General features: G+C 41.1%; 38 protein-coding genes and 5 long non-coding RNA genes across 79 annotated transcripts; 22 read left to right on the forward strand and 21 right to left on the reverse strand.

The window, feature by feature from the left end:
• Window positions 1-817: 817 nt before the first annotated feature.
• LOC143422634 (uncharacterized) lies at window positions 818-154,046 on the reverse strand. Its single transcript, XR_013101747.1, has 7 exons — window positions 153,844-154,046; window positions 153,558-153,678; window positions 153,194-153,325; window positions 107,602-107,713; window positions 90,326-90,577; window positions 67,398-67,494; window positions 818-896 (listed from the first exon to the last, which is right to left on the reverse strand). It is a non-coding gene; the product is annotated as an uncharacterized LOC143422634 (long non-coding RNA).
• Window positions 154,047-156,152: 2,106 nt separating this feature from the next.
• LOC143422820 (uncharacterized) lies at window positions 156,153-157,649 on the forward strand. 3 transcript variants are annotated; one of them, XR_013101761.1, is made up of 3 exons: window positions 156,153-156,362; window positions 156,496-157,349; window positions 157,466-157,649. It is a non-coding gene; the product is annotated as an uncharacterized LOC143422820 (long non-coding RNA). The 3 variants fall into 3 exon arrangements; XR_013101762.1 differs by having other exon boundaries at window positions 156,496-157,332; XR_013101763.1 differs by having other exon boundaries at window positions 156,717-157,349.
• Window positions 157,650-164,519: 6,870 nt separating this feature from the next.
• LOC143422828 (bestrophin-4) lies at window positions 164,520-168,669 on the forward strand. Its single transcript, XM_076893763.1, has 10 exons — window positions 164,520-164,593; window positions 164,679-164,962; window positions 165,233-165,367; window positions 165,434-165,600; window positions 165,946-166,103; window positions 166,174-166,404; window positions 166,481-166,561; window positions 166,636-166,787; window positions 167,205-167,336; window positions 167,481-168,669. Exons 2-10 carry the CDS (start codon window positions 164,784-164,786, stop codon window positions 168,292-168,294), a joined length of 2,049 nt encoding a protein of 682 aa, XP_076749878.1. The 5' UTR covers window positions 164,520-164,593; window positions 164,679-164,783; the 3' UTR covers window positions 168,295-168,669.
• Window positions 168,670-168,893: 224 nt separating this feature from the next.
• On the reverse strand, window positions 168,894-183,921 carry LOC143422635 (uncharacterized). The gene is given in 11 exon segments (XM_076893430.1): window positions 168,894-169,754; window positions 169,973-170,506; window positions 170,678-171,556; window positions 171,998-172,194; window positions 178,165-178,534; window positions 179,666-180,014; window positions 180,324-180,576; window positions 181,080-181,289; window positions 181,533-181,620; window positions 181,929-181,982; window positions 183,627-183,921. Coding segments are annotated over 11 exon segments (3,804 nt in total). The 5' UTR covers window positions 183,687-183,921; the 3' UTR covers window positions 168,894-168,944.
• A 2,183-nt stretch (window positions 183,922-186,104) lies between these two features.
• Window positions 186,105-194,911, reverse strand: LOC143422616 (mitogen-activated protein kinase kinase kinase 7). The gene is made up of 10 exons (XM_076893392.1): window positions 194,676-194,911; window positions 193,853-194,078; window positions 193,508-193,625; window positions 193,055-193,384; window positions 190,901-191,013; window positions 190,353-190,645; window positions 190,076-190,148; window positions 186,959-187,212; window positions 186,676-186,800; window positions 186,105-186,550 (listed from the first exon to the last, which is right to left on the reverse strand). Exons 1-10 carry the CDS (start codon window positions 194,751-194,753, stop codon window positions 186,475-186,477), a joined length of 1,686 nt encoding a protein of 561 aa, XP_076749507.1. The 5' UTR covers window positions 194,754-194,911; the 3' UTR covers window positions 186,105-186,474.
• Window positions 194,912-198,646: 3,735 nt separating this feature from the next.
• On the reverse strand, window positions 198,647-206,795 carry LOC143422623 (uncharacterized). 3 transcript variants are annotated; one of them, XR_013101746.1, is made up of 7 exons: window positions 205,899-206,794; window positions 204,569-204,823; window positions 204,286-204,478; window positions 203,834-204,047; window positions 203,622-203,764; window positions 200,853-203,461; window positions 198,647-200,442 (listed from the first exon to the last, which is right to left on the reverse strand). XR_013101746.1 is itself a non-coding variant. In XM_076893408.1 (7 exons), the coding sequence occupies exons 1-7, from the start codon at window positions 206,237-206,239 to the stop codon at window positions 200,408-200,410; spliced, it is 3,657 nt and encodes a 1,218-aa protein (XP_076749523.1). In that variant the 5' UTR covers window positions 206,240-206,795; the 3' UTR covers window positions 198,647-200,407. The 3 variants fall into 3 exon arrangements, 2 of the variants coding, with proteins under 2 accessions (XP_076749523.1, XP_076749522.1); XM_076893408.1 differs by having other exon boundaries at window positions 200,986-203,461; window positions 205,899-206,795; XM_076893407.1 differs by having other exon boundaries at window positions 198,647-203,461.
• A 583-nt stretch (window positions 206,796-207,378) lies between these two features.
• On the forward strand, window positions 207,379-213,082 carry LOC143423243 (methyltransferase-like protein 25B). Of its 2 annotated transcripts, XM_076894423.1 has the most exons (6): window positions 207,379-207,415; window positions 211,251-211,457; window positions 211,558-211,776; window positions 211,889-212,471; window positions 212,548-212,679; window positions 212,823-213,082. In XM_076894423.1, exons 2-6 carry the CDS (start codon window positions 211,251-211,253, stop codon window positions 213,068-213,070), a joined length of 1,389 nt encoding a protein of 462 aa, XP_076750538.1. In that variant the 5' UTR covers window positions 207,379-207,415; the 3' UTR covers window positions 213,071-213,082. The 2 variants fall into 2 exon arrangements, with proteins under 2 accessions (XP_076750538.1, XP_076750540.1); XM_076894425.1 differs by lacking the exons at window positions 207,379-207,415; window positions 212,548-212,679 and having other exon boundaries at window positions 211,156-211,457.
• On the forward strand, window positions 207,734-211,183 carry LOC143423242 (presequence protease, mitochondrial). The gene is made up of 2 exons (XM_076894422.1): window positions 207,734-207,775; window positions 207,885-211,183. The coding sequence occupies exon 2, from the start codon at window positions 207,906-207,908 to the stop codon at window positions 211,014-211,016; it is 3,111 nt and encodes a 1,036-aa protein (XP_076750537.1). The 5' UTR covers window positions 207,734-207,775; window positions 207,885-207,905; the 3' UTR covers window positions 211,017-211,183.
• Window positions 213,083-213,146: 64 nt separating the features above from the next.
• On the reverse strand, window positions 213,147-214,975 carry Med8 (mediator complex subunit 8). Of its 2 annotated transcripts, none has more exons than XM_076894426.1 (5): window positions 214,734-214,975; window positions 214,273-214,534; window positions 213,648-213,811; window positions 213,428-213,545; window positions 213,147-213,354 (listed from the first exon to the last, which is right to left on the reverse strand). In XM_076894426.1, exons 1-5 carry the CDS (start codon window positions 214,896-214,898, stop codon window positions 213,278-213,280), a joined length of 786 nt encoding a protein of 261 aa, XP_076750541.1. In that variant the 5' UTR covers window positions 214,899-214,975; the 3' UTR covers window positions 213,147-213,277. The 2 variants fall into 2 exon arrangements, with proteins under 2 accessions (XP_076750541.1, XP_076750542.1); XM_076894427.1 differs by having other exon boundaries at window positions 213,151-213,354; window positions 213,648-213,818; window positions 214,289-214,534; window positions 214,734-214,972.
• A 117-nt stretch (window positions 214,976-215,092) lies between these two features.
• On the forward strand, window positions 215,093-217,255 carry Tgt (tRNA-guanine transglycosylase). 3 transcript variants are annotated; one of them, XM_076893699.1, is made up of 7 exons: window positions 215,093-215,307; window positions 215,375-215,464; window positions 215,855-216,008; window positions 216,116-216,248; window positions 216,328-216,489; window positions 216,562-216,730; window positions 216,836-217,255. In XM_076893699.1, exons 1-7 carry the CDS (start codon window positions 215,173-215,175, stop codon window positions 217,178-217,180), a joined length of 1,188 nt encoding a protein of 395 aa, XP_076749814.1. In that variant the 5' UTR covers window positions 215,093-215,172; the 3' UTR covers window positions 217,181-217,255. The 3 variants fall into 3 exon arrangements, with proteins under 3 accessions (XP_076749814.1, XP_076749815.1, XP_076749816.1); XM_076893700.1 differs by lacking the exon at window positions 215,093-215,307 and having other exon boundaries at window positions 215,773-216,008; XM_076893701.1 differs by lacking the exon at window positions 215,093-215,307 and having other exon boundaries at window positions 215,391-215,464; window positions 215,839-216,008.
• Window positions 217,256-217,578: 323 nt separating this feature from the next.
• On the reverse strand, window positions 217,579-218,837 carry LOC143422783 (coiled-coil domain-containing protein 25). Its single transcript, XM_076893697.1, has 5 exons — window positions 218,613-218,837; window positions 218,437-218,484; window positions 218,264-218,355; window positions 217,808-218,190; window positions 217,579-217,739 (listed from the first exon to the last, which is right to left on the reverse strand). Exons 1-5 carry the CDS (start codon window positions 218,635-218,637, stop codon window positions 217,658-217,660), a joined length of 630 nt encoding a protein of 209 aa, XP_076749812.1. The 5' UTR covers window positions 218,638-218,837; the 3' UTR covers window positions 217,579-217,657.
• Window positions 218,838-219,222: 385 nt separating this feature from the next.
• Window positions 219,223-228,953, forward strand: Gig (TSC complex subunit tuberin). 4 transcript variants are annotated; one of them, XM_076893377.1, is made up of 29 exons: window positions 219,237-219,673; window positions 219,909-220,049; window positions 220,124-220,317; window positions 220,856-221,059; window positions 221,143-221,317; window positions 221,566-221,766; window positions 221,845-221,986; window positions 222,079-222,227; window positions 222,317-222,489; window positions 222,553-222,721; window positions 222,795-223,016; window positions 223,279-223,540; window positions 223,678-223,796; window positions 223,863-224,027; window positions 224,111-224,276; window positions 224,343-224,539; window positions 224,908-225,024; window positions 225,094-225,275; window positions 225,415-225,628; window positions 225,715-226,143; window positions 226,220-226,391; window positions 226,481-226,679; window positions 226,754-226,937; window positions 227,052-227,234; window positions 227,425-227,603; window positions 227,694-228,042; window positions 228,121-228,261; window positions 228,411-228,581; window positions 228,648-228,953. In XM_076893377.1, exons 2-29 carry the CDS (start codon window positions 219,945-219,947, stop codon window positions 228,855-228,857), a joined length of 5,373 nt encoding a protein of 1,790 aa, XP_076749492.1. In that variant the 5' UTR covers window positions 219,237-219,673; window positions 219,909-219,944; the 3' UTR covers window positions 228,858-228,953. The 4 variants fall into 4 exon arrangements, with proteins under 4 accessions (XP_076749494.1, XP_076749492.1, XP_076749490.1 ...); XM_076893375.1 differs by having other exon boundaries at window positions 219,909-220,045; XM_076893378.1 differs by lacking the exon at window positions 220,124-220,317 and having other exon boundaries at window positions 219,909-220,045.
• Window positions 228,954-229,884: 931 nt separating this feature from the next.
• On the forward strand, window positions 229,885-231,953 carry LOC143423057 (WD repeat-containing protein 13). Of its 3 annotated transcripts, none has more exons than XM_076894115.1 (5): window positions 229,885-230,017; window positions 230,111-230,217; window positions 230,280-230,956; window positions 231,080-231,372; window positions 231,628-231,953. In XM_076894115.1, exons 3-5 carry the CDS (start codon window positions 230,282-230,284, stop codon window positions 231,872-231,874), a joined length of 1,215 nt encoding a protein of 404 aa, XP_076750230.1. In that variant the 5' UTR covers window positions 229,885-230,017; window positions 230,111-230,217; window positions 230,280-230,281; the 3' UTR covers window positions 231,875-231,953. The 3 variants fall into 3 exon arrangements, with proteins under 3 accessions (XP_076750230.1, XP_076750231.1, XP_076750228.1); XM_076894116.1 differs by having other exon boundaries at window positions 230,111-230,213; XM_076894113.1 differs by having other exon boundaries at window positions 230,111-230,209.
• A 117-nt stretch (window positions 231,954-232,070) lies between these two features.
• Window positions 232,071-240,776, reverse strand: LOC143423279 (uncharacterized). Of its 4 annotated transcripts, none has more exons than XM_076894492.1 (9): window positions 240,167-240,776; window positions 239,951-240,093; window positions 239,753-239,776; window positions 235,676-239,268; window positions 235,032-235,574; window positions 234,688-234,790; window positions 234,353-234,479; window positions 234,158-234,229; window positions 232,071-234,076 (listed from the first exon to the last, which is right to left on the reverse strand). In XM_076894492.1, the coding sequence occupies exons 1-9, from the start codon at window positions 240,258-240,260 to the stop codon at window positions 233,547-233,549; spliced, it is 5,229 nt and encodes a 1,742-aa protein (XP_076750607.1). In that variant the 5' UTR covers window positions 240,261-240,776; the 3' UTR covers window positions 232,071-233,546. The 4 variants fall into 4 exon arrangements, with proteins under 4 accessions (XP_076750607.1, XP_076750605.1, XP_076750604.1 ...); XM_076894490.1 differs by having other exon boundaries at window positions 234,356-234,479; window positions 234,688-234,927; window positions 234,986-235,574; window positions 240,167-240,775; XM_076894489.1 differs by having other exon boundaries at window positions 234,688-234,927; window positions 234,986-235,574; window positions 240,167-240,773.
• Window positions 240,777-245,093: 4,317 nt separating this feature from the next.
• On the forward strand, window positions 245,094-252,073 carry LOC143422939 (uncharacterized). Its single transcript, XM_076893921.1, has 12 exons — window positions 245,094-245,217; window positions 245,838-246,150; window positions 248,098-248,265; window positions 248,546-248,656; window positions 249,299-249,441; window positions 249,593-249,775; window positions 249,842-249,964; window positions 250,142-250,310; window positions 250,452-250,720; window positions 250,847-251,011; window positions 251,122-251,404; window positions 251,616-252,073. The coding sequence occupies exons 2-12, from the start codon at window positions 246,129-246,131 to the stop codon at window positions 251,873-251,875; spliced, it is 1,896 nt and encodes a 631-aa protein (XP_076750036.1). The 5' UTR covers window positions 245,094-245,217; window positions 245,838-246,128; the 3' UTR covers window positions 251,876-252,073.
• A 4,829-nt stretch (window positions 252,074-256,902) lies between these two features.
• Fwe (calcium channel flower) lies at window positions 256,903-260,638 on the reverse strand. Of its 2 annotated transcripts, XM_076893927.1 has the most exons (6): window positions 260,524-260,638; window positions 260,315-260,435; window positions 259,724-259,931; window positions 259,489-259,596; window positions 258,645-258,804; window positions 256,903-257,124 (listed from the first exon to the last, which is right to left on the reverse strand). In XM_076893927.1, exons 1-5 carry the CDS (start codon window positions 260,524-260,526, stop codon window positions 258,681-258,683), a joined length of 564 nt encoding a protein of 187 aa, XP_076750042.1. In that variant the 5' UTR covers window positions 260,527-260,638; the 3' UTR covers window positions 256,903-257,124; window positions 258,645-258,680. The 2 variants fall into 2 exon arrangements, with proteins under 2 accessions (XP_076750042.1, XP_076750041.1); XM_076893926.1 differs by lacking the exon at window positions 258,645-258,804.
• Window positions 260,639-262,290: 1,652 nt separating this feature from the next.
• On the reverse strand, window positions 262,291-267,099 carry LOC143423049 (protein phosphatase inhibitor 2). Its single transcript, XM_076894101.1, has 4 exons — window positions 266,764-267,099; window positions 266,187-266,357; window positions 263,055-263,134; window positions 262,291-262,716 (listed from the first exon to the last, which is right to left on the reverse strand). The coding sequence occupies exons 1-4, from the start codon at window positions 266,841-266,843 to the stop codon at window positions 262,478-262,480; spliced, it is 570 nt and encodes a 189-aa protein (XP_076750216.1). The 5' UTR covers window positions 266,844-267,099; the 3' UTR covers window positions 262,291-262,477.
• On the reverse strand, window positions 264,389-265,433 carry LOC143423050 (uncharacterized). Its single transcript, XR_013101785.1, has 3 exons — window positions 265,245-265,433; window positions 265,000-265,170; window positions 264,389-264,533 (listed from the first exon to the last, which is right to left on the reverse strand). It is a non-coding gene; the product is annotated as an uncharacterized LOC143423050 (long non-coding RNA).
• A 1,788-nt stretch (window positions 267,100-268,887) lies between the features above and the next one.
• On the reverse strand, window positions 268,888-273,080 carry Yme1l (ATP-dependent zinc metalloprotease YME1L). Its single transcript, XM_076893930.1, has 12 exons — window positions 272,870-273,080; window positions 272,332-272,457; window positions 271,825-272,259; window positions 271,539-271,761; window positions 271,306-271,397; window positions 270,979-271,222; window positions 270,530-270,662; window positions 270,041-270,278; window positions 269,697-269,939; window positions 269,444-269,590; window positions 269,224-269,376; window positions 268,888-269,140 (listed from the first exon to the last, which is right to left on the reverse strand). The coding sequence occupies exons 1-12, from the start codon at window positions 272,894-272,896 to the stop codon at window positions 268,949-268,951; spliced, it is 2,253 nt and encodes a 750-aa protein (XP_076750045.1). The 5' UTR covers window positions 272,897-273,080; the 3' UTR covers window positions 268,888-268,948.
• Window positions 273,081-273,907: 827 nt separating this feature from the next.
• On the reverse strand, window positions 273,908-275,672 carry LOC143422789 (uncharacterized). 2 transcript variants are annotated; one of them, XM_076893708.1, is made up of 4 exons: window positions 275,493-275,672; window positions 275,186-275,396; window positions 274,394-274,474; window positions 273,908-274,315 (listed from the first exon to the last, which is right to left on the reverse strand). In XM_076893708.1, the coding sequence occupies exons 1-4, from the start codon at window positions 275,646-275,648 to the stop codon at window positions 274,116-274,118; spliced, it is 648 nt and encodes a 215-aa protein (XP_076749823.1). In that variant the 5' UTR covers window positions 275,649-275,672; the 3' UTR covers window positions 273,908-274,115. The 2 variants fall into 2 exon arrangements, with proteins under 2 accessions (XP_076749823.1, XP_076749822.1); XM_076893707.1 differs by having other exon boundaries at window positions 273,916-274,315; window positions 274,394-274,510; window positions 275,493-275,671.
• Window positions 275,673-276,365: 693 nt separating this feature from the next.
• On the reverse strand, window positions 276,366-279,658 carry LOC143422869 (phenoloxidase 1-like). Its single transcript, XM_076893834.1, has 9 exons — window positions 279,421-279,658; window positions 279,079-279,271; window positions 278,611-278,834; window positions 278,324-278,526; window positions 277,842-278,259; window positions 277,621-277,749; window positions 277,190-277,514; window positions 276,802-277,034; window positions 276,366-276,725 (listed from the first exon to the last, which is right to left on the reverse strand). The coding sequence occupies exons 1-9, from the start codon at window positions 279,529-279,531 to the stop codon at window positions 276,480-276,482; spliced, it is 2,082 nt and encodes a 693-aa protein (XP_076749949.1). The 5' UTR covers window positions 279,532-279,658; the 3' UTR covers window positions 276,366-276,479.
• A 5,965-nt stretch (window positions 279,659-285,623) lies between these two features.
• On the reverse strand, window positions 285,624-294,273 carry LOC143422940 (ubiquitin carboxyl-terminal hydrolase 3). Its single transcript, XM_076893922.1, has 6 exons — window positions 293,738-294,273; window positions 289,745-289,892; window positions 288,683-289,472; window positions 287,486-287,728; window positions 287,069-287,262; window positions 285,624-286,985 (listed from the first exon to the last, which is right to left on the reverse strand). The coding sequence occupies exons 1-6, from the start codon at window positions 293,826-293,828 to the stop codon at window positions 286,823-286,825; spliced, it is 1,629 nt and encodes a 542-aa protein (XP_076750037.1). The 5' UTR covers window positions 293,829-294,273; the 3' UTR covers window positions 285,624-286,822.
• A 1,074-nt stretch (window positions 294,274-295,347) lies between these two features.
• Window positions 295,348-299,787, reverse strand: Rps17 (ribosomal protein S17). Of its 2 annotated transcripts, none has more exons than XM_076893929.1 (3): window positions 299,784-299,787; window positions 295,860-296,012; window positions 295,348-295,665 (listed from the first exon to the last, which is right to left on the reverse strand). In XM_076893929.1, coding segments are annotated over exons 1-3 (396 nt in total). In that variant the 5' UTR covers window positions 299,786-299,787; the 3' UTR covers window positions 295,348-295,424. The 2 variants fall into 2 exon arrangements, with proteins under 2 accessions (XP_076750044.1, XP_076750043.1); XM_076893928.1 differs by lacking the exon at window positions 299,784-299,787 and adding an exon at window positions 296,298-296,437 and having other exon boundaries at window positions 295,860-296,011.
• On the forward strand, window positions 296,850-572,844 carry Fur2 (furin-like protease 2). Of its 2 annotated transcripts, XM_076893920.1 has the most exons (17): window positions 296,850-297,687; window positions 304,581-305,056; window positions 553,760-553,864; window positions 558,609-558,812; window positions 562,264-562,558; window positions 564,921-565,093; window positions 565,367-566,032; window positions 566,776-566,992; window positions 567,320-567,399; window positions 567,514-567,785; window positions 569,706-569,893; window positions 570,000-570,248; window positions 570,643-571,111; window positions 571,567-571,766; window positions 571,844-572,125; window positions 572,270-572,487; window positions 572,630-572,844. In XM_076893920.1, the coding sequence occupies exons 2-17, from the start codon at window positions 304,868-304,870 to the stop codon at window positions 572,735-572,737; spliced, it is 3,915 nt and encodes a 1,304-aa protein (XP_076750035.1). In that variant the 5' UTR covers window positions 296,850-297,687; window positions 304,581-304,867; the 3' UTR covers window positions 572,738-572,844. The 2 variants fall into 2 exon arrangements, with proteins under 2 accessions (XP_076750035.1, XP_076750034.1); XM_076893919.1 differs by having other exon boundaries at window positions 567,320-567,785.
• Window positions 572,845-575,528: 2,684 nt separating this feature from the next.
• On the forward strand, window positions 575,529-581,736 carry LOC143422654 (uncharacterized). Its single transcript, XM_076893456.1, has 4 exons — window positions 575,529-575,565; window positions 578,624-578,718; window positions 578,960-579,710; window positions 579,875-581,736. Exons 1-4 carry the CDS (start codon window positions 575,529-575,531, stop codon window positions 581,734-581,736), a joined length of 2,745 nt encoding a protein of 914 aa, XP_076749571.1.
• A 2,399-nt stretch (window positions 581,737-584,135) lies between these two features.
• On the forward strand, window positions 584,136-585,863 carry LOC143422655 (uncharacterized). Its single transcript, XM_076893457.1, has one exon. It carries the CDS (start codon window positions 584,136-584,138, stop codon window positions 585,861-585,863), a length of 1,728 nt encoding a protein of 575 aa, XP_076749572.1.
• A 19,025-nt stretch (window positions 585,864-604,888) lies between these two features.
• Awh (LIM/homeobox protein arrowhead) lies at window positions 604,889-612,087 on the forward strand. 3 transcript variants are annotated; one of them, XM_076893923.1, is made up of 5 exons: window positions 604,889-605,171; window positions 610,450-610,667; window positions 610,860-611,108; window positions 611,429-611,602; window positions 611,900-612,087. In XM_076893923.1, exons 1-5 carry the CDS (start codon window positions 604,903-604,905, stop codon window positions 612,004-612,006), a joined length of 1,017 nt encoding a protein of 338 aa, XP_076750038.1. In that variant the 5' UTR covers window positions 604,889-604,902; the 3' UTR covers window positions 612,007-612,087. The 3 variants fall into 3 exon arrangements, with proteins under 3 accessions (XP_076750038.1, XP_076750040.1, XP_076750039.1); XM_076893925.1 differs by having other exon boundaries at window positions 611,939-612,087; XM_076893924.1 differs by having other exon boundaries at window positions 610,863-611,108.
• Window positions 612,088-614,612: 2,525 nt separating this feature from the next.
• On the reverse strand, window positions 614,613-634,476 carry LOC143422885 (LIM/homeobox protein Awh). Of its 2 annotated transcripts, none has more exons than XM_076893856.1 (4): window positions 634,345-634,476; window positions 620,146-620,459; window positions 615,095-615,549; window positions 614,613-614,898 (listed from the first exon to the last, which is right to left on the reverse strand). In XM_076893856.1, exons 2-4 carry the CDS (start codon window positions 620,322-620,324, stop codon window positions 614,690-614,692), a joined length of 843 nt encoding a protein of 280 aa, XP_076749971.1. In that variant the 5' UTR covers window positions 620,325-620,459; window positions 634,345-634,476; the 3' UTR covers window positions 614,613-614,689. The 2 variants fall into 2 exon arrangements, with proteins under 2 accessions (XP_076749971.1, XP_076749970.1); XM_076893855.1 differs by lacking the exon at window positions 634,345-634,476 and adding an exon at window positions 625,588-625,646.
• An 8,809-nt stretch (window positions 634,477-643,285) lies between these two features.
• Window positions 643,286-647,334, forward strand: LOC143422860 (protein arginine N-methyltransferase 9). 2 transcript variants are annotated; one of them, XM_076893820.1, is made up of 7 exons: window positions 643,286-643,969; window positions 644,052-644,178; window positions 644,303-644,704; window positions 644,849-645,853; window positions 646,343-646,499; window positions 646,586-646,651; window positions 646,744-647,334. In XM_076893820.1, the coding sequence occupies exons 1-7, from the start codon at window positions 643,747-643,749 to the stop codon at window positions 647,083-647,085; spliced, it is 2,322 nt and encodes a 773-aa protein (XP_076749935.1). In that variant the 5' UTR covers window positions 643,286-643,746; the 3' UTR covers window positions 647,086-647,334. The 2 variants fall into 2 exon arrangements, with proteins under 2 accessions (XP_076749935.1, XP_076749936.1); XM_076893821.1 differs by lacking the exon at window positions 643,286-643,969 and having other exon boundaries at window positions 644,248-644,704.
• A 1-nt stretch (window position 647,335) lies between these two features.
• On the reverse strand, window positions 647,336-648,294 carry LOC143422861 (serine hydrolase-like protein). The gene has a single exon (XM_076893822.1). The coding sequence runs from the start codon at window positions 648,285-648,287 to the stop codon at window positions 647,421-647,423; it is 867 nt and encodes a 288-aa protein (XP_076749937.1). The 5' UTR covers window positions 648,288-648,294; the 3' UTR covers window positions 647,336-647,420.
• Window positions 648,295-649,596: 1,302 nt separating this feature from the next.
• On the forward strand, window positions 649,597-656,512 carry LOC143422761 (polycomb protein Sfmbt). Of its 4 annotated transcripts, none has more exons than XM_076893660.1 (10): window positions 649,597-649,732; window positions 650,227-650,495; window positions 650,600-650,834; window positions 650,924-651,123; window positions 651,210-651,404; window positions 651,508-651,772; window positions 651,855-652,591; window positions 652,675-652,930; window positions 653,991-654,340; window positions 654,441-656,512. In XM_076893660.1, exons 1-10 carry the CDS (start codon window positions 649,711-649,713, stop codon window positions 654,768-654,770), a joined length of 2,859 nt encoding a protein of 952 aa, XP_076749775.1. In that variant the 5' UTR covers window positions 649,597-649,710; the 3' UTR covers window positions 654,771-656,512. The 4 variants fall into 4 exon arrangements, with proteins under 4 accessions (XP_076749775.1, XP_076749774.1, XP_076749777.1 ...); XM_076893659.1 differs by having other exon boundaries at window positions 649,698-649,881; window positions 650,203-650,495; XM_076893661.1 differs by having other exon boundaries at window positions 649,699-649,881.
• A 2,411-nt stretch (window positions 656,513-658,923) lies between these two features.
• On the forward strand, window positions 658,924-738,943 carry Crp (transcription factor cropped). 5 transcript variants are annotated; one of them, XM_076894607.1, is made up of 7 exons: window positions 658,927-659,486; window positions 664,659-664,790; window positions 677,931-678,255; window positions 737,171-737,321; window positions 737,420-737,685; window positions 737,773-738,224; window positions 738,352-738,943. In XM_076894607.1, the coding sequence occupies exons 3-7, from the start codon at window positions 678,124-678,126 to the stop codon at window positions 738,674-738,676; spliced, it is 1,326 nt and encodes a 441-aa protein (XP_076750722.1). In that variant the 5' UTR covers window positions 658,927-659,486; window positions 664,659-664,790; window positions 677,931-678,123; the 3' UTR covers window positions 738,677-738,943. The 5 variants fall into 5 exon arrangements, with proteins under 5 accessions (XP_076750721.1, XP_076750720.1, XP_076750722.1 ...); XM_076894609.1 differs by having other exon boundaries at window positions 677,934-678,255; XM_076894608.1 differs by lacking the exon at window positions 658,927-659,486 and adding an exon at window positions 661,631-661,745.
• Window positions 738,944-756,590: 17,647 nt separating this feature from the next.
• Nachralpha6 (nicotinic acetylcholine receptor alpha6) lies at window positions 756,591-937,688 on the forward strand. The gene is made up of 14 exons (XM_076894271.1): window positions 756,591-756,729; window positions 782,106-782,245; window positions 787,234-787,278; window positions 819,278-819,387; window positions 831,645-831,825; window positions 850,290-850,365; window positions 853,769-853,963; window positions 869,972-870,058; window positions 893,329-893,415; window positions 931,745-931,854; window positions 933,150-933,367; window positions 934,385-934,585; window positions 934,974-935,108; window positions 937,600-937,688. Exons 1-13 carry the CDS (start codon window positions 756,591-756,593, stop codon window positions 935,056-935,058), a joined length of 1,674 nt encoding a protein of 557 aa, XP_076750386.1. The 3' UTR covers window positions 935,059-935,108; window positions 937,600-937,688.
• A 26,492-nt stretch (window positions 937,689-964,180) lies between these two features.
• Window positions 964,181-964,693, forward strand: LOC143423104 (uncharacterized). Its single transcript, XR_013101790.1, has 2 exons — window positions 964,181-964,454; window positions 964,612-964,693. It is a non-coding gene; the product is annotated as an uncharacterized LOC143423104 (long non-coding RNA).
• Window positions 964,694-1,008,467: 43,774 nt separating this feature from the next.
• On the reverse strand, window positions 1,008,468-1,014,251 carry Pka-c1 (Protein kinase, cAMP-dependent, catalytic subunit 1). The gene has a single exon (XM_076894285.1). The coding sequence runs from the start codon at window positions 1,013,086-1,013,088 to the stop codon at window positions 1,012,027-1,012,029; it is 1,062 nt and encodes a 353-aa protein (XP_076750400.1). The 5' UTR covers window positions 1,013,089-1,014,251; the 3' UTR covers window positions 1,008,468-1,012,026.
• A 3,632-nt stretch (window positions 1,014,252-1,017,883) lies between these two features.
• On the forward strand, window positions 1,017,884-1,020,299 carry LOC143422797 (uncharacterized). Its single transcript, XM_076893721.1, has 3 exons — window positions 1,017,884-1,018,084; window positions 1,019,507-1,019,697; window positions 1,019,981-1,020,299. Exons 1-3 carry the CDS (start codon window positions 1,018,065-1,018,067, stop codon window positions 1,020,136-1,020,138), a joined length of 369 nt encoding a protein of 122 aa, XP_076749836.1. The 5' UTR covers window positions 1,017,884-1,018,064; the 3' UTR covers window positions 1,020,139-1,020,299.
• Window positions 1,020,300-1,021,876: 1,577 nt separating this feature from the next.
• Window positions 1,021,877-1,031,786, forward strand: LOC143423150 (putative ATP-dependent RNA helicase DHX35). 2 transcript variants are annotated; one of them, XM_076894256.1, is made up of 12 exons: window positions 1,021,877-1,022,352; window positions 1,022,732-1,022,946; window positions 1,028,036-1,028,215; window positions 1,028,636-1,028,776; window positions 1,028,866-1,029,028; window positions 1,029,190-1,029,351; window positions 1,029,468-1,029,614; window positions 1,029,705-1,029,846; window positions 1,029,946-1,030,232; window positions 1,030,340-1,030,645; window positions 1,030,736-1,030,889; window positions 1,031,620-1,031,786. In XM_076894256.1, the coding sequence occupies exons 1-12, from the start codon at window positions 1,022,322-1,022,324 to the stop codon at window positions 1,031,744-1,031,746; spliced, it is 2,055 nt and encodes a 684-aa protein (XP_076750371.1). In that variant the 5' UTR covers window positions 1,021,877-1,022,321; the 3' UTR covers window positions 1,031,747-1,031,786. The 2 variants fall into 2 exon arrangements, with proteins under 2 accessions (XP_076750371.1, XP_076750370.1); XM_076894255.1 differs by lacking the exons at window positions 1,021,877-1,022,352; window positions 1,022,732-1,022,946 and adding an exon at window positions 1,024,504-1,025,280 and having other exon boundaries at window positions 1,031,620-1,031,772.
• Window positions 1,024,261-1,028,170, reverse strand: LOC143423165 (uncharacterized). 2 transcript variants are annotated; one of them, XR_013101795.1, is made up of 3 exons: window positions 1,028,039-1,028,170; window positions 1,024,661-1,025,216; window positions 1,024,261-1,024,597 (listed from the first exon to the last, which is right to left on the reverse strand). It is a non-coding gene; the product is annotated as an uncharacterized LOC143423165 (long non-coding RNA). The 2 variants fall into 2 exon arrangements; XR_013101796.1 differs by having other exon boundaries at window positions 1,028,023-1,028,161.
• A 101-nt stretch (window positions 1,031,787-1,031,887) lies between the features above and the next one.
• On the forward strand, window positions 1,031,888-1,034,243 carry LOC143423161 (WD repeat-containing protein 89). Its single transcript, XM_076894284.1, has 7 exons — window positions 1,031,888-1,032,422; window positions 1,032,685-1,032,911; window positions 1,032,978-1,033,312; window positions 1,033,392-1,033,517; window positions 1,033,590-1,033,684; window positions 1,033,827-1,033,929; window positions 1,034,003-1,034,243. Exons 1-7 carry the CDS (start codon window positions 1,032,259-1,032,261, stop codon window positions 1,034,156-1,034,158), a joined length of 1,206 nt encoding a protein of 401 aa, XP_076750399.1. The 5' UTR covers window positions 1,031,888-1,032,258; the 3' UTR covers window positions 1,034,159-1,034,243.
• Window positions 1,034,244-1,036,266: 2,023 nt separating this feature from the next.
• Cyst (rho guanine nucleotide exchange factor 18 cysts) lies at window positions 1,036,267-1,049,929 on the reverse strand. 4 transcript variants are annotated; one of them, XM_076894240.1, is made up of 19 exons: window positions 1,049,796-1,049,929; window positions 1,049,368-1,049,459; window positions 1,046,981-1,047,319; window positions 1,046,481-1,046,857; window positions 1,046,155-1,046,304; window positions 1,045,881-1,046,074; window positions 1,044,939-1,045,076; window positions 1,044,476-1,044,551; window positions 1,044,256-1,044,385; window positions 1,043,768-1,043,957; window positions 1,042,431-1,042,502; window positions 1,041,146-1,041,199; window positions 1,040,522-1,041,074; window positions 1,040,201-1,040,430; window positions 1,039,575-1,040,119; window positions 1,039,249-1,039,454; window positions 1,038,897-1,039,076; window positions 1,038,135-1,038,838; window positions 1,036,267-1,038,061 (listed from the first exon to the last, which is right to left on the reverse strand). In XM_076894240.1, exons 2-19 carry the CDS (start codon window positions 1,049,405-1,049,407, stop codon window positions 1,037,818-1,037,820), a joined length of 4,422 nt encoding a protein of 1,473 aa, XP_076750355.1. In that variant the 5' UTR covers window positions 1,049,408-1,049,459; window positions 1,049,796-1,049,929; the 3' UTR covers window positions 1,036,267-1,037,817. The 4 variants fall into 4 exon arrangements, with proteins under 4 accessions (XP_076750355.1, XP_076750357.1, XP_076750356.1 ...); XM_076894242.1 differs by lacking the exon at window positions 1,044,939-1,045,076; XM_076894241.1 differs by lacking the exon at window positions 1,042,431-1,042,502.
• A 177-nt stretch (window positions 1,049,930-1,050,106) lies between these two features.
• On the forward strand, window positions 1,050,107-1,050,775 carry LOC143423124 (ubiquinol-cytochrome c reductase complex assembly factor 2-like). The gene is made up of 2 exons (XM_076894219.1): window positions 1,050,107-1,050,224; window positions 1,050,472-1,050,775. Exons 1-2 carry the CDS (start codon window positions 1,050,157-1,050,159, stop codon window positions 1,050,773-1,050,775), a joined length of 372 nt encoding a protein of 123 aa, XP_076750334.1. The 5' UTR covers window positions 1,050,107-1,050,156.
• On the forward strand, window positions 1,050,750-1,052,195 carry LOC143423123 (putative methyltransferase-like protein 15 homolog). The gene has a single exon (XM_076894218.1). The coding sequence runs from the start codon at window positions 1,050,750-1,050,752 to the stop codon at window positions 1,051,914-1,051,916; it is 1,167 nt and encodes a 388-aa protein (XP_076750333.1). The 3' UTR covers window positions 1,051,917-1,052,195.
• On the reverse strand, window positions 1,051,121-1,057,593 carry Pug (pug C-1-tetrahydrofolate synthase, cytoplasmic). The gene is made up of 14 exons (XM_076894217.1): window positions 1,057,568-1,057,593; window positions 1,056,936-1,057,001; window positions 1,055,976-1,056,311; window positions 1,055,614-1,055,706; window positions 1,055,391-1,055,532; window positions 1,055,176-1,055,287; window positions 1,054,455-1,055,020; window positions 1,054,050-1,054,353; window positions 1,053,764-1,053,981; window positions 1,053,513-1,053,684; window positions 1,052,924-1,053,215; window positions 1,052,594-1,052,846; window positions 1,052,333-1,052,518; window positions 1,051,121-1,052,256 (listed from the first exon to the last, which is right to left on the reverse strand). Exons 1-14 carry the CDS (start codon window positions 1,057,591-1,057,593, stop codon window positions 1,052,167-1,052,169), a joined length of 2,856 nt encoding a protein of 951 aa, XP_076750332.1. The 3' UTR covers window positions 1,051,121-1,052,166.
• Between the last annotated feature and the right edge of the window lie 95,840 nt (window positions 1,057,594-1,153,433).

Genomic DNA, 1,153,433 nt, shown 5'->3' on the forward strand with positions numbered 1-1,153,433 from the left:
CTCATACGGGCCTGTCGTGCAAACTGTCATGGCATTCTCATTATAACAAAAGTGAAAAGTTTGTCCGTGCCTAATTATCTATAATCGACAATAGCGATACATTATGTTTTTTTCATATGAAAATACGATTTGAATTGCAGTTTTAATTAAATACAAGTACCAAGGTGACAGTTTCTTTACTGCGTCGATCTTCAAATAGTTCGTAAAACCCAAACGACTCCAGACGACTAGCATCCATCGTAAAATATGTATTAGGGAAAATGAAATACATATTTACTTCCATGAAATTTACACTAACGAGTGTCAATAAAATTTAATCAGTCATATAATACTCATTTAGAAATTCAGCGATGCTAAACCGGCTAAACAATAAATTATTCTGCTCGCAGCATTCGAGCCAGATTAAATAACGGGGAAAATTGTAATAGGGGAGACCATTTGCACCGATGAAGAAGCCCGGTAGAATTTTAAGCTCTGCCACTTTTCTTTTTTTTTTATCTCTAAATAGCCTGCCATGGTTTTTTCCACCCCTAGCGCGATAAACGCCAGAGACATGTAGAGTAAACCGTGGTAAATGCTCATTTGAGATTAGAGGAAATTGTAAATGGACCTACTGCTGTTATCGTAACGAGTCTCAGTTGGACCGCGAGAAATGACTCCAAAGTGAGAACGAGTGAACTTTCTATAGATACGTCACGATCATGATGTTTAAGTGAATATTCTCGTGCATTTTTTCACCAAGATCCATATTGCAAGGATTCATATTTTAATTATAATGCATTCATTGATATCAATTTTTATGATTGAAAATATCCTACCTTGTGTATACTGGACCTAATGAAACTGCAATTCTGGTGGAACGAAGGGGTGGCTGTCCATACGAATGTGACTTCTATCTACAATCACAAATGTATACGTATTATTAATTTTAAAGAATTACCATCTGTTGAATGTTAAATGCTATTTGATATTTATTTAGTATTTCCATATTCTTTTATAAATAATTTTAGCTGGCGTAATTATAATTTACATCAAAAGGTATAAGTACAGCAAGTCTGTAGATCAAAACGGGACGAAAGTCGGGAATAAAATAATTGCGTTTGGGGCCTCGTTCTCACGGAAAACGACTTTAAAACTCCGTTAGGTAGGCACGCGTGCATTAAATGATACACGGCCATTGTTAATGTCACTTGACCACGTGTGGATACCCTCCATACACGCGCAACGAATTTCTAAGGCCATTTTCCTCGAAAACGAAGCCTCTCACGGAATTTTGTTATTCCTGATTTTCGTCTTATTTTAGCTTCCAGATCATCCGTTAATTTCTCTGCTCTCGCTGACAGTTACCTAACACTCTGTACCCAGACGATGTTTCAGGTTTATTATATATACAGACACATTCTATATGGACTATGTAGCTATGTATACATATACGCGATGGCCCCAGGTTTATTGCGACGAGCGTTATCGCGGCCAGACGGAACGAACGTCCCGCAGCAAGTGGGCAGTAACGTTTGACGAGCGGTCTAACCCTTTAATTGAGTGCAGTTTTACGATTTCAGACGTCGTTTCGGACAAAGGAGTCAAGAGTTCTGGAACGTTATGCGGCGCGCCGGAATAATTTCGCCTGGCTACCGGGAATAATTTCAATCCATCCCGGATTCGCCGCGTTTTCGTTCCTCGATCGATCGTAACGAACGGTGTCTTGTTAATTTCGTTCAGCTGCTAATCATACGACCATCAGTCAGGACCTAATTCTGTATATAACAGTTGGTACTTATCTAGAATTATATTAATTTTCATTTTAAGGATCTATGTAACACTTTCTTAATGAAAAGTATCAGTCATCAAAGGACAGTAAAATAAAAAGACGTCGTCTGCGACGCAACCCCTTCAAACACTTCCACTTATGGGTGTCACTGAACAAGACTGTGTTCGAAATTTCCTGAAGGAAGAGGATCGAAAAAGGGAACACAGGAACAACGAAAGGGAAACCCTTCGATTCACAACCACCCCCGTTTCATTTGGCGTTACTTTCTCTCACTCTTCTTACCGTAGTCTGTGCCATCATCCCTCGTAGCTCGTTTCCTATTGGTATCTCACCTCTTTCTTTATTCCTGCGATTCTCTCTTCCTCCCTTCTGAGCGAAGGGTGCTTCGTCACTGTCGACTACGTATCGTGTCTCTCCTTCAAGCACGTACACCTTGTCTTTCTTCGCTAGAATTATCCCTCTACTTCCTCGTGTCTCTCTTCGTCCTATTTTTCGCTAAAATCATCCCTCCTCCTCTTCGACTTTCTCTGCTTTACGCGCCAGCACATTTCTTCCTCTTATTTCTCGCAATAATCTTCTTCTGTTTTCATTTGTTTCTTCTCATTCTTCGTAATAGTCATCCCTCGCTCTTTATCATTTTCTTTAGTTTTATTCCTTCTTCAAATTTTCTCCTAGCCCTTCTCCTTCTCCCTTCTCGTCTCTTTCCCCACATCATTCCCTCCTAAAGCTTCCTCTTCCTTTATTTTCCTTTTTTTTGCCGTCTCTGTCCTCGTTACGGTCTTCCCTTTCACTTTTCGTCTTTCTCTGTTCCGCGCGAAACCTTCAGAAGAGCTCGCGATCGCCGCCCTTGCTCGCAGAACACCCCTTTTTGCCTCTCTCCTCTCTGGCGATTCCTCCTGCACCCTTCACCCTCTCTCGCTCCGCTCTGCCCACGTACGCAGACACAGGACGACGTCCCGTTTTACTTCATTAGGGGATATGAGCTTTTCCACCCTACTCGCGTGGACGCGAGGGCGTCTCCCTCGCACCAACCGAACCCTCGTCACGGTGGGAGTCTCCCAAGATGGGACGCGGGACCACGTTCGTCCTTGTCGCCGAAGGACGCGGCGCTGTTGACAGACACCCTATTCCACCCTTCCTTTTTCCCCCTCTCCCATCTCCCTTTTTTCTCAAACGAATCTTTCTCCGTTCGATCGATGCAATTCGACTTCCGCTTCGATTTTCTACATTTTTCCATTCATAATCTTCGCCTGTTGAAAAGAATCATTTGTAAGGCAGAGAAAGTTATAGAATACGATGGTGCTACATCAAGATTTGGGGAACTACTTGTTTATACCATCGATCTCTTCGTTCTGAATAAAATTTCCGCGAGTAGTCTCGTATTAATGAGAGTCTTGGTAATTTTGTTAGAATTCTACTTCGATACGTGGTTCTTTCGGGAAACGCGAAGATCATCGGCCATATTTCTTCAGAATGCAGGATGCTATAAGTGACGTGCGGTAATTGCTCGAAATGCGCGAGGTAAACAGCGAGGAATAACGCGAAGTGTGCGGTTAAAACGCGCGGCTGGTGAAATATAAGGTTTTTAAATCTTACCATTCGGAATATTTAAACGCGCGATATTTAAAACCGCCGCGGGTCGTGCATCACCGGGATCCTGGAGGATAGGACCGCGCTTAACGCGCCAGGTTGATAATGGTAATCGGTCCTGTACACCCCAAACGGGAACGTTAATGTAAATAAACAACCGGTTCCACCAAACGGAAGCCTGCGATTCATTCGATCCCCAATTTAAGCTACGACAAAAGAATTCAAATTACAAATTGTCCTTCCTTTCGAACACTGACGGTACAAGAAAAATGTACATCAAGATAAAACACTGAAAACCACCCTCTTTAACGTAAAAATACAGGTCGAAGTAAAAATCGTCCGATTTAATGTGACAAGAAAAACAACGAAACAGCAGATTTCGAAAGGTGTTACTGTGAATAAAAGAAGAAAAAAAAGTAGTATGGCGCAACGATCAGTTCTTTGAGGTAGGGCTTCAAGGAGCTCTCCTTGGAATACAGCTGGCTCCTTTAAATGGAGTACATAATGCATTTTTCAGTCTACCTGGTGACAAGGAGAATTCGCTCTCAAGGAGAGTTCAGTGATCCATGGAAGAAGGGTTATTCAAGGTCACCAGGTTGCACGGCACGACGATATTTAATGTACGTACGATGTACCACCGGGTTGATGGGGTGAAGGTTGAAAGTTTGAGCAGCTATTATAAGAAATGATAATAGGAAACGCTCCTTCGAGATGATTATACCACAGGATCTTGCAATCATCCGTAGTCGGGTTCCTGAACTCGTTTCGAAACCGGTTAATACTTCGGTACGTAAAAAGAGAAGTTATATTTTATTGATGAGAATGAGTCTGATTTTTATAATCGATTTCCATGTGTTTTTACGCATTTTTATATTGCCGAGATTGCGCTCGATTAATGTAAAAGCGGACATAATGGGTAATTTTATAATCTCGTTTAATTAAGTCTTAGTAATAAAGAGTTTCATTTAATCTTGTTAATAAAATTGAAGGTATTTTTACGAGTATACGTGCGCGTACATTTAGATTAAAGGGAGGCTCGTTTTTTTTATGTAAAAATACTGAGTTGCAGAAATGGAAGGGATTTTTATCTAAAGAAGCGCGTGTGTAATTAAAAGCTTTCCTTTCTTGCTTTCAGATTTCATAAGTATTACACTTATGAAAACCGCTATTTGTATATTTCTAAATTCAAATTTACTTTCTCCACTTAAGAATCGTTTCTGAAACAATTTGAATCGTATACTCGCGATTCTTTAACACATATTAATAAACAGAAACAGATTGTCTGTATTTACAGTGTACGAACAGCGAAAGTAGAATCGATAGTCAATTAATTGTACTCGAACGATTAATTCTTAAAAACTGGTTATGCGATTGGTGTTGAAAAACGAAATCATTGCAACTGATTGAATTTCAATTGGCCGTCACAAATTCGTGTAAACGAGTTCGTTTGGAAAACGTGAACCAGTATTTACCTTCGAGCTTTGAACGTTCCTTTCGTTTTCATTTCCCACTCTTTTCTTTCCCTCTTTTTTTTTCTCTCGATTCATTAATACATTCCACAGTATTTATGCAGCTAAATTTAAATTTCTTTTTATCACAGGCGAAGTTCAGTTGACAGCACATCGAATGCCCGATTACTTATCGCATAACCAACATAGAACAGAAGACTGGTTAACATTAGTTTCTCGCACTCAAATTACTATTTATTAAATTGAATTCGTATGAAACTTTTCACAGAGAACGCACGCACGTTTATTCTTGTTGCGCGAGAAAGAATGAAACCGTCCCATGAAAGAAAAAAGGGAAACGATTTCCACTGATAAAAATCAACCATTTTCGTAGAGATCGTGCTTTGCAGCCACTATTTCGCGCGTCGAACAATAGCCGACTTGATGTTGATCCGGAAAAATTCGATCGTACGGATTGTTTGCCAATTTCGAGAAATCTTTGACGTTTGAATCGCTGCTGCGTTTACTTTCCCCGTCACGTCGAGAGGGAAAGGGAAAACAGAGACGGCGGTGGTGAACAAGGGTGGAAGAGGGTGGAAAAAAAACACCAGCCGTGCACGGTTGTCCTGAGCTTCCCAGTTCCGCTGCAACCTCGCCTTGGTCAAATATTTTGCAGTTTTTCGACTGCACCCTGTCGTAGGGTGATTTTTTAAAGGGCCATGGTCACCAGGGATGATAGCTCACCATGAAATAGTACGCGAGGTTTCTAGCCTTGCAATTTGAATCGAACAAGATGTCTGCTCGAGAGTACGCTTCCGTTCTACTTTTTATACTTTTATGAAATATTTTCCTCTTGCATTTGTTTGCAGAATATTTCTATCGTTTCCCCCTATCAATACATTCATTAAATATTTTTCATTAGATACAGTGTGTTCACGCGCAAACAAGTCTTCAAATTGCAAATAAATAAAGAGGAAATTAAAAAAAAGAGAAATACCATATAAAACAAACATTTACAGTTTCTAGCGCTGGTGAGATATTAAAAAAAGTTCTAGAATAAAAGTTTACGTGACAATTTCGAGTTTCGACGCGTACGCTGCCGAAAAATGGCCACCGTCTCCTTTCCGGTGCGAGTTAAGCCTGTTTTAGGATAATTCGCAGAGCACGGCCATTATCAACGAGGCTTTCAATGAGCCCGCGCGTGCGTTTCATTGCGGATACACGTATAAAAAGCGAACATTTAGCCGAATAGACGTATTAATAAATTTTAGAGGAAAATGGTCGACCGTTTCGAATGCACAGAGCCTCCACGCGCGGATCTCCGCTGCATGTACACGGTTTTACAGCTAGAATGTATTGCGCGGAATAATTCATTCGCCAATAGCGCTTTCAGAACAGCGGTTTCCCGAGCTTCGTCCATTATACTTTTGTCACTGATTTTTGCCACCGCCCGATGTTCGACGTGAAAAATACTTTTATCATGAGCTCTTCGATCCCCTTTGATGACTTCAAATCGATCGATCGACGTTCGTACATCGCGTTAATCATGAACAACGTTCCTCTTCTAATATAAAATGAAATGAGAAGCTCCAAAGATATTTCAAATGGTAATGGCATTTTAGATGTACAATTGTAGGCAAATCGATGATCACTTGGAATAGATATAGAAGAAGATCTTTTACAATTCCACTGGCTGTTCTTTAACGTCCTTTTCAACATCCCCAATTCCTTTGCTGTCGAACTTTACTGACACCTACCCCTATTTTTCCCCAGAATATTAAATTATAAAACGATGTACGCAACACACCTCGAAACCGAACGCGCGCACACGTTCAGCAGCCGAGCCTGTGTAATCGAATTTACATGCAGCGCACCAAAATGGATCCTCCTGTGCACCAATGCGCTCGCGCGATCCGATGCGCGCGCCCGTAGATGCCCATCCGTAGATTGATAGGCGCGCACATACCCGTGGATACGTACATTCACGTAATCAGATCCACGTACACGCGATTTGGTAAAGCAAACGCGTGTACGCGCACAGCGGGGAGATTAGAGTGGCACACGCGTGTTCCATTACTTTATTGTCAGATCTAATAACGCGAATTCGAACGGTATTTCTTCAATTACCCAGCCACTTCAATTTCGCTCATTATTGCTGCTCGTGCCGTTCACAATTATCACCGTGCGCGATTATATTGCGAGAGATTCCTACGGTGTCAACGTTGCTACGTATAGCTATTGATTTGGATTTTCCTTTTCGTTGCACTTTCGCATTTAACTGACCATTTCTTGTACGTTTACGAAAACGAAGGTTCTGAAGATGAACGAGCGTTCGAATGTGTGCAATTATGAAAGTTTAGTTTTTATTATGTTTAATTAGTTTATAATTATTATCGATACGTGAGAAATTTATTTGGTGGAACGCATTGGGAAACGAAATCTTTGTGGAATATACAATGCGTAAGAAATATATTTTTAACGATAGTATGACTCATAAGTTGAATGGTTTTTTAAAGTTTCTTTCAATATAAATCCGCAGTGTATCGTAATATTTTTATATGATAAATTGCTTATCACTATACTATATCAACGCTTTTGTTACACTCTGCAGTGATGCATGTGAGAAATGCATTTCAAAAATTATTTGAAAGACGATATAAATGTCTTCTCAATTCGAGAGGAAATGTATACTCTTTATATCCGTTCGTCTGCTTTTTATATTTTTAATACCGTATTTTCTTAATAATTATTAGCTGAAATCATATTCTTTTAAGTAGATTAAATAGTTTCATAAATTTAACAAGCCAGTTATCTTTATTAAGAGATTTGAATTTCTCGCAAATCAGTTTGAAGCAAATATTTGTACAAATTAGAATTGCTCTCTCTGCCCCAACTTTCTTGAATAAAACAATCACGAATCGATCTAAATAAAATTATAAACTAGGAAGATGTTCTCCGCATTCCAACATCGATTAAATACATTTTATCCGTGCTTTTGCTCAGTGCAAATGTAATTACCATTTTTGATATCGATCACGTTTATTCAAGAATCGAAATAAATTCGAGTCTACCTACAGTTTCGAAGCTGTTTTTCATTTTGCGTTGTCGAATTATTTTCTATGGCCCTCTAGAGCGAACTGGGTAAAGCGTTAAATGTGGCAACCGAGTAATTACGGTGTTCGACTTTGGCGTCGAACTTTCGAAAGGGTTGAGTAATCTGGTGAACACGGAAAGTGAAAGTAGCTTGAAGGTAAAATTATTCATGATAAACCTTCGGACTTTTGCAACTTTGAACTGTTGCGCGCGTGCACGAGACTGCAAGGGGGGCGACGATTCTGTTGTGAAGGGTAGCAAAATGGATCGTCCGATGGTACTTTCTCTTCTGATTATCGTAAAAAGTTTCCCCCGCGAGAATTCATCGGATCTTCTGTCTTTAGTGGTCACGATAGTTGGTAACTTCGTTTGTTACAACAACGACGTAACCAAAGAAATGATACGCGTTGCGTTATGAAAACGGGATCGCACACTTTTAATTATTGTAACAGATTTAATTATTGCTACCCGGAATTATTCCAAGTTTTATACATATTATACATAGATTTTGCCGCGCGTACTGCGGTTTAGTAAAAGTGATTACGCGATCTGAAAGGTGATGAGTGAAAGTATTTCACTTTACATACCATTTGCTTAGTTCCTACTGGAAATGCTAAATTTTTACGACTGTTTACTTACTTCTATATCAATAGAAAACTAATAATTTTTACCCCAAAGATTAGAAAGAAATTATAGAGATTCAAGAGAGAATTCAAGAGAGCGTCTCAAAAAAGAGGATGCAAGTGTTACATAAAATTAGTGTGAATCTTAAATATAAAGAAGAAAGTGATATGAAAATTAGCGATAATGGCTGAACAAGAGATTCGGAGAGGAAAGTCGAAAAGAGGTGAAAATCTTGGATCTCTTTTCTCGCTTCCTGGGACGTCAGCAGCTCTTTCCATCGCGTATCCGAACGTGTACCAAGGGACTTCTCCGATCAATTGCAATCAATTTGCGAGCGGGTAGAGCGTGTCCCGGGCGAATCACGATTCAACTTTTACGCCGGCTCGAACCGGCCATTTTTTTTTTTTTTTATTTCCGCTTTGTTCCTTTTTTTATTTTCCATTTTTATCTTCATTCGCAGGCCTAGGAACGGGGTGTTTGCTTTCATTTTCATCATATTCCGGCCGGCGCGATGTTTGATAATACTCGATGTTCGTTCGAGAACGCTGCGCTCACTGCGATAAACAATTAAACATCGTGTCACCGGATGATTTCGAAATGTCTGCCCGGAAAAAATGTTTGCCTTCGGGTGGGTTCAACGTGCATTGCTTTCGCGGTATCAATTCTTTTTTTTGCTACTGCAAATAATTAATAAAACACGTTTCGACCGGAAATTACATATAAAAGAGACAGAGACATCCTCGCATCTCTTTCTTCAGTAATCAGAGAGAAATCGTAATAAGTCCTAACCGCGAGAGATCGCTGGAATTATTCGGAATCGAAGCGCGAACAGCCAGCGAGTTTGAGTTGATTTCGCGGATAGAAGGGACCGGATAATAGGGTCGCCGGTGCATGCATCCTGCTGCACTTCCTGGGGCCGACTGGAACCGCGGTGGCACGCGCGTGCGCAAACAAAATTGCAATTTCGAGGGCGCAGCCACTGATTCCATTTTCCGAAGCTGCCAGCATTTTTCACCGTCGCCATTTGCACCCCCTTCGGAACACTTGATAGATGAGAATTATCGTGCGTTTAGTTTGCGCGCCTTCCATTCAGTTCTAAACAACTCTTTCAATTAATTCTCTTGTAATTAGTTGAAATTTGTGCTTCACAGGTGTTAAAAATAATTTTTTCCAGAATCCCTCGAAGCACGAGATTCTTTCGCGGTTGGTTCCGTTCAATGCTGATTGGCGAACAATCGACAGCGATACAGTGCTCGAAACGGAGCAACGGTAGCTGGGAATATCGGAACAGAAGCTGAACCAGTCGGTGTCGTGTTCGAAGCGCAATTAGAATCGCATTACACTTGACCCCGCGAAGCGCTAATAATTGTCGATCCGCCGCTAATAAACGGCTTAGCCAATGAAAGCCCGCTCGAGTCCGGCCAAATATTTCGAGATGCGTGCACGCGAACACGCGACACTTCGCGTTAATTAGCTTTGTCCGCGGAGTTACTTCGGTCCTACGATGATTAATAACGCGTCCTCGACTCGTCGACCGCGTCACGGCTACGACGACGACGACGACGACGACGACGGCGACGAGTGATTCCCGACCTCGATGATCATTAGTCCGTCTCGTTGCGACTCTGCTCCCTCGCGATTTCATGAGCCTCGTTTCGATAGGACAGCTGCTGTCTAAGTGCGTTTACTTTTCTTATTTTCTTTGTCTTCGATTATATAACGAGACTCTGTTATGAAATGGAATGCTTGGGTTTAGGTGATTCACTCTTGTGATTCTAGGCTGCAGGTTGGTTTGGATGGGAGGAATGATTTCTTGAAGGCGAGATAAAGTGAAGATGATGAATGGTAAAATTGCGGTTGAAATTTCGTTCTCGAGATAGACGACTTTCAAAGTTCAAGCTTGCGCACGTGGGGACCAGCATGGCGTTACACTACCTTGCACAGCTGCGCCATTATTGTAAGCGTACGCGTAGAATTGTCAGAGTCCTTTTCCTTGTAAACGAGGACCCGAATGTAATTTTGTCGTTCTCCACTTTTGTTTTATTTTACTCCATACAATCTTTTCGTTTCATCCGTTCATAATCGCGCAGCTATTGATAATGATACGAGCAATAACATCTGGTATAGATTAATTATGCTTTTGAACTATACCTGGCGTCATGAAATTCCTTTGTTGCTGTTGAAACAAATTCTTGGGCCAAAAGCATAGGGGAATGTTACAAACTGTACAGCAGAAATTATGCTTCTCTACCGTGTTCCTCTAATATACAGTCCTAAATCTAATTCAAACTAAACCAGAAACTACTATAAGGAAGGAGCACAGGTGAGATAGTACGTCAAAATGAGATCCTCCGACATCTCCTCTTCCGATTAACTCGATCGTATCGAAACATTCAGCAAGTTTTAATGACACTCGCATAAATGATGCAGCGATGCTTACAATTTTAATGACTCTTTGTAATATCATCCAGCTTTTAGCTTACAGATCCTGAACTTCAATTTTGAAATCAAACGACGTCTTAGTAATTTGTCTCCAAACATTGAAGTCGAACTGTTCGCAGCATGAAAAATTATTGCTGATTTAATACGTTACAGATAAACGTCATGGCATATCAAATGAAGCAGAAAATTGGACAGTCTTATCATCGGCTGTCTGGACAAATTGTTGATCTTCAGACGAGGACGATAAAAAATGAGAGGCCCATAGTACGATCACCTGTAGAATACCTCGAGGACCACGGCAATAAAAATCAATCATCCTACTTTACTTAAACATTCCACACAAGTAACATCTAAACTCCACATTAACAAAGAACCATCATTCATCGCGTCGAACATCCTTCCTACAACTGTAAACGAAAGTATCAATTTCAAAAAGGGAACAAAAAGTAAGTTCACAGAAGATACCATCTAACTTCAGAAGAAAACGAAATTTCGAGTATCAAGAGACATGATTAACGAATCCTGAGTGAAAAAAAATGGGATAAAAGTTACAATAAAATGAAAGAACTTGGTTCGAACAAGGATACAACAAATGTTTCCACAGTTCGATCCACCCCCTCGCCGCGAGCGAGGAAACCGCGCCAAGGTCGCCGCGCAATTTCCTCCTCTTAAAGGTTTCCTTTCATTTTCATCAGCCGCGTCGCTCCTCCGTATCCTCGAGTAAGGATTCGGATTTGGGCTCGCGGCACAGCGTCAGCAGAGCGCCACCGTTGCCCGGATCGATCCCCCTCGAGCGAAAAGGGGGTTGTTGCCGCGACGGAGTCGCCCTCTTCGATGGCAAAGGAACCCCAACGCGTTTTCACCCCCGAATACGACGCCAGGAACCCCTGCGGGCCGTGAGTACGAGCCAGTACCCGAGGGGAATGTACTTTCATTGTGGGACAACCTACCCCCCGGCTGGGTGGTCCCTTTCGTCGCGCGGCTCTCTCGCTCGCTGATAAATCGCGTAAATCAGGATGGGACAAAAAAGTGCCGCGAAACTAGCGAGTTATTGGGTCATCGAGCGACTCGCTCGACGGGGGATGATATTCAAGATCGCGTCTGCGAACGGGCTCGATTTTATCTTGACGAGAGACCTGGCTCAACGGCTGGATTATGGATTACGAAATATGCTTTTTTTTAATTACGAAGATCTCTTATGTTCCTTTTTTCTATCGTGAACATAAATCTTCAATCGTAGCCAAAATTCCTGATGTTACCTTTTAAGAAAGTAAATGCAATACACAGTAAAAGCTGTTACTGTAGGACTGATTGGCAAAAGTACCATTTTCGGTAATATGTGCGAAACTGTTTAGTGAAGTAAAATTAGTGGTGTTCAACTGCTAATTGCAAGTGAATAAGTAAGACTATGGACGAATCTAGACACTCAAAAAATTTAGTATATGTACGATGAATAATGCATGACAAAACTGGTACCCAAGTGAAATTATCGGTACAATACTAGTTGAAGGTTCCAACAACTGGTATGTTCATTAGCACCTTTTAAGAATTACCGATTACCACGTTATGTGGTTTGTGAAATCTGTCGATCTTTGTCTGAGTCTCCTCCAAATGTTAAGAATAATTTCATAAATATTCAAAGTTCGCTTTAAAGTAATCATTTTTAATGCTATTTTGCTGATTTAGAAAAAATAATTGCTAATGTATTGGGTTCGAAGAAAACAAATGATGATAGTAGGAATAATAATGAACTACAAGATTCCTCTTCGACGTTCATGACTCGAAGAGCAAAGTAGACTGGTCTCGATCAACGTGCAGCGATCTCGTTCACCTTCGCAAGTACGTTCCTATACTGGGTGGTCCATGCAATTAGAATAAATCATTCCTCCTTTCAGACCGCAATTAGAAAAAAATAATAGCAGATGAAAATGGATGGATCGAAGATGAGTACAGTTTTTTATTGTAAATGCAATGATACATGTACGCGCACTTTACAGTACCATTATCTTTTCTTTCAGCACGAGGATGATTATAAAGAATCATTCAAAGTAGAGATTGCTTTGATTAATTATGCTACAATCTTAAAGTGTTTAATTCTTCTCGAGTATTTCAGATAAATTTCATCATTTTTTTCTCGAATAAATATATTAAGAAACATGTATACAGGATATTTTAATCTTGCTGCAATTGTAGAAAACATTCTCAAGATTGATTAATCAGGTGCAAAATAAGATGACTGTAACTGAAACTTACATTTCAGATTTCTAATATACAACGACACATTGTGATAAAACTCCTCCGCGACTGTATCCTATGATCTCTCATAATTAATACACGCAAAGAATACCAAAGAATATTCAAGTAGAATTAGTTACTTTCACTTCTCACAGTTCTTCCTTCGTTTCTACAAGCCGACCATTTTAATTTCACCCCATCCACAGACTCGAAAATGCACAATCAACGGTACCAACCGTTCATCTTCCTCTTTCCACAGTTACAGTCGGAGAAAAAGTCGTGCATATCCTGTTGTAGTTCCATGGAGCACCCTGTATCGTCGCTTCCACCAGTCGACAAGAAACACGGGCGATCGCGTTGCTCTTTCACCGGCGAACGGTGCTCGCGATTTCCACTTGTCGTGGATCCACCGCGGCCATGAATGAACCGGCCGCGTCTGGATCGTGAATCAACCCGATCGGAGAACGGAAACTCGGCCGCGACCATCGGCGAGGTGCGCCCGGCTCCGACCGGTGGAACAGGAAATTCGAGCGCGATTATTTGAAAATTCCCTCGACTCGCGAATGGTCCACGCTGGGCCGCGGTATTTACGATATTTGGCGCGTCTCCAACGCGGCTATTTCCGGAAGAACGGTGCCTTAATTCTCCCGGTTAGTCAGCGCGCCCCCATATTTTTAGACGCCTTCCACGCCGTGAATAGACACCGCGACGTCGAATGCATCGTTCAATCTTATCGTACCGATAGTCACCGCGCTGCTACCGTGCGATTTCATAATTCCTGGCCCTCATCCAATCCGCTGTTGCGTCGCGTTATACAATTTCCGTTTCGCACCTACCCCGTTCGCGCCGCCTCTGATCTCATCGACGGCTCGCGAGTCCTCGGTAAGCGTACCCGTGGCGGTCCTACGAGTTTGGCTGGATTTCAGAATTATTTTTGGTGGACGTGGTGATGCAGCGACGGAGGGAAAGTTTGGATCAAAGAGATTTTACTTGCGCGATTCGAGGAAATTATTACTATTAGTTTTTTTTTTCATTGGAATATCGCAAGAAATGTTTGGTTGAGCAGAAAATTAATTTTAGCGAAGGGTACTTAGTTGGTTCAAGTATAAAAGTGATTCATTTTAAATAGCTTTTTTTTATAATTTATGGTAAGTGATCGTTTTATGCTGAGATGAATGGACTACGTTAAAATAATTAATCTTTCTGCCGACTCTTTTCAATGAGATAACAGATACGTTATATACCGCGTGCATGAGTAATGCATAATACGTATGGTAGGTTGTACGCATGAGTCACAACGAGAAAATTTTATTTCTGTCGCACTGATGTAATAGAATCAGAACTTATTTCGGAAATGACTTCAAGGGACATCTATATACGCCAAAAATGCGACAAATAAAATAAAGCTTGCAACATTCTAACCATTTAATCATCAACCCCCTCTTTCAAATACAAAAGAATCAGCAGGGGTGTTTCGACAAATTATTCCTCCAACTTTCCAACGTCTAAATGAACAATTTAAAAATAGTTCAAGCAATCGCGTAGACGTCTAAGGCGATTTTCAAGTACCAGCGAAATTTCGTTCAATCCACACGACGCTCTGTCGCGACAACAAGACGAACAGTGCCGCGATTCTCGTCTTCGATCGGAGGGGACGCACTTTGGCCCGCGGATCAGCCGCACGCGTTAATTGTCCACTCGAACATTTACGGTGGCGTTTCGCGATATTTGGCCCGTCTCCAATACGCGTTTTCCGGAAGAGCAGCGCGGCCGAAAAGTGCCCCGCCGCGTGCGCTTCCCAGCGCTTCGGACCCCTACGCGCGTTGGGGTTAGCCGATGGAAATGCCCTCTTTGTCGAGGGGCGAACTTACGCTGGCAACCCCGATGTTCGAATAGAAAGGACGCGCCACCGCCCTCTCTCCTTCTCGCCCTTCTCTCTGTCTCTCTCCATTTCACCCCTGCCGCAAACCCACCCTCTCCCGAATTACGAGTCGAGTGAAACGAGTGCAACGGGTTCCGTTCGTCCCCCGAAAGGAAAACAGAAACGGAACCGTGCACGGCTAAACGACACGTATGCGTGCACGCGTATTTGATCTCGTATCACGGGACGATAACAGGCATTATTTTTCAGCTGCGTCGTATTTTGGCTCGGTTCGACGATTGAATCGAGCTGAAAGGCTTTAACCGGTGCACCCCATGCTTCGAGGAAAGACGCGACTGCTTTTCTCTTGTCGATTTAATCGTTCCTGAATTACTTTGTAATACGTATTATTTTTTTTAAATGAAAGAAATGTATTTATTTAACTTTACAGATACAAATAATTCTGACATTTAAACCCGATCGAGTATCTCATCAACGATGCCCTAAATGTTACGTGTATCGATAAACGTTTTCATTCAGACTTGCATCAAGAAAAAGCGCGCCAACCGAAATTCACCACTGTTGGGCCACAGTAATCGTTCCGTAACATAAATTTCTGAACCCCGCGTGATTCATCGGTTTATCTGTTTCGCGACGTTGCCCGCGCGTCCCGCTGGAAGCCACCCTTCGCTCGCCCAGGGGTGAGAAGAGCCGACGAAAGAGAGGGAGGACGGAAAGCGGAAACGTTCTGCTGAAAAAGACATCCAGAGCTTCTTCTCATCGACCCCCGTTGTCGAGATCTTCGCTGCGAAAACTACGTCGTGTCTTGTTTCACAGCTGCGTGAACGATGGCTAAGGTTAGATGGGACGCGGATGGACGGAAATGAAACCGCAACGCGTCAACTCGCCTCTCGTTCGCTTGTAATTCGTGATCAACGGGACGATGATATAATAACGCGCTTTGTTTTAAATGGAGTAGATTTAAATAAAATTCAGCCGCGGGTCTGAATGCCGACCGGCAATAATGAGGGAGCGCAAGAGAGAGAGAGAGGGAGTGAGAGACAGGGGTGGAGAACGGGGGAAGAAACTGGAGGAAGTGCAGCTCGGAGTAACGAGGAATACCAGAAGCGTGAATAAATTGTTTTGTACTGTTTTTCACCGCTGCGAATATTTTCTCTCTTTATTTACCGCAATGGAAGATAAGGCGGGAGGTGTATTAAAAATATGCTCGATATTCTAGGAGGTAGAGCGAAAAACGGACCCGCTCAACCCGAGTAAATATATTTTTCTGGTTTCGCGATATTTGCTTGCTTTTAAATGGTTATTCGCTTAGGCCAATTAAATTGGCTTTAAATGAACAAAGTATCGATTCCAGTTTGTTCAATTAAAAGGCAGCTCGTTTTATTTGAAGCGGGAGGGCGCAAGTCGGTTTTCTTAAAAATAATAAATCAGTTATTTGGACGACGAAAAAATAATATTTCATTTGCAGCGGTAATAGCCAATTAAAGCCACGTGATGTTAATGCTTTTGAACGTAAGTAAATATTTATTTCATTCAAGAAAAGCTATTTCACTTAACTGAATGCCTTTTTAGTTGAAAGAATTTTCATGCTTTAATTTAAATATAAAAATTCCTTTCGTAAGTACCGTCAAAATGAATCGTTCATTTTTCTTTAATCGAACAAAATTCTTTTGATAATATTAAATTACTCTATTAGCACATGATAGCCTTACAATGTTAAAATTAATATCTTGATCTTATTGCAGAAAATTAATATTCTCAATCCAAATTATAACTAACCGATGTTAAATATATTATAATAAGAATTTGTCAAATTTTGTCAAATTTCAAATGTCAATAAAAAGTTACATATACTCTGGATTCAATTTGAAAAAATGCCTCATAGTAATTGACAAATTTTGTCAAATTTACAAATCATTATAAAATCGATAAGAACTCTCGCTGCGTTAAAAGTATCGTTCGATTGGCCGAAAGGATTGTCCGATGGAAAATTCAATGGAGTCTGAATAGTTGATGCGTAGTCCTCAGCGAGTAATTTCGTTAAGAGCGAGTTAAAAACGAGCGATTCGAAATGGACGAGCAGTGAATGCAGTAGTCAGGCGGGGGATCCATCGCGAGGAACGGCGCCGCTCGATCCTCCCACGTAATATCTTATTCAAGGATGACAAGATCTGACTTGAAATAAGCTAGCCAAACCTGGAACACCTCTCTAGATTTACTGAGATCCTGTTTCTTCGCGATCAAAGATATTGTTTCATTCTACGCTATCTTTGCGGATTGTTTATTATCCACCCTCTCGGTATACGTAACACGTCTAATGCAACGTTTCGTTTTTTTTCACCCTTGCCTAATTATCAAGAAAAAGGAAGTATCGATTAAATTCCATACTGCTGCTATTCTCGAAATTTATCATGCAGGAAACTTAAATTGTTGCGATAAAAGCTTCTGGAAATTTAGAGTCCCATCTGCTTTAAACGCCAATATTTCATCAGAAACATTCACCTGAATCGAGTTGATTGTACCTGGAAAGATCGCACATTAATCGCCTCTGAAATAAAAAAAGGAAAAGGCCGAATCTTCTCTTGGGTTTTTTCTTGCTAGTACCATCAGACGGTCGTTGAAGCGATTCGCTAAAACAACCACGAAGAACCCCTCTTCGGTTACCCCAAACTTACCCCTTTCAAACGCGATAGCTCCAGCAGAAAGGCAGAAACCAGGCGCGGTAAAATTTCAAACTAAAGAGATGAAAAAAGAATAGAGAAGCGATAGAGGAAAGAAAAAATTGGAATCGAAATCCAATTATCCCGCGATTTAAAGGGGCGAAACTTTCTCATTTTCGAGGGGCGCGATCTCAAGGAAAAGAGAATCGAATGTAAAATAGCAGAATTAGTGTGTAAGAATGTTGAATCAAGAAAGTAAAAAATATTTCGAAGAAAAGAAACGAGAAGGAAACGAAGATGTTCCCTCATTTTCCTTATGCTCTTGTCTCTCTGTACAATATTGTACATCAATGTTAGCAACGAAATTAAGAATAAAATACTAACGTGATCCCATAAGAAAAGCAACTAAATCATCAATAATATCCTCGCATCAAACTAATTTTCCATTCAACCCTACAATCACTATCCAAACCCTCACTTATCACAAACCAGAAATATATCTTCCAACCTTACTCCAAGCAAAAAAACCTGAAAACTGAATCAACTATAACCTCATCAGTACAAATACCAGCAAGCTCAGAAACCCAGTGACTCCAAGTTCCCCAACCCCAAGCTCTCATCCCGGTTCCCAAACGAGATAATCGGGAAAAAGAAGAAGTTGTCTCGAACGCACTAGCCGAAAGTACGAAAAACCAGCAAAAAGTAAGAAAGAAAGGATCAGAATGAGGCCAAGACGAAAGACGAACGAAACGAGAACGTAGGGTATTAGAGGCTGCGTAGGTAGGAAAGGAGAAGGAAGCGAGCTTGGTGATCGATTCACGGATCGACGCGAGGAAAATTCCCAGCGGCGAGGTCTCGCGCCTCGACGGACGGCTCGTTCCTCGTGTTCCTCGTCGGGGTATAGTCGTGATGAACGCGCGTCGGCTGTGCCCACGGACCCGACGCCGCGGACTCCGATGTTCCCTCGCGATCGATACGGCCACCCCAGCGCACCCTCCGCGCCATAGCCGGGCCGATTTTTTTCCGTTCGAGCGGCGGCGCACGCGCGGCACCCAGGACTCCCATTTCTCGCCAGCCGCGTAGAGTCCACGGGGCTAGGAGAGTCCTGCCGCTGCGTCGTCGTTGGAGGGGTGGTTCGCCCTCGCCGTCCTCGCTCTCCGCCGCTCGTTACACACCTATACAGCGGCCCCGGCCCTCGAATAGGAGGCTACGGGGGTCGCCGCCACCAATTTCGAAACGCTCGAACGTTTCGAACGGGGCGAGGTGTCCGCGAACGACGGGCTGATCTCGTTTCTGGCGAGGCGACGCTGGATCGATCTCGAGGAGCCGACCAACACGGGGATCGAGGTACGGTGATACACGCGAAGTCGCGCTGTTTCTTGAAAATCACCCGGTAGAAAAGGGGAAAATAGGGACGAACGATCACGCGAGATGAACTTTTCGTTTTGTTCGATCGCGGCAAGCCTCGTGGAAAAAAGTGTTTCGCGCACCCCCCCCCCCCCCGTGGTTAGTGTGTTCGTATCACGCAGCGTTGTACTCGTTTTCGGTAGCACTTGTACCGTTTATCGGCGACGACTTGGTAAAATGGCCAAATTAGATAAAGTTTATCGAGCGTGCAGTATGCATACCTTTTGTAAGCACAAACTAACGTGTCGGAGAGTAAATGTATACGTGACGAGTGTGCGCTGGGGCGGATGTGTACACCTTTCATGTATATTTAATGGAAGTACGAGGACTTATATGTACGCTTTTTGTATGGTATTCGTATGTATGCAGTCAAGGGGTTGGCACAAAACGTTTCAACGGAATTTCATGAAAGAGATAAATAATCTATTCGCATTGCGTTAAGATCGTTTTAGTCGAGAAGACTTAATAATTGTTTGAGAAACTTTAGAATTGATTTTTCTAGATAATAGAAAATTTTCTTTGAACCAGATACACGCGTATCGATCTAGAGACACTGGAAAGCTGCGGATAATTTTACAGATCTTTAATTGATGCACTAACATTTTTCAATAAATGTCGATAATTAAATCTGTGAAAGTAGAAAAATTGCCAAAACGTAGAAAGAGCTCCTCCAGTACCCGTTCCTCAGACCAACGTAAATGATTTATTTATATTGAAACCTGGCTTTTTAATCTCTTTTCGATGTCCATAAAAATTTGTTAAAAAAGCATTTATATAAAATTCGAATTTTCGCAGCTTTCACCTGACTATTCGCTAGCACATGACGCACCGATTTTTTGTTTCTGACACATTTTATTTTTGATTGATTACTCGGTTTCCGTTGATGGAATAATTAAAAAGTTGAACGGCAGTGTTTCACCGCGTTGAAAAAGGCACCAGGCAACTATTAATTTCTTCGATACAATTTTAGTGGACCGATTTCTGGAGAAGATCGAGCCCTTTTTCTACGAGTTGTCGATTCGCAGCTAATGGCGTGTTAATATAGAGACTATAATAATAATATAATAATTATGAAAAATTTTACCAGGCTTATTATGTCTTAAATAGGGTTTTCAATTTAGGATCGATAAAGCCGTCTTATTTAAGACTCTTCCTAAAGGGGATCGATATTTCATTGCCTTCATAAACGAAGGGCTTCTCTTTGGTGTTCGCAGGATTTTTTCTACTGGTTTCATATATCGTCGATACTAAGGGAAAGATTGATTGCTATTATATTGGTTGATATGCAACAAGGTATCAGCCAGAGGTTCTATATGATGATGGTAATAGAAACAGCGGGGGAGCTCCCTAAGCTCCGGAGCTTTGCTTGGACTAGATTTAATACATGTATCTACGATGAATAGTGTGGGGTACGGAATAACGTTACGTACGTTTCTGTGCTTGAGACCATTCTGTGCCCCATATAGATGTGGAATAATAAAGATATCACTTGATGATCCAAGTTACTTCAGCAGTTACATCGTTACAATGAGAATCGTTTTATAAAGTCACAAATATGGTATATTTTCAGATACGTATATTATTTATTGCTATGTTCTAAGAAATGACACTGCTAATACTTTTTACTGGACGCTAGTGAATGTGCAGAAAAAATCTATACGTCATTGATTATTCTCAGAATGAGTTCGATCATATTCGAACGAGAATACTATCCCCTTTTGTAGGCGCAACTGCCTTAATTAGCGTTTCAATTATCCAAGAAGAATAGTATCGTAGACTAGCGTAGAATTACTTACGAGGCAATTAGGATAAATAAATTAATGTTGTTAAATATTATACATGCAACTCTATTTCAAGCCTTTTTTAAAAAGTATAAAGGTCGATAAACAGGAAGCAGTTGTTTGTCGATGGCACACGTTAAAAAAACGAAGAGTCGAGCATTTCTAAAAATTTCGAGAATGCATCAATCGCAGCAAGTCCAAGTAAAAATCAATTTGGTTAATGGACGGAAATATAACGGTTCTCAAATAACGCGCATTTCCGTCTTTGATCAAGAGCGAACGAGTTTACGGGAGAAAAGGAACCTTTCGTTCCAGGTTATTTTCAGGACGAGACTCGATTTCCTCGCGACGGAGCGGCCGGCTCTTTGATTATTCATCGAGTGGCCGATTTTTTGCCCGCGTATGAATATTCATTGATCTTTATCACGACGATACCTCCAGGCGGCGACGTTCCACGGATAGATGAATGGGACTGGGCTGGTTGCGTAAGGCTTCGCAAGAAGTCGATACACGGGGTTGGTGATTTCAATGTGTAACCGGAAGTAGAACGCGAAGCGATCGTCGCGAGTGGCGGATAGGCTATGGGTTGTTAATCCTGCGTAATTTTCACTTTTTCCCATTTCTAATGGGAATTTCTGGACGCAATTAATAGAACCCAGAACAGAACTACGATCTCTGGGTAGAAAAAGAAGTCAAAAGTGTGCACTGGAGGATGCAGAAAATTGAATTTGTAAATTGACTAAATGAGAAAGTATCACAGTTACGTTTCGAAGTATGAATTTTCTAAACGGGTGAAATCAGTTAACTGTATGTGAAAAAAGTAATTTTCTAAATAGAACTCGTCGACATCCGCAATGGAGGCGTGCAGTTTGGATGTTGGCCAAGTGCACGCGTTCTCGTCACGTTTTCAAACTCGATTTTCTCGAAATCGAGTCCTTCGAAATGGAAAGAAATGGATAATCCACATTTTTCGCTTATCTTCGTGTGGCAAGTGAGCACCTGTCCATCTCATTCGATCGAAAGTTAGCGAGGTGGTGCCTCTGTACTTCGAAAGTGCCCAACTCGATGCTCGCGAAGACGAAACATCGAATTAACAAAATTCTATTCTACAATTTTCATTCGTTTTTGAAACGAATTTCGTGGAAGATTCGCTTTATTTTCAAGGAAACCGTCTTTTCGTTCGTATCGATCGTGACGATTTAATCGAACGAATTAATTTCCACGAAGCGTACGTTAAAATACTGTTTTACAGTATGCAAAATTCATGAAACGGCCACCACGGTGTTAGACAAGGATGTTTGGGGATCGTCGAAGGGCGTACAGCGCTTTAATTGAATCTTGCGATCCCACCGCGCGGTTAGTGCACGCCAGTGTTTAAGATATGGAGCAATTACGTTTTAAACGAGGCTTTGTTGGAGATTATTCTGGATTAGAACACTTTACATGACGTCTGGATTCCGGCCGGGTTAAAGTTTCAATTCTTGCATCGTCTAACTCTTGTTGCGGGAAAATTTGCTTTTTAATTAAACAGATCTCCCCGCTTTAGATCTCGAGGAACAAACTCTAAACAAACGACAAGCATTGCTTCTTTTCTGTCAACGTTCTCTTGATTTTCGACCAAAAAGACACAGTCGAGTTTATGAATAATCGATGCCAAGTCTTGTTTCGTCCGCAGGAAACGGCTTACGCACGTATTAGAATAATGGTTCATTAAGACGTCCTTAATGGATTTGTGCCTCTTGATTTCTAATACCTTCGACGTAAGTAATGGTGGTAGATCGTTAACGTTGATTTTAACAAAAGCAGGCAATTAGGGGAGCGTCTGCGTGTAGTTGCAACTGTATTAATCTTTGGTGAGTGTTCGCTTTTTTGCCAGTCTAATGCATACGGAAGTGACTTGCGTCTCGACAGGCGTTTATCTTCGATTGACGATTGATAAAAAATTTAGTAAGTCGCATAACTTCCTTCTAAGTCTTCGAATATATTATTGGCAATTAATACGACTATTCGATAATAGATAGTAATGAAAAGAATAATCCAAGCACTTAATTTTTGTATTTTTATCAGACAATTTTCGCGTGCGAACCCATTTCCTCAACCTCGCAATATTCGATATTTCCACGATAAAAATTCAAATAACAAAACCTCAAGCCGCGACTTTAAATAAAAAAAATCGATAAACGTCCGGGTTGTAAAACGCAGAAATCGATCAAAGCAATTTTCAATGGGTAAAATCGGGGCCCTTCGAATTAAAACAAAAAAAATCAAGCAAAAAGAAAATAGAAAAAGAAACCGAACAAATATCGCTGCGAACCAGGATCGATTCGCGAGCAATTTAAAAGTTTTGCCAACGAAACGAATAAACAGTTGAAAAAACCAACGGTTACTCCCATTAAAATTTTCACCGCGCGCCCTTATTTCTTTCTTTACAACACACTTGTTACACCCCGTTCTCGCGCGTTTCCGAATCGTACGTCGAAAACGACGAACAAGCGTCGCGAATCCACCAAAGCTATTAACCAGATAATGAAGGCACCGGACAATTCGTGATTGCAGTAATACTAACTGCGTATTCAGTTACGCGTCGTTTAGGCAGCAACCACACAATAATAAACGATCAGCTACAATAGAGGATATTTGGTAATTTTTAGTAGAAAAATTCGAGGGTCGATTCTGCAGACAAAAATAAGATAAAAGTCAAGAATAACAAAATTGCGTTCGAGACACCGTTTCTGATAAGAACGCCACTGAAAAGTGTGGAACGTGCGCGCGTTGATACGATTAAAGTACATATCTTGCTTAAAAGTAACTTTGTTATTCTTAATTTTCGTTTCATTTTTAGATCGTGGAATCACGATCGTCGTTCACAGGTAAGAAATCAGCAAGTAGATATACGTAGATGAACAAGCGATGATCCAGTGTGACCGCTGCCTCACGGCCGCGTGGAACCAGAGATGGAGAGGATAGCTTCTAAAACTATCTGTTCCCCGTTGCTTCGAGCGTGTCCTGTTTCATTGACCTCCAACCCTTGCCAGTCCGTTGCGTGTATAACATGCACGCATACCGATAACGCTATCGGATAACCTGGCTGGACGAATTTCGAAACTGGACGCGCTCGAACATGTGCCGAATCGCTGATGTACTCCCAACACCCCATCGTTCCTATGGATTGCGCCTGCGACGCTTGTTTGGTATCCTTTTCTCTTCCTGTAATCTTGCCTTTAGAAGCGTTCGATCTAGTCAGTTAATAATGATTCGATGTGTTTCTCGGTATCTCTCGAAATTTCAGATTGCTTCTTTTAATTGAGATGTTGTACTCTAGTTAAAATGAGTATTATTATTGATACTCGGTAGTCGTGGTCCGCCATTTTGGTCTCATTTAAATTTACTCTTTTCTTAGATTCTCAGCGATTTTGTCTTTTGAAAAACGAGGTTCCTTATTGTTAGAAACTGCAGGTTCTATTTTGGGACGATTACTACTTCCAAATATAGTGTTTAGACTGATCTGAGCAGTCAGAGACCGAGACGAGAAGCCTCTATTTCCTACTCCATTTAATCCAATCTCGAGTTGATGCACGTCAACTCTTCTTTCTTACTCTAGATATCTCGTTCGCTGTTTAGACCACTAATCTCTAAGAGCGAATGTCAAATACATTTTACTGCCGCGCTATCTCGATGTTACGATCACTTCCTCGTCTCTAATTGCACTAAATCCGTATTGTTGCACCATCACACGACCAGTCGACTCGTAAACATCGTAGCTGTATCTGTCGTCGTTTCCTGGAAAATTATTTGCCCGAAGCGCGCGATATTCGCGCGCGTTGTAAAGCGCTATCGCCCTTAGTTAATCTATTGACAGTCTCTTTTTCGCTTTTATTAAATCTCGTCGAAAATTCAATTAACTCGTCCGTTATATACGTGTATCGTGATCAGCGTTCGTAGGAATTAAAGATTCTGGACTAATTATCGCTATCGTTGCACTCTAATGGCGGTAAAAATCGACAAATAAACGAATTTCACTTTTAAATGTTTCACGTTTGAATCTTACTTTTTGCTATATAAAAGAATAAGACGAGATCGTGGAGCAACGTTGTTTTCCATTCGAAACCCGTGATTCTCGTGGAAATCGAATTCGGAAATTCGCCAAGTGCACTCGACCAGTCAGCAACGGAATATAGCGCCGTCGATACAATCGATAGAATGTTATTCTACATCGAAAAAGAATCGATTAAACAAGCAAATTGAATGTTCAATATCGATTGAGTCGATTAAACGGGATAAATTGAATCTTCGTTATCGATTCGCTGGCAAGTGAAGTCCCGTTCAAAAAAATGTCACTGCACGCACTTTCCCTCTTGTTTAACGCGGGACAACCGTCGGTTTAAACGGATTCAGCAAATTCCTAAATTCGATTTCCCCGGAAACGATCCCCGCAATGGATAGAAAACATTGTTCCAGATTTTGTAGCAGGTGTATCTTCATCTTTATTCGTTTCCAAACGCTAATGCCTCTTCTAAAACCGAAGGTTGACTGCCTTCGAGGACATGGCTAAGGGGAAGTCTCCCTTATTCGCGTATGGGCCGTTTCTCGCGCACACTTGAAGTCTGGTCTGTGTCACCCGCTCGAGAAGAGCAGGTGAAGCCATAAACCAGACCTCGAATGCCTACAGCTCGAACCAGACGGGGACCATTTCGTACGATCGAAATCTTGGAGAACTCCTGGGCCAGGAGTCGCGGCTATTCAGAAACGCGAATGTCCTCCTGTTGCTTCGTAACCTTTGCAAGGATATCGAACACGAGGGAACCTCGAGAGGCGGGAGATACGCGTCGAGTTGCCGGACAATTAAACAAATCCGTGTAGGCGCGGCACGCGAGATGTATCTTTGCTAATTACAGGAGGCGTTGAAAGTTACAGGTTCGTGGTGGCTTGGTAATTGTTGCTAATGAACGACACACGACTGCCGTCGTACGCGTAAATGGCACCCGTGTGTTTCTCCTGTACTTTCTTGTTTGGACAGAATCGGACTTTGTTCGTGTCGTTGCGTACCAATGCCAATACTCTTGTGGATTATTGGCGGACGTAGCGAATTAAATGGTAACTTTTTTTGTACGAAGACTTCTTTTAGGAGACTACAATGAGATAGGTACTATTCTTACTGTTATTAAATTATTTGCAATTGTTTTAGAAGTAAAAGTTGAGTAACAAATTGTTGAAAGTATTTCTTTTGTACAATAAACGCACGATAAATAGCGTTCTTGGAGCGCTTCGCAGATTTTTCTATTCTTTTATGTAATACGTAAACTCATGTATCACGAGAGACCGTCGTCTAGCTTTTGTCTCCTTAGCTCACATAGATGTCCATAGTCAGGAAAGGGAGTTAAGTATAATCTGTTTAAAGAAAGGCTTGTTACGGAAACCTAAAAGTGGATTACCGTTACCCAATTTTTAATTTAAGTCTCGTTCCCTATCTTCAAGTGTTATGCGAATTTATAATTATGAAACGTGCGTTTAAAATGATAGCACGATTTAAAGCGACAGCTGTTTTAAATACACGGTAATTGATTTAATTTCCCACTGATATATCGATGACATGTGTTGGTCACTGTTCATAAAATAGTGTACCCGTTCTTAATCTCGTTCCAATTAATTTATTGGTAAATTTCCGGACTTTTAATTAAATAATCATTAAATAGTATGCTCTCTACATAGAAAGAGCAATTGAATTTTGGTGAATTTTAATTACTTCTAAATTAGTTATTCGGACACATTTTTCGAAATAAAGATCAACCAAAAATGCTTAAAATTTGATCCGTATTTTTCAATTATTAAACTATGTATAGTATCGCATATATTAAACTGTTGAGAAACCACAGTTTGCGATTTGCAAAAAAGTAACAATTTCTAACAAAACCACGTGTGTACGTACGTACGCACAGTATCGAAATACACTCGATATCGTTTTCAGCGAGGAGAAGCGTTCGAACGGCAGTAGAACGCTTCGTTACTTCGATTATCAATCATTATTCCACGCATAGCCAACGCGAGGTTTCCTCAAACAAGGTCTAGTCATGTTCACCGTGTGATTTTCGCGATGATAAAGCAAACGAGGCTTTAACCCGTTAATCCTCTGATTGTGAGCTCCAATTCTCGACATGTAAATCAATCTCTCGCTGTAAAACGAATAAGTGACCACCATCGAACACCTATCGTATTTTCGATACACCCCTGTTGCGTGCCTTGCGTACAAATTTCACGCGGAATTAAAATTTTCAAACGCGAAATGATGAATGAAAAATATTTTTCGAACGGAAGGGAAGGTGTATAGAAAAAAAAACGAGAATCATTGTTTCCACGCGTAAGAGCACGAGGGATGGAAAATGTGAAAAATGTATCGGAGTTCCGTCGTAAAATAGATGTAACGTCTCGTTCCATCGGACGCCTATTTTCAAAAGCGAAGCAGATTTTTTTCCAATCGAAGGCTTCAACTGCAGCAGATATATGCGATGGGTCGGATAGCCGGCCTTTTGTTAGTCATCAGTCACGAAAGTGTTCATCTGATAGCCTCTCTTTGACAGTTGTTTTTCGAAGCATTATTCATCAACGCGCCCACTTTCTATTTCACAGTCGGACGATGCATTCGTTTAAAAAGGTTACGATTATTTTTCCTCCGCCCGGTACTTTTGTGGCGTGAAAAAAATATTACAATAGTAAAATGAAAAGCGACGATATCGAAGATACTTTCACATTCAAAAAGCCTGATGTTTCATCGAGAAGCGTACATTTTCAGAAATTGATTAATTCGTCTCAAAATTCTAGGAACATGCTTCAAAGAAATACGATGTTTCAATTTCTTTAAGGGGGTTGACAGACGACTTCTCGACTCTGAAGATATTACTCCGCGTGGTCAGTCGATGCCTTCAATTCCCGCATTTTTTCAACGACTACCGTGCGTCTATTATTCGCAACATACACATGGCGATACACGCGCATCCAGGAGAAATAGCTTTCCAATTCAACAGATATCGATTCTGAGACCGCAGTGGCTGTGGCTGCCGCAGGAGCAAAGCTGAGAACGCGAAAAGTCACACAAGACGCGGTGATGCAGCCAAAGGGTTGGGGCTCCCGCAAGGAGACACAGAGAATGGCGGAATGGCGACGGACGCGCGTCAGGGTGGCCGCGAGCAAGTGTCCCGTGAGCCTTGAAACCGCCAATCGGGCCGCTTTATCGGCGGTGTTTGCATCGCTTAACGGAAACCAAATCCGGGGTACGGTCCGCGGTCGAGATTTCGGCGACGTAAACCGGCTTCCCTGCTAGCGTATGTATCAAACCACCTGCAAAATAATACATCGCCGCGGTGGTGCCTGCAGCTGCCGCACGCCCTGGAAACTGGCCCCGCTCCTCTTTCCGTTTCACCTAACATCCGCTTCGCCACCCCACCGTGGCACTCGCGACCTCTCCATTTTCCTACCCCGCGTTGTCTTCTTCTTTCTCTGTCCCTCGTCCACTTCTTTCTTTTATCGCAGTTTTATTCCTCCCTTTTCTTCACCTCATTTTTCCGCCCCGCTCTCTTGCTTGCCCACCCCCTATCCAGCCCCGGTTGCTCTCTTTTCGATTTCCCTTCCTCCACCCGCGCGCGCGCCTCACCTTTTTATCCTATTTCTCGTCGTTTCATTTTTTCCTCTCTTTTCCTCTTCGCTCCACGCCCCGTTCCTTTTCGCGTTCTCTCTATCTCCCCTCTTTTTTTTCATCCTTTCGCCTAACCATTATTGTTTCTGCCTTTTTACTCTCTCTCCCGCTGCTCTTCATCTGCTTTCCCCTTTTATTTCTCTTAGATTTCCTCCTCTCTTTTTCAATTACGTTCCACTTTCGCCGCCCCCTTCAGCATTTTCTGTAATCTCTCTCTCCTTTTTGTCTTCTTTGCCAGATTCCCTCGTTTCATTCTCTGTCCTCCTCCTCCTCTCTTCTCGTGCTCGTCTCTTTGATCATTTTTCATTTTCTTTATTGTTCGTTACTTTTTCCGCTGCCTCTCTTGCCCCGGTCTTTTTGCGTCCACATTCGTCGCTTCTCTATTCAGAATTTCCCGCTTTTTAACACCATTTTCACTGTGCCTTTCCTTTTTTGTTACATCATTCTCATCCAGCTTTTCTTCTACTATTTTTATTGGCTTCTCCTATATTTTTTTTTCGTCCACTCGGTCTCTTTGTCTTTCGCTCGTCGTTCCACATTGCTACTATCTTAACCCGATTCTTGTAATTAGCTAATTGAACATTCGAGAACATTTGGAAACAACACATGCGAGAACATTTAATTTCGTTCTTGCTTTAGAAGAGATTAAATAATTTACACAGAGACACGTTTACATTTTCATTACTATTCGTTAACCTTTCGTTAATTTCATTTTGTTTGCATTTCCACTTTTTACTCAAAATTTTCCCCTTTACGTGCACTTTTTCTTGCAAATATAGTTTGTATATCACCTTTTCCTCTACATTATTTCTACATTATTTCCTATGACTTTTATTCCTCGCGTTCTACAATAAATACTCTCTCTTTCTACGCTTACCCTCTACCATTTTCTTGCAGCACTCCATCTTTCTCCGTTTTCCTCCTTCTATCCCCATCTCAACCCCCAGATCATTTCTCGTTTCTCTCATTGATCCTTCTATATTCATTCCCCTTTATCTCACCCTTAACAATTTTAAAATTATCTTCGTCCATTCGAAATTCCCAACCACTCCAATACCATTCAATACACTTCTTATTATTAACCCTCCTCTTTCTTATCGTTCTTCCATATCCACGTACCCTTCTCACATTTATCTCCACTCGTAACGTTGCAATCAATAATTAACATTCACCTCCTTGTCAAATTATCAACTCTATTCATCGCTTCTACATCATTCCCATTAATCCCCATTTGGTATCTCCTATTCTACGTGCCTCGACACCCCCTCGTCTCACACTCGATGCTCCTTTCATCCCCCGATTCCTTTCTCGCTCGCCGTCGTCCGCCCTTCCGTGTCTCCGCGTCGCTCAGATCCAACGGTTATATTTAGATGAACTCTGATATTATCCGTCGAAGTGACGGACGCGGCTGCGGATGGACGTACGAACGGATGTACGGACGGACCAGCCCCACCGACTGGAACCAGAGGGCTTTTACTACCCTGTCCGTTACGTCTGACGGGCCGCGACGCTAGCCTGCGGCTTCGACCTCGATGGATCGATATACGTCCATCCGGTCGCGCGCCAAATTCGCAGAGGGGCCTGCTGGTTCGCCACCCGCGCGCAACGGATCGCCCGGAAAATTTCGAACGCGCTCCCCCCGGTCATCCTCGAAACGCTCGAAAATACGGCCATTTTTACCGTGGCCCCCGGCCACGGGAAACGTCCGTCGCTCCTCGCTTCCGTTTCCCAGCGCGCAGACTGTTACTCCCCGGACAACATCGTCGACAAATTTCGATCTCGTTGAAAAACCAGAGGCGCGAGAGAGAGAGAGAGAGAGCGCGATCCGGGGATGACTGGGGATGGATTTTTCAGCGGGCAACGCTTTCGAGGCGAGACACGGAAGTCCCTGGAACTCGCGTAGATACGCGTTTGAGAAATCGCGCGACTCCACCAACAGTTTCGGGTACGCGCGCCATGATGAAAGTGCTTGGGAGTGGATGGTGCTTGATGGAGGGTGAGAGTCCGTTTCGCGAGTTTAAGGGTGGGTTCACTTGTTTCGGATGAACTCTGCGTGTTCACCAGACACTTTCCCGGTTGTTATTAATTAAAGTCAGTTTGTTAAGGTAATGATAAAAATTGTTCCAATATCGTTTTACTTATCAATAATAGAAATTAGAGAAGGAGATTGAGTAAGAGAAAAGGAGATTGAGGAGGAATCATCGTCGATAAATTTTTGCATAAATTTTCTGTTAACTATAAACAACCCTGTGTTAGATGAATCGAGGGTTGATCTAGCGATTTCTTATTAAAACGATTTCCTCTTTCGTTTAACTCCACGTCTATCAAGGGACAGATTCGTTCGATGATTATTTAGAGGCCAGCGAAACTGACAATTGGTAGTTTCAAACATTACTGTGCTAGTACTCGGGTCATGGCAGCAGCCGTGGACCGTGGATTATTTTGGACGGATCGATGGAAGCGGGACGGTTTTGGTGGCCTCCGGTTCGCGGATTTATTTCGGCTGTGCGATGAATCGCGAGCGGCACCCTCTTTTGCCCCGAACCCGGTAATACTTCGCCATTTTTTCACGCTTGTTTCGCGCAATCCCTGGCCATACGTGACATTATGAATACGTTATTAACTCGACGGTACAACTCTCTCTCTTACCTAATGATAAAATCGACGCGATACTTTTTTCTGTATTTAATCAAAAATATCGACAGTTTATATTAAATGGTAGCTGAATGAAAGTTTCATATATTCAATATTATCATAGCATATCTAATTTGTAAAAAATGTACTCGTGTATCCCCATTTTTATTTATAAATTCATTAAAATGCAAGGAAATATATATTTAAAGGTACGCGCGCATATATTACTGTCACTCTTCAAATGTGTTTAAATTACTGATTCCAGCTGACCCGGTTACTATTAGCTAATTAAATTATTACTTCTTCGAAAACTGTTATTTTTGCACTATCCAAGTCCCAAAGTATGAAACACGCTCTATGTCGAATCGAATTAGAGGACAACTTTCTCGAACGACGAGCAATCCTGCGGATAATTAATCGAGACGAGACAGTTTTGTAAAACCGAAAAACAGAACCACCGCTCTATTTAGCGCGCGGTTTCAGGCGCAAAAAGAGACGCAAGTGTCCCGAGGCGCATCTTGCATTCGACAGTGCAATTCTAGCAGGAAGCATAGACGCGAAGTTCGCGCGCGTTTCGACGAACGCGAATGTATTATTTGTTGTCGGCTGCGTATGATGGTCGGACGAGCGCGGGAGAGCCGATGCCGGACTCTGGTGGCGGGTCCATCTCGATGGATCGATACGTCCATCCGGTCACCGCGGAATCCCACCGAGTTGGAAATTTTCCGTCGCACCGGCGCTATTTCGCGACTTGATTGCTTTGTTATAAATGTATATAACTCCCGTATTACCGTTCCATTCTGCTATGCGACTCATTACTTTGCTATTTGCCGCGGCGACGACCGCACCACCTACTTACTTCCCTTTCTCTCGTCTTCCTTTACCCCCGCCGCGTTTTTTCGCGTTTCATTTCGGCGTTTAATGCGATCCGCAGGGACGAACGAATCGAATTATCTCTGGGACCGTGATGGGAACACGAGGGGGGATGTTTTTCGGGATCAAATATTGGGGATTGGGTAAAGATATTTCCTAAATTGCTATTCCTCGAGGATCTTTGAAAAGTTGAACAGTTAAGAAAGAATCTGTTACGAATTGTTTGGAGTTCTGCTTATGTAAAATAAATCTACCCCCTCGATAGTCTTATTTTGTAAATTTTTGTAATCTCCTGGTTTTTATTACAGAGTTAGCTTCCATTCGTCGAAACATCTGTGAAATGGAAAACTAATACCCCCTAGTATATATATATGAAAGTTTTAAGAATGGAATTCGGTGAAAAATTCCAAAAATTCGTTCTATACCTTTCCTTCCATATCCACAAAGCCACTGATCCTTCACGAAAAAAAGAAAAACTTACATTTGGACAGATATTAATTTTCAGCAAGCACGATCGACTGTTAAATTCTGTCTTTAATTCGCCTATCTAAACACGCGGAGAAAGAAAAAATTCTTGCCTGTACCACCAAAGAGGTTTACGAGAGCACGGATTATTTTGCTCGAACGAGTACTCGCTCTCGCACCAGATACAGCTTCCAATTGATCCATCGATCTACCACCCTTCGACAGACCCCCCCTGGTTAATTTCTGAGCGAGGCGCGCGAAGGATCGATGCAAATCATATCTCTTTTTTTTGCACGCGCAGCATCGAGGGCCAACAGTCGGACGAATTTCTAATCGGCGGCCGATCGATTCCTCCCCAGGCGATTGTCGTTCGCCGCGGATTCATTATTTTCCCCTCGATTTTTCGGGGTTAAAACGGCCGCTGTCTCGCTCACCCTGCCCGCCACCCTCTATCGGCCAAAGGGGAAATATTTCACGGAATTTCTCGTTGCCGGTACATTGTGCGCGCGAGTAACAACGCTTTAAACCCCGACAAGGAGAGTTCTTTGTGCGAGCAGCCCGCGGCGGGCGACCCCCGTGTAAAAAAAATTCATTATTCTTTTTTCCTTTTTTTTCCCCCCTCAACCACCCCTCCGTTTCTTCGCCAGAGACCGATTATCGTTTCCAACGGCGGAGGAAATCGCGGCGTGCGGTCGCGTAAGGCACACGGCCTTGAAGGAAGACTAACCCAATTCGTTCGCCGGGGAAATGGACTTTGTCGGTTTATTCATCCTGCAATTAGTTTACGAGCGGACAGAAGCGAGGAAGATGGTAGTTCAGGTACGCCTAAGGTACCTCTGTTTCTTTCTCGTTCCTCGATTAAGGGGTTAACCGGTTTTCTTCTCTTACCAGGTTCGCCAGAGATTTAGAAAATTGTAAAATCGTCTCGACGAGACGCTGAGAAGTTTACAACCACTTCACGTTTCATGTGAGAATGAATAAATAGAACGAACAAACACTGTGCCTCTCGAAGTGTCTGGACCCACAAACTCGGAAAAACAATCCGCAAAACCGAAAATATGCTCGCCCAACCTTTGTTGGACAATCAGCTACCGCTGAACAACTGCGTTAATTACCAGTAATCGATACTTCGTTAACATACAGTCGAGTGAATTATTGGGTTGGTACATATGAAACATCCGCGGTGAATGGAGGGACGTTTGAATGAAAAACATTTCATTTTTAACTATTCTACTTAATTAGTTACGCTTCCCAACGAACAACCCAACTATTATCTCTGGATGTTTACCTTTGCGTGGATTAGAATTTCGAACACCCGTGTTTCTAATTCCAATTTTTCGATTCCCATTTATTATATCTTCTATGGAAAGGATTTGTTTTTTTCAATGCAACATTCTTGAGAGAATTTTCTATAATTTATAACATAAGCCATATTAACCCTTTTGTTAATTAAACGAATTTTTATTCGATCCTGGAATTATAATAAACATTATTAGACGTAATTGTAACCTGTACAATTATACGTATATGATATTAAAAGATTTGGGGAGGAAACCTGCAAGGGTTTATTACCCTCGTTGGAAGTATTCACTGTTAATTCCTATTTAGTTCTTCCTTTGTAGCGTACTAAAAAGGAAAAAAAAACGAGTGTTTATACAGTAAACCACAAATGACGTTTGCAGCAAGGCACGTCTATTTTAAAGCCCCTCCAACGTGATCCGGGTGCCTGCGCACATTCGGGACCTGAGCGGCCTTGGGTGCAATTACCTTCCGCAGTGTCACCACTTAACGCTTTAATTTACGACCGCTCTATATCGCTTGAATATTGTAACTCATACCAGCTACAATAAATACACACTACCTTAGTCGAAAAAAATAAACAAAACTGAGGTAAATCACGACGAGAGTTGCAGTGGTTCCTCAGAATTATCCAAAATACCTTTATCAAAACCATCGATAAAATTAACCAATCGTGTTATCCATTAAATATCGACAATCACCAGAACCATGTATACACGCATTAAACCCAAATTATGTTACAGAACAGTCATACAAAGAAACGTTCGAACGCACCCCAATTCCTCGACCCTGTCGCACGAATTCCTACTATAATAAAAGCCGATTTTTCCAACAAAATCGTTTAGTACCATTTCAAATTCCCCTCCTTCTCTACGATTAGATCAACTATGATCAAGATGCGATGCAACTCCAAATATACGTGAAAACGCTTCGAACCATTACTACACGTCATCATCCAAACAGAAGCTCGTTTCCAAAAAAAAAAAAAACACTGTCGCGTGCATCTCGCAACTACTACTATAATAAAAGCTGATTTTTCCAACAAAATCGTTTAGTGCTATTTCAAATTCCTCTCCTTCTCTACGATTAGATGAACTGTCATCAAGATGCGATGCTACTCCAAATATACGTGAAAACGCTTCGAACCATTACTACACGTCATCATTCAAAGCGAAGCCCGTTTCCAAAAAAAAAAAACACTGTCGCGTGCGTCTCGCAATTAAATCGCGCGCCTCGTCGTCTGAAGGTCCGTCGGGAAAAAAGCGCGCGCGCAAATATTTTAATCGGCCGTCTCCTGTCCGCCCGTTCTGTTCCACCCCCGTGGGCGTCGCGGTTAAAAAACGGGGATGTCGCGGCGTTTTCAACGGCGCCCGCGCTCGAATTCACGCACCGGTGGGTACTTTCGAAAATGCGTAGCCGCTCAATCAAATCTCGCGGAATTCCTCGGCCGTGCCATAAAGGGATTGCCTCTATTTCGCTTCGCGCTGGTCTGTCTGTGGCAGCCGGGCCGTTCCGCGATCCGCTCGACCGTCCGCCGCTCGCTTTTCGCCGAAGAATCGCGGACGCTTTCTGTCATCGGCCATCGCCGCGTCCAGGCTGGGGACCAGGGGTTGGAAGGGGTAGGGAATGAAAAAAACGAGGAAAAATAGAAAAAAGAGGAAGCGAGAGCGAGCATGGAAAGTGACGCGCGGCTGTCATAGTCATTACGATCGTCACAGACCAATTACACCGCGCGTACGTGCGTCGTCGTTGAACGTATCGGAAGCTATCCTTTCCACCCTCGTTTCGCGTTTTCGTTTCGTACCCTGTTGATTGGTTTTCTTTTTTGGTTCTTCACTTTTTTTCTGCTATTTTTTTTTCGTTTTTGGTTGCTCCACGATGGGGTTTATTTTGGTGGATACTACGAGTGACACATAACTCTTGGGGCGACGTTCTGTACGAAGCGTTGGTTTCGATGGCGGTTTTCAGGGGAGGTTTGTGTGACTCGTAAGCAATTTTTTATTCGGTTGTTTTGTTGAGAAGTTCGTAAATTGTTTAAGTAGTTAAAGGGAATCGTGTTAGAAGGTTTCTTGCAAATTTAAATTTGCTTGAAAAGACCCTGACTATTACTCGTCTCTTGTCTTACTTCGAACCTATGTGTCATCCTTGACCCTGAGATACTCCCTCGAACGTCTGAAACTATCCTTTCTCGAGGTCCTTGCAAATCCTTTAAATACCAGGCGTGAAAAACCAGAATGGAATTCATTACTCTTCGTTAAACTAGAAACCACCTTTTGGAATAAACTAGGAACTACCTTTGGAATAAAATTGCACTTGATTCCTTCGACTCTGTTCAACTCAGAACCCAACGACAGAACGAGCCATAAAAATCTTTCTTATGCATCGAATTTCCCCGATTTCACCCTCGTACATCGCAACCTGTTACATACAAGAATGAAACAGCGATCGAGAAACAATTTCGTATGCAGCTTCAGTAGGAATATGCGGACAATACCCGCGACATTAATCAGACTTATTGTTAATGCGACTGGTCGCCTGAAGCAAACTGAATTAAGCCTGTTTTACACGACGTCCATTTTTATGCAACGCCACGCAGGATTTTGTATGCGACATCGCGTACATCGATGCACACGAGGTATGTGCCATGTTGGTTCTCCAAGGCCAGAGGAAAGGACTCCTACTTTTGCAACGTCTCGTGCATTTTGTCCATGGCTATTAAATTCAGACAATTTTTAATGTTTTGTATGATTCTAGTAAAATTACTGTACATTTAAGTGCAATATTTACGAGATATCAGTAGTTGTATAAAATTGTAAAAAAATATTCTCGTGCCCGATGAGATATTTTTTATATCCATCGAGAATCCACGTATCATGGAGAACGTGTTTTGGTAGTCAGCAAATCCGTCGTTCTGTTAATTAAACGTGGCTGAAAGCTTACAGTTAATTTTACACCGTTCAATTGATCTGGTTAATGAATTTTTACAAAATTCCAATTTGTACTACGAGCTGATTTGGTTAATGAATTTTAACGAAATTCAACGCTATGAACTGATTTGGTTAATCAACTTTGTTGATCATTAATTACGCCCGTTCTGCAAGGCACGCGAAATATATTGAACAAAGAAGGGGAAAACAAAAGAGATTGAATAACGTTCGAGATTTATTTAAATCGGACACGGGATATTGCTGGCTAGATAGCTTTCATTGATATTATATATCGATTTTGGCAATGGTCGACTGAATGGATGTAATTAAATTCAATGTAACGTTGTTCCATTCCCTTTCACAATTTCGTAGGAATCTTGTTAGCCACTGTCCCGGCAAGTAAATAGTTGATTCAAAAAATTACGTCAATTTCTAAAACGGACAAATTGTAAATTATTTCTCATCCAAATAGAAATACCGACTTCATAAATTTTGAAAAATCTACGAAAATTTAATTACGATCAAACTAAATTGATTATTAAATAGTGCTAGTTGTCGTGTCTTCGAATAATTTTCTCGAAAAAACTCCAGCGAAAAATAAAGTACTGCGAAGATTTCATTACGCAAATGGTTACAAAATTGTCGAGCGAAAACGATGTCAATTTAGAATTATCTCGTTGGAACGTTTGAAAACGAACAAATTTCGGAGATTAATGAAAAACCTGAAATTGCAAATTTAAAAAGCTCAGCGCATACCTCCAACGATTTTACTCTGACAGAAAAAATCGTTGCTGAATATCGCGATGTCCACACTTTCAGGTGACCTTGGCATAATTTTTAATCAAGAGAACGAAGCAATAAAATCCCTCGAACTCTACTTGCTCAAAAATTCAGTACATCGCGTACTCGTAAAATCTGTTTGAAGAAAAATATTGTCTAATCGGTAACGTGTTACAAACTTTACAGTGGAAGCTTTCATAGAAGCATTGCGAGATATGTGACAGCATGTAAATGGTATTTGCAATTACAAAGTACGAGCCTTGCACGCGTTCTCTGTTAGTTACTATATGCATTACAGGTATGCAATAAAAGATGTCAAATATTAATAAAAATATGCTCTTTGCACGTGTACAACATCCACGCCTGTCAGCATCCTTATGACAGCACTTGTATAGTAGCAAAATACTTACTCGTAGATATATATTTCATTATTATACTTCTATTTAATAAATCACCACATTACGCAACTCCTTTGTCATTGATAGCAAACAATGTTTTGTAAGTATTTTTCAAATAGAAGAATTTCATTAAATCATATTCGCATCGAGTTTTAATTGATCAAAATTGTGAATTGATAATTTTGTTCAAAATTTGAGATTTTATTCTATCTTCGTGCAATGTAGGTTCGACCAGGATAACTCGATAGAACGTTGCAGGTAGTCTGGCACAAAACAATTGTTGGAGCAATGGATATGTAGGTAGCCTAATCAGGACGAAATTAATATAAGATAGCGTTGCTCAAGCTTTTAATGTACCAGAGAGCGAGCGTGTAAACGAGTCCATTAACAACCATTCTTTTTTCATTTATTTTAATCCTCCACTGTGGAATGTAAATATACGCGTTGATACTCGAAGCTGTCTGGAGACGATGTTGAAAACTTGGTACTCCGAATTGGGTTCACTTCGCGTCACGTCATTTCAACAGAAGATAACCTCGTTTTCATAATCATTTACATGCTTTAGTTCTCTTTGCCGAGTGATTTTTATAGAACGCTGTATAGCGTTGCACAAATTGATCGTATTTTCTCTCGTAAATGGAATATTTAACATTGAAACCAGTGGTCGTTTATCTATTTACATTTATCTTTTAGTCGATGCGTCGACGAACGATTTATTATCCAATGAAATAAATTATTCGAAAGGGAGAGCACGCGTTTGATTCCTTCAAAATTCTAATACAAAGATTTTCTAGATTTTTATTTGCTGCATTCATTTCAAGAACGAGGTAAGTGAACTTTAAATTTGAGGGGTTGAAATAAATCGGTGCATCCATTGGGATTCGACTGATCACGATTCCTGCACGTTTTGTACAGAACTCTGAGAAGCTGTTTCTTAGTTTTACGAAGGTTTAACATTGCAGCAAATGTTAGAAGAAATTCCAGAGAATAGGATTTCCAGGATGGTTTTAGAAGTGAGTAATCGTTTGAAGAAAATGTCAAAGGAGCTATTGTGACTCATTAGTATTAGACCTAGTGTTAACTAGTCCTAACTACTTCCAATTACATTTTTTATACACAACTGCCATAGGCAGTTCCTAATCTGAGGACGAACTAATAAATAATCTCAAGTGCTGGTAATTGAGCGGAATAAAAGACAAAACGAAGAAATGCCAAAAATATAATAAAATTTTATATTATCGAATGTAGAATGTAAAGCAATGAATTGTATCGAAATTATTGACTTTAATGAACCCGGATAACAATCAGAAAAATTGAAGATAATAAATGGAACGATAAATCTTCCTCGCGCATAGATATACCTAATCAAATCTGACAATGAGCGAATTAAACGGCCACTCGTCCATAGAAACTTACGTGTCACCCAGACACGAATGACGTGACACCCAAAGCGTTGACAGTATCACGATACAATACTCGTTTGTCCTCAAGACGTCCGTCAAAGGCTCCTCAAAGAATGAACCATCCCTGCGTCATAATCGCAAAACAATCGATCCTCCTGACCCGTGACGCACCATCGAGAAGGACTTAATTTATGACAGACTAGAGCGCCCATCGTTCTCCGTTCCCGACGACGAATTCCACGCTGGTCAAATCCGAATGACCAGCGTGAACGTTCAAGTTCTCACTTGCTTCTGAATTAAATATCTCCTCCAATGTAATCCTCTGCGCTGACGAACTTGCTCTCGTTATTCCGAAGGTCAACGCAACATTTCTCACTGGTGTAGATTTTTCAAAAGTTTGCCAAAGTCCAATGGTAATTTTTAATAATATTTGAAATTAATTGTGTTCACTTAATTGTCACTTTGTTTAAAAAAATTGCGATTCGTAAGTTTCAAGGAAATATTTGGACAACGACGGGACCAAAATGGATGAAATCGGTGAACAGAGTGCATGGCGTTTTGCAAGGAGGAACCAGTTTAGTTAGAAACAAAACCGAGACAGATAGCTCTGAATGCGAATGGCTCTAATTAATTCCGTGCCATTATCTGTTGCGAACTTCTGTATACTATTGTTTTTACGTACAATCTAGCGTTTTACTGTTTCTTCTGACACAATATTCGTCGACTAGCTCTTTAATGGAGCACGAAGGAGCAGAAATTTCAGATCTGTTCTAACACAGAGAAGAATAAGATCATCTTTTTTATCGATTAATTCTTTCCTTTATTACGTTTCTTTTCTGCAACACGATATCCAGATAAACCTTCCAAAACTTCATATCCTAGCAATTTCGAAGCACAACCTCGATGTCTCTGTATCAAAAAATAACGACGCAGAGCTAGCAGACAAATAATCGCGCTCAGCTCGATGTAAATAAAATGCTTTCAATGGAACTTCTGTGTGCAGACGCGGTTCCTGTTGCTCCAGCCAATCGATCGTCTGTTTATTTCGTTTCAAACAATCCTGAACGTGACCAAAGATCAAAGCCATAACGAATCTATCAAGGCGTTTTCACGTGCGTATCGAGGAATCGAACCCCTTATCCAGCGATTGCATGCAGGATTGGTCATCAGCGAGCGTTTAAACGATAGCTTAAGGAAAACGGCCATTTTGGTGCACCAGGCTGGGCGCCCTCGGATTAACGAACGATCGCGAAAAATCAGATGGCAAATGGGGATCGCATGAGAGGCGAGTATCCGGAAAATTTAGTTTCAACGTAAACACCTTTCACGCAAACATTTCGAGAATTTGTTTTCGATGCAGAAGCGCCCCTCGTTTCCAGGCTGCGTACACACGCGGGGAAATTCATTTAGTGGGATATGGTCATGCGGCACTACCTGTGACAAACTCGGGGAAACGATTTTATTTCGCAGGAGATGGAAATATTAGGTGTTAGATTGAGAAAATTCTTCGACTGTAACGACGTTGGGATGGTCAGGAAGTCGTCTCGTTCCATTTTTCCTTGCGACGTAAAGTATTTTGGTGTTTAGTATAGGAACGTCGTTTGGTAACCTTTGGCGTTAAGGAAAGATTTGGTTGGGACATTAAATAATGAAGGAAATGATCACGATTCTTGAGAACTGGATATTGTCTATGTTAAATTTTCAAAATTGGCAAACAAACAGTCACGAAAGGCAGAATTTTAAAAATCATCTCTAAAAACGAAAGAAGAGATATGCCAGCGTTTGAATTACGATATTGGAGAACACCTTGTACAAGGCGGATCCCTAATTATCGTGTTTAGTTTTACTACCACGCGTTTAGAGCCACGAAAACTTCCTCGTGCCATAAAACGCCTCGTAAGGCATACGAAGTAAGCGAAGCTTGCGAGGTAAATAGCAATCAATATGCACAATCAGCATGAATCTCTGCGTGGAACGGCCAACTTATCATTTACCACTTACAGGAAACTACCAACTATTTTATTGCTGAAACCCCGCGATACCTTCGTAGCGATATTAAATATCTTTCGTGAAAACTAAAGAAGCTGAATAGAAGAACGATTATCAGTTGCATCGTTTATTTATACAAATATGTATCTAATGAATATTAATTTCGTAATTCATAGAGAACAGCTCGTAGCTTGTTGAATCGGATGAAACAAGCCTGAGAATTTTTCTAACCAACGATCACCCGATGTCGAGCAATGTCGGCGGCCATTTTGGTACCAGATCACGATATAACGCCGCGTAACCTATATGATAACCTTTGCTCGCGCGTTCGAGTGATATGTTGCTGGTTTCTCAGTGGTATCGTGATAGCTTTTCCTTGTTAAGTAAGAATCATTACGTGAAACATTTCAAGAGTGAAACAAACTGAGAAAATGGAATCATTGCTGCGTGCCAGCGAGTTGTTACATCAATCGTGACACCATTGGCGCCAGATTTAAACGAGACGCGCTACGGATTGCTCGTAACGTTAAGGTCGTTGGTGAAATTTCTGAAATGTTATTTATTGGTGATACGTTAAATTACGTGGGACAAAAGTTGCAATTGCAATAAATTGCAGCGGATTAATTGCAATAGGATTAATGATTGAGCGATTCGTACACGTAGAAGCGCGCCTGCTTCTAAAATGTTTTATTCTAGTTGCTCTTATCACGAGGGTTCGTGCAATAATGGCTTCTTAAACCGTTCTAATAGCCTCGAGGACACCCCTAACGCCGTGGCTTATTCGAATGTTTAGGCAAGGCCTCAGAAAGGGGCGATGCAGTGAGGAAATGCACCATGCAATCCAATTGCAATCAAATTTTTAAGTAAAGAAAGATGTGAAAAAGAGATAAACTGTTTAAATTATTTTTCTGTAAAAATTATACGCTTATACAAGCTGAAGGGGTTTCGAACAAACTGGAATTAAACGACCAGAAAAGGAGAATCGATTTTGCTACGTTATGAGTGTGCACACACAGTGTACACTATATATTGTATGCGACCATTAGCATTCTAGGATAGTTGTTGCACTGTTCTCTGCGTATAACACGAATTTACGAACGTACTTCTCAAATATATCGTACACGTTAACACCTAAACACTTTTAAACGCATTATAACACGAAACATCGACCGCAAAGACACTAGTGAAAATAGCAAAATTTTCATTATATTAATATAAAACACGGTATTTACAAAATAATAAAAAATAAAGGTACTCCATAACCACTTAGAGAACTAATTCCGCGATAATTATGCAATATCAATGGCGATCAGGCAAATAAATAAGATATCGTTTATCGAATAAGAGATTCGCGTAGGAATATCTGGGAATGCTATCGGGAAGGCACTAAAAATGTTGATACCGCGATCTCGTTACCATTCAGGGCCTTTGAAGCGTGTAAAACGAAGCGGGGAGCAAAATAGAAAAACCGATGAGCTTGTAACTCGAACTAACTATTATTGACTTCGACCATTCGCCGGGGAAACTACTCGAAAACTATCGGTTTTCGTTTCACGAATTCCCACCGTTTCTGGGCAAATATTAAAACGAGCTAAAATCCCGGAAACGTCCGCCTTCGATGGGATCTCGCGGATATAAAATCCTCGATGAGGAAACGGTCGGCAAGATCGATCGTCCCGTGTCCGCGAGCGACTATTCGAAGAATTCTGATTACTCGATCCGCCACTTCCGCTCGGACGTCAAACTTCGATCATAACCGCTGGCCAGCGTTGCTCTCGAGATCGTCGCCGTGACAATTATTCGTAGACACTAAAAAATGCCAACAGCGACACGTTCGACTGATTCGATTTCGTTTTCTATAGTAATGGGGATTCTCAAAATGGTACCTGGAATAATAATTCGCGAAACAAATTCAACTGTAGAACGATGTAAAATTACAATAAATCTATTTCAAATCCTTGGTTACTTAGCAAGCTTTGCTTTTGGAAAAGGAAGTTTATATTTATGTGTACTTAACAATTATTATACTAATTAGTTCTAACATAGTTGATGTGATTGTTAGAGTAACAGAAACAGCTTGAACTAATCAGTTCCATAATGGCGTCGGAAACCCCCCTATCCTCATTCCCCTTCCTCTCTAAAACGCTCTTTAAATGGAAACCCCCTTGACGATCCAACAATCGTGAAGATAAATTCCAACGAAAAACTGAATGAACCTCGCTAAATACCCAGAAACTCAAGTGAACATCGATACCAATTCTAATACCACCTATCAAACAAAGATCGCGAGTGCCAAATGACGTACACTCGATCCCATCTCTACAGACCCCTCCACGACTCAACTTTCGAAATTTATCGATAACATCTATCGCCAGCGAGACGAGCAGCCCGAAAGCTAGCCGCGGAACCCTGAAATCAAAAGATACACCCGTTTCTACCCTCGTCGAACGATAGCACGTTAGCCATGAACGCGCGACGCTCCCGCGCGATCATCCGCGAAGCGTTCCCATCCAAGAGGCCGACGGAGAACCATGAAAATCGATCGGGGACCGTAACTACAAGCGACTATTCGCGGAATCGTCGTCAGCTCGTGGCGAGGAGGAAGGAAGGCGGCTGCAGGGAGCAGCCTGAGAATCGAGACCGCTGCGCAGAAACCGCGGCGGAGGCGGCGGCGGCGGCATCGTCGTGGCCTCATCGACCTAACCTACTTTAGCCGAGGGACGCCTGCACGAGGACGACGGTGGCGCCGTCGCCCGAGGACGTCCGACGGCGACGCCACAAACTACAGCTAACGGCCGTTCTCCAACGTCCTCGTACCCAAGCTCTCCACCCCCCGTTCCTCTGGCTCGCAACGGCTCTCCTCCGGCTGTCCTCCTTTCCTCTACCGCGAGCTCGTGCTCGCCTCTCTCCCTCTCTCTTCTTTTGCTTTTCTTTCCCTCCTCCCCTCGCCCTCTCTCGCTCTTTTCCTCGACGCGTTCCTCCGCGACGCCTCTCTCTACGACGACCCCGTAAACGCGGCTCCGCTTTTTCACCACCCCGATCGCGCCAGCCGGAAGAGGGCACGAGGGCTTTTTCTAACTTCCCACGAGTTCGATGACGATCTCCGAAAGAGCGGGAATGATAAGTTGTACGCGAGTAATGGATCGATCGCGGTGTGTATTCTGTACCGCATACGAGATCGGGGTTCGTCAGGCTGGCTTCGATTGCGGACGTTGACGATAAGGGAAAGCTGGTACCAGATATTAGTGATTGGTTGTGCGAGAAACTGTCCATTCGAGAGAGTGTAGGAATATATCAAATGAAATACTTTATGTACCAATGATCTTTCCTATCGCAAAGTGCATTAATACTTGCTTGTAGAGAACAGCAAAGTACATGGAGATTGTCTGAAAAGTATTCAACTTAGAAGAACTGTGGGTAATATCATTAAAACGCTTCTACTTCCTGAACCAACATGTATAGTATACGATTAGACCCTCTTACAGCTCAGCTCGCGTTACCAAAATCACGTTTTACACACGATCGGCACACGTAATCCTGTAATCTTAACACCTCGCGCCAGAACAAGCGAATAGATAAATCCCCTTCCCTTTTTATCAAGAGTAAAATTGTACTGTTCTAGAATGGCGTCGTTTCAGTCCCCTCGATGGTTCCGCGTTACGTAACGCCGTCGACTGGGCGGAAAATCTTTGCCAAGAACAAAGAAAATTGGCTCGTCGCGGCGCGGGGATGGTATCGAGCTGGACGGCGCTTACAGACGTTTCCAAGACGCCGAAGAGGAGGCACGGAAGTTCGGAGAAGTTTGCGTTCCGGCACGGGGAACGTCGGGACTGATCAACCTGCGCCGCTCGTACATTGTCCCGCATCGTTCCCCGCTTCCAGGACATTAAATACGGCGAAACGAATCGCTGACTCAGAGTGAATCACTGGTCCTGGGCCTGGCGAACGCGAGGGGATGATCCGAGACATTCCACGCGCATCGACGGAATTAGGAGGGCTGATAGACGCGATAAGAAGACGGAACGAACGATCGGTGACGTGAGTTACCGAGTTGTCGACGAGATTTGTCTTCTGCGATTACCACGGATGATACATTGATGGATAATACGAGGATTATGATTGGTTTATGTCTTTATATCTTTATATGGTTGATATGGAACTTTTTACTGGGGCCTTGAAAAACTTCGTATATTATTATTTCGTTTCGAGAGTCTTCGCAGAGTCTTCGCAGTGTCTTTTAAAGAAGATAGTTAGTTCCTTTCGTTCGCTGAACGATACTTGAGAGCACGATGAAATTTTGCAATTTTTATAGGAAATAGAATACCATATATCTTATCCACTTTCCATCCTCAACCCTCTAAAAAAAGACCAGCAAGAACACCATGGTAATAACTAAACGTGTGACCCACGATACCAAAGTACTTGTCCGCGTAAAAATCCGTTCCACGTGACCCCAAAACTCGTCCGAGGGATAAACAGGAATAAACGAAAATTGACAGTAAATAATGGCCACGTAACGTCGTTAACTTTCCCCGAGAAGCAGCGGGAAAAACCGCCTCTAATCGGGCGACTCGCGTTGGAATACTCGAGAACAAGTACCCGAGCAGGTAGCCGCGTCGAGAAATCGAGATTCCGGGATGGCGATCTCGGTCAGCCCTGTCCGATCTTTCCTCCTCGACATTAAACAGTCGCGTAGCGCGCGGCTGGCTGGAGAACGCGCGACCAGGGCACGCCTTCCGCCATGGACAACGCCTGAGTCATACAGTGAATCACGTGCTCCTCGATCACAGCGCGCGAATATTTGCTCGCCTCGTGTGTACACCGGCAACAATTAGTCCTGAGTTAATTTCAGGTGTCGTGGTATCGTTTTATAGGAAGCATTAGCGTGTTCTGTTCTCTTTCGAATTCGTGTCGCGGCTACCAGCGTCGCGTTCACCGTTCGACGTTTCGCGGCTGCGTTACTACCGGTCCCGTTAGCGGCGTCGTTTTTGGTTGGGTCGCGTCTCGAAGTTGAGGAGGAGCGTACGGAAAATTCAGTAGTAATTCTGATATCTTACGACGAGACTGAGAAAAATATGCGTACACTGAAAATGTTCGACTTTCCACGTTGCGATCGACGTTGTTGTTCAGCGTGGTGTCGCTTAATAACGGCCACGCGTGTATTCCGAGACGAAACGCGGACGTGATTTCGTCCAGAATTCGGCGCGTGAAAGCAAGACGGCCTAAATTTAGAAAGTAGCCAGACCAGGCTGCTCTAGCCAGTCCAAGCTAGAGCGACTTTCATCCGCGGGCCCAGCAGCGACGAGGACGTTGCTACCGCGTATTCAAATTCGTCCCGCGCTGCTCGAGCTTCGAGCGTTCTTCGTCGCGATAATTCGTAAAATATTTTTTAATTACTTGGTAATTAACTCCGCAGCGATCTTGTAATCAGCTGATATTTTAGACGACGCGAAGTCGCGTTTTAAACGGGACCTCGCCAACGTCGGACTGAATGAAACTGGTTGGCGTTGATTTATGCTGCTCGCTGATGTGCAGTTCGCGCTGTTAATTAAAGCTACTAATATGATAATTAAAAGACAGAAGGAAAGAGGATAATTTTAATAGCAAAATAACTAAATATGAATATTGATGTTAAGTAATTCTGAAAAGAGTATGATTTCTATTTCGAGGTAACGGCGCTTCGTACGTTAATCCTGGCTTAATTATACAGAAAATATGTAAAAAATACGCGTGCATAGATAATGCAGCGAAGATAGTCTTGATATTTTAATATGTAATCGTGGTCTGATTAAACAAGTTATTCTTAAACTAAATTAATCATTATTAATTATGAACTTGCCTTCAACCGCTCGTAACACGATAACATAACAAATCTTAACATCACTGTTTCTAAGCAGCGATTTGTAACACGCAAATCGTTTTCATTTTTTTTAAGTATTCGAAAAAAAAGGATATTTCGAGGCAGCCAAATAAGTAAAACAGAATTCAAACACGATACCTATGACACGATTGTATTAAAGATGCAACAGAATGAGAGGAATTGACGTCATTTACTCTGTTCGATATACCTCTATTGGACATGTCTTTCTAAAAGATGAGACGAAAAGGTATTGGTTGGACTTCGAAAAAAGGTTGGTCTAAAAAATTCAAGCGACAGAGCTGGATAGTCGAAAGGTCCCGCTCGATGGCGGCAGGGAGTTAACATTAAACCGAACTACGTATTTCCTTCGGCCACGTTCACCTAAACGAAGTAGTAACTCCATCACCTTTTTGAGAACGACGCGGTGTATTTTAAAACAGACATGTAAAGCATTTAAATCGACTCAAATCGTTCTCAATTATAGTCGACAGAGTTGGCTTTCAGCTAACGGAGGTACAATTAAAAAACAGAGTGTCTCACTTGAATAAATCCGCGCGAAGATTACTCGAGTGATTTATTCGTTGTTTGGAAAAAGTATTTAAGTGAAACATATATTCTCTTTTGGGAACGCTGTGATTTATTCTGGCAAGCTATACTAATTCGATGGAGGACTAAACGACCCGCTATTCGATGGTGGACAGATTATAAATTATTAATCACGCAGCGAGGCGAGAGATGCGCGTCGCTTTGTTTCTGACAGCTCCGCGATATTAAAATCCTACTCGAGTGTCTTTTTCATCAAATTAAATTTCCATCAATGCCTCGAAAAGCTGCTCGGGCGACACGCTGATTTATTATGTTCGAGTACAATCCACGGGCTGCGGGGGGGATGGGTTCGTCCTGTTCATTGCGGGAAGAATGGCCAGTCTTTATTGCCTGTTATTATTGGTACTCACGGTTTGCTAGCTATGTCACCGAAATTAGAGGCGAGAAAATAAATCGCGTACACGATGCGATCCAACAAATGTCGGCACAGGACCTAACGATCCTTTTTTTACGTTTCTGCTGGCTATTTCGTTAAAAAATTACAATTAATTACTGTTTTATTTAGAAGAAACAAATATTTATTCGATCGAAACGGGACTAAAATGAAATTTGAATAAATATCACAGCCACCCTCGAGCGCTTAAGAATACGAGGACGCGAGGGATGCGAATAGGCAAAGTACGTAAATGAGTATCTTAGTGCGTAATGCTGTTCTCGTCACGTGAGAAAGCTAAATAGACTATCAGTACGGCTCATCGTTCGCGAATAGAGATGGCACGTGATAACGTTAACCAACAGTGGCACTAACGGTAATGGTAATTTATCGATAACGTTGCCACCCCATTGTTATTCGACGCGTGGCCGCGTGTGTGTGCGTCTGTCCCAACACGGGAAACACGTACGTTGGTTCACACGTGCCAAACATTCACCGATGCACCACGCGGCCGCGACCATCAATATTAATACCGTTTGTTAACGTGTTTTCTATCTTATCAATTAGAGGAGTTAACAGTTTTCATTCCGCGTTTGCTCGTTTCCTGTCTGTCATTACTATCGACGCTTTTCAGTGTCCGAGTGAAACGTAGAGGAAAATATCTGCCAATTTGCAAAAAATAACTCAACGATATTTATCTAATGTATTTTACAAATAATATGATTATAATACGTCATCCCTCTTAACTAAAATGTCTTAACAGCTATCATATTCCCACCTCTTTACATTTTTCCAAACAATTGGTAGCCTCGCATATTTCTCATATTTTAAACAAATTTAAGTTGTACTAACAGTTTAATTTACATACACTAACTGGTCCACACGCAGATAGTTCTACCAGTCTCAATTTCTATCCCTCAAACCCTTCCGGTTCTCCAATTCCTCCCCTCAATGTCTCCTTTCACTTCCGTTGCTAAACAAGCTTCGACCGCTCGACTCGATCGGCTGTTACACGATGTACTAAAAAATTCCAACAAGGATCACCCAAATGTTTCCAGATTGTTCAACGAATAAGGAAGGATCGATCGCAGACGGCGTTGATAAAAAATCTGATCGCGATTAGAGGGTGAACCCGAAGGGAGGGCAGGACACGCGCGGCTCCCCGCGTCTATTCGTTCTCCAGCAGGCGCGTGTAACGACACGGTTACGCTAGCCGCTCGTTTACCAGTAGCGTGCTTTCCACCATCAATCTTGGCCATTTGCGCGCGGATTCAAAGTGGCTACCGCGCGGATCCGGTCGGCCGCCGCCACGGGCGCACCGCGTCCAAAGAAAACCGGCGTACGTAGCCATTTTTTTACAGCAGCCACCGCGCGGCGCGTATCGATTCCGGCCCTCGAGGATCGTTTCTCTCTGTTGGCCGATAGCGGCCCGTAATGACCGTGGCGTGCCAGCCAGAGGACTCCTTGGTGTGGCTCGCAAGGTCCCGACCTTGCACCGCCGGATAAGAGGAGGAGGAAGAAGAAGAAGAAGAAGAAGAAGAAGCAAAAGAAGTAGTAGAAGAAGAAGAAGAGGAGGAGGAGGACAAGCTCGTGGCAGCTCGAGGAGTCGATCGTCCGTGAAAAGGATCCCCTTTCGAGGAGGCGAGTGTACGCACCGGCAAATGAACCGGCACGGTGAGTTTCCCCGTTGCACTCTGTCGAGTGGACGCGAAGATGGCGCAGCTCTTTTATTAAAAATAAATTATCGAGAAGGGGATCGACGGGGTGAGGAGGGAGTTGGGTGGCGGTTAGGGGGGGGGGGGGGGAGAATAGCTGTTGGTTGAACTCGGTGCGTGCAGAGAGAAGATCGAAGACGAAGTGGAAGACGAGAGAAAAAGGAGAACCGCGAGGAAGGGAAGAACAAGATGGCGGACGAAGGAGACGCAGAGGCGAATGAAGGAGAACCAGCGGAGAGAGCGTAGACTGGGCAGAAACGACGTACCGCGGCGGTTCGAAGGACGAAAGGTAAGAGCATCCTTTGGAACCGGTCCTTCCTCGCCGATACTCGTCGTCGTTCCCTGCTGTGGCGCGCAGAGCCGACCAGAACGAGGAACGCCGATTCACGGGACCTCTGCCCACAGGGTCGAGGATTATCGGAAAGTTCGACAGAGAGCGAAGGGGATGCGTGGAAAATTCGATTTTCTGAAACCGCGAGCGTAACTGCGTTTCGAAGCGAATTCGGTAATTAAGTAAGTTCGATCAGCGGACGCTGGGTTTGTTCGGCATTAGAGGCGGCGATTATTCGCTGAAAGGAATCTCGTGAAAATATTTTATACGGGGTACAGTTACGCGTAACTGTAACCACTTCGATGGCGCCGCGAGCTGATCTGGCCGAGCTGAGCTTCAGTCGAGTTTTCAAGAGGTTTTGTGAAATTATTTTCCAAACAGAATTGTAAATAAAATGAAATTGTTGGGAAATTTTGTGTGATCTTTATCTGGCTGGAAATATAGTAGAATAAATCGACGAATAAATCTGCATAATGTTGTAGATCTTTTCACGCGATATTCTTCAGGTTATACACAGTAGATGTTGAAACCTTTAGTCCGTGAGTAGCATGACTCGAAGCGAACTACGTACTTCAGCAGTCGATCTTTGAATTTCTTAGATCGAAGTCAAATTTTGAAAATTTAAGGGTAAATTTAAATGATTCATTTTGTCTGAAAAATATTGTCGATTCGGCAAAAGTTAAAAGCAAAGTAAGTAGCGTGACTTATTCGTAGCATTGTACGAGTCTGCGTTTTTCAGAAAGACTCTTTGAAAAGTCCTCGTACACGCGTGAATCTAAGTAAGAACTCATAAACGTCAAAACAACGCAAATACCCGGCATATTGAATTTCATCGCGCGTCTTACTATCGCCCAGAATTTTCCTATTAATGCAAGGTTTCGTTTCGACTGATTTTGATTTTTAGAGCCATTCCTTAACATTTCTCTCGAATAAATCAAACACCTCGTATCAGCTCTTTGGTGGTCCTACAACATCCACCCAAAATACTTCTCGCTTCACTCTGCCTAACATCCACCCAATATGTAACACCTCTTCCGTTAATTTTTCCAAGAAGAGATCAAGGAGACGACAGAAGAAATGTTGTTTTCTGCTGGAACCATAACGCTCAGTTGCGCTCCCGTGGCGTCGCCAATATTCATAAATCGCGTTTAACTCGTCGAATAAAACCTGCCCCCTCCCCGTTTCCATTCCGTGCACTGATCAAGCTGCGCCTTATTCTGGAATTTAACGAACCCGGCTACGCCCTGCAGTGGCGTTCGAGTAATAACACCTTCCGTCCGCGTGCAACGTGAAATAACAATATATAACGCGCGGCGGAGCGGAGAAGTCGTCGTTTCGAGAAACGGAGACACTATTTCCAGTGCTCATATTCTCGGGGGCTCCGTATCGGCGGAGAATTTCAGAATCTTCCCAGTATGCGGCGTTACGGTCGTCCTTCGCGTGGAGAACGGCGTTGGCGCGCTGCGCCGTCGACTCGCCGCCTCTCGATGGCCTTCTCCTCGTCTTTGTCTCGCGTGTGCTCGAGCCGGGGCGGGCTGGTGGGACCGATAATGCCGCGCGCGAACCGACGCGAACGAGCGAGCAAGATCGCGAGGAGGAGGATGAAACGGCGAGGAGAAACAGCCGTGCCAACCAGCCAGCCAGGCCAACGTCTTTCGTTTCTTCTCTCCTTTTTTTCTTTTTCTTTCTTCTCACCGGTTCAACCAGGGTTAGGCACTATTTGAATAAAATATTTTAATAATGCTTGTTTAAATAATTGTCTTGCCATCTTGATCGGTAGAGGTTGTTCCGATGCAATCGCAGGTTGGCTCGTATCAACGAGGAAATGACGTTGAATTATATCGTTACTCGCGGGACTTGTTCTCCATTTTACTTTGCGTCCGACTGAATGTCTCCTTAAATCATTCCTTGAAAAGTTTAAGACTGTATTACGTTAATTATATCGGAAACACGGATCTTCTCACGGCTCGTGTGGATCGCGCGTGTAGCCTTGTACGTAGGATATTATTCAGAGACCGCATACCGCGTGTGTCTCATCAGTTATTTTATTTGAACCAATTAGGGAAAAGGAGGAACTATTCGAAAATAACTCGTACGTGCCTGTTACGTGCGATACTTTAGCTAGAAAAATAATACAATAATTATACATACACACACACGCGCGCGCGCGCGCGCGATCGCGCTTGTAAAATGATTTATTATTTCAAATCACTATTTCTTATCTTCATTTGAAATCGCATTTGCTCAAGCCTTTCCCGCCTCCCCACCTTGCCGACAACCCTTTTCCTTCCCATCTCCGTTTCGCTCCTCTCTCGTGTAAGCGGGCGCCTCTTTTCGTCCCTAGCGTCCTCGCTCGCAGAGTCACCGGCTCGTAGCCTCTCGCGTGCATTTCTCACGTCTCACTCGCTCCCAGCGAGTGGAACGAAAGGGGTGGCGGCGGAAGGGAGGCGGTTATAGTATGCCTGGGAGCCTTCTTTCTCATGGCCTGATGCCAGTGTCGGTCGTCTCCTTCCCACCAAACAACCGATGACCTCCCAACCTTGTCTCGTTATAGAGTCTCCCGTGTCTCTTCTCTCTCCGTTCGCCGCGGCGGCGGCGGCGACTTTTTCATCCCCCGCGCCACCGCCGCCCCCTTAGCCCAACGACGCTCTCTTCGACGGCGATGATTGCGCGTTTCTCTCCTCTTCGTCGTTTTTTCCCCCTACCTTCGCCTTTCCTTTTCCCGCTGTCCTTCCACCACCACGGATCCCCGGAGATCACGCGTCCCAGCTTTTCTTTCTCTTCCAACCGCGCGCCACGTTCCGGCCGCCCGTCCATGTTCATCGCCGCTCCTTCTCGCACGGCCACGCCGGCCCGTACCGTCTTTTTAATGTGGCTAACTGTAAACTTCGCTCAGTGGCGCGCGTGCACACGCAGCCACTGGCCGAGCATCACGTATACAGCCGCTTAGTTATGCCTTTGCCCCTGACCATTGCACCGGCGACCTTAACGAGTACAAAGTGCGAGAGGGAAGAGAGGAACGTGGCACCGCGGAGGCTATCGCGCGCCGCTGCGATACGCGCTCACGACCGATCGGCCCTCGATCCTCCCAGTAATCCCCGGTTACCTAACGAACCTCGGCTAAATTCGAGTCACACCCGACGACACGATTCGATACTTAAAACTTCTGCGAGTCCGAATGCCTCCTGAATTTTGAGTCCGCCAAGTTTCGATTCGGCGGAGGGCTCTTCGGGGTGTCTCGTCTCCTCTCGCAACACGTCTCTCTGGTCTCTTTGTTCGACGTCTCGTTCATGATCGTCGACGATCGTTCGTCACGTGTACGACCTCGCGTGTGCTCGTCTCGATTCCAACAGCGGAGCTAGATTTTTTCCAGACTCGCTTCGCAAATGATAAGAAGAACGCACGGTTCGTTTCAATTCGTTTCATCGACTTCCGTTTGAAACTCCAACTCGTATTAGCTGTCCGTGGTGTTTGCAGTGTGGCTGCAAATATTATCTTGGCGGTGGATTGATAATAGTTGGCGATGATCTGTGTTACATGGTCGATGTTTGTGGCGTCACTGCAGCGTAGCACAAATACGTAGTGTCACTATCCAATGGGGAGTAGGTTCTATTTATTTTAGTAGTGTGTACCATCGTTCTTTAGTGGACCACGCAATGCATTCAATTGCATCAGTTTGTTCAAACTTGAAATTACGTATCGGTCAACCAGATGATTTTTGAAATAATGCTACCAAAAGCGCTGAGAGATGAGAGTCAAATGGCGCTCGAAGGAGGCGCGAAAGAAACGGCATAGAGCGCACGCGTAATCGCGTGCTTAGCATTCTTTAGCATAGAACACGAATGCATAACTCGCGTTTTAATGCAAACTGAATGTTTCTTATTTTCCAAGTTAAAAATCACGATGCCTCCTGGCAAATATTCTTCATCCTAAAATCATTTCTAGAGATATCCAGACGAAACTAAGGAAAACTATAAAATCCAGTACGCTAATGGGTCACTCGGTCCTTTGCATTCCGGATTATTCTTCAATCCCGTTATCAACAACTCCCTATCATTTAAAATATTTTACTTGAAATTTATTTCAAAGGACAGTTCCTCGACTGCTACTCGCAAACGGTACTCCTCACTAATTACACTAAATGTAGCTCTCAAACTTGGTCACGTTAATATTTATGAAACTTCTGTTTGTCTATCCTTTTTTCTACACCGATGTCGAGAGTTACACTCGACAAAGGAGAGTGCAAAGGGTTAACCGAAAAGCATGCCCCACCTCGTCACCCCCTCAAGGAGACCTTTGCGTTCTCCTCGTCGGTCGCGTGGCTAATGCGGTTATCTCTTTCCGTTGGCCAGCAAATTGGCTTCTGTCTCCTCGAGTCTGTCCTTCGGCATCCTCTCGTCGGTAGAGATCCTCTTCCTTTCTCTTGTAGCCGTCGGCCTACCGGTGCGCACGGCAAACACGCCGGGTTCGCTATTCGCGCGCGTCTCTGCCGTTGCCACGGCGATCTGCTCGACGAGCACACGGCCTCCGGAGTATACACGAGGGCCGTATTTACGCACGCATGCACGCATTCCCGTGGCTACGAGCCATTCGAGCGGGAAAATCATCAAGATTTGAAAACAGCGAGCGACCTCGCGCGTCCGTAGGGACGGCTCGCAGGGACGAAGAGGGCATTGTGGCCGCTCTCGGTCTCGTCGGTTTCTACTCTTCTCGTTCGAGGACTCGCTGCTAACGCGTGTTTACGTTTCACGACGTTTGCGATTAAACGCACGATCCGTGTTCTCTTTTTCCATTCTTTTCTTTCTTTTTTTTCTGTCGTCCCAGAGACTTGGTTCAGCTAATCAGAGAGAGAGAGAGCACCGCAGAGGGAGTTCGCATGAGAAAATTCTGGCGCCAGAGAAATCGCGATGTGGCGAGATGTTCGCGATACAACCGGAAACCGTTTATGTACACCGGTGCCCGCCCATTTGCACTCCTAAATGTAATAACTTAATGCCATTGCATCCTGTTATAATTCACATGGTTAGGTTGCGAGTTATTGCAACGGCGCGGCGGTCACGCCGGAACGTTTCACACGAACGGCAGCTTGGAACGTTCGGGACCAGATTGGACGTAGTAGGTATTTATAGTGATGGGCGAAAGAATATTCGATATTCCTCTGTGGATCTCGATGGAATCGAAAATTCGAGTTTTTGAAGTGCCCAGGATCAGCCCAAAGATTGTATAAAGAATGTCTACATTTATCAGGACAACGATCTAGAATATAAACTGTGGCCTCGTGTTACTGGAATAGCTCCATGTAGTCCAAGTCTGAACTCGTTCAGCATTTTTGAACCTGTAGGCAATGAGCAATTAAAAAATTAGTACAACCAACAGGGACTTTGAAGTTTCAAGAAATTGTACGAGACAAGTAAAAGGAAAATTCTCGAGAAAACGCTATCTGTATTCGTGTACGATTCTTCTGTTTTTCTGTCAGATACCTGGAATTCATTTTGATACTTCGATATTTAAATATGATCTTATCAAATATCAACGAATTATTAGCTTATTAATAAACGAAATTTTTGAAGCTAAAATTGAATTTCCATACGTCACTTTGGACTGAATCTCTGGAATCAAAAACTATAGAATTTGAAGGGTTTCAAATTTAAATGAAATAATCGTGGACGGTATTAATACGTAAATGAAATTAGTTATCTCCTGCTTCATAAAGTATAAAAATGGTGTAATATTTAATCCACTTTTCGGGGCTAGTAACTTGCAAGCTTTTGTTTGAGACATGTATATCATGCAAATTTTCTACGCCGCTTTTCCCAATTTGTTTCAGGGATTATGTACCCTTTTCACTTTAATATATAAAAGCGGTAGAGCGCACAGACGTTGCTTTGTAAAATTTTACATTTTTATTATAGAATTACATATCATGGTACGAAACAACTGACTTTACTAGCTAAAATATTTCTCTTCTTTTGTTACCGAAACATCACGCGAACCACTTTTTATTTATTATCCATTTATACTCGAAGCACACAAAGTGAGTGTTCACCGCGTTACGCGTTTAGAAAAACCTATAAAAATACGTTCCTCTTTGCAGCGTACAGGTTTCTCCTACGCTTCGTTTCTCGTTCTATTCCTGAATTCAGTTTTAATTACAAATAACGCTTAGCAATTGCGGTTTCGAACCTAATTTTTAAGCTCTCGAAACTCCAATCCGAGACTTTAGATCTTGTTTCGTGAATCAAAGCCAACAAGTATGTGCATAAATTGTCGTTATCCACATTTTCTCTGGTTTATTGCGCGCATCAAACGATCCACGTTTGTTTCCTAAATAATGCTCCTTTTCGCGATTTAATAGTTCATAAATCTACATTACGACTTTTGCAAGAACCCCGCTGGGCCGCATTGAAAAGTTTACTCGCGCGGAGAACTTCTTACAGAAATCGGAGTACGAAAGGGGCAATTTTCATACATAAATCAATCGTAATCTTAAGCACTTGAATAGTGCAGCCTACAATACACATATACACACAATCCTCGCGATGGATCGTCCCTATGCAACGCGCCAGCAACCTGTTAAGCTCGCTATCCACTTGTTCCTTTTCCGTATCGTATCATCGTACTGTTACTCAGCGATAGGATACGTTGCAGCAGCAGTGGTTTTTCCGTATCGTCACTGCGTATCCATGTCCACACTGGTTCAACGAAATGCCGCGTCATTCCCTACGTGACAACGCAAAAACCTGGTCATTTTTGCTACACGCAACGTTCCAGCTCGCACGTGGAAATGAAACAACTTGATACGCAGGGAACGACAGGGAACAACACTAGAAAAAAGCTTCTCTAACTTCAAACACCCAATCCCACACTTTCTACCGTATATCCTCTATCATTTTCTGCTGCAATTAGCACACTGCCCCATTCTACCACGTCTCTGAACTACCTGCGTACGTATCCAAAGCTACTCCCACTCATCTCACCCCTTAATCATCCACCCCAATAAAACCATACCTCCCAACGACTACCAACCATCCAAAAGACTACCAAATTGTTTCTAAATTACATATCCTCAAGTATATACTCGTTTACTCCAGCGGAAGTACACGAAACACTGATCCAGAGCGCGGTACGGTGTCATAAATCGCAGAGAGAGGACGTCGCGAGTCAACCAGAAGGGTAGGTGCAAACGCGTTCGCACCCTGCCGTGTGCCCAGAACGTGGCAGGGAAATTGTAACGGGCCGATAGGACTAAAAGTTTCGCTAAAAGTAACGGCGCGGCTGGAAACAGTAAAACCGTGGTCGAGAGTGTGGGTCTCTCCGCTCGGCAGCGCGGCGCCAACAGATAAATTTACCCTTTCTGCTCCCTCGCTCCGGACGCGTACGTGCACACAGATCAACCACCCCGTCTCACCCCTCGGTTCACCCGCTTTTCTAGCCGGTCCACGCTCGTTCCGCTCCCCCTATCGCGGCTCCATCCTCCTCCTCGTCGTTGGAACCGACGTCATCTCCCTCTCGCGCCTGGTCGCGCGACCGCCGCGTCTTTTCTTCGTCCCACCCTCGAACGATCCTCGTCCAGCATTGAACCAAGGAAATATCTCCGTCGACTCTCCTTTCACATACCACCGGCACCAGTCGAAGGCCTCCGCGAGTCTCTGCGCTCTTTGTGGGCCGCGAGGCGGGAAAACAGCAACGCGTCGCTACTTCGAACCTGCCGCGTCGCGACGCGATCGAGCGCCCGCGAAATTTGAATTCGAGCCCTGCTGTTAGCTTGGATGATGGAATGTTACAGGGTTTTGTGGTTTTTTCGAACTCGAGATTGGGTGATCTTGAATGGTTCGTATGTTATGTATGGAGGATTTGGGTTTGTTAAGGAAAGTAGGGGTATTTAAGGGTGCGTTTAGCTGGGGTTAGTTGCACCCCTTGAATACGAGTAGCTTAAAACCGCTTTACTAATAGGACTATTTCGTTGAAATATTCACTGGGCTTTCTCTCGAGTCTATGTCAAGCTTAACCTCTTGTAATCGCGAGTTACACGCGTGTAGGGGTTGTGGTACGTGTAAAGTAAACGTGTATTGTAATAAAGTGGAATTTTAACTTCTACTGTAGCTTCTACTGATAACAAGTAGAATTGTTGAGTGTAGATTATTGGCTTTTTTTCAATCGAGACGTCTTAGAGCGTATGGAACTCCTATCATGATAAAAGGGGTTGTTCGTACAGGATGAAAGGTAGAAAGTTGTGAACAAACAGTTTGGTGACTTGAAGTTATGAGAGAATTATTTAAGGTTTCGTAACGTCGTTGGTGTTTCGATGATCGCACTGTTTAATGTTGGATTTGAAGCTAATGAACACCGGTTAAAGAATGGCTCCGTTCTGTTGTCTAAACGAACGCGTTGACGCGAACAATCTGGACGTTTCAAGTATTCCATTCACGAAACATAATCTTCTACAACGCCGGTAGCACGCGGAAGTGATGGCTTGATGGAACAATAGTTGAGATTACGGTGCTGATTCTAATCACATCCTATTCTAAATTCACTCAACCTTTCAGTAAGAACAGAGATAATGAACGTCAATCAAGCTTCCTAATGAATCTTACTTTACTGATTCGTCATCTCCCTTCGACGATGTTGAATGTCGTATGCTGTAACCATTTTGTTTTCTATTACATATCCCTGCATAAAAGTATTATATACATGTCTACGCACTGTGCGTATTTTTCGATAAAAATGAAGGAACAGTTGAATCGACAAGGAAAAGAAGATAATTTTAATTATAATCAGAAGAAGATACGATGACGACGGGACACATTCATTGAGAGAAAATAAAAGATATGACACGTGCTACCACTAAGTATTGACACACGATGCCTACTGTTAATATTTATCGTGCATTATTTATGTAATCATTATCTACGATTTAGGTATCTTGATCGGTGGATCGCTCAACACGAGGATAGAGAACAAGCAACGAGCAACTTACACACCACTCGAAAGCCAGCTAATTACTACGTGTCGTTCATATAATAAAACACTCGTTTTATTTGATCACGTTGAGGGAACATATCGACGCCGTTCGTACACACGTTTTGTGTAATTAACCGAGAATCAGCTTTTGTAATCGACGATGCTTCGTATAGATTTATTGTATCGTGAACGCGGACAAACAGCTCCCGATAATGTCTACATTCGAGCGTTTTCTTTTTATTATACCGATTGTAACATCTTCGACACAGTTTATTTTCAAGAGAAAACACATAACTTCCAACCAAAATAGAATAGTATCTGTTTATGCAAAACCAACTCCAAAAACTATCTCTCGTTCTTCTCTCCAATCTCTTTATATCTGCAAACACCATGGAAAAGAACTAATCCAACATCTGCGTCGCGCGATAGCGTCGCTTTAATTAATAAAGAAGAAGAAAAATCGTAGAAATCGTCGAAAAAAAAAGTGGCAAAGCGTCTGCGGTGTTTACAATGGCGGGTGCGTGAAACTATGCCAGATGGGGGAAAAGTGAAAAATACCGGCGTGTTTTCACATTCCCACGACGCTGGCTCGGGTGAATCGAAAAGAAATCGAGCAGAACTGGACCGCGGCGGGAGAAGACGATTTTTAATTGCACCGCGGGACAATGTATCGCGCTTCTCGCGATATATCTCGCTGCTCGATATCAGATCAGATGTTCCCATCGCGCATTTAAATAATCACGTTGCGCGGATCACCGTGCACGCCTCTTACGCAATCCACTTGACTTTTCGATCGTTCCTGGCAATTTGTAACAAACGATCCGGCGTTTTGCGGCGGACAATAGAAAAAAAATTGCCTCGCGAAAGTTGCGTCACGGCGTGCGTGGGTTAAATTGAAGGCGCAACGGCTGTAAAAGTCGCGTTTGCAACGGCTACTGAGAGATATCGCCATTGTCTATCAAATTAAAGAAAAAATTAACTGATAGAAAAACGTATCAAGTAGAAGATCGTTTAAGGAGCTCGACGAACAGAAAGTCGACTCGATTTTCCCTACGAATGAAAGCTGAGCGGTGACGGTTTTCAGAGTACTCGCCATCCGCCACGCTCGACCTCAAATGGTACCGATTTTTCAGCGATCGTAAACGATATCAACTTTTCTACGACCGCAAACAGAAGAACCACAACTGGAGCAGTACACGAGTGCTGCTAGTGTGGCACGTCGACGAGAATAATCTAATTATCACTTATCGTTTCACCGTCGAATCGCGAGGAACAATATGGAGGGCGAAAGGACGAAGAATTCGGTTCTTCTTCGATGTAGAATCTTCTAGACGCTGGTAACTCGACGTAGAAATTTTTATTTCGATGTTAATTAGAAGTCGATGACGAATCGTTCATTATTTTCGTAGAACAAGTTGGCTAACAGTGGAGGAACGGGGATTTTTAAAAAAATATGATGCATTCGATACACTTACAGAAGTAAATTACCATTGATCAATTCTTGGCACCGAGAGCGTTCGCCAGCAAGAAGAAAGCAGGAAACCCGCGGAGTTGCCGCTAGCGAGGAGATTTATTGAAAAAGTTTAATGGGTTAATGAAGACTATGCTTCCAGATTAAACTTCTTTATTAAATCTAACGACGCTGGTACGTGAACATAACCCATAAGCGTGCACTTCTCCTCCGTCAGTCTAGAAAGAACGATTTCATTCCGCGGTAACTTCTGTTTAATTATACGAAACGTGTTGTCTGGAAAATTTGTTCGATTCAAATATGGGACGAGACAAACGACGAATAAACTGCTTCGAAAAAGAGTTCGTTAGCCAGAGAATGCCACTGCAAACACGTTCGACGAAACGCGTGTATAAACGATGGGATAACAGTAGACGAATCTCATATTTACAGATCAACGATGCGCGGCTATCTTACAATCAAATTAATTAATTGTGTCGGGACATTAATTGGTGGAACGGCAATTCGCACGCGCCCTACGCGAAACGGAACAAGTCAATGGTAAGCCCTTTCAATTCGGCCATTTATGGTAACCGAGCTAACCATTGATGCGTCGTTAAATTGGACAATGAAGCACGAGCTGGTAAATCTCGCGGTTCATTCAAAAAGTTTGTATTTTCAAAGGTAATAACCGTGCACGTCGATGATGTAAGTGCGTAATAAACAATTATTAAAACCGTGGAAATTCCGCGGATTTTAAAAGCGAAAAATTGTACAGCTCACTCTAATTGGATGGACCAGCTGATCCGATCAAATTGAAAGGCATGTTTTCAAAATTGGATAGTGTAACCTGCGAGATGATTGAAATTTCGTTTGATCTTCTCGAATATCGAAAAGGTTCGCTCGATAAAAAAAAAATGAAGTTCGTAATTGCAACATCTACATTTACGGATAAACTATCTATCGAGTGAAAAAAAGCAATGAAACGACTCATCGCCTGCATTATTCCTCGAAACCAATAACAAACCACGCCTAAGCAAATATCAATACAAATCGAAATCGTAAGGCAAACAACCGAAAGGAATCTTAATTAAAAACTAAAACCAACTCGATTCGAACAAATATACTTCCATATCAAAGAATAGCTTTGACAGGGAACAATTGTTTTTCCAGAGAACAGTCTTCCCAAGCGCGTACTCCGATCCTCCATCATCGATCGCGCCTCCCATCTATCCCTCTCACTCCCTTCCTTCCCGACCACGGTGAAATCAGAATTATTTTTACACCACTTCGGGTACACAGACAGAGAAAGTGAAAGAAGCGAATATCCGTGGCAGGAGGAAAACGGATCCTGTGTGTGCCACGACAAAGGTTATTCAGGAAGGCGTGCAGAGATTTTCTGCCGCGTGGGCGTCGCATCCGCGTCACCGATCTCGAATCGGCGTCCCAACGCTGCCGCTGCGTTGTTAACACCGCGTAGAAACGGATAAACGGGACCGTTATATACGATCGAGATCGTAGCACGTGCGCGCAAAGGGTGACGAAAAAGAAAAGGGAAAACTGGACGATACGGGGGTTGTGCTAGGAAAGTCCGCGATGTTTAACGATCGCGTCGGATTGTGAGAATTCCACGGTCGAAATGAATGAGGTGGAGAAACTAACCTGCATGGGAAATCGATTTCTCTGTTTAATCCGTCCCGACGTTATGCTCGATTCTGGTGATAATTTTTGTTACTCTCGACAGAGAACGCGCGATCAAACGCACCACCGTCGTGGAGATGCGAACATTTTTTTTTTTTTTAAACCGTGGAGGAGACTGTTGTGATTTAATAGACAAATTGTCGCGTTAGATTTCACTTCGACGTTTTAAATGACTGGTGCTCGTTTTTGTAGATACTTATTTACCTGTTCGAGCGAGAATTATAAATTAAAACGGTAGGAATAATTTATGCGGAGCGAGAGTGTATCGCGTGAATAATTGTAAATAACGAAAGTGTTGCGAATTTCATTTGACCTCTCCAAGTCTGGTAGCGCATTTTATCCGGCTCCTACGTATTCCGTAGTATTTCCGTGCACGCGTTTTCATCGGATGATAATGGCGAATAAATCCAGTGTTACTTTTACTTTCTTTCCTCTATATTATACCTTCGCAAAGCAACGTAATATATAAAATAAAAATTTCGTATTCAAGTTACGAATCGTAGAGTCGATTTCATGAAATCAAATTATCTCTAGTGTTCCACGAAAATTTCAGAATGAGAAGAAATAAGTGACGTTCCGTGATGAGAAAAATTTCGAAGACACACAAGAGAAGCAGAGCGAACGATTTGAAAGAGCGATAAAAATTTGACAAAACATTGTCGAAGGTCGTCATCTCTCGTAACGTTCAACAAAACTAGACAAATCTCCAATAATGACGCGCGATAATTGATAGGAACGGTGTCGAGTCGCACTCGGACGGAAAAACCAATACCACGATACGTCCGGGCCATCCTAAACCAAATTGAGTATCGACAAATATTCGACCGTGTCAAATTCCTATCAATTTTTAACGAACCCCTATGAATCTTCTCTGAAGTTCGGTTTTGAAAGCTCGCCGCGTAGAACAAACGGGATCGCGATAGGAAAGAGAACGGAATTATAAAAACTCGCGCGCCGCTGTCGATGTCTCGTTGGTGTTGTTGAAAATCGGCTGGGCAAACGGAAAAAACCGAAGGGGTCGTTAAATTTCTCGGTGTAAACGTTGTCATTTTGTAGGGCGCGCGTTAACGCGTTCCAACTACTTCATCAGCAAAGTGTCGCATTTAATTCTGCCACGGGACTCGTCGCTGTACGCGCGACACACGGACGAGACAATGCGCGCACCCAAGTAATATGTTGAATGTTATTTTTACAATAGTTTACACTCCACGGGATGTTATATTGGGAGTGGAAAAGCTTCGCGATACAATACGACTTTTTGATCATGCTCACTCGACGCGATGTCGATGAATAGGGATGTATCTGGTGGACGTTAAAACAGATAGTGTAGACACGTGGATTGGAGTTCGAAAGGTGCTCCAATGCGAAATAGCTAAATAGAAAATAGAATCGAACAAAGTGAACTAGCCTTTGTTTACGAGAAAGAAATTTATTTTCAAGCAACAGACTGGTGTCTGTACGATAATACGAGTTTGCAATATCAAAATTACTTCTGTGAATTTTGTTCGTATAATCTGAAGGAATATATCTGTTGCGAAACCTGCTTTTTTATCGTTTTAGTTTCATTGCTAAAATAGTGAAATTGTATTCTCTTCTTGTTATGCATAAAACAGTTTTTTGATGAAGTTAATAGGGAGAACGAAATATCCTTTTTTATGAATCACTATTTTTATACCTCGCTGCAAGCACTGAATCCAATCTAATCGGATAATTCTTCTTCGGATTCACTTCTCAAATGGATTTTCAAAATAATGGCAAACGCATATAAACGAATTTTTCCCATGTTTTTGACGAATTTTTTCACCAGAAATTACCTTTTCTTTGATACATTCTAACATATTGGATACACTCGCGTGAAAAAAGGATAAGTAAGAATTTTCATCAATTTTTGCTGGACAACCTTTTGACAATTTATTAAAAAACATTGCGAAAGGTAATTGCAAGTTTTACAAAAATTGATTGCAGTATTTTATTAATTTTCGTCTGTACCTGTTATAAATGTTATTTAATTCTAATAAATAACTCTTTCCAGCAGGAAGATAATTTCGTTGGACCAATTAGAGATAGTTAATTCAGAATAATTGAAGCTAAATTTTAAATAAATATTACTCTTAAAAACAATCGTTGCTTTCAAGAAAGTGACAGTTGGTCCATTTGAATAAATGATTTATTATTCTCGAAAACATCTGATTTCATTTGTAATAATACAAACACGTTTACAGTACAAATATCTGTTCACAATAAACGGATTATTAAAACGTAAATATATGTATATTTCGTTCGCAATTTGAAACAATTTACTTGGATCGTGAAAATAATCATATTTGAAAATTAAATGAATTGATTTAAAAAAAAAAAAACATATATTTGCTTGAATTAAGCAAACGTTTTCAATGCAGCATACTTATTAAAACTGTACGTATATAACATTTATGTTCCTTCAATTTCCTGGCCTTTATTAAAACACTGTACTGTCTCCATATTGTATCGTATAATATCATTTGCCATTTTATTATCACCAAGTAATTTACTTTATTAATATTAATTTATCGCTGCTTATCCTTTTTCCATCACACTATAAGACCTTATTAATAAATATACCTTCACACAATTTTTACTATCAACTATAATAATTAATCAATAAATATTAAATTACAACTAACAAATTATAAGTAATCACATTTATTTCTCTCTAACGACAGATGAAGTTACTCTCTACAGAAATGCATGAAACTCTACGACACCTACACCAAAGAGGAAGTATCGTTTAAGAAAAATTCCCAAAAAATTCACTGCTATCAACGAAACGTTGTTTCATTCGAACAACCCATATTCGAAAGGGGTGAATATTAAATATCAAAATATCATCGTCCACAACATCCTTGCCTAAACCAAAAAATGGAGTCTGATTCAAGAACAATTCAGAATTTAGCGGTACCAACGAAACATTTCATCTGTACAATCTTGTTCGAAGGGGTTAAATATTAGAATCTAAAATATCGTCGTGCACAATGTACCCAGTGGAACGTGTGCTTGCGTCGGTCAACCAGACTTTCCGCGATGCCAGGTGAACGGTGCAACGATCGCCGAGAAAGTAACCGGTGATTCTGGCCCTTGCGTAACGAACCTCGCGGAGTGCAAACGCGAGCCAACCGACGCGAGCTTTTTCAAAAAGCTTGCGTAACGCCATAACCAACGACATTACCCAATCGACCAAGGAAGTCCTTGGTTGCGAACAACCGTGCGACTTGCAATCGGTTTTCTCGGAACCATTTTGTGAACTATCGCTAGCGCACTCGAGCAATTAATAGAAACGGAAGATTATTTTATTCCATGGTAGAACAATCGTTTTAGATTCATTATTTCAAGATGTATCGTAAAATTTTATATTTTCAAAAATTCCGCCCATTGTTCCATCATTTCTTTGATTTTTTGCTAGATTAATCTATTTTATACAAGGCAAAAATTAGGGAGAGCTTCATGTAAGTCGTCGCGATGAATTATTCGCGTGACGAATGATTTAATAATTTGTTATTAGTGACGTGCAAGGATATTTAAAAAATGTTTTTTCATAGACAGAAATAACGTCGGAAATTTGACGCTAAGGATACATAATAAAGGGAATTAAATGAATTTTAAACTGGATGATTTGCGGTTGAAATAGCCTCGAATGAATATCGTACAGTGTTTTATGAAACTCTCGATGTATGCTCATACTTAGAGCTATTTTAATAAAAAGCATTGCGAAATTTATTTGATATTGGATGTAAAACATTTTCAGGGAATACTACGTTATTAAAGAAAAGCTTATGATTATTCATAAAACCTACAATCCATGTCTGTATAGTTATTTATAAAAGGTACCGCGAAATTTATTCTATATTACACGTGAAACACTTTTCAGAGGATTCTACTTTATCGAAGAAACGCTTATGAAACTTCATGAATTTTTTTCATGGAACTGAAGTTAATTTGCATAGAACCAGGTGCAAGTAAATACGAAAAAACGTTAACGCACGTAGGTTCGCCAATATTATTTGCCACCTTTAGCAAAAATGCTTCTAAGTGTGTCCACCATCTTCGATTTCTACTTCACAGCGTGAAAACTGTGTTCCACGTTTTTTTTTTTAAATTTCATTATTAAATTAAGTCAGTCATTTTATACTAAAAACCTGAATCCTAAAATATTTTAAAAGCCAAGCTAAAAAAAGGATATGCACTCTAAGCTTCATTCTCAAGAGAACCGGTTGAAAAAATGGTCGAAGCACGTGTGCGAAAAGGCAAGTGCAACGATACGCGGTGCATTAAAGACAAATGAGCCAAAGTTGCGATAAATTATGGCGGACAAATGAATTAAACGGGATACAGACTCGATGCAATGATCGAGGCAAATGTAAAGCATGGTTCGTTCGATCTGACCAACGAGGCGTACTTATTGTCGTCGCGTTTCGCTTTCTCGCCAGGAATCCGACGATCTTGTCGAGCTGCACGAGTACACGTGTCTTGTGCACCTGTATCTCGTTATGCATCGCGTTTACAGTCCCTCGACTGATTATTTCGCTACCCCCAATACTCAGAATAACGTGATACAGGTTGCAAACATCTTTTGGACGACAGGAAGTCATTATCGAGATGATCATTGCATCCAGAAGCCTCTAACCCTTTCGAGGACCCTGATTCATATTTGTGCGTACATAATTTCTTCTGAAAAGGAACTAATATTGCAACATTGCGTTTATAAATATATATTATGAATATAATCATTGAAACTGAGTGTATTTTACCCAGCTGGTATTCGATTTATCAGATATCGAGGAAGTAGCGTAAAATTTTTTATTCATGCAGAATAAATTTCAGTTTGGAAAAGTCCTTTCTGCGAGTGCAGAAAGAATCGATCTGAAAAATTCGCTTCTCCCAAGTGTTCGTGTTAAAAGAACCATGTTAAACGTAAAAGCATCATGCGCGCTAACAGTAAACTCTCAACTTTCAGTTGAAAATCATCAATTTCCTACCTTTATCTGCGAACTGCGCCCGATGAACTGCGGCCAATGACGTTGAAAATACGTCGTTAAATCACACGGCAGGAGAACGTTTATTCGCCGACTGGACCTGTTCGAACAGAATACACTAGGTTCATAAAACTGTCATTTTTCACATTCACAATGCGATTCCGTGTGTAAAATACGTGTGATATATCGTTCAAGACAACATATTCGCACAGTGGCAATGAAAGCGTCTGGAATTTACCACAAACACTTGTCCCTTCATCGCCAATCATTTTGATATCAAAGAAGAAAATCCTTGCGCGCGTCGCGAAATGATTCTAAACAGTGCGTACAAAACCAGAACAGATAGAAATACCCAAATTATTATTATCTATATTCACGATGCGATGTAACTAGTACACCAAAACATATTTTAAAAATTGTTTAGCGAATGTACGAACAAGGATCACGCGATTACACGAACGGCACCAACGCCGCCCCTTCGTCCTGGATCAAGCTGCGAAACGAGCTACGCGCGTTACGAACCACCCCCGCGGAACGAAGCGCGGGGGTTGCACCAGGGCACATAAATCCCGGCAGACAGCGTAGGAAACAATCGGCGGGTATCGAGCAAACCGCAACGCGCCGGGAGGTGAAAACCCACCGAAATCTGTTCCCAAAAAATGATTGCACCCCTGACCACGGGTAACAACGTGTTCCCCCTAAACGTAACGAACCAGGCCGGTCACGCACGGCCGTTTCATCCTGACCGCGTTATCGCCTGTGGTTACGTTTTCTGATCGTCCTACTCGGTCGAGTCCGATCGAAAAGAAAGGGCACGAAAAACTGGAGACGATTACATCGACGAGTCGAAAGGTTATGATGTTCTAGCGAGAGAGGATCATTCTGATTCGTTTTCTCTGGTACATTGTTCCTCCAACTTTTTAGTTACGAATTTCTTAACGCTCTACAGATTTATTACAGACTCTTGTGTATGTGATATAGATTTTTAACAGCAGTTAATTCGATAATAGATGCTCCTCGCTTTTTCATCGTATAATGTATGAAGTACATGATAAAACCGTTTTTCTGTGGAACAGGAAAGTAACATAAATGAAGTCAGTCTGGTTCTCGAGTAGACATACGAATTGGCTGTTTCTGGAATGATTGATACCAGCGAATACGCAGCGTAGTACTATACATAAATGATACACGGTGTAGAGTAAAACGTCCAAGCTGGTACCAATATTTCTTCATACTTAGGTCGCGAACTCTTCAATCCGGGTGTGCGTAGGGTGAAACGGTCGGATGTAACCCATTGTGCGGACACCTGTGTACCTGTGTGCTGATATTTATGTGGGTGCACACACGGGAACACGTGTCCGCGACGGCGTTGTACATACATAACAATCTGGTAGCACGCGTAGCCGTGCTTTCGAGCCTTTGTACACGGTTTTAACTATACAGCAGGCCGGCAAATACGCGGATAACGTGACCACCGGCGTACGAAGATGATGCAGTTCTCTTTAAAATTCACCGCGCGCCCGATACACGATGCTGTTCATCTATTATTGCTCGTATTTATGCAGCTATGCACGCTACTGCGCCCGCTGCTGCTGCTGGACTCACCTGTTTACCCTGCGCGCGTATGTATCGCGTGTGCACCCTGCGGCACACCGGAATGCATACGCCTGGACGCATGCAAAGAAGGGTGCCGATGATTTTGTCACATTATACAGGATTTTTCTGCTTTTACGTAGAAACGTACACGACCAGCGTTTGCTTCTCGCACAATTTCGACTCGTATTAAAGCTGATTCCTGTCTACCAATGTATATAAATTCGCAATTTTTAATCAAATGCTTCGAGTGGTACAAAGAAAATTATTCGACTCACTTTTCTAAGGTAATTTAAAATATTAGTTATCGTATATTCGCTAGAGCTTTTCTTAGAAAGCCAGCACAATCTTCAAATTAATTTTTCGTGGAATACTACGAAGCAAGGTTGTACGCGTACAAGGCCTTCGCTGGAAACAGATTTTCGTACACAATGCGAGAGCAAAATAAGACGAATCGTGAATCGCGTGTTCGGCTGTTTACACTCAGTCCACCGTCGTACGTGATCGCTCGCAAATGATAGAAATACAAAGATGGACGACGTAATAGCAAGAACCAGCAGCTCTGTAGAAAATACTCGGAAACCAGCTATTCTGTCGTCACAAATTACACGCAGTACGTACAAATAACCATACAGAAAACGTACGTAGAACTGATTTCGAGAAACGTCATCTGACACTATCCTACGCGTTACATCCTCGAAAACGAACGCTGTCGAAATGCAGGCAAGAAGTCATTCCTTAATAATCTAAATACCAGAAACGTCTACTCAACCCTTTCACGACTAGAAAGACTTCCAAAAGTAATGCTAAACCCTCAAACCATTAAACTAATCGCATAAACTAAAGAATAACTTCGCCTGGCTCGATTTACCTGCGCGATCAAAATTTTTACACGACGCTGCGCGTCACGAGATGGTTCACCTGAGGCTGCAAGTCCAGCACAATTCACCTCGACGCTTCGATCCCAAGCTGCGAGGAGGGCCGCTGCTCTTCCGCTCGAAGACACATGGCGTAACGTTCACACCGCACCCCGTGTCGAGCACACGTTTGACCGCGTAACGAGAAGCGTGTCGCGACGCAAAAGTGCGCGTGATGTACGTGGGGCAAGGTCGCCGCGTGGAGTGCACCCAGAAGTGGCGGGACACGTGGTTTATCGTGCACCTTAATCAATGAACACCCGCGCACACGAGCACGTACACACGTAGAGGCACGCGGTACGACGGAGCGCGGTCGAGTGAATGAACCGAATCGTGGTTAAAGTATATGCGCGGTCGTTCGACAATAACGATCGGCTCCGACACGTACGAGGACGAAGGAAGACGAAGGTCGTGCCGCTTTCCCTCGCGCTCTCGTACTACGACGGTCGTTTATCGGAACGAGGAATCCGGACAAACTGAACGAGGGAGGTCGGATAACGCTTGATGACGCTCGAATTGTGAGTTACGACGGCGAAGAAAACCGAGCAGTGTCGAACGCGGGCTCAACGCGACCGGTTTCAAGGGTGAACGCAGACGGCTGTCGACCGTGTTTCCGGTGCCGAATTAAATACGATCAACTCTTCGATTTTTGTGGTATCCATGGAGTTTTGGTAAGAATATCTTTTCAAAATACTCTTCGATATATATACATTCATTGGTTTTTGTATTATGTAACTTGGAACAGAGAAAATAATTGTTATGGAATAAATGCCACTGATCGATGATCGTGTTTCTCAAAGTCGTCTTTTAAAGCGCGAATATGTTCGTAACTCGCATCGACTAACAACTGCCTCGCTCTAAAAGCGTCAAGAACAGCAGGACTTCACTCCACCACTGTATTTCCTGTTAAAACTGTCAATCTTCCTGGCGGAGCGAAAAAAAATTCATTCCACGCTTCTCGCGCCTCTGCAACACTTCATTAACATTTTACGGTTGAAATTTAAAGCGAAACCCGGTTAAACGTTAATTAGAACTCCGTCAGCCCCTGCGACACGTCCGCTACACCCTAATTGCGAAGGAATTTTCAGCGGCGACCGTTCGAGAAGATCGAAATACGAGGATCAAACGTCGCGGTGAAGTCGGATGAACGTATCCTCGCACGTTGGAATAAAACCGTGGGAATAAAAATTGAATCGTATCCGTGGAAACGCCGCGCGGCATCCTACGGCTAGGAGGAATCAATTAAACGAACGCGATCGAACAGTCCCTCTGTCTTTCTCCTCGAAGGGCAGCAGGTAAAAAAGGACCGGTCGCTCCGTCGCGTCTCTATTTGTTTCGCGTTGATTGATCGAGGGATCGACAGCTCGATCCCCGTGCGAGGTCGCCGGGAATCGCGGCACGTGGCGCGTTAAATATGGTAAACGGGCGACGTGACAACCACCGCGGGTTCTGGTTTTCTCCTCTCCTTTTTTATCCACCTCGCGTTCCTCCTTTCTTCCCTTGATACGCCAAGCGACGAAAAAACGGCGCGCGACGCGTGTTCGCCGATGGGATCGCGATTTTATGCGCGCGTCCCTCGCTTCTTCGAGTCCATCGAAGTTCATCGAGTCGGTCCATCGCGCGTGGCTAAAGGGTTGTTCCGGTATCGATACTTTTACTCGTCATTCGCATTGAATAGGAATTAATCATTTTTTTTTTTTTTCTCGTTTTATCACAGTTGGAGGATAATGAAATTATCCTTGCATATTCGATTCATATTTGAGAGCGGATACGCGGGAGCGAATGTGTTTAACGAGCGAATACTTCGAAATGTTGAATCAGTTGCTCGTCGTCCCCTTTTTTCTCTTCCCCTTTCCACCTTCAAATTTTAGTTTAATTAATGTCTCCGATGGAGTAATAATTTTTCTGTTGCGTTAAAATATTTTATTAGTGGAAATTGAAATATTTTATTAATAGCGTTTTAGCTTTCTTCTGTTAACGAGGGACGTTCTAGAATGTAATTAATGGACACGCGGTTCATATTTTACGCATTATGGGAAGTCGTGTTGTTCGCGATTTTTCATTTCCCTTTGGATCACGTTATAGCCGATTTCTCAGCGCCCATAGCGTTTATCAAGAAGCAAAATAGAACGGATTTGTATATCGAGGCGCTGATTTTTTTGATATTATACAATTTCCGTGAATCTATGGCTGAATACCGCAGGGTTCTGCTATTAATACGTCGAACAGCCGGCGACCTAGATCCAACACATTTTTAAATCTTTATCCGCGACGTTGTTCCACGATACCTTCGATTTTGTGGCATTTCAATTTCATTGAGTTTCAAACAAGCGGTTTCAAGCTCGACAAAGCAATATTATTAATCTTACGATACTTAATTATGAATGGTAGACTGCAATTCAATGATGTTTTTAAACATCGAGCTGCATTACTTATTCGAACGGCAGAAAATTCCGAAATCCACCAGAAGAACGTCTGCGAACCTTATCCTCAAGGTTGACGTCTCTGATTGCAAAACTGTTTGAATCATTCTCGAGCTATACTTTTGGTAACGGTTCCATGGCCACGTCGTGGATCCCAATTTTGCAATGCTGGCTCGACTTTGCTACTCCGCGCGTCCAATGCATCTTAGTTACGCTCAATTTGTACACACTTCTCTCTTATTACGTGCTCCCGCCCATACCCACAAGCAGTAAAGACATTATAATAATAAGAGATTTTTTGCGTTCTGGCAAGACGCGAGTCGGGAGCGAGCAGAAGCCTAGACTAATATTTCAAGAGACGTCAGTAATTACAGTGCTCGGGTAAATGAGTTACGAGTCGACGCGCGGCACGGCTAGCACTTGGGCAACAAATAAATTATAGTTAATAACAAGAAGCAATCGGGCTCCACGTGTTAGACTGTCGTATCCGCGGACAAGACTATAAATAAAGCCAGTCGAAGCCACGATATCGCGGTGGTACGACATCCCATTTCCCAATGGAACGATTTGGGTAGCCCGTCGAAAGAGAAAATCGCAAGACAGCACCGTTGTGCAATAATCAAGGACCAAGTCGTTCAAGCACGCGTCGGCCTTAACATTTAATATTTCCGTCGATGTGCTCGCATGGAATATCGCTGGTGAATAGCGAGTAGCGAGGTGTTAAATCGAATGCACGTTTCAGCATACAAATATTCGACTAATTTTTTTACACAGCGTACCTAACTTTTCTTTTCTTACGCAACGAGGACTCTCGACAGTCCTGTACGAACGTTTGTTTCTACATGCTACTAGTCTGAATGGAATAGCGTCAATTAGGATGTAAACAAAAATCTATAAATCATCTTAATCGTACGATACTGTGTTGAACAAATGGAGTGTACTAATATGTTAATTGCTCTTCTTAAGACCAAACTCCGCGCACACATCCTTTTACACGTTCATTCATCGAACATCCTCGATCGTTTTGCCCAGATTTCCATGCATTCCCTTGCTTTCCCAGACACTCAGACTGCGCGTACGCACACGCTCTTCTGTATAAAGTTTGGAATAATATTTGGAATAAATATTGAATATTCGAGAATACTCGGGAAGCCTCTCTCCACGATCACATCTTCACTGTTACAAACGTCCACATCTCATCCAATTCAAACACTCGTTCTTACATTCGAATTCTCATCTTTACTCTTCGAAGACTCTGTATCTGATAGTTCTCCAACGGACAAACATTAGAACGACTTCAATAAAAAAAGAAAAAAATCTGTCGGTATCCTCAAAGGAGTTAATAAAGTAGACGTTCTCCAATGTTCGAATCGGAACTCGACTCGACGTATACAGAAAAGGAGCGTGCAGAAATTGCCGCTCGACGAGCAAACCTGCATAAATAAATATAAATAAATATCGGAGGCACGAGCGGTGCTGCAAATTAACGGGTATCAATTAACGCGCGTGCGTTACACGCTTGTTCTCCGTTTGGTCGAAAAAAGACGGGAGGAGGCGAAAGAAGGGATCACGGTCGGTACGTTCGCGTTGGCCGAGTTATATACGAATCGTTATTCCTTTTAAACCGATGCGGCGGCGGCGGCGGCGGCGGCGCGAACGTCCTTCCGCGTGATTACGGAATCTCACCTGTTGCCTGCTATTACTTCTCTCGCGCGGATTACGTAACAATTATTACGACGATCGATTACCGTTTTATCGGGGTCACGGATGGATACTGGAATCGATATAAACCGTGGAGGCGACCGCGTTACCGCGCGGGGGATAACCGCCCCCGTCTTCCATCGATTATTTTCACGGCCGACGCCGCGTCCAGCGACGCCGGATTACGCAAGTCAGCTGGTAAATTGCAAGGATCCTCGCGCTGATCGAGTCTTTAAACGAGGCGACGAATGAATTCGGCTAATAATTATATTCATCCTATCGTGAATCATAACGCTATTCCAGTCGATTCTTAATTAATCAACGAGAAAATTATCGCCAAGATTAATCACCGTGCACGTTCCGCGCGGCGGGGCGATAAATATGTAACAGTTTCTTTTCGAGAAGCTTACGCGATCGCGTTAATCGATCCACGTGTCGCGAATAATCCAGCCAGGAGCGCATAAATATCGCGTAATATTCGTATCAACGCGAAGTGTTGTCAGGCGTGTCGGTTTACTCAGGAGGAACGAAGGCGCGTCGCGGGACAAACGGTCGTGTAACACGTGAAAACGTCGTTACGTGTGCACGCGGCTGGAGGGAAAGAAATCGAGTGCCGGCGGTAATCCCGTTTAAAGCGGACGCAAACGTGTCGGGCGTATGAATGAACCGACCCGTAAAACTGTTTCGTGCATTACGATTCCACGGCCGCGAGATTTCTCACCGCGATAAACGTAATGGCCGCGATCCGTCATTCAACGAGAGACACGGGTGTATCATCGAGTATTCCGCCGGCGAACGTGTCATTAATCCGATTCCATTGATCGATACGGCGAAGGGGAAGGGAGGAGAACGCGTGCCACGACAAATATGTGGAACGACTCCCGCGGAAGATCGTCCGGTCGCTTTTTCTCGCCTGCGGCCATCGCTGGCTAGCCTCGCTAATTTCGATTCGATCGCGAGCATATTTATTACAGCACGTATATACAATAACGTCTATCTCAATTACGTACACACATGAGTCATTCTTGGACGATAGAACTTAGCTATTTTTTGTCAACTCATTCTTCCAAGTAATTAGAATACTATTCTAGGTCTTAACGAGTTCTTTTCGTAAGCGCAATCTGGTAATAACAGCGCAGGAGATATTGTGACATTTTAACTTAATTTTAATTTGATATGTCTTCCGAAATTCTTATATACGATCGATAATTATTTTTGAAGAGTAGCTACTTGTGAGTATAATTGAATGTTTGAGTCTGAAAAAGAACATCGTTTCCGAGGTGAGGGTGCAAAGTATCGAGAAAACGTGACACCATCCCCGCTTCGCGCTATCTAACGCGACATCGTGTCCAAGGTACGAGGAGACAGCAGTTTTTCCCGTCAACGAACACCATTATTCCAGTACGGGCCGAGAGTACTCGGTCGTCAATTAACGGTCTGGTTCAACCGAGATCAGACTCGCTCAATTGTTTCTCCGTTGCGTTGGTACGCGTGCTATTAATCCGGTTTCAGATTGATCGATCCGGATCGAGATACAGTCGACAGTCGAGTGGCACGTGCCCATGGTAAATATGGTAAATGACTCAATTGGAACCGATGTTTCTCGCGGTTTTTATATTCGCTGGTATTATACGTCGCGAATCCGCACAAGTATTCGTATATAATGCGAATCAGGAGACGAGGAGGGTTCGATCGTTGTTAAAAAAAACATTTATCGATCGATTCCACAAGCTTGTCGTTGGATTTTTATGGCTAACTTACGAAAATAGGGTTGAAAGAGCTTGTTAAATAGATTTCATCTGTATGCCACGTTTGACAACTAGGCGAAGGACGTACGTAAAAAGGAATAACAAATGAAAGAATAAATTTCCCAGATATTTAACAAATTTACGAACAATGGAGTATGTTGAAACGTAAAAATTATGATGCAAATCTAAATAGTGTTCATCCATTTAATATAGTTTCCACGCTTTTAACGTCGAACGCGATAAGAAACCAACCCCCGCGAATTCCTCCCTATTTTTGAAATCGAAAACGATTTTATTGGCGGTTCAAAATGATCCACCCTGTATGAACGACACTTTAAGCGGCGCTCGTTCACATCGCATTCCCGAACTGGACTCGACGCGGATTGTATAAGGTTGCGCCCTTTTTGCGACAATTTGTCGGCCTTGTTGGCACGTGGACACGCATGTCGGCGTCGGCTTAGACCTTGCAGCTAGTACTGCAAGGTGCCGGATTAAACGGCCTGTTCTTTCGAGATGAAGACGTTCCGCTAAGCTCGATCGCCGGACACGACGTCGGAACATGCTCCTCTGCGAACGCTTTCACCGGGAATTTAAAAAACAAGGAGAACGAACGAGAAGCAGACGGTTCTTGCGATCAGTACCTTCTGTCTTGGTACACTGGTGTAATTTGAAATACTCCAAGTGATACTGTGATGCGTATAAATTTTGGAAAATGTATCCCATTCCATTCAGACATAACAGATCAGAGCTAAGTATTAATTGCGAGTAAAATGTACTAATTAAAAAAGTGAAATTGCGTACACGCGCAAACTTGTACATTCTCAAACGACGATTAAAAACTTCACACGTGCGTGGAAGAAACGAGTTCGTCCTCGTAGAGAAAAAAACTGCCCTAAATGGGACACAATTTTCCTTACTGCAGTAATGCACGAAAGAAGAAGAAAAATGTTGCAAAAGGCGCATCATCCACGGACAATAATGATCTACACTGGTCAGGATAAATACGTAAAACAACCGTTCACAATGCTCTCCCTTGAACCGGATGCCGAAGAATGCCACTCGGGGAATGCCTCGCCCAGCAGGAGTAATTACGCGGACACGCACTCGAACCAGCAACATGCGCGTCCACCTTAATAAAATAAAAACTGCCCATTCCAATTGTGCAACACTGCATCACCAGTCTATCATCCTGCGGCACAAGAAACCCGACCATGTAGAGAATAGACTAAAAGTTTTCTTTTACGTCTTACAATCCACTCGAGTGGTGAACGCGTGTAGCAGATGGCAAGAGAACGAGAAGATAGGTTTCTTTTTACTGTCCTCGCTTGAGCAATTCTCACGATCGTTGACAAGTAGTTTACGCTCATTTAACAACATAATCGTTATCTGTTTCAATTTTATACCGTTCAATTAATTATTCCATGCCCGCTTGAAATATACGACTACGAAATGTATTAAAATAATGTGGTTTATACCAACTTTAAACAAAGTTCGACCTTATCTATTAGCTTCAGGAAACAAGAAACGAGTTACGCATAGAAGCATCCCCTATGTCGAGGTCATCAAAACTACCACCCCTGATTAATAATAATTGAACCTCTTTCATATTGCAGCAACGCAACAAGAATGCCGGTGAAAAACGACCATTGGAACCACAATGCGATCCAGAATGAATAAATCAAACAACCACTGACAAACGCTGTTAAGCTCCCTGGAGCCGGACCGGCGAAGAACGGCGCACGGAGAACGCCTGGCAAGGGTAATTACGCGAACACGCACCCCCACCGGCAGCGTAACACGTCCGACGATATATGGGCGTAACGTGAAACTGATACAGCGCGTATTCGTGACAAATTGCTGGTAATTACCGCCGCTTATGTAAACAGACGGTAAATCGGGTGAAATCGCGGCGGGGTTAAGGCGGCCGGAAAGTTCGCCCGGAAACCGCCGTGAAAGGGAAAGAAGGGGTAGAGGAAGGACGGAAGGGAAGGGGACGCTTCTTCCTCTTTAATTGATGCCGGAGGCTGGCAACAGGATTGGCGGTGGCGCGCGGCTACGGAATTGAAACGGCGAACGAGCCGGCTATAATTCACCGCTCGGCTATTATAATGCTTCTGCCCCCCCCCCCCCCCCCCTGTGTACGAGTGCTTCTTCTGTTAACGCGCGCGTTACATCGACCAGACACGTTTACACGTACACGAGGGGTGTCCCGTGACCAAATCGGTACATCTACCAGGTAATCCTGAACGAAAAACGTTCCGCAAACAATGAGACTGCTCGGTTTCGCTGGCTGGTTGCGAAGGGTCGTGAAATGGAGTATTAGGTGCTGGTTTTGTTACACGCCTTGGTAATCGATTTTTACTAACCTTTGACTCATCGATTTTAGGAAGTTGGATCTATCGATTCGTACGCAGTGGCGGATAAAAGAAAATGTTTCAAAAGTACATTTTTTAAATCGTCTTTGAAATATCACCGTTATATATTCACGGAATTGTTTCATAACGGTACGAAAAACAGTCGTAAAAATTCCTGAAACCCGTAATCAGCATCTATACCAACAACCATTTGGGGACATAAAATTTCCTCGCGAAAATAACAGTCCGAACGCATCGATAAATTGCCTCGGTTATTAGCAGGACACCCTGTATGCGTACGAGGCGAAAAACCCGGCCAAGCTTCGTTATCCATTCATAAATCCTATTAAAGCCATCAGAATGGCCTCCGCGTGGCTGACCTTTCTCCCTTCTTGCCGGCTTCGCACCCCCTGGCCTCGGTTCCACACGCCCCCCTGTCGTTCCGACGCGTTTAACACCTCGCGATCCACGACAGGACATAATTAAGTCATTACACGTTCGCTTTACACCGTTACGCCTCATTTTTCTTCAGCGACGCGAACCAAATCGCCGATTTTATTCATGAGATGCTTGTCGCTCTTGCGGGTACTTACTTCCCGCTTGCCCGTTCGTTACCACGGCCATTGGCTTTCATTTCTCTGTTCTCGGATCGAATTAAACGAGACGCGTTTCACGCGATAGGATTTCGTTGCCACGCGATGGATTATATCGTTTTATTCGATGAAACGCGCGGGGAGATTCTTCGCGATTAGCGAGTCGACCACGTGGATGTTAAGCGCGTTTTTCAAAGCAATACTGCTTCAAGTTTTTCGTGCCGTTTGATAACGTTCCGTCAAGATTTTTCTTATTTTCTCTTGGTAAAATGAACGCTCGCAGTTTTTTTCTGTACGTAATAAAGTTAATTTGGACATTCTGTGACATCGAATTGGTAGAATTATATAAATTTAACGCTGGAGGACTGTGATAAGGCAAATAAGAATTAGGAGAAGAAGAGAGGAGGCAGTTACAAATAAAAGACAAATTGCTACCGACAATTTGACTTCAACATTTTTGTTACGTCCCGTACAAATGTTCCGCGAGAACTCTTCATAAACGTAACAGCGTTTCTGGGAGTTTAATAACGCGAAACTGGGGCGGATTTTTGAACTTACAAACTCGACGCTATAAATCATAATGAGAAGTGAATACGAAAGAAATATTCATGAAAGTTGCTAATGAAACTGAAACTGCTACCACGCTTTAATCTTCCATTTATGTTACAAACCGCGAGGCAGAGTGCGATAAAAAAGAAGAAGCCGATCGATCTTTACGGAACAGCTGCCCATGAATCAATTTAAAAGCTGCAAAAAAAGCTCCTATAAAAAGCATATAAAGAATGGACACAGAGAAACCAGCAAAACAACATCGTACGACAAAATCGATTGACACCTGCAAAAACCAAGTGTCTGTGAATTAATTTAAAAATTAGAAAAGTCGCACCATAGAATAAACATCAAAGAAAAAATATAGCATCACTCTGATTAATTAAAACGATACAACTACAAGTCTCTCGCAAAACCTAATATACAACAGTTATGTAATTAAAAAAAATCAATCTCTATAAAACAATAGATAAACGTGTCTATGTAACGAATAAGAAAAAAGTTGTAGAACAACGACAACAGAAAACGACGATCGAATTAAAAGTAAGAAGAGCCGAGAAGAAGCTCGCGAAACGGCGCGACGCGGTTCTCCAAAATGGCTGCGGGGCACGTGTGGCCAGCAGAAGTCACCGTAGCGATGGCGCGAATAATTGCACGTCGTCGTAGTGCTCGTACAAACATAGCACGAGCTCGCTCGGGCGCAATTATGTCATTATCCTCTCTGTCGATGTTTAACCTTCCCGGCTAATCGAATCGATCCGTAATCGAGTCTTTCCTCGCGCGTCCCGTGCCCCGTTCGCGCCGAACATTCCGTCAAACGTCCTCGCGCGCCGTCAATGAATCTCTCGCTCGATTTAAAAGCCGCTATCAACGACGGACGGGAGACGAAAAAAAAAAAATGGCCGGGACGAGGAGAAAGACGAACGCGTGGGAAGGGAAAACGCGGGTGCAAGAGGGGTGGTGGAGAGGGATCGCGCGCGGGACAGGAAGCGGTTTTTGCGCTCGATTACAGAAGCGCCGGTGATTCATCGCGACGAGTCAACAAACGCTGGCGCTTCGTCAAATATTTATGCTGATTGCGTTACGCAACGCAATCCAGCCGCGCGGTTTTCGCGCGATCGAGAAAGAAACGCCGGGGATAATGACCCGTAGGAGAGAAAGAAACGGAGGCCACCGACGGGACGGTTATTAATCACCCGGCCCACCCTCCGCCGGGCAATCGAATGTATGTAAATAGAATCAAACAATGTAATGGCTGTTTCGCTCATGAAATATTTATTACGCGCGACGCGCGTAGCACCTGTGGCGAACGGTGTAATTAAGTTGTCGGCCGTTCACTTCGCGTCCATCGGCCTTTTTCATTTCCGCCGGAGAAACTGGTCGCCGTTTTCTCGGAACGAAAGCAACGTCCCTGTTATTTACGATCGGGTATCGACGCGAGTCGTTCGGGGACGCGGAAGCTCGCGCGATTTTTCGAGCACCTTACAAATTCCACTGCAGATCGTCGAGCGTATTTTAAACAGGCCGATGGTAATCCTCATCTCCCAGATCCGACATTTTCGATTCAAATTTCATTACTTTAATTAAATAGAAATAGATATTCTTAACGTAAACGTTTAAGGGAAGTACAGATTCAACGTTCGCTTGGAAGTACGATGAAAAAAGAGCCGACTGTGCATTGTCCTGCGGCTGGTGCACAGACAGCCTGCACGCACACGAATCCGATTCTCAAGGACGCGGAGATACGAACGTAGGGGTGCATAGAAAGAGAAGGCGAGAGCGTTTACCAGAAAACGGGGTGAACCGTCGAACTGCAGGTGTGTCCTGGCGTTGACGTACTCGCAAAGCTTGTCGGTACACAAATGTCGACCCATTTTCCATCCTTTCCCCCTTCGCGCGCCCCGTCCTCCTTCTCGCGGCTGTCGCACCGTCTCTTTCCCACCCTCTATCCTACCTTTCACCCCCTGGCCCGTCCTCCTCTCGCTCCCTTTTCACTTTTTTTTTTTTCTCTCGTTGGTTCATTCGCCTATCTACCCACCGCTACGAGCCGTCACACTTGTTGCGCGACAGAAAGGGAGAGGAAGGGGTCGAGGGACACGGAGAAAGAGGGAGGAAGCTGTGTAAGGCCGTGTATATATAAACGACGTCCGCGATTGATATCGGATTGACGAGCCACGGCTACGTGCACCGATTGCCGCTGAACTCCATTTGTCCAGGCGCATTCGGATACGAAACTGTGCGGATCGTTCGTGCATCCGGTGAAGATTCACAGGACTCCCTTGTCACGCGTGTACACAGAGGCGATTCGACTTAACGATGAATGGTCTCTCGTTTAAATAATTACAACTTCATTTCGTTACGTGATCTATCGTTTCGAGCACTCAGCACACTCTGACTTATCAAAATTTTCGAAACGTTTACAACTACTCAAACGCTTTGCCACCTCGATCCGATCGCAAACTCCGTTACACCCCCTGTTCTTAAACGAAACCCACTCAGGCGTCTTTAAAACCATTTGAAACTTCTTCAGTTTCCCAAATTTCTCGAGTGTCCAATTAGAAACACGAGGGACGCGCGTCGCATTCAGAGACAGAAACAAGTTGATCGAGGCGAGGCTTCGCGTGGTGAAGATCAGCGTGGCATAAATCAGAGGCCATCCAGGTCGGGCGGAAACCGCGCGGAGGATCCATAAAACGGAACCAGAAGGGTCGAGTTGGAAATAAAAGCGAGAGAAACAAAGCGAGAGGCACGCTCGGTACACGCGAAGGAGGAGGAGGAGGTAGAAGGAGCCCAGTTTGACGGGCAAACCGAGAGCAACAAGAGACGCGGCGGCACGTGCTTCTGCCGCATTACGAGCCGTCCCAGGAATGCGGTCTGCAAATACACAGGTTAAGGGACTCGTGCGAGCCGGCGAGCTCGTAAATCACTCAACGATCGTAATCGCCGGGGTTCCGCGTATAAACCCGCTAAACCATCGCGATGCTTTCGAACGAGCGCGTGTACGTGTCCGTACGAACTGTCTTCGTGCGCTGGTGGAGGAAAAGTCGCTCGAAAACCGTGTACACGCGCGCGCGGAGGAGTTGCGGAAGGTAATGGACTTGGAGCGTCGTCGAGGATCGCGTCGAGGGAACCACGCCGCTCTCTCGATCGTGAAACGGTGGCTGTCGCGTGGATTCTTAGCGGATGAGTCACGATCGCGAGACCGTTTTATTGCCCACGGTTTTATTCGCGAGGCTTTGGTAAATCGTTTTGTGGGAGTTTTAACCTCGCCACTGTGCGAAATAGTACATCGTGTATGTATATACCAGTATTTTATTCATTCGTTTAGAAATAACGAATGTTTTCCATTGTTGCACGCGCGAATCAAATAAACTATCTATAGCGAATAAATATCGATATCGATAGAAAATTCATTTGTACTTAAAACAGTTCCACTAACAGTTAATTTCACCTGAAACATCCCCCTGATTCTACTCACAAAACTGCAATCGACTACCCAACTCCTTAGGAATCGCTTTTCATACCCAAAAGCCATCAAACTATTCGTCCTTGAACCCGACATCCCTCGAACGCGTCCCAATAGAACGAAGCGACGCCAGTATCCGACGATCCACCCCCTCAGCCCTTATTCCTCGCGAATAAACCGTGAGCCAGTCCGTGCGGACGGATTCGTGATGTTTACAAACGCCGGCGAAAAGGATGCGCCAGACGTCCGTGGATGTTGGTTGCGGCCGCATCCGGAGAACGGGGATGAACGAGCGGCGCTAGACAAAGAGGGAGGACGACGAGGGCTTACCCCTGAGCGGGAAATCCGCGACGCGGCGAGCGTACGCCCGGTTTACGTAAGAAGAAGAGGAGGAATCGTCGGAGAGAGGGACGCGAGGGCTCGCAGAGGGCGGAGGGCGTGCAGTTAGACGCGAAACGGAAGTGGAACGGAGCAGAAATGTTATCATAAGCGCGGTGAACTTGACCCACTCGACGGAGTGGGCTCCTGCAGCCAGCCTCGGTACCAGCACCACCGCGCCACGGTGATATGAAGTTACGGGCCGCTCGTGCGAACCCGTAACACGATAACAGCTGTTGCATACCTCTCGATTCGCGGGACAGCAAAAGTTTCGACGATCGCGTGCCTCGCGCGCGTACATACCCCCGGAGCACGTACGCGCGTACTTACACACAGAGAGAGCCCCGACGTTTCCGTTCTCCCTCTCGTCCCGTTTTCCCACCCCCCAACCCCCGCGACCCTGCTTCACAGGTTCCCCGTTTTTTTCCCTGTTCTTTCATCGCCTCTTTCTCTTTCGCCGTCACGCTTTCTCCGGCTTTTTCACCGACACGCTCACCGTGTACGCCGCGCAACACTCGCGCCGCTGGCTGTGGTGTACGTACGATCAGCATCCGGACCAGGTATTCCATCCACGTCGATCACACGAGGAGTCGCACGTGCCGCGAACGACTTCGATCGCGGACAGGGGGAGGGAAAAAACTTGCTCTTTCGAAGAGACCGCCGTGTCCCGGTAAAGGATCTTGAAACGCCTAACCTGGAGACGAGGACGTGCCACCAAGATGGCTCACTTCGACGCTTGTTACCTAACGCGTCGACGTCCAGGTTTCGTCTGTCTTAATTTGTCGCCAGGTGGACGCGTACAAGGGCGGATTTTATTGGAATTTCGTGTCGGTTGAGCGTTTCGCGCTGTTCTCCACTTTACGTGGTTATCGATGATTGATTTTATACTGTCGGTATACGTACAGAATCGGGGTTGCTGTTCATTTGCAATTTTTAGAGTGTTTGGATAAAATGGAACAATATTTGTGCTACTACATTCAATGTCTGCTTGAATATAAATATATGTTCTCTGTAATGTAGAATTAGTTTATAATGAGAGCAGGATGATAAGTCACGCCATAATTTTCCACATACCCCTGATCTTCCCCGATAGTTTCACTTGATACCAAAAACGAAGCGCGAGAGACAAATCTGGGAACTCGAGCTGTAAAGTGCATCAATCTGTTCAGCAGATAAAGTATGCGAGCCAACCTCAGTGACATTACTCATTCGACCAAGAATAAGGTATAGAAAGAAGAAGAAGAAGAAGAAGAAGGAGAGGACAGGAAGATGGAAGACAGATTGAGATCGTGGAACGGATAAAAAAGTAAAAGTAAAACTGGTGGGCCCAAGAGCCTCTGGGGGGTCTGGACAAGACATCGCGACTTCCCCTTTAAAGAGGCGGGGTGGGAAAAAAAGTGGCTGCAGGGGATGAGGCGGATATCTCAATAAGACATCGATCGCTCATTAGTAACACAGGGACGAGTCACGGCGCTCCTTTTGCTTTCTATCTTGTTGCGTAAAGACGCGCAAGAAGTCGGAGGGGGGCCTCTTTATCGCGCGCCACGGTTCTTGGCCCCGTTCAGCCGCGATAAACTTGACCCAGTGAAAAACGGAGCAACCGGATCGCTCCTACGGTTTGCGGTCTTCCAATTCACGTGATCGAGTAAGCGTCACGTGCGTCCTCAGCGAGGAACACGTGCGTTCGTACGCGGTTCCCGTTTCTCGATTCCACGTACGAAAGGAAAAGGAGGCGACGCGCATCTCTTCTACTTAACTAATGATCTACCAACGAGGAACATGGAAAATGATAAATAAAAGGTTTACATATATCTACAACTCCACTCCAAATCCACCCTAACCAGCAGATTCAACCAACGCGTGAAAGAAATCCGGCAGAGATCACGGACGCGATGGTGGACGTTATCAGGGTTAGACACGGAAGGGCAGAGATCCTCGTCGATGTTTACAAGCGGGACAACCGATAAGCGGACCGGATTCCTACGGTGCAGTGGCATCGCGATAAGCCCTTCGCCTCTCTCTCTCTCTCTCTCTCTAGCCATCCCCTGGTTGCTCTTTTTCCCGTTCGCCGGACGTCCTCTCTGTCTGGCCGGCTACGTCCGTGTCCGTGCCGCGAATCTGAAGCACGAGGTATCCGCTAACGAACCGTGGAAACGTGTCGGGCGCGTGCACGTGGCCGACGGTGTCGCGTGCGCGCAGGAAGCGCATATAAAGCGTACACGGACAGAGGGAAATACGTGCGCGCACGTTGGTCCCGGCGGTAGTTTACCTCGAACCGGGCAAGTTCACCTACATTCGCGTGGGGTGCCGGCGCAGAGGGAGAAGATTAAAGAGGGACACTCGGCCGGAGATAGAAAGAGAGGGTTGCGCGGTGGTGAATGAGCGGCCAACGGTGGGAACGGGATCGAGAGATACCAGCCGGGTAGGGGCGGAACGGGGTGCAGGCAGGGGTGAATTTAAACCGGCATTCGAAACTTCGCCAACCCCTTATAGCGACCTCGCCTACCTGTTATCTCGATCGAGCATCGATCGGTGATTACTAACGAAAGAACGACTTTAGCCTCCTCTCTCGCTCCCTCTCTCTGCCTCTATCCCTTTATCTCCATCTTGCTTTGTCGCTGAGGCCTTTCGGCCACTTTCCGTCTTACCACCGGTTTGAACTTGACCCAGTGAGCGGAGGAGAGCCTGGAGGAGAGGACGACTGGAATATTTCAGTTCCAACCGGCGAACCTCGAGTGCCACCGATCCCACCCTTCGTTTACTCTACCCTTCGGCTGCATCTGTGTATTCGAGCGTCGCGTGTGTGTCTGAGTCGCCCGTGGAATCGCTCGATGCGAATCGTTCCACGGACTTCGTTCTGTTCTCTGGCATTCTTCAGAGCTAAGTATCGTAGCCGGCTTGTCGCTGACGTTTACTTTATTGCAGATGTTCGATGGTACAGACTTTAAGTAGAGCGATACCTTCTTTGGACGTATCTTTAAAGGTACAACGAGCAATGTCGCAAACTTTCTTAACGCGATATTACCTCTCCATATTGTACACCAGTGAAACTTCAACTATTCAAAATTAGTCGCACTTCCTTTATCTGCTTATAAAAAAAGGCAAACTTCAAAAAATTCAACTCCAAGCAGAGATACGACACCACATAGCACAGTATACCATAAGAACTTCATTCGTTTTACTAAAAATCCCTCGAACAACAAGTCGCGTAACCACAGCCCAAACTGCGCCAGTCACGAGGAAAGATCCAATTACCAAAGACCGCGTCGCTCATCTCCCGTTTCCCGCCGCGTCTCTCAGAGCCTCCCCAAGGACAACCCTTCGCGGCGCGTAACCCAGAAACGGCGGTACGCCCGTTGCTCGTTTTACGCGTCCGAGGATCTCTTTCCCGGTTACGATCCTCACGCGAGCAAGCGGCATCAACTTCCTGGCGGCGTCTCGGTTCCGCCGGGGCGGGAGAGGGCACGTTCGCCACTCTGGTGCGCGCTCGCATTCTTCGTCGGTTCCCCGGCGTCCTTGTCCCGCGAGCTACCTGGCGGGCCGCGTTGTTTGCGGCGATGAAGAAAGGAAAATAGCGGAGAGGGCGGAGAGAGGTGCGGGCGGGCCAAGAGGGACGAAGAAAAATAGCACGTCGAGCCACGGGGGATGGCACGCGGAGGTCGGCGAACGAGGGCAGCCGGTGCAAGGTAGGAGAGGATGAAAAGGGTATTTGTGTCGGCGGGAGCAGGGGGATGACGCCGGTGTAGCGGCTGGCTCGTGGAGCCTCGTGGATATTCCGTGGCTGTTGGTGGTCGTGATTGCGTTGGTCGTAGTGGCATTACCGCAAGAGGACGTTAACTGAGAAAGATGCCGGGAGGGTGGAGGGATAGAGAGAGGTGTAATCGGCCGGCATAACGGCAACTCGGTGGCTAGAACGAGAGCGGACGAGGAAGAGAGAAAATGGAGGCACGTCAATGGGCGAGCACGGTAGGGCCCGCGTGAATGTGTGAATGAAGAAAGAGAGGCTGGGGGGATCAGGAGGGGATGAATGGGTGCATCTTAGAAGCGACACCAGTCAGCTGATATGCTGCCGTCCCGACGTCTCTTTTTAGGGAGACCCGACCGCGCTGCTGCCGGCTGGATCTTGAATTTCAAATTAGCGGAAACTTACCCTCGTGTTTACCCTACACACGCGCGTGTATCGCATGGTGAATGGAGTCAATGGAGGCCACGTGACCGGAAAGGGAAAGAAGCTGATGCGGCATTCCGATGATCTACATTGATCCACGATCGATAATTTTAACTTCGCCTTCTTTCGTCTTTAACTTCTCAACGTTAGAGGATCGATTTTTACAAATAGAAAAACATTGTCATTCCTTTCTACAAATTGTTCTCCAATTTCATTGACAATGTACACGCAAGTGAATCCTAAGACAATTCTATCCACACCATCAGACAATACGATATGCTTACTCGAAGCTTCCCAATCCCCCAAAACGCGAATGCTCGTCAACCTCGTTCGTGTAAGTCTTGAAGCGACCGTAAAACTTCGCCGCCCATCGAACCGCGCGCACGGAACAGCCGGTAATCGTGGCTCATCCTTCGCAAAACGATCACGCCTGGTGACGTAATAAAACGAGCGTGGTAGCCGGCTTTAAACAAGGCCAACGACCCTTCGCTCGTAGGACTAGCAGCGTGGAAAGGTCGTAGTACCCGGGAAGCGATCCGTTCCATTCACGAACGCCGTAAGAAAGGCATTATCTCCCTACGACCCTGAAATTCCCGATGCCTTCTCTCGCTCCCCGTCCACGCCGTCCCCCGTATCGTACACCGATACGACGCCCGTTGGTAACCCCCTTACGTTCTACCGCTACCACCGATGAGTGGCGGCCGCTTCCACCTTACTTTATTGCCTCTAGGCGCCTGGCGCTTCTTTACGCCGTCGTGCGAAGCGTTAATAGCTGCTGTGAACCTGACCCAGCCGACGAACCAACCGACCAACGTCACCACCACCAACGCGCGTTCCGCAAACCTCTACAGCTATGGTTCTCTACTAACACCAGTCGCTTCATTTACGAATCGAATCTCGAACGATTGACATCAATCTTGGTTGACACGATTTCTTTTTCTGTGAAGCGCAAATTATCAATTGCAACACTGGAGTTGGTCAGACAAGAGATTCGAGATTTTCAACGTCTATGATTTCTAAAAAATGAAATGTTCTAAAACTGTACTTACTACAAGTGCTCGCAACAACTATACACGCGTAATAGAAAAAGAGCGACAAGAATGCGCCAAGTTTCAGACGATCGATCTCACCCTTCGCAAGTGGAATAAGCCTCGCGTCAGACAACCAACGAACACACCGCTAACCCAAAAAAACGACTCTGATCCCGTCCAACTCGAACCAACGCGGCGATCTCCGTGCCCGGAAAAGGATCGCGGAACCCCAAACACGAGCCAGCGAATCCGATCTACGAACGTCTTCCGTCGGACGAGGAAAACGAGCAAGACAACGAACGAACTCCGGCTGCGGTTGAACGACGGCTTTCTCCACGCTCCGGCGCGGGAGTTCACCTAAATCCCTTTCTGAATGCGACGGCAACCCAGTTTATCGGCCGTAGGCGCCAGGCGCTTCTTTGTGTCGGCGTGCGAACCGTGAATGGCTTCCGTGAACCTGAACCCGACCGACAAACCGCCGCCGCCAATGTCAACGGGACAGGCCGCCGTTAACCAATGTCAACACCACGGCACTCCACCTCGACATAGACGGAATCGGCACACGGACGACGCCCAGGGCGACGTCGACGACGTTCCTGGATTTGTTTAGCTTATACGGCGGCGCACCGCTCGCGAGCTCTGTCGCTCCGTGTAATACATACTTATGTACACACGCGACGTGTTCCCCAACAGAGGCGAAAGGCTTCTGTTTAATGCACGAGCGGTTGGGCGCGTGCCAGTTCTTTCTGCGTGTCGATCCGCGGATAGGAAAGAGACAGCAGGGGACAGGTGGATCGCGGGCAGCTCGAGGAGGAAGCCAGACCCGACCAGGAGAACCACGGGGACACGCTAGCTAACGACCAGACCTGTTTTCTTTGACGCGCAATCTGTCACGCTTGATTACGATCGTAAATCCCCTGGTCTCATTACGCGCCCCTCCGTCCCCCCTAGCGGCACCCACGCGAGCGTGGTGCACACCAGGCGTCCGATGCACCCGCGGCACGTAGATGCCGGCTCGAGATTGCGACGGAACACATTCTAGAGGCGGCTCTCCGTTGGGGATGGACGCGTGTACGCGCGAGTCCTGTTGCGCGAGTCCTGCGGCTGTTCCCAGTCGCGTATGTGGATAGTTGAAAGGACGTATGTGATACACTTGGAAGAATTCATCCGTCGCACGAAGCCCAATCTATCCACTTTCTCGCGAAATAGCTACCTACACACTCGCTACCACCCACAACTTCACACGTAACCGTAAAACCAACCCCTAAGCATGGAAACGAGAAACATACCAAAATGGTGATCCATAAATTTCCTGTATCCTGTAACCAACCACTCCCAAACCAGCCAAACGAACTGCGAAAGAACACGTCCACGTAATCTCTAAGAGAATTTCGTCCAGCGACATAACCGAGGCGCGCGTGCCACCGTTCGCCAACCAACGACGGGCGGTCTGGTTTCCGGTGGCGTGACCGGGGGACCGAGATTTCATCCAGGAACAATAGGCACATGACACCTGCCGAGGGCAAGACCACCTAGACCTAGATTACGACAATAATGCCGGTCGAGCGAGCGAGTGGAACGCGAACAAACGGGACGGAGGGAGCACAGCGAAGCAAAGGGGTGTCTGAAGGCGGACGAGGAGGCGACGGACCGGAGGAACGGAAAGAGACGGAACCGCCTGGCACGAGTCTGACACTGGGGCAATGTCACACCTAAGCTATTATTCTCATTCACCGCGGCCAGACTTACGGCAGACTAATAACCTGTCACCAACTGCAGCCACGCTCGCGACCAGCCTCTTTCCGTTCTCCATCTCCGTCCACCTGCTCGGCCCGCCCTTCCCACGCTCCCTCGGTTCATTATTCCTTCTTGCTCTAATGGAACCCGCGTCGGTGGTCCACGCACACAGACACATACAGGCACAGGAAACCCCGACACGGACGAGCCTCTTTCTCTTTTACAAACGGCACGAGACTCGGTTCCGGAGTATTTATGTAAACGTCAACTAACCTGAGGCAACCCCGAAGCTGGAACGGGCTATTAACTCGGCCGCGTGCCGCCGTCGACACGTGGTCCCGCTGTTGATGAGGTGGTCGAGCCCGGTTTACCCCGGAAAAATGGGACTCTGCTGGGTTTCAACCTCCCACGAGCCATCGTGCACGATTCTTTCTTCGAATGGCTTTGAAATCTGCACCAGGAATGTTTGGCTCGTTTGCTACCCTTCGGCTGTGGAGCTTTCATTGGAGTTTGGGGTGAGAATATCTGGAAAATTTGGAACATGGTTAGACCATGTTGATGATTTCGCAAATTCGAAGAGTTGGATGTTGAAATTAAATTTTTTTCTGTTTGACAATCTTATTTTCAATTACTTTTACGCTCTACAGAAAAGTACCAAGAATACCCTTGAATCAATCTAACTCATCTACGATTACATTAACGCTCCTCGACTAATCAAGCGGATACGATCTATACAGTGTGCTAAAAAAATCAACCTCGAATCCTCCCTCACAGGTGAACGCGCGAAACGAACGCGGCGGATACAAAAAGGTTCTCCGACGCTTAGGACAAAGCCGTGCCAAAACGGCACGCCGGTAGATCGGGCGTAATCTTTGCCGGTCCCATTCACCCGGCAATTCAGTCATCAATTTGGCCTGGCAAGTTGAACGCGTTCGCGCTCGAAATCCCTCTAACGTATTAGCCCGGCCAAAAAGAAGACAGGTGACGGTCGCGCGAGTTATAACGGGGCGTCGAGCCGGTTAAAAGCGAACTGACCTCGCGCAACCCTGAAGAGAGAACAAGCTATTAACGCGGCGTATGCCATTCATCCTTGCCCGGGTCCCTCCGCCGTCCGTCTCTGTCGTCCCGTTTACACGCTCTCTTTTCCACCCTTGCCCTGTTACGCTCGCGTACAAACACACGGAAAACTAGCCGCACCGCGGCTGATGGCCTAATAGCACATAGTTCGAATCCATTCATAAACCGGCGAACGGGAACGACTGCCAAAGAGGGATGCCGGCCTTTTGTGGAGCTGCTTTTCTACGCGTGATACCATCGTCACGATGGAATAATGTACTGATGCGGTACGCTCTGGGGTGGGTCGAGTAAAGAGGCATTCGCGGGGTTGCAAACTGTATGGAAGATCGAGTGGCAAAGTGGTAATCGTTATTTTTAAATGCCAAACGATTGACACTCTGGCGCTGACATTTCTCTAAAATTACCTATCTATGAATAATATACAGTAATGTATGAATTAATCGCTTGAGACTCGCTATCAAGTGACTCAACACTTGCAGTTACGTCTTTCAGATATAATACCGTATTATCTTGTTGTAAACAGATGTTTCTCAGGGCTGACCCATCCGTTCCAAGCGACAAAAGATTACGCAACGTATCTCGAAGGCGTGCACCAGTAACCATAATGAATCCCTTATCTCCTCGAGATAAAATATAAAATGTAAGAATATAAAATGGCCGTTCGTTGTACGAATAAGCGAGTCGATTGAGCAATAAAACGAGGACAGAGAGGGGGTTGAAAAGGGAATGGGAGCGAAGGGCGAGCATCAACATCGCGTGGGAGAATCGACGTAATTCGCCACGTGGCCGACCGTACTGGGTCGAACCGATGTTACAATTGCTCGATCGTCTATAATACCAGCGTAATCACTTCGCGCGTACCCTGGTCGATATTTTTGCCAGCAGCGCAGTGGCTGATTTATAGTGGCCGCGGTATCTCGCGAGAGTTTCGACCGTGAAAAGATTACAACGATCTGTTCGCCGTGAACTCGAAACGTTTTCTAATTAACGCGTTGGCAGTGTTTTTAGTATAAAAATTGTACATAATTGGAAAGGCTGTGCCTTCTGTTAAAAATTCTGGTGCGATAAATCGAACTTTCCCAATTTCCTTCATCGCGAAACATGGCTAGTGTTAAATGAAAATGAAATCGAATACGACCTAATAATGTTGCATCGAAAGGAGATAAAACTCCTAACTTCTTCAAGCGTGTACAAAAAACAGAGACACCACGTTACACGTTCGACGAAGAAACACCGCGAGCGCAGCGTCCGCCCTGAAAACTCGAGTTACCACCGCCCACCTTTAATCAAGCAGCCTCGTAACTCAGAACGAAGCCCTCCAGACAAAAAGACGACCCCGTTCGGGTGGCACGAGTGCCCCCGTGCCCCGATTCGAGCGTGCCCCGCGTCGTTCATCTTGGATAAAATAGAAGAGAAAGGGTGAAACAGGTGGCACGTGGCTCCGGTGGACCTTCAGAGATCAATCTTCGGATTAGCCTCTGGAAGGAAGGGAAGCGGAAGGTCGAACGCGGAGAGTCCGGCGAGCAAACGAGGACGAGGAACCCGGGAACAAAGAAAGAAGCGCGGCCAGCAGCGAGGGAAGAGTGGAAGACGAGGGAGGATGAAAGGGGAGGAAGGGTCGGATGGTGCACGAGTGGACGTGCCGCGCGTCTCCGGCGTACGGTTCCTCCTTTCTTCTCTCTGTTCTTTGGACGTGATATAAAACCGACGAACAGAGACAGACAGACGGAGAAAGATAGCGAGAAGAGTGGAAGAGAGAGAGAGAGAGAGAGGAAACGTCGCGGCGCCAGAGGCAGCCGGCGACTAAAGGGAAACGAGCGGGATGGGGTGGCCAGGTGGTCCGTGAAGGGTTGGGGCAAGGGGATGGAAAGGGAGGGATCGGGAAACTATTGACCACGTTGGGAAGCCGTTTAACCCCCCCGCGAGAGGACGCGCGCACACACTCGCACAGGGGGATGCACGTACACGCGATGCTCGAACGCACACGCAACGAAGCCTCGTGTACACGTGTGCAACGAGCGACGGGTGGCAGGCAGGAAGGGAAAGCATAAACGGTTCCACACAAGGAAGTTCATTCATGGGTACGGAACTTTGGTAGGTGTTGAGGCCTGCACGGACACGACCCCGCGCCCAGTCATATCGTATTCGAGAGTACGCCCGTAGTACGCGTCTGCAGCCCTCCGCCTGCTCGCGTCTCGCGCACCCACCGTCGGTGTAAGTAGCGACCAGGATAAAGAAGAACCGTAGTGTCAGGGTGCGAGGGATGATCGTGACGAATCGAGGGAGGAACAGCCGTGAGCAGGGCGATGGTCTTCTGAATTGATAAGATACAGTGGATCGCTTTGATCGTCGTCCTCGATCGAAAGTGAAACCTCGAGCAATCACGATGGATCGCACGCGACTTGGTGAGAGGCAAGGAGGCAACTATATACGCTGATCAACTTTCTGTTACACGTGCATATTTGGTGATTCGTAATTGGGTGTGGTGGTTTCTGCGTTGGTTTTCTACTGGTGGTTCCACCGTCTCTGATTATAGTGGTAAGTGTAAATCTATGGATTGGAGCTATAGCAGAATGTTTAAGGGATGATTCTGGAAGCTGTAACTGGACGAAAACGTATTCACTCTCAACCTAAAACTGCGATTTTATTGTAATCAGCGGTTACTTAAGGTAAATGGAATCTAACGAAATGTTTCAGCCGGATTCTCGCCTTACATTTCAGTACACAATTGCTAATTAGCTATCAACATAAATTAGTGTTACAAACGAAGAGATTGAAATCAGCAGTGATTTGTAAACACGCAGCGTAAATTGAAACCGAACCTATCGCTAAATACTGCGCGAAATAACCGAATAAACTGGAATACAGAGGCAGAGTATCGGTCCCGTTTCTGGCTGAAACTTCTAAGCTTAACGTTCGAAAATGGTTTCCATACATTAGAATAAATAACCGCGGCACAATAGAAATTATAATTGCCGGTGAATCGTCGGGCTCTGTTGGATTCCACGATAATGTAATTTACATGATATCGCAGTTAGTTGAGGTAAACCATCGGGCGGATATGAATTAATCGATTCGTTTTAATTTACGTGGCGCGTTCATTGAAATGGAAACGCGTCGCCACGGAAAATACTCGCCGCGAGTACACTTCCTGCCCTAATACTGAATGAACACCGCGGAACCTTGAAAACTCGCGGAACTTTGACGGAACGGCGAACGTATTACGAAGGCGAAGGGTTGACGAACGCATAGTTGGAAAGTTCGCATAAACGGCTACGTCCCCTTATAGATTATCCGATGCTCCCTACTCTTCTAAAGTATAAAACTGTGTCGCGATAAGTTGCACTCTTCTTAACCTAGTTCGCCGCGAACAGCTTGCGTTGGCTGTGTCGACTGATGGATCCACGCTGGCAATCATAAGAAAGCGTTTCTTAACATAGTTCGTCGACGTGAATGCTATAGCGAGTACGACACTGTGTTTATCAATAAAAAAAGAAAAAATGAGTCGTCCATCAATTATCGACTGAAATGAAAGACGACAATGAATTACAACACCCTTCTCCACAACCGCAACGTAAACTGTGGTTACGTAAGGTTGAACCAATCTATCCACGCACAGACCACCCTACAAAAGCCATTAAACCTTGTGGTGGCGCGGAAATGATGTCAAGGGCAGCACCCTTTTATGATCGCAATAAAGCTACTCCAAGCGTCTCTGCTCCAGTTGCGATCCTGCCACAGTCACTCACCTAACAAAAGTTTGTTGCGACACGTCGATCAGCTGTATTATACCACTAGCCCAAATTTAACACCCTATCAAAGTACGTATGGGATCATCACACAGCCGCGTATCAGAATGACACGCAACGATGGTACGATACGAAGACACGCGACAAATGAATACGCGACAATGAATCACAATTGCATTGCTTAAGCAAAAATGCAATCAATTTTCGATTAATTTAAATTACAATTAGCTAGTCGACAGTGAGAGACGTTTCACCAGCCCCTCTCTATTATATTTCCACTTTTCAGCTCTAGCTCCCCCTCATAAGCATCGCGTTTACTCAAGTAATACAATTACCGTCTTTAACTAGCACAAAGCATGCACGTGTATCCGATTTCCCTCGTAATTTCTCACGAAATGCACCCGACGAGTCATCCTCCATCGCCGCGACTCGAGAGCCACCCCAAATTATCACCGTTATGCAACATTTACTAATAAACGGATTCAAGATTATATCAGTTTAGTATGATAACGCGTAACAACTGATTCAAACTTAACGTTCTGTTACGACTCGTCGATTAACGATAATTGTACCGTTACACTGTTTCAATGGCTCAAAGCGTGTACACGCGTTCCGCCTCCCTACGCTCGCGTCCCTCTCCGTTTCACTCTTGCTCTATCGTTCACCAGCAGCGCGAACGGGCCCGGGCGTTGATTACTGGGCGGCACAGCGACGTCGGCTAATAGCCCCACTAACTACCCGGAGCCCTGATTGTTAGGTTACGATCACGGTCTTTGAAACTCGCCCCACGCATAATAACTACCGACTAGCGACGGGGATGAACCGCGGCTGTTGCCCTTCATTTCGAGCCAGTCGACGAAACTGTCCGCGCCAAAGGTGAAAATCCAAGAAATCAAGTATATCTATATACAATATTTGGTTAATAAAAAAAATTGAGCTATATCGATGGGAGTGAAAGACAAACTGTAAATGCTACAGAATCGATATTTTCTTCTAACCATTTTTCTCGATACGCAAGCGTGAAGTTAACTTTTACTTGTCACAGTAAGCACGTTCAAGAGGCAACCAAAAGCAAATTCTGAACCGAAAGATAATTTGACAAATTTACCAAATGCGTCAAGGCAAATCCCATAAGGAACCAAGGTTAGAAACAAGAACATCATCGAATAAAACTACCCCGCCGAACATCGTCGAGACTCCAGCACGAATACCACGGAAACGCAAGAATCAATCGCGTTATTAGATCTGGAAACGGAAAACACGGTGAAACAAGGAACGCAACCGGCGTGGTTTGTTTTGTTCGAGCGTGCTTACAAGCGGCTCGAGAGCCCTCGCTGGCCATTCGAGAGTTTGTAGCCAAGCGAACAACCGTTTAAACCCCCGCTTGGATATCACTGACCTACCCCCATATCGCGGCAACGTCACCTCGGCAAACTGTTGGCCCACATGTACGTACACCGGTTACGAGGCTCGTTCTCGCCCTTTCATCTCCGCGGGTTATCGACGTTTTACGCTGGCGTATCCTCCGTTTATTTCGCACCCTCGCAGCCACTCCCGGAGTGGCGCGCGCGGTACGCGCTAGTTTCGCAGCCGAACGGTTCGCTATTCTTTGCGTTCGAACGGCTCTGTCGCTTGTCTTTTATCGCTGGGAAACGCGAAACCGTTTCTGTTTTTTTTCTTTTTTGTTTCTCTCCACCCACGCACACCAGAGCGACCAGATACCTTCGTTCGAACGAGAGATTTCAAACGAATCGCCACCCTCCGCTCGGTATTTCATTTGCTGTTCTTTTATTTTAGGAGAGATACCGAGAATTGGAGGATGAAATTTTAATATCAGAATCTGCGAGGACAGAAGGTATTGTTTTTCGGTCGACGATGTACACGTGGTGCTCGCGATGCTTACGCGTGGGTGCTGGTACAGGGGTGGGTAAGAGCGCGGGGAAATAATTATGAGTACAGGAATATTGAAATGTTTGCAAGGATTGTACGGGTGATCGTTTCTCGTTTACTGGTCGTCTCAGGGAACGACTGAAATTTCACTGCTCTTTCCTTCGTGTATCAATAAAACGTTCGAAATAATTAATGCAGTTAGTTCATGATTTTCTGATCTTCTAGAGTAATCAATTATATACGCTGTTAAGATTGCATCAAGTGTAAAAATATAATAATTCTATTACGAATAACCATTTAATAGAACTCTATGCGACGAGAAACAGTAAGCAGACAGAAAGTGATCGGTGAACAGGCGAAAAATGTAAAGATCAACATCGTCAACTTTGCAGAAGTTCGAAAAACGAGTTCAATCAGCGAACTACAATGGCAGAGAATCGAGAGAGCGGGCTGAGCAAGGGGTAAATGCCCCGGAAGCTCGTACGTCCCAGAATCCGACGGCAGTTTCCGCGGATCCTTTATTTCTCGGAAGTTTATGATTCAAGTTACGACGATCCGACGGGGGAAGAAGAATGACTGGCGAAGTTATACGGCGGTCGAAACCACGCCGCCCCGGAAAGGGGACAAGTTCAAGTGGCAAGGTCAACTTCCTCACCACCCACGAGGAGATTTATAGTTTCCATGCGGCGGTCGCACAATGACCCAGTTTCGAAAAAAAAAATATATATATATCAACCCGCGACTGTGTCGCACTGCGATCCGACGATTTATTTCCGGTCCCGTGCGTCCCAACAGGACGGATTGCCTTCAGGATTCCGTAACGAGTTCGACGAGTAATTCTTGTTTGTCTGCGAGCGTGCAAACCCGTGAATAATGGAAAATCGAATGTGTCACGGTGACGCATTGCCCTGTGAATTCTATTTTTAACCATTTGTTTTTGCAATATTCGTATTCCGTTGCACGCGTGGCTTTGTACGAGAGGGAGCATTGAGTTAACATTATAATTATCGAATAAGATTTTCAGATATTTTGAATGAAAATGCTTGTTAATGAGGAAGTGCTGACGAATGTTAGTTTAGATGAAAACACTGAAATCATTATTATTTTTGTTCTTTGTAGGGAAAAAGAAGAGAGATCGTTGAAATGTCGAATGGTCCCGTGCAATATGAATGAGGGGCGATGATTCCCGAGAAATGGTTTCAAGTTATAAATATTTATTATTCCCATTCATGGATCGAGGGACGTTTTTACAAATACATTTCAACCACCTGTTAATCGAGGACACAGATGAATGGATCGCGATTCATTTTCGAATGATAATTTTTTAATGTTTGCAGCCGTGTATATATTTCGAGTAAATATTGAAGGTTTGTGAACTGGTTGAGAATAATATTTCCGTCGAAATATTATTAAATTCCAATTAAAAATTAAATACGCGACCATATAATATCCGTATATCTTAAAACAAAAATAATTAATATCAACAAACTGTTAAAACACCTAATCCTATAAATACAACTAACCCACACGGTCCCCAAACGGATCATCCAAATTTATACACGAAACCACCCCTGTTTTTATCGCACAGAAACGCGCAGTCCACCAAAGTTACACAACAAATCTACGCTACAAGCCACGAAGGACAAGCATCGAGCTAAAACCAACGCGAAGCAGAATCGAGCCTGGCAATCGCGATGGTCGCCATACGAAACCAAAGCACCTCGACCACCCGCTACCACCCTTTCTTCGCCAAACAGCCCTTCGACGAACAATCGACACACGCGACCTCCCACGGTCTTAGAACTCTGGTGTACACAACCCCAACTGCTCGAGGCCGGAAGCCTCACCCAAGGGACACTTCATATCCCTTTACCGTGGCATGGAAAGTGGCCGGAAGTGGCGCGCGGGCCAACGTGTGATTGCATCCTCGAGGACCTGTTGCGTCGACCGGTTGGTCGCCTTGTGTTCCCGTAGCAGTTAGAAACAAATGGCCCGGTACACAGGGACGGAGACGAAGCGTCGTGAACCTGTTCGTAGACGAAGGGGTGTAGGTGAAACAGTAACGAAGAGAGAGAGAGAGAGAGAAAGAGAAGGAAGGAGAAGATCGGGAAGGTCGAAGGGAGGGAAAATGGCGGGGGTGGTTTACGGGTCAGGGGTCGTGGCCGCGAGTATATCTACCCTTTGTTAATTCGGGCTTAATGCGGACCGGAAGGGAGCTCGGGGGTGGGACAGAGCGCGTCGGCGGCGTAGGAAGTCAGACAATGGGGTCACTGGGATGTTTCGTGCCAAGTTTTCATCGCTGGACAAGTTTAGACCACCGCTGTGCCTGCGGACCAGGCCGTGCTCGCGTCTGTGTGCGCCTTATTCGACTGGACGTGGCACGCTGTTACGTACGGTGAAAAGAGGGACGGGGCGATTGCTCGAGCGAGATCGGACCGATAGGATTGTACCGGCCCGGACACACGCCGCGTTGTATCCGCGAGGAGAGCCCAGGCCTGGCGTGTTCCAGCGAACCCGCTCGTACATTATGGATGCGGCAGCGAGCGTGTTTTACGTAATCGGCGCGTGCCACCTGTGCACGGTAACCCTGCCATAGAATGCGGACGTAATCGCGGCTCAGCGTGGATAAAGAAACGCCAGCAACGGGAAGGTCGTTGTCGTTCGACTCCTTCGAGCTGTTTCCAACCCCTTGCGCGACCACCCTGCGACTGTCGCGGACTTAAATGAACGTTGACGCGCGCGATGGCGAATGTTATTTAAATCGCTTTTCTATTTTATTTAACGACAGATTCCTGGTTTTATACATTGCGCCGTTAGATCGATATATTGGTAGAAAGGGAAGATAGTTACGCGTGTAGTGATTTATCGAACGATTTGTTTGAACTTTTATTGACCATGCGAGTGGTCAAACGGCTCGGTCGACCGATAAACTCCGATCAAAGCGACAGCCCATTATGACTACATGTAATCGTGCGTTCTTGACCTACGACCATGTCCATTAAATTCCTTTCGAACTCCTAACTGCCGGTTAACCGCATTCGTTCCACCATGCGACCCATCACGGAGGACTGAACGGTGAAACGATTGCTCTCCATGAATGGTGGCAGATATTTCGGCCATTCGGAGCTAGTCAACTATAAATCGCGTTAGAATGGATTTATACTTTTGTACTTATATCGGTGGAGTTTCTATTGATGGGTATCCGAGCTATCTGTATTTCTTTTGCCGTTTTGCTAGCATACTCGAATACTTTATGGTGTCCCTTTAGAAATTGCACTAGTTTCAACCCCCTCGCGACGAGTTTAAATTCGGAAATCACTAATTTTTATGAACTGGCGTTGATAGCATGACACGAAACGAATGGGACCAACCTCCAGTGTCTCTTACCCTAAAAGACACAAATTTTGAAAAATAAAGACGTAAGCCAAGCGATAACCCGTTTACACTCGAACGAATTCCCAAAATCCTGGAAGCTCGTCACAATCCATCGAGGCGATCCGCGAAATCTGCGGTGGGAAATCCTATGTTCGTTCGAGAGCATCGCAGAGCTGTCGAAACTCTCGTCACGAACGAGTCGCTCGTACGTATCGACTAGGAAATCCGGCGTGGCGCGAGGCGGCGGAGTCAGAGGCGAGGGATGAAAGGGTGAGCCAGTAAACCGGGACTCGACCTCGCTCCGTATCTATCCCGCATACATCGAACCGAATGGTGCATGGCTGTGCATAACGGGTGCAATACATCGAGCTGGAGAACGCGCGCACACGCACACGGGCAAACATAGAGGAGCGCGACAGAGGAAGAGAGAAGAACGATGACGGAGGAGCAGCAGCAGCAGCAGCAGCAGCAGGAGGATGAGGAAGAGGAGGCCCTCCAACCCCGTTTTCACTTTCGTTCGTACGCTCGCTCGCTCACGTGGCACATATTCACATATTCATCCCCTACACCCCTGGCTTTATCCCCTTTGGCTGGCACACACGGGAACGTGCACGGCACGCGTCCTCGCATGTGTGGGTGCTCGCGAACGCACACCGCCGGGCAACGTGACAGTGTTTCACGTGGATGCAAGAGGGGCTCAGCTGTGCCGTGACGTATGATCGCCGACGTAGCCCTAGCGAAACTTATTCGGCCACGTGCATTTCGAAACTTCGCGCTCCGTACGCGTGCACGCGCGGACGACCGTTTGCCCCGGGTTCCTACACGCGAACTGCTGCTCGCGGAATTCGCGCGTCGTTTCGAACTTCCGTCGCCGCGCGTTTCCGCGCGATACTGTTGTTTGGCGTTTACGAAACTTCTGCTGGAGCTGGGATTAATTTCGAATAGCTACGATCTTTCTGGCTATTCGCGCGCCATTATCGTGCTTGGATGTTAACGATGAAAGGTGCACAGTCATCTTCGATTTATTTAAACCATGGATGTACGCCATCTGATATAATTGACAAATATCGCGGTAGATATGTTCATCTATTATCTAACGGAATAGAATTTTGTAAAATCTGCTGGGGAATAACTGTATTTTAACGAAGATCGTGTAATTTGCATTGTATAGCTAATCTCTGTAGGAATAATGGTATGGGAACTTGTGTAATAATTATATTAACTATTATATTATTTCAATATCGTTGCAGCATAGTACTATGCGTAATTAGATATCATGGACTCTTATTAAGCTTCGTTAAGTCTTCGTTAAAATTCAGAGTAATATAATTAAAATATTTTCTTATAGATGTGAACATTATGCAAAGGTCATAAAAAACAGACTCGTGACTCTGACTTAATCAGCGCCTCAAAATCTAACGCGCAACATCTATCTCTGAAATTTATTTAGACGACTCGATTAAAGAGCAGAATCTTTTGACTTCGCCAGTAAAAAGTAGCTACTTTTAACGTCAATGATCCAAGACAGCATCACGCTCACGAAACAGACGTTCAACTACCAAAGTTCCTCCGCTTCGCTTCAGAACGAATCTTCCCGGACCGCAAAGAAAGTCCAACAACCCCTTGTTCGTGGCACACACGCATACGCTAACAGTCAGCGTCATTGAGCGATCATACGGGACGCGAAACAGTCGTTTCGCGAAAATCCCCGAAGCGTGTCATTCGAGCTTTAGGGAACCTGTTGCTCGGCTCTCTGTGCATCCACTCTCACCTACCACCCTACTTTCCTTTTGCGCCACCCACCCCTGTCTTCGGTTCTGTACACCGGCGGCCGCGTCTACGTGTGTGTATACGCGGCGGCAGCCACTTTCGGAATACTCGATTCGACCTGAAGAGAACGAGAGAGAAAGAGAGGGGTAAAGAGAGAGAGAGGAGTAGAGAGAGAGAGAGAGAGAGAGGAAGGAAAGATGGAATGCACGCTGCCTTATGCTAAACTTTGCGGGTTGCACCGAGGGACGAGAAGGGATTAAGCGGCGTGGCGCCACTTGTCAGACTAGCCATTCTTCCGCCTATTCCTTCCATCTATGAAATCAACCCTGTTGCCTCGATGCTTCTACTTTCATTTCTTGTTACGAAATTCTTACTTTATTTTTGTTTCTATTTATTAGGTAGTTATACTTTTTACAGCCACGGTATAGAGCTAAGTTATTTAATAATTCCTTATGCAAACGTCTTAGTATTGATACACATTCAGATCTAAGGAGTATAATCGTATTCTGTATCCCATTGTTCCAACTCCATACATACTTTACTTAATTATATTTTTCAGTTCAATCTATCTTTGATATCAGATTCGTCTTTAATACCAATACGCCGCGTTTCGTGCGCGTACATATGTATATCGGTCGGTATACGTGCAAATCATTTGCAAACAAATAATAACATATACGACACGTGTCGTATAATGTGCGTCTAACGATGATGTGTGGAAAAAACAATAGCTAAATGAGGCGTATAAAATCGAGAACAATTGTGAGTCAGAAAAATGTACGTCTCTTTAAAACAGTCCAAAGTGAAATATCTGAAGGAGCACTCTTGCTGCAGAAAAAAGGACAACGGATGAAACGGATAACTCAGAGCGTAAGTAGCAAAATGTTAACCGGGCCAAAGCACGAATGGCGCTCTTCCCGATGGTACCTATTCCCTTTCAGACGCAAATACCGAGCACCATGTAAGCATTGACAATAGCAACCGTCGCACAAAGACCACCGTTCAATCAGAAAACTTATTTCGCCCTCCTCGAACGCAGCTAACCGTTCAAACGCAAATCGCCCCATTAAATACGAGCCGTTTTTTTCGTACGAACTCTTGCGTCGTGACACGAGACTCAACCACGGTCAAGGTTAACACCCAATCTTCTTCGAACCGATCTTTCTCTTTCGACGCTTGTAGCTTCGAGCCAGAGTACGCTGGTCGCTTTCAAAGAAGGAATACAAAAGAATATCAGTGGAGGTAACGCGTTCGTTTTTTCCCTCGAAACCGATCGTCTGTACGATCGGCTCTAAATTACGAGAGAATGTCAAAACAAACGAGAAACGAAGCGGAGAACTCGGAACTAGGTCGAACGATTGCAGGACAGTAAATCGAAGCAGAGCGATCTGATGGATAGTCGATGACCTTTCCCTCGAAAATCTGAGCTCTGATCGTAGATGAAGAGCAATGTGTAGCGATGGGTTAAAGTACGTCACAAGTATATAAACTCCGATATCGATTAACTTAAAAAATAGAATGCCTGTCCACTTTCGGATAAACTCAAATCTAAGCCAGACATGCTCGAACTGTTCACCAGAGATTCAGAAAATCAGGCTTCACAACAACACTCACGCGTACGTTAAATTAGATTTACGATTCCAGAATCCTAAAAAAGTGAAACTGGGCCATCACGTTGGATCGAGTATCTAAGATCGCTAATCGAAAACACGAGAAACCGAAACCGAAGCCTGGCAAGTGAACGCGTACGGGGTTGGGTCGCGTCAGGCTGCACCCGTTGCAATTGGAAAACGCCGGAAAGCGAGACAGGCCCATTGGGATCGACGTATATCGGGGTTGATCCCATTGCTAATGACAAGCCAGCACGGATACCAGCGACCTTGGGAGCCTTCCCACGGACACGGATAACCCACACGGCGAACGACGCGGGCGTAACGAACGCAAACAACGAAGCGACACGGCACAGCAGCCAGGAACAGAGTCGTCACCGGCGGTAACCTACATTTACCATGAGAAGAGAGGTACGTCTACACGTATACGTGCAACAGAGCCCGAAGGCGGTCGAGAGACCATTGCTCCGGCATCCACTTCCACGGTTATGAATGGAGAAACTTCTGCTCCCGTGGTCTCGCGTAAACGTTAACACGCGGACCGCGCACACAAGGGTCGGCCCGGGAACGAAGAAAGGTATTCGGTGTGCCCTCGCTCTCGCTCGCCCTCGTGTCCCCGTCCCTCTTCCACTTCGACGTTTACCGGGCAAAGGAGCAAGCGGAGGCAAAAGGAAGACAGAACGGAAGCATGAATGCGAACGGCTTAGCCCGCAAGATCTGTGGCCATCGGCGTGTATACACGTACCGTTGGTGTACGCGAGCCACCTCCGTCTCTTTTCCTCCCTCAACCCCATTCCGCGGCCCGTTTATCCGAGGCATACATAAATATCCGGGCCGTAGCGCGCATCCTGGCCGTCCTCCTCGTCGCGGGCCCCCGTCTACGTGCATAAGTATGCGCTCGAAGGAGGAGGCGCGCGCGTCCCTCGACAAATCGTGTATACATATACACACAGTTCCCCCCCCTCGAGGATGTGTGTGTTCGCGCGTGGATCAGAGGCGAGCCGCGTTTGTGAGAGTGGCCAGTAGCCTTAAGTACATATGTACCGTAACCGGCTAGGGTTGAGAGAAAAGTGAAGGGCGCGGGGAAGATGAGGAAGGCGAGGAAGGTATGCACGTATATAGACGCGGTAAACGGCACGACCAACACGGAGAACAATGGAATAAGCAACAGGTACGTATACGTACACGCGCTCCTATGTACGTAGCCACGCACCTGTGCGTTCGTGTCTGTGGTACATACATATACATAGACTCGTATATAGGCTAGGTTCACCCTACACGCTAGGTATCAAAGCCGCGATGCGCCTTCTCTTTTCACCACCTTCCTGCGGCTCCTCGATCCGCCCTCCGCCGCCCTTCGTCCTCCGTCTTTTTCACTCGCGGCACAATCGTTCGCCCCCTTTTATCGCGCAACCCTTTCTCCCCATCCAAGCGGGTACACGCGCGTCTTTCCCTGCCCTCCGGCAACCGGCCGCGACTGGACGGCTGTTAAATCGCGCGGAAGAAGCGAGCCCACTGCCAAGGTTCTTCCGCGTTTCTACGGTTCGCGGGGAGGGTTCCTGTGTGCGAAGTGGAACGGAGACGCGGGATTACGCGCGCGAGCGCGAAGAGGACGCGACCGGTGAATATGGAAGCGGAGAGTAAAGGTCTATTTACACGTGTCCGTCCGTCCGATTTCTGTTAAGTCATGATTGTGTCAGCGTTGCTCGCCTCGCGTTTAAAATGCGACCGTTCACGCTGACACGGAACCGACGCTCAACTGACACGCACTCGTTATTGATACGTGTTACCAGAAAATAGGGAAGAATGGAAATTGTACAAGTTCTGAATGCACTGGATGTAATGTGTAAGATTGTTGGAAATTGATGACGAACGGTTACTTTGCAATGAAAAGAAAAAAAGAAACGATAGCTCGTTTACCTGGTCTGTATACCTACGCGAATACTTGCGACCTTAAAAAGTGAACCTATCAACCTAACCAAATAATTCCTTGCAAAAACAATAGACAAAGGGCAACAGGACGAAAACAACAACGAAAGGTTCGCGAACAATGTCCCGTGCAACAATCAGCCGCGAGATCGATTCTTCCGAAGCACAAAACCGGTTCGACGGACTTTCGGTCACTAATTATGCAAGCACCCATTCAGCAAAGCAACGCGAAGGGTGGGAGGAGAAAAAAGAAGTTGTTACGCCGCGTTATATCCGCTAAACGCTAGGAAACGTGACATAACCCGTTCGTTCGTATCGAAAGCATTACGCGTGTGTACAGCCGGCGCGATATCATTGTTTATGGATTGGCCGCATTTTACCATTCGGGTAATTAATTCCATTAACTTGCGGCGAGGTGAAATAAAAGCCTGTATCGGGGCGACCGTCCTCCTCCCCTCCGTCGCCGCGGCGGTAACAGAATTGTAACGCGGCCGCGTGCGACTACTATCCTGTATGTATCGAATTAATGAAGTTGGTAACCAACGTTGCCAGATTCTGACTTTCGTTCCGTTGCCCCCCGACCGACAAAAGTTAATTACCGCGGCCAGATACATGGGCGTGGGCGTGATTAATTATCGCGGCGGAGCGACGAACTGGCACCTTTAACGGCATATGCAGAAATTTATGGAACGGGTACTTTGTGCTGTTTGGGAAATAATACGTGTTTTAATTACGGGCGGGGGGGTGGGCTGGGCGGGTGGGTGGATGGTCGGCGCGGGCCCGGCTGCGAACGCCCGCGTCTGCAATTATGAGGAAATAAAATGACGATAACGAACGGGGAGTGCGTTACAATAGACACTATCGATACTGCGACTCCGCTTCGAATATGTATTCCTTCTCGCCTCGTTACACTTTTACCACCCCCGCGCGCGCAACAGATTCGTCGATTCCAATATGCACCGCGCGAACCAGGATACGTGCGCGTACCTTGTCGTCCATGCTTCTCCAAACGAATTTCAAATAGCGGAGGAAATATCGTATGAGATCGATGAAAATTTAATCTTTTAGTTTCTAGGATTAAACAAAGTGCGCCGCACTCTCATGGCTTTCCCTTCGAGCCTTCAATTGTAAACTTCTGTTCGTAGAAGTATCTAGTTTCCATTTCTATTATTCTTCTAATGCTCGCAACTCTCTCTGGCGCACAAAACCGAGGAACTCCGGTGGATAGCGATCCCCTCAATACAATAAACGAACAAGCTGCTAATTACGAAATATGAATCACAATCGTCGTTACGCGTCCTAAAGTAAATCGTCTGCCGATAGAAAGAGACTTTCCACTGGCGTTTGAACAAAGGGACGTTGCGTCACGGAGTTAGCAACGATGAATCGAGCGATCCTGGCTGGTCTTCATCCCCATCCGTTCTCCGATCGACGCGTCGAACGCGATCCGCGTGGGTGGATCGGCGACAAGATGGCCACGCGTTTACGTACGTACCCGTACGTTGTACTGTTATGCGTTGGCATGCGTGACGCGACAGGAAAGCGCAACGCGGGGCTGAACTTCCCGCGTTCGAATTATTTCGAACACACCGTATCGGTCGTGTAGATCGTCAGCGGGGATAGGCAAATGCATTTTAAAAGACATTTTCGCGTTTCCTACGCCCGTTACGCAGGTGGCATCCGTTCTGGGAATGAACCGCGAAGAATGCGCTACACCGGGGTCAAACGACGCGTAAACCGTGCGTGATGAACGCCGTGTTGGTGGAGTACACCGTGGAAAGCTTGTGCTTGCATTAATTAGTTTCGAAGATCGGGGACAACGATGGTAACTGTAGACGTTAACAGCGTGAAAGTGTAAGTGACCCTTTGATACGTATTGTTATCATTTTTACCCTCTGAATTGAAGTCGATCGTTATTGTGAAAATGGCACGATTTTCGTTTTTAAGAGAAGAAATTCTATCTGGTTAATTAGAGGTAAGACTTAGTGAATTTGGAAACGGTTGCGATCAACTGAAAGTAATTGAAACAGCTGAAATATTCTGCGCGAGCAAGCACTTTGTACCAAGTTTAAATACCCTCTGTTTCTTCCTGACTGTTTAGTTTTAAAATAGTGGATTTTAATAAGAATTGGTTTTATATTTCACTTACTTTAATTTCCCCCAATTTTTCCTCGTTCTCCCTCATTTACTCTCGCACCACCTCACAGACCGTTCTTTTCCTCAATCGTGGCGTTCATTTTTCCTGATTCGCTCATATTCCCCTGAAATAGATAAAAGTTTCTTCAATTCACGGACGAAATTATTTTTATAAATTGATACTGCGCGGAATAACTACGCGAGACGTATTTATCTCGGTTACTATAGTCACGAGGGAATATTTTATTTAAAATATCTCACGTCGCCTAGTGAAATAGAAATATTTGTTTACTAAGTCTATTTCAAACAGCTGCTTCCCCAGCTCTGTTTCTATGTATAAATAAGTTACATGATCGCGGTACTATAATATAATAATAGGTTACAGTAGCACGCAGTGACAACCAGCCAACTAGAACATTTTAAATCAGCGGATATAACAAGGTGAAATAAAAATTGTTTTCGCGTACACTTTTGTTTGTAAACAGTTCATGTTTTAAAGAAACACAAGGAGCCTAGAAATGGAAATTAAACTGTTCGACTGTCTGAGCATTAACGAGTGTATCTTTAAGCGATCTTTCAAATAAGAGAATAAATTGTAAGTTGAATTATCTAATGCGAAACACACCTCCCATAACTCTCTGCGCGTAAGTATTTATTAACCATGGTATTATCACTATGGTCACGCTTTTAACCCTGTCACGGTGTTCAACTCTGCTTTGCGTGCGAAACCGATTCGCGTGCATTCAAATGTTATCTTTGGATGGTTTAATACAGCGAATAAACCAGGCTACAGCAGTGAGAGTAGATTTTTAAGCAAAAAGGATATGATACTCGCAAACAAACAAAAAATGAAATCAATTAACGCTACTTTGCATATACGCTCAATAACCAAAACGAAACGAATTTAATTGCTCGCAGAAAATATCATACACAGCAAGGTTTTCAGCAAACCTTGAAACTGTTATTACTAAAAAGAATAACGTACGAACTTCTTAAACTTCAATTGAAATATTCACGTTTATCGGTTTTCAATATTTTCGAAATCCCCTAGATGTCTACAGAGACGCGAGCGAAGGTTTCGAATAAAAATCTATCAACGCACAATCGCGGACTGAATCGCGAGCCAATAAAGCTTATTCATCGCCTTTAATTAGCCGCGGAAGTATTTTACTCAATTAATTATCCCGTAATTAATGTTAGAAAAAGATGATATCTCCTCTATCCGCGGCGATCTGATTTTAAAATCCAAACCACCCATTGATTCGAACGTTCGTGTATATAATATAAGAAATCTGTTACCGATCTCCGCGAGCACTCATTAAAACAAATACCTGATATAGAATTACGATAATAGCATAATAGACTTTTTTTTTCTCCAGCTTCAACCAATAACTCCGCGTCGCGTCCATTTAAATACAACGGACTCGTGAAACGAACGGAAGTTACGTCGTGTTTCACCATGGCGAAACATCCAACCGCGTGGAATTTCTTGGAAAATACGAACTTCGCCACTTTAACGCGTAACACGGTGAACGGTTTTTTCCTGTTAGTTTTTGACATCGTACACACCTGTGACGAACGCGTAACGAGCTCGCGCAGGTTCCGAGTAATCAACTATCAATTACTCGTGAATATTTTACGTTCGACGCGGACAGGGTGCCCGTAGCTGTTAAGAACGATGGTTAACGCATCGCTAATAAATTGAATAACAAACAACCATAAATCCGCGCAGGTAAGTACCGTCTAACTGTTTGACTAAATTTATTTCCATCCAGGTATGTTGTTCGACTCCTTACGCGCACGAGTTATGAAAGCGTTCGAACGTTATGGTGGTTCGTTATTCATCGCACAAAAGCTGCTGCGATGCATTGCTGGTTTATTGAAACAAATTACGCGGCTGCTATGGCGCACATGCGTTCGTCGAGCGTGTGTAAATTTGATGAAAATTGAATTCGACCTAAGCCGCGCAAGTGGCGGGATACTTTCGTTCGTCGATTTGTTCGCGGCGTTAAAAAATTGAACGAATTCGGGCGATTTCGTGACGGTGTTCTCTATGGATTTGGCTTAGATAACATCTTCCAGAGTGTTCGCCAGGAATCCAGAACGAGTACTGTTTTCTCACAATTATTTCGCGTAATTAAAAATCCTAATCACCAATTAGAAGCTGTGTAACAATAACGCGGATCGATAATTCTACTCTCGCGTTTCTCCTCGAATGACTCCCTCCTTTAAATCTATCAAGAATTCGGTACAAGTACTATATTTGTCTAATTTCAAATACCGCGATGTGTAGCTTTTTCATTTGTATTTAGAACACCATCGAAACGTATAATTCTGTTACAGTAAGAAACTCCAAATATCAATTTAAGAACATTAGGAGATTTGCTCGATTGCAATGAATTCTTAGAAAAATTGTATCAGTATTTTGTTGTTCTGTACCCTGTTCTATACATTCAGACTACACGTATAATGTTGTAAATAATTCGTATTATCTCGTCATACTAAGTGTTTGAACGAGCTCACAGAGAAACGAAGATCACGCTAAACCGATATACAATCAGGGCGAGTTGGGGCAAAAAAAAAAAAGACACGAGATGCAAATGCTGCGTTTAATCGCCCGTAAAGCACTGGAATAACTGTATCGTATAATCTAAAATGCCAGAGTGTACTAAATATACACCGAATGAATCAATAAAAACTGCTATCTAAAATAACTTGGCTATTATTGACTTTATCAATAAATGCTCCGAACTAAATATACATGCCGCGTTCGAGGGGATTTATCGGTTGCGTGCGTTTTTGCTTTTCATTTTTTTTTCAGATAACAGGATGACCCTGAACTTCTTTAAAAGGCCGTCGCATAATTTCATTACCGCTGGATTCCAGCCGATAAAAACACGAATTCGATGACCTATCAGGGCCGCTTGGATAAGATAACGTTGACCCCAACTCAAAATCTCAAAATTAGGGTACCTCTCGATAACGTAACACGCCGTCGTAAAACGAATTTTGACTTGCCCCAAATTTCCCCATCGAACCAGCCCGCGTTTTTCCTCCGCGTGTTCGCCGGGGGAACACCTCCTTAATGAGAGGACGCAATTACCTCGGAAAATAATCCTTAATTAAAGTAAAGCATCGAACAATAATATTAATCGTTACGTTATCTGTTGGCGAGCGTGCATAATTATATTAACGCAATTAATGAGCCCCTCGCGTTCCTCGAGCGAGACCGTGCTCTTATGCGTGCTCGAGGGAGCGTCGGGACGCGTTTCGTGCGGGCAGCTAGCCGGCAGCGTCGAGCAGCTGCGCGAAACACCCGGCTGCACGACCCCAGTATATACGTGCATACGTATTTCCACGTACAGATCGGGTATTAAACGCATCAACGTTCTCTGCAGGACCTCATTTTTCTGCTCGCGTTTGTATCGCCATCCGTCGACCTCGTGGACGAATCGAAAATTGATCGGGGCTGACGATAAGAATATGCAATTTCGCCGTGGCAAGAAAGGGACTTGTTGCGGAGACGATCGAAGGCTGATCGAGCGAGGCGATGCGGAATGGAATGCTCGGTTGTTGTAACGTGTGAACACCCAGATGATACAATAACGATAAGTGTGACAATCCTAGAGAATCCAGCCACTGCGTTTCTTAACGTTCAATGAAATCGATTAAGCTTCCTCTACTTTAATTCGCTACATAATCACGAAGGGCTAGAAGAGATAAGTAAAAAGGAAAGTATCGAAAGAAAATCGCTAAGCAAGAACAAGATCGAATTCCCATATAACACTTCCCCTCAACTACTTCTCCGAGATTAACGCACATTCTGCAAACATAGAAACCCTCGTATCGCCTAATTAACATCCAACATTAACGCGTTCCCCTCATTTAAAAAGAAAACCTCTCGGTCAGTGAATATCACGCTGGAGCCCGCCAATTCAAACACGATATAATTACTCTTTTATCAGATTTCCGTACCCCTTTCTGGTTCCCTGCGCAAACCTTCGAGTGCTGCGGACAGCGACGAACGAGAGCACGCGCAGACCGTGGACGAACGCAACAGCCTCGACGTTCCTGTAATAATTCCCAAATTTTCGGCCACGAAGAGCAGTGGTTCGAGTCGTTCAGTCCGGTGGCTCCCGTTCGGGGCAGCCGCTCGAAAGCGTACGAAGGACGAGCGTACCGGAAACAGCTAGAGTGTCGGTGCCATCCGCGCTGCACAGCGGCGGCACCGAGCCGAGGAACGGAGTGGGGCCTGATGTTCCGTGAGGCCCACATGTGCGCGGCACAGCTGTCCCTTCGTTGCGGACTCGTATCCAGCCTACTGCTCGCCGCCACAACCTAAGCTTCTCTTTTTCTCCCCCCTCTCTCTCTCTCTCTTTCTCTCTCTGTCTCCCTCTTTTTCCCTCTTTCCTGTCCTTCTTTTTTTTTCGCCCATCAAACCCAGCGTTCGAAAAAAAAAAGACGCACGCGGTAGGAAGAAGTATTGGGTCATCGCGTGAGCAATGCGAGTATTTTTAAAACTCGGCCGTGAGGCGGAAAAAAGTTTTTCAACCGGGGATAGGGAAGGAAAAATTGAATAAGGAACGATGAACCGCGTTCGCTTCCTCGATTAGAGGAAGACTACCCGGTTCCGCTGTTCGTGAAAGGTGACGCTGATGAATTAATAAACAGGTTAGGATTAAATAAATTAAGGTTGCCCGTGGGGGTCTACAAAGCATACGGGTATCCTAACTGTGTTCGGAGATGTACGGGGCACGCGCAGTCGCGAAAGTTTTTACATATTCCTGTGTAATTAATAATTGTCAGCTCGTTTCTACCGAGGAGTGTAACGAATTGTTGCGAGTCAAGTCTTTTCACGACGTATTAGGAATTTTGATCCGTGAGAAAAATAGACTGCATTGCGAAGAATAGGATAATTCGAGAACGAAACATAGAGTAGCTATATCGCAAATGTGTAAATACGGTAAAACGTAGGAAGTGGTAGACACTGCTTTCTCTGGCAAGTTAAGATAGGAGTCGATGAATATCGTTACTTGTTATCATTACATTCGTGGAATATGTGATAGCAGGTGTGGCTTTATGACCCATTAGCTTTATTGATTTTCCCATTAAAAGATTGCGATACGCATTCCATACGAATGAGTATTTTTTAGCGTTACTTAACTCATTATACGTCTACAGAATAGAATTATACTGTTTCTACAAAAGCAACTCGGAATCAACAACTTCTGAATAGAATCGTTCACCAATCACCAAGTCAATATCATAAAAGCCTCCCTAAAGTTGAAACCGCACTTCTAAATGAATAATGCAAACCTAAAATTAATTCAGCGAAATGCTTCAAACAGCATGTTTAAAAAAGGGCACGATTTGGCGACCAAACCAAAGAGGATTCACCGTACGTAAGTAAGCGTATGAATGAAAACGTATGCATAATTCGTGCTGGTATGGTAATGTCGGTAATGAGTTAATGAAAGTTCAGAAAAGAGGAAAAACGGACGGGTTCGCGGGCGTCTAGCTCGGTTAGAGATCAAGGCGAAGTGAAAGAGACAACGTGCTCCGGCGACTCGCGTATGTGGAGCACAGTCGAACCGCGGACGAGTAAAAAGAGCCAACTAAAAAGGAGCTGCGTATGTATTAAATCCCGTCGAGTTTCCACGTGTCGCGGTGGCTAAAAGATATCCACGTCACTTTCTTCCCCCTCGTACTTTCACCCTGCAAAATTCAACTGAAATGCATCCCACTTCCCGCGAACGGTATGCGCGCGTTTACCGGGTACGGTTGTTGCCGGAGAACAGTCTCGCGACGTTCACGAAGCGTATTCCGCGCTTCGATCGGCGCGTGTTCGTCTCGCTATAAATAACGAGGCAAAAAGCGCAAAGCTGAAACGAGATCAGTGGAACATGGGCGAGGGATAAGCCGTGAAAAGTACCAGATGAAGACCTAGAGAAAGGATCGGGGCAACAAATCGCTGTGGCTGGACGCAAAAACCTATCGGTCGAGCGAGTTCATAACGAAACGCGCCTTTTTTGCTACTTCGACGATGACGCTGAACGCGTCCGTGACGGTGTTCCGTCATCGCCTATTTTTAAAATCTTCCCACCGATTAGATACGGTTTATTGTTGGCCAGCCGATGAATATTGCACCGTGATGTCAAATGAAATTGATAAGGATGGAATAGAAGTCTCGTTGGTTGCGGGAATAAAAAAGAGAAAGGCGTTGGAGAAAGTTTAAGGGACGATCGACCGTGGCGTCAAGCGGTTTCCGCTATGATCGAAATCGGAAATGGTATACCAGACGCGTCTCGAAAGTGTTTCGTTTAGTTTTGCATGCTCAAAGATTGTTCTCGATATCGCGACTGACAAGAATAACGAGAATTTCCGAGTCGATTCGGAAATGTTTTCCCTATGTCGGGAGCATAATTAACGTATCAATAATGAACGGCGCGCCGTGTTCCAGGCGGCACACTATTCTCATATTTTCATATGCGTCGAACCCAGGCGCCTTACGACGGTCCTCTTTGGGGAACTTTTCGCGTTCACCGAATCGCGGTCGGTAACTAGTTCTCTTCTCGGATGCATATGCGCGTACTATGAGCCCAATTCCGCCAGAAACGATTGGTTCCCTTTTCGACACTCTGACGTATCGCCGATATTGTAGCTACCTTCTATTCCCGGCTTTTCTTGCGGTCCCACGATTGTGTACCGCAATATAGATCGCCTGTGCACGAGCGGGACAGAACGCACGGATTCACACGAGAATCACCTCTCTTGCTCTTTCCCTTTCCCGTGGCAGCGCCTCCCTCTACAAATCTACGTCTGTCCTGCTTCGTCGTTACCCCATGCGCGCTTCTTCTATTTCTCTAGATCCTATTTTCACCGCTGCTTTATTTCTCTTTGCGTTTTATCGCGTACACCACAGCTTGTGGGGTAATAGAATTTTATTCGCTCGTCGCGAGTCGAAAAATATTAACCGATGAACATAAACACCTGTTCAATCGTTGGCGCTTACGTGCTACCCTGCGGAATGCCCTTAGCGATGGTGAAGGCATCGGGTATTCTTAAATTCTTAATTACTTAAAAGATACGGGAGAACCAGGAACATTTCGAGCGATGCGTTCCCTTTAAAATTTCGTGATCTTCGAAAGGATACATTTTCGACCGGTTAGATTTCGTGGCACCAGAAATAGTAGAGCTGAACCGTAGCCTGCTATTTGAAAGCAGCCGCTAGAAGCACGGGGCTGCTTAAAAATTTAATGCACGCACTGTAATTATATTTAGCGTCAGTTTACATCGATTTTTACGGGACGGGGAGAATAGAAATCACCGCTTGGAATTAATGGAACATTATATTTTTTCGATGAATTCCATTTAAGGAGAGAACCATTCATTTAAAGGGATTTAATTAAACGTGTAATCCTAATTCAATGTATTAAAATCGAAACTATTCGAAAGGAAAATTCCTACGCTGCCGAGGCAGAGAAAAGTCTCGGATCTACTCCGCCATGTTCCTCATAACCTAAAGTGTATGATTATGGATATTACTGCGATCTTAGTACAAAGATTAAAGACTGCAACACCGGAGTCTAGTTTACGAATACGTTCCCATGAGAGCTCGATGGTTGCGTATAAAGATTACGAAAAAACGTTGAAATTACAAGAACAAGCAGAAGAAATATCGTAAATATAAAAGGAAAGGTTGCTTAATCGAACCGTGAGCAGCGCCGAAATTTCGTCGTAGGCGTTCTGGAGCCCGGTATGCTCCTCGTTACAAAACGGCGGCCTCCGCCGCTCCCACCAAGTCAGACTTCAGTCTAGAGTTCTCTCCTCGTGTGCCTCTCGGTTTCGTCATCGATGCAGTAAACGAGCTCCGGGGGCTCACTTCGCGCGCATACAAAACTCTAAACACCAGCGCGATATAACAAAACCACCGACCACGAGAACGTCTTCGCGTAACACTATCTCTCGAGTCTCTGCTTTATCGGCCGTCGATACCACGCCGCTGTATTTTGGCACTTAAGCACCTATTCCCGTGGTGTTATTTCCATGTACTAAAAATAGGAACCATATTGCAATTTTTCGTTTGAATTTTCAAACCACCAGTCCGGAGAACGGTATTCTCATTCGAGATACTCGAGCAGTGATAAAGCTGGAGATAGTTAAAAATACATTAGACCATCGAACAGAGGATATATTTAGATATTACAAGTCGTTCGCGGCTCGTTACCAAATAGAAGTTCTTGTAAATTCCCTAAGAAGAAGAACGTTCGAGGCGGCGATACGCATCGCTGTCGCGATTAACTCGGTGGCTATTATTGTCCCCTAGCTAGACGTGAATTATTAACGGTGAATCGATCCGTAATTCGAATTGATGTCGTAGAATTTCGATGCTCGCTGGTTTCGGCGCGTGTTCGAGGAAAGTGGACTCGGTTGGCAAACACGTCGCTCGTCAGCATATCTGCGACGTCGCGGCGCTGCACCGCGGGCAAACGACGTCTGGCCGGCGTATTCATACAGAATCGTGTTACAAAACCGAGTTGTAAAAGGTCTACATTGACGTTGTCTTATATCACGTAGCCGACGCAGAGCGCGGCACGCCGGTACCATCAGCAGCAACAGCGCTTGCTGAGTCACTGCTGCGTTGCCGATACACACATCCACGGTATTGCTGGGTGGCACGGTCCTGTAGCGTTGCCACGTCTCCCGTGGTTCTCTCCCTTCACACCACGCCCCTACGACCGGCAGGATAGGCGTCTATCCCCACTATCCCGGCTCGAACGAGAAAGAGGAAAACAGGAATGAAACAAAGATGGGGAGACCGGTGACGACGGAACCACTGCAGGAAAGAGAGAGGGGAAGAGCTGGCGTTGCGCGAACGGGAACGAGACGGATCCAGAACGGGAAAAAGAACCGGGATAGAGAAGGACGGGAGAGGCGTCGTCGCACCGCGCGTTCAAATTTCATTGCGTCAAGCTCGAGGTGCTCTCGCGTCTGCTTAGCGCGGAATTCAGAGAAGACGTCGGTAATGGAGTTTCGTGAGATAAACGGCAGCAGCGACGCCAGTGCGGCACGATGTTGGCCCTGGTACCGGATAAGGTTACCAACGGGGCAACCAAAACATTTTCGAACAATGAAACGCGCCCCACCCTGGGGTTACCTCTTTAAATGTATATTCGTTGCAACGTTACATAACGTCGTTATACAGACAGACAGTTACACTGCACGTCTACGGGGGCTGTTTTTCCATCGGGTACTAGCCGAGGTGGCGAGTCAACAATTCTCGATTCTCCAAAGGCGCGAAAACAATCCATCCATCAGAGGTGTTTACAGCACCACGTTGCGCACTCCTTCGGTCGGAGGTTGGCTGGCAAGCGCGGCTAGACCCCAAGTTGCAAGTCCGTTTCGCGCTCTGATTGCTAACCCCGCGGTTCTTAAATCACCGGTGATCCCGATTTAAGCTCCGACCGGCTGAATTATTTTTCGCGTACCAGGGAGAAACGGGCCAGCTCTCTGTACATCACCGTGCGCGGTATCGTGGCTCGTATATAACACCACTAAATTACACGCCTTCTTTCCCTTTGTTGCTTCGTATTATTTACGTAACTGTAAAAGTAATGATCTTTCCCATTACGTCCACCGGAAGCCATAAACCGTCTCGTGGTAGCTCGCGGTGGTACAAGTCTTTCCGAGCATTTGATCGCGTCCATCGGGCGACCGTCGATTGTTAATTGACGGGGTTTTAATTCGGCGAACCACGAGAATGTCAGCGACGAACAAAAACCATTGTACGGTAATAATTACCGTCCGTACTTAGCGTATTCCATCTCGCTCGATCCCCAATAATTATGTACTTCTGTGTTAACTAGTCGGGATTACAGAAACGAAGGTGCACAATAAAGGATCCAATATCGTTCGGAAAGATCGATCGAATGCTACTGCCGCGGAGAATGGAAAAATAATAACATCGCCGGTACGCAAGCGGCACGCAATATTTCTTCGAATTAAAAACGAATATCGAGCGATTTTCCGGGCAAACGGTCCATCGGACCACGGCGGCGGGTGCACAGCCGCGGACGAGGATGGAAAACCGGGAACTGACGTTGAAATAAAAAGGACGACCAAACGAAAAGGGGGATAGCGTGCGAGCAGGCGAGGACGACGCGGCGGCTGGTCGGAGGAGGACGGAAAATACGTGAGAGAGTTGTGAAACGGGAACGCCGTGCGCATCGCAATGCAAATGCAACTGACCCGATAAAGCTGCATTGGGTCATAGAAAGGGAAAATACAACCTACAAACGTAGAGGGTTCCCGCCAAAATACGATTTTTATAGCCTCTCAGCGCCACGCTGCTCGCTCCTGCTGTCTCTCGCAGCGACGTTCGCCAACAACGGACGCTCCCCTTAGCCATCCCTCGGGCGCGCACCCCCGCCGTTTATGTTCGCCACCTACGTTCGTCTTCGTTCCCTCGGCTTCCTTGCTCTCGAGCTCTCGTCCTCCGACGAGGATGGAAACTAAAACCCTCGAAGCTCTTCCCAACCCTCTGCCCAATTCTCGTTCACGCTGTACCTACTACCGCGCAGAATTTATTGCGGAGTTAAAAAAAAACATGGCTCATCGTCGAGATTCATCGCGTCGAATGACTCGACCGCGAATCCTCCGCCGTACGCTTCTCAGCCGGTTTTGCTAATTGCATTGTTCTTTGCCCGCGAGAAGAGCACTTCGGACGCGTATCACCCGCCTTTGATGTTGCCCAGGAATTCTTAAATGTTCGCGGAAAACCTAACTGTTGCGCGTTTCCCTTTTTCCATGCTGAAAAACTCCGTCTTTCTTAGCGATTTCGTTGACACACGAGTATCACTCGTTGAAAGCGTTTGTAATTTCTAGAGCAAAGCGTCTTGTCCTCTGGAGCTAATTTTCAGACCGTGTAATTACTTATAAAACTTTTAATACCGTCTGCAGCAATATCGCTATCTTGCAAACTAACAAGTAAACGCATATACGTATAAGTACAGGATTAAATCTTGTCCATTGCAAGTGGTACACCACGCTTCATTAGAAACTAACAAGTTGCACGAATCATGAACATCACGGTGAACGTTGATGACTCGAAATTTCTCCACCCAAATGGAACCAACTGAACGATGTTCAGACTTTCCACCATCGATGGAACCGCAAGAGAGTGACAAGAAATATTTCCTAGCTAGAAACGTATTTGAATGAACGACCTGGAAGTAAAACTTCACGGGAAGCCAAAACGTTTCGTTAGGTTGAAATTTTGAATGGCGCAAAGTCGAAACAAGTAACGGCGGCAACACGCCGCGGTACCACGGCGGCAAGTGGGGCATAATAAATTTAGGTATCGATCGAGCGGGAAGAGCGCGCGATCTCTCGACCGGCGCACCACCGACCGGGCATATCGTTCCACGTGGAAATAACAAGACCGCATTTTCAAATTATGGACAATCTGATGGAATTCAGTTTTACGAGTTAGACGTGATCGATAGTTACACGGGTGCCGAGGGGGACGGGGAATCCTACGGCGGAACATTACGGCTGATTGTATCTACAGTGCCCATACATAAACCTAATTAAATTCGAAACAAACTTCGCCTAGAGTGCCGGTATTAGCTCTCAGTGCATTTTAATTAAACGCGTTCCTGCCAGTGCGGATGGCCGGCAAAAATTCGAAAATACAGCCGAGCCGGTCATTCTTCGTTCGAATTTCAGAACACCAGAAAGACGGATCGCGGAACAATTTGTTCGTCCGCAGCGAAAACGAGCAAACTATTTGGTTCTGCAATTTCTTTCAATTAATAATATTTTGTGAAATGTTGAAGCGATCTCGACAAAACTTTGAATTCACGTATCGATAAAATAAAAGATCGTTGAGCACAATTTTTAGCGTAGAAAGAGTCATCAAAGTTATAATTAATGAGAGAAATAAATGACAAATACGTAGTGAGCTGGTGTAACCAGAAAATCGTACACTTGATTTGTTAAAGGGAACAGAAACAGTTTCCAAGCGATAAAAATTAATTTAGGTAATAGGAACGGCCAGACCATGGGACCGAAACGTGCAAATAAACTGAGAGAGCACCGCTTGTTATACCGTAACATTAAACTCTGCATTGCAAAAATAATAACTGCTCGAAAATTACAACAATTCGCATATCACGTTTCGCTTATTCCGCTTATTCATGAAACCGTGCAAGAGGTATGCTAGATACTTTTTAACGAACAACGATTCACAAACGAACAACGCATTCGAAGCTTCATCGTAAAAGCTCGTAACCGGCTTTGATAATAGCTGAAAAAGTGATTATAATTCAAACAGAGGATAACAGTTTGCGGTGTACACGTTGTTAAGTATGCAAACAAACATGTAGAATAAAAGAGGAGAACACCGATCTCCCGTGTGCGAGCCCAGTATTTTCCAAAAAGCGAATAAATTTGTACCACTTAAACCGCGCGTCCAGCGTGTAGTTCGATTGTAAATTGTAAGCAGAACGGGAACACGTAGATCTGGTCCTTTTTTTCTTTTTTTCACGCTACGTGGCATGACGAAAATGGAGAAGCTGAATTACCCTCGCTGTGTCCCAGAGAAATCAGTGTATGGACACGTGGTTTACTCAGCCGAGCTAGAAAGTGCTTACGGGGGTAGAGTGTGCAGCGCGAGCAGAGAATGGTGGATGAGGGTGCATGGACATTGACCGGACATCGGAATGGGAAACGGGTTAGCCGAATGACCGCCGGTCAGAATTATGGGGGTGGTGAATTGCGAACGCGCCCGTCTCTCTACGCCAAAAACAATGCAGCCAGTAAAACGGTAAATGGTGGAGACGACCTTATAAATGTCTCTGCCGATTACACACCGATCGTGCCGACTTTATGAGCGAGGCTCCCGTTTGTTGGTGCTTCGGCAAAACGAAAGAAAACCACGAGTCTCTGAATGCCAGGATTAAACCCGGGTACCGTCGAAATGGAGAACTGAACTTTGAATAAAGCTAGACTCTAAGCAACGTAAATTCCACAAATGTTCCCATAAACCTCATAGAGCTTCAGAATCGTTCACTTATGAAAGATGTTACGTCGCGTTACTTTTTCACTCTTGATGATTTAACAAGGAATTTTATAAATTGTCTCGCACGCTTCACTTCTGCCACCGGGTGTCTTCATCGTTATTTTATATACGTTAAATAGCTACATTTCATTTTGAAAATACGGCAATAATAGCGAAAGGAACGCATCTTGTTGGCGCGCTTGCTCGAATCGCGCATTTCGGTAATCGATATATACGAAACGTGCGCGCGGGCAGCCGAATCGCTTTTAGACTCATTTAAAATGCATCGGAGTTACCACCCCTGCTCGTCCCTTCCTGTTCGTGCATGTACACTAGCACAGTTTTCCTTACGGCAGCGCGAGTATTTAAAACACCGCCGCTGACGCGTTCGAAAATATTTAAATCGGTTTCGAAAATCGTGAGAGCACTGAAACAGCGGAAGAGACTTTAACGTCTGACGAGAAGAAACATTTTTCTATTCGCGACAATATTTAAAATGGAGGACCTACTCGATATGCCAACGGATGAAAGGGGATGAAAAGTGTTGTAGATTTTAGAACTGCTGTCACTGACATTTAATCAAGGAACAGAACTAGACTGATGAGGTTTAAGCGATGTTCATCGTTGATCGGAACGAGAACAAGACGGAACGACGTTGATTTCTTCTGTCAACATCGTTGAAAATTATTTCAACAGCAAATTCACCTCAAACGCCCGCTCCCACAGTTCTCAGTCAAAAGGTTGAAAGATCAATAGACGCAAAGATACTATGCCTGATTAATTTATATAACATCACTCGGGAAGCTTCGTTTCCTGTCTGATCAATGGAACCCGGATGTTCATGCAAATTCGTACGTTTCAAACGAAAACTGAACAGTCGCTTTTACGTTTCATATTTCTCGCGTTCTGTTCATCTCCGTGCATTTACGTTACCCCGTGAGCGCATTAGAGATCCGCAGTTTCTAATGATCGATAGCCACTTAATGAATGCATATCTTATCACAGCCTGGCACTCGACGAACACATCATAAACGTCCAATCTTAGCCACGATAACGTATTAATAGCGTCAGCCCGGCAGGCAAGCAGACAGGCAGGCAGGCAGGCATTCGCGAAACTGCAATGTCGGATTACGTAAGACGAGAAGAATACAGGTAACAAAGGGTCAAAGGGCTAATAATACATAGAATTAATTTTAACCTCCTACGGGTAGAGATACGAGTCGCATTGTTAATTTCCAACGGGAGCCTGGCTGGTTTCCATTAATCAGTGCTCCATTGAAGGCATAACCAATGGGGTATCGACGCGACCACCATAAATCGTTAACATCCAGGACGTAGCCGAGGACGGAGGCGGCGATCGAGCGGCCGCGGGTACCCGCGCGAGGTAAATCGCCGGCTCGAAAATACGGGAAAGTCGAAATAGTAGCGGCGCGTATCGATCGACGGTGCCTCCGACGAATCTACGAAATGTCGAAGGTCGCAGCTGACTCGGCTGCGACGATCACGACCCGTGTGCATTACCCGGCGGGCGAACGCCTCGCGAAACCGTTGGATCGTTTCGATCCACGCCGACTTACACCGGCGTATTCCACGGCTACACGGCCAACAATGTTTACGGTTTCCACGTGGCGCCACGCCCCAACCCCCGCGCGACTTCGCAAAGTCCGCGGAGTCCCGGCAAAGTTTCCTAATCGTAGGCCGGGGAATCCCCCGCGCCCAACCCCTGCCGACGACTTCGCGACTGCACGCCCCTGTCCTTGCGGATCAACCCTGGACGCCGACGAGAACAACGGTTGACCAAATTCTCGCCCCAGAAACCGGACCCTCCCCTTTAAGAGCCCCTGCTTTCAGACCGATCCATCCTTCCGGGGGTGGAACGGGCTTTTCGAGAGCTGTTTCTGATCACGTACCACGTGGAATTCGTATCGCCGTTTCCGGGCTAATTGGAAGAATCTCAAAACTACCCCCCTGTGCAAGTGTTCAAGTCGAAGCTGGAAGAGAACGATCGAATGTACGGTGTTCTTCCCTTTGACGCATTGCTGTGCGCAGATCAGTGATGATCGTTGGTCGACATTGATTTTTGAAGGTTCTCGAGGGGGTGATTTAATTCAAGGCAGGATCATTTTGTAACGATGTGAAAGAAAGTGCTGAGGATGTTCTTCATTGGGCCTATAATTAGAAACTTGTTACCTAATAAAATACGCAGGGATGCATTTAAATAAATGTTGAAACTTGAACGAGTAAAGATAAAGAAAGTTCACGTGTCAAATAAAACAGATTTATGGATACCCTGTTATTAATCCTGAAAGATATGTAGGTGTCTGTTAGCAGTCTGTAACAATTGCACAGAGTTCAAGGGTAGATTTTATTACAGGTCAGTGGTTAATCGTTACGTCACGAGTGGACGATTATTTTGCATCAGAAATTCAAGAGAAAAATAAGGACAACTACTATTTTATTAGCGTAGGCTTGCGAGAATTATTTAATTGAAAATAAACACTAAAGTTCAAAACTACGTTCGCTGCTATTCCTATGGTTAATCAACGTATACGCGCGTCGTCCCTCCATCGATTTCATCGCAAAATCATTCGCTTGGACAAAATAGAACATGTCAAAAACAGCATCCATCTCTCGTAACCGCGATTGTATTGAATCGCTCTTGCGTTCAATGGAACTACGACAAAATAAAAAAAAAAGAACCGAAAAATGGGATCAAGTTCAATATGTACTCTCGGATCTGAGTCAACTCCGATGCAAAAGTTTCGCTTCATGGAATATTGCTCGTAAGGGATGATATTTAATTTACATATTTGCTAAGTGCTCGTATTATGCAAGCTTGTTTCGAATCTCATAAAAGGAATACTCGAACGTTGAAACATACCACTGGTATCATAATAACGCTTTATTTTATGGGGGAAAAAAAGTCGATTGATATAAAGCGAGTGGAAGAAACACGAACGAGCATTGTAATAAATTATCATATGAAGGAGGAATTGTGTAAGGTGGCTATAATAGCTATTTTGAAAGTAAAAAGAGCAACCCGCGAAAAGGTCAATATTTTCGCTACTTACGGTTACCCGCAGTCGAAGGTAATATATTTCCACAGACACGTTGACCTAAGGTAGTACGATACTGTACAATGAAGAACAGATTGTTATGTCTGAGAGACTTACTCGCAATATTGAATTTAACCCTTTCACTAAACCAAGTGGGGCCTGAATAAACGATCAAATGCGTTACCGGAAGTCTGATACCTTAAATTATACTATTCCATGACATCGTTTAAGAAAACTGATTAATCACCATCGATCGAAATTAATATTCTCCGCGTCTAACGTCGGAAATGTAACAAATTCTCTCTTTAAACTCCGCGCGATTTTATTGCACGGTAAATGGCTGAAAACGTTCTAAACAGAAATACGTAAACCGCGATTTCGCTTGCGTTCAATACCGGGAACAGAGAACGTATGCTGCGGGAGCAAATAAAATCTGTTTAAAGTACTCGTAAAAGATTCGATTATACCGGAAACTACCGCTTCCATTCGTCAAAGTGCTTGTAAAGAATTCGAGCCTGCTTTGTCTAGGTTTCAGGGTGCATAAAAGCATTGGTTCTCCTTCCGGAAGTGCTCGCGAGCTCCGTTCGAAACTATCCAATCGGACACGACCCTGCTGGCAATATACGATCGAACCAATCGCCAAAAGAGACCCGCGCGCGCTGAACGCGACGGGTAACCGCGCGAGATCATCCCCCTTTCTTACGGCCGTCCGTCATGCGACGGCGGAAAACGCACCCTTCGGCTTGCCGCTAATCTCACGGGCGACGCGATCGTGGACGGGCGCGTACCTCCGAGAAAAAATGGACGGAAAAAAAGGCACGAGTTGAAGCGGTGGGCGCTGGGTGCACCAGAGAACGTATTCGGACGCGGTGGAGGGGGCGGAAAAAGGACAGGGAATGGAAACGGTAACTCCGTGTACATTCGGCGAGACAAACTTGATCAATGGCCCCGGACGAGCACAGTCGCAAGGAGGGATACGTGTACGGGAAAGCAGCACGGCACACAGAAGCGTCGCGCATTGTACCGAGAAGCGAGCGTGGTATTAATAACAATTCTCACATCTGGCCGAACAAACGTGCACACATACACGAGGGAAAGGGTTGATCGGGTGTACGTGCGTATAAAATATACATAGAATTTCGTCTGTAAACGTATATATACATATATATATATATATATATACGTAGGGACAGGGCGATACGGGCGGGAAAAAAAGGGTAGAAAAGAGGGTGGAAAAGAGGAAGGTAGGAAGGTAGAAAGGAAAGGAAAAAAACGCAGCGAAGCGCGTGATCGTCGGAGTTTTCTCCTGGTGGTCCCCTTCGCGGGGACGCGGGTGGGTGACACCCGAAAGGGGGGTACGGGGTGAGGAAAAAACGAGGGAGGATACGGGAGCGCCACCGCCGCTCGACCATACCCCTATCTTTCTCCGTCGCGTTCGTGCGCCGAGAGGCAACGGTGGCAGCAGCGCGTACGTACATTTATTCGAAAGTTCACAAACACGCGGCCAACTTGCACTCTGCTAATAAGTCATCGGTGTTCGTTCGTTCGTTCGTCGTCAACCACCCACCCGGTAGCGCGCCGCAACCCCCACTACGGGGTGCCTCACGTTGCCACGAGCCAACCTATTCCGCCCCCATCGGTTCTACTTCCCCTCGTTCCTCTTCCACCACCTCGTGGTTCCCCTCGTTCCACTACGGTTTAGTTCTACTCTCTTCCCTCCCCTGTTTCCCCCGGACCATCCCTCTATATACGTAGAACCTTCCATCGCGAGCGCGCGTATGTAGGTGTGCTCGCGTTTTACGTGAGTTCCACCCCCACCTTCTGACGAATTCAAACTGACTCACACGCATACACACACGCACACGTACAGCGAGATTCTCGAGTGTACACTCCGAAACTAAGTCTTGGCACGTTCGTGTGCACCGGCGTCGGTATACGTACGAAACGGTTCGCGTGCGCGCAGCTTCGCTCGGAAATCCCAACCCGACTGTACGTATCGTACGCCTTCGTACAGGTTTACACGTGTACGTGTACGTACGTGTAAAGAGAAGTTTTTGTTGGGCACACTTAAACGAGAAAGCTGCACCAATACGTAGCCGGTAGGGTGGAGAACGCGTACATGGGCGTCCTCGCGAGCACGATAAAGCTTCACGGGAGCGTATATGGTGGCGCAGTGAAGTTTCACGAATACCAGTACAACGGTACAGCAAAACATGTACAGACGGAGAGATACAGTGGTGGTACCGTGGGGGTTGTTCGTCCTCCTTCAGGCAACGACCGGTGGCTCTCGCTCGCTCTGACCGGGTTACGCTTGCAAGCACCGCTATCCCCTTCTCCCTCGACCCTTCGATTCCTCTCTGTCCTTCCGCCTCAATTTCTACCCACCCCCTCGTCTACCTCGGGTTCTCCACCGTTTTTGTCCGTCTCTGTCACGAGAACTACTACCTCGCCAAAAACTGGAAAACCGTAGGTGTAGGATACCGTGCTGGGTGAGGAGATCCACCTTTGGTGCCGCGTGGCTGCCACGAGGACCCGGCGCACGTCGCCGCGTACTTAAATTACATGATTAAAGGTGCTTGAATTAGTTGTAGCTGAGGGGACCGAAATTTATTGAGAGCGTGACGTCGGTTTGACGCGTATCATTCAACCGCGTGTACGTTTTCGGACGAGCACGAAAGATTGCATCCGTCGAGACAGGACGAGGCAAGACCCGACGTAACGAGAAACTTCGAGTCGAAGTTTCGAACGTGGGAAATCGATTTATCAGGGCCGATCCAGAGAGTAACTGCTCGCTGCAGCAGGGACTGGCACACGTGGGGAATTACACGGGATACGAATGTCCGAATTGATGATCGAGTCAAGTACCGTAGGGTGCAAAGGGAAAAAAGAAGTAGAAATTCTGAGACTTGATCAGACGCGAGATGCGCGATACGAACGGAACAGCCTTTTGCAAGTATGTACACACGGAAGCGGGTAAAAGAAAGAGAGTGGGTCTTTTCCATATCGTGTATATGGCCGCGTATTAAAGCGGCAAGAAACGCCTCGTTCTCCCACGCGAAGCAAAAGATCGAACGGACGGAGGGTGCACAGAGCAGGCAGGGGGAGAACAGTACAGGGGGAAAAAAGATGATCACGTTCGTTTCTCGCGGTCTGCACGCGCGGTGCCTTTCGCGGAGCGACTTTCGAAGCTACTCGTCGGTTGCATACACACGTAACAACTACCAGGCGTATCCTTCTCTCGTTTTTTCTCCACTCTCGGTCGCGCTCTTTCCTCCTCAGCTCTGCCACGGTGAAAGCAGTCACGGTGAAAGGTGATTGTAGCACATCCCGCGTGTCGTCACGGCGCGTGTCTTTCCCCGTGCTCATTTTAATACCAGAATAGATTCGAACGCCTTTTTCTATCTCTCTCTCCTTCTATCTCTCTCCCTCTCGCTCTTCATTACTTGTTACGTGACTGCATTTTGCTCGACGGTTCGACGAGCCGGCTCCTCGAGCGCATACGATCGATCGAGGATCTATTTCTCCCCGTGTCTGCGTGCATTCTACGCCAGAAGGAGAACAACACTCGTAATTCCGTTCTAGCAAACAAAATAACGCGAAGTTAAGTCTTGTACGCTGTCGTAGTCGTTGGCGTCATCGTCATCGTCGTCGTCCTAGTCGTCGTCGTCGTCGTCGTCGTCGTCGTCGTCGAGGGGTTGCTCGTTGTCCAGAGTCCGGGGTAGCGTAATCCGGCCTGCATCAGTCTCTCCCCTTACCCCTTTACCCAGCAGAGTCCAACCGTTCTCGTCTGCGTCACACCCGACTACTCTCCTACTCTGTCTCGCTCCATAATTCAGTCCGCGCCACGATTGGTCGACGTCGGTCGCTGACGTCACATGGAAACCAGGAGGATAACAACGAACGAGGGGGGACCAGGCGGGAGCCACTGGAGAAGACACGAAAGGGATGCGAAAAGAGACGGTAAGAGAGGGCGAGCGAGCAGGAACGATAGATGGAAACGGGACGAGAGGGTTGAGAAACGGGGGTAGTCAAGCTCCCACAAAAATACCCTGTCAGATAGAAACTGGAGCCCAAGCCTGGTGGACGCTACCCAGCGCCGTTGCTACCGACGCCGCTTGCACGGTACCACCACGCTGAATATACCACCTTCGTCTCTTCACCCTCCGCTACCGCGACCCAGCCGTCACGTCCGCCCCCGTATCTCTCCTCTCGGACGATACCCCGCGCTTCCTATATTTCCTATATCTCACCGGTGTTCTTGCGACACTTATCCGTGACCAACGTCTCAGCCTTCGTTCGCGCGTTCCTACTTCCTCGTTCTCCACGGTCACCCACTATCCGCGGAGGGCCTCGTCGAGACGGCTGCCGTTAAACCGGAAGAATCGACCGTTTCCTTCCTCGTAGCATCTGTGTTATTCGTTTATGAAATTTAAATGAAAGAGGACTCGAGACGGAGGGGGTCGAAAGCAGGTCGCCGGGAATTGGCGGGCAAGGAGGTCGCAAAATGAAAACGTGGATATATACGGAAACGCCGCGAAGGAGCCAGCGTCAGGTCGAAGGATCGATTTTCAAGGAAGATGGCGTCCTGCGGTCCCCTCCACCCTGGCTACCCTCACTCTCCGACTCTACCACCCATCCACCCGTACACGTGAAAGAGAGACCCGTACAGAGAGAGGAAGAGAGAGAGGGAGACACTCGTGCAACCCCTGCTCTTCGCCACTACCCCTCTTGAAACTCACGGTCGATGAAGTGGAGTTCTCCCTCCTCGTGCACTGCACACCCTCGATTTCTCTCTCTCGTTCGTTCACCCTGTCTCTCTTCCTCGTACCTACACGCTTTCCGTTACTGTATCTCCTTACTCTCTGACTCTGTGCTTTCGAAAAATAAAGGGAGAGACGAGAAATAGATAAAGAGAGAGGGAGAGAGAGGAAGATAAGGAAACGTACGGTTGTTAAAGAAGCCCCAAGATGGGCGATGGAATACAGCGGGGGTTCATTATGCTCCTTGAATCGTAAACAAACAAACAAACCACGAGCGGCAGGATTCTCTGGTTGCGCGCCTAAGGTGAATCGCTGGGAACGATCATGAAAACCGCAATCAGTCGCGATTTTACAATGGGGGGGGACTAAGAAGACACGCGCCCGAAATTATACGCGGCTGAAATATTCACAGCGATGGAAAACAATCCGAGATGAAGTTGGCCCGGAAATTTACTCAAATAGCAACTCGGTATCTTTAGTTTGAACAGCGCTCGGCTCCCCTGCCTATATATATACATATAACCGGGCAGAGAGTCTTCTTGGTGAAGGTTTCCAAAGATGTACCGGGCAATCGGTGCCCTGCGCTCGTGAATTCGTGCGCAGTAACGGGGTTCGCGGGCTCAGAAACTGGAAAGACGATAATACGCGATATCCACGGGAGTACAGTCTCAGCCTTCGAGCAACACGAGGAGCTAGCCGACTCGATCGATCGTCCCGCGTTTGTTTATTAACTCGCCGGCCATCCGATTGAATTATTAGAGCTCGCGGGAAAGCGTGCCCCGCGCAGCGAAGGCGTTACACCGAGATAAATTCGTAGGTTAAGGGTCACGCCGGGGAATACAAGTTTTTCGTAATGAAAGCCGGGTGGTGCACGCGACGCGAAATGCGGTACGTACAGAGGGCAAAACCAAAAGTAGTTCCGCGGCAGCGTTGATCAGCCATGGGACAGGGTGGATGATTAGAGCGGACGATAGGGGTTGCGCGCAAGCGTGAACACCCGATCGCGCAGGAAGGACGCTGCTACCAGCCGCCGTTCGAAACTTCAAACGTCCCACGTCGACGCCGAAATTGGAGCATTATTACGAAGTTGAATTCGACCGCAGGAATAATTACGCGCGACCGCCGCCGCACAGATTAATATTTCCATTCGATTTAGAGGCGATTCGCGATATATTTCAATCCACGATTAATGACTTTCGCTGTCCCCCCCCCCCCTCCCCATCCGCTCGTGGGTGATTACGAGTAATCATTCTGTACGCGAGCGTATCTACGGTTCGTTAGCGGTCAGAGGATTCTTTCGGACAATAACTTCGATGACCGCTGCGCGAGCTGGTCGCGAATGGCCAAGACTAATGACGAAGTAACAGCGGCGGTTGGGAATTTACAAAGGCGCCACTGGTTTCCATCCAACGATTTTGTGAACCGCAATTGAAGCCGAGGAGTCGCGGCGGATCTTCCGTTTGTGGAAAAACGCGACTCGTCTTTGAAAGTGTTATCTTTGATTAAATGTGCCGCGGGTACTCTGCTTAATTACAGGTCGACACCAAAGCAACGTTACGGAATTAATTTTAATTAAGTGCCGCGGTAAATAACTCGCCAATTTGTAAATTTAGGGTCCACGATCACACGCGAATCCGTGGACCGTCCAATTTAACGTTTATACGCGTGACAGTTTAACAGGAAGATCGAGGAACGGTGGTTGGAAATCGATGTAATTAAATCATGGATGAGAAAAATGAGACAGAGGGATGGGGGTGAAGAGAAAGGGTAGAGAATGCAGGTCGAAATATTGGACGGAACATAGCGCAGCAAAATTCTGGCCGCAGCTAGGCAACCATTTTCATCGATCGCAACCGGGTGAGGGGGGTTCGAAAAAGGGGTCGGCCATTTTGTTTATCCTACGCTAATGTTGAATGACTACCAAAATGACAGCTACTCTTCCTATATTTCTATAGCATTAATCATCAATTCGATTATTTCGCTTGTAAACACGAACGTGTATAAATGCGGCACGGAAGAAATAAATGACCACAAACAAATATCTATCTTAGAACTATTATATATTCCACAGAAATATTTTTTTTTGTATGGTAAACAGCTAATCAGAAATCTTTTATCTGGGTCAGGGAAATGTAAATCAAATAATACTGCAAAGACGATCGATAAAGGGGCAGTTGGTGGCCCATAATTACGATCTTCCGTGAACAAGTCACAATTATCACGTTATCGTAGTTTTCGATAACTAGTAACCATCTGATTACGCATGATTGGTAATTATCAACTATCCGAGCGATCTCGAAGCACGTACACCCAATAACGGGGCGAAGTCGAACGTCGACAGCGGCTGCAGAAAGCGGGCCTTCGTTCGAGGCGTTCGTTATGCCACAGACCAGCACCTAATTAACGTCAGTGGCGTGCATTTCGCTACGATGCGTCGTGTGCACAGAAGTAAGGCTTACGAGAAAGTGAAAAAGGAAAAACGGCTTCGTTACCGCGTCACGCAGGGAATTACAGAAAAACGAGGGGAAGGAATTACTTTTACCAATCGGCGCAATCGACGCAAACGAGGAAGCGAGGAAGCGGATTTATCGAAAGCAAGTGACAAGTGTTACGGGAAGCTAACGCGTCGATGATCAATGCAAAGTTCGTTGGTGGCCATCCAAAAGCGGCGGTAGCCCATTAATCACTGATTAAAGTTAACGAGGTGTGCTTCGCGCTGTGGACACAGGAAGATTTGACGAATTATGAAGATCAATATGCAACCTCCCTGGTCAATTATCAGTCAGCTCTCCGATACACCAGTTGAACAGTCGCTGAACCTGACGTCGCTAATTACCAATTATATTATAAAACTTCCATCTCGGTTCGATGGGACGATAAAACCGCCGTTTAAAATACGTCCGATAGGAACGGTGGCAGCGCGGTGGGAATGGGCACGCATAATCGGTCGGTCAAAATCAAACGTTCCCAAAATCCAGGAAGAGGAAATCGTGGCGTCAGCCAGCTCGAAAAGTAGCGTCGACGCTCCTCCTAATTAATGTTAATGCCGTGCATTTCGCCGCGATGCGTCGTCCAGGAAAACAAGCCGGCGAGCGACCAACCAAACGGCTGGGAACCGAGCAAAAGTACCGTTCGGATTGTTACATCGTAGTTTCGAGCGCGCCGGGGACGCGATTGGTCGGGTTTTTGCGCGGGAATCGATCCCACGTTTTCGGGGAATGCCCCGCCTGTGTGGCAACGGATGGGAACGGCGAACTTCCGGCGCATACCCGCTGCCATTGGACGGCGCCAAGTGGTCCGCGCGTCCCATTGGCCGTTCCCCGGAACAGCGCCAGTTCGAATGCGACCGTCGAGGACGAGCCTTTTCCGTGACGCACCCCGTGTTCGCTTCCAATGCGGCGAAAACAGATCCGCCGAGTGCGACGGACAGCGAGATTTCAGGCTGAAATCATTCAGCTATTCGTAGAACCATCCCTGTTCTCGATAATTTACAATTATCGTTGATCGTGTAGGGTTTCGAAAATCTGCGAGGGTGCGTTGAAATGTTTATGGCGCAGGAAGTTTCGTTATTGCATGATGCAGGCGTAAAGGGATCAAGTTGTGCAAAAAAGGATCGTGGTCAGACCAGCTAGGGAATTGCTTTCTTAGACGTGACGCTGAAGAGGAGGGAAGTTGCTATAATTTCCCATAATTAATTGTTGATTTAATTCTTAGGGTTTATTCGCAGTAATGGCATTGAGATAAGTTTTGTTCTTACAATTTATGATTTTCACGATTCTCTTTGAAAATCAGTCCAATATGCAATTGATTCTATATACAATACAAGTTTCAGTTAAGATATCGCTCGAAGTATTATGTTATAGAAATGACGTTCTATAAAGATTAGATTATGCATTATGTACTGTTTACAACACATTCTGCCATTGTATCTCTTCAAGCACTGCGAATAATCTTTTTTTTATAGACGATTCAAGGCTTGTGATATTCTCAGCATACAGAAGCACTCACAATAGTGGTCTGTAGTGAAAGGCATTACATTCTACCATTTTACCCTTTTTCCCCCTTTTTTGAACCATAGAACCTCCTCCGACCACATTTGCACGAAGATTTACAGCCCATGATGTATATGCAGTAGAACCTCCACTATCCAAACACCCGTTATACCAACGTTCTACTTTACGGATCCTTTCTTATATAACATATTATTCTGCAGTATATTGCCCACTAGACTACTCTATATAAATATACAGAGTTTATATCACTGTAATATTCTTAATTTCATCTAAAATATGAGACGACGAGTAATCAGGACGGATTTCATATTTTCGTATCCCTCGACTTCGCGAACATCGCGTGGATTTAAAACTAGAGGAACGATCCACCCATTAACGTCGCACACGTCAATGAATGGGAAAGGAAGAAAAGGAACGCGGAGGACCGGAAAAGAAATTCCCTCTTTCCGAACCGGGGCCAATCGTTCCGTTTACTAACGTCACAGACAGAAATGACCCCACTCGCCACTTTAAATACCTGACGCCTCCTCAGGAATCACCTGTTGACTGCACTTCCTGCCGCAAGGAAATTACAGACACAACGATCGCGCGGGGCACCGAAACTCGGTAGAACTTTTTCAACGATCGTCGATCCGTTTACCTAACCGCGGTTACACAAGCCACTTCTTACCTACTCTATTCCGTTTCCGTCCCCCTTTTCCCAGCTCGATCTTCACCGTTTCGTGTGCCACCCCATCTTACCCCATCCACCGCATTCACCCTTTCTCACCTCCTCCATCTGTCTCGCTCTCTATCGTCTAGTCTCCCTTCGCGACGCCATCCACCTATCCCTCGGTGGTCCCTTTTATCCGCGGTTCAGCCAAGAAAACTTCCGTGCTCCGCGCAGACCGGCATAATTAACTTCGCGTTGCGATTTCTTAATTGCGGTGGAAAAGTTCAAGGACCGCCGCGCGCGCGCGTGTATTTCGCGGCGGATCGCGCGAAAATTCGCGACAACACGGACGCGGAGACGGTGGCGGGAAAGTGGAAGTGCTCCTCGAGAAGGCTGGTCAGTGGAAATCGCGTCAACAACGATAATTAATGCGATAAAGGGATGTTTACCGTGGTGCGCGAACTTCTTTACCACTTTTTTAACGAACGTTAAGCGTAATTACGCGAATTACTTTAACCCGAGGAGTCGTGGCCCTTCCTGCTCGCCTTCGACGGCGAGGTATCCCGTTGGAAACGTGAAAAATTTCGCAGACTTTTGTTAAAACAAAAGAAATATAGTTGAAGCTGTAAATTACGTTTCACTTTGCAGCTACCCTGACGGGATAGGGATACTAAGTTGGTAGCGATATGTTCTCAAATAAAACTTGTGGTACCATATCGTTTCCTTGTTTGAGACACACTTACAATTAGTCTAAACGATTTAAATCAACCACGTGACACTAACTCAGGCTCTGTCTGGCAGTCGTCCAATAGAAAGTGGCTTTATCTAGGTGGTATCGCTTCTCATTGGTCGGTTGCGTTCGTATTACTGCCACGTGAGGCGCCAGAAACCAACAGACCGTTCGTACACTCTCTGTTATCGCTATTCTCACGATAGAGCATCGATAAATCAGACCAAATGGTGGATAAGTTAATCGAATAAATCGGTAAAACCGTGTACTCGTTGACAAAATTAAAATTGAGTTTCTGAATAACACAATACGTCGTTCTTCAGCATTCTGCATTTCAACTTAGAAGTCATCTTCGGTTAGGACCCTCAGTTTTATTTTCTTCTATTCGTTTAATTAATTGTAACTATTCTTGACTAGTTTTTCAATCCCAAGAAATTTTCAACCCCCACGTTTACGTTCCCTTCTTCACTTTCAGAAAGAATGGAACGCGGTACCGATGTTGGGTTCTCTCTATTTCACTATCATCCTGTATCGTCCACGGATGTTATATCACGAATTATTGACTTCGCTAGCAGACACTGCATCTTGCGCTTCCATTTCAGAGGAGAAGAACAGATTGTCTGCGAATAGTCTGCAGAACTCCGCAGACTGTCTGCGGGCAATCCTCGGATGTCCACGCTTCTTGTATGCAAACGTATGCTCTTATTGCGATGAGATAACAGCTCATCAGTTACACCAAGACAAAGCTTTTTAATAGGAACAACACTATAAATAAAGAGAACTGTACGAAATATCCGATGAAATTGGACATTTAATCGAATTTTGCAGCACTTGAATACGTGACAGACGACTGGACTCTTCGATCCTGGCGTAACAATTATTTCTTCTGGACATAAGCAAGAATCATGACTTAAATCATGGTAAATTGAAGCGAAATGAAAATATTAACGGAACAACGGAAACCTATCAACCAAACATTTGTTACCTATTGTTACACACTATCCGTGCTAATAAGTGCATTTAGTCCACTTTCAACTTAACTATCAATTTATTACTCAAGCCACCAGTTTGTGCTCTCTCATTGCAACGACGATCGCCACGAAATTCCAGAAGGTGTAGTTAAAACTCGAAAAAATTCCACCTTCCTCGGTTTGAACGCCGAGCGTAACACTGTGCGTCACGTGCATAATGGGCGGCGCGATGTGAATTACGAGCATCCTTCAGCTTATGTTCGTTCCGTTACGCGGAACAGTTACATCATAGGCTACGTAGAATGAAGATGGAAGAGGAAGGAAAGAAACCGAGGAACAACGAAAACAACCAACGAAAGGGATGAAGAACAGACGCGGAGGAAGGCGAGAGGGGACTACAAGAGTATAGGGGATGAAACATGGCGGACCATCCGGGAACGTTAATTCGTTTGTCCCGAAACGCACGGAGTTAGCAATCGGCGCCGAATTAAATTCTCTGTTCCTGGATAATACGACAGCGCGACCGTATAAATTCCCCCCTCGTCTCGAAGGAGTCAGCGTAACCATTCGATTGCCTCGGCCGGATAAAGAACCGGCGATTAGGAGTCGCGGGATCCGGGGTTTCGCGTTGTTTCGTAATCGAACTCCTCGACGATGCTGATCGAATTCCCGATTTTTCGAACCTAATCCTTCCGCAGGAAATGGGACGTGGCTGACGATCGGGGTTCGAACGGGATCGCGGGGACACTTAATCCTCTTGCGCGGAGTATAAAACGATACGAGCGTATCGTCTGCGAGCGGGACCGTCGATCGTTGTGTACAAATTTGTACGTAGAGATACGAAAGTATATTTGATGGTAGAAATGTATGCAAGGTTGGATTAAAATAGGGGTTATATAATATTAAAATCATATTTTGTCTTCTAGAATCAACCCTTTAAAGGGTTGATCGAATATCCTGTAGATTTATTAGAATCTGTATTTTGAAAAAATAATTTTGATCTATTAATTTATATTATTCTTTTCTCGATCGGATAAAAGAAGTCGTAACTATTGGTGGTGGCTACTGATTTGTCAGTGATTTACAGATTTTAATAGCATATCGTACGCATGTACCGTCATTACGAATCGATCAAACTGTTGAGATACTTATAAGTAATTGTATACGTTTCGAAAGCGGACTGTATCATTTTTGTATTGATGATATACATCGTCATAATTTTGCCGATTTAACGCAGTAATTACTACGTTTCTACGTTCCCTTTGAACTCGACTTAATTTCTGTTGCAGGGGGATTACGCGGAAGCCATTAACTTGTTTCATGTAACAAAAATATTAACTTCCCGTGGATCTGAATGTTAAAGGCATTTATAATAATTCCTCTGTGAAAAAATAAAGTAACCGGGTAATGAATCGATGTTTGCGTTAACTACGTGAAGGGTGGGCGGGGTGAATAAACTTGGTTTCCACTTTAAATTACTGCGGGAAGAAGCTTATATAATAATGAAAATAATATACGCCGTGAAAAGTAAATTCTAGCAAAATTCTTTAAATTGCCTAACGTTCTACCAAAGAACCGACAAAATAATGTTCGGATAAAGTGATATTATTTCTCTTTTCTTATTAACAAGAAAAGTGTTGAACACGCGACACTTTTCTCTATTGCAAGAATAATTATACTACTAAAGAATAACGAGTTCATTAGAATTTCAAAGTTCATTATGTTAAGATACCGCTATAAAGTTCTGTCCGCCAGTAAACACTAGACAAGTACTCTTCTTTTAAAAACTTCAACTCATGGTTAAATATTGCTGAAAATAATTGCGGGACCAGTTATTCAAATGAGAGGAGCAATATTTTAGAAACTGTTCGTATCAGGTAGATAACGTGTTTAACTTAATTGCTGAAAAAGAACTCGTATGATACAAGATACGCAGACTTTCAAAAATTGATCATAGATTAACCGTTTCCAATTTGAAACGAATAATTACTGGAGAAATCAAATTTATAGTCACAACTTCTAGTACCATTGAATAACAATATCGTCCCCTTGCAAAAAGTAGGAAAAATAATTAAATTGAATGGAAGTGCGAAACGGAACGCTTGTTCAGAGTTAAGGCTAGACCACGAGGTCTTCGTCGACGCGTTGCGTCTAAAAATGAACCAGCTCGTCCTGTGGCGTTCTGAAATAGGCCGATTCAGAGAGCGCCAGCGAGAGGACCGTCGGAACAAGAGAGAAAGAGAATAATAGAACGAAAAAGGAAGAGAAACGGAGAAATAGTTGGCGGGAAGAAGACGAGGGGGGCTGGAGAACGAAAGAGGAAGAGGAGAGGATGCACCGTTAGCTCGAAACGATGCTCGATCACGGGTGGTCCAAAGACGTAGAGACCTGACCACGTTTCGCGCCATTTACAAACAGCTCCCGCGAGATTTTCACGCGTAAACGCGTCTGTTGTGCAAGCACCTCACCACGTTTCGATGGACGCGGATGAGAGGCAACTTTTCGTTGCCCTTCGTAAGAGGAGCCATTAGAGGCGACCGGTTTGTTCGATGCAATTTAAGAAATAAAAGTTCACGAGGGACAACCGGCTGTCTAACGATATAACGGAGAAGAGTAACGTTGCAATGATATTGCTTGTTTGTTTCAACGCGTAAATATGATTTCAATTGCATATTTTGTAGTTTGAAGTTAGAATTTCAAAGTTCAAATGGGATCTCTGTATATCTCACTTACTAACCCATAAACATATCACATACCAAAAATGCTCAAAGAAATTAGCTCAAAAAAAAACATGTAAATTCCAGAAAATGATAGTTACTCGAATTAACGATAAAAAAATAGAGAGAAACGCGAAGGAGCAACGCGCGAGGATGCTTAGCAGCGGAAGCCACGAGGACGAGGCTGACCTCTGCGTTCAGGCTGCGTCATCCTCGACCGGCACTTTTCTACTTCCACGGCGACGAGATGCACGCGCAGACAGCGCGTTCCTGGTTCACGGTCAAGTCGCAAAGTGGTCGGTTTAACTTTTAAATCGAGTCCAAGCCGTGGTAGCCGAGCACGAGGAAGGGGTAGAGGCAGAGTGAAGCCACGGCGGAGGGAAAACTGTGGAACTCGAACTCGGTGCAAGTAGGCATGGCTTCCTGTTGGGAGGTGATGCGTGACGCCCACACTAGCTCCAAGCTTCTTGCCATCGCGAAACCACCGGTCCCTCGGTTTCTCCGGGATCATTCGCGCACTGTCACGTCATAAAATCGTTTCGAACAGAAGGAATACAACCCATACTTCATCCTTCCTCTTACTTAAACTCTTTCAGAGTAATGAAACGATGAGAAATGCAGGGAACAAAATTTGTAAGATATTTCTTTACTTGAATATAAATTATACTGGAAGTTCATGCAATGTAATTAATGTAAATTATACTGTAGTTTTTGGTTCGATGCAAACATGCTGAAGGTGAAAGTTACTTGAAGCCAGATTTATATCGCTTCCTGCTGTCATTTTTACAAAATTTCAGACCATGCGGTACGTCTTATATTGAATTATGAATGCAGTTTGTGAATATTTTTTATACACAGCTATCCTGAAATTTCAAAAATCTGATCTGCCCTATCAGCACGTTGAAATCTGTTTTGGCGCAGCTCTCATCGTAACGTCGTTCCGCCGAGGCGTGGTATATCCGTTGATCATACATTCTTCCGTCTTGAATTACTTTTTTTTTAAATCGTTATCCAGAGGTAACGGTGCAACATTTCCGTATGTACACCAAAGCCAGTCAGCAGCCGCGACACGGAACTGTTTCAGTGTCAGAGGAGGCCACGGTGTAATTATTAATCGCTCGCATTTGTTTTTCATGGGCGTAGCTGAAACCGTTTCCTTGATACGCGTCCGACTAACGCGTCATAGTGGGATTATTTCAAACGCGGGCTGCCAGTCGGATAATGTTTAATTTTTATTTTACATTGTACAGGAACCAGCGACGCCGCGCGTCAATGAAGTGAAACGTACGCAGGAGCTGACCACCGACGGGGGAAAATTGAAAACGCGTACTTTTTCCTTTTTTACAGAAGAATTATTTAAAAACGATATTTAACGCGAGATTTATCTATAGAAATAGTTGGAAAATGAATTGCATTCCTCCATCAAATGTATACACAGATATATACCTATGTACGCGGATTACTCTTCCCACATACGGTTCTTTTTTTTTTACGCAATTGAAAATCGTGTGAATAGAGTCTGCCAATATGAGAGAAGTATGAAAGGGAAGATCGGTATATATCGCAAAATTTTTAGCTCTATATAGTCGAGCAAAAACAGTAGCAGTTCCCAAAAAATATAATTTTCCGTGTAAACGGAGACAGCTTAGAACTGTGACCGCGTATAAAAATTGTAGCAGGTGAGGTACCAAAGTTTTGTAAGAAAAAAATTGTTCTTTCGTTGCTTGTCTCTCGAGGACATTCGAATTTGTTCCAAGTCTGAGTATAGTATAGAATAGTATTTCGAAATTGGCCGGAAGTCGCGGCGCCTGGCCGCCACCTTCGAACGTACCGCTCGAAGGAGTGTACGCGAGGGGAGAGACCGTGAGAAAAGGCAGAATGAAAACGCAAGAGGCCGACCTTGAATTCTATCGTACCGAGTTTCATGTAAATCCACGTTCCACCCTGGCCCGAGCCAAATGAGCGGTTTCGATGTATCGATTTTAATTTAATATTAACGAGCTCGTTAATTAAACTTTTGATAATGCATTGCTTCATAAATTTCGCCGGCTAAACTCGGCCCGCGTAACGAACACACGGGTCACTTTAATGCGCGCAAATTATAATTATAAATACTTCCCGAAATGTTTCGGCTGTAACTTTTCTGCGTTAACCGTCGAACAACAGAACGAAATTCTTGCTAACCTAATTGCCGCGGCCAGATTAATTAACTTTGATAGAAGAAAAAATAAATTGAATTGAATTCGTTGAACACCGTTAACGGAAACGATCTACGCGTACATCCAAATAAAAAGAAAGGCAGAGAAACGAAATTTCGCATTATTCCGATTACAAAGTCAATCCCTGTTAATTGCGTTAAACGAGGATCAATTCTTGCGTGATCAGTAGAAATTAGAAAATATTAAATGTTGAGAGAAAGGATTCGAAGAATGATTAAAATAAAGAAACATCCCACATCGAAATTAGACTTGAATGACTAACGATAAAATCCGTGCACCGTTTTGCATCCTGTACTTGCACGTAATGGTCCATTCGTAGGACTGACGACACCGGAAGTCATCGAGCATTCCTGGCGCAAGATGGAGATTCGCAGAAAGCTAACAAACGCTTGGCTAAATCGTTCAATCTCGCGTTTGCAAACTCATCGTATTCGAATTTCCAACGCGATTCGTATTGGCACGCGTCATAATAATCAACATCACCGTTTTACAAGTAGAAATAACAATCGTAGCGGATAACACACCAGCAATTTCCACCAAATTTCATTATTACAATTTTCAGATAAACTCGGCGGTATTTGAGAATGATTTCACTCGCATTTAATAGAAATACTACGGGCAGGATATAATTACGAAGGTAATTTAATCGCAATAAATTTATCAGCGTGAAAATACTTTAAAACAGGAATGCCGCAAGCACAAACTCACGAAAGTAGCAAATGGAACGATGTTCCATTTTATTCACCAAGGAGATAAATTAAACATGAATGATAATAAATTCGACTCATTATTTGCATCTTCTTCAACATCGATCTTGATCAAAGTTTCATAACAGATTAATCTTTACCCACCGGTTAATCTATCCCGCTAAGCAGCTTAAAGTTTCATAACAAGTTGATCTAAGATTAAATGTAACATTGGATACAATAACAGATTCATTCAAATGAACCGTTCGCACCGCCTACAATTTTTGCACTCTGATTAATGGAATTTCACGACGTTGCACAAAAGTTAAAAGTGAACGAAACTCGTGAAACGCAATGGCGCATTCAAGTATCCAATAAATGGCGCGTGAATCGTAACATTCAGCCAGGCACGTTACTTTTCCTAATAATTAAAAGCATATTTACAGGTAGGCAGGCAATGTTACGAGCACTTATTCGCGAAGCAAAGAGAACGTGGTCGCGCGGTTTCGAGCGAGGGAGCGCGAGGAAAAGCCACGCTTAACAATCGCTTCAGAGGGGAAACCTTGAAACGCGATTCAAGGAAACCACTGTTTTCAAAGGTCACAAAAGAGAAAGAAAGAGAGAGAAAGAGGGAGGAAGTAACACCGGATTACTCGAACGGAAATAAATTACAAAGATGCAGAAACAATTATTCCTAATGGATAAACCTCTGATTATAAGGAAACGGGACGTCCAGCGGGATCTTTGGCGGCTGTAACTTTGTCAAACGGAAAGAACTGCGGTCCAAAGAGAGTTCGAGTGCCTTCGTTGTTGTAAAACAAAGCACTCCCGCGACAAAGGCCATTTTATTCGTCGCTGGAGAAATGTCGAACGCGTCAGCTGACGACTAAGTCCGAGGAGTGCTCTGCTTCGGTCGAAACGGGAGCGTGGAATAGGAAAAAAATCGTGTCTATCGCGCGGCTTCGTGTGCTCGTGTATATATGCACGTAAACGCGGTTTAAAAGAGAAAGTAGGAAAGAAAAAACGGGGTAGAAACGGGGATGGAATTGTCGTTCATCGTGGCGTGGGACATCAAAGCGAGAGAAAAGGGAAAGCCGAGGGAAATGAAATAATCTTGCGGCACAAAGGGGACAAGAAGAATCACTTGAGCTGACTTGACTCTCTCTCTCTCTCTCTCTCCCTCTCTCTCTAAGTTTGAACTTCGGGGAAATCCTTTAACCAAGTTAAAATGACAGTGTAAAAAGGAAAAATCTGAATTTCCACTCTCGTCGTAACGGAATTTTCCCGTCGAGCGTTATCGGGGCGAAAGTACCACGAGCATTCCTACGAACACACGGAGGAACGAACGGGATATCGCGTTCCACGGAAAACAAACGGAACAAGAAAAAGGAAAAAAGGTGCGCGAGGCGGTTTCTCCGCAGCCTTTCTCCGCTAATTACGAAATTAAAGGACCGAAGGGATCGCGTGAATGAAACCCCTAATTTACCCGGGAACGCTCTCACATCAAGGTCACAAATGCTCGGAACAGAAACGTTTGAAACACGCGCGTCGATGCCGGTGAGAGAAAAAAAACGGCAAAAAGCACGGCGACACAGCCGTTGTTGTCTGTTGTGCGTAAGAAGAGGGTAGCCGGGGGTGCAGGGAATTAAAATAGTGGTGCTGTACGCACCATCAAAGAACAAGATACAAAAACCACGGGGATGAAGAGGGTGAGAGGGGCGTTGAGAGGGACGGGGGTGAAAACGGTACGACGCGAGACAGAGAGTAGGAACGAGCGCGATACACGGGGGTGGCGAAAGGGGTGACGAGAACGGAAGAGCAGAAGCCAGAACAACAAGCATGGAATGGATAAAGAGGAACGAAGAGACAGGGATAGCGACGAGAGGAAGAGGGGTTGAAACGATGTAAAGTGAAAAATAAAAGTGTTCTTTGGCCGCTTAATTATCTTAATTTGCATCGGATAATGAACGCTGCAATTAAAAATAATAAAACGAGAGAAAACGAAAAAATCCGTGCCTCTCGACCCGCGTTCCATGCTTCGCATTGTGCAAAGAGATTGTAGACACGAATGAACGAAAGCTGGCGCGTGTCGACCAGGTAAAGAGAAAGAGAGAGGGAAAAAAAGAACCAGGAGAGAAAAAGGACGAACGAAACGAGGCGAAAATCGGGGTGACGCCGAGTCTGCACGGGTCCTGCGTGATAGGGTTAATGAGTCAGCAGGTCAATTACACGACGTCGGTTAAAGTGTGCACGAAATGAAAGACGTTGCACATGGTCAAAGTGGTCGCGTGTTCAGGATTCTCTTTTTCGATATGGAACACTTCAGGACCTAATCGAACGGAGAGGGGGAATACCTTTTCTTAATTTCAATACGAACTTTCCCCGCGAGATAGGGACGATAATGGCGAAACGAAAGAAACGTTAATTCCATTGCCCTAATCCAATGTTATCGATGGAAATAAAGAGCTCCTCCGAGTGATTTTCACAGTAAAGGTTCCCGCGGTGAATCGTCGCCTTTACGTGGCCACCTATCCAGACATTATCACCGCCCAACGAACAGGCCCTCGAATAATTGTAATTCTAAAGTATAGCCAGCCTTTCCGCGAGTATCTTCAGGAAAATGCACGCTCTCTCATATTCTATTAAGAATATTATTCCCTTCCGTAGAATCGTTCTCCTGCAGTGCCCGAGGACGCGAAAGACTAGAGAGGAAGAAGCATCCCCCAATTCAACTTCTATCTACCTCCCCGTCTCTGTTCCTCCGTGAAGCTACCCCTTCGGCCTGTCTCGCTCTTCTTTCTGTCTCTCCCGCTCTCGTTCTGGCTCTTCCACCCGTTTGCTGTTTTTCCTCGTCTTAACCTGGTCTCTCTTGCACACGGGACCGGTAAAGCCAGCTCGATCTTTTCCTTTTCTGCCTCTGTCTCGTTTCTTGCCACCCCGGTCGGTTTCACCCTCTTTCTCCTTCTCTCTGTCTCTCTTTCTCTTGATTTTTCTCCTCGCGTCGTTCTCTTTGGCTCACCCTAGCCCCTCACCTCTACCTAGCGCTTTCACGAAGGGGCAGGGGAAGTTTTCTCTCCTCGAGTTTTCTCCTCTCCTCGCTAAGCTTCGCTGATATTACCTGGGGAGGAAATTTCGCGATATTCCACGGCGAGAGATTTATAGAAAAATTAATTATGCAACTTCGAATCCTCTCTTCTCCGTTCCGACGCAATGGTCGCGATGGAAGAACCGAAAGCGGACGGCACGAGGAATCCTCGAGAATCGATCTACGACCGGTGTCGCGCGTATATATTACGTAGCTCGAGCCACTCGATCGTATTTGTATCGATTTTTCGTATGCGTTTAAGTCGTTGACCGGCTCATACGGAGCAACGACAAAACACTTCCGTGTCACGAAATTCTGCTTTGCTTTTTTTTTCTTCTTCGTAGGCACGTCGAGCGCCATATCGATTTCTTGGAAAAATAAAAAGGGTGCTGCGCAGTCTGATGCTTAGTCTTACGTGTATTAACCCCTTGATGATGGATGGTTTCGTTAAAAAGAACAAACGAAGGTAATGCAAATGGTGATGCAAAAACGGTGCATTTTTTTTCTACTCGTGATAAATGGTAGAATAATTGTATATTCGTGTACCTCTCTCTCTATATAATTGTGCACTGTTACATTACAAATAATAAGATTTATAAAGCAATGCTTAACTCGAAAAGTTTCAACATGTAATTAATGAACATCGTATTGTTATGCTGGATATATAAAAAAGTTTTGTTAAACGTTTCCACAGTAGATACTTCGCGCTCAGTTTTCAGACATATATTAACTAAACTGCAATATAACGTCAGCTTTATACAGTTAATAGTGTACCTTCGTACTCAACTTTTCCAATAAAATTTTAATTTTAATGATAAATTTTCTTGCTTGACTTGCTTAACTGGCTTAATGATAAATTAGCTTCCGAAGCAGCTGAAGTATTATGTATTCGCAAGATATGGAAGTCTACCCAAATATTTTACAACCGATTAACACAATTCATACACAACTTTCATTCGTGCAAACTTTTCATACCTCAAAAAGCATTCAAGACAAAAAACCTGAACTGCTCTCTCTGGACTTAGTCTTTCTCAGGGTTCTCTAAAACGAACATGTAACTTAGAAACCTTCACCCTAATACTGCTAATTGAACAAATCTACTTCGATTCACAGAAACGTACAAATTAGACATCTTAAGAGTCTGCTCTAAAGGGCGCATACAAGTCGGAAGACTAGAATCTTCCTTCTAACTTCTAATAAAATACCACGGATACGAAAATCCGTAATTAATGATCTCCAAAAAATCGAACTCCCTCCCAGAAAATTCTGCGAACCAAACACTGAAACATCTCCTCTAAACACGACTAACAGGCTAGAGAACTGAAACTACTCTCAACGCGACTAATCGAATAAGCTAGATCGTAGAAAAAGCTGCAACAGATAATCCACGAAAGAGTCGGTCCCTTCCTCGGAGACCAGGAAGCTAGACGTATTAACAGTTTCCTGCAAAGGGATCGCCGGTGTGTGGATCAGACGCGGAAACGGCAGACTGTCGAGTGTGGGCGAGCACTCCCACTCGCACCGAGATGAACAAGCACGGCGGATGCATTTCGAAGAAAGACGCAGGGACAAACCTGAACAATACCGGAAATTACAAGGAGCCGTTTCGCGCGGATAACAACCCCGTCGTTGCGACCCTAAATGCAGGCCCTTCGGTTGACGAGGTTACCTAGTTATTGCCGCGGAGAAGATGCGCCGATGCATAGATTACAGCCGGCATGCGACGCCGCTCGTACGTGGGGGTTGCGCAATTTCGGTTAAACGGGTTTATTCTAATACGGCGTCGTTCCGCCACACCAGACAAAATTAGTCCGGCGTTCGTAAACGCCGGCCCCAGAGAATTTCCAAGAGTTACAAGGTTCGCCCTCATTCCGGGTAATAAGGAACTCCATCCTGCCGACTTCGCGCGTCCCGCACGCTCCTCCGTTATAACGTGCGTACGTATCCTTGCGTTCGAGCGTCGAGGATGCCTCGTTGAATCAATGTTTAAGGGTTGAAAGTCGCTCGCGAAGGATGCCTCGTTCTGGACTCGACAATTTCTTTGTCTGCTGTAGAATTTATAATCGTTGGAAAACTGTCAGTCGAGTCGGTTCAACGTCAGACAGAAACGTGGGAATTGTAGTTGAGATGCGGTAGGGTGATTCCCCGGGAGAGATGGACCAGCAGGAGAGACAGGCCAGATAAGTAATTTTCAAATTATAGCTTGGGAACGGAGTAAGTTCGTGCTGTTTTATTGTGATATTAATTATATAGGTAGCACTGGATAAAAATCGTCTGCGCGTGAACAAGTTCAAGGGCGACATTCCTCGAGCTATCGATAAAACTGTTTCGTAGCTGTGCAAAAGTGTAATTAAAAATTTCACTGAAATGGTTCGACATCTACTGTTTGATGGAATCAATAAACTTGGTCGAAAAATAAATCGGGCAAAATATGTATAGAAAAGTAATGGGAAATCTTGGTCTAACTGTAAATGCACAGAGCGATACAATTAGAGGCGAGTGGACGAGGAATCGTAGAGAACTCCGTAAATTCGTAGAAGAGAAAAATTAGTAACACAGATTAAAAGCGGAGGCCTGGCTCTCGTTGTCGTCCCACCACGTCGGACGTGCTTAAAAAGCGCCCCCTCGGCGCCGCGCAAGAACACAGACGCGACAAAAAACTCCCCTTCGAGAAGCACCACGGGATACCCAACAGCCGCCCTAAAACGGACCTCCCTAAAAGGGGAGCCCCTCCGCTCTTATAACTTCCTGCATGCGCGCCACCGCTGCTTTACCGACGTAGGGGACGCGATCGAGAAAACTTTACGCAGAACCGGCTACCCGTGACGTCACCCTCCTCGAGGGTTGCGCAGAGTTTACTTAAAATGAAACGATAATTATAGGCTTTCATATTTTCTTCGATTACGATGTACGTATGCGAGCTTTTTCTTTCGACTGACCACAAAATATAAATTGCATTTTATAGAGCATTACTCTGTTGTGGCTATGATTCGATGATTGTGTCGATATTATTAATTCAATTGTAATTTAAAGTAGCTCTATCTGCTGAAATTAAATTCGACGGAGAAATATCGTTATCTTTTGGTATCCCGATGAGAAAACTTTGCGGGATGAATGTCGCAAGAGAAAGGGGTGAACGATATTATTGGCAGGAAATTGAGGAGTTAAAGTAGCTTCTAAGAAAATTTAAAGGTTTCTTTTTTTTAACGATCCCGCCGCCTTGTCGCCTTACATCAACTGCTCGTTGTTCCTTAATTAAATTGACTTTTTGACTGCAACGCAATTACCGCGTCTCGCGAATAAGCCCGGAAAGAAAATTCTCTGACCCAGAAAGTGCTCCTGAAAAATTTCCGCGGTTAAGCATGACGAAGAACGGCGATTCTTTCATTCCTGCATTCATTTTTTCCCCTCTTCTTAATCTTGGTCTTTGCAAATTACAAGTACATTTCGGATTTACGTCCTCACCCTCAGTCAGACGTTCGACTCGAATATTGCTGACAGATTAAGAAGAATTTCTAACAAATCCAATGATAAGTGTCACTAAATACAAATATAAAAATGTTTCACCCTCACACTGAACAATTTAATAAATATATAGGAGGAAGAAAAGAGAATTTCCATAATTGCATATCTACACTTTCATTAATAATTCGTGGCAAATTAGAAACATTTACCTTTTAATGGAATACAATGACCATTGAATTTTTTTCAATCAGAAACATCCCATACGACACTTGATAAATTATTTCCACATTGACGTGTATATTTTCTTCTTATTTTTCCAACTGTACCAAACGCATTTCGTATGCATTGCGTGGAATGCCGAAACGAGCCCCCCAATTATGGGAAAAAATGTAATAATTCATCAGAGGTGTGGACAGGTTTCCGTGTTAACGACCTCCAGTCACGAATCGGGCATTCCTGCGTAATGAATCAAGATGGTGACACAGAAAATGGTGCACCCTACTGACCCTAATGCGTGCGATCGCGTAAAAATGAACGATTCACGAAAAAGCAGGGGTACGCAACTATGTGCCATCTAATATGAGATTAAATATTTATCCGTTATATTCTATTGTAATTTTTCAAGAGGAATGCCAGCATAAAATCGAATTCAGTTGAACGTGTTCCGAAATAAATAAGAAATTTGGAACGGAACCTGCTTGGGAGCTGATAAAACAAAATCGTGGCTTGTTAATTCTCGCGCGCGTTATTCCTACCGCTTATTGTGGAGAGGCCCGTTCAATATCTATTTTAGATTCCTAGGACACAACTACGGCGACGCGTTACATAAGAAACAGGTAGTCGCTACGTAATACTCACTAAGGCGTAGCAAGTACAGTCAGTACAGTGATACGCGTGACTTTTTTTTTCTCCACGTTCCGCGTCCTAGATTCTCGGTTCGCGCGCAAACGTTTGCACAGTGATAAGCGAGCGCGTCTTTTGCATCAACGCTAAGCACTCTAAGTTTTCGACGATGGGATGGGTTGATAAAGCGTCGTTTAACGCCTATGTAAATCTGCCAGTCGTAGCCGCAAATGATCCTTAGCTGTTGATTGCTGTGGCGGATAGAATAATTGCGTAGCAGCTCGCGTTATTTTTCCATATTATTCAGATTGTGCGCACTGAAGGTAAATAAGTGGCGTTCAAGCTACGTTTTTCTTTAAATAGCTGAATTATTTTTAACTCAACGTAAGAATATTTTATGTATATTCGGAATAATATAACTTTTTATATTTTGATATCACTGAAGTACACCATACTTGTTATACGTATTAATAGGTGTATGTAATTCAAAAATTTTGGCAGAAATTTTACGAGATGACTTTAGAAACTAGCGTGAGATGAAAATGAAGAATAATAAAACTACAATTGAGGCTTCGTTTTTTTACAATAACGACATTGAAAATTCAAGCGAGCGTGCAATTCACAGTGGTAGATATTTGTAAGACAATGCAAGATGTGATGCAATTCTCTATGGTTGCCAGTACCCGTTGCACTGGCTTATGTGCTCTTATCATAAAGATATACGTAAAGAGTATCTTAAGTTCTTCTCAAATACGAAGCATGAAATGTGAATTCTTCATCTCTGTCTTACAATAAATTTACTTTGCACCTTAGAATTATTTCTTAAAATTTCTCGCGAAACTGGACAAACACCCTGTACTGTTCTTATTCAGAATCCAAAAAAGACAAAGTCCACGTAATTTCTCCAAAGCTACTCAACGACTCAGAAAGCGTTTCAACCCATTCTACCCTTTCACTCAAGGATCAACGATCACTTGTACCTCTCAATACAAATGTCTAAATACACACGCAGGTTATTAATGTAGAATTTAAAAGGAAGCTAAATTTAAATTACACCAACTGCACCGCTGTGTTCTTCGATTGACCAAGGGCGATGCGTTCTTTTCGGGATAAAAAAGGCGAGGCCAAGAAGAAGGCTTACGCATACTCCCCAACATAGATACACGTGAAGCGTCTTTTGAGTCGAAGCTTAGAGCCGACCAGAACCGTACCGGATACGGGGACAGAAAGTTTCGTCTCCACCAATTCCACAGGCTAAAGGAATTTCCAAGGCCCTTGCCGGATAATGGGCCATGGGGCCGAGGGTTCAGACCTGTTTGAACTCGGCTCTGAACTTGGGCTACTACTGCCAGTGGGCGGCCATACTTCGGAGTAAAGTGCGACCCCTGCACTTCAGGTAGGTCGAGCTTAGGCCCGTCTGAGCACGAAATCGTTGCTTTCCAACAGAAAAATTCAATAGAGAACTACGCGTTTTCCGTTCGAGAGAAAAATGCGTCTAATGGTTGGTTAATTTATTTCAAACCAATAAATATTCGTCCCCTTTCGGGAAGAATAACTTCGAATTCAACAAGTAGTTTTCGACTGATCGTTTCGCAAAGTTTCAATGCTGAAGTAATAAATAATGAGATCATTTGCTTAAATGGAAGTCGTTGTTTGTCATAATTTAAATGCTAATATATTTTACCAACACGTGAAGCACAAAAACGGCAATGAAGTTGGGAAATTCCATGTGTATTCCACATTCTTACAAGTTGTTGCATTGTTGAATGCTTAACTTTCGTTTGGAGAAAATTCACAAATGTAAATTCTACCCCTTTTCACGAATCTCACTTTCTGCTAACAAAAATAAAAACCTATGGAGTGAAAGTTCGCTCCGTTCAAAGATCCATGCCCACCCTATGCTAATCTCAGCAAAATAATAATCCTAGAAATCTATGAACATCTCGCGTCGACAACTAAAAATCATCCCCTTCAAACCCATCACTTCTGTCGAACAAGAGATCAAAATTCTAGTTCAGAGGAGAGGTTGTCTCCTTTCAAGGGGTCATGAGGTCACATTAAAGTCGAGCTTGTGCTACGCAGACCCTTCTCGTCCTGTCTACGCAGGTATACCTTGAAAAAACAGAGGAGTTGGGGGTAAGGTCGACTTCTGCAAATAAGCGCAACCCCCCGCGACAATAGAATCCTTTAAAACCGCGGTTAAGCCACCTTGTACCTACAAAACGCCCAACAAAGGTTTCCGTAACTAGCTAAAAAAGCTGCCTCCTTTTTCTTTCAAGCACAATGCGCTTTGCTCCCGCGCGATTCTCTGTTCTCCGATAGAGTACTCGATTCAGGAGTTTAATCATCGCGAGTATCTCGAGTGTATTAGTGTTGTGTTCGATAACAGGATAGGCTATCGTGGTGTATATTGGCGAGCGTCTGTCACGATTATTTCAATCAAGTACTCGCTCGATCCGTTGTACCGTGATATATATTGTATCGATATTGTTCATGTAAAAATTGCCCTAATTAAATAGTTGGTCCATTGTGTTATGATCATTGTCATCGGATATTGGATAATCTAGACTCCAAATTGTAATGTTTGTTAAGATTTCTTCCTTTAACTCAATTGTAGACCATTCATATGTTATTAATTTGTAAATGTGAATAATAACAATGTGATATCGATTTCTTTGTCTACGTATCGTCTATTATATTTCCGCTATTGTTGTCGATATTGTCTATGTATAAATATTTGATACAAATTTCCGAGTCAACCATATATTATTTCCTCTTATTTGTGTAGAGCAAGAGAAGATATACATATTGCATAAGTTTTATTTATTATACTATGTTATGAAATGAAAAGATACGAGTTGTTTGTCTCTTTAAATTTTAGGTTCTTTCAGACAGTTTTGAAATTCATTATGTTGCAATCTATGAAGTATTCCTTGGAACGTGACTCACGAGTCATATTTATGGTCAAAGTTCCTGCAATGTTCCTCTCTTTTAAATAAGGATCGAAGTACGCTATGCTTTTGTCGAGGTAGAAAACAACTAACATTAACAATAGAAAGTTTTACCTTCCCTCGTAATAATATTCATACGCATACAACATGGAAAAGCTAAATGAAATTTCATTACACGATATTCTGCGAATCTTAAAAAATGAACGCAATTCTTCCCGTTACTTAAACAATTTGATTAATCATTTGTTCAAAAGACGAGCGTGTTTTCCTCAAAAAACGACCTGTAGGGAATACCTTTTTTAAAATTTATCAAATCCAAGGATTTCTATATATTCTACGGGGACGAAGCTCAAAGCTTAACGATTTTTCTGTGACGAGGAGATATAATTATTTGAATTATAAAAATCGTGAAAGCTCTAGTTAATTAAATTGCCTTTGAAGAGAACGAAATATCTTAATTGGAAATATGAACATTTTGTATGTTGTAAATTGATATTCTTAAAATACGAAGAGATACGAAATATAATATAAATTATTACAAGTTAACTTTTATACAAGTTACTGATGAGACATTCGATTCGCTTATTACACTAACATAATATTGATCTATTTTATTATAATTAAACAATCATCCTAATACTTCTCAGCGAGAGTGCACAGCGAACTTTATAAAATATTCATAAAACTTGTTTAAATTAAGTGTCGCGTCTGAGATTTTCCAATAAATGACGGGGACTGATTGCACGCATTAACAATTAACGTTGCAACACAGTGCTCGCGCGAGCTGTGAGCTTTTGGGCTAATTAAGTCAGTATCGAATCGAGCTACGCGTCTGTCAAAATCTCTCTTACGTAAACACATATTACACATACGACGGAACAGGAATTCCGTCACGGAATCCTCCACAAATTGAATAAAGTACTCCCTCGCGCGAACACTAGGGTATAGATTTAATTCGCACAATAAAGACCGGAATCGTCACCGCGATCGTAAAATCGACCACGGATTCGACTACGTCTCTCCAGCTGTAAAATCCCTCGCGTTCCTCGTCATCGATGTAACGTTGCGAGACGAGCATCAAAGAGACATCATCCTCCTGACAACGTCCTCCTGAACCGTGTAATAACTCGATGCGTTCCGTCCGGGGCGACGTACACGGAAACTCGATGCGTTCGCCATGCGAACGCAAAAATAGAACGCGCCGCGGTCTTGATTCAATTTCAGGAGCCCGAATTACGTCTACCCCGGGATAAATTTGCGGTCGATCCGTTCTCGAAATCAATTAATAACGATCCCACCGAGTCATCCCTCGAAATACATTAGCGTAAAATCGTGATTAGTTTTGGTGAATAATCCGGGCATTAATCTTGCTACTCGAGACAGTTTAAAGAATTATTAACGCACCCGTGTTTATTACTTGATAAAAATGTCACAACCAACATTTTCAGCTTTTTTTTAACATAAATAAATCGTACACATCTCCTCAAATATAAAGCTTCGAAATAGAAGTTACACTGGGTGTGTTTGAACATTAATCTGAATTACTATATAGAAACTGTGATACTCCTGCTCAAGCGACATAAAGTTTGTGTCAAATTGATTAAATATCATAACGACCAACGATTTTCGTCAACAAAATTATTTCTGTTCCACAGGCTGGTTCCCTCTGAAAATCTTGTTCACCGGTATTTATACGGCGACCCGGGTTTACCAGGCGTCGTGCAACACCTCAGACGAACGAGGAGGAGAAATGCGCACGGCTGCAGTGAAAAACACTGCAAGGACGCACGCCGGATGCTCATCCGTACATACTGGCCGACATTCAACAAGTGACTGACACTGATATCGCGCGAACGACATCCTACATCCTCTACCCTATGAACCGACCCGGGTAGGACCGAGAGAGGAACGCAGTAAAGGGAGGAGAGGGACGATCGTTTCGTTGAAAGGTCAAGATCGCGTAAAAAAAAAAGGTTCCGACGCTCGCTATTTCTATGCGCGTTCACCAGACAAACAAAATAACAAGCGCACTAAAATGCTGGTAATAGCCAGCGTTGAACTGCGCACCACGTAACCTCAATATCGGCAATAGTAAAACAACTTTAGACGTTGCTCGTAAAATGTAATAGGACGCTTTAGAAATCTTTTAATGCTTCACTTCCAATTGTAGTCAATTAAAACACGATTTTCCGATGTTTGTACGGAAGTCAGAAAAAAGCTGTCAAATGAAGAAAACGTAAAAAGTTCAAACATTCTTGGGAAAATGAATGTTCAACGTTTGAATTTTGAAGCGAAATAAAATTCGTGGTGGATTTCAATAACGGAGTAAAAATGCGAACGTAACAAACGAGATGCGACGGGTTTAATAAGTTACCAATTGAAAGTGCAATTACTCACCGTATTCGCCGATAATTTCAAGTGACTGAAGGACCCACGAGACATACGGAGAGTATCTGAAGGGTTAATTCTGCTCGATATCGTTATGGAGGTTTCCAGCCGATCGATCATTGGTTACGCCAATGCAGTTACCTGTAAAAGTACCAAAAATTAACGTACCTATTGCTTGAAATCCATACGAGCAGTCCGTCTGTACTAAGAGCAACCGTGCGCACATATATACATATAAACATGTGCGCGATGAAATTGCGTCATTATTTTCCGATTACAATTAAAATTAACAAAACTAACTTTCCATTCTATCTAATTAAGTGGAAATTTCATCATGCTACAGGTTTCGTATAGAAAGGATAAATGCGCTTACGTTTTACTAGCATTTGGACGTAATATCAATCTATGCATGTATGTTGAATTCCACGCTTCCTGTTAATGCTTCGTGCGTAACTGGTATTTTTACTCGCATACATGTCAAGATAATGGACAAACTGTAAATCAAACGTATTTGTAATATAGTAAAAGAAAAAGAAAAAAACAGTGCAAGTTAAATAGGTTCAAGCAAGGTAGCGGTAAATTTGATTAGACAAGAACTTTTATAAAGCAATAATAATATTGAACATAAAGCATTTATAATTAATAATTGAACGACATACTCGCTATTAAACGTTTCTTGTGTTCCTTAATGTTCGTTGATTTCAAACATAGTTTCTTTGAATAACCTCTAATTCGGTTGGCTGCCATTCATTACTATCTGGAAATGTTACGTAACCAAATTGATTAATGAATAAAGCCAGTGCCCGTAAATCGTACGTGCAAACTCTTCTCGAATTGTTCAATCGAAAATATCGACTCGAGTAACGAGAATGTTTTGCAACGGTTTAACCTCGAAACGCATCCGACTATTCGCGCGCGCCATCGTCGAATGATGGCGCTGTTTTCGTAATTTCCGACGAGTACCTCTTCCGGATCACCACAACGTCAAAATTGTACGTTTCCTTTGTCACGCCTCGCGTATTACTCGTTCTACAAATTGAAGATGTTCGAAGGTAATTTAAAAATGTTTGTTCATAATCATATCTCGGAGACAGTCTTCGGTGTAGAAGTTGCTTTGTATATCGAACAACATCATTGCTAGAGGCCCTCGTAATGGCGTCGCGCGCTGCGCGGGACCCACAGGCGTGTAAATATCAGCACGAATGAGCTCGAACGAGCAAAGGACAAGACCGGCTACGCTCTCTGTTCGCCTCCAAGTCAAAAAGAAGGAGAGATAAAGAAGAAAACTAGTGACAAAGAACGAGAAAGAGGGGCTAGCAAATGGAAAAAGAGAAAATCAAGGGGCCGTCATAATTCCTTGAATTGAACGGCGGGTTATTCTCCACCAAGGTTACCGACGTAGAGGATGAACGAAGCAGGCAGGCCAAGCAAGCAGGCTAGCAACCTAGCAGGCAGACTAGCATGCAAGCAAGTAAGTAAACGAGCAAGGCAGGCAGGCAGTCAGGTAGGCCAGGCAAGCAGACAGGCAAGTTGACTGCCAGTGGGACGCGGAGAGAGAGAGAGAGAGAGAGAGATAGAACAGCAAAAGAGGGGGTACATGACGAGTAGGATGAGAAGAGGTTCGGTGAGAGCGGAAGGACGGAGGGAATCGATAGAACGACAAGGACGGTACGCGCGAGTATATACCGCAGCACGGCAGCATCAGGCGTCGTCGCCGGTACATGGACTTGGATCAGACGGGTGAAGAGGGGAAGGTTGGAAACGTTTCGAGGCGTCCCTGTCTGGCGGCGCCACCATTGCGTCGCTGTAGAAACGTGGTACCAATGCTGACGATGTGTGCGTGTGTGTATGCGCGTGAGTTAGCGGTAACGATGTAGAATAAGGGAACGTTGGTAGTGGTGTAGGAATATGGTGGGAGAAACGTCAGGCTGGCAGGCTCGTGGGAGAGAGAAGTGAACGGCGGACAACGAGAGCTCACGAGGCGACAAGGAAGGGGATTGGTCGAAGCGTCAGTACGACTGGGGGGAGGAAGGAGGGCAACACGATCAGGTCGGCAAGCTGGTGAGAGAGGGAAGCATGGAAAGAGAGAAAGGGAGAGAGAAAGAGAGGGAGAGAGAAAGAGAGAGAGAGAGAGGAAGAGGCGTAGATGTTGAACAGCGAGGTGAGCGAAACAGAACGAGGAGGGGAGTGGACGGGCGGTCGGTCGTCGGTATGGGTGAGGGTCAGAGGGGTAAGGGGAGGTAGAGCCGACTTTATGCAGCTGCGGGACGATAACAACGATGGGCTACAGGACCGCCGCTATAGCTGGGGAAATGCCAAATGGGCTACAGGACTGTCCCGGCCTAGCTGTACGTTCGCTCGCTCGTAGTGGCATGGCGGACGGGCGGTAGAGAGAAGCAGGCAGGAAAGGCGGGAAGGAGAAAGGGATTTCAAGCGGTCGTCTCTTCTCGTCTGCCTCTGCGCTCTACCTACCTATGTATACCTACCTACCCGTCCCGGGTGCTCTCTCCGGGTACTCTTCTCTCCACTGCCTGGAACGCACCGTCCTGGCCGTACCGTACCTAACCTCTACTGTTTTCTGTGGCTAGCGCCCTTGCTGATGTTCCTCGGCATCGGAGCACGTAGCCGCTTACGCAGACTTCGATGTCATTCATCTTGAGCGAGGTCGATTATTGTTCTCTTTCGGGAACCTTATGTCTTAACCGATGTAACATCGTGTAGCGGTTAAAAAGAAACAACGTGCAATTAAATAATTTAACATCGAGGGAAAGTATGAAGAAGACTTGCCTTGGAAATGATTCAGCTATGTTCAAAATTTAACAGGAAACTTGGGGAATAACGACGTGCCGCTTCTTGAGATGAGATATTTCAGCTAACGTTCAAAGTGTTTTTATTACTTCAGGAAGTCAATGCTTCTTCGTCTTTTTACTCAAGAGACGTGATCTTCATTGCCTGAAACATAATTTTTTTAGTTGCATGATCGAAAGGTAAGAGGGTGAGACCTACATAATAAATCATGTCAAACAGTTATATGAATAAACAGTAAGAGTAATTGAATTAACATTTTATAAAGCATATTATGACCTCTGTGTAGCACGAAGAATACAGGCAATAAGGTAGATGGTACGTGAGAAACGAGGGGATACGTACACACAAGAAAACCGAGATGAATACATATGTATATATGTATATACATATATAAAGAATATACGACCCGTAAAAATCCATATTTAAAACACCAGGACTTCGCCTTCATGAACGAAATTAATAATTCTTTCATTTTTTTTCTTTGCATCCCACTTTCATACCAGCCTGTGTGCTCTTCGTAGTTCTTCTGCCTGAGAAATTTAGATTTTATGGAAGTTTAAAAAATTTTGTGGATCGACCGCTCTGCTGGAATCAAGAAATGAATCTTTCAATCGATAGTAAATGTATGGTTGTGCCAAGCACGAGAAAAAGTACCGTTCTATTAGTGCCGTACAAGAGAAATCAAACTTTATCATGTGTTTGAATTTGCCGCTGATTGCTGTAGGTGGATATGCTATAGAGGCGCGAGAACAGCATGCTTTCGACAATCGTCGACGAGATACGTCGGTCCACGCAATGACGTCAGAGGCTGGTCCAATCCTGTCGGATACGTCCGTGGCTCGATCTCACCCTATTGAAGAAGGGTGACAGAGAGGTGTGATGTATATATACATGACGTAAGCTAGACAAAGACAGAACAACACGTATGTATATAGATATCGACAGAGAGGAAAGCGACAGAAAAAGAGAGTCGTAGAGGGACGCAAGAGCCAGCAAATGAGAGCACAGTCTGACAAATAGAAGGAGAAGACAGTTCGAGTTCCGCTCTCCTGCTCTTACGAGACGTCGTGCACGTCGATTCGAGCCTTGCAATATTGTTGCCAGAACTGTTACCTACAATGTTCAGAATTTTCTTCATGGTCCAACCATTGTGATAAATGTTGATTTCATATCATGGTTAAGGCACGTATACGTCTAAATATTCCTTTTATTTAAAAAAATTATTTTCTGAACATCAAATGAAAGAGTTTATGTCGGTATTTGAAAATGAAAAGGTCGAAGTATTTGCTATTATATTTAAATGCCTGAATTCAGTATTGGAGTATCGACACGATCGATAGGTTGAACCAATTTAAATGTAATTTTAATAGTGCCTTGTATTTTGATGCTTAAGCTTCGATGTTTTATATATATATAACTCATATGCACATTTTTAAATTTTATAAATTACGAAATAACTTCAATGCTTTCTAGACCGCAGAATTAAAAATTTCAAGTAAAAATCCCGCCTTTCGAACTTCATTGCATATTTATCGACTGGAGACAGTAATAAATGGTCTTACAAATTGGTTCTCCGTGTGAGATTGTTCATTGCCACTGTAAACTGAAGCGGCCAATCATTGAAAGTAGAAAATATGCATCCTCCTGAAAAGAGTAAGAGAAAGCATATTATTTAAAAATTATGACATATAAAATTATTATTAAGTGTCTAAGATTCCAAGACTTACGAAAATTGACTGCTATAATACATTTAATACATACCATTAAAAATTTAGAACCTATCGATTGTTAATTAAAGAATTGTAACATTTAATTGTACAAATCTATTATTTAAAATATCTTATGCTATTCCATGATACAATTTTTAAACAAAATGCTACGATACAATTAGATATTTAGACGAGATTCATATAATGTGATTATCATTACCATAAAAAACTTAAATTTAATGGGGAGAGATTCGTAACATCATAAAAGATGTTGAACAACTCAAAACGAACAAGATTTAGTAATTTATATATTACTATATATATTAAATATATTTACTGCTCTTATTTCACTATTAACATTATGTTTATTCGTTTGTATACATAACGAAAAAGTAGGTTTCGAATAGCTATAAATAGAGTAGTTCCTCCTCTTAAAAAGAAATTTATCTAGATAAACACTAAGCTTTAAAAGATTTTTGTTACTATTTCATAGCAAAAACTCTACATTTTATACTATAGCGAAAATGTACTGTTAAGTACAACTATGAAATAAAATATTATTTTACATGAAAGTTTAAATTCCAGATATGAGCTTAGTTTGAATTACAGTCGCTAGGCAGCGCATGCGCGCACAACTATGTCTTTCGCTCTGAAATTCTTGATATGATGAGAGATGAATAAGTATAAGCTTTCATATGCAAATAAAAAAAAATGTTCTACCTTGAGATAATAATAAATGTTAATACGCACACACGCGTACATACACATGCTATTATTATAGTGTTGTTTTTATTAGAATTTTACAAACTTAAAAATCATACAGTGAGCATGTATATGGTATTGATTGATACATTAAAAGTAAAATTTCGTAACAGAAATGTAGTTAAATTATATTGCAATTAATTAAAAATGTATAATTATATATGCAATCATAGTAAGTAAATACTTTCATTTTACCTTATTACAATAATGTTCAAATATTTCCTAACATTCATATTTGTAATAGATCGTATATTAGCTTAGCCAATGACACTGATAACGCACAGCTAATTTGAATCATACAAAATAAAAAAGTAGCGCGTATTAATCTTATTCACGCTAAATACAAATGTAAACGCACACAAAATTTATTTTATACAAATACTAAAACAATGATAGCAGAGCCACCTAATGACGCTATGAAGAAATTTAACATTCCAAAACTCGGACGATAATGTGGATACCTTCTATAGTCATACTATTTTTTACTTATTTTATAAATCATTTTATTTTAGATTCGAAAATGTTTCCCACGGAGTATAAAGACACTAAGAACATTTTTTCTTCTTTATTTTTTTCATGTTTGGCATAAGCTAATAAAAAGAACAAAGCGCAACGGCATTAACTAACTCTATGCTTTCCATTAACGAAACATGTATAAAAATGTTTGCATTGGTTAAAATCGCATTAAAATCTACTTTGATTCGCGCGTAAACGTTCCAGTTTTGCGAAACTTCTCAACATTTGAAATTAAACGTCAGTATGTCTGGTGCAACTAGAACATATGGAGAAGAAAGGATACTGAAACACTGGAGTGAAAAGTGTAAACTATTATGTATATATTAAAACCTGTTTAATGCTAAGTCCGTAATTAGGCTTTAGGGATTAAATTACACGTTCCCGATATCTACAACGCACAGTAGACATGAAAATATAAATAAATCAACATAAAAGGGCGCACCTTATCGCAAAAAGATATATAGCATAAAGGGGGCGTAATTAGGCACGATATTCGCTGAAGAAAACCATTAAATATTCGCCAGTGCCAAGATATAATTTAGCAAAACGTAACGTTCGAAAGAAAGCTCTTACAGTACTATACCAGTATAAAAAAAAAGGGTTGTAAAACGAACACATAGGTGAGGCTAGGTCCGCATGAACCTTTTCCTACCGGTGAAAGACCTTACACTTACTTCACGTACAGTAAAGGCTTTCAAACCGAAGCAACTATGAAACAACATTTTTTTATTCTCCTCATACAGCCTCTCCATTCTGTAGGAGAAAGTTTAAACGCTTATATACAGCCACTAATTGTATTTATAATAGGCGAGTCTCTACTGGAGAACGTTTCGACTCGCCTACTACTTTGTAAACGTGAATAAGTTTGAAACGTTGATTCGTGCTGGAAAAAGATCGCACAAAACTATAATTGGTAAAGAAAGTAATTAAATTTATATTAGGGGAAAAGATTCGACGTGTGTACATTTGAAGAAATTTGTTAACGTGTGCATATATGTGCAGAGCGATTCACTGCACAAATTTTTACAGCTGATACTACATATCAAAAGAAATAAAAAAGTTCATATAAACCTAAATGCGATTTGCAAAAATTGCAGAGAAAATTGGGATTTTTGTTTTTTTTCATCCAAACAGCAGTTTTACTCATATTATTGATTGCAGCTTACAAACCGTAAGTCCTACAAGAAATTGACAAACAATATTGATGCAAAGATAAATTTGCTCTTATAATAGTCCTCATTTTACCCTGAAACTCGAAGACAGGTGAAGTAATATATATAATTACTAATTAAATTAATTAAATGGAAATAGAGGATGCTGCAACTCCGCAGTGTCCGTATGTGAACCATTTCTGTCAGTCAAGACCTAAGCCAGAGATTTCCTCAGCCCTGTAAGGCTCTCTTCAGTGACAGGTATGGTTTCTTAAGTCTAATATTTGTGGCCATGGCAATTCCCCCCACTTGCCAAAACCGGTGGAAAAATCATCTTTTTTTTGTCGAATTATGGACTTCCCAGTTCCAGCTTCGTCCTGTTCCGCTCCAATATGCATCCCTAAAAGAAGCTACACCAAAGACTCCATTCCTCACACTTGTACGGCTGCAAGAAAAATTTTCTGCCATTTTTGTAAATCGGATTTAGGTTTATGTGAACTTTTTGTTGCTTTTCAGATGTAATATAAACTGCAAAAATTCTTCACACGAGTAGTAAATCACCCCGTGTATTACACATCTATTGCCTTCCTGGCTTCGTTTCCGCTTTTCTTTCTTTCTCTTTGCTGCTTTCTCTCATTTTAAGTACAGAATTTGAGAGCACTGTTAATTAAATAAAGAAGTTCCTTAATTTTCATCGAATGAAAAGAGTCAGATGAATTATTAGAGGTTTAGAGGTAAGAGCTTTAGAGGTAAGAGCGAGAGGGATATATAAGAAACCTATAGGAAAGAGTGAGACAGATGTTGCCGACCCTTCTCTCGAACTCCTGGCGCCATCTCTGTGAAAAGTGCTCAAACTGGTCGCACAGCGTTATCGACAGTGAAGTAAACTACTCAAGAACTACTAGCGCCATCTCTGCGGAGGGTAGTGAAACTAATTACCGGCCTAGTTTCAGCACCCCTCCAAGAGATGGCGCTCATAGCTTTCAGTAGTTTACTTCGCTGTCGATAACGCTGTGCGACCAGTTTGAGCGCATTTCACAGAGATAGCGCCAAGGGTTCTAAAGCAGGGTTGACAACATCTGTCTCACTCTTTCCTGTAGCTTTCTTGTATATCTTTCTCTCTCTTACCTCTCAAATGGAAGATATAATTCATCTGACTCTACTCAATAAAAATTAAGGAATTTCTTTATTTAATCAGCAATACTCTAAAATTGAAATGAAATTGAAATATAAAATACAATAAAACTAATGAAATATACAAAAAATTACAATAAAACTTAAGTTTTATATAATACGAATGGTTATAGTATAGTATTTCTTCTATTTATCGATGCAACTAAATAGTCCGAGGTATATTTATATAAAAAATGTGAGTGACAAGAATGGTTCACATGCGGACACTGCGAAGTTACAGCATCCTTTATTTCTACTTGTGCAATGTATACTTAAGTGTAATATCTTAATAGTAGTTATGGCCATTCTCCCATTTGTCAAAACAGATAAAGAAACCATCTTTTTCTGTGGAATTACAGACTTCCCAATTGCAATTTCGTGCTGTTTCCAGAGATTCCGTGAGACCCACCCTAACCGCGTCCCATCCAACCTTCTTCTCTACTAGATATTATTAAATACAACCTCCTTTCAATGTACATTTGCAACAAGTTCGATGTTTGATCTCTATGCAAACGCACAATGGAAGAAGTTTCATAAAAAAATTTATGTACTAAATATATGTGTACTATCCATGTACAATTGCATAAAGAAAATGAGAATCTTATCTTGTTTTCTTATTTTATACGATTTACAGGAATATATCGAAAGTTAATTAATTTGGAGTGAAATAATGTCTTATAAAAATAAAATCTATATATCTGTACATCTATATATCTATATATTTTGTTATAATATAATTTAGAAAATTAGATTTTCTTAAAAGTGATGGAGCAGGTGATTGAATGGCCATAAACCTATGAAAAACAGGTGCGAACTTGCGACACCTAACACGAGCTTGACATTCGACCCCTTTTAGATTTGGGCATCTGCCATCGGATCAGAATTGACCAGCTTCAATGTTAACATTCACAATGACGATGCGGGTTTTCTTAGCGAAGCAGTTTAGCGCTAACTAGCTTCGAGTGCATACCTGAGCTTACCACCAATCAAATGTTCATGTTAGGGGTGTCACTCTAATGGAAAGAAATTTTATTAAAACTACGATATGATATTTAATCATATTGTACAATGTATTCACAAAATGATACATTGATATATCTGTTTGTGAAATAATATTAAAAATTCTTTGTGGGTGAGATCAATAATTAAACACCTGAAGTGTTTTTATAAAAGTTACATGTGGTTAGCGAATCGGTGAAACATATGTGGGAGAACAAGAAGTGCACTTATTCTCCAGTAAATGGCATAATATTCAAAATTAATCGTGAAAAAATGTAGACAGTCAAGGAACGAATGTTTGAAATTTTTACGTACTTTTCACAAGTGTGCTGGTTTAAAACACTTCTTTTTTATACGGAATATGAGAAATTTAAATCCATAAAGAGATTACTTTCAAATAACATATTCTATTTTAACTATGAACCAAATAAGCTGGAATTATATTTTTATATGTTCGAGGAACTGATTATTTTTGGTGCCAATAAAGTGGATTGAGATTTTAGTGGTAATCGTCACGATCGAAGTGAACAATCTGTTTCTTTTAATGAATCTAAAAACCATTTGGAACACAACGCGTGACAGATTTCGATTTGTTGATTAATAAAACGTATGGATTACGTGAATTGAAATGGAGCCCAGCAAGGTGAGATTAATCTATATTAATAAAACGAATAAATAACAATATATCAACTTCGATAAAATTAGATCGATATAAAACTACTTTACTACTAATTTATTTTTGTTCAATTCTTTCGCTGCTGCTATTCGAAATCTGTTACTAAAAAGCCTTAAAGTAATTTCTAACGTAAACAGTCGTAGTATTTATTATTATATTAGTTATTTTATCGATAACTACTTATAAAAATTTACACAGAATATACCGTAACAAAATCATGCATTTCCATAACAAATCATGCTGTTTTCTCCACTCGATTCATTCGTTTCTTTTTAACTTTTGTTGGTGCACTCTGGTTCGACGTGTTTTATTAATTACATGTACCATCACAATCTTATACTATCCACGTGAATAGATGATTAGCAAAGAGTAAACCGCTTCGAGTTAGTTTCAACTGACTCGAATGGTCTATATCATTATATTAAATTTCGAACGGAAGCGTTTCGTATATAGTTCGGCCAATGTCGCGTACCTTTTTCCAACGCACATATTTTTAGATCGCTCCCTCGAGGAGCACCGAGCGGCCGTCAGACGATCTGTTAGACACAATGATGATGCTTCTCACACGTGTCATTAAATATAGTGTAAATCTTGCAGACAGAACGACACTTCGATTACGGCATAGATGACTCACGATTGAAATAACCCAGTTAAAAAAAAAAAAAAAGAAGTACTATTATAAGGGTCACATAGGGAGTTGTAATATAATAATGTACATGCAGTGTTTATGCGCGAGCACAACTTTAATGGTAGATTCAAGACGTAAAAATGATTAAACCAACTGAGGATATATTATAAACTTTTGGAAAATTTTTAATGGAGGAAAAAGTGTTTTTAAGCAGACCGTGTAAGGATTAAGAAATTTATTGGAATATAGTTAATAATAGAATTCTATAGAATAGTGAATACCTCGGTGACTTTAATGCTGAATGTAGCAACTAGACTTCTCGAAGTATAATGTCCTCGATTCTGTCGTTTAAATTTAAAACAATGCGATTAAAACTTGATTCAAGAACAACTTCCGTGAACCAATGAATTTGTCAGTTGTATGTACTTTAGTCTGGATCGCAATTGTGGTGGTACTATGAGACCTCGCATAAATCGTACGTTTACTCAGGCGACAGTTATTCCGATGTTCAAAGTTATATTTAACGGCGTCGCTGCATATTGGCGTGATTCCCGAAATTACTCGGCATTATTTACGGTGCATGGACCAAAAAATCGTACGGACGCTTCCCGTGGATGATTAACAGTGACGTACTGTTTACAGTGTAATAACTGATCCACTTTCTTGTACTAACACCTTCATGACGAATGTCGAGTTCGCTTCTTGAAAATCATCTGATTCGCGCGACTAAAAATCGAGGTAGCTTAGAAATGTTTAGTCAATTTCGAATCTGTATATCTTCGTTCGATCTTAAGGCTCGAAAATATTATCAAACTTGCAACGTAAAACGGAATCCATTCAACATTTGCATCTGTTTTTAGAGGTCCACGATGGACGTCAAGTCCGGTAATTCTTCCGTCGACAAAAAGTGAACGGATCATCGATTGAAATTCTTGCATCAAATCAAGATGCTTTATTCCATCGCACATTCATTCCGCCACACCTGAGGTATTGTATTTTGTTTTTACTGTACGCCTGGTGATACGAAAATCGTGCAAGTTCTCGAATAATTTTGATCGACGTCTAATTCTAGATACAAAAAGGTGAAGCTTACGGTAACGATGAAAAGGAAGAAATTGTTATTGTTACGGCAAAGTTACTTTCGTTACGAAACTAACAAGTACTTAACGAAGAAAAAATGACGGTCACGTATCAATACCAAGTCGCGAACTCTACCAGAGGTGGATTCACCAGACTTCTTTTTATGTGGAGGGGTTCCCTTTACAAACTCATCTATAGAGAATTACTTTTATTCTTAATTCTCTTCGCTGTGCTCTCCACCATTTACCGCCACCTGCTTACTTCCGCGCAGAAAAGGTCCGCATAACAATTCTTGTTAATCCATTCGCATCATTCGAAAAAGTGGGAAATTGGCCCGTATTGCAAAAATTTAATACCGTAATAACACGTCTATGATATTGTAGGCCCTAATTACTTCCTAGCTACTATTAGAATTGTAACCCTCCGTTTTTATTAAAACTTTTTACCTTTACAAGATGTACCTAATCTTTGGAAAAATGTATGGACGATTCCATTGAGACGAATCATACCTTTAAATACGTTCATATGTGTATATTCTACTTTCAGAGATTTCGAACAGATCGTTATTTACTGCGATAATTTCATTAATTTAATTCCATTAAGTTTCGTTCTTGGATTTTACGTATCTTATGTCGCTCAAAGATGGTGGCAACAATACCAAGCGATACCCTGGCCTGATAAGTAAGTATCGAGAATAACTATTTGATAGAGCAGTAAAATATATTTGTTAATAACCATAATTAATAGGGTGATGCATTTAATTGCGTTATATGTTACCGGAAACGACGAATACGCCCGTATGCTTCGAAGAGGACTGATGCGCTATTTGAATCTTTCGTTGATACTTGTTCTACGTTCGATCAGTTCAGCGGTGAAAAAAAGGTTCCCGACACTCGACCACGTTGTCGATTCTGGTAAAATTACACTTTAACACGAGTATACTAATTACAACCCATAGCATATGCTTCTACGAAAGTTTGCACACACTTACATAAAAAAAAGACTAACAAGGCAAGGTTCACGATGAAATGATGGAATCGAACAGAATAATCCTTAGCAAACAGAATTAGTAACAGAATATCCTTAGCAAAATTAAAAATCTTATTCCGACAGAATGGAATCTCCATTTCTATTCGATAACATTGTCCCATTTTATTCTTGCGGTAATTTTAAATCTAAAGGACATCATATAACATCTGTAGGTTCCATCTGTAGTGTTAGATATACCATACTGACTCTACATATGTATGATCTTACAGGTTTCATGACAGAACTAGAATTGGATTTGTTTTTGGCAGTACCTAGTATTGAATTCAACACTTATTGGATCCCTTGCACGTGGTTTATCAATCTTCTGAAGGAAGCACGGCAAAATCACAGGATTCCCGATCCACAGGGATTAAAATTAATTATGGAGGTTCATTATTTTAATTGTTTACTTTGTTCTCTTGAAACAGATTACGGTACTGAATTTATAATTATTACAGGAATTTAGTGAATTTCGTACAAAATGTGGCCTCTTATGGAGTTATGATTGGATATCGATTCCGTTGGTCTACACACAAGTGGTGACACTTGCAACGTACAGTTTCTTTGCTGTAGCTTTAATAGCTCGTCAATACATCGATGGTAAAGAAAAGCAATTCCAGCTACAGATCGATGTCTACATACCTATTTTTACGATCTTGCAATTCTTCTTTTTTATGGGTCTATTGAAGGTATCTACAATTTTGGCAGTATTCGAAAGGTAAGAGAAATAAGTTAATTTTTAGAATAATAGTTATACGTTAATAGGTAGCAGAACAATTAATTAATCCCTTCGGTGACGACGACGAAGATTTTGAATTAAATTGGATAATCGATCGCCATACAAAGGTACTTAAAGTTTATTATTAAAAAATTATCGTGTATGTGTGCATTTTCGTTCGTCATATATACGTATATTATAGGTTTCATATCTTGGAGTTGACACTCTCATGAGTCGATGCCCACCATTGGTCAAAGACATTTACTTTGATGCTGAAAATCTAATTCTCCCGTACACAGAAGCAGCAGCCGCTTATAAAAAGAAAACGTATCGTGGTAGCGTGGCGAATATGACGTTAGTATTCTTATAAAACTGCTTTAAGTAACATTGCCTTCCAGTGACTCTTTTCCATATTTTTTCTTTCCTCTCTCACTAAAGTTTGTTATTCTTTTCTACATCTTCATTAATCTTTTCCTCCCCCTATTAATTGCCTCTTACAACAAGCAGGGGATACTGTGGATGTATTCTGATTCCCACCGCACAGGGATTACCTTGTTCCACATAATTATCCGTGCTTAAAATTATTAAACTATAACAACTTAAATACAACTTAAATTATTACAACAAAGTAGAGTGTAAAAAGAACGGTAGCCGTATACTAAAAATTGAAAAAAAATCGCTAAAATTTGTTTTACCAAACAGTTATAAATTAAATATATATTATAAAAGAAAGTAATTTTGGAAGAGATATTCATACATCAATATTTACAGCGTTCCTGAAGAAAAACAAACGATGTTTCTACCAGATGTTATAGAAGAAGAAGAAGAGGACGTGAGACCATCACATCACTCATCCATGATAAGCATACGTACTCATAACGAGAGTCCATCGTGCGAAAGGCGGTAAGATTATTATACTCAATAAACAAATAAAGGCTAATATTTTGTTAAAATTATTACTCGTAATAGCGAAAGCTTAGAAAGCTTAAAAAAGGTAGAGATAACTCACAAAATGAAGTTTTATTAAGTTAGACTCGTTTGTTTCAGCCAGATCAGCCCGCGCCCTGAAACACCTACGGCGACTGATGCAACTTCTTCTGAAACGATTCTTCAGTTCGATATTCAAGAACCGCGTCAAACCGACCAAACAGAGCAACGACCAAAAATTGTAGTAGAAACTATGAGGAAACTTTCATCCTTCGGGAAGCATCCGATGTCACGAATCGATTCAACTCGAAGGCCATTTTTCACGTTAACGAAAAGCCCTAAGATGATCACACAATTTCACTCAAGTACATCCACTCTATCAGAACCTATGAAGCAGATTATCGATACGCCTACAGTGTACATTAGTAATGTAAATCCGTGGAAAGACTATAATTCAAAGCTTATACAATTACCTTCATTCGAAAGGCTTGACTTAGAACATTCTCCAGAGACAGAGAAACAATACAACTTAGAAAACGTATATCCAGCCGAAGATTTAATCGTGAATCCTAACGACAGTCCTCATTTGGATACACGACAATCACAATTCCATGACATAAACGTACATCATTTAACACTGCCTGAAACAACGTTGTCAATTCCGTTAAAATCGGAGCTGCAAAGTACGAAAAGCAGGAGCCCAAAATTGGTGGTAAGAAGGCATAGATCGATGCTAACGGGAAAAAAGAAAGGCATTCAATGGAAGCACTTCGTGAGGAGCGTTAAAAAAAGAACGACACCTGATGTACCAGCGGTGAAGGCACAATTGTTTTATACGAGAAGTTCACCAAATCTGAAATTAGAAGAAAGTTCACAAGAATTAAGAAAAGATACGTCGGATGATGATATAAATTCCTTGCGCAAAGAAGAATAAGTCTTAAAATCACAATTCTGCATATGTGATAATTAAATTACGGATATTTAGAGAAAAATTCATACTTTTATAAACATAACTAAACAAATGGAACCTAACTATAAACTTATTTTACTCGTTAAATGTTATAAGTAGAATTTCTTTTTTAATTTGGACATTTTTGTACATTTAAATTTACTACATAAATGTATAAATACCTGTAGCCTTAGTAGTAACTGTTATAGAACACTGATGATGTCTATGTAGCATGAAACTGCTTATCACTATAAAACAATGGTACTTAATTATCGTACATTTCATAAAAATTTAATTAATTTACATAAATGTATGTTGCGATATTATTGTATTATATACAATTATATTTGGAGAAAATGAATTGTAAACTCGATATAAATTTAACTATTTTCATACAATACACGTTATTCCAATTTTATCCTAAAACTTAAATCAACCTATACAAGATATAATTAAAAATATCTATATGTATATGTATATTAATTTTTTATTCATTTACTTACCTGTTATTCAGTCACTTACCTTACTATTATGCTTACGTAAGTAATTACTAAGTTAAAGAGAACCCACAAAAAAGGCACAAGTAGCTCTAAAAAAAGACATTCTTTAATCAATCTTCCGCACTCGTTATTATTTTACATATTTGGATAAATCGTGTAATAGGGATTCTTAAATTGCTTCGAATTTATCGTATAAACGTTTGGATCCTCCACCGTAAATGGTTGAATGATATTTGATCCCAGATTTTTCTGATTGTGTACGTTCGCGATCATGTATTGCGGCGTGGGCGTGACTTGCCCAACGGTTGCATCTTCCATTAATTTTCTCTGAGAATAAATCAACACTTGGGGAACATTTAAATCTTGTTGCGGTACAGAGTTCTCCACGGAAACAGCGAATCCAGTATTGGATAACTGTTGCGCCTTACACTTTTTTCTGTGCGCGTAAAGCGACCCGGCATTATTATATCTCTTTGTACATATTTTACATGCGTACGGTCTCTGTCCTGTGTGCGTGTAAGTGTGCTCATTTAACGAGGTCAGTCTTCTGAATGATTTTGTACAAATCTGACAATGATATTTTGCCTCTCCCGTGTGCATCGTTATGTGTCGTGCCAATGTATTTGCACGCGCAAAAGCTCTGCTACAATACTGACAAATATAAGGCTTTTCTCCGCTATGAGTGCGCAAATGCAGCTGCAGATAAGTGCTTTTCGTGAAAGCTCTACTGCACACATTGCAAACGTACGGTTTAACTCCCGTATGTGTACGCATATGCGCGACCAAGGAGCCACTTTGTGCGAAACACTTACTGCAAACCTCGCAAAGAAACCTTTTCTGCGTTTCTTTGACCCTATTGTGGCGTTTTATGTGATTCGCCAGAGACTGACTCTGTGCGAACGACTTGGGGCAAATTGCACATTTGTGTGGTCTATTGTGACGGTCCTAAAATAATATTTGATCCTCATAAAAATTTTTAAAGGTAGAGATTTTTTAAATTTAAAGTTTAGCAAAATTATAGACATTTAAGTATTGAAAAATATAATTGCTTCGGAACAATAATGGTACAAATTCAAAAAGTAAGTTTCCCTTTGCAATTAGTATAATTTGAATCACTGTTCTTCCGAAACTGCGAAATATTTATTAAATCTCATGTAACTTACTTTCTTTCTTCCTTCTAAACAATCTCCCTTATTTATATTATCTACATCTTCTTTATCATCAAAATCTGAGTTCTCAAACATTTCAGTCTTATGTTTTGATTGTTCGTGATCTTTTAATTTGTCTACCCGTGAAAATCCTTTACCACATGTCTCGCATGTGTACTTCAATCCACTATGCGTCGAAACGTGCCTTTTTAAATTTCTCTTCGTTGCAAACAACTTCCCGCATTGCGTGCACTGTAAACTTTCAGCCGGAAGATTTTCGTCTTCCTCGTCCTCTTCCTCCTCTTCTTCTTCTTCATTTTCATCATCTTCTTCAACAGTCTCTGCAGTTCTCTCTTTCGTTGAACACTGAGAAGAATCATCCAAATGTCCCGATTCTTTATATTCTGGATGATTTTTGTGATACAATACATGTGTAATAAAAGATTTCTGATAAGTAAATTGTTTTGAGCAAACTTTACATGTCAGTTTTAGGCCCTTTCGTTGTTCTTTAAGAAGGTCATCATTTTTGGGGGTTTTTATTCTTTTGTCCTGAAGCATAACAATACAACTAATACTACAGTAAATAACACAATACTTGTGATAGTCTATAAAAATGTAACAAAGGATATTTCTTCCTGTTATAATTTGAAAATTTCAATATTAGTAAAATTCTAGTTTAATAATAACAAAATTTGTTTAAAACTAAATTTAAATACTTACTTGTACATTATTAACCCTTTTATCATGTACATTGGAAATTCCTTTGCGTTGTTCATAATTAATCCTCTTATCCTGAATGTTTTCCTTTCTATCATGAGCTTCGTGACAAAGTTCAATATGCTTTTTCACTTTTGCATGAGTTGAATACTGTTTGTCACACACGTAACAAACGTAACGTAACTTAGTTTTACGTTTATGAACAATAGAGTGTCTCTGCAAGGCCACTTTTGTACGAAAGGATTTAACACATTGTGCACAGCGTAATCTAGTTGTGCGTGAAATTAACGGTTTCTCTTCATCATCTTGAATACTATCTGTTTTCAATGTATCATCTAACATTTCGTGATTTCCCGATAATTCATTACTTACATCTTCTTTTAATAAATCGTCTTTATTTTGTACCATATGATCATCCAATGAAGATAAATTTTCTTTCATTGAATTTATTTGTCTCATAGGATCATCATCTAACAAACTTTTGTAGACATTTACATTTTCTAGGCTTTTTTTTTGTTCTATGTTATTTAATTGACTCTGGGTTTCTTTTTCGTAACAAAACAAATTTTTCTCTGGACTAAGACAGAACGAGCTATCGTCTTTACCAAAACAAAAATTGTCTGAATAGAAATTTGTGGAACAAACATCTGGCTTTTCCGTACTCTCTTTCTCAGAAGATATTACGCTAGATATCATATCAGCAATTATTGCTGTAACTATACTAGCGCTGGTAATGGAATCGTTGGTAGAAGATTTTAACTTTAAAATTTGACGAAGTTTCTCATCGGAATTCTGTATTTGACATTTGAAGTCGTAGGATGCATCCAAACGTTGGTTACAAGTCAAACAGATCACCGAGGGTAAACCATCTCCTTCTTCAACCTAAAAAAATATCAACTTATTATTTTAATATCAATACTTAACATTTGTTGAAGTATATTTTACATGTCTTTTTATTTCTTAATCATAGAATAATGGCGTTAAATAAGTAAATATATTTCACAAAATGATAAACAATCACAACATATTAATTATATATGTATATAACAATGTTGTTAAAGCTATTGTATGTGTGTATTAAAATTTATAATAATAATAAACAAAAACAAACAATGTTGTAACTACAATAGTGAGCTTCTTTATTTATAATATTTTGATAAGACAATTGTAGAGCATAGCAATCTCAAAGAGTTCCTTGAAGGGCATAAAGGATATGCATACGATATCATTGTTAAAACACATAGGAAAAAGGAATAAAGTTGAAAGGAATAATTTTTGAACGTGTGCATGTTACTATATCCCAATAAAAAGTTACAAACTAACCTGTACGGAAGCAACGGCCATAAGTTTATGAGATATAGAATCCCCATTTCTAAACAATTCACAAATTTCGGTAGCTCTTTTTAAACAAATACGACATTCGTCTCCATAAATCTTCTCATATCTATCGATAAACTGTTCGCTTTTCGAAACATCCATTTTAATGTATTTAGAAATCAAGCTACGACTCGAACTCCCCTCTTCGGAAACCGAGGATGTTTTTGACGTTTTGTTGCTCGATATGTTTGTAATTAAAAGTTGTTCTCTTAACGCAACTTAATAATAAATAATGTAACGAATTTTAATAATTGATTCGTGATTGACATTTCTGAACAAACGCTATAAAATCAATTATGCTTGCGCAAAAAGTATGACATGATATTATATGTATCATAAAAACAATTTTAGAGTAACCTATAATTAATATTCCGAGTAGTTCGTGATTTAGCACTTTAAATCTTTTAAAGTTTGTGAAACCAATTTTTAATATCAAACATTATTTAGTATAAAGCTTTACTATACGCATTCTACATTAAATTGATTTGGATAATATACTTGTATATATTTTAAGAAACAAACGAGAACGTTATAAATTGGGGATGATTTATTGAAACGATTTTATTACCATTTATTACATTTTTAATTTCTACTATATTTTACGCGTTATTCATTCTGTTTTTATTCTTATTCTTATATAACCTCTAATTTGTATTCAGTGATTAAATTTTTCTCTCCATTTAAGAAGTAAAATCACAGGTCTACCTCGTATTAATTCTGTAGCGAAGGATTATATTCGTTTTTGTACATTGTAACGGCAGGAACACATTATTTAATATTGTTCGTTCATTACATCCATTAAAAAGATTAGGAAAGATGTACATACTGGTTATACACTTTTAACCACTAATTTAGATGTTGCGATTATGCGCACATGCGTGAACTTTTATAAATGTACGCGCCAGATAAATACCAAAGGTGTATACGTGTCTACCTTTACGTTAAAATGACATTTTTTAACAATTCGGTAGGAAAAAGTGGTCAGTTACCTCAAAAGAGAAATGGTTGAAAAATATTTTACTGTAATTTCAAATGCTTTACATATTATAATTTTATTATTCGAATTTATTTTCCAAATCCGATCAACGTTACAATAGATCATTTTAAGTATAGACGTGTTTCAAAGAAACAAGTACACTGTCTGTATGCATATCACAGAGTAAATACAGTTGCATTTATTTGAAAATCTTTCACAAAAACGAAGCTTAAATTAGAAGTCTGATCATATTCATTTCTTTTAAACATGCCAACATCATGCTTTCTCTTATTACTGAAAATAGAAAAACTAACATACATATACTTGCACTAAACAGAAATTATTAATTATTCTAATACTATTGTTAAACATATTTTACAATGTATGACGATGGAGTCATGTTGGAAAAATAAATATATTTCCAAGTTAAGTCTACTTAACTGTGTATGCGTCTAATTTTAATATCGTATGCGCATATGTACGTGCTTCGTTTAAATTTAATTCCGGCACTGACGTTGTTAATTAAAATACATTACCTTCGTTCATAAGATACATAAAAAAAAGTGACGACGAAAAATTAATCTTCTATATTACAATAGTGTTAATAGTAAAATTATATACGTGTAATTTTCATTTACTTGTACACTACCATTTCTTTCCATTTCTATTGATCACTTGTGAAAACAAAATATGTCATCTGATTTCCTACAGTTTCATAGAACATTACGTATATTTTTAATTTTAATTGCATATAAATACGTTTTCATTTCAAAGCGGATAATGTTTGAAAATGTTGAACTATTAACTATTGTTCGTTAAATTTTTTCAGCATCGCGTACTACCGCTGATTATTCCTTCCCTAGAATCGACGGAAGTCTCCACTTGCTCTACGATAAACAATTCACAACAAATAATAGAACAATCTTATAGGTTCATTTAAGCTTAAAAAATATGTTATCAAACATCGTTCATGACCCGTTAGATCGCAATATACGTATTTATATTATATTGCTGTTTGAATAATAATAAATCTCTGTGTTCACAGTTTTAAAAAATAAATCACTCCAAGGAAAAATATAGATTCCAAGAAATATTCTGTATCTAACGGGTTAGATCACAATCGATTTATTGCATCCTTATATAAGAAGAAAGAATCTCGGCTATATACAATTTATTCGGTGAAATTTACTTTGTGCATCCCTTACGTGGTTAAAAAATAGTCGGACGTTGGGAAAGTGAATTTCTTGGAAGAAATAGTTACATAGTTTTACAAAAAGAATATGCGCAAATTTTTGTTTTAATTAAGTAACTTCAATCGCTAGAGTCAGATTTACTTTTATAATTGTAGAAACAAGTGATTGGAAAATATAGACAGAGTGCAGGTGAGAATTTATTTTCAATGGTTTTTCAAGCAGAAATAGAACGATTAATAGAAAAATATTATCACAATGTAAGAGAAAAACTGCGATTATTAAGAGAATTAGGAACCTGTTCTGTTTTCTCAAATATGTTCATTTACTACGGAACTCGTCTCTTTATTATTTCTTTCGTGACATTTGTCTCTTATAGTTGGTCTGCAATACGCGATTGTCAATAATGACTACTTCGTTTTACCGTTTTATAACGTTGCACATATTCTTCGTTATTTCTAATCTTATACGGTTCTGATTACATAACAAAATATCGAGTGCCCGTAGGATATAATTTAATTTCTTGTGCCTTGATGAACGCATTATTTATAATTACAATGCATTCACTTTGTAATATTCTATTTTGCCAAGAAACTCGATAAACTCTTTTTACTTTTCTATTACATTGAGTACTATATATACGTAACATTAGAAAAATTTAATTTTTAAAAAGTGTAAATGAAAGCTAATAAAAATGCTAAAAGTTTACATAAGTATTTTAATTTCTGTTTCGTCACAGCTGGAATGCGTCGTAGAATTTTTGTTAGCAAAAGAATTAATTATTAAACTCAAACAATATTTTAACAGTTTAATCAAAATATACTCTTATTTTACAAATTTTGGCAAATATTTTATGTAGCAACTATAAATTTTGGCAAGATTTACATTTTACGAGACTTTTCAGAAATCTGTTAAGCTTACAAAATTTTTTAATTAATTGTATGTGTATACGTCCTTGAATATCGGAAAGCCTAGTTCCTTAAGATGTTAATCCGATTCTAAAATTTTATATATTCTCTTTGACACACACAGACACGCACACACGCATATATATATATATATATATATATATATATATATATATATATATATATATATATATGCATATATGTGTTAGATGTTAATAAAAATTAGAGACCTTATTTTACAATTCTATTCATCAGAATAATGTAAAAAAAAGTTCCTATAGAGTTGCGATCGTAAAAATCGACTTTAGTATTATATAAGTTGTTTCCAAAACATGTGGTCTAGTACTCTAGCATAAATGAAAGTATTACATCCCTTAGAAATTTTCTATCGTAGGATGAAAGAAAAGTAAACTGATTTATCGTGCACGACATATTCTACAAAAATAGTAATACTTCATTTCTTTCACAATTTAAAAATATATATCGTAAGTAACATTACTTTAGTAAAACGTAGCATTATTGTAAAATATAATACTTTCGTTTACACCATAAAATAGTTCGTTTTACGTATAGTCTATACACGTAGATAGACAGAAAGTTAAATACACATAGATATACACATATACATGTTATGTACAAATACGGACACCCGGTATATTTTGCGCGCATTTTTTTATAATATCGCAAAGACTTCCAACGTTGGAGAGTAATTTAAATAATTTTCTTATATCAATTTTCATTAAATACTTTCGTTATCGTGGTCTCTGATTGTTTCATATCCCTTTCTACGAGTTATCTTTCGTTTATATTTAGTTAATACTTATTAGGCCTAATACATTGCACTTCTTAGGACTTAATGCAACTGTAAAGTAAAATATATTTTTTAACTACAAACAAATAATTTTTATAAGTTACCGCGAATAAAATTAGTTACTTTTCTTGAAGTTAACATTTGTTCGATAACTTTTTGATAAAAATAACACATTTTGGTTGTGTACAATTTGATCGATATATGTATAGAGAAGAACAAGGGGAAGAAAATAAATTCGTTTCATTAAAAAATTATTTTATATGTTAGATGTTTAAATATATATCTTTTTCATTGCATTAATCCTACATAATATCCTGTATATGTATTCTGTTACACCTAAACGTTTTCAGAAAGTAAATAGTTTGATTTCATATGAAAAAAAAGAAAACATATCCTTAAATAAATTTCTAAACTTTCGGCTATTAATGGTGCGATGTTTAACTTATATAATAACTGTCTAATTAATTAATAAAAAAATACTCTTAACAAAATATTGAATGAAAAACCCTTGTATCATATATTATTTCTTTTTCTTTCCTTTAATACAAAATCTTTGTATACTACTCTTTGTTTCATAATATGCCCCTGTAATAAAGATTCGAAAAATAGTTTCGTAACAGCTTAATATTATTCATTATTTAATTATAATGAGTATTGTTCCTACCGACAACACAATATTTTTGGTTATATTAAGTTCATATCTAATGGAAAAAATGTTCTTCCGCAACATCAAATTATTATTAAGAACGAATAATATAATTTCCATTCCTTATTCAACACTTTTCCCCTTGCTATATCCATCGTACAAATAAATTTCTCTATCTTTCTCTTTAACCTTTTCTAATTTCCATCTGATCAAAATACATAGGTTCCACCAACTTTCGTCATAATAAAGAAATAAATTAATCGAAAATAATTTAGTAACTCTATGAATAGTAATCCATTGGCAGCTATATTTGTCAGTAAACACTATAGATGCGTTTTTAAATTTAAGTAGAAAATCTATTGTGTCGAAACACTTTAAACTGCCATCACTAAATAGCACGTTTCATTGTGAGTAATTAAATATAACGTTTGTAATTAATTCGCCAACAACCTCTTTGGTTTCGATACATTTATCTTGCCTGTTTAAAACTAAACGATTATAGCTCAAGTAAATGATTTGTTATCGTTCAATTATTGATTGCAAGTTTCGCGTTGGTAATTATATGGTTGCTCGTGCCTAAGATCAGTTGTACATATTTTATAGTAACTTTCTCTCCAGGTACTCATATATTTCGATCAACAGGACGTGAACAGTTCTTCGAACATTTTGTATACGACCAATTAGACAATAGTAGATAAAACATTATTATCGTTAAAAAAAATTCCGAAAAAAATGACCTTCTGATTATATGTCATTCAAGTTATAATAATAGAAATAAAATACTAATAATAATTATTAAAATAGTAATAAAATAATACAATTTTGTAATTAAATTTTTTAATAATTATTATTTAAAACCGTCACTATGCTTCAGTATATTGAATGCAATATAGGAAAATGAATAACAACAGTCCCTATCCATCTCTTCGGATCATATCTACATCGCGAATCTTGCAGCATCGAAAGTAATTTACATAAAGCAAGTAGTAAGTAAGTATATTATAATATTGTCTATAGTCTCTGGTTTAAAAAATACTCGATTTCACGCGTTCAACAAGTTAAAATGCTGATAAATTCAACAGATGCTTCTTAAATCTCCAAGGTACATTGTATATTGTAAACATATTTCAACCCTCACGTCAACGTGTCCTCGCTCGTCTAACATAGTTTATTTTGCAGAAAACCCCCCGCCCCCCCCCCCCCAATTTCACCTTTAATATCTACAACGTACATAGTTATCAGAAGTGGAAGAGTAAGTTTTTGATTTTCGTTTTTTCATTTAACTAAATTCTATCGTAACCTCTTTATTTCAATAATAACCAAAATACTACTACCAATGATCTATAATTTAAATTGGTCTATATATACATTGCAACCATAAAGGAGACAAGAAACAAGAGAAACACAATCTCTTCTACCATATTCTAAAGAGGAATTTCTGGCATACAAAAGTACCTGTCCTAATAGAAAATAAACCTCCAAATCACCAAATCGATACAATATTTATGAAATTACATCGGAATGAATTTAGGAATTTACATCGGAATCAAATCTAAATTCGTGCTGTTTGAGTTTTCCATACAATACGGCATTACCTTCCCGTGCACGCAAGAGCCAGCTGTATCGCTGTTGAGGATCAGCAACAGCAAGCCAGAAACCGCAGCGAACACGCCGGCTGACATCAAACCAAGCGCCGGTAGTTTCTTAGACGAGAGAATTGGTCCGTCTTCAAGTTTGAGGTAGCACAGGCCAGGAAGAACGTAGGCTAACGGTACAGCGGCGAGGATACCGTTCAATTCGAGAACGACCCCCAAACAGTCCGTGGACATTGAGATCAGGTAAGCGACCGATACTATCGACAGAGTGATTATCAAATACTTGCGGTCGGAGTTGGGAACGTAAGCTGTATGGTCTTCGAGTTCATCGGTTCCTTTGATCGCTGTCAGGATTACCTGTACACGCAGATTTTTCGTACCAATTAAGACGGTTCCTTGCGTATATTTCTTTATTTGTTATTAACGCATTGATGTCGAATACGAATTAACAGTCGCGGTGGTGATTATAAAAAGAAAATTTATTCGTAACACACGGGGAGCAGGAACAAAAACTACCTCCCACTAGCACGCTAGGATCGACACTGCGGGAGCGGCAGTGCTCTCTCTTTGACTCGCAGCGGCACGCGCAGCTTTCTATGTGCGCATGCGCACATAGTCAAGCACTATGTCACTAAACTATGAAGTGCACAATTCCACGCAAAGATTTTTCCCTCTTTTTCATAAACTGGGGCTGATGGTTACTGACATTGAGCTTGAAGATTATATATTGTACAAGTATAAAGGCGAAGTTACAGAAAAAAGGACTCATTATTTTGATTGTTAATTTTAGGGATTAAGTTTTTTAATAAATGGAATTGCAAACATTCATTAACGTTCTGCAGTGAAGAGATATTAGTTTATCATCATAATTCGTTCACATTTCTTATTACAGTTGTGATGAAAAAGATTGTGCACTTTAAAGCGCTTGTAAAAGAAACGCTAAGATATTAAACTCGATTAAGTGCCTTTCTCCTTACGACGAACGCTCTTGGAAAAGGGTCACCATCGATTCTTTTTTATTTTTGCAAAAAATCAATAATGGATAAATGAACAATCATTTAATTGCGTGGTCTAATGCACACCTATATGCACACCATGTTATTCTTAGAACAGCTTAACAACTTAAAGATTCAAATTTTGACATTTTCAAATTTAAATTGAAAGGAACTACAATTCACTTCATCCATTACAGGTGATGTATACTTCAATTTATGCAATCCCTTTATTTATCTTTTCCTATTCACCCTTTATTATTTACGACATTGTGGTATTACTGTCATACCTTTATTTTTTGGATTGATAATAATTTTTACGTCCACCATATACTTCTATTATTATGTAAACGAATAAAATTTAATTTTTTTAAATCTCAGAAAAATTTAAATGAATAATCTTAAACCAATTTTGGTGTAAAAAAAAGAGTAAAGAATACAATATCAATTTTATTATAAAATTAAATAGAGTTTAGTAGGAAATAAAAATACTCACCTCCCTTGTGACGAAGCATTCGATGGGAAATGTCAGGAGAATAGTTCCACTGAACATGACTCTTGCAAAGTTCATCAGATCATCATCCCAACAGTAATTCTCCATAAGATCACCCTGTACATATGCCGTAAAGGTGGCATATCCAATGATTCCAAAGGCTGCAGCGATCAGAAAAGAGGTGAAAAGCGACCAATGGGTGACGACGTCCCATTTTTGTTGAGTAGCTCTCTCTATAGATTCGTAGATGAGGAATGTATTATGGTGGCACATAAAGGCGAACGCCATAATTCCAACAGATGGAATTATGCCAGGGAAATTTGCGAATCGCCAACTATCTTCTTGGCTCGGCCTGAAAATTACACCAATACCACATTTCATCGTTTCCACAGCTGTTTATACTCGGTCCACACTACTGTTCACAAACTAACATGCAAACAGTTCGTGAATTATGTTTACCGACAATGTGGACACTTGCAAACAGCAAGCGGTTGGTTCAGGAAGCAGCGCATCAAAGAATTTACTCGCGAACTTAAAGCTTATAATTGTTTGCAATTCGCGCTTCGATAGGTTCAGAGTGACCACACTATTGTTTCTTTATCTTTTATATAAAAGAATCATTTACAAAAGGATCTAGAGTTTAAAAAACTGAATTACTCACACAATTGCGGACATCGTGCCCAACCGGATTAAGATTGCCAAAAGTATGAAACCGACGCAGACCAACGACAAAAAAGAGATCTTCGCCAGACGAGCCACGTTTCTATAAAGACACAGTGGTATAGTGATGCAAACCGTCGCGAAGAAGACGACCACTTGACGATGAGCGAAAATGCTAGTCTCACTAATTCCTGTTACCCTTATTAGCACCTTCGTCACAGTGTCGCCAACGACAACGTTATAAGAGACCATTGCTGGAAAAGAAATGTTAAATTATAAAAAAGTGGCACTTGTAAGCGGGAGCTGCTACGCTTCAAATTCTTTAAATAAGTTTCAACGGAACGTGAAAACGTGTATTCCTCAAAATATTGACTCAATTCTTATTTTCAAGTTAAGTTACATTATAAAAAGATTAAGTAAAGATAAATTATGTTTGTGAGACAAAGTGGTAGTACTACTCATAAATAATATTTCTTAATGAGAAAGAAATTGTTGAAAGTAGTTTTAGTCTTAACATAAAGCTATAAGAGATTAACTGCTTGTACTGAAAATTGATTCACTGATGCGCATAATCAAATCGATCACAATAATTCGAGCCGATCCATAAACGACATCAGTAAACGTGCCACGCACACTTGTATTACTTCATTTCTAGACAAATACTTATCAATCTGTACAGCACGTCACTTAAACGCAAATGATTAATTGTAATTTGTCGCTGCAATAATTACGCTCAAGTTAAGAAAGATGTATTTACCTATAAACGGATAGATAAATTGCAAAGTCGTGAGAATGTAAAATCCAGTACGACCAAAACTGGCTCTCATTAAACCCTGATAGCTCATTTCACCGCATATATTACCACTTCTGACCATTAATATTAAGGAGTAATCAGTAAGTCCTGCCACCAGGATTAGTAATACTATTCCAAGGCCGAATCCAGCCTGATGAAGAGCATAGGGTATACCTGAAAAATAATAATTAGTGTTCCTTCGTTCCTCTCAACATCTCAAATCATCTGTTAATCCTTACAAGCACCGAAGTAATTCTCTTGATTTTGTTTCAAAAATATGCGTCGTTTAACATGAATAAATACCACGTTATTTCTGTAAAGGAAATATTTGCACATTTAAAAGATGAAACGTACAATTTATTGTGAATTCATTCGGTGTTTAAGGATTATTTTTTATCAATCACATATTTGAATTACCAATGACACCACTGCCGATAATGGAATTGATGAAATTAAAACTGGCCAGAGGTAGACTATTGAATTTTCCAGATTCTTCTTCCTTGTCCTATAAAATTATATTTTATTCATCTACATTATATATTCGTCTATATTAAAACGAATTAAAAAGAGAAAGAAATACAAAAATGAAAATATTAATAAATTACTTTCAATCATATTTTTAAAATTTTTCGATTATCCCTTTAAACTTACGTTATCTTGTAATAATAATAATAATAATAATAATAACAATAATAACTTTTGAATATAAAAAAAACAAATTAATTCATGTTAAATCCATGCAGTAGTTTATTTGGCTTTGAAAGACACTAAAACTAAGTAGACGCGAATAGTTATTGACCAACTATTTCTTACCCCTACAAGTTGCCTCATATCATCATAAGATTCCTCTGAGCCAAGACTGCCACCCTGTTTAAAGCCAAAATTGATGATAAAATCTTTGGCTTTGGAATATTAATCTTGATGATATGAAAGTGTTCATTTATAAGTATAATTTCCTCGTATGCTTTGTACAACTACTTGCTGCAATTACACTGAACAAACCGTTTAAAAGAAATTTACAAACTAAGTAATAAGCACAGTTCGATAATGCATATTATATAATGTACTTATTACAAAGTCAGTGTAAGAATTAATAATAAAATCAATACGAAGTTTGTAATTCATTATTTAACACGACCATAATTAATACCATTACTATCTATTAATTTAGAAATTCGTGACGATTTAATCAGATTATAAAATATATAAGCTATTTTAGATATGTAAGATATTTCTAATAACATGCTATAAATTATGTTATAGCATATTTATTGTTTGATATAACAATGGTTTTTAAGCACTATTGTGTACACATTTGACAAGTCATAGAAACATTTAAATTGCTTCGTGTATATATGCCCCACCCTTTGAACTTATAACATTTGTACAGTTGACTTCTGATACGATTGAATGTAACAAGATATGGATACGAATATCATTTCAACTATTAGTTCATAAACCTTTAATAGCATAAATAGTAACATGATTATGAATGTTAACTATAATTATATAGATTATACAAAAGTAAAAATCTTAATCTCACTATTTCTTTCAAACCAGACAGATTTTGTAAAAGTACACAGATAAATATGAATGGTAGAAATTAATTTTTACGCTTTCGTTTAGTGACAATTTTACATCTATCTTATCCTTTACACATTTTTCCCTGCAAAATGTACAATTGCTCATAACCGATGAAAAATACAACCATAGAACAATGAAAAGTAAATTGTCTCGCGATAAATGAATCGACGATAGAAGTACGTACAAAAAGAATGCATATGTGAAAACATAGCTGATATCTTATATATTTTTCACGTTTGTTACAGCAAGACTTATCTTCCCTTTGAATTAATCAGAAAATCTGTAAAAACAGATTCGCTAAAACTTGAACGTACAAAGTCATCATGTTCCTTTTTACATTACACATAAAACATTTAAAAAATTGATCTCACTTTTAAGTTCAACTTGATTTTATCAATCGTTAATATATATTGCTTTAAACAAAATTGCAAAAAAATTACAAAACTTCGTTTAATATTTAGTTAAGAATCCGACTTTTGACACGCATAGAAATAGATTCGGCGAATACTATGGTTAGCGAGGCAAACATCAATTTCCGCCTTTCAATCTATTTCCGCGAACCCGCGTCGTCGTTCACACGTCCATCATGATCGCTTTGTAATCGGTTCTACTATCTAATCAATCTCTGGTGCTATAAAGACCATTCGTTCCGATCGCGCCGAATCGACAAAGCCAAATCTAAAGTAGTAACCCGAAATTCATCGAGTGCGATTCGCTGAGGACAAACCTGATTGCATAAAAGCCTATGTTTCTCGTAATTGAATTAGCTCACTGTCTTTCCCACATCGTCATCCGAGGCCACGCAATACCAGTTCCTCCGCGGAAAACAACGTTCGTCGTATACTGGTAATATGCCACCCACCACATTCCGAGAAGGATCAAAGGATAACAGTGACTCGTAGCGAAAATAATGGTCATTCTACTTACATCCTCGTAGTTGTTCCTCGCGTCCAGGATGTAACTTTTCTCGTTCGCGTCCAGGGCCATCGCGGGTGGTCGTCAAAAAGGGCAGGAATCGAAGATGGAAACCAGAACGAAACGGAAAGCTTGAAGGGAAGTAAGTCCGACGCGAGAATAGGATCGAGCAGACGTCTGAGGCGACTGCACCCTTCCTATCTAACCGTAGCTTCCGTTTTTCACCCGCCTACAACCCCTCCAGTGGCGTGCACGTATGGTGGTTGCGATGGATGCGTGCGCATCGTACGCGTCCCTTTTTTCTGCGTTACCGAGGACTCTCGTTATCTTCCTGATCGTCTCTGCTCTCCTTCCGCCTTTTCTCGAAGTACCAGTTATTCTTGATGCAACCACATTCGACCTATACACTTTTTCCGGGCGAATTTTAACGGTCGAACGAGGTGAAGCGCAGTTAAACGGAACGAGAGAATTTCGCAAAAGTCACGTTGGAATGTAACCTCGTTACGTGTCGGTATATACCTATATATATATGAATCATTATTAATATATATACGTTAGTTATTTCACTGGATTAAAGGTCGTTGACTAGAATGCGGTGATATATTTCAGAAGCGATGCTAAACGGATGTTTATTAATTGTATTGTTTTTATTACTTACGACGCGCGTTGACTTTACGTTCGATAAGAAACAAAGATGATTCATATAATTGTGATATATACAATTTATATTTCCACTCGGAAATGTACTTGGCGATTATTTAATCGCCAAGTATATTTCCGAGTGCAAATACGTATATAGACGCTATTTAAATTTCAGACGCTTAAAAAAAATTAATATTTTTCATATTTTACAAGTGTCTTTACAACGAAGAATATAAATAAGGAGTATCTGTGAAATGTTTTTTTTTATAAAGAGGACATCGTTCAATAAATGCATAAAATTATCGTTACGGGTGTAACGATTTTATTTTATTTACATCAAGTAAATGATAAAACGCTACAAATATCTCTCAAAAGTCTGACAAAGTTTTAATATCGTTACAACGAATTATATAGAGTTCAATATATACTCGTGGTAACTTCGCGTAGATTTTTGTAAAGTGATCTTTTTTTATTTACTTGTTTTCTTGCAAACAATATTTATAAAAGATCATGACTTTTTCAGATCTTTTTATTTTCTGCCGACTTCGGTTTTTCCCAAATACTTTTAAACCTTTATGGATGCTTGTAAACTTTTGTGACTGTATTTGAATGAATTCCTGTGTTTAAAAGGATTTGTAAAGTGGAACAAATTACTTTGAAATTTATTAAAATCAATAATTATGATTCGTAATTTTATATTCATTTAAAAAAATTTAAAAATCTTTCGCAAGAAAGTATTCACAGGAATGAAATTGTTAAACGTAGCACATATTAATGAAATTATTAATAATTTATATACCATGAAACGGAGTCTATGTGTAGAATAGTCACGCTTCGAAGTAGAAAGTGATGTTTATAGTCAGACTCGCGTGGAAGAAACATTGTACAAAACAAGTACCTACTTTAAATAGCACAAAACTATTATTGACAAAAATTGCAATTCTTTGACTAATAAAAGTAAGTAATTAAATGTTTTCTATTTTCAAAAAACAGTCATAACTATTTGAAGAAGAGTTTTAGTACAATTTCCAATAGTCGGCTATTGTTATTAATTATTTTACAATACATTTTTAAAAACTATTTTTCTATAATTTGTGTGCAATATGTATACACATATATGTATGATGTTATACATGTATTAAAATGATAGAAATATTCGTAACAAACAAATATCTAACACTCTTATGCAGCACACATAATTAGTCACGCAAAAACAACAAATATCGTTGCAAGGTATTAATTTTATATAATTGTTTCACTTACTATTTTACAAAAAAGAAGAAGGAAAATGTCATTTATCTCTTAAAAACGGGAGGTAAAAGGGTAAAATAGTAAAATACAAAAATAGTATTTAAAACAATTATTGTGAAGGAAACGAATCTTTAATGAAAAAAATCTACTTTTAATTACGATTCTGTTTAGAAAAACAATTTACAACAAGATTATCGCGTGAAATGAACATTTTGGTACGAATAAATATCAAAGATTATGCTAAAATTACGCATAATTATGTTGAGGTACCAATGTATAGTTAAATACAATAAGCAATGCTTTATGACTAAGCCAGTTATAAAATACTGAACTGACTGTACAAATTATATATTTTGGCAAATTAAATAATAAAGTAACAACACGATATATCCTTAAGTGTTAATGCTTACATCGTGACAAGTACTAATTCGCTAAATCGCAGGCAGTTCACTACTCATTTATTATCGATGGATAATCACTAATTTTATTAATTTTGTAAGTGCATATATATATAAAGTAAGGTAAGGCTCAAAGTAACTTTTGATACGCTTTATTACATCTCTGTAAAATCAGACTTAAAAATTCTAAACGTATTTAATCATAATTTAAATAATTTGTTTACAATTTAAACGACGATTAAAGCTATCCAATGCGTCGTAAATAAATGTTTCTTCTTGAAATGGGCATTCTATATTTCAAAACAAGGTAAAAGCGAAAAGTATATTTAAAATTACTTTAACAGATTCTTTGTAACGCTTATTCCAATACATCCATAAATATGCAAAAATGTAATTTACCAGAGTTATTGCCTGAATTTTTATACAATTTAGTCTATCAAGAAGAAACCTCTACAGATTTCTATGAAAGCACGTCTTTAAAATCAAATGCGTTAATAAAAGATGGTAGTTTTGCGTTTAATTGTGTTCTACATACGGTATCATTTAATTAACTTGTTAGACTTCGTGTACTATAAACTACTCTCTTCTTTACAATGATTTCCCATCGTGTTCATGAGAAAATTGATATCATTCGTATTTCGTTCGCTGCGAAAAAAGCACAGGAAGAATTTATATAAAGTGTACTATAGAAACTTTCTTTTTAACGTTCACATTCGAGTAATTTAGATATTCAGGAGTGCCTCGAAGGATTTTGACAAGGTACTACGAACCATCCGTTGTTTCCGGAAACCGTTGGGCCCACTTGAGCAATGCTCAAATGGGCATTGTTTGTTCTCCCGGTCTTCATAAATTCTAACTGACATTTTAAATTTCGATACAGTTTTATTAGAGACTCCTGAAATGCAAAACGAAACTCAAATATAATTTATTGCTTTCCTTTTGTTTGCGATAGATAAAAAAATGCAAGTTCTACAAAATACTCGTAATGTAATGTTAAAATGTTATTTTCTTTCTTCCGTAGAACCTTTCCTCATCGATGAAAGACTAACTCACCTTCTCATCTTCAAGTTTTCTAAGTTCCTCTTGCTGTCTCAAACTGTCCGGAGTCAAATTTTTAAGCATTTCATTTTTATGTTGACCCAACAACGCTATCTCTGTTTGAACCTTTAAATACTCTTGCGCAAGTTGTTTATGCTCCTCGAATATTTCTTTCGATCTTTCGCAAGTTTGATCGGGCGTCAACGGCCTCAAATCTGCATCCAACAGGCGATAAACATTGTCTAAATCTTTGTCGGTTGTACTGTTACCTGTTAACCGATAATTATAAGTAGACATTAATCTATAAATAATTACAGACAAAATTATTTCCCTTTTAACCAATTTAAAAATACTTTTAGTGTAACGCTAATGCAAAATAAATTCATTATTTTACAACACACTGAATAAATCGATTAAACAGAATAGATACGTAGAGTAGATCCATTAAAAAGAATTTTTAAATAATTTAAGACTTCTCTAAGATATCATGCTATATTTAAATAATTTTGCTAAATTATCAGAAAAATAGGAAATTTCGGTCTAATTTTAATTTTTAAATTGTCACAGGATAAAACGTAGCCCAAGAAAGAAACAGATCGTAAACTTTGCTGCTGTTCTCTCTGTAAACACTAAATTGTTTTAACTAAAATTTTAGTTGAACCCAATTTAAATTGAGAATCTAATTCAAAAAGATGAGCATTGTTCTCAGGTTGACTCATTCTTTAAAGTAGCAAAGCTGTTGTTACACATATTTGCATTAAATCCACACACATTTCGAATTTAAATTAATTTTACAACTTCTATATTTACTCTGAGGACAACAATACTATATAAATAGCAGAAAACAAATGTCTCGTTTTAATTGAACATTATATCGAAACTGAGTTTTCGCAATGCAATTCTTCGGAATTCATTTCGTCTATCAAAAGAAATGTTAATTAAAACATACATATTCACTTTGACCATAAATTCGATAATACACGAAAGTGGACGTTACGCGTATTAAATCCGCATGTTACTTCGTCCAATTGATCTGAAATTTAATTCATGCTTTCGACTCCAACTTTTGTCACATGCAAGAACTCCCAACACGAAATTACTTCTATGCACGCGATTAAAAAGTAGTCAAGCTGTATCTTAACTTGGAGTATCGGTTTTGGACATCAAATCGAACGACGAGAATCAGAATCCTATCTCGAAGCTCCTCTAATTTCAAGCACCCCCTTCTCTTGATGGTGAGAAAGGGAGGTAAAACAAATGGGAAGTACTAACGTAGCAAAACCCAGCAACGCTTTAGGGTGTCCGTGGCGACGATGTTTGGGTATTCCTCGCACATTTCCAAATATTGGAGCCTGTCGAGGCTTCGTTCATAATAAAATCAAATATCGTTCACATGAAAGATGTCACTTTCCAATTGAAAGTTACCACGTTATCACTCGCTTGTTCTGAAGGACGCCGATCGTTCGAAATCGTTAGTGAGATAAAAGGAAGGGAATAAATACAAGGGGAATCGAAGGTAACGAAATTCAATGGAACGAAATTTCTTTTCGATAACGAAAATAAGAGGAAAAGAAGAAAGAAGACAGAAAACCGTCGTTCTTAGTGGTGTGTCGAGAGAGCACTAAACAAACGCGCGTCTATATTGGGCCTGGTGAGTCAGCCACACCTGCTTCGAGGTATCCCCCACCAGACAGGATGTGTAAGCATAAGCCAAGAAAATACGGTTCTTCGCCTCTTAATTCATCTTCAGGGCTGAATTAAGTCGAAGCAATGATTTCCATGTTGATGTCACGCAGCAAACAATCAAGGGACATTCATTTGAAAGGAGAGTGATAACTACTCTGAATCGCTCTCATTTGAAAAGCATATGCTCGGACTTTCGAAACTGTACTAGGAAAAATATAACATAATTCTATGTAGAAAAAGAAAAGAATATTAGTTGTTAAATATTATGAAAAATTTATAATTAAGTTTAAGCGAAACACTGAAATGAAACATGCAACATGTTTCATAATTAATCCTCCGCATCATTGCTTAGACGATTCAGATTTTGTAGATGTTCGAAAAGTTGATTGATATCCTTTTTCCTGTAAGTCTACAAATCGTAGCTAATCATAGATGATCTAGAAAGAGAACGATCTGTTTTTATTCACTTGAAGCACTTTTAGGATACAACTCTTATTAGTGACGATAGGTGTCAATCAAAAAACAGATTTCTCCGATTAGTCGTCCGTTAAATTTAGTATACCCGCACAATGTGACTGTTTTCGCGGGCCCTTTGCCAGGGTAGATTTCGCCGATCGACGAACTCCTAAGGAATTTGTCCCGGTGAAATCACAACGTGCCAAGGTGCAACATTTTAATTTCTTTCCACAATTTTCGCTTGCTACATTCTTAAATGATTCCCCGTTTGAAACGAAACGACAATAGCATTTGCGATATATGCACAAATTGAACATAACAAAAATATACGTAAAATCACATAAATAACTATGAATAACAAAATACAAATCATTTTTAATTTTTTAGCTATTGCTACTGTAATAGCTATTGCTAATACTGCGTAAGTAGAATTTTTTGTTTTTTGTTTTATGACTGATTACTTTTGAATGAAATTTTATATTAAATAAAAAATGTTAAATATAATGGAAAATAGACTTCATTCGAAAAGATAAAGAAATCAATGGGAATATACACGTAAATGTTAATTATTCAAAAAGTCTAATTAAGTAGCGACAATGGGTATGTGCAAATCACATTCCGCGCTAAAAGGAAGGTTTTGTGGAACATACGGAGAACGTTATTTTGGGATTAGAGTACTATCGTGCTGAGTCACAAATACGAAGCTCTCGTCCCAAAGTGACTTCCCCTTCCTCTGCAGTTATAGAACAACGACGAGGTCATCAACAAATAGTAATTTAATCATTTTGTTGCATGCATGTAAGTAGAATAAAAATTATGCACCCCACTGAATAAAATTAATGTTATAAAAGAAATATATGAAGCATTTGATACATTGTATAATATATAGATAATTATGAACAATTTGTTATCGTTTGAATAAAAATATTGTAAACCTGCGATTTATACTATAATTCACTTGAAATATTTTATAAAAAATTAGAAACTTACTTTGAGCAGTATTCTGTATCTTTAAAATAGGAGATTCCAATGGTGGATCAGAACTTTGCAATTCCCAAGCGTTCTAGAATTATAAACATAAAACTATGTTCATATAATGAAGAAACGTGATAAAAATCTTAAAAATATTTTGATTATTTTTGGACATATATAAAACACGGAAACCCCGGTTTTAATATTAAAAGGAATAAAATATTTAACTTATATTTTAGATAAAAATTAATAACATACATAAGAAACAATTATATTTAAATTAAACAATACTAACTGGATCACATTTGACAAAAAGCTGTGAAAAATCTTTGATCTGGACTTTTTTATTGGTTGCACTGTTTGTTGAAATATTACTTTTGGGAGGTGGATCCCTGAAATCGCAGAAGGGATTCGATGAACTGTTTTTTTCATTTAGTATTTCCGATTTTTCTTTGCAACCGGACGCATTAGCTTTTATAGTACCGTTGATAGCATATCCGTTTATTTCAGAATCCATAGTATCAGTCACATCCAAAGTATCTTTAGCAATATGGTTCTTATTGTTGTTAGCTTCCTCTGATTCAGTGCCTGTGAAATAATAAAAATCCATTATTTATGTTGATCTGTAGACATCTTATATAAGAAACAAGACTATCTAAAAATCATTCGTATGTAGACTTCAAATACTTTAACCAAAACAGACCATTTCCACATTCTCATACTATAAAAATATATATTTTTAAATATTTATTTTTTTTAATTTTTAAATAAAATCATATATGTAAAAATTACAGCAGGAAACAAAACAAGTTATAAATGTATTTTAATAAATAATATACATACTTTGAGAATATTCAACAGGTTGTAAATGTCCACTAAAAAATCCTAATAAAGTTGTCATTAATTTTACAATTTCATCCATGGATGGTCTCTCTTTAGGAGACTTGTGCCAACATCTGAAACAATAACCCGTTTCTTTTTTCATTAAATAGAAATGATATGTGAACTTTTTGTTTAAAACTAACTAAATTTGTTGGCCAAAATCATGTATACTAAATAACTAATCAGACTAATAATAATATAAATACAAACTTAAAGGAATAGATCTTTTTTAAAATATTTGCTACATTTACTCCTTCTCCTATTTAATATACTTTCAGCATTAAAAAATTTCACAATTATTAATGGTAATTTCATTGAAGTCTAGTTTTAATAAAAAAATTTTTTCAAAACTCATAGGATTACCTTTCTATGGAGGTGTATCAAAAGAAGAATTTATACCAAAAATACTATATAAATGTTATTCATTATTTTTCGATTTCCCTAAAAGTTAAAATGTAATTTTACCCTCTTTTCCTTAATTAAACACTTTCTCATCTGCAATTAACTGTCAGAAAAGTTTATGATGACAATGACTATAGTCTAATCTCTCTAAGAGAATATTCCAAAATTTTTGACAATAAAATCCTCTAACACTACCATAGACACACAGAGTAATATAGAAGACAAATCATTCCTTCTAACATTGAACCATCAAGAGAAAGGAAAAGCAAAGAAACCATCTTGGTACAACTAAATCCTTTATGGGCAAACATCATTGAAGACAATGTCACTTACCACTAAGATTTGCTCCTAGTGCCTAAACACCAAAGGGGATGAAATAGCAGATTGTTGTCCCAAATGAGAATCCAGAGTTGCTAAAAGACCTTAATTTCTTTAGGAAAAATTTTATGATGAACTATGTGCCCAAATCTTCACCCTCACCTAGGACAAAACCTAAAATTCATAAGAAGAAGTTTAGAAAAGCCCTACTTTGAAGGACAGAAACAATCTCAGAATGAAGAATTATATGAGATTGTTAAAATTACCCTAGCACCAAAACGATTGACCACCATATTTGACATTCCTCCGCTACTCTAAAGTACCAGCATTGGAAACAATCAAACCAATACTTATATTCTCCAACAATTCAGCATTCTCTCTTTATACCTTATTTAACTTCCAACTATACACAAGTAGCCTATAATTTTGTATCCCCTATCTAGCTTAATCTTAAATGTAATAAATCACATGTGTTAAACTTATTGATCTATTGAAAAACAATTGAAGTTGTAATAAATAGAAAATGTATTGAACTGATCTACTTTAACTGTGAGAGTGTTCCTTGGGACTTTAACGTAGCGCGATTGCAGAAGTCCAATAGTAGTTTACTATACATCCACGTCCTAAGATCGCTAAGGTGTAAGAACGCTCGACAAAAATTCAAGCTGACTTCGAGTAGAGTGATAACTTATTGACATACTAATTCTGACTGATCCCTAAAGCTTCAAAATGTGACTCTTTTTACAATTGAAAAATCCCTTAATTTTCATAATGGAGGCATGAGAAAGTTCGTTAACGAGTGGTGGAATACACTTGCATCTGGTATTAGTCCTATCTAGGAGATGCTTGATTTCAAACATTCTGTATCTTTTATAGAAATGAAAACACATTTGGTGAGGATCTACCTTATCAAAGAGGATAGTATCTGAGACTAAACACTGTATGTTTCAGGGAAACGGAAATGCGTATGTAACACCTTAAAATGAACGTGTTAGCCAATAATATATCTTACCAATAACATTAAAATAATTATGCACTTGTTCTGCAACTAAAACATTGGTTTGAACAAAATGACAGAACAGTCATTCTCATTGTTAGCTCTTTTGTATTGCATTGTAATTATAAATAAGTCGAAAGGCAAAAAAAATCGCGCTAAAGTAATACAATTTTAAATACTAATAGAATGCACTACATGTACGTGCATACCAGAATTCGGCATGAAATTTTTTTTAATGGTTATACGGAAACAATGTATGAGACCTTTCATAAAGGAATCATTCTTTACATCTATGCACAGTCTATTGATGGAGATTTTTGAAAATTATTTAGAATAATTGAAAATATGCTTTACTCGTATAAAAAATGCTCATAAATGTTATCAATATCGATAGATACCTGATCATGAGATCTTCAATTGGCTTTGGACAGCCTTCGATCAAAGATGGCCTCTGACCAACATGTACTGCCCACATTATTCTATAAGCTGAACCACCAATTTCATCAAAAGGTTTCTTCCTTGACAAAATTTCCCACAAAATAACACCCCAACTAAACACATCGCACTTTTCCGTATATTTAAAACCCTCAAATACTTCTGGAGCCATCCAAGCAGCAGAACCTTTGTTGTTGGTCATATAGGTGTTCAAATCACAAGCTGTACCAAAATCGCAAATCTTAAGAGTTTGTCCACCCATTAGCAACAATAAATTTGGTGGTTTTAAGTCTCTGTAAACATTAATGAAATTTATTTATTACCACAAACATGAAATATAAAAATATGTAGTATATAACTTTGTTACAAAATTTATAGTAAATTAAAATATATCTAGTAAAATTCAATTATCTTGCCTGTGAATTAGAGGTTTTGGTTTCATGTTGTGAAGATATGCAACACCACGTGCACATTGCAAAGCCCAACTCATTGCATGGCCTGCAGTATATTGTAATTGAGAATTGCAGTGCAAAACTGTAACATGTAAATAGAATATACAATTTGTATAATAATATCACAATTTGTTATTATAGTATTGTTTTAATTTAATTTCATCTCCATATGATTATATTAACACTACAAATATACAATTTTACTCTTTGTTTCCAAAATAAGTTAAATATCCCATTTTTGTATCTAATATTATAATATAAAAATAAGAAATATAATACGCTTTATTATTAGAAAAGAAATGTAAATACCATTATATAAAGAACCACCTTCCGCGTACTCCATAACCAGACAAACTGGATTTTTAGTACAGGCACCATAAAGTTTCACAATATTAGGATGTGCAATTCTAGACAATTGTCTAACTTCTACAGTGAATGCTTTTTTTTCGCCTTCTGAATTTATGTATTTTATAGCAACATATTGCCCCCTCCATTTTCCTTTCCATACTACACCAAAGGATCCTTTTCCCACTACCTATACGAAACAAAAATAGTTAGGAATTATTTAAAATATTGAATAACCAATAAAAAATATTAAATTAGAAAAGCTAAATTAACATAAATATTGTGCATGACTTCAATAAGATGAAAAATATACTAAATTCAAAGAATTTAATCTTTTTACATACTACTAATAATTTGATTATTATTCCACTAAATTGATTTTACATAATTTATGTGAACTCCAAAAAAGCAATAACATATATTTACAAATCATCTGGACAGAATATTTTGATTTTCTATTTAATTTAAAGCTTTTTTAAATGAAAATCATAACATACACATATATATATATATATATACGTACACATATATTCAAGTCCAAAATTTTAACATAAAAGTAAAAAATAATAAAATGAAGTGCGTCAACATATTGACTGCTTGCTTGAAGAATATTCGAAAATTGTTGTTTAGGTTATATTTTAAAAATGTCCAGGTGATCAGGATATATTATAAAAATTAACAACAGTTAAATGTAAACATTTTTAATAAATACTTTATTGAACAATAAGCAAAAATAAAAATTATCCTCTTTAGCACAATTAAAAGTATTATTATATTATTATAATACCTGCTCGGTTTCAATTTCATCGTAGTTAATTTCTTCGACAAACTGCTGCTGATGGCTTATTAACTCTTTACCCGCCATCACACACAGTCGACATTACATTAGTTTCAGAACACATTTAACTACCGAGTGTATTTATCACGAACAATATTTATTTGATCTTCCAACTCAAGTTTCTTTAATATTTTCCATTTTATTAACCTTCGGAAGAGAGAGGCATGTTTATATATGTGTAGGTATACGTATATATATATATATATATATATATATACACATATATACACATATATATATGCATCGGTATGCATATATAGATATGTATGGAGAATATTGTATCGATAGATATTCATGATTCGATACATCGATTTGCTGAAATACGATCCACGTTAAATGTCGAAGATGTGTATTAAATTTGTAGGTGGAAATTATGTATCTGTACATATTTCATTTAAATTAATTAGTACTATTAGAAATATAGAAGGAAAACGTAAAGGTAAATATGGATATTTAACAAAAACAGTCTTTGCGATCATTAATTTTCTGTACGAATAAAATATATTATCCAATCACAAGCTACTTTTTCATTATGCGTACCCTAAGTATACATTTGTATACCTATGTAAAATTTTAGTTCATCAATTTATTGGTATTAAATTACAAAATAAAATGTAAAGTTTTGCAATTATGGTTTAAATTTCTTTTTCTTTTTAATAATTAACATATAGTTGTTTTCATCGTACAGTGTGAAACGTGCAACCAGAGAAATGACGCCATCGGATTGCTACTTTAGTGTCGGTACTTGAACCGATACGCGAACGCGTCGGCGTCATGATTGTTATAACACGCATGCAGTTACTGTGCCAATGACATATTGATATGGAAACAAGAGGTGACATTATGTTGCTACGATGCTCTATTCATGTTTGCGATATGCTATGCTGCATGAGTACATTACCAATCCTTCATAAAAATTTATTTATATAATTTTTGTATATAACTTCTCCGAATATTTAAAAGATGTTTAAATTTACTTAACGCGATGAGAATAAATTTATACCGAACTCTTTATTGTTATCGTTTGTCATCGTATTCTTTCTCATCTGAGAAAGTGTATTTATCTGTCTTCAACACTTTTAATAACATTCAGCAAAAAGTACACTTTTAATTTTTAATGTGTGACAATCAAATATTCGCTATTACATATAGTTCCAAACTATAAGTTGAAAAAAGAAGGAGGAGAAAACTATACGTGAAAAAATAGTAGTAGGAATTTATTATTACCTTAAAAGGAATAAAGAGGGAACTAACATTTGTTATGCTCCATTGTAATGATTTTGTTGCACTTTGTATTTTACTAAAAAAGAATTTTTATTTACAAAGCAAAATAAATTGCCAGTAACACTAGTACACGCAATGGGAATACCGCTTTCCTATTGCTTGATTTAGTCTGCCTGACATTAGACCATACAAAATGGGTAGAGAAATTTTTGTTTTCTTTCATCAAGGAAGCAAAAGGATCTTGAAGAATCAAAAAAACGATCCTTCGAAGATCAATAAGCCTCTGAGACGGCGTTATAGCTGTGTAACATCGCCAGGTGCACATTTCTTCTCCAGTGTTGAAAGTAACACAAAATCTTTCACAAGAAATAAAACGCAGATCGTTTAACTGTGGCAAGATTACGTACATTATAAATATATTTGACGGAAAATAAGCAAGGCGAGTTTTTTCTTCCCTTTTTAATAATTACCAATAAAATTAAATGATTTCACGCATTTCGCTCATATTTTCTTTTTCTTTTGTGAACATGCCTGTGCATTTTTCATTATTTGGTTCTGCAGGATAATATTATTAATTCATGGCGGCATCGTAGAACAAGTAATTGAAATCCAATTAAATAAACGATACCAAATGATACTATCTTTTCCAAGAAAGATCGTTGTGATAACTTATGATCGATAAATCTTGTTTCATGAAAATTATGTCATTCTACGTATTCCTAATCGTGACGATGGATAAATTATTGCATTCTACAATTACGACATATAATATTTTACTGATCTATGAAATTGTTCTACCCCATGCAATATTATTAATATCGAAGTAATCATCCATTTGTACTCCATTTTTTCTCCTTCGAAATTTACACTTTAACTGAAGAAAAAAAAATTGATTCTTAAGTAACTTAAAACACATTTACCCAAACTTTTGCTGTAGAACGGTTTATATTATTATTATACCACGGAATTACACATCAATATATGCGAGAATAGATAAATAAAGAAGAAATACCAATGAAAAACCAAATAACCCACAAGGAGATAATCTTTCGATGGAGGGAAAAAATACAGTGCAAAGTTAGATTGTATGGTAATTTTTTAGTTATACCATGCCTATTTAAACAATCTTGTCCTATCGGCGTATTTTCATTTCTATTGTAGTTACATTGTATTCAAAATGATGTTCCTCTTTTTTATACGCGGACAAGATTATTTTTGTGTTTAAATCGATCTATATCTATTGACTGTTTGTGTGAATATGATCGTGTGTGTGTGTGTGTGTGTTTTAGCGCGCGCGCGCGCGCAAATGTGTTCTGCTTTTTCCGTTTTAATTGTCTTTAATAAGTCGGTGCTGTTACATTACAAATATCTAGATATCAGAATCAATTTTGAGGACTCACGTTTTAACCTTGCGTTGTTAATTCCTATTGGAACGAACTCCAATAATTTTGTAGCATTAGCATTCTCTTTTTTGGCAAACAATAGATAGTGGGATTATTGAACACAACGGCCTTTTTTAGGGTCCACTGATATCCGTATCTAGATTAGCTTAAATTGTAAATTAAACAGCATAGAACAAACCCTGATTTCACGATAATATCGAATAATTCCTACCTAAAATCTTTGTGCGTACAACAACAAGTAATATCGAAGTACATATTCTTTTTCACTTATAAGTTATAAATAGTAGTACTATCATAGAAATTTCCAAGATCTTCGATCATTTGGCCAAGTTAATGAAAGTTATTTATTTGCGCCTAACAACTTCCTACACTTGTTTCACTTATATTATTCGTTAAATTTCCATTCTTTTCATTTTACAACCCAGCGAAGGTTGACAAATCCTCTTTTTTTTCTTTCACCCATTTAATTAACCACTAGTCTCAAATTATTACTTGGTTCATCAGATGTTTTGTTTTTACGTTTGTACAATTCATAACTCGCCTTACAATAAGATTACCGTCTTATTAGTTGTTTCAACAGTTTAGAATATTTGAAACTACGTTGTAACACATTTTATAGAGAGAATGTATTACTCATTGTATTTTACGTTGCGTGGGAAACTAACACTTTCTTCTTTCTTACAAACGTGTGATGCAATATATTACCAGAAATATTTATCAACCTTTTGAAGTATTGCTAATTTTCATTTCCTTTCTTTTAGTATATTTTTTTCCATTTTAATAATTTTGATTTCAGATATAAAAATACACTTAATCGGCATTATCATATGAAGTATGTTTAATATATCTTTCGAAAAACCTTTTTATTACTAATTCGTCTTAAAAAATTTGTGATATGCCGAGAAACTACTTTCGCCAAAAGGTTGTTTCCTTAAAAATTGTAAAAGTTTCTTTTCGTACGCTTCGATCGTTGTATTGGTTTTTACGCATGCTTCAAAAGGTCAATATGAATGTGCAAGTTTACAAATTGAAAATCTTGATTATATGCGTAACATTATCTGGTTTCACGGAATTCGAAATTATTCGGATTCCCACACACGGTTATTCAGTTACGATACGTGAAGTGGCTCTTAAAAACCGGTATTATCAATGTAGTATATTATATGGCAATAGCATAAACCAAAAAACGTATTCGAAATATGTCTGCTCGACTACAACGTTGCCAAAAATTAATTCTAATATAAACGTGAGTAGAACGCAATCACGTCAGTACAAAATTGAGAACATTAAATGAATTATCTTTTATTCTTATTGTCACAATAATTGCATTCTCGATTATTAACAAGTTAATTGATATTAACGAGAACACGAGATTTGGTTCATGCTATTTATACATCCATATTATCTTTCAAGGAACAAGATTTCACAAAAATCATATTATATAATATGTTACATGGTGTTAAATTTCATAACGCCATATAATCTGTTACAGAATAATATAGAATTCTTGCAAATATCATGTATTTATGATCATTTGCCAGGTAAATGATATTTACCCCATATTTTTATAAAAATCTAATACTTTACGTTGTGACGCGCATTATTTAAGATTTTCACGTGAAAAATAATTTTAAGCGATGGAATTCATTCAACCGCGACCAATGTATAACCCGTTTTTGCATGGATTCCTATGAAAGATCTAACTGTTTCTGCTTTGAAAGCTAAGTAACCACGATGCGTTAGGAATAAAAATCGATTGAACAACTATCCAATTCATAAAATTCTCGATTGAGAGCGCCATAGAAAAATATAAATTGGCGGTGTATTTATGGTAATTCGGATTTCATTTACGAACAAAACGACATACCAGGAAGACCCGCCACAGCAATAATTATTTAGCACTACTATCGGTGCAGAATCCAGTATGCTAATGAACATACAGTTTTACGTCCGTTGAAATACAACTTTTTATACTTCATTCTTTATTTAAAACGAAAGTGTTCAAACTTCAATTATTCAAATTATACAGATATGGCTAAATCCCTGAACTTTTTAATCTTCGTTTATTCGCAATTCCCCAATTATCCGCACAATTCTATGCACCGAACTGTTCGGGTAAACAAAGTTCTACCGTACTTAAAAACCAAATTTAAATTAACACCTTGCATAAAATGAATTTATAATTATCACAAGTTGGAAAGGTGTATTACTGATAAAACGGTAAGTATAGAAAAATGATATGTATGGAAGTTAAGAAATAATATGAATGTTAAAAATATCTCTAAGAAGTTTGAATACTTTTGTTCGAAACTGTGATGTTTTGTCAATCAAACACAAATTTAACAAATGTATACAAATGTTAATAGACAAAATTCAAAAGACATTCACAAATTTACAAACTCTCTCATCGGTTATTTTTCTACTTGAACATACTGGATTCAGTACCGATCGTTATGTAAAAAGAAGTTCACCAATGTCCAGCAGGTGATCGTAAATATTTCTTAGAAACGCTTGCATATAACAAAGTCGCAATAATGCGTTCTCAAATGACTTAGAAACAAACGTTTCGAAACGATGAATATAAAGTATTTATATAAAATCAACTTCCACTTATTCGAATCTCAAATACCTCACAGTGACGATCGCTCCGCTCGAGCAATTTCTTCGTCGTATTTTTCACACTTGTAAACTCAATGTTCCACCAAAAACACCTAAGACTCCTTTAAAGATTACATTTACACTTTTTTAGTTTCACTAGTGGCAAATTCGAGAAATATACAATGCTCAGAGATTTATACTTGCATCACAGTGGTTTCTTTTTCATTTTACTTACTTTAAAAAATAAGCAATACAAGTCTAAAAAGAATATGATTGGCAGTTACTCACTCTGATCTTTATGCACTGAGTCGAACTGTACGTACACTTATATATATATATATATATATATTTACTTATATATATAATTGTTTGGAAATTACTTTTAATTCAATTGTCAATTTGTTTGTTTGTTTTTTTTTCAAAGTATCTCCTCTCTTTGTATTCAAATTCAATCCATCACGAGTGGCTCTCACTATTATGTTCGTATGGTACTGCAATTAAGAAGATAGATTGAGAACATTAATTTTAGTAATATTTTTTCTATTGTATATTATGTAGGCAGTAAACATTTAAATGTTCCAACAAACGGTCAAAAATTACAAATTCATATAAACTATAATCATAAATCTAAAATAAGAGAAAAAATTCCTGTGCTATAAATCTATTAGGTATGAATAAGATATTTGTTATGAAAAAAGCTCAAACTGTTGCAACCTTATTTAATTCACTGTGACATCAATTAATTATCCGATATTAGCATAAGGAACTAGGATTTGTTCGTCAATCCTTTTATACTGCCACTATAATGCTTTGCATATTGAAGTGGAATATTTATGCAAAGTATCATTATTATATAATGAAGGACATGCGAACATACAGTTTTAAGAATTATCTTTCCAACCTTTGGTAGATTACTATGCAAAATCACAAGAAATCGATGAATTATTTCTGTGTATGCTTTCAACGATTAGGCTCTGTCACTTCATTAAACAAAGGTGTTAATGAGTCAACATCCTGCAATCCATCGAAATTACCAAGTGGATCCAAATCATTTGTTTCCGTGTCGGTTTCGCCAAGGAAATTTGCTTCAAGCAAGTCCACAACATTTCTACACAAACTGCTAGAAGTAGATTCGTTCGCGGTTTCATTGTGCAAGTGTAAAGAGTTCAAAGTAGGACTCGAAAGCATTGGTTCGTTAGTCTCCTGATAAGTATCTTGCGATTGAACCGTATGTAACGGTGTTGAAGGATACGATCTCGATCCATTACTATCTTCCGTATAAGATGCTGTATACGTGGATACTGGCACAGGTAGCGGTGTATTAGGATACGAGCGTGACTGTATTATTTTCTGCAAGGCTCCGTCTACTGGAATATCAAGTACATTCGATGGATCTAACATGTCCTCTTCTGACAAGTTCAAATTCGAATTAGGTAGGGCATCCAGTACTATTGAATTGTTTTCTATTAAACCCTCCTCTGTGGGTTGCTCTGGTAGAATTTGTAGACTCTGAGTTCCATCTTCGTCTAAAATATTTAATATATTCGTTATATTTTCAGGGGTAATCTCTTTGTCACCCATTAAGAAATTTTGGTCATCTGATATAAAATTTGGATCAACGTCATCGAGTAGATATGTCGAAGTCCCTTCCGGCTGACCTATTGATCCAAAATCATTGAACTCGCTAGGTACTGGTGTAGGCGCGATGGAACTATTTGTAGATGGATTAAAACTCTGGCTTTGAAAGGATGATAAGCAATGCTGTGCCGAAATAGGTGACATTAATGCAGGATTGACCATTCTATGCAATGGAACCGATTGCGACCTGTAAAGTTCGTTGGTAAATTGTTTATTATTATGAAACAATTCGCTAATTTCTTGATCAGGCTGACTTTTTTGATAAACATTTTTAATTTCTTGCAAATTTTCTTCTCTTGGATAATTAATGAGTAATTGATTTTGTGGTGCTAAATCAGAAGATACAAATGCTGCACACTGTGGTCCTTGTCCTTCTCTTTTTGGTGTAACGGTTATTTGCGTTGCGCTACTATCTACTTGCACTTCCGATGATTTAGTAGAAATCAGCGGTAACTGTGGCGTAGAAGATGCTTGCCTGATTAATTCTGGACCACTTGTGGGAACAACGAAGGTATCATTTTTACTAGTGTAAGGCATGCTACAAGATATTGAACGTGATAAGGATTTGTTAACACGATGTCTGGAATTGCTTGCTTGCAAGTTACTTCTCGAACGGGGCACAGGTGTGTTTCGTGGTGAAACGAATGGGCTAGCGTTCGCAGAATTAGATTTGGAAGCGCGACCGTTAATAGGTGAATGTGGGCCTGGCGAAATTGGCGTAAAATTAAATATTCGACGACGTGTATTTGGACTTTGCGGAACTGTATTATTAATAACGTTCGAGTCTTGTACATGTTCTACCACATTCGTTTCAAAACTAACCCTACGCCTAGTATTACTTTGATTCGAGTGGTTTAACAAAGTTGGTAGTATCAAATTATGCTTTTGAGTAATTTCACGTTTTTCAACATTCTGCCTGATGATAGCTGTAGGTAGTACATCGACAGGTGCGTGAACAGTACCGCCTTTAAAATTCTGTTGTAATATTAACCGTAACTGTGAAACTTTATCAGATCTTGATATTTGTTCGTCGATAGCAATGGTGTTTGCTTCCACATCTGAACTCGATGAATTACTTTGTTGAAAATACTGCAATAATTCCTCCTCTTGTTCTTGAGAGTTGTTACCTCCATTTAAGTAATCATCTAGCGCATCTGAGTCAATAGAGCCAAGTTTCTCCTTACCCGCGAGATTTGTATTCTCCTGTAGTAATCGAATCTGATCTTTAGTTAAAACTGTAGATTCCTCCGTTGCGTTTGAACTAGAATCAACACCGCTAGGACAACCATTTACTTTAATGCAACTTTTGGAACATGTTGAAGGTTCGTTATCACAGTTTTTTACAGACTGATTGTTAGCAGCCTCGCTTGTTTTGCATTTGGTAGGCTTCAGATTACCAGCTAATATCACCGAAATTTTCGCGGGACGTTGAATAGACGTAAGCTTAGGCAACAACACGTTGGAATGCTCTACATTCTCTTGCATCTGCTGTTCTGTAAGTTTCGTTTGTTTCTCTGGGCTGGTTTCCGATGGCTGATTCAATACAATTGGATTGGCACGCTTTCTGGAATTCTTGGGTTTGATATCTCGCTGTGTATTTACGCAGTTGGTCATCACTACACTAGGGTTGCTATTATTCTGTACGTCTTCAATCGATTGTACCACTATATTATCACAGTTGGATTCTAGGGAGATGTTACATGGCTGAGCTTTAAGAACTTTCTTCTGCCGATTAGCTACTACAGCAGACAAACTCAATTTAGTTAATGCATTTTGCCCGCTTGATACATTTGTACCTTGATTGGATTTAGTTTTCTTATTTCCCTTATTTGCCCCTACTTTATTATCGATAGTTTTCTCTTTGTTCTGATTCTGAAACATTTATAAAATATTACACTATTATAATTGACTTAAACCAGGATTGGAATCCGAATTTTTCGCTTGCCGAGCGACTGCTTTAACTAATTACCGATTATCGAAAACTGTTTCATCTACAATGGTTGCATTGTATCTCTTATTACAAAATACATACCTGTATAGCAGCATCAAGATGACGATGCTTTTGATCCCTTATGTGTTCTCGCTGCTGTAGTTTTCGTTGCAATTGTAATTGTGCTTCCCTCAATTTTCCAGATTTTCCACTGATAGATGTTGCACACAAATCCGTATTCGACTCTAAACATGTAACGTATATTGTAATGTGTTTAATAGATTTGCTTCTAAAAAGTATGAAAATGATCAAACCTTTATTTGTCGATGTATTGGAATTCCCTGAAGCACATAATATGCATACAGCAGATAGAGATCGAGTATCAACATAAAGATTATCAACAAGATGACGTGCTAAGGCACTCAAAGTTGGAAATTTCATGCCTAACACACTTTCTGCCCATTCTCTAATTAATGTAGATGCAGCTCCTAACATTTCTTCAGTAATATTTTCATCTACTTCATCACCCTAAAGATATTTAGATAAAATAAAAATAATCAATTATAATTAGAGAATACATTGAGTTAATTTTAAGTTGTATTACTTTAAAAAAATTTAAGATTTCTAATTATATATATCTTAGTATATACATTTTAATGTTAAGTCATTTTCCTTCTCCATTTTCGAATGTATAGAAACAACATATATGCATACGTGCATACACTATTTCAATAATTATATAATTTTTAATAATTTTATGTCTTACAGTTTGAGTGCCAGATATATTAGGCAATGTTGGAGGATCTAATTTAACTCTTTTACGCATTCCAGCATAGCAGTACCGTGAATTGCCTCGTGTTCCCAATCTACGTGGTCGAACTCTCGGGTAGACTTGTTTCATAACTTTTCCAAAATCAGCAGTTGATAAAGGTTTCATAGAATTTCGCATACAATACATACTGCAAATAAATTGAAGACAAAACTGTGATATAACAAAATAACCTTAAAAATTATATTCTTAACTTAAATTCTTGCTCATTACTACTTACTTATATTCATCATAAACTTCTTGTTTCGGTAAGGAAACATCTGGATCTTCTTCCAAGTGTGTTTTAATCCACATGATTGTTTGATGAATTTCATAACGATTTCCTAATGGATTTAATGGTAGTCTTAAAGGATCAACAGTTCCTCCAGCATTAGTCAATGATAATGGAAGTTTCAGGTACAACAATAATTTTTCTTCTATTTTTAGCTGTTCAATTTGTGAAAAGATTTCTTGAATGCGTGTTTTTGATTCTTCACTATATACAGAGATCAATATAATTATTATTAGAAATGTTTCATACATATGTAATTATATAATTAGCAATTAAAACATCTTAAACTTCTAAAATACAAAATATATATTTTTTTTCTTTTATATGTTAGAGAACAGTATATGAATTTAAACTAACATTTTAGTGATTCAATTGATTTTTTTACATACATGGTATATTTTATTTCTTAAACACCAATAGTTATCATTAATATATTTCCTTTATTGGATATAGTCTTCTAATATATAATATAATGTAATAAAGTACTGACAATTTTTTACTTTTGTATATTTCTTTAGGACCAAGCAATATTTGGTACAAAATGGACTGATGGTTTAATATCGATAGTCACTGTATATTAATTACGCATAAAGAATAACTACATTTCTTTCAAAGGACTATTTTCTATTTATTTCAAAATCGATATAAGTCTTATCATTGCTTCATTTGTCTTATCTCTTCATAAAAATCTTTGGTTTTACTGAAATTTAATTATTGAGCTGTTCCTATTTTCCTATTTACTTAAAGAATATACTATTTACAGGAGAAACAATTTTTAAAACAATTTTTAATATATGCAACTTAGTTTGATTACATTGAAAAATTTGTAAGCTAAACTTAAGAAACGATTAAAAAATAAGGAAGAAACCATTACTGGAGTTCTTATAATTACAAGTACCATAAAAATAACTAATGAAAATACTTTATTTAAAATAATTGAAATCTTTTTTTATACTCTATACGATTAATTCGATAACAAAAATTGGAAACGTTTCATCGACAAAGTAAACGAAAGAAAATACTCGACTAGAAAGAAAGGAGAGGGTAGATCGGATGGAGGAATAAGAGTGAAAAAGCAAGAGAACAGGAGAGTAAAAAACAGGGGAAGCAAGTGAGGGTGAAAGGATTACAGAGAAAGAAACTGGTAAGAGAGATAGAGAGGGGGAGGGGAGGAAGGAGGAGGGAGGAGAGAGAGAGAGAGAGAGAGAGGAGAGAAAGAAAGAGAGAGGGAGAGACAGAGAGAGAGAGAGAGAGAGAGAGAGAGAACAATTGAATTAACCTGATGCTATCTTCGATCATGAGCCGAATTTTGTCGTACTTGGTGGTTGTGCCATGATTTGCTAGAGCCGTGAACTTGGCCGCGATGATATCTTGAAGTAGGTCGTCGTCGTGGAAGCCGTTTGAAAATCTGCCGGCAGCCGGTCGTTGATTCGACTGTGGTTGCTTGTTGTTATCGTTAATGCCGGCATTGATGCTACCGTCACCGTTCTCAAGGGAAACGTCAGTTCGTTCCTTCTTGATTCGCCTGCCGTCGAACGCGCTTTCGTCGGCATTAAGCTCGATTCTTGCGGGTGGTTTGCTGACGCAGGGCTTCGTTTGATCATGGTTATCAGTACTCATCGTACCCCGTCAGCGGAGGCGCTTCGATTATATGTGGAAAAATTGATCACCTCCCGTAGGACGATGCGAGTACTCTACCATTTTGTCAGAGTCAGCTGGACTACTTGTTAGCATTGCACTCCCGGTGATCATACATGAGCGCCATTCGAGACACTCCACTCGCGCGGACCGACAAGTCGCCGAAGCGCATACAGTATGAGAATAATCGCGAATCCGTCATACCGATCTCACGCGCAACATTTTATCCATGCCTGTTGGCATAGTTCATTTTGGCGGAATGCACTTATGCGCAGCCCATGACGAACTTTAAATTCAGTATTAGAGGATGATCTACTAGGCACGGAAATCCGAGCACTTTGCGCGTTCTTCAATCGTCATAGACCTTGCGCTTTGTCTTACGAGTACATCGCTTCGTGTCGCTTTCTCTGGCATGTCGGGTCACGTTTTCATTAAACTCACATTTCCCTTGAAAGCCTAATAACCATTGGTCGATTCCCTTTCCGTAATTAAGCTCCAATTTATATTTGTTCTACGTAATCTTACGTATAGCGTGTGTTTCATATAATTTAATATTACGTGGTTGTAAAATTATTTTATATCCTGCAAACAATTTATTACTTTTTTTCTCTCTAGTAGTAAAAAGGGGAAATAGGAATACTATTTGTTATAATGCTACTTGTTTTGTTTCTTCCATGTCGTTTTTTTTCTTTTCTTTTGTTGGATATTTCTAATTGAATATTCTCGTATAACAAGTGGCGTAGATAGTAAACATAATATAAAAATTTGCATTAGGTACAGGTAGAGAGGAAATTTCCTTTCTGGTATGTATAGTCTCTTAGATTCTGATACTTTGTGTGGTATTAACACAAGCACAGACCGATTACGGTTGTTCAATAGGAAATGGTTCTATCTAATGATATAATTTCTTATTGGATAGCTATGGTGCATTAAATGATTGGTTAATGTTGATATTTTACTAATTAAACAAATATAATTATATGATTTTTATACCTATAGATACGCATGAAATTACTAATAATTTTTTCCAAATTATTTTTTCCCGATTGCATTACTTATATGTATGATTGCGATATCAAATCAAATGGAAGAGTTTTGTAGATGTGCGTTCTAAACATTAATATCTGGTACCTGCGTTTCATATAAAAACAGTAAAAGGTGAGATCAATGAAATGTAAAATTTGTAGACTAACATTTTAATTAATCATTCTCATATATATCTAATATTATACTTAACTGTTACTTCATAGTTGGATTTACATCTTATCGCGAATCGTAATTTCTTCTTAATTCCTAAAGATATGTGGTAATAGTGATTGGTAATAGTAATTAATAGCAGTAACAGTAATTTTTAACGAACGTACATGTATTACGTATTACTTATCGTAAGAGAAAGTCACGTGCTCTTAAATTCAAAAGCTGAATAATTTATAAGTGTGATTTTTTTCTTTAAGAAGTCCGTTCTTTAAGAAGTCATATATATATGACTAGCGTCTACATATCGAATATATAATTTTGGTGAGTGACATTGTACAAAAACACATTATTTTTTAAAAATCTTCTGATGCAATTTTTGTTCAATTGACATATAATAATAGTTAGGTTATTTGTTCTTAACTTTTTGCAGATATAGAAGCATCGGAGCAAAATGTTAAAAACATTGAGTATTTCGCGAAATTTTTATTTACGACTGTTTGGATTCAGACAATATTTAAAATATTGTAACTTCCATTCAGAAAGGAGTGCAACATCTAGTGCTGTGAAATATGAAACAAATATAAAAGAAAACAATGCTAATAAATATCAAAAAGGACAAGTTATTCATGGTTTTATAGTAGATGAAGTGGCAAAAGTAGAAGAAGTATACCTGACTGCGATAAGATTAACACACTTGGGAACTGGTGCACAATATTTGCATTTAGCTAGAGATGATAGTAACAATGTTTTTTCAGTTGGTTTTCGTACAACTCCAAAAGATTCTACTGGTTTGCCTCACATATTGGAACATACTACTCTCTGTGGTAGTGAAAGATATCCATGTAGAGATCCATTCTTTAAAATGTTAAGAAGATCATTAGCTACATTTATGAATGCTATGACAGGGCCTGATTATACCATATATCCATTCTCTACACAAAATATGAAAGATTATCGAAATTTACAGTCTGTGTATTTGGATTCTGTATTTAAACCAAATTTGAGAGAACTTGACTTTAGACAAGAAGGATGGAGATTAGAACATGCAGACGTTAATGATAAAAATTCACCGATTATTTTTAAAGGGGTAGTCTTTAATGAAATGAAAGGTGTTTTTAATGAAAATCAGACAATATTAGCCGAACAATTATTGAATCGCATTTTACCCAGTCATACGTATGCGGTAATTTCTGGAGGAGATCCTCTTGTTATCCCTACTTTAAAATATACTGATCTGCTCAATTTTCATCAGACTTATTATCATCCCTCTAATTCTCGATTCTACTCGTATGGTAATTTTCCCTTAGAAGATCATTTGAAATTTATTAATGATCGATATCTATTCCTAATGGATAGGATTGATACATCTATGTCAGAAGTTCCTCCAGAAAAACGTTGGAATGAATCAAAAAAGTATCATATTACATGTAAACCAGATCCAATGGCTGCAGATTCTAGCCGACAAGGCAGTATAGCGATTGGTCATTTATGCAATGACATAACTGATATACAAAAAACTTTTGAAATGCAGATTCTATCTCAACTTCTTTTAACAGGCCCAAATTCAGCATTTTACAAATCTTTAGTAGAATCAAAATTAGGCGTTTCTTTCGGCCCAATGACCGGATTTGATGCTCAATGTAAAGACACAATATTTGTTGTAAGTTTACTTGGTGTTAAACCAGAAGATTTTGGAAAAGTAGAGGAGGTCTTTAATCAAACTGTAGAGAAAGTTGTTACGGAAGGCTTCATAGAAGATCAAGTTCAAGCTATTCTACATAGTATTGAACTTCAAGTAAAACACCAAACTTCCAATTTTGGTTTACAATTACTCTTCAATTTAACTCCATTATGGAATCACAATGGTGATCTTATACAATTAATGAGGATTAATGAAGCAATTCAGAAATTTAGAGAATCAATAAAAAATAATCCCAAATATCTTCAAGAATTAGTGAAAGCATACTTAATGGATAATAAGCATAGATTGATACTAACAATGTTACCATATGAAAAATATGATCATGAAAAGGAAATTGCTGAACGTGAATTGTTAGAATCTAAACTAAAACAACTTTCCAAACAAGAATTGGACCAAATTTATCTTGATGGTAAACTTCTACTCAAAGAACAACAAAAGCAAGAAGATGTGAATGTTCTGCCAACCTTGAAAATAGAAGATATAAAAGAAGATGTAGAACGATATAAGTTGGAGGATATAAAAATAGTTGACATTCCTTTGCAAATAGCTACTGAACCAACAAATGATGTTTGTTATTATCGTGGGATTCTTAATACACAACAATTAGCACAAGAGTTAAAACCATTACTATCACTTTTTAATAATATCATTTCAAAAATGGGTACAAAAAATTATGACTATAGAAATTTTGATCAGATGATACGATTGAAAACTGGAGGTTTAAATGTCATGAATCATATTGTTGAACACAAAAATAATTTATTGCAATATGAAGAAGGCATACTAATAGAATCGTATTGTTTAGATCGTAATGTAAGTGATATGTGGAATCTATGGTTAGAGTTGTTTAATAATGTTAAACTGTCTGATGTTGAAAGGTTTACAACGCTTGTCAAAATAATTGCAGCAGATTTAATTAATGGAATCGCAGATTTAGGACATACATACGCAATGAGTAGTGCAGCCAGTTTAGTCTCAACAGTCACTAAACGCAAAGAGACTTTAGCGGGATTACAATATGTTTCAAGTATGAAGAAGATGGCACAAATGAAAGATTTAAGTCCTGTATTAAATCAAATGCAAGAGATAGCTGATTATATTTTAAATAAACAATACCTGAGATCAGCAATAAATCTATGTGAAAATAGCAAAGACAAAATATTAGAAAGCATCACAGATTTTTATAGTTCATTAAAAGGCGTACCTAAAGATGCATATACTTTATCGCATGACAAAAATATCAAAATGGAAGCTAATGCTCTCCATTATGTGTTACCATATACTGTAAATTATACAGCTAAAGCTATCCTTACTGTACCATACACAGATCCAGATTTCGCGTCTTTACAAATACTTTCCAAATTGATCACCTCATTGTATTTGCATCCAGAAATTAGAGAAAAAGGTGGGGCTTATGCAGGTGGTGCTACATTATCAACAGACGGAATCTTTGCGTTTTATTCTTACAGAGATCCCAATTCTACTCGTACCCTTGATTTATTTGAAAAAGCTCATGACTTTCTATCAAAGTATCCATTGTCCCAAAGTGATATTGATGAAGCAAAATTGGGAATATTTCAACGTTTTGATGCACCAGTTTCCCCAAGTAATCGTGGAATGATTAAGTTTAAATATAACTTAACAGATGATGATATTCAAAATCAAAGATTGAGATTAAAAGCTGTGACTAAGGATCAACTTATATATGTTGCCAATAAGTATTTACAACCTGATCAAAAGCATATTAGAGTAGGACGTGCATTGATTGGACCAGTTAACCATGATTTATTAAATAGACATTCAGAAAATTGGAAAATTCAAAATCAAGAAGAAGAAACTCAAGCAAGAGCAATGGAATAACCATTTTATTAAAATAAATATTATTATTGTTAATTTTGATATAGTTATTATCATTATGCATTTAATATGCATACGAGTATAAAAACAATTCGTGTACTATTTGTAATTGTTTTTGCAATATATATTTGCAAAATATACAATAAATGTTATGAAAATTATAAGTGTACGCACAAAATTTCAGAATAAATTTCAATTATAGTTAAAGATTAAAATGTAAATTTTTCTCCATATCAGATGGCCAACATAAGTAAACATGCAGAAAATATATACTTCTTGGATGCGTTGAATTTATTCGCCAAAATGCAATGGCTTTATAATACTCCAGTTACTGATCTATTAACCAAAGGAATACTTGATTCATTTCCAAAAGAATGGTCGAATGTTTTACAAAGTTTAGAAAATGAAGAACTTAATGATTTTGTTGTAAAAAGAACAACAAAGGTTGGTAGATAATTATAATGATATAAATATGTAAATAACATATACATATAACATGTAAATCATTCATAATATTAAAAAAATATGATTTTATATTTTTTAGGCTGAATGGCCAAAGAGTTTGAATGTTTTCATTAAAAGGTGTATCTCTATTGATCAATTACCAACTATGAATACTATATTATCTACAACATTACCAAAGAACTTTCAAATAGGACTTAGTCGTAAAAAACAACATGAAATAATACATTTGGCACAGTTGGTACATGTGCAATGCACATCACAAAATGCTAAAATCATTGTTGATCTTGGTGCAGGTTTGGTAAGAAATTTGTGTCCATTTAGAATGCTTGGTATTAGTTAGAAAATTTTTGAAAAAATAGAAACAGATGACAATTGAATAATGTTTTTTCTTCAGCATGTTTTCATTACAGGGATATGTTTGTCAATTGTTATATCATTTATATGGGTACCAAGTTCTTGGTTTAGAAAAAAATCAAGCAAACGTGAACAATGCCCGAAATAGACAAATAAAATTGTATCCTGATTCATTAGCACATGTTAAGTACAGTTGTTGTGATTTAGCATGTAATTCTGTTGAGACCATAGAGACAATTTTAAGTAATGAATTTCAGGAGAATTCAAACATTTGTTTAATTGGCTTACATGCTTGCGGAGATCTTAGTGTTCATGCATCAAAAATATTTCGAGACATGAAAAGAGCACGTGTTTTTATCATGATTCCTTGCTGCTACCATAAACTTTTGATAACAAAAGATATAACAATAAATATATCGACCGAAAAGCAATATTTTAATAATTTTCCCTTGTCTAATTGCCTTAAAACTGTAATTAACAACACTGATTTTGATATTGGTACCTTTTTGCGGCAACCTTTTTTACGGTTAGCATGCCAAGAACCAGCAGATAGGTGGTATAATATGTCTATTAAAGCACACAACGAACATTCTTTTTATGTTCTTGCAAGAGCTGTTCTTCAATTATACGCAACAAAAAGTATATATACATTTTATATTTTAAATGCCATTTATTTGGTTAAATAGCACATACATAAAAGAAGAGACTGTTTTAGATGGATTTATTCTTCAGAAAAGAACTCGAAAAGGAACAAGAAAATCACAGTGTTTAGATTTCGAAACTTATATCAACGATTCATTAAATAGATATAGTCTACAACTACAAGAAAAAGGAACATTACAAGATGGTAACACTACACAATATGATTATTATATACTGTAATCACAGATTGTTGCACAAAAGGTCCAAATTTTGATATAAACATTAAAAATAAAATAGTTATAAAACAGTACTAAATAACCCATACATCAGACACATATTGTTTTCCAGATATGCAATCTGATCTTGATATGCACAAAAAAAATATAATAGAATTATGGAGAAATCATTGTCATAAGTTGAAAATTGTAGAAATATATACTGGTTTGCAATTGATGTTACAAGCACCAGCAGAGTCATTAATTTTGCAAGATCGATTATGTTGGATGAAAGAACAAGGTTTAAAAACCAAGATTATCCCAGTTATGAGTAAACGCTTGTCTCCACGAGCATATGCAATTGTATCCCAAAAAGAATAATAAATAATAAAAATTTGTAGTTTGACAAACTGTACTTTTATACAGTTATTGTAAGTATTACAAAAATTTTATTTACATTAAAAGAACATTAATTAAAGATTACTCTGTATATATTTAAGAACACTAAATTAAAGTGATAATAATCGTTAATTTGAATATTTAATAGTTTTTAATATATTATTCTTGAAATATATATTATGTTGTATTTTATCTATATGGATGAATTTGTGACGCTGCTTTAATGTTTGTTTTGATAGCACTTGGAGCTTTACTCATTTGTCCCACTAGAAATGTATAGAATTTGTTACTTTTGTACATACATAACATATACTAAATTAATTATGATAGATATCTTACTAGATGGATTGCCTAAAGCTCCTTGTCCTGAAGTTTGCTGTTGATTTCCAGGTCTACCTACCATCATTCCACTAGGTACAGAGTTTACACCAGATTGAACCATTTGGACAGAATCAGACTGCAGTAGATAAAAGTGAAAGATAAAACATCATATGTATATGCCTAATTCATTGTTTATGCACATAACATAAAAGAAAATTATACTTTTAAAGAAATTTACCTTTAAACCTTTACCCATACCCACAGCTGCTACAAGAGCATGAGTGTCAGCTGTACTACTCGTCTGGGCTTGAGTTGCTCTAGAACCAGCTTCACTTTCCCATTCTTCGCGTGCTTTATTTGCTATATCCCATACATGGTTAATAACTTTTGTATACTGAGTTACTTGTTTCTGAAAATCATAAAGTGCACACATATTTTAGGAAATAAACGATAGTTAGCGTTCCACTCGCTAAATGGACCAAGTCATAAAATCATAGCGTTATAAACTATTAGAGGAAACTCGATATTGAAAACTATAAAATATAAATATACTTTTACAAAATATTTTTGAAACATAATAAATGTTACAAATTTATAACTGGAATGTCAGTCCGAAGCGAATGGAACTAATAAAAGCTGAAAGCTAACTGATAGTAGCTTACATTGCAGTCCTAGTTGACGTTTAGTTAGCACATTAAAAGAGAAATAGAACATCTTATAACAATACAAAAATACAAAATATTGTGTCAGTGTCATAAAGTATTTTCAAAAGGATTAATTTCATTATATTTGTTAAATATTTCAAAATAAGTGGAATTCATATAAATATTTTATAGCTGATTTTTAAAGTGTATACAAGTAACAAATGTGTTTTCTTACATGTGACGTTTCATAATTTAAATTCGCAGCTTTTGCTTCAAGTTGCATCATTTTTTGTTCAGCTTGAGGCTCTACTTTGGTTCGTAAATAATCTGGCACTAAGTCATGGGCAAATGTGGGAATTCTATTTTCAGTTAGACGAAGCAATTCTTCATCTTTCTCTGGACTTAATCGTAACGGAAGAACAGTTAAGTTCCTCAAGTTCGGTGCTTTGTCGTGTCCAAGAATTTTTGAGAGACTAGTTAGCTACAAAGAGGAAAATTTGTTTTACATGTAATCACTACTAAATCTAATAGGATAATCTGTTTAAAAAATTCAACTGAGATCTTATACTCATTTTACATTTTATTAATTTTATACTTGTCTCATATTCATTTTAGTATTATAGTATTAAAGTGTACTCAACAATAATATTTTTTTATATAATATTTAATATATCACTTACATGTCCCGAAATAAGTGCAAAATTATCAAGGAAATTGGGCCAATTTAATGTTTGATATTCATGTTCCAGTTTATATATCATAGCACCAATTGCAGCCTTTAAATCATTTACTCTCATAATAATAGCCTCTAAAGCGGAATCTAATTGCTTTTCTTCTCGTTGCATTTTGACGTTTGGAATCTAAAAACGTAAATGGTAATTTTAACAATTTATTGGTCCAAAATCATGGACAATAGTAAACATAGAAGAGCAGCAATTTATTTCGTGCATGCGCACTTTATTTTTGGCAACACTGACATCAAAGTGTCGATAGAGAGTTTCGCTACTCTATACCTTAATATTGTGGTGCAGTACTTGTTTTGATGAACAATAAAGTGCTTGTATTAAAAAAGGAAGCATTGTTGACAGTGTCGATTTAGAAACTGTTGAACGCCTAAAAATGACACAACATACAAAGTCACCATTGCTCTTTGAAATATTCAGTGAATGTCAAACAACAAAAGCTAGAACTGGAAGAATGATTTTGGTCCATCATCATGTGGACACACCAGTGTTTATGCCAGTAGGCACACAAGTAAGTTATGTTTGACGTTAAACGAAGTTAAATATTTTCGAAAATGTTTATTATATTACCATTTTAGGGGACTTTAAAAGGTTTATTACCTCAACAATTGGAACAACTGAATTGTCAAATTATACTTGGAAATACATATCATCTTGGAACAAGACCTGTAAGTAACAAACTTTGTTAGAATAAAATAAATAATTTAAATGAAAAACTAATGTGAATACACTATTAATTTAAGAAAATCAGTAAATATTCACAAAAAGGAGCCACCTTTGATTTCAGTGATTTTTTAATGTTGTTAAGGTCGACAAAATCTCTTGAATAGTGAGTTCTCTGAAAGTTTTAGTTGAGAGTTGCTGTTTATTAAAAAGTGACTATTACAAAAACAATTTATAGAAAAGTATATAACATATACTTTTTTATAATAACTTTTCAATAAATAGCAACTCATAACTCATTATATATGCTCAGGGTAATAACTTTGATAAAAAATTATCAAAATCGAAAGCAGTTCCCTTTTTTGTGAATATTATCAAGAAGCTACATTATATAGGGTCTAAATGTTATGCAAAAAGCTGGTGGATTACATAAATTTATGAATTGGAGAAGAGCTCTGTTAACTGATTCTGGTGGCTTCCAAATGGTATCATTGTTAGAACTTTCTGAAATTACAGAAAAGGGTGTCAAATTTAAATCACCATATAATGGTATAATTATAATTTCAAAACACATACCTATAGCAAAACATATATTTATATGTTGTATCTAAAATATGTAAAATAATCAGCTAAAGTACACTAATATAATTTCATAGGATCAGATTGTATGTTAACACCTGAACACTCTATACAAATACAAAATAAAATAGGAGCAGATATAATAATGCAACTTGATGATGTAGTTAAGAGTACATTAACAGGACCAAGAGTAGAAGAAGCAATGCATAGGTATAAATATTGCTATGTTCTTTATATATATATAATTAATTTCTATTAAAACATTGACTAATACTTAATACTTCTGTAGAACAATTAGATGGTTAGATAGATGTATAAAAGCACACCAAAGAACAGATGAGCAAAGTATATTTCCAATTGTGCAAGGTGGTCTTGATCCCAAACTTAGATCAGAATGTGCAAATCAGTTGATTAAACGTGAAGTCAATGGTTATGCTATAGGTGGATTAAGGTAAAAACAGTTGATGTATCACATTAGAAAAAGGAAAAAATATTATTTTATGGTTAATTTTTTTGCTTATAGTGGTGGTGAATCTAAGGATGAATTTTGGAGAATGGTATATCTTACTACAAATATACTTCCAAAAAATAAGCCACGTTATTTAATGGGTGTTGGGTTTGCTATCGATTTAGTTATTTGTTCTGCTCTGGGAGTAGATATGTTTGATTGTGTATTTCCCACGCGAACGGCGGTAATTATAAAGAACGTTTAATTTTAAATTAAAGTTATAAAAATTTGCATAAAGTGTTATAAATTGCTAAAATGAAATGTAGTAGTTGATATATCTCTTTTACAGAGGTTTGGTTGTGCATTGGTACGTACAGGTCAACTAAACTTAAAACAGCTTCAGTATCGCAAAGATATGAGGCCAATAGACGAATTGTGTGAATGTAGTACGTGTAAGACGTATACACGTGCTTATCTTCATCATATCGTAACAGTAGAAACAGTTGCATGCCACTTGCTTTCTGTTCACAATATTGCATTTCAAATGAAATTAATGAAGGATATTAGACAAAGTATTAAAGAACAAAGATTTCCAGAGTTTATACAACAATACATGTTAGACATATATCCAAATAAAGAATATCCACCATGGACTGTTAATGCCTTAGAAGCTGTTAATATTACTTTACTGTAAAAAGTACAATATTGTATATTTCATACATATTCACTTTTTATTATATATTTTACAGAAATAAATGATAAAAACTTATATAGCACTTGACCTTAATTATATTAATGGTTAAATTATTACACTAGAAGTATTTTTTAGACAGAATAAATACTGTAATGTATTTATTTATTTATTAATTTACATATTAACATACATAATAAAATTAATAAAAATAAGCAATACTACAAATTGTAACTCTATAGTAATGAAAATTTTATAATTTATATATAATTTTACATTTTTTTGTTCTAATACCTACTTTATTCTACAGATTTAATAAATAAGCACCAAAGCAAAAATCAACATTACAATTATGAAGTTCTTAAACAATAAAAAAAAATTGAACTCTGAAATTGTATGAGTTTGTTGTTCTAAATCTTTATGCATTATTCTAAACTATTTTAAAATAGGTACAAATCACAAACAATTTGAATAACTTCATCACATAAAATCATCTGAGTCATATCCAGTATTCTCTGTATTTGATGTCATATTAGATGTATTAAACAAGGAATTATAACTCCTGCAACAATATAAAATAATATTAAATAAGAATGTAGTTTTTATAACAATATAATATTCTTAATTTACCTCATTTCTGCTTCTTCTTTTCGTCGCTTTTCTTCTGTCCTTTCTTTTTCCTTTTGCTCTCTTAAAAGCTTCTTTTTGTCTTCTCGTTCATTTTTATCTCGTTGTTCTCTTTCCATTCTCAAATTTACTTGTTCCGAACGTTTGGTTTTGCTTAGTCGATTAATAATACTATTTATTCGTTTTGCAACATGAATTTTGCGAACATCTTTATCTCTATGAAAACAAACCTGTCCCACTTCCATGCCCTGTGTTTTTTTTAAATTTGACCACATAGTATACACTACATCGACATCGTTCATTTTATTTCCCTCTATGCTGTTTGCTTTCACTAATTGTGCAGCATCTTCTAATACTGCACTAGGTATGTCATCTATTGTTTGACCCTATGAATTGTATATACATGTAAACATTAACAAAATGTACATTTTCTTACATGTTTATAATAGAAGTACTAACAAGTCGAAGACGGAGGTATACATGTGCTGAAGAATATTTATCAACATGAAACCAAACATCTTCTGGCCAACCCCATCTTATAAGATCCTCATCTATGAAAGTAATATATTTAAAAAATTAAAAATTACACATTCTATAAATATCACAAGAGGGTTTAATTACTTTTTACTCACTTTCATATTTATCGACTCCCATAAATAATGTTACCGGTGGTTGCACCACTGTAATTTAAAATAAACTATAGTTTTTATTCTAACCTTACTGAATATTATTATCGTTACAAATAAAAAAGAATAAGATGTAAATATATACAACAAAAGTATGAAGTACATATAATAAATAATGATACCTTCACTTGTAAAATAATAAACCATTGTTACGAAAGAAATTAGTTTAAACACGTGGTGTAATTTATCTGTTAAACTTCAAGTCGATACTAGCGACAATCAAGTGCGTTATTTGCCGCTATTTAATTACAGTTGTTTCTTTTAATGTGTATTTATATAAATACATACGTGTGTCATGTATATAATATACATGTTTTTTACAGATTCTTAATATGTATATTGAAAGGAGAAAACGTAAATAAGATAATAATAATAATAATAAGATAATTGCAATTAATTCTTTCTATAAATTCAGTTCGTATTAATAATATAGTTTTATTTAAGTATTGTTGATATGCTTTTGCATATATGTAAGGAATTTTACCTTTTATCAAGAAACTTTGTTTTGTTTATGAAATTGAGCAGAATGCAACGAGACATTTGAGTGTATAGTGAAGTATCTATGTTATGCGCCCACAAATCTGAGTTGTGTTTTCAGTGGATAACCTATATCCACGTATTCGTCAATGGTGAAACCAAACGGGGTAAATCCTTACTATTTCGAGAAATGGCCGCTAGGTGCAGCAGTTGCCTCGGACAACGAAATCTCAGTCGCGAGGCTCTCTCATTTTCCCCTCTACTAATAGGTATCAGTTATTCCTTGCAGCCCTCTAATGGTGAACACCGGAAATATTGTTATATGCGATTGCGCTTTATCGTTGATTAACGCATGGTCGATACAGCATAACCTTTGTAATATATATCTATAAATGAAGGGGGAAAGATAGAGAGCGAGAAATACCTATTGTTGGTCTTTAATAGAAATCTTTTATGGTCTAAAATTACAGCTGATTGATGTTTAGCATTTTGTCCTCTCGTCTCAATTTTGTATGGTGCACTCCACTGACATTCTTTTTTTACACAGATTTGTTTCTGACATGTCTACTACTTGTCACAATTCTTCCTGAACATATTCTAGTGTTTTCTACTAGTTTTTAAAATAAAATGTCGAAAATGAGTTCGAAAGATAAGGATAATAAAACTTTACATGACAAACTGAAACAATTCTTTCGAATTAACAAAGGTGATTTTATAAACTCAGTTTTTATTATTCATAATTACATACTATATCATCCAATGAAAAATGAAGAAATACACTTACTATGCTCATAACATTTTGTCATGTTCCATGTAGAATAAAATATTCATAATTATAAATTTTAAATACTAGTACAATATTATAGCTTATAGTTTATTATAAAAGAATTGCAGTTTATGTATTCCTTTAAATAGTATTTATGAATCGTACACTTTTTTAGGGAATTACAAGAATCGTGAGGATTTTACATTGACTCATGATCTTGAGAAAGAGATTAGTCCTGAAAGTCCTGTATATCATCGTACAAAAGCAATTAAAGATTTGTGCGAAGCTGTTCTCCATCAGCAGTGGGAAGATGTTAGTAGATTCCTTTTAATTACAAACTTGACAACAAGATAATGAATGTAAATTCATTATTCTCTTATTTTCTATTAGAAAGCAGCTGAAAGATTATGGTATTTGGTACAAGATCTTTTGGACAAAGATGTGTCTCGGGAGCATAGACATATAACGCTAAACTTTCTACGATGTCTAGTACAAGGTCAATATTCTAAATTATCATCTCTTATGAGAGTAAAGTTTTTCATGGTTGTTAAGGAACATAATATTCCCGAAGATATTGGACCTAGGTATTGTAATTGCTAATACATACGTAATAGTTAAAAATTTTATCATTCTATTAACACATTGCTGACCGGCCACGAGTTAACTCGTGTTTTCGTGGCCAAGCATTGGTGACCAACCACGAGTAAACTCGTAATAAGCTTTTTTCCGCATCTTTATTGTTTTCACGGCGCACTGTTGGAAATCTTATAGTGTAATTGTTTGGTCTGCATACTTCGAGTTGTGTCTCGCTTATAAGACCGGCCAAGACCCGATACATTTGCAAAACTTATGGTGTACCATTACACGTAGGTGATTGTTATACTTTGTATCATACGAAAAAGAAATATTAAGAGTTGAATAATAGATAAAATTTATTAAAGTTTATTTATATTGTTTTACTTCCATATCCGCTTTCAAAACAATAGCCGGGCACATGAGGTAAATTTTCAGAAAAGTTGCCGGTCAGCAATGTGTTAAGCTTATCAAAACAGAGTGTTTTCTGATTGAGACACTACATGATAAGTAGCGGTCACAATCATATCTAGCACAATTGTTATGTAGATTGGAACTTCTACAAAGTTTAACAGAAAATGGAAAAGATATATTGCACTTGGAAGAAAAAATGGGACCCTTTTTATTAGATTGGATGCCTGTCGTAACAGCAGGAGATGGAAAAAGGGGTGCTGAATTCTTATCACTTCTTGTTAATGTCATAAAATTCAACTCAGCATACATTGATGAGGATATTATATCAGGCCTTGTTCAGTAAATATTTTGTAATTTAATACATACTAATTATAACATTCTTCGTAAATAAGAAATACTGTATTCCTTTTTTTATTTTTTAGGTATATTTGCCATTTATGTTATTATAGCAATAGCAGTGAAGTTGTTTCTGGATGTTTAGAAGCTCTAGATGCAATAGTTTGTTACAGTAATTTACAGTCCGATTCATTGCAAACTTTTATCATAGCATTATGTGGAAGTGTTAATGTTGAAACATATTGTCAAATTAGTTGGAAGGTATGCCATTAAAATTTTATGAAACTTTGGTAGAACTATATAATATTAATAATTTTGCTAGTAACAATAAAAGGAGGTATATTGAAAATGTATATATAATTTGAAAAACACTTTGAAAAACGTGTCTAATGTTTTGTGTTTGTCTATTCTTTTTAACAACTTAAGTGAATATGCCTTTGAATTAGTTCCAGATTAATATTATATGTTATGAAGTACATTCAATTTTAAATATGAATGACTTTTTGTAGATAATGCGTAACTTATTAGGCACGCATATGGGTCATTCTGCTTTATATACAATGTGTCGATTGCTGCAAGATACAAATTTTCAGCGAGATGTTCGTTTACTTAGAGGTGCAGTGTTTTATGTAAACATGGGTCTTTGGGGTACTCACAGAATTCCAAAATTAGTATGCACTCCAACATCAGTTTTACCCTCATTTTATCAAGTGAGTGATGTATACATTTTTCAAATTCTTCCCATATAGTTTATAAATACCATTCCTTGCTTTTTGTTATTTTATAAGGCCTTAAAATGTAATCATCCAATCGTTATGTATGAAGTTACATTATCAATTCAAAGATTGGTAAATAAATATGGTCCTGAGTTGTGGGACCCAACATGGAGCATTATTCTTGACATTATTGAAGAAGTTATCGCTCACACAGGTAAAACTTTAATTTATAAATTTTATCTGTTTACATGTATGTGTGCGTATATGTAAATATATTTTTTATTAATATTTTATACCTTTTTCTAGAAACTAGTAATCAACCTGCTACTAGACAAGTTTTTGTAAGTTTGCACGAAACAATAAACAGCATTGAAAACTTACTGGACAGTAATCACTATAACGGTTGTGTTCAACGATTTTATTATCTCGTTGAACGTTGCAGTGATACAAGATCTGTAATTATAAATATTAGTTTATAATGTAAATATAATTTTTTTTTACAAAAATATTAAATCATATTTTCCTGTTTTTTTATTGTTTTTAGGAAAATTCCGTCTTAAAATTAATCGAATTTCGAGCAGGTACTATAGGACCTACTCATTATCAATGGCAATCTAAGTTAGCAACATTAATGGAACGTTATTACAGAATCGAAACACGTACTAATGTCAGAATGAAAGTTCTTGATGTTTTAACGAATGTTGTCCAAGTGAATAGGTAAATTAAAGTAATTTCTTAAAAATTTTAGTTAATTTTTTTTAAGTTTATTGTCTTGAACAGATCTAGGTATGAAGATGAATTAATTGAACGAATAATTGTGCCATATTTTCAACATGTTGATATGGATCCTGACATTACAATTCGTAATGGTGTTACACATTTACTTGTTGAGCTTTGTCTCGAGTGTGACACAAAAAGATGTTTAGAACTTTTAGATATATTAGAGAAGGTAAACAATTTCTTAGATTAAAAATATATTGTCTTTCAAGATAGAAATCATAGACAAATATATATATTTTAAGGTGATCAACAAGCCTTTCACTTCTGATACTCCAGTTAATAGAGATGCCGACATTAAAGACGTAAAGACTGCAGTTGTTGGTGTAATAAAAATATTAACATCAAAAATTTATTATTTACCTTCAAGCCATGCCATACGTGCTTACAAGGTTTTAGTGAACCATTTGGAACAGCATTATAAAGAATCATCCGTCTTCCATGATGTTTCTACTATCCGTTACTTGGTAATAAATAGACTGCAAATATTTCTGCAAATTTATATTTTTATAAATACAATTAAAGAAATAGAATACAACCCGCATACAAACTTTTACATTTTACATTTTACATTTTACATTTTTGTATATTTACATTTTCTATACATAAGTTTATGAACATTTGCAGTCTAATAATAAATATAAAACAATATGAAATATTATTGCCCTATTATTTAAGTGTCTTAATAGTTTGAAATATATTATCTTATGAAATTATTTTGTATTTTAGATTTTTGAATGTTTTTTAAAAATTAGAGCAAATACGCTTTATCATCTTGGATTTCCGGATGCTCAAAACTTGTCCGTAACAAGATTCAGTCCATATCTAGTTTTAGAACATGCAACATCTGAACGAATGAATAGTGGAGGTGGTGGTAGCAGCCCTCCACCAGTCAGCCCAGCTCCGTTACAGCACTTATCTTGCCAAATTACACATATGTCACTGGCACATGCATGTAAAGCAGTTATTTCCTGCATTAAATTAGAGAAAGGTATATCTCATATAAATCACCCATTATAACAGTATTTTACATTTCGATGCAAATCTCTGATCATAGTACAACTATAACATTAATTGTTCATATATAATAATTACAAATTAAAGTTTCAATTTGTCATCCTTTTTTAGATTGGAAAGTTTTACAACTTGTGTTAAAAGAACTACCTCATGTAATGCAAAATAGAGCATTAATATTATCACGACATACAAATGATATTGACCACTTTGCAGCTGCACTTTGCTCAATGGTATATTATATTAATATTTTTATTCTCCTAACATTTACATAGACTTATTTAATATATTTTTTGTAGGTCAGTGATAAAAATTTGAGACTTCCAGAGTCTCTCTACAATGTTCCTCCAAAATTTACTCTTTCAGAGTTTCGCGTTCATGTTTTTCCAGTGTTGGCATCATTAGCTTCGTATCATGCACATTTGGAACCTAATTTACAGAAATGTTTAATAAAATGTTTAGAAGTAAATAGAAATAAAAGTTTATATTTCGATATTATTTCCATAGTAAAAGATTTATAATACTTTGTAATCTTTGCAATTTTTAGGTTGGTTTAAAAACAAAGTGTGCAAGTCAATGTGTAACTAGTCTTACAACCTGTATTTTAGAGATGCGGGACGCGATGAACAAACTTTTATCAGAAGTACTTTTAAATTTATCAAAAATTTCAGCAACAGTACACATAGCTATACCCATTCTGGAATTTTTATCTAGTACGTATTATAAAATTTATGTCTTTATTTAATTATAAATGATATTTATTTGTTTTATCGTTGCAGCTCTTACTAGACTTCCAACAGTTTTTGCAAGTTTTACTGGAGATCAATATATGTCAATTTTTGCAATTCTGTTACCATATACAAATCCTTTTAAATATGATCATTACACAGTATCCTTGGCACATCATGTAATTGCTGTATGGTTTTTGAAATGTCGACTACCATTTCGAAGAGATTTTGTTAGATTTATTACTACAGTATGTACATCCCTGATCTCTATTAATATTAATAGTATCAAATATGCAAAATCATCTATATCCATGTTATGCATGAGTTTTTATAGATGGATGAATTTTATTTCTTTAGATTTTGTGTTGGATATTTATAAATACGTTGAATAAAAACAATAAAATTAATTAGTTGATATAACTTTATCTATTTACATTATTTAAAAAACGAAAGCATTTATGAGATATGTTGAGTTTGACAATTAGCAATACATACATTTGAATGACAAGAAGTTAGATTTAGATATTTAAAGAGTATTTGTATTAGGTAATACTTTGACATTTTCGATGTCAAAAAATAGCATTTATAAATTATATGTTTATTCTGTTATATATAGGGTTTAAAGGCTAATGTAATAGTTCCCTTTGAAGAGGGACATTTGATGAAATCAGATTTCAACTTTGTAAACGAAGATTCTTCAAATAGAAAACGCAGTTCAAGTTTAACTGAACAGGTATTCAAGCATTGATAAAAGCTTTTATCAGTGTCATTTATCATAACTTTTTTACATTCTTATGTATAGGGCAGCAGAGGTAGGAGAGAAAGACCAATAATGGCCAATCGTATGATAGGAGATAATAAAGTTTCAGATCTAAAACCCCCAATTGATGAAGCTTTAATGACTTTCCATGTTGAACTTACTGAAACTTGTATCGATCTTATGGCCCGGTATACATTTTCAACCTATTCGGCTCGACCTAAAAGGTAAACTTACATGTTATTCTTTGATATATTCTATTCTATTTACAGTACAATAATACATTATTTAGTACACTAATAGACACTAACCTTATGTTTTATTGATTACAAAAAATATAAATATATTTAATTTGTTCTCGTTCAGGTTACCAGCTGCTGATTTTCTACTTAAAGAGGGTCAATCAATGACATGGTTGCTTGGTAACAAACTTATTACTGTAACAACAAGTGGTTGTAGTAATAAAGCAATGCGAGGTGGACTTTGCGATAATTGTTGGGTTGCATGCAAATCTGGCCCTCAATCTCCTGAACATGCAAGAGCATCTCAGTCGAATTTACGACGAGCATCGAGTGCAGAGGTACCACTAACTTTCATGAATTAATTTATACACCTATGTGATTACTAGTATGATTTTTCTAACATATAAAACCATAACACACATAGGCAGCAAAAGAGGACAAATTATCTAGGCAGTCCTCCGGAGGTCATGGAAGTTCTACTGTAAATACAGCTGCAAATTCTCCAACAGAAGAATTAAAAAAAACAGATGAATTAGATATAACAAAAAAAGATTACCCCGTGGAAAAGATTGAGAAAGATCAAATAGAACCATCGAAACTGGGACAAATACTTAATAGTGAAAAACAAGAAGAACATGTGCTTTGTGCTTGCTGGTGTCAGGGTTGGGCTGAAATATATGTGCGGAGACCTACCGGTGATATATCTTGGATAATGAGAATTCAAAATTCTATGCAATTTGAAACAAACGTGGACTTTCCTCTGTATGATATAATGGCTTTATATAGACCAAATCAATATATGCAGCAAAAGCAACAAGAATCTACATCAGAATGTTCTGGTGATGAAGCAGAGGTAACTTAAAAAACCTTTTATATGTAAATAGAGAGAAATAGAGTATAAATAAACTACCAACAAGTGTTTTATATAGGATACTTCCGATAAAAATATGGATCAAGTGCAAGGTGATTATAATGTTATGAAATCTGTGATATCTTTTGTGTCATCGGGTCCAATCACAATACCCAGTTCACCAGCTCGACCAAGTCCCTCAAGGCAAAGTTCACGTGATAGTTTGGAAAGTTTAGAGGATGGTGAAGATGGTATAATTATATTTTAGTTGCTCAAGAAATAGTTATAACATTGTTATATAAAATTTATAAATATACTAAAAAATTAAAATTGTTGATAGATTTACGTCGTTCTCGGAATCCAGTACGCAGATCAAATTCTAGTCCCGAAATGAGTGCTAACTGGAAAAATCCATTTTTAAATAAGGAAAAGTTAAATTTGCAACAGCTAGAAAGGGATATTTCATCAACAGATTCAGAAGTTAAACTTGAAGCTGAGTTGAAGAAACATGCAAAAAATACATATGCAAAAGATATGAGGTACAGTTATATTTTACACAACAAATTTTTTATATAATTTATAAATGTATTGAAAATGTTACAATGTTTTACAGAGTTAGTTGTGAAGCTATACCAGAAGAAATGTTTGGGATGGGCACAACACCTCCATCAGAGAATATATCAGATCATCCAGTTGCATTACGATCTCAACGTTCTTATCCAGGTGCAACACAAGTAACACAAATTATTACAACCACTACTAGTAATACTGTACCACCATCACCTACTACCGTACAGGTAATATATTAAACTAAATAATGACTGCAACATATTTTTCTGTTATGGCACACAAGGTATCATACACATATATATATGTAACTATTATTTAATCCGATGAATTCCTCTTTATAGGTTCAAGCAAACTTTTTGGGAGTACAGGGACGCACAACACAAATTCAATCATCTATTGCGAAACAACCACAGTCACCTACACAGATTTATCCTCGATTATCTAGTCTGGATTCTGGTCAGAAGCAAGTGCCATTGGGGTCAGACAACAAACCACCTATTGGACGCAATCACCTAGCAGATAAGGTATCGTAATGTATCGTATATATATATATATATATATATATATATATATATATATATATTATTTATATATATTATATTATATATATAATATTTATTTTTATATATTATATATTATATATATATATATAGTTATTTGGATGATATTCTTTACATTCTTAATTTACTGAAAAATTATATACAATAATTTTAGCAAAAAGATGATAAACCAGATCCTTCAATGTTACCTCCATTACCTTTACCATTTCGCGACAGAGGTCATACAATTTCTGTAATGAGTCCTGTAAAGAAATCTCGTGCGGAATGGGATAATATTCATAGGGGAAATTCGCCACGGGTGAAAGAAACTCCTAAAACTGGTATCAATCCTAGGTAATAACACTAATATCATTAAATAAAAATACTCTATACATAAATATTTCTGTTCAAATATAAATTTTACACCTTAATTATAAATTACAGTTTTGTGTTTTTACAACTATATCATACAGCACACTTTGGCGCACCTTCAGAAAAACCTTTACTGGTTCCACAAACAACAGCTGTGCAAAGAGCAGTAACAAATTTAGATAGAATACAGCCATATGAAACGCATAAAATTGGTGTTCTTTATGTTGGCCCAGGGCAAGCTTCTAATGAAACTGAGATTTTAGCTAATCAGCATGGATCTCTTCGATATACAGAATTTTTGCAACGATTAGGAACATTAGTTCGATTGAAGGACGTGGATGAAAGCGTGTTTTTGGGCGGTTTAGATCGCAATGGTGAAAATGGAAACTTCGCATATATTTGGCAAGATGATGTTACACAGGTTAGAATGAATGACTACAACTTGTATCATATTATATCTTTCACCATATATTTCTATAAATTGTCATCATACATACAGGTGGCCTTTCACGTAGCTACGTTAATGCCAACAAAACTAAGCGATCCAAAATGTACATCTAAAAAACAACATATTGGAAATAACTATGTTACTGTTGTTTATAATGAGTCTGGAGAACCATATAACATACAAACTGTAAAAGTATGTATTATTGCAGTAGTCGATCATATAAAATATTATATAATACACAAAGGAACTGAAAGCACATAAGCAAACAAAATGTTAGAAAAGAAATTGCTCATAGTGTGCTTTTACAACTATGATGCTAATATTAATATTTGCTTTTTCAGGGACAATTTAATTATGCATGTGTTGTAATTCAACCCTTAGATTATGGTACTAATCAAGTTACAGTTCAAGTAAAAGAAGAATTAGCTAAGCATATTCGTCACAGTGAGCCAAAAATTATATCTGATCAAAATTTAGCTATTTTGTCTCGACAATTGGCTCTTCATGCCAATGTAAGTTTTATGAGTCTGAGCATTGAATATCATAATGAAATTTCTAAGTTCTTTGTTTTGCTGTAGCTTGCTTCAATGGTTTCATCATCTTTGGAACAAAATAGTCACAATCCTTACGCTTCTAATTGGTTAGAGCGTTTACGGCACATTAAACGACTCAGAAATCGTGTACTGCAAGAATCAATAAACAATAATCCAGATGGAGCAACGGATGATTTATCTCCAAGATCAAATAAACGTATTTATATGGATGATTTCACAGAATATACAACATGAATTAATTTTAATAAAAGAAGTTATTTAAATCAATGTTATTAATATAATTCATATTCGTTATAAACGTTTATAATAAAACGTATATTGATGCAGAAATTATCATATTCTCCAAACAAACATAACGAATAAAATAAAATATATTATAAGTTTGAGATCTCCAAACAATAAAATTAGAAACATTTGGTTATAATTAATAGATACTTATATACAAGAAAAGTTAAATTTATTTTACATACATATATATCCCGACACACAACTTTGTCACAGTAAGGGCACTGTGATGTTACTTGCGCCGCGTGATACCACTTCCATAGCTATTTATATTTCCCGCTTTAGAAGTACGAGAGAGAAAGATATATAATAAAGCTATAGGAAAGAGTGAGACAGATATTACCTATTTTACTGAACAACCCCTGGCGCCATCTCTGTAAAAAGTGCTCAAACTGGTCGCTCAGCATTATCGACAGCGAAGTGAACTACTCAAAGCTGTCGATAATTGTGTGCAACCAGTTTGAGTACTTTTCACAGAGATGGCGCCAGGGGTTCTTCAGTAAAGTAGGTAATATCTATCTCACTCTTTCCTACAGCTTTATTATATATCTTTCTCTCTCTTACCTCTAAAGCGGGAAATACAAAAAATTGCAATAAAACTACTTATTAGTTAAAATTAAAACGATTCGCGGTACGTTAGTTTTTGTTTGTACAGAAACACCTATGTATTTTTTATTTGTAAATAAGAGAGCTATTCTAATTCATATGAAACTAGACTATAGTATAATTTCATGATAAATAAGGCAGTGTGTATGTTTTCACTGTTGTCATTGTGGCTAATTAGCCAAGGATAGTAACGAAAGTTGACAGCGGATTATTACAAAACCGTGTGAAATAAATTTGTTTTTTTTATGAATATATTTTTATATTGTGTATATTTATATTTAAAACTATGGGTTTGTGGCATTCCGAACCACCACCTTTGTAATGCTTCAGGCATAAACTTTCTTAAATAATGAAAAAAAATAAGATAATTGTTATAACGTATTCTTTACTGTAAACAATGAGCAAAGCAAAGCGGTGCGACAAATTTTAGAAAAGAGTGAAAAATAGAAATACTTTTATAAATATCTGTATCGCGTAAGTTTTGTAAAACGAATATTGCTTAGGTAGGTTAGATTATCAATATTATGAATAATCATTATTTTTGGTAAATGAAGTATATGTTCTGTTCGATTAAATAAAATATTTGGTATTATTAGTTTTGTATATGAACAGAATGGTTACAATGTGGCACCAGCAAGTGTTTGCTCTTGATGCTAAATACAATGAGCAACGTGTAAATAAACTACCAACCTTAGGTTTGTATGTATGTTTTATATATTATTGCGTACTGCAGTATATTGAAATGTAAGCTTGATCTTATTACAGGAATGCTTTACATTCGTCGTAGAAATCAGTTGTTAAAAGAGAAATTTAGTAAGGATCCAAAAATTCGGGAAAATTACTTAAAACTTAGAGCAAAATTGTTATTTATACGATATGGGGAAAATTTAGAACAAAATAGTTGTAGTAGTCACACAACTGATGAAGAAAAATTAGAAACTAAAACAAAATTTCGTGGCGCACAACGAAAATCTATTGCGGAAAGTTTTGCTTTTGATGGTGTGCATCATGTTTTTGATCAGCACAGTGCACCAGTGATGATGCTTAAATTTGCAAACAATGATAGATCAAAGCTATGTTGTGCATCACTGGATGGATTATTGTCTATATGCGATGCTATCAGTACTCCTCCAAAAGTAATAGCTTTACTAGAAGGTCATAAGAAAGGTATTACTGCATTAGACTGGAGTATTAGTAACGATCTTATTGTTTCATCTTCTTTGGATGGTACAATAAGACTTTGGAATGTTCTGGATGTAGAAAATAGTCCTATTTGTTTACGGATGGTCAATGACCAACAGCGAGCAGAAATTCTGTGCTGTGGATTTATACCTATTAATAATAATTTAGTAGTTGCTGGTAATTCCCAAGGACTTGTACAGATTTTAAATATATCTACCGGTATATACACTCGTGATGGTTCATGCAAAATTGGTGGAAAAGTTAGTTTCCTTTAAATACTTACTAACTGTTCTTGAGTTAGTAAAAGTGATTTTTCAAAAATCAATTTGCAATTTTATATTGTTTGATTACAAACAGATTCAAATTTTTTTAATTTACTTCAGATTTTGTCATTAACTTGCGAAGGTAGCGGTGGTTCAGTAATTTGGGTCGGAACTGATAGAGGAATTATTATGTCATTTCAATTGGAACCAGGGTCAGGAAGACTATCAAAATTAAGAAGGGTACTAGAAACTGGTGGAATGATAACTAGTCTTTCTTGGCGTTCATGGCTTTCAAAAGATGCTCCTTGGCCAGCACTTTTAGTGAGCAGTGCTTGTAATGTAGTACTACTGTATCATATTCTGGATAATCAGGGGTCCTTATCTCTTTGGACAAAATATCCAATTAAACATAAGTAATTTACAATTTAAATACATTATTACAAGCATGAATATATTTCATTATATAACATATGAAGAATTTACGAAATTGAAATTTCAAAGGAAAGAACGATGAGAATTAATTTATTAATCAACTTTACATTAATCATATTTTATCATTATAGTTTTTAGGATATGTCGTTATTTATTCAATGTTTGGTTGTCATCTTCTTTCCTTTTACTTGTAAATTATTATAACTAGCAAAATGTAATTTATGAATATTTTGTAGACAATTCTTTGTGCGTTCTACTTTTTGTCCACAAATGGAAACATGTTTAATTGCCACTGGTTCTGAGGATGGTACAATACATCTTTTGGATTCAGCAAGAGAAGGTAAAGCGGCTAAAATTAATCGACTTCAAGGTCATGCATCACCAACTCTTGCTTTATCTTTTAATTACGATGAATCTCTTCTTGCATCTGCGGATATTCAAGGACTCATTATTTTATGGCGTAATCGTCAACGTCATATATAAGTTTTTAATAATATGTAGACACTTAAAAAATAATATACAAACAGACATTTTGTAAAAGCAATTATTATAAGTAAAATATTTGTTTAATGGTAAAAGTAAATTGTTTTGTTTAAAACAATGATAGTGGCCGAGAAGGGAGGGTGTGCAACGATAGAGGAAGATAATAACAATGAAACACGTTCTCTGTCTAAATCAATACTTTGTATAACAATATATTAATTGTTCTCTATTAATATCCTATGTTATAATGGGCATACAGTTAGCATTATCAATAGTAGTAGCATTAATAATAATAATAATAATAATAATAATAATAATAATAATAATAACAACAATAATAATAATAACAATAATAATCAATAATAATAATAATATTAATCATATCAATAACTATAGTTGTAGTAAAATCGCATAATAATCGCAACACTATTATTTAATAGTTGTTATAACATGTACGTTTTCAATTTTTTTACTAATGAAATGATATATTGGTGCAAATGTGTCAAATATGTTGATATTATGTGTCCGTTTCTTTTTTTAACATCTTTTATTAATCTAGTCTATATTCTGCTGCTACATTAAACGATTTACTTTTTTTGCAGCAATAATAAAAATTTTGAAACATATTCTTGTGAAAATTGCACACTATTAATCAACAATTAACATGTCATTGGTATTTGCCATTCTCATATTTAATGCTATATGCATAATAAACAATTTCTTCTTAAGAAACGAACATTTCATGTAATGTTTATTGAACATTATTTTTTTGTAATACGTTATCTAAATATTAAAAGTGATTAAAGAAGACAATGTCCAAAGGTTTAAAAATATTGAAAAATAGTATGCAATAAAGTAAGGCAGCATATTTTCTGTACTACTTCATTTGAAATTTCCATTAATTTGATTCGTCAAATTATCAAAAATAAAAGTGCACAAATTGTGCCCATCACAGTTCTAATAAAAGTAACGGTAAAATAACATATTTATGTAAAATTATTCGTGCATAAATTACTATACATTTTTTTTTCTAAAAAATGAGACTTTGTTATAGTACCGTCCCTTGATTGACATTATAATACTTTTAGAGTAGAGAGCTGTTTTCTACTAAAATATAATTCTCAGTATAATATCATGAAAGATATTTGTATTTAAAGGTGACAATAACTGAAAGTTAATATAAATAAGTATCATATATCATCGAGACGAAAATATATAAGATTAACTTAGACAAATTTTATTCGTCTGATGATTATTATTTACTATGTGATCGCCGCTTAATAAATATTTACACGTATGAAAAATGAAATTACTGAATAGTTTTGATGTAGCTTTAAAAAATCGATTGTCTGCCTATTCGATTCAATAAAGGATTTTTCTCCCTTTATTGCCATGAAGCTAATTGTATAAAAAATTATATTGATATTAAGCTCTATTTTATTAACATTTGTATACAACAAATCAAAACTATATATTTTAATATAATACTATAGACAATCGATCGAATCTCAGCTATAATAAAAATTTGCCACATCTTATGTACAATAATTGGAGATTCATTTAGTAGTGACCTCGTTATGTAATCACTATATACTTTTGCAATGAAATTAATTCGGACGGACTTTAGCTAAATTATTTCTTGTTAACATTTTACTATCGCCTTCGAAACACATTAGTCATAAGTCAAAATACTACACTTGTCGATAGGCTCAATTTTATCTTGGCTATCGCATTGGGCACTTTTTGAAGAAGACTGGTCAACATTTTTCTCTTGCTGAATGTCTTTGGGAGGCACCGTTGGTAACGTATTGTAATTCAAGGAATTTAAAAGATGGTAGTCCTGTGTAATGTCTGCACTTTGCAAGATTTCTGATATTTTTTCTTCATTGTGCGAATTCTTTAGATCACCTTCTTCTTTTGTTTGTTTAACAGAAACGAAAGATGGGCCGTTTATAGATAAATTCAATTTTAAGCGATCCCTGGTATGCCTTAATTCTCCTAATTGATATTGTTGACTTTGACTACAATCATTTAACAGTTCTATTCCATTCTGCGGCATTCTCTCATGATCACCGTCTATTTCGTCCCGTTCTTCATTCACTGACGTAGACGCACCAGGAAAAAATTGACTTACATATTTACTATCGCTAATTTGAAATTGAAACGGACGATTTGAACTGCTTACAAAAAACTCTTCATTTCCTGTGAACATATTAAATTTAATGGAAACGATATCAATGGAAAGAATTTTGTTATATATTAAATATTTAACAATAAGTATACCAGTATGATTAACATCATCATAGTCAAGGGGATATAAATCTAATCGTGGTTCGTCTAGCATTTCCTCCCAATCTAAAATAGAACAAAATTAATTTTATATATACTTTTCAATTGCTTCCTTTTGCATACAATTTTATTCCTTTGGTTACAATATGATTTTTATTTATGTCTTTAAGCTATTTAGACCACTATTACCACTATATGAAGTAGGTTCCCATGTAGTAGTTGGTTCTCCTTGAGTTTCAGTAGCTAATGTTTCTTTTGGATATTCATACACGCAGTGATAGCGTTGTTTTTTAAAGCACACACTTTTCTTTTGATCCTGTACAAATGATAAATCATTAATACACTAGAGGTTATTAAGCTGCATTGATATTTTACATACACTTGTAATAATTTACTGAATAAAAAGAAGATGAGTAACAAGAATATACCCACCAATTCATCCTAGCAGCAAAAATGAATATGAAAATTGTAAATATTTAAATTGTGTTTAAGTAAAATTAAAACTAACAGTCTGTAAAACTTACGCTAGATTTTATAGTTTTGTCTGGAGATCTTAGTGCAGAGCGATGAGGGGCTAACGTTGCATTCCAAGCGGATGGTGTAAATTCTTCTTCTTCTTCTTCTTCTTCTTCTTCTACTTCTTCTCTTCCTCCTTCATCCTCCCCTTCCTCCTCTAGATCTATATCATCGTCAACATCAACCCCTACTACTGCTTCGTTATTATGTCGAGTTTGAATTTGTTCAACATCTGATTCGTTATATCGCTAAAAAATAACAAAACATTTAAAATTGACCTAAATCAATGTAACAGCCGATACATACTTTCCAAACAAATTCTCCTGAGCTAGAACTATTATTTTCATCATCATCTCCTTCTTCTTCTTCTTCTTCTTCTTCTTCTTCTTCTTCTTCTTCTTCCTCCTCCTCCTCCTCCTCCTCCTCCTCCTCCTCCTCTTCATCGTCATCCTGACTTGCCCAACCATGCTCTGTTCCAAAACTTGTTGACATTAAATCATCCTCCAATTGCAATGGCAATGGAAAAGATGAAGGTAATTGTTGCCATTTAGATTCTTCCTCTGGACTTGGTAAAGGTGCTCCACTACTTGCAACAATAATATGTGATTTATCATCATGAGAATTAACTATCAAACAATTGTAATCCAAATTTTCTTCTTCAGAAAGATCTCCATTTGTTGTATCTCTTTCATCATCTTGCAAGTTTCCTCCCAGTCCTTCTAACAAAATCATTTTGTTTGTTCGAGTATCAACTACTAATACATCATCTGAAGTAGAAGATTCTTTTGAAACAATTGATGCTTCTCCAGAGTTTGATATTAACGATTCTGAGGTAAGAGTAGAACTTTCTCGTTCTTCTTGGATTGGACTAAGCGGAGAGTCATATATGTTATACCTAAATGTAAAATAATACATTTTTACCAGTGAATTTGAAGTGATGATTATATTATTAATTATTAATGTTGTTTTGTGTACGGTTGGGAATTAAAATGGTACCTTATCGAAATACCCACTCCTCCACTACCTTGATTAGAAGATTCTTCACTATCGTCATCATCCCACTGTTTATTGTCTATATCGCTAGAGATAGAATGATTATCATCATCATCATCGTCGTGAGCTTCTAAAGGTTCTACAACAGTCATCTGAGCACATGGTAATTTCTCTCTAAGTTCATTTCGAATTGCAGTCACAAACTCTTCTTCTATATCAAATGATACATAAGAATTATCACTACGTAAACTCATTGTAGAACTATCTTCATCCTCAATTTCGTTTTTATTGGTTTTTTCTACCCCTTTCTCATCCTCATTTTTATTTTCAGCTTGATTTTCGTTGTTATTTTCAATATCAATTTCGTATTCATTCTTGTCTTTCATTTCATTTTCGTTTCTTGCTTCTACTACATCCTCACTTTTACTATCATTCTTATATTCAATTTCATTTTCGTTGCTACTTTTAATGTCATTTTTATGCACATCATCTTTACTTTCAATTTTATTTTCAGTTTCACTTTTATATTTATTAATATCTACTACATTTTCGTTTCTATTTGCAATATAATTTACATTCTCATTTTTATTTTCAACTTCATTTTTACCCTTATTGTCATTTTTACTTTTATTTTCATTTTCACATTGATTTACACTTATAATTATACCTTCATTTTCATTTCTATTTTCAATTTCATTTTTGTTTCCAATTTCAATTTCACTTTCTGCTGAATTTTGTAAACATTGTTCCAATTTTTTCTGTTCATTTGAATACTTACTTATTATTAGTGCATCATGCTGCATTATATCTGTACATGTAGGTACAGAATTAAGATCATTTATATCTTCGAATACATTCCTTTCTTCAATTTTAACTGCATTTTCTGTTTCTTGTTCATCTTCTGATATCGACTTTATTATATCACTTTCCACTGAATTGACATTAAGAGAACAAATTTCGTTATTTTCTGTTTCAACTACAGTATCTATAGTGTGAATAGAATCAGATTCATCTTCATTTGTACAAAGAACCTTATTTTCTATATAATTAATTGAAGCCAAGTTTTCTGTTACTTTTTCAGATCCAGGAAGCATAGAATAATACTCAGCATCAAGAATGGTATCCAATTCGAACAAAATCTGTAATTGCTCTTCTTCAGTGGATATTGGTATGTTCACTGCAAAATTATTAACGGATGTTGAAGGAATTGATGCACTAACATTCTCTTCTTCCTCGCAAGATTCTTTATCTCTAAATCCAGAATCAGAACTTTGTTCATCATCAGGAGTAGATAATTGCTTTCTTTCTTCTTCATCTTCATGTGGTACACACCTTTGATCCATGTCCGTGTCTTCTTCGATGGAAAATTTGTCATCTGCATTGTACCTAAAGTGCTTTCGAAATTGCGGCTTATCTGCTTTGGATAAGGTGCTTGCAATTAACTCTGATGTAGTAACACTGGCATTATTTTCCTGTCTAGGTGCAAACTCTCTATATTCATTAAATTCACCTTCATCCAAGAAACCAGGTACTTTCTGTTTTAAAGCAGAATCCAACGCATGATTCCACAGTACAACATCAACTAAATCATTTTTCTCTGCCTCAAAATTAACTGTAAAATTGTTAAAAAAAGAAGTATTACCAGTGTCTCCATGGCTGGATGTATCATTACATTGAGATCCATTATTTTCTTTCAACATTTCAAAAGTGGATGTTTCATCAGGTACATAACGTAGGAGAGGAAGATCAGGATCATTTTTTGATAAAAGTCTCAGTACATGCTTGTCGTTACGCGTTTCCGTGGCTGCATTTGCAATGCATGTGACATTAGTATTTGTAGCAATGCATTCTTTATCATTTAAAGATAATCTTAAAATTGGAGTTTGGGCTTGATCCATAGTTAACGTCAGCAATTTTGGCCTTTCAGAACTATCTAATGTCTTGCTCTTACTAAGAGTATTATTTGGCAAACGATCTCGTAATTTTCTTAACGCCTCGTCAAACTCATCTGTATGAGTACTATGTCTAAGATCACTATCACTACCAGTAGCAGGCAACTTCTTCTTTCCATGTTTCTCTGATATTTGTGCTCCCATTGATAATTCTGCATCGGAATCAAAATCGATATGTACAAGTATCATTAAATCAGTAACAGATTTTGATTTCTGTTTTACTTTTTCAGTGTAAACACCTTGTTCGATTCGTCCTTTCCAACTTTCTTCTTCAGTTTCAGAACTAGATTCATGTTGAACGATATCCTTAACGCTTGGTACATTTTTCACTAATTCTCCTGGCCCGAGTCGAAATGATGATTGCCGTGGTGTATCGTCAACGATAGTAGTCCAATAATCTGAATCGATACTTCCCCGAAGATCTTGTAAACTAGCACTTCGTATATGTTTAGTATTGATTCGCAAACTTTCCCATCTTTGTTCAAAATCAAGATATTCCATGTGTTCATTTAAAAGGAGTTGTTTCACATCATCCAAATTTGGTCTCTTCTGTGGACTTAAATTCAAACATAAATGAAGAGTTTGATATATATTCGATGGACAGTTTTCTAGATACGTTTGCAATGCTTGTATACCATTTGATAAAAGATCAGTTCTTAGAGACAAGAGCATCTGAATTACTTGTTCGTCACTCTTATCGTGATACGGTCTGTTTCCCCATGTAATAATTTCCCACAGAAGAATAGCATAACTCCACATATTTGCTTGACATGTAATCTCTCTAGTTTCAATCGTTGTATCAGTACATTCTACGCTTTCTGGTGCTGACCACCTTATAGGTAATGCACGATCTCCGACGACATAATAATCCTTAGGATATTTTTCTACACCAGTCCCATAATCTCCTAATTTTGCTGACAAATCTGATGCAACTAAACAATTTCTGGTAGATAAATCTGTATGTACAAATCCATGACTATGCATATGTTTCAAACCAGCAGCAATATCTAATGCCATACGAATTGGTATATTTTCTTTGTTGAGCGCTTCTTGAGATTTTTTATCACGATTTGACAACAAGAAGCCTTTAAGATCACCTACCGAACATGATTCAAATAATAATAGATAAGGATCGGTTTCTAAGCAAAATCCCAACAATGTTAAGATATTTTGATGATGTAGTTTTAAATATGGTGTGGCTTCACCAAGAAACCAAGCTTTCTCTTTCATAGTAGCTTCTTCTGTAAGTATTCTAACAATGACACCGCCATTTTTGGAAGTTCTTTTATGTCCTTCCAGATCTGCACGACCTTCTACAACTTTTCCAAACCAACCATGACCAATCTCTCTTAGATACTTTAATTTCTCTCTGGGTACACATAAATCTGGTATATTAAACCATTCATGACAATGTTCTGGCAGAGTATTAGAATCAGGATCATGTTCTTCAAAATGCGATGTCGATAAAGGTAATGGTTTCGGTTTTGAAGGATTTTTAGGTCCAGAAACAATGTGTTCCACAGGTAAAGGTTCAAACTGTACTCTCTCTGCAACAGCTAACATGTGTGGAACATTCAATTCTAAACCTTCAAATGAATGTTCGAATACTGATTCCTGTCCAATATTGTTTCCATCTTTGAACTCCTAAAACATGCAACCACAATCATGTTGCATACATCTTTTTACAAAAAATAAAAAAAAAAAACATTTGGAAAAGTGAAAAATTTAAAGCATATTAAACTATATTATACACAACAGTCACTTATAAATAATATACATGCAACTACTCTTAACTATTTCAATTGAAAACGAACATAATTTTTTTCTACACAACAGAACACATGTGATTTCCTTATAATATATGCTCAAATACAATAAAAAATATAGTAACTCCTATATTCATAAATAAAACATTTTACATACGAAAGTTATATAAATTACTATTATTACTTTCTAACTAATAGCATAGTTTAAAATAAAGGAATACTACTAAATTAGTAATACTTGAAAAATGTTTTCGCTGCAGGAGTCAATTGCATTACTTATTTTGATTCTCAATATGTTTTTTAACAAAATTAGTTTTTATTTTTTTTTTTAGTATTCAAAAAATTTATAGCATTAATGTTACCTGATTGCACTTTCCTGCATTGTCCTACAATTGGTAACGTATAAATCATTATTTGGATAACAAGTAATCTAATTAAAGAATTTTATTTTAATTTTATATATATATTCATTATATATATATATATATAACTAAAATATAATATATACAACAAAACTTTATATACATATGTACATATTACAATAATCGATAACAAATTACCTGAAAACCTTTGGGTCTTCTATGTTTTCGACAACAAAGGCAACCAACTAAAGTGAACGCTGTAGCAGTTATACTTAGAAGGCCAAGTGTGTATTGTATCCAGTATCGTTCCCATTTTGATGAAGCATGAGTGTACGTCAAATCTATTAGAAGGAAAATAACCTCTCAATAATAGAATTCTATTAGAAGGAATATTGAAATATAAAATCCACATACCAGTCTGTACAGAAGACGATACGGGATAAGCTGTAAGTGTTGGAAGACCCACCCAAAACAGCCAACATATCCAGCATAATATGATATCCAGCATCGCGCATTGAAATTCTTCAATGGTGATCTTGATCTATTTAAGTCATTCTTAAAACTTTATGATCTCTCGAATAGGTGCATGATTGTAAAAATTGAATGATGTATCATTTCGTGGCACATTCTAATTTTACGACACACATATTACGGAAACATCCGTAATCTCATATTTCTGGTATTTACGAAATATTGGAAACTATCTCCGATCGTACACGAATACTGTTAAACGAATTTGTCACGGCAATGATGAAGTGTTGTAATAATATGTAAAACAGAAATACACTTTTCTTAGGGAAACCACCTGGCCCAAGCATGATACGTATCGTGAAACGAATACAATACAATCGGCCACGGTCCGGTTAAAAGGTAGGTGTAAAATCACCACGCTTGCCAAACCCAGTTCTATTCTTGCCCCTCTATTCTCTCTGTTGCTCTCTTTCTATCTTCAACACATTGATATATCTATATGAATGTACGTTCTGACTAAACGATCACTCTAGGATCTGACATTTTGATTAGTACTACATCATATATATGTGCATATATAATTAAGTATAAAGACGTATATATTATACAACTGCTGCAGAGCATACAAATTAATTTACTAATATTATTAAATACGACAAAAGTAATTACATTTACTTTCAATAAATAATTTCGCAAACGAACTTATATTTGTTTCAATTAATCTTATCGTAAATAAATAAAATTTCGAGCAATTTTTCAAATTAAAAGAATTAGCGACTTGTAATTAGAAAAAATTGAACTTGTACAATGCAAGTAAGCAACGAGAGTGCACTCCAGACGACACAGTCGACACGGTGCTACCATTGTCCCACGGACGTCCGCAGCACGTCTATAGCAATTGTAACCGCAACGTCTGCGGAAGCGCCAACGCGCGTGTCATGCCGTAATCGTGGTATCAGCGCAAATTCTGCTTCTTAAACTATCATTATTCATACTTTTTCCAGTTAAAAAGAAGAAATAGACAATTTTTATCACGCTATTAACCATTATTTATTTCTCTTTTAATACATATACATGCCTATAACCAATTTGTAATGATTATGACAAATCATTTACATTAGCAGCATTATATTATGATATATGTATCAGCACTAATGAGACTTTATAATATTAATAATAATTATATAAAAAAAGATAAAAAGTAATTTATACCATGAGTTTCAAATGACAATGTAATATAAAGCCTACTTTTTTCCTTGTTTGTATTGACATACATTAAGTTACATTATATAGGGCTAAGATAATTATTCTAATTACTAAAAATATACTTATCTAGATGTATATTGAAATGTATATTGTACCATACCTTCCTTCTTTACACAAAAAATTATAAGAACATAACCTACAAATGAAAAAACATGTCAGTCATACAAAACATGCCACATTCAATCGCCACAAGATATTTACCTATATTATATATCGTACGGCTAAAAATGATTTTGAAATTACAGTTCCTAATTCACAAATTTACACTTCTTCAATCACTTTTAGGGCACTTAGTTCATTTTGATATAACGACGATGCAAAGTGTTTTTTGCAAACGGCGCTTTCATTGGATATTCATTGTCACGCGCAGTAGCAATCTACACAATCGTATCGCACAGAGCACAGGAACGTACATTCTTGACAAGGTAAAATTACTTCTGTTAGACAAATATTCCGCGAAATTAATAAGATAGTGGGATGTTGATTGTAAGAGCCACTTCATGCATATATGCAATGTATAATACATAATGTTATACGATTGTAAATGTGATAAAAAGAAGGATAAGATTGATCCTTTTCACCGGGACATTTGAATGTAGGAATGGCGTTGGCGGAGTTGGGGGGAGAAGGGTGAAAATGCACATGGCCATTCGATGTCACTTAAATTGTGCCCCACGTGCTACAACATACAGTGTAACCGCATAAATGCAATTGTGCAAGAAGCTTCAAAAATGTAAGTCTAACAAGAAGGTTCATTGCAAAAACCAAAATGTAAACCCATTGTAAATCAGTGGCAAAACGCGGTATGATCGGTAACCACACCATTTTGCAAATATCTCGGAAGACTAAAACCAAACGATTTACAGTTACGCGCGTAGTAGAAAATGGTTCGAAATGGCTCGAAAATAATTTCTATAGCATATTTAATAATTATCGACATTGATTAGATTTAGGATTAGATCGAAATCAGTGAAGAAAGTTATAACTTTCTTACGCTATATATAGGGTAAGTCACTAATTAATTATCCATCTACAGTAGGTAAGTCACTAATTAATTTTCCATCAACAATTGTAAAAGAATTCAAATAATTAAATTGTCTAAACAGGAAAGGAACCGTTCGTTCGTTACATGGTTAACTGGCACGATAAAATTATAGAATCGAAGTAGGAAACCGAGCAATTTCTAAGAAACCATAGCGAGCTTCGACAAACGACCTTCGACTTTCTAAGAAACTCATGTGCTCAACTGAGAAACGATATTTATGTATACCCTTACATACTAACATTTAACGAGAAGAGTAGAAGAGTAGAAAATAGTGCGTAAAATCGAATTTTTGAAACATGTATATCGACGTGGAATGTAGTAATATTGCGAAGAGCGTACCGAATAGGACAGTAAAAGTATTAAACGGTAATCAAATGTAATATAAATGTAGTGTAACAAAAACAATTAATATAACAGTAATGATAATTATTAGTATCTGTAGAGAACACAAAATACAAAATTAAATCAAATCATATAAACAGCAATCAATTTGTCATACGCGAATTTATTATTTTCATAATACAGTGTTAATATTATTATTGTCAGGCTTATTTGATTTTAGATTGTCCAGTAAGAGTAAAATATTTAACATGAAATCTGAAATATTTAACATCTCTACGATATCTCTACGTAATACAATTAATATTTAAATATCGTCAATCCAATTTATGCCAATCATACTGAAATATAATGTGGATATTTCTGACATTGGAGGCAAGGAGGTACGTTTTTTGTACTCGTTGAAAATTGCATACGCGAATATCGGTCCGTACAGTCGAACATTAAGGTCAAACAAAATACTGAAGAATTAATAAATGCAATATGTTATATTAATATCAATAACTAGATTTCTGAAAAACCTTGCGAAATAGAAATGAAGAAAGGGAATTAAATAATTGTATCATAATCCTATCATTTTACGGGTATTGCACATTTTTTATTCTTAATCGATAGAAATTATTTAATATCTATGAATCACTTTCTGTTTTGTGATAATAGTCGAAGCTTAGCAAAAGGTCTAATTTCGACATAATAGAAAGGTCTCGTTTAAGAGAGTAACCGGTTGTTACGTTACGTAGTGGTGCATGTCATTGGGGAAAGGGCGTGGGTATCTAAACGGCTTACCTTGTAAGAATTATCTATAGACATATGTATGAGAGCAAAGCAGCTGTATGGTGGACATTTCAATAATTTAATCGATGCCGACGTTTTCGAGTTTATACATGTTGGAGTGCTTTCATCGTTTCCGTTCAGTAAAAAAAAGATAACCGCTGATTATACCTTCATGCTCATTTGCACGATAAGTTATGTAAACCTGTTAAGCTAATCCCTTTTTTTATGTAAAACTGTTATTTGGAGACTTAGTTTATTATACTGCTTTAATATAGGAAAAAAAGTTAACGAGTTGAAACTCGCAGAGATATGAAATTTTTACCTATCGACAATAATTATGCAATTCGTCTCTCTAATTGTATAATTTCTTTATAGATTTTTTTCAGTATAATTGGAATTCATTGCATCGTGTACGTATATGTATAAAACTTGTAAAGTACCATTACACATTAGAGAATGCTTCCAAAAGTATTATGCAAATAAAAAATACTGAGCTACCACTACAATTGCTAAAACCATTAAAATATATTATTATTTTTAAAACTATCGAATTGTATTATAATTTCTAATTGGTTTTGTTTTTGACAGTGAAAAAAAAAGTTGTTTCCTGGTACCAGAGGAAGTTTTCTCAGGATTAACGACGGGAGGTAACGCGTTAATTACACATTTTTAATGCTTTCCACTGAATATTGTAAATCCCTAAAAAGCCAGTTAACCCATTGCTTGTTATGGAGAACCTGCTATATAGTTAGAGAACTCTCCGTTCGCCAGGAAGTTGACATTGAACCTGGCTCATGTACGCATATCTGCATACGTTACAGGTAATACAGAAGGGTGGCTATTAACTCGTATGTATGCAAAATACATGCACGGAGCACGGTCGTGGAAAACGGATTACCTGCGCATGGGCGTCTCTATGACGACAATTGACTCTTGCTACGACCTCTAGTTGTTTCTAGCAATCCATTACAGCGTTATCACGTCGCGATCAGGAAACCTTTGCCCGTGAAAGTTCCGTTCCGCAAGCCTCGCGTGTCAACCGTGTTTTATATTACGATACCGAAGTTTTCCCTTTGCTTCGGTTGATGGTGATTAACATTGTTACCATAGGATTTCCGTACCGAAAAAGAGAAACTGCCGAAAACGCTTTGCCCGTCAAACGTTTATCGTGCAACCTTGTAAATTGTAATTCGTGCGCAATTCGTTTGTGATTTATGTCATACCACTTGATTTTCTAATGAACTTTGGGAGCTTAGAAGAGATTCGAAGTTAATTAAGAAAAATATCGCAGAAACTACGATTACGGTACAGTGATCTTTATCGTCGCGTGGTCTATCTGTCTCGGAAGATTGCTCGATCGATAGATCTTCGGCAGAACAAGTTTGTGGAAAGTTGCATACGTACATCTCTTTTAAATACTAATTTACACCATACTTAGGAGCAAGGATACGTTCGTGTGATTATCAGCGACTATAAACATTAGTGGTGCGTGTTGTTAAATTATTGAAGACAGACGAAGAATGTTGTGCTTTTTAAAAATTTTGCAACAATATTTGTAGTGATCGTTTAGGTAAACGTTTAAAGTTCTTGCATATAATATTATCAGAAACGCAAATATTTCATCAGAAACAAGAAAGAAATTAACTAATTCTTCAGGGAGAACAATGAAATAAAACATAAATTATAATTTTAGAGTAAAACATAAAGCTTATTATTGTTATTATTATTAATATTACTACTATTATTATTATTATTATTATTATTATTATTATTATTATTATTATTATTATTATTATTATTATTATTATTATTATTATTATTATTATTATTATTAATATAAAACTTTACGATATAACATGCATCGCATGTAACATGACGTTATAAATTTTTACCTGGCTAATTTCTATGAATAATTATGAGCATCGGTACTCATAAATGAAAATAGTTCAATTTCTTTTTATTTCTTATTTATTATATTTGCTATTTTAATCTATCGCATCTTGATAATTCTATTTGTTTCCTAGATTCTTTAAATGCTTTATTATCGGATGTGTTCATGTTCTATGAAATAAACATAAACGAAGGTGCGTCGTATCTCGTATATCCTGTGCGAAACCCATTAAGCCTAATCACGTGCATAGTGTTACTACGAATAATCGTTCTAAAAACTTTCCCGTAACAATTGTACAGATTTGATCCATCTGGCTCTACCTGTTTTTAAATATCACGCACAACTTGGCGGCTTTTATCAGAAGGAAATCGGTGGTTTACGCTTGCCATTGCGTGGGAAAGACTTGAGAGAGAAGTGCCAAACGTTTCAAGTTAAGTCGAACAAAAGGGTTTCTAATGTGAGACGGAAATTATTTCTTGCGATGCTTTTTTCTCGGAGGTACGAGTGAAAGAGAAAAAGTGGATTAATTAATTGAAAGCATGTGAGTAAATGGCCGTGACAAGATCTTGGCATCCTCCAAACGACCTACTATGGGCATCTGCCTGGACACTGGTGAGTACTCTCGTTGACACTATATAAAGTTGAAAGATTTTTCTCCTTCAAATAGTAGTAGTTGTGTAACATAAACCAGACAGAATTTGTCTTGCATGATGCATAAAGAAGAATGTAAAATAAAATCCATTATTGTAATACATAAAGGTTTGAAAAGGTATATATTTTTTATTTTAAAGAATTATACTTTTGACTTCATTGACTCGATTCAAGCTTTTAAAAGTTTTATTATATGAATGAATGAATTAACAATTATACAAATTGTTGGTTGTTTATTCCCCTCTCATAGCGTATTTGTTTAGAAGATAGAACTGACGCGGCGAGTGTTGGGTGACGTTGGACAGTTGACTGATGTATAAACTCGTCAAAATCAATATGAATTACGTTTTCATACTTTAATGTAATAACATTTAACTATTTTATATTTATGCAAGTTTAGTAGATTATAGGCAGTATAAAGGGAAATACTTGGATAAATTTTAGAACTTCAAATTTCTCTGGAAATCACTTAACTTGGCTATCACTTATTCGGACGTACATTATCGATCATTGCGATCGATAAAAATGATATCTTACTACAACAGCTATCCTAATGTGTGTACCAATGACTCTCTAATTGTAGTTAGATTAAAATATAAATATTGTATTACATATGCTATACAATTATATATGTTTGGAATTATCGGAAGAATTGGGTGAAAATAATATAAATTTCAGTTGAAAACAGTATATTAGAATTTATTTTGCTGTTTTCTTTTTCTTTTGCAAGAAGTAAATTGTTGAAAGTAAATTGCGTGTAATCTGCAAGAAAATATTTCTCTTATATAAAAGATAAAGCAAAATATGATAAGCTGCTGAAGTTTCTGATTTAATTTCCTTTTCATTTTTACAACTTTAAGTCGGAACATATGAACGGGGCACACGTATGACCCATATAAACTTTGTACTTGACATCAGACATAACACGTGATCGATAAGTTCCAAACAACTCACCAAAAGAAATGTAGAAACTCGTTTCGATTCCAAATTATATATATTATCCTCTTTCATGTTATGTATAAATACAGGGTGAGCGATGATACTAACTGTACTACCTGAATTTGCTGATAAATTATTTATCGTATTAACAAAGTTGTTTGGTATTTAGCAGAGTAGAGAATATCATTTTTCAATATTTTAATACGACTGGTAGTTGATAAGTAGAAGGTGGGACAGTTAAATGACTCATCTGGTACATGTATAGTACATATGCATGTATCTATGTATTTATTATCTATATACATAGAGCGAGGCACACAAAGCGTAACAAAGTATTTTCTTCGAAACTACTACAAATATCGAAGTGAATGTTTTGTAACTTAAAAGAAGCATTATGATGCACTATATTATTAGGAATAAAGAATATAGGGGAGAAGATAGGCATCCCTAATTTTTTTAACAGAACAAGCTATTTTTTTCTTTTTATTTGGATAAAAGTAGTTAGATTTAATTATAATAGATTTAATTTAATAGATTTAATTTAATAGATTTAATATTCCACGCATTAAATCCTTTATCACTTCGATACTCTTCTTATCTCAGCTTTGTTTTCTTATTATTATGCTTTCTGTAAGACGTCGATAAGCTGTATGTGTTGATAATATAAGTTAAGATACTTGTATTGGTACGGTTGTATTATCCAAGTTTCGACCGCCACAAAAAAAGTGGAGTCCATCTTTTATAATCTGATCTAATTCACTGTATAGATGCACAAGGAGACTACTTTGAAGATGACAATAGTTATTAATGTATAGTTAAAAAAATGTCTACACTTTTTTAAGTACATTAGAATCAGCTGCTGCAGATGCCTTAAGTTCATCCACTTGACTAGTTCGAATAGAGGCGGACTTCCGCTTATCACATCACGCCTCTGTCTACTATGTAACGATTTACCGTATTTGATTTCAGATCAACAAAATGGGTCGCAGGTGTTCGAAGAAGCTGATGCTCGAAGTGCAGGGAAATGGAGAGGAGAGGCTGGTCTCTTGTCAACCCCTCCAAATGGACATTTTCCGCAACAAAACGTTGGTCCGGTTAAGTTCGAAGTTCCAAAAGTGCCAGTCATATTTGTCCTTGGTTTGTATCCTGCACAGTACGGTCTTGAAATGCAAAAGAAGTATTTGAATCGCAAGAATGCAAATAAAATTGCTTTATGTAGTAGATAATGTTTCTAATGTAAAGTTTTAAAATTTCACTAAACCATTATTATATTACATTGGTATATCAATTTGCACAGTAATTTGAATGATATGTATATATATAATAATTTCCACGAAGGAGATGTGACTACTTACGATTATTGCAATGATTCTGTTACACAAACGCAATATACTATATAATTTTCAATCTGTTTCAGGCGGACCTGGCAGCGGAAAGGTGACGCATTGTGATAGTTTAATGCAAGAGAAGAAGGGTATAACGCATATAAATATGATAGACCTTCTTCAACAATACGCTTTAGGAAATGGTACGAACAAAGACAATAAATTACTAAATTACTTTAAATATACCTAGAAGTCGTAGTTTACCTAGAGGATGTAAAAATCCTGGTTTTTTTTCCTTACAACACAAACACGATGTACGTCGGTTTACGTAGTTTATTAGAAAATATCGCATATTTAGGAAGCAATACGCCCCTTTTCAATTGCATGAATGTCTTGTATTAGTAAGACAGTAGCTATTGCGAACGAGTATACATTCGACATGCTACAAACACTCCATTGTATCTCAAAATTAGACAATGCAATTAGATGATACTAAATCTACTGGTAGCTGATAATACCCGTTGGACAAATCTAGCATTGTATAGTATTGCTTATCTCATAGTAGACGCGTACATCGATCTGATCATCCACACGCGACAAAAGATATTTATCTTCTAATATAATCTTATTTAACACGTGGTAATTTGCACAAGTTTACATTTCACCATTTCTTTTCTTTACTAATATTATTACATTAACAAATTAAGATAATTATCGTTGTTCTAAATAAAAAAGGCGTATCTCCTATAGTTATCAACTTAACAGTTATCATTTAGTATAATTGCTACGTATAACTTTTCAGCTTCTTTGCCAATAAATGCCTCTAATATTTATTTTTATAACAGACATGCAAGATTTTGGACAACTTAGCAGTAAGACTGTCGCAGAGGTTCTTATGCTTGAAATCAAAATGTCTCCAGGTTCCAAAGTGTTCCTTGTCAGTGGATACCCACGTAATATGCGTGATGTAGTAGAATATGCCGAAAAAGTAAATAATTTAACATATCCACTTGTATAGAAAGAACACGCTATAAATATTGAATTGCAATATATTTTTAAGTAATTTCAAATTCGACTATATTAATATAATATATATATTTTTTTTATTAAAAATAAAATGATATCGATACATTTTGCAGATAAAAATTGTGAATGGTGTAATTCTTGTATCTTGGAGGCAAGAGATACTCGAAAGACAAATTGACTTTGGAGCACAGCTTGGACAAGTAGTAATCGAGCTAGCGAGAATGGAACTTTATAATTTTTATAGGAATGTAATGCCTGTTGCTGAATATTTTGATCAAAGTGGAATGTTATTAGAGGTAAACAGTATTTTCCCTTTGGATTTCAATTTATTCTCTATTGTTTATTTATTATGTTAATCGTAGGTAAATGGAGAGAGGAATCCAAGCGAGGTTTATATCGATTTTCGAGATGCAGTTTTTAAAATTCTTGATTTGCCAAGTGATGAAGTACGAGAAAAAAATATTCCTCAACCATTAGAAGCAGAAGTATGTTCCGAACTTTTGAATCAATGATATGTACATATTCTTTTCTAACTTCGTTGTTTTTCGCTTATTATACAGTATTTTTTTATATCATTCTACATTAAATTGTAGTCCTATCCGTCACTCTTGTGTAAAATATTTCATTCATTTTTAATCATATCGTGATAATTAACGTTATAGGTAGAAGTCGAAAGGAGAAAAGAATCCATTGTAGAAATTAAAAAAGAGCCGTCTCCTAAGAAAGAAATTGTTGCTCAGATAACGCAAATACCTGTTACAGTAAACGTAAAACCAACGAAAACCGCCGATAAAGTCAGGAAAGGTTTACCTGCGTTCATTTGGGTAATAGGTAACTAAAAAGTACTACTCGAACTATATTACATGAATCATTTTTAATTAGTTGTTTTATCACAGTATCCAAAAATACAATTTCGAGACACAAACATACGTTTCTGATATAAAAAAAAAAAATGAAATTTGATACCATTAGGTGGCCCAGGGAGTAACAAAGAAAATCTGTGCACTCAAGCTGTTCGTAACATGTCAGGCTGGGTGCACGTCAGTATAGGTGCACTACTCAGAACAATGGCATCATCGAATACTATTGTTAACGAAGCCATCGTTTCCGGAGAAATGGTCCCACAAGACATCGTGATGCAAGTTGTCGAACAGCAGATTATATTAAATCGCGACACAGACGGTGTAATAATTGATGGCTACCCTAGAGACTTGAATCAAGTACTGGAATTTGAAAATAAGGTAATTTCTTTGATTTAACTTAATCGTGGTATCGTATGTATAAAAATAAAATAAATACAATAAAAAAATCTTTTAAAACAGTATAAAATTTATATAAAATCAATACGGTTCTTCTCGGTTTACTAGTTTGACCAACAACCACCGTTAGTCCTGCTAGACTGTTCAAAACTACAACTTGGTAGAGGAAGGCTAGACGACAACGTATCTGCGTTCAGGAAAAGATTGGAAATATTTCGCGAAGTGTCTCTACCTATGCTGAAAACTCTGGACAACGAAAACCGCTTAACAATTGCAAGTATTGCAATCGCAAAACCATAATTTTACCTTCTTTGATACATATGTATAAGGAGTATCGGTAATGTTATTAACGTGATGCATACTTGAAATAATTGTTAATTCAGATCGATGGAGATACAGATGTACCAAGCGTGCAACAAGAATTCGCTGCTGCGCTTTATCAGTTAATGACTCGAGTGCAACGTAAGGAAGAAAGTAATCCAAACGGTCCTGAATGGCAAACACTGGAAAATAATGAAAGCAATACTAAATCAGTTATAGTAGTTCCTAACAACAACGATCAAACCATCATACCGAATGGTATTTCTAAACAACTAATCGATGGAAAAACGAATATAGAGAAAGCGATTAACGCTACGAAGAATGTAAATGGGATAAGTATACATGGTAATCATTATTCGCTCTATTTAGAAATACTTTCTCTACGTACATGATTTTCTTTTTATTTTGTAAATCAATTTTTCAGAAGTAAGTGAAAGAAGTGTTCAGTTTTGTTCTGTTGTAAACATCAAAATAATTCTTGTCGAAACACGTGACACGTCTATTTGAAAATGAATGAAATTCAAATTTAATCGATTGCCATTTACCATTTTCGTAGGAGTGGTCAAAATCGCAAACGGATTGAAGAATAATGCGAAACAGATTAAAAAGAACGGAGCTGCTCGTATGCAAAATGGTGTTGCAAATGGTGCTGCGCATATGTTGCAGAATGGCGTAGCTCATCTGGCTAACGGAATCATATCGAATAGTAACAAAGTTGCCCCTGCAGCGCAAAATTACGTACCGAATAATACGAAAGACACCGTGAAGAGAATGTACAACGAGGTCGAAGGTTACCAACAAAATTTACACATGTAACCGAATGCGTGTCTAAAACAACCGTTACCTAAATGGAGGATCTCTGATGAAACATGTGGTACATGTTATATAACAGTATTATTACAAATTTCTTCTGAAGACGATTTCATTAGCCGAGATAATAAAGGAAATAAAAATAGTATAAGACTGCCTCATGAATTCGAAAACAGTACATTAAATTAAATGTTAGCAATTGATATTCAGCCGTGCCATCACTAGTACACATTTACGTATTTAATTAAATTATATTTTGTAACATATTTCCATTATGACACACAATTTAACCTAGGGTATCTATAGTAATCTAGGGTACTCGCGAGCTCTAACATCCATCATCATCATTAGTTAACACGTTTTAATTGATTTGTTAATGTTTTTGTCATCGATTGATTAGAAATATTTAATAGTTGACGAGGTATTAATATAAAAAATTTGTGTACAATACACAAAACATAAACGACATACAGGCGTTTCTCTTCATCCAAACACTCTTGTTGGTAGTACATAGTAGTAGTGGTCGAATCAATCATATTTTATTATTTAATAAAACATAGATTCCAGAGTGTTCAAAATTATAGAATGTTAGAGAAGAAATTATAAAATTTATAATTCCGGATGCATTTTCCTTGCAGTATGTCGTGCAAAATGTTACTATAATTATCGTTGGATTTCTTTAATAATTTTACTTGGTTAACAAACTTATCTACTTTCTCTCTACCTCTCAGTATGTATGTGTGCGTGCGCTCGTCATTCAAGGCAGTGACTATGATAGAATGTATGAAGAACAAGATCATTTGATATGACTTTTCTAGAGAATAGTTTCACCTAATTAAGTTCCATTTATTTCAGGAAAAATGAACGTTTACCCTTTAACTTTTATAGACTGTTAGATAATTTATTCATTAGTGATGTTTTTCGTAGGTAGAAGTGAAGTGTATTATTTTTTGCAATGGCCCAGACAACACAGCGACGAAGCCGGCGGTAAATGACTACGGAAGTGCCAAGACAATGTCGATGGTATGTCACAGTCTCAAAGCTGTGTCTTCTGGAGATTACTAACTTAGGCAACACAGCGTCGACACGGTGCGGACAAGTGTAAGCACATCCGTAGCCATCTGTGTCCGCATTCGTATGCGGAAGTGCAGATGCACGGTGTCAGCATTATCGTGACACCAGAGTGACACGTGGCGTTACACCAGTACCGACAACCTGGTGCTGCGATGATGTCGTGACATGTGTGTTGCCCCAGTGGAAGCATTGTGCTGTTGTGGAAGCTGGGAGCGACACTGATAGCATGATACTACCACAGGTCTACGACATCATGCCATTTGCATCGCCGTGCGATACGCTATGCTGTCTGGGATAAGCGTACATGTATTTTATTTAATAAAAAATACTGAATATTTTGCCTACACAAAATGTATACTTAAAGAATATATTATCATAATGAAAATGAAAGTAGAATTTAAAGGTTGTAATAATAATAATACGGTTTATTAAACCTTGTATTTTAACTGAAATTAAATTAAACTTAAAAAAAAATTACAATTCAGTTATAGCTAAGTAACATATCCACGATACAATTTCAATATTTATTAATACATTTACTGTACATGTATATATTTAACCAATGTAATCCATTAATTTATTTTCATTATTGATGTAATATGTATGTAACAATATGCCTGATTTTTTATCTAAAAATTTCTATATGCATTAAATTAAAAGTGTTTAACAGGATATTTTTAACTCTTAATTTAGGACATAATAATTAAAGTAAATCTCCTTTCATATATATACATCTTAAATTTCTTCGAAATTACAATTAATTACATTGCATTAAGCATTGTTTAGTGCACACTTTGGCTAGGATTTATATTTAATGGAAGCTGATTATCTACATATGTATATATATATATTTTTTTAATACAATTCGAAGATCAGTGTGTATTTTCGCAAAATTTATCCATAATTCACTAATCTGTAGCAAATTATGAATATATTTCAGTGTATATTTTCTCAAAATTTATTGATAATTCACTAATCTATAGCAAATTATGAATATATTCATACTACAATTTCACAAGTTTTTCCACTAACAATTGGTCAAAAACGCTTGAGGCATGTATTTGTGAACACATTTTGTTTACACAGAAGACTGTAATGGATATATTTCTCGATATTTCTACTTGTAGGAGCAGTAAAGTGTAACTTATATATTTTACATACATTACTTTTTCCAAAATTCACTTTAGCATGTTTTTATTTTGCTTTCTCCAAAATAAATTTATTCAACAACTGTACTTTTTGAGCAAGGTACTAAACGTCTCTCACCATTTTTGTAGTTTAAATGAAATCTGATCATAAGATTGCTTGATATTTACTTCAAACTCAATATTTTATCGATATTATACACACTCTTAATATTTTTCATTTTATTATCAGATATTACATCAGAATATTTAACACTGACACTGTCATCAAAATAAGTACAAGCAGACTTTGTTATGATTACACAATTGAAAACATAAAAGAAACACTTTATGATTTTTTAAATATTCATAAATAGTAATGATATAGAGCTAGAAAATATTCAATACATAACTGTATACAGAAACTTCATGCAATTTAATTTATACATGCCCCTATTCTTTTTTTCAAATGCATGCTAATTAATGTATTACATACACTACACTACATGTTTGTTGTACACCAACATAAATTGCTTATGGTTTGCTTAATTATACATAATCACAATAAAATACAATACGAAAAATCACAATAAATAGTAACTTGTAATACAGACATCACGAGATAATGACCTGCGCGCCTATAGAAGTAACATTTAAATTGATTTCATTTGGCAAACATAATAGAAAAATTATCGAAGATTAAAAAGAAAAAATCAGTTCGTTATTATATAATTCTAGGGTCTTACATATATAAATGTATTACTTTAAAAAATAGGAATGTGGGGAAAAATGATGGTCAAGTAATTTGATACTTTCGATGAAGAAATAAATGCTTATTCGATTAAAAATACATAATATCAATTTATGATGAAAAAATGAGAGATCAATGAAAATGAACAATCAATAATATATTCAGTGCTAACTTCAAAACAATTTTGAATGAAACAAATTCCGGTATACGCAAGTATTTAGTATCGGATAAATTAGGATTTTGTGTTTATGTACATGCGCGCGCGCACGTGCATTCATAATTATATGTATATACTTTGTATACACAATTTCATAATTCTAAAAAAAAAACCTAGTTTATACATAATAAAATATACCATTATGACTAATCAGTTATTCCCTCCACCATATCACATTGAATTATCATTAAGTGCAGTTACAAATTTTAAAACATCATTCAGTCCTGAAAGTTTGGAGCTAAAAGAATATAAAAAAATTGCAGTTGGAAGTTTAAAATTCAATATTGTATGGAAGCAAATAGTAAATATATCGGATATACGTATGCATACATCTATATGTATTAATAATTTGGCAGAGAGAATATACAGAATAGTTTATGCAATTGTGTAGGACTATACATACCTCTTCCTCATTCGAAATAAGAAAAACTTAAATAATCTAATAGTCTATCTTTCTATAGCCTCATTTTCGTATGCGCGTGATAATCCACCAAAACAGTGTGATAATGCTTTCTTCCCTTTCAAATTAAACGGTATATTTAACTTTCTATATAAATCAATTTTGATGTTCTATTTATTAACAGTAACTATTTTAAAAATTATCAATTGAAAATACAGGGGGAAAAACACATTGAGAGACCAAGAATGAACAAATTTTCATCTTTCCTAAGGGACAATTATCCTCAGTATTATCGCAAGTATTCATTAATTTACAAATTCTCATTAAATCATTTTAGAAGATATTATAAAATTTTAAGAACTAGTAACACCAATTTTCCTAAGATGAAAATAAATAATTCAAAAAAGTTTCTTTTCATAGCTTTTCCCTCTTGTTTCATATCTTTCTAATTTCATTTTAGGAGATAATCAAAATAAACGTACTATACTTTTGAAAGAAATGCATAAGAAATTGAAATAAATTGAAACAATTTTATACTAAAAACAAAATGCATGAAGCAGTTTGAAATGAAAATGTAACACTACTGTATACATTTGCACATCGATTTTTGTCTAAATTAAATGTTTTTGTTCTGACAACAGAAAAGCTGAGTATTGTTCCAATTATATGACTCACCTCATAAATATATGGAAATAGATAATAACATAAAGATAAAGCTATCATGTTCTGATTTGTCTATCTTCTATAACTTATCAATGATCTATTCAACGTCAAAGTCTTGGGATATTTTGATTTTAGAAATGTTATTTAGTATGAAACATTATTACTCAACAGTGTCAAATGGAAAATATCAACAGATAATTATACATATAATAATACCACCTGATATAGAATTATTTGTTTTCATGAATTTCGTTATTGACGCGTTATGACACAATAAACAAGTAAAACCATTAAAAAACCAAGCCCATGAATGATTTCCAAACATAATTTCTAAAGCAGTTTTTTAACTTTGGCATTATTTCAAGTGACAAATTGAAATTATGCAACGATTTCATTCACACGTATAATGACAATAATAACACGTAAATGAACAATGTAATTTACATTGATACTAATAGTACACTATTTACGCCAAAGTTTATATAACTGAAACTCAATTATAAAGTTATATTTTACAGAGAGAAGAAATAATTAATGGCTGCAAAAAGTATTGGTTTCATTTTTTCAAAATCAAATTTTGATAGTCATATAAAATTACTATGAATCTGACGGAATATTTAATATATTTGGTCTTAATCAATTAGTATGTAAATATTAAAAATAAATTTACATAAGTGTAATGTATACCAATACTTATTAAACCATTATATATTTCAGTATAAGCAAATAAAATTGTCAAGTAAATTTAATAAAATGATTAGAGTAATAGTAGAACTAAGTGTTTCAAACGGCAACATAGATATGTTCATGGGGTTGATTATTTACTTTATCCAATTAACACTCTTCACCACTCAGACAACGAATGAATTCTTTTACCAATTAAATTTGTTTTAATGTAATTAAACATTACTATCTGGTCTATTGGAGAAACCCATTGGTTGAGCATTTTCAACAAGTATGGTTTGCATACTAGCTGAAGGAACCTCGATATTCGTTGCTGCTGATCTCATTTCAGGAAGAGGTGCCCTAAAAATACATAAATTATTCAAATTTAATATTTTACAAAAGTACAGTACTTATTCAACGATTATTATACATATATACAAAATATAATGATTCAAATTACGCAATGTCCGTCTACAAAAGTATTAAAAAAATGATTTAAAAGATAAACAAAAGTATTGTAAAATATATGTTTTATACTAATACCAATTTAGTATTATTACATAAATTGTATAACTGTGCAAATAAATATTTAAACAGCAGATATACTATATAATACTTTCATACACTTCAATTAATTCTGACATGCTATTTTTATATATGTATACATTACAAGGTGTTACATTTAAGTGTGAGAAGTAGCACATCTCACAAGAGATTGTACTTATACAAAAAAATGTTCTTGCAAAAGTCGTGTGGCATGGATGAGAACATTATGTGGTAACATTGTAAAAATATCTTTTTCGTAGGTATTACAGTATGTACATGTGACAGAGATTGAAAGATCAAGTTACGTATTCGAAATTGAATGTTATATTTTTTTGTGCACATGATAACGTTTGTCGAAAGAAATTCAAGGAATATATCTTGTTAGATCGGACAATGAAAAACCCTTTGCCTAGATTATAAACAAGCATCTTCTATTAATGGATAGGCGTTGTGCTACCATGAATATTATTTGCCTAAGATTAGGCAAATGACCTGATCCCTTAAGGTCCTCTCACGAGCATACCGAAATAAAATACTACAAGTCCTGAGTACATATTTAGACATTTATAGTAAAGTATATAGACAAGTATATTGAGTACATAAAAGAAGTACAATGACATGCAAGTTATTAATACTATGTTTAACAAATATAGGAATGAAGCAAACATGATTTCAATGCAAAAAGGCCAAAGCAGTATGTTAATTTAAATAATTAAAAGAATGTCTATATATAAGTAGACAATTATTTAAAATTATTAATAATAGCAGGTTCTTAAGCTTAAGCATACACACATTTAAGCTTTACGTTACAGCATAATTGGTTTATGACTAGATATTCAATTATAATAATAATAATAATATCTAGAACGTCCGTTTTAATTAAAAACGGTACAATATCTCGTGAAGTATTGCAGATATTGAATAAACATCCTTAAAAATTGTTTGGTATGAAAGGAAACACACTGAGATTATGAAGAATGAATGTCATGAATACTATAATGTGATTCCACACTATTGAATTGAAAACTTGAGCAGTGAGTGAAACAATGTCATGTTGATTGTGTCTATATTTGCACTCTTATGTATGTACATATAGGCCAAATGCTATATACGCTCTCTATATTGTTCAACTAGATGATTTGTAAGATATGAAAGAAGCCATTGTGCAAAGATGCTGATATAAATATACTGGTAAATAAACTAAATCAGTATTGTCAAATATATTGATTATAACACTGACACTGAAATGTAACCACAAAGCTAAAAAATGTCTATATCTAAAAAAAAAAAAAACTGTAAATGTAAGATTGACAGTAAAATTCATATATTATTGCCTGGTTAGTGAAGTGGTGCAATGAATGTTTGATGGTTTAAGTAGGCCTCCAGATATCAGGATCCTCCACGAGAGTTGTATGGTGATCTGTAGTAGGAGGTACTGTACCCTGTGGGGAACTCACACCCGACGTCATTCCAGCTGGGTCGGGCCTAGTTCCTCTGTTATGATTAGTATATTAGTAACAAAATTAAGAATTACACTCAACAAATATATTATAGTTCATTATCATATTGTCAACACTCATGACATTTAGTATATATGACTTAAAAAATTGACGTAAAATGATATAATTTGTATCTGCTTTGCATGAATGATATATGTTCTATAAGACTTTGCAAATATGGCAAAATGAGATTTATGATGATGTTGGTTAATATATATGTATAACAGAAAGAACCCAAAAACCATAGTAATAAATTTGAACATGAATACAAACAAATATCGGACGTGTAATTAAGTTATTCTGGTTTTACCCATAAGCAAATAACATATGCACATATTGTTACAACAACACACCACACTTTAGTTTTTTAATTGATATAATGAAAGAATTGTATAAAAAATCATTGTGCGCGCTTGAAACTAAATCAAACCAATACATGTATTTATGTAAGTTATATTACTCATTTATTGCACACATATTACATGTCTACTTCCTATTATATTTCAAATTTTCATGCCCTACAAATAATTTTCCTATTTTCCTTTGTACTGTATACTTTGTAATATATATATATGTATGAAATTATGTTTTTAATGACATGTTTATAATTTTAATATTAAAAATTTATCTTATATATACATAAAAGCATAGTAAAAAATGAAATGGAATTGTAACTTACTTTCGTCCGAGCGACATTAGTCCATATATTACACCTGTTGCAAATATCAGACCACTGCCTAATATGCTATTTACTCCCAGACAAAGGAAGACAGGAGGTACTGCTATTCTAGGAAAAATAAGAGAGAAAAAAGCACAACATCTAAATATTAATTTTACAACTTAATAAATGAAACGAAAAACCAATATAGCATTAAAATTTATAATATTTTTTAAGAAAAAAATGATACACTTACAAACAATATGCAGCCGCTCTATTCCAATACGGTCTCTTTTCCACCCAATCACTTAAGTTTTGTACAAAGTCAATAAATAGACAGCAACACGGCGCTTCTATCATTACAACTATAAAACCAGCCACCATTTGCCACATACCGCTAATCAGACAGCTCACCGAACCCAACAATATTGTGGTACAATTCAAGACTCCAAAAAAAATTGCGACTGTAAAATGTTAATAACACTTATTAAAAACTACGATTGCACACAGAATTTAATGTGATTTATGAAATCTAAATATTATTCACCTTTTAGCATATATCATGTGTAAACAATGTAAAGAAAACCAACATAAGAGTATATAACAACAACAAAAAATGATTGAACATGATTAGGAGCTATATAATTAGTTAATGATAAAAAATAACGACAAATTATAAATGTACCTTAATGTTATATACGTGAATGCAAAAAATGAATTATTGCACGGATTTTTTATTAGATAAATTATGAAAAATGTAAAAAGATTGCTATAAAAAAAATAATTACTGTAAATCAATTGTATAGTAATGTGCATGTCGCAGTATGTATAATTTTCGAAAACGTACTCAGGCTACCCACGGTGCCGAGTCCTCGGCCAGCATACTTCATCCACCGAGGTACATCGTCCTTGGCAACAGGGTCCTGTCCTGGCCTTTGCATAATCGATGATATTTTCTCTGCGATCGACTACAATATTAAGAAGATACCGTTATTAAAATGCATAACAAACGTTCCACTAGAGTTGCAGTTTTGATTAATATAAAAATACATTTACCATTTTTCAATCTTTCTACACTCCTCTTCTTCACCTGCTGACAGGACCAAACGAGACTGACAGCACTACGAAGATCTGTTGATGTACGAAAAATCGACCTGCGAGTTTCTTAATTTCGTTAACAGAGGCGCTTCTTTTAAGCGCTGTATCTACTATCAATCTAGCTAAGAAGGTTACAATAGATTACATACATATATTATACATATTATGTAGCAAACTAAAATACGATATATAATCTTAAATGAAAACCAAATTAAATTCAATTCTAATCTCTTATTTCGATACATATAACATAACACTATGTATCGGTATGTAGTTAGAAAGGAAACTTCTTTCCTACGGTAGACAACATGGACATTATTTGAAATCAGTATCGCATTCAATACCCAGGCAATACGGCAAATCACAAAACACTTCAAAAAGCACCAGCGTATCACAGTGGTGCCTCCACGTTGCGTAACGCGACAGGGGTATCACCAGGATTACACATATTGAACTGTATAACTATAATACTATAATAGATAGATAATATAACAGATATATAATAGATAATAATAGATAATAATAATAGATAGATATATAATAGATATAATAGAACTATAATATCGCTTGCCAGTGCCGTTTTCACATTATAAACGAATATTAAAAATAACTAAACCAAACAGTTTATTCATTTTGATTCTAAAATAGATTATCAAGAAAAAAAGATATAAGATTATACTTGTTTTTATTATTTTTTATAATCTAACTCGATACAGCGATTGTTGGTTGCAAGTAAAAATGTAAACTATTGTATATTTTAGTAGTTTTATTATAATTTATTGAATACATTCCCCTTTAGAGGTAAGAGAGAGAGAGAGAGAGAGAGAGAGAGAGAGAGAGAGAGAGGAGACATATATGATAAAGCTGTAGGAAAGAGTGAGACCCCTGGCGCCATCTCTGTGAAAAGTGCTCAAACTGGTCGCCTAGCATTATCGACAGCGAAGTAAACTACTGAAGAACTACTAGCGCCATCTCTGCGGAAAGTAGTGGAACTAATTCACGAGCAGTTACAGCACTCCTCCAAGAGATGGCGCTAGTAGTTCTTAAGTAGTTCACTTCGCTGTCGATAATGCTGAGCGACCAGTTTGAGCACTTTTCACAGAGATGGGGCCAGGGGTTCTAGAATACGTTCGGTATCATCTGTCTCACTCTATCCTATAGTTTTATTATATATCTTTCTCTCTCTCTTACCTCTAAAGCGGGAAATGTAATTTATCTCGCTCTTCCTATTCAATGAGAATTAAAGAGCTTCTTTATTTAATCAGCAGTACTCTAAAATTCTATAATTAAGATGATAAATTAGATAAAATATCTAATGAAGGGCTGAATTTGGAAATCAGTAACTTAGCGTTGTAATGTTTAACTATTATTTAAATAATTAATAATTAAGTGAGTCATATGCATGTGTACCTTTTCAAGAGCACCAAGAAAACTCACACGAGTACGATTTTGGAAATTATAATTTTATGTCTATTATTTTGTACAGAAATGGTAAAGATAAAGTACTAATTTGAATTCAATAATCCAACATTACATAATTAAAACGCTGAAAGTAAATAATTGCATCAAATACTTGTTTAATTATTAATTATTTATTTATATGTTTGCAATTAATTACGCAGTTAGTTAATTATACAATCACTGTAAATTCGTTGTGTAATTAATTACACCAGTCAATATATAAGTTAATTGTTGGAAAATGGTAAATTTGAACAATTACAAAAGTTTATTGACTTAATCGTTTAATTGATTTAAAATGGACATTGTTATTTGGTTAATTAGCAATTAACGCATCTGTTATTTACCGTGTAATAGTAAATAAATTTAATACATTAACTAAAGTGTCAGTCAACTCAATTTTTAATTTTAATCGAGAAATTAATAATATTGCTTGTAAACGTCCTTTTCGATATCACTTTTCCTTTGATGCATTGCAAGATGACATACACTTGAATTCAAACTCAACTTGTTCTTCTGAAGGAACAGAACTGATGTCATCTTTCTCTATGCCTTCTTCATTCTCATCATTTTCTTCATGATCCTCATCCTCGTCTTCTTCATCTTGTTCGAGTAATTGCTTTCGAGCCATTTGAACCATTTGCCACTCTTGATAATGTTGTTTTCTCTTTGCTTCAAATGCTTTCCGTTTTTCTAATAATAATTTTGTAAATAATTAGATATTTCTTTTTGTTATTTAACAATGTATACTAATAAGTGTTTCTCTGTTTTTTTTTTCCAAGAGATGTCAATTATTTCTTTTTTATACAGTTTGTCTTTGGTAATGTGTTTAAAATCAAAAATTTTTATCTTAAATATTTTCCACAGTCACTTTCATACTATGTAATACATGTTTTCAGATAAATCGTAGATTCTACACATATGTATGCATATATTTTTATGTTAATATAGTTCTAATACGTTTTGAAGCACAAAACGTTTAAGAGGGAGAAAAAAAGGGTAAAAGAATTTACTATTTATAAACGTCTTACCTCTTTCTTCAAGTGTTTCTTTTTCTTCTTCATCTTCGCTTGATTCTTCAAATATTTTCGGCGTACCACCTTTAGCTAACCTGTGGAAGTTGAGAATAAATTTCTTCCAATTCAAAGTATGAAAATTTAAATAAAAATAAAATACTCATATTAACATTAGAATAATTAAGTATTACAACTTGTGATTATTAAAGGAATTAAATACTCATACAAATAGAAAAAGTATAATTTGAAAAATACAGAAATTATCTATTTAATCAAAAAGTTATTCACTATTGTGATAGTTTTCTATTAATGAAAGATATTTAAAAAGTAAAAATTATTTTTATTAAAACAATAGATTATTTGTAACAAAAGATAAGTACCATTAATATCAATAACTTTTTCAAATAAGATTTAAAAGTATATACAAACAAAAAAACATATATTTATTAATACAGTAAACAACTACATGAATCATTCATATTTCTCTTATTTACCATATAGTATATAATTTTAATTGTTTACCACATTCAAATGATAATTGTATATGGATATTCAAAAATAATTTTTGCACTAAACGCTTCTATTTTCACGTTATATTGTTCTGGTATGTAACATCCTGAATGGAGGATGCAATTAAAAATAAACTTACACAATTTATAGGCTTATGACATGTAGTTATACTTTCTTTAAATTATTTATTTACAAAATTTTTATATGTAAAATCTTTTACTAAAGAAATGTATAGAATATTTTTAAGCATTATTTAATAATACAACCGGAAGTAATTAAGTATTTTTGTTATAATGTAAACATGTATTTTATAGACCAAACATATAAATAAAAAGTAATACAAATTTGGTGAAATTAAAAACCATAAATTTCTAATCCATCTTCCCATATGTCTTTTTTACTTTTATTTCATAATAGATTTTATGTAGGAAGCTTTTACTACTACTTACTTTTCTCTTCCTTTTAATTACTTTCTTTTTTAAGTCACTAATGAAGATATATCACTAAGCACAAAATTAATAAATGTTACATGCATTCATATAAGAGCAAAAATTTTTAAATACTTCATGAGGAATGTATTGCATTGCTTTCATACATATTTATTATTATTTTTAAATAGCAAAGCATAATTATTATACTAGGCAGAACGCTTTCTCCTTTTAATTTTATTTTGAAGTACATTAAGTATTTAATATGTACAAATTTTATTAAATGATTGAACAAATTAAGTAAACTCATTTATTTAAACATATTTTAGTGGACAAAAAAATAATAATCAACAAATAAAAAGAAACAATGATAAGTAGAAATACATTTGATTATTTCCCTAAATATATAAATGCATATAAGATTGTTTATTTGGTATTTCAAAATACTAACAATATGCTTCAAATTCTAGGTAAAGCTGTTTAACTATTTTTCCATTTTCTTTTCTTGTAATGCATGCCAACTTCATTTAAAATAACACATAGTAGGAATATTTTTCTAGGAAAAGTAAAGAAATGAAAGAATCTTTTGGAAGATGAGTGTAAGACCTTAAAATAGAAAACAAAGAAGAAAAAAAGAAATCACAATGCATATCAGACAGATTAAAATATTTTTATATAGTGTATTGGAAAAAATTTTTCATTGTAAAAATTGGATGCTCAATCGAAAATGTCTGTCTGTAAAAATAGTATATAATAACATTTGCTTTGTATAATTCTAATTCTTTTGTTGGATTATGTGCCAATTTATTATCATTTTATAATACACTATAATACACTATAAAATGCTATAATTACATTTTAGGATATTTACAAGTCTGGTTTATATGTTAATTCAATTTTACATAAAATGTAGGTTACACAAAAGGTATTTCACTGTATGTGCATTCAATTTTGACAATTGGTAACATTTAAAAAATTATAATTGTATGTCATATAATTCTCGACTCCAGGATGTTACATACCTTCTGTAACACTCTGTATGTTTCTTGGTGTATATGTTCAATTAAACCTGATCATAGTATTAAAAATTGTCCCTTTTTACTTGAATTTTTGGAATAGAAATATAAGTAACATATTTTTCTGAGGAACTCAAGCAGTTTTCCACACAAGTACCACATTTTTGTGTAGAATTACTGAAAACAATAAAGGAATATAACTCTGAGAAGTAAAAATGGCAAATGTATATTTAAAATCCATAGAAACTTACCAATGAAGATTTATTCCAATAAAAAGAATAAATCAACATCAAATTTCTACATACATTTGCATGCATTCATTCTATTGTTAATATTTAACTCCAATGCTAGAATCTATATGGCGATGTTGCTGCTTGGTAGAAAACAGTTGCATAATTTAAATTTGATAGCTTCCATTTTAACCAATCTTGATACAAAATTCTAAACATAGATAGAATAAATTAGACTAATTGGAGAACTTAAGATGGATAAGAAATATATTTTAAATAAGACCTAAATAAATATTTTTCTTAATCAATGTATAGTCAAGAATGACAAAACTGTTTAATCTGATTTTACTTAAAAACCACTTCTTGTTAATCATTCTTCTTATTTTCTGACATATAATGGAGTAATAGGTGACATATGAAATTGCTTTTAGATTTTTATGTGTCAAATATAGCTGCTTTTTTCAGCGCATTCACAAAAGACGGCAAAAGCAACTAGAGACAAAAACTTGGAAACTCTGATATTATTCAAATGCACACTCCCAATAAAAGTCTCAATAAAGGCATATGCAAAAGCAAAACCGTACCTAAACAATTGCTATATTTTCTTCCTAGCAAATTTGTTTAAAAGAATCTATGACATGTTCTTTGTGAAATAAGACATCTCTATGACATGTAGATTCAAGTCATTCCTACCGAAGGTAGGTTAATAATGAAAAAAAAAACTACTTTTTAAAAATACAAGAAAATTAAATATTAATAACAACATGTTATTTGCAACAAGCATGCATGAATAATATTATATACACATATATAAATTTCTTATATTATAAAATTACATATAATCGTGTAATATAGTTTTGTATGTTTAAATGTTTTTTTTTTGTTATTAATAATATGGTTTTTCTTTTGTATTATACAGCAGTTATTTTTACAAAAACGATTTAATTAATTTAAAATACTCACTTGGCAGCAACAGCAGTAGAATCTAAAGTATCGAACTCAAACTCAGGTTGCAGGCCTTCATAGTTGTAAGGGGTTTTTGGTTCGTCGATCTTCATGTGACCATAATCTTTTTCTGGCGGATGCAGTGTCGCAATTATATTCATTTCATCCCATTTTGTTTCTTTGCTTGGCCTGTACGTAATATTAATACTAATATTACACACGCGCGTATAAATTAAAATATATAAATTATAATCACAATTTGCTATATGCAAAATGTTTTAACAAGTAATTGCAAACACTGTATAATGATATTAAATAAAGATAAACATGTAAAAAAACAAAAATCAATTTATAATTGTTACCCGTCTGAGAGATCTCAATAATGTAAAAAAATACGACTGAAAAGATAAGAGATAAAGAGAATAAGAACGATTTTTAGCAGCCCTAACCCTAAAATACAAGTATAATCTGTCGTAATCGCGTAATTGTTAACCCTAAAATAACCTCTATTTTAGAGTTATTTGCACAAGGATCGATCAAATCATGAATTTAATATGAAATTAGCTCAAATATATGCAGATGAAAAAATATTTACCTAGGTATATCCGGATTATCGAAACTGCTGGAGGACTTTAAAATTCCTTTGGTTGGCCTTTTCGAAAGATTCTCAGCCATTTTGGAAAAAAAGTGTTAATTTACAATTTATAATTATAAAACATGACGAACTCCCGTTATGTCAAATTTTCGTCACAACTGTTCTCGCTCAAAATTAGAAATAATCAGGTTGACAATTGTTTACAGGTAATCACGATATAGATATACATGTATATTTGCCACCTTAATAAATTCAAGTTCAGATCGCATAACATAAACTGATTGGTGCTATTTTGCGCAAAACCTTACATGGCACAAAGTGTTTTACTTATATCCATGTGCACGAATTACTTATATATATATATATATATTGCTTTGTTATAACTTGATATTCATTTTAAACGCTATATATACATATGTATCACAAGAATCGTATATTTAGATTTTTGAAATCTATAATTCCAAGAAAAGTTTTAATTCCCTATCATCTAATAGCTCGTTAATGAAGTTGTAAGTTTGTATATCAGTCAAATTTTATACAACAACACGTTACTGTTTTGATTTATACATTTTCAATAGAATGAGAGAAAGTGATTTACGATATACCTTTGTAACATTTTTCTTTTGACTAAAATGTTATATTAAATCTTAGCGAAGTTCAACTTTACATTCCGGTTATTCCCAGACAGTACATCGGCCAGGTTACGATAGGTTTTATTATTCTAGAGCATAACCTAACGTAACCCGGCGGGAAAAACCTAACCCAACCGTACCTTCCTGACCAGCTATAGCAAAAATTCCAATTGCATTTTAAAGAGCGGTTTCTGTAAAGTTTCCCCAAGTTGTTCCGAAAATATGCAAGAATCTAATATTCAGGGGAATTGTTATATTTTTTATGTAATACCTTAAACTATTTAATTGCATCGATAGATAGAAGAAATATTATATTATAACTATTCGTAATATATAAAACTTATATCTCACTGTAGTTTATTGTACATTTTATTAGTTTTATTGTAATTCATTATATGTTTCAATAGGTCTATTGTAATTTGTTATATATTTCAATAGTTTTATTACAATTTTTTATTCAAATCAAACATTTATAAGATATCACAGGTTAAAAAATTGAAAATAAAAAATGCATTATATATTTTTAATGCTGAATTTGCAATAAAATTTTGCTTCATATTTTACATAATAAGTATTTTCCAAATGATATTGAAAATAATCAAATTAAAGTAACATAATAATAGTAACGTTGACATATTTTTCATAAATCAAACACGTAAAATTCTTTTGCAGAATTACAACTTATACACTATCTTAACTACACTATTATTCCGTTAAACACTTTATAAAATGTAATAAAAATTTTTGAAGTGCGCTATGTATGTATGGGATAATAAGAAAATGGTTCAAAACTTTAAGGGCTTATAGCATAATATATATAGCAATTTCTTTGAATCAAAAAGATTGATTCAAAACTATGATAGTCCAAAATTAGTTAACTCAAGATTGTTAAATTATTACTAACCTTCCTTGTTGTAATATAGCAAATTTTTGACATGTTCTTTTTTCACTACAATGCAAAACTCACTTTTACACATCATAGATATTGTATGAGATGTTTTCTATCAGAAGAAACTCACTTCTACAATGTTAAATATTCGTATACAATAAAAATCAATTATATGTTGAAAAGATTGATTGGAGGATATTTCTTACTCCTCTTAGTGGGTACTATAAGCCCTTAAATTGTTGAACCCCCTTTTTTACCACTCTGTATGTGGTCATATACATATATAATACACTATTTTTCTTTTATATATAATTATGAACAGTATTTTTCATATTTATACTAGCTTTTAATATACTTACATATTATCTCAATTTTTGTTTTCAATTGAAACTATGTAAATTAGTGATTGGTAAAGAAAGAATATTAATAAGTAACATATAAAATTTCATAAATGAAAGGAATAAGCAAATAAAGAATAGAAAGTAATGCATTACAATGTCGAAAAATATATCATACATTTCGATTAAAATTCTGTGCCTGTGAAAAATTATAAGATACAAGTATTAAAATGATAAAATAATATTAAAGAGCAATTGTAAAATGCGATACTGCACCAAATAATTTATTGTAGTTATCATTTTAAACTGAATTTTGACATGCCTAATTATAATACATGTTCAGATGGGTCTATAATTCGTGGTTGAGGTTTTAAAGTTTCAATCGGAATCTTTTCTCCACTAAGTATAGCTTTCACATCTTTATAGCTTAGTGTTTCATATTTAAGTAAAGCATCTGCAACTTTGTTAAGTTCTTTCATATGCTTTTGCAATATTTGTTTTGCACGTTCATATGATTCCTATAAGGAAAGAAGAATATTAATATCTGTTTATGTAAAGGATTAAGAAATAATATATAAAATCAACATTCAACAAAATTTACTTGTAAAAGACGTTTCACTTCATTATCGACAAGATCATTTGTAGCAGGTCCTGGTCGATACTCTTCTGTCCCATTTCCCATACGTACTCCAAAACCAACTTTTTCAGACATGCCATATACATTTACCATTTTTTCTGCAAGGGAAGTTGCCCTCTAACAAATATTATTAATAATTAAAATGCAATGAAATCAAATATGATAAAAAATAATATGAGAATACCTTAAAATCGTCGTATGCTCCTGTAGTTACTTTATCAGGTCCAAAAATTAGTTCTTCTGCAGCACGACCACCCATTGCGACATCTATCTGAGTCAATAATTTAGATTTTGTCACGTGATATTCATCTTTAGGTGACATATATGCAGTCTGAAATATGTATATAAATTATATTAAAGAAAGAGACGTGTGAATTAAACTTAGATAATTTTGTAGTAGTGACATCATAAACTAATTACTGACTTATACTACTTACATGACCTAAAACATTCTTGTGACTCATAATTGTAATTTTATGTAGCGTTGGCCCATCTTTAGAGTAAAGTGCAACTAATGCATGTCCTGCTTCATGATATGCTGTAATGGTGTTAGTTTGTGTATCACTAATTTTTAATTTTCTTTCTGGACCCATTATTAATTTATCCTTGGCATATTCTAAGTGTTTCATTGTCACATATTCAGCATCATTTATGGCTGCTTTTAAAGCTGCTTGATTTACCTTTCATAATTGAATTGTATAAAATATCGTACAAAAACAGAACATTCTACAGAATTTGATAATTAAAATGTTACAAGAAAAGACATGAAGTAAACAAATACCATAGTTTCTATATCTGCTCCAGTAAATCCAACAGTACATTGTGCTAAATGATCTGCATCAACATCTTTTGTTAATATTCTTGATAAATATAAGTCAAAAATTTCTTTTCGACTCAAATAATCTGGTATATCAATAACAATCTCAACATCAAAACGACCAGGCCGCATTAATGCTTTGTCCAAATCATCACGCCTATTTGTTGCACCTAATACTATAACGCCTTCATTCTGAAGGAAACTACAAGTATACAAAAATAAGATAAAAAAATGATTTAATAATTATTATAAATTCAATTGTTATATATAGTCACAAATATCTATTCTTTTAGTAAAAGAAGAGATTTGATTGAGAAAAAGTTTATAGAATCTAACTAAAATTATCTTTCCATATAATGTTTATGTCTCTCTTCTTTTACAATTTCTTCTATCAAGGCATATTAAATCGTAGAATCACTGTAGTATATTGCAAGAAAAGAACTTTTAGTTTACCCGTCCATTTCTGTAAGTAATTGATTTATTGTTTGGTTTGCATATGGATGAAGAGCTGAATTTGTTCGTTTGGCACCAACAGAATCAATTTCATCTATAAATATTACAGCAGGCGCTTTTTCTTTTGCTGCCTCTGAAATGAAATAACAGATTGTGAAAGGCCTGGTACAAAACTTTTTAGGATACTTTTTGAGAAATTACATGTAATAACATACGATACAAAATAAAAGTATTTGATTCTATTATTTACGTTATACTATATAGAATTGAGTAAAACTTGCGGAACATATATTTTTTGTTATCCTAAAAATTGTAAAAATATTTCGTATAATATAATTACAAATATATATGTAACATTCCTAAAAGATATTTTTTTATGTTCCCTGAATTCGTAGTTTAAAATGATTTCTTAATATTTATCTCGGTTTTATACTCTCTTCATAACTTACTAAATAAGTCTCTCATTCTACGTGCACCTTGCCCTACTAAAATTTCATCAAATTCTGGACCAGCTGCCTGAAAAAATGGTACACCTGCTTCACCAGCTACAGCTCGAGCTAATAATGTTTTGCCTGTTCCTGGTGGCCCTACTAATAATACACCTTTAGGTAATTTTGCTCCAAGTGCAGAAAATTTCTCAGGATTTTTCAAAAATTCAATTATATCATTCAATTCTTGTTTAGCTTCTGCAACCTAATTATGTACAAATAAATGAATACACTTTTATTTAGATTATAAGAAAATCCAATATTACAATTTTTTAATGTTGTACTTACTCCTTTAACATCATTAAAAGTTATGTCTGTTGCTTCTGGTCTAAATCTAATACCATCCATTGGAAATCGTAGTCCACTTCCTACTGCATAGACTGTAATATTAAAAGTATGTACAGGATTATCTTTTCTTATTATTATACATTACACGACAGACTGATTTTTTATATATAACAGTTTTTTATATAACAGATTGAGTAATACAGAAGCTTCATTGCATCTTTAAATTAACATACCTCCATACAAAAATATTATTAATATAGTTCCTGTTAGTAAGCTAAATAGTATTTTATGCCATGCAACACTTGTTTGTATTTGACGTTGAAGCCCAACTTCATATCCTTCTATAAAAGCTGATTTAATTCTTTCATATTCTTCTGCTGGCAATTGAGTACTATTTGATAAATTTTTAAGTACCACAGAATTTTTTTTGTTCAATGCATGAATTACCCGTGCATGCTACGAAATGAGAAAGTTATTTTTAGAACATATAAAATGTTATTAATATAAATAATAAGCAACATATAATCTTACTGTTTCATTAATGTGATCGACCCATTTATTAAATTTATTTTTAAAAGATTCCTTCTTTTCCAGTTCTGCGTTTACATTACGTTTTGTTCTAAAACTACGGATTTGTACATGGTAATTAAATGGATTTTTAATACAAAAAGTACATAACATTCTGTGATGTTGTTTCGAAGATAAATACATAGTAGGCAAAATAATTTTTTCCGTAAAATGTGTATAAGGGAATTTTTGTTTGTTTTCTGTAAAATTTAATCCTGATACATAAGACACTTTCCATTTATTATTCATTTCTAAATTTTTCTTAAAAATCTTCATGGAAAGTTGATCTAACACTACCAAAACATTATTTGTTTTGATGTCAAACATTGTAATTACATTATACATGTTTAATTTACTTATTAACATATGCATGTAGCTTTTTGTAGCCTAAAATATAAATATAAATTTAATAAATTATCATTTTATAATTTTGTATAATGCATCATCAAAATATCTTACTTCCGACAAGCTACTAGACGAGATATCCGTAGTTCTTTTAAATTCATTTTGTCTCTTAACTTTAGTAGAAAATGATGTCGATTTTGGACTAACCACTGAAGTTAACTGTGACAGATGATATAACACCTAGAAATGTTAAATAATATTCGTTTTCTAGAAATTAATTGTTTCTTAGAAATAAAAAGAAAGAACTGTACAGCCGAGTAAATATTTTGTCTTTATAATTTTCAAGATATTAAATAAAAGTGTACTTTATAAGCACATATAATGCACTTTATTTACACAGAGAGGAAATAAAATTCACTAGCCAAACGAAAAAATAAAAAATAACAATCCTATAAACATATGCATGTAATTAATGTAAGAAATATGAGGTTATGGAAGAAATAGAAATTTACAAAGACAAGTTTGAGGAAAGGATGAGGCATACACGTGCTGGTTACATTACAACATGTAAAATATTGTATATATTTATCAAGTCTACTAAATTTAACTGTTCTCGTATAATTATAGTTTTCAGAACAACAATAATACGAACCTGATTATGAGATTGGAAAGAAAACATTGAAGATCAGTCCTATTTAACAGGTGATGCAAGGATAAATGGAAGTATCAGTTTTTTTAAACAAAAATACATACACTCAATTGTTTGTATCTTTTTGTTGCATATCTAATGCGATATTAAATTACATGGGAACTAATATCCCTTGTACGAAACAGTTTTGACACTGCAAGGTAACGGAAATGACTGCTGCTCGTATGAACTTCCGAATATTTCAAATCAATTGAGATACGATTTAAAATTAGGTAACACGTGTCCAAAACATTTTGTAAGACGCAATATCTTTATATCTGACCCGAAATTTTTTTCTTCACACAACAGATTTTTTTCTGCAATCCGATTGTTGCATTAATACTCGCATTTGGAAACAATTGTTTTGCGAATCCTGTGTGTACTTCACTTATTTTAAAATTAAGTTTAATTATTTTCAGTAACTTAGTTTACTAAATCATTTTTATAGTAGTAATATATTGCGTTAAATAACCGGTTTTTGATCGTGAACGCCCAATATATTAACTTTCTTGTATAATACAATAATAGTTAAACAAAATTAAACATTTATAATTCATTTGTTATAGAAATAATTTATTTCTGTCCTTTCAATAAATATGTATGTATTAAAAGTATATTACTAGTATGTACAGTAGTATATTACTATACGATTTAAATTTATCAGTCCCATATATATAAAATTTTTTTTAAAAGAAACATGATAAGAAATAAATTACAACACAACAATGTGGGGAAAAATATGTTTCTAAGATGAATATTTACAAAATATATTTTTCATTCTTTCTAAATGACATTATAACCTAAATTAATACTAAATTAAAAGTATGTGTAAGTACCTTAATTTATCAAGATCCCACTGTACAAGACATAACCAGTATACGATTATTTATTACTATTTATTAAATATTATTCATTTTTCTTTATAAGTTTATTAAAAAAAATTAATTTACAAAGATATTAACAAGATTATTTAAATAAACAAAAGCTTTAATTTTAAGAAATGAAAGATTAAACTGATATCATTATTGAAAATGTTAAAAGTAATTTTTGCCTTAAGACGTTATCATAAAAGATATCCATAATATGAAAACAGTCCATTATACTTACATTTTCAATGTATTATATGTTTTATATTAATCAGTTTTATTTCTCTCTCGTTGCTTGAATATCTTGTTTTAAAATATTTGTATAATTCATAAATATTTTATGATTACTTGCTATGTAATTTCTCAATACTAACACTAAGCTCTTGAAGACGTTCCAATAAGTGATCCATATTAGCACTTGAATGTCGAAGACCTGATTGTTCTCCACCAATTCCTTGTTTCTGGCCTAACTCAAAGTGAAGTTTGGCTAAATGCTCTTGTTGTTCACGTATTTGTGTCATTTGCTCCATGCTACAATCTTTTCCTGTATTAAAATAAAGTTTATATAAATATAAATAATATAAAATATGTTTTATATATAAAAGAAGTACACTTTACATACCGAATGCTCGTAAATTACCACTATGGAAATCTTCCAAAAGCTGTAATAAAGCTTGTTCCATACGTCGAACATCAGGTACCTCTGACAAAAAGCAATGATGTTTGCATGGCGCCATAGCTTTTTTTATGACACCAAAACACAACCAAAAAATTCAATGAAAACATAAAAATACTTAAAACAGAAACATTACATGGAAAAATCATAATTTATTGTAAAGTGATGTGGGAAAAATAATATTATGCAAGAAAGGCCTAAATAATATTCATTATGTTAAGCTCTAGTCAAAAGAAACTTGAATCTTCATATTGTATATAAATGATGCAACTTTTTACAAAACTTTAACCAAATAACTCATTGCATACTGATGAATATGTAATAAACAATAATATAACGCAGTCTATAAGTTTTTGTATAAAATTTGCTAATGTATTTTAATACTAAATACTGTGTGCAGCTTTTTGATATATTGGATTCAAATCGGTTCAGGAAAAGCATGAGATAAAGTGGGCTCTCAAAAGTATGAAACTTTCAAAATCTAGAAGATATCCCACTTTACAGATATAGTGCATATGTAATGGATGAAAAATAATATGAAAATTTATTTCTTTTTTATTAGTTTGGCACAGCATGTAAATTGTCAAATTTTATACCCGTACCTATAGAATATCCTGCATAATTAAAAAATAAATTAAAAAATCTACTTTCTAATTATTGCTACTAATATTTTTAGAATACTTAGTTTACACTGTTTTCATGACTATTCTGGTATTTTTAAGGTAGTATTAAAATCACCTCTATGTTGACGGTTAATTTTTGATAGTTCTGGTCTATTTGATCTTTGCTTCTCCTTCTCATTCATGTACATTAAACGCGATTGATTGCCATGATTTGAGAGATTCACTGCACGACCAGAAACCATGGATCCTTGACTCGTTGCTTGACCAGAACTCCCTTTACTAATAATGGGGGATGTCTGTACATTGCTCTCCCATAACACTTGTTGCTGAAAAATAACAAAGGCGAACATCACGTATTTAATTATCTTTATGAAATCATGTTTTAATCAGAAATTTAGATAATTAACTCTAAATTTCCATACCGATATGTGTGAACTATGTGTATCATTTTTATTTGGATGATGGGACCTTGCTGGTGTCGAGGGTGGTGTAGCTTCTCCTCCCTGACTCGATGGTTCCTCACATTCTTCTTCCTGAACAAGTTGTTGCAATTCACCGCATCCAGACTTTTCAGTCATCCTGAAAAAATGTTATTAATTTAACAACGGAATTCTATTGCCATAAAATATAAACAACTGTTACATACCCAGACAGCACATCAAATCACATAACACTTTAAAAATCACCAGCGTATCACGGTGGCGCTCCTAGGTTCCATAACGTCACAGAGATATCACCAGGATTACACGTATTTAAATGCACCAGAACAGCACGCGGTGCTGTTCCAGCATTTTGGTTTTAAATGTGACAAAGTTGTGTTGCCGGGATGTATATTCCAATAGTTTTATTGTAATTTATTTCGTAATTTAGTTTCTTGTTTTATTTAGTAATTTATTTTATATTTCCCGCTTTAGAGGTAAGAGAGAGAAAGATAGTATTAGAAAGAGTGAGACAGATGACACCGACCCTACTCCAGAACCCGTGGCGCCATCTCTGTGAAAAGTGCTCAAACTGGTCGCACATAATTATCAACGGCGAAGTAAACTACTGAAGAACTGCTGGCGCCATCTCTGCGGAAAGTACTGAAACTAATGCTCGACTAGTTGGGACTTCTCGTGGATCCCATGTTCTGGATCATCGATTGGGTAAAACTTTCGTTTTATATTTTTATTATTTAATGGTACATCTAAAAGATCTCTCTTTTTATCTAAAAATGTTGCCTCTTTAGCTTTATTTCTTTTTTTGGAATTTTACATTTGCATCTTATTTACTTTACATACACCGCCGTTTACTTTACTTCTTACTAACTTCTCTATTTTGTAATTTTAAACGTAATTTTAAAAGGGAAAGCTTTGCCACCAAACACCGTCGCACAAAGTAATAATTTCTGTTCACGTGTGTATTATTAATTACGCTACGCTTAACGTGTTCCCAATACTTCCGGATCTAGATCTAGGAACAACCGTGTCCGTAAATCGAACAGTCACCGCGACTACTGCCATATTTCCGGTAAGAAACTGGGTTAAATTCTCGACACCTGGACGAGGCTGACGATCAAACGGATACCCCATTGGTCGTGCGTCGGGATATTTCCGGTCTCGCAATCCGCAGTAACTTGCTGCGTCTCTGCAGCTGGTTGACTCGTCTTGATCAACCTGTTGCAGAATTTATTGTAGTATTTTTTACTGAAAATTATCATAGATATTAAGCTGTGACAAAGTGGAAACTTACCGCATCGCCAGTATAATCGGACACCATAATGAACAAGTCCATAGGGTAGCCACCCTTGGTTCCTTTCGGTATGAGCAGATGCTGCGGCCACCCGCATCCACAAAAGTCGAATCTCTCCAAAGCTTCGCCTCCTATCGGCCTGTTTTTATCTAAATTACGGAAAGTTCTCTCGAATGGTATGGTAACCGATGATTCCGTGGATTTCCGTTCGATTGTGTTTAACCCCGGACGAACTGCAAGTAGATGCAATAGCAAATTCTACAATTGCAAAGAGATAAAAGTACCTTGTTGTCTCGATACAGTTTGAAAAACATTTGTTACCTCTAAAGAATACTAACTTCTTTTAATACAAGCTTGAAGAAATCAACAAATGGAATTGGAAACTTACGCATTACGGAGAACTTGTCCAGTTCGATCATCAAGTTCTTCTGCTGTCTGTAGTTGAGTGGCAATTCGCGCTCGTCTTCTCTAGGGGCAATGAAGATGCGAACGGTGCCTCTTCTCGGAGCGTTGTTGCGATTATTAACAGTAATCGTGTACGTAAAATCGGCATGGTTCAAATGGGTAAATCTAACGAGTACCGGACCGCGAGGGGTGAAATCGAGCCCTCGCGACATGTCCACGTCGCTCTTTGTCCAATAGGTGTTCAGGACATTGTGCTGTTGGTTGCTCGTTACTCTGGCTTCAGCTATTTCTATGCCTGGAAAGTCCAACTGCGAAAGAAACGAACGAGTTCTAAGAATATTAATCATTTCAAACTACCTCCCTATCACTTCCACTCCGGTGTTTTCAGTTAAATAATTTGCAGTTTAATCTAACCTGTTGCACAGTGTACGGGGGTAGGGTGTTTTTGTGTTCCTGGAAAATGTCGTCGACGAAGGCGTGCCATCTGTAGAATATGGGGTCCCTCATATTGATCGCTGTGTCACCCATGATGGCGAAGTTTTCCTAAGATTGAGAAAAGAGCGAAAATCGTAAAGAAACTTGTAAACTTGTTTGTGAAAGATCGATACCAATGAAAATAATGGTACGATGCTTACCAAATAGCGGTGGTCCGGATCGTGGACATACGAAATGGCTACGTGGCCGAAATTATGAAGGTCACCGTACAGGTTCCGATTGGGTGTCAGAATGCTGGCCTCCACTATGTTTCCAAGCACATCGATTCCATTCTTCTCGGTCAACGGTATCCTCTCGCCTCTCATATTAATGATTGATCCCGCGTGGATCGCCTCGTAGATACGATCGCGCCATCTTTCCATATCTTGGATGTCGAAGTTCAAATCGTCCACTGGCCGATTGATGTCAGCGAGCACGGCACCGCTGTGGCGGGCTGGCCACGTTCGGCTGGCGACCAGTGTGTCCAATTTTGGGAAGTAAGCCTCCGGAATCGGCTCATGCCAATTGATGAAACGTTTCACTCGGGGCAGTCGATTACACAGGCGTTCGCAATTGTACCTGAAATCGTATAATTAATCTCAAGTTTTACGCACCGCTTTCTCTTTGAACACGGAGAATTTACCTAGCGATGATCTGCTCGTGCGAGTAATAGAAAAGCTCTCCGCGTCGATCTTTGTTAACGATCCTAATATCCCCTTCAAACGGATATACCAAGTGCCAGTGCCAATGATGAAGATTGACTCCAATGTCCTCCCTCCAATAAGCGACGCGGTGTTCCTCGTCGAGATCTGACGCGGTGTAGTCTCTTGGAATTTCGATTGGTATCTACGCATACGATATGTATCGAATCGGTCATCTAAACTTCATAATAAGCGATAAATTATAAAATGATGAAATTCTTCTACATACCCTAGAAGCTGCTGGTACCAAGTTAGCTTCTTCCCTAGCTCTCGAAAATATTCCGCTGTCTACATATTTGTTGGGGAACACTTCGGACAAAGGTGGTATCGGAAGGTTCTGCGTGTCAGGACGATGAAGAATCGCCACTGACAGAGCGTAGATAAACAGATTTGGGTTCACCCGATCCCTGCTGTAAACCGCGACGGACAGGAAGTCTTCGTACGTTCGCATACCTACGTGATAAAACGCAAGAATATATTGTTTTCGAACAAAATTCAGTCGCTATTTATCACTGTTTCCTTAGAAAATTATTTTAATTTCTGCTGTTTTGTTGCATAACTTGCTTGTGCTTTGTGTCGCTTGTAGTTCTCATTATAGTGTAAAATGAGCCACCTGCGATTCTGATAATAGCTAAAATAGTCATTAGTGATGTTAATGAGTAGAGAAAGGCGACAAAAGAAGAAAAAGGGGAAGTACCTATAAAAATATCGATTAATCGAGCAGCCATTCTTCGATGCGCTGGAATGAACAGCGAAAATGGTTTGTCTCGCGGAAGTTGCATTGGAATGCTCAGATCCGGAAGAGAGATATTCTTCACCTGAAGTTTAGAAGTCGTATCATCGCCAAAACGATTAAACACTTGCACAGCAACTGGTTGGTATTTGTCAGGCTGAAAAAATTGTTGGAATCGTTAATTATGAAACTTCTTCATTTTATCAAGACTATTTACTCGTTTAAACATTTAAGGATATATCACATTTCTGTTAATTCCTCTTAATTCTCAAATAATGGACAATCGTTGCGAAAAACAGTACTTACCAAATAGTTAGGTGGAATATCGAAGGCGACTTTCTCATCTCCCTTGGGAACGTAAACTGGTTCCGAAGGTCGGTCGAACAAGTACAAAATACTTGACTTGTCACTTGCCATTTTCGCTATAATTTTTCAAATCGTAGGAAAGGGAAACCGAAAATTCACAACTCGAATTTACGACAAGTATTCTAGGAAAATTCAAATTATGGTCTACGGTGGAATAGGATGTTCACTTTCGGAAGATCAGTATCGTTCCCCTTAATACACTAGCCAACTATCGCTTTATATACAGATTTGACAGGACATGATAGGCTTTTTCAAAAACCGCAAGATCCGTCGCCATGGATGAAAATAACTAGTAATCTAGGTTAATGAAACTCATTATCATTACATCTTCTTCCTTATTGCCTCAAGTTGTCACTTCAATCCAACCTAATTAGATTAGAAATGTTTATTTCCAATTTTACTTCAACATTGACTGACAACACTCCCAATAAGGAAATCTGCCACATAAATAGTTATACATTTGTTTTTAATTTCAAGCCTAGCACAATTAATAACGCAATTGTAAACTATTTCATAGTTTGAAATTTGAGAAATTTGTTTATGGAGTCAGAACCGAAAGTGAAGAATACCAATATCGTTAGCTAATTATTTCAGGATTTACTGGTGAAAATGAAGATTGACAAAAATACCTACGACGAGATAATAATACAGTACCTCGTCTTTGTTTTTACGACAAAAGCGTTACCACAAAATCCGTGAAACTATCTTCTTCCTCACATGTAACTCTTCGCTGGATGACATTGCGGTTCTCTGCTGCGTCCGTTGTTTACTCGTTATCCACTAATTTATCATTAAATTTTTTACATTTTAGAATTTAACAAGTTTGTATCTAGTAATTGGTAACTATTTTAATTCTTATTCAAGTTTATATTTAGTAATTGGTAACTATTTTAATTCTTATCTTATGTTATTTCTTATTTGAGGATATATATCGTACCAAGATGAAAGCGTGTCTAAATGTCCAATGTCAAATAGATGGGAATTCTAAAGAAAAGTCGAATAGAAAAGTTCACAGTTTAGTTGTTTCGTTCCGATGAACGCATTCTTATGTTTTTTTTTGTATCATGCTAAGCACAAAGCAATTTAAATGTCCTGCTAACCTCTCGCAGAGATCCGTGGATGGAAAATCAGTTAAACGTTTCTCATGGACTCGATATGTTAAACAGCGATGATAAATTCGAGAACACGGAAGTAACGACACCTAGCCCTTTATCATCTTCTGCTGGTAGGAACATTGTTCCCTCTCCTTTTGCGTATTAAAACATAGAATATGATTGTTACTTTTAAATATTTTTATTTCTATTATTTTTAATGGTGATGAAGATTAGGTTAAATCGTTGTGAAATTATTTGAATTATTTTACTTCTACAATATGTTCCTTCCAAAGTATACGTTTGCCGAAACTCAATATTATATTCTAATACATTTTAATCAATTCGAGAAATAACTTTGTTTTTTCAAAGTGGAGTATTTGAAAAACAAAGAATGGCTTGAATTTCAAAGACACTAACCCGACGAATAAACAGTGGACATAAACCCTGATAGTGCAGATCGTTCGAATAAAGAGGACGAAGAGAACGCCGCGAGAAGCGACACAAGTTCCACCGGAAGTTCTCCCTCCGATCTGAGGAAGCGCCTTCAGCATCTACCATCGCCGAACGAAGCGACACGCCTGGCTGATCGCGTGATCAGCATTAGTCGTCGTCTGTCCCGAAAACAAGACTTCTTTTTCCAAGGTGAGACCGGTCGGATCGAGGAGAACATTGAAAAAGAAGAAATAGAGCAGGAAACTGTACTCCTGAAAAGATCGCTGACCGATTTGAGAGCGAGAAGCGCTCGATCGCGCAGGAGAGCAAAAATTCGTTTGGAGAACGCGAGAAATTGCGCGATGGTCGTCTCGAAGCCTGATGACGAAACCACCATTTCAAATTCGACGAATGATTCTAATAATGAACCAAGATCGGACGAAAGACTGCTGGTTGAAGGTAAATGGAAGGAAACTCGATCACAGTTACCATTAGGAATTGAAGAGTTAATGAGTAACAGTGAAAGGTCGTTAAATAGTCCTAGTCTATATCGTAAGCAACGCGACGAAACCAACGACTCCTCTAGATCTCAACGAAATCCAACATTTTTTCATCGATTCGGAAGTTCACCAAAAGATAGAATTGAATTGCAGACTTTTTCGAGAGTCTCCATGAGTAACTCTGCGACCATCAAGTATCGACCTTGCCACGGCGTAATTCTGCAGAATCTCAGTTCCGGTAGCGAGGCGGAATCCAGTCACGAGATTACGTCTGTTTCGAACCAGAGAATAAATCGTTTAATTCCTGCCGCACCTCCAGATTTATACAGTAAAAATTTGAACGATACTCTCGTTAGTTCCTCTAGAAATGACTACCTTGAAAATTCGTTAATATTAACGTCTTGGAGAAAAGCACCGCGTAAGAAATTATTTCACAGAGTTTCGAACAGCTCGAGAAGCGATTGCACCGGGCAGAACACGTCGAACGTCGATGAACCAATGTTCTTTTCAGCTAGAGACGAAGCTTGTGATTATAACAGAAAACAGACGCCGCCATCTTTGTGTGGAACAGCAGTTCGTTCGATTCCAGAAATTTCCCACAATCTCTATGAAGTGGTTGATCTCGAGCAGAGCATAGAAGGAAGTTATGAGAAAATACTCGAAGAAGAAGAAGAGAAGGTGGCTGTTAATGAGCATCGAGTAATGGAAAATGAATCTGTTCGCTCGTCTCCGACAAGTCTGCAGGCTTCGACAACTGTTTTGAAGGCTTCAACGTTCGCGGAATCTTCGGAAAATAGTTTAGAATGTCGTACTGCTGACTCAAGCGCTCCCAAACAATCTATATCCAATTGCATCTTTAATCACGAGGTGAAATGTCCACAACAGCAAAATACCACACCTCCGTCGCAGTTTCAAGCTTACCCAAACGAGAATCAAAGCGGAACTTGCCTCTTGAAAGACTTTTCTTTCGACGTGTTCGCGGAACAGCTCGAGAAGAATTTTCACACAACAACGAATGGCAAAGAATTCGCGAACGTTCCAACTCTGGTCTTAAATACACGAGAAGCGTCGCCAACGAGTAAAGCTTATACGGAGAGGCGTTTCGACGAAGAAGCTTTGATTAGAGCGCTGTCAAATGCAACATTGCGACAGGAAGCAACAAAGTCTGCTTCAGACAATACTTACAGCGATAGCAAAACAGTTTCCAGGCCAGGATCCTCGGAAAAACGTTTGAGACCAACCTGTTTTATTTCTGACGAGAATCAGAGTAAGTTGATGAAGTCTTCCAGGTCGTCTGTTGTATGCATGAAATCTAAGATCCCTGTGAAGATTCCTACCAATAGGAGCAAACTGTCAAAAAAGAACGAGGAAGGAATGAGTCCAATTGATTCGAACAGAGAAGCGTTTCAAAGAAACTCATCGACGCCTGAAAGACTTCCGCTTGGGTTTGGAAGAAGCGATGAGAATTCTGGATCATGTGAAAACTCACCGCTCACTGAAAGTTATGTGGTTACCGATATTTCTGGAAAGGAACACGATAAAGAGTTAAGCTCAGGAAAATCAAGACTGACGCTGGATGATGTCAAGTCGAGAACTTGTTTCAAGGAAAAAGATGAAAGAGATTGTGAATCGATAATTCCGAGGACAAACGACGCATTTAAATTCTCCAGTTCTCCTGACAACTCGATGAAACATGAAGTAGATAATCAAGTTCATGATATTTCGGCAGAAACTACTGAAAGAACTGAAGAAGTCGAAGACTATAAAGAACCTGAAGAATGCGAAGACTATGAAGAACCTGAAGAATGCGAAGACTATGAAGAACTTGAAGAATGCGAAGTATGCGAAGATGACGAAGAACCCAATAAATACGATCCAAATATAACGTCCCTGGAAAAATACTTCGACATCACTCACGAGGGCGAAGTGTTCAAAAAACTAGCTGAGGAAAGAAAAACGAATTTATTCGAGAATCAGATAGGTGACGGTAGTTGTCGGAACACGTTTGTCGAAGGCTCAGAGAATGAAGAATTTGTCAGAAGTAAAAAGATCATCGAAAACAATGACAAGCTTCGATTTTCATTGGAAAAACTGGCCGCCGATCAGTTTCGAAGGAGCATCAGCTCCGAGCAGACGAAAACTATGCCATCCGAGAAATTCTTTGATGTCCTCGCGAGTTCTTCGACGCCGAGGTTACGCCGCTTTAAGAAAAGGAGCCAGGATAGATTTCCTTTCACGATTTCGGAAAAAACCAGCGTCGCCTCCGTCAAGTTCAAGGGCCGTCTAGGCAATCTAGACAAGGAGGAGGAGGACAGGGGTTACAAGTTGGACATCCATCCGAGCATAACAAGACTGACCGGTTCTCGGCTTGAGGATTCACCTGTGGAAATTATTAGTTACATGGCGCGGACTGAATTGGAAAATCGCCAGACCAAATCTTCCGGTATGAAGAGATTGGTGAAGAAGTTCTCAGCTGGATGGAAAAAGTCGAAAAGAGTCGACGATGCGAGAACGAAGACTAGCGTTATTTACAAAAATCGAGATTATCGAGAAGAATACGAGAGTTCGAAGAGCAGTTGGTCGGAATCGTCTTTGTTAAGTGAATTTAAAGTGCACCAGGGTATAAATAAAAAATTGTGCAACAATGAGCCCAATTCGAACTCTCTGGATGAGAACTCATCGGTAATTTCTGAGAAAAAGTCGTCCAATAAAGAAAGTAGTAGAAATCCTTGCAGACGCTACGATCGTGACGATCTGTGGGTTCAAGCGTTTAAGGATCTCGATTCTGATCGTGAAGAACTCAAGGAGACTGTAGAATCAAGAAAAGACCCTTATGCGGTGTTTTTTGTTAAAAGTCCACAGGAATCTTCGGCCAGGACATTCTACTCGGAAGACAACAACGTGATACAGAGTCTTCCACCTGAAAGAAAGAGAAATCGAGTAAAATTTCGTGGTAGTCCTTTAGTCATTGCCCCAAAAAGATCAGACGAAAAGGCGTCCAAAATGCACGCTAGAAATAGAAACTCTGAACGTATTAGAAGAAACAGGAATATGCAGAGTGGGTGTCTTTGTCTACGATTTTATCGAATGATCGTACCGATTTCATTTGGATCGATTGCCAAATGCCGGTCGAGAATGAATTCGTGGCCGGCAAAGAAGAGATGTTGCGATTCGTCACAGATAAAGAAGGGTTGATGCTCATTTTCCTTCTGTCTTAGATCGGTACAAGGATTTCATCTTGACAATTAACACAAAAAATTGCAGATGAATTAAAAAATCTAATGCCTTACCTCTGTGGAATTACCGAAAACCTGTCATGTTAAATTTAGCTGAAATTTTACGAACTTTATTTTACATAAAAAGATTTTCAGCGACTCGAATGTTAAGATCCCAAATTTTGCGAAAAATGTTTTAATGTACATTATTAAAGTAGCAAAATGACCTTCGCACATTTTCAAATCACCAAAGATGCTTCTTGAAACCTATTTTCAAAGTTCATTAAAACGATAAAACGCTTCAGCAAAATTTTCTCTCCAGTCAAATCAAGCATGACAAGTTTTCGTAGATACAGCTCCTTTTTGGATCAATATACATTTGTAGAATTACAAATTCGACAATCATATCTCAAATTTTTTTGTACAGCTTAAACTTTTTCCTCACTCGTGTTAAATATATACCTATATTTTCAACATCATGTTTCGTTTTCTTTCAAAAGTAATAGATAATTAACAAAATATACTTTGAGAATCAATAACACGAGTCGAGATGAATTGAAGTATGTCGTCGTTCATGTTCTTTATTTATACGTCGTTCGTACATATTCTCATGTATCCTCAATAATAGTGTTGCACGCTTACTTCCATCTTATTGTTTAATGTTTCTTTTTTTTCTTCATTTGCGCTTCCGCTTTTTGCATACAAGTATGTTTTTGTCAAGGATGCGCGTTTATCAAGTTTTATCGCCTTAATAAAACGTTCCTTCGCTACGTTTTTTTTTCTTTTAACTTATTATCGTTACCATTATAGAAAAAATAAGTCTTTAAATAATCACATAAGAGTCATCGAGCCTTCACGAACCGTAAGGGGGTGGAAAAGAGGGGGCAAGGAAAAAGAGAACGTGTCTGTATACATACATGCATGCATACGTGTATTTTTTGTCAACACACATGTAAACGATTTGCGTATACGAGATCATGTGTGCACGAGCGTGTACGTTCGTGAGTGGCAAATGTGTATTTAAGTATCCAAGAGTACAAGGTAACATGTTTACCGAAGTAACAGAGTGGTTTTGGCTCTATATGGTATTTTCGTTTACCAGCTCCCTCGCAAATAACGATGATGTCACTCTAAGCCTAGAAAAAATCTATCTATCGAGAAGACCAGTCGTTTCCGCTTTAGTTAAAACTATATTTATATATACGAGATACGCGTTATTCCGCTACATGGCCGGGAGGAGCATTTAATCGATTCGATGAAGGGAGGTGGTCAACGACCACCGAGAGAGACCAGCGAAAAAGAGTATAAAGAAAATCGACGTTAAAGGCAACGCGTTTCCGCGATCTGCCTCGAGAGTACGTTCTTCCTTTCTTCTTCTTTCTGGCGTTTCTAAAAGGGGGAAGGAAGTTTTCAAATCACGCGGTGTGTACGTCCTTACGTGTTCGCACATTATACAGAAATAAACGTAATAATGCATTTTGTCTACCATAGAGACTTTACATAGTATAATCAATAAATGTAAAAAAGAAAATTAGTCATGTGTTCTATGAAGGAATTGAAATCAATAGAAAAGGAACGTATTAAATAAAAACTAATAATCAGGGGTCATTCATTAGCGAACAATAAAGATTTGTTTCGCTTCAAATGACTGCAAGGATGGACTGGAGTTATTGATTTCAAATATTATGCTCGTACATCGTGCTAATTCCACTGTCGTATCTGGTAAAATGCTGTACGATGTTGTGAGCAGTAGATTCCTTTCAGTTCACAATGAATATGTCTGTTCAAATTCTTTAAAATCCATATGTTTATCGCTTATCGTTAACGGAACATTAAATTCTACATAAACGGCACTATTTAATCATGCTAAACAAAAGTTGGTTGAAAAACTAAAATCGCCGATTTTCTTCCTTCCCATCGAAAACCGTTTAGAAACTTGAGAAAATCGTGTGTGAGTCTTCTAGTTCTTCCGTTTAGCCTTGTTTACCATACTGCGCCGTTCAAACTTCGTATTCGAGTTCGCTTACTTCTTGTTCGCGCGCTCTTCATCATCGTCGTCGAAGCTCGCACCATCAGGACGGGACTGACTTGGGAAACGACGTCACAAGGGGGGTGGAATGGAGAACTCTTTTCGCACGTAAAACAGAATGTAAGGTTTGCACTTGGCGACAGCGTCCGTAGTAGCTGGTCGTACAGAGCTATCGTTAAAGTGAAACCATTGTCCGTCATGAACAGCGAAGGCAGTGTAGTGTCCAGTTCCAGCACTAAAATGGATGTACCAGTAATTATTCCCGAAGTAAATATTAAAGCGTTGTTGAATGATGAAACAAGGGCTGTTAAAGCGTACCCTGAACCGTGGTGCACAATAACGGCAGCTAAGTCATATAGGTGACTATTCGAAGCGCCTAATTTCGTTCCACTCATACCGCGTACCGTAAACGCAGACATGTCAAGTGATTTCATTGGAAAATCGACCTGTGTATCCACTTTTGAACGATAGGAATTGCACCACCTAAATCTTTTAATGTGAAGGCACAACACCTAGAACAAAGTTTAACCATCAATATTAAGCTGAACCATACACTACCGACAAAAACCTTGTAGGAAATATTGCTTCTGCAGATGCAACAATTAAAAATACAACTAAATAATTTATATATAAGAAAATAGGACATTTCATTATATCCTACAATTGTGTCTTTGCCGACAGTGTATAACGACTATTCTACTCTAATCATAAATGATGCAGTCGATGAATGCTAACATTAGGCAGCCTATGTATCCAAAACCTCTTGGTGGACCTCTGCTTTCCCATGCAATTGTCACAAAAGTACAATTCGCTGTCAGCCAGTTCTTCGACTTTGAAAAATCTTGTCAGACTGTATGTGAGACTGCAGACCTCTTCTTGTTCTTTTGTCCGTCTCTGCAGCCTATCTGGTATGTCCAGTGAAAGATCCTGGAAAGGCTCGTGCGTCTTCGAATCTGTACGGCAGTTCATGCAGTGGACCTGCGCGAGGAAACGCGATCCATAATTTGTCCGCGCTTCTCCCAAGAAGAAAATGAATAATAAAATGACTCTTCAAAAGAATTCTGATTCGGAAAGGGCACTCCCTCCCGTCGTTCCGCATTGGAATAACAAAGTGTAACCGGAAATGCGTTAACCCTCGCCTGGCGGGCGCCGGGTCATTTCGATCCGCGTAGTGTCACGCATAAAAAGTAGTCACCGGTAGAATACTCAAGTATCCGTGTCACTAATATCATATCCAATACAATTCCAACAGCTTTCAAGTAATGAGAACCAAGTTACTTATTATACTTACATGCATTAGAAAACGAAACAACTTTTCACAACATTTTCTTGGAATATTTCTAACAAATGTACTTCATGACTATTTCAAAATTCAGAATGAAAAATAATTTGTATTCAGGTCGTGAATCGCGCTTGCCTACCATACATATTTGCCTAAATTATTATAGAAGAATAAAACTTCTAGAAAGAAAAAAAAACTTCAATTCAGAATCCATATTTTTGGTGTACAATCCTTCTTCATTATAATTTGTTCTTCGGATCAAAATGAGAGATGGAAAAATATCGATGGTATATTGACTGCTATCGTTTCTGCTATCTATATGCATACATTTCAAATAATCTTTTTAATTAAACAGTTTGTAATAATATATTTTTACATTATCTTAATATTTTATTAGTTCATTTAATATATTCCGTTAACTATCCATAAAAATATCTACTTAAAACATTTCTGTCCAGCCAATATGTTCGTCACCTAAATCTGGGAGTACTATATTTACTGGGAGTAACCGATAACCATCAACAATTATATGAAATTATATGGTTGCGACTATCGACGTTTTTCCACCTCTGTCCAGCATCCGCAAACAGTTAGTCGTTCCGAGGGTTAAGCGCTTGAAAGCTTCCTCCGGGAACGACCCGGCGACTTACCACGCTAAGAAGGGTGCCTCCAAACACGGCTGTGACAATGCTCTGCTTGCCGCGCAGACCGAGTGGTTCGTGACCCAGTCTGGGCAACAGTTGCAGCAGCTCCGTATGCAGCCTGTCCAACATATAAGTTAGAAACTCGTGAGCGTCTTGTTGTTGGTAGCCACGAAATCTCGGCACGACCTTCCAGATGACGAGGAAGAGACACTCGGGCGAGATCGCTTGGCCGTTTGAACCGCCCAGGTTCAAACCGAGCAGTACTTTCCTGAGCTCTTCCGCGAGCAACGCGTCGCTCATGAATTCCTTCGCCCGACCGGGCGTGACGATGCGCCCTCTATGAGTGGGCGGCTCGTCGAACGGTATACCCTCGAGACACGGCATCTGCGTGAGATACTCGCAAAAATGGCTGATATTGTTGAACGACTGTAACACGACGTTCATGAAACAGGTATTGCCGAGATTTCTCAGGCCGACGACCTTCTTCTCTTTGGTTATCTTCGAGCTTCTACGCTTGGTCGCCGGCCGATTGTCCCCGCTCGTACCGTCCAACGAGTGTAGCCTCTTCCGTGCCGTTCTCGGCCGGAGGTTTCTCACGACAACTTCCGCTTTCCACAGAGCGTCCGCGTCGTTGTCGTTGTCGCTGTTGTCTCTCCTCGAGGACGGTGTCGTAGACGGCGACGTGTTCCAATTTTCCTCGTTCTCTTTATGCTCATCCTTGCGGAAGGTGACGCGACGTATCTTCTCGATTTGGTCGTTCATCGTGTCGTTAATAACGTACTCGTCGCACATGTAACTGAAAGTGCACAGCCTTGTAAATATCTTCACTTAAATTGGTATGGATTAGTTTTTAAATATAATGGAAGGAAGATAAGTGAAATTTTAAAGCTGTTATACCGATCGAGTAACACTACCCTTTATCATGCTACAAAAATGGCTGCCGCCTACAAAGAAAACGGGGGAGAGGCCGAATTCGTGTTTAAAGTCGTATCAACTGACATGAGAAGGACTAAATAAAACCGTTGATCTATGTAGCAGAGAATGGCGAAAGCGAAGGGTTCGACTTACCAGAATACTGCCAGGTTCTCACAGTCGATGCAAACGCAATGTTGAGTATTTTCTTCGTGATGCTGTAATGCATGGCCTGCCACGTATCGCCCGCAATGAATGGCTCCACAGTACAGACAGAGCCACGTACTTTTCTCGGTGCCACATACTGTCGATAAAACACAAAGTTCTTAATAAAACTATACCGTATTTCCAAAGCATTTCATTTTAAAAATGATCATTGCACACTACCAATGATAACGATACAAGAATTAAGGAGTAACATTAAAGGAACACCCATTGATGTTTCTCTACCATCGAATACGTATATAATACAGGCTTAAATGAGATAAAATTAACTTCTATCACTCTTGTTTTTGGGATCTTAATTGTTACCTTTTTAAGTCTAAAACTGAAATCCCTAATCATTCAATTTCATCAATTCGAAACATCTTGCAAGGTGCTTCGTACTATTCTATTCTTCTCACGCTATTTTGCTCTGTTAATAGCATTTTCTATGCTCGACACATTCAATGAACAAATACAGCATAAAGTACGATCGTTACGAAATAACGCAAGTTTCAAGTTGGTGTACTGTCTTTTTGGCTCGTCTCGGCTTACGTAACTCTCAAGAGAGCGCGTGAAACCAGGGTGAATGGGAAGAAGGCTGTTTGACACACCCCCTTCGTAGTCGATCGATCACGAAATGTCTCGCAGTGCTATCGGGTTTGAGATTTTACACGCGAGTTTCTTTTTTAATACAGGGACGCCACGTTTTCGTAGTTTTAAAAGTGAGTAAACCTTAGTGTCATGCGTTAGGTTAATTGGTCCCATTCCATAGGGGCATACGCATTTCCGCGATTAAAGTGCGAGAAAGAAGCATGCTCGGACGAATCGATAACGAGATGCTCTGCTCTGAAACTGATTCTACCAGAATTCAATAGTCTGAAATCGAAATATTTTCGACTATTTTTTATTTCTTTGTTGTTTACGGAGGTATATAGAAAGAGGGATCGCGTCGACAGATACGCACGACTATTCTTAGATACTTAAACAAACTGCGTACACTGTAATAAAAGAGAAAGACGTAAAATTGATAGTGGAAAAAAAATACGAATACATGAAAATTGAGACGTTGGTTCGCCGCACGAAAAGATTGAACTGAAATCCAATCTTCTAGAAGGTCGTATCCAGGTAGACACGTGTGTTTTACAATGCGGTGTAAGAAGTACTATACTTTTATACCAACTGTACGAATTATTATTATTTTTATTTTGAAATTGAAGTAATATTTCCCTCGGATCGCTGTAACTAAATTTTCATCATTGTTTGCTCCAGCCACATTTCATCGATTCAATGACCAATGCCCCGAAAACTGGTGATAATTCGCAACTGAACGTCAAAACACATTGTGCATCACGGTATATTTTTGGACGATCACGTCAGTGCCTCTAATGTACATAAATTCGAAATCAAACGATAATTGTTGATAGACGCGTGTATGCGTAGGTACTTCTACCCGAAAATTCTCGAGCTCTCGAAAGGAAGACCCGATATCGCACTGATAAGCGATCCCCAACGCTACGTTAAGTAAAACGCGAAAAAAACGCCTGATGAGTAACTGACAATCGTTTAACGAGCTGCCATTCTCTTCTCCTATTACTTCTACGTCTTTTTTATCATCTATCCATCTCTTTTTCGCTTTGGTAACGGACGATTCGATTCGCCACGCCTACTACGCGGTTGCGTCGTTGAAGAATTTTCGTCGATGCATTGTCCGAGCGACAGGACATAGATAAAGAAAGGCGACAATGCGCGCAACGCCAGACTCCCTGTTGTAGTGTAGAAGAAAGAGAAGAACGGCGGAAAAATTCGTTTCCACGAGCAATGTGACTCGTATCGAGGCATCCGATTAGCAACGACGCCGTTATCGATTTTGCAACGTCGTACCCGAACCAGCTTGCAGCGCAGGAAAAGAGGCAGGAGAGGGGCAGGGGGAGGGAGCACGAGAGGTGTGGAACATGGGGTTCTTTTATAGCCCACGAGGGACGATTTTTCTCCTGCGTGACTCGATGCGAGAGCATGGCTTGGTAATTCTTATATACCAGCGTCGCTCCGTTCGCAAGACCACGGATATTTAAATTGATCTTGCAACCTGGATACGTTGCGATTCGTCGAGCGTGAACGATCTCTCAGGAGAGTATAACAACCACCGACGATGAACGCAACGGTTGTCGAGTACACGTGGATTCATCTCGATGAATCGTGGAAACCAAATGTACACCGACTCGAACCGAATGGAACGATCGAAAGTTTGCAAAAAAGTACACCGTCTGACTCATCGGTCGCGCTATAGAATTATACACCTCTGAAATGCTCTACGACTCTCTCCTTGACTATTTGTCTTGTTCTCTCTCTCTCTCTCTCTCTCCCCCCCTCCTACTCACGTGTTCCCCTTCTCCCCCCTTTCTCTTTCATGCTTCATGCCGACGCAACGAACGAGAGATGGACTTAGTAAAATACAATAGATTCTCCTCTAAAAAGCTATAACATAAGAGAGCTGTCACAATAAAGAATGGAATATACTCTGCGTTTCCTGTTTGCGTAACGATCGATTCTTCGTGGAAGAATTCACTGCCATGACTGGAATCTCCAGTTTTCATGAAACCCGTTCGAGACTGTCGATTGTAAAACGCTCCTTCCTGCCAGTTCTACCATACGAGGTCGCTAAAGGAGAAAAGAGGCAACCGAATGCAGCATCTATTATCGAATGTAGCAAATCGAGTCTCGATTACGAATTTGTTATTTACAACTATGACTACAATATCACGAGGATCTTTAATGAAGAAAGGGACCGTAGAAAGAGAATGTAATACCAGAAACAATGAATAGAAAAATAACAATGGACGTCCAATGATGGAAGGGAAAGTACATTGGAGACAAAGAAAAAGTATTATCAGGCTAACGTTTTCCTCATTGATCGTCTTGACCAACTATACTTGAACAATCTTGAAGGAAGTCACCGGGTGGAAATGGACAAAAAATTAAAATTAACAAAAGACGGGCATGTTCCAATCAAACGACGAACACGTTTATCTGACGAGTTCTAATGACAGATCTCGGGCCAGCTGATTAGTGCCGTCTGGTATTGATTTTCCAATGACGAGCGCGCCGCATACTGAGAACTCCCAGCAGGACGATGCACACGCGCACGTCCACGACGCTCTTGGTCGGTCCGTAGAAGTAACACCCATGAACGGAGACACGAATACACACCAACACTATATTGCACGTACACGTATGCACGAAGAGTGGACTTCCACGTACACCCGCACACGCGCCTACAAGACTTGTCTCGCACTCATACATATACATTCGTGTCTATATCGCAGAGAGATACGTATGTATGTATTCGCACGATGAGTTCGATCGACGATATGTATGTACGAACTTACGTACGGTCGTGCTTCCAGGCAAATATCGATACTTGTGTATATATTAACTGTGAAATAACAAAGCAAATATAAACGAGTACGTTACAGTTGTTTCCAAAATCATGCATTACTTAGTTCTTTTGTTTAAAGAAAAATAGGAATGGTTTGCTTCATCTTGTCGGTTACGACGGCTCAAGGCCGCGAGAGGAACGGCCGGGGCCTCGGTCACGAGAGGTAAAGAGAGAAAGAGGAAGAGAAAGAGTAAGGAGAGAAACGAGAAAAGAGAGAGAGAGAGAGAGAGAGAGAGAGAGAGAGAGAGAGAGAGAGAGAGAGAATGGATAAAGAACGCAAAAGAAAAGAGACGGCAGGAGATAGGAGACAATAGAAGTGAAGGAAAGATCGAGATCGAGTCGTGCGAGAACGACGTGCAAGATAGAATTGAACCTGAGACGAGGGGAATCGGTTCAAGGAGTAGAGAGAAAGAGGGCCAGATTCGATCTTCTATATAGATACAACGCCTTTTTCAAGCTGCTAGTATATAGGATAAAGGTTATGGACTTTTGTATGAGGTGCATCCTACCTGCACAGACGAACGGTAGATCCTTCGTACAATTCGCTTCTACGTCGTTACCGCCGAATTGGACGCTTTGAGCAAGATGTGGACACTCCATGTTTTCCTAAGCACGATTCCACGGGGCCCTCGTGGCCCCTTCGTCGGCGAGTGCCTGCGTATGTACGTGCCTGCGTTTACAACGTGCTCTTTCTCTCTCTCTCTTTCTCTCTGGGCAAAGCAGAATAGAAGCAGACAGAAGGATGGGGTGGGAATGATATACAGAGAAGGCGGGGTACGCTCGGTGCCCCGTAATATCCGTCACATAGCGCGGAAAAAGATGGATACTATTCGTTGCTTTTGACGATGGAAAAAAAAAGAAAGGATGCAACTGTTCTCGATGCGCAACGACGACGGACTAAGGAAAACGAGCAGACCGAAAAGAGCAGCGGAGCGCCCGACTGGCCCCGACTACCGACCGAACGCAACCGAGCTGCGTCGAGCTCGGTTCTGCGGTGGTCGGGCTACCTCCAGAGTCACAGACCACTAATAGTCGACTGACTCGCCGGTTGTACGGTCTCTCCTCCCTGCTCCCGAGACTTCCAACATTCACAGGCGTGCGATTACGGCTACTCTCCCTGTTTCTCTCACTCTTTCTCTTCAATCTCGCTTTGTTCGTCAGGTTGTGCTAGGCTACCTAGCCTTGGATCATGCTAGGTCGCGCAGCCTCTGAACAACTTATCCAGGTCCGAACCAAGCAAGCGGGTGCTACGAAAGGGCGACGTATTTATTTATCGAGCGTTATCTTATGCTAAATATTTAACTTAATGCTCAAATTCAATTTGATAAGGTATTCTCACTTTTCAAAATTTGAACCACAAGCAACTGTATATGGTGCTGATTAACTTGATATCAAAGATTATATTGCAATGCCTCGATGTTCAATGCAAAATGAAATGTAATGAATGAATGTAGGACTTGTAAAATAAAAAACAAAAATGATTGCAACTATTGAAAGTACTCACATTAAGTTTCCTGTACATACGACTGGTGTACAATTATTATTTGGCCAAGATATCAATAACATGGAAACACTATAATTATTTTTTATTAATCTTATTTGCAGTTGTTTTTATTAATCTTATTGCAATCGATAATACTATATGTAGTAGTAAATTCTGTATAAATCTGTAAAAGATTTAAATGTAATTTGATCAATGAACAAAATTAAATAGAAAAACTTATAATTTAAAGAAGGATAAAAAGTATTTAATACTTGTTTGTCAACTTCTTCTTTTATAATTTACTGAATTATATATGCATTAAGCATGCATATGCAGGACCATAATTTATGTCGTGAAAAATAATGTAGTAATTAGGAATAAATTCGATTAAAATGGCCGACATATACGCATGCGCACTTTTGTTTCAAACTTCTCAATATAGTGTACGAAATTCCTTTATATAATTTGTAGAATAACGTTAATGTTAATTTTACTTAAAATTGAAACATGTGTTCTTTTTATTATACAATTTGTGATTCAACACGATGTATAAAATTAAAGTGTTTCTTGAAATGTACCACATTCTATATTGAAGAATAGTACAATTAGACACGGTAAAATCAATCGGGGAACATGTTTTTTTTTAATGTCAGTTTGCAATTTTATTGAAAAATGCAATACTAACAATCTTATTTAGTTTAAAGAAATAATTTTTAAGAGCGTCTGCTATATGGTGGTAATTGAGATTGTGTAAGTTGAAGTCCAGGTATGTTATTGAATCCAAGCATCTGTAACATTTCCTTAGTTTCAGGGTCAACTTCGATAATGTCGTGCTCTAAAGCAGACACCTCTGGAACATAGTTGTCTCTGCGTTCCCTCTCTTCTTCTTGCAATTTGATAGAAATACCACGCACTTGACTGTGTCTTAGACGCTTCATTAAGTGCGTAACAAATCTGTTTAATATCAATGGAACAAAAAGATTAGATATTCACGTACAGCAAGGAAGAACTTATTTTGTGTCACACGTTCAGTACATACAAAAAACAAACGTTCTTTTTCTTTACATACATACCCAGCAATTTTGTTTCACACGATTAGTACACACATATTCACAAAAAACAAACGTTTTTCTTCTCGATATACATACCCAGCAATTTTGTTTCTCAAAGATTTACTAGGAATAATAGCGATTTCTTCGCATATCCTTTTATTTGTATGGAAGTCCATGGTTAATCGAGTATAATATTTCTCGATAATGAGCTTTGCGGCCTTTTTGACCGTTTTCGTCCTGACACGACTCTGAAATTGAATCATTATCATTATTTCATTCCATTTTAAATGTATTTTTTCATTCAGTTCACAAATTAAAAAATAAAATATTCAATAATTTCAACAACACTTCCACATAACCTGAATACACGCAATGTAGATAATCAAGTGTCATATAACATTTAGACAGTTAATATTTCCTTTCTTATGTTTAAAATATTTGATAGTTTGTTGCCAGATATTTTATTTCTGTATTCTTTAATGGATTACTATTATTTTCGTTGATTTTTATAAGAATTTATTAAAGCATACGTACCATGGTATATAGTATTCCGGAAAAGATACACACCAAAATGGAGGAGATATACTACCGCCACGAAAGGCCATCAACAGCAGCGGTAGAATAGAGAATTAATTCGAAATGTTTCGTTTCGAACATTGCACACTACAGACATCTAGAAAGCACGTGAAGTTTACCTTTAGAAATTTTATTTATTTGTGGATGATAATTGAAAAAATTGAAATACAGGATAAGAAATTGATGCCTAAAATTACAAATTAAATTAAAAGAATAGTAGTAATCAAATCCTAGAACTTAGTAAAGTTTCATTAAAAATATTATTTTTGTAACATCCATTTTATTCTACCAATGATAATGTAGGAAATTAAATTCGATTAATACTTAAATATCTGATTACAACTATAATATATTATGAAGCATTGATCATTGCTTTATTTAACGATTGGGAACATTTTTCTTGTCTTAAAACTTGAGAACATTTCTTCGCATAAATAAAGTCATGTTACAATTGATCGCAGTAGGTGGCGCTAGTAATATCAATACAGTTCGTACACCAGTAGAGAAGGTTAGTTGCACAAAACATGTCGTATGATGTGCCGTCGCGTCATGGAACAAGCTTAAACGCGTGTCAGTTCTGTTCCTCGCAAGTGACATTCGCATTTCTCGAAAGTATAAACGCTGTTGATCATTGCGTATCGTCTAGTTTCAACGGATCGTTCGTAAAATATCAGAATATCAAAGATACCAGTTGACAGAGTGACAGTGGTTTCCGATAAAATAGCACGGTGGCAGCACTGTATCGTATAGTGGAGAGAGTAACAGAGGAGAATAAAGGAAAAGAGAGAAGGAAAGTAAGAAAGATGTACAACAGCAGAGTGAGGGAAACAGGGCAATGAGAGTGAGGTCATACCATATTGCTAACGCCGCGGTGCGAGAGAGACCGAAGTTTCGTTCAGAGGCACACGGCAGTCGACGTTTATTCGTGGAAGTGGGATAGCGGCCGAACGGTGGGAGAAGGATGACGTATAGCGTGAAGGAGGGAGAGGCGACGAGTTTGTTTATCGCCTTGGTGAACGGCGAGAGCAGTCAGTGCGGTGCTACGCTTCGCCTGTAGTGGTCGGTACGATCGGTAGTTCGGTTCGAAAGTTCGGCCTTGTTCTTCTGACAATATCCTTCGGATAGTGCGTGGGTGCCTTTGTGTTTTCCTGTCGCGCACATGTCAACGTCCGTTTAACCTCGTCGTAAATCCTCGTGCCGGAAGAACATGCCGCGAACCACTGCCAAAACATAGCCGTTCCGTGTTTGTATCTTGTGCCAAAGGTGACATTTGTGCTGCACTCCGCGAGGTCGCTGGAATTTCACCATACGACGAGGAAAGTTGCAACACCGCGCGACACTCGAACAGGTAAGGGTGCCATTTTATTTAAAAATTAGTTACACGGAAAATGTAATCGCGTGCCACCATCGTTCGACGAATCTGTATGATTCGACTTCGCGTTACTCGCAGTCAAGCTTTCGTTACTTTCATGTCCTTGTCGTGTTTCCGGTTATAACTATTGCGCATTCGATAGGATAGCTCTATCAGCTGACGTAGTCCTCGCGTACAAATAGTTCACTTTACTAAATGTCTGTACAATCTGTACAACAGTTGAAGCTTCGAATATTCTTTCGCGAATTTCTCCGCGGTAGGAGGGGTCGTTGATCCCGATTCTTTCACTTTCGTCGAAAATACAGCTGACCGTGATTCGCATACGGAATGGTGCACGCGTTGCGTTCGCCAGCATAGCAGAAAGAAAAAAAGCAAGCGGTCGAGTGGTGTTGGCGTTTCATGGAGCCGCGCGCGCGCGCGCGCGCGCGTGTAATTCGGAGCGAGTGAGTGTCGTGCGAAAAATCATCGCGCCGCGTATACACTGCGCGTATATCGTATGCACGCCGCATCCCCAAAGTAATATCGCGATGTCATGCGGGCTTGAAAAAGCTTTCAGTCGCGATTAACGCTCTTTTCTGACCAGAAACTAATTACGATTCCGCGTTCCGTTCGCGGAACACGTACTCCACACGTTTTCGCGATGATTCGCTTGAATTCATTTTTCTCTACGGTGCGTGTTCCCGTTCGCGTGCAACCTCGTACTCTCGAGAGATCGCGACAAAAAATTGCTGCCTTTTCCTGATCGAACTGGTTCTACGTAGTTGTCAACGGTATTTGCACGGACGTGTACGGTTTGCCCGCAGGCTTTGTTTTCTCTCCGTTCCCCGTTAGTTTTCGATGTGGATTGTGTTTACGTATGAGCCATCGTTTCGTGTTTGTAATGCGGACATTATTATGGTTTCGTTGTCAAGTGACTGTATATAAGACTTCTGTTACCGTGACGTTTTTTTATACATATGTCGGATTGGTCGACATCCTCGTGTTCGTAATGTTATTATTACGGCTGCGTTTTCACATGACGGTAATGTATATAAATCATGAGTTTTGCTGTCACGTGACTCGGTAAAATTTTTCTGCGCTACGATCACCCGCGTGACTTTCCGTATTATGACAGAAAAAGTCACGACTCACCGGCACGCAAAAATCAACCTTAAGGTTATATATTTATCGTTCTGTCGTTTAACTAGCGATGTGGTCACTGTTTGTCGATAAAATTATTTTATTCGCGAGCGAAGTGCTTCGGTTTTAAAGAGATTTCGATAACATTTGCTGTATAGTGAGCGTTGTTCAGTGATGGGGTTGTGTAATTTACGACTTGCAAAGTGGTTCGTGTGTTGTTAAGGTTAGTTTCTTGTTCCACGAAGTAAACGTTGAAAACAATAATATTTCGTAGGGTACACGATAAATTAATGGTGTAAAGTTGCAGACAGGTCGGAATTAATGATTTCTTAATGCCATTGTTTGGATAAAAGGAGAGTATTTGAAGGATGTATTATTATGATTTATGACATGTAAGAAATTGCTCTTTTCCCATAATTCACAAACACATTGTTAAACTTGTACAGAAAGGTACTTCTTCTAAGGTTAATTTTCAGTTTAATTTCGAGTAATTTGAAAAGGTCGCTGCGAACATAATCTTTCTCCCTTCCCAAGAAAATGTAATTTGTTGTACCTCTTTTAAACATGTGCGCACATGTGTACGTGTATATATACATATTATGTACAATCATCTTTTACTAGGAAAAAGATTCTTTTTGGTTCCTAACGCGTACCTTGGAGAGTATCTTTTAAATTGTGGCGCGATGAATCCGCTAGGAAGTCGGAGCCAATCAGAGTTTAACTTTCTACCTGATTGACGTGAACTTGCTGCTCATTTTAAATTCGTTTCACAACAAAATATTCCGTCACTTCCTTAGAGTCAGTTTATTAATTTTTTTACCAAATGTGTAATTACCTTTTGCCGTTATAAAATTTTTCCTAACTCATGATTAATGTCAGAACTGTTATACTATGTAATATCAAAGGGTAGATGTAAACGTAAAAGTCTCGTAAAAAAATGAACAAACGAATAAATGATGTATATCTCTCTGAAAGAAATACAAAATAAATCTAAACTGCTACTTCCACCGCGAACGTGGAAATACTGCGGCTCGTTAAACGCGGCCCGGGTTAAGAGATTTTTCATCTTTCGTTCCTCAAACGATGATGAAATTCCGCTATAAAGCATAATGTACAGCGGGCGTGACGTAACAGGATAAGGGGTAAATAAGTGAGATAAAATGCACAAGAATAAACCTGTCGCCGGATCCGCGATAAATGTGGCGAGTCAAGGGAGAAAACGACGGCGAAACAGGGGTGAAGAGGGGTTAACGCGGGAATTACGAGTGATAACGCATTAAACGGCACGTTTCGTTAACCGTTATGTCACATGGTCGAAAAAAATTGGAGGAAATTGCTACGCTGGCCCTGCCTTCGGGAACCGTAGAAAGTAAGAGAATTGTAATTCCCCGTGCGTTGTCAGAAGAGCGCCATGGACGCGCTGCCACGGATAAGGTTGGCGTTGTAGATGATATTTCAAAATAAATGCCGCGTAAACTGGTAGAACGCGTTTTCTCTGAGAAGAAAGAGTAAACCTGTGGGAATGTAGAACAAGAATTTTTTTAGACCCGGTTTGGAGAACGTTTGACCTTAAATCTGCAACTGGTATTAACAACCAGTGTTCTTCACGTATCCGCGAAATGGATTTCATTAAGCGTGATCGTCTCTTTTCAAGATGCAAGATTATTCTAGTATTCGAGAACTATTTTAAAAGTATTTTCTTGTCTCATCAGTGAAAAAATTGAAAATTAGAATTGTTTGCATTGTTATTTCGTATTTTTTAATTTTGTTGCCGTTTATTAACTTTGTCAGAAAAATATTTAGAGTTCCTAAACGATCGTTGTTTAAAAATTCCACACTGTACAGGGAAAGATGGGTGAATGTTTGTAGTTCAAGAGCTCGTTTTGCTTTGTTATAAAGCACCGAAAACTCGGTTAAATTGGGGACACGTGAACTCCAGCTTACGTGATTTAAATATTGAGTATTCGAGCGCTTGAATAGTTTTCTTTCTTTTAGGTACGCAGAACGAGGCATAATTTATAGTGCGACTAAAATGGGGTAAGGGTGCTTGTATTATAATGTAAATGGGAGTGGAAAGAATAGAATGGTTCGGTGCGTTGGGAAACTCGGTTTTTTTTTTGGAAAATCTAATAAATCTCACCCAAATTTATACTTAGCGAAAGAAAAAGTTTCTCATCATCAGCCTGTAGATGAATTTAAAAAAAATTATAAATTATACTTCTCTATACACGGAAAAATGAACGCAATATTTCAGTTTACAAGCTTGTTTGTATGAAATATTTCGCGAGTAATTAGTCCATACTTTAGTTCAAACTCTTCCTCGACAATTGAAACAGAAACACACATTTTGGTGCGTCCTGTATAATACGTTTCAACATCCCGAGCAACCGTCTCCCGCTGAATCTAATTACCGATGACACGCGTACTTACCAAGAAGATGCTGATGATGACACCATTGGGCAAACACACGTCTGGACAGTTTGGTGACAACTATACTAATGAATACACGAATGACGGCCTGCATACTTCATTTCCATATACAAATTCCACCCAAAATAACCACCACAGAGTTACTCGCGAATTTCTCGGACATTTCCATTTTCCTCCACTGAATAGTTTAATTAAATGATTTGGTTAATTGATTTAAAGAGATTATGCCATTGAGAAATTAGCAAATACGAGAGGAGATAGACGCTCATAAAATATCAAGTTGAAATCGATATTAAATACCGGAAACGACCAAACGCCTCGCGCGTTCCACAAATTCTCAACCACCGATGATATTAATATTCGTTTACGTCTGATATGCATCGAGTTTCGCCACATTTTCCTCACCGCAGAGGCGCGTATGAACAGTTTTCCACGTTTCGAGGCTTATCGTAGCGTCAGGCAAGCATCGTTCCTTTTTCCCCGAGAAAAAAAAAGCTTACAAGCTCGTCGTTTAATCGAGCACGAGGAACGCTTTCGCGCGGTCTGTTACAATTTTCGTCGCGATCGCGTTAACCGGTAATTTCCAGCGTGGAGCTCGAACTTTTAGTCTTATCGAGGAAAACTTTTTTCCTTCTTCTCTTTTCCTGATGGACGTTCGTTAAATTGCGCCAAGTTGCACCGTAATTAGAACAGAAAATCGCGCACCTGTTCACGCGACAAACTTGCATGTTCCACCCGCGTAATTGCAATCGACTCGCGTGTTATTCGGTCACCGCGTGTGTACGAAGTTAGCGCGGCGTTGTTTAATCAGGGTATTCATGGTGTTTCTTCCTCTGCAGGGATTATCACTCGGAGCGACGATTTTAGGGCAAACGTTGATGAGTTTCGGATTGATGTCATCGGGCATAACTCTAAGCTTTGTCGCTGATCCAAATGCTCGTTATGTAATAGCTTTCTGGCCATTGCTTCGTTGATATGGTTCAATGTTCGTTTGAAATCTCTGACCGTTTGCACGCGAAAGCGACCGCGCGAATATAAAGTTTCCGATCGAAAGCCGAACCTACTGGTATCAGAAAAAGTAGCTCGATGCTCGATGTTAGAAGTCTTAGAGATGTTACCAGCAGCAGTCGCTATGATTCACGTGGAACTTTGTTGTATCGTGTTACGGAAAGCAAATTGGTAGTAGTGGAGAATATTTCCGCCATCGCGAGGAGGAACGTTTTCGTTTCCGTTTGATTCCTATAAAATTTTTTAATAAATATTGCAGTACGTGTATTTCTTCGTTATAAATTCCAGTTCGTACAGTTCGTAGCATTATCGTATTCGGTTATCCGCGTTTTTTTACGCGCGTCTTGAGCAAGAAGACTGTTTTCGTCAGATTAAAGGCTAGGAGGAGATAAAATGATCGAAAGAAGGAACGCGTCGTTTCTATTTAGCAGTGTTGGACCGTTGCATCGAACAGCAATTTCGCAAGCGGATCCAGTTAACTCGGAGCTCGTGTATAGTTCGATCGGCCTTTCGCTCGTTTCGTGGTAACCGTCGACAATACAGACTTGTAGCGAGAAGTTGAGCGACTGCACGCAGCCGCCATGCCGATAGTTCGCGATCGAAATTAGATCACCGACTGTTTTCGTCCCATCCTCGCGATGTTTCGACCAGTTCTCGCATTCTGGCACGATCACGTCAAATTCTCCAGGCGCAATCACGATTCTGGTTGCGCTCGCTCCGATAACAATTGGTCCACGCGAAGATTTCATTTTGTTATCCAGAGATAGTGTTTTCTTCACTCGAGCTCGGAAATGCATCTGTTGCAATTATGGTTTTGAAGCTTGCACACGAGTAAGGTACGCTGAAATTATTTTTTCTCGAGTATCTCAAGATTTTCGAGATAGATGCACTGAAAAATTCTACTTTAAAAGGTGTAGTCGATCGACTGTACATGCATGTATGTATACGTGAAAGATAGCATAATTCCAAACACGCAGTTAAGCTTTGCGACTTAACGCAAACAGCGGTCGTCTAATAGGAACTGATGCTAGTAGACACAGCCACTTTCAATTGGTCGTGCCATAGATCGAGCCACTTCGCTGGAATAGTGTTGGAGAGGCTAGTGGACTCAGTGCTCGTACATTTTCGAAACCCACAGGCATTCGCCAGGAATTCGAACCCAGCTTGTACAATCCGGCTGCTGTGCGTATTGTCCGACGTCACTTCTCACTAAGCGAAACTTTTTTTTTATCGAGATCGATTGGGCTTGATTTTCATACAATCATTCTTAGAATTCCAAGCGTGGTGCCTCCTACTTCCTTTTGACTTATTCATCGGTTCTGTCATTTTTTTCAGTCGCCAACACGCGGTGTGTCCTTTTATTGTCTGCATTTCGTGAACTCAGTTACTAGTTTCGCTTCTCATCGTTTATTCGTCTCTTGTAACGCAGAGAGTGAGTCGCTTAACTTGATTGCTTCAAATTGCAGTGCTTTCTCGAACAATGTGGTTTTCAAAATAGTTTCGTATTCATTTTGAATCAATTGTGAATAAAAAATGAGACATTCGAGTAGGAGCGAACGCTAATTTGATTTTATGAACGAATATTACTGTACGTAATGAAGAACTGTATTTGGAAATGAAATGCACGGTACAAATGCGTCGCTTTCAAAGTTTTCAAACGAACACCCTATATATTTCGTTCGTATAAAATATTTTTCGTAATATTTCCTGAATCCAGCGAAGCGTAGATAGCGTTCCAAGTGAAGTGTGTACGTTAAATGCGTGTAGCGAAAATACGAGAGAAAATATTGTCCTCTCTTTAACTACTGTTGTATTATAATTTTCATTCGAATAATTGCACGAAAACAGAAAGCTTGCATCATTTTTTCTTATCGCGCTGGTACAACAAAGCACGGAACAATCTACGTTTCCTTTGAAAAATCGTAACAATTGCAATAGGAAATTATTTAACTAGATTCATGCTGCCGTTTGTTTCTTATTAACCACTATTGTAGCCTTAGATACAAAACGTGCTCGTTCAGGTTATTAAAAGTTCTGTTCCATTTCTCCATAAAATTTCATTTGTTTCAGCGCTCAAGGTTCTGCGTTCAGTCGCACAGAATCTAGTTCCGCGATCCTATTGATTCGAATTTGAAATACTTTCGATTGGAGCTTAAGGTTAGGGACGAAAGGACGGCAAATAGAAATAAACTCCGCGATAATTAATGTCGTCGCAAAGCGAGATCCTCGCAACTTCGTGACCGGAATGGTTATCGAAATAAACGTCTTCCCTCCAAGTGATCTCAATTGTTTGTTTTGCTTGTTAGTTACAGATAAGAGAAACAGCAGCCAGGAGGAGCGACCGCGCCGCGTACAAAATTTTCCGCCTTTTTCTGTAGCGCGCGCGCCGATGCGTTGGGACGATCGCGATTATGGTACATGGGGATTAAACGTAGATTCACGGGTCTCGTCGGGTTTCGCGGTAGATTTAGTCTCCTTGTTAGAGTTTGAAAATCGTACTCGGACGGAAGTTTGCTGACTCAGCATCACGCAGGTTGAAGGGTGTACGCGTCGTGTCCGGGAAAAAGGATAGCCACGTTTCGTTTAATCGGACGTCGAAATGATCGTCCAAGCGGGTTCGTTGTGCGTGTTGCTAATGGTGTTGGTCGGTGCTCTGGTGAAGTCGGAACCGGGACCACGACCGCGATCGACGCCCATCTTCACCAACCAATTCGCAGTCCATGTGCCGGATGGAGCGGACGCTGCTGCTGAGATCGCTGGTAATTACGGATTCGACAATTACGGACAGGTGAGTTTAGATTTTCCTTTTATTCGCGGAATTCTAGTTTGAAGAGCGCATATGCGTTGCGACGAGCCTCATTCAATTGGAATAGACTTTATGCGGATATAGGGTTAAAGAGTTAAAGTTGCATAAAAGAGACCCATGAGAGATCAAGGCACAACAGTTTGCTAATTCCAGCTGTAGATTCGTTGAAGATATTTCTCACATGGAATGGCCATTGTGCTCATTTTTATCGCGTCGTGCTGTATATGCATTAATGCAGATACTTATAGATCGATTAAACACATTCGAGAAATTCATTTATAAATTTCTGCTCGAATAAATATGTCCTCTGTAAAACACTTTCACTCGGTTGGAAAAATTTCTGTTCCATTGGGCGATTATTTAATATATTTTTAAAGAAACACATAGAACGAAGTTACACGTGAATTGATTAAAAATTACGTGATATATAATGGGATATAAATTGTGTGTGCGGGTTTTGATTTTTAAGAATTATATTTCACCAGCATTAGTAAACTTTGTATTATTAATTGAATCGATAAACTTATTTAATTGATAGTTATCTGTAGACGTCGTCGAACACAGCGTAAAGCGACGCTCGATTTCAGACGTTCAGAATGTGTTCTGTCCGTGGCTATTGTTCCAAAGTACTTATTGTAATAGAGTTGAAGTAGTCTCGAGGGAGGAATTAAGAGGGATGGCTCGTTACGCAGCTCTCAGAGCCTTAGCGTATCGGTATTCTAGGGTTTATTAACCTTGACCACCGAACTTGCCTTAATTACCTCTACTTTTCTACGAAATTTAATTGTTCAACTTAACGTTATTGAATAATCCATGATATCCAACTGTATACTGAATAATCCATGATATCCAACTGTATCCTTATCCGATTTAATTTATGTCTTCCTGTTTGGATTCATTTTTGCTGCTACTTTTGTTCCGTGAATCGACCTCCTTTAACCAAATTAATCGTTTTCAGTCCAAATTGATTATCAAGGATTTCATTCAGTTAGAAATATTTTCATAAGAATCTTTACTTTGTCCGATGGGGGTGAGTATTCTTATTCTCGTTCCAACGCAGGGTTAATATTTCTCATCGGAACAAGTGCATCCCATCATTAATGCTGTCTTGCGTTTATATCTCGCGATTAAACACTTTCATAGTCTCAATTTATCAAAATCTGGCACACGCCATAAAATTACTAACAATAGACGCTCTCCGTGTTTCCCCTTTGCTTTAGCGGGTATAATTATTCAATTTTTCGCTGATGGATTCTCGGTCAGTCATGTGCATCAAAGGGGAGACCTGCACAAAATCGTGCACCATACTTATTTTTATAGCCAATTAAAAGAATCTCGCGCAAGCGTTTAACGATTATTTTGCACCACATTAAAGTGTTTGTCAACCGAACACGGTCCAATAAATTATCGAAATTAAGTTGCCTTTGCTCGTCTCCATTTTATTTTTCATTGATTTCAAAAGCTTTTAATTCATATTACGCTTTGGAAATCCCAGCTATATCATTCTCTCTTTTTTATCGTAATTTTTTTTCTTTAACTGGAAAAGATCAAGTTTAGTAGCACTGCGGATGCTTATTCATTTATGAAAATTAGAGATGTATAACAAACTACAGGCTGAAATATTCAGAGAGCGTAGTGTTTCATAAAATTAATGAGATTAAGTCGTGAATGAATAAATATTTTTTGTTTCTATGCTCTCGAAAAGAATTTTTCGTTTGTAAACGTGAAAATATCCATGGAATATTTACGTACTAGAGCTTGAAGATGAACTTAGATCTTCTGTGAGATTTATTCCTATTTCAATACTTTTCTTATTTATTTTATTATATAGGTGAGAGTTATTTTATTTATAGAAAAATCATGGTCTTTTAACAATTTTACGAAGGTTTAAAATGATAGCAAAACTATGTCACGAGAGTAGAATAGAAAAAGCTTGAAATGGTAATGAGTCCTGCTAATATTTGCTTCTATTTAAGCCATAATTAATACGCAAATGTAAATCTACGTTACAAGACAACGGATTAATAACATCTGAATTATTCATATCCTCGCGAACATCGGACGCTGAATTTTCATTATGGCGGCGCTGCAGTAAATATTAATCCCCACAGTTTCCACTCAACTTGTTTAACAAATATCATACCGTCACTATCAGTACAGTGATTCCACTAATAAAACTTTAAAACCATCAAAGAAACTGGCACCTTTCTTTTTTCAAATACAACCTCTTATATCAGATATAAATAATATTAACCAGAATTTTCGTCATATCCTTGTATTTGAAAATTGTAGCCACGGTGAATCCAAAAGCATCGATTTAAAAAAATCGAGCGATCGTCATTCAGTCAGTTCACAGTGTAAATTCGATGGTTTTTATGTTCGAAGACGAGGAAAATCGCTGATAGGTCTCTGCGGCACTTAGCGACACGTCGAACAAGTTCTGTGTCAAAAGTAAGTCCGTGAGGCCGAAAGACGCAGGTTGTGCCGCGTGAAACTTGTTGTAACTTTGTTTTCCTTGTTCCTCGCAGTACAGACGTTTCTTTAGAACTTTCCGCGTTTTCTTTCCCTCAGATATTGGGCCCGTGGGAGTTCACCGTGGATACCGATCAGTTTTTAGGTGCGTTTAATCGCGAACAACTTGTCATTTTCATTGCTCTTTGCTACTTGATTGGTGGCTTCTTTTTCTTAAAAAATAACAAAGATTTATTTGCCTATGGAAATACAGCTTTTTGCGGTTAAACGACAGCTTTAATTATAACGGTACGCACGAAGAACGTTCATCTTGGCGATTTTCTTACCTCGGAGAAAACGATAGAAAGATCCCAGCGTTTCCCACAAATTTTCTCGCAGCGTTTCGAAGAATCTCCTTCGTCTCGACTGGCGGAAGCTGCGTTCTCCAACACCCAGTGCTAAACTTTTTATCTCACCATGGATGACGTACGACCACAGCGTTCCTCTTCTCCGTTTCTCGCGTTGTTTCGCCGGTTTTCGCCAGTCCACGGCCGTTTTATCGGCGCGATTCTTTTCCGCGTCGAATGGCATTCTGCAGGTTGGCGAGGGTGGAAAGCGAGGGAGAACGCCAAGGCATATCGAGGACGGAAAAATAGGGAGAGCCGCGTCGTGAGATAAAAGTTTATTACTGGTTCCTGGCGAACGCGGCTCAACGAAGTATGGTTTCGTGTTTGCATTCGAAACGCATCCCCTTTTCTTCTTCTTCCGTTCCTGCCCCTACGATCGCTGCATATTGTTATTTTCTTTTCTAATACAAATCTGGCGGTTTCGATTTTTCTATTCGCGTGTTATTGCTAATATTGGAATATATATTTCGTTGAGCTTACGTCATTCTAAATCAGGAAAAAGTTAAAATCTGTTGGAGACTTATTCACTACAGCAAACATCGTACGGCAACAATGATAACATTTTATTCCATTTTAATATCTGGGTATTTTCTTTGATGTGTTAAAGTTCCTTTGATTATTCATATTGCGTAAAATGTAGTCAGTTTTAAAAATACAATTTATAGTTCGTTTTTAGAAAGTGCCTCCGAAGAGATTAATTATCCACGAATACAAATGTATCCACGTAATAGCTACATTTTTTATTGGTACTTTCCGAAGCTTTTAAAGTCCTCTTTATGTACATGACTGTGAAATATCTGTTTGCAAAAACTTGTAGTAGGTATACACGTTATATTTTGCTTTTGTATAACAACTTCAGGAATATTTATTAATCGAAGTGTAAGTGGATGTTGTCTTTCTGTGAGTATTCAAAAATTAGTCATTGGTGATAGTTAACAGCTGATTCTTATTCAAATTCGTATTGCTTCGCCTAATTTCATTGGCGACTTTTTGGAACGAAAACTCGGATATGTTTCTAGTTTAGAACGAATTATTATTGTACCTCGAAGAATAACGAACGGGCGTGGAAGCTAACGCGAAAGCGTGCTAAATGTAGGTTTCTTTGATGGTCCGATTTTGTCACATTTTATCGTCGTTGGCTTACTTTTTTTTTTTTTTTTACCAGCGGTATTTATTTTACACGGATTTTTGTTCGCGCCCCCTCGTTTCAACGATTGACGACCCTTCTGGGCAACCACGGATATCGATTCGTTCCTTTTTCGTTCGGAAATCGTTGTCCATTCGTGGCGCGTGTTAACTTTGTTGTGGGTTGTAAACGTGAAAAAGGAAATTCTTTTAGTAAATTATTACCTACTTGAAAATGAGGAATGAATCGCCCAAATAGAAAAATACTCCTCTGATTTTTCCCCTTTGAGCCATATCGTTGCGAGAGTTACAATGCAATCATATTTTATTCTAAATGCGTAAAATACAACGTGATCTAATGACTCGTGTTTGCAAGTTATTATTCGTATAAATGTAATTTTTACGATAAAACAGATAAAAGGGGAAACTGGAATTGTTGTCGCGTTTCGCCATTCCTGTTCACAATTTCCTTTTATTGTACACGATTCTTTATTGGAAAGGATAGAGGTTAACGATTCGAATTATATCCGTCAAAGGCCTTTGGCGATTCATAAGTTTCCTGGTTACCGCGGAATCATGTTCCTCATTAAAGAGCATTTCTCTCTTCTCATCTTGGAGCTCTAAATCATCCAGCTTTCGTAACTGTAAGACTAGCGTTTCTGGATATACAGAAAGGATTTAAATATAGATAGGAACGGTATCGATCTGCTCGTTCATGGAAATTCTTCTTCTCTCAAGTTTTCCACAAAAATTTCATTATAAATTACTTTTTGTTACAAGATTTCAGGCTCTTTTCATTTTGACTCGTTCGAACCTGGAATCTACTGGCTTAATAAACTTTTCACGATGTAGCATTAACGTAGCGCAACTATTTTGAATATAATCGAACAGCGAGGATTGGGAGAGCAGCTCTCATTTGCATCGCGGGTTCGCCTTCACCTACGCGACGTTTACACGTTCTCCCAGGCAGGAGCAACAAACCACGAGCGTGTTCGTTGCATAAGCATAACAATAAACGTAGACAAAATGCTGGGAACGAATCGCGTATGTGCGTTTCTTGTTTCAATTGCCTCGCGTGTTACAAATAGCCGGCATCGAGGATTTTTGCAATAAGTAAGCAAGAAGCGGCACGACTGCGCGATTCTATGGATCACGAACGGTGTCTAGGAACTTTGCCTCTTACCGGTTCTTTCCTTCTTTGTCCGCTGGTGGAGTCGCACGGTTCTCCAAATGGGAGAGAGGTCGTTTCACCACGCGAGGCTGGGAATCGACTTAACCCTTTCACTCAACGTTTTACGTTCTTAATTCGGTGGAAGCTGTAGTCGATGGGAAATGCATCGACTACATCGAGAAGATTTAGTTGGTTCGAGTAAATATAATATTCGTTGAGCCTGTACAAAAATTTCCGCACAAAGCATAGTAAAAAAAAACGAGACACGTGCTACCGTTTCAATATCAAGCATAAAAAAAGATCGAGGTTACGCGAAACAGTTGTTACCTGCGCAGAGATACGTCTTAATCGATCTAACCTAAACGCCAGAATTGGAAGCGACCGGTTTTTCCAGCAAGGTCTCCAATTCGGCTTTCAAACGCCGTCGTAACTCGAACGCTGGTGAAAGGGTTAAACGTGTTTCGATCGCCGATATATAGGCCGATCGTTATATGTCTCGGGCTACGTTCGTTTGCTCCGGAAAAGTTCACTCGCGGACGTAATATAAAGGCGAGGCCGTCCCGCGGAGAAAGGATTTTGCGCATGCTGTGGGTGCCACCCAGGTATCCCCAGCGCGCATACCTTATCGTTGCACTCCGCAGCCACGGTTTTCACCGCGTACTCGTGCCTGGAAGGCTGCACCCTTACCAGATTATTATATTTCTCAAGCCAACAACAGAAGTTGCCTCTTGCTTCTTCTTGTCTAACCCCTTTTTCTTGTGAGTTACGCGCGAGTAAAGCTTTTTTTAAAAGCGTTCCAGCAAGTCTAAGTCATTTTCAGTGAATGAACTTTAGAACGAACTTCGATATATTTTCTTGCGTTGAACTCGACTGTCGACTTGTAACTTGCGTAGGCGTCTCGTTAGTCCTTGGGTGATCCTTAAAGGGCGGCGTCGAGTCGCAAATATAGCATAGCGTCACCCTACGCCTCGACCTTTGCTCCAGACTGCAGAACGTAGTGAAAGGGAGATGAATTCGTTTACACGCTCTCTAACATCTTTCTTTCTCGTTTGTCTTTGAGGAAACTCGTGTTTTCTTTATCTCTCAGTGCTTCCCGATACGTTTTCCATTGTTTTTCCTTCTTAAACGGTCCGTTCCTTACTCGAATCGATGTAAGTACGAGAGTCTACGTGGTTTTGTTCGACATTATCATGTTGTTTGCGTTTACATATGTTTTTCGAGGCTTCATTAATAAGCATGGGATTATGGGATCGACCCTGATATCTTGGTGCTGATAGACACGACCCACCAACCATAGGATCTAATAACGATGACCCCGGGGTCACGAAATCCGATATAGACAACACTCGCATTACGGAACTCGATGCTTGGACCTCTGAAATTATGGACATCGATACGTACCTATCCAATAGACACAAGTCACTTTTACACTTTTTAAACGTTATCACGAACGTCGAATTTTCGACTCGCTAAATTGTAGCACCGCGGTGTACACGAGCGGAAGTTATCGTACTGTCAGTTTTGATTTCGTAAATTTTATCATCGACTTACGCGGTATCGTTCAATTCGTGAACTCAGGGTCAGAGAAAGAGAATACGAGCACTTGTTGACGCACGAAAATGATTGCAAAATCGCTGCAAAAGATATAAATAACAATGTTATGGAAACGAAAGCGTGTTACAGTTTTGATATACTAAAATAAGTCTCATAAATATGTAATTTCTGAGAAAAACGACGGCGATATTCGTATTTAGTACGTCAGAACGAAGGAATGCATAAAATATGTAGAATTTGGGGGAAAACGGTTGATTTCTGAAGTACAATCTGTATATGTATATGTGCATATCTTTTGGTTTATGCGACCTTAAGATGAATCGAGAGATGTATACGAATTCCTGTATTGTACACTGCTACAAGCATAATCTCGATTGACACCATTGGAATGCGATGATACAAACGATTAAACTGTAATACAAAAGCTTCAAGATCGATTTCTCAGAAGAGAATTAACCCTGTAAAAAGAAGAAACAAGCACGATTTTTCTTAATGTACTCAATTAAATTCTTCTCTCGTGTAAATTACCGATTCAAAAATTCTTGAGGCTTTTAATAATTACGAGTATCTAAAATACCATAGGGATGTTGTGAGTTCTGGAAAGCAGCGAACATCAAGGAGTTGGAGAACCACGAACCCTCGAAACCGTACGACTCCTACGATTTTTAGAGTACTGGAGAACTCTGAATCTTCAAGTCCCTGTAAAATTCTATGACTTTCAATAGCTGAGACTCTTGAACCTTCTAAGGCCTCTGGCAATCTTTCACCTTTGAAATTCTCAGGTTTTCTGATACGTATCAGGTTTAAAAGGGTCTTCAGATTTTTAAGGCTTGCACAAGTTCAGAAATAATTATTGGAAATTGAATTTGGAAATGAAAATATGAAGAAAGCGATGAAACTTTATTCAACCAAAAACCAAAAGGCTCTCTGCACTCTCCTCACCCTTTCTCCCTGTCTTAAAAAATGCCATCCATCTCGAGGATGCAGTTTTCTTTGGGGAATTCGATTGTTTCAACACTTTACATTTCCCAAATCACAGCTAGTCTAGAAATTGTCGATATCTGCATCTTGGAATGAAAATACAGCGATAATCGATCGAACCTTTCTTACGTGTAGATCGTGTTTCGTGTGATTCTGTCTTTGTCGAGGCGCAGCTAAGTTTTTCTTTTTGTCAAGGAGAAGGGATTGGGAAGTGGTGATTCATATTTTCTGCTCGATAGAGCCAGCGGTGTCGAGATCCATGGCAAAGGCGAGCTGGTCGGTTGAAAAATATTTTTATTCCGTCGCTGGGAAATCGGGTAGACCACGTAGGGAAAGTGTTCGTCCTCGACTGGTGGGATCCACCGTATAGAAGAGCATGTCGGATTTATGCCTTCTCCACAATTTCCGCGGACCGTTTCACCTCGAAGAAAATCAGTTTCCTTCTGACATCTTGCACGTAGAAACGTCCCACTTCCTCTCTCCAGTTCTCTTTGCTTTCTTCTTTATTTCGCGTTCTCTTCTGCGAATTCATTTTTCATTTTCTTAACTTGCGATTTCGTTCGCTTCTGTCTTTGCAGCGCGAGCTCGAGAGTTCGATTGGAAAAAATCTGCAACCATTTGCTTTTCAGCCGCCCTTCGAAAATCGAAGTCACAGCGTTGTTGAGTTTTTGTTGCCGCTGTTGTAATTGATTTTTTAGATTTAGCAAGAAAATAGTGAACACAAAGTGAAAATGTAGCATCCAGTTGCGAAAAAGTGAAGGCACGTTATTAGCATGCGTGTAGAACGCGTGGAAAAATATTAATACGCGTCGTGAATATTAATAAAATATTTGTAAATTGCTTTTACGTAATTACTGAATTGGAAAATTCTTTTATGCGAGCAAACTACGTGGAGAAATTGCATGTTTTGGATATGCACTCTATTTCACAGCTACGTTTGGCCTGTTTTTTCTACATTGAGCAGAAAGGAAAAAAGTTGCAGTTTATCGTTCATAAATTTCCTATGCACGCGTTTCACCCACAAGTAAACATCTACCTTTATATTATTCACCAATTTTATTGAAACATAATGTGCTTGTAGAGTAGTTGAAAATATTAGACACGCAGTGTTTTTCCACATGCATCGATTGATGTAAAATCTATTGCGAAATAAAAAATGTAAGACGTTTTTACTTGAAAGTTTGAAAACTCGGCGAATCCATCGCCTCGTTAATTTAAAATTGCGAGCAATTGACGATTGAAATTAGTTTGGAAGAATCCAATATAAAGTAATTGGAGTATTGGGCTAGATGTAAATGCGGTACCAAGATTAAAAATATTCCTGAATTTCATAACGCTCGGTTTTATATTAATTGGATCGTGAGCAACTATCTGCTATTAGATGGAACTTCTTATCCGTAATAAAAAATTGGTAATTAACTGCGACGAAATTAGAAAAATGCTGAAGAGAATTAGAAAGCCTGTACACACCGGCGTGTAAGATTTTAATTCGAGTAGAACGCTCGCACCATGAAATCGCGTGATGCAGTTAAAAATAATGTCGTTACGCTTTCCAGGGCAAAATCATGGTATCGCGTTATGCCACGATTTTATCGGGGAAAAAATTCGCAGCCAGCTTGCGAACCGATATCAATGTTACCGATTATTTGCCGCAATTTGCGGTCCGTGCAAATGAAAGTTTATAACACTTTTAAACCACCGACCCAAATCGTTGTACACGTATTTCTTTTCCTCTTTCTTGTTCGTTAATTTCCTCTTTGAAATAAAAATTCTCCTATTCGACACAATAATTAATACTGTAAAAATGTTCCACTTTCTTCACGCTGTTTAAATTGAATCCTATTCATATAATACAACGTGTCTTATCTTTTTTATTGTTTTCTTTAGTCGATTCGTGTCTTCCAGATATAATTATCTATTCTTTAAAACGTAATAGTGTAATATTCAACCGTGAAAATGTAATTAATGTTGCAACTCGAATTTTAATGTCGGAGCGACGTGATTTCGTATAATTTCCTTTGTGGTTAAAGATCAATTTTCATAAATTGGATAAGTAGCATCGAAAAGATTTCATGAATTAATAGCAATTGTCATTTTTGCATTTAAATTTTGTGTCTAGTTCAGTTTTTCGATTTGTAACAAGGTTGAAGCCTGGAACGTTTGATTCAGCTCTTCAGGATCATTCTTCTTATTTCCTCGAATGAGAGGAGTCGTACGAAACGAATGTACTTTCAGACAGTTTTATACAATTCGAGGCATTATAACGCTGAAGCTCATTAGCCTCAAAGGGACCACTTTGGAGGGCTCTTGCTTCAAATCTGTTTAATCTTCAAATTGAAATCTTTTAATTAATTATTTTCAGAACTTTATCATTTCTCACTGTGCACATAGACTTCTTTTCGTATCAATCCTAGATAATTAAATTGAAGTCAATGAATGTAACTGATCATTCGACTCACAGACACGTATATTCGTTTATTTATTTCAAACAAATTGGTGCAGCTTAAGCTTGGCAGATGTTAAAAACGTGCTCTCCACGAATAGCCTTTATGTAATAGTTAGATACTACTGGAACACTATACTGCAATCATAAATATAATTACACCTATGCCAAACTCTCACACTTGGCGTGAAAACTCGAGAAAAAAGTATCCCTTTGTCGTCGCACCTTGGAAAAATCGAATCCACGTGTATTTCGGTACACTCGAACGCACCTTGTGAACAGCAACTAGTCGCGAATCCCGTTACCGGTTCAACGTCACCCAGTATCGAGAGGAACGTTTCTGCGTGGTCTCGTGTTCGCCAGCACAATGTCACGTGGCCGCGTCTTAGGGCCCGTTCGGTTGCGTGAACGGGCCCCGTATAGGTCGCCGATGGAAACCGGTAAACCCGTTTCCCGCAGATGTACCGTTGCACAGGATACAGATGCAGCGAGACCGTACACCTTTGTAAAGCCAGGTTTCCACCGTAGCGACCGTCGCCATTCGACGTGCCCCGATCGAGACTACAAGAACCTCGATCGAAAAACTTGATCCAAGAGGATGAGACGATGAGTCAGATGGCATGTAGGTCCGGAAATATAAATGAAACTGCACTATGTGCTAGGAGAAGGACGGTGACTGCATTTCAGTTCGTCAGGAGACAACGAGAAACACGCGTTTAAAAGTAAAGAATAAGGATCGCTTTAAATCATTAACATGCAATTTGCGAGCAAACATGATTGTTTACGAAAACACTGAAGCGCAGTATTTTCTTTACGTGTGTAGTAAAAAATGACCGAGCTCTCGCGTGATCTTTTAGCGTAATTCTAAAAATGACACATGAGACATCACAGTTTCTCCAGAGGTTTCTCCTGCAAATTTTGCCTTCGCGTACGCAGAAAATGTTGAAAAGGAGGAAACGGACGCTGTTGAAGTATGCAAACAGATCTCGCAGAGATAATCGGAGTGCATCGGATTCCATTGATTTCTAGCTTGGCACGATGAAAGTTTGTAAATCATTTTTGTCGCATTTTCCGTTTATCCCGCTGGCGTAATAATCGAGTGTACAAAACTTGGACGCTGTCGATAACCTTTGCACGTAGAAATCCGCCTTTAGAACGTGGGTAGAAAGGGACAAAAAGCATCCAGGACTCGTTCTTCGTTCCGACTTTCTCCTCGTTCTTTTACTCGCTGCACGCTACTCTCGATTTCTGCTCCATCTTGTCCTCTTCCTGCTTAGCGTGTCACTTTTTCCTTTCTATTTAGCTGTTGGTTTTCTCTTAATATTCGCTTCCATTCACTTGCTTCTGCTTTTTCTGCTTGTTTTCGATATCTTCTTTATTTTCATTTTCTCGTCTTTTCCCTTTTCCCCATTTTTTTTGTCATTTATTTCTATTTTCTCTTCGAATTCTACCGTTTGCTTTTCTTTCTCGTTTGACCAACCGCAGCTATAGTTTACTCTTCCTTTTTCCTTGGATAATTCCTGCGCCAGTCCTGCGTAAATCCTTTCTATTCCTCGATCGTGGGTAATTGCTCTTCGATTTCTTCCTCTTTGTCGTACGTTATTTTTCACGAATTCGTCAAATCGTCTCTCTTCCTGTTTCTTTCTACATTCACTTTTTTGGCGGATACTCGAACCAGTCGGCTTGTATCAAGCGTGACCATCTCGCAGCCAGCCGCATTCTTTCGCCAGATTTTCGTTTCACCAACAGCGTTCGAATAAATCCGCGAGTATTGATCAACCTCGACGGAAGATAATCGTCGCTTTATTAATGGAGATTTAATCCAGCTATCGAATAACTTAATTTGTTTTTAAGCAAATTAATAATTAACAATTTCCGTTAATCCTTATTAATGTTTTTCATTATACATACTACTTTAATGAATTGGTAATTACTTTTAAATGAATAATGAAATTCTTCATTTCTTGCTACCTGGCGTATATGTGGTGCCTTTTTAAATAAGTAATTTAACCAGAAGTACTTGATTTGCAAAAAGGTGAATTTAAAGTGCGAATACTGTAACCCAAGGTGTTGATTTTTGAAAAACGTTTTTCTTTCGCACGAGAAATTGGAAATCCCTAGATGACCGGTGGAAATTCAGATTGCCTCGGTCCGCCTTACTTTCTTTCTCTTCTCGACGAGGGAACTCTTCCCCGACGCAACCGACAGTGTCGTAACGAGACGAGTCGTCCCACCGGGAACATATTCGCGTATAGTCGGTGAAAGAAGTTGACGCGCGCGCGAATCCGGGTTAGCCGTGGTAATTTCAGCAAGCGTTACGTTGATTGTGTTCAAGGGAATCGTCGTTCCCCGGAAGAATTACGATTCTGAACAAGTTTCGCGATTGGCGCGTACTCCACGGTTTACGTTCCCCCTTGGCTACTTCAAATTTCTTCTCTCGACTAATAATTCGACACTGATACCATCACTCTATCTGCGAACGACCCTGGATATTGTATTTAACTCTTCTGCAAATTGCCATTCAGAGCGTCTTCGTTTTTATAAAATTCTGGCATTTTAAATAGCACACGTCGAAGTTTAAAGCGGAATTGGGAACCGGTTCCACCGTTTTCCTCGATAAGGTGCGCAAAGTGCACGCATAATTAAATAAAGGGGCGTCAGAAAGATGACCGGCGAACGTACTCCGTGTCTTTTTAAGGGGGAATTAGTTTTCGGATTAAATTCGATGCTGTTCGGGAGCTTTTAGGGTCCCTAATGACCTATACCGCTGTCAGATTTCAAAACTGCTCGAACTTTGTAATTTCAAAGCTTACGAGTTCCGAACTTGTAATTCCGAAACTTTTGAAAGGTTCCCGGCCAGATTTACTCGCCGGCTTGCCAAAACTTTGAGCGGTCGTTTAAACGGATCGTTGAACGCCCGTTACGATTGTAACTCTCGTTTAATTGACGTTTATTAACGCGACATCGACCAGCTTGCTCGTGACAAGATACGCGCGCACGCCATACGGACTTTCCTATTTTCAAATTGGCCATCGCTTGATTGCCGAAATGTTTGCGAAGTAATTGGGAAAATTTCAGCGAATCGATTTACTACGCGGCTGTTTAATTAAATTTGTGGCGCAAAATTATCAGATACGACACACGTTTATGTGATATCGAAAAAAAATGCTATTTTTTTGTAAAATTTAATTATTCACTGGTAAGATTGAAATGATGGACATTCATTAGCGTTTACTAATTAAAGTGAAGATTTCAATCAACAGTCGACGAAAAAGTATGAAGAACTAGCTGGTATTGCACGAAGTGTCGCCATTCGTTCTCCCCTTGACGAAAATTATTAAAAATTGCACAGCTTAGCATTTATTCCAAGTTTAATTAAAATCTTATGCCTCGATGGTTTATAAAATCCACACTCGAGAGAAAAAATTGGAATGAAATATCCGAGAAATTACCAGAAAAATAAATAATTCCTGTAACGCTTGTAAAATGATCAGAGTTCAGTTTCGATGATTCAGAGCTGGATTGATCGCGAAATATACACCTGTAAACATAACTAAGACAATTGTTACCAGGCAGAGGAGCAAATTGCATAGCTAATTTCGCAAATCCTTTAGCAACCATGTTGGATTTTTACAAAAGTACCGCGTGTCAAATAAATAAGTCGCCTTCGCATTCGTGATTGGTTTGCGAGGGACGAGTTACGTCCAACGACGTCTCTCGTATCACAATTTTCCAGTAACATTCCTCTCGAAACTATCCTCTGCTTGGATTTCGCATCGACCACGTTTTATCGGCCATTGAATCGCGCGTCCTTGAATTTACGGTAGCCACCGGAAAGTACCGCCATGCCAGTCCATGGTTGGAGAACGATCCATGGGAAGAGACGAGGCTCGGACCATCGGCTCCACCGAGATCTTTCCCACTGAAGAGAATAGTTTCTACGCGTTTCGTGGGTTCAGTTTGGTCAAATGAAGTATAACCAAACTTCTAGGTGACTATTGTTCTTTATTTCGACGTGTACGCTTCAACACGGCTTCTCGATGGTCGCTTCCTGTACGGAAGCTCACGATACTGTTGCAAGTACCGAGCATGCAGAAGCAACGCCAATTAGTGTTGGCGAAGAAACAGTTATCAGTCGTGGTTTACCAAGCGGTCGATAACGAGAAGCTGTCAGATCGTTGGTAGAGCTGTCATGAAGCGGTCGTGTGACTAATTGCTACAATAGTTCCATATTAACCCTTTGCACTCGAGGGCTTCGGAACGGAGACATTTAAGTTTCGTCTTCGAACTCGAAGACTCCTCAATGGATAAATCTATAATACGTACACTGTCAACAAATTACGAATGTTATGTATATAATAATGCTGTTAATTTATGTTTCTTTCGAGTGCAAAGGGTTAATTGTAAAAGCGTAAAGTGGTACCTCGAAAATAACCCGCAAATCGTGCTAGCTGTTCGTAGCGAAAGGTTTCCTATTGTACCTCGTCGCTAGCCGCTACGTTTCAAGGATAACCAGTGAATGTTGCATAAACGTTGATCCGTGGAGAGGAATGGACGGATTATCCGCGTGCGCAACGTTGCCAGGATCTCGATGGACATTCTTTGATTGGTTTTTAACGGGATGCAAATCGATTACGAGCGAACGGAACTTGCCAGCGAGGACGAACGATAGGATGTCCATTATCGAAGATGATCGTTTCGTTTGAATTTTTTTCAAAGTACACGCGTGGGAAATAAAAGGTTGAGTTGTAGTCGTTAATCATATGTCTATGACGAAGTAAATTCATCGGAAGAGGTTTATTACGATGATGGAAAGCTTGTTCGGTTTCTTAAATAATGACAGAAAGTCGTCATATTTGAGGGTAAAGTTCGAGTAAACGAGGAATTATTTCTATGCGTTCATTTTCTCCCACACTTGGATTTTTATGTAACATCGAGTACAATAGCGAAGCGATGAATTTATATCGAAGGCTAGCTAGTTTCGTTGTACTTGCTGATAATCGGATAGTTTATGCTCGTACGACGATTGTATATTTTTATTCAATATGTTCTAGTTTGTTTTGACCTACTTTTCAAAGAGAGAACTATTGTGGGTTGGTTTAATTATAAAGTTACGCGGTCGAGTATAATAGTACGCACGTGCATAATTTAGTATGATTGTAACGGTATAATCTCGTCAGAACGTTGTAATCTCGTCTGTATGGGAGCGCGTACTTCTAATTATAGAAGACGATACAAGATAATTAAGGGACTCGAAAGTGGTAAAAGTATAACGCTGCAAACAAGCAGATGGATGCGTTAGATATTTTTACTAAAGAAGAAGATTAAAACAAGTAATCACCAAGTAAAGATCACTGTTTGTAAATTTGAACGAGGGAAATTGGTTTTAGTTATTTTACTAACCATCTTTTTAAAAGAGTTTTCTGTTTTAGATTAATAAATTACGATATCAATAATACGAATTTATCTGTGAGAATAAAATGATTAGGCGGAATTTGTTAAAAATGTTTGCGCTTCGCGATCTTTCACGTAACACGTAAAAGAAGCATAAAAGAAAAGTCAGAGTGGCCATCCACCAATAATCGAAATGACGTGGCGCCTAAGAATATCGCTGGTAAAGGATATTGCCACTTTGCCAATAATGCGACCAAACTTCTACAGCCATCTTAATCCTCGATATCGATTGGGAAATCGTAATCGTGGAATGTCCTCGATCTTCATCGAATTTCAGCCATAAAAAGTGTTACCGGTACAATCGAACGGTCTCTTAGAAAGTAATTATTTAAATGCGAGTGTCGTATATGAGCGATGGCTCGAGGATGGAAACGCGAAGAAGAAAAGTGGGAAAAGGCGAGCGGCTTCGCGTCATTAAAGCGGCCAAAATATGGGGGAACGCTTTACCAACACCGCGCAAACTGTAATTATTTCGCGCAATTTAATCAAATACTGTTTGCAGTTGCCGGGCCAAAGCGCAGTTTAAATCAATTTCGCGGGAAAATTACTTGCGGTAATAATTCAGGCATAGTCCGGCCATCGCCGTCGACTTTGTCCGCGCATAGTTGAATAATTGTCGAACACGGCTCCCGCATTTTCTCGCCGTCCCCGTTCACCAGTTTCTATTACCATATGCACCCGTGGCTCGACGCTCCGAACAGAACTTGAACGTGGTCACGTACCCATCGAGTTTCTCAAAATTACTTTCACTTCCTTCATCCGACCGCGCTGCTCTGACGTCTCGGCTGTTCGAGATCGAGCAAAGTGTTTCCTTCCCTGAGAAAACTTTTCCATTCTCTCCGTTTTTCCTCCCATCGCGCCCCGAGATAAAGTATCGAGAAGTATCGGACTAAGGTTTCGATTATTTCAGCTTTAACAATCGTCGCGAGAAACGAGGGGACGAATTCGTTCGGTCGAAGGGGTGCGAGCGTTCAGATTCCATCCTCGTTCTTTGAAAATATTTAGTTTAGTTGATCGGGAGGTGAAGCAAGGAAGCAGGACTCGCTCGATTTTGTAGGTCAGGGACATTTGTGGCTGTTCAATATATTTTAAAGTGAAAGCGGTTTACAGGCAATGATCGTGTCGAATGCTTGTGGCAATGTGTCGTTGATTAAATTGATTAGATATGCCTGTTGCACGTCACATTTACTGTGGTTTAAAGTCCGCGGTTATCTGGATCGGTGCTGCAGCTTGCAACAATACGAAACTGAGTAGAAGAACAGCGAATTTCAGTAAAGAATAGCTTCTTCTTATAAAATTTCTTGAAAATTTAGGTATTTTATGCTGGCCTCCATCTTAGTTATATATTTTTCTCCGTAGCGATTCCGCTCGGTAGCACGAGTATTTGGCTTTTATCGTAAGATCAGATTTAGAAAAATGGGTATTGCTATGCTGCATTGCGTTTCTTAAATTCACACATCTCCCGCACGCACGCACTTCAAAAAATGTGTGAAAATTAAATGCAATTTAGAGACGGTCCTTGAGTCGTATAACTTTAGAAGGATGATTGCATCGACGTATTGAATCTTCCAATAAACATTAATTTTCGCAATCACCTGATTCGAATCGATTTTTCACTTATTCCTACATTATTTATCAACATGATGCACGTTATTTGGTATAAATTATGATAACCGTTTACATTGTGTAATTCGATATTTATTTTAATCTCCAATTTGAGCACAGTCTAATGTTATTAATTATTTTGCGTGCATATTGTTATTACAGCGCGATTACGGAACAAATGTATTACTAATTATACATATTTAATACTTTCCGTGTAGGAGAACTTGGACGTTAGCTATAGCTAGCTATAGCTAGCTATTTCCTGTTACTTAATATCGCGACATCGCATGATCTTGCAACGTGACATCATATCCGCCATCTCAGCAATATTTCAGTAACGGAGAGACGAAGGGTTAAAATATTACACGTTTCGACTATTCTACAGCAACCTTCGGATGCAGAGTCCAAGTCGCGATTCCGCCATTTTGGTACCCTTACACCGAAACAACGCACTTTAGTCACATATAATAATAAAAGATGTCAAGGGGTATTCGATGATCAAATATAACTAAGCACAGCTAAGATCACAGTGAAAGAAGCGTTCAAAATTGCAAGCACAAAGATCGCTCCGTCGTTTCGAAGGAAACCACTTCAAACACTTTGGCGATCGCGTCGCGCGGTGCACCTTTTTCAATTCTTCGAAATTCCAGCATAATATTCTCAGAGTGTTTCGCGAACAGTTTCTGTTGCGCCCGTTTGCGGCAAATTTTTCTATTTATGTTGAAACTCGAAGGGGAGAGATGGATCCGCGAAGAAAAGCGTGGATTAGAAGAGTTCCTTAAGGAAAACGGGGAAATAAGCGAGCGCGTAAGCGGCTTTTCGGTAAAGGGGCGAAAGAAATTTCGTTGGAACCGGCGGGGTACCCTGGAAGCGGAAGGGAAATCCTATGCATCCGTAAACGTGGCCGTTTCTCACGGATATCCTATTTTGTTTCCACCGAAACGTCGGATCGCGAGTCGATCGTGGAAACACGTCTTCTCGTTGTTTGCGCGTACTCCCGGGGAGGTTGCTGGGTAAATAATTCAAGTCGCGAGTACCCAGAATAAAGGAGCCAGGTTATCCATCCGACAGCGGAACGTTTGAAACCTCCGAGTGCCTTTTCTTACAGCTCGCCAGCCTCCACTCCTGTCACGTACCATTGTTTTTATTCCTCGACGTTGCGAGTAAGAGTTATTCCCCAACGTGTGGCCAATCGCAAACTCTTCGTTAACAACTGATTCACCGAGTTTCGATGGCTCGATTCCTCGAAACCTCGAATTTCCTTCGTTACGAGGCGGAAGATTTTGGTGATTCCAATAGATCACCAAAAGTTGGACTTCCGGCTGAGAATGGATGTCCGTACGGGCATTTCTTAGTTAGATTACCGGCGGTAATTCGCGTGCGAGGTATGATAGAATGGCTCGTTAGCGTGCGCGTTTCAATTTATGTTTATACCTTCTGCATTTTAATTAATGAACAGTTTGTCCGTTTCGAATAACAAGTTGCGGTATCAAGATAGTCCGACTTAGCTCAAGGTCGATTTCTTATTCATAAATGGAGATTCCCCGGGCTTTGTCGCTCGAAATGAACATTTTCGTGGGAAATAATCGTAGTCATTATGCAATGCTTGTATACCGTAGCATCAGCTGGCGTTTCTATGCCATTGTAATAGGGATATTATAGGAGAAGCTTCTTAAGCTCCTCTCAGCTTAACTTGGACAGCATTGCGTTAAACGAAGGTAGGGGTGCACGGGTGCTGGATAGAAAATTTCAGTCTTTTCTAGCATCTGGGAACTTAATATACACGATGTGCTTCTTATTCTAATTATCTTGCCGTGCCGTTTTTCTGCAATCTTTTGCGTTGGCTCTTACTCGTGGCTATCGGCTTAGGAGACTAATTTTGCGCGACTAAAACTAAGTGTCGCAAGGTTCGAAGCATCATCTTCTTTGTATAGGAATTTATTCTACACTTGTACACTATTATAAAAGAATGGAAAAGGAGGTTTTTAAAAAGAGAAGAAAGTTTTTAAAAGGAGAGACACTTGAAATTATTGTTAACTTTATTGAACTAAGTATCCTGTTTCGTATCAGTTTCAAATAAAATGCTCCAGCAAGAGTAAACTTGATCCTGGTCGTGTACAGTCGGTTGCTCTTTCCTCGTGTAAGTACCTGGTGCACGTAATCCCATCGCCAAACACATCCTCCGGATCCTGTCTCTTGACGAACTTTCACAGGCGTCGATTCCATCTCCTCCGAGGTGAAATTTCGTCGTAACAACCATCCTTCCGCTGTTGATGACGAGTTCGTTGCGTTGCTATTTAATTATAAATCGTTTATTTGTAGAAAATGAAACGATTTCGGGGAAACCACGGGGTTGTAAATCGAGATCGTGATTCTGTCCGCGAGATGTGTAACGAAATTGGGAGAGATTTATAGTTGGAATCAAATTTAAAAAATATCTTATTTCGAAAGCAAAGCGTGTTCTGGAGTTTTACATACGATACATTTGAATATTTTCGATGACGATGCGAGAATACAAAATTATTATAACACATTTTATTCTGTTTGCGAGCTACATTTATAATTTATATTAGAATGTAGTAAATAATAAAATATCAATGCGGAATCGAATTTTTAATTTCGAACCGTGTCGAGGAAGGAATTTTCATGGATACAGATTATATGAAAAGGGTTAAAGAAGAATAAAGCAATCGCTTCTTTTACATGAAATGAAACACGCAAACAAGTAATCTTTCCTTCCAAAGTGTTGTTAGAAATAGCATTAACGATCACATCTAGAAACGTGAAAGTACTAATTAATTTTTTCAAACTCTTTCGTAAGATTTGTATGCTTTGCAAGGCGGAGACCTGTTCCTCAATTTAGGAAAGTCGTTTCGAGATTGGCTTAGCTTTCTCTAAAATCTGACGCCCAATTCGCGCTGTTTCGAGTACGATAAATTTCAGTTTGCAGAGGAAATCACAATAACGAAGACATACAAACAAATGAAACAATTAAAAACGCCTGCGTAAAACCTGGGTGTATTTTTTGACTGCTACAAAGGAGCGCGAAAGCTTGATTAGTTTTATTAAAAAAACACTGCGCTGAATTTTGTAAATTTCGCAGAATGCGTGGGTCACTTTTTCGACGAAAGCGTTTTCGAAACACGGTCTGCCTTTCCGACGGGAATTAAAGAAACAATTTATCTCATTTACAACAGGAATCGATATTAAGTTAGCAGCGACAATTTACATTTTCCACGATCGCAAATGAAACAGTGGGTGGGTGGCACCCTTATCGTGCACGCGGCCTTTAATTGCGCGAATTTTGCATCCGCGCTGTAAAACACAATTGATTTCGCGAGCCGGGACACGAGAATGAATAGCGTACCATTTGTTAACGATCTGTTATCGATTTATCGACCTCTGCCCCTTTGGTTCCGCGCTTCTTTCAAATTCCATTCACACGCACGAGCCCCGCGTGTAAATGCAAAAGTGCCCTTTTTATTCGCCCGCATATAAATTGCGGCTCTCCTCTCTTACAATGGCTATCTCTACCAGCGCGATGCGTTGTACGATATTAATTGCAATGCTCGTACACGCTCGATCGCAATTTTAACTAAATCCAACTTCCTCGACAAATTAGCGCGACAGTGATCAGTGTTGAATCGTAAAATACCAAGAGAAAAGTTCATCGTTGTCCGCTAATGTCATACCGAGTAGCCATCAACCGAGACCACTTCCTTTGCATTTCACTTTTATGCAAATTCATACGCATTTGGCAATCAGCTGTCCGTAGCACCGATAATACACAAGAATCCATTGCTTCGAGACAAGGTTTCGTTTATTCTTTATAACATACGTCTACTAGAGGTTCGACTTTGAGGCACTTCTTTGATTCATCGCTTACTACGGTCACACGGTAGAAGTGGTTTCATATCCTGATATCTACTGATACGTAGATAAGCATCGAGTTAATGGATTAAAATTATCTCGAATTATGAAACTAAACAGGCAAAATTGGCAGTACGCGTTATAAACTTGTTCAGCTGTTGGTCGCCAGAAGGAAAGCCACGGAGCAATGTGCTTCTTGGAACAATCACGCCTCTCGATAAAATACGGCACGGTGGGTCCGCGAAGCGATAGGAATTCGCGGCTAAAAAGCGTACAAAAGATCCGGCTCGTGCGAACGTGACAAGGGTCGAAATAACTATTTACGACGAGGTTGGACCGGCATTGGTCGACCGCGTGTTCCTCTCTCGGAGCTGAATGTAGGACGAGCCACGGTTTAATGCCGCCATGCGAATCTCATTGACACGTAAGCAAGTAATTATCAGTCTAGGGTGCTTGGATAAATTGGGACAGAGACAACGAACGGAACCTTCCGAGGTTCCGAGGTCGCAGTGGAACGAGCCCTGTTCAATCTTGCGAATCCTCCCAACGGCACTTAAAAATGTTGGTCATCCGAAGGATGTAGAGTTTTGCCTTGAGAAGCTCGATCGTTCCAACAATTAATACACGTTAACAAATGTCGTAACGAAAATTTTGACGGTACCATAAGGGCATATGCGCGCGTGCGTGCATCTGCCATATGTCGATAACATTATCTGATTGATGTCGACGCATTAGTCGTAGCACCACGCGATTTCGTAACCGGCTGTTGGGCGTCAGTTGCCGCTTTTGCCTTCGTCCATTAATCAGTTCATTATATTTCCATTAATGAACGTGGAAAGAATGGTAGGTGAGTATGCTCGATGAATTTTCAGCACATTGGTTAATCGTGTTGCCTAATGAAATCGTGTTGCGCTCATTGGTGTTCGTATTAGAAATGATGTGTCTCAGGGAGATCTATCGTTACTCTTCCGTGGTTGTCATCTCTCGTTCCATTGCGACGTAGTACGTTAGAGAATCAACACCGAGTTTCGTGTGGGAGCCAGCAATATGATTTATCTGGAACCGGCCGTATCCAGTTGATCTCGTCTGGTGCCAACTGTGTCCTGTGCGAAGACAGTAACGGTCGCGGATGATGTAGGGGAGGCGCGAAGAAATGGTCCAGGAAGGGTCTGGCACACGTCGATGGTATAATCTCGGCTCGAGTCGCGGAATCGGTGCCAAGGCTTGCATAAATTCGCGACGGTCTCTTTGGAAGAACTCGTATTTTCCCATCGCTGTCCCTTTCCCATTTGTTCTTACGGCCGCGGCGTCGAGCTTCCGCTCCGCTGTTACCAATTTATCTTCCACGGTTCTTTCTACTTTGTACCGCGTTTATTGGATCTTCCACGGTTTCTTTGGTTAATCTGTCGTTCGCTCCGCGAGTATTAAACGGTTTGCATATTAGCTTCTCAACGGGCATTGATAATCGTGCTACGTTTTCTGCTAGAGATAGCATCTCCATTTTTCCAACCAATGAAATTGCTAGCTTTGATGAAATTTCCGCCTTTTCTTAGCGTTACCCACGCGAGATACTAATTTAATTAATAGCTATGGCGTCTGTATAATCAACGCTCAGTATCATTTACGAAAAGCGCAGAATGCGCAAGAAATTTGTCTTTAGTCACGCATTTACGTGGAATCATACGTAACTCGAAACTACGCCCGCTTAACAGCAAACTTCTCGAAGACGACGAAACATCGATCGTTACCAGACGCGCGCAGTACATTTCCATCGGTTAGCGGAGTTAAACGGAGCCGTTCGTCGATGGAACGGGCGAAAGGGTGTCGGGCGTCGAGGCGACCAACAGCCGGAACGTTTGTACGTGTAATCAGAGAGGAAACTTGGCCGATGTGTGCACTTATACTTAGGTGCGAGATCGCGAGTAACTGGCATAACTGTCTCCAGCGTGGTCCACGGCAATCAACGCGTTCGCGATCGTTCCTCTACTCAACGCGCACCCTCCGCCTCGGTTGCACCTAACAGGGTGCTGATGTATTCGCGGAGAGTTAACTCCAGGCTGACTGTCGCGATAATCTCGTTCTGCGTTTGTCCTTTCGACCGGTTAGAAACGAGTCGCACAGAATTCTGATCATAATTGGAGGGAAATGTTGAGAGATGGGTGCCAATGTGTGCATCAACGCTGAAAAAGAGTTTTAGCAAACATTGCTGTTTTTTTTTATCCATTTTTAGCTTTGTTTCCGAGGAAAAAAGAAGCGCACCAATGGTAGAAGTCGATAAGATAGTGGGACGCGCGATGAAATCCTACGCGCGCGGGTACGGACACTCGAGCACTCCACTGACTTATGGGGTCTTACCATTAGTGCACGTGTACGCAAAGGATTTTCGAAATCGTTTCTCACGCGAGCCCTATCTTCCAACAGCATTTTGTCACTCTTGCTTCGTACCATAAAGTAACCTCTTTCATTTTAAACCACTTGTAACATCGATCTCTCCTCTGGTGTAACCTTTAGAATTCAATCTTCAAAATCCCCGCGGTTTTTGCAGATTATTATTCTCAATGAAAGGTTTCCATTTTCTCTTTTTCATACTATTATTGTATTATCACTGTGCCGTGGCTCTCGAAAGTCTGCATTTTGCAAGATTTTTTTATGAATTTCCAATGAAATTAATTCCTGAAATTATCGCGATACCAGATGTTCCTGCTTTTAAGCTTACTTTTCGATTCGCGTGCTTGAAACGAGAACGCGAAGCCTAACCCAAACGCGGATTTCACGATCTTCCGATCCGTCCTCGGCGAAAATCTTCCTAGGTCCATCTGAACATTTTTTCCCTATTATATACCAACGTAATACCTTTCGAGCTTCCTATTGGCAGCCGCCAGTCGGCAGAATTCACCCGAAATTTATCGTTACTCGATTTTAACAGTCGAAGTTAGATCCGAGCCTTCCAGCTTTTCCTCTTTTTCATCCCTTCCCTCCCTCTGTCCTCTCCGTTTTGTCTTTTCGTCGAGGACCACGTTCTCAGTCGCAATATCGGAATTCCATAAATCGATCGGACAGTTTGAAAGTCCCGCGCCACGATATCGGTCCTTCTTATTCGACTCGACAGGAATTTCGGACAAAGTGGGACGTACGACTCTTCAGTTTTTCATACCTGTCTGACCTTTGACGTTTATGAAAGCGAATACCGCGCGGGAGGTTCTCGCGTAACTTCCGCCTGAAAGCGCCGGGATTTTTGTACCGGATGTCCGGTAAATCGCGATACAATTGGCCATTGGCTTGGTCTTTCGCGATCAAAGAGACTCCCGACGAGCGAGTGTAAGAAAGCAGAGTTAAAAAATGTTAAAAAAATGGAAGGAGACTGAATCACGCGCGAATGATCAATTGTTTTCCCCAAGGAAGTTAATTTGGTAATTGAAAAATTGCGTTCACCTTGTTCTAGACACGCGTCGTACAAAGTATTTTCTGGCTCGTTAAACGCTTCGAACAGCAAAATATTACACGATTATAAGTTAGCGATTCAAAGTGAGAGGGACAATTATCGCACAGTTAATTAAAGTTTCAGATTTTTAATGAATTTTTTATCTCCGGAAATATCGGCGGCACGGCTGACATTTTTTCCTCTTTGCAGATTATATGGAGCTATTTCAGGTTTTTCAGGCGGAAAATTTTCATTCCATTTTACAGCATTAAAGTTGTAGCTGATTGTCCTCCACCGAAGTGCCGTTTGTAGTTTCTATAGCTCTTTGTAATTTGTATTGTCAAACGAATTTTATGAAAAAGTGTAACGTGCTACTGACAATATTTTACGAAATTCTGCAATCTTTTTTACGCGATAAAAATTATCGTCTGTTTCGAGAGGAGTTGAATCGAGAAGTCGAATAATCGCGAAGGAAATTAATACGAATTATTTGATTGCAAATCTCTCCAGGCTCGTGGATGGAGACATTGCAAATAATTTTCAGCTCATAGCAATAAGGACAAAAACAGATCGTGATAACTTCGTTTATTCTGTTAGCAAATTACATATATCTTCTGTTCAGGAAAGGTTCGTTTATGTAACTGTAAAAAAAAAAACTGTTACTTTTTCTCTCGAGTGGAAAGGATTAGAATGTTTATTCGTCGCGTACACGTTCTCTTGACAAGTAATATCGCGGTGTTTCGTCAGGAATTTTTGAGTTGTGAGCGAGTTTTGTTGAACGAGGACCGCAGGGGTAGTTTTGAGGACGGAAGACACGGGAAGTTGGCCTCCTTCGAATTTTCCGACGCTCGTTTCAGCGACGCGGAATTAATTCCTGCGCGAGTGTCACGGGGAAAGTGATAGTCGAATTAATGACTGACACTCTTCGCTTCCTCGAAAGTGTTTTCTTTAACTACAGAACTTCATTTAGCCTTAATAGATGGAAGTTAAGAGATATATATCCTGCAATAAATATATCATAGCGCTTTATATATATTATTCATCTTCGAATTTCCAAAAATGGATCTAATTGCGTAATTTATAAATTCGCACGAAGACAAAGTTTAAATCGTAATTTAGTCACAATTATTCGCGTCATTTCAGCCCTGCACACTCTGTATTCGTTAAAAGCTCTCGGCAATTGAAACTTTTTACGCACAGCGCAGGGTGCGTCGCAAATCTAGGGCAACGAAGACGGTACCGTTCCCGGGGAAATTGACCAGCAGGAATTAGAATGCGCGCCTCTGCGAAGGGATGAAGTGTGGTTTGCGAATGCTGGACTTCCCTTTTTAGTAATGAAATTTTCGCTGCGCACCAGTTTCTGGTAGAAGTACACGCGTGTAGTTCCGTACCGCAAACGAGATCGTCGCTGCGCTTTCCCTGGAAGGAGCTTTGTAAGCGAGCCGTACGATTTTAGGTCGATTAAACGAATTTACAAATTAGATCGAGAGGTAGATACGTGCACGATTATAAAATACTTTTTCGAGAGGATCTACGGTTCATGCTTGGATGCTTGCGACGACTCGGCTAATCGGATTGCTGGAAAAATTGGTGACGAATGAACGAAGAGTTTCGCTGAGTTTTATGGTTCTCGTATCCAAAGAATTACTTTCCAAAATTTATTCGAGGAAACACCTTATTATTCTATTCTTACTGGTATTCTACCCCAAATCTGTCAGTTTTCTTCAGCTTTATCTATTCTATAATATCGTAATTGATAATAAAAAGCAATTAGTATGTTAAAATCTACTCATTTAAAAAATTAAAACAGGCGGAAAACTTATTCCTTCGAGCAGCATCATATCTACACCAGAAATCCATTTCCACTTGTGGCAATAAATTAGTTAATTCTGTATCGAAAAGAATTCCCTCTACGATCTAGATACGGTCCAGTTTACGATTTCCGGAAATGAAGTCGATCGAACAGAAAGGGAGCCAACGATCTTGGGCGCGTTAAATTGAACGCGCTATAACATTATCGATATTACACCGTAATTACACCATCCCCCTTTTCGTATCGCGCCGTAGCCGTGCCGAGTTGGACGGCTCGCGACCGAGGAAGACGTTACAGCCGAAAGGGTGGGTGAAAGTTGGCCGAGATTAGAATCGACGGCCGTGGGATCGACTTGTGAAAGTGCAGCTTGCAGTTTGTTCCGTGCATTTCCTAGTCGCGCGGCGAGTCGAAGAGCAGGCGCACGATAAAGGCGGATGTATCGATCGGAACGTGACGGGACTTCCTTTCTCTTCCTTTTCGTGCCTTCTTATGTTTGTTACGTCACAGCCTCGACGAATAACTGACACGATATGTTCGATACTCGGCTGTACATTGCTAAGTCCCTAGCGAATTATGTTTCGTGTGTTCGATCTCCGCTAGCGATTGCCGACGACTGCTCAGAAATTTCAATGTTATCGCGAAAGTGTCTATCGGGTCTGTCTTTTTTTTTTCGTTAGAACTCGCTTCTCTTCTTCCGTTGATTCAGTCGTTCTCTTCTCTCTTTACTTCTACCATGCGTATTCCAGTTTCTCCTCTACGCTTATTCTTGGTCCTTCGCGCCTAATTTACCAGTGAAAACTGAAGATCGCAGTTTTATTCTGTGATAAGAAAGTTACTTTGTCTCAGAGCGGTCCGCTCCCGCATTACGCGTACGCAAACACTTCGTTACGCTTCCTGTTCCTCTGATTTTACGCCACGGTTTGTGTTAGGCTCCTTTCTGAATCTTCTTGCAAGCGGTAACGAAATCGCAACTTCTTGTTCCTCGTTTAAAGAATGTTGCCTCAAATTGACGTCTCTGAGAATCGAGTTCATTCTTTAAATTGTTCCAGCGTACTACGAAATGCTCGAAAGCGCGGACAAAATGCAACGCGTTCGCTATCATTTAAGTAAACACCGATCATCAACAACGCGTTGGACTTAATAACGTTACACCTCCGTCATTAATTCAGCTCGATCCGGCAATTACTACAAACAGCACATAACGTTTATAAATGTTCATCCAACCAATTTCCCCGCTTACATCTCGATCGTTATCATCGGTTCGCAACCAGGACCGTTTCAAAAGCGGCGATAACTCCGCAAATATACCGTACCGTTCGTGCACACACGCCAATTGTCGGTTCTGCGGATAAAGTAAACAGAAAATTGTCACCGCCGACTTTGACGTGGCTGACGCGTTAATCAGAAAGCGAACAAAGCTTAGCAACATTTTTGTTTCACGGTGAAAGGAACATTTTTTTGCCAGACGTCGCGACGCCGCTTAAAAGTAGCTGCTGCTCGTCAAGAACAGCCAAATTGGCTGTACGCTGGGCAAAGCAATAATAACGCAGGATTAGTAGAAAATCGGCTCTGTCGCGATGCTTGGAACTTTAACATACGTAAATTCAGAGAAGCGTCATCGAGATGCTTGGCCTTTTTAGACGTAAAAATACGGAATAATGGCACTTTTCGATTGGAGTTCTCCAAAGACTTGTGATTAATTTGTGTATTATATTGGGCTGTTTTTAAATTCTCTGATATATTCATATCGGTGAGAAATTTACCTGGGGCACCTTATAATAATTTGCTTTGGAAATAGTTTCGAAGCAGAGCCAATTGCTGTGGCAATCGGATATTGTCCTATTGAAATGGATGGAAAGAGGATTTAAAGGTTTATCTCTTTGCAATCCATTATCGTGGAAAAAGTTTCCTGCCCGCTGGTTGCTCCGATTCTTTCAGCAAGCCTTTTGTTTCTGCTGTTCCGATGAAGACAATTCTAGTCTCTCTAATCCGTGCCATGATTGTCCTGGATTTAACGATCTCTGTGTCTATTTTTGACGACAGTTGTTCGAAAGTTTTGCTTCCTTACCTTTTTCCAAATTAATTAAAAGTTAACCTTAACATGTAACTAAAATTAAAATTTAAGAAAAAAGATTAAAATTTTTTTTCTTTTAGCAAGGAACGACCTTGTTGTTCAATTAAACACTTGTCTATTCAACGCATGTGAAAATCTAGAGTCGAGTTTCTTTTTTCGAACTCCACGCTCATTAAACTCGTTCGATTGACTTGTTAGCAATCTGTAAGGGAAAGTGGTAATGTTTGCCAGCGTACAAATTAATTGACGTATCAAAGCCATTTCTCTGGTTACAAACTCCGGTTATCTCGAAACGACATTCTGCGTGGAAAATTTGAACCTGGAACAGCTAATGAAACCGCAGACTTTGTGTTCTAATTTCGTAATTGCTCTTGATATCGCAGTAATTGTGGTGTTCGACGCAGAGAAACTTTTGTAGCGATATCTTGACCGTCGATTGCCTTTTAGTGTTTCCTACTTCGATTCGTATTAAATGAATTAATAATCACTGCTACTATTCACATGTACGTCGACACTGTGAGTATACACGTAACTTTTAATTGTAAGTTCCATAACCGTTGTAAATACTGTACTAATTAGAACAGATTTTCTTATTTCTTACTTTCTCTGAAAACTGAGACCTCTTTGTGGAAAACAAGAGTTTGCTCTTTCTGATTATACGGGTAGAAGGTTACACAGGAAGAATAAAATTTGCTACGAACGAGATTGTACCGAAAGCCTGGCCATTTTTTAGAATCGTAGGAGTCGATTCTAGAAATAAAATTGTGGACCAAGGTTCGTATTCGACGAAGATGACTTTGAACAAATACTTACGTATGCGTTAATGGTAAAATCCTATTGGTTGCGTAACGCCGGATGAAATCTAGTTGCGTGTCTACTTGTTGCGTATCCTGGTATCGTATCACTATTGTGTGTCAATGTGAACGGCGAGCGTGGCATCGTTCCATACCAAAATACATTGCATTGTGGCGACGCAACGCTCGTCGCGTTGATACACGACGGTGATACGTATCAAGTAACTTCCGCACCATCATATCTGCACATCCAAAATTATTTCACTGGGAAATTAAGTCTCAAATACGATCGTATCTTTTACTTTCGTCTTAGTTTGGTTTCTAAAATGATCCTTTAAATAAAAATGAGAGTCTTAAGCGGATAATTAATCGTGTGCGTTACTTCTCTCAATGCAAAGGTGTTCAGTGTTCCAAATAAATATTTGAATCTACTTGGCGGCGCGACGAAGTTCATTCTTCGTAGGATGTTTGAAAAATGGCTGGTGCGAATCTAGAAGAGACGGCTTAAAGGCCATCGATGTCCTGGTTGCACGCCTGTAGCCGTCCTCTCGCGCGGAAGGAAACGGCCCCTGCCGAGGGGATGGAAATTGAATGGCCTCCAGGAAGCGCGTGCGGTTTACTCGAGGAGAACTTGCCGCGTTAATATTTGCAAGCTGGCCGCGTTGTTTTCTGAAAACGTTTCGTTCAGGATAACGACCCGGGAAAAGAGAGGCAGCGCCGGTTGCGTTTCGCTCGAACTTTCCCTCGGTATGTTTGGAATTAGGCCGGCACCAGAGGCAATTCCAGCGGCGTCGGCCGGCCATTTCGCCCTCCTGCCACGGAACGAGCACCCCGCGTAAAGGGTGCAGGGGTTCGGATTATTCTCGCGCGGATACCAAGTTTCCTCGAGGATCGTGAGCCTAAAAAATTTCGCAGTCTAGACGATTGCGCTTTCAAAGTTCTCGAGGTAACAGCAAATCGATCACGATTATCTCCGCATCCGAATATCTGGTAAACGAATCGAAAGGAGGTCGTATGGAAATCTGTCAAAGGCTCCGATACCGTCATCTAATTACCAAAATCGCGCACAGAAGCGGGGGTTCGTTTGGAGTCGACTCGAGCGATTCTGTGGATCGTCTAACGAACGACGTTAATTACTATTCTCGGCCGAGTTTCAATCCTTTGCTCGTTCTTTTCGAGGAATATCGTTCTCCGTGGCATATTTAGGTCGATGCTCGAATAATAATCGCGTGGGGACGTCTGGACCTTGTCGAATCACAGACCTATGACTGATTCAAGAAATGTTCGTTTTAGTGATAAGTTTGATCTGATTTCGTTTTTGTTTGTCGGCGGTTTGTGGCGAGAAAATATCCTCTTAGTAATTTATCCAACAGTCGCGAATCTGAACGATACGCTTCAGAAATTTGATTTTCCGCGTCCTCAACGGGGTATCTCTCAAGGGTCGAGTAACTAGAACCGAAACTGTGACCTTTGGGAAATTTCATCGACGTTACGGAACGGCTTAAAGGTCCTTTTTGCTCAAAGGTATATTGGATATCGAATTGTAGGAATGTTAAGTGACAACTAAGTGCAATTATAATTGTTATTTTCGGAGCGATTTATTTTATAATAAACCACTATGTTCGTAGCCAAATATTTAAATAGAAAATGAACGATTTTAATTAAACTATAATTGATTGTTTATTTCACGTGTATTTCTTGGTCGAACATCTTGTAAAGCATGATATTTCACGTGTATGATAATGGCGAGCCATGAAACGCGGCCTGCGTATTTTCACGCCCTTTTTTATTTACTCCGCTCGCGTATCGTAAATAAAAAGGGAAGCGTAAAAGTATTTTTTATCGTTCGAACTGGTCGAGGAAACGTATACGTAATTTACACGGTCGATTTTCACCGGTGTTCTGTGCAACATTACTATTTCGTAGCCTTGACACGTTTACACCGCGTTTTATTCACCCCGTCCTGTTTTCCAAGGAATTACTAAACATTCAGATACGATTTTTTTTTCCTCCATATTCTGAACTACACGTGAAAACCAGCGAAAGTTTAGTTTTCATTCAGAGTTTAGTTTAGGTTTCACCTTTTTAATCTGCCAATTAAAAGTACTTGCAATGAAATTGTAACGTATAATTTTTAAGTGGACAGCGAAGTGAATGTAATTCTTGTAATTAAACAGCGGGGAACTTGATACGAAACTAACGTTGCACTTTTTCTGTTTCAGGTATGTTATGAATATTTCATTCGTCGTGGTAGCAAATTCGTAAGTAAATATACATTGCACTGTTTAAACTGTCGCATATATTTTTCTTTGCTCTCTACTTTGCTACTTAGAAACTATTTATAAACTTTTTAAAGAGACGCAGTGACGTAAGATATTAAATATTACATCTGTTACACTTTGCTTTGCGAGGAAATTTAAAACGCATTGTACAATTCTGTGGATTAATTAGAATGCAGTTGCAGCAGAGTAGAAGAAAAAGTAACGATAGTCTTTACATTTACTTGCAATGTTTTAAAAAACATTTCGAATGCAAACGCATCAGTTATTGAAATGTAAGCGAATTTTGAAGGCGTGTGCCTCTCCTGTTTAAGAACTTTTAGTGGACTTCCGTTTAGTCGTCAGAGGAGAGAGGAAAATCTTCTTTTTTTTTTTAAGTACCAAAAGCCTCTTTACACCGCGTCGTGCCGTGTTATTTGCCAAACGAATCGGATCGACATTACTAATAAATTCTATCCTCCAAAGCCTCTTAAACGAACTAACCTACTTATTTAATACATTTTTCATAAAACTCGGAAAAGATTGTTCGTCGTCCGCATAGAAATGTACATTTTTTGCTATATGATGTTTTACCTTATATATTACAGTAGGACTGATTCGTTGGCAAAAATTTATTTATCTCTTTTTATAAGTAACATACGCAATCTAATCTATTCCAACTAATTTTCAGTAGTAGGTGCAAAATCACTGCGTGGCGATTCTTACTCTCGGAGTATTTTAGAGCACTGGACGCTTGAAGAAAGATGTTCCAACGACGTTAACGACAACACACATTCTCAGTCGAGATGTGAAGTTAACATATTCGACGTTAACTTAATATCTCCCGCGGAAATCATCCCCTGTCGTCGCGCGTTGTCAAAGAAACTCGATTTCCTCGCGGACGTTCGCGCAGCGCCAACTCTGTTCGCGGGTGTCATTCGATTAAGCGATATTCGCGAGCGTAACGAATGATAAACGAGCTACGTATCATTTCCGAAATTGGCCTAACCTAACCCAACCTAATTTTGAAATTGCATTTTCAATCCCACTCGCGATGTTTTCGAGCGCCTCGACGACTACGGCGGAAAATAGGATGAGAAAGGCTACGCCACGATGAACGGACGACCATATTTTTCTCAGACGTGCCGGCCTCTATTACATCCTCTCGTTAATGCTCTCTCGTGCGCTGGAAGTGCACCGGGGGTATCTATAACGATACCTTTCGCCGACACTTTATTAACTTCTCATCGCAATCAAGCGCTACTTTACTGTTGGCGAAAGAGGAGAAAAAAAACATATTTCAGCCGAATTCTGTTTCAACGGTGTCGCGTTTAGGTTAACCGAGTTGCGTGGGTTCCTATAAATCGAAGGTACTTCGAGCGAGTTCATTTGGAGAGGAGGGTATTTAAAAAAGGCTTCGATCGAATTCGCGGTGCTTCGAGTTCGGTGGTTCGGAAGCACTTTACCGATTCAAACTTTTTTTTTTTAAGTAGAGGTTTACTTTATTTGAAATTCTATGTTGGTCGAGTTGGTTGAGTTAGTGGCTTTCGAGTAGACTGAATTTTCTTGCACAAAATTATTATTTCCAATCAATTTCTGTGAAATTGCACGCTTTCGTACAAATTTTCTCTTTCGATCTCGAAACGACCGCGTCATTTCCCTGGCTCAAGTTTTTCTAATCACGAGTAGAACTTGGTAGCAAAAGAGTTATCCGATATGCTACAACAAAATTTATCCAACCTCGCATCCACTGAAACCGTAGCCTCAGTTGGATGGCACGTAAAATCCTTTTTGCAGACTGTTCTTTATGGACTCGTCGCGAACGATATCGCAGCGAGTTTTACGATACTGTCGCCTAGCAGAAACGAATGAAAGTTTCTTTCATGCAAAAAGGCTCGCCCCTGTGTTAATAAACAACGAAGTTCCCGCGGAAAACAAGGTAGAAACGCGGAGAAATTATTTTACGACCGATGTAAAGCCCTCTCTATGAAGTGTTGCCACGAGTCTCTCGCGATTCGGGATGGTGATTCGGTGTTTACTGCATTGGCACTCTTCTCTCATTTAAACGCCGTTGTCCGTACTCGAAGGATACTTCTGTGTCCTCTTAATTTTTTCTACCGAACATTTACTGTTATTTGAATCGGAAATGGTGTATAACTAGGAAATACTTCATTTTTCTGATTGAAATATTACTTGTTGCCGTGATTCGGAAAGCACGTCTTTATTCTTCCAACAAATCTGTGGGGACTGACTTGTGCATTCCCAAGTGACAGAGGTAGGGTGGTCCCTTAACCTGGGAGACCATTTCTACCACTATCCTGACTCTTAGACTAAATATAAACCGGCACAGTGGTCCTCTTCTATCCACTTCGCCCAATTTCTCGCACCATCGATCGTCAGGCACTTAACCCTTTCGGATCCCATGTTACACGTGACACAGCGATGCGGGCGTTCTTGGATCACCTCATACCACCGGATGCTCCGTTGTTATTTATATAAAAGTGGATCGCGAAAGCATTTTGAAAATTCCAGCTAATTCGCGAAGAAATTTCTGTCCTCGTGCTGTACATTTCAAGCGATGAAATATCACGACAGTATTCCAACGATTTGAAGTTAGTAACGTTTGAAACGTTCACCTGCCACTATCTCGCAGGTTAATGCTTTCTTTACTAGGTAACTAATCAACTCTGAAGTCCTGATTGGCAGACTATCGAAGAGGGACACGATTAAGTAGATAAGTGGGCCATCGCGAGATGCAGCGTCATTGTGCTATTCGATCTTCTCCGTAGCTGCATTGCTTCTTCGAGGTGCACGTGAAAGCTTTGATCTTGCACCTTCTCACAGATGCGTTTTCTCAAAGTACACAACCGTTGAATTTACGCGTAACGAACTCATCTGTTTGCGAAATAATAGCGATGGCTGTACGCGAGATCGAAACGATTAAACAATCGCGAAATGAAAAATTGCAGGAAACTATTCTCTATTGCGATCGTGAAAAGCCTAATCTAACCTAAGCTGATCTATCGAAAACTCTTTTGTAGTTAACGTGGACGTAGGAGAAAAGAAGTTTGTATAAATTAGCAAATAGAACAGATTCCGGTTTTAAAGCCACGCGCAAGTCGCCATTTTGGTATCCGTCCATGGAAGTCTGCGGCTGGATCACAGCAAATGGCGTTTCTGGTTATTATTACGAGCCGTCCGATACATTTGGTCGAATGGCGTGCCTTCCGGCTACGGTTTCCTTAATGATCCAGGTAAATGAGAATGACTGGCGGTTAAAGTGCAATCGCGAGGTTTTACGGCGGGGCTGTACGTGCCCGGGCACGATAAGATATCGACGTCGTTTGTATTAGTTCCGGAAGTACCGTGAAGCCTTTTCGTATAACGAGCGCATAATTCAGAACCGATCGTGCGCGTTTCACGTTTCTACGCTGTGATTTATGCGCGCTCGGGAGAATTTTACGTTTACGTCCGCGTCCCGCGTTTCGAATATTCGAGTCGAGGGTGCCACCATCCACGCTCTATTATATTACAATTGGGTGCGTGAACATTTTTTACGTTTCCCACTCTCCGATCCATGAAAGTAACTTCTGAAGCGAAGATTCGCAGCTAGATTTTAACTGGCCAGACATTTTCTACCGCTTTTATCTTCGCCGCTTCGAAAAAAAAAAGCTATGTAACAGCGGCAACTCGTAATTACAGTTCAAAGTGGCCTGTTAAAATATTTAAACCGCTCGTAATCCGATAGATTAGCCTAGAATTCACACGGTTTTACATTTTATCCTGCCACGCCAATAAAATTTCCATAATACGTTTAGTATGTGTTCCCAGGAAATTTCCTAAAATGGAGAATTTCCGAATGCACCGTTGCTCACGCTGATTTCCCGTAATAAATTGATTCGAAGGTATCGAAAAAGGAATTGAAAAGACAGAGGATGGGAGACGTCGTAGCGTTAGGAATTCTATTATATGGAAACGGAGGCGGAAACGAGTAGTTGGCAGAGACATTATTTTTTCATCGCCATCTAATGCGCGAAACAGCGAAAGGGTTAAGCGTGCACCGCGTGCTAATATGTCGCGAATCACTTTCGCTTGGCACACAACTTTGTGTTTATGTATAGACGTTTCGCTCTGCTATTTCGGTTTCCCTGCATCCCTTGGCCCACGTTCTAATTCGATCTAACCTCGTTAAAAGCGTCACGCTAAACGAGAGCGACCGGAACCGGAAACGTGCACTTTTTTCGATAAATGCGAACCACGTTGAACGAATTTTTTTGTACACACACATATATATATATATATTTACGTTTGTTAATGGTTTGAGTTTATCAGATGATCGATAGATGGTGGAATATTCATTGGATTTGTTACCATAATAGGAGTATATCTTGTAATAGCATTGCTCTTGTCGATCTACTTCTAATAACAGCTTTGGCCTGACGTGCATTTTTTGAAAATTTTCTCTGCCAGTCTGTGTTTTTTTAAACACTATCTCCATTTCTATTTCGTAAGGAAATTAGCTCTGTTTTAGACTATAAACTAATTAAAGGCAGTTTTCTTAATTTCTCGGTATAATAAACTCGCAGAATGCACGGGCGTTGGAATATCACCGCGAATTCTCCAACGTAGATCTCGTTATCCTGAAAACTTTTTTCCCCGGTGATTTATGATCGCAATTTTATCGCACAGTTGTCCCTTCGCATTGTGGCATCTCGCGTGACTGCGACAAGATTTAAAGTATACTTTTTACGTTTCGTTTGCCGTGCAACTTGTTCGAAAACTGAACCGTCGAACTGCGATACAAAAAGTTAGAAAAATTCAAAGTAGAAACAGTATTCCACGATTCAGTGTGCAAGATTACGACAGCATATTCGGAGTAATTTGTATTAATATATAAATGTTCGTCGTATATCTTCTTTTCGTTTAAAGTTGTCGAAGAGTGGGTATTAAAGGTATTCCATTCGGCACGCCTAATTATGAATTTAACTCGAGTGGAAAAATGGGGCGAAAAGGGTGAAAACGAAATTGACCGTGGATTCAACGCGTCTATATTTTCCAATTTATTCGTACACGCGAATCCGTCTTCCGCTTTCTCGAGCGTGCCGTTCGAAATTATTATGCGGCCCCATTTCCTGTGTATCTGATATCCAACAACCGAAAAGAAAGTACACAAATTATACGTTTGACCTTTTGCTACGGGAAAAAAGATAAATGAATTTTATGGTAATTAAATTAATTTTTATTTATACCAAGAACTTAAGCTCTTGGCAGACTTAGCAAACTATCTGTTAGTTTCTCACCTCGTTTTCAGTCTTGTAACCCTTTCCAACTGTATCCCATTAGTCACATAATTCCCTGGAAGAACAGGGACGCGCTTCGCACGTTCTTACCCAGTGGCCTCCGTTAATTTGTTAATGCCCAGGCTTGTGGATAAAATGAGGGTGCAACGCGTAACTTTCCGCGTTGAATTTTCATATATGTGACGCGACGACTACCGAATAACAATTACGATCAAACGGTAACAATTTTATTGGCTTCCTCCTATATATCAATTTCGTTATCGCACAGATCCGTATCAGTTGCATCCGATTCATTACCCGATTGGCCTTCTCTTATTTCGATCAATTAGCAGACGAACATTTTTCTCATCTCAAAAGCCATAAACAATAGCGTGGCTGCCATGGTTAATTGCGATCGATGGAAATTGTGGGGCTTAATTGAAAGTGATAGCGATTGGATATCGGGTACGGTTTCGCGGTGCGATGTAGATTTAACGTCACACGGAATTAACTCGTTCGCGTCGTTCGGAAAATTGGCACGTGTCAGCGAAATTCTTTTTTGTCGCGTAAAGACGGAAATGTTTCGAAATGCAGAGAAATGCGGGCGCGCAGCGAGGATTCTGGAGGAGTAGGCTGCGGTGTCTCGCAGCTGCCATAAATACGATTCTACGCGTCCACTTGTCGAATGGTAATTAAACAGGTGTTCCCGTTTTTTTCTCTCGCGGTAGCCACAAAGGTCCACCCTTCCCTCCTCTTTTTCCCCGTTTCTCGACCGTCTCATCCGAGGTTTCTTCGTGACAAGTGCTACGAGCGCACGAAGTTTCACCTGAAAGCTCCCGCTACACTTGCGTTCTATAATTGGTCCAGTTGCGCTCTAATTCCGCGCGTGTGTTCCGAGTATGCTTGTTTCGGCTTGTCCTCTTAGCACGGATCGGGCTCGGTCGTTCCGCGCTTTTGTTGATCTTGCTGGATGGTGGATAATTTATGGCGAAGGATGCCTCCAAGTTTCAGCCGAGCTAATACGGTTTCGAAGATGGAGGGATATTAATCCTTTGAGGATCAAGTTTTTTGCGTGGACGACGAGAAAATTTGCTTCAATTATTTAACTGGTACACTGGTGTCTAAAATTTCTGACGTGCATCGATTCTGACTAGATTCTATTCGCTGTAGAATGTTTGAAAGCTATTTTTCACGTATTTAGCTTAAAATATGTACGACTGAGAATTGTAAAAGTGTTGATCGACTTGTTCAGACGACTCGTTCACATTTTTAATTAAAATTCTTTGCTACCTCAAATTGAACACTATCGAATTTGAGAAGACAATTAGAATATCGTCTCGTAATCGCGTTTGTCTAACATTTCTCTGTGTCTGTCTCTGTTTATACGAAATAGATAAGTAGTAACCCATTTAGATTAGCGAATCGCTGGATTTTTCGAGTACCTCCAACATCCTACCCAGTTTGATAACCGGAAAGTAGAATGAATTGTGTTAAAATAGATCCAACGTATCATTTATCTTCAAATTAAGTATCCCTCGTACCGTAAATTATTTCCTGATTTTACGAAGTGATCGTTAAATTTTGAATCTTGATTCGGACATCAAGAATAGCTGTCTAGACGTTCGTGGTGCAATTTTAATCGACGCGGTGCAGTAATAATAATTGTCACGAACCGTCTCCCTGATATAAATGGAATATTCTATAATCGGAGGACTTATTTCATTCGTCAAAGCACGTCGTGCAGTGATAAACGATGACAATAAATATAAATCCACTTTCAACGCGTCAACAGTACGCAAATGAAATAAAATGTTCAAGATACGATAATTGTCCATTCTTGTTCACCTATTTAATCTCTCGCGCTCGCAATTTAATCTAACGCGGAAGAGGAAGTCCAGGAACAGCGGGGACAGGGACGAAGAAAGCTCGAGGGTCGAGCAGCTTGCGCTGACTGGTCACCGAATGTGCGAAAACGTTAACCCTTTTTTTCCCTGAGAAAAGTTGGCGAGGAAAGGAAAATGGTAGAGAAAGTGGAGGCGATTGCAGTGACGCAGCTGTCACAAATACATCGGAGACAAGTTCTCTACGCGAGTCATACGTGAAATCGCGATGGCGGACACGGTCTTGTTCCTTTCTTCCTGTTTACCACGGTAGCCGCGGTCTCCCGTTGTTGGCTTTTTGCCGGCGCTAAGCTCACCTTTTTCTTCCCCCTCTGCATTTCCGCCGCTGTCATTGACACAAACCTCGTTACTCAATCTCGGACTTGGAGGAACGCGCGTTCGACCCTGGCTGCAGTCGCTCTCCTGCAATTAATGCCACCGGCTTAATTCGGTTTAATTGATCCGATTGTAGGCGACGGTAAACAATTTTCTTAATCACCGCCTGTGGCGGATAACCGAGGCTATTCTAAACGAATTAAAAATGGCTGCGACTGAAACGCGGTGACATATGCGTCAAACTGTACGATTTATCCAATTAATTCGTCTCTATTGCGATCTTCATTTCTTGTGAATAACGATCGAACGCCACTCGACACGTATCTGGTTAATTTATTTGAAAAATTATCTTGAAACTTAGCTGAACCGTGCAACTTCTTCCTTATCCCACGGTTTGCATTCGAATAAACGGTAGAACCGTTGAGCGTTGGGAAAGAAATTTTTATCTGATCAACGTGAGACGAATTTCGTTTACATTTTCAAACAATCTACGGGAAGCTCGCGTAAATCGTTATACGGGTAAAGTTTCTCTTGTAAAATCTTTGGCGGCCGAAGAGGAACGAGGGAACTTGGCCATTATCGAGTAGGAAGTTCTGAAAGACGCTGTCGCGGCTTATGGCGCGGGCCCGTTGCAACAGCGCTCTTTCGTGTCGTTCTTTATGGTTCGTTGTTTCGCGGAGATTTTTCGCGTTAAATGGATGAACACGGGGAGCTTAATGTGGCTGAGCGAAGCGACGATATTACCAGTAGTTCCCGTTCAAGTTTCAAAGCAGTTTGCATCTTAATTAAGTAATGACATCGCGCAGAGGACAGTTGATGGGAGCACGGCTCCGTTCACCGAGTCGTGTCGGTTCCCTTTCGATGCACCGACCTCCGTCCTTTCTATCTTGATATTCCCAAATTTCTGAAAGGGACTGCGAGTTTCGCGAAATTTATTTGACAATGCGTATTTTATTTTACTCTGTATCACGCACGCCTGACGTACTTTCAAATTAAACACAACCGTCGGTCTTTACCGGTAAAATATAATTTCCGTTCGCAAACAGTAATATCGTTTTCAGAGCAGGCGAGCTCGCTTTTTACAATAATGTTTGCCCACTACAGTTATTGGATACCGTTCGTTTGTGTGCCGGAAAAAATTTATTTGAACCTTCCGATATTCTTTGTTCAATGGAAAATTCGGATATCGGAAATTCGTATAATACGATGATATTTCCCGCGAGCATCCAGTGTCGTTTGAAAATGTCTGAAAACGTCGAACGTCCAGTGAATTATGAAGCCATTTCGCCGCGTAATCCTCTGATTATTTGTAATTACGCATTTCGTACAGGGTCCATTCGTCGCGCGATAATAACGGCGTTTATCACTCGAAATGAAACGTTTATTTCTGCAGGCTGATCCGCGAGAACTTGGCAACCGGTGATAAGACCAACAGGTAACAATTTGTTATGTTTGCACGTGCTTTATCTGCCTTCGATCATTCGTTTTAATTATTCGAAATGAAAATATTTCTGATGGTTCGTGAATAACGCTTTTGCCACGTTCACATTTTCCGGTATCGTAGTGTTTGATGGTAAATTGTTGAATTTATTGAGATTACAAGTAATGTATGCGAGTTAACAACGAACAGACGAGCATTCGACTCTCTTTTCTACACTTCTAAACAGAAAAGGCTCTCCGACAAATTTTAAATGGCTCCTCTTCGAAGCCCTCGAGCGCAAAGGGTTAGAACATCGTCAAGTCCGGTTTTCGTTCTTTTTATTACCTTCTTCCTGGTATTACAACTAAGCTTTTCGAAAACGATGATGCTACAATAATATGGGTTCGACTAAAGTAGCACTTCGAGCGTTTAACTTGTACTTAGCGGCACGTTACGATACTTTTATCGCCAAGTTAATTGTTTAAGATCGCCTTACGCGTATACCGCTTGCGTTTGCCGCAAGGAATCAATAGCGCTACAAGGTACAACCGTTGGTCCAGGAAAAATACTAATTTTCTGGGTCGATCAACCAATTTTATCAATTTATTTATTTTACCTTCAGCGAAATTTCCAGAAGCAGATCGGGGTAGGTTTTTAAAGACAGAATTGTGCACGCGAGTAATCCATCGATACCATCGTCATTTCTAAACGCGATTTTACACGATAGGCTATAAAAGTGGACGAATATCAACAATTTTTTGTTTCATCTTCTGATAAAACGATCCCGCAGCGTTTTATCTCGATCGATCCGGGATATCGATTCGAAAAAAGATGAATCTCTGGAGCTCTGTCCTAATGAAACGTTATTTAACCGAGCGACGGTAGAAGTATGCGTCTCGTAACGATAGTCGATGCAGTGATTTCCTTCCAAGTAGAGGGATTCAATTTCCAGCGCAGTGGAAGGTTTCAGTTAAAAGGCCGCGACAGCCACGTACGCTTTTTACCGCTTATGCTTGGACGAGCAGTTTTCCAATTCGATAAAGCGCCCCACGAGCGACGCATTTCCGACGTCGTTGAAATGTCGTCAGTGGAAAAGAATTTTTCCGCGCAAGACTGCCGCGATTTCTACCGTGCATCCCATTATGCGGCCCACGGCATTGTGGTACGCGCATTTCATGGGAATGTTTCGGAATTATTCGCGAAAACGCGTCCCACGTACCGCGCCGCCAATCGCGTGCACGTTTATTTGCTCGTAGGGAAGAAATGGACGAGCGACGGTTGAACAAAGGCGGAAGAGACGGCGGAGAACGCTTATCGTTTACCTTTACAGGGGCTCGGTTGCGTTATCCGCGTGAAATATTCCCGCGATTTCGAGAAACCGATTTTTACAACGGCCCTGCACCGCGTTAATGGCGTTGTTACGCGGTTCAAATTATTGCGCCTGCGGAACCTTTAACCCTTTGCGCTCGAGAGCCGACTCTCTCGACCATTCGTGTTTCTCCTCTACTAATTTTCAACTTTCGATATTTCTAGTTTTGTTTTTGCCAAAGCTTTCACCGCGAACGATCGAATCTAACCTGATCGAACCTTTTTTCCAATTTCAACTCTGTTGCTTTTCGAAGGGTTTTGTCATATTTATTACCGTCCTAATGCGATAAAGTGCGAAACGAAATTTTGTTCATTGCGAACTGTGGAGAGAGAGGAGTATTCTAAATACACAAGATGATAAATACCGCGAGTTTCCAAGTATGAAATACGGCCGCGCTATATATTACAGTTAACAGCCTTTGTTTATTCCATTCTGTAGTTTTTCGTTTCAGCCAGGAACATTTCGAAAAATGCCACTAAACCATGCACCGTCAGCGAAATTTATTTCACGCTTGAAATATTCCTCGTGATCGATACACGGTGGTGTGTTTCTTAAATTAAATATCAATGCGACCGAATATTTACGAATTTCTATACAGCAATGTACCAGAGTTACGAATATCGTATTTACTTTATTATATAAATAACTGCAGCGAGCAGGCAAATAAACGGTTCTGTCTTTGAAAAGAGAAAATCCTGGACAGCCATGATGTAACAGTTTACTTTTAAATACAAATCGACAGATTCTTCTTCGCACGACACAGTTTTATTGGTAAAATGTAACCAAATAAAGAAACCAATTTTGTCGAGAGCTTTCCAGCATCATCGTTAATTAAATCTATTCCGTTTTCGGGATTTCGAAAATTCATCATCGCAAACAGGCTCACAGTACACGACAAAGGTTCCTCTCACTTTGTCTTTAATTAACGAAGATACTCTGGCCATGATTAATTTTAAAGCCTGCAGGAAATGACCAAGGTTCGCGCTTGGCTGCAAGCATAACCCACCCCTCGTAACAATAGTAAGGTAAACAGCAAAGGTAAAAAAAAGTAGCGAACCATACTGATATCCAATGGAATTCTCTAACGGGATTCCAATGGAACGCTTCAACCGAATCGTTTCCTCCTGCGCAAATTCACCTCCTCCGAGCGCAAAGTAAATTCGACATTCATTACCTCGAGTCGTTTGTTCGTTTGATTCCTACCGCGTCGGTCTTTGAAGTTTCGTGTAGAATCTGGCTATCTAAACTTGTGAACTTCAACCCGTATCAGTTGGGACAGACGTCGAAAGAGTTCGTTTAGGGCTCTTTTCCGGACCAGAAACCAATTATTTAAAATTTGTTAACGGCCACTTAAATTTCATCGTTTCCTCGGTTCAAAGGGATCGATTGGTCGAGAAATCGATCTCGAGCCAGCCCAAAACGTTGTAACTTGGTAATTCGTTCGATTGTTTGTCACTTTAATTGATTTTGACCAATGAGTAACCTCGGCTAACCATCGATTGTCCAAGGACTAAACGACTTTCGAACAACTCAAGTCCAACTTCGACTATCTTGTAAGGTTTGAATCGGTTCGATTAAGCACTGATTGGTTTCTAACTGGGAACTTGTCAGCCAAGTTTGGCACACGTTTCGAATAACCCTCTTTCGCGTTGAAAATTATTTCGTTTTCGCTTCTTTGCTACTCCGTCGTCGCGTTCGTGAAAATCTTACGCCGTTTTTATTTAAATTTAAATCGCGATCACCCTTGGGGAGACCATCGTTATCCATCGTATGTTATCGTATGTTTAAGAGTTTAAGGGAAGGAAAAGGCGTGTCGCGTTTTCTAAGCCACGTAACACCCATAGGGGCGAAAAGGAGGGTTACCGCCTTAATGCATTTACAACGTCGCGACCATAAAACCGAGTCGCTAAGGGGTTAACCGGCCACGTATCGCTTTTCAAGGGCCGAGCCTGCAGTACCCAATTCCCTGGAGAAAGAGCGAAGGCGTAGCGAGCGATGCTCGTTGCCGGTTAAGTGCCCAGGTGCTTTCTTCGACGCGCGCCCGAACGGAACAGGGAGTTTCGCTTAAGACGAGCTGAACTTTCGGCGAAAGGTCGAACCGGTTTCCGCACGTCCACTCTCGTTACGACGCTTTTGCAAATAGAGAAGAATACCGTGTCAAACAGCGTGTCCACGCGTTAATTTCAGTCTAGCTTTAATGGTAACGCGGATGGAAGCCTTCGAGGAGTATCTGGTTGTTGGGTCTTACTCGTGCTTCGAGTTTCGCTGATTTTGCACGATTAAAACTATGCGTTCTAAGCTGCGAAGGATCATCTTTCTTATATAGGAATTTTTGTAACTGTTTATTGCATACTTCGTTGCGGATATGACTAAATCAAACCACGAGTTAGTGGTGAGCGAACCATCGTTGTCACGTAGGGGTAGCAGATAACTTACAATTGTTGTAGCTCCACTAACGCCGTTGCGTATGATTTATTTAGCGAGTGTAACTTTGCACTAACAACCAAGTTTCTTATATAATTCAAAGTCCTCGTTGTAGTGAATAAGTAGTCCAAATCCAAATTGGAACGAATGAGTCCAAGAGTTTGAGTACGTGAGTAAATGAATCAATTTCGAACCTTAATTTCCCGTCTGAGGTCGTGCAAGAATTTTATGTATTTATTTGTCCGTTAGTCTTAATCCGGGAAACTAAGTTCGTGGTACGTCAATTGCTGTTGAGCAGGAGCGAAAAGATTTGAACGAGAAGAACGAAGGTTTGTGAATTATGGAGCACGTAAACGATAGAGCGTAAAGTGTGTGAGTGGAAGGAAAGGTACGAGAGTCAAGGGACGAAATGTGTAAGTGAAGCAAACCGAGTAATGAAGTGGACTAAAGAACAAGAACGCGGAAGACGAGTGAACGGGGGAAAAAGTAGAAGGAACAATGTAAAAGATAATTAAATTGAAAGAATTGTAGCTCTTTCGGTCCGCTTCATCGAAAACTACACGGTCGAACAGTTCTCGAAGTTAACCGCAAACAGAACCCACGGCTGGTGTTTTACATCTGTCAACGAAGAGACAGAGAGGATTGTAGCATAACTTGGCGAGGTAGCAAGTTGCCGGAGCTCTAGAGCAAATTTTGTCCCGTCAAAGGCACTTTGTTTTTGAACCGAACTCTCTGATTACAAGGATTCAAATGAAGCGAAGTTGTAAATGGTGTTTGAATAATTGAAACGATTGGCTCTCTGAAATGTTCCCGTGTCCTAATTAATTATATTTCGAATCCATTCGCGATCGTCATCTTCGTTCGTATTTCGAGTGACTTCAATTTTCAATTGACTCCTGCTTCAGAAAAAACCCGAAATTTCTGAAAATGACAAAATCATCAATTTTAAGGGACACGAATTAACTTGGAAAACCAACAGAACTTCTTAAGCCGCCATTACTCGCGGGGTGATCCAATAAAGAAGGAAAGCCGAAGAAGGTCTCTGTGAAATGACAATTGCCAGACTGCGAAAGGCAGGATTTCATCCTCGAACGAAGCTGTTATTGTTCCGCGACGGAGCGAGCACCTTTGCGAGCGGAACCGACACGGCTGGGAACAGCGCGTCAATATCCAAGCGAACCAGTGAACGAACGACGTAACGAAGACTCGAAACAAAGGGGAAGAAGCTGGACGATGCGGAGGGATGAAGGCGATGGCGGGTCGAATTGAAATGGAGTTGTCAACGTGTCCAGCATCGCCTTATCCCGTCTTGTCCCCGTGTAGCCAACCGTCTTTGTTCACTGCACGCGGACCAGGCGAAGGCTTAGCTCGGTTAGTTTCGAGGTTGGTTAGTTTAGGCATGTGTAGCGGCTACCGTGGTCGTCCGACGACCACAGCTATTTGCTACGAGAAACGAGACGCCCGTTTCATAAGCGAAACAGGACCGTTCCTGAGGGGACGTCGAATTTCGTGCCGATCGAACGATTTCGAGCAGATCGCTGTTGGAACTTCCTGCGAGTACCACGATGAAGCGCCTTGTCTGGTACCTGGCATTTCTTTCATTCTTCGACTCGTTTGATCTCGTAACGAGATGAGAAGAGATTGCTCGTTAATGATTCAACACCTGGAAACAATTTTATTTTTAATTGTGATCACACGCACGAAGAGCACAATTGCAGTTCATAATGGAAGGTCAATACACGTTTGTTCTCACGTATTTATCTTGATTCTCAGTTAACTTTAATTGACCCCGTTCTCAACTGCAGCTATCTATACGTAAAGGATGTAATAAGATTAATTGAGGTTACGTCCCGATCATTTTTATAACGATAGTCGATCTTTCCGCGCGCGTACAGCGAGTTAATTCTTAGTCGTTTAACCGTAAAAAAGATTACGCCTTTGTGGAAATGTTACAGCTGCGTCGTGGAATAACGGGTGATTTATCGGGAGCGATTCGAATGGTGAAAAATTGGATTTTTTTATGGTTTTACAATATGGCGGAACTCGAACTCTAATATTTCGTTTGGCAAAGGTCAACAAAACTGAATACGACTGTAGACGTAACTGTAGTTCATAAATTTCTGTCATTTTGTTTGGTACCATCGCTAAACAATTTATGCGTGGCTGTTATTTGTTTTCACTTCTTCCAACCATCGTTTTTATATTCAAAAGTTTGAAAAATTACTGAAATTCTATCGTTTTTTTAAAGCTGAAATCGCACGGAGCGAATGTACGAAGCACGTATCGCTGATAATTCCTCGTTTTGTTAATCATTTACACACGTACGCACGCAATCGAGTCTCAACGAATCGCATTTCTCGAATATCAGTTAGAAACGATATATCCGTAGTTTATAAGCTTGGTCATTCTGGGTTTTAGCGAGCAGAAAATCCTTCTCGAAAACACGTAAAAAATGATGGGTTCAGTATAGTAGAAGCGATGTATTATCGCTGATGCACGCAAGTAGTGTGAGTCAACCAATTCGTCGTCCACAGCTTTTCTAGAAAGCTTTTTCTTTCCTGCTGGTCGCGTTACGTTCAAAGGAAAGTGTACAGCGCGCATATGTCGCGATCCTTTCATTTTTCTTCGCGTTTCGAATGGACGTTCTACGAGTGACACGAAGAAACGATCGATAGTTCGACAACCTGAGAGACACCTGTTCAAAAATATCGAGGCTTGTGTTCGACGGTAATCCCAACGGGGTCAAATACCGTTTTTGAGAAAGAAATGTCTGACGCTCTAAAAGAAGTCTTATTCTTTTTTCATTTTTGTCAACGAAATTTGTTGAAAAAGTACAAAAGGAACGATATCCTTCAATAATGTTGCGGTTGAGAAGAAACATAAGCGGAACGACTGAAACCTTCGTGAAAAAAGAAAAAAATGGAAACAGAATTATTCGCAGTTAAACTTAACTCGACTCGGGAGGTTTCGCGTGGAATTAAAATTCGTCCGCAGCGAACATTAATTGGCAGTTTTCGGATTAAAGCCAGGTTCGGTCAATTATGTTTTCTGGTCGCGAACTAATAAAATCGTCGCCATAGAGGGTCAATTATTCGAATCGTATCACCGTGAGCGTCTAATGAAAATTTCAGTCGCATATAACGCGGTTGCATTATCGCGACTGTGTATGCTAATGAAACTTGGTAAATGGTGGGAAGCACAGAGGCGCATTGATGTGCAGATACGTATAGGGTTAGAAGCCTTTGTCGTGGCTATCACGTTTTCATTCACGTGTTCGTATAAATTTATCGACACGAACGCATTAGAGGGAGATCGCGACGATGTGGAAGCGTTGTGTCACGAATTTAGAGCGAATTTGCTGCCCGATAAGAGGTGCAGCTTCTACAATCGAAATGGGAAATGTTTTGTCACCTGACATTTATGATCGCGATAGCTTTTACTTTTTAATCACCTTATTCAGCGTGTTTATATTATATTTCAGTTAACCGAAAGGTTCGCAATTATTTGTTTCAACAGTTACTACGAACGTTAAAGAGAGTATGCCCATTACTAATATGGAACATAATAGTTTTGTAACATCGCTAGTATCAATGGACAGTTTAATTAAAATTATTGCATTTGTAATATAATCAGGTTAACGATAATGGAAATAACGGGAGTATCTAATAGCAGTAATTTGTAATAATATGAACAATTATGCGGACTGATAAAATGAAACGCTACTGTCATCACGCAATTAAATAGCTCGGTAATTGCTACTTACTTTTACTTCTCTAATTCTATTTCAACTAAAAGTCACAGTCGAAAGAAGTACAAAGACAAAAGCAAAGATAGCAAACTGAACAATTCGTAAAACATGGAATGGCATCGAGAAGTAATTTCTGAATTTTACATAAAGGCAAGTAACTAGTCGCCATTTTATTCTGTACGAAGTAATGCGTTAGAAATGCAATAACTGGATGGTATATCAATATATTAATATATTTATTAGCTAACCAAGCTCGATAATTATTCATAAGAGATTAATATTCCATCCAGGTAATTAAGCACACGCGTGGAGTTTCATTTTCGTACACCGAACCAGCAACTCTCGATAAACAATTATTCTGAACATGAAATCCAGCAGAGTTTCTATCCTCCTTTGTGTTACCCCAACGATTTTCGAAATTCCGGAACTCGTGCGGACAACAACCGTGTACACTCGAGCCAGAACTGCAGCAGCGTCGATCAGCACCGCCGTTGAAGAACAGACGCGAAGAAATAATTTTCTATAGGAAGGTGTGCAACCGCGATGCGATTCGACGTCAAGTATCCAATCTCTGGCTGTGATCGCACGTAAATTCAATTATTTTCCCGTGGAAAACCACGCGATCCGGGGAGGAGACGCGGCCGCTGGTAAGAAAATAGTTGCACGGTGGCGCGGAAATCGAAAGAAGAGGATGAAAGACGGTTGCGCGAAACGGAAAAGGGTTGGAGGTCGAGGACGAAGGGGTTGGAACACTTAAGGGGAACTGGAACGCGGTAGGAGAGCGGAGTTTTCGAGCTGGTGGCAGGTTGGACCGGCGACGATATGGAGGCGGACTTTTCGAGGCCATCACAGCCGCTTTTTAGCCGGCCACGGAAGACAAAAGTGCTTTTAATGCTTTAACGAGCGGCGCTGAACCATTGTTCCCCCTGTTCGCGGCTCGCTTCCGACTCGCCTCGCGACGAGTCAATGCCGAAACGTTTTTACGGCCCTTCCCTCGTCCGTCGTCTTTCGCTTTGCTAACTTATTTTTTGGTCCCACCCTCTCCCACTGTTTTCTTCCCCTCTTTGTTGCTTTTAGGAACCGTTCGGAGAAAGGGACGCGCGTCCAAAATAATTCTCTATCGTCTGTCACGAATAATTCTGTATCGTCAACCACGCTCTCTTCCACGCTCGTTGTCGGTTCACTCATCTTCAACGACCATTCGTTGTTTGATCACCCTGCACGAGTAATTTGCAACGCGACTCTGTTAATGACGTCCCGTAATTCTTCTCATTTGTCGTGGAAAAATTCACTGCATCCCCTTTGGAACGTTATTACCTTATTGGTTTAGTAAATGAACGTGTAATTTTGAGGGAGGCTTCGTTGTTGGCAAAGTTTGACCAACCTGTCCCTGCAATTCGTTACGTCTGTTCCCGTCGCGATTTTAACTTCCTTTCGTTCTACTTAATTTTGCCGGGCTCCGCTTTTCAGCTAATCAAATTCTCCTGGTAATAATTATCGCTCGGAACAGGATGATAACCCCTTTTCACGTATTTAACTCGTACGGAACGACTGTTTTATTCCAACCAAGCACTTATTAGCAATAAATCTAAAAGAAGTAACAATTTGTGCTTGCTTCTTCCTTTTTTCCATTGCACCAGCGACGTATCCTGTTGCGACGTGTAATTTTTGCAAGAGTAATGAATTATTTCGCGTATGATTTATGAGCAGATTTAATTTTTCTAATTGATTTGTGTGATTAATTGAAGAACGGAAACTGGGAGGAGAAAAACGAAGGATTTTTATGCAGCAGAAATTTAATTCGTAATTCTTTTAGTAAAAATGATAAATTTTCTTCCGTTTCATTTAATCCTTCGCAATGCTACGTTATTTATTCATTTCCTTGGATTCTCTTTTTACCGCTGGCCCGTACAAATATCGTATTTCGAAGTTTAAACAATATAATGCAAGTACACGTATCTAACCTAAAGTTTGCAGTTATTTATTCGACCGCAGAAATACGACACGAATTAGATTAGGTTTTTACGTCCAACCGTCCTCGAATTCTAACAATTATCCATTTGAGGGCAGAAATATGGCGCGCATGTTAAAGTAATGGCCTGTCTATTTTTGCATCTCATCGAAATTGCAACTGTGCACGAGCGTGTGGGAATTCCGAAGGCAATCGTTGAAGTCTAGTCGCGGCGTTGTTCGTTGTTGGAGTGCAAGGCATGGTATAACGCGAGTTATTCAATATCCAACACGGCCTCGTCGTAATCCGCCTCATGAACGTCATCCTTGAACGCGCGCTGGTTGACTACTCGCGACCCTGGCCGATCCATGGGTCCTGTCAATAGCAATCGTTCTTAACGCGCGTCAACTGTCGCTAATGTCATTTCCCTACTCTGTCGCGATACTCTCTCGTTAAGCTTGTTAGAGGCTCCCCAACATCGAACTAGCCACGTAAGCTTCCACGCGTGGAACTGAGATAACACGTTCGCACCTTGCACCTTGCACCCTTCGATTATCTCATCTCTCTTCATCTGTTAGCTCGGCGTTTCTCGAGTTATGTTAGAAAACGACGAAACATCGTCTGCCTTTATGTGTTTTACAATTTCAAACAACCGTTGAAGGAGATTGCGACAAAAAACTCAAATTTACCGTGGTGTTTCTCCTCTGTCGCGTCTACCGTGCGGATGATGACCGTAGACCAGGCTTCTCTTGTAAACGTGATGAAGAGAATGTTTGTTTAGAGTGTAAATGTCTTCCTTGAGCTGTACGAGTCGGATCTGTGTGCTTTTGCTAATGCTGTCTGTTCTCTGGTTTTTCAATTTGTCCCTCTAGTCGAGGGAAGGTTCGACTTTGAAGGTGACGAGAATCATGCGAAAGAAAGGGCAATCATCGTAAGTAACCGTCGCGCTTTCAACTGTGACAAACGCGAGTCGATTTTACGAGCAGTGAGACGAATCGATCCGGCAGCCGCGCGAAAAAGCTTCCACACGCGATAGGGTGGGATAAGAGTTAAATTAGAGGCGAGTTCTTGAGTGATCGAACGCGATGCTGCTGGCACGGACAGCCGTGAAGCTGGCGCCGCACTTCATAAAGTTAGATCGAGATTTCCAAGTTTCGCAAACTGCGAGATCTTCCGCGGAAAATCGTTGCGCTCGACAGGCTTCTTCGAATGCCGGGAATGGCCCTAATAGGACCGAGATCCCGCGATAACTTCCGCTCTGCATTCCCCTACACGTGAACATTGTGCCAATCAAACTTTTTCGCCGCTCAGGCATGCGAGCTTCCTTAACCGATCGATTCCGATTCCGCAGATGCTCACCAAACTTTCGAGTGCATCCATCGTATTTTTTCTTTTTTCAAAGCTTCACTTTAATGGAGATAAATTCCTACGTTGCATGAGTAATTTGGCTTCGTTTGGCCTCGTAACACACGCCACTAGGACAGCAACTTACACGAGTTTGTTTCGTATACCTGTGTTGGTAGAAGAGAAGGAACAGCTTTTATCCTTGGCCTGCTAGTGGACTTGGTAACGGTACCAAAATGGCGGAGCCGCGCCTCAGATGTTGTTTCGACACCATCACGGAATATTACGAAAAAATATCGATCAATGATTGTTAAGAATGAGAGCGCGATATTTCCAACTGACACGAGCGCAGCTTGCCAGATACGTGTAAAGAGACCTTGATCCTTCCTAACAGGACGTTTAACCCTCGACAGGTTTACGGTCACGTTTTTCGGCCACTTTGTCACCGCGATGCCGGGGATAAAGGGGAGCGCTTTACGCAGCCGTCAATTTTTTATACCGGGTCGGTACAGCTGGGATACGGTTGCCTAACTTCATTGCAGATTGCTCGCGGTGGCACGGCGGTTTCAGATCGTTCGAAACAAATTATGCAAGGTGGAAGGTAAAAGACGCGCATCGTCTTCGTTGCGTTGACATTGGTTCTTATGGTTCGAGACACCGTTTCAGAATTGAAACGGATTATTCCTCTCCTTCTTTTTTTTATGAAATATTTTTCCTTTAATCTGTGATTAAGAAATACTTTTGTTCCGTAACGCGAATATTATTGAAGGAACTTTGAAAATGAACGGAAAAAGTCGAAAACGGGGTAGAAAGTATCTCGCAAGCAATCTTAACGTGAGTATCAATCTACATATTCATGAACGAGATGCATACCTTTGTATTTATTAAAAAACTTTTGCGGGAAATACATCTCGTTAGGTCAAAAGAGCTACTTCTTTCGTCCTACCACTTTTTCATTACGTTGCGCGCGCGGCTTTACATTTTAAACGCATACGACATATATACGCAATTATTAATTAAACAAATTTCTATAATAATAGAGCGTAGAAGTTTTTTGTTGAAAAAATGATTCCATTATATTCAAATAGAAATTGTGTACAGCGGAGTTCGAATCTCAAAAATATCTCCACTTATGTCGAGTCACACTCGATAAAGGAGTGCAAAGGGTTAAATCTATCTTGTTTGAAATCTGGATAGAACGAAGCCTCTGAAACTCTTTTGAGATTCGAGTTATCGAGTCTTATCAGACTCTCTTTGCATTAAACGGTGAATCGTAGTGCAAAATATATGAATAGTCGAGGCGAGGAATGTGGAATAACGTGAAGAATGAAGATTCCATGTCTCATATCTTTCTCACGTTCAGCAGATCCAGTTTTTGAATTCAGATAATCCGTACAGAATTCCTTGACTCGGAAACCTCTGCGAATTCTAAACCGTCGCTGAACGGATACAGCACCGATGTGTGCGAAATGTGAAAGACGCTATATAATTCTACGTTTTCGCGTAACACTGTCTGGGATACGTTCCTCTTTTCCTTCTTTCGTCTGCAACGTGTTTCAATTCTAAGCGCGAAATTCCACCGTCGAATGCGGTAAGTATGCGCACGTGAAAACAAATTCGTCCGTACTGATAAATTCTGTCGGGTTTTAGAATAATTTATTACTACTTTCCGCGATCTAATAACGCTGCGACGGTCTTCTAACGCTAAAGAGATACCAACTTTAACGCACTCGACTCAGTTTTTCGCCAGTTTTTCCCCGCATAAGAGAATTTCTAAGCTGTCGCTAACATCTGCGCGTCTAAAGCGCGACCTCTGCCATTTTGGTACCCTTACCGTCGAGTCCACGAACCGTTCTTCTCGTCTCTTTCCCTCCTAGTCCTCTCTTGCAGTCAACGGATACGCGAAGCGACTCGTTCCGATTCCAAGTTGGTAATAGTAGCGTTGAATGCAAAAAGGATACGATTCTAGAAAAGTGAAATTGATTTGTTGCGTAGACACGACAAAACTTTGAATTAGATGGAAGCTCGCATGTGAAATCTTGAAAATTTCTCAATCATTCTCTAGGCCTTCAATTCTGAACGGACTCACTTTCGAAACGCGTCACGTACGTCGAATACTTACTCGGATCCGCGCATTTATGAGACACCAAAACGCGGTGCAATCTTCCTATGGTCGTAAACGTTTCTGCCGTTTATGTTCGTTGAATCTTCCACTCGGCTGTTTAACCCTGAATAGCGGAGGGCTGTTGCATCCCCTAACGGAATCTCTTGTTCCGAATTCTACGCGAACGAGGGGCCATTCGAAGCTTTTACGTGTACCGCGATCTTCTTTTTTATCGCTCACTGTTCCCAGGTTTCGATGGCTTGCCAGATCGATTATTAAGCGGAAAATTCACCAAGAAAATGTTTGCGTTACTTTGAACCCGCTGCGGCACATTGAAACGGAATCGTCTGAACGTTTGCCTTTTTTTCCTTTCTTTTTCTCTTTTCGACTGAAACCTACCCCGTTAACGAAATATTCACAATTTTCATTTTGTACGCGTTCCTCCTCCGCGTTATAAAAAAGCGAACACGCGTATTTCCTGTTGATTAACAACACGTTTCGTATTTGTTGACGCGATCGATGCGTCGCATTCCGATCGACGGGCGCGCCATTTTGCATTTTGTTTATCCGTTGCACGGGCGTGCCGTTTTATATTTTGTTTGTCCGCCGGTGTGTTTAATCGATGTTTATTCCCGACGATAGGCCAGCCCCGTCCCGTCAAATGTAGTGTATTTTCAAAATTATCTCGATTCAATAATACGCGAACGGCATTGTTCCACCGTGAAACTGGATTTTCCGTTTACACGAGCCAATAATGGTTTTATTTCGTTCCGCTACGAATTTTCGACACGCATAATAATTTTCGAGACCTGCTGGATTTGGAATATTAATTGGACGCAAATTGATTAGCCGTTTCTTTTTCCGCCGCTTTGTGGTAATTTCGTTACCAATTGGGACATTGTGTCCTCCAATTTGAGCGATGGAATTTCACTGCTTTGCGTTCGAGAAATCCGCGTTGTACGGAAATACGAGAAGATAATTGAAGTATAGAAATATTTGTAAAATATTTGCGTCGCCTCGCCCCCTTCCTTTTGACCCACTTGTTGACCCAAATTGCTCGCGTTAACGAGAGTGCAATGGTGAGAGAGAAAAATAAACTCTGGAAATGTTACCGCCGGAATGAACAGCGAGGAAAAAGAGTAAAAAAGAAACGGTAAGTGGAATTTACAGAGTACGCATTGCCAATACGTGAACGTTATAATCAAGCGCGAGATCGTGGATTTAAAGACACGTGTACACACTTCCTCTGTCTTCTTCAGCGTAAAGCTCATCTAAACGGTCTACGAAATAATTCCTCTCGAACGGAACCAAATACTGATCCACCTCGAGCTGCATCCACGCGTATAATAATACTGTGCGGACTTCTGAAATCTTAGTTCAATCCGTGTCGCTTACACGAGCCGAAAACAATGGTAAACGCGTAGCCGCCTCAGAATGGAACGTATTCTCAACAATAATGGTGGAATTAGCTTTTTCTATCGCGTACACCTCGTTCGTGTGTGCCTTCCCGCAACTTCGTGCTGTTTGCTCGCACAAATTGCTTGTTATGCAGGCATACTAATATCCGGCGCGATACGGATTTATTAAACTTTATATTCCACCGGCTACACGCGTCTGTCGCTATCGCCATGCAAATATCGTTTTACTTCCTGTCGGTGTTTATTTGTTAAACGCAGCCGTTCCGGTTTTTCCACGGGAATTCAACGTTGAACAATAATTGCTCGATAAACGTGTGCGGATCGAGGGCAAACTTTTTGTTGAGACACCGGGATATTATTCCAAGTCGATGGTAGTAACGGACGAAAAAATGTTTGCCGTTCGCGTTTGAACGAAACGCTGATGTTAAAATAAAGTCGCTTCGACGCAGGTATCCAAACAGGAAGCCGCGTCGAGTGAAAGGGTAACGCAGGAACAAATCCGGTTAAACGGCGTCTCGTGCTCGCAGCGGATCGAACGTAACTCGATGATTATGCCTTTACGGTGTTTCCTGCAAACGGATGTTTCGTCTGAGCGCAACCGGCAATTCGCACAAAGGGAACGAGTACGTACGTCAAATGGCGAATCCGTCTCGCAGCGCAGATTTCACGCCTTTGCCCCAAAATTATACGAGCCAGGTCGCCGTGTAAGAGGGATGCTGGATGCGAAACGGCGCGGCTGCTGGCTGGTTTCGTAGCTGCCAGCAATTAGCACCCAGGAACACCCTGGCTCCCGTATTTGGATGGTTTCATGCAAACTCGCCCCATCAGCTGAATCCACTTAATTTCGCCGACTTCGTTTCGGATTGCCTATCGGCTCACTCGAGCGGTCTCGTAAACGAGTGCACAGGATTTCAATGGAGTCGAATGGTGTTCGCGTTTCGCGGAGCAATGGGCGCTGATGGGTGCTCGCAGGTTCGTGGGACACTGATCGCTTTCGAATTGCCGCTTCTTTAAGGTTCCAGTGGTCCTCGAATCTATGAGACGATCGAACGAGTGAGGACTTAAGCGCGAGTTGGGTTCGTGGTACGAGTCTGAACTAATCTGATACGCTGGGGAATCCTGCTAATGATATTAAATAAACTAATGTCAAATGCCAAATGGATTTCGCTGTTGAATAATTATACGGTAATTTTACTTTTTGATTAATTAATTGGCAATTAAACTCCTTAAAGAAGGTATGTCAACAATTTCTGAATTCTGAAAGTTATATTATATTACGGACACTAATTTAATCACTTCGGCTTTTCGAAAGTTATTTGCGGATACGGGAATTGTAAATTCTAATTAGTTTGTTGAGAATTTGAAATTTTAATGGAACCATCGAGGTATCTCGAGTGCTTGGCTTTCAGTAACGATTTACATATCGTAACATTGTGTTGCTGTTCGTCAACGAACTTTTATCATAATTCTCGGGCCAGATCTGGCACCCTTTAACCGCGAATTTTAACTGATCCGAATAAAGCTTAATTATCCTTTCGCTTACCTCAAATATTTCAACTCGTAGCCGCGTTCACAGTTCGACAACGGTTGAACAACATTATCCGCGCTAATTTAGTTCCAGAACGCGAAACATTTATTTCGTCTAAACACGATAATTAAGGACAGGGCGATACCGGAAGTGCACGCACGCCGCCACACCGTATAACGAGCAGATCCATTAATAAACGTCGTTACGTTTGCAAATTACTTTACGTACGTGTGTAACATCTGTCGCGAAGTAATCGTGTAGAAAAATTACGCTATGTTTCCTGCGCTGGAAGCATTGTTAACACGTTGATGCTCACTCTGAATTCCGACGATGGACGACAGAGGCTAATTTTCTTAATCGGTTGATTCTTGGAGAGTTCGATGAACGAAATAGCCGTCATTTACGTTGACGCGTTAAACTTGATACGTAATCAGATACTTTCCAAATTATGTATTGAGCGCAAAGGCTTTTCTAAATTGATTAACCCAGCTTTAATAGCACTCGAATCGCAGTAGTAACTGATAATTACACAGAAACAAGATTCATATAATTAACGAGTTAATTTGCAACGTTTCTAAGCACCCATGCATGCCAAAATGCTGTAAATGAGGTTCGCGTGCAGCTTGTTCGATTTGCAACAACTAGCTAGCGTAGTTGTTCAACAGTGACAAGTTTGTAATTAACAACTGTAACGGTGCGGTGTGTAAAACCAGTCCTTTGCAGTCTTTTAATTCCTTCGTAGCTGCCGTAGATGTGCGAATTTGACAAACACGTCAATTAGACGTGTGACCAATTTTTAAATGAATAATTTAATAAAAAAATAAGATTGATACCTCGCGTGAAATATCAGAATGGTACGTTGGTCGTAAAGGGACGCGTTGATATCCACGGTTTTCCCAGCCCTTTGTTGTTTAATCGCGAGACGCTGAGACCGCAGGCAGCTCGATTAAACTTATGAAAAGTTTAAGACCTGCAACACTCTGCGGGAAACATGACAGCGGTTATCTATAGTGGATCTGGCAACTAGACAAGACGACGAATTTCCCATTGGTTCAGGTCGCCACGATAACATCCGCTGGACTCATCCATCACTCTGTCTTTTCTCTGACCTGGCTCAGCTGTACCTATGAGGGCAAATTGTGACTTCTACCGTCGCCTTGGAATTGTCATTCTTTTTTTATCGACTGTTGTGTACACTAGGGGGATTCAATTTTAATATTTTATTCAAATATTCTCGATGAATACCAAACAGTAGAATATTAGTCAAATACTAATATTCTTCGTTTATTGGCGACGTTGTATAAATTGGTTATAAGCAGGTTGTCTAAAAGGTTGTCTAACAATAATTGCCTTACTTGGAATATATTTTCATCTAAGATCAGAAGGTAAAATGGTAAAGTCTGGTAAATCTTAATCAGGAGGAATTACGAGTGGAAAAGCAGAAAAACAGCGACGTCAAACAAACCACCACTCATTAATTTCAACTTCCTTATCCCTCCCCTCGATAAAATAATTCCCATCGCCGGCGCTGAACGAACCCCGGTGCGGCGTTCATACCAAGAAAATTGGCCCTGTCTTTGGGGAAATTATATCCATCCATCTCTCGAGCCTAATTATCCGTTTAATCGAAAGCGCCCTCGCATCCTCCGCGAGACCTTCCGCCACTTAAACCGATTCCCCTTTCTAACCACTTTTCGAGACGTCTCCGAAGACCTCCTTTCTTTCCCGTTCGATGTGTTTACGGAACGAGCGGACGATTTAGACTCGAGTGGATTGCGGGGGAATAAATGAAAGTGCGAGCCACTTAACCGCGATCAACCTGTATTTATGAATTCAATCGTTCGCGATCGCAGTGTAAACAACCCGAATCGATTCCAATCGGGACTTCGACCGCGAATTTAGGGCTACGTTTCTGCTCGACTCGCAATTTCATTTTCTGTTTCATTCAGTTTTCAATGCGTTCGACAAAACAAAAATTGAAATTGACCGTTCGCACGTTTTTAAAAAAGCATTTGCAAAAGGTAACAGCTTCAAACATTTGTTCAGATATTGCATACCGAATTGAAATTCTCTTTGCAGCAACGATTCTAAATAATTGGATGAATGATTTCGATCGAAATGGAGAAGTATTGATCTTTAAACGCGATGGGAAATTCGACGGGACGAAATCGAAAGATAAAAGCGGACGCGATATGAAAGAAACAAATTCAAAAACTATCGGAACCGTTCAGTTGAGAAGTCTTTTGAAAATCGGGACGAAGCGGCGATTGGAATCGGTCAGATCGATCATCGATCATTGTTTGTTAACAAACAGGAAAATATGATATCGAATGGTACGCCTTTATTGTAGCCGCGCAAACAATAGGCAAATTGTGCAAAATAGAATAACGGAGCTATTGGAATTGGAAAATTTGCTTTTCGGTCTGTCCCTCCGCTTCTTCCATGCTGATTCCAATTTTCCCGTCAAATCGTCAATCTCGAAGTCTCAAAGTGACTCGTTCCTCGAGCAGGAGCGTACAAATATCGGATTTTTCAAATTACACCGATATATACCTTTCACCTTTCTTTATTTCAAGATACTCCTCGAGTTCATCGTCTGCTGCGGCCATATTGGTACACGCGCATCGCTCGAGGGTGCAGCGGTAACTTCGAGCGACCTTTTCTCTGCGTTCTTCTTCTTTCGATCCTTTTTGTCTCTTTGCTAGGTACAAATAAATTAATATATAAATATCACTATAGTACAAATTCCTGCATAATTGTTTTGGCACTCGAGTAGTGTTACATTGTTAAAACTAAATTAATTCCAGCATTGTACGGTATTTCATAATATTACTACGGCTACTCCTATTCGACTTTGTTCAGGAATTTACATTCGCTAATAATATTTCGCTGGAAAAAGTTGATGTCTGCTAAAAAGAAACTTCGAAACAAACTAATTTTAGCGCTGCCGCGAAAGCAGAATTGCAGCAGCGGGAGTACGGGTACAGAGACCGATAGTTACGCGCACAGGAAGAAGTTGCTGGAAATGTTTACTTCTACAGCGCATTTGAAAATCTTTCCCTCGCTTTTTACAACTTTATGAAGTTGAAGTAGAAAATTTAAAATGTACGCACAGGATTTATTGGGATACATTCAGTAAACTTTGCTGTGTGAGTTGCAAACGATTTGATCGGTTGCATCGAGCTGAAAATTCCAACTTTCCAGGACTGAAACGTTCGACTTTGGACCAGCATTTATTTTCAATTACAGTTTCAATAAATTCCTGCGAATTTTGCGACAAAATCGATAAGAAAAACGCGCAGCGGCTGTCAGAAGGGCCGACAGGGAACATCTGAAACAAGGAGTAAAGAATTGAAAGCAGCGGCGTTAAAATAAAAATCGTCGGTCGACTTGACCCCCTCCGTCCGTGAAACTATGCGGATTTATTATCGATCTAATCTATTTTACCGCGTGGCGGTGGCCGATCCTTTTAACGTGAACGAGCGGCCGTCCTTTCCAAGGGGATTTCGGACTTCAGGAAGACGAACGTACGATGATAACACCGAGACCGGGTGGGATCAGGCCGACAGCTTAGAAACAGAGTGCTCCCAATCACCCTGGATTTTTTCACCGAACGAATCATCCTATCTCCGCTGGGTGACGGCCTAATATCCACCTGAAAGTTCGCCGATATCGTTCGACGGTCTCAGACCAAGATAACCATTTCCTGTCCCGAAGGATTTATACGATTTTTACGGTCTCAGACCGCCATATACATTCTGCTGTAACGAGTCAAATGTTTGGAATTTTTTTTTGTTAGAAAATCTGTGCCTTCTAAAACTTGACATTGTTAACGACTCAGATTTTTGACAGGCCTGGACTCGTTTTCACCGTCTCTTCGAAAATGAAACCTCGAAGCTGCCGACAATTATCATCGCGTTGGTATTGGTATCGAAATCGTCAAGTATAATTGGCTCTGACGAAGAAATGGACGGGCTGTGCGATGCTCGTTCGACGCCTCGAATGCATGATCACGGGAAATTTTCGGGGTTCTAGCGGGATTTATTAGAACGAGGATATAAACCGGTGACGTTAAGCGCGCGCGCACCCTCGCGTGTGCACCTCTGGTGACATCGTCCTGGATGTTTGCTGATTGCCTGCAGCGAGATAATAAGCCAACACGCGTACGAGCGCGTGACGAGCGTATGGATCTGGGCTCTCTCTACAGCTGTTGGAACAATGAATTTAATAATTCCCTTGCAGCCCGCGTGGAAGGGGGCAATTTCGTTCGTACACGTGGAGCCTGGTGTCCGTTAACGCTTAGGATTAAAATTGACAGCAGCACTTTGCGCGCGAGCACCAAGCATCGCCGTGCTTTTTTTCTCGTCTTCGTTCAACATTTGCACAGCTCTCCCTCTCTCTCTCTCTCTTTCTCTCTGTTATTCTTATCCCTGGCGAGTCGATTGCTCGGGCAGCTGGTCTGGAAAATTTCCCGTCCAGCGACGCAAACTTGCGTTTCAAATTCGGCTTTACAAGGAGATTGGCAGTTTAAGGGTTAATGACAAACAATGCGATACGCAACAGAAGCACACGAAGAATTCAGGCACCCTTGGCTCCCTCGAGTCTCTACTCGAGCACCCCATCGAGCACCCTTCGCTGAAGAAATTGTGGGTTCTACACGAAGCATACGATAAATTATTGCAACAGTCGTGTCAGCTCAGAATTCGTCGCGAAGATTATTGCTTTTTATCTGCTTAAACTCCGCGACGGGGATTGGCCGGCGCGTAATTTGAATAGCCTTGTTATAAACTCTTCGGGTCCGGCGGAAGTTAGTTTCGCACGGTGAACGTATTACGTCGGAATCCTATTGCCGACTACGCTTCCATGTTTCACATCTCCGAATAGCTTTAATATCGTAGCCAACGGAACACTCTCGCGGCGCCATAATTCACGGACGCGAAGTTTCGAAGCTGACGTCGCACAGGCTGCAGATGCATTCTTAGATGTGCAACGCGTCCACGTTGTTCGCTAACCGCCTGCATGCGCAGCCGATTAATTAAATTAAAACTTGTACTACCTGGAATTCATTGAAACGTTCAAATATATACCGGTATGATGTTTATTAATTTTTTTCTTATCCGAAGCCGCAGCCAGAGATAATTAATTACGCTTTTAATCACCACCGCTGCACCGCGTGTCCTTTTATCGGTGTATCTCGCACGGGTTTATTTGAGTGGAATAAAAAATGAATTGATACGGAAACCAATAAATAGTGAGATTAGACATTTTATGGTAATCGTGTTCGTGTATAAATGTCGTAGGAAATGAGATAGTGAAATAATTTTAGTTCTGACAAAAATTCAATTTCAATTTAATTAAATATCACAATCGGATACTTTCGTTCGTAAAAACGAAGGAAAATATGGAGTTTCAACCGCAGGAGGATGCGAATAAAACGTCCAAGTTCGCGGAGAAATGTCTAATAACGAACACAATGCGTCGCCCATGAAAAGAATAATTTCTCCGCGAAATATTCTCTCGGATAGTCGAATGGAATAGGAAGGACACTTTGCATACTTTAAATCGTTTCTATTCAATTTGTATCGCGGCAGATATTCGTATACGTGATCGGACAGCGTGACTTTTCGAAAGAGAATCTGACATTGCGATCAAACGTATCGACGCTGACGAGGCGACGAAGCATTTTTATATCTTTTAAACAAACGATTGGTCGTTAATTAAAACTGTCCCTCTCGAAGCGCCAATCCCTTTTCGTTCGACGATCGAAACGATATTACCGGTCTACGATGCATCGAAATGTTACACGCGAAAATTCGCGGTGTTCAGTCAACCTCGAATCGATTTAATGCAACAATGAAACGCGTTAGCGTTGTCACGCGCCGGGAGACAAACGCTTGAACCGCAGCTCGAATTTTGATAAATGATCCTCGCGACAGCAATTAGCGATCGGGGACGCGAAATGTACTTTCAACAGATTGGCTGTTCACTTTCGGGTTACATTATTGACGAGGCTCTCGTACAGCTCGCGCGTATTGTTCGATCCAAGGTGCGATGCGTGCGCGTCAGAAATTCCGCGCTGCTCTTCTCGTTTGTTCAAATTTTCCGAAGAACTTTCCGACGCAACGAACATGGACATTGTTCCATGCGTTAATTTGACGTGTCAACTATTGATACAATTCCATTTAGATTCATGTGCGTATACAAATCCAACTGCAATCGGGAACAGACGAACAACTTCAAATGAAGAGACAAATAAGAAGAATTTCGCGAGTGCGAGAAGTAACTGGTTTCAATTCGCGTGCTCATCGAGAAGCAACCTTCATCCTCTAAAACGCAACGTGGATGCTTTCGGTGATCCATCCCTACAGTAAATAAACTAACCGCGTTCGCCATGCACAATTGTCTACGTTTAACCCACTCTTGGACGGTTTTTGAAGCCTCTCTTTGGCGTTCGCGTTTACGCAAGGGTGGCTTTGCACCCATCGGACGCAGAACAACCAGAAACCGAGCCCTGGTGAGAAGCTTTGTCTCAAAGCATCGGCTCATATCCAATTACCAGGCGAAAATCCAAGGCATGTTGCGGAGCCAACGCTGCTGGCTGTTCGATTCGACTGGATGCAATTTCGCGGCCAGACTCGATCTTGAGGAATGGCAATCTACGCGTTCCTCTTGGCCAGTCGATAAACTGCCTTCGACCGCGGTGGACCTACACGAATCATATCGATGATACTCGCTCCATTTGTTTCCGTTCCACGGGGACAGGAAGCGCAACGTCGTTCGTATCGTCGTTCCTCGTTTCTAATTCCACTTCTCGTTGGTTTAACCACTCGTGCTGGAAAGACTAAAAATATTTTCTTACAGATGTATTTCGAGGCTTCGATTGTCGCGCCTCGTCTAAGATCTCGTACCATGTTGGGTTTGTGCGAGACACGTAGAGGCACATAGGATCGTGTAACTATTTGCCGTATCTGTGCATATAAACGTACGGTTGATTAGCTCGGTATCGGTATTAGGCTCGCAAACAGTATCTCGAGAGTCTCTTCGTGAAACGGTGATTACTGATAGTCGATGAAACCGATGCTGATATCAAGATATTGGACCACAGGTAGGGATTTGTCGCGGTACAGAATACTGCTCTTAGTAATCTGAACGATTACATTGCTCTGTGCACAGAATTGTAACCGATTGGTAAGCATTCCTTACTTAGAACCCACTTTTCAATAAGTAAAGCAAGCAATGTGGCTACAATCGCTCAGGTTAACACCGAGCCATCATCCTGCGCTTTGATCTGCAAGAAAAGAGAGAGGGGGATGGGATTCTGGCTTACACAATGGCATCAATTAATTATGAATGTCGTTATATGTCTAACTGTTCGTTAAAATAGAAAGTTTTCTGCGTGTGGTTATTATGATTCGCTCTACCATGTAGATCGGACGTTGTTTTTTCGTATTTATCGTCCCTCGAGAGAGGAGAGCTGGATGAACAAGCATACCGCTGCGCAGTGATCCTGTCAACCCCACTGGCACCTCCCCAGAGGCGATGGCATTCCCATTTATACTGTATCCAACGGGGCGAGTCACAGAGGATAAACGGAACCACGTGATCACCTCAGGACCGGATATACTTGTTCCGTACATGGTTCTTCTTATTTTCCTCTGCGCTGGTTCTTCGACACTTGCTATCAGACAAGTAGCACCCTTGTGCATTACTCTAGAAATGGATGTGCTCGTGGTCCAGCGACGAAAAATAATTTATTTAACGAATGAAACAGGCTCGTTGTTAAACGTACCACGCCCTTTAGACTCGATAACGAAAATGAGTCCCAATGTGTCCGCCTTCACTATCGAAGACGAAGAGAAGGTTCGAAGCAGATCTTTATTGTCTGCTGTTCCTTCGCTTTGAGGGTCAAGTCTTTCTAGCTGCGCTCGCTATTACTTCTTCAAAATCTTTATTTATACTACTCTTCTTCCCTTCTACACCCTCGTATACCAATCGCAACCCTCTTCTGTGGATCGAATAAAATTTTTCTTTGAAGAAATCGAGGAAAGTTAGGCATAGAATTAGGGAACCGCCATGCAGAAACGTGTGGTTCTGTGGCGTTGAACCTCGTACCACAGATGGGAACGATGTTTTAGTTGATGCATTTCTCCGGAGACAGGCTTGGCAGGGTTGACAGGTGTATCATGTTCGACGGTATTCGGACACGGTTCCTCGCGAATCAGATCTGGATTACTGGTCGCTACAAACGGGAAGTGGGCTGCGACGGGTTTCCGGCATTCTGTACCAACGTGAATTGGTTGTTGCGAGCAATGATGTCTCTATTCCACGCACTGAATCGTGAACAAGTGATTTATGCCTTGGAGATGCTCCGTGAGGTATTAACCCCCTTCCGGTACGATTCAATCATGGAAAATCGCGCACCAAGTTAGCATTTCATTTTTATTTATGACGACGTGTTTCGTTTTGTAACTGGATTCGTACAATTGTTGGTTAGATGTGCATTCAGTTGAACTCGATAAGGATTCATAAGTTGTAGGTGTGGATTCAATTGAATACGTAAGTGTAATTGTAGGGGCTGTAATCCTGGCTGAACTCGCGTCGAACGTTTCGAATTCTGCCGATCAAACTGAGAAGTTATAAATTTTCTAATAGAACTTTTCAATTTTTGCTCGCAAACATCGATAGAAAAACCGGTTCTTAATTTAACAAAGGTGACAGAATTGAATTTTGCCTTGTATGCACGAACGATCGATTGGATATTTCATCTTATCGGACGAATTATGCGCGGCTTGTGAATGAAATCGCGAAACGGTAATGCGTTATTACAATCGAATGGAATAACGAGTCAAGAAATCGATTACGAATAATACAGCCACTCAGCATCGCGAATCGATTTGAAAAGGCATTCGAGCGTTACCTGTGGTCATTTTCACCGGTTTTAAATATCGAAACGTGGGATTATCGGAATGAAAAGGTGATTCATTAACTGTTCGCATTATGGACAGTAATAGAAGTGAGAAAATAATATTTCTCAGAATGACAATATGTAACGACGGAACAGTATTTTCTCTCGTTGTTCCGACGTACCACCGAAACCAAATATATAGCGTTGAATTAAGCCCTCACATCCAGGACGATAAAGTGGTTCTTCTTGCCCTCGCACTAGTAATTGCGCAAAGTTGAAGAAATGGATGGCCGCGGTCTGAACTTTGCAACCGGCGCAGGAAAATTGCATTCGCTGGAAGGAAGTGGCCGGCACTCCTTTACGCGTGTATTATCGCGTTATGCTTCGGTTTAAACGACTACATTGCACGTTTGCGGTGGGAGATTTACGATCAGCGTGCCGGGTGGAATCTGCGAAGGCGTCTGCCTAAATGAGAAAGAACTGCGTCCATTTAACCCTTCGGGTACCTATTTATTCGAAAGGATCATTCGTCGTATTTCTCCAAGTCACCTCTGTCGTTAAAACTCGCGCTATCACTTTCATAAGATATATCGTGGCAGCGATATAAAGTATATCGCGAACAAGGTTCATCGAAGCACTCTGTTGCAACTGAGATCGGTTGCTCTGGCGCGAAAAAAGAGTGTACGCGTTTAAATATCGTCTAAATTTGAATGAGGAATTAAACTCGTTAGGCGAAACAAGTGCGCGACGAGTATCAGCGGCCAAATGTACCCAAGGGGTGAAATCCACCCTCGATGAACCCCAGCGTGCACCGTTGGCAGGCGTGGCGTTGTTAAAGGGCGCGCGGAGTCGACTTTTTAAAAATGGCTCGAGTGCCGTTGACACGGACAAATTAACGTCTGGACGTGTTGGATCGCCGCGAGAGACCGTTGTGAACTGGTTTGAATCGATGAAAAGAAAGAATCGACGGTGCACGCGTACGTACCCTCGCTCGTTCCTTTCTACGATTCTCTGACAATTAACCGTGACTTGTGTGTTCCGTCACAGCGTCGGCCGTTTCGTTGCCGACGAACGAACGACACGAAGCTACTGGACTGCACGTGTCGAAGTTAAAACGTCGATATTCGTTTCAATGAATTACCGCAGAGTTGTATGAAATTCCATCCAGTGCACTGTCATTTATCGGTTACTGGTAACTAATCCGTGTCCGTAGAGAAGGCAATTAGCAACGAGAGATGAGTCAATAGTTATTACGGACTGTAATAAAGTACGATTTAAAGCTTTATCAGATTTTAGTCTCTATCAGGATTGAATTCGTAACTGCTCTCGAATATTAAGCTATAAACTGTAATGACTTTCGATCGTTCCAATTTGGGATAAGATGAGAACGCGATTTATTGCGTTACATTCTTCTATTTATATTAAAAGTTTCGTTCCAAATGAGGAATCGATAATCTTGGGTCAGCACCCAGGATAAAATAATTCTCACATTCCAAGCTTTAAGTTCCTTAATGGGATCGGGGGGAAAAAATGTAGGGAAATTTCTCGTACGAGCAGCTTAAAGCGACTCGATTCGTCTCTCGAGACGCCAAGGCGTCTCATATCCCCCGACAAATCGGTACCGCGTTCTCATTAAGCGCGACTAGAAATAATTTTGCAAGTTGCGCTAACTTTTACGAGCGTCCCGAATAAACGGCAATAAAGGTGGCGCGGGGCTGCAAGATTGAGGGTGCACCCATAGGGCGGGCGGTAAGTTGCGCGGCGCAACAATGGGAAGATACCGCGCGGAAACGGACGTCTCGCGGTGGAAACTTTTCCTCGGATAAGAATCTAAAAGTGGCCGAGGTCGGGTCGACTCCACGACGGAAAATTGCGTTCGCTCGGGGTGGCCAAAGGCGAATATGCCGCCGCTATCGTCCGCGTATTATCGCGTCGTGCTTCATTTCGAACGACTGCATTGCGAGGAACTCGCGCGGAGTGGAAAAAATCGTGGGGAAATCGGGGAGGAATCGCGCGCCTATTCTCTTACTCGACGGTGACCATAAGAACGCTGGATTGCCGCGGAACAAATGATCCAGGGACTTTTACGATCGCCGTTCGTGGAGTACAGAAACGGTCGTACGTCATGTAGATGCGATATTACCTAGGTTCTTAAGAGCTGGTTATTTGATGGCTGTTTTATGGCTGTTTCTACTCGCGGCGACTTCGCGTACGCTTTTAGACTCGTCAGAGTGGCTTGGTGTCGATTACAGAGTTGATTATTGACACACGGCTCGTACCGTGTACACGTCTTGAAGTGAGTGGTTGATTGGAGGGTGTGTTGATTCGTGGAGGAACTTGTGATTGTACTCTCCTCTAATCGATGTCGTATTGAATGGGAATCTCCAAGGATATGTCTTAATTTCTCACGTATGAATTCGAATAAGAATCTCCATTAATCGCAGTGGGTGGCAGAAGGTTTATTTCGCACGTCTGCAGCCTGAAGTTCAGTTTCTCTGGTCAAGTTCCATGCTGGCCAAGGTTCGCAGGAGGGCAAGTAGGGGATGAGTAGGTAGATGGTCTCGTTATGGGTACACGGCCGCTATTATTTGCGAGATCGATAACGGTTACCTGCGGGCGCCATCCGAGGGAAAAAAGGGGACAACAGAAGCGTGCGATGCATATCACAAGCGGAGCCTCCACAGCTCGAGGCTGCTCTTCCATTGCTCTCTTTCCCTCCCTGTTTCTTCATTTTTCCACGTTCTTCTTTCCCACCCCGCGTTGCTTCTTGATCTTGCCTCCCCACCCTCCGTTTTCTTTTTTTTCTTCATTTGTTTCTAGTTTCTTTTATGCGCGGCTCTTTCTTGCGAACGAGCCTGGATTTTTCTCTGGCAATGGTCTGGAACATGCTCTCTGTTATGCACTTGCCTGCGATTCCTGTTTTCGCTTCGCGACGTCTCTGACCGTACGCGAGATTAGACTCGGTGAAATTTCATTGGTCCTTTTAGCTCTTTGGAGAATAGATGTCGTTGGAGGACTTGGTGCGTTTGATACTGGATTGGCTGGTCGAACAGGAATTTGTTTAGAGATTAGAATCATTCAGGTGCAGGAGACGGAAACGGTTAATCGTTATGTTCGTACCAAGCCTTTTCATTCACAGGCGAACATGTACGCCTCGATGTGTCCAAAAATCGTGTCAACGAGTAGAAAAATCGAGAGCAGAGCCGTTCCAACGACGAAGTAAAAGATTGAAAGACCAATCGTGGGACAGAGTTTCTAATTATAACGTCGTGCTTGCATTTTACAGAAAATTGAGGCAAAAATTCGGCCGTAATTAACGGTGAACGTTTTCCACGTCTTAAGACGGAAGCAAAGTGTTTGCGTCACGTCATAATTTGTTTGCTGCGATTAAAGCGCGAGCAACATTCCCGAGATCGTTTAAACACAACTTTTCTTGCCTCGGTTTGCAATTTCTACTTGGCGGATACCGAACGACGTTTCCCCTCGACCGCTTCTCCCTTCAATCTTGTCCGATCCTTCGAAAGCTGGCTAATGCCATCTGCTGTAAAGGCATCGGCAATTTTTAGTGCTTCGAGTGTACCTTTCTATCCTTTTCGCTGTGAAGGTAGAACCTTCGAGAAGACTAACAATTTTTCGATACGAAAATGAAACTTTAACTCAGTAGAAATGTTGTTCAAAGTGTATTACAAGAACCCATTCTATCGTCGTTACTATGTCGAACGTGTCCTCTGAATAATAAGCGGCTATAAATTCCCAGAAGTTGCTTAATCATTCACCGATCGTGCCCGCGTTAAATAATTATAGCGGTTGAACGGCGTCGATCGATTTAACGGCGGTGGTTACAAATCGATTTATCCCCCGACTAATTATTTTACACGCGTTACTGATTTTCGGCCCGGTAAATAGGACACGAGGCCCGACGTGCTTTATCAACAACGATCGACTAGAATGCATTTATGCCTCGGCCGCGCCATTGTTCTAAACGTTCTAATGGCTGCACACTTGTAAAGACTCGCTCATTGTTAACCGACGGCCATGATTACGGGCAGGCCTCCCGTTCTCGTGCGATCGCACGCGTGTTTCACCGGTTTCGCGTCCGGATATCCGACTTGCTCGAATGCATATGTTTATGCACAGGGTGAACGTCGACGTCTCTGATGAGACTTCCGCTCGGATGCGACGAGATAGGGAGGAACAGCTGGAGGACGTCTTAACCGACGCTTGGAGACGGCTGTTGATTTGCTGTCGGACCCCGTCTTTGACAGGTTACAGGCGGGAAATCGTGATGACAATCTGAGAAAGAACAAACTACGGCTACGAGGGACTGTAATCTCAGTTACGCGGCAATGCGCACGGGAGACTGTGATGTGACGTGTATCATTTGTCTTGCGAAATAGATTTGCCTTTTTCAGTACGAAAAACTTCTCGTTTCGTTTCTTGTTACGGTAAAGAGCGCAGTTGAACAGCTGGCTTTGAGGAACGCGTGCTTTGTCTGTCACATTAGCTGTAAAAACGCGTGTTTCGTCTGTTGCCGTAGGAACGATACGTTTCAACGATTCGCTAGAAGGAGTAATAGCTACGCATTGTTTGAAAGAAACAGTTCTAAGCAATGATCGATCGTGGACAGAGCGTGTTCTACTTTGAACTACAAGTGACACCGATTTCCTGTATTGTCAATGACTTGCATTCAGTGTTTGGTAGTAGCTGTTAATTTCAGAATTTACGATAGTCTGATAGAAATAAAAATGATCTACGTTATTGAACGTATATCCAGAATCTTCTTCTGGCTGGATCATTCAAAGTTCGTTGTAATAAAGATGGAAAATTGTGCGATCAAGCCAAATTATTTTCTCGACTTGGTCTTTTCGCTATCATAGAAACGAAGGTTCCTTATATTTGTCGCGACATTTTGCAGGAACCGTAAAGGATTTAGGATTTAAAGTTGAACTTTAATGGATCCCGTTGAAACTTCGGTAGGTGTTGAAGCCTGCGGCCGGGATTGAATTTGCAACGCGTCAATCGGTGTTAGGAAAATTGGAGTTCTTCCGCTCTTCGTTAATTAAAATTTCAGGCTTCTCCTGATCGTAAACCAGTTGGTTAAGTTGATACAGCAAAGTTAGCTGGAAATTGTAAATCGCGGGAACTGGGAAGAAGTCACGTTTCTGACGTGAAACCATCTCCCATCGTATATTATACGACCATCTCCCAATATTATAGTTAAACTGCGCTCGACGCCTATACACGTCGAGCCAAAACTTTATTTCGACGCGTGTAATTGCTACTCTTTATCTTTTCTTCGCTTTCCTTTACTTTCTTCGTACAATTCGTCACAGAAGCATTTGCTCAGCGTTCGACGTATACACTCGTCGTTACTCGATCTAATTATACGCCCTTCGACAGATCTCCGAAACTGAATTCCTCAGTTAACCGGTTAACGTGCATAAATAAATATTCAACTATTTTTTTTCACTACAGCTCGCATTGTACGAATACCTTTTTCATCTCTGTGTATCACAGTTTATTCGTATAAAAAGCTTCCTCCGCATAAATAGTCGCGGTTAAAAACTGCTCGAAAAAGTTGCAGCTTGAAAATATGTTCGCCAGCGATTCGTTATTCCGTCTCGTTGTGAGACAAAGGAGCGTACACACCGAACCAAACACATCGTCATACATGCGTACGTTTAAAAAACGAGGAGTCGGTATTTTCCATCGTTAACATTACGAAGAGTCGCTGTTGGATGAAAAGAGACTGTATGACCATTGAATAGCGATCGAAAGATCGCGGCTAATCGCGAGCCAGCCCTCATTCACCGTATCTGCTCGCCGAATAATCGTCGATGGACCGATCCGCGAGTCAAAGAGCCACGTTCGATCTATCTCTTGCAATCGGTCGCGTTTGTAAATTCGATCGCACGTTACGAACACCTACCCGCGTTTATATAGACTGCACGCAGGACGCTGTTCCGTTTGGTCGGATCCAAACAACGGATCACTGTCGTAAGCTACGTTTGCTTGTTAGCGTTTGCCCCGAATTATGTCATTTCCTTGTTCACTGTTACCTCGTCGATTCGCCCCGATCTAATCCGTTGTTCGCCATTGTTCCGCTCATCGCACGTGATCGATGGACGTTCTGTAAAGTTTGCGCTTCGATGCAAATTTGTCCGAGTTTATTCTGCGTCAGCTGGTCAGTTGGGACTCGATGCCTTCGCGAGGGTTATAGCTTGGAAGACTGCGAAGAATCAGTAGGAGGACGTAGATAAGGAGTTTCATCCTTGTTCGGAACGTATACACCGTACAGCGATGTCAATCTTCGATGGACGATAATTTAACGCAGATACTCACATTCTTCTCTTTCTTTTTCAGGTACGTTGCACGCAGAACCCGCGACAGTGTGCTGCTAAAGTAAGTCTCATCGCAAACTTTCGAACAGTAGATTTTAGCCACTAACGAGTAGTCGTACGCTTCGCGTTGCTCATCGATGAAACGGCTTTAAAACGAACACCTGTCGCAAAAGTCGAGAGAATTAATCGTATAATTGAAATTGCATTAGATTTCAATAAAAATGGACGAGCAACGCAAAAGGTAGGACCACTTGCGAGTCGCGTATCTATAAACCGGTCCACAAAACGTTTAATCACATCGAATCCACTCGGCGTTACTCATCTTTCCCATTTGTCTTCCTGCGCCCGTTGTTTACCCGTCCATTTCTCACCAGATCGAATAACACGCGAGCAAAACTTGGAACCGGCGCGAAACTTCTCGCGGAGTGACGCGACGTAAAGCGAACGGCGACCGGAAGGAAGTCGAGTCTAGCGCCCGTGGAATGTCTCACTCGACGAAACGAATCCGTCTCCCCGTCTCCGTCCCTTGTGTAATTGCATCCGGGTTACCGGAATTACGCGGCTGTCGACGGGCAAATACGTTTTACCGCCGGTTTTACGCAGCTTCTCTAATTTCGAACGGTGTTCCCGAGTCCCCAGGAATCTCGCCCGGCGCCGGTTCAGCCGCGACCTAACTTATCGACGCGGTTGTCGCGAATGGAGAATGGAAGAAGCGATTCTACGAATCGAACGATGACGGGACTTTCAAAGTCACTTTTCATTAATCTTCGTCTTATCTTGGTTCACGAAATTAAAAGGAACGAACAAAGCATTCGATTCGAAATCGAAGCGAGCACTTTGTTCTCGATTTTATTGAATCAATCGCATGGTGGAACGTAAGTAGATCGTGTAATTTCGCTGGAAATCGTTGATGGGTTCTTCGTATTTCCCGCGCGCGCCTTCAATATTTCTCGAGGCATTCTTTTGAACTCTACACAGTCATTTTTCCGCCGGAGAAAAGTCATAAGAACGCGTCGAAGACAAAGACGAAGTTGTTTTGCTTAATAGAAGTAGTTTCTGGCTTGGCGGTGGATAATGGCGGCGAGCCTGCCGAGTACTTACGTGTGTCGAAAAGTTTCGCTGTTTCTTGCCGTGTAGAGAACTCTGATGATGAAACAAGTCTATCCGCGTGCTTGCTCCAATTTTTTACTCCATCTTTCTGCAATGCCAGTGGATCGAATTTCTTATATTTCCAAGCTACACGTAACGCTTCCATATTTTTTCTACGTACTCGCTCGAGTCGAGTATGTAGCAGAATTTCAATTCTTCCTCGTAATTTAATCCTTTGCACTCGGAATTATTTTTCCATTCAGTTGCCAACAACTCCCCACTATTTGAACTCTTTTTTCTAATTGCTATTTGTTTTCTAATTGCCTTCTTTTATTTACTGATGTCGAGTCACACTTGGCAAAGGACTGGAGAGGGTTGAAACAGAAAAAGAGAGGATAGAAATTTTGTGAATGTAGAATGCACGTCTTTCGCATCGCAGAAATTGATTTTCCCTTGCTCAGTTATTTTTAGAATAATTTTCGAGTAGTAGTGTGTGCGAAGAAGGAAGGGGAAAGCTTTGCATACGATGTTTAGAGAATTCGAAAATATGGTAGAACCTTAAGAAACGAACACACAAATTATTCAATCTTAGTGCTCGATCGCGGCAACAATTTTCAGTTATCTCGGGAACATTTTATTACTCTCGCGAAAGGGGTAAAACCGGCAAACGCGTTACTTACTGTGATTTGCGTGGGCGCGAAGGCTGTTATTAAATAGCTGAATAAAGTTCCGGCTAGCCGGGAAAGAAACATAAATACGATGTTCGTTGTTAGGTAAAGAATAGAAGTGTTTCAGCGAGCCAGCACGCAGTCGCGCTTAACGAACAATAAATACATCGCGCGGTTCTCTTCTGATTTATTCATTACCATCGGAAAAAAGGAACTCTCGTTCGTCGGTGTCGCGTGCGTGCCAGCGATTTTTCAGCTCGAACCTTTTTGCAACCCGGCGTTACTTCGGGGACTGTTAACTTATTTAACGTTCCGTGAACCGACAAACGCGGAGAGACGGATTGCACGGTGTGCCTCGTTTCGTGCGAGACTCCTCTCCATTTTTCCGATGCCTGTTCCAAAAGTTTTGGGCTGGCCATGATTTCAAAAAAACTGTGAAGTGAATTGAAGATGAAATTTGGAAAGATAACGCGTGAAATCATTTTAAGAATTCAATGGTTTCCGAAATATTAACGCATAACGCTTGAACTCGACAATTCTATTAGCTTCCTTCTCTATTTCAATTTCGTTGTCACACAGTTCCACATCAGTTGCTCTCGATTCGTAGAATTCTCAAAAATGATTCTGCTGCGATCGTCCAAGTGAATGATAAAAGAAGCTTTCTGACCAGCTTCGTGCGGGTTTTCCAATATTCATCAGACGGTTCGGACATATCCAGGAAACATGGAAAATTCAAAGATTTCAGCTTCACCAGGAAAATCCAACTCGAAACTGGCTCGGTCGAAGAAAAATTTCTAACTACTTTCGAATGTCTTCCGCTCAAGAACTTCTCTAACAGGTGGAACAAAATGGGCGCTCTTTAACCCTCGAATGGCGGACGTAGCCGTGACACGGCTGGTGAATCTCGAACTTCAATTTTCATCCTAACTTTCATCGTATCATTTTTTTCGCCCAAGCGTTCTTCCGTTTCTTCTGTACAAGGTTCGCATGGGACACGGAATTGGCGTTTTACGGTTCGTTTGGATGAGGATGAGACTGGTTAACGTCAGAACTTCTCTCTGTATCGCTGTACAAATTTTTTGTACGAAAGAACATCTTAGATTTGTTTTCTAGTGCGCAACGCAAATATAAAATCGGTTACCACCCATTTTACTTTATATAATCCGACGCATTGATACTTCAAGATCATAGTTGACCATTTTCTTCGTCATCCTGCGCCCCAGCAAAGTAAATTTGCACGTTTCGTTTCGTTTAAAGTAGAATTCTTTCCTCGAAAAGCAAACAGCGTGAACCAAAGTCAACCGAATTATAATTTACATCCTCCGCTTTGCTTTCAATTTTCTCGGATCGAATGGTGTCGTTGAACCGGAGCGAATCGTGTCGGTTGCATTTATATCGTTTCCTTCCTTCTCTCATCGTCAATAATACAACCGTCTCGTTTAATCGTCACTCGTTTCACAAATAAAATGACGTAATTCCTGGACGACGATCCACAGTAATTGGGTGGCACCCTGTGCACCCTCGACTCGAGTCGTACGTAACGAACGATCAGTAAGAGAGAGGGTGGGTGAAAGGGTTGAAAGGCAGCATAGGTTACGCGCGCGTTGCAATACCGTTGGCTTCGGTTCGTTTCGTCGTCCTTTATCTTGCGGCACGAAATCGACGGGACTTTCTTGTACGCGTTCGCCGGAATAGATAGCGCGGCGAAATAAATTGCAATTGTTCGATCGCACGTAAGCACGACGTATCGTTTTTCTTGCGCCCGTGCGAAGACATTGACAAAGCCCTCTGCCGCGATCCTCCGCGAATATTTGACTTTTCACTGAAACGAGCGAGCCTGCGGTGCACGAATGACGAATAGAAAGATTTCATTCGATCCGAGAAAGAAATCGGTTCGACCAAGCCATTCCATTGTTGCGTAACAAATTTCTGTTCGTTGATTGGTTTTTACGTGTCTCTCTCCCTCTCCCCCTCTCTCTCTGTACATTGATTGGAAGACTAATTTCTGGAAAATTGTTCGTAGACAGTGAGTGATATTTTCTGTAAACCGATCGTACATTTTAATGGAGTCTAACTACCGGAATTCTCAGCAGAATTACGCGTGTGACAGGTAATCTCGACGAGATCGCCACCAGGGACTGTAAATTAACGCTTCGTACTCGAACCACTTTTCCTTCGATGAAGATTTATATTATCGACCGTTCTGTCACGTTCGTTGCGCCTGTAAAGTAATTTCTAGCATCACCCACTGAGTTCTCACTGCAAAGCAGCCCAATTACTGCGTTCGCTAATACTAAATGTTATCGATCGAAAGATATTACGTAGAAAAACACGGAAAATATTGGAAGGTTCTCCAAAGCTATGATTTGCACTTTTAATGCAAGGTTGCATTACGTCTGAAGCCCTCGAACATCGCTGTCGAACAGACAGAAGTAAAGATTTCTGCATTGATGCAGTTAATACTATCGAATCTTTACCATTTCCCCTGTCCTTTTCAACTCGTTTGGCAAGTCAGCTGACATAATCCCGCCTCGAATCCGATGAAACATCGTAATGAAGAGATTAGTAGACGTTAAACGAAGATATTGGCCTTTTAGAATCGCGGATTCAAAAGAACGGCCGGTTGTACGAGGCGAGAAAATATAATCGCGATGTCGTTCGTCTCCCGGAGGAATACGGAAGAAAAGTCGATATCCGACGAGCAGTCGTCGTGGGGCACGTTCGTGATACCGTGGGAACGTGTGTACGTACGTGTTCCGTGTGAAATAAGCGGAAAAAGGGACGGAGAGACAGTGTATTCGAGCAAAGGGTTGCGCGGGGGTGGAGCGATAAAGCGGGTGGTGTTGCCAGCAGAGATAGGGCGTGAGAAAATGCTGCGGCTTGTACCACGGGACTGGTGTAGAATAAATTACAATAAAACTACTAATTATAAATTTCTGGTCTAATTAGAGGTTCGCACGGATGTTCGTGCATTTGCGAGAAAGTTTAACGCGCAAAAACCCACCAAGTACGCGTTTTTAGTCGCCCGCCGTTTGTTTAATTACGTTTAGAAAAGCGTGCACTCGCGTAAACATCCGCGCTTCGATTTCAGATAGCACTCGTTAACTTCCGTTTCGAATTTCGTTTCGAGTTACGCTATTTTTTTTGAGGACTATCGCCATCGAAATAAATAGTGGCGACGACGGTGCAGAAATACTGAATTTTCGAATCGCAGAGTCAAAGTTGCTAACACTGTTACGAAACTTGATGCGACGGGATGGTATGATATTAAAGGCGCATGGAAATGAGATGCAGAGGAAGCAACGATCAACCGTTGTGGAATTACATAAGTACATAGTCTCTCTCTATAAATTGATTTCTGCAGCGATTCGAGATACTGTCGATTCCTAGAATCGTTACGTATCCTAACTTCTAATCTTCGACTGATCACGTAACATTACAATAGGATTCAGTTAAGAACAAGAAATTTCATTTGAAACGTTGACAAAGGAACGATCAAACTTATAAAGTCCCATCTCGAGATGACAGAATAATCGTCAGGTGACACGAAGAAGCTTCCTCGTCTTGGAACGCATGAAATCGACAGAAGCCAGCGTCGTTAGTCGAAGGTTAAAATGAATTCACGTTTTTACTTAATCACGTAACGCAGCGGCGATGGTCATGCTCGCGAGGCTCGCGTTGCGAATAATCGCGTAACCATGTTTTCGTTCGTTCTGCGTGAATCGATCCCACGGTTGTACGGCAATTAGTCGCGAAACGAGCTACGGATTTATTCCTGCCGATTGGCGATTTGCGCCGCGACAAAGGGTTCGCCAGATAGAAAAACACGGATCCGCGAGGGATGCCGGGTTCGATTATACGCGGATTCGATTTGACGACTCGTTAGAGGAGGATTAATTAAAATTGGAGAGAATAAGGTGAGACAGCGCGATGAGGGGTGGCACGGTGGGCGATGGCGAGCTCCGTGGGGGATAATCGACGCGACTGTCGGCGTCAAGCCGGATACGCGTGGTCTCTCGGTCGATTTGTCGGCTTTTAAGCGCCTATTGCATCCGCTCTCGATATAATACGCGGAATAATTTGATAACGCAGCGAACACGCGTGCCATGTGCACGTGCGCTGCATTCTGGATCGATCGCGGTATCGGCTTCTACGATAGCTGACGCCGTAATGAAAGCCACTGTAGTGGCAATTCTCACCGATCGAAATTCCTGCCGAAAGCTACACTGTGGACGCACTTCGAATGTCCGTTTTTTATTTTTTATCATTTCACGAGGGGTTAACTGGGGTTTTTTTTATTGCAAATGTTGCTCTTTTCATGGTTACATTTTATAAAATTTATTGGAGAAATTGTCGTTGTAAATAAAGTTATAAAATATTTTCAGGGCGAATTTTCTGGAATTTTCCAAATGTTTTTGCGAATCGGTTTTGTATGAATGACGATGAAAGATCCGTGATGTATGATGGTAGCTGGGAACGCCCGTATCACCTTGTCGCGTGTAACACGGGATCCGAAAGGGTTAAGTGCCTGACCGTCGATCGTGCGAGAAATCGGGCGAAGAAACAACGATATTGGCTCGCCAGACGGATTTTCCTGTGCTCGCTGGAATGCGAATCGTTTCGACGTTCGTTGGGTTTCGAGAGTAAATCGAACAGATCGAATCGCGATGCTCCCGTCGAACGATTTCCTGTTCCTTTTTCAACCCTGTTCCAGTTCCTCCGGCGCACCCCCTTTTTTCGTTTCTTTACAGGGAATCACTTAATTTCGAAACTAACTTGTCCGTCGCGTTATATTCAATCATTCCTGTCTCAACTGCGATACTCTTCGGATTTTTCTTCACGCGCGCATGTTATTTTTTATGAATTTTAGATCGATTCGGTGGTTCTGTCTATTCTCGAAGAATTTCAAGATCGAACTTACAAATGCGTTGCATCGCGACTCGAGTCGATGGCAAGAACTAATCAGATTTACTTCTTCGACGACAATTGACTTTTCACGTGGATATAACGTCAACGGTGTTTCGCTTCCTCTGCTGCAAGAAATAGACTATTCTGACAGTCAAATAATGACTAACGAAGTTCCTCGAGTGTAAAAGCTAATTAAGTCCCGAGTAATTGATTGAGAAATCAACTCGACCATCAATCACCCGGTTCCTTTAATAATGGACTGGATAACAAAACATCCATTACTAAATCAGAGAATATTTCTTCACCGTTTGTAAAACAGGTTACCAAAGAGTGACTCTTAATACTACGGTATTGCAATAAATCCTGCTAGTCATTAACAAGTTTTACAGATAGATAAACAGAAAAATTCTTCTACTTCTCTGCGTCGAGTGTGACTCGACATTAGGAAACAAATAAAGGAACAAACGATTCTTACAAAATCTTTTTCTTTTCCCTTTAAACGGTGGGAACTTGTTGGTATCGATGATTTGCTTTCGCGTAATTCGGCCATTACGAGAAGTCGCGTAATTGTTTTCCTTTCAATGATTGTTGGTTTAATTGATTGCCTCGGCTGAGCGAGCGTGGCTGATATTATGAAATCGTTGCAAACGAAGGGTTTTTGAAGTTCGTCGACCTGGCGAACGAGCGCCGTGGATCAATGAAAGATTTTCGATCTCGCGGGCTGAGACGCGACAATCGATGTTTTCTTCCCGATCCAACAATCGAGTTTCTTAGGCGGTGCCGAATCTGCAGATGGTACTGAAAAAGCTGGCGATTCTTTTTGCGAGCGAGATCAACGACTGCGGCCGTGCTCGTGATCTGGAATAACGAATGCTCTCGTTCTGCCGCGTGACACGAGATATTCGCTGAGCGACGAGCGGATCGTAAAAATGCGATGAGTCAGTCCCTGGCCGTGTGTCGCGAATTGTACGGTATTTTTCGCGAGGTTTTCCGCCGACCTAAGCCAGCCTTACAGCGAGCCTCCCTTCCGTTTTCTGGATAAAGTTCGTTGTCCCAAACGAATAATGGCTCTGACGATTCTGAGCAGGAACAGGCGGAACGCGTTACGCTTTGTTCGTTCCGAAGAAGATCTTTCACCGTGATTTTCTGGATTTTACTCTTTTTTTTTTACGCTCAACTCTGTGGCAAGCTTGAAAATTGATGGATCTTTGATTGGTATAATATTTCAGTTTCGTTTAGCTTGGGAAAGTTTATTCGTACGGGATGAAAACAGCTCATAAATGTAGACAAGTATTAGTCTATTCTTAAACTATGATAGGTATAAGGTAATGAATGTAATAAAAATTTAATTTCCTTTTTTTATGTTTTAGATAGAAAAAGGAATCTTTCGTCGTGGCTATTTTGAAAAATCAAGCGCGCAAAGTGTTAGATATAAAAGGAAGGAGCAAGGAAACATCTTTAACTGAATTGTAGCCAAAAGATTCTTGAGCTCCTCTCTGCAAACCGGCAACATTTGAAATTCGAATTTCCAGAATACAAGTTGCTTTGTCCGCTGCAGTTGACAGATTCAGCTCTGCGACAAAGTTGCAGCAGAAATCGCGACCGTTCGTACGTTAATATATTAAACTTGCAAGACTGATTGGTGTCGTCCAGCTCGCTTTAAACGCAACGTAGACCCTCGCCTCTCTTCGGGTCGTTCGAATATTTTCGCCTCGCTCGAGTTTTATGCCTGTTCGTGTCGCGAGGCGTGATCCAAGTTAAATATAGTAGAAAATGATGCAAGGTTACTCGTTGAAGGCTGCCTATCGAAAGGAAGAATGCGGTCGCGTGCGTCTACGACGAATGTCAGTTCATTCCAAGAGCTATATTTAGGTGAATTAGGTAGAATAATAGTGTATATGAAAACAGCAACACGATTATCGCGATACACGCGAAGCATTTACGCAACCGGAGATAGAAAGAAGAAACACGCGATGCAAACAGGGTTAAATGGGATCCTCGTCGCGAGATGCGAAAGAGAGAAAGACTCGACGAAGATAAGGGTGTTAGTTATTGGGGTAGCTGTGTAATAACACGCAAGATGCGCAAACCCAAGTCGATTTCTGGTCTTGACAGCTTTTTCACGCATGAATTCCGTATGAAAGATCGTTGAATCTTCGTACAAAAAATAGTGAAAGTAACTAATAACAAAAGAAACAGTTTTCTAGTTTCGTCATCCATTGACGCGAGCTCGAACGTTTAGTTTGTCCAGACTCGATGTTGTGGGTGGTCCTTGGGGTATACGCACATTTAGGCGCGATATAAAAGAACTCCCGAGTTCTTAACCAGTTGCAAACAGTCGGGAAGAATTTACGATCAGGTTAACTTGGCGTTTCCGTGGGGATTCTTTTTCTGCCTCCTCGTTCGTCCGTGGTCCAGCGTAATATCTTACGTGACAACCTCGCCAGAAGCAAACGAGGATGATGGCGGGGACAGCACGTTCGCTGGAAGTCTTTCAAGACACGTTCCGCTTATATTAGAACATCGATCGGCGGAGCACTCGTTCTGGATTCGAGCGGGAGCCTCGATTATCGTATCAAATTAATTCGCTTGTCTTTCGACGCCTTTCATTGCGCACGCCTTGATCAACGGGACTTCACCGGGAAATTTTATTTTCTGTTGCCTCGGAATAATTCGTTTTAGCCGTCTCTCCGATCGTCCTCTGTAATGAATACGGATTCGGGTAGTTGAGACTGAGCCAATCAGCCAGAAACGCAACTCTGATTGGCTCTGGTTTCCTACCGACAAGGGTAATGAAGAAAAGACTCCTCGAGGTCCGTGGTAGTTTAAGGAAATGGCGTGGTCTTCACAGGTCAGTACCTCCACGTGCTATGTACAGTTCTAATTAAGCTATTATTTCGACGTTTTCTCTCGATGTCAAAAAGGCATGCGAGAAGAATATTTATCATCTAGAAATCTAGTTTAAAGTAATCTCGCAGCATCCTCAATTTGATTAGCATCAGTAATCGGTGGAATTAAGGTCGAAACAGGCTTGGAATTATTTCGTTGTTTCCCCGCGTGTTTTACACCAGGTTACTCAACCGCTGGCCAGTCTGTAATGAAGTTAACTGTTTGTTCGAAACGCTATTCGGCCGTAATTGTAATGCTCGCGTATACGTTTCGTATACGAGCAATCGTATAAATCGCGGGCAATCGATTACGCCTATCGCCAGCATTGTTTACCATTACAGTCAGCCACATTAATGATGCTCAAGGAATAAGTACGTTGTAACGAACTCTCGTTATCCGTCGTTCGAACAACAAAGCGGAAACGAGACTCTTGATTTTTATCGAGTTGAAATATTTCGTCGTATCCCTTTAACAGGTTAAGATAGAGGAGTCAGAGTTGCGACTGAAATTGTCCTTAATCTTTCTCTCATGATTTTCTTCTTCACCCGTTAACAGTGAAATTAATTTCCCTCGCGTTAAGTTGAACTTTTTGAGTGAAACTTTTTTACATCGCTAAGTTGGGAAAGAATCAGGCGGCATGCCAAACTCTCGCATAGCCGCGCGTCGCGTAGGGTAATTGCGTGTCATTGTACCCGTTGGATCCGCACTTACCGTAACGATCGAAGAAGTCTTGGCCTCATAAGTAGAATTTACGTAACCGAGCATCCTTTCGAGAAATTGTATCTCACTGTAGTTTCAATTCATTTCCGTTGAATCGCACGGAAGATACGAGCATCAGGTTTCTGTTAATTTCCGAGGAAATTGCTGAAATTACTCAGAAACAGGATGACTCGAGCTAAGTTAAAGCATATATTAAGAAAGTAGTTCCTAGTTCAGAATTAGGAACCTTACGCTTTTCACCAACGTTACTAGCATCCCTCAGAATATAGAATCAGCTGTAAAAGAAAATTCTTTCCATACTTAAGTTCGATCGACTCACATAACTCGACAGCGTTTCCTTCAAAATAACATACTTCAGAGTAATTAACGAGTTTCTTGGATAGCAATAATCCAAGTAGATATTTCTAAATGATTCGAACGAGAGGATTAAGCAAACGAAGGCTCGAATCTTCGTAGGCAAACCGCGTGCGCGACTTTTCACTTTCTACACAGGCCATACACGCCCAGAGAGAAAGTTGCGTGGTGTCTGAAGAACGATCGTGAGCACTTATTTCCGCGGCATTTCACGATCTGTCAAGCAGATCGAGGTGTTTAGGTTTCGAATTCACTTGATCTCTCCTACGAATTGTGCTTGATCGATCGAGGAACTCGCTGCGAAAACTATCGTCTCTCGTATCGTTATATTCAGAGGGTAGCATTATTTAAACCATAGCTCCGACTCTTGCCACTGAAGAGACAGCAAGTTGGATTTTAGTAGAAGCAGTTGTACTTTTCAACGTCCGCGAGTATCTGCTGTTAAACCAGCGGATGCGTAACTATATTTCCATACTTGGTGGAACGCGTTGCGCGAATTTACTACTCGCATCAATATACCGTAGCAGTAATTAGAACCGTGAAAGAACCCGGTTTCAATTAATTTCAGCCGATCAGAAGCTACTAATCCTGCCTCTCGTTTCTCGTCGCGTGCTAATTTCCATTATTCTCGAACAATCGTCCGCAAGGAAAATTAAAACGTTACCGTAATTACAACGAGCCTCGGCTCTGTAGATTAGCCGGAGCGCTCGCGTAATTTCTCGTCAACGAAGTATCGGAAGTTACGCAGAACTGACTCGAGTACTTGGTAAACGGATGCTCGTCACGGTGAGCGATTAAACTAATCAGTAAAAAGCGTAGATGCCACTCATCGGGCAAGTTTTATTGCTAGAATGCGATATATTCGTAGGACGAGGACGATCGAACTTTGATAGCGTGTACGATCGATAGCATAGATCAGTCTGGTTCGACGACAATATTGCCAATCCGTTTTAATAGCTTTCACCTCGATCCCTCAATATCGACTGTACTCTGTCAGTATTGGCAGGCGTTGACGTTATTATCGATCATGCGAGGATCGCCTAAGGATGGAGAGAAAGGTCGTGCGAGTTTGAAAACTCCTCGTTTACTACGAGACGCGTTTTATCGAAATGAACGCGTGGAAATTCGAAACGTAGATCGTTGACTGAAACGTTCCTCTCGAGACGATCCTAACCATTGTTCAACAACGCGTACGCAAGTTAGCCACGTGTACGTAAGGGAACACTGGGGTAATGGGGTATAATTCACGAGCAATCCTGGAAAACTGATGTGTGTTGGTACGCGGAGTCTCGTTAAAGCCTTTGATTATGTGCGAATTTATGAGGCGTCAGCCTCTGTTAAAACTGAGGAGCTTGAACTCTAGAAATTAACGCGGGGATTGTACGCGGAGAAATTTACTGGCTACGTATACGCGGAGAGCGGCGATGATATAGGAAACGCGATAATTGCCGCGATTATTCGAAATTTGCCGTCGACTAGATTGGATCGTTTGTCGATCGTGAATAAAGGCGCGTCGTCCGTACCGTTGACAATTATTGCCTATTGACGGAGACAATAATTTCACATATTTATAGTTCATATTAGCTGTAAATTATCAGTTCCTTGCATTGATTTTACTTGTTCATTCTTTTTTCATTGCTAACGCGCGACTCCGCCATTTTGGTACCCTTATTATACTGTTCTTCCCCTTTCTTTTCGCTTAAAAAGAATCAACGCTTTTATTATTCTAAAGTAATTTTTACGCGATTCAGAATTTATATTTTTCCATTATCAAAGAAAGAAAAAAAAAAGGAGAAAAACGAAATTTCGAGGCGTTGCTCGCGAATGCAACGCGATAGCAGAAACGCAACAACTCTTTCCACGGCGTGAAACGGCACCGCAGCGCGCAGGATTTACGCGGCCAGCAATTAACGTTTATTTCACGCCGTAAGGATGGAAGATAAAATAATTGCCCGATAGCCACCGCAGGAAGGGATGGTCGCCGGTTATCTAGGCGTATTTTTACTTCGGTTTGTGACGGCCGGAGGGAATAAATGGCTTCCGAAAATACAGGCGAGGTAATTAATTTCTTCGCGCGGGAAAAAGGCGGAACAAAAGTCAACGACGCTGCTGGACCGCGTTGCAATTAAAAAGAGACCGCGATCCACTTAACGTATCATCGTCCCGTGGATCTTTTTCGCGTCTCCTCGCCGCGGTTGACCGTTCGCAAATAACGAATCGCCCCGTCCGAGCGGTAATTCGCAGCGAACGCCGTTTGCGAACCTCGATGCCACGAATCTGTCGCTGTTATTTGCTTGTCTAACGACGTTCGAGGGTTTAGTTTTATGGACGGAACGCGGCTAGTGATTTGTGTGCCGCGAAATTTCGCTTTTCTCGATACACGGGAGCGTAAAGTGGGACGTATAAAATTGTAGTTTTACGTAAGTACGCCGTTTCCCAAGGCACACGCCATTAGGAACAGTTAACAAAAGGGTCCATTGAATTTCAAAAACCGCGAGGAATTCTCCTCGATATTCCATCAACGGTAAATCGCGCGTGTTTTCCAGCGGCCACGAGGAACTTTTAACATTCATACCGTGCCCTGGAACGTCTACGGGCCCGTTAAATTGCCCGTAGAAGATGCCGTTTCATCTGTTAAAAACGATATCGAGTCGACCGAGAGTCTCTTATTGTTAGCCACCGATGGAAGTCGAGGACGACTTCCTGCGGTACCAGAGCGGGGCAGCGTTCGCGAGACGCCAGGCATCGATCCTCGATATGGGCCATATCTGTCCTATTACCTTTGAAACTCCGACGATTCTCGAAATCTGTAGGTGAGATTCGACGATTCGACGTAAAGCAAAGCCGCGATAAAACGGATATTCAACGCCGTTCTCGACGGCGAATGGTGCCCTCTCTAACTCGTTATGGCTGCTGGATCTCGTTCGTACGTACTCCTGCCTAGTGGACTAATTTCACTTGCTCGCAGTTTACGGTGGACGGCTCAAAATTACCAACACTCGCGCAAGTACCAAGGGTGGAGGTAAATAGTCCCGCGAACTTCGTAAAAAAATCATGACCGCTGGACGGTTTTGCATAAGGCGAAAACAAATTTAGCCGTAACCAATTTTCCCGAATGGAAAATGACAAATATCTTCGCATCGGATCGTCGAGGAAAGGTACGGTCTGATCGTAATGTCTCTTCGCGTTAAAAGTTTTAGTGAGCTCGTAAAGATTGAATTTACGACGGAACAAAGTTACTCTCTCAACTTTATCGCGGGAATTTTGGTGAAGCTACCTAACCTCCAATATCTTTCTCTCCTCGTTGTGTACCATAATGCACACTTAGTTGTGGCAATTCCGTGTTAATTCCTTGTCAGCTGAAACTAATAAATTCTACATTTATGGCCAGTAATGAATTTTACGATTGCTGCTATTTTATTGTTGAAAGGAGTAGCGCGAAATTTAGACTGTTCTATTTCTGATGAAACTTTGACTTTTATCGTATTTATTAATTCTTTTTATCGTCAGCTTCTCGTACAGTTTCTAGTAGCGAGCGTAGAGCAGCCATATTGAAAGTACGAAACCTTTGGCGTTACATACAATGTTGTATAAAATAGTAATACGATGATACAATAATACAGCTTTTCATTTACGAAATGTTGTTCGTATTTAACTAATTCATTTCCTCGATCGATTCGTTATTCCGAATGGCGTTCATTGATTACCGGTTGGGCCAACGCGTTGGTCATTATTCGCGGATCGTTAAGCTGAGACCGAAGAGCGTGACGATTTCGAAGTGGTTGCACTTTCCTCGAACTTGAATCACTTTAATTGGCCCATCGTGTAAGAGGCTTGTAACATACGCGTGGGCGTCCCCGCGTTTGTCGTAGGCGTTTCCACCGACTTCAAATCTTTCGCACGTCTGTTCGTTTCTCTAACGAATCGCGCGGTGAACTTCGTTTAACTACCTCGACTCGAGCCCCGAGGGTTTAAGGGATTATCACGGCTCTTTAATGGAATTCTTCCTTCCGACTTTATTTGCCGTTGTTACATTTAGAAGGCACGCTTTTTTATTCTTTTTGAAAAGAGATTTCATTGCGTAGTAGTTGAAAGCTAGACTCAACAAAAATTCCAGATTCAACCAAGTTTATCGTGAAACATTGGGAACCCTCGCGATAGAAAGTAATTGTTGTTGCTTAATCGTTCAAGTATCAAGTATTTCCGTGGAAATATCTGGCAGATCGACGGACACGAGTGAAAAATGACGATTTCAGCTGTTCTAGTCGATCGAGTGATTCGATTTTGTTGATCGACCGAATGATTACGATTTTGCGGTCGGTCGGATATCGAAAACTGTGCGATCACTCACCGATTTGTGTCGTACGGTTCGCCGTGGTCCTTAGTAGGAGCCAGAGAGGACGCAAAATCAAAGGGAATTTGTTCTCTCGTGCGGAACATTTTTCACCGGTTCGTTGGCCAATGTTTTCGACACACTGTTTGCTATCTAATATCTCTGGAATCTGGTATTTGATTCTCTGCGAATCTCCGTCCCCTTTCTTTTCCTCCTCCGTCGAATAGTGGAGGATTAGTTTTGCCTGTTTAATTTACCAAAAAGTCGGATTTCCTGCGCTTTCATCGGGCATTTCGCAACCATGTCGCGTTTGTATACTATCCTCTGGTCGACGGATTATTTTAGTTCCTCGGCTAAGCTTTTCTGAAGGGTTTGTAGAATTGTCACCTTAAACGGGGATTTTCTGAAATATGCAATTCTATTCTATTTTGTCTTTGTTACGCGTTCAAAAAATAAATTGTAGATAAATATATGTAGTTGTTCTTTTAGTTTAGAAGTTGTACGCTTCCTTCATCTTATTTTAGTTTTAAAAATCACTCCTTTTAGAGACCTAAGGACTGTTAGAAAATGTCTTCCTAGTGTAAGAATATGTTTAAGATCATTTCTTTAGATTTGCAACTGAAAAATGATGAGTGTTCAAGGGTTGGACTCAGTAACCAAAGTTAGTACTTTGTTATAACCGCACCGATTGATACAAGTAATAATTATAAGTGGAAGACAGTATTAGCAGGTAGAAGTGCGTAGAAATAAAATGAATCGATGGATTTCGAGTTGGAAGGGCGCCAATAGAACCGAATCGTTGATGTTCGACATTTTTCCCGGAAAATTGCCGGATCGTACGTATCCACCATCGGTATTGAATCGAACATTTCAAACTTTCCCTTAGCTGCATTTTTTTCGCCGCCCATTCGAGTCAAATCGTTGCAACATCAATTTACGAACGATCCGTCATTCCGCGTCGATTCTGCGAGAAAGTTTTGTCGCTTTTATCCACGTTACGTTTGACCCGGTCGTAATAAACGAGAAAAGTTTCAATCGCTGCGGGCACCTCCGGTTTATTGCGTACAGCTTAAGCTATAAAATAATTACTGTTCTTGAAGAATTCTCGAAACTGCGTTATGTGTGTGTGTTGTTCCCCGTAAAAAGTGGAGGAATTATTTTCGCTGCCAGCAACCCGCGATCGCACGTAACGCGAGATGTGTGCTTTGCATAGCATGTAAATCACCGCTGATGATCAACTGGATTACGCAATTACTGATCGCTGGTACAGTATAGGTCACCTTGTAAATGGGGAAATCGTCGACGTACTTAAATTGTAAAATGCGATAGCGTCGGAAACAAAGGAAACGGTATCCATCACTGTCAACCTCGTTCCCGGGACCTCTTGGAAAACTGTGAACGAAATTTCACGTAATCAACCAACCGAACCGCTGTTGAAAGAATTGCCTTTGTTACTTTGCTTCAATCAAACTCGGCTTCTTTCCTTCGCTCTTTTATTTCCGCCGTTTCCTTTCCTTTCTTTTATTCCCGAACGGGGAAAGGAGAAGTAACAGGATTAAGTCTTTTAGAAAATAACGCTCATATAGGAACTCATGGCTAGATCGTGCTTCAGAAAAATTCGTAATTCGCAGATCTACGAGTTTTAGAAGAGGGTTACAAAAGATTTTTTTTTTAAATTCCAGAGTTCACGTTGGGTACGGATATTCCTTTGAAATTCCAAACTGCCGGGTTAATTAATCATTTATCGCGTAAATACGATACACGCATTTTCGGCTGCGCCCATTTGCATCAACGTAAGCCTTATTTTAGCGAGAATGAAATTTATTCGGTAAATGAAACGTTGATTCAGTTAATACCGCTTTAAATCATTCATCTACATATATTTCCTTTGGATTTTACTAAAAATGATTATCTCTTATCGTTCTCTTTGCATTTCAAATTGTTCTCAAATCCGTTTTAACGTATCGTTCAACTACGAAACACATTAATGACATTTGTGCATAATTAACCTTTTGCACTTTGAATTATTTTTCAATTTAATCGACACTTTGTTGCGATTTATATTTATGGGACTTACGTTTAATTATTCCGCACTGAGAGAGTTCACTGCTCGCAATGGTGTCCGTTTCCACGAATCAGAATTAACTTAAACGGACTCACAGTGCTCTGGAACTCTTGCGTGCAGATGCTACAGAGTCAACCAGTAAGCGTACCATTTCCTTCTGATAAGCGAGTATTCGAAGAGCGCGGGTGGAACATTATCGCTCGCAGTTTTTCTTGTCGTCTTTAAGGTAGTCGCACGTAGAGAGGTTGCAGCGGCGCGATAACATTCTAATGCCTAAGGAATTTGTGCTTTGCGTTCGGGAACCGTGGAAAAAAAGCCGAATTAACCCGCGTTTGAAATGCAGATGAGCGCGCCGGCTTCGAAATCGGATCCAGGTCATCTTCGTTTTAGGAATTTTAATGCCACCGTAACAGGGGACACGCTCTTTCTATTTTGCAATGCCGGAAGAGCGCACAGTGCTAATGCGATTTTATTTCATTCGCAAAAGTGATTTTTTTTAATGCTGATTAAGCATCAGAATTTCTAATAGCCAAAGAATTTTAGTCTGATTGTTAATTTCATTAATTGTACAGACTTGGGCATTTTGGGTGTGTCAATATCTATGTCAGAGTACGTTGTAACCGTAAAAGCATTTATTGTTACAACATGAAGTTGAAGGCAGAGAGAGACATTGATTAAGTGGCTTTGAAATTTACTTCAAGTCAACGTTTCAACCGTTCGGAGGAAATTGCGTGTCAATACGAATGCGTACAAGAACTGACAATATAATTCATGGACCATAAAAAGCACAAACATCTCGCGATCGTGGTATAACATTCTGCAACATTTTATTTTCCAAAGTAATCTCCCTTGACACGAATGCGTTTGACATTCTGCAATATATGAAAGCACGAAATATTCAATTGAAGTTCCCAGTTATTGTCAGTTGCTGTCTGCAGTCAATGCAATCGAACGCGTAGTTAAAATTTTCTACTTTTTCAATTTGGAAACAAAAAAAAAAAAGAAAATTGATATATAAAATTGATTGATCTGCAGCGGGGACACTTGCTATTAGAAGGATCGTATCGCAGCAGAGTTTTTCTGTGCAATTGAAGCGTTGAAATTAAATCTGAGCGTTAAATGCATCTACTAACGCCTTCTTCTTTTTTTCTAGGTACGTTGTACAAACTTCTTCGTACATATCGCACGGAAATGACAGAATTGCATCTAGTAAATGTGAGTAAAGAAAAACGCCTTTCAAACTTTAACGGAGGTAACGAATATTTCTGACACACGTAGCCGTGTCTTAACTCACTTAATTTATACGTTATCATAGAGAAGAAGATAGTTCACACTTCAATCGATGAAAGTATATAAATTATAACTGAACGTGTACTTATTGCAAAGATAAGACTAGTATCGAGTATAGAAACAAAAAATAATGTGCAGGAGGAAGAGAAAGAGTCGCAAAACTCCAAGATTCCCTCTAATTGGCACGTTGTATTCAGCAACGAAGCAACATAATGTATTGTTTGTTGGTCGAGTGCAACGTAAGCGAATGCACGACACGATCTTCCTCTATCGACACCCTTTTCCCATTCATTTTACCCCTTACATTCGTACCAGTCGAACTGCTGTAACATCTAAAAGTTCTAAATGGTGATTTTCGAAGAAATCGCATTTCGTTTAACTTTTACAAGTACAGTTCCTTAGAATATTCATCATAGATCATATGATCCTATCAAATTTTGAACAGTCACTCACTTTTATCGATAGGACGAAGATCAATAGGTATTGAATTTTCAATTTTGTGTAGGTACGTGAAAATTTGATTAAGTCGTTGTTCAAGCTTATTTTATATATATATATTGCTTTAGGAAATCTAATAAAGCGGGGCTGGTAGCGCTCGAAATTTTCGGCGGAAATCAAGAATACGCTCGAGGAGTTTTAAAGTTCACGGGATTGCAGGTTTAAGACGTCTCAGAATCTGCCTTAGGAGGTTTGAATACTTCCGGAAGTTCAAGAGTGCGATAATTCAGAAAGTTCGGTCACTGGAATTTAAAACGCATCCAGGCTTAAAAGCTGATCTATTACCTATTCCTAACTCGGGATTTTCTCTCAAAAGTGTTTCTCGGGGATTTCCCACGCGGGGCTCGATTCTTATTTCCCCTTCAACAATTTAGTTTCGCGCCGTGGAAATTCCAGCATATTCTTCGAAAACGATGCGCGGGTTTCTAGCTCAGAGCTCCGGATAATTCCAAAACTGGCGTGGATATTACGAATGAACCGTTCGAATGAAAATTCAACGGCTCGCCTGTGCACCATTTAGGAAAATTTGTCCTGTTATTTTCCCGCGACGTTTCGAAGAATGAAAAGGGATAAGGGGACGAAGAAATTGGAAACGGAAACTGGTTACAAATTTTCGTCACGATTCGTACACAGTCCACGTCCCCATAAAACGAAAATGAACGTCCCTCGTCGTGAATTGGTCGCGTCCAGACAAATTAGCCCCCATTTAAACGGTTAAAAGCCGTCGAACCGACCGCATTATCAGCCGTTACCCTAATAGACACGTTTTCACGGCTCTCCTAATTCATTGGTCGATCGTGGGTACCGAGAACTCGGAAATTCGCAGTGAAAAAGAACGCCGGAATGAATGAACGATACGCAGGGTAAAGGCTGCTGGGGTTGGGAACGGGAATCCGAGCACAAAGGAGGGTGTCGAAACGAGGGTGCGGCTAGTTGTACCACGCGTATGCGTCCAGGGTGTTCTATTTTACCTTTTGAATACTCGCAGTGTAATACCAAACCGTTTACATCTTTTATGCGAGTTAAACTCTGTATCGTTGTTAAAAACAAATGGAAAATATGTGTATTTTAATGTTCCTTTACACTGTAGTTACAAAAAACAGAGGAAAAATAAAAATACGATAACAAAGTTGGTCTCGAAATTCCGTTTTCAAGAGAAATAACTTTAGTAATTCGTTCGTTCTCGTATTATCTAATACACGCGTGCAGATATCGAAAGGACATTTTTTCGAAAGCTTCCTTTCTTTATCGAGGACGATGTTACGATCGTTCGTATCGACCTCAATCGCTGCTTTTTGGACACGCTTATCGCGTGTAACGAGCGCTCTCGTAAAATTCGCGTTCGCGTCCAGACTGAAGTTGTTTGCGTGGCATCGAGGTTTTCGCTCGTTGAAAAGGATAATGAGGCGCCTCGCCAGGGGGATAGATCGAACCCTCCGAATTCGCTCGAAGCAAATCGCGGTGAATCGTCGAATTTCCAGCCCGCCCGAGGGCCGTACCTATCGCTTGTTTTATCTGCTAATCGGCAACCGGTTCGCAGATTAAAAGGACAATGGAAAGCGAAGCAACCAGGTAGAGAAAGGGAGAGAGGGAGAGATTAATCGCGGTATTCGAAGGTGGCTGAGTCGAAAAGGGAATTATAATCGCGTTGGCGAAACCGCGTTGCAAACCAGTCTCCCGCGGCTCATTACTATTTTATTAAAGCGAAACGCGAACGTACGCGTGGGATGCATTTTCATTTTCCAGCGAGATGGAACGCTGGGTCGAACAGTGGTCTGTGGTGGAGATGGAAAAGGGGGAGAGAAAGGGTCGATGGTTCCTCGTGCGACCACTATTTCATATCTCTAACCATGCCGATAACAAATGCTCGTTCCCCTGTTCTAATCGCGGTTTTTTCAATAGTATACTTGAAATTCTCATTAGAATTTCATAGATTCCGTCACCAATTTTGTTTTACAAAGCTGATTATATCATTAGTTCTGGTTTTATTGCTCAAATTTATATTTCCACGGTTTGCAGAACAACTGAAACGAATAATTTTTTTATTCGTAATTTTTATATCTGAATACTTTTATTACTCGTGTTTTTTCCCCCTTTTTTCAAGAACATTGTTCCAGCAGTGTGAAATGGGCGAAAAATTCGCAGTTTCCGGGGTTATCCGCGGCGCAATCTGCGTTGGCTAGGCCTGGTTGGTACAATCGGCTTAGGACGAGAAAGGGAGAGGAGGATTTACTTTGTAAATCGTTCTCGATTCAATGTAGTACACGGTTCACGCGCGAAATTGTCTAGAATTTGTTCGCGCCTACGACACCGTGGGAGATTCGCACATCCGTGCACGGTACAATGCTCTCTGGTGCTCTTTGATTTTCGACAGGCTTGCCCTCGGTCTGTTCAACTATTTTTGCCGGAAACTACGAATCGTAGAGGAGAGGAAAAAAAAAAGAAAGAAAAAAAAACCGAGAATATAGGATAAACCAAGAGTAGAAAGGGCTGTCGCTACGTGCAGTGTGTGTTTGAAGCGTTCCAGCTGAACTATAAAATTGCTATGTGTACGATTGCCCGTTTCGAGGATTTTCAAGAGCAGTTTTCTTTTTCGATGCGTTATTAATCAAATTCCATTGGAATCAGCTACTTTGTTACTATTTTATTGCAAGTGATCGTGCGTTCGAAATTTGATAAATCATTTCTCTGTTTTGTAACCTCGACGCAAGTTTCACAGCTGAAGGTATAACAAAAGCATTTTAATGAAGGCGTAAATAATTCAACTTGAAAGCGAGCGCACTGAAAAGTATCGAGGAGCATAGCAATTATTTTCTTTGTCCTCCCGTATCATTTCGTGCGTATTCATTTTGCAAAAGTATCAATTTCCAGCGGTTTCATCATCAGTCGTTCATTTTTAAGCTTCAGACACATGTAAAAATGACAGACGCGAACAGAGGTTCGTTAAAATGAAATTTATATGCGTACACATCGTATGAATTTCAGAAATCGATAGCATGTGTACTCCACATTTTTTAAATCATTTTCACGCACACACGCACGATATTCTCGTTCTCATTTTGTATGTAATCCAACTATACCGCGAAACAACTCCTGTTTTTTAATAGAAAAGTAATCCTATCGATGTAAATGATTTATTAGGCGGCTGAAATACGAGAGTGTCTGAATTTTAGATTTTATGGAATTTCCACGAATACCTCGAGGCTTGAAATTTTGCAGGAAATTTGCCCGGTTGTTTAGATTCGTCGGGTGCGTGTCGCGTACAAAACACGTTCGGCCGTTTGGCGACCTCGAGGTGTAAATTAAGACGAGCCTCGGTTTGTGCGGAAAATCGCGTTAGTCACCCTTCACCACTCGCAGCTGTAACGTCGTTAGGCTATTCTGTTAAAGTGTCACGTAAAAGATGCTGGAAACGACGCGGGACGCGTTCGACTCGAGAAGTTTTGGTAAGCTCCCTCTATCTTTTCACTGATTTCACTCTACGAGTGGACAAATACAAATTACTTACATAGGCCAATTAACGGGCATTTAATAGATTTAACAGGGTACCTTACGATGTATTTAAACATCTAAATAACATTATTTTGTACCTAATCTAACGTAAATTTCCGTTTAATGATAATTAGCATGGCAACGTTGAACATTCCTAGTAGCTAAACGACGCGACTCTATTGTGTAAACGGTGGAGAAAATTAACGAATCGCATTCATTTTCCCGGTTATCTTCGTTTAACGGTTGAATAAAAACGAGGGATATTTACGAGAAGTGGCTCGCGTCGCTTCGTATTTATTGCCAGCAGCCAGCGTCGTAATATCAGAGAAATTGATCGATAATCGCATAAAATTGTCGGTCCCACTGTATTTAGTATGTCGATAGTATCTCGGTTGGAATGAATTTACGTGCTTATAATAGCCGATGGAATTTTCTGTGTGGTCTTCGCGTATTCGATCATTAAAGACGCGGTTATTTTATCGCAGGGGAATACTGGAGTTGTCGCACGTGACAGTTTACATGTCTTTTTCCTGCTGGAGTCTCATGTAAATTTTTAATGCTTCAACATCTGGCCGTTACGATGGTAGCGAAAATGTTAAACATATGGTTGTAAAGATATAAATATAGCAGTCATTTGAAATTTGAAACGATATTTTAGTAATTATCGCTCGTTCGTTCGCTGGAATATACATGAAGCTAATTATCGTCGATTTGTAGATAGCAAGACATGCTACGATTATAGCAACTCGAGTTTCTTTCGCATCATTGACGACACGTCGACTGAAAATGATCCTCGCACAAGCGTTAACTTTATTTGGCTCGAAGTGTTCTTTAGCTTTCCAAAAACTATAAGAACCATGGCGGCTCTTTTACACTCGTCGCTAGAAGAATCGCACTGCAATCGTTTTCTCGCAAGTCTTCACTTAACCTTCCAGTTAATCCTATGTACTAACTTTCTAATCTTTCTTTACTGTCTCCGCGTTTAAGGCACGTGTCTGCTGAGAGTCTTACTGATAATTCCACTTGCAAGCTCCGAACGAAATGCTCCTTCTTCTCCTTCTCCTCTGTCCGTTATCTGCTTCAGAATTTCTTACATAGTCCCATAAAGAACGTTTCAAGTCTGAGAAAAAAAGATGAATAAAGAAAATTATTCAACTAGACATCAAAAAAAAGGAATAGAAGAAAGTACATGAAAATATTCTCGAATAAAAGCTGTTTACCTTGAATTGCGACAAGAGACCTGCCGATGGTCGAACGAATTTTCGAAATACACTTACGCTTCTTCGCTCGACGGACTCACGAGACACGGAAATACCGTAAGCGTAACGAAGTGGGTCGAAAACAATTTATTTCCGCGGGCAGGGGATTGCATTGACCCAATTTTAGTCGGCGCTGTGTTCCTTGCAGTGCAATTAATCGCTCGGCTCGAACCACAGGGCCCAGGGAAAAAAAGTAGGGAACGAAGAGAGGCGTAACGCGCGTGGTGCAATCAGAATCATCGAAGCTTGCGCTCTGGTACGTGTCGATCAGCGAGTTGGTTCGATTTTGTCCTTGGTAATTGCGTCCGCTGGTGTGGCACCGCGAACGGTTAACGAACGCGCCGGACCCACCGCCAGAGCCACCCCACCGAGACTATTTTATGGTTCCGTATCTACGCCGATCCATTTGCACGCTAACGAACGCATTTTGCGTAAGGCTGTTTTACGCCAACCCGTCGTTTCCTCTGTCCGCAATCGCGTATCTGTGCCCTGATACGGCCAACGGTATTCCCTTGGCGCGATATCTCTTCTGTTCTCGTGGTTACCGATCGCGTATCGTCAACGTGCTAATGCAACCCCCCGTCGATGTTTTCCCGCCCTCCCTCGAAATTGTTGCGAACCTGGGATTACCTCGCCGTTTAATCGTTCTTCTTTCGTCGAAAGGAACTTAAACGGCCACTGGACGCCTGTAACAGCAGCTTCGTTGATTAGATCGAGCAATTTAACCGGAGTTCCCATTTTAGAGGCAGCTGTGATTTTCAAAGATATGAGAAAGATATTTTTTCATTTGTTTGTTCGTTAGAGTATTTTGTATCTTCGTTGACGTGAACACATCGAGCAATTTAACCGGAGTTACCATATTAGAGGCAACTGTGACTTTCAAAGATACGAGAAAGATATTTTTTCATTTGTTTGTTGGTTATAATATTTTGTATCTTCGACGTGAACACTCGTTTCCACTTGTTAAAGGAATTTATTGATGTAACTGCGGTGGAACGACATTCTCTTTCGGGCAATTGATGCATCCATTACGATAGACGAGTCATGCGACGTGTACCGATTATCTCGTTTCGCGATTTATGCGGTAGCCGTGACGCGGCAAGGATGCGCGGACGTTGGAAACGAAGAATGCGCTCCTGTAACTGCATACATATCGCACGTGTCACGATTCTGCACGTTATTGACGTATTTAGGTTTAACGTCCGAGCCGTGCGCCACGCAGGACATTCGGGCCATTCGGTTTTGGGTAAAACGCTGGAAATTAGCGGCAAATACGCCTCTGGCAATTTGATGCATATAGTGATAATTATTTAACCGTTTCTTTTTAGAAATCGTTTATCTATTCGTGCGTTGTTCTTTTATAACAATTCATTGCTTGTTACTTTTCTTCTTTCTATTAAATAACATATTGACCGAGTATTAGCATTCGACTATTTAAGTTACCAATTGTTTATTCATTTCTCTGGAAAATTTTACGGTATGTCCGTTGAAGAAAATGCTCGAGTCAACATTGAAATGAAAGTGGAAAGAAATAAACGCGTGACGCCAGGCCCGTAAATCAAGTAGAAGCGTACTGTTCATAGTCAGACACCTCGACGTTGCAATTCTTAGCTTCCGAGAAAAATTGCTCGGTGTAATCAAATTGTTGAAAATACACGCGTAGTATCATCATAAATAAGGGAGGGGGCCACGTAATTTGCATTTATGTACAAATATAATTAGCTCGTCTATTTGCATTTACCCCTTTAAATGCCAACAGCTGTATAACCAAATGCCAGCCGTTGTACCGACTAAATTACGATGCGGTACAATAATGAGAGGTTGACAATTATTATTATTATTATTATTAGCAAATTTTTTATTGTTACAATATACATATTTCATTCTCTATAAGTACGCCACGTATGCGTCTATGCGTCTTCGTTCTCTTGAAACGTGATGTAGATTATCTCGAGTATTACCCTCTTGATAAACTGGAATCGCGACAAATCTTCGTTTCCTTGAAATGGAAGGAACGGTTGATTGTGAAGGATCACCCATATTACTGCAAGTGGAACGAACTGTAGTTTCACGAGAAGAAATAATTGCGAATGCTCTGAGAAAAGATTTCATGCGAGACATTGAGTCTACAAAACAGTTGGTAGGTGCAGGTGTGTCCAATTCTAATTCGAGTTATCGTCATTTGCTATCCTGGGTTGATTACGGATTTGACGATTTACGAATCGAAAAAATTCTCGATAGATTTGTAATGCGAACTGGTTTTGTATGGTTTCCGCGTTAAATTTGAAAATCGTTTCATTAATGTCTCTATACGTGTGTTAATGTCTGACGCGATACTGTTAACGGGTTCACCATGAAAAATTCTGTTCGTTCTCGAATGAACAATTGGTAAAACGTGACGATAAAGCGGGGTATTTAACGTTCGACGATCGAAATTCGTCGATTGTACGGGTAAATACAGATAGGCTAAGCGATTCGAGCGGAGCGAATTTATGCACTTACCTAACAGTTCGAATTGGTGTTTGAATTGAAAACGGGGGGTACGGCGACGACGTTTATTGCGTTTGTAAGTCGTTGTTAATTTTCAGTCGGATCACAAGCGGAATACGTATATACCGCGAATTATCGGTACGTTTCTAATTTGCGTTAAGCGCCGTCCGTTTGCACGATCGTTCTTCCCCTCGGACGATCGTTTTAGTCCACGAATCGAAGTTGGTAATTTAGTTCGATAGTGCATCTGCGAGTGTGCACGTTAAGAGCGTTGTGTATCGAATATTAGATATCCGTTCGAAGAATTGCACGCTGCTTTCGTAATTACCAACAGGGGAAGTGCCCAAGTTTATTTTTGCATAAGTTTCGCTGTCGTACGCGAGTGTAGAAGTGTATGTATGTATATATCATTAATAACTCGTATTCAATTTATTTCATTCGAGTTCCATTATACAGGTTCATATATGACGCGCGAAATATGAAAAATAAACGAAAAAGATCATAAATGTCCGCTGAATGGTCCGGCCAAGTGTACCCATTGAATTTATCGGATTCGATTGATTTCCACGGTTTCACGCTTTTCTGGTAGCGCATCGCCGTGTCGCATATTCGGCTGAAATACCGTTTATAACCGATATTTTGATTTTACTGTCGAGAAATTTCGCTGTGCTTGCGTGGATACTTTATTTGCACGCATCTGATTGTGCCAAATATTTGGTGACAAAATTCTATTTCTTGCTCTACTAAAAATTGCTCCCCTTTTTCTTATTGGGTGGAACGCACGATAACAGCAGTCAATTATGTGAAATGTATCGAATTATGACGCTAAGTTTTCTCAATCCTCTCCAGTACGATTTAATTACGAAAAATTGTACCTGAAATAACCATTTAATTTCTATTGATCCGGATAGAACTGTAGTTCATTGTGGAATATAAAAAGTGGCAGAAATGAAAAAAAATTCCAAGTAAAACTTAATACGTTCGCGGGGACAGTGGAAATTTAAGTGACCCGCGAGAATAGACAGGTGATTTTAAATGCAGACAGAGACGATGCAATAAAATGTTTAAATAGAGAGAGAAGAGATAAAATAGTACGAAAATATTCAATTATGCACAAATTGGTCCGTATATTATTCGATTAAAATGTATTTTATGCTACAGTTCTAACGCGAAACTAACACGGATTGACGATAAAAATGAAAATCGATGTACAAATCGCAGCAACACAGTCGGATCGCAAGGTGAGGCGTTGCAGCGGGGCTCCAGAGAATCCTCTAAAAAATAAATAACACGACGGGTAGGAAAAAATGGGAGGCGATACGTTTCCCCGGAGCGTAAAGTTTCAGTTTTACGACTGATAAAAATTGATAAATTATTGCCCGGCGCAATGAGGGGTGGGGTGTGGGGTTGGGTTATAAATTATCAGTTCATAAAATTGCCGAGCAGTGAATCATCGGGGTGCGTTAGCCACCAGGGAAAACGTTGCCTCGTGTCACGACTTCGCGCGACTGTTACTCGTTTCCAGCATTGTCAAAGAACAATTGGCCATCTGCGATTCTTTTCCTGTCGTTCGAGGAACAGCTAAGGGAATTGCGAATGAATCTTGACTGAACTTTCCAGCTTCCTGGTTTCAGAAACTACCAGCGATTACCGTCCGTACACTCTTTCGTCGTATAGGTACACAACAAGTAGTGTTACATAAAAACAGCTAACAAGATTCAAGCAATAATTAACAGCGTTCGTCATAAAGAGAAGTTACAATTGACCAGAAATAGTGCACCTAAAATATTAACGTTAGCTATTCCAGTTCACCTGCACAGAGGCGTCAACTCTGGTAGATATCAATTAACAAACCGAAATTGCCACAACATAAATTGGACGTGACAGTGCAATCGGAATATCACGGAATTGCTAATGCAATGCATCTTGGAGATAGGAGCTGCGATCATATAATCGCGCGTAAGCTTATTAACTCCTTGGTTACATTTGACGGTCGATATTCATCGTCCTTTTATTTCATCTAACGAGTTCAATTCGTCGTTCAAATTTAGACGATATTTAACGCGAACATTCATATTCGTGCAAGAGTAATTGGTATCGGTTGTAACAGGCTGTTTCGATGTACCTTGTTTGCGATACACTGGCCCATCGCGTCAGAAATAAGTAATATATTTTATGATAGCGATAACGAAAGTTTTAACGAAAGTAGCGACTTTGGGAGATACGATAAAAAAGTTGTGGATTTATTCATTTCATAAGTTCACGTTTGTTTTACTGCGGATTTACGCATAAAAATATATTATTACTCCGTGCGAACAAAAATGGAATCGTTGCGAATAAACGGATACCCAAAGGGTTGAAAGCCGATTTTGGTGCCAATCGACGTCGCGTTCGCCTCGCTTAATTAGGTCGGCGTCTATTCGATTTTAAATTCGCGTTATTAACCGCGCATCATTAATGCACGATCGCACTGCACGTCGCGTGTATACACGACCGCTGCGCTATTCACCGCGAAAGTTATACGAATTCTGTACACCGACACCGCTGCTTTCGAGCTTGTACCTTATTAATCGATTAGCCTTTTCGACGCGATTCTCGACTATTTGCCGTGAACAATGGATCAGTTCGACGCCTGCCCTCCCCTGATATTCGATGTTTGCTCGATCCACTACACGATTCCACACTGAAATCGCGGCGATGCGTTTTCTCGTTCGTTGCAGATCCCACGATTGGACTGCCTTTCGGTTCATTTTGCGGAAATTGACTTTGAAATTAATTTTCATTCCTTTCTGGTCAACACTCGGATTTACGGATCGAGCCAATTTTACTCTCATCGGAATTCTAATTTCGTTCTTTCGAAAGAACGGTGTTTTTTCCCCTTTTTCTTTTTCCAAAGTAAAAAGAAGCAGAGATGCATAATTTAATGGAACAAAAATGTTTTCTGCATCAAAGTACAATAACTTCTAATTACGATGTCGGATTAACGTGGAAATAATACGTCTCCGTATTCGCGGTAACGAAGACGCGAGCATTTTATTTGTAATTTCAAACAAACTTGAAATAAATCCTTTTTCCAATTATATTTTCGTATCATTGATAACATCGTTATCCGTGCAATATGGAGTAACGAGTTATTTGCCGATGAAATGTATTTTATTACATCGACTTCTCCAGCGAATGACAATCTGAAAAAGTATGGTCGATATCTTGTAATCAATTCTTCATTTCTCACGCGCATAATTACCTAACTGTCCGCCGGCGTTATCGACACGTTAATACTCATTCATTATGCTCGCGCTGCTATCGCGTGGAAATTAATTTGTAGCCAGATCGGATTTTACGCGAGCCTTGTTTTATTACGAACACGCGTAACTGTGAAACGTAAAGAATTGTTATCGTACGGAAGAATTAAACGTCCGCTGTGAAATTTTGTATAAATTCCTCTAAAACAGTAGAACGGTTTGCTAAAACGTTTCTGTAAATATTAGACAATGAACGGAGGATCTTTACGAGCGATGGTGGAAGAGTTGGGCATAGAATGGCGGTAGTAGAATCCTGCGCGCACGCATCAAGAGCATCGAGTGTGCAATAATTTTGGAACTGAGAGAAACTTTTAGCGGAGTCGGAACTCGAAAAAGTTTCCGAGTTTCCGAGTGGATCCTTGCATATCCTCGAAACGTCTCGTTCGAGCGTCTTGTCCTCCAGGCTATCTCGAATATTCGTGTAGTTTTCATCAAATATCCGAAACGTCGCGACGCGTCTTGAATTAATGCGACGGGGTGTGTCGAACATTTGTTGCTTACTTAATTAGAATATCAGACGCAGAAGTGCTCGATTCGCAACAGAGTGAATCCAAAGTGACAACACTGTAACGAATGTCTGTTTCCGTGTAGTAACGGAGGCATAGGCTGGCGTAAGGCGGCTGGATTTACCAACGGATCCAACGCTAATCCAATACTCATGAGCCAAATTAATACACTTGGGAGTATTGGATTAGGATCGGTTTATTTTATAAGTTCGGCTGGATTACGGTGCACGGTAATAGACATTCGTTACAGCCTCGCTTGGGGGTTAGAATTATGGCTTACGAGTCGAAGCAGAACGAGAAAGAATTCAAACTAATTTCTGAATTAAACAGATCAATTGATTCTCTATTCGTGTAACGTCAGCTATTCGCGTAGCATCCTTTAAAGGGCAGGAGCATTTATAAGCAATCCGGATCCGTACATCTCGACCGAAATCCATCGACGATGTCCGTCGACGGGTGGATGAAACGATCATTAAAGGAGACGGGAATATGGTTCAATTAATCGCAATAACTTTTCCGTAACCAGTGGAGAAGTAAGTTCGTTACTTGAAATTCCTTTCGACGTCTCGCAAAGTAAGGAAAAAGGTGGAGGAGGGACGAGGAGCGCTGGGTGGACGAAAGTGAGTTAGAAAAAGATGTAAGCACTCTTGGGCGTTCCTAAGAGGAAAGAAGTCGGTAGAAGAATTCAGAGTAGACGGGGGTTCTTCTGCCTCAAAGACACTCGAATTGTTTTGTCGGACGACCGGCAGATTCATCCGCTGATCCTTTGAAATTAACGCGCGTCCGTCGTCGCTAATTTTCAGTCTGCGCCCGGTCTTAAGACACAAACGAGACTCAAACTGGAAGAGGAAATTATTGAGCAACAATACGGGACTGAAATTATCGAAGCCCCCTATAATCTTGTGAATTGAACGCAATTTCTTTCTAATTAGATGTGAAATCGGTTTTGAAAATGAAAGATGTGCATAGGTTCTCTCTACTATTTCTAAAGATACCGTACATACTTGAGTTTTATTAAAACACTTGATTAATTTAGCAATAAACGTGTAATTCGTGTGATAAAGAATCGTTACAAACACATTCTGTGCACAGAAGTTCCCTTAACACTTTTAAACAAAAGTGTATCCAGAACGTTTACACGGTATTTCCTGGAATATTTCTAAAAGCAGAGCAAATTCTGTACAATTGCTCGTTCAGGCGGCGCTAGTGGTTTATTCTCAAAGATGGCGGTCTCCCTAATTGGCACAGATGCTCTGTCCAGTATATAGATATGGAGAGTAGCTGAAACCAGCATAAACCAAGGGACCAGCTAGTCGCGGTCGCTATAAAACCAGAAACCGTGATGGGAACGCGTCTCGTTGCCACGAATGGCATCAGTACCATAAAGGACTTAAATAATGGTGGGTAAAACTTCAACTTGGCACCTTGTTACATTTATACATGAAACACGATAAAAGTCAGGTACCATTTGGTACCTCTAAAATTGTACTTTCTCAAAAATGCTCTGTTACAAATTTGGCTATTACAATTTCTAATATATATGTATACTACGAGGTATATTTGCTAAACGATGTTTAACATTGTCGATAGAATGTGAGATTTAATATAGAATAATGGTACACAAGGGACGAGAGTGTGTCTGTTGATCAGGATCGTGTAATATTCAATTTGAACCGCCATCAGTTACCATCGGATGAATGTTGCCTGCGTCATAAGGAAATTTAATATTTGTCGTTAACATGGAAAATTAATCGAAACATGGCGGGACGTTACGCTTGACGTCAAAGCGTCGCCGTTAACGTCTGCTGATCCTGCTGGCGCGATCGATCTCCGTGAAAATAATTTTCTCCCCCAAGTTTGATCGCAAATAAAATTGATCAAAGGTATCTACGATGGAACTGAACGATTAAAGGTTATGCGGGCATGAAATATTATAACGTTGAGATTTCATCGGCTATCCAAATGTAAACACATCGAATTCAATGCATAAAACGAGACATCCCGCTAGATCCATAAATCGTCAGGTTTATCGGAAATTAACGCTCATAAATAGCAGATTAACCAGAATTCATAGCCGCGGGACATTAGGCGTCTTAGCAGCGCTGAGGACGCGAATAAGAATGCGGTACGACGAAGGACATTAGGCAAGGAAACTGTCTGTCCTCAAACGGAAGTGTCATAAACCATCCGCATCCTTATCTAACCGGAACCTGGTATTCCCCAGTGCGTGGTTCCGATTCGTTAACCTTAATGCATCAAGTCTTTACGTCACCCGTTTTTCTCGATGCCGCTTCTGCCTTTTCCCTCGCGGTTCGATTATTCGCAAAAAACCGTGTGCCCTCGTTCTCGGTCGTCCGCGAACATCTCCTTTGGGCGGTGCCGTTCTGTTTCCGGTGTTAAGCGAGGTAACACCCGCACGGTGAGAGGGTGTCAAATATTTCTGCTCGCAGTAGCTGTTCGCGTGCGCGAGTTTATCTGCTTGACGTTCTCACTGTGGGCGTTATTCGGAATTTTTGTTTCGCCAAGGCTGCAGATGAGACACGAGTGTCTCAAAACCGTTCCTCAAGTTCTGCGAGGAGGAAAGACAGTTTTTGCTTTTCGAAAAAGTATTTTCGTGTGTCTATTGCGAAATGAAGCTCACTTTTCCTATACGAAGAGTAAACTTGAACACTTTGCACTCGAAGCCATTTAAAATTTGTCTTCAAACTCGAGGGCTCCTCGATGGAGACAATGCAAATCGATTAATTCTTTGCACTCGAAGCTTTTTTCATTCGTACCACCAAAGCTTTCCCAAATAGATTTCATTTCATTTTATCCAATCGTGCGAGCTATTTTTTTTTTTTTTTTAGAAAAGCAACCCCCTTTGAAAAGGATATTTTCGAACATTCAGTAAGAAGAACTAAGTAATGATTTTTACTCGTTCGCTTGGTATAATTACTCAACGGTAAAAAATGTGCAAAGGATCGAATCCAATACATTCGATCCTCGTTCCAATCAAACAAAATGCATTCGGTTAGTATATTCTTCCGGTCGAACGTTCATAATATCTTGCCGCCGATCATCTCTCGAGTCCGTCGAAGCTCTGCGAGCGATTTATTTACTCTGAAACCTCGTTAAGAGAAACGAACGGTCGAGTGTTCGCTTTGATCGGCGAACGACAGAGGCTCCCCGGTTGCACGTGAAATGTAATCGACTCGAACCGGGTCACGACAGCGGTGGAATCCTTTCGTGACTGGACATCGTCCGTTTCGTAGTCGATTTCGTGGCACGAAAATTACTTTGCGCCGTTCGAGCCCGCCGTTTTCTGCGATTATAGTTGCGAAAGGGCGCCCAGTCTCGTGAAAGTCGATTGCGGAATCAATGAAGACGGCTACGACCAAACGACTACCATTTTGTAATCGTGACTGCAATCAAGGTGCATCGACGGGCGAGGAATTAAAGTACTATTTAGTTCCCTCTGCTATGCCAAATGTGGAAATAGGGTGGTTCAATGGTTTCTTAACAAGTGTTCGTAACAGTGAAACTTTGAGGAAATGAGAAATAATATGGAAACTAAATGGGAAATCGGAAGAATGAAAAGATTTCGTCCCTTTATTGTTACGTTTGCTTGTGAAACTAGACAAGCAAAAGAATAGGAAGGAAAGTAGAGCCGTGCAGTTAATAGTTAAGCGGTACGATAATTCGTAATTCTTTGGCTGTGTTATCGTTTTCCCTCAGCGGAATCAGAATTTCTCTTTGTTCCATTCGATACGAGAAGAATGTAGAGGATTTAATCAGAAAGTCAAATATGTGGACTATGCCAATGGTGATTGAAGAATTTTAATATAAGCTTTTATTGTTACGGGCAAAGAAGCATTTTAATTAAAGTATGGATTATTTATTCAATGGAATATCCGATAGAGGGATGTATCTTTGGCGGTGTTAAGCCTTCGATTTGGCGAGCTTGGAATCCCTCTATTCCCGCGATTTATGCTGTCGTGCTGGAGCGAAACCGTGTTGTACGATTCGCAACTACCAAAAATTAATTTTCGCCGTTCCGCTTCATTTTCTCCGTGTTACATTCGCGTGAAACCAATGGGAAAATTCGTACGTATTTAATATGCAGGTATTACAGAGTGCTCAACAGCCTGCGAATTATGTTTCGCGCGATGTCGTGCGCGGTTTCCAACGAAACTATTTATTTCCGTTAATTTCGCCATTGAGACTGAACGCGGCGGTTAATTCCTCGTTAGGTTTCCCACACGAAAAGGCGTTATTGCAGTCACGTCTTTCAATGCACGTACTTTCGCGGGAAGCTATGGATTTTTCATAAGCGATAAAATTATCGACGGTGCGTGTTTTGCCTTGTTCCTTCGAATTGAGTTGGAAAAATTGATATCTCTCTTTCCTTGTTTTCTATCTAGCCCACTGGCGTTGAGTGCGTAATTTCTCGAAAGTTGAAAATTAATTTATTTCCACAATATGAGAGGAACAGAATCGATGAAAATTGTGCTTTATTTCGAACATTTCGAATAAACGTTTAATTTAGCTTAAATTGGAACGAACGAATGCATTCTGATTTTTAATCCAAAGAATCTACTCTTCCATAGAAAATATCGTTACGCTGTGGTAATGATCAAAATGGCGACGTTAAATAGCTAATCGGCTCGTTCGATTTCCATTTAAGCGTAAAACGTCAAAGTAGATAGAAGGTTAAATCGCGAGCCCTTGCACGGATTAATATTTGATCACGATCGCGATAAATCCCGGCTGCTCCGTAATTGATAGCGAATAATTTGGTAATCCGACGATAACAACCGAACAGACCTCGCGTCTCCGCGCCTGCATAATTAATACCGGCGTTATCTTTCTGTTTCAGGTGAGTCTGAGCCGAACGAGCACTCTTACAGGGCTCGTACTTAACACAGGAATCCATTGTGAGTGTCCACACATAATTCCGCCCTTCTCTTTTTATCCATCCAAATTTATTCCTATCCAGCCAAATTTATCACTGGCTCTTTTCGAGGAACAGTGGTAATCGACTTTTTCATGTTTCCTAATCCAGTGGGTCTAATCTTCTCCTAATTTCGCGATACCAATTACCCTGTCAGTAATTTTGAAAAGTTTCCAGAGACTTTTCTTCGTGTATGAATTCATAAAAATAAGAAATCAGATTTTGACCAAACATTTGGATCAATAATGTTAAAAAATAATTGCACGTGTCTCACAGAAAGATTAGAAAATTGATTTTGGAATCTGAAATGTGAAACTGCGAGAAAATGTGGTTCGATACATTTGCTTCTTTTCTTGGTAAAAATTTCTCTGAAAAGCCGATCAGTGTTTATCAAGCTAAGTTTCAAAAGTACAAGTTTGATGAGACTGATCTTCCTTTACTGGTGGCGCTTCTTCTCGTGTCATTCGTGGTTCGCCCTTTTTTTTTTTTACGTTTGATGAGATGGTAATTAGTTCGGTAAGTTCATCCTCTTTTCTCAAAACATCCTTCTTCTTAATTCTACCGCGCATTCGAGACGGTAGCAGAATTTTTTCCGCTGTAATTAAGGCTAGACGAGCTTTCCAATCGTAAGGAAAAAAATTGTCGATCGAGATATCTTCTCATTAAGTGAACAACGATTGCTTATTTAGGAAATTGCTTATTTTCTTCGCAGTAAAGCTACAATTTGTCAATTTCTAAACAGATTACTCTGAACCATTCATTTCTACACAATTAAAATAAAAAATGGAGGAGAGAAGAATCTCGAGTGCATCGTTGTATTCGCGTCAAACGAATTCGTCACGAACCCACGATTCGCATAATTTATCTCTCTCATCGATTATTCGATTCGATAGCTAATAGGATTATTAGATCCTTAGGATTTATGACACTTTGAGAACCAGATGATAAAGTCAGAGATCTTTATCCAGTGTTTTACCTTCGCTTTAATGTTAAATTTTAACGATGCTGATTACGATAGCGATCAGCAATTTCGCACGCGAAATCCCGTTTTAATTAAAATTATTCACGTAACGAAGAGGTCCGCGCAATCTTTTATACAGCATAGTTACCATGTGCACGTACAACCTGTGATTCATTGTTTCGTATCGCAGCCGTAAATCGTCGATGAACGGCAATGCGTTCTTATCGTTACCGATGCCGTTTGATAAGACTCGAAACGACGAAATTGATTTCCTTGATATGCACGTGCGCCACGAGCACCGATGCAGCGTTCAGTAAAACTTATGATAATTAGGAGATACCATTTTCTTTTCGTTTACACCCTTTTTAACCCTTCAACTACGACAGACTTTTTGATACGCACCAATCATGCGCGCCATATGGTAGAGATCCTTTTCTGAGAAAGAGAATTTCTGTGAAAAGTTCATTCAAATAATCAAAAGACCGTGACCAACAACTGAGATCACAATGAAAAGAACTTGCTGGTACAAAACCGCATTCACTCTCACTCGCACTGGGAAATTTCAATTGATAACTTCATTATTCATTCAGCACAATTAATCTCAATATAACATTCAACTGGTTAGCTGTCGCGACCTTTTTGGAAAGCGTGTACCTGAAAAGCTCGTGGAAGGTAAGCGACGACGAGTATACTCGTCAAACACAAAGTATGCGTTGCCGTTATCGAAATGCTTTTTGACAGGAATACTGCTATTTCTTCGCGACGAGTATACTCGTCAAACATAGTTATCTGGTTAAAGAGTGGTGCAAACCTATAAAAGGCTATAAAATTAGTCCATCAAAGACGTTGAAGGAGTTGTGAAAAAAATACGAGCCGTCGCGCGAGAGCTATCGCTTTTAATGCTCGTTAAACAACGTTGTAAGGTAAATTGCCACCATCGACCAGGGTAAATTCGACGTTGAAGATCAGGTTGGACTGTTTCAACAAATTTGTTGCACTTAGAGAGATTGAAACACTTTCGTGTTTGCCTCGGAAAATTTATTTTATATAATTTTTCTGAAATTCCTTTTGCAAAGTTAAATTGAAACTAAGAAGAGGTAATTAAAAGGACATGAAAAGGTGAAAAGATATTTAAAATTGCATTATCGAGTCGTAAATGAAGCACGTATCGTATGTAAAATAATTCCGTTTCATTCACGCGCACTTTACAGGAATTGTCAAAGGAATTTAGTGAAATTGATCGTTCGCGCTTTGTATCGGAAATTCGTGATATCGAGAGGGACGTCAACGGCATAATGAATGTAATTATTCGTATCATTCGTTGAAATTTAACGCGTCTATACGACTTTTAATTAACACTTAAACCTTTGCGATTCGTATTTATCGTAATGATGATTATACGTGTCAGAATTCCGCGTTAAGTCAATTAAATTCACCAAAATTAACCAAATCATCTTATCGCTCAATTAACTATCATGTTTTCTACGTATCCACGCGTTCTTTTATTCGTAACTTTTAGCAGCGAAAAAGTAGAAATAGTGAATGCAGAGAAGAATATTTTGTCTTGGCCTCCATAGTACCAAAATGGCGGACCTGGCACCCTTAGACGTTGAGCTGCGTCTCTGAAGTTGGCGAGTATCAGAGGACCGCCACAGAAATTTTAATTTCCTCGTTTACACGCGCAATTAAAATATAAACCTAATTAATCAACGTGATATAAAATAGCAGTACGTTGGCACGTGTATCGAATTGGGCAACTTCCATCACCAGCAGCTCGTGCAAACTTCACCATTTGGTTAGAAACTAATTTACTGTCTGATCATGCAATGTGTAATTAATAGTTGGAGTGATTTATTTCTCTCTATTTGGAGCGTATAACATTCTCTCCAGAAGGCGAATTCGAACTCGATCGAATTCGTCGCTGGATCGAAGAAAATTCTCTCACCTTTACTCGAATTGTTCGTACGGTGGATTTAACTGAAAGTTCGAGCAGATGTGTGGCTCGAAGAAAATTGTTAAGAGCCTACGTCTGCGAGGCACCCGAAGAAGTTTTCGAAGGAAACTCGCGTCCTGGCAAGATCCGCCGCGCCATTGGGCGTTGGAGTGGCTCGTTCGCCGACCGCGATGATGGCCGATTTTGGCCAGCATCCACAGGAAGAAGCTTCTTCCAACGTTCGGGCGTTCGTTTCGGAACGGAGCAAGTTGCTCGTGGATAATCGCGCATAGCGGCGGCGTGCACGGTATGTGCCGGGCGTAATTTACGAGGGAGCCAGTTTCCTCGTCGTCGAACGAATCCGCGCTGATAAATCGTTCGTACGTTTCCAATTTTTCCAACGCTCGCCATCGATGGAATTCGTTAAATTACCGTCGCTTTAATTAAAACCTCCCGGCTCGCTCGTTCGCGGCTACTCTTCTCCTCGTTTCCCCGTCTTCTCTCGTCCCCGTTTTCTTCCTTCCTTTTGTCTTCCTTTTTTCTTCTTCTCTTTTTTATTAACAACGATCGATCGTTTTCTTCGACTGTCCCGCGTCTCCGCGGATAATCGCGACGGCTGGTGACGCCCGAATAATGAGTTGTCATCTTCCCTTTCTCGCGTAATTGACGTGAGCGTCACGCTCGATCGGGTCCGGCAATTACAGGCGAATAATAAATCCCCGTGTCGTAATCGAGCCACCGGTAATTTCCTGCAGGACAACCGGACGAATTAGTCGTTGGTCATTTTTGGTAGCGGGCTAATTGGACACCGGCTAGTTCGTTTATCGATCATTCTCGACGGAATGTTAATTTATCGACGACTGGGCGAGCGCGTGGAGTTTCCGACTGCGCGCGAGAGGGCTGAATTTGGGAAAAATCGACGGAATTTCGTTTGCGAGGGAATCGACGATCGTCCTAATTGGTGCACAGTGTTCGCGGTGTTTTGTTACCGGATAAAAATTAATTTTGAAGCACCCTGTATCATAAAACTGGCGACAATCTTTATTGCAAAGGCTAAGCTCTATCGTGGTTTTACTATCGTTGCTTAGAACCTTATTTAGATTTATAGAATCACTACTCTGCTTTAGAACATTCTTTACTGAGATCGTTTTACATATATAGCGTGTTATCTCGTTGCGTAGAAGCTTTTCGTTTGAACGCGGGTCTGGTTAACGCGCGCAGATATCGCGAGTAACGAGACCGATGGGTGCTCTGAAAGGAGAAGAGGTGTTTTGCTCGAACTATGTATTTGGAATTGTAAAACAGCCCTGAGACAGCCGGGCAACTGGCTGGTTATCGGGAACGCGTCTGTCCCGGGTTAATGCAGGATGTTGCCAGGAAGATAACGAGACAGAGTATTTTATTTTGAGCAGCTTTGACGTACAGTTCCGTTCAAAAGTGGCAGGACACTTGCAGGACGTTTTGTACGCGAGACGTCAAAGAAGAGATTGCAATAGTGGTTAAATAATCCATACATGAAGCTTATGTCTTTTGATAGAGAATGTACACATCATTTTCTTATTGCGTTCAGTCGCGATTCTCTATTGGCAGCAACAATATTCCAACTCATACCAGAACATCGTGAGAAGAATAAAAGTAAAGTCTTTCAGAGCATAGAAAAAATTCTATTCCATTGTGTAAATTGCAACACGAAATATAACACGTTTATTAAAACACGTACCTGTGGATAGTATTGATTTTATCCTCAGATTTATACGCGCGTAAAAATCATTTGTATGAAACGATGGAACGAATTTGTTACACGTTCGCGATCTGACGTGTAGAAATCGTTTCGCACTTATCGCGTTTCTTAGTCTATCTCGCATGTGAGAAGAGATAAGTAGCGCATAATTGTCTGATCACTTTTGTTCTCGTAAACGAGTTCAGAAACCAATAACAGTGGCCACACGTTGCTCCACTTTCCTGCCGCCGTTCCACCTTCGCTTCGTATCCCTCAATTCCGATTTCTATCTACCAGGCCAGGATCCTCCATCGACTTCGCACCCTGCCCTCTATTTATTCCTTTATCTCGCTGCCTGAACGCTGAGTGGCATTACGAGCGTTTCCGGCGGCCGCGCGTCCATCGCGTTCGCCACGACCTCCATGACCTACTTCATGCAATGGAGAACGCCTCGAGCTTCCTCCTCTGCGAGGGAGGATTTACATGTCTGGGAGAGCGTTCGCGTTAAACTTGGCCAAAAAAAAAAGATCTCGCGCTTCGCCTGCTAACGTTTCTCATTTCTTCCATTAACCATTTAATTAACTAATTTCCCGTCGCGTTCCATTTAAAATCGATGCCCCCATTAAAATACTGTATCGCGGCCGTACGTGCATCGAAACCTGTTAAAGATCGACGACAGCTTCCGCGTAATAATTCATTTTCAATACGTATCACTTACACAAAAGTACTCGAGCATTCGTCACGTATTAATTCACGAGCGCTGCTACATCTTTCATACACGGTGGCGTGTATCGTTATCAACAGATCGTTCGCGTCCGAGGAGCCGCGGGAGGACGTTATTAATCTACGAAACGGAACTCGGTTGCCCCGCTATATATCGGAAGCTAATGGAGTTCCCAGCGGTCCCTTCCGCCTCTTTTAACTCGTACTTTCCTCTCGGCGTTAAATCATATTCGAAAATCACATTTATCTGTACGCCATACAGTATACAGGGTGGTGTTTTGCGGGCTGGCCAATTCGCGGCTGCCATGCCATCTGGCACCGCTACGTTCTGTCTGACAAACATAACCTCCAGGGGCCATTTTTCTTCGTTAATTTCCCGTATTGCATCCGAACGGCTCGCAGTTATTAGATATATTCCGTTTTACGCCATTATTGCCATTAGTCGTAGATTTTTTCCCCCGTTTCCGTAGAAGTATGGAATGGAATTAACGTACAACATTTTTCTAGCGCAGTTGCGAGATTTAGCTGCTCGGTTTCATGGATGTTGCGATGCATAATTGTTGTTTGTTGTTATTGCTGCAACGTAAAAGGTTTTTATGCGATCCCATTAAAGTCGGATTCGCGTCGCTCTGTTCCTCGACTTTCAAAAAGAGTACGCTGGGCAAAAGCGTATCGTAATATCGTATTTTTGAAATGTGAAATGAAAATATCGCAGTCCCCTTCCCTCTCCGCCTCTCAAGCGTTCCAGAATCAATTTTTTCATCCAAGAATCGCACTGGCTCATTCAAATTTCTCGCACGCGAAAGTAAATTATATACAGCTCTTCCAAGGGTGGTGTAATTGAAAGAAAAATGACGACAGCGAGTACGACCGTCATCTTCCGGCGTCGCTTGATCAATCAGCAGGGGCGGAGTTCTGGGATGTGTGCCCGGACGAGCAATTCTCGAACTTCGAATTGCGTCTCTCAACAATTTCTCACGGCGTGTCGACGAGATACAAGGAAACGATCGACAGCCGGCAGTTCGCGCTATTTGCCACCGTTACGTGATCGCGTTGAACCAGATAGATGGCACAGTTTAATTGAAACTCTGATTCGCCGCGATACGCGACCCTAAATTGAAAATATCCCTTCTTAAACGTAAAGGGCGATTGTTCGACTGAAAACGACCGAAAACGAGAGAAATCGGTGATCGCGATCGGCTAAAAAAGTTTGCCAAAAACTAGTTGATTTATCAGAAAAATGGTTGACTTGCTCTCCTTGATCCATATGCCTTCCAAACGTTTTAACACAGAGTTGTATAGATTAGTGGCATTAACAGATTACTAAGAAAAAGTAAAAGTTACTCGAATTCATTCTAAACGAAGAAAAGAAAGGATTTCTAAATATAAAACACGTTAATCTAGTTTTAATGAAACAGAAAATCAATCACGCGAGGTTACACGCGAAAAAAAAAGAAATTGCCGATCGAAAAAATCCTCTCTGATTGATTGACAAAACGTTCCGATCATTCGATTGGCATTTCCCCATTGCTTCTGTCTGTTCGACGAGCGCGTTGCAACCGGAAATGTACCAAAGCTGTTCCGCTAGAAATAGCAGAAACTGCAGAATTTTAAGTGCAAACCTGTCGTTTAAATGTATCGCGAAAATCGAGGGGAAATACTAAACTTCGCTCGGATGTAAAATAAAATCCTTGCTTCGACGTTGCGCATTAAAAACTGAAACGATCAACTTCATCGAGGTTAATCGTTTAATTGTTCGGGCGAACTAATCAACTACGCGCGATAGCGGGCGGATACGCGGAAAAGTTGGATTATTTCCAGAAATTGGTGTTGAAATCGCGCCAAGTCGTAAAAGAAATTTTAAAAAACCTGTCATTCTTTGTTTCTTCTCGAAAACGAAATTACCGTGTCCCCCGCTGGACAGCTGGCTTTCACGTGATTCGAGACAATAGTCGAAGCTGGTGATCGACCTTCGTGCGTATTTATACGTCCGCGATCAGAAATGTTCTAAGGAGGCCGACGAAGCAATTAACTGGAAAAGGTGATAACAAGTTAGACTGAGCAAGGTCCACGGTACGATTTGGGTCAAGAAAAACGAGAACCGTAGACGTGTGTCGCTCACAAAGGAAAACGGACGTTGATGTACGACCAAAAAGTTCATATTCGTCGCTCGATACGATCAACGCCGTGATAAATCGTGGCTCGTTTCACCTCTGAAAGCTGGCGACTTGATTAGTTGAGATTTAAACAATTTCACGTCATATCCTGGTTCGCGGTGGCCTTAAATTACCTTGTAGATACGTATCCGAGTCGAGGAATTTCTTGCCACGTTAAATTCGACCGCACAAGGATGACATTTATCAGACGTGTGGACGCGTTAATGAAACGGGAAACGTGAAATTGATTCGAAGCTAAGTAACTTGGAACATAAATAACAAACAGATCGATATGGAAAAATCTCTTTCGAAAGCATTACGGTTCGCGATTAATTATTTGTATAACAACAGGGAAGCTTCTCTGCGCAGCAAAATAATTTAATGAAACCGAACGCAGCGAAGGCATACATACATACATGTATCGTATTTCTGATTTTTAAACAGAGAAGAATATTCCAGCTACCGCGTGTCCCAGAAATAAAACATCGAAACGTTCGCCATCGCGGTACTCTATCTCTGTACATTCAAACGACCCACTCTAACATGTTGTAACAGCACCGCGTCTTTCCGGTTACACCAACGATAACCTCAACTTCCAGATCCCTCGAAATTTCCTGTAACACTCGAACACTGGGTGTTCTCTCTTACGCGAGAGTAATTCCGTAAAACACCATTCGTCGAGCGAACTGCGAGCCGGAAAAATGCGCTTCGAACAGGCGGAGGAACTCTGTGCTTCCGGTCGGCCGCCATTACGAGAGGATCGCAGGATCGAAACGGGCCGCTTTCGCCCCCGGTTTTCGAGCAAACGGATGGAACGAACGATACGTCGGAGAGCAGAAACTTTTTAGCGGGATCCCCGTGCAAACTCTTCTCCGATTTGCAACTTCATTACTCGCCGGAAGGATCCTAGTTGGCCGAGGGAAAAACTTGTCCGCCATTCCTCGATTAAACTTGCTACACTCTGTCAAGTTGCCACGGTGCCCGGGACTCGCCTCGATAATTCAAGTGGCCACGGGCGTCTCGTTGAGGCGACACTGTCGGCGAACCGGTTTCGATGATACGCTGTATCTGATCGACGAAATTCTACTTCCCTTTTTGCGATGATCCTGAATTATGCAAATTCCGTATCCTTCTGTCGACGGCTGGAAACGTATCGCGACACATCTAAAGATCATTAAAACGCGCAACACGAACTCTGGCTACGCTACGTTTACGTTACATCGAGAAGAGCGGATCGCAGTCAGAGATAGACATTTTTAGGTGCAATTTCGAGTTTGCATCGACGGTAATTAAGTACATCGCGTAGCCGTGGTGGTTTGACCCATTCGCTGGCAGGCGCGAGTATACTTTGCACTGGACAGCAAAAAAATATAGAATGCGATGGCGATACTAATGCAATCGCGAAGATTTGTGCTGACAGCAAATGGGTTAAGGATACATTACACGATAGATTGTCGTTAAACGCGTTGGAATTATGATGGCGAACGTAAATAGCAGTCCTTGTTAAAAGTACACTCTCGCAACATTTGAATCGCGACTGCTTCGGTATGCATTCGACATCCGTAAACTGTTTCCTTATGCGCACACATCCACGCATATGTTACACGCTCCGTTGCGCTTACCAGATCAGCCAAACTTCCACATACCCTGCTGCCATAAGCACGGAAAACTTGCGTGGCGGTCAACGCGTTCCAACGGTTAATAGTTTCAATCTCAGAGTTTATTCCCGGCCTGTCTTAGAATCTTCGAATTTATGAGTGGAACGTTTCCTGGTAACATGGAAATGGCCGTTTCTATTTCAGTTGCGTCTCGAGGGTCGAGCGTCGCGCGTAAAAATCGAAGGTTAACCTTTAGAAAGTCGTTTATCGCGCGCTACGCTGCACTGTTAATATTTCATTTTTCCTCGCGCTTTATCGCGACATTATTTCGTTACACGGTTCGACAGCTGTTATTCCTTCTCGCTATTTTTCGTAGATAAAATTTGATTCGCGACACAAGACTGTATTATTAACAGTTCCATTTCGATGTTCCTATCGATATCAGTCGATGGCAAATGCGGGATTCGGGACAACCACCGCAGCCAGTTCGACCGGACTTTGGCGAGACTGTAGATTTCGATAGGATTTCGAATCTATATTTCATATCTGAGTGAAGTTTATTGGAAATATAGTCAACTGTGCCGCGTTCTCTATACTTCCGTATTGTGCTCGATCGGTCCGTTCTCTGGTCTAGTTATTTGTCTTTGATAGAAGTCGCGCCAAGTAAATACTTTTCAATGCTCGAGGAGTCGAAGCAATTTTTTAGACGTCTTCGAAATTGTCGTTCGAAGTAAATTTCGTGTGAAACCAGACTAAATGGTCGACGAGAAAATAGAAAAATAATTGGGAGCGTCGACGGGTAAACCTGACCTAGGCGAACCGCGGTTCGTAAAACTGATTTGCATCGGCCACCTCGACGAGTATCCGTTACGTTCGTAACGATGATAATTCCTTGGCTGAATTCATTATTGGACCGTTTCCACGCGATCGAATAAAGACAAATGGTAATAAACCACGGAGCCCGGTTGCATTCAGGCATTATTGTCCGCATTTTCGACGAACAATGAACGATTGATCGCCATTCAGCCAGGAATCGCTGAATTCGTAGAAAACCGCATCTCCGCTCTTTACGGCGGGCGAATAATGGAGATCGAAATAATCCCTCGCGAGGAGGGGTCGACGATTCACGGTGTTGTATTTATTGGGTCGAAGTCGCATGTTGGCCGCGTGTAGCAAAGTGGAAAAAACGATGCTGCGCGGATAATCCCTATCGGAAAATACGAAATTCCTCGAGTCGTCGACGGGAACGCGTTCCGTCGAGGGAGCACGGGACCTTTTACGTTAGGAATTCACTCGCGACAGGAATTCTCAACAAGAGAAGAGTTCCTGTTCCACTTAATATGACTGTCTGTCGACTTAATATGACTGCCCGCGATACTGAGTCAAATAGACGAAGAAACTGTGCTACGATGTGTGTCGGTGTAGGTCAGGTTAAGTTCAAAGGTAGAACAAAACGTTCGCGTTCGACTTGATATCGCGCGCAACAGAAACACGTCTCGAATTCGCAAAACTGTTTGCGACGATTGTTTAGTTAGCTGGGTAATAAAAGATAGTAGATGGTACTACGGAACATGGTAACGATAAATTCGGCGGAGTTTCTCAGTCAGACTGTTTAATAAACGGTGGAACGTCTGATTGATGGATCGTAACGCATCCAGGTAGAAGGTAGATTAGCCCAGGGGCAACTTCGCTAAGCAGCGAAGGATCTTGCGGCTACCGCGGGTGAATGTTGCCCGATAATCCTGGTACAACGGGAAGTGAAATGTTCCAGTTCGGTCATTAGAGATCTTGTTACCAGAGAAATTTCCTCGTTGCAGTCGAATTACACGGAGATCGATGCATCCACGTTCGATGTAACCGAACCGAACCGAACCGAACCGGTGTACAACAATCGTCGCCCACGGCACGGAATCCAAGATGCATCCTGTTGCATCACAGCGTCGATGAATAAATGTCACGACGCTCCTACGATTGTTAGTGGGCTGTATATAGCGAACTGTGTTTTTAAATTAGTATATACGCTTTTCTACGCGTGTCTGATGCCAGCAATCGCTGAGAACTGACCAGAAATTACTTAGAATGCTATAGCGGAAGTGTCATTCGCTTATTGCACTTTTCTGAAAGTTGATGAGGGAAACAGGCATCAAAGCTATTCTTCCAGAAACATCTGGGTTAGGTTCATTACGGTGTTGAGGATGCGACGAGAAATGAACGTGGTAAATCCAACTTATCGTTGCATTTTTAATAATTAATTATGAATTTTTCTGTTGCATCTCGTTGGTACCCGATGCGACACTAATAATCGTAGCTGAAATTCAACGTTAAGAACTCGAGGAAGGAATAATTAGCCTGTCTCTTTCGATCGCGACGCAATAATTCCTCTGTTCGGGATTCGGAACGCTAATTTGTCTTCTAATGAACGGACATTTATTTGGCTCGCGGTTTCGGAATAATTACAGCTCGGTCGCTTTATTGTTTAAAATTCATTTCTGCGCGTACTTTCTACGCTGTCGAATTAATTGAACGGCAGACAAATGATAATGAATTCGTGGAATATACAAGGTGTCCCTCGAGCTATTTGTCATTCGAAGAATCCACTCTGTTTTCGAAGGTTTAACAAGAGTAATTTCTTCTGCAAATAGAAGACCAACTATGATATCTGTTTGTGGAGTCGTGTATCTCTTTCTATGCGAAAAATTTGTAGGAAAATTTCTGAAATACATTTATAATTAGAATCTTATAAACTCCTTATTTTTTGCTCGTTTTTGGGAAGTAAGACCTTTAGTATATCGTACACACAAATTGAACATACAGTGGTGTTAATTTGACTAATATAACTATAGTTAAATTCGTAGTTTCTGTATAAATTCGCGTATCCATCTCCAGTATGCTCAAAGGAACAGCAATTGTAACGAGCATACGCATCGAGGTAGCTCTCGATCGATCGATCTGCATTAATCTTATCTTTGTAGTTGATACACATACAGATATGTAATAGTTTCCGGAATTAACAGTATCACTCGAAATATTCAATCCTTGGGGGACACGTGTATCTACATCAATTATGTCCGAATCAAAATCATCAGCGGGCTAATAAGATACTAGGAATGCGAGATAAGCCATGATAAGATAAAATAAGTTTACATTCAATAATAATAATAGTTGGAACTCTTTGGAATATATTTTCGGATTATAATTAAAAGAATTTAGCAAATTATAATTCAAATTAAAATGCAGAATATTCGAGGTAATACAAGTATTAATTAAGTGAATTCATAAACAATTTAACCTGTTTAGAGATACATTTTTTGCTGCTACGTAACGTTGGAAAATTCTCTCAGGTATAATTCTCCAGCAGATTTTTACACCAGAAACAATTTTAATTCGCAAAAAATTACACGTGCCACGTGTATACGTGTGCGTCACTGTCCTTGCATGCTCTTGCTTTCACTTTCAATTTATTTTTCCTGCCACGTATACCCAGCCTCATCAAAATTGTTATATATTTCTCTCCTAAAAAGTATGAGGCGTGGTTGAAAATAACAACTTCATCCCCGGGCTGTTTCACCGTGGCAAAAGATAGAACAATTTTCCTAGGAATTCTTTTCGAGAACATAATCACACTAATTAGACAGTTAACTTTTAACGTACCGGAAAGAACAGTTTACTTTAACTCTGGAACGACCCTCTAAGAAATTCTATGTAAGTTCCAAGTATTTTTTCAGGCTGACTTTATGGAATTGCGCTCTCAAACGACGTTATTGTCCGTAACGCACGACTTACGAAGGCAGGGAGGGAAATTGCTCGCGGAAGGAGAGAAAACTTTACTTCATCGGCTATGAAACTTCTATAATTTAATTAGCTCCTGCGTGTAAGAATAAAATGAAAACATTATTGCGCCAGACGCATAGCGTTACTTCACGGAGACGTCTTTCCAGGAATTTACAAAATTTCGAAGAACAACAGAGAATTGAAGAATAATTCGTTGGAGTTTTCGCGGCCTTCTAGGGGCGACTAGCGTCCAAGCTGCGAGTCCTCCATTTTGGTGCCCCGTACCGATCAGTCTACGTCGAAATCCTCTTCCCTTCCACGTGCTTCAAGTTAATTATATTCCAAATAAATATTCATAGGGAACGACGCGCAAAGTAACATCGTGCGACAAGAATTAAGTAATAATTGTATAATACGTAATAACTGGCGGAAGTTATTAGTTCTAAAACTCGTTGGGAATTGCAATGGAGCCATTTTAGGTTAAACGTAGCGACGTCCTAGGGCAATTTCGATTTTAATGACTGCATAACGGAAATTTGTTGCACCGCTTAAGAAGCTCCAGCTTCTCTTATACGCTCCTTCAACTATTTAAGGGGCCATTTTCTTTCTCTGCTATACCTTGGCTTTCGTTCCTGTCAGAGAACACCGGCCTTACATGCGTGTGTGTTTGTGTGTGTGAAATTATCCACTGAGAATACCTTCTTTCTATGAAACAATATCAACAATTAGAACACGGAAAACACGAGAAGGTGTCGATGGAATTTTCTCAGCAATGGTTTTCGAGCAAAGACTGATTTCATTAAAATACGATGGATTTTACGGAAACTTCGTTTTAATTCGTGGACTAACCTTTTGAATTTTCGAAATATTCCGTGCATTTGCCAAATGCGTCCATAATTTCATGTATGTCATCATAGTACCAGCGATTTTTGCATCCCTTTAAATAATTTGTATGTAATCATCTACATGTATAAAAAGTTGCAAGCTTTTTACTTTAATCGCAAAAATGGAAATGCACAATGCTTTTTACACTTTTTGCCGTGTCAAGTTATTTGTGTTACTTTTAATTCCGATATAGTGCAAGGTAATAGTAACAGACATTTAACGTCGTTTTTATTTCCCTAATGGAACCATATTCCGCATGTGTGCTACCACTACAATAAAGATGCAATATTAGAGTAGTGTAACGAAAATTCCCAGTTACTTGGCAATTAAAATATTATGCACCTAATTATAGTCCGTTTCCTAACGTAAAGTAAACTAAACATGGAGTGAAGAATAACAAAAGAAAAGAAAAATGGTATCGCACCGTTTAGCCTTCAATAGCCCTGAGCGGTCAAAGAACTTCCTTTTTCTCGTTCGCATTCTTAGCCAACATCCTCACCTTCGTAGAATCAACCCTCTCATCCTTAACGCAGTTAACGTCTTCTATTCGCGCACAGCGAACTCTGTGCGTTTACCATTTTCAGAGTTCAACCAGCGACAGGGAATCTTCCTAGCGGAGAAGTCGTTGTTTTAATCAAAATTTCTAATACTTGTGATAATAGTCTCTAGCTATATTAGTCAAAGTTTGTCAAAAGTCGCGACGCTGCTTCGCTGCGGTCGATTGGGGCGCGCGAGATTACCATTTGCCTCGCTCAGGGGTGAAACTGGGGTGCCCGCAAGGTGCTCCTAAGTTTTCCACCTCCATCGTCTTAGAGGACGAATTAAAATTCGCTCGTGGGAAGATACGCTTCCCACACTCTTTGCTATGGACGAATCGTCGTGTGTGATCCTTCGAGTACACGTTTCGCAGAAGTAGAGAAGAGGCGGAGCAATTCCATTAGAAAATGAACATAATATAAATGGGTCGTAGCTCACTATTATTCTGATGTAATAATAACAGTCTGCGCGTTATTAACCTCATAGTTGAAGTAAAATCCAGACGCATCGCGGTATTCCCCAATTAAATGCCAAACACGTATTACCGCGTATCAAAATAACAGCGTTCGCGATTTTTTTCGATTCCCGAGCTCGCTCGCCGTTTCATCCTATTTCTATGCAAATTTATTTAATCCCACGGTATCGCATTTCAAATTGTCCGTCTCTGCCTTTTTTTTCTTTATTAAATGTCCCGCGTATTCGGCTTATCCGTTCTAACGTCGAAGAGAAATCCTCCGGTACAGCGAGTTAGCGGTGAAATTGCTTAATAAGAAGCCAATTATGTTAACGATAAGTACATTTACGGTGTGCCACGGGGCTTGATTTTATCGCGGCGATACCGCGACCGTATCCGCGTTTTTATACGAACGTCGGGAGTTAAATAACGGTTTCTTCTTTTACCCATGGCGAAAATCTTACCGCGATATGCCGGCAAATCCCGGGAAAATCGCGCTCCAAGTGTTACTTCGCGAGCGAATGGACGATCGCAATTTGGTCTTGCGAGTTGTACGTGCACAACGTTCCTCTACAACGTTCTTTCTATTAGTTTTAACTATGAAGAAGCGATGTTGCGAAGTGTCGTAAAGAATTTTGCGCTCTATAAAGTTGGTAAAAGTCATCTGAAAGAAAGATCAGGGTAAATACGTACGTTCGCACGTATCTCGGGCGTAAGTTAGCGATGGAAGTCTTCAGTAATTATAACGCGAAATAAAATTGATCGCGCGCTACGCGCGTTCAACTCGTTCTCGCCGCGCGAATCGTTGAATTTCAACGAGAGAAGTTGTCGCGAGATACGTTAATGGCATTTTTCTTTTACTTCCGGTTACCGGAACAGCGAGAATCTCTTTTATGAAATTTACCGTCACGGTACGCGTTTTTCTCCTGGCTCGGCTATGAAAGCCGCTAATGAAATTCATTTATACGACTGTTTATTCAGCTTCCTTGAACCGCCTTGGACATCTTATTAACATTCAAACAGATAGTTGCATCGTTCGCGTTTGTTGCCGGAAACGATGATGGATTCCCTGAATTATTGAATAACATTAGAGTAACCAAGCTGTATCGCGATAATTGCGATTTTTGTTTCGATTTGAATGCCCGCGGAATAAAACGAGAAAATGTGCACGTGCGTATACTAATTACCAAACAGAGGGGGCACAGCCGTTCTAATTCGTTTAGTGACGTCCCAAGGCTCCAGAAGTAACGCAAACTTGCTCTAATCAGAAATGGCGCGAGGAGGAAACGTGAGAACGAGAATTCCCTGTTCCGTTCCAGTCGGTGGACGTTCGCTAATAATATCAGATAAATGCGAAGCTATAAAGCTTCTGAGAATTCGAATTTATAAGACAGTTTAACCAGTAAAACCGTAAACCGTACGAAGCATTGAGTAACACGTCCGATTCGCCGCGTGACGGGTTACCGTCCGCTCAAAGTTAGACGTAACGTCTTAGGTAATTGTTTTAGAGGCGGGATACTCGATGGCAACACGTTCTCGCGGCCATCTTTGCGCGCTCTAATGGCTCCTTAGGAAACACTCAGCTACCACGTTTCCGAATATCGTTGCTCCGTGACACCTGACCTCTGGACACAGCCGCGTCCCGCACGCCGCCGCCCCTTTTTCCTGCTCGTCATCAGCGAACGTTCTACAAGGAAGTGCACTTCGTGCTCGGACTTCCGTAGCTGCTCCCACGGGGCCACGTTCCTCCATCGAAGACCGCCGAACGCCAACACGATTTGTGTCTTCCATCGGGCGAGGAACGTGTTATTGTCCCGCTTTCGAACCGGGAGCTTTCGAATTTTTTATAACCCTTTTATTGCCACGTCCACGCGAGCGTCGATGTTCAGAGGGGCGACGCCTCCGTTCGCCAGTCATCGGCGAACATTTCAATACCGCCTTCCGGCGTCCCTGGCGACGGGCGCAGCCATCAAGATTGCACTCGAGGGTGGAATAAAGCGTCGCGATGTTTTATACATTTCAGATTTCTATCATTTCGAGCTTAAAACGGGGATTCGCGGGTTATTGATTCCGGAAGTGGTACACCGCGATTCTGCACAAGCGGCTTAACGACGAGGCTGTGAATTTACTCCGTTACGACAAGTTGCAAATCCTAAGAGACCAATGATTTCCGTAGACGTTCTTTAATTTCTTTGCGTACGCCTCGAGTGCTACTGCAATCCCTTGCTCCCTTAATTATCAACGTGTTTCTCTGTGGGCGTTCAAATTTCGTTACCATTCTTCAAAGGGGTTAACCATTCTCGTCGTGATGGTAACCAAGCTTTCGAATACTTTATCTTCGCGCATTCCCCATTGTATTTTCATATCCGCGATATATGTAAATTCACGATGACACGGAGTTGGAGAAGTTCGAGAGGGACTCGTCTGGAAATCGAAGCTGCGCGGGATATTTTCAGCAGCTCGCTCGAATCGGAATAGAGGGAAAAAGGATCGAGGGAGGTCGAAGCAAGGATCTTGACGCGGTGGAACAGCCAACAGGCTCACGGGAGATAAGAAGAATAACTTGGTAAGAGGATAGGCAAACACTTTGGAAGTTGGTGTTGGCGGGAAAATTCAATTTAAACCGGCGGATTCAATTTCATCGAGTCAAAGCAAAACGCCGCTACGCGGCTCGCACCGATCCCGCTCTTAATTGTTGAAATTTACGCCCGGCGGTCGCATAATTCTGGCGTGTTTCCGAAATCGGGGGCGAAAAATAAAAGCGACCGCCGCCGGGACCGAGTTCGAGAAAGTTCCCCGTTAAATGGCCGCGCATCCACCGAACTTAAGCGCGGATTTTCGGCCGGCTGCGACGGGAATTTGCATACCTTGAGCCCTCGGATGGGAACGATAGCGAGATAGCGCGTTCCGCCCGCAAATACGACGATAAGCCGCCTTGTCTCTGCGCGTACACGTGCCCGCCTCGTTGCTTACTCTATCCGCCATGCTGAGTGACGCATCTGCTTATACAGTTCTGCAGTCGTAAATTTTTTAGTTCGCCGACGAGTTACTTCGTTCCTCCCTTTTCCTCTCCTCTTTTTTTTTTTTTGTTTTCAAGGCGCGAGGGGTTTGTTCTAGAGCGATAGGCGGAGTGTAAAGTGAAAGATTTACGAGAGACTTCGAAATGAACCGTGCGCAACTCTGCGTCGCGCTGGGAATCTATTTCTCGAATAAATTCGAATAGCACCCGCGTAATTATTTCGCCCAACGTTCGAGCAAACAGTTTGTCCAATCTCCACGGCGTTCTCCTTTTCATTGATATCGCGGTTCATCTTTTTTTTCTTTGTTTACAGTTACATAAACGAACCTTTCGCCGAGTAAATTTAATTTGTAATTTACTAACAGCAGCTCTCTGGCGGAGGAATTCGTCGGAGATGGTCCATAGAGAGCGGCTCTTTGCACTAAATAAAATCTTCCGGTAGAAACGGTAACGCGAACGGTAAAACAAACCGTCTCCGTCTCTAAATTACTCCTGGAATACCGCTCCCGAAAGTGTTCTTCGAGTAACATCCAGCCGGCTAGGTAAATTGTCCCACATACGATAGCCGCGCTGACAGTGAAAGGAAATATTTGCACGCAATGACGTGACGTCAGCTGCGCGTAGTGTTATGAATGTTGCAAAGGGGAGCACGGAAAGTCCATTCGAGCAGTGTCGCGGTGAAAGATCATCGTTGGTTGATTTATCGACGGATTTCCCGGCTTCCTACGGCCTCGGTTTTAATTATTAATCCCCGGGAACGTATTTACCCGCGGACTGGTCGGGAACTCGTTGAAACCGAGAAGCGAACTCGGTGTTTGCTGTCCGCCGACAAATTATCTTCTCGACGAGATTCGAGCCGCGTTCGAAATCCACCTGCTCTCGTTGAATCCGTGATGCGTTTGAATATTTCACTGCGTGGCCGCCTATTCTGACAACACTTTCGTCCCTTTGATGTATCTCCGTTCTGTCACTGGTCCTGAGTTCCGCGTTAGAATAACCGTGTAATTTTGAGTTAGAGCTTGCTGTTCGAATTGGATCGTGGATTACGTCTGAATGGAATTAGTCAGGCTCTGTTCAACGGATTTCTTGTTCTACACATACGTGGTACTAATTTTGTGGACATTGGATTTTGTGGTATTTAGTTGATCAGTGTGTACGTGGTCGTACAAGTAAGTTTGCTTTTGCAGTGTTTCTGCAAGATTACTGTGTGTTGTAAGAAGGGACTCGAGTTATTTCGTGAGAAATTTTTGTATCGTTAACTCGAAATTAGGAAAATGATCGCGATTGCAACCAGTACGATGGTAAAATTCGTTCGTTGGACCGCAAACAGCGGTAATCTTCGCGTAACCATAAGCACAACTAATTGTTCCGTAACCGCAAGGAGCACCAATTTTTCAACCGTCGCAGGTAACAGCCATTTTCCGTATTCGAGAGCGCCGCTAATTTCCGTAGTCCGTCAGTCGATCGACTGCAAATCGTTTCCAAACGGAAACTATCTCCTCCACTGCGTTCTTTTTTTTTCAATTCCATTAAATTGCAATAGACGAATCCACCTGTTCTAACGAAAAAAAAAAAAAGAAAAGAAAAGAAACGCACTCAATAGACACTCTCCATTCTCCTCTAATTTTTCCTCGAGATTCCGTTGCGATTTTCAAAGCTTTTCAATTCTACCAGACACTTTTATCCGCGGAACACCCTGTACAACGAACCCCGACTCGTTCCTCTTCTCACCCCAGCTGATCTGCTTTCACCCACCGCTCGAAACCCCGTGGTCGTGCTCTCCAATGAAAATATAGCTCGCGTTTCATAATAAAAAACTTGCAGCACGGTGCTCCCGCAGTCGTTAATGCAGACACGCAGACCTTATTCGACAGCGGCTTTTTTCTTCCTTTTTTCTTCGTTTTTCTTTCCCAGCCGCCGGGTTACGAAACTTTCCATCGCTCTTCCGCCACCGAAGAATGTAACCGCGTACCAATTATTGCAACGGCCTAACGAAGTCAATTTAATTTGCACCCTCGTCCCACCACCCTCTCTCCCGCCTTTTCTCCCAGTTTTCCATCCGGGGCGTCGTGTTTCGTCTCGCGTTTCCGGTCCACGCTACCCCCCATTGTCCGCTCGCCTCGATAATCCCTCGAAGCGGCGTCTGTTGAATTTCCCTGCCGCTGTACCAGGACTAAACATGTTTCATCGATGTTTCAGGAACGCGGAGAAGCTCGTTACGTGGCACACATGGGTCCGTGGATATCTCCAGTTTGTTATTTCGAACTGTTCGTCGAGCAATCTCTCCGCAGCGAATATCGCTTTATCGTTACTGCTGCCAGTCTCTAAACGTTACAAATGTGGGACTTTAACTTTTCGATGGATCCCTGAGCGGAAAATCCAGCAACGTTCCCGAGTCTTTGGAACACTGGACCCGTTCACCTGTCTGGAAAGACGCGATTTAAATGATCGTTGCTCGAACTTCCGTTTCAAAGCCAAGCGTCGTCCTGATACGTTCGACCGAAATTCCAACGCGCACACGAGAGAAATAACGTCGTACGATGCTGTATAGCAGAACGCGTAAGATTTCACAAGTGAAGGCTTGTCTTCCCATTACTACTCTGAGATTTCCCTATGCAGCCATTTTTGCTGCAGAGTTAGGGCTGCCACCGCCGCTTACGCGTCTGGTTTCTCATCTACAAGCGAGCAGACAACCAGTATCGTTTCATCGTGGTAAATTTCGACTCCAAAGTCGTCGTTCTCTCGTATTCTCAGTAGACTGTAAGAACGCCTTTTTTCCCCTCGATTTTTGAAGCGCCAATGGTAATCAACCGCGAAGCGATGCAATTTAAGCTTAGCAAGTTTAATATGAATAAAACTAAAATGATTAATTAAGGGGCGCTTTGCCGTCCAAAATGAATATCCGTAATTAGCGTCGCGAAGGTAAATACATTACATAAGGTGACGACATTTTATGGCTGCCATGAATGCCAGTATTAAACGCAATAAATTTCACGCTTTTTCGTCAGGATTGTAATTAATAATTATATAGAAGGACTTAACGTGGCTGTAAATTGAAAAAGTCGGGTAAAATTTTTTGGACTCGTTGGCTTACCAATAACTCAAATTATTTTCACAAAAACCAAAGCCGTAAATGCTTTGATTTCATGGAAAATTTAAACGCCATCGGGTTTTCGGTAAAAATTGTAGTAATTGGTTGAATCCAGGAGAATGACTAAATCATATAATAGGAATTGCATTTTATAGTTACTATATTCAAAGTGTAGATAAAGTAATTTACGTCTCTCAATGATTAACGTAATCCAATTTTATGCTATTAATTATATGATTTGTAATTCGTTCCCGTGTATTCTACAAATGGAATTATATAAATGTCTCTTAATTGCTTTTGGGAATAACGTGTAATTATCGCTGGAATGTCGACTATATACATCCTACACATGATCTAAAATTGCAGGACCAGAGCAATTAATGTATCGTGCCCGTCGTTCAAATACGATATATATCAATTAATTGGAAATTACAAGGAGAATCGTTTGACCTAATGCACAGTGACCTGTTGGATAAATAACAGCTTAAGTGAAACGAATAGCTTTTGTTACAAGGAAAGGATATCGAGATTAATCAGAAGAAAGGAAGATCAATCAGAATTGAAGTTCTCTTTTAACTTTTTGATATCGACGATTACGAAGTAGAATTGTTGAAACTATGTTTAGAAAAGGAAGCAACAAAGCTTTATTCGATAAATAACTGTGCATCGTGTGCAACAATTGCAAACGCAGACTGCAACTGACAACCGTTGCGTTACTTAAAAAATGAAATTTTCAAAGTTCACAGGAAAATTGTTGAATTCTGATATTATCGAGACGAAGTAGAAATTGGAAGATGATTTTAGGATAGCAAGGAGTTAATCTTGAACTGAATCGATCATTCAATTGTCAATTAGTCAGTGGTCAATCGGTATTCAGTATCGAAAGCATATTGGGCCTTTCCCTCTCGATCTTCGAAGCGATCAGCAGCTCGTGTTCAATCAAGTATCGAGCAGCATTATTTGGCGTCGATATTATCTGAAGCAATCACGCTGAAACCTGTCAATTCCTCTACAGCTGAGATTCAGATACCGAACGTTGTCATTTCGAGAGTCCAGATGCATTTGAAATTAGCTTCCTGACCTAATTTAATACCTCATCAGTGCCTTTAAGATCGAACGACTATAAATGTTGCTATAATAAATACAAGGACTTCTTTCTAAAAAATAATTAACCTCGTTTCACGTTCGATTGACTCTCTTCTACACTTTAAGAGCATAAATCAGGGTATTATTGTATTATAATATCGCGATAGATCGTCGACGTTCGTATAAACAAAAATAAGAATCGTTTTCATCGAAAATCGGCACAGTTTTCTATGCATTCAGATTTCAGCTCCTCCGCGTTTTTCCATTTATATGAACAATATCCGGCGGAGATTTATTCGGCGGGCAAGTTAAATATTGAATTTCGTTGGACATCTTGCAATTTCGATGCCCACCCAAATCGGATTTATTTATTCGTGCACCTTTTGCGGGCGATCCTTTAATTTTTTGAACGCGATATTTTAATATGAAACAGCGTATTTTACCCTCGCTAAAAAATATAAAGGAAATGTTCCTTCGTCGTTCGAGGCTCTTCTTGAAGTATCTCGAAATTATTCGATACGAATTTAATTCTGTTTCGAGGAATTATAAATTCAGTGGTCGTTGTAAGACAGAAATTTATCTAAAACCGACTCGAGGTAAGCTCGAGTAACTTCCGCGATATTTTCTAAAACCAGTTTCCTTTGGGTGCTCAGCTCGCCTGTTGAAAGGGTGCCGCGATACTTATACGCGACGCCAAAGAAAGAAACTTGGAGGAAGGCTTTGAATCCTTGCATCAATCCCTGGGAACTGTTAAAAACTATTTTTCCCTTCCGCTCTGAAAAGTCCCGGGTTTTACAACACATCGGTTCGCCATTGAGCACCTGAAAGTCGAAAATCCGAAATCCTGACGGACAAACTTCGGTTCTTTCTTACCAGAACTCTGTCTGCTTTCTTCCAACAAACTTTTAACGCCGCAAATTGTAATTATCGGACTGTAGATTCATATTTCGTACAAGTGGAACCGTGGCGGACGATCGATGACAGTTTCGAGATTCTCTTTTTAGAAGTAGTCATCTATTTTGGAAACAAGTCGAACAAGGATTGTTTCTGCAATGATTTTCATTTGAGAAATACTCTGTTTATTCTGAAACGAGCCTTCTTCGAGCCTTAATAGTTAAATAACACCTTGAAAATTCGCCTTGGAAGTACTGCTCCTCGATCGATGAAACGTTACAATGAAACGCTGTGTGTTCGTTACAGAACTTTTCGAAGTTGAACGCGCGCAAATGAACCTGTCTGGTATTCTTCTGTTTTTTTCCATCTCGCCGTGCAGAGTAGAAGTAGCGGAATCCAGCGACGAGCATCGCGAAACGGCTTCGTTTGAATCCGGAGGAACCGCCGGAATCCTGCGGCCATTTTAACCGCGGACACGATTAATCCTAGCGAAACTAATTCGCCCGGCCGAGTTCGCTTTATCCCTTGGTAAGCGCAAGAAGCTCCGTTGAAAACAAATAATTAACGCGGCGGCCGTTGTCCGCGGGGTTCCTTTTTGAAATACGCGTTCAGTTCCCGCGATGAGGCCACTCGCCACGCGAAACTTTCCTCCTCGCGAGGAACGCTTCCTCTCGTTGCGCGCTGAGCCATTCGCGCGAGTTTTCTTAATTAACCGTTCCACGAAAATTCGCTTTATTCAATTCGATTTTAGTGCGATTCAAAATAATTTACGAGAAAAAAGTTTGTTCGATGCAAAACCGCTTTGCAGACTCGAATGGAAGTGTTAGCTTCAAGCGTTATCAAATTTCCATCGAGCGTGGATGACAAAAGTCGCGCGGCCTTAATTTTCCACTCAGTTAGGTAAAACGCGATCGAAGAAACGCGGGAAGAGGGGACGATCGCATAGTTGTCGAACGCCCTGATCGCGTTCCAGGAGGGAGTCATCCGGTCGTGGCAAGCTTCAACGACACACGCTGACAAATGAATCGACGCGAGCGCGTTTCAACGTCTAACCCAACCCCCACCCCGTATCATTGCCAGGGGGCGACGCGACGCGGAGGCCATCGGTGAATTCCGCCGGAAATTGCCAACTCTCGATTAGGAGTGCGATGGAACGGGAACGAAAACAGTTCCGCTTTCGCGAGGATAGTTAGAAAATTCTTTCGCAACTATGCGAACGACCGTCCGAGACATCTTCGACGTACCGCCGAGGAATCGCTCTATTCGAACGAATGGATCGCGATCTCGCCAAGACTTAAGACTCCCCAACAATCGCCGCCGTTTGCGACCCCTTTCCATTCCCGCCTTTCTCTGGCAATTACGGGCTCCCAGCTTCCGGGGTAATTAAACGGAACGCTCCAGATAACCTGCAGCTTTCGAGGGTAAACTGCAGCCCCCTGGATTTCTGATGCCCCTTTCGTATTCCTCCTCGTTTAGGTTACCCGAATGATATTTATCGCATTTATCGAGCATTAAACGCGTCATTGCTTATACTTAGGTTGGACATTTTTTAAAATCTACACTATCCTTTCGTTTCACTATGTCAGCACCGCAAAGTCTTAATTAGCATTTTACGCTAGGGGAAAATAAAGTATCGAAACAAATCTGAAAGAAATAGATGACGGTCGACTCCGTGAAGTGAATGAAACGTCGAACGTGTCATATAAACAGTTTAATTGCTCGCGCCATTTAAGTTAATTATATAATATACAATTTCATGTCTGGCTAGGATGCACAAAAGACGTACGCGTAATAGAATTCGATAATAAATGTTGCTTGGTCGCAACAATCCACGGGGTATAATGAAGCCTGTGCGCGCGTGGAGATTTTTGAATGGAACCGTGTCTATATACCTTTGTCTCGGCCAATTTCTCCCAATTAGTTTTCGTCGGGATGCCAGTCAAACGGGCGCGGGGCATTCTCGCGCGGGATGCCTATTCATCGCCGAAACGAAATGGAACAAATGATCCGCCGCGCAATAATAGCGATCGTAATTAGCGGGGCGAATACATTTCCGCGGAGCAAATTTCGACTGGCGAACACGTTTCACCCTCTGGCTCCGTCGGGGGTGAAAAACTAAATTAGCGGGTTTGTTCCTGCGGTGTTTGCTCTATCCCGTCCGCTTTGAGGGGGACTCGGACCGCGATTAATCCTTCCTCTTCATCATCCCCCTGTTAGACGACGGAAAAATGTATTCCACGCGACGCCACTCACCAATCGCTGAATTTATTTAGTTTGAACAACCACCTTAATTACGTGTTCCAAGCGATTCACGATTAAAGCATGCCCTTTGTAGCTGTGCTTATTGCTTGTGGCTCTGAGAGATCCTTAATATTACGGTCCTTAAGTTAGGTTCGTGTTCGAACATGACTGCTTGTCGAGTAGATCAGAAACAGTAGATTTGTATAGACAGACAAGTAATTCATGATCACTAAATAAGTATTCTTGAAAGATCGATAAGCTATTTCTCAAATTCATGGATTATAACCAAGCATTAACAGGCAAACTGTATTAAGTGCAAAATAGTAACGGGATTAATCAAAATGAAATGGCTATAATGATTAATCTCTGGTCTCGGCGAAAATAACTTTTCAGCCAGTAATTTCCCATCGCAGATCTTATTAGAATGAGAGGAAATTGCGTTTTCTATGGGAACAAAAAGAAGCACCGGCTCTCTTCCCGTGTGCTAGAATTTTCTGGCGAATGACACGACCATTATTCATCGGCAGTAGGAAGGGAACGCGAAGAAAGATCCTCGTATTATCTTTAAATCCATTTCAACCTAATTAGACAAACTCGCGCCAACTGAATTCACTCGGCGGTATTCACGTCGTTTTAGAAATTCGCTGGGGGAGAACGCGCGGTTGAGGAGAAAAAAAAAAGGAGGCTCTCAATTCTCCCGCGCTTTTTAAAACGCGAGTTCCATAAAATTCGGTTCGAAAGCGTAATATCGTTGGCTGGCGCGCGAGAAAAAAAAAAAAAGAACGCGAGAGAGAGAAAAAGTTGCTTCTCGTCAACGTCTCGCGAAGAAGGGAAGCTCCATTTTTTAAAAAGTAAAGTTGACGAAAACTCTAAGCCGGGGTCTAGATTCTAATTCTGCTCGCGGTACATCAAACCGCAACTCGCGGGACGGGCTTGAAAAGACGCGGGGCAACGCGAAACTTCTTACTTCGGTCTCTTTAGACATCTTTTCAACTTTTCTATTCGTCATTTTCTACTTTTGACACACCGCCGGCCTCCTTTTCTCGCCTGGCCACAATACGAAATAACCTCTCACCAGCGATTCCCTGGAGATCGATACTACCGATTCTGGAGAGGATGAATTTTTCAAATAACAGTATTCGTTGCCCAAGGCACGGTTCGGAATAAAAAAATAGAGATCGATAATTCTTCGATTTCATAACACGCGTCATGAACGTTAATGTAGACGTTGCAGTTGTTTTAAAAAATAGCTGATTATGGCGTCCGTGCCGTAAACTTGGCCTCAACGAATTACGAAGTAACGCTGAAGCATGATTCTATTTTCCAGGAAACTAATAACGATAAATGTTACACCTTAACCACGTCGTACATTAATACTTGTTGGCAAAAGCAACTTAATTGCGACTACATAAACGCGTGCATCATTAAGAGATAAAATTCGTTAACAAGCTAGCCTGGCAATCAGAAAATGAACAGGAATAATAATTTATTATCGGCATTACGTTAATACAAACGTCATTAGCGAACCGTTAAAATCTCTCATCAGGTGAACGCGCATTCCAATCGCGTTGGAATTCGCTTTTAGCGTAATCAATTTTTTTTCAACGCCCGTGTAACGGCAATATTTGCTGAAACAAGTGTAATTCGTTTAACCGTGAAACGAAAAAGCTAGGAATGTAAATATTTGGAAACGCCGACCGGTTGGCGGGGATAGCGCGCGGGTCATTTTTCTGCTGGTTGCGGGATTAAAAAAAACGGTTATACAAAATAATATCCGCACGAAGAATTTTACGAAATCGTTGAATAATTCTTGAAGTGCGCTTAATTATATTTGCAGCTTCGACTTTGGACAATGACTCGAATTAAGCTTGCGAAACGTTTGTTAGAAATCTCGAATTAAATTAATGGTGAAGGATACCGTCATCGTGTGCTCAACAAACGAACGACGTGCTCGTAATTTGGAAAATCAGACGTTTTTATGCTTCTGCTCGAGGGTTTGCGTGTTCGGTTGTTAAGACTGAAGAACAAGCTAAATAATTAACTCACGACGGCCTCGATTAATGTCGAATTAATTCGTACGCGATGTATACGAGTGGCATAATGGAATAGTTTAAAATTCGCCGGCAGCATGTGCGTGGGACATAATATCGAATACAGAAAACGTAATTGCTATAATCAATAATACGTATCAGTGGGTTAACCACAATAGAACGCGTTAGTTCATAATCACCGTGTCTCTATTATTTTAATTTTGCCGAATTATGCGGTCCGTAACGGAATACTTGTTACGTGGTCGATTATGTATAACAGAAGCCAATGAGTAAATTCGACGCCAGTAAACTACAGAATTAAAACCTCTTTAAATCGAACAGAAAAAAAGTGATACCGGATAATTACTCGGTTCTCAAAGTTCATCGAAGTTCACAAACAGATATCCATTTGAAAATTAATCGAGACTTGAGAAGTAGCGAAAAGCTGAATCCACAGTTTCAATAGCTTCGCACGCGTAAGTTTCAGCTTTCTTTCAACAGAATCGGCTTGTCCCCTTTTCCGCCGCGTGTACAAAATAATTCTCATTCGACCCGCTTCTTCAAACCCCGCCTCTGACTGTGGAAAGCGTTCTTCCCGATTGTTACAGCCTGGAGTCCGCGTACGTAAGACTTTTTCCAACCCTTCAACGTTTTTAATTAATGCAGCGGGCATTCTGGGGGGAATTCCCAGCAGTCGAGAAGCGCAGGGTCGCGTTTAACCAAGTGTCGACGCGAATAAGCGGGCGGAAAGGGTTGAAGAGGGTGGCGCGGGTAGTCGAGGCCGAAAAGTGCCGCGGCTCGTTATCGCGGGAAACCGGCCGTGGTTGTTCACCTGGCACGGTGAGAAGATCAACGACATCTTGGTGGCCAGGCATGAAAACGTCGCTGCCTGAAAAAGGGTAAAGGCCAGCCGAAAGAAAATAAACGGGAGTGGTGGTAGCGTGTTATAACGAGGCGTGCCCTGGCGAGGGTGATGGAAAGAAATTTAATTGTTCCACGCTTGACGCGAGAAAAAGTTTGCTCGTCGAGGCATCCGTTTTCTAGGTTGGAAACTCTTGTTTCAACGAATGCGCCGCAGACGCGTGGGGGTTGTGAATTGAGTTACGCGACAACTGACATTTTCCTTTGGCCAGCCAGCTTTCTCTTCGCGCGTATGTTACAAATAATCGAAACGCTGAATTCCGCCACGTTTAAAATAACGTTATTCATTTCTCTGGACTCCTAAGCCCGTTTACGCGTCAGCAGCTGTCAAAGGGTTAAAACGGCGTTCTAGATGCATATTTGCAGGTTTAACAATCGTGAAATGGAAACATTGCCAGCGGGGTTGCAAGTAGCTCTAATTAATGCATTTATCAGCAACGATGAACATCTCTGCAAATTAGACAGGAATTTCATAATCGCTATTGAATGATAATAAATGTTTTAATATCAATCATTCGAGTTCCAATTGGGCTTTATAAATGAACGCTTTTGAATATTGAGTTAGTTGCTCGCCGTCCTTTGTCTAATCGCAAAAGGACATTATTTTATTAATATTTCTCGTTAGTCGGTATATAGCTTCCGTTGTTGATTATTATATTCGTTTTAAAACTAATATTCCACTCTCTTGTTTGCGTAATTACGTGCCCATGTAATTTGACACGAATATAGAATCATCTAACGCAGTATCGTACAGTTTAATATGGACCCTAGGAATGTATAATGTACTATGGTATAATTTAATAGTAATTCACGGTTGCAACTGCAACATCTACGTTAATGTCGTAACGCGTATTATGAAACTTAATACAAAATATGTCAAATCGTACTTTTAGTTAATTACGACTCGCTACTTATATTCTCTCCTTCATTTCTTAATCATGGACGACAAATATGATGATCTACTTTTTCGAAAACAATTACTGTATCTAATTTATATGTATTAGTCATAATAACTTCCAGTAAATTTTATCAATTTAAAGTATGAACGTCATTCAAGAGTTAAATGGAAATATATTTAAATATTATCATATTTAATTTCTCAACTTTATCAGTTCCAATTCAGTTATTATATTATCCACGTCTGTGCGCTTCCGATAAATTTTAAAAAATCTTTCTAACGAGAACGGGGAAAAAATAGAATCGCCCACGCGTAAGGAGGAGGGAAAAAAGGCACGGATGGTAATATAGAATTAAACGAAGCAGTTAATTAGTAGCTTCTAGCAAAAACAAAAGAAAACAGAGCGGAGGATGAAACGAGGATGAAAATGAAACAGCGAGAGAGAAGGGTCGTGGATGTAACTTGAAATGAAGATAGTAACGATGAGGAAGCGCGAGAAGTAAGCGTTCAAGAGATAAGGAGTTACCAAGCGAAGAAGCTAGAAGAGAACGTCCGCTGAATTTTTAGCCCTCGAATATTATTGCAAAGATTTTTGAAGTTCGTTGAAAGAGATTTGCTTCAACACTCTCGCTCCACTCGCTGACTTAACGGTCAGTGGATGCTTCAGAGTAATTGCAAATATGAATTAATATCCCTTCGCGCTCGCTAGAACGTATTTTATCTTATTTTTATTTCGCAAGGACTGATGAACATTATTGACACTCGACAGAAAATCTGGAGTCTTGGACCAATTATATTTTACTATTTACGGTCAAAGAAGCACAGTAACTGGAAATTGCAAGCACAGAGAATGCAAGAGTATCGTGCAAACATCGAGAGAATTTCGAGAGGTTGGTGAAACAGTGTAAAGATAACGTTTTAGTAAAGAGAATTTCAAGAAATTGGCAAAATGAAAAAACGGGGCGACGTACCGCGAAGAGAATGGAAATTAAAGAGAATGGAAATAGAACGAGCAGAGTAGACGGGGACGTAACGAATGGCGAGAAGAACGAATAAGAATGTTAATCTATTGGGGTGTGAACACTGTTGTGCACCGGTATACTCGTAAACATAAGCCACGGCAGTTTTATTGATATTACTCGCGAGTATCTTCTTGCTGCGAAGCCAAGTGCTGCGTAACTTAACGTTTTTTAGAGCGTACGGAGAAGCCACGCGAAGATCTGCGTAGTTGCGACTTTAATCCTCTCTTTCGACCCTTCTTCTGCGTCCATGAACGATGCTCATGCTTGTGGATGAAGTAATATTCCCCAAGATGGATTCTGAAATGCGAAATGGATGCAACTGTACCGAGTAGACGATAGATGTTCCTCTAACTTAGTTATCGTAGCCTACAGTTCACTTTCCTCATAGTTCATCAACTAAAACCAAAAATGTTTATATCTCATGTAATAGTGATTCACGGTTGCAACTGCGTCTACGTTAATGTATTATTTTTCAAATTCCATTTTGCAATCTCATTGTAACGTAATAGCCACCGCAACGTGTAATTCATCCTCACTACGCTTTGAAGCCACAGAATTTACTGTTGTACTAGCTATATTATTACGTGTTCTGAGCCGTGCATCGATATACATATATATATATCTCGAATGAAGCAAACATTGCACTTGCGATAAGAAAGATTCGTTTTCAACAAAAATGCTGAACTGTTCTAATATTTAAAGAAACAGGAAAGCAGCGTACAACTGTACGCACATAAAACTGAACAACACTTTGCGCAACGCGATGTAAATTCGAATTTGCCGCCGTGCGACGCGTCGAGGGGTCCACGTTTTACAACGTGGGGTCGGATCGAAGAACGCTTTTACTACTGGCAGTAGAAAGCGTCGTTCACGAGTCAGCCACTCCCGCAAAAAGGCACGGAGGAACGCTCTATAACCGATCGGACGCGATAGAGGTGCGAGTTCGCGTTCCCGTCGATTCGTCGATCGAAAGCTGGGCTCCCACGGCCGGCTAATGCGATTTAAGGGTGGCCAAAGCTGCGTGGCTGTCCGGAATTATGCTAAACTGGCCAACCGGAATCATTCCGGTCACGAAGAGCGCGCGTTCGCGGTTCCCGAGCGCATCGATACCGATCCTCAGCCGTGAAAATTGAGTTTGCGCGAGACTTGCCGGGAGTTTCGAAGGATTTCCGGGGTTCTTCGAGCCGAGAGGAGCCGGCAGCCTCGCTGGCTTCTCTGGATCTTGCAGAGGAAGCGAGACAGAGCGTTCGCCGCAGCGTGACCGCGCGCCTCGACTCCTCTCCTCTCTTATCCGATTTCAATTCTCGTCTGAGCTGTTTTACGCTCCTCCCGCGGTGGGAACAGGCTCGACCAATCGACCAAACCAGCTGGTAATTCCATTACGCCAAACTTTGGGGATCGCGGTCATTCGCAGTCGATCACCGTGGTTCTGAACATCCCCCCCGGGGGATGAACGAGTTTAACAGTTCGGAAGTGGATGTTAAAGGCGGACAGAGTCGAACTTCGAATTCTCTATTTGCAAGGTTATCACAGTTTTTCCGTGTGTATTGCCCTTTCGATGCGAAAATTAATGGGGTAGATCGAAATTGCATGGCTTATTTTCGTATCCGTTGCTAGAATCTAACCTAAGCTAACTTAAACTTTGAACCTCCATATTCTTGATGGAATCACTTTTGTTCAGTCTTTTGAATTTTTTATAAAAAGCATCGAGACTACGCTTTCAATGAAATTTTTGCTTGAAACTGCAAAGGAATGCATTTGTGTAAAAGATTTATAATCTTCAATTCGTCGTACTTATATAAAAGGTATAAAAGACCAGCATACGTGGTGTTTATAAAGAAGTGAATTAAATTGTTGTATCTAAGCCGTGCGAAGTTTTCTATAGCGTAGATAGATACACAGAATGGTTTGGGGGGTGAAGTGATTTGTTGTTTTATTTCTATATAACCAACAGTTGGCAGGCTATTTGCGAAGGTAATATTTTTACCGGCAGAAAAATATTTTCTCAACAATTTATAGCGCAAAATCGCTCGCGTGAAAAATTCTACTCCATTACAATTTACGACATTGGAAATATCACGACCATCTTCGAAGGGAACTAACGCCCGTCCCCCTTCAAATCGCGCAGCTTCTAAAGCAAGGATTTCGAGTCGTTAAAGAATCCCTTTGGTGTCTTCCATACCTTTCGTGACCTCGAATTTTATCTCTTTCCATAAAACTTTCGTATGAAGTAGAAATGTACGATATAGAATGTCGCGATGTGTTTCGTTTTTTCAACAACATCCAACGTTGACGAAAGAAAATATTTCCGTTGTTCAGTGTAAATTGAAATTGAAATTAAATTTAGTTATTGCCTCGTGGCTTATTTCACATTCGTGGCAATTTATCGGCTCGATAACAATTTTAGATTGTACGTAACTGTTGAGGTTAGTTAAAGCATGGGATTAACTAGAATCGCCTTGCTGGAATAGAAACATCGCTCTTCTCGAGATCGCCGCTATTTGCAATCGCATTACGGAGTCTTAGACCCTGGCGTACGAGGCGCAGGTACGGACGACCATCGCGGCGACTTCTTGAAGAAGTAAAGAAGCTTTGCCGGGTTCGAACGTGGACCGTGTTAGAAAAGAAGGGCAGAGGTTCGAGTCGTGTCTGCTCTAACAAAATACCGTATGCATAATGCATGGGGACAGCTCCTCTGCCAAGTGTGTCCTCATGACTGCATGTAATTTCATTTCACGGCGTCGTAAGAAAACACCAGCGCTCGTACTAACTGAGTTTGTTTCCGATGGCACGCGTTCTCACCACCAACTTGTCACGATTCCTCGAACAAACCCCGCTTGTCTTTATTATAGGACGCTCGACGAGAATTAGTTTAAGTTTGCCAAATTTTAGTTCGACTATGGAATACGAAAAGCAAATAGTCGTTACGCGATATTTGAAACACTCCCCGTTTGTTGGTGTTTCGTTTTATGGCTGTTCAACGAAATGAGAGACCATGACGCACCACGGAAAGTATTAAAATTCGGTATTGTACCAGGGATATTAAGTTACTGATTTTTCCAATAAAAATTCGCGCAGTTTAAATCAAATTTCGCCGCGAAATTCGATGATCGCATAGAAATATATTATCGAAATCAGTTTCCGCGAATGGAAATTACTTAAATGGATTAACCAGCGATTAAATTGTTCGGTATATAGACCCGCAAAATACCGTCGCGTATGGAGAATCAAATTTTGCGCAACATTTTTCACGTCCTCGGTTTTTATTCCAGTATTCCACTTGAAGAATGAATATTTTCAAATAATACGGTTATTTACAGAACTGTATCACGACTAATCTGGTTGCAGCGGAAATTCCATATATACAAGAAACGAGTGTTCCAACTCGTACATATGCAAGTTGCTATCTTTATTTTCAAAATTAATTTACGTCTTCTTGGAGATATAATCATGAATATAAAGTATTTCTCATTTATATTCCATTTCCAATAATTATACACGCTTTACATTCTTGCATCGAGAGGAAACGAAAAATGTTGTTCACCAAAACCCCTCGAAAAAATAGAGAAAATTCTACCAATGAAATCAGCTTTTGTTTCATCTCGATATCTCAATCCGTTGCTGAGATATAAGGGCTGAAAGTTTCGCATTCTTACTACGGCGCGGAAGGTGGTGGGGGTATTTATGAATGAACTTGACCCACATTTTTTCCAGGAAATACGTACACACTAATAGTAATAGTAAAAAAAACTGTCTGGCAGCTGTCTGGCAGACTAGCCCACGTGACTGATCATTGAGATAGGTCAGTGACCAAGAGAGCGAGTGAGAGGTCCGAGTCCTTTAGACGAGGACAGACATAGTAACCGATCAAAAATTACCCTCCTCTTTACACGACGATATCTCGGGAACCGGAAGTCGGATCGAGATGATTCGAAAACCGATTTCAAGGGGAAGGTGTCCAGCTTCCAACGAGCTCAATTTCGTTAACGAGAAGTATTTATCTTCGGAGATATAGCGCTTTGAATTTTTTATGATTTTAATACGGGATAATCGGGGTTTTAAATGGTTTTTTTTTCGAAAATTTTCAACTTTTTTGGAGTTAAAGTCTATTGAATATTGAGAAGCGATGTTTATTTAGTAGATAAAGTTGGTTATCTTAATCTTAACATTAAATTGTCTTCTATCTGTAACCAACTTCAGGATGTATCTCGCTCCAATTCGTTGAATCTTTCTCGATATAAACCACGCATGGACAGTATCAGTCGTCGTAAAATATATATGAGAATCCATTCCGCAAAATGGTTTTTCAAACGGAATAATAACCGATATAAAATAGAAAGAATTTACGTTTTAGAACGGTTATAAAGCAACAGATTGGGAAACCAAGGCTGGTGCCGACCAAAATCATAGCCTTTGCACTCGAGGCTTTCCAAGAGTGATCTTAATTCTGGTCTTTGATGTGAATCTGGCGTAAAACGCTTGAAATAGTAGGGAGTTGTTGGCAACGAAATTGAAAAAACAATTTAGAGTGCACGAGAGTTAATCACTCGGTGAACAATGCGCGTTTTCACGGTGGGAATGAAAATGAGTTGAATAAACTAGTGTTTATTCGGCGGAACGATGCGGTGGAGGGCAGAAGGGATTGAATACGCAATTGGAATTGGGATGGCTGTTTTGATTTAGTAACTCGGCATGGGCTTCAATTGTGTACCGGGTAATTGCTCGAGATTGTTTAAAGAGCATTTTACAGTGGCTCCACGACGTTTGAAATTCGAATGAGATTGGGTTAGACGGTATGATGTACGCGCCGAACTATGATTTTCGGAGTCATGAGATACAGCAGCCGTCGTGATTTAACGAAGACATACGCGCGAGAGAATGCTGGTTGAAACGCTGAGAAGAAGGTATTTAATAATTCCACAATTTGAAATTATTTCTATTTTAACGATCACCAATGACACCAAATCTAACCTTATCAAGTGTAAAAGTACGAAAACATGTTAACCTTTAGATATTGATTCAAAAACAAAGTGACTTGTGCCACTTTTAAAATAAACGGCTTATATATTAAATATGGCTGATGCTCTTATATCATGGCGCAGTTAAGTCTTGAAAGGGGAAGGAAATTAATTAAAACATTGGCTTGTAATTAAGTTACTTTAAACAAATGTAAGGACGAAGCAAAAGGATTTTAATTCAGAGTAGAAGGATGTCTGAATTCAGTTGCTTTTAATACAGAACGGTGGACTAATTCTGATCATTTTATATTTTAACATTATAAATCAAACTAGCCTCGCAACGTAATAAATCAACTTCGTTCTTAATTAAGGATTAAATTTCAATCCTTGACAAGCAAGCCGTTCGTATGATATTATAACTGAGTTCTAATTTCAACTTTAAATGCGTGTATTCTTTCCCTGATACATAATCGAAAGCTTGATTATATCGTATTGCCATCGAACATTTGCAATTAGTTAGTTTAGGCTTGGTTTAGTTTCTGAGATAGTTCTTCAAACGGAGTCTAATTGGATCAATGAAATTTCTCGTAACCAAAGGGCCCTTTCCAACGAAATAGAAAATTTCCGCTTCGTTTGATTTTAACTTGCTGTCAAAGCAGCCGTGTTACGCGATTCAGGTATCGCGAACAAATGGAGGACAAGGAAAAAAGCAGCGAAGGGGAGTTAACGACATACCAGCGTTGAAGTCTATTGGATTTGCGAACTTATCGAAGAAGACTCGGGCTCGAAGCCTCGCTTCCTGTAGAACGAGATTTCGATGAAGTGGCAGGGGTGGCTTCGAAGTTGGGGGAATAAACTGCCCTTCTACTGCGAAAACCAGGTCTCGTCTCGCTCCCTCCGTCTGTTCCTCACTTATTTACACCCTCGAGATGAGAATTTCTCATTCTAGACCAACGATATACATTTCAAGAGGTGAATTCTCTTCGCTCTCGTGCGTCGAGAGCGCGCGTTCAAGAGGGTTGGAAGATATCTGCATCTTGGTTCACGTTCGAAGTCCCTCCCGTAATAAAATTAATACAAATTTAAGGAAGTAGCATGTTGCGGATATTGGGAACGTCGAAATGAAATCTCTAAGGAGCATTGTGTCAAAAGTCGTCATAGTTGGTGGAATTGTTTCGAAAACTCGAATGTAGCAACGTCAGCCTGTTTCGAGACGCATCGAGCGAAGTTTCGCTCGCGCAATTTATTTGAAAAATCCCATCTTAGGGTGAATATTTCTTCGGAATAATAACACGTCAAAAGCAGCTTTATTACCCTCTGGCGTGTTCGCGCAGTTTCCAATCCCCTGTCATCGGGAAATTAGATCTAAACAGACGGCACTCACGAGGGCGCACGGGTCTCAATTATTATTCTCTGCGTGCCGTGAATAAACAGTCGAGGGGTGCTCGTTCCTCCGTGGGATCGCGAGTGTGAAAATCGTGGCAACTCGGAGGGAAAAAGCACCCGCTCGATGAACGCGCACTCGTTTTATTCGGCACAAACTCTCTGACTCGCTTTTGTCACGAGTATGAGCTTCGAGAAATGTTTTTTCTTGTTCCAAAAACCCGTGTACAGAGCGATAAGAAAATTGGGTTCTTACAGGGTGTGATGAGAATGGTCGATCCTGCGTGCGAATATCAATTGAAAACGAAGAAGGTTTCTGGGAAAATCGAGCGTGAAGATTTAAAATTTCCGCGGCAACGAAGTACGATATGGGTGGGGCAATCAATACGAGGTTATTCTGTATTAAAAAGAAAATTCGCATTTTTTTCCGTGTCAAATTTCATTTCCATTTAAATCGCTGTTGAATATTTCATTCAATGGATCTTTCCTCAGAAACGAAGCTCCGTCGAAAAATTGTCACTCTACGTTTTCGGTGCGGAATAATTTTCCATTTATTATACCCGGTTATCAATTAATCAAGCGTGCTCGTTGAATTTCCGAACTTAATTTTCTCGAAAACGAAACCTCGGACGAAAAAAATTCAACGGTTTCTGTGATCAATTCACTTCTGCGCTCTGTGCACGATTTTTCGAACAGTTCGATAAGATGCGCTCTGTCGACTCGCGTTGCAGTTGCGCGATGGATCCCTTCGCTAATAGTATAATCAAATTTGTATAATGTGAAACAAGATCGCAGACTGAAACGTATGCCTGTTCAAGACGAGAGTGCACAAAGTACGGAAGAAATTTATGCTAAGCAAGCGAAAAATAGGTTGTGTAACACGTTTTGCTCAACCATAAGCTTCCATTACCGTGAGTCTGTCAGACAGAGAGAGAGACAGAGCGAGTACCTTTCCACCCCAAACCTTTCCACGGTGGATTTTCATACTCCAGTTTCGTATTAACTTTATCCATGAAAATAGAAATTAGCAATGTGTAATATTAAAAGATTAAGGATATCGTTCGAACTACGCCAGGTGTGGGGTAGAATAACCGTAGGAAAAATGGTTTTAACGATAGCTCGGCGGTTCCAGCGAACGTTTGTAATTAATCGAACAACAGCTGTGCAGGTTCGCGTGTCGATCCACAAAGATCACGAGATGCTTGCGGAGCGTCGGAAACGCGACGGAAATTATTTACCATCGTCAGATGGCGCCGATTAGCAATTCTCTTGCCTCCCGTTTTGCCATTGATGCGGCTCTGTGTAATCTTCCGCCAAGCGAACGCGTTGCATTCACTGAGAGCGTCTGTACACGCTTCCGGGCGCAACAGGATTGACAATGTGACGTCTGTCAAGTTGATTTTAGCTGCGCAAACGAAAATCATCAGCGCGCGTACTGGCCGGACGTATCCCAAAGAGATTGTTTCTGTTAATCGAGTAATTTCATTGGTTCCGATCATTTCACGGAACACAGCTCGAAGCGATCTCAGGGTACAGATTGCCACAAGCTGAAACAAAATCAATCCTTTTCTGTCCAACGATTTTCGTAAATGCTTCCTTCTTTACGTACATCATCGTTTGAAATCGATCGCGTAAATTCTCGCGTTCTAATTAACTTGATAATTCACGGATGTTATTCACTGTTTAGACGTTCCTTCCATCTTTTTGCAACACTGAGAAATAATTGCTCGCATCTGTAGTATGTGATAAAATTCAGCTAAAAGTATGTCTCTCACTGAATTCGAACTAAAAAGCGGAGAGGGACAATTTAAAGGCAACAATATTAGCCGAGGCATTCATCAGCGGCGAGGGTGTATTAGGGACTGCTTCAACTTTTCGATTACCATTATTACGATTCGCGTCCCGCTCGCCAGGAAATTGAAAAACGGGGCTGGGACGACGGGAGCCTAGGTAATTAATCGCGAAGCCACGAACGCACTGGGAAATAAAGTATCATCATTTTCTATGATGGAAAAAGGAGGACGGGGCGGGAAAATGGCGGGGTTCGGGGGGCTTGGTGGGGTGGAAAGATGGATTTATGAGTGGAGAAACACTTCGCGCCAGGCAATCGGAAACGACGCTGGGAGAAGGAAAAGGGGAAGATCGGAAATATACGATCTGTGTTTCTCGAGAGGAGAGAGAGCGCGAGTTCTTTTTTCGATCGGAACAACGAATGCCTCAAATTGCGGAGAAAATGTCCAGCTTAACCGAAACGAATGCGAAATGGCCATCGAATGGTTTTTCCCTTCGGTTACGAATTTAAGAGAATGACGACAAATGAATTTTGGAATAATTCAACTGTTCGTTTCTATTTCTAGCAAAATGGATGCCTGCATGGGAACAGCCCCTATAACGTCACTCGGTTGACCTCCTATTAGAACATCTCTCGAGTGTTCAGGACATTTCAGATACATGGCCGACTATATCCATCCATGACTGAAATTTCTGATTACATAGCTGCAAACTATATAATACATAAATTACTTAAAACTGTGCCACGCGAGTGAGTATTATTACATCGATCGTAACGAATGAGCGCAGACTCGATTTCTAAGATGATCACGTTCACTCCATCGTACTTAATCTTATTAAATTTCCTTAGATATCTGGACTCATCGCCTCGATATTGATCTTTGGTCCGTTCTCATTCGAATCGCGAGCTAGAATACGAGGAAGGAACAACAATAATCCATATCTTTGTTCTGCAGCTGGTAGAAAAATTGCGCTGTAACCAGCGCAACGAGGCGCGGGCAGGAAAAAGTCCGAACGACTTGGCCACTAAGGGAAAATGAAAATAGGTAGGGCGGCAAAAGAGAGACTTGTAGAGCTAACAGGAAGAGGGTTGAGTAGCTACAAGGAAAAGTTTCGAGACGAAATGACAATGAGAAGGGAAACCAGTGGAAAGATCAACGGACGTGAGAGCGGAGGCTGGAGGGACGTGGTACACCGAACAGGCAAAAGGGACGGAAAGCAGATGCGAGAGGAATAGGCGACATTCAAGGCTGAGTTCTGCTCGCATAGCCAGCACCTTCGTAAACTGATTTTTCTCCTAACCCTTGCCGCGATGTCTACCGTGCAGGCACTCGACGAGCTAAAAGCTTCAAAAGAGAGAAGAGACTCGCGATTCTTTTTCTTCTCTTTTCTTTCTTTTTTTTTCTTTATCAAGAGCCTACCTCGGCTGTTCTTCTCCTTATTTCCCGCCCTCTACTTTTCTACTCCGTCGAATGAAGAGACTGGAGACGGTTTTTCCGAGCTGCAGTCTCCGAGAGACCTTAATCATGCCTCAGAGAGTTGCGAAACCAGGTGTACGTAATACACGTGGCGCGTTACGACGGATCGTTGTCGGCCACGTCGTGTTCCACCCTATAGCGTTAGTCCACGGCTCGTGCAAGTGGCTCGTGCTTCCTGGTGAGACGGTATGTGGCTTTAGCTTGGCTGCGACACATTTACTCACCTACAAATCCCGTTTTATCCACGCAAAAAGTTGCTAGAAAATCCGATAATTACTTTTTTGTACAGCCTCGTACGTACCTTTCTTGCGCGTCGCACTTGCATGCGAGATGTTTCTATATCTCGTGTCGAGCTAATTTACACGGGAAATTGTGCGTGATTTTGTAATGTCAACCGGTCGCGAAACACCAAGCTCTTCCTTCGTATTCCATTTCCGTTCGATGGCGGCAATAATGGTCCAGGAAGCCGTCGCTTCAATTATCCGCGAACGCTTTCTTCTCTTCTGGCCAAACGTTCTCGATCACGAATTGAAATGAATTTAAATATGTACATTGCAGAGACGTATCAGTATCGAAACAATTGGTGATTTTTAGCGATTTTCACTTGATAATCTTGTGCATACACGCGTTTCACAGTCAAAGGGTTGATAAATATCGTTTTCCTTGTTAGAGAATAAAATGCACCGCGACATGGGAACGCAGAACAGTTGACACACTTTGTATTCCAATTTCCAGAACAGTTAACCACCGGACGAGGCTCTATGGCTGGCGTTATCAATTCCCAAGCGGCGTGCGCGTTGTATATTTCATTCTTCCGGGTATAAGAGATCGATCCGTATTGTCGGTGGCACCGTTACGGTTAAACGTGGACGTCAACGTCAATGCTGCGCAACTGTTGACGGTGCCAGAACGATCGGAGCTAGAATTGCGATGCGCCCGTGTACATTTTGCATAAACGCTGATTTCCGCCAGCAGCGCGTATCAATTCTCGACGCTGTCAAAGACGGAACATCGACGATTAACGCCCGTCGATCTGAACGTCTTAGCGTTTCTCGCTGATCAATTTAAACGATTGTTTCTCAGGGTATTTAAAAGTTCATTGCTTCGATTCGCAATCCAACTCTTGGAGAAAAATTGACGTCCTTTTGTTTGGTTCTAGTAAAAAAAAGAGTACACTTGACGATGTACGCCTTCATTGAATTATGCACATCACATAGTTCTTCATCGATTAAAGGTTTTAATCGTCGCAAGATCCACTTTTAAAGGTTTCAAAGTTACTCGTTTTAGAATGAAAGCCATTGATTCGTCGATGATTGCCTAAATACCTCTCAGCTGCTTTGTACCGTTTAAGTTACGTTCGGTTAAGTCGATCTGCATCCACGTTGCAGGTTCGTCGAAAGCTGTCTTTCTTGGTGGTTGCACGCAGCTTTGCTATAGATTCACAAATGTAATCCGCTCCAATCCTGAAACATTCGTGTGCTAAAATGATTGAAAAATCGCTGGAACAATGTCTGAAATTTACACAGCTATGATTTATTGTTTTGTGAAAAACACAATAATACAATTGAGACATTGTAGAAGTATCATGATTTATGATAATATTTATATTATACAATATTATGATAATATTCGTATTCGCATGAATTCATTGTGATATTATATTTTTACTTTCTACAGTTGCTGGCTTTTAACGTAATGCATTCCAACAAATTTAGCTCGCGTAATTCAATAACAACTAAAAAGTTTCATCCAATGAACTGTACAGAGTTCCAGTAGCTTTCAGTTTGAATATTAAATGTAAAAGCAAGTAGTTACCGCGTGGTTAAAAATACCCCCCGATTGTCGATGTTTCGTTCCTTCATGGTCCAACGAAATGAGAGACCATAAAAACGTACCACGAAAAACATTAAAATTCGGTATCGCGCCAGGAATATTAAATTACTGACTTTTCCAACAATAATTCGTGCAGTTCGAATTAAATTTCGCGCGAAATTCGACGATCGCGTTGAAATATATTATCGAAATCAATTTTCACAGAGAGAGAGAGAGAGAGAGAAAGAGCACGAATAGAGAATTACTTTAACTAGATTAACTAGCGATTAAATTTTTTAGTCTGCATTTTCGTAATCCCAAAACGTTCGCCGTTCCTCAGCTTCGGTTGTGCCGGCGGTTTAGGTCCCAGGCTAGGTTAGCAGTCTCATCAATTGTAAAGCTAAACGAACATTTCAACACAATAATATGTTGGACGTGAACAAACTTATTCACGAGGGACGTACGAATAACAAGCGTGCACTGGAATAGAAGATTAAATAGCTGTTTAGGACACAAGGATTCGAGTGAAATTCGTGTCCCAATGAATTCCGGCAATGCGCGTGGAATGCTGAGCGTGAGAAGGCGCGTGATATGAATTCGGAACACGTGAGATGAGCTGAGGGCGTCGCAGTTCCGAAGATCGAATCTGACATCGAAAACTCGAGGGATCGAAGAGCGTAGGACACGGTTACCGTCGAGCATAGAACTTCGCAGTCTAATTCTTCATCGGTTCCAGATTCTCAAACCTGCGAACCGTTAAAATTCTTACCTTTCAACAGTTTGCGCTCTCTTTTCGATATTTTCGATATTTCGCGCAGATGTGTGACTCGAAAGTTACAGACATTGCACTGTACGTATAATACGAGCGACGAAAATGTCCATAGTATCAAAGATGTGCCAAGAACGGTCACTAATGCATCAAGAACGCGAGGCATAATAGCCGTGGAGCCAGGAGAAAGCCTTTCCATTATCCAAATGGTAATTGAAAACCAAAGGGTCTCATCTAAGACGTACAGGAAGACCTCTTTAACCACACAACAATGGCTGTACATCCCACTCGCGACTCACATCCACCGTCTGCTCGTTTAATATAAACCCGTCCGCGTAATGCACAATATAAATGGAACAAAGGGTTCTACGATATCTCGACGATCCACGTTACGCGAATAGTACGCTTACGCGAAGGCAAAACGTGACACGCACGACGGAATCCGTGAAATTACAATGTACGGCTTCTAATTCGTCTCGCTTCGACGTTTCTTTTAAAAGGAATGCATTCCAGCATCCTACTCGCGAATGCTAGATCCACCTCTTTTTCACGCGCGAGTGGAAAAGCGGTAACATTAACGCCGCGTTTAGCGATGACGCGGTTCACGAGCATTACATTTCTGATTCTAATACCTTATACGATACTTCGCATGATATGCTCCCAATTATATCTGTTACTATTTCAATCAACTCAGGGACAGTAAAATATCCGTGTTGAGGATATCGTGTCGAGGCGGATCTGTGCGCGAAATAGAAGAGAAGCGATCTCGAGCGAGGCACGAGAAGGCAGTTTTAAAGTCGGCTAGAAATCGACTGACGCGATAGGAGTAAATTTATTTTCGGTTCGTTTGTTATAAAATACTTATTGTTTAATCCTTTATATTCGTATCCGCGGATAAACTACCTACATTCGTTCTAACCGATTGAAAACAGTAGGTCCGCAGAGGAATAGCTATCGATTTACGCTTAAGGATAGCAAAGACCCAATTACCTTTAGCTACGCGTCAATCACGCTTCGGTGAACGTAGCGCAGAAACGAACGACAATCCTATCTCTGATCCGAGCGGCGAGTCGCGAAACAAGGCCGACGGTAAATCCGCGACACTCTTTTCCCTTCCCCTGTATACACCTTTGTCGCAACTGGGACACAGCCCACGACTCGGCTGGATAAAACAATAATAATTATCAGGAAACGAATCAGCAAACCGCGCGTACAATTGTTCCCCCCGAGCGACGGGCTGGGAATATAAGAATGGGACAAAACGAACGTTTGGCTCGCATTACGTTTACACGCGTTCGTTTCGTTCCAGTTCGAGCCGGTCAATTTCGAAGACCGGCGTCACGCAGTAACGAGGACAACTCCAGGAATGATCGATACGCGTATCAAAGGAATGTATCAGCATACCGTGACGACTCCCTCCGCCTCTCCCACCGTTGCGAATCAATGCGCATCGCGACACTTTGCTATTAATGGATGGAATTTTGGGGATTTCTGGGACTCGCATCGCGACAGGTGAAACGCGTGTCTTTGCTCTTTTCGTACGAGCAATGGAGCGCTACTGTTGATTTCAATTTTGTAACGCTGCTGATAATACTGCGTCTACTTTTTGGTAGTGAGATTGCTCCCTCCGCCTCTTAACTGTCGCGAATCAATGCACATCGCGACACTTTGCTATTAATGGACGGAATTTTGGGGATCTCTGGGATCTGGAAAAATGGAAACTTGCATCGCGACACGTGAAACACGTGTCGTCGCTCTTTTCGTGCGAGTATCTTTGTAATGGAGCGCTGCTGTTGATTTTAATTTTGTAACGTTGCTAAAAGGTAACGAAGAATTTGCTTACGCGAATATAATACCGCGTCTACTTTTTGGGAGCGAGATTGCTCCTTCCGCCTCTTAACTGTCGCGAATCAATGCACATCGCGACACTTTGCTATTAATGGACGGAATTTTGGGGATTTCTGAGACCTGGAAAAATGGAATCGTGCATCGCGACACGCGAAACACGTGTCTTCGCTCTTTTCGTGCGAGTATCTTTGTAATGGAGCGCTGCTGTTGATTTTAATTTTGTAACGTTGCTAAAAGGTAACGAAGAATTTGCGTACGCGAATATAATACCGCGTCTACTTTTTGGGAGTGAGATTGATTAAAAATTCCGCTGAGAAATGTTTCTCCGCTACGAGTAAGGGAGCAGCGTACAGTCTCTGCTTATGAAATAGTTCACGTGCTTATATAGGAAATAAAACTCGCGACAGACGAGAAGTTTCCGAGTCTGCTATTCCCCGGTTTAGTGGTACGCATTCTTTTTCAATGTTCGGCTATGAGGACCGGGGAGAGAGCTAAATAAATTGACTCACGATGGCCTCGTTAAACGTCGAATTAATTCGTACGCGGATGTATACGAGTGGCATAATGGAATAGTTTAAAATTCGCCGGCAGCATGTGCGGGGGACATAATATCGAATACAGAAAACGTAATTGGTATAACCAATAATACGTATCAGCGCGTTAACCACAACAGAGCGCGTTAGTTCATAATCACCGTGTCTCTATTATTTTAATTTTGCCGCATTATGCGACAACGAACGTAATACCTGTTACGTGGTCGATTATGTACAATAAAAGCCAATGAATGAGTCGACGCCAGTACTGTGTAAAATTGAGAGCTTGCGTAACCGAATGAAAAGAATAGATACTCGTTAATTACTAACGCCTCGTTTTGCAAAGCTTGTCAAAGTGTAAAAATATATATGTATTAGAGAATAATTGACATTTTAGAACGTGGAAAGTTGAGTCTACAGTTTCAACTAGTTGCTTAAAAAAAATTGATTCTTCTTCTACGTCTACGAAATAATTCTCGTTCGACCTGCTTCTACGACCCCTTTTTCGAGCAAACTCACCCTCTGACGGCAGAGAGCGTTCCTCCTGATTGTTACAACCAAGAGTCCGTGAAAGTAACGCTTTTTTTAACCCCCGTTCGGTTATTAAGACCGTGGGCAAAGAAGCTTCAACTGAATATAGAACAAATTTACTCACCTCGTAGCTCCCCCCTTTGCAGTGTGTCTAACGAAACCCAGAATATTCACTCAAACAGCACACTCTTCGCGGTACTTCGTTTCGTGGATTCATTTGTGGTGTTGTTAGCCCGTTATTCAAATACTCGTACCTCTCAGCTCGCCTCGTGTATCTACGCCAGTGATAACACCATTCTGTTTCTCGTTTACCATATTCTATCACGCGTCCTGGGAACGCGGTAGTCTGTGTAATAAAGTGTCGGATAGCATGCGCGTCAACCGGGATTTTAGTAATAACAGAGAGATTTACGTTAAAAGAGAGGGACATTTATTTTATTCAACTGAAACGCGCTCTGCGAACCACCTCTCTCGAAGCTCTCCTCGAGACTGACTGTTGCGAACAATCACCGCGCAACTGTGCCTCGTTTCAAACATTCCAAGAGCCTGGTTCGAAGATGTAAACGTTCTTTCGAATATCGAACTAAAATATAAAATTTCTCTTAATTAGATTAACTTCAGACTCGACGCAGACGTGCGACCCTTCAACTCGAAACCGTGTTTCAACTGTAATCAGTAAAGGAAGATGCAACCTGCAGCCACGCGTCAGAAACTCGCTCATCCGCGCTAATTGTCAGCTGGAGCCTTACGTTTCGAAAGTAGTCTCGAGACGTCTGGCTGGACACGAGTGACTCCATTGTTTCGCACGGCGTGTACACACGCGGATTTTCATCCGCGCCGTGTGAATTTTTTAAAGGGTTATCAGCACTTTGACGACTGCTAGCCAACGGTACGAGGAGCGAAACGATTTTGGCTGCCGTTCGCAACGCGGGGCCGACACGACCGGCGCTGTATCGCTCGGATTTGATTTGATCGCCTCGAAAACGATTTCGTGAGCCGGATAACACGAGAGTGGAAGCGCGTGTTTTAAACGATGATAGAAAGTAACGAGATTGCGAGGTGGCTGGAAGATGCTTGTACGCCAAGGAAGCTTTTTTTTATGTGTCCATTTCGTTACTGAAATTTCGAGTCCGAAAGAGCTCAGCTGGCGATTGCAATTTTTGGTACTCTGTCGCAGCGCAATGTAACGTTACAAATAATAATTATTGCAGGCAGCCTAGAATTTTATTCAGTTAAAAATAAATTAATTTGATTCAACATTTTTCGTTTGACGAGAAGCCATATTCCAATACTGTGAAAAATTGTGAACTTATCGATGTAATGGAGCTTGAAATTGGACAGGGGGAAAAATAATTGTACGAGATTATAGTTCTTCGTTTTCTCTGAAGCATAAAAATAGTAGTCCTCAGAAAATCTGGTTTCCTCTTGTGACAGTGCCAAGTTCTTACTTTATTCAATCGCATATTTTTCGAATTTTTCTGCGAGACGTAACTTAGGTTTAATGTAACAGACGAAGGTTTCACTGGCCATTATCATGCTTTTATAAGATACTCATGCATATGATAATTGAGTTTCGAAAATATTCGATTATCATTTTACATTAAAAGGGCTACGCGAGAGAGATTCCGTTTAATTCGTGAATTCAGTTTTCACGTTTGAAATTTCTATATTCGGTGAATTGAATGAATCATTTCAGAACAATTTTAATAAATTTTAGTATTTCCGGCTATCAGTTTTTCAAACTTTTATCCATATGTTACTAAACGAACTGCAACTTTTTAGAATTTAATAATACACATGTATAATTATGAATAAACTGAGCAATTTTAGGAATTTTATGTTCATCAAAGGATTTTCATTTGTTTCACGTGCATATTGGAAAAGTTGGAGCACGTTATTATACGAATAAGCAGCCATTTTTCGCTTTGAGATGAAAAGCGCTTAAAAAATGCTGTGCTTACAAATTCCTTTTTACGTTCAGTAACAAATACTTTGAACTAATAATAATCGTTACTTGCCATTCATTATACTGTTTTTTATCTCAATTTTTTTTACTTTATTCTTGGCCACGGCTACTTTTACAAATTGCTTATATATATATATATAGCACAGCAGCGGACGTGAGAAGTTATTTAATCCACTCCAAATAATTCCCCTACATATCTGAATGTTTTATAGAGAGCAATCAATCTCTGAAGTTCAGTGAAGCCCAATAAAATCCATCACCTTCAAACTTCCACCCCATCTCATCTAACTAAACGTGTAACCCAGCCGTAGGCCGCTGAACTTCAAAGAAAGCCATACACACGCATACTCCCGCGGGACTATCAACTTCGAACCCTCAAAAGCCGTGCACACGTGCTTAACTCGAGACACGTACGTACGAACTCGCTCGCTCAACCCTTTGGCTAGCGACTGGGGAGGGTAGATCGACTGGGAACGAGGAAAACTCGAGAACCAGACTCCTGATGGTGAAAAATCCGGCCAGATTGGCCGAGGTGGGTTGATTGTACGCAAAACGGCGATGGGCGAGGTGGAGAGAGCTGGGAATAAAGTATGTACAGGCGTCGCGACGCGCGCGTGTTCGAGGGGAAGTTTCGAGCCGTCTTACGGTGGGGAAGTTGGGCTGGTTTCATTTCCGCGGGGATGGCGGCGAGTTTGAAACTCTTAACTGGAAAAGGCCCGCGATCGAACGCGTAACGCGGAACTCGGTAGACCGGAAACATCGAGGAAGTGAAAAAGAGAGAGGGAAGAAAATGTTTACGAGCGTGTGCGCGCCGCGTTTCCGGCGAGTTTCAGGCGCGGGAAACTTTCGACCCCGCCGCGGCGCACACACGCGGATTAACTCTTTGGGTACATTTGACGGCGTATCAACGCGTCGCGCATTTGTCTCGCCTAACGAGTTTAATTCGTCGTTTAAATTTCGACGATATTCAACGTGTACAGTCCTGTTATCGTACCTTGTTTGCGATTCGCCGCGATGTCAGAGATAAGTAATATATTCTACGAACGTGATAACGATATCCCAGAGGATCATTCGAAATTGTTAAAAGGCTTGGAAGAGCAATATCGCGGTAATTGTTAATTTATTGGTAGAAAGAGCTGTTGATAACATCGCGAATGTTCTTTTTCGCAAACAACTTGGACCTGCTTATTTACGATATTGCTGTGCACAATTAATTAACCGTGCCGCAGAATTTAATTTTCAGTTCGTGCACTCGGAATTTTTCAGCAATCCGTTTAATTAGCCTGCAATGTTAAGGTAAAAACGCGGAGGACGTCGTCAAAGTGTTGAATCCCTTTTGTAATAACGACAGATCGAAAGTATGATACTTAACGAATTCTTGTATAAATTACGAAATCAAATTTGTTTTTGCAATTACACCATCCGGTTCCCAGCGCCGCTGAAAATTCGCGACAATCTCATTTTCCGGGAAAATCCACGGGCCAGTCGGTGCTCCTCGTACGAAGACACCTAACAAAAGAAATTGTTATGCATAGGAAAGAGATATAATTAGATTCGAACGTATCGCGGAACACGAGCGTCCAATCCCGTTGGACCTCGCGGAGTGGCTCGTTTCAAGTACATCGGGGTCTCTCGCCTATCCACTCCTGCTGATGACTCCCATTCGAGCGCCTCTGCAACGATTACCCTGTCTCCTGTGGTTCGTTTCCATCCTGCTTTCTTTCGCGGTGAATTGCCGAGGAACGATGCCCGCTCCTCGATTCAATTATCCATTCGACGATAGGTTCGCGTCCCTCTGGTCGTCCGGTTTTAACGACGGGACGGTTACCAGCCGCGAGAAACGAAGCAACGAAACTTATTTCCAACCGCGGCATGGGATTGAACCGCTGCGTGCAGGAGCTCGACGAGAAAACGGGAAGAAACTCGCCGGAGGATCGAGCAGAGCATCGAGGAAGTCAATTAACGCGGAGAGGGATGCCTCCACTCGTTCGTTGCACTTGCGTCCTGCATTTAACTTGGGCGTGACGAATCCACTTGCCCTAACTTTGGAACCCACCCGTTACATGGCACGCCCATGTTTCGTGGGATGTAGAAAAACTTCGATCCAGGTTAGGTTGGGATCCGTACGAACTTTCGAGCATCGCACGTTTTTCGAAACTACCCCAATTCCATCGTTATGGGGTGTTATACGATATTGTGTGTTGCAAGTTTCCTTTGAATTTAGTAAGAGAGAAAATAATTAATATTATTTTGTGTTCGATGAGGTATGTAATTCGAGGATTGTAAAGTAGGATATGGTGTCTGACATTCACACGCACATCCTTCCACTTGACGACCCCGTTCTGTTCCTCTCCCTCTTTCATTATCCTTCGCTGTTCGCTCCTTTATTTTTCTCACCCAGGCTCACCCTACTTTCCACCAGTCTCGCCTGCGTCTTTTCTTGGCCCGTGGCTTGCCGTCCATTCGCGTTTTATAGTCGAACACCGACGAGTTTCCACGCTTTCCGTAAATAGTTTCCACCGGCCGTGTAAATAGGAAAACCGCGGTGGCTGCCGCGCAAACGGTCGTAAATCGCATCAAATTTCAGCGACTTCGGTTTCGTAAGGAAACGTTTCCTAAAGGCTGCGTAATTGACGTTGTATTTTTTTCTACTTTTTGCTCCTCCACCTGCTGCACCGAGCGGAAATTTTAAATCGTTTAAAGGCAACGTTGCTGAGTTGCACAGCCGTCTAGCGCTTGTTCTCACCACCTGGCTAAATGAGATCGTAGAATTGGATCGTTCGTGGGAGAAGTAAAACTTTTCAACGCGCCTCTTTTTACCGTCTGATCCGCCATCCCTGACTTAATTAATCCCGGTTAACTCGATACATACAAGAAACTGCATTTCAAGATCACCATTAACAACGATACCTTTAAAAATTTGATTTTTATCTAAAAAAAAAAATTGTAGAAGAAGAATTTTATAAATCTACCTCGTAGCAGATATCCTTGAAATTACTTGTTACAAATTATTCCTAAGAATCCCTATTGTACGTTGCTTGTAGTGCGTCTCGAATTCTGCTATAGTTAAAGGGTTAACGCGAGCTTCAGCTCAGTCGTTCAATCTCGAACCATCGTTTCGATTTACAAATCACAGTCGCCATTTAGTTTCACTACAGTTCCATTTTTGGTTTCGTAAACTAATACTTATTGTACGTAGGGGACCTAGTTTCGGTGGGAGGCGCGTAACTAAACCATCGTCTAGCCATGCAGGCACGAGCCGCAATCCGTCGACGACTTTCCTTACAGCGTGGCCCGTTTACCAGCGATCCTTCCCTAACGCCGTGAATTTATTGTCCCTCCACATATCGGGCGTCAACGTAAATCGTGGTCGAATGACCCGAAATAAACTTGCGGCGGTAGTGCCAGCGCGCTCGGTGTCTACCGCATCGGGGCCATTATTTAGCGTTAACCAATATCGTCCATCCAAGGAGCGGCTGAATATTGCGTTCCGAAGATAACGCGGAAATTTGTAAGCTTTGCCAGGATTCTTCCGCAATCAACGCGCCCTCCTCCACTATTCGGATCAAGTATTTCGATCAGACTTCCCCACGAAACTTCGGAATTATCAGCTCACGTCTAGTAAAGATAAATAGCGAGAAAAAGAATTGCTACTTTATCAATTACTGTTCACATTTTTTTATTAAATTTTGTCGCATTAAACGAGTAAATGTAATTTTAGACTTTCTAGTTCTCTAGCAAAATATATGTTAAAGTGTGGGGAAGTACGTAATGCGAGGGAAAAGAGTCAGAGAAAATGGTAATTCTTTCGTTAGTTATTCTATAGAGTTGTGGCGACCTACAAACTCTCGCCACTAGAGCGAAAGCGAGCTTAAGAAGTAGGATTTCTGAGCTGCCTCTAACGCCATCGCGTCTTAGGCGCGACTCCGCCATTTTGGTACCCCTACGCGGCACACTCTACGCGAGACATTAAGAATTTAGCAATTAGAAGTGATTAGCATTTGTATCTCGTTAGTCCGTTCGAGTGAAATGTTTCACATTCGCGTACACTCGTGCGTACAATAATATTGTCGACTACAAACGTTAATCAAAGAAAACAAGCATTTATTTTGCGATACAGAAGCGAACGTTCCGTTTTCACAGAGGAACGAAATCGAAGAGTGAACAAGCCACGCGTACCGCAAATCTGCAAACAAAACAATTCGATGATTCGGTTTCAGCCTGCACGCTTGGTTATGTTACCACTAACTAACCGTTGCGAAGCTTTTTCAGTTTCGATTTTCCAGTATTCCAACGTGGATTGCAGAGCCTCGCTTGAGTGCGTTTAATAGACGAGATCTACTTTTTTCCCGTATCTCCCTCGTGGTTGCTGAAAGAAAATAACGTAATGGCGAATCTCGGTGCTTTAAATCGGTACGAACTTCGAAAAGGGATTGGAAATTGGTACTGTCATTCGATGTTAAAAATGTACGTCGCACCTTCGTTTAGTTCTCGCACCTCCAAATTTTCTTTCGTACCGTTCCTTCGTCTCTCAAAGCTAAAATACACACGATCAGTAGCGTAGCTAGCGTACCAGCAAGATTCCGCTCATCTTCCTGTTGTTTCACGAAGCGTATCTTCGATTCCTCGGTGCGTACGAAGTTTCGAAGCGAGAATTCTCGCGGCGCGCAATTTGCATTTGAATCGTAAGCGTCCGTCGCGTCGGCGGGGCTCGATACTAATGGTAGAGGAAGTCGAGCAGGTGTAGATACGCGCGGAGAGGTGCTCGTTGTCTGTATTTCCTCGTATGCAAGAGGAGAAGAATGCTAGGTAAAAGGGTGCGCTTCCCACGGAAGGTTTCCCTAGGGACGAGGACGCGCGGTCGCCATTACACGTTTCAGACGTAACGTCGTTTCCTCTCTCTGTTGCCGTGCATTTTCCAGCTTCTGCCGCGGCATGCAATTTTCCGCGTCCGTCGGTATTTTACGACCACGGGGTTACAAGGGTAATAAGGCGTCATTTTTTCAAACTCTGCTTTCCTGTCTTCTCTTTTCCCCCCGTTTCAATGAATAAGTCGCAGGCCTCTGCTTTCGAAAAGGAAGGGAATGTAAATTGTTGGCGATCGAGATTTAGTTTCATCCTCGAATTCTGTTTAGAACGGATTGAGAACATTAGAAGATCGTCAATTAACACTTTCTCTTCATGGAAACGGGGAAACTTTGTTGATTGTCAAAGAAATATTTCAACATTTCGATTGAAGCATCAAAATGTTTGGTTACTTGTGTAAGAAGCGTTAGATTAATTGATATAACACGCCAACATGAATGTCGTCTACGTCCAGTGACTCGTCGACGAAAGTCAACCAAGAGCCGAGTCTCCCTCTCTTTCTTCCCTTTTTTCATCTTTTCCGGCTAAGAAGAGGAGAGAGCATGTAAACGCGCGTTGAAATTGCTCGTTGGAAGCAGAGGCACGCGATAATTACGACTGGCTCGTGCGTTGAAGTATCATTCGTCGCTAATGCGCGGGGGATACATACATTTTTATTCGGCAAAAATTCAAGCCACCTTGGAATAACGAGCTTGTCACGACGACGACGCTGCTCTCTTCGTAACGCGACGATGGTGCTTCATTCTTCGCGTTTAAGCTCCGCTTCGAGCGCATGCCTAGACACCGAGTTACTCAAATTTTTCTTTCGTTAGCCTTGAGTGTTTCGATAGGCCTCTCGCAACAAATGTCTAGCGCAGTCCAGCCATTTTTCAGGAACCGTTTCAAGCTTTTAATACTTCTAGAGCACTATCCAAGTTACCTTCTTGTCAGTGACGCGTGGAGACGTGAAATACTAAGGATGCAAAAAGAAGAGGCAACTTAAACGTAACAAAAACCAATGCGCCAGCTTAGCCAAATGCTTTCTTCCCAATTGAACGTCCACGAACGATATTTTTTGCTCGCCTCCGCTTGTAGTTACTTTGCATGGCGTTTGCGTTTCGAGAATTTTTTCACACCGTAAAATGTTTTTATCACGCTGATTCTAAAGTTTTAGCCTATGGGATTAGTTGGATAGGAGGCAACGTTAAAGTCGTTACAGGGAATGGGACGCGAATTTTCCGAAACCGCAATTCGTAAATTGGCTGCCCGTTGCAACAAGTGTTTGCAGATGTGACCGTGTTGAGAAATAGCTGTTGGAGGCAGGGAATAGTTGTTCGAATCACGCGTACACAGCTTATGGTATTTTATGCTGTAATTGCGACTGGCCACTGATTTATGTCGGACGTTGAAACATCGTACTCAAAAAACTAATTAATTGACGTAAATGTAAAAGTACTTGATTCGCAAAAGCTCGCAGTATCTGAACTGTTCGACTAAAATTTAGATCTGAGATCCGTTGCGGAATTACAGCCAAGTGTTTGATACTTTTCACCGAATGAAAAGCTAGAAATTGATTTTTCTCAACTTTAGGACGGTCCATTTTTCACCGTTTTCATTCATCCCCTGAAAGTCACGTAAGTCGGATGTTATTAACAAAGCCCTGTTCTCTTGTTCCAGGTGAGTTTCCGCAGCACCGTGGGGCAAAACACAGCGAGTACGTGAGTAACATCCGCGTGTTACGTTTATTAGTTCTTACCCAACGACTCGAGTCGAGAAGTATCACGATGTCAGTTAGGATGCTTCCTAATTAAGTCGGCCAGTGAAGTCGCGCTTTCATCAAACTCTCCACTCGTTTAATACCGTTCACTCGTTATTGATCAACTTGCGTAACTGCGATCATTTCTATATATAAATTCAAATAAATTTCAATCGTTAACATTTAAATCCATAAAGTAATATTTTCATAAATATAATATCTGAGTGTTCTGTTGGAAAATTGAATACCAATTCTGATTCGTACGGTGTTCGATCTAGTCCAATTAATATTCTTATTATAAATATTGAACATAATGACATAATGAAATTCTAAATTTAATTGACGAATATCTCTCGGTTAATATTAATATAACGAATGTCATTAGAAATATTCTAATCTGAAATGAATTATACTTTTTATTAATTCCTCCTGTTGTATACGTGCGTTCCATTCGTTGAAATGCACGTAACAGTAGAAAACTTTGTCTACTTCCAGAAAAGCTTGCATTTAATTAGATGCGTGACGTAATCTCGTTAAAGTTAATTTCATGCTTCATTCAACGCCGTCTCGGTAGAATAATTCGAAGAAAATCAGCGCTGAAAGAGTCGGACCCTTTTTCTCCTTTCGGTTAATCACTCCTCGGTGAAAGTGGAATTATTAAGTCCATGGTAATCGGAAAATTCTCATAAGAGTGCATAAATTAAAGTAACAATCGAGCAGTGTTAAAATTAATGAGAGAATAGAAAAGTATTATAATTAATATTAAACTCGCAACGTTTAGATCAATTAAATAAGAAATCAGTGGTAGTAATAACCTATCTTGACCTATCGAGAATAGCTGGCACGACACTAGCGCTTTATCCGAGCACGGAACAGTCCGTAAGTTGCTTACTTAACTGTCGGACATTTTGATTTCTCGCGAGAGACGATGGGAGGTTTATCGAAGAAAAATCGAGCGTTAAAAGGAAGCTACTCGTTCGCGAGAAATTGCAGAAAATGTGGAGCCATCGTCGTGTTGGGAATTTTCCGTCGTCGGGTAAGAAAATTTGCGGCACGGCGTGGCAATTTCGAACCGGAAATGGGGTGGAATCGACGAACTTTCTGACGGCTACCTGCTCGGGAACATCTATCTCGCGAAAAGTTCGCAGGTAACTCCGAATGTGACGCACGTTCTTCGACTACGTAATTATATTAATTTGGACGGTTTTAATTCGAGAGGAATGAAAATTGGAACGGATTGGAATATGTTCGTGGAGAATGTCAGAGGAGGCGAGAGTGGCGGATGATTAGGTTACGTTTGAGGAGCAGCCAGAGATTAGTAATTAGAGGAGCCAGTTCGATGGGATAGATTCCAGCCAGGCATTGTCTTCTCTATGAAATTATCATACGATATCTTATACTTTGTACAATTATTTATCGTGTTTCATATGTCAGTAATAAAAATTTCCTGCTCGAGGTATCAAATTGTGTAATTTCGCTTAAGAGTTTCTTAAACTTTCACGTCCGCATCTGTACCTAAGCAAGTTGACCTAATTAATGTCAGAGAAGCCTTGTTTCCACTTGCATTTTGCAATACGGAAGACGATGTTTAAGTGGAATCCTGTATTTTTTAACACGTTCTAGTCGGTTTATCGCGTAACGCGTCAAGCTTTTCGTATAAACTAAACTCGACATTATTAAAATGAAATTTATGAGACAATTTATCACTTTTATCGTCGCGGAATAGCGAACTTCGCATTTAGTTATTCACGAGCGAGAAAGGGTTGAACTTTAATTAGTATTTCGAAGGCTCACGGTTCCTTTCCGCTTTTCAATGGCGATTGGTGCATCATAAATTCATGAAAAGTGGTGAACTTCCGGTAGAAATTGCAGGACCTGCGAAATTCATAAAAACTTTCCCCAAGTTTTCATTATTCTGCCTCGAAATATTCCAACGAGGAAATTGTTAATATTATTTCATCTTAACATTTATTTTTCTACGATATTTACTATAATACTATTTAACTATTAATATTTATCCTCGTGTTAATATTTGCTTTTCTAGTCCATTTTAGATTTTAATGCAAATTTAGAAACAACTGTTTAGTAATTAAACGTGGCACAAAAGGGGGTCATAAAGTATCTGCACACTCGCCTACGTAATTGTTACACTTCCGGTGAAAAAGTAATAATAGCTTAGAGCAGAAGATTAGACAACATGGAAGATTATTCCATTTCCTTTCGTTTCGCAATCTCGAATAATTTATCAGCAAAATTAGTTCATTGTGGAACATAGTCTTCCATTTCTTATATGATCTCGAAATAATTCCATCGCAGAATGCTTTGCAGATCTGTCGAACAATTTGCAAAATAATTCTAAACAAATTTCTAATCTCATTACGGTGAAAATTACCGTTACGTGTTCGATTGAAGATTATCTTAGCCGTGTTCCAACACAGTACGTGGGCGACAAACAAATCATCGAATCGCGATTACCAGAAATGTAAGTGCCGTTCACTTTGTCCTAAATTTCGACGAGCATTGTCATAAACCGCAGCCACTGTAATGGAGTACACTGGCAAATAGTCGTGGTCCATTCACGGAATTTATCTACAATCCCAGGAATTCGCGACACGTTCGCTCTAACGGTGGCTGCTTTCGCCGTTCAATTGAAACAAACGGAAGCCTTTGAGCTTTCAATCGCCATTACGATTTATCAACCGATGTTTAGAGAACGTACCCGTTTTCTGCACGTTTCGAACGAAATCTACGAATATCCATTAAACAAATTGAGCATTGCTGTACTGAAATGCATTTTTCCGAGCCTCTATACTTTGTCCAACGATTTAAAGCAAAAATCAAATAAAAGATTGTATTTGAAAGAGTCTGATGAGCATAACTTCGCGTTTTCGTCAAATAATTTAATTGCACTTGTGATTTTCGTTCCAATTCCGTGCTTAATGCTAGTAATTAACGCTTTTTGGCGGTCTGTCGGCAGGCTATTTCAGTAAATTCGAATAATTAATAACAGATAGACAGCGCTCTTCGCGTCCTACGAAATACAGAGTAAATTAGAAATTTTGTTGGATTTTTTAATGCATAAAAAGAGCATTAGCCACATAAAAGGAAAAATTAGACCACGAGTTCGACATAGCTGCGTTAACTAAAAAATATTAACAGATGCTAAGATTACATTGGAAACAAATGGAGCAACTTCATTCGAGGGCTACACTTGTTCGACTAATTCTTCTCAATCTCCCATTTGTTGCCCCTAACTCCCTGCAGTGACAGTTTTGGTGGGTCAAGCAGTAGGCGGTGAGATATGGCGCCTAAAACAGCGGTGCTTCACGTCTCTAACAATAAATGTTGCGGTGATAAGCCAAGCACGCAGAGATGGATTAACGTGTTTTATGAAACCCTGAATTTCGAGCCTCAGAGATCGGGTGGACCACTGGTTCCTACGTACCTTAAATTTCACCTGACCCCTTTGCTCAAATGCATCCTGTTACTTATTCGAGTGCGAGCCTCGCAATTCCTAGAGCTACGCTTTAATTTACGCAATGTCAAGTCAACGTGTCTCCTACACATTGCAAAATTGCAACACTTTTAACTAAGAAATATCGTCTTAGACACTCAACTTGCTGCCTTTTGTGCATGTTCCCTGTCGCGTTCTAAGCAGAACAATTTTAGTCGAAAGAAAGTTCTGAATTTATTTATTTTGCAAATGAATACTCGTTCTACTATGGATTCTCGCGCAGAAATATACTATTCCGTGCATCAGAAAATTGAATCTGTTCCAAGCGCGAAAGACTTTTCAGATAAATCGGTATCGAGAGGGTTAAAGGGGCAAATCGAGATCGAGGGTGTACGCATAATGGCTTGAAAGCGTATAGCGTTCAAAGTGCGAAACAGGATACAGCCCTGACAATAATTGCGAGTAACGCGAGCAACGACGCTCTTTCTATAATCCGTCAGCAGCGGTTAGGAAAATGCCACGAAACTCAATATCCGGGACGATCCCGCTAGTTGAAGTGTCATCGTCTTTTCTAGAGACCCTGTCCGCAAAGGTTCGCGTAACCTTTTATACGACAACTATGCATATTGCCTGGCTATGCCAAACAGAAGTGGCACACTCTCCACCGTGCATATGAATATCATTTTAATTAACAATCTGGCTAAATATTTTGCATGCAGCTTCAGTGCGTTTATATTCAAGCGAAGATATTTAAGGGTTCGCCTTTTAATATTAGCAGAAATTGAAAGAATATCGAGCCGCTTTTAAAGCAAATTGCGATCTTAGATATTAAAACAGCTGACTGGACTGTTTTAAAAAGTGGACTTGGGCTTAGTTACGGTGATTGTCGCAAAATTTCGCGTGTCAAGTTCGCGTTTACCTCGACTTTCATCCAATTGCTCGGACATACCAACGTTAACCAAGATGTCCGTTGCACCGTAAACACGCGCGGCCCATGTAATCAACGGCAAACAGTCGGAGGGCTAAAGCAACGTGTGCGACGACACACGATGAGCTTCGACCATCAGCGTTTGCACGCGACGACCCTGATGCCGGATCACTGGTGCGCCGCGCGCCATCACCAGAAGAGTCAATTAAGGTGAAAACCATGGGTCACGGATGCGTAGGACAACCGCTATTCGAACGAAAAGGGAGAGATGGGTAGACGGAAAGCGAGAGAGGGAGGGAGAGAGAGAGAGAGAGAGAGAGAGAGAGAGAGAGAGAGAGAGAGAAGGGGGTGCGAACGCGGAAGAGAAGGGTGATTCTAGTGCTCGTGACATGTGACGCACTTAGCGTGGCTGCAATAAACCGCCACGGAATCCTTTGTCGCGTCTCGATCGAAGTGGCGAACAGTCGATCGCTAGGTGTGCAACTATATTTGAACAATCGAGCACGTAGCGAATAAGGGGTTGACTTGCGTCCCGCTTAGTCTGCAGGAGCAACAGGTACGCCACGAACGGCACAAAGGGGCGCTTAAACCCATATTCCTTCTGATTAATCGAGAAATTTTGCTGATCCACAATTTCCACCAGTTAAGCGGCATCCTGTTTACTTAGTTTCGGTCACTAACTGCGGATGGCAGTTTTTCTTTGCGTGCTTTTGGTAGCTTTGCGAAACTGTAGGTAGTTGTGCGCTCTTATTTTGGTACATGTATTGTTGTCAAATCGATTTTATTTCAATACATTTTCTGTTCTTTTTTTTTATTCTGAGAGGTCGCGATTGAAATATTTTACATTTATGGATAGTTGACAATAAACGTGAAATAATCTGCAAGTTTTACGTCGCCCTGTAGACGGCACCACTCCGTGGAACGTCACTGGTTACTAGTCTCGATAGCGATTCGGGGTATTTCCTGGATTGCGACTGCGTTTCGTACTTGATCGATTTAATTCAACTAATTGGATCAGCGTGGCGGATTGTCGCGACAGTGTCGTCTAGGACTCTCTGTGAATTATCGCGGTACGAAACAATTTCGTAATGGAAGTTCGCGATGCTTCCCGCGGTCCGCTTTTGACGAAGCTAATTACATTTCCGGTCGACCGCTATGCGGTTCGGTGAAGCTGTTATTCCTGTTATTTTCGCGCTCGATTCGACGGCTGATTTAATTCAACGCCGAGCACTCTTTTTCGGTTAATGAAAATGTGTTTTCGCGGAGATCTTTGTCAACCCGGTACAACGGCTGTTGTGCTCTGTGATCTTGTTATTACGTCGATAAAACAGGTCGCGGCCTTACTTTGAGTGCCGCAAGATTTAATGAACCGTTGCTCTGTCGCATAATTATTTTAGCGGTGCGCGTTCCTTCAAAGTTCCCTCGTTCGGATCAGTTTTCTGTAATTGTGTCATACGAACGCGAGAGTTTGTTACAATTTCGTTTTTCCACTAAAATATTATTTCAACTTTTCCATTGCGATGCGCGCATCTTCTCGATAAATTTTCCTTTCCACGATAAGTTTCACATTCGATTAATTAAATAGAAACTTCCAATTTATGATATTACAAACGACATTGTATTGTAATACGAACTTTTCGAACATGTTAACTGAAGTTTCAAACAATTTTCTTTACCAGTTACCGAATTTCAGTTGAACAAAACGCCCCGCGCCATTGCTTTCCGACAAGAGGTCAACATCCCGTCTCTTTGGTCGTTACTTCCGGCCACGGTGATCCTTTTCGTTCAACTCTGTCGCTCTTTCTCTCGCCACCCTCACTAAAGTCGATATCTTACCGCCTGTTGCTTCTCCGTCTCTTTTCGTTCACCCTTTAGAGAAAACCGTGGCTTGGCGGCGACAAACCTTCATCGTGAAACATGCTCCTCGAGGGCAGGGATCGCGGCCAGATTCGAAGGACAATTCCGCAATTTTCCACCGATTCTTCGGCTAAAAAGGCGTTCTTCGCATAAATCTGTTAGTTCAGCTTAATTTTATCTACAGAAAGCTATTGCATTGCCTGCGATTGCAATGTAGGAAGTATCGCGCGGGTACATCTTATAAACAACTCGAAACAACTGCATAAAAGCTGATCTACGAAGAGAAACTACAGTGGCGACCCTGCAACACTCGCCACTAAGAGGACAGCAATCTTTAGACGCTCAGCGCAGCGTTTAAGCCACGACTCCGCCATTTTGGTACCCTCACTGTGTCTACTAGCAGGTCCAGAGAGAAACATCCTTCCTCCTCTGCCTTGCCTTCATATAATATTAGATTTTCTATTTTTATAAAACCAAGAAACATTCCTTATTATTTTTTACTTTAGTTCACTACCTGTCAGTCCACGATGTACATAATTTGAATGCGTACGGTAGCAGACACAGGAAATGTTTTATTCACGAAACATGTAACTCGTTAGAAGAAAAATGTACGTTAAGAAAAATTTCCGTGCACCTGAATGTCTCGCTGTGTTCGATGAAGAGAAGGACGTTTCAAATTTTCTATACCTTCCGCTGGATCGCAATTTTATCGTTCGATAAGGCCTCGATTAATTAACATTTCGATGGTCTACGATTGAAACGAGGATACAACAATCACAACAATAATAATTTTTTGTGATTGTTTGACGCAAAATTCAAATTTCAAATCGCAAAAAATTCTTTTTTCAATCAAAAGTTATAGAATCCGAAAGATTTCGGCAAATGCGTACTTTAACCCTCTCCCTCTCCCTTATTAAAAGGCCTGACAGATAGGCACTCTGGCAATTGATGAGACACATATTGATCTACGAATATGCAAAGTTTAAACAAAATCGGTTGGGGGCGAAATCGTATGGTTTTTCAATAGGGTCCTTTAATAACTTACCATTATACGGCGATTTGACACTGATCAAGATCAGGTTTACCACTTTTAGCGTCTATTATCGGTAAACATTCAATGCTCCCGGTTTAATCCGATTCAATTTGGGCGTACAACACCGAAGATCATAATAATTGCCAGTTATTGAATTGCACGGGCGCGAAATGCCCCCGTCGATGCCATTCAATTGTACGTTTCTCGTGTATCGAGCAGATCGGTGTCCGTTCTACTAATCAGAGTGCTCTGATTCGGTGCAGGGAAATCATTTTCCAAAACGCGTGAATCATGCCCCGCTCGTCGACCGTCCGCCGGAACTTTATCGGGGACGTTTCACTTGATTACAATATCTACTTTAATCGCTTGTTATACGCACTACGCGTACACGTCACATTTACATATGCGCGTACATTATTTATTATCGATCAGGTTAGCTTGATACATTGTAAGAGAGGACGTTTTACAAGGAAGACTGTCGTTCTCGATAAAGAGACTTTGATCAGTTCCAGGCAAGAATGAAAAGAAACAGGGATAAGACGATTCTTTTTCGAGACTGTTCTCACAGTATTAATAACGAACACGCGTCTCAGCTCGTCTGTACGATGCGATATTCTCGCGAGCGAAGTCGTTCGGCCGCATAACGAGATTACGAGCCGTGTATCAGCGCGTCTCGTGTAACTCGATTAAGTAAACTCGTCGAGAGGCGAGAAAAATTTCGAACACGAGGACACACAGCCGCGCGATATTTCATCGCGACGTTCGACGTGAACGTGATATAGTTTCGGAAAATAGAAACGGACGATCGTGTACGTCAATTTCTGCGATTGATTGGTAGTTGGTGTCCTGACACTTACGTCACGACTCGATAGGATTTCGTTCGCACCCAACGATTTATTGTAGCCGTGATTTGCTCGCGAATTTATTCATCCGTTCCTCCGAGAGTTAAGTAGACTAATTGAAGGGAAAAGACGCGAGAAGCTTCGTTAGACGCTAAGCGATGGCCAAATAAGGAATTGACTTCTTTTAGATTTGGTGGATCTCTCTGTAATGTACTCGAACGCTCTTGTTTCGCACTTGAGCTTCTCAAACTTGATCGCATCCAGTCTTCGCGTCGCTTGTTTCTGGTACAGAAAAGAAAAAAGTGTCGTCGATCGAAGCTCGTAATTTTTCCATCAGTTCCCTGATTCGTTCGTTTAAATCGAAGATCCCTCGTACAGCCGAGGTGAATCGATACTGTCCACTTAGCGGCACGCATCAACGATGCTCGTTTTCAGCGCAGCGCGCCGATTAAACCGGTAATTATCGTAATGGTCATTAAGCGTGCGAACAAATAACGTTCGTTATCGGGATTTCAGGACACGTGTACCAGCGAACGTGATACAACATTAGACCGGTTTGACAATTTCCGTGTTCTGTTTACGTAATTCTCTACTCGAGTATCTGTGGTTGCATTTAATGTTATGAAACAACAGCTCTTTGCGCGGACGTGTTTATTGCAAATATCGCCAGGCCATATTTTGTACAGCGAGACGAATTTTAACGAAACTTGTTGCTTTTGCCGAAATAACTATATTTTTTTTTTCTCATTTTCTCTACGATAAAAATAAAATCTATTATAGTTTCCTAGGATATATCAACCACTACAGTATTCGTACTCTTAGTCTACAAACTATTTTAATAATCGCAAAATTTGTAAAACTTTGCAACAATCGCGTTATAAATGGAAATAGGAAATCTTTGTTGACAGGTACAGAAATTTCGGCACTTGCAATGAAAGTAACGACTAAACCTTAGCTGAGAAGGTAACTTGTACGCTTCTCTGTGATCGCTGTTAGAAAAGAAAGGTTTCAGCTTTATTCTAGCCCACGATTAAATTTGCCCTGTGGAATCGCGTCGCGAGGTAGAGGCGAGTGCTCGCGACGAGCACAGAACGTAACGACAGGTAGGAGATATGTCGGTTCCCGTTAAGTCTCGAGCGAGCGGCACGTAGCTGGTGTTGAATTTTCCCTGTGGCTAGTTCGATGAAGAGTCTCCGGGCGATTAATACGTGTCGCGTCCGCCGGCGAGTTCCGCTGTCGCGTTTAAATTCCAGTCGAATTTCGTAATTTTCCTACGTCAGCGTTACACGCGCATACCTGCACGCTGACCGACGTCCAGCAGCAATTTGTCGGACGTGGAGCGCGGACCTATGGAAATACGATGAGAAATTGCGATATTCCTCGATTTATGGAACGCCAACGCCTGGAGAACCGAGCTGCGCAGATGTGCGGACGCGTATGTTTGAGTAACGACGCGGTGCTGCCCTTTTGTTCCCGATTCGAATCCTCGAATCCTCCTTTTTAATGCTCTAAGCAGAATGTATCCGAATTTCCAATGAAAATTATGGGAAGCTGAAGAGGAAATTTCAGTCTCGATCGAGTTGCCTTTTGAGCTTCGAGAACTCACGTAATAGAATTTTTTACCACTGTCCCTCTAACATCGCCGCGTCTGAGACGCGACTCCGCCATTTTGGTACCGCGAAGCAACGCATCTCTCCCTTCGAATAACCAGACAAGAGTCTTCTAGATCATCGCGTGGAACACATGCATTGCGCAGCTTGTAAACGTTAAACGGAGAGCACTGTTTTTCGAGATAGAGAGTGCAGTGGGTACATTTTGAGAATTTATCAACGGCGTTTTATTCGCTGCGCTGTCAGGTGCACGCGGGGGATTGAAGTTCCTTTACTGGCCAGAGGGAGACGGAGAGACAGGAATTTACGATGGCCGTCGTTGTATCGAACTCGGCGCGTCCTTTTTATTCGCTGACGGGTTTACGTAAAGTAACGTCTTTCCACTGGTTCGACGTAACCAATTCGAGGAAGTCCCGTCGCAGAACTGCTCCTTCCCGGAGGCAACAGTTTCTTTTGTCGCGTAAACGGACTGGAAAACCGTGAGACGATTTTACTTCCACTTGCTCTCCATCGTCGAACTTCCGTCTGACTCAACGTGCTGTCTTCGGGGGGCCTCGCTCTCGACAGATTAACCCGCTCGAGTCGAGATCAGAGGGACGCAGCTTCCTTTCGAGTCGCAGCTTGGAATGCATCTCAGATTTATTCAATGGGATTTCTCGATGACCCCTCAGAAGAAGTTTACAGGGTGCCTCTCTCTCTCTTTCCCTCTTCTCGATGAATCATCTATTTCACGTACATCAAAACTGTTGTCCTTCGAGGCAAAATTGTAAGATCGATTCTCGATACATCCAGCAATGGCTGTCGAACATCCGATATATACGTTATGGCGTAACCGACGAATGTCCTCGGGGCAAAGTGACTCGATCCCTTTCGGAAGAGTTCGCATTGACAGAGAAACAATAGGACGGGACCATTTCCGCCTCAGTTCTCGTCTCCTCGAGACGCGTCGACGCGCGCTTCCGGAAGCTCGCAGCCGTCAACGTGTGCGCCACGGCCGTGACCCGAGCGGGGACGAGGCTGCTGGGAAATTCGTAGACGAGGCGGGAAAGTGCACGCCTGCGAATTATCTTGGGAGCACCGTTGCACCTTTTCCACGCATCTGGGTTAATTCGACGCTCGTGAGTCTTTACACCTTGAGTGGCTGCGCGCATAACGTGCCACTGCACTTCTCCTATCGAATTTCCACCGTGAAATACGTTTTCAGATGCACACTTTTTTTCTTCCCTTGTTGCGAAACGACCAGCTTTTACTCTTTGCAAGCTCGACAGGTGAGTCTTGGTCAGCCATTCGAATCGTTTCTCGAAGGGGTTGCTAACTGTTAGGTCAGTTTAAGTTAAATAGAGAAATTGATCGTTTTCAATGATTTGCCATTGTTTAACGAAGATTAGAAAATGACCAAATGGTAGAATACTTCGCAGGTTCTGTCGTATTATTTGTGTTCTGAACGCGTATTCGTTCAAAGTGTCCAAAAAATAGTGAACATGTTTTCGTCCCAGGTTATAGTGGCGTGGAGGCATGGATGGTAGAAACAGTTCGCAACTTAACTCGTCGCTATTAGAAACCTGTCTATCGAGTTTATTTTTCATGGTAATAAAGCATCTGCCAGTCAAACTTTTACTCTTCGAGTGAAGCTCGCTGTTTATCAATGGCCACCAACCTGCTATGTAACCCAACCAAACCTGCTTCGTAATTCGCGATAATAACCTCGCGCCAGTAATTTATTTTGCGGTACGTTGATACGATTATCGAATCAATGGGACGAGTTTAGGAAAAAAATGAGGTATAAGTTGTCTGAATGGATTATTCTATCAATTGGTTATCTTATAACCGTTATTAAGCAACGAGAAACCATTGAAAGCGATCAATTTTCCTACCTAAACTAACCTAATTAGGTTACGTCGTAAATTTTGACACCAGACGAGAACTCGACAATGGATCAACTCGAGTAACGACCACTATGTTTCAGCAGTTCACAAATGTAACTTCTCACTTTATAGGATACCAAGAGACTTCAAAATAAACGCTTAACGAAATTATAGTTATTTGAACCCTCCACCTCGATAGTTAGCGAGCTTACGAAACAGTTTACGTTTTAACTGATTGTCGAGCAGTTCATGCCAGAAATCAATGAAAATTCCGTTGTTAATCAAACCAGCAAGGTAATAACATTAAGCTACCTTTAAATTTACATAGACCACCGCGTTCGTACTTACCAAACATCTCTAAAATCTATACGATCGATAAATTCAGATACAAGATATTTTGGTTGGGAATAAAATCGAGAACGTTGAGCGCAAAAGCGATGGAACCATTTTTCCATCACCGATCGTACGTTTTGAGGAGAATAACCGAGGAGGACCACCGAGGTCCGATCTCGATTCGCGACGATACGATAACGCGCAGTGAATCGCATCAAGGCGTATGAAAAACGGAGTAATTTGTTACGGATCGACACGTTGCTCCTTGTTTTTCTACCTTTTTCTACCGACCCGGGTGTTCCAATCTGCGTTTCCGCGTTCCCTCATCGCGCGAGCTCTCCGCGCCGCGCTTCCCAGCAATTTTCACCTATGAAATAGTACGCGACTGTTGTAACTTACTGGCGGTTGTATTCCCCTGTACTTCCTCGGGATTCCGCGCGCCCAATTTCTCGTTCGACGAGGATCATCCTCGGTCCTTCGCAGGCGACGCACTGAAAAGAACGCCATCGTGAAATTTGTTTGGTGATTCATTTTTCAGGCAGATTCGCGCGCTGAATTTTTTTCAATCTTGTCCCTTTAACACTGAGTTAACGATGGAATTGGATATATTTTAAGAGATTCGATTATTATATTGGTTTTGTTAACTTTACGATTGAGAAATGTGAATTGTTAAGGGACAAAGGACTGAAAACCTTGGTTCGCGCCTGCTTCGTTTAGCGTTCACCAACAAAGACCGTGTATATTTCGCTTTGAAACCGAGCTCGATACCGAAGTCCTGGTCAATTTAGCCTTGAGTAATTAATTTGCTCATTAAACACTCCGTTCCCAGCTTTGTGGACGCCAATTCGCCCCGATTGAAAACCGTTTCGATCGCCGGTGAAAACCATTTCCTTCTGAGACTTTTAAGTGCTCGCATTAAGAGATCCTTGCCAATAAACGATACGTTCCATTTGGAAAGGAGTGATTAATAACAACGAGAGTGTGCCTTGTATGCAAATGCAGAAGAGAAGCAAAGTTCTAGCTTCGACTTAACGTAATTTGACCTAACCAATGGCAATTGGTTAGTTCTTTTACGATAAAAGATAATCGTTTCGCGAAATCGTTACGAGACGCATGTTTGCATTTATTTGGTGGATCGAAACACGAGTCCCGTGGTTTTTGCAACGCTTAAAGCTTTCGCTACTTCTTCGCGAAACGTTGGATCCCTGTTAGATTATTTCCACTCCGATTGATATTGCTTTCGTAAGAAATAATCGAGAATCGTTTGAATGGGGGATTGAAACGGTCCGTTTTAGCGAACTGTTGTTGCGTACTGGCAAACACACACGCCAAATCAACTCAGTGTATGGACGAAGGAAATGAATGCGGACTTCCACTTCGCGATGCCCGTTCACTGCTTCAATGCCTCGACGTTCTGGTTAGGTTTTCGGGTAACGCGTTCGTTTTCGTAAAGAAGAGAAACGAACCAGTCAAATGAACTTATCCCTTGAGATTATCCATTGTTTGTTATAACGAGCGCGCTGCTGTGTAAATTAGTCGAATACGAGCGAAGAGATAAACCAGAGAACATAAAATCATATAATTTTTGGCTGCAATCTGTTTAATATGAATTTATAATATTATTTCTGTACGTCTCGCGTCATTAAAATGCACGAAAGTGAATTAAATAACGGAAGCGGAAGAATATACCGAACATGTAGCGTAACATTTATGCAACGTATCATGTTCTTCAATTCATGAATTTATTGATTATCGAACCTTTTATTTGTTCGAAAAATCGCATCGATCAAACTGATTTTAATTACCAAACGTAAATAACTTTTGCGTATTAATTCGATAAAGTAAAATAACTTTGACGAGTTTGTACTATGATTGTTTATAATTACGCGTGGGCGCAATTAAAATAATTGCTGAAAGGGGAAACACGCGGCTAACTTGACGCGCCCTCTTCGCAGCGCCTTCAGGAGTTACCCATAATGACCGCTTACACTATTTAATTAGGTATATAAGTATGATAAAGTGTGCAGGCAAATCGCGTTCAATTTTTAGGTATATCAATTTTTGTCAGCGCCTGATACATTCGAAATGAACTTGAGTACCTCCATTTAATCACTCCATCAATAATTCATATTTCAAATGTGCTTTACGATATGAACTTCCCTTAATTTCGTCGACAAAGTTTTAATCCAGTTAATATGTTCTTGCAGCAATATCTTTGAAAATCATATTTTACTGATAATCTTATTTATCATATTCGATTTAGAATATCGATATTTTAAATTAACCCTTTCTCAAATCAAACTCACCCTTTCACAAGTCAAGTGTCTCTATTTAAACGGTTTTTAAATCACTTCCTTTTATCTATCTTATATGTGGTGCTCTCTAACAATAAACTATTAAAGTAGGAGTACCTGATATGAAATTTACAATACTGCAAACAAAGTAGACCAAGGTTTTTCTCATCTCACAACAAGATCCGTTCAACTAAAGCGCTACGCTTGCCGTGGAACAAACGCGGGATGATCTTTTCTTCAGAGCCCACCCGCCAGGATGAGACACACCTATTCACAGGTGGCATTAAAATACCCTTTCAGTTCGCGTTAACGCGACGCGGGCGCGGAATTTCTAAAGTGACCATAGAAATACGTAGCGCGTTTTCCAAAGTCACCGGTTGGCTGTCGCGGGCGCTACATCCCTCCGCCGCGAAGACTTTTCCCGGATGGCGGGTGGATGCTGTCAAAACAATTTAATTTACGTGCTTTGAATTTCGCCCCGCACTTACCGCGAGTTTCATTGTCGGCGTTGGCCACGGTCAAAAGTTCCGCCGCGCGGAGTTTACTGGATAAAGCGGTTAGTTTGCGAGCGCTGGTTCGTTATTCCGTCAAAAACTGCCGCGCATTCGGCACGCCGCGGCACGGAATACAGAAACGAACACGCGCGGGTCACAAATTGTTGGGGGAAGTCGTGTATCGCCGCGACATATTATGCTGGAAGATGATTGTGCGTACGTGCGGCCGTCCATTTTCGAGACACCGTCGAAGCCTCCGGTGAACGTCGCCATTTAACAACGTCACCCCTTCCTGCGGGGCAAGTTCAACATTGTCCGCCTTGATAGACTCGCGGATAATTGAAAATATTAGGCTTGGTTAAGTTCAAGTCCTGTATCTCTCTCCTGTTCCTATCAATTTCGACGAGATGTACATTATTGCTGAAAATTGATTTAATACAAGCGTAACGGTGCACGGTAGATCAATATGGTCGATGGTGGTTCGACGCGTATAGATTTGGTACTGTGAACATTATTTAATCACACCAGTAACTAATTAAGGATGAAACATGAAAATTGAACCGAATTACGAACGCCTTGAAGAATGTCAAATCGCTTTAATGAATGGCACTGCAAAGGGTTGATACGAAATTATAGTTTTAATCGTACGTTAAGCGATACATTAAAATTCCAGTCGTGAAACAATTGAACTACTTTTACCTTAGGGTGCTCGTTTTCATTACGAGATTTTCTGAAGAAATATCGAACCCTGCAGCCCTTAACCGTTTCTTGGCTAAAAGCTTGATTGATATTGCCAACAGCTGTGTTTTATATCCCATTCCAAATAGGTGTAATAAAATCCTTGGAGTTTTTCCATGTTCGATTTCATAGCGTGAAATAAATCGAAGCAAACCGTGACTTTTCGTCGATCAATCGATAAATTAATACAAAGTATCAAAGCGTTTGAAATAACAGACGGGAAACGTAGCTTTATTTTTCGTTTCCATTCTTCAAAAGTCACCGAAGCATCAGGTTTGCGATACTTGTTGCTATTTCATGTAAAAATAAAATGCTGTTAAGCCGTCTTGAAATGTAAAGCAGAGAACAATGCATGGCTCTTGAATTCCACGGCGTCACTTGAGCATTTAATTTATGGCGACAGGTTATTTTGGCCCGGACTATACAGAACTTCGGTGTCCCTAGTGACTTCTGTCAAAAGCAGCATTGTCCCCTGCCAACTGAAGCGTGCGCCCAGCATGTGTTCTTAACAGAATATGCACTTTATTCGACACGCATGGGGCGTACGAGAAGGTTTCTTTTATTTCGATCCTTGTTGTTGACGTGTTTTTAATTAAAGCCTTCCGACTCGAGTGGGAGTTAATTATTTGTACGGGCCATATAAAAGAAGAACGATTCTTTCGTTCGCGTTCTACGTGAATTTCACGATCAACAAAGCGAGCACTCGAGGCACCAAACAGATCGCCGTGTCTTCTCAAATTATTCTAAATCACTCGCCGCTAGAGAGACGACAACTCTCAGGTACATTGCACAGCGTCTAGGGCACCGCTCCGCCATTTTGGTACCCAGAACGAAGCATTTCTCCCCTCTTCTTCTTCTTACAATGTATTGCTTAATTAAAACAGACTTAATTTCTACCATTCGCACCGTTGTACGTGAAACAATGGTATTCATATCTCAGCATTGAAAACATTGCTAATAAATATCGAGGGCTAACTCGAGTTACCCTCGAGAAACCAAGGAACTCCTCGACTGTTCGCACGCATCGTTGAATCCTCCGTGGAAGAATGAGGTTTTTACCTTCCGGTTGATGTCCGTTTTCCGCGTCGTCTGGCGCGGGCCACGGGCTTGGCAAAGTGCATGAAAGTTGCTGAAAAACTTGCCGGCTATGTGGAAAGTTTCGCAGGTAATGAAATTCCATGTTCGAAACTGGAAGGCTGGATTCTGCTGGTCGTCGATCAGTTCCGCCCCCGCCATTGACGTGCCTTATGCTCCCGTGAAAGTCAACCATTTGCAGCGGGTACGGGGGTGGAATGTGACTGAAATTCGCGTGATCGACGACGTGGCAGGTTATTGTACCGTGTGACAGTAGGTGGTTCTTCTTTTCGGACGCTGGATTTACAGCGGAACACAAATCTACATGCACCCCTTCTGGGTTGTACGGTATGCGGCATTAAGAAACGGGTTCAGCGAAATTATTTCGTTTCGATTGTCAGTTACACCATATTCCTTTCGATGGAATTCCGGTGGTGTATGGCAGTTCGAAATAAACTATAATTTTCAACAGTGCTTCGTCACTGATCCACCGTAGCTGCAAGTAGCGTGCGCCGTGCAGTCAGACGCTGAATCAGCCATCTTTCTCGGTATTACTTACTATGTGGCCCTTACACAACTCGCGGCAAAAAAGTAGGTCGAGCTGCTTTCTCAATAAAATAACTCCGTGTATTTTTAATACCGCAATACGATCGCGGGAACTAATTGAAATGAATGCTCTAAATGATATCAGGTTTAAAATCTTGCCATTATTTGATTCATACAAACTTATACTTCTCGTTGCTAAATATCTCTAAATACGAATCGAAAATTTGTTTACTTCGGTAACAATATATATTTTCAACTTCGCATATTTAATTAATGACAGCAAGCCGTGCTAATTTTGTTAAAACACAAATTCACTTTTATTATTAACGTCGAGCGAATTAAATAAATTCGCCGTAATTTTTAATTGCGTCAACCGTCTCCCCGTCTCCCTTTTTCTATATAATCTCGTTCATTATACGAGTCGGAAATTTATTTACTCGAGTAACAATATGTATTTTTAATTTCACGAATGACAGCAAACTGTGTCAATTTTTTTTTTTTTTTTTTTTTATTAAACATATATCCATTTTTATTATTAATGCTGACAGAGTTAAATAAATTGGGCGCAATTTTTAATTGCACCGAGCACCTCACCCCCTTTTATGCATTCATACTGTTCCTTGCATCGCGAAGGAACGCTCCTCGCGCTTAAGAGTCTCAGGTCGGATTCGCCAGCGGTAACAAAGTCAACATTCGCATGCAAAACCGGCGGGGGACGCCCGAAAACCGTCGGTGATTACGTTTCGCCATTACTTAACAAACTTCTTTAAACGAGGGAGCTTAAGCCACCGCGCTCTTGGATCGTTCACCGGCTACTGAATAATTTCACGATCGCTGCGACGTCGATGAACTTCCGTGAAAAACCAGGAACCGTGTATTGCTTCCGCAGTGGTCGCGTTCGCGCGCGCGACTCTACTGGGTGGACCAAATAAAACAGTGATAAATAACCTTTCATGCGTAAGAATCGCGATGTGCTAACATAGAGATGTGAAATAAAAGTGCAGAGGCGTGTAATTCCTCTTCTAATAGACGCGTGCTATAAAGACTATACTTTAACTCGAAACGATGGCTTCTTGGATGTTTATTACCGTTATGAATAGCTGGTTGCCAAATACGTATGAATTTGAAGGGAAATGAAATGTAAAGGAGAAATCTCGGTCGATGACTGCTCGCTATAACATTAGCAGACACTGATGGACTTTTCTCTTAGCGTTTTACCTTTCAACAGTATCCCTCGACGCGATGTCGCGCAACCAACTTCCGTCGCATGGTATTCGCAATAGTTCTTCAAATTGTACGATGGCGAGAGCTTTCTATCTGGCTCACCCGGTACAACCGTCGAGGATGTGCCTCGAGCGTACGTTCAAGTGGTATTGGTGACGAGAAGGTGGTTGTGCCGGTGCTACCATAAATGGTACTTCGCGTTTCTACGTTTAAAATGAGCTGTACTTTGCATAATTGTACGCCAATCTCCGCGCACGTACGCTTCACTAATACGTTTCCGTGACAGGGTTCCTTTTCGCCCGCAAGTTTCCTCTTTCGGTCCGCGGGAAAATCGAAGAACGATAGCGTTTAGGTGGCACGATCATCTTCCTCGGTTTATTTTACCATTTTCCGTCTCTCCCTCGCCTCGCTCCTTTTCATCTTTTATCCAGCTGGATACGTCCTTTCTCTCTTTTCTGTATCACTGGCGCAAGGGATAGGGGTTGGGCTAGGTTCGTTCGATATGAAATACACTCACGTATTCCCGCAAGTGTTTAAAAAAATTCCAATCTATTCCAACCGTCGCATCCCAAAAAGGGAATTTTTTTACTTCGTATACCTTTCCGATTAAAAATAATTAAAATCGCCTAAGCGAGCAACAGCATGAAATTCTATGCAGCTTTAAAAATTTGTTTTTCTCAACGAAAATATTTCGTGGCTGAAAAATTCGTGCTTCGAGTAATTTCGTTTCTTTGCGAACGAATGTACGGCTAATGTTAGCAGAAACAAACCCTGCCAAATCTGAACCGGTCGAAACGAACTTCAAAGCATTTCTTCTCGTAATCTTCCTCGAGGAAATTACGTTCGAATGGTGAAATCAGGTTCGCGACCCCTCAGTCGGGGTCTCGGTTCAAAAGGAGTACTCTGCGCATATGCGGACCTCGCTCCATCGAATAATTATTATTCCAGTGGACTCGTTTGATATCCACCATCGAATCAGCCGCGCGACATTAATTCCTGGCCGTACACGGGGAAATAGAAGCGTTCCTTTCCTCCATTCAATGCACGTAGGGACGTCAAAAATCAACTTTCCGCGGTAACGAACTGAAAGCCGACATTTTGTCTGGATAGACGTACACAGGAAGCGCGGGCGGTCGGAAATCGCGCGACTGAAAAAGATACGGCGGCGAAAGGTTCTTCAACGGTGAAAAGAGGAGAAGGTAAAGAAAGGAGTGCAGCGGATGGAAAAAAAGTGGGAAGAGGAAGTCTGAAAGAGGCTGCGACTCGATTCGAATCGCGTTTTAGTTTCGCCTAGATGTCTGCGATGGCGGCGAAAGACCGTGGTAAGGCAGACGTTATTAAATACGAGTGTGCCCCCGTGTTTCATTAATAAAGCGATGGCTCCCGTTGCCACCGAGAAAGCTATTGAACCATGACGATGAGATGATGGCTGAAATTCTCCTCTTCGATCGTCGATGAATGATCGGGAGGAGAGACTGCGATATTTTTATGTCTTGGCAGAAAGCAACTAAAGAAAAGAATTTCAAAAATCTCTTAAAATAGCTCAAATAAAGCCAGGAGAAAATCACAAAAATATCTTAAGACAATGAAAATCTGTCGTAGTCAAAGGGTGAATATTTTGAATAAATATTGTATCTAAGGGAATTTGGCAGAGAAATGAAATCCGGTTAGAGATTGACAGTCGTAGTCGTATGTAAAAATTTGGCGGGGATAATGGATAATCTATAATGAATAATGATTTACGTACACTGGAAATGAAATTATACAACAGATAAATATGCATGTATGTAAATCCAGTGGCGTTCTGATTAATGAAAAGTACTGGCCAATAGAATGATGCATTACGACGTGTCATTTGGTTGAACGATTTTAGTCGGATGGAGTCATAATGTTATGTATATTTTCCATGAAACATTCTCGCGTCGCGTTAATGGCGACTCGTTTAAAATAGATTTGGAACCGGAAATCACCTCTGTGCGAAGAAAGATGAATAACGTTGATATCATACATTTCATCGGTGCTTTTATCTCCGCGAGTCAATAATATAACGCTTCGTAATGCGTACAATGAAATATTATTGAAATGTCGCGATTTTTTACCTTCGTTTCACACTTCAGTTTCAATGGAATATAATAACGCGGAAAATTGTTCACGTTGCACACGAAATTAAATATTTTATTAACAACACGAGATATATATCACTTACATATTTGTTTGTTATTTGTTAAATTTATTTTCGCTAAACGCATTGTCCAAACGTAGATACGACCGTAATTATTCATCAGATTTGAAACTTTCATTAGAATTTAATAGTTCCACGGTTTGATGCATGAAATAGTAAGGCGAACTTTCCACAGAGAGCATTATTATCCACCCACCGTGTGCATACCGCAATATTTTTTTAATCTCCATGTAGAAACTTTAGTGGAAATATTTATAACTCCACGGAACCGCAATTAAACCACACAGCTACTACATTATCCTTCTGAATGGAATGGTGGAAGTTGTATTCGGTAAAACCATATTAAAATGGTGAAAGGATACCTGTTCTGATCGTAAAAAAGTTAAAGACGTAATACACAAGCCCCAAAATATTCCCAACGTTTCGTTTCTCTCTAATCACTTTGCTTCTTAATTTCGATTCGGTAATTTGTGCATTACACGCATTCTCTGCAAGTGGAGGTAGTTCGAAACTGTTAGCGTGTTCTCCAGTGATTTTCGCGTGGCGAACAGCCGGAAGCCGAGCTGGTTTCTCGGAACAGTCGAACGTGTCGTTCGATGTCTTCATTATCGTTTTATGATTGCATCGTTCCCGGTTTCTGCGCTTACTCTTTCCGTCCCGCCACGAACAGCACAGCCACGACGCTTTCGTGTAGGTGAAGATATCGAGCAGCCCGTAACTTTTGACTCGTTGTTTCACAGTAGTTTGAAACTGTAAAGAGCATTATCAACTTCTTAAATCGCTCTCCGCGAATGATATATACGGGAAGTTGAACGTTGGCAGGCTACGACGGCGTAAGCTCGAAGCGATTGCGCCAAGCAGAACTAGGGGAGAAGCTTTCGGGAAGAAAGCACGCTGACAGGTTCCTTGTTAACAGTCTTTGGTTATCGATCGATTTCAATTGCAGTTTACGGTCCGCGGTGTTTTTCTATACTTCTATAAAATTAAGTCTTATTGAAGATTCGCCTGTAGAAGCGAATTGCTTCAATTGAAGTTACTTCGATCCGTGTTCCACTGAAGTTTAAGTGTGACTACTCCTCGCTTCGCCTTCCATGAAACATTTATACACGACTATACTATAAAACAGCTCAGAAAAGAGAACGAAAAATTTTTGCTACTCAAAACACCTCGAATAGACAGAGGAAATGACGACAATGAATTCAGTTTTTGTTTCATCCCGATATCTCAATCCGTTGCTGAGATATAAGGACTTAAAGTTTTCACGGCGCGCAAGATGGTGGGGGTATTTATGAATGAACTTGAAATGCGTACGCACTAATAGTAATAGTAAAAATCAGCTGCTGTCTGGCAGCTGTCTGGCAGACTAGCCCACGTGACTGATCATTGAGATAGGTCAGTGACCAAGAGAGCGAGTGAGAGGTCCGAGTCCTTTCGACGAGGACAGACATAGTAACCGATTGAAAATTACCCTTCTCTATACACGACGATATCTCAGGAACCGGAAGTCGGATCGAGATGATTCGGAAACCGATTTCAAGGGGAAGGTGTCCAGCTTCTATCGAGCTCAGTTTCGTTACCGAGAAATGGTTATCTTCGGAGATATAGAGCTTCGAATTTTTTATGATTTTAATACGGGATAATCGGGGTTTTAATTAGTTTTTTGTCGAAAATTTTCTATTTTTTTGTGGTTAAATTGTATCGAATATTGAGAACCAATGTCTATTTAGTAGGTAAACGCATAAAATATGTATAATGTTTATAGTTAGGAAAAATTTTTCCTTCCAACTCATTAATTACTCGAATCGATTGAAAATGTCGTTTCGCGGCAGATTGCGAACAAAAAGATCCCTGATTCGTCTTCCTCTTCGTTGAGCAGACATTGCTTTGCCACGCGGTCAACCAAAGAAAGCGATCGTGATAAAACAATGACGGCTAAGTAGGATTTTTCCGTTCATGGATTCCCCAGTGAGAATCATTAACCATCGTCGCGACCCGTGGCTTTTCTTCTCTTCGCTCACGGGAATCATCAATCTCTTTCTTAACGATCCTCGTTTTCCCGGCGATCGACTCCTCGACGTCGAAACCAAGGAAAAAGAACGAATCGCGATTGTTGTATTCGAAATCGAAGCCCTGCAATTGCACAGCAATTGTAAACTGGTTTAAATTGGCCGTGTATTTGAATGAGGGCCTATTTTTGTATTGTATATGTCGATTGATACTCGAAGAAGACCGTTGCACCTTCAAATGGACGCGTGTGTACCAATATGGCCGTCGCAGTCGATAAATCCTCTAGGAGAGCTTCAATTTTGGACAATGACTCGAATTATGCTTGTGAAATGCTTATAAAAAATCTGAATGATGTGTCTGTAATTTTTATGTTTCTGCTCGAGAAGAAAATTAAGAATTACGCGACGTATAAGCATCAAATATCCCCAAAGTTTCATTTCTCAGGTTGGAATCTTTTCTTTCGAGGCGTAGTTATTGTCGATGCACGCAAGTTCGATCTTGGAATTTAGTTTGCAACATTTAGCGAGGAAAATCGGGTTCCTCGAAGAAGACCGGAATCTATTTCTGCGTTCGGAGGTTGATCGAAAGCAAACTTTGTACAGCCAGGGCGAAACATGCAAATTTGTTTGTTCCCGATCGATCGAACTTTTCGTTCAATCTCCAACGGCGGTGATGGACGGGCCCTAACAACGAAGTAACATTCTCTCACCTACTCGCGCCTGTACCAATGGCGGATCACCAAGTTTAAGTGATAAAGTGCTCGAAAAGTACCGTAACTCCTGTCGAACTAAACCTCGGAGTTTGTTAAGAGGCTACACTGCCTCAGAGGGTTCATTTCAAGCTCATTTTTGGCCAGCTTTCACGAGAAAACACGCTCATCGATATTTTACGATAACAACCGCTGTAACAATTACAAGACACGTAACGGAGAGCGTGCTAATTACAAATTACCAAGAATTGTTTCATTATTAGACGATACATCGTCAAAGTTAGACGAAGTTAGTCTGAATTTTAAGTTTCCGGGGCATCCACTCGCACAGATTTGGAACACTCGCGCCATTAATCTGTTTCGACATAGCGGTTCTTGACTATCATTAATAACGTCGGCGAAAAACATTTGATTACCCTGCACACTGTCAGCGGAACAACTTTGGAGAAGTCGTTACAGCTCGTCTAACAGTGTAAACTTTCCTCAATAGCATCGAATTGAGACGCTTTTTACACTATGACGATCCTTAAACTTCGAGGAGCTGCAACCTTCGGACAAGCAGCGCAACGGCTAAGACCACGGCTCCGCCATATTGGTACCCTCGCCAACGAATCTATTCTAAATCGAATTTGAACGTAATCCAACCGCATAAAAAATACAATAACACAATTTCTTCGTTTGAAACAACGTTCAGCAATTTTTCGTTCGTTCGATGGCCAGCGTGATAGAGCTCTCGAATAGCCGAAAGCGGTCAATATCCGTGAACTCTGCTCTCAAAGATCATTTTATGACATCACTGAGAATACGTTCGTCTAGATAGGGGTTGCGTTCTGTTGGCCGAGGGGGCGGAAAAGAGAGAGGACAGTACACAGTGCTCGAAGCTATCGTATGCGCAATGTACACACGAGAGAGATACGTGTTCGAGCAGCAAAGAGCGCTCTGAACAGTTCTTTGGCTCGTGTCGCGCGGCTTTGTCGCTCAAACAGCACTCGACCAAAGCGATACGTCGTCTGGAAGCCGAGTCGAAGGCTGGAAATGCTTCATCTTGATACGATTGATGGAAGGAACGGTTTGGGTAGGCTGAAATAACGGGAAAGAGCGAGAGAAAAAAGCCATGTATAGATCTGTTGGACATTTTTTAGAGGAAATGTTAGACTCAAAGCACTTGTAATAATGAATACAGTGGACTCTTTTATAACACGGTAGATACGTCGCGTGTTGTACCAGTCACTTAGATTATACGAATACGCGAGCCGTGGCAACAATTTTTATAGCCGTTGAACAAGAATAGCGTCTACTGAACAGAGTGGCAACGTAAAGGGCCTATGCAAACCTGAGATATCGCTTTAACGCACGCCTTTTATAATTAATTCGCCAGAATTGTCAAAGTAACGTTTTATCTCCCCTTTCGGTCGCTGTGTCTGAATCCGCCGTGCGACTCGTTTCAGATAGCAATCTTTTTTGTCATGCAGGGAGCACTGTTACAGCCGATGCTGCGCGTTCGAAATATTCTCTCGAGTATAACGATTACGGGTAACGGAAACTTATTCGACCACTCCTCGATGAATTTACGAGCTCCAGAAAACGACTGGTCCCGATAATTCAACGCGCCGCGTATGGTAAGTGGATCAAGGCTTCCATTTTTTTGAGAGACGTTTTTCGTTTCGTTCTCTCGTCCCTTTGACTCGTATCCGTCGCCCTTTGAAATCTTCGCGCACTGATAACAAGTTAATCGAACCGTATCGAAGCATTTTTAAAATAGCCGACGTTGTTCTACGATGCACAGTGGCACTCTCCATTCTCCAGCGAGTCAAGCTAAAACAAGTGGTTCTGATAAATAAAAGAACGATTGCAAGTAAACTTGCGTGAAAGGGAAATATTTCTCTGTTGAGATTGTCGGATGTTTTCTTCGAGTACGATTTTGTTTCTCGATCGTTGAAAGTGAAAGTTACAAATTGTACAACCACGAGTCGAACTCGTAATTTTTCTACAGATTTTCTACAAATTCTAGTCTAATTGTAATTAAAGTTCTCAACAAGACATCAAGAGTTCTACGCGTGGCATCGACGAACAAAAATCGCTGTCCAGAGATAGTTTTCCTCTCGAGATCAAACGCATGTATGGCTAAGAAGGGTAGCTTCTTTTGCCCGGCCACTTAAAAGTCAGCGCAAGCCACAAGCGACGTGGTGGACCTTCGAAATGCTAAACCGAGGGACGTTTCTTGCGATCCATGCAAAGTGGATCCTGCCTAGGAGCTACAAGCTTCGTTTCCCTGTTCGAACTTCTTTTTTTTTCCTTTTCTACCGGTGCTTCCATTAAAGGTGCGAAGAGCGCGGACGTGGCGAGGATCACTTACTCCGTGAAATTTAAACTTCTTTTACGCACGTGCCACCTGCTTAAAGTAATATCTATATACGAGAAGTATCATTCGATATAAATCTTGTCAACTGGAAAAATATCGCGAACAATTACCTTTGAAATAATCTCAAAATTAACAAAATCCTCCTGGTTCATATCTTTACGCGTGGCCACAATATTTCTCAATTTCAATTTAGACGTTGGCTACAAAAAAGTAATCCATTAGGTGTGACGTGACTCGTGTTCGATAATGTTAGGACCACACGTCGAAGCAAATTACGACGCGCGTCAAACATATTCGATACGAACGTTCTTGCTCCCCTCGCTTCGCGAACGGTAAATTAATGTCCGTTACAATTGTGGCAACTTCTGTAATGGCATTACGTGCCTCGTGTTCGCATTCTTGTGCACTAGGCTTCGTTTCATTTTCTAAAGTAATTCAGCGAACTCGACACGCGAAAACAATCGAAGTGCATTAAACTGTTTGCAGAAATTTTCATCGTTTCTCCATCGCGTTAACTTATTTCTATTTATTAACCCAAACGGTTGCAGAATTTCAGTTGGACTCGACGAGCTGGAAACTGCTTCTCTCGATAATATATTGAACCAACAGAGACGTCAAATTTTCGAAAACGAACCCAGACAAGGAAAATCGTCTATTTGCGAAGCAATCTGAAGGAATTAGGAGAATGGTATTCCTGTATCCACCGCCTTTGTCAAGGAGACTCGCGCAAAGACTATGCAAAATTCAGCAAACCACTTAGAAACCCTTTATCGACATTCTCACGCCCCTATGCTCTCAAACCCTGTCTTGGAACAAGTAAAACAAGAATCCTCATTCAGATTCCTCAACATTTGCAGTTTTTAAGTCTCACAATTTAACCGTAACTGTTATTCCATAGTCGACGCGTTATACGGTACTAAAATTGCGTGTTGCACCTTCGTTTCATCCACACGCCTCACTTAGCACCATCTTTTACGACTGTTTTTCAAGTGCAGAAACGGTCCACCGTACAGGAAGAAGAAGAAGAAGAAGAAGAAACAAAAGGGGATTGAACCTGTCGTCAAGGTAATTAGAAAAATTCCATTAGCTCGTTAGGTAATTCCGCGAAATTGCCCAATTACAGCGTTGGGAGGGGGGTTGGAGGGCATAATGAGATTTAGTTAATTAGAAGGACGCGAGCGGTGCGCGTCGCCTACTATGATCCAACGCTGATCGCGTTGCTGTCTGGGAAAGTGCGCAAGTAAACTTGCTACTTCGTTCCCAGCCAGCTAACTAATCCGAACGTTAACAAGAACACGTGTTCTTGCAGCTCTTCTGCCGCTGCGAAACGCATACGCCGTTAATGAGCCTGTGTAATAGATAAACTTGCCAGACTTTCCCCGCGTAACCGAGAGCATTGATCATGAAGCTCGTTGGGTAACTAAGTACTAATCGCCCCATGTTGATACGCCGCGAGCCACGCTGGCGTCTACTAATTAAACTTCCACGGACTTTCCTCGTTGATACATGAAATGGCAATCTTTCCAAGTTTCCGCGTTGGCTTCTTTTCACCTGAACGTTCGCCTTTCGCAACGCCACTGGCGCGCGCTCTCTTTTGAACTAAATCAAACGGGTTGTAAAAGGTTCGAAAGGCGTTCCGTCGATGTCTACGCAAGCTAGACTGCTTTAATCCTTTCCTGTTCCATCGAACCCCGCGCGCAAAGCCCGCGTTTCGGCTAAAGCCGAGGTTGCTCGATGGCGATGGTCAGAGCTTTGCAAGGACAATGGCTGTTCGAACGATCGATCCTTCCTTCGATCGATCGAGGAGTGTTACGAGACGAGGGGAAGTTATTTCCAAAAACGTACATACGCGAGAGAGTTCCTCTCGCGGAGAGTTTAGAGAGGCGACCAACAGCCACTGGTATCAGTGGAAGCTCCTCGGCTAAAATCGCTAGAGTTGACGCTCGACCTTCGAGAGATCGCGGGCGCAGCGACGTCCTCGGCTTTATATCCGAATCTCGTCTAGTTATTTGCTTACACGAGGCACGTGCTCGGCTTCAGAATGGATTATGGATGAGTTACACGTAGCCTGGCTACGATCGAACGGTCCTGGCTATCTTCGATGAGGTTATCGGTCGAGATCCCCGCTGGCCACGGGTTCGTGACAAATGGCAGATCTTGGGGGAAATTCTAGCGGAAGACTGTGGAAAAAGTACGATACGGATGAAAGCTGATCACGGAAATGTTCGAGTTTCTTATTTTTTTGCTGTTTTAAATTAATCTCGCGACGATGGAACGTACATCCAGGCGTTCGATTTTCGACTTCTGATCGAAATTGATACAGATATATGTATATATATATATATATATATAAGACTAAGTTATTACCACCAAGCTCCTAGTATCTACGATAAGAGAATTGTAGATATTCTTTATTTTTTTAAACGAGTCTGATAACCAGTTCCATTTTTTATTCTATCATGGGTTTACTGATAAAGCGCGCGAGTAATGTGTGTAATATGTTATACTCGATGACTTCATTTCTCCTCTGATTACCCACACGCGAAGAAGTAATTATCCTATTCAGCGAAACACGTAAAGCGTGACAAGCCATTTTCTCTCAAACTGCTGCAAACGTCGAATAGAAAATTCAGACGCGAGAAGTTTAGATTGGAGTTAGGTTAAGTTTCGAGGAGAAATTTCTTTTCAGCAACAGAAATTTCACTATACTTGACGTTTGTGTTTGTCATAATGCTTTCGTTATACCTTGACGCTTGTAAACACGCCAAAATGATCACGATTATTTGCAAATGTTTGCGATAATAACTTTAAGAAAATGATACGTTACACTGTTAGCAAGTATTTACAATTATATCGATCTCGAATCGCTAGGGGTGCCAATAGTCGAGCCCTTGGGGTGTTTCACCGAGATTCGGTCAGGTGTTTTGAGTGGAGGCTCGATGCATTGTCGATCGAAGCGATCTTTAGTATCAGGGCCAGACAGATTGCCGGGTATTCTTGGCATTACGATGTCACGGCGACATCCAATTAGCGTTCGTTAGGCGGCTCCAGCCACCAAGTACGTCCTCAACGAGAGAGTAATTAACGGTATTAGTCGAACGAGCACGATCGAGAGAAGTCCCAGGCTAGGTGGAAGTCGAGTAATGGAGCTTACGTTCGCAGCGTTCGTAAAGCCACTTATAACTGGCCCCATAGCGAGTCATTTAACCGGTCCACCCCATCGAGAAGCTCGTCTCCCATTGTGAGCCAGCTCGGGGTGCTTATTCCTCGCATAAGCGTTCATTCCTGCTAATCTCCTCATTAATTCGCCGGCTTAATTTTATATTACGCATTGTCAACCGCTGCAAACAAGCCACGATGGACGGTGGGCTTTTTTAGAGTTGCAGAAATTTGATGGCTCTAAGCAATGGCGGCCTCGTATCATCTATTAGAAAGAAAAAGCAAAGAGCGCTTTATGATAATGCACAACACGTGGTTTCAAAAATTCCATCAGCGTACGTGCTACTTCTCATAACATGCAAATTTTTAGGGACGGTGCAAGCAAATTTAAAGTAGGTGCAATTTATATATCGGGTAATTCGAAGCCAGTTCCCTGGAATTTTTGAGCAAACAATCTTATCCCCACCGACGGAAAACGAAACTGTTACCCAACTCTTTCGCATCTAATCATTCTAATTTTAAACTTGTTTTATCAATCGACTGGATTTTCCTTTTACATTTAATGAATAGTTAATACAGACTACTACAAACCTGATTCAACTTAACGTAATCGTTTCTCGAAATTTTCTCGCTCGACGTTTTATCGCTTATTAATGTTATTTACCAACCGCGATAGGAGGAGTAAATCAGGTCTGTCCGTTAAATATCCTCGACGCATCCGAGTTTTTCCGATGTTCCGGGACAACGGGAGCGGAATGGCGTAAACGCTCGCGTACGTACGTGGATAAGAAAATAGGAACGCGGGCGCAGGTAGAGCGTAAACCGACTCGTTACAAGGCGCGTTCAGCTAAATAGCGTGGAATCGTTTAATTTCCTTTGCAAACGGCAGCGGTTCGGAGAGAAACTGGTCCGTTCTTTGGCCCTTATTCTACGTTCGCTCGGCTGGCGAACGCGAATGCACTCTCGAGTCGCCAAGCGCTGTTTTATGCCCGGATAGAGGAAATACGCGTCAGGTGCTAAAAACCCGTGGCATCGCGAACGCAAATACGGCTACGGGATGCTCCAGCCCTTGGGAACGGCGGGCGTTTGCTCGTTACCGAGCAAAGAAACGTTCACACTTGTTATACCATCGAACGTTCCGTTCCGTCCGTCTAAAACGCGGCGACGATTAATTATCGACGGGTGTCTGCGCATCAGCGTGGTTTCTAGACGCGAGTATCGATATTAAACGCGTGTCATCGGCTTTTAACACCGTGGTAGTCTTCTACTACCTTTAAACGCAAAATGCGAAACGAATTGGAACGAGCTTCTCTCTCATTTTCAGAATTTATACAATTATGGATCGTCTAAAGGTAGTTTCGCTTGAACAGACACGTCCACGAGCGGCAAGACTCGACTCGAAAGTCTGTCGAGTGCACCTTAAAAGGAGCAAGTTTTCACGATGAACAAATTAGAAACAAAGGACACCTTTTTTTTCTTTGTCACAAATTGGTTGATTAACCGTCGTTAATCTAGATTGAAAGCTACAATGCACGTTGCGCGAGATGAATTCTCCTTTACAATAGGGGGGGCCAGAGACTTATTATGCATTGTGTACCATGCGTTTAATTATACCGTTGATCCCAGACTCGGCTGGGAGACAATCAGCAGCGCGGTTCGCTTTCGTTCACTTTGTCGGTGAATAGGGACTCGTAGTGTTCGCACGTGAATTTTTATATCGGTATAAAACGTCCCATCCGACATTGTACGCGATACGGTCGACAGTTTCGTCGTTGAACGGCTGGTAACTACAACAGCAGTTGAAATCGATGAGAACAGAGGCATGCACCCCGTTTGAATACCACCGCGAATCGATACGTCGTTACAAAGACTGCGATACGAACGACTTGATGTGTAAATGTCATCCATATTGCCCACCCCCCGATAAATTCGATCGACGCGCCAGAAACTGTTTTCTCGAGTTCCTCCTCTTTTAAAAAACAGAAATAACATTCCGAGTGCCGGTCTGAGTGGATATTCGAAAACTCTGGAAACTTTTTATTAAGATCGTGTTGCGTCCATTGTACCTTCGCGAAGGACGGCTCGATGATCGAGATTGGACGCACAAGAGTCTCTCGAGCGGAAAGGGTTGAAATTGTATTAGTCTTTCATTCGAACGTAGAATTTTTCCGTCTCTCGAGATGTAATTTAGTTTGTTCCTCGCAATGTAATTTGATATCGCGCGTGGCACGGGAAACAAAATATCATCGATCAAATATTTCTTACGAAGATTACCCTTCCTCCCTTGTCTTACTCCGTCTCATTCGATTCTGCGGCGTACCATGTCTTGTCATGTCGTGTCACGTTATATCACTTGCCATATTCGGTATTGTACTCCATTCCGTCGTGTCGCGTTATGCCACGTCGTGTTAAGTTATCTCAATTCCTTCTTTTTCCAGCACCGCGTAACGATAGATCGAGTTAAGTTCAACCTCGACTCGAGGTGCCATTTTTTTTTTTTGTTTTGTTTAATTCTCTCGCACGATTTGATGGTTATTGATTAATTTAGATGGAATATGCTTGCACGCGAAACAACTGCACGTAACTGGAGCAAAAAAATCTTCGTATAATCCTTTCGCGTTCCGCGGCTACATTTCGTTAATTAACTAATGGAAAAATGGTGGCTGCGCGCTATAATCTTCTTCAATTTTTAAAGCGCAGCTAATTCCGTTTTTCAGCCAGCCGCGTCCGTTCGATAAAACTACCCGTTCGATACAAAATGATGCCGGGAAAGATGGAACGCGAAGCACTTTAATTAAGCACTCTCCCGAAGCGTGCGTCGGTGATTACGAATCAACTTGAATCGCGGCTTACACGTAGCTGGTATTAGGATCGCGTTTTCATTTTGTTTACGCGACTTCTATTGTCACGGGTTTCTATTGTTACCGACGTGGGGTTTAACAGGATTTCGAGTTCACCGCGGCAGCACAACGGTGCAATAACACGTGCTCAGCGCTGCGCATCGCACTTGCGTTTCAACATCGTCTCTACACTTGCAGTTTCAAGATTTCCAACCCTGAAACCACTGGCAATTTCCAACTAAATTGGAGAATTTCAAAAACAACATATTCGCTTCGACAACAAATTTCAAGATAGACTACATCGATATATTAATTGCAACAGAAAACAAATTTCTCTCGCAGGGTATTAAAAAAAGTCCTCTCACTTTAGCGTCACCATCGACAAAGCCATAAATAATAACGCGTCCGATACAAAAATAAGACAAACGCGATATTCGTAATGATCGCTGGGTTCCGCTCTAATGGCGGTAGCGATTAAACGGGGTGAGTTACGTCGATATAGAGTGGCGAACGTGAAAATTCAGTGGCACAGGGGCAGACTTACGACAGCCGGTGGATTTGCCGGAGTTCGAGGCGTGAACGTGCAAAGCGCGTTTCGCAAATCCGCTCAGCACGGTATAATAAATCAGTCGCTTTAATGCCCGGCCCGTTGCCGCGATGGTCGCGCAGGTTGGCCTTGCCTCCGTCCTAGCCAGGTCGACCTATTGTCGGCCACGCACGTGCGTGCGTGTCCACGCGTGTTACGTTGAAGAGTAAACGCGTGTACACGGCCGAGCACGTATGCGGCCCAGCGAGTGAATTATGCGCTCTGTCCCCGTGTCCACAGTCACCCTGTAAATCTCCATCGCCTGTATGACTGGCTTGCCCTACTGCGCTCTCGCGCCATTTTATTATATCCACGCACGCCAAGGGTGCGCCGAAAATATTCGCTGGAATCCCGACATCCGCTAACGGACGTGTATCGTTATTATTAGATCGAGTCACGAATAGCTTTCGTGTTAAAGAAAATATTTTTTAACTTGGATGATCTGTTTCATTCTATTCCTTGCGAAATTTCTTCGATGGAAAAATCTTCTATTCTGAGGAGATAATTAGGAAGTATCTGGAGCGTTCTAAGTAAAACAGAATCGACGCACGAGTGAAATAATCTAATAATATACTGCGAGACGTCTGCTAGGAACAGTTCGTGATGTCACATCCACCTTGCCCTGACGGACTAGCAGTATTTTTGTTCCTTGCGAAATTTCTTCGATGGAAAAATCTTCTATTCTGAGGAGATAATTAGGAAGTATCTGGAGCGTTCTAAGTAAAACAGAATCGACGCACGAGTGAAATAATCTAATAATATACTGCGCGACGTCTGCTAGGAACAGTTCGTGATGTCGCATCCACCTTGTCCTGACGATCTACCAGCTTTTCTATTCCTTGCAAAAATTTTTCGATAGAAAAATCTTCTATTCTGTGGAGCTATTTAAGAAGTATCTAGAGCGTTCTATGTAAAACAGAAACGACGCACGAGTGAAATAATTGAAGAATCTGATAATATACCGAGCAACGTCCGCTGGGAACAGTTCATCATGTCTCGAAAATGTCAAAGTCTACGGTAATAAATGAAATGAGCGACGTTTCTAATGCCGCTGTACGTTAAGCGGTTAAAAAATACCAAACGTCTGGAAGATGTACAGTTTTGCCTGGCGGACATTAATAGCGAACGACGAGATGTAGATGAACCGAGACGTTTCTGTACAGCCAGTTCGAATTGTAACCAATCGCGAGAAACCGTAAATAGGACACCCGCACGGTAGTTACTGAGTTTTAGTTACCGATGTGCCGTAATTGTAATGCCATATGATGCTGTAACGCTCTTGCTATATCAATTAAGATCGTGATAATGATAATACCAACGAACCCTGTCTCTACAATAACTGTCCCATTAATTGTTACTACAACGCATATCGTAATACATATCCATTAAGATAACGATCGTGGACTTCACTAATTACTCGTAGCGAATGTTCAAAGACGATAGAGCACTCGTCTTAGCCTGTTGGTCTGCATCTCTCTTCAATTCACGTAACATCTGAAAATTTTAAATAGTTAAGTACAATAAATAGAGAGCAATATCGATCGCACGGTAACACATTTTTACTATATACATAAATTTTATTATATATTACCTCGCGGTTGCAGGAAAGTTCGATTCGAGCTTTCATCACAGCATCGACCCAATTCGCAATAGAACCAGATAATGCTCGAACGCAACGACGCGGGACGCGATCGTATTGGCAGCTTCCAAATTTCTAGCATCTGAGATGAACCGCGTATATATATATATTCAGTGTCTGGCGAGGAAAGGTCGATTGGGACATTTATCCATTGTCGGTTAGCGCCGCCTCTGTCCGTCCACATCCGTTTGTACAAGCGTGATGAAATCTGGCAAGAATCATCGGGAACGGACGCGCGATTCGGAGATCGTCAGAGTCCAATGGATCGTATCCGTTATGATATGTCAGAACTTTCGACGGAAAGACGAGGGTAAATCTCGGGGATAAATGTACAATCCTGGTTTCGATTCAATATCGTTACAAAGGGATTGATCATGTGTCCCCTCCTCGGCTAAGCCACGCGACAAAACGGATGTGTTTTTGAACGGCTTTCTCGAAAGACTATTCTTTCGTATCGAACGTTTCATCTGCTCGCGTCTGAACGGAAAATAGGAACAGTTACCCGGAGAAATGTGAGATTAGTTAAATTTTATACGTGTTAGAGTTAGTCTTCGCACATGCAACGTTCCTTCGATTATTCCTACATTTTCGTAATTATAAATGTGTAATTTTTCATCAGCGTTTATATTCTTTAATCTGACCAGGAGCTTTATCTAGCTTATACGATCAATTATAGTTGTTTGCTCCAATTTACGACACCGCTGTTTCCGAGTCCGAAACAAGGTCCGTTTGCTAATAATCCAAAACAGTTGTTCAATGCTCCCATGAATTAATGCCCTTGCTGGGTGGAGAAATTCTAATTATGCCTTCCAGTTCCTTAACTATGTTTGTCTCTTGGTAGCGCGCGCAAACAGCGCGCCGATAAATTTCCCTGCTCGCGTTTCCCGCGTCTGCTGTCTCGATGCCTCCTCCATATAAATGGTGGCTAAGCTAGCGCTGAGAAAAAACGTGCCTCGGAACTCGTGCGTTCAATTAAAATGCTAATCTAACTTGTTTGCTCCTCGCAGATCCGTGCGTCGTGTCCCCGCTACCAACGCATCTATTTGTTTAAAGATGCACGGACTTTGGAACTTTCTTGGATTGATTTGTGCCAGAAACTTCCGGCAAATCTGTTCTACGTTATAGTTCCGCTACCGAGATTAGCGATATCGTTTCTGGTTAGAAATTCAAGTTTGCCGCAAGCTTCTGTTACGGTGAAGAAAGTAAAATGGCAAGTTTGTTCAAAAAGATGCGTTCTATTCTCATTTTAAGAACCTGAATCGAGATTGAACGAAGGAAACTTGCGCGATTGACTTTTAATTGAAGCCTTATTATTTAAATCTAGTAATTATCGTGTAGAAATCGAATTACGTCAAATCAATACTCCGCTAATTAAAATTATACTGTAAAAATCATATTATTCCGTCTCTTTGCCCAGCGAAAGCTTCCTTGAAAAAACATAACGGAAGCTCGAGCGGTGCAAGGTAGAAAATTAAAATGGTCGAAAGTGGTAATCTCTGAATACACAGCTGTGTTCTTATTCTTATCAACGAAATTCAGGTTGACGGTGTTCCTCGCGCGAGAAAAGTGAAAATCGGAAGGCAGCTCCCGACGTGAGATTCAATTGTAAACCCTGGTTCCCGAGGTGAATCCATAAAGTTCCCAGTCCGCCCACGGAACACGTCAACGGGGATCCGTGCAAGCTGGTGCACGGAGCCAGGGAACTTTCGTTTCCGGTGGCGTGCGAGCGCGCATAGGGACGGGCGAAGAACGAGGAAAATTACGGGGATGGAGCGCGTGATGAAAGCCCGGCTAAGTCCTCTCTGCGCGCTTCCGGTAACGCGTTCTCAAGTCATACCAGTGTTGATTTACGCACTTACCTTGAGACGCCATGCTGCACCGCGCTGTGGTTCCGGCGTCCCTCGTCTTGGCGGTTTAATCGGCTGCTCACGGTGAGACGCCAGCTCGTGCGTTCCTAAAATATGCCACGGAGAGGTGTACTAATGACATGACACAGAGGACGTAAAGAACCAACTATCTGCGTTAACGTTTCACGAATTTTCAGGGCTGCCTTTTGCCGGGGTTGCAGTCAAAGCGACTCCAAGCGATTTCCGTCGCGCGTTTCTTTTATCTCGCGTCATAATAAAATGCGCTAGTCGTGTCTCGAGACTCGTTACTAAACTGCGACTTTTTATGCGGATTTATATTTTTACAAATTACAATGATTCGTTAAATGGAGACTTTATCTTGGATATTTAGCATATTTTTGCATATTCACGCGTGTGCGTCTGAGAAATATACGCGGGGTGTCAGAAGAGTCAAGGGATGAAATAAACGTTTCGCAGTGGGGTGGTTATTCTACGTTGAATGATACCAAATGCTTATGCTATTCTAATTGATACTCTGTATTCGTCATTTCTCAATGAGTCAACGCTGAAGGCAAAAGCATAAAAATTGTAGAAATGAGAATGAATGGAAACAATATACCTCGTAGATTAGAGTTTTCTGTGAGCAGAAGGAAAGGGAATTGGATGTTTAATAATTATGTCCGATATTTATCCAATAATTATACGTAACGGCTAATTTCTGTCGACGATAACATGAAATTTTATGCAAAGTCTGATAAGTTACTAGGTGCTCTTTGTGCCCGATAAGATGGCTACTGTTATTCCCTTAATAGAGCGCGCAGAATGGTTGCACCGTCGCTTTAGCTTATCTCGTATTCGTGCTAATAGCGTGCATAGAACAATTATCATGAATATCTTATTTAATTGGCCGCCATCGTTGAATATTCTTGCACTGCAACTTTTATCATTCTTGTAACGCGCGTGTCCCAAGGGTTCGTGCAAATTTCATTTCTCGCATTCGCTTCTACCTTCGTTTCTACGCGTCGTTTCATCGCTTCTACCTTCGTCTTTACGCTGACGTTCATCGAAGACGAACGCGATTCGTTGTTTCTACGGGCAATTAAATATTATCCCTCGATAAGTAGAAAATTGGAGAAAATCTCGTCAGCTCCAGTCGTTGATCGTAAAATTCCGGAACGATTGGCTGCGAAACGTTCCGCGATTGAAATGGGTACCTCGGGGATCCTCTTGTTCCTGATTTGCGTGCACGTCTTCGTCGAGCATAAAAGAAGCTGTAGACGACGGCATATCTCAGAGCTATCGGTAATTTAAAGAATGAAGAGACGATATTAGCTTCCGCGTTACTCTCGTTGGATACGACGATCGAGAAATAGCTGTCATACGACGAGTGCAACGATTCCGGTAAGAAGTTCGCGTGAGCACTGCGATGGAATGCATCGCGATTATTTGCATGCGCCATCACGTGACGTACAGCAGCTACCTCTTACGATTATTAACGATATATCTCGATGGTATCGCGTAGACTTACGGCCCATTACGTCGCCGTTTATGTATTCACAGAACAAATTGAACTTGTTCGCGAGCAACGCCACGTCGAAGAAAATTACTTAGTTTCTGAAGCGTGCTTCTTTACGACTTTTCACGATGTCACGGTAAAGTTATGGATAGACTGTAATCATTCGCGATTATTATTATTTTAATCACGTAACGATCCTTTGATGACCACTTGCTTGCGTCGTTCTCTGGTGTTCTGCGACTGCACTGCGTAACGCGTGCTTCCAGTCAATCTTTTCTATATTATTTTCACACTACGGCTATTCTATACATTCTACAAATGAAAAGTTTTCTATAAATTCAAAGATCAGAGTTATCGCCGTTATGCCGCCTTGTTTGACTTTTTACAAACACGAGAAAGCAGAAATCTGTATAAGATTAATACTTATCCTTTCGTGTCTAACTTGAATGGAACAAAAGTCCGTGCAAGTAAATTCTTTGCATCAGATTCTTGCTCTTCTCTCTCGTTCGTGGTAAATAAGAGAATGCGAAGTAATGTGAAGAAGAGGTATTTAAATGGACAAGAATGAACGACAACGAATGCATTAATGCACGGTCCTTTGGCAGCCATGCCTCTTGTATCAAGCGCGTCTGTTGGATCTCGATAGCCGGCAAGAATAATACAAGTTAAACGAAATAAATTCTATAGTCCGCCTCTGCACGCATCAGGTGGCAGTGTCGTGAATTCATATCCCGCTAAAACATTTCCCAGTTGAACACAGACGCCGGAGATATTTTTATGAAGTGCTTCTTAACGTTGCGGGATGGTAAGTCATCAAGGGTTGTTCGTCCCAAAGGATCCTCCAGTTCGCAACGGAGACCAGTCAGTTGATGCTCTGCGAATTAATTAAAAGCGATTCGCGGTGCCGCGAGACAAAGGACAAACGGAAATGGAAACGAGGCTGGTAAAAAGGGCAATAAACCGGCTAATTTTTCCTCTTCCATTTAATCCATCTTTCGAGTCTGGCATCTCTGTACGCCAATCAATTACGAATCCGTAGAAACAGTTTATTGTTTCGATTATCCCTTCCTTCAGCGTTTACCATTAAACTGTGATCAAACTTACGTTTCCAAGCATTTAAACAATTTTAGAAACATGCACAAAACTAAAGTTTGGCTGTACATAGTGGTGAACGAAAGTCGTACACTGAGAAATTAGAAAAAGATATTTGGAGATATAGAATTTATTGTCTTACGTCTTTTAATCAATGAAATGCAATCTTAAATAGAAATGGCAATATAGAAATTACAATATACAAGACACAATTATGATACACGTGCCTTCCAGAATACCAATGTCCTACGAAAATCCGAGTGATACACATGTAGCGATAAAATGGAACGGAAATGGTCGATGGCTGGGCGCAGTAAACAACTATGACAGCGTAATTCGTGGATCATTCAATTGTTAGAGATGCAAGTTCGCGAGTAGCCCACGTGATTCGAGCTCATTTATAACGTCGTCGACCGCTAAGAGCCGTTTAGTCGCGATGACGATAAAGCGATCGCGTGCGCGTTAAACGCGAGTGAATTTCAGCTGCGCCTGCCCGATACGCCGTTGTTTATTGTTATTAATATTACGTTGTCGCGAGCTACTCGGTGCCGTTAATAAAGTTTGCCATGCGTTTTCCTATCTGACGGTATACGACGCGCGATCCACGTTGCTTGATCTCACGTGCCAACTTTAGAACGCCATACTTCGTTCTGTTCTGTAACGACATTCTTCTCAGTTCAGAATATCTGGTAGCAACGTATGCGCAACGTGACACAATTATTTATTCCCACTCCACTCTAGTTCAGCTCTATAAAAATATGAATCCGCATGAATATCCATAGCTTGTATAACCATATTACGTTGACACGTCTACGAAATGGCTGATTTGACGCTAAGTGAACAACAATATCCACTTGGAGCTTCACTGCTTCAACCTCGAACACGGTTTCGCTCTTCTTCCGAGCGAATAATTTATCCGCGTCGAACGAGGCAAGATCAATGCGAAAGGCGGCCAGGAGGGCGCGATGATTTGTACGCATTTCGCTCGTAAAACAGAGAGAGCGACCGGGCGCGTCCTCATAATCGTGTGGCCGCGAATAACATCGGAAAAACGAGTCCATAATTCACGGACCCGGCTTGGCCGCCGGTGACGTTGTTGGTTTTCGTTCAATTTATGTATACCGCACCACTCAGTCAGCTCGATTGATGCGCGCGCGCATTCACCGACGACACGAACGGGAATCCTCGAGGAAACGGCTGTCTAATATATCTGTCGAGGATAATCGATCGCCATATTGGCACGCACGCGAAGTGTGTGCCACCTTCGTATTTTACAGAACCGCGTAACGACCTAGTCGTGCTGGAAGAAGAAGAAGAAACGCTTTTTGCGAAACGTATCAATTCTACTCTCGACGAGGCGGGGGGTTGCGTCGTCGAGCGATCGAATGTATCTCCTTTCGAATGACTGATCGCAGATTTTTCGAATCCTCGAAGAAAGGTACGCGTGCGGACGTTGCTCGACAAAATATTGCTTCGATGATCTTTCACCAGATATTGTTGAATGTTACTGTTATTTTTTTTTTGTCAGTTGTTAATCTTTTGTACAGCTGATTGGCAAAAATTCAAGTTTAGTGGAAAATGAATATTCTCGTAAATCATGAAGGGTTAGACAGCATTATTATCGATGGAAAATCTGGGATTGTATGGAATGCATCGCACATAGCCGTGCGAAATAATCGTCCCCCTGGCGATTCCAATTCAAAATCTCAATTATGTTCGGTGTGGATTATCTAGCATTCCATTGTGTGCATTCATCACCTTTTAATACGCGCCCCTCTTTTCTATTGGATTTCAAATATTTGTATTTCCGAAGAGCAATATTAATTTTTATTTCTAGATTTTTTATTTTTAATAGCGCATCACGCGTACCCAAGTGTTTCGAGTTTATTATGCTTCAGTAACGTATGCGTCAAGGCATTAAAGATGCGAATCTTCGCAAATTCCAAAGCAACCTTTAAAGCTCTAATCTCTGTATTTAGAGAAAATGAAACTAATAAAGAAAATAGCCAGTCATGGCGTCCATACCATAAACTTGCTCTTAAAGATTAAAATGGCGACCGTTTACGCGTTCTACTTTGCAAGTAGAACAAGTAAAGCACAAGTAAAACTTGCAGTCAGCCCACTGTTGAAAATGCAATGAATATTCACGAATAATTAGTTCCTTAATAATATCTGTTAAAAGTAACATTTGAAATTACTTTTCTGTTCCAGGTGAGCCTCTCTCTTCTTTCTTTTCACTTTAAGAAGATCCAAGCGCAAAGTACAAGGGAAATGAAAATGTTAGCAAGTAAGTAAATAGCTTTCCCTAGATCAGAGTAATCGATACACGACTTAATGGATACAATAATTGCGTCGCGAGGAAGATTTTCGTTCGCAGTTCGTTCACGTTGAACAAATTACGTATTGTATTCAAGACGAGTCGATTAAAATGCAAACATTCGTTCGACACGGGTTTACGAGGCTAATTACATTCAGCGTGCGTCTTGACAACGCGATATGAGCTAAATTTTGTAGCAACGAGTTGTTAGAGTCGTGTTTTGAATTTAATAACCACGAAAAACGTCACGTGAGGTGAAATATTTGCATAATTTCCTCTATGTTCTCCAACTACGTGGTACTCCAATTTATACGTGAACACCGAGATGTTCCTATATATAATTTCTTCTTTAATAAGACACTTTCGTTGCTATTAAAATACGATTTTTATTGTTCATTTTATTCTAGCAGAATCTAATTGATTTCGATTGACTTAAACATAGAATACTGTTCAAATCTATCTTTCTACTACTTCACTTCAGTTAAAAAATTATTCAAATCCGCATGTAGCGTTGCGTATACGCAAAATTAAACCTGAAAAGCTCCAACTATGAAGTGTTTTAAGCGCTTGAAGTTATCAAACGTTCAACCACTCAGTTATCCTTTATTTCTCCTGACATTCCACACCAATTCACAACTGTTGATCGGTTTTCCTCACTTTAGGATCAGATTTCTGAAAAAAATGTATTTATTTGAAATTCGTTCCACGTTGTCGCTAGTTTCAGTTACAATATTCATTGCAAACTGCTTGCATTCGGTTTCTTGAACTATTGAAACGTTCACGCGTCGATTTCCCGCTTATCCCCGCATCGCTGTCCCGTGCGACCCGTGGCGCGCGCAAAACTTGGGTAAAATTTAAACAAAACACGTCTGTGAACCGTCCCTCTTGGTTCCCAAGTTTCCCATCGTTGCCAACAACAAACGTCGCCCTTGTATACATACCCCGAAGCATCACTCGGCCAACAGCAGGGGCCCTGTGCTCGACACGGAAAACCGTGAAGAGCAACAGAGGCGGATCAGACGGTGCGCGCGTAAATCCATTCGTTTGATCCGGGGAGTCTCGGATCCGAGAAGGGATGAAAATTTCGTTCGGAATGCCGGCAACGTAGCGACTCTAAAGTTCGATGAAAGGCGAACCCCGAGCAAAGCCCTGCCACGTCTCCCGTAGATTATTCGTTCTTAATTCGTCGAGCTGAAAGGGCTTTGGCAGTGTAGGAACTGTCGAGAAGAAAGAAAGAGATAGACCGCTGCCACTTCGTTCTATCTCGATGGTTCTTAACACTCTGGACACGAGTTTACGACGTCTTCGGTGGTCCAAACTGTTCGTCATCTCGTCATATTGCATCGCGTCGGAAATCGCGTTTCGTTGAGGACGACGTAGTGAAGGTTAGATTTTTATTGTAATTAGGTGGTTGAATACTAACACTCGCACAGTCTAAGACGCGACTCCGTCGTTTTAGTAGAAAAATGGGAAGGTAGAACTGTTGAAGAATTTCAGGGAAACGAAGCTTCGAGTTACACGACAGTTTGGGAGGGTTCGAGTACCAGTGAAATCCTGGAACTAAGACCAAAACGATAGTTGAAGGGTATGACAGTTCGAACGATTCTGTTTTTATCGAGGAGCGCAAAGACAGCGCTAGTAGAGGGGAATCGAATCCTGTAAGCCGCGAAGGAGTTAGGAGGAACCACCGCGTTGAATTCTCCTTTCGAGCCTCTCCCTTCGAGTCTCGCGGATTTATTTATCGCTTTGAGCCAGTGTGAAAACTAAGAGCGTTCCTTTGAAATCGGAGGAGGGATGCTCCCTTGACACAAAGATAGACACGTAAATCCCATTCCATTAAAAGTGAAGCGAGACGTTGCTCGGTAGCGGCGGATAGAATGGAGGATGTTCGTGAGTTCGGTTCTAGAACTAGAATTCGACGGATGCTAACCAACGATGACCGAGACGGTTGTAATAAAAATGCGCGTTTCCCCTGAGAATTTCTCCCGTTCCTCAACCACTGAGAGGGAGAGAGAGAGAGAGATTCGTCACGTGGCAATTAACGCTGGGAAATATGATAAGCAAGGAAACGCGTGCTGGCTCGCGCTCGTTAATTTGTTTACCCAAGCCGAAATTAAAAAGCATATATTTAGTAACCGTTCTCTAATTAAAATACATAACTCAACCTGCCACCGGGAGGAAGAGATCACGCGTTGATACATATTTATGACCCAATTACGTCCACGGCGCGTACCAGTCGTCTACCCTCTCTGCCGCAACAGTGAGTTTATTTTAGAAAAAAAGACACGGTTTGTTCTCCATAGAGGAAACAGAGCGGCAAATTACTCCTTGCCGCCATTTAACTGGCGGCGCGTCTCGAAAAAAACGACAAGTGGGCGGAATAGGTGGCCCTGAACGCACTCGGAGGGAATTTTGGTTGGAACTCTGTTTTTTTTAAATAATACAGGCAGGACTAATGGAACTATGAGCTATTGTCGTAAGTACGAATAGAGCAGTAAGGGAAAATTAGAAGTTCTGACTAAAGTAACGACTCTCTCGCTATAATTGTTGCTAAGATCGAATGCTATTTTCAAAGTGTATATAATAAAGAAAGGCTATAGATTGGCTTTCGTAATGGTCGCAAGCTGCAGCAACAACCCATGGAAACGTTCGCGTGGTGTCTAATAAATATGAGCAGATTGAAATTTAATTAAATTTCTCGTCACCTCGTTCCGCGCGCTTCAATATCTCTAAACGGAATATGGTGAACGATAATTTGAGACTTTTGCATGAAAAACATCATCGCGAGCTCGGCGCGCGTTAGTCCGACAGTAAATTTAATCTCCAGCGGGGAAAAAGTTTGCGAGCACCCTGTTATCTTGTCGCGGAATCGACGACAAGGTAATCTTTGCGTTTCCACCGAAAACTTCACCCTGGAAGATAGTGTAAATTGACCTGTCTAACATATTTCCGGAGCCGCATGAGTAACACGAGCAACTTTCAGTCGACATTAATTACCACTGGAATTAGTTTTGTTAGTATCTCGATTAAATGCGGTAATAAATATTTTTAATTACGATCCTGAATCAATGTCACACTGTGAAGTAATGAAGTATGTGGCACTGCCATGGATATATCGCCCGCTGGACCATTTATTTTTCTATCTTTCGAGAAAATATTTTTATTTAGTTAATGTCTCTGCTCGCCTCGTTTCCAATTTCGCCATCCTCGAACTTTCTCTCAACTTTCCATCCTGAACGTCCTTTTCGAAAGCTCGCACGGCCTTAACCACCCCTTGCTCACCTAAGTAGACAGTCCGAGGAGACCAAACCCTTATTCACCCCATTTCAGCGCTTTCTCTTCCCCTCCAGTTTTTTCCCTATTTTCATGTTATTTTTTAGTCCACTTCTGCCTTGGTTCTCCTTCTCTATTCCATCCACGTCCTCCTCTTTTCAACCCCCTTTAAATAACAACTTTCGAAAGCCTCTCGAGAGGTCTCCTTATTCAGCGCAACGTTTGTTACAGTCCTCTGATTATACTCTCGGTATATTTTTCATTTTTTACGGTAAAAGACTTGAACGCGCTAAATTAAATTGTAATAGAGACATTATTTCACCCTGTCGCCCAAAGAGAACGGTGAATATAATTTGTGAAGCGCGTTGCTGACGTAAGATAAGAAAGGATCGCCTCGCGCGGACTGATTCGTGTTAACGTTACCTCGTTAATTGCGAAAGCCTCGGTACGCGTGCACCAGAGCGGCAAGACATAAGTTTGAAGTCGCATAGCTCTTTAATGGGGTAACGACGAAGAGTTCCCGATGCGAAGCCCGGATTAGCCGAGCTGCAGGCTGTACGGTATTTTCAAAATTTCCCGCGCTGCAACGTCGGATCGAGATCATCGGCCGGGGCACTTAAGGTATTTGCAATACCTCCGCGCGCTTCCCACGGCGATTACTTTCTGGATTTATGGCCGAATAAACTCTCTATAGAAAATTTTCAAGAAGCCCGCCTTTACATCGGATGATCGATCGTAACCGCGAGCTACGTAATGCTCCCTCGCAGAATGGCGGAACGGTTGATAGAGTTTTCAAAGTAAATAACCTTCTCTGGCCGTAAAACCGTAAGTCATCCGGGCCTCGACGATCCTGTAATTCATGGAACGCCGTTCCGTATATCGCGGGGGAGGCGAACATTTTTAATTTTCTACCTTGCGCCGTGCGAACATCCCAATATGGCGGCAAACGCACATCTCGTCCATCGCGTCGTTTATAGAAATCGCTCGATCAAAAGAGAGAACGAGTTTGATTTTTGGCGCTTTAGTTATCGGCGCTTCGTCGCGGCAATATTTTTCGAGCGATACGGAGGACACTAAATCCTGCTATCTCTGATCCACCGGATAACGACATCCTTTAGCATTTCCTTAGTTCATCCACTTACCTAGACGGAATCAATAATTCATCGGAGCCTTTGAGAACTAGCAGCCCCCGATACTGCCGGCGAGAAGGAAACGAACGGTGGGAAAGAAAAGCCAGACGCTGTGAATCGAGGGAAAGGAGCATTCGGACTTCGATGATTATCAATGGATAAAGGGGAGACAGAGGGTTTGGAAACGATCAGGAGAAGAAACGCGGGGAGGGAAAAACGAGGAGGAGCGAGACGACGTAGCATGGAAAACAGTAGCTTCGAGCAACCGTGATCCCGAAGGAGCTCGGCTCGATTAGCAGAACCGTTACTTCCGTGGAACGAGCTTCATTCCCTGGAAAGCGGAAGTTACGATGACAGAGACGACGTCGCGCAACACCGTTCCTCTCGTGCTATCATCCCCCTTTTCCGCCGCGATCCTTGTTCATCGTTACGTTCCTCTCTCGTCGGAGTAACAGACGAAAGACGTCCCCAGACGTGATCGCAAATTCAGTATACTGGGTGTTCGACTTTTATTAATAGGAACCGGACGAAAATTGGGCTGAACATTCGACGTTTATTAACGGGAACGGGCGGAAATTAAACTGAAAGCTATACGTCGTAATTGGCAATGGAATCTTGAAATTAGGTATATAATTCCTCGACTGTTATCATCGCTAAAGAATAAAGGTAGATGAAATTTTTGCACCCATAAAAGCGATCTTCAATAAAAAATACATGAATCGATATTAGCGAAGCGCTCGAAGAAGAACGCTTCGTCCTGGACGCATCAGTACGGGTACCAAAATGGCGGAGCCTTAGACTCAGAGATGTTAGGGACAGCTCAGATAGATAACAGAAAACTGTATTGCGTATGTTAAGTCCGTCACATTGGTAATAATTCTCAACAATTCTGTGTTAACAAAGGAGCTCGCAATATCGAATACTTAGATACTTTTTTTACATATACGTATCAATTTGTACATCTTGTACAAATGTTCGGAAGCAAAGTCTGAAATGAAATTTGGTTAGCCACGATTTTCGTCCGGCAGATCGTCGCAGGAAATGTTCCGTCAACGGCGACGAGAACACTCTGTACATCGTCATGGAAGAGTATCAGGGAAATGACCAGAGGACGCGGAATAACGAGCCTCGAGAGCAATCTCGTTACGCCGTGAAGTCGATTCAAAGTCGCCGCGTGTAGAAGCCACGAAAGCGCGCGTATGTATACGCGACACACCGGGTAGAGGCATGCTCCAGATCAGAGCGATGCGTAGCACACGCAACGACCCTCCACGGATTTCACCCCGGCCTCGTGCTTCAAACGAAACTGTGCTCGCTTCCGTTGCGATACGCGGCACAATGGAACCATTACGGGACACCAGAAACACGTTCCGTTTCGCTCGGTCCATTATCGGGGATTGTCTCCGCGTACCTCTGCACGCGCGTCCTTCGGCGCGTTTTTTTTTTTTTAATCCTGTTCCGCGACGAGAGGATCAGCAGGATATGAATATGACAGTGTAACGCGTCAGCCTGGAAACCTGGATCCTTTTTCCCAGCTTCCCTGATGGACACTGGATAAATTTGTTAACGCCTAAGCGGTACGTGTCGATGGCGCCGTGAGTGTCCCAAAATCGTTTTTGGCGTCCGAGAATTTCCAATGGCCCCGAAATGGCTTCGATTGCGCGAAAGGAAGTTGACGAGGGTTACTGCGAAAGCTTTTCTCTTTTACTGTCACATATGACTACAGTCTTCGAAGAAATATAAAAATCAATTGAAATTCGAATACTACTTCAAATGGTACTTATAAAATCACGAGTCAACAGTTTGCTTTTATCCCAGTATTTTAATTAATTTTGCTGGTCCATCATGGAACAGCCGCGTCCGCCATTTTTCTACCATCAGATTTTCCAATGCATAAATGTTTGTAAAAATTGGAAAGGTTGGCAAATTTTTTATGCAGATATTTATTGATTTAACTGGGAACCTCCATATGCAAAGAGATTGCTGCTGGAATATACACATTTCAGCCTAAAATAACTTAAGTGTTATCCTCCGTGAAGGAAACTCGTTTCAACTGAAATAGAAGCGATTAGAAACGGCCGAAGCACGTTGGCCGCGAAACAAATTCGAACGGAAGCTCACTCGGCTCGCTCTCAACGCGTGTGTCCCCCTAATTTCAGTTTTTAACCTCGTTAAACTTGGTAGCGTAGCGGCGCCTTAATCGTCCTCTCGTATCCAGCGCGAGAATCGAAATAACGCGAGGTTCGACTTCTCCTCCCGCGTCCCTCTTTCGCCGAGTTTAATTAAACGAAACAATGGAAACCATCAATCGCCCCCTTTTCTTTTGCCCGTGGAAACGGCTCGCTGTTAGCTTTAGCGACACGGTTTCACCCCTGTTTCGCTAGCGACCGAAACTCGCGGATCCTCGAAACCGTCGGCACACCGAGTGGATATCAAATATTTCAACTAGTCAGACATTGAATGGCTGGTGTATCGTTCTTATTCCCGGGTTCGTTTCATTTCCAACGCGACTCGGTTCTGCCAGGAATCGAGGGAGGGCCTGAACTCTGACAGGGTTGCGCCCAGCCTCTGGTAAACAGTGTAATTCGGAGCGGAGAGCCTTCCGTTTGTTAAACGAACTTGCGCGCCAGGCATCGTGCTTCAAAGTTGGGTTACGTAGCGGCAAATAAACTGGAAGAATACCCAGAGTATTTCGGCGTTCCACATTGGTCCACGATCAACCCTCAGGCCCACTTGACGCATCGTGGGCCAGCAACCTTGCTCTGTGGCCAGCTAGTTTACACTGCTCCACACTCTAGATGACAATAACCAAGATACGAGTATCTTCGTGATTGGCCACAAGCTCGAAAAAATAAAACACAAGAATTCTCACGATTGTGGAATAAGAACTATGGAACATAAAGCAAATGGTAAAAGTTGATCCCCTCGTATCGACGATCTAGCAAAAACTAAGATACCCTCGCGTTATGCTCGCGCAACAGTCGAGCTGCTGGAGAAAAGCATAATTCACAACACCCTCGAGTATATGTCGCGTTCTTTCGCCTTACCATCCTCTCTATGACGAACGCGAAACCACCCCTAACGCTCTGAGTTTCGCATTCCCTTATAGGGCACATGTCAGAATATCTTGACGTTGAATACTTGGAGTCCCTGAGCACCTTAAATTAGTCAAGTAGTTACACGAACCTGTCACTGCGCTAGAGTACTGTCTTCTTGATTGCCCATAGTCAGACTACGTGTCTGCTTCTAGGTTTAATCATTCTTTTGCGAGTATACACTTTATTATAGATATTAATCCGTGCGACTCGATCATTAGTCTTCTCTTATTTCCGTTGACGTTCTCGCGACGCGCGGAGGATCGATCGATAGCACTCTAAACGCGAAGTACTTTAGAACCTGTTTGCGTTCGTTTCGTTTCCTTTAAAGTCAATTGGATAATCATCGAAAAATGATGGCCTTCGTTTCCAGTAATGAAACGACCTGTAAAGCAAATGGGAGTTCGATCGTGCTATCGCGTTCTGGTCGCGGGCAGAGCCGGAAGCACGCGACAAAAGGAAATCCATCGATGTGAGTGGCCAGCGTTCGTCGATTGTGTTCTGCGTACATTTAGTAACCGTTCCTTTTGCGCGATGCATCGTGAATTCATTTCCGTTCGGATTAAGTGCTTTTCATAAGTTTTGGTCCGCCACACAAATTTTTCGTTACGTCACAGCGTCGACCATTTCGTTGGCGATAAATAAATAATACGCGTAGTGTTGTAGATGTAGCGAAACGTATGAAATTGGTATTCTTCGCGTAAGAAGACTCTACTTCGCCTCGCTGAAAATTACAGCGGAGCGTCTGTGAATTAGTTGCTGGCGCAAGTGATTAAAGGCTGATTGTGGTGAAACGTATAGTGTGGTATCCTTCGATCGTAGAATGAAATACGAGTATCAATAGTTCGTAATAAATAGGGAAGAAAGGGGTGAAAATAGAGAGAAACGACGTCAACGAGATTTAAATTAATTTCGCCGCGTTGCGCCCCGTGAAAAGAATTCATTGCTTCGTGCGGCCTTTGAAGCACGAAAAGCCAATAATTCCCGACTATAGAGAAATGCATTTCGCGTCCTGAAATTCTGAACGATACGTGGAATCTCTCCTCTCATCCTAGACGTTCTCCAATTATACGTAATTGCTACAATTACCAAGGACACATTAATCGTTAGAGATTATTAAAGATTGCCTGACATTTTCACGTTTTTTTAATTCAATAGGTCCACTCGTTTTCTGATTTTCCAATACAAATTACCCGTAGTCGTGAATTAAACAAGTTTCCAGCCAGTTTGTGATCGCCAAACGTTTCGAACTAGCGGTCGCTGCGCGTCACTTTGAGCGTTTCCGGGGTTTATTGGAGCTTTGCCGCCATCTTGGTACCGCGAGTTTCGTCGTCGCTTCTCTAGAGGGAATCTAAAGTCAGACGTTAATAAAAACACAGCGACAATGGTTCGGTCAAACGGTTTAAAGACAATATTGCTGGTTATCTCGACAAACAGTTTCGAGTCGCGACGTTGGGTTTACTCGTTCCCACCACAAGTGGAATGGTCCTTCGAGGGAGGCACGCTTAGGTGACTGTAGAAACTTGCCATCTTTGCGCTGTAATTGCTACCTTTACGCGGTATCGTACTTGTGAAACGTAAGGATGCATGAAAAAGCTTGCTCTGTGCAAATAGCGAAGGGTGCTTGGAACTTTTTGAGCGTGGCGCACAAAAGAGACGAAATAAAAGTTCATAAACGCGGCTTGTTACCGCGGGAACCTAACCTAAGCCTTAAGGTTATAGTTAAAGGGTAATCATAAAGTCAAATGAAACGCAACTGCGCTATTGTCCGGCGAGTATCTTTTCGCCCGAACTTTTCCACGCTAATTGCGTTTGAAGAAACGGTTCTAACTACGTCCCAGTCAAAGTTGCAACACGTAGCTAGTCGAGGGAACGACCCGTGTAGCCCGGTAACGTGGCTATTTCAGGGGGATGAGAAATTAAACCGTAGAAGCATCGCCGTACCTGGGAAACTAAATTAACCTCTCCTCACTTCCCGCCCGCGAGGACTTTAAAAAGTTCTCCCCTATGATCCACAACTTTTGTTTTATATTAGTACAATAGAGAGCAAAAAAAAAAAAAAAGGAAAAACGCGGCCGTACCTGCAGCGCAAAGGTCGGAACGTAATTGTTGGACTTTCATTGCGAATAGCCGTGAATAGTTTGATACGGATACGTGAAATTCCTTGCGTGCTTCTTTTGAATGCGAACAGTGGATTCGAATTGAATTTACACGGTATTATTCGAGACCCGATTAATAGCGGGTTAATCAACAAGCAGGCCGAGTTTTTCATATTTCTAAATCTATCCGCTGTATTCATCCTTTCAAGCAAATGCACTCGATGTACCGCGAATTGATCGTTTGAAACGCATCGATCAGGCGGCCTCGCCACCAGAAATTCATCGAATTCAGCGGCTCGATCGATCGTGCGCCCGCGATTTTCAATGGCCGCTAATTAAAATTGCGGCGGCCGCTCGTTGATGCTGACACGGATTAAAATTACCGGAAAAACGTAGCTGCCATCGCGGCCAAAGATTGATTTTCCGCGACTGGCTGCGCGTCGGTTCGCGAGTTAATTCTATCGGTTGACCTAATGCGCGATCGATTATGCCCTTTCTTCAGTTACCATGGTGTTTAATTTCGAAATTGTCCGCGTTAAAAGCGGGTGTCTAATTTGCGAAATTCGATATACGAATATTACGATGCGCCTGAACCACAACACTGTTCGAATGTACTACGCGAGAAAACAGATACTTATCAAGTGGAAATGATCAAAGACGATGGACTAATTGGTCGTAGCGACATTTATTCGAGGGCTTTTCATCGGTACACACGTCTTGACGGGGGCAGCGGCGGAAAAACATCGGAAGAGAGGTTGCAGACGCCGTTTTGAACGGTGTAAAAGCAACATCGACGCTAGGAGGATATTTCCACGGCGTCGTTTTTCCTGGGAACGAGCGAAAAATAAAACCAATCAACGTCGATTGCATCCGCATCGACGGCACGGATAAATCGTTCCCGTCGTTTCTCATTCAGAAATGAGGGAACCCTCGCCGCGCTGGAGAACCCCATTTTCGAAATCGATACTGTGATTCCTTGAAAAAAATTCGAAACCGTATATCCTTTCCTCCTGCTGTGACATGCGTCGATCAATGATGTAATTTACTTAATATCCAAATGGAAAAAAAATCGAAGAAATTGAAAAAGACCTTTGCTATCGTATATCTATTCAGTCACCAAAGAGCCATACCGATCTCGTATCATTTATTCTTATTTATTCTCGTTCTCTCTGACTTAACCCAAACGATTTACATTTATAATTCCTTTCGTTCCTTAATACACAGTCACAGAGAGTATCTTTTTTTTTTCTTTATTCATTCTTGTTTGCTACGAATAAATTACAGGAACGTTCAGCCATAAATAAAAAAGACTATTCTCTATGGGTAACCGCAGACGAAACGTCCTCGACTGTCTCGGCCATACAGCGACGGGATTGGCGCAGTTAACGAGATGTGAAGATAAATCACGAACCATCGACCCCTTTATTTCCCTCCGTATTTAAAGATATTCAAAGATTTATTATTCCGTTCTTTCGAGGCGAACTTTTTGTCCTCCCGCATTGTGATTTGTGGACCATTACCCCCACCGCCGATTCGTCTCCCCCACGTCTCTTTTTCACCTCCGCGTCTGTCCGTCGCGCGATCGTTCGAAAAAGAACGGACAGTCCGCATTTGAGGCGAGAGAGTCCGATCTCGGTCGAAGCCCGAAGGCCCTTCCGGGTTATTCATTACGAGCCCGCCGACTAAAACCGTCCTCTCTCCTCCCGTCCGTTTTTTTTTTTTTTTTTTCCGTACACCCTATCGTTCTTCCAAGGCATCGACCTTTTGGCTTTTTAACCGTTCCAAGATTCACGAAAACTGGTTCCGCGTTTCCTGCGTGTAACGGTTGCGTATCGAAAATACGAATCTAATTTGCAAACAGATTCTTCGAAGGCAGTGGAAAGATTTTTCGAGAAACAGAAGTTCAATTTAGCAACATTCTTTAATCATAGCCCAGGAAAGGTTTCCATCTTCATCGTTTTAAAGGACAAATTGAAACTCACTCGCGAGAAGTCCCATCCACCAAGGGGATAGAGCAATTTTATAATTGAACAAGAGTAAATTGTAAGATTATTAAGTTAACTTGAGCAATTTTACGGAATTACGATTTATCGTAAAATTGGAATATTGGCGAGAGTTGGTAAACGTAGAGGTCCCACCCTCTTCAAGCCCCTACTCATTTTGTCACCCCGCATACTAAATTAGTTCAGCGTGTCTGTTCGCAAGTAGAGAATATGTGTAACAATAATGCATTCAAAGGAGATCTTAACGAACTGAATTGTAGAAAAAATATCGTCGTGGACGGCTCAGCGCGACGCGGACAGAAATCATCGCTCGAGGGCCCTGTCGTCCATCGTGCTCTCGTTCTTCAGCTGGTTGAGTCGCGTTTAAACGGTGTTGAACGCGAGCACAAAAGTTCACCTCCCAGGAGGGCTTTCTTATTTGAATTTCCAACGCCGCCGTTACGGATCATTTGCCGTTTCACCGGCGGAAATTCCTCGGATCTCTCTTCCACCCTTTTTCTCTTGCTCGCGCCCTCGTAGTAAACGAAGCTACCGAATAAAGCGAGCATCAACTTCGTTCCAAGCCACGTCGAAGTAATCCCGTCGAGATTGCAGTTAAATTTCATTTGTTTCGCTGCCGGCGCGGATTCTGGACTGGTGCTTATTAAAGGAACATTCTTTTTTTCTCCGCCTTTCCGGCCCCGAGCGATAAAGATGTCTTGCACCTACTCCGAGGGTGAATTCCTGCCATCTTGTATCGCTACTCTTTTAATGAAAAAACAGCTAGAGGGTTAAGTTCGCTTTTCTTTCGATACAAAACGTTCTATCTGCGTACACGTTGTATGCAGAACGAACAGGGATCCTGGTACTCTTCGCTTGATTAAGGCAGTATACTTAGGGGGTTGCTCCACGAATGTTTCTTTTCGGTTCAGTCGAGTGCTTTCGCGAGATGTGGAAAGTTTCTGTGTACCTATGCAATTGTGTATTATAGTACTTTGATTAAATTATTATTTATCGTAGTATATATTATATATAATTCTAAAATTTTCGAATTTTTTTCTCGTCCAAGTAGACTTAAAGCATGAGGTCACTGTTCGACGCTAAAGGGGTTGATTAATAGAAAATAATAGTATAGTAGAGAAAAATGTATGATAAATTTGTAAAGTATGGTAACATTTTTCTGATTTCAAGTTATTTCAATCCCAATTCTGAATTCCTTTGAGAAACAGCGTGTTTGCGAATGTACATCGAGCTAGTGCAAATATGAAGACGTTTCCTTCGCTGCGATAGAAAATATTTGCAGCCGAGCTTGCGTGCCTGTTGTAAATGTTGAAATTTTACGTAAACGATAACATCTTGCGCGATCGGTTGATATAGAAAACTGATATTATTTTTGAAGAATTTTTAAGGAACATCCCCTCGGAAAATACCAGAGGAGGATTCACTTTCGAAATTATTTGCTCGTACATCAACAACCAGAGTGATTTACGAGCGACAAGTTTGCGCGATAAAACATTCCGGAAGATATATAAAAAGGTACGATGGAATTTCGAAATTTGACGAGCAATTTTTTTTTCGAGCACCGAGATAAAGTCATTTTATTTTTCATCTAAATGCGCGACGAGTGTACGGGGGATTTATCGCGGTGTACTGGTATTTCGAAGTTTATGGCTCTCGACGCCGTGTCGGTGATTTCATTAATTGCCTAAATTTTCTCAGGAATTTCGAACGAGTGCTCTCCGCTATAAGTGCTTCGCCTAGTGCGCCACTCCATCTTAATTACCTAATTTGATTTCACTTTGCAAACTCATCAACTACCAGTCTACTCCTGGGTTGGATTTACGTTTCGACCGTTTTATCAACTCGCGTACTAATCGTTCGATTCGTACCTTTCATTAATGGGAGGATAGTTCTTTTAATCGTATTTACCCACTCGATCTGTATTTTGTTCGCTTTCTCTACTCGATCGCGGCTCGGTACTCGTGAACGCACACGCTGAATCGACTCAGCGTGCGTGGAATGAAAATGCTCGACTGCAATTTTCCAAACGATAACGCCGCATACGAACAGCTGCCAAAATTCCTTACACACGCGACAATTAACAGCGTTCGTCATAGAATTCCACGCGTCGAGGATCGATTCGAAGGTGTCCGTGCTGTTCGTTCGGTTCATTCGGCTAATGCCGATTGTTAACGCAACGAAATTAGAACGGCGCCTCGGGCTTAGAACCTGTCGACGTTCAATTTTCGAGGGAAATACAATCGATTAGCTCGCGACAGGGACGCGAGCTCAATGCATCAACGAGGTTAACGACCGTGACAGCTTCCACGCGCCTAGAGACACAGCTCAATTCCGTGATAGGAAATCGGACATTAATAATAGCGCTCGTTAATATTCGATCGGCCGCAGCGACGGTTACGCGCGTCCTGTCTCTTGCTAATCGTGAACCTATTATCTCGGTCGCCCGAAGGCTCTGCGGCCTTTGCTGTCTCCTGCTGGCGTCCGCCTCTAACTTTGCTTCCCGCTGCCCGCCGCGTGTTACAAGATTGCTCCCTGCGACATTCAATACCAGCCCCGATCAACCCTCAGATCCACTTAATGCGTTACGAACCAGTCGTTTTATTGCTGGCTTTGCTCGCCGGTCAGCTGTTTTACACTGCACCACTCTAAATGATAATAACGAGGATACGAGAAGTCTGCGATATGTGCTGACATTTTCCACCAATTTATGCATCCGCTTAAAATTGCCCTTTCTCCTATTTTTCAGAGGATCAAATCGGTTTCTCGAGTTCTAGGAGTCACTAGAAACGATCTTGAAACTTTAAACTTTTGAAAGTTACCACATTGTTAAAGTCAGTCGGGTCTTCAACGAAATGCAGTCACACTTAAAGGTTTCAAGAATATTTGAATAATGTTTCGAGTAAAATCTGAATTTTTTAGAATTCTGTCGAAATCGTTTCGTTTAGTACATAGAACGGTGGAGACGATGCAAAAGATAATTGCAGACTCGGAGCTAGGAGTATGCGGTAGATTGCCGTTATTGGATCTCTTTCGAGGACGTGAAATTTCGCATAATAATGCCCGATAGTAAAAACTAATTAGAGTGGAGAGATTGAAAGAGGAAGCAGGAAAATACGAGTAAATTAAGTAACATCGCCCAGTTACGAAGAACTTTCATATCCACGGTTCACTTCGTATTACGTAAGCTGCTGCTGCTGTATTTTATTCTACTTCCACTTGCCGTGGAAACTAACGGAATTATTAATATCCGATACTCTTTTAACTACTACAAAAATATATAATTGTAAAATATTTGTAGAGTATGAAATTTTTATAAAACATAGTTTGATACGCGGAACTGAACCAAGAATATGTAGGATTGCATTAAGAGCTCATGAAAAGAAAACCAAATTTAAGTAATTTCAACTATTTTTGATAGTTCTAGTATTCAGTCTACTTAAACTAATTGCGTAGTCCTTAGCATGATATCGTTTTCGAGAGACCGTTCTCTCAAAAACGTTACCAAGGGCCCAGGTCCACCAACGAGGAGGTGACTACGCAGGGACCCATCCCTAATTTCCCTAATCCCATCCACCCTCCGTTACATCTGTGTGTTCTCAATACAGAAGGTATCGAGGACTGACTCTACTTCTGAATATCGAATAACCGGAATCCATAATACATTCTTCAAAATCCAACATAGATCTTAAAGATTGCAGTATGGATTTTACGAAAGGGATGACTAGGAATGCCACTATCTTACCCAAAGTGAAATTTCTAAAGTGACTCTACAAACACAACAAGAATAATTAAAGTGTTTCGCAAAAGGGAATACGATACGATAATCTAAATTCTACTTTTCTATTAAAAAAGAAATTAATACTAAGAAAATTGAACTGAAATTGAGAAATGAATCTAAGTTGAATATGAAGATAAAATTCGCGACGCGACCGAAACGAACAAGTACCAATGAACCTGCGTTACATCCTCACGAGAGCATTCTACCCCGAAGGTTCAGCACTATCCACTAGGCGAACCGTACCCGACGCGAAGCGCGAACAAGTTATGTCACGTCTTACATCGAAACAGTTGAAACCACGCTCTCCCCAATGGTGAATGCGGGTACCATCGAGATCTCAGCGAGACTTAGCATTAGGACGCATTGCCCAACGACAAGAACGAACTTCGTAGACCGCCCCGAGTCGTCTTACAGCAGGTGCGAAGACCCCAGCGACACGGGGTAGGAGCTACTCGGTTTGAACCCGCGATGAGCGCGTCCACTGTGCTAAGCCTATACCCAAGTCGAGTACCCAACGGGCGTACCAATCGACAAGGGCTGCAAAATCTCGATGGGCACCGAAAACCACATCAGTTTGATTGAATTTCGACTATTTCGTTGCGTGACTATGGAAGACGAGATCTCGAACGAAGAAAAAAAAAAAGCTGCGTGAAGCGATTTCACGCAGCACAAAACGAGAATGCTCAAGAGAGTGTGTAACGCATGTTCATCAGTACAGACTAAACGCGAACCGATTTAGAAGAGAATAACTGTATTCTACTTTGATAAACGGACGGTAATGGGTTATAGAAATGGATCTTTCACTTTGGATAAGAAAATGTATTCCTTTACAATTTTATTATAAGGAAATAAGAAAGGAATAGGGGAGTTACATACATATAAAACAAATAAAATAAGTAAAATAAGTAAAACAAATAAAACAAGTAAAACAAGTAAAAGAATGTATAATTAAAATCCCTCGGCGATCCAGCGGCGCTCCATCGGCGATCCATCGGCGATCCAACGGCGATCCAGCGGCGAAAACCTAAACTTAACTTAACTTAAACTATAAGAGAATGAATTATACAATTACAAACAATCAGAACTTAAATCTAAGCACGTAGTCCTTAGCTTGATATCGTTTTCGAGAGACCGGTCTCTCGAAAACGCTACCAAGGGCCCAGGTCCACCCCGTGGAGGTGACTACGCAGGGACCCATCCCTAAAATAATCCCTAATCCCATCCACCCTCCATTACATCTGTGTGTTCTCGGTACAGAAGGCACCGAGGACTGACTCTACTTCTAAATTTCATTCAACCGGAATCCATAATACATTCTTCAAAATCTAACATAGATCTTAAAGATTGCAGTATGGATTTTACGCAAGGGATGACGAAGAAATGCCATTTTCTTACCCAAAGTGAAATTTGCTAAGTGTATCTACTGACACTTTAGAAGAAGTAAAACGTTTTGCGGTACGATATTTAAGATGACTCTTAGTAAAAATGGAAGCAAAATTAAATTAAATTAAAGTTAAGAAATGAGACTAACTTGAGATGAAATTCGCGACGCGACCGAAACGAACAAGTACCAATGAACCTGCATTACATTCTCGCAAGAGTATTCTACCCGATGGTTCAGCACTAGCCACTAAGTGAACCATACCCGACGCGAATCGCGAACAAGTTATGCCACGTCTTACGATGAGACGATCGAAACCACGCTCTCCCTGATGGTACATTCGGATACCATCGAGATCTTAGCAAGGCTTAGCAAGTGGACGCATTGCTCTCGATGACGAACGAACCGAGTAGACCATCCGCACCGACTTACAGCAGGCCGAAGCCCCAGCGGCACGGGGTAGGAATACAACGTCGCGACTTCATCAAGAGGTACGTCCACCGTGCCAAGCCCATACCCTGATCGAGTACCCCGGGTGTATTCGACCAGAGCTGCAAAATCTCGATGGTCTCCGAAAACCACATCAGTTTGATTGAGTCCCGACTGTCTCACTGCGTGGCCATGGAAGACGGAATCTCGAACGAATAAAGAAAAAAGAAACGCTACGTGAAACGATTTCACGCAGCAGAAAATTAGAATACTCGAGGAAGTATGTAATGCATTTTCATCAGCAAAGACTAAACGCGAACCGATAGAACAATTTGTTCTATATTGACAGACAAGCGGTAACGGATGGCTACAAGTGGCTACTTCTCACTTTGGATAAGACAATGTATTCCTTTACAATTTTATTAGAAGGAAATAAGAAAGGAATAGGGGAATTACATACATATACAATATTATACATAAAAATATATGAGAATATATAAAAATATTAATAATTAACATCCCTCGGCGCTCCAGCGGCGATCCAACGGCGCTCCAACGGCGATCCAACGGCGATCCATCGGCGAAAACCTAATCTTAACTTAACTTAGACTCTAGCTTAACTAACTATACAAGTTATAATTCAGTACAAAGTTTACGCACTAACTCAACGTTAGAACTACCCGCGATAAAAGTATTTTAATTTCATGCGAACAAAGTAAAATGATAGTTACGTGAAAAAGTAAAAATACTCGAAAGAGAAAGTGAAGAATAGAAAATAAAAAGTGAGAAAAAAATTTAAGTTGATGTAATACAATAGAAAATTGTAAAAATTAATGTATAAGGTCTATATAAGACAATCAGTTTAAATGCTTTGGTAGTTCTAGCGTTGAATTTACATCTGTACTTAAATCTACGTGCGTAGTCCTTAGCATGATATCGTTTTCGAGAGACCGGTCTCTCGAAGACGTTACCAAGGTGCCAGGCCCACCCCGTGGAGGTGACTACGCAGGGACCCATTCTTTGTTCACTTACCCATCGACAGGCAAAAGTCGTTGTCATCACTGCCCACCGCCGTCCACATCTGTCCACAATCGTCCACCAGTATCCACTACCCTTGGTTACGCCACCGCTGTCCACCAGCGTCCACCGTCGTCCACTCGCCGTCCACTCGCCGTCCACTCGCCGTCCACTCGCCGTCCACTCGCCGTCCACCACCGTCCACCAGTGTCCACCAGTGCCCACAATCATCCACCAGTGTCCACTAGCCTTGATCCCTCCACAGCTAGCCACCAGAAGCGACCACACTCATCGTCACCCTGACCTTCTCGCCTCAGCGTCCAGACGGCCAAAAGGCCCTTGACGGTCCCGCACTGCTTTTATACACCCTCCCCCACTAGCGCCAGCCTCCCCCACGCTCTACAGATCGCGAATTGTCAGAATCAATTTTCATACTATGGCAGCTCTTAATTTATTAATTTTTAGATTTTTATGGTAATTGTATGCTTTTTCCAGCTTATTGCCGTAGTATACATAATTTTTTATACATTTTTTATTAATTTTTTTTACAAAACTTTTACAAATTGCTAGATTTATACTGGTTACATGGTGATTTTCAATGGAATATTTTACTGAAAATGGAATCGTTTAACTCAGTCCTCGTAGAAATTATATAGCCATCGAATATATTAATCTAGTTAACATTAAAATATTATATTAGAATATGTATTTTGCCATGTTGAATTGCAAATGACTTAAAACTACGCACGTAGTCCTTAGCGTGATATCGTTTTGGAAGGACCGGTCTTCTCCTTTGGGCCAAGTAACAATTCCATTTTGCCATTCCAATTCCAATTTAAAAATGACATTTTTGCAGAAAAAACATGTGCACACCCGCATAAATCTTGTTTCAATAGAATACGCGAGAAGAGATACGCAAACAACGGTAGAAAAAGTTGCAAAACCATTAATTAAACTGCAGGTAAATCAAATATACTAAATATATAACTGTGTATCTTACCGTAAGTGTAGCTTTAGTAAAATATGAAATTCTGGCTCGCGTTTAATCGAATTTTAACCCACCGTAATTAATCCAGTTTGCAAACAAGGTAATATCAGCGATGAAACGTTACACAGGTGCCCGTCCATGAAATAAATAGAGTTACGCTGATATTCCTACCGAGTTTTTCAATCCAGAACCGCAAGAGTTCAAAATGCCATAAAACTGTAGTTGATTTATCTTATTGAAATTTGGCCAACTGTTGTTTAACAAAACAAAATGTATATGCGAAATTAATTTTACGTGAACCTGGGATAAACGATGAACGGATCCCATACTGGTACCTGACCTAAGGTACTTACAACGGCAGCCATCGCGTCGGTCAATAACGAAGATACCCACGTGTCGATATTAAAAATTCCTCCTCCTAGTTCTTATTTTAGTTACAAGTAGTTAGTATCGTTTAAGTTACAAAGGAGACGGTTAATTATAAAAAGAATGCCTGAAATATTCATTCTATTCCAGGCAAGATATTGTTCTCGTTAGTTATTGTCATGGCTGCCGGCGCAGCTCCAACGATCCTTTGTGACTGCTACGCGGCGTACTTATTTCATTTATCGCGTCCGTCTTTGTATCCCGGATTATTAATATTTTCGCGGTTATACCGGGAGCTCCTAGAACCACATTTGTTCCACTTTAATCTTCGCAGCGCGGAAATAGTGTCGCTGCCAACCGCACGGCTGCATTTAAATCTCCTTCCCGAATAGAACGATCGTTCCACGTATTCTATTGTTTCAAATTACCATATCGGGACCATTACGCAGGCCTAGATCAAACGTTTATACCCGTCCTCTTACGAGTTTCAACTCTCTTGTAGTACTTTAACCTTTCGCGCTCGAGAGGAGAGTCTGGTGGTCAGCCATGGCGTTTCGCGCGACGACTCGAGGTTCTCGTCGATTGATTTTAGGTTCCGAAAACCTAGAGAAATGGGTCTCAGCGGTGAAATTAACACGAGATCGATCGTACTCGTGAAGAAATTAGAGATAGAGAAAATAAAACCAACGAGGGAGATGATGGCGTGGTTTCAGATGTCGGAAATTGAAAAATTGGAGTGATAATCAGCGAAGTTATTTAGGTTCTTATCACAACTCTATCATTACAAAAAGACTAAAAGGAAAAGTCAGTGACATTCAAGTATAGCCGATGAGATGAGATAGATTCTGCGTAAAATTGTCGGTCAACAGTGTGTTAAATGAAATTGTCGATATCAGCGAAGCGTCGCAATAATTTTAACCAACGTGGCGGTGTAAACTTGTTTGCAGAAGCGTAATGCTTGGAAAAATATGAATATTCCTGAACGCAAACAAGTGCAGCAGCGAAGTTAAGCAAGAAATGGTAATTCCGTCGCTAAATCTCGCCGATGATTGCAGCAGATTTACCAAGTTGTTTACGTAACACGCTCGTATGGACCAGCGCGATGTCCGCGTCCCATTTCTTTTCTTTCGTCCATCGTAACATTAATTACGGGACCCGTTCACGTTTGGATCACGACGGCGCGTGAATTACGAGAGCTGCGACGACAGACGTCCCCCGTGGACGTAAAAGAAATATCGCTGAATCGAGAAGCACAGCAGCGCCAAGCCGCTTAACAATGAAACGGGTAGCCATTGAATTTTTTTCGTCACGTTCTTCGAACGTATCTTCTAGCCTTGCAATTCTGGTAATTCCAGTACGCCATTCGTAAATCCATATAATACCTAATATTATGCGACGGGGATTGCTGTTTTGTCCTATAAATTCCATCTAACTACGTTATTTATTTCCTATGGAAACAGAAAATTATTGCAGATTGTACTCTCCGCTGGTATATATTTAAATTGATACTGTTCGCATATGCCACTGAGAAAATGGCGACGCGTGAAGACTGTTTGTCTCCCATTGAAATGGAAGACAAAAGACAGCCTGTCGCGATACAATGGTTGCCCGTGAGCGTGTGTTTCACCCCTTTAGGCAACTGTCCCGCGTGTATACAGCGGGATGAAAGTAGCCTGTGGAAACCTTTCTTGGCCTTGAATGCGCGTAGTCGCGTGTCACTAATCCGCGAAGAATGAGGTCCGACACGAGGAAGAAAGGCTCTTCCTCGTCCAGATACTTCCTGTTTCTTCCAGCCGCAAAATTCTGACAGATTTTTCGTCCGCGCCCATTACCAACCACACGAGAGCCGACTCTTCTTATTGTCGGACCAAGACGCCTCGAAATCACCAGCGGACATAACGAACAATGCCCTGTCACGGGTGGCCGCTTTGAATGGAGCATGCTCGAAAGAATTCAGCCAAACAAATCGGCCGCTATTGTCCTCCGTTGAATTTCGAAAACAATCACGCGGTGAAACCGCGCGCCATCCGCGATTCAAATCTTTCGCGGGCTTGCGTTGTCACCATTCTTCGTCTGAATTCCACGATTTTTACTCCAGCCAGCCCTTATTTACCGATTTTATTATAAATATGCGTTGAGCTATTAAACCTGTGATAATTTTATTTTACTCGTACACTAGCAATTGTTATATCGGATAGTCTAACGTGTTTCATCCTTCTTTTTCAGGTACGTCTTAATAGGACTGCAACGGAAATTACGTCTGGCAGTTTCAGTAAGTTAAATCCTTTTACTTTTCGATGAAAGTTTCGAGGTATTACAATTTTGTAAAATGGTTGAACGTTTAACGCTTATAATTTTAAGTCACTTGCATCTTACGCTTCAAACGGTAACCTAATGGCGTCTGAGTATTTAAATTTGACACGATTAATCTATCTTTAAGTTGGACACGGTAGTTTCTATTTAGTTAAACAGAAAAAGTCGAAGCAGTCGCGAGTCAATCCGCTTGCTGGTCCAATTTCGAAATGGTAATCGCTACCTCTAAAGTATTTTATGTTTATTTCACGTCAATGGTTGTCGAGTTGGTCGTCTATCTCATTCGTTTCTCGTTCATTTCATTCTGTTTCCTATCCTCCATTCAAGCATCGATCCTGACGGATCCTTTCAGACGTCACCGACTAATTATCAGGGTGATCGAGCGGCGCCAACTTCGCGTCTGCCATTCAGCTTCCTTCAACGTCACGACGTCCCAGGTTTACGTATCTGTCGAAATTAGTACCCCGATACGTTCCGAATGAATGACAGACACCGCGATGAACAAAAGGGGAGAATCTTTAATCCTTCTCACATCGAAGAAAAAGTAACAGCATCGTCATTTACACGATATTTGTAATTTCCTAACCAGAACAAACGTTCTCACGTTATGAACTGAAAATTACTCGCATTGTCCTCATATCGGGGCTCGAGTTTGAAGACAGGTTTTAAATGGCTCCGCACCGAAGCTCTCGAGTGCAAAGAGTTAATTACCGATGCGTCGTGCCGTGTGAATCTCGCGAGAAAAATTGTAAAGATCGCAGACGAGCGATAAAAACCGCGGATTGGAAAAGAGAGAGAGAAAGAGGGAGGGAGGACGAGAATCAGAGACGAGTGGCGAAGGGAGAAAATTGCTCGAAGCGGCGAGGAACGAGAGGAGAAAGAGAAATTAGCGCAAATTACCGGGAGTTATTGCGTAATGGAATTTGTTTCGGGGGTGCGCCGAGGGTGCGAGCTGACAGTCGAATCCTTCCGGTTCACCGGCTGCTCATCAGCCATTTTTTACGCGTGCGTTTGCAATCCCATCGATCGTAGCGCAGCCAAAGAGAAGCCAGCGAGCTGACAGAGGGAAAGAGGGGGGCTAAAAATTGCAAAACATGCGTGCGCGGTTCGTTTAACGCGCGGACGAGAGAGAATCATATCACTGGAAAACAAGCGCTCCCTGCTGATGACTATCGACGGCGGTTCCAGTCGATTCTACCCCAAAACGCGAAGCGTACCACGCCTGGCCATTTCGAAAGTCAGCTCAGGCCCGATCTGTCGAACGTACCTCCGAACAGCTCGACAGACGAAGATATTGATACCAAAACGGACGAATTTGCCTCGATGCATGCCTCGTGTTCCACGCTTTGCAATGCGAATTTCAGAGTCTATGGAATCCTTAACGAAGCTTCATTGTCGGTATGTCGTTACTCGATACACGGTTCTGCGATTCGCCTTGATTTTGGTCCCGTTCTCCAAGTTTACACGAATACAGATGAGAAACTGGTGATACAGTACTCGAGCAGCGAAATTCGAAATGATTTCCATAACCAGAAATTAAGAAACGAAAAAACTTTCCTGTCGCTCCAAGAATAGTTACACGATACCTTCGAATGGTCATTGCAAAATTCAATTCCGCAAACTCTACCCAACCATCCCGCGAAACATTCTACGTATCCATACGCAACCCTCGTTTCTACCCATTAGCATCTTCTCGAGGCACCTTGTCGTCCTGGCGCACGTTCGTTAGTCGATTTTCTGAGGACACCGAGCCGGGAGTTTCCCAATTACGCCGTGCCATTTCGCGCCCTCGTGAGCATTAATATCGCGTAGGCGAGTTCGCGCGGCACGCTGGCCCGGGAACCAAAATGGACGCCCCGTCCGTTCGAATGCCCTTCGTGACTCTTGATACGCGTGCAGTCTGGCTTCGAATCCTGTCCTTTGTGCATCGGATCGGCGCACGCGTAAATCGCTCGCAACTATTAACACTTCCGCGGTCGCCCGCGGGGTCTTGTTACACAATTAAGCCGGTTAACGAATGGAAACTAATGGCGGCACGTAGCCAGGAGGCTGTGAAATAATAATCAGAACGAATAGAAGCGAGCGAGCAGTCCATGATAGCGAATATAATTCCGGTGTCCTCTTGTACACGTCGAGGACGCCCGTTCTCGGTCGGTGGGCGAGTTTCTAACGAACTCGCTCGTGGCTTCGGAGACTTCCGGTCGGTTCATCGGGAGGATCTTCTTGTCGAGTCGTTTTGCAACGTGATTTCATTGAAACTTGCTATGATCACAGTTGAAAATTCAATAGCTAGTCTGGATAACGCTAAAATCCAGTATCAATGCAATTTACCAAATAATTGTTAATAAATCAGATAAATCTTAAATGAAGAAGATTAAAATATATTGTTAATTGGAAGCAGGCAGCATTTTTGGTGGACTGAATTATCGAACAAATCGAACGATTAGGCATTTTATGCGGTTCCCGAGGCACATCCGTAAACACGCGCCAACCTCCATCGGTACTAATCCTTTTCAGGGAATTTAGGTCTCTCCCATCCTGTCTGCCGCCAGTTGGCCTTCGAACGGTTCGCATTATCGTAATACAGCAGTAACGACCGTTAAAAACGGGAACTTACCGCATCATTTTCATTGTTCGGCGGTCCCCGTTCCTTGGCAGGAAACCGATCGTAGATTCCCGCCTCGTTCCCTCCATTTTTTTTCCATCCTTTTTCCCCCGTCCCGGGATCCTGCCTCGCCTCGCCTTCGTTCCGTTCCATTTTATCCCCGTCCATATTCCGCGCTTGAATTCGCGAAAGTTAATGCGGCCTTCCTTCCGTCCTCCTACGCGATTACTCGACTTATAATTCTCCGTGGCTCGCCACCTTAACGTTGGGTTCAGGTTTCGGCTGCGAAAGCGATATTATACAAGAACAATCGACTCTGGCCGGCGTTATTCCAAGTTCGTCCGGAAGTTAAACGAAACCAGTCGCCCGGTTCGAATTCGGCTAACAAACATTCGATCTCGGGGGCCACTACTGGCGAGCGGAGCGAAAACATTAATCCCTGGTTAATGTAAAGACCGACCGAAATCCGGACCGGCGATTCGAGTAAATTAAAAGTTGGGACTGGGGTTGAATCAACAGCAATTTCGACGAGATTAGCTGGCTCAGATTACGGTCGTATCCTTTCAGAAACCCGGATTCTTCTGTATTTCTTCTCGTCTCGCTTCTGTCGAAGTCCGACGAAAGGGATGCGATAAATTGCAATCGTTCGATTATCAAAACCTTATTAATTCCAGAATATAATACAGAGTTTCGTTGCTCGATAATCAATGTTCCATTTGTCTACAATTGTCTATGTAACTTTAGTTCGCGTGAGATTTATCGTCAGTCTACGTGCACGGAAATAAAAGCAACACATTGAATAACGCGCATCGAAATGAAACGTTGCCTTTAACTGGGGAGGAACAAAAATGATCGTAACCAAGAGTGGAAGCACTTCTGTTCCGAACGGAGCGCTGTATCGAAATATTCGAAGACAAGCTGCGTGCAGATAGCAGAGGGGTGAAACGGAAGCAAATAATCGGCAATGGGATACTTGAAATTCACTGTGGGAGGATTGTAGCAGTCGGAAGTTTTCCGAAAAGAAACACGAGTCGCGCGTGAAAAGGCGGTAATGCGAGGGACGGTGAAGAATATGAAATCGCGCCGCCATTATGGTACCCAGTGAAGCGCATCACAGCGAGTTTCTCTACAAATGGATCGACCTTATATTTTTCCTTCAGCGATTCCAAAATGTTTTCCAAAAGATTCAGAATTTGCAGAATTGAATTCGTTTGGTTCATTAAATTGCTGGTTCATCGTCTTCACGAGAAAAGAAACGGGGATGACGCTTGGTTTTACCGGCAAATCCGATTCGAACGACCACCGACTCGATACGAACATTGATAGTAATTTATACTATGTAATAAGAGACAAGCGACAGAATGTTGCGGAATTTTCTCGCTACCTACGGTATCGTGGTCGTCGTTTGCTAGGCCCTTCGAAAATCCCCGGTTTACGGCGTCCAGAATGGCCACCGTGGTCGTCCGTAAAAGTTTATTCGTCGCATGTGCTCCCAAATATTAAAACGCACGCTAAAACTGTTTTCTCTCGGAAATAACTTTATTATCCTGCGCAGCAGAAATCGTGCTAGCTAGTTTTACAGAGAATATCTCTTTATTGCTGGTGCTGTTCGTTGTTGAACATTTTTGTTCATAACTTTTCACGATGGTTGATTAGTTCTCTTCGGGATTGAAACGACTGAACGTATACGGTTTTGAAGTATCTTTTACAGTGCAATTAGCATTTAAAATGAAATAACTGCAAGCTGCAAGATTCATTCATAATTGTACAATTCTATAGGAATGAAAGAGAATATCTCGTATCTGAATTTAACAACAGTACCATCATGTTGGTCACGTTGTCAAAGTAACACGGGCGAAGTTTAAATTATTCAAATAAACTTCCACTACGCACACGGTTAATTAAACAACGGAAACTTGTTAGCGTAAAAAAAGTAAACGTGGAAAGCAACGCAATTTTTTGAAATAGAATTCTGAATAATTTCGTATCATTTGATGTACGGTACTGTGAAATTCCTCGATTCGCACCCAGCATTAATTAAGAGATGAAAGCAACGAACCTCATTATTGTTGCAGTAAATTCCGTTAGCCTGACGTTGGTTTTCGCGCGATTACAAATGAAAGAAATTTCTTCGCCAACCTTCGAAAACATAGTACACCAATTGCAACTCGAATTGAAAATTTCTCGACGATTAAACAAAGTTTTGCATAAAAATTTCGCTTCTAACACAATCAGCTACGAATGCCTTTCTCTCTTTTAAATTGCTTCACTTTGTAAGACCGTTTGTAATTAAATTGATAAACAGTCTCGCGATTATGGGCGGAGGAACATTTTCTACGAGAGGCTCGTCGGAAAAATAACATTTCATTCGCGATTTAATCGAGCGTATAATGAAAATGTCGTCGGGACTCTGAATGGAGGCTCTGAATTAATAAAGTAGGTAGAAACCATTTTGAAATGGCTCGAAAACGTGAATAGCTCCGGCGCACGAGTTTACAAGTGTGTCCAGAGTGAAGAGCTCTGGACAGGATCCAAACTCCTCGGCGAAAAATTCGTTGTAAGTTCCGCGAACGGGGAACGCGTTGCAATTTTCCGCTGAGCTGATTGGTTTTCTCCTTAAGTGCATCCGAATTGAATGCCAATGGATCGAACGGTCAGTGAATTATCCACGGAAACAGTTTTAGAACGATCTGCCGATAATATCCCCGATTTGGTACTGCAGTCCTTCAGATTTTGATTATTCAAATGAATAGTCGAACAATTTGGAAATACTAATATTACACGAATTCTTAATTTAATATATTTAACAAATTCCTACGGTCCCCTGACACTCACCATTAGAGGGACAACAACCTTCAGACGCACAGCGCAGCATCTGAGACGCGACTCCGCCATTATGGTACCATGATTTAATAAAAATCGTTGAGTGCACTTAGTAAACATAGGTTACGAAGTCAGCCATATAAGGTATAAAGTATTGAGTAATATTTCCAGTATCTCGTAGCTACATATTTCTATCGTTGAACAACCAGCGTTCTCACATTAATTCTAAGAAACGATTCATCATACTTTTAAGAAGTATTAAACGATTTATTGTGTTTGCTTGTTCCACACATGTCAGCGTTCAATTAGACGAAGCAGTCGAGCTAATTTCTCAGGCGAAGATACAGCTTCCGCGTAGAGAGCAACAACTTTCCCGCCATTCTCCACCGCGAACCGTTTAACTTCTGAAGCGCCTGTTAGACAATTTCTGCGGCTGCGGCGCTTCGCAATTTCAGTTCCAGTCTCGTTTCCATGGTCCAACACGAGCGTCGTTCCACCTATTCAAATCTTCCGTCGTATTTCTGTCTGCTGTAATCTTTCGGCGCCATTTCGCACACGACCTCGCGACAGCCGCTTCCACGCGTTGCAGAACGCAATTTAATAGCTGCAACGATGATTTTTTCCACATTTTAGCCGTTCGATTACTTGCCAAGAGTGGCATTATTTTGAGGAGAAATTTGTGATTCAACTCATGGCGAGAAACCGCAGACAGTGTATAGAAACAGTTGAAAATCGAATTCGTCTTAGTTGAAGCTAATTTCATTTCTGAAAAGCATTTTCTGTAGGGCTTCGAAACTGAAATCAGTGGATGAAAAAACTCGTGTCGCCGTATGGAACCCCGTAGGCGACCGAGAGTCGCCTCTCGAGCGCAAAGGATTAATCGCGAAATATCTGAATAGTTCGTCAACACGCTTTTCAAGTACCACCGACTTGCTTTCTAAATAACCTCATCCATCGATCAGAGGCTCTTGAAATGTGAGCGAAGCTCATCAACGTTTCATAGAATTTTTCCGGTGTTCGATACCGGTGCGTCGCGTATATCGGCTCTAATTAACCGGAAATGCGTATGTTCTGCCGTCGGCTGGCTCTCATTTAGTCGCCATAGCGGCCGGGATAATCGTGGCCGCGGCGCAATCCCGATTTTGCATAAATCCCATTAACATGCCTCGAATTTCGTTTCCTCCTTGTCCTCCAGCTAGGCAACTCCGCAAACTGGCTACTAAATACAAATGACGACCGAATTTCGATCGGCACCGCACTCGCGCGGACGCGTGAGACAGCTGGTGTATCGCGACCGATTGATTCGCGATAAAAGCGTACGAAAAAAAAAAAAAAAAAAAAAATATACCATCGACACGCGTCGATTGAAAGATTCATAGTCCTGCTCTGATCGATTTGTTCTCAGCGTACTCGTTTGTTGGATTTGCGGGAAGTTTCGTGCTGTTTGAAGACAGGAATAAGTTCGGTTGGGTTAGTTTAGTTGTGTTAACAATCGCAATACAAAGGCAACACCAGTTCTCATCCGATCAACGGAGTCAAACTAGGTTAGTTCTTAGATGGGTAACCGCTTGGGAACTTGGCGTGTTGTTCGGTTTACTGCTTTAGAAAGGACCGTTCCGGCGACGAAGCCACGGCCCTGGCTGCAAGTCGAAACGTAACTTTCCGGGTAGGTAAGATAGTTACATAGCCAGTCGATCATTCAGTCTTTGACAGCTTCGATTGATTGCTATAGTAGTGGGTCCCAGCGGTCATTTCTCCGCGAAGGAAGAGAAGGAAAAGGAGGCAAACGGGTACCAAAATGGCGGAGCCGCGAAATACTTGTCTCACGGAAATCTCAAAGGAAAAATAAAGTAATGTAAAGAATAAAACGAGAAACAATGAATTTCGCGCTTTGCGTATAAAAAGCAAGAGACACGAGGCTACTACTGATGTCGTCTCTCGATGCAATCGATAGTAAAGGACTCGATAATGAGACTCACAGCTTTCATCGTAACGGATTGGTTCACATTTCAGGATTACACGCTAACCTCGTTATATCGATGGAAAGCAATATTCCGTTTCACGAGAGACGATTCCTTACGCAACAGTCACGCGTGAAAAGCTTAAACTCCGTGAGCACGTCAAGGTGAAAGAGAGTTGCTTCGATATGCAATTTCATATGAGAGTATCGCGCCAAGAGTCGCAGGGATCATTGAGACTTGAATGTAAAAGCTGTTCTTATTGTATCATCGTTCCTTATGAATTTCTCGAGTTCGTCCGCATGACTTGCGACTTTGACGATTTACGTCCAACAATGGATGAAAGGGAAGAAGTGCAGAATAGCTATTTTGTGTCGTAACTCCGGAAGTATTGTTCAGAAGAATCGTGTATAGAGAATTTCTATGAAATTACTTAGGAATTTTTGAGAATTTTTATCGTCTTCATTGTTGAACTGATTTTCTTTTTCTTGAGACGTACGTATAGTTTTTCGTCGTTTACAATAGCTGTAACATTCAAACTATAACTAACTAATAGTAAGAAGTGAATGGAGAACTTAAATGTCGGTAATGTAGGTCTCCACATCATTATTTGCTTGAACCTTGATCATACAGAACCCAAATTAGTCCAAACAATGTAATTCTAATCAAATACAAATAGCATCCACATCATTATTTAAAATAAAAATGTTGAAAAGTTTATAAAATTTAATACTTTAATGTTTCATCTGTCCTTGCATTTGCAAAGATACAAATATGAAGTATGAAAAAATATAAAATATTTTAATATTCCAACTCCCTTTGAATTTTTATATTACATCCACATTTTCCAATACTTTCTAAAAATGTAATCATAGTCACCGATAGATACATTTTATCGTCTTGGTATTTTAATATCGAAATATATTCAGCATATCGGAAAACAGCGGCTGAAATATTTAGCCATTCCGAAATTCAAAATATTCCCATACTCCAATATTTTCGCGCCATATACGTTACTTCGAAATGGCACTGCAACAATACTATTTCACTGTATCGATATTTCACCAGTCGAATGTTTCGCAACAGTTTAGTATTTAAATACTACGACACACCGGAATCCAATAACCCGATATTTCGATAATACCGTAAAATATTTGCTCCGCGCGCGATCGGATTCCACAATTTGCTTTAAACATCGACCTTTCTGCTTTTTTCGCAAAAACGCTGCCGTCTCATCTTAGTTTGCAACCATCGACGACTCGAGTCTGGCCGTCGTCGTCATTTTTCAAAGTCTCCAAAATATACTTTAATTGCCCTGTAAAGTTTGCCCTCGGCAAGCGTAATAAAATTTGTAGTTTTTTTCTTTAATTTTATTTACCTTACGCTTGATTTACGGTTGCTGAAGAGTTCAGGAAGCAATTTCAACTTTTGCGATTCTGTTGCGCCCTAATGGCAAACTAGTTGCTGCTTGCATCGAGTACAACAAGTTTTAAGTATCATATCTACCGATCTACTTTTATTCTCATTGATACCCTTCGACTGTATCGCGTTGCAAAAGTTCTTAAATTCTCTTTACGCGTATATTTACTATATAAACACTATAGAATAAAAATGAATTCAATTATCAGAGCAGTCGCACCGTTGGACCACTGTCCTTGATGCACGCGGTAGCCATTAAACTTCGCGTCGAAAATCCAGCTGGATGGCCACCGATTCGGCATTTCCCTTCTATTTCACCGCGTCTCTGGGGCGCTACCAAATATGAGCGGGCCCACGGGAAATTTTCCAACGTCTCGATGGTTCACTATCGCCGTGGAACGTACGCGTTCCTCCGCGACTCTCTCGTCGCGGGCACAACGAGATAACAAGGACGAGGCGGAGATTGCTTCATTAGCCGAAACGCGTAATTGCACCGTCTATTTGCTCTTGCGCTTATCGGGGGGGAGGAAATGTTTGCGTAAAGGACGTTCATAATTCGTCGTACGACCCTGGAATGCCGCGGTGCTTTTCGATGGTGACGCGTGCGAGAGAGAAAGAGAGAAAAAGAGAGAGAGAGAGAGAGGGACGCGGAGTTTTCCGGCGCTTTCATCCGGGGGACAGAAAGCAAACTTTCACGTCGACGGGATCGCGATTGATTTCCCGAAGAGGAAAATGAATATTTTCGTACGTGTGTGCGGGCACGTGACCGGTGGGGTGGACGCGCGCGTACGTGCCTCGTCAGAATTACTGAAAAGCGCGGGGGAAATGAAAGACAAACGGGCCGCGCGAATTTTTCGACCGGAGAAAGTCGATCTTGGACCAGTTTCGGTGTTTGTCGCGTGTCGCGCTGGATTTCCGATTGAAGTGCCGCGTGTATACCCTGCTCCGTGTATTACAGTTGAATGGAAAACCGACACGCCCGAGATTTCAATTCAGGAGCTCGACTCGCGCGATAACATTTTCCTCTTTTTCCATTTCGCAACTGTTCCAGCAAAATAATTAGATCGAAGCCTTGTATGCGAACAAAGAAATAACGAAATTGATGATGGTTTGTAGAAATAGTACAAGACGTAGAAGTTGAAAACATTTTCACAAATTTTGGAACGGTGCAGAATCTAGTCTCGAGAAGCCGTGTAATTCAAAGTTGCGCACGTAAACCATTGCGAAACGAACGAGTCGTAAATATTTGAGTTTTTACGATTTTTACACCGAACAACTCGATATAAATTTCTCAAGCACGAAATATGGGAATCGAATTGGAAAGTGCTCAATAAACGATGAAAATTCGCACCAAAAACAAGTGCTGTGTTTACTCGGTATTCAATGGAATATTAATTTCACACGGACGTTTTATGTTTCGTTTAATTACAATACAGATTGTCGAAAAATTCTCCAATATTGCTAAAAACATTCACAGTGAACCAGCAAAAATATTAAACGACATATAAAATTCTTCTTTTCTTTTCCACGCTACCCTGTGATCTGTATTGAAAAATCATGATTAGGTTAGGTTTGATTAGGAACTGTCGAGGAGCGCCCTCATACTTTATGACGTCAGAATTCTCAGGTATATATAGATACACGATGATATCATAGCTATTTACTGGCAACCGTTACTGCACGATCAAAGCTAACAGAGGAATACAGCCAATAAGAAACGTTGAGCTGGTAGAGGTAATAAATCCATACGCCATCTTCTATTGGTCTGAGAACTTTTCACCCCTTCCTCAGAAGGAAACGTACAGCAATTTCGTCTAAGAAGATTAAGGCGCACGATAATATTCGCCGACGCGAATTTCGCAAGCTAATACCGTGCGTCATTAAAAATGTAGAAGGCACTTTGGGTAAACAAAATTACCGCTTCATCTTATAAAATCTTATCAACCCTCCCGGCATACTAATAACTTCATTTCTCCTCGTGATCGCCGAGTGGAGAAGAAAGAAGTGGAGACCGATACAGAAATAAAATCAGACGATCCTTAATGCCTCTATTGAATATAAAATCATTAAATTATTAAGTGTAACATATTATTTATAATTCTGGACTTTAACGAAAGCAGTCAAAGTTCACCACATCTCAGATCGCCATAATTTAGAGACGCAGGGATGAAGGTCTTAAGGGTTGCTGTAGAATTTAGGGAGATTCACACTTGTAATGCGTTAACTAGATAACTATCAAGGTATCATTAACAAAACCACTTTGTTACTATACTCGATGGGTTTTTCCACGGTTCTACCACGTGGCTACCATCCCACAGCACAATTGCCGACTACGTGTAATCATCATAATCCAGGGACTAATATTTACTTGGCAATCATTGTTCAGCAACTTCCAACCCTTACCAAGCTCCGTGCAATTAAAAGTTACGATCAAATGTAATCAAGGAAACACGCTTCAGTTGTCGCGTCCATCGAGAAGACAGAGGGAACGATTCCGTTCTCCGCGATGAATTTCGTGCGGCCACGAGGCAAGAGGGACTCGTGAGAAATTTGTTTGGCATTTTCTTTGAAGCTACTCGAAGAAACTTCTTACGACTTGGACTGCCGGACGAGAGGACGACTTCTTTCGTTTCTTCTTCGTTCCAGACTACCTTTTAATTAGAATCGAACGGTTCGGTAAACTGCTGCAGATGAATTCAATTACGCACCCTTTCGTATCGGCGATTTTGATTCGAACGATGAATAATTTCGTTCAATGGCGATCGCTGCTCGCGCGTACATTGTTGCTCTTGGACGTCTCAGAACTTTCGAATTATAGCGCCATAGGCTAATGAACTTGGTCAATTAAATTGAGCAGCGGTCGCTGTTCTTCACTCCGTCTGTCTCGCTCTTAAGTTCTACGTTTCGAGTAAACTTTTCTTTATTTCACTCGCAAGTCCATACGTTGCTACAGTGGCGAAGCTATCAATTCGATGTAATTAATCAGCGGCACGCAGCGGTGCTAATTGGTTCTGCGGAGAGAGCCAGCATTGTAGCCTGCGACAATGCCTTCGAGACAACAATAATGCACGCGTGGCTGTTTCACGGTGATACTTTATAGCGCATATTTCTATTCGAGCGAGGGCACAATCGCCCCTTTTGTCAGGCTGCCTCGAATCACGGAGGCTGACTGTCACGTGCGCTGCCTCGCCAATCCGCGTGCGGTTTAATTGATATTTTTAGGACAAAAGTTCGCTCCCAACCGCTAATCGCCATCTGCCGCGAACGCGGTTCCGTTGTTGCGTTCCGTTTACCAATCGATACGATTAATCATCCCAGGTGGTAACAGGACGAATCTGCGCGGCACACCGTAACCTATAAACGCAGTTGGCGGTCGTATCGGGAATTTCGAAAATCCCAAATTTTTATTCGTATTTTCTGCATAAACGGTAAAACTATGTCTTCTGTTCTTACGAGTGTACGACTTGAACTTGGTTACGCAAAAGTAACGATAAATAGTTCAGAAACGCGTCTTCAAGCCACTCTAAACGATGATTAATCTAAACTTCGCCTACCATGTCCCCAGTATAATTTAGAAACTTTTATACGCTTGTTTTCTTGTCTTAATAACAGCAATAGACTTTACGCCGGTGTACACGAAAGAAGTAAAGCAGTAAAACCCTCTTCAGTGAAGAACATTTGCGTAAAAAATCGCGTGCTTGTTCGAAAGAGACAGCTACAATATGACGCTAATCATAGCAATGCAGAGGGTGCAAAGACGTGGGCTCCTCGTCAGTGATTAATCGCTTCCTTCTGCAGCTGGAAAGTAAATCCTCCCGAGCTTTATACAAAGCAACGGATCTGTACAATTTAATCGAAATTAAATTACTCATTATTCAATACGCGATAACGTTCGCGAGAGGCATATTTTACTTGACTAAACAATTTTATACAAATATTGCTTCTTATCGTTATAATCGATACTGCCATTGCTTCTGTTAATTGTACTTTTCAATAATGGAGTTCTCATTATTTAAAGCACGCCTGTATCATTATTATATCCATTAAAAAAAAAAGAAAAAGCAGTAGGAAGTCGGATAGGTCTACGGTAGAAAATTCAGACATCGAATTTTAAAAATTGCCTGGGATATGGAGTATTCCGTCCAATCGGGCATAAACCAATCGATCTTCCCATCATTCCCGCGGTTATTCCATCGGAATCGATTTTTTTCCTCGGCGCTTGATTCCTCCGTTGCTTTTAGCCGGAGTTCGCGGTAGTCGAGCGTACGCTCTCGCTAAGCCCTCTGGAAACTTTCTTCGGAAAGCCTTTTTCTACCTTCCCAATATCTCCTGTCGACGGATGTTTCGTATCGATTTTAATTACGCCGCATTGATACTTTCAGCCACGACTCGGCGCTCGATTGAAATTGGCTGCTTCGCGTTTCACGACGGTTTCATCGCTTTTATTGCAGGTTAAACCAAAACGGCGGCTGATCCGTCGGAACGATGAAAATTTCTACTTTCGAGAGTGACACCAGTCCATTTGTCGATTCTCTGTCGTTAACCGTAGTAACACGCGCCACTTGTTACCTGTCATAAACAACATTTCGCGGTTAAGCGCCACTACAGAGCTGTTCGATCGCGGAGGTTAAAGGAAGCGCTTAAAGGTGGCATTCGGCGACGGCTTGTTTCATTTTTCTTAGTCCAGGGTAAAATACGAGTTCGTCGAACCTGGGAGCCATGGAAAAACTCGGCTCGAATCCCGCGCTGACCCGCCAATAAAAATTTACGACGAATCGTTGATAACCTGGCCATTCTCGCAAATAGAAGCACGGCTCGTGGCATTAAACGGAACCACCTCCCACTCTCTGTCTCTCTCTCTCTTTCTCTCTTTCTCTCTCTCTCTCTCTCTCCCTCTCTCTCTATCTGCCTTTCGAATTTCGAAATATTTTTTACGGTGGCTCGCGCGGCTGACAGCGCAGCCCCGCGTTCCTGGCCGTCGCCATTTTTCCGCTCGACAATCCGATTTCGGCTGGATGAATCGTAAAGAGTAAAATTGATTCCTGCCTTCACCGGCGCCGATCTGTTTGCAGTACCAGAGAGTCCGATGCCCGCCGAAATACACACCCGTACATGCTGTTAGAAAACGATGAGAGTTATCCAAGCGGAAAGTGTTCGAACGCTCCGGAGTTTCATGGTTGAACATTGCTAACCTCGCGTAAAGATCGAACTCCTATTATACCTTTGTTTTTAATTATTGCGCGGGTTTTATTGCGACAATTTTAATTGTACTGGTATGCGTGTAATGAAAATTTCACTCTTTACACTCCTTTGTCGAGCGCGAGTGTCGACATCGATAGATGAAAAGAGGAAAACAAGAAATAAATGTAAATTACAACAAAGGAAAGAGGAACTGTCCTTTGAAATAAATTTCAAATAAATAACAATTCCGAGTGCAAAGGGTTGAAAGTTAGTTTGTTACGGACTGCGACCGCCAAATTCACTGTGCGAATCGTGTGACCGTGTGATCACAGCTGAAAAATGTGGCAGTGGTGCCTTCTAAGGAATCAATAAAACGAATACAATGGCATAATAATAATATTTCGATCGATGTTCGACTCACTGGAATCGTGTCTGATCGAACGAGTTCAATGGACGATCATGTATGCAACGAAATTCAACTCTACGCGAAGTGGCGAACGCGGCAATTCGAGCATTTCATAGATATTTAATTATTCGTTGGAATATCGGTACTTCCTCGTCGTTTCGATGCCGATAAATGCGAAACGAGCCTTTCCGCCATCGATGACTGCCTTCTAACGACGACTCCATAATCGGAAAGCATAAAACACTCGAGCGGTAATTTTTCCTCGTTCATATTTCACGGATTCCCTTTTGCCCGATAAATATTCAACGCATCGCGCAACGTCGCTTCATTTCCCATAAAAAATTCAAAACAATTGCTGGTGCGTAGCGGAAAGCAGTGTTAAATGTACGGTAACGATGGAATCAAGCGCCATTGCAAATAGCTTCGCATGCTACTTCGATGGAGACGCTACTGTAGACAAGAGAAGACTAACCTAACCTGACCCAACATATGTAATAATTAGAGAGGAAATTAAATTTGATTAAAATCTAAAAAGGCTCGCGCGGACATTTCGTTTATGTCTCGAGCATAGCCGCTCGATTCCATCGCTAGTCATCCGTCCGTCGAGCGTAGAGGATCGTTCGAAAAATCTGTAACATCGACGCGATCTCGACAGCTCGTAAGCGAGAGGTCTCGGAATAAGGAGAGACGTATGGCAAGGCCACCAAGCATGTAAATCCATGCAAATAGAAGCGCTCGCGGCGCAGTTGCACTCGAGGGATGGCGGAAGGACTAGGAGGGTTGATAGATCGACCTTCCTAACCGAACCATCTTCGGGGATTTCGAATCACTTGGAGCGATTACTTTGCCGGTTGCTCCAAGAGGTTGCTCTATGAACACATGTATATCGCGATGTTAATCGCGAAATCTCCTTTTCAGTTTGAAATTAATAAAGTTGCAGGGAATTAAAGAGTGAAACAGATTTTTTGCTGAGTGAAACGTACGAAGAGTAACCTTGTTCGTCGGACATTGTCTCGATTCGAAGTTAAAATAATGGCTGGTCATCGAAAAATGTATATTTTCTATTTTTTGATCAAGATGACTTCTTTGAACGAAGTTATCGAACAGGTATATGTAGAAAAAGCCAAGACGAAGAAGATCGATCTACCACTTCCGAAGATATGCGCGTCTGCGATTGAGTTCATCCTTTATCTATTTACTTTAGCTTCTCTACTTCTTCCTTCCCACATTTGTTCGCTCCTGTTCGATTTAATGCGACTGCCTCGATAGAGAAGCAGAGGAAGAAACGCGGTAGAAAAGTTGAGGGAAGAGATAAAGAGGACGATTTGATTCAGCCAGAGTGGCGAATGGATGCGATCCTATACGAACTCGTATCGCGGCCACCATCTTGGTGCCTTTTTTTAAATAAGTTTAGAGGCAGGAAGTGTGTGCGTGCCTTTCTGTCGTGACACGATTATGGAAAAAGCCACGGAAAGGAAAGACCGCTGCGCCTTCAAGTGGCACGGGTGATCCAAAATGGCCACCGCAGACGATCTGAAGAGCGCCTCGAGCTTTTGACGGTGGCGTGCTAAAGAACGATGCAAATTATGTTTGCAAAATGCCTGTTAGAAGTCTCGAGATAAAGGAAAGTAACGAACATGTTTAACGAACGAATGATGCGTCCGTAATTTGGAAAATTCCAAATTTGTATGTTTCTTAATGTTCAGCAAGTACTTAAGACATGGAAAATTGAAAATTATTTTCCTAAAAGTAATCGAACGAATTGCAATATTTTTATATGTCAGTTCGAAAACAGACTTAGTTAAAATCCCGCGTGTTATATCTTCCATTTCTATCTATTATATCACATCCTCATAATTTTTGCTCCTCGGGTTCCCATAGTATTATCCAACCGTGAATGCACGCTCTTCTAAAAGAGAGATGGTGTAAAATACGAACATCATTGTTCACTGGTGGATCTAGAGGAAGCACGTCTTCCGAGCGGGAAGCCACTGCAAGAAAGGGGAACCAGTTACGAGTCGATTTGTCCCCTTTTTTCCACCCTCCGTTTTCTCTACGCTCCTCGACATGTTTCAAGAAGTGCGATCGTAACGGACGAGAAAATTGCGGTAATACGTGCGTCCGAATGTCCATTGCCCCAACAGACACCAGGTGGTATATTGACACGTCTCTCTCGTTTCTCTCCACATTATCGACCAAAAGTTTCAAATCAACGCTAAAACTTTCATCGCCACGACAGTTCTTCTGTCCGACTGGCTTCGACAATTGGTCAGCTAAAAATCGTCCAACAAAGGACCAAGTTGATTCGCGAAAGAGCGAGTTCGATTCGAAAAGGGGTGCATTTCATTTGACGGAAGATGAATTTGATTTGCAGAAGGGTGGATTTGATTCGAGGATAGATATGAATATCATTCGCGTAAGGGTGAATTTAAAGTGCCAATACCGTATCATGGCATTTCGATTGCGACGATTGTACGAAATTACTATACAGTCGTAGCTATAGTAAAACGATAGTTGAAAGTGAATAAAAAGTTTGAGCTTTAAATTGGAATTTCGCGTTGGCGATAGAACACGGTGATCGCAAAGATCGACGATATGGCTGCAACTCTTTAATGCGGAGTAAACATTTTGACCGGTAGTGTACGCACGATAGCCGCGTGTCAAATCCTTGTTTTCCGTTTCGTTTACCGGAAATTGATTTCCGATCTGGTGCTTTGGAAGTGACACGCATCGTGAACATCAGGCCTGTCTCGAGGGCGTCTCTCCAAGGAAATTGTCTGCCATGTGCCCGAGGCCGCATCGTTTTATTTTATGCTACGCGATTCCACGCGCAGCATTTTTCGAAACTTTCTCGACCATTCGCAACTCAGAGCAATGTTTTCATCTCTCTTTTCCAGGGAACCGTTAAAGTTTTTACAATTATTAGAAAAATAGCTGATACATTTCGGTCACCGATGACCACCGTGGCGTTCAACGGTGTTAAACCGTTTATTCAGTCAGATTCTCTTTTAAAACATTCTTCGCGAAGGATTTCCGTCATTAATACTCGCACACGCCTGACGCATTACCGCGAGGCTGTTTGAAAAATTGAATAAGAAACTTCCCGTATAATTCCGCTTATTTAACGAGCACCCCGTTGGTGGTATTTCTGCTTCTGTCGGTTCTCGGGGCGCGACAATTCAGCCGCGATATAAAATACCGATGTCGAAGAAAGCCAGAGCGGAATAAGAACGAGGGACGCGGCGGAAGGCATGTTTTTCCGGTCATTAGATCCCACTCGTGCGATAAAAGGGGCAGGGATCGTTAGCAGGCCAGAAGATGGATAAAAGATCGCGCGAAGAACCTCGTGACGCTCCTCGAGCCTCCTCCGGTTAGCTCGTAAAACGCGCTCGCTGGTTCCTCGATACTCTGCCTCTTCCTGGCTCCTCGAACGATTGGTTCGAACGATTCCATTGAACAATATCAGTATGTCATACACAGGATTGCAAAGAGTAATTTTTGGCAAGATAGGAAATGGATAGGAATATGGCTGATTTAAATGAAATAATTAACGTTTCCCCTTGTTCCTCGCGCATATAAAATTTATATTACTCCTGTGCATCGATTAAGTAGCCAGCGACGTCGAAGGGTCCAAATTCCAATATAATTAGAGGGATACCTCGTGACACCTTGAGCCAGTGTATCAAGACCCTTTGATACATTATATTAGGGTACCTCGAAGTGGATCTCGTGATTCCAGACCCGACGTGGTTGCTGTTCTTTTGCCCTGGATCATTAATTACTTCATTGTACTGCACTTAAGCGCACACAGGGTAAATCGAATTCGAGGAGCCAAAATAATGCACTGTTCTCGAGGCGATTTAGGGCAGAAGGCTGTTGTGCTGTTCCGCAAAAAAGTAGGCGAAAGTAATATACTCGGAGTAAAAGATATTCGTGACGTTGCGATTTCGTCGATTCCACCGCAGCACGTTAAACAGCCTAGGCATCGCCGTGAAAGGCGCGGAAAATCCCGTGTAACAGCCTCAAATCCCCGAACCGCAATTTCCTTCACTCTTCCTGTTTCCACCATTTCCAACGCTCCTTTCGACCATTTCCCCGTCCGCTGCTTATCTGGTCCCTTCGCGCGGTTCGTGCTCCGCCGATTTCGAACGGTGCTCTCGTTCTAGGCTTACTTCGTCCACTCTCGTTCGTCGATCGATATTTTACGTTTCTTCGTTTTCTAAATTACGCTTCGTCGGTTTTTAGAAAGAGAACTTCGATCGATATTGAATAACAAAGGTCCCATTACCTAGTAGCATTGGTAATTAGTGTATTATTTTTTCAGTTAACATATTAAGCAGTAGATGTAGAGGGATTCGTAATAAAAAGAAAGAAATAAGTTTATTTAGCACGGTGAACCGTTTTTCATGAACCACCCTCTGGTGGATTCCTCCTCAGGACTCGCGAAAAACAATTGAGCGTCGACGATCGATGCTATCGCACTCCCTACAAATATAAATTATTATCAAAAGGTATAAATAAGGTAATACTACGTAGGCCCCCTGTAGCACGGGTTCATATAACACGGAAAAAGAATGAGACACGTGTTTAGTTTGGATAATTAATATAGCTTTTGTTATCTCTGGTACTTTGTCGAATAATTCGTATTGTTGAGCGTTCTTTAGAAACGTACGTTTCATTTTCCACGATAGAAAAGATTATAGAAACTCGGTAACTGTCTTCAATTTTCTGTACAACAAAGAACAGTGGAAACAATGGCGGAAATTAATTTTCACGGAAGGAAAAGTATACCATCCCTGGAGAATGGAAATAAAAAATGCAAATAACGAGGAGGGGGTGTGCGTTGTAAGTTTTCTTTGGTCTTTATTTTTTAAACCTTTCTCAACGATTGCTCCGAGTGTATGCGAAACGAACTGAAGCGGGTTTCAAGTTGAATGGAATTAAATTTTCAGAAAACAATTTTAACTTCGCCTGTGTGCCGTCCGACGCGAGCGAAATCTAAAATAATCACCAGTCCAGTTTCAAACTTTATTTTTTATCGATATAACCAATTTCTTCAGAATGAAAACACACGCGAAACAACGTAATCGGGAAATGTCACACATTCCTTAATTAATCTCCACCTTGTACGTTAGCATCGTCCAAGGTTTACGATCTCGCCGAGCAGTTTCAACTTGACACAATTTCTCTCAATTGAGTCGGCGTCTAGTAAACGAGGCCTCCATAACCACGAAGGCGACCGTTCTTTCCGTAATTAGCCATTTCACTAACTCGTGTAAATACTGTGTTTTCAGTTTCCACCTTATTAAAATCAAAAAGCGCCCTGTTAGAAAATACTTTCCCGCGATCACTCGACTTGCACGATTTCCCTCAACTCAATTCTGTACTTCGTACTTTCAGCCCGTTCAATGAAATGACTTGTAATAACTTTCATTCGAGGGAGAATAAGTTCTCTTTTTTTTTTTTCACTCCCTGACAGCTTCAAACGAATGTTTAATAAAAACCTTGACGAATTTTAAAAATAGCTTCTTTCATTTTTACTCTCCGGTTTGACGTACAGAAATATCTGTGTATAACGGAATGTGGATTTTACCCTATCTAATTTCATTTTTAATTAAAACCTATGTTCCTTTCTCGCGTTCACTCTTTTGTGTCGTGAGCACGGGTGTGTAAATCCAATTTTTCAGCGAGAATATTGTCTTATGACTCAATCGAACCCTAAAGTGTATATTGACATTCGCATGATTTGCATTTCGAGCATTACTTGATTACATTTTACGTTCGATATGTGAATCCTCATTATTTCCTCTATTATTCGTTTAAAAAGTGTTTAAGCTTGTGAGGGAAGACGTTGAAAATGTATTTTTCAAGACACACGTATAGGATTGATTATTGGTTTTTTTTCTAGTCGAACAAGACTGTTTTCTTAAGTCCCTTGTAGGAGCCTCGTTGCCTTCTTTCGATGGTCCTTGGATTTAGGGATTATTCCAGGAAGGGTGATGGCGTGTAGACACCAATGCTCTCAAACACATACGAAGTGTGCACCCTAAGATATTCCAAAGAAATATGTGTCCAGATATAAAAACAAATATACTTCCTATCTATGTAAAAAATATTTTCTGTGTTTCATAAATGAGGCTCATTATTCATTCTTTTATATAAAAAATAGTCAATTCTTGCGAACAACCCTCCAAACCTAATTAGAAAACTCAGCGCTAAAATATTCAGATTAAAAATGAAAATGTTGAAACCGCGACGCCGTATTAATGTCCCAGTCGACGGAGGACACTTTGTATTAATTTATCCGAGTGTGAAAAATGTCAGTTTATCGAGAAGCACGAGTGGCATTTATACAAAAAACGCTAAAAGCTTTCGCGAAAAGAAAGGCTCGTTGGAGAACACCGATCCGACGCGGAGCAACTATTACTTTTTCCAGCGACACCACTATATGCGAATGGCCGATGGTTTTCTTACTCTTATCGTTTCGCGTTACGGTTCCCGTGATTGTTGGTAACACGGGAATCGTTTTTACTCTGAATTTTTTATCGCGCTTCGGGACACAGTGTCAGACGAACTGCAAGAATAACTTCGCGGTTAAACGTGTCTTTCATGTATCAAATTCTAGTTCGCCGGAATCTCTGGTGTAAACTCTGTGTCAACTTCAATACGAGACGTGCTCGATCGCTCTAACACAATTCACTCGGAATATGAAACCGTCGCTGCAAAAAATAGACGTCTCTACAGTTGGCGATAGAAACAAGTCGATCTTCTGTAACTGAATTTTTCACACAGCGTCACTCGAAATATTTGAAGAGGGTTGTAGCGCGTTTGACCAATGTTATCTCTTCTCCTTATTAGTCGCCTCTTACGACAAGCAAGGGATGCTATGGCTGTATTTTGATCCCCACAACTTACAGTTGTTAATTATTTTATTTGTTAAAGAAATACGTTCGACAAGCTTCGTCTGACAAACGAAACGTAGAGCTATTTACGCTTCCAACGGTATCGCGTCTCGCGGGAGGTGTAATATCGTTCGCGAGCACTATTTCAAGCAGATTACTCTTTTACGTGTACAAAGATGCTCTCGTAACGTGCATTAATTTCATTACGGCGACGGCACGCCATAATGCCATCGTCGTTAATAAGCGCCGCGAAAAATGCATTAACTCATTACGAGGAGTAAGCCACCGTCTTTGCGTCCTGTTCATCGTCCTCCGTGCTCCTCCATGTTGATGTGTAACGAACATGGATGAACGAGATCATCTTACGCTATCAATTACACGGATAATCTGGTTATTATTAATCGCAGAACCGACGGCTGTGCATTTAGGATAACCTGCTCTCGACACGAGAGATAAAAATCTAAACTAACATAAACCGCGCTCGACAGGAGAGACGAGAACTGAACTCGACTTAACGCGGATTGAGTCGTGGAAATCCTTTGATTTTTGTAACCGAGAGAAATGTTTAGAAAGCAGTTCGTGGAGCAATTTCAATGTCCATTGGGGGATTATCTTGCTATGCGCAATATATGTGTCTAAGCTAAACACATTTTTTACATCCGTCATACCAAAGAGCGTATCCCTTAATCTCCGGGAAGCCAGAGCCACTGTAAACCATTTTCACGCACGCCCGCCATGGGAAACTGTATCAATTTCCCAATAAAACTAGTAACATGTCGCGGTCGGCCAAAAACCACGAAAGATACCGGGCTCGAACAATTACACACGTACCGTTTGCAAAGCCGGCAGGAGGAACGCGCTTCGATCGGAATCAATATCGCGGCTGGGCGCGGGACGGATAAAAAAGGAAACCGCCGAAAAGGGGGAAACGAAACAAAGGGAAAAAATGGAGGAGCGGAAAAATGAAATAAAAACACGATACCACGTTCCATTTCGCGATTCCTCGGGATCGTTCGCCGCGTCCGTTTCAAACGATGATGACTGCGACCGATATATCGATCTCCCCCGTCTCGCGGATATTTCTGCTTTCGTCGAACGCGCTTTGCCGTGGCTCCGCATCGGCGAAAATGACCTATCACGAGTGCCACGGCAAAAACAACGACACCGCGGACATTTAACGTTTCTGCTCATTGAGTCGATTGATGCGGCTACGGCGCGCCCTTTATGAATCGATCACCAGAAACGGAAGAACGCACGAACGAATTTCCTTTCGACCTCCCGCCCTGTAATCGTTTACGGCTAATAGTATCGCGCTTTCAGAAAGATCGGCTACCCCCGACGCATTCTAGATTCTCGTTCCTGGCAACGAAATGACGTATCGCAGAGAGATTGAATACTTCGTAGAGAAGATAGAGTTTTAAGGACGATCGCAATATCTGCAATTATGAAATGACTGAAACACGTTATAAATAACAAGTATGTGAATATTTATAAAACACGAAAAAGGAAGGGAATAGCAAAAAATTATAAAAATTATACTATGTACGATTGCATGATCCAAGGACCAAACGAAAGTCAACGTCAAAGCTCTGTAGTAGATTTCTCTAAGTTCCAAACAAGTTCTTAAAGGGGAATTAGCATTATTAATTAAATTTCGGTAGATTCAATACGCGGGGCGCGAAGATTCCTTTAAAACGGTCCGAAGAATGGAAAGAAAGGATCCGGCACTCTGGTAGATCGGTATTATAAAAGTCCATTGTTAGAAAACGTCTAAACAAAAGAATGGCGGCGGATGAGCGCGGCGGCGTGGTTTTATTCTCACTAGTCTCTCGTTTCTCGATATATCGAACCGACGTGGTAGGAGAGGAACGTGGCTGCTCGGCATCCGTTGCCTGCATCCGTTTTGGCGGAAGGGTGAGACCGCGATATCGAGGCTGCGTGTTCAGCATCGCGAATAGAGAAATCGGTAATCGCGGAGCTTTCGCGGATTCGCATTTCATGCCACCCGATGACGTAGTTGCTGCATGACTGACGCGTAAAATGAAACACGCAGACTCGTATTTCAGTATTACACTTTCGCGATTCCGTTCATTTTTCTAAATACCGTTGGCTATCGTTAATAGATTGGAACGATTCGAAGTTAAAAATGTTCAACATGAGAGTGACTCGTAACTCTATCGAGAGCCAAGTTCTTTTTGCATTAAGTATGCAACGCATGCCAAACAGTTCTCATCGAAATTTCCTCGAAACTGTCCAAATATGTCACTACCCTCGACGACAGACTTAAACGCAGTGCTGTACGCAAATTCTATTGTCACACCCGCAACTCCCGAGCTTCTGCGGCCCTCGTGGTACCTTAATTCGAGCTGTCCAAGGACGAGACCAACTGAGCGATGACCCACGGTATGCGGAGGTTATCGTGAGGCATTCTTGGCTGGTTTGATTTAGTAGCCTCCCTTTAGTTACTGTGGTAACTTGTCCGTTATCTGCCTATATTCCTGCTTGTGGACTCGTTCTACGTTAGAGGGAAACCATCCACACGTGTATTGCAACTCCGTATGCCTGGTAACCCTGTTTCAACGTCGAGTAATGAATTACCCCTGTCGCGGCGCATCCACCCCGGTTCCTTTGATTATACGCTTTACCCGATGCCTCTGTGGACTTACTTTTCCAGATTATCTTCCATTTGTATAGAACTATGTCGTGTTATCGCGAAATTGTTTCAAATGAAGAACATTTGGATTGAAATAAATATTTGTTTGAGATTAACTAATGCTTCTTAGAAGCGCAGGTTCGTAAGTAAATTTATATAAATGAGTTAACTCGATTTAAAAAAAAAATAGTTCTCCTCGATTTTCCACAGTCTCGCATCTTCACGACGCATCTTCGTTCGGGATTACTCGGTCCTTAAAGCGCAGACGGGCATCAGGTTTGACGCTGGCCGCCGCTAAGAGACCACAGCTCGGATCCAAAGTTTCAACGAAACCGAGATAGCGAAGCGCCTTAAATCAGCTAATCAGCGTCTCTACTCGCTCGTGAAATAGATTTCCGTGGACGTTGAGAAATTGAGCTACTAACTTGTACGACCTGTACCACCGCCGTTTTGTCCCCGTCCATCCGCGGATCGATTGATTTTTCGTAAATTTTGCGCTCGCAAACTATGCGACTTCGCCATTTGCAAATTTTACGAAAAAAAGGACGAAGGGTCAGTGATCGATCTTTAATTGGTTTGACAAATGCATAGCAGAAAGGAAAAGTCGCTCGAAGGTGGTACCGCTGCACCCTCAAGTGTCGCGCGTGTACCAACATGGCCGCCACATATGATGAATCCGAGAAGCGCCTCGAATTTTTGGCAACAGCGTGCTAAAGAATGACTCGAAATTAAGAATAGAGAGCGTGTTCCGTTGCATTGGACAAGAAACGAATTGGTCGCCAACTCACCGGAGATCTTCTGACAGATGCCAATATTGTCGCGCTTCTTTCTGTAGCTTCCGACAGGCTGACAGTCTCTTCCGCTTCTTCGATCGCAATTCATACACGGGAACAGCACTTCCGCGTATTTTTATTGCATGCATGAGAAAAATTCTGGGACTTTTATTAATTCTCTATTCATTTTAAATGACACGAAGAAGAATCTCGCTAAAATCAGTAAAACGTTGGAAAAAAGCATGTGAAATATTTGTTCTGCTTGAAAATGCGTTTTTAAAATATTGATATGCATCGTATAAGCCGTTATTGTAGTCCGACTGTAAAATATGTGAAAAACATCAAAGTGGATGAACCTGCAGCGAATGTTGGCAGAATATTGATGGATAACTTACAAACGGGTACGGGTATGCAATTTGCATGCCGCTTCATTTTCAGAAAAACTTTGTCAGCGTTTGATGTTTTTCAGGGAAACCCCAAACGAGCCATCTGCTACTGATAATCAAGAAAAACGAAATTAGAAAGCTTTGAAACATCTCCTATATGTACAACCTTGCGTACCAAATGAAACAGATTTGCGTTAAATAAATATAAAAATATGAATGTTTTAATATTTGTACATTAAAAAGAAATCATTATTTAAGGTACTTTTGAAAGATCGTTTGGTACTCTGCCTTTTAAATATTCCGCGCTTATTCCAGTGAAAATTAAAATTCCAGTATGCCACGTGAGATGTGCTCTCCAAAGTGGCCATCGAGCTTCTTAATGGACGCTAATGGTACCATGAGATTTATTTGCGATTTCCACGAAAAACGGTCGAAAGAATGTCATAAGCGAAGAGAAAGAGCACTCTAAATGGTGCAGATATCCATTCTTCGCTAGTTTGATAACTCGATATTATTGACCTCTACTTTGGAACGAAAGACAACAATGAAAATGTCTTGTATCAACATCGGTATATTCTGACAAGTGTCTATCTTGTCTGGAGTGCGGTTAGCCGAGGACATTTCTCTCTTAAGTTACAAGTTCGAGTGCCTCCTCTCAAGTGCGCCGTATTTGCCCCAACGATAACATTCTGACGACCCCTGCGAAAAGTTTGCGATAGAGTACCGGATGTCCTCAAAAAAATGTATACACTGTGTAACGAGAAAAAAAGTTTCTTCTGGAATGCTATTGAAAGTATAAAAATGTAGCAGAAGCGATCTTTTTCTTGTGGGGCTTGGAATCCCGTAAATGGTTGCCTTCTAATTGTCGATTTGTTTGAACTAATTTCTAATTTTCTCTTATGACATGTCTGTGGTCATTGAGGGCAGCGGACAAACTTCTGAAGCTCACTAAACTATACTAATTTCTCCTGCCGGGACCTACTTTGACACGTGCAATAAACAAGAATCCCAAACCGATGCGCGACCCTTTCCAACAATTATGCCATAAACCACACCAGCCACGGGAGCCGAAATTTAATTTAAAAGAAATATATTTGCAAATGGATGAGTTTAAAGTGCCAATACCGTCCGGCGATATCCCAACAGTTCATAAACTTTCGTAAACGTTCCTAACTTAATTGATTTGCACTATGCGCGCATCAGCGCTGTGCCCGTAGTTACTTAAAACTCATTAACCGTTGAAGGGACGACAAGACTATCAAAGGTTGGTTCTGTTTGTTCGCAGATTGGAGCGTTGAAGGAATACTTCCTGTTCGCTGACAAACGACTTCACAAGAGGTCCCTCTCCAGCAGCGAGACGCACCACAAGACGCTACGGGATGAGCCGAGGGTAAGTGATTCCGTCTTTGACGTGTCATAAAGGGCGAGGCCGCGCGCGTCAAACTTCAATCACGAACACAAACGCCGGCCACAGGTGCGGAATATAGAATCTCTCTGGCATAATTTCACGCCGTCTGTCATTACACCATTGTCTCCGGCCAAAAACCTAAGTTTCGAGGTGCACTTTTTTTCAGAATCCATCGCGCTCGAGTAGAATCGAACTTTCGAAAGTTCGTGGCATTAAAAAATGTTCCGCCGTCAGCGAGGTCCAAATTTCGAGCGTTATCTGCAATCCTTTAGACGAATCGAATCGCAATTACCAAGCGGGGCACTAATTGTAATTAAAAGCGTTCCCTGTTCTCATTGATTTGATCAGAAATAGCACTCGGGAGCGCTTCCAAAGTCAACTGTATGTTTGTAACAAGCCAAAAAAAGAACACTTTGTTCCGAGACTATTTCAACGAAAGGTAATTAGGAGCTCTTTTAATTAAAGTCCCCTCCCTTGATTGTTCAATCGGCTTCATGCCGGGCTCTTCAATTGCAACTTGCAACCGTCCCATAAGTTCGATCAATCGAGAGGGAACGAAAAAGAAGAGGAGAAAGACGAAGGGAGTTTTAACGTCGAATGTGGCATTAAAACAAAAGTGGCCATCGGATGACCGTCTCGGTTCTTTTCCCCTCTCTCTCTCTCTCTCTCTCTCTCTCTCTCTCCCTCTTTTTCCTGTCCCCGTTTTCTCTCCCGCGAGCAAAAACACGATGGAATATCACCGCGTTCCCAAGGATAATATTGTGCTTGCCCCATCTTTCCCAATGGCGGCCATTGTCTTCGTCCCGCCGATGAAGCACTTCGGCGTTAGATGAAACGACACTGAAAAGGTTTGCTCGGCAAATACGGAAGCTGAGCATTACAAGCACGCGTAACGCGCGTCTGCAGGAGGAAGTCGCGAAGCGACAACTGCTCGCGCGGGCGTTAAATAATCGAAGAGGATAATCGCCACCTTCTAACCGTTCGCTTGATATCGGAACGGATTGTATTCTTAATGGGAAGTGTCTCTTTACGAACGAAGATGAATAGTTCTCCTCGAGAGCAATCGATTTTGTTAATTTTTAAAAAACAGCTAGAGCATTAAAGAGAATAAAACGAAAGTGTTAACCGCAATTTTCTGGAATTAATAATTCCCAACTTTTGCGTTTCTTTTCTCGTCGTTGAGGTTACGAGTATAACTTTTTTTTCGTTTCTACATCTCCGCTCCGCCATATCTGGCTGCGAGTGACCGTAGAAGCCCTAAGTTGGAGCGCTCAATGGCGGCAGACCGTGCTACCTAATTTGTAAGCTATATTTGGACTTATACGTAGAACGTACCACTGTCAAAGAGACCGTCTCGCCTGAATGATCGCCTCGAAACGGGTCTCTACCTACCCTCCGAACCACTACGAGTGCTCCTGAAACCGGAACAACTCTAGCGATGGGTTAGGTAGCCTCAAAGCTGTTACGAAGCAAACCTAACATCAAGAAGATATCCTGAGACAGACAGAGAGGAAGAGTTTCGTGGCAAATAAAACGGTTTCAACCGAGCAATTAGGCAATGAAGAACGCGGAAGTATAACGCTTTAAGTTTCTAACTTCCAGAGTCCATTTCAACCCCCTTAAATGTTGACCATCGCCAATAAAAAAAACTTTCTCGAAACTCTCACTTTTGCTCTGTCCTTGGCACTCGCGGTGCTTCATCCAGGTCAGAGCTAGGTTAATAAGAGGAATCAGACGTCTGGCAGAATTTTGCCTTGAGAAGCTCGATTGCTTGAACGGTACAGCTTTTTCGCTGATCCGCGAAACATCGCCGATGCTTGCATAAAGAAAGGGCTGTAGGTGCAATAATGGCGTCGCGTAACGATCAAGTTGCATGGCAGGGTTATTAAACGCAATCAGATTTTCCATCAAACAGCAAATCGTTTAACGTTATTACACGTGGAGCAGCGTGTAATAACTTTTGTCACGCGCCGTTAAACCATCGTGGCACTATTACGCGTGTTAAATGAAATCCTCCAACTAACGAGACACGATTTCATAGCAGCCGGCTCGCGGATCGCGGCAATTTTGCTCGATAAAAGAGGAATTCTCGATTTCTCGGGTATTCTATGATTGTCGACATGCGCATCGAATTCCGATATATCTCGATCGTAACGGCAGGAATGTGCATGAATTTGATGTGGTTAGCAGTAGTGTTCTTGGCTGAGCTGACATTGCCAATTAAAACGTTTAAATTGACAAACGAATAAGAATTCGTACGTCATCGGCCTTGACGATGATAAAAGACGACCTTAATCGTTGTATCTGCTAATTGTGCTCGGCACTATATTCAAATTAAAAGTAACATAAATAACTCGATGCAGCTGCATCAGAAAGTGTAGAAAAACACTATGCGTTGCCATTTTTTGCAATTAAAGTAAAAAGCTTGCACCTTTTAATAAATATAGATGGCTGCATAACTTCTGCCTCTACTAATGGAGCTATAAACTATTGCCGAAATTCTGACTAAAGTAACGGCTCCAACTAGTATGGAGCTAATTTTATAGTTAAGTCAATCTTCGCGGACGTAAACTGTAATTAAAGTGACACACGGATAATCGTGCTTTCCAGATATCGTACGTTCACGTCGTAAGTAGTATAACCCTACGCGTAGTCGGACCATTAAGTGCGAAAAATAATTCGACTTCAGAATCGTTAGTAACGATGAACTTTTGACGAAATATTCGACTAATGGAACTAGAAACAATTGCCATGAATATGAATAGAAGTTCGTCTACACTGCAACCAAATTTATTCGATATTTAATCAAACTTCGTGCAGCTTTCGCAGATTTTTGAAGCCTCGCTGCACGATACCCCGGGTACAAATTCAATATCAATAATGTACATTTATCTCGAAGCAATTTTGCTGAAGCATATCGACATGATTCCCGTTCGTTTTCTTCTTTCCACGTACTCGAAACGAGCACACGTATAAAGAGGAAACGTCAATATCTCTCCATTAATTTCCAATCGAAGCTTCCGCGATCCGATTCATGCATCGTTCGCCCTATAAATATCCGATTTGTAACTTGTAAATAGATCGAGCAATAACACTTTCGAGCTCCGACACTTTTCAATCGCGTAATCCCACCCGCCGTTGTACAATTTTTATTGGATTTCGTGTCTATAGGTATCGAGTATCGTATTCTGCTCAAACGAGAAAGAAACTGGTCCTCCTGTTGCTTGTATCCTTCCGTTCTTATGATTTGTGATCACAGTTTGATGGAAAATGGCAAAATTTTGGACGTCATCTAACAATTTGGCGACCGTCAAACATCTGACGATCGAAAATTCATAGAAAACTTGTTAATCGGTATTGAAAAATCAAGAGATGACCGGATTTAGTAAATTAAAAACTATGAAGAGGTCAGGCACCCCCTCTAGTTTCTAAAAATTTGGCTTGACGATGCTATCATTCGCAATCTGTTAGAATAGAAAAATAAGCGTAGGTGTTTAGCGATTTTCGAAATGTCGGAACGCACGTGGACGTTACGACCGTGACACTTATCGACGCGGAACGGTAGCCTAGCCCGGGGCTTTTGGACCCTGGCCAAAATTCAGGGGCCGTGAATTTCCATGGCCTAGGCTTTAACGTCGAACCGTCCAGCAATATGAATGAAACGATGACCGGGACGGTGCGCGTTCCACGCTCCGTTAAGCTGAAGCTCGACCGCGAAAACGCTGCTCGTCCATGGTCCCGTTTACAAGGCGCCACACGGCTGGATCCGTATACATACCTATTTCCTACAAATTTTCGACCGCCAGCGTATTTTTTCCCCGTAAATCTGCTTCCCTTTCTAAATACGCGCCAGATGAATCTCGAGTATGCAAAAATTTTTAATAAGCCAGTCGCCATTTGTCGTCCACTCGCTCGGTAATATGCGGAATAATGGATCAAACGACTTGAAGATTGTGTTCCACGAGTGTATTGTGAGGTTTCACAATTCCAATTTGTTTTGGCAATAGTTGAACGTCCAAAAAAGTAGTTTTATCTTAACAACTGATCTCTCGTGCCAAACAACACCTACCTTACCGACGTCGAGCTGTTCATAAGTTATTTACCATGCGAAGCAATATTTTCATTGTATTACGAATAACGGAATTATAATTTTATGCTTGATCGCGATCTCATTCGAAAATGTAGGGTTCCATTAAAAAATTCCAAAGTGATCTTCTGAAGAGGAGGTCATTTTCATGGTCACCGCAAGGTCCACCCTCGAAAATCGAACATCATTTACTTAAAACGTTATTAATTTCTAGGTAAAAACAGAAATCCTTTATACGCGTCATTTCTCTAAATATCAAATACGTCGAAACAATTACGATAAACTCGAAGTGAACAGATTGCACCAGCACCTACTCCTGCTCGCGTAGCCAATTACTGTCAACATTTCATTCAGTTCAAACTGCATTAAAATCCCATATGAAATTCCGCGGAACAAACACGAAACGGCAAACGTGCCAACTCCGTTCGACGTGAAAAGCAGCATTTCACGAATGGTAACCACAGTGGGCTAAATAAATTTCAATTCCGCCGCCGCGATAAATCAATCACGCTTAAGCGGCGTCTCTAAAAGCGCGCACGTTCCCTTGGTCCTTGAAAAAAAAAATTTCGCTCTTTAATTCGCCTTCGAAATCCACGCGCGATCGCTTCTAAAGGGAAATCTTTTTGCTCCCTTTTCCAGGTTAGGTGGTTCCAGCAGCAGCACGAGAAGAAACGTAAGAAGAGGGACTTTGTGCCCACATCGTTCTCGTTCACCGATTATCCAGCGTTTTTCGATGAGTTTGGTCCACGTCCTAGGCAGGCCACGTTCCATCGACAAAGAAATAGAGGCGTACCTCTTCAGAACCTGTTCACGGATCCGCTCTTTAAGGAACAGTGGTATCTGGTAAGTGGATCCTTCGATTTTACTTCCCTCGAACTTGAACCAAAACGAACTACGTGACGAGAGTACGCCTCGCGACCCACCGGGCTTAACGACGTCCGTACCCGAGATCCAATCTGTCCTTTCAATTCATCGAATATGTTTCCTTCCGCCCTTTCTCTAGTCCTCCCCGCCGAGATTCACCCATTAAATATTTAACCGATATAATAGCTAACACATAGCGCGCCAATCCAGTTTTCAGGGTATACAAGTAACGTTCGCTTCGCTTGTTACATATTCAGATTCTTCAGATGTAGTTTGCATCCATTTTACGACCGTTACATTTCAGCTCAAATATTTAACTCGATAGTAACGGCTTCTTGAACGGCTGTCGATTCTCTCAACTAAATAATTCACAAAGGAAGAGTCGACGGCTGATCGCTGCGAAATTAGCCAGCCTCGATGAACCTTTTCCTTGCCTCACGACTCCGCACTATTCTTACTAAACCTTCGAAAGTTTTTTTTGACAAAATCTACTCGCGTAACGTTTTATTCTCGATGATCCGCGAACGATGTAACAATATTGTAATTAACGTAATGGTATAGAAATTTTATTGAAATAGTATCGTGGGTGATAGTGGTATATATTAAATTACCAATTAACAAATTACGTGTTCTATTGGTGATTTAATTCTCGATGGTAGGGGATAATATAACACGTGTCGGACTATTCGGTTGAATTTGCAACGAGGGGCACGAGGAATGCCGAACGTTCGTTGAAATTTAAAGCTATTGCCATGTCGAGCAAAACAATTGACGAAACAATTTTTGAGAATTCCATTTCTGCTTGAACGATCAGAAACAATTGGAAATGCTGAACCGTATCCATTGCTCTCTCGGTTCGTTAGCCATGGGCACATTAAACCACTGATTCATCGAGCAAGGATCGAAAGGGCCATTTACGTGACTGCCAGAAATCATATAAAATTCTATATATATAATATACTCGAATGTAATTAAACATTCGATTGTCAATGTTATAATTATATTCCTAATAAACAATATAATTAATATAAATTATCGCATAAATAATTGTCATGAAAACGCAGCGCTCTTTGTAACTTACACCCGATAGACGCAGGTTAGAGTCAAAATTTCGTGTGTTATCGCAAATTTATCTCAATCGACACTTTATTATCGAAACACAACAAGTAGCGGATGATTTTAATAGGTAACGGATTGCTGATTCATATTGGAGCGTCGAAGCATAAAGATCCTTCGAACGTATGATAAATTTTGAAGATCACTCGTTCTTAGCAAATTGCTTAATATAAAATCGTATTTACTAATAAAAAAAAAGGGACTATTAAAACCGCGACGATATATCTATCTAGAACGTATTCCCATCGTTAATTCCAGAAACGACAGACGCAGCGATCGCTGCTAACTATACCGAAAACGATCGTTCGAAGCGACGGGTAAAGAATTACGAGCGGCAGCGTATGAGAAAGTACGATCTCTGGCCATGTTCAAATTTCTCTTCCGTATCGACAACGGATGAATCGTTCTCCCCGTGTAGGAAAATATCGTTACGATGGTATGACGATTATTTTGATTTAAATTTCACGCCCACGTTTCAGTAGAACTGGAACTTTAGCGTACTCGACACAAGTGTCATAACTGCAACGAACGATTATCTTGGTCCATACATTTTCCACGTACATCTACGTATTATGTTATTATATTTCTGGTACAAAAATCATATTTTGACAAAGAGGCTCATCAAAAATGAAACACTTTCATATGCAGAAAGAGGATTTTTTTTCAGGATGATATAAAGTAGATCCTACTCTTCTTCCCTTTCATTGTCCTTTTTAAAAAAAAAAAATACTATGTGCAATTTGAAAAAATGCAGGCACACACAAATATACGAATACCACTTCCCAATATTAAAGTTAAAATAGCTTCTAAAGTAATGGTTTTCTGCGTAAGTAGGTTAGTAGCACTCCTTTATAGAGATTGACAAATAAAACATAGATCAATACATTTAAAAATATATAAATTTATTTTAAGGAACAAATAAATTAATTTGATGCGCGTTTTTTACGTATTTACCTACCAAGAATCGTTCCATATTCTTCAAATGGAATGCTCTATACGTATGAACCGTATTTTAGAGCTATTCTATAAGAAAATCGTGAATTTCGCTGTTGAATTAAAATTAAATGTTTGCGAACAATTACATCGGAGAGGAGAAAAAATGCTAACTCCTAGAACGAATAAATATTGTAAAGGAAGATAATCTAATTTTTCTACTTTTCATCCCGTTTCTATTTTTCCACCTTTATTACTTTTCCTATAGCGCGCCTCTTTTATTTGCAGCGAGTTGATTCGCGGTCCATAGTTTCGCCGTGCTCTTGTTGAATATTCGCTATACTCACTTCGTTCGAAACGGTTCCATTTTTCTTATGTGGCTCGCCTTCATTCAATTATCCTCTGTTTAACCGGTTAACAGCCAATTTTTTACCCGTTCCTTTCGCGAACAATCCGTATCGAATTTTTCATTTTCTCCTTTTAATTCACGCGGTCCAATCGCCGCGATTCAGAGTTAAAACATCTACGTTTTGCTCCCCAAAAAAAATCTACCCCGTTTAACTTGCAATTCCAAGTGTGCTTCCCGATGTTTTTCTTTTTTAAATTTCACGTGAAAAACTTACTGTTTAATTATTTCTTTTTTCTCTGTTACGAAAATAAAATGTTCGAGGACACGTCGATGAAGCTACGTGTCGCTTCCAACTGAGTAAAATTGAGAGAACTGTTTGGAAAATGAGACCAAATTTTGGGCGCCACATCGCGATGAACCGTCAGAAATTTCGACATCAGTCGAATTTCTCCAGAACGATGCCTGAATTGAAATTTAATAATTTCCTCCGCCTTAATTGTCTACACCTCATAGAGATTTTTCGATCGCGAGGTAAGCAGATTCGCGTGAACGGTGCGCAGAAAACACAAACAAACGACTAAGTGAAAACACTCGACGAGATATTGGACGGTGCTTGTATTAGCCAGATATTTTTGTAACGTCGTCGGTCCGTTGAAACTGAAGAGGAAAAACGAGGAGAAGAAAAGAAAATGCACGGCTAAAAAAGAGACGAGTACGTTTCAAGCGATGATAAAAATATCGTTGCTCGTGGAACGTCGGGGGCAACAGGGTTTCTACTCTACGACTGAATTTCGTATTATGGTTTTTACAAACGCTCGATTATTACAACGACCGTGTAACTGAACAATAACTCTCCCGCGAACTCCCTCAACTATTTCCCTTATTTCTTCACAATAAAAAAAAAAGTCGAGCGACACCACTGTATATAATTGCAATTAAAACGCTTACCAGAAAAAAAAAACTCATATTCCTCGTCAGTTCGAAAAATACTAATATTCTTGACGCACCTTTCCACGCGCGATTCAATTCCAGAATGGCGGAGCCAAAGATGGGTACGACATGAATCTTGGTCCAGCATGGCAGAAGGGTTACACCGGGAAGGGCGTCGTCGTGTCGATCCTCGACGACGGCATACAGACGAATCATCCGGACCTGGCATTGAACTACGACCACCAGGCCAGCACGGACATCAATGATAACGACAATGACCCGATGCCAAGAGACAACGGCGACAACAAGCACGGGACCCGTTGCGCTGGCGAGGTCGCCGCGGTCGCCTTCAACCAATACTGCGGAGTTGGCGTCGCGTACAACGCGAGCATCGGCGGTAAGAGATTGGGAATTTTTCCTCGCGAAATCATCCGAGGAAGAGGGAAACTTCCGCCGTCTCACCCTATAAATAACCGTCAACCCTCTCCGCGTGCCCTGTTTCCAAATGAAAATGCAACTGCAGCGAATTAAATTCCATTCGGATACACGATCCTCTTTATTATAAGCGACTCGCCCGTTATCCGGTTCAATGAATTATGATCTTCCGCTCTCCTCCCCATTTCGAGGTGTTTGTCTCGAGTTCCAGTCGAGGATACGAGATTGGATGTGGCCAGGCATTCCTCGAAGATTCCCAGTGTTTACGAGGATGCTTCTTTCTAACGAGATCCGAAAGTTAATCACGACGCTGGCAAACAAAAGTGTTCGTATCTGACAAACGGTTCACCTCTCGATCCGTGTCCACGAAACTTTTTTTACTTCGATACAGTGTCTTTTATGTACCATAGAGACATTAAATAGGTTTCTTCAACAGCTTGTGTAATTTACTACGTGTGATCAGCAACGATATTGATCTCGTCTAGGAAATCCTGCAAGGATTTGTTTTAAACAAAAGTTCGTTGAATTGCAAATTTTATCAGATTATTTCTATACGTAAAAGAAAATGGAAAAAATGGATATTTCATTTTATCTGCATGCGAGTAAGAGCCTGTTACGTAGTCTTGTGTTCGTTACAACTCTTTTGTGAAACAATGCTACTATCGAATTATTTACATTAAATATACTGATCATTACTGGAGCTTTTCGATTGTAAGCAGCGTATCGAAATATTCGCAAATTATAAATTACTCCATAAAATACGTATGGACGTATAGAATGTTGCTGACACATGATGCATCATTCATATTATAATTATGCATTAGCCTGCATACATTAATGACACTGGATTATTATAATCGTATCCATTTTAAATTTACATATCGACTGAATACAATATAAAGAGATATTTTCTGTGATTCAATCATTCCATTTAAAACATTTCGATTAACATAAGCTGAACACCTTTATAGAACTTGGAAGCATTTTGTTTTATTTATCGAGAATGTCTGAGTAAATAGTTAACGACCAACAGCGATATTGGGCTTCTAAGGAAATCTGTTTCCTTTCAATTATTTTGAATAATTTAATTTAAATTTTAATTCAATTTACGTATACGTTAATATATATAATTATTACTATTACGTCCAGCTTAAGGCACCGACCTAAATATCAAGCATTTCCCTCGTAGAACAGTTTCCAGGTATTCTGTCTGCCGGGTGTTGACTCTTCAAACTATCATCCGTTAGAAACGGTAAACAATGAATCCATTTCAAAATGAACATCACGCAAACCTTGCAGACATTTCCTGCACATAAATTTCGTAGCTTCACGCTGTGCAACACTGCCTACAAAATGTTTTATCTACCGATGCGATTGTTCTGTTGCATTCATTTCCGCCCGTAGGTTCATTCATCAGAATATTAAAAAAAATCATTTAAATTCGTATTAACGTAAATACAGCCCAAACCGCTATTTCAGAAATTATTTTAGTAATCGAACTAATGATACGCCTAGTAATGAAATTTGATAGAAGAAGGGTACTTCATATATGCAAGTAAAAATTTAGAGCAACTATAAATGTTTCACTTTTTCCAGAGATAGCTTTTACGCGATATAGTGGTAAAAGTGTGGAAGAATCCTGAGCGTGAAGATTGAAATTGTATAAAATTAAGGCATCGATCAATTTCCTTCTTGCGTCTCGAGTCGATCGCGATTGATGCGACATAAATTAACCTGTGAAAGAGGAAGCATAACAGGCAACCTTGCAGGAACTGATAACTAATTTTATAAAATCTGATTTGAAAGTCTCCCGGCCGGCGTTAACTTCGTTCACGCGATTTAATCGGCTCTCAACAACCTCATCTCTGTTGCGAACATTCTTCGCGCCGTTTCATCCGTTCAATCTTCCTTTTTCCACGACTCCGTAACAATTACCCGAGTGCCACTCATTCCGCGTATCGGGCCGTCGCTTATAAGTCGTTTCGCTTCACGAGAATATCGAGTTCCGATAACATTATCTGCTCGTTTCCATTAAAATGCACGTCAACAGTCCGTGTTCGATTTAACGCGCCTGGAATAGCCGTGTAACATTGCTGCGACCGAGGCAGCAACCCCTCCCCGCGGGGTCGCTCGACGGTTAAACGATGAGGAACGACGCGTCTGTAATTAAAATTCCTCTGTTGGATTTCTTTTCCTCGCGATCGCCTCGTCCCGTTTCGCGGTCGAAGCCAGGAAATGCGAGCCCCGTGGCATCCGGAGAATTCGGGGTAGCGCGGGCATCGAGAAGGAAAGCTATCTAACGCACGTGCCATCCGTGTTCTCAGGCGTGCGAATGCTCGATGGCCCGGTAAACGATGCCGTCGAAGCCAGGGCGTTGGGATTGAATCCTGATCACATCGACATATACAGCGCCTCGTGGGGCCCGGAGGACGATGGGAAAACCGTCGATGGCCCCGGCCCTCTTGCCAGGAGGGCGTTTATTTATGGCGTAACAAGCGTGAGTTGTCTCCATTCTAACTTATTCTTCGCGTGTTCTCTCTTCCTTTTTTTTTCAACATTCTAATCACGTTAACGTATAGCTTTTCGTTTGCCAAATCTAATCAATTGCAGAGCTATCGAGTTTTCACTCATTACTACCCAAAAATTCCAAGTAACGTAAAAAAAAAAAAAACAAAATTATCCGTGAATAGATACTTGCGAAACGGCAGAGAAGCGACTCGAAAGACGCTCGAAAGATCGGGTACTATAACGGTTTGCTCACGAATAACAGGGTCGCAAAGGCAAGGGTTCGATCTTCGTATGGGCGTCCGGTAATGGTGGCCGTCACACAGATTCGTGCAACTGCGACGGCTACACGAACAGCATCTTCACCCTGTCCATATCGAGCGCCACTCAGGGTGGGTACAAGCCGTGGTACCTGGAGGAGTGCAGCTCGACGCTCGCCTCGACTTACTCGTCGGGGTCGCCGGGCAACGACAAGAGCGTCGCGACCGTCGATATGGACGCGAAACTAAGGCCGGATCATATTTGCACGGTCGAGCACACGGGAACGTCCGCGTCCGCCCCGTTGGCCGCTGGCATCGCAGCCCTCGCACTCGAGGCGAACCCGAGCCTCACGTGGAGGGACATGCAATACCTGGTAGTGCTTACATCGAGATCCGGCCCACTCGAGAAGGAGCCAGGGTGGATACTGAACGGGGTGAAGAGAAAGGTCTCCCACAAATTCGGTTACGGGCTCATGGACGCTGGCGCTATGGTGAACCTGGCCGAACAGTGGACCAACGTACCGCCTCAACATATCTGCAAGTCCGATGAGATCAACGAGGAGAGGCGTATCGATCCGACCTATGGTTACACGCTCAGCGTATACATGGACGTCACTGGTTGCGCTGGTTCCTTGAACGAGGTCCGCTTTCTCGAGCACGTGCAGTGCAAGGTAAGGGAATACTGGGAAGGATCCAACTACAAAATTGACCGTGGATTGTGCTATGCTCGCTAGCAGTCGATCGTTGCTACTATTCGAAATTATGTTTCGTCGATTCTCCGTGTTGTGTGAATGCTGAATTTTTAAGTCGTATGCGACGTACACGCGCGCCATTTCGCTGTTTCGACACGGGGAAAAATAATTTTAATGGCAATTAAAAATCCGTGAAAAACGGAATACTAGCTGTCGAGTTGATAGTACATTTCTGGCTCGTTAAGTGTATCTTAAGTGGAACGATCTTTTAAATCGGTGCGTTATGTACATTTACAAGTTTCCCTCATAGAAGGAATAAATTTGCAATATCATTAAAATGTAAATTTTTTACAGCCACTTTATGAATTATAAGTTGGGACAAAGTGTATAAAGCGAGAACAAATTTGATTGTAAACGTTCTTGTAGTTTCCCCCGACAGATTTTGCATATAATGGTCCCTCGTTTAGACGCGTTCGCAATTTATCGTACGTTAACTTCTACATAAAAACTAATTCTGATTTCCATAGTTTTGCACTACACTTTCATCTTAAAAGATAGAAACTTGTAAAAAATTAATTTAAATATCTTAATCAGCTCAACGAATCTAAATTTAATTCTTGTATGCGGCGTGTTAGTAATTAATTCTTAGACGAAGAAGTAATGTTGATAACAAGAAAAGCCTTTAAACCAAGTAAAGTAATAAACGGTACCTTTGTAATCAGGTTTCCCTAAGGTTTTTCCCACGTGGAAATTTGAGGTTACTACTCACTTCTCCGATGGGCACTACGTCAACGTTGCTGTTCGAAAGACCACGGGATGTGCTCAGCTCGAGCTTCGACGATTGGCCTTTTCTTAGCGTACATTTCTGGGGTGAAAAAGCAGACGGCCGATGGACCCTGCAGATAATTAACGCAGGAAATCGGCACGTTAATTCTCCAGGCAAGTAGTTTCAGCGTTCAATAATCGGTCTTGCATTCTTTCCGAGTCAAACGAAAGCTCATTAACCATCCGAGTCGTAGTCACTCGTCTCTTTTTCCCTCAACAATTTTTAATTAGTAAACGACGCTAATTTCAATCGTAAAAACATAGCTATAAAAGTTTTCAACGAAAGCAAAAAACGAGAAAGTTGCATTTCTCTAATTAAATGGTATAACAGAGTAATTCGTACAGATATTTCTCTAAGACACCATAGAGCGCACAGTTTCAGAGCCGCTGTTCTACGTTAGTTGAAAATCTGTCGAACCGTTGTAACATTTGCTGTTACAGGAATCCTGAAGAAGTGGCAGCTGATTTTCTACGGCACAGCGACCAACCCGATCAGGATACGAACACGACAATTTAACCCGGTACAAGCGCCTTCTTCGTACGCCCCCGTGCATTATCCATATCCCGTAGACGATGACTCGCTACCGTTGGGCCATCGCGGCGACGTCGACTTCTTTCCTTCGTCTACCTTTCAGGGCTACCAGGGCCCGTACGTCGGCGCCGCGTCCAACGTCCAGGCGTCCGTGGCTACGTTGGATGGCTCCTCGGCGCCAATCCTGACCAATCGGCTGCCTGGGGACACGTCCTCCTCGTTCGATTCGCCACTGTCCTCCTCTCAAGTCGGGGACGACTCGCTGGACACCACCAGAAAGATTCTTCACGACTGTGATCCCCAATGCGATCCCCAAGGCTGTTATGGCAAAGGGCCCACCCAGTGTATCGCTTGCAAGAATTATCGACTCGACAAGTAAGTATCGCACATTTTTCTTTTTTCTCTTTGGATCGAAGTTGTAACTGAATAGTTGGAATTCACACATTGTGCACTAAATTACTCGGTTTGAAGTAGATTTTGTACGAGATGCTAAATTATTGTGCGAGGAAAATTTTCACGTGAAGTATGATTATAATATTTGATACTTTTTCTTTCTGACCGCGTTGAACGTTGCATGTAAAAGCTTGCGCAGTCTTCGCATCTTTCAGGGAGTTCGAGAAAAAGAAAAGCGTTAAAAACCAGAATTCTCTTGTATCACGTGCAAAGAGTTCTGAAATTTCGCGACGAAACCTGCGCGAGACAAGCACATTACGGATGTATACAGGATTGTTTAAATTACTTAATTTTTCGTTACACTTCGTGTGCTGGCCCGTGCTGTTGTTCTTTATTTCACAAAAATCCCGTGTTAACTCCTGCTGTTTGCATCCACATTATTTTAAACTTATTTTCAACTTGTTCATTTTTAATAAGTATTATCACCTCGAATATTCTGAAAAATAAACGTATCATTTTTCGCGAATACCTCTTCAAAATTTTATATCATTATTAAAACTAAAGTTTCGTTGCTGTCTATGAGGTGATGCTATTTAATTTCTTCATTTTCGACGTATTATTTCTTAAAAATTACAATAACTTTTTTTAATGAAGCTATTTTATTTTTCATTTATTTTAACGATTATCAGTTCACTGTATTCTTTACTAAAATTCATTTTTTATGTTCAAGTTACTATGTATTTATTTCATTTCACGATGCATTGCGCCATTTGCACATCCATCGTATCTGGCGATTGTTAGAAACACGGCTATTATTTAGAGTGTAACTTTTTATGTAAAAATTCAACGGTGAATTTTGGATCCACGGATATCAATTGGCAGACGGAATTATATATGTTTTGTAATAAATTTCACGCATGCATTCTATCACGCGTTCCACCGTGAAAAACATTATTGTACAGGGTGTGACAGGACGGATGATGGAACCGAGTAAAGAATGATTCGACGTATAAAAATAAACTAAAAATGCGAACGAAAATATTTTACCGTAAAAAGTTTTGAAAAGAATTAAATCACTTCGCGTAGAGAAAATGTAAAATTTTAACGATGTATAAAATAATTTAACATTCCATTATGTTTTAATTATAAATACACAGATATGCGACATTAATTTTATGGCTGATATTAATCATAAAAAGAAGGAGAATTTTTTTACTTAAACTTTATGCTCGACAATGGGAACTGTAATAACAATAATTAATTAACGTAACTATTCCGTGATACATTGACTGTCTGTGTTTGCATTGCATCAATGCACGTGAAGCAGCTTTAATAAATTTTTAATAAAGTACATATTTCATTCCGGTGGATTAAAACTTCAATATTTGCTCTTTGTTTCTTATAATGATATTCATAATGGCAGAAGCGTATTTAATCCTTAATTAAAATTCTCTTTCAGAATTTCTAAAGTATATTACCGAGAAAACATCAATATTTCAATACGCAACACTGCGAATTTCCTTGTCGTCTAACAGTTTCAACTTATCTTGAACTAACGAGACAATAAATAATTTTACGAACGTTTCGTAACGCTAAACCTAATCTGACATCGCGTTTACTATTACTGAATGAGACTGATGCCATTATTTTGTACTACTTGCAACACAGCCCTATCCTTATCACTGCCAATGACTTCGAACGTGAATAACAATATGCGACGCATTAATAATCTAATAATGGATTGCGTCTTTCCTCCAACTCAAGGAAAACCGATAAAACGCTGCCATCCAACTAACAAGGCGAACTTGCTCGCTTGCTCTCCCTAAAAGAATGGATTAAAGTGGTTAGAACGGTAAGGTAACGGATACGAAAGAACTTTTGTTTGAGAAGTTCCAATTGCAGCACGTGCGTGAGTCGATGCCCGCCGAGGAGTTTCCCGAATCAGGGCGGCGTTTGCTGGCCCTGCCACGAATCCTGCGAAATCTGCGCGGGAGCCGGCCAGGATTCTTGTCTCTCCTGTGCACCAGCTCATCTACGAGTCACAGATTTGGCTGTCTGTCTCCAACAATGCCCAGAAGGATACTACGAGAGTAAGTGTAACCGCTGGTAACCCTTTATCTGTCCTTATTCACGGTTCGATTGAACTTTCTCCAAGTTAAGTCTATCGTGGACGAGTAACGTTCTTGGGTTTTTCAGACACGGAGAACAGTACGTGTGTACCATGCGAAGCGAACTGCGCCAGCTGCCAGGATAGACCGGATAAATGCACCAGTTGCGAGCATCACCTGGTTATGTACGAAAACAAGTGTTACGCGGCGTGTCCTTTGTATACCTACGAGACGCAAGATTACAACTGCGCGCCGTGTCATTCAACGTGCGAGACCTGCAACGGGACCGCGGAGAACCAATGCATCTCCTGTCGGCCTGGATTGTTTTCCCTGAACGGTACGTGCTCGTCTAATCCCTAAAAACGACACTCGAGGCTGATCGATAACTTGGATATCTGTTCTTCTCGATACGCGAGGCTATTTCATAAATAAAGCTACATTCAGATGATCATTCGACATTCAAAAATCTAATACTTAGATCGTTGCTTGTTTTAATGAAGAGCACTGAGCAATGCTTCACTTTCGATGCGAGGTAACTATTTCGTCCGTGTACCGTTCGAACTGAATCTTGTTTCTTGGTTCTTTATCTTCTGAAGTCACTTCGTCATCCCTTTTCCAGTACTGATGATACATTTGTATGAAAGGAAAGAGAAAGCTCTTCATAAGCATTTATCTGCAACTCTTTCATACACTTGGCTGTAGCAATCTCTAATAGTTCTTAAAAATTTCAGGCGCCTGTCGAGCGTTATGCCCAGTCGGATACAGCGCTGACAAGAAGCGGCGAGAGTGCGTGCCGTGTCCACCTGGTTGCTCGACGTGCACCATTTCGACTTGCACTAGCTGCGACGATGGCTGGAGCTTAAACGAGGAAAGTCTGTGCGCCCCCGAACACCGCGATCGCTGCCACACGTCCGAATATTACGAAAGCGGCCTCTGCAAGCCGTGCCACACTTCTTGTAAGACCTGCGCTGGCCCCGAGGAGAGCCATTGCATCTCTTGTCAGAACTCGCTGCTCCTCCAAGGGAAACGATGCGTGTACCAATGCGACGACGGCTACTACTCGATGGCCCAACCATCTAGACCTGTCTGCGTGCCATGTTTGCATACCTGCAAAACCTGTGTCTCGCGACTTAATTGTACCGCCTGCCAGGATGGGTTGCAACTGCAAAGCGGAGAGTGTAGGTCTTCTTGTGCGCAAGGGTGAGTTTTTCTTTCAGTCTTCGATATTCTCCGTCTTTTTCCTCTTCTCGTTTGATCATTTAACACTACGCGACAGCGGGTCCGGGAATCTGTTGTCCATAGCTACCTTCGCTATAGATTTTGATTATTTATCAATCACAAGTTTATCATCCATTAATTATGTTTATCATTCTGAACGAAATATTACACAATTTTCTATGGAACTGCCATCGTTCATCCGTATTAATGCATACTGTGTAACAGAGTGGATTAATAGATTGATAATTTCCATCAATCCTTTGTAATTCCAATTTAAATTTCAAAATTAATATATTGCAAATGCAATATCCGAAACATCCCGCTGTTATAGATTACGGTAAAATAGGTGGCCATTTTGATGAGCTAAATTTGCACAATTACTAAACGGTAACAGGAGCATCGACAAATACGTGAAAAAATAACGTGTTTCAACGCAGATATTACAGCGATCGAGGTCAGTGCGCGAAATGCTATCTCTCGTGCAAAACGTGTTCCGGGCCCAGAAGAGACCAATGCGTAACTTGTCCCCGTGGATGGCAACTAGCGGCGGGAGAGTGTCACCCGGAATGCCCCGAAGGATTCTTCAAATCGAACTTCGGTTGTCAGAAGTGTCACCACTACTGTCGCACGTGCAAAGGTACGGAAGCGAAAGAAAGTGGAGACGGATTTTCCACAGATAGAACAACGCGTCTCTAATACGCAAATGCGTTACAGGCGAAGGACCGATGGAGTGCACTTCTTGTCCACCGCACTCGATGCTCGAGGGTGGCCTCTGCATGGAATGCTTAGGAGCGCAATACTACGATTCTTTAACGCAACTTTGCAAGAACTGCCACTCGGATTGTCGAAGGTGCACGGGCCCAGGGAAATTCAGCTGCGCCGCTTGCTCGCCACCGTTGCATTTGGACAAGTTAAATAATCAGTGCGTACCCTGTTGCACGGGTAACGAGAAAGGGCCTCAAGCTGAAGAGTGTTGCCTCTGCGATCCAGAAACCGGTAGGTTTCGCACTCGCACTGATCTTATGCTAATGCACACTTTACCATCGACGCGTAAACGTTGAATATTAATTGAAAAAATTTACATTACTTGCGAAATGATCTGATCAGATAGAAGTAAATTGTTCTTGATTATTAACGCAGGTGGTTGCAGAAATAGTTCGCCAGCTGGTAAAAGGAGAGTACCAGGAACAGAATTCGCCTCGGCTGACACAGCCATTTCTGAGGTTTATGCGAACTACGAAGGGACAACTGATAAAAACGACTCAACTTCGTTGGCCATAACAGCAACCACGACCATAGCCGTTGCCATTTGTCTAGTATCAATGGCCTTATTCGCTACTATATTCATTGCACTTCAGGTACATACCAAAAATTAGATACTATAAGAATAAGATTGTAGATTGCAAAATGCAATGAGTGCTATCACGTGAAATTTACACTTTTAAACATTCTAACAGTTTGAGTAGAAAACTTAACGCGCGGTTGCTCTCCTATTTTCAGGCAATGTCAGGAAGGAGAGAAACGAATAAAGGTTACACACAACTGACCGTGGGGATGGAACCTCCCGACGATGTGTACGCAGACGACACAACGGAGCTGATGACCTAGACTCTTCGCCAAACTAATGAACTACTGTACCTATCATCCAAGTGTTTGATGAAGGTCGTCCAGTCTCAAGACCACAAGTAAGATCGATCATGTGTTATTGGAAACGTGCGAGACAACAGCTGCGTTTCACGGTCATCCAAAGTGGTCCGGGACGAAAAATACGGAACAGAAAGACGAAAATGGAACAAAAATAAAAAAAAATAAATAAAAGAAAAATAGAAAAATAGAAAAGAGAGAGGATAGGAGAGCGAACAAGTAATAAAGAGAAAGAAATGGACAAAAAAAAAAAGAAGAAACGAAGGGACAAGAGGAATTCCTTCGAAACGTGATAGTAAAGATACATGAATTTTTTGGCACACTGTACGAAGAAAGTGTGACTTGTTGTTCACTATAAATTAATAGTGCAGTTGCGTGCGGTTAGTGTGAATGGCGGTGAACGAGATGGTGTACCATTTTTTAACGGTCAGGCGCGTCGCTGATTCTGTCGAGTGCACAAGTACCAATACGTAAGATGGCCGAATGAACATTTTAAAACCGAAGCAACCACACACGGTTCGTAAGTGAGCGATGACACGAAAAGGGTGACGGACATTATGAAGTGCCTGATTTATAACGCCCTTTCAGACAGGACCGTTTCGTCTGCCCTTTTTTATTGCCTCCTATCCTGGACACTACGAACTCTGAACAAAAACAGGGAAAACAGAAGCTAGCGAATGAAAATAGAACGAAGTATTCGAGCATCGAAGATGGCGAGGAGGCGTGTGTACTCGTTGTTAATCGATTATGAATCCTCTTACTTGAATTTCATTGGTTTATCGCGTTATTCTATTTTTATTCCCTTTAATTCTTTTCATATTAAATGGTGGAGGGCATCGCGCGGTGATTTAACAAATTCTACGGACCAGTTAAACGTAATTCGACAAATGTCTTAAACCGTCGATGTAAAAGGGTATTTATGTAATAGCGACGATTGTAAAATCAAAAAAGGGATAGCAGGTTGACCAAAAGGGGAAGGCGAAAGAAGTAAATAGGGAAAAGCTGCGCACAGCAGGACAGAGAGAAATGAAAGGAACGAGGGAATTTATTTCTCTGCGAGAAAAATGGTTTCGCATAGCTTTGTTCTCGTGCAAAGAACAGACTACGTACGTAGATGAAGCGTGCTAACCGCTTTACGATTCCTTCACAATCCAGCATTTGTAGTCATTCCGTTGCGAACGAGAAACAGCCGATTGCGTTCTTCTTTTTATAAACTGTTGTTATTGCCGCATTGTATATGTATTTTTTGTCTATACAATCTTCTATTGTACTTTCTCCGCGTTGCTTCAGCTTCGTCAAAAGTAAAAGAAAAAAAAAAAAGAAAGACCACACGTTTCATGTATCGCGCGAGATGCTTATCTGGATTAACGAACAAACGAATGTGAGAGTGAGAGAGGGGGAGAGATGATACAATATGCGAAGAACACAGGAAAAACAGTCCTCGGTAAATCGGTAACTTTAAGAGCTACTTGTCCGCGCCTACCGTGTGAATATTGAATTTTTCCTTGTGATTTGATATAAAGCTATTATTGTACTTTTATGATGAACGCGATTATAAATATATACATATATACATATACATATACATATATATATATCTATATATACATACACACTCAGGTGTTTAAATATATTCTGAGTTCGTGTTCCCATTGAAAAACATCATTATTTAGCAATCCTCTGATTATTTTTGCCCTCGCATTCGAGGGACTATTTACTTAATGTGTGTCGTGTCATGTAAGCTACCAATGGCTCGTGATAGTAAAAGTTGCAATAGATGAACAAAAGTATTCTTTGCTATACTGTTCAAGTTATGGATAACGAAAACGTCAAAGTTGTTACATATTAATCTAATAGAATTTTAATAAGCATTTTTTTCGACTCCACGATGATTATTTTTATCGTTTATATTCAGCACACATTTTTCATATATTTTATACGAATTTATTTGTAGATTATGTTCAAGAATCTCACATCCAGAATGAAATTTACACAAGTCAAACTAATGCTTTACATTCATGGTGCTTACTTTCGTTAGCAATGGATGTCGCATAAGTAAATTTGCACCGAAAATATTCGATACGTATATTTTTTCTATCGGCAATTGTTTATCATTAGAGGTGTAAAAATAGTCGAAAATTATCAGAAATCTTGCATTCTTTAATTATGAATTCGTCCAAGTAATTAATTTTCAGAAAAGAATCAATACTTTGTTTTTTCGTATCGATTTTCGTGTAAATTCGCGTGCGTATATCTGAATACAAGGTAAGGATAAAACAAATATTTTATTTTTGTAAATTAACCAAAATTATTAAGGACTGTTTTTCATCTCCTAAATGTAGACGATTATCGATAAAAAAAAAAAGATACGAATATAGAAACCTGAGATGGTGCGACAAAAGTGGCATGCTATACACTTGTAGCATATTTTCGAAGTGCTTAATTCACATTTGGGACTGTTTCCGTTGCTTCTTTTCTATTCGAAACTGCAGATTTTATTTCCACACACACTCATTCCAGTTGATTTGAACAATACATATGTTAAACCTGAATAAATGGCAAATCTGTTGTGCATTGTATTTGATCATTAAGAATAGCTAGGTGTGAAATGTAGCGATATAAAGAGAGCGATTTGGCGAACAGCAAAACTTTTCATAAGATATGATGATTTTTTAACCAGACGAATTAAATTGAAAATTATACGTAGGGCAGTGAAAATCTAGACGGATTTTCTTCTCAGATTTCAAGGTTTACTATGCGTGTCACTTTGTATCCTCAGATCGTCGTTCAAGGTAAGTGCAAGGTTCATCGGTAATAACCAACTTGCATGAATCGTAAAGAAACCGACCACAAGGTCAGAGAAAATAAATATATTGTAGAAAATTCACTTCTATTTGACTTGAATATTTCAATTCCTGATTATTGAATTAATTTTCTTATAAATAGCTGGCATTTTTCAAGCGTGTCGCGCCTCAACAAAACTCGAGCACGATAAGAATCGTGATTTATCGAATCTCACCGAGATTGGGACACGACGATGCTCCTTTGCATTTTCCAATGCATGAGGAAGCTGCTGAAACGGGTGAAAAATCGTGGATTATAGTGCGAAAGCAAACCCGTGATTTATTGGACCGCACGCCATCATGATTCACCGTCTGCTAGATTTCTGCCGGAGTTTCGTCAAAATTTCTGCTTGCATTAATCATCCGAATACATCGGCTTGTAACAAAGTGTAATTGCATACCACGCGTACACGAACGGTCATATATCTATTAATTATGACACGGAACGAATTTTTGTTCGCCAACGTGCTTTTCAGGGTGGACGTTCAGAAGAATATTTTACAAACGGATGAAAGTTCTCGATGATCAATCAACTATGCCACCATTACCTTACGATGCCCTTGCCTTACGATTTAATAGCGCGTGCCACAAACAAATCGCGCGTGTCTTTTAATATGTAAATGCACGTGTAAGGTACAACTAATTTTAGTTTCTTCTTTTTGAATCCATACCTCTGAGTGTTGATGATTACTGGTGGTCTTCGATATAATCTTCGATAACCAGTCGCTTCGAACGTTGTCGTCCAGGAGGTAAAATATCACTATCGTCACTATCACTATGAAATATCTATGAAATCACTGTTTGCGTTGATAGCAACACTTTTACTGCCCTCGTCGACGTTTAATACACTTCTTGAAGACCTTTTTGAAGATACCTTTCTAATATTTTTCAGAACATTATATTTGCACGTCCGAATACGGCCAAGGAAATTGGTCGTCTGTCGCGTGTAGCTCGAACGACGTACTACGTCCCTCTCGCCTATTATTTACGTTTAACTCGAATGACGTACCACGCCTTTCGCACGAGCTGTTTACATTTTGTCCCATCGACATACCGTGTTTCTCGCACGATATAAGCAAAGGGACTACTGGCAAGCGATTTCCACTAAAGGAAATTAATTTCTAATTCCGTTCTACTATTTTAACTAAATTAACTATATAAAAGAGGATCCTTTCGAATGGAAGGAAAGGAGACCGAGTACTATACAGAACTCGAAACAGATGATGCTGCGAATCGTCGTTCTAAAGGTTGCAAGCGACGATTCGCATCGCGGGAGATCGTGATATACGTTTTGTCGATACATCGCGTCGTGTCGATTGAGATAACCGAATGGTCGATAAATTCGGCGACGATAATTCGCGCGACCTTACTTTTATCAGACTGGATGCCGTAGCGTAAGCGGATATCGTAAATTCGTGAAGGCAAATCCCGTTTGCGTATATGCTACGATTTTATCGTGCCATCACTCTAATTACATTAGCCACGATAGTTAAATTTACAAATTGTACAAATATTTTTCTGACGTTAAAATTCGATTTTCTCTTATCACCGGCATCTAAATGCAACACGCTACGTTCTTGAAAAACAATTCAGTGTATAAAGGATTAATCCTATTGCAATCTCTTTTGCAACTTCTTACGCAAATAATATTCAATGCTTTCCGCATGATTGTCATCGAGACCCAATCCTCGTCATTCATGGTTCTTCTTTCAAATCCACTCTCTAAGATCGGTGCAGGTGGAGGTGACGTCCGTCCCAGGTTTCACGTGAGAAAGGACGCGAACTCGAGAATCCTCAGATTGCACGAACGTTCTGACGATCTTAACGCGATTTAACGAAAACAATCGATTAGCCACGGTTTCATCTCAGTCTGGAAGATAAAAGTTCCCGTCTAACATTCTCCTCGTTATTTTATACAGACAGTATGTCTCTAAACAACGTGCAATAAAGAAAAAGGACCTGCGCCGCTGTAGTTTGCTATTAAATACTTGAGCAGCAAATCTGGTTACCTCGTAAGCTAAAAAATAACGTCTCGGTAACTACAAAAAATTAACTTCCTCTTCTTTGCCTTGAGAGATTCAAGAGATGACACTAGTAGTTCTTCAGCAGTTTACTTCGCTGTCGATAACGCTGTGCGACCAGTTTGAGCACTTTTCACAGAGATAGCGCCAGGGGTTCTACAGTAGGGTTGCTATTATCTGTCTCACTCTTTCTTGCAGTATCTTTCTCTCTCTTACCTCCACAGCGAGAAATTCCAATGAAACTAGTGAAATATACAATCTGCAAAATATATAACAAATGATATCCCTATGGCGTTACGAAACCTGAGGGCGCCGCAGTGATACTCTGGTGCTTTTTGAAGTGTTATGTGATTTGATGTGTTGTCTGGGTGGCTATAATGTAAAATATGGTGACGTATCCAAAGAAGAATTATGCTCTTCACCAATCTGAAACAATTGTGACAAATCATTAATCAATACAATAAAAAGAAATCAGCATGACTGGATAATCGTTAACAAGCATTTCTGATTAAATTTATCTAATTATTAACAATAAGAGTCCACCGTATCTGTAAACATTGTTGTTCTACACGTACAAGTAAATGCAGATAGGTTTCACATCTTTGCCCCCACGTTCAGTGCATCTACGTACTTAAGTAACTTAAGTAGCTGGATTTTCCCCTAAAAGGCTATGGGATTCCCACATTTATGTACGGAAGGAACTGGGTGTTGTGATCAGTTAAAATTTATTTATGTACTGAACTCTTGGACTCCTCTAGACGACGTTCTACCGTTAATATAATTTCGTAAAAGAGTGTTATTAGTGGAAAGATTGGTGATAAACTATGTGATCTATTTTTATTATTGCGTATTTCTCGAAGGGAAATGAGAATTTACTTTAATTTTGTATGTGTTGATAAATTTGTCAGTCATTTGAAAGTTTAGAAATATATGTTAATTTATCATCAAATCTCCTAATAATTAATGTAATAATTGTGTATACATAGTTAAAGTGATCCTTATATCAGAAGAAACATTTTTACTCGCACAACTGATCAAAATGTCGACTGATCAAAAGAATGCTGAATTAGATAAGGCTTGGGTAAATATTGTTTACTAAATGAATTTATCTGTTATCACTTTCATTGAAAAGTTACGCAGAAAAATGAATTTTGAATATGTTGTAGAAATTAATATTTTGAACAATTTTCACTAATAAACAGAATTCACTATAATAGTTGATATCTCTTGTTTGCAAATGTCTTGAAAACTAATATCAAGTATACAGTTATTATTACACATATACGAAAAAGTTATTTATATTTCTTGTTACCTTTGTGCAGGACAAATTCGTCAACATTGCTAAAGCACACCAACAAGAAAACTATGAACTTTCCGCTGAATGGACGAAATATTTTGAACACGAGTATAAGTATTTAAAACAAAATATCGGATATGCAATATTTGGTCCCCCTACAGAAAATGTAGAAAATGCTGTTGGGATGAGTAAAGAAGTTGATGCAATTAATAATAATGATATTACTACTGCAATTTCTTACAAATCTATAGCTCAAGAATCCATAAACATTGTATATAACAAAATACTTGAATTTGGGAAAAATTGCATAGAAGAATCATGTATTTATTATGGATTAATTTATAATGTAACATTTTGTACTAAAAGTCAATTAACAGAAATTATTCAAAGTGATTCAGCAAAAAAGAACGAAGAAATACAATTATTTCCAATGCCAATTTTTAAAATTAGGAGACCTAGAAAAGCTAAAGATGGTGAAATATGGTATATCGATATATGTGGCAGGATATATAAAAATTGGACCAATTACTTAGAAACTAATACTTTGCCAAAATGCACAATGGTTTTTCCAAAAGATGGATTATATCAACCTGATCCATCTTGTGAAACTACTGAAGAACATTCTACAGTATGGTTAGAAGTTTTAGAATCACCTGCATGTTGTACAGCATCCATTGTTCTTGGGGGTGCAGATACAGCTTCTACTGTGGTAGGTGCACTTGGACTTGGCTTAGGTATTGCATCCATGTTCACACCTTTGGCACCTGTGGCAGTAGGTAAATTATATAAAATAACTAATTTATATTCAAGTACTGTAAATGAATGATGAATTAATGTTTGCCAACATTGGAATGTTTAATTGTCATACTAAACATATTTTTGTGATATAAGTTTCTCATATTTCTAAAAAACATAAAAATAAATATTTGTATAATTGCAGGTGCTGCAGTAGCATCTACAGTAAGTGGTGTATGGACAATTGGCAGATCTACGCACACTTTAATAGATAAAAGTTCCCATGAAGAAAGTTTATTAGATAGAAACGCATTTCCAGCATGGTTAGCTATAGGTGGTAGTACAATTGGTATTGCAGCTAGTGGAGGAAGTGCTCTTCTTACTACATTCACTAAAAGCGGTGGAACTGTAGGCACAGTAGCAAAAGTTACATATAATTCACTAGTCATAGGCAATGTGGGTATCAATGGTGTTGGTATAACGTATCAGTTATATTCTATGTACGAAAAATATCGAGACCAGGGTGAAATTCAACCTCTAGATGTAGTATTTTTAGGAGCACATATTTTATTTTTCGGAAACGCAGTTATAAATCTACAGTTTGCAGGAGAAATCATTGAAACTACTCAAGGTAAAGTTTTAGATGATTATAAAGCTACAATACGTTCTAAGCACCTTCGTAGACAATTTAATCGTGCCAAACGCAATGCTGCCGCAAATAATGCAGACAAAATATCTGAAAATGCTGAAGTTATAAGATATATTAATAAAAAATTAGATTTACGAGCAAAAAATTTGAATAATACACAAAATCTGGAAACAAACAAAACGAATATAAGTACCCCATTGTATAAAAATGATACACTAAAAATTAATGGCATTAGTTTAATAAACCCCATGAAATTTGTACGAATACTACTTGAATTTGATAAAAGTCATTTTCATGGAAACAATTCGGAAAGAACTACTTCATATGGTACAGAGAATGGAGATGCTACAGACATGTTTTTCAAATTAAAAGACTTGTTATTGACTTTGTTAACAAAATTATTTTCAGACAATGATAACAGAAATGTACATACTGAAGTTACTAAATTTTATGGTACTTTGGATGATATGAAATATATAGAGAATGCACTAAAAATATTGCCTATCATACTTAAAATAGCTAATGCTGTAGCAGATAAAAGTTTGCGTTCAGAATATCTACACAACGCACTTCATTTTACATGGAATTATATAAAAGAAAGTCTGAAACAAATTTGCTCAGATGCATTTTGTATCAGCGATAAAAAAGTACAAAATGAATTGAATAAAATAATTTTAGGTTTGACTAATTATGTAGATGATGTTGTAAAAGAATTATTACCAGCATTTACAAAATATATATTAATGCATTTGGACATGATGGCCTCACGTATAAGTTCGAGCAATACACAAAATGTGGAAATAAACACAATGCAAACAAGTAGTACACTAGACGAAAATAGAATGTTAAATATTGATGGCGTTTGTTTGATAAAGCCCATGAAATTTGTAGAAATACTACTTGAATTTGATCAGAATCCCTTTCATAAAAACAATTCAGAAAGAGGTACTTCATACAGTACAAAAGATAAAGATGCTGAAGACAAGTTTGTAGAATTGGAAGAATTTTTATTAGATTTATTAAGAGAACAATGTTCAGACAATGTTGATGAAAGTATATTTATACCAGAAATAACTAAGTTTGATAACATTTTGAATGATATGAGATATATAAAGAATGCATCAGCAATTTTATTTATTACATTTAGTACATCTATTACTCTAGTAAAGGAAAGTTCATATTTGGGATATATGTATGAAGCAATTCATTTTATGTGGAATTATGTAAAAGAAAGTCTTAAACAAACTGGTTTAAATACATTTTGCACAAGTGATGAAAAAACATCATACGAATTGAATAAAATGATGTCAGTTCTGACTGACAATAAAGATGAAATTATAAGAGAATTATTACCAGCATTTCAAGAATACATATTAAGATCTTTAAATATTAGATTTTCATATACTTTGCCGGATTAAGGACTACTTTTTTATGTACAGACAGAGTATTCTGTAACATTAATGATCATCGCATAAATTTTTTAATTAAAATCAAAAATGCTTGAAATAAATTAAATACTTGAATGTTATTTTTTTATATTCATTTTAAATTATTTACTCTAGAATACACAAACAAAAAAGAAAAAAATTTCATAATAGCTTGTAGAATTAGATAACTTCAGCATATTTCAATATTTTATATATACGTATAATGCAAAATTATACCATATTGTGCCTACAATTCAAGAAAAAAGATAATTTTGTAAAGAATTTGATAAAAACAAGTTATATACTGTTTAATAACATAAGAAATAAGTCTTTTTAACAAAAACAAATAAAATATATGGCTTTAAAAATCATTAAAATAATGGCTATACTCTAGAAAGACTGATCGTCTTGACATTGTAAGAAAATAAAAAATAAGATACACATTGTAAAAATGTATGTACTCCACCGACGAATTACCTATAAGTTGTAGGGGTTGTGGTTGAGAATTCTCTGTTACTGATCGGCTCACGAATTACTGCGTTGATCGACCGTGGGTTCAATCAAATATGTACTCCATTTGTTCAACAGTCTTTATTCTCTATAACACTCATATTCACTATAATACACTCTCATAAAACACTCACATATTCTCTATAGTGACACTATGACCTTACGCAATTCTAAACAAACAATTGTTAATGGCGCGAAGGAACTTGGTTACATACGCCACGACGGCAGAAAAAGGAACTAAAGTTTTGTCTTTCGTGGCGGGAGCCTACTATATCACGCTTTTTAGGTTTTTCCTTACTTTTCCAAGGGAAAAGTTCTTGCTGGAAATGTGCTTTCCGGTACACGGAAGTCAATGTCGCCGCAAGGTCCAAGCAAGTGTTCCACCTAGCGGTAAAATCTGTAACTGCGAAAAGTTGTACCAAAACAAGATGCTTAATGTAACATTAATACCTGCAATATTTTGTATATTGTCTTGATTTATAATTATTATACTTGCAAATGTCAAACAAGCTTCATTTTAGATAGAAAAAATGGTTAATATCTAAAATTTTGTCAAAAGTATCCGACTATTTCGGGGTTACTTCTTATAATTTTAAAAACTTTCATACTCCGATTCAGCTGAAACGTTGAAACTAGAATCCTTTTGGGTGAAAACAATATCTTCAAAAAGAATTTTTGGTGACTTGAAAATCAAGATTGAAAATTTGGCGAAAAACGTTTTACTATTATAGTATCACCACCTACGTTGCCGACACAGCGATATACTTAAAAATATCTCCGATAAAGAACTTAAATGCTAGATAGAAATTGATTTCATAAACAATTAACTAAAAAATAAGGAAAATTAGATTTCAAATCGATTACTGTAGACATTCGAAAACACCTGACGACGGTAGGATCGATCTATTTGGAAAAATGTCAGCGAAAAAATGTAATTAACATAAACAATGGTTGTTCAACTAAAAATTCCAAGTAATACGCTGAAAATTAACTGGATTCAATCGAGATAAGATTCTGTAAAATTCAACAGTGCGTGCGTACAAACTTTTTAATCGAGTAACGTGATTTCTCTAAGATCTCAACAAATGTTCAGAATAATTGAGGTTGTACAGTTGATACAATTTGTAACTCTTTAGATTCCTCGTTGCAAAACATGGATAATTTCGCAGAGAGTCCGCTGTTTCTTATCATGGACAATATGACACCGATAATTTCCGTTAAAACTTCCAATGATGTTAGGAAGATAGTTGAATTATCGGATACAGGTTGCGACGCTAGATTACCAGTATATAGTGATTTACGAAACGCTGCTCGATGCCATCCTCCAGAGTTATTCAACGGAACATCAAACGAGAGACCGAAGTCGTATAACAGAGAAAGGTTCGATAATAATCTTAATGAAGGAGGATTTAGAGTACAAAATAAATGTAACGCGATGGATGCGAAAGAACGTTACTCGAATTTGAAAAGAGATGAAATTGATCGGGTAATTTTAAGCTTATGAATTAGGTAATATTAAAAGCACATTCTCATAACAAATTTTTTAACAATTTGCGCATAAAATTTATTTTCACACGTTTTTTATCATTTAAGTTTTCAATCGTTTACTATTGTGATCTTTTCTTCTTCATTTTTATTTTGTTTTACAAACAAAATTCTATATATCTTACAAACAGTTCACTTTTCGACCTATGTTCGTTAAAGCTTTTCTACTCAGTACAGTGTCTTCTATATATCATATAAATATTTTACATTTTGTATAATCAAGCACCTACATAATGCTCCACAAAAAATTCGTTGAACACAATTTGACCAATTTTAACTTTCGTCCATTAAATGCGCAGTATTATTGGCAGAAACATGCTCCGCGCGAAGTTACCATGGACAATATTGGATTCAGAAGGAAACCAGAGACCAACGACTTCAGAACCGAATTAAGAGCAACGCCAGAGAGAGAAAGAGCGAATAATTGGAGGCAGGAAGACAATTCTGACGAGATCTTCTTAAACGCTGTTCGTAACAATCGCAATGCAACACGAAGAAGTGTTCCAAACGAAACGAACGCGTTTCAAGGTGCAACAAAAAATCGCCATGCGTTCCGATCTCACCCGAAGAATACTGAGCCAAGATACGCTCCTTCGTACGACCCCAGATTCAATTGCAGAATCAATTCGCATCAAGCGTACTCTGACAAGAATCAAATGTACTTCGAAGATCGTTCGTCCAGAGAAATGCCACGATGTTCGTTGAGAAACTATGAAGAAAGTTGCAACAATACTGAAGTTGCACGAAGGAGACTTGCTGCTTTAGCGAAGTCGAGCGACTGGGGCGAGACAACTGCCAGCAGAATTCGATCCAGAACCTGTTCACCGCCTGTGAATCGACGACAGAGAACACAATGCGCTCCGAAGCCAACCAAATTTGTACAGCATTCCTCGTACGCGTCAAGTGAGTTCAATTCTGAAGAATCGAAAGACAACGTTCAGACAATGTTGACTGGAAATTCGTTTAGCCAAGACGTAGGATCGAAACTGTACGTGGATCGTGCAGTGGACAAGGACAGTTTGTCCGACATGCAACAAACTCGTGGATCCAATGGAAGCCTTTTCAGTTCGATCGATAAAACGGCGAACGGCGTTGAAAAGTACAGCGTGAGAACCAGCTTCTGGGAGTTCATACCCTTCGATGACGAGGAAACGAGGAAACAGTCTGCTCAGAACAAATCGGCTCCTGTAAGATCGTGTAACGATCGGAACGCAGCGGGTACCTTTAATAACAGGAAGAACACTTTCATCAATCTCTCGAACGAACAGCAACCTGAATCTCGTATTCCAACTCCGAAAGGTCAAAGCAAAATTGCAGAAAGACTTACATCCGAATGGAACGAGAAGACGAATCGGTACTTGAAGAGACCGGGAAGCGCGAAGTTAGAATTCAACGAGGATAAGAAGAAAAAAATGGCGAACATCGTGGAGAGAACAGCAGCGTGTTTGCAACGCAAGCCTGATAAATCGTTGGGGAAAACGGAATCTCCAACGTTGAATCAAAGTTCACCAGCGAGGACAGAAAAGAAGGTTTGCTCGAAATTGCCGATTAGAATAGGAAATCGTCTGAGATCGAGAAACCCAACCACCAAGCTGAACGCTGACGCTCAAGAAGAAAATAAAAGGGCAGAAACGAGAGACTTGCCTAGATCGAATAGGTCTCGAACGAAACCGAGAATAAAACCAAGCGTGGTGTTGAACGAAGTGATACATAATACTGAGACCTTTGCAGACTCTCAATCTATAATTGGACAATGGAGAAATGATATAAACGCGAATAAAAATTCGCCAACGTTCGAACATTTGGGAGACGGGAAATTAGAGGACGAAAAAGTCGATGAGTCGAAAATTCCAGGTATGGCGGAGGCTCACCGGAAACGGCCCTCGGTGAATCCCAACGGTGGACGAGAAACGAAGGTTTCAGGAATTGGTTTCAAGGGGAAACGTTGCTTTCGCTTAAACGAGAGGGAAGATACCGTTTGCAATAATTATTGCAACAGGGAACACAGAAATCTGAGTTCCTTTCAATCGAAAAAACCTGCAACAATCAGATCTCAATTTTAACTCTCTGAAGGAACTTGTGAAAAGTCGCGACGTGACTTGGATAGAGAAAACAGATTTAACGTGAACTAAATAAAATACTAACGTGCTAATTTAAACATTTTCTATCATTACAATGGCGGCTTAATCTCAACAAGTATTCTTCCAAACTATATCGATTTATTTTTATACGATAATGCACTGAACAGAAACTACATTTTACGTCTTTCAGCAATGTTTTTTGAGCCCAAAGAAGGAAAACAGTTTGCAACGTGGAAAAACTATGCTAGAACGTATACATGTCGTGTCATCGCGAAAGAAGGTTGGTGTGTAAGCGCTTGCAGATGGACTAGGCGTTTACATATCTTATGTGTGTATACGTGTGGGGGATACACGATGGGTTACCTCAAAAGAAGATCCCGAATGATACCAATTATGTCATCAACCCACCATACAGTCCCCTGGCTGTCACACCATAGATTTCACCCGCATGTCAACCCCTGCCAACCTAGCCACCCTCGTATTTTCGTGCCTTCGCTTCTGTGGGGACCCACACAATCTCAGAATCAGAAGCAAAATATGTAATTGTTACTATTTACCCTTCCGCCTTTTTCACGGCCGAACGGAGACGTGATTCGCGTAATTGCACGCGATGAAATACAGAGAACCTAGACGACGCACATGCATCAGATGGTCTGCGGTTAAGTACAGTTGTGCCGTGGAATTGTAAAAAATTAAGGGTAGTCGATTTAACTTTTTCCTTGTGTTGGCAACGAAGTACTTTCGGTGTTCACGCATAGATTGCGTTCTGATTTGTTTAGCTGTTACTACGAAACCAACAATACTTTTAAACACAAGATTCGACGAGAAGCATTCTGATAAGAACGCATAAAAGTAACAAAAGGAGGGTGTAATCAGAGCAGTTGAGGATTGAGGGACATCTGGAGCGAAGGTAAACAGAAGACAAGGCATCGGTGAAGATAGAAGAGAGGTGGCGCCGGAAAGGAGACGAAAGCAGGAGAAGAGAGCGCGAGCCAGTTGGGGGGGCAGATAATCAAATAACTTGCACGCACCGTATAAATTATCAATCAGGCCGCGATTGTGCAACCCCAACAGGGAGAGACAGAGAGGGAGAGCCGTGTCGGTAAGGGTTGTTACACATCGCCGTTCCGGCAGAAGGGAGAGGAAGATCGTGCGAGAGCTAGCCGTGTCGAGTGACCCCGCAACGGTTATCTTCCCCTCGTGCGTGGGCGTGCGTGAACGTGAGTTCACGCCCTTGGTCCACAGGACGACACGTGTAAAGGGGGTTAGATGTGTCTGACATTAAAGGCGACCTCCGTGTGCTGCTAGACGGATCTGACATTCCTCGCCACTACACTTGCTCCTTTTTCACTTTCGCACAACAGTTTGATAAATAGCTTCATAAATAAATCTCGCAAAAATCTCGCTTAAATATCGCGAAAAGTGAACTTTGATGTCAGAAAAATATATATTTCGAACATTCAGCGAACGCAATGGTACAATTTTTAAATTCCGTATCGAAATGTCTCTTTCGCTGATTATTAATACGTGCTTCTCGCTGGTTTCCAAGTTCTCATCGAATCAATTTTTGACTCTCGACGGAAATTCATTTATTTGATTTCGTGGTTTCATTTCCTTTTTTTTTCGTTACGTGTATCCGAGGTGTCTGGATACGTTTGACGGAGAGAACCCGTTGAATATATATACGCACGAAATGTGGTGTGTAGATCACGCACGAAAGGAGCGAGAAGCTGTACACACGTAGCCACGTACGCGCGCCAGCCAATTAAACGTCGAAAGGGTGCACCCTAAGGCCTTTCATCGTATCGAAATTAATCCGCGCGTAATTCCTCGAAGCTCACCGGCTCGCTCCTATATATATTCCATATGTGAAGAACAAAATTTTTGTCAATGTCTCAAGGCGGACTCGAAAAGACAATTTCACGTGAAAGTTACTCACATCACTTTGGGAACATTGCGAATTTGTAAAAACGGCTGAATAACGTTTGATAAGCAAATCGAGAATATGAATTATTCCTTATTTGTAGAGGAAAGGCAATTTTGTTTCGAATTCTCGCGTATTGATACTTTGAATTAATGAAATATCAATATTACCTAAAAGTTTACGCCGGTTTAGATTAGATCATGGCAGTTTACGTTAAATTAGATTGGACTGGAAGTTTATTTCGCAGCGTTCCAGAGTAGCAGCGGTCAGATGGGAAAAAAAGATTGCTTCCAGTGCTAAAGAAAATAAATAAACGTTAAAATCCGTGGCGTGCGTTCCTATGCTTCGCGAAGCGGAATGCGCCTATTAAACCGTGCAGCCACGCGCCAAAATAAAGGATCATGGGGGGGATTAAATAGTTTCCTATAGCCGCAGGCAGTGCACGATTGCGCATCGAACTGTCGTAGTACATGGGGACATCGAACATTCTCACGATTTTCCCAAGCTCCGTTCGAAACGTCACTTCTGACGCGCGTGTCGTTTAATGGACCCTCACGGTCGGCTGGTCGACGTAGAAGACACGTTAGATCTGTATAATTTCATCTCGAATCATCCAAGAGAATTGCATTCAATGGGGAACATTTTATCTAAAGTACAATCAGCAACGGTTTACTTCTTCTGCTTTAACATTCCAAGTTCTAATCCAGTGTACAATATCATGTACACGTCACATTTGAAGGGAATTAAGGAACTTTATTTTAACACCAAAATCCTATTTTACGGTTAATTCAACTATCTTTCTTCTATTTGTTCTTCTTCTGGCAGAAGAACTGATCGAACTGCATAAACGATACTAATTTCCCCAGTGGCGAAGTTCGAGCGGGCGAAGCCGAGAAGAAGAAACGAGGCTCTACTTTATTTATCGCGATCGATCGGCGCCGCGAGTGGTTCCACTGCGAGCGCGTAAATGGCCGCGAGCCTTTATTTAATAAGTTGTTATAAATTAAAGGGCTACCGCATATTAAACCACCCTCGGCATATTTATAGTGATTCTTAAAGGGAGTACGCCGATATGTAAATCAGCCGGCCCGTTTCGACTCGCCACATTTCGATCCTCGTTCGGGTGGACGCGCACGCGGACGTACCTCCGACCGATTTCTTCCCTTTTACTCCCTTGCGCGTCCATCTTGGCTACCGGGAACGGCCGCGTGCGTGTGCGTGCGTGTGCGTAGCGTGCATAACCGCGAGTTGCTCGGACCAGTATCCCGGCCGAAACGCACACTCGCACGGCACGTTTATGAATTTATCTCCGGCGATGAAACGACAAACGGTTTTAATTGCCGCCCCGGGCTACGCGAGAGATCGCCGCGAGTCTCGCGGGATCTACCTCGTTATCTCCCGCTGGAACATCGCCGATAAGCGTACAATCTCCGATGCGCCTCGCTGGTACAGATAAACGGATACTCTATGCGGAAGTGGCATCGAGTTGCAATCGTTTACGAAACTGTTTCAACGCTTGTATTTGTAGCGTTGTTCGATAAAAGCGAAACTGTAGGATATATCGAAGAGATTAGAAAGTAACGAGATTTCCGCGCGTGCACGGAAATTGGGATCGTTTGTATCGGCTGGTGATTGTAACGGCGACAAATGCCGCCGTTCTAAACAGGAGAACGAGGATAGTAGGCCAATGATCGGATTACCCTGGGAAGTTCTTGGGCAGAGAACACGAACTTGCGGAGCACGCGTTTCGCAGAATCGACATAAGGCATTGTTAGCGTCCCTAGGGACAAACCGAGATCAAACGCTGTTAGCGCAAACTGCCACGCCGATTCGAGCTCCGGGTTAAGTTCATTTCGCTGCCATACCTCCGATGCTCGTGAAACATGCTGTCGCTCCTAATGCGCTCTATTTCGACGCGTTTCGAAACACCCTTACTTTGTTTCGTCCTTTTTTTTCTGGTATAACGAGGTTCGTGCCTCTTTGTTCAGTTCGGAAAGAAATACTTCACGTCATCGATCCACACAAGAGATCACGTTGTTGACATAGAAATGACGATAACAGCGCGAAAATTCAGCTTCATCCCCGGTTCGATCGTAAAAAAATTCCATCAGGAGAAAGAAGATCGCCGCGAGGATCGTTACGGTTGCACAGCCTTGGTCTAATCCCGCGATGGTCCTCGAGGGACTTAAAACACGCCGCTGGGCCATACGTCATTCCTGCGAGCGAAGAGTCGCGCGATCGAACGAGGAGAGATCGAGCGGGAGCCGGCCGATCGGACCGAGACGGTAGAAATGGGAAGAGACGAGGTGTCCCCGAAAATCGTGAAACCCACGCGGCCCTGTTAGGTTAATATATCCTCCAGAAGGTGGTGGGTTTTATACGCGCACCGGGTATTTATGTGTCGCCGCCTTGCCTAAGCGTTTGATATATGAACTATGAGGGAACGATATTCGTGGCCGCGGTGCAACGGGTGAGAAAGAAGAAAGGGGGGCCCTGCGAGAGGCCTCCGCGATGAATGGGCCCCGAGGAGGAAAGTGGCGAAAAGAGAAAACCGCGAGGGGACTCGGGAGATGTACGACGCGGGGAAATAAGACGAGCGCCGCGCCGATCGGATGTTTAATGACGCCCTTGAAGATGACCGGCGTCTAGAGCCGCGAACGATGAATTACTTGTGTGGTTGCCTGATTATGCGGCTTGTTTAAAACGCGCGTACAGCCGGCAGCGCGTTTAAACCGCGTGGTTTGCAGAAAAATACCGCGACGCCCCAAGATGGCTGGTAACGGGAAGTTGAGGGATGGCTGTAATTCTTGGCGCGAGGATCGTTCGCTGGTGAATTAAACACCCGTTAAGCTTCGCTTAGAAAGAGAGAAATTGTTCGAGAGTAATTTTTATATGGGAAACGTCGATCGTATTTTAGAGTTTTAGCTCAAAATGCCAAGCATCCGAGAAATTACAATCGCGATATGGGTAAATGGAGATACTTTGTGTTGTTTGCCTTTTGTTGATTGCAGATTTTACTCGACAGAATTTCAAGATCTGCATATTTCCGTACGCTAAAAGTGTTAACCTCCGTTTCGCGAGGAGAATCCTAACGGAAGTGGTAATTCAAGGGTGGCGGAACGAGTGTCTTCTTTGAGCAAGAGACGGGGAAAGACAGAGGAACAGAGAGGTGGTTGGTTGATTGAGTTAGCACTTAGCTCCCTGATTGCCGTTTGCGAGTTCTTTGCCGTTTTCCCTTCCGAGCACCCTTCAGACTTCAAATCGGAGTCCTCGCGTCTTGCTTTTCATCCTACCCGAAAAACCTGAAGAATAGAGTCTGGATACCACTCGTAATGTATATTTTTGTACAATATTTGGTTCTCGTGCAGAAATGTACACGGTTGTCTCGCGGAAAAAAAAAAAACGGTTGACGATTTAGTAATCAGCTATGCAAACGATCTTTAGCGCAATAAAAGCTACGGAATCTATAATGGCGCCGCTAGAAGTTTTTGCTCGTAAACGTTTCCAGTGAAATACGCACTAGTAACAACTGGTCTTTTACTTTTGCCTCGCTTCGAACATCGAATATCTTTTCTCTGAAACGTTTATGAAAGAACGAATGGCATTGATATTTAAAAAATGATCCTTCTCAGTTGCAACGTTTTACTTTTCATCGTCAAGGAATGTGTGAGTTGCAACTTTATGAACAACTTTGTGTTAGGTGTAATACGCAAATACATTAAAAACGCCTTGTACACCCAAACATCGACAAGCTCCTTCGAAACAACAAGGTGGCTCGTGACGAACGTAGAAAATTGTTTTAGACGCGCGTGTATTTGGTACACGGGGTATCGAGGCGAGTCTGTGCGACGGTGGCCCGACAATGGCCACTGGTAGTAAATTACAAATCGAAAAAAGGAGGAACAACGGCAACAAGAAGCGGTAACCGCGGCGAGTTACGGTTTCGCGTTAAATATGAAATATTACTATCCGCAGGTCCCGACCGTACATATAACCGTTAGTAGGATATTAAGTAGCTGTTTAACGCATTTTAATTGCCGCCATTAAAATTCGAAATGTCACGGCACCGGTGATTGGTCTGCCGTTCATAATGGCTCTCCTAACCGAACTTAAAACCTTCGTTCGTTTGTAACAAGTCTGACTTTTTCGTCATTATTATTCATCTCTAACTTGTTTCGCTATTTAGTTTATATCTTTTCGTCACGTTTCGAATTCTCGATCTTCTCAATTCTGTCCTTGTTAAAGCACTAAAAAGCTAGTTTGTTGAACGTTCTCGTCGCTGTCATATGTATTATCGATAGATGGCGACTAAATAAATATAAAAACACTATTTTCAGCGCAGTCGAAAAGATGAGTAGTAAATAATAAAAGGAAGGATACCAGTGAATCTCAGTTGTTCGAGACTTCCTGTTCTCCAGAACGCCCCGACTGTGATCCAACATTTTCTGAGGACCATCGCATCGAGGAGAGGAATCTATAAAATCGCCATAAAACAGTCTCCCGGGTGGCCTTGTCCAGATTCTAGATTTACGCGTATTAAAAAGGAATTACAATATTAATAAGGCCTTCTTAATGGGCTGATGGAGTCCAGTTTGGAGTTCCATCGTTCTGGAACTCGTTACGATTTCACTGGCGGGTAGAAAAATGGACGGAGACCGACGCCTTTTTTCTAAAGAAAGCATTGAAAGCACAAAGAACGATACGAGAACGCGTGGTTGACGAAATGTCGTTTTGGACGGGGGACGCAAAAGCGATCTATCGCGCAGGTAGGTACCTACGGACGCAGAGGTAAACGAACACAGATATCTCGTATCATCGGCGGATGAATTAGGCGGTCGGGTCGTCGGTGCGAAGTCAGTCAGTGATGGTGCTGGTATGACGTGGTAAATTATTTATTCACCGGCGACTGCGGGTGAATAATGGATCTTCCTTCGCCGAGGAGCGTTATTGATCACCGAAATATCAAAAGTAGGCGTATCCATCACCGATGGACCACCGTATGCATGTGCATATATACACGAAACGCGAGCGTGCAGTGAAGAGAACGCAACGGCCTCTCTATACAGAGGAGGAGGTGGAGAACGGATGGACGGACGGATGGAATGCCCCGTCTGCATCGGTACCAGGCCTGTTCCGACAATAAAATCGATTTTTCATACCAGGCATTTATCATACACCCGCGATAATGGGTGTGTATGGAGATACGGTATAAATATTTCGAGGTAAATAATCGTTAGCTTTCGAGTACCGGAGTGTGGAGAGAGCATTAATAATATCGGTGTCCTTTTCACGCGTACCAATTGACAGCCACGGTAGAATCCTTCGTTACCAATGACCGCGAAGAACCAAGCTACGCGTTCGCCCGATCGCTCTGGTAATAAGCCTCGTTCCTCCTCCCCTCCGCGCGCGGAAAGTGAAAGCGTGTAGGAAATTTTCGAACAACCACGCTTAACCCTCGACTGCGTCGAGAAGAACGGATGAGCTACCATTTACAAGTTCAGCTCTACAAATAACTGGAACCGAGCGAAAGAAATTCAGATTTGAATGGTTTGTTGTTGGGAATCTACATTTTTTAAGTCCAAAAATTTATCAAGCGCAATTTAAAGATTGTTGAGGCTCGCGAAACGGAACAGCAACAAATCGACGAATTCGTCTTCGTACGCGGTCGGAGGATATGTCTGTGGTCGCAAGCGCAATTAGTGTCCCGCTGATTTTCAAAGGAGGGTGTTGCGATTCGCTTCCGAAGTGCGCACTCGTGGGCACTCGAGGCGCATCGTGGCCCCTACGTGTTCCAATCGATCGACAACATTTTTCGGCTGGCTCGTCGAGATCGAGGGCGAAATTATCGGCGACAAGTGTCCTCCGGAGCAGATACAATGGCGGTCGATCCGCGAACGAACGTTCTTATCTCGCCGAAAAAAAGTCTATTTGCGTTACCCATTCGTAGATGCGTATCTTCCCTATATAAAACCAGTGACGAGCGAGCCTTTTCATTGCTAATCTTCGCATTCAGACATCCCTTGGACAACGTTTCCTTTAGAAACCTCTACATAATCGACTTACTAATTTTTTCTGGACTTTATCTCGTCCAAATTGGAACGATTATTCGGAAAATGCAGTAGGGTCTAGTTTTTTATATACACCATGCCCGAACTATCCATTCGACAGCTTGTGAACGAACAATTTAGTCCTCCTACAAAAGAAAATCGTGTCCCATCGTTAATTATTATCGTAGAATAAAATTTCACGGGTTTATGGCGTTAAAATCATCCGAATTGATGAATGTTTGCCAATATTTTAGCAAAACCCTTAGTTATTGGGATAGAAGAAAAAATGGACTGGTACCACTCTTGTACGTTACTGTTGGCCCACGCAGAACGCTCTATCGCTCGTCAAGCAGCGGCGATAAATCACCGCGTAATGACGGAAACAATTCGATCTCGTCCATTCCTCGCGCAGATCTAACAGAGCGAGGTGGTTGAAATAATAGAAGCGAGGCGAAAGGTTCGTAACGACGTCCGTGACAAATCCGCGTCGATTAATCTCGGTCGAGCGGTCCTGGCGCGGCGCAGACGTGTCGGTTCCCGTTTATTAGTATCGGTAGACACCGGCCGTTTACAAGGTGTAACTATGCGGCCAGGTGGTCGATCGTGGAACTCGACCAATGGCGGACCCGGAATGACCCCCAGCTGAGAGTTCTCCGGGGTCGTCGCTTTTTATTTCTCGCCTCCTACGGCGTTACCTCTTCATCTTCGCGCAACCGAACCTCCGCCACGTAACGGGCCCAGCAGCTTCCCAGGAACTCGCTGGTAATTACACGATCGATATGCTAAATATCTCTCGCCTCAATCACGTGAACAAACAGTGCCAGCGTCCGTCAATTCGATCGGTCTGTTTGCTGTCGACGGCCTCTGTTTTTCCTCGGAGGTCGCCGACTCCGATCGCTCTGAAACCTCTGAGACGAATCGTTCGACGATTCTGAGTCCAAAATTTAGGCGAGCTTCGACTAAAAAAGTATTGCTCGGACGAGTGAAAATTCCTCGAATTAAAGATGATTATCGTCGACACTTTGACGAGTACTTTAAGGACAAACAGTGTCAGTTGTTGAGAATGGTTGAAATGAAACGTCGATTAACATAGAAAGCTATTTAACGAAGCTATTTGGTTGTTTTACATTAACGGGCAATTTCGATGAGTTTCGAAGCTCTGGGCACTGGGAAGGAACAAGTTATGCAGTGGACACGCGAGAAGCGTGAGTTTAATCTACTAACCCATAAGCCTGGACAGACGGTGCCGACCTAAAGGGGATAAGAGATACAGTGGACGGAGGAGTTATTCCACGCGAACCTCCGAGAGGTGGACTTAAAGGCTTCGGAACCTTATTTCCCCATAAATAATTTTAATGACGCGCCGCGGCAGTTCAGGTATAGGGCGAAGCTATGCGGGGCCCAGTACCTGCACCCAGTCCTCGTATTGTTATTTATTATATTCGTCGCATGTGAATAAGCCTCTACGCGCGAACGCACCTTCGCGTTCATCAAATTCGCCCATTTTTCCACCGTTTTGTTAAGTATCGACGCCATTTATGGGGCTCTGATTTTCGAGTCCCCCTGCAATTGTTATTATCGTTGTACATTTTTTACATTCTCGTTGCGGTATATCACTGTCAATTTTCATTGCCACTCGGAGTCTGCCTTTAAATTTTATCCAAATAGCGTGGTCAAAATTATTTGGGGATTTAATAATGTAAAACCTAACCGTGTCTAGAGTATTGCGATCGTTGACAGTAGCCTTTTTTTGTACAAGTATATACGTTGTTCTATTTATGCCTGTCTGAAAAAGATGCTCTCAAATTTCTAGTTCGATTTCTTTCACTTTGTGCAGGTATGAACAATGAACGGAGTAACATGATTTTGCCAAAGAATTCCTAACATTTTCCGCTCTTTTCATTTTACAAACGCTTGTTCCTAAGTCTCCACGGCATCGATTTTGAGAAACTTTCCAATATTCCATAATTTCCTAGAAAAAAAGCACCAAACTAGCTGCATATAACCAGAAAATCATGCGACTGGCAGCGGTCATCTAAAGAAATATCGAATTCCTTGGACATTCCCTCGCAACCTATCGCAGCACGGTGTAGAAATACAGCAGACGAGCCTCGTCGAGTCGTCTCGGGAGACAGATATTCGAGAATGATCCTCGGAGGCCTGCTCGTGACCAATCGAAAGAGAGTTGCGTCGCCAGCATAGGTGGGGGGCAAGAACGCGCGTGTGCGCCTCGCGACAGCTTCGTTCTCGCGCACGGAGGCGTTTCGCGGTGCGACCAATCGAAGAAAGCGCGTAGACCACGCCCCTGGGACCGCCCCTCGACACGCCCACTGCCTCGACGCCGCTCCGTTGCATCGTACTTCGTGCGGGAATTATTATACCGTCGAGTGCACCGTGTCACGAGCCATGCTGCGCTCCTCGGGCGTAGCTATCGCTTGCTTGCGCGCCGCGTGAACGCGTTTGTACGCGATGCCTTTCGAATCGCGGATTACGCTCGTGTGATCGATCGTTCTAATTTGAGGAGATAGGAAACTCGAGGCGGAACTTTGCTGGATCCTTAAACCGAGTCATCATGAAGGTACGTCAATTTAAATATCAACCTAGCGGATTTTCGGGTATCTCTGTGTATTCGGTGGCGGTTGGACGATTTAACGCTATTTTTGTCGAAAGTGTAGAAATGCTATTAATCGTGCTATTTAATCTCTTTCTGAAAAGTTAGAAGTTTGTAACAAATGTGTCCAAAATGTTTGCGCTGAGACAAGAAGGTGTCGTAAGACACAGGTAGAAATAGTGTTGGATAATGATACGCGTAATTTTCGATTACTTTGTACTTTGTACTTTTAGATTATAATTCTACGCATTTATCCGCCATTTTCCACCACTACTTTTTCAGTAAAAACAACGCTCTTTTATCGTCTTGAAAAGTTAAAATCCGTAAGAATCATTTCATTTGCACTCCTTGCTCTTCGATTCATTTAACATCTAAAAACGAAACCCCACGATGTGCCAGTTTAATTATTAACGTCGCGTTTCTCAGAACGAAAAGATCCTCCGCGCGATTGCCCTTTACATTTTGCCCACAAGACCTTTCTCCATTGTCCCATCTTTTCGAATACCAAAAACCGTGGCAACCGTTTTAAAAAGAGCAGACTACAGTGTACGACAAGGGTAGGTCGCAATGAAACGCAGCCCACTTTCGTGCGATTTATCCGAGCCATAAAACCCCGTGGATTCGTCGCGGCTTGATGAGGTTGATGAGCGTTGGTGGACAGCGACAGAAAAGAAAGAAAGAAACGGTGTGAACGGATGGCGCGGGGAATCCTCGAGCCGGGCGAAGCGGGACCAACCGTGGAGCAGCTTCCGTCGTGTCGCAAGGATGAGGCTGGCGGCGGATTACGGTCGATCGGTACTCGCGATTGTCTTGTCGCGATGTCGATCGCGTGTCACTGCCTTTGACTCCCCTTATGCTAAGTATCGCTCGATCCGCGGCTGGACGCGGTTTTCTACGTTGTCACCCGTGCGTTGCGTCGCGGAGACGTTGGAAATTGAACGACGGTTCGATCTTTGGTATTATTCGAGCGGGTCAACGGTTCGAGGACACGATTCAAAGTAGCAGAATAGAATTATGAATACATATGTGTAGCAGATGTAACCGTGTCGTTTGTATCTCAGTTCGAGATGCAATTATTCGATTGCACGACTCTTTCGTTTTGGTAATTATTACTCCATCATTGCTTTCTTATCGTGGAAGATCTTCAACCTGTCCCCTCTGACTTCGAGAAAAGTTTCTCGATTGCTCTAAAGGCGAGCAACTGCAAACCATCTGAAAGAAAGAGAGAATACAAGAGGGTTACTCGCATGGGTCGCGAGGAACAGCCATGGTTTATTTCATCCATAAAGCATACAAATGCGGACAAGGATCGAAATCGTAAATAGCTGTAAGATCACGTCCGAGACGCGGCCCGTCCCACGCGAATGGTCGTACGCGAGCTGTTACGCGAAAGGACCTTTCAAGATGGCATCCAGTATCGTGTGTGGTCCAGTAAATTGTCGGCGTAAGGCGCAAAATGGCGCATCAGCCTGATCCGAAGTTATACGGCTGCGTTTTTAGACGACTCGCGGCCCGAACCGGCACGGACGACGGGCGCACGTGGTTACTCGCTTAAAACGCTCGTGACACGGCGACCTGCACGGCCGATTCGCGATCCTCACAATCGAGGATCCCGAAACTCGTTCTCCCCGCGAGATCTTCTCGAATAGAATTCTCTTTGCTCTCGTAACATCCAGTTTGCGATACCTTGCATCTTCTTAGACGCAGAAAGTTGTTTGTAGTTTCGTTTTACGAGTCTGCTGTTGAAGGATCTTCTATCGTAGATCATTTTCAATAGCACACTCTTGTCTTGTTCTACTTTCGAGTATGTTCGCATAACATTTAACTTCCAATATCGCTGCTTTAATTTTTCTTTTGAAAAATGATTACGAATCCAATAGCCAACAATCGCATCCTGAATTGGAGAAACGGAGATATTTTATTTCACCGTCAAGTGTAACTATAAAATTGAATTTTTCCTTTGATCACGACTGGACAATGCCTGTCGCGTTAAGATGCGCACTTATGTGAAAATAATTGCAGGATCGGATAATGATCATTATGCTTACACGTGTAGGATGTGACTAGAGGTTATCTTGGGTAGACTTTGTTACAAAGAAGGATACATTAATCTTACAAACATAAGATTGAAGTTGATAAAAGACACTACCGTTAGAATTTACTATCGTTTGAAGCATTGCGAACGGTATCCACTGTGTACCTAGTAAGAGATTTCACTCAACACTTCTGTGACTTTAGGTACTTGCACCAAGGTACTTGGAAGACATTTTTTATGAACTTCACCTTCTTCTTTGGTAATGACAGTACAACGCGAAGAAACCGCGGATAATCTGTTATCTGATCAAAATTAGTTTCTTCATTTCGATAAGAAATGTATAATTTTCCAAACGTGTACTCCAATAACAACCAATTTTAATGTGCTACTTGAAATTAGTTACTTTGGTACTAAGTATAGGAACTAATTCGACCTATTATCGACTCCGTCTCGATATTCACCGAGAGAACGTTCGCTTTACTCGTGTTTGATACGGACAACTTATCTCCGTGTCATTAATTAACCCAGCACCTACACCGCCTTCCACTTCCATTTCTCACCTGCAAAGATATGCGAGTTTCTGATCCGATGTGTGAACTTTAAACATTCGTAACGCTCACATCCTGGCGCACTTTTCAGTTCGTCCACTTCGAAACAATAGTCGTTACATTTATTTAAATCGAATTACGAATCCTTCCAAAGAAACGTGAACAGCGTGCAGACAATTAGAGGAAATCAACGTTGCTCAAGTTGAGTCGACTGTATTCCACTGTAAAGAGAATGATATCGATGTGCGCAGGGACGATGAAATTATCCAATTTGTAACGTAAAATCGTGCAAAGGATCGCGTGAACGACGAACCGACGAAGAACAAAAACGAGGAGAAACCGAAGCCCGAAGGAAGAGGGTAAAAAAGTGGAGAAGAAAGAGGAGCATCTCGAGGAAGAGAGGAGCGAAGACTTCCTGGTGCGAATTCTTCCCGAGGGGCCTTTCGTCCGTTTTCTCTCGCATCTCCCGGGTCCAGGTGACAAGTTGACAAAGTGGCCCACTACGGGTATCCTTCTTTCGGCCTGGCTCTTTCAAACGACAGCTTCCACCGCTCTCGAAGGGGCGAGAAAAAGAGAGGAGGATCGGGGACAACAAAAAGGATGCTCCACGGAAAATAATAGCTGGCCGGTTTTTGTGTGTTTCCACCTTTTCGAGTGGTATTCCGCCACCAAGGGCACGAGCCTCTTCACGCCTTCGTAGAAAAGTCCCCCACCAATTCGACTGGCCCATTCGGGTAAAGCGATCCCCCGCAGGCACAATGGAGGAGCCACTCGAAATCTATTTAAACGGCCATACGATTTTCACGCGACACAATGTAACACACTCGGTTTTCCTGGGCCTGAACGGGGCCTCAGGCTTGACTGGTTTCGTCCCGCGATTATTAATAAACCCGACCACCCGAAGGGAGTCGCGTCGCGCCATGTAATTCGGTGGTTCACCCATCGCAACGCTTCTACAGCATCTAGCAGAGTCGAAAACTAAGTCTTCTATTTTTCATTAAATCTGTTTCGCACGCATTTCACTTTCGATCTTCGACTCTGAAATGTGTAAGCCTGGTAGTTGCATTAATGGTAATTAATACAAAATTTAAAGCGTGCCTCTAAATTGGTCGGAAGCGTTCATTGCATTGGTCGATACGCTCCTCGAATGGAGGTGGGGAAAAAAGACCAGGCAGGAGAAATCGGCGTCGAGATCGGGATAATAAATTGATTCGAGGTGCCCAAGGAAACGCGTCACATTAACATATGTTTGCATTTTATTAATAGAGTGCCAGAAGTGTGGCTCGATTCGTTTTGCTTCTATAACTATCGCGATATATTATCGCCTCTATTTCTCATTCCGCTCCTTTTCTTTTTTTTTTTCGATTAATTCAAGGAAGACACACTTTGTCATCGACGCGCCGACATTTCTTCGCGCGACCGTAGCGAAGCAAGATTGTTCCCCTGATTAACATAATCTATACCAACGAAACTGGGTGTACGATTTTCGTGACCTTTTTTTAGACGCGAAAGTGGAAGAAAGATTGAAACATGTGCCGTTCTACCCTCGATGCTCCGATTACTGAAGTTTAACCCTTTCCATTTCGAATTATTTGCCAATTATTTGCCATTTGGAATTTACTTTTCTCCTTATATTTTTTTTTATTAATTACATTAAATATAGTTCTCAAACTTGGCCACGTTAATATTTATGGAACTTATATTTATTTTCTTCGTCGAGTCACCACTCAACAGAGGAGTGGAAACGTAACGCAATTGAGTTCTTTCGCGAAGCGTTGTTATTGAAACGGAACAATGTTCGCGCGACGCTATTTAATTAGCGATATAAACTAATAAATTCCGCTAACGAGAACTTGGAAATACAGATAAGTTCTGTTATACCGCGATCCCCTCGAGTCGAGGGACTCGGCAGTGTTCGTTCCTAATTGGCCCGCGTGTTTCAAACGAATTCACCCACTATATACGTCTCGTGTGTTCGCTGAATACAGAGAACGCTCCTGCGAGAGAGATAGTGGAACGTTCTTCATATGGAGAACGCGTAGACGATGGGATCGTGGCATTATTTCGTTCGATGTTTCAATTCCATGTGACGAGAGTACGCCTCCACATTGCAAAATCGACTATCAAAAGGGATTTTCATCATATCGCACACAATACAATGTGCAACTCATTTCTTCCTTGGATGATTCGACTTCTTCGCTTTACTCAGCATACGATAACTGTCTTACCAAGAAAGGAGGAAGCGTTCTGTAATTTCTCTATTTTCGAAGGGTAGCTTTTCAAAAAGTCAGAGTCAAAAAATGCAGCATTGAGCATTCGCAACTATCGAATCGCGAGTAAGAGAAGAGAAGGAATCGCGAACGGCATTGGAAATGCAAATCTGATGAAAGTCGACCAGTCGTCGAGCAGAACGCGATGGTAAAAGAGTCCGAGGAGTATCATCGTGATTACCCTCGGCTCGTACCCAGCACCGCTCCTCCGGAGTGACACCGGCGGTGGATATTGGTGGACAGGCGGCCGAAAGGAACGAAGAAGTATCGGTTTCAATGGGCACCGTGTCGCGTACCGAAAGTGACACGAAGCCGCGAATACCGTAGGAAACCGGGACCCCTGGAGGACCTCCCGTCGACAGGCTTTCAGGTTTGAAAGTCATACCCCGGTGGCGTGCCAAGGGGACCGAAAGCGAAACCACTCGAGAGCCAAGAATGGGGCCTCACGGCCGTTCTGAATAGAGGCGTGTACGAGCCCTCTGCGAAACCGTTCACCGATCTACCTTTGTGTAAATAAGGCAATAAGGCGAGCCAAGCGGGATTACTCTTCGTTTAAATCTACAGATCGGATTAGGCGAGAAAGGTGACTCCATTGGGATGTCGAAAATGTTTCAATGCCCCGTGAAAGGGTTTCCAGAGGCACATCGACACTTTTCTACACTTTTTCTCGAACGCGTTGGTTAATTTCAGGCTGAGCGGATGATTCTCCAGGGATTCTTTTTCAGCGGACACTTTGGCTAACAGAATTTTGTAAACTTAGTGCAGCTACTTTAAAGAGATCATTATTAGTGCGTCGAGGACAGATTGATTTAAGATATGTAATAGAAACTAGGAAACTAAGTACGCGGAGGGGATTTGAATTTAAAGAGCAACGATCTCGTCGAATGCTGCGAGCGAAGCTTGTTCCCCTCGAGCAGACCCGTGTCCTCGAGTATCATTCCCATAATAAACCCCGAAAATCACGCCCCTGACAGGCTGTGCGACCGCAGGAAGCAAGTTTCAGCAAAGTCGGGTACAAATGGGAGGGTATATCGGTTCACCGTAACTCATGGGGCTGGGCCCTGCGTGACGGGATTGCGGAACCTTACAACACGCGTGTTCTCTGAAGCGTTAGGTGTTAGCTAGGTAGTACCTACGGCTCGCAGGTATTACGTTACAATGCTATTATGTAACTCCCGTACGCCGCCATTGTGGGGTCCATTGTGACGTACGGTTAACCACCGACCATAACCAACCAAATGTTCGTACATCCCTAACGTGTTCGCATCTCGTCGCGCGAAAGCGTCGAGAATATCGCGAGATATATGGAATTGGAGAAATATTAGTCGACGTTGTCGTTTCCTTCCTTTCTCTTTTCTCTTCTACTTCATATACAAGTTTCTAAGCACGCTCGAAACTGTCATTTGCGAAATCTGGATACTATAATTATCAAAGTGCACGATTGCGTTGAAAAGAAGTGGAAGAACTCGCGTTTCGCTTCAACACGGTCAGCTTAGACAAATGTAAGGATTCGAAATTCATTCGAATGCAAATCCTTAAGTATCTCGCTTAGTTATAGAAGCATATCGATAGTAGTAGGTCTCCATTTAACCGGCAAGTTCTATTTAATTTATGTAAAGTACACCATAATCCAAATCACTGGTTTTGGCGATATTCGAATTCTGTTAATCTTTCAGTTTCGTGTTCCTTTCTCCGTCGCGTTCTAATAAATCCTCCAGTAAAATATTACTCGCGTTTCGACTGGTTCGCGACTTCCTAACCTACGACGCGGAGGTTGGTCCAGCGCAGAGAGTTATAGGTGACAATAACGAGCCGTGGTTGCATATAAGGCGGGATCGTAAAGCGGGGGATTAGACTCCTTTCGGCTATTAGTTTAATATATGCCTTCCGATATCAAAAAGCCGGGCGCGAATGCGGCGATTCAAAGCGACGAAACCGAGCGGACTCGTTTTTTAACTTAGCCTATTTTAATCGCGCCATTTAAAACGTTTTTACGTTAACACTGAAGGTTTTATGCAAATTCTGCTTGTTAACTAATACTTTCATTCCATAAACAAGTAATATCATAAATAACAGTTAACCCTTCGCAAGGAAAATAAAGTTAAATCAATTCAGAACTATTGCATCGTATTTCTAAAAGTCATTTATTTCATTAAAACTTGTACAAGAAACCATTCAATAACGCTTAAAAAAAAAACAGTATTCCATAGATATAACGTCACGTAAAATAATTAGCTCAGCGGATGGCGACCGCTAAGTCTCGACGAAGCAATTCAAAGTTTAAAGAGTTAATATCTCCCAGAACGCCTCCAAGTACGCCTCCATAAAAGACTAAGCATCCCCTGCGGAAGTTTATTTACCCGACACGCCCCGCTCGTTCGAGAATCATTTAGCCCGTGGCGTATTTGTATCTCGATCGAACCGTGAATCCGGCACGAGTCCTCGTAACAAGCCCGCCGACACAATGACAGAGACGTTCGAAGGCGGCTGGACGTCACGGTTGCCCATTTACGCGTCCCATTGGACCAGGGCAGCCCCTATAACGGCGTCCTTCCTGGGGATGTTGCGCGGGGTGGGCACATTTATTAAACCGGTGGTTGCACGCCGCGGAAACCCAGGAAAGCCTCCTGCATGCGTGTCACCATATTGAAAGGGACGTCGGGTTTCAGCGGAGGGTGCGATCCGCGGTTATGTTGCCACCGTGTAACACTTCACCACGGGGTGCCCTTGACCAGCTGTCTACCGACTCGGTCCGTAAACTTTGAATCGACGACTACCTCGACGATCGGTTTTGAAAAATCGCACGTGGTACTTGCTGTTGGAATCCGAAACGGTCGATGGACGCAGTCGTCGTTTCAAGGGGTGAGCCACGATTTCTGTTGCAACTGGACCAGGCAAATGAAGTGGTCCAGTGTTTTGGGTGGGTTTGATGGAAATGAGATTCATATTGAGTTTATTTTCTTAAAATTAATATTTGAAGATAGCGCGGGTCGTACGATATTATTAGTGAAAAGGCGAGGGGCGTTCGTGCTTCTGAAAGGCTAAGAAGAATACATGGCAAGCATAGCAAACTGCATTGGAACAGATTGATCGAAACAGACGCATCTATCAAACGCGCCGTACAGCCTTCGTGACAGGAACACCCGACAGTTTGGTGGTTGACTTTTTGTAAGGGATAGGGTGGCACAATACCAGCCACGGGAAAGTTGACAGAAAAGCGTTGATTTCGTTACGCCATTACCGATTCTGTTCTACCTACCTTTACATCTGACCGTGTGAAGCAGTGTAGTATTAAATGGGAACTTAATACGCGATATCTCGCGTTGTGCTAGGAAAAAGACGGTTTCGTGAAAACTATACTTGACGCACGACGTTGCAATTTTGCGATAAAATAATAGATCCACGTTAGTAAAGCGACTCGAGTAAAATTTTCGAGTAAACTTTGAGTCGCGCAGATGATGGTATTAATAAGGCGGCTCGAAATTAGTTAAGCTGGGAGCCAAATTAAGCGGAAATTCAAGTAACTTCGCTGACCCGAACGAAGCTTAATAATTCGAGTTGGCTGTTGCAGACCGAGGTGGAGGATATGACGAGCGACGGCGTCTGCGAAGGTACCGGTCCGAATATCGCTACAGCCGAGAATCCTGGCGGTCTCATAGGACCGGAAATGTCGCCTAGCGTGATGGAGTGCGGCGGATGCGGAGAACACGTCCGCGAGCGCACGGTCCTCTGCGTTGGCGGTCGCACTTGGCATTCTAGGTGTCTGAGGTGCTGCGCTTGTGCCAGGCCTCTCCACGACCAGCACTCCTGCTTCCTGAAGGGCATGCGACTCTACTGCAGGCACGACTACGCTCTGTAAGCAATAAAAAATTAAGTTAAATGTTACGATTTACGTGTGAAATAGATTTTTTTCAAATGTTCTTTCACCAGTCTTATCGCAGTCTAAAATGGAAACTAATCGTACTAATTCGTTAGAATTGTTTAATCGACATTGTGATACGTAATTGAAGAAAAGATAATTATACGTGTTTATAGTTTTTCATATTAATTCTATATGTACACGGGTGTTTTGTATATTAATCAGAAATTGTTGACGCGTTTCGTAAGAAACTAGAAATGGGCGACAGGTTGGCGACACGGTGAACGAAAGATCGTCTAATAAAGATGTCGTTGCCTTATCAACAGAACTATACAACAGCTTAATATGTTGGCTACCGTAAAAGCATAACAGTATAGCATGAACCATAAATCCGTGCGCACTGAACGCGTAATTGCTACCACGTCCTCAAAGATCTACGCTTTCTTGTACCCGTAATTTAACGATCGAAAGAGATTCAATTATTGAGATAACGCACGACAAGAAAGTAAACGGGGGCCGTTGTGTGTTATATTCAAATGCGTGCTGATCTATCAGCAGAAGAATGGTATAAAGATTGCTATACCACGTTTACATTATCGACTCAATAAATAACAATTCGTTGACTATGGAAATTTCTTAGTTTATCAACAAACAGAACCTCGTTGCACGGGAACCTTTAAATGACTCCTCGATCGCTAAATGATTGCCAATTAGTGTCAATATTTTTATAAATTAGCAGAGTGTTTGGAATCGAATGGTCCTATTATAAATTCAATATTTTTTCTATCCAAAAAAAAAGCCTGATTGAGTCACAATTCTCGTACGATTTGGAGAATAGAATTGGACCCTCTCTTTACTCACACAATGCGTTGGTATTCGATAATGGCACATTCGAAGCGGTTTGTTTCGAACACTTTCGTAGATAAGAACATGGAAGCGATCGAGGCGAAAGAAGCTTCCAATGACTGGTCGATTGTACGGGAAGAGTTCGAGTCGAAAGACTTTCGAACGTGTTTATCCAACTGTCAGTCAAACCTAGCTTAACCTGGCCCATTGCACCGGCCCATCTAATCCACGTATCGTGATATCCGATCGTGACGCGCGACCACTATCGGTGTCTGTATCATCGAACGCGGAAATTACGTACAATAGAGAGTCTCGAGAAGAAAGAAGACAGGAATAAAGTGAATTCAGCGTGAATTTATTACTGACACTACTGCACCGCGTTCCTTTTCATTTCGATTTCAAAACTATTCGAGCGAACACTTGATCATTTTCTAAGCTTCAAATAATAAAAAGAGGAAGAGGTTTGCAACGTTTCGCGAGTATCTTCTCTAGCAACACCCTAGTTTTTTTGTTAATCGAGTGCCTTTTGGACGGACTTGTGGAAAAATCCACAAGTACCATTCTTATCGTACTCAACCGATTAAGAGATGCAGTCGTATATGAATTGTATAATATTCAGTGAAGTTGAAAATGATCCGAACCGTACTCAACGAGCGAATGACGCTGAAACAAATACAGAAAGAGGGAATTAATTGACGCGAGCGTGCATTGAAGGTGAGGGCGTTACGAAGCGCAGTCGGGACCAGAAATTTCGCGATAAGCGTCGGCATCCTCTCTGAAGGCAGTTGCCGGATTTTTTCGTGGCGTGTGTCTGTCTTTCGGACGATCGCGGTCGTGGCCGCGTGTATGCGGGAGGTCCTTAGGAATCCGCCGCGTAATTTTTTCAACTGACGCTTTTCGCCTCGTAATGCTGGCTTACGATGACCCGGTCGACAGGATCCACGACCCCGTAGACTCGTCGACAACCGACTCGGAAAGAAACGGAGCCACTATTTCGATTTACGCCTGGCCCGCCGTGATAAATGATCGGAATCTACACCGCGCGGCTTTCTCGGACCGGGTGGCAACGAACCAAGGGACACGAGACCTCCAAATCTCTCCTTCAATTTATGATTTCGACTGTTCGTACAATATCATCTAATTAATACACCATTGACGCGACGTTGTTTGCTGTTTTAAGTTGGAATGGCTGTTGTGCCCTTCGAGGGATGGCCATCAGCTTTGAGAATTTTAATCAACTCGTTGCGGACGAAGCGACAGAGTACATATCGATGGCCACGAAATATATAATAAAATCATGGAAGTAACAAAGGTATTCGTTTAGTGGACAGAAATTGTAATTACATTGGGATAATGGTATTTCATATTCGACGAATTGAAAACAATGAGATACACGGCTTCGTAAGAAGCTTTCGCCAGGGATTAATTTTCCCCGGTTTCGACACGGAACGAATCGTACCAGCACCCTTGGGATAGGATCTACATCAGTGGCGATAAAAAAAAAAGTCTAATAATCGCTTGGTAAGAATTCAAATCCCTTCCTAGACACTCGCGTGGGCGAGGCAGGAAAGCTGCTCTTGCAAGCGGGATGAATTAATGCTAAGAAACAATAGGATTAAAATGCATTCATTTTCTGGTTACGGTCCGCGTGAGAGCCAGAATTTACGATTCTGCATTATAAATGCCGCAGGCGACGTTGGATTACGTGGTTATAGATCTCGACAAAGTCAAAAGACAGACACACATCATAATCAGCGACTTATTACCACTTGAAATAATTACTTCAGAAACTTTGTTATCGTTTAATACGATAACCAAGTACACTTGATGCTACCAATAGAAAAAGGATGAGAATCGTCGTTAGCCAGCAGCTCGTCGACAATTTCACGATTTCACGCGAACCATAGCAGCCGTGGCCAATGGTACGCGCATAACCGAGAGAACAATCGTCTCCATTAGCAGAGAGGAAAAGGGAAGCGTGGAAATATCTGGTTAATCCCGCGAACGGTGTTGCCGCGGATGAGACACGAGCCGCGGGCATAGATCTAGCGCATCCGGTATACGGCTAGTAGTAGCTGGGGTACTTTCTCTGGGTGGAATGGGGCGGTGGGGCCACCGGGGTAGTCGCGTGGCCCCATAAGATATCTTCGCGATGGGCACCGTGGAGACGTCCGCGAGGGGAAGGGATCCGCAAACACAGCCCGTATAAACAGCTATAGCTGGGATCGTAGCCAGAGGAACCGGACGGAGAATCGGGATGCACTTTCCGTGTTCATGAATATGATAATGGGCTAATGGCCGCTAGTCGTTGTTTAATTACCGGCCGCGGTCGCGCGCAACACAGAACCGACCACACCGGACACACACGGCCGGCGAAGAAGCCACCGTTGGGTTCGTGCTGCTCGAGAGGGATCCGCGCGCCCATAACACCCACCTCTCCAGCCATTCATCTGGCCGTGCGTGCGTGTGTCGTGTAGCCTGCTCGTGTCTCGCCGATATACGGCTACCGTTTACACCGGTCTAGCTCGCAGCGGGACTTTTTCGCCGATCCACCGGTGCTTCTCGGTGAAGCTGCCTCTCGCGGACGGAGTCGATGTCGCCTCGCGAGGAAGGGTGTGAGGATTTTGTTGTCGACACTAGTGGAGTTCCGCGGAGCGTGATGTCGGGAATTGTAGCTGGCGACGGGGAGCCCTGCTGGTCAGGGTGTACCCGATTGGGTTTACGTGATTTAGATTAATTAGTATAATGAAGGATTTCGAGGTGAACGAATGGAGCGGGGGCATTGAACACTCGGCTGCGTTTAATTACGATATAACTGCGTGCGCTACTTTTCTTCGATTTAGTCGCATAAAAAATGGACGGCGGTAATCGATTCGGGTGTTAAAAACGAGCTTCGTTTCACGCTGGAAAATCGAAGACACCTTCCCGCCGACAGAGTGTATTCTGAAGTTTGAAAAATCGCACTCCCTCTCGCGCCGGTTGTAGGATACCAACCTCCCCGCCTGTTCCTCTCCATCTACGCCTCTTCCCTCATTTTCTATCTATCCCTTCACTTCCTCCTTATCTGGTAGTTCTCGTTTCTCGTTTTTACTTCCCCTCATTTATTATTCCTCTCCCCCCTCGGGCGTCCGTGCGCGGCAGCGCGAGTTTACATACACGCAAACATACTCTTGGAGGTTCGCAGCTCGCGCTTCGGGGTCCGGCGGTCATTTATTTGTCACCGGACGACCGGACAGGCTGGCTCGTTCCAGGTAAACGCGCGTTCGTGCGCGACGCCGTTATCTCAGCCCGCTCTCCCGCTCTCGAAGTACGAATTATTTCACCGAGCATTCGCGGCGCGGCCGTTCCGTCGCGCACGCATTGATAATCGAGCTTGCACCGTGTGAAATCGCGCCACGGCATTTTTCGCGCGCCAATGATCTTCCCTCCGCCGTATGATAATTTCGCGTTTTATTGGGCCTCCTCGAGCGTCGCCTGTCGGCTAATGGTAATGCGCGATTAAATTTAAATTATTTCGTCGACGCGAACTCCACAACAGCGGGATCGTGGCGAACCTCTGAAGGCGACCAAGAGGAACGTTCGCTGTGTCAAAGGTTTCGCTTGTCAGAGGAACTGAGGAACTGTATGGTTCAATGGAAAGTCTCAAAGGAGGGAATTAAACAACAAGCAAAGACATTGAACAGTGGGAACATCGGAAGCACCTGATTCGATTCACACTTTGTCGGGCATTTAAATCCATAAACGTCAACGGTCGACTAATTAATATGTCGATTGTTCGCCTATCCGGCAGATTGGTAATGGCCTGCCGACGAGTCAATCCAGGAAATCCACGATCGGATCGGCGTTTTTCCGCGCGTGCAGAGCGCGTCCTCAGCCGGGCTTATCGACAGTTGAATTGCTCGGACACGCGGAGCCGACGCGAAAGGTATTCTTCGCTCTCCACGGCGAACACCTTCGTTAGAAGCGGTGGAAGCTAAATCCTCGCGCGAGCTTCCATCGTTGAATTTATTGGCGCCATTGCCGCAGGTGGCCCGCGTGCTGCGTGCCTGCGAATTCTTTACAACCGCCTCGGATTTCCCGGCATGCCACGCCGTCGTTAGTCACCGACTCCACGGATGGAAAATCTTCGCATTCTTCGCTTATTCTTCGGCCCCCGTTGATTAAATTAATGGAAAAGAATGGGAATATCGCTCGGAGAAATGCTCGAGTCGACGTTGCTACGAATTCCTAGAGAGGTACAGAGAGGGGGAGGGAGAGGATAGAACGGAACGATGCTGGAATAATCATTTGGCGATACACAAATTTATAGTTAACAAGATGCAAAATACTTGCAAACTTAACAGCTGACCAGAGAAATCTTTCAAAGCTCCATTCTCTAAATGGAATATTTTTTATAATTTTGCGGTATCCTATCCTTTTCTGTCGCAGAACGTTTGGCGCGAAATGCGCGAAATGTGGCCGAAGCGTGGGTGCCGGCGACTGGGTGAGAAGAGCCAGGGAGAGGGTGTACCACTTGGCGTGCTTCGCATGCGACGCCTGTTCTCGTCAACTGTCCACGGGTGAACAGTTCGCGTTACTAGACGCTAGGCTGCTCTGCAAAGCTCACTACTTGGACGTCGTCGAAGGCAACAACACTTCGTCCGATGGTGAGATCTGTGAATTCGAACAAAAATTCGACTAGCATTGGCTGGCATGTAAAACGCGCGATACCTCGCTACAGTTTCATTCTGAATTATTCGAGAGCGGAAAGTTGGGGTTGAAGTTGTTTCGAGAGATAGGGTGGTAGGATCGCGAGAGGCGGAGGAAGGAGAGGACACCCCTAATTGGTACTTTCGCAGAAGGTGGTGACTCCGAGAGCGGTCACAAGAGCGGTAACAAGGCGAAGAGAGTGAGAACCACGTTCACGGAGGAGCAGCTCTCCGTTCTCCAGGCGAACTTCCAGCTGGACAGCAATCCGGATGGCCAAGACCTCGAGAGGATAGCGCATGTCACGGGGCTCAGCAAAAGAGTTACGCAGGTTTGGTTCCAGAATTCTAGGGCGAGGCAGAAGAAGCATCTGCACACGGGCAAAATGAAAGGGCAACATGGTACTTCTTGTGTTTCTTTCTTTCTGCGTTACGCATTCGGTTTAGAGTCCACTAGTGTGTAAGAAATGTTTTCAGAATTTAATTCGATTTAGATTCGTTTATTGTATCGCGGCTCGCTTTACATTGCTAGCATTTTTGGTTGAGCATAGCTGACCTAGATTAGAAAAAAAGAAGAAATATCAGGATATTTTTATAGCAGTCGGACGTTAGTAATTAAAAAAATTGGAATTGATTCTCGCGGATTGGTGAAACGCGCGTTATACTTTCAAAGACCTCCCGTAATTCAGAGTCAAACAAAAGTCGTCTCGTCACTGTTACAGTTCATCAATCACCGCCGAATTCTGCCACGTCCACCGGCGATTTCGGCAGACACATCAATTTGCATCTGACCTATTCCTTCCAACATCAACAGCAACACCATCACGCCCAACAACCGCCGCAGCTGAGTCCAGCCACGTGCAAAAGTCCTGCACCCTCGATTTATCACAATCACGGTAAGGATATTTGCATGTGGAAAAAATTTCTTGCATGACAGCAGACGTTTTCGACTTTTATTTCCACAAAAACAAGTACTTAACAGACTTTGTTCGCGCGATAGTGAAATTGATGACCTATGCTAGTCTTCAACCGATCGTTCTTTTTTAAAAAATTACGCTTTCTCTGGTAATGCATTTCTTATCTCTTCATATCACTAGAAGCAAATCATGAACAATTAGGACACGAAATATCCATCATAGTTATATTAAAATCAATCGATATGCGAGGACAAAAGAAAGTTTTACTTTGAAAAGGTCTACTCTGTATCGCAACACCGTCAACTCTGTCTTCAGGCTCGGAACAATCGATGGACGAACTCTCGCAAGACTCGATGATGTTATCGATGCCCAACGAGGTTTAATCGCCGCTGCTGGATTAGACGTATTGTAAATATTCTTTATTTAGCGTTCATGAATCATCCTGAGTGAACACGATCGTTCCTTTCGACCTCGATTCCTCGTATGCAGGGCGTTCGAACGAAACCATGGTGCAACGCATAGAACGCACTGCACCAAATAAAAAAGCCTTAGTATCTGACGTATGTTTACTAAGGTTTTTTTCTAGGTAGCTGAACGGTTTCTTTTGAACACTCTATACGTAATTCATCGTCGCGATGGAAATTTGGACTGTACGAGGCGTTCTTCTCGACGTTCACGGAAGAAAACGTAGGAAAAGAAATTCTCTGTAAAAAAAAGAAGAAGCAAAAAACGTCGAGAGGAAATAAGCTCGCGGTGAAACTCTGCGGTTTTCAGTTCCAAAGTATTTTTTACTGTAAAACGTGTTTCTAAAACACCTTACTACTTTAGTACGTACTTTGCAATAACAGTATTTATTTGGTCAATTGACCCTTTGAAGCGTAATTCTCGGACAAAATGCGTATATTTTGTACAATGCGGAGTAGAATTGAGATTCCAATCAGCCGTTTGTTAATTGAGAAAACATGGAATAGAAACGAATGATCGTTTAAGAACGATAAAACTTCAGAGGGTTAATCTGAATAAACGTTTCAGTACATCTAGATGAACTAACATTGCTAACGCGTACCTATCGAGTATTTTTCATGACTTTGAACGAAATCCGCCCAAAATCGTTGTTAACCGATTAAGATCGCCAGCAAAATGTAGAGACGACAATTTCCAAGACTCTCTCGCACTGGATGTTGAGCTTATTAAGAATAAGTGAACACATTTAACATTCCATGTTATGCATTAACAAATACACGTGCACCGATGTGGAAGTAAACTTATTAGCGATTTCTCTTCTTACGGCGACTGGAAAACGAACCCCTAGCATCAAAGTCATCCCCCCCGAATCCTCTTCGACAGTTTAAACCGCCATTCATTAGTTATTAAAATATTCGCGGTCATAAAGAAGAGATAAATGTAATTTTCCTTCTTTTTTTTAGAGGAAGATACGATTCCATCATACTTTCATTGAATTACCTGATTTAATCAGGCTAACGTTTTAACCCTTTCAGGTCTCTCATGTCGAATTTCATTCGACATCGATTTTATTCTGATCGAATGTCGTTCGACATTTTTTTTTCGTTATTTATGTAGTCCAAATGCGAATGGTCACTTTAGAATTGTATAAAAGGTAAAGGATAAAGTCAACACATTGTACACATTACGAAAATATAATAATTTTTATCATATAAATCGAGTCTTATTAAAAAAAAAATGGAAATATCGATTTATCGTGGATCTGGTGAAAAAGATATTTTATTTGCACCGGAAAGGGTTAATAGAACGTGCAAGTCGATTACACGATTAGCGTGAATCATCTCGCGTTCCCAGAACTCCCGTAGACCTCGTTTCCTGTCGACTCGAGTCTCGGGGAACATTAGAAAGCAATGTTTCGAATGAAAGTATCTTTTACAGTGTTTAGATAATTAATTGTGTAATCGTAAAAAAAAAATCATTATTTAATATACATGTACTGTGATGTAAATATTGTAAACTAAGTATATATACAATATAAAATGTTGCAACGTTCATTTATTTCCATGTAAATTTCTCACCCAATAAATTATTCTGTGACTTCTCCTTATCACGTGTGCCGTTTTCAGTGCACACTAAAATGCATTCGAACGCCAATATGAATTTTTGTAATTAAGATATTGAAATCGTTTTCATCTAATTATAGCAAAAGGAATGAAAGCAGGATTTAAGAAATGGAAAACGGTGTTAACAGTAAAAGACATTTTTTTTTATTATTAACAGTACGGTTTACAATATTGCGGTCTCGAGTGGATATCAAATACTCATGCACAATTTTCTTCGGATTTAGGTATATACAAAAGCTACGGGATACGTCTATGTACAATCTTATTTTAAAAAATAGAACAGTTGGCAAGACGTGTCTGTTGACGGAATTTAAACGATACTAATGTTGTAGTTGAAAAACGACAGCTCGAAAGATCATTGAAAATGTCTCCTTTTGCCACCAAAGAATAAACTCTATCGAAACGTTGCAATTTTTCGAGTATTTCAAAATTGTTCAAACCTGTGATCGAATGAAATAATTGCACGGAAGATAATACTTGTATCTATTCGAACTCGTCGTTGAATTGCACGATACGAACATTACAATCGAAATGGAATAAATAATCGTCGTTTAGTCAATTCGTAAGCTAGAGTCTACTCTATTCGTAATATCACTTTTACTTCTCGCTTCTCCTCTAAACAGTTCCTTCTTAGTATGTACAAAAAACAGAGGAACACGCCTCGACTATCTAACAAACCAAAATTCCGAGTCTCCTCTTTGTTCTAGGATACAAAGAGATTCGGTTCACTCTGAGAGACAATAAATCGTTCCCAGTATTCCCAGTCCATCTATACAGATGGAAAAACCTTCGTGATTACCTGATCAAGGAATTGGGCAAGCGTTCCTGGGAAAACGAGTTACCCTTTCCGAGAATGCGAGAATTTCATTCTCTTCGAGTCAGGGATTGGACACCACCGGACGAGGAAAGTCTTCTGGGCGAAGAACAGAGTTGAGATTCGAGTTTGATCACCGGTTTCGTGGACCGTTCTCTCGCGAAGTTACCCCGTTTGGTGACAGAACTGGGCCTGAAGGTGATTGGGCGTCGTTGGGGTTAGAGGCGTTAATGGCGTCAGAGGCGTCAGCGGGCTGCCAGGACTCTCGCTCCCCGCGCTACCACCTTGATAGCCACCCAAATAGGCGCCCACCATCGTCACCCCGGTGGAATACAAGTCTCCTGGATGGTGTTGCATCGGTGGTGAATGGTGCACTGGATACACAGAGTTAAGCAGTCGAATGTAACAAACGTTTGCGTGGAACAACGATCGACAGAATCGGAAAGGAACGACCAGGGTGATCTGGCGAATTCGAGAGCGAAATAAAACTTATTCTTTTCTAACAGTTTCAATAATAATACACGATCGCTAAAGTGCAAGAATGAACGAACGCACTGGAAAGATACTCACTTTGAGTCTTGATCTTTCCACTGTGCTTCTTCTGCCTGGCCCTCGAGTTCTGAAACCAGACTTGCGTCACCCGTTTGCTGAGCCCCGTGACATGCGCTATTCTCTCGAGATCCTGGCCATCGGGATTGCTGTCCAATTGAAAGTTCGCTTGCAAAACCGAGAGCTGCTCCTCCGTGAAAGTCGTCCTGACCCTCTTCGTCTTGCTACCTTTACCGCCGTGCTCAGAGTCGCAGTCCTCCGAGGAGGAGGTGTTGTTTCCCTCGACCACGTCCAAATAATGAGCCTTGCAGAGCAGCCTCGCGTCTAACAACGCGAATTGCTCCCCCGTCGACAACTGACGAGAACAGGCGTCGCAAGCGAAGCACGCCAAGTGGTACACCCTCTCCCTGGCTCTTCTAACCCAGTCGCCGGCACCCACGCTTCGACCGCATTTCGCGCATTTTGCTCCAAACGTTCTGAAACGCCAACGGAACGCGACGGATCAGAAATGTTCCCATCCTAAATGTGTTCTGTCCGAAAAGAAATGGATAAATTTCCAGAAAAATTTCAGTTATCACGAATTTCTACCCAGAGCTTTTCAATGAAGTATTTGCTCTCTCAGTTTCATGGCTTTAGATGCACTCGAATTGGCAATTTTTATTAAACATATTTACATAGTTAGTACTTATAATGAGTCGAAGAATAAAGTTAAAAGATTCTTCTTAAGAATCGCAGAACGCTCGAAACTCTTATTTAAGTAGCGCCACTTGGTTGATCGAGCAAAGCTTTCCGTAGTAAATTAACACTTGGTATCTCTTTTGGCTCTCGCAGGAAACGAGAATTTGACGGAGAGAGGCGGAGGGTGAAAGAGGGAGAGTCGAGGCGCTATTTCGGTCGGGACCGCAGGTTCATTCAGGACCTCCGTGCACGAGAATCCGAGGGTCCTGTCCTCATTAACATACTACTCCGCCACTCGATGTCCCTTGAAGCGCGTCACGGTTCAAGAGTCGCTCAACCTCTCGCGATTCGACCTACAGATTACGTCGAGATTATCTCGACGTCTCTGTCCCGCGGCTTCCCTCGCTCTACAAATGACCGGGGCCCTTTGAATTTCGTCCGCCGACACGGGGAAACAGATGACACGGTTATTAGTGGTTATATCAGTGGTGAAAAATATGGACAACCTGTGGCCGATTTCCTAATGAGATTGCCCCTCAGGTATCAGATCCCAAAGATAATGCTACGTAGACGCATATCAGCGGCGATCTGTGACACTTTTGCAGGGTAACTTTTTCCTTTTCGAAGCCTCGCATAGATTTGGTTAGATATACCTAAATTAACTATAATTAAGTATATCCAATCTAACTGCAATTAAGTATACCGTAGCAGTGCTAGTCTAACAATACCAAACCTAACTATAACTAAGTAGGCCATTCTTTTGTTTTTGAAACGTCGCATAGGTTAGTATCGAATGGTTTTCTTTTCAACACAGGAACAACGAACAAAGAAACGAAGAGATAGATCGGCACGAATAATTTGTTCCCCATAAACGAGAACGATTTTACCTTGAGAAGAAGGAGAGGAACAAGATCCAGAGGAGAATAACCAGTAAGTGAAAAAGGAAAGTAGCAAGCCGGGCGAAGGGTTGGTTATTGTATGGAAAAATATGGTAAGCCACGGAAGGATTAGTCCGTTCACGAATCGCATCATCATCGTCGCATCCAAAGATATTTTGGGGCATTATTGGTTATGGTGATCGCGCGCAGGACACGCCTAGAAGCATTATGTGTTCTCCGTATACTGTTCTTCGACCCTTTGGAATATCGTTCAAATGCCAATGATGCAGCTGTATTAATACTCCGATACTCTCGATCTACGAACGCTCCTACTCCCGTGGAACGAAATTAGCAAAATATCGGAACCAAAAAGCTCAGAATTCCTGGCACACAGATCGATTCGTTGGGAACACTTACGAGACTGGTGACCAATTGCATAAAAATTGGTAAGCCGCGAAAAATCACGCGATTCTATTAGCCGAACCAGTCGAGTCTGCGGATCCTCGAGCGTTCGGTGCGAGGTGTCATTAGCATAAACAGTGGCGCCACCCCTTTCCTTGTCCGGCGCGTTTACGTCGGATCAGGCGAAAGAGAGAAGGGTGGACAAGCAGAAGCAGCGTGTAAGTAACCAGACGAGGGGAACTGGTATTGGGTGTCTATAAATCTTCAGGGCCGTACATCGGCTACCAAACGACCCCGCCCTAATTTATTCATTTGTTCTTCCACATAGGCGGGCCCAATAAGTCAACGGGGGATTAAGTCGGTCGCTATCCGACCTCGGCACCGTCGGGAATTCATGGCTCGCCCTACGCATTCGATTCCCGCGCTACGTACCCAGATCGCGATCGCGATCCTCGATATCGTCGAAGATATAAATGGATCGCGAGATAAATCGCAACGAGGTTGTACGGGGATGGCTCCTAGTTGCTCAGAGCAGCTCGATGAACGCGTACGATGGAAAGTTCATCGTCTCGACGCTACACCTGGGCATTTTCAATTCGATGGTTTCGAATGTTCTCTTTCCTTTTTCCTTTCTTAATAGCAATAGGAATTCGATAATTGCGAAATAGAAATGCTTACACTGCGCTTAACACGCGTATTCCACGGTTTTACTTCCTTGACAATCAGTAAATCTATAGCATTAGATACGCAGATAGAAGGAAAAAGCAAACAACGGTGATCGTTCGAAATTATCATTCCCCCGGTATGTTTGAGAAACCGTCGGAATCGCAGCGGCAGAAATGGAGATTACCCTTGGGGTAATCTCGTCCCTCTCGGAGGGCGTAGGCATTCGCATTTAAGTGCTATTAAGGCAGGAACGATAAGGTTGCGATTAAAGCGGAATATCGGCCAGAGTGAATTAAGAGAACCGGAATTCCGATACCAGCATCGCTAATAGAGCGATTTCTGGTTCGTTCCTCGTACTATCCGCCGTTCCCTTTTTTTCCGCAGACAGTGAAACGACGCGAGATGAAGATCATGGACGGAACCTGAGGATAACGCCGACGGATATTTATTAATTTAAAAGGCATCCGCCCCGGTTGAAAAGCACCGACACACGCGGGTGGACTAAAGAGAGGGAAACACAGCTGGCTTCGAGCTGCCTTACGAGGCGAATTCCTCGGACCGCTGGAACACTGGCAATCTTTACTCGTGACTTGCTAGCAATGCGCACGCGTGTCTCTACTTTTGTGTTCTCCGGTTAAAACTATTCAGAGTATTGAATAACAAATTGCTTTACTTCAAAGGTTTGTGTCACCGTAAATTATTGGGCTGGCAAAAAAGTATTCTCGATGTTCGCACGTAGATAGCTTTGCGATTATTTTCATGTTAGTCACACTTAGTTTCGGTTGCGAGCAAGTTTGTATCGCAATGCAAAATCGCAAATACTTTCTTGTCAACCCGATACCTCGATACTAGTATAATCGATTCCATTTACAAAGTGAGGAAACCCAGAAATCGGTATAATTCCTCGTCACGCGTACACGTCGAACGCGATGGCCGCCGATTGGAGAAGGACCTCGCGGGTATTCGTGTAAGCGGTCCCTTCTTTTCCTCGACGGGCTTCTAACCGCGAGAAAACGTCAGTTGAGATGTCCTTTATTCCTGCTCGGCATCGGGCCAGCTTCAACGTCACAACATGACTCGCAGCTCGCGCCCTAACCTATACGTGGTGCGCGTATACGTCTGGTGACGTGAATAGCCTCGTGTACGCGTGAGGTCCAAAGAAGAACAAGAAGAAGAAGAAGACTACATCGGAAGACATTAATCACCCACTGGCGAATCTCTCGACCCTACGTCGAATGCGGGCGTACGGATATCTGTTCATCTGCGGGAACATCCGCACCCACGTGACAGTCACGTGACGCGAAAGGAGAGCCAGATTGTAGCGGAATCGCCATAATGGTTTGGCCGTTTAAACGCGTCGTTGCAGGGTTTAACTGACGCTGACAAAAAAAAAAAAGAAAAGATTTCGAAGCTTTGTAGGTTGTATCAGTTTCCATCATTTTATAGTCAAGAGAGTCACCATTAGTTTGCCTCGCGGTTAATTTTATAAGTCCTTCGATCGTCAACAGTCCTGCGTTGAAAGCTTTGGAAGTCCCTGAAATTTCATTCTAAGTGAAATTCTACGTGATAATTCGATACGAAAACAGAGCGTCCAACTCGTCCTTTCACACGGACAAAGGAATTTTGGCGAGTCACGAGTCGGTAATCCAGACCGATACCCTTCGAAATCTGTCCCGAGGGAGTTGTAGAATCCTTTGAAACTAGCTGCTCGACAGGATGTCCGAGAGATCGCTTATGCTGGTGTCAGCGTACTCTCTCGTAAGTCGAACAAATGATCGTTCTTTCCAGAAGCTCCCGAGTGGTAGTCGAGGAACGTCCTCTTAAGCGCGGCTTTGCTCACCGGTTACGTATCAGTGGGGCGTCTCTACTTCGATCAGCGGGGATATTATTGGGTTCATCGATAATCCCTCGTGTTGCTTCTGGATCGCGGGACAACTGTCGCTGCCGATCGATTATGGATCGCGATTGGATGATCGAACGTTCCGGTTCGACGGACGAACCGACGCAGCGACTTGTACCAAATGAAACACTCGAAAATAATGCTCTACGTTGATGAATACGTAAGACATCGCGAGATTACTTTTTGATTCAATCTTCAAAATTGATAAACACGTCCACCTGAGAAAACCCATTTTCCATAGTACAAACATTTCTTGGAATCTCAAAATTCAGTCGACTTATTTCCGAGTCGCCTTGCATATTGATAATACTACTCTGTATATCCCAGAAATGATAAAAAAATTTAGAATAACGAACAACTTAAACGAAGAATATCAAAAGCTACCAGGACCGAGAGGCAGAAATGAAAAAGTCCTCAGCGTTTCCACCGGCATAAATCATTAGGGCTGAGAAACAGAGGTTTCTCGGTGATCCGAGAGATACGTAACTAAGGTTGAACTTCGACAGGAGAATCCGGTGACCCTGTAAATAGAAACCAGTTGTACTTACAAGGCGTAGTCGTGCCTGCAGTAAAGCCGCATCCCTCGAAGGAAACAGGAGTGCTGATCGTGCAGGGGTCTTGCACAAGCGCAACATTTCAGGCACCTGGAATGCCAGGTACGACCCCCTACACAGAGGACGGTGCGCTCGCGGACGCTTTCCCCGCAACCACCGCAGTCCATTTCCATCCCATCGTGGCTGTCGTTACTGATATTGCCATTCGTCTTCTTGATACTGGCTACGTTATTGTTGTTGGTATTTACGTTGTTGTTGTTCGAACAGAGAATGCTGTCCGTGCAGTCTGTCTCCGTTTCGATTTCGGTCTGCAACAGGTTTATTGCGACGATTATTTTCGGTCAACCAAGTATCGTGATCGAAGATTAACTATACATTGACTGACATTAAATGCAACGCCGATAGGAATCTTTCGAAACACCGAAAGTAGTTGCTTGCTAGCCTAACAATTATTGAGAACATGTTAAACACATATTGATTCTATAATCTTCTTAAATCACAAAACTTGTGTGAAAAAATAAGATCACCCAATTCCAACGACTTAATCGATAAAGCGGATACCTAGCATACAGGTAAACCAGTTTTACGCTCTATTCTCTCGAGATTCTTTACGGTCCCTCGTAGTTTACAACCTGCATTCATATCCTGCTATTTTCCACCTTCTAAAATCTTGAAAAGGGCTTCTGGAATATACAACCGGCGCGAACAGTGCTACTTCGATAAACCTCTCAAAGAGCTGGCATAAATTTCGCACTCGCCACGGCATTAAAACGGGCATTTTATACCGAGGCGTCCGAGCCGGCAGAGAAAGGGAAGATCGGGTAGAACGTTCGACTATATTAGGCAAAGAAAAGCATCTACGCGGCGAACGAGCGATCGTTTCCGGGTGTGTAGTTCGGGAAGGCTGGCTGCGGGCTCCAAATCTCAATTAATACTCGGAGCAAAGTGAAATAATAAACGAGCGGACGGCCGCTGGCTGATAAATGATGCCGCTCTGGGCCATGATCCCGCCATCCCCGGACGACCTGCTTGACCAACGTCCACGATTCGCATGACTACGCGCACATCGTGCATCAACCGTGCATGCAAGCGAAACGGGCTTCGGGTGAACGTAAATTCGTTCATCGCGGTCCGCGAGATTCAACCCTTTAAGTAGCGAACGCCTATTTTTCCTAGTCGTAAAACACACGCGCGAAGTCGAGTCGTGTAGCTATTAAATATTACAAGCATTCGTATAAATATGAACATTTGCGGCTGTAAATACATCCGAAGAAGTGAAATTTACCATTTACCTTTCCCTCTACGTAAATATTAGAACGTGTCCAACTTTTCCTCCACGGTATTCGACGCGCGTTACCCTCGTCTTCGAACTATTCCCACCCGAGATCGAATTTCAAATAAATGCTGGGTCTCTTGTATAATTAATTTAAACTCGTTCGCGAGACTGATCGAGGGATCCTCTCATCGCCAACTATAAACCGGAAAAAGGTTTCGAAGGCCGGCCGTGAAAAAGCCACGAATGTCAACCGTTGAATTTACAGCGGACTATATATACTATAATTTACATTGGTATAACATTCGACAAGATTTATTACTCGACTCGGTGGGGTTAGGCTATTAAATTCAAAGCCTTTTTTAATCATTCCAAACGGAACGACGGCAGAAAACCTTATGCGACCGAATTTCGTTCCACTCTTTACTCGAAACTCACGACCCTGGTATTCGAACGAATCGATTAGTTCGATCTTAATAAAAAAAAAAAAAAAAAAATGATACGTATAAGACGATTATCTATTTACGTACGATACGTACGCAGGATCTCGTTGCGCATCATCTCCCGCAACGTCGATGCGAGAGGCGCGTTCATCCCCTAGCATGTCGCTATAAATTAGCCGAGAACCACTGGAGACACTTGTACCGTATGGGGCATCGAGCACGATTAATTGACAATCAAACGACACGATACAGCCGAATCGTTTTTCTCTTCTGGTTTCTTTCAATCCCGGCGTGTCGCGGGAGAGAAACGGACAGAGGGGGAGAAAGACAAAGCAGGGGGAGAGAGAAAGTCATTGTGAGTGCGTAGAGAGATAAACGCGAAGATAACGCGTATCTGATCTGTACGCAATTTTTTTCTTATCGCTGTCACGGCACACGTGCTCGCACGGTGTACACCTGTACGCATGTACACGGGCGAGCGAGCGCGCGCGCACTGCCACACTCTCTTCGCCTCGATAATATTAATTGGTACACGAGTAATGCACAAAGGTTATTGTTCGTCCCAGCGTGCAATCAATGAGTTAATTACATTCGGTCCCACGATTTATTGCGCGCACCCTCGCCTCGCGACAGGATATGCAAAATCTGTTGTCCGGTGCTCGCGGGATTTCGACTCGGATGAGAAACACGCTTTAGTCGCGTGGTCTGCACAGTTTTACCAAAGGTAATGCTTCTGCATCATTAATACTATTATTAGTAAGATATAAACTTGAAGCTAACGCTGCTGTAGCGTCCGTGAACTGGTTGCCCAAAATCTAATGTCATCAGGAGCTAATCCTTAATGTCGCATCGCACCATCGCGGTGCAACGCGGCATCTAGTCGCAGTCGATGCGATTGGCCAATGCCACACACCGAATTCGTAGTGTTCTAACGTAAATGAAATGTTTGTTGAAGTTTGTGAATCAATAGTCCATCGTTATCAACGGTGTATTGATGAGAATGGTAACAATGTTGGACATCTGCGGTAGAGGGAAGAATTTGCAATTTAAATATTAACTACGTGTAATTAAGCACTGAAGTTGTAATCACTCAAACTGTGCATACACTTTTTTTGGACCTGCATAATATCTTTGATAGGTAGTCAAACTACGTAGCGGTAGAGAACCGTCGAGGGTTCATCTACCGAAGTGAGTAATTCCTCAGTCATTAAGAACGTGATCAATCTGTACGTTTGTTTTTGAACATCGATTCGATTATATAGGTTAAATATCCAATAAAGAAGAATTAATACATAAATTCCACCCTCTAATTCGAACGATTCACAATCCATTAAGATCGAGTTGTGCTCGCGAGGCTGGACTCGTAAATTTACATTCGAATAAACGAATGGCGAGAGGGTGAGGCTGGGACCGTGAGAAGAAGAAAGATGGAAAGAAAGGAAAGCCGTTGCACAAGCAACATCTCGAGAAAGACAACATCGACGACAGCCAATTTCGTAGACGCAACACGGGCCCCGTCTTCCTCTCTCTGTCCTTACCCGCCTCCTTCTCGCTCCTTCACCCGTCGGCCAGTAATCATTTCACGTTTAACTGGACGGTCATTGATTTATGATCTGCCGAAGGCAAAGTTGAACTTCCCACCTGTGATTTATACCTTCTGGCATTTCGATCTTCCCTCGAAAAGTGAGCTATGTGTTTCGCTTCGACGCGACGCCGTCGATTAATACGCCGCGACGCGAATCGCACGACGGGATGGCCACAGCGACGCGATTATTGCAATACCTGGCACGTTTATATTCACGCGTTTGCAAATCAACTGCTTCCACTCGAATACTTCGTTTGAAAAGGAAACGCCAAATGTATTATCTTCCCTAACGACCTTCGACGACGAATACAGAAACTTCTGTGTCTCTAATTTTTATCTTCTACTCGTTAGAATGCTGAAAAATGTATCTTGGGTGTACAGAGTATGGAAATAATCCTGTTCACCCTGTGCACTGTGTTACAGTTAATGTTTTGCACGCGTTCATATTTCATGCCCTTTTATTTCACCCTCAATTAACCGTATTTCCATTTCCAATTACAAATAGCTACTTACATTTCCTGTAGAAAGTAGTTGTATATAATATATCACCAGGTCGATAATTCACTGCGTTCAAGTGTTACTGTCTCAGGTCACCCATTCGTGACTATCAAGCCTTGATCGCGGTTAATCGTAAATTCCTATTACCACGTAATAAACGCTGCACGATGGAAACACTGTATAATATCTCGTGTCTCGCGTTATATAATTGCAGGTTATTAATTCCATTGTTTGTAAACGTGAAATTTTCACGCCTGATGTAAAACCGCTCGGTATGGCGATAAAGATTACGTAAATATTTATTCAATTTTACTATCCGTAGATTTCTGATGAATTATTGCCTGCAATTTTCCACGGTCTTATTACTCCACCATCGAGTTATAAAGTCGACGTAATTGTGTATAATATATTCGCGCTAAACCCGCCGACATTTTGTACATCGAGGCGGTAAAACGACCGCTTTTCAAATTAACGTTACGATTGTAAATAAGGCAGGATTTAGCATCGACGATAAAAAGTAGCATTCGCGTAAAAATGTATAAACCGTGTACAGATAATCTGAAACATGTTGGCATCGCGAGAAAGAAGAAATTTTTCAATCGACCGCTCGTAGATGGACGCTCGAAGAATGCAATCAACGAGTAGTTAAGAAGAATAATAGGAGTCATTTTTTGTTCGTCAACACTACGAGGCGACCGAGATGAGCTGACAAAGTGAGAAATGCTAGGGCGAAGAGGTCAAACGGGCCTTACTACCGACTACCGGATACCGAGGACGCTTGTGCGCATCCGATTCGTCAGTTAGCGGACGTTTTATGCCACGAACGAGCAAATACTTATGATTCATCACAGTCACATGCGTTTGAAATCGAAAACGCATAAATAAACGGCTTGAATATGGAAATCCATTCCATCCGGATCGGATCGCAGTATCTGAGTAATCTACGAGTAACGAAGATGTATCGGAGACATTAAATGGCCTTAGAAATGGTACTCGTCAATGAGCATCCGTTGTTTCGTTCGGTGACAGCGGTCAAGGATATTTACCACTAAAAGATTTAGAAATTTCGTCTAATCTGTCGCAATATTTATACAGTGACGTTCGCTGGCTTTTGACGTCTACTGATAAACTACGGAGAAACTCTCGAGATTCACGAACATTATCCGTTCTATTTGAATAAATAGACCATATCTGTTCACATAAGTTACATTATGTTTCCTGTTTTTGCGAAACAGTCGTGTTTTTATCTCGTCCATTCGAATGACGCGCTTTTGTCACGTGTCTTCCTTCGTGATACACTTGTTTTCCATTCATTTTTAATATCGTAAGATCCAAAACAGTGATGGTAATAAATTCATTTTCTAATTGTAGGATAATTGGAATAAAAACGTTTATTAAACATAATAAGATTGTGTGACAGAGAAATCACGTCATACATTCTTGTTCGAGCAATCCACAAACTGTTCGCTCTTCCACCGCCAAAGGAACATCGTCCCCTCTTTTTTCGTGATCCTTAACCCTTTGCCGTTGACAGACGACTCTCAAATTCGCTCGAAAACGTCCATTTTACTATCCGTGGCGTGTAATAAGAACCAGTTCCCCAACCGGCAATCTTAAACCCCATTTCCACCACTCACCTTCATTTTCCCTCGTTCCTGGAGCTTCACGAATGTTTCTCCACTTCCATAATCATCGACTAAGCAGAAAATACCGCCCAGCGAGTTACACGTGGTCCGTACAAAAATAAACCTCGGTCAACGAAGTTCAGACACAGCACTTTGCCCGTAAACATAAAAACTGAAACACAGGAGCACGTACGATGTCGGTCCAGCTCACCCAGGTAACCGCGACAACTCGAACGAGTCGCGAAGCGAGAAGAAAAATAAAAGTATGCTCGATCGAGCGGAAGATCGAAAAGAATCACGGAAAATACCCTGTCCAGATCCGTGGCCCGGGGACGACTGGCATTCTCGATTCTGCCCCTTCCACGGTTGCGATCGTCGGCTCGATCGCTCACGAACACAATTCGGTTCTTTGCACAGCTTCCACGCTATGCAGAGACACGGTCTCGTGTATTTACACGTACAGACGGACGGAGCAAGACTGGAGGGGAATCGCGTTGCGTGACTCGACTCAACTCGGCTCTAGTCGGGGCTGTTCGCGATGCTTTTCGGAACGAAGGCCCGTGGAACAAGAACAAGGCTCCGCCCATCAGCCACGCCCATGTTCCACTGCTGGAACTCGCGATATAGCAGTTCCGTCGCGCGAAGAGTAGGGGAAGCCCACCGGTGGAAGGAGAATCGTACATTGAATAGAATTTCTGCGGGCGATGCGTCGCTCTTCCTATTTCTTTCTTCGAGTCTCTCACTTTCTATTTCCCTTTCGATCCTTTTGTCGCTGTCTTCGCCCTTTTCTTCTCCTTCCTCTGCCTTCCAGCGTGCCCTCGGTAGTGGTACTACTTTTTCATTCGTTTTAAGCCAGTTTTAGACAGATTCCTGCTTCCTGCTTCATATCCCTTTCATCCTTGGATTTATTCCTTTTTTTCGCTAATTATATTGTGCGTTGTCTAAATACGCCTAACTCTAGATCAGACGAAGAACAGCGGAAGAACTTCCACTTACACGGAACTCGCGTCTCACTTTGACACGGTCAGCTTAGACAAGAAGACGATCTTTGATTATGGATTTTATTAGAACAGCTCCTGCCATGCCTTTCGAAAATGAATTAGAGAAAAACTGAAGAATCATTCGATTTTTCAACTTTGGAGCCGCATCTTGTGGACAGCCGAATGGTAAAATGTAAAAAGCGCGGATAAAAAGCTAGGCTCGGTTGACCGTTTAGTTACGGGCACAGCGTCCCCATATTTACGCCTGGATACATATTTTATATTCGTTCGTTTCCTTTTTAGTTTCGATGAGTTTGTGTTCTGGAGAGGGTTCGAGCACCTGTTTGTATTTCTGCTCCACCGACACATAAATCATCCGGGAATGGACTAACGCCTTTTATCACTGCTATCCCTCTTCGACCGTTCTCTCTTTTTCACCCGATGCTAGAGAGCGTTCGTGTGCGCGTCGATGTTACACGTGCGTACACGTCTCTCCTAGAATATACAGCCGTAGAACCCTGCCCGAGCGAACCGTATACGCCCACGCCTAAGATGAATATGAATTTCTCGCTCCGAGGCCCAGAAAAACTGTCAAACGAGTTTTCAGCCTTATCCTCCGCCTTTTTATTGCCACCCCAGGACGCGTCCGTGAAATCTAGTGTTTCTTGAATTATGCTACGACGAGGCCAGGAAAGAAGATCGCTCAAGATGGAAGGAACCACCCTTGGACTTGATTCGGAGAGCAATCGGCATCTTGGTGCAACATCTTTTGATCGTTGCGCATCGAAACGTTGTTAGCGACTTGTAAAAACTTCCCACGCGACTGTTGGGCTCCTTACATCCTAACCCTTCACGCTCGACGACATCGTTGGGTTGATTTGGAAGTGGAAGAAGTTTTCCATAGACTTCTGGAGCGAACTTTCCATGTTAAATTTTAAAATTGTTTCAATAACGCGGTCAGCCGTGACATGATATATTTAAAGAATTCCATAAAATTTAGAATATGAAGCTAACTTAAAAGAATTTCTCTTTTTGTCGATTCATCCTCGAGAGGAGAACATTCTTCGATAGAATCTATTTCTGAAAGGAAAGACTTTCATTCTTACAACGCTTTGGATCAATGAAAACCTCCCCTTTTCAATGTCATTCTGACTTCCATCGTCGTACACTCTATCCGACTGAAAAAACCTGCGTCCTCTGTCGTTTCCCTTCTGAACGTGACTTCACGACGATCGACGAAACCCTTGCATACCCAAAGGAGAGGGAGGAATACCTGCAACGAAACCGCATGCAGATGCCTCACATTCGAAACGGAATTAAATAAACAGCCGAGAAACGAAAATTCCACGCTTCCCTAACTCGTTAGAACCCATTTTTTGTCGCGCAACATTCCAAAATGTACTCGCTCAAAGTGCTAACGGAACAAAGGGCAGGCTCGCGCGATTTATCGCGACAAACCTAGCATTTTCAGGACAAATGCGCGCTATACGTTCTCGATACGACTCGGTGCGGCCTATTTGTTAAGATCGCCGCGAATGCACGTGCAGAAAACGCACGCGTGCTCGCGGCGACGCTCGCGGTTGTATGAGTTCGTGGACGCGTTTACGCGTGCAGGGACGAGCAATAGGAACCGGGGTCCCAGCGATCGGCAGGGAACGGGCCATTAGTAACGCTTACCCGGCATAAAGCGAGAAAAATGGCGGTCGAATTATTCCGGTGGTGGGTGCGAGACAGGACAAAGGTCCTACCTCGCGAGGACACGCGGAGGATCCTCGAAAAGGCAGCCACGGGGTTCCAACGGTGTTTATCCTGGTGTTGGGGACAACCGAGTCGTTGCGCCTCCACTCTTCTGCCACGTTAATCGATACCATCGAGAATCCTGTTCGCCATCGATGTTCTTTTCTCCTTGGGGACCACGTCGCAAGTTGTACTAGCAACTCGATCGAGCCGTTTATTTCGAAACCGAGGCAAGTCCGTCTTTGATCACTTCTGCTAATTAATCTTAGCTGGCGTTCAATGCGGTGTACCTAATCAGTTTCTCTTTTCCTTGTTATTGACTGCATCTTCAGTCGCGTCTACTTCAACGCGATGCAACATCCTAACGTCGTTGCCTCTCGGAATTTTTCTAAGTCGACTGCTACTCGTTTATCAACCATAATTAGCAATGCAAACGACGCTCGTCTACGAAATGGAGGGGGAGAGTGAAAATCGTGGGAAACGGGAATATGTAAATCGCGTCTGAGAAGACGTTTTCCTTTCTTCCGGCGAGCATTCAACACGCTCGAGGTGGTTCCAGAATTGAACAGACTCGCGGTTTCTCTCGAAACGTTTCCCGTGAAATTTTCCGCCGGACCACGCGGCATTATCATGAGAAAAGTGGTCCGGGGACCTGTTCGCATTCGAAAGCGGGCATCGTGGAACGCACCATTGTCGCGCGGCCCTCGATATTCCATAAAAGAATACAAATTCGAGGAACCAGGCTGACATGTCACTCGCGGCTAACCGCCTGCTGTGCAAACACACAAATTCTCGTCAAAATCCGTAGCGAACGACTTTCTTCTCTTTGCTAAGTGCACGGAATAGTTGGCGTTTAAAGGCGTACGGAAGAGAATGCGTCACTTAAAGTTATCTTCTGTTCGGTATAGTATAATAAAACAATTGAACGAAAACGTTCAAACAGCGATCTCATTAGTCAGACATATGGTTAACCTGAATTGGCGTAAACATAGAAACGAAGCGATGCACCTGCGCGGATTGGAGCAATTGCCTCGCAGACGGAAATTTCGTGAGATATTTATGCGCAGGGGTATATACAGGGTAGCTGGGATGTCTGGAGTCCTGTAATTTCGAGATTTCCACTTTCCAACGTTCGCGAGAACCGTGATAAGGGCGAGGAGGACGGTAGGGGTGGAGGTGTACCGTGCGCGACAGTCGAGCAGCTTCCCCAACGCGCGTCTCTCGCTCTCCGTCTACGTCGCGCTCTCAGCTTCCTGCTCTGTGATCTCGGCTCGTCTGAGTTTCATCCCTCTTCAAGTTAGCTAACAGCAGGATCCTGCACAATGTAGTCGTGATTGCAAATCCGCTCGTTATCATCAAAACTGCGCCCAACCTAACGAAACCCACCCCCTCGTCGCGCGCAAGCCTCTCCACCCGTTTCCCCGCCGCTCTCCTTTCCACTCGATTCGTCTCTTTTCGCTCCTGCTCTCGCCCTCGAGCTTCACTTCTGCGCGCTCTGCCGGCCTCCTTTCACAGAGCAAACTAACTACTTTTAGACGGTAAAGAGATTCCCAGCTTTCACAAAATTTTTCTCCTCGAACGGGAGACCTCGAACGGAGTCCCTGACCTGAACCACCCCCACCGTTTCATGCCCGCTAATTTCATTCACTGACAACGGAAAGGCGGCCGAACTTTTTATTTCTATTGGATTTGGGAAGACTGGGAGGACTCGATTCGATATGTTCTCTAATTTTTTGTAGCGTAGCGTGGGTATCTCTATCTCGACTAGAGACTCTCCGACTAGAGACACATATTTGCCTAATTATAGGGCCTATAGAGCGCTTCTCCTACATTAAAGTACGCGCATACGTGAACATTTATCTATGCACACACCAGGTAAACCTCAGAATCGTTCGTCAGCAGTCCACTTGTTCCCACACCAGGAGCCGTCTATACCCTCGAAACAATGTCTCCCGACCACCCCTACGATTCTTAATTATGTCACGGCAATCACGCTGTTATTCACGCTGGCCAAACGAAAAAAGAGGACCCCGCGAACGATCAACGACAATCGCCGTTTAATTTTTACGCCGATTTTTGCAACCATCACTCGTTCCTACGTAGATACGCGCGCTCGACGCCGACGTGGAAAGTGTCAATCTGTCGACGACGAGAAAAAGAATCGACGGCTGGATAACGGCATCCAATAGATGCTATCGTTCTCTCTCCTGACTAATTATCGCGAACATTATCGCCGCGTCGCTCGTTCCAGCTGAATCATCCACCGTAGAGGGACGCACCTGAACTCCCCCCGCGGAAACGACCTGTTCCCAGGCGAATCGTGCGAATCGGACATCGGCGATGCACGTGTACCACCCAAGTCTGCGGACGTGGTCGCGTCTAATCGCCTCGATCCCACCAATTCGAAACGAGACTCGACCGCTGTGGTAACGCGCTTAGGCTCGTGCTCTTATTCAACGGCGACTGCATTACGGATTAGGGATGTTCTTCTCTGCGAGGGTAGCGATGTTTTACGTTTACAGGGCCAACGGAAGTTCGAGCGCGACAAGTGTCGCGACTCGTTTGGCGCTTTGATAGAACTGCGCTGGCTCTGTAAATTATTTTTACCAAAACTTTCGCTCTGTCTCTTGAAACGTAAGACAAATATTAGTAAAGATTTTTTTAACAAGTTTTTCTTCGTCTTTATCCTAACACCTTGCTTCGACACCTTATAAAATTCCTGAGCGGCTAAAAATCATAACTTTGATCCATCATTTCGATTCGGGGAATGTTGCTGAGGCTATGAAAACATTACGAAGTTCTTACGGTCTTCTATTCGAGTGTGACACATCCCGCGAGGGTACGCTAAGAAAACTCATGACATTCCCATTCGATGATGAAACGAGCTGTGCTATTGCAGGTGAACGAGGATCATTGGCATCCGCTATCAAAACCATGCCTTTATTGTACCATGATTTCCATTCTCGAAGATCAATCACTCATCTGGACCATCGATTTCGAGGTCCCGATGACCTTGTTCCGAACAATTCACTCGTTGTTCAGGCTCGACCTGTCACTGGAACCAAGAAATCCGGACTGAAAGTTTTCACACCGTACACATGGAACGATTAATCTGTTATACAGTATCGAACACTGCAATAGTCGCTTATTTACGTAAACAAGTACATCGCTTCGCAATCTAAAATAACAATTATCGCAGAAGGGAGAGAGCGACGTAATTACGATTAAATTCAACCCAATAACTGCCCTCTGAAACCAAAAGGAAAAAAAGGAAACCACTGATTCCACGCGATCCACCACGCCAGCACCATCATCATCGATGCCGTTACACTCGAGGAGGTCGCGTGGGAGCACGGACTCGGATGAATCGCAAAGGAAAATCGCAGTAGGTTACGAAACGTCGCTTCTCCCGGGAACGTGTCCTAATAAGAGGGTGTAAGGGGGGTGTAGGTCTAATATTATAGGGGCCACGTGGCAGCCGCTTGGTCCCCCGGAATCGAATTCGGGCAGGCCCCCGGCCGGGTCCGCGTCGATTGTCGACAGGAGAAAAGAGCGGTGGCCGCCCGTATCCTGCGTGTAGCTACGTGGGTTTCATCCCTCTCGAGTCAACGTTCACAATGAACTGCACCCCGCGGCAGCCAGTATTCAGCCTTTAATCCGATTATTCCTTTCGAATCAACGAGCACCGCGCGCTCCTCGCCCCGGCCCGTGTCCCCACTTACCGCCGACGTTCGACCTGCGCCGCGCCGGAAAAATCCGTGTAATCGGTTACATCTCGATGGGAGGAACGACCTTTCTCTATTTGCATTTCGCGCTACGTAGCTACCGGTCCTGGCTTCGTTAGAGCTGCGCAGCGACCCTTTTCTTTCTCCGCAAAATCATACGTTTCTATGATCTTCGAACGTTATTAACGTTCAGTCGATCATATCATATCTGTTTAAGAGACAATGGTAGCGTGGATGTAAGTATCGGCGTGACAGTGAATGTATTAAAATGTTTGACATCTAAATTACATAAAAAAAGATCCACTCCACTCTTTCTTCCAATCGAGCGCTCACAACTCGTCGCTTCGTCCTTTCGAATCAAAGGACCGAGGGATATCCGCGGAGCAAGGTAACGCGTTTCCAAAAGAATAATCCTCGAAGGGACAATCGAATCAGGATTCTCGAGCCGAGCAATCGCAGGTCATCGCGTTTCGCTTTCGCGTTGGAATTGAGTCGTCCATGGGCGTCCATGTTGTATATAGCATCTCGTCTCTCTACCTCGCGTATCGTCAAGGCAAGTGTGCATATATATGTACATGTATATATATATACACACAAGGTAGGTTAGGTTAGGCTTCGTTTCGGAAAGAAATCGCGCGGTGGCCGTGGCGGTACGCGCGGTGAATTGTTATTTAAAAATATGCGTGCCGACAGATGCGGTTTCCATGTTGCACGCTTCCACCGGCTCCCATAAATATGATAAGGCCCTATAAAGAGATATACGAGCCTATAAGCCGGTTTCGCGTACCTACCGACTCGATTCAACCGGCCGCACAGACTCCCAGTAAAACGAAGAAAATGACGGAGAAGAAGAAAAAAGTAACGAGAAACGAATGGTCCGAAGATTACGCGTTTACGTTCATTAATTAAAGGGCTAATCGGTGGTTCGCGGAGTTTACCATACGACTCTGATGACGATCTGGAGAGAGGTCATTCACGAGTGAACCTACCTCTACGTTACTTGCCGATTTCATTGAAACTTGCCACACTTGTACGGTAGTTGAAAACGTTCGAACGAATGCTCTGATAATCGGAACTTATGCTCAATGGCAACTGCATTACGTTCGACATATTGAACATGCACCACATTTCCAATTCGCTACGAGATGCTAGCTTGATCTTTTCCAAGAAGAGACTTAAGGCATTTCGAAAGTAAACGACTCATATAACAATTGTACTACAGATCCTAAAATTCGTATAATAAATCACTAATCGTTCTAATTTGGAAATTGCATCTAATAATGCAACGAGCTCAGAATTCTTCCGCATCCTATCGAGTCAGGTATCCATAGATACCTACAATTATGTATCGAGCGAATGAATATTTCGAAAGAGGTCTCGTTTTCAAAGTGGAAGCTGGGAGCGTCGCGACGCGTCCTTGACGCGTCCCTACCGCGGCCGTTCGCTCCTCGCCGGGCGTTTTCAATGGTAACAGAGACCGGTAAATTTTCACGTACCCATCGTAGGAAAAGTAAAATGGCCGTTGGCGTGCGTACGGCCGTTGATCGATAAAAGCGTCGCGACGCTGGGCGTGTCCGCCGCTGCAAGCCGCCTCCGCAACGCCCCGCGAATCGCCGCGAAACTCCGCGAAAGTTTACCCGTGTCGCCGACAAACGATGCAGCTGCAAAAAGGCGAGGATGCCACCCGCTAACAAACTACGCGTACCTGTGTTCTTTTTCGAGGGCTGTTTGCGCACCTCCCGTTCGACCTCGCCGAAATAATTGTCTTTCCTTCTCGTGCTTCTCAAAGAACTAGCCGAAAGCTTGTTAAAAACAATAAACTCCCCGGATGAGAGGCAAAGTTGTTTGGACGTTCTCTTCTTCGCGATTTTGTTTCGATGTTGCGATTATCAGAAGACGGGGAAACGGTAGAGGAAGTACAACTTTCAGACGTGTTGACAGTCGAAACTTTAGAAGGAACGCTTGTTTCAGCAAATGTAAAGGTGTATCTACGAGCTCTTCTACAGCTTCTAACGTTTTTATAATGAATGCGAATATTAACCCTTAGTGCTCGACGACTTTTTCGATCTGGCGAAGTAGAGACTCTTATTATGGAATATGTCTTTTTTCAGATGATCGCAAATGATACAAAATTTTGCACGGATGATAAAAAATAATACTCGTGTAATAATTATAGAGGAAATTAGATGAAAGTTTAAGAAGGCGGTTATTCGCTTAGTCTTAACCAAAGATTGGCTCAACGAAGGGTCAGAAGAAACGATCGGCACGCCACTTGTTGGTGCGTGCTCGCAACGATCCACGGGGGGTATTTTTGAGAATTCGCTTACCTCACCGTTGTCAACGACGTTTAATTCACCGTGTAACCGTATGCGGGATCGAGTTAACGTTAAGATCAAATTGAATTTGGCGCCAGCGCTGGCCCGACTAAAACTTAGTCATCCGGCAGGACCCTCCTAATCCGTTTACGCTCCTTCGTCCTCGCTGCTCTGTCGTCTCCGCGAAGTAGGTACGTGGCCGATGAGATAAAGAGAATCGCCTGGAACAGGAGGTGGAGCGTCTCGTTGAGCGAAGAAAACGAATCGGTGTACGCGAGTTTCCATTTAACTTTTCGCTACCGGCGAAAGACGATCGAGGGTGCACGAGGATGAACGTTCGAACGAGCGTAGTTCGCCAGCAGCGTGATCTAATAATCTGACCTGTGTCGTCGTTCGTTAAAGTAAGTACGATGCGTGTATATCGTATTTGCGATAGAAATTGGAATTTCTACTCGGATCTATTTAAATCCCGCAGTTAACGAACTAACAATTTATCTCATCTTGAATTTTGATCAATTACAATTGTCAATTAGTTACGAGCAATTGTACGCGTGTACATTTTTACTTGTCGCGTGATTATATACATCTGCTCGTGGAATTTAACGAGAAACAAATATTTATTACGCTCTGCTCGCAAGTCCGGTTAAATGATCCACATCAACAGCCTTCGTGGAACATCAAAGCATCGTCTTGCTTGCGTATCGCCCTCCTTGATCATTCTCAAAGGAGAGCTGAAACGGCACGGCGTATACAGAGAGAAGCCGGCGTAATCGTGGCGAATCCGATTATACATTAAAGATCCTGCAGCTGACTTCGCGATCTCGCGACGATTACGCGGGCACGAATGCGGACGAAGACGTCCGACTTAAAAAGCTTTGGTCTCCCTCCTGATTTCGCGAGGACAACGTCTAGCCGACGGAAGATGATTACGGTGCGGGAGGGTGGACCGGCGAAATTGGGGAGAACAAGGTGAATTTGGCTAGCTCGGGTCCGATTTATCGAGCTGGAACAACAAGCGGCAATCAGGCATAACTCGATCATTTCATTCTTCTACGCCCGTACTCCGCCCTCGATCTTCCTGGCCCTTCCTGTGTCGCGCTGCCTCCTCCTGCTTGCGATACACACCCGTAGAGGACGATTCAAAAGTATTAAGCCTCGAACGAATTGCTCGACATCGGACAAGCCGCACAGAATTTTGGATTGATCGATTCGAACGAAACTGTACTGTGTGAACTTCAAATAAGTTGAGACAAACACGTGGAAGAAGAACGCCGCCTGAATTTTGATTTGTTGGCGAAGAATCAGGCTGGTAACTAATTAAAAGAAAGTAGTTGACAAAAGAATTTCAATGAGTACTATCTCTACATTATAGAAATTCGAGGAATGTAAATTGTTTCTCGTACCGCATACTTGAAACCAGCTATACATTCACACGGTACAGACAGAGGTAACATCGACAACACTCGATCGTGCGAGTTCTTCCCCCTGTTTTATATATCAACGGAATCGCGAATCCTAAAATCCCAAACAGTTCTTCGGCAATGCGCACCTATAGCTTCGCTCCGCACGTGTTCCGAATATATCTCGGTTGTATCGGAGCAAAAAACCCACTGATACACGACTATCTACTTTGTTGCAGAACAAGTAAATTCTTAGCAACTCTCACAGAACATTCTTACAAACATTTTATTTTTATTTATTACGTCAAGTTAGGTTCACGTTAATACTCGCATAAATCGTTAACAACTTAATCCTCTATGGTTGAAACCTACAATTGTGTGCTCATTTCGAAAGGTTAATTATTCAGGAGATATGAACCCTTTGAAATGTTTATTAGAATAAGGTAGAAAAATTTCGAAAATACAGAGGAAGAGGAACAAGTCGGACGAAGCGGATGGAAAATCTGTATGCAAGCGTTACGTGAGCGTAGAAGTGCATTCGCTAAATATTATGCACCCTGTGGTTGATTCCTCATTGGTCGATTCGGTGGGTACGTACCGCGCAGGCGAGTAGAAGGGGTGCCAAGGGGGAGGGCTGCAAACCCCTAATTTCTGGAACAATAATTTCAGTCATCGGCACGGCGGTCGATTTGCGAATCGCATTACGGCACGCTCAAAGGGCCAACGAGACTCGATTCTGTTAGTAAATTCTGCCGGACGATTATTACGACTCGAACGATGTGGCATATGTATGCGCAGAGCCCGTGTGGGCGGTCTGTTTTCATTGAAAAAAGATCACCTTTCTTCCTGCACCACATCGCTAACCGTTTTACTATACGCGCATAATCGATGAATCGAGAGCGGTTTAAAGGGTTGACATACTGAATTGGAATTGTATACGCCTCTTTTCATTCGCGATACAACATACATCATCTTTTTTTAGTCTTCGAAGAACAAATTTTTTCAAATCGAAAGCCAATATGTAAACCGAACATTATTTCTTAAGAAGTTAATGCACTCGACTATCATTGTGAATGAAGTTCAAGCGAAGGTCTTCTCCGAATTTGTATTTTTTAACGTGTTTACACGTAGGTACACAACCTTACAGTAAATGTACCAGCTTACGCTTGATGACTTTATTGTAGAAGCTGAGCAACATTAATTAATAAGAGGGTTGTACATTTTCGAATGAAATTAAGCAAACTGTCAATAATGGAGTTGAACAAATATTCGGCTGCGGAATACATGCCGGCTTTGCACCTCCCTGTACCAGGGAACATTATTCGGTCCACTTGTCGGCACCCCTCTGCGTGTCGGCAACCCCTACAGAGCCACCCTTCCGTAATCCTGTTACCGAGCACGACGCTTCCACGCACCTACGCATCTCCCCACCCATCCCTTTTGTTCCCGCAGTCTAGCAAAAAACAATGGGCGATCCGGATCTCGATTCGAGTACCGACGAAGCCGGAGAAATACAAATTTTCCACCGTGCGCTTCTTCTCGAGAAATACTTGTCCGTATCCCCTTTGACATCCTCTGAATTTTCTGTAGAGAATCGAATTTACCTATGATGGAACTTTTTGAAATGTAATTTCGAATAGTCAATGAATAGCAAAAATTACTTTAAATTCCATATCAAAGTTGTCAGAGTGTACCCTTCGAACTGCACTTCTAAATTTTTTGCAATCCGTTACAATTTTTCGTTACAATCTAGAAAACACTTGTCAATGGTAGATTGATGGCGCGAACCAGTCGAACAAGAAGGGGAAAAAAAAGGATTCCACAGACGGGTAATAGGACGTTAATCAAAGAACGATCGGTAGGAGACATCAAAGGGCTAGTGTCGGCGGAATTGGAAATTGCATGCAAATCATAAGGAAAGAAGGAGTTTATTTCTTCCTTTATCTTCGGGAGCTCCCTTCATTCCCGATCGCTTCCTTCCTTCCTGACAAACCAAGCTAACGTAGCCGCAAATTAGCCGCAACGGGCAAAAGAAAGTTAAAAGAGGGTTTGCCCGCCACGGCCATTTCCATTCGCAGCCCTCGTCGCAGCAATCGCTGATCCTCCGTCGTGCGCCTCTTTCTCTGTAGCCCTGGAAATTCGTGATCGACCAGCCGTGATCGACTGGCATTTTTCCGCCGCGATAATTATTGTCCCCTGCGATGATTTGCATGAATTTACATCAACCTCGCTTTCTCATTCCGGCTGGACTACACCTTTATCGAGTTGACTGTATTAGATGCGCCAAGGATACAAAATTAACGAAGGGACGTCAGAGTCACTTTTAATAGCCTACGTAATGTCCAAAATTTGACTGCTACATCATTCAAATGAAATGGAAATTCTTGATTCAATGCAGAGTCACATCCTTTGAAAATGTCTCGTGCCTCACAGATTTGATATCTGTTCTACGTAAATTCATAATACACATCTCTAAGTTCTATTGGATTTTAGGTTTCTTAGGAAATATCAACAACTGCTATTATCGAAATGTATCAAGAACGTCGTGCATGTTCAATCCCCTGTTTCGAACGTATCAATTGTTGCGCATGAGGCGTTAAACGCGCGACAGAACGCGACATGTGCTACCAACCACCACGATTCACCCTGTATCTTGTGTAACAAGAGAATGGGGTGACGTGTACGAAGAAAGGAGTGACTCTTGATCGCTCCACATCCCTTTTGGTTAATTCTTTTCACTCGAGTGATACACTCGAGGATTAACCCAACAACCCCTTTGGAGCCCCAGAGGATGTTTTCAATTTTCCTCAAATCTTTCCTCGATTTTTCTAATTTTCGATCGTTATCCGAATGATTTACGCGAACGCAACTATAACACGACAGATTTACGACCGAGAAATTGCCTCGCTCTCTATTTTCTACGGGGGGTTTAGAGAGTAAAAGAAAAAAATGCTCAGAAATCCACCCTACCAATCGTCCTAATGAGACAGAAGCGCGCCGCGTCTCTATTATTACAGTTGTAAGTGTAACGCTTAATCCTCCCGTGGGGATGGTCATGCGACCACCCCAGCGGTACCAGCCCGCCAGTAATCCCGTAAAAATGTAAATTTCGTATGGCCCCGGAGGATGGATCGGGCCGGCGAAAACACTGTTTGCAGCGGCTCGTCCGTGTGTGCGTCGAATCGTAGACAGAGAGCGTAGTTATACAGAGCGCGTTACAACAGCCGTGTAATGCGCTACCTACGGGCAAATATTCACAGATGGGAGCCTGGAAAATTCGGCTTTGCACCGCTCGCGCTCTCTCGCCGGCTACGGCTAACAGGATTTATTTGTATCCACGTGTACGTACCGTTCCGCGTTCCGGCTCGACGTGTGCGACGAAGGAAGGTACATACATATGTACATCCGTAGGCACAGCCGGTACATGGAAGAGCGGCGAGTAAGAGAGACGGACCGTGTTAGACTAACTAACGGACTACCAGTTCATTAGAGATCGCTAAACTTTAGGGTGCACCGAAAAGGGTGAGGATTTCGTTATCGCCGCGCCGTGCGTGTTTTATGCCAGCCCGTATCGTGACGGTAATAAAAATCAGCCGTGGGATTCTTCGTACCGCGGCGAGTCTCCGACGCGGCGAAACTGGAGAACAAAGGTACTTTTCAGCGAGCGAAAGTGCGAACAAAAGGGACCGAAGTTCCTTCAATTTCGATACAACTTTGTTGCGTAGAAACTGCGACGAGAAAAATGAAAAATTCGAAAATTGAAAGAGTTTGAAATTTCTTCTTTGGTCCCCTGGGCTTAGCTAAATGGTTAAGACAAGAGGAAATGAATGTTACATTCCACGAAAAGGATCAATAGCGGTGAGACAAAACGATGCCTCTCATAAAGTTCGATCTCACCTGAAGAAGAAGAAGAAGAAGAAGAAGAAGGAGAAGAAGAAGGACAAGAGGCAACGGTTGTCGGTGTAGATGTCTATCGATCCGCGATAATCTACGATCGAGACGACCGATGGCAGCGAGTTATTATGTAATGGGACGACAAGCAGGAAATAAAATCGACTTGTAACGTAGTGACGCATCTCTCGCAGCGAAATCAAAGTCACGTATAATGTACGAAGCGACAGGTAGATACCGACGTAAATAAACGATTAAGATCTTCGACGCGACGATATCGGAGGATCAACAATACTGGACCACCAATGTGCCGATACTCTGCCGACAATGAATTCCTTCCGGTCGAACCTTTCGACGATAGCGCCATGCATCGACCACCCCCTGATTCTTCAAATTCATACACATAACGCGAACACTTTGATCGTTTCCACACGATGCGATGGCTGTGAACCTAGTACTGCTTATTTCAAATTGCGAATTAACATCGAAACGGGAGGAGTTAAAACTTGCAGTGACTTGTATAAAACTTGTAATAGATAACTCAGCCCTTGATGACTAAATTTTGGTACTAATAGAGCGATTTAGTCAGCGACTGATAGAGAAAAAAGGAAATAATGAAATATTTGGTTATTTACAGTTGAAACTATAGTTGCAAAAGTTAATACAAAGCATACGACAACAAAGGGACGTGTGCGATACCTTGGTCCCCGGTCGACGCTCGTCATTCGAACAGCTACAAAGCTATGAAGTTGACGAATGTGCTAAGATCACGGGAGGGTGACTGGCAGATTGTTCGCCAGTGTTCTCAGCGGTGGTCCACGCTCGCCACAGCTTCGATCGATAGATTCTGACCTTAAACGAACGCTTTGGCACGCCTCTCGAAAAATGATAGATTTCTAGCTAACCCGATCCGATTTATCGCGGTCCCTCCTTAACGGATCAACGTGTGCAACTTCGAACACTTTGAAAACTCGTTGCACGAACGTATCGGAGTAATCAGAATGGAACTTTACTGTTTACAGACGTCAGCTCCGAAAATGACACTACGACAATTTCTATGTGCAAATAGTAGCAGCAACACCTACAGTGATACGTTCTTTTCACGATACTGTTCTTCTATTTTCATTGCAACTCTGCGTACAATTTCACCCAAGAAGAAAGCCCTGGCGAGCAAAACTTTTGAAACAAATTCTTTTCTTAAGAAACTCTGTTTCTATGTTACAGATGGAAGCCTGTGCAACGTGGTTGATGAAGCTCGTGAATCGGCCATTACGACTATCCTTTAATGATCTCATCGTCGATCGTAAAATCCGCGATCCCTGATTAGCCGGAAGTGGCAGCCATCATAGGGGTAGGAAGAGACTTGGCCGTCTCGGAGCGGCGAAGTAAATTTCAAGCCTCGGCCTTAACGACGAGGGCGTGTTTACGGTAGGCAGTGTCCCCTAGTTTTTGTCCTCGGTTAAGCATGGCGGTGTTCTTAATCAAACTTTGATCGCCGCCAGCACCGCTATCCACGCAAAAATCCACGGATATTAGCGCGACCATCTTGCAATCCTTTTATGATTACGACCCGCGTCCGAAGAACTCGCTCGAGATTATAAATCAAGCAATCAACCGCTATAAAAGTCCGCCCACGCGCCACTCTTTTTTCCCGCGATCAAAAGACGAATTTTAGTTGGCATCGCAGCTCTTTTTTAACGCGGACTGAATCGATGGAAGTACTCGCCTAGAATCGGTTCTTCCCATGTTTTGGGGCACTGGAGGAGATTCCAGTCGCTTATTTTCAAAGTAGCCTAAATCCATTTTTCCGTATCGAATCGTGAATATCGAGGGCCACTGAGATTTTGTGCAGGGGAAGTTTTTCTAATTGATGTTCGTTTTGAAAATGACGCAAGTTGCTGTACTTGGGAAATGAATCGTGAGGCTTGGCAATGATTGCGGTAAAAATTACGACTCGCTTCAAACTATACTTAAGACCATCTTGAAATTTGTTATTTCACATTCCAAGTTATCGCCACGTACGTATCTCTCCTGGCCCGGACAGGCAGCAACCCTCTCGAAATCCCGCGTCGCGATTGCGATTCGCCATGGCAGCCTCTCTCGGCGCGGCGCGGATCAAGCAAAGACGATTGTTGCGCCAACAAAATACGCGCGAGGCCGGCCCGTTTGAAAAGAAATCAGGACCAGTCCCGAGCCCGTGCATTGTCGCGGCTAGAACCGCGGCATGTGTATATATAACCGTGGAGTTTAAAAGCACAATGCGGCATAAATCAGCGATCATCGCGTAGCCTCTCTCGCCAGGCCAATTCAGACGGGACACGCGTGGGCGAGTCGTGTCGCACGCGCGACCTGAATCCACCCCGAATCGCGTACCTTATCGCCGATTTTCCGTTCTTTACGAGCGCCGATAACCAACCTCTGCCACAGATTCTGCCGGATCTCCGGACGATTGTGATTTAAACGACTACCGGGTAGACTCTTTGCCAGGTTCTAATTACGGCGATGGCTTTGTCGAATATAATACATAGATACATGTAATTGTTAAAGAGGGCAAGAAACTATTTTCGATCTTGTAGTGTGGAATAAAACTCATTATTTATGCGCAAAGAATAAAGTTTAAGTTTTATCAAAAGGAAAACTTGGAACACCGACAGAAGTCCTTCAAAGCAATCACAACGCTATCTATGTGCGAATACCGAAAATGCTTTCTTACCAATGCAATACTATGTAGTAAATGAATTTGGTGTATAAATATAATAATAAAGAATTGGTACTTTAAACTCACCCTTTTGCAAATCAAATTCACCTCTAATACATATTGACTTTAACCCTTTACAGTCCTATGTCGAGGTGGACTCAACATTTTATTCTATCAAATAAATGAAGGGTTCTCGTTAATTAAACATCTTTTACAACTTAATTTTTTAAATTATAAATCTTGTACCTTTCAATGAATCTAAAGTATTTCTATTCCGTATTCACTCTGTCTAACGTGCTATGCATGTAAACAGAGAGACGTACATACATATAGCTCGCAAATGATCGAAAGGCTTTCTGATTTATATTCGCTGGGCGTCCGCAGGTCCAATCATTCTGTTTGCCCGTGGATGAGACTGAAATGAAATGAAATCTAGAAAATCGACTTATTCTACTCGCGAACGCGCCGGCTTTATTACTTTCATAATAATCATCTGATTCCTCTTTTGATAAAACGACGAATGAATGCCTGATTAATTTATACTTGCTATAAATTTTCCAACTATTTAGTAAGGAAATAGGCTACTGTTATATTCTGTGTAACATTAGATTATAGTGAAAAGTAAGCTAATTTGGATGATTTATTTTCATTATAACTATAACGATAAATTGCATAATATGTATGTACAACGCAGGATATGTATCTTATTTATCTAACCTTGCCAAAACTTATCGAAATTTGATTAGGCGCTTCATGTCTTGCCTTGGATGGATTCCTTTTTCCCCAGTATTGCTGTTAGGTATTTCACATAGGGGGTTGCTGGGTCGTATCTTTGTTCCTTGCATTCCAAGCTGGGATCCATCTACCCTCTTGCCAAATTAATGCAGACGAAAAGATATGTGTTTTCTAGTAACTTTAGGTATCACAATGTTTGTGGTAGTTTGAACGGAAGTTGCCGAGATCCTCATCGTCGAACTTCTGTCGTTAACCCGGACGTTCTCATCCTGAAAGATCAAAATCTTTAGAAGTTATCTATGACATAACTTTAGAAATGTTGAAGAGTTGCTTCTGTTTGAGTAATAATTTTGTATGTAGTTATTTTCTAATAGATTATTCTGTTTTTTCTATTATGATTTAACGAATTATCTCTGTCTATCGAAGAGTTATTTCCGTATAAATATCTTATTTATGACGCTATCGGTCACTTCTCGAAACGCGTTGATACAGATGGCGCTGTGATCAATTTTATTCCATTCTATTATTTTCATAACACATGAGACCATAAACAAGTTTTAAATTTATCGAAAACATCAATGACAAATACTGTGAGAAACAATATTTATTGAATCGGTGTTACTATTGTTTCATTATAGTTATGTATGCTACAATAAGCACCTATGTAAACAAACACTTCGAATTAACTTTATGCAGGAAAGGTTATGTTTCCTCATGATAAATACGAGTCAATCTCATATATCGTTGAATATGCAGGAAGAAGTAAATGACATCATTGAAAAGTCATTGCAAAAAGCTTACGACCATGACAGAACTGGAAATGTAGGAAAAGCATATGCGTATTATACAGTTGTAGCAGAATTATGTCCCCCGAAAAGAGCAGAAATCGAAGAACCATTTGTTGATGTTCTTTGTAGGTTCTTTAAACATTATCACTTTGATTACGTAGCACTTTCCTGAGATGAGGAGATCTACAAATGCCTTTACTGCTTTAGGTCAATGGGGTATCCAGTTAGAGTGCGAAAATAGATTCGCAGATGTTGCACTTTGTTACAAACATTCGTTGGATATTTTCCCAAACAATTCTCGTATGTTGAATAATTTTGCGGCTCATCTGTTAAGGTAATTTAAGCTTATCGCTTAGATAAAGTTGTTATCAGTCAATTTAAAATTGATTTTTTAACATGACAGATATCATGACCGTTAAAAGTTCCTTATAATGAGGATAAAAAATATGTTGTTAAAGGAATAATGATCCGATAGCTGCGATCAAATATTTAAAGAGAGCGTTGCGAGCCAATCCTAATTTTTTACCAGCAGAAAGGAACTTGCAAAATGCATTTAGTATGGCTGTAGATAGGTGGCACTTTCCAATGTTAAACGACAAGCATAGGAATAACGCATTTGCCTATGCAATTCGCAACAGAATTTCACAAGGATACGATACTGTATTAGATGTAGGAACTGGCACAGGGTTATTGAGCTTATACGCACAAAATGCAGGTGCTAAGAAAATTTACGCGTGTGAATGTTCACCAGCAATGTTGAACATTGCTGAGAAAGTATTTGAAACTAATAATGCCAAGAACATAGTATTGTTACCCAAGTTTTCTTCAGACCTTATAATTCCTACTGATATTCCAGAAAGGTTAGTTCAGTTTATTGCTATTTATATGTAACGTAAGAACTAAGAATTATTTGCACTCTTAGTATATAATAGAATTAGATTAATTCTAGTTTACTTAAGGCATAAACAAACTTTATTTTCACTAAAAGTGTTCTTCATTTTTAGAGTTAAATTAGTGGTTACAGAAACTTTTGATGCTGGTTTATTCGGAGAACATGTAATACCTTCTATGATGAGTGTACATTCAAACGTTTTGGATGTAAATGGTATGGTAATACCTATGGGAGCTACACTTTATATCGCCGCTGTTGAATGCGAATACATACGATACAAATCATCTGTGATATTCGATAAAGTGAAACATTCTTGCCCTTTAAATTTTGATAATCTCTCTGTATTACTGGATGAGGAATACTATGATACAGAAAATTTGAAAAACGTGAAAGTTAGTTATATAGTAGAACCTACAGCTCTTTTCACTATTAATTTTAATAATTTATCAAATTTACAACAATTTAATACAGATGGGATAAAAAATATAATAAATGTAAAATGTAAACAAACCGGAACTATCGATGGTTTAATAACTTGGTTCAAGTTGCATCTTGATGAGGAAATAACGATAGACACCTCAGAGAAGAAATCGTGTTGGCAGGTCGCTGTTTTCCCAACAGTACCAAAATTATGGAATAAGAATGATGCAATAATAATCAAGGGAGAAATGTTGAAAGGAAAACTTAAATGTTCATATACATCAAGTAATATTCAGCGTAACAATTACAATAATCATTCTCTTTTATATCGTTTACCAAAAGAGGTTGTGACATTTTTGAATGATTTTGAATATATAAAATTAGTTAGTGAAGTTAGTGAATCATTAATTAATAAAGAAATATATAGTATTTTGGATACTTCTCCGATTCCTATTTATGGATTAATATTATTAAAGAGAAATAGACATAGTAAAATTTTATATTATAAAAATGAAAGCATGGCACTTCAACGTTTCATCGAACAAATAGCTGAACAAAATGGCTTAACGGATAAGCTACATATAGTATCCAAGTACAATCATATTAAAGATTCCTTAGATACTATATTTATCCATGATTTTGACATTAAGGGTGAATTGAAAGATTATAATGAGGAACATAATCATGAATTTTTTCGGTAAGAATGAATTTAAAGAATGTACTATACACACAGTATCCTATAACATACACAATAGAAAATTATTGAAGTAATAGAGATTCAAAATGCAGAATAAAAAACATTTGTTTGACATTGTTTTCACACTATTGCCTGTTTTGTGTCAATATGATTCACTATATAATAAGCATACTTGTTTAATACTGTATATCTCATTTAATAAAATGTAGTAAACGATTTGACATGTTAAAATAATCATTTTCTATAAATCTAGGTATTTGAATATTTATGTAACATTAATTAAGTTAATTTGATTAATGAAATAATGAAATAAATTAAGTGATAAGTCAATACTTTTCATTTGGTTCTTGATATTTATATACTTTATTGCAATATGATATAGCACACTTTTGTTTCTTAATAGTTCCAATTATATTAATATCCGAATATTTTCATAACCAACTTTAATTAAACTTTCTAAACATTAAGCTGATTATAATTATTTTGCAGATGTTTACTTAAGCCAAATGGCATTTTATTGCCTGAACAAATATTTGTCGTAGGTCAACTTGTATTTTCGCAAGATTTGCCGAATATGGTTTACGTGGAAGATGAAAATTTGCGAGATATGTCAATATTTGCATCTAACACATCAAATTTTAAAAATGTATGTTTTACAGGAAAATATATATAAAATACTTTATTTGCACTCATAGATAAACGAGTTCTGATATTCTTTTTCCTTTTTTACAGAGACCTAGTAATACTTTTAATAGTATAACTTCTTATGGTATTGCGCAGCACATTAATAAGTTTAAGGTAAGATATTTTAATAAAAAACTACAATAATACCAATTTACCTTATGAATTTCTATTCATGATACAAATAAATCAAAATCAATTTATTACAGATAAATCAAATTTTTGATTTAAATTCAACTCTGTATTATTATGAACCTTTATCCGATGTACATGTATTAATAGAAATGAGAGAGAACGAAGTTGCCGAGCGTGTAATAAATTTCGGAAAAATAAGCGCAACTAATAACAAACTATTACCAAATGCTCTTGTATGTTGGTACAAAGTTCGATTAACGTTACATCATAATTATGATACAAAAAGAAATGGCTCGTTTATGAATCACACAGCTATATTGCTAGAAGATGAGTTAAAAAATTCAATTTTACAAGGTAACGAAGTATGTATAAAAGTTCAACAAGTTGATGGTGTGATTAGTGTAAAAGTCAAGTGATTTAAACAGGGTATTGTAATTTTGTACATATAGTTATTATTCACTTAAAATATATATTTATTGTACATATATGGAGTCCTGAAGTATATTTCATTAATTAAGTTTATAATAATACATATAACAGTACAAGTCTATAATAAAATCTGTGCATATAGACAACATAAAAAGATAAGATTTGTTTATAACAAAGATAAATTTAATATTCTGCCCTATACCACTATACACATTAAATTTAATAACCATACTTCCACCAATTGCTTCCACCACTTATGTTTTTACCAATCCATGTGTATCTTTACCTATTAAAGATAGTTATTTTTTTAAAACAAACATGTTTACAATTTACTCTGCAAATTGTTATTTAAAAATTGACATACATGAGGTGCTACCCGTTCAGGATAATTATTATGTATATCGTGGTTTCCATTTACTCTAACTACAGTAATTATATTTGTATCACTAATATCAGGTAGTCTTAAATGATAATCATCTAACCTATTTGGTTTGAACACTAAAGTTTTAGTTGAGTACTTAGCAAAAATCTCCTTCTGTTGCTCCATCTTAAAGACTGGTCTTACAAGAAACTTCAATCTAACATCACGATTGTATTTATACAAATCGTTAACCTTTGTGACAGAGCGCTTAAACAAAGCTTTCGCAGCATCCAACTTCAATACTTCTTTTCTTCTAAATTGCAAGGCATGTAAAACTTCGTCTTCTGTGTAAAGTCGTGAAGACTCCTTGGTATATAATTTTAAATTATACATTGTTCGAATATGATAAATAATATCTTGAACCACAACAGGTAGAAAACCATCGAATGCAACTATCTTTTCAAGTCTTCCAGGATATAAAATACTGAAATACGTTCCTAATTGAGCTCCTAGACTGTGTCCTATATATATACATGTTTTCCACTTCAATGCATCCAAAACAAGTAATATTACATGCACATAATCAAAAAAATTTAATGGTAGTCCTGGTGGAAATTGTGATGAAAATCCATGACCCGGCAAATCTATACATACATACTGGTAGTCTTGTGGAAGGTATTTTATTAATCTATCGTATGTCCCAGCATTATCCAAAACTCCATGTACCATTAGAACCTTTCTTTCCTTCTGAGGTCCATAGATTTTTGCTGCAATATGGCCCCATGGTACAGGGAACTTTACTTCCAGAAACTCGTGCATTTGGTCCATGTTATTACTTAGATATAAAATAATCACTTTTCTAAGTTAAATTCCTGCAAAAGTAGAAAACTATTTTAATTAGAGAAAACAAATGTATTAATATCAATGTGAAACTAATTTGAAATTACAGTTATAAAGTGTATGAATCTTACATAACACAGGTACGAAGTACTTGGAAATGTAATTTTGCAAGTCAGATATCAGAATGCTTGAAAATGAAATCTCAAAAGTATGTATATATACCTTTACATATCTGTATAAGATAATACGTGTTGTATAGAAACATTTGATAAGTGACAAATTTGACATTAAAGGAGTACATGCACATATGTGAATGCATATGTATCATATTTATATTGCTTATGTTAAAAATATGCTGCTGAAGTTTTTAATAATTGCAAATATGTAATTGGAGAAATACAATAGAAGTTGCAAGTCATAAAGGTAAAGAAACTACTCATGTCTCAATTCCTAAATGAAAACAAAAAATTATACAAAGATTTGGCTACAAAATAAATATTAATCATTCTTTTTGATACGTTCGTAACGTTTTTATTGCATTAATTATTATAAAACATTTTCGTGTTGTTATATCAATTTTACTTTTATACTCTCAAGTTTTCCATTACAGGTGTGAATTCGTATGCTACACCATCCAATGAGTTATTACTATTATTATTATTATTACAGAAGGTTCATATATACCAAATTTTATTTCCCTCGCTCATTGTTATTTCACAATGTATGTAAATTCGATAGGTACAAACCAAGAGATACCACGGTTATACATATTTGTATTCAATAGTGTAAAAAAAGTATATGACAACTTAGCCACACAACGCTTCAAAGAGCATCAGCATATTACAGTAACGCCCTCAGGTTCTGTAACGCCACATGGGTATCACCAGGATTACAGAAGTGAAAGAGAGAGAAAGATGCTATAAGAACCCCATCATCTATTTCACTCTTTCGTATAACTTTTTTATACATCTTTCTCTCTCTCTCTTACCTCTAAAGCGGGAAATATAGAATAAATTACAATAAAACTACCGAAATATACAATAAATTACAATAAAACTTCTGAAATATACAAGAAATTACAATAAAGATACTGAACTATATATGAAATTACAATAAAACTACTGAGATATACAAGAAAAAGGTCCAACAGGTGTTGGACCAAATTCTTCTTCTTAGACGTAACTAACATAGAGAATCTATGGTAATGATTATTACTGCTGGAGAAGTGATCACACGCACCACTTCTTATAGATTTGTGCTTCGGCTATATGCACAAACTAGACGGGTTTTAGACTAGATTGTTCTCGTTAGAGGTAACTAGTCTAGGGAGTCTATGGTTATGATTATCGCCGGTAGGGGAAGTCGTCACACACCACTTGAATATATAGGAGTTTTCTAGCCCTGCTTTGTCATGGACATGCAAGCTTCTAATGGTTCGTACTTGTTTTCCTACGCTATGTGATATGTTCGCGCGTTAAATTACATTGTAATTTATGGTCCTGGGATTGAACACTTTACACAGGATATGGTGTATCTTCAAAGAGAAGCTTCTTCTTTTGAAAAATGTTTCCCAATGGAAAAGGTTGAATAAATGTTGATTTTCAAAGCTTTGGCGTCGCTTTGAGAAATAAATCATATTGAATTTTTTTTACATTTTACATGATACTAAATGGAACTCGGCTACAAATATCATTAGTTTCTGTGTTACACATTGTGTCGTGCAGCGTGTTTTGTTTAACAAATTTCCACTGCCTTTTACCGAATATCTTGTCTCGCAAAAAACGATTTATTTCACGCAAAGATGTTGCTACTTCAATTATGATGTTTTGTTATTCGACGCTAAAAACTATTGCTTGCGTACATTTTGTCTAAAAGTAATATTTCAATCGTTATGTGAATGTAGGAATGGATATTTGTATGAATTCAGTGTACGCTTCCATCCCTGGATTACCGGAACTAGGGATGGTATGGATGGGAGATATGATGGTACATGGAGAGCCTACGCACGAACTTATGCTGGACCCACGTCAAGCCGAAAGCCCATTTTTCTCCCATGGCTCTAATCCGTACGAAGACATTAGGAGTCATCAAATGGCACCTACAACCATGGTGCGCTATCTACCACCTCAGTATCCTAACGAATGTTCAGAACCAGACGAAGCTATGGAAGCTGTTGATGCACAAGAAATTCAACAGGTAAATTTAATGTTTTAATCTCTGGAGTTGAACGTGTGGATTATTTCTACTATAATAAAACCTATATGTAATAAATGTGGACAATGAAAATTATCATCTTTCAGGAATATGATTCACAGTCTGAAAGGCAAGAAATGACTGAATACTTGACATTAGAAGATTACATAGGCGACGAAGAGCGTGAACAGGTAGTAAATAATGCTGCAACACAAACTACGCAGGACAATCGTAATAGGAAAATAAAACCGATAAAGCATCCTGGACTCGTTTTGAAAACACCAATCGCGTATCAACCGCACACAGATCTAAATTTTATTCCCATTCGTAAGGATGGTATAGGTGAGATATGTAACATTTAACATATACTGAGAATATGATTGTAAATTGTGTTAACGTTTAGATTCATGTTTCTGTTATTTTTTTCATAGCCGTTTGTGAAAAGTGTGGCGCTATTGGCGTGAAACATGCTTTCTACACAAAAGAACGACGATTTTGCAGCAGAGCGTGTGCAAGATCTTCAGAGCATACAGCTCCTACCGCTGATTCCACGTATAGTCCATCTCATTCGGTAGACGCGCCTTCATCTTTAAATCCAACTTCTCCAAATGAGTCTAAAGTAACAAAAAGTGTAAGTTACCATTAAGTATCATACAAAAAGTTTTACTCTACGGTATACCTTACCGAAAGTTCCCTAACATTTTGTAATTATTTCAGATCTTAGTGAAAGAGGAAACGGATGTAAAGGAGCCTCTTGAACTAGAAAAAGACAAAGTTATATCTGAACCAGTAATGCCAGAGGATTTACCTGTAAGAAGAAAAAGAACTGCTGAAATGGCAGGCTCCTATGATTGGACTCCACAACTAGTTGAACCCGGATTTTGTGCTGCTCCAGTATCTTGTTTTAAACATGTTGGTATTTCATACGATGTTAATTAATAAATTCATACATTATAATAATACTTTAGCTGCTGCAATCATAACTTTGTTTAACTTTTCAATTTTCTTGCTTCAGGCACCAATATCGGAAATATGGGATAATATAACAGTTGGCATGAAAGTAGAGGTGGAAAATACAGATTGTGATGAAGTATGTGAAGCTTTCCCAGACTCGTTTTGGGTCGCTACAGTATTACGTATATCTGGCTATAGAGCTCTGTTAAGGTACGAGGGTTTTGGACTTAATGCCGATAAAGATTTTTGGGTATCTTTGTGCTCGAATGATATACACCCGGTAGGTTGGTGTGCAACTATTGGAAAGCCACTCATTCCACCTAACAGTAAGTAAATGTTCTTTATGTAATGTATGTTCATCTTCATTCCGAGTCGAATACGAAACTTACATTAATTCATCCATTACAGCGATTGCCAACAAGTACAAAGACTGGAAGGATTTTCTAATGAGACGATTAACAGGTGCAAGAACACTGCCAACTAATTTTTATAATAAAGTTAACGATAGTATGAAGTCCCGATTTAGGTGCGGACTTCATTTGGAAGTAGTAGATAAAAATAGAATCTCACAGGTAAAAGTAGCAACGATACAGAAAATTGTGGGCAAACGTTTACATGTAAGGTACTACGACTCACCACCGGAAGACAATGGTTTTTGGTGCCACGAAGACTCTCCCCTCATACATCCTGTTGGCTGGGCCAAGCGGGTAGGACAGACATTGGACGCATATCCTGAGTATTTGGAACGTGTATCGAAATCAAAATTGTGCGAGGACGATGCGACCGAGGATCTTTTTTACGTGCCAAAGAATCATCATGTACACCTTGGTTACACGTTTCGAGAAGGAATGAAAATAGAAGCTATCGATCCTCTTAATCTGTCCGCCATATGCGCGGCAACAGTAATGCAAGTTTTAAAAGAGGATTACATAATGATACGCATAGATAGTTACGACGAAGATGCAAGTGGTGCCGATTGGTTTTGCTATCACTCATGTTCACCTTGTATTTTCCCAATTGGATTCTGTTCTCAACATGGATTACCACTTACACCGCCAAAGGGATATGATCCGACTACATTTACATGGGATGCGTATTTAATGGAGACCAATACTGTACCTGCATCTGTGCAGTTGTTTAATAGGGTAAATACAGAAAAGGTTTTAATAGATATGTTATTCCTTACGTTTATTCATTTCTCTTAACTAAGCAGTAATTTCCTTTATAGGAAATACCTCAACATGGATTTATTGAAGGAATGAGGCTTGAAGCAGCTGATTTAATGGATCCTAGATTAGTTTGTGTTGCTACTATTACTAGGGTGATCGGGAGGTTATTAAGAGTACACTTTGATGGTTGGGAAGACGAATACGATCAATGGCTAGATTGTCAAAGTCCTGACATTTATCCAGTTGGATGGTGTGATCTAGTTGACCACAAATTAGAAGGGCCCCGTGTACTCAGTAAAAACACTAGTCCTACTGGTAAGTATTTGCTTCCTACTCTGATTCTATATAAAAAAACAACTGATTTTGTATCATAAATAATTTTGAAAATATCTAGAATATCATATGATTGAAGACCATTTCAACTTTATTACAATACATTTTTCAAATTATATATCATTGTTGTTTTATGAAAGCTTCTAAAAAACGTATGCTTCTGATTGACATGAAATTTTGAAAGAGTGGGAGGTTGTGAATATCGAATTCAAAATTTGAATTTTGAATTTTTATTAGTTTCCAAGACATTAATAACAAATTTTCAGTACAATACATAGAACGCTACCTATGCACACTTTACTTTTGCTGGTATAGCAATCAGTTTAATAGTATTTGTAGGCTGTCCCACATAACATTTTTTTATATTCTTTATTACGGTATTGGCATTTTAAATTTACCCTTTTGAAAATTAAGTTTAACTAGTTTATTTGCTTAAATAGTTTGCTTAAAAAAAATGCATATAAATTAAAAATGAAATCTCGTGCTTAAAGTTGCAAAATATCGCTCTATTATCAATTTACGAATCAATTTGCTCGATAATTTCGGACGAGGGTCGGACCGGGCGACCGAGAAAATATTCAGCCCAAGCAATACTGCTCGTATTTTCATTTAGGTGGGACACCCTATAGATACTGAGGCCGATATCGCTGTTGGGCCGTCAGCTACTCGACACTTTCGACAGTCGACGACGGCGACTGCTACAGCCGAAGATGGTTGTATTAGTAACATCTGCATGAGTTTGGTAACATTTGTATAAGTAGCGTTCCATGTATGGTACCGGAAGTCTTTTTATTAACATTTCGAAACTATTAAAATCCAGAAACTAAAATATGGATTTAGGGCCCACTCCCTCTACCTCCTCCTCCTCTTCCTCCTTAACTTCACGTCGATTGAAAACGCATACTTTTCGGAAGTTCAATCAAAAGTTTTCTTCAGTTTGCTCATTTTTATTAAAAATGTATACGATAGCACATTCAGACTTTATACTTTTGTGATTATTATGAATTATGTCCGCGAGTGAATAATTTGTTATGCTTCTCAGTAAAATCACCAAGAGGCCTTAAACGTAAAGCTAAGAGAAAACTGAAGAAGAGCAGCAAAGTATCCTGCGTGAAAAACATTCTACCTCGGCACAGTGAACGTATTAGTATGGCTCGTGAGCGAGAACGTGAAATAGAGCCTGCCCAAGGAATAAAAATTGAAAGAGAACGTGATTTGGAAAGTCTACCAGAACAAAGAAATAGGGAACCAGAGCCAGCAGAAGAACCAGCTGGTCCTGATCAAACGTTACCTAGTCCTACTACTGGACAAGGTCAAGCATTAAATGATACTCAAAGTGAAATACAAAGCCCTCCACCGCCGAAAGAAAGAACTGCGACATCATACATTAACGTGAGTATTGGTAGATATTTTATATTTCTGTTTCGATATAGTTCGATATAGTTCGATATAGTTGAAAGTATAAATTTCTAAAGTAAATCTTATTTTGCAGGTAACATCTGCCTCTGGCAAGTACATCCCAAGGCTAGCAGATGGTGTGCAAAAAAGTTCTGAATCTGGTGATTTAGTGCCATCTGAATGGAATGTGTTTGATGTTGCACAATTTCTTCGAGTTAATGATTGTGCAACGTATTGCGATAATTTTAGTAAACGTAAGATAGATGGAAAAACTTTGTTGACACTCACTAAGGACCAAATAATAGACCTTACAGGTTTTAAGGTTGGGCCTTCTTTAAAAATATATGATCTAATTCAACAATTGAAAATCAAAGTGAATCCAGCTCAGGAAAGGTTGAAATTAGGTTTGAAAAAGTTATTATAACAAAGATAGTACATAGTTAATACTGCAAATAAGTTCCACCATTACATTAAAATAAACATGGATTTACAGGTAAGGCATGTAGATGCAAATAATTAAAAGTCATATTTCACAGTGGTTACGTACAGTGTTTGTTATGCTTTATTCATCAGATATACATGTGTATATGTATATATATACATGTACAAAAATTAAAACAGTTAAAAATCGCGGTTCTACTTTATCGTTGAGCATATTAACAAAATTTGAAGACGGTAGCATTTATTTAAAAAACGAAACGTTATTCCCTTTTGTAATGTAGTTAAATTTTATAAACAACACAAAGAAAATTCATGCCTATTATTAAAATTAATATTTTAAAAAATACTACAACTCTAATTTCAGCGTTTAAAAATTTGTTCTTTATTTCATGTTATTTATGAAAATTATCAGACCATTAATGTTCTTACATGTAGAATATTAGAAATCTTAATGCCAAACAAATCAATTTTTTTTCTTTATAAAATATTGCAATCGTTTTACTTTAACGCTTCGAATTAATTTAAAACAATAATTTAGCTTGGCTTGTACTAACACTCTAATAACCTCATAAAAAATAACATACAAATTTTAATTTTATGTATATTAATATTTGTGTTCGTATCGATTCTTCGTGAACACAATGCATTTCAGCAATTTTTATGAATACAAAAAGCTACTATTCGTATTAATATCCTTCAAAACCTCATTCTTCATAACGCCATTATTTGTAAATCCATGCTTTCATGTTGCACTAAATTGATTGCAGATGCATGAACCACATGAAAATTATGCTATTGTATATTTAAGATTTTTTGTTTAAAGAAACAGGAAATTAAAAAAAAACATAATTTAAAGGAGAAAGATTTAGGAGTAAATCAACAAAGATCTATTAAAATAGAAAGTAAAAATGTAGTAAAAGCAAGTCATAAAGTACAAACTAATTTTTGAGTATCAATTCATCACAGCACTAATCATATTTGCCTTAACAATGTAATCCTCTTGTTACTAAAATAGTTTTACATATTTTAATAAATTTGTTGATTTACTCTTCGTTAGAACCAAGAGCTACACATTTGTACATAAATTAAAGCTAACATGAAAATGTCAACTTTTACTCTTGTAAATATAGCATTTAGCACAGTATTAGGTTTAGCTAATTTTTCTGGAAAAAAGGAATCAAGAGAATGTAACCATCGTGTAAAAGGAGTATAACTGTTAAAAAGTGGTTGATGCATTTGTATAACAGATATTGTATCTATATGTAGCTTTATAATCATTACAGTAAATCAAACCAATCGAGCAAAGTCTAAGACTAATTTGCCTTAGGCTCTTTAAATACTATTTTTAGTACGATAGAGTAACGTGGTTACTCTCCTTTATTTATTCAATATTCTGGAATCTCATGAAGGTACCGATTTGATTTGGTACGCGTACCGTTTTAATAGTAGTTCGTTCATAAAATATTAGACGTAAAACATTTGATCGATCATTTAGATTTTACTATGTCGAACAAACGAGAATTTCACGTGCGATCCATATAGTAAAAGTATGTTGAATCATTACGATGACGTGAGATTTCACATTGGCGGTGTAAAAAATTTATTAATTCGGAGAATATTATATATCTATAACTGCTGATCAAAGGAAAAGTGGTAACGTTTTGTTAAACTATCATTGTGTACAAATTGGGAGGCATTATAAATAGTATTACAATTATAAACTTACGGAGTTTGGGTTTTGCTTTAAATACACTAATTACATAACTGTGAGTACAAAAGAGAAACAATATCAATTACAAATGAAAACACACATAATAATAAATACATTTTACGTGTTATTTCGACGACGGTTGGGTTGATGAAGTGAAATAACGTCCAGTGTAAAATCGATATAAAGATTTTTATTTTCTTATTTGAAAACAATGACAATTTTTTCGTTGAATACTACACTGTTTTATAATTATTAGATAATCGAAGATACGCAAACGCGTTAACAGCGAAAAAATAAGCGACACGTGTGTATTCATGCAATTCTTTTTTTTTACACGAAATAAATATTTAAGTAATACTACATATTAATTAAAACGAAAATAAATTTATATGCGCGGTTCTGTTTTAAGGAAAGTATTGCAATCGGCCAAATAATGCTGATTAAGTAGCTCTTTTATAAAGCAGTAGGAGAAGTGCTTCGTGTGTCATTCTCTATTCGCGTTAACAACGTGTTTAAACTTGATAGAAAGATAAGATTTACCTTTTTAAATTGCAAATCTTAAAGTTTTCTCTTTTCATTTTCCGGATTAATGAATAATGATACAGACAACAAAATAGGAGCAAAAAGATTAGCGTTATATTTCATTTATTTAACTGCATTTAAGATGTATTCATAGTTCACTCATTCTGAATCATAATTATATGCAAATTTAACTTCCCCTTTTTACGATGTAATATATTATTAATACAAATGACCATTACAACTATATCAACTATGGATACAATCTCTAGATATTATTTTTAGCCTGTCATTATATTGGATTATAAAAAGGAAATATTGTTTCGCGAATAACTAACAGTATTTATCGATATGCTGGGTTTGGAAATGAGAACAACTCGATTTCTACATTTTTATTTGTACGTTTATCGCTCGTATATATTTTTTTTTATAGAATTAAAGAGAGGATGATAAAAAATAAGTGTTTTTTCACATATATTGTAAAAAATTTGCAAATAATGATGGAAGTACATTGTTTACATTAAATCATCTGAGTGTTTGTATTTTGGTCGACGTTCCGTTATTTTTAGCACGTACGTTAATTGACCGCCAGATGGCAGTGGGCTGCACGACTGTAGAAACCTTATTGATTTAAACAAGGGAGCTTGCAATTTCCATAGAAAATTGTTCCAGGTATATTTTATATCGACCGTCTATCCAAATTGCATTACGATTGATCAAATAGTATCTGTACATATATGTATTGAACAATTTTGGAAAATCATTCATTTTTCTACTAATTATATAAGATACAATTTTATTATTCTTTTGCTTTACTTTCTAGGGACAACATTCGATGAACTGTGCGATCTCTGAACGAAAACATTGCATTGAGATCGTTTAGAATCGCATGCCAATAGCAATAGAAATCGCAATATACGCCTATTACTCGATAAAAGATAAAAATCTTTGTAGATGGCTGTTTTTAAGGTACGAAAGCTTAAATCGCGAGATAACATAAAATTGGTTGAGTGCGACGTGGAATTTTTTCTCGTTGGTTGTACCGCATGCGCGTACTTTTGCACAACATAAGATGTATCGGTAGATGCGAGGGAGTAGCGAATTTTTATTGTCAACTTTCGTATCGTGTAACATTGCATACAGAGCTCGGCGAAGGACCAGGGTAGAAGGTTGGTCGTGTGCGCTCGCGCGGTCATAAATGTACAGATGGTTGCAACGTAGTATACGTGGATTTAGACTCGCGCAGGTGGGGGAGACTGGCGTATTCTATGGGCGGGGCCTCTGCCAGCTGGCAGATGTTTCCCGCGCGGCCGCACCATTCCTCTAGCGTAAACCTACGCGACGTGGAAGTAGTCCCTCCTAACGCGTTAAATATTTCTAACAATAGCTCGCCGAGGGGATAGCTAGATAAACGAGCGAACGCGACGCACAGCCTGTATACAACTACCTGCAGAAAACCATCGAAACTCAGTGTAAAACCGAAGATGAGATGGTATGGGATTGGTCCAAAGAGAGTCATCGTCCAGGGCAGAGTACGGTGCAGCATTCACCCTAAACTTTTCGCGAGTGTTTTGAAAATAGTTTCCAAGTGTTAAATCTCGCGAATATTTCTACGCGACTGTCTGCAACTGTTTTCACCGTAAACGATATTGCGTCACGTTCGATTCGGGTACAAAACTTTGTTCGCTCTTTCAATTATGTATCGTATTTCGTTTGTATCAATTCATCGTTACAGTGCGTGAGAGTTTAATATGTGTCACGTGTACAAAATCGACGTTCCGACGAGGTTCGCCGAACGATTAATTTGAAATCTACTAGCGTTTTTTATTCAACGTGTACATTGGCGAAAAGGATACTCGGAGTGAAGTTTTCGAGTTGTTAATCGTGTGCGCGCAAAGTAATAAACGCGTACCATTGACGAAAATTATGATAGATATCGCGTATGCGCGATAAAAGGAGATTACGCGGATGTATCGGAGGGTGTAGAGATTTTTTACGTAAGTGAAAAGTGCCGCTTAAGGGGCGCCGGATGGACCATAGGTGATGACGGCACTGAACCGGCGGCGGAGTGATTCGTGGTACGCTGTGGGGGCCCTCAGCTGTTTCCCGCCAAAGATCGCCATTACAAAACGCGTTCGGGCGTTGTGAGTGCGCCGCGCGGAGTGGCTGTCCCGTGGACGAATCTCGGTACGTGCCACCGCGGTCTAAAAACGCTAATTAATTAACCAGTCTCGGGAGAGTATCCGTGTCGCGAAGCCGTGAAGGGTGCGCGTCGTTTTTTCCGGGAAAGTGTGCGAGGAGCCCGTCGTTTTTTCGCTGGCGCGACGACGGCTGCTGGGACGTGAAACAGCGCGGCGGGATTCTTAGTGCTACGGACCAACGAGATATGTCAGTGTTTGGTGGTGAGGATCGTATTCTGCTCGAGGAAATTGTTGAAACCACTGAGGAACAGGAAGCCACATTGTGCGGGTGAGTGTTACCTTTAATTCTCATCTGTCGGATAATTGTAAGTGGGCGTGATATTTTCGGAGCGATCGCGGATAAATGCGCGCACGCCATGTGTCGAAGAGTCGTGCGAGTTACGTACGCGTTCCGCGTGCACGTCAGCGTCGTATAGTGTGTATAGAGCGGCGCAGTTTGACACGCCACGTCATTTATGACTTTAAATACACGGCGTAACGCCGCCTTCGCGGATTATACCGCCCGGATCGCACAAATTTATCGTCGATGGATGATGTACGCTCGTATACATTATCGAGTCTAATGTCTATCGCTTCCTTTGCACAGTCGCCATCGTTGTTACTATTGCCGACGTCGCGGTGGTATTGGCAAGCCACGGTAATCGTGCCACGATACAAACAAAATCTTAGTGGTCTATCGATAGCCAGCTGTCGTGAAGCCGGCCGGCCGGCCGGCCGGCATAATACCCAGCCTTCGTCTTTCATTCACATGACGCAATTCTACATTAATTTCGTTCGTAGTCGGATTTTTTTCTGCTTCCGTCCTATTCTCATTTACGTCGTACCTCGCGTGGGTAAATGTGGAGAGAGAATTCGCGCAAGGACGCGGGGCGAATTCTTTGTACTCTCCATGCGTTCACGCCCAAACAAGCATGGCGCGGGAGACACTCTCTCTCTTTCTCTCTCTCTCTCTCTCTCTCTCTCTCTTTTTTTCTCTCTCTCTAATTGACTTACACATTGACAATATAAATACAGTATTCGCATTTTAAATTCGCCCTTTTGCGAATCAAATACTTCTCTGCAAAAAGATACAGATATTTATTTAAAAGTAATTATCAATTTATTAAAGTCAGTGTATTACGTAATTCATATGTATGAAATCTGTGTGTAAATATAATTTATATATACGTATCGTAATCTATATGTAATATGAAATATGACAGTTTTTAACAATCCTAACATTGTTATCCTTCGTCGATGAGTAAAATCAATACGTGCCAGAAAATTTTAAATGAAAATATAAATATTGCTTTGAAGCAATATTACGTTTAACAAGATGAGACTTTGCATTAGGTACTATTTCGGTAATTCAGTTTCTTTGCTTACTATTTAGTTTACATTTGGTGTTTTTTTTAAAAGTAGATGTACTTGATTCGCAAGAGATAAATTTAAAGCGCCAATAGTATACGCACTCCGATTCGGTAATAGGATTGAAAGTGTCCAAACATTACATATTTTTTCTACAATTATTCATGATATGTCTAAATAAGAGAAATCAATAGCAACTCGATGTTATTTGAGTTTACAATTAATCTTCGACGCTATACGCTGTCCATTAACGATACATTAAATTCTGTTTGGAAGAAGTTACGGCGATTTCTCGCGAGGTGTCTGCCGTCAATGGGTGGATATCGTAGTTGCGATTTAATCGTTTGAAGTGTAATGCGATATCCGCGATTGATTTAAACCCCCGTAAACATTGTCCTGGCTCCGTCTCACGGTCGCGGTATGCTATTGTGCGCGTATGCGTATACATTTATACACGCTCCGTTTCTCTCTTTCTCTCGTTTCATTTAAGAATAGTTTCCTTTTATTTTTTCCTCCCAACATAATTCTCAGAATCGACCAGATTTGTGTTTACATTAGCGGCTGAATAACGTGGCACGGTATTCAGTTTCTTTCCACGGCCTACCGGTATAGGTACGCGCGAACTCGAGCGTCTGAAAAAAGAGAAGGAGAAAAAAAAAACAAAAGGACGAGGAAAGCAAGTTCCTTTGTATACGGCCGAGTGACCGACAGACCAGCCAGGGTATACTATGCGCGTTACGTAAAGCCACGTTTATTGCACAATAATGGATCTCTATAAATAACTCGAAGCATGCCGCTTCGGCGCAACTTCTTGTTTACATACGCTCATCACCGCGCCACATTACGTTCACTTCTCTATCGTGTCCAAGTATTTAGCTGCCACGTACGACCAGAACGGAGCCGGCGGTCTACTCCAGTGAAATTCGCGGCTACCGTCGATAATATTACGCCTAGCCTCGCAATTCTTTCGCTGCTCGGTTTGTCGTTGAAACGCACACGTGATACGTACGTAACCACACTCGAAACTACTGCCCACGTATATGTACATATATGGTGTAAAGGAACGTTGCACAGTGTACGCCATAGTTGACCGACGTAGTGCCTGAATGAGAACAGGTTAAGAAACACGGAAAGACGCAATACGCGAATGATTTTGCACGCTGGGAAGCTCTTGTTAGAGGTATCAAGCGTAAATTATTGCATTAATGCACGCGGCATACCTTATGTTCACGTTCCTATTATATTTATTCATTCATTTATAGCTTTATTAATAAATTGACAGGCGACTTCAGAGAGTTTCTTCCTCTTGATAGTTTCTCATTTCCGATACGCAAATGATATAAAGAACAGGCGCTTAAATTATCAGCAGAACGTACGTTGAAATAATGCGCGACGCTTTTTATACTCCCTTTCTTTTCTGTTTTTTGTTAAATACCATTTTGCATTCGTGTTCTAGATACGTTTGTACTTTGTTCGCTAGTAAAATACAGAAAAAATATAGCGTTTAAGATACATATATAGCGAGCAACAAGAGTATCTTTGTTGTAGCGTTATCCTATTTTTAATAGCGCTTTAAAATGTTGTGTTTTTTTTCATTTTTTCGTTTTTTTTCACTTGAAAAGGAATTACTCACTCGTTACGAGAGAGAACGTCTAATATGTGTTTATCCTCTCATCACGCGACTCACCGTATCAGCTGATTAAACGTTCCGCTGTTACGTAATCGGGCACGATTGATACTTCGCCAATCGTGATAAATTTCCTACCACGGTTTATCGCCACTTTACACGGATGAAATGTTCCTCGCATGCAATGTGTCATTTTCGTCGTTAAAACGATGCGTCACGAATTTATAATTAGTCAGATAATTATAGGCAAATATTAGCCACTTGAGACGAATTTTTCGTTTCTACGCTGTTTTAAACGATCGGAGAGAATGGCGGCGCAATTTTAAAGGAAACGCTACATTTTTACAGGAGTTTTTTATATACGCGACATTTGAATTTTATTAATTTTTTTGGTCGTTCCATACTAATTGATCGTGTCAACGTTTCTCTGAGACCGGCTAAATTTATTTTTTTCTCTGTTAATCACAAGTTCACGAGTTCATAGATTGTGCACACGTGTATGTTTTATGGTTTAATCTTGCTTTCTTTTTTTCTCGTCTCCCAGCACGGAATTTGCATTATTTATCGCCGGGTTTTTACCCGAAGTTGGCCCTGAAATTCTTGCACAATACATTTTTACAATGGTTCAAATCGCAGGCTAACACGTACTCATCTTACTTCCAAGGAAGCAAATCAAAGCATCTCCTTGATTCATGATTTTTACTAAATGTTTCTTCTTTTGAACACATTCTTCTAAAGCGCGTGCTCGTATGTATTATACATCCGGTAATAATTTGGCAATTAATGTTGTTTAATAATAATTTATATTCTGTAAACTCATCATGTCGCATCACATGTCAAAAATGATAGGTTTATTAGTACTCGCGTACGAAGGTGTATCTACGTCCATGTCTAAAGTCCATTTTCATTTTATTTTTCCATTACTTGGCAAATATCGATTACGTCTTTCACTCCGGCGATCGCTTCACTCTCTCAAGAGAGGTAGAGAGAGAGAGAGAGAGAGGAATCATAATCAAACCTAATGAAGTTGCTCGTAAAAAAGACCTTTGCGTAACGAACGAATATTGGTATGTTGGAATATTACTTAGTAAAAAAAAAGCTGGACAGCCATCCACCCACTTCCCTAGTTATTTTCTACGATGCGTGCGCGGGCGCGCGCGTATAACACGCAGATAAAATTACTGTCGCTCGATGCCCTATCGATTTTCTTTCAGTATTTACGTCAGCTACACCTTCGCCAGCGTACGCCACGCTTACTATGTAGTTATTATCACCACGTCGTTTATCAAGCGTTAGAGAATAAAACTCGCTCGACTGATGGCACTTTTTCGTTCGCCCGTTTGCACGACTTAATAAATCGGTCGAGCCAATCCTGACCACGGTCAATGTGGTTGCGCCACATCGTGCGTAGTTGCCTTTTTATGTATACATATGCACATACGAACGATATATACAACGTACAACATAGCGCTACGAGTAGCAAGTCGGAGTAACGAAGACCGATCGAGTTCGGTATTTGGAGAGGCGGAAAGAGACAGAGACAGGGATGGCTTGGATTGCGTATTGCACTTGCACAGCGGGTTAATCCCCGTGAATAAGTGCACTTGTACTTAACGCGTTCCTTCCTGGGTCGTTTTTACGCAACTTGTGACTCACGTTGAGTTTATTGAAAATGATACACACTGTGGATTTTGATAAATATGCTTACCGCTTACAAGTTCAGATTGAAAAGTTATGCCTTTATAATCGAATGGTACGTTGCATTTTAATAGAAGCTGCGTACGCTTACAGATACATGAATATATAACAAACGCTACATGAATTCTATATGAAGTTTACGTGTTGATGTACGTGTATTTTTTTGAACACATCGTATTCATTTGATAAAATATTTCGTTATGTTTTTAACGCATCGATTTCGGGGGGATATCGCGAATGCTCGATAAGGAACACAAATTGGTGTGAACTTTTCCCGCGATCGCGGTCAATTATAGAATTGAGTAAGAGATAAGGAAAGTAAGTTGACTGATAGATTTTACTGCAAAATCGTACGGGAATTAAATTACATTTAATTTAAGTAGCTTACATGTACAGATTCCCTTAGATCCCAGTATTATTGCGAGGAAAGTAACATTTCGTAATCGCATCGTATAACTCTGTTACGCTTAGTATGGTAGTATGAAAAAGCTTTCGATACTTTTATCTTCTCATGCTACAAGTAATACATTATTCACAATTTGCTTCAAAGTGAAAAGATAACGTAGAAATGTAGATATTTATAGCAGCTATCTTGATTTTTCTCAAAAATCGACTTAGGTCACTTTTAAACTGAACGGTTCATTTATGACATCTTTTAATCTGTTTGTGCAATGTGGAATGGATCAGTTTGTTTGTATAATTTTGGGAAACTCCAAAAAATTTAAAAAAAAATCCTTGGTTTTGTGACAATTTTCTAACTTTTTCCAGATGAGCCCAAACATGTTCAATGGGGTTCAGGTCAGAACTTTCTGGAGGTGCTTCAGTGACATGAGGGAAATTATAAAGGAGCCAACTGCAAACGTCCCAACCTTTATGCTCGGGATCGTTGGCCTGCTAAGAGTAGAGATTATTTTTTTTCTTATATATCTATTTTTTTGGGTCGATTCTAACGAATGCAAATTTTCGAATCTTCATTCTCTCATTTGTGATCGTGTTTATAAAAACCAGATATCCGATCCTATAGTATTCCGTAAAGGAGTTCAGAAAACTTATTCGCATTGCTACAAACACGTTAAAAGAAATTTGGCAGACATTTTTGCATTATTTCGAATATTTGAGAAAGAAGCACGTTGCAGAGGACAAGATTTCGAGTAGCTTTTTCTTACACATGATACCATCTTGTGGCTTTTATTTTCGAGATGTTCGTAAAAGAAGTATCAAACAATTTTTAGTGTTTTAGAAAGTGAATTACATACAAGTCGGAAAAATATTTACCGCGTTATCGAATTCGTGACACTAATATCAACTTAATCCGCGCACACGCACACGTACGATCTCCATAATTAATTTTTAGAGAAAAAATAGCACGTACGGTGTATCGATTACCGATTATTACGGGTGTTATACCGCTTTACCACGAAAGCATAATGGCTACCGTTCCTTCGACTTGTACGCAAAAGAGCCACGCTAACGAGTCGCGGTGCAACAACGTTGCACCGCGAAATCTCGGCACTTTGCTGGCCTCGTCTAGGAATGGACTTAACACTTGCTGGAACTGCGGATATTTTCAAATCCTGTTATCTGCCCGTACTTACAGCCACAGGTTAAATCGGTTTAACATTCGTGTTCTGCTACTGATTCCTAACGTATAACTGCAATTACGAGAAGTACCATTAATACCTCGACAAAATGGTATTCTTAATACTGTTTGTAAAGTGCAGTAGAAATGAAGATTATTTAAAGAAATCATCATTTCTGGATCGCAAATATTATAGCATAGATATTGACAACGGTTACATGTTTTAAAATCACAGAAATCGAAGATGTAACTGTATGGTAGACGCGGAGGGCGGGGGTGTAATAAGAGTGTCATAAAACTCCCGGTAATTGAGATATCCTGAAAAAAAGTAGAAAATGAATTGTGTAATCTAGTGAAGGTTAAGGAAAATAGAGAGAAAAGAAATTCGAAGTGGATCTTATTTCTATAGCTATGAGGCATTGAGAGCTCCAGAGTAGATGTTGAGAATACACGTATTGGCAATTTAAATTCATCGTTTTGCAAATCAAGTACTTCTATTTAAATATTCGACAATACTCTGTGCGTTATAGTGATTCGCTTCCTCCTGGATTTGCTTCTGATTCCTTTTTCATCTTGCCACAGTAGACAGTTAAACTGTGAAAATGGCCTCTAAAGACTTGAAATGCCTTCCAGTTCTGGAGCTTGCCAGCAGACAACAATGGTTTCTCTGTTGACCTCTTACGCTCCACATACCCACTATGCGCCGTAAACTCATGTTACATGCACATATGTGTGTAGGTATTACTCATGGATAAAGTCGAAGGGACCAACCTCAGACAGGAATAATGCCTCCGTCTGACGCCCTTCTGTTTCTTCTTTTTTTGAATACGTTCACACGTTGCTCCCAAGGTAGCTCAGTGATAATTTCGTCTTCAAATCTTCTTTAATGTAATGTCTCAATTTTACGCTACCCGTCTGCGTAAATTCTTAATAAATATAAATCAACGGTATGCTCTTTCACTAGATTCAGAAAGTTTAATGCTACAAATTTGCCAGCATAAAAAAAACTTGCTGCAAAATTGACCTTGACCTTGACCTTGAATTTCAGTCAATCCTCCGCATGCGCTCTCGCGGACTTATGGGAATTTGTTACACCGGTAGCGATCTTTTCTGCGAGTTTTATTTGAAGAAAATTTCATGTTCTTGAAATATACAGGGTGATGATATTTTTGTTGGTCCACCTTGTATACTTTTGAGAAAAGGTAGTTAATATATAAACGGTTCATTTTGTCAGATGAATCACTTATATTTTGGATCAGCTTTCTGTTTGCGTCTTTACTATAAATCTATCTAAATTCAGTTTCATTCTTCGTCATTATGGTTTCGAAAGTCAGAAGAGTCTAGCCATACTTTGTTCTGTAGAAAGGAACCCACCCAAGTACCAAATCTTCCCAAAGTCGACACTAGCTTGAACATCCTGGAATCAACTTAAGACCGTTTCCATGTAAACCGACTGACCATCGATCCTTAACAAAGGATCACTTGGTCCTACGGCTCGTAACTACCTGGACTATTAGGCGCGGCAGTGGCGAACACCTGGTTAGTCGCCTTTGTTATCTTACCGTGGACCATGCAGTTCCAGCATTTTGGATTTCAGCGAATCGTAATGCGAAATAGAGCCTATTTCTTCGACATTCGCGCCAGGGAAGGCTTTTAGCCACGGGTCTGGGAGGTTATGCGAATCTCTCGTTTCACCTCTCCCACTCGGTTTGCTTCGTTCCCATGACTTCGAATACTTTTAGCGCATACGTTCGCAATTTCTCGAAAGCTACGTAGTTTTACGTTTTCCGGTAGGAATTCGCGATCGGCGTCTGAGGTTTCGAGTTATTTGCGAAGGGGATTTGAAAACTTATTCTCAACGGAAATAAAATATCTAGTATCGGAGCATGTGGATATTTCGATTTTAAATTAGTCACGATTTGGCCATTAATTTTATTTTACCTTACTTTATCACTGCAATTTTAAATATCAAAGTAATAGTGCTTATTTATGGGAGAATACGTCGTGATTTACGTTATAGGGAGACTTTCAATTTATGAGTTACAAATCAACTATTATTGCAATCTTTTCTTGACAAATGGAAAAATTTAATCTTACTGCCTGATATAAAAATTGATGTTTATTGGGCGAAAGGAGAAGTACAAATTCCGGTAAAAAAAAAGGAGGAAGATAAGTTTTTCATATAGATAGAGTCAAAAACTCTTTCCAAATCGAGTATAATCTCAAGTATTATGCAACTTATGAATGCTATACAGAATTTTTATTCTATTTATTATTAAGCACTTGATTCGTAAAAGGGGGAATTTAAAGTGCCAATACTATAGATGTAACACGTATTGGAGTGATGCGTGGAAACGAAATTGTAATTACCAACTAGACGAAACAACACTTGATTGCATCGATAAATGTTTTGCGATTTGCTCTCGACGCGCTAAAAATAATTGCAAACATCTCGGGTCTTGTGTAAAGAAGCAAAGAGAGTACTAATTAAAAGGAAAACATTGAAAAATTCTTCCATTCCCTGCAATGGACGAAATTAGCGGCTGTCATTTGCGGTCGTGTCGGTTCGTTGAAATCCACCAGCTGGGAACTCGCCTCGCGTTGTTTCACGCATCAGAACACTCGCATTCCGATTGTCATCGATAGAAATTGTCATTGTTTTCGTCGCAGGTGTCACATCGGCTGATTAACAGCTCGAAGTATGTAAAGGAGATTGCCGGCATGTGAATCGCTACTCTTTCATTCCGAAATACTTGTCGCTCGTGAAGCATGGTATTTTTGTACGTTTTTTACCGCAATTTGTAGCATTCGTTTTTATTTCACCGCCACGGAATCGGAACAGATACGAGTCTCAACGCGTGTCGTATAATGTATTCAAAGATTTTTTTGCTGTTAACATAGAAAAGTTGGATAATTAAAGACACTGTTTTGCTTCTAAATCTTAATTGTCTGTACTATTGATCGTTAAAATTGAATGCGTGAAAAGAGTTGTACTTAAACGTTTTGAAATTTGTTTTATTCCCAAGGACACATTTACTCTCTTGTGACTTTCCTTTCATAACTGGATGCTTTGTATGGTTTTGTTTAATTGGGATGAAAGTACTATCTTTTTACGACTGTCGTGTAGCTTAAAAGCTAAAAAGTTTTTCATGCCTACTTTATGTTCATTTTACGTTTAATAATCGAGAAAGTAGTCTTTTAATTTATTTAGAAAGTTTATATTGATGTACGTACAAATATTTGGGAAACAGGACGCACAGAGCCATAAATTGGCTTTATGGCTCTGTGCGGTTGATGTCGAACGTTCTACCTGTTCACCCAAGTAACAACAGCGTTTAGGCCAGATAAAAATTCTTTGCTCGTGTTCGAAACAAAGGGACATTTTCGACGCGAACAGTTTGCAATCATATTTGAGAATGTTGTAAGAAAAAAAAAAGTTTTAGCTTCAATGGCAGAAACAAGATTTACAGATAGAAAGTGTTATATCGTCTATGCGATAATACACATTTTAACTTGCTAATACGCACACCAACTATCTGGATAGATTAAAATAAATTCTTTTTGCATTCACATATTTTGTTTAAACATTACCGTGTGGTTACGAACAAACGCATGAAATTATACTTCGCACAACAAATAACGTTGCGCCATGTTACGATAGCGTACAATTAAAGTGTCTGCTTTGCATGTTTGCGAAATTTAGCTTATCATATACAGGGTATCTCAAAAAGATGTGTATACAGCTTTAACGATTATAACTTCAGTTCTTACTAAGAAAGAACAATTAGAAAGTTATGATCTCTTAAACAGTGTACACATTTTTTATAGCTCCAAAGTTCACGACATTACTTTGTTCCACATATCGCCATCGATCGAAGGAAAAAATTGTAAAATCGAAGAAATTCTATTTCGTACCGAATCAGCGGTGTATTCATACCTTCGCGAAGATTGCAGCTAGCATAGATCCATGTACTGTTTCTCTCACACTTGCAAAGGTTAACGGAGTAAAAGCAGGGAGTCGGTTAAACTGTCGATATATTTCGCAGCTATAAATAGCTCAGATGGAAGCTATACACTCCCGCTTGTTCTTCCCGGTTAAAGGATTAAATAATAAAAATAGGAAATCAATCGGATCTACAGTTAGAATTTCGCGGGTAGAGAAGCCAACGCTGCGGTGGCTCGAGTAAACGTACGGCTGGGCTACGATCAAGCTGGGGCCGTTAAATTAAAGTAAACACGTTTCAGTAGCCAGGACAAGCGAATCGAAGAAATCTTTCATCCTGTGTCAATTTAGATCAGTGGTTCTCAGTGTGCGCATCTCCACTCAATTTATCATATCTCTGCCTCGTATTTGTTTTGCTGTCTGATACTGTCCGGAGTCGCGCTCCATTCAGTGCGCGATTATAAATATGAAAAAAGGCGATCTGTATCTGGCTAAAACTACCTATTAAGTTTCAAGTGCTTTTTAAATGTGGACTTAGACCAGTTTAAGAAAAAGACGGCTGATATGTACGTGTAACGAGAAATAATAGAAGAGCAGAAAGAAAGGGAAGAGGCACGTAGGCCCGTCGTGGCGCCCCGTGGCTTGTGACTTACGTCACACAGCTAAATATATGCCTGGCCGTTCCCAATCTCATTCCCATTCTCGTTCTTCATCTATCCCGTATGAGCTAACACGGCGGGTTTATCCTTGGTCTGGCGAAGACATCCGCAAAATTGCCCTCCATCTTTCCTTTCCTGCTTTGTTTCTCGTTCATCTTGTAACACGACCCCATTCACCGCCCTCTCGTTTAGACGTAACATTCGCGAATCGGAGCTTTTACAGATAATCAGGAGCGCGTATGATGAATATTGATGGTAAATTGAGTTCCAGGAAGCGTTTATCAGTTTTTAGAAGCCGTAATAAGGTTCCGGGATATTGAGTCAGTGATAAAAGGGAGATAGTACATGGTTGCTTATGAGCATGAATAAATATACCGCGATGGTGGACGTATAGTATACTGGTAATAAAAAAATATGAAATCTTTATTTATTTCCTTTCTCTTTCGTTTGTTAAGCGTAATATCGGAGTAAAACTGTATTAACATGTCGTTCAACGATATCACAAAAAAACTAATTAATGGAAGAATGAAAGAGAAGAAAACGAGCGCGATTTGTCGAGTTGAACGAAAACTAAACGAAGAATCTCGAATAAGGAGACGTAGTGCCTCGCACCGGTCTGTTTCGGGTTTTGTTCTTGATCCTGTTAGCATCTGTCGTTGACAGCTCCATTTCTAGAAAAAATTCTCGCACACCAGCTGCTGCTGGCAGTAATCTTTACGCTTGTTCGCTCCTATTTTTTCCTCTGGAACTACGTTGCCCAAATGTGTCTTCCTAACGAACTGTAATTGAAAGTATCGGGAGGGGTAAAATAGTCGGGTCCTCAGACTCAATTGATGACGTAACGTGTATCATAGCGAAACAACAATGATGCCATTTGTTCATCGACTTGTTAAACATATTATTTCCTCCTCAATTTTAAAAATATCTCCGCGTCTCTCTACCTTTTATCTTTTTACAGATATGTCTCAAATAGAAAAAAATAATAAGAAAAGTGGTACGCTTTGAGAATTGTCTGCCACTTCACGGCTTATCTTTTGTTTATAATCTCTATAAACTGGGTTTTGTTTGCGTGCATATGTGCGCTCGAACTTATGTTAGGAAGAAAGCTCCTCACACAGCTGTACACACAAGATTGCAAAATATAGCATAACTAGTCCCTTTACGGTGACCGGAACCCAACCCTAATTCAATACGAATCGAATTACCGCAGTAATTGATTCGACTTGTGACTATTGTATTAGGGTTGGTTTGTCTTTTAAATTCCAATCGTCTCACAAAGGCCGGTTAGGTTGTACTCGTAGTATAATACTGCAGGGGGCGTTCATTCGAAGAATCTACGGTCGACAATCTCACGGACGCACATTTATGGGCAGAGAACTAAGATCATTCGCCGGTTAGACTTTAGAGAGTTTACTATTTATAGTTTTTTCATAAAAATTTAGTAAAACAAATTGTACGCACAATTCACCAACGATATGTTATTTTAACACCTTAAATATGGATGATGTCATTTGGCGCCAAGCGTTAAATACTGTTATCTGTCACGGATAACGCTGTTAGGCATCATACGAATGTCGCGCCATATTTTACCTCAGTTACTGTCTTAGCGGTATGGAACCATCACTGTGACTCCTTCGATAAGGTGTTAACAATAAACTTTCAATACCATACATAAAATGCCGCTCATTCGAACGTGCTTTTTGGATTTCGATTTTATCTTCGCTTCCAGTTTTTACGTTAACATCCTTATTAATTGGAATCCGAACGATGCGGCGCGAAAAAGGGGAAGATAGATCCATCGGCTGGTATGGAGAAGTTTTTCAAAGTTAGGGTCTCCAAAAGCTCAACGTAAACGAATATACGGATACAACTCAGTGATAGTGTACGTACATACAGGCGCTTACACAAACCTGTTTGCGACCATTCGAAGAGCGACGTAGCATTTCCCTGTTCTACCCAAATTTGGCCTTGGGTACATATACTGACCGACTTAAAAAGTTCATCTCATTACGGTTATTTCATCAAGCTTTTATGTGCTATTATTTTGTTTCGTTTTTTATTTCTATTAAAATGTCACAACTTGTTTAGAAAAAATCGACTTGGCGCTTAACGTGTCAAGTGAACGCTCTAACTGAAAAGCAAAAAGTAAAACATCTGCACGAAGGACGAACGTGCGACGATGGCGCTGACGCATACTACTTTATGCTATATACCGGACAGTTTGCAAATCATGTTTCCCAAACGACGAGCAGCATAGAGCCAACTGGTTAGCGAGTCTCTTCGCGAGCTGCTTTCGCGAGTAGTAGTTAAAATCAAGTGAACTTGTAATTTAGTGTTTAAGTCAAATTGACCGCGAATATCTTGAAACCTAAGCAATATCTAGACACCGAAGTAATTAGCGTGTAGATATAAAATATAAACTGCACTGACTAAGCATAACCGCGTACAAGCGCTGCGCTACCGGCAGTCAAAATACCAAGAGAATTCAAATAAAGCCAACATATGCGCCTAAGGATAAACAAATGGGGAGCGAGCAGGGAACGCTAAAAGATCCCGAAATAACTAAAGTATACGCGGCGTCGAGGCAGCGTATTCGAAGCGATGAATGAAACAGCCAAGATTCTCCAACGGCGTGAATTTACTCAACTTTTCAATGAACCTTGACCTTTCTATCATACGAGAGAACCGTCGCCGTGTATTTCCATTGCCATAGCTCGATCGAGTAGGGGATCGAAAATCGCGAGCCTTCGGATGGTCCTCGTTTCGGCTACGAGCATTTAATTGATCCCTACCCTGATCGAGTTGAATTGCCTGTAAAAACCCAAACAGAAGTTCCAATCGGCGTATCGTTGCCGCGCTTGTGGAGTCTCCTCTCTTCCCGTCTTGAAGACGTGTTTTCCAGGCGTTTTCTAGCTGCTCGCAGCTGATAGCCAATCAGAGATAGCGAGTCTCGTGCGAAGGCACCGGTAACAACCAGCTGAGTGGCGCCAGCCATCAGCTGTTAGTGACTCACGCGAGCCGACCGAGAGCGGTGCGCCGCCGACAACACACGACCGCTCTCGTGACTCTCACTAATACATGGCTGGCGCATGCGCGAGTGGCCATGTAGCCACTGGCACTGGCGAGGAACGCGGACGTGGCAGGCGGTTCGAGCGTACATACACACATACTTCTGTTGCGTACTCTTGCGTACGCTTACAACTGCGTTTCACTGTGTACGCCCAGTCTAGATGATGAGCATTCGCTTCGAATCAGCGCCGGCGACGTATGTGTGCGTGCGCGTGAAAAAATTTCATTAAAGAACCGTACTCGCGAGAAGTATATGTACCCGATCGACGTGAGATTCGAAGGTCATTCACGCTGTATCGGTACCTGTCATTGGTTGCTGAGTGTCCAGTGGCTGACGACCCGGTATTGGCTCTAGACATCTATTGGATGTCTCGTCTATGTAGAGTACGCGCTCTGTTGGTGGGATCGTACATTTTCTGCGAATTTCACCGGATATTGTAAGTCTGAGCATATGAACTCTTGACTTTTTTCTGCTAAATGTTCTACAGTTGGTACAAAGCACTTAGCACTTCTTTTACAACAATATGAAGAAAGAAGGGTTTAGAATTTAAGGTGCATAGTACAAAATAATGGATGTATATTAGCCAATTATGATGCATTAAAAAAATGCAAATACAATTGTTTGCAGAAGATAAGAGGAAATTCATAGCCTATAGATTGGTCTATTTCGAACTTTATCTTCACTTTGTTGATATACCGGTAGTCGTCAATGAGGATGTAAATATAACTGTACTTGTTCGATTATTCAGAGAAAATGCTCAAGTAAATACAAATTAGTAATCGTGATACATTTACTCACATAAGTATATTATATTATAGTGTCCCTTAAAAGTGACACAGAGAGCGGGATACAGAAAGAGCATGTTTAAATTAGTTTGACATTTGGAACAAAAATTAATGTCAAGAGAAACTATTGTTATTTGAGCGAAGAGAATGTTTACTTAATTTAGCAGCTCTGAGTTTTTTGTATTTAAACATGTGAAACGAGAGAAATCAAGTGTTAAGATCGCTAATAAGAGTAAAACACTTGCGAATATTTCTCTTATTAGCGTGTGTACTTTTAAACAGTAACATACATTACAATATGAATATGTTCACACGCTTCTTACAACTTTTACATTGTGCAATTCGAATGAAATTATTGGGAATCCATTTTAATCTACAGCGAAATCTTTTCTACCGTTTACTTTACTGAATTTCATTTTTCATAAGGTTTATCGGTGACGTTGAATTCGATTATACTTCTCTTTAATTTCGGAGCGAGAAATTGATGTGTAACCGATGGCAAAGGAAAAATCCAAATGTTGAATTCTTCGCAAAATAATACCTAATTAGGACAAAGATGTCGAGGACGTTCTATACTTTCGGAGGATATCCTCGTTTAATTCTGTAAATGTCGTAGGAAGGTCGCATTTACAAAGTAGAGCGTCCTGAGGACATGCTGCTTCAACACTCTCAGATGTTCATATTTCATACTTAGAATATGGAGAAAACTTGGCTACAGTTATACGAGTATAATTATAATAACTTATTAGGTTACAACAACACAAACAATCCAGAATAAAATGACAATTATAAAATTTAACTTCAAACAATACTTGTTTTCTCTTTATTCTTATTCGTATTAGTTACTTGCAAAACAATATACACTTCTTATAATATTGGAGCAGTATATCAAGCTTTCAATTAAATATAACTTAATCTAGCCTAGAACATCTATAATTTAAGGTTTACGAACATCCTACGGGTGCTGAAAATGAATGTAGGACGTTCTAATATGAGCTGAACACGAAACGGACATCCTTTGAATGTTAGGCGCTATTTAGGTTACGACTCTATCAATAATGAAGGAACATCGTAGGTAGAGTTATAACAGAGAGGGTATCATGAGTTAGTTATTATTTATATTTATCATGTTTGCTTAATAATTTCTTGGATAGATTAGTGTGGGTTAGGTTTATGCTTTATCAATAATAAATAAAGTTCAAAGTTAGAATCGATTCACAAGTATCTGAAAGGAAATCATCACAGAGTTTCAAACGAATCATTCTAGCGTGATCAATTAAAATGCTCATTTATTATTTGATATTCTTATCGAACGGCAATAATGAGCGCGTTTAATGCAAGTTTCGAGTAGCACGGGCAGAAACGGGTCTGGAATGCCTGTACCGATTAGCGACGGCTCGTTAACCTGGCGAATCGAGATTCTGTTTACTCCTTTTAAGAAACCATGGATAGGTGTCCATAGATATATAAAGTTTTCGATGAAAAGGAAGGTAGCCACCTACTTGGTCGACCTACTTCTACCAGACTGATCCGAGTGAACTCAGCGGGTATCCGACGAACGAGCTGACGTCACGGCAGCCAACCATCCAGCCAGTAAGCCGTCGGCGTACCAGCTGATCTAATGTAACCACTCGATGGGAGAATGCCATGTGGAATTCTGCTGCGTGGACCACGTGTTATTATTGTATATCCTGCAGGAAGTCCGATGACTTCACCAGCCGTTCATTGATCTAATTCAACACACGTTAGAATTCCTCGAGCTTCTATTACTACAATTTTACCGCATTCCGTTCAACCGTGGTATCAATCGTACGAGTTAGCTTCTTTTTTTTTTATCTTCTCCCATCGTTTGGTCCCCCTCTGGATCTTTGCTAGCAGCACGTTTTTAGTTTCGTTGGAGATAGTCATATTTTTCTTCAATGAATTGTGCTCGCACATTGATTCGTTCAATGAAGGATTAGTACTTGTTCCTTGACTGTTACTTGCAAACTATTTTGTTTACTAATTATATTAAGTACAGCTCTGAAGCTTTGTTGCAATTCATATTTGTCTTTATTTGCCAATGTTGAGTCACAGTCGACAAAGGGTCAAACAAATGGTAGAAGCATGTGAATCTTCGCGCGCAATTAAGACAATGAGGATACGATCATCGATCGAAATAACTCGCGTCAGTTTGCTCTTCTTTTAATAGTCGACGCTTTCTGTTTCTGCGAAATTATCATTTCGATACGGTTCGCATATATACGTACGCTTCTATGTGTATACATATATGGGTTACCATTAGAGATTGTCAGTATTCTCCGATGAATGTTGACACATATCAAATACGGTGGTGAAAGATCGAATATTTAGTTATATTATTACACATTCGACTCATCACTCGGTACATGTCGAGCACAGATAAGCTCTGGTGGAGGTCGAAACAAGTCGAGAAGACAGCCAGAAAGGAGCAACAAAAACTATACTCCACCACAAAGATTAAATGCAGCTGTAATATAAAATCACATACTAATTTAATGCTTATAATTTATGTGCAAATTTACCTTCTTTTCTCATTTAGAATGTACTGTCCATTATAGGTTCGACAGTTTATTTAACTTTCTCCTATTTTGATATGTAATATTCGCTATTGATGCATGTCGAATGTCGACATTTGCCGATGTAAGCGAGAAATGATAGTATTTGACAAATATTTTCGCGTATACACCAAGCGACTATGCGAATGCTGGGATTCACCGGAGAATATCGACCAAATATCGGTCTTCCCCGGTAACATATGATGCGGTACACTGCACACTGTACGTACGTACGTATATATGGATAAGTGTACGGATACATTCCATTTCTATTATCGGCACGCGCTGAACGAATGTTTCAGAGAGCAGGGCACAAGGTCACGGTCTTTCCCTGCTGACTCATCTCACATCCGCCATCCCGATCTTTTCCCTCTTTTCTCTTTCTCCCGGTCGGTCGTCTCGGCCGCGTCCCTGTGTAATTTTACCAGATGTTTCCTAGCAGCGGACGCGCGCCATCCGTTCACCTTCTTTCTCCCCTATTCACCACCATCGTCGAGCGTTCGTGCTCCCTTCGCGTTTCTAAACTATTCATTACTATTATCACGGTAATGCGGTAGGACTGTCTTGTACAACCGCTAATCTTGGTGAAACGCTTTTGCGAATGACTTTTGACGCATTACAACGATTTTATGTATGTTTCTTTCTTTTAATTCTATTTATTATCTGGAGGTGTGAATGTTAAATGAGAGGGTATTTAAATTCAAATGTATTTGAATGTTCGAAAAACATAAAACGCTGACATTGGAGCGCATCGTGTGCGTGTAAACGTGCAACGTTTGAAAAACTTGGTTGGGTGAGAAAATGTAGGAGTAATTTCGCGTAGTCTGGCGTTGCATACAACATACAGACTTGAAAGCTGTAACCACAGAACGACAATGACGTCTCGCTTCATTGACCGCGAATTTAACCGTCGATAAGTCGTGGTTGCCGTGTAGTTCCGTGAAACAAACAGCTCGACGCTTTCAATTTCCTTAAAAGCCCTTGGAACCCAGACGGATGAAGGTTTTTTTGTACTTTCGCCCGCGTGTGTTGGTTTCTGCCTGTTCTCACTCCCTGGTATCTTGTCTGTAGATCAAATATTCAAAGCCACCGCGAAACCTCGACGAAACGTGGACGTCATGTGTCCCTCCACTTCTGTCGCGCCCCTTTGATTTTCACGGATCTCTTTGATGGCTACAGACAAATAATCTGTGACAAAAATGAAAATTTCGTTATACGTTAAATCAGCGACTCTTAAACTTCTGTAGCGCAAGAACCTCCTCTTGAACAACATTTCTAACTATCCGAACCCTAACAGCGAAAAGCTGGGGGATGTAAAAGTTAATGCTAAAATTATTTGGGGGACCTCGAGTTTAAGAACCGCTACATTAAATTATTGTAGCATCATTCATATGGTCGAACGATTAAGTAAACGATGGTTGTTTGCAGAAGCATTGGAACAGTGGAGGAGAGCTCGGTGACCACGAGCGTAACGGTCGCCGAGGTCGTCGATTCGGAAGAGCAACAGCAACAACAATCGAAAAGCAACGGCGTGGTATCACGCCGTGTTGCTGGTCAGAACGTTGCGCTGAGTAACGGCAACGGTACCAGCAACGTCGGCCGCGTGACACCGCGAAGCCATATGGAGCAGGAGAAGCGCATGCGGCGAGAAATCGCCAACAGCAATGAACGACGTCGGATGCAAAGTATTAACGCCGGTTTCCAGTCGCTGAGGACGCTGCTGCCGCACCACGAGGGCGAGAAACTTTCCAAGGTAAGTGGCACCATCTTCTTTTTTCTTACCAAACTTATCATTACCGTGTCTATTCATTGCGGTGCCATTTTATCGATCTCCATCGTTTTAACGCTTGACATTCAGTTCCGCGCGAACTCTTGGCATGAGAAGCAAGAAATAGCGATTCGTCGATACGTGATCCGGAAATGAATTTAGGATTTTTTGTTCGACAGACGAATCGTGATCACCTTTCAGTAGTTTTAGAAGCATTATCATAAGTATACCATTCGTGTCGCTTCCTCCAAAAAGTTACCTGTGCTGGAGGAAGGAACAATCCTCAGCTTGAATATCGTTCACTTCTTAGCTTTCATTACTGCGTTGCTGCGTTGACCCTTTGAATTCTTAGCCAAGTTGGATTAGATGCCTGTGTTTCGTATTTCCATCCAATTGCAGATAACTTCCGGGTATAGTAACTTTGTAGATAGAGAAGATGGCGTTTTACGTAGTTATAAATTTGAAGGGTTAATTTTTTCAACGGAATGCAGTCAATCATTTGCACGTACAGAAAGAAAAATGTTGCACTGTATTTACACAAGTTTCTCCCTCCTCCAAAGTTGTTTTATGCGCTGTTCTTAAGCGCAACATTTTTCTTGATCGAGACCAGTTAAGTGTTTAGAACATTCCATATCTCTAGTTCGAAAGATAGGTGCAAAATGTGTAATGCGTACAAAATATTATTCTTATGCCGCACTTTTTGCACATCGCGACAGTCAATGGCCACGCATTTCACTATCGCGTGAGAGATGCACGGCTGTTAAATAGTTCCACTCTCCGATACTTCATTCTCTCGACTCACTCTTTCATACATCGTTTTGCGACAGTTTCATCGTTTCAAACGTACGGTTACTTTCGAACCTCGAACACATTTCACGTCATTACCGCACCCGATATCAAACACTACAATTATCATATCGTTAATGACAGCAAGAATAAAAATTACAATATTTTTTAGAACGGATACTCCGTGTGAATTGAGGAACGATCGTGTATTTTTAACTGAACCGATCCTTTCTAACGCGATTCAGTTATGTACATTTTCAGAGTGTAAATACTCATATCCTCGCATAGTTTCGAGCCATTAGATACCGTTAAGGGGAGAATAAATTGTATTACGAGCACAAACGTTTCGCCGCGTATGGTAACGCTAGTGACCGACGATGTATCCTTAACAGGATGTCGCTGATACTTAAGGCTAACACGTGGACCGGAAACGGTAGCCTGTTTCTCTTTGGTAAGGTGAATTCGCCAATGAAGCTCAACCGTTCTCCCGCGAACGTACCAGAATGTTACGTAACGTAGCCTCGACGGCGGCGGCGGCGGCTTTTACGAATTGTTCGACTAATTTTAGCATGTGAAAGTCGTCGCGCGATCCCACGCCGTTTAAACTAGACCCGTACGATCCGCCATACTATATAGCGACGCGTCGTCGGTGCTCCAATCGTTTACCTCGCCTATAGTCTGTACAACATGTGACACTGACCGCTTTAGTTTGCCCTTATACGTTCGCCCTTCCCTCCTCGACGTTTCAAACGTAACTTGACGCCTATTGTCCGAAAATTGAACTTACCCGCGCGCATAGAAAGATTGTTTTAAGTAGCAGTTGGAGAACGAAGGGATCGAGGGATAACCTATTGGAACCCACGTGAAAACGCTTGATCGCTCTATTACTTCACTCTTATAGAAATCAAATTTATCCGTTTGCAAATCAAGTACTTCTACTTAAAGTTTGCAAAGTATATCGAGAAGCTTACTAAGCATACTGGAATTATACATATAGGTAATCGTTGAGTCATATCTGTGTGTATAAAGTTGTTGAACTTCTCGAAACCTAGCGAGCGCATAAATTTCCCATTTATTTCAAGGCAGTTTGCTTACGCATTCGCGAATTACGTGATACGATCGCTATATCTGACTGCATTGTGGAAATCCTCGCATTCACGCACAAAATCAGCTGTGAATTCACAGTGATATGTACATACGAGTCACGTGGCATTCGAGGTTCTTGTCCTGGTTAACACGTATGCTCGATGCGTGTTTACCACACCTCCGCCTTGTCAACTATTCCCCTCTCTCTTGCTCGAGTCTCCTTTAATTTCTTAAACGCATTGTTCATAGAAATAATGTAAAATTGCAAAGAAAGATTAGAAACGAAGTTGTTAAACAGAATTTTAAATCATAAAATCATGCGAAATATACAACGAGCGATAAAGAAATATCAGTTTTTATAATCAGTCAGAATTGAGCGATGGTATATCTTGCAATGAAAACATCATTCGATAATATTTACCATTTTGTTTCTTAATACTGTTTGATGCGTGCACGCTGCTCGCGCGCACAACATCCTCGTCTCTGGGCATGCGTGCGCGTTCGCAAAGCGATATTTCGCGAACCAGTCCCCGGTACCTCAGGCCACATGGTTCAATTCCCACGCATTTCTCTTAAGGAGATCGCTTCGTTCCTTTTGTTCCTTCACTCTTTCCTTTTCTTCTCACCGCTGTTCTTCCTCTCCCCTTCTGTTTTACCCTTTACGGTTACGACTAATTTTTTGCTTTTCGTATTCTTGCCCCCGCGAGAGCATCTCTGCTCCTCTTTCCTCTTTCGTCTTTCTCGCTAGCTCACGATTTTCACTGCGACGAAGGCCAAGTCTGCGACCAACGAATTTTTGGCGAAACCCTGGCCCACTAAAGGACCGCGTCCTCTCTTCTCCGTATACCACGAAGAAGGCTCTCTCTCGCTACGTAGCGAATATTAACGAGATCGCTGTCCAAATACGAACCATTTGGATTATTTCTTTTTTTTTTTACTGCCGCGAAACTTTTTGCCTCTTACACACTGTCGCGTCCAAGTAGAACGCTTTCTTACCGATTGATCTTGGGTACTTACCACGTGGAAATCATAGATGCATAATACAACCAGATTGGAGAACGTTTTTTTTTTTCAATTGATTAGTATGTATATTCCAGGGAGGTACAGTTTTGCTTTAGAGTGATATTCGATCCGAACCAAATGAATAAGAAGGAAAAAGGCAGGCATACGTATGGTTATAAGGAGTGTCACACCTTCTGTAGTAGGAAGGCACTTTGGAAATGAAATAAAAAGGAGCGTAAATGAGCACAGACGCCTCGACCCATTTTCATTTAGCGCTCGCCAGACAAAAATAAAAATAAACCACAGCCCTCCTTTCTCTCTCTTCTACCGATGGTGCCTTTTAATGAAACTTACTGTACTGCTGTACGCATGCACACGTGGGTCGGGGTTGTTTCGCACGCGTAATCGTACTTTTGTACCGCGCGAAATCAGTCTTGGATGCAATAATATTCGCGCGGCTCTCGAACGTGTTTGCACCGTGACTGGCTGATTAGATCCGGTAACGATTCTCTTTCAGCTGCCTGAATCATTGTTTTACGTTTTGACTTCTTTTTCTTGTAGGTTTAAGAGCTGCGAGAGATGATGTTATCGTGGCATGAAACGAAGGGAATAAGAAATATTTTTTCATGAAATTTGTTACAGTTTGACGTGATAGATCACATAATCGATATTCGATTAACGAGGCACATTTAAGATATTGCTATCCGATACAACTATATTTTTTGTGCTGTTTAAATTTATTTGTGGAAAATAGGAAAATTTAATTAAAAGAACAAAAGATGTGTACTCGTCGATTAATCGATTTTTGGTTAATAAAGATTGGCGTACACGATGGCGCATCGTATTAGGCATTATGGCAGCGGGATTGTATTTTATGGCGCATAAAAGGCGAAGCTCGTACATGTACATCCGGTTCCCGTAATAATTTTAATTGCACGTTTAATTACGATCTCGTTAATGGCGAGTACCATTCGTTGTTAATTTATCGCTTTTAATTATCATCGATATTATTCCGAGTGATTGAACAACGTTCTGGATGTAATCGATTCCCATTGAGTTAAGCTACGTTGCATTCACCTTTGCGAATTCTTAACATGCACTTTTCCTTTTTCATTTGCTTATTTCCGGACTCGTCTGCTTTCCAAAATAGTTTCAAACATTATTCATAATAACAACAATGCACTCCAACTCTATGGTGATATATTTTTTTTAATATTCTCATTGAATAGTAACAATCAGCTGCTTTCTGATGCAAAAAAAAAAATAAATAAATACGTCTTAAAATACTTTTAACTGATGATACACGCATAATATATGGTAAATACGCATGTGCTCCGAACCGGTGAGAAAGGATGGCGGTAGTCCAGACGTCACGCGCTACGCTCGCGGTGAAGCCTCTCCATCTCCGCCTTCTTTCGTGCCAATGGTAGTAAATACTACAACGAAACACAAAGTGCAATAAAAGTGGCTTCGCGCCGCTGCCAGCGTCTCGTATCCTAACCTTTTTCTCGCCACTCATTTTTCGCTCTCCGCTCCTCCCTCTCTTCGTCTCATGAATGTTAATGCTTTCAAGCGCGTCCACGGCTAAGAAGCAAAAGAATGCGCCTATATTCGTTATATCGTCTCCTACGCGCATATATCTTGGTTGGTCATTTTTCGTAACGATAAGCTTCATTCGTTAGAAATCTTCTCGCGTTGAGACAGCACGAAGCACAGAAGCGACTATTTTCTTATCGTCCTGTCGATGGAATTTAGGAGCATCTAGGCTCGCATCGGTGGACGCTCGTAGCCCAGTGTGAACACGGCTTTAGGGAAACATCGCGAACGGAGCGACGTCCAACAAACTTGCTTCAGCAATTGGTCGGTCGCGTGGTTGCCTCAGCGAAGCGCGAGCTAAATGTATGGGCCCTGGAGCATCTGGGTCATTTTACTCTCCGCCCCGCCGTTCGCCGCGCCGTCCGTTCGGACCCTCTTCGTCCCTTTGTCTCGAGCCTACCCTACCGGTCCCTCCTTCTGGTTAGACCGACCGACAAAGGTCTCTCCGCATCGGTATATACCTGCCGCGCCGATACAGCCGTTGCTTTCTACAAGGTGTCCCGAGTGGACAGAAGAGAAAGTTGCACGGGGGAGACAGGAGACGGCGGCGTTACACGGGGGAACCAAGACCGCGAGCTTGACGGTTTATTTTGTTCCATCTTAGATTGAATTTCGTTTCGTAGTTTCTAGTTACAGCGGTGTGTCTCAGTGGGTCGTGAACGTGGTGCGAATCGGAGCAAATTTTATCCCCGCCTTTTTCTTTTTAGGGAATCTCTGATTCCGTGTCTGCAAACGGGCGAAATGAGAAATCGGAGCCGCGCTAGCCGATCGATTTTTGTCACGCGAACAAGTTTCTTCGGTTAGCGAGAATTAACGCACGAAATTGCGATTCTGTTAGGAGAAAATGGAGCAACGCGTTCGAGAGATGGCGCCTGGTTTTCGTCACCTCGAAACGGAGAAGGAAAACGATAGGCACAAAGGGGGTGCCATAAATTAGGCCTTTCCCGGTACTGCCTCGCGGAAAGGGGGAGGACTTGACCGCTGCGACGCAGGAATAGCCTTCCTTCTAAGGCAGCGGTTTCCAACCTTTATGCCACGTCTCCTTCTTCCTTTTCCTTCTTTAAGTATTTATAACAATGTTTTCGAACCTTTTAAAAGAACGGATCTCGTTTAATTCGATAACCGACGGAAGTATTCCATGAATTTTTTATTAATCCTGTACGACGGAGGAAAAAGTCCAGAGGGAGTTCGAGTCAAGTGGATTCTACGACAGGACCGTAACCTTACTTTCCATTTTGCAATTGTCGCGAATAAATGTCGCGAGGAAAGTATACTGCGTATTTCCGTGGCGACCGGCAAAGTTATAACGCTGGTCGTTATACGAGATCGCGGCTTCGGGTTTCCTTCTGCATTCCTAGATGACGAAGCACGCGCATATTCGTACCAGCGACACGGTTCTAAACAGCAAGGCCGGAGGGATACTCGCGAGCCGCCATTATAAGTCGCAATCGCGGCGCTAATTTATTTCTGCATACGGCTTAATTATACCGTTACTGCCCTCTGTTTCACGTCATTTCCCGTATCGCTCTCTGCCACTACCTTTGTACATCCGCGCAAGTGAATCGAGCTTTCTCGCAGCTTCGAATCGTCCTTTACACGTGTCTCGATCCGCCATGGCTCGCGCGTCCTTTAGTTTAGACTGTACAGCTGCGGAGGAGCTATACACATATCGGAGTTCGAGTCTTTTATTTTCCACTGGTTATACGTTCTTTGTTGCCAGCAGAATGGCGTTTGGAAAAGCGTATGGCCTTTAATTTGGTCAACGTAAAACTTTCCTTTATACAAATATTCGTTAGCTTATAATTGGATCCGTTAATCGAAACTTAAATGTTTTTTTTCTCGCGACGGACGGAATTACCCGCACGATTCGTAACGAGGGCGCGAAACTACATTCGTGATTAATACCACCGCGGACCTTGTATAAATCACTTTTATGCGCGTTCAGAGATTGGCAATAAGTTATGTACACGCAGAAATCGGTAGTCTTTGTTTTGCTGCGCAACGGCGCGAAAAATAGATCGTTTCGAAATAGATGAACGTGACCGTTCTCTTCGTCTCTACATTTTGTAATAGAATATTCCTTTAACCCTTAAATGTGCTCTGAAAAGGTGTCTTATGCCATTTTCATGCGCAGTTCAATGTTCTCGAACTTCCTACTTACGTTCCACGCATCGTCGACCGAGAGAAAATGGATGCAGGTCTTTCGCTTGACGACCTGTCCTCAGACACACCTTCGAGTTAATAGTCAACGTGCGTATTTATAGAACGTGACTAACAATTGTAGTGCTATTTGCCGGTAACAAGTTATCCTAATGACGCCATTGTGCGTAACGATTGTTGCACCTTGCTGTATTTTCGCAGTTCGACGTAGAGACTCGCAAACTCGAGATACTTTTTAGTAATCAACTCTATTTATGGTCCTACTGGCGTGCATCGATCAAGTATAAGAACGGCTGCGATTGGTGTCCCCTTGCTATTAGTTATGCCCGCTGCAGTCTACTTTCGTATAGCTTAAGAGTATTTGTGTAAAAAGTGAAGAAAATGCGGGGATCGCAGCTTCAGCGGTTAGAATTAATTGCTTTTAACATGTCCCTGTGATTTAATCGCGTGGTAGTCCCTCCGTGTGCAACTTGCTCGTAAAACTCGCAGATGTCGAGAGATACGATGGCTGCAATTAATGGGTAGCGCCGTCTCGCTCTCCCCCGCTTGGTTTTTCTACCATGCTAGAAAACCTCTCCACGGCGATGTTAACGCGAGATGACGAAACAGTACTCGCTACACGACGACCGGCCGTCGTGCTCTGTCGTAGAAATGCCGGCGTTATCAATGGTATTTATCGTCGTGGGAACGAAATACGACGTCGGGACGCGCGAGACGCAAGGACACCAACGATGACGAAGGAAGAGACGGAGGAGACATCTGTCCACCATTGATGTAAATTACGAGCATAAAAGCTAGCTAGCTCGCGAAGCGGGAAGAAGGCGCGTCTCGAGGTACGAGTAATAATGATTTGTGGCTTTCGGCGATGTATCTCGCCGCGACTTCGAAACGATTCTCGTTTAATCGGACCTGGGAGAACGATGGACGTTGACGAAACTTAGCCGGAGGTTGTCCTCGTCATCGACGTTCCGAATCATCAATGGGAAATGATAAATGTCCGTGACCAGTCGTGCACAATTGCGCCCTCGAAAGATATTTTTATGCAAATAACAGCCTTACGTAGATTGATTTCTCGGTTTAACGTAGTCGGTCCTTTCATCTAACAATGTCATTCCGCGCGGCTGAACGGGAAGATAAATGAAGGGCATCGTGCATGCACGCTCGAGTAAATTGAAACGCCGCGTGTACAGCCTGAAGCTTCTTTCGACATTACATAACATTGCCACTAAACTCTTAATCGAATGTAAACAAAAAAAAGAATATTATTATAAAAATAGTAGTTTGCCCGTCTACGTTCGCCAGGAGTGTCCTCGAAAGTGCGATTGAAAAGAGATACAGGCTGGATTTCGAAGGGGTTGCACGCGTGTACGTTTTACGACTGCTCCTCCGCCGAAGGTGGTCGAAGACAACGATGCCCGGCTCGTATAACCGAGCATCGGCGCTCGTAACGCGTATGAATATTTAAAATTGCAGTCGTTCCTCGACATTCACGATGCACGTCGTAGATACGATGTCCTTTCAGGGACTCTAGACTAATATGGATATACCGTGACGCGTGGGGAAAAGGCGACCGGAGCATCCAAGTAAAACGTTATAAGTTACCATCCGCAACCGTATATTTGCAGAATTTCGATGATTTATAATTATTACAGAGGTTAACGAATTAACCTCTCGAATATTTGTTTGCTAGCTGTTTACGATCGAACGATAAATCTTTTATCGATTCGATATTATTATTACTATTATATATACGTACTATTCGATGCTTCCTTACGTACGGCTTTTAAAAATACGATATTTCTCTTCGTTCTTTTAAGTAATACATTTCTCTCAAGAAAAACATTTGAAATTATACAATTTTCGCTAGCAAGGACTTCTTGTAGCGTCAGATATATTTCGCTTAACTGTGTCATCGAGAGAGTCGTTCTACATTAAATAGGTTCGTGGCGCTGCGGAAGATCCATGTACGGGAATAAAACGATAATATAGTGGAAGAAGAAAAAAAGGCACCGTTTTCTATATGCCTCCGATTCGAGTAAACGAGTGTACGTAACACGGTGTCATTATCGTTGCACGCAACGAGAGTTGGCGCCGTGTCCAAGTCCTTTTCCTTCTTCGTGTTGCCGCTCGTACGACCATATCGTGCGATATAGTTATCGTACGTCCATTCTCATGTATTTATGCATGTCACCGTGGCTGAACAATGTTCCACGCGGAACAGTTCCGACTGCGGCGAGCTGTGTAGGTGGCTCTCCTTTCAGTCGAATTCTAATTATTGCTGACCGAGACGAACAAGTTTATCAATGTTTAGTCGAACCTTCGAGCTGATAATAACGCGTCCCCGCGATAAATCAATCGCGTCGACGGGGGGGGCTTTTTTTTTTGCATTCTTGCCGGCGCTAGTGTTACGTAGCAATTCTTGCGTAACCGTCGCGGATAGCTTTAACGTGTTCCAGCGAGAACAGCCGACGATTTCAAAGAAGCGTCGATCTTTTTTTTTTTTTTTCATTTTCCAATCTTCATCCGAAGACTTTTGATCCTGTCCAATTTTTAGTCCCAGTACTATCCTAATGTCACCGAGAACGATATCAGACATACGAATACCGCTTGCCCCCCACCATTTGGATGTTCATTTAAATAATTACTTACAGTTATGCATATATACATATACATATATTCATAGAAATAAAACGGGTAAAGTAATTATCATACGGTTTCATATATTATAGCGAAGGTATCGGCACACGGAATGATGTACAGTGTGTTCTAGAAAACGAGCGAATACACGATACGGTCAAAGGTTAATAAGTTTCTTTGAATATGATATTTACTCGTGGAAACCGACTCACGAGAGCCGTACTGTGTCACGCCGTGCAGATTTAACTCAAACGCGATTTACTTTTATTTTCCGCGCCTCGCGCCTCCGTTACGTAAAGAGTCCAACGTTCTAAAGGAGCATAACGTAACCTCAAACCAGTCTATTATTAAACCCAGCCGATCGACCATATTGTTTATAAGAAAATCGATTTTACCGCGCGGTCGCGTGTCACGCTCCACGTTGATCCAGGGATTACACGTCTCCGCTTATTAGCCGGTCGGAGTTTTCGTTATTTGCCTGCATCTGTTTGCATGATGACAGCACCCTTGGCACCTACTTACTCGATCCATTTCTCATCATTTTTGTTGCGAGGAAAAAGTATATGGCAAAGTTACTTTTATCCTCTTCCTCCTCTCTCTTAGTATTTTACTGGCTCAGTAACGATTTCGGGTTGGACATGGCTGGCTTAACCCTTTGCACTCGAGGCCTTTTTCGCTCGCGCGAACCAGCAACTCGAGGCGATTTCGGCCAAACTGGGCGAACACATTACAAGTAATTGAAAAACATTTATAAGCAAACAAACGTATATAAATAATAAAATTTCACTAGTTTATTCATTTATATGTCGAAAACAAGAAATTTTAGTAAGTATTACAAAATTTTAATGAATATTACACTCTGTAATTAGTTTTGGTGTGATATTTTGTGAAACAATATCCAAGATGCATCCTAGGTTTGTCAGGACACGTATCACAGTAATACGGAGTTTCCCGCCTACCTCCAGGCGTGTTGCGGTCAGAAAAAACCTTACAGTCCCTTTTTGGCTCTTTTAGTATTACGTGGAGCTTCCCGTTTAATCAGATTTCATCGAAATGCGACGTAGACGCTTGCTCTCGTTGCTGGCGATACGACCCTCTTAGTTGTTCGACAAGTGTTTTCAAAAATCGTAGATGGCTCAGTGGCTTTTCCCCTTTTTTGTTTTTTTCTAGTTTATACAAAATATATGAATTCCGTCGTCTTACACCTCTTACTATATCACTATCTTCACCACTGGATTCTTTCGCTTCGCGGCGTAATCCGCCGGAAGTCGATGTAAGTTCACCATCCCAAGCGGCAAAATCGAATTCGTCCGAACTCCAGTTGATCTGATCATCCTCCATATTTGTAGGGTTCAAATACTTTTTAGATACTATATTTACTGCCAAGACTGTTTCAAACGAATGCTACGCTGAGACTAACTAAATTGAGCTAAGATTAGGCTACAATGTAAGCAGAGCCTAGTCCACGAAAGTACTTCCGAGAAAACCATCTTATCGCATATTGTAAATAAGGAAATCCAGTTACAAAAGACCATAGCGTCGTAGCAGCGTAGTCCGATTTAAAGTTTAAAAAACACTCGGGCGCCGCAGCAGCGTGGCTCGAGTTTTCACTTCGAATCGGCCGGGCGCCGTATCGGCGCCGCTCGAGTTGCCACCTCGAAACGGTCGGGCGCCGTATCGGCGCCGCTCGAGTGCAAAGGGTTAAAGGTTGAAAGAAATCATCAAATGTATCGAGACATGTTCGCTGGCGGATGTTCGTAATTGTCGTAGTCGACAGCGAACAATCGACTTGATCCTTAATAGGTGTGAGAAGTGCGGATAACGATAGTGGGCGTTGAGCCTCCAGCGTTGCACGAGGATGAATCGAAATTGGTTCAAGTTGAACAATGTTTACTATACTGTAATTAAGAAAATACAGGCAGGAACTAGTATCAGATTTCGTCACGCTTGGCGTTGTGTTGTGGATTTCTGGTACACGCGTACGCGATGTCTAGTCAAAGTCGTTTCCGCCGGAAACGGACCCTTAAACGCGTTTCCAGAATATTACTGCTTAAAGGTTTATTTTTTTGCCTTTTAAAGCAGCTGTAAACGACGCATGGAAGCTAATCTTTTGATCCCTTTTTTCAAGGGAAGGTATACTACTGCACGTGTTGGTAACTATATTTTTTAATGCAACGAAAATACTTTGAGACGTTTTCTATTTTTGTATCGTCGATTGATAAACACACGTGCAAATATGTAAGTTAGTCCCACGTGACATAAAAAGGCGAACGGCATAAGAAAAACTCGGTCAAATGGATCGAGAGTATCGCCTACTCCGTGTGTATTTCCTTTCTACCTCCTACCTTTACCTATTAGCTGCGCTACCTCACTCGATTGTGCCCTTACAACCCAGTATATAATTTATTAACATCCCATAAGCGTAATTTCGTGAAATTTAATCTCTAAACTATACGACTGCAATTTTTAAGGATAAGCGAAGCGTGATTGTGCTTTCTAGGTGTAAGTTTTCAAGTAGCGTTTCAATATCTCTCGACTTTTCTTCTTCTCTGCAACACCTATCGCAAAATATGAACAAGTAACGATGAATGTGGTTTCGCGAGTCATCGTGGGTTCGCTTATTCTTCTCGATGGAAGACTTCGCAGACGGCCTCGTGCAAAGGTGGATTCTGGAAGGCAAGAGAGAAGTTAAACGTGGGGCATGCACGGTGCAAACAAATCGGTGGGACACGGAACGTGTTAATCACGCTACATTTTCGATTGCTAAGCCTTGTCAAATCTTGTCGCTTGACTCTTACGCAAAACCAATAGGCAGCGAAACTATTCTGGCGCCAGCACACAGTGGCTCGTGAAATTATTCGAACGTTTACACATTCACTAATTTATTATATATGTATATATTAACTTATATAAGGTTATGTAAAAGTTTCGGAAAAATACCATTAAGGTTCAGTCCCTCGTATTTTATTAAAGTTTAGTTCCTCGTTATCGTAGGGATGGTTCGTCTCGCAAAAAGTCGAAATAGGAAACGCAAGTTTGAAACTCGCGGACGATGGTTAAACCGGTGAATAGTTGATTCGATTCTTTCATCGAAACGCGACTCGTTTCGGTCCCCTCGCGGGCATTGCTCGCATTGTTCCGTCTCCCTGCGCAACGTTCTAGTCGAACCGCAAGGAATTCGCGGTTGAACAGCTCGATCCGTAGATCGATCATCCATTCCACGCACCCGGGACTGCATTTACGTGCACCGAATATCGCCGGGTACAGTCCTAGTATGTCGCGAAAGTATACACACTTACTAGCACCGTACAGTCTTGAGGTGAACGAACCTGCTCGGCTGGTTCACCTCGTGTTTAGCGTGCAACCAATTTATAATCGATGAACAGGCTCTTTTATTATCTCGAATTGTCTGCCTGGTGATTAAGATTCGTCTCCGTTTAACTTATCTCAAGCGGAATCGTTGCTCGATGCCCTCGATGGTCACCACGGTGGATGTGATTGGCGACTTTTCTGAAAGAGTAGCGTCATTCCGGTTGGAGTCGAGTAGGAAATGTGAGAGGCAGGCACGAGACACGCGTGCAAGGTGTCAGAGGAGGAAAAACCGTTCAATGTTTAACACACTGTACCCGAGTAAAAATGCTGCGATAGATATAGGTCGAGAGGTGGAATGTTTGCGAGATACGAACGTTTTTGTTCGCCAGCATTATGATTAAGTTGGTTGGCCCCGAGAGAGTCGAAGACTCTGGTAGAAACTATTTTCGCTTGGTCCTGAAAGTCTCGACGCTAGTGTGCATTGCACTCGGTACTCGCGAAATAAACGAGCTACAACTTTCTCACGGGACGATAAGAGTTGTTAACGCGACAAGAGTTAATGTCGGCACGCTATCTTCGAGCAGCTATTATTATCGTGCGAGTATACAATATTATTCTCTAAACGACATTTCACCGTGCATTCTTAACGGCTGTAAATCAAGCGTAATTAGAAGAAACAAGATCATTTGTTTCTGTCTGTTTACTACGTAATGGTGTCAGCTTAACGATTGCTTAAATGAAATATAAATATTAATCTGACATACGAAGGATAAAAAGCGGAGCGCGTTGCTTCAAGTAGTCGTGTACGTTGATGAGAAGCGATAGGAGGAAAACAGAGGAAAGAACTAAGGTCTGCCAGTGGACTCATCGATAAGGCTACGTTAGACACATCAGAGATATAGATCCAAAACTCTATTATATGGAAACGAAGGTGGAAACGAGTACAGGTCATGTCGAAGTGAAATTTAGTAAAATATACAGAAGACTCGATATAAGTAAAATGAATTTAATTGAAAGATGGGACGCTGTAAAGGGGAATCGCGAGTAACGTATGCAGATGCATCCGATTCCTTCGACGGTGTAGAAATACATTAGCCGGCACCCTTAGCAGTAAGGGTTAACCTGATTGTGGGTTTCTGCTCGAGAAGTGAGGGTTACGGCGAAACAGCAACCGACGTAGAGGAATTGCATAACATTATTAACTGCAATTAACGTTGCGTTACATGCGCACGTAATGGCGAGCTGATTACGGGCGAAAGAGATCGTGTGTTCGCGAGTGCATGTTCGTGAATTTACACGCAACGCACTTAGCTATTTCAGCGAGGTACTCGACCGTGGACAGCGGTATAAATTTCCGGATCAAACTATGGCGAAGCTGAAACGTGTACAGATATATCCCTGGCCAGACCTCGAACCAACAGATACCCGCAAACTGCCCAGTCGAATTTATTGAAATTATATGGCGAACTCATTAGTAAGGCTACCAAAATGGCGGAGACGCGTCTTAGATATGAAGATGTTGGGTCAGAAATTCTGTTACGTAGAAATTAAGGCGGAAACGAGTGCTTGCGAGAAACTGTACGAAGGTTGCTGTAACCCTCTAGTGACGTTGGAGAACCGCCACAAGGCTAATGTCCTTTAACCCTTTCCACTTGAAATAAGAAGTAACAGCATTATTATTCGCATAACACTTGTAACTTTCCACCAGAATAAATGAAGCTATTACATCGTCTCCATCGAGGAGCCCTCGAGTTTGAAGGACAAATAAATGGCTACGCTTCGAAGCCCTCGAGTGCGAAGGGTTAACCGAACAAAACGCGTGTAAATTAATTCTCGCAACGTTCTCGTTGCCTACGGAAAGTTCACGCGCGAAATGAAAAAAGTTAAACGATAATCGTTATCAGGAATATGCGAGTGGAACGAAATAAATTGGTATAGGTCGAGTTTGGCAGAGTTCGTAGCCATCGCTGTTGGCTGTTGCATAAATCGAGCTCATATAGGCATGAAGCGTGGTAACAGATGCACATTGTACAGTAGTACGCGGGAGCGTACTATGAGTGGTCGGTAAATGGAAACGTGAATGAAACTGGCTGCAACTGTTTCTGTGATTCTAAGCACGGATAAGGAAATGCGATGATTACGTGGATGGAAAGAAGGTAGAATTATGTGACGTTACGCGCGTAGTACGTCTAATCCTAATGTGCCAAACCGGCGAGCACCGGCCCTGATAACATCTGTTAGCTCTCGCGTGCGTCGTGTATACGTAATGTGTACCGAGGCGCACGTATCTGCCCGCCACGATGAATGAAACGCTTTCAACGCAGCGCCGCTTCGACTCTTTCACCACCTATTTTATTTGTTGTTACCATTTCTACTCTCCTCGAGACGAACGAGGCGATAGAGAAATAGAGAGAGAGAGTTATCAGGCGTAAATTGCGCGACGCGTTATCTCGATTCTTCGATTAAACATTGGGGTATCGCGACGCAGCGGATCGTTCCGATGGAGGGTGGTTGGATTAGGTTGTGACAAGAGTAACGACGGTATCTGCTCGTTCGGGATTTCCCAAGCAGCTCGTGGACATTTTCGCACGACCAAGGGAAAGCTGAGACGACGGCTATTCGGTTCTTTAACGAAGAAACTAAAAAGTCGGCGCAACCACGTACGTCATCGTGAGAACGTTTCTTCCATTCTCGGGTTCAAACCTGATCCGAGAGAAAGCTGGTTTGAAAATGTGATACCAGCCAGCACCCGTGAACTGTCGGATTCGACCGACGCCTCGAACCAATATCACGTCGATCCGTGTCGTTTTTACCGTGTTTATCTGCTAGAGATCTTCAGATGTAGACGGTTAAACTAAAACTTGACGTTTATCGATAGATCTGACATTTTAAGGAGGTGAGTAAGCAGGGTAACATTTGTGCTCGAGAACGTGGTATCGTGCCGTGGCGGTCCTCCAACACTGGCCACTAGAGGGACAGCAACCTTCACCATTTCTCGCAAGCACTCATTTCCGCCTCCGTTTCCACATAACAGAATATCCTGCTAGCCTCACTGATGAATCCACTAGCAAGCTCAGGATGAAACGTTCTTTTTCTGTTTTCCTTCCTATTCCTCCTCTTCCACTTACACAGCAGATGCACGAAGCAAAGCGCTTCAGATACTTTCAAAGGAATATCTTCGTTTGAAAAGGTGCTTAAATATCTCGTGAAGTCTAGCGCAGGATTTAAGAAAACCATGACAACTTTCAGACTCGCGACTACTCATTTTCGCCATCTTTTCTTAAGTTGTTCCTAACATCCCACGTTTAAGGCGCGATTTAGCGACACACTAGCAAGCTCAGCACGAAATGTTCTTCCCTTTCTTTTACTTATTTTCCTTTTTATGCGTACGAGACTCTGCTCGAGGGAAAATTAGCGCTTCAGATAGAGATATTAGCCGATGAGGCATCTAGAAAACAGTGTTTGATCGAAACCGTTGTGGAAGGCTCGCTCTCGCGTGCGACATTCCAATGCTCGTGGGCGTGTATTTCGCGAATATTATACGATTACGCTCTCTCTCGCAGGCCATTAGACTCGCCTTGAATGAACGCAGTAGGGAAACTCGTTAGCCGAGGAATGTCGGTTTATTGATTGTACAACGACCGCTATCGGAATCGAATGCAGTCGCGGTACACGCTCGCGTTCCACACGCACTTTTCGAATGTAGATCACGGTATGAAATATTCTTTCCACGCGTCACGCTCGTGGAAACGCACAAGTTTCGCATTGTTGAGGGGTGACGAGGAATACGAAGAAACAGGCGAGGAATGTTCACGCCTCTCTTTTATGAATATCGCTGAAGAAATGAAATTTCTTGTGCAACGTGTTCGCGGTGTCGAGAGAAATTTCTTTCCACGTTTTAACGTGCTCTTAAGTACTAATTAAATGTTCTGCTTTACAATTTTAACTTCTCTGCCGCAGGAAAACCGCTACAGTCGATTTGCAAAATTCATTAAATTTGTAAGCTTTAGCAACGGGCAATAAAAAGAATATCGAAGTTGTTGGCATAACTATTCGAAATGAACAGTAATCAAAATACGTTTGAGTCGCAATCGCTGTAGTCGCGAGGAAGAATTTTAATCGATACGCGCGATGGATTAACACAAACCTTGGTAACGTTAATCCTGTTACAACCGATGAGATAATTCCCGGTTACGCGGGTCTGTTTCGCAGCGGTGCGATGGTTAAAAGACGATAAAATTGGATTATAATCTGCGGAGGAGAACGGAATGTGGATTTGCGGTGCGATAAATGACCGGCTGCGATTCTACAGTCGCTTACCCTCGTTTATTGCAGCCCGTATCGACGGCCAGTCGTACAGAGTCCACAGTAATAACATCAACAACTGTAGTTATCGCGGTGAAAATAGGGTCAAGTACAAGTTTTACGAGCTGCACCGCAGACGGTGGCACACGGATTGTTTTGCATCCACCCGCGACTGTTTAACATTGATTTTAATGAAATCTCGCGAGGCGGGACAACATTGGCGAAGGGTGGAGGTGGTTGGTCATCTGGTTGTGCTCTGTACAAAACACCCCCGTTTAAATAGTAACAATTTTTTCGATCCATCGTGCACGTAATACGTACCGTTGAACTAGTTGCGCGATATGAATTTTTACTCGAAGGTTTCTCTCTACGAGACCGTTTCGCAGGCACGGACAGCTTTTTTGCGGAGACGATTGGTTGACCGCAGCGCGTCTAGGTTCTCAGATGTCTCGAGAACTCTTTGCTGTACAGACGTACGTACACGTAGCAGCGATATTGCGTTTCACAAGCGGTTCGTAAAGTATCGAAATAATTATCGCAACCGTTTCTCGACGAGATACCCCGCTCCGTCGATCATAGGTCGCGATTGAACGATGATAACGCGGAATCGTAGCGGGTGATGGGCGCAGCAGAGAAAAGTGACAGAAACGCGACGAGGACGTCGAAAATAACGCAAAAAGAGACGGAGAGAGAGACGTTGCAGTTGTGTGCGGCGCATATACGGTTTCAGATCGACGGATAGGCGAATGAGAAAGGACGGACAGACAAACGGAGGAACCGACGCGGCTGGCGGGAGTTGGAGTACAGACGCCACATAGCCAGACAGTGAGTGCCGTGCTATTTTCAGGCTGCAGTCGTCTACCACGTTGGCACAACCTAACCTTACTTAATCCCAACCTCAACCTTACCAGCCGGCTGAACTCTCTGTTCTCTTTCTGGTCTACAATGCTCTACAAAAGTCTCGGGCCGCGTACAAAAATACTAAGTGTTCGTTTCGCTCCAAAAGTAGAAATTGCTCTTTTCTTTTGCCTTTCTTTTATTTATAGTTATCAGAATTTTTTGAGATCTTCTGCCATCTTCGCAACGATGGTCATTTGTTAGAGAACGATCTCCTTTCTCCTTCATCAGCCGTTCTCACATTTGAAAACTACGTACATTACGCGCTCTTCTGTAAAGTTAATCGTTACTGATTTTCTTTGCTAACGTAATAGAAAAAATTAGTTCGAAGGTCTAGAATTTCTTCTTTCGATTATCTGAATTGTAAAAATTTCTTTTCTCGTAACTGCCAATCCTTTTACTCGCCACTGCTGAGCCCCAGTACCGAAGTTGGCGCAAGAGTTTTGCAGAGTACTGTACTTGGTTATACCGTGTCCTCTGTATCTCGGTACTCGCTACTTCCTCTCTCCGTTTGTCTCGCTTTCAAACGGTCTCCGTTTCTCACGGGCGCGCGACTTCTTTCTTCTGACTCTTCAAACTGCTTAATGTTGCACAGCCTCTTCTCCTTTCCGCGCTGTCTGTTATTCCTACCCGACAGACAGCCGTTTTTGCTGCGAATATTGCACATTTTCGCCGTACGAACGATTTCAGATATCGCGTACCGCGTATTTCTTTTCCATTGCGAGGATACGGAACATTCATTTTGTATATTATTTTGGTACATACGTATGTGTACTTTTAGTTCCCATTAAAGCTACCTAGACACTTGAAGCTGTTCTAACCGCTACTTACACATTATTGCATGCCACATGCGTTCTACACTTGTTGCACAGTTTTTAGATTCCATTAGCGCTTAAATGCAGTAAGCGTGCGCTTTAAATCGCAACGAATTTGAACTGTAACGGTTAGGAAAATGGTAAGAACGTTTTGCTATTTCGAATCAATTGTAAATGATGTAGTGGTAGTTGACGTATCGCGGGATACACCGCGTCGTAAATAAAGTAATTGCGGCGAAATGAGTCTGGACAGTTTTGGTCGAGCAAGATTTATTGAATCGCCACGCATAGCTGCCCCGGATTATCAGCTGTCGACTATAATCGCGCGCCTCGAGCCCAGGCGTTTCCGCTCCCGTCAAAAGAACGCCTCCAGTTACCTTATAGTTTCTTGCCCGTTGGTTGGCGAAAATTACCGCGATGGTGATCGTCGGACCAACCGCGATGTTCGCTCCATCTCTCGATCATCGTAAAAGTAAATTGGGCTGCGGAGGGTATAAAAATAAATGGGAACGACGTTTGCATAATTGCGCTTGTCCCGGAAGTCGAGGAACCGTTCGATCGGTTGCTCGGTGTTGTCGCGCGTTGCATACCGTAAAAAAAGCTGAAGATCAATTTCCCGTTAATCTAGTCGTATTCGCAGTTCGACGATACAATGTGCGTCTAGTCTTGTCGATTCTGAATAGGATTGCTGGCAGATGTTGTTGTAAATGGAACGCTGATCTGTCGATATTCTAAAATAAAGTAATTTCGATATATTAAAATAAAGTAAAAATAATGTATTTTCGCGCGCGATGTATAAATGCCGTCATTTTTATTCCTGTGTCACAGTTGGCGATGACTTATGAATGAATCCTTTGTTTTACAAATCCAACGTGAGACCGCTGCGTCGGGTTACCGACTGCTCATAGAAAGCTGCCATATATTCAGGTTATCGATTATAAAGTCGATGATCGTGCCCGAGTAAATTGAGAAGAACGCATGAGAGAAACTATCGTTTCTTTCTTAACGATAGAAAGTTCCCTGCAAAAAATTGATCCCGTCCAGTTACCAAACACGGTCATCTCTTAACGATATTTTAATATTCAAGTAATTTCTATCCTTTCAGGTAGTCTTCGATATCCTTTGATTGCTTTCGATTATAATATTAATAATGAAATTTATACGAAATTCAGCGCACGCAACTTTTGTTCTTCTACCCCCGCTAAAAGGACCGAATTAAGAGTTTGAAATTTAGCGCGGCGCTGTAACTCGACCAAGTCCATTAAAAGAAACTGTATAGCCATCTCAGCAACTGAATAAAGGCGGGTACGCATGGTTGATTAAACCGCCCCTATGCATCATCCAGCAATTCAGCGGAATGTAATGGTTACGTTGGGAAAACGTGTTAGAAACGCGCTCGTAGAAGGGAAGGAGATGAGCGTAGAACGAACACACGACAAGAAGTACCAAGAGACGTTAAAATACCGAGGAGGCGTGCATGATCGAAACCGGTTTGCTGATCTCTCTCTCTCTCTTTTTTTCTCTCTCTCCTTCTCTCCCTCTCTGTTGGCGGTGGTTGTAGAGGGACGAAACCGTCGGTTGTACTCGAGTTCAGATAACGAGGTTGCCGGTGCAGTTTTACGAAACTGGTTTTTCGTGCAAGATTTCTGGCCAATGGGCCAGCGGTTCTCCGTTCTACTCACGATTTTTCTTCACGCGGCGTTCCCATTCTGAGAATCGGTCCTAAGTGAGAGGAGCAGCAGCAGCGCGGTCTGGCGTTAGGCGATCTCGTCTTAATTCCAAGGCGATGTAACAGCCAGAAAAATAGACCGACGAGATGCACGGGATGTGGTACGGTAGACGGTTTCTACTTATCGCGATGTATCTGTCGGCGGTGGGTGCCGTTGCGGTTGCATTTGCGGCGTTCCTCGACTTTTTATACGACCTTGAACGCGACCGACCCATCAGAACCAGGACGAGACTGCTCCTGCTCGGTCCTGTCTCAAGATAGCCAGCTGTCTCGGCCGTGCCTAGTCCCATTTCTCCCGCCATCGCGCCACGTCGTTCGGTAACTCGATACACGTGTATGCAACCGTGCTGCGCGAAACTCTGACGTGACCTACGTTACCGACACCACGCTGCCGCTTAATAACTCCGAATGTACGCATACTTCATTACTTTTTAGCCAGCATTATAAACTGAATAACGAATTCACGTTATCTAACGTTATAAAATACGGCGAAACTGTCAGGGTTTTTTGTCAGGCTCAAAGACATCTTCAAATGAATGCGCGCTATAACGAATGACGTGCTCGCCCTCGACAAAAGACTGCACACGCCGTTGCACGCTTTACGCGCGAAACGTTTAATTGGGAATCACCAAGTCGGATATAATTAGCAGTGACTCGAACAAGCGCTTTCATAAATTGACGCAGAGAGTACAGTTTCGCGCGACGAGATTGGTACGCGACGAAACGAACGGTACAGTTTCTTCCTTCGATCTTCGTTTTGCTGTCGTTTCTCATTTTTGTTCCCGCGAACGGTAAATTACGACTCTTATCGCTCTCTGATACGAAGCGTACGTTTACCTATACGCTTCGAACGAGAACTCTTGCTCTTCACTTCGCAGCCGCTACATCTTTTCATTTACAAAAAGGATCGTATCGCACTCGCGCCATCTAGTGCGCGTGTTTCCATCTAGACCAAGGGTTTTGCATTTTCGGAGAACGCCAGTGGTTCGCTTCGCATCCCTAGTATCGCATTGAAATTAGTTTAAAAATCAGCATGGCGGCCAGTGATTTGAAACGCGTGCTAGAAGTTTCTTGACGAAAGAGAGAGCGCGTAGAAGTAAGTACACGTGGACGCATCGCATGATGGCTTCGCGGCGGTCAGGTCAGGAATGGCCGCGAGAGGGGAGAACGTACTGCTCGTAAAAGGCCAACTGTCGGGTAGCAGGGCGCGGCTGAGCGCACCGCTCTCTGTGCTCGCTACTTTTATGAATGAATGCAGTTCGAGTGGGTGTGCGTAGTTGTGACTGCGCCTCCGCGCTTCGACTTCCCGTCGTCTTGGTGTGCGCGTTACCCCGGTACGCGTTCTCTCCGTTGTGTGTACGACGCGCGTACACGGACCGAGCGATGATGATGCCTGCTCCGTGGACAGCATTCTGTCGTTCCGCGCGCGTGCTCGCGCGCCTCGACACACCTGGACTTGTCACCGCTCCGTATCATACTGTACGCGTGAATCGGGTTAGGCCAACGAACGTTCCTCCTCGTTGCAAACGCGTCACACGATGACCTCATCGTATATACGGTTTTCCGGTTGCGTACATTACCGAACCTCTTTTCCTACTGTCATCGAATCCGGCCGCGAAACAGCCTCGTCCCTTTTCGAAGATCGCGGACTAACGTCAGAAATTCAATGGCCATTCAAATGTAGAATGTACTTTGGAAAGGTATCGAAAGAAAATTTACTGTAACGAATGAAGATCTTGCGGAAGAAAAATCGACGATAGGTATACATGTACGCTCGCTGATGATATACAAGAGCCTCGTAACCGTCAATTTCCTACATCGTACGCAATGCTATAAAACTTGCAAACTACCGACTACAACATGTTACCACTTGTGAATCACATCGACAATTTCCGAAGCAACGAAGCGAACACTTGGGTCGAAGTACACACGAGGAAAGAGGTGTCTATACGTAGCCAAGATAAATAGTAGAAAATAGCGCGAGTTGCAGAATAACTATCTCGATTGCCTGTATTACCAGCCGCTAGTAGATACATTACACGTAGCTGGTGCATAATATATTATTATTACATTATTACGAGTGCGGGGATTTTCTCACGCTAGCCAATGGAGGGGCAGCGACAGGAGGGTAACAGGACAGTAACGCGTAACTATATATTAGAAAAATTTCATCATTTTCACGTGGCGCGCGATATGGCTAGCTGCGTTCGCGTACAACACGCTGTCTGGTTTTTCCCCGGCAGGAATGTTGGCAAACGGAGCATGTTTCGCGCGTGCGTGTGCGCTATCGGCGAGCGCGCGTGCGCTCGACGCCGCGATGGCATCCTGCTCGTCGTGGGCTTTAAACGAGCTCCGTAAATCACGGTAGGACAAGCTTAAAAGTCTTTTAACTCGGTGCGCTGGCACGTCCGGCGCTGCGCAGCGCTGCGCAGCGCGGCCGGACGTGTGGGCCCATCGCTGAATCAGGATCGGTTGACTTTTCGTGCCTCGTTGCTTTCCACCCACCCGCAGGCGAGCCTGTTCATGCGGGTATAACTGTACCGTACGGGCACGTTCGTGGAAATAGCGTTCGAGCCTGTCTTTCACCACAAATATAGTACTGCCGAGCGGTCGTGTTCGAATGGTTAAAAGAGATCGGACGAAACAAAAAAAAAAAAGAGGAACACGAACGCGGTAGGGGGACAGGTGGGAGAGTCCCCGGAAAAACGGGCAACTGCTCGACGTCCGTGCTAAATTTCACGAATTCCACGGATTCCAGCCTTCTTTTACCGTTTTTCTTTGTCCGCCGACAGGCCTTTCGACGTAACCCCGTCGGCGGCGTACGATTTCTTGCCGCAACCTACAAAGGTCGCGTCGCTCTATCCTCCCCGCTGGAACGGTGAATCCGCGAGGATCGAATTTTGCGAAGCAGCGAAAATACACTTTCGACTCGATCGGGACTTCATTGGGGGGAATTCATTAACAGACGGAATTCTAGCGGCCGCGTAATTGAAAGTTCAAGCAACGTGAAGCAAAACAGAGCGAATCGTAATTCAATATCGCGTAAACAGTGACGAGCGGAGCGGCGCTAAAATTCATAAGCGTGGATACTGAATGGATGCCGAGCATTCGCGTTGAAAGGAACTTGAATCGCAACTTCTCAATGAAGATGTTCGTTCAATTAATATAACCAATATCGTAGACTCGGCGTTGTTTCTTCTGTTCCTAAAAAATTCTGTTGTACCTGTCGTTTAAATGATTTCAAATTGCGCATACATTCGAGTATCGCTTAGAAAATGTTCATTTACATTACGATAATGGAAGCGAACCGTAAACTGGCGATAAATTCGATAACGGTACGCACCTTGCCTCGTGCACAGTTACATGTTGCATGCGCGGTCATTGAAATCACCGCGTTCGAGAAGGAATCGGAAAAGCAACCGCGCGATACGCACACGAGCGAAGACAAACACCTCAGTCGCTTGTCAATTAGTGCTCGAAGGATAAGTAATATATGGACGCGTGATTAGATCGCGTGTCGCGTTAATTGGATCGGTAATTAATCGAGATCGTTAGGGTAGGGGGTGAGACTCGCTTTTCGACAAGATGAAACATTGCGATGGACTTTTAAAATCCGTTTATGAATTCTCTTTTAGCTTCTGTTGCGTCGTAGCTCAGTTTTAATAGCAATGATAAAGTAAATAAAAATTATTCGCCGACGAAATTATAAAGTCGACGAAGAATAATTATCGGAGACAAAAGAAGATGCGAAACAAGGTCTCGGCAAAGAGGAGTAGGAGGGAATGGAAGGCTGTCGCTTCCTTACTCCTGTGGCAGCTTCAGAATTACTGTTTCTCTTTGTTCAAGGTTCAATTATTAACCGTCTTTGTTCAGCGAGACGGTTAATAATGTCTTCTCGCGGCACCACTTTCTTCCCTCTTGTACAGTAGATCGGCCGTGCTTCGTATTTCCCCGCTTTTTATTCTTGCTTATCGTATCTTCACGTATCTTCTGGTAATTTATGGAAGTCTGGAATCCAGGAATTCCGTTCCAGACTGCGGAGTCTTGTAGAGTCTGCGAACGCTGCGTTTCCTCTTCGCGAACAAGGTTAGACTTAGGCTGGGATAGGATTGGATTAATCGAGTACGTTTATGTCAAAGCAATCATTGGTTGGAGTAAGTTCTTTATTTATTACAATTCCGTTACAATTACATATTCGATACATTTCTATACCTTGCATGGATTCTCTTGTAGAAGATATATTCTGTTACAAAAGTAAATTTCTACATCGTACATAATTCCATATATCTCGCTCAGCTTGGACTAGCAGCAAGATTCTAGTGCAGCATTTTAGTTGTACCCGGACAGGTTGCCATTTGAATCGACTGGCCAGTTAAATCATTCTAGATGGCGCGGATGCAAGCGTCCCTCGGAACTCGAAGCGATGATCTAAGGAGCGTCGATATCGCGCGCCAACTTCCGGGACTTTGATAGAGATATGCAATTGATGACCCGTAGGCGTGGACGATACGCGTAACTCCGCGAGTGTCTTCCGTCTGATAATCCGTGAGCGATCTTGCACGCTAAGTTGCGATTAACATATTACATGTCGGACTGATCTTTTGACACTTTCCTGCGTTGGGTCAGTCTAGATGGCAAAGTGCCGAAAGAAATGCGACTCACTTGTGCTCGCTCCATCATGCGAATGCTGAGAGCAAACCGCACGCACCGGCTTTTGAGCTTGCACAAAACTTAAAAAGTGATCTTCGTTTTTTAGACCTTCTCTCTGAACCTTCGTCTTTCCACTTCTAAGCAATGGAACAGAATTAAACGAGAAATCTCTGTTTATGCGTAAATCGCTAACTCGAAGCGAGGAGACACTTAACGTTCCTTTTGGAGATAGTTTCAGTCTTAATTTTCCCGTTATATAAGTCCTCCAGTGGTTTCCAATTCCTTATCCCTATCTGGCAGAACAAAATGCCTGCGGCGGAGCCCGATAAGACTGGTCTGAACGATAAAGTCGATCTTCGTATAGGTGAGCACATGCAGAGCGGTTGTTAGAAAACGCGATATCAGATGAACGACCACCGACCAACCGCTATCAGCGAGAACGGCGAGTCGCACGTTCCATGACTAACCACTTGGCGGCGTTACTTTCCGCTAGAAATCTTTTAACGCTCGTTCGAACATTATTTCATCGAGGGAATAAGTTTCTCGGTTTAACAGTCGAACGAAACCTCTATCCTCGAACCCAACCTCTTCTCCAAGTTTACGCCTCTTCCAACGACGCAAACAATTCTTGCTTAAGTTGTTTTCATTATTGTAACTGTCGTAGCTTTGGATCTTCTGCGCTTGTTCGATGCTCTCCCTTTCTCATTCTTACTTGGAAATGTCTCACTTTTTGGTTCTAACAAGGACCTTGGAAAATGTTCTTTTTATTGGCTCGACTTAATTTAACAAAGTTGACCTCTATTGGTTATAGTCTGGCACGCGTTTACGCCCGCTATAAATCTTTGAGAACAGTCTGACTTGTAAACGAGTACGGTAATACATAATTACGCTCGTGTCGAAATGGCAATCTTTCGAATAGTTGTAATTGATTACGAAATGAGTTCGATAACATCCTGTATACGTTATAGTAAGGTTTTCTACACGTTCCACCTTTATTATTTCTAATTATTCTAAAGGATAACGATATTATACATTCCACGCTACATTCTACCTAATAATTACTCGACGGTCTTATCAGACCCTGGCAATCGCATAAAATAAACAACATTGTTGCACCGAAATTGCCGCTCTATTCGCGCGTATACTTAATTTCCTGAGATGAATCATTATCTCGTATGCAATCTCAGTTCGAGCGAACCGCCTTTCGCTTTAGCAACTTTGCGTCCCGCCAGACAAGTACAAATAATGTGGAGGTACACCGCAAGCCAGCTGCACGGTGGAAACATACTTTCGTATATATATATGTGCAAGCATAGTTGGAGGGCATAACACGCCCACCGTCAAAGTTGCACGTAGTCATTCATTATTTACCCCGTCGTCAGATTTTTTTCCGCCTGTTCTCAATAATTATTATTGTTGCTACGCCAAGGCGTTATCAATATGCATGGATAGTCGATGGCGGCGTTGAACCAAACCTTCTTGGTACCTAACAAACCTTCTCTATCGTTGCATCTTAGGCATGTCTCTCTTGACGAACGACGAAGTTGCCGTTGGGATTCACGCAACGAAAACCCTCCTTTGTTTTTGCTTCGTATCTTGCTACGATGTACGTGCGCAAGCTACGTGAATTTCAGATACGAGCTATAGTAACTTGGCTAGTTTTGCACTCTTTAATAAAAGGAAGCGCGAGAGACTGGGAGCTGTGAAGCGTGCTGCTTCGAGTAGAGCTGCGTGCAAGTAGGGAGAGAAGAAAACTAGAGGGAAGAACGTTTCGTCCGGGGCCTGCTAGTGGACTGACCGGTAAAGTTACCTGGCAAATCCTGTCGCTGGTATTAAGGATAGGTCAGGAATTCTGTTATATAGAAACGAAGTACACGAGTACTAGCGAGAAACTCTGTTGCGTGTTCGAAGGGTTGTGGTCCCTCTAGTGACGAGGGGTTACAGGCTCGCTCACAGCTGAATTCGTCTCGATCAAGATTTCTGCTATTCGATGGCACGTAGGTAATCACTTTTACTGGTTACTCGAAAAGCAACAAAGTCGTATCTACGAGACACGTTTGTATACTCGAATCATGCTTGCGATAAGTCGTGTGTGAATTAGGTCGCCAAGTTTGCGATGCAGATATGCCGTTTCAGGGCTCTTTATAGTTCTCTGTTGAAGTACTCTTTCGATTCAAGGAACGAACAATGTATTCATTGTCGATGAAGAAATATTTGAATCATTCTCGTCGGACGAGAAAATGATTTACTAAATGCTTCTATTAACATTTTTAAATATATTCTACGTATGCATGATACAGAATGTAATAGGAAACGGAACGATTTGCATACTTGTTGAGGCTAGTTTTTCCACGCGTAGGTAGACTTTGCGGAATTGTTATCATTCTTGTTGCGCTTCCCGTGCGCGATCCATTGTAAGCATATTTTCGTTCTGCCACATCCTGCACAATATTTACACGGAACTTCTGTTTCGTTGGTTTTACGATTTCCTGTTTTAATACTGCACCCTGATTACCGCGCCAACGGTAGTTACACCATAATTGGTTTCTTCTCTGCATTCCGAACAAAAATGAAATATTTCCTGTCTCAAAGCCGCCGGGCACGTAACGCGAGTTAATTTTAACGAAAGATAATGTAATGACACACGCGGTCTTATCGACAACCGCTCGTTGTTCCTTTCCCTTGCGCAAGTTTCCTGCGAAATAATTTTAGAGAACGTGTCACGCTCGTGAAAAAAAAAATATGCATCGAAGAACTTCGCGAGAGGGCTTGCGGAGACTCAGCAGTATCGTTTCGACGCGTTCGAAGAAACTCGGAAAGCAACAACCTGGCAATCGGTTGATCCTTCGTTTCGTTCGACCGTCCGAGCTGTCGCATCTAAATTCGGTCGCGCGACCTTTCGATCGAGGATGGCTCTCGTTGGCGACAAATAGGCACGAAGGGAAAGGTCGCGTTCGGGGTTCGATTCACGGGGTTGTGTGCGTCCTGGCGTACGCCATACGCTTCCGGAGGTATCTACCACGGAGTCATTTTGGTCGAGCCATTCGGTCAGCTCCCAGAATGGATATCGGCCACTCGGCCGGGTCAGGTCCTTTGAACCGGCCTCGTACCACGCGCGCACACCTGTGCATCGCTCGAATCGAGAAAAAAAAAAAGGATCGACCGGTGTTCGTTGGGTGTACGAGCCGTTCATTTCGAGTACGCGAATACTTGCCATCGATTGCAATAGTATGTATGCAATAGTACGTATGCGTTTCGCGTACAAAAAATGATAGGCTTTTATAAATAGAAAACAGAGGGAAATATATGCAGCCATAAATTGGCGGTCAGTCGCATCGGAAGCTTTGTCGTATTTTATATTTGAATCACGCGCGCGTGCGTTTAACGAGATTCGATTTTCAAGCGTATTCGTTATACTTTTGACGTTCGTTGACCGTATATTGGGTCAGCTCGGCTATCGATTCGTCGAATAGCCGCGATTGATAAGATTTTTGCAGTTATATTACATTTTACTGCTCTGATTTCGATGTAACCGGTCAGTTCGCCGGGATTTTATTGCCCGTAATTTATCTGGCCGTGTATTGCGGCGGGCATGAATTCGATATCAACTACCGAACAATAAGCGTTTGTACTTGGATCGTGTAATGGAATAGATAATTTTACGTTGCACGTGAGATTTAGCCGAGCGATCGATGCGGCAATTTCTGAATTATTTATTATTTCAATAACGGTCAACTAAATTGCTTGTACAGAGAAACAACGATGAGAGATTGCCAAGAATTTAATTAATTTAATTAATATAATCTGATCGCGTTTCACTTTTCTGTCAAATCTGATAATAAATTACAAAGATAGAAAGTCGATTTACCCAGTAATATTGTTAAAAACGTGATTGAAACACGAGTAAGAAAAAATTAGAAACGATTCTATATGAGAAGTTTCTTAAATCAGCCAACGTTATCGACTTGAAATAAGGAGAAAGAGAGGAAGAGATGAAAGGAGAAGAGGAGTGAACAGAGAGAGAGAGAGAGAGAGAGTGCGTGGTTTCACGAAATGCCGCGAGGGTGGAGGAAAAAAATTGCAAGCCATCATCGAGGGTAGTTCATTGAGAAAAATTGGTTTGTATTGAGAATTGCGGAAGGGGATCCGTATCGTGGCTCGTTAGAAGCACCGCATTCAGGGCCGAGTTTACGGCGCATCGAGGTTTACGAACTCTCGACCCCAGGGTTTCAGACGGAAACTTTTAACGTAGTGCTGGTACATCGACACGCAAACACTGCTGCGGGTTACGTTCGTGTCGGTGATCGCTACTCAAAAAAAAAATCTGATTCCTACGTCATTTTTTCCCTTTCCTCTTCTCTTGTCTTAAACGAGCAATTTTGTTGCGCATAGATAGCGTTGTTACGAAAAAGTATTCGAAGGAAAAGAGACGATGCTCCTAGATGGATCACAAATATAAACGAACCCAGTACTTTCGCATGAGCGTACGTAATTTTAACAAAATTCCATAGTCGGGAACCAACGCCTATCGACGCATCTCCATTTACAAAATAGACGAATTCGATTCGCAAAATGGCAAATATAAACTGACAACATTGTAGCAATCGCATTCTATAAAGCGAATGAAATTTCCCGCCTCTTAGAATCGACTGGGATTCAAGTTCCATTCGATCTAAATCGAAACGAAATAAAATATCGAGAGCAAACAGCAAAAAACAGGCTGGCATCGCGAAGCCTGATCCGTCTCTCGGCCAGCGAGAATCAGACGCGGGAAATCGCTGTGGTGGTCCGAAAATTTGGTCGCTCGTTGATCCGAAATGGTGGGACTGCCGGAAGGCGGCACAGAGAGCTCGCGAGGTACAAAGCAACGTAGCGGCGGCACGGATCGAAGGATCTCGAGGAAGGCATCAAGCCGCAGCGGCCCCGAAAGCTCGTTGGCTGTCGTAGGAAGCGTAGAGCGAGCATACCAGCCAGTCTGGCCGCTTGGCTCGTTGGGCGGCCAGCCGTTCGATCAATATTGCCATGGCTACGACGGGCAACGCGGAGGAGAAAGAAGAGGAGGGGGCGGAGTAGGTGGCGGCTGGCTGGCTGGCTGGCTGCCTGGCTGGCTGAAGGGTGGTGGTTGCTCATATTCCGGTTACACACGAGAGAGGGTTGAGAACCAGGACTGATTCCGTGGCGGTGGAGCTGCCGCCGCTGCGGAGAACGCTCGAAGGACGCGGGGCGAGTTGCAGGGCTACGGAACCCCGCTCGATGCACCGAGGTTACAACGTAGTAGTAGAAATACGTACTACTACGTCACGGGACCTACACCTTGCCCCACCAAACCAGCACGACCGGCCACCGACGCGCGTTCTACTCGAGCGATTCATGACGCGGCCCGTAGAAAACGGTTGCGCCCCCTCTCTTCCACCGGCTCCTCTTCTTTTCTCCTCGCTCGCCAGGCAACGCGACGACTCGCGCGCTCCAAAGAAACGCTGACGCGACCTTTTACGGCTTTTCTTAGACGCAATTTCTGAACGTTAAACACCGTGTTAACTACGCTGCGTGAACCTTCCCCGGTTTCCGAACGCGTGGCTAATCTGGCTCATCGCTACATTTTTTCCTATCGCCGGACTGTTAGTTTCTTCTGCCTTGTTAAGCGCTGGTTTCGTAACGAGAGATTCGATGAATGGAAATGGATGGCTTCGCGGCGATATTTTAAGTTTCGATTAAATTGTGATCTAAATGTTCCACGAGAGCGAGAAATTAATATTCGTAATCGGGTTTTTTTGTTCGTGGAAATTGACAGAAATTTTGCCAGAAGCTCTGTTATTCTTTCAATAAATATTTCAAAGATAAAATTTTTCCTAATTTTCTATTCATTTGTTATTATTCTAAAGTTAGCCTTGGGATTCGTAGTTTACATAACTGTGTTCCAAGTGCGCGGGTAGCATGGTTAAATGTTATTTATCGCCTCAATTTGTCACTGGTTTTAAATGGATCGAGCAGGGTGTGCACGGCGGCCGGCAGGCTTACAGCTTTCTAGAAATAAGGAAAGCCAATGCGAGCACTATGTATCGAGTTGGGCGTGCGCACCGCGATTTGTCAGCTCTATAATATTTCGCTACTTTGTGGCGAACAAAATTGCGACGAGCTCTTCCCAGCGCCGTTGAAAGTTGTCCACGTGTCTCTTCGTCCGTGTACACGTACGCAAACGATTTCTCATCGTTTCGCTTCCGTGTAGGAGAAACACGCGACGTACCTAAACATAATTTACACGACTATGCAAAAGCTTCAGCCAACCTACCCAGCAACCGTTACAAATCAACTCTGTGCGATAACCATCGTTACGTTGTTCGTATTTTCTTGGAAAATTTCAACTATTCCCTATCGGATTCCAACCGCGTTTATTCAATAAGCCAATTAATGTTTCGTATCATTTTTTGTTCGCTCCACTTCCCGTTAACTACGAGTTCGACGATACTCGAATTCGAACGTCGATTACATTAATTTCATTTATCGATATCTTATCGAGTTAACTACTAATTACGATGAAATACATACAGAATAAATGCTTAAATACCGCCGTTGAATTTAGTAGCTCGCTACTGTTTGGTAAATTCATCGTCGCATCGATCCGTCTGGTTAACAATGTTGATCGCCTCGCATGTACGCGGCGAACAGTGGCTCGAGAACGCTAGCGAAAGGGGAGTTTTTGAGGCTGGACACGCAATCCTGACTGATATCCATGGTGCAACAATATCGAAGCGAGAGGTGAAGCCAAGTTGGCCGCGCGTTGGCGTGCAAGAAATTCCCCTCTTCCGTTGCACGCGTACGGTAGATTCGACTACGCGATTGCAGCATTGTCTGTCGACCGTAGCAAAGGGAAAATTACGAAGGGCGCTGCAGCTCTTGGCAGCCCCCTCAGGTGTAAAAAAAACGAATGAATTATTCACCGGGAGGAAACAACGTTCGAACGAAATACAAATTAAATTGCAGTCTCAATTTTTATTTGTTCCATTTCGATGGAAGATTGTAAGTCGATGCGATAACGGATGATGGCTGGCGAGAGGAGGAGGAGGAGGAGGACTTGGACTTCCTCTGGTTCCACGGTTGGCTGGCCTGCGAACGCAGAAACGCGCAACATTGTGAAGCACGTAGGCCGGCGAATCGATGCGCGGGAGATCCATTGATTATGAGGCGAGCGTGCAACGTACAACTCCGTGAACCGCGAAACTTTCGCGATCGATCGATCCTCCTCCGGTCTTGCAACCCACGCGAGAACTTGGCGCGATTTGTCTACGCGCCTCGCTTTCTCTCTACCCTCCTCGACCGCACTTCGCTTCTTTATTTCCGTCAATTTTTTTCAATTTCGAACAAATACAGACTCGACACACCGTTGCATCAGATAATTGGCGCAACAAAGTGAACGCGCACTCTGTTTTTGAAACTCGTTCAAGAGTTTTTACATGTATATATAGACGCAGAGTTTCGACCACTGAAACACGTTTATCGCTAAACTACAATTCTTTTGTCGGTGCATTTTTCGAATTTTCAAAATAATTATTAACGTGGCGTATGTAGCGAGTATGCGCGAACTTTCCTCCGACTCGCAAGCACGAACGACGAGTGTTTTGAATAGTGGAGGCAAACCTCGAGTGGATGATGGTTCTGTTCGAATAGATCCCAGAAATGCACTGTAAAGTTTCGAGTGCAAGAAAATACATAACGCTGGATAGTTTGAAGAGCGTGGTAGAATCGAGCGAACGAATTTAGTTCCAAGTGTCACAGTCCTCCATCATCCGTTCCTACCCTGTTCCTCAAATAATGTTTCTTTATTATAGTTTCTTTACTTAATATCTAAATGTCCAATCTTCCACTCGTACCAATGAGATATCACGGTGTTAATGAATTCTGGCCTTGCTATAGATTACGTTTGTCATTTGTTTCGAGTAATGACTGTGCGCAGAGATTGCATAGTTTTTTGCATGCCGTTTTCTACCCGATCGTCTCGCAAATATGGTCAAGGCGTATAACTATCGTGGATATGATTAATTCCCATTTTCTTAATACGAGGTATCACGAGGAACGCGCTTTGAAGCATTCTATATTGAAAATCGTGCATGTCTAACTGAATTATCGTTACGCGTGATGTATTTTATTCATTTTCACTTGTACCATTCGTTTGCTGATCGTATGAGCGAATACATTTCGCGTTATTCCATATTAGAGAGACCATAAGTTGGATATGAATAACGAGACAGAGGATTTGAAAAAATAAATTCAATTCAGTCGGATCGTAGGAAGAGAAACCTGATGGATGTATTATATCTTCAATTATTTCCACTATTTCTCTGATAAAACTTTCCACAAGTGGGCTACTCGAAACTGAATACACTCGCGATCTTCCTTCGGATTTCCAAGGAGACTGCATATAGCATTTCGCGTGATGCGCATCTCGTTTCCTTTTAATCGCACCGGGAGGAGGTGGACGCGTTGCAATAGTAATCGCGTGGTAAGTGTTTTTGTTCCCGTTGACGTTTATTACGCCGTGCACCGCTGCCGACTAACACGCTGGCCTTAGTTTTTCATCTATTCTCTAAAGATAGCAGGTGGTATTTTTTACTTTCCTCCTCGATCTCTGTTTTCTTTAATCGAAGAACTCTGTTTACTCTGAATAGATGCGAGTTGAGCCGTTAATGCTTCGAAGCTTAACTCTCGGTACGATTATTCGTGGATAGGGTCAATGAGATTGAACGATGACTATCGCTTCGTCTCTTTTCTATTAAAAGGAATGAGGTAAAAGGGTATATCCAATTGGCGTGCAGTGTGCACTCTTTTTGGGAGGTCTTATCGATTATTGATCAAAAGGTGTCGCACTCGAAGCGTGCACGGATATATATATATATATATACGTATACTGCAGCAGTGTGCGACGTACAAAGTGAACGAGGACGAGCGCGCGCGAAGGCCGGAGCGAATTCTTAAAACGCGCACGCAACTCGACTGGAGCCGACTTGACTCGATACGCTCGGCGAGTAGAGTACTTTCTCGTTAATGAAAACTTTACTCCCGTGCGCGTGCACATATATGCGCTCAGGATCAAGTGTACGGCCATTCTGTTTGACATTTTAATTGGATCGCCGTCTTTTTAATTGGAACCTGGAATTAATGCCGATACGGTCACACGAGCCGCTACTCACCGTTGTGGGTCGTGTCGACGTTCGGTTCGGTTACATACTTAAAACGACCGATAATGTCTCGCGCGGACATTATTCCAGGGAGTTAATTAGCGATCAGTGGAGGAAATGGTCGAGCGTAAATAAATATTTAACTCGATCGAAGAGACTCGAGTCGCTCGATTCTTTCTTTCGTCCGCGAAATTCCGCATCCGTGTCGGAAGTACGTAACGCGACGCAACGTGCTGTTCGGAAGTTCGTCGAAACATGGCACGTGACAGCACAGTGTCCAGCCATTGGGACGGCGGCAGTGGTAAAAATAAAAAAAAGAAAGAAGAGTAGCCGACGAAGGAACCTGGTGAGAAGCGTGCGGAGAAAAAGACAGAAGGCGAAAGAGGGAGCGAACGATTAAGGGGAGCGCAGACTACCGGATATGACGTACTCTGCCGTCTAAACATAGATACGCGGCATGCAACTTCGCCTCCTCTTCGACGTTATTATAACTATCTTGGCCGCTTACGCTGCTCGACTCCGCATGGCGTCGCGTCGAGTCAGTCCCGCCACTTTCTCGAGCCTCTACTCCAAGGCTGCTCTGCCGTCACAAGTAGCCAGGGCCGTGAAAAAAGACGCCAACCTTCATTCCGGCCTGTTGCAAATGTCCGTATTGTGCTCGCGTGAAGGAACATTCGAACGATGCGCGTTTCAATCATCCATTTCGATCATCCATTCCTTGATCGGTAGAAAAAAAATAATTGCTCTACGATAAGAAAAAAGTGGAGGAGAAAATGAAGATTATATGTTACGTGTTAGTATTGTAATTACACATTAGTAACGGCGTGAAGTAGGTAATGTATGTGTTCGCGATACCGCGTAATGGCCATCACTCATTTCCAGTCTCTCGCGGAACCCAAACAGAGAGGTAGGTTAGGGTTCAGAGCCGCTTGGGATTCGTCATTGTAACTATGACGATGGGGATTACGCGCGTGCGGTTCGGTTCGTTGGAAAATACGCGCGTTGGCAATGGCGATGGCGCTGTAACGTTTAAAAAAGAAGCGCGCGGTTTAGATAAAGCCGTGGCGCGAACGTAACGTCTGATTCATTCACAGAACGGCGGGTTGCGTAACGCCGCCGCTGCTACAATGAACTACGCTTGCAAATATGTTATCGCCATACAAGCCTCTCGTGTATAATCGTCGACCAGTGTTGCTAACATTATCATTCGGATTCTACGAATCTGATAGGCGATAATGAATCTTACGCGTATGTGTTCTCGCGTAAAAATGTTAAGAAAGTTGTGCAGTTGTGAAGAGTTGCAAGTCCGTCAGCGTACAGTTTCCTTAGGCGTGACATTAAAAACTTAATTATTTACGAGTTTACGCAATTTACAAATACCTTGGATTAATAATTCGTTGAGTAATTTGATCGATGTTGTGTATCGTTTGTCTGGCCTTTTCCTCGAATTAAATTTAATTCATTCTTCGTAGACATATCGCATGTGCAACGTCAAAGTATGCGTGGAATGTCCGCTCGGAAGTGTGTCATTGCAATTAAGCGACACTCGCGTTAACCCTCTCAAGAAACGCACGTTTCCTCGAGATAATAAACGTCTGCTCCATGCAATAATGTATCGCGCGTTTTTTTTTCACAGAAATTGTACAGAAAATGTACTTTCTCTCGTCAACTCGCTTTTAGATTTTAAGCGTTTAGCTAATTTCTTTCAATTTCATCAATTTTCATTTTTGTGATCGATAAGAATGATCCGCGAACGTTATAGCCAGGGTTGTTCATTTTAAGCATAATTTGAGAGCGCAGACGTAACGAGAAACGATAAATATTTTACTTTTATGTTTATTACAGGTAAGTCTGTGCACACTTCATTCGCAGCCCAGGAGTTCCTCCGAGTTGCACACGCTACGTTCATCGTGGTTAACAACCGTGAGTCAATGTTTGCAATTAATTTTCTTTAAATTTACTTCGTACATAAACATTTGCAGTAGACGTTTATCGCGCAATACCGCCCTCATTTACGTTTTCGAACAAAAAATTCCCAGTGATCGCGCAATATTTTCATATCCTCGGTCAAATTGGTCTAAATTTATTACTGTAATTTTATAGTGAAAAAAATTGCAAATCTTTTTATAACAGTCTACTATTTCAATTGTTGCACAATCTTATACTTCATTTTGACGTATAAAAGGCGCCGGATCAGTCAAATTTTAATGCGTAGATTTACATTTATCCGTGGTCTCGTGTGATTTCTTTCGTTCGCATTTGAGTTCCGTTAATGAACATCTGAGATTATTCCAAGCTCGATATTGGATTTAATGGACCGCAACGGCAAGTGCAGGCTGATCGCGATGCGATTATAACTTGATATTGCGGCAACTTGGTCGTGAAAATAACCGGATGTTATCTCTGCCCCTCCTCTCTTTCCTTCGTTCTCTCTTGTGGATGCCAATAATTCGATTTCTTAGCGTTAATGATGAGTCGCCTCTGCGCGATCCTTCTCCGCAACACCTTTCAAGGATCACGCTGAAATTCCATTGATACAACATCCGTAATACGATTTCGTGGCTTTAGTTAACCATATTTTTCTTCAATAATCTATCGATATCTCCGTAATCGAGCTATTGTGTCGACAATCGAACAACTTCGAACACCACCTATATACATACATATGTATGCACATAATTGAAAACGAATGGGTGGTTTTATCGCGTAGACCGGTAGGTTACTGACATTTTCCGCGGCTCGTAATGGCACGTGCTCAAGTTCTAGCAACAATGGGCAGAAGAATGCTTTCCGCGGAGTGCGTATACGTGCTTCGTCGCGGTAGTCGCACGTGGGAGGGGCATGAACAAACGAATAGAGGCATTTGTCACACGTGCCCTTAACACTGGCTGGACTTTTCCCTAGAGCAGCGGTTCTTGAACTTATATAATCCGAAGACTCTCTCTTCAACGTTTTTTTCGCGGCCCTATCCGAGTCCTAAGCCCAATAACTAGTTAAGCGACGATAGATCAACGCAAAAAAGTTTTGTCCATGTAACATTTTGATTAAACGCGTTATTCGAGTGAAAGCGAAAATTTGAGATATGTTAAGTTAACGTTAGTATTGTTTCCTTGGGGATCTTGACTACGCGTACTCTAGTTTAAGAACCGCTACCGTAGAGAGCTCCGCCATTTTATAATGGGTGGCCCCTTCACGCGAACGTCTCGATGATTCGTTTGACGAATGCTAGAGCCATTCGAGGCCGCGCCTCGTGGCAATTGTTCATTTTCGTAGGAAATTTGAAACGCAAGCTTTTCTTTCGTCTATATTTAGACAAATATAAGACTTAAGAGAGAAGCACTCGCTCTTCGAGAGTAGATACGCTCGCAGAACGAAATTACGGCTGTCCTTTAGGGATTAAAAGTCAAGTTTTACGTCTTCCTCGCTCAGGACGACGAGAAAAATAACCCGCTTAACCGTGAAAATCCACTGTACTCCGCCAACGCAGTAATAATCGAAAATAGAAACTCCGCCGCGCGAAATGGCCGTAGAAATGGCGCTCTGTTTTGGTGAGACGCGACGGTACCTCGATAGGACGCGTTTCACGAATCGAAAGGACGTTGTCTCGATGGTTTTAAATGTTGCCTAGATCGAGATGCTCCCCATAGGAAAATAAGGCGGTGTGCACGCGACAAGGGACATGGAAGTCCTTACGGACGGGAATTCTGCACAGCCTCCGCCTGCAGGAACCTCAGACGGGAGCATCGATCTGGGCGTCGGCCTCAAGACAAACCCACCTACCCTTTTCCCCCTCCTTCTCTCTCTCTCTCTCTCACTCGCCTTTTCTTTCTCTCGTTTCCCATCCCTTCTTCTCCTTTACCCTTTCTCGTCCAGCACCGTCTCGTTCCAGACGCCCTTCTGCGGACAGAGGAAACTCCGACCATCAACCCCCTTTTTACCTTTTATTCCGCCGCGGAAACTTCCTGCGAAGTGGACCAATTGTCCCGTTATTGTTTTATTCCGCTTTTCCCTTTCGAGTATTTACAGTGCGTCGAGGATCGCGTTATTATTGTGCTTTGCTTCACCGCCATCCCACGAAAACGCTGCGAAATTTCGACTCCTTCAACGGGTACGCGTCACCTCGCCGTGTACCACCTTCCCTCGTCGGAACTGCTCAGGCTTTGGCGAGCCTTCGCGGTTTCCGGTACGCGCTTCGAGCCAAGTTCCCACGTCTAAAGATTACTGGCGCCACTTGACTGGTTCCAACGCTGTTGCATATGGAAACGTATCAATTCAGCTGGTGTTGCACGATCGGTGTATATACTTACTGCCAGGGGGTTCCAAAGAAATGTATGCACAGTTTGGATGCTCGTAACAGCGGTTCTTATGTTGCATATAATTAATATTTAAATTGCGAAAGTAGTTCTGGTCAATATACCGCTGATAACGGTGGGCTATTAGAGCAAAATTGTCAGGCGTTTTCACTGGGACTATGCGTACAGACGGTTTTGCTTCCCGTCTTCTGTTTAGCCTTATTCGTAGCCGCGATACGCATCTTTTTGCAACGTTGTTTTCTTTCCACGCGGCAAAATAGTCCACCTTGGTTAACGACCACTGGTACACCTTGGAGAAAGTCACGACAATGGAATGTATTTACGAGCGTCCACGTGCTTTTGTATCGAGCGTTTCCTTCTTTCGCGCGCGATAATATTTACCAGAGACATAACGAAAGAGTGGAAGAAGCGGAATCAGTCACGGGTATGCTAATTATTTTCAACCGGAATGCAGTTTCCTGGCCTTTCTTACTTTCGTACGGGGAACAAGTTACTTTCTAATTGCACGTTTCGGATTTCTAAATAAATTAGCCAGTACGTAATTAAAATCGCGTGCCTTTAAACGCTAATCGATCATTTTACCGGGCAATCGGTTCGGATTTCGATTTAAATATTGCACGATCCGCACGGGATTATTTAGAAATATAAAAGACGGAGAAGTAAACGAAATTTAATATAACGATTTCTTTTAACGCGTGCACAGTCCTGTTTTCTTTTAAAATGGTCGAATTCTCAGGCATTAGCGTCAGTAACAGTGTACTATTGGCGTAAATTCGAGATTGAAAAAAAATCACGATACTCCGCCGAGATCCACGATCGTCGTATTTTCTCGGAGGCACGGGCTGATAAAACCAACGAAGAAGTGCCGAACGCGGTCACGTCTCGAGGCGTCGTCAAGCGTATATACCTTCTCGCGAAGCGTGTCGTGGAACGTGCCCTTCGCGGCGCCATCTCAAGAAGGGAAAGAGAAATTTTATTGGATACGCCCTCGGCTAAAGCGAACCTAGCGGATGTCAGTGGAGAGCAGTATTATATTGCATACTCGAAATCGCGATTTATTTCTACCTTTTACTAGTAATGGTCGCTGCGTCCCATCGACATTTCTCTTGCGGTTAGTCGAACAAGTACCTCGCTGATAAATTCAGCCGGTAATTTCATTTCGACGAGGTGGAAGAGATATAAAAATATATATGGTTACTCCATTATATCATTTTAATTAACAGCGTTTTTTCTTGCAAAGTTCGTCCATCCACTGGCCAACACCATAGCCATATACTTGCTTTAAAAAAGGCTTGAGTTGAACATATACTTTTTCTGTAATATCTCGCTTAATTATTCTAACATATTTCCCAGAAACAACAATGTAACATTCCCAAGTACAACATTATAACATTAATTTTCCTCGTAGTTTATCTTCGCCTTGCGATTTGCCTGTGCCGCAGGAAAGGTTCGCGCGTTCATCTGGCCGGTCGACCATAAACCCTGCGAGGACCGCGCGCGGTGAACAGCGCGAAGGAAAACGCGCGCGTGCAATTACGATCGTGTAATTTATCCAGCCGGATGGCATAGTTACGGACAACGGTTTTAACGAGCGCGATGGAAAAAGAATGTCGCGCGCGTCGGCGAGTCGTGAGAGTTGTGTATATCAACGGCGGTCGAGAACGAGTCCGGGGAGAACGTTCGTTCACCTTCTCGCGTCCTTGTCCATCGTTGCCGCGGTTTGGCATGCAGCTACGTGGAATCGGAGTCTTCTGGAACCCAGTTAAGAATTGCGTAACGCACACCGTGAGTCAATTACCTTAGGGTAGAAGCAGATCCCATTGCAACCGGCGACGGTCGCAGCCAACCAATTTCGCTGGAGAGACGCGGCTGCGTTTCCGTCCGATTCGCTTATCTCTCTCATCTTTGCTCTCAGACATTTTTCACGATATTTTTTAAACATTGTAAGACTTTGCCTAGCGTCTACTTATGTATATACAATTTTTCTAGTAATTTTACCACCATTATATATAATATACATTTTATTAAATACTATATTTTATACAAGCAGACTAAGCAAACAACTCTCCAAGTGTAGAATGATTGATAACATCAGATGACGGCCACGCGTTGCTAAGGGAATAGCGGTAATAGGGGGAGGATCGCTCCGATCGGTCATCCAGCAACTGTCCTTAAAGCGAGGAGATCCGCGCATAGTTGGCTGAGTACGAAATTCGCGAAAGAATTCTGGCAGGAATTTAACGCGTGTGGCAGCTCGATTTTTGATCGTTCGAACGCAAAACGAGCCGCGTTCGTACATCGCTCTCGCTATCTTCGACCAGGGTGAATTGCACGGCGATAAGCCCCGGCGTGAAGCCGTGGCAGGCCCCAACCTAACGAGTGTCCGGCCGACGCCACCGCGGTGAGTCGAAATACTGCGGCGAGGGGAATGTTATTCGGAATTCCGCGCGATCCTATCTGTTCCCGGTAATTTTGACGGTTGTACGTTAAAGGCGATTAGTCGCCGCGCGACACGATCGTAATTGTCCTGCGGTAAGCGGCAAGAATGTCGCCTCCGGCTTGCGGAAATACCGACGTTGATTAGCGATGAGGGACCTATCAGTGTTGTGTATCGTTAGGGATAGGATCGTAAAACCTGCTCGTACACGTATGCATTACGTTTAACAGAATTGTTAGAGCAACAAGTCGTGAAAATTCCCTCGGTTTATTCTGATTCTCCAGATAATTAGCTTGGGGGATTATTTTATCTACACTGCATTTAGCGGCGTGTAACGTCGTGCGCCTTCTTTGCCTGCCCTGATTCTTTATTTAGAAATGGACGAGGTCAGTGAAAGAATACCTTATACGATGTCTCTTACGTGTTCGGTCAGTGCGATAAAAATGTCGATTTACGTATCGACGAGGCGATACCACGAATTATCGCGGCAAGTGATACCGTGGCTGGTGGCGCCTCTTTTCCTCGACGACAGCTTCGACGCCTAACGGGTAGTTTCGTGACAAGGCCGAGATTTGTCGCTACCGGTATAAATAAGTAAGGATTGCAAGATCCACGCGATAGAAACGGTGTCAGCTGTGTGTGCCGAACCGCTCTACCCGAGATAGTTGGACAATCGTGTCTTTGGACCGAGCGTGTCCTGAATCCCTGGACATTCCAGAGATATCTGCTGAACAGAACTCCTCACGACCGGATGATATTCCGCTCCTAGAATTTCTATTTCATTAACCGATCGACCGACGAGCTTCCAACGGAATGCAAGTTTCTTTCGTCATTACTCGCGTCATCGCTATAATTACATTTGTCGTACCGCTTATACACAAAAAAAACATTCGATACTTATATGATATACAGAAGATACTGCATCGAGCAAGGGAGCCTTAGCAAGATCGGTTAAGTTAGCTCAGGCATTATCGCTGCCAATACAGCAGTTCTTATTAGCGCGATGGACATTTGACGATGCCACTTGGACTTTGCGAGTACAAATGAAGTTATGAAAAAAGCAGCAAGTTCAAATGCGCTTGACAGTTTACGAACGTTACTGGGCACGAACGAACTTAACTTTGTTGATAAAACACTCACTGCTGTCTATCACGTAACCGAGGCTGTTGTACCGAAGGGGTGAAAATACAATAAACTTTCTCGCCTTGTCCTTTAGGCTGGGATCGAATTGGGGCAACGTGTGAGTAGAGGGAGAAGAGTGAAGAAGGATGGAGATGGAAAGAGACGAGTAAGATGGAGAGTCGAGGCAGCCGAGGGGAGAAATTTAAAGCCGGCTACACACGTTCCGGTAAGTCTGTCAGCTGTGACTGTACAGGCACGCCTGTGCAGGCCAATCGGTACGTGTGTACGATGATAAAGCTATCCAGTAATTTTGGCCTGTGCAAGCAACCGGAGTAAATACGAACAATCGTTCGATATGCCTGAACCCGAATGGTCTGCACGGATAAAACCGTCGAAGCGTGTGTAGCCACGTTTTCTCGAGTCGCCGTAAATTATGTATATTCACCACACGAGGCAAAGAAACATGTAATAATTTATCGTGAAACTTATCCAAGAGCGAAAGGAAGAATTCGTAGGAATTTTAATCACGAGCCTGCTAATTCAATGACGTCATTCTCAACTAAACTGTGAGATCTGACAGACTTAAAACTTCTAACGTATCAGTAAGATTTTCTCGAATACGTTGAGGAAAGAGTTGAATCTGAAGCGCGTGGCTTCGCGTCGAGCTGTGCAAGGGTAAAAAGGGAGAGAAGATATAATTATAATATGATATGATATATGTAATATGTAATGATGGTTAGTACGATTCGATGTAAAACAAATAGATACGACGCGAGGAAAAAGTTTGCTCGTAGACTGTCGCAACGCGTGTACCCTCACGTAGGTGCACTCGTGTACGTGTGCATTTTGCAAATAGCGAGAGGAAAGGAGAACGAGATCGCGCTAGTAATGACTCACTCGCTTGATCCACGTGGCCCTACGTAAGAAAGTCAATGAGTTTGTTGACTCGTCGCGTCGGCAATCATTGCCAAGAAACACAAAACCCAGCTCGCACTGCTTTACGACTCCGACGCACCGTTCGCATTCTCCGCACGATCATCGCGCAACGTTTGCATTGCAAACGATAAAATGTAATATCTTCAAATTCGATTCATTCTTTTGTATTTCGCGTAATTAACTTTTTTCATCATTCGCGTGTCGTTGTGCCATTTCTCAAGTTACGCGATTCGTTGTCGCGCGTTGCGAATTATCTACTCGAGGGTTGCGATTTCGACGCAATTGTCCGTCGAAATTGAGGCAGGTCGTTGTGGTGTGGTATCTGTGTACAGCGATTTCAACACTGGTGTGATTGAAAGGTAAAAAAGCGCGGCGCGCTGAGCAGTCCCGACCTTATAGGGAACGGCGCCACTCGGTTCTATCCATAGCCGTCGCATGCGTTAACTGCGCCCATAATACGCGCGATCGTCTACCGGTCCCGCAATGGTTATTTGGGTTAAACACGTAACAAATTAATAGCCGTCTATTAAACATTTACATGCTGAGTCACGCGCGTCCACCCTTATTCCCGGTTTACCTATGCCACTTTTCAATTTACTGGCACTCGGCCTTGTAAAACGCGTTGCCGTGTCCACGGCTACTTTACGCACTCTTTGTCGATTGTCGTTACACATTTCAGCCCCCTGTCTCGAGTATCAAAAATAACTAGCAACTAGAAACATTATGGCTGAGGTTCAATGACCTCGCAGCTATCATCTGTACCATTTTCGTACGATCAAGTGCTTTGGCGCGCTGACTTTCGTCCTCTTTCTAACTTTACCTCTTTTAATTGGGAACAAGTTAGCTTTTTCTCTTTCCTTTTTTTTGGAATATGTACGAATTTCATTCGACTCGAATTTATTCAAAATAGGTGTGACTTATTAAAGAAAAAGTGTGGAACGGTCGATCCTGAAGTGTCTACGCGGCATTACACGCGTACGCTTTATTTACAAACGGATCTAAATTCCAGGTACACCGACAGATAGGAGGAATCGTTATCGTACTTATATCGGGGCATAGCGTGCGCGTAGAGTCGAGTTTCATCGCCCTCGACGGCTGATATCTTATCGATACGCAAGACCCAACTCTCCTCGCAAATACGCGGAATGCCTGCGATGTATTTCTCGTATCGAGCCTGGCGATAATCAAAGAAACCGTGTAACTAAATAGAGAATGTTCGCGCATTTGTTCGCATACGCGCTATGTACACCTGATAAAGGAATTATTATTGCGAGTGTTAACTTCATCTAACCGAGCCCCGACTTGGTTGTGTAAAACGAGTGTACGACGGCAATAATCATCGATACTTTTATCACTGTACACTTACGATTATCTGTAGGATTTTAAATGCGCCTCGACTTCAGAGAAGTTTAAGAATCGCTGATTTAGGGAAAGAGCCGATAATGCTGCGATATCTCGAAACGCGTGAATAAATGATGCGTGCCAGCTGCGCGTACGTGTACGTACGTGCATACGCATCCTATTGTTATGTCACCGTGATATCTCAATTGGTCTCAGAATTATTTACATGTACGAGGTTACATACCAGCCCACGCGTATTGTCCCGTCCTCGATTTGCGTCTAGTTATTAGCGATATCTTCGAGCGGATTCCGTTTTCCTTTTTCTCTTCGATCCCATATTTTGATATACTTCGAGCAGGAAGATAAATCCGTACGGGAGGTGCACGATGTGAAAGGTAATCACCGTTAAATGAAAGAGCATTACAGCGTACCAGCGTTAAAACGGGGTATTAGTGTATTGCTATCTCGAAGTTAGGAGCGTTAAGAGTAAAAGAGGAAGTCACGGAGAGAAAATGTAGCGAAATCAATGTCCTGGTAGATATTTTGTTAAGCTAATTCGTTTCACTTTTTTCCTGGTGGTAATTTAGAAAACGAGTCGTTTGCCTACTGAAAAATTTGACTTTTAAGCTCGATGCGACTCTACATAGATGAGAAATATGACATTTTCTATACGGTAACGTAATTTTAGAGGCTTCTAAGATGGAATATCGTAATTTTATCTATTCATTTTCCACTATGTTTAATACTTCGGCTCTTTTAACGTCTCATTAACACTTTGTATCTATTATCGTACGATTACCATATTTAATAACAATTACCTACACGCGAGCCATTATGCACGACCATACAGTTACGTATGTAACGGGAAAATAACGGGAATAAGAAACGCAAACTATCTTACCGGCTTTCTTTTAACTTCTATGTTTTACGATAAACCCTGATTGAAAAATTTGAACATTCAAGGAAACAATCTACACAGACAATAAAACACTATATTTCTACCATTAATACCGTTTCACTTGTAAATTAATGAAGCAATCACATACAAATCACCGTTCGATTTTTGGAGAAAAACAACGAGCTAAGTAAAAAGGTTAACCCAATTTTCTCCTTCATTTTTCATCGTTGGCCATTCCATCGGCTCGGTCTCGTGCCTTCTCTCTTTCTCTCTGTCGTCGGTTTGCGCGCGCACGACTCGCTCTACACAATTTCTCTGGGCCGTGGACCACCTCTGTACTTCGTAATCGTTTTGTTCGTCTTATTACTTTCCACCATCTTCTTCTCCCCGTTCTTCTACCCGGTTCTTTTCTTCAGACCACGTAGATGGTCTCTCCTCGTCGCATTCCAGAGGCGGCGCGAGTGGAAAGACCTCGCCAAGGCAAGCTGGTCCATCGTTCTTGAATGCTGCTGTTTCGCGGGCTCTCCCTGGGCTCTTCGCAACGCATGCGCACTCTTGCGGCCAATATTCCGCTCTCTTTCTCTCTCTCTCTCTCTGTCACTCTACGAGAGGATGGACGACACGCACGGTTCCCTCTGCATCCTCTTGTGATATGATGCCACAGCACGATGCACCTGCCTCGATTTCCACCGGCGAACCATTATAGAGGCCCGCGTGGTGTCGGTATTCGGTCATCGCAGGTGGTCCCCGTAAATTTCGTTCCTCGAGTTAACGAAAACGCGTCGACTGGGACCGCTATCCACGATCGCAACGTCCTCTTCAACTTTAGGCGACAATTGGAAATGAAAATTTCCTATTTCGCAAGATTCCTATTTCTTGCGAGTATTCGATCTCTCTCTCTCTCTCTCTCTCTCTCTCTCTCTCTCTCTCTCTCTATCTCTCTTTTTCTCCCTAGTTTCTTTTTTCTTCATTTTCCGCCGCGCTTCGATCGAGAAATTTGCATATTGCGCACAGCCTCGCGGAAGTACCATGAATTAATAAGCTATTCCGCGGGGAACGAAGGCGGGATAGATCTCGTCCTCCCTTCGTTGTTGGTCCATCGGGTATCTCATTAACGCTCGGCCATTCGCCTAACGGGTGTCTCTATCTCACGGTAAACGCGCAAGAAACGCCCGCGACGCTAAGTGAAACGAACAAGAGACGGTAAACGGAACTGTCCTCGATATTCGAAGACGGAGGGAAAAGTGTTTGCCGAGAGAACGGTAAATGGGTGCTAAAATTCACGAGGCGTCGATGTACCCAGTACTTCCCGTCGTGCTTGTCAATTTTTGCGTATTGATTTTCCTTTCAGAGAACGTTTAATTACCTTAATCACCTTAATACTTATTTCACTAACTTTATCAAAACTAAAGTAACTATTTTTTATCATTATCGATCAGATATTCAATAATTATTATTAAAATATGTTCTCCAACATTGTACGAACTGAAGTGCGTACGAGATAATCAAATTTACCAAAGATATCAGAACTTTTTCCAAGTAGTTGTAAGAATTGAGGAAGTGTCCGCATACACAGATCTAGGGCGAAGACATGGTTCGCGCACATTTATTTAGCACAGTACTATTCTTCGAACACCCTGTATATAATAAATATGTAGTTGAGCCGAGCTGGATATATACGATCTGGAACACTCTTAAGAAATCTAACATACATCCAGTAACGAGGATGCTCCATTTATCGCATAGTGTGTCGCTTGGTCGGCCGAGTTTTAACCCTTTCTTTTCCGTTGCCTCTACGGTTTGGCGGCTAATTGGCGACGGCAGCGATACTGATCCAGACACGTTGACCTACTCCCAAAGGGGTTTTCAGCCTAAACGTTGCTATTCTTCGTGTATTCTCCTCTTGTTAGGAACGAGACGTCGCGTTCTTCTTATTGCAGGTTCGATCGAAACGAGCAAATTTTAATAAAACACCTGGCATTGAATGGTTCGGTCCACCTTTTCGCACGATCACGTGCAGTCGTCGTAATATTTATTTAGAGGGGAAGAAAGAAAAGAACGGCGCGAAGTGTGACGGGACACTCTTTCTCTCTGCCCAAGGCTATGATCTCCACAGACGCCACAACTAGCGCCACGGTTCGTAATCAGTTCTCGCGTGATCACTTTTTTGCGTAACTCCAATTCGCACCGTGTACGGTATTTCATTCAGGATTAAGAACGACGCCATCGAGATCGTAACAAAAAATAGCGTAAACGAATTGTCGTTAACGTACATTTTTCTTTATTTCGTTCAGCTGAACATTCCCAAATCCCACGTCGATCGTTGCCAAAGTTAGGCTATTTCCTTTTTCTTTCTAGAACCACTTCTCTTAGTTATTTTACGTTATTGCGTTGTGCAACTTGTTCATCGAATAAATAAACGAAGGATATATAATTTATAAGAAAAATCTAAAGATGGCGACCGGTTTAATACATTATTGGCGTTACGTCACCCTCGATGCAATGCGATCACAGCGTCACGTGGATTCTTCGCTGATAGAGACGGTGTTACGTGTTCTCGGCTCGTGAATGCTAGCCTGTCGCGTGTATCGCAAGAGTAATGATATTATTTTCATCCAGCCATTAGATTGAAGTTTTTCTAATGGACGGCGAAGTCTAGTTATCTCGTTGAAATATCGATTGTCTACTGAAAACTACGACTTGCACAAACCGTGTCTATTGTCTCCGTGTAACGTGAAATTCGATCGGCACGTATCGAGTAACGCGATTCTATTCCTAAATATCACTCCGTCGAGCCAAATGAAAATCTGAATGGGAAACGATGCAGCGAGCATATACACTCGAAAGGCTGAAACGTTTGTTTCCTTCGTATATAATTTCGCGTTGGATGCAACGATCCCCCGGGAGCAGTAATCCGGAATGTTTGATAACGATCGCGCAGGCGACAACCGTGAAGAGATCCTCCGGCGACTTCCTCTTTAGCGAGCGCTGCCGCCGCTGGCTATTCGCGTCAGGCATAAATTGAAACAATTAGACCAGCGCTTCGTTTTATCGTCCGTTGTAATTTTCCTTGGATCGACGTTGTCTATAGTCCGCAGTATCGTTCTCGCATTCGAACCTAATGGTGCGTGCCCGACCGACAACTCGACCTTAGACGCGAGACATTACATTTTGGCTCGTTAACTCTGTTGAAACTCGCTCGCATTCAAAGATGGTAAGACTCTTCCGATGGTTAAGGTTCGATCTGATCTCTCGCGATAAGCCTGCCTTCGAATAAAGAGATTTAAGGATTTCTAGCGAAGCGCGTCGCTTCGCATAGAGCTGTGTGCGTGTGAGTAGGGCGAGAAGGAAGAGAAAGGGAAGAACGTTCTGTCCTTCAGACGAGGGGATGTTAGGAGATGGTTAGGAATTCTATTATATGGAAAAGATGGCGGAAATGAGTACTAGTTATATGGCTGAAGGTTGCGCCGTCCCTCTAGTGGCGAACGTTGGAGGACCGCCATATTAGAATGGCGTCTAACCTGAATTATCCTTTCTTCTAACCGAAAATTGTGCCCGTACGGAGGTTGAAATCCGTGGCAAGTACTCTCTGGAAAGCTCATCTCGCAGTCGTTTGGCTCTATCGGTTTTTCAGATCCGCATACCTCTCCCGTGAACCTTGACTATTCCGTTCGCAACACCTCGCGCCGTTCCTACTACCTGTTTTTATTTCTTCCCCCCTCACCGACTAGTCTTGGCTCTCTTTGTCTATTTATCTTCGCTATTCATAGGCACGCGATCCCTTTCGACGAATGCGCGCCGCTCCTGTTTCTTTCTCGCTCGTTTTCTAACCCGCAACGTTCGATTATATCTTCCGTTCTTCGTCCAGCGAAAATCCGTGGGCGTTTAAGGATACACGATTTCGATTTAACAATAGCCCGGTACGTTTCTATACGCTTACGAGAATTACGCAGCCGTATCTTTGCTAAGCAGCTTTTGCAAACCCTGGCTCAGCCATTGACTCGTCAGATTGGAAGATCAAATCGTTCTTCGATTGATTCTCATTCGTATTCCCGAGATTTGATTAGCAACTGTGAACTTAACGAACTGTCAGAAACAAACGAGGAGAGGAAGATTCAGACGATCGTTAGGGAATATTTCATTCGATGTCGAGTTAAGACGCGCGAGCATTTCCTGGGAAAGCACGCTGGTTCACCTTGTATATAGAATAATGATCGGTTACGATTGCCGCAAACGTACTTGAGAAGAATGCAGTTTCACTGGCGGCGCGACGGGCGCCGTTTTTCCGCCGCCATCGACCGCGACCAATGGCGGTTTAACATGGCGAAAGGATTTCTATTTCCATGAAATTAGCATCCGTTCGCCTCTTCCACGGCGGACAGAAATATTCTTCTCGCTTCACTCGTTCAAAATACAGATACATCTGCGTGTATACAAAATTTCAGTGAATCTCACACGCAGATGAGTGCGTTTACAAATGTTTAGCCAACGGATTCGCTGCTACGCTGAACGTGAAGATTAAAGGCATCATCCTTGGCGTTTCTTCTCGTCGTTGCACGTCCATTAAAAGAAGGAAGGTTTCGTCCTCTTCGAACGTCACGGTGCGCAAGGCTAAGATATCGTACAATTAAACTAAAGGTAGAACGCGTTCGATCTTAACTTTCGTAGATTTCGTTAAGTAAAGAGATTCGTACCGTTCAAGTGTTTCGTGTATACTCTGAAACTGTGAACGCGTTCGAGAAAACGTTATCACTTGGTATAGTATCGGTACAGCCGTCGAAAGAGGCATCCTTAACCTTCCGTATTCCCATCGAGGCAACTTCGTGATTAGATTTCACGGATATCGTGACCTCGATGCATTTGTAGATTCCAGCGTACACGTTGGATGACATTGATTAACGGCTATCGTCGTCTCACCTCCTGCGAGGTCCCACAGGGAGTGTAATGCACTTGCGAACATTTTTCTTCGCTTGGGAATTGGTATGTCCTCGACTTTGTCAAGGCCAATTTATTTCTAAGTAGACATAGTCTACGGATAAGTGCCTAACTCTGCGTTGAACAGTTTCAATGAAACTGTACCCCCCATATCGTGTCGTCGTTGGCCGACTTTTGAGTCATGGATTTCCACGGCTACTCGCGTTCTTTCACGTGCGAATCTGATCTAGGAATAGATCGCGCCTCTGCGTCGTCACGCCCCCGCGAGTTATTCCTCCTCGTGTCTCGCGTGCACCGATCCTCTGATCTCGAGAAGAAAACGATAGCATGTACCACGAGCCCGTCGTGCTCACGATCGATTCAACGGATCGCTCGACGGAGCGTGCGTGTCAACCCTGGTGACGACCGTCGTCAGAGAGGAGAGCAAGGAAACTGTACTTTACGCGCACCCTTTCGAGTACAGCCTCGTCGACGTCGTTGCCTCTGATCACCAGAGTAAACCGTAAAGTCGTCGGCTTTTGACACGCTGAGAGCATTCGCTTCCTTCGAAGCATCCCTGGGGGTCTCCAAAATAATTTTTCCATCAACTTCGCATTCCCAAACTTCTCGCGTTTATCCAAATAACGCATCTAATAAAAACTCCACGTGATCAACAATTTTCGTATCCGTTATTAATTAACTAGTTATTGGGCTTAGAGTTGAGATGGTCCGTGAAAAAAGAACGTTGTTCGAGAGAGGATCCTCGGGCTACATAAGTGTAAGAACCCTCTGGTTCTAATTGAAGGTAAAATCAGGAAGCGGAAGGTTAGTGGTACAGTGATGAATCATTCGATCGAGCGTCGATAATGAGTTTGGTCATGGGCGTGCTTCGTACGTGGATGTGTACATTACAGTAGGTACGGTGCCACCCACGTGGTACGAACCGACGCGGCTGGTACACGAAACACGTGAAAGAGAGGCGTCTGTGTCTGGTGGTACCAGGCGAGTTGTTGCGTACTGCGTCTCATTCCTCTTTGCTCGTTCAATCGGATGCGTCACAGGAAGCCTGACTGACTGGCCGACCGGCTGATGCTCCTAACCTATCGTACGGTCGATTCGTTTTATTCCAATCGTTTATCGCGTTAGCCAATTGGCGTACTTGGCGAACCCGTCTTCATACGTACTCTTGCCCATTCTCTGCGTATAAATAAAGGCTGTCGATACTCGGAGAGTGCGTAGAACAGATTTTCGATAGTTTCCGTTTAGGACGCGATTGGAGCAACGTTCTAGGGGGGTTTAAAAGAATTGCTCTTTTAAGAGAGGAGAAAAATGGCGATATAGTTGTAGGAATTAGTTTTTTTTTTTAGTAGCGACCCAATACATACTTGGTCGATATGTTTAACGCGATCTTTCGTCTGACTGTATTCAAGGTTACGTACCGTTTATCTGTTCCCGCGTATGCGTCATCGCGAACGACAACTACGCAGGACAGCGTCCGCGAGAGTTAGTTTCGAGTCGTCCGGGGAACCACGGCGGTAGAGCTGTCACGTGGGCGGATTTTTATCAAAGCGAGATGGGAATTCCGAGTTGTTGCACGCGTTCTCGTACGTTAAGACGACCAAACGTCTCGCTTTTGGCGGGATTGCCTGATTTTTAACGATCTCTCCACTTGAAAAATGGCATAACTACCCCAATGCAGAGTAAATTTGGTTCGATCGGTTGAAAAATTCGTGTAACCGCTCGAGAGGAAAGAAAAGCCTTGGTTTATCTCACGGTGCGTGAGGGAAAGGGAGGTAAAAGTACGCGTTGGATCGTGTAAGCGATGCGCGCATGTGGCCAGCACGTTTCCGTCCGTGCAAACAGAATGAGGACGATTTGGCGCAGATCCGGGAAGATGAGAAGCCGATGGGACGCACGAAAGCTGCCCGTACGATTCGCTCTGCGCGGAAGTAGCAGCTGACGCGACACGTGACGTCACAGTTTGCGTGGGTCGCCGTCCCGACGACCGACGTCGCTCGATATCCCACTCGCGCGGCCGACGCTCCTTTCTACTACGCACCCCTTCTCTCGTCGTCCCTTCGTCGCGTCGTCCAACTGCTACTCCTACTCTCACGTTACTCTCATCTCCCACGCATTCTCTTTTCGCTTCTGCTCCGTTCGCCCCTCTCGAGCCTTCTCCGCTTTTCGTGTCCGACTCCAAACGCGAGGATGTTTTTCTTTCTCATTATTTTCCAATTTTCGAGTCACTGTTGTCAGAAGTATCGGGCCATATTACGTTACTCTCGCGTTTCCAGTTCCATACGAGTACAGGAAATTTTCCTCGTATCCTCGTCTCTCCCTTAGGTTTGGTCACGTTAGGAGGGGGAATGAAATTATTCGTTGCTTTTAAAAGGATTACGAATTTACACAAAAATATATGAAGATAGCCATTACATATGCAAAGAATGAATCGCAGACGTTCTCAAATATTCTTCACACCCTGTTCGGTTTTTTACTTCAACTCTCTCTCCTTTCTCTTAAGATTCTTTTTTCTTACCGCCTTCCTCTTCGTTTTCCTGTTTGATTTATCCCAGTTCTTTCTCGTTATATACCCGCACACCTGTTCACTCTTTTCCGTCGCTGGTCGTCTCCCTTCGAAACGCTCGACACACGATGGAACTCCTTTTGACGCTTATCCGTTGCTGCAGCAGAGGGTGATGTCATGGTTGTCGCCTCCACCCATTCAATATTGGGTGTAGCAACGCTACCGAGTCCCACCCCCTAGCGAGCACCAAAACCAGGGTTGTGCCGTACACTCCAAAATTACGTACGTCTATAGGAGTTGACGTAAATTCATTAAGAGAAAGAAAGGGGGGAGGGAAATATCCTTAATACTCTATAAAATTTACATTTGAATCTGCAAGTTTGTTGATAAAAGAGATATGTAACAGTTTTCGGAGTCTTCCATCCATTTTTCTATAGATTACACTACTGACATATGTAGATGACACGTTATACATGCGACGTAGACTATGATAGTCTACGCACAAATGTCCAACCCAAATTTTATATTACTTTAAAAAACAACGGCTCGCGTATGTATTTAAAATAACCTGTATTTTCTCTTTTTCTGTGTTAGGTACGTACAAAGAGCCATCTACAACGAAAACCCGTACTAAAGTTCTCCAGGCTGCCGCCATGCTGTACGAAGATGAGATCGAGTCGCAGTAAGACAGTTCAGCTAGTTCTAACCCCGTTCGCTTAAGTCTAAGCAAAATTGAAACGATACGATCGGCAGTTCACGCGTAACGTTTCCGCTCTCGTCAGAGGCCCGAACCATTTATTCCTCGAGCGTTTCGCGAATGGCCTATTTTCGAGAATCGGCGAATCAAAGGCACCAGCCTTGTCGAGAAAATGGAGAGGGGAACGACCAGGCCAACGCGTCCGCGTCGTGTGTGTTTTAAGCCCGTGTGAGCCTCCTAGTTGGTACTTGCGATCGTGTGCGAACGCGAAACTGGGTCGGGTTGACGGCTGAACAGTTTATTGCCGATGACTGTGATTATAGAGAGAGCGGACTGTCTCCTTCATTCTCGTTGCGCGAATTAGCCGCAAACGACTTTTGTCGTGACCTGCGCAGATGCACTTTTCTTAACCATTCCATTGACTTTATTCTTGTTTTGCCCCGGAATTTCTGAGGAGCAGCAGCTTACTTCGTTTACTCGAGTCTTTTGGTTAACGATGCACGAGTAAAGTGCGATCAAGATTTGCAAGTCTCGAGCGAAAATACTATTTGCCGCGGTAACTGGTTTCACCATTTGATCTGGATGACCTCAAGCTTCTGAAACTGCGAGGAAATCAATAGTTGCTCTCCATAAAAATCGCGTAAACTTATCATATCATTTTTAATTACGTTACTCATCTTCAGAATGTTACTCATTATTTTTCGAAGATTTTACTTGTTCAAGTCGGTACTTAAATCGGTCTTGCTGTCTTGGATGCTTCGCAAACGTATCTCCGTTTAGACTCCACTTGCCTGCTGGTATCTAGAAATAAAATCCAAAGCTATTAAAATCTGAAATCAGCTTCAGAGTGTAAGGAAAGAAAGGTAAGAAAATAGCTCGGCTAAACTGTGAAATTAATGAATATCGGGGAGCGGCGGGCGCGGCAAAGGCGTCACATGATGCTGGCTACGATTCGGCGCGGCTCGGTTTAGTTCGATTCGGTTCATTTCAGTCAGCTGGCCGACAGGGCGTTGCCCCGCGTGCGATGCACCATTCATTACAGAGTGCTGCAACCGGAGAGTCGACCTAGCGCTACCAGACCGAGTCTGCACTCTCCTATCCCTCGCCCCACTCTCCTTTCCAATTCCTCTCACTGCAGCTCACCGTTCTCCACCAATCCACCTACCGGCTCGCGTCGTCTCTCTCCTACCCTCTTATTCGATTCTGCTTCGACTGCATGCAACTGCGGCTGCTCTCGACCGCCATTTGCTATTCATATTACTACCATTCGCATGAGACTGACTACTATTACTACTACTACTACTACTACTCTACTACTACGACTCTACTACTACGACTCTACTACTACTACCACTATTACTATTACTATTACTACTACTACTACTCTACTACTCTACTACTACTACTACTGGTAGTAGTAGTACTACTACGTACAATACTTTTATGATCGCAGCGACTGCCACTGCACCATTGTTAGGGTTACAATCGGTAATATTCGCCGGAGGATTTAATGGTTCCGTTACAATTACACAATCCAAGGTTTGCCAGTGGTAGTGAGAAAGAAAAATGGGAACATTTCTGGCCGTCCATCCCCCTCCTACAACTACGGAGCACGGTTTTATGTATCGACCGTTTTCTTTCCCTCATTATCGACGTATCTGTGTTTACGGACACGATGAATGACGCTACGGTTTTTCAGATTCGCTGGCTGGTATTGGTAGATTGGGGTGGGAGAGGAGGCAACGTGTGCATCTGCTCGCGAGGAGCTTTTCAATGAACGACCGGGATTGTACGCGATGCTGTGTCGCTACGTATATACGTATAGACCGTGGCGTATCGCGGTCGTGCATTTCTATGGCTAATGAGGGAGCCTTCTAGTGTTCTGATTTTGCCTCGGTTTTTAACTTTTAATTAGGTATACGACGCGTTCTTACCAGCCCCTCGTTCTCCTGTTTATGGGAACGTTTTGTTATGTAACATACCCTTTGTGTACCTGTCTTGTGGTTACATTTTCTAGATATCTCTTCATTTTTAGCTAATACACACGTGTGCAGGTTATATATAGTGTATTGTTTATTATTACAATGTAATATCTAAACGGTTCGCGGAAGAGATCAGGAGAAAATCGCTAAATCAACCCAAAGACCTGGACACTATGAACGCGAAAGCAAAGCCTGATTGCGGGCAGAAGCTGGCAATTTTTCGCAAGAAAAAACGCTGTTAAGTAATATGATCTCGATGTGTTTATAAAAAGAGCAGTAGTTCCGTAATTAAATGGTATAATGGAGTAACTCTCTGGAATACCATAGGGCGCACCCGGAAGTTTTCTAGGGCGCACCAGTGCGCCTTGGCACATACTTTGACAACTATTGCTATATAGATATAATGAATATAACACATATATTGAGTTCTATGCTCTTTTTTTTTATCTTCTACATGCTCTTTTCATGAGAATTAGATCTTCTCAAATGGATGAACATATTTCGTTAAAAATATTTTACATTTAGATGTGAAAAAAGCTTGCACTCTCGTAATTCCATCCTTGGAAAAGAATTTTAGAGTGTTCTCAAGTGCGATGCGCCTAACTTTTTGTTATTCATACACAAAGTATGCACATCTAGAAAATGATACAGTTTCCAAAGTATCATTATTACAATTCTCTTAATATCACAATGAACAAGGAATAAAGAAAACCGCGATAGAGAATCAGTTAGCCAATATTTTTATGAAAAATCCTTTTCAAAAGCCTTCACGGGTCAGTGCCTGACCCGCGGGTCAAAGGTTCTCCATCACTGACCTATACAACATTGCTGTTCATTTTTTCTCACGTTTACGTAACTATCGGCGATCATACGTAATCATGTTGGACGACCAACCGTAGGAATCAAATAAAACCATCGGTTATTTCTCCCTCTGGCCTCTTATTATAATTTGCCCGTAATTATGTCCAACAATAGGCCGTGTATCATTCACGCCTACTCGACGGACGCTCGACTGCAATAGACGATGCACGAACGTGTGATCATTGTTACACCGTATGCCAGGAATGCTTTCGTCTTAGCTCACACGATGTTATTATAATTTTCTTCTTATCAGTTTCTTCAGGTTCTTCAAATTAACTTTTCTTTGCTGACTTATGTATCACAAATGATTATGCTCTTTGTATAGGAGAGGAGAAGATACCTAAGATATACCTATATGAATAAAGAATGTCTCACACATCTCTGCCACTGTTAATTAGTTTATTGTTTATAGAAACGCGCAAGCATGCTTGGGATGAGGTAAAAGTCATTTGAGGATCATATTCTTCGACATTTTGGGAACAGTAAAGTCCTTTTGAACAATCTAATTTTTCGCTTGTAACCGAGATGATTTTGAGCTGAAAATTTGGTTAAAAGGCTGTATATACAACTATTAAAGTCTCCTTCTGGAAACTGTTCACAGATGGCAGTAAAATGCAATTCTGCAAATATACTGTAACGCGTTCGCTATCCGAGCATCAAAATTTTCCGCGAAAATATTCCTGAACTGTTCGTAAATCGATTACCCACTGTACTTTCTTGCCAGCCCAAAATAAGCTACGAAGTTCCATTTTTATGGTTAAATCCCAACGGTTCGCGTTAATAAGTTCCGAAACTGAATGTGTAACCGGTGCTCGAGTGTCGTAGGTGAAGGGAAGCAAAATAGAAGCTGAAGGGAGCAAAAAGAGGTGTCGTTTCAGATAGAAGTTTCGCGGTGAACCGCAGTCGACGGTTGGCGAGGTCAGTGGCGGTCTGTGGACCGTTCTCCTTCTCTTTGAGAATCGTGGTTAAAAATAACTTTTCGAGACCGGCCGACAATGGGACGCGACCGATTCTACCGACAGAGACGCGTTGAGAGTAGCTCGAGATGTTTCGTTCGACGGGCTTGAACGTTCGCGTTTTGAAATACCTCATTTCATTTCAACCGTTCCTCGTTAAATCATGGTTGACTGAAAGTGAAACGGACAGTTTTAGATTGTGTAAGTTCATTGCTACTTTAGTCTGAAAGGGGATTGGAGCTCAAACTGCTCCAAAACGAATTAATAACAAGTATGTGTAGCTAAGGAACGTGATGCTGGATACATCGATGGAAAAAATGAGTAACAAATTCTTCCTTACTTTCTGGTAAGATTTTTAATATATTTAGCTCACAATTTTCCTAAGAACTCGTCAAGTTCATTTTATGTCTAATAGACATTCGAACTCGAAATCTCTGTGTGATAAATCTCGATCAGTCAATTCTTTCTCCTCATATTTCTACGCTATTTTCAAAACGATTCTGCTCTAAACGATGCTCTAGATCACGATTGTGTCTGTTCAACGAAGCACGAGAATAAACGTAAACAACAAGGCCCGAAGGATCCGCGCATATTATCCTGTGATGTCTGGAATAATTTCCACTTGCAACGGCGGCCGATTCATTCAAAACACCGACGAGTTTCAATCGATTCCGGCTGCGGTACTCGACGCTAGTTCCCTCTGTTCTCTTCTTCATTGTGATAGAATGGATGCTCTCTGTACGGTGGAACTTAAAGTTCATTATTCGCCGGGGCGATTGAATGCTTACGCAGAGGACGCGAACGTACGCGCGATCGCATGCGAATGAGAAGTTTAATGCGACACGCGTGCATACGTACTTATTTACGCGGGACAATGTCTCTTTGAAGGTACCGCTGGTTGAACCAAGCCGTCGATCGTTAGGTTGCCATTTAAAGCTCTTTATTAACAAGACTTGCCTCAATTTTATGCAATTTAGATTTTCTTTTGCCACAGAGCTTAACAGGAATACTGAGATGTGTTCTGACTCCATTTCAGATATTCAGATTCCAAGATTTTAACCATCTTCCATCTTCCGTGCCCGTAGGCGAAACAGAAGAGTATAGAACAGAGTAATTAACAAGCGGTTGTTCATTGTAATCATAGATAGATCGTTTTCAATACTTGTAAGTTCGTTGAATGAATTTTTCTATAGTTTTTACAGAGCAAGATTTGGACCTTTAAATTTCAATTCTTAACCACACACGAGTTTATATCCCTTCTCTTAACGGTACGAGTCTTTCTGGTGGAAAGTCGCTCCTCCACTGTGAGCGCTATAATTCCTTGCTGCACGAATGTTACACTACGCTGGGCCAAAGTAAATAGTGGGTTGGTATGAAGGTATTTTCGGTGTTTGCACATACGATTGCTTTGAAAGACTTCTGTCAGTGATATGATTTTTTTCTTTCGACGTTTGTTATCGGTCCCATTTAGGTTTGGTTACAAGCAAGTTGTAGCTGCTACTTTCTTGCTAACCCAACAGGTATTATGTATCTCGTACAACGAACTTATGGAGGTATTCCATACTTCCGCTCTGCATCTTTTAAGTAAAACCTTTCAAGTTCAGAGTCATGTAAACAGGAAGTATCTTCCCCCCTCGCTTTCTCCAGCATCCACCGACACAGGTTTCGAATGATGCGTGGGGAACAGCTGCGCGTCTGGTTCATCTTTACGTTTCCTACCAATAAGAATTTTACCTATTTTAATACGCTCGTGTGTTGTTCATTTTTTTAGGCTGCGATACTTCAGCAGACTGCCGAATATATATATCAACTGGAGCAGGAGAAAACCCAACTGTTGTCACAGAACTGTCAATTAAAGCGATTAGTGAATCAACACGAGGGTGGCGATGTTCCGATCAAGAAACGCAAACCGGACACACAAGGTGAGCACATTTTCCAGATAATTGTACATAAACTTAACAGAAGGAACTGTTGCACTCTTGCACCGTGAAACTTGATCGAGGAAATTTCGTTGTTCCAGGCGGTGTCGTCGTCAGTCTACCGATGCACGTCAGCGAAAGTGGTGACGAAGGATTGGGCAGCATGTCTCCCGAACCGCTGTCGGTAATAACGGTTACCACAGAGGGACATTCCGTGGTGAACAGCGAAGTGGTGGAACTCAGACGACAGCTGGAGAGAGAGCGTCTCGCGAGGCTACATCTAGAGAAGCAGATGAGAGCCATACAGAGTCAACTCTATCCGGAGAGATTCAGGGATAATCAATTGATCACTTATCAGCCGCACGAGGTATTTTAATCGCTACATCGTTGAACACCCGCTGTACAATTGTCTGGAACGTATCACGGGAATGTCGCAAAAATTGTTCTCTCGCAGGTGATCGAGCACACAGACAACGTGATCGCTCAGGAGACCGAGGAAGCGGTTGCCGCGCTTCAGGTGGTTTCAGTGGTGTCCTTGGCACCGGTTGGCGCGACGCAAACCGTGGAAACATCTAGTCCGGAACCAAGTTCACCGCCTCTGTCTCCGCAGCCCGCCGACATGGTACCTGGGGAGATCAAGGAAGAGGTGGCTGGTCCAGGCTCGCCGAAGATCGTCACGTTCAACCAAAATCAGGTGTTCTCAGCGATCGAGGAACAGACCACCGGCGATTCGTTCAGTTCGTCGAGCCGCGTCACGTACGCCACGAGTACGGGCGAGTTCAAGAGTACGTCGCCGCAGTATATCACTAGTCCCGCTAGGCCATTCTCGCCCACCGTCGAGCCACAGCGTTTGCCTAGCGTTCTCGAAGCGGCGATGAAGGCGGAACCGAAGGTCGAAGTTGAGAGGTGAGGAATTCTTATCGTTTCTTTATTTTGAGCAAACACTCGATTGGCCACCTGCTCCTTTATTTCGAACGTCGGCTATAACAACTACAAAGTGTTGAAGTAATGAAAGAAATGATTGTAATTATAGGTTGCCATCTCCATCGAATTCTCTGGACGATGGTTCCCCGCAGGCGAGGCTCTACCTCGCCAACACATCCCGACAGAACCTCGAAACGATCGTTGAAGCGATACGCCATCTCGAGGGTGACCATTTATTCAGCGACGAGCCAGCGCAGGACGTACCGTTGGCTCTGACCAATAAGCAAACCGTGAACACGTCGTGCAAGTCGTCGACGACGTCCGCGGCGTCGACGACGACGAAGCAGCGGCTTCTGCAAGCCGAGTTCCTCCAGTTCCACAGACAGCAACAAACCCAGCAGCGGCCAGGCGTGATCGTGGTGAAGCATTCGTGATCGAAAGGCGCGTTGCGATCAGCAAATTGAACGCGCCCGCCAGTCGCGACGAACTCGCCTTCGCACGAGAGTAACGAACAATCCAAAACCCGCGACGCATCGAAACATCAAGAGGAATTCCTTCGAAAAGTGTGTACACGAAAGCGCGCATACGTTAAGTAGTAGCGGGGAAAAAATTTTGTAAAATTAAAAAAAAAGATAACAGAAAAAAATGCGAGAGTACAGAAGATAAAGAGGAAGAAGAGAAAGGATCTTTCCGCGACAAAAGTTACGTTCATCTGAGACAGCCAAGCAGGAGGTGGTTTCCGTTTCTTCGGGAAAACGCTCGGGAGGCCCTCTATGCGTTCGGTGATTGTAACTACCGACCGACTATTGTATCGGTGTTGCTCGGTCGGCGTTTCCGTATGTTCCTACTGCCCGTTGTCCGCCTTCGTTTCGACTCTACATCGATCTGCCGCTAACACCCACCGAGATCTACGTTAATTATTGCTTGTTCTGTTCCGTTACGAGGGATCAGGTGAAACGTTCACCGTATATGACGTATCGAGCGACGAGACAGACCGGATCGATCCAGTTGAGTACATTTCTAGATTAGGTGACGGGGGTTTTGGGGCTGGTTGAAACGAAGGTAGGACCAAAGTCGAAGCTCGACGAAAGAATTCTCGTCACCGGGTCGTTGAAATGTTTTCCTCTGTCCCGATCTTGTCACATCCCTAACTCCTATTACCAACGCCAATCTTTCGCTTAATTCTTGTAAATACCACTGATATATTGAGCTCTCGAGGTTCGCGTTCGAGTCTTTTTTTTTATATATATATATATATGGAGTCTCTCAGTAACGCTGTATCCTCTAGAAAGTGATACATCGGGAATTATTAACACGTTGAATGCCACGGGGGTTACCGGTGACCGGTACGCCAATATAGAATTTGTCGAAACTACCATCGTTGTTACAACGGTGCGAAGAAATTACGTATAAAAATAATTTTATTTGTGCATAGAATATGCACATATCGCGCGCGTATATTAGCGGGACGTTCAACGTGTTAATAATGCCAAAAAATAGTATAACGATAAGTCGTTTGATTCTCTGGAACGGTTATTACGGTTGGAACATGGTAAGTATGTTAATCGAAATAATTCATAATTTAATGATCGGTTTGGTATAATTAATGAGTCTGACGAATTTATTTTTTTACGATCTAAAAACATGCAAACGGTGAAATAGTAAAATGTTTGTTCGCAATTAAAAAAGAAATCACGCTGTAACAAGTGTTCCACAGTAAGAAAGTTACTGAAGAAGAAATATATATGTATATGCATGCATGCATGTACGTACGTATGTATGCAGGTACGTATAGTATATAGTGTGTAACACGAACCTCCGCGAGTCCTCGCATTCCCTGGATCTCGAAAGATTCATCGTCTCCAGGATCGAATCGTCGATCCGTAGGCCCTCCATTAAATCCCTTTCATTCGTTCTCAAATTAAGACAGCGAAGTGGGAGTTTCTTTTCTCGTATCGTACGAGGTAGGATTTCCACTTTTTTTTTTCTTTTTTTTTTCTTTCATAGACTTCAGGTGACTTGCTACCACAATAATAATTATCCTTAGATCGTAAGACTGCATATGCTGTATCGCACTCATGTATACATATGAACACACGATATGTATACGTATATATAAGTGTATACGTATATACAAGAGACATGTAATAAATAGTACGATTCCTCTACCGCGAACCAGTGAGTGTGCGTGCGTGTGTGTTTGTGCGTGCGTGTGTCTGTGCGTGTGCGCGTGCGTGCACATATATACATATATACAAGTAAGAACAAAGGAGAAAAAAGGACAGATGATTATATAAGGACACTTGCGAAGGTTTACTCTTGATGATGTCGCAAGGTGTCTTCTTCTAGTTTGCGTTTCTTTCCTTTCCGTTTACGACGTTTACATGGGCTTACCACATTATTCGAATGTTGTTCGCAGATACAAACGTAGAACGGGTGGCAATTCGATAATATCGGGTCACGATTAGGAGATACACCCCGAGGAGCCACGCGTGTTACATTACGCCACGTATGTTATGTATACATCGCGTGTACGCTCGCATTATACACGCCGTATGCTTAATATTTGACACACATTAAAATGCACCGATGCGAAAGAGCTGTGAGGGAAGAAAACGAGAATCTGACGATAGTTGTTTCCGCGAACCATTTTGAATGACATTTTTAATAAAAAAAGAAAAAAATGAATGAATGAATACAAAAGAATAATAATAATAATATTAATAATAACAATAATAATAATAATAATAGTAATAATAATAATAGTAATAATAATTAATAATAATAATAATAGTAATAATAAACAAAAAAATAACGAAGGAGAAGAAATATTGTTATTCACCTAGAGAAGGAGCGTTCTCGTCGCAGCGTGAGTTGGACGAGGCAGCACACGCGAGTTGAAAATTCTGATTAATCTGTGCCAAATATCGAGTAACCAGACTTTTGTTCCTTCGTAGATAGTTAGTAGTGTCAGTACGGCATAGGAAACGTGTCGTTGTCGATAGATCTGCGACGTTAAGAAGATTTAAACGATGGTGATCGCGGCGAAACGATGGATCGTTCAACCCTTTCTCGCAAACTGTACCCGGCGTGCAAACGAGACGCATCGTCGGCTCGCGAGGCAGACTTTCTACCGTGTGTTCACTTTTTTAATATCCCCCGTGGTTCCACTTCTCTGCCTCCGTCTCTTCCCGCGGATCGCGAGGCGCGCGACGAGAATTTGGAGAACAATTAAGAAAGAAAGAGAGAGAGGGAGAGAGAGAGAGAGAGAGAGAGAGAGAGAGAGAGAGAGGACAAGAGCGAGAACGATGAAGAAAATAAAAAAGAAAAAAAAACAAATATATGTATATACACTATATATCGTAACGCAGAAGGCTGAAACACTGGGAGCAAATCACCAACCATCGGCTTCGGTGATCCTCGCAGGGACACGCGACACACACGCGTGCGCGCACACGCATACGTTTCCCATTACCATTTTTCTACGCGACGAGCACGACGTTCTTTAGATTAAGCGAAGAGAACTGAACGAAAACGGTCTTCTTGGTTGTTCATAGGATCGATGATCTTTTCGTGCCTTTCGTGGGGATGAACGATCGATTCGACCGTGTCAACAGCGATTGATCCATCAGCCAAGATGATAAAACCAGAGGCGGGACATGTAATGCGTACGTTCGTTTCCGTTTGCGCGTATCTCTCCCTTTTTATTATGTTATATATGTACGCAGTTCGGTTTGCGGTCTGTGTCTATACGCTTCGAGGTGAAGCCATCGCGAGTTGCTTTCGGGAGTATTAATATATATTGATTAATTAATATTGATAATATATTAATTGATATCGATTAGGATTGTTTAAACATACCTTGTATAATGGGCGAGAAACTTGATCCTTTTAATGTCTTTACATCGATTCGAGTTCGTTTCATAGTTTCCAGCTTTGTGATCCTCTGTTCTTTCAATTCGCATTGTGGCAAAGCTATGGAGTTCCATTAGAACGATGGAAAAGAATTAAGTACACGTTACTTCTTTACGTTTCAATTTTTTTTATCATGAACTTCTTAGCAATCATTTAAAGGGATAACAATTGACACGTGCAACAGTTTTTCACTTTCCAAAAAATACGTACTCTTAGGCGTTCTCTTTGAAAAAGAAAGTCTTTGAAAAGAGTGTCTTAAATTTGATAAATTTCTTGCTATCGGATACAAAGATCCAATTTGTTGCTGCTGATTAGAATACTCGACCGGCAAATTAGCGATAAATTAATTTAAATCGCAGTGAACGGTACACCGCTACAAAGAAATATCCTCTTCAAGTATCCAGCGAAGGTGTAAACGCGCCTTTTGGGATCTTCGTTCGAAGGATGTACGTCTTAGAGTTGGCAGACCGAGACAAATGGATCAGGTGTATCGAATATGAGCAAATGCAGCCGGTGATCGATATCCACCAAGAACTGACATCTCCTCGACTTGATCAGTTGAGCGAGACGAGGATAACAACCTCCAAAGCCCAACATGGCGCCGATTTTACGCGCGGTACGATTGGCACAAGCCTTTTATCGACAATCCAGCCTACTTGGTTCGCTGGTCTCCGACAAGCGAGTGATACGTTCACGGTCGTGTCCCCAGACGTTGATAACACCACGACGAGCGGAATCCAAGGAGACAGTGTCCAGGAGTACCTATACTTTAGCATTCTTAGGCTTCGTTAACTTGGAGGAAGCTTTGCCTTTCTCTACCATATCCGATAACGAAAACAGTGTCAGCCAAGATCATACGAGTCCTCGGTACAGACCACAGCGACACGATAAACGTAGTTGTAATCGAATGGCAGGGAGTCAGGACCAAAGTCGAATAGATTAGTCCCATTGGCCTCTGATGCAGCGATCAGCGGTTCGTCCTGGCGTCTGAGATACGAACTCGAGAGCGTTCGTAGACGCGACCAGTGAGAACAGTGCAATCAACCCTGCTCGTTAGAAAATGTTAGCAACACACCAGTGCAGCAAAGTTCGGCATTTTTCACTCCTCATCCGTAGATCCTATCTGGGTGTAACGCAACCTGACCGTAACCAAGACCAGAAACAAGCTCGGACGCGAGACCAATCCGGGAATCGTCGAAGAGCGAAGCAATAACTGTATCTCTGATCACGATCAAGAAAATCCTCTGCGATGACGCGATGCTTATTGGCAGTTGAGTAACGCGAACCCTGACGAAGGTGTTCGATCTAGAAATGTTCAATTTTCCTCTTTCCTTTCATCGCGAGATTCGAATCCACGAATCATCCCCGTCACTGATCGATATACACACACGATTAAAATCGTGAAAGGTAGCAGCGTGGCGTCCGCGCGACAAGAAGCAAGGTAACTTGTGTTATTATACCAGTTAACGCGCTTAAGGAGGTGTAACGAGCAAGCAGAACGAACGTATAAAAGATAAACGGCGGTAAAAGGCGACGTAAAGTACACGCGGACGGTTGAGCGAAACTTTAGTTTAACGTTTAGCTGTTAGAGAGTATATGTAGCAAACTGTTAGCAACGAGTACACGGTGAAATACGAAACGAAATTAATTAATATTGTCTATCGGTATGATAAATGTGAACGCTAATCCGTAATTTTAGCTGTGTGTATATACTATTATAGCGACGTCGCGTACGTTAGACGCGTGGAGTAACGAGATGAGAAGAGGAAGAGCTTGAGAGTAACGTTGAAAATAGAGAAAGGACGAAAGAAAGAGGACGGAACTGACGTTCCTCGTACCTGACGCCACGCGTTCAGAGATAACAGCATTTTTCTACTAAATGTCCATCGTTTTTCTACAATTTTCGAGCCCACTGTCGCGACGTTTTCCCGCCAATTTCACTACTCGCGAGGATGTCTTTGACATGGCGCGACGCCATAGGTACGCGGGAAGAGCACTTTTGCCATTGGCTATTCGTACGAATAGATGAAAGTGTTACCTATTTGACTCTCTCTCTCTCTTTCTCTCTCAAACGGAAATTTGATATGTCGTACCTTCGAGAAATAAAAAGAAACACCCTTTTGTGGGTTGATGTACAAAAACTAGTAACTCGTTGTCGATGTTCGCGCGGGAACGCACGAGGGCCTAAGAAATCGAAATACGAAATCGCGTTCTTTCTTATCGATCGTTCCCAATCTTCGATCAATTCTTTCATCCTTTTTTTACCTCTACGCTTTATTGGTCTTCGTTTATTTATACATGTAACGTAAAGAACGATCTGCCAATTTTTCCAGCGAACTCTACGATCGATCCTGTATCCACGGTTTTAATCGCACGGTTTCGGTTCGATTTTACTTTTCGTTTCGCTTTTAGATTCTCCTCGACGTGTTTCTTGCTATGCACGATATCGCGTTCAAACGAATCAGAATAATTTACTTACAGTATATAACGTATACATATAATTACCGTACGAGGAATCCTGTCCGTTTAGAAACAAGATCATAGTAAACTAATTTGTTATTTAATGTTTAAACTTGTCAAGCTATTCGTTTCTTTTTATTGTAATTCTCTGTCTCGTAGAATGCATAAGGATCATGGTAAATGTGTCGCGTATTACAATATTGGCACTTTAAGTTCACTCTTTTGCGAATCAAGTACTTCTACTTGAGTATTTTATTTGAAAAAAAAAAACACCAAACGTAAAAGAACCAGGCAGTAAAAAATGAAAAATTTCTGTCAATAAGGTACAGATATTTATTTATAAGTAATTACGAATTAATGTCGTAGTAGTTGCGGGTGACTTGAAAAGCTGGGGATAGTTGGATCCTGAATGAATATTTTCATTTCTTACTACCTATTTCACGTTTGGTGTTTTTTTTTTCGTTTAGTAAGAAATATGATTTGCAAAAGGGTGAATTCAAAGTGCCAACACTGTAAAAGCGTTTGAGGAGTTCGATAAAATGTAATAAACGTGTCGGAGCAAAGAAGAGGAGTGGCGTTTCCTTCGAACGTTACAAATTGTAATACCAACATCGAATTTACTTTAAGACGATTACTTTTAAGTGGAGCTACTCGATGAGCGTCAAAAGAATCTCGACGACAATTTGTTTCGCTAAAGCAACAGTTCGCAACGTAACAACAGGCTACGCATCATACATATCCCAGTTTTCATAGCAAGGAACACGTACAATATTCGATGTTCAAGCGCTTCCATGCTCGTTTGTGGATAAACGCGTACAATGTATACGAGAATGTGTTAACGCTAAGCGAAAGAGTAAGCATAAAGACGGATGGAAACGTACACACATGCATACGCATTTAGATGGTTACTTTACACAAGCATTTAAGAGAGAAGAAGCTTCAACTTTCTCAAGATTTGGCGCGACTCGATCGCATCTGGTTTTCTCGCGCAGCTATCCCACCAGTTTCGAATGAAAGAGAACGACGAACGAGCCTGAAAGCTCTTTACTTCCGGTTTCTTCGTTCATTCCGAGACGAGAAGACGCCGATGGCGTAGCCGTTAGGGGCGCTAAGGGCCACGCGCGTATTTAGACTGTAACTTGGCGAGCTGAAGCGTGAATCACACGCGTTTTTTTTCTTTTTTATCTGTGTCATATATATTCATTGTGAAACCGATTCGCAGAACGAAATCGAACGCGTTGACGTGTATTTTCTTCCTTTCGAAAGCAAGACGTCTCTCGGAAACGAAATGAAATTTCAATCGTTGACGCGTTTGCGGGTTTGTCTTGAATTAAAGTCTCGTTTAACTCTGAAAATCGAGTGCAACAATTTCAATTGTATATATATATTTTCAACGTGCACTCGTAATGTTTCGAACGAACCGGGTTGGCATAAGTAAATTGAACAAATTCCAAGAGAATTGTCAGCAGTTAAGGATGAAGCTCTATGTTCTCGACACATTTTCTTCGTTTTATATGTACATGTACAGAATACAAATGCTTTTGCGAGATATATCGAAATAAATATCAGCTCTGTGTTTATTTACGTTCTGTCCATGATTCGAATGATAGATACTCGAAGTGAACGATGCTAACGCAAAAGTATCACGCATCTTAACCCTTTGCACTCGAATTGATCAGCGATTACGGATTAAATTTATTTCATCGCTACTTTTTGGAGGAACGCACGTCCTCCTCGAGTTTCCTATCGAAACGGAAATTTTCTGAATAATTTCTGTTGTTAACGTCCGAGAAGACGCCAAGTTCAAAGGGTTAAACTTGCTTCTCCTTTCCTGCGCACGTTATTTAGACGTAGATAGTTACTCGATCGCTTTGGGAAGGCGAATGGTCAAAAACGAGACATCCTATATACGTATGCGATTAGACGCGTATACATATACGGATGCTCTGTAGTAATAATGATTGTATGGAAGAATCGAATTTAATATGCGAAAGTATTCACGACAAACAGACTTTTTGTAGAGATATCACATAGATATTGTACGAGTTTTAAGTATTGAATAATAATGAAGGAACGGAAAACGATGAATTACAATTGTATACTGAATGGATTTAGGTATCGTGAAAAAAAATAATGAATTTGTACATATATACATATATACATCTCTTCTAATTTCTCAAAAGAGTTATCGGTATAATTATTTATAATTATTGTCATATTAGTTCCTGATTCTCTTTCCAGTGATCTTGGGAAACAGTTTAATTTGGTCTGCTTCAAATTGATTTGAAACTGTTTAGTACCTAAGTACATTCAACGCTACGTAACGCGTGGCTGCACGAATTTCTGATATAGACGCGAAGCTAATTTCGAACGGATACAATTCACATTTTCCTTCTTAACAGCGATGAGAAAAGGAGCGTAAGTTCGCTTTAAATTACAAGCGTACACGTCAACGTCGTTGGATCGTTCCGTGCACGATGATTACTCGCTTTCTTCTTTCTACCATCGATGAGAAGTAAATCCTTTCCCGTGGAACGCGCGAAGAAATTCCCTTGGTCCTTTAAAGACGTACTCCTTTACCCACTTACGCTTCGTGCGCTGCTCGAAGGGATTCGACGAGGAAAACGTAAACTACAGAAAGAAAAAAGAGAAAGAAGAAAGGAACAAGAGACAGAGGCACGAATAAGCGAAAGTGACAGTCATGAAGAATTGACTGACGGATTTTTTTAGTATACATACACACGTATCTACGCACCCGCAAAAAAAAAGTAGAGACAAAGTAAAAGTAGTTTACTGGAATCGTCACTTTAGAATTCGACATTTTTATCGATACAAAAATAGGAACGAAGCGAGGGAGAGAACACTCTTGTCAGCGGGACGATATAACCGAATTTCAGACGAGACGAGTCTCAGTTTTTTTATCGCGTTCACTATGTATAGATTCTATAGATATATAGATATATATAAATATAAATATATACATATAATAGAATTGTATAGACGAAATAATGGCTCCTATAACTTGTTCACATTTTGCGTTAAACGAAAGGGGGGTACGGCGAAAGTAACGTTTCGCGTGCAGAATCACGGCAAATTTGCTATAAGGGTAGACTAACCAGAGAGAAGAAAAAGAGAAATAAATAAAAAAAAAAAAAAAAAAGAAACGATAGAAACGACCAGGCGGAGGATGAGAAAAGAGAATTGTACAATGGCGAACGAAGGATTTGATTTCGCGAAGAGAAAAGAAAGAAAAAAAGAACAAAAAAAGAGAAGAGGGGTTGAGAAAAAAAAAGAGAGAGGAATCCTTTTAACGTTTAGGCGAGCGTGGCTGTGCGAATCGCGAGCGACTATGAATTAAAAGATAAGACTAATCCCGATTTCTACTCTTGCGGCAAATGGCGATTGAAAGCTGCGTCTCTGCGGACGCAACTGAACGACTTTGACTGCCTCACGGAGAAAACGGAAGCGAGCGTCTCGTTCCCGCGTTCTTTATCACGTTCGAAATCCAACAGGCAACGTTGAATTTCGAATCGTTTACTCGTTCGAAGAACGTCGGATCCGATCGTTGCGCGTTCGAATTTTCTCGTCCCCCTCAAGCGGTTGCGGCGTCCATCGAGATGGCGACGCGAGACTGAAGACAGCTCGAGGGGATGGCCACGAGTGGCTGCGCGCGTAGGCGAAGCGATCGATCGGTCGATCGCGTATCAGAATTATTTTTTTATCACGCTTTCGGTCGCCACGGGCCCAAAGTGAGCGAAGGAGAGGATGGGAGCATCTCGCGTAATGTAAGTCGTAGAGTGATTTAAAGTGTGGCCGCGGTCCGTCGAATGAATGCGCGTGCGTGAGGAACGCGGTATGACAAGTATGTGTGAGTCGTGTCGATGTTTGCAAATTTGTCGAGGCGAACGATGATATAATATTGGCGCTTTAAGTTGCCATCCTTCTTCAAATCGAACTCGTCCTTTTGCGAATCGATTACTTCCACTTGAATATTTCGTTTAACCTTTTGCGCTCGAGAGGCGATAGTTTCTCTGTTTATGTTGAATTTCGTTATCTCTAGTTGATAGAAGCGAAGCATTGGTTCGAGAATAGGCCCCTTAGTCTGTTTCTGTTTTCGATTAGAAAGTGACATTGTGACGTTAAATGGGGATTAAGATAAAAGTCCTCTACGACTGTAGTCGCGTATGTGAGAAATAGAAGAATTAGAGTAATAGACAGTGAATCTGGAAGTAGCAGCGATGACCCACAAGATTTTGGAAATTCAGACTGCCTTGGTAAGTGTTTTGTAAATTATCACACCAAACGCAACTACGGAATTTGAACTCTCGAGCGCAAAGGGTTGAAACAAACGCCAAATGTAAACTAGATAGTACGAAGTGACAAATTTTACTCAAAAAGGTACAGATATTCATTTAAAATTGCGTGTAAATATAATTTGTATATCCTAGCCTACACACACTTAATAATTGTGCTGTAACAGTTGCTGAAGACTTAGAGTTGGGGCTGGTTGGATTCTCGAAAAGTTTTTTAGTAGAAACGGCACACTTTTTAAGTAGAAGCACTTGCATTCGTAAAAGGATGAATTTGATTTGCGATAGGGTGAACTTGACTCGCGAGAGGGTGAATTTAAAGTGCGAATACTGTTCGAGAGAATGGAGATAATCGGTGTGTGCGAGGGTTTAGATAGAAATAGTGGAACGATGAATAAATTTATATGTAGTAGTTACGTATATAGCGATCAGGTTCCGAAAATTCTTGTTTTCGGGAACAGAACTGAGTAGCGTTTACGGAACGGGTGCGAGAGAAAATGTCTGAGATGGTTCAACGTGAAAGTGTTAACGGCGTTTTCAGTTTTCAATTCGTTTCTTCTCCTCTTTGTATTTGTATGTGCGTTTCAGCTGTTTATTTGCAATTTGTAGGGGGATCGGGTCGTTTTCTGTTTCGGTTCACGGGAATAAGAGAAAACGGGGCAACGAAAAAACAAACGATATACAGTTTTTTCCCTTTCTCTTTCGAAGTCTTCGATTCGATTATGAAGTAGCGATGAGATGTATGTACTCGCGCGCGCATCAACTCGATCGATTTACATTTTAACCCTCCGATTCCTTTGGAAACCGGCTTTACTAACTGTTAGTTCGAAGCTTTGAGATTTAATACATTTTCCAGTAAATATCTGTTAAAAACATGAATATTTTTCATTCCCTTTTTCGAACATTTCGCTACACACCGAACGTACACGTAGAATCGTGAATGTTTCCTTAAAGTCACATTTATACACGTCGCATTCGCGATCGAGAAATAAAATACATTTGTAAATTACATTTAAGCGGCGAAAGGATATCTCGTGATCATTCTGCTCAAAAGTCGATGCTATTTCACTTAAATGAAGCATTCGAAAGATGAAATCAACACTTTGGTTTTACGATTTTTTTAAAAGTAACAATTACCAAAAACCGGTAATAATTTTACTCGAAAGCCGATCTTTGAATCGTGTTTAAGAAATGTAGCTCTAAAATTTCATGTAATGCCAAAGAATATAATCGACTACGATATATTTGTATCTATTTTCAGAAGTAACAAAAATTTAGTCTATGAAAAGTAAGTAGACTCTTTTAAATGCTTCACATTTCGCGCGCACATAGACACATGCACGCACGCACGCACAGAGCTTTATTAAATTTTACTTTTTTTTAACGTTACGATAGTAATTGTTACGTTAAGTGAGAAACGAAAGATTGATTTATTAGGCACGACAAAGATCCACCGAACAAAAACATTCTCATCACGCGAATCGACCGTCGAATAAGATTCTGCCCAGCTTTGTTCACAAGCCACGTTCATTCTTATATCACAAGAGAGCAAAAAAATCGCTTGCTACACAGATTCAATCTGTCGTTTACTAAATGGTACATACACATATATCGAGTAATCCTGCTGTTAAAGGTAACAAGTGAATCGCAATGTACGAATCCGGTTTGTATTCGAGATCATCTCAATACTGAAAAATAAACAAACAGAATCATTTAAAGGAGGAAAGAAGTTAATCGTTCGGATAAAAATGAGAAAAGAGTAAGATTTGGAGATTGTAATAGTATTATGGGGAAAGGATGGACGATTCCTTTCTCCACTAATAAATATACAAGCATTTAACGACTGTAAATCATTCAGAGTTTAGAATAATTTCGAGAGTACAAGTAATTTTCACAGCCTTGGACACCATCTGTATTTAACCCTTTGCGACGACTTTTCCAGACGAATGCTTTATAGGTAATATAAAATGATTTTATATACAAATGAATTTACAAAAGCATAATGAACAATTGAAACATAAGCTTACAAAAGTATTTCATCTATTCGATTTTCATTTCGTCGGGTATGAATTTTATTCCTGATGGTACTCCGCTAAATCCATCGCAAGGTGTCCATTTTGAATCTTCCAACAATTCAAAATGAAGTTCATCGTCGTTCGAGCTAATTTCATTTTAAAATTCATTTTTGTAGGGCTTCAGAACTGAATAAACTCAATATCAACGAATCACACGCATGGAGACCGATTCCAGCCGACATGCTTAGCTCTGCCGCATCAATGGCGTCTCTGCTCGATCATCGCGCGCGACGGTCGAATTGCTGTTGCACCAAATCGCGAGCTGGGTTGTAACAATCAAAACCAGTTGTTTTTTTTGCGCAATCGGTAATTCAGAACGATTTTCGTAAGGTACCTCTCGTATGTACCTGTACCGACGGCCAGCACTGAAATATCGATCGCATAGAAAGTTCCATTCCGTGTACTCAACGCGCAAGGTAACTCTGTCGAAACACGCTTATCACAGATAGTACGATTTACTTTATCAGCTATCAGTGTATCAAATTTTTCGCAAGCAGTGCACGTCGATAGGGTTTACAGGGTAGAATCTCGACAGATGTAAGTATATTCCATTTAACGCGTTAAGTGCTCAGCCGGTTTTATTTGTTGGTCCGTTTAGATCGTAAAAAAAATTAAATTACATATTATTAATTTTGTTTTAAATATTTTATTCTTTTTTCAACTCTTTGCACTCGGATGCCCCTTTTAAGGGAGTATCGCAAGTTTAATTAGTATACCACTCGAATGTCCCCTCCGAAGAGACATCAGAATTGATTAGCATATTTCTCTGAAGTTTTCTATTGAAATTGAAATTCTCTATTGCTGGTAGCTAACGTCTGAGAGGTCAGCGAGCGCAAAGGGTTAAAGCATTGACTAAACAGGAACCGATGTTGCCTAAACTAAACGTTAAGTCCCAGAATCGCTACGCAGGGACCAACACCCACGATGGTATAACATAAATATAGTCTAACGTGGTGTCGATTGACGTGTAAAATTGTTTCGTGCAAGTATACGTTCAAGTTTCCGCAATAAAACAACAGACTTCTGCAGAAGATAGAAAAATCAATTGTACCTTGAAGATTTGCAAGTGGGCTGTTACTTGTATATATTATACATTATATTTGCGACCTGTCACCTTATCAGATAACTCAAAATATGTGGCAGTAGCGCTTTCACGACTTGCAAATAAATCTCTCGCAACTATAACTGTCGATAAAGAGACAATCATAATGCTATACACCAATGCTACCACTACGATACGTCTTCTAAATAGAGGTAATATTTAATTCACATTCCTACATACGCGTACGTAAAGCGTCAACCAGTATTTTAATTAAAAAAGTTTCGTTTCGTTTCTCTATTCGACACCTCCGGCTCTGCTTAATAAATTAAATATTGCTTCGGTTCGAGGCCATTCAATGTGCAACAAGTAATCTCGGCTGTCCATGCACGCGTGTACAACGACTGCGTTTCTCCTCTTCTAACGTCGCCGGAAACAATTAGAGGGGAATATTTTGGTCACCGATCGAGCAGCGTAATCGAGGAGTCAGCTTTCACGGACGAAAGGTTCGCAAACGGTACGATACGTCCTGGCATCAAGTAATTCGTTAGCGGTATCCTCGTTAATGTTCGGTGCACATAGGTGCTAAACCGATCGATCGGTTCATCAACCGTGTCACCCCCCGCCGTACGTTCCACCGCCTGTGCCTTTCGCGTCAAAGGGCAGAGTACAACGATCCTGGCTCGGCCACTGGCGATCTCGACTCCGTCGAACGATCTTCGTAGCGTCGGACCAGGGGCATACTCGTCGAAGTCACGACATCGACGGTATTAATGGTACGTATACGTTTCCCACGCACGGCTGGGCGGACGCGAAAGTAATTTCGAGCTCACGCGTTACGATCCGTACACCTCGCGTGCAGAAGGGTGGACGCGTGCACGCGCGTACACACATCGAGAATCCAGAGATCGGTGAGAGAGAGCCATGGGGAACCCGCGAGGGTGGCAGAGAGGGAGAGGCGAAGAGCCAGAGCATCCGGATGAAGGAGAAAGAGATGAACGGGGTTCTCTGGTACACGGTGGTAGGCAGAATATTGATCTGTGGGGTGGGCTTTGGGGATGGTGTCCTCGAGCCCTCCACCTCAGGCCACCCACTTTTCTGATCCGACATCTCTGTCTGGCCACAGCGCCCGGCTGGTTGCCGAACCAGGAGTGGGGGGGACGCTAGTTGCGTGGTGGTCCAGTCCGCAGCTTCCCGCGAAATCATGGTGGGACTGAACTCGAGTGGTAGGGGCTGCCACCGAGGAAGGGATGGAGAATAGATAGGGTGGTGGAGGGAAGGTTGTACTCATCGCGGAAAGCCTCCATCGCGTCTATATCGCAGCGGTGGCTGCGAGTCGCGAGAACTCGACCGGCAGCTCGTACACGACCCCGACCGCCTCCTATTTCAGGCTACTTTCAGCTCTGTTTGGATACCCGATCACAGAACGAGGCGGTTTTCTACCATCTCCCCCCTCCTCTCCTCTCTCCTTGTTTATCACTCTCTCGCTCTCCTTCCCACCTTGCCCCGCTGTTACATTCTTCGCCACGCACCGCACTCTTTTTCTCCCGTTCTTTCTTCCCGTTTCTCTTCACCCCTCTCTCTCTGTACCTTATACAAATACTTTCCTTCGTTCTCGCTCCAACCCTCTTATTCCTCTCCTTCTCTCTCTCTCTCTCTCTCTCTTCCTCCCTCACTCGCGTAACCCTCCCTCTCTCCCACCCTCGCCGTTCTCTCCCCCTCTCTTTCTTTCTCTCTTTCTCTCTCCGCTCGCTTTACCCACCTAGCTGTTGCCCCCTTGATTCTATCCGCGCACACGCCTCGTTTCTGTCCGCTTTACCTTTTTCTCGGCCGCTGTCTCAGTCTACCGCGAGTCGCCTACGTCTGCTTGTAAATCTCGTTTTACGTGGCCGCGTGTGATAGTGTGGCGATCGCGATCGTAGTGAGCCTGTGCGGGCGGTGAAGCCTGGTTGCCGCGTCGGTTTGATCTCGCCCCTACGGTAACGACCGATGGTGCGTGCAGGAGAACCTTCCGGCGAGTCGAGAACCTGTCCTGTGTGAGCGACGAGACGGACTTTCTCGTCATGATCGTTCAGTGACAGAGGACAGAGAGAGAAAGAGAGAGAGAGAGAGAGAGAGAGGCAAGGGGGTGAAAGAAGCTTCTACGCGGAACGCTCGACGGCCACGATCGTTCGAACGATGACGACGACGACGACGACGACGACGACGACGACGACAACGACGACGACGCGTCGACGTCAGTGTGGACGGAAGTGTTGATCGCGCGTACCGGTTCCCGGGGATGCGATCGTCCGCTAGGGCCGAGCAGTGACCACAGAGCAACATGTTCTCGCACAGGATCGGACGTGACCGCGGACGTGCAACAAATGAGAAAGGGAAATCGAAGTGCGCCGAGTGGATTTGATGTAAGAGTCCAGGGGCGAGCTGCAGAAGTGGGAGCCGCACGCTTGGCCAAGTTGCCTGGATACGGGCAGCAGCACCGTGTTGCGCTCCGGTGAAGTAGAAGGAAGCGAAGGAGGTGGAAGGTGGTGCTAATATACGGGGAAGGATGGAGAGTGCAATGGACAGTAGCGGGACGAGGAAGACTGTGCACGAGACCAGCCATCCGACGAAACCAGGCTCGTGCCGCGTCCAAGAATCGCGATAACACAGCTGCCTTCTTTGAATACAATTGCGCACGATAATTGTACTGGAAGCGTTCCATCGCGCCGGGGCAAGACCACGTCCAACTGTTCCGCTCTCCACGCGTTCTCGAGCTGCCACCTTTTCAGAGCCCGTTCACGCTTCCAGCTGAAATTATTTCGTTCGCCGATAAACCGTTCTCGACTTCTCCTACGGTGCTCTCGCGTCGATCACGGCTAACGGAATTCCATGCGACCAGAGACCAGGATACGAGTGCGGTCGAGAGAGGAAACGAGGTCTGTTTCGTGGCAATTCGCGTTCTCCTCGATTAGAGTCGCAGAGGAGAAGAGTGCGACCGTGACAGTGTACGTCGACTCGTAGCTAAACACGACACGAGCACCTCGTAAATGGGAGCGCGTCTACGAGATACGCGTCAGAACTTTTTCTATGCACGCGTGTCCGGATAAAATGGATCCCTCTTCCCGGACAACATGTTGGTTCCGCGCGTGTCGATAAACCGAGCTGGAACATTGCCTCGTAATTGATAAGTGATATACAGGGGGAAGATCGAGGAATAGATGCTGGACGCGATTATAGGTAAATTTTGCTACCCCTTTTCTCGCTACCCCGAGAACGTACGCGGCGATAGCCAGAAAATGCGTGCTCCACGATTTTCCTTGCTCGCGTTTCGTGCACCGACTCGCGAACGAATAGAGCAATGTCGCCTGGTGAAATTTCGTATGAATGGAAGCAAATTGACGTGGCAAGTTGGGGCAGCGTTGCGGGCGCCGTTCAAAACTCGCTGGGCGAAAACGTTTCTTCTTTAATTAAAAGATTAATTGAAATCGACAGAGTCCTGCCTCGAGTCTTGAAAAAATTAATACGCCATTATAGCGATTAATTGCAACGACATGCGTTCGGATCGAGCGAATGAACGATGCTCGACAAACCGTCGTTCATTTTGTACATGGCGAACAATGCACGATGGCTCGCGAGACCAGGTTCCTGACGAAACAGCAACAATTTTTTTATTCGAGACACGCTTCGCTAATGGGAGCGCACACGCTCCCACTCCATTTATAGCGAAATAATAATCTAACGGCAGGGGTTCTCAATCATTTTTGTGCGTTCGATATTATAAAAAATAGCGGCGATCTGATCAGAAGAACAGCACAAGGTGACCAATTAATGCCATATCCGTAATAGAACGCGAACGGCGATTTCGTTATTTCAACACTTTGCCGCGGGCGCGTGTAAATAGCTTCGAGGGCGCATGTGCGCCCGCGGGCACAGGGTTGAGAACCTCTGACCTAATAACATATCACACGAACACAGAAACGCGTTCAATTTTTAAGCAACAACGAGAATCGCGTCTGTTCTTTGCTAGCGAGAGAAACGTTAATCTAAATTTGCTCGAGATCGAACGAAGAAAATCGACTGTGCACGGATAAACGCTAATACGATAAAATCGCTCGCACTTACGTTATGGAACGATTATTTTCAGAAGTTCAACGCTCGAGGATGCTGCTCGACGCGTGACCAAAACTCGAAGCGACTGTCCTACGTTGAACGCGGCTCGAAGAGGCGGATGCGACAGAAAGAAGAGCAGCGTCGAGCGTCGAGTATAAACGGATACGCAGGGTAGGTCTCGCGGCTAGAAAAATCGACGACGGTGGTAGATGATCGGTCACGACGGTGAAGTCGGACGGTATCGGTTTTGGTGCGTCGTTGTGACAATCAGTGAATAATTGACGATGACCGGGATCAGTGGAGAAGTTCATAGCGAAGGGTCCTTGCGCAAGGGCCGAGACGGTGACTGCCATTCGTCGTAGAAGTAAAACGGCGGCAGGATAAAGTGCAGTGATAGAGAGAGGAGAGGTGGAATACAGACGGAGAATCTGGCTGGCCGACCCGTCGCGACTGGGAGATGACGAGCGAGCCGCGTCTGCAAAATTCATTCGCCATGGCGAACCGTGCGAGGGGTTTGCCGCAGATGCGAATAAGGCTTTGTATGGTCATCAGCGCTGGTCTTCAAATAGTCCTCTTGCTCACCGTCCTACCTCAAGGTAAGTCCTGCTTCTAACGATTTTTCGATCGATCCTGCGCTCAGTCTCGTGAATTCATCGTACTAGAAACTTTTTCCGCGACGCGATCGAATTCAGAACGGAAAATGCGGATACCTACGTATTTACACGTGGAATAATGCAATAATCCCGATGGGTACATGTACGTAGTACGTAAGCGTAGTGACAGAATAATAGCTGGCGGCGATCCGTGCACACGGAACTGTTAAACATTTGCCCGAAAATTTGCACTTGCGCTCGTCGTTGAATGGGAACTAAAGACGCGTTGTAAGGTGGAGAGGGCCGTTTAGGGGTGTTTAAAGTGGTACGTGTAAAGTGATACACGTTCTAAATAGATTGTACGCTCTTGTTTTTGTGCCGCGGGCGAAAGTATGTAGATATGCCTATATTATATCCAACTCAGACGTTTCGCTGCAAAAATGTGTCAGGCTTGCTGGTAGAAGGTGGTACAAAAAAAAGAAAAACGCGCGAAGAGTTAAGGGTTGAGTACGTAGATGTACCGTAGATCTAACGTTCGACATACGCCGCGATACTTTCAGTCAGAGCGACTGCCACGCAAATTAATTAGCTCAGGGTGCTGTCGTTTGCTGACCGTCTTAGAGATATTCATAATTATAGAGTTTCTCGTGTATCGGTTCTCCTCCGCGTTGATTTGTTTCCGTACACGTTCGCAAGGCACGCACACGCAAGCGCACGCGCATCAACCGACCATGGAGTTTCGAGCCAGTGAGTTTTGAGCGGGTGCATGGATGGTTTGATACGGTTCACGCGTCTAGCGTGTGAAATCGATTAGGGAGTGGGGCAAAATTTCAACTAGGTAACCAACGAATATAGATATGCGCTGGCTTCACGTGTTGCGCGAACCATCGAGCAACTTCGGTCAACTGCACCCCTTAACTAAGCTCAGTCGAAGAACCAGTAACAATAGTTAACTACAGTGGGTGTCACGATCTATGTAGGCCCGGCTTGGTCGAGTCGTCGATTGCGAGTCCGAGTTTCTCGATCGTCATCGAAACAACACTGGCATACCCTTCGTATTCGCTATTACGGGTACAATAGATTACAATCTAAGAATTATAATTGTAGAAACTTTGTCGAGTGCGCCTGTTTCGACATCTAAGAATACTGCTGTACACGTTTCTCTATTTTCGAGGCTCTCCACTATTTTGTGTTTCAAGTATCCTCTGGAGCTGAAAATCGATGTTAATCTCACGAGGAATAATAATTCCACGAGCAAATGAGTCTTAAATCCGAGCAAATCATTGGACATTAGCTGCGAGATATGCTTATCGGTCGATACGGGGTGGCTTTCGAGCTTCCATTGAATAGGTTAATAGCACACCCGCGGCGCACTGTACCAGCGATGTGGTGGTAATGCGGTGTGAACGTTTCAAGTGGTTCTTTCTTGTAGCTAAGGAGGGTCGTGAATGCTGCAAGATGGTCAACGAATATATTAACCGTTTCTTCATCTGAACGGACCCAGCTGCTGTCGAGTTTCTTTAGCTTTCCATATTCGAACGATCATATGGCGATTTAGGGGTCGAACGTGTCGTTTCTGTAGATAGCTAAGGCTATCCAGAGTTCGTGTGCCAGTCTCTGTGTCTTCTCTTGTTTGTTTTGTAGTTCTGTGCCATCTGCCGGTAGCTTTACGTTCCTCTCGAACTAACTCCCCGATGTGCAGGGGTAGCTTTCCATGCTGCTTTATGCGAGATATATCAGTCAGATAGATCAACCTTCGATCAGTAACGAATTGTTTTTTCAAGTGAATGTTACACTTGATTTTTCTGTCGTTGAAATGTCGAAATTCTACACCAGTTGGTTTTGTCAGTATAGATTTTAAGTATAGCTTTCGACTGACTGAACGATGTCACTTATCATTATGAATAGATCACTGTGGTGATCGTTCTTGGGTCGTAGTTCGTCTAAATTTGCGTACGGATGTTGAATATACTTCTGGTAGTTTATTCTGAGTTTATTCGGATCGATTAGCCAGTAAGATGATCGAAAAAGCCTCAAACTTGCATTATTAGTACAGAAGAAACAAGTTATTGTAATCACTTCTACAATAGTTAAACAAATTGTGTAAATATTTTTGAGAAAATACGTAACACTTCATCCAGCGGTATGGAAATTCTTTCTTACGGAAGTTCAACCTTCAGTTATGCAAATCGGTAGACAGTATGACGTTATAAACGTTAAGAACATTATGCTGCAGGAAAATTACCATATATGCAGATCGTATAGTTAGAGCACGAGACCTCCGAGCGTTACCGGTGCCTGTCTAAAATTTCAATTGCGTACTCCTCTCCTCGATAAGCACGAGATTTCCAGCGATGTTCGAGCTATTTTTACGGAATTCAATTGACTGATCACAGCACTTGCGGAATGAATGATTGTGCGATAAAAGCGCACGTTATAAAAACGAGAGGCGTAAAAACGCCGGTGGACGTCGAACGTATGATATTATATGTGTATCCAGCGTAGGCATAGCGGAAACGAAGCGAATTTATTTCAAAGAATATTCACTGCAGAAAAATAGGAACATCTCGTACGTGATGCATCGTGTACGCATACTATTAAAATTTGGAATACTTAATGAATCAGTAACACTTGCGAGTGCAGATTCTCTCTCAATATTCGCGTTTCCTCGTCCATCACTCGTGATCTCGCGCATTCTTTAATCTAGATTTATTTAATATTAAAGGCATCCACTACCATAAAAAAATATGTTTATACACTAACTTTCTCAGTTAATCGAGTCAATAGCAAAGTCCAAGAATATGAATACGAAACTTTTGTTGTTCCCTGGACAGGACGATAATTAGGACTCACATTAACCCACTCTCCATACGTTATTCTGGACGACGGTATAAATTTCATTCGCGAAAGTTCCAAACCTGTTGTTCCCTTGGGTATTAAACCCTAGCAACGTCGAAATGATTAATAATCTATCGCGAACGTGGAAATCCACATGAGACCGCTGGTTAGGGAACACCGCGATCACGCCATCTTCATCATTTCGTTCTCGCGCGGCACTTCTCGCTGGCCCTAAATTCGTGCCACTGGGAAACGCGAAAGGATGAGGATCCCGCGTCAAACTTTTCAAGGCTTTTTAACGATGATTTACAGTTCTGATAATTCTCCTCAAAATCAGTAGAAATGATTCCGTTCAGGTATGCAGAGGTCCTTAATCCAGTGCAGATGCTCGTTAGATTATCTCTGTAAATACTTTGCGATCGATGCGATGAAAAGTAGCTGTACTTAAGAGAAATCATAGTCGAGTCTTGGCTCGTCGATCAAAAGGCCCGAGTTCGACTGCCGTTGACGTTTTGTCACATCTTTCCTGGGCCCAGAAGGTTATACGGTATTCCCTCTTCCGCACCCAAGAAGAAAATCTGGTTCGACGCGACGTCATCGTTACGTCTCGCAAACTTACAAAAGTTCCGACCAAGTAATACTAGCAGATGCTTTTTGGACTTGATATTTCCCGACCTCGACTTACATTTAAGTTCCTCTTGGAGCACCGTTGCCCGCGACAACGAGGTACCCTGGCAGAAAGTTCGTCCACATTTTTCAGTCCACTGCCGCTCGTGCACAAACTCATTTCGCAGCCCGTTAAAACAGATTGGCGAAGGGTCGCGATGTGTCGTGCGCGCCCTAACTGCAAGCTGTCCTCTCTCACTCTCTGTCGGAAGTTTAGCGCGGCGATCGCGCGCATCGGTTGCGCGTTGGGCTCTACATCTATTTCCGGCGGCGGTGGCGATACTTCCGCGAGGATCATCCACCCCGCCCTCTGATCTCCTCGCCCATCCATTTACTTCTCGCGTTTAGTGGCTTGTAAATAAGCCAAATTGCTCGAGAGAATCATTGCCAAAAAGTTTCCAGCACCTCTCACTCCGCCGTGCCAACTTCAGCTGCGCGCATTTACCCGCGACCAATCGGAAGGCTGCGTTTCAGCGCGGCGATACGATCGCACTTTGTGCCTCTTAGCTTAATCTCGATTCATTTCGTCGATTTATCTCGCGTTTACGAATAAATTACGAATGCGATGGTCCATCCATCCGTTCTGTTCCACCTTCTTCTTCTTCTTCTTCCTCGTCCTCGCTTTCGTCCTCGTCTCCCTCCACCCTTAAGAAGTACCACGGAAGAGCGACGAAGGGATGAAAATAAACAGGCGAAAGGAAAGGAGAAGCGAAGAGACCCGCTTTATAATTGGGCCCACGGGCGACGCGTTGCTCCCCTAATTACCTGTCCAACAATCCGGCAGCGAGTGAGTAAGTGGCTCGCGCCGCGAAACTAGCCGCCTCCGTTGTTACGAAGCTTATTCAATTATACAAGCGGATCCGTAGCGATCCGTCAACGTCCTTCTAGGTACGCGCGCGCGCGCGTGTGTGCCTTTCATCGTTCCACGAGCTAATGCGTTCCTAACCAAAAGAACCAAGAAGTTGGATCACAACGAGGAACCATTGCAATTTTCACCTTATTCTCGTAGTACATGGCAGGTAGTATCGATTCAACGGTCGCGAATACGTACGAATACGTTGTATCGTTCTTCCGCGATGGTAATCAAAGTGACACGTCGACAAGACCTCTGAATCTGATAGCAGAGCAGACTGGAAAGCGGCAGACAAGTGTTCGTTTATCCGCAAGAGCACAGAACCTCTTAAACGTCGATGCTCGTTTAACGGCTGATCCAATAAAAGTATATTACCCTTTTCTCGCTGTTCGACTACTTTAACGGGCACTCTATCGTGTTCTCGTTCCTATATCTCCTCGAAGATGGTATCGTCACGTCTACGAATATTAAAAACCCAGTGGAGAACCCAGGAACACACTGTTCGTCCAATAACAGCGAAAGGAACACGCGACAAAGCCAGCGAATCTTCCGAAAGCGTCGACGAGGGGCACGAGAGGGACGATTCACGCAGTGGCTCTGTGCGAGAAGGTAAAACGGGGCGAATGAATTACACGAGCGTAACCTTCATCGTAGACAGGGTTGCATTGTTTCGTCGCAGTCAGCCTTTTTTTTTTCATCCCCGACGAACCCGATACAACAGGCCGTCCCTTTCAAGCGCCGCTATCGCGGCAGCAGTTTTATCACGAGCTACTCGCGCATCGATTATTATCGCCGGTCGGATCGCGGCGTAACCACCGCGCAGGGCTTTAAACGGTGGCTAAGACGAGAGAGAAGAGAGGAGAGAAAGTGTTGCGGCGCAGGGTGAGCGGCGAAGCGCGGCGTAGGCTTGTTGGCGGCGCGAAATGTGGAGCAGTGTGTCAGAGTGACACCCTTCGGAACCATTCCCAGCGTCACCCGGTCGCTTAGTTCTCCGCAGTTTCCACGTCCCCTTTCACAAAGACCGCTCCCTCGCGCGCTGACAGCAGCTACGGCTGTCGATCCGTTTCCCGCGCCAGTCCCCGATCTGCCTTCCCGCCCTCACCTGCGATACACACAGCCCGCAACGAGATACCACAGTTTCTTACTTGTCCCTTACTTCACGCCCGACTGGCCACGCTCGATTGTTTTTCCCTCCGTTCCGCCGACCCTTCGTTTCTTTCGCCCGTCAAGGCGAGCCTTCTCGCCAGAGCTACTTTCAATTTACCTCGAAACCGTGCTCAGTCGACGGAGATGCCCGTCGTTCCGCGCTTCTTCTCTCCTCTTAATTCGAGGTTACACCCCTTTTCTCTTCTGCAAGGTTTTTTTACGACACGGATATCGTTTCCGCTTAATAAAAGTTCACGGTTTGCAGTCGTTGTAGTTGCTCGCTTTGGCCACTTTTTTTCACGAATTCGCGATTGCTGCAACCAGCTTCTGGTTCGTTAGGCCACGTTTCGTTTCGTTTCGTTTATCAGTCTTCTTAGAGTCCCTCTTTTCCGATTTAAAGGATACAGTCGCCTTCTTGGTTCAGTTTGATCGAGATCTCTTTTCACGTTCATCTACGTGACTTTCTGTACACTGCGAGTCTCTTTTTAACTTATCTCGGTTAAACGATCAAGTTGGATAACTGATAACAAATAAGAATTTGAAAAATCTATAACAACTTTCATTACAGTAAAGATAAAAATGAAGAAGCTACAAAAGGTTTGATCGATTTTTAGAATTTTGCTGGCAAATTCTTTTCCAACGCAGGTTCTTCTTATTTCTTTTTTTATTCGAACGATCAACTCTTTCGTTTTCCCAAAGTATGGACATAATAGGATTGATTTCCCACCGGCAAACTGTAGTCTATATTATATTTCCAGGAACGCGAATACCATATATTGGACTGATTCCACGTTGAATGGGAAGAGAATTTAATCTAACCAGTGAAACTAAATGTTATGAAGACGCGGTACGATATAGACGGATCGATCGGTTTGATGCAAGAGAATCTGCTCGAGAAGGAAAAAGAAAAAAATATTTCAGCTACGCTGCTTGCGACAGGAAGGCAATCGAGGCAATTTCGTTCCTCCTGCAGCTGCAACTGCAGCTGCTCCACGCATTCCCCTTTGCGCGCGTCTCCAAAGAGGACGGTTTAGTCGCCTCTGGAGTGTAATTGCTATCTACGGACAGTGAACCTTGTCACGTAATTACTAGCCGTTTAATCTCGCGTCGCTTCTTCCATCATTACTGACAACTTCTCACTTTTGCTGTCTCGGTACGCGCGTTCGCGTATTATTATAATAACAGATGCGACGCACCCCCCCTTTGATTACTCTCGCCCCGGTTTCTGTCAGAGTCGAGCGCACGCCCTTCGAAGGGATGAAAGTTTAGTACACGCGCGAAAACGACGCTCCCCTCAAGGGCATTAAACCGGACGGTAAGGAGCGGAAATTCTTTCACGCGTTTTTTCCTTCACCTAACCTCGAATATTTATTATTAATACTGCTTACAAACTACTACGGACCGTTGCATCTCGGCTTTGTGAAAAATTCAATCGATCGTAGCTGAATATTTATAGGCGATATCAAAGGGAGACATTGAAGATTGATTTTATATTCATGCCGGATATTGATCGCGGCAGAAATAGCGTCTTATTAAAGCATGTAATTAAATTTTGTAATATTATATAATATTGAAATATACGTAGCGACGTGTCGCTCGCGAATTTACTACCGGTAGAAATGGAATGTTAAAGTGCCTGCGATACGTAAATAAAGAGCAGAGATAGAGTAACGCGAATGACCAATTTTAAATCTTGCCACGAATCGTAGATTTTCGCGTCATCCGATCAGGTGATCAGGCCTCGTTTGGTCCAGTGGTAGTTTGATTCCTTCACACTGTCGCAACAACGGAAAACTTTGGGGAAATAATCGCAATTTACTTGTACGCGATTACTCGCGATAAGATCCGCAACATAAAAGGTAAAAAGTTGACTCCGCGTAGAGCACTCGAGCGTCCACGTAGTGTATTCAAATATCAAATTATTCCAACAGCTTTAGCCCGACTTGGAAGTTATATAGCGAAGCATTTTGAGAACCAGTGCACGAATATTAAGAGTGACCCAGTTACGCTTAGGACAGGGGTTAATTAGTTCGAGCAACGAGCATTATGTCAACGTCGTTTCAATGGGACTTGGTTCGACGTGAAAATGAAGTGGACGTCTCTTTCCTGGCGAATTGCATTATTCCGCTTAGGAAACGTTCAACTCGCGTTAGATGTAATCACGTTCCGCGAGCGTTCCTCCGAGCTTCAGTAATAGCTGAAACTTTCAAAAACTCGAAGCTTGCACTTTGCAGGCGAAAAGTATGTACGCCACGGTCGACGAGGGTGAACAGACAGGGACGTATCGACAGTTATCCGCCACGGATGCAACGAACGTGCGCACAGTCCTATTTTCTAGACAGAGATTAGGACAGGGGCTGAAGAAACCGCGGCTCGCGGGCCGCGTGCGGCTCTTTCACCCCTTCTGCGCGGTTCTGCCACGAATTTCTTCCAAATAGAAGCCACGTATGCGTAACTTGTCTTGTTCAATCTTATATCATTGCACCACAATCAATTTGTTTCGTGTTACATTGAAATTGTCTTGAGTGTAATTGATGCAATCGAGATACGAGAAAAATCTAGGGAATTTGCAGAATCTCGTACCGTGTGGTAACTATCGTTTGGTAGTCAGAAGATATGCTATTTTCTGCAAAGAAGAAATTAAAAAATTAATTCACTTTTGCTTGTAATTTTTTAAACGTTACATTAGTTGGACTGCTCTTCAGGATGGCGATTATATGGGGGATACGCGAGCGAAACGGTAACACGTGCGAGTGCGAAGGGTTAGTATACGTGTTATTTCAACGTCGAACCCTCGTAATTACGCAGTATTTACGAGGGTTCGACGTTTTTCATTTTCCGCCACGATGGATCGAGGCCAATGCTGATGTTGCGAGTAATTTTCTGCGTATAGACAGCCAGTCAAGTGCCCACTTACGTTTTCGACGGAATAACTCTGCTGCTGTCCCAGCTCGATAACGTATAGGCAAGTCCAGGTACAGCGGTAAACAGTTTCGAAGATCGATTTTTTAGGATGGCAGTAGCCAAGAGAACTTCTAGAAGAAGGCAAGTAAAGCAGCGTATCTTTCTAGACGACGTTGCTTTTCTTGCATTTCCATGTACATGGTTGCATCGCTGCACCCCTCGCTGTTATCATAACAACGACACGATAACATTGTTTTCTTTCCACTATCTTCGTTCAACGATACTTCTCTTCCTTTTATTTAAATTTGCAAGATTTAATCTGATCCTTTCTCTTGCAAAAATCTAGCCAGATTTCTTTCCTTGTGGTTTATCAATAACCAGTTGCTGATTAATTGCTGGCAAAAAGATAATCTCCATCGAGTCCAGTCTCTATTATCGCTTGAAATTCTTATACGAACCGATTAACCGAATACGAACAAAGCGATCGACCGAATTCGACCATTTATAGTATATTTAGAAAGTAATTCCGGATAATTTATGTCCGAGAAGCGGTTCTGCGAAACGTTTCGGTACGGCATCCGTTGAAATGGTGTTTCCGAAGGGAATCGATGAATTAATTAGCCCCGAACTGTATCCACGAATTGTGCGCGCGCGTGCACACGCGATCTGGCGTAAACAAAATGGGACCAAGTGAAAAGAATGATTAAATTATCGCAAGATCTTTCATCCCCAATATCCGACGCAAGTGAAACTATCCTAAAGATAAGTAACTAAGACCTCGCAGTCACTCGAAGAAAACACAATAATCGAGCGATTAAAGGATGCAAACTATTCGTTATCCTCGATTTCAAATCTGTATCGCAAGAACGCGAAGTGTTAAGTTTCCTTGTCGTCAAGGTTCGTCCCTTCGTCAGGGCATCGTTCACGGTAGTTTCATTATTTCGCGAAATTGTCAGCCTGGGTAGGCTCTAAACTCCCTTCCTCTTGGAGGTAACGAGCGTCTGCGCTAGGACAGGGTATCTAACTACGCAAGATTGAAGCCAAACGAGCTTACGGTGAGAAAGAGGGGCCGGATTGAAGGAGACACGGTGAAACGAAGATAAAAGAGCGGCAAATTGCTAGCGATAACGGATAACCCGTTCTTCGCCTCTGTTCCGTTACGTTCAGTTCCCAGCAACTCGAGGAACAGCGATGTAATAGCCGCTGGGAAGAAGGGTCGCGAGAAAACAGCGTGGAACAGCGGAGAGGACGAGGGGTGGGTTTGACGGCTGACAGCGAGGAACCCGCTTCGAGCCTCGCGGTGGACGAAGAAATTGAGAGAGTTTCACCAAGGCACGGATGAAAACGAGAATCGGCGAGGGATTACGGGAGGCTGAATCGAAAGAGTGGCGCGCGAGGTCTGAAACCCTCGCCTCGGAGGGGGATGGATGGACGAACGAGGGTAAGGACGGGGAATATTTTCGGGGGTGCGTCTGTTGCTATGACGACCGTCCCGGGTTTAAACGGGCGACGATAAGGACATTCGAGTCTATACTTTGCGCGATATCGTTAGCCGCGCGCAAAATGTACACCAGGGAAATCATATCCGGTGTCGCGGGGAAGATGACTGTTCAATTGATAACCGATACTCTTCACTTTCACCGAAGCGTTTTCTTTAATTTCAGAACTCCATTTAGCTTCGTCGAACTGGAGTTCAACCTTCGCGCTCCACGACTTTTTTTTATGAACTTTGCTTTTATCAGTCGGGTAACTAAATTCCGGTTCTGTTTAAGGGATGAAAAATATCGATCCACGATAGCGTAACTCGTCTTTCTCGCTACCACCAGTTACCGAATTCTTTGGCGACGACAGTTGGAGGGATGCGCGATATACGTAGAAAGGGTACACTCGATCGAGGAGATGCTATAAGAGATCGCTTTTATGAAAACAACGAAGACGTTTATCTCTCAGCTGTTTCCACTCGTTCTAGGGCGTGTCTACAAAATCATGGCTCGCTTCCAAATGCCACTCGTTACGTTACGTTACCTTCTGCTTCGCTCTACGATCGTGGGCAACGTCGCTGGTAACACTTGTGGCTCGATTTAAATCGCCATATCGTTTAAAAAAATAGGAAATAGTCATTAATAGCCATTATCAATTTTTGCGAATTCTCGTCGAATAAGAAAATACTAATAAAAAATAATAGCGTGCGTACAGATGGATTTAGTAACAATATCAACGGTTAATACACGAGTTCTATGCGGAATTCGTTAAAAAGAACCAGTACGCAGAGCATATTTTCCAGCAAAGAAGAACGGACCTTGTTAACGTTGAATTGGCATAAAGAATTCACTCTTTCGGGGAATCGAAAAAGTACGAAAAGCGCGCTAGATGCTGGAAACATTCCCTTTTCCCAGGGAGCCTCATACTTCAAATTGTAGGACTCGCCGAGTTATCTGAGAAATATTTCCCTCCTGGGATTATATGGCTATTTGTTCGCGAGACAAATGAAGTTAAAGATTAAAATCTTATTTTCTGGCAACGGAACTTCACTTTTTTAGTTTCCATCGGATTGTACAAGTTCCGTTAACGCGCGATGTGTTGGCTGAATTAGATTTAATATTCGACTAACACTGTTACAAAGTCCCTCGTCACCGATTTCGGTGTTCTTTTTTTTTTATACGCGATCGGGGACAGGATAAAACAACTTTTTTGAACAACTTTTCCCACATTGCTACCCTGACCCCTCTTGGTTGCTGAGATATTCGCAGAAAACAGTATGTAGCATGATTTTACAAACGAAAGTAGCACACCTGCGTATACGAGGCTGTAACAAACATCTGTTACGACATATGTAAAACATATCGAATAGCAGGGTGCAGGAGCGATCGAAGAGGACCATGAAAACCTTTTAAGCTTTTACTTGACCGTTTGTACCATTACTCTCTACTCATTTATTTATCGTTCCATTACTTTTATTTATCTTACGTATGCGTACGTAAGAGAAGTTTAGACTTGCTTCGTATTCTAACAATTTCTATTAATGGAGCGGAGGGCGAAGGTTTGATCGAACTTTATGGGTGGTTAAAATATTTCCTTACCTTGCCTTGACCTGCTTAAACGGCCATCCCTAATCCCTTGCCCCCTCCCCCGCCTCGTGAACTTTCTATTTGCCAGACTTGATGAGCTTCTTCCCCTCATTCTGAATAACCATAAGCTATGTACAGACACTGCGAGGCAGACCCTTGACGCAGACCCTTGAAGTGTGCCTCGCTACGTGTACACTTGTCTCGTACTGGGGCTTCCGCGGGAAGACCGTCTCGAAACGACTTGGAAAAATTCTCAAGGCTATTGTTCAATTTTTCAATTTCACTTCGCCTCGCAAACGCCATGGAAACGACTCGATTCAGGCTGACGCGTGAAACCGCCTCGACGTTCTGCCTCGCAGTGATTGCACAGAACTGGTGGATGTGCGAATAGAAAATTATACGATGCACTAGGGAGAAGGGGAACTTTTAGAAAGTGGATAATGAACAGGACAGCGCAGCAATCTGGAAGCAACAGGGTAGTAAGATATCAATTTCGCTTCGATCTGTTTATGGTCCCAGGAACCAAACAACCGAAATTGCCAAGCCACCATTGTCGGCGGACGAAGTTTTACGTCCGCGCTAACCCATAAAGCAAGCATCGATCGATACAAACGGCCAGGCAGTTCCTGTCTGAACTGGTTGCACACATCAAACGACTTCCTGCTTAATACTGGATTAAGTTCGAACTGAATCGATATCGCTGCGACTCCAAACTTCCGCGAACTCCAATCGTAGCTTATTGTTGTCGACTCGCGATTAACCAGTGAGACGAACTCGCCGTGTTGCCAGTCAATTTTTGTCATAGCTATTTACCATCTTTAATTGACAAATACAACGTGACGTTAAATTATTAGCAATTTTCATTCGAAGTCACGCACGATACTCTTATCACGAAATCGAAATTACTAGAAATTGGGAGGAATTACTATTTCGTTGAGCTACCGTGAAGCCTTAGCCGCGCACGCGCCAGAAGATAAACTATCAATAACAGAAGTCATAAATATTCAATGCGCGTCCGGAGTCGACTTAAGGTGATCTATCGAAACGTCGATATTCGATCGCTGAGCTTGGGCTGAAGCTCGTGGAAAAACTGCTCGACTTCCGTCGACCCTCGACCTCCTCCTCCTCCTCCACCCACTAAGGAGGTATCCAAGTATCAACAAGTCACCGTACGCTGACAGAAAACCAATGAAAGAGTTGCTCTGGCTGCTTTGATCGGCCCACGGCTCGTCGTCGACTTTTGTCAAGAGAAAGTGCTCGATGCGCTGACCTTTCGCTACGTCCTAGCGAAACGAGCGCTCGTCTTCGAGCACCGTCGATTTTTATCAGCCTTGTTTAAGATCGAGCAACAATCGATCGTCATCGTCGAAGGTAGTACCAGATTCAGTTCAGTTTGCAACCTAATAAAAGGGACCGTACGCCGTGTGTAACAAGCGCGCGAGGTATTGGTGTACTTATCCTAATTTCCTCAAGTCTCTCGCAGTAATTATGCCTTCCTTCGAGCACAGGCCACCCCGTACAATCGGTGACAATTAAACTGCGCGCGCGGAGTTCTCCATTATTCTCCGACACGGCGCAAACTAAAGACGAGAGAAAGTTTGGGGATACGGAAAGTTTAAACTAGGTTTAACGTGGTCCTCGTGTCGGGAGTCACGCTTCTTCGACCGGGTTACGTGTTCGATTCGCCGTTGGCGGTAACGAGGCCACGATAAAAGCGTGGGTGAGCCAGCGTGACACTCGTCAGATTTGAACGCGTGCAGTCAGGAATCGTCGAGCGCAGGGGGTGGCAGCGAGACGACATAAAGTAAAGGTAAAGGAGGGCTTAGACAGAGAGGTAAAGGGACACCATGTATTGTTTATCCTTGACGTTGTCGCCGCGTTATCCTCGGGCTACAGTCTCGGCTCTCTTGCATATTTCACCTCTCGCGTCTCTCCCGAACGACGATGCGCTAACGAGATGATAATAAAATATTTGCCGACCTGTGACCCCTTTATGGAACGAGCCCTGACAAAGTACGGGGGATGTTTCGGCGAGTAACGTCGCGTAACGATTTGTAGCCGATATGACCTACCCTGGATTACTGCCTCGCTTTGTTTCTCTTTTATTAACCCTCTCATCTTTCTTGGTTAACGTTCGACTAATATTGCTAATGATTTATGCTCGACTTAAGGTGTTAATGTCGTTAATCGAACTGCACGTATATTCGAACGATAAAAGTGAGACGTGACACCACGTGGAGACGGTGGATCTGCGGATGTACGAGGTGAGACATGAGAACACGAGCGTGATACAGATAGAAGTTTGATAAAGTAAATTCTCCGTGTTTTAATGTCGGCTTTCATGACGTGGTATGTATGCTACGTGACACCAGTCATCCTCGGGACTCCGTGAAAGTTCTCGCATGAAATTTCTTGCCTCCGCCTCCCACCGAGGGGGTTGCAGTTAACGCTCTTGTCGCGCCGCGAAAAGACGCGTCCAATAAATGAGGCGGGCTAGCTCAACGGCTCATAAATTTCCATAAATTTCGCGGCGAATCTTAACTTTGGACGTCTTATCAAAACTTGACCAATTGTAGATCGTTATGGGGGAATATCAACTTGATGAAATAATTCATGGGGATGGGATCGTTTGTTCATTCTTTAGATACGGAATGCGATTATCCTTCGCCAACAATACGCACGACTGTCGCGACTTGTACACTTCAGTTGCGATAACGAAGGTAATGAAAGATCGCTGCGATTTCAGCGGACTCGTCGTTAAAAATTTAACCGCCCGTTGCGAGTATCAAAGGAAACTATCGAATGGTCCGTATCGATAGCGAGCCACTTGAGAAGCCATTCGGATGTTGGACGATTTCGAGTTGATCGGCTGCGATCGACGAGGAGGCATATCTCTTGAATTTATTCCAGAGCAACCGGCTTTTGTTGTAAGCGGATGGGGGAGAGAGAATGAGAGAGAGAAAGAGAGAGAGAGTGAGTCCATTTGCCGGTGGAAAGTCTGCCACGGATAGATTTCATTCTGTTGTGCATACCATCGATTATTCTCGAGTCCCATTCACCGCTCTTACGTGTCGTTTTGACTTTGAAAGCGAACTGCCTTCTGTTCTCTGTGCACACCGTTCGAGCTGCCCACCGATCGATGCACGTGTACGTGCTCGAGTAATCGCACAGCCTAATCCTTATTATTTCTACGTTGCTCTGTTGTATTCGGGTGCGCATAAGTAAGCGGTGAAATCGCGAACGTTTGATCGCCGGCACCGAGGGGCAGAAAGTAATGATAACTTGGGTGTAATTACGGGTCACGGTCGAACGGGAAGGCAATTTCACGCGTATCATCGTGCATGTCCTAAATTCTCGACAGCGGTTGAAACCAATCCAATCAGACGGGATTCCTGCGGTGACCGATCTCTCTGGCAATACCGAGTACAGGCGCTCGTTATTCCTTCCTCCTTCTGCTTAATGTCGTACGCATATTTCTCATTCACTGGTAAGCCAGACGTTCCGTCGAGATAATCCACTGGCGATTGAGTAATACATACGTGGAGGGATTTAATTTTTCACTGTCTGGCTAGAATACTTATTTTGTAACGGTATCTTCCTTTCGCTCATTTCTACGTTCGTGTTAACTTTCGTGTTATTCATATTTAGAATTAAGGATGTTATCGCGTATACGCTTTCTTCAAGCGACATATTCCCGGAATGCCTGCCAAATAATATAAATCTGAAATTGAAATTGAAATTGAGATCTTCTTAATTTACTGGACCACGCTGGCCTCTATTAGAGGTACACCATCGACTCTTGCTATCTCTTGAAATACGGAAATCCCGAACGAACTGTATTTCGAGATACGCAACGTCGTGTACATATGTATAAGCGCCAGTATCGCAATAAATTGCGATCGTGATACCATTGGTAATGTACAGGGATTTAATGCCAGCGACTGGTTCCATCTACCGTAAAATGTCTTCCCAGCACGAAGTTCGAAAGAAGAGTGTAAGAATCGCTGTGGCGGCTACGGATTTTCCACGTTCTTCACAAAACGAAATGTTTCATGGAACGAAAATAATATAACCGTAAATACATCAATAATTAATAACGTTGCAGGTATTTAACTGCACGCCCTACGTAGACGCCTAATTGCCCTTAAAGATTGAACGCAATCCTTACAACTGTTCAAAGTATCTTCAAAGTTCATCTCTAAACGTAGTCGTTCCATGAAAACTTACGCTAGCGCTGGAAATGTACGTTCACGCGGCAGAGAATGCACGTACGTGCATGCACACCTAAGTCAGAGAACAGAAACTCGAGGAAAGCTCGCGCCGCGTTGTTTCGCCGGTCGATGATCGACGCAAGGTCGCTCGGATCTCATTTGCCGACTCGGCTCTGTGTTTCGGGTCTGTTTAATTCATTGGTGTCAGGTCAATTAAAGCGTAGACAATTCTGGGCGCCTCTTGTACGCGTAAACTTGCGAACAAAGCGCGAGGCATAGCCATCGACGCCACGCGTGTAACTTGTTCGCCGACGAGCGGCGGGATAACATCATAATCCTTTGTGCGCAGAATTCGATGGAGCACCGGGAAGGAAAACTCGATCAGGGTAACAAAGTTTAAACATTTGAAACGCGTATCTCGGATTTATCACAATGTCCATGGAGCATTGTATTCCGTTGGAGATCGCGTTAATGGTCCGATCGTAACGAACGAAATGAACCATGGTACGAACTAAATGAAATTGTCCGGAACGATAATTGCAAGGCGACTGCGTATGGAGTGCAACGACAGAAACGTGGGTCGCTGGAAGAAATGTGCAGTGTCGCGGCGGAAAGTTATTATATAGCGAGTGGAAAGGCTACTCGCCGCAAAGACCGTCACAAGCGAAACGAGGCAACCCAAAGCTATGTGCGCAGACCTAGAGCAAGGGCGTGCCTCGCGAGGCAAGCCAGCAACGCTGCGACGAGGTGAAACTCAAAAGCGGCCTTCCCGTACTGTGGTCGTACCGTAAATCCTGCCAGTCGTTTCGATACACTTCCAGACGAAGCGAGCCACGATTCTCGAACGCGAGGCTCTTTCATCTCCGCCAAAAAATCGACAATCGTTAGTTTACTTCGAGGAAGTCTCGAGAGTCTACCTCGTAGTCTGTACATAACTTTAGGCTGTGATTTCAGCTCTGGCTAATCGTAAGAGAGTTGACACTCGATTCCTTTAGCGTCACAGAAGAAGTATATAAATGTTTCACACCGTCTTTGACTTAAAAGGGTACTTAATTTAGTGTCAGGTGATTGCGCGAGACACAAGAGGAATCGAACGCGCGCGTATTAAATTTGCTAGTTGTTTGATTTTATGATACAAATTAGCGGAATTAAAATGCAGTACGAAACGCGAAATGAAATAATTAAATACGTGTCTCGCGACTTGGCGTTTGCCACGCGAGCCTTTCATTTCCCTACCGAGGAATAAAGACAATGCAGACGAGATGGGGTAAGTTGCGGTCCCACATCTTACAGTCAAAGTCACTGGGGGCAATAAGCAGCCACAGACCCCGTGTATACCGAATATGAGTTTCCTGGGTACAAGCACCGAGCACTTCTCTATATATTCTAGGCAACGTAATATCAGTGGAGAGAGTAACACAGAAGTAATAGAAGTAGCGGTAGCAGTGTATAACATCGAGGATGGAACGCGCGCTCGTATAAACTTTAATAAAATCAATTGTTCAATTTTGAAATAGTGCCAGTGGGGACGGTGTAGAAGCCTGAAAATGTAACTGTGTCGAATTTTTGATAAAAAATTTTTAATAATAACGCAGAAATTGCCATACGAATGACAAAGATCGAATGGTCAAAAAACCTTTGAGTACAATATTGTACTTGCATTGATTATTACGGGGCTCTGAAATACTGCTATCGCTGTGAATCATCGATGGTTGAATAAATTATAAATCGAGCGGCACAGTTTCCATAAATCTGCAAGTTCCCCGAAGCAACCGCTTTATTTACTGAAATGCGCCGGCAAGCTTGCCTGCAGGAACGTTGCGATTGGTCGCGCGGGCTTTGCATATTAGAAAATCGATCTTCGATATTGTCGACACCTTCGATATAGCCTCCATACGTATATAGTGGTTACACCATCGACCACAATTATTAGGACAGTTAGTTAATTATAATAAACGTGATCGCGTTCCATGGCACTTTTCGACTAGATTTCTCCAGAAGTCTGTTACATTCATACGGTTAAACGATGTTATCCGTGCATTAACGATTTAATTGTTTAGTTCAACTCCAATGCTCGTATATTTATAGCTATAGTATATTATTGCTTGGTTATTTAAAATAAATTACTAATAACTGTGTCGAACACTTTAATCGACTATTAATACGTAACTATTGTAGCAATTGGTAACACGTCTGCTTCCTGACAGTACTCACTATCATCTGACAGCTTATCGTTATCGTCGTCCACCACACCGATAAATGTTTCTTCACCAACACTAATTGGCCATGTTTCTACACATACTCGATGCTCAAAACAGTATTATTCCAAATATTCCCAATACCAATTGAATCCTAATCCTACTCTAGCTATTTCTCAGATGATTGCTTACATTTAAGTTATCAGTTTCACCTGCAACTTGCTTTAAGTTAATAATTTATCGTATCTCTACGTCGTGAAAGTATTAACACACCCGCCTTCTCCGTTTTATTCCTTATCCTATTTAAAACGTATAAACGATGCCTTAGTTTTACAGCTTGGCCCTTGGTACGCTCGCGCAGTAAACGAGCCGTCGACGACCAAAGTTTTTACATTTCCTCGGGAGTTAAGGGAAGCTGTGAAACTAGAAACGTTCATCCACCCGCTGTTGGTCTCTATTTAATATAATATAAGGTCAGCTAATTAATTTTTCTCCCCGCGCCATTCACGTACGTATCGACGGGGAAAAGTGTGTCACGCGAAGTAATAAAAAGTTGTTACGATACGTTCTCCCGCTGTACGCGTACCTCCTGCTTCCGGCATTACGACACCGTCATAGAAAAGGGATTCTCTCCGGATTTCTAGACGCAATTTTCTCCTACGATTTACGCGCGGCCCTGTAAAAATTTTATAAAATATTTTCGGTTTATAGAACCGATTTGTGAAAACGCTCGTTCCTTTTTACGTTCGCGAAGGCATTCCTTTCCGTTCGAAGCATGATACGGTCTCCCGTTATCGTTGCTTTCAATACCAGCGCAAATTAAAGAGATTCATCGTAAACGCTGCGGTGCTTTACTCATCATCGTGGGAATAAATGTATTCAAAATGTCTTGCCTGCCTCCCTTCCTAGCTGCTGCTTCTTAGGTTCGCGCAACATTGAAATAATTTCATTGTAATACGCATAAATCTAATTGCGAAACGCGCGATCGAATAGCACAGAAGCAAGAAATGGGAATTTCACGATGAAAGTTCAACGCGCCCTAGGAATAATAATAGCGCGCGGCCTCCATTGGGTGAAAATAATCGAATTTCCGATGAAATCGCGGAAACACCGCAGAAAACCCGTACATAGACGAATAGGGAGACCACCGTGTCAGATCTGCGCTGGCACAAATCCAATTAAGGCTTTTGATTAGTCAAAGCCCGAGAATCGTACTCTCCCATACGTCGGATGCCTTCCGATGGCGTAGTTCCGTTCCGCCACCGCACGACTACTGTCGAAACACGCTTCGTCGCTTTACCAAACTTCTCTGCACCTTCAACTTTCGCGTCTTCGTGTACTATGGAAATATATCTATCGAATAAGCGACGATTAAACGAATCTTCTCTTCATGAAGCAGCGCTTAAAACGCGAAACTATAAAGATAGATATGTTACAATCAAGAAATTGCATCTACTATCGAGCAAAATTTAAAACCCATGAAAATGTATCGATAATTTTGTCTACAGCACGTGTGCCTTTAGTTTGAAGAATGTCAGAAACAATTTTGTCGAGCAGTAGGTACTAAACCTAGACATCGTCAGGCTTAATTGTTACCTATTTGGTGTGTTAGGTGTTCGCTTATTTAGCGTCGCTGTTAACTCCATCGGACGATGTCTGTCCTCGTATCAGCTATACGGCAACCTGTAAATAAAATTCTAAGAGCGAGTCAATATTTATAGGAGGTGGGCGTAACTGAGAGTAACACTTCACCGCTTATATAGAGGCGGTGTACTTAACATCCTACGAGACTAAAGTTGTCAGTGATATATACGTGTGGAGAAAAGTTCGACGGGGTGAGAGGATAGCTAGTCGACGGGATTTTCTGTTTACAGCGAGATCAAAGTTACAGCGTCGACGGTGTATATTCCTCTTGGATCAATGGCGCGCCTCCAGTTTCCTCTGCGCCCCTCTTGTGCTTCCTATTTTTGTCTCTACGTCGCACTTCGCCCCCCGTCGCTTCCGCTTCTCGTGTACCTGGTCACAATATCCGTTTCCTCGTGCAAATAAATTACGTGCACTTTTCCTAGGTCTAACGATGGCTAGGTTCGCGCGCGATAACCTATGCACGTCATTAACGTCACCCCCCTGCATCCACGGATCTACACTCGAAGCATTACAAATTGAACGCGCGGCGCGCGTAAACTTCTCTGGAGAGTCTCAGGGTACTTGAAATCGAGTTGTTAGCTGCAGACGACGCTGACAATGCGGCGCGCGAGGATTCACTCGAGATTTAATTTAACGATGTCAGTTGCTTCTGCGACTGTTCAGTTTATCGATAGAATTTTTTGACATTTCGTTTCACCAACTTCTGGACCAGAAAGGAGATACATATATATGTTTCCAGGTCTAGACATATATCGTAAGTATATTCAATAATGCAGCTGAGGATTTTAGACATTAATGCTTTCCAAAAAATACCATCATACCAACCCAATAGCAGAATTATTCTGTTTGGTCTTGGCAAATGTATAGAGGGAGGAACAAGAAGTGGAGCCACTTCGATTTCGATGATGTCTCTTTTGTAATAGCGGTTCAAGTGATAATAGCGCGGTGCTAACCAGCTACCAGAACAACGCGCAGCTTGAAATACACCTTACACGATTGCACGAATGTGTCGTGAGCCTCTGCAACGTATGAGAGTTTCGCATATTTCCTATATAGTCACAATTGTCCGAGTTTGTTAGCAGACAGCAAGGCTGCGACTCGAAACATTCTCAGAGTTTAGTCATAATCCTTCCGATGCGCTGATAACAGCGTGCCATCGTCCACGTTCTCCGGCAGGAGTTTGCATTCTGCGCGCTGCAAATCCGCCATGTTTCTGCACTAATAATTTTCAGGATGCTTCATACCTTAAACGAAATGTAAACTATGGGAGATGGAGGTCAGTTTGGATATCGGCAATTAATCGACGATGGCAATGAACAATAAATAGTGGTTGGATTTATTCTGTACGTACCTGGTTGAGGACGGAGAAGCTATGGCAAATTGTTATTTGCTTTTGCTTATGGGAGGGTTACAAGTGAAATTAAGATACTTTTTGTCTTTCTACTTGTTTTCGCGACGCTGTCTAATATAAAGTGCACGCAGACTGGAATTGTCATAAGTGGCAATAATTTCGAATTGTGTCTTACGATTAGTCCACTTATCGCATTCAGTAATTTGTACTGGCCATACTAGCGCGATAGGCAAGATGACAGGAATAGTATACACGAGTTAAGCTATTGAAACCTCATGATTCGTGAATCATCAGCCTATGGATGCGATTCTATGAAGCACAGGTGTCAACCTACATGTGTCCGATACAATGGAATCCGATGAACCAATTAGCGTTTCTGTTTGCGAAGGTCATTCATAATGAAGATCTTCCGTCCTAATCGTACGTATTAATAGAGTTCGACCGTGGGATATTTTGTAGCAGCAATAAAAAATAAAGGTACACACTTTATCTCGAGCAGAGCAAAATACGAATAGCGTAAAGAGCAAAGGTATGGTAAATTAAAATCGCCGTATTATTATCCCAGCCAGCGCGTTAACGTTAACTTTAATTAAGCATATCGAAATCAAGCGTAGAGAATTTCCGTTAAACGAGAAACGAATAACGCTGCGTCATATTTTTTTCAACCGCTGTATATTATTAGTCCAACGTCTATGGGCAACAAAGCGCAGGAACAGGCAGGTTTACGCGAGGCGTTTGTCACATGCACGTGACCCGTTGCATTCTACGCTTGCCCAAGCGTGCCTGTACGTGCAGGCGCGTATGTAATGCCCACGCGTGAAAATCTACGTAGGCGGTTGGACGTTCTCCTGCCTGTAAAAAGAAACGCGAGAAATCCTTTAACGGCCAAGTAACTGTTTATCGCGGAGAACCTTTAACAATTCCTCGTTTAGTACACGTAAAGCAAGCTATTGCTGTTACTCCATCGTCGTTTCTTCTTCTTCATTTACCTCTCGTTTCTATATCCGCGAGTCTTCGTCGGTCAACACTGAAAACTCGACTTAGGTTCATCCAAAAAATCATTCCCCCTTCGATCACGTCGCGCGTTGCGGGTGGTCCTCGTCCATACGCAGTTATAAACGTCGCACGTGCCCATATTCGGTTAAGCACGCGATCGCTCTTTCATTCGCGCCGAGTACCCATTCAAGCACCGACGTACCGCGATGCGGTTGGTTCCCGCAGGCTGGTTAGCTCCGTCAACGAAGAACGTTGACGCGGAGGCAGCGAAAGAGACGCCAAACAGCCATTCACCCTGACACCCGTTAACACACATACCTCGTCAAAGGGTGTAGCGGCCTCGTAACCTGTCTGTAAGCGACACGTCCCCTGTCTCTTTTCTATTTCGTCCTCTTCCTCTCCCGTTCTTTCTCCATCGCTTCTCCTCCCTCTCCCTTTCCAGCTGCACTTCTTCTACGCCCCGCTGGTACCCTTCCACCGGGCTTTTTCAACCTCTCGCAAAGTCATTCTCATTAATCTAAATCAACGCTGACAACGTTCGCCAAAATGAAACCGCCGCGGTCCTCTTTCAGCCAGCCTTTCTAGATAACTACTGAAAAAGCTCGTCTGCTATCCGCTCAGCAGGCTGAGGAAGAAAGTACAGGTGTTCGTGAATCCGGTTGCGAGCTTAATCTTCGTGAACGATTATCCGTGTTTCGATAGGCTAATGTAGAAAAATCAGTATCTGATATTCATTCGTTAAATCGTAAATTACCTCTTACGTTGAGAAGCATGTGTATTTAACTCGAACATTTTTATTCGATTTATTGTCACTCGTCGTTTCATATTCTCTGGTCCCTGGTATGGTATCCGAAGCCGTTTCCGAGAGTGATACTTCCACGTTCTTTTCCAGTTCATCGATCTTGGCGATCGTTCGCTTTTTCGTTGTCAGAGAGTTTCGATTCTACTTTGAATCGAATCAATCTCAGGGGGCGGATCGTTTAGAGCGACCTAGAATCAATCGATCGTGTCGTCCTTATTTATAGTTACACGTTTACCTTGACGGAAAATAAGACTAGCTTGGCCGTCCTAAACGTATTCAGAATGCACGGATCGTGTAAAACCAGGGGGCTGTTCGTTTGGGTTAACCACTCAACGATGAAAAACGCTTAACTCGCCTTTTCGAGAGTGATCTCGCAAACGATTCAGATCGAACAAAGTTACGGATAAAAATAAACATTGAATACAGGGAAATGTCCGTTTTTAGACGAAAATATTTATTCCAAGTACACAGAGTTGTAAGTTAAGAGTACGTAACTTAAGCTCGACTCGCCAATTTTACTTTGAAATTCCTTCTGTCGACGATCATCGTCCGCGTAAAGATCTTTATTCACGCATCCGGCAACGCTAATTTAGAACTCGTTAACGAATGACACTGGAGCTGTCTGTTGTCGTTCGTATCGCCGTTGATCGGAATTGGAGAACAGGAGGATTCGGATACCTTCGTTGGATTCGAATGTTTACCAACGACAGGCATTGAGATCATAACCCGCGTCCCACTCGCTGCGAATACAAAGGTGATTAATTAGCGCGATGCAATATGTCGGCGCTACGTACATGTATAAACTATAGTCGAACGCTAGATCGATACACCGCGTATACATTTGCCGAAACTGATTAACGATAGCATTGATTTCGTTCGAACGAAATGGAGATTCAGTTTAACGTCCCCCACGTCGGCCTAATTATACGCAGCGGGTGTGTAAGTGGTCGTAAATAATGAGAGGTGGCTCTTTTACCTAAATTCGTCTTCAGCTTGTCTCGAGGAACTCCGCTGTTCGAGTTACACGTAACGAGACGCGATGGACCCTTTGTGCTCAAAGAATATGGGCCAAGCTCGATCAATTCTGCCCCGTCTGAAATCATCTTCTCTTGCCCATTTGATTTGTTAGAAGAATACGATGCATCTCTGATAGCAACAGTTGTTTCTCTCTATTATTAGTATAATAAATTAATCCCTTCAATTTTCCAATATCTCACGTTCTCTAATTTCACGTAGATTCTTTTTTGGTAACCAAACATCAATAATTCGTAGATTCTATGCTCACAAAAAATATATACATATATGATTGAATCGATAGAGTTCCAATAGCATTGTATTTCGACGCGCACTGCCTAACCAACTTCGAGATCCAGACACGACGCTGTGGCCAACGCGAAATGCAGTAGGATTGTATCCAACAAGGAGAATAATGGCTGTTGTAGCCGCAGCCGAATGCGGCGCACGTGCACCCATTCAAGGCGGACCGAAATATCGTGAGATTGTAACGAATACACTTGTTTGTGAATCACCTCTGCCATGCCCGACGACACCGTGGATTCGATGCTCCTCTTATTTCTCGTTCTCGCCACCTTATTCCTCCACTTCTGCCTCTTACTTGCTTTTTCTCAGACGTATTCTCCCTGTTACCCCTTCGAAGCTGTTGCATAACGCGTACAGCTGTTCAAATGTACCGCCAAATGCGAACTTCAAACAGCCACTCGTGGAACAGCGATCCAAGAATTTATGATCCACAACGAAAACTAATTTACGGATGCATTCATGTTTAACCAGGTCGGCTGAATACCTGTCATCCATCACGCGTCTTAATTATTAAGTGATTCTAACTAATTAAGCGATTATTCGCGAGCTTACCAACTTCCGACTCTCATTGTCTCGCGCAGATGTTTCTTAAACGGGAGTTGAAGAAGGAAACGCGAAGAAAGAGTTACTGTAATTATGGGCATAAATTTGGAACGCAAATTTGGGTTAAATTAAAAATGTTCACGGTTTCTATTTTCTCCAGACCGAGTATATACGAAGCTTAGCAGGTTTGCCAAGGGATTACACCGGCTTACTCGCCATCGTTGCTCTGTGATATATCGAATCTGTACTCGCAACACGATCTACGATGCTCGCCAGGTCGGAAGGAACTCGCGAGCAAACTTTTGCTGAAACCGGGATTTCATGCAACAATGGAAGTTAATATCTGGTCAGCGTGCGATTAATGTTGCAACTGTCACTGAAAGAAAGTTGAGAAGGTTGAGAAGCTTACGTTCACGGATTTTGATTGATTAATCCACTAACTGATGTTACACCACCCACATTTGAACAGGAGAAATTGGAAAATTTGCATTTTAATTCATTAATACTTTAGGCGACCTCGTGTGCGAAATCTTGAGCGTTGTCTGTCGAGTTTTGAGACACTCTTAACCTATATAGTAGTAAAAGCTATCGAAATCCACGTGTATTTCGTATCGTCGTGTCAGTCGAAAGAGTTTCGCCATGGATGCTTTTCATATTTACCAGCATCGTGCCAGACGCAGATCGGCATACCGATCAACTTGTCAAATAAAGCTCTCAGGACGTTGCGAAGTGCACATCCACCACTGTATCCGGACACAACTTAAAGAAAACGTACACATGCTTGTATCTAAGTAAAACTGTGGCACAACTATAGTAGCAATTGGTTTTTGTTACAGAGAGCCTGTGCGGACCTTACGAGAAACGTTTGTTGAACGAGCTGCTGTCGACGTACAACACTTTGGAGCGGCCCGTTGCCAACGAGAGCGAGACCCTGGAAGTGAGGTTTGGCATCACGTTGCAGCAGATCATAGACGTGGTAAGTTGTTACCAGTGCCATTTCTACCCTCACTTTCCCTTTCCTCTCATGCATTCATGAGAAACGAAGCGCTCGAGTTCAGTTTACTTTGTTGCTAAAAAAGAAAAGGGACGTTTTGTTTAAACAAACTGGAGAACTGATCTTTCTCGACGCATCCGTACGTATCTCTCCTCAAACGAAGACGAGTTTTATTTAAAAATTAAAGAGAGACGTTAATTATTAATCCACTGCACTGAAAGCAGTTCAACAGCACTCAGCTTCGCACATATCGAGCAGGTTAGTCGTAATATTTCCAAGCTGAAACATCCCCTGCGACAATTAAACCGGTTCTAGTCCGGTACAGACAAAACGATTCGATATCCCGCTCTTTTATAATTTCATCCGGGTGTAATCGCATTTACATTACGGGAATTACCAGTCAAGCAGATCTCGCTAGGTTTTCTTCCCTTCGTAAGGAAATCGCATTAAAGAGGATTTACATCTCGAGCATTTTCGCTTCCGTCGCCGTTGAACTGCACAATGCCCGACCGACTCGAACGTGCGCGCACGCATCGACACGCGTCTGCATATCGTCCCGTCGATGGAGCCTGATCCTTCGCCCCCGTGAAAGATTTCCATACACGAGCAGCGATAAGTTACCCGAATCCTATATCAATTGGTCTCCTCTCGCTCGCGCATTCATCGCTCGTTTATTTTCACTTTCCTCCTCGCGGTTCGCCACGTGGATGCGCGGCCTCTTTTTAACGCGAGTGGGAGCGGCAAGCACAATGAAATGCAGTGGCACGCCGGAGAGCCGCGGCGTCCCGACGAATAATGGCTCGAGAGTATGATAAAAGTTTATTTTCAGGACCGAGGAAGATTCCCAGGGTATTGTACTCATCTGGAATTGACGAGTCGAAAATAAACGCGGTGTTTACGTTTTAGAAGCGTATTTACGCGAATACACGTGGCCTTTTGCCTATCGAAACGTTACAATGCTCTCGTGGTAGGGATTACCCTCGCGGAAAATTGCTGGAGCCGCAAGGGACGCGGCGCGATTTCTGCGTAAGTGGAGTCGCACCCTACAAAACGGCGATCCTGCAATCTTCGCGCGAATTGCAAAGATAAGGAGGGCCAAGATTAGCTACGCGGGTTCTGCACGTTAAAATATCGTCGGTCTTATCTAAACGAGGCTGCGGTTAGCGGAGTAGACCGGGACTGCGTGGGCGTGAGAGGGAGATGAACGAAGTGAGAGAGAGAGAGAGAGCAGTGAACTAGGCAGATTGCATTACATTTCGCATCTTGGTTACCCTTGCCTCGTCCATTTGCTTTATGCAACCTTCCCTCGGCTGGTTTCGCGCGAAACACCCTGCACACCCGGTCTCTGTGCGCGGATACTGCCAACGCTGACACTCGGAAACATTTGCGCAAACTGCACAACATTTTCCGCGTAGAAACGTACCTGATTGTCATCTTTAAAGCGTGAATAGCTTCTCACACCATTCTCCTAACCGATTTCTCTCTTTTTCTTCCAACGAAACCTTCAACAAGGCCGCGAAACGTCTCGAATCTCAACTAGAAGACTCTTTACTACTCGTCCCGCGACGTAAAGATACGGGAAACCGTAAATATTTCTCCGAAATAAGAACGAAAAATTTGGTCACAGAAACCCCTTGAAAAAATAGAGAAAATTCTACCAATGAATTCAGTTTTTGTTTCATCTCGATATCTCAATCCGTTGCTGAGATATAAGAGTTCAAAGTTTTTGTCGCGCGCCAGATGACTGCGCTATTTATGAATGACTCCAGTCAGCTGTTTTACCCGGAAGTGTTTACGCACTAATAGTAATAGTAAAAAAACCGTCTGGCAGCTGTCTGGCACTGACCAGCCCACGTGGTAGACGATTGTGGTAGGTCAGTGACCAGGAGCGAGCGAGAGGTCCGAGTCCTTTCGACAAGGACAGACATAGTAACCGATCAAAAATTACCCTTCTCTTTACACGACGATATCTCTGGAACCGGAAGTCGGATCGAGATGATTCGGAAACCGTTTTCAAGGGGAAGGTCCCCAGGTTCCAACGAGCTGAATTTTGTCAATGAAAAATGGTTATCTTCGGAGATATAGCGCTTCAAAGTTTTTGTCATTTTAATACGGGTTAATTGAGGTTTTACGTAGGTTTTTTGTCGAAAATATTCAACTTTTTCTTTGTTAAATTCCAGAAAATATTAGGAACCAATGTCTCTTTGCTACATAAATTTGTGAAATGAAGAAGACATATATTTTGTAGTGGAGGTTACGCGATCGTCATTATTGTCGATGGCTCTAGCCGATTTCTCGTGTCTTTACGCGTTCTTCGCCGGTTCGTATTCGCAGAAGTTTGTTCGAAGACGCGGGCCACAGTGGTGCAAAGTGACGCGAACCTTTTTCATCAGGGTCGCAATTATAAAATGGTAAAGCGAGCTCATCATATTACTCGGCCTCCGCCGTTTCGCGTTAGAAGTTGTATGCGGGACAGAATAAAGGGACTGATCTGCGAAATTTCGCCTCGACGCGACCTTATTTTCTGCTTTTGTTGCTTTCGCTTCCCCTCTCACTCTTTTCTTCGTCACTTCGTTTCTTCGACTTCCTTTTGTCTTTCTTCCCCCGTTTCTTTTCTCCTTCTTTCTCTATTTCCTCCCCCTTTTTTTTTTATAAGTTTCTGATTAATTTCTCTGGTCCATACGCGAAACGCTATTTTAATTTAGAACTTTGACGTCTGAACGAACCGCATTAATGAGGCTGTACTCAGGAAAATTGTAATTTAGCCCGGAATAAAATTTCTTCTGACCTCCTTCGTAAGCATGTCTCTCAAAACCAGGCAAATTAAATTTGTTAGGCAAGCGTGGAATGTTTTCGTTCTTTGCGAACAAAATTTGATGAACCTCATAGTCTTAAAAAATAGTGCAATTTATACGTATAATTGGCTTCTAAATATTAGCAAGAATTTTCTAGACAATAATTATATTTCTCTACAAGTGCTGGGTAAGATATTTATTTAACATCGATACACACAGGAAATATTTAATAGACAAGATCATTGATCGAATTTAAAAGTCCTTAGTAAGCATCGAAATATTTTGTTCATCCGAAATAGCGAGCGCGCGATTCGTTCTCGCCGTTTTATTAAACTTGAACGAAAAGCAAGCCATTCGCGTTAGAATAATCCAAAATATACCGCAAAGAGAATACACAGTTAGATTGCGACCGCGTCTAGTATGCGCTCAGCGTATATTCAGCGTGTGCGTTTAGCGTGTTTAGAAACGACTATTACCCCGTTGTTGTCTTATCTCCTCCTCTTGGCATCGTTCTTGCATGTTAAATACACATTAAAGTTAGAGTATCAGGGATGACGAGTGTTCGTATACGGCAGGCTGTAGCGTTTGCTAGTTTTCGAAATTGCTAAAGCGGTAGATAGGCGCGGGATGTTGGAAGAGTTCTATTAAAGATATTTGACGAGGTACTCTTCAGGTTTTTAAGAGCAATCGAGTACTTGGAATAGTCATACCGCGCGCAAAAGTTGAGAATAACACAACGTGATCGCATAAGATATCAGAAGTGGCATTTTAGATTCTCTATAGGCATACATTAAACGGAACACGACGCAGAGCATGAACTTGGTGAGCTAAGTACGGCGGCACGAGAGACATCGTACCCAAGCCACGATTAGTGACGCAGCGCAGCATGAGTTCAGAGTAGTGTAGCATCGTCCATGTTGTACAACGGTGTCCGTTTCAGTTGTTTCGTAGTTTTGAACTACCAACCACGTAAGATAACAGCTACTAGTGCCAAAGGTGCTACACTGCACCACGTAATAACCATTTCAGTGACGAATGATAACCGAGTCTCGATTCTGAATTTATTTGTTGCGATAAGACGACTGTAATTCGTATATTCGAGGAAAACTTTGGCACACTCGCTGCTAAATGGATAGTAATTTTTTGCGTTCGAACAGCGATTCTGAAAAAATTAGCGATGACCCACAAGATTCTGGCAATTCAGACTGCCTTGGTAAGTGTTTTGTAAATTATCGCATCAAACACTACTACAGAACTTGAACTCTCGAGTTGCAGCGCTACACAATCGAAAAAGTCGTCGAGCGCAGAGTTAAACGCTTAGAGTACCCGTTTTTTCTTCAATTCTTCTAAAAGCAAAATCACTGATCCACCACTGCTCCATCTGGTATAATACTTCGTCTTCTCAGATGGAAAAAGTAAGGATGCTCGAAAGGGAATGAAATTTATATATCTCGATGTTACCATTAGTGTGTTTCATAAAATACAGTTAAACGCTCAATGTGAAATTTGTGCTAGTTCCACTGAGAGTATACATATAAATATTAACAACATAGAGCAGGCAATTCCGTGCATCGAATATGTGACAAAATAGAAGTATCGCCGCGTGTTGAGATTACTTGAAAGTGTCGATGCGAAAGTACCTTTGAGTGGCTAAATATTCTATCTTCTATATATGTGTATGTATATTTACTACTTAAACGCTGGATCGTTTTATTTTCGCTCTGGCCCTTTGAACTTTCGCCGCGGTACACGTACTCGACGAATCAACGTTTCATCAACTAATTTGAAAAACCGTTCGGTGCATCCGGTGCAAAATTCCAGTCGAAATTCAAGGGGGAGAGACACGGGGACAACTAATGGTCGGCAACCAATTCGTTTGCAAAGTAGTTTGTCGGTTGACACCCGACCACTGAAGTGCATCCGTTTTATAAATCGCTTTGAAGTTTCGGATGGATCTGTGGCGGAGTGCGATTCTTTGCGGAGCGCCCGGAAAAAGAGCGATTACAGCAGCAATTTGTGGTAATAACCACTGGCTCTCTAGTTTTTTTTCAAGCGAGTCCCGCCATTTCCTGACCATCCACTTTTCTCTTTCGTTCTTCGCGCGTATCACCTTCTTCTTATTACTCTCTCGAATGACACACTAATTCTGTATACGTTTCTCTTTCTTTTTTTCAGGATGAGAAGAATCAAATATTGACGACGAACGCATGGCTCAAGTTGGTGAGTGTTCTCGTTTAAATATCACGCGTGCAAGACGGAGGGGTTGAAAAGAATAAGCGATATATTGATTTTTAACGGCTAAGTACAACCTCGAATGAGAATATATGTATGTCAGCGTTTGAACATTCTAATGTCGCGTGGACACTTTTGTCCCAGAAATTTGAGGAAAGCGTCGAGTAAACGCGCGTCAAGTAATATAAATCGAGTTAGCGGTAAAAAAAATTGCGGTGAATTTAAAGCGTGCTCGCGGTAGTATCGTCCTCCTTTAGATTTTATTTTAATAGCGGCTTCAGTAAGCGGCTCGCTTACTGAAAATCAATACACGGTGGCTAATACTCACCTGTCACTGTTGCCACTCTCATTTCCACACAAGTGACCCTCGAACCTTCCCGTTAAAAAACGCATCCTATCATCGTGGACAGTGCACGGCGCAGAATAAGAGCGTTAAAATCAATGGACTACATTACGCTGATAGATGGGCTTGGATACTCGATTATAAAATATTCCAGAAATTCTTCACGACACTCGAGAATTCACTAGAACCAGCAACGACGAGGGCAATGTTATACGATATTATTAATATTCCTAAGAACGTTAATTCGTGCCTAACGCGGGCAATAAGTTATCAAATACGATAAATAGCCGTCAACAGTAATTTATCAGATATAGTAAAAAAAAAACTGATACATCGCTCTATTAGTGTCCCAGTGGGTGATCCAGAGAACCAGAAGGCGCATGTATCACAGTCGATTTAGTCGAGCAGAGTCATTCTTTTCGCGTTTCCCTTGGGTGCGAAAGGCACGTTGGACGGGAAACGTCGGTGGGATGGTGGGTGACCCACGAGGGGGGTGAAAAGTGAGATAAAAGGAAACGGCAGCAGGCTCTGCACTGCGAAAGGGATTCGTGAAAATCGAGAGAGAAGGAGAGAGAGAGAGAGAAAGAGAACAGAATGATGTACTCTTGCGTCTTTCCGCAGCCTAGGCTGGATCGAGATGAAAAGAACGAGGAATGTTTTCTGACGTTGCTGCTTCGTATAAGGGATGGCGGAGCTGCCATGGCAGCGGCGCATCGGTGACATTTCGGCTTTCTTACGCGATACGCGACAACTCTACCGGAATTTATTCATAATCCTGCTATGTCGCACTTCAGGGACTCTATGTTCTATAAATCTCGCGTTACATTCCTTCCTCTCTTTCCAAACGGACGTGTGCTTTTATCGTTAAAGTCGAAATAATAATCGGACACGGTATTTCTCATGTCGACTGGTTGAAAGGTATCTATTAATAAGCATACGAACCAGTCTTCTTCTTAACAGGTAGAAAGGTACGTAATGGTAAGCAACATACGATTCGTCGCGTAAGCAACGTAAAAAAAAGAGAGAGACCCTTTGATAGAATATTCTGGACCTTTCGGTATAACTCAAAGCACAGTTTCATACGTTCGCACGTTTTTGTCATTTTTATTTCGCGAGCAAAGTTTGGCGATGGCGTGGAAATTACTTTCGACGACTTGAAACGTGTAATGTTTCGAGGCAAGGGAATTTTCGCTTACCTGATCAAAGGATATATATGTGTATACGTATAAGCTCTTCGCCAGTTTTTCGTGCTGCTGGGAAAAGGTACTTAGAGCGCGCAGAAAGTACACAGTCCGTTTTGATCGAACGCAATTAATTCGACAAAATTGTGCAATTATAATTTTATAATTTACCTGTAAATTTATAACCCAGTTTGCTTTTAATTCCGTTGAAAACACCGATATTTACAGATTTTGCCCCGCTCTAGCTTCGAATCTCCATTCGATAATAACCTTTTTTTTCCGCGAGAGAAAAATAAATTTCAGAAAAATATTGAAAATGTCCAGGCATGAATATTCCCCGTATGCACACTCTGATTCGGATATATTCAACTTTCATTCGTATGCGCTCGTCATCGTTTTGGAAGGATTATTGAAAATGGACATTTTCCTCTACATTTGTCAGCTATTTTTAAAAGTATCACGATAACAGTCGTTAACTGAGAAAAAAGCGCTATTCATTGATGAAAATCACACGTCACTGTCAAAAATATATATTTATTGGAAGTATTAGTAATTAATCAATCATTTTACGTGTAACTGTTGAACCGTCGATTCTCCATTTACGATCGTGCCGCAATTGTAACTTTCTCACCCTATCAAAACCGGGCTGTATCGTAGAAACAGCGTATTTTACGGTTTCCTCAATCTATTTCCTCGATCTATTAGAGCGAAAGCTCGCTGTAGAAAAATCATGTTACACGAGGCTTGCCTGGCCACGAATCTACTATCTTTTCTCAAAGTAGATACGCTGGCCTCTTCTATAAAAATATGGAACTAATAAAGTATCCGTAGATGTAAAGGAAAGAGTGAGGGGGGGAAAGCGAGGCGATCTAAACTTCGAAAATCGATGGCGTAATTTATGCGGGGGGCGATTAAAATTTCAATTATCTGAGAAAATTCGTAAAACCCTCAAGTGATATCTCATTATTTATGCGGGGATCGTAAAACTTCCCTTCCGTATCAGCCGTTAATGTTAATTTACGATTATTAACGAACTTTCATGCCGACCTGGTCCGCTCGTTATTTTCGTCTGTCCCCTTAAATCATATCGCGCCGATATCACTCCGTTTTCCCGGTCCATAGTTATTTTATTGTTTCCAAAGAATCGATCTCCACTCCCAGCCTCGTCGAACGAACGTTCCCTTCCCGGTTCCGTGTCGAGCTTTTCGTTACTTCGTTTCTTGCCGCCTTTCACGCCGCCATCCTTCTTCTTCCCCCTCGAGCGGACCTGGAATTCGATTCAGCCGGGGCTCTTTTCGACTTGCTTTTTGTTTGGCTGGCCGTTCCCGGCAATCGCCGGGAATAGTTTTGGGGAGCTACCAAATCCCTTCTCGAAGTCATATTGGCTATCGATCCGCTCCTGGAAAAGATACGAACACGGACCCATTTTGAAGCGACTAATTAACTTGCAGAGATCCTCCTCTGCGGAACAGAACCAGTCTGTCGGTTCAATCCATAACGGACGACTGGTGATTTCTTTCCATTTAACGTTAATTACCATGGAGATTTCCCGAATGTTCAGTCGGGAGTAATATCAGTTTCGATGAATTATTTAGAAAATATTTGTTCACCATCAAAGATTCCAAAGGATTTTTAAATTTCAGCTCTAACATCTCTTCGATGTCTTTGAAACTATTCGAGTTGTAAAGAAAGAAATCTATCTAATTGTAGTCTTGAAAAAATCTCAAACTATAGTGGTTCTTTTACGCAAATTATTACAATTATTTACTCGCTGTGCGACGAGTGCCCCTTGAAGCCACGTCGTCGTCATTAGTGCGGCACTTCCAGCTCCTTCCAGCCGGTAATAATTCCGAAAGTTGCTCATTCTTCAGGGCAAGCTTAACACAGTTTACCATGAATCCTCGATTCCGTCGCCCTCGCCATCTGTGCATTAAAATTAGCTACACAGTAAAACTCTTGGCTAATAACAAAGTTCCGAAGAAGAGTGTCAATTGAAGCGCGGCGCGAATTTCTTTCAAGTGGCCAATCAAAACTTTCGAACGCATCAAGTTAAATGAGATTTCGTTAGAGCGCTCGCGAAGGTGCCACGGTTGGCACAACTTGCCCTATGTTGCGAATAGACTGCAAATTTTCCCCGAATTGTATAATTTTAGAAAGTTCAGAAACGAAATTTCGACTTGGGTATATACACGTACAGATTTGTATTTCTGAACGTGTAACGTGTGCAATCGATGTACGCGCAATAAGCAGGTACCCTAAATTTCACATTTTTTTATCTATTCTGTGAAATTAGAGAGAAACTCGACATTGTGTTGAATAAATATTTCTGATAAACAGTCGCAGCTAGTGATCGAGCTCCCAAGGTGTATTTTCTTCCGTCTTCCTTGCAAACAATGAATTTTCGAAGGAGACACCGTCAGTATCGGTAAGAGATTGAAGTTTGAAAAGTGTTAGCGTTACATAAGATAAAATGCGGTTACAACTGGTTATGAAATATCGCAGTTTTCCCGAACGGATGCGCAGTATTGCCACAGGCAACGCGTGTCTCTTTCACTCCAGGAAGCAACCAGTTGCGGGACTTCAGGACCTGTTGAAACCGGCTGTAGTAATTCATCCTTAGAAGAGAGCCACTGAATAGAGCGCAGGTTATTTCTGTCCTTTCACCGCGTTAAGTGTCAGGGCTGCGTAGTCAAACGAACGAATTGATACGAACTTCATCCAAATTCCTGTCTCGTGGGTGTTCGTAATACGATGAATCGGTTGAAAATTTGTCGCGTCTTTGTAAATGTGAGAAACGACGTTATTCGAATTTGATATTGGTTTAATAAAGTGAAATCAACCGATAGAGTAACACTTTTCACACAGAAATGTGCGATTGACGAGCAACTATTGTATAGATCGACGAATATTCAGCAATTGGGAATAACGAACTGGCAGGAATATCATAGAGATACACCCATACACGTATAAAACGAGGGACAATGGCAATAACTGGTTGAAAACAGTGAAAGAAAAGGGAAACGCTGGCGCGGCGAAAAGGGCTGTTTTCCCCGTTTCGCATAGTCAAAAGTGAAAGCACGTTTTGAACGAGTACTTGTGCGCGCGAAAGGCCGAAAAATAATTCAAGCCGAAGTCTACGCTGCTCGGATACAAAATGTTGTGAATGCCATTCACGGTGGAAACATTTGCATACAAAGCGTCCAGGGTAAAGCTGCGCTGACTCAAATGCACGAGGCAAACTGGTGACAGAACGACGAAACGGATACCGGCCGACAATGGATACGAGTTTCGACTTTTTCGACTATTTCGACGGCGAACCGGCTGCCCTTTTAGACGTGTATTCTCTCATTTTTTTTCTTCGCCACCATTAAATTCTCTGATCGTATTATAACTGTAATGGGATACGGTTGAAATCTAATTGATCGCGCTAGTTGAAGATTTATTAAACAACGAAACTTATTCCGAGTGCACCTTAAAGCGTGTATATATTAAGATGTGACTTTAATTCATTCGATCGTTCTTTCTTTCTAATGGACTTCTGGGTGAACCGATTGAGTACCGTTTATTTTATTAAAACTTTTAGAAAGCTGTCAGTGTGGAAAAAGGTGAAAGCTTTATTTAATTATCTTAAATAACTTTAACAACTTTTCCACTTTATTCCCTGATAAAACTTTACAATTATGACACTTTTTGGTTTGTGTAAAAAAAAAAGGTAGAAAGAGAGACCGCTAATTGGTTCGTACTTTAAATATTTTAAAAAATATATTTCTGTGAACATTAATTGTTCGATAAAGTAGCAGAATTTTCTTACATTCATCTGTGGTTTCGTAACTATTGTAACAAGTTTGAAGAAGAAGACGGATCGCGCTTGAAGTCTTCTCGAGGTGAAACAGAAAGGCAATCACATTAAGACGTTACGTTTAATCGTTTGAAGCAGTTAAATGATCGCATCGTATAATGTGATGCCGCTGAAATACGCTATCTACGTATGAACTTTAGAAATATAAAATTTGTGCTATAAACTGAGATGCTGAAAGCAATGGGATATCCATAATGTTATACAGGAAATAGTTTACATTGAGCGTCGCTGCGAATAGTTTGGTTCGATGTGTATGTTTGTTTGGTTAAAATTTGCAAATTGCACATTTTCACGAGCCACCGCACATAACAGAATTTGGGTAGCAAACGTTATTTGCTAATTAAAACCGCTCAGACGCCGATCATTTGTGTGTCCAACGACGCTCAAGTAAATAGTTAATTTCACAAAAGCCACCGTTCGTGACACGTCGCGTCGCCGTGTTCAACGTTATGACAGGAAGTTTGGTAAAAGCACTGTGTTCAGAGTGACAACGTTTATATTAAGTTAGCTAAACTATTTAACAAACTATTCAGCAATTTCTAAACCAGGGAAATAAACAATTATTACCATCATCATCATCATTATTGTAAAGAACGCGATGTAAAGTATGTGAGAAGAAAATTGAATTGAATTGAACGACTGCTAAATCAGTTCGCTTGAATGTAAAAGGGAGAAAGTCTTATATGCTCAAGAAACAAGAATAACTACTTTCGTAGAAGCTTATTTTTACAAGAGTGTAAAAAGTTCACCAATGAATCTCACGAATCCAATGATATATTCAATACTGTTATTTTTTCCATCAGCAGAAGATCCTGAACGTACTAAATTGATATAATTTATATGCATTCTGAACGAACCGATGCGAAAGGCAATATTCTCGTACCTGTAAAAGGAAGAAATTACGATTAAGTCTACCATGAAATCAAAACTGTCCCCATTGCGGACTGCGATTGCGCGGCATGAAAAATACGCGCAGTATGAAAATCACGGTTGTATAAATGAGCAACGTAATTAAAAACAAGCGAACTGTATAATCGAAAATCTGTATCGTTTTGCCTTTCTGATAATCGATGAACTTGGAGCTGCGAGGAATTATATGCGCGAATTAATAATTAAATAGGAGAAACTAACTAGAAATCATTAAGTAATGAAGTTTATTAATCAAACGACTCGCGATAACCGTAAACTATACCCCGAGATTTCAGCGGAATTTCACATAAAAATTCTTTCGCGAGACTCTCAACTAAAAGCTGAACTCGAATTATACGCTAGCCTGCATCATTTCCCTCCCGTTTTGCATGCACGCTTGGAAAATTTCCCTCGAACGCGCCGAAATATGGTAAAAATAATGGTTGACGGACCTCGTGCGTCGCTACGGATTTCCCGACTGACCTATATGAAGATATACGTACACGTATATATATATATTTATTGTTAGTTTCTGTCGACCCTCGCTTTTTTCTCTTTTATCGAAGAGAAACGGTTCTTCTATATTTTCACAGCCTCTTTTTTAAAACTACCTTCCTTTAAAACTTCTATACTACCACGTGGACCTCTTGGGGGGGTCGATAACAAATCTTACGTCCCCATATCCTTTTAATCTAAAGCAAAATGTCATGGCACTTCTAATTACAATATATAACTGCAATACTTGTTACTTTAGTCACTGGATTATTCTTACAACGGCAACTTGACGACTATTAAAGAAAAGCTTTATACAGTAGACTTTACATGCTAGTTTTATATAGTATATAGCAAGAGGTTTCAACCTTTGCGCGTGTCGAACATTCGAGATTGCGAAAAATAGTAAAAGACGCAATTGGATGACAACACGCGGTGAAAATATCACAATGCAACGAAGAGGTCGAACTTTGCTGCGAACGTATGTAAACAGCTCAGAGTGCGCATGTACACCCACGGGTACGCGATTGAGAACCTCTGGGATTCAGTATAGCGTAGGCTCGCGTATAACGCGGTTCGTTGTACTGTCCACGCGACTAATTCGTACCGCGTTGTAGGAGGGCTACAGAAGTTGCGGAACAGTGTTCAAATTATCACTATTTGCCGCATAAATTGGATTCCACGTGAAATTAACCCTATATCGTTTGCGAAATAATTCTATTATTCCGATTCGAAACACGGGAACCGGAATTATGTGGGTGTCTACAGGCGTGGAGACTAATTAGATCGCCAGTCTTGGTTTAAACGTAGCTGTTGCCTCCTGGATGTATAACACGCAAGCGGAAACGCAGCAAGACGGAACGCAGCGACCAGATGAAGCAGAAATTTTCGTGACCGTTGAATCGTAAATTCATTTAAACGATTGAATTAATGACGTGCGAAGGAACGAGCAAAAAATGGAGACAGCTTGGGCGTTAAATTGAAAATCGTGTATATTCTCTGGTGAGTGAAAACTAAATTTTCATCGCGATTCAGAATCGATAGCAGTCTCATATTGTCACCGAGATTCGTTTTAGCATTCATTTTTATGTCGTATTAGTTCATATAAGAAGTAAAATTGCGATAGATCTGCGAATTATGATTAGACTGTCGTAGTGCTCTTCTTTTTCACAATTCTCAGTTTAATTTTCTAATCTATAAAGAAGGTGAAAGCAAACACGTTCAAATAGAATTGTTACGATATCGTGACAAATAGTTGGGTACGACGAAAAAGTACAAATTACTCTGGTCAGCTGTATCGATTCTTGTCAACCCTTTCTATCTCTCTAGCCCTCGAGGTTTTACGAATGAAACTGATATTCGAACTGAAATCTCAAAGAATCATTCGAACAATGAAACACGTGGTGCTTCTCGCTAAAATACTTTAGAAAAGGTTCTTTCCTGCAAAATTCATAATTGATAACGAGTAATTAAATTGCCATTTAAATTGTTAATTCCCGTTTGGCGTTCTTGAAGTTTCCTATTCGATTTTTTGGTTAACCATATTTTAAGTAACCGTGCGCGAGCACGCACATAAATGTACGTATAAAACGTCCCAAGAACAACGTACAACTTTTCCGAAGCAAATAATGAATATTCAAACTTACTTCAGGCCTAACTTTCATTTCAGGCCAACGAAACTTTACGTAAAACTGTCAAACTGTTCTTAGAAATTTGCCACGCCTGCTTGAGTAAGTGTTTCTAAAATACCCTTACAAGAACAGAGTAACACAGAGTGCTGCGAAAATAAATACCAAAAGATTGTAAATAGAAAGCAATCGAGAATACTGAATTCTTGGAAAGTGTTAGTAAACGTTTCGCGTTGTCCCTGAAAAACTGCCCTCTCATTCGACCATCATCGAACCATTAAGTTCAAATTTAGAGAATTTAACTACCTCTATTCGCTCTCTTCATTAAATTACTTTTTAACCATTCTGGCTTTTCGACCGAGCAGGACATTCGCTTAAATTATGATAAGTTAGCTGTGCAGCTGCAGAGCAGACTAATTGATGCAGTTTAATGATTATCTCAGAATGTACAATCCGTTGTCATTACGGAGACGCGTATTAATCCCTGTGACTGTTCCCTTAGCCAATTTCCGCGTAGTCGACAATAAATTTTAACGTCGCGTTAACGATCTATCGTCCCCTGCGCCCGTATTAAACCACGTATATTTGCGAAATTGCATCGTTCCGATTCCTTCGATAAACCTCGCCTCATTTATATAATATTTAACTAAGAGCGATATAACCTGTATTATTATCGATTATGGTGGCTCGTGTATTTTTCTCACCCTTCTGCGTTTCACAAAACACGATACACGCATACCACTGTAATCACCATTACGAAGTCAGCATCTCACCGAATTACGATCCCAATTTCGTTAAAAGAACATTATCTCACGCTGTTGTTAATATAATTTGTCTAATTTATTTCTGATAGTAATTAATATCTTATTAAAGATTCATAGCGTCGCTGTGAACGAATGGACATGTTTACCCGAAAAACGTGGAAACGGTCTGTCCCATTCGAAGCGCGCTTTTACCATTTCCACGTTTACGTCCCTGTGTATTTTCATTCTCTCGTTTCACCGTGACCCATTTCACCGTTCGGAAAAGCACGAGCATCTCGAAAATGCACTTGGGGATTGGCATTGCCCGTTAAAACCCTACCTCTTTCCAGAGATCGAACTTAGGGATAGCATTAGCATGCGATTCGTTAAAAAAAAAAAAAAAAGAAAAAGGGAATGAAACCCACGGCTTTCATCGTCCTTTGAGAGTTCCCTTCTGCCGCCGCTAAAAGTCCTGGATGCAAATCAAGTTCACGAACGAACGTGACCTGGATATTGGGCTCCCGGATTCGTGAGCATCCGTAAGAGTATGCGTGCGTGTACATATACATATATATACATACGCGTGTGTATTATACTTATGTGCATATACGTGGGAAACGGCGGGAAATGATGCATCGCGCTAGAGGTTTTCGCGCAACAGGTTCGATCGGATCGTAAGTTCTTCTTGTTAATTGCGTTTTAAAAATATGTAGTGTCGCGAGAGAAACTGATAGAAAAATTGGAATACGTTCGAAATTATTCTTTCGAGTTATTTTTCTATCGCGATAGATTTCTCCATCGTGAATTAAGGGAAACGTGTTAAGAAAATCGTATGAGTGTTGCTTGTGTAAAATGAAAACGAATAGTTCCAGAGTTTGTGTCTAATTCAAATAATTTTTATTTATTATCCACGTGTCCTCGCTGCGAGCACTTAAGGGTCGATTTTCATTCACTCGAGTCGAGTCCAAGAGAATTTAGTAGCAGAGAGTTACGAGTCAGTTTGGCCCCGCTGAATCATTCATTTATACGTGTTCTCTTCTGCGCGCGTTATAGTATTTGTAAGGGCATGAATGCATATGGAAACTAACGAGCAGGTATTGGCTCAACCTAGATTTACGATGACCATTTAACCGTAACTCGAAGATAACTGGAGCTGAGGTCATTATCAACCCTGGGTGCGTCTGGTCTTGGCGACGAACACTTAAACACGCTCCTCCACTCAATTCATTTCTATTGTGCGAATTAATCCCTGCTCGAGTTGTTTTTCCGTTCGAATTCCGGAATTTACTATACGCTGTACTACTCGCAATAACTCGAGCAATAAATCACGGCGGCGGTAACGCGATTTATCCCGTTGTTTCCGGCGAATACCGTCGACTGCAACTTTATTCGTTTGTTTTGACTTATAGATGGAAGCCCGAGTACGCGATAGCCCCCTTACAGAGGAACGATACAATTTCCGAAATATGTATTTCCCGAACACCCGTAAATCATCGACAGCAGACCGAGCAGACGTTTTCCCATGCATGAGTGAAACGTGAGGTTCAATCCTGAACGATCAAATATTTGCATTCCCGCTGAATTTATCACGTGGGCGAATTTCACGGGACGTCGTGAAATAGGCTCGACTGATGACACACGCTGAGCGATTTTTTTTCAGATGTACATTCCATACGACGCGGATCAAGTATCGAAGAAAAGACGCTTACTGTCGCGTACAAAAATTTGCGATTTAAAAATTGCTGAATGTTTTCTTTATCTCTTTCTCTCTAGGAGCAACATCGAATGCTAGATCCAGCAAAGTAGCACGTTCTTGAAGAACGTAAGATCGAAGAGAACAGAAGAAGGGGACCATTAATTAGAATTTACATCGACGTTCGTTCTGCGCTGAAATCGATATTAACCGCGACAAGGTTCGCAGGATTTTATGGATAACAGGTTCACCTATCTACCCAGCTGCACTGTATTTCATTGGTACGTTGGCACGTAAGGAAGACGGTGGCTAAGTTCCCTTCGTTTTTATAACATAGAACCCGTTAAAGAGAACCTGTAGCTGTGGAAGTGATAAATACGGGGCACGCGTTGCAGCAGTGCCTCAGGGACGGCTAGAAAACGTCGTTGATCCTTAGCTGATAGCTGAACAAATAGACCCACGTCGACATAAACATTCCGTTAGTGGTCCAGCTTCTCGCTATTCTTCGTTCAATTTCGCACGACTTATCGTGGCCACTCGAAAATTTCTATCGTGACCAATAGGTATCTCACTGATCCTCCTAGACGTTCGTAAAATGACCGATAACCGAACGGACGCGATACGCTGCCACAGTGCCAATATCAATTTCTTTCTTTCAAACGTGTGTTAGAAAAGAATTTTTGTCCAAATTGACGGTAAAAAAAGATATACGCGTACTTGCGCGACACGGATCGAGTGTCGCGAGTTGTGAAACATTTTTTTTTTTTTTAACTCGCTCGTAATAGAATTGAACGTCAATTTTGGACGCGTTGTCAAACATACGAGGATCGAAATGAAATTCCGATTCGTATTGTCGTTTTTACCGGTGTGTGTGTTTTTAACCGATGCGTTTCGTTCCAATCTCATCCGATTATACGCGTTGCATAACGGATACACAGAATCGTTTACCGTTTCGATGTATCGATTAAAACTGCGCAGGACCGAATAAATGTCCCGTGACAGCTAGACCCGTCCCCCGTCGTGTGGCGGTCTACGACGATGCACGAGTTCCGATATCCAGTCGCGATACCGAGACTTGATTTACGAGCTCCTAAGCGAAACGGTAGAAAGAAGGATCCACCTGGAGATCTCCTGGGAACTCGACTCCGTTGGCTATACACACAGATACCAACGGCGATGTTCGGACAATCTAATTCACCCTATCGTGCGTTGTCAGTGCTTGTCGCTTTTAAACGATACCCCGTAGATTTCGTTAACCGACGAATCCAGAGGATCTTAAATCTTGTTAAGCTCGCAGTGGCCATCCCTTAATTCGGTTCTCTTGCTTAATCCCTTGGCAGAACGTTCTCTGGAGAGAATGATCCTCGAAAGCTATAAATATGTGGATTAGAGATAGACTGGTGTTTGAAATTATCTGCAACGCCTCGTCACGAATGGACCAACTGATTAAGTTGTGCATAGAGCATGTAAGAATGTAAGCGTTACAGCCATTTAATTATACACAATCGTAAAAATGTTGTTTCTCCACGCATTTGTAATCGTCGCCGAGCTTCGCTTTCGAGGTTTCCCAAAAAAAAGTCGCTTGTAATTGTGCGCCCATTGGGACGAAAAAAAAGCAAACGATTGGATAACGGCGGGTCCATTGTGCTGTTCGTGAACAGCTCGCAAACGGTTCGCGAACTATGTTTGCTGGCAATGCAAACACTTGTGCGAACTGCGGGAGCAGTGTGCAGCGAACAGTGAACAGTGTACGCTCGAGGAGCGGTACTTGTGTGTACAGGATCCGCTCGCGAGCTCAAACTTTGTAATTGCTTGTGATACGCTCGCGAGTTGTTCGCCAGCTTCGCCGCTACTTCTGTTCGCGAACACTTCTTCTTACCGCGGACCAACCTCGCTCCTTACGTTCTGTACGGAAGTACAAATTTCAGCTGCGATTGTATCTGATATGCGTTTGCATACGCGCATCAGAAATTTGTTCGTTTGTATCTCATATCGTAAACTTCTTAATTAGCAATTCAGCCGCAATCGTAACGCGCTGTGATTTTTTCAAATCGAAACGATACCCAAGGTATCGTATTCCCGAGTTTCATAGAAGTCAAGTGCATCGTGCGGTAAACAGTATCCCCTTTTCTTTCCCTTTCATCGTTCTCATCCGATTCTGGACGCAACGATCGTTCTTCTATCTCTCTCTCTCTCGCTCTCGCTTCAATTAAAATCGCTTGCGTCGGTCGTCTCTGTTCCGTTTCGAACCGCTCGGCTATTCCGCAGAGGCATGCGCGAACGCACGCTCGCACCCGTTCGTAAACACAGACGGATGGGGTGAGCCAGCGCACCCTACAGTGGTCCACTTACGTTCGAGGTCTGCATTTGAGGCCCTTGATGCCACGAGGATCTCTTCAGGCTCGAGCCACACGGAAACCATCTACCTACACTCGGACCACCCGTCCCGCATCTCTCCCCTATATGTATTGATAACGAAGACTTGACAGGCCACTATAACGTATTATGAGCTTCACGATTTCTAGGCCTCCACCGGCTATTGTCTTCGCCGTATAAAACGATTTCTGCGGGTGGCTGTAATTGCGGGCCAAGAGTGGCCAGTTGATCAATGTTGGGGCATATAGGCGCGTACAACGGGAGATTGGATGTTACGAATTTTGATGTATATTTATAAGTTGTATATTTTTTATTTAGCTGTATATTTATAAGTTGTATATTTATTATTTTTGTAACGCGAACAGTATTTTTTAATACTTATATAATAAAACTTATTTGATACGAAGCACCACGCAGAGTTCATTTCGTAGCTTGGGACACCATCGGTTACGAATTCACGGAGAACTTCTTTTTATTGCCCGCAAAGGGAAGTTTTTCGACTTTTTCAGCTGGGCAAGAACTTTCAAAGAATCCTTTCTCCGTGGTACTGTCAGTATAACTCCCACGAGGAGCTCACGCTATGGTCGCTGCATAAATTAATTAGCGCCAACTTTGTCAGGTTAAAGCTCCAACTTTTCGTGTAAATCGAGTTTTTCGATTCATTCGTCGCTGCGTTTGAAACGATTTACTATTCTGCGATAGTTGCGTGCAAATATCGAAGAACAACGCGAACAAGAATACTTTTCACGTGATAGGAAATATTTTGAAATGTTTTAAAAAGTGATTAAGTTAAAGTCTGTTGGCGTCGATGCACTTTTTGAAACGGTAACCACGGGTTTCGGTGCTTTTTAAATTGTTTGCGATAGGATGACAGCGCAAGCTCCAGTTATGCGATTCATCGTGGTGTCTGAAGTTAATAGATTGCTGTTGGTAAACTTCTTTCAGTCGGTACCAAAGAAAAAAGTCGAATGGGGTCAGATCCGGTGAATGTGCCGGTCAAGCTGTAAACTCATTACGTTCAATTCAACGATTTCAGAAGTTTTCATTGAGTACTTCGATGGTTTGCGTTATATAATCCGCGAACAAAGAGCTAACATTAACATCGTGTTGATACTACATATACATACATCTACAAACACTTAAAAACTGATCTTCCTTCGTTTAGGTAGTCGCGATAAAAATTCTACCTTTTATTTCTGTTTTTAATTATCCCTGTTTACTTCTGTCATCCACCGTGGGATCGATGGAGGATGCTTCAACAAAAACTGGGACAGTTGTTGTTACAGTGTCCATTGGCAAGGAACAGACGCGGTTTTGCTAATTTCTGCTGCGAAATTCTTAAGGGAATGATAAGTAAAATGCTTTCTGTAGCTCTGGTGTAATTTTTATAAGTAAAACAGAGAAGTACTTCGTACATATGATTCTGACATTTTCCTCAAGTTATAATATAAATCGTAAAGATCGTATTTACAGAAACTATCATTGAATCTTAACTGCGCGTGATATTGAAATTTATTCCATAAAAATTTCATCCATTATTTAGCCAGCAATAGCGTCGAAAAGTCGAGATCATCTAAAAAAGCCACTTTTCATTCCGGAAGCCTCCCCTTTTGCCTACGAAATTTCGCTCCACAGCGATCGGATCAAAGTAACCGTTCTTTGGATCATCAAAGGGCCCAGCCGAACGCTTTGCAAGATTCAGAAAAGCGTCTGGCTTCTATAATATAAAATATTCGCTTAGCGGTTTTGTCAAGCGTAAAAATAGCATGCTCGACCGAGTTCATTTTTTCTTTCACTACGTATTTTAATACGGAGAAATTTCGTATCAAAGAATGTTATTCCGTTTTCCCCTTTTAGAACTTAAACAAGATCTGTAATGAGACACTCGTTTTAATTATAGAGAATTATAGCGTTCAGCTAATTCTGTACGATATTCGAAATGATATATACACGATGACGAAAAAGCTGAACGTGAATTCGCAGAATTTTTTCACTCTCACCGTCGAAAGAGGTCGATATCTCGGCTGCTCGTCACCGTGTAACAAAATCGCAGACGTACGCGCGGCAAGGGTAGATTGGCCCTTGGAACCGCAACAGATCCCCACAAATGAACCGGGAACAGTCAGCCAGGCAAAAGGTAAGAGGGTTCGCGTCGAGATTTACGTGTCGTTCACGGATTCGCGGTCGGTTTTAAACGCGACTGCAACTATGCGATGAGACAATAACGTCTATATCTCCGCGTTTAACGAACCGCTCAAATTTATCACCAACTCGGACGTGCTCGCGTAACATTGTGCTCGATGATCTCGACACGTGCATTCCAATTATCTTGAGCCAACCGTCGTTAGGAAACCCGTTCGTCTCGCACGAATTCCAGTCAGTGAAGTTCAGTCAGACTGAACTTTCGATGGAAGATTTACCCGGGGAAAATGTGTACCTGACAATTAGAAAAAGTAAAGCGAGCACTGCACGGGGATCGTGGAATAACGACAAAGCATAATTGTACAAGACGAAAACACAGCGACCGAGCAAACACGCACGGCAGCTATTCACGGTCCATACAGCACGGCATTCAGCAACCACGGCGACCCCGTCACATAGAATGCAGAACGACCGGCATACATACGCGAACTTTATGTTTACCACGGTGCTGGATTTTTATCACAGTCGTAAGATGAAATATGAAATCCATTTTTTTCCTCGATCAAATTGTCGATCTCCCACGCGACGCGCAAACGAGATTCGTTTCGATTCGAATATAAATTGTTCGTAAGATTCAATTAGAGCAGCTTAGTCATAAAACGGTAACCTATTTAACCAATTAACTGTGGCCACCTCGTTCCAGACCGCGCTCATCGATCACAGGATAAGCGTGGCTGTGAAGATATCCGATCGAAAAGACGTCTCATTGTAACGCAGGAATGGATCTCGGTTCTTTCTGTTTTTGTTTCGTCGTTTTTTCCCCAAGGTAAAATCCTCAGGGACAGTCTGAGGAAAGTTTGGGACTGTGTCGGATTCATAGCGAACTAAAACCCCACGGTGGCCATCTCTGCGTTTCTGGGCAGAGTCTGGGAACTCGGTTGAACGCATGCAGTCCCTCTCCGTGGCGAGGTGTTAAGGCGCCCTCGTTTAAAAGGGTGGGAGGACGCAGCTCTCACCCTTTCGCCTTCCCCTACTCGTCCCGTTGCTCCTGGAGACGCTGGTGGCCATGCCGACGTTATCCTTCCATCCAGGGCCGTGCGCGATGGCGCAGCGGGTCCTCGACCATCGTGTCTGACGATCCCAACGACCACCTCGCCTAATACGTGCGCAAATAGCGTGCTAAAAAATAAGTACTGAGTACGCGACTGTTCTCGCACGCTGACCGACAGGTGTTCGACCTGCTACGGTCTCTGAGGATCGTGATCGAGTTAAACACGACGAGAATTCGGATCCCAGGAGTGTCACTTCCTCTTTTAAGGTATTACAGCTATTGGTGAAGAGATGAAGAAATTTTAGCATCTGATCTGTGACTTGAAAGTTTTCTCGTTGAGGCTACTTGAGAAAAGTAGTGGCGCGTCGTAATTAATTATAGAGGATATAGATTGTAGAAGAAAATAAGTTCGATACTATAATTTGAAAGAGCGCCTATATCGGAAGTGGTTTCACTTACAGAATGCCTGAAATTAGCGTTGAAATATTCTAGAAGCATTATCGAATAGTCGAGAATATCCGATAATCTGCGAGTGAAATCTCGTTAGTGCCGGATTATCGAAGTTCTGTGCCATAATTGTTTATTCTAGATCCGGTAAAGCTCCGAGCAGTAGAACGGCCGTAGGTTTAGCATTCTGTCTTCGCGAGTCACGTTTAATGTCCAAGGATTACGGGAGCGGTGCCCATTAACCCGCAAGATAATACATTTTCGTACTTCCTGTGCCTCAAATTTCATCCACTGTTTATTGTCACTGCTGTACCTGTTATTATCAACATTTTACCGCTCTCTTCTCCGTTTCTACTGTTAGCAACTGGTGATACGTGCCAAACGAATATCAATTTGCGTTCTTTTATTATCAAGTCGTATTCCTTTCGCATAATTTATATTATTGTAAATCCACTTATTTCAATTTTGTTCTTACAAACATTTAGGATCAGCTGTCCTTCTCGAAATAGGATAACAGAATTTCTTCTCCGTAGTCAAGATTGTTTAATAAAGTTTCTACATTTGGCCATTAGTTACATTCCCGCTGTTTCTTCCAGGTTCCTCGTATGCTTCTTTGTTTTCTTTGAACTTCCTACTTCTACTTTTCACTCTTTTTACGCTTGTTGTCGTTGATGCTTCTCCCAACCATTCATTCGTGTTCGTTGACCGAGCCATCTCGAGCCTTGAAAAGGCTTTCACTCGCGTTTCTTGCTTTCTTCTGCTTTTTTCCAAATCTTTCCCGCGCCCCGTTGGCTCGCCTCTTCTTCGTTCCCATCCCTTTCTATTCTAACCGTATCCTCCGCACGTATTCTTTTCACGAGCCTGAATTTCGAAAACAAAAGAGTCGTAACCTCGCGCGTCGTTATTTTATTATCGCCGTCCGTTGCGTTATCACCGATCGTTGCGTTCAGAAGTCGAAATTGAATGTTACAGTTTATCCCCACTTGGATACGTTTTCGAGTAATACAATCTCTTCGCAGATAGATAGCAATTTCTTCGATAGATAAATGCTGAATCTGTGTTTCCGTGGATATACGTTTCGTAGAGTTCCGTGAAATCTGTGTGCTCGGAAAATAAGAAACCGTTTTTTTGCTCGCGCTCACGGGGGAATAACGATTACTTAAAAACGGAGGAGGCGGGTCGTTCAAATATTTGTTCGATCGAAAGAACCGCAATTCGCAGCGGATCGTAGAGAGGAGAATGAATTTTTCGGCGCCAGGAGTACATTCGCGGGTATCGATAAAAGATCGCTAGGGTCACTGTCAAAATTAAAGCCGTCTATATTAAAAAAATCGCACGCAACTAATCACAGTATCCGCGAATTCGCGTATCAAGAGAGTGGAATTTAAAGGGAAGGGATCGCGGCATAGAACGCAGTCGTAATTCACGAACCGCCGCGGCTAGGATCGCTTTCTCGTTAACGTACAGTTAGGGCCTCGTTGGCACAGGTTTACGACACGACCGTAGGGAACGGCCATCTTTCGGTTTAGAATTGCAATCTCATTCTTTGCATGTTTATAGTCTTATTTCCTTATTTTCTAGGACGCAAGGCCGAAGTTATTAGATTTTAGTGCTTTAACGCCTTCCGTTCTCGCTGGTTTATTGCCTCGTAAACTGAGGGTCGCCCAACAGTGAATTTGTTTGGAAGGATTCGATGACGTGCGTAGCCAAATTTCCGTCCCCTTACTTGCTTGCATCATCGTGAAAGTCCTCGAGGAATACGACGACTACAATCATCAGTCGTATTATTAGCTATATATAAGAAAGGAATTTCAATAGATTTAGAGTGAGAATGGCGTGAACCAATAGAGAGATCATCGATCAGGGCGCGTCCACTGAAACCGCGGGTTAACCGCTCCTAACCGATTGGTCGACTCAAAGGCGTACCTTCGCCAATCGGTGTATTTAAAATGGAACGATGCATATGTGTATTCAACCTTAGCCGCTTTAGTTGCACACCCGCCTAAATCACACCCTCAAAGAGAACCGATGCGAGCGCGTGGCTGCTATTATTTGGCAAGCACCGACTCGACCACCGTTCGCGGATTCACCGGGATAAATTGCAGGGTTAACCGACAACGGTAAGTGCGCCCGGTTTAATCCAACTGGTGATATACCCTGGCTCCCGTTAAAAATTGATAGAACGTTTAATCGACCACGTGGCATCGAACGAAACCATTTTCGGCTTTGCATAAATGCTACTGCTGGTTCTTGATGCACGTGTCCCTATTACAGTCTACAGAACGCGTCGCATTCTGGCTTTCGTGGCATCGAACGCTATCGTTTTTGTGGCAGAGAACACAATTTTCATTGAGTGATCAAAGTTAAGTCGCCAAATGTTATGAAAACGATGTTAAGTTCTAAGCGAAATTGCGTTTATTTATCTAAACCATAAAAAAGATAATTCGTTCTCTAATAGTTGATTAGAAAGAAAAGACATAAGTTCTTTCTGAATTAGGAAGAAGAATATCAGCAGAATAAGATATACAAACTGTTACCGATTCGATGGCACAATGCCTGCCCTTCGTTTCCTTCTCCAATTTTCCCCTCCCTTCCCGTGTTCATTGGACTGCACGGAAGACACCGAACATCAAAGGGAAGTCCATCGAGGAATCTATGGCGGAGTCATTGAATGAACCTGCGGAATATCATCCGAGACGAGGTTAAAGCTCGAGCTGGCAACAATCGACGGGAAGACCGACGGGTACACACGACCCTTGGCGACGCTGGATGAGATTGGAAGTCCCGCAACACCATTGGAGCAAACAGTCGAGGCTCGCCAGCGCTCCCTGGCCGAGGGAAGAATAAGAATTCGATATAGAAACCGAATCACCGATTCGCTACACCCGAAACCTTAAACCGTGAACCGAGTGGTCCGTTGAAGCCATTTTCAGGACCAATCAGCGAAGACCGACTCATCTCGGTTAATCGAGTTTGGCGATCCGTGTGAAACGTTCAATCGCGATTCACTTCGTGGAATAGGGAAACAGAGATTAGTGAACGTTTCGTGATTTTAGCGTATGTTTCTTTCTTCTCTTTTCTGCGTATTTTTTCGTTATACAGCTAGCTTATTCGAGTATATTTGGTAACATCGCAGGCGTAATTCTAGCGAGGTAACATCAGGTAACGCCTGGCTCGCCATAAGGGAGATAAAGGCAGATAAGAGAATTAAATTAGAAATAAGAAAATTTTTTCTATCACGCTGGGAGATAGAGGCAAATGACACGAGGACTGTACTATTTCTCTTTTAATTTACGTCGACGAATCTTCAAAGATAGCGCTATATACTAAAAAATTATAATTAACGGCACGGCGGTACGTCCCTGACTGTTATAACGCAGATTGCACTCGCTTCTGTCTGTTTGCACATCGTACGTTTGCACAAGGGAATGTCAACATAAACATTATGCGCGTATATTTCATACAAACATATAGGATAGTAACTTCTATAACAAAGGCACCGTAGGAATACACGAGACACGGGGGATCATTTTTGACCGTAATGAGAAGGTATTTCTGTTTCTACAAACCAAGTGATGTTGGTAATTTAATTCCATTCTACTTCTCGAAATTTCAAAATTAGTCCAAATTCACTCGGATAGCGTACAGAGTCCTTTTTCTATGATTAATGCCCCATAAGACGAATAATTGATAATGGGACACCTTGCGAAATACCACGGTGAACAAAATTCCTATGTGACGAAATAGAAATAAAACAAGATACGTTTTTGTAAATTAAATTGTATATAAAATCATTTTATGCTACCCGCGAGACACTCGTCGCATACGCGCAAAATCATCTCGAGCCACTACTTCACTTAACCGAAAAGATCGTCAAGCCCAGAGGACTAATTACGATTACGGTACTCTATTTACCTTATTTCCAGGAAAACGGTCATTCAGATAATGTATCCTGGATAAACCTGCATAATACGGGATTGGGATATTTGCTCTCTGACGGACGTGAAAATAACGCGTACGCGTTTCCGATAGAGACATATGCGGGTGTTCGACCAAAGGATTCGCGTAAGACATCAAACATTGCCTCGCGCGTAGCGATGCAATTAACGCGATCCATTGATAGATCAGAGAGAAACCTAATAGCCGACGATCGATTCTCTAGTTATCTATGAGAAATTAATCGCGATTGGTGAACGAGTGTCAACGAACGAACTGCCAAATGAAAAAAGAGAACCAGAATATATTAGTACTCGTAGAGGGGCAACAATTTCTCGCGTGTTCTCGTCCAACCTTCTAATTCGTGTACAATAACGTTCTAATTACTACTACCACTTTTAATCTGTGTAATTACTAGGTTTGTTATGAGCGTTATAAAACGCTCCGATTTCCTTTTTCTTCTCTACCCACATTTCGTTGCAATTTCCATAGTTATATTAAAGAGAACTGAGCTGAAACTAATTCTCCAAATGCGTGTAAACGGGAAGGAAAAGAAAGTGGAGGAAGGTGGAAGGTTTCTAGGGAAGTTTTCTAGGGAATTCGTCGGTAATACTATCCACTTGGCAGATCTGTGCTTCAGACGTGAAGATGGTACCAACGAATCAGAATTTTTCTTACATAGTATGGCGAAGAGAAGCGTTTTACGTACACGGGAATTTTCAAATCCAAATACCTCGTAAATGGAGGTTGAAATGGGGAATCGTTACTATGCGCGTTCGGTTTATTTTCTCATGAAGAATCCATCCACGTTCGGCTGTTCCAACCCTGGATAACGTAACCGGCCGCTTTACTGCAGCTGGAATTCGGGATATATCCGAACCGAAATCTAACACGAGTCGAATTAATACACTAATTAATTCGGGCTGTGAGTATTGGATTAGAGTTGAACTATTCACCAAGTTCCTGCCTTACGGCTGTAAATGCAATCTGACGTGGCCCGACAACCCATACCAACGCATACGCTTTCACGTACGCGCGGCTACAAGCGGAATTCGCCATTTCGGTAGCAATTCCTTCGCGAATATCTCGAAAACTGTAAATGATTGAAACGAAGTTGTTTGAAATGCTCAGTTTTGCGATATACTCGCAAATCATCGAAATCGTTTCAGTCATTTCCGGTAAATTGTACGCTAATCTCAATTAGCACTTCTTCGTTGAATAGTTAATAATTGTTTAACTCTTGCGCACGTTGCTGTATCGCGTAAGATATATTTTTAAAATAGAGAAAATAGGATTTTAATGATTCATTAAGAAACGGTGGTCGATTTTGACCGAAAGAGTAATTTAAATTACATCCACGGAACTGTCTAGAATCTAGAGTCATTTTGCAAGAAGTTTTCAGGGAGTAAGAAAATATGTGCAGAGGAAGGACAATAGTTTGTTACGAAACAAGAACTTAGAATTGCCTCCACGGATGGCTGAATGCAAGCACGCATTAAAAAATCCATGCCTGCGTGCTTTCTACATGTTCCACATTTACTTTTGAAGGCCCCAGCAGAACGCAAGATACTTTTCAAGCGATGCACAGCTTTTCGCATTCCCCAAAAGTGCAAAGTAAGCAGTTACGACACTTGTGCATTAAACCGTGAAAATATTCACTGAATATGGTACAATATATATTAAGAAAAGAGAAGTTTTTTCGAAAATTATTCCTTACATATTAATTGCAATTAATAAATTAGCAAGTTACCTAGTTAGACATTAACAGCAATTTTCTTTACTTGTATAAATATAAACATCGACAAAGATAATAGATGGCGGATGCCTATGATAGCTGAAATATATTAAATTGTACAGGCTAGCCGAAAGTTTCAGATGGATCTAAAAGCGAAACCATGTACGAAAAAATTGTGCCCTCTTCGTTTTATTTATTCTCACACGCAGAATGACTCTGTTTTCCGTTCTGTCATAAATTCCACTCCGAATATTCACATTGAACAGGTTTCGAAATTCCATTTTTTTTCGAAAACATGCTGGACAAAGGAAATATCCAGTTACTTGCGCGTTTAAACTGCTTTTCACGTAGAACTTGATTACAGAATGTTCTCTTTACCTAAAATATATCTAATTCTACACGCGCGCGACACAAGTTGAATTAAAAACTGTCAACCACGTCCCAATTAATCGATATATCGTAGATTCCGTTTAATTGCGGATAACGATCAGTGGATCAGCATTCACGCGCGCAGCTTCTGAGCGATGGTGCTCTCGAACACCATGCGTTAACATACGTACGTTGATACGTTCAAGAATTCACGGTATATTGGGTTTTGATACGCGTGGAATTGATGGCAAGATTCGCTTTCACGCGCGTTGCCACTGCGAAGTTCAGCCAAGTGTGCCGTGCTCGTCCTATCGGAGGCATTAACCGTTAAACATTGGTCACAGGTGTTGCGAATCCAAGGAGAGACGCGAAACGATCGTTCGACGCCAGAATAAATGTGCTCCGGTTGCACTTAACGCGACCCCGGAATGCGATAAATCGCAGGAATAAAGAACACGACGTTCTTTCGTGGCTAAATCGAATCCTCGATTTGATCCCCTTTTATTTATCGCCCGCCCCTCGCAACCTCTTCCTTTTTCTTTTGCAATAACATTATGCCTCGATCTCGATAATATCGAATTTGTTCGTTTCAAATATTTTCACCTGGTTCTGAAATAATCAACGTAACGCAATAGCTGTAAGTAGGCGACTTTCTAAATTAATTCGAAAATAAAAATCAAATTTAAGATAGATTTACACTTTTAACATCGTTCTTCGTCGAGTGACAATTGCGAGAATTTCAACGGTTACGCTGTTTCTATTATTCCGAATTTGTATAAACGGACAACTGCGTGGAATCAAAGGTGTGATTCTCCGAGTGTAATTCGAATAATTGAAAAAGAGACTAGAATCGCCAAGATCCCAGGGAGAAATATCCCAGTGACCTTAAAATGGCTGGGCAGGATCGTTTCTTCGTGTTAACCTTCCAACAATGGTGTTGCGACCGGGTCGTTATCGTTCCTTTTCAGCTTCTTTGTTCCAGCGGAATGGATCCGGCTATTCCCATCGGTACGTTACTTTAATTAGAGGAAGTCTTGGTTTTGGATCATTCGACCATATTTCTATTTAGCTGCGGAACTTCGGCGCGCCATGAATTCGGATGGAGGAAGAAATCGGACGTGTACCGTCTACGTACTCACGGTATAATGGTATATTCCCAAGCTTTAGGTTAAATTGGATACCGTTTAGCTTAAAATTACGGTGGGAAGTGAAATTCTGAGTGAAAAATTTGTAGTTACAGACATGTGCTTCATGCGGAATCGTCCGTGCTCTAATTTAAGTGGAACCATCGATGGCAGATAAAAATAACGCTCGAAAAAAGTATTTTTCGTCGATTCATCACGATTTTATACGATTTTGCTTGGGGCTAATTGGCCAATAACGAGTTCCCGGTATTAAAAGCTGTTTGCCAGCTATTTTTAAAGCCTTCGATCGCATTTATTTGTTTTCTCTTGTCGAAAATCGAACGATCGTTAAGGAACAGTCGAGTGGCTCGGAGAAGTGCAATTACTTTTAAGCGGAGATAACTACACTAGAACGTAAGAAAGGGATAATTTATATCGAAACAGTGGGAAGTTAAATATATCAGTGAATATCTATGGTAATATCGAGTATAAAGTACCGGAAGGAGAACCATTTTTCAAATTGTTGTACGATTTGAAATATGTATATACGATGGATAATGAAATTATCCACGTTTCATTTAATCGATAATTTAATTCTCTGAAATTAATCTCCAACTACGTTCGTTGAATTTTTGGATCAATGATTCGATATCGTTCTTAATGCAATCGTCGTAATTGGTAATGCGATTGGAATGATCAGACCATCTAGAAAGAACGAATAGTAAACAAAAGAGGAATCCAAGCTCCATTTAATATTGCAACGTCCAGTGCAAAATATCCACGCTGACTTTACATTTTTGTGGGGTGCATTTCTTCTTCTGAGGAATTTTGCTTTTTCCTGCGGGTAGAAGTTCCCCTTTTGAAAAGATGCTGGGGTTTCTTATGGGGGTTGAGGGTTTCTCCTTTCTAGGAATGCTGATTTCTTGTGGAGATGGAGGTCCCCTTTCGAGAAGATGCTGGTTTCTTATGGGGGTTGCTCCTTTCTAGGAGTGTGTTGGTTTTTTGTGGGGGTGTGGGGTTCTCCTTTTCAGGAGTGTTGGTTTCTTGTGGGGGTGGGGTTCTTTTCAGGAGTGTTGGTTTCTTGTGGGGGTGGAGTTCTCCTTTTCAGGAGTGTTGGTTTCTTGTGGGGGTGGGGTTCTCCTTTTCAGGAGTGTTGGTTTTTTGTGGGGGTGGGGTTCTCCTTTTTAGGACTGTTGGTTTCTTGTGGGGTTGGGGTTTCGCCATTTTTGGAGATTTGGGTACCTTTTGGGGTGGGTTCGCCAGGGGAAGGGTTGGGTTAGCCTGGCCAAGGCTCGCAGCGCAGGGGGTCGCAAGATCAGGGCTGGAGGGTTCAGGGGTTGGGGCAGGGCAGGGCAGGGTTCGGGTAGGGGCAGAGTCGCAGTGATGTCCGGGTAGGAAGGGACATCGTCATCAATTGGCTTGCACCGAAGTGAAGCTGCGTCCAAGACGCGTATACCCAAAAATAGGGGGTCGATGTTCTTCGCTATTGCGATTTCGCATCGACGAATTTATTGATTGACGGCTCGCCTTATAAATACTATCCTGTCAACTACCGCTTGCGAGAAAGAGTTCATTACCGTAGACCTCTAGCGGCCACAAAATTAACTTCATGGGGTACGATACGTGATTTTCGGCTGTGGTGGTGTACTAGGGTGGTTGCTATGCGCTAGGCGCGTGCCCGCGTTAAGGGTGCTTCAATCTGAGTAAATGCTAATATACATTCGAGATGCTCTTGTTTCGCGATATCGAATATTTTTAGCATCGATACGAAAGTATATTTTTCCCCAAGGATCGTTCAATGGTACAGCACGCTAGTTAACCACGATTAGCGAGATTTTTCCCAGGTGGTTTTTGGTGCGAACTAGTTTTAACTCTCAGAATGCTCCTTGTATTTTCATCGTACGAGGACGAAGCGTGAAACAGCGCATTTCGTAAATCATCAGTCTCGAGAAATGGACAAAAAGCGGTCGGTTTAAATAAGAAAAGAAAAGCGACGCGTATAATTCAAGCTGAGAGACCAATTTAAGCAGAATACACAGTTCTGTTTCTTTCTCTAAAAACACGTCGCCCGGTAAAGCACAATAGTTGTTGCGCAAAATTTAAACATGCCCCGTGTCGTCTATGTATCGTACATACTCTACATATCCGCATGCGTTTGCGTTTATACATTATGTGCACAATGCTCCACATGCCTGCACACCGGCACGTGTCTATTCGTAGCACGAATTACTCGTGAAACACGCAACGCGTAAATAAAATTATCACCCGGGATCAGAGTGACAAGCTTTTCGGGGGCTGTTTCCTTTCGAGTTAATTGCGTAAATGCGTTTCGCCAATTCAATTTGCGTGTTCGCCTGAAATTAACCGGCTATTATCCGGCTACTGTCTTTGCGCGCGTGATTGCAATTTTCAAGGAACAAGTTACCCGATGACGTGTAAACAGGCATAAATGCCTGTACATCTTCGAGAACGAGGCACAAATTGTTCTCAAAATTATTCAGCAATGTATTCTCTAACCTGCAGCTTGAAATAAAGCTCATTTTCTATATACAAATCCCAAAACCAATAGCTATACAAACTAAATTAAGTTCTGCACGAGTAGACAAAGTTCCGCTAGCAACCAAACCTAAACGACTCTGATATAATTTCTTGCGAACCTGATGATGTACACATTTCTCAGCTCTTTTTATTTGAATTATCGTTCTGAAATTTCTCCGCGAAGCAGAAAAAGTTCGATCGCGACTTCTCGTTGGAAACATCAGCGCAAACTTGGAGACGGCGCACGACCTGGAGACTCGTGAAAACTGAAGGAAACTAATCCCGTCTAGAATGAAATCTATAAGCCGCGCTTCGGTTGCCTCGTTCGGATTCCAATAACGTTTCAATGCCATTGACGAGTACAATCGATCGTGTAACCAGAGCGGGCGGTGTTATCGCGCCAGCGAATTCCGTGGCCGCCGACCAAAGTAACCGACCGTCTCCCATCTATCTGTCTCTGTCGAATTAACGAACTCCGGAGATCTTTCACGGTTCAATGCATTTAATCCGGGCCCAAAGCAGTGCCGGCGCAGATGCACGCGTGTTGGCGGTGGCCACGTAGAACAGGGCGGCGTCAAATGAACAATTCAAGCGACATACGGCATGTCCCGGCGTGCTCCAACCTAACCCGAGATCCGCGCGTCCCGTCATTCCGTAATCTATCCCGAGCCAACCTGCGCGAGTTAACTTGCGCCAGGGCAATCTCCTTCGCCGCATAAACCGATAATTCTAATTATCCTAACAAGATCAATCATTTCTATCGGGCTCGGTGCACGCTGTCGCGACGGCAATCCCACGTAGAATCGTTCTACGAGATTCGCCTATCGACGCTCCTCTTACGCGATCCTTCTTTCTGAGATTACCAAACGTTTCAAAAGTGATTAATCCGTGAAGTGATATCGTACAGTTGAACATACAGTTTCACATACAAATCTCCAATTTTGTGTAAAAATCGAGTTGATGATTTGTTTCTTATTGAATTGTTGGTACTAATATAGCGTACGCTAGTTGCGCGCGTTGAAGAACTCGAATTAGATCCGAATTAGTAGTAGAATTGAGATGTTAATCCCGAACAGAAACAGCGAAACGGTATTGTATCGATATTGATCCGCCGCAAAACTGATTCAATTTGACGCTGTCGAAAAACGAGGTTCCCTTCCATAGATACCGCAGATTAGTACGCTCGCAACAATGTAGTTTCAGGGTAACATCGCGGTTTCGAAAGATCGCCATCTAGCCTCGGCCTTAACCGAAAGCGCGCGTTGCATTAATGCACGCGTGAGAGCTGGTCGAATGCAATGTGTCCACCGTTTGCGGTCATCCGAAGATGGATGCGGCGATCTGTCGCGGCTCGAACAACGGACATCTGCAAAGATTGGTTCAATTGAAACGTGCCACGTTCTTTTACGTAAATATGAATCGTCTTCTGTAAGCTGTTTGGTACGGTAAACTCAGTGATCGAATTCTAGTTAATTCAGTTTTGAAACTCTTCCTCTACAGCTTTTTGGGGGACCAGAGTGTCGATCGATTAAGATATCATTTATTATTGGAATAAATAAAATTCGGTGGTATTTTAAGGCGACACTGATACTTCGAATTAGGTTACTTCGATTTACACGATTTCGAATTAAATTATTTCATACATCTGTGAATAGAAATTTGAAGCCAACTTTCAGCTAGATCGTTCTGCTTCGAATCCCTCGAGTCAACTGGGCATGTTTTTACCTTTGCGACCAGTAGTTCGACGTGCTCGTTATTGAGATGAAGACGATCCCGAAGTTCGAACCATTTATCCCGGTTTCAGGGCCCAGCGATTTTATAGCCTTGTCACCGGGTCACTTCCTCGCGGGTGATTGATTGTTAAACTTGCTCGAGCACGATGTTGCAGAAATCTCGGGTGATAGATTTACTTTCTGGCGACACGTAGCTAAAGTGAAGCGGCATTTTTCGAATGGTCGGCAAAGGGAATACTTGCGCGAGCTACGTGAGAAGTAAATGGCGTCTGGGTGATTCGAGACCGTTGAAGAAAAGAACCCTGATCACCATCAGAAAGGATAACGTTCCGCCTATACAATGGAAGCTGGGTCGACACGACGGATCGACAAGGTTTATCGAGGGGAAAATAATGTTCGCTCTGCGACCGTACCAACACCAAGACGGAATGTACAAACGAAGTGTTAAACGACTTCGTCCACTATCCATTACAGTCGATTACAGCCGATTATTCGTGCCACGGTTTTAAGAAACTTAGAATCAATACAAACCACAGATTAATTTGTATCGCTTTTAGGTTGCAATTCACACTTTCTTTTCCTTTTCTCCACCATCTTTTTGCTTTCACTTTGACTAATCTCGCGTGCTCTTGGGTTCCAAGAAAGCATCCAGATTTGAATACATATAACACAAAGATATTACGCTATACCTCGTCAACTGTGTTGCTACCGGCAAAGGGCTAGGTTACAAAGAGTTCTTCCTGAGGCTTATGAAATTTACTGTTAAATTTCACGAAAAAGAGGATCCACCTTTTGCCGAGCGACATTAAAGAAAAACTGAAAGAATATATTAAAGTCGATTTGTAACCTTGTTAATTTTAGGGAACGAGCGAAAGAGAAAGAAAGAGAGAGCTATTATAATTGTTAAAAGCATTTTGCCTTTTTGTCTGACAAAGCTGCATGATAAAATCCTCTCACTTTTTGCTCATTAATTTCGTATTTGATCTCTGCTTTTTCACGAGAACAGCGAAAAAGTAGGCAAAGAATATTCTCCGAGCATTGAACAAATTCATTTCAGAAGTTCTTAACTGCGAACGTCCAAGAAAGAAGAGAAGTTACTGAATTATTCTTCGTCTCTTCTTTATAATTTCAATAAGTTACGTGCCTTGCTACTTCTTTTGAAAAATGTCACCAAGTTACTTTGTCTATACGTTAGAACTTTGGGCGTACCGGTACTTCTTTTTAGACCAGTGAGGCAGTAATAAAATTTATATGATTTAATTGGACAGATTTTATCCTAACTCTCATTAGACAATTTCGTCTCATTACGGTGGAAGGAAAAGTAATTATGATTAATGTAAATTGATCTGCCACGAGGCTAAGCAGCGCTAAGTAATAGATTCATCTTAGAACGTACGATATTCTCTGCAAAAATGCTACGGAAGATCGTGAGAAAATTATTAAGCGTAAAAGTTTGAGCAATTTCTTTCTTTAAGAATTCTTTGGTCTTAAACTTCTTTAATCTGAAAGATTCTTTAAACTAAACAATTTCACTCCAACTCATAGAATAGTTTTTTTTTTTATCTTATTTATGTATTGAAGTTCTTATACTTTTATAATATGAGGAAGTTTATGCTAATATGGATGATGTATCTATCTACTAAAAAAAATAAAAAAACTGTTGGAATGACGTGTTTAATACAATTTTATCATGTACATCTAAAGTGCTCCTGTTAAAGAAAAACTTTTTATCGACAATTCAAGAACTAAAATAAGTTACAGAGTGAGTTTTACGTGACGAAGTAACTTTTTCGTATTATCACTTCCAAGATAAGTGACAAAATTTCTTAGAACGCGGTTGCGACCGCACAATCCTTCAAAGGGAAGAGCTGCGTTTTAATAAGAAAATGGCGGAACTTCATCCGGTAGCTTGAAGCGACAAATAGGAAACACTTGGCGGGCCGTTGAGACGAAATTTAACTTGAACGTGAAAAGGTATTCGTTACGCCTCGTTTCCATGGCGCGCAGGAAACCAGTCCAGTGTCGCGGAAAAGGAAGTCGAAGATCTCGGAGGCAGACGCGCGCCGCGCGTCTCTGGTGCCACAAACGGGCAACTGAACGGGACTTTCACCGTCTGCGTTCCCCGTTTGTGCAATTCATCCGCGTAATCTAATGAGCAAATGCCCAAGACTCGCTCGTCCGTGCTCGGAAATTCAAGTATATATTATAAAAGAGCACGCTTTCCATGTAACCTCCACGTCGCAGTCGCGGAATCGGAACGCGCATTTCACGAGTGTCTTCGCGCTTAAATGAACAGAACCCAGCGTTCACCCTTTGCTCTGTCTTTCTCCTCTTTTTTTTTTTTGGTGCCTTCGTCCGTTTCCTTTGCCCAACGAAACATGTTCTAGTTTTGAGATCTATCACTGCAAATGTACAAGTGCATCGATTACACGCACGTAGAAATTTAGCTGATTCGTTAAGTGCGCGAAATAGTTTGAAAACTAGATTCTCCTTCTAGTAATTAGCCTGTTGATTCGAAGGATAATAATCAGTATGGATACTAGAAATATCAGACTACGTTTTTCGTTGCGCTTGGAGCATTTCAACCGCAATACTCTCTCGTCGGTGTACGTGTTGTTTTTAATTGCTTTCCCCTTCGACTCGCCTCACCACCCCTTGACGCGAACAAAAGGCACGAAGAGGATGTTTAGACAATTTACATTTAAAGTGCTCCATTCACCGTTTCCTCGATATTTTCGAGGCTGAAATAATAACAATTACCCGGGCTCTTTGAGGCGTCTTGTTGCCGTTAATCCGTAATTCCGTAGCTGTAGAGCTCTTAGTAAATTTATCTCCGCGAATCTCGTACTTTGTGGATGGCTCGCCCGCGCGTGCCTTAAGCCTAGCCATTTGCGAGGCTATTCTTCACTCGCCAAGACCGACAGCGAGCACTAGGGGGAAGATGAAAGGCACCACGATTGTTTCGTGTGAACAATCCAACGAATTCAACGGCAAACTTCGCGGTCGATATCGCGACATTTGAATCGATAACGCCGTTCATGTTCGTTTCCTGTTTAACCTTTCGTGCTGTCCGCTCGTGGAAGGGATATATACATTCGGATAATTGATCCGCCGCCTAATGAGGATTAGTCAATTTCACCAGTTTCACGTTCGAACATAGTTTTCGTGACTCTGCGTTTCGTTATCCTCGCCGGACTATTGAAAATTGATATTCAACCTGGTTGAAATTATTCTCGATAACGGGATTTTAACTTTAAAAGGGCGATGTCTCTGCGAATTCTCATTCCCGTCGTTAAACCACCTTGAATTATAAAAAATTAATTGGAAAAGTGAAATTTATTAAATTCGTTACCGATTGAATTAATCCCTTGCGCTCGACGTCTTCCTCTTGCTACTTAAACTATTTAAAACCCCAATTAACCTGTATTAAAATTACAAAAAAATATTGAAAACGCTACATCTCCGGAGATAACAGTTTTTCATTAACGAAATCCAGCTCGTTGGCGTCTATTTCCTCTATCTACCTGAGGGGTTTCGTTGTTCAGGGCTTTCGTTTCCTTCGTTGTTGCAACCGTTCCATTTAACAGCAACAATTAATTAACGGAAGACCAATGCGCGAAACGTTTCGACTAATTTATGCGTGATTATATTTACTCGTAACTTACGACTGTTGTATCCAATGTTTCAGGAATGGAATGACTACAACCTCCAATGGAACGAGTCGGAATACGGCGGTGTGAAGGACCTTCGAATTACGCCCAACAAGCTCTGGAAGCCAGACATTCTCATGTACAACAGGTAATTCAATCTTGTTGCATTTGCATATGTAATTCGGTTTTGCATGATAAATTGATCGACAAACCTAATTATCGGGCGCGTACGCGCGCGCGAGTGTGTGCGAAGTAATAATCCACTTAAAAAAAAATCGGATAAATCCTTTGTCGTTAAAAGCGCATTTGGCCATCACCGGCGGCAAAAGTTCGATCGATGAACGGCCAAATTCATTTCATCAATCTATTTGCGGTCGTCGAACGTATCCGTCGTTAAATACGAAATTGAAATTCCGCAGGGGGAGAACAAATTTTCGCGAGCCCGTGACGGGACTTGACATCCCGGTGAAACCAAAAATCTAACCTCGGTTACTCCGAATCGATGCGTTTTCGGGGGAAAAAACCGTGATCGAAATTTAATGACAAATTCCATAATACGAAATTCGCGACAATCCGCCGGTTCTCGTTTAATCTCGCGATCGTTAATATCCGTATAAAAAATTGCACGTCCATCCGAAACGTCGAATAAAATACACGTGTTTTTGACAGTTTCGAACTATTACGGATATCGAACATATATATATGTATTCGTATATCGCGAATCGCTCGATTTTATTGCACCCTCGCTAAACGTCCACTATTTACAACGCAGAGACGCGTAAATTTCGTTCGCTGTACGACTCCTCTTTGACAATGGCGGTGTCATTTTGGCAACTGGTGTAAATGCAAGGAACGATGCCAGAGCCATTAGTGAAGTAACAAACCATTTTTCGCGCGAAGCCAGATGCAACGCTCGGATTAAAGTGTAGAATCCAATTTTGTGACGCGTAACTTTGTTGTTGAACCTCGGATCGAATACGAGCCCCAAAGGCTCGATTCATTCGTCCGCTAATTGATTAACGAGTTCTTTATTTCGAGAGCAATGAGAATTATAAAAAAACGGGCGGCTATGCTTTAAGTTGTTTTATGTGCCGAATACATCAGCGAAGTTGTAGCAATTTCTTTTATAGAATATCCTATACTTTTCTCACAAAAAAATAAGTATACAGTAAAAATGAAGGAAGAACAAGTTTTACGTTCAACTTTTCATATTTCCAATATTTCACGAGCAAGCTGCTGAAAGTAGTACAAAATGGATATTTTTTGCAATTTTATTCTCGAGCAAGCGAGATATCGTGCATCTTCTACAATAACCTTATCAAAGTTGAGTAATCAGTCAAAGAATTAAGGATCAGCTTCGTTTCGAAAAGTATCGCTAACAGAAAAATGGACGAAACGAAATAAATCGTGGAATCTACGTTCGATTCACGATGGCTTCTGGAATATTTTGATCCGCGTGTGCAATTGGGAGCGAGAAAATTGAGCTAATTCGTGGTATGCGCGTGCTCCGCCTCAGCCCCGGCTGGTTGACCGCGGTAGGTAAGCCCCGTGTACGTTGAAAAGCTCGTTCTCGAATTCGGGTCGCCAATATTTCACGGCCGGCTGCTCGGCATCGGGAAGTCGCGGGGAAGAAGCGTTTTCGTTTCGACGTAAAACCGCGCCCTTTGTTTCCGAAGTGGAGCGAACCGCGAAGAACCCGTGGCGGTACGCGGAATAACGAAATATAGGAACGAGAAGAAGGAGTTAACCTTAAAAGGAGGAAGCGTAAAATCCGTTTCGAAGGGTTGAACTTTTAACTCGAGAAGCTGAGCTCGCCGGAACGAGCCGGACGATAACGGACGAAAGAAGAGGGAACGCGCGCTTATAAAAAAAAAGAAAGAAAAAAAAAGAACTTCCCCAACGGTCTCGAGTAAACAATCGCGCGTTAGACACCCCCCCGTGCCGAGGAGGAATAAGATTTTGAGAATGTTTCAGAGAAGCCACGTTTTGGAAGCTAAACGTTTTGTATGCCGTCGATTACGTAAATCGAATTTTACGTAGGTCCCTTTCCCGCTTTTTCATGTGACGATTTTTCCGAATAAATAGATTTTAACCGCTGAGGGTACGTAACTATTATCCCAGTGTTGCTTCGCATCTTAAAACAGTTCTTTATTATAATATATACACACTTGATCACACACAGATACATATTTCCGAGTACATAGTTATATATCTATCTATCTATCTATCTATCTATTTATCTATAGTTATATGTCGAAGTCCCTGAAGAGTGCATGCGTTTTCTTGAGTCCCAGTAAAACAGTATCTCTTATCCAGTAGGTACTACGTGTATATTTACATTTTTCATTTGTATATATTTATATCCATTGTACGTTATAAGTATACATATATAATCTTCCTACTGAATTTTTCGATCCTAGCCATGCGTTTTCTCCCATGAGTCGCCCGGCTTTCATCCCCCTCTTGAATCGCGATCGAAGTGCAACGCTGCCCTGTGCGCGCAGCGAAATGTAACGTGAAACAGCCGGTCGACTCGTGCGTGTTCTTTCGTACATTCTGATACATGAATTGCGATAACCCAGAGGCATTAATTGCATATACGTAAGTCATGATCATTTCCCCGAAACTAGCGAGGGGGCCACGGTGTAACGTTGCGCGTCTAAGAGCAAAGATGTTTGCAATAATTCGATAGAGAAATTCTGTATCTATTCAATCGCTTTTTGAGGTTACTTGCGATGTTTCTACGAGCATTAACTGTTTGCTTGTTCCAAAATAATGCATCAAATGCTCGTTAATGAATCACTAGTTTATATTTTGCTATCGTTGAGAACCCTGGATCACTGTTCACGTTCAATTGCGATTATTAATGACGATTTAACACCGTGGCTTCCTTCCGTTCTCAGCCACTTGTTCACACACAGCCTCTTAGATTAATTAGTTCTAGATTATTAATAGGCAATACAGCAGCAACTGTGTATGCAGTAGGCGCGGGCGAACAGCACGCGGAGCGTCTCGTGGCGTTCCACGTTCTGCTCGCTCGCAAGATTGATACGTCCGCTGTTCGACTGCCAGCCGGTTCCCATCGCTGTGTCGAATATATCCGCCATTTCCAGCTTCTCGCCAAATTATTTCGTATTCCATCTACGCGAGGACACGTCGCGTATGTTTTGTAAAGAGGGAGAGGCCGCCGCGTCCACGAGGATCCTTACCGCGAGCTCCATACGCACGATAGAATTTAATATTCGAACGAAGACTACTTGTAAGTGTACCAGGCTTTGATCTTCGAGGCAGAAGATTGGTAGGAAGTTTATTCCGCGACAGACTTCTCTCTTTTCGAGCGAATTACTGTAGTAGGGTAGTGAAACGAAGGCGAATCGAAACGATTCTATTTGTATCGCATATTTTTTAGATAAAATTTTCATCTAGGATGGATCGATTTCTTGAAATGTTAATACAGTACTTGATGAATATGATCAAACCTATAACAGATTTTAGAAGAGAGTAATACGTTCGTAATTTTCACCTTCTCTTCAATTTTTTCCGTCTCTCTATGTGAATGACAATTATCGTAATTTACATCGTTCAATTTGCCTTCAATTTGGTTGAATCAACCGCGTTGTTCGATCGAATTCGAGTACCCAAGCTGTTTCAAAAATATAATTAATCGATAAAATTAATAGGCAGTAGTAACCGTTAATGGAGAGTGATTACCACGCGAAGAACATAGATCGACAACTCCTTCAAAACGAGACTACAGACACGCCCTTTTCATTCACACTATACACGTCTCCACGCCAATTTCTGTACTTCTTAGAAGCTCGTAAAGTGAACAGTGCGAATAGAATAAATCCTCGACAACGCGAGATTACGAATGGTAACGCGAAAGAAAAGAAATTTGAAGAGAACACTGGGGCGTACGCACGTTTACACGCGCGTACCTGGAAACTATTCTGCCCTTCGGATCTCGAGGCAGACGAAAATAATACGAGAACACGCGGCCATTTAGCAAGCACCCCTGTACATACCCCGGGGAACAGTTACCACGAGTAGTTCTTCCAAAGAGAAAGGTATTTCCTACGAAACCGTAAAGCGAATCCCGAGCATCCCGCTCGGAGGTACTTTTAGGCGATACTGCTGAATTTAAACTACTATAACCTCGAGCTTAAACCTTCGGGATTGGCGTACGGCCAGTAAAATCCGTTTCATCGGAACACCTTCGCGGACGTATGCACATAACGCTCCGCCTCGCCATGACACGACCACGAATTGACCGGATCCTCTCGTGAAATTTTTACCAGTCGAACTGAACGGGAACACATTCTAGCCTTCCCTTTTAGTACATTCCATCCTTACTTATTGACGAACGACGAGGCGCGTTAGTAAATCGTGCAGTGGATTGATTTTAACGCTGATAAAATTTCAAATACTTTAATAAAAAAAGTGCAATTCATTTTTAATATAAATCATCTTGTTACCAATATAGAAGATACCACTCACATGCCGTAGCAATGCTTTCCTCAATTTTTGTGTAACACAATTAAAAATTCACTTGCTTTCACTAATCTTTCAACATTAATACCATCCGAACGTTACAGTCACATAGTAGTTACTCGATTCATCGTTACTCAAGTGGTCGTCAGACAGACCTTTCATCCTCCCGCGAAAAAGTTCGCCAGCCACTCCCGCGGCAGCGGATCGCGTGCTCGCGAGTTCTATCCCGAGTAATCGCGTTACACGATGTTCTCGCGGTAATCACTCGAGCTAATCGGCTTAAGGGCGTAACGAAATAGGATCCTCGGTCGCAGCGGCGAGTCCAGAGATCGTTCGCGTCCCTTCGAACGTTTCACGGGGATCAGCGTGACCTCCCGACGGCGGTGAAGTATCCTCCCCAGTGCGCTGATCAAGGATACACAGGTCGCGGCCAAGGGGCCGCTGGACGCAGCGGTGGCGGACACGGCTCGCAGCGGACGGCGGCTGTAATTATGTGAATAATTAATAGAGACGCGACGTCAGGCTACCCCGTTACCGCGGGCCACCGCAGCACCCAGCCCGAGACCCGCCCCCTCTAAACACGCGCAACACGTACCTACGTTTCGGCATTCCTGCGGAACGACCAGAATACCGGTGAACGCAACTACTCCAGCACCGCGATCGCGCCCAACCGAGCCACCAAATCTACATATCTGCACACAGAGCACGTAACATGGTGCCCGACGTGCACAGGCGGCTCGTCTCTCCGAGCTATTCGAGGCATCGCCGTCGCGATTCGATCGAGATTCGGCTTGGATCCTCGCTCGGTCTGTGTTTTCGCCCGTTGGTATTAACTCGCTTCGCCACATACATCCGCGTATCGGTTGCATGCGCTGGCGAATAAAGGGGAATCCGTTAATCGAGATGAAAAACAGCTTCACGCTTCTTTTGTGTTCTTATTGACACGTGCAAAGAGGGTTTTGCGGGAAAGAATGACTTTTAGTGGTAATTTTGCCCCTCCATTTTCATCTTGAGAAATATATTGTACGGTAACTGAGTTATAGCATAGCATACGGTGTTTTGTTCATATTTTGCACAAAGTGTATCGGTTCGGATATTAGAATCGAGAGCGGATGGATCTCTTATGAGAAGATAGATCGAGAGTGTAAGGTGAGGTTTGAGAATTTGCCATGCACATCGCCTAGTAGGTCACCCTATACGTTCACGTTTTGATGATATATTGTGTGTGATATTGTTTGTTGTTTCATGAGTGTTGTGATTGATATTGTTTAATACTGCGTGTCGAAATTAATAGTACGTGTTTCCTTTTTAAAAATGCTTCAAATGCTTCGACGTGCCTCGAACTTAAGTCTGTCTTCGAAGTTGGACCAGTCATAAGTAAAACGATCGGTAGCCTACACAGGATATAGACTATAAATAATTCTTTTCTTTGATGGGACGCATTAATATTTCAAGACTTGAAGATTCCTCTCGCAGTTTGATTAATTGGACGTAATTAGCAGATAATGAACCAGACGCCACGCGGGTAGCTGGTGGAAGAAGAGCGGAATGTTGAGATTAATTTACCACTTAATAGGTACACCCATTCCGATGATACCGAGGCCATAATTTGTGAATATCTATTACGGACAAGGGTGAAGGAAGCAAAAAAATAAACACGGAATATTTTTAATTACGCGAAATTTTATTAAAAATCACCCGACGCGATTAATAATGCTTGAGTGTGCTAATTTACAAAGCGCGAGTGACCTTTCGAACTATAATATTTTATTTAAAATTGGCTGCACTCAGAGATGATACGACTGGATTGATATCATCGAGCCGAGCATGTCGATGGCTCCTTCGTAAACAATGTTGCACGACCGAGGGTGCGTTCCATCGGAAATTATTCCGCTCTAAATAATGCGTTTTCGTCGTAAAGCACGTACGTAAAGTGGTTTGCCGTGGATCGTATAACATCGAATTTTCGCCGGAAAATATCACGGCACGCGTTTCAAAGCGACGCTGAGGGTGGATCGCGAGTTGTCGAGTTTCGAGCACGCTTTTACCAAATTAATGTGCATAGGCGCGTACGGTGATTTGGCGCCGTTAACTTTCCGACAGTGTGTACGCTCGGCATTTATGATGGTCGATTTAGAACACGGTCCACCGCCCCGTCACGTTGTTAACGCTGTTTACTTGTGGGTGTGTAATAATATGGACAAATATACACGCGTTATTCACCAACACTTTTCGAATATCAACTGACGAATACGCTTGAAAACTCTTCTGTACGATGACTCGCAAACTTCTAAAAAAAATTACCATTTATCAATTTCTAGGGTGAGTCACTCAATAAATGCGCGAGTAAATAGAAACAGAAAGAAGACTCGCGAACCTTTTCAAGTCTTCTCTCGACAGATGTATACGAAATGCCTTAACCAAAGTTTCTCGCACGATAGAAAATCACAAGTGTCATTTGGCGAATTCTCACCCCCTAAGATGAATTTATTTCAACACTCACAGTCGACGGCAATTTCGATAAACGAATAAACGAAGACACTCTCGAAGAACCTCGATCCCTCCGATAATATCGTTTTCGATAGAAACCTAATCTCCTCTAGATTATTGTAATCAAATCAAGTTTGAACAGTAGTTATACCCGCGAGTGAACTGACACGCGGCCGCCTGTGCACGTGGGTGTGGAGATGTGGCTCGGTTTTAGAACGTGAACACGCTCTTGGGGGAAAGTTCTCGAGTTAGTAGAAGCAGGAAGAACCGAGAGTAGATGCGGGAGCGGGTTTTGCGACATGGTCGATGAAACCTCAACCGCCCGAATTTCTATAGGAGACGCCCACTTAAAACCCTGCGCGTCTTACCATCGGCGGAGACGAGCTTAATCCTCTTCGACAGAAACGACGGAGAAAGCCGTAGCTAAATCCTCGGCTACGCCGCCTAAATTCGCGACAAATCGTAAACGCAAACTAGAACGGACGACGACGTGCAGTGGAGGGTTGATTGATCGCGGATCGGCCGTGGTAATTTTATGGGCACGCTCTCGCGGACAGCTGGCTTGTTAGCCGTTTTTGCAACGGTTGTTCGGAGGATTGCTTGTCACACGCGTTGCACGGCAACGTACGGGTGCGGTAACGAAAATTGGTTCCAGTCACGGTTCGTCTCGCGTGACACTCGCTTAAACTACTTTGCGGTAAAAACATATCGTCTCGTCTTTCCACGGGGTACACGTTTCCTTCAGAAAACGTCCAAATGATTTGTACACCTTTTCCTCCAATTCTATCGTGAACGACTCGTCTACAATTTGATCAATTATGCTTCGCGTCTAGATATTGTGGAAATTTCAATTTTCTTTAAAATATTCATTGCGTTATAAAAGTGTCGTCTGCACACCTTTTAGACTTGATCGATTACACGGAGTAGATTAAAGAAAATTGGATCAACGAAATAGAAACTCCGTCAACGCTGTACAGCATTGAATTTCGTTTAACACTCAGACCTGTTAGTAATTTACACGGTACTCAATTCCTTTGAAGCAAATCGAGCCGTGTACTTTGGCCTTCGCGTCGCCAAAGAAACCTTTCACTCTAGTTCGAAACGGCTCCTACACGTGGCTATGGAAACAGTGAATTACTGGTAAGCGGCTATCGCGTTAAATATCGTTTAAGGATACATACAACGCGTCCGTGGTGAATGGAAGGCGGGGGTGGTCGTTACTCGCAAGACAAAAGGGGAGAATAGCTCTTCTCGTAACGTGACTTACTTGTTGCTCGCCATGACTCGCGCCTCTCCGTTCGCGAATATCGTAGAGCGGAAAACGCGACGGCCACGTGCGAACGGAGTGAATCAAAGGTAGAGAGAGAGAAAGAGAGTGAGAGGAACAAGTGGAGGGCGCGAGGGTCAGCCATCTCGCGATTAGAGGACAGAATTCATCCGGATGGTAGACAATGCCTGCCATGTAAAGATCGTCTTTGTGCAGCGGCGAACAATCGACGGGAGAGACCGTTCCTTAGAATTCATAAACGACGCTGCACGCTGCGACGCTTTGTAATAACGAATAGGGAAGAGGGACGCCGAACTCGAACGTCGGGACGATGCGAGCGCGCGAGTGGTTCGTTACCTTCCTCCGGTTTCAGTGAGATAGGTTTAATTGGCTGCCCTCTGATTAATTCGTTCGTAGTTAAAGGGTCGCACTTTATATAGTTCGGCTCGAAGAGATGCGAATTAGATAAAACTTGCGTTATTTAGTATAAACGCGAGCAACTTTAACGCGCTAACAAGCACATCACCCAGACACGTTGAGTTAATTGAATGGCGGTTGAGTTTCTGCAAAATAAGCTAGATTTTTTAATAATCACTAACGTATTCAACGTGTTTTAGGACAAATGAGATTGTGCATATGTTAATGCCTTTTTTATCTTCTTATGTTACTCCTAGTTAGTTATCAATTTAAAGATCTGGTTTCTTGTCGACCAGAATAAAGAAAGATAGTACAGATTATATTATATAAAAATGGATGAACGTAACGTTTCAGCGTCCACCAATTGTCGGTTAGTTCGTTGCTTTTGAACGTTGCAATTAATGGCGAACGTTCCACTAACCGCGGCTGCACCTTTCTCCAGTCCCGTTGTTTCTCTCTATTTTTTCTGCATTTCACACTTTTTTTTTTGAAACGCGCAATGTTCTAGATATTATATATTATGTACGTGTATACAAAGCGTCCCGATTGTTCTGCAGCGCGTCGTTGGAGCGGGCGAAAACAAAAGGGAAGATGGTCGTTTATGTATCAGGCGCGACTGTTGAAAACCGAGAAATTCGCTGGTGTCACTTACCGTTGTTCTGTGTTCAACCGTTGAATTACACCAGTGGTCTTCAAACTGTGTCTGTTTAAGAAAATCTCACGAGCCTCAAATTATTCGAATAAATAGGATATCTTTAATTAAAATTTATGAACGTACGAGCTGTTTGAAAATGAATACAAAAATATTCCTGGAAGTATTGGATTTCATGTATAGAAATAGAATAACTACAGTCGAACTGAAATTATTTTTCATTTATTACGCGCGGTTTTTAATTACGTAACGTGAAAAATTATTCGAGTTCGATGGACGAGTGTATTCAGATTATTTAACGTGCGCTTGGATTTTTCAGTAGCTGAGGTATATAAAATGAAAAAATAATACAACAGAGAACCAGTATTTTTTCGAAACATGATTCTTACAATTCAACAATATGCATTGGGTATAATACAAATTATTAAAATTGAAATCAGTACGAACAACTGGCTGCTTAGTTAATTACGTATTCTGAATCATTTTATCAATTTTTCCTACCGTCTCTTTCTTTTTTTCTTCCTTTCCTAGAGCGTTTTGCTAAACAGGCAAGGTCGGAAGTTCGGAAATACGGAAGTACTTGCAAAGCACTTAATACCCGTTCGACACACTTCGCAGGGAAACCTGGATAACTTTCGAACGATCGAAAGTATTAAACGGCAAGCAACGAAATTCGGAAGTTCTCAGCGCGACGCCGACGCGACGCGTTGTGCAATCGTTTGAAACTTCCGATCTTCATTTCGCTTTGCACCTTTCTCGAATTTGCATCCGGCTGATTTGCAACGAAATCCGCGTAATTATTTCGTCGCGGGCAAACAATTGCGATCCCCGTCAGAGATGAGGCTTTTTATCGGTCGCCTCGGTGTTTCATTACGGTTAATTGGCCAATTATCATGTTATTTCGAAATTATCCCAACTGCATTATGAAACCCGGTCCGCTCGCGAACGACTTTATTTCTTGCCCCGTTCTTTGCGCCAGTAATTAATCAACATACGTGCGAAACAACGGATTGCCTTTTTTGTTAATTAGTCGACAGGCAATTCTCGTTTGAATCGGTCAGAGTATTACTTTTTGTGATCCCTACCGTTTACAATTGGTGGACTTAATTGTGTTTTAGTCGATTTGTTTATTTATTTTAACACACTTTATATCTGTAATGTTTCATTTTTCTTTTTAGTACGATAATGGGAAAACGAAATGGTAATGCATACATTTTAAAATTGAAATATCTTTTGTAATGAACTCATTCAATAGAATCGAGTTCTTCTTTTCTTTCATAATTGTTTCATATCAAATTGCGACGACATTCACGAAGCCGTTCGAATTATTCGAGGGGATTGTATTATAGTGACTAATTAGACGAGGAAAAAGGAAAGTGTACCATGCAGTTGGAAAGGCGTGCGTTATCCGATTAATTTCGGCTTGTAATAAATATATCGCGGACATTTATTAGTCGGGAATAACTGTGCTCAATTCAGCGTTCGCAGAGCGATACGCGACAACGCGTAATAACAAAAAGACGTAACGGGTAATAATCGACACGTTAAATCGACGCGATAGCTCTCGACAAGCGTTAATTATGCTATTTCGCGAGTCCGTTGTAGCTCGACGGGGTAAAAACGAAAATTAATCGTAAAACGTGATAATGAACCGATGAAAGACGAGATTGCTCTTAATGAAGTTCCGTGCGATGTAACAATAAGCTTCGGTTCGTTAAGTTCTCGTTTCACACCGTAACTTTCCGACTGAGGACTGAGACGTATGGTAACATCAAGGTGAAAATGCCCTCGGCTAACTGAACTGGTACGCTTCGTTCTCAATGAACGGTTAATTGAATCGTTCCTTTTTTTGTATTGTTGTTAAGGTATCACAGATAACTCTGAAATATGTTGCTACAGGCATCGTCATTAATAACTACTCGCTGCGCGTACAACCACCATTCGATTCTAATTTACGGATAGTGCGCGAAAGTACCTTTGGTACTGTGCACACATCGTTATACCGTATCTCTAACGTTTACAATAGGTTTCGGTTAGTTTTAGTGAAATTCGTATTAAGTTGATGTTAGATTTGTTAGGCGGCAGCCCGACCTAAACCAATATTGCATTTTCTCACGTGTAAACAGAATACCTCCGCGCGTGGTATCAAAAATAGTTTTGCGTACAATTCAGGAGTTGCACGCGTAAGAACATGAACGTATGTCTGATTATCTGATTGGTTCTTTATCAGATCGTATAAATATTTATTTTGTCACCAAAGGGATCCTTTATTTTTAACCTAACCCGATCCTACATTTGGAGGCTCAGCGCGTATCGAGAACGTTCAGAAATCAGAATCAGAAATCGAAAGACTGCTAAGTGAAGACCTTTCGTGAATTAATCGAAAGCGATAGAGCGATAAGTGAGACGTGTGAAACAAGAGTGATAGACAGAATAAGTGTAAACGAAGGAATACGGGAGAAACAGGGTGCGAGCATAACAATTTATCTTTCTATGTCTCTTACAGATATAATAAGAAAAATGTATCATGTAATACCGTTCGAATGTGTTAATAAGTTATCTGAAACGTGTTCGAAGACAGAATACAATCTGTGTTGGAACAAAAAAGGCCGAGGGAGGAATAGATAGGATGTGTCGTGACTACGGAAGGTTTATATGAAACGAAGGATCGATCAAGTAATTGAAAAAGTAAGGTCGTAAAAAATGAGCCGCCTGTTCCATCTTCGATCTCATTCTTTCATATCCTATAAATTAATCCTAAATATATATTACTCTTTTATTATTTACCAGGGGGATTCTTTATTTCTAGTAGAACCTGACTCTACATACATTACGTGTATCGTTCAGATAACCATTTTGTTTGTAATACAAAGAACGAAGCAAATCAGTTCATCGCCTTGTCTTTACCAATGGACAGCGCAAATAAACAGACAGAAATTGAACAGACGTATATGAAAAAACGAAACGCTAAATCTCGCGAATCGATAACAAGTCGGGGCACAGAGAATGAGCGCGAATAAAAAGAGTAAATAAAACGATGCGATCGTGGCCGACGACGATGATTAATGATGTGATATGAACACGTTAGTGCGGATGAGGGTTTCGACGGGACGTACCAAACAAACGTGGTGGTCACGCATAACGGCAGTTGCCTGTACGTTCCTCCGGGCATCTTCAAGAGCACTTGCAAGATAGACATCACTTGGTTCCCCTTTGACGACCAACACTGTGACATGAAGTTCGGATCCTGGACCTACACCGGCAACCAGGTACACTACTGTCTCCAACTACACACTAAACACGCTCAGTACACACAGAGCACTAAGAGTCTCTTTACTGATTCCGAATTCTTCCAGCGGCGCACGCGACGCGCCGCGTCCTCGAACCGATACCAAAGTACGCGGCACTCGCCATTGCCGTCACTGATCGATCCAGAAGCGGTATTCCTCGACAGTCGATCGAATTCTATTTACAAAATTATTGCCATTCTGTTACTTTCTGAAAGCATCACAAATTGGTACAGCGGTTGATTTTTATTCTAGAAAGGACGATTGTTTAATCGTTGCAATTGACTTGCGCAAACATATATGATACAGTATCGCAATGTCGAACAGAATAAGGTTTCTACATCGATTCTTCGTTCTAGATCGCATACTAGACAATCGCAAAACGAAGCTATAGCCCAACACGACCATCAGTGTCGAGCGACAAAACAGACGATAATTAACATTCCTGACACGTAACGTTCTTCGCGGTTCCCAAAGATATGGTAATCCATAACTCCCAGAGTAGTGTCACGAATCAACAACAATGATAACGACATTTTCCTCAAGCATGTCCCGTTTAATGCGCGCGCGCATCAGTTTGCTACATTGTCCAGACAATTCTCTGCGCGACGGCGACGACGATGACGACGAGGACGAAGGACGACGCGTCGTTAATGGAAACGCTTGCGGAGTCCTGTGGCGGCACTGGCGAGTCTTGATTGCCACGATACTCGAGTCCGTCTTCCTGTCAGCTCCTGAAATAAAAAAAAAAAAAATAACGTCCTCTTGATCCTGCGCCAATGAGCTTCCTCCCGAGGCTTCTTTGTCCGACACAAGAACTCAGTGCAACACAATAGCAACGCTCCATAGATAGCCGTTCATTCTCACGCTTCGTAGCTTCAGTTCGGATCTTTATATATATTTATTTCATTCTTTGCGTATATACGATACATAACACGCACATGTACCAACGTGTGTGAAACGTCGAAAAGTGTGGGAAGAGAAAGGAAAGCGGAAGGGAACCGCTTATGGTCACATCCGATGGAGGCGACGTCCTCTCGCTGTACTTCCTTCTTTTCTTTTCTTTTCACGTTTAAGGGAGAAAACGGAAGTGGATGAGTCATTAACGTGGGATTAATGTTGGTTATCTTATAAACCAAGTTCTACGTAATTCTAGCTAGACAGTTTGGGGTTTATCATTCTATGTTATACGTAATCGTAATGTTTTTATTTATGTTTATATAAAGCGATCGACGTTTATAGTTAATTAATGTTTCACGCAGGATATACATTATTTAAAAAGGTAAATTTATATTGCAATAATAGATATGCCTACAGAAGAGGTATGCATATTTTAGACATACATTTTCCAGTCAGCTTAAACGCGAATCGATAATTTTACAAGGTACTTGCTCGTCTTTTCACTGTTTTCTCGGATGGTATCGATAAAAGAGCAGACTTTGCTCGAGTTTGTCTAACTGTTCGAAAGATTTCTTCTCGCAACGCGACGTACACTTTCGTACAACTCATACGATATTTCTTTCCCTATCGATTTCACGTGAAAAATTAGGAGCAACGGTCGCACCCTGTCGACGGGATAATTAAATTCGTCGGCTGATTGACGTGAAACAACATTGTGCATTATTTAATAGTGGAATTCGTCATGCTCGGTCGAACGCAGGCTGGGTGGGTGCGAACCAGCGAATTCCGCTAGCACACGGTTCCCGGTCGCGGTTTCGTTAATTGTATTCCACTTTCAGGGCTGATTACCGCGTGGAAACGCGGTGATAGTTTGAACCATCGTCAGATTAGAACTCGTCGCATCCAATTATTCCGGAATTGCGGCTAACTTGAGGTGATCGTTAATAACGGAACGATCACTGGCTGCTATAATATTTACGTGTCAACGTGCCGTAATTGGATCTGCGAGACTCCGCTCTACCGGACATACGACGATCTTATCTGTAAAATTAGTATTTCCCTTGTTATGGGAAATTTGCGTGTCACCAAAGTTTGGCGTGTGCTATCCAATGTATGAGATCAGAAACAATGGGACGTTGTTGTAGAAACTTGTTCGCCAATAGCGAAGTTTTCTTATGTCCTGTTCCTGCTAAATATTTCCAATACAAATTTGCAAAGCTGAATATAACAGGTGGCCAAACGTGCCGTTTCTTCGTTTCGATATTAAAATGACAGTCTCTTCTCAAGCAATTCTTGCGCATCCTTCTGTGCATTATATATTTATCGATCAGAAATTTAGCCTGTGGATACGAGATATAATTGTCAGAACATTTAGTCGGCTATCAGACGATTTATTTGCGAATATTAATCGTATGTTCCTCTATCAATAGTTCATCAATCATAGTCCCATCCATAATGTATATCCGGTATGCTCTCATCAGCCAATATTGAACGCAGAAACTAACTACATAAGTCAAATACGCGATTCTGATCTCGGTTTGTAAATCACCGTCTCTGTTTCACCGCCTCGTCGTTTCTGTACTCATGTGTAACGTGTATTGACGCGGTGGTTGACGTGATTTAATTAAATCGCAAGTTGAATTAACTCGAATTTAAAAAGAAAGTCCCGTAGGCTGTTTCTGATCTCATCGATTTAATTCGCTGTGACGGTGTTGCGCGGGAAATAGGTATTTTCCACGACGAGTAGATTCGAGCGATACGACGTTGCGGCGTAGCAGATTTCGTCCAACGTTAAATCTCGTTTAACGCGCTCTGCTCAACTGTATCCGAATTTCGGGGAAGTTGAGATAATCGCCGTTAATGGAACGACGTCTGCACGCTACAACACGCGACAGCATTTCATCTTTAATTACGGTATTTTCGTTCGGGATTCGAAGGGCGTTCATTAATTTCTGCTTCATCTCGCCCTCGATTTCGCGCGTGCCTTGCGGCGCCACGATTCCCTTAGCTTGTCGTTCCGCGGAATAACAATAATTCCACGTCGCAAAACGAATAGTTTTTTAATAAACTAGTTTGTAAACTAGGGCGTTCTTTGATGTTGTTAAATTCCAAATTTATATTGTCGGAATTTTTTTGTTTAATATGGATGCACACGTAGAACGCGATGAATATTCTATTATTAAATTCCATGTAAATTGGTTGCTTGATTGGAATATTTAAAAATTCTATATTACAAAGATAGAATATCAAATTTCTGGTCTTTGCCAATAATTTATCGCAATTTTGTTCGATCGTACTTTTTCGTAACAAATTTGACAAATTTAGGAGGCAATAAGACAGTGTTCGTCAAACTTTTCGTGTGCTGTCGTCTAGTTAAAATATAATGCACTCACAGAACAGGCGCACAGGGCTCGCAGTCTATTTTTCCTTTCAGTTGCCGCGAAATTACTAGATATTTCATTAAAACGTAAGCACGCCCTCGAATCGCTTCTAACGCGCACAAATTCGCACGAGCACCGCCGCGGCCCGTGACAACCCTACCGCAGAGACGTGAAATGATAAATTCATTCCACTTAGCACTCGACCCGGACAATTTGCCGCGGCTGTCACGTCTGCCGTTTCAGAGCACGCACAAAGAATCACAGCCACGGTACGTTCTTTCTGTTGAATCGTTATTCGTATCGCGGTGCATATGCAGAGGCTGTGAAATTGCTACGATCAAATATGCCGGGATGCGTGTGCTTGAACGGGGAGAGAAATTGCATCGAGTTATTTAATAGTTTCATTTATCACTTCCCGTGTAATACGAGTAAATGTGAAATGAAATTTGTAATACTTCTTTTTTCCTTAGATCCTCGTGTACAAATGAGAATGTAAATTGAAACAAAAGTACATTATAGATACTCTGGCTAAATGCGTTCTTTCTTCGTTGTACGCAATCTTGGTGGCTGATCGAAAAGTGCATTTCCAGCCACGCAAATCGCCTTAACAGGTCTAGCATAAATAGTAGATGTCGGCTCGGATAAGTCAGGGCGAGACGAGGATTCTGGCGGAGCTGTTGAAAACTCGGGCTAAAAAATAATCCGGGCACGATAGATCGACAGTTAGGAAATGTAAAACTATAGGATGTATCGTAGAACGAATATTTTGAACAACTTTTTCAATCTGAGTCGTTCTAATAACAAATTATATAAAGATCTTTGTGAATTGCAATCGAAGGAAAAAAGGTGTAATTATTAATACTAGAAGTCACTTAATTAATTAGTCTTTTATCATGTATCTATAATGTACCCTCCAGTAATATACTCTTCTGCGTATATTTCGTATTCATAATACTTTCAACAATATGAAAGAAGAATTGAGAATTAGACGGATAAATGGAGAACAGTAGCGCGATGGGAAGATTAAATTAGGAGATATTAAAACGTGGATGCACCGCGCAGGATTTCAATTAATCCAATATATTCAATGTCGCTTGATAAACATTTCATTACTGCGAACATAATTTATTGATCCGCGCGTTTAATGTAATTAATAATGCGCCGTCGCGAGGATAATGCCAAGCTGGCAAAGTTAAGCAAAATTTGATATTTATATTCCGGCAGCAGTGAAATGTTTAGCGCGACGAAACGTTCATTCAGTATTCCTATGAAATTTATGCAAATTCGTTAAGCGAATTTATTTATCGACGGTATTACAAACGGTGGATCGAGCGGTCGTTTGCTTTTACCGGCTTGGCTGGAACAAGTAAATTTCCACTAGATATTTGCGAAGTGATTTAAACTAAAAACGCTGCACAAATTTATTCGATAATCGGTCGAATCGAAACGCGGTTCCCGTGAAAAGTCTCACGAGCGAGTACCGATCTTTCGCGTTAATTACGTGGAAGGAGTTAGTTTACATATGAGACAATAAGATTCGATCATTATCGTTATTTCTCATGCATTACATTTGGATAATTGAATCGATGCTTCATATTATCATTTTATCGTGGAAGTTCTACTTTTATTTCAATCGGGTCGTTTGTTTTGATATATTGTTTAACCGCGAGAGGGGTACGTCGATCAGTAAAGCAATGAAGGAAGTTATTAAATCGAAGGGAAAGCGATAAAAGCGCAGTGAAAGATATTTTACGATTCGGTTCCACCCACTTTTCGAGGGTTTCACAATTTGCTGGAGTATAAAGTTGAATAACGTGCACTCGTTTAACCGTGAAGGGTCTGCTTAAAAGCGATGTCTAGGCGACGTCTTCTTAATGTTCCGAACGATTTGTTATGCGTACAGGGACGTGCGTCTACATCCTCTGCCGTTCTTTCAATTATGCCATGCGCTGGAATTAACTTGCACTCGCAACGACAGCCAGGTTTAAAATATTCGTCAAGCTGACTCTGGCTCGAGTGTGCCTTCAAGATACGACTTCGTTTCTGCTACTCACATTCGCAATTATTGTTTGCGCGATACTACTCCCTTTTAAAGCAACGTGTCGAGAATACGTACGCAGGCAAAAGCTTTACTGCACGCAGTCGAACGAGGCCGTATTTATTCCGCATAACTTTCGAAACACCGTAAAAATGTATCTGGTTGCGTGAAATCTAGAAAACGAACAGGATGCCATACGAATCCTATTTATTTATCGATCGTTCTGCAACATTTCACGACATCACTATCGGAGCGTAAGAGAGAGTATCGTAGGTATCGGATGGCGTGTTCGCCAATATATATCGAATAACGTACGCACCACGCATAGAAGTAAAACGGAAATTACGTACGTATAACAAATCGTGAAACGCAATCCCGGACACACGAATTGGCTCTAAATGTGTTGGACATTATACGTACCCTGATGTGAGCATTCAGGATGGGTTAATATCGCTTGCCGCTGATTCTTGCTTTCACGGGCTTTATGGTACAACCACGAAATGTATCGGCGCGAGGGCTTTCACTATTATCATATGTACATATAGATATCATATACGTGTAGACGTATATGATATATACATATATATAAATACAACCATGTGCGAGAGAAAAACGAAGTTTAAGAAAAGAAGCAAAAGAAGGAGGAAGATATCGCGACCCACCCCCTGCCCCCTTGACACTCGTCGGGAATCTACAATACATATATGTACTACTCGCCCTTGCCCCCCCCCCAAAACCACTCCAGAAAACAAAAAGAAACAAGAAAACGAAAGAAACCCTATCGTAGAGATGGATAAAGTACCAACACAGATAGCAGACGTAGGGAGTACAGGATGACCGAGAACACAGTGACCCAGAATATACTTATACATGCTTCACACACAGTTACATCGACGAGTCAAAGCAGGGACCACGTGATTATGTCTGAGCTGGAAATTGCGATTTCGCATGGAACACGTATCCGCGTCGTTCTACTATCGACTTCGCACCGATCATCCTCGACGATCCCACTGCAAAGAGAATCCTCTAAACACGTATCCCGAAACCTCGATTCCCGGACTGTCCCTCGAGTATCCCTTCACGGCAGTCCGCTTCTGTCAAATTTTCGTTCGCGTCTTTTTTTCTTAAATTGTATCGAGTCGCAGAGTATTGAAAAGCTGCTGCTTTTTTTTTGTTTGATCTAACGTTCTTGGTCCATGCATGTTCGCGCGATTACTTTTGCGTACTCGCCACAAAGCTACTTGCATGAGCTGCTGATTCGTGGAGGAAGGTGAGTCTAGTATTTTGTAAATGCGAACAGCGTGTCTCCTCCGTTTTATCGTTTTCAACGGAGATGGGGGAAGAAAGTTTTCTCATCGAAATAGAATTTTGCATCGATTTGCCTTGGCAAAGAACACAAGTAATTATAGGAAAGTACGAGCATGTTTAATACTTTTTACGATCCTGGATGCCTATACTAAGTTTTGTTTAGAGGAAAATACAAAGTTGTCGAGGACACTAGCTGTCCGATATTCGACGGGAAAGATAAGTTCGATGAAAATATTGGCCTATGAGGAAATCTTGTAAATAATTCTATTACTTTTAAAGTTGGTAGTTTTACCTTTCCTAGTTAATGATAATTGCTAACATCATAGATAAGATTGTTAGGATGAAACCACTACAGCATATTTTAAATATCTCCTTTATTTACGTAACAACAGGAGAAATATTTTACTGTAAAATGTAAATACAAAAGATCTTCACATATTATATGTCGCTTTTGGAATATTAAAAATTATGGGAAATGTAAATGAGAAATATTTCTCCTGTAATATTCTTGATAGCTTAATTTTTAAATAACGTAATAATTTATTAAATAATTGATTGATTTCAGAATATTTTTGTAACATCTTTTTTGTAGTCACTCAAAAGTATTGAGAACAAATGTAGTATGGTTAGTGACAAAACGAGGGAATAATTGTATCTACAAATTACAATTTCCATCAAATTCTATTGTACAACAGTACAATACTACCAATAAGTATTTTATTTATATTCTAAAACATTGTAGCAGAATTGATTTTAATAGCATGTGCAGCCTACGCATGAAAGCCCAAAAGCTTTGTATATCTTTGCTTTCTTATTAAATACAGGATCTTCTTCAAGGTAATTCAACTGGCATCATGTTGTAGACTAATTTGATAATTGTCTTTTCTTAGTTATAAATTAAATATTATTAAACTATAGCAAATACAAAATAGTTAACAGCGAATGAATCTTTGACAGAATTGATTAGGAAAGTGTCGTAAGAAGCAAAGAATTGTAAAACTTTGCATTTCTCTCAAAGTGACACAAACGTTTCAGATTAATACATACAAGTTACAGTAGTATGTACAGTACATTATCTTTTTTACTGATACGTTAAAGAATTATTTACAAATTTCCGCTGATCCAATAATTTCAAGCTAAACAAAATTCTCTTAACCGTTACATACGATAAATTTAACAGCGAATAATAAACAACACCCAGTAACAGGTACAAATAAAGCAGATTAATAAATAAAATATACAGGAATTTGCAAAATGCCCGGTACATGTCGCTTTCCTCCAAAAATTCGATTTGTTCGACCGAGACAAGTACTCGAGGAACGAATTTAGGTCACGTGTTAGACAAATTTTCGTCAGCTTCGCTGATTGGCTTACGGTTGTTTCGTTCGACGAGCAACTCGGATATACCTTTTGCAGCTCTAGCTAGACTAGCCAAGCTTTTCCGCACCGTTTCGTTTCGTTTCGTTCCGTTTCGTTCTTCACTTTCGTTTCTGTAGTCGTCGAGGCGACCTCGGCGACGCGATCATCGTGTCTCTCTCTATACCGGCAGCAACGGCAGCAAGGCAGACACGGAGATCAAGTTATTTGCAATCTGTCTATCCGTTGTCCAGAACCCAGGCGAAGTTTCCATCGTGGAGTCGATAGCTGAGTGACGTTTCCATGCCAGCCAGTAGCGAGCTTTTGCTCTTGAAATTCTCCGGTCTACTAGGCACTGATGAGGCCTGGTTCGGCAAATCGATCCCACGCGACGACTTTTCCGTCGACTATTTTTTACGAGAACCGACAGTGAGTTTTAACACTGATTAAACGACGTCACGTCACTTCCGTTACTTTTATTATTTTTCTCTTTTCATCTGATTTCGATCGAGGTGCCTCTTTCCCTCTTTCAAATAATTGTCATCGCGTACGCGGTGCGCTGTGTACCTTACGCTCTATTTAGAAAAGGGAAACATTCATCTTTTTTGTGGATTTCATTTGTGTTCTTTCTAAGTACAGCATCTGCAATGTTCGGTTGAACATGTCCCTCGCGGTGGAACTATGTTCTCCTTTTCATGTATAAATCGAATTTTCCTTATGCGTATCGAAATGTTTTTATTAGGTACCATAACTTCCTATTTCATGAGCTATTTCAAGCATTTTTGATATAACAAAAAGTATCCTCTTTTTACTTTGTGGGTTTAGGGTCGCATCAATGTTTCAGGTTATCATCCACTGTGCGGAGTTTGTCATTTTTAAATAGAATTTCTGAACTTTTTTTATTGAGAGCTTCTGTCAAGTCTATTAACGTTCATCTGTTATTTTGATGGGAAGTAAAAAAAGGAAAGAGGAAATTAATTAAGTGGATCACTTGAATTTGTAACATTTAGAAAAAATAGAAATCCATTTGTATAAAGAATAGTGGAAAAATCAATTTATCTAAGGAATGGAACATAATTCTACTAACAAAAAACGTGTCTAACTGATCTTTACAGGTGCATTGCTGTACTTATAAAAAATGTGAAGTTAAATAATGTTAAATTTCGAACGTAACACACTCTATATCATTCTCGTGTCATTAAAGAATCGACAACAGTGTTTCGTTGGGGGATTAAAATGTTCTGTGTAGTACAAAATCGGTAAACCAATGTACCATTGAAAAGTAAGTTTACAATTGAATCGTAAATTTAGAAAAGTATTACCAGTTCCGAGTTTTGGAACAAATTGTCTGTACAATCAAACTAAACACAGTATTGTAACATTGTTACGATTACTCTGAGTAAGCCTCTTTTGGTATCACAAAACGTAGAATAGCAATTTTTTATATATTTTTTCTGTCTGTCGAGTGACTTTTTCCAAAATAAAACATCGTCTAAAGAATTGTCCCTGTTTTTTACATTTTCAACTTACGTTTACACAACTAATTGGGTAGCTTTTTGGTACATCCAATAAATACTACCAATAATTTTCTATCGAGCATCTCGACTACAAGTTGACAAAAACTGAACAGCAGTATCGACAGATTTCTTGCCGCCAATGTTTTATTCAAGGCTGTATCGTTAGACGATCGTAAAGAGAAGCACGCGAGCCACAAAACTGTGCGAGTGAATTAATTCCAGCCGACGTTCGTGAGTTTGTTGATGCGTTGCTAACGGATGGGCAATTAGCGTTTTACGAGGATTCCGTAGCCGGGGCACGTGTAGCGCTTTTACGATTGTCGCAAGACTGCTGGTAGACGGCTCGTAAATCCGTGAAACTGGCCCAGAGATTGCGCATTGTTCACCGCTCGTATCTGATCGACGCTGTTAATCATAAACAGTTAATCGCGTTTATCCGCGGGCGAACGAACGAGGCTCCTGAATAGCCTGGAACAGGGGCTGACAAACTGCAGCTTCGACGTTGAGTGGATCGTTCGATATAATGCTTGTACATTCAACTCTTGGTCAGTTGGAGACACCACGAAAAACGGCACGTCCATCTATCAAACAAAGTTCCATGGTTGCGCAGCACATCGATGCGAGCAGATTCCATCGTTGATTGATTCGTTTGAATATCGTGTCGCTGAACCTCATCATAGAGACGGGAGTGTCGGTTTTTGTAGCGATCCTCGAGAGACAACAGTCGAATGGGCAAGTATTATGTTCGATGGCGAATGGATAGAGGTGAACAATGATTTCGGTACTGCCTGCGCTAATAGCACAGACGCGTGCTGGTGGTGGTCCTTTAATGAGAAGTGATCGTGTTTAATGGACTCACTTGAAATTAGACGACCATACTACACGTTTCTATTAGTGCAGTAGAGACAAAATCTTGTCTTGTTTTCTGATCCGTGCCCGCATCGACCAAGGAATTTCAGAGTTCGTGGAGAATAAAGATTTACTTATAAAAATAATAGAAATTTCTTGCGAGAGGATTAATTCGTAACCCTCTGCTGACCTGAATTGCCCAACAATACGAACCTGAATACCATTCAATGTGCCGTGTTGAATTTCAGATACACGCGACCAACTTATCGAGACACGGGGTGAAAAGTCTAATGAACATACGTTGAAGATAATTAGTTTCTTTTTTTTTTTGAAAATGTAAAATATCTTTAATAACCAAGTGTTACCCTTCTGTGTAGCATATGTTCGATGTGTTCCCAGTTCATTTTAACACACGCTTGAGCACGTTTCACTATGTGTTTTAGATAGTACCTTGATGTGTGTTTATGTGTTAGTGTTATTACTTTACGATCATTGTCTGGTTTTAGACAGATGTGTATATATCCTCTTTAACTGAAGAAGAATATAGAAACTCCGGAAAGTATTGTTTTTTGAACCATGTTCGTTAAGACTTCATCCTTGTTCTGATTAGTCGTAAGTACATAATACGGGAATTGTTGAAAATGTTGTGTTTCATCGATCGAAAGTTAACAAGATTACGGTATTTTAATCATTTGTTTTGCATATCTCCCGCTGTAAAAAGTTTGCGGCTATAAGCGATTATTTCATTATTTCGATCATTTATGCTTCACGATATTAAAAAGTAGGTGAGATGGAAGTTTTCTCGTGTAAAAAAATTTGGATATTATTCACAGAGAAGTTTAATGTCAAATATTTGTAATAACTTATTTAATTCACTTGAAAAAAGCAAAGGCAAACTACACAGATGAGTTGGTAAACTAATCGAATTGGTATCTTATAGTATCTCGAGATACCATACGTCCACGTGCCCATTATTCCTTAAGGACGCCAACCGAATCGAATGTCACGATCATTCATTATCTAGAGTTAATCTACTTCAACAAATGATCACGTTTTATCACTTCATATTACGCTGTTCGTAAACAATTTACGAGAACTGGTAATACTTTTCACGATTTTTCGTGGGTCCCTTTACTATGACAAAGGAGATTCGGAACTTCGGTGGAGAAACCGAAGGTGAAAAAGTGCAGAGTGTTTATTAATTTATCGCGCGCCTACTTTCGTAAAGAGAAATCATTTTCTGTTACGGATACACGGAACACGAAGCAATGTGAAAGATACGTACGTTATTTTTCAGTTCATGTTTGAACGTTCGTTTTCATTTGGTTTACTGTATCAGAGGCGATGCATTTAGTATCATACATTATCGTTTCCTTTCATTTCCACCCCTTTTTTTTTTATTTGACAGACATTTATCTCGAGTAAGAGTGAGAAAGAACTATTGTCACAAAGTTCCCACTCCCCAGCCTCGCCCCTACGTAATCATACGCTGTTTCTGCAATTTAAGGAACGTTTGTTAAACGGAGATTTTGAGGAGCAAATGTTCACTGGCTAAGCTTAGGCTAAGTACGTGTTTGTTTCGCACACACTTATCGATACTACAATTAGTCTGTACTACATGCTCGCGTTTAAAATTTGTACAGTTGGGAAACAGTGTAGTACATGGAAATAACTTAATTAAAGTTTTACTAAGTGGATCGTCGACAAATTGTAAAGTTTCAAATTTCATATTCTGAAAGCTAATCTCAAGAGATGTCTGTTCAATCAGGCAAGTGGAAATTATAATGTGCGCCATTGATTTTGTATTCTTTTATTAGAGACATGATATCCATACATAAAAGGAGCTAAAAGAAATTTAGTTTTAGAAGTTTAGTTTTTTATTTTTAGTTTCATTGTTTTAACTCTCTTCCTTGAAATTTCCTCTTAATTGACTTTGTATGTTCACAAGTAACAAATGTCGAAATTGTGTTTCGTGATCGTCTTCTTGACGTAACTTTAATTGTTAGACTTCCTCGTTTCGATCCTGAACCAAGCATTCAAAGACCCTCTACATAAATTCCACTCTGCCTTGGATCAAAAACCGTGAAGCAACCGAATCATTCGATACCTCTAACCTGTTGCACGTTTGTCCCTGTTCGAGCTACGACTTCTCGAGATACTTCACCTATTCTTTTCTCGTTCGAACGACAGATCTTCCATTAGCCTCTCCCCGTTCTCCACTCCTTGTGCTCTTCGTTTCGACCTGCGAAAACTCCACGAGTTCGTTGCATATCTACGAGCTTAATATATTCTTGATTTGTCACGTTATACATTTTGTTTATATTAACCCCTCGAGACCTGACGCACATTACAATGTACACTGCCTTGGAATTTTAATATCTAACTTAGGGTATTAAAGTTCTGACTACTACTGTATGTACGTCCTAGTTTAAAGCATATTTTTTATAAAAAGTAATATAATATTTTTTAATGGTGGGAGATTGGTGAAAGAATCAGGTCTGAAGGGGTTAAGGCATACCTTAACTCCATAGAGAACTCCATAGAGTTCATGTAAAAGTAAAAGGAGCATATCGATCTTTTATATTTCCACTTGCCATAAAATAAGAGTCGAATGTTTTAATTCTCATACATGTCTGATCTATTTAAACAAAGAACACCGATATTTAAAATTTAAAAATTATTTATTAAATTATTTCAGTATACATTACTATTTCTACATATAATTGAATTATGAACGATTTTTGACGAAAGAGCATAAATTCCAGGGTATTTTGATATAGTCGATTTGTAACATTACGCTTTCCTTTTTAAGGAGACCAAACTAGAGTGAAACTTTCCAATAACGATAAATAAATTCTGCTCAAGCGCAAACTCTGTTCACTATCACACTCGTACAACCGTATATTCGTTCATACGAATATGTATGGTTTTCGCGATATTAATTCTTATTCTGAAATGAAAAACTTTTTGCAGCACGAAAATATCGAAACGACTCGTTCTCACTTCACTGAATATACCCGTTTAACGATTCTGCGCTTATCAAACGTACTAATTACACGCGGACTATTCTATTAATACCGATCGAACCCACGCGAGTGAGCCTGGGGACTTTATAAATACCACGACGATCCGCTTAACAACTGTGCGTCAGTCACGTAGAAAGCCCGGAGAATAGGAGAAAAAACAAATGTGCCACTAATGCGGTGCTAACCGACTTACTCGTGTGTGCGAAGCAAATTCATTCCGTCCGACTGCGCCCTTACACGCGTGCCATGCGATCGAGCCGGATGAAAAAAGGGAATAATAGGAAAGAGACCAGGGTGGCGCGCGCGATCGCGAGATCGATCGACGATCGACGCAAGGCACTCGCGTGAGAGCCCAAAGATTTACCGATCTCTCTCAAATAATACAGTAAGCATCGTGATCACCCCCTCACCCTAGACGTTAAGTGTTTACCGCTGAGAAACTTGGTAAACGTGCTACGAAGATCCTTCGCTTTGCCACTGTTTTATTCTCCATTCAGAATAATCGAGCATAATCTTTACATACCCCTCTCGAATATCATTCGATTAATCGGTATGCTTGAAACAATTTACTGTATCGAGTCCCTGCATCCGCATATAGAACCCCGTAAGATCGATCGTTCGAGAAGAATTTTTGATGGACTCGCTTTACAATTAAATTACCTGGAATATATGTCTACTATCGATAGATATGTTTTGAATCGTAAATAGTCTGCTCTTCCACTGAGGAGACACTGACTGCTGAAAAAATGATCACGTCGCGGGGATACTTTTCGTAACGTTGAATATGTAATACACGTGCAAGAACGATCGATTTTCTTTATGTACATACGTGCGTATCGAACGAAAGACTCGCGGATTGCGAAGACACAGGAAATAAACGTTTCTGGCAGTATCGTTTGTCTATGTTTCAAATATTGACTCGCAATGGCAGCGCTTTTACTATACGTTTCTTTTTTTATGATTATATATTTGAACGTTTTTTCGTAATTTAATTAAGACAGAGATACATATCGATGTATTTTTAATCATTTGAGCAATTTGTCAATCGCGTGCCTATCTTGACGGAAGAAGAAAACAAATTATTATCGTGTAAACGCGAGATGGTTCAGAATTCCGTGAGAATCAATTACGTTCAGAATGAATATGTTAAAGTAACGTTCTTTAGATTTTCGCGAACCCAGATCCGCCATGAAGTCGCAAAGCAAAGGAGAAACAAAAACAAAGTTACATTTTTGAAACTGCAGCACGCAAACACGATATCTCCGAGAGGCTAGTTACGCGCGGGAGCCACTTAATCCCCTTAATCTCGTCGGAGCAGGAGACACGGCTACGAATTCGCGACGCGGATTAACAGTTGGCGAATTTTCGAAATTTCACGAAACGTCGCACAGAGACACGTAAATCCACGATCGAAACGCAGACGCGCGCGCGTGCGATCGCCAAGAAACTCCACTCGAAGGGGAAGCAAACAGCCGTGACACGCGCGTTTCTCGAGCCTCCAACAGGCTGCCATTGCGAGTCTCGTAGAAAATGCGGTTCGAGTGCATTTCATCAATTACTGTGTCGCGTATTACGCGCTCGCTAGCACCACCGCCGCCGCCGCCGCCGCCCACTCAGTCCCCATCGCTCTCATCGACCAACGAGTCCGTCGAAACGTAGAGAAACCAGAGAGAAAGGAAATTCTTTTTCAGCGTATCCGTATCACACGAACAGTCTTTGACTTGTTAGCTTCGTCACCCCTATAGGTCACCCACCAAACGCCCACCCCCCAACCACCACCACCGCCAGTCTCCCTGTATACATCACAAAAGACCAACATTCGATCGTCATCGGGCGATTAGACACAAAGTGTACAGCGTGTGTGTCGCATGTTATGTGTGTACATGTATGTATATGTATGTATATATGTGTATTTACGTGGATGTATATTATACCGTGTATGTACACGTACATGTGTAAATACTTGGTCGATCTGGCAATCGACATGGGTCCGCGACACGTAGCATGCATGCGTTCTCACAGGTCCAGCCAATTCGTAAACCAACCGTGCGTCTTTTATGTTCGCGTGTGTGTCCATTTCTATTGTGCGTGTCGTTCTAGGCTATTTACGTGTGGTTTCGCCGATTTAGAGTTACGGATTTCTGTTACACGATCGTTTAAGGGATGTTCGTCGAGACGTTCGGTATCGACCGAAGGCTAGTCGTCGTAGCGGATGCTTAATATTCGTATTGCTACACGCTATTTGGACAGCACGATTTGTTTAATACGTAGCAGATGTACATACAAAGGCGATATCGAAATGTTTTGTATATTTGTTCCCTGCAACGTGCACCCCACTCTACTAGGTATGCTTGGATCCTTCGTTAATACGAATATTCGTGCTCTCCAGAAGGCACTAGAATATCGATACGGATATTCTCGGGCATTCCATCGGCGAACGTTTGAGATCGACGGGGCTTACCCGTCGAGTTAAGTCGGTGAAACATTATTCAGATGTTCGCAGCCCTACGCGGGCGGGAATATCTGCGCTCATATTTGCCGTCGTGGGCGCATAACGATCGATCGAGCCTGTAAGCGAGTCCTTGCTAGTGCGAGCTGGCCGTTACAAAGTGCAAACGTACACGTTATATTCGTATATAAGCGGGTGTAATCGCAATTTAATTTCTTTCTCAGAAATGTTTCATCGCTTGTCGGTGATACTTCGCGTTTGCATGGAGATCGTTGATCCTGAATCGGTGACTGCAGAGTGGAGAAGTTAGATCCCAGTCGACGAGTGTACGTGTCGATTGACGTTCAGGGATCGCAGCGATTAAGTTCAGAAAAATAGTCGGGATTGATTTAATGGGAGTTCGCGAACGGTAGTAAATCGCGACGATATCTCTTTGTTTTTCGTTTCCCTGCTGCGTTACGCAAGTCCTGTCCAGTCAATGTTAATCGATATCTCTCTCGTCTGATGCGACCCTACCAACCGTTCAGCTGCGTGAATTACGTTCGAATCGCTTGTCACCGGTTTGGGATCAATTGTCAATCGTGCGTGGATCGATAAATTTTCAAACAGGCCTGAGTCCACGCTTTCTTCGTGGATGATGAAAAATGACGTTCGACAGAACGAACTTGTAGTTCCTTCTATGCGAAATAACAGATCACGACGTTTCCACGAATCTGTTGTCAAGTTGACGAAATGATAAAAATGTGGAACACTTCGTCTACTTTTATAAATGATACAGACACAAAATTTGAGAATAGTTATATGTTCCGTTTTATAGTGCAAGCATTTTTAGCGCAGAACATGCTCGATATATATCGCAATAATGTCATCACGCATAACTTCGTTCAAGTATAAAATATCAATGCACATGCGGCCAATTGGTATCCGACAAATGGTTTCAATATAGCTAGCAAAGTGCTAAGCCGCGATCCATGGGGAATAAGCGCTCGAATCTAGCCGCCTCCATGAAATATAGCTAGGTCTCAGGATGAATCATGAGAGACCAACGTTCAAAACCGTGTGCATCCATCCTAACGTGCTCGACTGTATAATTTCTAGCTCGCGAATCGAGCCACGCCATGCAAAATACGTTCGCGACAATACCGCGCTTCTGACAATTTTTCGTGTACATATTTGATATAGTTACTCACTGAAAACAGCTGAAAATTGTAAACATTATTACGACTAATATCCCGTGGGAGATATCCAATTCAGACATCAGGAACGATTTTCCGATAGAACCGTCGTTCGTTCCGGATGAAGCGTTTGAAAAATGTCAAACGTAAAAGTCCGAGCAATTACTTGGAACCGAGGGGAGCCTTTATACTTTGTCGATTAAATCGGGGATAGGACGAGGATGGTCTTTCGTAGCGCATAATCGGCAGGCGCGTTTAATCGAACCGGTGAAATTTCAATTTAATATCTGCGCCGCCTCGTTCCAAGGAAGAAGTTGGTTCGACCGCCGTGCTGGACCGCGCCGCCCCGTTTCATCTCTGATTTTCTTATGCGCGAGCTTCTTTCAACCCGTCGAACAATTGATTCGACTCCTTCGTTTCCGCCGATAGAAAGATGTTTCCGGTTGATCTCCCATCGAATTTCCTCCCTATAAATCAGACCTCTTTTACCGCGCACCCGAGGTACCCGGCTAAATGGGAAACACGAGCTGGAACCGCTTAAACGATCAAGACGCCGGGTAATCCTGCGGAGCATGGGTAACCCAGCGGATGGAAATCTGGGTTATAAAAGTTAGAATGCGCCAAGCCTCGTCTCATTTGATGAACGATCAAACAGCAACAGTTAGATGAGTAGAGTCTGCTTGAAGGGATACCAAGGGATCGTTTCGAAATTGTTCCACATTAAAACAAGTGACTTTTGAAAAAACTTGAGCGAAGTTACGTGTGTTCGCACTTGTGTCTGCATTGTAAATTATTTGTACAGCATTGTAATAATAAATATTTGAGCTAAACGCTGAGAATGAATGCGCGTATAAAAATGAGTAGATCTTTCGAATTGCGTGAAATCTAGAATCGAAGGTGTATACCAGTACCTCTGCAAGGAGATCAGAGTGAATGAAACCGAGAGTGCTTTCAATTCCTTGTAAAAGACGTGTCAGTGGAGAGTTTCTCTTTACGACAGGGAAAGGAACGAGTAGGCTGTAAAAGCAGACTTAAGTGATTCCTGAAACGTCGTGAACCAGTCGACTTCAGACAGCGTCAGAAGGCGTCTCTTTCATTGTCAAGGAGAATCCGGGGCTCGGCCTGTCGATCGCAACTTTAAAGGATTTCCCGTCTCTTTTGTACATTAGACACGCATACGAGATACACCGTACACGACACGCTATATCACTACGAGTCTTCTCGTTGCACGATTTACCGAGACACTGGTCGCGCTGTCTTTGATGTTAGCTGCATGCGAAGTCGCGAGTACCTTTGCGCCCTTAATCGTAGCACCGTACGTAGATGAGAGAACTTAACGGCGTATGGCTGTTGCACGTGTACACGCGCGTTTGCCGCGCGAAATCTAGCGAATCGTAGCTAGAACCATAGACGTGCGCCTGTGCTAATGAAACTTTAACGTTGCTAGGTCGACCTCGTGCTCAGCTCAAAGGCAGGCGGTGATTTGTCCAACTTCATTACGAATGGAGAATGGTACCTGATTGGTAAGTATTTTCAGACGTAACATTTCTTTATTATCGACTCGTTTACTGCAACCACAACGTGACTCTAGATTTACTCTCGAAGATAGATGATATCGAAATTTATTTAACTTGTGCGTTATGTTAGGGTTGCGGAAAACGAGTATCATCTATCGATGTATATAATAAGAAAACAGATTTGGAATTATTTAAAATTCCATCTTAATCAATTGTCGCAGAATCGCATTGAATTTGGCGGAAATCTCGTTATTTACCGTTATCTCGTGTCTGTTCTCTAACAATGTCTCAACGGGAAAGTCAATTTTCGGATTCCCGCAGCGGAATGTATTTTCCGGAGGGTTTCACATTGGCACGCGATATTCGCGTCGGCGAACCATGAAGGAATGCTGATAGAAGTCGTTAGGACGCCACTTCCGCGGCTCCGCGCTCCCAAAAGACGTTGCCCGGGTTTATGCCCCGCGCGCCCCATAAACTCCACAATCAATGTATCGGCTGAACGAGCCTCGAATCTCCGATTTTCACCTGGTGACCCGTTACGCCTTTGTGATACGTTCTTTTCAGAAGGGGCGATCGCGTCGATCGCGTTAGACTTCCGCCTCATCTTCGTTACTTCTCGCTAAGCGACGCTTCTTTGCCATTATCTGGATTTGGTTCACGAACAACGATCTGGTCGATAGTCGGGGAATCTGATACGCGACCCGATGAATACCGCAGAATGGCGATGAGAATCCTGGTGGACGCCTCGCCGCGAAATTGCATTAATAAATTCAACTTTCTTCCTTGTGTACGGACACGAGATCGTAACCTGAATAGTCTCCCCTTCTGCGTTTGTACCGAGTACCTTGAAACTCGTGTTCGCCTCAAGAGGCACCCTGCCACCCTGCGACTCGACGATATCGAGATGGTACAGGATGGACCAAAAACTGCTGGCTGATTTCGTTGAATCGATCCTGCGATAATCGAATGCTTCTCGAGTTTATTCTGTGTGAAACGCAAACGCGATCAATCTCGAATGGTGAAAATTTCGTTATTAACTTTCGCGATATTAATGATTGGAGCAAACGTATAAACGGGAGCACCTATGCTCATCCGGATTCGCAGTCCTTTCATACTTGTCTAAACAGAATTTTCCGTTACTTTATTGTATTTCTTTCATCTCGAAGGAAAGATAAGTTATAATAACAATACAATTGAACAATAGAGAAATAATAAAAGCGATTATTCACTCCGCCTCTCTTTACAACTGATGTAATAAATTTCACGTTTCCAAGCGCAGTAACTCTTTTATTAACGGCCACTGCAGGGAACTGATTAATGTGATAAATTTTTCAAAAATCCCTTCTACATTTTTTAGTCGCTACATACACATATTATAATATTTCTACGGTTCGGTGTCCACTAAAAATACATTTGTTTGAAGTGAATTTAATTCTTGTACGTGTCGTCGAGGGTAGAACTTCGAACAACTATTTCCCACGTATATTACTGTTGCTCGACCTTAAGCCTTACAATACAGTACTCGTAATCGCGTGTATGGTCCCATTGCACGGACGCGACCATCGCATATGTACACTCCGCGTGGATAGAATAAAACTACGTAATACGCAAAAATCCTGTCCTGTATTTTTAGTAAGTGATTAATCGGATATAGGTCAGTAGAATCAAAAGATTCACTGTCGATGCGCTCTATGCGCTCGTATACAGGTTGTCGATGCCGAATATATCTCGCGTTCGTGCACACGGGTCAACGTGGTAAATACCATCCGTGTCCGGCTCGGAGTGAAAGGGTTAATTTTCGAAATATTCGTAAAGAACGAAGAACGTCTATACTATCGAGTCGACTACACCTCGGTTACGTCAATCACACCCCTACAGAATGATTTATACTCGAACTCCTCGAGAACCAATTTATATTTCACCTTCGTACAAGTACATCACGAAACAATCGAATCGAGAACTAATCGATAGTGCATATGGGTCTAAGTGTGCGTCCGTGTAAGCGAGATGTATGTACAGCGTACAGTGTAACCAGCCGCCTACCTGCGGTAATTACCGGTTTAATCCAATACTCATAACTCGAATTGATTAGTTTATTAATTCGACCGCATTGAATTAGGGCTGAGTAACGTTCACCTTCTCGGATCTAATGTGTACAGAGTTTTCATTCGAAACCAATGTCTGTTCCAATCGAAACAGAAGAAAACGTAGTTATTTGGTGGAAAATTACAGATATATAGGAAAGCGTTAAAAAGAAACGCAAAATGCAGTTATTGCAACTGTTGCGGCTAGAACGGAGGCTACGCGAGGATAATTAGCGCTTTGTTCGTATAAATGGTAAAGAAAAGAGTCCCAAGGGTGCGGCAACAAGTGAGCAAACCCGGTGCTTTCTTGCCCGAATTATCGGGGTCGATCGTAAAGGGGACCATTCGAGTGAAAATAATTAGAAGTCTCGTTCCCCTTAGCGCGATCATTAACGCGACTTTCTTTGCCCTGTTGAACGTTTAAGCACACTCTTTTGATTGGTTTATTAAATTCCGGGATCCTCGTGCGCGCGTGCCAGCTGCGTCTCATCGATCGACGCTAAGCTCTCTCATAGGACGGTAAATCGCGCCCCGCGAAATGTTACTCGGACGAGTCAGTAATTATCCGGAATAGGGTTAGAACTTTTTGCAGAGATTACACTGCGAGCCGTGAGAACACTCATAGATATCGCTCATCCTTTTTCCTTTTATATTTAAGCTTTCTAACTTCAACTATCTCTCTTCTCTTATTTATTTTAACGACAACAAAGTGACTGCTCGATTTCTTTGGTAGAAATTAATAAAATTCGACGCATCCAATCCTATTCCAAGAAATCGTCGACCAGTTCGCGTTTCCTCGTTCGCGTGGACGCGGCTTCGGTTGATTTTTTGTCGCGCTGCGATTCGAGATTGGACGACTGAAAGAGAAGAGTGGCCGACAGTGAGGAATTTTACGAACTCGTAAACGTCACTATAAAATTTCAAGCGGATGCAATCTACTCGTAAAAGCAGTTAAACAGATATCACGAGACACCGTGCTCGTATTTTCGCGGTTACTCCTCCTGTGACCACGCTTGACTACTTCAACCGCCGCGTACTACGCCTCGTAACTTTCAATTACTTCGATCGAGAATGTTACGGCCAGGGGCGTGCGTTACTTGCTAAGTTAGCTCGCCGTATAACTTATGCCAAAGTCGAGCCGATGGAAGTTCCATTTAGATCAAATATTTCCACGCGGATATCTTATTCCATCTATATCTCAAATTAAGATGAGGATAATTCATCAATAAGATACGATTGCTAAACCAGACATACTACACACTCGTGACCAAAGGCCATCGTATCTTTTTTAATCTGTAACACAGTTGGATGCGTATTGATTGCAGGAATGCCTGGGCAAAGGAACATGCTAACCTACGAGTGCTGTCCGGAGCGTTACGTCGACGTTACCTTCACGATACAGATCCGCAGGAGGACCTTGTACTATTTCTTCAATCTGATCGTGCCGTGCGTGCTGATATCGAGCATGGCCCTCTTGGGGTTCACCTTGCCGCCAGATTCCGGAGAGAAGCTCACCTTAGGTAACGTAACTCGTAGCATGCCTTGCCTGCCAGTATCACACCAGCCAGACAATACACTTTGTTCTTTTCGTTTCTCTTCTTCCGTTGATTCTTTCGACTGTCGTCGCACACACGATATGTATACTCTGTCTGTCTATCTATCTATCTATCTTTCTCTCTGTCTATCTTTCTCTGTATACGTATGTATGTACACATACACTTGGAGTCTTTTGCGACCGTTTAATTATTCATTTAGCCGGATTATGTTTCTACCGATATACTGATACGTTGACCAACCTGAATCACCCCTGAACGTCGACTGTACCCGCGCGTGTGTCGAAACGAGAGATCGCCGCCACCGATCTCCGATCGTACGGACGCGACGAACGACATTCAGAGTAGAAAACACGTCGAACGATCTTTTCGTCGTTTCTCGTTCCTCGCGCCGATTTCACGCGTTCGCGCCACTTCAGGGTGAACGTGGACAGATCCCCCTCGCGAGCCCTCCAGAATCACCGGACGAAGATAGACGAGACGAGAACTTTTAATCTCATTAGCAGGGGAAAAATCTCGTCCCTCGTATGGATCTTCGCTTTTCTTCGATCCGAGCTTGGCCTCTGTTTCCGCAATCTTTACTTCGTTTCATCGATCTCTCTTTCGTATCTACTTTCGAATCCACTTCGTATCGAACCTCTTCCGACCTCTTGCTCCGTTTAATCAGCGCCTGGCGATAATTGGTTCTGCTCCAAAAGTGGACGGAAGCTACGGTGATGGGCTCTCGTTGATCGCGTGGCTATATCCGATTGTAACGTTCGCATTAATTTTTTTCGTCCCAACGCATTATTATACGCTTCTGTTAAAAAATTCGAGAATAACAGAGAATAACTTTTTTATTTTATTAACATTCTATCGACTTCTTCGATAAATCTAAGTAATTTTTAACAGGTACTACCCGAATAACGGTATACACGGTTGCGTTTTACTAAAAAATATTCATTTATCTCTTCGCTGTATACGCCGTATTTAAGTCTGTCCAGCGATTCTAAGAAAACGAATCCTTTGGAAGCGCAACAATCGCTCCGATACTCTCAGCGAGAAACGCGGGAACGTAACCGAGTTTAATTTCTGTACACTTCACGCGTTAACGCCGGAAGTGCACAAGTTGGCTCGTAAAACGGTGGAAATCTATGGGAGACGCGTCTTCCGACAGTCCCTACTTCGCCATCCGCCTTCAATTCAAGGTACGAACGGTCGCGGTTCGCTCCCGTTGGGAGCGTCACGTGATTTCAATATTGGATAGGATGCATCCCGTGGATTGCAACAGGGAAAATCTGCACGGTGCATTATGCACACGATAATACTAAAGTTCACCGCAGCCTATCAATGCTTAACCAGGCTGGAACGATTGGCTCTGGGATATGTCTTCTGGGATGGGGGTTGGCTTTTGTGGTGGCCGACACGCGAACAGATGGTCAATTATTAGCGAACGCCTGTTTACGGGGACGCGAACTGTTTTTGGGGCTACGTCGGGGAGAAGGTTTCCCTCGTCTGACAATGTTTGTCTTGGAATGTTGTTCGGGCGCATACAAGGAAAGTTGCCGTGCAAACTGTAAAGTTTATTCGATTTTCGAAACGATGGAAACATAAATTTAAGTGGAATCGAAGCGAAACTTTTCAACCAGTTTCTTCTTCTAAAGTACTTCTCTCCTAGCTTACAGATTATAGAGTAATTTATTTTCTTAAATCAAACGAACGCGGTTAGATTAGCATTAAAGTTTGTATTAATTGCGGCTTTAACGATCGCTTGTCAAAGCACGATAAGCTCGTTTGGTTCCCTCCGAGGTTTCCATTTAGGATGGATACATTCGGATTTAAGAGATTGTACGCAGAAAAAACGGAGGCGTATTATCGGACGATTATTAACAGTTACACAGCAGGGTGGTTGCTGTTTAGTGTGATGTTTATAGCACTGCGTAGGATAAAGAAGCAATATTAGACGATATAAAGGTAACCTCCGTAATAATATTCTCTTTACGTATACAAAATATGGAAGGTTCTATACTGGAATAACAATGCTCAGAATACGTAGCTCTATGAGCTAAAGCGATTATAAACATCAAATCTGCATTGTGCATAATCGCGTATTATAATACAAACTGGAAAACAGTTATGGAATTTGTAGGTAGCTTATGTATTCTAACGTATCGCGTATACAGTCCGATTTTCCTTTATTAGTTTCCTTTGTCTAATATATAACACCTACACTAATGTTACTTTGCATTTTCCGCGTAACACGTAGAAAATATAAAGTCGTGTATAAATTACGAAACAAATAATGGCTCTTTACTGCTTGATGAACAAAATGATACCGTTTGCTCTAATTTCAGTTGCGATAAGTAAACTTCTTAATATTTAAAAATAGAAAGCGTATTGCTGACGATGTTCTAACATTGAATAATTTACGCGAAATAAAGTAGAAGGAAAAGAAAGAAATAGTTCAATGTGAAATAGAAATAGAGATTTGAACACCTTCGTCTACAATATCGTGAGAGAAGCGTAGTACGTCGAACAGATCGAACGTAAATAACACGTGTTAAAAGACGTAGTATGTCGTTTGGTCGAAATATAAATAATACGTGCGGCAGTAAGGCGTGGTGCGTCGTACGAATCGCACGCGTCGTCCTGCGCTTGAACCTGCAGATAGATTTTTTTGAGAAATATCAGAAAAGTACCTTTATAAATGATTATATTAAGCGTTGACGAAGACAGTGATGCTTCTGCTAAATTCAAATAGTAATAGTGACAGTAATGATATTCTACTTCCGATACGAAGACGTTGGAAGCCACTCATCATCGAGGATGGTATCGACAACGAAGACCATTAATAATCGTCAATAATCAGGTATGAATTTCGAAAGTGAAAGCCAAACCGTGAAATGGCTCGATGTATGTTAAATCGTAAGGCAAGGGGGTTAATTATTATGAAAACTCATTGTAGCGTGTTCTGCGAAGTGCGATACAGTATAAGAATTAATAACAATCGCCTAACCCGTAGGTTTGGGTGAAGTGACATTTCAGCTCGATCTACTTCCAATATTCGTACGTACATTGACAATTTTGATATATTACGAAAGCACAAACGAGCGATTATATTTCTTTTTCAAATTGTATTATTCAATCGTGATCTTGGAACAAATTTTTTCGAGAAATCGTTGTGCCATTATGGTGCAGATAGTTTCTTATAAAGTAAAACTATAGAATTGTGATTACACTGATGAACCGTATGCCAACGAGTGAAGGCTTTTGTTATACAGCAAATATTATTCTTTTTCTTGTTGCTACAAGTTTGGTTAAATAATTATCCACTTAAACTTTACGTGACTCTCGAATCGATTCAATTTACTGTAGAAAACGGATCGACGATGAAGTAATATTTCGAAATGATAAGAAAGGAAACTAAAATCTGTTACCATCGTCCCACGGAATTGAATTCTTCGTGAAATTTACTAATAGGAATAGCTTTGTCACATTACAACGACTGTTCGTTCGCCATAAATTACGCGGCACAATGGCGAACGCGCGAGAAGCTTCGAAAGAGGGAAGCACCGGTTGCTCTTCAAGCAGCGGGTCCTTGAAAAGTGAAATCCACGTTGGCCGCGAAAGGTTTGGGGAAGGTGAACGTCAGCTTTCCGACGGTCGAGTCAAAGGCTAATTACACAAAGCTACTGTTCTTTTGTCCTGCCTAAAAGAAGAAGTTGTCGAGCTGTATGCGGTTCAACCGTTGCATTTGCTCGTGTCGTCGTTCCACTTCTGTTCAAACACGTTACAATCGTGGATACTATGAGAACGAATGTTCGCGGTTCGTTCTCGTTATTCCAGGAGCTTGAATTAACGAAATCGAAACTAAATAAAGGTGGAGGATACCATTTGGATGCTTTCACCTCGATGAGATCTTTCGAAACGATTAGATTGACACGGGTAGTTTCGACACTTTGAATGAACAGAGTGATTATATTAGTTTTTTTTTCTAGAAAAAAGCTTGACTCTAAGTAACTGATACATTTGAACGGGTGTACGTTTCAGTGTTTGATTTGGTACGATTATTTCGTGTGTATCGCAGCAATAGAGTTCGATCGCTCTTGATCTTTTAACGTCAACGTCAAGTAGGCTTTAAAATCTGGCTTCGCAAGCAGAACGAAACGGTTTTCACGAAGAATAACCTACATCAGAGGGCTTAGAACTGTGATAGATTTATGGCGAAATTCGTTTCTCCTGATCTAACCGTGATTCTTGCGGTAATTGCTTCACAAATCACTGGCAAGGTAATTTTCGCGAGAATATTAGGTTATATCGAGGATTATTTTTGAAATTGGATACGAGTAACACCTACCAATCGTATTGCTATGAAACTTGCACGCGGAGAGTGTATAAATGAAAAATTAATACAACAGACACTTCTATCCTAATTTCTGTAATTTATTAGTTTAATTCGCTTGTGAGAAAGTACACGCAGTGAACAAAATTTGATACGAATCCGTACTTCGATATCGACTTGTGGAATTTAATGTGTTCCCATTGTTGCTTTTACGCTGCGCGTTATCTATCTCGGGACACAGAAGAATGAAAAGCAAAAAGAAGAATACAATTTCTCGTTCGAGGCTTCGTTTTCAAAAAAAAAAATCGAATATGCGCGATACGAAGCTATCCAGTATTTAATACAAAGCGAAAATACAGAATCAGATTTTTCCGCGTAAAACAGTACGGAGGCAATGAAAGGATCGAAGTTTCGCTGTCTGCAGCTGTTGCTCTAAAATAACCTCCATACGTTCGTGCAATTTATACTAGAGACAAGTGCTTAGTTACCTAGAAACCACGCCGCGAACACGACAAACTCGTCCGCGAAAAATGATCTTATAGAATGAAGAACAACGCAGCGTAAAGACCATAAAAGTACAACTGAAGAATTCGTCTGTAAGGGAACAAAGGTTATCGGAAGTGTCATTTTAAATAACACTTTTGTTAGGAAACCATTCGTGGTAACTAGTAATAACAGTACAAACAAGCGAGCGGCTCGTGGCAAGAGTGCACGCGACGATGAGCACCGGTAAATGGCAGAAAAGGCAGAGAAGAAGGGTTCGAAGAAACCCGGGATTCGAGCGTGGAGCACGGAAATTCAATTTCCATCGCACGCGTCACATGGAGCGTGAAAGCAGGATCGATGTTGGCAGGGATTCGTGTTCTCATCGGCGTTGTTCCCCGTGCTGGGTTGCTGCTGCGTACACAGACCCCGTGTACGTACACGCGAATACAATCGCATGCCGAGTGTCTCGCGAGCCTGCAACGATATATAATTTTCCGAACATCGTCCACCCAGGGAAAACACCGGGCAAATGTTTCGTCACCGGTACACGATCTCCTTTGGGAGCGGGCACGTTCAACGGTGGACACGTCGCGTCGCGTTGTCGATGCGGTCGCGTGATTTTTATTCGATCGAGATTGGGCCTACGCGCTCGAGAGAGTCCCGACCAGATTTAGACGCGTCGACGTGCGACTGGTAAATTGGTTGCGATCAGAAAACCGATTTTCCCGATACCAACAAAATTCTATTCTCTTCCCTTTTCACTGATAAATATCAATCGCGCTAGAAGTGGATATTTACATGAACGTCAGGTTTTCTCGTTTTCTGATTCGAGCAATACGAAAGTGTTAAGCATTTATCACAGCTAACGCGGTATTCTTTAATATTTCTGTTTTTTTTTTTTTAATATAACAGCTTTTCAACGAGAAGGTTTCTGAAGTTAATATTTTGGGCAATTTATATCGCGTAGAGAAAGATGAAACAATTTTCAAAGCGAAGTGAACTTTCTGGTGGACCTAATAAATAATTGGTCAAGTATTGAAACGAAATTTCACAGATGTTAAGATGCTGCTTATAATATTAAGTTATTCTGTACATTGCACCGGTGTGCATCTCCTCTCTCTCTCTTACCTACGTAATGCAAGTGGTATGGGTCAATGCTCGAGTGTGAGAGGGTATAATATCATAGAAATTCCATTCTAGCCGAGTTTCATCATCTCCGTGGTCTCAGGTAGACTCGATGTAAAACGAATTCCGTTCGAAGTTGGCTCAGAAATAAGATTCTCCTTAGAAATTCCGATTAGCCGGGCTTTGCATGCATCGAGATGTTCTAATTTCTGTTCGATTTCCGCGGCACGATTGGACGGAATGAAACGATTCACCGCGATCGATCGGATGTCTATGCGATTCCGGTAGGCCAACTCTTAAGTGGAATTTTCTGTCGCAATAGCACAAATCCTAGGATTTTCATTCTTCGAAATATCAGAACTTTTAATTTGATACTTGCAAAGTTTCAATTGAAACGTGGAAGTTTGATAGAATACAGAGTCCGTGCCATATACAATTTAAAATATGTCCAATATCTGGATGGAATTTATATCATTCTCTTCGCGGAGCTAGGAAAATACGGGGGGCAAGACTTTTTGTTTCATTCGATTTTGACGATCAGAAGGTTTCAAGATAACGTTGGTACCCGAGGTATGTCGATTTATTCGAGACGAGGCTTTTTTTCGAGACCATTCTCAGGAACCAAAATCTCTTTCTCGTTTACATTAATTATTTTTCTACGCTATTATAGTTAATCACTTCTACTTGATAATATTCGTAATATTAAATAGAAATATATTAGTTCCTACATACATAATTTTAAAAATAGTTCGACTAAATTCTAATTTCTCTTGATCTCGAAGCTACGAACGAGTTCACTGCGACAACCATATCCTAACTTTATTTCCAACGAGGCAATCTAGTTTCACAGATGAAGAGAGGACGAGAAAATCAAATACCGCTTCCGAAAGCGTACCAAACTGACGTGCCCACTAAACCTGTCTCTTCGAACAGCGTTGTAATTTACTTAAAGAGTGCATTGTTCCTCGCATATGTGTGTGTGTGATCCTCCAAAAAAAAAGTAGTGAAAAGACAGGGGGACGAGTAGGAAGTAGTCTGAAAGCTTTTTACTCGTTACGAAAACAAAGCGCGAAACGTGGTATAATCAAATGCCTTTGAGGACGCGAGTAATATGTCGGTGTGCACGTGGCACGATCCGTATCCGTGATTCGTGGGTTCTGCGGGTGACCGCGGATCAGCGAAGAACAGGGTGAAATTATATAGAGTCAGAAAATAATTGAAGCGGTGATGCAATCAAAATATAACCGTGGCTCTCGTAGGTTAGGCTATGTAAGCACATATGCACGTGTGTCAGAGTTGCAGTCGCCATCGTTGATGAAGGGATCTATTAAACATTGCCCCAGTTTCGTTTAATTCTCGTGGAATAGAAGCATCTTCGAGCTTCCTGGAGTTTACGCGAACTTAACGACGTAACCTGTTTCGATGGTATCTTTAATTTAAAATAGAATTATTTTGCAGTATGATTTAAGAGTTCGATTTTTGTGTTTTCTTCTGTTTTTAAGAGTAGCGTACAGTCAAAGGATGAAAAATATTGAACAATTGCTAGGAATTTCTAGAAAAGTCTAGTGTTTGGAAAATATTCGAGTAGAAGAGCTTCAATCACGATTTCCCGAATCTTTCCTCGAACTGAGATCTAATTCGTGATAAAGGCTGGTTAAGAATTCTGGAAACAACTCGACGCAGCTTGCCACTCTTCTTTTTAGCAGAGTGCTTTTTTCGAGTTGCGCGCCTTGGGCGATATGTTTGATTGAAGCTCAATTTCCGGCACAAACGCAGTTAGAATCTGTGGAGAACCTTCTGCAGATAGTTCAGAGGAAACGGTGGGTTTTGGGCACCTCTCCAAAGAAAGAAGCACGAAAAGAAATCGATTACCCCGAGAACCGTGTTAGAATTTGCTGCCGCAACTTTAACGAGAAGCGTGTACGATTTTTTTCTTTCAAATAAACAGAAAAACTTACTGCTCGTTTCTGAAATTGTTCTATTTTAACATCGCTGCGGATCGAATCGGGTTCTTCTTTTATCGTCTTCTACTTTTCTAATAATTGTATGCTTCGAATGAAAGAAAATTTAATTTTTCTAATCAGAAAAATTATATCAAAGCTCCCAAACTTTGTTGTAATTTATGTTTATGGAGCTTATATTTTTGTTGAGCTGCAGTGTGTAATCGTTGCTTGGTGTAATATTTTAGCCACGAATTTTCACAAAGCAGCAACTGTAAACTGTAAAGCAATAGGTGCAACGAACTTCCTCACCGAAAAGATTTCGAAAGTAGGTAAAAAGGCCATTGTCTTCCTTACATAGTCAACGGGTGGCTTTCGTTGGCTGGCTTATTTCGTGGACAATTGTATACGAGCTGGCCATTCAGGGCTTTCCGGTTCGGTCAAACCCTTTTTGAGTTACGAATAATCATAGTTTGAGAAAGTTAGCTGCAGCTATACCTACAGAGCTTGCGGTCGAAGTTTCGTGTACATTCGTGCATACAAAATCGTCAAGCAATGATTTCATTCTACGTTCTACACGTAATTAAACGATATTCAATTATTAAATGAATGATCAACACGATTTACGAGTGACTAAATAATTCAGATTGCTATTTTTCTCATTTTTATTCTCTGGTTGATATGAAGATATTTCTAGGTACCTCAGACAACGATGACAACAACTGCGATGTGTGACAAATTCTGATGCATATATATGTGTACGTGTGACCATACATCATTGTGACAGTCACAGATTGATCATCTTACAACACCCAGTAAAGGAGAATTGATAACAGTTTACGTGATGTAAACTTCCATTGAATAACAAATTGCATAAATATTACTTTGTACAGTAGAAAACATCTGTTCCACGTTGCATTCAAATTAGAATAAGAATTTCCGTTTAGAAGTTGTTAATGACCATTTCCTGAATTCAGATTGATTAAGAAAAGAGCAGTCTATCTCGTACCATTTTGTTAAGATTCTCTAACTTGCGTCTCGAATTTTCAATCACAACGGCTGGCTGACAGAACCCTTTCAAGCTTTCGAAATACGAACGTAGTATTCAGAATCGCGTCTCATCCCCTGTCCGCTCGAATTTGGCACCTATTAAGAGTTACCGTCGCGGACAAACGGAAGGAGAAATTCCCACAGGAAATCTGAGCAAGGAAGATCGAACTTTGCAGTATCCATGCTTTGCACATGCCTCGTTTCTTTGTACGTGACTCTATTGTTCGTTGCCGCCGCGTTTCTTCTGATTATTGTCGTTTTGGAAGCTGTCCGTCCATCCCTTGGATGGCTCAAGAAAGCGTGCTCGTGCGTAGACTAACTATAGTAGGATGTCCCAATTTTTATATAATTATCATGATAGCTTATATTTCATTTGAACTAACTACTCGAAAATCCTCGAAGTACCAAAAGTCGGAACGATACGAATCTTCTCCATTTCTGGGTTGTCCCAGGTTCGAAAAAAGGCCAGAGATAATATTTTGGCGCGGGTCGATTTATCAGAACGTATCATCCCTCATTCTTAACCCGTTCTTTTTTCTCGGAGATCGCGTATCCTTTGCCCCGTAATTAATCACCAGCCGGGTTCGGTTCTTTGTTCGCGAGCTTTCTTTCCACTGAAAGTTCGCCACGTGAGAAGGGTCAGGCAGCTCCGGCAAGTCCAATAAAACGTATTACAACCGTGAAAGATCAATATTGCACGGAATTTTATCGAGTTCTAGAATTATGACAAATCGTCACGCTGCTCGACGACTGTTCACTAGGCTACAATTTCCACCAATGCAAATTTCAACGAACTATTTTTCTTTATCAGATATTTATCGACATTCGTACATTTGTACATTTTGTATCATCAACGAATGTAGCCAGAATGGCATGCATTCGTTCATCGTATCATCCGAATGCACGCGAAAGTACGATTTCTTGAATACAAATACGTACGATTTTGTCAGAGACAAATTTGTTATTCACTTTGACCAACGCTGAGAAACGTACAGCGTGTATAGCGCGCTCGTCGAGCATTCTCTGTGGAATGCTTTTAAAAACTGACCTCATCTTATGGAATGCAACGGTTCTTTTGCGTCCATTCAGGCGACGCTGGTAATTATTCTCAAATATGATGGTCGTTCTAATTGGCACGGATGCTATGGATACCCGCGAGCTCCATACGGTACCTGCTATACAGAGAATAGTAACTCGAGCGTGCATACAATAGAACTGTGCAGTTAACCTCTGTTGCATGCAAGTCTACCTGATCGTATGTAGCCCAGTATTACTGGTGCATCCGCTTAACATGTACAGGATGGAACGTTCTTGCCTTCCTATTTTCCGTCTCTTTCACGCCGATAACAACATTCAGAAACGTAGAAAAACATAAGATGGTATTTAATAACATCTCGAAATGTTTTGCGCAACTATACTCAATTGCCACTGCGAGGATAGTAATGGAATAATAATCGTGTGCTTTCGCATAATACTGCTTGTTCAAAAGGGAAATTCTGGCTCTACTCTCTTGTGAGAAACGTGTTTTATTAACTTGGACTAATTGAGAGGCATAATTAGATAAATATCGGTGAATAGAGTTCGAACGACGCGGCGTCCGAGGCGTCTTCTCACCACCGCGTCCTTAGCTTATTATTATGTGCAAAAATTTCGCTGTTTAGCCACGACATTATTGCGATGGCCATGAATGAAATTTCCATAATGTTATGCGGCTGTAAATTCTGAGTTGCCTGGCTACCGGCATCGTGAATTTCATTAACCGGATAAATACGGAGGGAATACGTACGGCGAGACAGCAACGTAAGCCTGCACAAAGTGACACTACCCTCCTCGTGGAGAGCGTGTTTGATTGGACATTACCATGACAAAGGCTTCCCGAACAAGCCTTGGGACTTCACCTTGACACGATTTGTCTTCGTCGCGATTATTCGAAACTCTTGCGCTTAAGTATTGAAATATTTCGGTTCCACGTTTGGAGGATGTTCGAAATGGTCGCGTCTAGTAATTGCATTTCAACACTTTCGTATTTTAGCGATAAGGATCGCTGTTGCGATAGCGCAGAGAAGACTTCGAAGTCTGTTTTATCGCGAAGAGTGTACACGTTGATTATGTCATAATTTTAAAATACTGTATACAAAGACAACAATGGTTCACTCTAATAGTTCTCGTATTTTTCGCATTTATATTTGCAAGCGATTGCGCAGAAGCATACATCCGAGGTCGCGTGATCTCTGATGCGATTCGCGGTACCGCGGCGGCTGTTTCCGTGCGGATATAACTAGCAATCTCGAGGGCGCAATTCGCAAATGATCCGTGAACGAAAGTGATTTATCGACAAAGCATCTGGCCAGGATTAGCCGAGCAAGAAACCCGGCGAGTCGGCGCACTCGAAATGCAAATTCTTTGTGCAAACGAATGCGTGCTCTCTGCGTCGAGATTAATCGGAAGATTAATGTTACACCGCCGGGTGCGCCGAATTACACCGTTCCTTCTTCCGCGAGCAAACTAACCTATTGCAGGGGAATTTCGGTGGATTTAATAAGTTTCCACCGTGGTTTTTCATTGCGCCACGCTAACAGCCACCGTTACCAATGTAACGAGATTAACATATTTTCATTATTCTCAACGCGTTACACCAGTTTCATTTAAGGAAACAGCGAACTTTCTTGCCACTTGTAAAACGCGAGAGATTGTCATTTTTATTGTTATCGCGATTCGTTCGTAACTGATTGGCGTTATTTACGACGTGATATCTGACGATATAAGAGGGAACAGTTAAAAAAAAAGAATGACGATCCGTCTTCGTAAATCAGCTGTTTTTCGTTAGCAAACGCAGAATAATTAGGGAATTGTTCTCTGTAACATATAGTCGCGACGGAAATATCGCTATCATAAAATCTGACGCGTTCAATGCGGAAGATTCATGAGGCTCATCTGTAAAGCTAAACATCGTTTAAACGCACAGCCGTGCTATTACTTATTTAGCTGGAACCTGGTTTTTGTTATCTGAATTATCACTTTCATCGCTCGTGAACGGCAATAATGGTACGTCTCACCAGAGTAACTATTGAGAACAATGGTAGCCATTTAAACGATCTCTTATCTCGAATATTCTACCGTCATGTATTCTATTTCATTTCACTTGAAATGTTTGTTATCTTTATTACAAAGATGGATCATTTCTGATTCACGAAATTGAAAAGATTCGCGTCGAAGTCGAATTGTCCTTCACGAGTTAATTCCGAACGAACGTTCCCAACTAATCGCCAGGAACTAATTTTACGCCCATCCTCGATCCCTGATCCCGTTCTCCGCAGCTTGACCAACAAGTTTCGATGTTATTGGCGGTTTGCCACCTGCAACCGATGCATCTTGTTACGGCGACCGCGTCGGAATGTAACCTCGAGCCATTATTTCGCTCTGGTCTAGGAAACAGCCTGGACACGGACCCAGATTCCCAGGGAAAGAAACGAATCCGAAATTCCTGAAGGGAAACCACGTTTGGTAAATTAAAGTTGTACCTGTTGGATTAAGCGCCAGCTCGGCCACAGTGGCCTCGTGTTGGCACAGGGGGTTGTTTTGCTCGCGGCTATAAACTGCATGTTAACGAGTTGGATCGAACGTGTCCGGGAAAATTTTTTCACTTTCACTGGTACGTCACTATTTCTTTAACATCTGAAATTTACGAAATTAAAAGAATTGATACGCTGTCACCATTTATACTTTTAGCGTACATATAGAATATTCATTTAATTTCGATACAACGTACAAGGAAAGAATATATTCCGCCAGAAGTGAAAATAAAATGAGTTTATGAAAGTAGAGAACGAAGTAGAGCAGTATCCCTCGGTTTGCTGAACGAAATTGGAATTTCAAATTCGATCCTACAAAAATATCGAGGATAAATATTTGTTTAATTATTTTGCTTAATGAAAATCGAATATTTTCCTAGTCGAACTTTCAGGAATTAGTATTATTTTTACTGAGCATTCTATCTTCAACCCTCTATGTGGTGTACATATACATATATAATCTTAATAGTTGCAAATTAGTATTGTTATCGCGAAATGTATAAAAAATGGTTATCCTCATTAAGTCTAATTGCCTTCGAGCCGTCATTTATTTTCGAGCCACAATTAGTAGCAGAAGCTAGTGGCACTCGCGTACATTCTGTCTACCATAACGCGAGCTCAAGTTAGCCAGTGATACCTAAACCCACACAAGTAATCGAGTGTCATTTATATCAAATGATGGTAGTTATCACGTAATAAAGCAATTCCGGACACGTTAACCGCGTTGCGTATGGTTATTAACGACTCGGTTGGCAACGTGGAAACAAGTTGCGTGGCCCGAAATACTCGTTCACGCCCAGGATTATGGCCACGCGATCGCATAAGCTTTGGCGTACACCGAAATTGCGAATACACGCGTACGCAGCTCGCGTCAACCGATACCATACTCTATCTTATGCGGCTCGTAATAAGCCATACGTCACACGCCAATTTAATCTCCTGTGATTGCGAGGCATAAGTGTGATAATTCATTAGTTATCGGTAGTAATTAATGGTGGAGTTTCGTGCGAGAGAATTTCAACGCGCACCATTGCGTAGCAATTCTATGGGGATCTATGAGATGAAAGTAATTTTGACTTTTACATTTAGTTCTACTTGAACGAATTTTCATCGAGGTGCAGAGTGACCACCCGTTTTTCGATTTTCATCATTTTTAAATATATAGTCGAGCTTTCTATAATACAATAACTCGAGTTAGTAAAGTCTGCGCTTGCGGTTGATTCGATCGCGGATCGCGAGAATCGCAGACAAAAGGGGACAATTTCCAACAGTTTACTTTGATTGATAAAAGTGCCCGCGTAATAACTATTCCAGTGAAGCAGGGTGGAATAAAGCAATCTGGCATCCGTGAAAATTCACTCTAACCCGTATCGGACTCACCTCTCGAGCGTTCTTCAATCCTCCGCCGAGGGTGATCGAAGGGTTCCATTCGTGTCACGTTTCTTTGTCGGCTGTTTCTTCGATCAGCTCGTTTATCATTCTCACCGGAGACGCGAATCCTGAAAAAAATAGAGAACCGTGACGTCAAGCGTTCGCCTTTGATGGAACGCGAAATAGAATAGAACGGAATAGATTGGCAACGAAGGAATTACTAGCTCTTGCTGTTATACTGACGACGCAATTCCGGAAATGCGCGTCGTGGCTGGCAAACGTCGACGCTTTACACTTGTTCGTGCCTCTGAAGTATTTCTCACGTTTAGTATAACGATAGATGCAGCTTTACATCTTGAATGCATTTAAATCGATCGAATAATCATCATAAACGGAAAACTATTGAAAATTTTGTTTAAATTGTAGTGCTGTAGTTTCATCTCAACTTGCCTTTAAAGTCACTCGAACTTATAAAACAGCCCCGAAAAAAACCAAAAAATTTGGTTACCAAAACCCACCGAGTAGATAGAGGAAATTCCGCCAATGAAATCAGTTTTTGTTTCATCTCGATATCTCAATCGGTTGTTGAGATATAAGAGTTCAAAGTTTTTGCCGCGCGCCAGATGACTGCGCTACTTATGAATGACTCGAGTCAGCTGTTTTACCCGGAAGTGTTTACGCACTAATAGTAATAGTAAAAAAACCGTCTGGCAGTTGTCTAGACAGACCACGTGACACATGAATGAGATAGGTCAGTGACCAGGAGCGAGAGAGAGGTCCGAGTCCTTTCGATAAGGACAGACGTAGTAACCGATCAAAAATTACCCTTCTCTATACACGACGATATTTCGAGAACCGGAAGTCGGATCGAGATGATTCGGAAAGCGTTTTCAAGGGGAAGGTTCCCAGGTTCCAACGAGCTGAATTTCTTTGATGCAAAATGGCTATCTTCGGAGATATAGTGCTTCAAAGATTTTATCATTTTAATACGGGTTAATTAGGGTTTCAAGTAGGTTTTTGGCGAAAATGTTCAACTTTTTTCGTGATTAAATTCTAGCAAACATTAGGGACCAATGTCTATTTACTGGTTAAGTACGTAAAATGATTCGCATAATATAATGTTAGGTGTGAAAAATCGAAAATTAGAGTGATAGACAGCGAATCGAGAAATAGCGTGAAATCGATCCTTTCAACTGTTTCCGTAATGTAGACAGAGTACAAGTAGCACTATCAAGTTCTTAAATCATTCTTGCCTTAATGTTAATCCGAGTTTAAGAAAAACGAAATATGTGACAAACAATTCGTAGGGAAGAGTAAAATTGAACAGAGGAAGGTTATTACTCTTCAGATTTCTCTGCGCGAACTTTCTCACAGGCAAACCAGATAGAAACGGTCGGTCTCTCGACAAGGAAGTCCGGAATTTCGGTCTCCGATGAACGTTTTAACTCCTGGCCTGCGCTCCCGAAGAATCTCCCAAATTTAAGTGAGATTCATCAGTCTCTCGACAAGTTTTCACCAACGAACACGGGAAAAGGATTACACAGCAGTAAAGCTTGATTACGATTCGTCGTCGTTTGAGATTTTATTCCAGCCTCGTAGGACAATTAATCACATCGCGTTACGTTTCATCTGATCTCTGATCAGATGGATCAGTTTGGCTCGCGACACTCGTGTAGACGAGCATCCAGTATTTCACTGCACCGAAAGAGGGAAGCGAATCGAAGGAGGAGAAACGGAAATCGAAATCGACCCGAAGCGAATCCCGACACACAGAAATTTGTTTCTGCCTGGAGAATTCGGGGACCCGATTCGATAAACAGCGGGAGTCCCGTTGTCGCGTTCGACGGGTGTTCGTCGAACCGGAGCAATACGTAAGATCCGTCGGAACAGTTCTCGAAACGTTTTCCCGCTGGAGACTCGAAGGAAGCCGAGGGTATCGCGAAATTTTCGGGGAAAGGCGATCTTATCGCGAGACGTGTTCACGGCTCGACCTGGTTTCCAGCCTTCGCGTATTACACCTGTGATTAAAGTCCAGAAAACACCTCGCAACTAGACACCAAGAAGAACACATCCTGATACGTATACCTGTTTTCTTTTCCGACTACCGCAGGAGTGACCATTCTGCTCTCGCTGACAGTTTTCCTGAACCTCGTGGCAGAAAGCATGCCGACGACCTCGGACGCTGTCCCTCTAATAGGTACCTATCATTATCGTCACCGAATGTTGTACGCAACCGTGTGTCTGTTGAAGTTCTCTGTCCTTATCCGTGTCTTCATGTAAATATACGTGCACGGTGTTCTCGTTGCTGTCGTTGAACGGTTCTGCTCAGGAAGCGACGACCACCGGGAGAAACGCAGGAGACGAATTACGTACGAGCGGGTAAGAAGAATGCGAAAGTCGTTCAGATTCGACAGGAGGAGACGTGTAGGTCTTTGTGTCGCGCATCGAAAATTGTTCACCCTACGACGGGGAAGGTGGAAGGAAACGTCCAAGTGGTTGCGTCGATTATGAGCGAACACGGTCGAGTCGTTTCTCATCCGACGCCGACGGAGTCGAAGTTGCACGCGATTACACGCTCGGTTTGCTTCGAACCGAGGAACGATTTTATTTCGACGGTCTAACCGTCTCTCGGTGGCGATGGCCCTGCTTGTTACGCGACTTTTCGTTCTGTCGAAGTACCTCGTCTTCGTTGAGTTATTCGTTACTCGATTCGCGGTACCAATATTCTGTGGAATGTTTAACAAAGATTTGTAAATCTCTTCTTTTGAAGATTGTTCACGATCAAATTGTTAGCTGAGAATGAGAGAAGTAATTTACGAAATAACAGCTCGAAACTGAAGGGGTGAAAATACGTTAAATGGCTGGGTTTTGAAAGTATAACCGACATAGATGGAAAGTCGAATCGAATCTCGTCTCTGGCCGCGGGAATTTTTCAATTATCTCGCTAAACTAAACTCGTTTGACGTCGACGAGTGAAATCTTGTTTATCAAGGGAAGATTTTTGCGGTCCCCGCGATGGAACGCGTCTCGTCTTAACGGGTAACCATCGCACCGGTTGAGTTTTTCCCATCGAGTTAACCGCGGGCAGGAAATTTAATTTTCGCGGGAGTGGCCGAACGAATAGCGAAATATCGCGACTATCAGCGTCTTCCGGGCCGGCTGGCTCTCGGTACTTTTCCAGCTTCGACGGGATCGAAAATCGTATTACCGTCGAAAGACGAGACCGCTCCGCTCGGCCATGAATCAACCTCGATGATTTGAAATGAAAATAAGCGAGCAGAACTGAAATGCGGAAACCGTGTCGCGCGACTGGCAAAATCGAAAGAGAAATATTGTTCTTCCGTGGGAGGATAGATTGCGAGAATTGAGACGGATATCCGAAGAGAATTTTTCACAATTATTAAATATTCCGACACGTTTTAAATATACTTGCGGCTGAAATTATTTTAATAATTGTGTATGAATTGTTCATGAATTAGGAAATCTTTTGGTAAAACACTGACAATTGGAACACAGCTGCATTAAGCAACAGTAATGCAAGCTAATCCTGCTTTAATTAACAGCGACTAACCTCGTTTTAACTAGTTCCCATTATCGAATATGCGCGCACCGTTGTAAGCAATTCCACTCGAAGGGAGAATCGTCTTGCGAGCTTCCTGCGAACTTTTTCAGGCACGATTCGAATCTCACGAAACAGTCGGGTTAACGAAAACGTAGCGCGCGACCTGAAAGTGTCAATAAAATCCAACGATACGAGAATCGTTTCTCTCGGCTGTGTTTGAGGATTTTCCTCTTCGATCAATCATCCTTGAAGTATCTTCGTCAGTAAACTCTTTGTCATTTCAAGAATACCTTACCTCGCGTTCACTTACTATGCATCGTTCTAGCCGCAGCTATCGCGTCGGAGTAATTCCATAATTTCTCCAAATATTATTTTCTATTCCGTTATTGTTATTCATCTGAGGTTATTCTGTAATCTTCAACTAATCTACCGACTAAATCTTAAACTACCAAAAGTGTTTCGCGATGAGAAAAGTTTGGTAAAACGCTGGGACGCGCAGAGAAATAACGCGTTGTCAAACGGCGACACTGCGCGCTTAAAGATTCATACGGAGATTCATTAGAGAGTAGAAGTCACGTCCGCGATGAATTCAATTCATTATCATTGTCAGCGCGCGCGGAAGCGGCTCGAAAGCCGCCGGATACCGGGTCGAAGTGGAATAAAAAAAAAAAAACAGCAACGGCGTAATTGTTCTTTCGCGAGGAAGAAAGAGTTGCGGCGCTCGTGTCGTTACATCGCGTTACATCTCATTCCGCGAGAACGTGTGCAAGTTTTAAGGGCCATTGAGGCGGGCCGGTAACGTCGTTCCGGAAGTTGTAACGCGTTTACGTCGAACAACTTTCCCCTGCCGTCGCACTCTGCAAATCCTTTTTGCCGCAACCCGAATACACGGTGAATATTCCGGCTCGTTCTCGCCAGCGGATACCACGCCAAGCACAACCGAACGCGCACTTTTTCAAACAGCTGTTCGACCGCGACGACCTTGCAATTTTTATCATCCCCCTCCTGTAACATCATATTATTCGCTCGTTTAATCCCTTAGTAATTTAATAAACCGATTACAATAAGTATTACGCGTGCGTTCGCATTTTCTGCAACGAATTTCTGTTATCCAAAGAGAGAAAAGGTTGCATGTAACAGAAAGGAAACGTTGGACAGTGTCAATTACGAAGTTAATTCCATTCTAATTTGAAAATTAAACTGGTCTCCTACGTAGACAAAGTTCATCCGAATTTAGAACTGTTTTTTAACGCGGAGACTGTTTCAACGCGAAGTCGCAGCCAGGCTGTTCTATTAAAGGGGCAGAGCTTCTAAACCCCCGCAGGCTTTTAATTAAAATGTTACTTGGTTAGTCGCGAAAATTGTTTAAATTAAATAACTTTGTTCGTCTTTAAAAATATCGTTTAGCGGTCGATGTTCTTTTTGTCTCTCGCGAGCACGGATTTTCTAGTCTTTTAAGTACCTCAGCCAGTCGATTGGAAAGTGAAATCGCAATTCGTGCGATCTAGTATCAGTTAGTCGAATAATTCAGCTATTTGAAATATTTCTTGAATATACGTACTCGATGATTCAATCGCAGTCTTCCCTACTAATTAATAACTTTGTACACTTTCGAAAATTGTTGCACGGTGCAGCATAGCTTTTCATAGCGACACTGTTTTATAACAGTGTGCGCAACACGCGATGTTGACGCAAACGAGCAACTCGAAACAATTTTCGAACGTTTAATCTATTCGCGAGTAGAATCACCAGCACTGGTTTCTCCGCAAGCATTGGCCTGCGGTGAAGGCTCTGATGGACAGGACGGTCAACAGTTCTTCGTAGCTTTGTGCTAACTCCGTCTATTTGCCGCGTTTTCTATTTCAAATCAGTCTCAGCAAGAGCTTGTTGGACGGTGGTTTGCGGACATTGCGTCCAAGTGTTGGATGCCGATTCGAGATTGTCTCTTTTTATACGTAATTCTTGTTCAAGCTTGCAATACAGAAACTCACGATAAAGTGGTTGCGTACAGCTTTCCATTCATTTATACATAAAATTGTTCCATGATTTATTAAGCACATTAGAATATACATTAGATTTTATGTGAAGATCAAAGGCATTTATTAATTAGAATATGAACATATTATTATTTTCTCGAATACGGAAGAGAATTTAATTTCAAAAAATAAATTAAAAGCTTCCTGCTTTCTGCATATAGTGAGCTATGCCACGAAATGAATCGCACGGTGCATTAATTTTTCCGTGCTATTTAATGTACAAGGTGAAAGAGAATATCTTGCTCGAGAAAAAAGTGCATTAAAATACGTCCTATCAAAATGATGGACCCTAAAAAATAATAACACAAAATTGTCGCTCGTTTCCGTCAATGTCTTTATTACATAAAAATACAAATTATGATTCCATGCGTTCTCCTTTTATACTTTCGCGTTTAGGTTACGGCTACGTACGCAAATATTAACGTCCCGTCGTGGATTTCAGAACGAAAAGCGCTACAAGCAGGGAACCGGTTCAACGGAGATACGATCGTTTGATCTTCCCTACGCCCACTTCTTTCTCTCTTTGAACGTTCCTTTCTAAACCCTTTCACCAGAGTAATGCTACATTAATGTTTAGATTATATTATACCCCTTCGTGATGTGTAATTTCAGGACTGACAACACCAACAATGATAGGTGCTTAAGAAACAAGCGAGAGTTGTGGAAGCAAATAAAAAAAAAAGAAGTAATTAATTACAAATAACAAAATCACATCGTACACCTTTTTCAAGCGTTGCAAATTCAGTGTAAACAGACATATTAACTACATTGTTACATGTATATACAAATTCTATACACTCTCTCTTTCTTCTAACTCGTTCTCTCAAATTTGATCTGTAAATAGTAGAAAACTGAAATTCAATAGCAAATAGATAATTTATAGTATAATAGAGGAACTCTGGGGTATTTTTTAAAATCGAAAAGCATATGAGTAAGCATTCTTCGAAACAGAATTCCACCTTCTTGGGCACCTGTATTGTTGGCATTTGAATTATTCAGAAACGTGCACGGTTCTTTTAAGCCTCCCCCCCCCCCCCCATTTCTATATACTGTACTAATTGTTCTTGTTCTCGAACGCGCAGTTGGTGCATTTAGAGAAATTCGTTAACCAACTTAATTGTCCCTGTGTACTCGTGTCATACTTTAGAGAATTATACTCGTAGCACCGAACTCCTAGGTATATTGTTACATTGTTGTGTTAATTGCCTGTTGAGAGGTCCCATAGTTTACCCATAGCCTGTAATTTCCCCTTTCGCGGGTTTAGCAAGGAATATTGCATCAGTTTATCGAGGAGATCGTGCAAACAGTAAGTTCAATTTCGCGGCCAGACATGGGCTTCCTCCTTTAACAACGAGACGTTCTACGCATTTTCTCGTTAAAATTAATTTGCTGCGTTAACTAATCCGTAGTATCAAATGCAACGTGTATCACAGGACACTGACGCTTTCGTTGCTGATGTTCTCAACAAATTTTAATTACTCAAACGAAAGTATAGTTCGCGTTAAGCGAAGACAGTAAGCTCTCACTAAACAATTTGGAAATTTTTAATACAATTGATCAGAACTCTGAATGTGCAATAATTCAACAAACATTGTAAGATGATTATACGAAAATGTTTATACAGCACAAAATCTGTTTCTACATGATCTGAACGACTTTCGTCATACGCCTTTTCAAATCAAATCGTATGCATAATGTAGAAGGGCAATTTATTTACAGCTCGATGCTACATCGTTTAAAAAGCCTGTTAACATGAGTTTACTGTTTAAAAATTAGCAACGATCGGATTAGTTTTAAGTAAGTTTATTTCTCTGCAGAAATAATCCCAACGGTAATTACTATATTTATTATTCCGTCGATATGTACGATCAGTGTTCGCAAAATGGTCGTATATAGTTAAAAGTTAGTTCAATTAAGTAATATCGTGAGCAAAAATTTGCGCAATAAATTACTTATTGGGAATGAAACCCTTCCAGTTCATCGTGTATCAACAAACCGAGCGTTATTAACGAATTTATTATTCTCTGATCAATAACTCGTCCAAATTATTCATTTGAAACTTTGATGCGCATACTTTCTGCATCTTTCGTAACGAAGGCAAATACAGTTGAACAGAGTTACTAAGATTACAATTGCCTCAAACCGCATCCAGAATATGTAGGTCATTCATTCTCGTTACGTTCTGTACGAGGAACACTATACAAACGACAAAGAGTAAAACAGTCTGTAATTTTCTAAACGACCTTTCTTCCATTTGTTATCGTTAATGCTTCTTGCAGACGATGGTATTTTTCGTATACGTAGCAAAAGAAGTTTGATGAATCATTCGAAAAGAAAAATATTCAGAGAAATTCTTTAAGTATACGATAACGTGCCTTTAATCGATGACCAGAGGGAAATGAAAGAAAGTTTCAACAGTTGGTAGGCATAATTTTACGCGTGAAAATGCTTATAAGAAATAATGAACAGTTCAAACGTTATTATTACGGTTAACTCTAGAAAGAATTTAATTATGCCCAGAATTCCCTGAGAGTCGTTTGATATTTCTCCGTCTTTTTAACCACGCGTTCGTGCAGTGTTTAAAGGGACCAAGTTCGGGGAAAGAATACACTTGAAAATTCTTATCATTTAATAAGATCGTCTCCCTGACAAAGCATCACGTAAAATCGGTACCGATACGAACTTTATCAGAGTGCTCTTCTATATTAACGAAATCGAGTGTTTTTCAATTTTGAGGCGACAATGCGCCCGTGAGCAATGGCGGATAAGTAATGAAACAGCCGTGTCTTCCATAATAATTGACTAAGGGGAACGCTAAACTGTGACTCAGGAATCGATCGATGTCCGTGCCGCTCGGCTCGTTTCTGATCTCTCCCACGGCGACAATAAACAGTCGGCTAAATATAACTGGAAAGAAGCAGCGGAAGAAGAAGAACAGGAACATTAATCGTAGGTCAGGTATATTCGTTTGAGAGTGGTGGCTAGCGAGAGAAAAGATGGCGAGATGGTTTGAGGGAAGTTTAATTAAAAGCCAGGTGGCAGCAGTGGAAGGAGGATACGCGAGACGCATCCTAAAATGGTGTCCCGGAAAGAGTCTTCTCGCTGCGAATTCGTTTACATATTGTGGTGTCGTGAAAAAATGTTTCTTTCTTTTCACGGAGAGTCACTTTCCTGCCAGTGCCACGGTTGGTCGTCTTTCTTCTTCTCTTTTTTTTTTTTTTTTTTTTTTTTAATGTCTCTGCGCTCGTTCTCTCTGAACACCCTGTCGCGAGGTCCCTTCCCTATCCTCATTTTCCTTGGTGACATCAACTGTCAAGAAAGCCACCGACCACGGTACGACCGCACTTCTGAAAATAGCTCCCAGCTGACTACGAGCAACCGTATCCTAACTATGGGCTACCATCTTTCTTTCCCGGGCAATTAGCCTCGCACGTGTCGCGGAATTAGTTCCTAACGAGGGATCGATGGAGTGGTAGTTTTGTGGCATTCTTCTGCAAGAACAGGGACTTTCGTCGAACCTGTTACCAGTTTGGTAAAATCTTGTCTGATTTATTGGATCGTTAATCTTTAGCAGAAATAAGTCATTTCTTTGGTTCGGATGGTTTATTGGAATGAGTAACCTGCTTTATGAAGTAAGAATATGGCACTAGTGAATTAGGGATTCTTCGTATGATTACTTAGTGTTCTATAGATCTCTTCTGAGTATATTAGAAGAAATAAATTACATTAATTTATTAACTGCAAGCATGCAGCATAAAATATTACATTTTTTTTTAGGAGAAGTGATAATTTTAAACACTTTTAGAAATTATAGCAATTGTAACGAAAACTCGACAAACGCGATTCGTCATTTCTCGAGGAAATAATCTCGCGACATTGCAACGCCGCGTTTCCACGATGGCTCCGGATAGTTTTTATCTTAACGAGGAAACTTGGACGCTAAACGCGACCAACAGCCGAGCGACTTTTTTGATTCTCATTATTCGGCAATCATACAGAGTTATTTCCTTCGACTCGACGTCGCTCCTGATTGCGACGACAGGTCGCAGTTGTGTCGCGCCGTTCGAAACGGCCGAACTGGAAATAAATCAAGACAGCATTTCCAATAACCAATCCAGCCGTCCGTGGTGTCGAGTCGCGATAAACAAAATCGTCGATTCGCCGATAAAAAACGGGAGTAACGCGCCCAAATGGAGTGCCCTCGATCGCTGCTTTTGAGGCGGCGGATGATTTCATGGGCACCCTTTATTGGGACTGTCCCGGGCAATTAACGTTATCCAGCGGAAAAAGAGACGTTCTCCCGGGCCGCTATCGGGAAACGAAGTCATCTTCGGTGAAACAGCCGGAGAAACGCTTGGTAAGCGAATCGATATCTCGTTCGATGTTTTTCGCCGATTTTACTCGCCGCCTCTCCGCCTTTTTCCCCCTCTGGTTTTGTTTTTTCTTCTCTCTTTTTTTATCGACACGAATCTTCCTCGACGCTTTGCGGCGAACACGAGCATCCGTTCTGTTAGATTCACCATGCCTTTCAGGAACAATTTCAAAGGCAGATCATCCTGGCTGTGCGCGAGCAACAGGATCAATTTCGAGGATTGCTTCAAAGGACGTCGATAAACTAATTAACCTCCATTTTACTGTTTCCGCCATCGAAATAAGTAATTCGATTGATGTTGGATTAGTTTCGCTCGGGTTATGAAAAGAGACGGTCCGATGGAACATTTCTTTTTCCATTTCTTTCGAGCAATTCTATGATTCGCTGTTTCGAAGTTCCTCTGGAGGCTGAAGGTACGCGTGTCATCCCGTATTCCGCGCTGTACACTCGGAAATCGACTATCGAACTAATAAATCCACCGTTGATGGAACTGGCAAACGAACCGAAATTAGAAACGGCTCGCCTCGCGGAATTGCAACGACGCAACAGGAAATCTATATATATCCGAGTGACAAAAGAGCTTAGCGGCGTGACGTAAAAGAGTAATTGGTGAAAAATTCGTGGCTCGAATCTCTCGACTCGGTTTCGTTAGTCGTCGATCCGATCGGGCTTACCGCGGAAATGGAGCACGTCGGACACGCGGAAAATTCGTAATCACTTGCCGCGCCATTTATCTCCTCCGCGCGGCAACCCATTCCATTTACTTCTTACGCCGCGGCGGCGGCGGCGGCGGTGGTGGTGGTCCATTTATTAATTCGATACCGGCCGCCCGACCCAGTTCCCCACTCGAACGCGAAAGCCCGCCGGAATAATGCATAAATGCCGGCAAGGAAATAGCGCCAGTCGAGGAGGTAGAGGGGCGGTTGGTGGGAAAAAGGAAAAAGGCTGATGGCGCTATCCCGGTTGCGCCTTTCCCGCTGATACTGTTTCGCGTGGCTCGATCGACGCGCGATGGAAATTTATGCGAGAGCTCGCTGCTCCGTCGCGCGGAACGCTCGACTTGGAAGACAGGCCATCACCGTCGAACCTGCGTGCTTTTATGCTGCCTGCTGATAGCAATCCTCCGCGGTCCTGCAGCCATGTGCACACAGCCCTTGCACATGCATCACTCCGCGCTCGTATACGTCAGATTTGCTGCCCATAATATTTGCGTCAATAACCCGGCTTCTTTGCCTTTAAACGAATTTTCAGCAGCCTGAAAAGGGTTCGATCGAATTAATACGATACAGCGATGCGCTCTATCGATTTCAGAGGGATGAGGCTAGGCTGGTACCTTCGATATCCGAGAGAGTTAAAGGTCCATTTATATTAGGTTTGTTGGAAATTCTCGCGCATCGGCTGGTAACGCTCCCTGGGTACTGGTTGATAATATTTTATCATTATTTCTCAAGATTTGGTATGTACGTGTACGTTACCCAGTTTGGTCACGGATCGCTAATGGATAGTATTTTATCGTTATTTGTACGGTTGTGTACGCTTTATGGGCTACTACGGGAGCACGAAAACTTTGGAAGTAGTGATAAAGCATCGAGTTCTACTCGATATATCGAAGTAGAAATAAGTTATTGTTAACTTTAATAGTGAGACATGACTGCTGGAACTAAGAAATTTTATTTTCGTGCCGGATATTTGATGTGTACTTCAGAAAAATCCCCTCCATCGTTTAATTTCCTTCTTCGAAGTCCGTCATTCGTCTTTGTACATCTCTTGTTACTTTTGTGACGCTTGTGTACACTTTTCTAGCCGCCAAAATATGTCCCGGCTCGTTTCAACGTGTACTTCCCCATTCATGTTGCTACATAAAATATTAACACATACAACGCCAGTTTCATACTAAGCTAATATGAGATTAAGGTGCCGTAAGGAGGCGTATTCTGTCTGACCTATATAGCAACAATAACGCCACTAGCGTTCTACTGCATTATTTCGTTTTCGTTCCTTTTTTAGGGTAGCGCAGAGATGGGCCATGTAGAAAATAACGGAACAGACGTCGAGATAATAACCTGTTTCAGTATGAAATTTGGAACTGTTGATATGAGAAAGAAAAGGGCAAAGTATTTCTATTTTATTATATTTATTTTGCTTTTCATTTATCCTGGTACGAAAAATGGTCCAGCAGAAGAATCTTTTCCTTCGTGGATAACTATTCGAGACATCTAAATGGAAGGAAAGTAAGAAAATAGGTATACAGTAGCTCCTCTTCATACATTTCCTTCAATTTTATTAATTATTAAGTGTAAAATAATAACGCTAAGTTATACAAACTGTTATACATAAAAGTTGGTGGTTTTTAAAGCAGATTTCAATATATAATTTAACAGATTACAATTTTATATAAAATACAGTGTCGGTCGAATGACTGCCGCCTCTTATTTTCACGATATTATGCTTTTATTCAAATTTGTTCTGACATTTTTACATAATCGCGCTGTAGTCTTGCTAATGACCCGTGGAATTTTATTTTTATGCTCGTTAGTAAAGTGCGAGTCGTTTGTGAACATTGTATTCTTCACATAACATTATAAAAAGTAATCCTGTCATAGCTGACGTTACAGCGTAGTAGATAGTATTATTGTATAGCCAGTGGTTGATTCAAAGTTATTAAAATACTGAACCGTTTGTTTTTTAATAAGATATATTTTTTTTAAGCGTTATACAGACGTTACAACATATTTTATTTATATAATTTTTACACTGTTTCCGATAATAAATATGGTAACTGAAAAAGATATCCAAATTTAACGTCGCACAAATATTCAACGTCACATACAATTCACAGTTGGGTAATTTTGTTATGTATATTTCAGTGCTGACTGACAGAATCTGTACACATAAAATATCAGAACTGTTGCATACTCGTAGTTTGACGTCGACATTCATTTATATGATACACATTAATAGTGAAAATGGGATGGAAAAGCAGGAATTCCTCACTTGACAAAATGCATTTATATTTCGTAATTATATAAAACGCCAACTCGAACGGGTAACAAATTGTTAATGTTAACATATGTATAATAGTAATGTGAGCATATTTTGAATGATCAGAAATTCATCTGAATCGGTGAAAAATCTTATCCTTCTCTGAAAAAAATCAATTTCATTTCACCAATTCCCTCATCGTGTGCATTCCCTTCGTTTGCCATTTCTTCCGAAATTGCAGTTGCGTACTCCCGTGCTACATTTTGGTATTCAATACCCACGGCACGTTCGAAATTTTCCATGAGCAATTACAAGTTCACTCGTTTAGAGTAGCTGAAATTTTCAATTGGAACTTTAATTGGAACATGCGAAAACGCGCTGGTCTCGACCGAAGTAATTAATCGTTGCATAATTTCTCAGAACGAATTCCATAAGAAATTCCATTATTACACTTTTATCTTTTTGGCAATTTAACGAGAGAAAACGTCTATATGAAACAATTAATATGAAATTTCATATAAGTAAATATTCTATGAAATTAATCTACGATGACGATAAATAAAAATTACACTCGGATACTCAATTAGAGAATCTATTATATACGAGTTCTATTTAAACGGATCAAATTTATGGCTCGAAGAGGAATTCAAATAACTCGACTCTGGTTCGATATATGCTTGCGGTACGACTCCAGAGCTCAGCAAATTGTTGCTTAGCTGTCTGCTTCACTTCCCGCCACCCATTTTGCCCCCGTATCTGGAGACACACTTGTAGGGCACGCGAGGTCCTTCTGGAAGTTGTTGGTCGCAGCCTTCGACTTAATCACACGCGCAGCTCGCAGTACACCACCCTCCCCAAGAGCTTCCTCTGCCCTCGTGTGGTGGAACTAGTTGGTCGTCTTAGAGTTCCTGCAGGGTGCCCCAATTCGGAACAACTTGTTTGCTCTTACATTTTCTTGGACTCTACGGTGACTCGGAAACCGCAGTAAGTTAACGCAGCTGTGAGATGTCAAACGTGTCAGTTTGCCGACTGCGTTGACAAATTGTGCAAACTGGTTTCGATTTTATTTGCACGTTTCACAGTAATCTGAGGGCGACTCGATTTAAGCGACTTCTGTGGATCGCTGTCTTTCGTAGTTGGTTTCACGACGACCCGCTTCTCACTGTTCACGATCCTAATCGCGATTTTTCGACTTTCGCAAAATTATCCCTCACGTTCCGTATCCACAGTCGCATATCCACTGAAAGCTCCAAACAACTCCTTCGACATCCAGTGAAACGTGGCTGTACGATCACTTTTTTCTGCGTGAACACTCCGTCGATCTCATCGACAAGATGATGGAGGGCGGTCTTTCTAAAACGGCGATCTGATACGTGTATTGGCGTACATTGCAAGGATGCGCCAGTCTATCGATCAAGAGGTCCCTTTCTCATGAAGCGTACACACCAGCCACTTCAGTGCTTTCAACAAGAAAGATGCAAGACTGAGAGATCCATAATATATAACGGTTCTGGTTCCTCGTGGAAGCGTTTTCAATACTTCCTCCACGATGTCATTATTGTTTCTGACTTTCCAAGACCACCGTTCGCTACTTGTCCCACGCTAGCGCAGTTTTGATCTTCCGCGCCTTATTTTATTACTTCCTGATCCTGGATCGGTGTTTATTCAGCTTCTCATTCCATCCGGATAAACACGATGCCTTATAGCACCGCCTACGGGGGTTTTGAATTTCACAGCCCTCGTCTTGGAACACACATGCGGTCTTCGTACTTCTACAGCAGTCCAACCCCTCAAGTTTTCTTTCTGGGTATCCTTCTGCAGAGAAACTAGTCGATGATCGCCTTAAAGTTTCCATACGATGGCCTAAACTCACAAACGCTATGGTTCATCGCGAAGCTAATCAGGCGGTAATCTTACGACTTAATCTCATCTTTTATTCGCTGCTCGATAGTCGGATAAACCGTTCTACTGAAACCCAACAGCATGGATAATACGATTCACTTGCTGCCCGTCAGAAAGTAATGTTGGCAGACTTGCAGCTTCCATCGACGATCTCCAACTTCGCAGCTGAGAGACTGCTAAAAGTGAATCACCACTGTTGTTTATATTTGAGCTACTACAAATATCGTGATGGTATGTTTGCATCGCGTTCCTTTAGCCCTGCAAAAGTCTCTCTGTCCTCGTCCGTTGCCCCAAGCGATCTAAAACGATCGACCAACGCCGGTTGTCCCTCCTCGGGGCGAACCAGACCATTTGTCTCACTCCGTGTCACAATGGGTGGCCCCAGATTTGATCGGCAAGGCTAACTCGATCCTGCATGCCTTCCTCCTTGATGCCCTCGAGGCCTCGTGTTTGCGAACTCTAGCAGATACCATATTTCCCGCTACCAGGACGACTACTTCCGCGAGAGTACACCAAACTTAATTTCGTATCGATTGTTACCTGTTCTGTGCCTCTCTGAAATCGCGTTTCTTAAATCGAGGCCGCTCGAAACGTTACGAGGAGCCGCGTAAAGCTCAGGAGAAGAAGAGAGAGAGAGAGTACAGGGGAACTATCGGTGTCCACTTGTGTAGAGTTCGTAATGCAAGGGTAACGCGTGTATAACGAAGGGTGTCAAGTAGTTTGAAAACATTCTGTGCGAAGCAATTGACCCGCGACCTATTTGGCCCACGGTACGATATCTTCCGCCTTGGATTTGGGAACTAGTCTCCGGTGAAGACTTTTATCCTTCCAAGTGGGTTTTAAGCCTGGCAGAGGTTCTTCGCCACACACACACACACACACACTAGCTCGTTTATTCAAGACGAAACCAGAACCGATACGATTAGGGTTGATCTCGCTCCTCGAAGTAAATTTCGGTTAAGAAGAATTTGTTCCTCGAAGACTTCATTTTTGTATCTCTGGAAACTATCGCTCGTCAGAGTCTAGATTTTCACGTCAGACGATCGTCCTTGTTGGTCCCCTTAAATGCACGTCATCAGTAGAATTCAATAGCCGCTCGACTCCCCTCTATCTGCATCAGATACGCTAATAGCAATTCCAACTCGAGCGGGAGTTCAGTATCGAAAAACGGCTTATCGGAATTTGTAGCTTCTCACCGGGAGGGAAACATATCCGCGGAGCGAGAGACCAGTCGAAGTTTCAAAGCGAGCTCTTGGCGATGGTGTAAACGTTCTTTCCCACGTGACGGCCCGTGTAAATCCCCGACCGAATCTCTGAACAGGTCCTCCAGTTGCTTCTTCCCCTGCTGCTGCATACATGCATCCGACCCGGCGTTACACGTCAAGTTCAGAACCGGCGATACTGTTATATTTAGATTGAAACAAACCCGTCGAGGGTGCTTCCGGACGATCGAGCAATCCTGGAACTCGAAGGATCTCCCAATCCCAGGGCTAATCTAATCTGTGCATACAAATCTCGTGCTTTAAATGCTGAAGACTAGCCGCGCGCAAGTGGATTTTATGGGGGCAGGGATATTTGCATTATACTCGAGAAATGGTAAACAGACTAATTTTTAAGGTACCTTCGACCACTCTGCTCTTCGATATCTCTTACGTTTCCAACATCTTCAGTTAAATTGTATAACGTTCTGAATATCCGAGAGAAGATGTACTATAAAGTAATGAAACCATATAAACGACAGTTAAGACAAGTACAGTAGTAATACTGTTTGAGATAAGTGCCTTCGATGAAATAGATAGGTACACAGACTACCTTTGATTAAAGAACTTGAAACACGCGAATCACGAAGCATTTGAAAAAGTGATACTTGGAGAAAGGATAGATATCTCTTGCGTTGCTTTTTCACATCCATACGCTGTGTCTGTGTCTGCAATATGATCTTTGTCTTGCTTCCTGCAATAGGACGCTGAGTTTGCTTTACGTTCTATGAAGGTATCCTTCCGACTATCTTTCCCCCAGCAATATCCCGCCTCCATCTTTCCTCGCATTTATACGCTGTCCCCTCTGTGTCTAGACGGAAGATTCTATAGGGCGACGATTAACTACCGATCGGAGAAGCGACGTAGGAGAAACGAGCTTTGCTAGCCGATACATTTCGCCTCGGCTATAGTTTCCCTCGCGAACAGGGGATCCTGTGAATGCTCAGAATTCCCGACATTGCCCCTATTGTACCGCGAGGGCCATCGACGGTAAGAAAAGATCCTCGCATACGTTCGATCGTTGCTCTCCACTTGGAATTCTCACCATTCTCCGCGTCAGTGATAAGACCGTTCGAATCTATACAAATTCAGTCGATCGGCTGTTTTCTCTGACCGTTAAAGCCATATATATTCTCTTATCCGGTTGGTAATTCGATCAGCGCGTAACGCTCGGCTAAACTCGTCGACGATCCCAAAAGCATTTCCGAGCAGATCGAAAAGCGTTCGACGATAACAATCGTTCGCGAAACCGCAAATAACGCTCCTCGAATTGATTCTAATGCCCGCATAGATGTCCAGCGATGCATAAAAGCTGCGTTACCGCTTTAAACGCTACGTTTCCGCTCGTCGAAGCTCCCGTCCCGATCGATCATTCGATATCCACTGTTCTCGGATAATTTCGAGCAACGTGTACGCGTATTCTCTGACGCGTTCGATTTTAAGATAAAATTAGCGAGCAATCGTTCAACGAAAACGATTCGTAGAATTTTTCAAGATCAAGTCACAGCTTGAAAGTGTCGCAGATTTTCATTTCTTCGATGGTGCACGGAAAACACCGAGCAACTCCTATCGTTTCGTAGGAAATAACGCGATCGTTGATCTCGAAGGGTGATTTCGTCGGCTAACTATCAAAGAATGGATACGAACGACAATTCCGTCGGCAGTTATCTCTCGAGGCGAGTAACGAACCACTCACTTCAAGCTGGCAGCAGCAGATAATTACACGAGGCATCTCGTTCGCAAACACATGCATATTCCAAGACAGCACTCGAAACGAGCGACGTTTAGAGCAACGTTCGACACAGGCCGCTCAATTGCGCGCGCTATAACCTGCCAACTTTCCGAGTACGTAATCGAGGTGGTTAACGATCGTTCAGAGTGAACTTAACCCTTTGCACTCGTACCCCGTTGTACAAACGACACGATACGTTTCACCGTTGCGCTCGTATCGACATCCCACGTTTTATTATTACATACTCGCGTCAGAATTACATTCCAGGGACTCCTGTGCGAGGGTAAATGAATTGGAAGATCGTAATTCCAAAGAGAGTCGTTTTAATTCCCCCATCCTCGCAAGTGCGATCTTTCTCTGAACTGATCTTCAACATCCCTGCGTCCTTCGAAGAGTGCCTCGTCATCCCTCCTCTGATGGCTCTCAGACCCAAAGAGGATGCTGTCGGAACAGATTTACTCCGGAAAGGTGTTGATCGCTCTTAGCGTTTTCATCTTTTGAACACTTTCGTTCGATTCGTATCAATTTCATCTTCAGAACTGCGTTTCGTTCAAAGGCGAATCGTAGTTGTACGTACGTAATCAATTTTCAATTGTCTTCCCTGGGGGGGGAAAACGGCGTAGACCTATCGCGCATAAAATAAGATATTTCGAGTCCTCCGAGTGGAAATTTTATTTCACCGAGCGGTTACTATTTTATTCCGTTTGATGGCGGCCATGCTTCATGACACCAAAGACCGGTGTCACGTATAAATTTAAATTCCGCTGGCGTTACAGCCGCAATATCCACGTTCCTGTGAAATGTGCGACGCGGCGATCGTTGCTTGGAAAAAATCGCGATAATCAAAGATTCAATCCCCGGCGACGATGCGCATACACGATACGTGGATGCGTATAGGATTTGGTACTTGTCAGATCGATTTCCAGTCACCCGACATAACTCTGCAGGAATATCAGTTAACACCAGAGATTATAACAGGTGAATTGTAACGTAAACAGTGACAGAAGCGTGCACAGGCAGACAAAAGAAGAGAAGGGGAAAACTGAATCAGAATTCCGTTTACCAAGCAACAGATATTCCTTTGTATATGCCCTTCTGCGCGATAGATCACGGTTTTGGAATGTCAAGTATAAAACAGCTGATCAATGACAGGGAAGAAACAGAGCATGAAAAACGCCAGCTTAGGGGAACTCGTTTCGTTTATCCGCGACACTTCATGACTCGTTAAAGGTGCAGCCAGTGTAAGCTATGCGTTCAAAGGAGGTGGGATAATCTCGAATGATCTATCTGACCGCTTGCTCTATACCGGTTTCTAGCGACAGAGCTTCTAATTGAACTAATAAAAAGGATTACGAGTGCACGATCGCACGGGTAGTGATCACAGTGGATGCTAGAGCGGATACTACTTTCGATACAATCTGTCGTGAGGGAAATTGCTAGCTAGTTTTAATTGTTATTTATCAAATGCAAAACGATTGAAATAAACTGTCGAATGTAAAGCGAACCGCAAATTGTTAATAGTTATGCAGTCGTGGCGAAATGATATTGCCTCGGTCGAGCGGTTTTGGAAATTTGTAGTAGCCACGATTCATTGCATTATTGATAAATATTCTCCTGTCCGATGGTGAACATCTACAAACTAACATTTATACATAATAAAATGAAATTCTGTTGGTTCCGATAGAATTTACATAAATGGTTCGTAAATATTTCCGATTCCGTCGTAGTTCAGTGAATATGTATTTGATTTAAAAATCTGAAGCACGCGTAATTAGCAATCGAATAAGTTACGCTGCTATAAAACAGCTTTAGATGTGAAACATCTTCTCAATTTTTTTTTATAATTTTACCTTTGTGCGTGGAAATCAAACGAATCGCTTCAAAGGTTCCTCTTTCGAAGCGTATCTACTCGACGCGTTATCGAGTTCAGGACAAAAATACTGCCCTTATAGCTTATCAATATGCAAAATTCTTGTCCTCTCTCCTTCTCTCTCCTTTCCTTCCTTCTCAGAAAACTTTCTCGTAATTTTTTCTGCTTTTGTTTGCTTCCCCGGACGCAAGGTGGAAAAAGGTCTCGCGAACTCGGGAACATTTTACGTTTACCTTGGCATGGTTCTATGCCAATGCAATTTGTAGCATTCATTAGAAATTCATAACACTTGGAGTTTTAACGACTTTGGTTAACAAGTTATAGAGAACTGCTTACACGCTTCGGCAACTATAAGTTTCGCGACTGCAATACGACCGAAAGAAAAAATGGTTTGTAAGCTTAAACGTTTCTTTTATGAACACCATTTCATTCCGAGTCGAGAAGTAGCCACGTTTTTGACCGATTGATATTTGTTTAGCTTTCAGCGGGAGCTTCTCGTATATTTTCAACGGATACCGACCCTTCATATTTAAATACCGGCTAAAAAGGATTAAAATACTCGACCAAATGGGATTAAAACAGTGACCAGTAGAGTAGAAGCCATTACAAAAATTGCAATACATCGGACACTCGACAGTCCGCGTGTTATCTGTAGCAACAAAGCTATTTCACTTCGGTTCTTTTCGCCATTAACTGCACCATGAGTTTTAGTAGAATTACAGCAATCCGGGTTCTTGTAATTGCAAAAAACAAAAGAGAAGAGAAAGACTACATGAGATACACCCGGTATTAATTAAATTTATAGGAGCTACGATAGCAGAATCGGGGAAGGAGATCGCAATCTAGAGCTTTGAGAGCAAATGTATTGCAGCCGTGTCGTCCAATGCGCGCATTTCCACATAAATTAATGAATTCTTCATTACCGTCGGAAGTACCAGGCCAAAAATTATCGCCAGCGCATAGGCTAACTTAAATTACGCCCAATAAAGTATCTAATTAGAAACTGAACGCGAATGGAATTTCAATCTGTATACGAGATTAAATTTAATGATTTCGATGTTCGACACTGGACAAAGGAGAGTGCAGAGGATTAAAGTGTTGCATTGCTGCTTTAATTTAGCTGTACTTTGACTACTGTCGCATGAAACGTTATTATTTCGCGCAATACTTTCAGCGATTATAATTGAAAAGTTCGAGCCGAGTGTTCGCGACGATGCAACTTATAGATCGGCGTGTTCGTTAGTTTTTGAAGTTTACATCGGCGAATGTCTCGGTAACAGGCTCTCGAGAGCTTCGTGGCAGGCAGTTTCAGCGAGTTTGTTAATCTGGGCAAAAATAACTGCCGATAAATCGGGGCACGGTAAAGGGCTGACGAAGCGAAACCTGTTCTACGGTGTGACGGTTTGTTTTTCAGAAACTCCCGAGCGACGAAACTCGTCCAATAGGCTAACGATTATTCAAAAGAACGGCAAGCGCTTCGCGTCGATGTCAATCGTTCTCCTAGTTCTTTTATTTCGTAGCCCCCCACCTCCCCTTTTCGTGTTTGTCGTCTCCTCGCTGTTTTAATATCCTTGTTTTAGCTTTTATTCATTGTCACTTGTTTTCAAAAGTTCAGTTTGAACCCTGTCACGCGCACCCGTATCCATTCTCCTCTTACTCGCTCAGTATTCGTTTATTTTTATCACGCAATTTTATTCTTGATATAAGTAGCCTGTAATTTTTGTGCGCGTAACGTCTAACGATTTAAAATAGAACGAGGGAACATCAAATCGTGGAGCTTATATTTGTTACTTTACTATAGATAGTTTTCTTCTAATTTCACGTCACATCCATATCGATAAATAACGTGAAATTAAGCTATCACGCGTCATACACGACATTTAATCTACCATCACCATCGTATTTCTTCCACCTCGGCTATCAACTTTACCCGTTTTGTCCTTCCGTCTCTTTCCCTTCGCAACTCGGTTTTACTCCATCATCTTGTCTCTAACAGTTCTAATTTCGTTGTCATTTCTGCGGCTCTTGGTTACGTTTTAACACGGCTACCTTTGTCCCCGATCATTTCTTCCTCCTCTGAGCTGGGCATTACGGGACGTCAAATTTAGTATGTACGCAATATACCGGTAATGGAAAAACCGTACCGCTGGCTCGGTTTATCGATGCACTCGTAAAAAGCACTGGTGTCGCCCGCAACGCTCGATATTAACGCTTTCCTCGCGGTATAAATACAGGAGTTTGAATGAAAATAGGAGCCGACGGCTGAACGGAGAAAACAATGCAACGGTTTTCCGCGCAGGAAAAAGCCGACGATTTTTTTGCTGTGTTTCGCCAACGAAGCGCCACAATCCGCTTCCGATGTAAATGTGCCATTTTTTCTACACCACCGGGAACAAAGAGTCGTCGAACAGTCGCTGATCCTCGAATTTCCCCCTTCATTTATCTCCATTAAACGGGAACTCTTTGCCGTCGTACGCTTACGGTAGTAATCAAACATTGGCGCTGGTCATTACGTCGATCTCTTAACAGAGTTTCAATTTGTTTAGCGTCAAACTGCTCGTCAGACATCCACGTCCTGTTCGATTTATTTCGTCAGAGTGATTCGATGATAATCCATAGATATGAAACGCTTTTATATTAGTTAATATAACTGTAATTTTATTAACGAAAGACAGTATTATTCGAGGACAAACGACGAAGCGCACAAAAATCCCAGTCGTAGAAATATCATTCCGCAGAGAAACATGTCGCTGGACCAGCGTGGTCGCAAACTCGCCCTGTTACACAACCTCTCTCTCTCTACATTGTCGTCCATGCTATTTATTATTTAACCCATTCCTTCCAAGGGACTCGATAAACTGCGACTGTTCTTCTGCAATAAACTTCCCACAACATCGTCGCCGGATGAACGTTACCTATCGATTTTCTCGACCAGATTGCAGAAATTTCTATCTATCGCCTCTGTACGAGAATTGTCCAGTAAATTTTGCGATCGTAGATTTTACATTTAAGGATGTCGGAATGAAATTATATATATATATCTTTGGATCTTTCAGGTTTCGATAGTCTCGCGTTCGCAACGAGAATAATAGTTTCAAGTGAATTAAATACAATACCATAAATCATTTTTCAATTTGAAGGTAGGTTACATGATAGTTGATATTCTGTTAGGTTTCCAATATTCTCTCCAATACGATATTTCTATAAATTTCGCCGAACGAATTGAAAGGATTTCGAGAAAATCAACTCGTGCCTTGTGCGATTACATCGAAACGTTCTTAAATAATGTCTGAAAGTAAAACCATCGAGGTGACTCGTATTTGTTAACGCAATGCTCTCGTTGGATATCAACGTACAAACGCAACAATCTCTGTTGTTGCAACAGACTGTAGGGTTTGTATTTCACGAAACCTCCATTTCATTTTTTCGTTTATTCCTTTTTTTCTTTTTTTTTTTGCAAAAATTACAACTGTACCTCCCGTATCTACACCAATATTGTACGTCGATATTTCCGAACTGGTCAAGCGAGTTCATACTCGAGTATACAGTTTCCTATCTGTGCATGCGTGAATATTGCGCGACAGCATTTCGAGCAAAACGTCAAATAAACAAATGTATTTCAGAATGTCAGAGAAGTTCCGAGTTTCAAGATAACGGTGAATCCCCGAAATCTATTGAGGCACTTTAACTGTAATCCCTAGCAACGTAAAAATCTGACGTCTCGCAAGAATAACGCTGCTCGAAGCGATCCAGACGCTTTCGATACGCTTTTATTCCAAAGACGATAATAACTTTATTCACCTTAATGGTCTCATTTGTGTTCCATGGTAACAGAAATTGTTTCGAATGAAAGTTACGTGTCCCATAATTTTTTATTTCTTCCACTGAAGTGCTAAACTATTTGCATATGTAGAGAACTATTAACTTCAAAGAGTCTTTATTGTGAAATTTTTTTTCAAGCTAATAAATAATAGTTGGTATCGATGTCAGCTGGAAAAAGAAAACCACGTATGGAAAATTATAGTAAAATTGATCTCGATGCAACGTCTACCATTTCGTGGAAGAAATATGGAGGTGTACAAACGCCAACAGTAATTTTGGTCTTACTAACTCAAACGCGTGAGACAGCCATCCAATTAGAAATGAATCTACCGCCGTCGTTTCTCATTGGATGGCCACTGCCAAGCGTTTTTGTCATATTAAGGCCAGCAGGATTAGAATCGTTTCGAGTATTTGTACAAATGCATATCTCTATGGATTTTTCGTAATATTCGCAATAAACCAGCTTTTAAACTAATGAGTTTTTAATATAAATAGTTGTATACTATTTTGTATGGAAACATAAGTCGATCGACTCGTTTGCATCGATTAGTATATTAACCTTTTGCGCTCTAATGTCGGCTCTCAGTCGTCACGATGTTTCGCATAACAATTCGAGCAAGAGGCGACAGCGTTTCTGTTTATGCTGAATTTCGTTATCTCTAGTTGATAGAAGCGAAACATTGGTTCAAGGAATAGATCCCTTAGGCTGTTTCTGTTTTCGGTTGGAAAGTGACGTAAATTGGGGATTAAGATAAAAGTCCTCTACGACTGTAGTCGCATATCCAGCGTTAGTACAGCTTCGACGATCGTAGCGAGCACACGTATCGCGACATTTTACGCCACTCGTTTGAAAGTTTTCGTTTTCGAGTGTGAGAAATAGAAAAATTCGAGTAATGGACAGTGAATCCGGAACTAGCAGCGATGACCCACAAGATTCTGGTAATTCAGAATGCCTTGGTAAGTATTTATGTAAAATATCACACCAAACGCAACTACCCAACCGAAAAAGTCATCGAGCGCAAAGGGTTAAAACATATCCGATTTCTTAACAAAAAAAAAAATAAAAATTTCTACGCATTCCCTACACGTTTACCTGCGATAAATGTATGGCATTAAATTTCGTGTTTCTCGAAAAAATGTATCATTCTACTTTTATCAGGAACAATTTTTGGCATCATCGAAAACAAGTCAGCTGCTACCTATCTATCCAGAATCATATTTTTATTAATCCTGTCTGCAATTTCTACTCGCAGTCCGAGTTGCCAGACTGTTCAAAACTTTTCAACTATCGGATAAAATTCAAGCACACATACCAAACTTTCTGCCACGTCATGCGATAGTTTGTGCGTTAAGGATAGAACGTTCGAGAGGGTTTTTAAATAAAAATGGGAATTTTGGAAGTAGAAACTTGAGAGCGAAATTTCGCTTCCACCATGAAAGATTGAAGTTGTTTAAATGCAGGGTTAAAGTGAATAAAGTTATTCGACAATTCCGTACGTTCATCCAAACAACTGTGTACAGAAGAACGATTTATTAAATTGATCTCTAAGGAAAGAATAATCCATAGGTTTCGAGTGCCTTCAATTAATGAATTACTTGATCGTTAACTTACAATATTGATAATATTGTAAAATACACTGAGACGATACCGAGAGCGAATGTTCGAATGAGCAACGCGTCATGTACGATTTGAGAGGAGCCGTGTGCTCGATAGTAGGGGATCGGTTCAGTGGATCTTGAAATTCCGTAGTTGTAAAGCCGGTGATTCACTCGCATCTTGATCCTCGCGTTGTCGGTGATCTGGACGATCAGCGGATAGAATCAAGGGACGATGCTCGTGCCAATGGGTGAGCACGATCGTCGATTTACTTGCTTCGGACGCGGGTACGAAATGGATCATTGAGAGAGCCGGGCTCTACGACTGTTTCAGGAGTGACCATCTTGTTATCGCTGACGGTGTTCCTGAACCTTGTCGCCGAGACCCTGCCCCAGGTCTCCGACGCTATACCACTTTTAGGTACATTCAGCTTTTATAAACTTCAACCACAGACGTGCATCCGTGTGAATTTCTGTTGTTCTCAGTGTGAACGTGTCTCCCTCCGCTCTGCTCGATTTCTCTTTCGATTTTTCTCTACCCCCTTCCCCCCACACGCTCTTCCATCAAACGTACCAACGTCCAGAAGAGAAAGGAAATTCGCGCGATTACGATCCGTTCGAGATTGAAAGTTTGGCGAATCGCGTTGCGCAGAAAGGAGGGAATCCACTTGGAGACGAAACTAGAAGGAGTGGTTTATGGACCTTAATGGTTTTAACTCATTTCTGGCCATCATTACAGCTGGAACTATTGTAACAACATGATCTCCGTTCTAGTTCCGAACAGTTATCGTGGATTGGCTCCTCTGCGCAAACGAGAGAACAGATATTTCGAATTGATGCAACTCGCGCCGTGGATCGGTTCATTTTTTGTTTTTTACTGTAATATATTTAGAAATGTACGAAAATCGATCACAGCTGTGACTGAGATTAGCGACTGCCAATTGCTGCTTGATTTCTGTAAGATACAGGCCTCTCTATTCGGTTAGTCCCATTTTTATCTATTCTTCTTCTATACTGCACTTGTTTTTTTTTCATTATTTCAAAGCAATTCACCGTGTGAAGTTACAAAAAGAATGTTTTTAATGTTTATTGTTTGAATGATCGACGATCGTCGTTTGAAACTTGTTCCAGCAAAGAGTAGTAGTTAAAACACTGCAAGCTTCGATTATCTTCAATGGAACGGTGCATAAATCCCCATAGAAAAATACAAACATCATCCATGCTGAATTACAACAATTTATTGCCTTTTACATCTAGAAAATTTTATCTCACAACTATTTTGCTCATACGAAACGGTGTTCTGAGAATGCAACTTTCATATAACACAGGAAGGATTAACCTGATTTATGTCTACTTACTTGCAAGTTTCAGTTAACGCGATACGTATTAATCTGATCCGTAGTAATCCCAAGTTTCTTAGAACGCGATACGAATAATCGCCTTCTGGGAGACACGACTATATACATGCGTGTACGAACATTTCCAATTAATTCTGTCCAACGACGTATCTTTTAATATCCTCGCAGGAAGTAACTGTCTCTCACGGAACACGACAGAATACAAAAATATCCTCTTTCTGCATAATATCTCTCTACCATCTGTGCGTTCCGTGTATGCAATGGAGGAAGAAAGCATCAACTAATCTGGCCAGGACGTTGCGAGCAATACGTTCACGTCGTCTTGCAACGTGCTCCGCGTCGAGTAAAACTAGGTATATACCGTATGAGCGCCAGTACACGCGTGTAGCCAGCTGAAAAGTCTGAGGAAACCAAAATACCGGTCTAGAAAGTTTAACTGTTCGCGTGTCTACGAATACGAACAAGTCTGCTCGAACTGTCGGGCAGCCTCGTCGATCTTCCGTTCGAGAACTTTAACTCGTTATTACGTCGCGAAACTTTATCCCCGTACAGAGAAACACGCGTTCGCGTCGTATTTCGATCCCTCACCCGGTGGTGGTTCTAGTCTCGCACGCTCTTTAACTCTTTGGGGTTGGCTGGGTTTAAAAACTGCCCCACCTTTCGCTTAACTTTTTATGCACGCTGGGGTACACTTGAGCCCAAGTCAAAGACACGGTTCAGAGCGCAGTCGATTCGCTTGCCCCGTCCGTCTGTGTTACTCGATTTTTTCCACGATTAGGTCGTCCGTTTAAGGTTTTATCGCGAACGGACGGCAGTCGAGATAAATTAAAATGCCCGTGCACTCGTCGGACACTGCGTCAGCTGCTGTCTTTATTCCGATAACACGTCCCGCCCCCGACTTTGAACGTCGACGCGTTCGCGTCGAAGAATTCGGCATTTCCTTCTCCATGGATGACACCGGTGATATTGGAGCGCGGAGAATTAATTAAAAAGGAGTCGAAACAGACTGCAGCCACGTTGGGGCCGTTCAAAGAGAAGCGGGGCAATTTATCTTGAGAGCCGGAGGATCGAAAGAGTGGCCCTCAGGAACTCGATAAATTCGTGTTAACGGGCTCTGCGTTGATAGAAATGTCTGAATGAGTCTTCCTTATCAATACCTCGACGAGAAGGTCAAATTAAAAAATGTCGAATGCGGGCGTTGTACGTATATTTATGGGAATTTTTTGTAATCAAATTTATCGTTGTACGCGATCGTGAAGATTTTCGATTCAATTGAATAGCGACGCGTTAATGATTTTGTTGCCGTGGAATCGTGACGAAAATAATGCTGTAATAATTCACAGAGAGCAAACGTTGAGCCCCGCGCTGAAACTCGTTTCTCAGACTCGCGTTCGTGCTTTTACATTTTCTCATTTCACTCCGTGTGCGCTGCAAACAGAGGGACATTTCTCGAGGCTTGTCTTATCGCGTCTTTTCTCGCATAGACACCACGTTGTACATCTTTCGGGCATTTCTACCTTTTCCAGCGCGCTTGCGTCTCTGCTGGGTATTTCCTAACAAGATGTACGATTCTGTTTGCCCCAAAAATTCTTATATTTGTCCACTTCTTTAATACCATTTGAAATTTTACATTATTGCCCAAAGACATATAACAACTGTTTGATTATAGTAAATTAACGAATACTATTTTGCTATCTCACTTAGAAGTGTGCTTAAATTTTGTATAAAATTTCATTTTATTAACTGTACATAAGCACCTGTATGGTCGACACTGTACATTATCAAGCATTTCTTATATATCCTATGTATAAAAGTCCCATATATTTCTTGTATATATAATGTACATAAACATGTTCTGTGTTCACAGAGAGCTTGCACAGAATTGAATGCATTTGCTTCGGTTCTAAACTAACATTTATCCGAATTTCGTACCAGTTTCCTACTAACGATCGGAATTTACATTTCCTTGATGCGGTGAAAGTCTTTAGATCGAGGCTCTATTAATTCAAATGAAACTATTGAATTAAAATAGATTCAGACGAGACACAGAATTGAGATACGAAATAGTACATAGGTACTACAGTGGGGGCTGCAGCTTTTTAATTCGCGAGCTTATTTAAAGTGGAGGCTTAAATCAATCCACGGTCTCCATTTTCAGCCGCGAGTGGAACCAGTTCCTTTTTTCCGGAACGAAACGAGTCATTACACTTTCTCACCCTTCATTTCTTCCCCATTACTTGCCACCATCGCCATTCAATCCCCACCCTTTCCATCTCCGACCGCCGACTATTCCTTAAGCGAATCTGCTCTCCTCCCCTGCTCATTTACCACCACTTTAATTATTGCGGGCATTGTGTTGGTGCGCGATAATACAAAAGCGCGAAACGCCTCGCACCCGTGAGGGCCTCAATTATATTCAAAAAGCCATCCGAGTGCGCCACTTGTCGCGGACCGCGTCCAACGCCTTTCAACCGGCTTTCCCATCGCGTTCGTTCAACCGTCTTCACGCGGAATGAAAACAGAACGTTTCTTTGTCGTCGGTATCGCCGGACATACCGCGTCGCTCGAGCAACCACCAACGACAATGGTCATTGTGGTCAAGACTAATTTCGCGGGACCCCCTCCTGACATTTTACGCGACGACAAGTGTTAAGAAGAAAAATTGTAACCGTCCGGTCGGCTATTTAATATTTAGCCGTTAGCTGGCTGAATTGGGTGGTGCGATACATTGTTTAAATAGCTCTTTATTGATTTCTCTATTAAAGAACTCTTTTCTTTTTAACAATGATACAATACTAATGGCAAAATAAGTGGATACAGCGTTACAAATGCAAGTTGAAATTGATTTTCTTTAAACGAATGCACCGTTCCATCGAATGTACTTTAAATATTTCAGACCAGGTGAACTGAATTGTAAGATGTAAGCAAAAAGCATCTTATGAATCATTAATCAAAACCTCGTTAATTTGCAAAAAATGACTGATTATAATATCTGTGAATGTCTGTTGAAAGTGTGTCGGTAGAATGCAAGCGAATGTCCGAAACCTGTCGCTTAAATCCTTTCGAATTACCTGACTCGTTCCCAAAACGTAGTAACTGCCTAAAGTGCTCGAAAATTTCTTCACCCAAAAGAATTTTCCCGTACGACCATCTTTTAAATGGAATCAGTCTGAATGAAAGTAAACGGCTGGCATTATCAGTCCCAATTCGGTCAACAAATGAATATGTTACTACTGCTCAAAGCGACTCGACGTGGCAGGTCGACGCTGTGAAAATAAATTCCGCCACTCGTCCTTCTCCCACCTTGTTTTTGCGCCCATACACTCGAGCAATCGCGATTCACCTCTCCTATTTTATTATCTATCAACTGGATTCGTTTCTTTCTCTCGCCGAGGAGAGTCCACAAAGAGATGTGGACCATTATCATTGCCGTCTTGAGCTTTCAAACTTGATCCTGCGCTTTTTTTATCACTTCTCGCTCGTGGTATCAGCAAAGATGGAAAAAGTGAGAATAAACGATCTTCGTGATTCGTTTGGCGCGTATCGTTTGATCTCGTTTGCCGTTGACAAAGGCACTTGTCGTCTGTCAATCAGACGTCTTGAAGCACCGACATTTTAATCAATTTTCACATAATAATCGAGTTGGAAATAACGAAGCTGATCGTATACGATCTTTCGAGAGCTAATAGTTTAATTATATTTAGGAGATACTACGTGTTACAATTATGGTCTCAAGAAAAAAATATCCATACGTGCATGTTTTATAAAATTTCTAAACGATTAAGAAGGCACGGAAAGAAAGAACCGAGAAGAATATGTTATAAACGCGAGCAGTAACTCTGGACCAACTGGTCTCGCTAATACTAACGTACAGTGCAACAGTCTAGTTGGAACTCGGTCAATTTACTGCCATCGTTTTTTATTAGATGGCTGTTGTCATACGTTTGTGTAACTGAAGCTGGTAGAGCCAGAAATATGGAGTACTTTATCAATCCTATTAGAACATACGAAGTACTTTATCAATCCTATTGGAACATACGAAGTACTTTATCAATCTTATTAGAAGGTCTCGATTCTTGCGTTGCTTCCCAGCGTAGCTATAAATTCGATAACAAACTTTACGAGCGCAATGAATACAGGAAACTGATAATCATATCTCGACGCGCTACAACGAAACCATCAAGTTTGAATATTAATTTAAATTGAATCAGACGTCGCATCCAGAATCAGAGTAAAGGCGAATAAGGGGACAAAGAGAAATATCGAGGATCGAACAAACGGACCGCTCGGTTCAATCTCCTTCGTTGCCAGTGTGTCGGTGCGCAAGCAATGAAACCATTATTCGTTTACTAGTCACGTTCGAGCGACAGCTCCTCGGCGACTGCTAAGAGCATTTGACACTTTCCTCCCTTCGTTTTCACGTGCACTCTCCTTCCTTCGCGTTCTTTTTTTGTTTCCTCCCGCGCCATTCGTACATCGCACGTAACTCGGCTCTTGTCTTTCCGTGCAACGTGATCTCGTTAACACGGTCGTCGATACCGTAGAAATCGCGCCATCGTTTCCTGCGATCCGCCTCGTTGCTTGACTCGATCGAATTTCTCGCGCTTTCGTCGACTCGTGCTCCTTGCGATCCTCGAACGCACGATATCGCGCCACGCTTAATAACGCTTAGCAAAATGATAAAAAGCTGATACCATTCGAGGGATATAACGTTGAAAGGATTTCAGTGACTCGGAGAGAAATCGAGCGAATCCAGGCTCTCTCCACGGACGAATGACTGTTTATTTAGCGTCGCGATAACTTTCGTTTCTCTTCCCAAAGATTCCTTTTTTATTGCTCGCTCCTTTTCGAGCTACGCGACTATATATTTCTCGCACATGGTTCCGCACACACTACACGTACATCTGTTTCGCTGTTAAACTTAAATCGCATCGCACTCGTACATCTATCACGCGATATCTGTCACAAACACACGACGTTTTTTTACACAAACGCGCCTTCGAATTTACGATATCCACCCCCCGAAAAAGCATAACTTTACGATCCGTGCGCGCAAAGGACGAAGATTTTTTTCACCTATAGATATTGAGATCAATCGTTCTAACGAAAATGTTCATTGGTTCTCGGCGAGATGCAAGATGAACTGTTCTCGAAATTTGTTTCGACGAGGTACGACACTCGTTTCGAACGATTGTTCGAAGAAATACTTTTTAGCGTTGGACGAGTGGGCTACACGTAGGAGGTGAAAGCTGTAATAACTAAAAGTGGATGGTAATGTTAGAGGAAATGATGAAGCGAACGGAATAGAAGGCATTCGTTATTAAAACCGTGGGTGGACTGGAACTTTTGAAGGAACGTGAATATGGCAAAATGATAGTTTTCATAATACGAGTGATATAACATTTAATGTACCGTGCGAACTTGCGAATCGTGCTCCATATATTTTCAGATAATAATCCAACAAAATATCAAATAAATACGTGAACGTATAAATTCCACGTAAAAATGCTGAACATTCTATAACGCTCTTTACGATCGAGTAAATCGGAAACGATACCGTTGAAATTCAAACAGGCAGCTGTTAAAACAGTCGGTTGTCGTTCTTTCCTCGCCAACGAGTCGAGAGTTACGCTGAAAATGTTCTATAACGGGGCGGTTTTTTTAATCAACCAGAACCCAATCAATTCGTTTCGAACGTAATGCATCGCGATCGAATCGTGGAACCACGCCCATTGTGAACTGCGATTCTAACCAGCCATTGCGACAATGTACCGCTTTGGTAATAAGTCACCATCTGATTTCCCGGCCAGTTGAAAGACCATTCTCGTTATTCGCCATCCGAGACGAGCACGTGGCCATCGTAACAGGTAAACAGCCGATACTCTGTAATGTAACGCAAAACAAACATCCACAGTATTATTTTAATATATGACTCTATAAATGTTAATAAAATGGTTCTCGACTAAAAGAAACTATAAAATCACAGAACGGCAAAAGTTTCGTTTAGTAGCGTACAAATTCGAGAAGTGAAAAATTTGAGGAAGCACTTTTATCATTTCTTCTAGCTTCGTATCTTCAAGCTCGATTTTGAAAAATCAATATTACTTGGCACACTTTAACGTACGAGTTACCGGTGGCACATCCTGCGGCTACAAAATGACACCGTTATCCCGAGATCTAGCAAAAATAGACGCCTTCGTGCAGATCTATGCGACCTTTCGATTGATATAAAATCATTACGACGAAGGGTGAACGAGAAAAACGAGGAAAGGGAATAATGGTGGATGAATGGGGGTGTAAATCAAATTGACAACCACACGATTGAAAATACACCTGAGTCGATATTGTTTCTTACTTTATATTTTATACAACGTAAATTAACCGTCATTGACTCCCATTTTTTTCGCGACGAATCTCATTTTTTCCTAGACGAAGCGACTCCGTTATTCACCCTTAGCAAAGATGATCGAATCGTTCTGTCGAACAGTGATTACGTGACGCGATGCAATTATAGAGGGACCTAAAGAGGTGGACGAACGTTCATCAGCATTCTCTACGAGGACTTTTCGTTAGAATTAATTGATAGTAAAACGTAATCAACAGGCCACTTGATTTCCTTCGTTATCTCCGATTGATATGCAAGCGGTTTTAATCGCGTTATTTACAGTCAGAGCATCCTGCCACCTGTTAGACACGATGCAACAGTTCACTGATGTGGCAGTCGTTTCGTTTCTATTGCTAACCAGATCGTATAAGTGCGGTATCGCTACTTTAGATTCATACTTTTGCAAATCAAATTTATCTTTATGTCGACGCAAATGCACGTCGTCCAGCAATTATGAACGACTCTTAAATTCTGCTCGTGCAATATTTCTAAAGAAAGATCTAGCTCTTGTTAGTATTTGTAAAAATAATTATCGCATTTCTAGAATAGAACTTTGAAAAAGTTTTGTCTCGGAACTGTAATAGATTTTTCTGTAGAGTAACCTGATTTCCAGGAATCCCTCGTTCAGCCATTAGAAATAATTGAAACGGGGTTCTTTTTTTCTTTTTATTAATACTCACACTCGCAGGAACAAATTGGCGCTTCCGCTTTCGGGAGTAGGAAGGCTTCACAGTTGAAAAAGGTTATCCAGCAATTATCTCCAACAACCAAGAGAGATTACCGTACAATTGAAGGGGCACAATGAGAGTGCCATAGCAGAAAATCGTCGAGCAAATTAAACGGCTATGTCTGAAATGTATTACCGCGTAATTTACTGCCAACACTCGGCTCGCGATTACTTATTTGCACACCGAATGAAGTAATAATTGCATATCCAGCTTACCTGAACGCAAATATTCATCTTGCTTTGATTTCAAACAGCAATATCACTTTTTACGTCTACTGTAACGTTTGTACGTTTCATTTAACTCTGCTATTGTCTGTGAAATTTGTTCAAGCAGAATACATTACCTGTTTTCTTTTTTTTCCTTTAAATACCTCATCACTTAGCGAGAAATAAAATATCGACAAATGGATAAAGATAAAAAATTATGCGTAACGATGGCAGCTTTTTTATAGCTGTTTCAAAACCAACGATTGCTTTTAAACAATTTTACTACATTTCGAATACATAGACCCAATGGGGACAGTGGAATTTTGTCCAGTGAGAAAAAAGCGGAAACTAGGAAATACAATGAGTAAATTCAATTTCGGGTGAATTAGTCTTGTTTCTTTTAATTTCGAGTGGATTATCAGGGAATTGGAAATTGTTCCAGCGTGAACTGGACTTCATTCATTTGATTCACGGTTTGTAAATGAAGTTAAACGCTGCGTCATCAATGTGCCAAACGTTTCCACCGCAACGACAGATCGATTCGTTCGCAAGGTTCATAAATTACCAAGAAAAAAGGGAGACAAATTGTAGATAAAATTAAACGTTCTGTACATTTTACCTCTTCACATTCTCAAATAACTGTGAATTCAAATTAAATTCTTCGTTATTATTTCATTAATTTTCTGGGGAAAAGAAAAGAGTACAATAACGATATGTCGAAAATTTTAGAATATTGAAAATATATTAAACAGTTTTCTAATAATTTAGTAAAAATGCAAGCGCAAAATTGAGAGTTACAAGCACCAGCCATGTTTATGGCCCTAATGGCCTCGCTAACGTGAACGAATGACGCGACCGTATAATTAGAAGTGGCTCAATAATCTATTACCGTCACTTTTCATTGGTCGATCGTTGACATGCGTTTGCACGAGCGGGGCTGCGGTTATTTAATATTAATTGTATGGCTAGAGCCACTGCTCGCGTCCATAAATGCTTGCATGGTATTGAAAAACGTATTTGAGATGTTTATTCAAAATTTAAATACGTTAGGACGGGGTTAGAATTGAATTAGTCTTTTCAACGTAACGATTTTATCGGGTTGGAGAATTTTCTCTGTCGGCGATTACAATTAAAAAGCATCAAACGAACACGAATTCGAATTTAAATAGAGACTCGATGCGACGCCGCGCAGAAAAAGGAGGTCGGGTCAACACGCGTAACAGCTTTGAGGAACGAGGAAAGTAAAAGAGACAAAAACACGAAAGAAATTGAATTTTTCGCAACAGCTCGTCGCACTTGCCCCATTTTCCGGGTTCTATAATGAGGGAAGAAAGACGACGTTGCATCGCCTGGGAAAAAGAAGCTGTCGGTTAGAATTTTCAACGAGCGGTGAGCTGGAAGTGATCGATGCAAAAATCGTCTCTTCCTTAATTATAACCACCATCCTACATAATAAACTCTACTGCAAAATTACCGATAACGCGGTCAGTTTTGCCATGTTCACGTCAGAGTCGGTTTAGAAATTAGCGAACGGTTCGAAAATTAATTAAACACTGCCAATATCTTCGATCGATTATTTGCTAAAATAAAAGCGGGACTCGAAGTCCCTCTGCTTATGGAAGAAGAAATAATTATGTATTGCCTTCTAATTCCGTATCGATTCGACTGCCAAAAGTGAAGCGGCGTGCTCAGTGATAACTCTGGAACGTCGCATTTTTCACGACGATGAAACGAGCCCTGCTGTAAACCTGTGCCCGGATAGAAGCACACTGTCCCGAATGACAAGATTTTTACATATTTCATCGTAGACTCCTCGCTCTGCGATTCACAACCCCCGACTTCACCCGTCAGCTTTCTTACTTACCCGTAAACGACACGCAGACACGATGCACGCGCATAATTCAACATACACAGCACACACGCGCACACTCGCGATGACGTACGACGTAGGAAAGGATCGTTTCTCTTTCTCTTTAATTAATTTCAAAGCTACTCGCATCACTTACTGCAATAGTTTTTGACGATCTTTGCTCACTTGCATGACGTCGTGCCATATTACTTATTATTATTATTATTATTACTACTACTATATTATTATCATTATTGTTGTTATCATTATTATTTTTATTATTATTATTATTACTACTACTATTCTATTTCCTTTCTTATCGTTCTATATACTGTTGTTCGACTGTTATATTCTTAATCTTAATACGAGACACTTAGCGTTCAAAATAAACGAACACCTAGATTTACACCGTGTCTCTTTCTTGTTGTTGATAACGTAACACGGAACATCTGCGAATCTTTCTTGTCTCGAAGTTGTCCGATGGTCTGATATCGATTTTGTGTATCTGGCGAGCTTTATACTCTTCTTCCTTATCGTCTCTTTAGTTCGACTGTCGGTCTGCTGCTGCATAATGATTGTCAGTAATGAAATATGAAATATTCTGTAATACTTTTATACTACTCTGTCTTTCTTCTCCCTCTGTTACTCTCTCCTGTCCTACCTTATTTTCAATCTTTCTCGCTCTGTCTTTATTTCTTACGCTGGGTCCAAACTGGGAACGCTAAAAGATGGTGCACGGATTAAAAAAACATTTCCCCTTGTGCCCTATGACGTCAGCAATCCAGGAGAGGAATGCAACGAGGAAAAAAGTAGTGGTTCAGCGTTGGGCTGATGGAGAGAGTAAATCCATGCACCACCTTTTAGTAGTCCGAGCATAGATCTTTTTCCTTCTTTTCTACGAGTCTTCTTTCTCTGTCACTCTCTCGCTCTATCTCTCTCTATCTATCTCTCTCTATCTCTCTCTCTCTCTCTATCTCTCCCACGCGCGCTACTTATCTATTCTGATTTTGGTTTCGTCTATGCAAGCTGCTGGCTCATTGGGTTTTCTGAAAGTGCCTGTAATACTCGGACATTGCCTGTAACACTATATGCTTTCCACATCTACGTTAAGTATACACGTGTAATGTCTGTTGATTGATGTTGGTATGTTTCATACAACCGATATATAGTAATATTTATATTATTCATATTATATAATGCAATTACAAATATTATACAGGATGGTCCACCTAACACGCACACCTGAATAGACTTTTAAATTATGCGTTGCTCGGAAATTCTTTTACCCCGAAAGGTAGATGGTTTCGAGGAATGCGATGCATATACATACTGTCCACACTGTTTCTAGGTGAGAATGTTTCACGAATTTCGAGGTTTGCTTTGTCTCGTTTTAAACGGAATGCCGTCTCTTCTGCGACAACTTTCGGGAGAATGTGAATCCATAGATACGAAATGTGTCGAAAAAATTTGAAAGAGAATGTAATACATTTTGTTTCGTTTAACGAGAGTTACGTTATACCTCGATTCAGATGGTAGCTTTCGTACACGATAAATAATCTTTCCAGTCGTGTGAACTTTTTGTACGGAATGTTGATTCGCGCGATTTTATTTTATGCAATCGGAAAGGATCTTTCAATTTTCAGAGATTCTCGAATCACTTTTATTTCATTCACTGTATATATGTTGTATCTTTTCTAGATTTTTATTGCTGCGAACATATAAAGTTTACTTTGTGACAAATCATTATTATTTTATTATTGATGTTATTATTATATTTCAATACCAGCCAGTTTCTGCGGGTAATCGAATTATTTTGGACTTACCATCACATATACATATACCAGTGAAATACAAATTTTTAATCAACTTAATTACATCATTCTCTTAAGAAGAATTTCATTGGGAGGACGAACTCGATGTGATGATTCTTTAAAATATTTCAGTAACTATTCAGTTTATAACTAATACTTGTTTACTATCTATTTTATTCAAGATTGTTCATTCTTCATTTTAACCTATCACAAAAAATATTATTAAAAGACTTTTATTTATAGAGTAATTTTTCAACCGATGTATAATTTAAAAATTATTCAGATATGCGAGTTAATGCACCGACTAATATATATATATTTTAGTGATACATATTTATTACGTGTGCTTTACATATAAAAAATATTTTAAATATTTTAAATTTACAAAGATATATATAAACATCGTGCAAGGTATTGCGACACACTTGTATGGGAAAGCATTCTAAAATATATCCAAGTAGAACCATTCGATACACCTCTACAAAATTGATCAACTAATGGAATGAACTGATTTGAACGATCGAGTTTAATGAAGTACACATAAAATGTGCTGTGACTACATTTATGTTAAAAATATTGAAGAAAACGTTCGATGCAATAATACAGCACAATTTCACCGAAAACGAAATTCCATCGTACGTTGTCCAGTGTAGCTAAAATCTTTTTTATTAAAATCATACGCAACTAATCATACACCAAAAGGCTGAACAAATAAAAAGTATTGGTCAAATGCTAAGTTTCGCAAGTGCATGGTTTAAACGCACAACAAAGCGTTCTCTCTGAAACAGGACTTCGAAGTATAAACTTTTCTCACAACCCCTCTCGAACCAAATAGTATCCAACGACAATTCAACACCGCGGTAACAGAACTAACAAAGCAGTTACAAAATGTCAATATTGCGCGGATTTTTAATACGAAGTCCAGGGGTTGCTTCACGACACTCGATTATGAAACGCTAAGGCATTGCCTTGCAATCGCGTAACAGTTGTATGAGATACTTCAGCTCTTTACGCGAGCACGCGCGTTCCTCTATGTATTCGCGTGTGTACGAGGCTGTCGCATAAACCCTTGGCAGTAGTCGTCTGCATACATAATCAACTGAACCGTTGCAGCAACTGAAAATTGCAAGTCGATGCCTGGCCCAGACATGGGTAAACTTTGATCCCTGCCATGCACAAGGCTATCTCGGTTGAACAATAGATGTCTAGGCATCTCATGCAAGTAGCAAACCTGGTTATAAACAGGACACTGTAGGCCAGCGGTTCTCAAACTTTCTACACCGTGGCATCCCTTGTCGGGTTAAAAAAATTTCGCGCCACAGTTATCCTTAAAGCGACTCGAATTGGCTTAGGTCTGTTGCCACGTTCGAAGAATGGATTCTACTAAAAATGAAATATTATTGCCACGACACCCTTGGCATACGCTTACGGCACCCAGTTTGAGAACTCCTGCTGTAAGGGCACTATGGGCAAATGGCAGAATACCTGGGCTTCCCAAACACTATAAATTAGTTGAACTGTTATAAGGGCTTGTCACGCGCACGGAAAAAGAGGAAAGTGGTTACTTTTGGAACACCCTGTATAATACTTGTTTAGTGAATTTTATTAGAGAATGAGAATTTGACATTCCACAATTACATATCCATTCGGAAACATTCTACATGGTACCAAAAATATCGTTGCTTTACAAATTATAAATCGCGCAATTACTATGGAACATAAATTTTGTACTGTCGTTCCAATTTCGTTCTCCATCGATTTATTGACAGGAGGAAAACCGTTCGCGTTTAGAAATGTTTTTTGAGGACAGATACGAAAGTTTCGATTTCACGACAATAATTACTGGACTCGGCTGTAATTACGCAGGCGCATTAATTCGAGCTTTATAGACCGTATCTGTCTTTCTCCAGGCTGGTAAGGGCGTTTGACGCAATATGGCGCCGCGTCTATCAAAGTTATCGGGATAGATAAATGAGATTGACTCGAGAGTCTTTTCTCCTTTGCCTCTTCACCTCTCGTTCCTCATCAACCACCGTCGGCTCGCGAAAATTTCTCGGCCGATTTTCCATTTCTCCATTCCTTCCCCGGAACTTTCAAGTTTAAACGCTTCTATGCAGACGAATTATCTTTAAACTTTCCACTTTCAGTACAATCTGTGACAATCCGAATGGCTATTCGTTCACTCCAATTCTATTTACCAACGTCACGTGGCGTCTTATTTAACGAGCCACAGCTATCGTTCCCCTATCTTTAATTCCATTACCATGCCCACGACCTTATCGCTCCGTTCCTTTGCCAACCCTCTCATCGCGATCCAGCTGGCTTCTTCGCTCGTTCCCTCCCCGCTGACGCTTCGTTTCTGCATCTCCCTTCCGCTACATTCATCCACCCCTCGCTCCTTTTTTTTATTTCATCGTAATCCCCTCCTCGCGAGCCCCCTCGCAAGTTTCTCCGGTCCACGAGCACCGGGCGTAAGCGATCTAATTACTCCTGTCATTCTCTGGCGCGGGCGAGCTCTTTGAAAGTGTCCCCCTGTCCCGTCAAGTTTCTTGCCTTGTTCCCCAACTAACAATAAACCGCTATCAGCGAGCGAACCGCCTCCACCCTCTGTCATCTTAACTCCGTTACCCGTTGCTCTTCCCTGTTAACGGGCCCTTTCCCTCCATCTCTCGCCCGGCTCCATCCGTCAGGCTCATTTTCCTTCACGCTCTGCATAAAGATAGAACGGGCATGCTTTTATACCTGTTCTAGGTATTATATAAACTACTCCGCCTTCCTTTTTTCCTCCGTGGTATCGCGCGAGACAGGCACCGAGTAACCGCTTGACGCTCGTGAAGTTAAGGTTCTTAAACAACCCGACTGTTCGCCGTCAAGATATTTTGCCCTCCGCCCATAACGATCTGTAATGCTCTCGCTTCGAGACAGATTTGTTACTTGCACAGGATTCCTATGCAAATTGCCCCATTTCGATACTTTTGGTAACGCTTGCTAATAACCCACGCTGCCCCATACGTCGAGATAGAACCACTCTGATACTTGTACACGCAGTAGGAGTGGAAATAAGACGATGTCTGGTGAAGGGAACAGTTTTAACCAGCAAACGATTGTTTATCAGGTTTTCAGCTAATTACAGAGGATACTTAACTTGGGATATAGAGATGCGAAAATTGAAGGCATCAGAGGATAAAAGAAAACTTGCTATTTATAATTAAAGAATCATATCCTTTGAAGCTTTTATTTATGCAAAAACAATGGTTCGAACGGATAAAAAAAAGTGTTCTTACAATAAATCGCACTTATAATAATTGAAATTTTAATAGGACTATCCCAAAACCTAACGGTGTACATCTTGAATATAGTCTGTCCAATAAGTTCGTAGAGAAAAATCTGAAAAATCATATCTCGAGGTTGGATAATACTTCGTAGACACTTCGGGATCATTTTCATTGCCAAAAACTTGAACTTAACTCATTTGCAAGGAAATTGATCATATCCGTTCTTATTCGCATATTCGTACGAAGCGCAGCTTTGCTGCACGGTAACACCGGACGATGCTGGGGACTGCGTATATCTTCCGAGACCCAGCAATATTCAACTTTGTTCTAAACTGGAATCTTTACCTCTTAGCGACAACGCGTAGTCAGGGAGTACCCACACCGTGCCACGAATGTAGAGCGAGAGAAGCTGTCTAAACTTCGGAGCTTAATGTGCCCAGCCGTGATATTAATTTCAGACAAAATGTGTCTCTTTCGTTAGACGCCTTCCAAAGGAAAAGGAATTTTGCGCGAAATTATTGGACAGACCTGGTGCACCTAGCGCAAGCTCTCCGCATATCGTCGATCATTGCAAGTCCGACATTCCATCAGAAAAAAAAAGCTTCCATCAAGTTCGTCAAGAGAAGATGACGTGTTCTCGCGCAGCGAACGGGAGTTCCACATGGAAGACGCACGTTTTTTTCCCTCGCTACATCGCGCCTCGTTGTGCAAAATGGAAGAGTACCCGGATTAGACGAACCGCGGGCATAGGCGACCGTAAAACGAGCAGAAAACTAATGGTTTCTCATTTTTGTGCGACGATCGTGCTCTGTGAATTTAAATCCAACAACTGTGCTTATCGTTCCAGGTCAGACAAGCGCCCATTTACGAACGCTACGAACGCATAGAGGAATCGCAAAACAGAAAACAGCCTCGCAGCAATCAGATAGAATTCGTGGATTTGTTTTATAGAGGACGAAAACGATAAATCGAATCGACAACGGTTATCGATAATCCCGTAAAAAGGATCGCGTTACTCGAACCAAATACTTGTTGTTCCCTCTTGTCCCCTTTAGATATGGTAGGTTTAGACACACGGATATCCAATTTTTCGTTCCTATCGACATTCACGTCAGACGTACCGACGAAAGTACAGGTGAAAAAGTATTTGAATCATCGATGTGTTGCTAAGCTGACAATACGGGGATGTGACTTTCATAGAACGGGAAAACCGATGATATCGTACTTTGTGTCGATATTAACCCTTTTATGGTGTCTATCCGTAATCGAGATTGGAACCGGAAAGCTAGCCTTTTCAGATATTTTCATGCTTGAAAGCATCGAGCAGAACGTATTTCTTTGTAAACTGCATTACAGAAAAGTTATCGCAGAGAAATTGTGGAATACACATAACGTTCGAAAATGCAGCCAATCTGCGGTAGTGTGTCCAAAAATATATTTCTACGCGAGCGTGTGCAAGTCGATTACTTCGCTTGGAAAAAAAAAGGAAAATACGATGGCAGAAAAAAATTGGCTCCACCAAAAAGGGTTAATACTATAGAATCGTTGGTTCTAAAAAAAATTCATCTCTAACGTAAATGTAATCGTTCCTGTCAGCGACACGTCAGTTGCAGTCGAGCATCGCGCTAACAGAAATAGTGGTGAAAGTTGAAAATCGATTTTTTTACCCTTACCTCGTGCATACGAGCTGCCTTCGCACACGTATGAAGAGGAATCTGATCGACGAGTGTATTCAGGCCAGTGAAAGATGGTGCATTGTCTTTGAGAATAATGAACAGGCGGAGATAGCTCTGCTTAAGGCAACGAACGTTTTCCTTCTATAGAAACTCCGTTCCAAATAAGTAGCTTTGCTGCCGATTTTGTCAACTTACATTAATCTCCATAGCACTGAACATTCTAAATGGAATTGTAACATAATCAGCAGTGAAAGTAAGAACATGTCCTCCCTGGATATACGAGTAGAGAATGGAATGCAGTCAATTGGACAGTAATCACTCTGTCATCAATTATCATCGATCGATCGTCAAAATAATATTTACAGCCACGTTGCGAACAAGAATGAACTGTCGTGAGTTAAAATGTTAGATGAATATCAGTAGGATTAAATTAGCACAGTTAAGTAGATTAACGATGGTTGGTTCTTATCAATTCTCACGTGTTACAATTAGAACATTGAATTGTTGAATCTGTGCACGATCTTTCGCTGGAACGAGTATAGTCCGAGACTTTTGAAGCTAACGTACACCTGTGAAACGACGCACACCTGTTTGTCGGGCAATCGTTAAATTGGCAGACGGTGGGATTTAATCGGAACACGATCCCTTTGATATCCGTGAAATCCTGCTACTTTGTCACCGAATTACACGGGGGACACGCATTTACCCGGAGCATGCCTGGCAAAGTTTAATCTGTAAACGATCTGCAAACGTCACGGTCCGATGTCGCCGCCCCCGCGATCCGCAAATGTCTCAAACTGTGTGCATACAGACGAATTAAAGTTGGTACGGTACGCCTCATTGCAAGTAATCACGAAGCAATCAGTGCCCTTTCTTTGCTTTTTTTTCACAATTCTAGAGTGTCCATTGTATCCTGAACTGACTGTTCTGTTTCTCTTTTTTTTTTTTGTAATTTGTTTGTTTCATTGTTGCGCAGACGACGTGCACGACGTTGCTCCGTTCCCGACGATGCGATCGCGAGGCTGTGAATGGAAAACGACAAATGATGCTTTGAAAACTCGAACTTACTAATGCAAAATTTCATAACACATAATGGCAAGATATTTAAAATAAGAATTTGTAATCCTCTATAACCTTGCATTGTCAATTGTGCTTGGAGATCGCTGACGAAGGATTCCTTAAATACAGTGGTGGGGTACATGTATGTGTGCATAAATGAGTAAACGTCTCTCTTAAATTTAATTGATCTTATTCAGAGAAATTTTATTTTCTGTTTGCAACGTGTATTTTATATTTATGTATAAATACATGTTTGAAATCATAAATATCATATTACAAATGATTACAATTACATCAGGACTGCGGCTTGCATTTGATACAAGCGATTAATGAATCAGAGCTTTGCATGATTAGAACCTTTTGTATTTGAATTTGATTTAGTAATGAATTTCTCGTAGCATAGCGAGTAATAATTAATGATCAGTTATAGTTCCAGTGTGCTTTTTAATCAATTTAACATCCATATTTTTTGTAAGATGTACACGTGTGTATGTGCTATACGATGGTATGACGCACTATTCTTAATATGATCTATAAAGTTTACATTTTCTTGTAATATAATAGAATGATATAACGTCTTGTACATGTACGCTCGCCACTGTATATTCGAATTAATTGCACTTTTATTACCTTCATATATAGAAAAGCAACAGTTGAATAATGCTTTGATTAATCAAATTATTTATTAACATTTCAGTTTTCTAACTATACATCTTCTCTTAATAGGAAGATAACAATATGATAGGTATATATACTATGATAATGATAAACTTATCATAAAATAAGAGCCATCGTTATTAACTATACGCTCTGTCATTATTGCTTGTTGACCTCCTTCGCTTGTGTTGTTTAATTGGAAACAACCAAACGAGTAATCAAAAAGTCTTTAGATAGAAATCATCTGAAAAGCTTGAACAGGTTACAGAGGATTAAAATTCGCCGGCAGCGACACATCAGCGCGCAATTAAATTCTTTTCTATCATCGAAACTGTCATCCGCTCGATAGTGACCCCCTCATCGATTACATTTCATCCGAAAGGGCCCTTGCCATTTCCTTTTACCCAATTACGCTCGTCCCCGTCCCCTGTACACTTCGACTGTGACACTTTTGGTGCTCAGTGAGGAGACGACCGAGAGGGAGACAAACGAGAGAGAGAGAGAAAAGGGAGAAAGAGAGAACGGGGTAAAAACCTGGGTGAAATAAAGGAAGGAGGAAAAACCGTTCCATGGTAATGCTCGGACGCCGTGAGAGATCGAGCAGACAACGAGAGTGTAGCCTCGAATGAAAGGATCCTTTTCCTTCTTCCGTCCTCCGCCTGTTCCTCCTCCACAAGTTCAAGAGATCCTGTTCACGGGGATTCCGGACGACTCTGACGGGATAAACACTTATTCATGTAACCATCGCCGCGCCGCTTCCCGTTCTCAAGCAGTAGCGTTGCTCGCGCGATCGAACCGCTCGCATTCACGCACAAGTGCACGTCGTCTACGTTGATCCAGATACCGAACAAGGCGTGTGTGTGTGTGTACGATGTTCCAGGTGTGACCATCCTGTTGTCACAGACGGTGTTTTCCCTGCTGGTGGCCCATGTGTTGACGCGAACCTCCGAGGCGGTGCCACTTATAGGTACCGATCCATCTTTCCTACCTACACCCTTTTGCTGATGATCTTGCTCGGTCTGTGGAGCTTTCTCGTGCGCTCGACGATATCGTGGCTTCCGTTTTAATCGAAAATTGTGCGGATAATCAAGTTGTCAAATTGGATGATTACAATTGAAAACTATAAAAGGGAATAACGATTAGAGATAATAATTTGTAATGATACATTTTCTCCCTGCCTTGAAAGGACTACGTACATATCTTTCGTTCCAATTTTGCAAGGTTTCTGCATCTTTAAATTACTCTTCTTTAAAGTTGTACTGGTTAAACGTTTTTGAACATTTATTTTCACAATTTAATTTCTTACGCAAGTGTCAAGTGCGAAATAACGTTGATTTAAATAATTTGAATATTATTGAATAAATAGAAATGAAATTTGTCTTAATTAACTTCGAGAAAACTCCCCACAGACTCTTGACTTGCTTTAGAATTACCTAGTGCTCTATCCTTCGTCTCTCCACGTTTCTCTGACTGCTTACAGTCTCTTATCGCGACAATACTTTGCCTATTGTCAAGCGCACCTATTTCGTAAAACGAGGCAGCCTTCCTTCCAGCAGTCTCGCATTAGAGAGAATTTAGAGAGACTCGCATCTACAAGAGATTATCTATCGCGCATTTCTGCCAATGCACGAACGAATCCGTGCCTAGGCAGTAAGTCGTTTCTCTGGGATCCAATTTATTCGCACACGAACCCAACCTTACCTTCCCACACGAACTACCTATAATAAAGTACACGCTATTACGCTGTACACTAAATTTCACAAGCTATTACCTGAACCACAGCGCCGCTCTTACCGAACACGATCATAAATGCTTCTCGATATGATAATGGAACGGATATTCTCGAGGTAGCCTTGATTTATCATCGATCGTACATAATGGTTGACAATGTGTTCACTTCGTCCAAGTGAAAAGTGACGAAAAAAAAAAAAAAAAAAAAGAGAAAATTGTCAACAAGAAAAGAAAGGACGAAGAAAGCTGCAAATTAAGAATAGATCGCTTGAAAACTGTCTCGTGCGGAGATTTACGGAAGGATCGCAATTGAAAATCGCGGACCTCTGAAAAACCGTGGAGCCTGTCAGCAATCCGCAGAAACGCGGATTCTCGAACGGGAGACAAAGGTGGTCGCAAGCAGCGATTGCGGGCGTGAAAAAAGTTTCCGCAGGCGCGGGTCGGTTTCGCGTTCGGTAAGAAGGCGGCGAGAAAAGGCATCCACCGGGAGGAACAGTCTCCCTTTCTCATCTTCGAGAACACCCATCGCGACAGGGCCGGTCTGCCGCGAACAAAGCGCGGAATGCTCTCCTCTTCATGCCTGCCTCCCTCTTATGCAGCTTCGAAAAGTAAATGGAAGGAAATGCGCGTTGAATGCCACCGCCCGCCTAGCCTGGCCAGGCGCGTGCAATGCCGCGTTCCTTCTGCTGGCGCTGTTTTTGTTCGTTGTGTTGTATGCGATATAAAAAAAAAAAAAAAAAAAAAAAAAAGAACGAGACGGGAAGAGTACGTTGCGATTCCGTTACAGGCAATGTCGCGTTAGCTCTGCTCTATAAGGTAAGGAGAAGAGCCAGATAAACACGACAACTGCGTTCTTCGATCACCTTCTCTTCTATCAATCTGCCTGACGCTCTAACGATCGGTTCCAAGGGGCATCGTGATGATCTCTGGAGACTGTCCCATTCTCGAGACGTACATACGTCCACGTGCAATCGGTCTAGTCTTTGATTGGTTCTGCCTGCGTTCGAATGATCAGGAATGTGTCGTCTGTTAACGGATCGGTTCGTTTGTTCCAGTCGAATCGAATGTCGATCGAACGGTAAGACGAGGAATGAGCAGTCCCCGTGAAGCTGCATTCGACTTTTCTCTTTGCTTTTCTCTCTCACTCTCTCTCTCTCCCTATTTCTCTCTTCCTCTCTCTCTCTCTTTCTTTTTCTCTCTGTCTCTCTCTCTTTCTGTCTTTCCATCTGTCGCTGTCGCCTACTTTGCGATCAAGTAGAATTGTTGACCTCGCACTGTCCGCCTACAGACACGATCGTTCGCAACACGACACGCTGATGAGGTTGCTGTTCCTTAGGTCTTGGGCGACTTCGAGCTGTACAACCCGCGGAATAGTTGAAGCGGCAGAATCTCTTTGATACACGCTGATAACTTTCTTTTCAAAGGACGCACACGGGTCCGCGACTGATTTATTCTGCTCTCACTTCTACGAATAGCTGTCTCTTCTTTCCCTCTCCGTTTATTGTTGTTTTGCGAATGAACATTTTCATTAGGGTGATGCTGGCTTGTTAGTAGAAGAGTGAAAAATCTGAGCTCACGAATCAGTTATAAGAATCCATGGCTTCCCCTAAAAGGTGGGAAAAGAAATAGATGGTTATTGTGTTGATTTTCTGTTACATTAATTAATCGTTTAAGTTGTTTCTCTTTTTTTTTACAGGTTGATAATAAAAACTGTACAGTGTTTATTTTATATTCAGAGATATCATAATTTGTTTCAATGAAATATATATATTACATTGTAATCGATTTTTAAGTCAAAGGTACTTAGGAATTATTTGTACATTGTATTACTCAGATTTTATGTAAAGGTACTCACATTATACGTACACGTTTACAGCCACTACTAACGAAAACTATAAAATTCCTGAAGAGAGGGACCACGGTCTTAAAGCTACAACCAATTTTTCAGACCAACGTCAAAACAATTGTTCTATTAGGATATTTTCGGGTGAGACGAATCACGTTTTTAAGAACATCTAAAAAGACGAATACTTTAGAATGTTTATTAAATATTATATTTCGTGAGTTGCATAATGAATGATCTGTTTTAGAATATGTCATAACATATTTATACACACATACACGCACACACAATATCTTTACCAACAATATCTAAGAAACAAAAGAAATAATATTCTAGGCTGTAATTTTATTTTCACTCTAGGCTCATTATTATTTTCACTATAACGAAACAATACACCAACGCATTACTTGTTTCATAGATAATAATTTCGGAATTAATTGTGTGGTCTCTCTGTTCTGCTTATCGATGTCTACCAACACTATCCTCTAACTAAAAATGTTTTTAAATCCGCATGACAAATATAAAAGTATATCAACGAAGATTTCGACGTTAACTTTGTACGTTGCGATCACAAGCTAAACAAAATAGCCGTTATAAAAGAATTAAATACGGTGCACTAGAAAAAGTAAAGTTCAAGTAAAAGACCAAACTAACATCACTCCGTTGCTTTCATTTGGCGTCTAATTAAATTCTCATACCCTGAAAGGAAAAAGTTCAATAGTTATACTCAACAGTGTCTACTGACTTTTCATTGACCGAAGTTTTCAACTTCTAAAAAGCCACGCAGTGCTATCTTAGAACCTTATTACTAATTAATACTTACTAAACATAGCTGACTTTCTTTATCGAGTCCTAACGGAAGTCGAGTACCTGCGAGCTGTATTCTCAAATATTCCCTTATTAAAAAGTAAGATGTAAAAGGTCGAACGCATTTGTTGTTGTTCGATGAAAACTGTCCGTTTCGCCAGTTACTATCATCCGTTTGATCGATTCGTAGTTACGAAACGGTCTCTTTCTAACTGCTGCGAAAGGACATTCCCATCGGAAGGTAAATCGCAGCAGATTGGGAGGATTTGCGCGACGGTAGCAGCCGGTCTCGATGTAACTGCATCTGTTATACTTGCTCGTCCCATTTTTCCCGCGATCAATCGCTCAAAATCGGTCGCGTTTCACTTAACAGGTAATCCTCGTTATTGAATCTCTGTTCCTCTGGTCGAGCGGGTTGGCTCCCGGGCATAAAGAAGGATTTTCCGGGTAAAAACGCGGACGTTTAAATAAGAGGAGCACACCGCGTGTAAATGTACTCTATACCTCCATCGGGGCGCACGAGTGTTTCTATTAAAATCTAATCTTCTGTGTCACCCGTAGTTGTTTGACCAGTTGATTGGATCCAACGGAGATTGATTTGTCCCGATCTCCGCAGCTTCTAATGGACACGTTCCCAGCGAACGGATTTTAAAATCCATGATCGACTCGTGGGATTCGAAGAGCTGTTGTCCTATTCGCGATTCTGCAGACTTCCCGAGGGTCTTTTTTCTTTTTTTTTTTTTTGGTTTTCGCGAGATTTCTTAATCCAGCAGCGCTGGTCGCGATCGTGCGAACTCCACGGGCGCATAAAACGTTTCAAAAGGGGCAACGAATAAGCAAAGTTCATAAGTTTGTATTAAGCGTTTCGGGACATTGAAACTTTACGGGTAATAGTCCCGCCAGTCGTGAGTTATCCATGAAAATTCCCTTCGTTTTGTTATTAATTATGTCGCCTCGAGCGGCCGCCTTGTACGATATGAATTGCGGCAATTCGCCGAAACGTACTTCCCAGGCTACTTTCGAACTGCCGGTGTTTGCTTAAGAAATTTAAACGGGTCAAGGGAAATGATCGAGCAACTTCGCCAGAAGTCGAGGATCAAACTGATTGCAAATTAAACTTTCAACCGTTCACTGATAAATAGCGGGGAATCAACCACTTCTGCTCGTAATTACAGAAGAATGTGGTAAAAATCCCGAAATAACGGCAAAGTTTTATCATAGAACGAATTTAGTAGAATTCTTGACTACGTTGCTCGTTCTCTTGCTTCAGAAAAGAGAAATAGTTCAAAACTTTATTCACCCTTGGAATTTTGTTATAAGAAACGAATACAATAATACGGAATATACAATATTTAATTTCTCTGATTCGTATTATATACTAACGAATTTAGTTGCAGATATTGGTTTAAATGTATAAATAAAACATACAATCAGAAGTTCTCAATTTCTTCGAAATTTCTACTGATTTGAATGAATTAATCCGAGCAGATTCATGTGCGAGGTAAATAAATAAATACCGCGAACTGTTTAAAATGTGCCCATATTTATTCTCGCTCTTCCTTCTTGAGCGGAAAGGAAAAAAGATTCAAGGATAATTTACAGCGGTGCGTATTTAAATGAACTCGAAAATTGAGACGCGTGTAAATTACGTGCAAATCCAAAAGGGTCGAGGTAAAGGGTGTTATCATATCCAGTTTCCTTTTCCTTTTCCCTTTCCTTTCTGACCCTTATCCGACGGCATCCATTTTACATTCGCGCGCTTGTCGCATTTCCGGTACCAGCTACCACTCTTTCATGCTTTGACTGCCGATGCGGTGTGGGTATTATAAAGTGCAGGTTGTTCACTCTGACGGTCTACAAAATTTTATCAACGGTTTGCCGATAGTGTAATAAAAAAAATGGTTAATTAAATTGTAGACGCGTCTGTAATAGTAACAAACTTTAAAAATTATTTAAAATCTACCATTTTTCTCTGTTGGCGGTAAAAAATATATTCGTATGTCACGTTTCCGGTAATTTCACCTGTCGAACTAACAGAATCAGTGTTCTGTTACATCGATCGTAAATTCTTTTTCCATTTTTTCCATTTCTCTATTTATTTCCTTCTGTTACGGTTATATTTGCGCAGCTGGTCGCACAATTTTCGAACTACAACAAACAATCGATCAAATTGCCGTCAATATTCATCACTGCGAGATAGTCGAATACGGGATACCGATTTTGTTTTTCGAATGTCGTTCTTACATGAAAGGCTTCGATGGACACGAATGCTACGACGTCGAAATTTCGAAGCCAAGTAAATATTATTCATCTGATTTCGCGTAACTTTAACTTCTTACGATCATTTCGCGTTTTAAAGTAACGATCGATCGATAGAATCGGCTGTCTATTTTTGCAGCTCGCTGAAATTTTTTCTGTCCGCCAACGTGTCGGTCGTTCGAAAAACCGCCGATATCCCCTCAGCTTCTGATAGGATGTTTTTCCAACGAGAGAGCGTGAGAACGCAGCTACGTGTTAAACTTTTCGCAGCAACGGCGAATCAGCCACTCTCTTTCATATCGCGTCCCCGTGCAAAAGGCCAGGCTCTTTCGAGCGAGTACAAAGCTCGTCAGCGCGCGGGGAACGAGGAGAGGTCAAACGTACAACGAGACTTTGACGAGCACGCTCGTTCGAGGATCTTTCCCAGTCTTCAATTGGGAACCGTTTTTTGCGCGTCTCATTCATATTAACGCGCTAACATATCGAATTCGACGAGAGTAAACGCCGGTTATTAAAGTCTCGACGGATTCGAGTGGCGCCAGTGCCTCGCAGTTGAAACACCGTCGTTCCCGTTTAATCAAAAAGAAATTTAAAAACCAATAGGACCCGCGATCGAGACCTTCGAAACCTTGCTTACTGTTCCCATTAGAAACTTGCGAACGTCCAGTTTGCTCAAGCAGTGAAAGTTCTTTGGTGTACCAAGCGATATAGCAGTCGCAGTAGTATCGGTCAATGGAAAGTCGGACACTTGAGGAATCCGTTAATTACGTTAAATATCATCGTGAAAATTTGCATTTATTTGAAAGAATATCGCAAACTAGTAATGTTACTCTCGTTGTGCACGTGTGCTTTGGTCATATGTACAAACATATATGAAAAACTACGAACGTACACGTATAATGTTAGCTTACAATGCAACGAGTGTGAGGGATCCAATGCACCCTGCGCACGGTGTTCTACCTCGTTGATTTAACAGCGTTAAACTAGGGACATTTTGCACGCGTATTCGTATGAAATATTACTAAAATCCACGATTAGGGTAAACACCCGTTGACAATTTCTATAATGCGCTGGTGTTTCATGGCGGTACGCTGGGAATCAGTTTTATGACAAGTTATAAAATGTATGAAATTTTCAACTTTATGGACTCCTTGATACCACCAACTATAAAGGTTGATTTTACTCCTTAAATGTTGACCATTGTCAATAAAAAAACATATATAAAAGAAAGTTTCCTGCCAGCAAGCATCACGCGATCGCTTCACTTTCGACGGAACTTAGGATACAATATATTTCATTTTCTCTGTGCTGGTACTAGCAGAGAAAACCGAATGAGGATGGCTCGCGCGAATGCAAGAGAGCAAAGACCATTGATTCATGCTAAGAGAAACAAATGATCTCGATTTGGTCTAGTGCACCCATGCCGTAGCAGATGATTTTGCACGCGAGGACGAATGTTGGCATCATAAATTTAGACAGTGAAAAGCTTTGAACCAGAGAGAACTAATCTCGTTCAGCACCGTTTACGCTTTCTCTATCCTACTTCTCTCTATCTTTCCTCCCTCTCTTCTGCCTCTCGAGCTCACATTTTTTTAACTCTCAAGTGGTAGCCTCGAAACCATCGAACACGCCGGGGTTAATTATTTCTGGCGAAGTACGAGTGACGAGTAAATATCTGAATACATATATGATGAGGCTAGAAGAAGCAACGAAACTAAAAGGTTTTTGAAGCCGTTTAAGCATTTTTCTCGATGGTAACTTTTTTTCATGCACAAATACGAAAACGTTGAATCTCGTCGCTGGATATTTTTCAAATAATTTTTACAAGTCTCTTCTTAATTAGAGACTTAAGAATATGTATTGGAGAGAAATATTAAGTTATTTAACAGACTTTACATTTGTACTTAAAGCGATTTCATCCGACTAAACACTATAGTTCCGCGTTACACGTCCTAATGGACGTACAGCAGAGATACTTTCTTGCCGAGGAACGAATCGATTAGCGAGAAAGAAAAACGTTAGAAGAGGCTTATAACACGCTCTAAATACCCTAACGATTAATTGCTCGGTAACGATCGAGCCTGGGAATTAACGTGTATTAAAGCTGCGCTCTTAATACCACTCGAGGGTTAACCACTTTCTTGGCTGACCACACACTCTATTCTACTACTTGTAGTCCTGCGTTCTGTGTCTGTGCAGTGTTGAACGAAACTCTCGTAGTCGTATGATGATTATTTGAAACACGTAACGAGGCTCACTATTGCCACTACCACTGTCGCTGTCGCTGTTGCTACATTGGTTATCCTGCAAGGCAATATTCTTCATCCCCTTCTTCCGAGTTTGCGTTGTTGACCCGCAACGGTTCCGTTCGTTCAAAGACGCGCATACTGCAAGCCCATCACGCGGAAAACGTTGCAACGCGTAATTGTACGTCTGTTTAGCTTTACTGTACGTGCATATGCGTTCGTAACAAGATTTAAGAGTAATCGAGAGTTATTCGCGTTAGTCGACCGTGCGTCTAAGATCGACGCTCGACTACAAACTTCGATAGACATTGTCGAACAGTCGTTAATTAGGTTTCACGTTCCGCTGCTCCTCGATAATGAAAGTCGCAGCGGCTGGACTTTCTTACATCTCGATGGCACGTTCCGCGAATCGTGTTACTTTCGAGAGGCTGGAACGTTAACGCCGACATGCATGGAAGCACCTTGGTACTGTGCGCAATGATCAAAGGGCACGCGAGCATACTCTTCGAGCAGTTTTGCATCGCTCACCGTTTGCCATTTAGTCTTCTCCCTCTCTCTCTCTTCTCGTTCTTCCTCTCTACTCTTTAACACACACACACACACACACACGCTCTCTCTCTCTCTCCCTCTCTCTCGCCTACCTGTTCTTCTTCTTCACGTTCTTCTTCTGTCGCTGCTGTCGCTAAGTCCTGTTACCGTTTCTTCTCATTAGTTTCACTCACGACTACTGTACACGAAATGGCACCGCTGAACTTGCGAACGCAGTTACTTTATTACCAGGAGAAGCTGCCCAAAGGGGGCAAAATTGCGGAAGGGCCGCGGTCGAGCGACCGTTTCCGTCGAGCGTCCCGTTCGCGTTCCCCGCACCTACCGTCGACCTACCTCGGCGACCCCGCCAGAACCCAGAAATAATAATGTTACTTAACGCTGTTTAACCGCCCTCGCGCTACACAGGCCCGGGCAAAATTGGACGAGACTAATTGCAAGCGGTGTTTTTACGCCCCTGCGTCCGCGCGTATTTCTTGCATCATTGTGTTTGCTGACCTCGGGAGCGCCCCGTGATATATCGCGGAACGTATTTCCCGCCGCCTCGCACCGTTTTACCACCGTCTTCTTTTCCGCTCTACTTTTTTACCCGTTACTCCTCTGAAATCCTCGAGCTTTCCGCGACCCAGCCAATTTTTCAGATTTTCTTTGATACCTTGCGTGCGTTTATTCGTACGGTACAAGCAGTATTGTTTGCCAAATTTAATTAATTTCAATAGAGTTTGTTTGTTGAATGTGTAAAGTTCTGGCAGCACCTGATCGCTACGTGGCTAAAGTAATTTCAACTATCTATAAACGCAAAAGTTGCCATTATCAACTCGTAAAACAAGCAGTGCAAGAACCAACCATTTTGCAGTTATCTTCAATCACGCAAGATCATCAAATTAAATCGTTACTGCTCCATTAATTCACCGTTAGTGGCGCGTAGCTTGCATCGTATCGGTGATATCGCCGCGCTGATAGAATCGCACGTGATACGATCGCTGGGTAAAGAGAACAGCAATGAACGTTTCATTTAAGCGGTGGACCGGGAGCAACGTTATTGTAAAACCGGGACGATTCGGGGAAACCAGTCGCATCGGTCGAGAGGGAAACGATCTTCGCTCGTCGAAGAATCGAAGTTGAAGATAAATCGATCGAATTAATTCGATGCTCCCTTTTCATCGAGATACGAGCAGATTCGGGTGCTCTTCGAACTTTCTAACGCAATAATCCTTTAATGGATTCTAAAATGAATATTCTATATAAAGTATGTTTCATGGTGACCAAAGTTAAAGTATAATTCCAGTACATGTACATATGTGTGTTAGTATAGAAGAATATAGCAGTGCAACGACTTTAGCGTAAAGATTACAACCAACTGGTTCTTTTACTTCTCTTTTCGAAAGCAAAACCTGAACGAATGAAAGCATAATTTTCAAAATCAATATCTCTTCCAATTATTACATCGTATTCTACTATTAACAAGTTGAAAAGTATTAAAGAAACCGTGGGTCACAGCTGACCTATTCTCTTGGAAACTGAGGTCGAACATTCTACAACTTGATAGCTATTTAAAACGATACCCTCCACGCTGATTACGAAGATTTTTTAACATGTTGTCAGAAACATGATCTGAACAACTTTTTCCTGTACGTATAACTGCCGGTATCACTTAGTTTCCGAGATACTCGCAAAAAGAGTAGGAACCGCTATAATGGATTCCAGCTACGACCCTTTGCACTCCCTTGGCGCCATTACACTGCAGCGATATTGACCTTTAACTTTCCGACGCAGCGATCTTCCATTAATTCCTTCCATAAGTTCATTCATTTCATTAAATTGTACTTTGTTTTTATCTTATCATCGTTCATTTGAAATATACATTATTATCGCGGTGTAATAACGAAATTCAGTTTAATAACTAATGTAACTCTTAATATAACTCTTCCAAGAGAGTGGGTCACGTGTTCGCGTAAAAGGTCAACACAGTTATATATATATTTATATGTAATATATTTTTTTAATATTTGCAATATCACACTATCGATTCTCTCTACGTTTCTAGATATGTACATGTACACCTGATGGCACTTGGTACAAACTTTGTCGTAACTGTACGTGAAATATACTTTTTATGGTATCAGCATCTTTGAGAAAAGATTGAAAAACATTATATTAAACTGGTGCTGTGTCTCGATCAAAATCTGAGATTTAAAAACCCTTTTCACCATGATGTATTGGTGAACATACAATTGTGTTATTTCTCTCCTGTTTAATGTCGAATTAACGTTTAGAAATATCGGCTAAAATTCATATAAGACTTAGTGAAAAAGAATGGCTTCGTTAGGAGAACCGATAAAGTGGGATCGCGCAATTCGAACCTTCAACTTCGTTCTCGCTTTTCCAGAACATTTCTATTTCCACAGCCAATCGATTTCTGATTTCCAAACGATCTTATATCGGCAGCAATATCCAAAATCGACGATTCCCTACCTGTTCTCCATTCGACGCGCACCTCGCTCGCTTCCGTGACCCTAAACCACCGCGGAATGTAATTTCGCGTCGGCGGCAAACCGAACAAATCATAACGCGCCGTGAAAACGATCGCGACGCACGCGGCAGACGCGTTACGAGCCCGTTAATGCGAAACACGCGGCCACACGCGCCATTACGCGACTCGCGCCACTAAAATGGCGAACCAGCCAGACCTCCGGCATCCCCCTTCGCCCCCTTAAGCGAAAATTGGAAATCCAACTTGCTCCGTAGAAGCTGGCTAAGCGTTGCTGAACAGAATGTCTCCTCGAGGGGATAACGTTTAGACATCTTGTAGAAACCGTCGGATTATCATCTTTATTGGGAAGTATTAGGGCTTTAAGACTTTAAATGACAATAAACGTAAAAGATATCCGGGGAAACGCTTAATAATTACTTAGTCCGCGCGTGAAGAGGTTTGAAATTGAAGCACGTCCACGAGATAAACGTATTTCGCGATCGAAGTCAAATAGCATCAATTGGCGACATCAAGTAACGGCTACAGGAAATGAGAATATAAAATAAAGAAAGAATAACGCTGTCGAGGAACATTGAGATGAAAAAGAATGTGGAAAGCGTTTCTACGTGACAATGGAAGGAACGTGCTTATTGACGCAAAGAATGAAAAACTGATCGGGCGACCGTGCAGAGGATGAAGTGGATGGAATGGCTGCCAATTTCCAAACCTCTAAAATGATATTGTGGACGTACAAGGGATAATAAGTTCATAAAGATAAGAACGAGAAAAGTGCTTCTTTCATTCTTCTTCTCTCTGAAATGATTTACGATATTGCACCTCCGATGGATAATCGCGAATGCACCGACAGTTGATTAATTTTATTTAGAAATATTTTTAGTCGCTAACAGTGAGTGCAAAGTAAAGTTTGAATTTATTTTATTTGAATTTACGATCATTTTCGTGCCAGAATTTTCAGCCAAAGCGGAAACGTGTATTTTTACTTCAATGATGTTTTCGTTAAATTGTAGAAAATGAGAAAACTTTTAATTGCCATGAATTTCGAGGGAAATTACATTAACGGAAGAAGCTCATCAAGATAAAATATAATATGAACATTGGAAGCGTACGAAACCGTGTCAGAATTGAAACCGAGAGAAAAAGAAATACTTTGCTACGTAACGTGAACGTGCAGAAAAACGAAAGCGGAGAAACATGTGTAAATGAATACTCCTATGCTCGTAATTATGAAAAACAAAATGTAAACGATGTAATTTACAGAGTGCAAGAACAACTCGACTCGAGAGTCGTTCTTGTGTAAACAATTCTCTGAGTACCTTAAATGCATCAATTATCCAACATTTCTAACATTTTGAATGCCTAAAAATCCAGCAATCCATTACACAGTCATTAAATATTGAAACATTATTTAATATAATCGTTTAGGATTCGCAAGTATTATTGTACAAAATTCATTTCTTTTTCTCCTAAAAACATACCAAAAACTTTACTTTGCACCGTCGAGTTGGCTTGCCTTCAGAAACGATCCGCATCTGATCCGCGACGACACTTCATGTCAATCAAAAACGAGTACGATTAAAAGCTGGCTGTAAAAATTGCCTGCGAAAACGTGAGATCGCGCGTTTGAGGTTGTAACGAGGACCGTCGCGACGAGAAAATTCGCGGCAAAGTCAGAGTCGATCGCGAGAACGCAAACTACCGGGGATAGAATCATAAAGCGTGGATGGCGGAGAAAGGAAAGCGGGGTTTCGCGTTCCTTCGAGCGCGACGAAACGCGCGAGCGTCGTAAAACGTTCCGTTCAACCATCGAGTCCGCGACGAAATTGGTGAGGACGAGAGACAAGAGATCTCGCGCGGTTCGAACCGCGAGAATTACGCGATGCCGTTTCCGGAAGCGACAAGAGGGAGTTCGAGGGCGAAAGGAAAAATCGCGAGACGCTCCGTCGAGCGAGGAACCCAACCGCGCGGTTAAAGAACCCGCCGTCGCCGCCATTAAATTCACGAGATTACAGATCCGCTCGGTCGGGTTAACGCGGAGGAATTAAGTTTCCGTCGACGGAACGAGATAGCTGGAGGAGGAAGACGAAAATGCGAATACGAAATAAAGGAAAAGTTGGGAGACGAGATGAAGGCACGATAAAGAGGTGGCGGCTGTATCGCTTTCGACATCGTATCGAATTTTAGCCGGCAATTTTATATCGTTTCCGCGATGCACGGTCGATCCGCAAATTCTTCAGTTGTCAAACACATTTTCCGGCTGTCGAAATTTTCATTCTCGATACATAGACGCGAAACATTCCGTGAAAATATCAAACCGCACGAGTTGAGGTTGGTCATCCCTAAAATAAAAAACAGCCGAGTTCACGCGAATTTCCTGCCGTTCAGGCCGCACGCACGCTATGTGTACACTCAGTCATGGATATAATTGAAAGCCGATATAAATTCGATTTCTATTTTCCGATAAATTCATAACAAACGAATAAATGTAAAAAATTTAATAAAATCGGTCATTCGTATAATGTATCGTAACAAAATTTGATATAGCGATAATGACAGGGGCATACGTTGTAAATTTACGTTATCAGAATTGATACAGCAATCGTTCACAAAAATGTAACCACCTCTGCTAAATAAAATCCGCATGATGGATCGTCAGTTTCTTTAATTCGACGTTAATACGTTATAAGGTACTATAGCAATATATATGTATTTTTATTTTTGATTGCTTGTCATTTATTTCAAACATAAAGCTTGAAAATGCTCGTGAAACTTCTATTAATATTCGAATATTTTGGTGACTGACTGTGTGCAGAGTGTGTGTCTCTGGAATTCTATGCAATCGTCAAATACGCGGAAATTCGATATAATAGTTTGCGTTGCGTATTGTTTCTAAATCGAATAGTAGGAAAATCACATATTTCGTATGTACAGAATTATTCATATTTCATATGCACATAACACGAATATCCCTTCGATATAGAAATCGTTATTCTCCCTCCCTCCACGTTCGTATCTCGTTCTATCTCAACGTGCTGTTACATCCATCGTTTCTCTACTGAAAATATAATAAATACGAATGTATTCCTTAAAATATCCACAAGTGAAATGAATTGCTACTTTTAATTACAATTGCAACACTATTAATTACAATAATGTTTAGGAAATGAAAAAAATAGGTAGCGACCACCGAAAATCTTGTATGAAAGTACTTTACGCATCCAATCAAAATTTTACATCATAAAATTCATTTCAATATGAAGGAGAATAACATTGTTCAAATTTCTATTCGAATGTCACTTTTTCCTGAAATTGTATACCTGTATAGAGCAGGTCTAAAGTGTTCATTTCCCGTCATTGTCTACCATTCTCCCCCATTTTTTCAAACAACTTTTGCACAATGTGTGCAGCGATATACGTGGGACCAGATAAAGCAAAGATATAACGATCTATCGAACTGACTAATCGCACTCGATCTGCAAAAAAAATCGTGGAATCGATCGTGAAATAGATTGCTCGAGTTATCAATAACCCCAGAGACGAGATAGCGTTTCTCCATCCAAATGCAGTTTGCGGCTGTCGTTTAGTACATCGCAAAATATTAATGCGGAGTTTGAGAAAATTGTGAAACGAATCAGGGGGTGAGAACAGTAAACTGTTCGCTCAAACTCGATCGCTCCTCGTGTATCCACTTTCTCTTTTATACGGAATAAAAAGCGCTCGAAGGAATAATACAGAACCCTGATTGGGAGTGAACTTCCACTAAAAGTGGTAAATCCTTTTTAAACAGATCTGCTATTTGGTCAACGAGCCGGTACATAGCCCGCTGTTTGTTTGGGCGCAACACAAGTGCTGGTATTTAACAGCTAATTAAACGCGCGTTGTTAACTGAACCGTGTAATGGATCGGCGTTATACGCATTGATGGTGCGTCGAGCGAAAGAATCGCGTGCCCTTTTGATTTCGCGCGAAAAAATCATCGAGCGACGGCTAATTGGGCGGAAATTCGTTCTCGCGAATCACGTTCAACTTTCTCGACGATCCTGATCACCTTTTTCACCGTTTTCCGTTCGTCGATTTATGGAAATAACACCTTGCCAGCGTCGTTTTTCTCTGCAATCGTCCGCGCGCGACGGAATTAATGCACGCGAACCAGCGAACGATCGCAGACGCCGCGACGGAAGCGTCCCACGCGTATTTAATGAAGCCGCGTCGAGCGCGTATGCAGAGATCCTCCTCGTTCGCGTTTACCGCTCGCAAACTCCACGGATTGTTTACTTGTACGCGCATACGATATATGTACACGCCTGATAATTTACTCGTCGTCCAGTCGACGTTTGATTGAAGATATTATATTTTCTGCAAATATCAGAAGGGCGTGCAAATTTTACGTTTCACCTGTAAAACGGATATACGTTCCAGTATTGTGCGTGATAATTGATTTTTCCTGATATTTAAGAAAATGTAATAATATTCAATTAAAAAGTAGTGGCTCTTTCTTTGTTCAAATATCTCAGAAATGGCAAAGAAATATGTAACTGATGATTCGATTAACCCAAATTTTCAATTATTTAAATAGTTGCGTAAGAAGTGGCCATGCAATCCTCAATTTCAATAATTAATCTAGAATTTAGCGAAACAATACATCGTAAATCAGGAGTTTGAAAACGCGTTAATAAATCACTGTCACACGGGTCCTCCTTAACTAAGCGTATCATTTCCCTGGTGACATCTTCTATACATATAGCATCGCGAATTATCGTTTCCCCTAAACTCCTCGATCCCCTGAATTCTGCAGCGTTCGTTCCCCCAAGTTTCAAGCGACAACACGTCAAACAAATGGTCCGCGATACGAGCGAAACATATTTTCTGTAGAACCAACCAACTGTTTAGGAAGAGGATTCGAGAATGTAGAACTTACTTCGCCCGATGAGTACAGCGCGCGCTTAAAATCTCGGATCCTTTTCTTTTTAGCACCGTGTATAATCCAACACGCGCTCTTTAGGATTCATTAATAAAAAAGGGAGGGGGGCTGCTTCCGTATACAACGATTAATCACGTCAGTGACGCTTACGCCAGCCGTTTATGGAGCCGTTAAACGCGGCTATGAAGATAATGCGGACTTTAAAAGCCGGCCTTTTTAACGTTACTTTTCCTCCCGCGCCGCCACAGTGATTAACCCTTTCCATTTATTTTTTCTTCCCTTTCGTTCTTCCTTAATGTTCTCGCTCGTTTCCCGGTCGGTCGTTTACCGGAAAATCGCGGCTAAGTAGAGACGAGTACTTGAGCGTAACGACGGATTTGCATTATCAAAGTTTTCTTCGATCGAACCGAGTACAAGACAGAGGGGAATAGCGTTCTTTAACGATAATATTTTTAGCGCGATGCAAGAAAATGGCGAGGGCATGGATCTCTACGAAACTCGAATAGATCGGGAATGAAATCTTTTCCCTGCAAGGCTTCTCTTTAATCTACCAAACCTAACTTTTCGCCTATCGTTTCTGTTCGTTTTTCTAAGCACACTTAGGATTTGCGTACAGTATAAAATACCGTAGCACAATTGACAAAACCTTATCTTGCAGAGAAGAATTCCATCGTGTAACTTGAGATTTATTTTTGCACGAAAAATCACTCGTTTTCCGGTCGAACCGTGAATACTAAAGACGCTCTGTATCAGTCACGTTGCTTTTCAGAGAGAGAGTTTTGTGCTTTGTTAAAAAATGATTTTTAAACAGAACTTTTAAGTTATTGTATAACAACACTCTTAATTAGACAAGTAACGAAGGTGCGAAACGTAATTGCAGTAAAAAATGAATTGAAACTACTAGCCCACCAAACTGTTATGCTATCCGGAAACTCATCATTCGCAATGTGTCACACTGAACGACTTACCATTTCGCACATCATTCAAAAAGTAACTGGAACACTCTTCAACTTTAATTACAGTGTAATCAACGACGCCTTTCGTACATTTTCACTGAAACCGTACAACTTTCTACTTGCAGACATTTCACACGTTCACGGTAGATAACTTTTAGCGTGTATGAAATATATCGTTGCCAAGCTATACTATAAACAAAAAAAGAAATAAACTTCACGAGTGCCTAACTAATAATCTCCAGAAAACAACATCCACGTTAATACGCAGTTCGAATCGAGGATACAGTAACAACTTCCCAGTAAGTCTGCCGCATACCAACGTTCGGGTTTCCTGAATGAGAAAAACGAGGCTTAAATTAATGTTACTATTAGTCTGAGCGCAGCTTGTACCTCTGTGCGAATGCTACCTGCTCTGCTCGTGTGCATCCTGCGTAGATAATGTAACGATATTCGTGCCGTAACCTAAAACACTGGTGCATCCTCGTAGGTAATTGCATTCCGTAGTTGCATGCCAATGTGTTAGATGTTCCCCCTTTCAAGGTATTAAACCAGGCTACCGATACGCGTTGCCGCAAACGATTCGAGGGGATTCGTTATTAAAATGTTCCTTAACACTCGGTTAAACGCACGATGCTCTCTGCGCTCGTGTAGCTCGTGTTGCTGAAGGAATTATTTGTCAAGACGCAGCTGCAGCTTCTTCCTTCCTGCCTCTTTCTCGCGACCCACCGAGATGGTTAATCGTCTAGAATGTACTTTGCTTTCCATTGCACGCGTTACGTTATTTTACCTCCAAGGAATTTGCTACGAGGAGTGAAAGAAGTACAGAATCAGATAAATATCGAGAACCCAAATTTAAAGAATCTAATAAAACACGAACGCAGAGAAATTCCAAGGGAATGATCGTGTGCCAGCGACAGAGCTTTCGTTACGGTGGTCATCGTGTAAAAGAAAAACAGAAGCGAGGAAAGCGCACGGGATATCGAGTGCGCAACAAAATGGACGCGCTTTAAAATGTCGCGGTAACAAGTCCTCTCGCAGTCGCCGGCACGAGCCGTAAAACGTTGTCACGAAACCGCTTATTTGCCTTGTGACCTGTACGCGCGAGCAGATAAGTATACAGATAGGTATACACGTATACGCAGCAGGTGTACGCACACTCACCCGTTTTACAACCGTATTACGGAACACAGTTCGGCTCTTGTTTCCCCCCTATTCGAGCGTGCTGTTCGCTTTTTTTACGATCTTTCTTCCTGACTCCGCTCGCCTAATTTCATCCTCTCTTGATTTTCTTATATCTGTGTTCTCTCCTCCGAGTGTGGAACGATTCCCCTAGCAGAAGGTCAACAGGAGCGCGGCCTCGGGTCGCCGGGAATGAATGCGAGGACCGTGTGATCGTGAAAACGTGTGCTCTTCCCTGGATCGCGAGCGTAAAACCGCAGATCTAGGATCGAGGGTGGCTGTATACCGTGAAACGGATCTTCTCTCTACGTGAATCGCACCTGTATACGGAACCGACTCGAACGCTGAGCGTTTCGATGTACTGGTTTCATTGTATACGTGTATCGTCATTATACCACGTAAATGACTATATTACAAATGTCATTTTAGTCTTTCGCGTGTGTAAAAGTATTTCAACTTCAACCTGCACACTCTCGATCCTCGAATCTACTTAAGTGAATCATTCGTGTGCGTGGGGAAACGAAGATGGTCGTCGGACCGAATGAAAGACACTATCGAGAACGAAATTGGTGTAAAGAGAAGAGAAGACGATCTTACGTTTTCAACGGTAATTGCGAAACTGTAATCGACGGGTAAGACCGAGAGGAAGCTCCGAAGTCTTTCATTCCGGCCGACCAATCAAGTGGATCCACCATCTATTGCCGTGACTAATCGCCTACTTTTTGTGTGTTTTTCTTCGGGGTATCTTCGGTAACACCCCGAATCCAGGGTCGTATTTCAATTGCATCATGTTCATGGTGGCTAGCAGCGTCGTTCTGACGGTGATGGTCCTCAACTATCATCATAGATCGCCGGACAGATACGAAATGGCGCAGTGGGTAAGCAAATGCTTCTTTTCCTTCTGTACTTCGACTGATCTTATCCCCAGCCTCCTTCGAATAGTCGGAAAAATTCACTCTTTTGCAAATGGTGAATTTTAAAGCGCAATACCGCAATGTTCAAGTAAATTCACTGATTATAATAATATATTTCTTTATAATTTATAAAACACGATAACAACCAAGTACCGTAGGAACGATTTTTCGTTTAATTCGATTACCGCGAAACGAAACCCCGTTCTAGTGACGTTGAACGTCCCGACAAATGATTAAGCAGAGGATTCGCGTTGGGACGGAGGAAGCATTCGGAACTAGTCCAGTTTACTGAAACGCGAAAGAACTTTGACAGATGTATGCAAAGATGTAGCCGGTATTTTCATTCATAAAACTCTGCCCTTGTCCGTAGTGGCCATTACAGCCATTAAAGACAGTGCTTTAGCCGCTGAAAGTTTAAAGTGCCTTCCAGGCGTTAGCACTTCCTCTTGCCCGTTGGTTACTAGAAGTTTCATAAACCGAGGAGAATCGTACTTCAACCGGAGCCGGGGATCCTACGGGCTCAGAAAAATTCCGCGCAGTACTCTGCCGTGCCATTATTTCCGGTTGGAAGATTCGTCGTGAAATAAAAAAAAAAAAAAAAAAAAATTCTAATTCCGCAGAGAAAGAAACCGCGCTCAGTTTGTAGTATTAAATTATTTCACTTACGCGAACCAACCAGACGGTAGAAATAGGTGCTGTTCTAGCCGGGAAATGGACGCGCTTCCCATCGACGTGGAATTTGCAGAGGATGGAGCGAAGCGAGAGTAAATTGTAAATTATGTATCAAGAAAAATGCCAAACAGTACGGGTTGGATTACATACCTTCTCGATCGAACTTCGAATATTGATAATAGACCGATGTGCTACAACTTTGAACGGCCAGTCTGCGTTTTAATAAATGATGAACTGCAGCCTGGGTTTTACGCGACTACTATAACCAACGATGGCGCTCCAATAATAATCTCTTCGCTAACAGCGTTCTATGTGCTGTACCGAAAGTTGTTTTTCAATACCTTGGAAACCGATAGAAATCTGAAATTAAACTTTTAGACTTGCTATCTACCCTTCTTCGCCTCCTACTTCTTGTAATTTTATCACAGTGAGAATACTCGAAACGATTAAATTCTATGCCACAGGTATTGCAAAAACATTTAATTTCAACGTGGAGGCATTTTAAGATACAACTTTAGCTACTATTAATTACTATTAATTGCTTACTATAAGAAATGTATTTAAACTTCCTTTCTCATTGCGCGTAGGTTAAAGTAGTGCTTTTACAATGGCTGCCATGGATGCTGCGCATGAATCGTCCAGGGAAGAAGATCACGCTAAAGAACATTCTCGGTAGCAACCAGAGGGGCAAGAGCATGGAGCTGCAGGAGAAAAGTAGCAAAAGTCTGCTGGCGAATGTTTTAGACATCGACGATGACATTCGTCATAAAAATAGTGCGGCAAATCCTCCTTCCGGCTACACAAGGTACACCATTGTTTTAAACCCCTCAAATTTTTTAGCTTATCGAGAATCCTGTTACTTCTTGCCTGGGAACGTCGTACAGTCGAAAACAGGAAGTGCTTTCATCTGACGTTCTCGTGGCACTTGGATCGAACTCCCGGGAAAATTCTCGTACCGTTTTTCGTGGATTCTCTTCGACCGAGAGCTTCAACTGCTCGTCAATAGCGCTCTGCTTTGGCCATCCGCGAGATTCACTTCCGAGGCTTTCATTTCCGGTTTCGAATTTTTGACATGATCAACGAACCGTGTGCTCATTGTAAATTAAGAAAATGATGCCTTGAAGTGGCCAATATTTTCAGAGCACTCGAGTGTCCGAAGTAACTGTTAAATAATATTTATATAGAATAAAAAATTATCTTCAATACCTGAGAGTCTGTTCAGTAACTTGGATTTTGAGAGTCGCGTTTACTGCTGCCATTTTCCCCGGATAGAATATCTGGAGGGTATAGACCTTTCCGGCTAGAAGAGCTGGTGTTTATTTGAATTTTCGGTGTCATCAGCCTCGGGTGAAAACGTCTATTTTCTTTCTTCTCTTTGACGCCTGCTCGCGATATCTAGCTGATATCAAACGTTAGAGCTGAGACATATTTCCAGTAAAATAATCCCATGTGCTCCTCGACGTGTCTGGCGGGTCGAACCGTCTGACGGTATTTACTTATTTCGTGAAATGCTTCACGGTTATACGTCCGATGAAATTCAGACGTTAACACGCTTCCCATATTTGTAAATGTTTCGAGCGATGGCATCGCGAACTGTCCAGCTGAAATATCTCCAGCTTCAATGTATGATTTCAAATTTTCTGTCAGTAATGTATGCGTATATTCAAAGTTGTTTAAAATTATGCTACCTTTTTAAGTTTCATCTCATTTTCGTTTACAGGATAAGTCCTTAAAATTTCTCTAAGAAACGAGGCGAATACAATTTCTCGTATTTCACTATTTCATATAATGTAAAAATTATTGTTTGAATTGAACAACGCAGGTCGGCATTCGGCACACCGATATCTACCGGAAGGCCAGCAACGGTTGAAGATACGTCTGCGTCGTTGCCTCTCAGCGGGATGCAGGAGGAATTGCATACGATTCTTAAAGAGTTGCGATTTATTACGGATCGTATGAAAAAGGCGGATGAGAGCGACGAGATCATTAGCGATTGGAAATTCGCCGCCATGGTGGTGGATAGGTTCAGTATATTTTTCTTTTACGATATCACGGTCCTCGGCTGTGCAATTCTCGCTTCTATAATGTCAGTAATAATATGAACAAAATTTATTCGCCTTCCTTACAGCCAGAGCAATCATTCATGATCGTTAATTAATACGTTACATATTTTATGCCCATTAAATATGTAATATTTATCATTATTATCTTTATTCTTCGAATAAATGAAACAAATTCTCGATTCTGAATGCGAATTCTGGTTATTTAAACGGAACAAATGGCAGAAGAATATATTGTTGTTGCATAAATGAGCTGTACGAATTGTTCTCCAACAATTTCGTATAAATTACGTATACCGAATATACCTTTAAAATGTTTCTAAATGCAATTTTGTTCTGATTGGTTTGCAGGCTCTGTCTGATCATCTTCACGTTTTTCACGGTTCTAGCCACGATAGTGATATTGTGTCGTGCGCCACACATAATCGTCCAATAAATAGACTGCCCCGGTCAAGTAACCGAAAAAATGCACAAAAAATGCCAAAGGTAGTACTTCTTTTAAATTCATACTTATTTATATACTTTTATCGTTATTCGCAATAGTTTGTCGTTCTTCTGAAGTACGCATACGCAAGTTCCATTTCCCCAATGATATCAGTAAAAAGTATAAAGATATCTGTTCATTTTCCATCATTAACTACAATTATATAACTGATGCTGTACACATCGGTGGAGCGTTAACAAAATGCTACAATGATGTAAGCGGAAACACAGCACTGTCCATCAATTTCGCTTGAACAATGGCATCTACTTGCGCGCGTACACGAGTTAGTGCATTCAAGTAGCGTATCACGTCGCTCTTCGAGCTGCACGAGAGACACGTAGAAAACAGAATTAATATGCCATGGAAATGTTAATCCATTTTGCAGAACAAGTTTAGTTCGTTCATCGTTGTGATGCACCTCGAATGATAGACGTCTGAGAAAATGCTCGTCCAAATGGAATTAGAATCACTCGAACTTCCGCCAACACGCACGTAAAGTCTATTTACACCCAACTATGGTACAAAACAGCTCTGGAAAAAAAAACGAAAAATTTGATCACCAAAACCCCTCGAAAAAATAGAGAAAATTCTACCAATGAAATCAGTTTTTGTTTCATCTCGATATCTCAATCCGTTGCTGAGATATAAGGGCTGAAAGTTTCGCATTCTTACTACGGCGCGGAAGGTGGTGGGGGTATTTATGAATGAACTTGACCCACATTTTTTCCAGGAAATACATACACACTAATAGTAATAGTAAAAAACTGTCTGGCAGCTGTCTGGCAGACTACCCCACGTGACTGATCATTGAGATAGGTCAGTGACCAAGAGAGCGAGCGAGAGGTCCGAGTCCTTTCGACGAGGACAGACATAGTAACCGATTGAAAATTACCCTTCTCTTTACACGACGATATCTCGAGAACCGGAAGTCGGATCGAGATAATTCGAAAAGCGTTTTCAAGGGGAAGATCTCCAGCTTCCAACGAGCTGAATTTCTTTGATGAAAAATGGCTATCTTCGGAGATATAGCGTTTCAAAGTTTTTGTAATTTTAATATGGGTTAATTAGGGTTTTAAGTAGTCTCAAATTTTTATCAGTGAACAATTTTTACGTAATTTCATATATCTTGTGTGGCTTGAATGAAAAATGAGGTTGACTCATATCGGATGCGAACTTCCGTTGCTCATTAACGAACTTCTCTCGCCAACTTCTTCCATAATTAAAGAATTAAGGGATTTTTAGGATGTAGGAGGAATCCGTAAAAATATTACTTCCAAAATAAATACTCTGTATGTAGCTACGTAATATGGAGCTGAATATTTTTGTGCGACTAACATTTGAATATGTTAATGTTAAAATTAAGTTGCTTAGTACAATGACGTTCAAATTAAAAATGAACGTTCCAGCTTTCTCTTTCCAATACACTTTACACGGTAGCTCGACAGAACAATTATATCGCTAACCATATTTAGTACAGTGCTAACGATAAAATTAAATTTCTAAGCTTAAATTTTATTTTACCGGATAGCAACGAAGAACCATCTTCCACGCCTTAATTACGCAGATCAAAGCCAGCTGCCAGAAAATTTTCGTTAATAGTACATTTTACATATGCCTGGGGAACAACGTGAATTATATTTTTTTACTTTATTCATAAAATATCTGTAAATCTGAAAAAGCTTAAAAGTTCAGTGAAATGGGCGGAATCGATGGCAAAGTCAGTAACACATCGATACATTTAACACGTTGAATGCCACACTAATTTTATATGGATCGTTCGTAGCGCCAATATGAATTCTTTATTGTACGATACACGCACACGATAGGTGTATTTTTGTCGAAATTTTTCACCTTTGGAAAAAGAAAATACCACACAGTGACAATCGTGTAATATAATTATTTAACGAAATAGCCTTTTGAACCGATTCGACCTCTCTCTCTTGCCGGGCAGACTACAACTGACTCTTAAAACTGAAACAGGCAAAAAGCCAAAAAGAGCTTTCCATCCTGCTCACCCCCGCGGACACTTCAACCCTGACACCCGCGCAATGCCTCGCGCAGGTCAACGTTATTTGTTGAGAGACAGTCCGCCATAAAACCCTAGCCATCTGGAAAGACTGAATCGCTTCAACGGAGAAGAAAAATTAAGAAAACTTTCTTGACATCTATTCGATTAAAATATCCTACGCACACTTAAACATCATTTAAACATTTCCACCGACTACACATCTCCTCTGCTCGTCTCTAAAATGTTCATTTGGTAAAGGAGATTCGTTCGCAAAGCGATGTTGCTATTTTACAAGTCCGCGCGTGTCTATATACGCCTTGTTCAGAAACGCGAGCGGCGCGTACAGAAAGATCACCCCTCGGACGGTAGCTCGCGCGAAACGAGGCCAGGAACAGCTTCCACCCTGACCCGCATCCTGATTCAATATATTCACGTAACGCGTTGCCGGGTTGATTCGCTCTCTAACGCTTCTCTCTGTTCCGCAGAAACGACAACACATGGGTTCCGAGGAGGCTGCCACGGAGGACTCGTTACTTCGTATTTCCTTTCTTCTCGCTCACCACCCACTCTCCCCCGATCTCTCTTCACTGAGGCTCTCCTCTCCGCGGGTGAGAGAGAGAGAGAAAGAGAGAGAGAGAGATCCCCGGAACAGAGGGATTGCACGTAGGGAAAATGTGCGCGACGTGCTTCCAGTTTCGAGGATGTTTCGACCGGAGACGGGAGAAAAAGTGGACGCGCGAAGGAGGGAAGATAAACGGCAAGAAGAGGGAAGATGCAAGAAGAGGGAAGAGGAACGCGCGCGCCCAGGGATGTCGATATCTCGTTCGGTTCTCGACTTGGGTGATCGAGCAACTTTTCGAATGTTTCGTCCCGAATCGTAGTCGGGCGACAAGTTTCCCTCGATACGAACGGATTCGAGCGGAGTCGCGTAGGAAAGGGGGAAAAGAGAAGAGCGGATGGACTGGTAGAGGAAAGAGTTGGGAAGGAACGGGCGTTCTAGACGTGTCGCGGACAAGGGAGGACGGAACGGCGCCTCGATACATTATACACTATTGACAATACACGGCCACGTTACGCGTTCACGTTCTTCGGCTACCCCTTTCTCCGTTTAAACCTGATCGACCGGTGTCGCTTTCTCTTTCTCTCTCTCCCTGTCGCTAGTTACGCGTCCCAGCCGATGACGGCTCGGCCCTCGCGCGGCGATCCGTAATTTTCCATAATTGTGTAACGCGCGTCCTCGCGTTCCCGCCGGAGTGGACTTTATCGATTCTCGCTCGGGAGGCTGTTAGGAGAATCCGAAAACCGGTGCTCCACCACCGCCACACATTCCTCGAGAAAGCGTTGTCGCGGCCTTTCACTTAAACGATAGTAACAGGCACGAACGACGGGCAAAACAGAAGGGCAACAATAATAATAGTAATAATAATGATAACAATAATAATAATGATGATAATGGTAACGATAACGATAATAATCGTAACGGTTAATGATAAAATAATGTTAATAATAATTAATTAATAACGATAATATATACATATATTATTGTTAATAATATACTTATATACATATGTTAATAACAAATCAATAATAACGATAACGGTAATTATAGTCGCTTTGTGTCCGGTACGATCGAATCGTGAACATTATCGCGCTACTAGGGGTCTCTCGCTGAACTGAGAGAGAGAGAGAGATACGGTCTTTAAATAACTGCCAAATACAAACAAAGAAAAAAAAAACAGAGGAAAAGAAAAAAAAAGAGAAAACTCGAGACAGGGGTGTCCAACCTTTTCACTGGTACAAACGCGAGATGCAGTTCGCGACGAGCGGTTATACTACCCGACTCCACGAGTGAAACATACGAACCACGAAATCGCGAGACCCGTGACAAATTTCTGTTAACGATGTCGCATTTCTATATAAGTGGTACCTCTCTTTTATTGTCAAATTCAATGGTTCCGTTTAGGATCGTCTTTTGTAAGGGATCTGCGATCATACGGTGCGCGCAATCGAAACTAACCGATAGTCGAGCGTAGTGAAATTTCGCGGGGGTAAAACGGAAGGAAGCGAAGTGTAGTAGACAAAACTGCCAAGTTGGACAGCCCCTGCTTTCCGTGAAGACAGAGAATCTGAACTGTTGGAAGAAGTTCGTATATGTCCGCGGGTAAGTGGTTCCACGTCGAACCGTGTACGAGATCAGTGTTTTACGTCGCGATCGATCAGCGCGATTATTTACCATGCTTGCAACTTGCGTTCTTCGGACCACACAGAAGTTCTCAATGACTGTACTCTGACCACGCGAAAGCTGTCCCTCGGGAAACATTCGAATATTCTGTTGCTCGCGTAAACTCTTGCTCGCTAATTCGTCTTAATTGTTGCTACTGAAATTAACTTGAAACGATGTTAAAAATTACGAAGTTCGCTCTTCTACGACAGAGTTTATTATTTAGATTTGTGTATAATTTAAAATAATTAATATTCCGGTACACAGAGGCTGTTAACTATATTTAAAGACGACTTTATTTAACTTTTTATAGTCGTACGCTTGATTAATGAAAATATGAAATATTTCCGACGGATGGAAACGAGATTTCCAATGCTTAGGCACGCTCGATAAAATTCCAATTTCCATTCGTTACATTGGCCATCTGCTGTAGCCGAGTGAAATAATTCCGCAGCTTTCGATACGGTAGCTATAAAGTAGTTCCCGATTGTGGATACGCAATGTAAAAGAAATTAATTACTGACGAAAAAAAAATTCTTGCAAATACCGTACTCTATTATTATAAAGATCGGGACCGTGCGATGTTTCCTCATTAAAATTGGAATATCGAGATATTTAATCATGAAACGCAGAATCGGTAAACGAGATTAATAAATTTCTGTCCGAGTTAAATAATTTCCGCTTCGCGGAAGTCTGTTTGAAATCTAGTTGTAACAACAATCCAATTTATTTGTATACTCTTGGAAAATTTATCTCCCATTGAGAATTATTGCGATACAAATATGAATTACTTCAAATGAGATACTTACATATATGCATTATATTCTTCTCTATTGAGTTATTTGAAATGCTCTTTCGAATGTAATCCGTCGTCGAACGACATGAAATTTGAACTCGAAGGAGGAGAAAAAACGTGGAATCCAAATCCAAAATTCTAGCTTATGGTCTTCGTTAGTTTCGAAAATGTTGGTGAAAAAAGCTTTCGATACAATGCATACAACACTGCCTATATACATATGTAGTAATCAACCGCTTTCGCTGATAGTAGCAATCAGTATAATATCTACAGGGTATCCCACGTAAAGTCGATTACACTATATTGTTTATTAAAAGACAGATCGTATATTAAAAGTTACAGAATATCGCTGTATCATCAATGTAAGTACAAATCAATTCGTCAAATAATTCCTGATGAAGGTTACATCTGCGTTGCATATATAGGCAGTTTTTTATGTATAGTACCAAAAGCTTTTTGTTAACCCTTTTCACCCACGACAAAGAGACGTGTAAAGGGTTAACTCCTCGAAAACTATCGAGACCCTTAAACTTAGTATTTTGGATCTGTGTTCCGTCTTGCTCTCTTTCTACTCGTTCCAGATTTCGTATCGATCAGCGACAAACATCAAGAACGCCCTTCGATTAAAAGAAGTTTTGATTTTCATTAAAAAAAAAATATATACATATATATTTCTATAAAAATATAAAAAGTTTGCATCGTAGAAAATAGTGTCGGGGCTAATCGTAGAGGAAGCTCGTCGAAACAATGAATTCTCGACAGAGTGCACGAACGTTTTCACGTAAACGAATGAGACGAACTCTCTGGTATAAAACAAAGTTTAAACGATCGGCTAGCGGCGCGGTATCGTCAAGGCACAAAGATCGAGACTCGACGGGTAGGTATCCTAAGCGAATTTCAAGCGGTACCAAAAATCTCTTTCGATAAATTTCATCTGTTTCCTGTCTAATAAAAACTGCGAACGATCGAAGAAAATAGATGACCTCTCCGTTATCGAAGATTCCCGAATTTCCGCGGTACACTCTCGTCTACTTGATAAAAACATGTTACGGGTACGTTTAAATATTCTATCTAAGTCTCGACGCGTATATATATATACACACATATGGAACAAGAGTATCGAATTAATCGTGGAAATCATTTTTTATTCTACCACTGTGTGTAATCTTAGAGGTTAAACAAATGATAAAACTGATCTTGACGAAACATATAAGATTCTAGGTAGTATCTGTTCGTTTTGAAATGTCTCACAGACTCTAGCGGAGGTATTTCGTACCCGTAGTTAATTAGTCGAAGCGGCGATAAACGATCGGCGTAGGGGATCGTGAAGGGGCGCGGCAGTTGCACTCCCTCGTATCGTACAACGAATGTAAATTGTAAAATTACCAATGTTCACGTGAAACATAACGCGGGGAAATAATAGTTATCGTAAACTACAGGATAACGCTCTTTGCAACTGCGTCGATTACGTTGACGGGCAATTAGGATCGCGGTAGCGGCTAGGGGAGGATGGAGAGTAGATAGAGCCGCGAGACGAACGGGTGAAACGGGATGATTCAGTAGTACAGTCATTGATCTTCGCATCGCACAAAAGAACCGAGAAGTCTTTTACTTGAAACTATCGAAACCTACTCTATTTCACCAAATAGCGAAGCTTCACAGGAGGGGAGGGGGGTGCGGTTAATCGACGCGGATAAAAAGAGAACGTTAAATATTTAGTAACGAATAAAACTTCGAGGTGTTCCGATTAAAATACTCAAATAAATCTGTAAATAGAAAAATGTTTGCATGGCGTGGGACTCAATACATCATAGTGACGTAAATAGGTATCACGAACAGTGTCGGTAACTTATAATAAACGCAAGGATAAGTATATAAAAACGAGAATTTAAATAGAAGATAGTATCTCTGATTAAAAAGAAACGGGGGAGGAAAAAAATTAGAAAAATTGAAAAAAAAGAGGAAGAAGAAGAAGATGTAAATCAAACGAAACCGAAGAATTTTCAAACAAATACAGTATCGTGTTAAAATTCTCTCGGGGCAATTTTCAAATGTAATACGTATCGCGTTGGCAATCTTCCATGAAGAATCGTTTACTCCTGTTCGATCGTTACAGAGGCAAGAAATAAAAAAAAAGAACAAAAGCAAAAAAAAAACAGAAAAAAATAAGAAAGATATATTGCCATACACGATGAAAACGCACACATACGATCGCGAGTATTTTCCAAAATTCTCTCCGAAATGATTTCTTTCCGTCTATCTGCTCGTGGTTGCCGACAATCATTTCACGTGGCGTAAAACGCGCGCGGTTTATCGGACGAAGCGGAAGAAATTGTGATAGTTCCTTTTTTTCGCGAACGAGAACATTCGACATGCGTATGGCGATAAATCGGACGATAAAATGTTTCGAAAACAACGAAATCAACGTTTGATCGGTGAGGGAAAAATCGAACAGGAGCGAAGGGCGCGAAGGGGATCGAGAACGATCTGCTCTGGATCCAGGACCCGGAATTATTTTCTAATTCGCAATTTCGTTCGCCTCGGACACGGGTAGAGGAGTAGCCGTGGCATCGTTCTTCGTTCGAGATTGGCAGCGACCCGACCGATAACTTCGAGGTCGTCGTTCAATTGGCACTCGAAAAATTCGATTCGAAAGCGAATTCGGTCGGGACTTTAGCAAGATCGTGCGTATCGATACAGGGTCGTCAAAGAATCTAGACCACGCGAACGTGTTAAAAAAGAAACAAACCAAAAAAAAAGTGGGCAAGAAATCGGTATCCAACAAATAGACGGTGATACGATCGTAAAATTTTAGCGCATAATTTATATTCCCTCGATACGGGATACAAAGATTTTATATTCGAGGAAAAAAAAAAACGAACGTCAGATAGAGAAAGCATTTTTAATACCAATGCTCATTAATCGAGCCTAGTAAAAGTAGCAGATTAAGAGAAAATTCGCACGACACTTAACGCCACTTGAAGGCTCGAATGCTGTACTCTCAGTTTCGTCACAAAAGTTAAGCGATCGCGTGTATCGCGTAGATTTAAAAAAGAAGGGAGGTAACAGAATGGAATTCGTGTTACGTTTCGTGGTGAATCACGATTAAAGGTCGATGTACGGTAATCGTTTCCGGGGTGTGCGAAGATTTGATCGTTTCTGCCGAGGAATCATCGTTAAACTGTCGTCATTACAACTACTACTGTTACTGCTACTACTGCTATTACTACTATTACTGCTACTACTACTACTACTATTACTACTACTACTACCTTACAATATTAACACTACTAGTCCTGCGAAACATTATTATTATTGTTATTATTATTTTATTATCATTCTTCTTGCCATCATGGTCACTACCATCGTTATTATTATTATTATCATTATTATTATTATTGTCATTATTATTATCATCACCATCATTGTCATTATTATTATTATTATCATTATTATTATTAACACTGTTATGGTCATCATCGTTACACACGGCAATCGTTATTGTTGCTACTACTATATTCATTATCGCTGTTACGCCAAAAAAAAAAGGGAGACACATAATTACGCGAAACGAAAGACGGCTAATGGCGATAAGTTTTTTTTTTCTTTTGCATCGATAGAATCTGGATTGCGTTGCACGTTTAAATATTACACGCTCCGAGGAAAAGAAATACTTTCGCATATTCGAAAAACGTGTTTTGCCTTCCGGAGAGTACTTTGCCCTTGCGTTAACGTCTGGTACATCTCTAGAACGAATATGATTAAACGTAAATTCCAAATCGACAATTTAGTTACATAGATTATTCGAGCAACTTTCCACGTTCAGCCAATCGGTGTATCGAACCATTCGAAACTCGACTAAAAAAGAGAAGGGCAAATATTCTCTCTCGCGTATGCGGTTCTGTGCAAGGAGGAAGAGGAAAATAAAAGAAAAGAATGAAAATACGGAGATACTGTTGCAACGACAACGGGCAAAAAACCGCGCATTTTCTCGTGTCTCTTTCCGATAGGATAGCTAGATTTCTTGTCTGCGGTTCGAGGAGAAAGAAAAAGAACGGGACGCGAACGGGAACGAATTTCGTTTAGTCGAGCCTCGTTGACAAGCAGTTTCTCAAGGAGCCTCGATCTCTCAAGATCAGATTGATCCGAGCGTGTATCGTGTAAAAATTACTTCTGTGATAAGAATTGTTTATTAATCATTGCCGAACGCGAAACCCCTTGATACGAACACTCGCTCGAGAACGGCGCCATCCGACGACTTAACGTATAATATATTATTATATTCTCAATAATACTCTTCGAGCTATCTCGCTGTGAACTGTTAGGTACACCCTCTCGAGCATCCCCCATGAGTTTAGAATTTTCTATTTCTGCTTGTCGCAAATCACGCACATACTTAGAGGTGTAAGAATATCCGCGATCGCCGAGCGTTACTCTCGCGTAAATAATTCGTGGACCGAATTATCGAAATGAATCGTCGCGCGAGCAACGTTATTTTTTTACTATTTCTTTGATCATAGTTTAGTACACGCCAAAGCACGCGCCGTGAACGTTTCGTCTCGTGGCACAGATACCACTGTCGGTTCTATTCCGATAACAGCTATCGAACCAACGTCTCGGATAATTACACGTGGATTATACCTATCACTGAGAAGTTGCTCTTTGGAAACGGTCCAGCAAATAATGATCGACTGCAACATAAAACGAACCGAAGTAGTAAAGTTTCCTCTTGTTGAGAGTATACAATACAATTTTTAATTCTTCGTTAAAGAAAATTATAATCAGACCAAACGTTGTATAATTTGAATCGTATTTATTCGAATCTTTATTAACGAAAATCTAGAAACAAAAAGGTTTGATCGTTCGATTAAAGAATTGTCCGACGATTACACGGGTTCTGGTTTGATCTCCAGTTTTCTCTGTCTCATTTATTCGCGATTCTTTGTCTTCGAAAATGACGACTCTCGAAAATGATCGCATCGATCCGGTTCGATGGTTCGCGCAGTGATCGGGACAGTACCGCGGTGGACAATCCGTAGTCGAACCGTTGCGTACGATTTTTCATCGACGGATGAAATGAAAATCGGCCGCGACTAACCGAGCAGTTAATCGGGAAAATTTCAACGACTGTTAATCAAGAAACGTTAAACGACTGCTAATCAATCCGCTCTATATAACCGACCGCATATATCGAACGAGTCACCCCGGTGCTTCCAATCCTTTTTACACACTCGCAGACGCTCTTCGATTTCGCAAATTCCCGCTCGACTGTTACGAATCTCCCCGTGCGTGCCAAGCGTATTTAGTAGAGTCGTTTTGCGCCGCGCGAGAGTCGTTTGACCGGGAAAAAGCTACGCGATATGCCACTGTTCGATCCGATTTAGCGCATAATTCGACTACAGCTGTGAACGGTTTCGAAACGTGTGACCGGTGCGCGCAGACAACAGTGTTTCCAGTCGGCTGGCCGGCTAACCGAAATCATCCGCATCCACCGTGCATTCTACCCACCATCCGCGAATAAAACTGGGTTTCTAGCCTTTTTTCTTATTTTTTTTTCGCGCTCGCTACTCGACGCTTTTACTCTCTCCTCTGCATTGTACCACGCGAACCGATCTACTACCTTTAATACGTTCGCGACAGTTAGTTTCATTCTGGCGCTTGTCGATCGGGAAGCTGTTTCCGTAAAAATTACTAACGAAACGGAAAAGCTGATCGCGCGATGTGTATTATTTCTATTTATTTTCATTCTGGAGTGTGCAAGGGAAGCGGCGCTTGTACAGGTTCCAAGTTTTGGGGTTTGAAAGAAGAGACAGGCACGAGCATGGAATTGCGAGCTGTTCGAAATTTTCTGCTAAACTGTTGAATTGGTGTTAATGCTTTGTAATTGAACGTTGAAATTGGGTAACGTTACGTTGGTCGAAGTGTCATGAAATTTCTCGAGGTACGATATTTGATATATAATTTCTAATACATTGAATACGAAAGAAGTGCAGTAAGAAAGACGAATGATAAAATGTATACTTACTTTTTCATGGCCTCGTTCTATTTGAATGGAACTACGCGAGATGGTAAAACCCCTCGCTAAAGAGAATTTAGTATGTTTTCATGTAAATTATTTCTTCTGAATACTCGCCGCGCGTGAAAGACATTTCATCGGGTATTTCGAATTTCTTAACGATGCGTTTCTCTCCGTTTCATCTCCACGATGCGGCACACTCCTATTCATACTCTAGCGCGCAGGATTCTTAAATGATTGTAAATAGCGAATTTTTTAGAAAAGAAATTACCGTGAAGTATGTAAATATTTCTTCTCCGTACATTTCATTTCGGTACTTTTCGCAGTGCTCTGCGCGGAACAAAGATATCTATTTGAAAATATATTATAAAGTGGGTTTAATTGAATTCAGATTTTGTCTTTCAAGCATTCGTTGCAATTAGATGAATATTCCTTAATTCCTTTAAAGCACAGTAAATATCTTTGTTTTACGTGAAACGTCAGGAGAAGTACTGAAAATCACAAGGACCCTTTCGATTCAACATTGTTCTATAGATCAGAGGTTCTCTAACTGAGTGCTACGGCACCCTGAGATTAAACACAACTGAACGTTAAATTGTCAGCATTTAATTGTGCGCTTCTCTTTTCCCAAGTATTCAAACCGCTTTAAGGATAATTGTGTCGCGAAATTGTTTTAGCCCGACGAAGGGTGCCACGGCGAATAAAGTTTAAGAACCGCTGCTATAGACGCGACTCATCTTCAACAGGGTAATGAAAAGTCGGTCAATTAATTGTTTCATCTCGCACGACTGGTCCCGAAACCATCCCGACAGAGGGTCTTGGTGAAATCTCGACGGTGTCACGCGCAGAACGAGTAATTTCCACGCGCGAGTGAACGAACGTACGACACAGAGTAACAATGGTTTCGTGTTACTCGAGAGAATTTAACGCGTCTTCATTCGCGGCTAATTGCTGTCAATTACAGGCAGCTCCGCTTGACGAACGAAGGCGGGCCTGATAGCGGAAATGGAGAGGCTTAGCGTGGAAATTGCCAATCGTCGTCTAATTTACCGGGTTACAGCCAATTTCGAGTTGATACCGAAGATCCGCAAGAGCGTGAACCATCGGATCCGTGCACGTGTTTCGAACGCGTTATCGACAATCGAAGATGCTTCCGTTCAAGTTCTTAACAGGGATCCCCAGTGGCGATGGCGGAGAGAGAACAGCACACGAATGAAAACTGTAACAATAATTTTCGATTCGTTTTTAGTTTAATTTAAACTAAAGTTTCGAAAAAACTTGAAAATTTTTTCGATACATCAGAAGCTTAGATTGTACAATGACCAAGCACGTCAATTAGCGAAATCTAATCACGAAACGCAAAGGTAACAGTTAAAACCTTCGAAAAGCTGTACAAATGATAACACGATCAACGGAAATGGCTACGATCTGAAAGCAAGACGAAACACATCGCGCGTCCCATACGAATCAGTTCGAGTCGCTCTCAAGTGCTGATGAATCCGATATTTTTGTCGCTCGTTTCCGTCACAAGTATCGCTTCCCATTGTCAATCAAGCTCAAGACATGATCGTCGACGAAGGGAGTTCCGATCGCGGATGGCGCCACGATCGACGAGCACGAAGTCAGCGCGTCGTAGTAAAAAGCATTTGTTACTCGTTAAAGCAATTTCATTTCGGGCGAATCGAGAGATAACAAATCAGTGTTATATTGTAAAGTGCATCGTCTTAAATAACAACAGGCATTACATTATACGCATACTACGAACACGCGGTTATACATACATATACGTATATAAATATAGACGCAAGCGCGTATGTATGATACATGTATATTCATTACGTATAAATATATAAATAAATAGGCGTACGCTTAGGTAATGACATTATACAAATATAAATTCTATAAATAATACATATATATATATATATATATATACACACACGAAGAAACACAGAAACAGAAACACGCGTTACATTTAGCGACGATAACAAATTGCGAAGGCAGCGTGTAAAAAAGGGATAAAATTCTAGTCCGCGTAATCGCGGAGCTCGTCGCGTCAAATTATACATATATACATGTACACACGCATAACGTTACGTACATAACAGAGAAACACGGTTAACAATGCGAATTGTTGATAGAATTGTAATACTTTATGGAAGATTCGTTACGTGCATATAATGAACTAAATACAAAGGAATTGAATTAGGTTACACACGGGCAACCAAGTAGTCTGCTCCCATATTCGTCTTTGTTCCTATTCTCTGCAAACGTACTCGCTGCGGTGTACGTACCGAGAAGGTTGATTTTCTACGGTTCTTCATCGTTTCACGACCGCGAACGGATATAATATACATACGTCTCCCGCGAGATACGTACACGCGCGTTGATTAAAGAAAAAAAGGAGAAAAAAGCAAAAAAAAAGAAAAGCAACCACGAACTTACTGTGATCGGTATTACCGTGACGTCGTGATCACGCGTATCCTTGGCCATCAGACTCGCTCGGTTTATTTTTATGATAGCAGCCTCCGAACGTGTTCCGCGACGTTCCATTTTCAAGCTCGGCCGTAGCTGTTCATTAAAAATAAGCCAAGCCAGTCCAATCAGCAGAACACGTTTGTTTACATTTATATGAATACCACGTATGTATTGTACATTATTATTATTCTAATGCGTCGTAACATTATACGGAACAAAAAAAAAGGGCGAGATCGAAGGAATCTTAACCGCGAGGCGGGCTATGTAACGGAAGTACGATCCGGCGACTCTGTTCCTCTCGCGTATCCGACTCGTCGAGGTTCAAGGGAACGTACGAAATAGAAAGAGAGAGAGCGAGAGAGGCGGAAGAGAAAAGGGAGCACGCCCTTTCCCTTGTTTTCACGCCAGCCGCTCCTCCCTCTTTCTCTCTTTCGCTTTTGCAAGAAGGAAAAGAAGCGAGGATGCGTCCGTTACTCTGTCGATCCGATCGCGAGGTCGCGCGACTCGTCGCGCGTCACGATCATCGATCATCTGATACTCGAGAATCTCGATGGAAAAGGGAATATAGTAGCAGGTGGTGCGTGCGTTTATTGACCATTGTATATATCTCTGTATGTACAAGAATACACGGCGCCGAGCGTGTGTGTATCGTGTACTTGCACGCGTACGCAAGCGAGAAAAAAAGGCCGCAAAACGCGAAGCGAAACCGAGTGAAATGGTACGTCAAATGATAATTACTAAAAGCCGCGCGAGAGCTACGTTTTATTCGATCCCGTGATTCACGACGAGAACAGTTTCGTTCGCTCACCACCTCGGTTGTCGCGATTAGATTTAATAGCCGCGTAGTCGCGTTCCTCCAAAGATTTTCCTAAAGGTTCTCGTTTATTCTACTTTTTTTGTTCTTGTCTGTCGTGACGCGAAACGTGATCAGAATGGAACGCAGTCTTTCCGATAAATCGGTACTTATTATTTGAAACGCTGTTCAGCTCTCTCATAAACTAGCCGTTGAATCGATCCATAGGCGTTTATATAAACGTGGTTTATAGATATTATTAACGATACGATATTATATTTGAAAAGAGAGAATGTTGCTGCTCGTACAGGCGGCGTGCAGCCTGCGCGAAACGGGAATTCCAAGGGGATACACGATAGATAAAGAAATAAATTATAACGATAAATTAGATAAATATAAATGAAATAGTGGTTAAGAATAATAAAGCCGCGCGGTATGCTCAAAACGTAGAGGAAAGTTATATCTCTGTACATGCGCTTAAGAGAATCCTTACCTAGAAAATATTACGATTATTACGATGTTTAAAAAGGAAAATTAAATAAATAAGAATATTGTCGAAATAAAAAGAGAGATGCGTAAGAGAGGGGAACGGAATGAAAAATGCGATCAGCGCACGACTCGTCGTGTTCTCGAGTTGCACATACGTCTACTACTTAACGAAACGAAATCTAAGGGCGAGAGCTGAATCAGGATTCCGATCAGAGTCGCGTTCGCATGGCACAATAATATCCGTTTAACGACTTCGCGCGAAAAATCTCATGACGATGTAAGATAAACAAATAAATGATAAAAAGAAAGTGACGTGAGGAATAATTATTAATGCTGCGACGAGACGGATGGCAACAGGCTGTGCAACGATTTCTCTCTTCTTTTAGGATCTGTTCTTAACACGTTTGTTTTGTTTCCCTTGTTCAATTTCCCAGCGATGAAAAGGGACGATTAAATTTGTTCGCACGCTTTCAAATATCTCTTCAAGGTAAGCTATACGAAACGCGTGAAAATACAGACGACAGTACCCAAATTTCCGATTACTCTGTTCTTCCTATTCGAGATATTTTGTGCTACGCGAATCGACGGTCGAGCATAAAATAGAGGCGAGGTATAAAAAGTACTAGAGAGAAAGAAAACGAGAAGGAAATATATCGGAAACGTCAGCAAAAGAACGAACAAATCCGAATACGTAGAGCGATAAAATAAACATCTGTTTTATCTTCCGAACTAAACACATATATACAATAATACGAAGGATTTTCAGAGTAACGTTAACGATCAACGTATCACGTAATTAGATCAAATGAAAAGAGAATAATACAAGAACGCTCGATCGCGCGAAGCGCGCTGGATCGATTCCTACGAACCATCGCTGCTTACGAGTTTCGAATCGCACAATTTCAAACCGTTCCAAATAAAATCGTATCGTACCATTCTTATCTAAAAAAAAAATTCCCTCGCCCCTGAATCGAATTATTTTTCACTCGAAGACCAACGCGTTCTTTATTATCTCCACGCTCGTAAGGATGCCTTTCACGTCTCCAGAAGATCAGACGCACATCCCAAGGATCGATCCTGCGCGCGAGTCGTTCGAGTCACACGCTCCTCCTAATTTGTATTCAAGTTTTACACAAGTTTATCCGACGACTTTACCGTTTATGAAAACTTTTATTCTGTAATCTGTACACAGGATTTAACGAGCTACGATCGACGCCACCGAGTGGCATCGCGTCGGCGTCGGGGCGCGGTCGCGCGTCCAGAATACGGTTATCGACGATAAAATGTACACGTGTGTAGGGTGTATTTTGCGTTCGACTCATTTCCACCGTGGGGATGACGACGGCAGTCAATATCGTCTCTGAGGGTGGCTCGTCGGATAGTCGGGTATCGACGCCCGTTTCATGCTTTATTCGACTATTATTATTTCGACGCGGTGCTGGGCGTCAATTTTTAACGATCACCCAGTGCGCGAGGGACGCGCAGAGAGGAGGAAAGTCTGTCAGTTCGTTGCCGTGTTTTCAGAATTGTCGAGTTTGTTTCTGCATTGTTTCAAATTTTATTTGGTAAAGATTCACGTTTATTTCATATCGATCCTAGCGTTGAAATTATGTTAAGACGACAAAGAGAATTTGTGTATCGTTTTTATTCTATCGTGTTTAGTTGTAAATAGCTTATGGAAAGGATGATTTCACGATTACTATCTATAGTATGCATAATAACATTTCTTTTATTTTTCAACTACTTTATTTAGAATAAATGAATAAAGTAGAACACTAAAATATATCCGAAATATCGAACATCAACACGCAAATGCGATATTGAGAAGAAATATGATGAATATTAATAAACGAGATAAAGTTCACGTCGATTAAAATATATACCTGTTGTACCTACTTGAACGAAATGCATAAATTTCAAACACTTCAGAAATAAGCTCAGCAGTTAACTTTTGTATAATCAGATAGGGCGCGTATTTTACATGAAATCTGCAGCTCGTTGCTTCAAGTCCGCCTGCGAATTTAGCGCAGGCTATTGCCAAGAGACGTAGAAGTTTCCTGATATCGTATCGCCTAGAGTACTAACACTTTCCTGACCGTTCACACATAAACCCCGAGTTTGGCCAACAGCAATTTCCCATAAATTTCAATCGCAACTAAATGTCTCGGTTGATAACCCTAATTGAAACTGTTCAACCGCAGATTGCGATATTTCAGAAGAGAATACAGAAACGATTAAATAATACAACCTTCCACCTCGATTAAAAAAAAAAAAAGAAGTATACAAACAGCCGGAAAATGATATAGGTGAAAGTAAATTTAATAAACGCAACATCCATTTTGACACGCGACAGTCATGAACGGTCACGAAAGCTTAGACACGTCGCTGGTAATTATTTTCGTTGTAAATATGCAATCAGCGGAGAGGATGTGATTCGTGTTTGTCGTTTATCGGAGAGTGTATTCTATACATATATATATGGATTTTATAACGAGAAACAAAACGATATATTATATATCCTTCTTCCTAGAGAGAGAAAGAGAGAGAGAGAGAGAGTTACATAGAAGAATGACGATATTATTGTAACTGTATGAGAATTAACGATTCGAGAAAGAGCGAGATGGAAAAAGGAAACGCGGAAAACATCACAAACTGTTCTCTGTCGCTAATTATCACTGGTCGACAATCTAAAAACACGAATACGAATACTTGCCTCCCGGTCATCCAACGCAACGCGTAACTCTGTCACTTGGAATGATTTCGAACTGCGGACGTAGAGGAGGTTCTGTGCGAAGGTGCGCGCGTAGCTCGTATTATTTAAAAAAGAAAAAATCTATACGTATATGTACATATATACAGCGAGAGAAAGAGAGAGAGAGAGAGAGAGAGAGAGAGAGAGAGAGAGAGAACAAGTCGTTCGACTGCGTTCGTCAAAAGAACGATCTTATTTATACTTTGTATGTAGGACACCCGGTGGAACGTGTACCATTAAATTGCAACCAGTTATTGGATTATTTCATGCATAATCGAGCCCGGTACGCGTCGCCTTTGAGCATTCACTTTGAAGGACTAATTGTAATATCGATCGCCGCGAATTAATGAACTACGTTGGGGGATTGTTGAATTATTTCGCAGGGGCACGCTTATCGTGGACCGCAAGGAGCGTATGTACATGTTTTCACCGCGCCGATCATTTCTCAACGAGTTGGACACTTTGGGCGTTTTTCTACGATTTTATTTCACCGTGTCGAGCCACAGAGATCCTTTGTACGTCGAGCTGATTTTTCTGTACATAAACGATCACAGCAACAACAAGAACGGGGAGAACAATACGTACGACGAACAGTTGTGTTAAACGAGAGGAATAAAATGTCCTATTGAAACTCAATGCATCGAGTGTCTTTTAAACCGCAAGTCGATTTGTTTACCAATGACTTACTTCGAGGCTTGATCGATCTTGTTGTTATTAAGCGCATGATATTAAAGAAATAAGGGATAAGATGAAAGCATCTGAACATTCAAAGCGAAACTTTTTCAGGATCATAAGGATACGATGGTATCAACTTTGTTGAAGCTTTCTAAATCTTTTGTTAGAGGAAATTACTCTCTCGAACTCGCGTACTAATAAAAAGGGGAGCTCATTTAAACTGAATAGGCTTTAGAAACTTTATCCATTATAAATCTACCATGCAGCTTCGTTTCGCTTCCGTTTAAATTACTTTCCTTTTACATGGGATACAATTTTAAAATATTGTATTCCACGATGAAAAAATCTTTCGAAATAGAATATCACTTCGGTGCTAGAAAATTAGAATGTATATGCTTATCTGCATTTTATTTTTTTTCGATGTGCTCGCAGTTAATGGATTGATAATTTCGGATAAACTATTCCTCAAAAATGTACAGTGCGTTAAAAAGAGTTTTCAGTTTACACGCGAAATATCCTGCTACACTGTTCAAAATTCAATTACTCGCGGGAATGTTCATAGCAGATTGGTTTACACGCGCTGTCCCTCCTAGGATATAATTCCCAACTAAACTAGCCCGATAGTAGATCTCGACGCCACGCTAGTTAAACTTCAACTAAACCCGAAGGTATAATTTCCAGCATATTCTGAAATCAATTGCCGTTAGTTAACTCTCTTCTTCCGATGCTCGATGAACTCTCGTGCCCGCAATACCCCGGTAATTGCCATCCGTACTCGTTGGAAATGAAACATCGCCGACTCCGTAGGCCGCGATGCTATTTCGAAATACGATTTTAAGGATCTAGAACACCGATATTTAGACGATTCGACGATATCAATTGAAACGCAGTTACAAGAAATTAAAAAATCGATAGATAATTGTTGCAAAATCTCGTGGAAAATCTTTAAGCTACGATACGTTAAAACTTGTGAGGTCCTGCGCGACCGTTTGGTCCGTTTACCGCTTAATTCGCCTCTGATCTGCCTCTCAACCATCGTTGGCAGACTGTTCGCGAACAAAATGGAAATTGAAATCGTTCGTTGGAAACACAGTTCATAAACTGTTCGCGTAATATGTAAATTTCAAGTAGAGAAGTGATTATGAAAAGTTTGCGAACTGTTTGCCAGCGTGTGTGCAGCTTCGCAGACTCTCGAGAGCCCGGCTGACATCGCCTGATTTTTCTCGTCTCCGTTGGAGCCTGGAATATCGGGAAACCGTGCACACCCTGGTCGTTGCTGGATAAAAATCGAGGATGCTTTCTGCGAAGATTTCTTTCGTGCAAAAAAGGAGTGCAAAGAGGAGACTGTATCGGATATCGACGAAGAAAAATGTTGATCGTAATTTATGATTTAAAACGGTCGACCTCTGAGAAAATTTTATGATCTTCTTCTCCCTCGTGCTTCGACTAACAAATTGTAATTAACTGGTAATCGAGTTAATCGTTGATAGGGATGGCGAGGTCAGATCTAGCGGATCTGGAAATTTGTATCAAAGTGCGCGCCGACAAATGGCTAATTAAACTTTGTTAAATTAGTTAAGTTTAATTAACGTAAATTCGCATGGGGCAAAATTATCACCGTCTGGCTATTATTAGACGTTCCTTTAAAGTCTTGTATCCAAGAGGTAACGAAGTAACAATAAATTCATTGTTACCAGTAACAGTGAAACGTTTGATTCGTGCAAAATAACAAGAATGTGATAATCAAACAGAGGTAGAGTAAAAAATAAATGATGAAATCATGTTCCAATCTGTGCATAAATTAATTTACGCTAAAGTTCATTAAATCATATTTACGACTATGGTAACACTGCCTCGTTATAAAGATAACGTTGCGTAGTCTCAGCTTGCATAAAATGAAGTATAATTTTTCTTGTAATTAACGGGATGCGATTAATAAAATCCTAGCGAAAAGAGTTATCTGTGCTCTCAGAAGTACACTTTCTAGTACATCCACTGAAAGCTGATTAAAATTGACTAATTCTGATGTTCCAGGGGAGATAAAATTGAATAAAAAGCAAAGGGACATCCAGTAAAGCGATTTCCGATTATCAATGAATTAATAATCGAAAGTTCAGGCTTTTAGAAGCTTTTAGCTTTATATGTGTAGAGAATGCACATATTAAAATATTTTCCTTTATCTATAGACAATTCAATATAATACTATATACTTAATTTTCCTTTTTTATTATTTTTTTCTTATCACTACACATTTATACTCTGTGAAAGAATAAAAATCAATATCAGTCGGAAAAGTATAGCACTGCCATCTGCTAACACATAATTGAACTAAGACCATGTTTTATTAACGTATGCTAACGTGTACACGTCTGAGCATGAGTCAAAATTTATGTTACAACGAAAATATTACATTCATTATTTAAAAATATGATGTAATACATAATTTATATAATATATAAATGTAATATTCTTCAGCTGCAACGTATTTACCTACAAGTAGGCGACGTATTTACCTACAATTTAAGTACAATGTGTCGCAGCGCAATCTGCTGAAGCACGCGTGAATTAGTATAACAACGATGGAACACGGCAGCGAAACTTAAACTCATAAAAATCTATTTAATCCTACTATTTTTAATCAATAACGTGTGAAATATATTTATGCCTTCTAGGAAGTATTAGTGTCATTACAATAATGGAAGCTAACACTGAAAGCTTGTTCTGCATAATATTTTTTATCAACGCTAACGACAGAAGTCTAAAGAAACCTATGTACATTTATGATGTTGAAACGTTATCTTTGAACATAATAAACAATACCACAATGATTTAAAAAGAAAACTATAGACCAAATAGAAATATTTTTTACCATGAAGCTTGCGCTAATACACGCGCGTGCTCAGAAAAATTCATGTTTCATCTAATCCATTTTTTAAATGACACAATGATTAAAATTAAGTGAAATTAAACTTCAAAAATATAGACGTACGCGTACATACGAGTATGATGTATCGTATTGAAGGGATTGCAAAGTTGTAATAAAATTGCACATCCCTTTATGGTTGAAACAATCGAGTTCCCCAGGCAAAAGATAAAGCCGACCGGCTAAAATTAAACATTTCACCAGTGGATGGTCAATTAAGAGGCAAAAGCAGCGATGGCAAGTGACGTCAATAATGTCATACCGTGGATAAAATGGACAAAGGGAGCAGACGGTTGAAGCGATGGTCGAAACGGTCCGTTAATTTTTTCGTTGGACAATTCCCGGTATTATGTCACGTCACAGGGAAAACCGTCGAATCGCAATCTCTCGAAAGATCGGTTGGCAGCTGTGCACAGCTGTAATAAATTAGACCGATGAAGAAACGGTGCGTGGACTGCGTCGATAAGGAAATACGTGGTGGAGTTACCCCTATTTAGAGGAAATAACCGTGTACGCGATTCAGGGATGGGTTTCTCCAAGCGTCAGAACTCTGGAATACCTCGAATTTGGAAAATTTCAAACTTCCTACTATTTTCATAACGAAAGAGTGAATTTAAAGTGCCAGTACACAGTAGAACAGGTTCGTCTTGACAAAATCACTCGAAATTAATTGAACGTTTATCAATAGAGAAAACCACGGATAGTGACCTGACATAAAGGGTAACCCTGTGCACCGTCTTGCACCGATTCGAGTCCAGTTTCGCTAGACACGCGTGTTTAATCCCCAGAAATAGTTGTCCTCAAGTCGACCCAATTCGCTGACCCGACTGCTTACCACCTAGCCACGTTCAACTTAAAATGTGCACTGAAAACGCGTGCTTAATGGATCGTCCAGCGGCCGCTTTCATTAACGGGGCTCCCGTAGCCAGGGCTGTCGGATTATCGTGAATCAAATTCACGCACGGGAATTAAATCACGCTTTTCTCTCATGAGTGGACATTTTTTTCGCTCGACTATGGTCGTTTCGCGTTTTGCGAAAATGCTTGGTCAAAAGTTCGACGATGGAACATGCGTTACAGTCCCGTTTGTATGTAGAAGCGGAATTACAAAGTGAAATAAGATCTCTTCGTACGGATGTGTATTTAGGTTTCATCATTCTTTTAACTCATGTTTTCCACTGTTACGATGCTTGACTATGCGTGAGAGAAATCGTTTAGATATTCATAATTTGGACATTACTGGTACAGCCAACCCTTCTGTAACGTGGGTACTCTTACAGCACGGCTTCCATGTAACGCGGTACGAATTAATCGCGTTATAGGAGGGTCAGCTGTATATATAAGCTTGTGTAATAGTAACATTGAACTATGTAACATTTACATATAACTACACGCATATGTGTATTCTGCAGGTTTACTTATCTATGTATAAACATGGCGCAAGAGATTGTACTACGCGAGTGTGAAGTAACGCAACGGTATGTTTGTGAATGTAAAGCAGTTTTTACAGTAAGTATTTAAAACGGTTTTTACTGAATTTTAACTAACACCGTAGAAAGATAAACTATCCAGCGCATACTTAAATGAAATCGTTAGATATGCATTAATGAAGTTTCTACATTCCATTGTCAACCCATGTCTTAGTTTTTGTTATATTATTTATTAATTCTTGTTTCTGCGAGATTGCCACAGACGTTTTCTAAGTCTTTAAAATATTTAAAAAGCATATTAATTAACTTATACGCTAAGTTGTTTCAAGAGTCAACATATTTTTCTGATGTTCTAGAAAGTGATCGTCAAAATAGTACGTGGCAAAGAACTAGCTTGTAATATCTGCTTTATTGATAGTATTTTACAATATTTGCGAACAGTTACCTCTATTTTTGATAAAAAGAAAAACAACGTACGTAATACTTCCGAATTGTCTTATACGTGGATAATTGCATCGCATACGAACGGTTATGCATAGTAATAATGAAATTTTCGTCTTCCACGTCGAAGAGCAGAGTCAATACATTAGTCCCGATGCCCTCTCGTAACGACGTACAATTCAAGAATTGCTCAAACATTTGCTCCAATTACGACGGTGCATTTGACTAAAAAGAATCGATGTGTGTTTTTCTATCAACGAAGAATATCCGTTAAAATGACCGTAAGTAACAGGAATATATTTCGCGTATCTTCCAAATGGATTACCCATTAATCGCAATGAAATGAAATTGTCCAAATGGTACGATTAATCAAATCAGATTCATCAGAAATTTTTTCAGTTGCACGCACAGATGCAAATATCGATATGGAATCTGTTTTACGAATGGGGTGTACGAATCGGTGAGTCAATTTTTAAAGCAACGATGTACACGAGTGCACCTTTTTTTTCCTGACTTATTCGACGATGGTTGATGAAAATTAACCTCTTTTTGAAAATTCCGCACGGAACAATGAATATTGATTGAGACAGTGCAATCACCTCGGCGATCTCCCCGGGGGCAGACGGTTTCAGATGAGGTAGCCTTAATTGGAAAAGCACATGCAACTTCTCCGGTATATGCGACAGATTCCATCAATGCGAAAATCCTCAGAAAGAGAAGCTAATTACTAATTAGTAAGGTGAATGTTGTAACAGGGAGTAATTAACGCGACCGAGCGAGTATTGTAGATCGTTAACTATACACTGCCCGGCGGTGTGAGTAGTTTAATTTCAAATTTCCCGCCCGTCCTTTATTAAGTTCCAAATGTTGCTTCCATATTCGAAACAACTAATATATACGTACGAAAATGAATAAAAGGAGTGGGCGTCGCGTCTAATTGTAACAGCACAGAGTTACATTTTAGCAGAAGTGTAAACTGTCAAACATGTGTCGTGTGGCCTGAACATCAGGATATCCTACATCGCATAACTGTCGTGTCAACGCAGAATTACACCCACGCTCCCAGTAAATCACGTATTATAAATTATCATTGAAGGTAATGTGCGTACGTGAAGATTATGAGAATATCGTCTTCACCCTTACGGTATACTTCTATGCTGGAAACTTTTTCTGCATTTAATTTGCAAAAGGGTGAGTTTAGGGTGCCAGTACTGTATAGAGATTACAACATATGGAAAGTGTATATTATGGAATTCTGTCGAAAAATTCTGCGCAATTGTATGTGAAACTACAATTCATCACACGCGAAGACATTTATCATTACACTATTTTGCCATGTCACTTCCGTAGTTGTCTCTACGATCCATTGCTATCTACCAGACAACCGTTTTACAATGTTTCCATAAAATAATTTATTTGCTTCGCTATAATACGTTCACTGACTACATTAGTGGCATCTTGATCATCAATAAAAGTTTTCCTACTTAATTTTAAAGAAATTTAAACGACAGGTAAAAATATTAAACGAGGCAATATCTGAGAAGTATGGTAAATAACTATCAATCTCGTAGCGAGCACCTTCGTCATTTCTGGTGTTATTAAAGACACGTTGCGGTTACCCTCGTCACGCTGTAAAGTAACTCGTTTATCGGCTACTAACGGCGATACTAAATTTGTAATCTGCCATTTTATATTAAAAAACCGCTATCGCGAAGATCGGGACGAACAGCAAGAACCGAAACGTTCATTTTGTCGCAAACGAGAATAACCTCCCGCTATCAAAGACCTACTATTCGAAAACAATTTTCCCTCGATTCTCACGATTAACACGCACACGCCCTCGCTTATTATTTACCCATATAGCACGTACTGGAGGAAAAATTTTCGGGTCAGAACCCCTTTGGTACTTGGACGTTTCCCAGCGATTAACCTGGCCCGTTACCCCGCTCCATCCTCTTCCACCCAGATCCCTTTAACCCCATTCACCTATCCATCTTTATTGGAACCGCTCCCCACCACGAATCTGTCGTGTCTCCACGAAACTATATCTTTCCTCCTTTTGACTTTATCGCGAGACCGTCCTCTTCACCCTGTTCCATATCACCAGCTCTATCTAGTCCATCCTCTCCCTCAACCCCCATGCAACTCCCATGCACGCGTATCCCCTTTCTTTTTTTTTTTTTTTTATCCACCGGCCTCTTCGTCCCTGTTGGCGCCATTGAAAGCCCTGCACCGCGTTATGTCTAAACGCCAGTGAATAAAAGCTCGAAGCCAGCGAAGTGAGTATACGCTTCGTCACTTCTAATTTTAGCACAAAGGGTGCGGCGGTCCTGTGTACACGTTTTCGCGCGTGAACGTGCGCGCGCGCGCGCGCGTGTGCACCATCTCATGTCCCGTTCCGTGCATACACACGTGAGATGTACACACGTACACGTGAGTTACGCGTACACCGTTCTCGAAGTTACGCGGCATATCGAGGGGGTAGAATACCAACCTATGGATTTCCACTAGCTCGATGGCGTTCACCGGGCCATTTTTATAGAGACTCTCTTCTCATCGCCGCCCTCCGCCCTTCCTTCACCGTCGTTCTCTACCCCTTGTTCGATCCTCGCCTCGCTCTCCCTTCGTCTTGCAGCTTCACCTCCTTCCCGACGGACGACCTAGACTGATCGTTCGATTGAAATACGATTTCCGTCTCGCTGCGTATTGGCGGAACGCGGGAGCCGTTTAGTTATCGGGGGAAAATTGGACTTTCGCGAAATAGCTCGGGCTGAAGAGCACATAAATGGAGGCAATTACCTATTAGTTGGGTTAATACAGCGTTAAAGCGAACGCCGGGAACCGGAGGCGCTGCGAAATCTCTGATCGGTCCCGACGTATCGCGGGAAATGAGAAAAGTCCACTGTTTGAGTAACAACGCCGGGTTTCATTGGTATCAACGTCGTTTCTTTTTTTCCCTCCTTTCTTTCACCGATGATTTTGATTTGGAAAATAATATCGTAACGATATTCAAGGCGATAATAAAATTATTCAATCATAAAGTGACAATGCTTGTCGTAAAAGTAATCGTAGGAATACACCAATCGATTAACCTGATTTGTCGTGAACGCGTCAGCGTACAAAAAAGGACTTTGTATAAATACGACACTTAATTTTATTAGGAACTATTTGCTTTAATACCAGCAACTTTTTACGAGTTGTTTGACGTGGTATTAATGCCCTTACAATTTAAGAACGAAGTATCTGCGGTCAACCATAAAATTCTTCTACGAGCATGGCTGCGTGCTCTTTTCTCGATAATACAAATGGAAAACGATACACCTCCTGTTGTTTTACGACGTGACATTCACTGGGCTATTCTTATAAGAAATTCTGTTTATCTCGCTGTCGTAAGTGAAGTCAATGAATAGGTCCTTCCTCCTCTACCTTCTCGCAAAAAGGAATATTTGCCCAAGAAAACAAGACCATAAACGAACGCGTTGACTACTTCCAAAAATTAAGGGTGTAATCATATAAATTATACAAAATCTTGATGTGAAAGGAAAAAGTTCAAAGCTCTTTAATTGATATTATTTCGTCTGTACGTACATTATGGAGGATATCTCTCATAACTGGGCCAAGAGAAGGAGGGGAAGAGAATTATTATTTTAAAATGGTAGAAGATGGAAAAGAATTTCATTACATAAAATTAAGTGGTGTCTAGTAGCGCATTACTCGATGCATGCATCGGCTCGGAAGTGGCAGCGTTTCAAAGATTTTAAAGTTACCTTCGTCTCTTAAAGAGAAATTATTTATTTTTTTATGCAATTCGTTCTTCTCTGTAAAAAAGGCTCGACGTCTTTCACGATAAAGAATGTACGACAAGTGATGCTATTTTGCAGAAAATATGTATGTAATACAGAATAAAATAAAACGAATTCAACTATGTGGCAATTTCCATAATTACAAGCTATGCTTTGTAAAGAAGGAAAGTGTATCGTGCAAAATAATCTCTCTGTCGTGGCAATAATTCGATTTGTCCCAAGAAATTTTAACCAACGACAAACGCGAACAATTTTATTTTAACTTGGCTATTAATTTTAATTACTTTTATGCAACGAAGTACCGTCATGGGCTTGGGGTAGCAAGGGTTTTAAAAAAAACCAGTTCGAAGCGGACTAACTTCGTTACTTTTGTATTAAGTTAATATCGACATAGACAAAATGGCGCAAAGCCGTTGCATGACACGACAGTAACAATTAGTCCATGAATGTTGTATTAAGGATTACCGGATGTCGCGACATTTCAATGACACGTTACACCTTCTTTCGTATCATTTTATGTAAACAGATTTTTAATATGAAAATTGTATTACATCCTATGTACATACATATATAATACCTATATTTATTTTTATTTAGATTCTATAGATTTTTCCCTCGATTTCGCGATACCATCAAGTTCCATAAACCATTTTCTATAATCTGATTTCGTAGAAATCAATTATCTTCTCATTAAGTTCTTTCTAACCACTTTACAAGCCGATTCTTCTGCGTACGCATAAAATGTAGTCGCGTGACATTTCGTACGCACTTAAGCACGAGGGTGAGATAAATATATTCACGCGAACCAAGCGACCCGAACTTACATTTTCTGCACAAAAGACAGTTAACGCAAATCGATTCTTATCCCCTTCAACCCTCTTTCTTTTGTTCACCAGGTACACATAAACAGCTGAAGCATCTATCTTCAGCCTTTTCCCCATCTCTTTGTAAATTATACAGCGAATACAGAGAGATATTACGGTCTTCTATAACCTTCATTTTAATTGCACGAGTCTGAAACGATTCGAATCTTCCGCTCCCTGTTCTTAAATGATCTAGCAAATTTTTAAACACGGCTTCAGACTTTGCCAGCAGGTCGCTATACTTTAAAACGCGTGTAATGATTGGAAAAAGTTCGCGAAACATAAAAGCTAATACTGGGATTAATCGTGTTTGAGAAAGGTGTTGAAGATATGCAAATTTGTGTATAAATCCGAGAAATTGGTATATCTTGGAGGAAGGGACGAGGGGGATGGGTCACGTACCGCCTGGGGAGAGGCTCGCAGTGATAGCACGTGTATCACATAAAGTACCAGTAAAAGTTCCGCAGCCGTGAAAGGAAAATTTTATCGCTTATTACCGGAGGTTTCCGAGATAAAAAAACTTCTAATATTTTAAGTGCCCGTGTTTCCAATAACGAGTGATAATTCTCCGTGTATTTTTAGAATGCGTAAGTTTAAAGCGTACCTTCGAGTATTCAGGTCACGAAAAGTATTGGGCGTCGTGGAAATTTAGTCAACCGAGAGACCAGGCGAACAATGTATTCTTATAATCTACACGTGATTGAAAACTGCCAAATACAGCCGGTATATCGTTGTATTTTATTTATTTTACTGATATCATTAACCACCATCGCGATTTAGTATCGTTATACGAGGCAAATAATATGATATTAAATTGATGAGAATGTATCATTGAATTGGAATTAATAGAATTGAAAATAATACGCGATCCGGAATCTCAGTTAAATTTGAAACCAGCAAATCTATTTATATTTACTATCTGTATGAAATGGAACTGGTATGAAATGAAAAATTGCAATAACTGTTGCCACTTTATCTAGAAACTTGCTTCATTTTAATGCTATACTGGTGAAGCTCAAAAAAACGTAGATTGGCTGTTGAAGAGGCACTGTAAGCAGTGGTAGAATAAATTGAGGTGGAAGATTGAACTTCAAGGAAGACCAGATTAAGCGGAGTAATATTATACTTTTTTTCGAAGTAAGAAATACCGTTATATTCTGCACCGTCATAAAAGAGTCTTACTCCACGGTTTATCATGATTCTATAATCTGTACAAACCGTTCTCGACTTATTGCGAAAGTTTTAAACGCAAACACGCTAATCGCACGAGACAAAATGTACAATTTTCAAAAGAGACGTGCTATACAGATTACTAAAGGGAATTTGAAAGTACTGTCTAAAGTATTCACCTCTGCGTGTGATAAGTTTTCCTAATAACTAAAGGGACAACTAAATGTTTAAAAAAGCTTACAGTTTGTATTCAAACCGACACGAACGAGCTTCTAGGGTGAGTTATACGAGCGAAATTTATATTTTTGATGCCTGAATCCATTTGCCCTTTACGATCTCATAACTTTCTATTCCCTTCCACGGAGCACGCGTAAAGGTGTACCAGGGTGCGACAGTATGATCTTCTTAGAGAATCATTACATTTTCCTCAAATCGTTGTGCTCTACAACTTTACGATCTTGCTTTTCACCTCTAAAAGGCATAACAGAGACGTAACTGGAATTATGGAGTAAGGACAGTCGAGTAACTCTGTTTCGATTCGAAACAAAATCGATATAATCGAAATAAATTCATTCGTTTAATGTTGTCACCTATGTGAGTGTGTGCTGAATAAAAATTTGGTATCGCGAAATTTATTATTCTCTCGAGTTGTTCGCGAACAGAAACAGTGTCGTCCATATTAAAACTAACGAGCAAACTTATGACTCGCGAGCATTTTCTTTGATATACCACTATTCGATCATCTATTCTCTATGTGCTGTGCGTTATTTATTAAAAGTCTTCAAACTAAGCGCAAACGTAGCTCATCAAATATTCGTGAGCTATTCACGATCAAAATATCCAGATATGTCGGATTAGAGGTGTTGTCGACATTGAAATCGAAACAGAATGTTAAATCTGATAATGGTCTAATTATAGCCTCGATGTATATAAGCTGTTCTATCGATGAATATGTTCTGATTAGAATCGAAATTGAATCGCAGTTTCGATTCAAAATTCATTGAATAAAATATAATAAATATTAATAAACGCATTTTCGTTTGTCGTAAAGTTAATAAAATTGCTTGTCGTACTCTTCCTGTATGAATTTTTTCTAGACTTTCATCGCCTGTTGAGCGATTTCTTTCATTTATTTCTCTCGAGTGCTGTGCTTAAAAAATGTAATTTTTATTATTTACCCTCGACACAAACTTTTCACATTACATTGAACAGACAGGATGACAATATTGAAATAATAACTTTTCTCGTCGAGTATTACTATTCTATTCTTAGATAGATTTGCATGCGTTATCTGAGACAGACTATCTATAACGTATTTAAATGCTAAATACACAATACATTTTATGTTTTTTATATTTTAAGGAAATTGTAACCTTGACAAATTTCTACACCGACGCATCGTTCTTCTTTTTTCTGCTGTTCTACGTAAAACACATTTGTATAAATAGAATAATAAAACAAAATATCACTAACTTCTGTTTAATTAACGACGTAATCATAAACTGTTAAGTAAAATTTGCATCGATTATTATTTACATTAGCTAGAATAAAATGTTTCTTGTATACCACCGAAAGGTCTAATTATGTAGTTGAACCTATTAACTACAATGACTACACTTTCAATATGTATTCTCTCCACACAGACAGCGGTAATTAATGAACGTAAATACTTACGCTCTGAGCTGGCCACTGTGTTCATACTGGTTAATTTTGGTTATTAACTGGTTAATAATGCTAATTACTAAACCAAATAAACCAAAAAATAATAATTTTATTCCAAGTTTGACATATTCAGAAAATTTGCTTTCGTCACCCGTGTACATACATAGTTTTCTCATCGATTACAGATACTCGATAGTAATCGTACAAGAGCGTACGTAACATTACTCTTGCTTCAAATTCTCGAGAACGTTCCGATAAAATTTCGAGTATTCGCGTGTTTCTCGTATCAATCCACTCTATCGTCCCACTTGACAATTAAGTAAAAGATGCCGTGAGACATCATTATGCCACTTCGAGAGAGAATACGTAAGATAAGAGGTGAGAAAATACTTGGCGAGAAGTGGTCAGATAACCGCGTTACACGGCAGTCTTCATTTTTAGATTGATATTACGAATGATACCCTCGAACGTGTGTGCTTCGCTGATATAAGCCTTCGATTATGTACGTCAATTAATAATTGGGTTGACGTTAAATAGAAAAGCTTGTCAGTTTAAAACAAAATCATGAAAATCAATGAAGATGCTGTCGCACAAAATGGAGAGGGAGAATGATAATGAGAATGATAAGAGAATGGATCAGTAATCATTTCACGATCAATTATTACACGACTCACAGTGATTCTTGTGTTACACACACACACACTGCAGTTTCGATGCTTGATTTTATCTGCAATTTCATAATGGAATCGCATCCTGTCAGTAACGAATAAACAACCGGATACTTTCACGCAATAGCGTGTGTACCCTATGCATCTTAACTCGAGGAATACTAATATAAGAGCCGTTACTCGAAAGCCTAAAGAAGGCTTCTTGAATTTTTATATCTTTGCAATTTTATTTCGAGGTAAGAAGAATACATCTTCGTCTTCTTCTCGAGTTATAAATTCGACGAAGCCTTCGACTCTCGTATTCGTAAAATTAAAGTAGGATTTCTTTTCATTTCTCGACTCTCTCAACGTTATCAAGTTAAAAAATCGATCAACACACGCTCGATCCGATGCGTATCGAAGCTCGATGGTTGATAGTAAACCGAAGAATAATTACAAGCGATCGTCTTCGTTTGACAATCACTCCAAGTACTTAGAAGATCGCAGTTATCTCGAGGAGGTTGTTCGATTTATTTAATCGCATAGCCGACAAGATTGTTTCCTTCGCAAACGGAGACGTTTAGAGGCGAGGAAAAAAAAGTGATTCCGCTGTCCACTCTCTTCACTGGAACCTGTTTCCTCGGGGAAAAAAAAAGCAAGGAGAAAGATAAATGGTCGAGGAGAAGGTATTCTCTGCGCGAAAGTAAAACTGCGACTTTACAGCTGGTACGAAGAACAGGGATGCCAGTGATACAGGCAAGGTTTTGACGGTATTGATTTCCCAAGCCCGGGGCCTCGTACCATCTGAAACTCAAACAGTTTGCCTGAGATACCCTCACGTGCTCTATCCGAGCCACATAAAATCGTGCATGCAGCTATGTAGCCTCCATATCCTGTTCCGCAAAAATTTCCCACCTCCCTTTTCGTCGGGACTGTTCGCCATTTTATTGCCGCAGCTTCGCGGCGCGCTAAAAATGCGGGAATTAAAAGGAATTGGCGGAGAGGTAGCGTAACAAGACGACGATTCAGAGAATAATATATAAAAGGAACGCGCGAAGAAATAACTGTGAACTTGTTCGACGAAACTTTACAGACGGAGAGAAATGTTGATGCACCAGAAAATGCGAAGAGAAAGGCTCGATTTCTGACTTTGGTATTAGAACATGGAATATGAATTTCAGGATCGTTTAAAAATAGCATTTTATCCGTGATATTCTGTGAAATTCTGTACGGGTTAAAGGAACGCAAATATTCATTTACAATTGTCTACTTGAAATGCCTATTTTCTTGGAAATTTCGCGAGAAAGCGATCGAGCGAGGGAACACGTTTGAACGGCGCATATATCCGCAGCGTTCGTTAAAGAAGCCTCCTGCCTTTTTGCTTTATTTCCGTACATAATCAATAGGCGTCCGATCGGATCGGTATGTTTCCGAAGTGGCGTCCCGACGTTCACACGAGCGCCTCTTCCTTTACCGGGACTACCAGGCAGAAACTGAGCAAAGAAAAGATAGATACATATTGAAAACGAGAGTTAAAGACCGCGTAACTTTCTGAAAATTCACAAGCATCAGCTTATAGCTCGCGTAAGTAACCGATCGGTTATTTATCGTACTTTATCGAGAAAAAGGTGAAGCCAAAAAAATCATTGCCATAAAATCAATTTGCCCTCAACGCGTATACCTGTCGTTGCTCGATTCGATTGTGCGCCCTGTAAGGGATTCTTCAAACTAAATCTCACAGATAATTGGTCAAGGGAAGTCGATAATAGCATCCCATAAATCTGAAGAATGTTATTTTTAAACTCACATTTGTTACGAGTCTTTAATTTACTCCGGCAAAGGGTACGCGTTCCAAAAGTTTTAGCCAAGCCAAAAGCTGTACCTTCAAATGGGAAAGAGTGCCCCAGAGAAACTCCTCGTCTCGATATTAGCAACTTTGGGAATTTAGTGGAAGGAACGACGGGTAGAGCGGGTGGTTTCCTGAATGAAGCTACATGAAAAATGATCGAACGTTCCCTGCGGGAATGGACAAAGTTGGGACAGATCGAGACTATAATGCAACACGCGTCTCTGTTTCCCGAAACAGCCATCGAACGGGAGAGGAAGTTTAAACGGAATATTTTTGAGGACATCGAAGAGGCTGCTGTTATTCAGTTTCTTCGCCATTAGCAACATCTCGCACGATTGATGAAAATGATATTTAATCTGGCGAACCATGCCGAGTAAGCATTATAAATAACTGACAACTTGTTTGTCGGTCGTCTTTATCCGAGTTAAAAATAAGTTAACGTATCTGCTTGTTTACAGTTTCTAAATAATTACTATTCTCAAATTCCCCAAACTGTACGATTGTTTTTCTATTATTTTTGATAACTGATCAATTATCGGATAATCTTTGTTTTTTAGTACACTGTTTAATTCTGAGAACGGTCGCAAATCATAGGAAACTAAATCGAATGAACAGATAGGACGGTTTAATTAGCCGATCGATTTCTTTAGCCATGATGTATGAAAATCAACAGCTGATTAACAAACGATTCTATAGACTTGTGGCTCGTGCGCGTATCAAATGAAACACATACAAGTCTGATTACTAATTGTTGTTCGTATATCAAAAAATCAAATGAAAAATAAAATGCCATCCAAAATTTGTAGGATTCCCTGGAAAAACCAGCAACCGGTTATTTGATGATTATGGCACAGGCATTCGACGAAGGTACTGTTCTGTTATCGTTCTATTAAACGCGAAATAATTCCACATAAAAGGTTTCGAAATACTTTGAACATCGGGGGCGCGGGTTTATCGTGAAAATTCAATCGAACGGATTTTAATCATTCAACGACGCGGCGGCTAAAAATTTCCACGAAACGGCACGAAATGAAAGAAGGTAGATCGGCGCGGAATAAATGTGAAGGTTCAAGTTTTATTTACTATAAGTTTCGCGGAGGAACACGCGTTTATTAATAATACAAAGCATTTTCCTTGAGAATCGCCGGCATCGCTTATAAATAACCGGCGTATTTGTCGTAGCCCAAGGAAAAAGACGGGATCGTTATCGTCGTGTATTTTTAAAATACGCCACGGGGGAAGGATCGAAGCGGCAATTTTACAAAACGGCATTACTCACAGACGATGTAACATCGTTGTAATAACTGAAAGACTGCTCCGTTGGAATCATAAATATTATCCGATGCGAAAACCGCTTTAAGACGCTCGACTATTTAACCCTACTCGCGCAAAGGACTATAACTGCAATCTATCGTTTTAATTTTTAGGATGAAAACGTAGGAGATCGCAAGGTATTGTACGTTAATTACAATGTAAGACTATTATGTATGCGTTACATAGAGTGTGTGCCACGCAAATAGACCAAAAGAGAAAGAGAGAGAAAGAGTAAGTGTAAGTTTACAATAGTAGAAAATGGAAAAGAAGGTCATTAAGAGCATCACGTTCAGCACGCGTCGACTCTTCAAGTGGAGACTTTTCAAAGATTTTAACATCACTCTCGTTTCTTAAAGAGATCGTGCGCGCTGTGTTCTTTGCTTTCCACCATTGACACAACTATACAAGATGTCCCACGCAAGTGGAGCAGGTTATATATAGTTTAAAAACGGTGAAAGATAGAACTAAATATTCTGCGGCAAGCTTAAACGGTGTCTAATGGAGCATCACGTGATGTACATACACGTGCGTGGGCTCCGGAAATGGAAGCGTTTTTAGAACGTTAAAGTTACTTTTTATAAAGTATATTTTTTTTATATGCCGATCGACGTGTTCTCTGTAAGAGTATTAATGTATTTACGCGAAAGAATCGTTAATTTAGGGTGTAATTTAATTTCCATACTGGGGAAAAAGGGTAACGAAATGAATCTAAAAATGTTCCATTTAATGTGTGACATTATTAAGACAATTTTTAATAGGGTTATCCTCGAAATAAGATAAATAATTGGGCGTACATTTAAGGAATTCATTATTTACCACTGCCGGAGGGCAAACATAATTATCATTGTTCCCTCGCGTGCGAACGATGTGTCATTAAAATCCGCTTTCGGCGTCTTAGGGACGTCGAAAGTTTCATATTAAACGATAGGAGTTTATCGAGTACTCTCTCATATTTCAGATTAATGTATTTTTTTTCCTTTTCTCCCGATAAAAAATATATATAAATAGCTCAAAGCGTTACGGTGACTTGCGGCTACGCGAGGTAAAAATGACACGCCGATGAAAAACGCAATTCTTTTAATAAAAAATAGTAGAGTATTGCATTTTTGTCAAAGGGCGGGCGAAAAACATGTTCCAAGAGGCGTGGAACGTTATTCGCTCAATAACCCGGTTCGCGTGGTAAATTAAAACTTTCAACACTTCTATTTACCGTGAACGTTGCATTGAATCTGTGTACGAAATGTTGCGAGGCATGCGCTCCAATCGATTTAATCTAACCAACTTTAATCGCTAAATATGTAACTTATGTAATGAACTTACATAATAATAATTCTGTGGCGAGCACCGCAACCCCGTCGCACCCTGCTGCGGAAAAGCTTAACCCTTAAAGAGAAGAGACAGGAGTCAGCAAACAGACGTTTCGTGCTCCCAACTTTCTCCTCGTCTTCGAGGATGAAGAAGGACGTTTTTAGGAATTTCCACCTCCTTTTCATCATCGAATTTAAGAGATGATGTTAAGGACGAAAGTGAGGGAAAGGAGTCTTCTCTCAGTTTTCGAGAAGTTTACGCGTCTTCCTTGTTGTATTTCTGTTGCACGATTAACGAATCGCTAGTAAAATACGATCGTATAATGCGAGATTCACGTACGAATCGCGAGGAAGAAAGTACGCAAACCGTACCAAAAATCGTAAACTTGAGTTGATTATTGAACATTTGGCGAACGTCCATTTCCCTGTGATTCTTCTGGCAGTAATTCATTGGTCCGTCGCGCTGAACCTCGACAAGGCAGACTCGCCGTAGTTGATCAACGTGATTCGAATATTTATAAAATTCCAAGGAAATTTTCCACCGACCTTTCGGAACGAATTCGACGCGCAGCGGCCAATTTTGACAATTCAGATGGACGAATTCGTTGACACGTTCGCGAATGTTTTCTTTCCATTTTTTACAGCTAAATATCAAACTTATAGCTACAGAAACAATATGTAATACAAATAATTTTAAGTAGATATTTTACTAATAATTACGAAATATGACAATGTAACTTCTGAAACAGACACGTATCGCTTCGATCGTGGTTTGGTTCAAATCCTACTCACGATCGCATTTGCAAATATTTTAACCATACATATACATATTACAAGCAGTCTCTTGGATTCCGCCGCCTCGTGTGAGACCAATTCAAACGCAATCGACCAATAAGAAGTGATACCACTAGATAGAGCCACTTCCTATTGGATCGCTGCCAGCCTGAGTTTGACTTAAGTGTCACACGCGCAAGAGACGCCTGAATCGTTGAGACAGTGTAATTAGAAATACATTCCATTCGGAAGAATAAAGTATTGTTTCCCGGGAAACGTCAACCCTTAATTACCTTGATCTGCCTCAAAACCCGCTTCGATCCGAGGCATTAAAGCAGAACCAGGCATCGCGTTGGGAATGAATACAGCATTATTCAAATGGAGGCTGTGCTTCCATAAAAATGGTAAAGAGGATATTAAAAGTAATAAAAATGAATAATTCATGAATCGATGCTAAAATAGGCACAACATAAATAACCCGACGAAAATGATCGCACGATACGTACATATTATTTCTATTTTAGAAGGTACGAAGCTTTAAATTAGCATGAACCCCCCCAAAAAAGCGATATTTTTACGTAGCTCGCGTAGATCGTTGAAATTGGCCACCGCACGACAAATTCTAAGGTGGCCTGAAATAAATGCCCGTGTAGGCGTGAGAGAGGAGTGAGCGAACCCGATGCGCGTATATAACATCACGTGAGACCGTCCCATGAAAAGCAGCGCCATGGGGATTCGCGAACTGTTTTCTGGTTAAATGCCATTCAGGACGATAATGCGATTGCACGGCCGAGAGTCGGTGGTAATAACACGTGCGAGGACACACGAGCGAGAACGGAGACGAAACCTTGAGGCGGATAGCGGATAGCGGAAGCTGAGGCTGGTTGGAAATGCAGAGCGGGCCAGACGGAGCAGGGAAAACTAAAGAGGTTGAACCCGGTCAGAATCCGGCTAAGATTACAGAGAGCGGCTTACCAGGTCATGGTCCGTCTATTTTCTCGTTTCGACGTCGCCTATTTACGTCTGCCGACCGCCGCTTAAACACCCCTCGCGCTTTAATTTTCAATTAAGCGCCAGCCGCGCGAGTCCCGTGTATTGTTCTTAAAATGTGTTCCGAACGGAACGCACCCAAAGGAAGCGTCCATTGTCCTTTCCTACGAGTAATAACGGGGTACGCTTCACCAGCTTTAAAGGCCTGTGTTCGTTGCCTCGAAGCGTTTCAAGAAGTGGCTACTTTATTCAGGTGTACCAATGAGAACTTACTAAATGCGATGCGAATATATCTCACACTTTTTACGTTAAGAAACCAATTTTATAACAATTTCTAAAAATATGAAGATATCCTTTCTTGCTTATTAATAATGAAGTGGCATATATATTTTGATTAAATTAACATTGCTGCGCGTTCCAAACTGTGCTATACGTGCACTTTTAACTGGGTTATGAAATGTTATCATACGAGGCCGACGGCAATAAATTAATCATCAGATGCATCACGGAATAATGGATGCCACCTTGTTTTTCATCAAAACAATTTCGAGTAAAGCATCAGTGTATCGCAGACCACTGTACAATAGATTGCGAGGTAACAGCTGACGGTTGCTGTTCTTGACTAAAAATAGTAGCAAAATTGCCAACCTTGTGATATTTCATCGAAAACGGTTTCATAGAAACGCGTACTACGAATTCTAATTAAAAGTCTTTAGTAATGTAGAAAGTTGGAGAAGGATAGGAGGGAAGGAAGCAACGGAGAAGATGAGGCGATAAGAAATAAATCAGAGAAGATTTTAATAGCAAATGTAATGAATTAAAATAAAACAGCATAGGATGAAAGCAGAGAGTGGGGGAAACATAAAAGTTTCATTTTATTAATCTACACAGTGATTATTTATACTTTCATCAGATTCAAATAACTAAATTTTATATAATTCAATTAACGTGAATAATCTACGCGACTTGTCGATTAGAACGCCAAGCGTGAGATAATGGTAATCAAGGAAATACATGGTCGCGCAATAAAAAGAAAGTTATTCCACTAGTCGCGATGAAAACCATTTCATTTCCCACGGTAGGCCGCTCGAAAAGTCCCGTTGAATTTTTCCAATGAATTTCAACGAACGCGTTAATCTCGACGATCTAAATTCGTTTTAGGCGACGGTGGAAAGAGTGCAAGCAAATACAATACCGCATGCCAGTTTCGAATCGTATCGTAACTGTATAGCGCGTGAATTCGCGCGGACAGGTAAATCCATCAGAATACTTATCGAGACGTGACAGGTCATGTAGAACGCGGCGCGGTCTATACGTTTGCGGTCTACCGGATATTCGTGGCTATCGGTGATACCCGGCGACATCCTTGGCCTGATAAACGAATACCTGTTTGTCCCAATAACTACGATGCCCACCAACTAATGCTCCCCCGCGTCTCGTTATTCGCATTGCACGCAAGTGTATGAAAACCAAAGAGTATTAAACAATATCTGGCGAGAAACAAGAAAAGACCAACGCGTTTCTCACTGCGATGGTTGGATGAACCAGTTCTGCTTCAATGCCTGGGGATTGAAGTGGATTTTGGGGCAACACCTATGCGAGGGTAAACGAATTATAAAATCTGGATTCTAAAGAGAGTTGTTTTAAGTTTTCTAGTCGTCGCAAGAACTCCAAAATCCTCGCGCCTTTCGTCATCCCTTGGAGAGAGGCTGGTGCCATCACGTCTAAGGGTAGCGCCACCCTCTGCTTCTTGATCGCTGATGGTGCTCCGTAACGTAGGAAGGGACGTTTATTTCTACGTGGATCAAGGTAATTAAGAATCAACGTATCGCAGAAAATGATACTTTATTCTTTCAAAGAAAATTATCATAGCGTTTCATAGCTTAAGTACGAGTCTTTCATCTGCCTTGAAATAATATTTATAAGCGTGACGTTTCGATTCACCATCGTTCCCCGTTTTCTCGCTACTACCTTCGATGTATTTCTACCAGTGATTCGTTCTTTCCTGGAGAGCAAAATGGGAAATATCGCGTTTTCTTGCTGCTTTCCAGGTGCGAAGTAAAAGTAGGGCAACGTGGGGATGGCGAATGGGAAAAAGAAGAATGAAAGGAACCGGTACTGCGGAAAAATCGCAAGCACCAGATGCTCTTTTTACCTTCTCTTCGCTAAGCGAGATCAACGCGGTATACTGGGTGATAAAAAAACGAATTTAAGGTTTCACTGGCTTATGCAGTAAGTAGCTATTCACAAGGAAAGGTAAGAAGGTGATTAATCATTGTAGGTTGTCAAATTTTGCTGGTGGAAAACGTGAAATTTTGTTTTCCTATTTGCAATAGATGGCTGATATGCGTTTTTCTCATTTCAACGAAAAATCTTGTATTTCATAGTATATTTACAGTTTCTATTCGCTATCGTAAATTCACATATATTACCATCACAAAATCAAAGACTGTGATATACTATACTCATCGTGAGCTTATTCAATTGATGCAATTAATCCAAATTAATTATGTTAATCAATTTACTACTAATTATAGTAGTAAATTATATATTATAATTTGTAATATATTAATTTACTTACTAATTACATTAAATTATATTAAATAGCTTATATATACAAGCGTAGGAATTTGTAACAATATTCTCTTTATTATCTTTCGATAAAATTTTAATTATATTAAAATTCCTCTGAGATGAAAATATTTATAGAAACATCACATAAACCGGATCACGAATACATTACACTACTTCATTTACGATACGTGTTACAGTACTAGCATTTTTCGAAAAAATCTTTGAAACGCATACATTATACAAATACCGGTTGGCCGTGTATATTGAATACATAATAGAGTAGTTTTTCTTCTTTAAAGTAACAGTAATCAACTGGGTTATTAAACTTATCTCCGATTAACTGAAAGTTAAAACCACATAATTATCAGACACGATCAGCTTAGATATTTGGTAGAAATAGTTGCGAAGCTGCAATATATTTATATCATTAGTCTACAACTTTTATTTCGATTGCGGTGTTTGAAATTTATTCTTTTCTTTTTGGAATATTGTTGGTATATATTTAGATAGCGCGTATGGCTCGCATCCATTCTAATCTTCTGAAATTACTTTTAGTCAACATCGTGTATCTCGGTATTTTACGTGCGTACATCTATGTATCTCTGACTGAATATAGCGCAAATATTTGCGGGTTAACAAATGTGACATAAGTAACAATAAAGCGTACGTTCTTTTACGAAATCTAATACTAGCTTAATCGTTAGACAAACACGTAGTTCTGAAGAGAAATAATATTGAAATGAACGTGCACTGCACAATGGAAGATATACTTATCGATAATATAATTTGCTAAAATCTATACGCCACGTGTAATTACCTCCACTAAAAATTGCTCGTAACACTCAACAAGATAACATACAATATTTTCTTCCACATCAATAACTGATTACGTGCATACATTCTCCGTCTGCTCTAATTGCGTCCGTGGCGTTCTAAATTCAGTCCCTACGAGCGGTTCAATTAAAACAGCCCGGATCAAGTATAAACTACCATGTCCAATCAACATTGTTGGCAAGCTCCTTGCAACATCGTTCACAGAAGACGGACTGCGTCCCGAGAATCCGAGCGACCAGATGAGAAATCTAGAACGTGAAAATTTCACTGTTGCAATCATTAAATTGTTATCTCCACCTGTTCGATTTTAACTAAAACTAAAAGTGGATGTAAAAAAACGTTTATTATCACGTTATTCTACTAAATTCGTTCACTGGCTAAATGGCCTTCGAGTCATTCTTGCAATCTTTCCCATTCAAAATGTTTTGAGAAAACCGACAAATATCAACAGAGATAATAAGTATGTGGGGGGTTTATGAGCGACTAAGGATCATTCAACCCAGCTCGTTTACTCTTTCCTTCATAATTGAAGGCAAGTGCTGACATCGGATCAAAGCGGACAAAACTGGACTTAATAGTTTATTGCTAGGTCAGCGTACTGTTACACAGAATACTTTGTTATTACGCGTTCGTATTGTGTTACTGTAAAATCGATTAAATAATTAATACGAATTTTGGATCGGTCATGGTGAAACGATAATTCCTTATTCCACTCTTCTTTCGTGAGAATTTTGTTTCGTCGCATTAAAGAACTTACGTGTATACGTCCAAGAACCATATGACCTGTGAATAATTACGGAAGAAAATTATACAGGCATCTGAGCAGGTATGGACAGAAAATTCGCTGGCTCGATCAGTTTATGCTTCCGCGATTCGACGAGCAATAATTTATCCTTCTGACAGATATGCTTCGTAAATTATAAATCGCTATATTGCCAAAAAATTCTCGTGAGCGTGCTTTTTTATGCAAACTGAAACTATCCGAAAGTTTCAACCAAATCGAACGCGAACAGGTTTTCGCTTTCACGCTGTCCATAAAAATTGAAATCGATTGTGCCATTTGTCATCCGTTTTTCGCGATGTGCACCTTTATGCTTGGAAATTGCATGCTTTAGGAAAGCGAAAGGACTTTCGTGGATCGTCGTGAAACAGCGGACCTCATTTTATAAGAGGCAGGTAACGACCTCGTCGATAATTTCGGGATGGTGATAAAAAAATGTTCGTAGTTTTCGTGGGAGAAGCGTTTGTAACGACGCGCAAGATAAACAGTGAGGCAGTCGCGGGTATAATAATGAGGCGAACGTTAAGCGCAAGAACGCCTCGAGTTGTGCTAAAGGTCCCCTCTTAACATACTTAATAAATGTTTCTCGCTTCAGTGACTTCCGTCTATCGGCTGAGTGGGTCCAGTGACGTCACTTCACGCTTCTCTAACGTCACGTCACGATGAAACAAACCCATAGCTGAAGTAGCGAGGGGGTGAAATAATTGGCGATCGACCCAGACACACACCTTTCGAGTACCACGGAATTTTATCTCCAAATTTGTACGAATCATTAATTATATTTGAAAGTCTTTCGATTGACGAAACATGTCAGACCCTTATTCAAATTTCGTTCAGGCCACATCCATTATTCTTGGTCGATATTTCAATAGGGAGACGAAAAGGTGCGCGATATCTAATTATACGTTGTTTACATGTACGTGTTACAAGATGGCTGGAATAAAAAATCCTAAGAGAATCGATAGAGAAAAAATAGCCGCGCGCGGATGGCACCGCAAGTACCAAAGCTTTTCGCATTCAATCCATTTTATCGCGGACGTTCAAGCGAATCTATATTTTTTATTAAATCCAATTGCAGAAATGGAACCCCTATGAGAAACTGTACGAACGATTTACTTTCGTCATTTTTAGTATCTTTTTATGATTTTTTCTGGAAACACAGCGCCCCTATCGGCAAATGTCACCGCGCGCCACTGAATCACGAGAACAGTGCTCGCGTATATCGTAAACAAAATGCAGTTCTCAATAGAGGAGAGTAGAAACAAGTTTTTGTGCCGTATTAATAGAATATACGGTATAAATTCAATTGACAAAGATATTGGCTGGGAATAAATAGAACGTGTCGTTGCTTCCGAATAGCACGAATGTTGTTGAACCGGTTCGACACGTTCATCCTTGATCCGCATCGTTGTTCTTGCGTAACGTCCAAATCCAAGCTAATCTTGCGGTTCGTGCTGGTATAAGACATCGTCTGAAGGTTAAAGTGGGGTTTCAGAAATATGATTTAACTTGATACCGATCTCCACGTGTCTCGCGGATTGGAACGGCGTTAAACAAATTTTCAGGGTAACTAAGGAGAGGAGAGGACAACTAATAAATAATAAATGATGCACTAACGCTGTGTCTCTTGTTGAAAATAAGAAAAAAGTTAACCGAGTCCATTCAATGACACCGTGGAACATGTCAATGATCTCGCGTCGCCCTTGAACAACTTGCGCATTCTAATCGAGCGTAGCACTCGTGTGCCCATACGAAAATTCACATTTGTTCGTTGTACGATGTCTTCGACAAGGTTAATGCCCGTTCGAGCGATTCGTAGCCGTTGCCCTCGCAGTTATTCCTCGTCTCGCTACTTTGACTTTAAATGTCGACTAAATTCGGTGAACAGTCCCTCTAATTAGAGGCAATTCGGTTGCCTAAATTATAGACAAGTCAAGGCTTCGCATCTAAATGGCGTTCAGCCTTCTTCCTTATTGATTTCAATGGCTCCACTCAATTATGTATAACTACTATCAACTAAATTCTATTGCTTAATTAGTACTTGCTTGAACATAATATTCTGAGAGTACTCTAACACGATGCGAATTGAAATATGTAAAGACTATTCAATGCTACAACAACAGAATTACATTTTTACATTTTATGTCATTGATATAACAACTAATGATATACAGTTAGCTTTTTACTTACGTTGTTATTACACAATGGTACCTTTGCACTAAATATTTTAGGCCTCATGTAAATGGTTTTGAATTAGAGTAAGAAAAAATCGCAAATAAAACGAAGCACAGTAGGAAATATCCGCGTCTCTTTCCATACGGAACCAGGTTTTCAATTATCCTCCTCCTCTCCACCCAACTGGTGACAAAAACGCGGACACACGAGTCCGTACATTTCATTCATCGATCCCAACTATTGAATTGATTGAAATCACGTAACGACACAACATCCTTCGAGGCATTACGTAACCCTGGGTAAAAAAAAGAGCGACGTTTAAAACGATCAAACATACAACTACCGCCGTTCGTTGATCGTTTCCCAGAACACGCGAGAACCAAGGCGAGCGAGGTTTCCGTCAAATGGGCATTCGAAAAATCGTCGAAACGTCTTTCATCGCTGGAAATTCCAGTGGAACTTCGTTGCGCCTGAATCGACGAGGGAAAGCACGCGGATTACTCATCGCACTTGCACTTTTCGATTGCGAAATTTATTTCGACGCGATATTTTATATTTTTAAAGACTCTGTTTCCGAGATCGATCGCAACGATCAGGCGGATACGATAAGACGACTGGCAGAGGACCCTCCTGAGACTCTTACGATGCTCCTGCACGAGCGAAGACATCGATCTAACGTTGGTCTCTGGAATGCAGCGCGTCGTTATATAATTACATGGAACGTAATGTCATATTGTTACGCAAGCAAAAGCTCGTGCCACGGACGCGATCGTTGCACTGATAAAGGGGCCAGCAATTCGTTGAAAATTTGTAAAATTACTTTAACGTGTTTCACGCCAAAACTGCGAGAGAGAGAGAGAGAGAGAGAGAGAGAGAGAGAGAGAGAGAGCCTAGGAGTTTCTTAAGACCAGAAACACGTGTCACAGCCATTCTTTATGTTTCGTATCGTCAGCGACTACGATTTGCTTTAGCCTCGAGGACTATTCATTTGATGCTGATCAATCTTCTTTGCAACGAATCGCTACTCAGTTAAAATGCTTAACTCTTCACTCTCTCTTTATGTTGGCTTTCGAAATCTCCATTTTATTTCGACCCAGCTGTAGCCAAACATCTGTATAAATATGAGTAGATAAGGAGATATATCGATTGCCAATTTCTCTGTTTGAAACTTAAGTGGGTTACATACGAACTGAACGATCGACAAAAGTATCACTGTCAGGAAACATGTAAATTCCTAAATGAACGATCGTACCAATCCACGACGAATGATCGATAAAGTGTTATAGTATACGGCGGAAGTAACGGGGTATATTATACTAAGAAGGAAGTAATCGAGATGAACGCGAGATGGGAACGCGATCGAAGGAAAGGACCAGAACAGGCATCGTTTCGTCCAACAATAGACCGAAGCCGACCGGAAAACCACCGACCTCGCACGCAGCCGGAAACGGTTCAGATAACACCAATCGCCAGTAGCACAACGCGAGTATCGTGTGAACACCGCAACCGATTCAACCGCATCGAAGATAAACGTTTCGCAAGAAATATTCTTATTATACGGGCAGGTGGAGCAGCACAGCATGCCTGGGATCGATTCGAGAACGAGACGCCTCGAATTCGTCCTCTGCGATGCTTGAAAATTTCGAGCGCGCCCGCCTACGTTCGACAATGGACGTTGGCGAAATTGCGAGCACCACGCGAAACGATCCGCTTTGTCAGCCGATGTGAATCAATCGGATCTACTTCGTTTGATACGATTTATATCCGATTGCGACGCGTGGGATACGAAGTTTCACGGGAAATCGACGTCGAGGAAATGGGGAACGTACTCTCTTGTACAAGCTCGACGTCGACGTACGTGCGCATGGACAGTTTCTGCTGGTCGGTGGACCAATTAGTGATCTTCACGGTCTCAACGGAGGAACTGGTATAATTGAAGAATTAGTTTAGGTAGGAGTGCACGGCTCGCGGTCTTGCGCGGGCTTAAGACGGCCACGTGATAGTTTTAATGTCTCTTGACGCAGACATCCATTAATATATCCTCTATAAATAAAATTTTGCTCGCGTGTAACCAGGAGAAACTAATTGATTGCTATCTTAATTTAAAAATTTGGAAATAATGGTATAGTATATAATGTAGTATAACATATTGAGAAAATCATCGAAACCGCATCGAAGTGAGGTATACCAGTTCTATATAATTCCCAAATTATGCATTTATCCAGCGTCGCCCATGCGTGTATAGCGAGATGCACAACTTCTAATTGTTCTCGCAGTAGATAGATGTAACACAATTATTACTCTCGCGCTTCCGTTTGTTTTCCATTTAATACAGCTACGGCTATAAGCCGTAAACGTAAGCACGTTTCTGCATCCGCTCCTTTGTGTGTACGCTAAAATCAAGTTGGCGCCTCAGTTTCGTCCTAACTTCGATTCAGAATCAAGCAGAAACTTGGGCAAGCGTATGAACGTGAACAACGATTCTGGACCGCTGTTATGCTTTGTCAGCTGTCCAACAACTCCCATCGATGTGGCTGGGAAGTTTATTTAATTTGTATCGGTACTTTGTTAATTGGCATATCTTAGAATACGAATTGAAGCATTTAGCAGGCATTGAAAATTTGTAAGTAATAGTATATGTATCCACAACTACTGTGCAGCATTTGTATGCTTACGCTTCAGCAATGTTGGAAAAAATCATTTTAAAATGATAGGTTTGTTTTATTTTAATATGTAGGCATGTGAGTTAGAAATTATTCTTGGTAATGGAAAGCAATGGGTATAACTACTTACCGACTTCAAATAAACGGCAGAGTTGCTTCGATGCCTGCTGCTGGACGGCTCGTTTCAGAATGATTTCTGCGCATTTCTTCCACGCACTTCATTTGGTATTGGACGGTTGCTGGTACACACATGTGTCAGTGAGGCCATGGGTTCAGAATCGTTGCTCTCGTTTGTACATTTAAACGTTAATTGCACCATTCAGACATATGACATCGTTTAATGCCATTATCTAGTATTAACCGATGAACGTCGGAAAGTACTTCTTCGGCTCTTTAAACAACGCGATCCCTTTTCAAATAACTTGCCTTCGTGGAAAGTACACAAGTGCCAGAAACGCGACATCGGTAATATTATACAATTTCCAACAATTTTTTAAGTCTACCTTAACCCCCCGCTAGAAATGCAGCTTTCATTTCATAAAGATCCTAAGGTACTTATCACAGTCCTCGATTCATTATGCAAGTAATACTTTTAGCCAAGCGCTTTAAATCTCTTTGCGGGAAAAATGAAAATTTGACGGTGAAATTAAGCTGAAATCTCCACAAAGTAATCCTGAAAACGAAACACAATGAAAATGAACACACTCTGAAATATTTACTGGGGAGCAGAGGTATCAAACTGACGGCCGCAAATTAATTTTCGCGACCTGCAACCTGTGACCAATAAAGTACAGAGGAGATAAAAAGAAGTTCAAAGGACTTACCTGATCGACCGTACGGTAATAATTAATTCGGGAGTATCTAACGAACCTGTAAATAATGCGATGTTATACAGAGAAAAAGAGATGAGTTAACTATTTAATTAATTTATTTGTATTTATCGTATAATCACTCGTAAGTACCGGGGATACGTAAACAATCAGCTCAAATTAGTTTAAATACAAATAGCCTAAAACACATCTTTGTTTACATACTTGATATTATATTCACAGACAGACTTAGTCACGTTTCGGTTCATGATTCCATAATATTATCTATATTTATACATATACAATTGACCCATATTGTCTCGGATCATAGACGTCAAAGAGACCGAATTGCAGCGAACCTCGAGTAATTCGGCGACTTCGATCCGTACTTAAATTCTTTTATCATTTCATTTTCATTATATTTATATATATATATATATATAATATATACCTTTACTTATTTATATTTATTTATATTTATATTTATCCAGATATATGTATGTGTGTATGTGTGTATACGTGTGTGTATATATCTGTTTGTTCACTTGATTTTTAGGTACTTCCTTACGGGCAATCGTAGCTGGCGAATCGAAAAGAAACGTCGAAATGTATCGAGGAAACGGTTACGAGTCGACATACGACCCCCTTGTCGTATTTAATTATTGCTTTGAACCTAGTTTAACATTTATTGTATTCGCTAAAGGCTGACGGAACTGCCGTTTGAACGGCGCCGTTGCAGCAGTGTCGCGTGTTTTCCAACCTCCCAAAGTCACGTTTTCTGCCTTCGCATCGAGAATTGCCGATTCTAAAACTGAGATAACTCGGATTCGATGAAGCGCGCGTGGCGCCCCTTCTGCGCGCCATTAGTGCGCTATTCGTGCGCCATTCGTGCGCCAACGCCCGGGCGAACGATTGGCCCAGCCACCATTTTCGCAGTTTCTTTTCGGTGCCGTTCGCGCGCCCTCCTCGGTCGGCGGCGGCAACAGCGACAGGAGCGGCGTCCGGGGCCCATAAAAAGGTACCTTTTACACGTTGACACTTAAATGGTAGCTTCACAATAACAATCGAACGATTTCAGGAGTACGCTAAAACGGGTACAGCATTCTTTCTTATTTTTTTTGTTCTTTTTCGTTTTCCTTTTTTTTCTTCTTCTTCCTCTTTAAGTAGTCTGAAAGATCGCGTGAGATATCGTTCGTGCGAGACGTTCGCCTACTGCGCCCGATGGTCGATCTATTTAACGACGACTGACTATCTAACCGACGGTACGTGTACAGATCTTTGCCCCGTGTGAAATTACGCAACGACGATATACGGTTCTCTTCTTACCTTACGCCCCCAAACACTCGAGAAAAATATATATGTGTTATGACATTGGTTCCGCCGTCGACGTTTTTGAACTTGTTCTCTCCACCGCGTTGCACAGACGAATGTTGTTTTTTCTGCGCGCGGCTAAAAAAGAAAAAAAAACACTCTAGTTCGCCCGGCCGTTCGATAGTTTAAATACGAATCAGGATAAAACATTTTACACTCTATCTGCGATCTACCGAGGGAAACCCTGTAGCTTGGAATGAGTCGTGAGGTATACGTGTAACTAAGCGACGTGCTCGATCTGTGAACCCACGATCGGACCCCGTTCGGCGGACCTATCGAAGTTGCCCGCTCGAGTTGACTCCTCGAGAGATCATCCCGGCGAGAGTGGCGGTCCGAGTCGATTTAACCCCGAGACGTCATGGACCCCGATAATGTATCACGCGATACACAGACTTTGCTCTTCGTCTCGTCCCTAACTAATTCGATTCGATTCGCGGGCAAACATATACGAGCCGTCCAACGCCAGCTGTCGGACGAGGCGAGCGATTATTCGCTAAACGAGGGACGATTAAACCGAGTCAAGCTGGAACTCCCCTTGGAAAGGATCAACCCCCTGTCTAACGTATAAGTTAAGCACGATTACGACGAGGAACGGTGTCGGGTGTAGTAACGGCAAACTGGGAGTAATTATTCCAGGCTGGTATTGACATCGCAAAGATAATATCGCGTCTACGACGCGTTTTAATGACACCAGGCCGGCTCGGTAGCCGGCGTAACGAACCTCGACGAGCGCTATTAACGAAAAGCATGTTTTGAGAGCCTGCGGGCGATTCGAGTCAACAACTGCCCAGGTTACGCGCGTGGCGCTCGTTCCGTCCGTCATTTCGACGGCCGTTCAAGCCGTTCGAATGATGCGATTGAAAGACCGATTTCTTCCGTTCGATGCGAGAACGAGACATACGAGACTTCTGTTTGTCGTCCGCGAGTCGGACCCCTTCTCGAGAGACGACTTTCAAAAATTTTGGCAGCGATCAATTGATAACGATATCGAAACGGTACGTCTGCGGGTGGGTCTTACGGGTCTCGTATGCACCGTGCAGAGCTCGAAACAAGTCGTACAGGTGTAGTTGGTCGAATTCGAAGGGGCATGTTTCCTCTGAGAGAACGAACGAGAGTGTTGTTCGCGTGCGATCTCCAGCTCTGCACAGCCGCATGTGTTACAACGTGATGAGATCGGGCTAAGTGGTTCAGAACCGAAACAGAGCGAGATCGGGAAAAAATGTACTTAGTTTAGAGTTCTATTTGTACGAGAGAGAGTACTATTATGATAACTTACGCTGTATGAGGTGAGACTTTTATGAGTTATGAAAAATATGCCTCGCAAGCAGTCTAGTATGACCGATAATAAGTCCGTGACGATTCGGTGGCGTTCAGCTTTGAACCACGTGTACAGAGTATTCCTTAAACGATAGAAGCGTTCCTCGAATAAATTATATACCGATATTTTATGCATCTCTCTTGATTAAACTATGAATTACGTATCAAATATTCACGTATAACATTTATCGATACATTTCACGTTACTTGCTCGCGTTTTGCTTCACGATCGCTCTAAAAAGAAAATCACGCTATCCGTAAACGATTACACTTTAAATACATAATTTTAGTCCCCTTTTTCATGATTGTATCGCTATGAGCTTATCCGTTGTCGAACGCGGCGTCAATAAAATCCTTCAAATGTAATATCCCAACATCGTTAAATAGCTTATAGTAATAAAATTTCGACAATTTAACCAAACAACGGACAAGTCACGAATCAATTCTCCGTAGACCATTCGATCGTGAGATTTCCTCGATACGTACCAGTGTGTCAACGCGCAGGGTTACGTTCGGAATCAAAAAATGACTGATCAGAACAGTTTCGTTAGAACGTGCTGAAACATCACAAATAGTTCCCCCGTCCGAAATGGAATCGTTCGAGACAGTAATGGGTCTTTAGCAGCATTATAGTCGCAAAAATAATCGAATCGATTCGAACATCTCGGGAAATAGATATATTTATCAGCGTTATCACCTAGCTTTGGCTATCCTTTAAATCTAAGGTGCACGGTAGCAACGAAAAAACGTACTATCTTGGACCAACGCACGCCACTCGTCCCCCAACCATCCAAGACTCGTTTCTCAACCGTCGTTCCAATCACACACGTAATAAATAACAATCAATCGAATCTTGTGCGAGTTACATCGTATCGACACTTTAACGCGACTCTTGTTACATTGTCCGCGGGGGTAGAAATCGCGTCCCATTACAACGGACGAATTTACAACCCGCGAACGGACGCTCGGATACACTGCTCCCCATCGCGTTCCGCCACACCATCGAAGAACAAACTTATTTGTGGCTATGGTTGCGCAATATAATTTATCAGCGCGTCGAATCGACGAGTTGGCACGGCCAGTGATGCTGTACACTCGTCGAGGACGTCCGTTTACTCCTCGTGGAAATTCAAATATATTATAGGTACACGGTTAATATTCTTACTTGATGTATACAACTATACACGTATAGACAGTCTACCGTGAGGAACCACTTCGCGTGAGAAATATAGAAACTTCTTGGAAGTAGATAACGGTAAGAAGAATGAGAAACACCGAGACCACGCGTGATAGAAACTCTTTTGCGCCGCCAACTCTCTGACGCGCTGCTTTGGAGGGGTACAAAAAGTGTTTGTGTACGCGAAGACGCGCCACGGAAGGTTCGTTAGCGGGACGGGGCTATTAATAAAGCTCTCCAGCCGATCAAAGAATTACTTAATAACGTACTTGGACAGTCAACTCTAACTCCGTTCTCCTCTGGATCTAACAACGTTAACAAATAGACTGCGAATTAGTACCGCGCAATTAAACGTACGCCTTCCTCCGTTTTCAGTTCAGATTATATCCACTAGAAGTTACGGTTCGTCGTAGCCTTGAGAACTACGCGAACCGTAAATCCTTGCGGTATCAACAAATGATCGCGAAACAGAGAACACCGTTCCTTCCTGATTACGCGCGTCGGAAGATTCATTTCGTTCGTGGGTAACCGGAAATTGATCCAAGTTGAAGAGGACGTCGCGTAGCGCAGTCTCGTCGAAGAAAATTCCAAAGAAACCATCAACGGTAGATGGTTCGCGAAGAAAGGAGAAGAAACGAGTAACAGTTGTCCATCGATTAGTATTTTTCTTGGTCTAGAAAATTTTGCTTGCGTTTGCCACGCGACAAGTATGACTCATCGTGGCGGTACCACGGAAAAACTGAGTGACATAATGGAAATTCAGGTGATAACGCGAACCGTACCGACATCTGCGAACTAGGGAGATTCATCGGTTCGGCGGCCATCGAGCAGATAACAGCCGCAGGAGGCGCGGGCTCTTAACCCCTCTAACTCGATGGACGCGAACCGGCCTCCGTCGATTTTACGAACACCGGCAATTCGAGATTACGCTGGCTGTTATTCAGTTGAGTCAACGGACGTACATGTTCCCGGAGCGAATGAAATACGCGTCGCGATAAATTATTATCCAGACGTAGCCGCGGTTCGAACCGCGTTACGAGTCACCTATTATTGGGCTCAGCGTCGCCCACCATGTTTTTTGTGCACGGACGCGGGTACAAACCAATTCGACGCTTCGATCGTACGATCGAACAATTTCCAGTTGAATTTTTAAACGCGAAACGCGTTAATTCGCGTAATGCGATGCAGAAACGACGCCGTGACACGAAAGCGCGGAGCCACTTGTCCAAGGCATCGGTTCTTTGTGCCTTCCGAGCGTCAGCGGACGACGTATCGCTGCAGTAATATTATGATTGTTCGTGCACACGGGAATAGTACGGATTTAGACACAGCAATAATCTATAGGTGAACCAAGGTCGTGCCGTTGGCTTTTTAACAGAGAGCCCACTCCTCTCGACCGCCCCATTCTATTTCGAGGATTTTCTAAAATTCATCGTTCGGCATCAGCGGTCATCATTATACCGTTCTATACACTGGCGTCATCAATTCGGGACTATGGTACGCCGGCGCGCGTGTTTCCCGTCGTGTTGTTGCACGTACATTTCCATGTGGACCGCCGGGTTGCACAATTACTGCGTGTAAATTTGTCTATGATAAGAATGCGCCGGGCAGTTCGCGATCGCATGCTCGAACCGGTGCCAACGGTACAGATCTAGCAAACGATATTTAACCTTACCGATTTTTACCCGATCTCCCTGGAGGGAGAAGTGTACAATTCAGGACACGAGAAAATTTGTGGGATTGACCAAGAAAAGAATGATATCGAATATAAACTTTGGAAAAATCATCATTGTGTAACATTGGTAATTTAAGAACGACAATATATAAGGTAAACTTTTGAGTTGTGCTAATGCAGTGGCATATACTAAAGGAAGTTACCAAAGTAAAGGAGAAACCGATGTATCCTGAAGAAAAATATAGTTCAAGAAATTTATTTCCACTACCTAAAGATTCTTTTTCACTCGTCATGGAAATATAATACTCGTATCTTTTCCATCTGTTATTGTATTTCGTTCAGACAAATTTTTATACAAAGTGAATCCGAATAAATGTTCTATCCAACTTTTATTAGTAAAAATTTTTTAGCGTAAAATAAAAAATAAGGTTGTGTAAAACGTAACGTTTCTATTAAATTAACAAAACCATTAAAGAATCGTAAACCACTGAACCATGATCGTGAGTTTCATAAAACTTTCTCACAAACTTTCCTATGCACTTTCAGCAATTATTTTATTATGCTTTATTCGTATTATTTGTGTGGCACAAATTTCCTACTAAACGTGAGTAAAGTGTAGAAAATAAAATTGTCAATTGCTTTCACGGCGCCACGATTGAAAAATCGCTAACTCTTGTTCCACCAGCACTGCGGACAGTTCTATCGCATAACGTCAGGAAGAGTGCCAGAATTTTTCTATCCAGTGGAAACAACTGCAATGCTGGTGGAGCGTTGAAAAATTCCTTTAAGAAGCCACGCGTCCTATAAGGGGAAACCTGAGAATTAAAATTAATTGGAGTCATTAATTTAGATTATGCTGCACGAGTTAGACCGCTGCTGAAGGATCCGGTTCTAATTTTGAATACCACCGATTGATTTCATGTCACCCCATTTACGCCAGTGTCACGAACGTGCGAATTTTCTGCTTTTACATACCAAAGTATAATTTCCTTCTACAATTCGAAACGAGGACAAAGAATTCATGCGTATTCCACACTTACACTTAAATATTATGTATTTGTGTGTTCTCCAAAATTATTCTATTATTCTGAACTCTTCGCGTTCAGTTGCGAATTCCCATAATTGGCCGAATTACGCATTCATAATTCTGCCAATAAAGAGCACGATATATCCTGTCCAATGGAGATATCAGCCAGGAAAGCCAAGACTTGGACATCGAATATCAATGGTAACCGCAACCTACTGGTGTTAGTACGATAGTTATTAATCATTCATAAATCGCACCAGTAAATAGCCGTACATTAAAGCAATTTCTACTTGTTCCTTAAAACTACGTTTACAGGATAAAATGTATTCTCCTGTTAATAATCGATAGCAACGGTCGGAAAGCTTTTAATGCTTTAAAAATGTAAAAAAATAAATATTTATATATATTGGCTTTAAATAAATAAAACAGCGTACGACAAATATTAAACAAAGAAAGGGAATCGCAATTGTACTCGATTGTTGCAAGTTAATAACGATAGTTTGGTATCTGCAGTTACGGAAAATAACATTATACATGTGTTACGCAATACTAAATGCCCCTTCTGTGATTTTACATGCAATTTTTAGCAATTGCGCAGAAGCAAATATCCCAATTAATTTACAATGACTGCAAACCTTAACATAATCAGCAACTTTACTTAAGGTATTAATTAAATCCGCTTAGTTGGAATTTAGACTTTTTCTTATTTATATATTAATATATGCCCTCTTTTTTCTTTATAAAAAGAGGATAGATTCAGATTTTAGTGACACTTTGACTAAAATGAATTATTAAACTGTGGAAGCGGACCTTTTCTCACTTAGTAAAAAAATAATTTATTGGGTAAAGTAAGAGATAAATATATCACGTAAGCTAGACTTTATACATATAATTCAATCTCTACTCTGATATTTTGTTATTCCATTTTGTCGATATGTCATGTTTAGTCGCACAGTAATATGCAGAAATGTTTTTTCGATTAATTAAACTGGAGGACAATCATGCTCGAGTAACTTAAATTTAAATATACAAAAATGTAAACCGCTAGCAGAACGGAATTACAATTATATACCTTCGAATTATGATTCATTTCTACGTAAATATTTTTCTTTAGTAATCGAGTATCACATTTATAAGACACTGATATATGTAATCACATAAGAGGTTTTATTCAAATGAAAATTACTTTCGTTAACGAAAATTTACCAGATATTGTAATCGATCTCCTACTCTCATATTCCCCCACTCGAAATATCAGTAACAGTTTTATTTAGAACTCGTACACGCTAATTGCAAGATCGTCAGTTTTGGCGCACGATGAGACATGATCGTGCGGATAATAATTAAATACTGCAGGCATTTTTCATTACTTTTCGCCGTGGAAAGAAAAAGTGCTGCAAAAACTAGGGAAATTCCGTTGTACTTTAATTAGGATGAAACGCAACTGTAAAATTTGTATGACCGTTTGCGTAAATCGGTTTCATTTTGCAAACAAATATTCATCTTCCCCGCTGCCGCATAGAAACGCGTACGTTGCTATTTACAAAACGGAAATCGTACAATGTGCACGGTAAATATGCGTTTGGTATCAACGCGAATCACCATTATCTTTTTACATGAATATCTACACGAAACAGAGGAGGGAAAAATTTGATCGTGCCATCGACAGGTAGAAAAAGAAACTTGTAATGGGAGGGAGACAGAGAGAAAGAGAGAGAGAAGAGAGGATCGATGGAATACATGCAATAATAACAACTGATTGAAAAATCAATAAACGTAATGACGAAAAATTATACAATCATTACAATAGGATTTATTTTTAAATTAATATTTACAAAGAATGAAATTAATATATTCCTCTCAATGAAACTCGTAACTGATCATCGAGTGCTAAATAAAATAATACAAGTCTGTTTCCAAAGTGTCTACATACAATCGTACTATAGGAATTATAAATCGACTATAATTTACAAACATAATTATCACAAGGCGAGAAAACTTCATCGTTTTACAATACTCCTGATGCAAAATAGTGATAATATTGATTTTCTTCCCTACCCCTGCCTCCGAACTCCGCCTCCTTCTCATCTACCCTCCCGCTTTCCCCACATATTTCATCCCTTTTTCATTCATCATATTCTCCCACGTATCATTTCTATCGTCTACCTATATTACACGGTACAAATAAATACTTACACTCCCGTATGTACTTTGACGCAACAGTTTATCAGTGAACGAATAATAATTTACCGTTTTAGTTTGAATAATCGTCGCCCCCGTCACGACGTGACACAACGATCGTGTTGCTTGGATTTCGTTGAGTTCGCGCGACTGGAATCTCGCCGCGTAACCATCGGTGTGTCAAAGAAGATACGCGCGTTGATCCATTTGCGCGAGTCATTTGAGCCATTTCATTATAATATAAGCATATAACCTGGAGGTTTGATCGGTGCGGTTGTGATAGACGCGACAGCAGAGTACCGTCCGCGAAAGCAAGGTTTTGCCCCCGTGTGAAGCGTTCCTTTAAAAGCATCTCGCCCACCTACGCCATCCAAACGCGTGTGGTACCGCTGACAAGGCGTTGCAGGCTTCGAATTCCCTGCGAAATTCGATACCGATATTTACACGCTTTGGTCGAACGGTAATTTCAATCGATCAATTGACGACACGAGTTGAAGGTTTCGTGTGACGACCGAAGTTACCCTTTTTACCCTCAATATATGATCATGCGAGCGCCACTGACTATTTGTACAAGATACACTTGAAGTACGGGTCTCGAAACTTGCGCTCTTACTCCGTGACACGACAGAATCGATACTGCCACGTCGAACTTCCGTAAAGGATTCGGGAAATCGTCAATTGATCGAACACGCAACGCGTTCTTCCTCTTATCGACAGTCGGTGCGGTTGCCGAGGATCGAATTCCGGGAAATCGCCATATTGGTACCAAACAGGCGCAGGGAATCTCGAAAATTGTCGCGCGCAACCGCGACGCCTAAATTCGCCGGTACAAATTTCGAAATTATCGATAATGTATCAGGCGGCCCCCGAATTTCCTGGACGAAGTGGGTGAACGACATTCTCGTACACGCACCCGTGGCTACGGAAAATCAATACAAGCGCCGCTTTGTAGTGCCGCGTTTCACCAAATTTCACGATCACTAGTTCGCGACCATTTTATATACAAGCCAAGGTTCCGTGCTCGCCTTTCCCTCTCGTATCGCTCTTTCTCCGCCATTTTCACTTTTTGTCAAGACAACTGAATACCATCGAAGCGGAGGAATAAAATCGAGAAGCAGATAGAAAATATAACTTTCTGTGTTTTTACAAAACACATTAATTTGTGTGTGTATATATCGTGTATTTAATGCGACAGCGTCTACGAGAAAGAAAAGTCGCGCGATCTAGAGCCTTGATGCACCACTAGTAACGACCCGCGTCCATCGCATCACCACGAGCAGAAAGCAATTCGTTAAGCTCTGTACAAGTGCTCGACTCATCAAGTTTCCTAGTTATACCTCCGAACGATAAAGATCTCACCGATGTCAGCGAGCTAGTAAGTGTTCGATGCGTGTGTATAAGCGGGGGTGGCCGCTCGATACGCGTGCAACGACACAAACCAGATGATGTTCCAGATACAAGATATCCGTTCGAGTTTAATTAATTTTTGTCGAACGTTCCCAATTAATTATCGGGAACATAGTTAATTAACAGGGACTAAATAGTCGAAGGTTGCTCGCAGGATTTCGAGACATGGCCCTGAAATTCCCGGATAATAATCAATAACGCGCTACTAGGAGTTTGTACCGATTTTTGGTAGACACTTTATACGTTCCATTACCCTTTGCACTCGGAATTATTCCACAATTTTGTTACCTACTTCCTGCTATTTTAAGTGTTCTATTTGAAATTTTGTTTTATTTACAGACGTCGAGTCATACTCGACAGAGGAGAGCAAAGGATGAGAAAATAGTCTGTTAAATATACTCTCGATTAATAATCGAACAACTAATTACGCTTGAAAGGATATCTTTCGAATAGCGTTCATCATCTAGCTACTTACTAATCTACGAGCCATCGTCATCGAATAATGCGTACGTTACCGAAGAGTCTTTATCTTTTGGCCACTGTGCCCACTAATGGTCAAAGTGCACATTATCAGCGGCGGAAGGGAAACAGAAAACAGGCAATAATTAAGATCAAACAGTGCCGAAAGTAACCATGCAAACATCTCTCATTCTATGCATACCTCGGTTTATATGTACACGTAAATATTTCAGACCATCGAATTTAACTTGCACATGAAAACACGTTGTTCGGTAAACGCGCATTTTAAACGCGCGCGATACTGTTAACGCGACACTGTGATAACAAAGGCGTTCAAAGTTGACAATATCAAGTCACACTAGACGCGAGCGACTATTAAACGGGCAAACGCCCACACGGCTATGCCCAATGGCATTTGCGCTGCATTGAAACCAACGCGGTTAAGTCAGGACGATTAAATTCGTATACGCCATCGAAGCGACGTGTACCACCGTATCCGAGAACAACTCGTACCATTCTATGCTGCTCCGCTCTCGTGGTTCGCAATATATATCGCACCCGAACGGCGTCTCGCGTCTTATAAAATGTCACGCTGTGCGTTTCTCTGTATACTTGTACCGTGAATCTCGACGAACAGGTCGGGTAAATACGTAACACTGTCCAAAGAACACTCGCTACAGTTCTTCGAACCTTATCAGGGGCTGTAACCCACTCCCACCCCATTCACCTCAAAGACTATCGAGATATTAGAGCCCCAGATCGTCCCAATCTACCCTCGCCTTGCCAACCCCCTGTCATCGTCGTTGATTGCCCCTCTGGGACTTCGTATTACTCCAAAATCTCTAGCCTGCTTGTCACCCTCTCCACTTGTACTATCGCAATCGTGTCACGGACGGTACTTAAGACCGTCTCCGCGTTACGGGTCGACTTAGACGGTGGTGGCTTGCTTCTTGTTGCAACTGATTCTGCTGCATCCATGAACGATTCGATCGGCTCGAAAGAGAAATTCTCTGCCTCTCTGTATGTCTACTTAAGTATCAGATATCGTCAATCGAATAAAATGAGCTTGCATCTCGTTAATCAAACCCCAAACAACGATGAACAGAAGATTCCACACTTTTCGTAAGTTTCAATATCCTTCTTTTACAAGAACGGCAGAGAATTTCTGATGGATAACGCAAAGATTTAGTGTCGAAGAAAATCGTTCAGGACACCGTACTCGGTTGGATTAAAGTGACCGAGGTTCAAAGTGTTAATGACAACGATAGAACATTGCGACGCGACGCAAACTCCGTTCGCTTTAGATCGATATCGCCTGAAGTTAAATAATGAACGCGCGCCGAGGAAATATCATGGCGCTTCGTCCCACCACGAGCGCCATATGTTTAACAATTTCCGAAATTGCGTGAGATGGGTATAAAAGAGTCGAATGCCATTCAAAGTGAACCCTCTGGGAACACACCCTCTGTGGAGTCGGGACATTCCTCAACCCCCAACAATTAATTAAATTAATGTGTAATGTAATTATCTTTATTGGGGTAAACGATTCCGAATACGACTGCCTGCAACACTCGACCAACTATTTCATATCACGACTAAATACCATAAACAAACATAAATTAGTACGAAATAAAATTCTCATAAAATAAATAATATCGATTGCCAGCTTAACAAACAACAAGAAAATAAATGAAATACTCTTGAGATTCTTACAAATAGTTTAACTAATCACGAAACGAATGTCAAATCATGAGAAAAGCCAATGGTTAGCGATAATCAACGTTCCGTGAAATGGTATACGTCTGTCGCATTGTATTGACCCTTTATTTACGGACTTGCAAGTTTCCTCGTGGTACTATATTAATTTGAACGCTTTGGGACCTACTGGGTCCTTGAAATCCACTTCTACGTGATGACTTATAATGAAAATTATGCTACACGGTGTTTACTTGCAGCTAAATTAAGTATTTAAAAAAGTTAGCACAAATTTTAAAAGCTTTTCAGAAATTCAGTAAATAAAGGGTTAATCCACTTTTGCATAACTCGGGAAATCTCGGACGATGTAACACTCTCTGAGGTACGTAAGTTCCTATTAGACATACATTACATCCATTCAAGGTTCTCAAGGTTTGCCTCAATATCTCGTTACGACTAGAAGTAGGTGCGATGTAACAGAATTCTCTTCAATTTCAGTGATACGTATGCACGCTTAATGTACTATACGTAGTTAATATGCGTGCGTGTGTACGCGTGTATCACGTATGTATATCAGAGCATTGAAAACTAAATCGGATAAATGTGATGGAAAGACGGTTTTCTCCTTGCTCTAACACCTGAGATTCTCTACTCACTGATAACGAGATTATTCATTAGAAACAGGAGCTCGCACACCAATGATACCGATAAAGCTTATGATTGATCCAAGTCGATTTCACGAATGACATCAGACCTGTGTAATTACGTACATTCATCGATTACTAAAATTAATTTTAGCACACCCGTGTTACAATTATTTCCCACATTCTCCGACGAAAACGTAACGCTATCTAAATCGATGATAATTAACTCCCTCCGCCTCGTCGTTTTGAAGTAATTTCAGATGAACGGAGCTGATAATGAAAATGTTTCATTGTTCAATAGTGCACATTTTACTTCAAAGTATCCTCTAATTAGCGACGATGTTGAAAATGCATTAACTGTCAATTTTCATTCAACGTTTACTGTTACAAATAGTTGACGCACTCCAGTCACAGACGCGTTAAAGCTGAGACTAAAACTAAAACTTCCGCGGGACGATAAACCAATGACTTCGAAGTAAATTGATTAAGTACTATCGAGGGAGGGAGGGTGAGAGGCATTTTTAGAGGTAGGCAACGGTTGATCGATTTTCCTGGTCCTTCGTCTGCTAAATTCTTCTAAGCCGAAATAATGACCAGTGAGCAAATAAATTGGAAGATTCATTTAGCAAGCTATTCAAAAATCATTCGATACTCCGATGAAATCTCGTTCCGATATTTGTACGAATAATGACAAATTGTGCAAACAGTTTTACCATCCTTCGTAATACCAATGTTAAATACGTGCGTCATGATGAAGTAGAGCTTCGAGACAGACCTCGACGTATCGTTTTCATGGCATTAACACGTTGTCGTGAATGTCGTCTATAGACGTCAAACGTTTGGTATTGTAGACGCGAATGACGACTATTATTCGCCAATTTTTAGGAAAATTTGTTCGAAAAAATGAGAATTTTCTAAGTTTCAAATGTTCATCGAACTCCTCAAGAATCAAGTAATTAAAAAAATTTGCTTTCGCCGTCCATCATCGAATTCGTCAACATGTTAAGCGATAGTCCACGAAAAGCCACGGCACTTAAGGTCACGTACGTTCGTCGAACCACTAGCCATGGAAATATGTGCTGGAATACGGTTGTTAATCATGCATGGGTTCGTTCGTCAACCGATTGCAGAATTTCCAATCGGGCAACCTTCAATTATCTCACACCTGTGAAAGTCTGTACGTGCTTGGCGAGCGAAATTCATTGTTTAAACGACTGAATCGCCGAGTACGTCGAAAACTTCAGTTATTCCCGCGTTAGTGAATATTTCAAGATTATCCAGACATTTTTCTTTAACAACTAGGGCACTTCGAAGAACAATCTAAATGTCACTTAAAGAGATGTTCCAGGGGGGGGGGGGGGGGGGGTGTTGAACGATTACACGGAAAATGGCTCGATTAATGCTCCGCGTCTGATGTTCACTGTAATTGATTTACCGTTAGATGACTCCAGAAACTGCTAGGCCCCGCGGAACACTCTGTGCAAAGTGTCGATAAATCGATCGCGAGTGAAACACAGAGAGGAGCCAATATTGAAAGCTGCTGCATAATTACAATAATCGTTCGATACCGAGTTGTCGCATCTGGTGAGCAGACACGACATCGATGCACGGGATTATAGAGACCAACGACAGCGCATCGTAACTATTACTCCAGTTGGAACATATAATTAACGCCGCAATTTAAGACTAAGACGTTGGATGCGGAAAACCTATTCATTTCTTCAAACGGACCAGGTACACTCCGATAATTTCATTAACAAACGGAAAACAAATTTTTATAATCGTTTAATAACATTCTTAACGAAACAACGACGAATATATTCATTTTGAATGAATGAATTCTCTATCTCCTCAAAATACTTTATTTTATCAAAAGTTAAATCGATATCATCAATTTCATTCTCGTTCAAGAAACAGGTTAATATTGATAATTTCTATATATTATTCCTTATATATACGAACGTTCATTTGACTAACGAAATAATTTTAGATCTCGAGAGATTACGTTAAAAACGTGTTGCACAACGAAGTTCTCACTTTCCCTTAGGAAACAAGAATTTGGCTACGATTAATTAAGAAAGAGCAGAATGTGAATGTCGCAACAACGATCGCAGGCGATGTTTAAAAGAGTAATTCGCAATCGTGTTCGCAGTCCGCCTTCTTTCGACACGGGTGGGACAAGAGACCGACGGAAATGCCGCCCGTCGAACAGGCTGCCTTTTCCTATCACCAAATTTGGAAGGAAAGAATAACGAGGCCAGTGTAACCGCTCCATTTTAAGACCATCGGTGGGCACAAAAAAAATTCTGCGGGCGGTTGAACAGCTAATGAATACGCATAGCCTTCAGAGGTCGAGACCATTGTGTACGCAAAAGCAACGAACTTCGTCAAGGCTAATTGCTTTGCATATGTACAGGTACAAGCACGTCAGGGTTCCGCCTATCTGTATTTCGTACATCAAAACCAATTTCACACAATGAACGGTAATATATATATATATGTACATACGCAAAAAACATAAGAACATATAGTTATGTTTTAAATACACATTGAATCTTCGCTTTGTTTAAATGAAAGTAATGATTACTGTTGACAACCGTTCGATGAATGTATTATTCCAAAGGCAAAGTGATCGACTACATTTATCAAAAATTGCTCACTTCTGTTATCAAAAATACGCGATTAATACTGTCCATTTTTCAGGGGCCATTCAAGTAAGATCGATCGGACTAGTTTCTGTGTAACTCAAACTCTGATATATTTTCATTCCTAAACTTTAATCGTAACAGTTTCCTCTACATTAGAACGGAAATGAAATTTTTTCATAGCATATTTTAATAACATATTTCAATACCATTTTATCTTGCGTAATTTAGTTGCCCCCGCAGAAAATTCTAGGAATGGCCCACTTTCGAACTGCTCGAAAACGACGGTGTCCCTAATCTACCGCCCCCTAAGTTACTGTCTAAACGTCTAAACACGATATGTCGTTCGCAATAAGCAGCAAGCAGCGGAAATGCTAATTTCACGCGAATACCGAAGTACGTCCGTGCCCGAGATTTATCGGAAACCGAGGAAATTCGCGATCAAGGCGTTCGAGCACGAAATAATTCACCGGGAAAATTCCGAAACTCCGTTAATTTGATTTCTTGTTCGTTAGGAATTTCAGCGCGCCGATCACGAAGAAGATGAATAGAGGGAGGTCTGGGGTGCATTCCCGGCGTTTCCGTTCCGCCCTGGCCCGACCCGTAACAGCCGAGAAACTATAACGCCTCGAAGGCAACTACTTGGCTTCGTACTCGTAGCCGCGTTCGTTTCGACAGGAGACAGTAGTCGCTATCCAAGTTGCATCACCATACTAAAATTGCGCGATACGTCAATGGAGTGTTCGACAGATGGAGAACGCCGCTTCAATTACGTCGGATATTTCCGATCAACGTTTCTTACGTGAAACGGATCTTATCTTCGCCGAGCGATCAAAAATCGTTACCCTCTACGAACCCGTTGTCAATCACGTGGCCCCGTGATAGTGACAAGAGCGGTACCGTGCATGCTTGTCGATAAAACATTCAGGAATCGGGAGCATGCTACGTTAAATCAACGCGAATAGAAAAATATCTACTTGGTGTAATATATAATAACGAGAGAATAATTTTTCCCTTAGACTTTGGTTCGACGAAAATTCGATTGAATCCAATCGTATCGAATATCGATAATTTCTCGACTAATTCAATTTTTATATCTTAATTTTTATTTTGCCTTTACAAACGGATTTTACTAATTCACGTTAATTCCGTTTGCATAAAACGTACATGCGAAATTATAATTCCGGGGTACAAACGTTCAAATAATATCCATGACTAGTACACCGTGCAACATTAGCACTCGAACCGGTAAGCACAGATGTCCAATAGTTTGCATTTAACTGGCCGCTTAATGTCGGTAAATAGACAACTAATCGATCGATATTCTAACTCATTTTGGTGTGCGAAGTTTTTTAACGCCAAATCAAAAATTTTATCTTCAGATATTTAATAGCTTCCGAGGTATTGATAAGAAAATTTCGATGTATAATACATAGAACTCTGCCTATACAACACGTTACTTTCGCTGGTAGCAGTATTTAGTCAGTTTAGTATCTACGATGTGTTCCACGAAAGATCGATTATATTTTATCATTCATTAAAACACAGATTATGCGCAGAATATCGCATCATTATTAATGCACGAATCAATTTGTCAAATAATCTCGAATAAGGATTACCGGTCACGCAATGGAAGTCACTCAGAAATATATAGTTGAAACGGTACACGTACTTTTATTTATGTACATGGAACACCCTGTAGAGACTGAGACCGATATCATCGTTGGGTCGTCAGCCATTCGACACTGTCGGCAATCGACGACGGCGACTACTACAACAGTGACTATTATAGTAGCAACATCTAGATAGGCAGTATTCAATGTATTAGTTACGTATATACAGACAGCGTTCTATAAACTGTACTCGAAATTTTTTATTAAAACGTCGGAAACCAATAAAAGCTGAACGCTACAATTTTAGGTCTGGAATCCACCCCTTCGACTCTCCCCCTGTTTTAATTTTGATATCGATCGTTCAATGTTTCCTATCGAAAAAAATAAAAGGAAAAAACACTCAAATTTACGATCACGAATTACAACTTTGATATGTTAGTTACATCAATACGAACTGCAACACCAATCGATTGATTACTCATTTACTAACGTTACAACGCCAAAAAGGTTTATACATGTATGTCATGCGATCGAAACATAATTAATTTGAAGATCCTACTCGCAACTGAAAGAGAGCAACGAAATTGAAATGCTTCCCCAAAAAATTCCTGGACTAAACTCCAACTCCTTACGACCCCCACTGATTACGCGTGTTAGCGTCAACTATTTACCGCCTTTTAGCTCAATATCAGATTTGAGTTGCGTTTATTAATCCTCGATCTTATTGGCTAAAACAGTTTACAGTTAGGGTTAAAATTATATTTTATTACTAGCAGAGTATGTCTTTGTTTTATTGGACCACAATCTGTGCCAAGAGTGTGACTTGTAAGTAGTTACAAGGTAAGAGGTTTACTTTAGAATATCATACATCAGACAGAGATGTGTATCTAAAGAACAATGACACCGTCCTACTCAGAATGATGATATTATATCGCCACATCAACTGTCCACGATTCACTTTCGATACGATCATTAATTCCTTAGCGGTACAGCCGTTACAGAAAATATTTACCTCTCTTCCTTTACTCATCGAATGTCAACTACACGCGTTGCCTGTTTTCCGAACAATATGTCACACGATCGGCTGATTAATCAATATTCCAAAAGCGTTCGCTTTAATAAAAACCTGTGTCTAACAACCAAACTAACCCAAGTAGGTATGTACGTAATAATTTTACTGCACTCTTTACATAATTGGGTTTTGCGGAAAGATACTTGGATTCAATTCTTTATATTCTCGCAAACAAACTGACCAAGTTTCTCGATAACGATAAAAAGAAAAGACTTCTATTCTAGTACTACTGAAAAGTAACAAAAGTGGACTTGGGTTAGTTTGGCTCTTAGGTACAGAATTATATACAGAACACAGTAGACCAGATTAACCTTGGATAATTCCCGAATCAATATATCTGGGAAACAATGCACATCTTCGAGACAAAAGGTAGACGCCTTTTAAGGGTCAAAAGAGTTATATTTTCCTATGGGCAATGCGTGTGATTTATCTAGAAACGTAAAATCGTGTCGGGAAAGAATATTTCAAGTTCATGTAATTAGAAGCAAATTAAGTTGGCTAGGAAAAATTTCCAGATCAAAGTGATCTAGTATACGCTGGAGAAGGTTAATATCACACCCGTCGCAAAAGTGATAACATTTTTAAAATCGCATTCAAGAACTCGATAAGATACAGGGAGAGCCTCAAGTAGAAGACATGAAAGAAGAGTTCAATCTTCGCCGCACTTTCCAGCCAATTAAAGAATCCTGGGTCGAAGAAATGGACAAGGACACGCGATAAGGGTTTTGCGCCCTCGTTCCGTGAACAAGGAGCTGTTATATAGTCAATTGGACTTTTAGACACACGCTCACGTAGTCAAAGTCGATAAGTAACAAATACTGGTTACAACTAGACTCGAAGATCACGTACTAGTTCGATATTAACGTTCATAGCACAGGAATTTTGTAGAATTTCGTCTTCTTCACACCTCTGTGATAACCAAGCGCGTTGTACGTAGGAAATAACGCGCGATTAATGTCAAGAAACTTTTAAGGACAATAAACTTTATACCCCAACAAACTGACGTTTCAAATCCTAATTGGAAAGTGTTTAATCCATTGCGAGTTACGATCTTATTAGTATAATGTATTCGAAGAATGCTATATGTTATACAATGTTGGGTTAAGAGCAATGAAAGAAGCAAAAATCATGACCAAGAAGACCTATTCATTCGAGTTATCCCTCGCTCATGAATACGTCTTTGACTTAACTCGCATAACGGTTGGGCCCAACGTGTGAGAGAATAAACGAAGAAAAAGTGAGAGATATCAACTGCAGAGTTACTCAGGATGTCGATGAAGGTATCGGGGGGACGTTTGGTCCCATAAACCAGAAGACACACAACGTGTACGAATATATGACCGCGTGTCTTTTGCGTGTAATTATCGAAAGAATTAAAATTTCGCTCGGCAATGAAAGCAATTGGTAGCGGTGCGATGTTACGTGGTTTATTCACATCGAAAGCATCGAGAATTGGCTATCTACTTATGCGTCGGAACATCTTGAGAAGCAAAAACACTATCGTGAGGCACAGCCACAGATGAGGAACGTCTCGTCGGCTCAGAGACCCGACAATTAATTTACTACGGATGGTTCTCCTTTTGCGCACTTGATAACGTTACTGACCCAATGAGTCGGAATTGCTTCTCAAGTCGGATCAAATCATTTTACACTTGATATAAAAAAGGACAGGAGCCTCCCTCGAAAAGGCATTTCCCGGGTCGCTGGGAACTAGATTGCATTCGTGTAATTGCCGCGATAAAACCGAATAACGTAACTTCGAGTTGCGCACAGTGAAATTGATTCGCGAGATCGGAAGCTCTTACGAATTTTAATTTCAGACGATTGAAAACAATTCATTCTTCTTTCTGATCAAATCTCTCTCTTCTTATAACGCGAAAGTGAAAGATCACGATGAATACGGAGTTAAAGAACTTATAAAAGGCTAAACACGAAGAAGATCCGTTCACTTTTGTTTCTACGAACCCGAAATGTATCCATCTACAGAAATATTCTACGTGTTACGAAGTGTATCGTGAACATCGCAACGAAGTAAAGCGTAACCATAATGACGCGACTACTATCTATTATAACACAGGTGAAACAATTGGAGGAGGCAAGTTTACAATTAAAATCTTTTTAGCATCCTCACACGTTCCATTACGTAACCACGAATGTTCAAATAGAGTCATACTTCACGCGAGCAATTTAGGTCTCTCAATTTCCGTTTTCTTCAGTTCTAATTACGGCGGTAAACATTTCCGTTCATCTCGAAATTCCGTTTCCCCCTCGCGTTCCTTCATTTTCCGCGAGCCACCATTTATTTAAGCACCGAGATATGAAAGAGACACAGCAGCGCGTTGGCTGTGGGACAAACCAGTTCAGGATTACACACGAGAAATACAAATATATTATAACGTGTCTCCGCAATTGTATCTTTGTACAATACGGAAGAAAGAAAGAGATACAATACCAGTGACTGTTCGACAGACAGAAATAAACGTAATTACAGCAGGTGAATAGGAATAGTTGTTAGATATTCAATGAAAAACTGTGCAAATCGTTAAAATTATTGAAAAGCCCGTACCCTTTTAAAAAATGAAGTATCCTGACGCTCTTCTAACAATACAGCTTGTTTCGTAAGAGATAATGACACTGTTACATAACTCGAAAAGTAGAAAGAAAGAAGGGAACGAGGTAAAATTTAAGAAAATCGTCGAGAATATCAGAGTACTACGTGTAATTGTAAAAATTTGATGGAAATTATTATGCGGGTCTAATTGAAAATGCCTATTTTCTTACGCTGATCATTGAAACAATATTACGAGTGTTCTATCCGGAATTCATCGTCACTGTCATAATTAAAACGGTATTAATCAATAATCACTATTGGAACTATTAATCAATAGCCTGAAGAGTTGATAAAATTCTTTTTTTTTCTTTTATGATCGCGTAGAAGAACCTTTTCATCAATTTTCTGCCAGTTATTTCCGAAGTGTCACTGCATGGTTACTACAATGCTCGTCTTGTCTCAAAGTAAATTGATCGTTAATAGCTCAATCGTAACTTTTACAAGCCTGAGCTGTCATAGACGTTCTATGTCACTTGTGCTGCTTCACTCTTTAAAATTATTATCCTCGTTCGTTGTCTCTTTCTTTCTTTATCCACTTCTTCCGTCTATCTCCACCTCTTATTGAACAATTATTTTGGTCTGTGCCTTCTTAAAAAGCTTGACTCGAAAGTAAGAAAATTTTGAAGTATCGACATGGTACGGCGTGACATTATAAAATTAACCTTTAAAGTACACGATTCCTTTAAAAATTTATGTTCAAAAAGTCGTAAAAAGATAAATGAAAAGATTCGTTTAATTAATTCTTGGTAGCTAACACGCGTACAGAACGAGCAAACAAATTAGCAGATAAATTGTTATGACAATTATTACAAGATCAGTAAACCTGTCTGCCAGAAAGATACTGACGCGTTTCGACAAAGAAAAATGAAGAAACTCGGCATTTTCGATAACTCCTGCACTGAACTGGAGGGGTCGTCGATGCAGATGTCCATCGCCGTTCGGAAAATGGATTCTACCTCAAACCGTTTCTATGCGAGGAGCTTGATTCGCGATCGTTTATGGAATTTAATTGCATAACGACAACGCGAAAACTGGCTGGTATCGTTAAAATTTGCACAGTGTACCAGTACTATCGAGTCACCTCGTATAGATGCATTCTAACGTGCAATTGGTTTGTATTGCGCGATACTTTCACCGGATTTGACGAACTAAACGGCACAACACTTATCGATTTTCACGGGAAACACCCGTCAGAAAGAAAAGAGATCGTCTGCAAGTTGATAAAGTTCCAATGACAAGAAAATTTCCAAGTCCATATATCGTTCCATCGTAGTCGTCTGATATTATCGAGCACTCTCTTAACCCCTATCCTCCTTCCTTTCCACTGATTCTCCTATTAAAACGTCACAACGGTTTGTCTATTGTACGAAGAAAGAACCATTGCCTCGCAGTACGTATGCGCGCATGCGTTTTCCTTGTGCGTGTTATTCATCGATATTGAATCTATTAATTCGAGAGTGAGCCGTTCCCAACGAAACTTGATGTATCTCGTGCCATTCTCAAAAGCATTCGTCTCCAAGCATTCGTCTTCAATTTTCTCAAACATTCAAGTAATACGTCGTAACGACTCTATGTATAACTTTAAATGACGAAACGAAAGAGACATATTCTCTGTACAAATAAATTATATTCTCGTAATTGTAGAATTAAAAATTTGGACCAATTCGTTGAATTAAGTGTTATGCATAAATCATATCATAAGTTGTTGACAAGAATTGGTATTGCACAAGTTTCATGAAGAAGTTGTAGAAACGAAAGAATGGCAATTAGCATCTACGTTTAAGAATATGCCAGCATAAAAACGTCCCTGTAAATTAGGTCAAAGCACATTCTAATTCTGGAATACTCGCAGAACTCCCGGCAAATGTAAAGGTATTAGGACAGCTATTTTTGAAACGTAAAACCAACACGAACATCTGACATTTGTCGTTGACGATAATTCACAAATATTATCTCTTCCAAGGGATATAGCAAATTCGGGTGACTCAAATGACAGCAGCGTGTTGAAAATAATTATACAGAGTGTTACGTTCCTCTGTATGAATCGAATCGTTATTAAAATTATATAACATGAAACTTTCACGAGAAAAAATTCTGCGTCGAGAGTGTACACTACCCAAAGCATAAAATTCAAACTTTCAAGCCTAGCGCAAAAAAGGAGAAAAGAGTTTTTCATTTTAGACTTCTGAAATATAATTTAAGTCCGACTGCAAAGCCTCGTTCGGATCGGTCAAGTTACTTGAATCCACGTCGCCTGAATTTAAGCAATTTGAAAGCACTTTACCAATGTGAACATGTTTGCGACTTATTTAGCTTAAAATGTTATTTCACGTTTTTCTATTCGTTCTCATTACTCGAATCTCTTGAATTCGTTCACTAGTAGCGTTATATTTGAAGCGATCTATCGTAAATACGTGCTCTCTGTGAAAAATAACCGTCCCTGAACTCTGTTTTAGTTATCGACAAGGTAAAGTCTTAGAATTACTTTAGTTAAAATTATATCAAAACGAGTAATTTCACTTGTACAAACACGAACGAATTCGAGGGATCAGGAATCAGGTGTGCGACTTGATTGATTCAAACGAAGCTTATGATTCAGCAAAAGCGTGTATAAAAGAATTGTCATGATCAGAATCATTACGAGATTCAAAGAATTTGAGGTATTGGAAGTAATAGTTAAATCAATTACTTATTCAAAGAGATTCACTTCCTGCACAGTATACATCGACAAGATTTAGCTAAAAAAGTAAAAAGATTACGACTATTCTGCAATATGCAATATATGCAATATTAATGGATGCCGAAGGCGAAGCGTTACATGACATGAGATAAAACAATAGTATAACGCAATTGACCGCTTTCCATGAGTGGAATTGCACTTGATCTACGTTCAATAAATAATTAATGCCAATTCGAGCGCCTAAGGATGACAGACGGAAAGTAACCACCAGCACACACGACTGTTAGCCATAAGTTTAAAACCATCTCCCTTACTATGATACACTCTACTATAATAACAACATTTATAAAACATTGATTACACTTAACGGTCACTGCCCATGCTTGAACTTGCTCATATCTATATCGATGACACATATATAAATTAATGTTTTAATAATAAATAGAAAGAATAGAGGTAATCGACACAAGTTAATAATTAAAAAGTTTTTCATTTTGAAGAAAAGAATTGCTATTAAAATAAAATGTCGTAATAAAAGAGTAAATAATAAAAAGAACTTGCAAGTTTTATAAAAAAAAAAAGAAGAAAACAAAATGAGTGCGTACAAACTTTTACATCTACATAATACATACAGTGGCCTCGAACTTATAACTACTGACACATTTCTGTATGTTTGGAATTTCGGAACGTTTCATAGATATATATTAAAACGCTAAATGTAATCGATCATTCTTTTTTATTTGCAAAACTAACTGACCACCGATAAATTCCTACTTTTGCCACCAGTGAACTGCTTCTGCAAAAGAAGAGAAACGAGAATCCCTTAAAGATTAATAAACCAATCATAAAATAGTTCCCTCTCTCTTATCGACAAGTATATACAATCATCTGCAGACTCGCAGACCGACAAAAGACACGTAAAGTGCCAAGAACAAAGAGAAACAAAGTGTCGTTACCAAAGTGCATGCGCCTCCAACGAATGCAATTTACCACTTACGATATGAACTTGAACGAAGATGCTTTCGATATAGTTACGTAAATATTTATACATATATATGTGTGAATAATTAAAATAGTATCAACGCACGTAGGTGAAACAATGATTGTGTAACGAACTGATCGGTGAACCAAGAGATAATCTACTTAGAAATAGAATAATAGCTGCACGCAGTTATGTGAAATATCGAACTGAAGTGGAAAGTGTAAGTGGATAATGTACAAGAATACGCGATACATAATAGAAAACGATTCAGCGAGACGTTTTATGGCGAATACAGAGGAAAGAATTGCTTAAATTGCAAACGTAGCGAAACTACAACGCAAATAAACCCGACGGTATACGTAGCTTAAAACGTTCACTTACAACTAATATTTACAAGATCTCTGTGTACCCGCAATTCACGGTCTTCTTTAAAAGATTTGCCCCCGAAACACACGGAATCTATCTTCCCTGACTCTTGTTACACAGATATGACTCAACATACACTAGTCTCTGGAAATAAATATTGTTCGAATGCATTAACATCACATTAAGACGTAATCTGCGACCATTCATGCACAAGCTATTATCGTATCCACTGAAAGTAATGCGTGCAGGAGAAGAGGTCTTATCTCTTCGAATCCTCGTGTTGTACCGATAAAACTTAGACGAGAGCCTTATATAATTGCCCTAGGACAGTTACGAGTAATCAATCAAACACGATCCACAACACGGAGCACACTGTAAAGCACATTTTCGCAAGATTATCTCATTCGTAACAGTTATCGGTAATCGTCCCAAGAATTCTGATCGTCTGTCCCCCTCGCTGATGTGTGTAAAAAATAATTTGTGAAAAATATGTGAAATAATTTTGCGCGAAAATAATGTAGATATAAGACCAACCAGTCTAAATTTTGGTGGAAGGTAATCCCAATAACAATTCCAATGCGAATGTCACATAAATATTTTTGAAGTTATAAATGAAACGAATCTATACTTTTTGGACAACATAATCTCAAAAATCAAAGGTTGATCGCTTTCACGAATTTGACTACTCCATCTCAGGGATCCAAACGGACAAACTGAATACTCTATACTTCTCAAACCAGAGACAGAAATGATAGTTTTTCAGAGTACAACTGTAAGGGAAGAATAACAAGAGATAAGACGATTATGATATCAACAGCTGTAAAGTCGACATTAACGGTTCGATGTTACGTATGTGTATACACGGATAGAACGCCAACCAGAATTTCGCAATTCGAATTTCATTTTGGTCGCAAGGTTCCTCACCAAGAAATTCGCACTTCCTTATCCATGCCTATATTTCCGGTTTTTATTTCATCTAATCTTACAGCACATGTATACTTAAGGCAGAGGAAATACACATACTAGAAGTTACGAACGCGAGAAAGAAGAACGACTTATTGTACAGATATTCATGAATTTCGTATGCTACAACATCCTTATTTGCTGAAATTGATGCCACATTAGTATTCGGAACAAGTTAGGAGATGCATGACACATCATTTAAATGCATATTCCTCAAAGATTCCTCAAAGATCCCTAATCACTACGAGCATACAGTCCCTGATATATTTGCAAAAAAAAAGTCGCCAACACCACAACGAATTCTGCTTGTAAGTGTGTCTCCGCGATAGTCGACTCGTCAGTTTAGTTGCTTCCCGGCTTATCTTCTGTTTACAACCTATATAAACGGAGTTTCGAGCATGCTTGGATTCGGATGAAAGCCCCGTGTACAGCTGCATATGCGAGGCTGTAAGAAACGTCTGTTACCATGTAGCGCAAATAGTCACCTAACGGCGATCGAAACATACCAAGTAACCCAATCCCAATCTAATACCAGCCGAATTAATACTCTAATTAATTTGACTTGTGAGTATTGGATTAGGATCGAGCTGCATCGGAAGTTTCGATCGTGTTATATATAATAGTAACAGATATTTCTTACACCCTCGCATGGCCAGCTGTGCACAGGGTTTTCAACTGTCCCAAACTTGTAGACGCAATCCACTGGAGATGTGGCGGTCTCTTTTCACAAATATACCAGAAAACTACGAATTTACGACAATCCACATCATCATCATCATCCTTGAAGTATAAGCTTTCGATCGATGTATGATACACCCACCTTCCTACTCGTTGTCCTAAATAATAAAGCCAAATTTCGACACATCTTATACTTGGCCAATGTCAAGGGTTATCTGCGCTGATAAACATGCGCAGTCAATTTGAAAAAACTATACGAATGGCTATCAACTATATTCTTGTCAAGAGAAGATGTTGAAAGAAACTCTGTTGAAGAAAATGTACACTCTTTACGTTGGTGTCATTTGTATCGCGTACGTACGCGATATGCAGATACAAGCACGCTCGTGATACGCGTAAAAGTAAGTCTCATAAAGTAATTTTACTTGCGTTAGCCGTACGTTCTCCTTCTCCCGTTCAGCCTTTTTTCATTTCAGCTGCAACTTCGATCGTTAAGTTTCCTTTCTCCCAATTGAAAAGAGAATGAAGTTGGACGAAAGTGGAAACCGCAGTAATTCCCAGATGTTACCGCAACGTGGATCATGGATTTACCCGCTCTCTTTTGCTCTTTCATTCTTTCCTTGCCTTTCATTCGCTCTTTCTCACTTTCACACTTTCACAACGATCACTGGATTGACTAAAGATTCGATCAAGCCACCAAAATCGAATTAATACGATACCTCTGACGTACACCTAACCGACTTCATGCCAACGTTGAACTACGAAATTGTTCTTCCATCGCGTGATAATCGAGTATAATTCGTCGGATTCTGATTGGGAACCGCGCCATTGCGTTATGAAAAAGCCAATTGCAGAACATTCGTAAAAACATATGCACTCTACAGAACGTGCGACTTTTAACAAAGGTATCCGTGTATCGGACGTTCTCGTTTTACAAATTTCATTGTAAAATCAATCCTTATCACGCGATCGACGCGTGTCGAATCTGTCCACGCCCAGAATTGGTGTTTCTTTGGTTCTTGGCATTCCTCGCGTTAACTGCTCATCGGATTTCGTTTCAGTAAATATATGGTGTCACAAAGAGTCCCATGTGCTCGATCTTAAAAGCAAATTTGAATCAACCTAGAAAAATTTAATAAACACATCTTCCAGCGAAAACAACTTCACCGTCACTGTTACTGCTGCTGTTACTGTTTTAAATTCAATTCATCTTTCCTTTCGTTCTTTTTCTCCGTTCAATTATGCCTTCTGCCTCGCCGATCTGTTACTTCGAACAGTCTTCTCACGATTTCAGTTAACATGCCTCTCTGTACCGTTCAATGAAATCACATTTCGCACGAATACGCGTTTCCCTCGGCAATCTCGTGCGTGTGCTTCGTTCATTTCTCTTTCCTCTTGCACGAATACAGAATTGCTCGTATGTTTACATACTCCGTACTAAAAGTGCAGCTCTATATAAAAGATAATGTTGCCCCTTTGCGCATAGCAACTTAAGGCGGTGTAATTATATGTGAATACTCTTACGATGTATCTATGTACGAACGTCAGTGGTCCTCTATTAAAAACGTTCCAAAAACGAATCCTTATTTTGCTCGTACTCCGTCGATTGTATTTTTAAAAATACTCTTCTCTCTTTCTCGCTCGCACTCTCTTTCTCTCTCTCCCGCTCACTTTCCTCATCCTTTTCTCCTTTCTTTTTCTGTATCACTTACGTAAGATGCAATAATTCAACAATTCAATATTTTTTTCTTTTAATAAGTCACAATGTACTATAAAAAAGATCTAACTTTCTCTCTCTCTCTCTCTCCCTCTCTTTCTCTTTAGCTTCCCTCCTATCTCTTTCTCTCCCTTCTTCCTTCCATTTGTTTCTCTCGGATGTTGTCAACAGCGAACGATCGATGAAAAACGAGTCATATATAAATATTACTCCCACGGAATAATCGTGTGACGACTAGCTATTATAAATACGGATCGTATCGTGGCAAAAATTCTTTCTCAACATAGAATAAACACAAGATATTTGTAGACAAATAGACAACAATGCATGACATGGAAACTGGTTTGTTAATGTATATTATCCTCTCCCGGCAAGTCTTTTTGTAAACTTTGCACGCGCTAAAAGAGGCAAGACAAATGAAGAAGAAAGGCGTGGTGTAAAGGAGACCCGGGATCGTTCGTTAGGAATTACAGTGACACTATATATACAAAGTAACTCGGGTAGAATGACGTTTCTGATGCTAATAATTGTTATCGAGAGCAAACTTTACACACGCCTCCTCCGTAAACCGGGTAATAAAGCCTTTTTAGGGAACATATGTGTGCGCGTGTGTGCATGTGTGTACGCGCACACGTACACAAACACGTCATCATTCTCGTACGTTAATATATCAGTTATTTGACTAAAAAAAAACATGTTTTCTCATGTAAAAAGTTGTGGTGGAGTGGTGGTGATAGTGGTGATAATGATGGTATGTGTGAACGCACACGTGCCCGCATGTGTTATGCATGTTTATATACGATATCTGTATATGTAACAAAGGGTAGTTTTCTTTAGTGCATTACGTCTGCTTCTTTCTGTCTCTCTTTCGCTCTCTTCGCCGGTTTCTTACTCCTTTTCTCACAGTACGCTCGATAAAGGCGTTTTGCCGTGTTTCCTTCGTATACTCTTTTCGTTCCCCTCAAAAGTTCGGTAATAACAAAGCGCAAAATCTACCATGTGCTTTTTGTATATGTTTATCTCCCTTCTTTCCTCTCCCTTCCTCCACATACTTGTAATCTATCCTCTCTCTCTCTCTCTCTCTCTCTCTCTCTCTTTCTCTCTCCCTGTACACTTTGCACCGAGCTTGCCCGCAAATGCACACAATTATACACGCGCACGCACACACATGTACACGCTTTTTTTTCTATCTTGCATGCATGTAATATATGCTTCCTTACGCTCTCTCGTTCTCTCTCTCTCTCTCTCTCTCTCTCTTTCTCTCTCTCTCTCCCTCCCCTAATATGCCCGTCTCTCTTACGTCATCTATCTTTCCCGCTCGAAAGTAAACGAGCAACGAGCGACGAACCATCGCGTATGAGTAAATACGCGACACGTGTTCCCATCTTCGGTCCATGTGAAAATTCAGAATTCGGCGAATTCCTTGGCGCACTTCTCGGTCAACGAAATCCTAAGTGTCTCCTCCTCGTAGTCGTCGAAGTTGCTCGTATCTCCGGGTCCCTTGCATTTCGGTATGAACGGAGCCTCGATTCTTTTTTGGAAGACAGCTATCCAATCGGTACTGGCAAACCACTTGTGACCCTTGATGTCGTTCACACCGGCCTTCAGATTGCCATACCTTTTGGTAAGGTCGACTTGCAACAAGTTACGCAGCAAGTCCTTCAAGTCGGATCCAAAATGCGAGGGAAATCGTGGCTTTCCGTTAACGATTTTCTCGTAGATCTGAATCGGTTGGTCAGCGAAAAAGGGTGGATAACCAGCGGCCATCTCGTAGACGAGGACACCGAGCGCCCACCAGTCTACAGCTTTATTATAACCTTTGCTGAGGATGATTTCAGGCGCCAGGTATTCCGGTGTCCCGCACAAGGTCCATGTTCTACCCTGTACCCTTTTAGCGAAACCGAAATCTGTGACTTTCAGGTAGCCCTGCGAATCGATCAACAAATTCTCCGGCTTAAGGTCCCTATAGATTAAGTCGAGGTAGTGTAGGTACTCGAACGCTAATACGATTTGTGCCGCGTAAAAGCGCGAATGCGGTTCCGAAAACCGACCGACCTTCCGTAGATGGCTAAACATTTCACCGCCTGGCACATACTCGAGGACCATATAAAGATACGAGTTATCCTTAAAGTGAAACCGCAGGGAGACGAGGAACGGGAAGCTGATCGCCTGCAGTATCCTCTTTTCGTTAAGCGTGTGTTCAACCTGCTTCAGTTTCACGACTTTCTGCTTATCGAGTATCTTCATGGCGTAATACTCTCCGGTCGGTTTGTGTTGTACTATCATGACACGGCCGAACGAGCCAGTGCCGAGTGTCTTAATCCGTTCGAAGTCGTCAAGTGCAGCAGTGTTCGTTGGATTCCTCTTCCACTTGTCCTCGAACTCCTTCTTTGCCTTGTCGAGGAACTCCTTGACGCTCTCGGCAGCATCAACCTTTTTGTTCGCAGTAGCGGCATTGTTGCCCATCTTAACAGCCGCGCTCGTACCCGAGCCTGCCACGGCTCTACGCAGCTTCAGAAGTTCTAGAAGACTGCGTCTTCGTTTCCGTTTATCTTCTCCCACAGCCGAGCCTACCAAGGCCCCGTTGAACTCCGGCCTCTTCAAAATTTTTGCTAAGTTTTCCGTACTTTTACCGTTACTTCCAACACTGTACGCAAACCTTCCCTTTTATCGTATCCTCTCCTATCGTCGCCGACGATCTATAACAGTCTCGGACTCGATGAGCTCGTCGGTGCTAGCCCTATGAGACCTATACACCTCCAATAGGGCACTCACACTTACGCAAGAACAGGGCACACGCGCGCACCGCACGACGGTGATGTATACCTCTACCGGTGGTACTATCCCTTTCTTTTTTTCAGTTCGATTCACTAAACAGAAACCGGAACTTTCGCACTTTCGGCTCGAACCTCAGTGGTCTCTTAATCGCACGACAAAGCAAGACCAAACGATTTCGCGCGGAAAAATGGGTCAGCATTAATCCTCATCCGCACCTCGCGCCATCTTCCCTGTCAATTGTACTAGCCCGTCTTTACTGTCGTCCACTAAAACCGTCTCGGTCTTTCCTTTCGTATCCCCTGCTCTCTTTACGTCTGCCTTCGGCCGTGGCTTTTCCTACACTGCAATGGCTCTCCTCGATGTGACTTGTCCCACTTGCTCGTTAAATCAAAACACTGTGCACTAGTCGGGGCCTCGCAACGATACGAACCGAGCGGCAGAATCGCGTAGGTCAGAGGCGATAGTTTGAACGAAGGTCGAACGAAGTGAGAACAAACGGGAACAACGTCGGTTTCGATCGTTCTCAACCCTCGGAACGCTTGCGAAACGTCGTCTGCTCAATTTACACAGCACGCACACATAAACTTACGAGGCATAGACGTATTAAGTGAACATCGCGAACGAATGTTAAATCGCGTCTTCTCGCGATAGGAAGTAAAGTACGCGCTATCGCACTAAACACACTAATTCTATTACTATAACCGCGGACTGATTTTAAGCTCTCAAAAAACGTAGCAGGCGGCGATAGCGGAGACAGTCGGTACCGTTCCTAAAGATGGCGACGCGGCTCTCTCCGCTGGCTCGTTCAGGATTTCGCACGGATGCGAAAATGACGAAGTGCCGCTCTACGAAGCGAGAGAGCTACTGTGCTGCATGGATCAGCTATTGCTTCAACTTATCACCGATAGATGTAGCACGGGAAAGTTTAATGATACTCTCGATAGGTGCTGCCATCGAGCGAAAGCGTCGACGTACTTTAATTTCAAAGTAACCCGTTCCTCGCTCCGAAATCGTCAAGGTTTTTCGTACTGGCTCGCGGAACGTTTTGTGTCATCGTTTCGATAGAAAATGTGGCTCTATGAGTCATCGAGGAAAAAGTTGTAAATATATTGTGAATAGTTTGCCAGATTTCTAGTCGAAGTTAATTCTTTTAACAAACATATTAAAAACATTCTCAGAGTTAATAATCGAAAGTAACAGTAAATGATTTTCGATCTGTGCTAATGGCTTGAGTCAATTTTGTGATTGCAAAGTAAATTTAACATTTTTTCCTTCATCCGATCGGATAAGCTATATTATACATTTCCGAAATCTAAATCACTTTTATAAATTCCATACCATGTACTATCTTTTTTTTATTTTGTAAGATTGAGATTCGTAGTAGAGAAAGATGAAAGTTCATCTTCCTTATTTCTTAGGATTATCATCATTCGGACACGTTTAGTCCTAATACATTTCTCATTAATTGAAAAAATGAACAGGTAATCAAATATTTTTCTTATTACATTTAGTTTAAAATTTGATTGTAAAGTATCATATCATAAACCAATGTTAAGTCCATCATCAATTTGGTAGTTCCATTGCTATTAATAATAATCGATCCGTTTTGTGCTATTGAACCGTAGTACGTGCACGGAAGGTTGAATACTCGTTGACCTGTGATAATCCTTTGGCGATTAGTTCCTAACTGTAGATAGGCATATAGTTACAATTTTAGAGCGGTAAATACAATCGAGAAAGCTAGGTGGAGTCGATGGAGGACGGGCCGAACCGGTTACGATCGAGTCAAAAAGGTATGAACAGGTCAGGCCTTTCAGTTATATACAGTATTTTTGTGTATAGTCCTGGTACCCCTTGCACGCCAGAATAGGTAAAGGTAGCAAAAGATATTTTCATCGAACTTGCGTTCGATTGTGTTTCTTACATTAACTTCAGTTTGTTTCTACCCTGAGATGCGCGCGACCACGCGCTCTATTGATTCCACGACCTGAAGCTGAAAGCGGTGTGCCAATTTGTCGAAGGAAAGTAGAATCAACTCTTTGCTTATGTTTTTGTTGAATACTCTTTTTGGCATTTTTTATGAGCTACATACTCTCGTCGGTATATCTTATAGTAATAGTAATAGGAAAATTTAATGAAATCTGTCGGAAGTTGAATATTTCATATAAAAAAAAAATTATCTCGTATAATTGTACATAAATATAGTAATATAAAAATTATTTTATAAATCATTATTATTATTTTCGCATATTTGTGCATATGCTGACAGTCTTAAACTTCATCCTAAGTAAAAGCTTGGTTTATTTGCTGTTATTATGGACGCTTTCTAACGCATGGAAATAAGAAAACAAGCATAATGGGCTACAGCATGCTAAATAAGAACGCTTCAAGAAAGGTGGGAATTTAGTCCAGCGAAATGAAAATTTAGATGCGTGATGCTATCTTTAGTTTGACACTGCAAAGCCAGTGGAAATATAGGTTACTGTCATCGAAATAGCTTGTGGCTGAACACTTCCACTGACCCACTAAAACGAAATTTAATTTTATCAAGTAAAGCTGTACACCCACCGAATTACACATATGTACGTAGTACATAAAATATTTGTTAATATCAAAAACTATTATAAGCATTGAAATTAATATAAATAAATAAATAAATAAATTTATTACGCATTAAAAATAAATATTTATTTATTTATTTAACGTATCTGAAAAATGATGTACTTTTTTGCGCAATGTGAATTTTTTGTTGGTTTTTTTTCTTTGTGTAGATATCGCGCAATTATTTTCTCCGTGTCTATCATAAATAGACGTACGCTAAGAATATGAAGCATATTTTACCTTCTTCATGGAAAGTTTCATTGAAAACTTAATTCGATCAGGTACAAATATGTGCTCAATGTTTTATCATGTAAAGGATATTCAAAAAGATGCATCTGCTTGGGATGTCTTCACCTGCACCGTTCATAGCAGCTGCTCGGTGTTATCTTCATGCTTACGTAGACCTTTGGCACGTGGCACATACGGTAGGGCAACAAATACATTTCTGAACAGACTAAATTGATACGTTTGCATGATTTTCACGGGCATGCGGATTCATAAACTGCCAACTACGTTCGTTTACGCGTAAAACAATTAAAGATCAATATTTTTCTTTTCGCTTTCGATATTAGTACAACAGGTTAACAAGATTACAGATGGGTTGTTGTACCTGAACTTTCTATAATATGATGTAATAAATTTTAGAAACTCATTTAACGTCTACTTTCCCTTATTTCTCATGTAACGAAAAAATCCAAATACCTGTGTATATTTTCCTACTATATTTAGACATGGTACCATGTAATGTATAAAGTAGTAATATAATTTTATTCGTAAATGAATATACATATCGTCATCAGATACGCATAGTTATAAATATGTATGTACACATGTTTATACATAGCATATCATATGTTAAAAATTATTATATTATTTGTAATAAGGACATGGTAAACATCATCTTCGGCTAAGTTCTACTGCTTATTAAATTATTTGTATAAAACTTGGAGAGGACTAAGCTCATAATGAAACAACTTGTGGTGAGAACAAAAAGTGATATTTTTCTACTTAACGATAAAGGCAACCTGTAACATGGACGTAAATGCAGCAGAGCCTTTCAGTCGGTTACGTGGATCAACCTGAAAGCATTGCGTACCTTTTAATATACACCGGAAATGGGGCCATACACGAAACTTCTAGAACTTTCTCAAGCTTGTTTCCGTTTATACCTTACTTATTACTCTTGATATGCATTCAGTTTTAGCAGAATCTAATCAACGTTTTAATTCATATTTAGAATTTAATAGTCATCATTTGCAAGGTGATGCAGAACTAAATATACGTTTCTCAAACAATACGTCGCTAGCGCCGGAAGGGCGGGGATTTTTTAGAAGTTTCGTTAGACAGGATTCAATTGGCCAATATGCTACTTGGAGGGGTATTATCAAAGCGGTAGTGGCAAAGCTACCACTACCGCAAACCTTAAATATCATAACAGTTGATAGCTTTCATTAAATACATTGCAGCTCATACATGTAGTATCTATTATATTCAAACCAAAGAAATGTTAACATCAGAATGAATTATTTATGTTAGATATTTTTCCAGGGTTACAACTTATCTTCGTGAGAAACTTTGTTGAATCATGCTGTATTCATGATTGAAACAAGGCGGCAAGTTTATACATATTTTAAAGTTGTATCGATTTAAAAATATCTTAAGATTAATAATATATGTATTGCCATTGGTGTGTCCTTTAATAGAAAATAAAACCTAAAGGGAACGTTTATTATTGCGTAAAGGAATTGTATTAACAATTTCTAGTTATTTCAAAATGATGTCACAGTGAATGGTTTAATAAGGGATTGATTCGTGCGCCATCTGTAAACGAGCGGGAAAGAAAAGTGTTTGAAGGCCGCCGGCCTGCCGGCCGGGCCGAGTAACTCGGGTCTCGGACGAATCAGTGTGCGAGTCTCTCTGCCATTTGCGCGTCGGTACGCGACTACGCGACAGTGGTGATACTAGAATTCAACGACTGCTTACCGGTGCGTAGAAAACGCAGACCTTATTAACTACGTTTTGTATTAAAGTGTTTTATCGATCACACAACTAAATCGATCAGCATGGCGGATACAGAAACTAAGTAAGTACCATATATTCGTTTATTGATCTATTGTAAGAAAATCACACGTTTTCGTCGAACGTTTGTGTTATGTTTCGTTACCGAATACAGTAATAGCGTTAGCAATACCAGCGTTGCATTATCCCTATTCCTGGCATCGTCTGTCCTGAACGCTTCAAGTTTACAAACAATGTCTTTCGTTTCAAAATTTTCTTCTGAATCATAATTGATTGTATACTTTTGAAAACGTACGTAAGTATGTATTTTGTGCAGCCACGAGAAAGGGACCCGCGGGAAAGAGAGGGGATGCCCTCTCTACGTGATATTCTCAGCTTGATTCGTAAGACGCGTTACGTTCTCGAGATTACCTGCTTTTGCCATGATACATGTTCCACTTGCAGAGCCGCTTTTCCAATAACATCCTTTACCCCCTTATTTTTCCTCACCTGTTGTAGTTTCAGCTACACGAAACAATAACGAAGTGTTATGTTGTTCATATATTTTTCTTGATATATGTGCTCTTCGAATCGTTTACGATTAGAATACCTCATGTTTATACATATATATATATATATGCATATCTTTAACATTTGTATAAAATTATTTAGAGGAAGCATGGCTGTGAAACAGAATACAATATTTTCTAAAATAAGGTTATAGCTTTTCCAGTACCAGTAACTATCCAACTACGTTTATATTAGGAAAAACATTTTTTATTACCTGTATATAAAAGGAACTAAAAATATTTAACGGATGATTGTAACACACAGCAGCTTAAAAAGAAAATGGTCAGCGTATCGATCTGCTCTCACTTATCGACTATACATGTTGAAAATAGTAGTATATTTTTACTTTTCATTATATATTTTTAAAAAGAAATACGTAGCGCTTATAATGATAAATATCGATGCCATTTAAGGTTACTTAAGTTCCAACACTGTGGGAACAAATGTATATATAATATTGATGTATATTTACGGTCTACGAACATCCACGATTTGCCGCGCCGAAAGATTCTATATGTGTGTGTACACACATGTATAATATGTGTGTGTGTATTCTGCGTTGGAGCGGTTTGTAAGAAGGGAGAGACGAAAGCAGGATAATATTAACATCGGTAGGTGCCGCCACGGTTGGCGTCCTATCTCTACTTCTTTCCCTTGTTATTTCCTCTTTGTCTATACCCATGGAAGTGCCTAACCGATACCACGCTAAAGAAAATAAAATATGATAATGCCTCAACTAATACATATTTTACCATTATTATTATTCTTAATGTTATTTAACATTTCTTTTTCTCATATTTATTCCAAAGTACGATAAGTATCCAAACTATAAAAATATAAATGACATTACTAATATTTTAATTAAGAAGTGTAATATTTATATATGTATTATGATTATGCCACAAAGTAATTAAAACTTATTTATTCTAATCTTTAGAGACACCAAAGTTGCTACAACCCCAGAAAAGAAAGTAGTAGAGGAAGAGAAGAAAACAGTTCAAGAGGTCGATGAAGATTCAAAAGCATCTGAAAATGGAGATGCTAACGAAACCAAAGAAAATGGCTCAAATGAGGAAAAAGAGTCAGAAGACAAGGAGGTAGAATCAACAGAAAATGGTGATTCTACAGGTAATATTATTAAGTGAAGTTAATGGTTATTATCAATACCTTTTGACTGTTGTAATGAAAAATTATTAACTTTGAACTTAGTAGATCTATGTTAAAATATTCTAGCATTTACAATACTTACCCAAATTGTAAATTTATATTTTCATTGGTCAACTTATGGTATTTTCCTAAATAAAATTTCATATTAAAAAGCATATTTCATATAGATATCATTATAACACATATTATCTATCTAATACGTAAACATGAAAAATAGCATTTAAAAAAATGTTTTCATTTACAGATGCTCCTGTTGATAGTTGTATAAAGAGGAAATCAACAGCTTTAAGTGAAACAACAGAAGATGCTGTCACTGATGGTGCAAGTCCTGAAAAAAAAACAAAACTTGATGAGAAATGTGCTGAAGCAGAAACCAATGGAGATGCAGAAGCTACGGCCTAATATTTTTAATTTTTATCGCAGACTTAATCTATAGAATCAATTTTTAAACAGCTAACCGAGAAGTCAGAACACCTAAAATTTGTTGTCTGTGCATCGTCGCGCTAGACGAGCATTAAAAAACGGAAACTTAAATATTGTATTAATGACTTTTTGTGTTGAGACATTTATGTGTGTTTATTGCAACCATTTTTGTGACTCTGACTCTGGCAATAGCATATATCCACAACATCATTTTAAATTACTGTCATTCACATTTCCTATATTTTCCACATTAATGTCCATACACAATACATACACATACAGAGTGTTAAGCTTAAAAAATAAGAAAGATACAGATAATATAAATAATATATTTCTGATACATAAAGATAGATGATGTGGTGCTTGAGAAAGATTGTTGTGGAAAATACATTCTATAGAATCCTCATTCTTTCTTATGCACAGACATGAATATATATAAACACTTCATATCAGAGATGAAAGAAATAATATTTGTTTGCAAATCAAAATACATTCCTATAATACCTTGAGGTTCACCCAGTGTCCATTAACAATCTCTGACAGAAGATACAAAATTGTTTCTGTTTTTAAACTTTGACAAATATTTGTTTCATATCATGTGTACATATGTATAACTTATGTACATGTTAACTTTCAGCAAAAAAAAAATAGATAAATTATCAAATATTCGGGTGTGTTAACATTAATGCAATATTATCTAATATTATCTAAAGTGATTTACACAATGTAATTGTTATTACCATAACAACTTGCATGAACAGAAAAATACTGGTGAGTAAAAAACATTAATGTTAAATTTGCAATAACAGTGATATAATATCACTTTCAAGAAAAGTTGCACATTAAATGTTTAAAATCTATGTATAATTAAAATTATAGTTACATACTTTTAAACAGTGTAAAAGGTGCAAAAGTAAAAGCAATTAAGTGTATATTATACTAATATGGACAATTGATTTAAAATGTTAAATGTAAAATTGCTGCTATATCTTCATTAATTTTTTTTCTGTTATGTGAAGTACAAATTATTTTCATACAAAATGTGGTACAATCAGAATAACTGTAATATTATTTCTTTATGTAATACATATTTGATTTGGTAAAACTGTAATAAGAGAGATTACATTAAAACATATCCAATGAGAGGATAAAGTTAATTTAAATATAGTGTTAATATATTTATGTCAGACTTCTATATTCTTATATAAAAAAAAATACACGATTGTTGTTACTAATAAAATTGATAGATTCATGTACAAAATGACAAACAATATACCTGTCCTTCCACAAAATATACTTGACATATAACATTGATTCTAGTTAGTTTAGAAAGCCAGAAAATGAGCACTTTTTATCAATTTTGTAACAATTGTATTACTACTGATTTAGAATGAAAAGAAAGTTTAATTTTCATACTTAAAGTTTTGTATTATTGAATACTATTTAAGAAAAGAAGGTATAAAATCGGCTGATTCTTCCATTTTAAATAGAAAATGAAATTGTTTAAATGGTTTGAGAAAATCAAATGAATATTTAAAAGTAATATCAGACAAATATATACGTATCATAAAGTATGTATTATATGTGTGCATTTATAGGAATATTCTGAGCTTTAAAAATTCTTGGCGCGACGTATAACACTACTACAAGTTCAAACCAGTGATGGCTCAGTGAGGGACGCATAACGGAAGTCGCTACATGTCTCTCACCAAGCTGGTCCATGGCATGAACATGTAGTGTTACACGTCGCCTCAAAATATCTTCGATTTTTATGCCACGTGTAACACTAAGCAAACGTAGCTGACCAATAAGAAATACTGCCATTGAACTGAGCTATTTCGCATTACTGAGCAGTTGCTAATTAAGAAGTGTCCGTACACTAAATTAGTTTCCTTGAAATCATTGTGTACAGTAACAGCGCTTCTGTCTGAAGTTATGCGATGCGTGAGAAAGATGTAGTTTCGTATTTACTGCACATCGCATATGACTTCACATGGAATCACTGCTTACAGATTGTGTATGTTTGTTAATGTGTAATAAATCAAAGTAAATATACTAATTAGAATTATGTAAACAGTACAAAAATATTGGAATTTGTAACTTCTTGACATGTTTAACAATTAATCTTATTTTATCGTATTGTTTATATAAAATTAAATAAAATGAGTACAAAACCGGTCTATTCTAAATTTGGTTAGTACAATTCTTTCAAATTTATTATTTATATATGTTGTATGTATAAAAACATTTAACTGACATCAGGTTAAAATTAATAAATTTAAAATATTTTATTTATATTTGTCATATAAACTCTCATTTATTCAGCTCTTATGAGACATATTATAAACGTGAGCAAATTATACTTATGATTACCTCTATGTCTAAGTCTATTATTGTTAAATAAAAATTAAAGCAAAGGTAAAATGTTAAAAATGAAAGTAAATCTGGATGAGAGAGAGTTTATTGTATATAGTAATGTTTTTATTATTTATGCTTACGTATTTGTAAATAAATTTCTCTCTGACATAAGAGATACTTCTTTATATGCATTTAATGGTTTTTGAAATTGTAGGTGATAGTATGTGGCAAGAGGATAAATCTGACATAGAAGCTCATTCATCTACGCAGTTTATATATAATGCACATCATTCTCTTGCATTGAATTTACAACGTCAGCAGTTGCCTACATTTAAATATAGAAGTCATATTATATATCTATTAGAAAAATATCAAACATTGGTCTTGATTGGTGAAACTGGATGTGGAAAAAGTACACAGCTACCACAGGTAACATATACATGTTTTTAAATTATTATGTCTATTATGTCTATCATCTATGAACCTGATATTTCTTATTACATCTTATTTTGTGTTACAAATATCTATATACCTATAATTATGTTTAATGATTAATATATGAAGAATATCATGAGATATAAACGATATATAGATTTGCACATCCTTGTGCAATTATATATTTTTCTGTATGGAATAATGAATTAGCCACTTGATAATGTTCTATATATTAACATTAGTTTACAATTAACTACTAATATATTATTGGATACAATGCATATTAGTTATACTGAACTGGTATATTACAAATACATTTCATAATTATTGAAATTAAAATATTTTTTAAATTAATATAGAGAATAATTGATGAACAAATGAACTGTATCAATTAGCGTATTAAAAATATATGATTTCATTTAAAAAAAGAAAAAAAAATTGGTCTTCAGTATTCCCAACACTTAAGTTGTATAAAAATTTGATCTAAAATATTATTTAGTACCGTCAATAGTTTTCAAAGATATTTAACTGAGTCTATTAAAGATATTTTGGTTCCACAGAACTTTTTTGTGTAAATAAATGTTAAAATAAGTGGAAATTGTACGATCATAAACTCGCGCACGCGCACACGTGTAAAGATGATTATATTGCGTTGCAATTCGATTGTAGCCAAACAAGGCGACAGAGTAATGTATTTCGTTATCTCTCCGAAGTGTAATGTGTGTTGATAAAGTTTCTCTTAAATAATTTCCACACGATTATTGTCAAGAGAATTATGTTCTCTAAAAAAAGGATATCAGGGAGTAACGATACTTGTAATGAACTGGTTTATTAACGAACGATTAAGAAGAAAAATGATGTGACGATAGTGTAATTAAGATTTTGTTGTAAAACAAAAATTTCTGATACTTCCATAAATGATAAATTGGATGGAATAATCTTAAAGGAGTTGTTTAAAATGTTTTTTAAATATTCAAACGAAACATGGTTAAGAATGGTGTGGATTAATTGATTACGATAGTAATCAAATTCGGAATCTACGGGATCTCAGATAACCATGTGGAGTCCCGGTTCGCTAAGTCATATCTTAATATCACATTCTACACTGCTGTGTGAAGTGTACTGTTCACTGTACTAGTATTATCAATATACTCAGTATCTCTTAAAAACCAGAAACTACGAGTTCGACGTATCAAGGAAATTAGTCACGCAATGAATTGAAGTTAAACGATTTTAAACTGTGATATGCGATATTAATTACGTCAAAAAATTAAATATTGCAATTGTATCGTTATTTCAAAACAAATATAATCTTTAACTTTTTTGATTTACATCACATCAAAAAAATATAATAAATGTCAGTTAACTGGACAGCGAAGTTACTGCTAACAGTTATTAGCAGTATACAGTTAAATTAATCGCAGAGTATGCATAATATATTTGAGCCTGTTATATTGAAAGAATATAATAATAAAATGTGGAAGGTATGATATAAAAATCCAACAGTGCGTATGTATCAATGTACAAAAACTTGCCAAAATTATACAAGAAATGTTTGGTGCAACAACTCTAATAAGCAGATCGTTCCTAATAATTTTGGTGTTAATGACAATGTACTTCCTCGGAATGGATCTTCTGTTATATTCTAGAATACAAAATTACGATATAAGACCTACAATAAATGGTACGCAATACAATTCGATCATACCTTGTGACTTTAATCCATTATGTACAGTGACTGTGAAAGGATTAATGCTTGATCATCCAAACCAGTTTCTTTTGAGTCCACTTGCAGCCATCATGGATAATTTATTATGCATAAGTAGCTCTTGGACATGGGTGACTCCAAATGCAATCAGTTGCTTCCATGTGTTAATAGCAATATTAGCTGGTAAATGTGTTTCCAGTGATTCGCTATCTTACAGGCGTTTAGGTGTCATATTTTTTCAAGCAAGGACATGGTTGGATGATTTAGATGGACATGTTGCCAGAAAAAGAGTAAATATCAAAGGTGAACGATCAGATGTTGGTACAACTGGCTACATTGTTGATGGTGTTTGTGACACCTTAGGATGTATTGCTCTAATTATTGGCCTATACCAGTTTCTTGCCCGTAACTCAAGTAGACGTGGAGGATACGATAAACTGCCACACCTTCCTGTGTCTTCAGTCCTGGAATCTGGGAATGTAACTTTGAAAACTTCGAACACAGCGCTTCGTAACATATTACTTATAGCCGTCCATTTGTTCCTTACCAGTGCCACCTGGAATCGATATATATATCTGTATCAGGACCTTCTTGAGACTGATTATAGAACACCAGCAATAGTTAGTAGAGAACATCTTTACACTAGACAGACGACTATATTTAGGAGCATTTTTTTTTGGATAATAGTCCTTTGCTGGAAGTTTATTAATTTTCATGCTGTTATGGATTATCTGCTCTTGGCAATATTTTTCGATCGCATGCGAGAATACATCAGACTTGTAAAATGGTCTTCGTACGTTATTGTATTATTGCTTGTTTATGTAACTGAATTTCATTTTCTACGAGCCTATACATATGTACAAGATGTACCATCATCGATTGATGAAGGAAAATCTATGTCCGATGTTTCCACTCAAGGATGACAGTGTGAATCTTGGAAAATCTTGTTCTTTACAGTTGTTTATTACCGGTGATACATAATTGACCAGGGCAACACTTATATACTGAAACTTGCAAAGTCATATTCATTTATGAAAATAATATCTTAACAAAATTTTTTGTATTTTATATTTTTTTGCATGTATTTTGTATAAATATCAGACTGATGTATGAAGAAATGTGCATAAACCCCTTATCTGATAAATTAGTATTTTTTTTTTTAATTCAAATTTAGTTTTGAGGAATGTATGTTCTTTATGATATGAAAGAGTAGGGAAAAGAAAAAAGGAAAAGCGGGACGTTTCTGAACAAAGCTTGTGAGAGATTGTGAGTGTTGTTTCCACTGAGTGGTGAGTGTTGGAGGACCGCCGCAATTCTTGAATAACGTGTCGTTAAACTGTATTACATTAATTTCCTACTCCAGAAAAAATATTTAAACAGATTAAATTTTAGTCATTTAAATGATTTTTAAGTTTTTATACATATTATCTTTTTTTGTTTTTGCCAAAAGTATTAAAAATGAATAGTGATGTAGATAATTAAATATTTAATAATATATGTCTTCCTTGTTAGGTATGTAAATAGAATATCTTTGCATTTACTTAATGCAGTTATTATCTTTGTTAATATCTGTAAATTTCATAAATTATTCATTTTGATGAAATTATCGCGATCTCTAACATTCGCAGAATATCTGATATTCTTCTTAGTTGATTCAAGGGGTTCATGTTACTGTCTGATTATATATACATATTTTACATATATATATATTATATACATGTATACATAAATATACTAATGAACAGTAGCATCAACTTTCGGATAATAGTTAATGGATCTATGCGCGCGCTTGTTCACTTCATATGTTTTTTAGCAGTCCTTTATATGTGTAGTTGAAAAGTAAAATTAGAGTTATTGCATTTTTCAATTTAGCCATTTAATCAGAACGATAATACATAGAATAAAAGTATTATATTATATACACGGTATATATTTATATATATTTACAGTATAAATATTTATTTAATATTAAACATACAAGTTAAGTAATATACGTTGATATGTGATAATTAATCTTACTAATCATGGATCAAAAAGTATAATTTCTAATTTTTTATTTATAATAGTTACATCTTGCCTTTACCTGCATATTTTAATGCGATCCAAAGTGTCAGGAATATCGCGAATTACGTAGGTGTAGTACTTGTAAGTTTGCTGAAGTCACGTTGTAGGTTTTTGACTTATATAAGTCGTTATAATGAGCTTTCCATAAAATCTAATATAAGTGTGATATTAAATTCCAAAGACGTAATTCATATTTAATATTCTTTCATTACCGAATTATGCAACAAGATTAGAATGGTGAATTCAAAATGTAAAGCTTCGCGTTAAAGTTGAAAAGCGATGAGTGCATGTAACAGTGTAGCAATTAAGTTTTTCTCTAATGAAATATAAAATTTACTTACCTAACATATGGTGTTAATTTACTTAGCCTTGAAAGGACTTGTAATAAAACTTTATACTGTCGAAAATAAGCTAAACATATGACGATCTTTTGATATTTGTTAATTGACGATATTGATTCTTCATGAAATGAATTATACTATTAAATGAAGTAAAACAGTATTAACATTTGCAAACGTATACAGATTGTAATACAATATTTTTTAAATTATCCCGTATTGTATGATCAATGGAGATGGGATACTCGAAAGTTTCATATCTCGAATCACAAAATGTTTATAAATTTTTAAGGATATAAATAATAATTTGTGTATGCTTTATAACCATCTGTTAATACACATTCGTTTCCACGATTTTAGAGTGATTAAACAAAAATTATTTATTAAGTGCGCATTGATCGTTTTGTGGTACCTTATGCAAAAGAGTTACGTTTCAGTATTACTCTTAGTTATGTTTGCAATAGAGATTAACAGTGATTCATTTTCTAAAGCAACTTTTTTCTCTAGAACAAAAACAGTTATACAAAGAAACATTAAATATTTATGTAGAAGTATAAGAAATTAAGGTGAACTAGTTGAAAAGCTAGTTTCTCATCAATTTAAATGGAACTTTGTGCACATCAACGGATGTGCTGTCTATTTTATAAGAGCATGGTCTCGATGTCTCTGTAGAAATGAATAGTTTAGATTTTGAATAAATAGTTTTAAATGACTTCCCAACTACATATATTCTATAATCCAGAAGAAACTCGTTAATCTAAACTTAATATATTCAATATATTCTGTTTGAAGGAGTACCAAACAATAATTAATTATTATTCATATTATGAATAAAGTCCCAGATTTTTGAAAATGATAATCAACTGATAAAAAGAAATAAGCTGTTTTCCTAAAAGGGACTATTGACCAGCCGACAGGAAATTTGAAAGAAAGTACATGTGAATTACAATTATTATTTACCAAATGATTTCAGTACCTTCTTGAAGCAGGATGGTGTGCAGATGGAAAAATGATTGGCATCACGGAACCAAGGCGAGTTGCAGCTACTTCTTTAGCTAATCGCGTTGCCGATGAACGCAGTTGTATTTTAGGCACGGAAGTCGGTTATTCTATACGTTTCGACAACTACACAGACGAAACGACAAAGATCAAGGTACCATTTGGGAAGTTATTTAAGCAAAAAATAAGTTAAGATAACAAAGATTAGGACATAGATATATAATCTGGAAAGTATACTGGGGTAGACAAATTTTAAATGATAAAATCAATTTTTGATTATTCGAATATACTTTCTCAGAAAATGCACACCTAACGAAAAGATTCACCGTTGTCGGTGTAGCACGAGTTAGAAGTTATCGGCTAATTATACATATACATATGTACAGAATCCATATAACATCATATAAGAATCCATCGCGAAACGACGTGTTCTTCTGCAGTAACAATAATATGATAATTGGATAATAAATAATATTGTATACATATATACGAATATGTTATAAAATGTTGAACAATAACGGGGCAAAAAGTTTAATAAAAATAGTAACTATATATTGTTCACTATACGTTACAGTACATGACAGAAGGAATTCTTCTTCGTGAATTAATGAGTGATCCTTTACTGACGAGTTACTCCGTAATTGTGGTAGACGAAGTACACGAAAGGACCCTCCTCACCGATATTATCATGGGACTTTTAAAGAAGATAATTCGGGTGATTAATAATTGTAAAATACGTTTATATTTTAATAGAAGATATTTAAATAATGCAAACAATTTATTTAATATTTTTTTTTCTATTAGAAACGAAAGAGTTTACGAATTGTTGTTTGTTCCGCTACGGTTGACGCGGAACAGCTTCGAGATTTCTTCAATACAAATGTAACGAAGGATTCGGCAAAAGATACAGCGGTTATACTGACTGTGGAGGGTAGACTTTATCCAGTGGATATTTTCTTCGTAAATGGTATATCTGCACGTGTAAATATATTTGACCATTTTATGAGAATAATATCTTAAAAGGTCCTTGAAGAAATCTAAAAAAATAATCTAATCTATTTATTCCATAAATTTTTATAGATTGTTTGTTAAATAAATTTTTTATATACTCGTATACATTTGTTTCAGAACCAGTAGCTAATTACGTAACCAGTGTCGTAAATACTGCTTTGAAAATTCATGAAACCAAAGAACCTGGTGATATTTTAGCATTTCTTACGGGTTTGGACGAAGTAGACCAGGCGGTTTCTCTTTTGTCGGAACACGCGAAACTGGTAAAGGAAGGTAAACGTGAGTATGATTCTAAACGATGTCCAACGCTGCACTACTACTTTGTTGGATAAGTTTAAGATAACTCTTTCCTTTTGCCGTTACTTTCATCGACATTTATCGCTTTCTTTTTATAGTGAAACTTCTACCTCTAGCTATGTACGGATCACTTCCTAATTCAGAGCAATTAAAAGTATTTTGGAGGGCTGCCAAAGACACTCGTAAAGTCATTGTGGCAACGAACATCGCAGAAACATCTATCACTATCCCAAACATCGTTTATGGTATACCAATGTTCGGTTATTTATTTTAGTTTTATTTTACACGTAATCGCGAAGTACGGTAATTTACTAAAAAAAAATTGTTCGATCTAGTAATCGACTGTGGCTTCGTGAAACTTCCTTGGTATGAGACAGAGACTCAGACGAATTCCCTCATAATAGTTCCGGTGTCTAAAGCTTCCGCCAACCAACGTGCTGGTCGAGCAGGTCGCGTACGAACAGGAGAGACATACAGGTATACAATATTTCGAAAAATTAAATTTCTAATAAAGTCAATTGGAATTCATTTATTGGAAACGTTCCTCAAAATTTCATCTGTATAATCTTTGTGTAGATTGTACACAGAGGAAGCATATTCGGAATTGTTCGAGGCAACACCGCCGGAAATGCAACGCTCAGATTTAGCACCAGCAATTTTGCAGCTGAAAGCTTTGGGGATCGATAATGTGCTAAGATTCAATTTTCCATCCGCTCCACCAAGTAAAAATCTTCTTGCGGGCCTGGAGTTACTTTACGCGTTAGGTGCAATTGATAGTAATGGAGAATTAACAACTCCTTTGGGTATGACAATGGCTGAAATGCCGTTAGAAGCTGTTTTAGCGAAATCACTTATAGTATCAGGTAATATATCTAATCAAGGAAACAATAATTGGAGAGTTGGATTAAAACACGCGAGAGATTAGTGTAGTGCGATTCCCCTGAAACTTCATTTCTCTTTATGTATGCAGGTGAAATGGGATGTTCGGTAGAACTATCGACCATTTTAGCCATGCTCCAAGTACAAAATGTTTTCATAAGACCAGCAGGAGGTCAAGCTGCTATAAAGGCAAGAGTTGCGCACAGAAAATTCGAAGTTGAAGAAGGAGATCTATTGACATTACTCAATGTATATACTGCTTACGAAAAAAATAAAACACCTAGCTGGTGTCAAAAATTGTTTCTAAATAATAAAGCTTTACGAAGAGCCACGGAAATCCGCACGCAAATGCAGTCTATGATGAAGAGACTAAACATATCGCTGGTTTCGTGTAATGGTAGATTATGATAGAGATTGTGTTTTCTATGATATTTTAATTGAGTTATGAAAATTTTCTAATAACAATTTATTCTTTATATTTTTCAAGGAAATGTCGAACAAATTCTAAAATGTATAACAGCTGGGCTCTTTCCAAAAGCGGCATACTTACATTACACTGGAGTATATAAAACAATCCGCGGTAATAAAGATTTGCACATTCATCCTAATAGTTGCTTATATACACTTCAACAGCCTCAGTGGTACGTATATCAATCTTAACATTCTACATGCAGTAAATAATTGTCTTTTGTATTTCTCAAATACCCAGACAACACAGCAAATCACATAACACTTTAAAAAGCACCAGCGTATCATGGTTGCGTCCCCTGGTTCCGTAACGCCACAGGGATATCATTTGTTACATATTTCCCGCTTTAGAAGTAAGAGAGAGAAAGACATATAGGAAAGCTATAAGAAAGAGTGAGACAGACGATGTCGACCTTACTGTAGAACCCCTGGCGCCATCTCTGTGAAAAGTGCTCAAACTGGTCGCTCAGCGTTATCGACAGCGAAGTGAACTACTGAAACACTGACGCCATCTCTCGGGAAAGCGCTGAAACTAGTTGGGCATTAGTTTCACTATTTTCCGCAGAGATGGCGCTAGTAGTTCTTGAGTAGTTCACTTCGCTGTCGATAATGCTGAGCGACCAGTTTGAGCACTTTTCACAGAGATGGCGCCAGGGGTTCTACAGTAAGGTCGACATCGTCTGTCTCACTCTTTCTTATAGCTTTCCTATATGTCTTTCTCTCTCTTACTTCTAAAGCGGGAAATATAGATGGCTATGGAAGGTGATGTATCACGCGGTGCAAGTAACATCACAGTGCTCTTACTGTGACAGAGTTGTGTTGCCAGGGTATATACTGTATTCCTGTAACATTAAGATTTAATATTTACTGCAATTCTGTAACTTTTGTATACTTCCATTCAAGGTTACTGTTCTGTGAAGTTCTGCAAACAAACAAAACATACATGAAGGATATAACTGTGATAAAACCGGAATGGTTACTAGAATTGGCTCCTCACTTTTATGAGAAAACATTTCTCGAGCCTATTTAATGTAACTCTCAATATATATGTATATTTATATACTAAAGTGTAAAATTATTCCATACTTATATTTTATGAGTTTATTCCATACTTGATATAGATAGAAAATCTTGTTACAGCTGTTGGTATTTCATGGAATTCCAGTTTGCGTAGCACGATGTTCGGCAAGCACTCGTCTGCGATACGAAATGATAAATCTATCTGATTCTTCGTCTATGTCTTTTGCTTTAACCGATGTTAATGTTGTCGGAGAAAAACCGCGTTTGAAACGTCTCTGTTTTGTCAATTTTTTAAAAACATATACATACGTGAAATACTAAAGTAATTAAATAAGAATAAATAAAAGAAGTGTATCGAATAGTATTAGATGAAAGAAGAAGTTGAATGTAAAACATTTTATGGTTTCGTATTAATTGAAAGTGACAAATATTTTTATAAACGAAGACGTATGGCTACAATTTGGACGTGATATTAACCTTAATTTTGTTTGATACCTGCGTAGACTCTTAAGAGACAGCGTCATGGCTAAAATAATTGAATCGTTAAAAAGATTAAGTGTCGAACACAATACGCGTAAACACGACGAGAATCGGACCATCAAGAGGAAAAAAGAGTTAATATTGTCAATAGAAGAAGCGGTGTCCCTCGACCATAATTATGTCCTTGCTGTCTGTGGAACACAAAGGCAAATTATGCTCTTTCATACGGAACATTTTACGTCAAATCTATTAGAGAAAATGTAGTATATCTTCATTCCAAACAATTGTTAAAATATACCCTGAATGTAATTAGCAATTCAGATATAAAAATATATGTAGAGTACATTTAATATTAAATTTGGATTCGACGTAAATTGTGCCATAATATTAAGTTTGGATTCAACATAAATTGTGTCATACATTTATACAATGCGTAAATTTATTTTACAAAGTAATTTTTGCGTATAGTGATCCAGAATTTAGAATTGGTGCTGCTTTGTCCAATCATACATGTGTAATATATTCTGTTGGGGAGAGTTTAAATAGAACTGCAACATTAACTCACAATCAAACACCTATCGTTGGCATCAGATTCAGTCCTACCTCTAAAAACATTTTATATACAGCAACAAACAGTGGACACATTACAGCGTGCGATTTACGAGCTAAAGGAAAAATTGTCGCAGAGTTTAAAGGTAGACATTATTAAATTTGTTAAAGGAAAGATAGCAAGGGTTAATGTATTATCTTTTCATTTCCAGATAGTACAGAAGATGGAAAAATGAAACCTCTTTGTAGTTTTGATGTTAGTTGCGATGAAAAACTTATAGCTGGTGGTACAGAACATATCGGTGGGGATACATTTATTTTATTTTGGGATGCTCGATATACTAATTCAAAATTGAATGACAAAAATAATCTTCTTGGAGGGTACTGGGAATCTCATATGGAAGACGTAACATCCTTAGCATTTCATCCTAGAAAGGAAGATATTTTAGCATCTGGTAGTATAGATGGATTGATTAATGTCTTCGACCTTACACAGCCGTCGGAAGATTCTGCATTAACTTATTCCTTAAATACTGAATCATCTGTGGTGAGTTAATATTACAGATGAAATTTAAAATATATTGGTATTGTAAAACAGGTGGAAATTTATATATTTCAATTAAAAGGATAGGATAGGTTGGCTGAATGATGATAATCTCTGGTGCACGACACATAATTCATTGCAGCTTTGGAACTGTGATGGTGCAACTCCATATGCTAAATTTGAACGTAGTGACTTAGCAGTTTTCCAGGTTAATATGATAACTGTAATTTATATGAACATCTTGATGTTTGCTTTTGTTTAATATACTTGTTCTTATTAGAATTGTGAACCAGACGATTGCTACATAGACAGAGTTCATGCTTCGAATGTATTTGGACAACCGTTTCTGTTAGTTGGTTGCAGTAGTGTTAAAGGGTAAATTACTACATATTAAATAGCATAGTATTATAAACAAAATAATGTTTTTAGTAGTATTAGTTAGGTATTTGAATAAGTGTAAATAGCATTCTTATATAATTTATAACATTTTTGTCTCTTATTTGTTAAATTATTTTAGGGATAATTTGAGATGTTTGAGTATTGTAAATGATCGGTTAGAAACATATTATAACATGATGGGAAATAAACAAGTAGTACGTGATAGCTGGTTACACGAAAAGGTATGATTCTAATACAAAGTTAAAGCAAATTTATTACAATTGAAGATAATGGAAACTTTGATGTCATTTGTAGAGTGGTTCTTTGATAACAGTTGGCGAAGAAGGCCTTATAAACATTTGGAGGCAAACAGAAACAATGCCTATTGAACAAACATCTAGCCATAAATTGGTGGCGAAAATTGGTACCAGTAAAGGACGTGATCGTCAGCACAGGACTAAGCCATATTAAAATAAAAACGATAGGTTAAAAATTTGTAAATGCAAAGAGAATTTTTATAAGTAAATATAATAAACAGAAGAGAAATATCACGTAACATTAACATAATCGTTCATTTCCCTCACGTTCTTATTTATTACAATAACAATTTGTATGTACATTTATAATAAATAGGTATTATTTCTTTATGCGGTTAGTGATTTAACGGCGATTCATGTATTGATCGAAAAATGTAGCACATGTGTATATAAACGTTAGGGAATGTAAATCACATATCAGTATGTATACATCTGTATAGAATTGAAACAGGAAGTAGAGTATCGCAAATATTTCTTTGCTCTTGCCAAGTATAACGGATTAACTTTCATGGATCGCCTCACGAAAAAATTATTTCATCTCACGATGTAAGGACTTATTAAAAATAGAAGTTTACGACGTGCATTTGTTATAAAATAGACGCAACCGGCGTATCGTGAATAAATGGTAAATCTTGATAAAGTGATCAAGCATATAACACAATAGTAACAATTAATATTACCGTATTGCCGATGTAACGGCACTTACTTTAAAAGTTATTAAATTCTAAGAGAATTAATGCTGATGTATTGAGTGTGTGAGCGCGTCTTAAAACAAACACGCGTCCACTCATAAGATATAATTTTACATTAACGTTTCCAAAGATGATCGCAGTAGCGAGTATCACAATGATAACAGTAGATATAGTTTTAGAGTAAAATAGTAGGTACAGAGTAAACGTACAAAAATACTTCCCATGAGCGTCTGGGACGTAAAGATTCACTAAAACGTGGAAAACCGCGTTACTAATAATTCTTTATATCCTTTCTTAAATTTATGCTATCAAGTGACATCGAACATGCTAGATGACACAAGACGCATGTAGGCCGCCGCACTACTCCATGTTATTCCAATTTGATTCATTTTTTTTTTACCCTGAAGATGGTGTGCGACTTCATTACGTAATGATAATATTTAATAACAATAAACTTTAATCGTATCGAGCTACATTTGATATAGTGTATAACGTTTTTAATATATATAAAGAATACATTTTATACATGTATTTATATACAGAGTGTCTCTATTCAACAAATAATGTTTCAGAGCCGATTTCTGAGTAGATTTCAAGCAACTTTCCCTTTGAGCAAATGTTCATTTGACATTGTTAACAGGTTACTAATAAAAAGCACTAATCAATTAGAGGACCAAACATATACAACTTTGACCATTGGCAAATAGCCAGAACTCATTCGTCCCACAAGATTGTTCTATGATTGCTTAGCATTCTTCATTAACAATTTGTTAAGAAAGCCAAAAGGCAGTCTTTTTCATTAATAACACGTTAAGGCAGCCAAACGAAACATTTTCACAAAAGAGATATCATCTGCAAACGTTGTTTGTTAATTATAGAGATGCGCTATGTATATATGCACATATATTACATTATATATGTATAACTTTATTTAATCTTATCTATCTGGAATGATTTTTTTGGAATTACATTTTCCAGTGATCAAACTTACTTTTCATATATGTTTCATGTTCTTTTTATGATGAGCATTATTTATGACATTAAGAATGTTTCAATTTGTATTAAGTGCTCTTGAAATGAAGTCGAACACTCATCCATAAAGGCTACTAACGGGTTAATACAATATCATTTACGAGCTGATACATGCTCGGCATTTTTTTTTTTTTGTAATAGACTTGTAAGAACTCATTGTTTCTCTTTTCCCTCACACACTTTACATCTTACAGAAATACGTTTTAAGATCTATTGTCATCACGATTGATTGAGACGAGTTGATAGCATTACTGGTTTCCTTATTAAGATAAATTAATTCATTATATAGTCACATGTTTTATCATCGTGCCTCGACGACGCTGCTCTTTCATTCGATCATATTGCACGCTTCAGCATTTCGTGAGGCAAATACATGCGAAATCTGCACAAACATACACATACACACGCGCAAGCACACATATATGTATCAAAATCAAGTCTGATTTAATAACGACGAGCTATATGTTCTACAACCATATTTTTCAAATTACTGCTCTTGTTGTCCTAAATATATTTTAATTTCAAATATAGTTTCTTCTTTAAATGTCAATAAACACACGAAACAGAAGAATCAACAGTTTCAACGTGCAGTATGATCATCTTTGCTTAATACTTTTTCTGGAACAAGTTTATCTCTATTTATATTTCTGTGGAATATGTACTTTGCAAAACTTTCTTCATTGAAAAAAGTTTTGATAAATAAAATATTTCAGATGATTCGAAGTTATCACTGATCTTACATAATGCAATAAATAAAACAGCTTATAGACCGTAAGAAAAAAGATGGGAAAAGAAAATGGTTACAGGGTAACAATAATGGCAGTGAATAATCTCAAAAAAATAATATAAAAGGTTGCTTGGATTACAATTGATTTGATTAAATAAAAATTATTCATGTTTGCCAAAAAGCAATGAAATTCTGAAATTGAATGACTTCAATCTGTGACTTGGCACACGTAATAGAAATGCATTATAGTTTAATAAATTCTATCTGTCCGTTTAACATGTATTAAAATACTTTTAAAGTTATAGTATAAGAATAGCTACTACGGTCACTTAATACATTCGCACATATACACATACATGTGTATACATTTAGAAATGCGTTTACACGTGCTGATAAAATGAAATGGTACACATATGACACGTACATCCCATAGAATTTCATTCTTACGTACACATTATGTACTTTCACACGTTGTCCTATTTTCATACATACAAATGATGCCATATGTCATGAAAAAGTATATATACACATTCATGTATATGCAATTCTAATAATAATGTATTTTCTCTACCTTGCATATTTAGCAAGCTGCAACAGATTTACTTAAAAGATTCGTCTAAAACCGTGTCTCTAAAATTGTCAGTCGGCTTAATAATATAGCGAGTAAGGATTTAACAAGATCGGCTGATCTATCTCACTAAGCCGGCCATCTAACACCTTTTTTTCTCGCGATTTCTGAGCACTAATCATTATCTCTGTATTTATGTGTTCACGTTTGTTTTGTAGATATTCTTCCTCTATAGTAGACTCTGTGAGACTCTGCATAAAAATTATATTATTGCCCTCAGTAGCAGTTGAAAAGTAACATTATCATTTATCAATTCATCGAGAATAATGTGTGTACATCCTTCTTTTTATTGATATAGTCACGCTATTATTATGGACACCATATAAATGCATCATTCTTACATACTACGTTGCATCTCAATATATAACACGACTAAAAAGTTATTATTTAGTAAAGAAAATATGATATAAGGAAGAAAAGATGCAAGCAAGAGATAAAATAAGAAATAAAAATTAAACAAAAAGAAAAAAAAAGAGATGACAAGGGAAAGGAATCTATAAACAATACATATGCAAGGGAAAATTGGGAAAAATAATAGTAACCACGAAAAAAATGTTAAAGGTAATTCATGATTTTTATCGAGAAAAAGTTGAAAGTCAAAACGACTTTACACGACTTCTAGGTTGAGCATCTTTTGATTGATTCCGAGAGGGTGTTAGCGTAGAAGCTGGAGTAGTTTCGCCAGTTGCAGGACGAGAAGATCGTGAATGCTTCCGACCAAAACGAAAGAAACGTCAGAAAAAAATTACCTCTTCTTCCAAAGGTTGCTGTTGTTCGGTTCGCTGATTTTGTTGTTGATGCGGATATTCTGGTGGCGATCGAGTGATACGGAGCGAACGATTCGAAGAATGAGTTTGACTGGTGCCAGCATGGTTATTTCCTAATTCTGGTGAAGAATACGTAGAACTGGTTACAATTGCCGGACTGCTTCCTGTTCGCGAATGTCGATCTGGACTGTTGTTGCCCGCACCTCCACTCCTATTTTTTAATTATTTGTCGTTTGAATCATTTTCAACATTTTATTTCAAATGATACTAATGTTTATACTTACCTAGTATTATTGTTGCTTCCGCTAGCAAGTTTCAGAGGCAATTGTTGTTTAACTGGAAGATTACTTTGCACTTTCTGTTGATTAGTGGCGCTAATTAAATTTAATGGTATTCGTTTAACATCCGGTTGTGATTTCCGTGCCTGCACCGTATCGGTTCCTTGTGTCATGTGAGATAAAAGAATGGTTGTAGAACTAGGCGCAGTGCCTGTGACCAATGTCACACCTTGACGTTCTAATGCTTCCAGTCGTCTGTATAATTGATCTCGTTGCTGCGTAATATCGTTCTTCTCTGCTACCAGTTGTTCTCGTTGCTTCGCCAATTCAGCCCGCTCCTCTTCTAGTTGTTTTTGTTCTTGTTGAGAGGCAGCACGAAATGCTGCTTTCTCCCGACTTAACTGATCTTGTAAATTACGTAATTCTTCTAACTGACGATTTGGATTAGGTCTGTTATTTGATTTGCCCATGCTTCCTTCTTTACACGCAGCCAATTGAGCTTGTAAGCTATCGATTGTCGTCATTTGATTACTAATTATACAGACTAAGCTATAAATATGATGAGACAAACGAATCGCTGCCCACTGTTGATCCTTATTTATTTCCGAATCTTGACTCTCTTTTTCTTCCGGACTTTCCTTCATGAATTCACTAACTTTTGGAAGAGAAATTACAGAATGAATGGTAGACTCTCGTAACGGATATTTTTCCTACAAAGAAAACACGATTAATACTTCATCTCTAATGATTAATATAATATATATTTACCTTATTATGATCGAAACCCGCAAAAGTTTCTGCCCTTCGAGGAACACAAAGAGCAGGTGGAACATAGGCCTCACTATGTCGTTCTCCTGCAGAACTTAGACTTCTTGAAAGACTAGCACCGCCCGCACTGAAAGATAATGAACTAGCGAGTTTTGTCGCTTCTTGAATGGTTGAAATTACCTGTAACAAAATGAATGATACTTTCAGAGTTTTAGTTTTTTCTATTTTTAAACTTCATATGCTTAGTTTGCGAACATGCCTTACGATCAAAAAATTATATGTTCTCTGTATGTGATTTTTAAATCGAAAAAATAATAATACAATAAATAATAATACAAAAATATTTTATAACCTCTTGCCGTAATTGTGTAGTGTCTGTTCCTTCATTGTGAACTAATCTTGTATAATCTGTAATTTCCTTATCAGTTTTCTCTATTCTTTCATTATCGCTACTCTCGTTTCCACTCCAAATATTTGCAGCATACAAAAGTTGCATTTGTAAATTGATTTTTTCTTCCAATAGTAATGCCTGTTCCGCATCTTTTTTACGTAGCTCACCTAATTATAATAACACGAAACAATCACTATAATTAGTGCATTTGATTATAAATATTTTAAACATGTACAGTATACATCGTAACAGATGCCATAATATTTGTAATAGTACGTTAGACATACCAACTATCTTCAGAACATGCGATTCCTTAGTTTTAATTAAACGTTGCCGTTCTTCAACGGAAAGTAACGATATAGAAGACGAGCGTGTATCTCTTAACTCATTGTTACTATTGTTTTCTGTTAATACGCCAGTTTCATTTTCAAATTCTTGCGGACAGGCTTCAACTGCTGACCTAATCGCTTGTATCCATAATTGTTTGTCTTTGGGTTTTTGAATTTTTAACTCGAACATTTCAGGCTCAGCTGGATTGCTACTTATTAGATAGATTCCTCTAGACTCTTGACCCGCCTTTTCACGTACTAGTAACTTCTGAAGTGATACTATACCAGCCTTATTGTCAGGCACAAAAAATGCATATTTCTGATCCCTCTCGGCCAAAAAAAACAATATATCAGAGAGAACAACCACTACGATGGCAGTCATTTTTCCACGACCTTGCATTAAATATGCAGTACCTTCGAATTTCAAAATTCTATTAAATGCCATGATATCTGATTTTTTGAATTTGGCACCGCGATATGTCGCAAAAGATTTTGCATCAATTCTAAATAACAAGAACAAACGTAATGTTATTAAACATTTTTTTAAAGGAATATTTTTTACGAGATATATATGATTTTCTTACTTATTATAGATCTCTAATTTCCTATCTTCTCTTTCTTTATCAGCTACACACGCATCTACATCAGCTAAAATTTCTTTTACGAGAATCAAAGCTCTGCGTAAATCTTCGCCTTCTTGTTGTATGATACCCGTTTTTATGAGCGGTTCAACCAATAATGGATATTTTGTTAAACGTTGAGTAACAAATAGAATGCACTCGGGAATTCCTTTCTTCTTCAACAAAGGATGTGACTAAACAAATATTAATTATGTATTGCTTCCTATATTATTCTATAAATAAGATGTAAAATAACTAAAGAACAAACTGATACATTGTAGTTACCTGACATTGACGCACGAACTGAGCGAATCGTTGATCATGACGTAAATAATACTTATAAGCTTCAACGGCATCCCTGTGACGGCTGCAGAATTCCCCGTAGGCACTCTTCATACGTTGCGCATTTTCCCCGGAGAATTGATCAACTAGTATATCAGCGATTGTAGGAACAACAGGATGTGCATTTTGCCGCTTGCGTAATTTTTGTAAAAATCGCAGATGAATATCGATAAGATCGTGTAACCTGGGAAACATGCGCTCTAAATCCGGCTGACCCAGGCGAAAGTTACGTCGAAGGCCTTCCGCGAAAATTCTTTCCATGGCGAGAAGTACTAAGCAATGATGTTTTTCCGTAAGTACAAACTCGTAAATATGTTCTTGTCTTTTTACTTTTCGTTCGCAATTATCAGCTAGCCGTAAAGCAACATTATGACCAATGGCAGCACTCCAGGAGTCAAGTTCTTCTTTAGCCAGGCCTAATTCCGGATCCAGACCTTCCAAATCGCCCACGGTAAATTGATAAGCGTCATCTCCGAAGTCCAGTCCTTCCAATCCACTAAAATATTATATTGAAATGAAAATCTTTTCACAAAAGGTTTTAATTTAATAGTACAAGTTTTTACCAACCTCGATATATCACGATGCTGTCCATCTCCATCCCTTTCCTCGTTTATTGTTTGACTGAAAAAGAGAAGTGTAAATAATTCCAAATTTAAAGAAAAATTATTTCTTTTATTAAAAATAAATGTTGCGTTTATCATATGTCATAATTAAAGCTATATACCTTACGTATTTTTTTTAGGCTGTATCTTAAATGTAAATTTTATTAATGTGCATTACAGATATATATATTATATATATATATATATAAGTTACGCACAATATTCCGTTTTTTATTGTCATTTTGATATTACCTTTCGTATCAACGTAATCTGCAAAGCGATAACTGCTTTCTTTTATGTATATAATTCTATATATTTCAATTTCTTTTCTCTTCTATGCGCGTGAGAATGAATTGAGATTCTTTTTGAAGGAATAATAGTCATAGAAGATTTAGCTCTTTTTTTTCAAATGGTTCATTAGAAGATTTGATGCTGTCAATAGAATTAAGTTACACAAATAAAATTTACATACTTATAATAAAAACAGAGGGACTACTAGAATGGTGGGTACATCTGCGTTTTCAGGTCGGGTATGAGACATTCTGAACATAGAAACTTTCAATATCCATTTTCTGATTACTTCAACATTAACGGTAGCGATAAATTTAATAAATTATAATATTAAATGTATATAGTAATAAATCTTTTCCCAACCCAACCTAAAGTATTTATTACTAATATGTTTTCACAAAATGATAGTTTACATGAATGAACAATGTTGAATATGGATTCCGAAATACATTTAACTGCATGAAAGAGATTGTAAACAGTTACAATTTCGTATCGTGAAGAGAAAGTCAAAGTGGAAAATGACAAAGAAATTCTTATCAATTGAAAACAATACACAAAGTATACTATATGTGACGTTCATTCCTGATAATGCTTGATGAGGAAATTTACTTAATCATATAATAATTGTTTACTAAAAACTTGATATAGTTTTGTACAATTATTGAGTGAATTTTGTACGAGGTGTAATACATAAAATATATCATTGAATAAAACACAAATAATATATATATAGAAGCAAGCATGTCAGAAGCATAGGCAGGAGCAAGGTGATGTCTGTGTCAATACAACCGAAAGAGAGGCAATTTAATTGCCTTTTAAACGATGTGTGCGATAAAAGAATCAAGGAACGAATAGACGCGAGCCATAATCCTACTACTGTGTAGGATTAATACACACGAACAGAAACGTACAAACGTCTCGACAGAATAGAAGGAACACATCAGACATCTGAGACTTACTTGACTCCGAGCTTAGTAGCAACTCGCCGCCAAGGGCTGTAGCTTGTCACGGCTTTCTTGCTGTTAATTTCCCTTTAATCGTCGAACAACCAATCAGTTTGTTGTTGCACGAGAGGGAATGCACGGGGGAAGGAAAAAGCACACACTGCATTAGGGCAACCTCATTTTGCCTTTTATTTCCCTTCCTTCTTGCTTTCTTACTCTATTATGTTTCTTTTCAATTTTTCTATATCAATTAATAATATACATCTCTTCGCAAATAAATCTTATTTCTTCAAAAGCATATTTTCACTGCATTATAGTGAATATATGAGTATATGATGTAAAATCTGCATGGATATGTATATTTTTCTTCAGTTGTGTGATTTAATTAAATTCAGTACCATTAACTTACTAGTTATAAGTAGCATTTTCCAGCAATGCTATAACTATAATTTACTTTCAGCTTATAAAAATATTCTTTGAATAGTCGAATAAGTTTAGACGTAGTATTATGTATGTTAATCAATATACATATATGCATGCGTGTACACGCACGCATAAATTTTAAGTTGGGTATCTACATTATTTTCATTACTATTAAAATTATTAAAGAAAAATAACTAAATAAAATTTAAATGATTACAAATTTCTTTGCCACTAGATGCAAACCATAAAATCATTTGAATCTTATTTAGTCATTTTTTTATCCCTTTTATAATAATAAAAATAACTTAGATGCTTAATTTAAATTTAACACCCTACATATGCAAATGTTTTTATTAGTTAATGTTAGAGACGCGAGGATATACACGCTGAAGCTTGCCATACTATCGGGTAAATTGCAAAATTAATTAGAAATAATAAGCTTTCGAGCCAGCCAAAGCTTCTGAATAATAAGCAGATACAATACCTCTTCTAGCTATTCATTTTGTATACAGAGTACAAAAATTTAGTAAAGCTTTTCAGAGTAAAACGTGAAATATAATAGATTATTTTAATTTATAAATATATGTAACTATCGATTAAATATGGAATAATTTGTAATTATTGGTCACACAGAATTATCGATAAATATATGACAGTTAAGTTTAGTTAGTTTTATCACACATGTGATACATTTTCGTAAAAATCTAGTAAGCAAAGAAAAGTAAAAAAATTGAAATTCTTTGTTGAGCGTAAATATGTGTACGTATTTTTTAACTTATACAGTACTTGTGTTGCAAATATAAGAGATATTTGTAATTAATTCCGAGTTAAGGCCTAGCCATGCCAATTGCGTGCGAATCTTGAACCACAGATACGCAGATCCAATGCAGGAAATCTATAATTTTAGTAATAAAAAAAGGATTAATTACCTTCCACTTCCAGACGATGGTAGCGGTAATGATGCGGTAGACCCTCTCTTAACGTTATAGCTACTGGAAGTTGTGGATATACTTGATGTAGTTTTGATGGCAGCTTTGCTAGAATGATGTTTTGATTTAAGACATTCCAGCACTAGTTGATCTTTACATCCTTGACTTTGATGTACAGATACTCCACAATCTAATACAGCATAAGAGTGTGTGTTACATTTTTAATAAGTATATAAAATATATTTACAAGTACACAAAAAAGAGGTGATTTATCTAATTTGACGAAACTATGTATTTTGAACTCTATTCTTTGTTTTAAAACAACGCCTGTATCTCGTATGTAATATGTGTTTAATGTGCGTAGCTAGAAGTGAATATTAATATATTTTAATATTACTGTACTATTTAACAAATAGTTAAGAAGCAATTACAATTCGTCAATATAGGTAAATCAGCCCGTATTAATATATGTTACAGCTAATACTTACTGTCACAATGGAGAAGTGGTTTATTTGTTGATTGTTTCATACATACATCACACAATAAACTTCCCTGAGATCCTGCCATTATTGTCGTCCATAAATGCTGTTGCTGACTAGTTTTTTTACCACTTTTATCCTATTATTTTATTGCAATTTAAAAAATCATGTATGTAAAACTTATATATGATAACCATTCTAATTATATTAATTGCGACAATTATTTCACCTTTTTTTTACGGAAGAATATAGAACCTCGTTTTCTTCTAGTTTTTTCTGAATGATGGTCATCATATGCAGCTCCACTAGAAAAATTAAAGTTGTACGTATTATAATTAGTATATGAAAACAGTAAAAAATAACATTAATGTACAATATGCAATAACTTGAGAATGGTCTATAATGGTCAGTACGTGTCTACAAATGCTACTACAGTGCATTTACAGTAAGTGGATAAATTAATTATATATAATGACTAAATACGTACACTGCAGAATATTTTGTGAAAATATAAAATACATAATAAGAAAATCTAAGTGATATTACATTTTTACTATTACAGGTGTATAATATAAAATAAAAAGTAGCCATAAAGTTGATACAAACCAATTTTTCCTTGCACCTTGTTTTAGCTTTAGTTAGTTAAAAACATGTTATGTATGCATAAGAAACTAAAAATATGGAGTACTTACTCAGTTAGTAACTCATCGAGGGATGCTTGAGTATGTGGTGTGCCTTCCCTGTCCTCATGAAATTCATGGCTGTTTGGTGTATGAAGGTCTTCAGTTTCAGTTTCACTTCCACTACCCTTTTCATTTCTTTCGCGTCGGCTGTACCATGCAGGATGGTAGGAAATTGTCAAGTACAAACACAAAGTATGCGACTATTGTAAAAAGATGCGCATCAGATATTCTCGTGTGGCTTTCCACCGAGATACAAATGCCGCGAAGATGTAAAGTAAATTAGTATACACAGAAAAAAAACTATTAAAATAAAAAAGAAAAGTTTAAATGTAATTTATAATTAAAATTATAATAATTTTCTTTGACGACTCAACATAATTATAATTAGATATAAGTAATGACGTCACATTTTCATTTTGATTCAAATAACGATTTAGTTCTAAAAAATTATGTGAATTACTTAAATATATATATATATAATAAATGGTGCAACCATGCTAAATACTTTCATCTACAAGATACAAGTTGATGCAAGCATTCTTAATTGTAGGCAAATTTCAAAACCTTTTGTGAACATATTAATATAAACCATGCATTAACTTTTTACTACTAATTTAAAAATGATTTAACAAAGAGTTATGTCATATATGTATATTTATATACATATATCTTTATATGTTATATTTATAGGATATGCATATTATTCTGTGCGTGTGTGCTACTTGTATGTGATATAACACAAAGATTGTAAGCTAGATCATAAAAATTGAAATGTTAATTTCCTTAATAAATAAATAATGTCAGAAATAGGTAAAATTATCGTAAAATTACAAATGAAATTTTATATGTATTTCCTATAAAAACTCGATAAAAGGCAGAATATGTATATTATTGTTTAATTATTTATTATGATCTAGCTGTACAATCGAAAAATATATTTAACTAACTTACGCTCCAAGGGATGGCGTCGTCCTAGTTGCAGTCTCTGGTAAATGAGCATTAACTTGAGGGGTAACAATTGAAGGTGTTGAAATGGATTTTTGAAGAGGTAAACGAGAGCCTGTAAGACCAGGCATTAAGCCACTACTGTCTGCTAATCTTTGACTACCTATGAATCGCTTTGTTACTATCTTCTGATATTCACTCTGTCAAAGAGAAATTTTCCACATATTTCATTACAAACAAAATATTTGAGAAACTTATCAATGTAGGCCTTTGATATTACCTGTACAAGATCAGCTTCATTGAGAGAATGAGTACTTGCTTGCGATCTACATGCTCGATTACCAACCCCTACAGGTCTGGTACTAGATTTTCCATGTAATTCTATTTCCATTTCACTGTCTAGGCTACTTAAACTAATACTGCGTTGTCGCTGAAATGAAAACAAACAAATGTTGAATATTATAAAAAAAAAGATTAAAAAAAAAAATAAAAAAAATCACAACCTTTAACAAAGCAAAATGAAAAAGCAACAAAGCAATTATAATCATGCTATAAATGTACGATGAGTAATGTATTTTTTTTAAAGATGTATCAGAAGATATTAACCATATTCTGTGCTTGTAGGTGATTTTGCCCAAAATATCTGCGACGCCCACATCGAGTATCTTCTAAGTCAGTCCAACTGCGTCTTCTATCTATACCCTGTGCATTTTGTGAACGGGGACCTACTGATGGAAAATGTGTAGGAGAGCTGTTGGTGGAACAATTAGCAAGGAGATCTGGATCTGATCCTGTATCATTGTTACTTGAGCGTAGTGCAATATCATATGAAATTAAGGGACATAAGGAAGGACATGATGAAGTTAACCGTTGAGGTACATCATTATGGGACGTGCGATGATTATATCCCCAGTTGCTTAGCGTCAGATCTCTCATACGCTGAATACAATCATGGATTTCATGCAGATGTTGCAAGTTGTCCTCTGCAAGGGGGTGAACATACTGTTAGCCACAGAAGCACATAAAATTTTATAATATGATACGGTATCAAGTTCAATGAAATGTAATGCATAGTGGTACACAGATTAACAATCAAAGGGATTTACCCAAAACAGGATAGTTCTTAGCAAGACCAGGTGAGTGGGGTGTCACACTGATAATTGGCACCAAAGGATTAGGCTGAATTTGATTATTAGTGCCAAGTGTGAGCAGCGAATGTTGCTGCTGCTGCTGCTGTTGTTCCTCAGTCCCTTCAGACATCATGATAGCCGTTTTCTCTGTATTGTCTTTGGTGTAACTGGTCTCAGTAATTATATTTCCACGCAGATTTAAATTGCCAAGATCTCCATTAATAATAGGTAAACGTTCGCAATCAGAATGCGAAGATCCTAAATAGTCAGTTATTACATCTTCTTCGCTATCCTCTCCACTATTTGGGCATTCATCTACAAGTATATTAAAAATTATTTTTTTTATCACTTCTACAGATATACAATATATGAAATGATTAATTTTTATTATAAATTAAATTATATTCAACGACTATAGAAAACGAATTGCAAGATGAATCTACTCTTCCACGAAAACGACTCGCGTACCATCGAATGCTGCACTTCATAAATTGCATCAAGATACGAAAAAACCGATATCTAAATGTCCTCGCGCCTATTGACTACCGAGAGAACAAGCAGGACTCGCACGCGACAATTGCAGCAGCCTCCCGCTCTCGTGTCAGTAACGTATAAAGACGTATTCAATGAAAATCAGATTAAATTTTCCTATGACACGAATCCGTATTTTTCACTGCTGAAATATACTAACATTAATGCAAAATAGAATATTTTTTTCGAGTCTTATCTCAATAGGAATAAAAAAAAAAAAGAAAGTAAAAAGTGATGGCTATCTTGCCTCATTAATATCGGTCACGGATAATCAATCCAAGGTCGTCTGTCAGATGTTACAATTTGGAAGCAAGGATGCCTTATTAAATTAATTTATGTCGATTAACAACAGAAAAGAATAAAACTATCACTTAATTGTATCACCTTGGTTGATCGGACAGGCTTTACTGTTATATATGTAGTCGAACAGTCTTACAAAAAAATTTAATAGTAACGTCAATCATATAAATCACTTGGATTTTAATAACACTCTCGATGAAAATGTTTAATCAACGAACGTATCCTATTTTACCTACACGTTTACTTGATAAACCGTATATTGTCATCCCGGTATCGAGGATAAATAGAAGCGGTCAAATCGTACCAAGTATTTTTCCGGGAAGCAAGGGGTAGACACACTGTTGCTTTCCCCGTAGCTCCCGAGCGCGAATTGATCCGTTGGTCCGCGCGTGCCACCCCACCTTTATGCACCCCCGATCCTTAACCGACCTCCAACCTTCAATCTAATACCTTTACCACCACTTTTTTGATCATTTTCTCCGATTTCGTAACTCCTCTCTCGTTATCAAACATTTTTTCCGACGAATCATATGATTTTATTCGAATTATCATTAGATTTAAGTCATACGTATTTATTAAATTTTATCTTAAGGTATAAATAATTCTGAATTCGTTATCTTGATCTATCTATTGTAATTACTATGTTATCATTAGAAAAAAGGAAACCATGTATAAATTGCAAAGTAATTTCATCTAAAGAGTATATTTGTTTTATTTTTTATATTTATAAGTCAGTGCATTTTTTATTAGTGTTATATATATAGAAGCATTGCATCTTGCTAAGTAAAAATTAAACATATTCTGAACATATATCTTGTAAAAATAGCACAATTCTCTTTCAGCAGTTATTAGAAAAGAAAAGTTTATTAAAACTAAATGATTGATTTAAAAGAAATAACTAGGTGGTAAATAATAGCAGGTGCAACAGGAATATTATTTGAATTATATTAGTTAAAAATAAGAAATTAAATATGAAACAAATACCTGCAAGTTGGAACTCTATTTATATACTAGAATATTAATTCTATTTAATGCACAAATAGTTTTTATTTATTCATTAGTATATTAAGCAATACTGTTATAAAATATTAGGATTTTTTCTATAAAATCATATTAATGTCTGATCTGAAATTGCATCTTTACATCTCATGAAATTTGCATTGTACATGCATTATTATATCTTTTAACTATTCTTAATTAAATATTTCTTAATGCAAATTTTGCATTCTTATTGCCTTTGTATATGTTAATTTTTAGATAAATTAAATAATTTAAATAATCTTTGGAGAAAATTAAATATCACAATGTATAGCAATATGTATTTAAACCATATACATATAATGATATTTTAATAGAATTCAAATAAAAAGAAAAATGGGATTTAATAAATAACGTAAAAACAGGATATATACTGACTCTAAAATACATCATATTCCTTATTTATAATTTTATTATATACAATGACAGTAGCAGCGAATATGTATATAAAAAGGGATTGCTTATATACTTTTGTGTTATATACAGTAACTTACCAGAAGAAAACGGAGCCAATATTTCCTGTCGTTTTTCCATCTTTTTTATTTCCGCTAATTAGATAGATATCTAATTTTTTTGAGAGCAGAAACTGAAACATTTGTGAATATTAATATACATATACCATTGGAAATCAAATTTATTGGTTGAAATACATTTCTCAAAGGTATATAAACATAATAATATCAACATAAAAAAAACCGATAACGAAATTTGCGTACAAAAAATGTAGCGTACGTATAAAAGATTTTACATTCATTATTGGGATTGAAAACATCAGTTATGCATGCAGTATTTCACATTCTGATAAGGGCGACGTACACACTTTGTTGCCAAAGGAAGCCGTATTGACAGGTGAATACATAACTTAATTATTTTTTACGTACTTATTAGAAGATATTACTTAATATGGAGAAAAATTACGTACCCGAAAAGCGGCAATCTTTAGAAATCCATTAACATTACACACGTCCTATTACATTTAATTTCATAGGGAAACAAAATGTTGTATCTATACCAATCTGTATCATACAGTCAAGGCACGTCGACCATTTTGTACTAGCTGAACCACAGTATCGCAGTATGCAGTAGTGCAACTCTACGTCGACGCCATTGACGTCAGTGTTGATAAGTCAGAGGTGGCGTCACGGGGCAATTTAGTTCACGCATGCGAACTAAACCATTTTGGCCAACACCAAGGAGAGTTGCAGTACTATATACCGTGGATTTATCGAATGGTGACAAATTTCTCTTCCATATATCGGTCTTCTATCTACCTTACCATTATCATGGGTACGTATAGAAATTATATGAAATTATTAGAGTCTTGGCCATTGGATAATTCGAAACCTGGCAGGTAATTTCATTAAATAAAATCGATTTAATTACTTTTAGAGTAGTCCCTTTTTTAAGAAGTTTCATACATTTCATACGTTTGTAGCTTTGTTTTTCTCGCAACTTACTTTGAGGTTAGTTTCACTGTTTTAATGCGTTCTGTGAGAAATTGATCGGATATTTTGTTATATCAAAATTTTCTGTTGATTTAGCAATTAATTACAATAATCATTATTTCGAAATGTAATTATAATTCGTAATGATTTTAGAGATCTAGCCCAACATATTCGTGATCAATTAAAACTTGCATTTGCAAAAGGTGAAGCTAGCGAAGTAAATCGTGAAGAGTGCGATCGTTATTATAAGAGTTTAAAGAGAATTTGTTCGAATCATTATGGGCAAATGTACAAACGTACGTTTTCGAATTCTGCGACTGGACTAACGAGGGAACAGTGCAATTTAATGCTTTCGCCGGAAGCATTGAAGATTATCGAAGAAGATTCAAGAGGATTCTTCTCACGTACATTTTCGAGACTATCCAGGAAAAATGTTGAGAAAGATTCTAAAAAGTGACATATCTCGTATATATAGACATTGCTATATGAAATACTTTAAACGAAGTGTACATTATTTATTTTCGAGTCATAATGACTTAACATGTGTGAAAGGTAGTAGAAAATATAGTCAAACGTTACATGAAACAGATAATATCAATCAAAATGCACCTCATTTACCAGTTATGGTCAATGAGGTGTTACAATATTTAGATCCTTCGCCAGGAAAAATTTTTGTAGACATGACATTTGGTGCTGGTGGACATACTACAAAAATTCTAGAATCTTCAGCTGATGTAAAAATATTTGCATTGGATAGAGATCCTGTTGCACATCAATATGCACAAAATTTATCAGAAAAATATCCTGGACAAGTGATACCTTTATTAGGAAGGTTTTCTGAATTGCCACAGCTATTTTGCAAATATGAAATTAATCTTAAAAGCATAGATGGATTTTTGTTTGATTTTGGTTGTTCATCTATGCAGTTTGATATCGCAGAAAGAGGTTTTTCCTTGTCGAAAAATGGACCGTTAGATATGAGAATGGATGGGTTTAGGTGTCCACAGGAACCTACAGCTGCTGAAGTTTTAGAGAAAATAACAGAGATAGATTTAATTCATATTTTAAGAATTTATGGCGAAGAGAGGTATGCAAAGAAAATTGCCCGTGCCATTATCGATGCTCGCTATACTTTTAGAAGTTTAAGAACTACACAAGAATTAGCCCAACTTGTTGAAAGTGTAATAAGTGATAAAAGACGGGATCAACTTGGCAGATACTCTCACATTGCGACAAAAACGTTTCAGGCACTTAGAATTTTTGTGAATAATGAATTGAATGAAATTAATTATGGTATTGTTATTGCTGGATCATATTTAAAAACTAATGGCCGTTTAATAACGATATGCTTTCATTCTTTAGAAGATACAATTATTAAAAGACATTTATCTGCAAATATAACAGAAACTGTAGCTAATAAATTGCCATTAAAATACTCGAATTATGGCAAATTTTATAGTGAAACTGAAATGGAGAATTTCAATAAAACACCTTGGAAAATGTTACACAAGCATGTAATAACACCTACATCAGAAGAAGTAAATACTAATCCAAGGTCACGATCTGCAAAATTACGGGCAATTAGTAAAATAGCTTAAATTATCATCCATTTTAAGATTGAAACTGAGAAAATCAAATGTAAAATTTGCTTCTTAAATACAAAATATAATCTGTTGTAGTTGACAACATATACCATATAAAGCATGTACATTGTATCATATGTAAAAAGAAATAAAATGTTTGTGTTCAATTAACATTATTCTAACGATCATGACTATGTAACTAAGGTGTAGAGAAAATAGTACTACGAACTGTAGAAATGTTTATAATGTTAGAGGTTTAATACATTTAAAATAAACCTTCTATTTCATTTGTTACACTGTTCCATTCCATATCATAAACGTTTGGTCTTGTAGAAAGACCTGGCATCATCATGATCTAGAAAAATAATATTAAATATTACATTATAAAATTTTACATTATGTCTTTGGAATTCAAAATTTAAAATACTTACTTCTCCTATCATAGGCACTACAAAGCCAGCTCCTACAGATACAAATATATCTGTAATATCGAGTGTGAAACCCGTAGGTGCACCTTTAACTGAAGGATCACCACTTAAAGAAAGTGCTGTTTTTGCCATACAAAGTGGCAGTCTATTATATCCCAGTTCAGTGTACTTTTTGATTTTTTCATGAACCTAAATTAATAATAATATTATATTTTATATATTATAATGTAATTACATAGAAATAGGATTGATGTTCATGTTTACCTTATCTGCAAAAACAACTTGTCCAGCTCCATACATTTCCCTGGCAATAATATTAATCTTTTCTTCAATACCACTATTAAGATCGTATAATAATTTAAAATTATTAGGTTTATTCGTGACAGCGATAACTGCCTCCGCAAGTTCTATGGCACCAGCTCCACCTTCTGCCCAATGATTGCATAAAACTGCATCAGCTGCACCACTTTTTATGGCAGCTTGTTTTACTAATTCTAATTCAGCTTGCGTATCAGTACTTGGAATAAGATCACGCAATTTTATTATGTAAAAAGTACTTATTTATACAAATAATTTCTTTTATGTAAGACTTACGCATGAACGTTAATGGCAACAACAACAGGAACACCAAATTTAATTCCATTACTAATATGCTTTTGAAGATTTGGAAGACCTTTTCTAATTAAATCCAGATTTTCCTCAAGGTATGCTTTTTTTAAAGGAGAACCCGGCGTTACTGTTGGTCCACCTCCATGCATTTTCAATGCTCTAACAGTTGCAACTAGTACAATAGCATTTGGTACATGGCCAGATGTTCGACATTTAATATTAAAGAACTTTTCCATACCGATATCAGAACCAAATCCAGCTTCAGTTACTACAATACCTTTTGTAATAGTAAAAAATTATTAGTTATTAGTTACATGTAAACATTGGAGGAAAGTAGTAATAGAAAAGTTGGAATATAGAATATGAAAACTATTAGAAGATACAGTGTGTGATAAGATGCTATGAATATTAAAATACAAAACAAAACGATACATAGATACAAGAATAAGTGTTTTGTATACCGAATAATATGTGTATGAGTTGGAAGATGAATGATAAAGAAGTTTGTGAAATCAAATTTCATTTTTTAGCTGATAAGATAGAAATAAAAATTATCTATCTGTTACTATGATACCTTCCGATCCAACTAATTTCAACGCAATAGTGTCTGCCACGATAGAGGAACAACCGTGAGCGATATTTGCAAACGGTCCAGCATGAACCATTACCGGTGTTCCTTCCAACGATTGCATAAGCGTTGGCTCGATCGCATCTTTCAGTAAAATTGCCATTGCTTCAGTCATACCCTAAATGTATTATTGTTTATTATTAAGTAATTGAATAAATTCCTTTATAATTTTTTAATTCAAATAATAATGTACTAACAAAATCTTCAGCAGTTAAGGGTTCTCCACTTTTATTAAAAGCGACTACTATGTTGCCGAGTCTTTGTTTCATGTCGTCAACACTCGTGGATAATGCAAGTATTGCCATTATTTCTGAACCGACAGAAATGCGAAATGATGTCTCTCGTATTTTATTTTTTTCGGTTGGACTCTGACCGATGGTAATTTTACGCAAAAATCGATCATTTATATCGACCACTGAAATAAGTAAATTTAATTCATAAGCAGCCCTTTATCCGTTTTTGTATAGATGCATACTGCAATACCTCGGGTCCAAGTTATGTTTGCCGGATCGATATCTAATCTTGCAAACTTCCGCTTCTCCTCATCCGTTAAACTATTTGGATCAGTTTTCGTGATACCCAGTTTTTCTAAACGTTTTAATTGTATCTTTGAAAATTTCCTTTCATTTTTAATAGTTGGTACAAGACGATCGTAAAGAGCTTGGTCACTTTGAGTAGATTCATGGAAATATCGAGCATCAATTTGTGCTGCTAATAGATTATTGGCTGCGCTCACAGCATGAATATCTCCTGTTAAATGCAAATTAAATTCTTCCATAGGAATGACCTGAAAATAATATTAACTTTGCATTTTTTTCATAATTTTGTATACTTCATTTTTAACTTTTCTGGCTTGAAATTCATTTGTAATATTTTAATTAATAATACCTGGGAATATCCTCCGCCTGCAGCTCCGCCTTTCACTCCAAAAGTAGGTCCTTGACTAGGTTGTCGTAATGTTACAAACGAGTTCTTTCCTTTGTGCGCTGTTAGGGCTTGTACCAAACCCAAGGATGTGGTACTTTTACCCTCGCCGAAAGGCGTTGGTGTTATACCAGCAACTACAACAAGCTTTCCATTTGGTTGGTTTTCCAACCGTTTTATAACGTTCAAGCTAATCTTTGCTTTTTTACTTCCGTAAGGACTGATTTCGGTGGGAAATAAACCAATTTCCTCGGCTAAGTTCATGATTGATTTTGGCTCTTGGCTCCTTGAAATCGTTATATCGTTAGGTACCGGCTTTTGCGGATTAATCTTTAGTAGTTTTAAGTTCCATTTCTTGTTTAATAGTTTCTCTGCTGCCCTTTGAGCTGATATCACGGTGTTTTTCATTAACATAGCTACGGTCATCGGACCAACGCCACCAGGTACAGGCGTAATGTATGAGGCCACTTTCGCTGCTTCTTCATAATCTACGTCGCCTACTAAACGTCGTCCATTTTTCTTCGCAGCATCTGAAAATTTGAACCAGGTCCGTCATGCGCATATAAACTATATAAAGCAGAAGTAAAATTGATGAATTTCGAAAGGTCTCGAAATCGCGTTGGAAATCGTAATTGTGAGCTAAAGCTGTAAGATCAATGAACGCAGTATACGCAATTATATCTACCTGGAATGTAATTGATTCCGCAATCGATTACGACTGCGCCAGGTTTAATCCAGCTTCCCTTAACCATTTGGGGTTTGCCAATGCCAACCACTAAAATATCGGCCTGCGATACCTGTAATTACAATCGAATGTTAAGTGCTGGAGATACATATTTATTACTGTTTTATCTCTATTCTTCTAAGACAACAATGTGGAGTGTCAGCTTCGATACTTACCACTTCAGGAAGATTCTTTGTTTTCGAATGACATACAGTTACAGTTGCGTGGTGCCATTTTAATAGTTCAGCTACAGGTGTGCCGACGATTTTACTTCTGCCCAAAACGACGGCTTGAGCACCGGCGATCGGCACTCCGCTCCTGGTGCAAAAATAATTTGAATTGTTCTATGTTAATTTTTATACGTAATATCTAATGCATGTAGTAATACACGTGTAATACTTTTTAATAAGTTCAATGCATCCATTTGGGGTGCACGGTAAAAATCCCGTCATGACGCCAATAGCAATTCTTCCTTCATTGATCGTGTTTAATCTGGAAATATAATGTATGTATATTAGAAATCTAGTATGTAACGCTGGATGTTTTGTATCAAAGGTCATGGTATCTAGATTTTTTTTCAAGTACTATGTCAACATGTTCAGTGTTGCGTATATGTAACATAATAAATCTTTCCGAAACTATCCAGTCAAATGCATCTGCTTAAAAAGCTTAACGTAATTATTAATTAATTATGTATTTTATTATAATACCCGGTAGATATCTTTTATATAGAAATTCAATTATACCAAAAATAAACTTACCCATCCACATCTTTATCGGGTGATACTAAATCGGTAATCAAATCGGAATTAATTTTATTGACAGTATCGAGCGGCATTTGTACGATAATTCCGTGCACATTTGGATCACCGTTTAGTTTGTTCACTTTATTTATTAATTCTAGTTCTGTGGTGGTATTTGGTAACTTTACATGTTCGGCAACGATACCAATATCACTTGCCGCTTTTATTTTTGTTCTGATATAAACATTTGAATCTTCTCTACCACCAACTTGAACAATCGCTAAACCAGGCGTAAAATTCGGCAATTTTTCTTTCAATGTTTTCACATCTTGTGCCAAGCTATCTCGAATTTCCCTGAGAGAATAGAAAATTATAAGTTCTTTTATAAGTTCTGACAACATTTTGTTATCTGTATCTTTGATTTGATAGCATTCTATTTAAATATGTGCGTGCACGCGTGTATCTGTTCTATACACATCTTTTAAATGTTTAAAGTTGGCGCGCTCTGATGCGTGCGCAGGTTGCATATTATAAAGAATAGTTTATAGTTAATCCTTTTTCAGTATAAACATTACAGATCTTACGTGCAAATAATAAGTATATATAATGTGTTTGTGTTTTAATAAGTAATTCAGTGGTTGTAGAATACAGTTTCAAGATGTATGCATAACCTCACACAGTAAAAAGCATGCTTTTATAAGGTAGGTTAAGATCCTCGACAATTTAAAAAAAGGGACTTTTATGCAATCAAATTTCGGAGGTTAGGTCAGTGCAACGAATACTATCGACCTCTATGCGACTTTATGTAATTTAAAAATCAATTCGAATTTTAATTTGACGTTTCGATAGATACTTCACACGAACGATTTTGATGAAAGATCGATAAACTATTTCTATATGACTTAGATTCAATTTTATAATTTAACGATTAATTAAATGTGGCCTTGTGCGACTTAAAATAATGTATACATAACTTACTTGGCTAATTGGGTGCCAGATAGCACAGTACCTCGTACGTTCGTCGACATAACTCGATCGAAAAATCTGCAATCACAAAAGAAATCACTGCTTTGTACGTATTAATATATTGAACAAATGTTTTTAAAATAATCACTGTTTCGAAGTCGATATATATTGTACGTTTATTAGAGCGTGTATATCGCAATTATCAATAGGGATTTACCGAAAGACCGGTAGTAAGTAGTCGAACGTACTGTCAGTGTAAGCTATCGGTTAACAAGAAATTCTGCTCACGACATACACGTATTTCTTATATTATCGTATATGAGTTATTCACACATTCAAACGAGTAGTCGATCATCTAGACGCTTATGCTTTGCTTTTCTCAGTTAAGTAAAATATTATCTATACATAGGAGATATTACTTATTACTCTTATCATTTGAGCGTTTCAGTCGTTTTCATATTTACTAGATATCTTTTCTATAAAAATAAAATATCTGACCATACGGCTAGTGTTTCTTTTTAATAACATATTCTATTTTATGATGATAAATGTATAGATATTATTGTAAATGAAAATGATATATCTCGAAAGATAAGATAGATTTTCTAAAATTGAACAAGTATTGCAAGAAATTTTGGTCTTACTTGAAGACTTGCGGTACTCGTATCATTGTGATGATAAACCAAGATGATGTTTGACGAGAAGTACCGGTTCGTTGAAGAAGATGATCTTCACGGGGGGCCAGAAAATATGAGTTATAAATAAAAAAGGGAAACAGAGTTTATCGGTACATTGTGATGAAATTTTGGTCGATAAACTTTGACACATCAATTACTTAGAGTAATTTCATCAACCAAACTCTTTTGTTGTCTGAAAAATTGTATAGACATTTACGAAAAAAAAAATTTAAAAATAAATATGTTTCAAGTTAAATGATTAGATAAAAATATAGATGTAAATAAGGCGAAGGTTCTTCTAGTATTTATTCAAACAATTATATTGAAACAAAAGTAAGTTCAAATAGTGTGTACGCATTGTTAATTTGTCTCAATAGCGATATAACTTTAAACTTGCAGTTTCTTTCTATAAAAAGAACAAGTCCAGATAAATCTCGACACAATGACGATATTATAATACTTTCGTCCGCGTTCAATATCTTATTGTTCCTATTTGCGATTTCAATGCAATATTCTTACAAAATTATAAGGATTGAAAATGGTCAAAGTTTGTATTTCGAATAATCATGATTCTTTATTTATACCACCATTACAGTAAATGGATAGTGTAATGTTGAAATATAGTATACGAACTGGAAATAACTCAGAGATATTTAATTGAAAGTATTAGTGTGTTCTGAATAGTTTATCGTTTCATATTGTAGACGTCAGGACTTCGTAATCACATCTCGCAACATGTTGTTGGAGATTTTTTAAATTTTATGTAAAATTATTACAATTTCATATTCTTGAAGCTGAATAATCAATGTTAAAGCAAATGCAATGGTATACGAATGCATAACGTAGTCGTAGTGTGTTTGGAGACATGTAGGTGGATACGTTCGATAAAGGAAATTCGTAGATGGTCGAAGTTGTTTAGACCGAGCTTTCGGAACAGTTTAAATTGTAGTATTCTCTAAAACTTTGCAGAGAGTCGTGCAAAAACAGCTTGCTTCCCTCATTCTGTTCTGTGCTTGAGAACCCACGAGCTGATAAACCCGTCTAATTTACTGTGGACAACTTCCAAAGCTAAGCAAAAACTAAGACCCTTGATGTTACGATGCTACGATCAATTCTGATGTTGTAGTACTAATTGGTGTTACAATTTGGCAAAAATTTAATATTGGCTCATTTGCTGCCATCTCTGCTTTCAGATCGGAGTACGATTGAATTTAGTTCTATAATAAAACAGTAAAAATATTTTATCCCAAATATTCGTTCCACATTTGAACGTTCAAATACAATTTTCTGAAATTATTACACGAGCATAACTTTATTATGCTCCAAATTGTTCAATACGGAAAGCGTAATTAGTAATCTTCTTAAGTACCATTTAGATAAACAAAGAGCTGATTCCAAGAACTGTTGTGTAAACCAAATAAGAGATAATAGACTATGTTTAGTAGTTGCAATCTTGTAAGAACGCAAGTGTTCTTAGAATCGAGGTCTCACTTGCAAGTATTTAAACTCTTATCGCAACAAGAAGTTCCCTGTATTTGTATATAGTTAAGTTGACGTAAATGTCAAATCAGAAACGCTTGGTATTCAGAATCGTATATTAGGTCGCAAACAACTAAAAGTACACCACGAACGCGTTCAATGGCGTCGTCCATTGACTACGATCCTTAGTGCACCGACAATCTGAAGAGACGTTACGCTCGCTTCAAACGGCTCAATGAAATTAAGCACAGCATGTTGTACGTCCTTTATCCGGTCTTCGCGCTGATTGGGGGATCTGTAATGTCGTTAGGCCGTGGTTTTCGACGGGCCGTTCTGCCATTTCGCCGTTCGAGGTCGGAGCGACCAGCGAAGATTAGTAAGATTAACCAAGATCCTCCTTCCGCGCGGCTTTCCGCGTTCTCAGGAGGGCGTAAGTCCGACAAAGGACCGCGAACCGTGGCCACGTTTCTGATGCACCGGATTCACCCCAACGTACGGGGTGAACCTGTTCCGGTCTGCCTCGCGGGACGACTTTCCGTGCACCCTGTTTCTTCTGTCCCTCCTTGCATCCCTATCGAGTTTAATTGCGTCCTCTTCAGATGTAGCTGCCTTGTGGATCTGATTAATATCGTCATTGTGCATCGCGAATTATCTAGAATCGTTTTTTCTATACGATGAAACATTCTTTTACGCATACAGTGCTTGAAATTAATTTCAGTTGGAAGAAATTATAGTTTTAAAATTTGGAAACTTTTCGAGTTGAATTGATACCGTAGAAACCTAAGGTTGATTTTTTTTTTACGATACGCACTGGCTGCACGCAAGAAGAAAGCAATATTGTGCTTAAACGGGGTTGGATCGCTAACTGTTTAAGTACACTTCCAAGGCAGCTCCCTCAGGACCTTTGCTCGCGCAAGTCTCGAATCTCGCGGGTCTTCGTAGCTTAAGGTTAATTAATATTGGACGGACGGCAACGGGGACGAAGATCACGTGGAAATTGGCGGTCTCCGTGAAATTGCTGGATCGATGTAGCAATCGGCATCCATAATTTCTCGACGACGGAGATTCCCGTCGACTCCGTAATCTAAATGCCCCTCCATCGCGAAACTTCTGCCTGTCTTTGGTTCATCTCGACTGATTTATCTACCGAGTTTGCTTTCTCCTTCGCTTACAGCCTGCTGATTCGTTTCTTCTCTAATACGCTTCTACGATTCAATCTTGATTCGCAAAATTTGCCTTCCGGCGGTCCTTTGTAGAATCAATATTGGCTCTACTTTGCAGTTACCCTTCGTGAGCATTTTCATGATGTGAGACTATTTAGAATTACAAATAGTTTTTAACTTTAGTTTCACAATTGGATTGGAAAGTTACATTTAAAATAAATTCGATGAAAAGTATTACTGAAATTTGAGATTATATTGATGACAGTTCGAAATGTCTAGTGCACGTATTCTCAAGTGAATAAAATGCTGACTGAATGTTTATTGTTCAGAATGTTTGAAGGAATTGGTTTATGGTCAGTTTGGAAAAGAGTAGTTAGAGATTTGAGATTCGTCTAACAGGTTCCAACAGACCGGTCTCGCGATTAGGGTGATGAGAATGTCGTTACTAAAACCGGAATAAATTCCAGCAAATGTGGCAATGTTGCGAAGTAAGATGAACGAACGTTAGAATCATTTCTCCATACTTCCACTACCCTTACAGAACGTACAAATTTTTTAAAAATATTCAATAATGCGACGATTCGAAAGAACAGTGTTCACTGTTTTGTCCACATTCCCAACCCTTGATTGCCTTATCAACTACAACTGACCTTTTCCAATGTTTCCTTCGTCGATCTCCACTGCAGCAACTTGCGAATTTTTTCAATCCCGCCGAAAATGTATCTGTATCGTTTTTTGTTTCAGTTTCCGTCTGTTGGCCCGATTATCTCCAGCTCGAGGCCCCTTCATCCCTTCTACTGGACGCTAATACAGCTCGAACCGGTACCGTGGAGCGTTCAAGTCCGAACGAAGGGTGCCGCTCCGTGAGAGAAGAAGGGGTGAGTTTGTAGCTCCGTCCTGGAATAGGTACGTACAGATTCCAACTTCTGCGGATAGTTGAGCTTAAGGGTTCTACGGAGAAACTAGCCTTGGGGTGACTGGGGCCACGGATGATCAGGGCTGAAGTAAACTGGCGCGGGGGAGCGGGGAGGGGGCGAGGGGGTGGCCGAGGCCGAAGGAAAGGGGCTGGATTGGGTGCTATAGGGTGGAAGATTTCTCCATCTCGGATAGCAAAGCAACTTGGACCGCAAATTCCTTAACGCGGTTCAGTATGGAGTGCATCCACGGCTAACAGCCAAGGAACCGACTCGATTTCGTTAATAGGTCGCGTTTAACTTGCGCATTTTATTCGCTGGGCGTAGCGGAGGAAATTTCACCTTGTTCCTCGAGCACAAACTCTTATTGAGATTCCGTTTAATTAGGAAAGGGGCAGGGATGAAATGGATTCTTCGAACGTTTTTTTAAATGATTTCAACGGAGGGTGTTTGTGGTGATCATATCGACGATATGATGCGTAATTATTTTCTGTACCTCTACGTGGTACTACTATTACGTAAGCGACAGTGAGTTCACTATCATGTGATCGTAGAATAAGAATCAATATCTGCGTTCGATTAGTTAATGATTGAATAATGATTAAAAGATATTCGTTTCATCTAAGATGGAGGAGGGTATGATTTTATTGAGGGAAATCGCAGTTGCGGTAGAGTTTAGAGTTCATTTAAAATGCAAACCGTCGGAGGCACTAATTGCCCGGTGAATCAAGTGACTTCGCGAGCCACTTGTAAACTGTCGCGGTCGTAAACTTACCATTACTGCACTCTACATTTAGTATCCCCATAAGCATTTACATTTACTCTGCGCCATACACAGGAACGTGGCCAAATTTCACTTCAACAAACGTGCAGCCGTAGTTTTTTATCGATACTTCATAGTTCAACTGTTTAAAATTGTCTTTTTATATAGAACGTCTTAGCATTTAGTAGTTTATGTTGGTTTCTATTAAAATTTTATTAACCAAATGTTCAAAATTCTTAGTGAATTTATTTTACTTGTCGTTGCCTGCGCGACGTCTACAAATTGAAGAAAAAAAAAAAACAGATTCCTTCAAAAGTCCGTAAATAACAGGCTTTGTTCGATTGTTCACCTTCAATTAAGCAAGAAATTGCTAATCACCGTACGCTATCGCCTGAATCGAGTACTTTCTCGCGTGGTGCCGGTGTAGGTGCGCTCGTGTGCAGGTGTGGGTCGCAATCCTGGTTCCAATCAAGGATCCTTAGAAGAGACTAATCAAAATTAATAGCCAGTTGCCACTCCTCCGCATCTAGGCGATACCTCGTGGAGACGGCGCGAGATTGAATATGTCGGCAATAAATAGACGATTGAACGTAGTCGTTCCTGTTGGACGGCGGAAGGGATATGAAATTAATACAACTCCATCCTGCAGGCCTGTCATGGAAGGCGCTTTTGCCTTCGCATAGGTATTTCTGGCATCCTTAGGCTCCTCGACCGTAAGGACCCTTCGACGCGAATATCAAGGAAATTAGAGACGCTAGTAGATAGGCCTGAATTATCGACGCTCCGACGAATCACCGTTCCTTGGTCATCATGATTTCGTCCTGCCAATGATTATGCGCGTTGTCTGTACCACAGTGTCACGTCTTCATCCCTTTGACACAGAGGGTGTCCAGTCTTGATTAAAATTTGAGAATTCTTTAGATAATGCTGGTACATAGATTAATTTGTGAATTAGTACTTTATTGAGATTATTATTCAAATTAATTTTGAGCACGTACAATCAAAGATAATTTTTTGCTTAAAAATAAACAAAATTCCAGTTATAGAGTGTAGCATAGAAAACCTGTTTCCAATATTGAATGGTGTTACCAGGGTCGAAATATTTTTATATTTAAATAACAACCCAAGTGATGAAAGTAAATGACAAAAATAATTTAAGTCCTCGACTTGTTCCATGAGTGAAAAATTGGCCGCTACGGTTGCGTCAACTTTAATTCAGTAATATAAGATAGAAAACTTTATATCGGGGACGTACAATAGAAGTTGTAAAGTTTAACGAGATTAATAAAACGCAACGGCTACATCGAAGCGGGACACGGTAGAAGTTTATATGAGATAACTTTGCATTCGACTTCTGGAATGGGTCCGGTATTATCGTTTCGAGCTTAGGTACTCTTGTTGATTAGCCGTGGAAATTCGACAGCTCCGTAATCGAAAGCATTACGCTAAAATTGTTCGAAAGTACTTGGAAAGTAGGTACCGTTCCTCGTGTGGGACTGTGAAATTTTGTAGGCGCTTTGTGATTCACTTCGAGTAGGTGTATGAAAATTAACGCTAAGAGAATTGCACTTTTTAGTTCCCATCGCTCCACTTGCAGTCTTTATTCATTTCAAACAGATCTGTATTTTCTAATTTATATTTATGTGATTTTATGGCAAATACTCCAGAGAAATAATACATTTTTCCCACATTACTACAAACGAATAGATGTAAGATATAAATAAGCGTCTATCACTTACGAACCAACCGAGTGTATTTCCATTTTCCGCGATATGAAATGTTTCCCTTCGTTCGCGTCACTCGTTCGCGAGGAGAATTTAATCGGAACATGAAATTCATATTGCGCCTTTCTTACCAACACAAGTGCCGATTGATCGTAGCAATGGTCTGGAGTGGTTCGGTCAATAGTTGGGAATTTCGAGGGTGCTCTAACTCTGCTCAGGGCAGGGACAAGAAAGATAACTTTGTAGAGAGGGTAAGACGCGGCTTGCCGGGGGTTGATTGGGTGACCCCTCACCATCTCCGAACGCCGCACGAGCATCACCCTCCATACAGCATCTTGCTTTCTCTCCGATCAAAACGATTTCATCCCACTTCCAGTTTGCCAGCCGCGTAAAAATATGGCCGACCAGACGCGGTTCCAAGGGGTCCCAAATCCATCGTCCTAAAGGCTTGATGAGTTGATGGAAGGGTGGTTCGCTCGTCTTGGAGGAATCTGGTGTATAATGTAATGATACGCAGCATTGGGGCTATTAATTTTGCAAAAGCTATCAATTTATTATTTCCTTCTTTTTCTTTATCAATTGAATCTCGTTCTGTAGAAAGTATTTCCGATATAATTATAATTAGTTTTAATATAGACTGATATGTACTATACACGTGATGTCTGATAATAACACATTGGTTCAGAAATGAAATAGTATCATTAAGCTTTGAAGTTACTTTTTTTTTTTAATTTTAGAAGACTGGTTTCTCTTTACGGAACGTGGTCCAATTGATCGAATTGATTGCGAATGTTGAAGTATTATTTGTATGAAAGTACTAAACGAGAAAATTGTTCACTTTCTCGGAACTTCGTTGTTGCGAATGATGACAAATAACATTCATTAGCGAGTAATCGGGAGGGTTTTTAATTTAATAGAAATGTGCAGAAATTGCACGTGCAATTTGACTGATTTTTACTCTTTATGTACAACGGGAAGAAATTGCTGTGAAGGCAGTGGGTTCAACGAGTATTGATTACCTTTCAATGAAAAAATGAGGGAAAGGATTGGCTATTTATTAAGAGCTAAGAATTGTAAAAGAAACTTGACGAGATGTAACTACGCGTAAGTGGAGAATAAATTGATTGACGTACAGTTTCGAAGAGAGAATAGTATCGAGAATAATATTTTTTCATTTTGTTTTTTGCCGCTCCTTTACTACATTTTTGTTATAAATATCTGTCGTCAAGTACAAACATTTTATTCCTTACTCAAAGAGGACGTAGGAATCTCGAAGATCACAGCATTCGTTCGCATTAAAAACTAATAGGCTGCGATTCAAAGGATTAATAGCCTCATTGTAACAAGGACTTGGCGGTTAGGCAAAGTTTGTTCGAAGTTTAAGGTGTATCGGTGCACCCGGGCTGAAGCATCGAGATCTCTTAGTCAGAGAACAATGGTAGACCCCGGATTTCTCTTCTTAGATAGCATCTGTATCGAGGATGCGGGGTACAGTGGAGAATGAGTGGGAAGGTCTTCCCAACCCTATCGAGCCACGTAGCGTAGACCATCTCGAACTGCCTACCATCTTAACAGCCATATTGAATTATGGTTATTACGACGTCCTGTCCTTACGATATTTCGTACCCTTTGAAGTCCACGGAAATTGGACCCGCGAGAGTTGCGTGTCTTTTTCATCCGAGATCGCTGGGGACCATTTATGGTGCCGGCGACGAAATACGCCGTGAGAATATACATCGATATTTTGTCAGTGAAACTTGTGTTTGGTTAGAATAATGTGGAATATTCGTAAGAAGACTTTCTTTTTTATTCTATCATTTATTATTTGAATATTGAAAATATGAAGAAAAATTTGATGGATATATCCCTTCTTTATGAGCTTGAAAGAAATAAACATAAATTGCATGTATCCATTGCGTTACATGTACCTAAACGTTCCATCAATATCTCATCACTTCCAACAAGCAGCTTGAATGGCTTAATAAAGAGAGATTATTCATCCTTTACAATTGGACTTCCACTTATGAAACTTGAAAGCAGCGAGGTTCATACTTTTAATTAAACGGCTATTCGAGAACCTTGCAAGTGATGCAAGTTCTAAAACATTTTCCATAATGGGGAAAACAATTATTTTAAAATCGTATATAACAGGTAAAAGAACTTTTAAATCGATTAAAAGAACGAAAAAATCGCGAACAATAAAATTAAATAAAAAAAAGAAGGAAGCTTTTTCTTAAATCGATCTATTCCTTGAAAGAAGGGAACACTGATTACTGTCTAGTTTATATCACGTCTGACGTACCCAAGTTTTCTCCGGAAGCGGTTCACAAAGGGGTGGCCATGCATCTCGATTCGCGCGCGATTCCAATTATGAAAATCCTGGATGCGGTGGGGTTGTGCGGGCTCGATCAGGAGGCAGCCAGGAATCTCGTGGGTACGATCATTCAACTGAGGATATCTTGATGCAGACGCTCACGATATCGACAGTGCATCCCTTAGGCCCGGGCCCGGAACTCTCTCCTTATCCACCTTCCTGCGTACCTCCGAATAACCTTAGTTACTTTGCTCGACTGTTAGGTTGCTGAAGCCAGCGCACGGCCGAAGTACGAAACTCTCCGTTCCTAGGAGAGTCCTAGGTAATCACCGAACTTCGCCGCTCCCTCAGGAACGGGCTATGCCGTATCACCACCCACACCCCTACCTCCCCCGTCTCTCCATCCTCCTTCCTTACTACGGTCTCACTCCACGTTACCAGTACGAGCCGATATAACTTTGTTCCTGGGGGTGTAGTACCGTTCCACGAGCCAAGGCTTGCCTCGTAGCTATCGCACGGCGCTGAGCTTTTCTCAGCGCGGACCGTTTGTGTTCTTGCGTTCTCGCGATGAGCATCGTTGCGGTTCTCTACGTTTCTCGATTAAACGTTTAGGATATACGATTGCGTCTTTGTGATTTTTTTTATGACAGGGGCTCTTCTCATCGGAATTAATTTATTTTATAATTAACGAGTTGAAGTATATGATTCAAGTTAGTTACGATTTCATTTGCTTTTGTTGAGAAATATCTAAATGTAGTCGCTGTTGTTAGATATTTACGGGGTCCGACGAGATCTCTTCGGCGCGATCCAATACACGTTTAGTGCTTAATGTATAGCCAGCAAATCCACGTGGTCCTGAAAATCCTAAACAAGCCGTTCTCTCTCCGGCTTAATTGGGCTCCTAGAAAATCCTGTAACTGTACGTTAGTACGCGTCCGAGTCTATTGTTTCTGTACCTCGACGATGCATGCAAATTAATAATTCCCAGGAATATTACATTTCCCTTTTAACAAGGAATCATACATTCTTTTATTTAGGCGATAAGGTTTATACAAATTTAGTTAAGGCTACGTTCTCATTTATTTAGCCATACTGCTATCATATTCTATAATCACTCGAGACAGAATAACAGAATAAAATAACCGAGTGAAAAAAAGAACTTCGTTCTTCACATACTCGAGAGAATACTCTTTGAAAGATCGTGATCCGTCTGTTGGTCCACTCGTGGAACCTTTTTCGATTCGCATGGCGGATAGCAGCTCGAAAACGAGCGGTTGGACAGTGAGGCGTGCTGGTTTCGTTGGTTCACGACTCGGTGAGAATTTCACTCTTATCGCGAATATTCGAAGCAAAGCGGGTCGATGGACAATAAGGTCGTTGGACGGATCCACCTATCTCAACAATGGTGGCTTATTATCTCGAACAAAAGCGGAGTTCTAGCGGCGTTCAGGGGGTGGTGCCGACTACCCCAGGAAAGATGCCGACGCCATAAGCCTACTAATGGATTCCTTCAGCAGCAGCTGTCGTCTTAAGATTGACCGACTTCAACTAAATTAATCTCGACGTCTACGCCATGCCACTTTCCCCGAATTAGGGGTCGAAGAAAACCCGCGCCAGACGCAACGTTGATAACCGATATCTATCCAGTGATTGGCCGCAGATGATAAGTCTGCCTTTTTCTGATCCAAGATTATCCATAATATTGATAATTTTCTGCCAACGGTCTTGGTAGATTTAGTTTTTTAAATGAGAAGAAAGATCAAAGTTATTTATAATGGGTAGAAAGTCAATTATAATTCGAGATCAATAAAACTGATATTAGGACATTCCAAAATTGCGCTCTCTGCTACATATTATTATCAACAAATGCTGATTTATTAAATATCCACGATGGTACTTGCTATTTACAAGCAGTTGGCAAAGTAGTTAACGATCAAACGTGGTATTAAACATGTAAGCTAAGTTATAACTGATGCAAGTATTGATATTCATGCTTTTTAAGATATACATCGAATAAAAAGTCATTCTATCTAAGCAAACAATAAAAAGCATGATACATACGAGTTCTGGTATGATTATAAACATTGAATTCATGAAGTACAGCTCTTAGAATTTAAGAACTGTACGATGAAAATTATAAAAGAGTATTCTACGTGAATTATTCAACGTAAATTTTGAATAAGTGGAAAGTATGTTGGTATTTTTACAATTTATTTGAGAATGATGTTTGTTTGGTAGAAATGTTGGATAAATTATTTAAAGAAACTGTAGCTGTTGATTAAACGATAATAATGGAGCACACTGTCCAGTCGTTTTCTAAGAGATGGCGTACGCTGCCATTTTGCGACCATCTTTTACGTGGGGGTGAGTAAATTATTGATCAAACCAACCCCCTGACTTACTAGAGCCACCTACGCGAGAACAGAGTAAGTTTCTACGGTTATTATTCCCGAATGGGTTCATGAAGAAATTCGTCGATAATCGACTGTTTCTTACTAAAACGTTAGACATCAATTAATTACTACTATAAATAATTCATAAATGTTTTAATTTAAGTTTTGTATCCACATGTATATTTCATAAGCTAGATATTTAGCATCAAAATATTTGTTATGCAGAAATGCAGGATTCTCCTTATAAATGAAATTCAAATCACTTTCCATCATTATGTCCGTAGACAAAATGCATTGATCAATATATTTTGATAAAATGTCTTGTACTATCGTATTTTTTGAATATACTTTACATATTGATTCACATTTTTCTTTTATCAAATCGTTCAGGACAGGAAAAGATATAGAATTCTCCAAGTTTCTATTACTATTGGGCGACACAGTACTATTTTTAATTTGATCGATTATTTAATGCTCACGGCTAAAAGAACTTAATCTCATCGAAAATCACATAATTTAGTCGATTGTTGGATTAGTCACTAATTATGTTGATTGTTAATCACCAATCGCGTATTACAAATATCAATTATTAATCGTATACTGTTAGCTTTTAATCGAATTAAAGTCCTATTTAATGTACGCTTGTTGCATATTACGTTAGATAGAGCGTATTATGTTAAGCATAATTATTTAGACAGATTTCTAAAATAAAACACGTATTTATCCAACAACTGAAAAAAATCCTTCCTACTCGAAACGACAAGTTTGATCAATAATCCAGTTAAGGGTTCCCTACTTTAATTACTAATCGCTATTATTGATAATCAAATATTTGGATTGCGATCGTTAATTATCGATGCCTCCATTAACTATCGCTGAACGCAAATTCATGCAGACACTACAAACGAAAGTTTACTTACCTTGTTCAAACAATGCTCGTCATCGTTCCCATTCACTGGCACAATGCGAACTGTTCACGCGGATTCCGCGTTCCACGCGAAGACGCGATGCTCGAAAAAGAGATACGGCCTCCGAAAAACCAGTCCTCTCCCTCTTTGCCAAGGGGTGGCTGGAACTGGACGGACTGGTCGCGAACGTACGGGGATTCTTCCAGCATCCTGGTGGACCAGTCGATGGACCGGTATGGCAAACAAAAAAAAAGAAGATGGAAAGTTCCGTTGCGTGCTGGACATCGCGCGAGATGACCAACCGGTCCGGCAGATGTTGGTCCAGCTGCAGCTAGGTCACCGCGCAATCATCGAGTCTAGACTAGAGGAAGAGTGTAGCTGGGGGGGTTGAATTCTTTCTGCATTCTTTGTGTTGGTCAGCCAGATTATTTTCACGTGCGTTTTGTTACGAATTTGACACGTGTCTCAGTTACGATGTGGCAGTATATGGAATAAAAACGAAGAGGAATGTGTAACGTTTAATTTAAGGAAGAATATGGAATGTTCAATTTGTAGGAAATATAGAAGTAATCGTAATAATGTTAAAAATCTTTATTGGTACTGTTTTTGGTTACAGTTGTTGAAGATTGCGAACGGTTACAATTAGAATTTTATTCGGTCGCGTTTGCGTAATATTTTTTAGGTGAATTATGTCCGAGAGTCGCCGACATTTCATATTTCGTGCAAAAGACGAATGTGCGATTAATTTATGCCAATTGCATGAATATTAAATATTGGAAAGCATATAATATTGATAATGTAACGGGAAAAGCAAGGTGTCCAAATTAAACCGAACGATTGTTGTACAAATAATTTATTATGACCGTGATCGGAAGTAAACGTTAATTTTCGATCAAATAATTTCTGCACAATGATATCGGTTTAACGGGTGCGCCGCAAAATTTTACGTTTGTTCCCAGCCACGAAATATTTTACCATCCGTTGAGGAGAACGACACGCTCATTAATGCTATTGAGTTTGTTTGAATGAACGAGATATTCGCGCTTCATAAAATTATTAAAACCGCCCCATCAATCAAACCATTAATTTCTCTTTCGTTGACACAACCACTTTTAATTATTTCCACTTTCATTCAATTGCCTCCGCGGCAAATTATCGAAAATAACAGGCTCGCGAATAATTTACATTCTTATGTTCAATTTTCCGATAAGCTTCGCATGCGGTATTAATATTTCGTTATATTAATTTCTACGTGGAATAATTATTTAATAACGGCAATTACGTGCCGATTTAATCTACTGCTCTTTTTCACTGATTTTAGTATCCTTGATCGTGAAATATAAATTGGACACGCGGGTGAATGAAATTATTTTTGTTGGAAAAATGAAATTGACACGGCAACTAATGTCTTATCAATAGGTAAATGATCGAATTAATTTTGTAGCGTTGATAATTGTTATTTCAAAATAGAATAGAGAATAGCTATTTTGAAGGGTGTTCTGTCGTAGAAATGGAATTTTTTTAACGAGCGAAACTTTTAGGAAATTTAGGATTTTAGGAAAAGATGATATAATCTGTTAGGAAATCTAGATTGCTAAGCACATTTCAATCCTAAATCTGTATCTCGAAAATAAAGGATCGTTTCTTCAGCTTTCGTTAATATCAGATCCAAACATTTTTCTAAGTGTATACTAAAGCATCTGAGGTATATTAGTATCAAGTTTGAACATTAAAAAATTACTATATCTAATCATAAACGCCTCAATTTTTGTTCTCCACTTCAGCGTCTCACTGACTCTAATATTATAAACCGCAACACTTAAATTACCTAATTAGAAGCTCACTATAAAGTCAAATTGCTAATATCGTTAACATTTCAAACAAATAAAGCATGGTTTTATGTCAATATTTTCACGATCCGATATTGTATCTCCTAGGCACAAAAATTAGGTTCGCAGACATTTACCAAAACTTATCAACAAATTATTCAGTGACAGTGACGTATACATAGGTACACATTTTTCCATTTGAATCTAGGTCATCGTCAGAACTCTTGGTCCCATTACCCTCTCGCATAAAGAGAAACGATGCACTCGTACGATAGCCAGTCTGCAATTGTTGTCATTGGTATACGCGGTCGAAGGTGTTGCGCAAAGCGATTCGCGCGGTTCTTTACAGGGACGCGGGCAATTGTCCGCGCATGAATAAGGAATGGCCGTGTGTCGGTGGTGTCGAATAAACTCGCCGGAAGTTGTTTAAACCGTGGCTACGCTGATTAGCGCGAAAAGGTCGGGGAGCAAAGGGCCGCTTAGTAAACAATTAGTCGGGCAGGTAGCCGGATATAGGCGGGCCGGTTGCATGCTAATAGGGGCGCGATAAAGAATGAAACTTGCCGGCGGTATAATCCGGCGGAATGAGCACGGTAAATAAATAATTAAATAATTAGCGGAGCGCGCGCGTGGCCACGCGGAATCGTCGTTGAGTCGCGGGTTTTCTCGGTCGCTCGCCGCTTAAGAGTCACCGGCGCGAAAGAAAAGGGGTGAAAAACGAAACCGGTGGTGGCCGCGGAACTTTTGACCGTACGCCGCCTCCCCTGCGAACCATCAGCCGAGACACTGCTTTCTCGACGTCTTCGCGGCGTGAATTTCTCGCAAAGGGTTAAAAACACACGGACTTCTCCATCGCCGTGACTCTCAACCTTTGCCGTGCAAACGGATGGTCATGTTAATACTGCGAGCGGAATTCGTTTTCATGTTCGATCCTAAAGCTTTTTGTGAACACAGTGCGAAACGATGATGGGGGTGGGTGAGCTATTGATGCGTCTTGATTTCTCCTTCCGGTATGATATTTTGAGTGTGCATGTTCGATTTTGTTCTTGATCGATTCTTTGGATGGCTCGAGAACGACGTACGGTATCTTCGGATTCATTTGTCCTGAATATTTTTCAAATTGTAATCTTTGGTAGTAAAGTATTACGATTGGTTCGATGTTTAGCGTAGATGGTAATGTAAACGATTTTTAGCATGAATTTGGTATATCGTATAATCATATGCAGTAAAAGATAATTTTTGTTTCTTGAAGCTTTTTCTCCTTGAGTAGAAAGAGACAGATAAAAAAACGAGGAGGACGATGAAGAATTGTTTAAATTTTTTCCAGGAAAAATTGGTATATTCTTTGGTATTGCAATTTCTATTTGAATTTCTCATTCAGAGGAAGAGCGCTGTGATGGCATCCAAAATTGAATAATATTTTCGCAATTCCAGATCATTTGAACGATCATCTTTCAGATTCGATTTTCGTATACGTTTGTTCTTTCTTCCTTTGACAATTTTGCGCCAGCGAAGCTCGAGAAACATTTTAGAGGAAACAAATTTCGGGCCCTTAATTGAAACTGTTCGCGTAGATTGAAGGTAGCAGATTGCGAGATGGCGGAAGAATTTTGAGAACCGCCTGCAGTTAGTCGACGAAGTGGCGGAGCGTCGGAACAGCATGAGGAGAGAGCATTATAAACTCTTCTTGGGCATGTTTCTGCCGTTTCTACTTTACCGCTTTCCACCCTGTCCGGCGAGAAACTAAAATGAAAAAGAAGTGGCCTCTGTGTGCGGGTGATATACACGTGCCAGCGGCGTTTTATCGCGCGGTTTATGTTGCACACTCGCCACCCCCTAAAGCCGACATTTGCCTGCAGCGGCAGGAGTAAGAATGCTAATTGGAAAGCCGGGGCCATTACTTTCTTTCGTCTTGCCGAGGGAAAGGTATTTCCTTCTGCCGTCCTTTTTACGCCGGAAATTTATAGCGTGCGCCTTTTCAAATCCTGTCTGAAGAACAATTCCGATGCTCCCAACTTTTAAGTATTCCGCGTTGTTTAGAATTTTAATCAGCGTCTTAAATTTTCACTATACTTAGATTTCTTTGAAACTGTTTTCTCTCGTGTCTTGAGGTGTTTCTTTCTATCACTTTTTTATTTTCGCTGGAAATTTGCAGCACCCAAATTCTTTTTCCTCTCATGAGAATGCTTAATTTTGAATTTTTTATTTCCCATAATTAGATAACTGGGGTTTGGGTTTTTTGCGTTCCTTTTGATACACTTTACTGAGTGCTCAATTTTGTTATTGCATAATCTTTTGTCTAGAAACTCGTAACATGTCTGTTTCCATCTTTTAGCTGTACTGAATTTTGTGTGGTTAGATTGTTTGAAGTTTTTACTAGTATTTTTTGCGTTCCTTTTTTATTCGTGTTATTGAATATTCATTATATTTTTTAAATTTGCAACACACGTGTAGTCGCTGATTCACTGGCTGAACTGAATTAAAAATTTCCAATTCTGTGTAAATTATTTATTGTGCGTGCTTGCAGTATTGAATATTGTTTTATTAGTATTTTTTCCTTTCTCCAATTTTTTGTTTGGAAACTCGAAATGTGCTTAAATTGTTTGCAATATTGATTCTTGATTCGTATTATTGAACATTCAATGTTGTTGCTCTTGAATTTTTCATCTAAAAACTTTTACGATTATTTACTTGGATCTTTTCGATATTGAATTTTGATAATTTTCAATTTTATGTAATTAGATTATTGAGATTTGGATAGTACTTTTTGAGTGTAGTCTTCCTTCTATTTTATGATTTTATAAATTCCTCTAAATAATCACTTGCATTTTTGTATTAATAATTTATTACAATTTTTCGGTTATTTGAATAGTCTTCCATCTAATAAATGGTTGGTTGTGTAAAGTCCAAAATGTATTCTTTTCTGTTTTCTATCTCTCCACTCAATAATAGAGGTTTCGTCTGTTTCAATTTTATTTTGACCTATGCGTAATAAATTTTTTGTATCGTTCTTCCTCAACGAATTCATTTCTGTTTAATTTATTACTTCCACTCAAAAGAGAAGCTTACAACGTCGAATCGATAATTCCAAAGTATTCTTTGATTACAAATACTTCCTGCCTTTGAATATTTTCCATTAAGTTTGGAACAAATTTTAATTTACCCAATTCTAGTTTTAAAAGGCGTATAATTCAGAAAATAATTTCTGCTGGGAAAATTTGCCGAAATTTCTGAGAGGAGGCCATGATATGGTAATTTCGAGATGGTTCTGTTTAGCGAAAGAAACTTTGTCGGGGAGTGTACCGTGTCCAGTTTCTGAAACGGGAAAAGTTCTGACCGTCGAAAGAGTTTGAACTTTGGACGACCCTGGATATAGGGGATGGAAGGAAGGAGGAGTATGCGATGCACATGGGAGCTTAAAGGGTTTATTATAGGTGGTGCCGGAAGTTAAGGTTGCAGCACAGGGGCGTGGCAATGCTGTAAGTAGTACAACCACAATTTATACAATGGCGTGACGTTAAATCAAGCCTTCTTCTTTCTAGCAAATATTGATTCCGATTTTCTGCAGGTTTTTCTTGTCGCATTTATCATTTCATCGTCCAAAATATAAAAATTTCCCTTGTCGCGGTCCAAAATTCCATTTGACACGATATTTTCATGGGTTGTTCAAATTCATGCTAGTTGAGTTCTTCAGCATAATAATGTAAGTGGACTGTGTTGAAAAACAACCATTTACTTCAGCTTCATGGGTCAGATTTTCCATAACTTTTGTTTTTCAAGGAAAACTAATCTTCTTCTATTTGTTACCTCTGTGTTTTCAAAGTTGCAACCAAACATGTTTCATTGCATACACATTAATTTAAAACTGAACTTAATTCTGTTTCAATGTACATGAGAACCAGAATTGTCTACTGGAAGGCTTTCAATTTCCTGTTTTCATCTTTTCTCTTATTTGCCTGCATACGTTCTCCAATTTCCTCCACTCTACCAAATAATAGTTCAGCAAATCATTTTCGATGTTTTCTAAATCACAACAAAAGGACAATTTCTTCTTTCCTTTCCTCGACGTGCCATCCTTCACTCATCAATTCCTTTTCCTTATTTCGAAAGTTTTTTCTCGAAAGCTGGTCGTGGAAACAGGGTGCGTTCCTTATTTCGCGTTAGGGTAGGACGCGTCTGGCCAGGTCGTCCGGGATAATTTTCGCGAGGGTCGCGCCGCAGAAAACGCTTGAAGTGGCTCCCACTTTTGCGCGGGTTTATGCTTTCCGGTTCCTCCGTCGCTATTATCCGGCCTCCTCTGTTCGCCGGCCGCGTTCCGCCTGAAACAATAAAACACGTTCATGAATGAAACCCTTCTCCGTGTTCCACCCCCGCGCGTCCCTCTCGTCCGACACCCGGCAACGGTTTCTACACCCTCGGTGGCCTTCAGAAGTGGACTACCACCCTCTTTTAACGCGCTTTATCATGCTCCTTCCATTCATTCGTAGCTTCAGGTAATAAACTTGGCGGTCGCGGAGGGAAGAATCGCCGGTAGATCTTCGCTCGGTCACATCGCCGTGCGTATGGAGACGCACACGGTCACGCACCAGGAAGCGTTGCATCCTCGTTTATTTTTATAAACGGAAGGACGGGAACGCTATAATTACCATGAGAAGCGTTCGTTTCGAAGGTCAGCCACGGTTTTCAGGGCCGCGCTTTCTGTCACGGCTGACGTTCGAGGAGCAAGAGGGTGGTTTACCGACAGATTCATCTGCCCAGTACCACTTTAAGTGAAACAGACGGGAATGAATTTTTCTTTTTCTTTGCTTTCGAATATCGTCTCGTTTCGATCAGCTACATCGCTTACTTGGTTATTTACAAGTAACTTTTATGATACTGTGCGATGTTGTTGCTTGCTTTGTTTGCTTGTTTATTCATTATGTTTTCTTGCTCTATTAGAAGGCTCCTATGTATAATAAACTCCTAGATGCGGCGCGAACGGGAGCGTGAAGGATCCTCTTGCCTCGTTTTTTTTATGCACATGAACGCCCGATCGAAGCTTACATAATCGGTTATTTATAACGACGGCTGGCTACCTAGGATAAATAGAGGTCCCGATTTAAAGGTCACTTTAGATCTTCACCTTTTCCCGCCCCCAGCCACCCCGTCGCGTGAAACGCGAGACGCGATCTAGCCTGTTCCAAGTTACTCTTTGTTCCCTCGGCTATGATAACATCCTCGATACGAAAATAGGAAAGTTTACTGGTAAACTAACATTTCCCTAGCTCCTCCGCCTCAACAACGCTATTATCATATAGCGGAGGTTATCGCGTGTATATTTAGCGGAAAGGAGATAGCCTTCTCAGGAAGCCTGAATGAGATTAAAGTCGTTTAAAAAAGGGGTTCAGCTGGTCCTCCTTGAGGACGTTTAGTTGTTAGGTCAGCCTCGAGACGAGGTACCCGGGGCAAGTGAAATAGATAGAAGACGAGTCGGGGGGCGGTGGTGGCGTACATGCAGACAGATAGAAGAGACAGACTGAGAAGGCTCTTCATTCGTAGCACGGAGCTGGAGATCGCAGTGGGCATCCATTGGCCGGAACTATGGTGTGGGTTGGCAGCGCTATGGGCTACTATCGGCTCCTTGGGGATGTTTCCACCCCTATTTCTACCAACTACCCCCCTTACAGTGTACACCGAATACACTGGTATAGTTATACAGACTCGTGCGTGCCGGGCTGTTGGGTATTGATCGTCGTTGCCTCCAGAATACCATGTTCTACCTACTTCTCCTTCACCTGCAGTAGCACGTCCTTACACATCCTTGCTTGGTCCTCCTCTGCCCGTGGCTGCATCACCCTTTTGGTCCACGGTCCGATTTCTATCTCGGTGCTAGCCGCGGAGTTCGACCGGAACCCGATATCGAGATTCGTTAAGGGACGCCCGCGCGTCTCTGCTCACATTGTTGCGGGGGTTTCTTTGATTCAGAGGGCATTGATTAGAATGTAATTGCGGCACAGATCTGACGCGTCGTTGTTCATTTGGACGCTTAAGGTTATTGACGAGACTCTTGAAATTAGATTTCATTTAGAATTTACATTTTTATATTGAGAATTGCTTAGTATCGTATCAAGGGGGATGAAACTGATAATTACTAAATTAATAGCTCTATCTAGGTCAACGTTGAGAAATTATAAATATTTGAAAAATCATATCGACAGATTTCTGTTTTACGAAATTTAGGAATATATCTTTTTCTAATCCTAATTGCTCATTCACTTCCTACGTTTTACACCAGAAGTAAATTGCATTGATTAATTAAAAAAATACTGGAATGGTCCGATTTCAATGGAACACGAATACGATACAGGCGACTTTCTCCTACCTGTGGAATATTGAAAAAGTAAAAGAGACCAAACAAAGGGGTGGGAAGAGGAAGAGATACGCGAATGAGCAGGGGCGAGGGAGGACGTGAAAACCTCCGGTAATCGAAGACTCTTATCTTTATTGCTGAAATTCCACGTATCTTTGGGAGCGAAAGGACCGATGGAAATGAGGACATTCCGTTCCCCAGCCGGATTGGGTTTCGACGATTAAGGATCCTTCTAATCCTTCCAACCTGACATTGTATTCCGCCACCGGTATTTGCCCCTCTCTTTCCGGCGCACTCGCGATCTTTCTCCAGCACGGCAGTGCGCGCGAGAAGCTTGCTTACATTCACAAATAAATTCAAATATGTGGCCGACACTGACGAGTTGCGAAACTATTTCAAGCGATTCTTCGCGGTAATCCAACCGTAACTGAAGTTAATGTTTTTGTTAAATATAAACGTTATCGCGTTGTTTAATGTATAAACTTAGTATCGCTACTGAATTTCAACTGCTGAGCACAAGAAGGATAACATTGCGCGTATTCTGCTTTTTGGGAAAACACGAAAGACCGTGTACGCAAACTGGACGTTGCAGTGAGAAAAAGTTAGCGTTATACAATTATATTTTAGGTATTAAATAATCGTGCCTGTATAAATTATAAATAATTGGTATTTTATTGAATCGTTCAATTGCGATAGAAGCTAACATTTTAGAATTTTATGGATATTAAAGGAGCTTTAGAAAGATTTTTTAAAAACAATTTTCTTTCCCATATTTATCGGAAAGTAATTAAATCGCTTTGAGACGTGTTGCAATCAACGAACAGATTGTACGTGAAAAAAGCTTTTACCGTACGTAGCTTAAACAAAGTGGTAATATTTCGAACGACATAAACGAAGCGGCGAGGGGAAAGTAAAAACGAGGAAACGGTAGAAGTAACGCGAACGCAAAGCTTTTAACGTAACGTTCGAGAGAAATTCCAGCACGGTTTACACTGAAGCGGGACGTGCCGCGACTCAGGCGCTGGATCAGTTACAGTCCTTTTCTACTTACTCGATTTTCAACCCCGGCGAGATCGATCAGCGCGATGTGACAACGCGCGCGAGATTATATTGCCTTAGGTGATTTCAACGATTTCCGTATATCCTCGAGAGCAATCCACGGTGGGAAATATCCACTTCGCGTTGAGTGGATGAAACGTAATCAAAGAGAAGAAAGGTTTAAGGTTCGTTTTGAGTAATTAAGTTTCTAGCCCCCGTCGAGTTAAACGCCACAATCTCATTAAAGAAATTAAATGAGACCTTCTCGAACGGGCTACGTATTCAAGAAGTGGTATTTAAAGTGGCGTTATTGTGCATAAAAAAGAAGATATTAAGTAAATTATTCTATTTTTTCTTCGATAAATAGTACGATCTTTTTTTCTGGTCCTCAGTTTTCTGAATTCTCAGTGTCTTTACACGTTTCGAACTCTTTTAGTCGATTACCTCGGACTCGAAAGTACGCTCGTTTCCCCGGAGTGCATTTCTTATCCTCAAGAGGGAAAGAAATTTACGGAGTGGTGATAATGCTTCTCCTTTGTCTGGTGGGGGTAAGTCAGAATGGTGGATGCAGAGGGTGGGGCGGATGGTATGGGGAACCACGTTTTCCACAGAGGGTAAGACGAGACTAGCGGTGGTGGTTGTGATGGTGGTGGTAGTCTAACATTCGCAGGGGAATATGAAAGGGGTTTTGCAAGGAAAGGCGGGGTAACAAGATGGCCGCGACCACCGACGTAGGGGAAGTAAGACATTTATCCGTAAACAAGACTGCGCCAGCTTTTGCTTCTACCACTCTGAAAGAGTAGCTAACCGACATCGTTTTAGGATTTGCATTATTTTTCGAAGCACTGACATAACAATGCTTATTAATATAATTAATCTTAATCGTTAAAAAGAATTAATCCGTAAGAGCACAAGGTTGTTATTTAGCAACGTCTTATTTTTCCACTTAGCAGACAGATAAATCGTGAAAATTGCGAAACTATTTTACTTTTGAATAAAAACAATTTAGTTCACGATCCGATTGCGTATTTTAAATATGTTTTACTCGTTTGGATATTATTCATTGCATATTGAAAAGTATTGCGATCATAAAGTTGGTTACGGCGAACAGAATGATTAATTTCATAATCGCGTTTCATATTTCAGAGTGTCTCGAAACAGACGCGTGACGCTATTACATTAATAATATATTCGTAAGTTAATTTTGAAGCGTACTATAGACACACCGCAGCGCATCCTAGTTGCAAGTAACCCCATGTTCAACCCGATACCCGCTTCTAAATTAGCTTCGAGTCTATTCTATTAATTAATCTCATTACTTTCATATTTCTGGGGATCCGTGTCCTAAAATTCATATCCTTTGCCTCCGAGATACTTGTTCGAAGAACATTACCTTTGATTCGATAATGATTCTAGAGAAACCCTCGAAATGGCACAAAGAATTCCATAGCACGCTACCCCATAGCTACCGTGATTCTTCCACGATGACTTAACGAGGATCGCGCCGCGTCCGCGTTGGGGTAGCGGCGGTCAGCGTCTGCGCGAAGATTACGCGGCTCATTAGGCAATTACCGAGGCGACGAAAAGTTTGCTTAGAAGGTAACGAAAAGGAATCGGCGGTCGCGTTTTTTTTCCCCCTTTTTCCTCCTTCCTGCGAGCGATCGCAAAAGAGCCGGCAGGTCGTGTCGTCGAACGATCGATCCAGTAGTAAAGTGCCACCCGGTACTCGGGCGGAAAATAGTGTTCGGTGGATGTTGACTACAACCGCCTCTACCCCTTCGACAACTCGAACGAGAATGCCGCGTTCGTTGGATGTATATAGCTTTACAGGAAGTCACTCTGTACCTCCGTTGAATGACCAGTACACACGCCAGGACGCTTTACGTACTGCTACCACTGCTGGCGACCATAAGTATACGCCCGGTGTCGTTGTGTCTTTTGCGTGTACTTCGTGCTCTATGTGCCTGTCAGCGTTGGTGGATGTATGAGACGCGTTTGTGTGTACGTATACAGGTATTTGCGGGTGTATGTGTGTGTGTGTGCGTATGATACGGACTGTATGTAGGTACGGATGGACGGGCAGGCTGGACAGAGAGGGTGGTAGCTGCCCGGACAGAGAAATGAGAATAGTGTCGGTCTACGAGCTGAGTGGAGTTGGTGAGCAAATTGCTCAAAGTAATTAATCGCTTTTGCCGGGTTGGCTTGCCACGCTGCCTGCTGAAGCTCATCCAAGGGGTGGTACCAGGTACCCTAGGAAAAGCTATCGAGGGACTCGGCTAAAATGGCTGACTTAACGAGCCTGCTGTCTAGGTACACGTACGGAAATTTTCGAATTACGATTATCGGTGTCTCTGAGGTGTTTGTTGACCGAGCTGCCTGCGAACACTTGCTTCTGGGGGTTGGAAGAGTTTTGGGCTGCCACCTTTCGCGGCAGCCCTCGCGAATGCGTCCCCGCGCGCCTGGGTTTTCCTGCTCGGCACATAGCGCGAGGACGTTTCTCGATTGAACGAACGATCGATTATTCGATAATTTTTGGCATCGCCTGCTTTACACGGTCTACGGACCAACCGGGTAGATCGAGTATATATTATTTGTTGGGCATTTATTTTAAGAGCATCGTACCATCGCCAGTGTATATTCCGCGCAAATATTGAATCGTTATCATGTAAAATTGGTCGAACGTTATTACAAATTCGCTGGGAAAGCGATTACACGCGACCGTGGAAATAAATTATGCGATACGATTATTAAATCTATACACCGCCGGGTGCAGTGTACTATGCGCTTGTGAACTATGTGTTCCACGTAATATCGTATTAAAATATTTCGCTTTCGAATGGTATTTCCGACTCATAACGCTGTAAACTACCATGGTGCAGTAATTGTTCGCTCAATAAACTCCTGGGGTGTTAATTGTTCTCTTTCAAGCGTTCGTTAAAAGAGTATCGGTAATTACCCCGATGTTGCAACAGCTAATACAGTTCCGAATCGACGAAAGACTCTCAAAAAACAATTTCATCGCTCCAATTCGTTCGTCCGTGTTCACGAGCGTAAAACGACGTTCCGTATAAAGTTCGTTAACCGAGAACACGTACCACGAGATGGAATCTGTACGAAGACACGAATAATTTTCGACAAACGGATATCGACACTCTTCGGGGAAACGTTCAAAAGCAGCGGACGCTATCCACCTGAAATACTGGCATATTTCACCCCAACGGGGGTTCGGAGATTGTTGCTCCTTCTCGCGTGAGGTTTCCGATGTTATGTGTGTATATTGCAGCAGAAACTCATAGAAATTGCAACTAGCAGCGCTTGCGCCTCGCCAAACGAGAGACCAGACGGAAAGGGGGTGAAAAGCTCGAAAGAGCGGGGTGGTGGTGGCGGTGGCGGTGTTGAACGGGGGATAAGACGCAGACAGGTTGCTTGGGGAACGACGGGGAACGACGAGGAGGAGAATTACGGGAACAAAGACGCGAATTCGCCGGGCAACTGGAGCGACGAGGAGGGCAGCGGACAAAACCATCTCGAAGGAGGATTCTGGATGGCGAGGTTGGGGAGGGCAAGCGTTAATGAAAGATGAGGACAAAGTCCGTCGAACAAAGACGTTGGCAGGAACTCCGACAAAACCTACGAACGAGGTAATAAGAGACAGGGAAATTTAACGAGAGCGAGGGAGGAACGCGAAAGAAGAGCGCTGTGGAGGACAAGGACGAATTACCGGACGAAGACGCGACGGTGGAAAGCTCGAAATGGGTATGTGGAGGGGTGATGGACAAAAGACGGGAGGTGGAAGAAACGCAGACAGAGAAATGCGACTACCCGACGAGGACGGGTGATCATTCAACAGGGACGAAGCCATCCTCGAGAGCAAGTGGCAGCAAGGGAGAAATATGGCCAGGTTCTGGTAAAACGGAGAACACAGAAAGGATAAGACGCAGAGGGATAGTCGAGAGAACGAGACCGAACGACGAGGATGGTCGATGCAAGGAAGACGCAAAATAGGTGCGCGGGGTGGTGGGCGGATGTTGAAACGGGACGCGAATAACCAGGCTTAGCGGCGGGTACGACGGGTGGGGAAACGGTGGGGAAGGGAGCACATGTGTTTACGGCGAAAAGGAGGAAAAGTGAACTGAAAAGCTCCCCACCATCGTGGAAAATCTCGGTCGTTCAGGAGGCAGCCGTCACGAGTCGACGCCACGAGCTTTTACGCTCGCTTCGTTTAAGAAGAAGAAGAAGAAGAAGGAGACGAAGGAGCGACTTTCCACCCCCGGAAGTTGACCGCCTCGGGTCACCACCACCACGCCGCGTAGCTTAGAAAAGGGGTGGGTGCCTTCATCCGCGGAACTGGGCGCGACTAACCTCTATTGATCGTAAGAAGACTTGCACACCTACGATCCTCACACTTTCATGTGGCGGTCTGTACCGGGTGCTTCGCGCCTAAATAATCTCTGAGCGCTTTAAGATACGGAAGGTCGTTTCCTCGTTTTCACCACTCTGTGCATTGTACTCTTGTAATCACTATGTATCTTTTAAATTCTTTATCATCTCATTAGATTTGCTACTTCTTGCTAGTTCTTGGGTCAATTTTGAATGCAACACATGAATTAATATACATAGTAAATTATTATTAATATTCTTACGCCTCTATCACACGTACAAAGTGTAAGAGAATATAAAAATCCTCACAATCTTTTAAGTAACTCAACATCATCGTTACTAAAGTCCTAGTATTCGTCAGAAAAAAGAGACGAATCAACCAGCGTGATTGTAGGTTTGTAATAGGTTTCATTTTACAAACGCTCACGCGTTTACTTATCTCGTTGGTATGTTTCTTTCGATCTTTGACCAACGAAGATAAAGTACATTTCCCGCTGAACCACCCGTTAGATTCGGGATCTAACCGGGCTGGTTTCGCAGCTCCGTGGGTTCGTAAGAAGCGCAGCTTCGTCCGCGACATAAGAACATCGTTGCCGGCGGTGGTGGTTGCGATGCAAAGGGGTTCGTCGGAGGTTGCCAGGGGTGGTGCAAGGAGAGGGCGAGACGGGAAACTAAGTTGTATTGATCCTAGGCTGCAGGGGTGGAAAACCAGGCAGGGTTAGTACGTGTTCTTAATCGCCAAGTGACCACCCTCGCGTTCTCTGCCCCTCTCTCTTCTTCAGTCCCTCTCTCTCTCCCTTTCTCTCTGTCTCTGTCTCTTCGTCTCCTGTGCTCCTCTTTTCCTCCAGCTCCGTCTCCTCTTCCTGTTTCTCCACCTTCCAACCCCCGAGCTGCGCTACATCCGACCAGCTAAAGGGGTCTCGGTTCTCACCCTCGAGAACTGGACCCTCCAACCACCTTCCGAAATCGCCGACGCCATTCGGCTGAGGCATTGTTTCAGGATTAGGTAAGGAACTGCGGTATTGCTCTTTGTTGTATGATGCATTGTTGTCTCGATGAAAAATCATCTTGTTATCGGGTGATTCCTCATCTATCTACTTTCGTTACGCGATTCCCTGGGTCTGATATGTATTTAGATTCTTACATCGAATTGAATATCAACGTGATCGAAATTTATTTGAGATCGATCGAATTCGACGAATGTGTCTTTTCGTAAATAAGGCACCGCTCAGTATCTTTCGTTCGAAGAGTCTCTTGAAACTATTCACGGAAACCAGCTTCATCTCGGTTCCATCCGCTCGGTGGCTCCGAGTTCGGAATTCTTCGCGGGGGTGTCACGGGAAGAAATTCGACGGCCGCCGGAGACAATTTCATTACAGTGGCCCCGAAACGATATTCAGTTTTCCAGACAGAACGTGTCGGGCAGCATATTATGTCGCTTAAAATTCAAAATGGTGAAAGACATCCAGAGAGGTGTCAGCATTAATTGGATTCTGTTGAAACTCGTATGTTACTGTCTGCGTCGACTGGATACGCATAAAAGGAACGATGTGAACGGCGGGGTTGACGGGGAGCGTTTGGTACCACCAGCGGGCGGGGCGGGCGGGGGTGTAGAGGGTTGAAAACACGATTAACGAATACGCTGGCCACTTTGCTTAAATTTCAAATTGGCGAGGTCAGATCGTAGGTGAAATTGTGTACAACCGCGGCCTGTTCGGTCGCCAGTCGGAGTTAATTATAGAATGAAAATTTGAATTATGGAACGTAATTAAGCGTCGCTTTTATTCGTACACCGGGAGGACCGTGTACGGTATCGTTATGAGCATTCATATTAATGGACATCGAGAATGAAACGGCCGCGTTCGACGAATAATCGTGGGAACAAAGACACTTCTAATGTCAGGCTAGGGAATTATCGATTCGACGGTTAGAATAAACAATTTTCGGTCGCCGCCGGTTTCGATACACGGATATACGCGGAGGGTGCAGCGCGACACGCTGCAACGTGGACCAGTATGGACCAGTTTCCGGAGGAGGAATTCGTCCCACGACCTCTTCGACCCCTACGAAATTCTTTCCCTCACGCCGAGAGAAGTTACCCTCTTCGAAATCCGGATTCTGCGGTCCAGGCATTCCAGTAGCAGAAGGTGTCCCGTGGGATTTTCGGATCTACGCGCCTAACACCGTCGATTTCCAGTTTTTGCTCTCGCTTGTCGTAGATTCTGGTTTCGCATTCGTTTATGGCAAAGCTAATAGATATATCCAATCTTGAAGAATTATTATTATACCCCAAACTGGCTCGAAAGATGAGGGTTTCCGTTCCCAATTTTCAATTTCTAAATCAACCAACGTCGATAAAGTAACGGTGGAAATAATTAATTCGGAAAGGTTCAGGCGTTCGGCTCTTAATTTGTAACTCGTGTGATTCGTGGACGACACGCGTCCCCCACGGAGCAACCGATTCAACGTAACACGGGCCAACGATGTTATAGCTACGCTGATTGTGTAATTTCTCGCGTTGCTGCGGTAATATTTCCGCGTTGGCTCATTGGGAGGCGCGGTTCGGCCGCAAACAAACCCCGAAACAACAATTGATTCCGGTAAACACGTCGCGTCGAGGACGCTTGCAAAACAGCGAACAAGGGATTTTCTTGCTGGCCATTGGACAGGGGGCTGGACCGGCCACCAAATTTACGGGATTGTATCCGCGCGAGAGGCTTTTTGCTCGGCCGCGACACGACTTTGCTTCGCCGTTAATTACGCGCTGATAAGTTCCCGACCACCGGCGACAACTTTTTACGCCAGCCAGCACAGACCACCGGGTTCTTTGCGAAACTTTGCTGACCCCGTATCGAATGATGGAAGACTATCCTCTATTTGCACGTTTCGATTTAATTTTACGTACGACTCGATACGAACGTGTTCACATACGGTAGTGTTCAGAAAAGAGTCCTTGTTGCTGGAAACTCGTGTAACTGACTTAATTGCCTGGCATTTTATTATAGTTATGTATGTGGCAAAGCACTCTGGTTTGATGAAATTGATTTTTGAATGTAGGTTACACGTGATAATGAAGTTGGAATTTATGGTTGATTAACTTTGTGAAATTTAATGCCTATTTTGGGATTCGATGCGATCAAGAACTATGTACTGATTTCTGTTACATCGAAACAGCACAGTTGTTTGGGTCTTAAAATTTGTTCTAGGCAAAGTTAACTCTAATAACGTATAACATTAATTGACAATTATATTTGTCTCCTTCTATTTACTGAATTCGATTACTGCTGCAGTTGAGTACTAAACAAGAGATCTCTTACTGTTCTCGCAAAAGGGGTAGTTGGATTGTAGCAAAGAAACGTAATTCCGTTATCCGTAACAGTTCCATTTCAATTAATTTTCCACGATTTCCTTTTTCTTTTAAAAGATCGAATTACTTCTGTCGGTGTGTAATCCGATTATTTCTTTCACGCAATTTGAAGCGACTGCTGGTGTAATCCAATGGTCGTTTCGCAGGTAATAGCTTGAAAGAAAGCTTGCTCCGTTCGAGGACCGGCGAGCGTTAAGTAAAAGTGCAAACGTGCTCGCCGGATGTCGGGTAAAACGAATCCACCTGCAGGAAATCACCTTTTCTCCGGTACGAGAAATTTTCCTCTCCCATGAAATTGAAAGTGTTTAGCCGCTTTAAGTACGTTTCAAGAGGAATTTCATTTTCTATTCAATTTAAATATTAAACAGAAATTCTTACCAATTACACATAGAATATAAACATTACAATTACGATATAAAATTGTAAGGTAGCGTATTTTTTAAGGAATACGGAAAATTTAGGTGATGTCTTAAAGAATCTCGATGTTGTGATACACATGTCCATTCATGCCAAAGCGATATGGCAATTATGCGAGAATGTATCAGCGTTTCGAGGAGATAGGAGTAATTCAACGGAAATTCGCCTTTTATGTAGCCATAACAGTAAAAGCATCACATTCACCGGTCAAATTGCAAATTGTCCGATTGTGCGTTTACGCGTGCCTTAATATTAACATCGGCCGCGAGCCGGTACTTGCCCGCGCACGAAAAAGACTATTACCGTGTAATGCTTGATATTCGCGTAATTGATGGAACTCTAACGGAAGCTCGAACTTTCCCGTTAGCGAAACAACGCGATTCGTGCATTTATGTGCTCGAGGTTCTTCGAATATTCAGTGCTCCAAATTGTGGCTGCAATTACGAACTTAGTTGGGCATCTTTAAAATATCTGCGGTTTCTTCAGGCGAAAACTATTAAATTCGAGGATGTCGAAATAATATCGGAAAAACTAAATATTTCAGGTCTTTACTATTTATTAACAAACACGATACCAAGCACTTCTTAAAAATCGAGTTTTTCCTTGGATAAGGGATGAGCGCGCGCCCTCGGAACAGTCGCGGAGGGCAGGTTCCCAGAAAATCTCATTTTCCAGCCGAATGTCGGGCGAATCTTAATCGACCGACGGAAATATGCTGCGAGATGTATAATGCTCCGTAGGAAATGACGTCATCAGTCAGTGCAACGTTAGAGAGAGGCAGGAAGAGGAAGAGAGCGGTGGAAACGGCGCGAGGTAACCGAAGGGGTCCGGCACGGGGACGCGGCGGAGACGTAGGGGTGGCTGCGGAGAATGAAATAGACAGAGATAAATAGAGCCTACGGGATATACGTGTGCGCGTGTATAGCTGGGAGGGTGTGCACCAGAGACTGACAGAGAGGGAGAGAAAACGCGTGACGCGTATCGAAGCGGCGTGGCCAAGGGATGAGGTAGAGGCTACCTACATTGAGAAGCGGCGGGACAGAGAGAGGTAGAGATTTTCGCGAAATCCCGGCAGGTAGCCTCGGTTGAGTTATGCTCGTATTTCCCGTCAACACATCCGATGATGTCTACGGTAATGTAACCGAAATGTATGAACGTTTCGTACTGGCACATTTGCACGTGTAAATGCCCGCCGTTGCGGACCCCCGCGGACGCGACGCTCTCCCACAGTGCGCAGCGCTACGCACGATCAGAAGTCCGTGTCACGAATCGTACGATTTACATGTCGATAAGCTCGTTGATTACCTTCGGTGTGCCAAAGTTTCGATAGGGGGTGCCCACCACCGTTACGCTCGTTCCTACTGTACCTTTTTCACGTTTAACGCCGTCCGAGAAGCAATCAACGCCGGTTCCCTGTTTGCTGGCCGGTGCGGTTTCGTTGTTTGTAATCGGTCCTCGGTCTGCTGTACGTCGCGTACAATTTTCGATACGATTTGCTTCGTTGGATGGTTTCACGAAGGCTCCGAGGCTGGTTACGCTCGAATGTACGTACGAACAGTGTTCTTTGGAAATTATTTCCGAGTATTTCGAGATACTTGTTCTATCTGTTATATAGACTACACGAGAAAGTGTGGATCTATTGAATCTTTAATTATAACAGCGAAGAAGAGTTAAGTTTGATATTTTGGGAGCCAACAAAAAATCGTCATTGATGCATTTGGTGTAGATGGTTTAAATACGTTCTTATCCATCCTTGTTCTCGCGTCGCTTAAGAACCGCGTTCGTTCGTTTACCGAGATTCTAGGTCAGCGTATTATTCATCCCCGTTTTCAACGATCTTGAGCCGGATCGATAATTGGTCCGCGTCGCCACAGTTTCACCAAATAAAAGCTGCCATCGAATCCGGCGCGCGGGGCGAAGGGTGGAAAACAAGCGGTCGAGTTCGATTCTCTTTTGACCCCCACTTCGTTCCTGGTGAAACGCCCGCATGCGCCGTAAAAAAGCACGGCTGCCACGGGTTCGTTTTACTCTTCGAGCTTCGTCTACCGGTTAGCCGATAAAAAAGCTCCGCCGCGAGACTCACGTTCGACGCAGCTCTAGCCGCGCGCTGTCCCTCGGTTTCGGTGCTGAATATCCCCGGTGAACGCGTTCTGTTCGTGCGAGGAACAGCTGTTCAGTGGACGTAGAAGACGAGAAGAGGGTAAACGATCGAAGGGAAGAAGCAAATCCTGGGAAAGAAGACCGTTTCGAGCGGCGCGCGAAGAAGAAGAGGGTGGAAGAGGAGGCGGAAGGGATGGAAATTTTAAGGATATTACACGGTTATCTTGCACGATCCCGGCGTCTGTTCTCGTGATCGTTCTAGTTGACGTCCATGGCCTCCACGTCGACTATAAGGGTTGCTTCTCCGTGGAAACCCGGGGGTGAGAATAGGAACAGACCACGCCTCTTGTCTAAGGTTACCCCCACCTTGATCCTCGAACAGTCTCCCTCCGCCACCGTGCGGGAAACCTAAGATTTTTCCACTTCACCCCCTTCCACACCTTTTGCCGCCAGTACTCTCTTGGCTGCTACCCCCTCCGTTGCCGCTCGCTCACCCCTTACACCAGCCCCTCTCCTCTAGGAGAGTATCAACCCCCCTTCTTCTATTGATCCGGGTCTAAGGTCGTTTCTTGCGCTCCAGGAGCCGGCTACGCGAATCCCGCTGGACCGAAGAACGCCCGCCTTTCACCTCTTCCATCCTTTACTTTTTTTCTTTCCGCCCCGACTTCCTCGCCGTAACCTTGAAAACACCTTTTTTACTCGAGCGTAGGATTCACGCCGCGCCTCAATGGGATTTCTCACGCGCACCCGTTGCACTTGTTCGCTCGCGACGCGAGTTAAGCACAGTACGATTTTTTTTTCTTTGACAGTCGTTATCCTTGATTATCGAATACGATTTACTCTACAAACAATATTTTACAAACAAAAATTAACTCATTCTTCTTTTTGTCTTCACTTTCATTTTTCTGAAATCAATTTCTCAACAAGTTTGCCTACTCATCCCTTTAATTATCGCGAAGCGAACAGTTCTCTAAATTCCTGTCACAAACATCCCCTTTTTAAGGCAAATCGAGGAAGTAGCGGAAATCTCGTATTTTCCGTTGTGTAAACGGAACTTTCATCACCGAATCGCAACCGTGTCGGCCATCGTTTCCGACGCCTGTTCCTGGAACAGTTTTCTAGAACCACCTTCGGTGGTTCTACGCGTGCACGGAATGTAACACCCAGTCTACGTCCCATGGTGAATGAGCGTGGTGGTTAAGAGAGCGTGGGGGAGGAGAAGCGGTGCTTTAGCCGGCGGCTGTTAAACACGCCGGGTCTTATCGGTAAAACTGTTCTGTACAGGACTACCACGTTCAGCTATTGGCCACGAGAGTATCTGTAGCCTTATACTCGTCGTCCGCCAGGTATGCATGTCAGTACATTATACAACATTAACGCAGCCTCGCTAAAATCGTTCCTGCACGATATCCATGGGGGCAAGTCGTTAGCGACGCAATGCGTTTTTCATTATTCACAGTACTCCTATAGGATCGATCTAATTTCATGCACCATCTCTAATTTCGAGATTCCATTCCGGATCGCTTTAACTCTCCGCTTTCTGCCGGCGATTCTCGATTGCACGAGGAGTCCACGTCTAGGAGACTACGGTAGCGCGCATTGAAGAAAGTTCAACAAGTTTCCGACGAATTGTTCTAGTTCGCCCGATTGTTCCGTTTCCACGATCAGTCGCACGATACCATGGCTGGTTTCGCATCGATTGTCCCTCAGCGCCAGCCCCGTCGGTTTTCCACTTTATTTCTCCTTACGAAACTCCGGAGGAACTGAACGCCCTTCAGTTTCGCCGCGCCGAGCTGGCGCCTGGAGGCTTCCGGGAGATTGAATTCTCTCAAACATTAACGGTCCATTGTGGAATCCTTAGAGCCTAACATCTCCTGGGCAGGCACATCATTTAATTTGCATCGATATTTGCTGGTTCCCGGTTCCAACCGATAGATAGGCTACGCTGTACGAGTAGATACATAGACGGGATCACTTATAAGCCCGGTGTACATATGTATTCGCGGCAGCCTTTCTCGGCATTAGGCAGCCAGGCCAGGGCCTTAGAGGTCTCCTGGCAACCAAGCCTATCAAACTATCTTACGGTTCTAACCCTTACCAGCCCTTTCCCGGAACCTCTCGCGACCCCCGGAATCTCACTTAGAGCCCTTAACGACTGTGACCCCCGCGGGAGACACTGCGAAATTGAGAAAATTATCCCAGCCCCCGAATGTTACACCGAGACGATCACTGTACGGTTCTCACGTCCCCCGATTCCAACTCTCGGCGACGCCACCCTCGGCTGGCGGGCTTATGTCGGCGCAAGAAGTCCTGTAGGGGCGGCCGAGCTAAATGGCCGACCGGGCGACTGCCATCTTAGTTAGTCGCGAATTAAGGAAAGGGTGGATCGTACCAACCCTCGCTCGAAAGGCCCACGCGGATACTCGGGGGGTTGCGCTGCGTTTCATTACGTTTATCCCTCCGGGAGGCTGCATCTACGCCATGATGCAAGTTACGATGGAGCAGGGTAACTCTTCGTACGCGTTTAACGACTGATTTTCGGTGATTTTCAATACTTGGAACATTTTGATACGTGTTTCAATGTATCGATCTTTTTCTAGAGAAATAGAGAATTAGAACATAGCTTCTCTGTTCAACATATTATGCGAGATTAGCACGGCTTCAAACAACCCTTTCGTCGAAACGCAATTCTCAACCAAAAATTTTCACCGATCGAACCGTCGTTAGATCCTGTTCGTCGAGCACTCGTCTCGAAAGTGGAGGTTCTTCTCAGATTGGTAGCGATTACGCGGTTTTTGCCCGGACAACGAGCGACAGCCGTTAATTTCCGTCGATGCGGAGCCGTTCGTCGTGTGCATAGACGCGCGCTCGGGGGTTGCAGTGTGGGTGGGCGCAAGTGTGCGGATCGTAGAGGGATACCGACGACCAAAGGGTCGGTCTGTCGTCATTCTAGTACGGTTACAGCGGCCGCGGAGCTCGACAGAAGTTGTAAACTTTATGGTAAACCGTGGCGGCGACGCCGGCCACGGCCGGTAAATGGGGAAGGTGCCGGTGCAGCCGTGTGCTTAATCCAATCCGGAGTTTGTTCTTTCGACGATCGACGTAATCACCGGCCGCACGTAGTTTCCAACCTGGCTTGACCGACCTAACACACTTCGTCTAAGGTCTCGACCCCACTACGCGTATGTATCTAATTTGCCGGTGTTTGTCGAATGCTCGCGCACCCCGCGCGGACCCCGTGTCCCTAATTGCTTCCGATCAACAACTTTTCGAACCCCCCTTGCCTACTCAGCCCTTTTCAGCGAGCTGTTCTTACGTCCTGCCTCGAGTCGATTACTTTTTTCACCAGTGATCAGTTGTTTGGAACTTGAATTTGGGAAGAATGCAGCACTGTTTTGATATTTTTGAGATTGATTCTCCTTTAATTCGTTGAAGTGAATTTTGGAGAATTATTTTTGATAATATCATTGAATAATTAAAGAAAGCTATGTTTAGATTTTAACATATAATAAGCTGAACATACGTTTAGCATATGAAAGGTATTATGCAAAAGAGCGAGTTCACGTCCGCGTTGATTCTATATATTCTTTTAAGAAGACGTTCCGGAGGTGCCGATAATCACTTTGGTGATATGACTTTATGCGTCTGACCGTAACTCTATAGAGAATCCATTTAGCGTATAGTGACAGACTGCCTCTATTCGAGGGTGTTTCGCTTGGGACGCGATTAATTATGGGGTTCCTTTTGGGGCTGCGAAGCTCGAGGCTTTGAGCGTGGTTGGGTGGGTGGTCGATGGTATGAGAAGTATAAGATACGTTCATGGCCGACGTAGACACTCGGCTTAGCTTCCTCAGAGTATTAGATCAATAATTCTAACCTTAAACTAGCTCAGTCAGGAACATCGAACACGGTACTGCATGTAACGCGATATTGCTTTGCGTCGAATATTACTCCGAAGCACCTTTGCACAGTTCGAATATAATGTTTCGATGGAAATTACTTAAAAAAAGAAGATGATTAAATACTCACCGATAAAGTAATGAAAACGTAGGATGATCATTGGAGCCACTTTCCTCGAACGCCAAATGCACAGAACCATTAAACTTTGAACGTGTGATCTTGGAACCAAAGGGATGAAACTTTTAACAGCACTAGGATATCTCGAATGACGATAAAATTTTTACGATCCGAAAGAAATAGTTTAACGCGACGGTCGAGAACTGCTGGCAGCAGTTGGATTATGAAAAATTATGCTTTACGAGCAGGAGGGATGCTGCGTGGACCGCAGCATCCCCGATACTGACCGACAGCCCAAGATTTGCGTCTCTTGAAATACGCGGAACCAGTTCCCTGTCGTTAATGCGCGCAATTAAGAAGCGGAATTTTCTTCCTGGATTTCTAAACATTCCCCACTCCGCGAGGTCTTGTTCTTTTGTTCCTCGAGACCGCGGTGGATGACCATTGGTCCAGGACACCGTGAGAACACAGGGTGGTCCAGCAACGCGTCACCCTTAGCGGCTAGAAGAACAGGTTCCTTTTTATCTTCGACTCGGTGTTCTTCGTGACGGAGTATCGATGCCCCCTTCTCGAATTCCCGAGACAAATTGTGCATTTTTATTCCGCTCGTCTTCATCCCCTTTTAATGGATAACGGATAACACGGTAATGCGCAACCCCTTCAGCTGCTCGCGCGGACAAATGACTAAGAAGAAGCTTCGCGATGTTCGTGGTTGAGTTTGTGGTAGGGTGGGTTTTTGCAAATTTGTAACGAACAAGATTTTCTGTTTTATCGATGCATTATTCATAAATGCGAGCTTTTTGTTGAAGGGGACGATTTTGCAGATTGCAATGGTATATGCATAGATACGTTGGATATTCGATGATTGAATATGTGTCTTTTTATGCAAAAATTTCTGCAGCAATATTGATATAATTTTATATCATATTTATAAAGTGTATACTTTATAAATATTGTTATTACATTATTATTATTATTTCTCAGCGTTTTCGATAATAATAAATTCCTAATATAATTAAACGTTTGTGATAGATATTTGCAATGTTTAAAAGATATTTAAGTAGATAAGAAATGATACATGACAATCGAGTCGTCATATATGGAACCGTTTAACGTCGTTCTTAAATCTGCCCCGGCTGGTTTCATCCCTCCAAACTCGTCAAGGGCCGATATATTCACCGCATCTCTCGCGTGCTTCACGAGATGACCAGTGGTCAAATGCTGTGAGAAATTGCGCGGTCCAGGACTTTCCGATAGAACAGGTTTTTACATCAGTTGTGCTGGGATCAGATCCGCTAATCTTCGGTCTACCACGAGCCTGTTTTCGAGATCTCTGCATCTTTGATGGGGCGAATCGTGTGAAAAATCTTCTTCTGCAGTTCATAAATGTTTTATTTCATTTTCAATTATAGTAATTTTCTGGTCCCTATTTTTACCGTAAGGTACAAAATGTTGGTTTTTTAAGTGCTTTGAAATTTTTCATAAAAGTTTTCGTTGTACTTCCTAGGGTTAATTAACATGAAACGTAAATGGGGAGTGTTTCTGTAGATTTGACGATTAAACGATTACACGCAACACGAGGGGTTGCTTTGTCTTTCTCAACTTTTCACCTCAGCCTCTCTTTCTCTCTCTCTCTCTCTTTCCCTAGCTTCCTATCTATCTATCTTTCTCTCTTGGTCACGTTCCTTTACGGATTATGCGGATCTATCGTTCGCAAAATCGCATAATACCACGATGGTGCTTAGGCGTGTAAGGGTTGAGACATGGGTTTAGGGCGGGTGTGTGCCGTAATGTTCGTATCATTAATCGAGCGTCAAATAACTTCGTACAAAATGGACCCCTATATTCAATGGAATTTTCCCTACAGACGAGTAACTCTGTAGAAATGTTATTGAAATGGACTTCTGTTCTGCGCGTATATCTTATCTCATTGAACGTATCTTTGCTTGAACGTGTCTTTGCGTCACATTATGTAAATCATTTGCAAAAGCTGCATGACATTTTAATATTTCTCGAGTGAGCTATTCTTTATGATATATATAAACATATGTGTAGCTACAACAATTTTAAATTAAATAGAAGTTATAATATTTGTTTTAACAGAGAAGCGTATTTAATTAGTTCAGTTTGGTAGGAAGGCGTTATTTCTACGTAAATTTCTGTCTTAATTTCGAAGGGGCGTGGGGGTGGAAGGGGCCGGCGGAGGTGGAAACACTTGCGTGTAATTGAATCAATCGTGCACCTTGAAATTTCATTTTGAAATTAATTTCGATTTCGCTACCAATTGCCCGGCGACCTGCGCGCTTAGCTTTTCATTAAATGTCTTATTCCACGATTATGGCGGTCTTCGTGATTGCATAACTTCAACTACGATTGCACACGAATTCCATTTCGAGTCGATTGCAGTCACGACGCAGTAGCAGCCATATTTGCATGGGTTTGGAATGGTAGTAGCGGAGTCCGTTGATTTTCCGAGAAATTCGCGCAGAGAGGGGATTGGTCGAAGACACAAACCGCAATTCCGTTTATCGATATACGTTGTTTGACTTGAAGAAACCACGTATCGGTAACACGTTCCACGGTGTCTTCTTCTAAATAACCGAAACCTTTCGTCGAGCTCGCTTCAAACTTTCAAACGGTACGCTCGAATAATAAACTCCATCCATTTCCATCATTTTTAAGATAGAAATAACTGATTTATTAAAATTCTACAAAACCAATTCCATCTCTAACGATTGCACTCTTCTTTTCATTTCTGTTCCCTCAAAATGAACCCTTGACATGATCAATTTCGAACGAATCGCTGGAGACGCGCGAGAGAGCCTCGTCGAACTCGTAGAGGGAAACGATTGAGAGTCGAGAGGGTTGGCGAAAGAGTGTAAGTACGAAGGGCGCAACGACGCTGGCGGCGGCGGCGGTGGCGGCCGCGGAGTGCCGTGCAGGACGGGGGCAGAGGTGCTGGGCTAGAGGCCGTGGTGTTTGGAGGTTAGACCGCAGTTACAATATCGCTTGATTAGAAATGTACATAGCGTATATGCGCGCGGGCCGCATATCCAGATGGTAGGTGGTCCGGCTGGGTCGATGCCTGGGCAACTCCATAGTTTAATGCACGAACCGTAGAACTTGCAATAAGGAAGGGTTGAAACGCTGGAAGGGGGCACGGCTGAGGCGGAGGTGAACAAGGGGGTGGCTCCTGGGGGGTCCCCGTACGTACCCATACGCGTGCACACCCACACGGTTAACGGGAGTTCCAGTCTGCAACATAACGCGATCGCACTACTTGCAGCTTGCTTGCCAGCCCTCCAGAGAGAATGCTCGTGGTCTCGTATACCTTCGTATACCTTCGAATTCCCACGAAATGCTTTCGTGGTGCCGTTCTGACGTCAAACTCCCTGGGAAGTTTTCCTTCGTGCGCGCCGGGGTCAACAGCCGTTTCATCGCCGCGATTTCGTTCAGTTCGCTGGCGAATAGTCTTGCAAGACGTGGTAGATTTAAAACGAACTGATAATTATCCCTCTATAGCCCTTAGTTTTTTAGTAGCATTCTATTTTTCGAGACTAAGAGTTTATAGAATGAAAAGGAAGTTGCGGAGTAAGAAGATTAGTCGAAATTGAGGAACATTTTTGGAATATCTTATCTTGAAGGTATATTTATCCAATTGAAAGATCTATACCAAGTTATCTTCCTATAATTTTTATTTTTATAATAGTTTACAATATTCTTCTATCCTTGACAGAATACAGTACCTCTGTACAAGAACGGTAAAAATGTCTGAAATACAATCGTAAAGCGGAGTAAATGTTTTTAGCAAATACTCGTGTACTCCGTGAAACGTGCGTTTACGGTGGTTTGTATACGTACGAATATATGTGTATACGTGTGCGTACATAGAAAGATAGCTTTATATTAGCGTTATACCTTAGTTCCTAAATCAGCGCGCGCTTAGACCTCCATACTGCCGGGCACTGCAGCCCCGTCCTCGAGGAATATTCAGCCATTCCTCCTGCTTTGCTCTCAGCTTTCTCGTTTCTCGGTTGCTGCTTCTCCCCGTCTGTTGCTCCATCCTCGATTCGCCCAAAGTTTGGAGAGCTCGCGCTTGAGAGGAAACGCTGAACGTCACTGCAATATCGTCTAATGTTGTCGAAGAAGATGGCGGGGCTGTAACGTTTGATACGTACCGTGTACCACGGAATAGACATAATTTCCCTTTTGACGCTGCCCGGCGAGATTGAAACCGAATACACGCCCCGTTAAACCGGCGAAACGGCGAAAGATTTTATTTCGTTCGGTTTTCGGAATTATGCCCGCGTTACGGACGCGTCCAGTCAACAGGGTTCTCCAGCCAAATAGTAATTAACCGGACGCTTGGTTTACTTGGAGCCTTACAATTTATACTAGGAAACATCAAAGCACCGATCAACTATCTTTCGCACATATTTACCTATCGATATTAGTTTGCACGGAAGTTTACGTAAATTCGAGCAACAGACTTCCGTTTCGCTTGCGACCAGTGTTCAAACAATTCGTGGCCATCTTCGTGGAAATATCGAACAGTTTGGGATATTCGTTACTCCTTCGACACGAGCTGGTATTAACTTCTATCGTGCATTTTTCGTGCGTTTCGAAAAAATGGATTATTTGTTGCACACCTTTGTCGAGTAGTAAAACACTTAAAATTTAAATGGACGTTGCTCTCGGTACGATTGATCGAATGGAGCGAACTCAAGTAAAATTTGTTGAATCCAATGGAAAAGTCTATCGACGAGAGTTAATAAAAACTCTGTTGGATCTCGATTAGGACGTTTTATCTCTTCCACTTTGTTCGCGCGACATTGCACCGCTCGATTACTTCAGCGTAACGCGCAAAGCTTCAACGTAACGTATAGGAATAGTACACAGAAATTCTGTCGGGTGGATAGATTCAAGCGTGAAAGCCGACCAGTTCTTACCACGGCCGACACTCGTACGCAGGCAAGTGGAATAAGCCCGGTTCGAGCCTACAGAGCCAGCGCAGCGTTACAGCGCGGTGTCTCAGAGCGGAGGCGCAAGATAAACGACGTTGTTTTCAGGCAGATACCGGAAAACACCGGGAGGAGCGTTCCTAGCAGTTAATTAGCTGAATAATGCAGCGTTAATCTAGTCAAAATTGCATGCATCCAGACCGCGCGCGTAGTTTCGTTCTGGCGAACTCACGGGGTTGCCACGGCGTTCGCACGCCAAGGTACACGTACACCACCCCTTTCTGTGCACGCGCGAACGCATACACCGACCCCGTCTACGAGCGCAACGAGTTCAACTCGCTTCTGGCTGGGTGCGAACAGCATCTTCCGGCGTATTGAATATTTTAAGGGTACCATTCCGGTCGGCTATCTCGCAGTATTTCAAGACACGGCCGTCCGGCTCGATACATCGACCCCTCTTCGGGATGCAATATTTTGCTGCAGCTCGCGCGGTCTTCATTATTCAAGTTCGGAGATTAGCCGACCGTTACCAGCAGGTGTTTGCCAGCTTTTGCGCCTCGTGGCTGGACCCCGTAGCCACGATGAACTTTAAGGCAATTCCCGTTAGAACGTGCAAGACGTGTTTCGTTCAGGGTATTAGGGATGTACTCGGATCGTCGGATTTTTTAATCGTTTCACTTGGAAGATTTTTGGGATGTAGAAGATTTTCACGATGTGATATTTAAATTCGTGAAATGCAGACTATTAGATTATTCGCATATTATGAAATGTGTGCAAAGTGTTTGCGAAAATTGTGATAAAATGTTCTTCGATAAGAAGAAGAAATTTAGTTAGCGAAAGCTTCTTGCAGCAATTTTTTAGCTAGATATCAATCATGAAAATAGGAGTATTCATAGTTAATTCATTATCGTTTCTTAATTCTTTACCATTGGTATTCTTCGTCGCCATCGTTGTTCATGTTATTGTCACGCGTCAGACCACAGATCGACGCGACAAAGATGAGAAAATACAATTCCCTTTGTCCGGTGGTAGCTACCAAATTCGCGAGACAAACAGTATGTCTCTCAACTGGCGTGTGATTGAAAGTAATTATATTAATTGCATCGCACATCCCCAAAGCCATTGCGCGGAGTATTGGTTTGTCGTCCGTTCGGTTCGCACCCTAGGGGTGCGCGTGTGTACCACGTCAGGCGGGACGTTTCGGTGTACGAGACTCCCGTATCGGCGTGTGCAAGTGTCGAACGGAACTAAGTGCGCAATTAAATGTTAACGAATTAACGTCTGCTCGAGACGCCGTTGCTGAGGGGTGACTTGTTAAATAAATGCGGCCTGCTCCACTAGTGTAATTTGAAAGCCAGATGCAGCGCGGATTTATACGCGTTCCTGATCGAATAAACAGACGTTTGTTCTTGCGAACTCGAAGCTAATGTAGAATACTTGCTGCTCGTGTCGATTCTACTCTTTGTAATGTAATGTTGCACCGAATATTTACATTTTGCTTAATACAATACCATTTAGTAAAATAATGATCGTAAAAAAAAGCAGAGGAACCTGGTATAAGAGTGTATATTTTTTTCTCAAGAAGAAATAGCGAATTTCCAATTGCCTTGGAGCATTCGAAAAGATCCGTGTCGTTTATCGTCAGTTTAACGACGTTTCTCACGGAAACTCCTCCCACGTTCACGGTGCCGGTACGATATTGCCACATTTCGATTCGCAAACAATGGGAAAGGGAAGCGTGACCAAAGAGAACGCGAATCCACGCACGGGTCTCAATGTTGGCCACCACACAGGCAACGCCCGTCATTTCCTTATAATTACTCTATTTCCTCTCGTGCCTATAGTTACGTCGTAGCTGGCCGCGGGGGCGGAATCGATGGTAGAAAACGGGTAGATATTGGAACGCAACGTACGACCGTGCGGGCGAAACCGTAGGTGGGGCACGGCGGCGTTCGTTTCAAGATATCGAGGAAATGAATGGGATTGGCTGCTGGGCAAAATTGCACTCTGATAATTACCTATTAGCTGCACCGTGCCTGGCACCGTTCCGCTGTCCTAAAGAACAATACCTATCATCCAATCGTGCCAATAATCGCCGAACTCTGGCGTCTTTCGTTCACTGGGCATGACGTGTATTCTTAATTTGAATTATTCACGGATAATTGTAAATGTTCATCAGTACCTTTCAAATAAACAATTTTTAATATAATAGATTAGAGGAAAACCAGATTTAAGATTTATGTGAACTGCAAATAGTTCATTTAAGTGTAATTTAATTAGCATCTAATTCAATTTCTTCGATATTAAATCTTCGTTAGATGAATGTTTCGTTCCTCCAATGTGGCTATTAAAAAAATCACGAAACGTTTCCTCTTTCGCATTGTAACCCTGTAAATCGAATAGCGACACAACAAGTATCTACATCCGCCCACTGGTGCCCCAACAGTGGCCAGGAAAATCCACAGCGGCGCGCGACAAATGACGCAAAGTAACGCTCCCGATTACCTCGAGAGCCACCCCAGCGCGCACCTACCCCCTCCGCGAAGAATATCGGAGAACTGGGTCGGCCACCAGTAGACCGTACGGCCTTTCAATCTGCCGTCCCGGCCGATGGAGGATTCCGGTCGGTGCACGATGTTTATGCGGCTCCTCAGCAGTGTCCGCGCGTCTATACGGACGTGTACGCGCGTATGTGTCCGCAGCAACAGGGTTACTGCGGCTCTGGTCCGTTGCGACTTCGTCTTTCCAGATAGAGAGACGTCTCCCCGAAGAGACTGGAAAGCCGCGATCCCTGGTGCGGACCGGCCGAAATGCCTGGGGGTTGATTGATTAGAGGGTACGCGCGGTACGTTCGAGAGTGCCTGAGTCGAGAGAGATCGAGAGAGAGAGAGAGAGAGAGAGAGAGAGAGAGAGAGAGAGAGAGAAAGCCGTGCAGAGTTCCACGGTGCGGGTCGGTTAGTTCGTCAGGAACCCTAGGTTATTTGGGGGCGGTGTGGAGACGCGGCGGCGTTGGCCCAGGCCGGAGGGCGAGCGGCGGCGTTGCGGGGGCGTAGAGGTAAAGTAGGTGGAGGCGGAGGAAACGGTGGGAAACAGGAGGAGGAGAGGAATAGAAGGAAGGCTGGAGGCGGTAGTTCGAGGTGCTACAGTTTATAATAGTTGCCACCGCCCTCGGGCCAACCGACCCTGTCCGCAACTTCCACAGAGTTGCTTAAACCTAACCTCCTCTCGGCTGCCGGGCGATCAAGTCTGGTCCTCTGGCGAGGCCAAAGAATCGGGGTTATTCGGCTCGCGCGACCGTAACTCTCGACCGTTTCTGAGGATCCGTTGGACTCGCGCGGTCCCTTCTTTCTGGTCAAATATCGTCCCGGTCGAGGGAGATCTTGGAAGGCGGAGAGGACGAAAGTTTCCGTGGAGAGCCAATAGTATAACGGCGAGGCGAGGCACGTGTGCTGTAGATTAGTTTGTAGTTCGACGTCGAAGAAAAAGCGGAGTTATTAGTTGCGGATAAGGGTTAGGGGAGAAGATTACGGGGTCAGGTGAGCGAGACGCGGAGCGCGCTTGCCTTCTCTTCTTTTGCTCTCTGCTTTTCGAACCCGGTCCTCTTTTTTTGCTATCTCGATAAAATGGGGTCGTTGATTATTTGCAGGTGACGAAAGGGTGGAAAGGGGTTAGGTTGTATCTGTATTCTGTCTTCAATTACTCTTTTTTTGTTTAATGAATACTTTGAGTAAACAAAATTATAACGTATAGATATTGTAGTACGTTTCCATGCAGTATGTTTCAATTGTACCTTTCCGCAAAAGGTACTGCAACTAACGTCGATCGTTAACAATATCCCTTTTTCCGGGTGATGCAATTGCGACGAAAGAAGCAATTTATACGTCTACGGGCGTACGTGTACTCGAAGCTGTACGCCGTGCAGTTTCTCGGTCCCGTGACAGCGGCCTCCGTTATAATTCTCCGTTATCTATGGAAATTCTAAACCGTACTAAACAACAATATATATCCCAAAACTATGTAATTCTCCGTGCCCGTGTGTATACCGAACAATATGCGCCAGCAAAGGCTGTAAACAGATCGCGATTTTTGTCCCCTCCCTTTTTTCCCTTACGTTTCTTTTCGATTTATCGAGAATTAAATTTTTTCTCGTATTTTTAAAAAAATGTTTCCAATTCTATATGACAAAAATCGTATTATTTTTATTACTACGTACAAAATACCAGCGAGAAACGCGACGATATCTTCCTTAAAAAAATCTATCTCCACGTTACCTATTCTCCATAAAGTCCGCTTCTAACATTTCCTCTCGGCGTGTTCCTCGTCCATTAAGATTATCAATTTTCCAAGTCGAGCTCCTTCAAACGGCGGCAAAGATCCCCACCGAATTTCTATTTAACCGCCGCTGGAACGTAGCCCGATGACGCTATCAAACGTACGATCTCTAATTAAATAGGTACCTCGAAGCGTGCACGGTGCAGCTCTAATCAGCCGTCTCGAGGAGTTTTCACGGTAACTGGAGCGGGCTGGACGAAGAGGGGTAAAAGACCGTACCCGGAGCGCGTGTAGGTAGAGGAGACAGGAAGATGGATCGTTGCTCAGGTCCCGCAGCAATGTCCTTCGACGCTGTCTGTGCCTTAGGACAGCACGTAATCATACCAGTCCGCTATTACTTCCTATAACGCTATCTACGCCAGGAAACGCCATTGCTCGCTCGTTCCTACGTAGGTACGTGGTCCACGGACGCCGAGGATGATGAGATCTGCAGGCTTGCATCCTGATGAGACTATTAGGATGGCTTGATAAGTCCATAATATTCTGGTCGATGCCGGGTAGCGCCGTCGAGTCCACCCGGTGTCCTCGCCAAACCGCTGGTCCCCTACCCCTTTGACACCCCTACACCACCGTCACCACCCCGCGCCTTACCACCTTGATCCCCCTCCGGCCACCCCCTTTTCCCTCCGCCGCCCTGTTTTACGCGCAGATATACGTACAGACTCTCGGTCAGATTGACGACGAGATAACTGATGCTTCCATCGACTTTGTTAACCTCAAACTCCGATCATTCCTCGACCAGGAAATCGTAGCTTTTGGTCGATGAAGGATTTTCCACGAGATTCCACCTCGATCGTTCCTTTGCACCGTACCTTCGTTCACCTATGACGTTCTGTCTCTGCGTACGTCCCATTCGCAGTCCTTTGAGACAGGAATTAATCTCGTTCGCGAAAACGATTCTTTAATTTTTTTTAGCTGTCTCCTTTTATTCGCTTGGGTTGTTTAACATATTTTTTCGTTTCTTTGCTGTGTTCAAATGTTTAAATGTTGGAATGATTCGATGCCAAGAAAATGTGCACTTCGGAGCGAACGCTGCCTCGAAGAATCGTTTGAAAACGGTGGAACTTGAGGAGCTGTCCGACCTTTGTTCGGACTCCAGCGGACGAACGGTCTGTGACACCCTCTCGAAGCGGTTGGAAATTAACTTTGAGTATTACAGATGTCGAGGCGCGCCGCGGCGAGAAGCTAGCACCTTGTTAGTCTGACAAATTCGGTCTGTCTCCCCTTCCCACTGTCTTCCACTTTGCCGTATCAGCAGTTAGTTCTATCTGCGGAGAAACAACGACGAACGAGCCTCTTACGCTTTCGGTGTTACGAAACGTCCACTCGTAAATTATATTTTGCTTCTTTGATCCGCTTAAACGGGTTCTTATCTTGTTCCGTCTAAATTCTGTCGCACGCTGGGCGAATTAGTCGGCAGCTTGATTAAAAGTAAACCGGGCTTAACAACTTTAACTTCCCTCCTTGCTCCATTTTTTCGCTCGTTTCAAATTAAAAGGGAGGCTATTTCGACGAAAGTTAATAGAAAAAAATTTTCTACCTTCACCTCTTTAGGTATTTTAGTTGGTTCGCAAAGTTTCTTTCATTTTTTGCATTTAATTAGAATTTTTATTACATAGCCATCAGAAAGATATTAAATAGAAATTTATCGCTAAAAAAGTTACAGACATTTCGGATGCCAAGAATGGCCGTAGTTCTCGGTTGGCTGAGTTGGCAGACACTAACTGTCGTCTGTAAATTGTACATGGTTCAAAGATTTATCGACGACCTAGATCGCTTGATAAATACGACTCCTAACTCAGCAATCCCTCTAACTTTTTCTCCTACGAAAAAACTGGTAACCCAGATAGTTCAATAATAACTGTTCCAACGATATTATGAACTCTTAACAAAATTTCAAACCGCTAACATGAAATCCATAAAAGATGATTTCTCACCCTCTGCTCACCCTCGATCCTTCGATTACACGATAAAGAAAGAAATTCCGTTCGAAAAAATTCAATCTCCTCGTGTAAACGAGCAGATATTCCATAATTCCCGCACGTGCTCCGATCAGAGGAAAAAAGGAACATCCCCCTAATTTATTCGAATTGATGCGTCGGAGTAGGTCCGCTGGGTGTCGGAATGCCACAGGCGGCTCGCCCCGGCCGGTCGTTCGAAATTGGCGAGAATGGAATCTCGAGCAGTTCCAGAAGTCACCGTGCCTTGCGGAGGGTGTCGATCGCTGGCGGAACGGTGTTTGCTCGCTTAATCGGGCAACCCAGGCCGCCACCCTTCCCTCTTTCTCGCTCTCCTGCGTCATCGTCGCCGCCCTTTCCTCCGCTTTCCTGTCACGACACGGCGAATGACTATCGGAAAGTGATATCGAGGATTTCCACGGCTACCGGTCCGGTAGGTATTGCACGATTCCCTGGCACTCGCTTTGTTTCGTGGCCGCCTCGAAATCGAGCCTTTGCCACCGAACGCCACCACCCGTCGACGCCTGCCCCACCCGCGATCCTCCTCCTCCTCTTTCCGTACGCCGAGCCCAGGAGGTCGAGGCCTCGAAAATGGGGTGGCTGAGAACGGGATGAGAAACGGCCGACGACTCGCTGCCGTTCACCCGTGAGGGTAATAGAATTGCATGGCCGAGGAGTGCCAATATCCGGCGCGGCCTTGTCGGCGGCGTTTAATTGCGTTAGTATTTCATCGCGGAACTCGACGGGACTGCCAGCCAGACTTTTCGATTCCGACATCCCCCGATGGACACCCCATTGATATTCGAATGAAATTTGCGCGTTGATTAGCCAACACGTCGAAAGTATTCGGCGTTTCGCGATACTTTGATCGGGTCTGTTAGGGGTTGTCGGATTTAAGAGTCGCGTTTATGGGGACACCTGTAGAGTGACGCAGGATCGGTCCGTTTTTGCGAACGATGGCTTTTAAGTTGTTGCGGTCGATATTGGGTTTGATTTAAGAAGATCGTTTTGATAATGATGTCGAAGAGTTGTTCCATATAAATTAATTAATTGTTGTCTGAAATAATTCGTGCCTTTAACTGGTAGGAACTAACTCTTATGCCTATAACTCGTGTGCAGTTAGGAAAGTATATCGAAGTGCTGAAGATCGTTGTTGGACGAAATCGTGCTACTACCAACGTTTTCAGGACGAAGGCGTATTTTGAAACGATCGTAACGGCTGGTTCTCGTTTGTCTTATCCGATCGCAGCGAAAGTCGAGGCTCATCAAGAGCGAGATTCAAGGCTGAGTAGAAAGCAACAGCCGTGGGGGTTACTGTCCGTAGAAAACGACGTGAAAGCTTATGAAATGGCGGTCTAGCTCGACGAGATACCTATGTAGAGTGTGTTTCGAGCCAGCGCCGAGAGATAATACCGGGGGGTAGTAACAGCCGGAGGTTTATCTTCGCAGGACTGTAAAACTAACCCGTTCTACGGTTGATGACGAGCGAGTCACGGCTGTCAGTCTACAGGTAATTTCAAAACTCGTCTAGAATTTCCCTTCTAATAGAGATCTTCATGGTCTACTCTGGTTACTCAACTTTTACGCGTTCCATCTTATGCGTTGAAGTTCGACGAAGATACCGCGTTACGAACGAGAAAGTTTCGTTTTGTTGAGAATACGTATGATAATTTTTCTTGGTACAAAATAAGTGTTTAATACGAACACAGAAATTCGTTCGCGACGATGACGATGTCGAAGTTCACCGAGATTCGGCTCCATACTCGAGAACGAGGACGTCGTGAGGGCAGAGCGAGACCTTAGACCTAGCCAACGAGTATCCTTTCGCGGCAGGTTGATATTTCAAGGGGTACGTGTACAGGGCGATCGTAAATTGTAAAATCTATCAAGACCAACGCGGTCGACATAACTCAGGGGGTTGCTATCCTGGTGGTATGAAGCATGGCGGCCAGACTCGGCATAAATACCCGGTAGCAGAACAGAGCAGGAGCAGAGAGCAAGCCCAGACCCGTTGTGGCGTGGCAACATCATCTATCTCGAATAATTTATTATCGCGCGACTACCGCATCCTCGAAATCCGGACAAGAACGCAACTATAGGAACTGCGAACCGGAAACGAGTGCCGTGCATCGAGATTCTGCATCTGGCTAGCTCGGGAGATCGACGAGGCCCGCGCGCTTTCAAAGATCGCCACGGACGTTTACTACACTGATGCCACTAAGTGTCGATGCTCTGTCAAAGAATCTTACGTTCCTTTATAACATGCACCTTTATTTGAAGGTAAGAGGGTGTCAGGTTTTGGAGACAGATGGAATTTCTTTTGAATAGCTATAACTATTGGTTTAGCTAGTTTGCAGTTTTATTCGATGTATCTCGTAAGAATGATGTCAGTACAGGTCAGTTATATATATAAGATTAATATCATTCGAAGTTCTCAGGTGTACTAAGTAACTTAGGTGTGTGAAAAATGATTTGAATATGATTACGTGATATAATTCTAACTAGCACGTAAAACGAGTGAATGTGTTGTCTTATGGATGAGATGCTTTAAGTATATGTATTATTAAATTAAGTATTCCATCCCTCACCTATTAATTTATGTGTAATAATGAATTTATAATGAAATAAACGTGTCCCTCGCGTTCCCACAGCTTTTGTTAATTTGTAATATATAGGGTTGTTGTACATTTACATATTTATAAGTCGACTGTGCTGCGATGATGTTGGTTATTATAATAAATTATGAAAAAAATTCTGTCCATTACTTAAGAGATGTGAAATTACTTCACTTAAATGTCTTTGAACTTCTTCGCAATTGCATTACTTACCGTTCAACGTGAGAATATTTATCTTGGGCTGGTATATTTAATGATTCAAGGGATTATCGGGTTCCCTCTCTTTAAGCGATAAAATTGGGTATTAAACGGTGTTAGGAACCGAACAAGGCCGAAATTTAGTGGGATTATAACCGAAGCGAAAGATTGTGCAATAGCTTGGCTAGAGGAGCAACGGGTTTCCGAGACGTTCATCGAATGTAAATTAGTGGCAAAGGTCGTGGAGTTTCACGTGCAGGTAAAGAAGCCATCGTTGGTGCACCTAAATTCTACTTTGTTCACATAAATTCTTTACGAAAAATTGAATAAGAGAAGAGAAATGTATTACATTGTAAAGCGTATTAAAATTTATATGAATAATGTAACGTGCTTTAAAAACCTTCATTCCTGGTAGTATTCTAATTTCACGAATAATCCTCAAAATGAACAGTCATGACGAATAAACTATTTCGTTTGAAGTTTGAAATCTCTGATATATTATTTTTAGATAAATAAATGTAATCTTGCAACATCTTTTACAACTATTACCAACACTTAGTAATATATTAATATATTATTCTTAGATTCAATTTATAGAAAATTTAGTAATTTATAAACTTTGATTTCAAAAATGTTATATCATCCGGCTGACCATTTACCGTCCTATACTACTGCTCTTTAATACCGTATGGCATTGGAACAATATCACCATCTAGGAAACTCGCGGAAGAGCAGGGGACCGCGTTAAAGTGCATCGTTACACGTTCATCGTAAAAGTTAGTTAAATGCCTTTCTCATTAAAACTTTGTTAATTTCGTTCGACATCGGCTCACGAAGCGTTTCAAAAGGACGTGGTACAATTTTCCGACGAAAAACTGTCCAGATCTGTAGCTTGAGTGCCTGGAATTTTTCATAAATTCTTTTGATAGCGGTTCGAGAAATGCATTTTTAATGGAGGGTAGTAAAAATGCGCCAGCAATTTTACAATCCCTATTTTTTCACATCCGCGCTACGTGCTGCCATCGCACGGAGCACCCCCGAACCTTTGCACGCTTTTAGGGGTTGAAGAATGTTATATACGAAAAAATGACGACAGATGGCAGTAACATCCCTTCGCGAGGCCAAAGTTGCACCCCTTTTTCGTTTTTTTGAGAGTAGCCATGATTTTTTGCGGGGCGGGCGTTTTTAAATTTTCAAAATGTCCTACCCTGCCAAGTTGATTCCATCCAACTATTGGGACGGAATATATTTTGAAGAATTTATTTATTTATTCCAAACCTTGTATAAGACCTTGTATATTTCTAATTTTCCATCTTTTTTCTTAATTGGTGCATGCTCTGTGTATGTTACAGGAATTTCTGGAAACATCGCGGGGACTCATCGATTCGATGAAAATGGCGTTGCCCGGAGCTGGATCGAACGAATCCAGAGCAAAATGGTGTACGTAGGACATCGTTTCCCCATCTTGGTATGCGGTTCAGGTGTAGACGTGGCAGAGAGGGGGTCGGAGGGGGGGATAGCAAGGGGCAGTACCACGTTGGCGGGTAGATTTTCAAAAAACCGGAGAGGCTGCGCGCGCTTCGCCTTCATTGATCGGGGGGTTGTGTCCGGCGGCCACCCTCTCCGCTGCGCCACGAACGCGAACTACCCTCTTCGTCGGCTAGCAGCCGAAGAGGGACTCGTTCGGCCTCGACTTTCAGGGCGGAGCCCAGGAATCTCCGAGGACCTCGTTTCGGTGGGAAAAAATTCGAAAAATTTCGTTTTTAAAAAAACGCGAAAAAAAGCGAAAGCAAAAAAAAAAGGAAAAAAGGTGGGAAAAATTCGTAAGATTCAAAAATCTCCGTCATCTTCGGCGGACCCCGCGGGATTTCAACTTTTTTTTTCCGCGGACGTTCGTCGGTGGGAGTTCGAATCGGTGTATCCAAACATCGAGGGGGTCGTCGTCGTTCTCTTTTTATTGGGAAATTCTTTTCACTTTACAGACGTTATAAACGCGTTATAATCGCCGGGCCGTCGCAGCGTCGAACGACATTTTTCATCCGCGGAACAAAACCTATAGGCGAGGTCTCGCGGATGCTCGAAGACACTTGAAAAAAAATTGAAGCCTATTGAAATCGCTGCTTCTAGCTGGACGTCGAGCTCTTCTTGCGCTTCAGCCGTTCGACGCGGACGACCCCATTGTTCTTCCTCGCCGCGTACAATTTTCAGTATCCGTCCAACGGTCGCCGGAAAAAAGTCTACGAGCCGTAACGTCGGGCAGGCACGCACCGCGCATCCGAATGGGATTACAGGTAGCCCTTGACGACGAGCTGGTATCTTCCTTGACGAGGATCCTCGTCGAGTGATCCACCGGTGGCTACGGCGGTCGCAGTACGCGCTGGTTGGCTGAAAATCGGACCGGCGAGTTTCTCATTACAGTTTCGGAAGGATTTCGAAAAGGACCCTCTCGGTAACGGACCGGGTATACCGCAGCATTTTTCAGTCTAGGGGACCAAACCTCTGGCAGGTACTCCGGACTCGTTCGAGGGAGAGAATCGACCGGAAGAATGGATACGCCAAGGATCGAGGAAAAGAGAGACGGACAGAAAGCGTGAGGAGAGGACCAAAGGCAGGAAGAGGAGGAACGATCGAAGCGGGAACCAGAATATCCGTATTTGAGACGAAGTCCGAGAGAGAAAGGGTAAAGAGAGGAATAGGAAGAGAAAGACGAGGGAGGGAAGAATGAGGGAGAGAGAAAGAGGTGGAGAGAGCGAGGGAGAGTTAACCTAACCTCAAAATTCCAGCATCAATTCTGGAGCCCCTCTAGTGTCCCACCCAGCCGGTGCAATTAGGAACTACCCCTTCTATCCTATTCTGGCTCTATCCTCACTTCCCTTCGACCTCCCACCCCGTAGAGTGGCGGGACCACGTGATCCGGCAACTACACTCTTGTTTTTAGGGTGGCGGCCCGGCTGTCGGTGGTGGCGGGCGAAAGGGGTGCCCCGTAGGAGGAGGTGGAGGTCGGAGGAAGGGGGCGAGTTGCCGGGTAGGAATACCACGTCCGCGTCGCCATGGCTACCGTAGGGGGTGGTTTATACTTGAAGGGTTACCCCCGCGGTACAGTCTCTGCAAAATCGTGAAAACTACCGCGCGCCTCTGAGCCCGCGGACCGGAAAAAGTGCCGGCTGCGGTCGCCGTACTTTTGCCCACGCTTTCACCCAGGGGCTTTCCCTTTCGCGACCTCCGCTGTTTACATCGCTTAAACGTCTAAGACAATTAATGACCGGGTTTTCGGGGATTTCCCCTGGTTTTCCCGTCGCCCGATCTTTTTCTCTCTTTTCCAGTTTTTTTTTTCTTCTCCCTTTCCTCCGCTCGTTTCGGTAACCCTGAACGCCTGAGACTTAGCGCGACGAGGCTCCGTTTGCTCGAATTTCCAGCAATTTGTGTTCGTTACAGATTCTATGAATCAGGGACCGAGAATCGTAGCCGCGTATATCGAATGGACCTAGTATTTGTGCTCTTAGAGTTTAGAAAAAATTCACCCTCTTCCGTTTTCATACTATCCGAGGACTTTGAGCAACTTTAAAACGTGAGAGATCGCTTGGATAAATTTATTAAAAAAAATATACTATTCTAGGTTTTGTTACATTCAACTGTTCCTTCGTTTATGTTTCTTTTCCTCTCGCGTTTCCTTTGAAGTCGTTTCAGCACACTCAAATGCATTCTTCGGACAATTCTGCGGCCCTCGCGTCGTATCTTTTTTCGCGGAAGCTCGGTCCCGCTTGATAGTTACGAAAACGATTATGTTTATTGCCCGCAATAGCAGTAAAAACGAACGATACCGCCGTTGGTGTCGACATTCGAGGACTGCAGGAGATGCGTGGTACTCGCAATTTTCCCGCTGCAACCGCGCGCGAATCGTACGTGCCACCACGCAATATTCATTCGAGATAAGAAACCAAGAGGTGCTGTTGGCCTGCGAATAAAAGCGTACAATTTTTTTTCTCAACGCACTATTATGATCCTAAACGAGTGCAAGATACGCCTTTTTTTATGTGGTTGATCGTTGCTTTTTTAAATTCAGAGGAGAAATATAATTTACTGGATGGAAAATTGTTTCTACTCAATTGAACATACTTATTCTACTATATTTTGATATATTTCGATTTCTATGCGTTTTGCACTTTTTGAAGCAACCTTAGAACGTTCAGTATATTTTTTCATTTATTTATTCCAGCTGTTTTACAGATAGATTTAACGGAGTATGGTATCATTCGGGGTATCAGGGCGGTTTGGGGGTTGAAAAATTACAGTTTTCCAATTGCACGTCTTCAAAAAGGGGACATTGATCCGTGGCTGCGATGAAATGCCATCAACAGTTCATACTCCTTCCATTAGGCACGTGCTAGTTATTTGAACTGACTTCTTTACTTTTTCTTCTTTTCCACCCTTCTCGAACCGTGCTGGATTTCGCGAAATTTACACGGGAATTCCTGTTTCGCGGGAAGAGAAGAAAACAAAGAAGACGATGAGGATGAACGATCGGAGTGCACGATATATTCTCCCGGGTAATCAGAACTGCTTCTAACTGTCGTCAATTATTCGCGAAGTCAGCGCTGCGGCTCTTGGCCGTTCGCGTTTTTAATCAAACTTTCGCGCCACGCTTTGCCTCGCCTCTAATCGATTTCCATCGAACTTTCAAAAAGCGCTTTTTAAATACCCGCTACCAATTACGATCAAGTCGGCTCCTTAACTGAATTATCGATCCTGCTGCCGCTATAGCATTTTCCTCCTGTTCATCTAAAGCTCCACCCCCTTTTTCTCAAATACACTGAATACTGAAACACACGCGGTAGAAGTATCACCTAAGAATCGAAGCCTTTAAATCAATTTATTCTTTTCCCTCGTTTCATACAATCGAACGTACAATTCCATCCTCTGGTATCCACCATCGAGTGAACATACGTTCAATTACGTTTCATCGAGCTCGTTCCTGAATTATCGGTCCCCATCGCGGACAAACACAACAGCGCGTTCAACGAATTAAAAAAAATAAAAGAAGGAAAGAACGCGATCATTGGACAATTTCATCCCCTTCGATCAATCCACTTCCCACACCCCCTCGGTTTTCACCGACGGACGCACTTATATCTCGGTATCAATCATTTCTCGCGTTTCCACGCGGGCCAGCTCCGAAAGCTGCGAGACGAGGAGGAAAAACACGCGACCGAAACCGTGGTATAATGGGCCGAGATCGCCTGGCAATAATTCAATCGCGCGCGCGACCCGAGCAGAGAGCCGTACCGCAAAATTCTGCGATCGTCGTCTCGTTTACGCGTGCCAGGTGGTTCGAATGGAAATCCATCGACAGGTCGTACCCGGCGCCAGGGGCACCGGGACGCGTCCGATTTCCCAGTTCGGCGTACGCCCGCTCTGAAACCTATCCGGGCATCGGCCAAGGGCGCCCGCTGTTCCAGATAATGCGCCCGAGCGTGGAATAGGCCGCCGCGGCCCTAAGCTCGTTAGAGTTACACGGCCAGCGCTAAAGGCGGCGTGAGAGGAGGATGCGGACTTGTCAACACTCAACGGACCGAATTCGCTAACGCGCTGAACCTAGTCGGACGCCTCGAGCACAAGCCGCAATCTAATCATGGCTCACCGCATTCCCATCCACCCATTTTGCTGGAATCTACGTAATGCCTTTGCCCGGCTTACACCTTTCCGGTGTTTTATCATCGATGCTCGATCGAGACTGATATCGGATACGTTAGGGTGTTTCGAAGGTAGCCGCGGTTACAGCGTCTCCGCTGACGGCTCGGCTGACTACTGGCTGGGGTGGTCTACTTGCTCGGTTGCGGTCGCCTTGGTTCGTGTACAGAGTTAGATGTAAGGGAGATGGTAGCTGTTTAATGGAATCTTGTTCGATCGAAATAAATATGATTTGTTGGAGAGCGTGGAAGACTCGAATGTGATAATTAAAGTAACAATTGTTCTTGTTTGGATAATTCTTTGTATGGCTGTGGATCTTGCAAGCGACCTTTGGCTTCTTTATCGATGATAATATCGAAGATTTATAAGGGTAAATCACATTCTGATAATGTACGGAAGCGTGTAGTTATTATTGCTTCACAAATCTCTCATATTTAATCAATATTTACCGTTAATAAAGGGCGCCAATTCGTTCTTTCCCCTGAATGAATATTTACAGCCTATCAAAAGTTGGTACACTGTGCGTAACGCTACTAATGGACTGCACGTGATCTATAACACTCTTCGGGTTATATTTATGATCGATAATAAGTGGAACAAATTCTGGCTGAACTCGATACAAAGGAAAGGACGAAACAAATTTTAGAGATTCAGGAATTTAAGGCACGTAAAATAAAAAAGAAATCAATATTAGAAGCTCTTAACATAAAAAAAGCTTGTTCTTCGAAGATCACAAGATTCCTCCCTTGCGTTGTCCTATTTCCTTTCATTCAAGGGTTGCTCTTATGTCTTTAATTCTTAATACCCAGCTGTGCTACAGCCTTCAACCCTTACCGTTTTCACAACCGTTCTATATATTTTTGCACATAGTGGCTCCATAAAAATTCTATTAAAAAGACCGCTCGACGAAAACTATACCGGAAACGAAGCGAAAGATTTTCTTGAGCCGTTCGAAGGCTGTATCCCTATCGAGCGGGACGCGCTTTACTTTCGAGAGGGAGGCTGAAACGATGCACCCTGGGCGTGCACGTCGGCAACGCGTCATCTACAGATGATCATCTGGCCGAGTGGAGCGGTAGTATCTAGGCGGCGATCAACCACCACTATAGCTAGTAGATGAAGGCGGAGTCTACCCCCGTAGTAACATAGCATTAGGTAAGCTTTTCGTTTTATTGATTTTTCGAAAAAGCGCGTGCGCGGCCGGAGCTGCCCTCCGAACTATCGCCTACTACGAGTTGCACCGTGCTCGTGAAAACCGCTCTACTCCCCTCTTTCCTACTCGAAGAGTCCTATCCGGTTGCGCAGCGCTCCCTTCCACCCCTTCCGCCTTCGCCCGTCCGCTATTCACCCCGTTCCCGCCGCGCGTCTACGATTCTTGAATCCCGCGTGAAATACTCGCGGAAAAACCACCGACCACCCTTAATATGCGGAAGCAACAGTTTCTTTCAGAGGTGTCCTCGAGGCGACCAAACTGTCCCTTCTGCAAAGGGTTTTTCTGCGAAAATTTTTCGACATTTTTTTCCTACGAATTTTTGTAGCTTAAGGAGAACTTCTGTCGATGTAAACGAGGATTAAGACGATGAGATGATAGGAGACGGTAATGAAGGAGAAGAGTGTTGCTTGTTTATGGAAAAGGGGTGCACGAGGAATATAATTTATTCGCTGGTACTAAAAAACTGTTTCGAGTATCAATGTACGCACGAATCGTTTCAGTGCACATTGAATACAGAGGATAAGAACCAACGGTAAAATGTGCAAACGAAAGGTCTTCGAGTTCCAAGAGGACTGTCGGCACCTAACCGAGCACAGGCCAGTTGCCGTGCGCGGAAGAAAAAGCGACGGCGAAGGGATGTTTGACGCACGCACCGACGAACGAGGTATCGAATTGGGAAAAGTAGGATGCGTTATGGGGATGGAGATAGAGAACGTTATTGGACGAAGCAGACGAAGATCCGTCCACAGGTTGAAGCAGCGAAAATGAAGGCTTAGCCAGCGGCAACAAACATTCATTATTACTCGACGCGGAGCTCGTTCCGTTCTCCTCTACCCCGGGTGATCCCACCCGGTCATTCTCTCCGTCGGGTTGTCTCTGTCCCACCGATTTCGTCATCGCGTATTGCTGGTTACCCGGCCGGCGAGTCGGCGTGCTGCCATTGGTCGACGTGGGGCTGCCGTGTTTTCCGAAATCATCGACTCTCCCGCGCGCGTACACCCGCAGACGCATAAACCAGCCGTGTACGTGTGCCCACCTACGATGAGTATGCATAAGGCGTTCCTCCACACGTAGACGTACACACGCACGCGGATCCCTGCCACGGTCACACTGACACGCTCCCACGCATGCACGTCCCGTCATCAATCATCGAATGCCACCGGCAGCGCTGACATTTTCCGCAAAAAGCACACGCACGCACGCAGCCAGAGAACGCACACCGTGTTCGCGGTCCGTGTCGCCACGCCACCAGAGTTACGCGCCACCCCGCTCGGAGAAGGGCCTCTCCTCCACCGTAGGATCCTCCACCTCTCTCTACCATCTTCCGTTCCCATCATCGTCGCGAGGTTGTCCAGCGAGGAGAGTTCCCGTTGCCACGCGCGATCTCGCGGCCACGCACAGGACACCTTCCGCTCTGGTGAACAACACCGAGCACCCGACGACGAACGTCTTCGCGCACCGAACGTCTTCGAGGATGCGCGCGTAGAACGTAGAACGATTGCTCGTTTCCGCGAGGTTTTCGCGCGAGCACGAAACGAAAGAACGAGAACGCTGGTTACCGCGGCGCGTAAAAACGCAGAACTGAATCCGCGGCCTGGCCACGGACACAGAGGGGTACGCCGTGGCAACGTATGATTGGCAACAATCGGCACTCTGATCGAACGTTTGTTTCAGAACACATATGCATTCGTCTCGCTCTCTTCGCTGTCCGTGCCCGTTCTTTCTCTCCCTCTCTATAGCCTTCTCTTTTTCTCCTTCCTTTTCTCCCGTCTGTTCCCACCCCCTGCGGCTCTTGTCCACGCTTTTCCTCCCGGCTCTCGCGTCTCGCTCGCCCGTATCTCTCATCCGCTTTTCCCGTCCTCGCTGCTCTTCCCGTCGGTCCGTTCTCCTGCTCGCACTCGCGGCGCCTCTCTCCTCACCCTCGCGGTCGCGTTCCTCGTCCCACCTGAGGGGTGGTCAGCCTCGCGCTACGTGCATCCTCTCTCGTTCCCTCTCTCTTCTTTTCATCCTTCTGTCCTGACTCGGCGTCTCCCTTTCCCCGGCTGGTCCGCGCTCTTTTTTCCTCGCTCCGCTCCGGTGCGCCGTCGCCCCGTCTCCCTTCAACCCCTGCGGGATTCTCTTTCGCCAATGTTTATATATCGCGACAGGTTGGTATGCATGGGCGTACATCATACGCGGATAGGTGTGCGTCGCGTACGTGCACGGGGCTTGGCTGGCTGCCGTGCACACCGACGCGTTCTATCTCTCTACCGCGCATCCTTCTCCGTGCTCCCTCTTGGGAGTGCATACAAGGTAGTACAGCGTGTACGTGTCGCTGTGAGCTTGTGCGCCCGGTTCCGGTACGCGTGTCCGAGGGAAATGCGAAAAAATGGGCGGATGTATCGCCGGGAGCTGTCAGTGTGCCGAGACACCCACGTGTGCACCCTCTGGCACCCATGTATCAGCCGTGCGCACGCGTCTGTAACGCATACTGGGTCAGTGGAGGATCTTCCCCCGTTTCTTCGTGCTTTCTTTTCGTATCGGTCACCGTTAAAATATGCCCCGATCGATTTTTATTGGACAGCCTTCCCCCCTTCCCCCCGATCCGCCGTTTTGACGCTGTTGCATCGGCCAACGACGCGCCCTACTGAACGTCGCGAGCGTCGTGGATCCTCGGGGTTACTTACCCCCGGGGGTGAACGCGACTTTTAGGGACGCGTCTTTTTAGCAATCGTTTGGTTATCGTTCTCACCGTGGATGGTATTTATGTATATTACCACCAAAAATGCTAATGCACGTTTGTTGCTCCGGGCGAAACGTATACATTAAGCCGCGCGCTTTAATGTACGCCGGCTATGAAAGATACCCCTTATTAGGATGCAAACATTCATGTAATGCACATGATGCACGAAACAATGAAACAGTTAAATTCAGTCGCAATTAAGAAGATACCTACTACATTTACCTTTAAAGTACAATCGGAGAAATGAATATACGTATCAATAGAAATACTCGATGCAAGGCTTAACACGGCAACCTCTTCTTAATTTTATTTTAGCCCATGTCAGGCTACTGTTCTTTTCTTAAACTAAACAAAACTACATTTTTTCCATTTTTTCCAATTTTGTGAATTAAAAAAAAGTTTGATAAATGTTCGTCTCGTGGACGATCCCTTCGGAAGGGGTTGAAAAACAGCCCTCGATAGTGGCGACCCTTACGAAACCGTCGAGAATTCGTTGTAGCCAACCCCTCGGCGTTTCGGTAAGCCAGTTTTCTGCCCTGGTGAAAGCAGTCGGTAAGGACGCCGTGTAGAGGAGGCGCAAGGGATGAAATCGAGGGTTGCGGTGATCGGGAGAACGAGATTTATCGCGGCCGCGAATTTATTGGATTTTAAACGTTTAATTGCTGGATGGTAGCTGGGCCGCGGTTAGTTTCCTCGGCCGGGCTATGTAACGCCGCAAAAATATTGGGTGTTGGCGGAAACAAGAACGGATAAAATACCGGTTAGATCTTTTTCGGTGGGAGCGGCCGGATCCTATTAAAGCTCTCGCGTCGAGACAAACCGCACGTCGATTATAAAATCGTTCAACATCGTTCCGTCGGCTGAATTTCCAGACGCGAGGCGGTTCATCTATTTCCCTTGCTTTTTTCCAGCCGAGGTTACCGGAAACCGTGGAGTCAGCCGCGGAGAGCCATCATCATCAAATTTCGCTTGCCCCCGCATTTTATGATTATGCGCCGCGGCCGGTGCATTAGCATCGCTCATGATCGCTGAAATAGCGATTCCTGCGGACGGCACTGTTTCGATCACGCCATCGAGGCAGCCAGGCTTCCTCGTTGACGAGCTAGTTCGCGGGAAAGGGGGAAAAACAAGAGGAGAGGAAAGAAAAAACGAAGGTAAAAGGCAGGCGTGGAAATAGAGGAAGGAAGCGCATCGACTGGAGGAAATGGAGGTCCTCGCCTTATTGCCTCGCGAATCGTACGATCGACGGATGTACCAGCTCGTACATTTTCTTCTTTTTGCCCGCTTTCCCTCGCTTTTTTTCTCTTCCATTTTTATTTCCCTCCCCCCAACTATAGCTACCGTTGGTGGACGGTGAAAATTTTGTTTACTTTCGAGCGTTACGCATTGTCGGTTCCATTATTAAAATTGAACGGTGCATCGATGGGTATTACAAAAAATTAAACAAGTGCGACGAGACGTGTATGATTGTTTTCGTCTATAGATTTAGGAAGAAAATTAACCGATTTATTGTTGCATCAGAGAGGGTGGAGGATTCATTTTTTTTTAAGCTAATGGTACATCGAAAGACGTTTCAACTCGATATTGAAAGAAATTAAAGATTCAACATCTCGCTTCTAAAGTACTGCCATTGAAGGTGCCACCTTCGTCCCCTTTTTACACAAATGTTTCTCAAATTCTCCACATTCCCATACTTACGCATAATATCTTTTCTTCGACGACTTATTATTCCAAGTCTGTCTTTTAGCAACACTTTAGACGCACTGACTTTTCCCACTTTTACGCAGGCAGCGCATCCAGCGCAGGATTCTAAGTTCGTGGTACACGGATCCAATGAGCTCTTCCCTCCGAAACGGGCGGCGAGCCATCTCGCTGTATGCCCCATAAAACCGCACGGAAAATCATCTCTTAGGATGAAACGACGCGTGGGGTGAAACGTGAAATGTCAGGGCGTAAAATCGTCTCCCTTTTTTTTCCTCCTTCCACGGGACCCGCCATCTCGCGAGCAGTAGCCTTTCAGGTTGAATGGGGTGCAGGCGGTGGCCCCCCTCGGGATGGCCAAATCGTTCTTTTGGCGGCGCAGGAATGCCGCGGGACCTTAATGTTCTCACTTCTCATTCGACGAAGCCGGAGAATCCTCCCTGGTTCCGCGGAGGCCTCGCTTCAGCGGCGTTCCGGGGCGAAGTAATCACGAATTGCGTCGCGTGCACCGTTTCTCCCCACCGTCGCTGTTTTAATTATGAATAGGGACCGTTACGGTTTTGCATTATTACGAGGCATTCGAATGGACGAAGATCCTAATGACGTGCCGTTGGAAGGCTGGGTTGAATGGCAGCAATTCCGGGAATGCGAGGGATAAGTTCTAAGCTTCGAGGCAGACCAAACGAATTTCCCAATTCTCTGGCAAGCCGAAGATGTCAAACGTTCGATCGTAATATTAAATAAACGACGCGCAAAGGAAGATCCAAAGGAAGATCGTTCTTAGATAGCCAGTCCTCCACTCCGCGTAATCCAATTGGCTCGATCGAGAGGCCACGGTTATTTGCACGGTCTCACGCGCCGCATGATCCCGTCGCTAATCGATTTCCTCGATGTAGTCGCGTGCGACACAGAATTGCACTTTTTAGATCGGGTGTCGCGCGTAGCCGCGAACGTTATTTTTTCTGCGTTTTTTTTTTTTTGTTCCACCCATCCGTCCGGACAAACAGAGACAGAGACTGAGAGCGATGGCGGGAGGGAGACCGTGGAAAAAAAACACGCACACACACACACACACACACACACGGGGAGAGGAAAAGAGGGGGAAAAAAAACGTCGACGCCCGTGACGGACGCGCGATCGCGCGGCCACTTTCTGAAATTATTCAAAAATCGTGTGTTTCGGTTAACAATGCTCGAATGGAGTAAGCCCATCCCCGGTCCGACGCCGTCATTGGTTCCCGATATTTCAACATCGTGCCACGAGCATTGGAAGGACACAATCCTCGCGCCTGATTAAACAGCACGCTAATTCGGCAAACTCATACATCCTGAAGCGAACGCACGGTAAACTGACATCGTGTAAACAGGACACCCGTTGAATCCTACGAAAATATTGATTGGCGGTGCGGAGTTCCGCGGGTATGCCTACGATTCCTTTGTACGTGTGACAAATACACCGCGCAGCACCGCCTATTTAGGATCGTTTCCTAGATTAATCGAAAATGCGCGTCGAGGGTTACACGTTGATCCAGTCCCGGCTGGATTTAAGCGGAGACGGCTCGTGAAAATTCCCTCGATCGATCCCCCGCGCGTAGCGAAGGAGACGGGCGGACGAGAGCGGCGCGATTCCCAAATCGGCGCGCTTTAATCAGCTGATGCGCGGCCAAAATCGAAATTTAAGATTAGATCAATGGGTTCGTGTAAAAGGATCCCGTGCAGCCCTTCTGGCTGGCTTCCTTTCGCGCATCCGCCCGTTCCATCAATCCGAAATCATTTTGGCCTCGATAGCAACTCGTTTCCATTGAAAATAGCGGTTTTTCGAGCAAATCGACCGGCGAACCGGTGCTGCTGAATAGTTGGGGTTCGGGTAAAGAGCGGGCTCTTAGTCTATCGTGATGAACGGAACTCATTTTGTAATAGGTAATGCTATTTCCAAATTATTTCCTCGTGTTACACGATTTTTGTTCTATCGAAAACTGACTTCTGGTTCGCAATTTTGTTATTTTTGATACTCGTCTGATTCTGGCTTCTAGAGCCATCCCCGTTTACTTCGGCCCACCTGTAGCCGAACCTTCTGTTTATTTACGAGTTCAATTTTTCACCCTTCATGTCCGTACATACTAGATCAATTTGATGTAGAAATCGAAGGTCCGACAATTCTTGAAGATGGTCCCACCAAGGTGAACAGAAGAACAATTAAATTCGCAATCTATTTACCATCACGAAAATAAACTGCAGCTATCGAATTCAAGTACTAGTCACCGATATAGTATCATTTAAAAATCCCTAAAGTAAATTGTACGGTTTAACTTGCTACACGAAACTCAAAGTTTGTCTGCAATTCGATTCCAACGGTACGACAGGGTGGAAATGAAAATTTAAATAGAACCGAATTCGCACAGGCTCTGGCTGTGGATTAAAACGGGGAATCAGGTAGCTGCAAAGTTACCAATCATCGTCGCTACTCAAGACGATACAAACGTCATTTGGTCCACAATTACCTGATGTACGGTCCATTCTGCGGTCCGCAGCATCCGAGACCACGGCACTGTCCCTACTCGTTGACAAAGCGGAACTTACACAGCCCGTCTTCTGTCCACCTGTGTGCAGGAATTTCGATTCGCCGTTTCTATTGCGTGCACCAGTCTCTTCGTCCCCTTTTGCCTTCCAATCATCGTTCACGCATCTCTCTGCGTTAATGCGACGTTCCTCTTGCACGTCGAGAATTTCGTTAAGAACGGAAATCGAGGGGGTGGAAAATGGTCGCGCGACGCGTTACGCGGACTCGTTTCATGGACTGTTTGCGATTGGTAATTCGCGGCGTTACAATTTGGTAGCATCAACCTGAGCCGGCTGGCTCGCCACAATTTTTAGTTACGCCGCGATTCGATTGCTTCTCGCCTCTGCTAAATTTGTTTTCCATGTGCTTACGTCTATACAAATATTTGTCACCGTTCGATTACTCGGTGCGTGGTCCCGGAATCGGCTCTGCCCGCACCGCAAGCCGCGTAATTTTCGATGGAAGTAGTATCAGCCCTTTTCTAACGTTCACGATTTGATAAACGTTCTCGAGGACAATCTGATAATAGTATTACTTGATAAGAATAATTTGTTAATACAAATTTCAATTCATATCTTAAGATTTGTGCGTTTAGCAAGTGTTTCGAACTCAATGAGCTCAAAGTGTAAATTATTTTAAATCCGTGTGTTTCAAATACGAGGGTCCTTGGAGACATTCTAGGAGAACGCACCTTCGCGACTCATCGTAGGGGTTGCAGCGCGGTCCAACTTGACTCATCGAGTGAATCGAGCCTAGCAGGTGGTAAACAGCCTCGAAAAGGGCCGCGTACGTTGGTAAGAATCGACTGGAACAGCCTGCGCTTTGATGTTTCCACGAGGTCGGCGTGGCAAAGCGAAACTTGCTCGTCCCATTTCGAAAGTCCTCACGTACCGACGCGAGCCACGTCGTCGCCCCCTCCAGCCCTTTTTTTCTCTCCCTGTCTGTCCTACCCGTTTCGTCTGCATACATGTTTGAGCAAACTGCAAACTCTCGGGACATCCCGCGCCGGGAGGCTGCAGGGCGGCTGTTTCACCGTTGGACTTGGTTCTTCAGCTTTGACTTTTGCATGGGAATGTTTTTCATTTCCATGTAACGCGGAAGAACGCGCGGTACATAAAGCGCATAGGAAAAAAGTTGCCGCAGTCGTAACGATTCCGTTATGTAAAACAGGGCAGCGTGCGTGCCCGCGCGTGTCCCCCGCCGGTCCTCGACCCTCTCCCTCCGCGGGGCAAATGCGTTCTCCAAATTAAAAATTGCAACCTCCCCTATTCATTACGAACCGACTAAATGCACACATTTAATGGTGGAAAAAGGAGAATCGGAACAACAGTCGGAGGAAGTAGAATAATGCATCGCGCGGGAACTCCGAGCGAAACAATAGGAAAAAGACGCTCGAGGAGTTGATACATGCGTTCCAGCCGGTTCGAGAGGGTATCGATACGCCCCACGTACTCCGTGACCTACAAGTGGCGAGTTCTCGATGTATCAATGGACAAAACAGACCGCCTCGCATCGCTCATCCCTCGATCCGCATCCCCCTCCCAGCGTCCTCCAGCCCTCTCCCTCCGGGATGCACGCGTGGATCCACCTAAACGGCCGGCAGGCGCCGTTCCGTGGGGAAAAAAATTCCATCGTAACACACCGAAACATCCCGCGAACTCTGTCCTGCTTCGGTCCAGAGTAGGGGATGGCAACGCCATTTTTTCTTCCGTCACGTCGAAGCGTGACTGAGGGTGGAAGCTCGGAGTATGGGGCGGAAAGAGTGTGCTAAGCGGGAGAGGTGGAGAAATGATACATAGGGAGCATTAAAGGCTAGGAAGAGGGCGAGAGAAGCGGAGGAGAATGGTACGGAGAGGGAAGAACGCGAAAAAGGGACGACGCGCACTGTTCACGTGGGAACGGGAGGGTGGGATGGCCGAGAGGGAGAGACTGGGCGAGGGTGAGCGAGGCAGAGCGAGAGGAGCATTAAAGAGGAGGCACGGGTGGAGAATAGGAACGAGCGGGATGCGAAGGGTGAACCCGAAGGGTTACAGAAAAGTACTCGCAGAGAAACGAGACGAGTAAAATGATAATGCCGGAGCGGTGCGCATAGCAACGGACGAAATACGAATCTATGAAAGAGAAACGAAGAGATGGTAGAATGGCAGGAATTAGAATGAGAATGGGGGGCTGGGGGAAGGGAGAAACGTGGAAAGACAAGAAACGGGGTGAAAAACGGAGAAAGATCAAAAGACAATCATGATCCGAGGAGCGAATCAAAGGAGGAGCTTGACAGTAGGGACAGGAGCGAGACGCGTCGAGGGTGGCTTAAGGGAGTCGGGTCGAGGGAGAGGGGCGACGAATTAGGGTTGTCTCCTGTTGCGAGGGAGAGCACGGTAGCGGTTTCCTCCGAATTCGTTCGGGGCAGGATCGACTCGGTTTTTCCTGCCGCTGTATTCGTGATACGTAACCTAGCATAATACCGACGCGGACGGTGGCGCGTCGGCCGTGTCGGCGGCAGCGTCGGTGTCAGCAGGCGACGGGGGTGCGGCAGGCGTCGTCGTGGACGTGGGCATGCCGGTCGGCCGACGCTGGCCCAGGCTACGTCTCTCATTGATTACGCGAGAAAGAGGGAAAATTCCGGCCGTTGCGTGCCTGGAAAGGTGGCGTAGGCGTGGCAACGCGTCGGCGTCACGGCGCCTTATTCGTTGAAAACTTCGCGCAAAAGCACCGCCCTCGCGCGCGCCACCGCCGCGTCCTCGGCACGTGTGCGTAAAGCGCCCCAGCTGGGCTTTTCGAGGACCTCGTCTATCGTACGTACGGCTCGTACGTGTACGTATTGGAGGAAAGAAGAACAGCCGGGATGGATGCCACCCAACGCGGCACCCTCTCGCGTGCACCACCACCCTTCTCTCGGCCACGGAACTCTTCCACCCCTTGCCATCGAGTTTCTCTCGTCGACAGCGACGGCGCCATCATTCCCCGCCAATTTTTTTCCGACCGTGGCTCCCTCGTTGCGCCGGTCCTCGAACCTTCCCTCCCTTTTTCCGTTCTTCCTTCCACCGGCCACCCTTTCATCCCTCTCCGTCTGCCGTTCAGCCTCCGTTGCTTTCCGAACGACGAAAGAGGGAAGAGGGAACGGATCGTCGGCACCGCACGACGAGGAACGCGGACAACGGGAGAGCGTAATAAAGAGGGAAAAACCCTCGAACGGCACGATAAACGACGAGAAGAGCCTCCGCGTCGAGACGCGGGGTCGATTTCCGCTGGTGGGAGTTTTTTTCGCTGAGACAGAAGGGGCGTGCGTCGGAGGGGATGCCATCGTGTCTCTGCCTTCGCCAGCTTTTTCCTTTTGCTACTCTGCAATTGACGACTCTATTACTTCTGCGAAAGGGAGCCGCGTCGCGCGAGAAAGAGACGACGGCCAGCGCGAGCAGAGGGATGATTCGAGAGATAAAGCGGATTCGTCTTGCCGGTGGACCGAGGACAGGGGCGAACGTCGAGGATGGAGGGAAATATTTTTCTTTCTTGTAAACGGGAGACGAACCCTATAGACGATTACCGCCGGTTTCCAAGTGTTTCCCTCGCAGCTTTTTCTATACGCGATCGATGCCCCTTAATGGGTTGATTAAATCGACGTTCTTGCTCGCGCTCTCGAAAGGATCGGCCAATGGTATCCGCGTTATTAAATTCCCATTCAGAGCGCAAAACGTGCACGTTTCCCATTGACTTCGCCCAATTCTGACCGCATTATGCCTCGTAATTGTATTCTCTGTTTTTTACGAATTGAATCTCGCGACGACCCCTTTCAGCGCGAGTCAACGCGATTTAGCAAAAGCCGCTCGCACGAGTTTTTACAAAACCGTTCGTACGAAAGATACTTTCGGCACGCGATTTCGCCAAGTTGATTCGAAGTTCGCCAGGATCGAACCCGTCGATGGCGAGTACGTCTTGGCGGCAAAGCGAATTCGAGTTATACGGGTACCGCGGGGCACGCACGTGCTCGGATTCCGGAGAACGCGTGCGCGTATTGACACGCGCGGATCGAATACACACTGACACTGTCCATCACGGGAGGGTAGGCGAGCCAATACGACGGAATCCGGGTGGCACGACCACGTGCACGGTATTCATAGCAGGCGAGAGGGAGCCGGAACTTCGGTCGGGGTTAATAAGTGGTCGCGGTACCTCCGCGTACGTGGTGCCCGGCTCGTGCTGCGAGCGTTGAAAAATTAGCCTCCTTACAAAAAGCACGTCGGGAAGGGTGCGGTGAATTTTCCCATGGACGGGACCGAGCTGCGCGCTTTTGCCGCGCGACGAACGGAGGAACGAACGCTGTCGCGGTGGAGGGTACGGGGGCAAACGGAATGAAAAAGTAACGGGACGAGGCGGGAAATCGAGCAACGTAAATACGGAGCACGTTGCTATGCGCCGTAAGCATCCCGCCCAGCCGGCCTTTTTACAAAGGGTGCCCGGAAAAGTACGGTACGTGTCGGCCGGGGAACTAAAAAGGAACGAATGAATAAATTAGCCTCCATCCAGGCTGGTGACGACGAAGTAGGCGGAGAGAACGAAAGGAAAGGTCGCAGGAGCCGCCGTACGGCCGTGTAGCCGCGCGCCATTTTGGAGAACCGCACACCGGGCATCCCCCCAGCGGGAAAAAGAACAAGGGTGGCGGACGGTTTTTCTGCTCGCGCGTTACATTTTACCTGGGTCACCCGTGTTTTTAATCGTTTTACATATCTTCCATAGAATTATTGCGCGCGTACCCGTTGTTCCACGGGCCTGTTTAATTTCCGGTGACTCGGGTTGCGCGCGGAACAACCGTCGGACCGTCGCCGTCCTCGGATCTTGAGATTAATTTGGGAACGGGTCCGCGATGTTTCAACGCCGGGCTGAACCTTTCGACTACTTTCCACTGAATTATTGAATATTCCGGCCTCCCGTATTTTTTGCTCCCCGCTGCGAACCATTCGAACGGATTTAATAAAGATTTTTTTCCCCTCTGCTGTTGGGATCGACCGGCGATGCCGGTTTCCATGCACGTAGCGCGGTTCACGGAATTCGCGTAAGCGATTCACGCGGAACATGGATGAATGTCCGTAATCTTCACGTTCCTGCGGCCTGTTAAATATTACTGATTCGATCGCCAGTAATGGCTCATCGTGAATTCGAAATGGTAAATAGCAATAATTAAATCGGAAGTTGAGCGAATTCTGCACGTTGCGCCGATGAATTCGACATAATCGCCGACAGATTAACCAATAGCGTCGCTAATCATTGCCGGCCGCGACGAGCTTGTGTTAGTTGCGTTTTAGCAATAAATCCTGCCCCTTCGCGAGTGGACGACCATTACACCCCCTTGTTGCCTCCAAGGAGAACACCATCGCCACTTTCGAAACGCTTTCCCATCGAAGTTTTCAGAAAATTTCGGGAACGAGACACGAGGATCGATCTTCGCGTATTAATAATTAATCGTGGCGTTATTCGCGGTTTAATAAATTTCGCTTGGTTGCATTTCGTCCTTATATTCGATCGCAAATCCATCTCCGTGTATTTCGGTTCGTTTGTTTAATTCGATGCCAGAGAAACGTTGGATCAGTTGCTTATTTCTGCGCATTGTTATTTTAAATGTAATAAATTAATAGGAATTTCGTCATCGCGTAATGATTTTCTGTATCAGTTTAAACAGTGTTCGTGGTCAAAAATTCTGTCTGCGTACTATCCCTAACGTCATTATGAAAAATTAAATGACAAATAAAGACAGACCACTATGCTAATGTATCCGACGCGATAAGATTCAATTGCTCGGAATTGAGTTGGTACCAGCTGATTTACGGCGGCCAATCACAAAAACGGGCCGCGTCAGGCACGCGGCCCGCAAACAACGAGGCGCGTTACATAAAGTAATTATAAAACGCTCCGTTATTAATATAATCGATCGGTTACCGGACTCCATTAAATAATTGTGTAGAATTGCAGCTGCGATGAGATTAATGCCGGCGCACCGTGTAAGCTGGCCACCGATAAATAACGCTAATTACGTAACCGAGACAATTAACGCAACGCGGAATACAAAACGGAACCCGGGTCAACCCTTGAGTCTTCCGCGGATCCCTCTTCCTCGTTCCTATTTCTTTTTTTGTTTTTTTTTTCGGGCGCGACGAGAGCGAAGGGGTATCGAATCCGTAGCTGGCAATTGCTCTTGGGGGTAGGGACCGAACTATAGCGGCGACAGGAGCCCGGAGGGGTGAAGAAGGCTTCGTTTAATATCCAATTTCCGAGACGTCAATCCTTTAACAAATTACCAGTCATCTCTACCGTGTTCCAACTGGAGCCCATCTCATTTCCCGTCTTTTCCACACGGCCGCGAGGAAACGTGCGCGGTTGTCTGCCGTGCGTGCACGCATGCCTAAAATTCCGTGATACCGATTCCCTCGGTGTGGTACATTCTGTGGATGCCTCTGTGACATTGTAGGTGTGCAGGCGGAAGGGCTGCCGGTGTACACGGTGTCCTCGTGGGTTGGTCTCTCGATCGCTTGTATAGAAGAGATGATTTTTTTTTCTTTTTTTTTTTTAATATATAATATGGTAAGGGTAAATTTTTTTTCGTTTAGTTGGATTATTTCCCAGAGAGGTTCCTAAATCTAGTCGTTGACAGGTTAACAGTCTGCTCGGTAACAGTTGACGTTTCGTCGGTTTGGACGCGCCCGATGAAAATTGCTTACTTAATGGACGCTGGGCTCAGCCTTTATGGACTCCCTTCAGCCCGGTCAAAATGATTTAATGAATCATTAATGCAAAATCGATATTATAATAACCATGCGTGATGGATGCTTTTCGTTTAATATAATTTCTTTCCACATAATTATCCGCCACGGTTGTATCGATCGATCCGCTCATGGCGATCGCCACCCTTTTCCCTTTGACCGTCGACGTCGAACGTTTTTCGAGGCGCGCGGTAATCGTCAGCTTTGTAATCAAAGATCGTACTAACTACCTCGCGCTTTTTCGTTCCTTTGCCTGTTTTCAGGACACTTGGGCCGCGCCCACGGGCGCCCATCAGCGGAAAAAAAGGCTCGCGGAGAGAATCGCCCGGAGATAGCGAGCTCATTTATACCGGGTACGTGCTTGCGAAGTAAAACTGTTGAAAAATGATATCTGAATGCCCTCAGACTCGGCCGTCTCCCATCCACCATAACGCTTGCTCCGTTACCATCGCCATCACCATTCGCCCGTTGTCTCTCCTTCGCTTTTCCACCCGCGCGAGCTTCCTGCCTCCTCTCGCCGTTCCTCCTTGCGACCCGCGGTACACGATCTCATATCGCGGGATAGGAAATTCCATCCACGCGTGTTCGTCGTCGCCCGCGATAACTATTATTAAAATCTCGAACTCCATTTAACTGGTGGCGGCCAAAGACCGGCTATTTTCACGGATGCTTGACTAGAAAATCGGCTACATTGAAATCGAACTTCAATTGCGACCGTACGCTCGCCTCCTTTCCACGGTTACTGGTTACACCATCGTTAACTCCCGTCGAATCTGGATATAGTAACTTGTAAAAGATTCAAGCGATTTTGGTGATTAAGAGTTCTCAATTTTGCATTTTTCATTCCGATATATGTAAATAATTGGTTTCTTCTCGAATTCAATGGCCAGGTATTCAAGTATTAATTTTACTCGTAATTCCTGTTCCGGTTCACGCTGCCATGAAAGTCCTTTACACTTAGCCCTTTACAATCCTTCCAAACGAGCTTCTTTGTGGATGCCTTTGTTGTCAAGTTCACTGCAGTATAATACTTTGTTCAGGTCTCATGAAAAGTTAATGGATAATTTGCTCTTTGAGGTATCTTCCGCTCGAATTAACATGAAAGACAGATGAGCTCTCTGCGATAATATCATTTTAACTGAAAGACGTGCACCGACGTCAACAGGTTAGAAACATTACGCATTTAAACTTTACACAGGAAGATAACATATTTTTCATGGCTACGCGAGGCAAGACAATTTCTTAATCCGTAACGAACCAATTCGTTGACTTCGCTAAAATAGAAAAAAATTATCATCTTATTAAATCAGGTTACTCATTAAACTAACGCATTCATTTCGATCATAATGCAACTATCGTCAACATTGTATCCACTGAAATTTACCGATCCTCGAGCGAAGTAATCCGTTTGCACGTAGCGGAACGAACCGACAAAAGTTTCGCGCGCAACATACCGGAAGGCGCGAGTACATAAAACTTTCTGGAAGAACTTACCGTGGCGAGGAACGAAAAACAGAGGAGCAGAATTCCTGCCGTTTCACGCGAACGTTTCAATCCGCGGCGGCGGTATCCGCAGACCGCAACCATCCTCCAGGACGCTCGCGGTGGTATCCGAAACGAGGACAAGGAGCCGGTGGTGCCGTGGCCGGGCGCAGGAAGTCGGAGTGCTCGGCGAAAAAAGGAGCAGCCGGAACGGAGGTTAGATTAATGGTTGAGAAATGCAAATTGTCCGGTAACCCCTAGAGCGGCTCGGGTGGCCCCTACGGTGGGTGGATAACGGCGTCTCACCCGCTTACCAACCTGCAAAAACCCCTTAGAATTATATCGTAGGTCATTTCCCTTGCTAAACTCGAGGAAAAAAAATGAGCAGCGAACCCTGGAACCGAGCGTGCTACATCCACCGTGCCCACGCCACACCGAGCACCGTCGCCTACCCCTCTGCCAACCTACCCCCAATCCGGCCTCTCTCCCTCCGCCGGCGGCGCGCAACCATCCAACCGGCCAGAGCGCGTCCAGAAAGCAGACCAACCGACCACCGCTGCCTCCCGGCGCCTTTTTCGCCGCGTGGAACACGAGCCTCCGCGGAGCGAAAGCGCGGAATATATACGCGGGCCACGGAACAGAAAAATGGCCGCGAATTTGTTTTGCGAGCGGCGAGGGAGTGGGCGACGGGGGTTGGAGCTGGCCAGAGGAGCGACGCGGGAACGGGCGGCGGAGGAAACGGAGGGTGTGTGCGGAATTCGTATCGCGCGAGCCGGTTAATCGGCCACAGTTTATTTTTGCGGCGGGATTACGCGCGCTCGATTTATCGACTATATTCGATTGATTATACAAATCTCCGGGGCTCTCTTCTTCGCCGCTCTATTTCTCGCGCCCTCCTCGTCGCTCCGCCGCGATCGTAACTTTCACGGGTCTCAGTGATCGTTGACGCTGCGCGGATGGTACCGGGGTTCTACAGCAGGATTCGTTTTAGGATTGATTATCCGCGTTTTAGGGATACATTTCGCGTCGCGTTTTTTTTTACCGCGGAATGCGAACGAAGGTTCGTTTCCTCAGCATTGTGTGCCTCTTCCCGATTTCGATTTCTCTGGTACAAATAAACGCACTTTAATCGCCGGTGGTTCTAGTGTTAACCTTTATCACGCGGCTGCTCCCTTTCACGCACATTACTCCATCGCGACTACTTTTCTGTGTTTCCCAACGCGAAGCTGAAAGCTTTCACAAGATGAAATGCTACACGCGTCCAATTTTCTTTTTCCAGTCACCCTTTTTCAATCGTACAACGCACATTACCGTTTGAAGTATCCCGTAGAACCCGCGCGAGCCCATTTTGCCGACTGTCTGGACAGATATGGCGGTTCTCCAAGCGACTTGAAATGTTTTACTCGTCGCGTTTCAGGAACTCCTGTTGGATGGCTGTATCGTCGATTCCCGTGGATCGAAATCGACTCGATGGTATCGATCGAACGGCGATAAAATTTGCGGGAATAATGGGCGGTTAATGAGAGCAATTTAAATTCCGCGGCGATCAATTTGACGCGTTTTATTCGGTCGGCGCTGGCCACGACCGCCTGCGGATTATTCGCGAATACGCGGCGCACAGTCGTTTATGCTTGTATCAATTTATTTTGAGAATTAATTAATAGGCTTCCGTGATTTCCTTCGCGGTCGTTACCGTGGATATTCGATTTTAATTCGCTCGAAATACACACAGTACGGAACGCCGCTTCGATAGTACAACTGGGTAGAGGAATCTTAGTGGTCGTGAGAGAGAAAAGTGGATCGGATGAACGTGGTATTTTATTGCATTTTTTTTCTGCTCGTATCAAAGTGCAAGAACAGTAAAATATGCGATCTGCAAATGTTTAGAAAGAGCTGCGTTTGGCCTGTACCAGTCGGCGTCGCGTGGAAGAATAAATAGGTGGCAAGTTTTGCTACATTTGTCAGACGCTTTTGATTCATGAAACTGCTATTTGCCACTTTTGGATCTTACACACCTTTGATGAATACATTTAGATTTTTTCCGAAAAGGAAGTATCGCGATATAAATTATTTTTTTATATCGTAATTTCCTTTTCTACGATATAATTGGATAAAAATTGCGATGAATATAATTAAACAAAGCAGAGTGTTTGTTTTACTTCGTCAGAAAAATAGATTATTTTATTTATTCGTTCGCTGGTGGCAGAAATGTTGTCGCAGTTCAAACAGAAATCACATTTGTTCTATTTAATTCCACGATGGCTGCAAAAAATATTTGTACACTCCACTTCACTTATTTCTGCGTTCACGTATTAAATTGACGGTTTGACGCAGCGGCACGCAAATCGCTCGAATAGAAACAATACAATTCTATTTAAGGAACACAAAAAATCCATTAGCCAAAAGATACTTGCCGAGTTATATTTCGAATTCTTCGCAGATACAATTTCCGTTACAATTTCAAGCATCGCGGTCTCAAAGCTTTTCGCAGAAAGAGGGTAATCATCGTGACGATTAAACGAAACGATGATAATCGGGTGACAAGAGCGAAATTGGTGTAATCGTTCGGGTGGCGCGTGTGAAAACGCGCGAATCGGGGTCTCTGGTATCAGACGCGGAGACCGCGAGACCGATTTACCCGGCGTCAACCTGTGGCACTCTTTCGTAGTGCCGGCGGACACAAATTCGTTCCTCTCGATAGTTCGTGTTGCATCAATCGCGCATCGACTGGTACGTACACACGCATATACGCGCGTAGAACCGGCTGGCCCGCTCGTTTTCTTTCTTTTACGCTTGTACACGCGCGCCTCGGCCCTCTCTCGCGCATGGCGCACGCCGGAGCGCGGTCGAACGCGCGGCCAACGCTTTCGTCCAATCAACAAAAGCCGGCCGCCGCGTCCTACCGGCTGGCCCGTTTCCCGCATAATAATGAAAAAACGCAACTACAGTATTTCCCAGTTAGCGGACTTCTTAATCCCTGGTAATAGCCGAGAAAATATTTCCACCCCACACTCGCCCTCTTCTTTTGTTCCTCTCGCGGCGAAGGACCTCGCGCTGGCCCCCGCGACTGTTTACCAATTAGCCGCACCGACATTTTTGTTTCGCGCTGTTGCGTTCGTACTTTGGAAACGGTTCTGCACGCCTCTGTGGGTTTGGACATGGTCGTCGCTCGGTTTGCGGCTGGGGCTAGTTTTTAAAGTTGTTTACGTCGCGTCCTCGTCAATTTGCGGGCGTAATTGTTGGCTTTTAATCGATGTAAAGCGATAGCTTTTTAATAGCTGTAATAGTTGGTGTTTCAAAGGATTTGTTACAAATTGAGTTGCGTATAATATATATTTTGTATTTAAATCATATAATAAATAGTTTTACTGGGCAGTGAACGTTTACACAAATTCGTATTTTCGCAAGTACAATCGAAGAGACGATTCTTGATTCAAATTTTAACAAATAGTTCGCGTATGAAAAATCAGAAATGAAGTTTCCATGTACATTTAGTCTTCGTAAACATTTGCAGCCCGATCATTATTCATCGCTCTCACGTTCGATCAAACAGTATTTACGAGAATCAGTAAATTACAATTATAATCCACATCAAATTATACGCAGAGTACATTGGATAGCATGAAAAATAGCTGAGCGAAAATTCCGCAAAGAAATCCGTGATTGTACGAAGAAATGTACGCTATAATAAGTTCTGTCATCTTTACTGGAGGTGACCTTAATATCGGGGTGGACCGCGTACAATCGCTCCTCATTAAAGCCCTCGTCGGGCGTTCATCTCGTGTCCGAGATTCAGCGCGAGATGCGTGCACACGCCCTCGAGTACTCTGTAAGTTCCAATTAATCAAGGGCGAGATTAAAGGATCGGGCTTGAGCAATTAAGCGGAGGCCGGTGTTACGGGCGCGAAAATTACATTTCTGCTTAATAGACCGAAGCAGTCAGTATTTCGCAATTAACGCATTCCTTAATCCCGGCTAACCGGTAAAATATTTTCGCGTGTCCTCTGGCGCGCCGTGAGCCGGGGGTGCGGCGTGCCACCTCGGTCCACCGCTCAGAGACGCCCGTAGCGTTGAAAGTTCAACGCGCGCCAACACGCTCCGCTGGCAGCGCGCGCTAAATCTCCGTCGCGCTTTCTCGGGTAAAGCGTGGCTCGCTTAAAAAATCGAGTCAACCAGAGAAACAGGGACCACTGGGGGGTGTGGATGGGCGAGGCGAGGAGTTGGAAAGAGCGGAAGCGAGGGGGGGCTCGGAGCCGGGGAATAATGCTTGCTCGGAAAACGGGAGACCTGGCCGAAGAAGCGGAGCGAAAGGGAGGGTCACGCGCTCGCGGGAGGAAATGAAGAAAAAAGCTGGTACCTAGGAGCGAGGTACACTTATTTTCATTCCCGCCGCCTCAGTCGGAAAGAGAGTCCTACGGGAGGACCGGGCGGCCTCATTTGTTACCCTTAATGTCCTGCAGCCTGTGCTCCTCCGCCACGTCACCCCTACCCTTCGGTTCGGGTCTTATGGGGCCGTATACGTGCCGCTCGTAACCGCGCGCTCCTCTTCACGAATAATTCACGAATTATGGGGAATTCTATCGGGATACGATGGCCGGCTGGCTGTGATTTATGGCGCGAAAGTACGTAATGGAGAACGTATCGTTCCTCCTTCGGCCTGCCTTCCTGCCGGCTGGTGAACGCTCGGAAATTATCGCTACCCTTCTAATACGTTCTTTTCCTTCTTTTCTTCCGACCCTCCTCCTTCTTTTTTCCTTTCCGCCACATCTCTCCTCGCCGGTCCTTACCGCCGCTCCATTATCGGCCATTCTGACGGTTTCAATCGGGCGTAGGTGTCGAGAGAGGATCGCTTGATCGTTCGAGAACGTATCGCTCTTTTTCCTTCCACCCATTCTTTTTTTCGGTACTTTCATGTGGGTTTCCACTGGTTCTCCCCCTTTCTTTGCACGGTTTCCTCTAGCTGTTGATACAGCAGTTTCGTTCGCTTTATTTCCATCGCCTCCGCTAATAAAGGTACAAATTTCGTGTCGAGAAATCTAGGTCGATCGAAATACGCTTTCGCCGAGCGTATCACTTGAAATATTGGAAGCATAACGTAATTAAACCGAAGTATTTAGAGACTTTCGGGTAATACACTTGTTCTAAATTTATTTCATAAGTCTGACGTGTTGTTACAATTATAGATCATTTTCGTGTCATGAAAAATGAAATTAGTTAACGATCGAGAGTATACCGGAAACGTTAATACATTTAGTCAAGGATGCTCATCGTAAAATTCGTTTGGGTGTTGCTTCTTTTAATTTACAGGGAAATGGCTTTAGTAGCGTAAGATGTCGAAATTCGGACGAGCCAATTTAGCACCTTTCCTCCATAAAGAATGGGGTAGTTTGAAAGTCGATACTTTCATCGCCCGTAACTTTGATCGTGGAGAGCGTAAAATATTCCGAGCTGATCGAAACATCTAATTAGCGAGCGTCGAGAAACTTCGTCCACCAACTCTGCACGTTTTAAATTCAGCCGCTCCCCCTTCTCACCCCCGGATTTCTCATTAACTCCTTTTCAATTCTACCTTCTTACTTCTCTAATGAATCGACGGAGCCCACTGAAACGAACCAATTCAAACACGGCCAGACTTTCGTCGCGATCCATTAATTTAGCACCTTCTCCCCGTGCAAAAAAAAAAGTAACCGTGAGAACCGAAGGCCAATATATATACCACTTTCAGCGATGATTAAGCCCGATCAGAGTACATATCCGCGCGTTCCGTGTACATATACGTCCATTAGCAAAGGGACCCGGTTTCGATGGGAACCTTCAGTCGCCATTCTTGCTCTAAATTCACCCTCCGGATCTCTCTCATTGGCTACCGCCAAGCCTCTCTCGCGACGGAACCTCTCGAGCCCTTCAAGACTATAACTCGATCAATACGTTCTTGTTCACGATCCTCACCCTTCAGCCCCGCGCCACCCTCTCTTCTCTTCCCCTGTTTTTTTCGACGCCACTTTCTCCGCTCTCGAATCGGTTGGCCTGGTCACCTGGCCGCGGAGAGCGGCGATATTTTAAAAAAGAAGTGTCGAAACAGAGCGGACTCTTTTTAACGGAGGAACTTTCTGGAGGAACCCGGGGGTAATTAACGATTTCCAATCACCGGCTTCCACTTGACTACGGCTCGAGGGTGCTACAGGGGAGTGGAGGCAGGGCTGGCCACTGCGTACCACCGTTTCTAGTGTGGGACGCGGCGGAAAAGAAGGCCGTGGAGGAGAAAGAGCGGTCGGCGTGTTACTCGTTCGCTAATATGAATGCCCTGTCAGTACCACCGGCTCCTTGCCAAGAACGTACCGCCTGCTAATATGCCCGCTTTAAAGGAATATTTACGATGTTCAACGAAGATATATATCGCCGTGATTCCACTCTCCTCGAGTTCTCTTCCTTGTCTTCCTTCGGTTGTCGCTGGTCTCACGCAAAGATCTTGCTTTCTTTTCCTTCTTGTGATCGTTCTTCGTGGGGGATCTGGAAAGAGAGTAAAGCGATTCAGTATCGAGTATATGCATGTGAAATTATACAGATATAAATATAAAATAAAAAAATGTACGAGTCAGACTTGTTTTTGTTTGGAGAAAATCGAATATGCGTTTAAGTATTGATAGATTTTATCAACACGTTATATTTATAAAATATTAACATTCATTCTTTATTTAATACGAAAAGGTTGGACAATATTATACCTTGTTCTATGAATCGGTATCTCTTCACATCATTATTTCAGACCAAGAAATATCGTTCCCATTTTGTTTTACAGAATTGGTTATCGTGTCTTTGGTTTCATAAATTTATTCATTTATTTCTTACTGCGTTATCCAACGACTTCAATTTTGCATCACTTTCTGTCTGGGTGAAGCTTTTGATAATATATAAACCAAGTCTATATAAAAATTCCCTGCAAAGATTTCCTTCGTATTCAAAAATAAAAACAAAATCCAACAAATACTTTTCCATGGAATTTTCTATTCCAACGTGCCGCAATAAAAAAATGCAAATGTGATTAGATGGAATTAATCGAACAGTTTCGACGCGTGTTTCAGCTGAAAAAGGATAAAGGAAAACGCTTTGCAATTAAAGCGTCAGAGACAGCGGGAAACAGTTGATACAACCACTGCGCCGTTCCGAACACCCTGTATAACACGCTCCACCGGCAGCGTTTACACAAGGGGTAGTTAAGGTATTAAAATTTCAAATTTTCTCAAGCGAGGAGCAACAAAAAGCGTTTAAATTCCAGTTGTGTATTAACGTCCATTACGACAATTGGCATGACATGCGGCGCGTCAACATAATGACCGTTAATTATTTCAAAGAAAATTCCTTCCCTTTTATATACTTTCGTTGTAAAATCGTCGTATTCTGTGTGCTATAAATACCTGCTAATTAATATTTACTAGTGTAATTAATTAACAATTAATTAACGTCAATGATTTATTATGATAAATGCTTTGAAACGAGATAATGAATGATGCTTTCGGTCGTTCGTGTTAATAGGAATAAGTTTCGAAAGGAAAGGAAAATCGTCAGAAACGAATCGTTTATATCATCTGGTTCCAAAAAAATGTCTGAAAACGACGAGAAGCAAAAAGAAACGGGAAGGATTAACAGTAGTAAGATTCTGACAGTTTATTGGCACGGCGGACAAATACATTCTCGGCCGATAATGCCCAGGGTCTGTGTTTTACGGCGGATATTAAGATTCTAATCGTTTTTAAAGTCTACCGGCGAACGTGACCTTTTACCATATTTTTTCCATTTCCTACACATAAATTATAGGCATTTCTCTGGCAGCGGGGCTCCCTTCGATTTACCCATTAAAAAACCGCGTACACACGCAGACGCGCGCGGAGGGATGAAAAAGAGGGCGAAAAATGAGAAAGAAGACGAAAATAAAGGCGAAGGAGGGAGACGGAGGGAAGGCGAGGGAGCGATATTCGCATTGTCGAAGCTTCGTTTCCCGAAAGCCGCTGGGCGTTCCTTTTTTTCATGTAAATTTCACTGCGCAGCGGAAGGAGGCCTAATTTTTTTCGCAAGGGCGGTTCCCGCCGCCATTTTGCGCGGCTGGAAGGGTCGGCCGGGAGCCCCTGAATTTACTCTAATTACTTTCCCGGGATATTACGGCCTCTGCAAAAATGTTATTGATAACAACGGCTTGTCGAGCCTGAATTATACTTCGCCCACCCCCCCACGCGGTGGCCCACCGTCGTTCCTGAATTACCCTTAAATCAGTTATTACTTCTGATTTCGCCGGAATTAGATAAATTGTAGGTCTCGTCGACCTCTAACGAGACGACTTTGTTCCTTCAAGAATTTCTTTAACCCCCTACGACCAGAATGTTATATCCCCTCGTAATAGAACATTTCGTGATTATAGACCGCGCTGCAAAAATCGGTTATTTCCAGTTTTGGTTATTTTTAGGTCAGACTGATTAGATCATATTCATACGTATTCAGAAGGTGACTGTTTTCTGTTTTATGATACAGTGCGATCATCTCGAAATTCTTTCGAACGATCGCATTCATTTGACAGATCTAGACGATAGATTTGGTTATTCTCTATTATCGTATGCTTTCATTTCAAAGTGGTGACGTTTAGTGTTTGGAGTCTGAAAGGCAATGATTATTATATAAATAGTTTGGCTACTGTTGGTATTAATAAAATACGGGGACAGTAAAACGTTCGAATTATAGACGTCCGACTATACATTGTTTTTGTAACTTGGTCCAGTTTTATAGCCGCAATGGCATCGATTTTTCTTTTTCAACTTCAGATGATCGTTGTGCGCGTATCGGGAATCTGTTCCTACGTAAATACTCGCTTTGAATTGAGCATGATTCCAGACTTTTGCGTTCGATTCTTTCTAGAATTCCATTTAAACTATGTTTTCGACCGATGTCCATTGGCGATTTATTTCATTCGAATCATTGCAATTATATAGAAGGACAAAGGGCGCATTTGCGTTTTATGTTTGTAAACGTTCTGTGTGCATCAGCGTGCAAGCAATGCGCCATATTCGCCATGCGATTATTGTTAATAATAAATGTATCACTCGTTCGAGTCGGAGTGTTGTAATGAAAAAACCGATTCGGGGGCGAACGCTGTATTTTTGGCTAGCTGGAAAATTTGTTCTGCTGAGAACAAAAAGGAAATGGTTATTAAGCATCAGAAGAATGTGTAAAAATGATTTGTTCGATACATTATCGATGTGAAATAAATACCTGTAAGATAGAAAAGAAGTAACTTTCTAATATGTTTCTGATCTTCGGAGTAAGCAGTCGAGATCTCGTAAATAGGTTGACGAATGTTGTGTCATGTTTAATTTGTATAGATGCAGTACGGAACTGTTCGATTTTTTATTATTTCATCGAATATCTTCTCTGTTTATGGATTACTTCTTATTACTGGTGATTTTCTTCAGTCATCTTGCAACAATTGCTATTGCTGGGAGTATTTCTTTATTACATTACAACATTTGATGGTACTGCGGATCTTCTTCAATTGTCTTGCAATATTTGTTGTAAGTAATCCAAAAACTTAATTTCCAGTGTTTGTACCTAATATCCTCCAGCTCATATTATTATTTTATATTCTTTAAGATCATCGTATGTTCTCAGATTATATCAAACAATTAAAATCGATGATATTTAATAATTATTCACTGATTTTTAATAGTATTTCACATACATATTCCTTGTCAAATGTATATAAATGTAGTGGTACCGATCAGGCTGGAGTAGCGTGTGCCGTCGGATCGCCGCCATTGTCACAGACGTTTTTCCTCACTTCCCCAAAAGTATTTTCAAAAATTCAGTCCGTGTGCTATATTTTCGATGAGATCATGAACAAGAAACAAACGCTAAATAATATTGTATTTTTCATCCAAAGAAACAAATCATTATCGAACATGTACACTTTCTGGTACCAATAATAACAATTGAAAATTGACCAACATCCTTAGAGTCAATAAATGTGATTCTTATTCAGCTGGAATAATTTTCGAAACGCCAGAGAAAGGGCTGAAATAGCGTTTAGCGTGCCACTTAAATTCCTCGTATCAAAAATATCATATCACTTTCAACTCGATCAACGATAAACATTCATAATCTCTTCTTTTTTATTTCAGCACCAGCAGGGGTCTACCACTTTCGCGTAAACTTTTCGATTTTCGCATTTCAATCGAACTTCGCGAACTCGCGCGGCGCGAGCTAGAAAAAAGGATTAAACAAAAAAAAAGGGAAGAGGGAGAGAGAGAGAGAGAGAGTGAGAGGGAGAAGATGAAAAACGATAGAGGTGAGGAAAATGGAAAAATTCCCGCGATATTTTATCGCCAGATTAATACACAGGCGATCTCAAAGCCTGCGCGTCCCGTTTATCCTTGGGAAGTTATTGGTCGTGCAATCCATTGACCGGCTGTTCCAGTTCGCGGGAATTCAAGGTCCCGGGCTGCTAGGATTTCGCAGGGTCTAGTAGAAATTGCCAGGAACTGGATACATCTTCATTAGGCCATCGATCGGTTGGTACCATTAATATCGTCACACGTGCACCGACCCGATTCAATTCGGCCCTGTTGCCCGTGACTATGGTTCTCCGATCGATTTCCATCGGGGCTTCGTATTTCGACCCTTGGCTGCGGGTGCACGTGATGAGATCGTGACCTCCAGAGATCGTATGTCGCTTCGTTACTACCTCTCGTTCAGCTGTTTTTTTCTTCCTTTTCTTATTTCGACTGCAATTTGTGGAAAGAAACTACGAAAGGTCTAAAAAAATTGAAAATTTCATACGTATCCACGATTGCCTCCTGTCATTGTTCTGTACGAGGTCCTCCTGTGAGTAACGTCGCTTGTTGTCATAAGGTCAGTGACCACAAATATTTTATTCGTGAAAATTGTCTTATATGGTTGTAAAAGAGCGTTCAGAATTGTCAGGAATAGTTTATTTCAAAGGAAATTTCATCAATTCTGTGATTAAAGATTCTTATCCAGATGATGTATCTTTTAGGAATTTAGGTAGATAATTTATTTTCTAGAAAGAGATTTAATGAGCTTTTTCTAACATGAGATAATTAATGAATTGAATTTAACGAACTAATATCAATTATCGTGTGTACAAATAAGTGAATTGATTGACGCTATCGACGAGATCAGTTTGAAAATGAAAATCTTTTTATTGATTCATTATCTCTTCTACGACCGAGTTCTTCTTATCGGTAACATCATATTTATGCATCAGGGTTGTATAATTTTTCGATTCATTAAAATGCAACAGCTACCACCGACGCGGTATAAATATCGCACCCGTGGATTCATTTAGTTGCGGTCATGATTTTAAGGAATTCATACCGATGGATAACAAGGTGCTCTTCATTAAATTTCTACGTTAATCGTTACATTAACGAGTAGATTAATCATGGAGCCACTGAAAAATGCAACGCGAAATTTTGTAAAGATTTATGAAAATAGACGTTTAACAACAATTTTTAATACAATTTTTACAGCCTTACAAATTTTAATGAACCTTGCATAATTAAGAAATAGTCCAAACATATTAATCTAAAATTTGTGAAAGTAAATAAGGAATATAGAATGTGCAAAAAAAGATCTCCAAAAAGTAATTTACAGCTACTGTACGAATTGATTTGTAAATAAATGATGTTTTATATAATATTTCATACTTCCTGATGTTTGACAAATTTTTTAGTTAGATTCAGTCGAGAAACAGTAATGATGAAAAATCAGTGTGTTACAAAGTTCTTGTACGTGTCACGGGTCTCGGTTAAAAGCTGTTGCGAATGAATTTTCTACCTGTTTCGGATCTATGTGCAACGTTGCTGATAGATACACGTTAACGCGTACGCGTGTGCCAGGGAGAACAAATGAAATCGGCTTGTTAGGTACTTGTAACTGCGATGCTCTGATCATACGTATCGAATAAACGCCAGAGGCTGCGGGTAGCTCAAGCTAATTCGAAAGTAGCAATCGTTCGTGAAAGGAAATTATTCATCGAACATGTTTCGCATTGTCCGGGGCAAAATGAAGAGAAACTAAAAAAAAAGGAACCGGATGGTCGTCGAAAGGAATCGATAACGGCACTCGCGCCTTTCGTCATTTCGCCAATTAATGCTTTTAATAATAGTTGTTACCCGTTGCGTATCCGATTAAAAAAGGGCAACAGAAATTCGTAGAGGAAATAATAGTATTTACATATGAACGAAAAAACGATACGCTTTAGATAAATCGATACGCTGTATTGGTCATAGAAATTTACTTAATACCTCTATCTCTTTAAACAATCGTTTTGAATTTAAACCAAACGTTCTCCATATCCTTTTGGGTGTGAATGTAAATTAGTGAAATAAAGTTTTTTATATATTTTAGATAGCTGAAAATTATCGATTAACAAGAGGAAAAATGGAAATTAATTATTCATCCATCAAGTACACGATCGGTCAGTGATTCGTGAGGGGGTTGTTCAGAAAATTGTTCTACAGCCTATGAAGATAAATAATTAATTAAACACTGCCGCTATACTTTTACAACAAGGCAGTTTAGGTATGTTTTAGCCGTCTAAACAGAAGAATAATGCCAAATATGAATATTATTAGCAAGAACAGCAAAACAAAATTATTTTAGAATCATCCATCCGGAAGGGTGGCAGGTACATTAGGTGCTAATTTTTTTTCTACAGAATTTCTTTCCGTTTTCAATGCTTGACAAACATAGTCCGTAGATGGTCGCAAGAATGAACGAAACGCGGTGTGTTTTGAACGTTTCCTTGTCCCTTTTTTCCTCTTCTCTTTTTCGCCTCACCCCACGTTCTTTTTTTTCCTCTTTTTTTTTTAATTCGGTCAATGTACCAGGAATTCGAGGACACAAAACGTCTGACACGAAAAGATCCAAAAAAGTTTCCGATCGATCGGGCCCGTGTGCACCGAACACGTGTCACGTATGTAACGGGTTGAGTTAATTCGAGCCATTGTTCGTAACCAGAGTTCTCCAATCATACGGCGCGGAACTTGCTCGTAACAGTGCATTCCGAGTCGTTCGAGTTAATCCACTGGTAACGACCAAAGTCGACCAAAAAATTCAGCGATCTTAGTTCTTTGGGGCTTTAATAATGATGACGTTTGATTAGTTTCATGAACAAATATTTTCCGCGAATCTGCAGCGACTTTTTAATGAAAAAAAAAAAAAAATAGTAGAAAACGTGACACACAGAGGGAGAGAGAGAAAGTAATCAAAATTGGGAAATTATTCGAGAAATGACAGTGCGACGTGACAAATTTGGAGGTCGACGATTTTTAATTAATATTTTGCGAACTCATTAATGATCAACGTAGATAAAAATGAGAAGTCCTCCATCGAAGACAAGTAGATTCGCGTTGATGTTAAATTTCTATAAACCTAACGAAGAGACCAAACGGAAATGTATCCGGAACCCTCGATTTCGACCCCCCCTGCCTGAGCGATCGTTTTCCTGTATTTCTAAAGGTGACGAGTGCGACACTAATCGACAATAAAAGGTAAAGAATAAATGAAAACACGAGTAAAAGAGAAGAGGAGGACGAAAAACAAAAGAGGAAGAAGACAGAGGACACAATAATCGGTTTGTACTCGAGGAGCCTCTATATTGTTCCGCGGGAGTATTCGTTGCCGGAAGTACCGTTTATACTGCATCGACGTATAATACACATTATCCCTCCCGTTGTAATCATACGATCGGTTGGCTATCTGAGCCAGGGTTGTCACGAACATCGGTCCTTTGTTCACGGAGATTCGATTTCTCCGAGGAGAAATAAGCGGATGGCTGTTTACGAAACGGTACGTCAGCGCGCGGGTGTCGATCTTGAAAGGCAGGACCGATATATCCTCGTTAATCGTTCAATTATTCGGAACAAAGCGTGGCAAGAATTCAATCCGTGGTTCATCTGGTCCATTAGAAAAAGAATCTCCTTTATTATTTATTTTTTTGTTCTCCTCCATTAAAATCATTTTCGCACGCCACTATCGTAACCGGGATCGTTCATACTGGCCTTGCACGACTTCGAAGACTTAAGCCCCGTACATACGTCGCGCTCGCGAGCTCTCCGCGAAGAGAAGGGTTGAGCACGCGGTTAAATCCACGATCCCAATGGGCAGCTATCGAGCCCAGGACTTCCACACCGGATTCCACAGCGAGTGGTAATTTTGTAGTTCTTTCCGGATACAAGTGTTGACCCCGGAGCGAATAAAAAATTCGTTTTGACGGACGGGCATGAATAAGTGGGTCGGTTTTCGCGGAAAGTTCGCAACACTCGCTCTTGTTTCTGTTTGCACGCGGCTTAGTCGGTGGAAAAGACAGATGATGGTTTTTTTCGTACCTTTTTCTTTTTTTCTTCTATTTCACTTAACACTTCTCGTTTCTTTGAATTTTGTAATTGTTAAAATTTATAAGGGTATTGCTTGATCTTTTCATTTCTTAAATAAGGTATATCAATTTAGAGTCTAAAACGTCTGCGTGCAAAATGGTTGATAATTTTCATAGAACTGTCAACATTTTCTCTAAAGTAATTGGAAAGGTTTAATATCTTTTTATGAAATATCAACGAGAAAATTCTTTGGACAACACTGTGACGAGGTAGCCGATGCTGTAACGAATGGAGAAGAAATCCAAATAGTTTTAAATAAAAAATAATCAAGTCGCACCGTGTTGTCCTAATTACCAAAGAGAAACAATTTTGGCCTCTGACTTCTTCTAATTTCTAATCGCACCCGAGGCGTTGTCCCTTTGAAAGAATCGTTTTCGCAACACCAAACTGGAAGCTAGCTCGAACACAAGACTCGAAAGTGTTATATAGGGCGCGATGTCGTCCGCGGGCGGCGTCAGTCGATTCACCCTGATCCGGGTTCCTCCGTTTCCGAACCGAAAAAACGAGAAACGAGCCATTAGCGTAAAATAGAAACGGCAGGTAGGGTGGACCGTCGAAAGCCCCAAAAGACCGGCTAAAGGGAAATCGTGGTAGCCGGTTAATCCTTGAGGAGGCCCGGTCTGCTGGCCGTATCGCGTTGTTCTCCGAACCAGGGCTTGGTTCCCAGGAGGGCTGGGTCGACAGTGCTGCGGCGCATAATAAGCATTATCCCTGCCGTTATAATCGCGCGATCGGCCGCTTATCCAGGCCAGGGCTGTCTGGCACAGCGCGGCCCTTTGTTTGCGGAGACTTGCTTTTTCCAAGTGAAACAGGGAAAACGACGGTGCGCAGGGAGCGAGACGATCAAACGAAAAGGGTACGGAGGGGACAGGAGAGAGAGAGAGAGGGAGAGAGAGAGAGAAGAAGAGGAAGAGAGAGCGGGTTGGCAAGCCTTACCGGCGGAGGGAGAAAGAATTCGGGGGCGAGGAAACATCATCGTCCACCCTTTTTGGTCGTCTCTCTTCTGGCCTCTCTCTCTGTTCGCGCGCACCCTCGGCCACCCACGTCACCCTTCGCCCCTTCGGAGAAACGAAAACGACGACGAATGCTAAACGATCCCTCAACCTCAGGCCAACCCTCGGCAACCCTCTTGTCCTCGTGTTTCTCCGCGTTGTACGGCCCCGCTGATAGGGTGGCACAGAGTGTTCTGCTCCACCGTTGATGCGAACCTCGTGGAAGATGGCTACCCTCCATTGTCCCGCCCGTTTCGGTTAGGCACTTTGAAATATTATACCGGTCGTATCGCAGCCCTGCTAGCCACTCTCGGCATCGCTACCAACGGGAATCTATATGCCACCTATGGTAGGTCTGCTGACGATGAACGATATCGCGTTGGTCTTCGCGGAGGACGTTTTAGGATTCGCGTGCGGGAGGTGAACAGCGATCAGGCTAGCTTACCGAAAGTAGCCATTTTCTATGATGAATTGTAGGATCCCTATGATGCCGTGGATGCTATGTTTCTGAATTCCAAATTCCAACGCGTACTTCCGACACAGCGTAGTTTTCCAACTCCCACTTTTGAGAACCAATACGGAGCGTGCGTGTATAAATGGAATAGTCCGCCTCTGTTCAGACCCACGCAAGCGATGCATTCTCGAACATGGTGTCCAGTATACAGAGGTCAGCCATTAAAACTGCCCAGCCAAGAACCTGAACCATCCCTTTGTTGGTAAATTTTGTTTTCAGATAAATTTTAATTAATTTCCAGCATGGCGCCACAGCCAAACTCCTGCCTCGATTATGTCTCCGCCTCTTCCCGGCTGCGTACTTTCCCTTATCCTCCCTCTTGACGCTGTTTCGTCTCACCCTTCGCGGCGCTCTCGCCACCTCGCCCGTTCCCCACCGCGTGGCCCTTTGCCGTGGAAAGTTCATCGGGACAGAAATGGCTCCTTCCGTAGCCTGACAGGGTCTCCCTTTCGCCCAAACGGCGGTTCGTGCCCTGCCGTTGACGGCCACGAATAGCACTTTGATGGTGACGAAACGCGATCGAGCAGGTAGAATGTTTTTCGACGCCCCACTCGAGAGCATCCCTTCTTGATTACCGCTTCTTCCTCGCGCAGAGACCCCCGACGAGGGGGTTGGTTTTGTTCGACCGGGACACGCCCGTACCGACGGGAATCGCTGATTAATTTTCGGAAGCCTTTGTTGATGCCTCGGGCCTTCCGATTGCGGGCTTCGCGGTGGGTTGTTCCCTGTTTCGGCTTGTCGCGGAATTTCGAGCGGATTTTAAGACGTTCGCTTTCGGAAAATACCGTACTGCGGCGCGGAGAATGGAAACCGCGATGCAATTCGAGGAATTAAATTCGAGGTTACCAGGTCAAAGCTTTGCAGAACAAGATGAGATGTAGTTTACTTTCTACGCTTTCCGGTCGTGTCGTTAAAAATGTTTAATATCGCAAGGGGTAGATGGAGAGTTGAAGAATTTTTAGAAGCTCCTAATTCTTATAAATTTGCTATCACGTGTAAAGTTATGTATGGAAAATATTCACTTCCTTTGATCTATACGTACTTCTTTCATCAGTTATCTAATTAAATTTCGTAGAGTTATCAATTTTGCTATCAATAGGTTAACCGTGCGATGAAGTTAGATGGTTCCTTTTACTTCAGAGGCGTTCAAATATGTTCTCTCTCACCGTAGGTGGTATCATACGTTTTGTGCGTAATTTCTGCTTTGAAATCTTGCTGCGAAACGTGCAGTCGGATAATCCTGTTATTTAAAACTTCCTCGGACGGATACGTCAGTCGTTAACGGTTAGCAGTAGGTCGAAAATCGCGGAGGATCGCAAACACGTGGCACGGACGTTCGATACGGGGTGAAATTTCATTAAGCCTCCTGGAGGTAAATTGATTGGATAAAACGAAATGCCGCGGAAAAGTTCGCGAGCCAACTTCTCGAAATACGAGCGTTAATAATTTGCATTCCAATACCGATGGTATCGCGCCGGGCACCACCACCCGTTTGCCTCCGATCATTCGTTCTTTTCTCATTGCATTAATTCCTCCGCCGTTCGGGCTTTCCCGTCCGTTTTCCCTTTCCCTTTCTGTCTTTCGCCGATTAATCGTCAACCTTCTTTGTCTCGGTGGAACCGACAGACGAGGAAATTAATTGTGAACCGTGGTAATATTTAGTAAGCACTCGGTATAACTATACTTTGCGGGGTTTGGATCTACATTCGCGCGTCTAATCGTTGACGAGAAAGAGACAAATAAAATTGAGAATTTCATATTGAACGATTATGATTTTCTACTTAGATTCGTCGTTTTTGAAATTTTTCTGTCATTGATCAAGATCGAATTAATAATTTGAATGGGTACGTAACAGTCTCGAGGCGAAAACAGAGGGAGCCGTATACTCATACTCGATGGCAATTGGTTATTCGGAAAGAAGAAATATTTGTCGCTGTTTGGTTAATAATTCAACATAGCTGAACATACAAAAATCTTTGTGCAAATTGGTTATATGTTCATTAACAATTCAAGCAAAGGTATTATTCATATATGATTTAGTCAATAATTAAATTCCATCGTGGTCTCTTAATTCGAATAAGATGTTAAATAAAGTATTCTGAAGCAATTAAATCTTCACTCTTCTGAATACTCAATTATTTCTAGATAAATAATTTGCGATAAAAATTTTCCTATAAATATTATTTGCCTGGGTACCAACGAATAATTTAGATGTAAAAATTGAGTACAATATGTTGAATTTTTTATCTCTTCCCACGTTGCTGAAGAATCATCACGAAAAATAATAGGCAACAGTCTTCTTTTGGTCAACTTTAAAGGAGCGTGGGAATTGATTATTGATTGATTCCGGGCAACGTCCCTTCGAGGTGACAATGTACCCGTCGATCGATCCATTTCCGGTTTCACTTTCGCTTGCCATCAAACGGTCTGTACATACACATGGCGCGCCGGTACCGTTATGTATAGTTAATCTATATATACCGTGGCGTACATGAATATGCGATCTTGTGGCAACGCGGTACCGTTCTCCAGAAATCGAGAGTTGAATAAGGAGACGCAACCCGTGCGGCAGCTGCGTCGAGGGCTTCGAGAATCACAGAGGGGGTTTGAAAATCGCGCACACGGTTATTTTTCCGTTAACCTTATTGGCGTCCGCTTTCCGACTGCCCGATTGAAATACTTTCGCTCGATCGAGAGGAAGAAAAAAAGTGTATTAAACGAAAAATGTTTCGATGCCACGTTTGCACACGGATTTATACGTCCACCATTTTGTCGTTGTGTGGGGCGTGCGTTATGCGTCTGTTGTGTAGCTGCTCGTTACACTCGCGTTACTTACGGCTGTTTACATTTATAAATTACCCGAGGCATGCTGAGCAAAAAAAAAAAAATGAAAAAAAAGAAGAAATATATGTATGAAGAGAGAGAGAGAGAGAGAGGTAGAGGGAGCTGCTTTTTACTGGCGAACCGATCGGCGGAAACAAGCCATTCGTATCTATTCGATGCACGCGGTCGATATATCATGTCGATTAATATAAGTTTATATCGGCTGACCAACGAGTCAATGTATGTTCCGCGACAAGGAATTTATGCGAATACAAGTAACTTGAATGGCGTGTTCAGTGGCGTCTATTATAGGTGAAGATATTTATCTGTGAGAAGAAAGAGCAAATGGGGGATGAAATTTATAAATATCTAGCAGAAAGAGTTTAAGCGACGCTTATCGATTCTTAATTGTAACTTTGAGATTAATTTCTTTAATGAAGAAGGGAAGATATCTTGATATAATTGGATATAGAAATGTCTTGTCTTATCTTCTCGTGCAGGATTTAAATTAAAAAAATGTTGGACAGCTTAAATACCTAACGAGAGCGTCACAAATATGAAGAGTAGAAAATTGAGAACGGAAATAAATGAGAATAGAATTGAAAGGGAATTAGAATCACCAAAGGAAGGTAAAGGAGTGCGTGGAAACACGTAGCGACAATTAAGTACTGGCTTATCGCGTCACGTGGATCTCCTCGAGAATCTGAAGAATTGAAATAAAAATCCCTCTTACTTGAGGATTCTCCAAGGACAAAGCGCATACCGCCTCGTCACGTTCCTCGCGACAAAGGAAAGCTTTACGGAAACGGTGGCCAATGTTCTCCACGGCTCGCTTGAAATAAATTTCCCCAGAATTTCGAATCTCCCCAGCCGGAAGAGGTGATGACGCGTGCGTGCGCAGCCACGTAAATTAATCAAACGCTAGAAAAATTGGAAGAGGAAGCTATCGACAGCCGGGGCGGTATAAAAAATAAATGAAATTCACAATACACGGCTCGCGACGATGGATGGTTAATAAGCAAAATTCTGTCAGCTCCTCCAACTGTACACTTAATTATCACCTGCGTCACGGTGAACGTCTTTAAGATACATTTCCTCGTTACCACCAATATTAATTACAGGTCTGGAATTGGCAATGATGCACTTAAATTTCAGTCATTTCTATTTTCTACTCTACTCGTACAAACATCGTAATCGTAATTGTTTAATTACGAACGGAAGAAGGCACTTTGGACTCCTCATACAGAAAAGAAAGTAGAAATATCTGTCATTCGTGGTTCATCTTTTTTAAACAATTTGTGGTATATTTTTTGATTAAATTAAGATTATTTTCTTCTTATCAGGGTGTTCTGGTAAGCATTAAATTTAATAGGGAATTTGTTAAGGGACATGTAATTTATGGGGCAAGAGTTCTTTGATTTTCTGTTCTGGCTAGAATTTTTCGCGCTGGAGAACACCATTCTGCATTGACTATTGGCAATAGATTGGGTAATAGGAGTCAGCCAGTAGTTCTCGGCACTCGATAAAATTTCGTTCCAATAAATGGACTTCTACGGTACTTGAAAACTTGAATTTAGCGAGCGAATCAAACGACGCAAGTGTGAACAGATGAACTGTGTTATGAGATTTTGATTAGAGTGGAAAGCCCTGCGAAATTATGTATATTATCAGCCATAATTATCCGAATAGGAAATATTACATCATTTGATGTGATTTTATTATGAAAGAAAAGAAATTATCTTAAGTACGCTGTTATATTTAAATAGCTTATGGTGAATTTTGTGCAATTTGAATCTCTGTTAATTTTGTTAGACATTCTTCTTGATAATTTCTAAAAGTGTAACCAAAAAGCCAGACACTATCTTCTTGCAAATTCTAATATTTTTATAAAACAATATATTTTTGAACGCGAAAAAATTTATCGTTATAAAAACTGTGTAGGTTTAACCTATAATTTGAAGCTACTTTGATTAATTAGAGGGATATTACAATGTATTACACACGGGGTAAATATTTAGCAGAAGCGTTGGTCGATCAAACATGCAGTGTTGATTTTTATTAATGATGTTTGTCTTGTGTTTTGAAAGTATTTCAGGGGAAAGTCTGCAGAGATAATGAAAATATTTTAGTTACTTTAATGAGCGAATTGTATTTCAATTTGTGTGTAACGAAGAACCGCATAGAGGAAGTAAATCAAAGTAAAATTTGTAGGCTAGAATTTCCAATGTACATGTAGGACCGAGGACTGATGTTACTTCAGAGCAACGGGTGAAGAGAATTTTACACCCCATGGTAAATATGTTAATGAACTACTCATTTTCTATTCATTCCAAGAATTGTTTTCAAGTATCTGTACATACCACGCCATTTATAATTCCTGACTAAAATGAAATGCAATGTTTTGTCCAACAATATCATAACGAATTAAGAGTTTCTATTTTCAATTAAATATTCATTAGATCAATGAATTATGTATATTATATCGAATTGTTTTTACAACAGTTTTATTGATTACGTTTTTATGCCAGAAAATATAAGCAGATGCATAATTAATCAGAGACGAATAAAAAATTATCGCATAACGGATGGGAAGAATATCGTTTACCAATATACCAATTTTGGTGGAAATAAAAAATGTTGGATTTCTTTACTCATAAACGATCTACTGCTTCTCAACTTTAATATGAACAATTTGTCCATTTTTTTCACAGTTCAGTAGATAATTCTTCTGAATCTTTTGAGGTTGCGACATAATTTCATAGTAACAATAGATATGGAAAAAGGTTACACAAATTCTACACAAATTTCGTTGCTTCCTTTGCTTCAACATTTACTTTAACTGTAGATTTTTACATAGAAATCGTTGCTTAGATTTAGTGTAGGAAACAATTGTCCAGAAGTACCACGCTGAAGCATAATCGTAATTAGTAACCATAATGAGTTATTTATGAAATTATTTTTGCGTGTCTTCAATACCAAATATTATTTGAAAGCGTCAAAGTTTACTTTAAAAAATGGAATATTTTGGAATATCCGGAATACGTAACGAACCAGAATTCTACAGGCGTAATTTATTCTGTTAATCAAAACCGAAATTAAAGGAAAATGAATATACAAACGAAGAATTCATGGCACATCGATGGATTAATACGAAACTTATGAAACAGGGGAGAACATTGCGCATAATCGAGCACAGAAATGTAGAAATGTGCTCTTGAAACGAGCATGCCATTTTGTTGGATTTTGAACCGAATTATTATCAAGAAACCCAGTTTCCATCTCGCTCTAACTTCATTTTCTCAGATAATTCCTGTCTAAACGTAAAATGTTTAAATTCTTCACTTTCAAACGAGGATTAAAGTAAGAAATTATGCCAGATTGTTTAACTTAAGAGACGATCAGTTCGTGGCTGAGTTTATAACATTCTTCACCGTTCTTTTCGTTGACCAGTCGATCGTTGAAATGTGTGATCAGACAGAGAAAAATGTAACTGCAACCGTTTACCTTGACGAAGTGGAAAATAGCAGATTTGTACAATATTTGCATCGTTCTGGACGAATTCACTTTCTTTTCCTTCGCTGTTGCGCGTTCGAGTAACACATTTTACGGAATCCGGTCATAAAATGTTGATACATTAAAATGACGATAGAGATCACGGGGCCGCGGATGAATTTGCAAATTTTTTGGGTCACGGTTAACGTTTAAACGCGTACGATCGCCGCTCTTACTTTTCATGGAATTACCATCGCGATTTCACATCGAAAAATGTTAATAATTCCGATGAGTCGCGGCCCATTAAAATGTATTTGTTTAACGAATTGCATTAACGGCCGATAATGATGGCTCATGAATTACAATGAAATTCGCGGCCAGAAAACCGGCTGCAGCTGCTCGATTGCGTTTATTTGCCGTTGTTAAAAATTAATTCCTTTCGAACGAAAACGCACGACGGTTCGATCGATCGTTAACGACATTGATTTTGTTGCTCGAAAGCTACGAGGAAGACGACGAACTCGCGATAAACGGAACGCGTACGCGGCCACCATTTTTACGCCGTCCGACGGTAGGCGTTGGCTCCGCCATTTCGACCATCACCAACTGTTTTCCACTTAAACACACATTTTTCTGACTCGAAACGACACGATTTCGTGGCACATCATTCACATTTTTTCTTTCTCTTGCTTCCACGCACTTGTAAAAATATTATTTCATAGATTCTGTTCATCGAATCGTTTAAAAGAATATATATAAATTTTCACTGACAGTTTTTCACGTATCCTGGAGAATAAGTAACAAATTCGACACTTCACAGACCTTAAAATAGGTATCACGATTGATTCTGTTGAGATTTTTAAGAATTTGTATGCAATTGGATCGATTCTCTGCTTTTGGGTAGTTTCAATGTATTTTTTTTTACTTTCTACTTGGAATTATATTGTTTGAGGTATGTCTGAAGTTGATTTGGATTGTTTAATAGAAGTTCGAGTAATGTTCGAATGGATTTTGTGGCGATAATCGCGTTCGGATTCAGTGCAAGGGTGACGCGACCGGCATAAAAATTTGGAGATTTCAACCGACGGCAAGCGTAAGTCCTGTTCTCGACTCTTTGTTTCTTCAAGATTTTCCATGTTTTCTCAGATTATCGAATCGTACTCAGGGGATGGATTTTCGTAACCTTTCTCTATGGCCGACGATAATTGAAAAGCAACCAAAAGAATGTCCAAATACGTGACATTAATTTAAACAGCTGGATTCTCAGGAGCATCGTGGAAAGCTTTTGAACGGAATAATTATTTTTGTTAATTTCCTTACAATTTTTCCTTTCTTTCTGATATGTGGTGAAGTGAAGAATGCAGAGAAAGATGAATTATCAGGCTGATATTTTAAGTGATACGACATTTAAGAAACTTTAATATTTACAATGTACTTGCTTCGAGTTTATCGTTTCTGAAGAGCGTTTTTATGAAAGTATATAGAACTTTTTTAATAATTCGAAGTAAAGTAGAAATATTGTGAGAACACGCGGCACTGTTTTCACAAAATAAATGGACATAAAATAAAAGATAGAGTAAAATTAAATGTTGATACGAACTAAAGTATTCTCTTAATCTCTCCTTTAATTTTAATTATATTAGATTAACGTATTCTCATTACGATTTTAGCGAACGTCGATGTAATACGACATAAGAAAGTATAAAACTAAACTCTAACGTAAAACTATAATACGAGTATCTAAAAATAAGTAAAATATTTCGTTCGCGTCTTAAATAAATGTCGCTACAGTTTTTCTGGAAATGCCCACAAGTTTTTCGAAAGTATATTTACATTTAGAATATAAATTAAAATATAAAACTACTAGAGAAAAGATACTAATTGTACAACTAAAGACCGTGTTATTTGTTATGCTTATTTCTGACGAATGCAAGTAAATTTTATGTACAAACAGAATTACTTTCACCTAATTTTCTTGTCGTCAAAACGTTCTAAAGAATGCCCATAAGTATTTAGAAATACAAAATGTACGCGCGTAATGTACATAAAAATGGCGTACACAGAACGCGAATATTTTTTAATTAAGAATAGCATAAAGACAGCACAGACCGCGACTTCCATTTTAATACCACATCAGCTTTATTCTTCCAGCAATAATCATAAATTTCTAAATCGGATAAATAAACGCAAAGTACCAAGATGCAATAAAACTAAATAGAAAGTAGGATAGAATAA

This window comes from Xylocopa sonorina, chromosome 4 (assembly GCF_050948175.1).
Source record: "Xylocopa sonorina isolate GNS202 chromosome 4, iyXylSono1_principal, whole genome shotgun sequence".
Classification (NCBI taxonomy): Eukaryota; Metazoa; Arthropoda; class Insecta; order Hymenoptera; family Apidae; genus Xylocopa; species Xylocopa sonorina.

Bases quoted from the DNA above. Each gene is read 5' to 3' on its own strand.
- LOC143423057 (XM_076894113.1), top strand. From the start codon at position 230,119: ATGAACAGAATGGTTACAATGTGGCACCAGCAAGTGTTTGCTCTTGAT. The intron at 230,210-230,279 runs GTTTGTATGTAT...ATCTTATTACAG, and splicing joins AAATAAACTACCAACCTTAG to GAATGCTTTACATTCGTCGT. The intron at 231,373-231,627 runs GTAATTTACAAT...AATATTTTGTAG, and splicing joins AAATATCCAATTAAACATAA to ACAATTCTTTGTGCGTTCTA.
- Med8 (XM_076894426.1), bottom strand. From the start codon at position 214,898: ATGCAACGAGAAGAAAAGCAATTAGATTCCGCTTTAGAGGCTATTATT. The intron at 213,812-214,272 runs GTTACTTGTATA...TTCAGAAACAAG, and splicing joins ACATGTAAGAAAACACATTT to TAACTCAGTATACAAAAGTT. The intron at 213,546-213,647 runs GTAAATTTCTTT...TATCTACTGCAG, and splicing joins GTATGGGTAAAGGTTTAAAG to TCTGATTCTGTCCAAATGGT.
- Yme1l (XM_076893930.1), bottom strand. From the start codon at position 272,896: ATGTTTTCTTTCCAATCTCATAATCAG. The intron at 272,260-272,331 runs GTAAGATATTTT...TTTATATTTTAG, and splicing joins CGTCTAGTAGCTTGTCGGAA to GCTACAAAAAGCTACATGCA. The intron at 271,762-271,824 runs GTTGCTTATTAT...CTCATTTCGTAG, and splicing joins ATGAAACAGTAAGATTATAT to CATGCACGGGTAATTCATGC.
- Fur2 (XM_076893919.1), top strand. From the start codon at position 304,868: ATGATCGTCCAAGCGGGTTCGTTGTGCGTGTTGCTAATGGTGTTGGTC. The intron at 565,094-565,366 runs GTGAGTTGTCTC...CACGAATAACAG, and splicing joins TTATTTATGGCGTAACAAGC to GGTCGCAAAGGCAAGGGTTC. The intron at 572,126-572,269 runs GTAGGTTTCGCA...TTATTAACGCAG, and splicing joins CCTCTGCGATCCAGAAACCG to GTGGTTGCAGAAATAGTTCG.
- Crp (XM_076894605.1), top strand. From the start codon at position 659,404: ATGTCAGTGTTTGGTGGTGAGGATCGTATTCTGCTCGAGGAAATTGTT. The intron at 678,256-737,170 runs GTAAGTGGCACC...TCATTTTTTTAG, and splicing joins AGGGCGAGAAACTTTCCAAG to GCTGCGATACTTCAGCAGAC. The intron at 738,225-738,351 runs GTGAGGAATTCT...TTGTAATTATAG, and splicing joins CCGAAGGTCGAAGTTGAGAG to GTTGCCATCTCCATCGAATT.
- LOC143423242 (XM_076894422.1), top strand. From the start codon at position 207,906: ATGTTAAAAACATTGAGTATTTCGCGAAATTTTTATTTACGACTGTTT.
- Rps17 (XM_076893929.1), bottom strand. The intron at 295,666-295,859 runs GTATGTATATCG...GATATTAAACAG, and splicing joins TTGAGAAACAAAATTGCTGG to ATTTGTTACGCACTTAATGA.
- LOC143422797 (XM_076893721.1), top strand. From the start codon at position 1,018,065: ATGGCGGATACAGAAACTAA. The intron at 1,018,085-1,019,506 runs GTAAGTACCATA...TCTAATCTTTAG, and splicing joins ATGGCGGATACAGAAACTAA to AGACACCAAAGTTGCTACAA. The intron at 1,019,698-1,019,980 runs GTAATATTATTA...TTTCATTTACAG, and splicing joins AGAAAATGGTGATTCTACAG to ATGCTCCTGTTGATAGTTGT.
- Cyst (XM_076894240.1), bottom strand. From the start codon at position 1,049,407: ATGGAAAAACGACAGGAAATATTGGCTCCGTTTTCTTCTG. The intron at 1,042,503-1,043,767 runs GTAATTAATCCT...CGACGATTAAAG, and splicing joins CCATCGTCTGGAAGTGGAAG to GGAAATTAACAGCAAGAAAG. The intron at 1,040,120-1,040,200 runs GTAAGAAAATCA...CTTGTTATTTAG, and splicing joins AAATTAGAGATCTATAATAA to AATTGATGCAAAATCTTTTG.
- LOC143423161 (XM_076894284.1), top strand. From the start codon at position 1,032,259: ATGGCTAAAATAATTGAATCGTTAAAAAGATTAAGTGTCGAACACAAT. The intron at 1,032,423-1,032,684 runs GCAAATTATGCT...TTTTGCGTATAG, and splicing joins GCTGTCTGTGGAACACAAAG to TGATCCAGAATTTAGAATTG. The intron at 1,033,930-1,034,002 runs GTATGATTCTAA...TGTCATTTGTAG, and splicing joins ATAGCTGGTTACACGAAAAG to AGTGGTTCTTTGATAACAGT.
- Pka-c1 (XM_076894285.1), bottom strand. From the start codon at position 1,013,088: ATGGGCAACAATGCCGCTACTGCGAACAAAAAGGTTGATGCTGCCGAG.
- LOC143423123 (XM_076894218.1), top strand. From the start codon at position 1,050,750: ATGTTGAGAAAGATTCTAAAAAGTGACATATCTCGTATATATAGACAT.
- LOC143423150 (XM_076894255.1), top strand. From the start codon at position 1,024,504: ATGTTTGGTGCAACAACTCTAATAAGCAGATCGTTCCTAATAATTTTG. The intron at 1,025,281-1,028,035 runs GTTAGTAGAGAA...AAATGATTTCAG, and splicing joins ATTATAGAACACCAGCAATA to TACCTTCTTGAAGCAGGATG. The intron at 1,029,029-1,029,189 runs GTATATCTGCAC...CATTTGTTTCAG, and splicing joins GGATATTTTCTTCGTAAATG to AACCAGTAGCTAATTACGTA.
- LOC143422885 (XM_076893855.1), bottom strand. The intron at 615,550-620,145 runs GTAAGTACAACT...TTGGCGTTTCAG, and splicing joins TGCAGGCACGACTACGCCTT to AACGTTTGGAGCAAAATGCG. The intron at 614,899-615,094 runs GTGAGTATCTTT...CTGTGTATCCAG, and splicing joins TGGAAAGATCAAGACTCAAA to TGCACCATTCACCACCGATG.
- Tgt (XM_076893699.1), top strand. From the start codon at position 215,173: ATGACACAACATACAAAGTCACCATTGCTCTTTGAAATATTCAGTGAA. The intron at 215,308-215,374 runs GTAAGTTATGTT...TTACCATTTTAG, and splicing joins TTATGCCAGTAGGCACACAA to GGGACTTTAAAAGGTTTATT. The intron at 216,731-216,835 runs GTAATTATAAAG...TCTCTTTTACAG, and splicing joins TATTTCCCACGCGAACGGCG to AGGTTTGGTTGTGCATTGGT.
- LOC143422860 (XM_076893820.1), top strand. From the start codon at position 643,747: ATGCAGGAAAGGTTATGTTTCCTCATGATAAATACGAGTCAATCTCAT. The intron at 645,854-646,342 runs GTAAGAATGAAT...ATTATTTTGCAG, and splicing joins CATAATCATGAATTTTTTCG to ATGTTTACTTAAGCCAAATG. The intron at 646,500-646,585 runs GTATGTTTTACA...CCTTTTTTACAG, and splicing joins ACACATCAAATTTTAAAAAT to AGACCTAGTAATACTTTTAA.
- LOC143423124 (XM_076894219.1), top strand. From the start codon at position 1,050,157: ATGGGTACGTATAGAAATTATATGAAATTATTAGAGTCTTGGCCATTG. The intron at 1,050,225-1,050,471 runs GTAATTTCATTA...TAATGATTTTAG, and splicing joins GATAATTCGAAACCTGGCAG to AGATCTAGCCCAACATATTC.
- LOC143422861 (XM_076893822.1), bottom strand. From the start codon at position 648,287: ATGGACCAAATGCACGAGTTTCTGGAAGTAAAGTTCCCTGTACCATGG.
- LOC143422869 (XM_076893834.1), bottom strand. From the start codon at position 279,531: ATGGCAAGTGACAAGTCAAGTATTTTGTACTTGTTCGACCGACCTTCG. The intron at 277,750-277,841 runs GTAAGCATCGTA...TCTCAATCTTAG, and splicing joins ATCCGGACCACCGCTATTTG to GAAAACTTCGCCATCATGGG. The intron at 277,035-277,189 runs GTAAGTTTCCAA...ATCTACTTGCAG, and splicing joins GGACAAGTTCTCCGTAATGC to TTCGTCCGGGGTTAAACACA.
- LOC143423279 (XM_076894489.1), bottom strand. From the start codon at position 240,260: ATGCTGGATATCATATTATGCTGGATATGTTGGCTGTTTTGGGTGGGT. The intron at 240,094-240,166 runs GTATGTGGATTT...TCCTTCTAATAG, and splicing joins ATCGTCTTCTGTACAGACTG to ATTTGACGTACACTCATGCT. The intron at 235,575-235,675 runs GTACCATTTTAA...TTTTACATTTAG, and splicing joins GGAGTGGGTATTTCGATAAG to GTATAACATATATGACTCTC.
- Fwe (XM_076893926.1), bottom strand. The intron at 259,932-260,314 runs GTACGTTTTCGA...AACATTTTACAG, and splicing joins CGGCACCGTGGGTAGCCTGA to TCGCAATTTTTTTTGGAGTC. The intron at 257,125-259,488 runs GTAAGTTACAAT...ATGTATTTTTAG, and splicing joins CTAATGTCGCTCGGACGAAA to GGCACCTCTTCCTGAAATGA.
- LOC143422783 (XM_076893697.1), bottom strand. From the start codon at position 218,637: ATGGTTTATTATTTTACAAGTGAAG. The intron at 218,191-218,263 runs GTTAGTACTTCT...TACAATTCATAG, and splicing joins TATACCTCCGTCTTCGACTT to GGTCAAACAATAGATGACAT. The intron at 217,740-217,807 runs GTAAATTAAGAA...ATATTGTTGCAG, and splicing joins AAAGAAGAAGCAGAAATGAG to GAGTTATAATTCCTTGTTTA.
- LOC143422828 (XM_076893763.1), top strand. From the start codon at position 164,784: ATGACGGTCACGTATCAATACCAAGTCGCGAACTCTACCAGAGGTGGA. The intron at 166,562-166,635 runs GTACTTAAAGTT...CGTATATTATAG, and splicing joins TAATCGATCGCCATACAAAG to GTTTCATATCTTGGAGTTGA. The intron at 166,788-167,204 runs GTTAGTATTCTT...CAATATTTACAG, and splicing joins GGTAGCGTGGCGAATATGAC to CGTTCCTGAAGAAAAACAAA.
- LOC143422623 (XM_076893407.1), bottom strand. From the start codon at position 206,239: ATGAGTACTGATAACCATGATCAAACGAAGCCCTGCGTCAGCAAACCA. The intron at 204,048-204,285 runs GTAAGACATAAA...AAATATCTTTAG, and splicing joins ATATATCTGGCACTCAAACT to GGTGATGAAGTAGATGAAAA. The intron at 203,765-203,833 runs GTTTGATCATTT...TTACATGTTTAG, and splicing joins CAATACATCGACAAATAAAG to AGTCGAATACGGATTTGTGT.
- Gig (XM_076893375.1), top strand. From the start codon at position 219,595: ATGTCGAAAATGAGTTCGAAAGATAAGGATAATAAAACTTTACATGAC. The intron at 219,674-219,908 runs GTGATTTTATAA...ACACTTTTTTAG, and splicing joins ATTCTTTCGAATTAACAAAG to GGAATTACAAGAATCGTGAG. The intron at 224,277-224,342 runs GTACGTATTATA...TTATCGTTGCAG, and splicing joins CATTCTGGAATTTTTATCTA to CTCTTACTAGACTTCCAACA.
- LOC143422940 (XM_076893922.1), bottom strand. From the start codon at position 293,828: ATGGAGTGTCCACATCTTGCTCAAAGCGTCCAATTCGGCGGTAACGAC. The intron at 287,729-288,682 runs GTAAGTCGCCGG...TTCCTCGCGCAG, and splicing joins GAGGCACCCTTCTTAGCGTG to GTCCACTGCATGAACTGCCG. The intron at 287,263-287,485 runs GTTAGCATTCAT...ACTTTGTTCTAG, and splicing joins GGATACATAGGCTGCCTAAT to GTGTTGTGCCTTCACATTAA.
- LOC143422655 (XM_076893457.1), top strand. From the start codon at position 584,136: ATGGACAATATTGGATTCAGAAGGAAACCAGAGACCAACGACTTCAGA.
- LOC143422761 (XM_076893659.1), top strand. The intron at 650,496-650,599 runs GTAAATTTAATG...ATCATCTTTCAG, and splicing joins ATGCACAAGAAATTCAACAG to GAATATGATTCACAGTCTGA. The intron at 650,835-650,923 runs GTGAGATATGTA...TTTTTTTCATAG, and splicing joins CATTCGTAAGGATGGTATAG to CCGTTTGTGAAAAGTGTGGC.
- Nachralpha6 (XM_076894271.1), top strand. From the start codon at position 756,591: ATGACGAGCGAGCCGCGTCTGCAAAATTCATTCGCCATGGCGAACCGT. The intron at 853,964-869,971 runs GTAACGTAACTC...CGACTACCGCAG, and splicing joins CGGAGAGAAGCTCACCTTAG to GAGTGACCATTCTGCTCTCG. The intron at 934,586-934,973 runs GTTCAGTATATT...ATTGGTTTGCAG, and splicing joins GCCGCCATGGTGGTGGATAG to GCTCTGTCTGATCATCTTCA.
- LOC143423049 (XM_076894101.1), bottom strand. From the start codon at position 266,843: ATGGCTGAGAATCTTTCGAAAAGGCCAACCAAAGGAATTTTAAAGTCC. The intron at 263,135-266,186 runs GTGAGTATTTTA...CAACTTCCACAG, and splicing joins TCTACTGCTGTTGCTGCCAA to GTTAGCTAAAGGTGGTACGC. The intron at 262,717-263,054 runs GTAAGACGTTTA...AATTATTATTAG, and splicing joins AGAAACACTTGAAGAAAGAG to AAAAACGGAAAGCATTTGAA.
- LOC143422616 (XM_076893392.1), bottom strand. From the start codon at position 194,753: ATGGCGGGTAAAGAGTTAATAAGCCATCAGCAGCAGTTTGTCGAAGAA. The intron at 194,079-194,675 runs GTATTATAATAA...TGTTTCGTATAG, and splicing joins ATGAAATTGAAACCGAGCAG to GTAGTGGGAAAAGGATCCTT. The intron at 186,801-186,958 runs GTGAGTTAGTCT...TTTGCATTTCAG, and splicing joins GAAAACTTGAAGATGAGAAG to GAGTCTCTAATAAAACTGTA.
- LOC143422939 (XM_076893921.1), top strand. From the start codon at position 246,129: ATGGGCATCTGCCTGGACACTG. The intron at 246,151-248,097 runs GTGAGTACTCTC...ATTTGATTTCAG, and splicing joins GGGCATCTGCCTGGACACTG to ATCAACAAAATGGGTCGCAG. The intron at 249,776-249,841 runs GTAAACAGTATT...TGTTAATCGTAG, and splicing joins AAAGTGGAATGTTATTAGAG to GTAAATGGAGAGAGGAATCC.
- LOC143423243 (XM_076894423.1), top strand. From the start codon at position 211,251: ATGGCCAACATAAGTAAACATGCAGAAAATATATACTTCTTGGATGCG. The intron at 211,458-211,557 runs GTTGGTAGATAA...TATATTTTTTAG, and splicing joins TTGTAAAAAGAACAACAAAG to GCTGAATGGCCAAAGAGTTT. The intron at 212,472-212,547 runs GTATATATACAT...AGACTGTTTTAG, and splicing joins TCAATTATACGCAACAAAAA to ATGGATTTATTCTTCAGAAA.
- LOC143422654 (XM_076893456.1), top strand. From the start codon at position 575,529: ATGCGTGTCACTTTGTATCCTCAGATCGTCGTTCAAG. The intron at 575,566-578,623 runs GTAAGTGCAAGG...GTGTATACATAG, and splicing joins TCCTCAGATCGTCGTTCAAG to TTAAAGTGATCCTTATATCA. The intron at 578,719-578,959 runs GTAAATATTGTT...ACCTTTGTGCAG, and splicing joins CTGAATTAGATAAGGCTTGG to GACAAATTCGTCAACATTGC.
- Pug (XM_076894217.1), bottom strand. From the start codon at position 1,057,593: ATGATACGAGTACCGCAAGTCTTCAA. The intron at 1,052,847-1,052,923 runs GTAAGTCTTACA...TCTTATTCCAAG, and splicing joins GTTGCCATTAACGTTCATGC to TACTGATACGCAAGCTGAAT. The intron at 1,052,519-1,052,593 runs GTAAACATGAAC...TTATTAATTTAG, and splicing joins AAGTTGTTTTTGCAGATAAG to GTTCATGAAAAAATCAAAAA.
- LOC143422789 (XM_076893707.1), bottom strand. From the start codon at position 275,648: ATGACTGAAAAGTCTGGATGCGGTGAATTGCAACAACTTGTTCAGGAA. The intron at 274,511-275,185 runs GTGATTTTAATA...TCATAAAAAAAG, and splicing joins AATTAACCGTCAACATAGAG to CTATGGCGCCATGCAAACAT. The intron at 274,316-274,393 runs GTATGTAAAGTG...ATTTTAATACAG, and splicing joins TGGTAATTTACGAGCATTCG to GAAAAGATTGTAGCATGGAG.
- Awh (XM_076893923.1), top strand. From the start codon at position 604,903: ATGACGAGCGACGGCGTCTGCGAAGGTACCGGTCCGAATATCGCTACA. The intron at 605,172-610,449 runs GTAAGCAATAAA...TTTCTGTCGCAG, and splicing joins TGCAGGCACGACTACGCTCT to AACGTTTGGCGCGAAATGCG. The intron at 611,603-611,899 runs GTAAGGATATTT...TACTTTGAAAAG, and splicing joins CTCGATTTATCACAATCACG to GTCTACTCTGTATCGCAACA.